The following is a 1,130,063-nucleotide window of genomic DNA, read 5'->3' on the forward strand; positions in this document are numbered from 1 at the left end:
TATGAAATTAATTTTTCGCCTGAAAAATTGAAAAAAATACGTAGGTCCCACAATTATACCGTCCCTGAAATTTCACTTACTTAAATGTTTATTGCTGTTCAGATGCAGTTCAAAAAAGCTTAATTCTTGGAATCAGCTGTCAGCAATGCCGACTTGTGAAATAAATTATTTCAAACAAATTTAGATAAAACTAATTTCTAAAATTAGCTTTAATGATGGCTAATAAATTGTTCAATTGATAAGTTGTATTATTTGATTTTTCTATTTTTTATTTTTTAAAAAATTTTGTTTCGTTTAATACCAAGTTAAAATCTCCCACATTGTGATATGTTTTGTTTTTAATAAACTTCAAAATTCTTTCGTTTGGTTTTAGTTTCTATTAGTTCTATGTATAACATTTTACTTAGAATAAAATTTTCTTCAGTTTAGTTTAAAACGTGTATGTGTGTGTTTTTCGACCTTTTGTTTTTTACTGCAGATTTCTGGAAAATATACAGTTCTGTTAGATACAGAACTGTGAAACTGTTATACAGTTTTTTTGTTTTTTTTTTTAATTTAATTTTTCAGGTTAGATATCATTTAAAACCACTTAATTTAACCTTTAATTTGCGTCCCAAGAATTACAGTTTGGCTTAATTTTACTGAAGGCGCAAAAATAAAAGCGAAATCTTTCGCCAGCTGACACTCGTTAACGAAACATTTCCGAACCTATGTTTATTATGAACTTTCTTATTTATTTCCACCAGTAGAACATGTCCTGAAAATTTGTTACATTCTTCATAAATCATTCTATATATGAACGTATGAATTTTGGTATTTATTTAATAGAATTTTTACAGAGTCTATAGTTTATACTAACTTTAGCGCTTTAATTATGGTGGGAGGGGGGGTCGTTGTAGATGTAGTAGACTTGCTGCCTGGACGCACATATCTATTACCTAGACGACTATCGGTTACACTGACGACTAAAATGCAATTAATTATTAGTCTTAATTAGGTACCGAAACCACTGTTCGTAATAATTTTCAAGTAAAAAAAAAATATCCAGTTTTCCCATAGTGAAAATATAAAATGATTAAAATTATTATTTTACGAGAAAAGAGGTGGGTTGAGGTAATCGACAGGCATTTATAAGTATCTCCACAACTGAACATTAAAAATTGAAATTTGTATCAAATATTTCCATAAGTTGAACATTGATGCCGATAAATTTTGAATTTAATCAGGTAAGTAGTTGGAGTATTTATCAACATTATAAAATTCAGTTTTTTTTTTTGTGGTGGCATTGTAGGAAATTGAAATTTTACAATTCTTAAATTTTAACTGGATCGGATTTATTGGTAGAGGTTGTAATTAGCTTAATTATTTTATTTATTTATTTATTTTTTTAATATATTTCTTAAATCGCTTACGGAAAAGTAACAAAACTTATGAATCGTCTACATAAGTTGCAATGTTTATTCAATTTTGGCCCTGATCTGACCACAGGATATAGCCGTATCCAAAAAAATTTGTTTCTTTTTAGAATTTTTTAAATATTTTTAAACCGGCTTGACCATTAAGCACCAAATTAGGCCAATCTTTTTATGTGCGTGAAGTATTAATTGCATTATTTTATGCCTGTTTTCACTTAGTAATAATAGAAATTACTGTTATTAATTAATAATGTTTAATTCAGTTATTATAAGAAGAGAAAACTGGCAAAGATTGTCAGACTGCCTAACTTTTGGTATCCAATTTAACAATTTCAGCCTTACCTCAAGTGATTTGCACAAATGAGATGTTATTTTATCATAATTAAAAGGTTACCATTATGTAGTACGCAACTCGATAAAAATAATATTTACGAAATTATTAATGATTAAACAATTTAAATGACCATTTTTTGATATTTTTAAAAGTAAAACTTTTTTAATTTTTTAATAACAATGGTGAAACCCAATTTTCTGTTAATGCCTTCGTTATCGAGTTATAAGCATTCAAAGTTGCAATGACGGATAAATCATGTTAACAATAAAACGACGTAAAACGCGCTGCATGAACAATTTTATTGCATTTTACATTCATAAAGCATACAATAACGAACTTTAAACCGCTAAAATATTGATAATAATAAACAATAACACTGATAAACATAATTTTTGTTTCCCAACATGCGATACATGATTTTAATCTGTTTTTTGATGCTGAAATCGAATATAAACTCAGAATTTTTCTATCACCCACCATTTTTGAAAACTTTTTAAATTTTAATAATAGGATTTTTTTATTTCTCAACGTATAGTTAGCATTTTAAGCTCCTATATTGCAGGGGTGGCCAACTTTCTGTATATAAGATCGACTTTTTATCTTAAAAGTGTGCCGCGATCGACTTGTCATAGGCGTACTCTAAGAGGGAAGAAGGGGTGTGAAATGCATACTATGTTTATACACTGTGTTTCAGTATAAGGTGCATTCCAGCGAGGTATGGGCAGATAAGTAAAATATATTATTTTTTAAATCACTTATTAAGTTTTCAAGATATAGGCTCATGAAGAAAATAAATTTCCAGACCCAACTTTTGATAGCAGCAAATCCGTATATCCGTATATGCGGTACCTAAAAAATTCGATTTTCCGACACTTTTTCATTATAGATTTTTACTAACTTAAAATGCAATTTAATTTTTTTATCAACTGCAATGTATAAGTTGTACTATTTGTTCGTAAATATGAAAAAGTTAAAATGATAAAAATGTTAAATTAGGTTAAATTAGGTAAATTAGGCATAGGTATATAGATCCGAAACAAGATTATTCGCTACATTTTGTGATGCTGGGATATTTTTCTCGGTTGACATATTTCCAAAAATCTTCTTCAAATTTTCTGGCTTGTAAGATTAAGTCAGTTTGTAAAATTATAATTTCATTTTCTAATGCCCTTTGATCCATATGAAATGTCTGAAATTTTTTTGCTAATGCGTTTCACCCTTAAATCTTTTTTAAAAGGAAAAGATATAAATTCCACAATTTTTTTAATTTTTTCAAAATCCAGTAATCTTACCTCAAAATCTTCAATTACTTTTTGGATTTCCGCGACATATTTGTCGATCTTATAATTAATATTTTTATGTTTTTGTGGTTATCTGCCATATTTGGAAAATGATTCAGATTATGTTGCAGATGTATTAGCAAAATAAATTTTGTTTTATATGCATCTATGCTGATCATATCAATTACTATTTTATTTTTACCTTGTAATTCTAAATTTAAATGACTTAATATTGAAGTAAAATCGGTAAGAAATGCTACTAAGCCAAGTTTCATCATTTAAATTTTCACATTTTCCATCTTGTTCGTGAATAAAATCTACAATTTCAGACAATAAATCACGAAATCGCTGTGGAAATTTACCTCTGCTTAGCCATCTGACATCGGTATGTAGTAATAATTCAGGTTGGCCTTCATCGAGCTGCAGTTGGAAGAGACGCCGTTTGAGAGAACTTCCTCGAATTGAATTAACAATTTTAAATGCTATGTCCATTACCTCTTTTGTGTTTAGTCTCTTGCTAGCTAACACTTGCTGGTGAATTATGCAGTGATAGCTCAAAAAGGCTGGGAATTCATCTTCATTTTGACATAGGGCTATAAATCCATTTCTGCAACCTATCATTGCAGCTGCGCCATCCGTTCTTATTGAGACTAATTTAAAAAGTGGTACTTTCAAATCATTGAGCAAGTTTTTAAAGGTTTGAATATGTCTACACCTCTAGTCCTTTCCTTCAAACAAATCATACCCAACAATTCTTCTTTAGATTTAATATCCTTAAAAACCATACGAACGAAAACAAGTAATTGTGCTGTATATCTATCGATTCCTCACACTGAAGGGAAAAACAAGAACATCTATTAATATAATTATATAACTGCTTTTTTATATTCCCACTCGTCCTTTCAATTCGTCGCATCACTGTGTTTTGAGACAATTGAAGATCTTGAATTGCAGCAACAATTTCATTCTTCTTGTTCTTAAAATCGTTAAAAAGTGAATCTGTCATTTCCAAAAAAATTTCCTTTACCGTCGGAAAATGGCTTACATTTTTTTGCTAAGAGAACTTACTTTGAATGATGCAGTAGTTACTGCTTGTGACTTCAACCCTGGCTTTTTAAAAACGCTTTGTTGGTTTGTTAATTGAGTTTTAAGATCCCTAACTTTATGTTTTCTCAGTTCAGAATTTGGTGGATAATCTGTTTGATACTTGTTATGTAAAGCTAAAAAATGTCTCTGCAGATTACCCTTTTTAGCAATGGCTACCGGTAAGGCATATTAAATAACATTTATCATTCACCATTGTAAAAAAGTAATCGAGTTCCCATTCTTCATTGAAGTGATAAGTTTTCGATTTTTTCGGTTTACTACCCATGGACATGGGTAGTAAACCGAAAAATACCTCCAAATACCTCTCAGATATTCAATATACTCGTGTCTCTCAGATGCAGTATAAAACTGTTTCAATACTTAAATATCACTCTATATATATATATACACACCATTAATTCTATACAAAATTGAATTGCATGCGATAAGGAGGTGTCAGAAATAAGTTCTTTATTATGAAAAATTATTTATTTTCCAAAAATCGTCTGGTTTATTCCATCTTTACAGTTGTGCGGGGATAAATCTTATTCCTTCCGATTGTATTTGAGTTCCCACAGCGACTGGGGTACGCTGTACATCAAAATTAAAAAGTTTTATTGAACTTTGCATTATTATTATGTGAAAAAAATATATAATAAATGTTTTTATAGAATAAGCCTGCAGGATGTAACACTGATTTTATATTTTAGTGAATAAACTGTATTATGGAAGGAATATTTTGTGTTAACTTTTCACGAAGTTTGTTTCTTCTTTATTAAATCAACAATGTGTAGTAAAAGTTTATATACTGCTGTATTTATATGATTTACAGCTGCTCGTGAAGTGCATACGTATACATTTTTCTAAGTATTCTTTAGTGCATTACAGACAAGCGCATTTTCGTAAATTAATTTTTACAAGGTTATTACGATTTTACGTTATTTGCAAAACGAAATTCCAAATCTGTATATTCCTTTACAATTAAAATATATTACTTTGAATTATAAATTATTGAAAAAAAAAATTTAATTCATTAAAACGTAATTTTTTGCCACACAATTAAATTATGTAATATTAAAAATTCAACTAATATATAAAAAGAGTTTTTTTTCTAAAAAATAATTTTTTTCAGTATAATTTTTTTCTTGGGTATATTATTAGAAATAGTCGAGTGTACCAAGCAAGTTATTTGTCAAAATATCGATTCTGTAGCGAAGAACTTTGGGTACTGCTTCAGACAATAATGTTAAAAAAAGCCGGTAAGTTAGTCGTTTTAAGTTCTGTATCTTTATGAAAATAATTCCTTTTAATTGGAAAGCAATAACCAAACGTGAATTTTCTTCACATTTTTATTTAAAATTATTTATTTATAATTTTATGATACATAATTAAATAAATATATATAAAAAAAAAACTGATTATTTTTGTACTTTTGGAGGATTTAATGAAAGCTGAACGTGAACCTTAAGACTATTTGTTTTGTGTTCTTGTTCTTTTCAAAACGTATACACTAACTAAAAGAATAGCAAGTGAAAACGTACCAGGAGATCGCGGGCTCGAATCCCGAAAGAGAAAGGTGTTATCGTAATAAATTTTAACGTATTGATTTTAAAAAAAAAACATTTTTTATTAAATATAAAATTAACGGTTTGATTATGCTGGTTTAAATCTTTTAATTTTAATTTTTGAAGCCAGGATATTCAACAAAATAAAACAATGACCATACTTTGTAATGCTAATTTATTAGCATCACAATTTTGTAAAATATGCTTTCGACTTTTCGAAAATTTGGTGTCTCATGAATCAGATTTTTTTAAAAATTATATAATATTAACCAAAATTGATTTTAAGTAAATTAAAATCAAGATTAAATTTTTTTTCATATTTTTAAAAGTTTGGGAGCTCCCCTAATCAGGTGAGATGTATTAAGTTATTTTAATGACTTTATTGTTTAACAAAGCACGTTTTGAACATTAAAAATTTGAAATTGCGAAATAATTTATTTACATATTAGGGGCTCCAATGATCAAGGGAAAGTATTCAGGTAAAATTAATTTTTAAGAAAATAATTCCTAAGTTTGATAATAAATTAAAAAAAAAGCATTTTGTAAGATTGCTTAAAAAGTACAAAGATATAGCCATAATTCTAAATAAAAAAAGTTGTAATTTTCTAGCAAGGGAGTGAACATTTTTGGCTAATTTTTTTTTTAGAAATACAAAAGAGTAAGGACTATAAGAATTAAGATTATTATGTTTTTGATGCAATGGGTAACTTGAGAGATGAATTTAAATTAAATTTATAAAAAAATTTGTTTAATTAAAAAAATAGTTTTTGTTACCACATACGATTAGAGTGGGACGAGCAAAACATTTTTTATAGTGGTTTGAAGGCCAAGCGATGTAGAAAATATAGAGCAAAAAACTCCCATTAACTCCTTTTTTGAAGTAAGGTATAGGCAATAAAAAGAAAAATATATAATATCATTTTTGAAGAGAGTGAATATTAAATAAAATTTTTTTGGTAATTTGTGATCTCGATAAAAAAAATTTCAACTTTTATTAAAAATATATTTTTTCCAAAATGTCTCGGTAAAGATTAAAAATTTTATTTCGGCCAAAACATTCCAATATCTTTTTCTAATGTTTGAAAAAATTTAATGTATTATTTTCCCCGAAGGTAATAAGTCTACCAAGTTTGAAGAAAACCGGTCAACGGGGTTCAGAGTTATTAAAACGAAATACAAGCCAACATACTGTATTTAATTATACGTAATTACATACGCACAAACGTCCGTCTGACAAAAATAGATTTTTTGGAATTGGGAGCACCTGAATAGAAAATTTTTTTCGCAGAAAATGCAAGTGTAAAGTCCTGTTAAAATTTTTTTTTGTTAAAACGTTTTTTATTATCTCCTTATGGCACAAAACTTAAAAAATATCAATATTTTAGATTGTTTTTTGACCGATCTTTATACTTTTCCGTTATAGCTATAGCAGCATATATCGATCGCTATAGCCGGGAAAGTAAAAAGTATTTAAGTTAATAATCTCCATATCTAAAAAATATATTTTTTAAAAACCATCGAAAATGTCTATTACAGTTATAACCACCAAATATTATTAATTAGTTTATTACATACACCACCAGTATAACAATATTGATATTAAATATTTCGTTAGGAGTAACACTTGAAAATTAATATATTTCAAAAACTAACTTAATTGTTTAATTTTTAAAGATCGCTAGTAATAATATATGTTTATTTTTTACTGTGTGAACCGTTAGACCTTGTTTAGATTTCCCATCTACAGAAGATTATCTCAGAAAAAAATTTCCTATTCCATTTTTTTGAAAAAAATGTTCACTTAAACTTTAATTATACATTTTCATGGTTAGGTATAACTTTGTGTTCTCTCTGTGTATGTGTGTGTGTGTGTACGCGCGCCTGTGTGTATGCGCGTGGGTAAGAATTAATGATCTTAGTGAACTCGTAGTTTTTTACTTATACGGAAGAAGAGAAAGTATATTGCGTTAATTACACAGAAATTTAATACGTCTCAGCTGATTCTGATAGCTTCGTGCTCCACTTATTCATTAAATCATAAATGACAGAGTGTAAACTCTTCAAGCCCAGATTTTCTTTTGTCCTTAAGTCGATAAACGACAGACGTCCGTCTCGGGTAAACGTCATAATTTCACGTTCAAATGACGATAGATTTTTTGGATCATGAGACGAAAAAAAAGTTAAATTTCCTAAGCGAACTCGTACAGTGTAATCCGAATTTTCTAAATGCTAATTTACGTATACTCCTGAGATATAAATAGAAAAAGAAGAAATGCCAAACAACACGCCGACAAAATTAAAAGTAATTTTTTTACTTTTACAAGTTTAAAATCATAATAAAAATCAAACAGACCAGCAATACGTTAACTAAAATGAGGTTTCTTCTTGCTTATACGAGTACCTATCAAAAGGTTATAAATCAATGGTGTTACATCCGTTGCGGTGTTAAATTAAACTCGTTTTAACTATTATAATGGGTTTTGAATTTGTAAATTATGACCGTATTAAATGTTTTTTATTTTCTTCACGGAAATCTTATATTATAAAAGCCAAGATAATTCCATAGTATGGTCGCTCGAAACGTACAGTTATCAAAGACATTTCAGGAATATGTTTTTATGAATCATTAAATAGAAGGATTTTTTATCGATTAAGACATGTTAACAATTTCGAGATTCACGATTGGTCATCAAAGAGAATATTGCGATTAATAAAAATTTGATGCTGTCCAATCGTCAGTTACTTTTCGTGATATGAATGGTTACAAGATGAAATGATCGGTTGAAATTGATTGCGTTCCGATTGGTCAGTTCTTTTCTATACTGTGATTGGTGTAAATATGCTGTTTTCCGATTGTAAAAAGTTTTAATATCTGTTTTCGGTTAATAAGATTCGTTATACTGATCGTTTGAAAATCGGTGTAATATGGTTTTCAAGAACGATTCAGTATTGAATTATTCTGAAGTTTTTTCATATCTGTGGCGGTGAAACTTAAGTAACATTTTTGATCAGCCTGGATTAATTTATATTATCATCGAGTTAGGTTCATCGTACGCGAGGATTAGAATCATTTGTGAAACAAACTATTCGAGGAAGGTGGCAAGGAGACTGGACTGCTGCAGTAGATAATAAACTCCGATACATCAAGGATACTGTGCTGCCATGGAGTTCTTCAATCCGGAATAATTGTCGAGAGGAGGTAATTATTTGCCGTTTGCGAATACGGCACACTAATCTTATATATAGACATCTAATGAATATCAGACCGATGGACTCGTTTGTGTTTGCTGCGACTGCCAACTAACGATACACCACATTCTTGTGAACCGTGTGTTATGCGGCATTGCGTCGGAAATTTAAATTTGGAGCTACCTTCTGAGATATTCTAGGAAACAATCTGAGGATTTTATTTTATCCTGTTATTTCATAAAGCCGAACATCTATATTTACTTATTTAATATTTATTATAATGTGTTTTTTTAGTATTTTATTTTGTAACTTATCCTATTTTTCCTATGTTATTGTGCGGTTTGTTTGTTAATTTCACATTTTTATTTATTTTTTCTGTTCCAAGCCCCCCCCCCCCCAATCAGTAACCGGGTCTCGGTCATTTACGCTCAAGGGGTAAGGAGTCCCACCGCTTCATCGCCGCCGTCCATCCAGGCAAGCCCAGACGAACGACAACTCCACGGAGAACTGTCCCAACTCCCCTCGCTCCTTTCTCTTTTATCTGTATTAATCTGTCTTTTATCTGTAATTTATGTATTAATCTTCACCCCAGTTTCTTGCTTTATCTTCCTTGGTCTTTAGCATGTCAGCGGTTAACTGTGAGACCACTGTGCTTGTCCTCTTAACATATATTCAGCGGTATTATCTAGTGTCAGCCACCCCAGCCCATAAAGGCGTCTATTCTGATCCCACCTATGACAATTGTAAAAGGTATGTTCAGTTGTATCTTTTAAATACGCCGCCCTGCCTCTCACCCAGTCCATTGCATCTATTACTGAATCTACGGTGGACTTCCCCTTATTGAATGCATATTGATTCGGGGATAGCCCACCTTCAGCATCTAGTTCATTCCCTAGCCTCTCAGCAACCATTTTTTCGAACAAATTGCCTAAGGTATTAATTAGACACAGAGATCTGTAAGCAATTCCCCACTTGTTTTTGCACCCGGTTTCGGGAGGAGGACCAATCTGGCTTCCTTTCAGCATCTGGTGAACTTGCAATCCGTTAATTCATGGTGTCAAGGCCGTGCAAGGGCATCTTTCAATTAAACCGCCTTACACCGCACCAAAAACACCATCAGGTCCCGGGATCTTTTTATTATTGATTCTGGAAGCAGCCCTGTTCAAGTCATCTATTGTAAAGCGCCGATCATGGGTGCAAGCAATCTCAGTTCTTTCTGTTTCCTCCACTGGAAAAAGGGAGAGTACAGCCCTTAGCGTGTGGTCCCTAGACAGGCTTGGGAGTAGCCTACCAAATTTGTTTGTTACAATCTGGTAGGCTTTACTCCATGGTTTGTCATCTAACTCATTAATGAGTTCTTCCCAAGCATCGGTTTTGCTTTCTTTATAGCCGTTCCAAGTCTCTTTTTGGACCATTCGCTATTCTTCTGTTTCAGCCTCTGCGTTTGCTTTTCCCCGTCTGGCTCGTTGCATAATTCTCCTTAACCGCCATGCCGATTTTCTTACGAGGTGTTCTCCTCTGTACACCAATGTACACACTTTTTCTGCGGATCCTGTGAACCGCAGTTTCCCTCCGACATACATTTTTTTACCACTGCCATCAGTTCTTCTGGATCAGTTGCCCTGCACTGGCCATCTCCATTGTGACACGAACAGCTATCCTCTTAATCTGAACTTCGTTGGCCCTCCATCGGCCTGCGGCGGCGCTGTTGTTTACATCTGACGGTAAAAACTACTGGTCTGTGGTTGGAATGAAACTCTTCGTCTAAAACACGTTACTCAGTTATTCTCGGAACAATTTGTTCTGAGACAGCAGTTACATCAGCTGAGCCCTTACATCTACCTATTTATGTTGGCACTCCCTGGTATTTCAAAACTCCAATGAGTATCTCGCTAAACATATTAGCTAATATGTATCCTCTGCCGGTAGACCTGAATTCCTCCAGTTCAGCAGACTTTGAATTCAGGTCACCGGTAAGAATCACTGCCTTTCTTGACCTCCTGATATACAACACTAGTTCTGCTGTAAAATCTTCATATCTTTCTAGATCACAGTTAGGCGATATATACCCTGAAATTAAAAAATTTCAAATTGTAGGTGGACATTTTAAAAAAGAAAATTTTGTATAAAAATGGTACACATATCTCATTTCGCTTAATAGCGATAAACTTTGTCGTACTTTCTGTAGTGAAACGACACGTTGTAAACAATGTTTCAGTGCATCAGGGGATTTATTTGCTTATTTTAGTAAATATGATCTCTTTCCTATCAGTACTTTTAATTAAATTTTCACGATTTTGAGTTTTGCAGTTCTTGGTAATTCGGCTTCAAATCCGTTTGTGATTTTGCTATTTGGTTTTATCTTCAAATTCATCAGAAAAAACCATAACGCGACTAGTTTAAATCTAATGACAGAAGTGTACAACCTCTCCCATTCGATTTTAACGGAGTTTAATTTTAACTCTTATTAAATTTAATAAATAAGGTAGCGATTTCGATCAGTCACTTTAATTGTATGTTAAACTAATCATTATAATATTTTATACGATAATTCAGTTTACACTGACATGTGTTATGTATAATTCAAATTTTGATGTAATATGATACGGATGTACTGGTTAATATGTTCTTCATGAATAGAAACGTCGATTGCATGTTAATTAATTTAACCCTGTGGGCAGCTGCCAATCGCTCTCTCTGCTATTGGGTGACGCGTGGTAACGTTCTTGAAAATGATGACACTGTCAGAACTTGTGTTACTCTAATATGAGAGAGAGAGAGTGAGTGAGAGAGAGAGAGAGAGAGAGAGAGAGAGAGAGAGAGAGAGAGAGAGAGAGAGAATATCGATGATAATTTGGAAGTTTGTACAGTTATTATTATTTGAATATAATTTACTTTTCATACTTAAATCATTTTCTCTTTCCTTCTAATCTCTTAGTTTGGATTGCATTTATGTGAACTGTATTCCAATTTATTCTGTTTTTCTTTAAAACGATGCTAATAATTTTATTAAATTTTAATTTTCATCGTTCTTTTAATATATGGTTAAATTAAACCGGTTAAAATTTTATGAAAATATCTAATAAAAAAAATTAATAAATTTCGGGGGGTCATTAAATTACTAACTATTAATTTAATAGGTAATCAAGATGACTTATAAACAAGAGTAAATTGAATTGTCGGACAAAATTGTCGTTGTTGGGATCAACACTTGTTTTTCTGGTATCAGGATAGTAATTTTGGTGTTTAAAGACTCAATCAAGTAACGATTAGATGCATAGTCTAATTGAAGTAAGATATTGGAAGAGTTTTTGCGTGAAACATTCGGTATTAGTGGAACGCGCGGGGGATCGTGCTTCCGCGAATCGGTTAATTTGATAGTTAAGGGTTGTAAGTTAAGGTAGGTAGGTGGTCTTGGTTGGAAAAGGCCTTACGAAGGCGATAATAGGTTGTGTAAGTACACTGATGGAAATGTCTGCAGAGGCATTTGCATCGGAGGCATCCTGACAGAGGTCAAACTGATGACTATGTTGTGTCATCAAGTTTAGAGGGTCTAAAAGACAACTTCCGGTGAAGCCCATCTGGGCTAGGAACGTAGGGGATGGTGTGGCGATTGAGATCGTCAGAAGGCGGGTGTGTTCCCGTCCCGTAGGGGATGAACCCCTACGTGGGTCAGGATGAGGTGTCGAAATATATATACGAGGGATATTTCTAAAGTAAAGACCGCTGGAAAATTTCTCTCTTTAAGGTTGGCGAACCTGTGTCGTTCATGGCCAAGCTAATAATGTACACACTGCATTGTTGTCTGTAATTTGTCGCGTTGTAGTATCTTTGATTAGCTGTTAGTTATTACATTATAAAATGATTAGGAGAATCGATGTTGCCACAGACTGTGAAACACGTGGATTCATACGTTTTTTAAACCATCAAAACGTCAAGCCGACTGAAATTCATAGGCAGTTGGTTGCTGTATACGGTGATAATGTAATGAATGAAAGAAACGTCCGAAAATGGGGTGAAAGGTTTAGAAATAACAGAATTAATGTGTACGATGAAGAACGTTTGGGGAGGCCCTCAATAATCACCGAGGATTTGTTGAAACGCCTCGATGATGAAATCAGAAAAGATTGTCGCTCAACGACTTCCGAACTGGCAATGGCCAGTTCGGAAAAAAGAAAGTTCAGGAAAAAGAATGCTTTTTCCTGATGTTTTATGAGCTGTTATCAGTCGCATTGTTCATGACAAATTAGGCTTCAGAAAGGTTTGTGCACGTCGGTTGCCGCACGTCCTAACGGAACGTCACAAAAAATCCGAATGGGATCTGCTTTGGAATTTTTGATGCGGTACACAGAAAAAGGTGATGAGTTCCTTAATTCAACTGTTACCGGCAATTTTTATCCATGAAGCATGGATTTCGTATTACACACCAGAGAGAAAATAGCAGTTAAGTGAATGGCGTCATCCTCAATCACCAACCAGACTGACAAGGGTCAAGCCACAGCCATTTGGACGAAAAACTAATGGCTACAGTCTTTTGGGATCAGTTTGGCATACTGCTGATTGATTTTACGCGACGTGGAACGTCTATAAATGCAGAAGCCTACTGCGAAACTCTATGTAAGTTACGGTGCGCCATTCAAATTCGGCGACGTGAGCGGCTGACCGACGGCGTCGTCCTGCTGCACGATAATGCACGTCCTCATGTGAAGGGTCCGATACGTGATTTCTGAAAACATTTGGGTGGGACGATCACTCAACATATAGTCTGGACTTAACTCCTTCTGATTACCATTTGTATGGGAAATTGAAAGAATTTTTGAATGATCAGCGATTCGCGGGTGACGACGAACTTAAAAATGCTGTTAAGCAGTGGCTAAATGGACTGCCGGCAGAAGAATATGACGAGGGTTTATTGAAGTTGAAAAATAAATCTTAGGCAATTTTTTATTGGTTGTACGTTTTATAGTAGAATTTTTTTTTAATTTCTTCAATTTAAAAACGTAGAAAAATGAAAAAAGTTTCTTGGAAGGCGATTTTGGAGGTGGGGAAGCATAAAAAATAAAAACAATACCGATTTTTTGAACTTTATATAAAAATGTAATGATAATTTCACAAAACTTCATCGTAAGTTAACCCAACCACAAAAAAAATCTTAGGTAACTTTTTTCATGTATAATTATTTTTCCATTATGTAAGAATAAATAACCATGTCAGGAAAGAACTACAACTTTGTTGTCAGATTTTTACATGACTAATCCAAATTTTATAATATTTGGGGTATTTAATAAACATATACATGATTAGATGACATTGCGGTAATAAGTTGTACTGTTCCCATAGGAGTACCTCTCTATTACATGTAAATTACTGTAGCACCTATTTCTGGAAAATACCATCCATTTATTAAGTTATGTTTTATTATTTTACCTTTTTATTTAAAAGTACATAACATAATATTTTTTTGCCTTTATTACACTAATTTTAATGTTATAAATGATTCTGAAATTACAGAAAATAGATTAAAAAAACACATACAAAGCATTATTCATTAAATTGTTACTGGTTTTTTTTTATTTTTATTTTTTATTATTATTATATAAATCTTTATTTAATAATTGATAGGATGGTGTATTTTTTCTCTCCCTATTGAACAGTTATTTGTTTTTATTAAAGATTCAAATATTGATAGATGATAACAAATGTTATGATGTTTCTCATATTAGAAATTTTTATTTTCTATTAACCGCTATAAATATTTTTGTTTATTTACCTACAGAGCAAGTTTCACAAATTTGTAATACATACTGCTTCTAATACACAAAAATAGAAAAGTCGTATTACAATTAAAAGAAAGGTAACAATACAAACTAAGTATATCATGTCATAATTATAATTGTATAAATATATATTATAAGTTTTTAATTTATTAATTAAATGATGCTGACCATCATCCTTGACTTGCAGCTAATAGAACAATCATAAAAACATCTATGCTTGCCTACAAATTATTATTCATTAAAAATGTTATCTTCAAATGTCAATAGACACCTTTGAATGTTGTGGAGAACTGTAAATTTTTTTTATTGATTCATATGATGATATTTCCAAAGATAATATATTTTGTCAGTTTTTTTTTTTATTTGAGGCTCATAGGCAACGAGTATCTAGTTCATGTAATGAATATACTGGTATCTTGTTACATTCTATGATCACAATTCCAGGATGTATTATTACTTAGGATTCACTAAGATTTAATTCTTAGAATTAACAGAATACTGTCAAGATTAATATCAGTAATCGCTTAATGTAATATATTAGCCAGGATATACACTGATCATTCAATAAGAGGCGATCAAATAAAACTCCACAAAGTGGTTTTTAATTTTATTAATCAGGATAAGTTTATTAAATTTGAGTTCAAACATATACACAACATTTTTCAATTTACACAGGATATTATATCCTAAGCCATTTCATTTATTGCTGAACCAATAGTTTGCCACACCAAAATTTAACCCTCATATGCAGATGTAATTATATTCCAATCATTTTCTATGCTTTTCTTAAAAGTTGAAGAATGTTTTGTTTTTTTAAAAATATTTATAACTGTGACATAACTTTAAACTGTGTTTTTATAACTGTGATATATTGTTTGCATTTGATTTTTATGGATGATAAAGAAATTTTTTACTTCCACGGCTAATTTCTAATTTTAGTACTTGATTTCTACACCACCAAAGAGGTACAACAATTGGTGCATTTTTTTTATTGTGCTATTCCACATAGGCCTAGCGTCCCACTGTCTTATTTCTACAACTATAACACAACAATAAGAAAATAAATAAAACATTAAAAACTTCAACAAAAAATAATCCATACTAAATTTGGAAATGTTAGAACAACCAAAATCTTTAAATACTTAGGGGAAATAACCATCTATTATGGAACAAACAAAATTTCTTTAGAAAGTAAATTGGTGAAATTAGAAAACTTTTTAACTAAAATTGCTTATAACAAAAAAAAAAATATCTACAATGCCAAAATTAGACATTATAATACCGTAATTAAACTTGTCATTCTTTATAGTACAGAAACACTTTATTTTACCAATTTAGAAAAAATATTAAAAATAAAAAGGAGAATCTTCAGAAAAATAATCAAAAAAAGAGCAAATACTTATAAAATAAGGTCAAATAAAGAAATTTTATCAAAAAATCAATACACTAGAAACAGATTGAAGAAAAAGAAGATATAGATTTCTTGGACATATGATGAGGAGAAATGAAACGAGAGTGAAGAAATGAATTTGATAACATTTGGAATTGCAAAAACCTTAGCAGGGTTATATCAAACGAATGAAAATAGAAATGCAAAAATTCAATCTAATTCAGGAAAGTTTCTTGAATAGAGATGAATTTAGTTCTTGTACAGTCTGAACATACCTATGGAACAGAAAATGCACAGCGATTGGAAGTGGACATGCACAATGGAAGAAGGGGAAAAGATTTAAAATAAATAAGATAATATGAAATTTGTATTTTGCCCTTAGTGGAGTTTCAACTTCAATTATAAGTTCAATTGCCCTTGGCCATTACACGAAACGGAAAAATAAATGAAACCATGCACATAAACCAATCTTTGCAATTAGTATGAGTTGAAATCAAAGTTGAGAATTTGTATTACCATACAAATTCAAAATAAAACAATATTTTATTTTGAAAAAATTAATAATAACATTAACTGAAACATACCATGAGTATTGATAAAATTTTGACAAATAAGATGAGTTGAAATTATAGAAGATAATTTGTAATACTAAATTGTATGGAAATTTTACCTACTGTTTCTATGCAATTTTGAGATATAGGACCCCTTTAATCTGTATCTTCCTGCTCCTTTGTCCAATTTTTATGAGACGAACCAAAAACTGTTTTGAAATGATGTTGAGTACTACCCCCTTCCGTTAATCTGATGGACCTAAAACTTTGGAATTTTAAATAACTTAATAGACCCTTTCATCATAGTAAAACTCTTGTTTTCTGTAACTATAAAAAAATTCAAAATTTAAAAGAGGGAAAACAATCCCATAACTTTTTTAAATTTTGTCTAAAATTTATTTGTCATCAATCTCCATTTATAGAAGTCAGTTCAGAAATATTAATTAAAACTGGCTAACATACATTTTTCAGAATCTTTTGTTAATTTTTTTTGTTTATTTTGAGTATAATTCAAGTGTGTTTTAATTACACAATTTTACATCATTTTTTTTTTTTATATAATATCATTTAAACATACATTTGCAAAAAACCCAGTAATCAGAATTTTGGCCGATCCCTATACTTTTCATTTTAAACTATGCTGCTGCAACAGCAATATTTGGGAAAGTAAAAATGGCCCTTGGCAAGATGATCCAAAATTCAAGCTCTTTGTGGATTAATCATCCCTTCCAGTACCCTTTCTCTTTTGTTTTACAGTATACAACTCTACTTCTTAATCAATCCCTACTTCTTTTACAGTTATTGTTGGAGTGTTGTTAACCTCTTATCTGATATAGCTTTGGACCTTTACTGGTATCTTACTTCTAGTAGTCAGAATATGATAGTTACTTCTAAATTTGGACTCTGTGAGATTTTAACTTTGTATAGACACTCCTTCCCAGATTCACACAAAATACCAAACTAGAGACTAAGGTACCCATAGATTATAGCCAGGCTTCTTTATTTCAATTAATCTAAATTTAGATGTCAAAAAACATTTTAAAAAAACCAAATTTTTATTTGGAAGCTATAACTGATTTTTTGGCGTTAATTATTTTAATAAAAATGTGGTATTTTACATGATGTAATAGATTTTATTAATAAACATTAAAAAAAAACAGATAATTTAGACATAAATGCTTGTAATCGAGAAATATCATATCTTTAAAGTTGCATTTTCCAATTTCTACTTCTATTTCCAAGTATTTTGTATCAATTCTTCAAAAGCTTTGTTATACTGTTAATATTTCATTAACATCATGTACATTAAATTAATTTGTTTTGTATTGTGATTTTTTAAAAATACCATTAATATTTGTATTGTAGCAACAGAAAATAATTTTATTAAAATTTTAATTTTTTTTCATGTGTCACTTTTTCTGTTAACATTGTTAACTATTTTTGTAGAACTCTTTGCTTTCTTGTTATAGATTTTTAAGATATAAAATTTCAGCAGAAGACTGATTTCCTTTGGTTTTAATATTTTTCTTTTAATTTGGTTTAATATTGCTAACAATTGCCACAGATAAAGAAATGTCAATGTTCCAACTTGCAGCATCATAACAAACCATGTTTCTAATTAGCCTCGCTCAAATCTTTTTGACCTTAAATTGAGTGTAACTCAAGAATGACTCAACCAACTTTCATATGCACAATTTCAGAATTACTACTAGTGGATATCTAAATTTTAATGCAGTTGTTTTTGTAGTTTTGGAGATTTTCCAGCCATAAAGTTTTATACATAGGTCTATAGATAAGCATATGAGGAAATCACAATTTAAGTGAATGGTATTTTCATACTACTCATAACTCAAAATGTAAAGAAAATTCCATCTTCACATCCTCACTCTCACCATGACCAAAAGTACTACTGAACAAAAACTAATATTTGTTTAGTAATGCTGAAGAGTATTATTGAACAAGTGATATTTGAGTGCAATGATTTGTTTAATGAAATAGTAAAATGAATCAATTTGAATTATTTAAAAATGTACTACTTAAATTTAAAAAATATATAGTAAATATATATAATATATAGTGCCAAAAATAATGTGTCATAATGTATAATAGCAAAAATTAAAGTTTTAAACAAAGTCATAAAATATAAGATGCAGTAGTGAATTCTTTAAGAAACTGTTTAATTCTGCCTGTCAGATTAAAGGTAAAATTATGAAATATTAGTATTTTATGTAAATTTCATTTATTTACAAGTAATTTACATTTTTAAATAAAAAAGTGGTTCTCTGGCCAATAAGTAAACAAAATTTAAAAATCCTACTCACTTGAACAAGATATTTTAAATATGAATTGTAACATATTAGGTAAAATGAATAAAAAGGGGTTGATGCTACCACTGCAATATTTCTGCAGTGGTAGCATGCAGGAAGTTGTAACTTCCTTTGGTGTTAATCAAAGTAAGTTACAACTACCCTCTATAGTTACAACTTCGTTTTTCCAGAAAGGTAATTCATAACTCAAAATCTCATTCAACTTTACTTTGATGTGAATAAAGTAAAAATACAATTACTTAAGTATAGTTACAACTTAACTGTTTTGGAGTCTGAGGTAGGGCACTTTGTGATGAACATTAGTCAGTTATCTTCGACATTGTGATGTTCATGCATGTGCGGGAGGGAAAAACATATAGAGAAAGAAGAGATATGGGTAGATGCAATGAACTGATGCTTTTCAAGACTGGAAATATTGATTTTATAACTTAAGAATTTATGCCAAATAGTGATGAAACTTGGGAAAAAGCATTAATCCCAAGAAATCACACGGAAATATTTTTACGTTATACTGCTGATACTGGATTTCAGAGTGGAGTGGCAGAAGATTTTGGAGTAGACTGATCAGATATGTATAAAGTATTAACAGTGCTATGGGTCATATTCTTGAAAAAGCTCATAACTGAATCATTTTCCCAGTACAGCACAACAGATGAATAATGTAAAGTTACTGTGGCAAATGCACTATCATTTACAAACATTTGTTGATGCATTAGATTGCACCCACATAGAAATAAAAAAATCTTTAATGTTTGGTGACAAATATATTAATCACAAGGGTTTTACCAATGTTAATATTCAGTCAACATGTGATGCAGAGGAAATATTTACGAGAACTAGCATTGAGCGGTTGGGTTCTGTGCACGATGCAGGAATATGGAGTGATATTCAAGATATAATCTCTTGGGATGATAACATTGCCTGTTTGCTAGGTGACTGCGGCTATAGTATATCTCTGTGGCTGATCATACCTTTCAAGACATCTGAAGGTGACATTCAACATCAATTTAACAGCATACATTCTAAAGAAAGAGTCATAATAGAAAGAGTGTTTGGTCAGCTCAGTCAGAGATTCCTAATCCTTGGTAACTGCATGTGAGTATCACTAGAAAGGGTACCAAAACTAATAGTTAGCTGTGCTGTGCTTCACAGTGTCGTCAACACCTTAAAGATTATATGATTTTTAGTACTTGGAAGAAGGTGTAGAGGAAGATAGTTCCATGAAGAGGAAGTTGACAGAGACATGAGGCAAAAGGAATGACGAACAAGTTGCAACATAAAGATAATTATTGCTGCACTATATTTATAACTACCTGTAGTTGTATCTTCAGTTTTTCTAGATACCACTCTTGTAAGGGTTGATATAACTACCTAGATGTGTTTGTTTATTCACTTTAGTTTGACTTAAAGCTATCACTACACCCTAGATTCTACTGTGAAGTTGCTATGTTTTATTTACTTCACCCATTTTATTAAATAGAATTTGGTAGATTAATAAACTTTTTTGTCACAATATTGAAATGAATTATAAATGTGCTTTCTCCACAAGCACTTACTTTTTCTTTGTTAAATATGGATTATTCAAGATGTTCATCATTCTTAGGAATCTCCTGCACTAGTGGACTTTGGTTTAAAGTAGTAGTTTTGACAGATGAAAAAGTTGGTGGAGTGGGTTATGTCAGATGCGATTAGAAGTAGAAAGAATCTTTTTTTACCATTACTAATAAGTAATAAATGTCAGCTCTTCATTTAGGATACGGTTGTTTTTAGGGTTTATAACCTAACAAAATTGTGGACAACTTGATATGAGATGATCTACTCTACTCCCAAAGATAACATAATAACTTTAAACAGTAACTAGTATCTTGTGTCAGGAGTGTGAGAAATGGACTGTTTTCCTAATTGCCTTCTTCAAAGAATTCAGCACAGCAAGTGTACTGAAATATAGAAATATAGGTGATATTCAGCCACGAACAGAATGAAGGTGTTTCTTACCATAGGGATTGGTTCTACCAAAGATACATTATAACGATCCTTTATATGTAATAGTAATAGACAGATGGGGACAGGTTATATAATGCAATAGATCAAGGTATGGTAGTGATAAATAATTCAGGATTGAAAATAGGTATACAAATTTTTACAATGATCTGTAATTGAGGTTGATTAGATCTGTTTAATTAAATGCTAATGAACTATTTTTTTTCTGTTACATAATATAAATCAATTGTTGTATATGTATATATCTTAAGCACCTAGAAATATTAAAAAAAGTAGTAATATAGACCTTCATTAAATTTCAGTACTTAAAAAAAATTCTTTTTTTGGAAAAAAAAATGTAATGTTATTAAGGAATCTACATACATTATAATATATTAACCAACAAAATATTAAGCCTATCTTTTGAATTACTAATAAAAATTTACATACCCAGTTAGAGATTCAAATAATTATTAAAATGAGTTCAAAAAAAATTAATTAATTGTTTTTATTATGTTTTAATAGATAGATATGAAATGATTAGTGTAACAGCTTATCATCTTTTAGCTGTAAGTAAAAACACGGTTCATTAATTTACGGCAATTGTGAGATTATTGTCTTTTATGTACAATTACATTAAATGCTATAACTATGATTTATTTATTTGATTTCTATTGTTGCACAACAACTTACATCCCAAAGGACAATAAACAACATGTCATAAGTACATGCAAAATTTAGATACAATACATTTAATAAAAATAAAATTAAACACAAAAAACAGAATAAAAAAAAATATATAAAATTACAATCATTTTAGATGATAAATGATGAAATACCAAGTGCCTCATTAATAGATTGCAAAATCACCAGTTGCAGCACAGAACATTAAACCCAGTACAACTTTCTTTTGGTGATTCTTTAAAGAAAAAAAAAAAAAAAAAATATATATATATATATATAAAACCAGATGTTTTTTGGAATTGTTGGTGGAATCAATTTTTCTGACACTTAGATGAATTTATTATAATACTTTATACCAGCATAACAAGAGAATTTTTCAAAAGCAGCAGTTCTGTGCAGTGGAAATGAAAATTCATCTCTATGGCAGATATTGTAATTGTTGTTTTCAAATAAAGGTATAAATTTAGTTATTCATTTTGCATTTCAATCATCGAGTTGATTGTGTAGTTATCAGGAAGGAATAGAACCCTAAGAACATGTTTGCAAGCCTTTTCATTAAATGACATAAAAGTTTCACTGTCTTTGTAGGTTCTGGCACTCTCAGCACAGACTTATCAGAATCTCATCTATGTCCACAAAGCCTAAAATGGCATAGAATGAGAAAAAGGGAAAATAATGAAAAAAGAAAAGTAACTAATGGAGAGAATATCACTAGATGAACAATCCGATATAGAAAGTAATTCAAAATTTCTTTTGGCCAGCAGGTACCCGTCCCACTTTTGATTTAGCATCGACTATCTTAAATAAATGCTATAGAAAGAGCCACTCTAAACTTCATAAAGGAACAACCTTTATCATCCACACTATTGTGTATTTTATGGAAATATTTAAATTGACTTTTTTTTCTGTTTAGCCTCCAGAACCACCATAAAGTATTACTTCAGAGGATATGTGTGAATGTAAATGAAGTGTAGTCTTATATGGTCACAGGTAGACCATTCCTGAGATGTATAGTTTATTGAAACACAACGATCAAATACCACCAAAGAACTGAATAATCCCAAGAAGAAAGCTAAATAATCTGTTTGATGTTAAGAAAGTGATTTTATGTGATTACAAAAAATGACCAAGGGGAACAGGATTAGATAATGATTGATTACCTAGGAAAAAAATTATTGTTGATCACAAATAATGCATTATTATGTTCCAATAATGTTGATCATATATGCATAGATTAATAAATAACTTCATTTTGTTAACGAACATCATATTCGTTATCATTGAATAAATGATTGAAGAATGTGATTGAGTCACTGTTTGTTTGAAAATACATCTTTATTGTTCATTAACTGTTGATATTCTTTGCTTGGAACCAGTTACTAGTTTAGTGTATCAGTTTATAATTTTAATTTATATTTAAAAAATGTATAAATATAAGTTATGTTTTGTTTGGCAACGGTTCTTTTTTTGGTTTGTTTGTTGTCTCTATGCTTGTTTGAAAGCTTTTTCTGAAAAATAAACTAAATGAATTTGTAAATATTCTTAATCTAGGTAATATTCATACTAATCATAATTAATAACAAGTGTTTTGAAATAATAAGGGATTACTGTAATTTTTTTTAGTTACTTTCAAGAATCCTTTCAATATGGTAATGAGAGCTTTGCAAACTTCTGGAATACTTTTTGAAGTTATCAACTTCATCTCAAATCTCAAGGTTGTGTTTCAGACTTGTAAACAATGATCGAAAGATAAAAATCTGATGGAGACACCACATGACTTCTTTGTACACCTATTAAATTATATATACACATTTTTTTCTGCGCTTCATTTAAACTTATTTCATTTATAAGTGAGATACAATCCTCCAATTCTTTAATAAAGTGGACAGTTACAAAGTTGTATTCTGATGGACACCAAATTGCATCACATTTTTTTGTGGTGTCCATATCAGCATTTTATATTAGTTTAAATATTAATTTTGTTTCACGTCGCCCAAGCAGTTATGTGGTATAAGTGAGAACATATTGGATTCGTAAACATTCACACATTGATTGGAATCTGACGTCATATACATATGTTTTTTAACTTTTTTCTTTTTAATTTAAATGTATTGGTTTAGTAATAATTATTAATCTCTGTAAAAATTTTTGAATTAAAATGAAAAGTACATAAAATGTTATTTCACTAATAACATCTGATTTTGTTTCATTTTTTTTCAATCGGAGGTTAATAATTATTAATAAATCAATATGTTTAGATTAAAAAAAAAGTTAAAAAAAAGAAATAAAGTTGGATTCGAACCGATGTGCCTTCAACTTGTAAGATCCAAATATTTCACTAATTAAAATTTTATTTTACTATAACTCTGGAATAAATTAAAATAAGTACAACGTATGATATATCGTCGAAAAGCTCTCAATGAGAGATTATTACTACAGTTAAGAAAAAGTTCAAAATCCACATTTTTGGGTTTCGGGCCTTTTTGAATACTTTTGGTCCAGTTGATTGCAATCAAAAGGGGAGGTGTACAACTAGATGTTACAACAGTCCTAAATCCAAAATTTCAACATTCTACGGCTAATCGTTTTTGAGTTATACGAGAGACATACGTACCCATACGTACGCACGTACGATCAGACGTCACGCCGAAACTAGTAAAAATGGATTCAGAGATTGTCAAAATGGATATTTTTATGAAATCTGAAAACCGAAATTTTCGCGATTACATTACTTTCTTTACTTCGTACAAGACAGTAAAAATATAATTCAATGAAAAAGGCAACCTAACTGGAATAAGAATAGTCTTTTAAGTCGAGTGTAATTTTGCTATTTTCCCCACCAACCATTTAAAGTAAGACTTCAAAATCTTAGGAACATCATAGTAAAGTTTATAAATCCCATTCCATCCTCCTTTGTATTATATCTAAAACATTTAGATTAACCCTGTTAAATTTTGAAAATAACCGTTGCATCCACCAGAATTTTGTTTTTTCCATTTTTCAACAGTTATAATTGCACTGCATATGCGTGCTCCAAAAAGAACAATTTCAGCTTCCATGCTGTACCTGAACGCTAACTTTAGGTGTGGACAAGTGACAATGTTTACAGGCAATCGTGGAACAAAATCATTATATAACTTTGACGCAAGAGTTGTAGCTTGACTTTGTATCTAGGTGTGTATTATGCTTTTCTGAAAAATATTTTGTAACTAATTTTATGTTAAATAAAAACCTTCCTTATTTGTTAGTAATCGTTAAATTTTTTTTTTATTCATCATTCTTAACGGTACTTTATTAGGCTAATGTAGTATAATCTTTATTAATATAATTTAAACAGTACAAGTTATAGTTTGACAGTCCATTTTTTAAAAGTTGCACTAGGCTGAAAATAGTTGCACCTGTCATGGAAAACGGTTGCAAGAACAACTGGAAACATTAAAAAAATTAAAAACTGCTTATTTATTCAGTATTTCATTTGAAACAGTAATGGTTTTATACAGATTAAAAATCCTGTAGTGTAAAGGGTTAGTTCAAAGATCTGAATCATTTACTTGATAAAGTATACGGTGTTCACAAAGTGACAACCTTATGGAAGAATGCTTCCTTCTTTTGTAGCAGGATTAATTGAAGAAAATTGGTTAAGCAATGCAGCAGAGAATATTTATTGTCTTCCGATACATTGATGAGTCAGTTATGCTCAGATCCAGAATGCCTTCACAGTAAATAATAGTATAATATTTATATAGAAGATAAAACTTTTATAATTTAAAAATAACTATGCGTCCAAAACGACAAAATATTGGTCGATACAAAATTCGAGTCAAGTGAATGATAAAATACAAAAGAAATGAAACAGAGGAAGAAACACACCGCAACGAAATGAACGAAATAGATTACATATGTCACAGTTACGGGCTACAGGATCATCACAAGAACGTATATAAATAAAAGACAAACTTTGTTTTGTGTGTGTCCTAATAACTCAAAAAACCACTTAACCGATTTCGCTGAAAATTTCACTATTTATTAATCGTGCAATCGTAATCGTTTTTACAATCTTCAGTCGTTGTAAGTATGTGGACTGAATTTGGAAAATCCATGTTTTTCTCACGGTCAATTATACGTGGCATGCTCTCGTGTAGGATTTGTTTGTATGAGCCAAATGGAATCGCCAAAAACATCGTATATCCCACAGCATTGCAATGATTTTGATTTATTTAATCGAAATACAATAAATATTGTGGATTTTATTATTTTCGTAATATAATTTGTCAAATATAATACAAAATCTATTTAATTCAAACACTCAAATTAAGTAACAGCGAAGCATTTGCCGGGTCCAATAGTTGTAAATTAATGAAAGGAACGTAAATAAAAATAATATCATGAGAGAATTGAATAATTAGTTTTGGTAGAGTAAGGTACTATATCAAACAATATTTTGCTTGACCAATCAAGTCTTCAATTGATTTTTTTTTTTTTTTTTATAAAAGTATATTTTATTAATCTTTTTGGTTACGTTTTGATTGTACCAGTTTTTATTACTTTACCAGTTATAACCTACTGCAGTTTCAGTAGTAGAAAGGGAAGGTATAATGATTGGCCAAAAATTTTAGGTATCGCCGTTTTTAAAAATGTCGATGTTTCACAATTTTTCCTGATTCTAAAAAAATGTAAAAAAAAATATATATATATAGAATTTCCCAATGTATGTACGTACGTGTTTTGGCTTGTGTATTTATTAATATCTCCGGGCTGACTCTACATAAATTCCTCCGAAATGGCTCATAAGTTTCAATGGTGTATTGATAGCAGCGTTAAATTTAAACTTGATATCATTTTAAACACCGGGTCGGTCTAGTAGTGAACTTGTCATCGCAAATCAGCTGATTTTGAAGTCGAGAGTTCTAAGGTTCAAGTCCTAGTAAAAGCAGTTATTTATACGGATTTGAATACTAGATCGTGGATACCAGTGTTCTTTGGTTCATTAAATTAACCACACATCTCAGGAACGTTCGACTTGAGACTGTACATGACTACACTTCACTTACATTTATACATATCATCCTCAGAAGCAATACCTTACGTGGTTCCAGAGGTTAAATAGAAAAAGAAAGAAGTATTAATTTTTGTAAAAAATTAAAAAAAGAGGACGGTAGTTTTCGCCATTTTAAACTTTTGACTTTTTGTATAGTGGTAGTAGAAAATTGACCTTTATTAAGACGAAATACTTAAGTTATTTAAAATTAAAAATTTTGAAATGGGTTGGATTTAGGGATGGGGAAATATTGAACATTATTTCTAAACAGTTTTTTCATTTTTCGAAAACCTGTTTACCAAAAATATTTAAATTTGGCTCAAATATTTTTCTAATTATATATCCAAGGTTTTGCGTGATTTTTTATTATCTTGGACAAGGGAGTATCACGCACCCTTAGTAATTATTTTTTAGTAATTTATAATTTTTTACCCTGGTTAAATTAAATTGTTTTAAATTATAATTAAATTATTTTTAAGTCTTGGTTGCATCAAATCGGACCGACTTATAGAAGTAAATAATTAATAATTGATTTTTAGGTTCCAAACACAAAGCGGGTGGCTGAATGGAACCCATATTTAAAATATCACTTTTTCTGACTATAATTTCTAGATCGACTATAATATAATATAATATATCGACTTCTAATATACAGTATTAGTGTAAATGAAACAGCAACTTTTTTTAAAAAAGAAGACTTAAGAATAAAAAAAAAGATTTTGAATTTTTTTAATAATTTGTGACATTTTGTATATTTTTCAGGTTTTATTATATGAGATACTGTCGAGGGAGGGGTTAAACGAGATCCAAATTGTTTTACTGACTTTTTTTTATAGCAGTTATACTCTGAATAAATAATTTATGTTGATAATGGGCCAACTGGGACCAAAAACGTATTACTAAAATTCTTAATTTTTTATAAACGTCATTTAATCAAGGGAGTCGAACCTAAATTTTTATACTTAACATTTAGATTTTTTTCATAATTTTATTCTAAATACTGATTAATTAAATCATTAATTTTACAAACAATATGACGTATCTGAAATAAAAATCTGTCAAGAAAGCCAGGAAAGTTATATAACTCTTTTCTGCCTTTTTTAAAAAAAATATATTCTAAACGTACAGGTCTTAACTTCTTTTTCCTGTTCAAAAAGCCGTACTCGTTCATATTTAACTACGATTTACTGAAAGATTAATTTTATTGATATATATTTTAATGGTTGTAGGCTGGAGAGTGGTTTTTTTAAATATTTTTTTCTCTTTTATAGACGTGATGAAAATTCTTATTTGAATGTTATTGATGTATCTCGTGATTAGAATACGATTACTTATTTTATTAAAAAAAAAAGTTTATTTTGAATTTTGTATATTTTATATAATAATTTCTTCCGGTGATCCCGTTGTTTGTTTTTCTTCTGTTTATTTAAGCGGATGATTTTTTTTAACGAAAACTACTTGAAAGCTTAATCTACGAAAGTTACTAGTAAATATATTTTTCATTTTTATTTTTATCGTTATTATTGATTAGAATCAGATTGTTTTTCTCTAATGATTATACATTTAGCCTGACTTTAATCGGATATCCAGAAAATTAGTTAGGTTAATTATTACGAATAAATAGGTGACAACAAAAATATTATATTTTCCTGTCACTGGTTTATTCATATATAGTGGAAAAAGATCCACGAAAAAAATTTTTAAAAAATCTATATTTTTAAACTTTGATCGGTTCGCCCACCCCCAGTATCGCTCTCAAAGTATTTTTTTAATTTTTGGCTAATTGGAGTACACTGTGCTTAGGAAAACATAAAAATTCGGTTAAAACTTATTCAATAAATAAAAAAACCTTTTTTCGATTTTTGGGAAAAGGGGAATTCTGGAATAGATTGTTTTTAAATATTAAGATAAGCATGTACGCATGCTTAATATAAAGTAGGGAAATTTTAACAAAATTTTGAAAAAAATTAACTCAAAAAAACTATCTCTTCCCTAGAAATATTGACCCCAAACGTTAACCAGTTACCAAATTTCATTAAAATCGATTTATCCAGTCAAAAGTTATTAGACTTCAAACACCCCAACGCACGTACATATGTAAATATGAAGATTATACCGCACTTTTTTTTTTGGGATCCCTGATTTACAAAACGTCAAGAAATGCAAAAAAAATCATTACCCCATTTTTTAACTGACGTACATTTTTCTTCTTGCAGCAGCATAGTTATAGAGCTATGATGTCAGGAAAGTAATAAATGATATTACTTACATTCTTTCATAATCCAGAAACTAAACTTACACTCAGTAGTTAGCTGTATGTTTATTGTTCTTTTCTTATTTTAATCATAATTTCTTGTGACCGACCAGTTAGTCACAAGAAATCTGCTTGTAACCGATCACAAGCAGACTTTTAAAATGCTTCATCGTTTCTTGCTGACCTGTACATATTTTAAAGTAAAAATGTAAAATTAATTAACTTCTCTTAATAAGTACAAGGGAAATTTTATGTATTTTTTTTCCTGTGTTAAAGTAGTTAAACTAACATCACGACAAATAATCAAATAATTGTTGTTTTTGTTTCAAGGAACAAGTAAATTTAGGTCTTTAGTTAACTCTGATAAAAATTGCTTAAGTTAACAGTTTACTGTGTAAGAATAACTATCGTACCCATCATTGTTTTATTTATTGCTAAAGTTAATATTTTATGTTTGTTTTATTCTCTTCCACTTGTTCGTGTAAGAGTATAACGGTAAAGTGTCTAGCTTTTAACGAGAGATAATTAATAGTTATAAAATAGTCAGACAAGTATAGTTTTTTCCTTAAAAACATGATATTCAGAATTTTAATAATTTTATTTTAGAGGTTGTTAAAGTTTGAGGCTCATGATTTAAAAATTGTTATTTGTAGCATATTACTTTTTTATTTAAAGATACATTAAGAATGTATGTTTTTGATGTATGCACACGTATTACAGTTAATCTTTTGTGCGAAGCTGTTAATGTTTGAGAAGAAGAAATGATTGAATCATTACATTTTAAGAACGAGTAAAAATTACGATGATAGTTAAAAAAAATTTTAATTTAACAACTGTTAAAATTTAAAGCTTGATGTTTATATAAGAAGCAGTTATGTTATTTAAGTTAATAGTTGTATATTTTTTTTACTCTTCTGTATGCAGCTGTTGTAGTTTTAACTCGGTATCACCGGTATGTTCAATTATGTGTGAACTGTTTTAAATAAATAATATTAACTAACTTAAAAGGAATTGAAATTAACTGCCTAGCCTTTGTCGACAATATTGTAACCTCAAAAAAAGAAGCCACACGAAGTTTGTTTCGAATTTCTGCGTACTTCGTGTGACTTCTTTACTGGTAAATTGGAGGAGAGGAAAAGAGATTGAAAGTTTCATGTGGAACGTATGATGGACGTAAGAGTTCCGAAGGTTGTGTTAAGATCTAGGCCAAGGGGAAAGGGATATTGGTAGACCGATGAAGAGATAGGGATGGAGCTTATTAGTTTAATGAATTATAGATAAAAGTGAAATTTCCTATTAGAAACTTATAGAAATTATACTTTTGAACTCGGAACAGATGTTATCGCCTAATCCTGGAAGGAAAACGAAGAAGAAAAAAAATCTTTAGAAAAATCCTAGGACCAATAAAATAGGTAAACACGAATAATTCAGATGTAATAAAGATTTATACAAATACAATGAAACTGAGGAAATAGCAAATCACGTCAGATAAAGAAGAGCTGAATTTTTTTACCATCTTATGAGAATGAAGATAGATTCACATAAAAAGTCGCATACATTTACAAAAAAAAAAAAAAAATTAAAATCGGTGAACCTCATTTGTTCAGAAAGGTCTAAAAGAAATGACTGTATCTGAAGGAATAGTACAAGATAGAACAGTGTTCAGAAAGATGGTACAAGATTTTATGAGTTTCTAAGAGAGGAAGAGAAAATAAACCAACAACGCCTGGCCAGAAAAGAGAAGACAAAAACAAAAGCGGAAAGTATGAAGAACTACTGGAAAACTAGAAAAAAAAAAAACGTCCAAAAGAAAGAGTAATGCAAATGTTCTTTCACCTGGTTCTCATTCGGCCAACTTCGGAAAAAAGTAAGTTATATAAGAAAAAAGAAAAAAAACTTTTTCAGTTCTTTAAATTCTAAATTCTGAAGACGACGGCAAATTAAGGGTTAGTAAATTTTTTGAGAAATATTATTTTATGAAATTTATTTAATTTTTAATTATATTAATCTCATAAATTTATTTTATTTATTTGTTAATTGTAGAACCTTTTATTGTCGCTTGTGGAAGGCCTGGATGAAGGTATTGTAGTTCATTTACAATATTTATCTTCCACACAGTAAAACTAATATGCAATTATTTATATCTGTTTAATATTTAAATTCTGTTCAAATTTAAATAAATCTGTTGTTCATTGTAATTACGTAGAATTTATTAAATTCTACCGTTTCCCTGTAATGTAATATTACATTAATATATATTAATGTAATAAGAGAAATACCTGGAGTTATTGTTCTTCAGTGGCCATTTTTAATAAATTACTGAATCGTTAGAAAAATCTTCTCACCAATCTATTTATAATGCAGTTAAAAGATTTTCTTTTGCAGAAATTATATTACTCTATCGATTAACTTTTAAATAATACATGTTACAATTTAAAAAAAAAACCTAATTTTTCTGTATTCCGTTTAACGTGTACATAAATATATGTGGTCGTCCCGAATTGCGCACCAAGTACCGGGTCTAAAAATCATTACACTAAAAGCGGCACTGCACTCTAGATTAGGAAATTAAACAGACGAATTAAGCACCGTTTATCCAAGTTAAGTTCTATGCAGATAATATTGTAATAATAAAACTTTTACCCCATCGAGTATTTTTCCAAAGATCTCTACTTCTGCAGAACGTATTTTTTTATATCATGATAAATTATCTAAATGATAATATTTAAAAACTGTTGTTTCTTATCATTTCAGTCATTGAAAGGAAATTAATTATTCTGCTGCTATCTGTTGGTAGATAATGAAACTATGATTTTCTTAACACATTTAAATATATTTTAAAATATAAATAATTAATTTAAAATAATCTTATTAAATTTATTTCTCTTGACGATTCATCAAAACCACGTTTAAATTTTACCTGTTCATTATTTTTTGTTATTATGTGTATTATTTCAGACGTAATGAATTTAAATTTGTTATTATTGATTTCTAAAATTTTCTTGTTTTCTAAAATATGTCTGATCAGCATGATCAGTCTGATAATCAGTATTATTAAAATCTTGTTATCATTACATTTAAATATTTAAAATTATTCCTTAGCGTTTTTTACTTCCTTGTACAAAATAAAGGAAGTATTGTGATGGCGAAAATTTTCGGTTTCCAGATTTAAACGGAAATATCCATTTTGACTGGTTTCGGCGTGTCGTCTGTACGTATGTATATATCTGGCGGAACTCAAAAACGATTAGCCGTAGCATGTTGAAATTTTAGATTTAGGGTTGTTGTAACATCTAGTTGTGCACCTTCCCTTTTGATTGCAATCGATAAGTATTAATCGATATTAAAAGTATTCGATATTAAGTATTAAAAAGTATAAAAAAACCCCAAAATCCAAAAAAATTGAATTTTGGACTTTTTCTTAACTGCAGTAATAAGCCCTCATTGAGAACTTTTCAATGGTACTTTTCATAAGTAGTACTTATTTTCATTGGTTCCAGAGTTATAGCCAAATAAAAGTTTAATTAATGAAATATTTGTATGGGATTTTTCGATGATGGAGTGGCCGTACCTGAACCCAAATTGGTGGTCCGGAATTATCTCCTTACCCTCCAAAACTGGCCTAAGTCTGCGAAGTAACAGCTTTTCAAACAATTTAGATATGACCGGTAAGAGGCTAATTTGCCTGTAAGAAGAAACCTCCTATGAAGGCTTCCCTGGTTTCAAAATCATTACCATCTGTGATACTTTCCATTCCGCTGGAAAGTAAGACGTCCGCAGAACAGTGTTAAAGAGATCCTTAATGTACGTCATGCCTTTAAGGGGTAGCATGACAAGCATTTTGTGCGTCACTAAGTCAAAACCCGGAGCTTTCTTTAGTCGCCTTCCCTGATTGATTAATTTCAGTAACTCCCTGCTTGAGATCGGTCTAATCGGAAAACTGACTGGCATTGGGCTCTCTAAGAACTTTTCAATATCCTTGTCATCTAGGACCCTCGTCATTGTGAGGTTGCAATGTTTCACCAAAGTGTGAAGCAAATAGGTCGGCCTTCTCTTTGTCATTCCTTACCCCTGATCCAGAACGTCCCTGTAGGGCAGGAAGCGTTGGGGATCGTTGTAGTCCCTTAGTAGACTTCGATAAGGTATCCGTCTCTATTCAGGTTAGAAAGATTTCCGATGAATTCCTTCAATTATTCATCTCTGATAGCCTTCAACAACCTCCTCAGCCTCCGCGCAGCCCTATTAAGAAGTGTTCTGTCTTCTGACCTCCTGAACCGTTGCCATTTTCGTTTGAGACGCCGTTATGAGCCAGTTATATTTATCACTTCTCTTGGATGGGTATTGTCTCTGGTCGACTGCACATCTTCAGGTGTAGATCGCCAAGCACCTTCTTGCGTGACCCCTGAGGATACTGACCGACGTCAGTATCCTCAGGGGTATTGAGCGTAAATGGGTCAATCAGTTTCTCCTCCAGTTCTGATAAGATACCCAATCTGTTCGTTCGGTATGCAGGATAGTCCTCCCTTTCCTTCTCAGCACCGTCGTGCTCACTGTTAAGTAAAACGGACGAGTGGTCCAACGTCGAATTATAGCTGTTTTCTACCAGAGTGTATGTAGATGATATACCGGAAGTGGTAAAAAATTCAAGTAAATCCGGGATCTTGGTTAGGTCCGTAGGCCAGTGTGTCGGCTGTAATCCCGAAAGTACGTCCTGGCGTAGATTTTGAATACACCTCCTCTACATCCTTCCCCTGCTCGTTGTCAACCGCGAATCTCATAACGGGTCTTTCGAGTTCCAGTCCCCTCCAGCGATAAACCTAGAACTTAGTGTTACAATGTATTCAGAGAACAATTCGTTAATTATAGTATGCCGCGGAGGTCAGTACATCGCGGACAGTCTTATAGGTCCCAACCAGTCTGTAACTTCAACTGTGGTTGCCTGAATCTGGTTAGTGCAGAAACCTGGAAGTTAGTGATGCCTCAGATAATTCCTAACCAGTATCGCAGTTCCCCCGTGGGCTCTCTCGTCTGGGTAATTTGTTACATACACCGAGATACCATGAAGTCTTCCGGTCTGTAAAGTGCGTCTCTGATACTATTATTACGTCCAAAGTATTGGTAATTGCCATTATTTCTAGTTCTTCCCGCCTTTGGTTTCCTGTTCAACTTGCTGAGGCCAGGTTTCCTGTCTAACCTGTCTACATTATTCTCACCATTACGGCCAGCTTCTGTAGCATACGTTGTGTGGAGAGACTCAAGCTTTGCGATGACTGTCCCCGGCGCTCCACATCCAAACGTGGGGAAATTTTTATCATCAAACGCGAGGCCGGTCGCCCTCGGCTAGCGGATTCGACTCTCGGAGCAAGTTGTGAGTTCCGATTCGCCTTTTGCTTTCATTTCATCTTTAATATTTCTTGGTACCCTCTGCAGCCTCGTTAGTTTTCCGGATGGTCGGATTAGCATAGAGCACAAGTTGCAGGAGTGCTCCTGTCCTTCCCGGAACAATCAGCTGTTCGATGGCCTTCTCCACACTTTATACAGTGGAAAGGCCTCATTCAATTGTTTTTGTCCGTACTGTTGGCACCTTATGCACTGCATGAGGCCTGTTTGTTTCTGCGGTGTTTGCAACGAAACGCTGCAATTTGCAATGTATTTTAACTCAAATATGGCTTAATTGTTCTCCTGAGGCTCTAGGTTCACGAAAAAAGTCGATGTAGGCTCTTTAGTTACTCTGTGGCATGCATTTATGAAGTCCTTCATCCGTTGCCCGTGGCCTTCGATTTCTTCCTTGATCATCTCCAATGGAATCGAGTGGTGCAGGTTCCTAATCACGACACGAAAGGCTCGTTCATCCTTTCTAGTGAAGGTATGACCTACTAAACCGTGTTCTCAAACTATATTTATGATTTTCTTATACGTTTCAATATCTTTAGAAATTATTCTAAGTTGTTTACCTCCTACCATTCGAATGTTGTAATCTTCCTTACACACGACGGTAACAGTTCGTATAACCTTAGGGCATCATTTATCCCGTAATGTACAATAAGTGCGGGCTTGAGGGTTCCGTTTGGTTGGTAATATTCGTATCCTCTAATGGAAGGTCACTAAATCTATTTGTTACAGGTAATCCACCATTGCTAGGATTATGAATTGCAGTTTGTTTTTTAGGCGTAGGTATGGTTCTCCACTGACTAGAAGTAGGTTGCGATTTCATAATTACACTGTCGTTATCGCTTGAATTTCCCGATAAATTGTTTGCTATGCCATCTCTAATTAGTTTTCTACGTGCTATCCTCCTCGGATCTCTGTTCAACGACGGTAATGGACTACGTTTTGTAGATGTTATTTGATAACCTCCACAATCACATACCCCTTCGTCGATCATATCAGCTGATGTTAACTGATCCATAGTTACTAAAAAATAAACGTAAACAAAAAGTAAACAAATAAATAAACATTCCTCAGCAACGGAGTAAAATACCTCAACCTATCTCAAATACTGCTTTTGGCTTAGTTACTTGTTTTTAAATCCAAATAATCGTTTATACATCAATAGATTACCCAAACCAGAAGGCATTCCAAAATATTTAATTAAATGTTACAAACCAAAAACATGACTATTAGAAACACAAAACACACTAAAAGGAACACAATAAACACAAAACTAGAACTATATATAAACAAAAATACTTTAAAAAAAGAATTTTTATACGGCGCTAATTATCTAAACCAATATAGCGCCCTAACCATATGTTAGAACTGCAAAATTAACTCACTTTTATCATTTTGATTTAAAATCGGCAAATGAATTTCGGCCGGATTTTCATCTTTAGAAAATAAAAATCTTATTACAGCACACTGTTCTTCCGCGTTATACAAATTTAAAAAAATCAAGCTGAGACGAATTTAAAAATAATCAAATGGGATTATAATATATTATAAGGATTTTTATAGAAATCCTTTTCAAACTGGTGATATTTTCTATGTAAGGGGGTGCCAATTCGAACGTCAGACAGTTTTAGTTTTCTCTGTTAAATAAACTTTCCGCTGTTGCTCTTTAACTCTAATTATTATTGAACAACCTTCATGTATATGTAAATTTTACTTTCCTGGCATTAGAGGTCTAGAGCTACGCTGCAAAAAGGAAAATATAATCAGTCAAAAAAAGAGATACGGGATTTTCTCCATTTCTCGATTTTCATGACCCAGGTACCCCAAAAACCAAAAAAAAAAAAAAAAATTGGGGGTAATGTTTGTACGTACGTGTGTTTGCGTGTTTGAAGCTCAATCACTTTTGACTGGATTAACCGATTTTGATGAAATTTGCACAGACACGAGTATATGAGGGAATTTGTTGAGTTATAGTTTGGAGTCAATATCTCCAGGGTGTGTGGTTAGTAGTTTCTTTGGGGCCAATTTTCTCAAACTTTTGCTAACATAACTCCAATTTATATTAAACTCAGTATATATGTACATGCATATTTTTCCATTTGAAAACAAATATTTTGCTCCCAAATTCTCTTCTTCCCGCAGATTCGAAAAAAATTATCTTTTTATTTATTGGATATTTTTTAACCAAATTTTGTAATATTTTCCTAGGCATAATAGTGCAAATGGTTAAAAAAAAGAATTACTTTGAGGCACTTTGGGTGAGGGAGCCGATCAAAGTTTAAAAATATCTATTTTTTTAAACTTTTTTATAATTTTTTTTTGTTTTTAATAATAATATTACAAGATAATTTAATCATAATTCAATTCCCACCTTCAAAAAAGAAATCCTAGGTAAATATTTACTGCTTGTACATTTTTCAGTGGAGTTTTTAAAATTTTTTCCATTTAACAAGGAAGGTGATTCTGGTGGTAGGGTAGCAGAAAAAAGTACAGATATTTTGAATTATTTAAAGTTTCTTTGGTTTATTTAAATATACAATGATAATTTTACAATAAAACTTCATCATTAATTTACCCCCCCCCAAAAAAAAAATCTTAGGTACCTCTTTTCATGTACCGTTAATTTTGCCCTAAATTAGAATAAATAACCAATGCCAGGAAAATATCAAAACTTTTTTTTTCAGTTTATTTTAAAGTTCATTCAGTATTATTAATAATATATATTTATATTTTGTTAAATTACGTATGAATACATTCAACAAAATAATTTCTTAGTATCTACTGGTTTAGATGTCAAATAACTTTTTTTTTTAATGGTTTTTGAGTTTTTTATTTTTATTTTTTTTTTAATTTATCTCAAAAACCACTGAGCATAGCTCATTCTTTGTAATGTTTCGGAAGGATCCCTTTTAGTATTTTTTTCAATCTTCTTATGGTAATTTATATATATATATATATATATATATATATATATATAGAAAATATTTTCTTTCTTGATTTACAATTTATTTCCAGGAAATTTTGGAATATTTTACTCCGTCTATAATCTCTTGTATTTAAAAAAAAAGATTATTTTCCAAATTTTAATTTAAAAAATATTAAAACCAGTAATTTGATGAATTTATTGCCCCTTTCCATTTCGTCCTGTTATTCTTTATATTTTTTTTAACGTTAACTAATTTTTGAGTTTTTTTTGTTAATGTTAGATTTAATCAGTTTCCTTGGCTTCTATTGTTTGTATATAACAGAGGATTAACACCCTTGTTACAATATGTAAATAACAACAGAAATTTATTTTCCTTAATTGGCTTGTTTTATAACCACTCACTGGTACTTTTATCATGTTTATTGATGCTTTATACGTTAAAATAGAACGGTTCTTTCAAATTATATGTGAAAGGATGATGTATATTGTATATATATATATATATATATATATATGTAATATGTATAATACAGAATGTTTCAGAAACTTCATCCAGTTTTCTTAGAAACTACGGGAGATACGGTTCTGGGACCTATTATTTTTTACTATTTTTTTTTTTTTTTCATATACAAAGTGATAAAATAAAATATCAGAAGTTATGAGATAAAACTTTATGTACATTTTATTTTTTAAAAAATATGTAATTTAATAGGCGTACAAGGAAGTCATGTGTGCCCACATCAGATTTTTATTTTTTTGTTTTATCAAAGTTAGTTAAAATGTTAGATACGCCTGCATGTCACTTAAGTCATTAGTCTTATTGTAAATTCCCATAAAATTTCTTAGACTTTCCAGTTCTTACAGCTGTAAGAAATTACAACATCCAGAAACATTGACCGTAAAAATATGGAGAAATTCTTCCCTGCTCGAGGGTAATTTCATATTCAACGACTACGTGTTTTTGAAATCTCTAGAAACTTGATGACCACTCAACAGAGGTATCATCAACAATATATACGTACTTTTGAAATGGCTCACGTCTAATAATGAAAAACATGTCGCTCTTCAAACACTCTCACTTAATTAAAAGGTGTGGTTCTGACCGTAATCAAATTTATGATATGAGCAGGTTCCGAATCGATTTTTGTTATCTTTTTTTTATTTTGATTCCATGTATTTAAAAATTGGTAGCACCATTTGTTTAGAAGATTCTTATTTTCATGTAAATTTCTTTATTGTATCATAAGAGTGAAATATAAATTTCTTTACATACAAACACACACACACACACACACACATATATATATATATATATATACACACACAGGGAGAGAGAGAGAGAAATTTTAGATAAAAATATTGATATGATTTCGGAGAACAAACGGAACACAGGCCCATAAATTAGAGAAAAAAAATTACCGTTTTATTGTTATTTTTTGTTATTTATGCATAAAGATATTAATTATTCATAAGGATTTTCCAGTATGTAGTAATACACATTTATCTTTGTGTATATGCATATATATATTTATATACTAGGAAATAATACTCACGTGATCATATGATCGTAGCGGTATTGGTAATTATTTATTAATAATATTATTGACATATATTCGTGATTTTTAACACGTATTATTTTTTTTCTTAATTCACATTTTTCATGTTGACGTTACTGAAGAAATTAACAATAAATAAATATTAAAAAATAATAATTTCCACTAGTCAACTCAAAATTTGTAACTAACACGTTACACATCTTTTCTCGCTATAGTTGGGTGCTAATTTCAAATATGCTATTGAAATTGTGTTATCACGTAAAGGTTTTACGTAAATCGTAAATTTGTAAACTGTTTTTGTAATAAACTCATTTTGATCAACTACTGGTTACAATTAAGAATGGTTTTTTATTTTTACTTTTAAACAATATGCATGCGTACATGCTTAATAAAGAAAAAATAAATGTATACCGTGTATCATGAGAAGTAAACACAAACATGTCTGTATGATGACAATGGACAGACGTCTGTGGTTACCTACTACAGAACTTAGAATCTTGTTTAGTCTTATCTTCACTTGTCTATACAGTTAGTTGTCTTTCACAGAGTTATTACTGTTTTGTTATATTTTCATCAATTGTTTATAATATATAAGGGATTTTTCTCGTTACTATTTGGTAAAACATGACTTCTGAAAAAGTTCGTGATGTTCAAATCATCCACACAGTTTTTGTTATGTCTGTGGTAAATTTTCGCCTAAATCTCAAAGAAAAACTATTTCTGAATTGGTATAAACAGCTTATAAATTTTAGCTTAAATTTTTTACTAGGTCGTGGATACCGGTGTTACTGCAACTGTGGAATCTTTTAACGCAAAAAAAACAAAAGTTACTACGTTTAGAACACGAAATAAAAGCCTTTCAACTTATTTTACCTTAATTTAACCTAAAAGAACTTTTTTTACCTAAATCCAACGATTTAGACTTTAGAAACTGTTATTTTAAACATTTATTAATGTATTTCAATTTGTCTGTTTGAATAAATAAAAATTAGTAGATTTAATCAGAATTTAAATGAATACGCATAAATAATATATTTTTTTTAAATATTGTTTTAATTGTGATTATTCATTTATCGGTAAATAAATAGTATATATCTAAAAAATGTGAATTATTTAACAAATTCTGATAACAGTTTTGAATCAGCACGATGATTTTTAAAAATCATCGTGTATGATTCCAGATACGCGAAAAAGTTTTTTTGTTGACTAGTGTTATAATAAAGATTAACTTTTTTTAAGGATTTAAAAAATAATTACTGTTTACCCTACGTATAACCTTACAGTTTTCATTTTATCACTTTTCTTTGTTTTTAATCTGTCTAATAAATGAAAGAAAGGGAAGTGGTCATGCGGTTGAGATATGTTGGTCGCTTTGCATTTTTGTCGATGTATTCGAACTTTAATAATTCGATTCGTAATAACGGTAAAAAAATCAAGCGCGGTCTTTTTTACCCCGCTACAAAATTTCTGGTAACGTATGTAATTTCATTTTAATATTAAATCGTTTCTTTTATTGAAGAAAACTAATAAAAAATACCGTTTTTAAAAAATATTTTTTAACCTTATTCGTTTTACGGTTTTGTTAAATTCTAATAGTCTATATTACATTATCTTATGGTATTTTAATTTTACACTTTGAAAATATTTTTAATATATGGTTTAATATATCGTTCTTTTTTTCTGTTAACGATTCGCACTATTACGAACACCGCTGAAAATTGCACAATATCATGGAAGATGATTTTATAACCAAAAATAAGAAAAAAAGTTCATACACCTTGTAAACATAGGTCAGAAAACGGTCCGTTAGCGAGTTTCGGCTCGCGAAACATTTAACCCAGATTTCTGTTCCCTATGTGAAATTGAACTGTACTAAAATTCTTAGGGTACAAATCGAGGGGTAAATTTGGTACTTCCTTATATTTTTGAACTAAGAAATTGAATAAAAGTGATCCCAGACCTCTATCTCGCTTAGGTTTTAAGAGAAACTGGGTAAAACACGAAAAAGGTTTGTCGGGAAATACACTTTTTTAAGTCTGGAATAAAATAACTTTGTTAATTTGCTAACAAACAAAAAAAGTTTTCTAGTTAACTTTGTATAAAACATAACTCGGAGAAAATTGATTTATTACCCATTTAAAAATGTTGCACGTCAAACATAAAAAAAAACGGTTTTTTACCCCAATTTATTGGTTTTCACCTCATATTTCTCAAAATTTACTGCAAATACGGTTCTGGGACCTATTTTATTCGATTTCTCAGGTCAAAAACCATAATAAATCACTAATTCTGTTCCTTAATTAACGTTTCAAAAATTTCAGTACGACCTCATTTCACCGGAGTAGCTGAAATCCGAGCAAAATGTTTTACCATCCGTAACTTGCAAACGAAGCATTTTTGTTACATATTATATGAATTTTTTACATTATTTTCAGGAGTAGAATAGGTTATGAAAATCCCGGGAAACTTCGTGGTACATTCTACATATTAGATGAAATACATTAATTGGATGTAATTTTGCATGTCAGGGTATTTTTTTTGCAGATTTTTACGTTTAATTACATTAAAAAAAACCGTAAACCTTACCTTTACGGTTTTTTATTGTTTTGTGAACAATAAAAAAAAATTGTGGCGTTAAAATTTTTTGAAGGATGTAATTTTACCTGCGGTTTGCTTGATATCTCCACAGATGTGTAATCCGATTTTTGGATGAAATTTTGTTCGATGATTTCTGTGTTGTTGCAATCTAATTGTGGTCACAATTGGTAAAGGGAACAGGGAGGTACGGATCTTTTGCTTCCCGCGTCTCAATTTTTTTTCAAAAGTTAGGTAAATATTTTCATAAAATTTAGTATCTCTTAGATAGCTGAGATACTTTCTGATGTTGTTTGGTCTTAATTCAAACCCCCATAAATAAGTAAGAGCAGAAAACAGTTTTTGGTTTTTCATCGTTTCTGGACTCATTTCTGGGAACATTCTTGTACTAATTAGATGATTCTATTGCATTACTATATTTATTACTTTGGTTGTGTAGTGGAGGCAAATAAATGTAGTTTTTTTAAGCTTTTTCATCATTTATCGATTGTCTTGTTATCTTCAGATTTTTTGACCCATTTTTATGAAATTTTGTACGATGATTTGTGAATATTGGTCATTTAAAATTTCCCATTTAAGTTTGATTACAGTTGGTCAAGGGGACGCACGTGGAGTACTTGGCTCAAAAAGCTGGCCAAAATTGAAAAGCTCATTCTATTTATTTAAAATTTGATACCTAAGGGTTTTTGGCGTCACTGAATTCAAATTTAGTGTCAAAACTACGAAATTCAAAACGACCGATCCATTATGGTGGCCGAAATCACAAATTTTCTCAATTTTTAAAATGATTTATCGAATTACTGTATTTATTTTTTCCTTTTTGCAAATATTATATATTGTTATATTTTTATTTAGTTTTATTTATTGCATTTTAACTAACAAGACTCATTCATTAACTTATTCATTATTTTTTCTTTTCTCTTGAAAATTTTTCTGTACATCCTAACTTAAATTAAAATCATTATTTTCTTTTAACTTATTTTTACAAAATTAATTTGTTTTATAATACAGTAATAACAAAACTATATTAACTCATATGTTGTAGTTTATTTCTTTTTCGTATTATTTATTGTACTTTAACGTACAAAAACAGTGATTATTTAAGTATTTTTATCGTGACATTAGGAATAAAGTACGATTTATATATTTACTGTGGAATTATTCTTGCAATAAAAACATCGAAAATGTCATTTGTAATGTAATATGAATAGTTAAGCCTAATGTCATAAGCTATTAATAATGAAAGTGTTATTAATCGATACAATAATTTATGTACTATTAATTACACACCACTATGAAAACTGGTTTTTTGAAACATAATAAATATTACCACGCGCGCGCGGAAGATTCCCATCTTCCGCATACACCTTTAATTAAACAGAAAACTGTTGTGATTTGTTTATATTATTTTCAATTAGTGTCACTGATACCGTACATAAAATTCAGAAAAATAATAAAGACTAATAAAAATAAGAAATAAAATAATAACAATAATAAAAATATTAAGACAGTTTTTATCATTTAAAAAAAAATCAGTGTTTTTGTGTTATAATTTAATTTAAATGATTGTAATTAAAGTAAATCGTGATATTATTAAATGCAGCCTACATTATAATCGATGTAAAATAACAGAAAAAATGTCTTAATTTTTAGCACTCAAAACTTAATTACTTTATTCAGAATCTTCTGATTCGGTTTCATCCTCATCCCCTTCGTCGTTTATTCCTGACCCATCATCATCGCCTATTTCTTCGTCTTCTTTATTTTTCTCCCTGATATTTATCGGACTGTTTGATGTGTCTGACAGTAGAAGACCATCGTTTTTCTGCAGAAGGGCTTTGTTTTCCTGTTTGGTCTTTTTCTTGTACAACTCAAGTAGGGATCTGAAGTAAGCAGCAGCCTACATAGGATATTTCTGTTGCACTCTTCCCTTGTAAACTTTCTGGAAAATCGTAATCTGTACTGTCGAAAGTCCTTATTTCTCGCCTCAGCTGCCTCTTCCGACTATTGACCGATTGGTAGTAGTGCGTGATCTATAATAGCAGAGCCATGAACTAATATTTTGTGCATTGTCGGCGTCATGGGGTACCACCCATGTAACTTTACGTATAATTTGGCTGTATCTGAGGCAAAATCTTGGAACTCTTTCGTATCTATCCTGTGACCACTTGAAATCGCCCCAAGAATACTTTTGCATTTTGTTATCAATTGGACATTAACTCCTGTTATGTGGGCAACAATTTTGGGTTAGCAAAAAAAACTCCTTGACGTGTTTTCATCTATGCTATTGCCCTGTTTTAGAATATTCACCAAAAGACCCATTTCAATTTTAAAACAGTCTTGAATTTTCTTTTTAGTATTCTTAACAATTTATTTCTCATTTTTATTCCTAGCTCGCCACTTTTGCAGTGGAATTGTATACGCTAAATGCAATACTGACTCGACAAATCTAACCCTGATGGACAGCCCAAACTTAGGTGAGTCACGATTTTCGGTGAAAAACCTTATTTAGGTCATTGAAATCTTTAGATGTCTCCCACATAAATAACATTTCATTATTGAGGATGTGCTCGTTGCTGCATTGCTGCATTGCTAACCTTACCATCTACCATTGTCAATAGCAATATATGTTTTATTTTTACTACAGTACCACTCTCTCTAGTAATTTCTGTTGGTTTGAGATTGCTTGCTTTGTTTTCTATGTACTGTATTTCTTCGTTTGTTATGTCTGTTGTTTCCTGTACAAAACGCATTCTAATCGAGTGACAAAACCTCGTTGAAGATGGTACGGGATTTTTCTTAACAACATTTTTTTCATTTGTACGAGTGACACTTACTAGTTGTCATGGAACAAATGAACTTTGAAATAAATTGGTGTCACTGTCGCTACTATTTTGAAACGTTTGCTTAAATTGGGACTGTTGTGATCCGTCACAGCCCCACTTTGAAATCAACTCTAAATTATGGGTTTCTTCCAGAGATAACCTTTCCAGCACATCTTCTAAGAATATCGATGATTTTGATGCTGTGCGATCTAAAATGTCTTGTAAATTTATCTCAGCCATTTTTTCTGTATTATAGATTCCTCCTTTGGGTAGAACATTTTTTTTTTTTGCTTTCTTAATTAAGGAGTAACACGGATAAATATTTTTGTTGGCAGTCTGAATTATTTCATACTGCTTTCGTGTAAGACCAGCCTCCACAAAGATTGAAAGTGCTTTCGACGTTATTAGTTTTTTAACTCCTGCGTTTTTTTGTGCAGAAGAGATAAATTTTTAAAATTTTGTAGCTTTTGTCGGAGTTTCGGTTATTTTTTTGATCATGATAGCAATATCAGTGTTACCAGAAGCTCTCTGGCTCATCGTTGCTGCGTAATTTAGTTCTTGTGGGAAAGCCTGTTTCCTTAACTCTTGTGTTTTTCTTCTCTTGGACCTTTCACTGGTTTCTCCAGATTCTTTAAGCGGACGAACGGGAGCAGATGAAACGTAAGTTGGTATTTTTATTGAAGCATTCAACCGTTCTTCATTTTGTTCCAAAAAACGGTGTTCCTTTCTATTTGCAGCTGACCATTTCTTTTTGAAGTCAGTTTAAAATACCGTAAAATATGACCAAAGGAGCCACGTTCGTCATCTGGACATTTAACTTGACTTGCCAAATAAGTTTTCATGAATGTTAATTTACCATCTATATATCTGGACTTTGTTTCATAATTTCGAATGGTGTTCTTCTCATAATCTCTTTCTCCATGTCAAATATCTGAAAATAAGCAGAGAAAAGACTCGAAGTTCCTCAGTAGTTAGGAAAATTTTAATGAGCACTTCATTTTTCAGGGGGGTTTTGATTTAAAAATAGCTAATTAACGAAATCAAAAATTAATTTTCGTTAAGTCTTCCTTACCTCAAATTTAGCATACTCTAATTCTTTACTACGATTGTTTTTTTTTGTTATTAATGAGCATTCCACTATTTGTAATAAATGACACTACTTATATTAATAATAATAAAACTACTACTTATAATAATAAATATCACTAACAAATTAACGAGCCTTTCCTCCCCGTAATTTCTTTAATTCCTTATATTCTCGAATTCTTCCCTACAGTTCCGAAGGTGACCATAGGGAAGAAAGTACCCCCCCCCCCCCAAAAAAAAAAAAAACTATAGTGAGGGGGTTACCAAAAATAAACTTTGGCAGTACTGTAATACTGTAATTTGACACAAAATTACAAGCAGACAAATATATTGGCGTACAAACGAGTTATTGGTGGGATGTGTATTACATTACGCAAAACTGAGAAATAACCAATTATTGTAATTTTTAAACTCATTTATCAAAAAATTGCGCAATTATTCACAAAATATTACTTTGGCCATTAATTTGGGGCTATACAAGGTTCATCGTGTTTTAGTAATTTTAGACCGACAAGCCCTGACAAACAATCGAAAATATATTTGAAAATGAAAAAGAAATTCTAAAAACAATTTTGTTATTCTCTTTTTGAATGAAAGTGGTGTAATTTTACCTTTGTAAGCGAAAATACTTTCAAACTAAGAATTAAAATTGGAATTACACACCTGTCAGAGTAACAATGCAAAATTGGAGGTCAGTCCCACAAAAAAATACATAAGTATTTGACAAAAAACAATGAACATTAAAGAAAAAAGCATACGTCTGTCATTCAACACTTTACGCAACTGATTTGTTATGACTTGGGCTGAGAGTGCAGCGTCAGTCATATCCTGAAATGTATCTCCCGTTTCAACGCAGTGGTTGTTAGCTACAAGAATTTTAGCTTGCATTGATATTTCAGATTTAATTTTTGGCTTTTTGGCCAGCTTTTTAGGTCAAATACTTCTCTGCGGGATAGGGAGATTTGGTCATTGTAAGTCCCGTATCTTAAAATTTTATTCCAAGAGTAGGAATTTTTTTTTACATAATTCTTTAATTTTATACTTTTTTCCTGTTTAGCCTCAGGGAATCACCGTCAGGTATTACTTCAGAGGATGAATGAGGATGATATTTATCAGTGTAAGTGAAGTATATAGTCTTCTACAGTCTCAAGTCGACCATTTCTGTGATGTGTGGTTAATTGAAACCCAACCACCAAAGAACAAATTTCAATATTCTACTGCTAATCGTTTTTGAGTTATGTGAGTTATATACGTAAACAGTCGTCACGCCGAAACTAGTCAAAATGGATTCAGGGATGGTCAGAATGGATATTTCAGTTGAAATCTGAAAATTGAAATTTTTCGCGGTCACAATACTTCCTTTCTTGTACAAAAAAGTAAAAACTATTATTTCGGGGCGTTTTACCGCGAATTTTCGGTTTTTATTTTTTAGAAACGAAGGTATTTATCGAGAATCAGTTTTCACAATCGCTTTTCTCGTAAAATTTTACTTTAAAATTATGTATCACATGATTCCAGGTTTTATAAAGAGAGAGAGTGAGAGAGAGAAAGGTTTCATTCAATGTAGCGGATCCAGGATGGCCGGTAAAAATTTCAAATAACCGTAAAGTATAAATTTTGCAGCTTGTAGATCTGCACTTGTTCCTACCTCCTAGTATCTCTCAGTTTTGAATATAAAGTTGTTTCCATGTTTTAATATCAGTGTGTGTGATTTGTAACATATATGCAAACATCACAAAATATTTGGTATACTTACATACCATTTAAAAATTATAACAAAAATTAAATGTAATCAGGAAATCTATCAATTAAAATAAATACATTACTGTATTTTAATTTAGAATAACTAGTTTCTCTGTTTCTTACAAATTTCTAAAGCCAAATAATAAAGACAGTAATGATGCTCTCTATTCGTACTCTCGCTGATTGTAGATTTCGTTCTCGGAATATTTGAGATCTGATAAACACATTTTTGGGGGTGACATACTGGATTTTAAAAATATACTAATGATCTTATATGAGAAATTTTTCGATATTAGAATCACTAGACTTAACGATACTAATGTCAAGTTGATATTCTAATGAGCTTGGCAACAAATATCAGGGCGTTAATTGCAAATATACTTACGCTTCAGACAATCCCATGATACCCACTGAACTGCATCTGCACAATCCGTGCGATGAGGTGAACAACTGGTACGGCGGTAAAGTCACCGGCTCTACTATTAATTATTCCTCCATACCTTGCTCGTTCGGCAATCAAATACCGTTACAGCAAGTCAAGTTGATACCGACTTGTTCATCATGAGATTTTTTTTCGTCTGAGGATGGGAAAACTTTCTAACTTTTGGGGACTCGAATCCCATAGTACTAAAGCCCCTCCCTCTCTAGATCAAGGGATGCCGGGATACCTTGCGGTATTATCACAGCACTCCATGTTTCATGTCTCTATGCACACCCCCATTGCTGGCCTCACGCCTCGTCCTGAGTTATTTTTATAACCCCTTGGGATCGGGAACCTGCCTCAAGGTAGACTCGGAGAGAATTATTCATCTCTGGACTAATTCTGTCAACTTTGTTCGGATAATCATAACCAACATCGTGGAAACCGCGTGCCAAGATCGTTCGCTCGGCAGCATAGATCAAATGACGTTTTCTGGGGAAAGCGTGCCGAATTCTCCCCTGCATGCTTCCTTAAGCTGCAGGAACCCATTGCACAGGAACACCTTGTGCTCTGCAGTATTCTCCTTCCCATAATAATAATAATCACACTCAGCGGAGGATCTCAGCGTCCGTACGTACAAATAAGCCTTAAACACCCATGACCGGTATGGATCAGGCCAAATAGTACCCCAGTTCCTCGTGTTTTCTGCACAGCTATGTCTGAAGGTCAGAGATCAACCTTCTGCCTTTTGTCGACTGATCACATTCCCCTACCACTTGCAAACAGGTAATGCCTCACCATCAGCCTTATCCGCCCCGTGTACATCTTCTCCCTCTTCTGAACGAGGAGATCCTGGGGCGCAAGTCCAGCCGTTTCGCCATTATGCCTGAGATGAAACCAACAAGATTAAACATCGTGAAACCAAATCGGCTTGAATATACATTTATAGATAATTAACAGGAGTTACCCGAGTTCATCAAAAAAGCTGTCCACCTTTCATGTTGGCGTTTATCATTATTTTATTTTAAACAAACTATACCATCCATACAAATAATAGAAGAAAAAATTTTTAATGAAAAAATAAATAAATCAGCAAATTTTTTTTTAATCTTTAAGGAGCAGTCATTTTTTTCCTGTTTAGCCTCCGGGAATCACCGTCAGGTTTACTTCAGAGGATGAATGAGGATATGTATGAGTGTAAGTGAAGTATAGTCTTGTACAGTCTCAGGTCGACCATTTCTGAGATGTGTGGTTAATTGAAACCCAACTCCAAAGAACACCGGTATCCACGATCTAGTATTCAGATCCGTATAAAAGTAACTGCCTTTACTAGGATTTAAATGTTGGAACTCTCGACTTCGAAATCAGCAGAAAAAAAATCATTACTTTAAAGATTAGTATAGTAATTTTAAAGGAATAATAATTTATTTATTTATAGAGTACAGTAACAACAGGCTTACGCCCGTTTACAGTTACTGGAGATGATAATGGTTTTTTGTAGTGTGCGAAAAATCTCATGCCTGACGGGGATTTGAATCCGGGATCTCCGGATGAAAGGCCCAGGACGCTACCACTCCGCCAAGATCGGAAAATAATAGTAATAGATACCGTATAGTTAAAATCTTCTAAAAGTAAAGTTACGTAAAAAAAAAATATTTCCAGTTATTTTATTTGAAAATGTGATTCATTATACTAAAATTATACTAATATTACATTGGGTTTTACCAGATTTAAATTTTTTACCTGTTATTTCCTGAAAGTTCAATTTACGTCAATGACCCAAGTTGAAAGAGGTATTCATCAATTCCCATTATGTAATTGTTGATTCCTTTACTAGCCTTTTTGTTATTCATCACACTATGATTTAATTAACAAAATTAACATACACATTTTTATAATCTAAACGTTTTTAATTTTTATTTAATCGTTGAAATTACTGAATTTCTGTAATGGTTTGCGTTATTAAAAAAAAAAAAACATAAAAAATATTAAAAAAATTAAAACATAATATTACGTTATACGCCTGCGTAATATTATGAATTCAATAAAGATATAAAATTAACAAAAATTGCAAGTGTGTTTACTACAGCTCTCTACTTAAGTAACAAATTCATTCAGATGTGTTACGGAGATTAGAGCATCGAACGGCTCGGTTTCGCGAATTGCACGATACAAAACGAACTCTTATTATAAAGCTGTCTACGTGTTGAAGTACCGAATTATGATTTGTTTTAATTATGCCAAAAAGTGGTATAAAATACGCACTTTGACGCCAGATTTTCCATGATTTAAATTTTAAACCGTATCTTGTAACAGCTATGCAACAATTTAAGCGATCAGACAAACCGAAATATGTTAATGTTACCATCTGCTTTCAGAAATCTTGTCGATGTTAAATAGACCCGATGCTGTATCAAGTGACGGACATTTCATTTCCGTAGAAATGAAACCGTGCCTAGGTTGAAACGCACATCTTCAGGTATTAGATAACTGAAAATGATCATCAGATGTTTAATCGTTTACTTCACAATGAGAAAATCGGTGTATGGTGTGTTGTTTCTTATATTGGTGAAACGGGGCCGATATTTTTTGATCGGACTGACTGTATAGAAGAGTACCGTAAAATTTTCGAAGAATACTACGCTCGGATCTTAGAACATGAAAAAGAATACGGCTTCTTGTAACACATCAAACGATTCGTGAACATGCGTTCGTGCGGCGTGCGGCTTTTACAGAAAACTATCAGCAAAGAGCTTTGGCTTTTCGGTTTCCTAGATGATCTAGTTGCGATTTTTTCCTTTGGGCCTATTTGAAGGATACAGTTTATGAATAGTTTCTCCGCACTGTAGATGAACTGAAGAGAAAAATTGGCCAATAAAAAAATGGCATTGACAACAAAGTTTTTGGTCAGGCGATTCTCAATATGATCGAGTACAAAATTGTATCGCTTGGCAGGGAGCTCGCTTCAAATATCTTTCAAAAATTGTAAATTTTTGCTATTATAAATACAGCATGTAATTTATTTATTTTTTCTTATCATTCATAGAATGTTACATATGATAACTGTGTTTAGCCTGTAGGGGTTAGTTTTACGTTGTCCAGTCGTTAGCTAGTGCCGGCCTCCGTGGCGCGAGTGGTAGCGTCTCGGTCTTTCATCCGGAGGTCCCGGGTTCGAATTCCCGTCAGGCATGGCATTTTCACACGCTACTTGTCATTCATCTCATCCTCTGAAGCAATACCTAACGGTGGTCCCGGTGATTAAAAAAAAAAAAACCGTTAGCTAGTGTTAAATATTTTACTGTTAATTAATTAATGAAAAAAGTAGTATATTTTTCCTTTTTCTATTAAAAAAATGAAAGTATAGACAAAGCATCTATCTCTTTCGATAAATGTTTTGTCAAAATTCTTATAGTCGGTGTTTATTGTTTATTTTACTTTATTACATGATATTTGTTTATTTTCTTTCATTGAGATATTAAAAAAGTTAAAAAAAAAAAGTTTAAATTAGACATTTTTTTGTACTTTGAACGGCGCCATGTTGAAACTGAATTGTTACAGTCTAGCCCTACATACATATTTATTATTTTAATGCTATTGTTTTACTGTACGTGAGTCAAAGTTTTTTTAAAAAATATTTATCGTTTGATAACAGTAAACGTAATTGATAACCTTTGAAGCAGTTATTGTTGATAACGTGTCATCCTTATATCGTTATCATTATCTTATGAATTATGTATTATTTTATAATAATTTTAATTGATTTTTTATGGTTCAATTTAGTTTTCTTTTTTCATCTTCTTTACAGAATTTGTATATATTTATAAGAATAAAATAAATTTTAATTAAATAAATTAAAATTTATTTATATAATTTTTTAAGTAAACTTATTTATATATTGTCGGATATACTGCATAAAATAGTGATTGTCCGTGACGTTTTTCATGGATCTTTTAGCTAACTAAAAAACACGATCTTAGCATTGAGAAGTATCTGAAAAATTTTTGTACATAAGTATATATGTCGTTTAGACGGACCGGTTTGGATAAAACTTGGCACGATTACGATTTCTGTATACTGTATAATCTGGGATATTATAGTCGTCCAAAAAGTGACAATCGTTTGCGCATCGCAAGCGCGCAACTTCACTCACAACAGTGGGTCAAGGCCAGGTGGTCTCAGGCTTTATTCTGCTAGCGCTGTACAGGTTAATAGCTCTACTGTAACACAGAGTAATTTTGCGTATGATTGTAATGAATAAAAAATTTTAAAATTCCACGGACTGTGAAGTACGATTGGTCATACGTATTTTGAATGCGCAACGTGTTCGTCATGAGGAAATTCATCGTCAAATTACTGCCATGTATGGTGACAGTGTAATGACTGTCACCATGACTGTGTAGGAACTGATGTTGTTTATTTACGGCAGAAAGAATAACTGTAACGCTCAGGACGCGTACTCTTATTATTGAACAGCTGAAAGAGCAGATTGACAGACATGTTGAAGAGAACCGGCGTTTCACGTTAGACTAAGTTAGTGAAAACTTTCTTGTACGTTCACGGTCTCTGTTAAATGAAATTGTGACGGTTCACCTAAATTACCGTAAATCACTTCTGTAGCAACATTGTTGATCGCCTTCAGATAAAAAAAAAAAAATCAAACTAACACTTTCAAAACGCTGAGTGATGTTCACAATTTTTGGGACGCTACGGATTCTTACTGTGTGAGTATATCTCGCGGAGAGACAGTGTTGACTCTTATTCGGAAATTTTTCGTGTTACTTCGTCGCGAAATTCAAAACCTCCGGCGTTGATTTTTGACACGTGATGTGTGTTTGCTTCATGACAATCCACGTCCAAATACCAAAAAAAAAACTTTTAAACTCGTCAGAGGTTTCGGATGGGATGTTTTTCATCACCCACGTACAGTTCACAGCTTGCTCCAAGAGACTTCAACCTGTATACCGAATTGAAGAAGTTTCTTGGCGGGAATCGCTATGAAAGTGACGACATCAAGGCAGCTGTTTATGAGTGGCTCACTGGATTGGCGGCTTAGTTCTTTGGCAATGGCAAACAAAAGATAGTGCTACTATTTAACAAATTTGGACTTAGGAGGTGATTTTGTGGGAAAATAGCTTAAAGATTTGCTTATAAATCGTATATTAAAGATAAAATAGATACAATAAATTTCTTAAAAAACAAAAATATTTTTACTTTCTGGACAACCCTCGTATAATCGATCAAGGGAGCTGACAGATACGGAACTTATAGATCCTTTATCTCAAAATCTTATTCATGGGGTAGGTACATTTTTTACGTAATGTAATGCTTTTCAGGTAAAAATACTTTTTGATGTTAGTTTTTATTCAGACAACCGAAATGAAATGGAAGGAAAATTCTCTTTTTTCTCTTTTGGTATTTTTTGACTCAAAGTCATATAATTGTAGTAATTAGAAAATCCTGTTACACTGGTAAATCACTTTTCTGTTGCATTAAGGCAATTTCATTCAGGGCGGGGATAATAAACTAATTCTTTTTAATCATCCAACGATTCTGTTGATATCGTCAGAATGGATCAACCGATTTTTATGAAATTTTTTGAGATGATATCTCTATATATGTCATTGATATCATTTAATTGTGTTTACGATTGGTCAGTGGGGTGCTGAGATACAATCACTATAGTTCCAGAGTAGAATAATCTTTTACCAGCTTACTTACATGTTTTAGTGTTCAATTAATCTTTTTCTTAAGTACCTCTCGTTAGTAGTCTGTCAAGAGTAACGTCCTTATTAGAAAACGAGAAAGTTATACCATTCTTGCCAACCTTTTACTTCCTTGTACGAAGTAAAGGAAGCATTATGATCGTGAAAAATTTCGGTTTTCAGATTTCAACGGAAATATCCATTTTGACCATCCCTGAATCCATTTTGACTAGTTTCGGCGTGACGACTGTACGTACGTATATATTTCGCATAACTCAAAAACGATTAGCCGTAGAATGTTGAAATTTTAGATTTAGGACTGTTGTAATATCTAGTTGTGCACCTTCCCTTTTGATTGCAATCGATTGGACCAAAAGTGTACAAAAAAAACCCAAAATCAAAAAAAGTTGGATTTTGGACTTTTTCTTAACTGCAGTAATCAGTCTCTTATTGAGAATTTTCTACGATATATCATAAGTGGTACTTATTTTCATTGGTTCCAGAATTATAGCCAAATAGAATTTTAATTCATGAAATATTTGGACTTACAAGGGGAAGGCACATCAGACTTCATCTCCTTTTTTTAAATTAAAATATATTAATTTATTAATAATTATTAACCTGTGATTGTAAAAAAAAATTACAATAAATAATAATTCAATAAAATCAATACAAAAAAAATATGAAAAAAAAACCAGAAGTTATTAGTGATATAAAATTTTGTGTATGTAATTTAATAGGGGTACAAGGAAGTCATGTGATGTCCACATCAGATTTTTTTTGAGATTTTTTTAAAGTGTTTAGTTGTTTTTTTGTATAGGATAGATTTTTCACTTATTTCAGTTTTTGTTCCAGCTCATTATTCGCTGAAAAAAATATTATTACAATTATTAGGATATTTTTAACTAAACTGTCAATCGAAAGAAGTTCCTAATTCGGTCTGTATATACATTTTTTATTACCATTTATCTATTTCAAGCCTAATAGGCTGATGCTGAATATATAATTATTTGATGTAATTGAATTTTTCTACTTTATGAAAAATTTCACAAATCTGACCGGGAGATTTGAAGAATCCATGTTCTTCCAAATGAAAAGTAGAGATTATCACGCTACTAAGGAGGTTGATAAATTGTTCAATTTATGTTTTACAATGTTCTAACTCTTCTGCTTATTCCAAACGATTTAATTTTGATGATTATTATTTTTTATATTTATTTATATTATATTATTTTATTATATTTATATGATGATTATTATTATTTTTTATACAGGAAGTTCATTTCGTTCCGTTGTGTTTCTGGGTAAACTGATAGCAAGTATTTTAAAAGGAAAATGACACTGTTTTCATTGATCGTTTGAATTTTTATTTTAACATATAACTTATCCTGATAGTCAAGATATATTCACGCGGAAAATTTCAGAAAATTATTTTGAAAATTTTGAGTAAAAGTATATCTAATTCCACACTGTAGGCAACCTTTGTTCAAGTTCGATAGGTTTTCGAAGTGTTTTCATGTTACCAATGATATGGATTTATCTAATTAATACAAGAATATCACTGTTTAAAACGACAAAAAGAAGAAACGGTTTTATGCTCCCAAACATTTACGGTGGTTTGAATAAAACTTTTCCATCGGAAAGTATCTCAGCTATCTAAAAGACATTAAGTTATGTAAAAAAAAAGAAACTCTAGTTTTTGAGTAACATTTTGAAATACGGTACTCAGGGCCATACATATATATCCTTATGGAATTTTTCAATGCTAAACTTGTGTTTTTTACTTCCTTGTACGTATTAAAGGAAGTATTGTGATCGCAAAAAATTTCGGTTTTCAGATTTTAACGGAAATATCCATTTTGACCATCCCTGAATCCATTGTGAGTAGTTTCGGCGTGACGTTTGTACGTACTTGTATATCTCGCATATCTCGAAAATGATTGGCGGTAGAATGTTGAAATTTTGGATTTAGAACTGTTATAACATATAATTGTGCACCTCCTCTTTGATTGCAATCGACTGCACCAAAAGTGTCCAAAAAATACCTTTTTGGATTTTGGTCTTTTTTAGACACTGTTCAGTCGATTGCAATCAAAAGGGGAGGTGCACAACTAGATGTTACAACAGTCCTAAATCTAAAATTTCAACATTTTACGACTAATCGTTTTTGAGTTATGCGAAATATATACGTACGTACAGTCGTCACGTCGAAACTAGTCAAAATGGATTCAGGGATGGTCAAAATGGATATTTCCGTTGAAATTTGAAAACCGAAATTTTTCGCGATCACAATACTCCTTTACTTCGTACAAGGAAGTAAAAATATAATTTTTAACAAATTTTATTTTAAATAAATTTGGTTAGATTTTTTGTATATAGGCCGGTATACATTGACAACGAAAAAATAAAAATTCTTTCTCTTAAGGAAAAATATTTTTATTAAATTTTTTTATATTTTATTACTATTATTATTTGTCTTTTTAGGAAAGGGTGTACACGAAAAAAAATATTTAATTGACTTCAAAAGGTACTGTAGAAAGAAACGTTCCACCAGTTTGAAAATGATTCATTTAATATTTCAAATAATTTTATGTGTTGATCATATTTTTCTATACCGTTATCGAAAAAAAATTTTTTTTTGATCAGTACTGCATGTAATTGACGGGAAGGTTCCTGGTCGTTTGGAAAGAAACTATTATTCACTCAAGTAATATATGATTAATGCGTGGAAAAATGTAAAACATTTTCTCTTACGTTTTACATCACTGTTACTTTGCTGTATAGATTTGATAACCCGATCAACTTTGCGTGATTTAGCTAGTGACCTCTGCAATAAAACATAATAGTAATTTGATGAGGTTGTGTTTGATAATTGTTAATGATTATTTTAATCATAATTGTTGTTATAGTATTATTTATTACGTTTGTAATTAAATAATTAATTAAATACCGCACCTATTGTAATACAAATTAAATGTACAAATTATTATATTTAATAAATAATTTATGATATATTATCATTTTTGACCTGTGACTTGATTTATGATTCTTTCTAATGAAATGATAATACATTGTTGTAGTATGTAGTAGGCTACATTAGACATAATTGTCGTGTCTGTTTATCTGCATGTACGCATTAAACTCAAGAATTATTGGATTATTTTATTGGGAAGATCACTTTTCCAGGAATGTCTTGGCATTTTGTTGCTAGCAGGTAACAGGTATGTGGCCCAGCTTTATACCAAAATACTTGCTGTTGGTTGGAATTTTCACGAATCTCTAGTTAAGTCCATAAGCAACCACCTTCCACAAAAAATAAATGTTTTTTCTTCCAGATATTAAATTTCCTTTTGAGAAAATAGTCTCCAACCCCCCCCCCCTACCGTAATGTGCAACTACATATCGGGAGTACAAAAAGGAATATCGGGGTTTTAATTTGTTATAATAGCTCTTTGACGTCATGTACAGTGTTGATTTAAGGCTATAATCAAAAAGAAAAAAACAACAGTTTTATTTGGGTTCATGGCCGTAGTTTGATTTTCTATCTTTCCGTACCAAAGTTGTTGACTCCTGAACAGAAAACCTTCTGCGTTTACAGTTTTATAAAATGTGAATCTGCGGTTACAGTTTGACGTACGTACCTTTTAATTATGGTATTGCAAGTGACAGTAACATTGGTCGATGGCATAATCAATTCGAAACGACCGGATAGAATACCTGTCTAAAGGGAAGAGTACGGGACGACCGAGGGTGTCTGAAGAAGATGTTGAATATGTCACGGAGTCTTTCTTGCATAGTCTTAAAAAATGTGTTAGAAAGGCCAGCCACGAAGTAGCAATGCCGGTAATAGTGTAAAATGTTCTAAAGAAACGCTTAAATGTGCTTCCATACCGTTTACACCTACTACAAGCTTTGAAAACTACAGATTATGCTGTGCGTCCCGACTTCACGATCAGTATATCGCCGCATGAAGATGACGATTTATTTTGTTCTTATTACGTTTAGTAAATAAGTCAACATTTTATTTTTCTAGAATTGTTAACACGCATGTCTGTATGGGAAGGGGTCAGAAAATCCTCTTAAACTCTTACATTGCGAAAGTTTACGAGCCGTTCTTTTTTGCTGAAACAAGCGTAACAGGAGTTGCTTATTCGTATATGCTGTAGACATAGTTCTTTTCTTGACTGTGAAATGGACCGAAAAATGTTATTTGGCAACAAGATAGTGCGCCTTCTCATTAGCATAATTCTATACGGGATCGGTTGAATGACGTTTCCCCCCTGCTCGCTGCATCGGTCAGCATAGACTCAATGACAGAACTTATTTGCAGTGGTCTCCAAGGTCATACAATCTAAATCTAACCTTTTCTTTGGGGTTTTATAAAGGATATTGTGTATGTGGTTTTGATCTACTGGTTTACTAGATTTGAGGCACAGGATCTAAGTAGGTTTGGGCTATTTTTCCTATTGGCTGAATGTGAGCTGCGTTACAAAGGTGCTCATTAAACCTGTAGGGAAAAACTGTAAGCGTTACTCTTTCACCTTATTTGTGATTAATTGCTGTAAGTCTAAATTAAATGGTATCAGCTTTAAAACCCCGATTATTATTTTTGTTTTTATTTACCCTGTTAAATCTTAACTGCAAGACTGCAAAACCTAAAACATTTTGCAGAAATGTCGTTGCGTGATTAATTTAAAAATAAAGCCGATTGACGTATCATTTATATAAATTATTGACTTGTCAGAACAATTGTTAAAAATGTAATTTAAAAGATCTCGTATGTAACCGAATAAGAATACTTTTATTTTATGAAATTTCAGATTTTTTGACTAACCATTAGCTATATGCGAAATGTATTTTTTTTATTTAATTAAAAGACATGATGATCTTGCAATTTTATCGTACAAAAAATTCACGTCAATATTTTAAAAGTAAATGCAGATTTTAAACAGGATTATAAATATCGTTTGAAAAAATTAAATTTTTTCTTTAACAAAAAAAAAAATTACCGAAGTTTTTATACACAAAATTCGGAAAAATTAAAAAAGTAAATCATTTTAAGTATCTGACAGAAATAGTTTATCCAAACGGTAAAGAGAAATTCGAGCGAATAAAATGGAAGATGCATACAAGCCAACGCAACGTATTTTCAAAAAAAAAATTAACACACGATTAAGACATTATACGGTGATAAAATCGAAAAGTTTGTTTGCATCTGGCTGTTTTACTTTACATAAAAGGACAATCAGAAAATATTATGGAAAAAAGAAAGAAAAATTCAAAGAAAATTAATAGGCTCAAAAATCAAAGACGGGATTCCTTTATTAAAATCTAATGATAGAATTGATAAAAACAGGAAAATATTTAAAAAAAGGAATTAAAAGCTAATATTATGTTTTTTCTGACTAATTTTCCGAATGAATTATAATAATAATAATAATAATAATAATACATTAATTTAAAAAAAAATTTTTTTTTTTCTCCAGTAGCAAAAAAGTTAAACCGAACAGGTTTATGGTAATAGAAAAAGACCTGGAAGAAATAAATATTTCCGCCAATTTTATTATAGAAAGTTGCTTATTTAGGAAAAAGATCTATACTTTTTAATTCCGGAAAATTGAAAGAAAAGAAACTTCATAAAAGAAAATCGTGAAAGACTGAGAATTAGATTGAAAAATTCTATCCCGTTGTAAAATCTAAATCTTGTGTCCGACTGCAACTAGGAACTAGTTTAAAAATTCCGAAAACAAATTTTACTATATTCAAGAAGGCAGATATATTATTCCATAGTAAATTAATAAATTTAATTCTTACTAACTTTCATGAAGTTGATTTAAAATTTAAAGTATGATACAGGACCATTTAATTATTATTAAATATTTGATTTTAAAGACTTTGAATGAGAAAAGCTTACTTCATAGTTATTTAAATTATTATATTAAGACTCTAAAATAAGCCCCCAGCACATAAACATAGCTTCAATTTGTGTTTCCCTTATATGGAAAAAGAGAAAAAAAAAATTATTGGTTAATAAGAATTAAAAAAATGGAAAATTGTTAATGGTATTTCATAAATAAGCTGGTCTTCTATTTTTAAATAATATTGTTATATCTTTTTGAATATTCTATTAGTAAAATTTAATCGTTTCCATTATTCTTTGTTTTTGTTTAATCAATTTATCTGCATAATTATTTACTTCAATTTAAGGTCGATTTTAATATTTTTATTAGAAGTTTAAAATAGTATGAACTGCTGTTAATTAATGATTGTAATATTATCGTGTAATTAATTATAATGTTATTGGCGTTCAATTTTGTTTCTCTCTTTAATACCGTTTGTAAAATCATCTAAAAATAAATTTTTTCCATTTACTGTTTTAATATTTAACTTTCGTAGAGATCTCTGTCTTGGAAAGTTATTTAAAAAAAATTAATTTAAAGCTCAACTTAACATTTTAAAATTGTCAAACAAATTTTGAAGCCGATTTGGTAAGTTTTTTAAGTTAAATTAGTTTTTAATTAAATTTTATAAAGTCGTAATTAAGTAGTAATCTCGGCGAAAGTACCAAACGCAGAAAAAAGTAATATGTGAAAAGAATAGAAAAAAGTTTAGATTCTCACATAATTTATTTAAAAAATGATAGCTGTTTCGGTTCACAGTACCGTCCTCAGATGTTACGTATTTAATTCTTAAGAATACCTTAGATGCTAGTAAGAATGTTAAGTATTCTGTAACATCTGAGGAAGGTACTGTATACAGCTGTCGTTTTTTAAATAAATTTTGTGATAATCTGAAAACATATATTGTTTTTATTTATTTTTTCTTTTAATTTAATTTTATTGTTTTGAGTGAACTTTTTATCTTCTTTGTATTTTAAAATTGTAAGAAACATTCTGAAAACACGAAAATTGCAATAACTCAAGATCTAATTAATCTACTGGGAAGGGCAGTGGCTTAAAACATTCGGAGAATCAAGTCACACTTAATGATGCTTTACTCATAATTTTTCCTCAACTCTGAGTCGAGATATGAACGAACATTGGTTCTCCTGACATTATAACACGGTAAGAAAGATGCTGAGAAAATGCTGCCTGCAGTCCCCTAGTTTTATTTTATTTTTGTTTTCTTATTATTATTTTTAATTTTCCAGTGCTATTATTAGTTTTCACTTTTCTGTTCAATACAACTTTCCCTGGAATTGCTGCTCTGATGTTAGAGATGTTGTCTTCGATATTTTATTTCAGTCCATTCAAAGTGTGATGATCATTCCTGGGTAACCTCAAAGCCTGGGGAGCCTCAACTACAGGAGCGTGGACTAGGCGTCTGATTCCTCGACTTGAACCCTGGATCCGGAGGGGGCATGGGAGGGTGTCGTACTTCCTCACGCAGTTCCTCTTGGGCCACGGGGGATTTGAGACACATACGTAAACAGGTTCAAAAAAGATCCTCATCTGACTGTTTATATTATGGAGCGGAAGATACTCCGGAACATGTGTTCTTTGTTTGTGACAGATGGAATGCTTTTAGGGTCTCACCTGAACTAGCCTGCTTGACACCGGAAAATGCAATAGAATTTATCTTGCAAGAAACTAGACACGGGAACTGGTATCAAGTACGGCAGCAAATATTCTAAATACAAAGGAAATAGAAGAGAGACCTGAAATACCGGCTGACTGAGCTGGGTACTCGGTAGGATTTCTATAGTGCCGCCAGCGGAATGATAGTTTCTGGGAAAAGTCTTCTGAGAGAAGCAGAAGAGCACGACCGGAAGACGAAGGGGTGAAGGGCAGCTCCCTGCTGAGCTACCCACTGGTCCTTGCGTGGTGCTTGCGTGGATCCGTGACGGTGATTACGCACAGGGACTCTGAATTCCGTGAGTCCGAAGACTCCCGCCGGGGCCATGGTAATGCTTCAATGCCGGACTGGCCTCGGGCGTGAAGAGTTGGTGGGGGGTTTAGGTTTAGTCGGTAGGGCGCAGGAACACATACGCACGCCAATTAACACCTTGCGGAACTTGTGGCGAGTCCGACACTGCCCCTTATGGGACGTACGTAACTGGTATTCCCCCTCCTCACAAGAAAAAAAAAATGGTAATGAGAGATTCAGGAACCGTGGAGCCCATAGATCATGGGAAATTACAGGCCATTGAAAGATTCACGTCGAATCAATTCACACAAGTCCATCTTACACAATTTCTTCATTCTTCGGTTCCAAGTGGGGCTACGAAATTTGAAATAATTTCAGAATAATGTTACGCAGTTATTATTTCTATGGGAAAAATGGACTCAAATACTTTTCGTCGCACCAGATACCAACCTTTTAGAATGAAATGACCATTCATAATAAATATAAGATTCTGGAAATTTCATTTTTTTGGGTGTTAATGAATCCGGAAAGATTTGAAACCACCCTTCATCCGAGTAAAAAAATATTATCCAAAACACGCAGATCACCTCGAATTAAATATTTGAATCATCTGGAAGTAGTGAAGTATCTGTTAAAGTCAGATTCTCCAAATTCTTGGACTACTTGAATTTGATAATGGCGTAATTGAGTTTTTTTTTAGTCTTTTGAAGAACTCCAAACTGAGAGCCCAGTTTGTCGAGGAAAGTTTCCAAGTGAGTTTCTTGGAGAATGTAAAAGTGACTGACGAATGTCGTTCAACAATAACGGACGACCATTACGTTTACGATCGTATACAATTTCCGTTTCACGAAACCTAAACGATGAAAAATATTCTGGTATTACAATATCGGGAAAATTAGCCCTAAGTATATTCTGGAATTCAGAATAATACAGAGTGATTAAATAATGATTCATAACAAGTATACAACGAGATTGTAAAAACGTCATACTTGTACTGCTGCGAAATTATTGATCAAGATGGGATGTCGAGTCATGTGATCTATAACGTTTTGAACATGACTTGCCCAGGTTCATTAAAATAAATGCCATGGCAAGCCCCCAGTAACAACAAACCTACGAAATCGGAGTTCGTTTTTGATCATGAGACTTATGATCGTATTGTATATAAAGATATATAATTATTTCAAACAAAGTAAATAACAATAAACCGTTATTCGAGGCGAAATGGTTGCATATTTTCTTTTATCCAGTGATTCCAGGTTCTTATATCGGTCAGAAGTGACATTTTATTACGGACTAAAAAGTTCCTACATTTCTTTAGATCGACTTAGAAAAGCATTTTTATTTTGTCAAAGGGGAAAACCTTTTACAGGCACCATGCGGTCTCGAACCTCATGGTAATGTGCGACTCTTCCTTGCCGACTTACCCGCTAAAACCCCTCCCCTTCTGCACCACGAAATGCCAAGCTCACCTTACGGTTTATAGCATGTCTTGTGTTCATCCATACTCCCGTTCTTGGGCCTGCGCTTAAAACCCGTCAGAGTATTGCAGTTTTTTTTTGTTTCTCCACTTTAGGACTGGACCTGCTACGAGTATAACCCTAAGAAAGATTCAGGAAGACTTCCTCACTCTTGCACTTCTTCCGCCATTAATCTGAGAGATTTTGGGCGCTCTTTGCTATCGGTACTGTGACTGGTAGCTTCGCAGACTTCGAATCTTTACATTCTTTACCTCTCTTTACATTCGGTCTTCTGGTGGCCGGCCTTAACACACTGAAGCAAAGGGCCGAGCAGTCCTTATATTTAGGGGCAAGGTGGCACGAATTTCAGTAATTAAAGCACTTCTCTTCCTTCTCTCATCTGGAGACACGGCAGCTGGCCCACCCTGTACGGATCCTGCCCATGACATAGAAAGAAGAGCACTTTGCCGTAAATAAAAAATCCCACTAAATTCCAGTCATCCTATCCGAGAAAATCTATAGGTGACTCATAAGTTCCATAAGAAAAATAAAACATGTTTTTTTAAAAATTTTTTATGAAAACCATTTTTATTTATATAATTTGTTCTAAATAACTATCATTGTTTTTAAAACACATTTCGATACGTGACCTCCACTACTGAAGAACACTTAATTCCGTAAGTTTCTGAACATAGGAAAAATAAACATTTTTTCCCTGTGTGGAAACTTATGAGACCCTCAGTTAACAAGGGTTTTAACTTACTAAAACAAAAAAAAAAAAAAAAAATATTTAATAACGCAAGCTTAATGATTTCTGTTTTTAGGTGCTTGACGCCTCGTTGTTTAATAAATTCACATCATCAGAATATTAAAAATATGATACGCAGAAGATATTTATAATTATGGCGTAAACTTCCTGTTAAACTACTAATCCCTTAAATATTATGTTGTATGGAAATATTCTTCACGTTCCACGCTTTCCTTATTTACTACCAATGATTCATTCATTGTTTTATGTTTGTAAATTACACAGATTTAATTTAATAAAATTTGATTCATCTTTTTTTACGTCCTTGTGCGTGTGTTTTTTATCCGAATTGATAATCTTTTTGGTATGAAAGTTTTATCAGCTAGATAATTTTTTAAAAAAATTTAATAAGGATTTATTTTTGTTTATATGTATATGTATATATATATATATATATATATATATATATATATTAAAATAAGGAAGGCAAATGGTAATTTTTCTTTTTAGTAAAGAAGGAAGTAGTGTGTATTATTGTTATTGTTGGAGGGGGAATTTCATTGATGAAATAAGGCACGTGACGACGCTTGCGCTTACGTTATCTCGGGTTATATGAAATAGTGGTAGGGATAGAGATATCAAGCCATGTGGACTTTAAGCGTCGTTCAGCGCGGTGAATACAAGCAGAACGCGATGGCGCGTCTTCACGGTGACCACGGATCTGCCGATCTCAACAAACCAATTCGTCTGAAGAACGTCGCAACTAGAGCTGAATGTTTCGACACCTTACACAATAACGTCTTCCAGGTCGTTATAATGTTTTAAAATATACTACAAAAAATAAAAAAGTTTAAAAAAATTCAAGCTTTTAATTATATATTGTACATATTATTTTGCAATTTTTTTTTTAAATTATTAATTATTTTTATATGATATTATAATTATTTATTTATAAATAATGTATTTATAGGGTATACATTTTTAAATTTCTTTCTTTGTCTTTTTTTTCTTACTTAGTATCCCATTTTTTAATTTATTTTATTATATCGATGATATTTAGCGTAATAATTTTTTTCTTTATATGGGGATTTTTTTTATTTTTTAAATACACGATATCACAGTTTAATCGTAAAAAATATATACATTAACTCGTATAGATTATTAATTATAAAAGAATAATTAATAATAATAATAATAATAATTTTTTATGATTTACATTTAATAAAATCTATTAATTAAAAAAAAAAAGTATTAACATAAAAATTTTTTTTAAATTAAAAATATTAATCTTTTTTCAGTAGTGTATTTTTTTAGTAAAGTAAACTTATAAATAAATAAATTAATTATTGAAATAATTAAATGTAATTATTAATCTCTTCAGTTAAACATAATTAAGTTAATAATAAAAAAATTGATATATTATGCTATAGATTTCCTATCAGTAAATTTAACACCGTTTCAATCTATTTTTATTTCTAAAATATACATTTATTTAAAATAGCTGCTCCGTGTAAATTTTATATTAAAACTTTACTAAATTATGCCTTTTAATAATTCAAATTTGTTCTTCTTTATTATACGTATAAAAATAAAAATACAAACCATTCATTATCTTACTGATTTTATTAGTAAAGAAAGAAGTTTAAGTTGGCAAATTAATTTTTTATTTAATTGATAACTTGTATCAGCTGATATTTTCTAATCTACATGTAATTTTGTTTTTTATTATATTATTGATAAATTAATCAAAGAAACGCACACTTACATGTAACTTAATATATATTTCATGTGTGAGTGTGTGTAAAATCAGTGTAATTAAAAAAAATTAGTTTCTTTTCTTTGATATGGTAAGTTAGAAAACGCGAATTTTTTTTAACCGGTGTAATTAAAAGAAAGACATACTTTTCATTTTACTTTGAACTTTATTTTCCCTTACAAGAGTAATTTTTATATATAATTTGATGTAAAAATGTTCTATTAATTTTTGGTTTGTTAGGTACAGTATATATATTACTCGGATAATATTGCATAAATGTATGATAAAATTTAAAATTCATACTTTATGTATTAGTGAGAAATTTTTTTTATAAGAATATATGAATAAATTAAATTAATATTAGATATAAAGAACGTTGAGATTACAGTAATTTTTGTTATTATCAACAACAATAGATTTCTATTTGTATTTAGTTCTTTTTCAAAGTAATTTTTTTGGAGGAATATAAACCTATAAAATGTGATGTCGCCAGAACATGACGGTTGTTGTTTTCTATACAGTTTTCTCTTGTACTATTTTTCTTAGAATCCATCTATTTGTTGTAAATAAGGTGTAAATCTTATCTTATATTCAATTTCGTTTTTAGACTAAAATATATATAAAAAAAGAAAAATATACGAAGTAAAACGTGTTAATAATTATAAAAATGATCTATTTTGATTAAAAATTATTTATTTTTTCTGTTAATTGTGGGAAAATTATTGTTCATATTAAAAAAAAGGTTTTTTGTTTATAAATCTAAAATTTGTTGTAAACAAAAAAAAAATCAGTGATCATGTAATCACTGAGCGGGTAAAACCTGAAAATGTTTAATTAATTTTTTTTCAGATTATTGAGTAGGTTTTTGTTTTCACGCAATAGTTAACTCCAAGAAAACATTATAGTTTTACCAATTTTATTAATAATAATTTATTTTGTTCTACACATGCAATATAATACACAATTTTAATACGTGTTAGAAGTTTTTAATTGATTGTACTATTTTTTATTGGTATCAGTTTTTGGTAGCTTTCATCTACCTATTGTAATGAGTATCATTATTTGACTTTCGGAAAATTTTGACATATCTTCGCAGACCCCAAAATATATTCCCAGACCCCAAAACCACCGCCAGTTCAAAATTTTATATATGTATTTCACTTTCTTGTGGACACGATAACTGCCGTAATTTTGCGCCAATCACTTTCAAATTGATACATAAAATATAACGATCCAAAATCTCGAGCGAGTTTGTTATCGGGCAAAATCAGACTATGGGGGTGGAAATGGGCTTTTTCGAAAAAAAAAACAAAATATCGCTGTAACCTTCTTATTAAGTAAAATATCGAACTCGTTTAACGTTCCTACTATTTTTTTGATAAGGGCCTAAAACATATGTAAGTAAAGTTTTTTGATATCACCAACCATTGATCTAGAGGATGAAAAAATGGGGTTTTGAAGTAAAAAAAATCATACCTTCCTTAATAGACACAGTATCGAATCTTTTGTTTGAAACAATTTTTGATATGACCAACCCTTACGGCAAGGGATGACCAAAATGCTGCTGGAATTGTAAGAAAACGGGCTTGTCGTATGCTAAACATGTGAAACTTTTCTCACATGCAACCATTATTGTATTGAGTAAATTTGAACTTTTCCCTAACTTTAAGGTGGAAATCGTTTTTTATCCCCTACTTAACACCGGTGAAATCTACTTCCGCCTTCCGGCGTGTCGAAAGGAATGTTTTTCTATTAAACGTTACATGTTGAATAAAGAATAAAACTGTAAAATATATTTTGTAATCCGGACTTTAAAAATTACTTCTTTTTTAATCTCTAATCCAGGAGAACAAATTGTAATTTCCACTATCATTTAGCGAACATACGTAAAATTAAAAATAATGTTAAAATTTACTGAAAATCGAACGATATTAAAAAAAAAACAACAAATAATCAAACGCTATACTCATATATTTTTATCCAGCTAAAATATTTTTGTGAATATATTCATTAAAAAATTATTATAGATGACTTGATTTTAAATTACCCCGTTAAGTAAAATAGTTAAAAAAAAAAAAAAATACAGTGTAATTGTTAAAAAATAGTTCAATGATTAATTTATTTGTTTATAAGTTTGTTTTTACCTCTTAATTTAAACGAATTAAATAAAAAATACAATTTTTTTTGTTATATTTTTTTAGTAATGAGGTCACTTTTTGCAATAAATTGGTGATTTCATTGACCTTGACATAAAAAAGTCGGTATCTTAAAATCTATTCGATCGTTGAAAAAAACTATTATAATTTCCTTGAAATGAGCAGAAAATAAAAAAAAAAAAATTTTCTATCTGAAAATTCATTCGTGAAAAAATAATCTTAACGTTAAAATATATTCTATAACTTTAAAAACACAATTATAATTAATTTTAAAAAATAAAAATTTTATTGGACAAAAAAAGACGCAGAAACGTTTGTTTATTAAGAATATACGACGTTAGTAAATTTTTATAATAATTCTTAAAAATATATATATTTTCTAATAAAAAAGTTATTGCTCTACCCCAGTAGAAGTATAAAATTGGTATCGTATTATACATTCCTTAATTTCTTTATTGTTATTTTTTTCGTCTGTTATCTTCCCGTATATATATATATATATATATATATATATATATATATATATATTAATACGTGAAATGCAATTAGTTTTTTTTTAATTGGTAAATGTTATAACTCTCACTTAAAAGGATCGTACGAGATTCCTTTAATCATAGAGATTCCGAAAAAGTTTTGTGATATTTAACTTTTCTGAATAAAATATGATAATATTATTTATTTGTTTCAAATGGTTCAGGAATATTTTAATTTATTTATAATTTTAAAAATATTAGTATAGTGCAAATAAAAAATTAAAACGTTAATTTTTTTTCGAAAAACGATATATAAAAATCTATAAAAATATCAGTGTATTGTTATTTCTTCAGAGCAACAGTTTGGTCGGTACAGGACCCAAAACATTGAATGATCTGAAGAATACGGGTTTCAAAATAGTTGGCCTCTATCTTAAAAATATTAATTATAGCTGGTTATCTGATCTTCGTACGGGTAAAAATGTATTTTCCGGGTTCTTAGCGTTACCAAACACCACTAGGAAGTGACCGTACATCGTTTCTATTTTTTTTTAATTTTATGTTTTTTAGTCAAGTAATCGGAGGCAGAAACAGCCAGTCGCGTTCCAACTACAGTAGCAGTGGCTGTGTGCGCCGTACACCGTCACACCCGTTAGAAAATGGAAATTCAAAAAACCCGAAAATGATCTTTAGATATTTGCCGGAAGAGTATTTGCAAGCCCAAATCGAATAAATTCTCGTTTCGTATAGCCGGAAATGGGGAATATTTGTAATCATTGTTCAAAATGTTTTTACCTTTCTAACCCCCTTTCAAGGTCAAATTTCGAAAAATCTAGAAATTAGTTTTTAGATATTCCCATGAAGATTAGACATACCAAAGATTATATCATGCCTTCCTTTGTTGTTGGTATGTCTACCAAAGATTATATCATGCCTTCCTTTGTTACCGAGAAATTAGAAAATAGTAAATTTCATTGTTACTACGTTTTAATCCTTTAAACAAGGGACTTCAAAAATACTTTCTTGGTGTGCACTTACACCCTAAGAAGAACGTGTGTACAAATTTCTATAAATTTATTTTCATTAGTTTTTGCTGGGCGTTGATTAGGAATCACTTACGGCAAGTTTATATATATATATTTTTATTTTTTTATTTCGACGCTTCCTGCTAGGGACGACGCTAATATTTACTTTTTCTTCTTTTAAATAAGTTATTTCCTTCATTTTCTCACAATGCATCCGTTTTTCTTCTGATGTTCTTTCTTCCTTATTCATTTGAATCTTTGCATTATTTACTATTTCTCTAAAGTTATTCTTTTTAAACATTTCTCCTCCTCTTTTATGTTGAGGTTTTGAAGTTCCCCTTTATCTGCATTATCCTATTTTGCTTTATAATTTTCTAAGTTTTTCGAAATTTTTCAATCTTTGTGGATTTTTCAGATCGAGTATCCCAGGGATTTTAATTGTTTTTTGTTTTAATCTTCTGTTTTGTGTGTGTGTGCGCGTGCGCGTGCGTGTGTGTGTGTGTGTGTGTGTGTGCATAATATTAATATGAAAATATTACTTAAGTATTATAAATATAATGTGTTTGTTAATAGATTATCAAATTTCTGTTTGTATGTGCACACGCGCGTATATTTTTTCTTATAGATTAGGAACTGTTAAACCTAATATAATGAAATTTTTTTATGGTAGTTTTTGTATTAGAGAATTAATTATGTTTTTTTCAGTTTATAATAATTTTAGGGTATGCTATTTATTAATGAGGGTTGGGCGTAACGAAAATTTTCTTAATTTGAGGTATTTATTTTATAAAAAACGTAATATTTGATACAATACCGATGTAAAATTTTTATCATGATACCCAACCCCATTATTCAAATTGTACTTTTTAATAATCATTTGGTAAAAATTTTGATTATCTCATCTTATTATCGACTTGAATTTTTTTAATTATTATTTTTCTTTAAATTGATAGGATTCGATCAATCCTGTATTCGTATCAGAATGTTTCTTTTTTATATATTTTTATTTTACAATTACATTTGAAAATACTACACATATTCAAGATTCGTTTTAATTCTTATTAAATATTGGAAAAAAAATAGTTATCTTTCATAAATTATGAGAAAGGTTTTAAATTTTAAAATGAAGGTAATTTTACAGGTTTTCTGTGTCTTACAATATTTCAGTCCGTCCAACTTTACACATTGTATAAATAATTAAATGAGTCATCATTTCGTCTCTGAGAACATCCATATGAAAATGTCAGGATTGATCAGTATTAGAACAAAACTGATACGGTTTTGAAGTTCCATTGATCAGCAAGGAGTGGGAGTATAAATCCTTCACGAAACTCAGGAAGAAAGAAAACACAGATATCGAATGACCACAGTATCTTCGCGGCCTTAGCGTCCTATCTGGCGTTATGGGATTTTTCATTAAGGTACCATCGTATTTTGTTGTGATAGTAAAACGGACAGCGATGTTATTAGTTGATGTAATCATCTCTGTCTTCATTAAGCTGCGATACACCTAATTTTCCAACAAGTTTAAGCATGTCTCTGTATCGGTAGAATCTGCGAAAAAAATGACCCGAATATATCGATCTTAAACCTGAAAAAAAGTTCATGTTTGAACATATTCATTAATCTTGTGCGTGTTTTATACAGGTGAATTCTTTTTTTTTAATTTTGCTTTAAATTGTTCCTAAACGTACATAGCTTTCAAGAATTTGAGTAAACAGTATGCCTTTTCGGATTAACTCGGCGCCATCTTAGAAACTACTGCCGTCTAGCGGGAAATCACGGTAATTACTATGCGAGCTTTCCTTTGTAATAATTTGCAGATGTTTCCTTCAGTTTAATGTAATATTACTTAGTTTTTAAAAGAATTTGTGAAAGATAGGTATTTATGAATAACCCAGTATTTTACTGAGGAAGATAAAATTGTTAATATGATGATTGGATGAAAAATGGTTGATCCTTACCAAAAATTTAATTTAAATCCAAGACAAGTTGTTCAGGAAGTCAATATGATAATCGCTATACCAATTGGCCGACTAATATATAGTTGGTAATACACCCTACCTTTAAAAATAAGGGGTTATTATTACATTTTTCCAACAGTTTTACTATTCCAATTTATTGACGTGTAATTATTTTTTTCTTGTAAATTTCACATTATCAGTATGGAAATAACTATTAAATTGTTTTTAGAACTAAAAGTAAATTATTTATCTTTTTGTTCAAATAGGCCAAAATATATTTTAATTTTAGCTATTTTTAATTCAATTTTACGATACATTCTTTTTTAGTGCGAACTGTTTAGCGATAGGTATCAAGAAACAGCATTCTCCATGACGGTCTATCCTGAGATTTTCTTTTAAATTATAACATCCTTGGCTCCCTTTCAAATCGTTCAACATTCCTATCCTCCTTCTCCCTCTTCTTCTCACGTCTGCAATCTTTTCTTCAATTATTACTTTTTGAATACAGTCATGTCTTAGTATGTGACCTATCCAGTTAGCTTTTTTTCTTTGTGTTATTGTCTTCTTAATCATATTCCTAGTTTAATTTATATTTATGAAGAGCTGATCATTAACTACTCTGTCTCAACAGTTAATACCTAGCATTTTCCTTCATAATCACATTTCAAAACTTTCCAGATACTGAGTTTCTCTTTTCTTTATTCTTCATGCTTCTGTACCATAGAATACCACATTCCAGACAAAACATCTTGAAAATCTCTTTCTCAGATCACAAAAGGTATATTTTATGTTGTAAGCAGATTTCTAACGTTACTGGTAGCCATTTTAACATTCGCAATTATGCTGTTAATTTCCTCTATACAACTTATATAAAACTTTACTGTGCTTACAGAGTAGGCACCCTGTTCCAATTGCTTCCCCTCAATAATAATTTTTGTTACACTGTATTCGTCAATATCCTCTTTACTTTGGATTTATCATCGTTTATTCTCATTCCGTATTTTTCTCCTACCTTGTTTATTCTATCCATCATATGTTGTAGCTTCTCTTCTGTTGTAACCAATACTTTTTCATCTGCATATCTAGTTGTTTTTATTTTTTCTTTCCTTCTGTCACACATTCTCCCTCTTCCAAATCTTTCAAAGCTTCCTCAGTTAGTCGTTATCGATAATTGTTAAAAATGATTGGTGATGTGCAGCATCCCTGCCTAACCCCTCTTCCAATCTTTACTGTTTCCGTTTCTTCCAGTGTCTTTTGAACCTGTACCCTTTGTCCGAAGTATAATTCCTTGATGAATTTCCTATCCCTCCAATCCAATCCTATTTCTCTTAGGATTTATCATACATTATAATCAATTAATTTCGTTTCGTATTGAATTATGCTAATTTTTATAGTTTTTACTTGTTTAATAGTTCAAAATAGATTTTTTTTTTGTAAGAAATTAAGTAATTTCTTATAGAGATGATAATAATAGTCAATTTTAGTTTTTAAATAAAAACGAGTTAAATTTCTAACTTATACTATTAATATAAAATGGGTGAACTTTTAAAATATTTACTTATTAAACCATTGTCTTAGTCTTGTTGATAAATTGATTACGAAATACACATTAACATATGCACCATTCATGTAAATCATGTGTATGTGGTGTTATGGAAGAAAACATGTCCTAAGTTATCCCTTCAGGTTTCAGAATGAAAATTTAGAAAAATAATGCGCGGTATAAAATCAAACTCATATATTTATAAATAGATTCATTTGTCGTTAGTGTACGGCTGACCTTGAATAAGATTTTTTTCTGTGTACTGTACTGATTGATGCACACTATTCGAGATAACTCATGTAAACAATATCACGCTGCATATATTTAAATCATTTACCACGTTTTTAATTATGTTTTTGAGGTATAAACTCTTTATACGATAAATATTATTTTTCTGAATATGATAATGAAACAAATATTTATATATTAAGCGTCTTGTGAATCGAATTTTACTTTTTTACAAATACATAGGAATTCGTAATTTTTTAATTAAGAAATTTACGAAATTCTTTCGGTATTTGTTGGTAAGATTTTTAAATTTAAATGTTGCCTTTAAAAATTCTATCTTCGTTAATTTTTGGATTTATTTTGTTTTTTTTTAATCATTCATAATTCTTTGTTGCAAGTGAAAAATGCGTGCTGACAAAAAAACCGTCTTAGAAACTCGTTTTTAAGAAAAACGAGTTGAAAGTTTTGAGATTTTACTTTATGTCCCGATTTAAAAAAAAATAATTTTTTTTAAATTTTATAATAACTTTCCAAATTTTTTGAATGAAATAGCCAATTAAAAATGAAGCTAGTTTTAGTATTTTTCTGAAAAAAAAAATTGATTATAGCCAATAAAAATGTCAGTTAACGCACTTTTTTACTAGCGACACCGAATTATGTAATTAACTATTAGATAAGCTTAATCTTTTTTTCAAATCGTGATTTCCCGTTTAATCTATCTGTACTTAAAAGGATAACTTATAATGAAGCATTAATATTTAAAGATGCTTGTTTTTTTATGTTATTTGTATGTGTTAACATTTCTTTATTTTAACATTTAAAAAATAAATGAAAAGTTAATTTATAATCTTCTGCACATATAATAAAATAACTACGGTCGTCCTTGTGCGCGCTCACGTAAAAATTACTTAGATTTTAATAAAACTCGGTAGATTTATACCTTAGAGGGTTAATTTTTTCCTCGTTTTAGTCGAGTGGGAAATATCAGGTTTGATTTTTACGACCCGATGCCTTTTTTAGCGTTTATATATTACATAAATGTCGAATAAAAATTTTTAGCGTGAGAAAAACGCTATTAACCGATATTCGAATCAGGAATCTGCGCTTAAAAGACAAGGTAATTTTCATTTAGCCGTGATAATTATCTTTATTTATAAAAAATATAGCAGCATATTTTTTTCTATTTTTCTATTTTCGATTTTTTATTACTGTTTACTTGTAATTTTTATTTAATCAGTTATTAAGAGTAAGAAACAATATAAAATTTCCTAGATGTAAAAATTTAACTAAAATCCTGAACATAAAAAAAAATTATACTTTAGTCATCTTTCATTAAATTACGTCAACACATCAGTTTAAAATTGTTTTTATTCTAAAGGAAGAGGAAGAAGATAAGTCGTAAATTATTTTTGATGATGGAATTCTCTTACCAAGAAATGGTTGTAGGGATTCACATAATGCTAATCTATATTAAGGATTACGTCTTTCTTATTTTTTCTTAATTGTTAAGTAGATAATTCTGCTATTTGATTAAATACATTAATTCCGTTCTAGTTTAAAGAAAATTGACAGTCAAATTAAGATAAAATGTAAATAATAAAAATTTTAATCAGACTACTTTTCCGTTATCAGAAATTATAATAATTTTTATTATAAATACTGTGCAGTAGATTAAATACATTAAAATGAAGTTTTTGAACAGCAAAATAACTATTATTATCTATATTTTTATTATTTTTTTTACTCCCTTATACGAAGTTAAGGAAGTATTGTGGTCGTGGAAAATTTCGGTTTTCAGATTTCAACGGAAATATCCATTTTGACTATCCTTGAATCCATTTTGACTAGTTTCGGCGTGACGTCTGTACGTACGTATGTATCTCGCATAACTCAAAAATGATTAGCCGTAGGATGTTGAAATTTTAAATTTAGGACTGTTGTAACATCTACTTGTGCACTTTCCCTTTTGATTGGAATCAACTTAAGTGTCCAAAATCCAAACATATTTGGATTTTGACTTTTTCTTAACTGCAGTAGTAAGCCCTCATTGAGAGATTTTCAATGATATTTCATAAGTGGTAGTTATTTTCATCGATTCCAACTGAAGGCATATCAGTTCGAATTAGACTTTATCTGCTTTTTCCTGTTAACTTTTTTTTTTTTTTTAATTTAAATATATTGATTTATTAATTATTTAACGTCTAAATGTAAAAAAAGTTTTACGATAAATAATATTTCAACTATAACCACAAAAAAATTCTGAAAAAATATCAGAAGTTATAAATGAAATAAAATTTTATGTACTTTTAATTTAAAAAAAAGTGTATATATAATTTAATAGGCGTACAAGGAAGTCATATGATGTCCACATCAAATATTTTTAATTTAGTTATATGATAGTTGATGTGACATGGAAGGATGTTTAGTGGTTTTTAAATTACTTAAATCGTACAGATATTTGTTGGATTCAATTTTTTTTGGTCAAAAACCATCAAATTTATTCCTTAATTAAAATATCGAGAATTTCAATGTAGTTTCATTTTACTCTTGAAGGAGAAATCACAGAAATTATCCGCTAGCTGTTACTGGAAATATGTTTATATGGACTTTTTTTTTGTTTTCAATTTTAGAACTTTTCCGCAAATTCTTATGTTTTTTCATGAGATATTCTATATGTATAGCTATAATAAAAAAAATAAAACCTCGCTATTTATTTTCGGATTCTACGTATCAGAATAAACAAAATATGTAGACGAAAGTTGTTGATTTCTCATTCATCTACATTCTGTACGCCATTTTGTTTTTTAAAAAGAAAGATTATACCTCAAAATCAGAATGAGGAATTATTTCAATATTTGGTACACATGTTTACATCATCTTTCTCTTACAAATTAACAATTATGGTGTAAACACTTTCACAGATTTCAAAATGGCAGCCATGTAAATTTTTAAATCTTTTTTATCTCAGTAATAGTTTTATCATAAATTGTATTATTAGATAAATAAAATTGTAAGGCAAGGAGATGGACTGTTTCCGATCCTTTTTAACTTTGGCCTTGAAAAAGTTATAAGAGTATGGTAGAAAGAATTTATAAAGTTAAACGTACACGAAAACGTAAAAAAGACGCTAAAACTAAATTCATAAAAACAAACATTCTTGCCTTCGCAGACGATATTTTAATTTTTGCAAGAGATATAAATGAGGCTAAAATCAAAATTCAAAAACTAAGCGAATGCGCAAGAAAAATTAATCTTCAAATTTGTTATGAAAAAAATTACTGATTTTCCAGTGACAAAGAGAACAGAGCTCACACCCTTAAAATTTCCGACAACAAAGAAATAAGTAGAGGTCAAAAATTTAAATATTGGGGGAAATCATAACACCTAATATAATTGAAAAAAATGGGATGAAGAAAAGAGTACGAAAAATGGAAAGTCTATAGTCTCGCAAACATTTAAATAAAAATTTCCTGTCATATAACTCCAAAAAATTGAGGCGTTATAAAACTGTAGTCCAACCAGAAGCACTGTATGGGACAGAATATCTGCAGTTTTTTATTTCAGAACAAGAAATAGCAAAAGTAGAAAAAAAAAACATTGATGGAACAAAATACGAAGGTGGAATTTACAGTTTGAAAAGTGAAAATTAAATTTACAAACAAACAGAAAAAATAGGGGACTTAATCCAGAAAATAAAATTACAGTTTTATGGATATTTATGTAGAATGAACAACCAAAGATTGACAAAATAAATATTTAATTTCTACATAAATAGAGCCACGGTTTTAGAGAAATAAAAATAATCTAAACACATTAAACACTTCTAAGGATATACCTAAAGACAGAGATAAATTTAGAAAAGTGATTCGAGAATCTAAGTTTCTAGCGAGAAAGAAAAAGAAGGATATACACCTTAATAGACGGAAGAAAGGCGACAATAACAAAACAAAAGAATGAAAACCTTTTGGGAAAAGAAAAATAAGTCTAAACTATGTAAACGTGATCCGTAGTGGTCGGAACGAAAAGAAAAAAATTGTAAACTTTAATTTTAAAAATTTATCGTCATTTCACAAGTTATTGCAGAAAACTGAGTCGTTTATAATTTGTATTGCGGTATATTTGGAAACGCTGTTGTAATAGTTTTTGTCTTATAATAGGTCAGAAGTATATAAAAGATATTGAAGTTAATGTCTCGACACACTAAATTTTTTTTGTCATAACTACTAATATCATGTATAGAAATGAAAAATAAATTATGAAAGAACTGTAATAATTTAAAATCTATCAATTTTTTTTTTAGTTTAAATTAGTCTTTATGCAACAGAAATCTGATCAGTTAATGAATTCATTTTGCTTTATGTTTTATTATTATTTTTTTTTTTAAGTTAAACCAGGTTTAGTTTAATCAAGTAAAGAGAGAGTAAATTTTAATTAAATAATGGTAGATCAATCAGATTTGTTTTATTTATTTGTTTCTCTTTTATTTGATTAACATTGGTAATAAAATATTCAAGTGGTCTTTGTATTAAATAAAACTAAATAACCTTTGATTATATTGAATAGAACACGAGTTTTTTTTATATGAGTCTTAATTTTAGGGATTTTGTGTAATTCTTAGTTTTATTACTACGACATATATTTATTTACAACTACCGATCATCCTGGCGGAGTAATTGGTGTTATCTCAGCCTTTCATCCGGAAAGTTCCGGGTTCGAATCTCAATCAGGCATGACATTTTTTATCCGTCACACAATTGATTATCAAACATCAATATCCGTTATCGGGTGTCAGCCTGTTGTTGCTTTATATATAAATAAATTTTTTACCTGTATGCGTTGCTAAAATTTAATATACAATATTTGTATAACTTACATACTTTCAAATAAATTAAATTACCGTTCAGATCCTTTATTACCGCAATATTTTTATCTAGCGGACGTGTTTTTAAAAAATCGTCTGTTTTGAAAGAAAAACAAAACTGAAAAATGCGAACACTTTATTAATTATGAATAAAAACTACATTTATTTACTACTTTTCTATATAGCTTCTTTCAACTGCAACAATTTTTCACATCGTTTTAATAGTTTCTTCATTTCCTCTTCAAGAAATCACACAGCAGTGCCATTTTGCAATTCATCGTCACTTTAAACCTTTTTCATACAAACCACTTTTAAGATGAAAACAAAAATTGCTAGAGCTTAGTCAGGGTAGATGAGAGTTTCCAGTAGAAATTTTTCTAATCCCCTTATTATCTGATATACCGTGTGCGGCCGGGAATTGTCATGCAGAAACAAAATCCTGAGAATATCGTCATATATCGTTTGTTTGTTATAGCTCTTTTAAGATTTGCTAGCGTTTCACAGTACGTATAGTTTATTCGTAATATTCCTTTACACTTAAATCGACGAGAAAAACACCCTTTTTGTCCCCTCCCCAAAAAAAAAAACAGTAGCCATAAGTTATTTATCGAACTCTCTTGTTTGACTTTTTTTGGTCTATGAGATGAATGCCGCCATCGCATCGACTGCTCTTTGTCTCGACTCTCGAAAAGGAAATCCAAACTCATCTCCGGTAACGATACGATCAAACAAGACATCACCTTCATTTTCGTAACGCCGCAAAAATTAATGGGCTACAACAAGACGTTTTTCCTCGTGTGTGTCGGCTATCTTCAGCACCCATCCGGTATACAAGTTTTTATAGCCCAATTTTTCAGTCAAAGATAGTGTGTTTTTCTCAAATTGTTTCCTCAACCTTTTCAATCAAATCATTCATTATAACTGACGGCCGCTACGTTCTTCATTGTAAACATTTGTTAAAAAATAACTTCGGTTATTAAATAAAAACAAATCGAGATAATGAATACAAATTGGAATAAACAAAACCTTTGAACCCTTTGATGACAAGTAATGTGATACGAGATGCAAATATATTTATGAATAGTGTAGGGATAATATAAATATCTGTGTGCTAAGCAATATGTAATTTATATAAATTACCTGAATTTGTATAACTGTAATGATTTAATTTGTATTCTTTATCTAACCAAAGGTTTGATTCACAGCAAAGGTGTGGAATTACTTTTTCTTTTTCGTTATAAAAATGTAATCTCTTCAATTGGGCGAATGTCTGTTACATTAAATTACGCCGATATCCGTATAAGAGTGGTGGAGCCTCAGTATTTCATCCAGGGATCCCGGGTTCGTATCCCGTAGAGAATTTTTTATACGTTATAAAATTCCATTTCCATATTACCAGATAAAAGCTTTAAAAGCTTCTGTGGCGAGTTAATGAATTAATTTATCATTGCAAAAAAAAAATTACCTAAAGGAAATTCAATCTTTCATCTAAAAAAATCGGTTATGGAAAACGTGTAATGTTTAAAGAAAATAAATTATCCGCTAGTTAAACAACAAAATTTAACGCTGTAAAATAGGATACGCTCTAATTTTTAAGCCTTAGTGTTCACCATATAATGGAGTTATATGGATAAATTTACAATTAAAAACAATTTTCAAATTTTAAATAAAAACCAATCGTGAAATAATTATCTAATCGGCCGAATTGTTCTTGATTTTAAGGCGAACGTCGGTATATAAACACCTATATTTAATAATTATGTACTTACTGTGTGTGTAATGTTTCAGAATTTTTCCCCCAAAAAAAGTTTTACAACTTTTTTCCCAGGAATCATTACAGTTTAGCTTATAATTACGTTATTAATAGAAATTTAGTTAAATCTTGTAGATAATTTGTATATTTAACGTTAATTAGGCTAGCGTATGCTATGTTTGGTTAGATTATGTTGGTTTCGTACTGACGAATAGTACGTAACATAACGTTACCAACTGTAACCTACGCTCGCTAACCTCGTCTAATTAACGTTAGATATACGACAATAAGTTCATGGTTAATTCATAATTATTCAAATACATGTTGTTTTACATTGATTAAATAACTTTTAAATAGAAAAATTTGGGGGAGGAATTCCGAAAGAGTACCAATGCGTCACGTTCAGCTCTCTTTCGCAGAGATCACTGCTTCATCAACATAAACAAAATTTTGTTTACTGATATATATATATATATATATATATATATGTTAATTTTTTTTTTTTTGTTCGATAACAATTATAATTACAATCGGCTCTTCTGCGGAGCCTGAGTAAGTTTCCTGACAAAAGCACGTGATAAGAAGGTCCTTAAGGAACCCGCAAAATAAATAATACACAATAAATAGTTGCAAGCAAACTTAAAGTCAAATATGAAATTTCAAGCTCAATCATAAATCACAAACCATTAATTTCAGCACCATATAGTCCACAAAACAAACATTAATAACAAAAAAAAAAAGAAAGAGATTAACAAGAAATTAGATATGACACCACTAAACTTGAGGTGGTTGTTAGATTCCAAACTGTTACGCAGACCCTAAGTCGAGTACATAGGCTCGTTTCAACCGTCGGACGTCTCTGCTGTTATCGAGTAGATTAATTGCAAAGTGGTTTACATGATTCTCAAGCTTCTGCAGGCATTTGATGTTGTGCAATCTCACGAACCGATGGGAGCTCCAGATAATCCTGAATCTCATCATTCCGCGTGAATGATGAATATATGTTGAATTATATGATGAGTATATGAATTATTATGATGAATATATGAATATAAGTTAAATTAGAAACTTATTTTACAAAATTAAAATACACAGAAATATGTTTATCATTTGTTATTGATATAAAACAATTAATTTGAATTTAAATTTATTTATATTTTTAAATAATATGTGTATATATAAGTTTAATAAATTTGTTATATTTTTATTTTTAAACATCTTGGTTCTCAACCCGTATATTTTTTGTTTTTGTTTTTCTGGACATAAATTTTTACAAAGTGCACCGATTTGGATGAACCCTTTTTAAACAATACAGAATGATCTCACAGTGGGCAATTAAAAAAAAACGTAATAGGGGAAAGCTTCGTTCTAGGTGGTAGAAACAACCTGTTTATTGTTTTTTTTTATTTTTATTGAATACGTGCCTTATATTGCTTGATACTTGACGTATACTCCGTAAACGAGTGTCTTTCTTCGGTTCTTTCGTTTCGTAATTTTTTATCTTCAAACTCTGTTACAACAGTCAATGATTTGAACGTTCTTCAGGTTTTTCATTACCAATACGTTTTCTAATCGAAGGAAAACCGTCTGATCTTTGTTCTTAAGTCTCATATCATGTCTTATAAATAATAATATGAGCATGTGTTAAGCATATCAAATCATGTCGACGTTTCCTTTAAAACTGAAATTTTCTTTTTTTTTTTTGACAATTTACGTTTCATATATTCCCCTATTTTAAACAGCTTCTGCTCATGTACACTTTCAGAGTATTGACTTTGAATCCAGTGCATCCTTTCCCTCGGCTCTTTAAGTCGTTTTGAACAAACCAGTTTTGTTTAAAAAATGTTTTTCTTACAAGGAATCTTTTGTAGGTCTGCCCATATTTCTGTTAACAAGAAGTTACAAAACTGAAACCGATAAAATAAAAAATATGTTTGAAAAGAAACTGAACGGTTTCAATAAAAGGAAAATTAAAAAAGATGTATTGCACTGAAAATGAAAAAAAATAAAACTTCTTCTACGCCCTCAATATAATCATTGAAATTGATTTTTTAAGTCGGCGCCAACTTTTAGAATTAGCTTGAAGTGATGTCAATTCAATTAAATTTCATAGCCGTATCTCGTGGACTTTTAACTTATTTAAAATATGACGCCGACTTCAAAAATTAAGTTTCAGTGATTTTTTTTTGAAGGTGTAGTTGAAATTATTTTTTTAATTGTAATATTTAAAAAATTTTTTCTATATATTTTTTTTTGAGTCGATTAAAATTTTTTTTCAGAGGTATTGTGTAAATAATATTTTTTTTATACGTTTTGATGGAGCAAATATCTTAGCGTAGCGCTAAAATGAATAATAGAGTAAAGAGTAAAGACTTAACAGTACATTCTATTTATTTTAGTTGCCAAAGTGATATTTGTTAGACGGCTTGTGAATATATATTTAACTTTTAAATATAGTTATAAACTATTAAGACTGTGAAAAAAATGTGATGATTTCTTTTTACGTAAAAATCAAACATTATGATGAGAAGAGTTTCAAGAAAGGTTGGTTTCGAATATTTGAACATAAATTTTACTGTAGCTTTACTACCTGTCACTGGTTTTAATATATAACCGAATGATTGGTTAAAAGTATAATATTTTAAGCACCATCGTAAGAAATATACGTATACTTAATATTTATTTACATTCAATAAATCTTTGAAAAAAAAATCAAATATTCATTTATACACGATACAGTTTTATTTTCATTTTTACTTAACTCTGTTAATGGTAGATTTAAAAATTATTTTATTTATACAATAATAACAAATAAATTTTATCATTTCCCATAATATTTATATATATTATTTTATTTTATATCCAAAAAAAAAAAAATTACAATAAAATTGTAAACCGTACTGTAAGAGTCTCGCAGATATCATTTTCCGCTCAAAAAACATTTTTGTAACATAAATAAAACTGTTTTTAAGACAATACATTTCTACTATCAAAATCTGTTATAATTTAGAATTTTCTTTGATAAAAAATAAATGTTAAATATATGTAATAGAAAATAGATATACAATAATAGATAATAAACAATGTTCAAGCGTTCCATATAATAAGCAAAAAAAAGAAAAATTTGTTACAAAACTTTTACTAACCCGATTTCATTTATATGTAATACATATCACATTTACAGAAATAATACAATTCTTATGTTCGTTGTTTAATAAATGAAAATTTAGTGTATTACCTTTTATGATATCAGTATAGTTTTGTTAAAAACAGTTTTATTTATATTACAGGAATTTTGGTTTTTGAACGAAAGAAATTATATTTGCGAGACTCTTACCGTGCGGTTTACTATTTCATTGTAATTTCTTTTTGATATCACTGCCTTTTGTTAGATTATTCTTTTATTTTTTTTATTTTGAATTGCCTTTCGAGAACAAACAAATATACATTTTTTTAATTTCTCGACCAATTTTTTTTTTTTTTTTTTTTGATAGTCATATCATTCGTTTCATTCCTTAGTTTTTTTTTTTAAATGTAAAGTGTATTTTTACGTTCTCCGTAACTAACAGATATTAAAAAACCGGCCTCCGTGGCGCGAGTGGTAGCGTCTCGGTCTTACATCCGGAGGTCCTGGGTTCGAATCCTGGTCAGGCATGGGATTTTCACACGCTACTTGTCATTCATATCATCCATCCTCTGAAGTAATAGAGCAAGAATATATATATATATAGATTTGAATATATATAGATTCTTGTAAAGGCTTAATAAAAATTTGCCAGAATGACTTCTATACGGGAAGAATTAACCGCATTAAAGTTTTGAAAAAATCTATGTAACGTTTGAGAATAAACAGAGGTAAGGGGTATTATTTCTCGGTAAAAAATTCATGAAGGATTAATTTTCTTACCTTTTCATCGCTTTTTCGATAAAACTAATAAATATCTTTTCTTATTTCAAAAAACGACCTCTTTAAAATAAATAAAAATATATAAATTTCTATGAATGCTAGTTTATACAGATTCTTTGTAATTTATTAGTTAATTATTATTGTAAAATAACTTTCAAAGTTGTTAAACTCTTATTTTTATGAAATGGAATATTTTGATAAATACTATTTATATAAAATTAAATTTGGTTTGATAATTTTGGTATCTTTAAAACATTAATATTTTATTTTTCAAAAAAATTATCGAGATAGTAGAGATAAAAATTGTCCTAATAGTAAAGAACTGTTTTTTTATAAACCTCCCCCCAAATGTCAAATTTTGTAGTTAATTAATAACTTACAATATGTTTTAGAAGCGAAGTATGTTTTTGTGCGCTACTCATTCGTTACCTTTTTTTTACATGCAGTGCTACTTTTAACATGTAATTATACTTTTACTGTTACTTATATAATCAAAGGCATTAATTTATTGAATTAAACTCATCACAATTAGTGTTCATAATTATAAAATCTTTTTTATTTATACTAAAAAGATGAACTACTTTTACATTTGCGTTCTAAAAAAGATTGGAAAAAATAAAACTATCCTGAAAATGTTATAGTAGTTTCTTTTAATTGTTTTTTTAACTAGTCATGTACTTTAAGCGTTAAGAATTACTAGCCAATCGTATCTCTCTTAATTTTTTGAAAATTAGTTGGCGTTGCGATACGGTCCAGAAAGACGTTCATATTTAAGTTTGCTGTAGCAAATCTTAGCCGGTTAATCGTCCTAGAATAAAGACCTACATCGAGAAAATGTTTGTTCTAATTTACATGAGCATACATTAAACGTATTACACCAGTAACACATACTTTCGGAATGATAAGAATTTACAATTATTTTGATTTTTGCCGTTCTTTATTATATTCGTAATGACACAATTTAAAATTAGTATAATAAAGTTTAATTATTATCAACCCAATAGAAGGTAGATTTATAAATAAAATATTAACAAAAAATTACTCAATTTCCCGGAACGCATTCATTATATACATATCGATGTGATATACCTTGTATATACAGGTGATTTCAAATTGCACGACAATCTCTCGGGAGATAATTCTACAGCCAAAGGTAAGAAATAAAGTTCATATAAATGTAGCTCAGAAACTTGTTCGTTAGCGAGTTTCGGCTCGAAAAATATTTAGCCCTGCTTTCTGCTCCCTCCGAAATTAAATCGTACTAAAATTCTTCGGGTACAAGTAGAGGGAGTGAATTTGGTGCTTCCTTATGGTAGCACCATAAATATGGTGATTGAGAAAGAGGTCCCTAGACCTCTTTTTCAATTAGGTATTAAGAAAAACTGAGTAAAACAGGAAAAAAATTGTCGAAAAATTCACTTTTAGATTGGAATAAAGTAACTTTATTAATTTATCAATAAACAAATAAAAATTTCTAGTTAACTTTGTAGAGAATTTAATTTTGAAAAAAATGGTGTTAATAATTTATTAAAATTAAACACAAATTTGAGAAGTTCAACTATAATTAGAAACAAAACACATAATTTGGATCGAATAAGTGATACGATTTTTAACAGATGTCTGTCAACTTTGTGCGTACGTATGAGTGTCCCAATGATTTTAGCTCCAGCCTAAAATGTTGAAAAGTTTTTTAAAATTGTCTTTTTCTTATTTCATCTTTTATGGAAGGGGTGTTAGATTTAAAGAAAACTTTATTTAATGTTTAAGCAGATGCGTTAAGCTTAACCTATATATGAATATTTTTAGAAAAACGTTTCTTAAAATCTATTCGCCCACCTCTAAAAAAGTATATACAATATATATATATATATATATATATATTTTTTTTATTTTATTTTTTTATTGCAACTCTTTTAATTTTTATTTCTAATAGCCGGGAAAGTAAGTATGTATATATATAAATACATACATATATACACAGTAAATATCGAGACCGACAATTTTAGGTTCCGACAGTCGCAGTAAACGATGTTTAGGTAGCTTAATGTTATTATTTTAATATCCCATCTACACGAGTATTGTAATACACTAAAATAATAATCATTAAAAATAATAATAATAATTTATTTCCGTAATAAAGTAATATAAAAAAACAAAAATATGCAATAATAAATACAAATGCCGTAGAGTAGAAGAAGATAGAGAAAAATTGTAAAAATTACTTTTTCTGCAAAAAGTCGGTTATTTTGGTTTGTTTCGAATATTTCGTGTTGTGAAAATGTGAAAATGAAAAACACGCTTTGTTTTTCATTAGCAACTCCGTAAACTTGAGAAACTAACAAACTGTTTTCATTGCCGCTGAAACTTCCTTGTCGCTATCGTTACCTTCATTGTCATTACCTACGTCCCCGTCTATTTCTGCCTTACTAAAGCCACTACATCATTATCTGTTACAATTTCATGCGTTTCTAAATCTTTGTCAACCTCTTGATAATCTTCAAACAATGCATTTGACAACGATTGGTTTTGCAGAGTTATTGCCACATTCCGCTAAAGATTCTTCTTCGCCTACAACGTCGGTAACTTCGTCAGCCTGTGGTAAAAATCCTGCTTGTCGAAAGCAATTTTTTACAGTTAGCGGAGAAACCTCTTCCATGGTCTTTCTAACATAATTATAACATCCAGAATAGTTGTTGTGTTTCCTTTTTTTGATTTAAATCCTGTATCATATGTAATATTAGGTGTTTTTTGTAGTGGACTTTTATCGACTTGATCAGTCTAAGGGCTGTGAGACCGCTTTTTTTTCAGTGGTAAGAACAGTAACTTTATACACGAAAGATTTTCGACGTGTGGATGAGCCGGGCAGTTGTCAATGAGCAGCAGTATTTTGTCATTTTCAATCTTTAATTCACGGTCCCGTTTTCGTAACCAAGACGTAAAGATATCACTTATCGTCTAAGTTTTCTTGTTACTTTCGTACATAACAAAGCGATTTCAAACTTTTAAAACATCGGGTTTTAGCATTTTTCCCTGTATCCAGAAGTTTTATTTTGTCACTTCCAATAATATTTGTTAGTACTGTTAGTCTTTCTTTTGATTTCATAAAATTTGTTTCAACATTTTTCTTAATTTTTACAGTTCTTCCATATCACCGATATTGTCGAATGACCTACGTCTAATTCTTGGACAACGTCCTTATTAGTTTCGCTATTCTCTAACTGCCAGAAAATGTGCGCATTTTCCTCTATCGTGAATGTTTTTCGTGATGTCATAATTAAATCACTATTGAATAAATTACACAGGGGTACGTAAAATAAAATACTGTACCCACACGATATGATTCACAGCAAAAGATTATTAACTGAAGGTGACTGGTTCAGTTTATAATGATCTGGTACAGGAAAAAGATGGCAGAGGAAAAAACTACAGTACATATGTAAAAAAAAGGAACTGTCAAACTATTTCTGTAGCTACAATTTAGATATACTACGTTACTGATGACTCACTTCTGTCCGTCATTATAAGCAATAAATTGTTGTATTTCAGCAGGAAAAATAAGTCATGATAACCGATATGACACTACAAACATGTCATTATAAACAATTTATTTATGCATTTACAGCATACCAAACCATCCAAGGGACAACGTTTTGGTCACTAATTGCGATATGTCATTATATCCGATGTCACTATAAACGATACTGTATGTATATATATATATATATATATATAATGGATTATAATTAGAAATTTGTTTTATTGTTAAAATTTAACATAGGAGATCTTACACATAAGAATACTTTGTTTTTGGGTTTACGACTTGTAAAATGATTTTTTTGGAATTTTGGTATAAAAATGCAAATGACGACTGAAATATTCTAAACTTACGGTAATTTTTTACCGAAGTTTAGAATGATGATTCTATCCCCGATTTCAGTAAATAAGTAAGATAAAATTGAAAACTTTTAACAAATTTTCAACAAAAATTATTAGTTTATCTTGTAAAGTCTTATTAAAAAGGCATTCTTTATTTCATAAACTACTCGTTCTTTTTCAGTTATCAGTACATTTTTTAAAAATTAATAAGAGCGGTTGTAATACCGACATCATAAGTATTTAATAATAAAATTAATATATGCTTTTATCGTCATAACCAAACTTTTATGTTAGTTTTTGTATTAAATACTTAAAAAACATTTTCGTCAGTTTTAATAATTATAATGATTTTTACTCAATATTTTACTCGTATTTTTTTTTTTTAATTTGGTTTTAAAAGTTTTTATGTTTTAATTTTAAAATTACTAATTGTGGTTTTATTTTATGTTATTTTATTCTGTCACGGTTGCGTTTTTGTTAGAAAGTATCTTTTGTTTAACGTATCACAAGAATGAGAAAATTCTGAATTTTCAAATAAATTAAAATTAAAATGTGATGTAAAAAGAAAATGTAAAATTTGCAATTCTTTAATGTGTAAAAATTCATGAAAACATGTTTTTATTATCACTGTTATTTTTTACGGGGATTTTTAATAATTAAAAGTATAAAATAATTTATAATTTTCAACAGTTTAATTTTTAAAACTCTATGTAAATTCCAGGAAACTTCACAAACATCGTTTTCACCTTATTTTTTCTTACATTATTAAATATATAATTGGACCATACAAAATTGATAATTTTTGTGTTATAATTTTTATCTTATAAAATTAGATAAATTATTGATCGTATTTATTAAATACGATCAACACGATTATTAAATTATTTGATCGTATTAGATAAACCCATTATTGATCGTATTTCATCTTTTGTGTTATAACTACCGATGGTGAAGTGAGTCAAGTGGTGACAACCTGCCGAACTCATGCAGAACTCATGCTTATTTTTTATCAATATTTTAATTTGATGATTTTTTTACTTTCCCGGCGTATATGGCTATTAAAAGGGAAATTATGGTGATGATTTCAAAAATGGAGTATCGGATTTTCTCCAGATCGTTACGTATTGGAGTCCAGCTAGTTCATTTAGACCATTGATTCTCAACATTTTTCGCCCACCGCCCACACTGAGAATTAAACATTTTCTAGCGCTCCCAAAATTTTGAAACGTACCGTCTGTTAAAAATAATAATTGCAATTTGTTTTTTAAGATGCTCTCTTAAAAACACCAATTGCAATTATTGTTTTTAAACGTGGCATATCCACTTTCTGAGTTGAAACTTACATTTTAAATGAGAGCAATTAAAACATATTTAATCATATTTGGAAGTATTTTTATTAAAATTGCTTTCTCTTTAAAAATTTGGCTCTTTCTCTTTAAAGTGGAATATTTCGGTTCGGAAAATCGTAGAGACTTACAAAAAAAAGAGATGAAAGCTAAAGTTTTAAGCTTTTAAACGATTTTAATGCAGTTTGCTGAACAAATTTTATTTCCTCATGCGCTCAATCTCAAACACTAAGAAAAACTTTCAAATTTGAAAAATGTTTATTCCCACTGATTTTTTTTCAATTTGATGATTTGCTTAATTGCAACCAAATTTTTTACCCATGTTTCTTGGAATAACTGAGAAGGTTTTTAGATATATTCCATATCGAAAACTAATTATGTGGTAGTAGAGATATGCTGGTTGAAGCACAAACTTTAATGAATTGAATCGATGATCTGTGAACTGCGAGTCTCTATCACTGTGTGAGCTGTGTTTGAACTGAATGATTCGAATCAATCGAATGAATAATATTAAAAAAATAATTGAGTTTAATTAACGTTAAATAACATAAGTAAATTTAAAAAAAATTCTGTTTAACAATAATGGGTTTCCCGTGGGGACTGCGTGTGAGACTACAGTGGTGAGGTATGCGAGCACCTCGTGGAAGGATAGACCAATCATCACCATCAATCGGTAACAAACGGGGTGCTTCTGGGGCGCCGTTTTGGGAGGTGCAATGGAGTGCTGTAATATTTCTGCAAACAATCATTCGATTTTCATAATTCAAACGGGGTATTTGTTAGTAGGTTGAAGGCTAACTCTGTACCGGTCAGGTGCAGATTACAGTTATTCGGAAACTTATATATAAAAAGTTTATCTGTTATCGTATCACGCGAGAACCAACCGACCGATTACTTTCAAATTTGCAGGATGCATTCGTATTATCCCAAGGAAGGTTTTAAGTCATCAACTGAGGCCCTAGCTCCCTTGAAGGTTAAGATATTAAAAATATTCATTATTTCTTCGACTCCAAGGAGGGTGAAGTTGTGAATTAAAGATATTCGTTAAGGGAAAAATAGATTAATCCCCTTACTTCTATATTATGTTTCTACCACCTCGGCAAAGAAATCAGTTATGAATTTTTCGTCGTTAAAGGTTGTGTACTTTAGTTACCTAACTAACGTAATTATCTTTTGTAATTTAGTTTCTTTTAAAAGTTTCTACACATCTTGAATACTATAATTATTATTTATCAGTATTATTCTCACAACCATGAGAGTAACGTTCACTGCGCAGGTCCAGGGGATGGAGCTTTATGGGTAGATGATAAATGGCGACCGAAGCAAACTTTGCGGGTGGCCAGGGTGCCGGTCTCCCTGGAAAATTGGAAATGGCGAGCGAAGCGAGCTCTGCAGCCATAGAATAGGCTTTTTGGTTACGTCAGGCCCCGAGGAGCCCCTGAGTTGTTTTAGGGTTCGCCTGGGCTGATCGGAGCCCCGACGGTCCTCGTTCTGGGTAGACGGGCCGGCTAGTGTATGTATAATATATAAAACTAATAATTATATATATATTTATATATAATTTTATATATAAATATAATATATATATATATATTATTATATATATATTAATATATAATATAAACATATAAATTATGTAACATTTGTTAATATTTTCATTTAATTATAATTAAAAAAAAGTGAAATATAAAAAAGTTTTTTTAAAATACTCATATATAACATATTTCATAATTAGAGCGCATCTCACGCTTTTCGTTTTAGTCATGTGTGAATAAGAAATTTGTTTAAAAGAACTTTTAAAAAAAAAAAAACTATTTTTACTTCCTTGTACGAAATAAAGGAAGTATTGTGATCATGAAAAATTTCGGTTTTCAGATTTCAACGGAAATATTCATTTTGACCATTCCTGAATCCATTTTAACTAGTTTTGGCGTGACGACTGTACGTACGCATGTACGTATATATCTTGCATAACTCAAAAACTATTAGCCGTAGAATGTTGAAATTTTTAGATTTAGAACTGTTGTAACATCTAGTTGTGCCCCTCCTGTTTTGATTGCAATCGACTGGACCAAAACCGTTCAAAAATGCCCAAAATCCAAAATAAAATTGGATTTTGGACTTTTTCTTAATTGCAGTAATAAGCCCTCATTGAGAGCTTTTCAACTACATATCATGTGATACTTATTTTTATTGGTTCCAGAGTTACAGACAAATAGAATTTTTATTTATGAAATATTTGGATCGTACAAGGGGAAGGCACATCGGTTCGAGTCAGACTTCACTTCCTTTAATTTTTTTTATTTTTTTAAATTTAAATATATTGATTTATTAATAATTAATAACCTCTGTAAAAAAAATGTGTATATGTAATTTAACAGACGTAAAGGAAGTCGTGTGGTGTCCATATCGAATTTTTTAATTTTTAGTACGGATTATTTTTCTTTATTATCACTATTATTATTACTTTTTTTCTTTTGAAGGGAAACGTGCTTTTAGATTCAATTTTTAGTCGAGTCTATTTAAAAAGATAAACTTATTTGTAAAATAAATAACCATGTTTTATACATGTTTTTTTCTTGTTTTTTTTTTATTTTATTAAAGTTTGTGTTCAAACAACTGATTGACGATGTATTTTTTATATTACAAATTTTAAGAAATAATTTTACCAAGTCTGTGTAGATGGAATAATTTTAATGAGGTTTATGCAGTTCAATTGAGTGTTTCCTTACTCGCCTACACATTCATATTTTTTATTGAGCATCATGTAAAATCGTGTCTTGTGAAGTCGATGACGTAATTTAATTTTTAAGTATATGTCTGTAAAAAGATAATAATATTTTTAATATCATTTTTCCTTATTTAATTATTATTCTTTATTTATTTAATTTCTTTCTTTATTTTCATAAGTATGAAATATTAAATAAATATGTTTTTATGAAACAAAAAGGTTCAAAATAATCTTTCTTTTTATCTTAAACATAATCTTAAATAATTTGTTAATCTTTAGACATTTAAAAATATTTACTTATAATAAACACATAACATTATTTTTGAAGATTAATGATTGATATTTTTTTATATACATTATCAGACTCTCCTAAATAATACTTAATAATCCTTGAGTTGATAATATTGCATTGTACTAACTCTTCTATTAAGTATCATTATTCTTTTTAATCAAATAAAAAAAAAAAACAATCATAAAATTTTTATTATTTATTATAATTAATTAAAACAATCTTTCCTCGTTTTCTATGTGAAAAAATTGATGTATGTACACAGAGTATTACACAAAAAAAAATCAGAAGCAATTTCAAGATGTATTCTGCAAGTAAAAAGTTCATATAAATGTTGATTTGAAAACTCTTCGTTATCGAGTTGTAGACTGTGAAAATTTACGCTACGATTTCTGCTCCAAGGGTTTTCTGAATTTCTTAGAAAATAGATTAAGGGGTAAATATTATTGTTTAATTTAGTTTTTAACCTGAAAAAAAAATAAAACAGATCCCAGAAATTTATTTCTAGTAATTTTTTTTTAATTATTGTAAAACAGTATTTGGTGGCCGGAAAATATAATTTTTTAGGGTTGACGTACAATAACTTCGTTATATTATCAATAAACAAATAAAATTGTGCAAACAAAATCTAATTCTGCAAAAATCTGCGTAATATCAACTGAATATAAATAGTATTAGAAGAAAAGTATTATATTACATTTTTAAACCTAAACAAGAATTATTTCATTATTGAAAACATCTGTTAATAAAATTAGCCTTAAAAATCAGTAAAAAGAAAAATTAAGTTAGATGATATACTTCAATAGCATTTTTTAAATTTTACTGTGTTATATTAAAAATATTAATTAACGAAAATTAATTATTTAGAAATACTTTGTGAAAAAAGATGAATTGAGAAATTTTAGAATCGCCAGTAGTAACAACTAATCAAAAGTTGAAATTCGAGAACTGAACGTTTAATTTTTAATTATTTTATTCTCTGCTCAAATCCTATTAATTGAAACTTTTTTCACGTTGAAAACAAAATAAATTTATAAAAAAAAGTCTAAATTTTATTTTTCATTTAAAATAGACGTGGGAAATTTAATCAAGAGGTAGGTATTATAAATAATTAGCGATATCTGGGAACAATGATATCTTTTCCATCCCTGTCAAAACTTTACAGCCTTATTGAAGCAACGATTGGGATTAACTTTTCTTCTTTTTTTAATTTTTATTTTACCTTTTATCTGTGAGTCAATAGTACTTATTAAAAAAAATCGCATCGCTATTGGTGAAATAGCTGCGAATAAATTGCGCCCCGTTTCAATATATAGAAAAATAAACATTTTTTTATGTTAGCCATTTTTACTTATATAATATTCTCTTTACATAACTGCTATTTTTTTGGAAACACATTTCGATGTTTTCCACTACTGTAGAACTCGTAACCCTATAATTTTCCATACAGTGGAAAAATAAAAAAACTTCTTATGAAGGCCATGGTGTATCAGAAAAAGATACAAAACATAAATCATCTCAAGGAACGTATCACCAGCGCCATTACTACCATAATTCCATGGAGGTTCTGTATCTTTCCCTGATACACCATGGACTTCATAAAAAAATTTAATTTTTCCTTTGTATGGAAACTTATACGACACTCTGTAGCATTAGGCGGCCACTATTTTAGTTAGAACTATCTTAGTTTGATGATTTTTTAAGTTAAAATACAGAACCTTTGAAAAGTTGCTGTGCACTGGAAATATAGTAGTGCAATGAAGAAACTTTTTTAATTATTACTTTGTATTTTTATTTCATTATTTTATAGAAACGGATTTTAAAAAATTGGAATAGTTTATAAAAGGTGTTGAAAATAAATTCCTTCAACATCACTATACTGCACACGTTTCAGTTTGTTTTCAAACATTTTAACCAGCTGATGTACTGTAATGTTTCGTACGTTTGCCGGTTTTAAACGGCTTACGTACGAAAACTGCGGTTTTTAGCTCGTCAATCGTGCATGGTCTGCTGCAATACACTGCTTGTTTAAATAAGCAACATATAAAGCAATATCTGACTCCCCCTCATGTAAAGTAATCGGGGGGAGTCAGATCGGGCGATCGTGTAGGCCACAAATTCCTCGAAATGATTCTTTCACCTAAGAAATTTCGTAAAAATGTTATTGACATGGTAACTGTGTGCTCTGTGGCGCCATCTTATTGGAACCAACCGTGATTCATTTCTAGTTACTTTAACTGACTAATGAAGTTTGTTAAAAACGATCACTATTAACTGTATTTTCAAAAAAGATTGGACCCAATGTGAACGTTCTACTCGCACTGACCCAGGTCCAATTTTCGTTTCGTTTTAAGGTTATTTGTGTAATTCATGGGGTTAGTTGTCGACCATAGTCGTGTATTTTGTGAATTAATATACCCTCCCAGATGAAACCACGCTTAATCTATAAAAAACGCTATCTCGAGAATACCTACGGAATTTTGGTCAATAAAACGTTTAAACCGTTGACAGTAATTTATTCTTTTGGCATGATCTGTAGGTTTCAGTTCTTGAACACGCATTACTTTGTAGGCGAAAAGTATTAGTTCTTTTTTTACAGCTTTACGTACGGTAGCAAGTCTGATAGCTTGTTGCTGTGCTATCTTACACGTTAACTTTGATTTAGTTTTGTTCATAGCATCCCAAATATCAAGCAACTTCTGTTCATCAGTTTAGGTGTTCTTTCGCTTCGATCAGTGTCAACAGAGTCTGTTGCCCGAAATGTTCCTATAAAAGTTCAAACTGCATTGCGGTGAGGAACAGGAGTATTTGGAAACTTTTCAGAGAACTTGTTCTTCACTAAATCAGTATACTTGTCAGCTTCACGGAAGACGTGTTCAACGAGAAAAATGCGTTCCTCTACAAAAAAAAAACCTTTCTCGCAACTATTGATTCGTATAAATGAAACAAAACGAAGTTCGTTCAATTACATCTTAACAACTGACTTCTTGGGTTATTATTAATAGACGAAAAATTATATTATATAATTTATAAATTGTATTAAAAAATATTAAAAAATAAAATTTGGTTTTGTATTGACAATAGTATTTGATTAACCCTGAAAGTAAAAAAAAATAAAGGCGTATTGTTGTTGCTTACATTGCAATCGGTGTTATACGTTATTCATATTTATTTATTTTTTACACTTCTTTTTTCAACTATTATGTTCCATTTTGGTGTCCGCCCTTTGAAAAATCGGCTTAAACATAAACAAAAAAGGTGTATCTACACTGGCGGGCATACCCTAATGATTTTCATTATGAAATTTCCAAAATATCATTGAGACTGTTAGAAAACTGTGCTGCGTTCCGGTCATACTCAGTCAACATTTTTAAAGGGAAAACTACCGATTTTTTCCCGCCTTTTTCGGTATGATCTTATACACTTACATAAATTTCACATACGAGTCGGCGGACATTACCGCCAGCTACTTATCTTCCACGCAGTTTTCCATCATGCATGGATTGTGGTACAATATCCTCTCCTTATATATAAATTTCCAACTTCCACCCGCTACAAAAGTTTCCGTCTTTTACACTGCTTTCAACCATGAGTTATTTACAATTAGTGCAAGTAATATTACTATTTTCCATCATTTTTATCGATAGACAGTAAAAAGAAACAGGCCTTTATATCTTGGATTATAAGCAACGCCCAATGAACCCACAGAACAACCGACCTAACGCCGAAAGAACAGAATGCATGACATAATTATTCTAAAGCATACTGCACCGTGACTTTCCGAACACTCTGTATTTGTTTTTCAAAGCCTTTTAAAAATGATGCCTCACATATCCAACCTGTTTCTTTAAAACCATTCAAGTTTCCTCCCTCGTGTTGGAAATTTGATGGTCTCATTCCTGAAAATAGTTTGCCTTAAGGTAGGAGGAGTTTGATACGTTTAATTTTTCTATGCTTAACGGCTTAAATTTTTTTATAGGTTCCTATACTTCACGAACACCCTTTATATTTTATCATTAACTTCAGTGAATAAATAGGCTAAGTGCTATTGGTCAATTTTAGTAACTTTTACAATCTTTTTCGTTTTTTTTTTTTTTTTAATTATAAACAACTTGGTTTTATTTTAAAAGCATATACTTTACCAATTAAGAATAAAAAAAACATTTGTCAGAATGTTTTTCGTATTATAATTTTTTTTCTTTTATATATTTTTAATTTCTATTTGGGATAAAATTAATATTTCAAAAAAGTAATTCAATGTTTATGTATATCTATATACATATTATAAAATGAAGATTAATACACATCTGTCAGTTTGTTCCGTACATTTGTTTTGTCTTCATTAATTTAGAAAAGCTGTTATAACGGAACATTACATACACTTTTCTTTTTCTTCTTCTTTTTCTATGGGTTTTTCTCCCTACCTCTCGCTCTTTTTCCTTATTATTCTGTTATTAATTTTTTCTTCTCTTTTTTTTTTAATAAAGACTTTATTTATGTAAATAAGAATTTCTTTTATTTATTAATTTTTTCTTATGCAAAAAAATAGGTAACGTAATACATATGTAAAGTAGTGTGAATTAATATTACTTAATGAATGAATAAATTTAAAAAAATAATTTTAATTCTGAAAAAACGTTATTTAAAATTCATATTAATAACTTTGATATTGTGTTTAATTACCATCTAAAACTACTCACAGTTTGCTATAGTAGAATTTTGTGTTACAACAAAATTGAATTTCTTTTAGAGAAAATCATTCTTACTCATTTGCTTTAACTATATGAGCACAGTTTGCCAATTCTAATATCAAATTACCGTAGTTTCTCAATGTAAATTCGCGAAAATGCTGGTACAGAAATCATTATTGGTATTAATTTTAATAGCAAGACAAATTTTCGGGTATTGCAGTCATGCTAATAGATCGATACCATAAAATTTATCGACTTTAATCTATTTCAATAAGTTTGTATTAATTTACCTCTCCCACCTCACTATATGTGTGTGTGTGTGTGTGTGTGTGTATATATATATATATATATATTACGTAAAGCAACATCGAATGAAATTTTAAATAATTTTAGTAAAAAAATTTTAACTTAATTGCAAATTTAGTAAATGTTTTTAATTTAAAAAAAAAAAAATGTTTTGACTGAACAAATGTATGTTATGTAAATGTTTAAAGTTTTTATATTTTGCTCAATAACCAAAATTATACAAATTAATAAATTGTAAAGATGTTGCTTGGTAATTATATTTGTAAATGGAAATAAAGATAAATCAGAAAACATTACTGAGGATGGGGTTATGCCCGAAAGCACTATAATGTAAAGGCAATAAAAATAAGAATGTTTCTTTAATTCTATACTTGGCGGATTGGCTGAAATTCAATATATATATATATATATATATATATATATATATACGCGACGCGCGCGCGCGCCTGTGTTTGCTTAGTTAATGTTTTCTCTTTAAATCTACATGTTTTGTATTTTTAACAACTTACTATGGTATAACATAAATATAATCAAAATCAATTGTAAATCTGATTTGTTGCATATGGTTATTTTTGTTTACTTTTTCTCCTTTTTACGGTGTACATTTATAAACAATTAAATCTTTACAACCTATTTCTTTTTTTAAATTTATATTTTGCTTTTTTCTTTTTTAATATTTTTGTTACATAATATTCTATTCTATTTACTAAACAATTTTTCTACTGGGTGATCGCAAGTCAACTTGGAATTTAAACGGTTATTTTTTGTTTGTTTGCTAATATTTATTTATTTATGATTATAATAAAGAATAAATCATGTAGATTACTTAAAACTATGAAAAATTACATATTTTAAAGGTCTTCATTTTTCGATTTCGCACAAACGAGCTTAGATTGTCGCATTTCAAATCAGCAAATATGTAGCATTCCAACAACCCGTTGGCCAGCTTTTCAGTTTATTCTGATTGGTAGTTTTCTCCTGTTACTAGTTTTTAATTACAGAGCTACTCTAATAATTAAAATAATTTTTTTTTATTTTCTTTATAATACGAATAGTAAAAATAATAAGGACTTTATTTGGAAAAATATTGGATTTTGTAATTGAATAATATATTTAATTATTTATTTTGTGTTTCTAACTGTTATTATTGAAATAATAAAACATACTATCAATTATTTAATAAAATGATAACATAAACTAATCTAAAATAATGATAACATAATATAATCTAATATAATTACAATTTCCTTAATAACATTGTTTTGATAAAATATCTATTTACTGACGTCATAATTTTTAAAATCTTTTATCATCTGTTAATTTGAGCACTTCATTCGATGTTTTTAGTTTATTTTAATAACAAAAACAAATAAATATTTCATATTCCACGGTCGTTGTGTACGTATTATTTTTTTCTTCCGGTTGTATAACATTGACCCATAAAATGTTTTTTTTTTATATCATCACACGCGGTGGTTTGTATTCAGCTAAAGCAAAGCAATTTCTCTTAATTAACGCTCTGTAGCGAAGCAAATCACAAAAAAAAACACAATAAATAAAACTTAATTTAATTATGAATGACATATAAAAACAAAAGAAAAAAATTACAGATCGATACACTAGTTTTCACAAAAAAGTCAACATTTTTGATGTGTTTTATAGCGGTATGGTGAAAGGTTAACATAAATTTAAACATTTCAGTAATGAAATATATTGTGAATTAACTATAAATGTTAAACAGAATATAATATTTGTTAAAAGAAATGTAATTGCTGACGGTAAGAGTACACCATTATTTTCTACTATGATTTAAATTTTTAAAGCTATAGGATTAACATGATGTATTTTTTTAAAATGAACAGAAAATTTATTCAGGATAAATCTATTAGAAAATATTAAGAAAGATGTAAGTTTATACTGACTAAGCAGTTAAAAAAATTTACAAAAATTGTAATTTATTAATTACAGGAAGACTAAATTAGTTAGAAATTATATCAATTATTTTTATGACCAAAAAATTGTAGTGTTCTCTAGTCTTTCGGTCGAAAAACGCGTGATCATATTATACAGCATATGAAATCTCACGAAGAAACAGACAAAATTTCAGAACATGTTCTACAAGTGAAAATAAAGACAAAAATTTCTATGAGCATGGATTAGAAAACGCTTCGTTTTCGAGTTATAGCTTGCGAAAATTTCGCCCTAATTTGTTCTCCGATGGTAAAATGCCTTACCGAAATTCTTGGAAGTAAAATTAAGGGGTAAAGTTTATATTTCTTACAGATTTTGATCTAAATTGAATAAAACAGGTACGAAAGCTATATCTGTTTAATTTTGGAAAAATTTATTTTAAAATTACAAAAAAAAATTGATTTCTCAACTCAATTTAGTAGCTGGAATACAAAACCGCATACCATTGGATTGGAACGGGCAAAAGGTTTTTATAGTTATAGTTTTGAAGGCTTACTAATGTAGAAAATATAGGTGGAAAAACCACCCATTAACTCCTTTTCGGAAGCAAAATATAGTTAAAAAAATAAAAATATATATTGTCATTTTCTGGGAAGTGGGTGAAGGTTAAACAAAAGTTTTTGGAAATTTGTGATATATATATATATATATATATATTGAATTCAGCCAATCTGCCAAGTATAGAATTAAACAACATTCTTATCTTGATTGCCTTTACATTATAGTGCTTTCGGTCATAAGCCCAACTTCAGTAATGTTTTCTGATTTATCTTTATTTCCATTTACAAATATAATTACCATGCAAAATCTTTACAATTGATTAATTTTTATAATTTCGGTTATTGAGAAAAATATAAAAAACTTAAAACATTTACAGAACATACATTTGTTCAATCAAAACAATTTAAAAAAAAAATTAAATACATTTACTAAAACTGCAATTAAGTTAAAATGTTTTTACTAAAATTATTTAAAATTTCTTTGAATGTTGCTTTACGTTGTTGAGCATACAGTACTGTCATTATTGAATATAAAAAGATTAATTTAAATTAATTTATAAATATATATATTTTAAGCTATTTTTGGGGAGGGGGTAAATGTTAAATAAAAGTTTTTGTTAGTTTGTGATCTCGATAAAAAAACTTCAAATTTAAAAGAAAATTGCTTGTGTCCCAGTAAAGATTTGAAATTTTATTCGGGCAAAACACCCCTATCCCTTTTTAAACATTTTGTTAAAATTTAATACATGCTTCCCCCTCCCCCTGAAGATAGTACCTGTCTTCCAAATTTGACGAAAATCGGTCAATAGGATCCAGAATATAAGCCCAATACAGGTCAACATACATACGCACAAACATTGGTCTGACAAAAATAGATTTTTTGGTGTAGGGAGCATTGGAATAACAAATTTTTTCACAGATTATTTACAATTTATTTAAATTTAAAAAAAATGTGTCAGCCACAAAACTTTAAAAAAACGAATTCTTTTTGAATTATTTTTACCGATCTGTTTACTTTCCGTTATAGCTCTAGCAGCATATATCGCTATACCCGGGAAAGTATAAAAGCTACTGCTTATGTAGAGCCACCGACATACATTAACATTTTTTGTAAGAAAATCGGCGAACAATGGGATTTCATAAGCAAGAGTACGTAATGAAATCAATTGAAAGTATACTGAAGCGAATCCTTGAAGTTATTTAAGTTAAAGACTTATAAATTTTCCTCTTAAATAATAATCTGCCGAGGACGACGGTAGCCGGAGTAGCATTACTTTCTCTGCGAAGCCGAGACTCTCTTAGCCGGCTTTTTTTATTGTCATTTACATTTTTTACTGTAATATTCTTCTGCATCTCCTGAACGTATATTATAGTTTGTAACGTTTAGTGGTGTTACTTCTTCCCAGAATCTTGTTTGATAAAATATATATTCATTCAAAATTTTAATTACATTTCATATTCATTTAATTTATTGTAAAAACATTCTTCCGTTTTTTGATTGTGTTTATAAATAGTTTAATCTTTAAGAAATAAAATTAAAGAACAATATTATTGTACGACCATTTTATTTCTTCACTTAAAAACATATAAGCTGTAATTTTAGAATTAGCTTTGAATTTTACTTCCTTCCTTCACTAGTACCCTAATTTCAAAATGTTACATAGATAAATGATATCTTTACTTTTACTTCTGTTTTTCTTTATCTTCTCTTTTCAGGATTAATGTTACCGGATTATTGTTTAAATTTTGAAATAACACATCTTTCTCTTTAACTACGTCTAATCTTTTTTCTTGAAAGTGTTTTTTTTAACATATTATTTTAATTTACGTTTTCGAAAACTTTATGAAAATCTAAATTATTTATTTATTTATTAATGTATGTGTTTAAGTATATCCCATATTTGTAATTACATAAATTAAAAGTAGGTATATTGATTCTTTTACGGTAAAAGTTCTTTTTTTATCAAAATTATGAAAAAAAAATTAGTTTTAATTATTAGGGTAAATTAGAGATAAGTTCATTAAAAATAAAAAAAAATAATAAGACAACAAAACTATGACTTGAGTAACTGATATATTTATTTCGAATTTCTTACCACTAATTTTTATTTTTAACTGTAAAATTTAAAAAAAATAAAATAAACAGAAGCTTAAGAACAATGATTAAGAAACATTAAGAACAATTTTAAACAAAGCTTAAAGTAAAGAACAATGATTATTACGTTATATATGAATTGATAATTGTAAATATTTGAAGTTTTATATCAGTTATAAAATAATTACAGTTTATATATACAGGTGTCCCGGGAGGATTCTGCTAAACTTCATAGGCGTATTTCTTTCATTAAAATAATGAAAAAAGTTCATATAAACAAGGATCATATAAACATGGGCCATAAAATGATCGTTAGCTAGTTACGGCTAGTGAAAGATTTCGCTCCGATTTTTGTTTTTCCTACTGAAATTTTAGGAAGGTAAATTAAGGGGCGAATTTAGTGGTTTCTTATGGTCGGTCCCAGAACTTATCACCATTATTTTCTACGACGTACGGTGTAAAAACAAAAAAAAAAAATTGAGTTGAAAAAAAGTTTTTAGCTTTGGGGTAAAATTACTTTGTTAAATTGTCAACAAACAAATAAAAGTTATTGGTTAAATTGATAGAGAATGAAAAGTATTCTTTGCGGTTGAAGTTTTTCCTACCATAATTACTCTTATATCATCGTTTAAAGTACAGTATCTTGCATAAGTTTAAGGATACCCTTGAAAGACTGTTTTATATGAGTTTAGCCTTTAACTTATGAACTCTACATTTAAATCTCATATACCTATGGGAAAGAGCTTTGAAAAATACACCTGTTGATGATTACAACAACCTTCTAACTTATATCCTTAACGTGTCCTTAAACTTATGTAAGATGTACAAAATAAAGACCGAGTCCCGGCTGCCTGGGTGGGGCATTAGGAACGGCATAGCCGGGCCCAAGATTAATGTTCAGGTGGTTTGAGGTAATGGGACTTTTCGGAGCTCTGTTAATGGTTATGTGCTGGTCCGGCTCTGGGTGACGGGGTAAAAAAGGAGAAAGGAAAATAAAAAGATGTTGTACAACCGAAAAAAATTTCGGTTTTTTAATCAGTACAAAGTTATCACTTTTTAAAGTTAAGACACACATGTTTTGTAAACCAAAATTTTTGTTAAATGTTGACTCGTTTGCACAATAATTAATTTCATCTATTTCTAGTGTAATTTTTTTGAAAACCATATTATGTAATCAAACCATCTGTTTATGCCAATATATTAATATTTGTTAACAAACAAATATAAATATTTAACATTTTTTAAGATTATTAAAATATTTATTTGGTAATGTAAATGCATTTATGTTTTGTACCGTATTTTTTCTTTTATTTTACGAAACAATCTGACATATTGATAAATATAAATATATATTACTCTTGTATAAATGTATTTTACAATATATGAACTTAAAAATTATGTACCGTATTAATAAACGTTTTCTTTTATCAGAGAACACTTTTTTTATATTGTCTGTAGCTGGTTTTGTCAAGTTAGGAATGATTTAATTTTCCTCTTTATTCTTTATTTCATTCAAGGTCATATAAACAGTATGAGTGATTCTTAATCATTGCTAAAAGCGTATTATGTACAGTATATACATGTGACTGTGTGTGTACGTTTCACGTAACTTAGGTGTGAGGTCTTTTGTTATGCAAGTGTATATATTCTTCATAGATAAAATATGTAATATATATATATATATATGTATCAATATTTTACCGTGTCACACCGTGGGCTTACTTTGTCATACTGGCATACTGGTTCTTTAAATTCAAGATCCTTTCATTGTATACATATTCAATACATCACACACACACACACACACACACACACACACACACACACACACGCGCGCGCGCACACACACACACACACACACACACAGACACTTGTACATTTATAAACATATACGAATAGTAGTCTAGTTATTAGTTATTTGTTCAGTTTTATATATGCGCGCGTGTATGTATGTGAGTACGCAATTAATTATCAATATTTACTTTCGAAAAGTTTGATCATTCCGTACCAATAAATTTCTGTTTATTAATTTAATATATATCTAAAATTTAAATTAATTTATTAAAATTGTCAAAATAAAATTAAATTATGTTGGGAAAAAGAAATAGTAATAATAAAATAGATATCTGAAGTACTTTGTCTTTGGTATTTTAAGCAGCATCTTTTTATACAATTTTTTTTTTATCATGTGAGATATTTACAATCTAATTAAATTATTAATTATTAATCAGGTGATTCACAAAGATTGTGACAAATGTTCAGACGTGTTCTACTCGAAAAAATAATTACTTATTACGCAATAACAGATAATAATATTATTAACCGTTTAGTACAAATTAGAAATATAATAATTTATTTTTATTTTAAGGTTTGATTATTAATCAGTAACATTAGATAATTTTAACATTTATGCTGGACCCCCTCCTGCATCCAGATATATGGTAATGGGAAATTTACACACAGAGAAATAAGTTCAGAACTTGAGTAACAGCTAATTTTCTAAAAAGAAATTACTTTATGATTATTGAAGCCTAATAAACGTCTTAATATACTGATAGTATAATTTACGTGAGCCTCGAGAGATGGTGAAATATAATTCACAATCGCCCATGAATCACAAATAAAATAAATATGCCGTAAAAAACATTTTATCTTCTACAATAACTAATTTATTTTTCCACGTAGTCTCATTCACTTATAAAAATCTATTTCTTCCAAAGGTGAGCCGGTTTTCTCATTCCGTCAATAAAGAATGCTGGCGGTTTTTCCTTGATCACGACTTCATTTCATCTATCAGATCATTATCTTTGGTGAGATGAATATCTTTAATATCCCTGTATAATTGCGAAAAAAGTGAAAATTTCTGGACTCCAAATCTGGTTAGTACGCGGGGTGGGAGTGGAATAGGTTCAATTTTCGTTGGTCGCACGCGTTGTATGTGTGGCAAAGTGTTGCGTTGTAAAATTATCGACCTATCAGTTAGGCTATACATTGTAATGTGATCAGAATTGTACTGCATTTAATGTTTAATTATTAAAAAAATAAAAATTTTTGGTCCATTTGATTACCTTCCTCGACAGCATTTAAATTTATAAAACAGCAACAACTAGAAGAGTGGATAAAATATCAGAGATTATAAAAAAATTTAAAATTCTTTAGTCGATCCCCATGGGATTCCTTTATTTTTAAATATTTCCATGTCGTCTAGATACGGTTGGATTTTTAATCGTGAAAATTAAATTTTAAAAAACTGATAGTACAGGTCTCATTCAGGCTCTCGTTTTTTGGGCAAAGAATTATTTTATTGGATTCATTATTTGCTTTAATAAGTCGGCCCGATTTGGTGAAATTTTATTCAACAAAGCTAAGAAAAAAAATATACGGGAACCGTGATGCCGCTTTGTCTGATGAAGGTAAAAATTCAGGTCAAATTTCAATTTATTTTTGTCAACGGATTTTTTCTGAGATATAAGGAAAACCTTTTTATTTTTGATATAATGTTAAATAAACCCCCACTTCATAATCCGATAGGCTTAAAACCTTGAAATTTTAAATAATTTCATAAGTAATTTATCGTATATCAAAGCTCAATTTTTACGACTACTATACAAAAAGCCAAATAATTAAATAGCTTTCCCTTCCTCTGAGAAGGAATAATAATATCCCTTCCTGTTTTTAATTTTTTCCAGAATTTTATGCTATCTATATCTCGTATATAAATATTTTTCAGTCGTTTTGAAAAAATGATGTAGAACCAGTCCGGAGATATTAATGAAAATACAGGCTAACTCACTTATATACATACATCTTCCGGAAATTGCTTTAATTTTTTTAATATTTTTAGGACTAAGAATGTTTTGAAACGACATTTCCAAAAACCCAGATATCCACAATTTTGGCCGGTCGCTATTTCTTTCGTAGTTATGCTGCTGCACGAACAATACAACTATATCAGGGAAAGTGATGGAAATACATGATACTTGTAGAAACGATTTGCGATGTTTTTAATATGAAAATAGTTTCATGCAGTTCTAAATAAATAATATAGTCTTAGTGTGAGCTGTTTGTGGGAAAAGTTGTTTTTTTTTTTTTTTAATCAAAATTCCTTGGATAAAGGTTAAGAGCGGCTATTGTGAGAGAACAACCAATGCGTAACCTTCACCCAGCGGTTTGTTTCAAATAGATTACAAGTTTGTAGTAAATTATATTTTAATTGTTAAAATAAGAAAAAAAAAGTTTATTAATACCTTGAATGTTTATTTATTTTAATAAAATGTAATATAACGGAATTTCTTGATGGTTTTTATTTATTATAAAATAGAATATTCAGACGCGAATAAATTTTTTTTGTTAATTAAAAAAAAAATTAAATATTGAATAAATTTTATAAGAATTAACGGATATAAATTGACTTAGCTTGTAATACAATAAATTTAATGCGTTTCACATATAAAAGATACGATATAATTGAGTGGCGTTTGTTGTTCGTTGCTCTTTTCGTTTATTTATTATACTCTATTTAAACTTATCGGTTCATCTGAAAATAAAAGAAAAATAACAATTTGAAAATGAACAGATCTCTTCATAAATAGGATAGGTACATGAAAAACATATAATAATAAATATACCCTTAATTCTGCAGTTTTTTCTGTTGTGTTTGTATGTTAAAAGTGTTATTTGTAAAATTTCTGTATATTTTAACATGTTATAAAAATAGCGGAACTATAACGTCTGCGCATACGCGGTTATCATCTATCCTAATCGTATAAAATTGAAATGTGTTTATTATAAACAATTATTTACTTCTACTAAAAAACAGAACAATTATCGGTTGTCATTTGTAGTAGGCACCGTATGATTTATAATTATAAAATTCAGACTACAACACTTACAACACTTTCAGCATAAATTACATTTATTACAATAGTAATACAATATACTCGTATAAATTATGAATTGTGGAACTGTTACATTTTGAGATTTAAATTTAATTGAAATGAATATAAAATTCAGTAATTTATTATTTAATAACAAATAATAATTAACATTTTTCAAATAAAAGAAAAGCCGATCTTCGTAGCAGAATGGTGGGGTCTCTGCCTTTCATCCAAGGGTTCTGGGTTCGAGCCCTGGTCAGTCAAAGCAGTTTTTCACACCTACAAGAAATTTATTTAATTACCATTCATCGCCAGCTCTTCCAAGGTGCGAGCCAGAATAGAACATAATATGTAGGAAGTAATTGATTTTGGGAGTTTTCTCTCTGTCAATTATAAAAGTTCATCACATCCATTCATTGTTCTGAGGGAACAGATTCTGTAGATATTTGTCGACAGATGAATTTTTATAGTTTATAATGTAAGACTTTTTGGTCGTAAGCCAATGTATTCTTTTTTTTTTTGTATTTGTGTATGTTACATCATTAGTTAAAACACTTTGTGATTCGTTAATTTTTTTTTTTTGAGGCATGAAAAATACATATAAGAAATGTCTAAAACGGACAGGATACATACTGTAAAAATGGATCGATATAATATTTTTCATTTGTATTTCTGATATAAGAAGTTTTCACCTGTTTTATTAGAGATCTGTTATCTACTTTCTCGGCTAAATCTCTATTGTAGTGTAGCTATAATAGACAGTAATATTTGTAGCAGAGCTTTAAAGGAAAAGTATAGCGGTCGACCAAAATTTTGGTATTGGGGTTTTAGCAAATATCTAAGGTTTCAAGATCCCTCCTTAGACTAAAAACATAAGAAAAAGAGTTATAAAAATCTCCAGATAGTCTTGGTATTTTGATTAATATCTCCGGACTTGCATAACATAACATTTTGTAAAACGACTCAAAAAATTTAATTTTTTCCGGTATTGGTAGCATTAAATTTTAGACAGAATTAAAAAAGGGAGGGACGTAGTATCGATATTTAAAATTTTTTACTTTCTGTAGAAAACTAAGCTTTAGTAGTATGAAACTTAAGTTATTAAACCCGTCGGCCAAAAAAGTTGAAATGTCTAATCACAAGATTTGGGATTTTCGACCACATCGGACAAAAAGGTATCAACGTATATATGTCTTAATATTATTTTATATTTGTTTAGTAAACTGTAATTTTTTTAGCTTTGATTAATGATACTGCACCAAATCGGGGCCACTTATTAGAGTAAATAATTACTCCAAATGAAACTTTAAGTCCAAAAAAATCGGATGTTGATACGACATGATTTCCTTGTACGCCTATTAAATTACATATAGATATATATATTTTTTTAAAATTAAAAGTAAATAAAATTTTATTTCATTAATAACGTCTGGTAGTTTTTCATATTTTTTTTTTTTATTGTTATTGAATTATTATTATCGTAAAATTTTTTATACAATCAGAGGTTAATAATTATTAAATCAAATTTAAAAAAAAGTTAAAAGAAAAAGGAGATGAAGTCCGATTCGAGACGATGTGCCTTCCCCTTGTAAGATCCAAATATTTCATTAATTAGAATTCTACTTGGCTATAACTCTAAAACCAATGAAAATAAATTCCACTTATGATATATCATTGAAAGTCTCTCAATGACGGCTTATTAGCAGTTAAGAAAAAGTCAAAAATCCAATTTTCTTGGATTTTGGGCTTTTTTGGACGCTTTTGATTCAGTCGATTGCAATCAAAACGGGAGGTGCACAACTAGATATTACAACAGTCTTAAATCCAAAATTTCAACATCCTATGGTTAATCATTTTTGAGTTATGCGAAATACATACGTATGTACGTACAGACGTCACGCCGAACTAGTCAAAATGGATATTTCCGTTGAAATATGAAAACCGAAATTTTTTGTGATCACAATAATTCATTTAATTTGTTCGAGGAAGTAAAAACAATTATTGATCACAATAATTCATTTAATTTGTTCGAGGAAGTAAAAACAAGAGGCCTAAATGCGATCCTTTCATAAAATATTATTTTTAAACAATTTTATTTTCAATTGAAAACTGAACTATCTAGTATTAACAATTTAAAAAAAATTTTTTAATTGTTTTTGACTTCTACTATACTATCTACTGCTCACGTTGTGGCTGTTATTAAAAATGTTATATGAGGTAGCTGTTGATTAACGGAGTGAAATGAGATCCAAATTTTTTTTACAAAGCTTAAAATTTAATTTTTTATCAATTATATTCTAAATATAGTATAATTTTGATGATAAAGTTATTTGATTAAGGAGATCATATCAGACCCAAATTTGTTTACTGAAATATTTTGATCCTTAATGGAATTTTACTTTAAATATTGTATAATTAAGTAATTAATATTTAAAAACCCTAAGGTGTATTATTTGAAATAGAAAACTGTTTAGGGCAAAACCGGGAAAGTTATGCAGTCTTTATTTATTTATTTTTTTTTTTAAATTAAAATATTGTATTATTTATGTGTCCATTTTATTCAGATATTTTCCGTAATACGTATCTACACAATTATGTAGCGCTAAGTTACCGCATTTGTTAGCGACAGATATATTAAACGGTTCAATCTTATGAAGAAAAAAATCTTTTCTAAAATTTTTTATTCATAATATTATCATATTTCATTTGTAGATCCCCTTCAAATGTTCTTAAATTTATCTTTGTTGTAACTAAACATAACGTTAAACTAACATAACATTGGTTATTAATATTTTTAAGTTCATAGATAAATAAATCAAATTTAAAGAGAAAAATTTATATTTTATTTTTATTTTTTTTTTTATTTTTTAATAATTAATCAATAAATCTCATAAAACCTTAGTTTTCCATTTTGTGTGTGTGTGTGTGGGGGGGGGGGGTATGTATAAATACAATATATCTTATTGTACTTGGAAAGTTTAAAACAGCTTTTAGATCTTTGTAAATACCGGTTAAATACAGATGGTATTTGTGATATTGTTATATTATGATATATATATATCATTCCTAGTAATCAGTCAAGTGTTAATAAACTTTTATTGTTCAGTAATGTAATAACTAACAATAGTGACTGAAGAAATGTATTTCTTTAATAATACTACAAATAGTTAATAATTTTTACAATAGAAAAAATAAATAAAAAATACCCAGTCATCTTTAATTTCAAATAAAAATATTTTTTGTTGCGTCTTTAATTAACAGTTATTGATTTCATATGGATATACAGAATGTCTTGGAAGATTTTAGTCAAACTGAAGCGATCGTATCAACACATCAAAATTAACAAAAAAAATTCACGTGGACAAATCCCCTTTCTTGCTTCATTTCCCCTCTTTATACCGTTTCCTGTATTTTCAATAAAAATTTATGTCTTAAAAATCGGTTGACATATTTTAATGAGATTTTGTTGTACATGTAACCGACATCTAAAAAATAAATAAATTGGAAAATTAAAAAATGGCTGTCGTTTAAAAATATTTAATCGTAGGATGGAGAAGGCAAGGGGAAATCACTCCATTAAAGGTCCACAAAGATATCGCAAGTATCAGCAGTTGAAATTATGGCAGAGAGTGCTTTAATAAAAGCTTTCGGAGTAATAGTACAACATTCGAAAATGAAAGAAAAATCAAAAAAAGATCACTAACTTAATCGCAAACTCTGAGAAGTTTGAACCAGGAGGGAAGGATATCATCGCTCTCAGGTATAGAGATGTATTTAATATTTATATCTGGATTCGATTACTCTGTTTTTTAAATGTAATATAAACCAAAATAAAATATTAACTTTTTTTTTCTAAATTTGTCTTCAATATTTCTTCTTTTATTTCTGTTTGGCCTCCGGAACCATCGTAAGGTATTACTTCAGAGGATGAATGAGGATGATATTTATTAATGTAAATTAAGTGTAGTCTTGTACAGTCTCAGGTCGACCATTCCTGAGATGTGTGGTTAATTGAAACCTAACCACCAAAGAACACCGGTATCCATGATCTAGTATACAAATTTGCTTTCAATATTTGGATAACTATTACATCACACGATTTGGCTCAAAGCTAAAAATTAATTAAAAATTAAACAAACGTCTAACGTTCAACTCACAAATTTCATCGGTTCATCAGCTGGCAATATTACTGATTCTAAAATTTCGCAATTTTTTTTTTAGTAATGAACTTTCGTTTCTTTATACTTTTAACATAACACAATGAAATTTAAATAACGATATTAAACTAACGACTTATTTATTTTTAATAACCGATTTTATTTCTAAATATTTTCCGATATTGAAATGATTTTTATTTCTGTTTAAAAATTATAATTCGATATTTTTCTGCCACATTTCGGTCTGTTTTTGTTTTTTTATTAAAATTTAAATTATTTAAACTTCTGTTCATTCTACGTTACTTATATAAGTTTTCTCAGAGTTAATTTCTCTATACATTTTATAAATAAATCTTATTTGTTTATTGCATTTTTACAAAATAATTTTTTATCAATTTTAAAAAAGTTCGTTTTACGACACCAGGTTTTTAATTTATAATATATTTATAAAAAATTACTAAAGGCAACAGTTGTGGGATCTGTTTTATTCAATATTAAAAATCAAAAACCAAAGAAATCATCAAATTTACCCCTTAATTAGCTTAAGAATTTCAATATTATTTCATTTTTAACCCTGGAGTTGAAATCAGGGCGATATTTTTCGCAAGCTGTAACTCGATAATTAAGCTGAAATTGTTGTACATTATTTTTCGTTCTCCGGACCGGATAGTTAAAAAATATGGATGAGACCGGATAATTAAATAATTATATGAAATATCAACTACATGTGAAGTTTTAATATTATGATTTATATAAATACACTGCAGCTTGGCGAATTCAATCTTCATTGGTGATCTTCAGTAATAACAATAATTAACTTACGAATGAACGAAAATATTATTTTGAAGTTTTCATCACTAGATTGAATCTGGGTTCGTAATTTACGTTAACACCATTATTTATATAATATTATTTGTGTAATTTAGTTTTATTTTGTTGTTTTGACAATATTAATTTATGTAATCATTATGGATAAAGAACAATTATTAAGACAAAGAAAATCAATTAGGCTTCCATTACAAGAATTGGAACATTGCGGATGCAAGTCAAATGCAAGTCTACAATCAAATGAATTATGTAATTATTCCACAAAAAAAATTTCAATTTATTTTTTTTGCAATAATCAATTGCATAATATTTGTTTCAATTATATTATGTTTTAGAAATTCTTTAGATGTTCTGGTAACATTTCACCTATCAAAATCTTCTATAACAGAGTAAAATTATTAATTGAAAAAGAAACTTCTCGCAACTTCCTTTTTTTTGAAATCTGACTGTTATCTAGAGACCATTTGATATTTCATTTTAAATAACTGTATAATTGCTTTGTAAAGGGCATTTTATTTCATGGAGGAGTACACAAATAGAGACATCAGACAACTGCTTAATAATTAAGCAGAAAATTTTTCTAATTAAATAATACCAGTACTAACAGTATTTCAGTAATAAATTTATTTTCAGCAATTAATTAATGGGTTTTGTTTATACAGGTCTGATAGTTATTAAATTTATAAATGCGGTAAAAATGCAAAGCTGTCCGATATAAAACCCCGGAACCTTTCAGATGAAAGCTCTAGAATTATAAAATAAAAATTATTTTAAGATATTTTTGTGATAAAATTTTATTATTTTAAGAGTTAATACGTTTTATAGTCTTATGTCCTTCATTACGTTCTATTTTAAAAAAACTTAAGTTGTAAAGTATATACATATTTTTTTCTTTTTGGATTTGAGTTGATATGTTGGGTATAAAATATTCAGAAAAGTCTAATGAGTACAAAATATTCGATATATAATTCTGTTTGAAATCGACTACTGATCAATTCTGACAATTCTTTGATTGATCAAACCTTCCTTCTAATTTTATTTCAATCGTACCTTTGAAAACTTCTATCGTAAACTTAAAATGATATTATATCATTTCCTTGAACGCTAAGAAGAAGAGAGATTTTGTTTTATGGCACTGACGTATATATTTTGAGTGCTATCTTTCTGACCTTCTACCGGTTTTAGTTGATGGAAAAACTATAAAACTGTGTTATAAAATGATTTATTTCTAAATATTGAAAATCATCATTGTTACTGTTGTATTTTATAAAAGGTTTTTTCTTCAACTTTATCTTGAAGGGTGTTTTGTTGTTTTTTTTGAACGGTATAAAATTGTAATTTAAAATAAGAATATATTTATAAATAACAATTTATATTTCATTTAATATCCAAATAATTCCAATAAAAACGGGTATTTGTAACAATAAATGAGACAAACTTTTGAATACAAGTTATTATTAAAAATAATAATACCGAATAAAAAAAAAAAAAAATCTGTCCGGGAAAAAATTTTTTTTTCTAAATTCGTCCTCGAATTTCGGCTATAGGATCTGTATCAAATTATAAACAGTCTACTTAATAGTATTTACTACCTATAATTGGGTGCTAATTTCAAAATCCCGAAATTTAAGTAACAATTCAAAAGTATTATTTTTATATTTTAAGGATTTTCTTAAGATTACTTTTATTTGTTAAAAGATTTATTTTACTATACACATATATGACCACTGCTGGGTCCTTCCGTTTTGAAACTGGGCGTATAACCGACCCCCTTCACCACTATAATATTATCAGTTATGAAACGAACATGATAACCTTTAAATACGAATCGGAAACATGGAAATCAGATTGGATATAAATTTAGAATGGAGATAAGAGTACCGAACAATATTGGTAACCTGTAACGTGAAAATACTTTTATAGACAGAGAAGGACGTCCCAAGTAAAGGTGATTAGATAAAATTATTTAGGACGTAAGTAATTGGTATTAAACGACAAGAAGGATTTCTAAGGATCGAGAGGTGTGTAGCCTAGTTATGAAAAAGGGAAAAGTCCACCACGGGCTGTAATACAAGGGAAGAAAAATAAGTTATAAAATATATATATATATAAATCAATAATATGTGGTATATGTACGAGGTCTGTTCAGAAAAAACCGAACTTTATTTTTTTAATCTTTATTATTAATTTTATTGGTCCTTGTCCCCTTCTTCAAAGTACTCCTCTCTCCTATTCACACACTTTTCCCAGCGCAAGGAGCCAGGTCTGGCGAGTAGGGTAGACAGTTCCTTCCTACCCAAGTCCATCGGATTTTTGGCACAAAATTGACGAATTGATAAATCTGAGTGTGCGGGCGCATTGTCGTATTGAAGGAACCAGGAGTTGTCTCGCCACAACTCTTTTTGCTGATTTTTTCACGTAACTGTTGTTAAACGCCTCGATAGTACGCACGGTTCACTGTTTCACCTTGAGGCAAGAATTCAAATTGCACAATTCCATTAAAACCTTTCTGTGAAGGTTTTCCCCAGTTTTACGTTGTACAAACTTTTACATTGTACAGTTGCTCCCGCATACATTACAAAAGTCGCTACTAACACTTAAACAGGTTGCACTCAAACATTAACACGAAAACTAAACGAGATATCAACAATCCAACATGTGTTTACAGAGGGGGGGTTGCGGAACGCAAAGCTGTCAACCGCACGTCACTAAATATCTCCGTTGGCGCGTAATTATAAAGGTTCGATTATTTTTTGAACAGATCTCGTATTTATATTATCTTTTAAGAAGTAGGGTCAGAAAACACTCTTCAAAGATAAACTGAATTATATGATTAATAATTTTGAATTTTTCATAACGTGTTATGCATGAAAAATATTTTTGTAGATAATAAAGAACGATAGTAAAGCCAAACCATAAAGTAAATACTAACAATAACTGACGAAAAGAAAGCAAAAGGTTACGTTTATAATCCGCAATTCCTGAATGAGATTACCCAAATACATCATCAAAGTGACATTTTAATGTCGCTAATCAGATGATTCTATTACATTAACAATTATGAATCATCAAATTAGTACAAAAATATAATTTTCAGTTCAGAAATAACAAAAAAAAGAATAATTGTTAACCCTCACTCATTTATGGAGATTTGGATGAGATCAAACACCAACAGAAAGTATCTTAGCTGGCTAAGAAGCAAAAAATTATGCGAAAAAATAATGAGAAACGGGACCCATAAGGTCCGTATTTCCTCGTCCTCTTGACCGATTGTTACCAAAATTTAATTATATCATCCCGACCACTACGAGGAAGACTTTGTGAAAATTCTGGTCCCCATACCATCCGCTCCGTTCCTAGCCCTGATGGCCTTTACCGGAGGTTGTCTCACAGGCCGTCAGTCAGTGATTACACATCAATATAATGAGCTAAGCCTCTGTCAGGATTCCATCGATGTAAAATGCCTCGGTAGACATTTCCAACAGTGAGGTTTAACTCAGCTTTTGCCTTCGGTACAGGCTTTCTTGAATTTCACTCTTCTGTCCTATTTCGAAGCCCTCACAACTGTTTGACCGAAATACTCTAGCTATTAGAGAGTTAAATTTCTTCAGCCATCCTCTGCAGGGCCAGATACTTAAGAAAGCCAGTAACTATATTCCATTCTCTGTAGGGTTTCTAATTTACTCGCAGATCCAACAGAGAATTAACTCTTCCTAACTATTCTGGTACGTTCAGCTTCGTACTTTGGGCAAACATACAGGACATGGTGTGCATTATCATCGACTCTACATTCTGGGAAAAAGCCTGAGCCAGTCAAGCCAAACCTAGCCAACTTGTGTCTAAAAACATTATGCCCAGAAAGAAACTGAGTTATACGCTGATCGGAAGAAACCAAGAAGCAAATATCTGTACAGAATACATATTCACAATCCAGTGTGCCAGAATTATCTAAATCCGGTTCATCCAGCCTAGAAATATAAAACAAAAACAGGGTATATCTGTTCATAACACGAAAACTAAACGAGATAACAATCCAAGAAAGTGTGTAAACAGGAGGTTATACGAAACATAATTCTGTCAACCGCACGTCACTAAATATATCCGTTGGCATGTAATTAAAAATACAACACGTACATGCATACATCATCTTAGCAAATTTCAAGGCTAATTTTTTTTTTCTTTTAGAAGGGTTTATAAAACTTTTAAGATCTGCAAAACTTATAAAATTTCACCCGATTATCATACTTTCCTTATAAGTATAATATAATTATTTAGCAAAGAAAGCAAAAAAATCACTTACAAAATTATTTTTTTAACTTTATTTCATAAAAAAAAAATTAATGTTAAATATCTTTTCTAATTACGAATTCCTTTGTTATATTACATTTGTTATTTCTTAATTGATTACCGTAAAAAGTATTTATACTTTAACGAAAGAAGAAAATATATAACAATATTTTTTACATCAAAGTGATTCAAATAATTGTTAACTTTTTTTTTTAAAAAAAGAAGATAAATATTTTACATTTTATGTTATGTTTATACATATTTTGGGGGGAAAAATCGCATTATGTAAAAACTAAAAAAATTTTATGGAATGATTGAAAGTTATCAGCGAGATGAAAATCGCGTTAGATAAATGTACAGAATCATACGTATTATGCTATGTAATAGTTGTATGACAGTATAGTTAGCAACTGTAATAATACGTTATGTAATATGGTATTTCCCCATATTAAGTTATTATAATTTCTAATCGTTACAAACGAAATCTGTACAGTATTTATTTTATTTTCTATCCTTGTTTTTAGATTTTATGTCTGTCTAGGAATTTATATACACTTATTAAAGATTGCAAATAAAAGTCTTTAGTCTATAACTCATCAGAAAAAAGAAGAATTTATTTATACGTGCTTATGATTTAAAATTTAAATTAACAAGGATGAATTCTGTAAAAATAATTTCACTTTATTATTATTATCTCTCTAATTATCCTATACTAAAATGGAATTATATTTTTCCCGATCGGTTTGATGTTTAATAACTTATTTCATAATATATAAAAAAAAGTTTGGCTGGTATAAGATTTGGACGCCTTTACTAAAAAAAATTATTCAGTTTTATTATTGCTCCAAATTTATTTTGTTGTACTGTGCAGCTAAAATATGTAAGAGAAAGTATGCTAATCGAGTAAAATTTTATATTTTGGAGGCAATCATCTTGACGTCGTTTCATGATCCCCTGTAACAAACAAAGAAAAATATAATTTTAGAATTGAAAAATTCTAGAATAATGTATGCATGTACATATGTAAGTTAACCTGGTTTGTTTGATATCTCCAGCCAGGCTGGTTTGAGCGATTTGGTTGAAATTTATCACGATAATGTCTGTATATGAGGCATTGTTGTCGTGTAATTTCGGTTACAATCGGTTAAGAAAGCCGTAAGATACGACTTCGTATTTCAAAATTTTACTCAAAGGGTAGGTAAATCTTTTTACATAATTTAGAGAGGTTTTATATTAGATATATCCCCCTTAGATAGATATTATACTTTCTAATTATGTTGCCCTTACGGTTACGGGTCTGGATCGCCTTTGTTCTTGATCCTACTCACGTAAAGAGGTTTAAAAAAAAAATAGTTTTTTATTCTTGGTAATTAAAAATTCCATTCTAGCACTAGTTAAACTGTGCAGGAGATTGTAGAGAGGTTAAGTGTATCGCACACAAAAACTGAAAATCATATCAAATTTCTTGACTCGTTAAGAAGCTCGATATTCGAGTTCCGCATGAATTGAAAGAGATTCATTCAACATAACGAATGAATATTTGCGATATGCACCTCAAGCGCCATGAAGTTGACCCTTTTTGAATCCAATCATCGCTGGTGATGAAGAATGGACAACATCAATCGAAAACGATCATGGTCCAAACCTGATGAATCCTCACAAGTCACATCGAAGGCTGAATCATATCAAAAAGGATCTTACTGTCAATTCGGTGGGATTACAAAGGTATTGTTTTTATTATGCTGCTTTCAATATTTGGTATTGAAACTGGAGGAAAATAATCAAAGAAAAACGGTCAGAATTGGCAAAACGCTAAGGAATCATGATCCACAACGATGAAAGGACTCAAACATCTTTGGTAACTCGTGGAAGACTATTAGAAGCTCGATCGGGAAGTGATGTCTCATCTCCCACATAGCCCTGATCTTACACAATCAGATTTCCCTTTAATTCGAAGTTTGCAAAACTCTTCAAATGATAAAACTTTCACTAATGATGGTGACCTGAAATCGCACTCTGTTTTTTGCGGATAAGGAACAGGAATTCTATGAGCGCGAAATCATGAAATTGCCAGAAAGATGGCAAATGGTTATCGGACAAAGTGGAAAATATAAAATTGATTTAAGTTCATAATTTTTGTATTAAAAAAGTTATGTTTTATTTCACTCTACAAAACCAAAGTAATTCTTGTCAACCCATAAATTAACATAGAAAAAATAAATCATTTAATTATACATAAATAAATCATATTTATTTATTATACACATTCATTTATGTAAAAAAATAAATAAAACAATCTTACCTAACTACTCATATTTTAATAAAGCAATTGACTAACATTTGGTGCCCTTCGTGGCGCTTTTCGTAACAGTGCCTTATTTCGTTTCGGTTGTGGGCGTGTGTGTGCATTCGTGCGCGCGCGCGTGACTGAGATAATTTGGTTGATCATGCAAATGATCAACCAAATGATCATACCAAATGATTGTAATGATGGCTTTTCCGGTGAATATACAAAGATTCCTATTGAAGATATTTTTCATCTGGTTTCTTGATCGATTGGAAAGTGTTAAGTAATGTTGAAGACGGAAGATTTATAGAACTTTTTTTGCAAAATGTACTTTTTACTGGATGTGCTTTAATATACGATGTAGGCGATACGAAATTAGTATAAGTAGCTGCTGTTATTACTTTAATTTGTACTGCAGTAACTCTTCGTATACTGGCCTCCGTGGTGCGAGTATTAGCGTCTCGGCCTTTCATCCGGAGGTCCCCGGCTCGATTCCCGGTCAGGCATGGCATATTTACACGCTAAAAAGTTGCTATTTTAACTCATCCTTTGAAGCAATACCTAATGGTGATCCCGGAGGCAAACAAACAAAAAAAAAAAAAACAAAACAATAGTAACCTTTTGCATATAAAAACATAATTTAAACAGTCTTATAAGTACACAATTATCATTAATTTTTATTGATTAACCTCTTATTACAAATTAATCTATCACATAATAATATAATACCGTTTTTATTGCGAACTAACACATATTTCTTTCTCTCACATGATAAACTTCTTCAAATTTTCACCTTCTTGAGTGCACCTATTGTCTTTTATTAAGATTGTTTAAAAATTAAAGGACTTTAACCTTTTTGTTTTTTTTTGGGGTTATTTTTAATCAATAAACTACAGTATATCTTAACTCCACTAACATTTACGTACGCAGTACTTAGTACTGAGTACGCAGTACTTATATGATTTAAACGTATTTAAATCATACGTTACATAAAATTGACGAAGGCGAGGTATATAAAATCTAATATGTACACCCCAATTATTGGTCTCTTACTATAAAATAATTCGGTTTGAAGTAGGAAAATCTGATGCTTTTTTAGCGTTTCGTTGTTAACAGTTATTTAAGAGGTAGGTTAAACCACTTTTAAAATTAGGTATAAAAATTATATGCAATTTTGGTTGGAGTTTTCGTTGCTCAACTTCAAAAGTTTTAATTTTCAGTGACTTTTAAATAGAAAAAGGTTCGTAATCTTACTCTTACAATTTAAAATTTTTGAGCTGTCCCCTTTCTGAGTGATTGGGGTATGGTGTTCTTATTCCAAAAGATTTATCGTTTTAAGGTAAAAGCATTTAATAAATTTCATTTCTCTATCCTTTACTGTTGAAAAGTTATTTAAGAGTTGCCATAATCTGATAACATTCTGTATATTATACTGTAATATAAATAAAAAATATATAAAAAACATAAAAATATGTAATGCAGTTATTCGAAAAGTAAGACATGTAAAAAAACTTTTAGGACATTTTTACCGGTGAAAATATGAAGAAAATTCATATATACATAGATTCGTAAACGCTTCGTTAGCGAGTGTCGGCTGGTGATAGACTTCGTCCTTAATTCTGCGCCTTCGGTAAAATTAATCCAGACTGTAATTCTTAGGACCCAAATTAAGGGGTAAATTTAGTGGTTTTATATGAAATCTAACCTGGAAAATTGAAAAAAAGTAAATCCAGAACAGAGTTTTTGAAAGTTTTCGATAAATCTGAGGTAAATTATAAAAGATTGGAATCGAAAAACACACTATTTTATGTTTAGCGCAAAATAGCTTTGTTAAATGGGTAATAAGCACATAAAAGTTTTTAAAAAACTTTTAATTCTTAGTAAATTGTTAAATAAAGTCCACAGATTAAATACAAACGTAAATATTTCAAAGTTTTTTAAAAACAATACATATCAAAATGTGGCAGATTTTAACTGGGTATTCAACAAAACAAAATTTCTAACATTATAATAATTTTGAATTTTAATTTTACAATTATGAATGAAAATGTTTGTAAAATAAATACGTTCTTTTTTATTTTCATTATTTATATAAATTATAATGAAAATAAAAATGTTAAATAATTATTACTGGGATAAGAAAACAAAAGTAGAAATACTGTTTCTTGTTATTCAAAAATGATTAATAAATAATTGGATTAATATTGTTTGAGAAAATTTATTTCGAAGAATTGTTTTTTTTTTAATTTCCATAAATAAGTTAGGTTTTTCTACTGTTAGTCTTTTTGTCCAATGATTTTTTATATTAATTACAAGCCAATAATAAATAACCAAAAATAAACACGTGTAGACTTTTTTTTTATTTCCGTATTTGTAGATGATTTTCTACTTGGTCATCATTTGTAATAATAAAAAAATAATTTATCTACATTTTTGACATATATGTTCATAAAATTTGGTAAAAATCCACTGTAATTTTAGTAATCGGGTTTTTTTTATCGATAATTTTTAACTTCGTCAGTGATGTATAGTAAATAATTTATTTACTCTTTTGATAGATGTGTTGACATAATTTTATATTGATCGAATACTGATTTGGGGAGGGGTTGATTTTACTCCCGTTATCCTACGTGTAAAAATTATTATTTTTTTTTTATATCTTTTATTTTTATTATATGTTTTGTTTAGAAGTTTATATTTTTATGTGTAAAATATTTATATAATTGTTTAATCGTATTACATTATTTATTAAACAATATACATCAAAGTTTGTTATTTTTTTCGTGATATGACAAATATTTGAATTAATTTTTTTATTTACTTTACTTTTTCCAACATATATTTATTAAAATATTTGTTTACTTATTTATTTTTCGCTGGTTATTCTAATTTGTATACGTAATAAAATTATTTTTAAGTTTCTTTATTACTATTTTATTAAAATGTTAACATTTTTACTAATTTTAACATTTTCTTTATTTTTTTTTTTTAAATAATAAATTTGTTTATTGAACTCAGTTTTTTTCGTAAATCTGTACTTTTTCAAATAAATTTTCCCTTAGTAACTGGAGGCATTGCGTATTTTCTGAAATTTATGACGTTTGAATTACAGAACAGACTGTAGTTGTCTCTTCTATAGCTGTGTATCATCTGCCTTTCATATCAAGTTTTGCATGTTATGCTTGTTATTCTTAAGAATAATTTTGTCATTTCTCTTGGTGAATTTGTTTTGTATAAACAACAACAATTTCGGTTATGACACCGAAAATTATGTTGCACAACTTTTAATCTTTAGAACTAATCCTTCGGATCCTATCCGTTAAGTGTCGAGATATCTATAAAAATTAATTTTATTACTTTTAAGTCCATGACATATAAAATTATTTATTTATTTACAAATAATTAATGATGACGACGATAACAAGCATCATCTCAAAATATACTTTCTTAACAAAAGAAGGTATATTTTGAGATATATATCTCAAAATATTAAACGATATAATAATATTGATATATAAATATATATAATAAAACGTTTTATTATATATATAATAAAACGATATATAATATCAAACGATTATATAAAGTAGTTATGGAAAAAATAATATATGAAAAACAAATAATAGATAAAAGAAAACAAAAATGAATTAAGAAAATAAATGAAAAAATGAAAAAAGAAAACCATAAAATGTCAGGATGTTCACTTAAAGAAAAGAAAAAACAACTACCTACGTAAATGCTTTTGAACACCCCTGTCTGTATCTACTCAGACTGTCATTAAACAGATCAATATGTTATGTGCTGTTAATTAAAGTTATTGTTCACAATATTGAAAAATTTAAGAGCAGAATTTAATGGGGAATTCCCACATTGCAAGGAACAGGATCTAGAAATAAAAAACGAAAAAATACTTAAAAAACCTGTTTTGAATTAACAGTAGCTAGTGCATCCGATAATTGTTGAACGGAGTCCATATCTGTACAGAGTACAGAAGGCGACTTCTCATGTAGGCATAATAGAGTCCTGAAAATATTTAGTGTCTTATTATAAATCCTGTTTGCTTATTAGAATTATTTAAAACTTAAAACTTCTATAGAATATAATTCCCAGATCCCTAATCGACCCAGCCGCAGGTAACATGCAATTATCCATGAAATAAAAAGCTACCGGTATTAATAATCTTTGCCTAGATGAAATCAGCACTACACTTTTTCAGATGTAAATACAATTTATGCAATTTTTTTTTTTGTGAAAGGTCAGTTCTGTCCTAACTCATAATTTTGGTCAGCTGTCTTGAGAATTTTTTCTGGGAGTCTCATATCCGTCCTATCTCCTCTCTTTAGGCTGTGACAGTTTTTTATCAATTTAAAAAAATATATATCTATTAATTTTTCAAAATACAAAAAAGTATTATAATTTATAGTCAAACATGGCTCTGAACAAAATATACATTTATATTGTTGGCAAATGTTTGGAAGAAATCGGCTTTAAAAATTTTAACTCCGTTAAATTTTTCACTGCTAATCTAGTATTTTCATCTTCACAAAACCTACTTTGCTTCTCTTTCTTTTTCATTTTACGATTAATGAGCGTACGGAGGATATAGTATTTGCCATAGAATTACATATATCAAGCGATGAACCAATGAATTCCAGTGAATGTTTAATTTTGTAGGCACAATCAGAACCCCTATGTAGTCTATAGTGTATGCGATTTCCCTCATACACCGTAATATATTACGGTGTGAAATCAGTAGAATATAATCCGTCTCGTATTTAACAAGTTCATGAATTGCCAACGGCACAAAAATACTGATACGTCCAACAAATATTTGAAAATATATCCGACTCTTGGCGTGTTTAACAATTATGATCTAAATTTTCAGTCATGTTAATGTTACTTTATTTAAGACACTTGAAAACTAGTAAAAAGGATATCTTAATACTAACTGGTAAGATAAGATTTTTTGTATGAATTACCAATTATTTATAATCAAGGACTTTCTTATGTACAGAAGGAACTTCGTAATAATTATTCGGAATATTAATACTTACCATAGTTCGGGAGAAGGCTTTAGATGAAAAAAAATCCTAATTTTTTTTTGAAACTATAAAATACTGTTTCAAAATAACAAAAAATGAAGTTAATAAAATTTTATTTATTTACTTCTCTCAAAAGGTTCAAATCTAACTTAGAAATGTAGTTTTTTTTTTTAATTCTAGAAATCAGATTATAAATCTCATGAAAAACAAATAAAGCGCTCAGAAAATGAAGGGATTTAAACAAATAATTTAATTAAACAAATATAAAATAAACAGTCCAGTTGTTTAGCGTCAAAACTGTTATGTTAAATTTGTAGTATATTATATGTATGTATGGTCGGTAAACAGCCTTAAGGATGGTTTGACCTATTTAGTTCTACTCTTAGTTCCTATGTAATCTAAGCAGCACTAGATTAGGGGTTTTTGGCTGTGAGCAACAGAGTAATAGCCAGTTATTTTTTACTTTCAATAGAATGTTTATAAATTAATGAATATATAAATATATGTATTACAGAATATCGGTTTGTTCTGCTTAACATCTATTTTTATTTTTTTTTCTCGCTAATTTTCTCTTTCTTTCTTTTCACAATTTGTTTATACGTAATGAAATTACTTTGTAGCAAATTGAAATTTTTAAGTTAACGCATTGTATAAATTTGTAATATACCCGTGTATTTCAAAATGAATATCGGTGTTAAAGTTATGTAATATTTCTCACTTTTCACGTATATTGGTTAATTTACATGAAATGAGAGAGCAATTCAAACTGTTTTCGCTGTGCGTAACAATTGCGTCCATGTCATTTAAAGCTGTTACAAGCATTAAAGCCTACAGATTATGGTTTGCGTGCTAAGCTTTGCAAATGAATTGATGCACCTTGACGATGAAGACTTTCTTTATCGTGTCGTATTCAGTGACGAATTAACATTTCATGTTAATGGAACAGTAAACAATCATAATGTGCGTATCTGGGGATCAGAAAATCCTCACGAAATATTGCAGTGTGAACGAAACTTCCCGAAACTGAATTTTTTTGTTTTCTGCCGGATTCCGACGGCAAGTTTACGGGCCGTTCTTTTTCGCAGAAGCAAGCGTGTCTGGAATACATCATCTTGATATGCTACTGTGGCTCTTTCCTCAACTGTAATACAAACTACAAAAATTTATTTGGCAAAAAGATGGTGCCCCTTCTCGCTGGCATAACGCTCTTCGTGATCGTTTGAATTATATTCTCCCCGACATTCGATTGGTGACAGTGACGATTGGTGCTAACATTGAACACTTACAGGAAAAACTGTTTGAGCTGCTCTTTTATTTCATGTATAATTTATCAATGTAAGTAAAACTAAATAAATATTAAATCAGAAGGTAATGGTGGAATATAAACAACTAGTTTCATCCCAAGAAAAAGTCATAAGATCTGGTGTTCTTGGCCAGGTTTATAGTGCCAGGTTTTGTACTCAGTAAGCCCTATCCAGTGATGAGGCGATGTTTCATTCATTCAGAAACCGAAGAACTTGGTTGCGCTGATATTGCGGAGCCCCATCTAAAAAAATACCTTCTCATGCAAAATGAATTCTTCAGTCTTCGTTTAGTTGTGGAAAAAGTCAGTCCTGCAGCATCTCAAGAAAAAAATTTCCTATTACTGATTTTCAAAAAGGAAAGGCTTATTTATTTTTGTAAACAAAACCGTACAATTAATACCGTTAACGATTGATGAGAAGCTTTTGAATTGTTGTGCTATAGGAGAATGTTAAAAATCAGATGGGTGGATAAAGTGACAAATGAAGAGGTATTGCGGCAAATAGATGAAGAAAGAAGCATTTGGAAAATATAGTTAAAAGAAGAGACAGACTTATAGGCCACATACTAAGGCATCCTGGAATAGTCGCTTTAATATTGGAAGGACAGGTAGATAGGAAAAATTGTGTAGGCAGGCCACGTTTGGAATATGTAAAACAAATTGTTAGGGATGTAGGATGTAGAGGGTATACTGAAATGAAACGACTAGCACTAGATATGAAATCCTGGAGAGCTGCATCAAACCAGTCAAATGACTGAAGACAAAAAAAAAACGTTTGATGAATCTCTCCTTCCTGTTTTAGATCTCGTGCGGATTTTCATGTCCCCATGCGTACATACGTGAAACTTTACCCTTTAAATGAAATGTTGCTTCATCTCTAAAAATTAATTACGATAAGAATTTATCGACTTCATTCATTCATAGTATTCTACCATTAGGGCAGTTCGTGTCACGGCTGCTGCTCTCCAACTTGTTCTATTATTTGCTAAACTTGTCTCAGCATGTTTTCCCCTTTCCGTAATCCCATCCATCATTTGTAATCTCTTCCTTCCTTCCATTTACCAAGCCTTTTATCGCATCCACTAATAAACATCTTCTTCTCGTACAATGTTCTCCAGTTCCTTTTCCTATATTCAATGACATTTACTATTTTATTGTTCTCCCCGATTCTCCTTAATACTTCATTTTTTACATGGTCTTGCCATCTCAAATTTATCATTCTGCGCCACACCCACATCTTAAAAGTTTCAATTCGTTTTCTGCTTCCCTTTCTCAACAACCACGTTTCAGTTCCATAGTGCATCACACTCAAAATTAAACATTTTTGATACGCGCTGTATAATAGCTATTTTCTCCATACGTATTCTTTGTCTACACGCTAAATAAGGGCAGTCTTTAATCTCATATAAAATTGGAAACTAGGCAAAAGAACTAGAAGCATCGACCAAAATTTGCACAACAATAGAAAAAATCTTGAAACTTTTCAATTGGGAACCAAAACTGGGGTATTCAAAAAATACTAAATTCTTTCAAATTTACTTTCGGATACAATTTAAAGGATTAAAAGGGTTTGACTCTTAGGTACTTTCTAATTGTTTTTGGTCTTATTCAAACCTGTATAAAGGGTTGGGGGAAAAAAACACTTTTTTGTCGTTTTAAGGACTCGATCACATTCCGTTATAATTAGATCATTTCAGTACTGTTTGAAGTCACTTTGTTCATTTATTTGGGTAATTTTATTCAAGGGTGAAGGATAATAACCCTAAGAAAACATTTTTCTTTGGATATTGTTTTGCATGATATCTTTAGATTGGGTGGATCGGTTTTTATGAAATTTTATACTATGGGTTTTAGAATATAGTTAAAAAAGTCATCTGATTTTGGTTACAATTTGTCAAGGGATATGGAGATAAGATCACCACGGGCCTTGTATCTAAAACTTTTACTCAAGAATCGAATAATTTTTTTACATACTTGGATTCTTTTACATTTCACTTAATTTTCTTTCTAAGTAGTAGTCTGTTGAGGGGGAAGCCGTCGATTACCAGAATTGAATAAATTTTCTGGAAAATCCGAAATACACATAGTAAAGAAAACGTTTTTTTTTTTTTACTTTTTTTGTATTGTTTAAAAAAATAATTTATTTACATAATTTCAAATATTTTGTTAAACTATTATAATAAAGATCTGCTATTTGTTATGATTTTAAAATTAAGACAAATGGTTGTTTTTTTATTAGAATATAATAAATTGAAATCATGTAAAAATTTGGTACTGCCATTAAGTTATATTTAAAAAATAAAAAACTTGTACAAAGTTTAATCCATATAAATAAAAATTTTGACGAACGTTTACGTCAAAATCTTAAATCTCCGAAAATTCGTCACCGGTTGCTTTGAAATTTTGACAAAACGTTGCATTCGAATACGCGCGTGTTTTTCTATACCTAATATGTCACATCGGTGACAGGTAAAAACATGCTTTTTTTGAAGAACAACGCTATCTGTTGGACATAAAAGCAACACACGCTATACTAAATATTATACGATTCCATTTCAGTATTTCCGATATGTGTGTCCGCTATAGACTAAAAAGCTACTGGACCGATTTACGCGCGTTGAAAAGTGAGAAAGGGAAAAATCGGAAAAGGGAAAGAGGAAAGAATCGAAAAAGGTAAAAGGGAAGAAGGGAAAAATGGAAAAAAAGGTAAAACGGGGAATCGGAAAACCGGGAAAAGAAATGGAAAGAGGAAAGGAAAAAAAAGAAAAGATACAGGGGAAATGGAAACAAGGAAAATAGAAGTGTGGAAATGAAAGGGGACGGGGGAACGGGGAAAAGGAAATGGGGAAAATGGAGGAAAGGGAAAGGTAATATGGTAAAAATGAAAACGGGAAAAAGGAAAATTGGGAAAGGGAGAAAGGGTAAAAGGAAAAAAGGGAAAGGTTAAATTTTGTGAAGTTCCGTAATGTTAATTTTGTTAATGTTTTATCAAATTTTCAAATGTGTTCATTTAATAAATATATTTCAGTATATATATATATACTGAAATATTATACTGATATATATACTGATATTTGCTGTTGCAAATCTAGCAACAGCGAAGCATTGCCGGGTCTGCTAGTGGTTAATAAAGTTTAAAACACTCATAATAAAAAATTAAATATAAGAATTGAATGTAATCAGAACAAATTATAATTGTTAGTCTTTTTTATAAGTATTTGTTAGTGTTAGTATATATTATACGTATATAATAATAGTAATAATAATAATGATAATGATAAAATTTATATCTTAAGAAATGAAAAAATGTAGCATTAAAACGCTTTAAATAGCTGAAGTTGCACTGTTATCAATTTTTTTCTGTAATTCACAGAATAAAAATGAGATATTTCGAGAATAAATTATACGAGGGTTCTAACATATATCAAAATCGATTATTTTTAATATTTTATCGTGTTTTATAAAATTTTCTAATTAACATAAAAAATGATGAACAATTCATAAATTCAATGATAGTAACACAGGAAGGAAAAGTAAATAATTAGTAATGACGCCTCTAAACTTTCCCGTAAAATTATCTAGAAATGTTTCAGTCTCTTCCATACATTTTGACTTCTTTTTCTGTTTCCTTATACCATCATAGCGTCGTGAAAGTATTTATTCATCTCTTCCAATCCCCGCTTATTAAATTTCATTTCTCTGTTAAATTCTTGTCGATTCTAAACGTTTTGTACCATTTCGGATCGCTCAAAATACCGTACCTCCTCTTCCGGGTGAGTAGTTATCACAACGACAGGGGTAGTATATGAAAGGAATTGTCTCTTATCCCTCCACCCATGCTTACCAGAATTCTTTAGATTTCTTTATTACCACGATACTTTTTGAGATGTTTCTGATATTATTTTTAAAACAAACATTTGTTGGAATGCAGTTCCACATCATGCCGGGGACATATTTTGACCTATTTACATTTTATTGAAACTTTTAGGTTCAACAAATACAAAATTATTCTGATTTTGCCTACCGAAAAAATAATTAAATTTCATTAATACGAATTAGCCCACCGTGCTAATTAGTAATCTAGTTGTTAACTCATCGTCGCAAATGAGTTGTTTAATAGTTCATTTTCGAAGTCGAAGGTTATAAGGTTCAAAAATACAAATTTTTCTTTTACACGGATTTGAATACTAGACAATGGATACCGGGGTTGGGGCTCAATTAACCACACGTCTCAGGAATGGTCGGCCTGAATCTGTACGAGATCACATATCTCATTTACTTATCGTACATATCGTTCTCATCTCACTGGGCTGTGGGGGCTTGCGTATTGTTTACTAGTTGAACAGATTGCAACGTACACATTAGGAAAACAAAATTCATAAATAAATGCGAATAATTCTTTATATTCTTTAAATGTTCACCCATATCATGACACTTGGTCTTATTGAATGATTACGTCACTAAACCGGTAAAATGAAGCTGATTGGTGGTATCCGAAAGCGAAAAGTGTACGATTACGGTGTTAAAAAACTGGCAAAGTATTGCATGACTTTCCCGGCTATGCTGGTCAAACTATACAACATTTATTTCATTGCAACTGGGAGCGACCGAAGAAAGAAGACGGTTTATTTATTGACTATAATACATTTAAAATTAATATTAAAGTAAATAAAATCCGAAAAAACGAAATAAGGACTTTTTGATTTTTCTAAACTTGGGGGCCCCCGGATTTAAGGGGTCTTTTTTGAGACTTTTTTGGTTATAAAAATAATTTTTAGTCATTGATAATTCGGAATTGCAAAACAGAATATTATTTTGGGGCTTCCTTATTCCAGAGAGAGTAATTGAGTAAAATGATTTAAAAAAGTAGCCCCCAAAGTGGCAGTACTACATTTTTAAAAATATTGAAAAAATGACAAAGTACAGCCATAAATTTAAATTTGATTTTTTTTTAGGAAGGGGTGAAAATTCTTTACCAATTTATTTTTTGTAAAAATAATTGCATTCACATTTTGAATGAAATAGGTATTGTATATTGAGCTTTTAAACTTAAAAAAAATCAAAATACGATTTTTCATTGCCACATATTTTAGAAATGGAGTGGGAAAAAAATTTTATAGTCATTTAAAAGCCCATTGATGTAGAAAATATTCACGTAAAAAACTCCCATTAACTCATTTTCTGAAACGAGGAATATTTAAAAAAAAGAAATAATTTCAAGTCATTTTTTGGAGTGAGGTTGAATATTAAAAAAAAATGCTTGGGGGAATTTATTATTCAGTTAAAAAAGGCTCCAACTTTTGTAAAAGTTTTAAAAAATGTTTTGATAAAATAATCCAGTAATATTTTTAAAATTTATTCCGACCAAAATACCCTCACCCCTTTTTATACATTTTTTTCTTCAAAAATTAAATATGATTAACTCCTCTGAAGGATTTTATTGTTTTATTACTATTAAATTACTACCTTTTTTTACTTAATGAAGAAAATTGATTTACGGAGTCCGGAGTTGGTAAGCTTCAAACAGGCCAACATACATGCGTGCGTATTAAAAATTCATTTAATAAACAGCTATTTTGAGTTAAGGGATAACGTTAAACCTTTCTTTTTTTGTAGTTTTAATATAAAACTGTAGGATAGTTTTTTTTGTTAAAAAACGTTTTTTCTGAACTGTCCCCTTGAAGCACAATTTTAAAAAGAATAGTGAATTTTTATCATTTTTTTTTTTAAATCGATTACTGTAATTTCCCTTTAGCCAGGAAAGCAAAACCTATTTATTAATGTTAGCAACACGGAATGAACCTGATCACAAACCTTCAAAAATTTAATTTCTACAGATATTAAAACAAACGGTTAAATATAAGTATACGTAACAGATTTAAAAATTTCGGTTTACCAGGTTTCAAAATATAAAAATATTAGATATATATATATATTTAACCCGTTTCAACTATTACCTCCTTTTAAGATTCAAATTCTAAAATATAATGTCGACAATTCTTTATACATATACAGTAAGTATGTGTACAAAGCTTGAATGAAATTAAAAAAAAATGTAAAGGAAAACTTTTTGAATTTGGTTACATTTTTGAGAAATTTTTGTATATCTTTTTATTTTTAAAATAGATCAAAATTTTACCGAGTAAAATTTTTTTTAATTCCAATCCCCCAACCGAGATATGACACTTGATTTGTATCTCCCCAACCTTTTGTGATATCGACTCTAAATTATATGTTAAAGATTTTTGGAACTCTGAATTACCCTTGAAACTCGGAAATTTAAAAAAATCCTTTCTTAGTGTGCACTTACACCGTAAGGAGAACGTGTATACAAATTTTTATTAGTTTATCTTCAGTAGTTTTTACTGGTCGTTGATTATGATTGACTCATGAGTTGTCATTTTATATATATAAAATCTAATTTATCCTTTCAAAACAGAAATGTATTGGCTATATTAATTTTTTTTTGATTAATTATCATTTAAGAAACAGAATGAAGAAATAAGAATTCTTTACCTGGAAGCAATGATGTTTAATTTAGTTAGTTCCTTTGATATAAAATGTGAAGGTGTTTATTGTAGTGTTAAATATTACTAACTAATGTATGTCGGTAGGCTTTACACAATGACATGTAATAGTAATTCGGTATAGGATAGAAGATGATAAGAAACTGATTCATTCATTTTATCTAGTAAACCTGAATTTTTTTTTTTTTTAAATGAACACCATTTTTTGTGTTTCATTTTTCTAACTTTAGTACCGAGAAATTAAAAAAAAAATTAATAAATTTCATTGTTACTCCATTTTAATCCTTTAAACTCGGGATTTCAAAAAATCCTTTTTTAGTGTGCACTTACACCATATTCTTATGGTGTAAGTGCACACACGGTACACGGTGAAAATTTGTATACACGTTCTTCTGAACGTGTATACAAATTTTCATCAATTTATCTCTGTGGTTTTTGCTGGTCGAAAAAAAAATTATTTAGAGAACATTTAAGATTTAATGATAATCGAAGAACATTGCAGTTTCGATATAATATTTTATGAAAATTATGATTCATTGTGTCACTGAAGTTTTTTAAGATTCATACTTGTTTTATTTCTAATGTGTCCTAAATGACAAGATAAAAATGAAAAGAGTCTTTGTACATTTTTATAATCATTTATTTCTTTTATTGTATTGATAAAGATAATATTAATTTATTATAAAGTATTTATTTACTATGTTTTATCTTGTTGATTTTTTATTTTTATTTAGTGTGCTTTGTATTTAAATCAATTAATTCTGAACAATTGATTACATATGTAAGCATAAAGTAATTACATTTTTAAGTCGTCACTTCATCTTATCAATACACTGATAATGATGAAGTATCTTTATAACATATTTTTTTCGAATTGTGTTAATAATTAAGTTTTATATTATAACGCTTAATATCAATAGATATATAATAAATAAATGTACACACACACACACACGCGCGCGCGCGCGCACAACACACAGCATAGCTATTAAGGAAAAGAATAGCGAACGGTCAAAATGAAATGAATGGGTATCGAGATTTTTGCAAATGTCAAGACAACCTTAGGAAAAAATGATATAGAAAATTTCCGGAAGGTACCTGTGTCGGCCTGTATTTTTAAAAAACACGTCCGGACTGGCTCAACATAATTTTTTTGAAAATTACAGAAAATTTATTTATATGGGGTATTAATTATTGGGAAAAAATAAAAGAGAGAGAAGGGTAGTTTTCACTATTTTTAAATGATTGACTTTTTGTATAGTGATCTTAGAAAGTTGAATGGAGGATATTGAACTTAGTTTATTTCTAGACATTCATATCATGAAAATCTGTCGTACAGAAAAATTGAAATTTAACAGAGAAATATTTGGTTATATATGTCCCTAGGGACATATACAACCATATGTATGGGGAAGGTTGTATAGGGAACTATACTGGGGACTAGGGAAAGACACAGTACCCATATTTATTTTTTTGCCTTGTTGAATAACTTTGCACTAAATCGATTTATTGAAGTAAGTAGTTACTACAATAAATGAAATTTTCAGCCTCAGATAAACAAGGGGGCTAAATGGAACACATACTTAAAATATATATTTTTTTAAATTCATCTCAAGACAGAATAACCAACTGTATTTGACACTAACGTAGACGACATGTGAGCATTTTTTAGAAAGGAGATCCCATGAGCACGAGAATTGAAAAAATATGTTTTAACGTTTTTTGTACTTTATTTGTTTTTCTAATCGTGGTTATATACTGACCCTCGTAGGGGAAAACACCCCCCTTGTGACGATCCTGGTCGCTACACATCCCCTCCGTTCTTAACCATAATGGGTTTTACCGGAGGTCGTCTTTTCGACCCTCTAAACTTGATAACATATCACAGTCAACAGCTGGCCCTCTGTCAGGATGTCACCGACGCAAATGACTCGGCAGACTTTTCCATCAGTGTATTTGCACAAACTACTATCGCCTTCGTATGGCCTCTTCCAACCGCGACCACCTACCATAACTTACAACCCACAACTATCAAATTAACATTTTCGCGGAAACGCGATCGACGCGCCTTCCTCTTACACCAAAGGTTTCACAAAATATCTAACTTCAGTTAGACTGTGCAAGACTCGATTGAATCTTTTAAACGCTAAAAATACTATTCTCATACCAGAAAATCAAGTGTATCAAGTATTCTGTATTAAAAATTTGATTATTTTAGCCGTTGTAATATTGTAAAATTTCGATGATAAAAATTTGGTCAAAGTGGTCAACCGATAACCAAAATTCTTTACAAAAAATGTTAATACATTTTTTCTCAATTATCGATAATACTGCATAACTTTCATTTAAAAACGTCATTTAATCAAAGGAGGTCAAATTGGACCCAAAACCTTTTACTGAGTTTGATCTTTCTCGCAATTGCACTCTTAAAATATTGAATAAGAAATTAATATTTAAAACCTTTTACCGTATTTTAAATAAAAATCTGTTAAGTCCAAAATCGGGAAATTTACGTAACCTTTTGCCGGCTTTTTCTATTTTTGCGCCAAATAAAATAAACAAGGAGCATGACTTACAAGTAATGATTTATCGTTTTATGCAGTAAACATTGATACTCTAATGCATTAAACAAATTTTTTTAAGATTTTTTTTATACAAAAAACCAAAAAAATACTTTTTGTAACGCAGCAAAGTTACATGGCACTTATTTTTACTAGACGCCATATGTATAAGCGTCGGTTAACAGTTTGATGTAAAGTTGTGTTTTAATTCAAACCTTTGACGTTTAGTCTATCTGTGACCCTGCTACAGCTAAACGCTTTTTCTGATTTATTTAAACTAATTCTTTTTTTAATAACGTAGGTTCCTTGTTATTAGGTTGGAAGATCTATATATAATGAATGATTTTTCATAAAATTTTCCTTTTCAAAATGGCCTGCTATTTTTAATAGGCAGAAGTGTTTTTGTGTAACCGGTGAAGGACGATATCCTCATGGACAAACCATCGAGTAGTAATCCCTCCGTATCATACGATTTATATCTGACGTCATCCACCATTTTAAGCCTGTCTTTAGAGACTAGAGACCGTCTTTTTACCGTTTTTTTTCTCGGTGAGACCGTCCTCCTACTTCTGTACAATGTTGCGATTTTTTTCTACTTACAATTATAAAAACTTATCTTACATTATTTTTCGAAAGATTTGTAATTTATTAGCTCTTAGGAATTTTTTTTTTATAAAAAAGTAATCGTTGCAAATTTAATATAAAAATATGGAAGTTTTTTTTTATTAGTAATCAATCACTGATGTCCGCTATTCCTAGAGACAGTATTTACGACATTTCTAGTAAATAAATAAATAAATATTTATTCTGATCAGAGCATAAAAATACATTTCATAGATCGAATTTAACGTAAAACAAATTATAAATATAAAAACAAATAATAAGGTAAAACATAAATGTTTAATATCTATATTAATCGATAGGCCTACATATAATAAAATGATAACTAGGGTCGTCCCTGTGCACGCATCACGAAAAATCTTCAGGATAAATTTTAATAAAACTTTGCAATTTATACCTTAGAGGCTTGGTCGTTATTTCCTATTAAAATTATCACGATATTCTTAGCGGGGGTTAAGATATCAAAGATATTCATTAGACACGAAAAAAGTAATCCTTTTACTTTATTATATTTCTGTTACCGTGGTACAGAAAAAGATCTCTGAGTTCAGATCTGTATAATAATCATCTAACCTAATGTGTAACATATTTAATATTTTATTAATTTGCTATAGCTTAAGTTGTTATATATCAATATTTTTCTCATAATCATTAAGATAACACAGGGGAAGTCCAGGGGGCGGAGCCTTATTCGGTTAGTTATTTAAATACAAATTCATAAAAAATGAGGGGTTTTATTTTAACGTAATTACATTAAATATAAAAAAATAATACTAATTAATTTCCAATTCAGAAGCTGTCAATGAAAATTATTTTGAACACTAATTTATGTACACCTTGAACGGGATGCAGATAAATCGTGTTTTTTGTTTTGTTTTTAAATAGTATTTAAACATTTATCGATAGAGTAATATTGTTTCCGTAAAAAAACATCTTTTAATTGTATTAATAAACTAGTAGGAAGATTTTTCAAATGGTTCGACAATTTATTAAAAATAAATACAACGGAAGCAAAATAAGGCCCTTTCTTGCAAGCCGAAGTATAGTGTTGTAATACGAATACATTTCCTTTGTTTGTTATGGGAAAGATGGATATTGTTATTTTTTAAGAGTAAATGGACTTATTCTTTTTAGTGAAAATGACAGATTCATAAATATAAACACAAAAATAAGTTAACATAATCAATTTTCTAAATGTAGGTTAGCACGCGATTCGTACTTTTGGACACCAAATAACGATTTGGCAGTCCATTTTTATATCTTAAAAACCCGTCCTGACTTTTTGAGGGAGCTCCAAAAGATGACATTTTAGGGGAGTATGTGTAGGCATAACAATTATTTAATATTGCTAGTTTTTTAAGCCGCTTCAAATCAAAACAGTACGGTTTGATTTTGTTGCAAACTAAAATAAAATTGGTCGTTCAAACATCATTTTTTAAGCCGCTTCAAATCAAAACAGTACGGTTTGATTTTGTTGCAAACTAAAATAAAATTGATCGTTCAAACAAAAAATCATCTAATTCAGTAGATTATTTTTAATAACGGTAAACTTTCCACAATAAATTTACGATGAGTAATAGAGAAATAAGAGCGTAAGCAAAAATTCAAGGTCATCCGTGGCCACAGTAGAGATCTGAAAGAGTAAGAAAAAATTCAAGGTTATACGTCGCCACCGAGCAATGTATGACCTTGAATTTTTCCTTACTCTCATTTCTCTACTACTGTGCTGGATAAACCGTTATGTTAGTATTATAACTTCAACTTGATTAATTCAATTCTGTTTTTTAACCTGTTAAATGCCGTTAACCCAATAACGGGGATTTGAAAGGCTATTCTTTTGCCGCCTGTAAAATATGAACCGATCGTTCTATTCATAAGCTGTTATTATCGTTGGAAAGACCAGATTTCAATCTTTAACGTTATGTAGTTTGTATCTGTACATTGTAAAGGGAAATTTTGTTATAGAAATTTGAAGTTGCATTACTGCGGCCAGCGGAGGAAGCCGGTCGTGTGTATATGCTATGAAAAACATCTCCCACTGCAACCTCGTACGTTAGCTTTGTATTCAGTTTGAATCGTTCGTTTTCGTAGAGCGTAGCGACATCGGGATCATTCGGTTAGTGTTATTTCTAACAGAGTTGGTCGAGTTACAAGTGGGAGGGGCATTTTTTGTCAACGTTTACGCAAACTCTTGTGTAGGCTTAGCCTTTTGTCCAAGAAGCTTGTACCGTTACTCAGTGTATAGAACAAAGATAGGAAAATGAGAATAAATTGTCTCTTTATATCACTCCAGCAGGGTGGGGCTGAATACCATCATTTTCGCATTATTGCCAAGGGACCCCACGCGTCCCGGTCTCGCCATTCACGTTAGTTTTCATTTTATCTTACTCAAATTTGGCCCGATTTGGACCAAATTTATTTTTTTTGAATCTGCAAAATGTGCTTTATAAAACTCTGTATAAAAAATTTTTTCCGATAAAAAGATTTTTACTCTGGAAAGGGTTAAACGAAGAAAGTCACGTATTGTTTCCGAATTGTTTTATGCTTGTCGGATTTTCAGCTGTAACATACGTAAAAAAAATCGCACAGACATACGGTTCAGTTTTTTCGAATCTATGAATCTTTTTCTATAGCCTGTATTTTCCGACTATAAATGAATGAGTAGAGACAAATTACAATTTTTCGCGCACGTAATTAGTAACTTGCAAGAGAAGACTCGCGACCCATGCGGATTTAGAAAGGTTAAGTCAATTTGTTAAATTCTACACAAAATGAGCGAGATATACTGTTAACAAAACTACCACTTCTCTTCATGTTAAAAAGAAATTAGTAAACTTTTGATTAATAGCATTAACAGACTGTATTTTAGTCGGTCGAATACGATACTGCTGCAAAAACATTTCTAAATTTTTTTTTTGTATTGCAAGTTGAAACCTAATAAAAACAAACTGCACACACAATTGTTAATGGTGTAGTTATTAATAAATTTATGGTTCTACTATGTACACAACGCAACTTACATTTATACTTTTCCCTAGCCACAAATAATTACCGAAGGTATTTAATGTAACACACAAAAATAAGCATTTAAATGAGAGCGATCATTTTTAATCGTTTATATCTTATAGTATTAATGCATCAACAATTTGTTTACTTCATAATTCAATCTACAGTAAATACATTGTAGTAAAACATTAATATTAATGCATCCTGCATCCTTTTCCACGCAAAATTATGTAAGCGTATTACTTTTTCTAGTTGTAAGAGCTTCGATTCGGTCAGTATACATCGTATATTTTTTGTTATAAATGGGTAATTTTTAATAAAAAAATATATATAATTATTAAAATTTTTATTCTAATTGTTCTTAAGTTAATTAAAATATGTACAGAGAAACATGAGTGAAAAGTAATAATAATAAAATTAAAAAAAAAAGTTATGAATATTTAATTTATTTAAAGAAAACTTAATTTTTTCTGTTTTTTTTTAAGAAAACCTTTTTAGTGCTTTTTTTATTTTTTAAGAAAAATGTATGTACTTAAAGAGAGGTTAAGTAATTTTATATTTGTTTTCTATTTTATATATTTTTTTCATAGATAAAATAAAAAGTTTTGTAATTTTTGTATGTAAGACAAAAGCAATACAATAATTGAACAATTGTTTTCTTTTCTATTTACTAAGTATAGGGGTTTGCTTTTAGCAACAGTCAGCCTTCTTTGTAATATCCGTTACTTAAAAGCTTTATCTTACCGCGTATACTCTCTCTCTGGTTGCCATTTTTGGAACTAATCCAACTTAACCGAAGTTTGATAAAGTTGTTTGAAAAGTTTTTAGTTCATTCAATTAACCGGACTTTTGTGTTCTGTTTGTTATTCAAACTTATTCTTAGCTAAGTTTAAGTTCAGTCATTATTAGTTAACTAAAGGTCGTCTTCCTCTTAATTCAGTACTATTAAGCTTGTATGGAAAAGCGGGTTCTTTTAATTTTCAACGCGATGCGGTATCTTGCAATTAATTATTTTTATTGTTTCTTTTTTCTTTGAATTTTGGTTCATATTCTTCATTATTTTAATTACTGGTAATTATTTCAATAAATTTAAAAAGAAATATATTTAAATTGTAATTTAATACCTTATACCTGTATTTAATAACTTTACTGTAGTTATTGTTAATGAGAATGTAATTACGATCATTGTTGGAAAATATTGTTTCTGTACTTAAATTTTGTTTCTTAACTACAGTTTATCTGGATAAAGTTGAAATCTCTCATACAATTAGTGTGAGATACCTTAATTTACACCTAGATCGACGTGTGACGTGAAGAAGTCATGTACTAGAGAAGAAGAAACAGATTTATCATAAATTCAAGCGTATGAATTGGCTAGATCTGGTTTGATTAATTCTGGCTTATGTCCAGAGTGTAAGGCCATTGATGATGTGCGCCATGTCTTATATATCCCAAGTACGAAGCTGAACATACCAAAGTAGCTAGAGAGTTTGGGAGGATCTGTGATTTTGATCTTCAAATTAATTATAAAACCGAAAGAGAATGGATCATAGTTGCTGGCTATAAAAAATATGTAGGCGGTAATATACCGCCTTCTTAGATGGATAATTATACCGCCTATTTTAGATTCTTAGCCCTGAGGAGGACGGCTGAGGGTGTCTGATGATGTTATAAATTTATAAATAGAATAGCAACCCGGGTGGCCATGGGTCCGCATGGGTGCTTACTTCGCCAAGATAGGCGTTTTGGCATCGAGTCCCGGTTAACTTAGATATTCACTGTTAGGACCAGATGGATGTATGGAGAACTCTGTGATGGGGCTGCGGTGTGGGAGGGTGTAGGCATTGACCTTGCGAAAGCGGACCAGGGCAGAGGGAAACTGGGTATGGTTTCATTAGAGACTTATATATTTATGAATTTGTTTCTTGATTTTAAGTAATATTTTGAGGATTTTGAGTAAATTGAATTGTAGGACAAAATTTTTGGTTATTGCGATCAACAATTGTTTTGTTAGTATGAGGATAGTACTTTTGGTGTTTAAAGACTCCGAGTGCATAGTCTAATTACAGTTAGATATAGGAAGAATTTTTGTGTAAAATCTTCGGTCTAGAGGAGGCGCGGGGATCACGCTTCCGCGAATCGGTTAATTTGATAGTTTGGGTTGTAAATAAGTGAAGTTGTTCGTGGTTGGAAGAGGCCATACGAAGGCGATAGTAGATTGTGTAAATACACTGATGGAAATGTCTGCCGAGGCATTTGCACCGATGGCATCCTGAAAGAGGCCAAACTGACGATTGTGATGTGTTATCAACTTTAGAGGATCTAAAAGACGATCGCCGGTAAAGTCTATCAGGACTAGGAATGGAGTGGTGTGGGGACTGGGATCGTCACAAGGCGGTTGCCTTCCCCTACGACGATCAGAATGGCTAATGAGTAGGGGTTCTCAGTTGTCTCTCTCTAACAAGGTCCTTCTGTAAAACACCTTCTTGAAACCGATATGGACATATGGGATTCAGCGCTTGGGGGACGACTAGTGACAGCAATATTATTAAAGTGATCCAAAGGTCAAAGAGCAAGAAAATGACGTACGTGACCCAACCGCCTTCGTTCGTCAGGAATTCTGAAATACCTGACCTGGGAATCCGTATGTTGGGGATGAGATTGACCGTTTCAATTCTAAATACACGGTTAGGCTAAATAGACATGTAAATCTTCTTGCTTTGAATCTGCTAGACAACGGTGATGTCTTTAGACGTTTGTAAAGGGTTCATTTACTGGATTTTAGTGATGGTCGTTGAAGAAAGCCTAGTTTCATTTTTTTCGGACTATTTCTTGTTACTATTTTTTTAAATTTTTGTTTACTATTGTTTTACGTTTCTTTTTGTTTGAATGCTACTACTGTTTCTTTATACTGTTTAACTCTGTTTTCATTCGTTCGTTTATCTACCTGTGTTTATCTTCTATTTGATAGAAAACATCATGTGGGAACTGAATATGTTGGATACATGTCGTCCATAGATCGGATAAGTTATAGAACCCATTGTTGATAGTACTTCTGAACTAATGAGTGTTTATTGGATTTTACTTGTTACTAAAAATCTTTTTATTAACACTGGTGTTTATGTTATTATATATGATTATTAACGGTTTGTTTTCTTGGGGGTCATCATTGGATGGCCCTCACTCATGAAATATTTTTTAACATATATTTACTTATGGTTTCATTAGGAGAAACCGATTGTAAATCTTTATTTTACAGCAAAAAAGGTTTTTATGGGTATTATTATATGTGTAAGAAAAAGCTTTTTCATTTCTCTTTACAAGAAAAACATAATTTATTCTGTATTAATGGGGGTATAATTTCATTTAATCCTTAAGCATTAAAATAGTAAGGAAAATTCTAAGGTTTTTCTGGGTATCAATAAAAGGATGTTTCTACAGATATTATCTCAGAAGATCGGGACAATTTTACTCAGTAGGGAACAACACATTAGTGAACTTTTATTTATGTTGACAGTGCCGATACTTTCATTACAAATATCAGCAATTTTTGCAATTTTTTATGCGTCTGTCCTCGAGTAAGAACATCAATACGATTTTGAAAAACGACAGTTAAAACTTCCACCGACCTTCCCCGCAACGATGAAACTTGGTTGGCCTGATTTAAATTGTTTGATCTACTTATAAAATTTTGTACGATTAGTGTAGTTTTTACCATTCTGTTTTCCTTGAGTGAATTTGGCCGGTTTTATCCCCTTCAGAAATTAAAAAATCTTATCACAACGCGGTGTTATTTCATCGTATACATTTCAAGTGGTACGACTCTATGAAATAAACAAAAGTTAGAATAATGGAAATTCTTTTCAAATAGCTGATATTTTCTATGTCAGGGGTGTCATCTTGAACATCAGACAGTTTCAGTTTCTTCTACAGAGTGTTCATAAAGGGACGCAACTTTATGGAAGAATGTTTCTTTCTTCTGTTGCGTGTTTAATTAGGGAAAATTGTGGAAAAATGGGTTGCACAATGCAGCAGAGAATATTCATTGTCTCCCAATACATTAGTTGTGCCAATTATGCACACCCAGAATGCCTTCACAAAAAATTATGGTGTGGATGCACCGAACAAGTCTTCCATCAAGCGACTGTACGACAGGTTCCAAGGACAGGGTATAGATAAGTATAAACAGGATAGATACAGCCAAAAGTTACCGACCAAAAGTCCTAATACCAGAAAAGTTGATCGACGTGCAAGCTGCATATTCTGTTGTCCCAAAAAGTCTGTATGACGCCTATCTAGCCTGTCTGGTCTATCCGTTGGTAGTGCCCATACGGAATTGCGCAAACGTTTAAAGATGTATCTGTACAGAATTCGTGTTGTTCACATTTCGTTACCTGCAAACGCTGGAAAACGTTTAGTTTTCTGTCAGCGGTTCATTTCATCTATAACGCCAGATGTGAAAGAACTCGATGACTGATTTTGTTTTGAGGAGTCATGGTTACACCTTGATGTATACGTGAATGCAAAGAATTCACGCATCTGGAGTACGAAAATTCACATCAGCTGCACGGACAAAAATGTTTTTTTTGGTGTGCAATGTCCTGTAGGCGAATCTTCATGAAATTCTTTCACGGTACAGTGAAAAGCGAGCGCTACATACAGATGGTGCAACAATCTATAAACACTACACCTGCAGACTGGATACAGTACACGTGGTTTCAGCAGGACGATGATACGGTTCATACAGCCAACAACACTATGATTTTCTTGGATCGGTGTTTTCATAGACAAGTGATTTTGAAGGGGTTGTAGCCCCCTCGGTCTCCTGATTTATCCTCTCCTGGCTTTTTCTTATAGGGATGCTGTTTGTAAAACTCATCCTTACACTGTTCCCGAATTTCAGAGCGAAACTGAACGATATGTCGCTAAAATTCCTCAACAAACGTTACAACATGTGTTTGCAATGTCGTATTCAATGATGTGAATCGCGTAATTGAGGCTATTTTCAACAACTCTTGTAACTTATTCATTTTCCCATTAGGTCGAGTCACTTTTCGAACACCAGTTTCCATTTATCTCTTTATTATTATTTAACCACCCTCGAACAACGAAAATTTTTATTCCTTTTTATTCCTCTTCCAACAGAAATTAGAGTCCCATTAGAGAAAAGATACGTATCAGATTCCTATTAGAACATACTACTCATGATCTCATGTAAATGTGAAAAATAAGTAAATACCAACTGAAGTATAATAAGTAGTTTTGATAGGTTGAGTTACACACACACAAAAAAAAAACAAATACAGTGTCTTCAATAAAGATAATTTTTCAGCTTAATAACTTCTAGAAAATGTTATTTTAGAAATTGTAATAATGACAATAAAAAATTATAATTTTTGAGTTTTATCTGTAATTAGTTAAATGAAAATGATAGTTTATGAAGATTTATTTTATCTTTGTTATTATTAAGGTTGTAAATTAAAATTAATTACTTTTTAGTTTCTTTTTAAAAAATACGGTGGTATATTCTTTGATTTTAATTTACTTTGTAATTAATGAGATTAGCTTAGTTCTTTCTTTCTTAATTAAGTTATAATATTGTTTCTAATATTCAAATAATTTATTTCTTATTTTATTTTTATTATTAGAGAGTAATTTGTTTTGAAATAATTAATGCGATAATTCAATTTTAATATCATTTATTGTTTAAAAGTTGTTAGTTATAATACAAATTACATTAAATATTTTTAAGTTTATAAGTTATATTATTTATAGTTTCGGATATCAATATTTTCTTACCTGCTTCCTTAAAGAAAACTTTCTTTAATGTTTTCTATTAAAAATTAATATTAGTTTTTATGATTTTATTTGTACGCGCGCGCGCGAACACACACACACACACACACACACACACATACATATATATATATATATATATATATATAAAATGTTTAACTGTGATTTTTGTAGACGTATTAGCAGATGAAATTTAATTATAAACAAGAAAAACATTATTAGTTCACCAACCGATGTAAAACCCAATTTTCAAGTAACTGACATGTAACAGTCGACTACCGTTGAGCGCCTATTAGCTTAATGAATCTTCCCATCCTCTCTCTTAGTTATGGTGAGGGTAGTGAGGGAGAACTGCTCACTCCCGCAACCACTCTTTTTAACCGACCATGTATCCTTTCTCATTCTCGCTTAATATCTAATCCTTTTCTGGTTTCTGCCCAAACGGCAATTTCGTTTAAACTCATATGTGGTATGAGTAACTTACCATGTATTATATATGGTAAGTTATCTATATAGAATTCATAAGCTTTTGAAAACCATCTGTTAGCATTTCTTTACTTTAATATTAAATTAAACGATTTTTATTATTTATCTTAACAAATAATAAATTTTAAATAGTAATTAGGTATTTTATATACAACGGCGTATATACACATACTAAATAGTAATTTTTCTTAGTTGATATATTGCTTTCATGATTTTTATTGTTATTTTTTATTCGTGAAATATGTTATTCATTTATGTACTGAATTTTTAATTTCTGTTTATTCATGATTAATTGTTTTTATTTTTATACAGCTTTGTTAAAATATATACATAATATATAATTAAGGAAGCAAAAATCTAACTTGTAAAATCTTGGTCAGTTTGTCATTTATCGAATTACCTTTGCCAATGTGTTAAAATTTTTTTTAAAATCGCTTCACAACAGTGATAAAAAATAGTTGTATTATTTTATTGGTTAATCAGTTTTTTTGTTATGACAGTTTTATTTAGTTAGCATTTTAATTTTTATTTTTTTTCTAAAGATTTGATGAAAATTAATAGAAAGGTGTTGTATCTTGAATAATTTTACATCTTATTTGACTGCATTTCAGTACGAAACAGCAAAAATAAATATGTCTGTTATATAAGAGGGCATATATGCAGAGTTATCCATGAAGAATATTCATGGTGGAAGTAAGGAAGAAGTTTCATATATAATAATAAGTTCGAAAACGCTTCTCTAGCGATGTCGGCTGGCGAAATATTTCGCTCTGATTTTTGTGCCTTCTGAATTAAGCCAAACTAAGTAGTAAATTAAGACCATGTTTTGTTTAATACATTTATGTGTTTATTATCCTCTTAACAAAGTTTTTTATGCCAAACATAAAACAGTATGTTTTTCGACCACAGTCTTTCGTATTTTAGTCGAGATTCCTCGATAACTGCTAAAAATACAGTTCTGTGATCTATTTTATTTATTTTTCTTTTTTTGAATTTTTCAAGTCAGATTTCATATAATACTATTAAAATTACTCCTTAATTTGTTTCCCAAGAATTTTATTCAGGCTTAATTTTACCGAATACGCAGAAATCAGGGCGAAATCTTTCGCCAGCCGACACTGGCTAATGAAACGTTTCCGAAGCTATGTTTTTGTATGAAATTTATTCTTCATTTTTACCTGTAGAATATGTTCTGAAAATTTGTTTCATTCTTCGTGAATAATTCTGTATATTAAACAAATTCTTTTCAATCAATATCCTAATATCACCGATTTTGGGTAGTTTTTTAATTAATATCTATTTCAGTCAGTAGTGGTTAATTAAAAATTAAATAAACAAAATTGTTGTGTTAGTTTTAACAAAATGAGTTTAAAAAAATTTGATAATGATGAAAAAGTAAACAAAAATTTTATTTTGAGTTGGGCGATGTAGGAAGGTTTTTTTTTGGTTAATTAATTTTTATTTTTTTATTATCTTTTTATTTGTAGTCGCATCAACAATTAGTCTTTAATGACTGAAGTGTAACTGTTCTGTACCGATAAATTTGTAATCTTTTCGCGAGGCTTTATCAAGTGCAACAGTGCTTTATCACTGTTGCATTTGATAAAGCCTCGCACTGAAGGCAAAACATTGTGTTACTGTTTTTATTTTGTTTTATTTTAAGTAATAATATCAAAATATTGTAAAATGGTTATTTTTACTTGAAGAATATTATAATGTGGAATATTTGTGATCCAATTATTTTATCTCCGTGTTTATATTTATTTCTATTATTTGGGAGCAGAATATTTTGTGTTCCTATTTTATATATATATATATATCCTGTTCTATATATTCTGTTCATCTCTTATTTTATATATTTATATAATACTACTGAATTATTTATTTGAAATCTTAAGTACCCTTATACGTATTTAAAATACTTTGTATTTTTGGATAATTACTCATTTTTGTAACACAAAAAAATTTGGCGTTGACCAATTTGTTTTGTATTCATGTTCTAACTCTGATTTGATTATGAATATCACGATCGAAGCCCCGACAGTAAACGCTAGGATATATATTTATTTATATCCTATATTTATACACACGTATATATTATTTAAAAACGTTTAAGTTTTAAAAACATTTTCTTATATTTATATATCTACTTTTAGTTTGCAATTGCATGATACACATAACATTTTTTACATATTCACTTTAATTATCATTCTCATGATAAATGATTGATTCATGTGTTGAATCAGTATAGATCGAGTATAATGCATTGTTTTACCATCGTAGGGGTTATATTATAATAGTAATGATGTTAACTGTACGATGTTAACTTCACTGTGTTCACGACACGGACAATGTAGATTCAATATAGATGATATTCGGCGATAACGCCGAATATCACCTATATTTTATTATGCTAGGAGGTGTTCCACGTATATTTGAATGTATAAAGAAATCAGTAGAAATTCACTTAACTCCTCAGTTCTCTTAGTAATTGAACATAATATTCTTCAGAAAATCTGTAATTTTCCGGTGTAACCTTTTTAGATCACCTTATACGGTTAATGCATTTAATATACATAATATTGATTATTTCCCGTTTACTTTTTAACAGTGAAAATGTACAAATAATAAGCTAACAAATTCTAATTTGTAAATTTAATTGTGATTAACTTCTCATTCGTAAAATATCTTAAAAATTTTCAAAAAAAAAATAAAGATTTTCGAATGAAAATTATTACTATAACATAAACATGTTCAATTTCTGTTACTTATTTTGTTGAGAAATAAGAAAATTATTACCGACGTAAGGAATTACAGTTACATCTTCACAGTTTGGTGTCAATGACATTATTATTTCGGTATGTTTTTTTGTACTTTCTTTTCTTATTTTTTTTTTCTTGCTGCAGGGTTACAGTTTCGGATTACAATTCCCCTTTTAGATGGTCAGTTATTTACGAGGCGAAAGTTTTAAAACCGCTATAAAAATCACCCCTTACAATGAAACCCTCATTTCGTTTACAGCTATATTGTATTGTAACTCATTCTTCTTTTTATTTTTTTATTTAAAATTAGATTTCAACATCTAAGTTTATTGATATTATTTTCCTGGTCTCGTTAAATTGTTATCAGTTTATTATTTTTGCTTATTTGTTTATTTTTTCGGAAGTAGAATCCTGTAAATTCTAAATAACTTATTGTGAGTTTAACTTTGTGTAATAAATATCTACGACATAGTAAATATGAAAAAATTGCTATTCTACTTCTTATATCGTAAAAAAAGAAATGGTTATTATTTATCAACAAGCAATATTAAATAAATGAAAAATAAAATTATAACATAAATATAATTTGGGAGTTTATTAGAGTTTTCTTTAAAATATTTTAGTATAATGGTTATACTAAAATGTTTAATTTATCATACGTAGTTTCAATTTTTTTTATTCACTTTGTCTTGCAACTCTCACATTTCAATCTTCATCTGTGTATTTAATTTTGGAAATTGTTCTCTACTTGTGGATTGTTTTCAACGGTACATTACAAAAAGAGCTTTGTTTTTATAATTTTTTATATTGTTTATATAACGTTGCCATAAAAACGTTTCACTCGATACAAGTTTAAAGAAATCTGTAACTCATATGTTCCAAAAAAAACAAAACACACACACACACATATATATATATATATATATATATATATATATATATATATGGAATTAATTCAGGAAAATAGATGTCGAAAAAACTAATTTCGAAAGACTTTTAATTTTTCGAAAATTTTGATAATGCAAGAATAGGAAAAAAATATAAAGAATGCATTAAAAACTGACTGTTAATAAATTTTATCAGTTAAAAACAAAAAAGTTTTTTTTTTAATCTTTCAATTATTTTACTTTTTTATATTAAAAAAAAACATTATATTTACTATAAAAATATTTACTATATTTTTTATTTTACAAAATTTGATTTAAAGAAAATTTACAGATGTATCACGAAGTTAACCAAAAATTCCTTGTTTGCGATTTACGGTAAGTGAAAGATTTTGCTCCGATTTTAGTTAACCCGTTAACCCGATTTTAGTTAATAGTGAAATGAGGTCGTACTGAAATTTTTAGGACTTTAATTAAGAATTACTGATATCTTATAGTTTTTGACCTGAAAGATCCAATAAAATAAGTCCCAGAACTGTATCTGCAGTAGTTTTTGAGAAATTTAGGGTGAAAATCAATAAATTTGAGTAAAAAACACTGTTTTTTTTTATATTTGAAATACAGTAATTTTGTTAAATGTTAAATAAACACATAAAACTTTTAAACATAAGTCTTAGATGCCATTTGATTCTTAGGACAGGCAACATTTTTCCTCAAGGAAATCTCATTCTAATTTAATAATTAGTATTTTTTGGTAAGGGAGATATTTATCTGTAATTAGTTTCTTCATCCAATTTAACTTATAATCAAGCAAAGTTAAACAAATTGTGTACCTAAAACTGTGGATGCGATAGAAGAAAGTGTTCTAAAGGTTTGTTCTAAGGTTCTAAAGGTTCAAAAGAAGACTTTTCTAGAACTTTGGATGAATTTTATAACCGATCTAAACGTGTAAATGCGTTTAAGGGAGATTATACAGAAGCATAATTACGAATACATCTTTTCCGATTTTTTTTCATATTTTTATAGCCTCGGTCTTGGAATGTTTTGTATAGGCTCTGTATTGTTAAAAACAGCATAAAAACAATTGACAGGGCTTCTTTTTTATATTCTTGTAATGTGCTTGGTAATTACATATTTAAGGCGTGTTCCTTTTTTTTTTGTAATAAAACTTTTTAAAAGCGCTAAGATTTCCGGGTTGTTGATTTCATACATTTTTTATCAATATTAATAGTTTATTCTTTAATATTTCTAATGAAATAACTCTTCTCTCTTTTTTTAATTAAATTTTTAATTATTTGTATTTAAAGATTGTGTGTAAAACGCACTCATATGTAAACTTTCACAAAATTTTTGGAATTCTAGGTTTTTGAGTTTGGTAGACGTGAAAAATGTTATGTTGAAAACGGAAGATATGGTTTGTAAACTGGTTGTTATACTAAAGCTCACCTCATTTGCTTTCAGTGAACCACGTTCATCTTTTTATCTGAATGAGGACAGTATTTATTAGTCGTCTATCATACAGAATATTCTTGTTCATAGAGCATTTACGTAACTGCAACAAACTTGCGAACAAAAGTATATTTTTATCTCTTCACGCACACACACACACACCGTATATCGTCTGTACATACAAGTACGATGTACTTTGTAAATGACAAACTAATAATTCGTTTACTTTGATTTGGTTGTACGTTAACTACAGTTTTACGAAAACAGTGTGTTTAACTTTGCTTGATTATAAATTAAATTACCCGAAGAAACTAATTACGGATAAATATCTCCCTTACTATAATCCTAATTATTAAATTAGAATGAGATTTCCTTGAGGAAAAATAATGCCTATCCTAAGAATTATGTGACATGTAAATAAAATAAATAAAGCCTTTATTCTCATCGGTACGTACTAATTCATTATTTAGATCACTTCAGAATCGCGTCTCTTATTTTTTATCAAAGATTCAAAAATGAACTGTCCCAGCATATGCTCGGATGGTTAAAAAAAATTACGGTAAAAGTTTCATCAGTGTAGCATCATCAAATAAAAAGTTAATTATAAAATAAAAAAATATATACGATTAAAGTCCATATTTGTTATTTAAAATATAAACACGTGAAATTATGTTAAAGAGTAAATACAAGAAAATATTAAATATAAAAAAAATAATTCATAGTTCGGAAAGTGTAATGAAAATTATTTTACCACATATTTATGTACACATGGAACTGGGAAAAAAATTCAGGGTATTTAAAGAGAAAATTTAAAATTGATCTACAGAATAATATTTTTTCTATAAAAGAAAGTTGTTTAATTGTATTTTAATAAATTGGTGGAACGATTTTTTTTTAATGGCTTGGTAGTTTATTAAAAACGGAACCATAATAAAGCGTTGAAGTAATGTGTTCAGTTACAAAGAAAAAAAAAACGTTTCTGTTATCTGGTTTGATAAAGTGGATATTGTTATTTTTTAACTTATAAACGACTATTATTTTTACAAAGATTGCATAATCATATATAGTAAACAAAAGGAGAAGTTGATATATTTAATTTTCCAAATATTGGTACATGATTCATACTTAACAAAACATAAAAGCCAAACAATGATCTGACAGACAATTTTTGTATCTTAAAAACATGTTCAAACATTCTGAGGGAGCTCTTCAGTAGAGATAACATTATACGTACTCTGAACAAGAATATAGGTTATAAATAATATATTAATAGATATAAATATTTACAAATTATGACAAGCGTGTTTAAAATAGAACAGTATGGTTTGGTTGTGTTACAAACTAATCAATTTGACAATTGGGAGAGAACTTGTCATCTAATAAAACACCCCGATATTTCGTTTTATAATAAACACTAGTACAATCGTTATCACTAATGGGAATTCTACCCATACGATTAGCAATATCCAACGATTTTATTCGCGTTTAAAGTAAGATGTTTCAATAAATCCCATAATATGTATTAAACTGAGATTATAAAACGTTTATCCAAAACCCTACTGGAGACTGGTCGTAACAAAATTTTCGATATGTGCAATGAACAACGGCTACATATTGGTATGTTTATATAAATTTATAAATCAACTTCTATTATGTAGCAGTATGATTGCTATATGATTCTAAATAATTATTCAAATGTATTTTATTCTAAATCATATTGAATATTCCTCGAAAAACTTATAATCCAATATTTTAGGCATTTATTTAATTGATAAATATATATGCATTTGTTTTTTACTTCCTTGTACGAAGTAAAGGAAATATTGTGATCGCAAAAAATCTCAGTTTTCAGATTGCCACGGAAATATCCATTTTGACCATCCCTGAATCCATTTTCACTAGTTTCGACGTGAAGTCTGTACGTACGTACGTATGTGCGTACGTATGTATCTCGCAACTCAAAAGCGATTAGCCGTAGAATGTTGAAATTTTGGATTTAGGACTGTTGTAATATCTAGTTGTGCACCTCCCATTTTTGATTGCAATCGACTGAACCAAAAGTGTCCAAGAAAGTTCAAAATCCAAAAAAATGTGGATTTTGGACTTGAGATCTTTTCAGCGATATATCATAAGTGGTACTTATTTTCATTGGTTCCAGAGTAGCTCAATAAAATCCTAATTAATGAAATATTTGAATAATACAAGGGGAAGGCACATCGGTTCGAATCAGACTTACATCTCCTTTTTTCTTATAACTTTTTTCTTTTAATTTAAGTATATTAATTTATTAATAATTATTAACCTCTGATTGTAAAAAATGTTTTACGGTAAATAATAACTCAATAATAACAATAAAAAAAAAAATTATGAAAAAATATCAGTGCCTGTTATACTCTAATGGGCCTTCCCACCTACCGGCTATAAGTCCGGCATGGCAGGTCGGCCCACCGGTCAGTTCTTTTGAGTTCTTTTGTCCCATCCGTATATCGCCACGTCAATACCATGTATTGTCGTGACGTGACGATTGGGTATTTTCAGATCTTGATATTAACCTAACGAAAAACCCTTAGGAGTCCCCAGTGGATCATCGGAACTGACACACCTCAGCATATCAGCCCTCACCACTGAGGCTGTCCACCCTGCCCTATGCTAAAGTTTAAAATCCTAGTCTCCTCTCATCGTTGTTTTTCTGCATAAGTATTCTTTTGATGACCAACTCAACTTTTTTCCAAGTTTCTTCACTGTTTAACATGCTATTAATTAGTCTGCCAGTCCATCAGATGACAGGTCAATACCGTCTGTCTCTTCCCTCCATTTATGACATACAGTGAAAGCATGTTCGACATTATCATCACAGTCACAGTACATACCGGCTGCAGTTTCCCTTCTACCGACTCTATGCAGATAGTAATTAAAACTACCGTGTCCTGTAAAATACTGTGACGTGTAAAAGTTTATTTCACCGTGTTTTCTATGTATCCAGTTCCTTAGATTGGGGATTAGCCTTCTGGTCCTGTCTCCAGGGCCTGCTGTGCTCCATCTCTCCTGCCATCTCTCTATTAGCTGTTGTCACTTGGGTCTTCATGTCTACACGTAGTACGTGTTTGCGCTTATACTGTCACTCAAGTAGTGGGGGTATACGCGCAAGACTAGCTGGACCAGTCAGTCGCCGCAATATCAGCCGTGTACGCAACTCGCCCGTCTAGCGGCATCATTAACATTTTTATATCTTATTTGTTGTATTTTTTATGTACCTTATTTTTATTTAACGCAAGTCTCTTTATGAACATTTATAAATTCGTATTTTACTCCTTTTACAGTCCACTCATTGTTTTAATAAATATGATTCTTGTCTGAATTATGAGCATTTATTTCTTTATTTATTTCACGCTATTCGAATTGAAACATTCATAATTAGTCAAACAGTACGTTCTTTTAATAATATACTTAAAATATTCACTAATATAGTAGCCAAATGTAACAATAATTCAAGGAGTATTAGTTGTTCGAATATGTAGAAACCTCGAAACGAAATTCACTTTAATTCCCCACTTTTCTCCGTTGAATCATTTGATGTTTTCTTAATTTTTCTTACAATCTATAAGTTTTCAATGTGTATTTTTTTAAATAATTTTATTATATAAAAAATATCTTTTTACTTTATTTTTTATTTTTTGTTACAGGTGAGAAAATCTATGTCTTGATAAAGTTAATTTCATTATTTACCGGTTGAATTTGGTAAGATGTATTTTTAATTTATTTGTTTAGTTGTACTATTTAAATACACAGAGGCTTTTTTTTAGAAATACACATATTTTAGTATTTATAAACATATAATTTTGCTAAAATTTAAATTATGTCAAATTTAAAGCATCTTCTTGTAGTTTATAATTTTTAATCTTATAAAAATAGCTTTCTTAACGTTTTAAACGAATTTACAAGTAATCTCATTGGTATTAAAAAAAAAAAATTAATACTTAACCTGTAACAAAATTACTGAATAAATGAATTTGTATTTAATTTTATAGCACACAGTTTCCGGTTGTTATTTTTATAATAATATTACGTAGAAAATACGTCAATTCTCTCTGAGGAAAACATTTATTTTTCTATCTAATCTTTAATTTTTAAAAATAAAATTTCATACAGTAAAAGGTTAACAGTTTAAAAAATTATTTTTATCAACGAGGTTATATAGTTTATATATATTATAAATTATACGAGGATAATTCAAATTAATCATTTCAGTGGTTGGAAAATCCAATTTTCTTTGATAAGTTGTGATTTAACTTATTTAATATACAAGGTTATCTTATATTTTCTATAAATCTGTTGCTTATAAAAGAAATTCGCTAATTAAGATTTTCTTTTTATTCACGATTTACGTTAATCGTCTTATTTGTTAATTATTTATATAATAATAACTATAGTTATAATAACTATTATTATATAATAATTAACGTTTTTAGAAAAGTCTTTGAAAAAGTTTCACTTGTAGAGAGTAAAAAAAAAAATCATTATGTTGGATGCGTTAGGTTATCATTTCCAGATCCAAGTAAAACTATATGAAATAAGCAATTTTTGAAAAAAAATTGAAACGACCCCCAAAAGAAAGAAAAAAGAAGAAAATAAGAAAAAAAAATTTTTAATCCGTATCTCGTGCACTAAAATTTGGTGCTGATTTCAACAATAAGTTTCAAAGATTATTTTGAGGGGATAGTAGAAAAATTATATTTTTCTTTTCAATGCAGTGTTATTTTTCTTTTTTGTATGAGTCCAATTCAACTTTTTTCCCAAGAAACTTTTATTTAATTTTTTTTTTAGTTTTTTAACTACGTCGAAACGGAATACGGGGTAGGCCTGTAAAAAAAAAGACTGTTCTTAAGAGAAAAATGTTTTCTTGAAACAAAAGAGGCTCGTTCCCAAAACGATTTAAAGATATGAGGGAATGAATGTGTAGGATGATTCGGAGTCAAGAGTTTGATAAGAGTTAATAAGCACAGGCTATTTATAAAGCGGGAATACAAGAAATGTAATTTTTCAAAAGAAATGCAGTACAAAAGGGAATATCGACGTGATTTAATCCGGAAACCCCATCCAAGTGAGACTGAAGAACAAAGATCACAACGTTTTTCATCGATTCATAAACGTATTTCTAATCAAACATCTGAAGAACGTTCATAACAATTGACTGTTGTAAAACAGGGTCAACGTGAAAAGCTGCGAAACGAAAGGGCTGATGAAAGACGTTTTCATTTCTGATGAAAGATAAGTATCAAATAATTTAAGGCACGTATTTGATGCAGAAGCTTTTTGACAAGCAATAAAGGTTCTACTGTCTTGATCGGAGTTTATTAACCGATCATTTATTTATTAATGGTCCAGAATCCTTCGGTAATGGTGTAGCGCACTGACGGATTATCCTTCACTGTTTATAAAAATGTTCATCGTTTTTCTACACATTGTGAAAAGTTATGACCAGACAAACAAACAAATATACGGGTCGAATTGAGAACGTTTTCCTTTTTGAAGTCGGTTAAAAAATTTATAAAAAATCTGATGTGGACACCACATGACTTCCTTGTTCGCTATTAAATTACATATACAGATTTTTTGCTGCACTTCATTTAAACTTATTTTATTTGAAAGTGATATATGATCCTCCAATTTTTTAATTAAGTGGACAGTTAACACAATTGCTAAAATATTAGTTTTTATTAACATCAAATATTTATACAATTATTAATTCAACAATCTTACCTGAAATATTAAGTTAGAGTAAAAGTCCCTTTATTACTCTTTAAATAAATGTAAGTCTTATAGATATAAGACTAATACTATGTTTTAACTGTGTTAAAATGTTTAATACTATATTTAAATATTCATAACTATGTTTAATACTATGTTTTTGAAACTATTATGGATGTAACCATCAACAAAATGAAAACAGGAGAAGGTTAATAAATTTTATATCGATATTTATAATCAAGTAGACTGAAACAAATGCAAAATAAAAAACAAAAAATTGTATTTATACAGGAGAAATGGATAACCGAGTAAGTGTTTCCTATTCACGCACATCATATTTCATCATCATTATATATATATATATATATTTATTTTCTTTCATTAAATTCAATGAAAATAAAAACAAAACTGGAAAAGGTTTTAAGGGCTTCATTACAAAATACTAACACGTAATATTCAATTATACTGAAGAAAAATAGCCCTAAAAATTTCCTTAGCATTTTATGTTAGTTTATATATTAATTCTGTTTCATGTCGCTCGAGTAGATATGAGGTATAAGTGAGAACGTATCGGATCCGTAACCATGCACATATCAGTTCGAATTCGACATCAAATACATATATTTTTTTAAAACTTTTCTTTTAATTTAAATATATTGATTTATTAAGCTCTGATTGTAAAATTTTTTGAATTAAAATGAAAAGTACATAAAATTGTATTTCACTAATAACTTCTGATTTTTTTCTATATTTTTTTTTTATTGTTATTATTGACTTATTATTTATTGTAAAAATGTTTTTAGAATCGGAGGTTAATAATTATTAATAAATCAATATATTTAAATTAAAAAAAAAAGGAAATGAAGTCGGATTCGAACCGATTTGCCTTCCCCTTGTAAGATCTAAATACTTCATTAATTAAAATTTTATTTGGCTATAACTCTGGAACCAATGAAAATAACTAACATTTATGATATGTCGTTGAAAGGTTTTTAACGAAGGCTTATTACTGCGGTTAAGAAAAAGTCCAAAATCCAAACGTTTCAAAATTGAAACCCCGCTTTATTTAGAGGTCCGACTGTATACACATTTTTGGTCTAGTCGACTGCAATCAAAACGGAAAGTGCATAACTAGATCTTACAACAGTCCTAAATTCAAAATTTCAACATCCTACGGCTAATTATTTTTGTGTTATGCGAGATACACTCGTGCGTACATACGTACAGACGTCATGCCGAAACTAGTCAAAATGGATATTTCCGTTGAAATCTGAAAACCTAAATTTTTCGTGAATACAATACGCCTTTACTTCGTACAAGGAAGTAAAAATTTAGCTTAGATTTCGACTACGAAATAATCTATAATTACATTAATGGTTTATTATAATTAATTTTTTAAAAATAATAATTTTTATTCTGTAAGAATACACCTATAACATTATGATAGCGTGATATTTTTTATTTCGTTATATAAATAAAGATATATAGACTTCTAAAATTTTAAATAATAGCTTTTAAAATTTTTTTTATCACTGATAGGCCAAATTAAGAATTTGACTCTTCATTTATTAATTAATGATGTAAAATGAATGTAATATAAATATACGTTATTCGACTCGTATGTATATTATTATTTTAACCAGGTTCAATAAACGGAGGAGGTTATCAATACGACCCGTTTGTATTTATATTTATTTACTTTTATAAATTTAAATTTTAGTCTTCACAAACTAAGTGAATTTTTATGATTTGAATATGTTCCATATTACGTAACTGAAGGAGATTTTACACAAAATTGGGTTTTGGGAGTGAAAATGAATTTTCTTTACGTTTTGAAATTTCATGACAAGGTTCATTAAATTGTTTTTAATTTGAGTCAGCTTGAAAAAGTTGAAATTTAAACAACATTAAAAAATCAGTTTTTAAGTGTTTACGATATTGGATTTTTTTATTTTTTTTTTAGAACAGACCTGCAGAGGACCATGCAAATATCATTTCAATTCCTTCTGTTCTTATCTTTCCTCTTCCTCTTCCAGAACACTATCATTCTTTCACTATGCTCTGTGTTTCGTTCCTCAATCTAACACATGCGCACTGCTATTTTTTTTTTTGCATTCACAAGAATCTGAATTATGTGGATTTTTTCTCTAATTGTTTTTCTACCTGGTCAATCTATATTTATTTTATTTATTTCTATATTTATTTTATTTAGATTCTCCTTTGCTTGTTTTATGTATGGGGAACGAGTTTTATATTTCCAAAATTTATCAAAAGGTTTTTTGTCAATCTATCTGAATCCATTCGAATCATATGTATCCCACAAAATTATTCATCTTTTTCAGATTGTGGTTTCTAAATCTTCAAATTTTATCACTTTTTCATTTAATCTTGTAAATTTCCTTATTCCACTTCTTTCTGTATCCGTCTTTCGTTTTTCTTGGGCCATGGATCGTTCTTAAATGTTTCTTTTATCCGTAATTGTAGAAGCTTTACTCGACATCAAAAATAATGTTTTTCGAATTCGTCTTTATTGAATACGTGCCTTCTATTGCTTGATACTTGACTCTTACTCTGTAAACGAGTGTTTTTCATCGCTGATTTCTTTTCATAATTTTTTAGGTTGACACTGTTTTATAACAGTCAATCGATGTGAACTGTTTCTCAGACGTTTCATTACAAATACGTTTATGAATCCATGAAAAACAGAGTGATCTTTCTTCTTGAAAGGCGCTTGCAGATCAAATCATGTCTTTCTCTTTAAAAATATAGTTTTTTTGACAATTTACATTTCATGTAATTCACATTTTAGACAGCCTTTGCTAATGTACGATATAGTCCATATTTGCGCTTTGAAGAAGTTACAAAATTAAATGGAATAAATTAAAAAAAGTTTTTTTAAAATTGAATAGACTCCGGAAATAAAAAAAAATTGCATTGAAAAGGAAAAAATAATTTTTCCACTAAGTTTTCAGAACAGTTTTTGAAACTAAGTGTAGCTGAGCAGTTATAGCAAGGCGTTTGCGGAGGGGAGTAGAGGTACGGTTGTGATAGGTATACGCAACAAATACGGGGAAGAACTTATTCGTAACAGGAATCAGTATATTAACCTATACAAAAAAACATTAAACGTAACATTATTTTGTTACCCTAATTAATGTAACTCTTCAATACCGCTAATTTCACTGTCTGATTCGTCAACGTCACTGGATTAACTTTTACTGTTACTATCAGTATAGTTTTCACAATCGTTTGCTATATTCACTATAATTTCCGATACCTGGTCGATCACGGGCTCTGTCTCTAAATACTTTTTTCTAATTGTTGTACATGTTGGCATTTTTGCACGCAATCACCTTTATTAATTGCACTTATTTTATCTTGCACTAATTTTATACAATCATCCAATTTGAAAGTCACGTTTTTATCAGCAACATAATTCTTTACTTCAGTCCATATCATCTCAATCGGATTGATATCCGGGTGATACGGTCGAAGTCATAATACACTGCGACCACCCTTTTCAGGAAGTAAAGCATCTATTTTATACATTCTTGAAATGTATGCATTCTTTCTTATTCAAATCTTGATTTACTGACTGAAATTAATTTATATAGCTCGGGTTTTAACAGTGTTTCATCGAACGGTATATTTTTTTCAGTAAACCATTCAATCATTTCACATTTCGGTGCACCATTCAATTCCAGATTGTGATATAGTGTAGTGTGTTATCAATGAATAACATTAAATGTTGTGATAAATTTTTATGAGTTGATTTATAACCCGTTTTTCATAATTTCAGTAATTCACACTATCATGGTAATCGCCAGACTTTTATCCAAATTTTAAAATCAATAACGTGTTTTTTACGAAACCGTTTTCCCCTCCAGCGCGAACGATAATTGCTTTTGACATTTAGAAATCGGAGCAAGTAACCCTGATATTTCATCGGAATCATTTGTCCAACAGTATGGCCTTGTGTGTGTTGAATGCACACACGTTTCGTCCATATAAAATGACTGACCATCCTTCAGTTCTGTATTTTTCTAACGCCCGTAGATGTAGTATTCGTTTCTCCCGAATATCATTTTTCTGTATAAAAAGTTTTCTATTATTACGCATCTTTTTCCATGTGAACCCTAATTGTCTAATAACCTCCCGCAAAGCCCATTTTCCAAAAAAAGTATATTATTTTCTTTACCGTTGTTAATAATTTTTTGTAGTAGATCGTTGACCTTGCGAAACGTTAGATTCATTTGTCAAAGTTATCGATTACTGTTTTTGGTTTATTTCGTGAAAATATTTTGTTAGTAGTAGAAAATCCACTACGTGATGCTGCATTTATTTTATATTCCTCAATTATTCACCGAACACTACCGCGAGAAACTCCTGTTGCTTCAGCATTCCTTTCCTGAACTTTCCTTATTAACCGTGGACCTTCCGTAGCTTCTTTTTTTAAAAGAATAGACATTAAAAATTACTTTATTTGAGTCTGACTCTGTAAAATTTTAGGACCCCCTATTTTCTTTGTAATTTCCATAACTACAAACTTAAAACCGCTAAGATAAAAACACTGAAACGCTTCCGGTATTATAAAAATAAGCATAATTTTAATCAATAAATAGAAAGCAAAAATAATAAACATATTCCTGGCATAAAAAAAATGAATGTGTAAAAACTTATTCTCTTAATAATTTTCATATGATTTAACAATAACGACTGCTTAGTATTTTCTATACTATGCAGAATACTTTTCTTCGTTTTTATTGTTGAATTAAAATGTTTGTTTGTTGGTGAAGTGATGACTAAACGGGTGATTCATACACACTTTCAATTTTAAGAAACTAGCAATTTATTGGAAGGACGCAAGACCAAGCTCGATGATTATAATTAGACTATTTCAAATGTTCGTAGCTGACAGTGAAACAGCCATGAATTTGTTTACAAAAACATGGAAATTGATGCTTATAAAAAAATCTATTTAAGCAGCAAAACAATTTGATAACCGACCAGTGACGATGAATGAATTTATTTTAAAAGTTTTATAAGTACAGTATAAAAAAGTTATACTACGATCATTGCGGTACAAAAAAAAAAGTGGTACAGTACAATCATTGTACTGTAGCTAATGTTTTTAACTTTCATTTATACTTAGAATTGAACAAGACGATGTCGGACTGAAAACTGAGCAAACAGTGGCCCCCACTTCGATAAATGGCTTCGGACTGTTACTCTAAGTTGAAGGGAAAGCTAGAACGGCTCCGCTATACAATTTTATAATTAGTCTGAAGCCTTAACTCAATTAAATTTTGTAATCCGCCCAATTGGTAATTCATATAAAGTTTAGCGCGTACTACAAAAAATAAGTCTCAAAGATTGTATTGAGTGCGTAGTGAAAAAAAACCTTTTATCTCGAGTGCAATAATCTTTTTTCAAAATTTTTATTTTATTCTTTTTTTAATTCTACATTTATTTGATTTTTGTTTTTTTTTTGTGTACAAATTTTAAACAGATTTTGTTACTCTGAGAACGTATAAATATGTTTGCTATAAATTAAAAAAAAAGTTTATGAGTAAAAGCTGCATATTGATTACATGTTATTTAAATTTCAGTCCTCTGCAACGTTAACAAGATTGATCTTTTTTTAAAATAGATAAGTTGTTTATTTTTAGAAACAGTATGATATCTGTATATTTCCTGTATTATTTTTAAAACTCGTATGTAGGTGATGTATATTTTCTTTGCTAAAAATAACAGAACACTATTTTATCTTCTAATGGTCAAAGAACTTACATTTTTATCGTGGTTTTATTGTTTACAAAATAAAATGTTATTACGTAAAGTAATTCGAGTGCTATTTCTTTTACATAAGCAGTTATTTCTACTTTAACGGCTACATAGTTATATCGAACTAGCCGGTCAGCACTAGCTTCGCTCGACCCCCGCTGTGTTCATAACTTCATGGTTGTAAGAATAGTACTGATAAATAACAATTAAAGCCTGAAAAGCTCGCTTTCCTCCAACGTTTCACTTTTGCTTGATATAGAAGCTGCGATACGCTCGTGCTATAAACAAACATATCATTTTTGGTTCCTCTTTCCATTACCCTAGAATACCTTATATTACAGGAAGGAGTCAAGATAGAGAGCTGAAGATCGGATATGTTATAAAACCCATAGTCTATTATTTTTACTTCGAAAACTGTATTCCTTCGTCGCCCAAAAGGAGAAATTCACCCCAAGGATGCTAGGGCTCGATCTGTGACTAAAACCTTCCCTGGGGTAATACGTCCTGAAAATTTGAAAGCACGGTCGGTTGGTTCTCACGTGATACTGTTGCAAACGGACAGTATATTAATTTGGCCAAAATTTGCTTGTCGGAATTTTTGGAGGTCGTAACGTATCATTACTGTTTTAAGTAAAACCGTAAATACCTAAAAATGTTAATATCAAAAACTTTCTGTTGTTCTGTGTATTTTTTTTTTTTTTTTTTTTTGCTTGACATCTCCAGACTGGATGGATGGATTTGTATATGTGGCACAATGGATTTTGTATACGGATCATTGATGTAATTTAATTTTGATCACAATCGGTTACGTGGGAAGGGGTATGGAACTTGGTTCCGTATCTCGTAATTTTACTCAAAGAGAATAAAACGTTTTTACGTAATTCTTTACTTGCCTATTTATAAACTGTAATATTTAACTTAATTTTCCTCATAAGCAGTAGTCTAATCGAGGGCTTCTTGGCTACTGCTACTGAATAATAGTCTTGCTACCGAGGAAATTGCTTTTGGTAGCCAGAGTTGCATAAAGGAAAAATTATGCAGTTCTTTCTGGCTTTTTTCAAGTCCTGTTTAAATTAGGTTTATTTTGGGAGTAAAGTTAAAAATAATTAATTATTAATTTGGCACCGACTTCGAAGCGTATGAATTTAAAGAAAAATTAAAAGGATAGTTATTTTTATACTGAAATTACTCTTGTTTTGATTTTAAATTACAGTATTTTTACGTTACGTTTCAGATAACTCAAATTTCTTGAACTTATTTATTTATTTCTTAAAGATTCTATAAATTTTGATGCAAATTTTATTCATTAGTGAAGATTTTATAAAATTAATGTATGTAAAACTTAATGTGATTGTTAACTCCAATTTTTACAACAATTTTCTCAAAAATTACTAGAAATACAGTTTTGGGGCCTATTATATTCAATTTTTCCAGGTTAAATGAACAAATTTATCCCTCAATTAACGAAAATTTTTAGTATGGATTCATTTTAATCTTGCAGGAGAAATCAAAATTAAATATTAGCAAAAGTAAAATAAATAAAAAAAACTAAGCGTTTCCCGACGTTTATTTACATATAATATTTTTCTTTATTTTTACGTTTAGAATATTTCTTGAGATTCTTTCTGTTTCTTCTTGTCACCCTGTATTAAGGTAACAGATAGTCTAGTATAATTAAAATGAATAACGATTGAATTTCTTAGAATTCGTTTATCTTTAATTGTTCAATTTATGACTAATTCTGAGATGTTACTTATCTGAATGATTGTCATATTATTTAACACCTATCACAATTTCCGTATGACTAATGGCTTGTTTTATTTGTACATTAAAACTTAATGTCATATAAAAGTTTACTTTATTAATTTTTACTGTAATTCCCCACCGTTTTTTTTTTTATTACTGGTGTTTTGTTTATTAAATTACCGTTTTATTTAAGTAAATGACCTTGAATCGTGATTATTTTAATATACTTGTGTGCATTCAAGTATATCTGAATGTATAAACACACTCATATTATACAAGATTAAATATTAAATGGAAGAAAATTTTATTTATTTAACTCGATTTATATATATTTATATATATATCTATATAAATATAGATATAAATAGAAAAAATATCTAAAATAACGTTACATTAATTATTTTTATCCTACCCTTTATAACATTGGATTAATAATAATATATGGTCTTTATTCAATGAAGGTATTAATTTTATACAACGTACATTTTGTTATCCAAGTACGGTATTCTACAGCGTAACGAAGTCGATCAGTAACCTGTGATTTATTATACTGGTACAGAACCGATTCGCCATCCATCGTAAACCTCTCTTTAGTTATAGCTTCTTTTTTTTTGTTAATCTTTCGTGCTAACAAAAAAAAAAGATCTTGCCTCAAAACTTATATTTTAGTAATATATATATATATATATATAATAACGCAGTTAATGTTAATGAGGTGTGCAATTACGATCATTGCTGGAAAGTATTATTTCTGTAGTTAAAACGTTTTATAAATAATTCATTATTATTTTTATAATATTATATGTATGCAACAATAAGTTTTTTATCCTTTCTCCATACAGAAGAAAGTGAATTCCTTTCTTCATACTTTGTAAAGTGAATTACAGTGAATGTAACAAATGTTCAGGATATGTTCTACTGCTGAAAACAAAGAAGGAAGTTCATGGAAAAACTTAGGTTCGGCTGACGAAAAAATTCTCCCTCATTTCTGCGCTTTCAGTAAAATTAAGCAATATTGTAATTCTTGGGATTCAAATTAAGGGGTAAATTTAATGGTTTGAAAAATTGAAAAAAAAACTTGTGTTGTATTTTTAGTAGTTTTTTCAAGACAAAATATTGGGGTCAAAAAACATATCTTATGTTTGTGTAAAATATCTTAGTTAACTGGGCAATAAACAGATAAAATTTTCACGCAAAACATATAGCAAATTTGATTCTAAGTAAAATTGCATGAATAAAGTCCACAGAAAATAAATACAAATGTAAGAATTTAGAAATTTATTAAAAAACAACGTATACATATAAAAATAGGGCAGATTTTACTTAGATATTAAATGAAAAAAAAATCAGTATTAGATACTAAACAAAAAATTTTAGGAAAATAAACAATCAAATTAAAAAAAGATCAAAAAGCACATTAAAAAACCAAGATGTCTTTAAAGCTGATAAAAATTAATTTTATCTAAATTTGTTTGAAATAATTTTTTCAATTACTTTACAAAAAGGGTGGTACTAGTGCTACTGCTACACTAGTACAAAAAATTAAAGGGACACCTATATATTTTATGATTAAAAATGATTGTATACAAACTGCTTCAACTTTGCAACCAACAGGCTTAGAGAGACGAATAAATAAAAAAAATTTGACTGTATACTTCAGATTTCAAAAATCATCAAATTAAAAAAGAAGAAAAGTTTTAAGTCAGAAATTTTTTCTTTGAGTTTGATCGAGTGCATGGGGAAACGAATTTTTTTCAGTAAACTGCATTAAAATCGTTTAGAAGCTTAAGACTTTAGCTTTAATCCTTTATTTTGTAAGTCTCTCTACGATTTTTTAACTGAAATATTCCAGTTTAAAGAGAAAATGCCACTTTTGTCTTTAATGATGCATATCTCACGATCTAAGCAACGTATTAATTCAAATAAATATGGAAATTAACGGGCTTTTTAAATTCTGTTTTTAAGATCGCATATAAAAAAACAGAAATTCCAATTGTTATTTTTAACAGATGGTAAGTTTAAAAATGTTGGGGGTTCTAGAAAATTTTTGATTCTAAATGTGAGCGGTAGGCGAAAATGTTTGAGAATTAATGGTCTAGATTAATGCTACATAAGGTTGAATTTTTAATCTTAAAAAATTGATGTTTAAGTACACGGATCTCATTCAGCCTTCCTTGTTTTTTGGGACTTGAACATTTATTTATTAGAAAAAATTATTTACTTCAATAAGTCGCAACTCGATTCGGTGCAGTAATATGTTAAAAGAGGCTTAAAAAATATTATACTTTACTAAATAAATAAAATGTGTGTGTACGACAGGAAGAAGGTCTCTCACCAATATTGTTTAATTGTGTTTTGGAAAAGGTTATAAGAGAATGGATCCAGAAGCTTAAAGAGTTAAATATCTATGATTCTGTAAAATTTGGTACAAAGAATAAATTTCTGTCAAACAGTCATTTCGTTTTCTCTGATGATTTAGTAATCTTTGCAAACAACTTAGAAGAAGCAAAAAGTAAACTAGCAGAATTAGAAAAATGTGCAAATAAAATGTGATTACAAATATCATATGAAAAAATCTGATGTGAACACCACATGACTTCCTTGCGCCTATTAAATTACATATACACATTTTTAAAAGTACGTAAAATTTTGTTTCATTAATGACCTCTGAAATTTTATTATATATATTTTTTTAATTGTTATTATTGAATTGTTATTTATCGTAAACTTTTTTTACAATAAGAGGTAATTAATTATTAAAAAATCAATATATTTAAATTAAAAAAAAAGGAGATGATGTTTGATTCGGACCGATGTGTCCCCTTGTAAGATCCTTCCCTTTGTAAGATCCAAATATTTCATTAATTAAAATTTTATTTGGCTATATGTCTGGAACCAATGAATATAAGTACCACTTACGATATATCGTTGAAAAGCTCTCAATGAGGGCTTATTACTGCAGTTAACAAAAAGTCCAAAAATACAATTTTTTTTTGGATTTTGGGCTTTTTAGACTTTTATTTTTGGTAAAAAAAAGGGAAGGTGCACAACTAGATGTTACAACACTTCTAAATCCAAAATTTTAACATCCTACGGCTAATCGTTTTTGAGTTATATGAGATAGATACGTACAAACGTACAAAAAAAAAATAAATAAATAAATAAAAATGAATTCTTGATTAAATCAAAATTCCAGATAAACACAAAAACGAATTTCATTTCAAAACGAACTAAAACGTATAAATCATTTTTTAACAATAAAATACAATTAAAGTTAAATTTTTATTATCTGGGGGAAAAAATATATAAAAAAATTAATAAACCCTGATAAAATAGGTACTAAAAAAATTATTATTCTAAAATAAGATTTTATTAGTTACAGGGACTTTTTTAGTTTCAGGGTTATTAGTTTCAGGGATGATCAAAAAGGATATTTTCGTTGAAATCTGAAAACCGAAATTTTTCGAGATCACAATACTTCTTTTACTTCGTACAAGGAAGTAAAACCGGAATGGATTTCCCCACAAAAAAGCTCAATTAGTGAAAGTAAAATATCTTCTAATTAAAAAATTAAAAAATATCTAAATTTAAATACCTTGGAGAAGTAATTACTCCCAATGTTCTAGAAGTAGAAAGCATGAAACCCAGAGTACAAAATTGGAAAAAGCCTAACGTGTAACAAATAAAAAATCAATATCTAGAAATGCTTAACTTAGTTACTATAAGCTAGTAATTTTACCTGCAGCTTTATATGCATCTGAATCCTTGAATTTATTAAAAAAAAAAATAAATAAATCACAAATGGAAAAGCGAAAAGAAAGGTACTAATAAAAATTCATGGTCCGAGTGTAGAGAAAGAAATCTATAAACTTAGAAAAGAGGAAGATCTTTACAAAAACTGGGAGAGAATTGATCATCTTTTGAGGAGAAGAAAAGTAAAATTTTACGGACATCTATATAGAATGGAAAACAGATTTATCTTTTTTGAAAACGGGATAACTAAAACTAAATGGTTTCAAGTAGTCGAAGGATCTGAAAGTATTGCAGATCTCAAAAGAACATATACTGGACAGATCTCTTTTTAGAAAGTTGATTTCTGAAGTTAAGTTTCTAGAGTAAAAGACACCTTAACAAAAGTTAAGTTTCTACTACTTTGCATGGGTAGTAGAGAGAGAAAAAGAATCACCGAGAAAGCACAAGTTTTTTTAGATGCGAGGCAAAAACCATTTAAAATAATATTGAATATCCTCACCACTAAATCTTAACGATTTAAAACACTGGAATTTTAAATAAATTAATTAATACTTTCATTTTAGTAAAACTCATTTTCTCAATTTTGCCCCTTTTTTTTAATTTTGACCAGTTTCATTCCATAATTATCCTCCATTTATAGCAAATCTTCGATGAATTTGTGTTGAGTCGGTCCGGAAATACCGCATTTACTCGTGTAATTCACGCACCCAAATTTAAAAAAAAAATTTTTTAAAGAATATTCAAAAATAAATATCATTTTCTCACCGATTATCACATTTTAATTTCATTATAAACTTATGTAAAATAGTTTCCTTATATTAATCACGCACCTACTGTTAACTAAAAATGTTGGTCAAAAAAGTGCGTGAATTACGCGAGTAAGAATTGTATTAATCAAAATACATCAGGCCATCATCACATGTATGTACGGTACGTATATCTGGAAATTTCTATAAACTTTTTGGACTAAGGGGGTTTTAAAACGTCCAAATTAATAAAATTCTAAATTTTAGGCGAACGTTATACGTTACTTTTATTGTTTTGCTGATGTAATAGCAATAGAAGTGTATAAACGGCAAAGTAAAAACTTAAATCATTAGAAGTTACATTTGTATTTAAAGAAAAATAAAGATTACTTTTTAAGTTTTTTCTTCGTAAAATGACAGTGAAAAATATCGAATAGAAATTGTAAATTGTAAACTGAGATAGTAAATCTTTTTGTGTAATATTTTCTTTATACTATACTGTTCTAATAGGATATGACAAGCATTCGTCGTTTAGGAATACTTATAAAATCAATATTCTTTTATTGTACTTATAAACAAAAAGAAAAGATAGCAATCATAAATAGGCTGTTACAAAAAAGAGAATTATTTCGTATCTCATGCTGGTTTTTGTAGGGGATTAATTTTTTTCAAATTCTAATAGATTTCTATACTATATAAAGTTAACATTTATTTTAATAATTAATATTTATTTTTTGTATCTTATCGTTTATTTAAATAGACAAATATATTTAAATTGTTTAGAAATAAACCATCTATTACGTAATTTTATTTTATTGACTACATTTTAGTGCTACTTTATTATTATAACCGGTTATGAATGCAAAGGCTAACAAAATTTTCCCGAATAAAAATTATTATTATTACTATTCTCTCAATTATTAACTCAATTCTAACAACAAGAGAAATTATTTCCTTTGTCAATGTACTTTAAAACACAAATATGATGAAAATATATCGTACAAGTAAATAAAGTATACATTTTTACATCAATTTTTTTGGTATAAGTAATGATATTATAATGAAGTGAGACGCGTAAGTAACAGAATTGTGGATTAAAAGTCTAAAATAGACGTGTAGTTATAAGCATTACGTAATTTGTAGACTTGTAATTACTAATTTTTTTGGGTCTTCAGTCATTTGACTGGTTTGATACAGCTCTCCAATATTCCCTATCTAGTGCCAGTCGTTTCATTTCGGTATACCCCTACACCCTACATCCCTAATAATTTGTTTTACATATTTCAAACGTTGCCTGCACAATTTTTCCCATCTACTTGTCCTCCAATGTCAAAGCAACTATTCCAGGATGCTTTAATATGTGTCCTATAAGTCCGTCTCTTCTTTTAACTATATTTTTCCAAATGCTTCTTTCATCAATTTGCCGCAACACCTCCTCTTTATTTGTCGCTCTATCCACCCATCTGATTTTTAACATTCTCCTATAGCACTACATTTCAAAATCTTTTCTTCTCGGGTCGTCCGATCGTCTAAGTTTCACTTCCATATAAAGTTATGCTTTAAACATTCAACAATGTTTTCCGGACGTTTGAATTAATTTTTGATGTAATCAAATAATATTTCCGACCGAAAGCCCGTTTCGCTTGTGCTTTTCGACATTTTATATCGCTCCTGCTTCGTCTAATTACTAATAAAAACGAATAGAATACAGTACTTTTGTATTATAATATTTACTGTATAATCTAGTAATCAATGACGAATCTGTTTGCTGCTATAGAATGACTAAAATGAAAATTATTCGTTAAAATCATGCCATTTACTTTTATAGGTATTAGATTTATATGCGTGTTTTTATTGATAATTTTATTATTGTTTTTACTACTATATCGTAGATTTGAATTTGTTGTTTCAGTGCATAATCCGTATTATTTCGCTTCTGTTTAAAATGAATAACATTATTGCAACTGTATAAAATTTATTACCTTTCAGAATTAATACTTTGTTTAATTTGCCGGCTATATAGTATTTCGTATCAAATGGTGAATGTTGTATAAAGGAAAGTATGTTAATCAGGTTGAATGTTTTACGTTAGGGGTTTTGCAGATCTTAACTTTTCATGACCCCTTTTACTCAAAAACCCAACTTACGGGTCCAGTTCTCCAAATTTTATTCCAAGGATAGATACTTTTTGTACGATGATTTCTGAATACGGGTAATTTGGTACCGTTTAATTCAAGGGAGTGAGACGATAGTCACAATCCTTACGAATCATAAAATTTTATCAAAAAAAAAAAAAAAAACTCTTTTCCTTAATTCTTTACTCGCATACTTATATACTTTAATGTTCCACTTAATTTTTTCCTACCCGACTATTACAGCTACAGTGAAATGCCGATTATCCGGATTAAGCAAGGCCAAATCCGAATAATCAGAAATTCGATTAATTGGAAAATTAAAAAAAGTTTATCATACGTACTGAAAATATCATTCTAATGTTTAATGGATATCACACTTAATTAAAAAAACGAAAGTATAAAAAAAAGATAAGTGTAATACAGTAAAATTAAAAATTCAATAATAAAAAACAGGTAACAGTAATATGCTGAAAAAGATTCTGAGTAGAAATTTACTAATAAAAGAATCATAATTTGAAAAAAAATATCTGAATGAAATAAAAATTTACTACACTACTCTTTTATAAATAAATCTTTATTTAACTTAACAGAAAAACATATTTATGAGAAATTGAGCTAAGCTACTAAAAAGATATGTTATAAAAAATATAATTTCTTAAAAATTACAAAAAGATCTAAAAATTTATAGTTTACGTTTCTGCGTACAGTTTTTACACGCTAATGTTAATTATTATCTATTTACTAACAAAAAAAAGCTACTAACCCTAAAAAATACATTATTAAATTCTAAATTTAAAGCACTTAGATTTGCCAATTTAATAAATAATTTATTTTGGATATTTATTGTATAGGGCTCTTAATTAGACAGTGTCCTTAAGTGTTATATTTTTTGTTTCTAGTAATTGTTATTGGGTGTCAGTCTGTTGTTAAACATTGTTAAAGTTCCTACTAGCATTTTTTCTAAATTTAAATTTGTCAATACCTTACTTTGTTATCGGGATTTAATTTTATAGACAAATACTTTATTAAAATTATAGGAGTTAGATTTACTTGTTTTTATTAATTAATTTTTTAGTTCTGTTTCCGCGGAAATATAATTATGCTATATTGATGTGCAGTATATTGCATACGAGGGAAAGTATATACCAGTCAAATTTTGCTCGTCGGGGTTTTTGCAGATTTTGTTTCATGATCTCAAAAAAAAAAATTGAAAAGGTAAACATTTACCTTTACGTCCCCCTATCATCATAAATGGGTGAGGCAAAAAATATTTTTTTATTTTTTGTAATTTCTTAATTCAATCACATTCTTGTACTCATTAGATGAGTCCACTAGATTAGTATATCACTTTGGTTATGTATTTAGGCGATTTCATTCAGGGGATAGGAATAATAAGCCTAATATTTTTGTTTTTTCGTTAATAACAGTTTTTCTTGATATTACGGAATTTTATGAAATTTTGTACGGTAACTTTTTAACCCGATTTTTGATGACATTTTATTTTAGTTAAAATTTGTCAAGGAAGTGGAGAAATACGGTTATATCGTATCTCCTATCCCGAAATTTCACTCAAAGGGTACAATAATTTTTTTAAGATTAATTTTTTTATATCTTAATTGACTTTTAGTTAATGTTAAAGTTGGTAATCCAGACTTCTGTACCCATATATATATATATATATATATATATATATATATATATATATATATATATATATATATATATATATATATATAATCTAACTGTTGTAATTAAATATAGATCACAGTTATGCTGATTGTTAAAATCAGCAATTCGGTAATTCATATTTTCAAAATTTATCTATGAATTCATAAGTATATATTTATATTTGTAATATTTTTCTAAATATCTATTTTTTTTCTTCTAATATTTGTAGGGTATTCTATATAAATCTTTTATTGTATGTGTTATGTAATCAAAAGCATTGAACAATTTTTAATTTTATTCTTTTACCGACTTTTCGAAGAAAAGTACAATATTACTTTCGGACGCATGAAGGGAGTGGGAGGGTGAAAATGAATTTTCTTTACGTTTTGAGATATGAGTATAAAAATACAATTTACTTAAAATGTAATTCCATATCGCGTGTGTGTGTGTGTGTATATATATATATATATATATATATATATATATATGTATTTATAGTTTTGTATTTTGAAAATCTCCAAAACTACTTGATCAATTTGATTGAAATTTAGATATGCTGTAACAGTGTATCTGAAAATGTGCATACGAAAATTTTATAAAGATTGGTAAGTCGTTCTTGAGTATGCTCGATTTAAGGTGGAAAAATATCTCAGGTTATGCTGATTGTGTAGTGGTGAATTTTTCATACGCGCTTATACAGCGAGTCACAGTAATGTGTAAGTTGAAACTTGATATTTTTTTTAATTTATTTTTTATTATAGTGCTTTTTTGACTGTAACTATTTATGGATGGAATGTTTTATATTGTTTTTTTTTTTTTTGTAAAATGTTAGATTGGAATGAGTTGGTGCTTTTTCAAAAGGAAACAAAATAAAATAATGAAAAGTCAGTCATCTTGAGCAGAACTGCGCAAGAATGTTTTATACTTTTAAATATTTTTCTAAATCCTTTATTTAGACTGCATATATATATATATATATATATATGTTTTTTTGGCTTGATAATATCAAAACTTGAAGCTTGTACATAGGACATGGAAATGGAATTTTATAGCACATAATGCTATAAAATTCCTGACCGGGATTCGAACCCGGGACCTCCGGATGAAAGGCCGAGACACTACCATTCCGCTACGGATTAAAGTTATTACTATTAATTTTATTAGTCATTATTGTGAAAACATAAACTCATCTTTATGAATGATATATTTTATAAATCATGAATTATTTAGATTGGCTTATCTACTTTAATAGTTACGTCTATTTAAATTCAGTTAGTCATTACAATTATCAGATTTTATATGAAACAGTTGTTATTACATTATATTGTATTTTATAGATTATAAATGATATTCATGGATTTGAAAAGCTTACTAAATAAATTGAGTTTATATTAAAACGTGATTTTTTAGGTGTTCATAGATTGTGTTTTTTTATCATAATATTTGAGCAAACATATATTTTTTGAATTTGTTTTTTAATTTTCTTGAGCTTTATGATACATTTTAATGCCATTTACTTAATTTAATTTTTTTTTTCATTTTATTAGGTTGTTTTAATAATCCTTTACTGTTTTTTAATGTTGTTTTTTGAGGTACTTCTTAAAGAATTCATTTGATAACTGTTTTTTTTCGATTTGACCTTTATGGACATTTTGTAACTTTTATTTCATCTTATTCTGTTTTTTTCTCTTTTTTATGATTTCATTATGTCATTTCTTGCTTTTTTCCGACCACTGAATCTTAATTTGTGGTTTTTTGATTTTAGTTCTGAATCTTACCAGTTTTTGGATCTTTTTCCTAAACATTTCCCTTTATTGGATTTCCTCTTTAGTGATAGATTTTCCTCTCAAGTTTTTTTGATGATTTCTAAGAACCAATTTAATTCAGATTTTCTGTTTTTAAGGAATTAGAATTTCTTTGTCGATCTATTTTTGTTAATTCTTGAAATTTTCTTTTCTAATGTTTACGTTGCAATCTGTTGAAATAATGAACAATTATAACGATAAAGATACGTAGTTTTGTACACTCAGGCCGATCATTCGTCAAGCGTGTAGTTAATTGAACTCCAAACACCAAAGTACACTGATATACACTGTCTACCATTGAAATCCGTATTAAAGCAAGTAGCTTACAAGGATTCGAACCTAAGAACCTTCGACTTCAAAAATCAGCTGTTAAACAATTAATTTACGTCGACGATTAATCACTAGACCAACCCGGTGGGCTGATTTTTGAAATATGCCTGTAAAATATTAATTTTTCTTTCTTATCTAATCAAAACGTTTTCGGATTTTTTGTATGTGTATATTTCGTAATTATTTTTTATTCTCCAGTTTTTATTCTATTTTGCGGGTTTTTAATTTTTCTTTAAATTCTTTCTATTTTTTTCCTATTTCTCCTTTATTGTTTTTAGGTTGAAATACTTTGATGCATTAAGACTTTCGGGTTTAATTATTGTGTAATATTTCTTATTTTTGAGATTATGAAAAGAAATTTTTTTTTTACAGATGTCTTTGATTGTCAGATGTCTTTGAGCACGTTTTCTCAATTTTCCCGATTTATTTAAGAATCGCCATTTTTACTAAGCTATTTTATTGGATCGTTTCGTATAAATATTAAATCTTTCGACTTTAATATAATAAAACAAAATTAATTTCTCTCTTTTCTTCGTCCATCTACTGTATTTATTTTTCTGATTTTTAGTAAATTTTAGATTCATTCCCTATTTTTCTGCAAGATTATCTGTTGAAGATTATTTCTTTGGAAATATTTAATAATTTTAGATCTTAATTGATATTTATCATTAAAATTTCTAGTTTTTATTTCTCAAAATAAATAATATAATAAGTTTAAATGAGTGTTTAAGTTAAATTTTTGTGCGGCAATTTTTAGACATTTTTTTTTACAAATTAGGATTTTTGTCTTAGCCATTAATATAAAAAGAAAATGCAAGATTCACCACCATATCCATAAAAATAACATTTGAATTAATAACTGAACTTGGTTTTTTTTTTATTGTATGTTCAGTATATTCAATGTTTTACAGTAATTGATTTTTAATTCTCTGTAAGGGGTACAAACTGAATATGTAAATGTAAGCTACACGATTTCTACGAATAAAATTCCATAATAGAAATGAAGATAATGGGAATTGTTTATATTGAACAAAATATTTTTGTTCCTCGCTGTACAAAAATAAAGGATTTCTTTCTGAACGCACAACGAAATGTCGTTATTAGCGTCTGGATGCAATATTACAATACTAGACAATTTAAATAAACAACACGAAAACATAAAATCTTAGGTAACGATAATATAAGACACTTAAAACGCGTTTATTATAAACGAAAAACATTCCTCAAACAGTGCCGCATAGGTGTAAAATGTCTATGCCGTATGCTAAAGACAAAATTAAACAATGAAATGCAACAACTTAAAATAAAAAAAATTCGCATCTGCTATACGTCAAACGGCGTAACTGAACGAAACACATTACAGAAATAATAAAATATTTGAATAGAGATCCACGGCCTTTAAGAAATGGTAAGATATTCGATAACATGGTTAAATTGTTCCCTAAAATATTTTGAATGTTAGTCCCTAGTTTAAATTTCCGTCGCAATGCCGCGTAACAGACACAGTCCTTAAGGATGTGGTGTACCGCTCGTTGGCAGTCGCAGCAAACAAAAACGGGGGCGTCGGACTGGGTCATGAGATCTTCACGACTCTAGTGTGTCCTATTCGCAAACAGCAAATAATAACTTCTCTCGACGGTTATCCCTGAATGAAGAGCTCCACGGTGATACAATCTTCTTATCCGATCGATATTTATTGTTGATGGGTAGTATTCCATTCGTTTTGCCAGTCATCACGAACTACTCTCTTTAAGAAAACAGACAAGATCTTCAGAAACAACGCGATTAGTGAAAGGAGGCTGCAAACAAACCACTTTTGCCGCACTGTCGTGCGCTCATTGCCTGAAATTCCAGTATGGCTAAGGATGCAGCAGAAGCTCACACTTGTGTTACGGAGAGTCATTTCAGAAATAATAGATTGTATCTCAAGTGTACGTCACTAATCCCTATTAAGGCACTTGTGGAATCTGAACAGATAAGTTCGTGTCGATATGTTGGGCTAATTATATTTAAGGTCTTATTAATAGCATACAGCTCTGCGATGAAAACACTGACAATGCTGGGGAGGCCAAACATGTATGTTTTATTGCCACCCACAAAAGCACAACCAAAAGAACTATCGTGTTTTGAGCCATCTGTATAAACTATAGCATCAGGCAGGATTCATGCTATTTACAATTCTTTCTTACAAGATAACCGAATTCATGTACTTTTTATGATATCGACAAAGACTAAAGCAATAATTTTCGAGAGAAGGCCGCCAAGGAGGAAAACAAAAACAAAACATTGAATAACAGTAAGAACTGGAGGTAAATGTATATTTAGAGATAAGAAAAGGCGCTGAGTTCTGATACTTAGCGGGGCAGTAGATCGCGGATGTTTTTGATCTAGATTAAGATGCAGGTAGGAGATTACCGTGTCAATAACCTGTTTTTATAACCACGAAATTCATTAGTGCACTTTTTTTGTAAAAGAAAATATTCTTATTAACTTTTACCGATCCTTTTTTTATATCAGAAAAAAAATATCTATAGAAGGACCGAGTCAGGTTTTGTAAAAAAAATTAACCCTTTTTTGGAAGAATATGTATAACATTCGGATCGTTGAATAAATTAGGGACAGTTGAAAAATTATTATTTAATTACAATGAAAATAATGCTAAATTTCAACCTTATTTGTTTTCTTTTTCCTGTTTAGCCTCCGGTAATTACCTTTCAGATAATCCTTCAGAAGATGAATGAGGATGATTTGTATGAGTGTAAATGAAGTGTAGTCTTGTACAGTCTCAGTTCGAACATTCCTGAGATGTGTGGTTAATTGAAACCCAACCACCAAAGAACACCGATATCCACCATCTAAAATTCAAATCCGTATAAAAATAACTGACTTTACTAGGACTTGAACGCTGGAACTCTCGACTTAATAAACTGATCTGAGTAGATGCGTTCACCACTAGACCAAGCCGGTGGGTGGGTTTTCAACATTATTCCTGGATACCTTTAGGCACTTTTACCATTTTTCTGTAAGATATGTTATTCTAGTATAAAGAATTGTTCATCTCGGTGTCTAATCCATTTTTGTACCGAATTTTTTACCCACTCATTGTTGCCGAAGTCAGTGCAACGTAAAGATTCTTACAGAAAACGAAACAATCTAATGGTGTAATCTTGGAACTGTAACAGTATTTAGAAAAAAATAATATTTTATTTAATAAATAAGTAATGCTGTATTATTTTTTAAAAAAATCTGCGTTATAATTTATTTAAGAAATTCACAGTTTAGATTTAATTATAATAGATCCTTCGTGAAATTTCATCTTTTTTGTGACGATGAAACACAGTTACTTTCATGGCAACACTTAATATGAATAAGATACAATCATTCTTCAGAGAGTATGAATTTCCGTATACATTACTATCATGGAAAACTTTGGTAACTTTAATATTTTTTGTATTACTAGTGCAAAACTTATTTCACTTTCATCTTTATATGTAATTCATTTATACGATTCTTAAATTTCATTTAATTTTTTTTTCTTCAACTTCTTCCCAAAAGATTTTGGAATTGAGTTACTAACTTTTTGAAGTAATACTACACTTTTATCGTTAACTTTTTGTTCTATATAAAACTGTCATCTATAGTAAAATGTCTTTTTAAGTTATGATTTGTGTTGATGTGGTAGAAGTTTACGGGTTATGTAACATTATAGGAATTTCTTATACAAACTTTTGGGATCGAATTCATTTTGCAAATGGTATTTTATTATTTTTAAAGATTGGAATTTTTTAATTACGGGTTACTAAATTAATGTTTTGTGTATTTTTGCATAATTTGTCCTAATAAATATTGCTGGTTCTTTTTAACAAAAAAATAAAAATAAATAACTTCTGAACTTTCTTAAATTAAAGTGAAGGTAAAATAATTTTATTAAAAAAACCCTCAAAATTATTATATATATATCCTGCATATTGTTGGAATAGTGAAATTAAATTTAGATGAGAGGCCTTAAGTTTAATTATTTAATGAAAAGAAATTGTTCAATAGAAATTATATTTTAACTTTTTTTTTGTAATTATCTACTATTGTCTAATCTGATAGACGGTGAAGTAAAATATGTCTGCCGTGTGATGTACCAACAAAGGAAAATATCAGGTATAGATAAACTGTGAGAATGCTTTTATTATATCATACAATAGGCCAGTTAAACTAAAAGAATGTATAAACAAAAGGAGGCTTCCATAAGCTATATTTGACTTTTTGGTAGATAGCGTGCCCCAACTGAATAGATCAGCTAAATACTATGTTATAAAATCATTATTTTTTTTTGAACGCATTTTTTTAACATTCCCTAAAACATATTTTCGGGTTAAATCTTGTTATCAATTCCCTCCCTCAATTTCCGGTTTCATTTGATTTGATATATTGCATATAAGTTAATTCTCGGTAGTAGTTATTACAGATATCAATTAATTGATAATTACTGAATTTACGATACAGTAAATTTGAATTAAGAATGTACAATAAAAAAAAAAAAAAAAAAAAAAATGGCTTCATCATTCACATTTTTATTTCAAGTAGCCATAAGATCTTTAAATATTAAATAATTTATTATTACTATTACTTAAAATCAATTATAAAATTCAAAATGGAAAACTATTTCGGAAACCGAGTTTATATAACGGACTTATAAAATAATTTAACAAATCGATTTCTGCGAGGCGTTTTTAAATGTTCTAGCGATTTTTCACCAGAAGTGCTAGTTAAATTCAAATCCCTTTAGTATTGTTTATTCATGTAAAAATTAATAATCTATCATTTGATTCCCTTACAAGGAAATATTTTAATTAGTTTTTGCGCTTTAATAAAAAATCTGTACAATGATATTAGAAGAAAAGTAATAAAATTTAAAATTTGGTACCGTCTTATTCATTTGTATAACGGTTAAAATCTCATGTATAGAAATACTTTGGCTTAATTTGATACTTAATGGTTAAGTTAAATATAAAAAGTAAGTAAGTATAAGTTAAATATAAAAATGTAAAAAAAAATTCTAAAATACAGTTACTTTAGGTACGGTCGTATTCCCCTTGTCAGAACGGTACCAAAATTTTACAGAAGTTAGAACTCGTGAAGACAAACATTTTTTGTAAGTTTCATGATTTTTATTAATAAATTTTGGAAATATATTACAAAAACTCTAAAAAAACCTTTTTTTTTTACTTTTTGTTTAGTGTCGTAGAAAATTGAGTTTTCTACGATGAAAGTTAATTAAAATTTCAGTTTCTTGTCGATTGGGTTTAGGAATGTGGAATAATATTCTAAATTATTTCTACAGAGTTTTTGCCTCATATCTCGAAAATTCGACTAATTAAGGACCGAGTCCCGGCTGTCTGGGAGGAACGTCAGTTTTCGACTAGACAGTTTGAGACGATGGCACCCCCTGGAGCTGTGTATATGCTTGATTTCGGGTCTGGCTCCAGAGAGGGGGGGATAAAAATTGATGAAATAAAAAAAAATAAAAAAACAGAAAAAACTCATTTAACTGAGCTGCTGTATATTAATTCGATATTACAAATATGGTTGAAATAGTATAAAACGATCGGTGATAACCATTAAAAACTGCCCAATTGTCACAGTTTTAGTAGCGCTTGTAAGTAAAGAATATCATACTCCCCCCATTCTTTTAGCAATTGTTCTTTTAGTATTATTCTTTATCTAATTTTTCAGTAAGAAATTAATTCCACTGTACGAGAATAAAAAATTCTTCTTTTACAAGGGACTTAAATTTTCCTTTGTTACTTCATCAATGGAGTCAAATTATATAATTCTGGATAATATAAGTGTTAAAACACGTAAAAATTTTACAATTGTTATCCGATCGCTATTGACTTACATTATACTGGAACCGAACATCTCAAGGTCATTGAACCGATTCTCTAACCTCAATGATAGTTATTTTATTTTCGATTAAATTTAAGATAAAAATGAGCTATCTTTGTAAAAAATGTACCATTTTATTGTATATATGTTAATGTCGTAACAGTAAATACGGTTCCTACAGAAAACGTAAGTCACTACTGAGAATGACAGGTTTATTTACTAAGGAATTTGAGAAGTAAATTGATTTCTCGTTGTTTTCTTCATCGAGCAAAATATATTGTTATTTACATATCAGTATTGCAAGATTATCGAAATATAGGTGTTATTCAGACGAATAAACGATATTTTTAATCTATTTATTAAAAACTGACTCTATAGACATCATTAGATTCAGAGAAAGAAAATCTGATTGTTGTTTATTGTACGTAGCTGTTTTAAGTTTATCAAAGCCACAAGAAAGAATTGGAAAGATAAGTAGAGCGAAAAATTAATGTATCACTTTCTGTTGGGAAACACTATATTGCGAAATTTTTATATAGGCTATGAATGTATATATATGTACTCGTATTTCATTCAACTCAGCATGGATATCTTTGTTGTTGTCTTATAAAAATAATTAATGTTAAAAAAAGCTGCCAAAATATTGCATTACTTTCCCGGCTTTAATAATAAAAAATTAAAAATTTAGAGCCAAAAAAAGAAATGAATGTAGGTTTTTTAGGGTTGGGGAATAGATTTTAAGAAAGATTTTTCTAAAAATATTCATATATAGGTTAAGCTTAACAAATTTTCTTAGGTAAGTTTATTTCTAAACTTAACATCCCCTTCAATTGAGGCTAAATTAAGAAAACAATTTTCATATAACTATTCTGCATTTTAGGTACGGGGACTACATAGTTTAAAAAAATTGTAGACTTTTTGATAGCTTTATATGTGAACTATGTTTTGAAAAATATGAAACTGAAGCAATATACGAGATAATAAATTTGTTTTAATAAAGTTTACTCTATAATGCATCTGAAGAAAATCGAAATTGATTTTTTCGCGATATCCCTCCACCCTCTTAACGAATTTTGAAAAATATTAATATCACCAACGCCCCTTATATAGAAATATTTAAGCATAATTTGAAGAAAATCGGTTTGGTCAATCCTAAGATATAAGGCCAAAAGCAATGCCATACACATACATAAGCATATATATGTTTCTGTGGTCTAGATCATTCGTTCTCAAAGTGGGTGACAACGCCCCCTTGTGGGCGCTGGAGGCCTTGGGGGAGGGGGGTAGAAGGCCTACAGAAAATTGGGGGCGCTCAGGTATTCTAATAAGTTTTAAAAGTTTAAACGTTTTCCTTCGTGTTTGATCGGGCGCATGGGGGGGAAACAAAATTCTTTCAGTAAATTGCATTAAAATCATTTAAAAGCTTAACAGCTTTAATTTCTTTTTTTGTATGTCTACGATTTTTTGAACCGAAATGTTCCACTTTAAAAAGAAAAGGCCACTTTTGTCTTTAATGCTGCATATGTTCCTTTCTTATGATTGGTAAGTTTAAAAATTTGGGGGCACTAGAAAATTTTTGATTCTCAATGTGGGCGGTAGGCGAAAAAGTTTGACAATCAGGTCTAGGTGAATAAGCTGGACCCTAAAACGTAGAGTCGCAAAAAATCTGATACTCCATTTTTGACATGTCAGCGTAGTTCCTTCCTCTTTAATATATTCTCCTGGAAAATAGTACGATTTGTGTTAAATTGAATTGTAATGTAATGTTCTAGTATTGCGCAACTTGAATAATGGTCGAACGTTGTTATGACTGGAAAATGTTATTTTTCATATCGCTTTATATCATAAGTAACACGTCATATCAATGGATAATATTTATTCATTTATAAAACATTTTAGAATATCAATGACATTGATTTATTCAGAATCTTACTTCATGTCAAATTTTTATATGGTTTCTATCGTTATGAGATGAAATTTTATCTACAAAATAAAAAGATTTCAATAAAATATTTGTAATATTCCTTACTACCATGGATTTTTTAAATTATAAAAAGGTATTAATTTATTTTCAGAATTTTTCTCCGTCGTGTCGATGACTTTCGTTTATCAAAAATAAAATGATTAAAGCTTCCACGAATTAAAACCTAAGTCTGATGACCACTGTTACAGAATAAGTTTAAAACACTTCGTTTTATCTCATAAATGGTTACCAGTAAAATACTGGTTTGTTTTTTGTTTTATCTACTACGGACTGCATTATTTCAATTATTTCGCTTCCCGGTTTCTTTTTCTTCCACATCTTCATCATTTCTCGGTGTTTTTTTTTTCTTTTCTTTATTCAGTTGAGGTGTACTTCCGTTGTTTTTGTTTTTCCTGGGAACCTTTCATGTTGGTAATTTCTATCTCAGAGGTAAACGCTACTTGATGTCTTCTAGTGCTATTATCACTTCTTCCACGTCTTTTTCAGTTTCACTGATCCATTTGTTATTTGTTTTTTGATTTTTAAAGTAAAGTAAATAGCCTGTTACGGTTCATTGTTTGTTGGCGACCGTAGAATGTGATTCTACTTTTTCTGATTATAGGTTCACGCACAGTTTATTATTGTGCCTTCTGTATTATTCTTCGTCTCTGATTGGCCGTAAAACCTGTCTGAGAATTTTTCGATGGTTTGTTTATAGTTTATAGATTAGAAGTTTTCTTATTAAATGTCAGACATTCAGCTGCATATAGAACTACTGGACGAACGGCTGCAGCATAGTGTCTTAGTTTAGCCTTCATTAATACCGATTAGTTACTGTAAATATTCTTAGTCAATCGATAAGCTAGTTCCATTATATTGATTCTTGTTCTAATGGCTTCCGTTTTAGAGACGTTGATTTCAATTATCCCCTGTAGATACTTGAATTTTTCGAATTTCTTATTTTCCCATAAGTCGTTATTAATTTTTTGGGGCTGATTTTTTGATGAATTCTGTTTTCTCGAAGGAGATCTGCAGTCCTCTCATTTCTTGTTGTTCTTTTAGTAAGGTTATTTGCTTTGTTACTTAATCTATTGGATATAATTTGATAGCCAGATCATATGAACGGTGGACAGGCTATTATTTAGTTGTTTGTCTTATATCCTAGTGTGATTTTTTCGCTAATGTTGTGTTATTGAATTTTTTCTCCATTTTCTAATATTCTTTTCTCAGTACAAAGTTAAAAAAGGAGAGGTGAGACCCACCTTGTTTTTTCTCAGTCTTTACCTCAAACGGTTTTGAGATTTTCCCTCGGGTTACTGATGATTGCTGGCTTTAATTTTTTACAGGTTCAAAAAATTTGAATTATGTAAAACAATTTTTTTGATTTTACTTTTTAGTTCCATTTAAGAGTATCTTTGTTATTTGTTTATATTTTATTTAATTTCAAACTATATCTTATTAAATTACAAATAATTTTAGGACTTTTTTTTACAATGAATTGGTGGTAATATAATTTTAAATATTGTTTAACGTATAATTAAACATTTTTAGATGATTTATATACTTGAATAATTGTATAAAATTTCAAAAACTTTGATTTAAAATTTCCTATTCTATATAGTGATCTGTTGCAAGTCTCCAGATTTGTCTGGAGTGTTTTTTTTTAATTTTCTTTTCGGATTTTATTGTATAGTATTTTTTAATGTTTGTCTGAGTAAAACAATGTTTTATTAATTATATTTTTTTTTTTGTTGGATTACCGTTCTTCATGAGTCAGTTTAAAAAAAAAAATTAAACGAAAAAATAAATGACTCCGCTCACCTTTCTTGGTGGAGTGATATCCTATAAGCCTTTTATCCTGAAATTTAGTTTTTTTATAAAAAATTTATAAAGAAACTAATTAAAAAACTAGTTATAAACACTAATTAATTTAAAAAATTAAAAATTTAAATTTTATAAAAATTATTGTTTCTTAAAGTTTTCATATCTAATTTTCTAATGTGATGCAGTTTATGTACAGGTTAAAATTTTCGAAATAATTATGATCAAACCAAAAAAAAAGTCTTCAGGAATTTCCTTTTTTTTATAGTCACATCAACAATTATAGTTATTAGCGACCCTGATGTAACTGCATGATCGTAAATAATAAACACCAAAAACAAGAAAAAATAAACACAAACTAAATTACACAAATTAAGCAAAACCGCTAAATTACGTTCTTCATTCCTCTATCAGAGGGAAAACGCAACAGTCTTTTTATACGTTCCTTCCGGATTAGTAAAGACTTCACATCTGAATCCAGGTCTAATTTTTATCGAATAATTCCGAAGATTGGGTAATCTATGAGCAAGTGGTGTCCGGACCATTTTAAATTGCAAGTCTCACAGTTCTTCTGAGTACAGCCAAATAGATGGGCGTGGGTAAGCCTAGTGTGTCCAATCCTCAGCCGAGTTAGGATAACTTGGTCTCTTCTGTTGCTTGGGATAAAAGGTTTCTCGAACACGTTCTGCCGGATGTTATGTAACGCCGTAGGAAGACTTAGCATCCAGAACCTATTCCACTGAGAACATACTTCAACATGGACAATTTCATAAAGTCGCTTTCACATGTTAATTCTACTCGGAGGCAATTTATTGCCGTTCCATTTTTTTATTTTAATTTTTAAGTTAAAAAAAAGGAAAAAGAAAGAAGATTAAAAGATTCTAAGTAAAATTTACCGAAGAGTTTTAATATTTGTTAATATTGGAATTTACAGGAATTAAAAAATTCTATTTAATAATTAAATTTTGTGGTATTTAAATATTAAAGTTTAAGTGGTAATGAATAATTAAAGATTAAAATTTGTTTTAATTCTCATAAACGTTTTGATACTTTTGGATAAATTAAATTAAATTTGGGCTTTTAAATATTATTTTTTATTTTATACATTTAATTTATTTATTTTGTGTACCAGATTTTTTAATAGTTTTTATTTTTTATATTTTTTGAAAGAGATTAAAGATTTTTTTGTTTGTAAAAGTGTTTCTAGATTTTTTAAATGTCTAATTAAATTCTTTATAAAACATTTGGTTTTTAAGTATTATTATATTTCTAAGTTTAGTTCCCTTAAATTAAATTTTTAAGAATTTATTTTATTATACCTGATCGTTACTACTACTGGGATTAAAAATAAAACACGATTATATCAATCCTTTAGTCTTTGTTAATACCCCTTTGTTTATTATTCTAATAATATTTCGGTGCTTTACTATGTAAACACCATGTCAAGGTCATCTGATTGATTAACACCCTAAGGTTGTGGTATTGGTTTTTCTTTATTAATGTTATTCTATGATAAAGAATGATACTGCTACTATATTGATAATGAAGCGGAATATTGATTTTTCTTTTTGTTTTCCTGATATGAATCTAAAAAAAAATACATTTTAATATTTAACAAGACATTCAGAATTACGATATGTACTTACAACCGTTCGTTTAAATAACCATTACTTAATAGTTATTAAACTAAATACCGATAAATGCGGTCGACATCGATTATTCATTTTGTGTAATTTAATTTTATTAGTGTTGTTTAATTATGCATTTTCCTGGAGGTATTAAGATTATTGCAAAATCGTAAAAAATAAATACACTTATCTGTATTTATTTTCCGTGATGCCTATTTGGCTGAGCTTTACATTGATAAAAGTTGACCTATTTCAACTAAACGATGAACCCTGATGATGAAATCTTAGCTATGTTTTAACGTAAAGAGATTACAAAGTAACTCAACCTCTCTTTATTAACCTTTTTTTTAATTAACTCCTAACAGGCAAATTTTTAAGAAAAAAGTTATTGTTTATTACAGCTAGTTTCAGAAGTACTTCTTAAATAAGTGCTAAAAACATTAAAAAAAAAAATGTAACGGATTCTATTTCAAAACGATCTATTTTTCGATACAAAACCACTTCTTGGTGAGGGGATGTATGTAGACCCATTTTTAAAACTAGCTGTGAAAATTACCACTAAATGTCCGCCATTCTGTTTAGGGTTGTTGTAATCCGAAGTTTTTATTTTTCAGTGAATGAGGATTCTGTTGGAAGTGTTTTTATCAACATGGTTAGAGAATCGGTAGAACAAAAGAATGTTAATATTATATAATTAAATTTTTTATATAAGCAAATAAATTAAACAAAATAAAACGTAATAAACAAGTTAATAAAAGTAATTTTTAAAGCTGTTACATTTTATATATTCGTTAAGGATGAATTATATCGAAAATACGTGAAAGAAATTAAATGAAACTATTAGAATTATAAATAACTTTATGGAAATTCTTTTGAAATTTCAAATAGTGTTTTCTTTTCCTAGTGTTTTAATTTTTAGTTATATATTATTATAGTTTTCGTAGCGTGTGAAATACCCCAAGCCTGACTGTAATTCAAACCCTAAATCTCCTGATGAAAAGAAAAGCTACACTCGTTACACTGTACACTTACCACATTCTCGCTCCACTCTGTCTTAGAGATCTACGGTGTGGCGATAAATGTAATTTGTAGATTTTTACAATGTTTATTATAAATATTATAATAAAAATTTAATTATGTTATCATATTAGGGAAAATAATCGCGTATTTTTTAGTCTAGAAAACACAAAATTTTAGAAATCAATAGTAACAAATTTTTAAAATTCCTTACATTTGAAAAAATTAACAATAAAAGCTACAAAAGAAAAAGTGCAATTAATGAACAAATAACATTTGAATATGATGACAAGTTTACGGAAACAATAAATTTAATTTAAATTATTCAAAATTTGTAATACATATTTAAATAATATATAGTACGAAACGGAAATGAAGGATAGCGGGAAATCTATGTATCTCCCTACTAATCTCAGAGCCTGGACAAAAGCCCCTTGCTGCTTTATTATTCTTATTTTCGGGCGAGTATTTGTTTAACTGGCGGTTATACATTAGTTTGTTTATTTACGGACGGATTTGTGGATTGCGTTCCGATCTTTTAAGACCAAACTGAAATCGTTAATCGGGCTGACCTCTACCTTATGTGTAGGGAGGGAGTTTATGTACTTCGTTCTGTCGGCGCTATTCCTGTTTAGTCCGTCTGCCTGTCGGTGCTAGCAACTTTCTGCATCCTGTTCAAGATGTCCATAAGTAGGTGCTTAAATGTACTATAATATTATTTCATGTATTATTATTTTTGATAATTATTATGTATTTAATCACATCTGTTAAAATTTTATAATCAGTTACTTATTTTGTGTCGCGGCACTGATCAAGAATTACCATGCTTTACAGAAAATGTTGGGCAAATCCTTTTTTTATCTATGAGTAGCATATACGTATACTCATTGTTGACGTCATCCGTACAATGCATTATTATTTACTGAGAATAAAGGATTATTTTTATTTAATCTAATGAAGGGGTGTTGTTGTTTTTTTACAACCTATTTTTATTCACACTCATTTTAATATAAAACTATAGCTAAACATTAACGAAGAGATTTATACGAAAACAGTACTCGGAAAATAATTTTGTTTCAAAAATTTACGACATTACAAGATTATCAACGAATGGTGATAATAAATAATGTATGATAGTAATGTAGTATAAAGAATGGATGAGACAGTAACCTAAGTAGAATAAAGCGAACGAATAATTAATTTTATTTGAACGAGAAGTCAAATAAAACTTAATTCTATTTAATCTGATCCAATAGTCACTATTACCTAGTCAAGCAAGCGCTAAAGAATTTTGATGTTTTTCTAATTTGTTTTAATATTTAATGTTTGTAATTAAACTTTATTATTTTACATAATTTAAATTAATAGTATAATCTCGTTTATCGGATAATTGAATTATCCGGATTGTCGAAATGTTTAAAATATATACTGTATAAACATATATAGTGGTAATTTAAAAGAGGTCCTATCATTCAGTAATTTATACTAAATGCATATATTTATGTGGGACGGGTAAAAAAAATGAGGATGTTGGTCCGACTAAGCTGAGTGGGGAGGACTATTTATTGTCTGCACATTTGAGTGTTGCCAGACTGTGTCGAGCACTGGTTTTTGAACAAGGTTACGTAATCCTGTGTTAAAATTCGTTAATTGTTGTTGTTTGTTAAAATGCGATTAACTGGGGAGAAATTTGAAAAGGAAGAACCAGTGAAAAGTTTTATTTAGAATTTAATTAAAAATTTTCCTGAATCAGGTTCGGATTTCGATCAGAAACGTGCCCGACACAGGCCAGTTTTAACGACGCAAGTCGTACAGGACATTAAAGCGGCAGTTAACAAGATCTTCTCATAAATTTTGCTGATACTAAGCAGGGAAAAGAACATTTCATTAGGTTCAGTCCACACTGCAGTGAGGAGAATGCTGAAATGTGTTCTGTATCGAATGTAGGTTTTCCATGATCTAACTAATACCGATTATGCTAAAAGGGTTTACTACTGTGAATAGTTTAAGAACTTCATTGAAGGCAGCACTGGTATTTTAGATCACGTGTTTTTCTCAGATGAAGCGTGTGGTTTCATCTTGGGGGGAATGTTAATAGTCACAACTACCGGATCTGAGATTTCTTTGAATCTCCCTTTTTTGAAAAACAAAAATAGCGGTACGGTGTGCGGTTTTATGGCGACGAATAACAGGACCCTTTTTTTTGAAAGCTTTAAAAATGTGGCTACAACAGCAAGATACGTGTTGTTGTTTGTGTAACTGCTAACCGAGGACATTTCGAAGATTTATTATACCAAAATCTCTGTAGGTTTTGGTATATTTGAATATTTATTTATTTCTTAAAATTTAATAATGGGTTTTTCATATATTAGTTTCCATGTTTATTTTTTCCATATAGGTAATATTTTGCTCGGTTTATAAAAATACAAAACTCAACCGACCTCCTTGGCTGAGTGCGTAGGAAGCGTCTCGGCGTTTCGTGTGGAGGTTCCGGGTTCGAAACCCGGTCAGAGATGGCATCTTTTCATACACTACCAATTTCCACATTTCCACCGGGCTAATGATCATAGCTGTTGATTCCCAATATTTCATAACAGAAAAAAAAAACAAAAACAAAACCATATTAAGGAAATATTTGGTTTTTTGAACACTACCTTGATGCTTTTTAAATATAAAAAAAAACCATTAATTTTTTTAAACTATTCTCATATTAGTAAATGGGGAACTGATTTAGCTAAATATATAAATATAATATATATATATATTTATATATATATATATATATATATATATATATACACATTTTTTTTAATATTTACTAGTTTACAATTTAACCTAAAAAGCATACCATTTGTATAAAATTAAGATCCGTGAAATATTTCCATCGTTCATCGTATATAACATCATTATATAGTTCACTTACGAATCTAGAGGAGAGAAGACATTTCATGGTACATATAACTAAATATACAGACTGCAAAAATATTACATCTTTTTAAACCTAAATTTAAGTTAATAATGTAATATTCTTAAGCTTTATGTTATATTCTTCATTATATGTTGATTCAGAATATGTATGAAACGGTGATCCTAAGAAGAGAGAAAAAGAAAAATGTGTGTGTGTGTGTGTGTGTGAGTGCGAGAGAGTGAGAGCGCCCGTGAAGAAGGGAGAGAGTTGACGAGATTCTATTGTGATGTTAATATTTTAACGCTTTTTTATGTATTGTACTTTCTATAATAAAATTTTTATGTGAATCCTACATTTATTCATAAAAATATATTATTTCTTGATGTAACCGTTTAAATTTAAATATGTTTATTAATTTTACGATTTAAATATAATTCTGTAATTTATTTCATCATATTAAAAATCGGCGAATTAATCTTTTTATATCGATTTAATTTCTAATTTATTAAAGAAAAAGAGATTGTTTATAAATTCCATTTTTGTTGTCCTATTTCCTTTTATAATAATATAAAGTACATTTTCTGAATACCATATTACGTTTAGATCTGGTGGATATATTGCCCTCAACTTAAATATATATAACAACAAAATATATGTTGGGATTTTACGATAGGTAATTGTGTTTTCAAAAAGATTAAATATTTTGAAATTTAGTATGTTTTATAACTTAGAAGGTTCGTATTTTATATACTGCTTTATTGTTGCCGAAATAGTTATATACTTAAGTATGGTGACGAGGTGATATTTTCGTTAAGGATGAATCAAGGTGTTATCCAATACGTTTTTGTATCTTAAGGAAAATTATTATTTAAAAAAAAAAATTATTTAATTGAGCTGTACCTTTTAATATCCTGTTTCTATTCAGAATAAAAATATCTTTATATTCTGATATATTTCGGGCGGATTAAATGTCCATCACTTGGAGGAGACCATATTTAAATCACCCTGTTTGGATGTGTTTGTTCTCTTCTCTTTAATTATACCTTATTAATCCCTTATAACCATTTTAATAAGGGATGAAATTATAAATGATCATCTTAAAATAATGTTAATTACTTTTACGTTTTTATCTATTTACCTTTCTAGTTACCTTTAGTAATCCCTTCTCCGTGAACATCAATGGGATCAAAAATTTTATAAAAATTCGTTATATCTATACTAAGATTGAAGGGTAGAGAGTACTATGTCGTTAGGATTGATGTGGTTTAGTGGAAGCGTAACCGGTACAAAAATCCCAACTATCTTTTGACTGAGCTGATTATTGGGCAAACATTGATCTCATTATTTCATGTGAACAATTTTTAGAAATATCTTTGTTTATTATTATCTAATAGTTTTCTATGTTTTGTAAAAAACGAATCTAAAAGAGTTTGAAATTTATAGTACTGCTAATAAAAAAAATAAATGTTAATTTTTTTAACTATCAACCACTTTTATGGTTTATTATTATTATTTTTTTTTTAGATAAAATAAATATATTACAAAAACAGACTACTGTAAAATGAAATACTACCGTATTTAAAGACTTTTTTAACATTTTTATTTTTAGTAATCGGTAGTAAAATGGAAACAAACGGTTATTTACAGTTATTAATAAAGTGTTAAATTGAACGCATTTTCAGGAAGTCAAATTTCACAGAAAGGTTTTTTATTATGTTTTAACTTTTAAAACAGGAGTTTTCCATAGTTTTATTTCAAAAATTTGAAATTTGTTTCTTAATACTTGTTTTTAAGTTTCATTTTTATTTAAAATTTAGATAGGCGTAGAAAAAAAAATGCTTGTAAGAAAAAAGTCACCCGCAAGAAACGTTAGACGAGAAAACTGCGTCTTGATAAAATATGAAAAATTTTATAGAAAAACTACATAAAAAGATTAGAATCGAACGTGAAATCCTGAATCGAAGGTTTTCTGGAATGTGGGATTAAATATTTTTTGTTTACTCTTAAGTTCTCCTAATAATTATTTTTAATTTTTAGGTAAAATATTTTAATTAACGTATGTCCCTAAACAAAAACATCTCGATCAATTTAGTAAGTTTTATCTTGTTTTTTATATTGTGAGCAGTGAAACTAAAAGGTGACTTTGTTTACAGCTGATTTCTGTTTCTTTTATTCTTTTTATTTCTATAGTCCCTTGTTTACGTTTTTGCTTCCAGTGTTTGATAAAGATTTTAACACTTGAAGCTCGTATATTTTTATTTTTATTAAAAATGTGTTTCGTTGTGGTGTATTCAGAATAAGTGATGGAAATATTTCATCAGAGGTTTCCAGACAACGATGTTCTACATCGCAATACTGCATAAACCTTGATCGATAAGTTCCGAGAGAAATTGAATCTGTCAAAGACGCGCCCGAGCCCGGAAGATCATCTATCTTTGACAGAAGAAAAGCTGATTGATGTTTCTAATCGCATAGCTAAAAGTTAAAAAAAATCTGTCAGAAAATTGGTACAATAAAAAAATTCTCAAGGTACACACAGAACACAGACTAAACATTTAAAAGTACACCCGTACAAAATAATTGCAGTGAATTGGTTGTACAGTACTAATTTTCTTAAACGTGTTGAATATTACCAGTAGTTTTTGAATTTTATGAATGAAAAAATGAGAAGATATTTTCGAGGTAATTATTTTTTAGCTGAAATGTGGTTCCAATTATCGGATCGTATCAACGGCTAGAACTGTCTGGTACAATCTGTATACAATCCTCATGCGATTTCGGAAGACCATTCCATTTTTAAAAAAATGGAGTTTGGTACGTTATATTACGTAAGCGAATAATCATTCTTTTTATTTAGAACAAAATAAACTTAGAATAGTTGTTTAAATGAAATCATTTATCCGGTCATAGTTGATGATGAAAAAATCGCTGGAGCGTAATTCAAAGACGAAATAGGCCCGGCAGTACCTCCTATAAGGTGTCGGCCAAACTTAAGGTACTGTTTCAAGGTATCAAAATAAACAAAACACTTCAAGTAGATAAATTATCTATTTGGCATTATTTTCTCTCATTTCACCAATTTTTACCCGTATTTTTTTCAGTAAAAATGTATATCTGCAGAAAGTGTTGGAATATATTAGTGAAATTTGGTATATATCTATCCAAAAAATTCTACAAAATAAATACGTTTAAAGATTTAAAAATGTTGGTCATTAAAATATTTTAAACATAATAGCTCTGTGAATATTAGTTTTATCGAATAATATTTTATTCTCTCTCTTTTTCTGTTTAGCTTCCGGTACCACAGTAAGGTATTACTTCTGAGGATGAATGAGGAAGATATGTATGGATGTGAATGAAGTGTAGTCTTGTACAGTTTCAGGTCTATCGCTCCTGAGAAGTGCGATTAATTGAAACCCAACCACCAAAGAACACCGGTATCCATGATCTAGTATTTAAATTCGTATAAAACTACCTTTATAAGGATTTGAACCTTAGAACTCTCGACTTCGAAATCAGCTGATTTGCGATGACGAGTTAACCACTAGACTAGCCTGGTGGGCTTGAATAATATTTTATTAAATACATTGTAAAATCTTTTAGTTTACTTATTCAAAATGAAACCTCGTTTATTCAGTTCAGTTGTGATATAACTAAAATTGTTAAAATGTAAAAATTATGAGAGAAAAAGAAATAAAATTCTCAGACCGCATAATTTCCAATGAGAACTCCTACACACAACCGGCTAAGAAAGTATCAGATTTCACATTTATTACTTTTCTTCTGGTATCATTAAAAGATTTTATTCTAACTTGCGTGATTTAATTAAAATGTTTCCTTATAAGGGAAAATATACATTTTTATATGCATTAATTTATTAATCTGTATATGCAAGTGAAATGCAGTCAGAAAATCAAGGAAAACTTTATAGTAAACGACTTCTAAAATTATTTATTAAATTTTTTTCTCTAAAATCGATTTCCAAAATAATCGTTTTTATACGTATTTCATAATTTATTTGATGGATTTTAAGTAAAAATAATAGTAATTAATTGTTAAAAACCCAATGATGTATTTGAAGTTATACCTTTTCCACAATACCCTTTTTTTCCAGCTTTTTTTTCTATTTTCTTGTTTAAACATTGGAATTAATTAAATATTATGTTAAGGTGAATTCAGTTTGGTAATTTCTTTGAATTTTGTTTATCTTATAAAATATCTAACATGAAATTGAAGAAATGGATTGGAAAATCATCTTAAATAAAAAGAAAATATATTTTTAGTGATTTTAACAGTCTTAATTCCTTAATGTATTAAGGAGCTCTATATTCCTATTATTATTTTTATTCAATTTTTCGTTTTTTACTAAAAAGGTACCTCATATGGCAACCTTTAACAGGTTTTTTTTTAATAAGAATTATATTTGTATTTATTAATTTTTACTTCCTTGTACGATGTAAAGGAAGTATTGTAATCGCGAAAAATCTCGGTTTCCAGATTTCAACGAAAATATCCATTTTGACCATCCCTGAATCTATTTTGAATAGTTTAGGCGTGACGTATGTATATGTATCTCAGATAACTCAAAAACGATTAGCCGTAGGTTGTTGAAATTTTGAATTTAGGACTGTTGTAACATCTAGTTGTGCACCTCCCCTTTTGATTGCAATCGACTGAAGCAAAAGTGTCCAAAAAAACCCGAAATCCAAAAAAATTAGATTTTGAACTTTTTCTTAACTGTAATAATAAGCCCTCATTGAGAGCTTTTCAACAATATATCATAATATAATATATCATAATATAATATAATAATATATCATGGTACTTATTTTCATTGGTTCTAGAGTTATAGCCAAGTAGAATTTTAATTAATGCAATATCTGGATCTTGGGGGAGTCACATCGGTTTGAATCAGACTTCATCTCTTTTTTTTTAAATTTAAATCTATTGATTTATTAAATTATTAACCTCTCATAATAAAAAAAAATTACGATGAATAATAATTCAATAATAACAATAAAAAAAATATCAGAAGTTTTTAATGAAGTAAAATTTTATGAACTATTCATTTAAAAAAAAAAAATGTGTAAATGTAATTTAATAGACGTACAAGGAAGTCATGTATTGTCCACATCAGATTTTTTTTTTTTTATTGGAGAAAACTGTTGAGAATTGTTGAAAGCCTTTATTTATCGTAGAATTTTATACTATGATTATTCTACATGAAGTAACATGTGTCAGATTTGAACAGATGTTATTATTTCTGTTATGAATGAATTTTTAAAATTTGATTTTTGTAGAAATAGGTGATAGCTAAAAAGAAGGATTTACAGTGAATGAGTGTATAAAACATGTGTGTTGTATATTTTTATTATGAAGTTGGTTGAGTTGGTGATGAGAAATATCTGCGTTTCATTAAGAAGAAAAAAATATAGAAACAGTATATAAAGAGAATTCAGTATAAATAGAATAAAGATAAAAAATGTGTGAACTACTATACTTTTCCTTAAAAAGTTAACAAAGTTTCATAATAACAAAGTTTAACTTTATTTTCTGGGGATTTTACTTTACGTATTTATTTTCTTATAGAAGGATAAATATAATTTTACGTGTGAAGAAAAAAATAGAATTATTATATATATGTAAATATATAATAAATAATCTTTATCAAAAACAATGACCCGATTTCAGACAGATGTAATTCTTAATAAAGATGTTACAATTACTTAGAAAAATTGTATACTATTTAAAATTGTTTAAAATTACCAAGTTATAAATGTCTATATGCCCTTCATTTGCTGCACGGATCTGTTATCAAGACAACAGCAAAATTCTTCTTCAACGCGTTGCAGTTAAGTCTTCTATTACAGAAGTCACTGCAGCGGTGATTCTGAAATTTAGCTCATCCAAATCAGCAGGTAATGGTGAAATATAAACGGTTTATGTTTCACAAGATTCATTATTCGCTTTATGTTTCATTATTCGCAAGATATAATGTCTAGAGATGTTGGGGGCCAAGAATATAGTGCCAAGTCTTGGGCTTCCGTACGCTCTATCCAGTGTTGATGCGATGTTTCATTCAGAAACTGTCGAACTCGGTTATACCGATGTGGCGGGGCCCCATCACGCTGAAAAATAAACTCTTCAGAGTCTTGATCAGTTGTGATAAAAGCCAATCTTCCAGCATCTGAAGATAAGTATAACCTGTTACTGTGTGTTTCCTTCAAAAAAGGAAGGCCCATAAATTTTTGTAATCGAAATCGCATAAAAAAAATTAAATTTTGGTAAATTTCGCTCCTGCCATACAATCTTGTGCAGATTCTAAAGTCCTCGTATGAAAAAAAATTCCTGTCCTCGTTACGAAGAAAAATTTCACCATTTAAATGAAATGTTGCTTCATCACTAAAAATTAAGCTCAGTAAGAACCTGCCTCTTCCATATCGAATAAGAGGATATCATAGAAATTTTCGTTTTCTTTTGTCACTTACACGAAGATCTTGCACCGGTTGTAATAGGTACGATCTGAAATACAATCGTCGTCTAACACTCGCCAAACAAGCATATGAGAAGTCGCAAGTTCTTGGTAACGCGACTTTCGGGCTTCGCTGGAAAACGTTTTGAATTCGTTGTATATCTTCCTCTGACGTGCATTGTTACTCTGAACTCTTGCCCTTACATAAACACTTCGATTCTTCAAATAATTTATACCAGCGACGAATTTTGTTAGCCGATGGTAAATCGATCCCAAAACCCAATCTAATCGTTATTACGCACTTTGTCTTACTAAATTTTAGAATATAAAACGCCTTCTGTTGCATAGACGCCATTTTGTTTACGATTGAGGTTAGCGCACGTTTGAGCTTTAGTATTGCAATCTGACGGCCGGTATTTTAAACTGTGGGATACGCGGTATCAAATGGTGTAAATTTCATTCTTTGATCATGTGTAGTTGCATAGATATGTAGTTTTAAAATTGTGTCATTCTTTTTGATAAACGCTATATATATCAAATTAGGTAGTAGTTCCTTTTCACACAAAAACCTCTTCTTTTTCTGTCGCAAATTTTTACGTTTTACTGATTATTATCTAATGGAGTAAAGCTGTTAAAAAATACTCACTATAACTGTTTTGAATATATTGACAGTATTATAAAATTGTTTTAATTAAAAAAACAAATTATAATTATTTTAGGAATAATGTTTACATCAAAATTATTTTTATACGTAAAATCCTACTCTTTGTATAATAAAATCGTTTGATCTGAAAAGATGAAACAATTAAAATATAGTTAAATATTTTAGATTAAAGATATAAAATGTTTTAACTGAATCCCTGAACGTGCTGATTCAATATATTATCTCTTACTAAACTACACAAATACCATGTAGTAACGGAATACAGTATCGTACTGCTAAACCAGTTGGCATCTAGCCAAAACTTACAAGGTATGACCTGAAAATAAAAAATGTAATGTTGGATAGTGGGAAAATGATGATCTATTCACAAAGGAACCGCCAAGCTATAATTCATACATTTTAAGAAAAGGGATTGATATTTTAGCAGGGATGCAAAGTTGGCAACTTACTAATCAGAAATACTTCCAGATCGACTAGTAGAGTAGTGAACGAGTGTTATAAAGAATGGTGTCGTCGAACCTGTCACAACGCTATCCAAATTAATTTGAAAATCGCTTTGTTTTCGAGGTAAAATCCGATTCCAGACTGATCGGTACGTGCGATTCAAGAACCGTTTGAACGCTTTTGATACCGTTCTAATTACGCGAATTTGGTTCACGAACGGTTCATTATAGATTCGGTTTGCAAGTCTGTACGCAACTTTACGTTCGGTCACAAATGCCAATCAGATGAGTGTATTATAAACAAATGCGTATATAGAACCTAGGGTTCAGGTGTGACATATAACAACAAGGATCGGCAAGTTAACCAAGCATTAGCTATTGCGTAATGCTGTATGTTTTCAATTACGCGTTGTTGATTCATACTTAAAACAGCAATATTGTTGCTAAGTTATTTATGCTATTTTTAGATTATATTAAGCATTTAAAGATTAAGTTGAATGATTGATAATTTTCAAGGATATACAACTTTCATTTATTTCGTAATCTTAGCTTTGAAGTTATACTTGTTAAAACGTTTCAGTTCATATTTTTCATCCACTTGATAAAAGGTAACTTTTAAACGATTTTCTTTTATTATAAATAAAATAAATATGCTACCAAAACGTTTGTTACCATAAAATTAAGTATTAAAGGTTCGGCGACTGTAAGGAGTTGTCGAAAGTATTTTTGATTTTTACAGAAATATTAATTCTGTTTAGAGTAACATAGAAAGTGCTTCTAGCTAAGTTAAAAATAAATCGAACTACATATTCTTCGTGGTAATAATGTAGGAAAATAAATTTTGAAATATATAAAAGCACATAATTGTAGCTGAATTTATAAAAGAATCTAAATAAAAAAGAGGAGGAAATCTCACGAGATCACATCGGGATTGTCTCACGAATTATGATGTAATAATTGCAGACGTGAACATTTGGCTGGTTGTGGGATGCTGTACTTGCAGCAGAAGGCTCCCGACTTACAGCGCGAATTCACTGGTCTAGACGCGTAACGTAAAGGGGGAGTATCAAACCCTTCTCTGGAGGTATGCATCCAAACCTCTTTTATTTTTCTGATTAGCCTCTGGGAATAACATGTCGAGTTTTTCAATTTTAAAAACCTTTTTGGTTTATTTAAACTTTAAATAATAATTTTACAATAAAATTTTATCTTAATTCTACCCCACCTTCAAAAAATAATCCGAGATAACCTTTCATTGGTTGTACTTTATTCAGCGAAATTTTTTTATTTATTTTGTTCCGTTTAACATAGTAAACGTTGGAAAAAAACAGAAAAAAATATATAGTACTGATTTTTTGAAATTTTAAGCCTTTTTTTTGCTTTATTTAAACAACATATAATGTTAATTTTACCGTAAAATTTCATCATAAATTACCTCCACCCCAAATAAAAATCTTAGGTAACTTTTTTCATGTATATTATTTTTCCACTTTGTAAGAATAAATATTCGATGCCAGGAAAGTATTACAACTTCGTTGTAAGCCTTTTTTGATATACAATAAACATTAAATAGATATGTTGATTGTCTATAATTAAGGTGAAAGCCAAACAGCATTTAACTCTTTATTCCGTTTTATTATGGCTGGCATCCCCTAACGACTGCTGACAAATGATTCTGAAAAAATGCCATGTCTAATCGGGATTTGAATCCAGAATATTTTGATGAAACCAAAGTCGTTATTGTTCCGCCAATGGAGATCAGCGCGAACATACATTAGAAAAAAACCTATTAAAGGAGTAGCTCCTCCTTTATTTTAAAAATATATTTCGTTTAAATTAACATCATGACTAAATATTTCAAGATGAATAATTTCGACCGTATAATAGTGAAAAAAAAAAATTATTAGCGTTAGCAATTATCAATTACCTCGCACAAGTATGTGATTGTAATGTAAAAATATTCACTCCCAGATAAAGTTGTTCAACTTTTGTGTAAGTGAACATTTTTTATTATTAAAATTATTACAGTTTTATTAAAACAATCTTTATAAATGATTTTTGTTTTGTTTTAGGCATCTTTTAATAATTTGTGCTCATTGACACTAACCAGTATTCTATAAAGTTTGAAGTTTTTTTAAAATATATTTTTATCCCAGTGAAAAACTACAGAAGTTAACTAAGCAAAGATCACTATTCAAACGGCACACAGTATTTAACTATTTGGTTTTTTTGGGCGACAACGACTTAATTAGTTGTTCGAACACAAAAAAATTAACTTTTTGTTTCATGAAATAGCGATTAGTGTCGCTGTTGTTAGCGTACATTAAATTTACTTTCTTACGCTATCTATTTATCTTCCCATCGATTTATAAAATTAAATGTACATATAATGATATAAAATAATATCTTCCAATATTAGTTTTGTTTTATATTTTTTGTCGATCGTTGTAAAAGAATTTTATTATTTTTTAAAATCATAAGTGTGATGAGATACGTGACGAAACAATATCGATAAGTACTTGATAAATAAAATTGTAATAAATTACTTCATTCGATTTTTTATCATTCGTTGACATTTCCGGTTTTTGAATTGTTACTGATATTTATATATTTCTTTCTCTTTGTGGTTTTTATTGATAGGGAAACCAAGAAAGGTACTTTCTTGCCTAGAAAATCTAGATCCTTGCCTGGTGTTAAACATAAGACCTTTAATTTTGCAGTGTCTCTTGCTACTGAATGAGCCGTGTAAATGTGTCTTTTTACCGACTGTATTGTTATACTGTATGTTGCTATACAGTATACTAATATGTAAGGAAAAATATGCGATTCAAGTCAAATTTTACGTATTGGGGTTTTGTTTAGAACTTGACATTTCATGTCCTTCCCTCTAACAAAAAAAAGAAGAAAAACAGTCTTAGCATTCAAAATTTCCGGAAGGATTTTGTACGTACATCATGTATATGTATGTTTGCCTGGCTTTTCCTTAATATATCTAGACTCGGATGAAAATTTCGGATTTGGATGAAATTTTGTGTATAATGATTTCTGAATGTGAGGCCTTTATGCCGTTTATTTTTTATCAAAACACGTCAAAGGAAAATGGAGATACGGACCTTAGGAGTTCCATATTTCAAAATTTTTTTCGAAGGATAGTAAATTTTTTCACATAATTAAATGCTCCTCAAGTAGCAAAGATACTTTTTGATGATATTTAGTTTTAATTATATATAAATTTATGGTGGTGACGGTAAATAACATTATTTAATGTACCGTAAAAATTTATTTATTTATTGATTTAAATATGTTATAAATTTAAATTATTATTATTTTATTTTGAATTCGGTTGATAACGGGGTTTGGGTCGTATGTGCTAAGGATCGATTTAATTTCTCGTTAATGATTTATCATACAATTATAACATTTTTCACAGTGAATTGGGTGTCAAAATTATAACCGTTGAAGAAACAAGAGGGTTGTGTAATTTACATACAGAAGTAAATGTACAGAATTTACCAAAAAATATTCATCCGATTCAAAAGGTTATAACTTCGCACCTGTTTATCGCTAACGAACGAACCATCAAGTTATTTAGAGTTTCATTTGATTACTGGCAGGTGCCTCCATTGTAACGTGGTCCCTTTTATTCTGCGTCAAAATGGCGATTTCTCAACAGAAAGTATTCTGCGTTCCCCGCTTCAACAGTCGTGAGTCAGCGTCTCGGGAGGACAATTTTCCGGCTCTCTACTGTACTTCTATTGTTCGCGAGAGGCAGTTACTGTGATCGCTGGCATTAAGCCAGTAGATATTTCGGCTACAGAGCGTAGCCAGCAGTATATTTCAAAGAAGGCAGGCCTTCTTACCTCCGGGCGTATGCGGGAAATTGAAGACCAAGGTTTTGATTCTTGGCAAGCTAGGTGGGCTGACTCTTCTACTGGTCGATATACGCATGGTATCTTTCCAAATGTTAGGGATTTGCGATCAATTAGTTGGGTTTCCCCAATCGGTACACAACTCAATTTCTTTCGGGACATGGTGCCTTTAGGGGCAGTCCAGTGAGGTTTAGGTTGGTCGATTCCGGGTTGTGCCCGGAATGCGGAGTCGAGGATACAGCGGACCATGTCCTATATATACTTGTCCCCGGTACGAAGCTGAACGTACCAGAGTTGGTAGGGAACTTGAGAGAGTGCACTCCTTTTTAGATCTGCGAGTCAACTGGAGGACTCGCAGTGAATGGACGATTGTGGCCAGCTTCCTGAAATCCCTCGCCCAGGACAGGGCGGCTGAAGGGATTTAGGATAGGAACCCGGGTGGCTAGGTTCCGTCTGGACAGTTGATTGACCGAAGGTAGGCGCTAAGGCAGCGTGCCTCGGTTAGATGTCAGAGGTGTCTTTGAATTGGAATTAAGCTGTCGGCGGAGATGCGGCCGCTGCCAACGGGTATGGTTATCCTTGTCCCGGGGGGTGCGGTCGCGCTCCGACGGGGGCATTTTGTGAGCCAACGACACTGTCGGCGGGGCGTCTCTGGGTGCCGCTTCAGTGGTATACAGTGGCGTTTCGACGGCGGTTTACGAAAGATGGTGAATGTCACGCGGGACTCCGCGATGGAGCTGTGTGGGAGTAGGCGTTTATTCTCCTCTCCCGGGCAGACCGGAGCGGAGTCAGTTAGAAACTAATTTCGAGTAATAAGCGGGGTTCTTAAGGGAACTAGGACTAAATTTCGCTGTGTTAAACTTTTTAGTGGAAAAGTTTTGTTATAGAGGCTGTTAGCTCGGATCTGAGACATTCAGTAAATTTGCTCTTTAATAGTTAGAACTAGGCGCGGGGCTTCATTCCGCGGTTAGGCTTCTAGCTTAGTTCCTGAGGGTGACGTGGTAGCTGCAGGTGTCCGTTGTCTTCATTCTGAAGGCATAAACAAAAACTACTATGCGGGTGAATTTTACCGATGCAGATATCCTTCGGGGCATCTGCATCGGTGGCATCTCTGCGGGGCCTGAACTGAAAGCTGTGGTGCGCAATCAGTTTGAGGGCGAGAAGATGTCCTCCGTTAAAGCCACTACTGGCTAGGAACGGAGGGGGTGGTGTAGCGACCGGACACGCTAAGAGGTGGGATCTTTTCCCCTCGGGGGGGAATCGAGATGTACTTCTATTGTACCAGGATTCGACATTGGTACAAGCAGTTTCAAGAAACAAGATGTTTGTGTAAAGGAAATGCGCGGGTCACCCCCGTGAAGATATTTAGCGCATCGGACAAAGTTTAGTTCGTAGACCAGGAAAGTTCACTCGTCGGCTAGCCGAGAGCTAACCATCTTATATGACTGTATTCGTTTTGCGGCGACCTTTGTTACTCAAACCGTGCAGTATTCAATCGGTAAAAGCCCTCCGTAGAAGTGATAAATAATCAAGGATGCATGAAGTTTTGTGAATTCATCCTCCAAAGCAGGAAGAATATGCTAGTTTTCTTTCGCGTTTACTATTCAGTGACGGGGCCATGTTTCATCTAAGTGAAGAAGTGAATCTCCACAACGCAAGAATATGGGGATCAGAGCTATCATCTGCAACAGTTGCGAAAGTGAGAGTCTCTCTAAAAGACAATATCTTCTGCACCGTTACCCAAAAAAAATGTTTAAGGTCTTTTTATGGAAAATAGTGTTACGCTAATGTCATATCTGGGATTGTTGTAAAACCATCTTTTCTCGTTGGTGCAAGCAGATTCTGATGAATTAATTTTCCAGCAGAACGGAACATCACCGCTCTGGTACCTTCATGTTCGAGCATTTCTTAACATTGAACGATGTTATGTTCTTAACAGATAACTATAGATCGGCCATAAGGAGCCTGCAGATTTGCTGTTTCACCACTGGTCACTAAGGTCAACCGATCTGACTTTGTTTTTGTCTTGAGGGTGTTTGTGAAAGAATCCAGTTATAAGCCCTCTCTTTTAGAGTAATTGTGGATGAACTGTGAAACCGCATGAGAAAAGCATTGGCTGCAAAAATACCAGACATAATCGCTCAACTATGGGACGAGTTTAACTATAGTGGTAGATGTATCCCGTGAATCCGTTGGGGGTCACACTGAGCATTTGTGAAAATTATAAGTAAAATCTCATATTCAAACATGTATTTTATAATTTATCGCAAGATTATATGTTTATTTGTGTGAAAAATAAACTATTTTAAAATCGGATGAATCTCTTTGATGCACGCTTTCTAATGGTTGGTCATCCAAAGTTGAAATTTCATACTATTAATAATATATGAAAATCGTAACTTTAAAAAAATTTGTTTATTAAACTAAAAAGAGGGTGGAGTTATAGAGGACTAATTGTATTTCTCAATAACATTTTGTCATACAGATTTTAATTTCATTATACTGTATTCAATGAGATTTAAATTGTAATTCTTCTTAACTCTATTTAATGTAAATTGTAACTCTGGCAATTTCAAATTGCAATTTTTCTCCTTTGTCTGTAGATGTCCTCTGCAGACTCGGTAACTGCATTCCTCGGTAACCAGAGTTACAAAACATGATTTTTATTGTTAGGGAACCGTGAAAGCTTCTTGGTATTTGCGTGAAAATTCAGATCTTTGTCGGGAATTAGACCTGGGACATTCAGTTTTGTAGTCAGCACTGCTACTGCACTTTTGAGTTACTAAAATGTGTTTGTTTTTATCATTAGGTATATTAATTTTTTGATTCAGTAACCATTGCTTTCTTTTTATAAATTTCAAATAGAATTTTAATTCGTTTCACTGATGAAAGCTCTAACAAAACCAGCACAGTTGAACTAAAATACATTAAATTGGTACCAAACTAATAGATAATCTGTTGCTACCGTGATACGGTACATGACAATTTTTTTATTAAAAACACAAGATCATAGTAAACTGTTTATACTATCATTTTTTAAACGAAAACTCAAAAACTGTTTTAAACTTATTAACCGTACTGTGTGCTTGAAAATAAAAATTCCTAATAATTTAATTACAATTGGATTAAACTGTTTATGAAAGAAAAAAAAAATTATTCAATAAAAATAATGATGAAAATATTTAAGAAGTGAGTAATAAAACATTTTATATGACATTTAATTTAATTTAAATCAAAAGAAGTAATTCAGGAAAAATAAATTTTAAAAATTGCTCTCGAAAAGAATAAAAGGCATAAAACACACGTTATTAAAATACGTTAAAAATGTTACGAGGGTCGGTCATGTATAAACTGGGCTTTATCGGCTTTATCGAACATTAGCGGGCTGGCGCAGAGGGATATAAATGATAGAGATACGGGGAGGGGATAGATGCTCCAACCCCCTCAGTATATTTGCTTCTCTGGTCAGTAGCGTCATATCAGAGTAAGAGGTTTCATCGTCGTTACGCAAGGTGTTATCGTGAAGTTTCTGACGATTATGAGGCCGTCAAACCCTCCACGATTTTGTCTAAACTGCGTGAGTATTATGAGGATGTGACAGTGTCACGTACCCAAGTCTACGACTTTGCCTTTCTTTTCCTGTTTAGCCTCCGGTAACTACTGTTTAGATAATACTTCAGAGGATGAATGAGGATGATATGTATGAGTGTGAATGAAGTGTAGTCTTGTACATTCTCAGTTCGACCATACCTGAGATGTGTGGTTAATTGAAACCCAACCACCAAAGAACACCGGTATCCACGATCTAGTATTCAAGTCCGTGTAAAAATAGCTGGCTTTACTAGGGCTTGAACGGGCTTGAACTAGGGCTTGGAACTCTCGACTTCCAAATCAGCTGATTTGGGAAGACATGTTCACCACTAGACCAACCCGGTGGGTTCTACGACTTTGCCTGCAAATTTAAAGGAACTGTCAAACTGTAAAAAATTATTCGCAATAAACTTCAAGGTCAAGTATGATAGATAACATTTGATCTATCGCTGCCCTCATTGAAAACTCTCGGTATCTTACGGTTGATGAAATCGGATTGGGTATCCGTCGTGCAAGTGTCCATTCCATTATCACAAAGTACCTTGGATTTCTCCCGCACGCTCGGCACGGGATACAATATGCATATCAATAAAACAATGACTAAGATTCTTATGGTAAGTCGACAGCAAGCAAAGCGCATCGCATGCTGGACGGAGAGCGGTTAGAAAATTTCGTCTCCTTTACGTATTTGAGGAGCAGAATTACGGGAGATGGTAGATCAAAGAAAAAAGTGATAAGTCGCGTAAGCCTGGCCAAGAATGGATTTAATAAAAGGAGAAAACTTTATTACTTTTAATAAGCTTAATTAAAATAAGCCTTAAAATAAATTAAAATAAGCCTTAGAAAAACACTGCTTAAGATCTTTGTATGAGTGTGTTTTTGTATGGCAGTGAGACATGGACGATGGATTGAAGAGGAAAGGAGGGCCGAACCTTTCGAAATTTAGTCCTACCGCAGATTGATGAAAATCCAGTCAGTGAATAGAGTAACCAGTGAGGAGGTGCTAAGGAGGTTCGATGTGGCGAAGCCTTGTCTCTTAAGTATTTTAAAGCAAAGAATAGACAAACGGGTTGGCAGTTTGTTGAGGCATGGTGAGTTAATTAGAACAATAATAAAATGCACTGTAGAAGGAATAAACGCTCGAGGTAGGCCAAGACTGAAGTACATCTATTGTGAGGTCTATCTGTGGGTGATATGGATTGTGGAACTTACATGGAGTTGTAGAGACTTGCGGAGAATCGTGATGTATGGAGATCAGCTACAAACAAATCCTAGGATTGACAACAGAAGAGAAAGAATACCTTAGATTTCGCAGTTTGTACGATATGGGTTCTAAGACTTCTTACCCAAAATCAGAAATTTGTCTAAAGCTCCTGAATCAATTTTGACGAGAGGGAAATATTTTTTTTTTACAACGAATGGTCACATGTGATGTGAAATGGGTCCGTTATTGGAAACCCGTTTCGAAATCGGCGAGTATGGAATGGCGTAGAAGTAGAGAATCTTTCCCTTTATCGAAAACGCGTCCGTCGCTGGAAAAGTTCTCACAACTGTCTTCTGGAACCGAAAAGCCGTATAGTTCGTCGATTTTCACCACTGCGAATGCTGCGTAATATTATCCAGCTCTTGGACAAGCTGAAAATCGCCTACAGGAAATAAAACTGTTATCACATGATTCGCCTTTATTTTAGTGCCAACCTTAAGCAGCTGTTAACATTCGGTATAGATTGGATGAAATTTACTGGGAAATCATAGAACATCTCTCGTATAATCAAAATTTCTTTTTTTTTCTGGAGAGCCATTGATGAAGACTCTAAGAGGAGATCAGTTCCAGAGGAACAAAGATGTAAAACGGGATTCGTGTGCTCCGAACACGTCTTCAAACGTTTTATGAAGAAGAAATCCAGAAGCTACACTATGAAAAAAATCTGTAGAATTTCAGGGAGACTAAATAAAAAAAAGCAATAAATATGTTTTGTACTTTTATCGTACTGATAAATATTAAAAATGTAAGTCTAGTTTATATTTGACTGAACTGGTACTAAATTACGATACGTGTTTTATAATTTATTTTTTATTATTTTTCTATTTGTAAAAACCAATAATTTTTGTTCTGGAAATTTATAAGTCAGGACATTCGATGAACAGTACATTTCCAGTTCAGTACGTTTGTCTTGTTTGTTTTACATATTTATATATTAACTGAGCCTGATATAAATATTATTGTTAATATTAACAATGCTTATATTACCCAATATGATTTTGACTTTTCATTTATTTTGAATACAGAGGAGTTGCTACTTCATTTATTTCTGCTATTATTTCAAATGACGGTTTATTTTTCATATAAAATTTAATTTCACCAACTTGCAATATTTACTATTTTATATAGTAATTCCTTTTGAATGTACATATATATTGCATTCTTCTATTCATTTTCTCTCTTTCTCTCTCTCACTATCACTGTACACGTAAATGAGTTGAAAATATTATTTGTTTTGTAAATACAGTAAAACAAATTTTGTAATAGGGTGGTACGTTTTGTAAAAGACAAATGTATGTTTTAATCTCGCACTGTTTATCCCCTATGGTCAGTTTAGAAAATGTATTCGTTACTTGTTAAGTAATACAAAAAATCGTAAAAACGATCATTTAACTCTTTTCCTCCTAATTTATTGTTAAGTTGTTTTTTTTTTTTGTAGAATAAATCAGCATTTCTTAGCATTTCATTATTGTAAAGAATTTGTGTACAAAATGTTTTTTTTTATTTCTTCAAAATTATAATTTTAGTGAAAATTCAATATTAAAATACAATATTTTAAAATTTACAAAAAACAAAGATAAAGTTCCAGTACATTTTTTATCGACTTTTAGAAGAAAAGTACAGTATTACTTTCGGTCGCATGGTGTGAGTGGGGGTTTAAAATGAATTTTCATTACTTTTTGAAGTTAGGTATGAGAAGTACAAAAGATACCATTACTTAATTTGGGTTTCCTTATATGTATATATATATATATAAAATTTGATGTGGATACCACATAACTTCCTTGTACGCCTATTAAATTACATATACACATTTTTTGCTGCACTTTATTTAAACTTTTTTCATTTGAAAGGGAGAAACGATCCTCCAATTCTTTAATAAAGTGGACAGTTACACAATTGAATTGTGGTGGACACCACATTGCATCAAATTTTTTTGTGGTGTCCATATCAGCATTTTATATTAGTTTATTTATTAATTTTGTTTCACGTCGCTCAAGTAGTTATGTGGTGCAAGTGAGAACGTGTCCGGATCCGTAACCATGGACATATACATCAGTTCGAATCCGATTTCAGATACATGTTTTTTTTTTTTTAAATTTAAATATAATGATTTATTAATAATTATTAACCTGTCTAAAAATTACTGAATTAAAATGAAAAATACATAAAATTTTATTTCACTAATAACTTCTCATTTTTTCATATTTTCTTTTTATTGTTATTATTGAATTATTATTTATTGTAATTGTTTTTATAATTAGAGGTTATTAATTATTAATAAAGCAATATATTTAAATAAAAAAAAGTTTAAAAAAAATATGTATATGAAGTCGGATTCGAACCGATGTAAGATCTCTCTCTCCTTGTAAGATCGAAATATTTCATTAATTAAGATTTCATTTGGCTATAACTCTGGAACCAATGAAAATAAGTACCATTTATGATATATCGTTGAATAGCTCTCAATGAGGGCGTATTACTCCACTCAAGAAAAAGACCAAACTCCAAATGTTTTTTATTTCGGGCTTTTTTGGACACTTTTGGTCCAGTCGAATGCAAGCAAAAGGGGAGGTGCACAACTAGAGTCCTAAATTCAAAATTTCAATATTCTACGGCTAATCGTTTTTTAGTTATGCGAAGTACATACATACGTACGTACGTACGTGCAGACGTCTCGCCGAAACTAGTCAGAATGGATTCATGGATGGTCAAAATGGATATTTCTGTTGAAATCTGAAAACCCAAATTTTTCGCCATTACAATATTTCCTTGTTCGAAGTACAAGTAAGTAAAAAGGGCTCTGCGAATAAACACTTTGGGAACCGTTGCTGTATGTTAATGACAACTGACGCAAAAAATTAAGTTTATTATTACTTACCCCTGAATGAAATTACTCAAATACATAACCTAACCGGACTTAAAAACGTAATGTAATATTTAATTAAATAAAGAATTTGTCTTTTAGTCCAGAAACGCAAAAAAAGATTTTTATCGCATCCACACATTTATTGGAGGTTTTAATAATATCAAACATCGTCAGAAAGTATCTTTGATATTGAAGTGGCATTAAATTATGCGAAAATATTTATCTACGATTTGTGTAAAAGTTTGAGATAAGGGATTCATAAGATCCTTATTTTCTTGGTTGGTTGACTAATTGTAACTTTAATTAAATGAAATCAAAGCGACCTCATATATAGAAATCAACGTGCTAATAATTTCTGTAAAAATCGGATTATCTAGTGCGGAAATATGGAGCAACAAAACAGGATTTTCAACAGTTATAATTTGTTTTATTTTGTTAGAGAAAGTCATAAAACGAAAAACATTTTGCATGAGTAAATTGACTCGGTTAGCATTTTCCGCTATGTAGTATACAGTTGATCCATACGGTTTGAGATAAAAGGAGAAAGTACTTTAATTACACTCCTATTTATTTATATTTTGTTATTAATATTATTAATAAAATTAATTTTTCCATTTATTGCTTTTTTCCTTCCACGTTCATTGGTTTTGCAAAGATCACTGTGCTTTGTTAGAACTTTTAAACGTGTAACCAAATTAAAAATGTAATTTAAAGTATCAAATTTATGGAGAGCTAAGTTTACCATATTCACTGATTAAAATAAAACTTATTAATGAAACAGAGATCTCTACAAAAATACTAAAAACATAGAATAAAAATGTACGTAGCAAATCCTAAAAATAATTTCATAAATAAAATTAAATTCTGTTGTTAGAATGCAATTTTTTAAACAGTTTTGTTTAATCTTTATTCAATTATTCATCAAATGAATTGTTTTTTTTTTATTTTATAGTTTACATTATTCTTAATATCTGTTTCTTATGGTTGTGATGTATGTGAATCATCGTTTGAGAATGTAATCAAAGTTGTTCTTTGTAGATCTTTTTGAGGATAGGATATGTTATTATTTTTTGTTTTACTCAGTCGTCCGTGAACTGTGAATTTGTTAGTGAGCTTTCTAGGTCAATGTTTAACGAGAGCCTGAATAAGCTCAATGAAGAAGGCATTGGGAAATGTCATTTTCTCTATTAATATTCGGATGAAGTGATTATAGTTTTTGATAGTGAATTTACTATTTGTAACTTTTGCCTCGTTTCAGGTAACCTACAATCGCTGCAGTTGTCTCTCTACCAATGTAAACGGAATTTTATTTATAATAAAAGTATAATTTTTCTTTATAAGAGCAGATCTATAGGTTTAGAGGTTAGTTTATAGTATTAGAATTTAATTATTGGAAAATTTAAAACGAATTACGTAATCGATTTTAAATAAAGATTTTTAAATACGAGGACTATTTATAAATTAACCTTTGACGGGAAATAAAAATAAACAAAATAGATTGAAAAAAAATTTACTAAATACATACTTATATTTGTTGACATGGTCCCCCGCCCAAATTCAATCATTTGTCATAACGAGATACCAGTTGGCCTATTTCGTTTTCAAAGAACGGTACCATCCATTTGTTGACTCCATCCGTGATTTCATCGTTGCTTTTGAAGTATTTAGCAATTAGCCGATTCTTCAATTTTGTGAAAAGATGAAAAAAATACAATGCCGTATCAGTTCTGTTAGGGAATGATAAAAATTCTACCAGTTAAATTTGTTTATTACACCTTTAGAGGTAGCAGTAGTGTGAGGCCCTGCATTCTCATTCAAAAAATCTATCCCCCTTCGTTAGCATCCTTGCAATTTATTTTGTATCTCTCTCTCTCTCTCTCTCTCTCTCTCTCTCTCTCTCTTAAGCTTTGTCAATATTTTATAATAAGCCTCTGCGTTATTGTTGTACCCGCTTCATAAGTTTGTCAACAAAATTGCTCTAAAGTCCCAAAACAAAACTCGATAGCCATCATTTTGTTTTTGTTCAGATTAGTCTTTTAAAATTTTTGGATTTGTTCGTTGAGAGAGAGAAAGAGAGTGTGTGTGCATTCACTGTTTGAACTTTTTTTTCAATTGATCCATGTCTCGTCCGTAGTAACAATACTGTCAAGAAAATCGCTTCTTTTATACCGGTAGAAAAGTCAGCGAAACTCGTATTGATTTCGTTTTGTATACATCTCTAAGTCGTTTCGGTACCCAACATCCACAGTATTTACAAAAACCCAATCTGTTTGTAATAGTTTTGTAAAGAGTGAACTTGAAATTTGAGAAAAATTTCGCTATGTTCAGTAATTTTGCGACGGCTTTTATCACGAACGCCATGTTTAGTTTTTTACCCTCTTCCTTCATTGTCGTGCACATTAGTTCGCTCTTCTCAGAATTTCCTGCACCATTCTCTTACAGAACCATCACATTACTACTGTACGCGCAGCAGACAGTGGATCTTGAGTGAATATGTTCCTTCTGCTTGCAAAAAAACGAATGGTACTACGTATCTCGCAACTTCCAGGAGCTGCAACAATAGCATACATATCTCACCACGTACTATTCGAGCGGTATAGAATGTAATGGCGACTGACTGTATAGAGTGTGTAGACTGAAGTCTACTGTGCATGCGCTATGTTGCAATGGAAACCGGTTTATTTGTAATGCCCGGAGGTTAATCTATAAAACGCCAACGTACATTATGAACAATTTCAACCATGTATTGTATGTTAGATTAGTTTTCTTTAAATTAAACTTCATTGCAGCTCTACCAACAAAAGAACTATTGAAAAGAACTATTCAATGAAAATATTTTTCATTAAACTCTTTTAATTCGCGCTATAAGTTTAATTTTTCTTGGTAGTCTTACTAATCTATGAACAATATTAATTTTGAGTAACTATTATGGAAAAGTAGGTATAGTGATGAGAAACTAAATTTAGAGCCCAATGTCACATTTTGTTTTTATGATAAGTTATTCTTTGATTTTTCTAGTCTTTAATTGCGTAATTATTAATGTGGTTGTCATGATATATCCTTCTACTATATATACTATTCCATTATTGTTAAAATTTATTCATATTATTTCATCTGTTTAATGTTTTATAATTTATACGTTTAAAAAAAATTTGCGTTAAAATTGAAAAAAAAAGTGTATTTTAATTAAATAATTTTTTATTTTTCCGTATCATGTCAACCTCAATTATTGTTGTTTTTGTTTTATTTTAATTATGACGCAATTATCGATTTATATTCATTCCAATAATTTTATTTTTACTTTTTAGCCCAAATGATAATAACTGCAACTTCTTTTGATAGCCCTTAACAATCAGTTTTTTTCTTATTTGACATGACCCTGTCGCTATTTTTTTTAAAAAACAATACACGTTCCATTGGCGATAATATTTTCTCGTTTTATAATTATTGTAATAGTTTGCGAATGTTTATTATTTTTTTTTACTTCTTGTTATTGTAATAATTTTCGATAATCAATTATGTTTTTTTTGTTTTGTTATGACGGAAATTCTGAAAATAACCAGACCAAAAAAAAGAACGTTTTTGTTTTTTCTTTAAAAAAAATTGAATTATTAAATTTAAATTTGATTTATTTTATTTGGTTCATTAGTGCTTTATAGTTTATTATGTTCTGATAGGAATCTTCAAGATTATATTTGTGTGTGTGTGTGTGTCTGTCTGTGCTTATTTATTTATTCTTGGTTCAAAATTTTGTAACAAATCATTAATAAATAATGAAGGAAAAGGGACTGAAAACACTATTTTGGGGCTTCTTAAAAAAGTCAGAACAAGTTTTCAAAAAAAGAAATAAACATTAAAAAACGGTGGTCAGATGATTGTTCAATGCTCATAATTATGAATCATGAAGATCGATATTTGGTAAATTAATAGTACATTATACAACGAACGTATAATGATAATTAATAATGCAAGAGTGCGAAGTAAGTTATGACTCGACCGTTGGCGAGTGTTGTCAACCTCGCAAAAGTGCTCAAATGGCCATTATAAGGAGTTACATATCGATTTTTTTATGGCTGAAAATATATGAGTATTATTGATTTAAATCAATGACTGAATACATTTTTTACGGTATATTTTTAAAAACATTTTTGAAAATATACATTAAACAATATATTTCTGTGATAATAGGTTATTAGTCATGAGTTCTGTCTTTGTTTTTATTATCGATCGGTGTTAAAGACATTTCTTCCTCAGAATCCGACGTAATTACAAAAGGAAAAAACAGCGTAACATAGTAACTTAGTTACCTACCTATTGGTGTAGTTTCAAATTAACTTCTGCTTGCTAATTACTACATCGGATTAAAATTAAAGTAAAAAGTACAGCTGATACGTTAAACAATACCGACTTCTTATTGGTCAGTGGTGGAAAAGAGAAGCTTTTGATTGGTTGAACACCTGCATCATAATGAAAATCTGTTTCAAAATGACTCTCATTTTGTTATAGTTTCCAGCCGCTTAATTCAAATATTATAATGCAGCCGTAGAAAAATATTTTAACTTATAAATTAACATACAATATTTATTAATATGTAATCTTTGGTGAAAAAGAAAAAAACAACGTCCACCTTTATCAAACCAGACATATAAACAAACAAATAAACAAGTCTGGTTTATTAAACCAGACTTTACATTTTATAATATTATATTCCATATGCAGCTGGTACGGGTTAAAGGTATCCAAAAGTAATGGCCTATTTTTAGAAAACCACTTGCCGTAATCTCTCAAACGTAGGTTCAATCAAAAGAAAATTTCTCCAAGATTTGTTCTGTATACTCTAAAGGTCAGCAAAATACGCATGCACACAAGTCGACACACAATTATACACACACAATTAAAAATGTTAATATACACATATTATAATCAGTCGAAATGTGAACCCGATAACGGTGAGTTCTTCAGACAGTGCTTTGGTTAGCGTAGTTTCAATCAGTTACGCGTGTACGAACTGAATGTAATATAGATAGTCTTACATCCAAGTCTATTCGTCAGCAGGATACAACTTTAAGAGACTGAAAGCTCAGTTTCACAAAATGGAAATCATCCAAAATTTTCAGTTAGTGATTACACTGTGGATCGTATACACGAAGCATTCACTGCTAGTCTTGGAAAGTCATTTAGACGGATTAGTTACGAACTGCTTATTCTTCGTTTCACTGTTCACGAATTGTTCATAAACTGCTCCGATTGCGAGCGTACCTTAAATCAAATGGTCGCTGGCTATATCAGTTTGCTGCAGATGTAATGCATCGTACCGAAAACAATCCTAATTATCTTGATACGTTGTTATTTAGCGATGAGGCAATCTTTCATATGTGCGGAAAAGTTAACAGACACAATTTTCGTATTTGTGGTATTGAAAATCCTCATTCAGTAATCGAAAATGTAAAGGCCACGCCGAAAATCAATGTTTGGTTAGATCTGCACAAAAATGACGACTTCTCTCCATTTTTCCCTTGGAGCCTACTGTAACAGGACACATGTAATTCGATATGCTTGAGAACTTTGCTGTCCCTCAGATTTCTACTGGCTTTAGTTTCCAACAAAATGGCGCTCTACCACATTCTCATCGAGATGTTACCGTGTTCTTGAACAACACTTTCCTTGGATGTTGGAGCGGACAATGAGATCCAACTGCAATCGCCATTTAGTTGTCCAGATGTTGGACTTTTTGCTTGGGGATTTATTAAAAGTTGTGTGTTCCAAAGAAAAGTTAGAGATTTAGACGAATTAAAACAGAATCATTTTGAAGCTGTTTGTCTAATAACGCCGTAGATGTTCCTAAAAATGTGGTAAGAGTTAGATTATCATTTAGATGCGAGCTACAAAGATGCATAATTATTGAACCTGACTAACCTACACTAAAACTCGGTGAGTTGCTGTGTTTATAAAAAAATAAAAATAAATAGATAAATTATATTAACTGGTTCTCTTAATATAAGCTTTTGGATACCTTTAGCCCGGACGCGCTGTATAAGAAGTAATGTAATTATATGATTCATGTTATTCTCTTGTGAACTAAATAAAAATCTCGAGACTTAGATTATTTGATGGTTATTATAGTAAGCAATATAATAAGTTTAAATTTTATTTACTTTCTCTACGACAAATGTACATAGTAATATTGCTAAGTCATCTGTAAAACGTGTTAAACGATTTTGAATCTGACACTAACCTGTTTCAGACATTGTTAAAATCTTACACCCTTAAGATTAATGATCCTGAGAGAAGTCGAAAGAAGACATACTGTGTATTGATTCTTGGCTAGTGTCTGAAATATTTTCACTTTCTCCCTCTCATCTTTCTTGTTAAAATAGGTGTAAAAGTATATCGAAGGTCGCAGTTATATTAAAATAAATAAAATCAAAATTGGTATTATATACTCACAAGTATAGCTATATATTTTCTTCTATACTTCATTACTTTCTTTGAAGTGCTAAAAAAATTGTAATTTTTCCGCTTTCAGCATATGATGGAAAGTGTTCGATTGATTTATGTGACGCTCCGGAAATTATTAGATTTATTGTGAAACATTATTGATTCGGAACCTGTAATCAACCGCTTCATTTCTTCACGTAATGAGTTTAAAGTTATAGCTGAAAATATTATAGAACAATCACAAACTCTGCAAAACTTGGTAGCGTAGTTTCCAGTTAACCCGTTCCACGGATAAAGATGGCAGGCGATAACGCATCAATAAACAAATAAAAAAGCTAATATCGATGACAATAGCCAATATCGTCTTTGTTTAGAGTAATGAGATTTACGTTTTATAGTATAAGCATAATCTATTATTATTAAATTATAATACATTTATTATTAAAATTTATTATCACTGGTCTATCTAACCACACGTTATTACTTTATTTATAGCATAAATAATAAATAAATTTCAGTTGATTATTATTAACATTTTATAACATTATAGACATTATCACTCCATAAAAGAGTCTTTCATCCGCAGGTCTTGGGTTCGAATTCCATTCTGGCATGGGAGATAGCTTATTTTTCATACGCTAAAAAAAATTAGATTTCATATTCCCATAGCACAAGTTTTGAGTTTATGTGTTTAATTAATTATATATATATATTTATAAACAAAATAATATTACAAAATATTTTATTTATGTAATTATAACGAGAAGGTGCTACGAAAACGCACTATCGATAGGAAATATATAGGTGTTGGCAAACGTATTTTACTTTTTTATTTCCTTAAAGACAAGAAAGCTGCTGTGGCTCAAACAGAAATGTGCAGTTTATTGTGTTCATCGCTTAACAGAAAAAAGGTGTCAGAAGATTTTGCATTCAAAGATGACCAATGTTCTCGTCGACTAACTGAAATCGATGAAGACCAAATCAAAGCCATAATCGAATCGGATCGTCATATGTAACTGTGCGAGAGATTGCAGAAAGGTTAAACGTATGACACACAACAATTGAAAATCACATCAAATTTCTTCGACTCGTTACAAAGCTCGATAATCGGGTTCCGCATGAATTGAAAGAGATTCATTTAACACAACGAATGAATATTTGCGATCTGCACCTCATACGCTATGAAGTCGATCTTTTTTTGAATCGAATCATCGCTGGTGATGAAAAATATTTCGTCTACAATAACATCAATCGAAAATGATCATGGTCCTAGCTTGTTGAACCGTCACGATTCACATCGAAGGCTGAATCACATCAAAAAATATCATACTTTCAATTCGGTGGGATTACAAAGGTGTTGTGTATTTTAAGATGCTTCCAAGAAACTAAATGATCAGTTGAAAAGTTTACTGTTAACGCTAATGAAACCGGAGAAAGCAATCAAGGAAAAAGGGCCAAAGTTGGAAAATCGCGAAGAAATCGTGTTCCACAAGATAATGCAAGGCACCACACATCTTTGGTAACTCGTGGAAAATTATCGGAGTTTGGTTGGAAAATGATGTTTCATCTTCCATATAGCCCTGATCTTGCACAGTCAGATTACCATTTTTTTCGAAGTTTGCAAAACTCTTTCAACGGTAAAATTTTCAGTGATGATGATGATTTTAAATCGCACTCTGTTCAGTTTTTGCTGATAAAGTCCAGCAGATCTATGAACACGGAATCATGAAGTTGCCAGAAAGGTGGCAAAAGGTTGTCGGACAAAATATAAAATTGATTAAAGTTTATTATTTTTATTAAAAAAGAATGATGCTTATTTTACATTACAAATCTGAATTTACTTTCTTGCCAACCGATAGATAAACCCGTATTACAAAGCAACATTTTCCTGTAATTATGGGAATTATTACAATCACATTCATTGATTTATTGAAGTCGTAAAGTATTTTAAACTACTTGTATATTTACTATCGAATTGTCTATTTTTAGCACTCCAAAGTTGAGAATTACAAAATATATATATATATATATACACTATAATAGTTTTAATCTCACCACAATTATACTGTTCCTTAACGTAATATCACTTTATTCAAGACGAAACATTCTTACCATAAATATATCATATAATCCAAAGAATATATTTATGTAAATTTGGTTATGAGCAGATTACAATCGGCTTACAGTGTTTTAGTTAAACTGGTTAAGATTTTTTTAATACACATTGTTATTAAATATCTATTACTCTGTTTTAACAAATATAACATCTGAAACGGGTATTTATTATTAATTAAATGTATTCTTAAGATGATTTACAGTTTTCTCGATGAATTATTTTTACGATGTTTAGCTCTCTTTTTTGAGCTATATATATATATATATATATATATATATATAAACTAAATAAGTTAGAAAATAACCCAAATTAATAGAAAATTTTCTAATGCAAATCATTAGGTCAACAACCAAACAAACAAAATAACAAAAACAAAAGCAGAAAACCTCGACGTTTCATCCAAGATGTAGGACTTTATCAAGACAAACCACAAATGATCATTTGTGGTTTGTACATCTTGGACAAAACGTCGAGGTTTTCTGCTTTGGTTTTTGTTATTTTGTTTGTTTTGGTTGTTGACCTAATGAATTGCAACAGAAAATTTTCTATTAATTTGGATTATTTTCTTCAATTTACATCTTAGACGAAACGTCTAGGTTTTCTGCTTTTTTTTTGTTTGTTTGGTTGTTGACCTAATGAATTGTATCAGAAAATTTTCTATCAATTTGGATTATTTTCTAACTTATTTTGTTTATATATAATGAGAGAGAGAAAGAGATCTTTCTTATTTGTTTATTTATATTAATTTTCATAAAAAAAAAAAAAACATGTTATGGGTGATTTTATCCATTTATATTTTCCAAATAAAGATGAAATGTAAGTATGTAAGATTCTTATGATGATGACTATTCAAAGTTCTCTTAATTCATAAACATTTTTTCAAGTCCTTTTTTATTTCCGTATTCTAAACTTTTAATTTTTTACTTAATGTAACTCTTCTGGGTATTATTATTACTGTAAGTTTTTTTTTTTTTTTAGTAATTCATTCGTGATTTTTCTTTCAATGTTATATTTTCTGTTACTAAAAGTTTTTTTTTTATATATATATAAAACCTCTTGAAAATGCATTACATTTCATAATTTTTCAATTAATTATATTTTATATACCCTTTTTTAAAGATGTCTTAAAGAAATTTGTGTGATTATTCGTGCGTATGTATTAGATGGATTGTATATTAGTGCTATTTCTTAATGATATTATATCTTTTTACATGTTGGAAAATGTTATTATTTTTGTTGATCGTAAAGTTTCGGAAGGGAGGGATATATTCGTTTTTGCTAATAAAAAAAAATTACTCTTGATAAATCGATTAGTCTTTAACTGATGTTACTTCATGTAAATTTATTTTTTCCCCTGAAAAAACTTATTTCTTAACAAGTCTTTTGTACACTCATTTTCCTAACGTTTATGTTGCAAACTGTTCAAATAGTGAACAATAAGCAACTCTCCACGGTCCAATGAGATGAGGATGATGTGTAGTACATGTAAATGAAGTGTAATCTTCTATAGATTTAGGCTGACATTCCTGATACTTGTGGTTAATTCAGTTTTTCGCTCAAGCATAAATTTTTATTTTTTTAATTACTTTCCAGGAGTTATATTGATATTTGTACCACTATAGTATAATAGTTATGTAATAATCAAAAATAAATATTTGACATACAAATTGGTTAATAAAAATGTTAATTGTAAATTTCTGCGGATTCCATCGACAAATATTTTATATGACATAAATATTTCGATTTATTATGTTATGGCGTAAGATCTGGTTTACCCTTATACGAAAAATTCTTTTTAGAAAAAAATGTTAGGATCGATAAGAAGAAATTAAATAAATATCAAACAATACAATACTTATACAAGTAAAAAAAAATTAGGTTAAAATTAACAATTTTAGGGATTTTATAACTTAACAGAATTTAATTTTTTCAAATGTGATTTCAAATAACTAGTTCTGAGGAGTAAATAAAAAATCACTTGCTTCCGTGATTCTATCTAACTCCAGGTAAAGTAACTCATTATTCAATAATTTCCAACAATCGTTAGTTTTTCTGGGCCCAAGGATTTCCTTAGTATCCGTGTTTCAGGAAGTTTCTGTTTATCTATTTCCCTTTGGTTTAGAGCTACGCAGTCTGCCGCATATGAAACTCGTGGTCGGATTACCGTTGTATAGTGTCTGATCTTGCCCATTCTTGAGATCTGTTTCTTACTGTATACGTCCTTCGTTAGGCCACAGGATTTTAGAATTTTATTGATCCTGTCGATGTTTGCTTCCTTGTCAATTCCATTTGACTGGATAACTTTACCCAACCATCTAAATTTGCTCGTCTTTTTAATTCTTCTGAGACAGTTTTGGTGCGTTCTTGATATCCATTATATACTCTTGTTTTTTCTATGGAAATTTGTAAGCCTGCCTTTTTGGCTATTCCGTTTAGAACATTTATTTGTTGTACTGCCGATTCTATATCTTCTGCAAAAAGTCGAGATCATCTGCAAAGGCCCAGACAGTTAGTGTTCAGATTATTCCTCGCATATCCCAATTTGACATGCTTCAGGCCTTTGTCTTAGCAAACTTTTCTCCATTCTCTTATGACCTTTTCCAAGACTACACTAAACAGAAGAGATGGAAATCCGTCCCCCTTCCTGACTCTTGTCTTGATTCCAAAATGGTGAGGTATTTACCCTTTAAATTTAATCTTGGACTTTGTGTATGTGAGAGTCTAATCGATGAGGTTTGTTAGTTTTGGGTCTATCCCAAATTCTTTAAGAACGTTAAACAACTGGTCAAATGAATCTTAGGCCTTTTTAGAATTTACAAAAGCAATCACAATTTTCATGTTCGCCATGTTATATTTCCTGATGACTGTTTTCAGGCTAAAAATTTGTTCTGCGCTAGAGCTCCCTTTGCTGAATCCACTTTGTTCCTTCCAATTTGAGGATCAATCTGTTCTTTTAATTTATCAAGAATAACTTTAGAGAGAATTTTGTACGTAACCAGTACGAGAGATATTACTACCATAATTGTTGATTTCCGTTTTGTCCTCTTTTTTGTGAAGTGGATAAATTAGACCTGTTTTCCATTCCTCTATGAGTTCTTCTTTTTCCCAAATCTCTGTAAGCAATTTATGCAGCGTGCATATTGTATTTTCATTGACACATTTCCGCTATGATGTAGTCTTCACCGCATGCTAAGTTATTTTTGAGGCTCTGCATTACGTTAATAATTTCTTTCAGATTTGGTGTTACCAAATCTGGGAATGATTATTCTGGTTCTACACATGGGAATCTTTCCTTTGGTTCTTCACAATTGATTATTTCTCCAAACTATTCCGCCAGGATTTCACAGTTTTCCTTGTCGTTAGTTGCAGTCTCTCCCTTCTTCTGTTTAAAGCAGAGACTTGGCGGGGTGTATTTTGTTAACTTATGTTTAAAAATTTGACAGTAGTTTCTTCTGTCATTTGTTTGGAAGTCTTAATTTGGTCAAGGAGACAGTTTTCCCAGTTTTCCTCGCGTTCTTTTGGATTTTGCTGTATATTTCCTTTGCAATCTGAATTCAACAAGGTTTTTCTGCGTTTTCTTAGCGTACCAATTTTTCCAGGGTTTTAGTCGGCTTTCTAATGCATCCACACACTGTTAATTCTACCATCTGTGCCTCTTTTTTCTTGATGTGTTTGCTATCTCTTGTACAGTATCTACTATATGTTTTCTCAAGTCCTGCCAACTTTGGAGGGGTTGAGGTTTTCCAATCTTTTTTGTAACCGTCGCTTATTTCTAGCAATTTTTGGGTGTCTATCTTGGGCCGTGGTTTTCAAATTTTGAGAGATGAATTTTACTTTTATTGTGGTGAGATAGTGATCTGAGTCGACATTAAGTCCTCTTCACTTTAAAATTCATGATTTCCTGAGTGTTTCTCTTGGAAATAGCCACACGATTAATTTTAAATTCTCTCGCATGGGGAGCTCCATATTTTCATCATATGATCAGTTCATTGTTGGTTCAGTTCATAACGGCTTTTTTATTCAGTCGCGTCTTGCGAAATACTTCGCTCTGATTTCTGTTTCATGTGTAAAAAAAACTTATTGAAATTCTTGGAACCCAAATCATGTTACATATTTAACCTGAAAAATTGAATAAAAAAGGTCCGAGAAACGTATCAGTAGTAGTTTTCCAGAAAGCCAGAAAAAGGGTTGAATTAAAAAAAAAACTACTCTTTAGGTTTGTTATAAATTAGCGTTTTTAAATTGCCGATATACAAATAAAACTTTTTAACAGATTTTGTTGAAAATTTAATTTATTACTAAGGATATTGGTGTACATTAAAGTAATTGTTCGATGCGGTCCGCATTTTGTTGAAACTGGTCTTCAACACGATCGTTTTGAGCAGGTTTGCGGTAACGTCAGGATTATTCTTAATAGTTGTTGCAGCTTCTATGATATAATTATATAGTTTTCTTTTTGTGTGCTTACAAGGTTAGAATAAACCAGTAACTTCATACAATCCTAAAGAAAATAATCTGATGGTGTAAAATCTAGAGATATTGAAGACGATTTTACTGATCCGTTTCAACTAATCCATTTGCTACCGATGTAAGCATTATTTACACAATGATAATAATTTTTTTTTTTTTCATTATTCTGGTGTAATTTTAAACGTCATAAATTTATAAAATACTTTTAAAAAATACAAAATATAGTTTATTAATTATTTTAAAATGTTGATTTATTTTCTCTGAAAAAAAAATGGTATTTCCTTCTCAAATGTAGTACTGGGAGTAATTTTTATAGTAATAACCTGTATTAATGCACTCATTGCACAAATCTTTCAACCATAAAACGTTAGAATCATATTTATCAAGAAAATAAAATTATGTAATAAAAAAATAGATTGGAAGTGGTTTTTGTATTTATTTATTTTTAAATAAATGGAAAAGAATTTTTTGCACCTAGACAGCGTAAACATGGTAATATATAATTTTTTTTATTTAAATAGATTAATGCATTTTTATAAACAATCTTTGAAATATATAATTTTTTTTTTCATCGAACAGTGACTGTTTATATTGCAACAGTACTCTGTATTGAATTGTACAGATAGTAATTGATTGAACGTTTTTAAATGAGTTTTACTTTTTCCATTAAAGTGTACTCCTTCTCTTCTTGAATTACGAATAGTAAATTTATACACTTTTATTTTATATATATATATATAAACAGTTATCATAATTTTTATTATTACGAACAAAAACTATTTCTGATATGTTACTTCGGTTGATGATAAAGTACATAACATTATTTTTATCATCATCGGACTTTTACGTCATTTATTTATTATTTTAAAATAATAGAAAAGAAAAAACCTTTAGCCTATATTAAAATCCATTTGTTACTGATTACAAAGTAACAATTTACTCGTTTATTTCCGGGCTGTTTACTTGAGCTCTCCGAAACTCACATTTCACCGAATATTAACAAATAATACGTGTAGTATTAAACTGTTTAATTTATGTATTGGTACATTTACACAATTTTATTATTTTTAGCATTTTATTCGTATTTGAATACATTCAAATTTGGTCAACGTATGTTGACCAAAGTTTTTCTGGAACAGTTTATATCGGTTATAAACATGAGGGAAAAAGATCACAAACGCTGCAAAATAAACCAAACGAATTGTTTTCAAATACCGTTTTGAAATGTTTTTCCGCTGCACGCCAATGGTCCTGCATCGCATCAACTCGACTGATGTTGATATCCATTAACCTGGGGACGTCATCGACAGATGTATGGGTGTTTTCTTCACTCGTTAAGTCCATTAGTTCGGGTATAGCAGCGGTAGCGGTGGTTGCGCGGTCGGCGTCGTTCACTGAGCGCGTCGTGCCAGCTTTACGAAGCTCCCGAAACAGTCTCGCTCGCTCGGCACCGGACATTGGGGTACCTGTGCGTGGCCCATAATCTCCCCTTTCCAACAACATGCGTAATTTATATTTCCGGCTGGCTTTTGCGCGGGCTGAGGCTGACATATTGAATTTTTATACTTTTTTACATGTTTACTTTAATCTTTTACGCATAAATATTGTCCAAAATATACTTATTATTACTTAAATCGATCTATCTCGACAAACTCTAAACACAAACACAAGAATCACCGCGCTATCATGTCTAAATCGTGAGCTACACTGAATGAAAGTGAGCGAGAGCATCAGTTTTGGCTGATCTGCGCTGTGACCCCTTCACGCCAATCCGCTCGCCAGTGATGCAACCTCAGTTGTATCAGCGAGCAGGCCATATGCGATGCCATATAATGACATCGTATTTACGTCTCTGAGACTAGTAGTTAGGGAGGAAGATATACCTTTTCGTTGCGCTACAAATTTCTGTTCTGGTATCGGTATGTTTTGGTGTGATTTCAAAGACGTTTCACGTCAAAAAATTGTTCATATGTAATAAATAAATTTTTTAAATTAAAATTAATTAGGGAGTGGTATTGAATTGAAAGTGGTATTAAATTTGTTATATAATACATATACTTGTTTTTCGAACTATTTATTTTTCAGTAGAACAATTTGTTTTGTAACAAGGTATTAGAAGGTGAGGAGCTGATTTTTCTACTTATTTAATCCGTTGAATTGAATGCATAAATATGAATAAATGACAAATGTTTTACTAGTATCGATATATAATAATATATTATATGGATCACATCAAGAACGGGTAGATAGTTACTCCATGTGTAAAAAACGGAACTTCCCTAGCTTTTGCCTGGATGGATTAAGGGGAATTACGGTAAAATCAGAAGAGCATTACAGAATGCACAATTAAAAAAAAAAATAGGTTTGAATAAAATCCTTATGAATTATTTTAAATACAAACACATGAAAAGATTTTAAGGTAAGTACATGAAGATATTAAATATAAAAAATAATTATATAATAATTTACATTACAAAAGACGTTAATGATAATTATTTGAAGAAATATTTTTATACGCATTGATAAACAGAAAATTCAGAGTTTTTAAATATTTTTTAATTAGTTTTATTTAAAAATTAATCCAAAGAGTAATAACTATTTCTGTAAAAGAAAATAATTTAATTGTATTTTAAATAAATTGGTGATAAAATTTACCTAAATGGTTCGGTAATTTATTAAAAACTAGTAGGTCCGGCATTGCTTCGCTATTGCAATTCTGAGTGTATGAATTAAATCATAAAAAAAAAAACGTATAAATAAATAACCTAAAACTTCTTTTACTATATTTAATGTCATCTGTATCGATTATCATTGTCTATATCGATCGTTGTCTACGTCAATATCAACTTCCTCAGACATGTGATTACATATTACGTTATTATTTTTTTATATTAATTATTATTGTGGAACTAATAACATGTAAACATTCCTTGGACAAATAATAATAAATTGTTAAATTCCCAGCGAAATCGAGTAAATAAGGGCACACCCAAAACAAAGATTGTCTTTTATGTATATAGATTACGGCAGAAGCATAGTAAGTTATTTTTTTAGAAGCCGTGAGTTATACTAATTTTTTTTTTTTTTTTTAAGAATAAATGAAATTTTTTGAGCAAACTTTTTGTAAATTCATAAAAATATAAACTCATACGTAAGTTAACGTTTTTATGATACTAAATATTGAACTCCATGATTGTGAAATATGTATTAAGAGTAACGTTTAGAATTCCAATAATTCATTATTCCAAATCTCTCTTTAAAGATCTTCGTATCCTTAATAGTAATGAATTGTAAAGCGCCTTGATGAATCCGATTATAGCAATAGAATTAAGACTGGAAGCTCGTTTAATAATTGAACATAAAAAAAATTAAACGTCTGGTAAGGGAAATTTTGATTTTATGATTTCAAAATTCTTTAATTATATCTACCCTATTAAATTTATTGAGAATGATTAAATAAAAAAAAATTAATTCTCAGAAAAAAATTATTTTTTGTGTGAAAAATTTTTAAATTCTAATGTGTTTATATGAAATGTATCTGCCAATATGAAATGTATCTGCCAATATGAAAGTATTGTTTATATATTTTACATATAAAATATACGCTCTAAATAAAAGCTCAATACAAAAATATTTTGCTTTTTAAAAAAAAATATTTTAAGTGTATATACTTGAATGTGTGTAATTAATTGTATCTGCCTGTGATTGCGGTTGGATAAATGATTAAGTATGTTTGTATATTCATTATTTTTTGTTATTACTTTGTATTTAATGACAAAACGTAAAAAGTAATATTACTACACGATTGAAAGGACCGGATGGGTAAATTAAATAAATATTTCAAATTTGAATATTCATTTTAGACATTTATTTTTTGAAAAATATTTAAAAAAATTATATTGGTGATTATAATACGTGTACGTTTTTAATTCACTGTAAATTTGTTTATTTTTCTATTTTAGTCTTTTATTTAAAGAAAGAACCATCAGTAGCCATTATAAATAACCATTGTCGACTTTAAAAAACTTACGATTCAGTAGCTAAAGAAACAATTAGGGATGTTTTAAAAAAATTTGGCTCGGAAATAAAACAAAAAAACTATAGTTAAGTAAACATTAACGGACACCTTCCAGAAGTAAGATTTAGGGAAGAAATCACGAGATCCTCCGAAACCATGACAGGAATCAGACAAGGCGATGAAATTTCACCAATTCTCATTAATTGGGTCCTAGAAAACGAAATATGTGAATGAATTATAACGAACCGTAAAATAAAAATTCCATTAGGAATCAAATTAGAAACAAAAATTAAATGAACTCAAATTGACTGCATATTCTTTGCAGATGAAATTTTAGTTTTCCCAAAATGTCTAGAAAGTACAAAAAAAACAAACAGAATCTTGAATGAGGTAGCCGGGAAAGCAGGTCTAAAATTCTCCTTTGAAAAAATTCATATATACAGTCAAAAAACACCCGATCAATATAATAGAAATTTAGTATAGAGAAATTAAAAGAACCAACAGATTTAAATATTTTGGGGAATGAATTACAACAACGGTTTTCAGAGAAATTAGCAATATACAAGAAAGATCCAGAAAAATGGAAACAGTTTTTAAATCATCCCTTAAAGAATATTCCTTAAAACCATTTTCAATAAATCTCAAAAATAAACTTTAGAGCATACAATAATTACAATACGCAACAGAATGTTTAATCTTTAATAATAAAAACTTAAACAACTAGAAAAGAAAGAAAGGAAAATATTAAGAAAAATCCTAATACCCGAGAAAGTTAACAATTTTAAATTTCATAGTTGATAAAACAAGGAACTTTATGAAAAATTTGAAAAATTATAATCAGAATAGTATAATTTTACGGTCGTATCTGTAGAATTAATAAACATACAATTGCAAAAACCATTCTTGACGTTTTCGAAAATAGGAAAATAAAAACAAATTGGTTTAAAGAAATAGGGAAAGATTTATCTAAAGTAGAAATTCAAAAAGATGAAATACATAACAGAGTTATTTACACAACAAAAATAGAAAAATTGAGGGAATCTCAGAATGTTAAACAACAAATAACAAAATAAAATGGGACAGAGCACAAAAGAAAACAAAGAGAAAGGATGAAAATCTGCTGGGGGAAAAGAGAAAACAGTCCAAACGGAAGTAGTTTTGTTTAGATGGAGCCTATTGTGGGTATGACGCAAAAAAGAACATCCCAAATTCTTCCCTTAATGCGAGGAACCCTGTTCTTTTAAGGAAAGTGATTTCTTAAAATATAATTTGTATTAAAAAAATTAATAAAATTCTAATTTTAGTTGTAAATAAACATTTTTGATAATAAATGTTGATGATTTATTAACAAAATATAAAAAAAATTAATAATATCCATTTGGGATACAAAAAAAAGTTTAGAAATAGAATTGTTTGCTTTCGTAGATGATTTAGTCTTTCTAGCAGAGGATTTATAATAAAAAAAAAAAAAAAAACAAATAGAAATCTTAAATAAAATTGTTATCAAAACAAATTTACAAATTTCCAGCAAAAAAAAGAAAAAGTTCGACTAACTTCAAAATCTCACCAAAACTTTTAAAAACAAAAATAGAAGATATAGAAAGAGTCAGTCGATTCAAATATTATAGTGAAACAATAGAACAATATGTTATTAAAAAAAAACGAGCTCTAGAAGAAAGAATAATAGAATTAAATGCCGATATCCGTGGTAGAGTGGTAGCGTATCGGTGTTTCATCCGGAAGTACTGGGTTCAGATCTCGGTCAGGCACGGTATTATTCATACGCTACAAAATGTCCATTTCATATTCCCATACTTCGAGCGTATATGTTGATGTATTATCCAAAAAAAAGTCTGCGTAATTAAAAATTTCAAAATATAATTAAAACAAAATAAACATTTCATCATTTATTCAAACAAAAATCCTTATCCAGGAATGCAAAAATCGACACTATAATACACTGTTAAAATCAGAAGGTTTATATGATTCTGAAATCGTATTTCTCCATAATTAAGGTTTTAGTAGAAAAATATGAAAGAAGAATCTTATGGAAAGTCTTCTTACTTTAAAAAACCGAAGAAGGTTGGTGGAAACTTCAACCTAATGAAAAACTATTTAATAAAGTGAAAAATTCTCTAATACAATTAAAAGGAAAAGAGTCCAATTTACTATCTTTATACAATGAATAATAATAGATTAATAGAAAAAATATTCCAACACATCGCCAATAAAAAGTGTTACTAAAATATTTGCAGATATTTTTAAAGATTTTAAAATAGAGAAGAATTTAGAAAAATGATCCAAAAACATGAAAGGATTTCGGAACACATCCCTTCCCAAAAAAAAGGAGGAAAAAAATTAACACAAAAAAGAAAGAAAAACACTTAGAATGAAAAAATGTGGGAAACATTAAGAGAGAAGAAAAAAACCTAAATTAAAGTCAGTAGGCGGTCCTTTAGCTGGCCAAAATAGAAAAAAAAAACTGACTTATAGGACTTTCCCGTCACGCGGCTAAAACCGCGTTCCGGCTAACTGTAGGACTACAACAGTTCTACATCTGTGGGTTGTTTCTGATGCACGGCTTACACACACAACTTAATTAAAAATATTTATAAATTTATTTAAATATAACATTTTTTCGTTTATTTAATTGAGCGATTCTAACAAAAGCGCGCGCGCATACCGTTTTTAATTTGCGCGGGTATGGCGGTACTAGTGGCGACGGTTGGTACTAAACTAATGTAATTTTACAACTTACATAGAACAAATATCGCTTGTTCGGTCGGCAGATTGGTGTTGCCGCGGGACTTAACGCACCAGATACCGAGTCAAACGGGCGATCGAGTTCTAGACCCACCCAGACCGAATTAATTTTTTACACTTTAATTATTTTTCAATTATTTAATTCTATCGCTCAGCCGTGAGGTCACAACATAGCAGTAGTGAGAGCATTTTTTGGGGCGGGGGGTGCGATTTTGCAAACATTCTTTTTTTTTGAAAATATTGTTATTTTTTAATAGTTAACAAATGGATCTAAGAAAAATATGACCTTAATTAGGCGAAATCTCGAGATACTGAGGGCCTCATCCCTTGACCTTTTCAGTTGAAAATTTATGCCCCATAAATAGAAGTAATCTAAGTTTGGTCAAAATCGGTATAGTAGTTTTGAAAATATAAGGTGATTTATAGGCCAGCACAGAACACACATACATACGAACATTAACATCCGGAAAATTTCTATCCGGAAGTTTTTGGGTTCCTTAAGCGTAAAAACGTCAAGATCCGGTGAAAACCGCATGTGCCCAAGTTTGGCCGATTACAATACTTTCCCTTTTAGAGCTATAGCGCTATCTAGACGAGAAAGTAAAATATAATGATTTATAAAGGTAAGGTGTAGGTGAAGTTGTAAATTAAAGTATTAGAATCAAATAAATAATAATTTTAATTTAAATTCAGTTTTTTTCAAAGTTTTTATTAATATTTTTTAACAAAATAAAAACAAAACTCAAACGGTTATTATTTTTCGTTGGCTTATCTGATTGCTAATGTAATATTATTAAAATTGTTTTAATGTGTAGTACATTACTATAAATTTTCTAACTAAATGATCACGCTTATGGCAATATTAGTATGATTTTTTAATAAATTAACTTGAATGTAAAATAATTAACATAAAAATTTAATAGTTTTCCCCCTAACGCGTCTATCGTAATATCGTTTATGCTGACGCGATATTTTTTCCACCTCTGTTTAATGAAATAAAAAATATACTTTACATGGAAGCCGGGACGGTCTCTTTGCTTACGCATGTAGAACAACAAGTAATGCATTCATTTACTAACACATCAGAGAGGGGTTCGTTATTTGTATGTGTTGTACGTGTATCTGTATGTATTTGTGCGCGCGCGTTCTGCTTACGCATTTGACAATCAGTTTATTTGCTTTCGACCACGTTACTTTAGATCGACCACGAGTAGCCGATACGAAACGTTCGGTTATGATTTTTGAGTGTTCTCGAGTAGGACACGTTTTATTGTAATGCAAATTTAGTGTTTTACTGGCTAGGCCTAAATCTATGTAAAACCCATTTACCATAATATTGTTATGCAGTTTTGTTATATTCCAGTCGGTCGATATTTTAACTCGTTCTGTTTGTTTATCTTATGACGGTTTATTTTAAATCTATATTCATATAAATGAGATAAGGATTAATCCGCTGAATTATTTTGCAAATTTTTTTGTTTTGTTTTGACACATTTTGAAAAGATTCATCCCTTCTTTCCTGTCTACTATTTTATTTTAATAGGTTGATACGTGAAACTACGTACTTATCAAGGTACATTAATTTATTGGTTTTTAAAAATTCTTTTCCTAATTTTTAATCCTATTTAAAATTTTAAAATACTAGGATAAAATAAGATTAAACACAGTTTTTATCTGAAAGTAATAATCTCCTCCATTAATTAATTAAATCTTATGGTAAATAGAATGGATTTGTCACTTTTATTTTAGAGTATCAAAAAAATTATCATTCTCTTATTTATATGCACTATTATGATGAAATTAATAACGAGTTAAATTAAATTGAATCAAAATATAACTTTTCAATAGAGAATATAAATCAATTTTCCGTGACAAAATTTTATTTAGGGTAATTTTTAGTAGTTAATAGTGTATAAATGTATAGTAACAATTAAGGCATCTAATCGTAAACTCCTCTGCAGTAAAACGACTGTACCACTCTTTATAAAACTTCTAGGATAACGTAAATAAAACTATTTTTTTTGTTCCATTGTTGAAAAAAAATCTTCTTTTTATCGGATTGTACACTAACTTTAAACTGAAATTATGAATTAATTTTTAAACATTCGACAGTATTTTAGTTATAAATGTATGTTATAAGTATATTTAGTTGTAGTTTATGACGTAATTCTATAATCAGCAATTCCATTATTAAATAGATTTTAATGGCATTCTATTTTCAATGACATATTTGTAAAAAATCAGCAGGAATTAATCTATCAGTAAATAAAAATGGAAAAGGATTGCGCAATTTTTAAAATAAGCCGTCGTTTCAACAAACAATCAAACGAAACTGTTGTTATTTCGGTTGATATTCTCTTCAACTACAAGTGAGTTAACATTTATTTATGTATTTGGATTGACCTGTTAAAAGACTCTTGAACTATTTTTAAAAGTTCTACTTTTAAAGATAGTACATTGGGGCCAACCTTTAATCGTGTAAACAAATAGGAGGAGGGCTTTTTAAAAAAAAATCTTAATTCATCTTATTTCTTGAATCTGAATTAATCACTTATTTTTGTTAAAAGGTAAGCGAGAGGTCGAGAATATTTTTACGTAAAATTTTTATCAGTTGTTTCTAGATTACCTTTACCTTTTAGGGGTAAAAATAAAATGAAAATAAAAACCATTTATAGACAGTTTTATTGCGTATTTCTAATTTTAAAATAAAATATAACTAAACGTTATAATAGCGATAATTTCGTTTAAAAAATAATTTCCTTCGATTCGATTTTTATTTATAATTAGTACATAATGTTTTTAATTTTTTTAAAAGATGCGTAACTTGAAATAATTAATAATTCTTTAGTTGCTAGAATTAAATATCGCTCAATAGGAATGAAAACGTATACATTCTGTTTATTCTTGTTACCATTCTGTAACAGCTGTCGATGGATGATAACGAAATAAATATGTTTTACTGTGTGCAGAAATGGTATGCCTTACCGGGACTCAAATCCAGAACCTCCGGATAAAAGACAGAGACGTTATTACTTCGCCACGGAGAACAGCAACTTTATATAAAATTCTGAAATAAATGAAATCCAAATTTTCTACATTTAAAATTATTATATTAAAATCGAATAAAATAGATAGACTTTTTCTAACTGAAAATATGTTTGTGATATTTAAAGTTTTTTTTTTTTACTTTTAATGGTTTCTTTTAGTTTCTTAAACTGTGGGGGGGGGGGGTACTTGAAATTATTAATATATAAAAAAAAATGTAGTACAAGAGAAGGGATAGATGTTAGAATTTTCAGTGCAGTGCAACTTAGAACAACCATTTGAAACAGGGAAAGAATCAAAACATTTTCTTTGGCGCAGTGCTATATCTACTGCAGGGGAGGACATTATTAGCAGTCTATTAAATTAATTAAAAGTTGATTTTTTTTATTTTTTTATTTGTTATTTTTCTAAAATATACAGTTCTTTTTTTCGTAATATTAAAATTTCTGATTTGTTTAATATCTGTTAAAATCTGTCACATTTCGATATGTTTTGTTTTTAATAAACTTCAAAATTGTTACGTTTGTATTTAGTTTCTGTGGACTTTGTTGTATTTTACTCAGAATCGATTACGCTTTAAGTTTTTTTTTTTTAAACTAAATTGTGTTTATTACCCGTTTATCAAAATTATTTAAAACCTAAAATAGTGTGTTTCTCTTCCCCAATCTTGTCTTTTAGAAAACTTTTTCGAAAACTACTAAAAATACAGTTCTGCGGCCTATTTTTTTAAAAATTTTTCATGTAACGTTTCATATAAAATCACTATATTTACCGCTTAATTTTGGTCCCAAGAATTACAATATGGCTCAATTTTACCGAAGGCGCAGAAATCAGGGCGATATCTTTCACCATCCGACACTCATAACGAAGAGTTTCCGAATTTTTGTTAATTTGAACTTTCTTCTTTATTTTCAGCAGTAGAACATGTTCATATTCGTAGATCATTCTATATAACGCTGAATAAAAATGTAAACTAGATTTTACATTTTGAAATTGTTATATTAAAACTGAATAAAATATCTAGAATTTTGTATTGAACAAATATCTCTGATATTTAATGTTTCTTCATTTTAATTGTTTAAGAAATTAATTAATACATTTCTCTATATACTCTCTAGAAAGAGAGAGTGGAGAAGGGGAGAGACGGGTTAGTTTCCTGTACTCTTTTTTTGTTTAATTTTGTAGTAAACATTAATAAAAAATAAATTCTGGCTATTGTACCATTTACAAAGAAATAGTAGGAATGTTTGGCTGAGAAACGAATTTTCACGTCCGTTTAACTTTTCTTTTTTTTGCGTTGAAGGAGGGAAAATCTGCAACCTGACGCTCAGCAGCCCGTACTGCTGGGTGTGTGGTTTTCTATCGAAGCAGGGACCCACTAAAAACCCTCCCCCTCCAGCAATGCGGTGGCGGGACCACCCAAGGTATAGCATCGCCACCGCGCGTGTCTGCGGGCCTACCAGTGCTGTACTTCCGTGAGAGCTTCTAGCGTCCCTCGGGGACACCCAGCGACGGCGATCCTGTTAGTTCGTTTAACTTAAAAAATCTTTTCGTTTGTTAGTCCCTTTACAATTTCTTATGTTCTTTGCTTCATCCATTATATTCTCTGAAGATACTTAAATTTATTTACTTCTTTATTTATTTACAAGTTATGTAATTTATTTTATTGTTTATATTTTTTATGAATCTTTATCTTAATTTTACTAAAATTGTTCATAGTTTTAAACAGTGTAGTATTCTATTGTTTGTATTTCTCAGACGATAATAACTTGTCTTAGGTCTGTTTGTATTATAATAATAATTTACAAATTTAACTATTTTAAAGATGAAAGTTATCGTGTAATATTTAGCGTATAATAAACGATAAACAGTTAGAAATATTATAAAATACAAGTATTTAAACATTTTTTGAACAAAAGTGAAGCTTACATTCTCTATTTATTAATTTTATTTTTGAAGTATAACATAGTAGTTAGGGCTGGTGGGAATTACAAAATTTGATGTAATTTTGTGTTCTAGGAAGAAGCTAATTATCATTATTATTTGCTTTTCTTTAACTTACAATGGCTTAACCGTGTACTCAAATCTTGCAACCTCAATTAGACTCATTTCCCGACGTCATAAAATTTTGAAATTTTACACAGCGACGTAAGTTGTGTGATAATTAAATATTCTGTTGTTAATTTTATATAATTTATATATATTTAAAAAATATATATATATTTAAAATATATTTTATATATGTATGAATGTCTATATATAATACAAGGGGAACATCTTGAGCAAGGGAGCTGAATCAATAAGATATAGCTATCGATCCGATTGATTTTGACTGTCGATTCAGTTTGAGTAGATCAGGTGACTGTTGAAGCGGATTTTAATACAACTAGTGTAATATTACTTTCTAATATTTATGTACACTAATTTTCTGATTTATTTATAAATAAAATGGTGTGATCTATAATAGTGTAAACTAATTATAATTAAACTGCATATAAATACTTTTTTTTTTCTGGCTAAAGAATTAAAGCAACTAAAATTAAAAATTATTTGTCAGTTTAAATACTTATAGGATTAAAAAAAAAAATTAAGGATAAAATTAACAATGTTAGAGATTTTATAACTTAAGAGAATTTAATATGTTCAAATATGACTTCAAGCAACTCAGTTCTGTGGAGGAAATAAAAAACTGGAATAATATAATTCCTCAGAAATTATTTTAAAAGACGTGCCGAAAGACACCGAATCTCGGTATGCTTGTAGGAAAGAAAACAAATAGAATTCTACAACGACAAAGAAAGAAACAGCGACTTAACGAAAGAAACGGTTAGAGTAAGCGCGTCAGAAATATCGAGAAAAGAAAGCAAAAGAAGATGAAGAAGCCAAGCGGGTAAGATTGGGTATTCATAACCTGAGAGCTACTGAAACATCAGAACAGCGTGAAGTTCGATTAGCACTTCCGACGCCAGCGCGAATCGCAATATCGTGCAACGAAAACACCTCAAGACCGCGAAGCTGGCTTCGAAAGTCAACGCCAGCACTATTTAGAATATAGGGTACTAGAGGCGTCATAAGAACATGAAATTAGTTTAGAGAATATAAAACTACTGTAAAATTTGATAATTTCATTTAATTAAAAAAAATTTAAACATGTTTTTCTTAAACAAAAAGAAACAATTGGTAATACAAAGTAAAAAATAGTTTTGTTTTCAAGAAAATTATTTTTAAAAAAATTTCTATTTATATATGAATATAAAGAAAAGATGGGGCGCGCTCTCATATACAACTTTATCATAAGAGCGCGCCCTTTATAATTAAAGCGTGGGGTCTGGAGCGCGCCACCGCTTTTCTTTTTAATCATGCATCAATAGAACATTTTTGTAATAGTAATCTTCTTGAAATAAAAATTACTTTTGTTAACCGTTTTTTTTTTTTTTGGAGAAATGCTTGTTTTTAAACATTTTTAAAAATATTTTTTTTTTATTATTTATTTTAAAAATGAGTAATTTCTGGGCGGCATATTATTCTCTGTTATTTATGATTATATTTTCAGTCCAGATCTAGTATGTAATACTTTCGATGTATTGTAAAAATATAATTATAAAGATTATTTTAAAATTAAAAAAAAATCTTTATATTGTAATTTACGAAGGTAATGCTTTAGTATTAATACCACATCCTGTTTTGAAAAGCAAACAAGTATGTTGTGTACACTTGTGTACACATTACATGAATTTTATATATACAGATATAGTAAAAATGAGTCGACCTTGAATTCTATGTTTATGTGTATTATTGTTCTTATTATTAATAAATTACATTAATTTAATAATATATTATAAATTACGTAAATTACAAAAAAATTTTAATCTTATTTAAAATTTGTTTTTTTTTTAAATCGTATATTGAATAATCTTAATATACGTTTCCAGATTTCTTAGTATTTCATTCCGTTATCATATAAAGTTAACATTTAATAGATTATTGTTCTTGAAACAAATAAATCTTGCCTCGAAGAAAGGTTATTTTTTCTCAAAAATTAAGTGTATAAAAATTCAGTTTTTTTTGCGTGATATTAAGTTTAAATTTTAATTTTTTTTTTTAAATTTTACGTTAAATGTGATATAATAAAAGGTATGGGAATCGACAAAATTTATAAAAATCATAAAAACAAGCTTTAAAAAATTAAATAAAACTTGACTTCAGAAAAATCTTACCAACGAGTAAAAAACAAATAAGATCTATTCTTATTTGGTAATTTAGCTCTGGCGTTGCCTTCTAAAAGTTGATATTCAGAAGAAGTGAAAAAATGTTTGTTTTGACCTTGTCATCAAATTGTAGTAGTGTTGAAAACGATTAGTTATTATTAGCGTTAGTGTTATTTATTATCGTGAAGGCTGTTATTGGTGTTTATGCTATTAATTCCAACATTAACTGTCTAAACTTTGTTATTGAACGAAATTGCAAACTATAAAAATTTGATGTGGATATCACATGACTTCCTTGTACACCTAGTAAATTAGATATACACATTTTTTTACAATCAGAGGTTAATTATAATAAATCAATATATTTAAATTAAAAAAAAGGAGATGTAGTCGAATTCGAACCGATGTTCCTTCCCCTTGTAAGATCCAAATGTTTCATTAATTAAGATTTAATTTGGCTATAACTCTGGAACCAATGAAAATAAGTGCCACTTATGTATATCGTTAGAACGCTCTCAATGAGGGCTGATTACTGCAGTTAAGAAAAAGTCCGAAATCCAAATTGTTTTGGATTTTGGGCTTTTTTAGACACTTTTGGTAAGTTAATTACAATCAAACGGGGAGGTGCAGATCTAGATTTTACAACAGTCCTAAATACAAAATTTCAACATTCTACGGCTTATCGTTTTTGAGTTATGAGAGATATATACGTAAACAGTCGTCACGCCGAAACTAGTTAAAATGGATTCAGGGATGGTCAGAATGGATATTTCCATTGAAATCTGAAAACTGAAATTTTTCGCGATCACAATACTTCCTTTACTTGTACAAGGAAGTAAAAACGATTATTTCGGGGCGTTTTACCGCGACTTTTCGGTTTTTATTTTTTAAAAACGAAGGTATTTACCGAGAAACAGTTTTCATCATTGCTTTTCTCGTAAAATTTTACTTTAAAATTATGTATCACATGATTCCAGGTTTTATAAAGAGAGAGAGAGAGAGAGAGAGAGAGAGAGAGAGAGAGAGAGAGAGAGAGAGAGAGAAAGGTTTCATTCAATGTAGCGGATCCAAGATGGCGGGTAAAAATTTCAAATAACCGTAAAGTAGTAATTTTGCAGCTTGTAGATCTGCACTTGTTTCTACCTCCTAGTATCTCTCAGTTTTGAATATAAAGTTGTTTCCATGTTTTAATATCACTGTGTGTGATTTGTAACATATATGCAAACATCACAAAATATTTGGTATACGTACATGCCATTTAAAATTTATAACAAAAATTAAATGTAGTCAGGAAATCTATTAATTAAAATAAATACATTACTGTATTTTAATTTAGAATAACTAGTTTCTCTGTTTCTTAAAAATTTCTAAAACCAAATAATAAAGACAGTAATGATGCTCTCTATTCGTACTCTCGCTGAATGTAGAGTTCGTTCTCGGAATATTTGAGATCTGATAAACACATTTTTGGGGGTGACATACTGGATTTTAAAAATGTATTAATGATCTTATATCAGAAATATTTCGATATTAGAATCACTAGACTTAACGATGCTAATGTCAAGTTGATATTCCATACCGACTTGTTCATCATGAGACTGGTTTTTTTTCGTCTGAGGAGGGGAAACCTTTTAAAAACTGGAATCCCATAGTACTAAAATCCCTCCAGCTCTAGATCAAGGGATGTCGGGTTACCTTGCGGTATTATCACAGCACTCCATGTTTCATGTTTCTATCCACACCCCCATTGCTGGCCTCACGACTCGTCCTGAGTTATTTTTATAACCCCTTGGTACCGGGAACCTGCTTCAAGGTAGATTTGGAGAGGATTATTCATCTCTGGACTAATTCTGTCAACTTTGTTCGGATAATCATAACCAACATCGTGGAAACCGCGTGCCAAGATCGTTCGCTCGGCAGCATAGATCAAACGACGTTTTCTGGGGAAAGCGTGCCGTATTCTCCCCTGCATGCTTTCTTAAGCTGGAGGAATTCATTGCATAGGAACACTTTGTGTTCTACAGTATTCTCCTTCCCATAATAACAATATCACTCCGCGGAGGATCTCAGCGTCCGCACGTACAAATAGGCCTTAAACACTCATGACCGGTATGGATCAGGTCAAATCGTACCCCAGTTCCTCGTGTTTTCTGCACAGCTATGTCTGAAGGTCAGAGATCAACCCGTAGGTCCTTCTGCCTTTTGTCGGCTGATCCCATTCCCCTGCCATTTGCAAACAGGTAATGCCTCACCATCAACCTTACCCGCCCCGTTTATATCTCCTCCCTCTTCTGAACGAGGAGATCCTGGAGCGCAAGTCCAGCCATTTCGCCATTATGCATGAAATGGTTCTGTAACCACAGCATACCCGAAGGGATACAGCCCTGTTTACCCGGCTAAGAATTGTACGGGATCTCCGCTTCTCCAGAGCGACAGACCGGACAAGTACTCCGTAGCTCATCGTGAAATCAAATCGGCTTGAATATACATTTATAGATAATTAGTGAATTAACAGGAGTTACCCGAGTTCATAAAAATCTGTCCACCTTTCATGTTGACGTTTATCATTATTTTATTTTAAACAAACTATACCATCCATACAAATAGTAGAATATGAAATTTTAAATGAAAAAGATAAATAAATCAGCAAATTTTCCTTTTAATCTTCAAGGAGCAGTAATTTTTTCCTGTTTAGCCTCCGTCAGGTTTACTTCAGAGGATGAATGAGAATATGTATGAGTGTAAGTGAAGTGTAGTCTTGTACATTCTCAGGTAAACCATTTCTGAGATGTGTGGTTAATTGACACCCAACCCCAAAGAACATCGGTATCCACGATCTAGTATTCAAATCCGTATAAAAGTAACTGCCTTTACTAGGATTTGAACGTTGGAACTCTCGACTTTGAAATCAACTGATTCGCGAAGACGTGACCACCCCGGTGCGTTTAAGGAGCACTCCTAGCAGAAAAAAACATGACGGCTGATTGAATCTCCAGTTAGATAAAAATTGTTTACGAAACTTTTTACTCAAGTAAACACACGTTTTTTAATACTTTCACTCAAACACAAGCCCACTGACTTTAATAATAGTCGACATAATTATACCGTGTAATATATTAGGGTTCCAAAATCTATTAGAATAATTCGAATCAAAATAAAATAAAATTTTATCTTTGACGTAATTTTTAATTTTTTAATAGGATTAACATTGGTTTTGTATAAATTTTCTTATTATCATTAATTTGTTTAAATATGATTGTTTTCTTGAAATAGTTAGGCGAATAACTGGAATTTTGAAAAAAAATCCTGTGGTTTAATGTTGTCCGTAAACATTATGTTTAATTTGAAATTTAGTCATTTTTAATTATATAAAAAATTAATGATTTGACGAAGTATGGTTGTAATAGTCAAAATTTTAATTAATTATTACTGTACTTTTATGAATAATACAATTGTAAATTACGTAAGCCGAAAATATAAACGTTTTCCAAACATATAACATGTCTTTACAGAATTATTTTTTGATAAAAAAGCTATGAAAAGTTATCTCAATAAAGCGTATAATGAAAATATAAAAATAAATGTATAATGCTAAATTTTCTTCATTTATTTTTATTCTTTATCGTTGTGTCCACAGAGTTCCAAAAACTTGTAGATTCTATAAAAATACGTTCGATCTCGATGGTTAGTAAGAATATATATATATATAACAAACGTTATCGTTGTTACTGAATCGGGAAAACACGTAGAAAGAATATTATCAAAGTATGAGGTAAAAGTGTTTTTCGAGTACGAAATATATGTTATTTCTCCCTGTAGGTTTTTATATTTATTTTTTATTATTTTTATTTTTTTTCATATGAAAGTTATGTTGCATATTATCGGTTCAACAAAGGATACTGAAAGATTACTCACGTTAAAATTCTTACAAATATACTATTTATTTACGTTCAAATATTTTATTGTCTACAAAATAAATAAAAAACAATTATTCTGATTCTAGAACAGAGGTTCCCAAACTTATTTTTCTCATAGACCACTTTCAAAATTTTGCTGGTTCCGGAGGATCCCCTGCAGCTACGTTTCTACCATATTTCCAGTCGACGGAAAATGTGAAGATTAGATCTAACTATGAAAATTTGCGTTACGGCTGAGTTCCACGAACTAACAGCTTCCGAAAAAAAAGTGAGAATCGATTGGTTAATTTTTGATTGACTGTGCTGTGAATGGATGTCAAAAAAGTAAAGTTGGCCGATCAAAAAAATATTTATATTAGTGAAGAATCAAACAAGTTCATGCAAGATTGCTAGCACACACACACACACACACACACACACACCACAAGTCGTATTTCGTCCCTTTGCACGTCTGAACAAGCGTTGCGGACGGCGGCGGCGGCGCTTTGCAAGTCTCGACACGTTCGTTGTACTGAATATGGAATATGGAAGTTTTTACAAGTAACAGTCGCTGAGCTTCTCAAAACATTATCTGCCTTGATTGATACGCAAAGTCAAACCGACATTTTAGTTCTTCACTATCGAAACCAGATGAATTTTCGTGGACCCCCGCCTACGAATTGTGAACCCCCATTTTTTTGTCACGCCAACGTAGACCCCCGTCGAGTCTCCCGTGGATCCCTGGGGATCCACCTGGACCACTTTGGGAATCAATGTTCTAGAATGACTATAACTAATGAAAATTAATGCAAAATTATATATTGATTATTGGAGTGAAATTAAATTACAAAATCAAAAATATTCTACAACAATACAACAATAATCAACAATTTTATACAAGGATTATTTATTTATACGATTTTTTTTTTGCTTGATATCACCAAATTAACTTGAAACATGTGCTAGGGATATAGAAATGGAATTTTGTAGTGCGTGAAAAATGCCATGCCTCACCGAGATGCGAACCCGAGACGCTACTACCAGTCCGCCACGGAAATCGGAAATTACAAAGGAATTTAGCTTATACTTTTATCCAAATGATATCCTATCTCCTGTTTACATTGTACACAAAAAACAACATCTTGCACTTAACCGCAGATCAGAACTCTGTCATACTTTTATCTCAGAAGGAAGTACAATGATGACGCACTCTTCGCTTGTACACCCTTAACTGTTATCGTACTCAATCTGACACTTGGAACTGAACGCAAGTGTTTCGGCAGGTGCATTACCCTTCCATCTATGGCAATGCCTGGATGTTTATCCTTTATTGTTAGCTCTTTCTTAATAGGTAACAGTTACGTGATTTTAGTGGTTGGTGTAACATTGGATGTTAGATTAGGTTAAAATTCTTTCCTAAAGCGTAGATTTGTGAAATTTAGTGCGGTTAATCCTTAGGAGGGTAGCAATGAATGCGTCCTTCTTCCAGCACAGCTCCCTTTTAGTCCATCCTCTGAAAGCCGTTTCGGTGCCAAAACCTCAGGTGGTCTAATAGGAATGCGCCTAATAGGGGAGCTCTATATTTGTGGAAGTAGTTGTGCACGCATTTCGTGGAGAGAGGTGTATGGAGGCGGTTAATTGCCTCTTTGTTACGTGTAAACCTTCGGTATTAGAGAAAGGCGCAGGGTCGCGCTTCCGCGAATCGGTTAATTTGATAGTTGTGGGTTGTAAGCTATGTTAGGTGGTTGGAAGAGGCCATACGAGGGCATAGTAGATGGCGTTAATACGCTGATGGAAATGTCTGCCGAGGCATTTGCGTCGGTGGAATCCTGACAGAGGTCAAACTAATGACTGTGTTGTGTTATCAAGTTTAGAGGGTCTAAAAGACGACCTCCGGTAAAGCCCATCTTGGCTAGGAATAGAGGGGGTGGTGTGGAACTGGGATCGTCACACGGTGGGTTTCTTCCCCTACGGGGTTTCAGGATGTAAGGATGGGGTAATCTGGCTTTTAAGGTTCATTTTCCTCTTCCTGTCTGATCTCTGCTAGTTGTTACCTTCTCGGCAGTATTTATATCCACAGTCCTATAAGATTGTCCTGATGCGAAATTCGATCCATCTTCTTGGAAATGGTAATTATTTCAAAACTACACGTTTAAATTATTGTTTTGCTTTCCGTAGTTTTCTTGTTTTTATCCCTCTTAGTCCCTTGCGAATTGGATTTCAGGGAATTTTCCAAAATCCGTTTTTTTGTGGATGCCTTTATTATGAAGAACTGTAACCTTAAAAATTGACCTACTAGGTCAAGACCTAGTAGGTTTAAGTTGTGTATTGATAAATCAGTCATTTAGTTAGGAAAGCTTATCTTATATTATATATAGTCGGTCAGGGCTCGTTTCGTTCGCATTTCCCGTCTGGCCAAATTTCTCGTAAATATAATAGTCGATTATATTTATTAGAATAATAAAAAAGATTATGTAAAGACAGTTCATTGTAAATAGCAGTTACTTCTTTTACGTTCATGGTTGACAAAATTGTGATAGAATTTTCAATAAAATCGATACTGCCGCAGACGTCATCCCTTCATAAATTTAAATTGTATATTTATTTGAATTTAGCTTTATAGTTCTGGTTATTAACTTTATATTGCAATGTAAATAGTTTGACAGAAAGAATACCTAAATAAGTAATAAATTGAAATAGATTTTCATACCATACTTTATAAATTAATAAATGGAGTTATTGTTAAAAAAATAAATAAAACAAAATAGTTGTTTGCATTATTAATGATACTCTTAACTTAACATGATTATAGCTGTTTTTATTTAAAAAACGTTTTTACACACACACACACACACACACACACACACACACATATATATATATATATATATATATATATATATATATACACATATATACATACAAAGCATCACACAAGGAAAACGCATAGAAAATTCACGATGTATCCTGCAAATGGAAATAAAGAATATATATGGGAAAGTATGGTAATCAGTAAAAATAAAGCACCAAACGGATTTTTACCAAATCTCGACGTTCACAATCTGGGTTCCATTAAGATAATAAAAATAATAAAAAGAAGTTTTTCTAGTGTCTATGTATGTAACATTTTTCAGACTGGATAAGCCAATTATCTTCAAACTTTGTCTTTAGGTATCTATAAATTTCTCTGGATTTACAACAAAGAATAACGCGGTTTAAAAGTTATTTAATATCGCTTAACTGTGAATGATATTAATATTTCACAAATAAACGAAAAAGTAACAGTTACAGTTTTCCCCTTCAAGTATTCAATGTGAGCACCTTTCTTCACGCGGCCCACATCCAACCAATACGAGAATTCGTTCCACACTTTAACAAGCACGTCAGGGCTAAAGGAAGCGACAGCTGCTTCAATCCTTGCCTAAAATCCGGTAGATGAGTAAGTAGCAGAGGCGCATACACAAGATCCTTTATAGAACTCCAAAGGATAAAAGCACATGGGATCAGGTAAGGTGACTTTGAGACCACCGTAAACACAGATCTGTCATCGATCCGGCGGTTGGGAAAAACATGATTCAACCGATCCCGTTTATAGTTTTACCAATAAGGAGACAAAGTCTCGTTTCGTTGCCAAATAAGATTCTCTGGACCAACTTGCAGTTGGGTAAAGAGCCGAAGAAGCAACTCCTGTTACCCTTGCTTCAAAAAAAAAAAATCCGTAAACTTGCCGTCGGGATATCGCACAGAAAATATTAATGTTTGAGAGTCTTTTTCTCATTATAAGAATTTATAGGGATTTTCTGACCACAGATACGGAGAAAATGATTGTTAACTTTTCAAATAAGACGAAATATTCTCTAGTCACTAAACGTAATATGATCAGGAAAATCGTCATTATGTTCTTACTGCAACACTTCAAAGTCGTTAGGCTTCAAAGCTTGTAAAAGGTGTAAACGGTATGGACGTATGTCTAATCGTTTCCTTGTGACAATCCACGCTGTCATCACCGACAACGCTTGTTCATGGCTGACCTTCCTGACATATTTTTTAGGACTACACTCTATTTACATATATATTTTTTAGGAAAGACTCCCTGACACATTCGTATTTTCTTCAGACACCCTTTGTCGTACAGTTTTCTTCCTTTAACACAGACATTCGGTCGTTTCAAGCTGATTCTGTCGTCGACGAATGTTGTTGTCATTTGAAGTTATTAAGTTGTTATTGTTTATTGAATCACTTAAATGTTATTGATCGCAACTAAACCTTTTATGGAGCTTACGTTGAACTGTAACTACAAATTCACGTTTAGCAAATTTAAAAATTAAGAAAATGATTGAAAGATTTAATTAATAAGCTTCTAATGAAAAGATACATACTTTCGAGAGGGATATCAGTGCCTACACCCTCCCGCAACTCAGTTCATTCACAGAGTTCTTCACAAATCTATCTCATCCTAACAGCGAATATTTAAGCTAACCGGGGCTCGATGCCAAACGATCCTAGCCAGCCGTCACATCTATAACATCTATACATCTATAACAGCATCAGACCCTCTCAGCCATCCTCCACAGTGCTAAGAATCTAAGGAAGTCAGCAACTATGCCCTTTCGGTTTTCCGATTAACTTGCAAATCAAAACCACAATTGATCCTCGCAAGCTTTCTAGCTATTTTGGTACGTTCAGTTTCATGCCTGGGACAAACATTAAGACATGGCAAACATCATCGTTGACCCTACACTACGGATACAAGCCTGAATTAAGCAAGCCAAATCTGGCCAACCTATCTCGAAAAGTTCCATGTCCAGAAGGAAACCTTGTAGTATGGCGTTTGGGGGAAATCCATCTAACCACCTGCGTACTTTTAAAAACATAAAAAACCTTTCTGTTTAGGATTCGCGATATTTACTACTAGTGCTGTCAAGCGGAAATATAGGAACTCAATATACGACCATATGTTCAGCTAAAACTGTTCTGTTTACTCTTTGATTCCAATCTTATATCAACCCTTTACACCTCTTACAAGAGATATTATAACAAATTAAAATCCCGATAATCTTTTTTGTACACACTACATATAGGATGTATGTTAATATTATCTGCAAATGTTCTGAAGGGGTGGGAGGAATTTATAAATTTATCAATTCGACTTTTTATTTAGGCGGTTTAGAATAATTTCTAAACTTTATACAGCCACTTCTAAAAGTTATAAAGTATACAATTTTGGTGTTTTTTTAGAAACTCTAAAGCCAGAGGTAGCAGAACGTTAAAAATAATCTCTCTTAGTTCAATTGTCTATCATTTTGTTTGCAAATTTTTTGACCTTCGAATATTTGAGCCATATTTTACAAATATTTTAATTTGAATTCAACCAAAGTCTTAAAATTGCTTAAAAGTCTAATTGGTAAAATAATTACTATATATGCTTGCATCAGAATCATCATGAGAAGTCGACGTCATTATAAAGTTAAACATTTTCAAAAAATTTACAATCTCCTAAAATTTATCATTTAATGTCTAAACTTTTCACTTTTTTCTGTCAAAAACTCAACAATATTGGTAATGAAACTATTGACCCCTTTAATCTGTTACTTTAAATTAAACGCCAGAATTTGGAATTAGGGATAAGATGTCGTATTTGACCGCCACATTTAAATAATACTTTAAACAGTCTCGGCCTTTCATCCGGAGGTCTCGAGTTCGAATCTCGGTCAGACATGGCGTTTTTCATACACTATGAAATTCCATTTCCATATTCCACGCACAAGCTTCAAGCTTATGTGGCGATATAATAACCAAAAATAAAAAAAATAAAAACAGCTATTAAAGAAAACTTTAAACCGGTCGAGAAACCAGTTTTACGAGTATAATTTCTGTTTATCAGAAATTGTTGGAAAAGTATGTCGCCAACCTTTTTATTTAATGGTGTAGAAATTTTGAAAAAATTAATAAAAAATGTTTTATTTATTATTTTTACGGAAAACAGTGTTCGGTATATATATTTCTTTATTTTAATTGCATTTCAAATGTACTAAAGTTTTAAAGTTAAATAATTAAATCTAGTTTTATGATAAGAATTTTTTACGATTTCCAAGCAACAACAACAAAAAAAAGGACTATTAAATTTAATGTAATTTGTTGGGGGGCAAGTAAGTGTGAAAAAAGAACCTCGAGAGAGCATCGTTAGAAAATCTTACGACAAATATTAGGTTGTAAATAATGGCTGCTTGTTTCATTATTGTGTACGTATTTTTTATATGCTTATAAACTTTAGGGAAAAGTAATTTAATTTTTTATTACGATTTTCATTCAATTTTTTTAAGGATTGTAACTATTCTATTAGTATAATAAAAAAAAAATAAATTGAATTTTTAGAATATTTATAAATTACTTTTACAAACTGTTTTTTTTTTTAATAATAAATGTTTCGGTGATAATAAATAATAAATAATAATTTTCGGTGAATAGTTATATTAAGTCTATTCAACTAATTTTGTATAGTAATAAATATTAAATTATCATTAATAAAGTTACGGTTGAATTCACAGTTGACTATTCTGAAAACGTTTCAACAGTTCATTTAATTCTGTGAGACAATTTTATGTCTCACTAATAGCAAAACTCGATGTTACAATTACCATGAAAATGTACGGACACCGATCAAGCAACTTATTTAACTTTAAATTAGAATCAAAACTTCCACACGTGAATTTTACAATTTGAATTACACTGAATAAATTTCTTATTTATCTTACATGAGGATATTCAAGTCACGTAATTTGAATCATATTTGAATAACACTATATTTCTTTGTTTTCTCTCATCAGTTTTCCTGCTATTGCCGGATCGGGGTGTTTGTATATAGGAAAATACAATTACCGCTACCGGTTTGTCAGGCCTGACGTAGCTGCATTCTAACTGTAAATATACTTTTAAATATGCAGTTTAGAACAGACTCAAGTCGACACACTCCTGAGAGTTTGGTTAATAGAAACCCAATCATCAAGGAACAGCGGTATCCACAGTCTAGCATTTAAATCCATATAAAAGCAACTGCCTTTACAAGGACTCGCATCTTAGAACTTTCGACTTCGAAAATCAGCTGATTTTGCGATGAAGAGTGTAACAGTAGATTAACTTGGCGTGTTATTATTGGATCCTTAAGTTACATCATTTTTATTCTTTATTAAATATCTATAATTCACAACTTTATCCCCAAGTGAGCTAGGACCTCGATATATGGCTTAAAACCGTCCCTGGGATTGTATCCTGCAAATTTGAATGTAGTCGGTCGGCTGGTTCACGCGTGATGTCAGAACAGACAAAAAAAGAACCAGATAGACAATCAGACAAACAAATCTTTGGTTTTATGGATAAGATTTGGCAAAAAAGTTCACCCCTTCCAGAAATTATCATTCAATATGAAACATTATTTCATGTTTATCGCTAAAAAGATCAAAATTTTGCATTGACAATGAAATTAATCTATCCAATAAATATGTGATTTTAAATTAATTCCGAAAATTTGTAAAAGTGATTTTTTGACATATTTTGCTCCATTATTTTTGCGTAATTCGTGGAGTTCTTTGAAGGTTTTTGCGTGATTCATTCATAAAAAATGTAAATTTAATACCGGTACTCTAATTATTGTTAATTTACTATCTTGAAAAACTTTTTAAATAAAAACATCCGTAAGGGGAAATCTTGAAGTCAGTTTTCGAAATGCAGCTTCATTTTCTCAGTACCGGGAAAATATAGCAACTCTGTTGTCAGTATTTTCTTCTATTTGCCAGTCAGTTCTTCAGAGATTGTTTACTTAATCCAAACTTTTTACGCTAACTAAATTTTTGTTTGTTTATATTTGTATTTGAGGACATACAATATATTAGTGTTATTATAGTTTTTTTAGGGTAACACTTATACAAAAAGTTTTATGATTCATTAGAGTAAAGCGGGAATACGGAAAAACATATCTGACATTTAATAATTGAGAACGTTTAAATTAAAATTAAGTCGTAAAACGTGTTAAGGACTTCATGCGTTTAACATATTTACTACTTAAATTAATCGATATCTTAAAAATAAATTAAGCCAGGTACCTACGTCGTACTAATTAATCATATTAAATTATTTATCAGATTCTCTTTTTCTTTTATGATTAATATACTTTATCTTCCACTAAATTTACTTAATTTACATAATTACTCCTGAATTATTAAGCGAACCATTTTTTATTCTGAAATTAAATACAAACGCAGGTGTACTGTGGTTTACCTGTAATTTATTATTGTTTTTTTTTTCACTTTTTTGTTATTGATTATTTCTATTAAATCCAAAATTCTAACTTAAATATTTCTCTTGGAAAATAATATTTGACTGGAAAAATAATGATGTTCCATTTTTAACAGTCTTTTAAAAACATCAGTAAATATATTTTTTATGTATATTCAACCCTTAAACGCGAACAAACAGATAGATCGAGTTCAATTGTTATGAAAGAATTATTATTAAGCGATGACACTTAATAATTTATTTTTATGAATAACATTAGTTGAGTCGTATTAAATTCTGAATTTTTTCAGAAATGCAATTAAGATTCCGTGCTCGTTGATTATATATTCACGTTTTTGTTTATTTAATGTAATGTATTCTTATTAATTTTTAGAAGGCGTAAACACAAAGATTCTCAATGGTTCTATCTGTTGGCGCTGCAATTAATACAGCGTACCACAACAGGATGTAATATGTAGCAAACCAGTCGCCGATCCAGCATTCCATTACCACCATCCGCATCAATTAAGCTTTCTAAACTTTAACGAGTAGTATAAAAAAAAAAAAACAAAGTTCATCATCATCAGGTCAATATATGTTGTTAATAATAAAACTAATAATAAAATGATAGTCGGGGAAATAATATCATCATACAATCGTTAGTGTTAAAATTGGATTGGACAAACTAAAAATAATGAATCTTTCATTCTGATCGATAAACGCTAGATAACATCAATGTAAGATAAATTATAAATATAAAAAAATTACGTATAAGGTAAAAAAAATATGTACACATTAATTATTTAAATATAAACGCATGAAATTACGTTAAGGTAAATATATTAAATATAAAAAATTACTACAAAATAATTCACAGTTCAGAGGTCGTTAATAAAAATTATTTTGAGCAGATATTTATAAACAAGTTGGACGGGATGCAGATAAATCATGTTAGTATTAAATTAGTATTTTTATAAAAATTATTATTAGAGTAACAGTTAAGAGTATAATTGTTTCCATAAGAAAAATACTTTTATGTTTTAAGTTAATTTATGGGAAGAGTTTTCAGATGGTTCGATAATTTATTAAAAATCGTAACAGAAGCGTAACATTTTCCTATTCCCAATGCGTACGTTGCAATCTGTTAAACTTGCAAACTGGAATCAAACCCATAGTTCAAACGATATGAGGATGATATACATGACATGTAAATAAGGTGTAGTCTTGTACAGGCTCGTCCGACCATTCCTTAGATGTGTGTTTAATTCATCCCCAAACACCAAAGTACGCCTGTATCCACGATCTAGAATTTAAATTCGTATAAAAGAAACTTAACTTTCCTAGGATTTAGACTTCAGAACTCTTGGCTAATTAGCTGTTAAACAGTTGAGAATCATAATAAAGCCTTTTTTCCGTAAGCCGAAGAATTGTGTTTTGTTATGCAAAACAGTTCCGTTGTGGGGTTTGGTGGAGGTGATGTAAATAGTTATTTTTCAAGAATGACTATTCTTTTTACTAAATATTTCAAAGTCAAAATGTAAACTCAAATATAAGCAAGACGTAATGCGAAATTACTGATTTTATGTTTATTTCCTGGCAAGGGTCTGCTGGATTTTCAAGGCAAGGTAGAACAACAACCTTTCTTGGTTTCCCTACATCTAAAAACCAAACAGAAAAAACTTTATGTATTGGTAACTTCAAAAACCGAAAATGTTAACGAATGATAAAAAATCGAGCGGTGTAATTTATTATGATTTTTTTTTTAATCGAGTACATTATCAGAGTTGTTTCGTTACGTATCTCATCAGAATTATTATTTAAAAAAAAAGTTCCTTTACATCGATCGATAAAAAAATAAAATAAACGGGATATTGGAAGATGTAATTTATATCGTTAATTATTATAAATAATTTTATAAATCGATCGGAAAGCGTAAGAAAATAAACTGAATATAAGCTGACATCAGCGACACTAACGGCTATTTCATGAAATAAAAAGTTACTTTCTTTTACTTTCCTGGCATCATGGTTTTAAAACTATGTTGCCAGGAAAAAAGTATGGTACTGAATCAAAAAGTTAGATATGTGATTTTTCCATTTCTTGACTTTTCATGACGCCAACAAAAGGGGGTGGTAATCTTACAACTACGTACGTTTATGCATTGGCGTGTTTGAATTTTAATAACTTTTGACGGGATACACCGATTTTAATGAAATATTTACACAGCCTCTTCGATATGAGGAAATTTGTTTAGAAAAATTTCAGACAATATCTTCAGGGAATAAAGCGGTTTTTCTGGTGTCAATTTTTTCAAAGTTTTTCAAACATAACCCCACTTTATAGTAAGCTCAGTGTATGCATGCATTTTTATCATATTTTCCTCCCTAATGTTTCACCTTTTTTGTATTTTTGGGTTAGAGGGAGTCATGAAACATGGAGCCTTAAAGTATTAAAGGTTGCTGTTTTAATGGGCATACTGATAAATTGATTGGTCTACTCCTAAATAGAATACAATTATTATTCATTACATATTGTTTTAAGAATTAGATTCATAAAACATTTTTGACTCTCTTTTTCAATCCACATTGGAGTTTTGAAAAACTGTGAATTATATGCCTTGTTGTTTTTAAAGAAAAGTCTAAATTCACAACTGCATTACCTTTGGCTTTATACCAGTTTCATGATAACCTTAGCCCTCCTTTACTAATCCCAAATTGCAATTTTTAAAAATGCTAAAACAGGTGTCAATTTGTTTTTAAATAAGAGTTTAAATATCAATTTTCAGGTTTGTAAGATCGGTTCCTGATATATATAATCTTTATAAAACAATTTCAACCTCCTCTTTCACTCCCGTAGACGGAATTTTCCAAAATCATTCTTTACTGAGTGGCTAAGTTATAAATATAATGTATCTCGGTTATACATTCACTACCTCGGTTAAACGGTTTATGATGTGCGTTGATTAATCAGTCAGGTACCTTTGTTTTATATATATATATATTTAACATTAACATTATATATATATATATAACCGATCCAATAAATGTTTCTAATATGAGGAACTGTGAACTAAAGAACAGATTTACTTCTTTATTCAAAAACTGTATGAAAATTTCCTGCCAATTTAAAAAGTTTGTAAAAAAAAACTCAAATGATCTATCTAAACAATTTTATAAAAATGGAATTATTTTTATTTGAGAAAATCTGGTAGAGTAGATTTTTTTCATTCGGTTTACTAATATATAAATGGAATAATTTGAGTACTGATTGAGGGTAAAATACAGTGATTTAAATTCATTGAAAAGGAACGTTAAATCAATAAAATATATTTCTTGTCAAATTCAGTTGCCAAAAAGCAATAAATTTCTAATGGTTTGGAAGGAAACCAAATTTGGTATTTCTTCTCCTCCTTTGTACGTAGGAATATAGGATGTAATCGTTATTCCTTACAGCTATTTTATAAAATATTATTACATCACTAGTATATTTATACGTTATTCATACGGTTAACAATCATTTATAATTTATACTGAATTTCAGTTAACGAAAAAACTATTATATAGACCTAATTATTTTCTAAAAGAACATTACGTCATTATCGACCGATACGTCATAGAATTGATAAATGAATATTTATTACCTAATATTAATGAAGTTATGAATATTTTAACCGGTTAATAAGGCTTTATTGAAAATAAAATCATTATCGAAAAATGTTTTTTAGTATGTATGCATCACTAAAGAAAAAAAAATCTATTTTTTAAGTGTTATTGCTTCCAAACCACTTGATAGAAAGGCCCGAGTTTTATATGTTTTTGTTCTGTTATGAGTTTCAATATATTTGAAGAAACCCTGTTAAAATTATTCAATATTTCGGAATTCATTAATATATTAAATATTTGCATTTAAGTAATAAGTGTGTTGTTAAATCACATCTATTTTTTATCTTATAATTTGTTTTTGAATAGAAATGAATATAAAAAGATGAATAGAAATTTGCTAATAAAAGTATCAGAATTTACAAAATTCTGGAAAGGAAAATTTTGAAATTTTTGGATGATAGTCATTTTTAACCGACTTCAAAAAAAGAGGTTATCATTTCGACTGTTTTTTTTTAAAATGTATGTTACGAAAAATCTCTGACCGATTTTGATTATTTTTAAGACTATTATCACTTTTTAGTGCTATTATTTGTTGAAGTCGCTTTTTATTTTTTATAAATTATTTTATAATTTCTGAAAGAAATTAAAATTTTCTATACTACTGTTTTATAAAAAATATCTTTTAAAAACATATTAATAAAAAGCTTAAAGAAAAAATGTACAATAAACGTAATGAAAAATTGAGTTAAGTTGTTGCATGGTAAAAAAATATAATTTCTTAAAAACTACAACAAAAAAATCGAGAAAATTACAGTTTGTTTAATAAAATAAAAGTTAATTACAGTCAATAATCAAATTAAAATTAATAAACATTTAAAAATACTATTTTTTATTTACAAAATCTCGTCTGTAATTTTTGTAATGTTGATCTTCATTTATGGGCTGCAAAAATTATGTAATCGTTTTAAACAAAGCATCTGTGTAGAATTGCGTTCTTTTTGTCAGTTCAAGCAGTCTACAACGGTAAACAAACCATTCATGAACTTTTTCTTATGACGGCCCTGGATGCAAGTCACTACAGTAGAGTTCATGAGCGATCAGTTTATATGTTTCCATCAATATTTACTGAAATTAGTTTAAAACAGGGCTAAATTCACGTATTTTTCTATACGAATTGTAACAACAAAAAAATAAAATTAAAAAACATCTATAAAAATAGATTTTCTGCTGAAGCAAAGTTTTATTTGAATAGTATTTTAAACTTTTTTAATTAGTATATAATTTTTTTTTAAATTGCCTAATGCAATCTGATCGTCGACTGACTTGCAGGATTAATATCAGAGAGAAAAGAACGCAGCTTAAAATTAAGTTCATGGAGATGTACTGTTTTTAGGCAGGGGTCACCTGCCTAATTATCATTACTTAACATGAAATTGCTGTACTCAGCGGTCCTGAAACCGAATTGGACTAACGGAATCCATATATGTGTTACGACAAGTGAGTGTAATATCGAAGTAGTACAACGATTCCAGAACAAACTATTTAGAAATATAACAGAAGCGTTATGGTTTACGAAAAACATTGGAATACACAGTTATCTGAGATTTTCAACTGTTGCTGAGGAGATAGGCGATTTGGTACAAGATACAAAATGAGAATGACCAGACATGTGAACTGGCTCGCGGTTAAGTTCCTGGACAACAGCGAGAACGTAAGGCGCCTAAAGTGACTGCTTATATTAGATCTGTAAGTTCTCCGAGATTTGAGGTGAATCAACAAGAATGTTTAGTTTCGCTATTTACTTCTGTTGGTCCTTTAATTTATTTCACTGTTTGTTTGATTAGTTATTTTGTGTGATTGATAAGACTGTTTCGTAGTGTTTTCTTCGCTTTTTATGTTCTGAACTTTATCATAGTTCCTTGGACTCATCTCTACATGTACTTGTTTATGTTAACTATATATTTGTGTATACTATATAACATATGTATATATGTACAGTTCTTTGAGGGATTTTAATGGAACCCCTCTCTGTATGTCATTTTTTGTATTTTATTCTACCTATGGTTGCGACTGATGGACCAACTGAAAATAAACACTGCGGTGAAAAAAAATTGCTTAGTGCAGATATAAGCGGTCCGGATATTTTTACATCCGAAAAATCGGCATCTCACTGTAAATAAATAAACACATGCTAAATGGAACAATAAAATTAACATAGTATTGCGGAAGATAAACGATTTTTTATTGAACAGAGAAGCCCGTGTTAAGTTAAGTATGGCTGTATATTAAAAACGAATAATGGGAAATTTCATAGTTATATCATAAGGTTTAAGAATAAATCCTTATTTCTTCATCCGTATAAAAAAAGAAAGAAAAAAGATAAATAAGGGAAAAAGATAAAATGATCGGTGGGGAAGGGTGGATAAAATAAAGTTTTAGAAGAAAAATAATGAAATGAGGAAACAGCGGTAGTGGAAGAAATAGAGGGAGTACGAGAAAACGAAATGAAAGGTGATGTCATTGTGGCACAACACAATGAAGTGATGTGATATCTCGTATACTAACATAAGAAAAGTAGAACCAATTACAGAGGGTCAGGCTCGTGTGCGTCTCAGAATAATGTGAATGAATAGCTTTTTATGCCTTTAAAGACAGAAGAGGTTAGAGTTAGAGGTGATTCTGTTCTATAGTACTTTACGAATATAAAGATTTTTCAAATTAAATTTCAATCATAAGTCTTAATGTTAATAACAGTTGAAATCATTAAATTAAAAATCATCCTACTGTAATTTTCTTTTCATCTTATAATAATAAATGTGGTATAATGAGGAAATAATATTTGCTCTTCTTTTTGAATAATTTTTTATCTACGTACTAAATAATAGGGAAATGGTATATCGTATTTATAATTTATCAAGATTAAAAGATTATTATATTGTTCAAATTAAAAAATTATTTGAACTACCAAATGATTTGTTGATTTGTTACTCTAATCAGTACATAAAAATATACGTATTTTTATATAATCCCTTCAGTAATAAATAGATATGCTATTCCACGGATAAGAAAAGGAACTGTCCTATATTTGACTGAAAAGATCAAGGAAAACCAAGATAAAATCTTGATTAAAGTATATATAATTAATTATAAATTTAAAAAATAGATGCAATTAAAACGTCCATATTATTTATTTAAAAATGAACATATGAAATAATATTTAAATAAACACATGAAAATTCTGAATTAAAAAAAAAAAATTAAAAAATATGATTATAAAGTTGCACTTTCCTGGCATTAGTTATTTGTTCTCAAATGGAAAAATAATGATCCATGAAAAAGTTTAGAAAATTAAAAAAAAATGATGTTTTTTACTTTTTTCTGCTCCCCCACCCACAAAAACCTCCCTAGAAGATTTGTTTACGTTTACTATGGTTAAATGGAATAAAAACTAAAAAATTCCACTGAAAAATGTAAAACAATAAAAAGTTACCTAAGATTTCTTTTGTGGGGGTGAATTATCTTGAAATTTTATTGTAATATTATTGTTAAATATTTAAATAAACCAAAAAATGTTTAAACGATTCCAAAAATCTATATTTTTAAACTTTGATCAAACTCCCCCACCCGAAATATTGACCCTAAAGTATTATTTTTTGCCACTTGCATGACTACTAAGAAATAAATAGAATTCTGTTAAAAAATATGCAATAAACAAATATTTTTTCCGATTTTTGGGGACGGTGAGGAGAATTGGGCGGCAATTTTTTTCTTTAAATTGTAAGATAAGCAGGTGCTGATTCTAATATAAAATGGGGCTATGTTTCCAAAATTTTGAGAATATTGACTCGAAAGAAACTATCTACCCCACTCTCTGTAGATATTGACCCCTAAACGTTTACCAACAAATTTCCCCATAAACATGAGTCTCTGTATCAAAGTTCAACAAAATCGGTGTATCCAGTCAAAAGTTATTAAGCTTGATTTTAAAACTAAAAATTAAATAAAAATACTGGAAAATTTCCAACTGTCAAATGAATGGAATATTTTTATATTCTTAAAGCTACATTTAATTTCAGATATTTTACGTAATATTTTGTTAAAAAATGGGTTGGTCGCGTTAATTGGCCAACGTCAACAAAGTCTCCAGATTTCACTGCATTCGATTATTGTTTGTGAGGTTTGTGTACTCAAGATTATTACGCAGTATGAACTGATTAGTCGAATTGTAAAATTTTCTACTCTCATAAAGGAACGTGAATATATTTCGTGAAGAGCAATAGAAGATCGTAAACGATTTAATCGATTTTAATGGTGGAATTCTGTAACATTCATTAGAAGTTAATAAACGTGTTTATTTTGTTTTGCTTTTAACAGTATGTTCGAAGTAAATCAGTTAAATTGTTAGTAGCTTGTATATTTTTAAATATTGTTTAGAATGTAAATAATTACTTCTACATTTTGCTTTCAATTAAAATAGAATCTCTCAAAATATTATTATTTTTTATTTAATGACTTGATTTACATCATTTTCTTAGAATTAATTTTTTTAAAATTCTTTTTACAAAGTTTTGTTAGTTAATTGGCAATTTAACAAAGCTATTTTATGCAAAATTAAAAAAAATATATTTCTTAAATTTTACAAGACTTTTCTCAAAAATATATTAGATGTAGTTCTCAGAATCATAATTTATTGCAATTTTCAGGTCATGAAACAAAGAAGAATCACTTTAATATTTAACAAGACATATAAAAATTATTATAGACTTCATATTATTAATTTTCAAAATTTCCTTCAGTGTTAACACAATATTCCGCCTGATTTAAGATTCTTTGGCTGGCTTTTCTTAATATATCAGGCAGGACCCCATATAATTTCAATATGAATTTTTCCTTTATTTTCACTTTATATCCAGAAATTCTTTCCTGTTTTTCGTATTATATATATACATATACATTAACTATTGGTGATTAATATATGAAAAAATTTATACACGTTTTTCTTACGTGTGTAAGTGTGCACTAAGAAAGGATTTTTTTGAAAGGATTAGAGTAACAATGAAATTTACTATTTTCTTAATTTATCGGTAACAAATGAAGATATCAACTTGATTTTTGGTATGTGAATATATAAAATTTAATTTATAGATTTTTCAAAATTCGTTCTTGAAAAGGATGTAGTAGACAAGTAACCAAATTTTAACATTGATTGCAAATTTCCTCATTTCCGAATATACTAAACAAGGTATTCAGTAGATCTGGGCTTGCAAATACTCTTCAGATAAATATCTAAAAACCATTTTCGGGTTTTTTAAGTAGTGCAACGGTGTACGGCATGGCGGCTCAACAACATAGCCATTGCCACTTTTATTGTGTGAGCGACGCGACTGGCTGCATCTGCTTCGGTTACTTGACTAAAAACATAAAATAAAATAAAAAATGACCACGACGGGCAACACAAGTAACCATGTATATAGCGCGGGAGAAACCGCGACGGGGGTTCTAGTATAATATATATATATATACACATATGTTAGTGGACTCGGCCATGCTTCGCTACTTTTAAATTTGAGTGAATTAAATACATTTTGTATTATACTTGATGAGTTACATTAAGAAAATAATAAAATTTACTGTCTATCTTCCTTAGCTTCATTTTTTTATCACATGTTAACGCGTTTCGGAACTACTCGTTGTCAGAACTTATTTTACCAATAAGTTTTAGTATAATAAGTTAGCAAAATAAGTTTTGACAATGGAGTGCTTCGGAAACGAGTCAACAAGTGATAAAAAAATGAAGCTACTAAACATAGAAACTATAGTGATCTTAGTAGAAAAGATAATAGTAATTATTAGATTAACAACAACAATTATAATATTATGACAGTATGAGTTCACTATTAATTTTCTTTCTTTTTATGATCCCCGAAATGTTTACCACAGTTCACACCTTACCAATCTCACTACTATATAAGTCATAAAAAAATCTGATGTGGACACCACATAAACTCCTTGCATGTATATTAAATTACATATATACATTTTTTAAAATGAAAAGTACATAATATTTTATTTTATTTTATTAATAACTTCTGATATTTTTTCATATTTTTTTTAATTGTTATTTTTGAATTATTATTTATTGTAAAAAATTTTTACAATCAGAGGTTAATAATTATTAATAAAAATATATAAATAAATTAAAAAAAAAAAGAAAGTTACAACAAAAAGGAGATGAAGTCAGATTCGAACCGATATTGCCTTTCCTTTGTAAGATCCAAGTATTTCTTTAATTAAAATTTTATTTGGCTATAACTCTATAACCAATGAAAATAAGTATAACTTATGATATATCATTGAAAAGCTCTCAATGACAGCTTATTACTGTAGTTAATAAAAGTCCAATTTTTTTAGATTTTGGGCTTTTTTGGACACATTTGGTCCAGTCGAAGTGAAAAGGGGAGGTTACAACAGTCTTAAATCCAAAATTTCGACATCCTCCGATTAATAGTTTTTGAATTATACATTAGAAACATTCGTACATACGTACGTACAGATGTCACGCCGAAACTAGTCAAAATGAATATTTCCGTTGAAATCTGAAAACCGAAATATTTCGCGATCACAATACTTCTTTTGCTTCGTACAAGGAAGTAAAAAACGTTTAAATAAATAACCTAAACCCTCTTATTAAATTTAACGTCGTTGTATATGTCGAAAGATATCGTTTACATCGATTATAATTGTCTATATCGATGTTGTATATGTTTTTTACATTTTCTATAAACGTTCTATAAACATTTTCTTTTAAACGGTCTTAAAAATATGGAATTAGTAACATGTAAACATTCCAGGGACAAATAATAATAAATTGTGAAATTTTCAGCGAAATCAGTTTTTGAGTTATTATGGTACACACAAAATGAAGATTTTTTATATATATTTATTTATTTATTTATGTGTGTGATTTATATATTACTACATGAAATGTTTATAATATTAAAATATTATGACTTTAGAAATTTTTTTCGAACGTAAGTTCATTATTTGATTTCATAAACGACATATGACAGATTCATTTGTAGAATTACAACGGGAATGATTGTGTGTAATGAAAATATAATTTTTGGATTAAGTAAAATTTGGCTTATATTTTTTGCAATTAATTTATAAAAAAATTTGTAAAACTGTATTGTGGATTAAGTTAACAATGGGTGTTTTTTTTTTTGGTGGAGTATGAATTGCAAACATTTTACTGTTATTTATAATGCTACTATAGTTTTAGATACACCTGCTATTATTATGCGGTTACATAGTTGGTTGTACATAAAAGTTAGTTGTTATTACTGTTACTAGGCTAATGTTTAGTATTCACTTTCGTGCCAGAATTAACGTATTTGTGCTCGAGCTGACGAACATACACGCAATTATTTCATTAAAATTTTAATCGGGTTTATTTATAAGCAGTATTTTTATTATTTAATATTAGCTTTAAATATTTAAAAAAGTTAATTACATTAGTTTACTTATTTCCTTAATTTTTTATCGCATTTAAGGTTATAATATTAATATATTAAATTAAGTATCTTTATTTTATTTGATTTAATAACCTTAATTTTTAGAAAGTGGAGGGTTTCCTTTTATTTGATTAATTGTAGTCAAAATTATTAAAGGCAATTATCGTTAAAAGCAATAAACTCCCCTGGATATTGTTATCCTTGTCGCTTTAATGGATCTCTCAATGTTTAACTTCAGATGAAGTTGACTTAACTAGGGCTATAAAGTTAGCATTTAAAGTTCTAATGAACTTCAATGTAAACATCTTATTGTTTTATTATTATTTTGTTTTTAATAAAATAATTTATTTTTAAATCATCAATTGTGGATAAATATTTTATTTAATCGTATCAATTATATAACAATCTGTTATTTATCGCGTGATTTACATATATTTTCAAAATAAATATTTTGTAATAAAATCAAAGTTACGTAAAATATTTAGGGTATTATACACATTTTACTTCAATTCTTTTTAAAAATTAAACAATAACTATAGATATTAAAAATTATTATTTTTAATTATTTTCTGTTCCATAATAAAACTACTAATGCTTATAAATGAAAGAAAATTTCAAATTATTTTCATTACTTATATTTGAGTTTTTACCGTAACCTCATATCTAAATTTAAATCACACCTAAATCTACAATTTTCTATTTTAGGATTTATTTAAGGTGCAGCCTGATTGTATAATAAAGGAATGGAAATAATCTTTTAACGTTTAACTACTATTTTAATTGAAAAATTGGAAACCGGGAAAACTGTTTATAGGTGGTAGGAATGGATAATGTTATCGGAATCGGAGATGCATGAAAAAACGGATGAAACGGTCGAGTAGGTCAAAATTTCACAATATTTGTAAGGGCTGTCCAGAAAGTAACATACATTTTAAAAAACTAACCAAATAAAAAAAAGAAATTTTATTACATGCATTTGAAAGGGACAATCTTAAACTATTTTTCTACAAAGTCGTCATTTAAATTAGGCACTTATCATAACGATGCACAAGCTTTTCAATTCGTTCTCTGTAGAAATCTGCCGCCTTAGATTTTTGGCACCCATCATGTGATAACCAAGCTTTCCCGATGCAATTTTATGCAGTAAACTTCGTGAAATTTGAGGGAAATGAAACGAGAGTTCCGTAATCGTAATGCAGCAATTTCACGAATTTTATCGTTGAATTTCATCGTCAGTTCATCAGTCACAAGGCTAGGCCGACCACTGCGGTCCTCATCGTGAACGTTGGTGCGGCCATTTTTAAACTGAATGCATCACTGCTTCACTCTAACTTCAGTCATTATTCCACCTCCGTACACCTCTCAAGGTTGCCGATGAATTTCAGTTAGTTTGAGGTTTTTTGCCAGTAAAAACCTTATCACTGAAGGCACCTCACAACTCGCGGGATTTTCTATTGAAGCGCACATTTCAATAATTCACAACGAACAAAGTAGAAAAATCACAGTCCACACGCTACGACATCTTGATGCGTACTGAGTGGAGAAACGTTTTGACGCCAAGATGGCGTCTCTATCCCCACCCATATCCACGCTAGGCACAAACGTAAGTTACTTTCTGGACCGCCTTCGTAATAAGTTAAACATGAATTTTGGCGACATGCTGTATACAGTAGAGAAAAGGCAGGCGGTTAATTAGCTAATTTTTTTTTTGTGGGACCATGATGCTATTTAAGAAGGCTTCGCAATGAAACCCAAACGTTTATTTATGCTCATTATGTACTCTAAATGGGAGAAGACATCAGTCACATATTTTATAGATCAATATCTTGTTTTAAAGATATTTTATATTGAAATGGTTAATCGAACAGCACTAATCGAAGAAGAGGTTATTTAATGTGGAAAACTGAAAAAAAATTAGTTAACTGCATAAGTTTATAAGAGAATCGAAGAGGTATTGGAATATATGGGAATTTAAGTATTAATAAAATAATAGTACAGGTTGTTGCTACAGAACGTATTGGACAAATTTAAGAACCAAATTAAAGTGGATCAAAAAAATGATGCAATGATACTTTTTTGACTATTTTCACTTCACTCACTAATATAATTAATAATAATAATAAAATAAAAATAATCATAATATTAATTTATTTAAATTAATTAATAAATTAATATTAATTAATAATAACTATATTAATTAATAATTTAATTTATTAATAATTTCTATTATTCGTAATAATAGAACGTGCCCAAAATTGTTGGATTACGATCCACTTTAACAATTTCATACATATATTATCTGTTTATCAACCGATTTGAACAAGCCAAATGTCATATTCATAATAAAAGGCTTAACATTTTATATAATACTAGCAGACTCGGCAGTGCTTCGCTCTTATATATATATATATATATATACTCAAATCTAGCAAAAGCTAATATATATATATATATTAAATGAACTCAATTGAAAGTATGATAAAACATTAACAAAATGAACATTACGGAACTTCACAAAATTTAACCTTTCCATTTTATCCTTTCTCGCTTTTCCTTTTTCCGTTTCCCATTTTCCTTTTTACCATTTTCATTTTTATTATATTATCTTTCCCTTTCCCAATTCTCCCCCTTTCCTTTTTTCCCTTTTCCCATTTCTACCCCTTTCATCTCCGCATTTTTCTTTCCTTTTTTTCCTTTTCTCCTTCCACTTTCCCCTTTTTATTTTTTTTCTTATTTCCCCTTTCAGTTTCTTTTCCCCGTTTCCCCCCTTTTCTTTTTTTCATTTCCCACTTCTTCCTTTTTTTACTTACTTCCCTTTCATTTGAGGATATGTTAACTTTAAATTGGTGTATTTTTCATACGCGCTTATGCAATAAGTCACAGTGGTGAGCGAGTTTAAACTTGATGTTTGTGTTTGGGTCTACTCGTTATCAGAATGATGATATAGAAGAACTATATAGAACGATGAACTATGAACTATTCTTTCTATAGGATGAACAAAATAGAATATCGGGGTTTTAAAGCTACTTAATATCTCTTAATGTTGACTTAAAGTAATGAATCACAAATAAAATGAAAGAGTAATTGTTACAGTTACAGTGTTTGTGGTAGTTTTCCCTTCCTTCTTTCTTTTTCTGTTTCGCCTCCAGGAATTACCGTTCAGGCATTACTGCAGAAGATGAATGAGGGTGATATGTATGAGTGTAAATGAAGTGTAGTCTTGTACAGTCTCAGTTCTACCATCCCTGAGAGGTGTGATTATTTGAAACCCAACTACCAAAGAACACCGGTATCCACGATCTAGTAGTATTCAAATCAGTATAAAAATAACTGTCTTTACTAGGACTAGGAACACTGGAACTGTCGACTTCCAAATCAGCTGATTTGGGAAGGCGCGTTCGCCACTAGACCAACCCGGTGGGTGTGGTAGTTTTCCCTACAAACACCTTTCATCACGCGAAACAAAACCAACCGACATTCTGACCAAGGTAAGAAAAGACACCCGCCTTGTGACGATCCCGGTCACCATACTACCCCCTCCGTTCCTAGCCATGATAAGTTTTACCGGAGGTCGTCTTATAGACCCTCTAAACCTGAAAACATATTACAGTCATCAGTTTGGCCACTGTCAGGATGCCGCTGATAGAAATGCCTCGTGGGGTATTTGCTTATGCCATCGACGAATGCTATTGTAATTCGAAGGATCACAATTAAATTTTCTAAGGAATGCACGTTTCATTGAAAGTACAAATTCACATTTTAGAAAACTGTAAACACAAAAGGTTGTCTGTTCAGGAGTCACCAACTTTGGTAGTGGTGCTGTACGCCAGCTGAATGACAAAAAATTCAACTACGGCCATGAACACAAATAAAACTGTCGTTTTGCTCTTTAATTTTAGCCTTAAATTAATACTGTAAACCTCATTCAAGAGGTATTATAACAGATTAAAACCCGATATTCTTTTTTGTATATATTAGCTTTAATCAGTATATCAACACTGTAACTGTGATTCATTACTTTAAGTCAATATTAAGAGACATTAAGTAGCTTTAAAACCCCGATATTCTATTTTGTTCATCCTATAGAAAGAATAGTTTATAGTTCATCGTTCTATGACAACACGTTAAGATTCCAGTTAGTTCTCGAACTTACTCTCTTTACTTTAAACGTAAAAAACTATCTTGTGAAAAAAGGCCTCATATTATAATGAGAGTGTATAAAGTTTTAAGTGATATTTTGGTAAGAAATATGCAGCAAAGATGTGAATGACCTTTATAGTAAGATGACCTCTACTTGATCTTGATATGGTATTGGAATTTCATAATGAATGAGGATATGACCTTGGAAGATAACGTTATTCATATCATAAAAGCGAGAGTAGGAAATGCATTTCTTTTTTTGTACATGTGACTTCATTGTTTTATATGATTTTTCTTTTACTTTAAATTTTAGTATAGGAATAATTTATTTTATTGTACGTTTGTTTTTTTAAAAATTAAATTAAAATAAATTTCTTCTTACATTTTTGTATATTTTTTATATTTTAATATTCGTAACCCAGTTTTGTCTGGATTCACCAAAGGAGATAAGTATTCGTTAAATCGTTTTAGGAAAAATTTCAAATTTCCATATTTTGGGTCTGTTTTATTTTAAATAAAAATGAAATTTCTTAACCTTTTATCTGTTACTTCTTGATATTACTAACTTAATGATTTCAGTGTAATTCATTTTTTTATTGGTGCAGAAATCAGGTTTTTCTTTCCGTAATTCAAAAGCAAATAGTTTTCGGACCTATATTTGTATAAACGTTTTTGTTTTTTTAATCAGAGAAATAAATTGTCATATTTTTCAGGAATATTCTGTATATTATTCGTGAAGTAACTACAGATCTAATGATACCATTGTTATAGGCAATGTCATATTATATATATATATATATTTCCTATTGTTTCAAAATAAAAATTCAACTGACTATTTGTTTGTGTAGTTATGTTAGTATATATTATGATATTAGCCAATATTGATAAAATATAGAATGAGAATTAAACTTAAAAAAAAAAGTAATGAGGATAGAAAACAATAAGCCCATGAATATCTACACAGAAAAAGGAAGAATTGAATTAGTAAAACAGTCAGATACTTAAATACCATTTTAATAGAAAACTGCTAAAATGAAAATAAAAGAAAATTTAAAATAGCTTGGTAAGCGTTTAATAGAAAAAAAAGTAACAATTGTTTTCTTCGTAACAATTGTTACTTTTAGTAAGATGGAATTAGGGTTGAAGAAACACCCTAACGTCTGGAGTTACGTCGAAGTTACGTCTGGAGTGTATGAATGTGAAACATGCATACTTATGAAAAAGAGAAAAATGTACGCTGGAGGAAATTTGAAATATAGGTGATTGTATAAAATTAAATGGACAGATATCCTTACTTCATTTTCGAAAATATTTCGTTACTTCAAGTAAGGAATTTTCAAGTAAAGATATGAGTGAAATAGAATAGAAACTTAATCAAAATAATCTACAATGGCAAAGCTTAATTTTTGGGATATTTATTGTGAGCAGAAAAATGAACTAATACAGTATCAGTAGGATTAATACAAGGTGAAAAGAGAAAGGACCAAGTATTGTATAAAATGAAATTAATAACTAAAAAGCTTAGCTAAAAATAGAAAAAAATAAAAAAGGACGTAGTAAAAGGAATTTGCCTCCATGCAGATAACCAAATCATATCATTCTGAATAATTAAAAATAAACAAAAATATTTTGATTAAATTAAAAAAAATTAGACCATACTCTTGTTAATGTTTTAATATAATGAAATTAGTGTCTTTCCCTAATTTGGGAATTAAACCCAATTGGAAAGTTTGGATTTTTCTTCTTATTCCTAATCTGTGATGATCTCTCTCTCTCCCTCTCTCTCTCTCACTCTCTCATACGACACTTCTAGGTAGCACGTTTTTCAGTCAGTCGACTTCATTTCACTTTATTTTGTATTTATTCAGATTTAATAATACTTTTAATTAAATTATTTGATCTAAGAAGTACTGTATACATGTTGATGCCCAGAATTCTAATCGATTAGAATATTTTTTTTTGTGGTGACTAAAGTATATTGGGAAAAACTTGTTTTTGTATATTTTGCAAGATAATATAAATTTTTGGCTACTAGATAATTTCTAACTAATTTGAATTTTTTAGTAACGTTTACATATATAAATATATAAAACATAGTGTGCTGACGATCGAATCATCATCGCACAGCCAAAATCACTTAACCTTTGAATTTTTGATGAGACACTGTTTTTATAACTTAGGCAACCACTAAGGAAGGATTTAAAAAAAAAACGTTAATGAGGAAGTGAGAAGGAGAAGTAAATATTTTTATGAAACTATATGAATCCGAAGGTGTTACAGTCGTAAAAAATTGTATTTACACTTTTTTCGCTTTTGTCGATCTTTTTATTTTTTAGAATTTTAGTTTATTACTTGGTAGGTGTTTTTACGTTTGTTAATGTTTTCAATGTCTGTTTAATTCTTCGGTGCAGTTCAATGTGGTAAACGTTTTCAGGCGCGTACGAAAATAAATTACATTCGATGTTACATTCTGTGTTATCTACTGGCGAATTCAAAAAGTATAAAATCCTATGGTAAAAGATAATTTGTAGTAAATTAATTTTGTATATATTTTATAATGTTTTTGTTTTACTAAGTCGATAATAATATCATACGATTTCATTAATTTATTAAAATTCATTTCTATATCTAATATATAGTGTGGGCGAAAAGTCCCTTTATATGTTAATAGCATAGTACAGTTAGAAATGTAGATAGACATTGTTACGAATACAAAACAATAAAAAAAAACGGTATGTTTTTTATATTGTTGAGAAGATTGACTTGTTGTTATTATTTCCCGCCGTTAGCTGAGTCCTGCGCATGTCACTTCAGTTAGTGTGAGAAGGACGTGACAGTCTCGAGTTAAACCGTGGCGGTTATAAGAGCCTTCACTGTTGAGGAGCGTTTGGTAGCTTTTGTGTGGGTTTACGAACATTAGGACATAATGAAGACAATGACAGACATTTTGAGAAAATTCACTGTGCGGTTTGGAAAACCGCTGGCATCACGACCAGCATTATTCGCACGGGAGAAGAAAACCGTTGCGACGGGAAGTGTTCTCGATGCACCACGTAGCGGAAGGGCTACGACTCGCACCGAAACTTGTGTTGCTGTGGTGAAATCAATTGAACGATCGCCGATGAAGTCAACCCGTAAGCGGTCTGCGGAATTAGACAACCCGCTATCGACTATGCGAGACTACATACGGAAAGACTTGAATATTTTATGTTTTGGCCATCCTCAGTAAATGAGTTGAGTGATTGTGACTTGGAACAACGTGTGTATGCATGTGAAATGCTGCTCGCATGCTTCCTACATGAAAATGACCAAAAAAACGTTATGTTCTCTATCTAGTGTGGATTTATCGTGGTTCACGAAATCGTGACGTCTCTTTTTGGACAAAAGACAATCCGTACTTTTATGAGGAAATTGAATGCAATCCGCAGCTTGTTATGATTTGGCGAGGGATAACGGCAAACTATCTGCTTGGACCGTATTTCTTTGATGGTTCTGTTAACCAGTACAGCTATATTCACATGATTAACACGTGGTTGCTTTCAGAATTAACGGCAAGAGGAATAGCTGACATCGTTACACTTCAACAAGATGGCGCTCCACCACATTTTGCTGTGTGTCCGTACACGGCTAAATAAACTGTTTCCAAACCAATAAATGAACCTTGATCCTTTGTAACAATGTTATTCACAATAAGTGTTAACGTTAACCAGACGTAAATATTGAAATATACTGTTTTTGTATTCAAAACAATATTTATCTACATATCTAAAATTGTACTTTGTTATTAACACGTAAAGAGAGTTTTCTTCCACACTGTAGAAATAATAGTAATAATTATTATTATTATTCATAATTACGACATTTGTTTAATTTAATGTTAAAAATAACTAATATTTTTAATCCGTGGAACTGACGCTTCTGCGCTTACGTGTGATGGAAGTTTCGTAAATTCACGAAGTTAATGTAATGTTATGGTACGAGCACACCCTTCGAACGGACACCTGAGTAACGCACGTCATTGCGAGTGGACAGTATTGGAATTGAAATATAAAGTATATATCAGTGACTGCGTTGGTTTCTCAGAAGTTATTTTTGTTTACTAAAGTATTCAACATACAGTTGTACATAGTATTGATTTTTTTTTGTCTGGTTCAGATTATCTTTCCTTTCTTTTTCCTGTTTAGCCTCCGGTAATTACCTTTCAGATAATACTTCATAGGATGAATGAGGGTGATATGTATGAATGTAAATGAAGTGTAGTCTTGTACAGTCTCAGTTCGACCGTTCCTGAGATGTGTGGTTAATTGGAACCCAACCACCAAAGAACACCGGTATCCACGACCTAGTATTCAAATCCGTGTAAAAACAACTGACTTTACTAGGACTTGAACGCTGGATCTCTCGACTTCCAAATCAGCTGATTTGGGAAGACGCGTTCATCGCTAGACCAACCCGGTGGGTTGGTTCAGATTATCTGCCTAGATAATTTTTTACCTGGAAATAATCTTTCCTGGTCAACATAATTCGGGGCGTAAGAGATTCTCAGAATGAAGTTAACCACTAGAAAATATTTAGAAAAATCAAAATTATCGTCAACGTAATTTAAAAAAATTTTCAATATCTTAAAACAATTATGGTAGAATTTTACCAAAAATCCAATGTTTTTTTGAAAAATTATTCTTTATACAAATCCAGGAGATCAAAGACGAGGGCAACAGCTAGTGAGTAATGAATGAACATTTTTCTGAATTTTATTAATTATTGCGTATATTTTTTTAAAAATAAGTTTAAAATAAACGGATTTTTATTCATTTTTAACACCCGAACGTAGTAAAGCGAAAAAGGGGATGTGTGTTTTACCTATGCGGTTATGTTCCCGATTTTCTCGGTACTTGTTGCTGCTAACGACTTTGTTCTTTCACAGAATTATTTTTCATGTTCTCGAAGGTTTTGAGCCATAGATCCATTAACTTTTAACATCTTTATTGTTGTTTTTTATTATTATTTTATTTCTTACTTAATTTTTTTAACGTCACGGTTTTTGTTTTAATTTTTATTTTATTCTTGTTAAAAATACATTTCATGTTAATTCTTCATTAGAAGAAAATGCTTATTTATATTTTTAAAATTTATTTAAAAAAAAACATATTAATGGTGTATCAGCTTTAATAACAAAAAATTTACGCTATGTAAAAATTGTTGGTTGTGTAATAATTAAGGCCTTGAAATTAAAACGAAAAAATAGAAAAAAAAACATTAATGATAATGGTGAAAATGTACCCTCCCTCTCCTGTATATTTTTGAAAAGTTAGACTAAGATTTAGTCAAGGCTAAAACCAAATCAACCTGCCAGATGAATAAGAGTAATTCAGGTGTAATTACTGCCAAACAGGCAGAGAGACAGCCAGACATACTCTTACTTTTATGTATAACTTGTATTGTTAATGTTTTTGCAAACATAAACTTTGTATGCATCATTCAGAACAATATATTTTCATTTATATTAATGCATTTCACTAGAAATGTACGGTTACATTCAATAGAGTATATAGGTGTATCACAACTTGTTAACAATTTCAATAGCATTTGTCGATGAAATCAGTGCAGCACTTCAAAGTTTGTTATTGTTATCAATTTTGTTATCCATTCTATTATTTGGTGTGGATAATATATTAAATTTATTGTTTTAAATGTAATTTTTCATTAATAACCGGTCTACGCAATAACTCTTGCATTAAAAAAAATAATTTATGTAATTAATTAATTACAATAATATACATATATGTATACGTATATTTTGTATACATTTCTTTTTGATTTGCCTTTTTAACACAGCTTTTAATGTGTATCTAAGAATCTTCTTTTTTCCATTATTTGATACCTTATGAAACTTTTACAATAAGTTTTTACCCGTTGAAAAATCAAGTTGTAATAAAATAAAGGAAAAATCTGTATATATGTATATATATATATATATATAAAATCAAGTGGTCTGATTGACCGACTCATTAACGGGCAGCTCAAACCGCTTAATCTAGATTGATACATTTATATAACGTAGATACTTACGAAGGAAGGATTTTGGAAAACTTTGTCTAAATTTTCACTTCATTAAATTTTTTTTATGAAAAATCTATATTTAAGGGACCGAAGGTGTTGTAGTTGTAAAAATTGGTATTTCGTCTGTTTACAAAAACAGATTGACATATGTTCTACCACTTCTCAAAAACTTAATTTTGGGGGTGGCAAAGGGAGACAAAATTTTGTATGAAATTCTTTACACATTTCTTTGACAAACATTATACTTGTTTTACAATTTTTCAAAAATCTAATTTGAGGGACAAGGTGTGGACCAACATTTTTTATGAAATTTTAAATCACAAAAAACACTGTGGGAGTATCGCACGATCAGCCTGTAACAAATCAGAAGGAGTCTTGAAAATCCGTCCATGATTTCTGAAAAAATTTAGGTAAACATATCGAAGAATTTTTTCATTATTTATCCAAAACTGGACGAGTACTAATCCCATTCGATCCAAACTTCTATGTGCCTTTTTATTTTGGGTCATCCTCTATCAGATGATACTAAAATTATTAAAGTGATTAAAGTAGTGAAACGTTATTGTAAACATACGAGGGTAGCTCAATAATTAGACGAATAGCGTATGAATTATTTATTACAGTTAATTAAATCTGTCTTTTCTTTTCTTTTTCTGTTTAGCCTCTGGAACCACCGTAAAGTATTACTTCAGAGGATGAATAAGGATGATATGTATGAATGTAAATGAAGTGTCTTGTAGTCACAGGTCGACCATTCCTGAGATGTGTGGTTAATTGAACCCAACCACCAAAGAAAACCGGTATCCACGATCTAGTATTCAAATACGTATAAAACTAAGTCTTTACAAGGAACTAAATCTACGTGACATTCAAACTGTTACCCCTGACATAATAAAATATTAGCTGTTCGAAAAGAATTCTCGTTATTAGATTTCCGTATTTCAAAATATCAGCTCCTCTTGAAACATAAACCGTGAAAGAAAAGCCTGCTGTAATAAGATTTTTGTTTTCTGCAGATTTAAAACCAGCCAAAATTTACTCGGGGATGGTAAAACAATACAGTAAATAATTTTTTAGCCGTGCGATCTTTTTTAAGCGAATCGACCAGTTAAATCGGCCAGAATAACTGTCACTCACTTTCATCGTGAAGACCGGAGGAAGTTTTGACCGACGCTTTGCAACATGCATTAATGATTTTATTCCTGAAAACAGACGCATAAAGATTTAGGAAATTTCTGAAATTTTTTTGCAAGTAATGACTCTCTATTCCATTATCTGGGTAGAGGACGTAAGCACAAAAATTAATTATAAGTAGAACAAAAACATAAATCAGAATTTTACGTCAAAAGCACAAATTACTCATCAGTGGTAGGAAGGGTAATCCAAAGAACGATTTCAAGCAATCACTCGTTTCGTTATTGTGGTAGTAATAGATATCGCGTAAACCTAGATTTACAATTTTTCTGTACCAAAGATGTCCTAAATAAAATCTCCACCCGGGGCCTTGGGATATCGGGAAAAGAGATTTAACTACAAGATGCGTACTGCACTCAAAATATAAATTCACTGTATTAGATTTTAATTGATTATCACAAAGTTTATTCACAGTGTTGCCAAATTTCTGTTAACCTTTATCTTCCTTGTTCATCCCGATTTGAATATGCCCAAAAGCACAGATCATTTGTTGATTGACCCTTTTACATTCCTGACAGAATTTGTATTTATGTCCGTCCCCACCTTTATTCATGATAGTTTGAATTACCTGTTCAAGGTAGTTTCCGAGACGTCGACTCAAATTCACAAAGAATTTAAACGACGGTTTTTAGCAGGTTTTATATATAGCATTGTACAAATTTTATGAAATTGGATTCATAATTTTGATCTAGAATCTAACCGTCAGCGTATGGTAAATGAAAACATCTGAGTTCGTCCCCCAGGAAAATATTCAAAACCTACGCGACGTCCAATAAAATGATGCTAGCGTATTTTGGGACTATAAAGGCCAATTTATTCCTTTTATTTGGAAGAAAAACATATAGTCGACCGTGTGCACTGTTGTGAAATATTATAAAATAAGGTGAAGACTTCAGTAAGGAGAAAACGTCCTGTTTCTCTTTCAAAAGTTTAAATACTTCTTCATGATAAAATCCGCTCGCATACCGTTCAAAAAACACGGGAAGCATTTCAAAAAGTTGTATTGGAAGGTTTTGCCATATTTACCTTACAGTTTAGATTTCACACCATCAGAATTTTATTTATTTGCTTTTCTCAAAGAGTTTTTGTATAGCATCAAATGCGGTACAAAAATGGCTCAAAAGACACCAGCTTGAATAATTCTTTATTACTGGAATAAGAAAGCTACGACAATTATGTTTGTATAACCAGGGATTATGTTGAAAAGTAACATTAATTTATCATAATTGAATGAAAATCATTTTTCTAGTCATCTGTATGTTAATTTTTGAACGATCCTCGTATATAAAAAAAAATCCCTTTCGGCACGCCGGAAGGTGGAGGTAGATTTCACCGGTGCTAAGTAGGGGATAAAAGAGATTTCCACCTTAATGTTAAGAAAAACTTCAAATTTACTCAATACGACAATGGTTGCATGTGAAAAAAATTTCACATATTTAGCATACGACAAGCCCCATCTTCTTACAATTCCAACAATATTTTGGTCATCCCTTGCCGTAAGGGTTAATCATACATATCAAAACTTGTTTCAGACAAAAGTTTTAGGTAATGTTTAGTGAATTAACGTCCATCTTAAACCGATACTGTGCCTATTAAGGGAGATATGTTTTTTCTTCAAAATCCCATTTTCCCACCCACTGAGCCAATGGTTGGTGAGATAAAATAACTTTTCTTACCTAAGTTTTAGGCCCTTATCCAAAGAATCGTACAAACGTTAAACGAATTCGATATTTTACTTAATAAAAAAGTTATAGCGATTTTTTTTTCAAAAAGTCCCGGATTTCTACCCCGATAGTCCGATTTTGGCAGTTAATAAACTCGACCGAGATTTTGAGACGATTTATTTTTAACGATCAATTTGAAAGTTACTGGCACAAAATTACGGCAGTTATCGTGTCCACAATACATTAAAAAACGAAAACGAGCGATATCAATCATTCTTTTACTCGAGTGATTTTTAATTATATCTTAACTTGTCATTAATGTTTTTGAAATAAAATGTATGCCGATAAATTCATTAATTTTATCAATATCTAGTTACCATAAATCTTTTAATGAAGTGTCTGTAATTAAAATAGGTGTTTTCGTTTTCTAAATATTTCGTTACCAAAATAGTTACTTATCTCCTTGAGTTATGTGAATTTTTATATGTAAGGTATGGACTTAATATTTTACTTAAAATGTTTAGAAAATATTGAATGTTTTATTTATCTTTTGTTTTTTAATTGTTTCAGGTAAAACTCCAGATCATACAAATTATTTATAAAAAGTTCTTGAGATTCCACCCAGTCACTTTATTAACGTCGCTTCTATACATTTCAAAGTATTTGACGTATTCAAGTCTGAATTTGCACGATTTTTCTTTTATCAGTTGTTTTTTTTTATGAGGTAAGTGTAAACAAAATATTTTTTTTAAATTTTATTGTCGAGATAAAATTTATATTTATTGATTGAAAATTTGGTTTTGATTTACGTTTTACTTATTTCTTATTGATGTTTCATTATATACTATTTTAATTATTTCCTCGCGTGTGAAAGATTACGGATAACATTGTAGGAAAATAATATAATAAAAAAATACAATATAATTATAAAATTGATATACAGTTGTCACAAAAAAAAATGTTTCTGACTATTCATTTTCTAATTCTACATGTTAAAATGAACAAAAAACTTCCTGTAAAAAATTTACAGATTTTTGTCTATTAAATGGATCTTTTTAAAAATTGATCAAATTTAAATAAATCTGGAGTTTATTGAAATTTAAAAAAAAATTAATCCTGTTGTTTTCTTATAATTATAAATCATCTTCATTTAGTCATTTTTAATAGCGGAATTAAAAAATAAAGAAAAATTTATTTATTAATAATTGGTATTTTTAATTAATTAATTAAAAATAAATACATAAAAATTAAAAGCCCACCAATTTACAATATAAGTAATGGTTTACAAGTTATTATCAGTAATTTTAATTAACGTTGAAATTATATTAAAAAAATCTGATGTGTACACCACCTGACTTCCTTGTACACCTATTAAATTATATATACACATTTTTAAAATTACATAAAATTTTATTTCATTAATGACTTCTGATATTTTTTAATATTTTTTTTATTTTTATTGTTATTATTGAATTGTTATTTATCGCAAATTTTTTTTTTACTATCAGAGGTTATTAATTAATTATTAATAAATCAATATATTTAAATTAAAAAAAAAAAAATTTAAAAACAATAGGAGATTCTGATTCGAACCGATGTTCCCCTTGCAAGATCCAAATATTTCATTAATTCAAACTTTATTTGGCTATAACCCTGGAACCAATGAAAAAGTACCACTTATGATATATCGTTGAAAAGCTCTCTATGAGGGCTTGTTACTGCAGTTAAGAAAAAGTCCAAAATACAATTTTGTTTTTAATTTTGGGCTTTTATAGATACTTGAGTCCAGTCGATTGCAATGAAAAAGGGAGGTGCACAACTAGATGTTAAACAGTTTTAAATCCAAAATTTCAATAATCTACGGCTAATCGCATTTGAGTTATGCGAGATACATACATACGTCACGCCGAAACTTGACAAAATGGATTCAGGGATAGTCGAAATGGATATTTCCGTTGAAATTGGATTACCAAAATTTTTCGCGATCAGAATACTTCCTTTATTTCGTACAGGGAAGTAAAAATTGAGTTAATTTAAATGAATATTTTAATTGTGGTGTTGGTGAAATAAAATAGAAATTATTTCAATAATTTTCATTAATATCTCTGTTCTTTATCGATCGATTTTTAAAAGTAAGATATCATTATGTTTACGATAAAAGACTTTAATTAATAATAAAATGTGTTTCTATAAAACTAACGATTATTGAAGCATAAAAGATTTATAAATTGACATCATGCAATTTTTGAAATTTGAGATCATGCTTATACCGTCATTTTTTTATCTATTACAAAAAAATAATGTAAATATTTGTACTAAATAGTATAATGATTTTTCACTGTAATATGGAGGTATAAGCCTTTTTTTTAAACACAAAATGAGGGCGGAATGAAACGACGGGGAAATTGTCTTTTTTTCATAGAATTTTTTTTCATTTTGATACGTATAATCCAAAAATGAATAACCAGTTAAATTTTTTTGGTTAAATTCTAAATGTATAACTCTAAATTACATTTTATTAACTTTATCCTATTGAAAAAAAATATATATGAAAGGGGTCTTTCAAATTGAGCGCCAAATATTGACAGAATATGGTAGCGACGTTGATTTTTTTTTTTTTTTTTCTAGCGTCATTTGTTTTCAGTAGTTTATAACAAACATGGAACACTACACACCTCAACAACGTACACAATTCATATAAATTTATTATCGAAATATGGAATCGATTACAGTTACGTATTTTCGCTTCGCAATATTTGTGGTGTTTATAAAAAGCACAATTCATCTTTGGCTTAAAAAATTCGAAGAGAATATTTCTTTACTGGATGTTTTGATTTATCAATTTACAAAACAAATGCAAGGAGTTAAGAAAATATTTCTGCTGTAAGTGTAAGTGTTCGTGAAACTTTCACATCATTCACAAGAACTGGGCCTTTCTTCAAAACCAACCCGGCGAATTTTCGTATAGAATCTTGGGCTACACCCATTAAGGATTGAACTAACTCAAGAATTAAAGTCACGGGACTATTCTTTTCTTAGATGGTTTGCTGATTGAACTCTAGACTAGCTCAAAGTGAATGCAAATTTTTATTTAAAAAAAAATCATATTTTCATATGAGGCTTATTTTTGGCTTGATGGCTTTGTAAACAAACAAAGTTTCTTTATTTTTCCATTCACAAATGATTCAGCAACGACCATTAAATCCAAAAAATACCACTGTTTGGTGTGGATTATGGGGTAATGACATCAATGGGTCATTTTTTCGAAAATGAGCAAAGAGATACTATTACAGTAAATAGTGAACGCTACGGAGCTATGATTGGTGATATTTTGTTTTTAAATGTGGGAAACTTTGATTTACATCAGGATTATGTAAAATGCCACACGGCTGCTGAAACAATTCAGTTATTGCATCAAAAGTTTGGTGATTCGATAATTTTACGAAATCGTATGTCAATTGGTCACCAAGATCGTGTAATTTGATTCCTTTAGTCTTTTTTCGCCGGGGTTATGTTAAGTTACAAGTCTATACCAACAACCTGATTCATGCCTTGAACGATTTATGACTTGAAAGCAGTATTCGACTCATTATTAGTGGAATCAAGCTGATTTGTGCGAAAGGGTCACGCAAAATTTTGGTGATAGACAAAATTTGCTATGTCAAGCAAAGCCGTGAAGGCCATATAAATGACTTTTTTTCGAATATACGAGTTTTTATATACGAGTTTCTCGTAATTTATTGTTATAAGCTTCAAAATTAAAAATGAAAAAAACTGTTTGATATTAAACTTTCTTTTTGTTTTATTGTAATCTTACTTTTTGTGCTGAAAATGAAAGGTCCTATATAATTTAGTATAAGGTCACATTGGCGTTTTTTTTTCTACAATTGTTATTTATTTTATTATTATTCATATATGTATAAATGAAAGTGTGATATGTTTTCCTCGTTATAAAAATTATTCGGGTGTGTAATTTGTTTTATTCTATAAGTAATTTTCGTGAAGTGATGAAAATTATATCCACTTAAAATAAAGTTTTTTTTTTACGTTTCTAAAAGTATTTTTACATTTAATGAGGAAGTTTGATATGGTGAACGATAAAAAAGAAACCTGCAAACTTTAAAAAAATACCTGTAATGAGTAAAAGTAGAAAAAAAAAACGGAGAGATTTTCTTCTCACTCGGAGATACCGAGTGAGAAGAAAAATTAACAGTAATAATCGAGATAAAAATACTGCAGGGATGTAATACCTAAGAATAATTAGGAATATTATTTCACAAAAAAAACGTATAAGTTAATAGGTATAATAAAAAAAAGTTTACGCGTTAAGATTTTTATTTTTTTCCTTTTTACAATTTTTTCACAACTCTTGTAAAATGTTCATCTTTTCTTGTAGTTACATCAACATCAGATTTTCTTGATATAGATCATTTTATTATTACATTTGTTTTCCTTTTAATAATAAATAATACTCCTTCAAACAGTAAAGTTAATATATCTTTAAAAATTAAAACCCATGTTTACTTTTAAAATAAAATTATTGATGATGTGGAAAACTTTTTAACATAATAACTTGAAATACCTACTTTGTATTTCAAATAAAACGTGAGAAATATTTCTATCATAAAATTTCCTTTCAGTATTTTACTCGAGCCTTTTTGTGTCATTCAAATGAAGTGGTACAGACATGCTTGAAATTAAAAAAAAAAAGCTGATCACGTAGTTGTAGGACTTTCCCGTCACGCGGTTTTTTCTGATTCACGGCTTACGTACACATAATCACACAACTTAATTTAAAGTATTTATCATCTAATTTAAATATAATATTTTTTGTATATTTAATTCAATGATTCTAATTAAAGCGCGCACCGCATACGGTATTTCATTTGGGGGGTGTGACCGGTACTAGCGGCCACTATAAATTCTTTTTTTACACGTTAAATATTATTCATTTATTTAATTCTACCGCTCACCAGTGACGTCACAACATAGTATACCCACTTAGTCACTAGTTTATTTATAACATGTTTTGGGGTGGGGGTGCGATTTTTCACAAAGGTTTTTTGCAAATATTATTATTTTTTAGTTTTTAACAAATGTTTATTATGAGAAATAACACCTTAATTAGGCGAAATCTCGAGATACTGAGAGTGGCCTTGCTGTACAGCCTCACCCCTTTGACCTTTAATGTTAAAAATTTAATGGCATCAATGCCTCATATATAGAAGTAATCTAAGTTTTGAAAAAATCGGTTCTACAGTTCTGGAGATATAAGAGTGCAAGACCGAAAAGACACGCGCGCGCGCGCGTACATACAAACATCCGGAAAATTTCCTTCCGGTTTTTTGGGTTCCTTAGGTCAAAAAGTCAAGAAAAGCGCAAAATCCGGTGAAAAGTTCATATGCCCAAATTGGAACGATTACAATACTTTTCCTTCTAAAGCTATAACGCTAGACGGGAAAGTAAAAATTATAAAGATGGAAATTTTACCGGATTAATACATCGATCATAATATATGTTGTAATTAAAATAATGCATCGCTTATAATATTATAATATTTTTGATAAGAATCGGTGGGTGAAGGTTTCATTGTAGTACTTCTACGTCAACATTCCCCCTAAACCATTTTCAACACCAGTAATTGTTAGTACATATTTTTCATTATAATAGAAAAGTTAAAAACTTTTCTTTTTCTATGGAAAGATTAATTATATTGTTATAATGAAATAATTTATAATACTGTACTCTTATATACTCGTATATATAAAAATGAATGTTTGTTTGTCCCGTATGCGTTCTCATACCATTCATCCGATTGCGATGAAACTTTGGTGTGTTTTTATGCGCACACCCGCGAAGGTTTCTGAATTAGTTTGGACCCGATAGGTAGCGCTGGGGTCGAGATATTTAAAAAAAAATTATTTATGGTCTGATTTCGCTCATATTCAGGATATATATTAGTTACGTGAAAAGAAAAACTTTTTCAAAAACTATATCCGTTAGGTGGCACAGGTGTCGAGATATTTACGAAACAAACAGATATACAGACTTCCTTCTTCTATATACATGAAAGGCAATGTTCATATGTGTGTCCGCTATAGACTATAAAACTATTGGATCGATTTACGCGCGGGGAAAAGAAAGAAAGGGAAAACGGGGAAAAGAGAGAAAGGAAAAAGGAAAAAGGGAGGGGAGGAAAAGGGAAAATTGAAACAGGGAAAAAGGGAAAAGTGAACGGTTAAATTTTGTAAAGTTCCATACGTTTAGTTTTATAATGCTTTATCAAACTTTCAATTGTGTTCATTTAACCTATATATATATACTCAAATCTAGCAATAGCGAAGCATTGCCGAGTTTGCTAGTAAGGAACTAAAGTTTACAAATATAATTTATTTATTAGTTATCCGTTTATGTATTGTGGAAGGAAGTCGTATTCGTAAATCGTTGCACTGAAATATGCATTGTCACATAAGATGCAGTTTTGAAAAGTAAATGTACGTAACATAAAATGATTTAGTAATACTTTAAATAATTTTTTTATAAAATTATTTTTTTGAGAAAAGTAGTCCTCTCTTTTAATTAATCATTTGTAATGCAAGATTTTCAAAATCTTTTTTCTTCTGTTTGAATTCAGTATAAAGTATTATTATTTAAATATTCGGTTCACTTTAATCACATCTGTTTTCTCAGATTTAATTTTTGTTTAAATTTTGCCTTGAAGTTTTATATAGTTGGCAATTTAACAGTGTAAATTTTTGCCAAATTAAAAAAAAACTCCAATTTTTTTGGGTTTTATAACAACCTTGAAATCAACTGGAAATCCACTTCTGGGCCCCATTTTTTTTAGGCGCCTATTACGGAAGGAATTTGGAAAAAAATTCCATCTGTAAGGGTGTTGGAAAAGAGGAAAAATGTTTTAATGAGAAATTTATAATTCAGGAACCAAACGTGTTACAATCGTGTAAATTGATATTTAGACGTTTCTTTAAAAAAAATTGACCCGTATTTCATCATTTTTCAGAAATGAAATTTGAGGGATTGCAAAGGAGGGGCAAAGTTTTTCATGAAACTATTTAGAGCCAAAGGATTTACAGTTCTGATAATCGTTTCTTCATCGATTTATTGTTAAAATTCGATACGAAATATTACTACTACTTTATCACTCAACTTATTTTTCGTGCACGCGAGTTTTTGTTATAACTTGCTCGGTGTTTTTCCATTTGATAATTTTTGGATGTCTGTAAATTTCTTACGTGCGATTGAATGTCGAAAATGTTTACACAAGCGTAAGAAAATAAATTATGTTTGATACATTAGATGGTGCACCATCTATTGACGAATTCAAAAATTATAAAATCGTAAATATAATTTGTAGTAAAATTAATTTTGCGCATACGATTGAATTGTATTGTTGCTTCAGTTTATTAAAGCGATGATAATATCACATGATTTTATATCATGACATATCACCAAAAGACCGAGTCCCGGCTGCTTGTGGAACATTAGTTCTCAACGAGGCGTTTGAGGCAAAGGCATCCCCTGGAGCTGTGTTAAGGCTTAGTTGAGTGTCCGACTTCGGTTGGGGAGGGGGGGGGGATAAGAAATGATGGACTGAAAAAAGAAATCACGTGATTTGATAAATTTATTAAATTTAAAAAAAACTTTTTTAACACGATTATATAAATGAAACCATTAACCAGGTTAGTGGGAAAGCACGTGTAATATTAATACGGTTGTTCTACTGTACAGTGTGTCCCATAAGTTTCCATAGGTAGAAAAATAATGGTGTATTAGGAAAAGATACAAAACGTGATTCATCTCAAGGAATGTATCATCAACGCCATTACAAGAGAATAACTCCAGCTTTTCTAGAAAAGCTGATTTATGACGTGATTTATGGTGTGGCATTGGTTATTCCTTGAGGTGATTTATGTGTTGTATCTTTTCCTGATACACCATGGCCTTCATAAAACAATATTTATTTTTCTATGTATAGAAATTTATGAAACACTCTGTATTAGAAAAAAAACATTGTTGCTTCTGTGAGTAAATTTTGTAGGTATCACGCGCGCACACACACACACACACACACACACACACACACACATATATATATATATAAAAGGAGTTTTATTTTTTCTTACTACACTTTTTTCTGTTTATATGGAGTTAACATATTCTTCACTCACTCCTGTTGTAAATATCTCACTCAGTGCCATCCTTAAAATATTCTTTTATATAAAGTGTAGCATTCTACTTCCTTTCCTTACTGGCCTCCTTATTCACTCTCCTTACCCTTAACCTCAATTTCCATCATTTATTTTTTCAGAATAACTTATTCATCACATGCTCTTACTATTTATATCTTTTTCTTTAGAGGTTTTTTTTCAAAACTCCGTGACTATTCCTTTGGTAAAATCATTTCCCTAAAACTTTTTATTTTATTATAATAGCAAAAAAAATAACTCGTTAATCTTTATAATTTTATTTATTTTTTGTCTGATAGAACATATAAAATAAGTTTTTCTACCGAGAACCTGAAGATTTTTAAACAAAGTATGTTGGTGTTCCTGAAATGAGCGAGAATTGGATTGCCTGTATCCCGGACGCCATTTTTGTAATGATGAAGGAGTGGACTGTTGTACACAATGCGTTTGTAGTAGACATATCTTAAAAAAATGGTGATTCTGTTGTGATTATGGAAGGATTATTTTGTTGGCAATATGATAGTGTGAATAAACATGTTCCAACGTGTGTTGTATCTGAAGCGAAGAATAAACCACAAGGTTTTGTTACGGGTACATCGTGAGTACCCCACCAAACATTGACATAATCGGGTAGACAGTTATAATTGCCTACTCGATTAGAGCAGAAAGCATTTGTATCACTTCCTTTATCACAAGGCAGTGTTAGAAGAATCTGATTCTCTTTCGTATAAAATATGATGCAAAAATTAAATGACCGTTAAAATTCAAATCGGGGTGTATTCAATGAGAATTTTCTTAAGTTGTTTACTCTTAAGGACGAGGAAGAGTGACTAGATTGAGTATTTTGAGGTTTGGGTATGGAGACGTTTGGAGAAAGAAAGATGGATTGATAAAGTGAGGAATGAGGACTAATGAATAGGATTAAAGAAGAAAGAGCACACAAAAGAAAAGGAGACCGATTAGGACATGTGGTTAGAGGAAGTGAAATCTTGTCGACTGCATCGGAAGGGTCAGTAAAATGTGAAAGGAAGTGAATAAAAAGAACGAAGAAAGCTAACAGATGAAGCGAAGATTGTAAACTACAAAAGGACGAAGGAGAAGGCATGAGACAGAAATGGATAGAGTGATGGGGTAAGGTACCTGCCTCCAGGCAGAACACCAGATTATGGTACAGCTGTACAATATAACGCATGTACAACTCTAAAGACGCATGTAGCCAACCATCCTTCACTACCCGTGTGAGTAGTATCTGACTTTATTATCTATGTAAAACTCACTCTTCGCGCAAAGTGGCAAGATGAGTGCACGGCTACGGTAGATGACAAACTCCGGGACATTAAAGGTTCTGTGTTGTCATGGGATTCCTCATACAGAAAAATACGTCGTGAGGAAGTGGTTCTCTGCCGATTGCTGATAGGACATACGAGAGCTACTCACGGGTATCTGATGTCAGCAGTAAACGCACGAGTATGCATACGATGCGACTGCCGCTTGACTGTGTGCCACTTCCTTGTGGATTGCGTGCGTTATATGGCTTTACGTCGCAAATTTAAATTCCTAGGGACATTCGTCGAATCTGGACAATGACAAAGAAATTTTGGGCCGGGTGTTTTTATTTCTACGAAGTGTTGGTATTTTAAATACTTTTTTGTAGTGTTGTTTATTTTATTTTTAGTTTTATACTGTTATGAATTTCATTTAATTTTTTTCTATTATCCGCGTTTAATGTTTTAGTTTAAGTTTTTTATTTTGTTTTTGTATTTCACATTTTAATCTAAGTTTTAATTTTTTTTTTTAAATTCTGGTGTATGTTTTTGTCTTGTGTTAATTTTTGTTGTTGTTTTATTAGATTTTATATTTTATATTATTGTTTGTCTGGGCAATGATAACGTAACAACATTTTTCGCCAAAAAATAAAATGAATTCTACAATATACTAAATAAGTGAAAGTACGCTAATAGGATCAAATTTTTAATATCGGTTTTTTTGGAGATCTTGACGTTTTATGACCCTCACTTAAAATAAAAATCAAAATTTTAGCATAGCGTACGAGTACGTATTTACGTAAATAAGTTTTGTATGTAAGTATGTTAGGCTAATTTTTTTTCACGATGATTTTTGTAAATGCAACGTTGTTATTTAATTTTGGTCAGATTGATCAACAGGACAAGGAAACACGAACCTTATGGGTCCCGTAATCACAGAATTTTATCCAAAGTAATAAACTGTTTTCATATAATATAATACCGTTTAAGTTGTTTAAATACTTTCTGATATTTTTGTTTTTATTCAAAACCCCGACAAATGGCGAGGGGAAAATCTTTTTTTCTATTTTTTTGTCGTTTCTGGACTAACAGTCACATTCCTGTACTAATTTCAAGATTCTGATGCATTAAAATATCAGTCTAGTTATATATTTAAGGGATTTAATTCAGGAGTTGTGGATAATAAGTGTAATTTTTTACCAGTTATATCGTTTCGCATAATATCTTCAGAATGGATTAATTTATTAAAAAAAAAGCTGGCAACAATGTTGTCATAATTTCCTTGCATTGAATATATTTATTCTTATGTAGTGGAAAAGTAATTATACATGAAAAAAGCTTAAAAAATTCAGAAATCAATATTTTTTACTTTTTTCTGCTCCTCCACTGCCAAAATCACCTTACAAGAAAATTTTTTGATCTGTTTAAGTTTACTATTTTAAATGGAAGGAACTGAAAAAAAAAATCACTGAAAAGTCTACAAGCAATAAAGAGCTTTCTTTTATGGGGGTGGGGGTGAATTATATTGAAATTTTATTTTAATAATATTATTAACATTTTAAATAAACCCCAAAAAAATTCCAATAATCTATATTTTTAGACTTTAATCAGCCCCTTCACCCACAATATTACCCTCAAAGTATTTTATTTTTAAGCCACTTGCACTACTACAATGCTTAGAAAGACAAAAAATTTGGTTAAAAAATATGTGTAATAAATAAAAAGATTTTTTTTCGATTTTGGGGGAAGGTAGAGAATTTAGGGGCAGACTATTTTTTTAAATTGTAAGATAAACATTTACGAATGTATTGAGATTAACATAAATTGTGGTTATGTCGGTAAAATTGACCCCCAAAGAAATTAACTACCCCACAGCTTGGAGATATTGACCCCAAACTTTTATCAACAAATTCCCCCATATACACGAGTCTCTGTGCCAAATTTTATGAAACCCATCTAATTCAGTCAAAAGTTATTAGCTTTAAACACGCCAACACACTTGCATACGAACATTAACCCCACTTTTTTTTGTTTTTTAGGGTCCCTGGGTCATGAAAAGTTGATAATTGAAAAAACCCATACCCCATTTTTTGACTTATTATATACTGGAGCACATTAAGAGCCATTCGCATCTCCAATTAAGAAAAGTAAATTGAAGAATTTCAATTGATGAATTTAAAAGTCGAATCCATAAAATAAAATAGTATTTTTTCAGTTAAAACCTACATTTTTTTCATTCAAATCGGAATAAACCGTTGGACGACTATTATTAGTAACGGTTCCGTCCTTTTTAGTATCCTGTTAACACCTTAAGTGTCCATATTCATGTAAATTCTACGTAAGTAGAAAGAACTCAGAATGCAATTTGCCGTTCAAAGTTCTTTTCTATTTAGTTGTTAGTATAGTTGAATCTGGTCTTCTCGCATTACGCGAGAACCAACCGGTCTTTCAGAGTTTCAGGATACATTCGTGTTATCCTAGGGACGGTTTTAAGCCATAGAATGAGGCCCTACCCTCTTTGGGAGTGAAGTTGTGAATTAAAGATATTCATTATGAAAAAATAGATTAATCCTTTTACTTCATTATTATATTTCTATTACCATGACAACATAAATAAGTTATGAACGTTCCGTCGTCAAAGATATGTGTACTTTAGTTACCATAGTTTATTACTAATCTGTCTTTTGTAATTAAACTAAATTACCAAACTTTATAGTAACCTTAAAAAACTGCTTTTACAGGTTTCTATAAAGTTTGGATACTTTAATTGTTATTTATCATTCTCACAACCATGAGGGTAAAAAACATTGCAGGAGTCCATTAGGTCCCTGCAAAGTTCTTTACAACAGGCAGTGGAGCCCTCTGGCAAGACGGTAATGTCGACCGAAGCGAATTCTGCGGCCCTAGGGTAGGCTCCGGGGTAAGCATGGGCCGACCTGTACCTCCCAGGGCCCAGGTCGGTTAGACGGGCGAACGAATCGAGCCCTGACCTATCTATACATTCATATATTTCTTTTGCGAATTTTAACTTTCATCATGTTAGTTATATTTTTTTATTTAATATTTTTCTACTTAAACTGTATACCTTTTTTCAATCTTTCTAGCTGGTAGGATCAGTAAAAGATTAAACAGTTGTTGGTTGTTGTAAGTGTATATTTTAATCCTGAAAGTGTATATAAGCGTATATTTTTAAGATTTCTCATGACATTATTACTTCTTTCTTTTTAATTTACTGCTCAATGTTGGTAGGCCTGATTAACAAATGAACCTTTTGTATAAAACTTAAATAGCATATATTTTCTTGTTTTCATTAATATGTTGTTTATTTTTCAGAATGATTTATCTAAGTTTTTGTTATTTTTCATATTTCATTTTGGTTATATTCTTCATATTTATACGTTGTTATTGTCCCTCCCCTAGTCAATTACTCTCTAATCTGATTTATTATTTCTCAATGCAATTTTTTTTAAATAAAAAATCGCGAACAATTTATTAATACTTTAACGGTAACTTCTTTAGTTATTTTGTTATTAGTGATAACAATGTATTTATTTACTAAGTAATAATATATCTATATTTATTAAGTATACTTTATGTTTTAGGTTATTTGATTATCTCGTTTAGGTTTATAGCGTAATAGTTTATAGCATACCGTTAATTTGACCATAATTCTTTTAGTTGATTCAGCGGGATGCACACTTCAAGAAATCGGTTAATTTGATAGTTGAGGGTAGTTTAGGGTTGTATGTTATGATAGTTGGTCGTGGTTGGAATAGGCCATACGAAGGCGATATTAAGTTGTGTGAATACACTGATGGAAATGTGTGCCGAGGCATCTACATCGGTGCATCCTGACAGAGGCCAAACTGATGACTACGTTGTATCAAATTTAGAGGTTCTAAAAGACGACCTCCGGATAAGCCCATTAGGCATCAGGGCTAGGAACGGAGGGGGTGGTGGCGACCGAGATCGTCACAAGGCGAGTCTTTCCCTGCGGGGTCAAAATGAATCTAAAAACCGTTGTAGTTGCAACATTTTTGGATAAAAAGTACTTTTACTATCCTTAGTAGGCGGTAGATGTTCTCAAAGTTATTGTACTAACTCAGTCTTTATTTCTCTACCCTCTTTCTCTCTAGATAGACAGGGAAAAGTGAGTGAGAGTTAGTGAGAGAGATAGAGGGTCTGAGTGAGAGGACAAGAGGAGGTACGGTTTCTCATTGAAGAAAAAACCACATACGTGTATCAGGTGTAATCCGCAAATTTTTTTCGAAGCTAGAAGGGTAAAAAATAAATGTTCGTATTCTATCTTTAATAAATGAAACAGGCTCGTTCAAAAGAGTAACAAGGTTAAAATCATTTCTTATAGAGTTACTTTGTCATTCTATAGGGAATTAACTGCAGAAGTTCAGTATTGTAGCTAGATAAACGGATTAAAAGTTAAAGCTTTAAAGTTAACAAATGATTTCATAAGATATAATCCTGATTTATAATTTTCTGTTCAATACATATTATATTTTTATCTTCTGGGAATAAAAATCGTAAATTTTATTCAGAGCTAATTATGATACTAATTGAGATATGATAGTGACGATAAGCATTATTTATATGAAGACGTTTGTTTAAATTATGAGTACAAAGTTTTAATTATTTGCATTTTACATATTTAATTAGATAATGAACTAGTTCTGTTAATTATAGAAACAACTGCTCGTATAATTCTAAGCAGTAGCTCATCGTATAAATATATATTTATACATGAATGCTCATATAATCTGGCAACTCTTAATTAATTTTTCAACCGTTAAACACAGAAAAATGAATTTAGAAAATTTCCCTATCTCGAAACTGTATACATTTTCGATGTGAGAATACCACACTCTAAATACTCAGTTATGAAGATACCCTCATTTCGGACAAATATTTACTCCCGCTTGGGGACAAATCAAATATTTTAAACAGAAAGGAGGGTAGGGTTAAGATAAACCATTTTAAAGAGCATTGAAAAAAAAAATTGTTATCTTAAAAAACATCGGCCTGCAATTAATAATAATAATATAGTTGATACTTAATATCTTTCATTGGTAGTTTCAAAAATGGCCTATAGTACAATCCAAGTAGTGGTAATCAAGAGTAGATAGTTTTGAGGTAAGAGCATTTCCTAAATTTTGTTCTTCTGTGTTTAACGGTTGTAAAAAATGTTAAAAATTTCCGAACGATACTTTACGAACACTTATATATCTACATCAGGTTTACACAACCTCTTGTTCCAGTAAAGTAGGGTCCTGACCTTGAATCGTCAGACTATAATTTTTTCGGTCTCTACAAAACTCTCTTAACGGTATAGAGTTGACTTCAACAGAGACCTACAAAAATCACCACAGTTTTTCATTTGCAGAATCCCTTTGAATTGGTTTTTCCTCTGCGAAGCTGCCGTTCGTCTGTGCTTACACGGATGGGCGGCAGTGATGAGGCACTGGGATTCTCTCATCCTTTCGTGAAAAAGAAAGAGACCCCGGTGTGAGTGCCCTGCACAGGGTTCTCTCGCTAGAGGTATTGGTGTCAAGACCGAGTCCCGGCTTCTGGGGTGGGTTCCAGGAACGACGTAGTCGGGCTTCGAAACCCCGCCGTAGGGGTTAGAGGCAGGCAATGAAAAGATCTAACCGGCGGGCTGACATGTCGGACTATACTTATGGCCAGCGGACGGGTAAGCTCGTTTGAGTAGACAACCCCCTGGGCTGTGCTTTGCTTTCTTGTGGATCTGACCCGGGGGTTAGGGTGAAAAAGAAAAAGAAAAAAAGATGAATTGGTTTACTCATTTACATCGACGTGTGTCAAATTAATTACATTTTGCAATTAATTACTGTTAATTTTTGTTTTTATTTTTGGTTTCTTTTGTTGTTGGAACTCGTCATTTGAGGCATGGCATACAAAACGACCTAGTCTCGGCTGCCTGGGCGAGGCCTTGAGTCCTTCCGAGGTAGTTTGAGGCGAAGGCACCCCCGGGAGCTGAGTTTATGCTTAATTGTGTGTCCGGCTGTGTGTGGCGGGGAAACTACAAATGTATGAAAAAAAAGAAAAAGATGAATTGCGAGGTCTAGTTGTTATTGAATAAGTTTAGGGGTTATATTTTTTTCAGTTTATAACAATATTTTTCTTTGAAACTAGCATTATTTCACTTAAAAAATCATAAAATTATTTTCTTCTCAACTTAAATTCCTTCACTATGCGAGTAATGATATACATTACAATTCTTGTATATCAGTATATATATATATATATATATATATATATATATATATCGCACCAAGGAGGCTGGCATATACGTATATATATATATATATAAATGCGAGTGGTAGCCTCTCAGTCTTTCATCCGGCGGTCCCGGGTTCGAATCCCGGTCAAGCATGGCATTTTCACACACTACAAATCATTCCCCTCATCCTCTGAAGCAATACCTAACGGTGGTCCCGGAAAAAAAGAACTGAAAAAAGTATATGTATTGGTGACCCGAACTTAAGTGAATAGTAATTTTTATACTTCTCATACTTTAAATCGTAAAGAAAATTTATCTTCACCCCTCCACTCCTTCCATGCGACCAAAAGTGAAATAAACAATAGATTCATGTGTGTGTGTGTATATATGTATAAAATCGATATTTACTCCTAGTGGGAATCTCAAATTAAAGTAAAAGTCAGTTATTATAGTCAAGTTCTACTAAATTATGCCTAAACACATCTGGAAAGAGTAAATAACTTTATAGAGAATAAATTATCAACTAATGGAATGCGGAGTCAGCCGACCTCGCACAAATTCTCCATCGCTAAGTCAATAACTATTACTAGTTTTAGGGTTATGGTTTCCAACTTCCGTGAGTTTTTGATACTTTTATAGAAATTTTATTTCAGATTTATGAAAATCGATTTTGCAGTTTACGGGTAGAGTTATAAAAGATTAGAACTAATTTTAGTACAGACATCGTTTACTTTACTTTCCGTGCCACTATCAAATAATAATAACAATAATAAGATATATATATAAAATAATTTAACCGTTAAAAGTACGGTAAATGCAATACATGAAGAACGTATAGAACGTGTGTTTTTTCAGTTCAGTAGCATAAAGTAATCTTCATTTAGAAAATATTTGTTGTACGTGATAACTAGAAAATCATGAAATTTATCAGGGAATCATATTAAATTGTCTGAAGGTAGAAATGTGGATATTATATTGTACATTCTATCCTGCCAGTCAAATAAACAAAAAAAAATAGCTAAAAATTGTAAATAGATAAATATTAGTTTTGTATTCCGGTCACTCTGTAATAACCATAAAAGAAAATACCTAGCATTATTGTGAATTATATTACAGAAAGAATGTATTGCTCATGATAAGAATTGATTATTTTCTAGTCTATATATATATATATATATATATATATATATATATATATATATATATATATATATTGTAAGGAAGGAATTCACAAACTCTTAAAAATATTCAGTAACCAAAGAAAATTATTAACTTAAGATAAATGCAATAAAATTTAAAAATCAATAAAATCACTCAAATAAATCTTTTTATCTGATTTGCACATAATCCATTGTACAGATAGCTTCATATTAAAATAAATTATTAATATAAAAACAAATTATAATCTAAAAAAAAACATTGTAATTTGTTTTGACTTCAATAATTTGCAGAGTTACATTTTCTTGGAAAAAACAGCTATAGTTTTCCATTGCTTTCAACTGCGCAGTACTCAGAAGATTGAGTGATGTTGATATGGCTGTTTAAGTCCTCCTGACCTACGCCCTTAACTACTACTGAAAGAGCTGCTGCCCTCTTTCAGGAACTATTCCTTAGTCTGGCTCTCAACAGACACCTCTCCGATATGTTGCACCTTCGGTCCAGCTACTCTGTATCACTGAGCACTCAAATCCTCTCACCATCGCAAGGTCTCATGATTCACAGAGGAAGACATTTTAATTATTTAAATAAAAATGCATGATCTAATGTTAAAGTAAAATACATTAAATATAAAAAATTACTATAAAATAGTTCACAATTCAGAAGACGCTATTGAAATTTCCTTTTTCTTTAAGTTCCAAATTTTATTTACAGTCGTTTACATCGTAGATAAATCTGATCATACACTGACACTTGGTAGGAAGTTCCTGTCGAAACTTAGCAGTAATTAAAACTTGTGAGGAGTGTTCATACACTGAAAAGTTATACATAAATAATAAATAAAACAGATAATCATAATATAATCATCATCACTTCATAATCACATCACAAATCGAATCATCATAAATCACACGGTATCTCTAAGTTCTAGTGCGTGGAGGCGTTTAAATTTCCTAAAATCTCCACCGTTGTCCAAGAAGTTAACGGCTAAATGGTTCATGTGATTGTTTAGGCGTAGTCGATATCTAGAACTGAAGCGTTTTATCTCTTCCCGAACACAACGTGTACCCAAATATTCATAGATCTCAATATTTTTCGTAAATCACGGCGCCTCTTCGATACATTTCTCCAGTTTGTTTGGGAACCGCTATATCTCGATGTTGCTCTTGCTTTTTGTTCCCCATAGTTCAATACCGTAAGTCCAAATTGGTTAAAACAATTTTGAACACATTTATGTACACGTTAAAGGAGATGGAAGAGATAAATCCTTTTTTTAAAATATTATTGTTGCTTAAAAATTTGTCAACCGAGTAATATTGTTTCCGTGAAAGGAATTTTTAAAATTTTATTTTTGGTGGAAAAATCTTTGGAATGGTTCGGAAATTTATTAAAAACGATAACGAGAGCATAGTAAGGCCCTTCCTTGTTAGCTGAAGTATTGTGTTCAGTTCTTGAGGAGATTTTTAACTTTTTTAACAATAAATGATCATTTTTTTTTACAAAAAGTTGACATTCATAGATATAAACACAAGGTTGTTAATTATCATATTTAATTTTCTAAACATAGGTCTGATTACTAAAAAAAAAAAAACGCTCATTAACTAATCTAGAATACTCTTTAATTCTTCATAAAATATTAACTTTTTTAAACCGAAGCTAGTTGTAAACAGTTACAAACTTCAGTTTCATGATTTTTTTAAAGTAAATCAAGACGACTGAGTAAATTGAATTTTAGGACAAAATTGTCGTTGTTGCGATCAATTTGTTTTGTTGGTATGCGAATAGTATTTTTGGTGTTTAAAGAGTCAGTCAAGCAATGATCTGAGTGCATAGGCTAATTTAAGTTAGATATAGGACGAATTTTTGCGTGAAACCTTCGGTGTTAGAGGAAGGCGCGGGGATTGTGCTTTTACGCATCGGTTAATTTGATATTTGAGTGTTGTAAGTAGTGATAGGTGGTCGTGGTTGTAAGAGACCATAGGAAGTCGATAGTATGTTGTGTAAATACACTGATGGAAATGTCTGCCGAGGTATTTGCGTCGATGGCATCCTAACAGAGGCCGAACCAATGACTGTGTTGTGTTACAAATTTAGAGGGTCTAAAAGACGACATCTGGTAAAGTCCGTCAGAGATAGTAACGGAAGGGGTGGTATGATGATCGGGATTGACACAAGGAGGGTGTCTTTTCCTTGGGGGGGGGGGGTTAGGATGATAAGTTAATCATTGTTTCTTTGAGTCGATTTTGTTACTTTTTAAAATACTTTTTTTTTGTATTTTACACTTTTACGTTTTATTGTTTTTCAGCTTATTTGTAAGTGTACTCAAACCTTACTTTTATGATGTGTACAATATCGCTCATAAAAATATTCTACATGTTACAGCTTTTTTGCGATCAACTTTATATTTCCCACTGCAAAATTAATTATGATAGATAATTTCATTGATGATAAAAAAAATGCTTTTTTAATCGTTTTCTTTTGTAGACAAGAGTAATTAGAATCTGGAGTAGATGAAAAATAAATAGTATGGAAATATTTTAAGGAAATATACATTCTAATATAGAATGATTATTTTCTAAACGGGTCAAAACTTTCTTAAAAAAGAATCATTGATTGAATCTTTGTTCTTTGATTGAATGTTTCGGTTTTCTTTTGTTTTTTCCCCTGTTCTTTTTTTCAGCCTTTTATTCGTTCCTTTTAAATATCTCTTTATTATTCATATAGAAAAAACAAATCCTTTTTTTAACAATTTTCTTCTGTTTGTTTTAATATTATTCCTTTTTATTTTTTAGTTATTACTGCTATATTTAAGAAATTTTAATGCTTGCATTCCTTGTTCAAGGCACATTAGAAGAAACAGCATTGGAAAGTATTAAATTTTAATTAACGAATTATCTATTTATATATAGTTTTTCCCAAATTAATTATGATTTGTATCTTATTTTTTTATTAAACTTATTTTTTTAGATTTCTCTATTATTTTTTTTGGATCTGCATCATTTTTCTTGTTATTATTCTCTAATCTTCGTACCTCTCGTCTTCTTAGTTAACTCATTCGTTAGTGATTTTTCTTCTAATTCTCCCACCAGTTTTTTAAGTTTTTCTTTTACACTTCCTTTATCAATACTTTTTTATCTTTTGCATTAGGATTACAGTTATTTTATCTAAAAAAATTATTCTATTTTGATTTATTTATTTTTCAGTTATTATCTTTATGTTTTCCCAAGGGCTATGGATTGCGTAAGACTTTAAAATATTGCTATAAAAAACCAAGCCTACTGATTTAGAAGTTTTTATTTTGTGTTGATACTTTGTTTCATTCTCTTTGTTACATCATAAATTTTCTAAATTTACATTTTAAACCTCTTTATTTATTTTCCCTCGTAAATTTTACTCTTTGTATTAGTTTATAAAAATATGATCACCTTACGTAATTGCTTACAAAAGATTTGGACACGATTATAAAACGTTTTTGATCTAATTTTCTTTTGTGTATTTCAGTTTTACAATTTTTGTAATTAATAAGTCTTTGTTGTACCACCAAATTTATTAAATCTTTGTTTTTCTCATTCTATTATATATTTTGCTATAGACCGGTAATATTAATATTCTGCTTATGAAAATGTTCAGAAATAGTCTTATTTGATTGAAATAGACAAATTTAAATTTAAGTATTTGGTATTATTATTTTTATTTATTTATTACTATTATTAATATAACCTTGTTTTTATATTTTCTCTTCTATTCTATTTCCTCTGTAATAAATAACGGCAAAAAATTCTTTTTTACCAATAAATATGATGCTACGGTAAAATTTTCAAAAAAAATAATTTATAGAAGTTGTTTTAAATCTTCCGAAGTTTAGTTTCCTCCCATTTTTTAGTAAAACAAAAACATTCTTTGTAATATATCTAATTTTTGTTAAACTATCATTTATATTACTTGAAAATAATTTAAGTATTTTAATTTCTTTAAATAATTTCTCATACAAAGAAAGTTACAAGATAATAGTTTTGTTTTTCAACCCCTCCTTCCAAGGCCGGACCCACAATTGTGCATTTTCACGGCCGTGGGAGCTGCCATCGTCTTTAACTACCAGGATGGAGCAGTACCAGGCTCGGGTATGCCGTTCCCAGCCGCCCCACCAGTAGCCGGGACTCGGTCCTTTATTGTCATTGCCTCTAACAGGGTTACTCTGGAGAGGGCGCACCCGCTGGGTCTCGATCTTTTCAGCTCGGGGATCAGGAGTCCCCCTGTTTCCTCGCAAACGCCCACCCGAGGGTTACAAGAGAATTGTTTGTTAATCTTTATTAGTACAGTGTAACATATGTAGCCTAGCTAGTAAATTGAAGGGGGAAAAGTATTAACTAAAGTATATTCATCCTTATAAATGACACATTTTTTCTTTTTGTAGGATTATTCTTTTGATCTAAAATTCAACAATTAGATAATCTTTTATTTCTTTGTGGAGGATAATCCTTCTGCTGGTTTCATTGGAAATATGAGTTAACAGATTTTTACGTAAACTATTTTTAGTTTTCAATTTTTTTTTCATCGATTTTGCTTAATATTGAATTATTGTGCATAGTGATTAATAGCAGCCTAACATCGTTCTGACATTTAAAATCTTTCAAGGGAAAATTCGAGAAAATTAATTGGTAAATTTATGTTAAAAATAATACATGTTCTTTCATCCTCGGAAGCAGTCTCTTTATTTCATTTCTCTTTATACTTTTTATTAAGTTGTCTTTACGTTTCATCAGAGCGACCTTCTCAAACGGCAGCGTTTTCTTTTTTGCACATGTTTTTAATTTAAATAAAAATAAATTTAAAATTTAAAAAGAAGACCCCAGCGAAGGGTTTGCATAACTATCTCGACTTTGCTTTGCTTTTGCTAATTATATTTTTTTCATCAAAATTATGCATTATGTATTTAAAGTATAATTATTAAAAAAAGAAATCAAAAGGGTTTTGTAAAAACAATTTATGGCCAATTAATCCCTTTCTTTATCTGTTTTCCAATAAAACAGATAAAGTATCAACAGTTATAAGAAACTTTTGTAAAATTTTAAGTATGTTAATTCGAGTAACAATGGACCCTCTTTTATTTAAAGAGTTCCATTTTACATTAATACTAGATATAGTTTGATTTTCAGTCTTGATTATTACATATTTTTTAATTAATATTTTAAGTATGTGTCTTATTCTGCCTCCTGATTAAAGTTTAAAGGAGAATGAATGTTCATTTCAATAAGTCGTGTTTAACAATTTGAAAAGTTTTTCAACAAGTCTAAAAAACTTATAGTTAAAAAGAAAATCGTTCTCTAATGCCATCTTTATTTGACCAAAAAAGTTGAAATGTGGCTCAAAAATATTTGGACATATATTTCTCAGTTTCAGTCTGATTTTGACATCATCGAAGGTTTTTAAGATTCGAGGTAAAAACTGTTAAGGAAAAATGTTGAATATCTAACCATATACAATCCGATTGACGTAGAAATCTTTAATTTTAAATGCCTTAATAAATACTTTTATCGTACGAATGCTCAATTTTCTATGAACACTATCAAAAAAGTTAAATTACAAGTGAGGAAAACTACCTCTCCCTTTTTTTAAATTTTGTCCAAAATTTAATTCTATCAATTCTCCATATATATATATATATATATATATATATATATATATATATAAACGTTTTGAGAAATTTTTCGAAGAAATTATGTAATCAATGTAAAGATATTATTCAAAATTCAAGCCATCACCCATATATATGAACACACATCTTCTGAAGATTTTTATAACTCTTTTTGAAGTTTTTGAGCCGAGGGAATTTCTTGAAATGTTGAAATTTGCAAAAAATCCAATGCGCAAAATTGTGGCTGTTTGTTATACTTTTCTTTAGTAGTTGTGCTGCTATAACCGTTACAGTTATAACCGGGAAAGTAATAAATGATTCCTAATAAATTACTCTAAAAAGTAAATTTATGTTTATATTTTAATATTTAAGTTTTTACTCTAAAATTTGATGTTAAAATATGAATTGAGAATTTATTATATTTCTTTTGTGCAGTTTTGAACTTGATTTTGTTTCTTTTATATGTTTTACTTATTAATTATTATTTTTTATAAGTTAAGATTAATATAAATTCAAGAAAATATGATTTTAAACTTTATCTAGTTTTTTTATTAAAAAAAAGGATTATAATTTTTCACTTTAATAAATTCACTTTTCCTAACTTAGACTGGTTATTCCAGTTTTCTAACTTTATAATGCATATATATATATATATATATATATATATCAAGTTGAAAATTTAATTCAAATATTTGACTGGTACTTTTAAACTTGTTTATATATTGCACGTACACACATTTTATAATTTTTATTTACAAAAATTACTTTTCAAGTCTATCTTTTCCTGAATTTTTTCACTTAGGAACGGAAATTAGTTTCAGTTAGACAACAATTTTAAATACCTTATTAATAAATAAAATATTTTAATTTTTTATGTGCATATTACTTTTATTGAGAAGAAAATCTAAATACATTGTACTATCTCACTGTTAAAATTCAGATCTTTGCTGCGTATTGTATTCGACGTTCAGTTATGATTTGACGAGATACTTATTGCAAAAATACAATCATAATATTTTGAAAGTAATTAATATTTAAAAAATTATAATAAAAAAATCTTGCTCAATTCTGAGCAAGAATTTTCGTTATTTACAAATATGTAAAACGAAGTTACATATTTTTTAACTTGCCCCGCTCAGATTTTTTCAACTTTAAATTGAGTGTAACTCAGAACTACTCAACCAATCTTCATTAAATTTTCATATGCACAACTTCAAATACACTACTATCTTTTTCCGGTTTAGCTTCCTGAACCACCGTAAGGTTACTTCAGAGGATGAATGAGGATGATATGTAAGAATGTGAATGAAGTATAGTCTTGTACACTCTTAGGTCAACCACTTCTGAGAAGTGTGATTAATTGAAACCCAACCACCAAAAAACACCGGTATCCACGATCTAGTATTCAAATCCGTATAAAGGTATCCGTATAAAGGCCTTTACCAGGATTTGAACCTTAGAACTCTCGACTTCAAAATCAGCTGAGTTGCGATGACGAGTTAACCACTAGACCAGCTCGGTGGGCTTCAGATACACTACTACACCATACCTAAATTTCAATGAAATGTGATCTAATAGATTTGGAGATTTTCGAACCACAAAATTTTATACATAGGTCTATAAATAAACAAATATATATGGAAACTACAAATTAAGTGACTTTTATTTTCGTACTCCTCATACTTCAAAACGTAAAAAAATAATTTTTACCTCCTCCCCACACTCAAACCATGCGACCGAAGTAATACTACCTTTTTTTACCGAATTTTAGAAGTTTTGTATCTGTTTTTTTTTTTTAAATCTTTTTAATGTATTTTTAGTATTACATTTTTTGTGATTTGATGAAAATGAAGTTTATTTTGATTAAGACGTTTAATGAGCTTCTATTGAAAGTAAATATGAACCCGGTTGTCGTGTTTTTGTATTACTTTTTATTACAATTTCATATAAAAAAATGGAAAATTTTAATTTTAAAAATAATTTTTATTATTTTTAAATATTGAAACAACTTAAAGTACTTGATATTATGAAAAATTTATTACGGGGTTTTCCATTTTATTATCACAGACAAAATGCAAAGTTATAAACTAACGAATATATAAATCAATATTTTATTTTCATCCTAATAATAAATATATAGATCAAATAAGAACGATTAGATATGCTACTATACGAATAAATAAAGGAATTACTCATATGTCAGGATGGATCAAGAGAAACTACGGATAAGAGAAACCTTGACCAGGGCAGCATTATAATTATAAAATAAAAAAATAGATGTGATTAAAGTTTGTGTTAGTTATTTAATTTATAAAACCATGAAATAATTAAGCTAAATAAACAATGATAACAAATAATTATAGAATAAATTACTGTTAAGAAGGTGTTAATAAAAATTATTTAAGCACACGTTTATTAAACGAAATGAAAAACATTCAGGGTATTTAACAATTTTTTAATCAATATTGTTTAAAAATTCATCGGCAGAGTAATATTATCTCTGGAATAGAAAATCTTTTAATTAATTTTTTTTTAACTGGTTGGAAAACTGTTTAAACGGTTTGGTAATTTATAAAAGATTAAAAATGGAAGTATAATAAAGCCCATTCTCGTTGGCCATAGTATTGTATTGAATCGTATGAAAACAGCTCAGATATCTGGTTTTATAGAGGTGGATAGAGTTATGTTTGTTATTATTATGTAACTATTCAATGTAGAACTGGATAAATAAATATTAAAATGAATAATAAAGATATATGAATGAAGTGATGAGAAAAGAAAACCGACATGTAAAAAAAGGAACTGATTAAAAACCTTACCTGGTGCCCCAAAAAAAATCGTTGATTAAACTAAATTAAATTTATTACACTTAGAATTACAAAAGTATGCTTTATTACGTGAAAGTACAAAGACTAAAGTTTTTTTACCTCTTAATATATTCCAATTTAAGCATCATTTACAGCCCTGTAAACGTCAAACCGTTAATCCACCTCTGGTGAGCATGTCTCCAAGAATCGCTTCCACGGCTGATGTTATTCTTTAGTGCAGGTGATCGAGTGACCGATTTTTTTCTCGGTATACGATGTCTTTTATATAGTCCTAAAAGAAGAAATCTATCGGCATCAAACCAGGACTTCGCAGTGGCCAAGCAATGGGAACTTCTCTGCCTGACTAGTCTTGTCCTTAAGCGTAGTCCACGCAACTTCTGCATGATGCGAAAGGTATCCATCCTGTTGGAAAATTCTCCCTATTTTTCATTCTCATCCTCCGTATTTTCAGTCTACGGTAACATAAAGTTCTCTGACTTGTCGGAGGACACTATACCCGTTTCTTTTGTTCGTTGAAAAAATGCCCAAAAACTCGATTATGCATGATACTTCATTCACTTTTGGACAGTTACGGTTGAATTCCAACAATTTTTGTAGATTCTCGTAATCCGATACTCAATAATTATAGTGAATCACGACTCCATAAACATTAAAAATGTTGCTTCATCAGAAAATAAATACGCTGGAGGTAATTTACATCATCAGAATTTAAGTCTAACATGATCGTTACAAATTGGACTGTTTGTAGTTTAATTTCATCAGGTGATGAAATCCTGAGCCAACCAGCAGCTACTGGTTAAAAAAAATGAAGTTTCAGTCGTTTGCAAACATCATGGAAACTGCGTTTAGAAAAATTTAGACGACGACTTTCACTACGACCTTAACATTTTAAACTTCAGTGGAAAGAAAGTCGAATTCTTTCTGTGTTTTTGGCACTTATTTTTGGCCTACCCGGTGAGTGTACTTTCAAAATGCTTTCCGATTCCAAAAACTGTTCGCATCACTTTCATATGCTTTTTTACTCGGAAAATCTTTATGACAGAATCGCGTATAATTTCTTCGTACGACAGTTACTGATTTTTTCTATAAACCAGTACACGCACGTGCTTTTTCTTGATACTGATGCCCGGGCTCATAACATTTGACCTTATGTAACAATCTAAAGCAGCTGCTATGTGACGGAAAGTGTGTAAAGCAAAACTTAATTGGCGTCGCTTTAAGATTGCATAACAAATCTAGTGATGTTATTTTTCTTTACTTCTTTGTTTATAGATACAAGTTGTTTTGTTCCAGTAAATCATTGTTGTATGTTTATCGACTAAGCTATCGCTTGATTATTTGTTTTTACTGATTATTTTTTAGTTTATCGGTTATTATTTGTTTTTATGGGCTATGAATTGAACGCAGATGTGTTCTTTTACTTATGAACTTTTAGAATATTGTTTACCGACAAGTTTTGTTATGGATTGACTTATGGAAGTTTCTTGAGAATCCCCTATCATGTGCTTATTATAAAATGATTTACTTACGGATCTATTTAAGGAGACGATTTTAAATGTAGTAGTTATGGAACAAGATTGCATAGAACTCTATTGAGGCTGCAGAAAGGATTATATTCGTTATTGAAACCCAGAGTTCTTTTTCAGACAACCGGGATTTATAGTATATGTACAGAATGTATCACCAAGTTCTCCCGGGACCTTCATAACCTATTATACTCGTAAAAGTAGTGGAAAAGGTTCATATTAACATATGTCCTAAAATGCTTTGTTTGCCAGTTACTGCTAGTGAATGATTTGGGTCGGATATTATCTACCCTGGTGAAATGAAATTCTACCGTATTGAAATTTTTAGGACATTAATTAAGGAGAAGAATTAGTGATTTCTTATGGTTTTTGACCTGAAAAATCGAATTGATTCAATTAACCTAAAAATTCAATTAACGAACTAAATAATTAACGACCTAAAAATTCAATTAATTTAATTAATAATATTTCTACCAGAAGTATTTTTATCGCTAGGAATTTTTGAGGTAGTATTTAATTTTTCATTTTTATGATTTTGTTTTAATAATTGATTATGTTTCTCGATATTTTCCAACATAGAAATGAATCTTGCTTTGAAATAAATTATAATACCGTATTTTGTACCATTTTTCGGTCTGTTTTTAATAAAAGTCAAATAATTTAAACCTTTTTTCACATCACAATGTTATATAGATTTGCTAATTAAATTCTCAACATATTTTGTTGCAATATTTTATTTTTTCAGCAATTTTTTGTTTTAGAATAATTTTCTAATAAATTATTGGAGATTTAGTTCTGGAACTACGATTGTTACTGACAGATTTTTTTCTGCGAACCAGTTCACGCACTGTGCTGTCTATTGCGGCGACGCCGTAGTTCTGAAGTTCGGGTTCATAACAGCTTGGCCTGTGTAACATCTCATCCAGTTGCTATCTGATGGAGAATGTATAAACCCAAAAGTTATTTGTGTCGCTGCAAGATTAGTTATAAAACATTATTTAGTGCTGCAAAATAATAACTATATTCGTTCTTAAAATTTCGGAGTTCTTTGTCGGATATTCGGTATAAAAAAGAATCAATTTCAAACACTTATAGTAATTTTATGCAACGCAGTCGTTTTATTTAAAAATTGTTATATGTTTTTACTCGGTAAATAAATACCTGGTTTTCTTAATTTTTTACTTTTTGTATCTATTTTAATTTTAGTACCTAAATAACAAATGAAGAATTATTCTTGATCTTTATTTAGGTTTAACTTTGTATTATCTTCTAAAAAAAGTATTAATCAATATTAAAATTTAAAAATTTTTATTCCTAGATTGTTACTTTGCTCTCAAATTCTTTTTTATTCATATTTCCTTTGTTGTTTCTTTTATATATTATTTAAAACGTAGTGAAGATAAGTTACAAGCTTATGTAACACATATTTGCTTTGATGCGCTTACCTTTTCTTTTTCTCTCACTTCTTATAACGTGTTAATTTGTTCTTTTATAAATTACAAATTTTCTTTCTTCTTATTCAATCTTTTTCTTAATAATCTTTAAAAAATTCTATTCCAAAACAAAATTAGAGGTCTGTTTTTAAATTTATAACTTCTATTTATGAAAATTGTTTTTTTCTTCAACCTAACTTCTAAAATTAATTTTTGAGATAAAAAAAATTTACGAGAACCTATGCTGTTACTTGAAACCGGATTAGTTTTCATCTATTACACTTAATTCTACAAATTTTTTTCTGTTAATCTAATTTTCAAGCGTGGATTAATAATATTTTATATTTACAATGCGATATTATTTTACAATAATCTTATTTTTATTGTTAAAATATGTTTATTGAAATTTTAGTTAACTTTTACAGTTTTATAAATTTCCTATTCAATATTTTATTTTAAAAAATAAATAAATAATGAAAATTAAAAAAAATGATCAGATAACGAGAAATATGTTTTATTTGTATTCCTGTTTTCGATAAATAGTTAAAAAAATTATTATTGTAATTTTTGTGAGTTATTTTTGTATATATAATAAACAGACCTTTATCTTTATAATTTGAAAAATTCGATGTAATATTATTTTATTGATGTGTTTCGAAATAATATTTATTTCGACTCGGTTAACTCGTTCAAAAAATATGTATTCAGTTATTTTTCAATTAACAACATGAAACCTTTTTTTTATTAGTTTTTTTTATATATTTGGATCATGTTCTTATTTTGTATGTATTAATATCAACCTTTTTTTTAAATTTTTATTTACAATCGGTTACATATTTGTTGCTACCTCAAGTAAATTATATCACATAAAAAAAAGAATCCCCATTGAGATTTCTCAAAAGTTACATACTAGTACTATATAGAACTTCTGAGGGTAGAACGTACATAATGTAGTTTTGAAAAAATTTAATTTCAGAAGTAGAAAACAAATAACAATAACAAGAATCACAAGAGGTAAATATTAAAAAGAAAAAATACGACTGCTAAAAGAAATTGCTCTTTAATATTGGATAATTAAAGAGCGTGTGGGTGACAATTTTGTTGTATGTAGTATAATTAATTTTTCCCAAATTAAAAAAAAATGTTCAACTTACATATATTTATATATAGTCTATGACACTCCCGGTAACGTAAGGATTCCAACGCGAGGTCATACATCTACGGTTCAGGCGTTGAGCTGCTACGGTGGAAAAAACAAACATACATGTACACACACCCTAAATAAATTGCACTTCTTGAGCAGTCGTGTAATAAATTATTAGAGTATTTATTACACTTATAATCACAGTGAAGATTTTTTAAAAGCAAATTAAAAATATTTTAATTTTTCAAAGGTCTAATTTTATTGTATTAAATATAGCTGATTTTAATTTTTACAAATTCGTAAGATTTTTTTTGTTAAGTTTATTATATAGTAGAAACATACATACAAATATACCCTAAATATATTACACTCCTTCTTGGGCAGTCGTGTAAAAATGGCAGATTGATGAAACACTTAGAAAATAAAAAATAAACAAGAAAAGAAAAAAATTTAAAAATGAATTTGGAAACGATAACAGAGAGGAAGGGAATGAAGGATTAATTAATGCACAACACACTCAGCGGATGCAATTACACTATAGAGTTAATAAGGTTTAGACGCTTAACCCTTTGTCCAGACCCTCACCATTATCCAGAAGGTTTAAGACTAAATGGTAAACATTGTGATTTAGCCGAAGTTCATATTTCAAACTGGAACGCTGTATTTCTTCCTTTACGTACCGTAAACCCAAGTATTCGTGGATTTCACTGTTTTTAGCAAACCATGGCTACACCTCACTGTAAAATGCTGTACACCTCACTATGTACCTCGCTAGTTTGTTTCGAAACCGCTATATGATTTCAACATTTGTCCTTCTTGCCGTACCCCATAACTGGATGCATTATGTTCATATTGGTTTCAGAATAGCCGAGTATAAAAGTAATTTATTAGACAAAGATAACTCCGACCTCCTGCCCAGAGACCAGTATATTTACGTGAACTTCAAGTTAAGTTATTTTCACTTCTCCCTCACATGAACCTTCCATATCAAACGACGATCCAGGTACTCAGGTACCTCACACTTTCAGTATGTGAGATTAAAGTGGCCCGTAGGGATTCTCGTCTCCTCATTAGGATTGTCACACGGCTCGACTTAGCTTGATTAACCTTTATCTTCTTTGTTCCCAGCCACTGATTAGATTTAATTCGGATTGTAGATTTGTTGAGGCCACTGTTGGGTTATCATCAATATCAAATTAACTCATTTCTCTTTCTTTTTATACTTTTTTTTGCTGCTCTTACAATATTTTTCTTATCGTTCTCCTACATCCTCCAATTTATGACGCCATTGATTTTGTTGTACGTGGAAGTATACTATTATTAATTTCAATCAAAATGCCTATAATCCAATGAATTTATTACATTATCTATGTTTTTAATTATAAAAAAAAATTGTATTGTATATACTTGATAACCTAAAAACGCGTTTGAAAAACAACATAGATTTTGAATCCATAGTGTATAAGAAAGAGGAAATTTCATTTCAGTTGTGTTATTGAATATTACAACCAGAGGCCTAAGAAATGTCAATGGATGACAAGTAACGTGTGTCATACGGAACGATGTTAATAATAAATTCCTGTCCTGTGTGTATATATATATATATATATTTAAAAGAAGAAAATTGTATCGTTTTCCCTGAATGATCACGTAATGTTACATTTAATCCGCAGAGAAAATAACGAAATAATGGAAGAAAACCTCCAAGTTTATTAATAAAAATAATATAATTATCGTTCTAATTATTGAGTCTTCCATATTTCTCCTTTTTTCTCATCAAACCTTCTTGTTCCCAATTATATAAGAAAATAAAATCAAAAACGCCTCTATATTTTTGTGATTTTTAAAATTTTATATAAATTAAAATTTAAAACATATTTCGTATTCTAACAGAATAAGATTTTGCTTAGTATAATAATCTTAGTTCTTCACATTAAATATGAGCTATTATTTGATAAAATAAAATTTTACGCATTTAAAAGCCAGGAGTCGGGTTTGAATCCTTGTCAGGCATAACATCTTTTCATACGCTACTGAATTTACATTTTTATTTTCCCACCTGTAAGCTCCTCTGGTGAATTAATCCTTCCAGTATTAAGTTAAGAATAAAAAAAAAGTTGGCATAGGACTGCAAAACTTACCGGGACTGTCCCGAATTTTAAAAAAAAATTAAAATTTGAAATAATACAATAATATTCAGCTGATAATTAAATTCTCTTTGATTTTTAAAAAAAATTGTAAATATTATATTATAGGCTTTTACAAATACAAAAATCAAACATTTAGACCCCTGAAGTAATAATTTTATTGAATAAAATTGTGAATATTACTATTACATATAAGTTTTTAATAATTATTATCATTATTACTATTATTAATAGTGAAGCAGTGTTTCTATTGATTTGGCTGACCTGGTAAATGAAGTACATTTGACTCACAATAGCGAAAAAGAAAAAAGTATTCAGTAAAAAAATTTGGGTCTGATTTTACCCTCTTGATCAAATGAAGTTTACACCTTAAAAATGATGATGGTTAAAAGAATAATTTAGGAAAAGAATTGAAATTCTTATTAAAAGTATTGGATCCCACTCGACCCCTTGATCAAATGAAATTTTTAACATTATACGATTAGAGTAAATTGTTATGAAAAAAAATCAATCTTTTTTGTAAAAACATGTGAATTCCATTTGAACATTTTTAGTAACATGTACCAAAAATTATAAAAAAAATTCAAAGAAATATTAAAATTCTTAAGTCAGGTGCAATAGAACTTCTTTTTTACTTCTTCGTACTTTTGACTAGTTTCGGTGTGACATCTATACGTACATATGTACGTATCTAGCAGAACTCAAACGATTAGCCGTAGAATGTTGAAATTTTGTATTTAGGACTGCTGTAACATCTAGTTGTGCACCTCCCCTTTTGATTGGAATCGACTGAACCAAAAGTGTCCAAAAAAGCCCGAAATCCAAAAAAAATTGGATTTTGGACTTTTCCTTAATTGCAGTAATAATTTCCTCATTGACAGCTTTTCAACGATATATCATAAGCGGTACTTATTTTCATTGCTTCCAGTGTTACAGCCAAATAAAGTTTGGCTGTTTGGCTGGGGCATCGGTTCGAATCAGACTTCATCTCTTTTTTTTATATATTTTTTTTAATTTAATTATATTGATTTATTAGTAATTAATAACCTCCGATTGTAAAAAAAAATGTTTACGATGAATAATAATTCAATAATAACAAAAAACAAAAAATGAAAGAATATCAGAAGTTATTAATTTAAAAAAAAATTTATGTACTTCTCATTTAAAAAAAAAAATGTATATGTAATTTAATAGGCGTAAAAGGAAGTCATGTGGTGTCCACATCAAATTTTAAAAAAAAATTCATGTCCTCATTATTACAATAGGATTTTCAATCTCGAAAATTAAATTAAAAAAAAAAAAAAATATTAAAAAAAATTTAAATAAGAGTTCCATTCAGCCCGTAGTTTTTTCGAGAATAAAATGTTATTATTTATTGCAGTAATTATTTTTTAATCAAAATGGCGGATTTGGTTTAATGCCATTCAACAAGGCTAGTTTAAAATAAATGGATACTATGATGTCCTCTTATCCGACGGCGTCAAAAATCAACGAATTTGTGCTGAATTTCAAATGTTTTGATCAACAAATTTCGGCCGCACGGTGTGATTGGGGGGTGAAATAGAATTTTCGTTACGTTTTGAGGTATGAGGAGTACGAAAATACCATTCACTTAAAAATGTAATTTATATATATACATACACACACACACACACACACACACACACACACACACACACACACACACACACACATACACACACACACACACACACACACACACACACACACACACATATATATATATATATATATACCGAAATGGTTATATATATATATATATATATATATATATATATATATATATATATATATATATATATATAGAGCCATATATAAAATTTGTGGCTCGAAAATGTCTAAAGCTACTACAAAATCAATTTCACTGAAATTTAAGAATTTAAGATGTGCTATAGTAGTGTATCTGAAGTGCATGTGAAAAATTTAATGAGGACAGGTTGAGTCGTTCTTGAATTACGGTCAATTTAAGGTCGACAACAGATAACATAACCTCAATTTGAGATTTGTTGTATTTTCATTGGTGTATTTCTCATACTGTAGTGAGTCACTGTGGTAACTGAGTTTAAACTCTATGCTTGTTTGTAGGATCTACTCTCGTTAATAGAACGTATGTAGTGTGTTGTACTCTGAAAATAAATATGTGGTGGACTCTGCGAAATAGTGAGGACGTCGGAAACGAAGTCGGTCTTGCGCAGAACTGCGCAAGAGCTTTATTTATTTAGTAAAAATATTTTAGTGAATACGTTTAAGAGAAAATGGAAGTTAAATTTAATTTCAAGCAACTTTTATAGGAAAATATTTGAAATTTCATAACGATTCTTTTCCTTCCTTTTAGAAATTTGTTTATTATTTTTTACAATCTATTTGCTTCTGTTGCAGTTTAGTAGAATATTTCTAAAGAAAATAATTTTATTTAAGTAAAATGGAGTAAACCAATTAAGAAGGATGTCCAAGAAATTTTAATCACAAAAAAATATATTTTAAACAGAGATATCTTTTCAGTATTATTTTATATTAATTAATTTCAAGAAATAGAAAAAGAAAAATGTCATCCAACAACCTGGATCGTAGAAAGGAGAAAAAAAATGAAGCAAATTATGAAACAAAATATGAAAAACGTCGGAACAAATTTTGCTAACTAATAGATAGTCTACCGGGCGATGATAACGTGAATACGTTTTTCGCCCTCCAAAAAAAAAAAAAAATTACTGAATTTTCACGCAAAACTTTTTAAGATGATTGGTTTTGAACAAGATAACAAATAATAAGCAGTATTTCGGAGAAAGTCGTTTAGAACAGTTATGTAGTTACCGTTAAACTAAATTAATATGTTGATAATTTTTTTTTTTTATGTTGAATACATACACTCGTATATATATATGTTTTATATTTAGTGTTAATTAATTTCTTTGACTTCCTCTATGAATCATGAGACCTTGCGATGGTGAGGGAGGGGGCTTGAGTGCTCAGTGATACAGAGTAGCTGGACCGAAAGTGCAACCATATCGGAGAGGTATCTTTTGAGAGCCAGATTAAGGAATAATTCGTGAGAGAGGGCAGCAGCTCTTTTAGTAGTTGTTAAGGGTGTAGGTCAGAAGGGCTTAAACGGCCATATCAGCATCACTCAATCTTCTGGATACTAGTCAGCTGAAAGGAATGGAAAACTACAGGTTTTATTTAAAAGAAAATGTAGCTCTCTGCATTTCATGTAACAAAGATGGAGGCGCCTTCCTTGGTAAATATTCCGGAGGTAAACTAGTCCCCCATTCGGATCTTAGAGTGGGGATTACTAGGGAAGGGGTCACCAGAAAATAAAAAAATAACATTCTACGGTCGGAGCGTGGAATGTTAGAAGTCTAAAAAAGGTTTGTAGGTTAGAAAATTTAAAGAGGGAAATGGTTAGGTTAAATGTAGATGTAGAATTAGCGAGGTTCGGTGGGAAGAGGAAATCGACTTTTGATTAGATGATTTTAGAATAATTAACTCATATTCTAATAATGGGCAGGCAGGACTAGGTTTCGTAATGAACAAGAAGTGAGGGAAGAGAGTAGAGCATTTCATAATGCATTGCGATAGAATCATTGTAATAAGGATAAAATCAAATCCTACGCCAACAACGGTTGTTAACATCTGTATGCTTACAAGTACCCATGATGATGATAATGATGAGGTAGAGTGTGTATACGAAGAAATTGACGAAGAAATTAAACACGTAAATGGGGATGAAAATTTAATAATAGTGGAGATTGGAATGCAAGCATCGGAAAAGGCAAGGAAGGAAATATTGTGGCTGAATACGGGCTGGGCAAAAGGAATGAAAAAGGGAAACGACTTATTGAGTTTTGCGCGAAGTACGCGTATAATTTAGTAATTACCAACACCAAGTTTAAAAATCATAATAGAAGAATATGCACATTGAAAAAGCCAGATGATACTGCAAGGTATCCGGTAGATTATATCATGGTTAAACAAAGATTTAGAAATCAACTCGTCGACTGCAAACCTTATCCTGGAGCAGACATTGATAGCGACCATAATTTAGTGATAAGAAATGTAGATTGGGGTTTAAAAACCTGAAGAAAAGGTGTCAGATGAATCGGTGGAATTTAGAGTAGGTTACCGAAAAGGAGGTAAGAAAATTTTTGAGTAGGACATCGCAAGAGGTCTGTGTAATAAAGGTAGGCATAAAATATACAAGAAGAATGGGAGAATGTTAAAAAGGAAATTTTTAGATCAGCAGAAGCAAACTTAGGCGGAAAAAGAGAACTGGTAGAAGAGCTTGGATATCAAACGATATATTGTAGCTGATGGATGAACGTATAAAATATAAGAATGCTAGTGATGAAGAAGGTAAAAGGAACTATTGAAAAATTAAGAAATAATATAAACAGGAAGTGCAAATTAGCGAGAGTGGATTAAAGAAAAGTGTTCAGAAGTGGAAAGAGAAATGATCATGGGTAAAATAGACGGAGCATACAGAAATGTTAAGGAGAATTTTTTGGTACATAAATTAAAATCTAATAATGTGTTAAACAAAGATGATACACCGATTTGTAATACGAAAGAAAAGGTGGAATATATTGAAGAGTTACACGGAGGAAATGAATTAGAAACTGGTGTTATAGAGGAAGAAGAGGAGGTCGAAGAGGATGAGGTCGAGAGAATTTTGTATAGAAGTGAAACTTGGACGATCGGAGTACTTGAGAAGAAAAGATTAGAAGCTTTTGAATTGCGGTGATATAGGAGAATGTTAAAAATCAGATGAGTGGATAAAGTGACAAATGAAGAGCTGTTACGGCAAATTTATGAAGAGAGAAGTATTATGAAAAATATAGTTTAACGAAGATACAGAGTTTTTTGCCACATATTAAGGCATCCTAGAATAGTCGCTTTCATATTGGAGGGACATGCAGATGAGAAAAATTGTGCAGGTAGGCAACGTTTGGAATATGTAAAACAAATTGTTAGGGATGTAGAATTTAAGGGGTATACCGAAATGAAACGACTGGCACTAGATAGGGAATCTTAGAGAGCTGCATCAAACCACAAATACAAATGCAATGACTGAAGACAAAAAAAAAGAATTCTTTGTAATTTTTTTATATTAATATTTTATTAATTAATTTAATAACGATCATAGGATAAATTATTTTTTTGCTGAAACAAAATTAGAATGGAAATTAATAATATTATGAATAAAATAACGTATCTGCTCGTGTTTCTTTTTGTATTAAACAAATTAATTAATTCTTTTCAGTTAAACATATGTAAGAGATAAGATGGTAGAATGAATTTAAAAGATATTAAAACTTAATTATTCTTAAAAGATAATAATTGAGCGGAAAATATTATCGTTAAATGACTTTTATAAATTTTACCGCTAGAATTCACTTTATAATTAATTTTTAATCGGTTAAATGTGCTTGTGATTTTTAATATGATTATTATTTTTAATTATGTCTGTAAAATATGTTTATTTTATTAACATTTTTTTTTTTTACAGAAGAAGATAGTAATTACCTGTTATAAAAGTAACTCGATAAAGAATATAATAAAAGAAAGTAAAAAATAAGAGTTTTGTTAACATCTGGGGGAACTTTTTTAAACTTTGTGTGATAGGGTTTGAAGTGGAAAGGGTAGAATAGAATTTCTGAATAAGGCGAGAGGGTGAAATGTTGGTAAAATTACGTAGGTGGTGGGGGAATTTGATAAGGGTGGGAGAAACAGATTAAGTTTACAGGTTGTTGGGAAGGTTGTCAACAGCAGTGGTTAAATTGATAGTGATCTCTGTCACTCCACCCCCTTCACGTATCATCCTTTGCCCATCATCTCATCACTTCCCTATACGAACCATTCACATTCCATTTTCGTTATTGCTATACTCTCTTCGTCTTTTCGGTTTTTTCTTTTTTGTAAAATAAAATAATATTGAAAATTATTATGTTAATTGTTTTATTATTTAAAAAAAAAAATTGTAACGTTCATCTGTTATTTCTGTTTAACTTTTTTTACGTTTCATTTTCGTTTAAATGATGCCTGATTGTTTTTTATGTAGCGATTCTTTGGTGCAAAGTCATTCTGTGCACACTGCTTTGAGTTATTTTACATCAAATATCGAATATAGAATTAACATACTACAATTAATAATACATACAAACAATATACACGACTATGTTACTTAGGATAAGTAACTTTACATAAGTTACTTATGTAAACTCAAGATTAATAATAAATAAAATATTTTGTACAACCTTAAGAGAGTAAAATATATTGCATGTACAAAACCTTCAATTATCTTTCGTGTTCAACGATTTCAATAAAATAAAGGAAAAAATTATTGATTGGTATACCAAAGTGCGTTTTATAGAAAACTATTCATGATAAACAAAATCAGTAACATTTGCTTAAATTTACACCAACAATAAAAGTTAGTAAATCATTTCAGATTACATTTTAGTAAATAAATAGTTTTTTTTTTGCTTGCCGGTATATAACATTACATAAATTACTTCCGGGATTGGTAGATATATTATTGTATGGATGAAAACAGAAACTAAATTTATTTGGTTGAATCAAAGGAAACCGTAGGAAAACTTTGAACAAATTAGAATCACGAAATATACAATTAATAATAAAAACAAAATAAGGGGATTAAGAATTAATATTAATTATTTAATATATAAATTGATGATATAATGTTAACTAGATATTGAATATGTAAAACATAACCGCTGCAACTAAATACATAAAATCATGAACGATTTTTTGTTTGTTTGTTGATATCGCCACATAAACTTGAAGTTTGTGAATGGGAAAGGGAAACTGACATTTTTAGCGTATGAAAATACCACGTTTGACCGGAATTCGAACCCGAGACCTTCGGATGAAAGGCTGAGACACTACTACTACTCCTCGATGGTGATTACCACGTGGTACGATATGCAGAAAATTCAGATAATTTTTTTAATTTCTCTAATTAAATTCATCGATAGAGTAATATCTCTGTAAAATAAAATTTTAATTATGATTTTAAATAAGTGGGAATATTTTTAAAATAGTACGGTAACTAAAAGATATCAACGGAAACATAATAAGGCCCTTTCTCATGAGTCAAAGTATTGCATTAAATTATACGAAACAGTTTTATCTGATTAGGTAAAGGGGGAAATTATTATTTTTTTTAAAAATGAGTAAAAAATATTATTTTACCAGAGATTGCACATTTATAAACATAATCACGAAGAAAATTATTTTTATTTTTGGTTTCTTACCACTCTAAACTTCGTGATTTTTCTTGTGAATCGAATAAAACTACGTCGGAACAGAAATTTTTTAAGATGAAAAATGATGTGGTCATAGGTAAAACATAAATTTAATTTTAAAAATATATATATAAATATATATATTTTCTTCTTATTTTTAATATATTCGTCTAATAGTATTTGATACTATTTGGCGGCTTGGTGCTCACATTTATTGTTTCCAGGCTGTTTCAAATTTACTGTTTCCTTTACTGTTCTATTTAAAGTTATTTATTTTGTTATTTTAATGTTAATGTTGACTGGACATTCTAAGGCACTATCAAATATTACATTATTTATGTTATACTATTGTTTTTGTATTATTTGAAGATTATATGATAGGGTGGTCCTCTTTCACGTGATGGTCACAGTCAGCCATATGACTTACTTTTTTTCTTTTTTCCTGTTTAGCCTCCGGGAATCACCGTCAGGTATTACTTCAGAGGATGAATGAGGATGATATGTATGAATGTAAATGAAGTGTAGTTTTGTACAGTCTCCGGCCGACCATTTCTGAGATGTGTGGTTAATAGAAACCCAACCACCAAAAAACACCGTTGTCCACGATCTAGTATTCAAATCCGTATAAAAGTAACTGCCTTTACTTGGATTTGAACGTTGGAACTCTCGTCTTCGAAATCAGCTGATTAGCGAAGACGCGTTCACCATTAGACCAACACGTCATACGACTTACTTACAGCTACATTGTAGTAGCTGACTGTAAGTAAATAAAGAAATTCAGCAAAAAAAAAAAAATCATTATTCGTTATCAACAAATAACGAGAATGAAAAATTATTGTATTGTTTCGGGTTTCTTTAAGTAAAATATTTTAAATTATTTATGCATTAATTTTTGTTTTCCCCTCTACTCAGAGAGTTAATAATCGGGTAATGTTTGTGCGTAATAGAAATCAAGGATGTTATCTCAACCTTCTCGGCAACTTTAGTACTCACATAGCCGTTAACGCTCGGGATAAACTGGTCGGAATTAACTTGTAAACCTTAAAAAAAATCCTCGTACCTCAACATTTATCCCCAAGCAATTTCTTTTTGTTTGGACCATTGAATGAGGTACTGGGATAAAATCGTTACAGAGTGACAAAGAAGTCGAGGAGTTTGCAATTGTTTCATGACATTTCCTTAAACATTTTATGAAGTGATCATAAGCTTCACACACGTTGGGAGAATGTGTAGAATTTCAGGGAGACTATGTTAAATTAGGCCTTTAATGTTTAAAACATTATTATTGATACAACTATATATTATTAAATAAATATGTATTATAGTAAGAAAAATTCAATAATATATTGGATACATATTATTAAATATATATATATATATACAGTAAGTATCGTTTATAGTGACATTTCGGCTATTATGACTTATTTTTCCTTCTGCAATGCAACATTTTTATGCCATGAAAACCGTTTGCCAGTTTCTCATTTTTACAGAACTTGCTAATGAAGAAAAAAGAGTGTTTGTTTTAATTTAGAAAGGACCTTCAAAAACTGTATTATAACACGAAATGTTCGAAACAAATCAAAATAACCGACTTATTGCGTAAAAAGTAATTTTTACAATTATTCCCTATCTTCTTTTACTCTACCGTATTTGTATTTATTATTGCATAGTTTTGTTTTTTTAATTAATTTATTGCGGAAATAGATTATTATTTTTAATGATTATTATTATTACTGCATTACAATATCCGTATAAATGGCATATTAAAGTAGTACCACTAAGCTACTTAAACATCGATTATTGCGATTATCGGTTATAATGACATAAAATTGTCGGTCCCTTGGACGTCACTATAAACGATATTTACTATATTTAATTTATGTACATTTATAATTATACAATGTTATATATATATATATATATTTATATATATCAATAGAACCACAAAAAAAACAAATTTAATTTACTTTTTTGTTTTTTTAAAGCAACATGTTTATATTTTGTTAAATTATTTTCAGTGATCAGTATTTCCGATTTAAATTGAGATAAAAATAAAATAAGTATGTAAATTTATATTTAACTGTATAGATATCTATAAAACTAACAAAGTACTTTATCATGTAAATTAATATTAACTTGTTCGTAGTCTTTTGGGAATTTAGTAAAGGATAAAATTCCTCCCATACGTAATTCAACTGCTGTTTCAGTTGTCAATATCAACTGTAATTGCTCAAACCCTTTTACGACATGTGCGACTGAATTCGACGTGAGAAGTTATTTTCTTCTCTCTCTCTCTCTCTCTGTCCAACTCAACTGCTATGTAATGTTGTTTACACGTTTTCAACTATCAAATTTCTTTTATTATTTATATTTAGTTTTTATATATGTTTTTATGAAAGTTTGAAATTAGTTCTATATTAATTAAAATAATGTTATCTGTATTATAGCGTTAAATAACTGTTTGTTTTATATTTATTTTTTTATAATGCTAACTGATCATCGCGTAGAAAAGAAAACAGAATTTTTTTATTAAAAAAAAGAAAGTACTTGGGAATCGTCATTGTTTTATTGAAGCGATTCGTAAAGCGTGAATTGTTTGGTTAGCTGGCATTTCTCCCGCCACCACCCTATTCGGTCGCCCTAGAGCATAGACCAAATATTCCGTGCCAAAAAACGGCTACTGTGCCTCGAAACAGATTTGCGACCTCGTTACCTAATGCTCCTAATGAGCTCCTATCTTGCGTGAGCGGTTAAGCTGGGTGCCGTACAGCACCCGCCTATGTGTCCCTACCGCTCACTTGTCACATTAAAACTAGATCGGGGAGGCGCACCTCTTGTTACAATTTAAAACTATAAAAGTTATAAGTTAAAAGACGGCAATTTAAGCCGCCACGCCTCGGTCGCTGTTTGCCAGCTAGTGCCTGTCCACCATTTAAAGCGCTTGGAGCTTATTACTGGCTGATGGCAGCCATTAATTCAAGGAAGACTTCCCACCGACACGCCACTGGAATCAATAAATCCCAATTAATTTAACAATCTAACGATGACGGTTGAACATCGCAACCTCATCGAGGAACTCCCACACGGTCCGACAATGCGGCCCACGCCACATTGACTCGCCGTTTATGAGCGGCCAGTTTTCCCCCTGACCTCTAAGTTCCAGAGTGGCCCGGTCTCTGCCCCCCCCCCCCCAAGAGCAGGGCAGTCGAACATTAGATGTTCGTTCGACTGGACCTCCCCGCAGACACACAACTCATCAGCCGCTAGGCGAAACCTGAACAGATATTGTATCAAATTCACGTGGTTGGTGAGCACTTGGGCACCCGCCGCCCTTAAAAATGAACTTGAGGCATACCATCCCCCCCATATCCTGTATAAATCTATACAGAGATCTTCCCTTAGTCGTGGTGTGCCATTCATGCTGCCATGCCTCCATCGCGAGGCCCCAAAGCCTCTTCTGCAGGCGGGAAATGGGCAACTGTTCAAAATTTAGACCCGGTGCATTGTGATAGCCGTTCCGTTCCGGTTCTAACCCGGCCCGAAACCGCATCCCAAATACCTCGGTTTCCCGACCTCTTCGCGACTTCCACATGGCTGCTCGAACTTTCACCACTAAATCGATTGGGAGAGCCTTTCCCAATACGGTAGTAGCCTCAAGGGAGGTTGTTTTAAAAACACCAGTGCATACAATTAAGGCTCTGCGCTGGGCACTCCTTAAATTTAGAAGCAGTGCTCTATTTCTATCCAACCTATGCGCCCAAACTGGCGCCGCGTATGCGATCATACTCTCGTAGACACCTCGGTACACCAAGTACATTTGGCGACCAGACAGCTCGTAGTCTTTCCGAGCAATCCTTCTAAGTTTGTGCATCACAGAGACAGCGTCCGCCGCAACTTGTTTGATGTGGTTGCTAAAAAGCAATTTATCATCAAACAAAACACCTAGGTACTTATGAACTCTTACTCGGCTGATTACACAGCCTTTATACTTAATGTGGGGGTTTCGACTGCATGATAATTTGTCTGCGCCATTTAGAAGCATAAACTTCGTCTTGGGCACAGAAATCTTTAAATTTTGCATGTCCATCCAGCCTTCGGCGGTTGACAAGGCCGCCTGCGCTCTGCTTTTCAGCTGTGGTCGTGAATTTCCACGAACTAAAAGGAGACAGTCATCGGCGAAAGCCTGGGCCGTGACTCCTTCTGGGAATGTCAACCCCAGAAATCCGTCGAACACCAGGTTCCACAGCAGGGGACCGAGAACGGAACCCTGCGGGCTTCCCCTGGTGACGGATGTTTCCACAACTAGGTGCGCATCTTTAAACAGAGCCGTACGGTTAGACAAGTAGTCTCGTACCACGGCCTGTATGGCTTCGGGAACATCGCGGCGTTCCAAAGCATAGAGGACAGAACTCCAACACAAGGAAGGAAATGCTGCCTCTATATCAATAAAAATAGCCAAAATATATTTGCAGTCGGCGCTTTCCACCTCGGTAAGAGCATTTAAGATGCAATCCTCGGTGCCAACCCCTTTCATGAAGCCTTTCGTAAAGCGTGAAGCTAAGTTTAAAATCATTAAACACGACTTGTAAGCAATTACATTTGCTTTTATATTCGGGAAATTGATAGTTTCGAGATCTGATCGCATCATTTATATTTAATTTAACGTCTTTTCAATAATTTCTTTAGGGATATTTTTGTTTTCTCTAAATTAATTTTTGTTTTCTCTTAATTTTGCTTGTTACATGTGGGTATAAGAAGCTTTAAGTACACATATTACAACAATACGGGCGTGAAATGAATAAAACTTCACTAGGTATCAGGATGCTTCCACAATATTATTAGAATCAATCGCTTATAGTGTTGAACCAGTAAACAGTAGAGGTAAAACAGTCATAATATTTTCGTTATTCTTCGTACAATTTCGGGTATTATCGGAAAACGCTTCATCGCCTGCCTTGTCGAATTCACTTAGCTTTACACCGTTCCCTTGACTTTGCTAAGATATTTTATATCCCTCTTGGGTTAGCACTTCTAATATTCAATTAAATTATTAGAATTATATTAATTTTATAATTATTGAACTTAGAAAATTATAAATTATGAAATATTTTTTCCTTGATAAAGTATAATAAAATATTTAATTTCTAATAACAAGAATTTCCTTTATAGTTAGGCGGTATTATGCGTACTTGTCTAATGAACGTTTCAGGAAATAATTCATAGTCAACTTGTGGATATTAGCAATGGTTTCCCTTAAAACTTTAGCCAGATCAAAAGCGGGAATTACGCTAACACTAACAGCGTATACTAGTAGCGTCTCGACCTTTCATCCGGAAGTTCCGGGTTCGAATCCCGGTCAGGAATAGTATTATTCATATCCCACGCACAAGCTTCAAGCTTATGTGTGTATTATCATCAAGCAACAGATTAAACATTTATTTAAAAAAAATAAAAGAATTATCTGTTTTGATGTATATTATTTTCACAAATAAAATAATATTGATTTTATTTATTATTATATTTTTTTTTAACAAGTGCAGCGTAAGATAGTTGATTGTTAAAGCTGATTTCTACAAAATTTATTATTTCAGTTAGTTAAAATTTTACTACGAAAGATAATTTTATTAAAAGTTTGAAATTCTTTAAATAATTTAGTACAAAGCAGTAAACTAGTTAAGTAAAATCTTACATTTCATCGACAATAAACACGTATTTTGACTCCATCGTGAACGTAAACATTGGTTAGTCATTAATTTATCAACGCTGTGATTTAAGCACCATAAAAAATAAAATAAAATCCGTGAAAAAGTATGAAATGACGTTTTTTAATAGATGAATTGGTTAATGTAAAAGTGGAATTCTAGCCGTACGTAATGAATTTTTTTACGGAGAAACAACGCAGGCTTATACACCCTCTTACAGTTACTAAATGGTAAATGGATTGTAGCGTTTGAATAATGTCATGCCGCACGGGATTCGAACCCGGGACCTCCGGATAAAGGCCGAGATGCTACCACTCCGCCACGGAGATTGGCATTATAAAAATGATTACAGTAATCTGATATCATTTGACCTGATAATTTAGCATTAAGAATTACATCCGATCTAAATGAATTTGTAAATTCAAACAGTTAAGACCCAATTAAAAAAAATATTAGCTTTAAAGTGTCTTTAGAAATAACGTTCTTAGTAATCTGCAATTTATGCAAACATTTCCGGAAAATGGAGATACATACTTACGTGTGTTAGCCTGAACTTGTATTAATATTTTCAAATTTGTTCAACATAAATTCTTCGAAAATGGCTGAACAATATTCGGTATGTAGGGGATTGCTGGTATTAAATTTTAGACAGAATTAAAAAAGGGTAGGGATAGATTTCGGCTTTTAAAATTTTTTATGTAGTGGTTGTAAAAAATTGTGTTTTAGTTCAATAAAAGATTTAAAATTTCATTCTTTTAAGTCGATCGGATTTAGGGATGGAAATATATTCAACAATAAACAATATTTGCTTCATATCGCGAAACTTGACCAGAAATGTAGAGATTTGACTATATATATATATATTCCAACTTCGACCTGATTTTTGACTCCATCGGACAAGGGGCATATTATGATACTCATAATTTTTTTTTAGTAAAATATAATTTTTTATTCTTGTTGAATAACGTTATATCAATCCAGGCTGATTTATTGAAGTAAATAATTATTCCAATAAATAAAATCTTTAAGCCCCATAAAACTTTTAGCCGCGAATATAGAAAAGACATCGCAAAATATTGCACCGCGAATAACGAAATCGCGAATACAGGAAGCGCGAATAAGGAGATCTTACTGTATTTAAAAACTCTCTGGTGTATTTGAAATAAAATCCGACAAGGGCAGTACCGAGAAAATTATACAAATTTTGCCAGCTGTTTTTTTTATAGTGTCTATTAAGGAAAACGGGCAAAATTGAAACTACCGTTGAAACAGAGGAAAAAGTGATTATTTTTATTCGTAATTTAATAATTCCCGATGATTAAACTAATTTAAATTTGGAAAAGAATAATTGAGAAAAAATTAAGGTATAACTTAAAAATGTTACAAAACTCAATGTAATATAAACTCTTTCGCTTAGTTTACCTATTTAAAATTATTTGAAGATACGTTTTTTATTTATTTAGTATAATTTTGTGAAAAAAAATCTTGTAGGCCTTCGTTTTTTTTAGCCTACGGTCAATACGTCGACTCACTTGATTGATGATCTACCGTTAACAGCAAGGAAAGGTTAACTAAGAATATCGAAAATGAAGCTGTATAGAAATTGAAAGTTTTCTTTAAAATTTAAATCACTAGATTTTTATTTAATCTTTTTTTTTCTAATTTATATATTAACATTTTTTAAATCATAAATTTTATCAAAATAAATTAATATTTTCGTTTGATAAATATTAAGTTTTAAAATGTTGATTCTATCTCTAAAAAAATGATTTTTTTATACTTAGATCTTTGTGTCAGAATAGAATAATCGATTATAATAATTAGGTTATTTACTTACAGAAAACTTAATTAACTGTTAAACTTTCTGTTAACAACTTAAACTGTTAACAGTTCCTTGCTTTATTGGTTGTTTGTTTCTAATTTCGTGGTAATTATATGTTTTTTTTTTTTAATTTAATATAATTTAATCGTATTTCAAAGATGAATCGTTTTGCAAAGTATTTTATTTGTCATTTTTAATAACCTAATAAGTATTTAAAAATTAAAAATAAATTCTTTATGATAAAATCATTAAACAAATTAAACCACCAATTTATTTAAAATACAATAAATATACTTTCATTTACACAAAAATATTAGTCTTTTAATAATACTGATTAAAAATGTAAGAAAATATCCAAAAAAATTACAATGAAATTGGAAACCATGGTAAGAGTCTCGCAGATATCATTTCTTCCGCTCAAAAAACAAAAATTTCTGTAATATAAATAAAACTTTAACAAAATGATACCGATATCAAAAAAGGTAAGACATTACATTTCTATTATCAAAAGCTGTTATTGATTTAGAATTTTGTCTAAAAAAAATACATGTTAAATATATGTAATAGACTATAGATATAAGATAAAATAATAGATAATAAACAATGTTTAAGTGTTTCACATAATAAGCAAAAGATATAAAAGTTTGTTACAAAACTCTTACTGGCCCGATTTCATTTATATGCAATACATATCACCCTTACAGAAATAATACAATTCTTATGATTATTCGCTGTTTAATAAATAAAATCGGGCCGGTAAGAGTTTTGTAAAAACATTTTCTATTTTTTGCTTATTATATGGAACACTTAAACATTGTTTATTATTTATTATTGTATATCTATTGTCTATTACATATATTTAACATGCATTTTTTTTTTAAACAAAATTCTAAATTAATAACAGATTTTGATAATACAAATGTAGCGTCATACCTTTTTTGATATTAGTATCATTTTGTTAAAAAAGATTTTATGCGTATTACAGAAATTTTGTTTTTTTGAACGGAAGAAATGGTATCTGCGAAATTCTTACCGTAAGATTTACAATTTCATTGTAATTTTTTTTTGGATATCACTGCATTTTGTTAGATTAGTCTTTTTTTTATGAATTACTGATTGTTATCTTATGGATTTATTATTAAAATTTATTGCCATAGAACAAACAATTTGAATTTTATGACCAATTTTTTTTGTTGCTAGTCATATTATTCACTTCATACTATATATATATATTTTTTTTTTGTAATATTGCATTTATTACTTTGTAAGTGTAACCCTCCATTTTTATTGTATCCGTGTACACACTTTTATTATTATTATTATTAAATGAACTTTTTTTTGTTTCTCTACCAATTAGTTCAAATAGGTAAAAGTTTTACCAGTCGAATTTATTTCTGTTTTTTGTAACAAATCTTTGTTGCCACATTAGAAACACTTTCCTACTGTTCGTGTTTTTTGTGTTTTATTAGCAGCTATAATCTCTTGTAAACTAATACTTTTATTTTTTTTTAATGAAGTGATGGGAATTAAAAATAATGTTTCTTCTTCAGTACATTCATTTATATAAGCGCATTTACTATTAAATCAAGCTGTAGTATATTTTCTTTAAAATTTTATTATTTCAAGTACATTATCAAGTTTTTATACGACATCATTCGTAAATTCAAAGGCGCCGTTAAGTACTGCCACCTAGCGGCGCGTAAATCCACCTTTTTGAGAAAAAAGTGACATTTTCGAGTCCCGTGGTTCATCAAATGGAAGAAAAAAACGTTGTCTAACAAAATTCAAGATATGTTTTGAAAGTATTCTTTATTAACAATTTAATTTTAACTGAAATATAATGTTTTCATTCTTATTTTTTTATTTTTTTCCCATTTTCATTTCACTTTTTAGGCTAGGTCATGTGTTCAGAACTGTAAACATAGTTTGTTGATTTTGCCGTGCCGTCCAGTTCTGCGGGCTTTTATCGGCGAGGCGATGTTCGAACGAACTAAAAAAACCTGAAATTTTTGCATTATTTTTTAAATTTTATATAAATATGTGTTCAAATAATTTTCATGAACACCTCCTGAATTGTGAATTACTTTGTAATTATTATTTATATAGAATAATCATTTATTTATTTTTATTTTTTAAATAATTAATATGGAATTTACTCATTTCTATTTTTTTTTAAACTTTTAATTATGCTTTTTTATAATGTTAAAATCAAAGATATTAACATGGTTTCTTTTTGATCCATTCAGGTAAATGCTAGAGTAAATCATTTTCTTATCCATGTGAGAACATATCTAAACATTTCTGACGTGATATACGTATTACTAAGTGTCGATTAGAATAAAAGATTTATTTAACACAAGCTTTTTTTTGTATGAAAATTCTCTCTTTCCTTGCGCCAATCTGCTTATTTATGCATAAATAACTTCGTCCTCGTGTATAATTTTATTAATTAGTGAAAAAGCTTTGTTATTTAGGTATAAAAAAATTTTCCAAATTTTGTTATATTGTGTTTCTTCCTCCCCACCTATCACCGGTATCTTGATATATAATTCTTCGTTATTCTTCTTTATCGTTTTTTTTTTGTGCGAATAGACCGTTAATGGATCACGCAAATCTTTTGTAGTCTTCTTCCTTTCTTCCCAGAATTTCTTCATCTCTTCTGATTTAACCTTTTTATCTTCTTCAGTCCATTTCCTAAAATCGGGATTTTTCTGTTCCACAGTTATGTTCAATTTGTAAAATCATCTCTGTTTTGAGAAAATTTCCTGGTTAGATTGAATTTTTGCAATTCTATTTTCAATTTTTTGATATAATCTTGATGGTTTTTGTATTTCCAAATTTTATCAAAGATTTGTTTGTTCACTCTAGATTCATCATTCATCCTCATCATTAGTCCTAGAAATCTAACCTTTTTTTCTATAATCTGTTACAAGTGTCGTAGAAATCTAACCTTTTTTTTATATAATCTGTTACTAGTGTATTGATATTTTGATAAATTTCTTTGTTTGATGTTAATTCATAAATATTTTGGTTCTTTTAAGTTCAGTGTTTTTTTCTGAGGAGTCTCCTTTCTTTTTTCTAAATTGATAAGGTAAACTGTTTACATCCCATAAAGAATGAGAAGTTTATCTACTTTATTTTAATGTCTAATTTTGGCATTGATGGTTAAATCTTTTTTTGTTATATTTATTTACAAATGTTAGTTCTAATTTTATCAATTCATTTTGTAAAAATTTTTTTTCCTGTTCCATTATTCTTGGTTATTTCTCCTAAACATTTTAATGTTTTAGTTATTTTTTACATTTCCAAATTTGGTATTTTTATTATTGGATTATGCGTATTGTTAATTTAATTTTGGAACTAAATTTAACAAATTCGTAAGTTATTTGCTATTACATTATTTTTTTAACGCGTTAAATGTATTTTTAATATTGATAAATATTATCAGTTTCAATTTATTTTGCAAACAGAAAAAAATAAACAAAATAATAGTTTAATAAAAGAAAGAAACATACTGGAATGAATATTATAAATTTTATATATTTTATATATATATATATATATATATATATATATATATATATATAATATTTGAGAAAAAATTATAAAATAAAGAAAACAATAGTAGGTAATACGAAATGGAATAAGTGCTGGTATGGCGGTGGTACCAACCGAATCAACTTGAAGAAAATTCATTCGGTTGAGTAAATGCCTGTCAACAATTGTAAATAATGCCACTTCAAATACGTAACCTATATTGATTGATGATATTAATATTTTTCTTAAAAGAAAAATGGCAGTCAACGTTTCCCTAAACGATTCAAGTGTTGATGTTGAGAGACTTCTCTCTCTCTCTCTATATATATAGTCTTACAAGGTTGTGTTATATATAACAACCAGGACCTCTCACACTATCGACCAACACTCTGTACGATGGGTATATTTTATAGAGTTTTCTGTCTTTGACACATCTTTAGTTGTTACATTATACTAAAGTTGTTAGTCTTTTTTAAACAATATATATATATACAGCTCATAGATTGACTACATATACATTTTAAATAAATTTAAAAAATATATATTAGCTGTCGCAAACCAGTAGGCTTCAGTTTATATTTTCTTTCTTTATTTATTTTTTTTAAATTTATTACACGAGTTGAATTTATTTTTAGATTATGTAAATAAGTAAATATTCATGGTTTGATCCGATTGAATAATTTATTTATTTAATCTTTCAGTTTCACTGATATTAAATAATTCTGTTTGAATAAACAAATAACTTTCTGATCAATTTTTGTAATGGTTCTACGTATACATAATAATGTATAGTTTTTCCTTTAAATTTTTAAATTTTAAATTTTTTATAACTCTCTACTGATAAAAATTCTTATGCGAGTGAAGATCTGTTTGGGTTTAGAAAAGAAAAAAGAATTTTCTTTTTTAGAAACGCAATTGAAAATAAAACCCTTTTTATTCTGCTCCTTTTATTTGGCCTAATGGGAATATCTTGGGCATTTCTTCCAAGGAGATTACAAAAAAAAATACAAAATATAATACTTTTATTCGAGGTACCTCGCAAAGAAAAACTGAAAAAAATTTCAAGATTGTTCTACAAGTGAAAATAAAGTAAAACATTTATATAACTATGGGTCCTGAAACGCTTCCTTTTTTAGTTATACTGTACGAATAATTTCACCGTGATTTTTGATACAAGGGGAAAATAAAATCACGCTAAATTCTTTGAAATTAAATTAAGAGGTAAATTTAAAGGTTTCTGGCTTTAAAAATTAAATAAAACAGGTTCCAGATCTGTATATCTAATATTTATTTTTCAAAATTTATTATAAAACAAATTGATATCAAAGAATACATTTATTTATAATATTTTTCCGCAATATTTAATATTTCTATTGGGATTATCATAATTGATTTGAGTTATTTTCTGCACTTCCTAACAGTGTCACTCTAACATCCATAGTCGAAGCGTTTCGCATTTTCAAAACTAGTTTTAATACTGAGTCTTCCTGTGTTGGAATTATAGAATAAATAGCGATTACTTTCAAGAAATTGTATAACCGTTAAAGCGGGAGGGACAAAGCAGAAGACGCCATGACAGTATGGATGGGGAGTGGGAGGAACTTAAAATCGCTATTTATTCGACGATTCCCACAAAGGAAGACTCGGAGTTAAAACTAGTTTTCAGAATGAAGGTACTCCGAAATGCGTCGACTACGGATGTTAGAAAGACGGTGCTAGGAAGGGTAGAAAACAAGAGATAAATATTAAAAACACAACTGCCAAAAAAAGCATTGCTTTTTAATATAGGATAACTAAAAAGCGTGCGGGTGACAATTTTGTATATAACGTGATTTTTTTATCATTTTTTAAATTTATTTAAACATAAAAAATCTAGATTTCATAGACAAATATGAATATGTTGTCATATATTTATGACAACAAATATATAATTGTTGGCTATATATTTATATAGCCTATGGCACTCCCGGTAACGTAAATATTCCAACGCGGGGTCATACATCTAAATCGGTTCATCCGTTGAGCTGCTAAGGTGGAACAAACAAACAAATATACATACATACACTCTAAATGCGTTACATTCCTTTTGGGCAGTCGTGTAATAACATTTAAATCAACATTTATTTTTATCTGATGTACGAATTGCCAGTTAAATAAAATTTCACAAAAAGGACAGAATTTAATTTTAAGAAAATTTATATGCAGGTATCTAAATTGAACATGAGGGTTCATCCACAGAGTTTGGGCTAAATAGCTTGTTAGGGTGTCGATCTTTACCTCGGTCGGTCTCAATTTCTTCTCCTTGTCGGGTTGTAATGACAGGCTCGTAAAGGAAGTCTAAGGTTTGACATACGAAAAAGGGTTCGGTCCAATTCCTGCGATACCTGCTTATGATATCATTATTATGTTATCATCTCTAATTCGGTCCATTCTGGAACAGTTTTTCACTGATCGTAAAAATCTCATTTCGGCTGACCGAGTATGTGATTCCTATTTGAAACTGATACCCAACTCTCACTTCCATTTGTTGCCTTCACTCTATAAAAATGTAATTGAGTCTTCTTTCTTGCTTAGTTCCCAGTGTCCTGATTCTGCCACATACAGCATTAAACCTTCCAATTTTTTCATTCACATCACTAACATAATAAGAAATATCACTTCCTAAATACTTAAAATAGCTCCTTGTTTGTTATATAATGTGGCCTTGTAAAAAACATTTTTTTTAACGCGTTAGCCATTTACCGATGGTCAACGCGTCGAGTGATCGCTTTCATCATCATTCTTGTTTTTTGGGGAAAATTTTCATGTCAAAAATTTTACTTTTTATCTAATTTAAAATTAGTATACTGTAATTTATCTTGGCTACCTTGAGTGATAACTGCGTCATCAGCATATAAAATAGAGTTACAAAAACTTTCCTGTCAGAGTTGTATATTTGAGTCAACCTCATTATTCCAAATTCTCATAAGTTGGAGACAATGGAAAATCCTAACGAACCCCCTTATTCACAGACAGTGGTTTAGATATAAACCACTGTCTACTTGTACTTTTACTTGTATTAATTTACTGTTGTATGCTCCAGCTAGAAATTTGAGTTTTATTAAAACAGATCGAAACGGGGCAGAAAGTAGAGAATTATATTTTTAAAACAAAATAAGGATCTTTTAATTTTGATTAACATCTAGAAAAAAAATCGGTTATTAAAAATTTATTATAAAATTAATATGTTCAATATGTCCTCATTCATTATTTTCACAATTCGATTTAAAATTCAATGTCTCTTTTTAAATCTATCATGACTACTTCGTATAATTTCAAACTTGTTTAAAATACTTATAACTAATTCTTTTTTCTAATTACGTTTTGACATTTGTGTAATAAGATTTCATATGACCTCCCCTCCATCAAATAGTAGTTCGTTGGCGTTACATCAGGCGATCTAGAAGGCCATTTAATTGATCCTACTTGAATAAATCTAACAGGTTTTTTATCTATTTATTTTTAATAATTAATTTTATATTTAGATATTTTTCAATATGAAAATGATTCTTGTTTCAATTTAAAATGATAATACGGTTGTTTCTGGTACATTTCGGTCTGTAGTTTTTTAATAACTATAAAATTTCTTAAACTTTCTTTCGTGTTCACTTAATATTACCTACATAAATTTTTTTCAGAATTAAATCCTCTACATAATATGTTCGAGAATTTTATTTTTTTGACTACTAATTTAACAAAGTTATTGTACTTCAAATAAAAAAAATTAACGTTTTACAGCATCAAATTTTTAGGTTTTACAATAATTTTCTAAAAAGATTACTACATATATAATTCTGGGATCTGTTTTATTTAATTTTCAGATCAAGAATCATAAGAAATCATCAAATTTATCGCTTAATTTAAGTTCCTAGAATTTTTGTATGGATTCATTTTAATCTTGAAAAAAATTACAGAAATTTTTCCCAGGGCATAACTTGAAAACGAGCGTTTTCGGACTCATGATTACATATATGTAGACGTATATATATATATATATACTCTTTCACACACACAAACACACACACACACACACACACACACACACACACACACACACACACACACATACACACACAAGTATATATATACTTTTAGTCTGTTTTGCTATTAATAAAAATCAAATTTCTTAAACTTTTTTCATATTCACTTAATGTTACATGCATAACATTTCTCAGGATTAAATTCTCGACGAATTTTTTGGAAAGTTTTATTCTTACCTCATACTTAAAAAATTGTATTTTTGCGATATCATATTTTTTTTTTACAGTAATTATCTTAAACCTACCAATTCAGGGATCTGTTTCACGTCAAAAACCATATGAAATCATCAAATATATCCTTTACATTTTTCCAATTATTTCAGTGCTGATTTATTTTATTGCTGGAGAGAGATCGGGGCAATTTTTTTTCATAAGATATAATTCGAAAACTAAGCGATTCTGAATTTTGTTTATACAAATACTTTTCTTTATTTTCCTTTGTAGAACATTTCCGGAAATTCTTTCTAAGACACTTCGGATAAAAAAATACATGAACTTATTTTCATGTAAAAGTATCAGAATTCCATTTTTGTATTGTAGGAAGCATAAATTTCGTCACTGCTTAGGTGCGTTGATAATTTCAATTTCATTAATGAACGGCGGTGTTTGATATTTTTAAAGAGAATTTTAATGGCAACATAGGTTGCCATTGCGTGCATGTTATTGTAAGCCGGATAGAAGAAGAGATATTGGGAAACGCAGACGTCGATGAGCGCCGGAATAGGCTAATCAAGTAAAACCTTGAAGGAGGAAAAGGAGGAGGAGAATGTGAAGGTGAGAAAGAGAAGGAGGCGGAGGAGAAAGTGGGGAAGAAAAACAAGAAGAATTTCAATCATTTTAAAAGATTGGTTGGAGATACGTAGTTTCAAATTATTGTAATTAATGTCTACTTTATTGCTTCTACTGAATATGTGTTATTTGTAAATTACATATTATTAGACTATATATATATATATAGTATATACATATATACTATGAGAATTATTAATTTACTTGATACAGTTTTTAATAATAGTTTTAAATGTACTATTAGTATTAGGTGCTAATTTTCTAGCCAATTAAACATATACGCACTAGCTCCTTGATTACATATAGTGTTGAGTATGGTTTACTTCATGGGCAATATTAGATTGTCTATTACCGGTCAGATATGGAATTTATCATACGCTACAAATTCCCATCGAGCTAAATGAACATAGCAGTCGAAAAAAAAATTAGATTAATCCCTTTAAACATTTTTGGTACTCTTGACAGGTTAAAATAGCACATTTTTATTGCCCTGATACACATTTTTTCATCATTATCTAGATCTTCCTTCTTTTCCTGTGTTGATTACGTATCGTTTACTTCATGAGAATTGGAGATAGATGACTTTAAAGGCGAGAGCCATAAAAAAAATAGCTTATACGTATATTTATATATTTTTTATCTATAATTTTTTTTTTGTTGGATTGTACTCTCCGTTTCCTTCCTTCATAGTCTTGTACCGTCTTTCTGATGAATATATTTTTATTTTTGTTTTTATGTTTTTATACCTGGTAATTTTTTTATTTTATTTTATTTATTTTTTGTTATTTTTTATGAAGTTATTGTTCTTAAAGGAACGTATAAATATGACACTTTGAAGTTTATTTAATAACATTAATTACTCTTTTTATTTGGTAATCTAAATAAGGTGTTTAAATAAATTTTTATCTTAATTTGTTATTACATACATTAACAGAATTTTTTCCTTTAATTTTTTATTTACTGTGCTTATTTATTTGTATATTGTTTACATGACTTTTTTTTAATATATTTATTAAGTTAAGTGCCTCTCCACATATCAGTTTTTAATGATGATTTTTGTTAATAATTTTCATTATTTATAGCTTTATTTTCAATTTATCAATTTTATTTGATATTTCCTCACATAGATTAAAAATTTTCCAAAGTTTATTTGTATTATTTTTAAGTATTGTTTTTATGTCAATTTTGTTTCATATTTTCCTTTTTTGTTATTGTTATTATTATTATTATTTTTTTTTTACTGAACTTATTGTAACAGAATAGATAAACATTTTCGTTGTTTAACTTAAATCTTTGTAACATTTAAAGATACATTTTTGATTTTAATTATTATTATTATTATTGCTTTATAGTTATGTACTTTTCTTTATATTATATAAAATTGTGATTTTATGCATGATTTATAACAGGAATTTTTCGACCCACTTCTGAAATATAAACTTTATCAAATGTTTTTAACTTACGTATTTTTACATATTTAGTATTTTTTTAAAGTTGCTAGCCGGTGTAACGTAACTTTCCTAGCTTTTTTGGAAAAGAAAAATAACTCTGGCAGTCGAGGCCTTAGGTTTCAACAGACTACGTTTTACAAAAAAGTCTATAAGTATGCAACATAAAGAATTATGTAAAGAAGATTATGGAGTAAAATTTTGAGGTACATGATCAATAATTTCCTTATTTTTCAACTGTGTAGACCGATTGTAACCGAAAGTAAAATGGCGTCAATGATCTATATTCAAAAGCCATCGTAAAAAATGTCATAATTAAGTCTCAAGGTACAAAACAAAACGATAACTGATGGAAAGAAAAAGACAAAAAAATAATTTAGACTTCTTATCCCCATCCCTGAATGAATGAATTCGTCCAAATTCATAAAAAGTAAAGAAAAAAAGAAATGAGAACCACTAAGAGGGGAGTTCGGAAAGTTCTCAGCCTGACAAAAGAAACACAAAATTTTTCAGAATTTTTTTTATATTTCAGCATATTCACCTTGCAATGCGATACATTTAAACCAACGACTTTCCAACTTTTTAATATCGTACGTATAATGCGGTTTGTCTATCTCTGCAGTTGGCGGTTGTCTCAGCTTAAAATTCATCATTTTAAGTGAATTTTTGTCCAGTGAGCCATTTCTTCAGGTTTGGGAAGAGAAAGTAATCACTGAGAGCTAATTACGGCGCTCGTGGAAACACCCTGAAGCATTGTACCTGGAGTTTTACAGAAAAAATCCGAGACGTATATACAGGCGCATTATCGTATTGAAAAACGACTTTTCTTTTGTCCAGATGTGGATGTTTAGCCTGAATAACACCCTTCAATCGACCCAGTAGTAAAGCGTAATACTCCCCGGTGATGGTCCTGCATTTTTTCCAGATAGTCTATGAGTACCACACTGCAAGAATTCATAAAAAAAAAAACATAGCCATGATTTTTTTCTGCAGATGGAACAGTTTTCGCTTTTTTCGCACACTTCCACCTACTGTTTGAACTGTTCTTTGGTCTCCAGCGTGTAATGATGAATCCATGTTTCATCTACTGTTATAAAACGTCGAAGCCCTCAGAACTTAACAAAAGCGCTTTAAATAAGTATAAATGTTATTGAGAAATGTTCAATCGAATGCATATTTGGTCGTTTGTTAACAAACACGGCACCAATCTAGCGGAAAGCTTTATCATACCTAATTGTGTATAACGTAGTAAACTTGGTTTATCGAGTTGTTTACGAAGTAACCAAGTCGCGTACCTTCAGTCGGTGATCATTTAATACGGAATTGTGGATTTTTGCAAAGATTTCATGGTCGTAGCAGTTTTTGGGGATTCTTCAGTAGATTTACAATTACGTTTAAATTCAACAGTCCACCTTTTTATCTTCGAAAACCAACGGGAAGAATCTTTAAAATAGGGTCTAACTTCTTTTGAAACCCTTTTATTGTACCCCTTCTTTTTTACTCTTTTTTTACCAAAAAAAATTTATCTCTTTTTCAGAAAATGTCAAACAATTGTTTGTTGTATTAAATAAGTACAAACAAGTTACGAAAGTCATGCGTCTGAAATTTCGCATCACGTCATGCAAAGGATCATACTTGACAGATATCGTAGTCATTTGTATTGCGCTACCTATGTGTCAGCCACAGAACTTTCACTCAACGGCTGTGGTATAATTAAATCATCTAAAAAAAAAACGATTACTACAAAATACTAATCCAATTTTAAAAATACTTTTTGAAATTTTTACCAAAATTGATTTTGCATTCAATTTAAGCTGATTGATCAGTACATTTTACTTTGTTTTATTAAAATTAATCCTTAATTATTTTGTAGTTAAATAAAATGTATAAAACTATTTTATATAAGGTTTTTTCGTTATTTTGTATAATCTTACTTAGGGACTTATAAAAATATATTTTAATTGCCATTTTCTTTTCTGAATGCGCTGTTTTTAAATTGGTTTAATTTATTTATTTTATAATCCTATGCAGATTTTGAATATGATAGATTAATTTAATTACTGTATGCTTAACTTAATTTAAAACAACATTTAAATTTTTTTCCTTTTATTTCCGGTTAATTAAGTAAAAACTTTCATTCCCTTTTTGGTACTTCATCTCAATTCATTTACGTAATTCAGTTTAACGTTAAAAAAATTAATTTTTTCATATGTAAATTAAATTTTTATTTTAATATCTTACACTTCCCTGAAAATAAAACTTTTTATTTTTTTAATCTTACTTTTCGCTTTTCCTTTGGGAAATTTTCTGTGTATCTTTATTAACTTTTATTTTGTTTTAACAATATATAAAATATTATTTTTTAATATTAGTTGAAAAACTTTTTAATTAACTCTATACATTAATTGTTTACATGAGCAAAATTAATGTATGTACATTTTGATTTCTTATCATTAATAAGCCTATGTTTTCTAATCTGAAGCAATAATCTGTAGACTAAAAATATAAACATTTTTTTTTAAAGTAATTTTGTTTGCTATTCCGCCAAGTATTTTATTTTTTTAATAAAATTATATTTTTTATGTTATTATAATAAATTAATGAAAATATGCTTTGATTTTAGTTGCTAATTTTTATCTGTTTCTTGTAACGTCTTAGCAGTTTTTAAAAATTGGTTTAGTTGGTAGATGTATAATCAAAAAATTATTACCAGTTTGTGTTATTTCTTAATATTCTATTTAACTGACGATGATGCATACATCAAAACCCATTTTCTTAACTATTTTTAAAACAGTTTAATCCCTTTATTTTATTATTTTTTTTAAATCTAATGGAAGTAACTGAACAATTACTAATTACTAAAAAACATTTCATCGTAAATTAGAAAGATACTAATAAACCCTCTTCACAGTTCGATGATATAAATCTGTTAGTAATCTATTTAGTACTATGTTAGCAATGTATTTAGTAATCAATTTGGTCTATGGTATGAAAAATATGAAACATATTATTGTTTCAATCGAAATATTTTTAATAAATGGCAAATCCAAATAACTGTTTTGTTATGTAATGAAGATTTTGTACAGTCAAAATTGAATTTAAACTTATTTCATAAAATCGATAAACCTCTTGTTTTGATACATAGTATCAACGTTAAAATCATCACTCATCAATTTGGGTATTTCATCTTTTCATACGTTTGTAACTTAACCTACTGTAAATACTTATGCTGAAAGATTGCTCCTCGCCAAATGCTGTGTCTAGTGTGCTAGTAATTGTACTGTACTAGTCTTTTGTGTTTGCATTTTACATACAAGTGTGTCGTGTTATTAGAAATCGAATGATGTCATCTGGTTTGATAGTACAACAAACCGCGCTCACCCGTCCCGCCAAAGCCAGCAGACAGTTCGGTTGGCAAAGGCAGAGGTAAATCTTCAGCTCACTTAGTGCACAAGAGCTGTCCTCATGACGTAGCCGTCTTATTCGCATGAATGAGCAATCTTGGTGAAATAAATCTTTCTAAACTTAGATAAAGCAACGTCGTTGTGATTTTGTATAGTCTTTTTTTATTAGTTGTTTATATTCATCAATTAATAATGAGTTCTACAATTCGTGATCCCGCCAGATGTGAATAACGAAAAGTAATACGATTTTTTATAATAAAAAAAGATCTTGCGGCTGAAATTCACAGGCAAATTTGTGACGTGTACGGACCGAATATTATAAGTGAGATGCTAAAATAAGACAGTGATGCCGTTTATTTCTAGAAGAGTGAACAAACGTTTATGATGAGCAACGAGAGGCCGGCCGCCGGTGATAAAGTAAGATTTGAATGAAAGCTGACGAAATAATACGAGAAAACTGGCGTTTAACCGTGCCACAATTGTCTTTAATGATTCACGTTTCCTAATGTTTGATTTGTGTTTTGAATTTAGAAATTGGGCTATAAATATAAATAATTGTGTGCCAAATGAGTGCCGAAGATGTAAATCGACACACACACAAGTAAAAGCTTCTTGCTGCAGCGCATGAAGTTTTGCGGCGTTACGAAAACGAAGATGATGACGTTTGATCACATTGTTACCGAAGATGAAACCTGGATTTCTTATTCTGACGTTTAGACAAAGCACGAATCGATGTGATGGGGTCATTCATCATATCCTACCCCGAAGAAGTTCAAACAAGAAAGTTCAGTAAAGAATCTAACGGCTACTGTTTTTTTTTTAATAAAAGGGGTATCTTGCTTGTCGAATTTAATGATCGCGGAACTACTGTAAATATCGGTATATATTGCGAGGCAAAATATTAAAAATTGTTAAAAGAGCTATAAAAAACAAACAACTTGGGGTACTGCCTTGAAGTATTTTATTTTTGCATGACGATGCCAGGCCGCACTCGGCAAATCAGATGGTGAGGCGTTCGAGATATTTCGTTGGAAATTCTTGAATCATCCACTCCATAGCTCAACGATAATTTTCTTTTTCATCTTAAATAACAGTGGCTTGCATCACAAAGGTTTAACGGTGACGACGAATTGAACAATGGCGTTACTGCGTGGTTTAAATCAATGGAGGCGAAATTTCTTGAACAGGAAATGAAGGAGCTAGTGAAATGCTATGAAAAATATGTTGAAGTTGAAGGCGGCTAAGTAAAAAAGTAGCAAATAAATATTATTTTTATGCGTAAGTAATAAAGTTTGTTCATTTTTTTCACTTTTGTTTTATTTCAAAACAGACCTTATTAAAAAAAAAACCGCCGATAGATACATATGTTACGGGAAATAAAGGGACTTAACTGTAATTTAATTTACTTGAATGTGTATAAGATACTTAAAATTATTGTGTATAAACCGTAGCAACGCATATAAGAAATGAATATATTTATTTATAAAGAAACAACAGGCTGACACGCAATAACAGATACTGATGGATGATAATTAATTTTGTAGTGGATAAAAAATTCCATACCTGATTGGGATTCAAACCCGGAACTTTCCGGATGGAAGGCTGAAATAATACCACCCGGCCTTCTATTGAAATTCAAGCAGAACTTACGAAGCGCGTGTCGTGCGATTAGGGAGGGGGCTGTAGGGGATACGAAACTGCTACACATTTTTCATTATTAAGACCATTTACATTTTTTTTTCTAAAGTTTAAATTTGATGTTTAGATTGGCGATTCAAATCTATCGTAGTTTCATTTTATTAAAATTTCATGCTTGTATGTCTACCTTCATGACAATTCATAAGACGTATTCGCGTTGAAAATGCATTGATTTTCATATGTAGGCTATACAGAAAGTTATTAACGATTGTGTTCTATTTATAGTAAAATAAAATATTTTTCAAAAATTAAATCATAACCTAAAAAATTAGAGCTGATTGAAAATTATACTGTCATTTTAGGTAGATTTCATAAGAAAGCTACTTATTGTAATGGATACCATGATTCGACTTTCGGAAAATTTCGAATATGTTCGCGTTTCACATCTCCAGATCTCAAAACTACCGTGAGTTCAAACGTTTATATATATATATATTTCACTTTCTTGTGGACACGATAACTGCCGTAATTTTGCGCCAATCACTTTCAAATTGATATATAAAATATAACGACCCAAAATCTCGGGCGAGTTCGTTAATAGGCAAAATCGAACCATGGCGTGGAAATGGGGGGAGGCTTTTCGAAAAAAACAAAATATCGCTGTAAATTTTTTATTAAATAAAATATCGAAATCGTTTAAAGTTCCTGCTATTCTTTGGTTAAGAGCCTATAACTTATGTAAGTAAAGTTTTTTTCAACCATTGGCCCAGGGGGTGGAAATAATGGGGTTTCGAAGACAAAAAAAATCATACCTCTCTTAATAGGCACAGTATAAAATCGGTTTAAAGTGGTCATTAGTCCTCTAAACATTACCTAAAACTTTTGTCTGAAACAATTTTCGATATGACCAAACGGCAAGGGATGACCAAAATTTTGCTGGAATTGTAAAAAGATGGAGCTTGTCATATGCTAAACATGTGAAACTTTTTTTCACATGCAACCGTTGTCGTATTGAGTAAATTTGAAGTTTTATTCTTAATTTTAGGGTGGAAATCTTTTTTATCCCCTACTTAGCACCGGTAAAATCTACCTCCTCCTTCTGGCGTTCTGAAAGGGATTTTTTTATTTAGTGCTGTGTCTTTTTTAGTTAATGAAAAGAATTTTTTCTTGATGAAAAAAACTTAATTTTTTCTTCCGTGTGTTTCACTTGTCCGCCTTACATAAATTATTATTAAATAATATTAAAGTTTGTTAAATCAGGCGGCATCTATTCTGTGTGATATTATTATTAACTGACATCGGTGCAAGCATTACGAAACATATCTGGCCCAGCGCTCCTCAGTTGCTCGATAGCGCGCATTTTGCTGTCATTAACCCTGTTACTTGTAAAGTTGATGTGAGTGCATGTTTATCAATTCGTTTTGTGATATATATTCTTCTTTCTATATTCTTTGATTTTTTAATATAGTTTCTCATATATCACCAAATTTTGAATAGTAATTTTTTTTATACGAGTATATTACAAAGTTTGATGCTAAAATTATTTCAATTTGTCAATGCATATGCTCAAAACTCTTTTTGAAAGTTACTGTATGGTGAAATGCAAGCGTACCTCAGATAGCAATGGGTGCGATGAGGGAAGGTAAAGTAGGAGATTCGAAATTGGTTTCACAGTAATCATTCATCTTTAAAACGAAATACCTGTAAAATTTGCTTTTCATGATGTCATTGCAATTTCGTGTATGCGCTTCTACCTTTGTTTGAAAATTAATCTTTGAATCAGAATCTTTGTTTTTAAAAATTAATCACTTTAAATTTTTCTTTTTTTAACTAATTTTGTTCTCTATTTTGTATATATATATATATATATATTTTTTTTTTTTTGAGTGATTTCGCTTGCTCATTTCAAATTTTTAAACGTACATCTGATTTATCGTTTAGTAATTTTACGTGAGCCTACATTTACGAAATACTTAAAGATTTAGATCGATTTAAACATTAAAAAAAACAAAAGGTTGTGTAACTGTGTTTTTAATTTTAATATTAATTAATGCACAGATTAAATCATCCTAGTAACTTTTTTGTTCTATTTTATTAGATAATATTTACTTTATTCTAAGTTGAAATTAATTTTGGTATAGTGTTTTTAATGCAGAAGTAGGCGTTTTTCGTTGTGTGATTTATCTTACTCTCTCTTTACCTTGTATAATTTCTTTTAGATTAATGCAATATCTCTTGTCTTTATGAAACTTTAGTTATTTAATTATAAACTTTTACGGAATTTAGTGGCATACAAAATGTTGTACGGTAATCATTTTTTCTTTATAGTGATTTTATTTTATTATTATTATTTTTTTTAATATCCTTCGGAAATTAAAGTTATAAAAATATCAAACATTAAAATTTGTAATGATCTTAGTAATTAAAATGAAATTACTCCATTAAAAAAAAGTATATTTATAAGACTTATAATAGTTTTTAATTTATTAGAATAGTTTTTATAATAAAATTTGTAAATAATAAAGTAAGATCAGAAGGATAATAATGATTTTTAATTTTTTCTCTTAAAAAAATTAAAATGTTAAACTTAACTAAAATGTTGAGTCAGTTTTTTAAATTTAGTTTGGATGATACCTGTGATGATTTAAAAAAAAAAAAATTTAACCTTGAAATGCTATATTGTCGTAAAGAGAATTATTGGTACACATTCGTATTTTTTACCATTTTAATTACAAATAAAAAAATAGTTATAAATAATTGGATGTAGTGTAATTTTTTTGTATCTTTCTCTTTTAATACTGGTTTTTGCACGTCTAAATTGTTATATTTCTTATTTTAACAGATTATTTATTATAAAAAATAAACAATTAGGGATTGTGTAATTTTAGCACAAGGAAAACTTTTAATTACAATATTTATTAATTACCAGCAAAATCTGTATAAAAAGGTCTTTTTTAATTAAAAAAATTAAAGTTTTTATTTAAGTATTTACCGTCATTTTTAATATGAAAGTCAAGTCGTTTTCGGTGCATTTTTTCCAAACAATTTTCAATACAGAAAGGCGTATTGCACCGAATGGAGTTATTTGTGGTCATTATTCTTTTTCTTACACGGACAAATACAGCATATCTCTTTTTTACGAACACTGGATCCACGCCATTATTTTTCTTTTAAACAATTGTAAGAATTGTACTTCTTCTTAGGAGCTCTTCTTTGGAAAATTTCCGGAGCTTTTCCAATTTAGACGTTATAATTATTTACATAACTATTATCTAACATAAATTCCTTGCTGGTAATTTTCTTATGTCTTTTAGATGCTCTTAATCTTTGCAAACATAAGAATTATTGTTTGCAGTATTAATCATCATAAAATATGCAAAAGGGCTACCATTTTGTTTTTTTGAGAAAAGAATGTAACTGTATATTTAATCGAAACAATCGATTCCACATTGGATTTCTTTGCAATGTTAACTACTATGAACAGTTTCTTGTGATAATTCGAGTTGTTATGAAAATAGGAGCTTTGATCCAACAATTTCCATTTTTATCTTTTATTGTACGAACAATCCTTGGTGAACTGCTTTTTATGGAATTTTTATATTCATGTATAAATGGATGGATGAAAGAGGAACAGTAAGTTTGGTTTGGACTGGCAGTTCAACAGAAGTTATAATATTGGATGTATTCGGCAAATTCTTTTCTATCGAATAAAATAAATCAACAATACCGTGTTATCTCTTTCACTCACTGGACTCATTTTGTGAGTATTTAGAAAATTTTTTGTTTTTATCTGGGAAAAATATGTTATCGCTATCGGATAACCTGTGGCCATCAGAACCAGAGCAAGAAAATCCTAACGAAAGTCATCCTCGAACTCAGTTCGTATAGATCCACAAGAAACTTCTTTTCTTTCATTTGTATTAAATATCCTGCCAATTTTAGATGACCGAAGTGCCATTTTAAACTAACAAAGTATTTTCAACCGAGAAAATCCGAATTTTACATATATTTAAATACAAACACAGATTAAATAAATAAATAAATTAAGATGAAAATTATTAAAATTTCATTTTATACAACAATTTCAATTATAATATGTGGTAAATAAATAGAATCCACTAATTAAACTGGAAAACTAAAAACAAAATATAATGCAATACGTTATTGGATATATTCGTAAAAGTCGCAAGAAAGTGGGCGCAAGAAAAAATAAAACACTAGATACAATCGGGATCTACTAGGAAACTAACCATCTGAAGGGGAGTGGTAAGCATATCAGGAATGCTAGTATAATTATCACTACAAAACTCTGCTGAAACTAACGAAAAATTCAACTTGTTTCTCAAAAATTACGAATGCATACCATTATAGAGTTAATGAATATAAATCTGTATATTTAAACATAACTTTAATTTAATCATATTATTAAGACTATCTTTCTTTTTAATCTGTATCTGTTAATTTTATTGAAATTAAAAATAAACTTCTCCGAATAATGAAAAACTAAATCAGTGTTGTAAGATTAAATAAAATAAAGAAAATTTATTGAGGAAAACAGAGAAAATATTTATCAGTCGGAAGCAGACCGCACAATAATATTATACTCAGATTTTTTTTTTATATACTTCATGTTTGTGTGTGGATGTGTTTGTATGAGGGATACGGATAGGATAGGATAAACGAAGTGTGCAAAAGAATGAAAACGGTTTATAAGGGTGGGTAAGTAAGGGGATGACCACCAGAACAAACACTACACTAACCACCTCATATTCACTTCGGCTTAGTTATACTCATATAAATGTAGAAGCAGTATTTTTTGTATACTTTATCTAATTTAAAATTTTTGAATATATTTATACATCCTTTTTTCTCTCTTTTTTATTTTTATATATATATTTTTTAATTGAGTGATTCCTTCATGAGTCCCTGTAGTTTTATATTGAAAATTAAAACCAATTTAAAAATATTGTATTTTCAAAAATTGCTTTCTTGCTCAATCTTATATATATATATTTATATATCTGAATTTGGTGATATTATTTCATAAGATTTTTTTCTTGATTTTTAATTAATTATATTATTACTTAAAGTCTATATAGCAGTTAAGCTATATAAAATATGCTGTAATGTTATAATGTTTACTTATAATGTTATGTTAGCTATAATTTTTTTTTCTGATATGTACACCACATGACCCCTTGTAAGATCAAAATATTTCATTAATTATAATTTTATTTGGCTGTAATTCTGGAACCAATGAACATAATTACCACTTATGAAATATCATCGAAACGCTCGCAATGAGGGCTGATTACTGCAGTTAAGAAAAAGTCCAAAATCCAAATGTTTTTGGAATTTTGGGCTTTTTGGACACTTTTGGCCAGTCAAATGCAATCAAAAGGGGAGGTGCGCATCTAAATGTTACAACAGTCCTAAATCCAAAATTTTACCATCCTACGGCTAATCGTTTTTGAGTTATACATACGTACGTAAGTACAGACGTCACGCCGAAACTGGATGGTCAAAATGGATATTTCCGTTGATATCTGATAACCGAAATTTTTTGCGATCACAATACTTCCTTTACTTCGTACAAGGAAGTAAAAATACCGTAAGGATAAAAGTTAATTTCTTTTCTAACCCAATATATTTTTTAATTTAATTTAAATAAGGATTAATATTATTATTTTATGTTTATCTCTTTGGTACATAATACTTTTACAAAGTAAAAATGTATAATTTTACAAAATATAACATTACATTGAATTGAGTTTTATTTTTTGCCTTTCCTAGCATAGTCACTCAACATTTATCGCACGCGTCTACATTCGTAGTTGACGCGTTTCAAAATACCTCCATTCTCAAAACTATTTTTAGCACTGAGTCTTCGTGAGTTGAGATATTCAAATAAATTGCGATGTTTAGCTCCTCTCACTCACCATCATTACTATCATGGCTTCTTTTGCTTTGTCCGTCCCGCTCTAAAAGTTATACAGTTTCTTAAAATGAATCCTTCTGATTCTTTTTCTTCATAATTTAAAATTTTTAAATATACATCGGAATGAGTGTTTATTTGTTCATTAATTACATCCTATCCTTTTAAATTTAGCTTGAAATTTCGTTTAATTTAAACTTTTGAAAATAGAGGTACTCTGAAACGCGTCAACTACGAATGTTAGAGTGACATTAATAGAAAATAACAATCAAATCAATTATGATAATTCTAGCAGAAATGTAAAATATGAAAATTTTAACATTACATTTGTAGAAAATACAATATATGTTTAAATTGGATTTTGATATAAAAAGTGGAATATGTCAAAAAAATTAAAAGAAAAAAGTAAAACTTAGTTATCAAAAGATGCTGTATTTTATTTATTTCAGGGGGACTATTCTTTTTTTCCTTTTACCTGTTTTTCCTCCGGCAATTACCGTCAGGTATTACTTCAGAAGATGAATGAGGATATGTATGAGTGTAAGTACACTCATACATATGAGTGTAAATGAAGTCTCAGGTTGATCATTTCTGAGATGTGGTTAATTGAAACCCAACCACCAAAGAACACTGGTATCCACGATCTAGTATTTAAATCCGTATAAAAATAACTGCCTTTACTAGAACTTGAACGCTGGAACTCACAACTTCCAAAACAGCTGATTTGCGAAGATACGTTCACCACTAGACCAACCCGGTGGGTAGGGGGACTGTTCTAGCATAAGGGAAACTTATGGGTACGTATAATGCACTTTGGTTTAGTGTTCTGTTTCTAATTAGAATTCGAATTTTTCTTTGTTTTATTCAACTTATCTTACATATTTTGTACAGAATTAAATTCTCTACAAGTTTTGCTTAAAGTTTTTATGTTTCTTACCCATTTAACAAAGTTATTGTTCATCAAACACAAAAAACAGGGGTTTTTTACCGCAATTTATTGGTGTACACCTCAGATATGGTTCTGAGACCTATTTTATTTGATTGTGCAAGTCAAAAATCATAAGAAATCAGTAATTTTGCACCTTAATTAACGTCCTAATAACTTTAGTACGAGCTCATTTTGCTTGATAATTGAAATCCGAGTGAATCTTTCACCAGCCGTAACTTGCAAACGAAGCATTTTAGGACATATGTTTATATGAACATTTTCCATTATTTTCATTAGTATAATAAGTTTTGAAAGTTCTGGTAGAACTTCCTGATACTCTGTATATATCTTCTCTATCCTTCGAAACCAATCTTCAAAGAAAACCTGCAATGTTTCGTCGGAGATCTGGGAAACCCCATCGTCCCAGCTCTTGGGAGGTCATCATCGCACGTAAAAGTGCTCCGTTACAATTTTTTCTTACCTCGAAGAGCAGTGAAGTCACATGGAATCTAGTCAGGACTGTAGGGAGGGTGTTCTAATAGTTTTATTCCAGTGCTGGTCAAACACTTGAAGCAAAGTTTTTGGCGGTGAGCTGAAGAGTTATTACGGTAAAGAAACCATGGTTCATCCTTGAATTTGAGCTCAGCTTCTTGAGACCTTCGAAAAATTTAGGCAGGCATTCCTCGCTATAACACTTCTTTGTAACTATCTTCTGAGTTTCCAACACAACTCGCTCTAAATCTCCTTTCACACTAAAAATTATGGCCGACATTCTCTTTTTCATTGATCTGAATTTTCGAACATCCACGGGGTCTTTTCATCTTCGAACACCCACACTTTGTTTTGAGTCTGCTTTGGGACGTCATAATAGTACAGCTAAATTTCATTACCTATCACAATATTGTTAACATAAGGACTGTTCCCATTTTCAAACTTTTTCAGCATTTCATGGCACCATGATATAGGACGTGCCATCTGATTGTAGGAAAAGTTATGCGGGACCCAAAAGGTACAAAGCTTTCTAACTTGATGGTAATCTCGTAGAATAGTACGAATTGCTAGTGCATTAATGTCCAGGGACATCTCTATTTGGTTGTAGATCACACACCTGTCCGTCTCAATACGTACTGCAGCAACGTTATTAAGTAATTTATAATTACTTAATTAAATAATAAATAAATAAATCAGCCGTTTCTCTATTATTTTATTATTATTTCTCTATTAGTATCTAAAATTTCGATATCGGATATCATAATGATAAATTTCGAATAATTATGTAACTAGAAGAGGCTTTGGAAAAGGGTTTGCAGAATCGTTTCCAGCATGAAATTGCAATGTTACACGATCTTTAATTATCCCCCTTTCTACTGAAAATGTTTATCTTGAATATAGGTTGGGGACGGTCGTTTTACTCCGATCTGGACATTTAACGGTCAATATCTAAAACACGGATAAGTTATAGATGCGGACTTTTCACTAAAGTTTTTCTCTGTAAAATCTACATTGAAATAATATGTAATATAATCATCGTGCCATTTAAAAAAATAAAGTTAAATTCAATATGGCGGATCAAAGATGGCCGACAGTGATTTCAAACAGAACTCAGAGTAGTTTCTTTGATACAGTTATCAACTATATTTATTCTGGTAATATTCTTAAACTCAGTTTTCCATAATTAAGTCGTTTCCACACTTTCCGGACACCCTATATATCCATATTTAATTCCAGTTCAGTTGGAAACGTAATTTTTTAAAATTTTTTCATCGTATTTTTCAACTTTAAATATATCTGTTTCTATAAGAATGTGTTTATTATATTAAAAGTATTAAAACATATTTTAATTAATTTTGCCATATTGTATATTATTGATTAATTCCATTTATTTCATTTTTTAAATTTTATTACAGTTTTTGTAACATTCATTTTACGGATATTTTGTTTTAATTATTATAGAAATAATTTTTTAATTATACTCGTTTTTAATTTTACTTGTATTGTTATGTATTATATTTTCTTTACAAACAAATTAAATTTAAAAGAAAGAACAATCAAACCAGTACAAACAGTCGTACAGCACTTCGTAATAAATTACTTTTAATAGGAAAGCAATAAACGGGAAAATAGGTTAATTAAAAGATAACTGAACTATCAACAATTAAATATTTGGTAATATTTTAAGCGCAAAAAACAATATTAAATCACTTCCCTAGCAGTGAAACATGAATAATTTGTAAAATTAATTTTTATGGCATTATTGATTGTAATACAGTGCCAAGATGGAACGGTAGAAATAACTGCAACTGTACAACTTCAACTTCAGTAAGCAACTACTTACGGCACAGAAAATATTATGAGCTAATTATTTTCAGTGATTATTACGGTCTAATATTACTGTTAAATTATACGTATAATATTAATTGAATGTGTAACATTAAATTATTTGTATGTTTCTCACCCGCTACTGATTCCTAATCGTATCTAAAAAATAAAAAATTATAAACTCAGAATGTCGACTAAGATATAAATGATTTTATTAACCCGACATTTATCACAAACCGTCTTTTTAAATCAATTCAGTCAATTGAATTACGGTTTATTTCTGTTTTCAATATCCTTTTCGTACTTCATAAGGCCAATTTTCACCGAGGTTGTTGTACCGCTGCCGCATCGTTCCACCATCGGAGATTACGGTTTTTTCACAGAAGCCGTGCCACTGTCATGTCTTTTATTTTTATTACGTAAATATAATTTTTGTCGAGTTCAGTCACCGATATGAATTCGACACAAACGAACGTCGTTATACCGCTGCTTCTGATTTAATTTTCGAAAAGTAACGAAAAAGAAAATGCTGGATTCATAAGTTATGGGGAGCAAGCGAGGAAGCAGGGAAATTTATTTATCCATCAAATAAACGTAATAAAACGAACGTAAACCTATTATACATGTATATATTTTGATTAGGGGTTTCCTGTTGTGCCGTAAATAGTCGAGACGATGGAAAAATGAGTTTGCGCGTTCGGCTGTATAATTTCCACCAGGATGCTGATTTATTCTGTACGCGGTAAAACAGCATATCATGGCACCTTCGATGAAAATCGTCTTAATTTTTCCATGCCTCTCATCATTCTATCTTTTTCTTTTTTAGTACAGATAAATTCAACGGAAATTCTTGGATATATATATATATATAAATAACAGCTTATCAGTTTAAATCCTCTACCACATCGTATAAAATAAAAGTTCGTTTGGAACTTTTTTTATGTAAAATATTTGATAAATTTTGGATTTGGATTTTTTTGTATAGGTTAATAATTCCACATTTTTTATGTTGAAAAAGATTCTTTAAAATGTATAAAGTACCTATCTTAAAAAAAAGTTTGATGTCTAGAGTCTAACCTATTTACGTCTAAATGTTTTATGTACACGTCCTTAGTATTACAAATTGATCTTTATCTATACCAATAAAGAATTCATCAATAAATATAAATAAATTTACCTTACTATTTTTTGTTTAGTAGAGTTTGTCCTTAGAATGTTAAATTTTGTTTGTAAACTAGTAACGATGTAAAGGAATAGATTTGTTTATGCTATAATTATTGCATGTATTATATTTACTAATTACACAATGTAACCGCCATAAACTTATTGCATACTACAGAATGTGGTGAATATCACTTTATTATTGACGCACAAAGAAGCTACGATTATAAATACTGAAGCTTAAACACCTATGAATATAAAATGAGTTCTTAACTGTTTGTAGATGATGTTTATCTTTGAGTTCTTTTTAACCGATGCTGTTTGAGGTAAAGAAAATTCAAAAACAGCACGTTTTATTGATTATTTTTTTGTTATTTCTATTTTACACGATTGTATTTTTATATTTATTACACAAATAAAATACTTAACGGTATACTATAAAGTAATAAGTATTTATTCTTGTAAATATATTTTATATTTTAAATTTAGAATTTATGTAGATAAATTATTTTACTAATTTTACTATAATTTATTAAATAAAATAATTTAAATATTATTATACAATTAATTTACAAATTGTACAAGTGAATTCCTGAAAATTGTTTATATTTTAAAATATTAGTTTCATTTCTGATTGTTTTTTTAATGATATTTTGACAAAACATTTTTTTAGAATTTTTAAAAATAGGTACGTAAGACAAGAATTCTGTAGGATGTGAATGAGTAAAATTAGAAATAATTTAATTAGAGATCAGCTTCAAATTGAAACGGTTTTTCGAGAATAGTGGAGGAATGGCTTTGATTTGGTACGGTTACGTAACAAAAATTAATGATATTAAAAAACCTAAATTAGTCACGGAGGCAAAACTAAGGGGGTAAAGGAGAAGACTGAAGTATTTTACGGATGAAGCTAGAAAACAAGGGAAGGCTCTGAACGAAGTTTAAGATTACAACGCAGGAGCGTATTTGATTCAAGAATTAGGTTGAAGGAACCGACGCTTATCGAAACAACGGGAATAAAAAAGAAAGAGATTTCCTTTTTAAGTATGTATATTAAGTGTCATGACATGACTCAAGATCACTCACCAAAATAATATAACTATAGTTAAGAATAAGAAGCATTCCATGACAGGCTTAGTAGGGGGAAGAAAGGAGAATTCAGTAGTTTCTTGTTGCCTTTTTTTTAATTTTTTAATTTTTTTTTCTGTTAAGTAAACGGATAAAAAAATGCCATTTACGCACGCCTGGGCAGGTCCAAGCAATGGGTCTGGGCATTTTAAAACACTGTGAGTTAAAGAAAATCCAGTAGGCTTTTCTTTAACTCACAGTGTTTTTTTCATGTTTATCCTTAAATCTTGCATCCTTAATTTATCATACTTCTTTACATTGTCGGTTGATGAGATTTTGCACAGTTACTAAGGTCGGGTGACAATATAATATTCCATCATTACCTTTGCAAACATCCTCCCGTACGGGGTAAATTAAGGGTGGAGATTAAGGGTGCGGGTGTAAATAATTGCAAAAACTGCAATTCGATCCGGAGACGGATCGAATGAGAAATCTTTTATAAAAACTCATAACGTTTGTCGAAAATTGTGATAGTTAATTAAATAAATTAAATAAAAACTTCACTATTTCGTTATTTTTTATAGTAAATGTTTGATTGAAAATTTGTTTGATATTGTATAAATATATTAGAAATATCAATATATGATATTATCTTTTGAAATCCAAATTAACCTACTAATTAAAGTCATGCAGTGTATGACAATAATTTGATTAAAGTATGACTAAAAGGTATAAAGCAAGTTTTTAAAAAATTTGAAAACTTTTTGTAATATTATTATCGAGCCAGATCCCTGTTCACCACAGGGATTGGATGTATAATCAGAATCATTACTCTCAAAGACAGAAACTAAAATTAATATTTATTCTACCTCTGGTACTTTTGGATTATAATCATAAATAGGGCTGGGTCAGATAATGTAAATCAATTTTTATTAAGGGAAGAAATTTGGGCAATGTACTCGTATTATGTTGATGTAATTAAACATTTTTAAATATGTATATATTTTTTTAATATTTCAAGGTTTATTTACAACCGGTTACATTCACATTAACCTTTAGTAAATTGGATCACATTCAAAGTACATGATAAAGGAGTGTTCAGCGAAATTTCTCAACACTATACCAAGCAGGTACATTTAATAATTATGATTGACACTCAACACCACTAGAACAATAGAAAGCGAAATAAGTCATCATATTAAGTAGAAGTAAAAAAATTGTAAGAAAATATTAATCCGTGACAAAACGGATATTTCAAATAATAATATTATATTTAGTATAATATTTTAATTATATATAAGATGTTTAGAAATATTAAAGATGAATAAATCAAGCAAAAAGGATATTTTAAGAATTATTAACCTTATTGGTAACACGAAACAGATTATTATCTCTTTATTTTAATCGTTTTACATTGATATTTAAAAGAATTAAAAATATTAACTTATCCATGTATTTATATTTGAAACGTGTAATCTTTTCTAAATGGAATATTCAGTATTATTCTTAAAAAAAAACATACAATAATATCCGCTTCTGCCAAATAATCTTTCTCGTAATGCTTCGGCTTACGAGAAAGAACCTTAATATGCTTCCGTTTTTATTTTAAATAAATTACTGAACCGTTTAAAAAATTTTCCCAAAAACTTATTTAGAAAACTATTTAGCCGATTTACAGGAATATCGAAACGTGTGAAGGGTGGGAAAAATGAAATTACATATTCAAATTATTAACTTGTAATAATGTTTATATTTATGAATGTGCTAATCTTTGCTAAATGAGAATTCATTTGTTCTTATAAAAAATAAAAACATTCAGTTCTACCAAATTTCACAACACAATGATTTTTTTTCATGTAACTCAACACAATACTTCGGTGTTTTACGAGAAATATTTTTATTTTACTTTTATTGCTCATTTTTAATAAATTACAAAGTTATTTAAAAAATCTGATGTGGACACTAGATGACTTCCTTGTAGGCCTATTAAATTACATATACACATTTAAAAAAAATGAAAAGTACATAAGATTTTATTTCATTAATAACTTCTGATATTTTATATATATATATTAATTGTTTTATTGTTATTATTAAAATATTATTTATTATAAAACTTTTTTAACAATCGGAGGTTAATAATTATTAATAAATCAATATATTTAAATTAAAAAAAAAAAGGAGATGAAGTCTGATTCGAATCGATGTGCCTTCCCCTTGTAAGATCCAAATATTTCATTAATTAAAATTTCATTTGGCTATAAATCTGGAACCGATGAAAATAAGTACCACTTATGATATATCGTTGAAAAGTTCTCAGTGAGGGCTGATTACTGCAGTTAAGAAAAAGACAAAATCCAAATTTTCTTGATTATGGTTTTTTTTTGGACAGTTTGGAAAAAACAAAAAAAAACAAAAATAATAAAACAAATAAAAAATTTTTTTATTATTTAATATTAAAATAAATTAATAATTTATTAATTAAATTATTTATTATTTTATATTTTCATTATTTTATAAATAATAAAATAATATAATGGGGTTGAGATGGGCGAATAGGGCAATTATTTTTTATTTTATATATGCAGTGGCATACCTACCTATTTCTGATGTGATTTGTAATATAATTTATTATTATATATCGATCAGAATAATGATTTTAAAAAAAATGTATTTGTTTATTTTATTACAAACTTATGCTTGTAGTAATGTTGTGTATACAAACGTGATGTAGGTAGCTGGTTTAGGAGAAAAAAAATAAGGCTTTGTATCCTTTGAAATATGGTGCTATAAAAGGATGCTAAAGATAAAGCGGTATGATAAAGTGATAAAAAAGGACGTATTTAAGAACAGAGAAGGAAAATAAATTTTTGAAAAGTTTTAAGTTTTTTTTTAAATTAACAAAATAAAATTTATTAATGGATTAAAAAACATACTAATATATAAATAAGAAATTATGTAAAATATTTAATTAATTGTTGTAAAACTTAAATTTATTTCTAAGTTAGGTATTAACAGATTTTCAATCATTTCAAATACAGTTTAGTTCAATTCAGAAATGAATTAACTGAACGCATTTGTAGGCATGGTAACAAAATAAAACTAATAATAGAAGGTTATACTGTAGCGAGAAGATCTCGAGGAAAATCGAGATTTGCATATTTACAACATAAGATGAATAAAATATGGGCTGTAGAATCTACAGTCCATATGTATAAGAAATTAATGGAAAATCATTAAAATAAATTACTTGGAGGACGGCTCCATATAAATATCAACTGTACAAAATAAAGAAAAAGAAGCGATAAAAGTTTTTAAATTTAAAAAAATAGTATGTTCTAGCATAAGGATTAATTTTCTAAAATTAGTGATAAAAATATAGGATTTTTCTTTTAACTTATACTTAGGTATAAATAATTAGTGATGAGGAAAAATACAAAGTCAAAGCTTTAATCGAACCCTACTAAGTGGAATGTTTATTCAAAAGAAAAATCGGTAATTATTTACTATATTCAACAGTAATGTGTTAAAATTAAATAAAAAATTGTTGATTTAATTTTTTTTATTATGTTGTGTACATGATTGTTAAATTTAATTAATTTAAGACAGAAAGAGATTGAGTAAATCTATCGTGAAATTACTGCAGAAATAGTGTGAACTTATTTCAAGTTTGTTTCTTATTCGAGAGGTTTCCTATTATTAAATTTGCTAACGGACAGTTTGAAGATTCTTTAAAAGTTTCAGTATTTGCTTTTGACAGTGACTAATAAAAGTGCATCACTTAATGAAAGGAATCTTGTTGGGACTTTACATTAATATATTATTTTTATAGCGTTTGTACTATGATAAATTATTATTTTTTTCTACCTTTGTTCCTGAGAATGTTTTAGTTCTTTATTATGGTTTTATTCTTTCTGTATGTATTTAACTTTTAACTTTTTTTAAGTAATTTTTTTTTAATGTATGATTTATTATTTATTATAACGATTAATTTAAATATTTTATCTGGATTGTAGTTGTAAGGATAATGGTACAAGTTATCCTGAAAATATTACTGTAAAAATTTATTTAAGTTATTTGGAGAAGTTGCTTTTTAATATAGAAATAATTAATCAATTAAAAAAAATTATGTTTTTTTTAAAAAATAACTGCTCTTCTATTTGAGAAAACTTCCGAATTCCACCGCGAAATACTCCTCTACCTTTACTGTTGTTCATTTTCTCTTTTTCTTTCTCCAATCCCTTATAAACGACTCCGGAATATCATATTTACGGCTTGCTTCACGATTACCGATTTACTCAACTAAGCGAATAACTTTTCATTTTTCGCTGACCGTAAATGAACGCAAATATATTACAGAACTCATTTTTATTACCTCGCTTAAAGTTCAAAATGTAATTACTTAGTATTAACTAATCACACAATCTACCTTCATTAGACGAAAACAAAATGAATGCTGTTATGTGTTTAGCTGAGACGACTTGTCGCTAGCACATCCGACTCCCTCCTTGCTCGATTTCGCGACGAAGGGAGTGCATTGCATTCTCCAGTAACTAGGATCCCATCAGGTGCATTCCTGCTATACCGAAAGGTCTTCAGTGGACGGTCTGAAGGGCCGTGTTTAATCGCTCTGGGAGACCCCAGGATATCTCAGGCACTGATATTTCAAATTGATCTGTAAGGATTGGAACGCAATTTACGATTCCGTCTATAAACCATTATATAACTGATTTAACAAACAAATACCCGTCTGATAATAAGAAATATCCAGCAGCAAAAGACTGTTGTCAAAGTTTTGCGATTAATAGGGGGATATGTATCTCCTGTTATCCATGCGTTCCGTTTCGTTTCGAGACGACTTGTGTCCTATAAAAAAATACAGGATGATGAATAATAACAAATGTTATAATAACCGGAAATGCGGAGAAAAACAAAACTGCTTAAATTAAAAGTTTATTTATAAACACCCGATATAGGCTACATAACAGATGTGACTCAACATTAAGTTACTGATGTGAAATCAAAAATTGATTTAGAATATACGCTACGATTTGTTTACGTTACTACCGTATAGTATATTATACCATAATATGCAGTACAATAGTAAATATATTGGATCCTCATTTGGAAATCTCCGCGTATCACGCGCACCCGGAAATTTCATGTTTGCTTTTAAGAAAAGAGGTGCCCGTCGTACGCGAGTAAATAGGTAAACATTAAAAATCTATTTATTTAAGAGAAATAAAAATGTTATCGTTAAATCAAAATCATTAACATGCAATTACTTTATAATTATATTACTTTAAAACCAGAACAAAATGTTTAAGAACTGTTTAATTATGGAATATCAAAATCCACTTGCATATTTCTACTGTTAAAATTCCTTACCAGTAGATAATAGTAAAAAAATCTAAATAATAATAAAACGTAAAAGAAAGTAAATACTCTTGTATAAAAAATAAGCAAGAAAATATATTTTACTTGAATTAATAAAATATATTTGGAGAATGTTTTTAATAATTACGAATTCTTTTGAAAATAATAAAGGTTTTCACCCGGAGTTAATTATCAACTTTTTTGTCAGTAAAGTTAATTGTTAGCGGTACATTTTGTGTATAATGTATACATTGTCGTATACATAAATATATTATCTTTCTTTTAATCGAATTTGTTTTTTTATTAATTATGAAATAAATTATATTGAATTGTTAATGACTAACTTGTTTTTAATATTTTGATAAATTTTGTTTTCTTTTCTGATATCTTACATTAATTAGGGATATATATATATATATATATATATATATATATATATACTTTGTCTTAATCAATGTGTTATTTTTTGAAATTTTTTTTCAACTGTTATATTTTTACAGATTAGCTGTTAATGAAAAAAAGTTTGGATTTTCAAAGATAAAATTTCGAAACTTATTTATTTTTTAGATGTTGTTAGGTATTTATATACAAAATTTCATTAAAATATCTCAGTGCGTTCCTAAGACATAAATTATTATTGAAAACACATTAAGGTGAACAGAAGGAAAATGAAGCTAGATGGGGCATTTGAATGTTTTTGTTTATTTTGAAGTCCTGAGTCAGTCCATTGTAAGTAGTCTGACCAACACCTGCTGGGATACTGGCTCTCTTTCACTCTCTCTCTCTCGCTCCCTCACTGTCTTGCATAACTTATTCTACTCGTAAAGATAATGGAAAAAGTACATATAAACTTATGTTCTAAAATGCTTCGTTTGCGAGTTACGGCTAGTGAAAGATTTCGCTCGGATTTTAGCTACCCGGGTGAAACGAGGTCGTACTGAAATTTTTAGGACGTTAAATAAGGAGAAGAATTAGTTATTTCTTATGGTTTTTGACCTGTAAAATCGAATAAAATAGATCCCAAAAACATATCTGTAGATTTTGCGAGAAATCTGGGGTAAAAACCAATAAATTTGGGTAAAAAATGCTGTTTTTTTATGTTTGATGTATGTTTTACTTTGTTAAATGGATAATAAACAAATAAAACTTTTAAACGAAACTGGTAGAAAATTTAATCCTGAAGAAATTGGTGTAAGATAAGTTGAATAAAACAAAGAAAAGTTAGAAAATTTGGAATTTTATTTAGAAACAATATACTAAACCAAAGTGCATTATACACGTACCAGTTTATAATAAATTTTCAAAGATGAGCCCGCCATTTTCAAACTGCTTCTATGGCTCGTTTTAGTTCTTCAGAGCTATCCTTAAGTTCTTCAGCCGCATTCGTAATGCGGACAATTAATTCCTCTTGAGAATATATTTTTGTTGTATACAATATTTTTCATCAATCCCCAGAAAAAAAAATCTGAAAGTGTTAGATCAGACTATCTTGCTGGCCAGGAATGTAGAAATCCACATTCCTGGCCAACAAAGTTCCCATAAAATTCTTCTTTGCGTCTCAGCGCTAGAGGAACATCTTCAAGCAGCTGCGGCAATTCTTCTTTAAAGAAAGTGAAAATAGATCTCAGCATTTAAACGGCCAGGTAATATGAACGGTCTAAACAGTTGATTGTGAAAAAGGCTGCACCATACATTGACGCTAAATCGGTGCTGAAAATGACTTTCCACCGTTTCTGCCTATGTATTCTCATTGCGTAAGTTGTTGACGCCATCTCGACTGAAATTTTTTTCGTCTGAAAACAAAGTTGTAGAATCGATTTGTATTCGACAAGTTGCAGAACTCCAAGCGAAGCGGACCGTCTCCTGGGTGTAAATGTTGAACTGGCTGTTTATGATAAGAATAAAACTTGTTTTGTTTAAGTGTCCTCCAAACCATCGAATGCGAAACTCCGATCCGCTTAGAAAGATGTCGTGTACTGACGCCTGGACTGTGCAGAATTGCATCGATAATAATAATTTCAACAATAACATCGTTGAATTGGACAGATCATTTGTAGCTTCTACGAATTCAAGGTAGTGAACTTGTTTCCGGAAGATTGCGAAAATTAGCGCTGATTGTTTTGGGATCTGGAATCCTGCGATTCGGAAAACGTATTTCATATTCTACTGCAGCAGCTGTAGCATTACCATAAACACAGACAAAATAAATAGCATAACAGCGTATTCCTTTGTTGTAAATAAGTACGGCATTACTTCAATGGCAAACGGATCACGTTCTAACTAAAATTCACAGAAAACTTTCACTGGACAGCATAGTTTACATTACCCCGATATACGTAATGTACCTTACAGAATAATTTAAACAGTAATACAGTATTACTCATTATTGATCAACTGTTGTTACTTTATTTGCAACTTTGAAATAACAATTTTTCAAATAATTTATTACATTTTTGTCATTAGTAGAAAAATGATTATGTAAGTAAGTTTTATTTATTTTAATTTTACAATTTTTGTGTGATTTCCACTTTAAAAAAAAAAAAATATTTTAACAGTAATTTTTTTTACAAATTTTTCACATCACCAAAAAAGAATTTGTTTTTTGTTTACATTTAATAAATACTTTTCTGACAAATATAGTAATGTACTGTTTCTAAATAAAATGCAAAATTTTCTAACTTTTCTTTGTTTTATTTAACTTATATTACACCATTTTATTCAGAATTAAATACTCTACGAGTTTTATTTAAAAGTTTTATCTGTCTACTACCCATTTAAGAAAGTTATTATACATAAAACATAAAAAACAGATTTTTTTCTACCCCAATTTATTGGTTTTCACTCTAGATACCTCACAGAAAACTACAGATACGGTTCTGGAACCTATTTTATTCTATTTTTTAGGTAAAAAACCATAAGAAATCTCTAATTTTGCGCCTTAATTAACGTCCTAAAAAGTTCAGTACAACCTCAGTTCACCGGAATAGCTGAAATCATAAAGAAATCTTTCAGTAGTAACTAACAAACGAAGCACTTCAGGTCATATGTTTATATGAAGTTTTTCATTATTTTTATGAGTAGAATAGGTTACAACTTTCCCGGGAGAAATTCATGATAGACTCTTTATTAAAGAAATCGGATTAAGTTGTTACTATTAAGAAAGCTACTTAAACGAATAATGTTAAAAATAAAGTTGTTTAAAGTTTAAAATACTCTATAAAAATATTTTTGGTATCACTGATGTTCTTATTAAATCTGGGATATGTATTATACCTATTTACGATTTTTTTCCCGATAAGCATGTTATTCATGGTATGTTCACATAAATATTTAGTAAACACAAAATCAATGTGAATTTCAAGGACGTTTGTATGTATTACTTCGGAGTTTTATGAGAACTTTTTTTTATACTGTTGCCTATTGACATCACAATAAATTATTTCAAATATAATTTAATGTCAAGTCCCCCCCCCCCCCGCTTAACCCTTGACAGGTTATTTTAAATATTCCAAATGATTTTTAAATATTAATGACTTAATTGTGCAATATTTGAAGTAGTTATGAAAAAGATTAAAATGTTTAGTAAAAACGCTTGTTGGTGAAGATAGGAAATTATACTATCTGACAATTTCTATCTGATTTCACACATAATTTTTGCCGATTCACTTTAACGATTTCAGTCATGTCTCATATGTTTATTAACCTATTTGAAGAAAGGATATGTCGTTTTGTTCAAAATAAGAGCTTAATATTTTATTTAAAAATATAATTCGATAAAACTAATACTTTTAGAGGAATTAACGATTAAATAATTTTAATGGCTGTCGTTTTGGAATTAACAAAGGTATAAGTTTCAAAGGTACTTTTAGTTTTGTAGAAGATGTTGTTGAGTACATGTACATTAAGTTTCATAAAAACACAAAATGACGGTTAGAAGGAATAACAAGCAAGATAGGGAATTTCTTCACATGATTTATTTTCTGTTTAATTTGATTTCCTGAATTACGCTTCAGATTTGACCAACACCTCCCGGGACACTCTAAATAGGTATTAGCAAGCAGGTGAGGTGGGGGAATATGGGTATAGTCATATCCCCTTTTCTGATGGGGGTCGAAAATCAGGCCGAAGCAGGGTTACATGTAGCCAAAATATTTTTGCCAAATTTCAACTTCTGTGGTCAACAGGTTTTAGAGATGAGGCAAAAAATGTTAAAAAATAATGTCGAATATCCCCCACCCTTAAATCCCATCGATTTAAAACTTTGAATTTTAAATAAATAAGTACTTTCATCGTGCTAAAGAACAATTATCCACAACGACTTTACATGCATTCAAAAAATAAAAACGGTGAAAATTAGCCCTTTCTAATTTGTTTCAAAATTTAATGCCGTTAATGCATATATATAAATTTATTGAACCATTTTCCAAGAATTTACGTTAAACTATTCCAAAGATACAGGTAAACAAATGTACGTTGATCAAAATAAAGGTCTACACGCTTACGTATTATACGATTATATTATTCGGAAATTTCTATATTTTTTATTTTATTTTTTTAACTAAAAGGTCTTAAACTCGACATTTACAAAACACTGTTATACCTAAAATTGCTATACTTTGGGCTTTATAGCTGTTTTAAAAAAAAATTCTTGCGCTATTCTGCGCGAGAAGACCGACTGTTTTGATAAACCAGTCGCTATAATTATAATGTTACGGTTTGTCTGTTCTCTTAAGTTGTTGCACAGTCGTTGAATGATATAGTTTCAAATTTAAATTATCAAGAATCTTATGAGAAGTTATATTTTTCACAGGTTTGTTATGATAACTTATTTATACATTTTTTGGGGAAGAAATTCTTCTTTGAATATCGGTTATCTGCTTAGAAGTCCTAAAGGAACGCGGTCCAGCTAGTTATGCGTTTTAAACTACCCTCTTTTACCAATTTTTTAACCGAACTTTATATACGTTACTCTTCAAAGGCATACTGGCATTCAGAAATTTTTGGCGAATATTTAACGCGTTTCTTGAAAGAAATTATAACGCACATGTTTCAACTACAAGAACCCTTCCCTCGATCGAATAAAGCTTTTTGGAGAACATAACTGAAAAGAACGAAACTATACTGCACTAAAGGGTGAAAAATTGACAACTGACAACAATAAACGGGAGTAGTAAAGTACACAACCAATAGTAGCGCTGGTAGTAGCAGAATTAATGGTGACCTCAAATGACTGAAGTGCGATCAGGTTCAATTCGGTTTTATGTCGCTCGCCCGGTATTTTGTCTATTAATTTATGTAAATTACTCTTTCTATTTTCAAAGAATTTAACATGGTAAATTATTTTTCTGTTTTTTAATGTTTAAAAATAAAATTAATGGTTCGATTAAAGTCAACCTTATTATTATTATTAATAATATAATAAAATACTATAAAGAACTAACGATATCTTTGTTCATTTATTCTTGCTACTTCGTTCAGTATTTGATAATTTAAATTTCCTTTCGGATCATTTATCACTTCATCGTTTTTTCTCTGTCTTTCATTTTCTGCTGATCCTTTCCGAAGTACTTTTATTAAATTTTCTCCTTCCAATTCTTGGCCGAGCCGAGTAACAGTATCTCATCTAAATTACGTACTATATCAAGTAAATAGTTCTCCCTACTTGTACAGATTCGCAAGAGTCGGTCACTTCATTTTGTTATTCTATTGCTTCTCATAATTTCTGTTTGTCAAATATACATTATTATTTCAGTATCCTTTAAAAGATATCCGTGTGTCGTGTTTACATCAGTACTTGACATCTATTATTTTTAAAACTATGACACCACTTGTCGAGAGTTGTTTGTTCTGTTTCGTAACTTTAAAATGATTTACCTCTGTGAAATGTTTCCTTTGTCATCGAGTACTTGTTTTTATTTATTCTTTCCTCTTCTAGTCTTTATAAAGCTTATTTTATTGAAACAGATTATGTTTCACTTGCTAAATCCTTTGTTAAAGAAGTTCTGTTATTTTCCTTTTTTTCATTTCATCGATTTGATATATTATACTTTTCCATTTCTTAACTGTACGTAACTGTTATCATATCAACATATTTATTTCCAATATCATTACGGTTCATATATTTTTATCACGGGTGTTCATCTGCCCGTAACATTATTACACCCCTTAAATGTCTTTCTAGTACAAAATCTATTAACTTAAAATTATTTGAAATAAATCAACTTAACCGTTCAAGAGTAATGGTGATAAAATGATCTATTACTCGTATTATTATTATACGTAATTAGTTTTCCGTGTTTAACTACAAATTTTAAATGTACGTAGTAATATAATTTAATTATAAATTCAAGTACAGGATAAATCTTTGCTGGTTAAAGCTTTATAGTACTACAGTCAAAAACTAATTAATTTAAATATAGTGTGCTAATGAAGTATGAGAACCCTTATGTAACTTTTCACTAATTACGTACAAAAAATAAAAAAATTAAATTAGGTAAATGCTTCCACCAAGAAACAATTTTTTTTTCTGTATTAATCTACAGTTGACTCAGTTCAAATCTGCTGATAGCATTCAGACATTACCGTTTCCATAAAAAATATTGGGCTCAGTATTCTCTTCCTAAAAATTGTACGCAAAACTGAGTGTAATGTAGTGTGGTGAAAAACGTGATGGTTCTCTACACCCCAATATCAGTTGCTCCGACTGTTTACACATTATTGTTTAAGATTATGGATAAAAACTTGCCTCGACGATTTATTTAAGATCCGAATAAAACATTTGCCGCGAACAAAAGGGCATAAACCGTTTACAATAATTGAGTCTTTTTCGATGATCGGTTGTCGTAATTTCTTCACTACGCGAATACGGTACGGTCGTAATTTTAATTTCTTTGTGGCTTTGAGAAAACTTTAATATGATATTTCAATAGAATGAAATATTATTCTTACTAATTTTAGAGATGTTCGTTCTAAAGATCAGCGGATACTTTCTAAAGATTCGTAATTTTGTATGACAAAGACTGTCATCAAATTATATGTTAAAAAGACCATGGTTATGTCCTTATGTCAGACAATATCACACGTTAAAATGATTATAAAATAAGTATTCAGGAGTGATTCTAGATATAAATATCATGCGAATTGAGAATTAAAAAATATATATATAAAAAACTATTATGTATAGGTATTCATAAATCTTATTTTTTAAAGAATTTCTGTTCTTCAAAGGTATTAGAAATGTTCCATCAATGAAGTCAAGACTAATGTATGGTCCTTTATGCTGGGGAGGAACTTATGCAAATATAAAACCAGTATTTATTGCTCAGATATGTATATATATATATAGATTGATTTCAAATAAAAATCAACTGCAAAATCGTTTCCCATTTTTAAGTAAACTTAATATTTTACCCCTTAGGCATTTATATGTTTATAAAGTTTTAAGAATCTTCTTTAATAGAAGTATGAATAATGGATTTTATAGTGCAGAAGGTATTAAGAAAATCATGCAGAAAAAACATTTTTATACTACCTAAAACAAGACTTAAATTTTTTATAAACGTTTCTATACCTTTTTATTACTAAAAAATAATTTTATTTATTCTCCAAAGAAATCAAGAAATATAGGAACAAAACTAATTTTAGTATAAAATTATATTCTCCTGGTTATTTAAAGTTGACAATATAGAGAAATTGTTCGATTAATAAAATGCAGTGTTTGAAGGAAATTACTGTAAAATAAGATAATATTGTATTATGTGAAGTAAACTGACAGCACAAATTAATTAATTATCTTAATTTAGAATCTTGTTATTTTAATTTTTATGGTAATTCCTAATCGGAATATTCTATAAGGGATACCAAGTGTTTTTCTATATGGAGTGTGTAAGTAGTTTAAATTCTTAATATATTTCTAAGATACTGTATTACGTAAAACAAATTTTTTTAAATAAATTATTATTTAAAACTGTTAGATGACCTTTATTGTTTTCTTTCATCTACTTTACCAGTTCCTCTAAACGAATGATTACGCCTGAAATTGTTGACTTACGGGCTCGTTTGATTGAGAAAAATCCACAGCAAAATCTTCCTTGAACTTTACAAACGATGTGGTATTAATAACTCTCAAGAATAAATGCATGAACTGTGTAAAATACGTGATAATCTTTTAATAGCACACCTTCCACTTATAGATAAAATAGGGAGAGATTATTTGATTTTTGTTTATAAGTTATTGTTACAAGGTCAAGTATGACCGATCAACCCATTAGTGCCAACCTAAAAATAAATTTCCTACTTCGTCGGATTAATGAATTCAAGATGCGTAATTTCGCTCACTCTGTATAAAGATTATTTAATTAGGGTTATAGCCAGTGAGAATAAGTATCTTTTGTTTTAGTTAAACTGTGCTCCAACCCAGTGTAGTATGTAACCCGTGCACCGCTATACTCGTAATCCACAAACCATGTCGCTACTAGATTCATTATTTTTTTAAATAGAAATTCTTTGGAGGATATAGGAATTTACCTATATTTTGTATAATAAACTAAGTAGCTTAATTTCATTAAAACTGTTTATTTAGGTAAATAATCCAAAAAAAATACAGTATGTATGATTATTAAATACAGAAATGGTTGATGGTAGACGATGTAAATCAATTTATTAATAGAAAATAGATTAATTATTTACGACTTTTAATAGAATAATTATTCTAAAATTAAATTAAGAGGCTAAATTTAATTGATAATATCTGAACGAGTAAATGCCCGAGGATTATACAGATGTTGTACAAATAAACGTGCTTGTATATTATACATTTGAGCAATAAACAATACAGCGATGTAATCCAGTGCAGATATCTCTACATTATAGGATTCTATATGTATAGTGTATTTTACATATATGTATATATTTAGTTACAAGTCATTTAGTTATTAATCAACGGTTACATTGATTTACATTGTATTATATATATATATATATATATATATATATATATATATATATATATATACATTTACATTAATATTACTCTCACCTAACAATTGAGATTCTCTGCGGTTTATATTCCCCCCTCACACTTCTCTTCTATTGCCCCGTACAAAACAATAATTCATTTCACTGGCTACCTTGCTCAGATGAAGTTTTGTAGTTAACAGCTCTGTTATGAATAGTTGATGTGGTCATGTTACCCTCCATATTTATATTATTAATTAATTCCGATAAAAATTTTTTATATTCATTATTCTTATTCAAAAATTTAACTTAGTTAAATAATATAAGGAAAAGGGTTTTCTTTGCAAAACTTACTCAGCACTGTCCCTTATATTCAACAGCATTTAAAAATATTGTTGAATAAAATTAAGTTGACAAGTGAAACTACTTCATTTTAATTATTATTATTTGGTTTTTAGGAATGCAAAAATTAAACGGTTTCTATTGAAAAAAGTTAATAATTTTTTTAAAAAAATAAATGAAAAGAAAAATTATAAATATTATTATTAAATATAAGTTATTAATTATTATTATTTTTATACGAAAGTGTCAACACAGGACCACGCATATATCACATCTTTTTAGCTTCTTTTCTCTTCTATGCATTTCACATTTCGGCATTTTTTTTGTTTTTGTTCATCAGTCCATTTATTTTCTCTATCGCAAGAACTTTTATATTGTGAATTATTCTTTGGATGTTATCGCTATTGTAATAATCCTCTTTCATTTGTTTCAGGTAATTTAATTTGTTTTTCATATTTCACAACTTGTCAAAAATTTTCTTATTTTATCTGCTTGGTCTATATTAATCATATACGCCAAGAAATTTATTTATTTTTTTTATCGTTGTTTCTAGGTATTCTTGATTTTGGTAGATCTTCTTGTAAGATTTCAGTCTGTATTCTTCCTCTGTTACCTTTGGATTACGGATTTTTCTTAGTAAGCTTCTTTCGATCTTTAGCGATTTTTTGAGATGGGTAAGGTGAAATTTTTCAGTACCGTATAAGATTATTGGCCTTATTATAGTTGTGTAGTGTCTTAATTTGGTGATCTTGGAGAGAGACTCTTCTTCTTATAATTGTCTTTGGTGATAAATCTAAGCTTTTCCAGTTTATTATTCTATTTTCAGTTGACGTTTTATCTATTCCTGTTCTGCTTATAAACTCTTCTAGGAACTTAATTTTTTTCTGTATATGGTCCCTCTTGTCTTTTGTTGAATGACTTTGATGTTCCTCATGATTTTCCTCTTGGTAAAGGAACCCTGCAGGCTGTTTCTGTTAACTTGTATATTTGTTCTTCTACGTCTTCCTTCGATTCAGCCAAAAGAGTCAGGTCGTCAGCAAAGGCTAGGCATCTTATTTTGACGTTTTTTTTTAAATACGACCTTAACACTCGTAACATTTCCCAAAATGTTTTCATTATTTTGTAAAAAAAGAACTTGAAGAGAATCGTTGATAGTTCATCACCTTGTCTCAACCCTGTTGTGATTAGGAAAGGTTTGGCAATTTCTCCTAGAAATAGCGTTTAAAATAATAGTATAAATAGTGTTTTTTATTAATTTGGCTGACCGGGCTCAGGTTTGCTGACAGATTTGGCCCACAATTATGAAAAATATTAAAATGTTCAAAAATGTGGGTCTGATTTGATTTCCTTGACTCCAATTACGTTTCATCATCAAAATTTTACTGTATTTAAGAGTCTCATTAAAAAAAGATTTTAAAAATATTTGTGCATCTATTGATTCTTTTGCTTAATAATTACCTCTTATAACATATTACATTTTTAAAGACAACCACAATTTGAAAAATAGATGAAGTTGAGAAATGATTAAAAATTAAGATATTTTTTAACTAGACTCTTACCCGCTTCTACTTTAAAAAAAAAGCTTTCATGTTGTCTATACAAGACACAATTGGATTTTCATTCTTCAAAGCTTAAGTTAAAAATTACTGTTATTTTAAAGTGCGGATTGCATTCAGTGTGAAAAATTTTTCACATATTTAGCATACGACAAGCCCTATCTTTTTATAATTCCAGCAACATTTTGGTCATCCCTCTCCGTAAGGGTTGGTCATATCAAAAATTAATTCAGACAAAGGTTTTAGGTAATGTTTAGAGGACCAACACCACTTTAAACCGACTTTTCATATTTGCCTATTAAGGGAGATATGATTTTTTTTTGTCTTCAAAACCCCATTTTTTCCACTCCCTGGATCAGTGGTTGGTGATATCAAAAAACTTTACTGGTGTAAGTTTTAGGGCCTTGTCCAAAGAATAGTAGGATCTTTAAACAAATTCGATATTTTACTTAATAAGAGAGTTATAGCGGGGTCTGGAGGATATGAAACGCGAGATACGTAAAAATTTTCCGGAAGTTGAATCATGGTACCCCTTATTTCTTATCAATTTCTTAATCCAAAAAAAATTTCTTTTGGATTTCTTATGAAATCTACCTAAAACACTAGATTGTCCAAAAATATAAAAAAATAAACTATTTTGTAATTTGGGCGGTTTTACCTATTTACAACCCCTTAAAACTGGATAATTCATTCGGTTTGAAAAATAGATATTTTACATAAAAATAAAAACAATAATTTATTTTGAATTATAAAGATCTTTTATTGATTTTGAATAAAAATCCATTTAAAACCATGATCTCGTTTATACTAGAAAAAACTTCGGACCTTTAATTATTAAATATCACGTCGTTATTTTCAAGTCATTTAAATATAAAGTAATGCGATGATATTAAAGTGTAAGCTGTCCTATCCTATTCGTGTTGTATTATAATATAATATTAAATTTAAACTTGTTTTTCATATTACAATTTATTATAAGTGTGTCATTACACGTGTATAATTTTTTTTTATAAATTTTATTTTTATAAGATTAGGATTTTTAATATTATTACGTTCTATTAAATGAAATGTTTTATCTCTTTAATTTTTAAGTAGCAAATGTAATAATATTTTTTATTACTTTAGACCGGAACACTCGTTTATAATTCTACTTTATAATACGTCGAGACATTAGAATATAAACAACAAATATATATATTTGTAACCTTTTACTTTAGGGTTATCTTTTTTTTTCTGTTTAGCCTCCGGATCTACCGTAAGGTATTACTTCAGAGGATGAATGAGGATGATATCTATGAATGTAACTGAAGTGTAGTTTTGTAGAGTCTTAGGTCGACCATTCCTGAGATGTGTGGTTAATTGAATCCCAACCACCAAAGAACACTGGTATTCACCACTGACTAGTATTCAAATCCGTAAAATAGTTATTCTTGCCTTTGCTAGGATTTGAACCTTAGAACTCTCGACTTCGAATTCAGCTGATTTGCGATGACGAGTTAACCACTAGACCAACCCGGTGGGTTTACCAATTAAGCGTGCTACTCTTCAAGATCTGCGAAATCGAATTGTTACAGCATCGAATTCAATATAAACAGGGATCAGTTACCAATAAAAATAATTTGGGACGAATTAAAATAATTAACTGTTATTTATTAATAGATTTTTACATCCTTGTACGAAGTAAAGGAAGTATTGTGATCGCAAAAAATTTCGGTTTTCAGATTTCAACGGAAATATCCATTTTGACCATCACTGAATCCATTTTGACTAGTTTCGGCGTGGCCACTGAACGTACGTAAATTTTCTCGCATAACTCAAAAACGATTAGGCGTAGGATGTTGAAATTTTGGATTTAGGACTGTTGTAACATGTAATTGTGCATCTCCCCTTTTGACTCAATCGACTTGACTAAAAGTGTCCAAAACAGACCAAAATCCAAACGTTTTGGATTTTGGGCTTTTTTGGCATTTTTCTTAACTGCAGTAATAAGCCCTTATTGAGAGCTTTTCAACGATATAAGTGGTACTTATTTTCACTAGTTTCAGAGTTATAGCCAAATAAAATTTTAATTAATGAAATATTTGAATGTTATAAGAGGAAGGTACATCGGTTAGAATCCGACATCATTTCATTTTTTTTTAAATGAAAAGTACATAAAATTTTATTTCACCAATAACTTCTGATTTTTTTTTCATATTTTTTAATTTTTTATTATTTTTATTATTGAATTATTATTTATTGTAAAACGTTTTTACAATCAGAGATTAATAATTATTAATAAATCAATATTCTTATTTATTGTAATTTTTTTTTTTACAATCAGTTGTTAATAATTATTAATAAATCAATATAATTAAACAAAAAAAAGTTGAAAAAAAGATTTCACTGAGGCTAAGGAGGGGATAAAAAAATTTCACCTTAAAGTTAAGAAAAACTTCAAATTTACTCAACATGACAATGGTTGCATGTGAAAAAACGTTTCACATGTTTAGCATACGACAAGCCCCATCTTACAGTTCCAGCAATATTTTGGTCATCCCTTGCCGTAAGGGAATATATATCAAAAATTATATATCAAAATTATATCAAAAATTGCTTCAGAAAAAAGTTTTAGGTAATGTTTAGTGGACTAACGTCCTCTTTAAACCGATGCGATACTGTGCCCATTAAGGGAGATATTTTTCCTTCAAAACCCCATTTTTCCACCCCCTGAGCCAATGGTTGGTGTAATAACTCTACTTATGTAACCTTTAGGCCCTTATTCAAAGAATCATACAAACTTTAAACGAATTCTATATTTTACTTAATAAAAAAGTTATAGCAATATTTTGTTTTATCGAAAAAACCCTCCATTTCCACCCCCATGGTCCGATTTTGACCGTTAACAAACTCGACAGAGGTTTTGGGTCGAGTTTTTTTTAGGGAGAAATTTGAAAGAGATTGGCGCAAAATTGCGACAGTTATCGTGTTCACAAGAAAGTGAAATATATATATATATATTATATATAAATGTAAACTTTTGAACTGACGGTGTTTTTGGGGTTTCGGGGATGTGATATGGGAAGATACGTCGAAATATTCCTGAAGTCGAATCATGGTACCCATTACATTAGGTGCCTTTCTTATAAAATCTACCAAAAAGTACTGAATTGTCATTCAGTTAATTCTTCGGTCTACAATACAGAGTGATTCAGGAGGAAATAAGAATAATTTGATACTTATTCTAGAGCTTTAAATAACGAGAAATATTCATACAATTTTATGTCCGAAAACGCTTTGTTATCGAGTCACGTCTAGCGAATAATTTCGGTTCCTCTGTAAACTGAGTTTATACTGAAATTTTTAAGGCGTTATATAAAGGATAAACTTGATGGTTTATTATGTTTTATGATTTGTAAATTGAATGAAATAGGTCTCAGAACTGTATCTCCTATCGTTTTCATGATATCTAACGTAAAACAGAAAACTTTGGTGACAAACATACGATGTTTTTTTTTTTTTAAATTTGAAGTACAATAACTTTGTTAAATGACTAATAAATCTCTTTCATAATGAAAGTTGATTGTTTTTAGTTTTTCATAGACTTTATTACACCAGTTTTCCAAGTATTAAATTCTCTACAAGTTTTAATAATACAATTTACGAATTTATTAATCATTTAACAGAATTACTGTACTTCAAACCAAAAAAAAGACGTGTTTATCGTCACCAAATTCTTCTCCTTTACGTTGGATATATGAAACTACGAGAAAGATTTGAGTATGACTTCATTTCACCTTGGGAACTAAAATACGTGTGAAATATTATGTTTTTATCAGTTTTTGAAAAATATAAATTTTTTCATCCATTGAGTACTGCTACCAATCTTGAAGAATATTTCTCTATTTAATTTTTTTATAGGGAAATATAGGCTCTCTCATATGACCAAAGAATACGGGCAAAGTTGTATGAACCGAAGAAAGTTTAACCAGCGGGTATAAAAATTTAAAGGCGGTCGAATTTCAGTGACTGATAAGCACCTTTCTGGACGTCCAATTCAAGTTTCAACTTCAGTTGACCAGTTGTTGTTTCATACTTGAAACTCTCGTAGACTCTCTAGTCCAAGAACATCGGATTACAGTTAAAATTATAGCTGAAAAATTACAAATAAGTGTTGGTATACATAAAATTATCACCAAAAATTTGAAGTACCATAAAACAAGTACAAGGTGGGTTTCAAGAGAAACCATCTGCTTCTTGATAACTCCGACTTCACACAGGCACAGGTAACTCGAGAAACCATCAACAAATTGCATAGAGAAGTACTGCCTCACCTGCTATACGGTCCTGACTCGATTTCCACTTGTTGGGTTATTCAAGGTGCGTAGTAAGAAGTTTAAAGGCAATAACGACATCAAAGAAACGTAGTAAATGGCTTCGACATCAGGAAAAGATTTCTTTGCAACATGCACAAATAAGCTGATAGAGATGGGACAAGTGTACTAATATTGAAGAATATTATGGGGAGAAGTGAAAAATTTGTTACACAGATAGAACTGTTTTAGTTCCAGAGAAATTTCGGTCTATAATTATTGAATTACCTTCGTGTATAAATATATATGTATATATGTTTTGTTTTTTTGTACGTGATAATGTAGAGCGTTTAATTTAAAGAAAATTGATAATTTAAAAAAAATTATTATTTAGATCTATATGTTATTTAAATACGATATAAGTAAAAGGAATTCAGTAATTTTTACGATCAGTTTTCCCAGATTTTCTACCCAAATACAAGAGAGATTGCCGGATTTTTACGACTGAATTCCTTTCGTGACACTAATCTACTACTGGCTGTCAATACCGTGTGATATAAATAAAGAGGCACTACCCATTTACATTTTAATTTTTTTTTAAGTCAGTATAATTAATTAGTTAATTTTGTAATTCAGAATTTTACAACTTTCGTTGATTTTAATTAAATTGTTCTTTAGGAATCTGTTTGTTTATTTTATTTAATTACTGATTTTATTTCGTTTTATTTCCATCCTCTTTGATACGATAATTATTATATTAATTAACAATTTGAAAGTTAATTATTTACAATCTTACGCCAACCACTTACGTGCAGATTTATTAAAACTCAGTCGCATTGATTTAAGTAAATCTTTAAATTTTATTTAAATCCTCTTTAATTTATAAATATTTTATGATATATTTTAATTGAAATTTTAAATTAAATAATTTTAACATTATTTTAAAGGTAAAAAAGATTTTACATTCTTTTTATTTCCTTAAAATTTGTTTATTTTTATTCATAATCTCTTAAAATGAAACAAATGAATTTCAAAAAAGTATGACACAATTTAAAAGTTGTTGGTTTTCTAAAAATGTCGACCTGTAAACACAGATGTTAAACTGAACTTTTAATTTATATTTTAACTCTGGTAAACGTCACAATTTGAATACAGCAACGTATGACCTTAAAATAATTCATAAAGATTTTTACCTTTTTTCTTCAATAAAACACCTCTTTTATTATTATTATTTTAATTAATTTTTCTTAGAAATTTCAATACTGTATTGTAAAATTAAAAATTTACATTTCTTAACTAATTTTTATTATTTATTATTTTTTTTTAATAAATTACTTGTGAAATATTTTTATGAGTTACATTTGTTTTGACTAATTTTATTCTTTTTAATGGGATGCTTTTTTTTTAAAAAAAAGAACACTTGTGAAAACAGTTTTTCGCTTATTGTTTTAATATTAATTATTTTTAGTATTTGCACAGTATGAGTCAAGGGAATCTGACGGTTTTAAAAATTAAATAAAAAATACAGAACATAATTTTCCTAAATATGTTTTGATATGTAAGTAATCACAGCACGTATAACGCCGTTTATCGGCGTAACTTCATTTTTTATATAACATATGAGACAAATATTCTCCACCATTTTCTACACACGGTTTTCTGCCTTACAGATTTCGCATCGCAGTTTGCACCGTGTTGTCTGGAATCGCTCTTCTTCTTGTACGGAGGCTCTGAGTTCGATAATATTATTAGCCCTACTTAGGAACACTAAATTTTAGATCTCTCATAGAGAAAATAATCGCATACTGACAAGTCTGGAGAAAGTTCAAGGGGCGTTACCTACGAAATCACTGACCTGAAAACACCTCTCGAACCACCGTCATAAATGCTATGAAAGTATGGACTGTCACTCCTTCTTGCTGTCGAATCAAACCGCATTCACAGATTCCGCAACGAAGAGGTTCAAGAGCAAGGAAATCTTACGACAGCGTTGTGTACTATTCAGAACTGACTGTCACCACGTGCCCTTCGTCTTCCAGTCTTTGAAGAAATAAGGGCTTATGCTTTCAAAACTTGCCAGAGTACACCAGACCGTTACTCGTGTAATTTACTTTAAAGAAGACGCATGTGAAACCTTTTAGGATTGTTAACCAAGCGGTCGAAAATTTTGTTTGTTCGTTCTACCTGATAAATGGAAATTCGCTTCGTTATTCATTAGTAAAATCACTTCCTCGGTAAAAAAATTAATACAATTTGCACATAGTGTCATCCGATTTGCTTTTTCAGACTCACTTAAAATGATGGTCCTCATCGTTATTGAAAGTTTAAATCGTTTTGTAGAATTCTTCTGACGCTGCTGTGGGATACACGAAGGCTGCAGCATGCTTTCTGATTAAGCGTTGAGAGCTCATTATTGTCTGCCTGACTATTGATGTTTAGAGAAGTTCTCATGGAGTGCACAAGTGGTTTGTATTTCGTTGCAGAAACAGTAATTCGGAAATTTTTTACCCACCATTTATCGTATTGAGGCTAGGAACAGCACCATTAAGTGGAATATTAAAATGTCGATGGAATAGTCACTATTTTTAAAATACATTTCCGGCCCCCTTCTCTTTTGTTATTGAAGTGGCATTTGGTATTCAGTGTTACCATTTCGATTACCGGTTATTTTCAGCGTTGCCAATTTATTTGCTTTAAAAAATCCGTTACTGACCCTGCGTTTTATGTGTTGTATTTATAATAAAATTCTTTATTTTAATGTGGTTAGGTTTATAAAATTTTTTTTTCAATTTTAATTAAAATGTTACGTTAATTTGTTTATTTTTAATTATATAAATATAGTATGTATTTATCATGATAAAATAAAAATTAAAAGTTATTGTATTGGTGAAAATCTAAGAGGTTTAAAATATTATGTTTAATTTCAGTAAAATTGTTGTAATTTAATGCAAATTCAAGATGTGTTATAATTTGTATAAATATTTCGTTTTCACACTTATTTTAGTTGAAAAAAAAAAAAAAACTAATAATAAATAAAAAGTTAAAAAAGTATGTATACTCGTACATCTCAGTTAAGTCAACCTACTCTATATGGGTTTTCTGCCGTTTTAAACTTAATCACATTAAATTTCGTAGCAATTTCATTTTAAAATAAAAGTTACTCTGGTTACAAAAAAAGAAAAGAGTGTGTGAATTTATTCGCGCGCGAGCTCTCGTTTGTAGTTTTAAGAGTATAAAAAGGAAAGATATTCTAAATTCGATCTCAAGCTTTAATTTTTTCTAACGATCATTATACATGCAGAATCCTCTACGTATGTACGCTCATAAATACTGCTTTAACTTAAGTTTTTAGAGTATATATAACTTTCTCTCTCTATCTCTCTCTTTTTATATGTATGTATGTTTTATATATATATATATATATATATACAGTAAAAGGAAGAAAGTATGTAATATTTCACGCATTTGTTAATTATATTATTAGCATAATTACAGTAAGAAAATAAATTGTATGTAAATTGGTCTACTGTAAGTTATTCCATATTCATAAGCTCATATACTGGACCTGTGTTTACACATACATTGTAAAGGATTTTATGACCGTACAAGGGTATAATAACAAATTCTACATTAACTCTTGTACTATTGTATTTATTTATTTTTTTAATAAAACATCTCGTTAAAGTCAAAACAAAAATATTAACAAAATTTTTTTTTAAAGTTATACTTTTTTTTAAATTTTGTTTACCCCGCCCCCAGAGCCGACCCACAATTAAGCATAACTACAGCTCCGGGGGGTGCCATCGTCTCAAATTACCTCGGCAGAACTCAAGGTCCTACCCAGGTAGCCGGGACCCGGTCTTTTGATTATTCGCCATGCCTCAAATGAGGAAATCCCGAAAAGATCCGCTCCACCGGGACTCCGGTCTTCATGCCTTGCTTCTAGTGAGGAATCCCCAGAGGGATCCTCCATCGGGATTACGGTCTGATTTACTCTCCATGTCTCCGCCAGGAGTCTCTGTCCACTCATCGGTGATGAGAAGCCGGAGCGTCTCACCCCTCCTGGATGAGGCTATCCCGCGTTGGAGCCACCATAATTCTACGCTCCATAGCGAGTACACCTCAATTCTGGTGTACATTTCTGCAACTTCGGCCCCCCAAAGCGTGGCCAGAGGTTTTGCAGGAAGTGCAGCGGGCTTCCTTCTGGCAATTCATCTTGACATGGCCAACCTCCTCGCAATTAAAACATTAGCCGGTCCTGTTAGGACCACTACACACCTTCCCCCGGTGTCCCGTTTCCCAACAACGGAAGCACCACTCTTCAGCAACCGTCGCATTACTCTGCAAACCACTCATCCGATCCACACCCGGCCGTCGTGCAGCAATCTATCCGCCAGGATGGGTGGGAGAGCTAGCGTCACTACCTGAGTGGCCCCGTAAGCAGGTTATTGAAAACACATGAATCGTAACAGAATCACCGGTAACACGACGAAGACATGAACTCTTCTTTTGTGGTTAAGGCATCCACATCCCTAATAAGGACATGGACCCTCCTACCTCCCAACACCGTTGTAACAACATCTACCTTCTCTGAAATCTTGTAATCTAATAAAAAGTATATGTAGTAGCCTAGATAGGCAAGATGGTCACCTACCCAGGCCAAGTCAGAAAACACTAAATTAAACAATAAAATGAACTCAGAACACCGAAAATAAATAAAAACAACTAACGAAACAAACAAACAACGAACACGGGAACGCGAAAAATAAATTTTTTTTAATTTAATTTTTGGAATTAGACGAAAATTTAAAAACAATTGTAAAGTACTTGAATTCTGATTAATTAGTATTGTTATTTTGTTTAAAGTTTGTACTTGGTATTTTTTAATTTTTTTTAAAAAATAATTGTAAATATAAAGTAGCTTTTTTAAAAAAAATACGCTTTTATTTAAATGTATAAAATAATTACTAGCTAAATAATAAAAATAAAGTAATCAAAATATAATAAAAACAAATTATTAAACTATTTCCTTTTTAAATTTAATCTATGCTAATGAAAACTATATATGAATAAATAATCTGTATGAAAATCATCTAGGTTCTAGGAAACGAATTTCTTTACAAAATTAATCTATCGTAATAGAAAAAAAACTGAATAATTTTCTTTGCAATATTTATTGATAATCTTATTTTATGATGATTAATAAAAGCGTGCACCTCACGCTTTTTTTTGTCTTCCAGGTATAGTAGTAAAGAAAGTGACCCAAAAAAATAATTTGGTTGGAATATTGAGAGTGAAGAGTCGATAAAATTTTTAAAATATCGATTTTGTGAATATTTTTAATACGCTTTGGTTTATTTAAACTTTTAATAATAAAAATAAAATAAAATTACAATAAAATTCTATCATAATTCTACCTCCACCCCACAAAAAAAAATTTTAGGTAAATTTTTATTGGTTGTATATTTTTCAATAGAATTATTATTTTATTTTTTCTATTTTATATAGTAAAAGTGTACTAAAAAAAAACATTTCTTGGAAAGTGATTTTAAAGGTGAGCGGCAGAAAAAAAAATCGTATTTTTGAATTAAAAATTTGTTGTTTTATTTAAATATATATAACATGATACATATAATACATAAATAAATATATATATATATATATATATATAATTTAACATAATTTTAGAATAAAATTTCATGATAAATTACCCCCACCCAAACAAACTCTTAAGTAATTTTTTTTTATGTATAATTTTTTTTCCGGTATATAAGAATAAATCATCAATGCCAGAAAAATGTTACAACTTTGTTGTCAAATTTTTTCTTATGAAATGAGATAAGTTTTTATCTCATTTATATCTCAGCAACAGAGAAAAAATATGGAAACGAACGTAAATAGTATGAACTTAAGCAGATATATATATATATATATATATATAGACACACACACACATATATAGTTTTCCAACCACTTTTTCAGCTACTGCCGGGTGTCTCTTTCTTTGTGTCTTTGTGTTTGTGTTTGTGTATGTGTGTGTAAAATTTATTTAAATTTTACCATTAATCTATTGATTAATTTTTAGAATTGGATGAAATATTTTCTATTACATTTATAATCATCTAAAAAAATATGGGTTTGTAATATTATAGTGTTTGAAAAAAAAGGAAGTAATTTTAAAAGAGGAAGGCTGTATAACTACATAATCCTCAGTACAGTCCGGTAAACCTTTTCTTTTCATCTCGTGTGCCAGAAAAAAAAACGGTGTTCTGTATTATATGATATCCAAGGGGTTTAGAGTTGAGGACGTTTCACGGACCTCACGTTTTCCTATTCGAACTCCCTGGAGAGCTTTTATGAAGCTTTTCTTGTGTGTATTTGGTGTGCAGAATTGAAGTGGTGTTCTATTCTACAGAAAATGGAGTTTTCCATATCCCGTTATGTTATCATCGGTAATATCGTTTTGGACGGTGTTTGTTTATATGAAGCACCTCCTTTCTTCAGATAATCAAATATCGATTTACCTCTAATGGGAGTTTTAATTAAATTAGTTCAATGTTTAATTACGTTCTCTTTTAATAATATTATTATAGTTTCATGTTCATTCTCTGTTTCGTAGTTCCTCAATCACCACACACTCCGATCTCCACTGTTTTTATTTTTATTTATTTTATGGCTAAAAAAGAAATATGCTAATTATTTATGCATTTTATACGTATATATAAGTATTTTATAATATTAAAAAAATAACTTTGAAAAATTTCAAGAACCGTTTATATATTATAAAACTTTAGAAAAAAACTTACGACTTCAATTACAAAACAATCATCATCTACATTTAATAGTAATGAGAGTACTAGTTTCAATAAATATTTAATAATAAAAAGGAATAAACGAGAAACATAGAAAACTATTTATAAAAACACAAAACAGTTAGTAGTATTTATTTATAAATTATCATAAAAATATATATGAAATAAATAACAAACATTACTTCTAGGAAAGTCGAATAAAAATTAAAAAAATTTGCGTAAATATATACTGCTTAAATTTTCTTAATTCTATCTATTTTATATTTCTATTTTTAATTTTGTTTTATTTAGACTGTTTGCTTATGACAGTTCAACAGTCAAAATAAGACATTATTATTTTGGAATTTTACGTAAGGTAAATGTTGATAAATAATATGTGTAACATATCATTAACAAATAAGTATTTAGTAAATATTGAGCGTCTTTTGTGTTATTAAAATTCCAATAATCGTTTATTAATCCTTAATTTTTGAATTGTTTAATATTTCTTCTATAAACTTTCTTATTTCTGTTTCAGGTATGAGATCAAAACTTAAAAAAAAATCAATAATTTTTGATTCGAAGGATTAATCCCAACCATTACTTATTTATAGTGCTGTGAGCAGTTACGTGTAAAATCTAAGAATTTCACATTTTTCACTACATAATTTTTTATATGAGTGAGTAAAAAAATTATATTATTTTGTTTTATTTTTGAAAACTTAAAAATGTATAATTAAGTTTTTTTTATATATATATTTTTGTTATTTGTACTTTTCTCTCTTTCTTTTATTTATCTTTCAAAATATTTATATATATATATATATATATATATATATATATATATATATATATATATAAAACAAAATAACTTGACTTGACTGACAAGACTGACTTATCAATACACAGCTTACTCTGCTTAACCTAGTTAGGTGAATTTTAGAGGTACATTATTTTTATAACGCTGCCATTTACTACGGAAGGATATTGGAAAACTCCGTCAATATGTGGGAAAAGAGAGGGAAAATTTTTTAATGAAAATTTTATATTTTAGGAAGCGAAGGTGTTACAGTCACGAAAGATATTTAGATTGTTTAAAAATAAATTGATACGTGTTTCACCCTTTATAAAAAATCCAGTTTTTGGTGGGGTGGCAAAGGGAGAAATATTTAAGGAACATTCTACATCTCAGGAATGAGAGGTTTACAGCTATAAAAAATGGTATTTAGTCTTCTTTATAAACAAATTTACCATTTTTTAAATTCAATTTTTTGGGATGCAAAAAGCTGGCGAAGTTTTTCGTGAAAATTCTGTATCTTGAGAACTGAAGGTATTACAGCCGTGAAAATTGTTATTTAGATACTTATTTGAAATTAAAAAAAAAAAATCTGACGACAAAGTTGTAATACTTTCCTGGTATTGCTTATTTATTCTTATATAGTGGAAAACTACATAAAAAAAATTACCTAAGATTTCCTTTTTGGTTGGGGGTAATTTATGTGAAGTTTTGTTGTATATATATTTAAATAAACCAAAAAAAAATCTTTAATTCAAAATATCGGTTTTTTCTGCTCTCCGGCCTCCAAAATCACCTCACAAGAAAACTTTTTGTTTTTCTATGTTTACTATGTTATATGGAAGAAAGTAAAATAAATTACACTAAAAAAATGTACAACCAATAAAACGTTACCTAAGATTTCTTTTTTTGATGGTGAAGGGTGAATTATGATGAAATATTATTACTAATAGTTTATTTAAACTTTTATACTATTAAAATTTTAATTAAACCCAAAAAAGTTTTTAAAAATGAAAAAAATCGTTATTTTTCCTTTTTGATTGGCTCCCCCACCCAAAGAATTTTCTTTTGGGTCGCTTGCACTTCTACTATACCTAGGAAGATATTAAAAAAATTCGGTTAAAAATATGCAATAAATAAAAAGATAACTTTTTTCAATTTTAGAGGAAGGGGAAATTTTGAAACAAATTTAAAAAACTGATGCGGTAAGCATGTACGCATGTACTAAGCTTAATATAAAGTGGGACTATGTTTGTAAAAAGTAAAAAAAATGATACTAATCCCAAAATTTTACCAACAAATTGTTCCATTTACACGAGTCTTTGTACAAAACTTCATTAAAATGGGTTTAATCCATTCCGAAGTTTTAAGCTTCAAACACGCCAATTCATGTACATACTTACGAAAATTATTCCGCTCTATCTTTTTGTTTTTTGGGGTTCCAGGGTCATGAAATCCAATAAAACCCATACCCCATTTTTTGACTAACTACCAAACTTTCTTTTGTTGCTATGTAAGCAATATGAAGCCGAAGGTGTTAAAGTCGTGAAAGTTAGATGTAGACTTTAGTTTGAAAATGAAAAGGTGCATGTTTTAACATCTATCAAAAAATTAATTTTGAGATGGGAAAGGGGGATACGAACATTATGTATGAAAATTCTAAATTTCATCAGTATGTGTTCAATAATGATTGTGATTCTAGGAGACGACTTCGTCTCTTCATAGTTTCTTCATAGTTTTGTCGTTCAGATTCGATAAGAAATATTTACTTTTTACTTATCAAAGATTTAAATTAATTTATATATTATAGACCAATTTGCCAATATGCCCAATAAAACATCAATCTTAAAATTATGGTATAATTTTAACAAAACTAGATTTTTTTGAAAATTTATTCTACGTACAAATGAAAATTTTTTCACATTTAATTTGTATAGTTAAGTGATTTCTTTACTAAATCATTAGAGCAATGTAAATTACCTATTACTTCATAATACTAATTATAATCGAAAATATTTGACCCGTTCACAGGTGCGAAATAAGCAATCTTTCTACCTATCTTTTTTTCGTATATTCTTCTGCTCTCTGACAATGGCTGTTATTTTATTTCTCATAAAGATATTTCAGAAACGCCATTTATAATAATTTAATTTAGTTTTGTATTTCATATTTTCGTGTTTCGTAACGGTTTAAATAATATTGTATTAATTTTATCTCTATTATAATTACTTTGTTTTTCTTTTAAATTTTTGTTATTATTTTATGCTTCTAGTCAACGAACACGTTATGAAATTTGTTTTTCATTTTAATTATCATTAATCTTTGTATAAGTAGATTTTACTTTCCCGGGGATTATAATAGCTGTACTAAAGGGGAAAGTATGGTGATTATGTCAATAATGGGGTACTGGTTTTTTTTGAAAATCTTCACGTTTAACAGTCCAACCAGTTCATCTAGAAAAAAACAACATAACATTTATGTGTATCGTACTGCTTTTGCTTGTATCTAAGGATTGGCCCAACCGATTTTCTTCAAATTTGGCTTAAATATTTCTCTATAAGTAATACAAAAAAATTTTTTTTTAATATCAGCCCCATTTATTAAAATTAAATTAAGTGTTTTTGATTCTTTTGCTCTAGCTTCCTTCGGTTTAAATATTTTTCAAACATTTTTTAATAGTTTATCCTTCATATATAAAGCTATCAAGAAACGTCTACAATTTTTTTTTTTTTTTAAATTATAGAACCGGTTCTAAAATCCAGAAAAGCTTTTTTGAAACTTTTATTTTTTTATTTTAGGTTTTAATGAAGGGAATGTTAGATTTAGAGACAACTTTACTTAAGAAAATTTGTTAAGCTTAAACTATATATGAATATTTTTTAGAAAATCTTTCTTAAAATTTATTCCCCACCTCTACATAATATTTTTTTTAATTTTTTGGCTCTAACTCTTTTGATTTTTATTATTAAAATTTGTTTTTGTATTTTTCTTCATCACTTAAAGGGGTATTAAAATTAAAGTTTTAACATGGAATATTTTCTTTACCCTTTTATTTGTTTATATTATAAAAAAGTTCGGTCTTTTACTTTCCTAATAAGATCTATTCTTTCAACAGAATCAAGTTATTATTACGTATAAATAAAACTTATAATGAAGTTAAGTGTTTACTTTTGTGTGACGTTCGTTATATTGTCAAGATAGATAGAGAGAGTGAATGATGGATTTTCCAGTACAGTCCGCACATAATAAAATTATTAAAAAAAATTTTTGTTCATTTTTTATTTTATGATTAATTTAAAAAAATAATTATTTTCTCGTTTGGTCAGTTTGGTTCATTAGTCAGTTGGCTGGTTTCATACTATTCCGCATTTCTTTCTGTTCTGTGTTAATCTTTTTATTTTATATATATATATATATATATATATATATATATATATATATATATATATATATATATATATATATATATCATAATCTTTGATTACCTTTTTAAACATTTCAGTTTTTAATTTCTTCTACAGTTTTTATCTTCGATACAAACCTTTGTTGTAAAGTTTTATTAAATCTGGTTGCTCTAACGCGTAGAAAACTTACATTTTTCGTTTTATAGAATACCGGGTGAGAAACTTAAAACCGAAAAGCTAAGCCGACTAAACACGATATGTAATATTTTATGAATAAAATAAAAACGTAAATTAAATTAAATTTTGAATTTTAATTAGTAAAAGCGATGCTCTTATGTGCTTGAATGATCATATTGAGAGTCACCTGACGCAAATTGTTGTTGTTGTCAGTGCCGTCAATTTCTTTTTGAATGTTCGCCTTCAGTTCGTCGATAGTGTGAATATTCGATTGATAAACTCTATCATTCAAATAGCTTCTAAGGAAAATATTGAAACTGGAAAAATTTGACGAACGCGGAGGCTACTGGTGACATTTCGTTTTTCTGTAAAAGCCACATGAAAGCGTGTTAGTGAATCGTTTGATGGGCGACACATTACCAACTTGTTGGGAGTAGCCATACTCTTTTTCACGATCTGTTGAATGAACATAGAATTCTTCTAAAATTATACAATACAATTCTGTGTAGCAGACCGGTCAAAAATCTGGTAATTGTTTGCACAGTTAAATAAAACAGCACACTATACACCGATATTTTCATCGTGAAGTGGACGCTCAAATATCCGGTGGGGATTTTCTGTCAGATACCTGGTGTTATGCGAATTAACATGTCCAGATAAATGAAACTATACGAGGTGCATGAGAAAGGTAATGAGATTGGTAACACTGCGAGCGATCTGGCAACGCTGGTATCTATCGGTCTGTGGTAGACCGGTTTGTTCATCCCTTCCACTTGCTCAGTACAAGTTTCAACTCGGTTCAGCCAACACATTATTTTTGACAGCGCCATCAGTGAAGTTGTGTTTTTGTTGTGTGTTACGAATATGGAACATCGGAATTTAGAGCGACGTTGTGCAATCAAGTTTTGTGTTAAACTTGGGGAATCCGCGAGTGTGACCTTTGAAAAGGTGAAACGGGCCTATTGATAAGCAATGATCAAGAGCACAAGTTTTCCGCTGGCACAAATCATTTTTGGAATCCCAAGAACACGTTGAAGATTAAACTCGCTCAGGGAGACCTTCAACTTCAAAATCTGACGAAAACGTTGAGCGTGTGAGGGTTCTTGTGAAATCAGACCGTCGTTTAATAATAAGGATGATGAGTGAACAGTTAAATTTAAACACTTTCACCGTACATCAAATTTTGACAGACGATTTGGACATGCGAAAGGTTTGTGACAATTTCATAACAATGCCCCGTGTCACATGGCCATTTCCATCACGGAAGTTTTTACCTTAAAACGCATTCCTACGGTTCCTCAACCCCCCTATTCACCTGATTTGAGTCCTTGTGACTTTTTCCTTTTCCCGAAATTGAGACATGTCTTAATAGGACGTCATTTTGGAGCTCTGGAAACATTCAAAAGAATGTGACCGACCAGTTAAAAGCCCTACCAGTAGAAGCGTTCCAGCGCTGCTACCAGGAGTGGGAGCAACGACTTCCCCGGTGTATAGCTGCCCAAGGGAACTACTTTGAAGGGGATAATAATTGTTATTTGAAAAAAATAAAAACTTTGGTAAGTAAAATGTCAGTCTCATTACTTTTCTCACACACCTCGTACCTTGTCTGACATGAAATACAGCATCAGGTCTAACTATTCATCGACAAAACTTTTGAGAAGCCAGTCCCAATAATTAAGACATTACCGTTTGTCTGTTTTCTTAAGTTGCTGTACTGTTGTTACACGATACGGTTTCAAATTTAAATCATGCAGTAAGATGTCTATTTTTCACCGGTTTATTTGTTCTGATAACATACAAATAAATTTTTCGGACCGGCAAAATTTTTTTAAATATCGAGTATGATCTCTGGAAGTACTAATGGAAAGGTTGTCGGCTATTTCGTTTTCCGTTTGAAACCGATGCCTTTGTATACTATTTTTTAATCAGATTATATATGCTACTCTTTTCTGGGCATTCGGAAATTTTTGTACGAATATTTGGCGTATTTCTTGAAAGGATCCGCAACACACATAAGCTTCCGCTATAGAACCCTTTCCTTGATCGAATAAAGCGTAGTAGGAGTAGTGTTAATGTTGACATCCAAATAATTGCAATTCTAGCAGACTCACTCTGTTCTAATTGATACATATATACTGTTTTCTCTACTCTACGACTTTTGAAAGTCTAAATTTAGAGTAAAATTGAAAGAATGTATTGTTTTTATTAGTTTTTCGTGTAGCTTTTTTCTTACTGTTATGTGCCCATAATTTATTTTTGACTGAATTATCGTATATTGAAACAATATGCAATCATGCAATAAAGGAATGGATTGGTCTATATTCAATTGTCCTTTTTGGTTTATGTTTCTGCAAATTTTTAATTTGATTTTTCTCTTTTGGAAAGTTATATTTAATTAATTAATATAGGAAGAAAGGTTATTCCCAGATTTTAAATTCAGTTTTTCGATCTGAGATTTGAATTGAGTAAATAAAAAAATCAAATAATTTTTCCATTTAAAAGAGAGTGGTGATCACTTATGTTGTTCAGATGTGGGGAGTTAACAAAAATAAATACAAATTATCTTAGTGAATTTCTTTAAAATAAGTAGTCGTTTCTCCAGATTATAGAATGTAAGGAATGAAGAAATATTGAGAAGGATTTGTAGGACGAAAGTTAAAATAAAATAATATGGCAATTTACGAAGGATAAATTCCAGTAGATAGGATGATAATAATAGTGTTCATTTGGGTTCCACTAGGAAAAAGAATGAAGTGATTTGATAAGGAATGAATGGTTGTTGTAAAGAAAATAGGTAAAAGAGATTTAAAGAAAAATGATCTGGAAGATAAGAAAAAATGACGTTACGGAATGAGAAACGGCTCAATTTAACTGTATTTCTCACAAAAAGATTTTTCTTTTAATTTAAATTTCTTTTTGTTTAATAAAAATAAATTGCTTATAATTAAATTTTAATAATTTATAAAAAAATTAATAGTAATTAAAAAATTATTTTTTGTTTTATAAAGTATTAATTTAGATGTATTTATGCAGTAAAGGTCACTTAGTAAAGAATTTCGGTTATTGCTAACAAAATTTATTTTTAATAAGTCTGTAATAGAAATGCATTTTTATAAGAGAAATAATTTGTTACATCTTATATATTAATTAACATAGAATATTTATATTATTTATTTACTCAAAATTCTTCCGATTATTTGGTATTATAAACGTTGACACGCTAATGAGAATTTTTATAGTAAAATTTGTTTAAATTGGACTGTTTGAAATTTACTTATTGTTTAAAAAAATAATTAAATGCTTTATATTTCATGAATAATTTATAACTGAATTATAATTTATAACTGAAGTTAGTTAATAATTTAAATAGTTGCAATTTTGAAATTTTCAAATAGTAAAAACTCAAAATTTAGAGTATCTATTTTCTAAAAAATATCGGATTAAATATTTATAATAAAATTTAATCATTTAATTCTTTATTCAGATATTAGTTTCTCTATAAAACAGAAAATTTAAGAATGCAGACAGAATAATTGATGAAGAATCTTTGGGTATATATGTTTTCTTCCCATTTCCCGAAGTTATGACTTTCATCCAAATAAACTTTCCTCTTATTTGAGAAATCTATTTTAAGAACTTACCCGGATTTCATATGTATTACTACTAGTAATTATGACTTTTTTAAAGCCAACAACCTTATAGGTTATATCGTATATTTCCAGATAAAATAGAGATCATAAAACACAAATTTTTGGTTATAATGAAACAAAAATAGATTTTAAAATTCACATAAGATAATTTTTAAAGTATCAACAAATAGGAAAAAATCAAACATAAGAGGTTTATATCGATAAAGGAATTTTTGTAGAGACCGATACAAATTCTAGTCTGAAAGTAAAAATTAAAGCTTTGTTACACTTTTCTCAATCGGCGTCAAACATTTTCTGAATGTTAGCCGAGTACAAGTTTAGTTTGCGGCAACATCAGCATGTCTATTACTTGAAAATCCTATGTCGCTGGACTGACACCCATATTACTGAACCCAAAAACAGCGTTTAACGCGTGGACGTTCGAAATAATCGGATACGTTATAAAAATAGCCGATTATGCGTGTCTGTTTACGGGAATAAGGTTGTATATGAGTAACATTGGTATGAGAATTTTGGTTTCGGAAATTCGAAGAGGTGCATAAATAAAACAAAAGGTGATAAAACAAAACTCAATCGCCACACCATCCTCTCCGTCCTAGCTCTGATAGGGTTTATTGGAGGTCGTCTTTTACACCCACTAAACTTCATAACACAACACAGTCATCAGTTTGGCCTCTTTCAGGATGCTACCGATGCAAATGCCTCGGCAGACATTTCTATCACAGTATTTACAATCTTCGTTTGGATTACTCCAACCACGACCACTTACCATAACTTACAGCTCTCAACTATCAAATTAAATGATTCACGGAAGAGCGATCCCCGTGCCTTTCTCTAATAGCGAAGGTTTCACAGAAAAACTTTACCCATATCTAACTTCAATTAGACTATGCTCTCAGATCACTACTTTTTTTTTTCATAGATGAGTCTGAGAAATGCCATTTACGCAACCCCTGTAAATGGAGGAGTGTCGGACTCGCACGGGTTCGGCTAGATGTTATTAAGAGCCTACGTGTTCCCGCACCCAGATCAGTTCTTGATTTTAGTCTTTTAAACACAAAAAATATTATTTTCATACCAACAAAACAAGTGTTAATAGCATTAACGTCAATTATGTTTTACAATTCAATTCACTGGAAGTCCTCTTGGTTTACTCAAAAATCTAGAAACAGATTCACAAATTTAATAAGCTTCTAATTAAAACGTACCCTATCTATAAGTTTTAAGCAAGGTGGATATTGAAATACTAATGTACAAAATTTTAAAAAGTAGCTATAATCTTGTCATTCTTTGATCTTCTCCGCAAAATTGCATCTGTGAACGATTTATTTATGTTAAGATCGTGAACGTACAAACTAAGAAACAATCAAAGGATCTAGATTCTTTTTTAGCGCCTACTAAATCAAGCAGGCGTTATTGAACTGAAAAAGGATAATGATGGCTCTTTTTCGATAGAAGAAGATTACAAGAAAATTTTACTGATGAAATCAAGGATTACAATACGTTACAAGTTTACTACCCGGACGATTCACGTACTTTTTCGTATTCGACTCTTATTTTTTTGTTCAAGAAAATTATTATTATCGTTAAATTATCCGTAAATAAATGAATTGCATGTACGTAACTGAATAAGAAAAATAATGTGAAATTTTCCGGATGGAAGCAGCACGATTGCATCCTGTTATTATATAAATTATCATGATAACGGTTCAATCAGTTGTGGGTGTAACGGGTGGGTGCAGTCTTTTCTAGATAAATGTTATATATATATATATATATATATATATGTATATATATATATATAGAGAGAGAGAGAGAGAGTGAGAGATGAGTTAAGATGAAAAAGTTTTATTCAAAAGATATATAATCAACGTTATATCACCGTTTTTATCATAAATTATTCTTTGTATTATTGAAATGAATTTTTAAAAAAAGTTGTTTTTTAATATGTTAAAATAGGTTTTTATTATTGGATTTCATCCCTAGCCGGAGGACAGTTATTTTTTCATTTGGTCTCCCTTGTAATTCCAGAAAATCTGCTCTAGTTTGCTATAAAATAGATTTTAAAATTTCATTTGAGTAACGCGAATATTAACTGAATATTTGATAGGTGCAAAAAAACAGAATGCTGGACAGTAGGTACAATTTTCTCCCTGATGAATAACTTGAATTAGTCGAAACTTGTCAAGTGATGTTAGGAATAACTGTGCTTCAACATTTTGAGTGCGTATATAAAATTTATTTACTTATATATGTATTCATATTCAAACATACTGACCGATTTTTCTTTTTAATATTATTCATCAATAGTTAACTAATAATTTAATTATTGGCCAAAAATCTTGAAAATGTTACTTAAAAGTAGAATGAAAAATAATATTAATAAATTTAAGATAAATTATTTAAAATTCTTTTCAATTTAAAAAAAAAAAAAATATTGGTATGAAAGAGCGGGGACAACAGCTGTAATCACTAGCGTAGTGAAAATTGGTAGCGTTTGAAAAAATGCCATGCCTGACCGGGATTCAAACCCGGGACCTCCGCACGAAATACCAAGATGCTACTTACTCAGACTCGAAGCTGGAAAAATTTTGAAATTCATTTTGTAAAAATTTAAATAAAAAAAAGTAAAAAAAATAAAATAAAATAAAATATGTTACATAACGTTTTTAGTAATTTTTGCTTTTTTCGTTTTTTATGTATATAAAATTATAAGCAAGGGGCTTGATTCTTCGTGTTTAAAATATTTTAGAGCAGGATCTATTTGACAAATTTTGATTAGGTCTAAAGTAGAGGCACAGTCCTTCACGTGGTGGTCTGGATAGGTAGAAGAAATTCTACTGAGCTAAAAAGAACTCTAGGATTTACAATTTTAATTTTGGAATAGAGAAATTTATTCCTTTGAATTTTTAAATAACTTATGCGTGATGGGGACTTTTTAAACATAAACTATTCCAGGAAGTAATCTGAAAGGAAAATCCATTATCGTTGGAAACAGCGATACAATTGAGTGTTAAGGATTCTAGAGATCCCAAAAAATCTTGCAGGAAGAGATTGGAGCTTTCTGGAAATCCTAAATAAAAAGAATGATTTTTTAGGATGTAAAAAAATACCAAGAACACCTAGTGAGAAGAAAAAAAAGAAATAGTTTAAAAGAAGAATACTAAAGGAAGAAAAGAAAAAAATTAAAAAGTTATTTCACGAGATTAAACACGGTCAGAATTGGCAATAAAAGAAGAAAATTAGGCGAAATGTTTACCATAAAGAAAAAGATCTGAAAATGGAACTAATAAAGCTATTAGGTTCTAACAAAAGGCCGTTTATCTTCTCTTTTCATCGTTTATCTAGTTTAATGCATTTATATTCCTTTTCTATTCTTTACTAATCTAGAGGTTTTGTCTAAATTAAATTTTAATTTACTGAGAATTAAGAAATATAATTAAGTTGAACATTTGTAGTTAAAGAAAATTTATGAGCTCTCCTTAGAGAGAATTTAGTCATTGGGTATCTTGCGTAGTTAGCAAACAACGGTCAAGCAAATGATTCGGTCTAATCTAAGATTTTTCCAGCATTACGTTAAGGGTGTACTGGCCTTTAAGTGTTTTTATAAGAGTTCGACCTACAGTAATAAAAACGAAAGTGGTAAATAACAGATCGAGCATAACGAACAGGAATGGCGGATTCAATCTAGTCTTAGAGAAATCGCAGTTCGTTCAAACAACCCGCTAAAAAAAAATTCAAGACCTTTTTAGGTAGTGACCACCCATCATAATTAATCAGGATATTGGAGCTTTTTTATTCTTATAAAAGGCCCCAACAATAGTAATCCATTGATAATGATAATAATAATAATAATAAACAATCCAACAGATCTTGGGATTCCAAGAAATCGAAAAAATAATGCTCAAAAACAAATGGTCAGAGAGAAGAAAAAAAAGTTCTCCCTGAAGATAAAAAAATTGTGGAAAGAAAAGAAGAAGGGAAAAAAAGATGTTCAGTATGGTCAAGCCGAAACGAAATAAAAGAAAAATAATGAATTTTAATTGATCAGATTTAATATTTACCGAAATGATTTATCGTTACAAATTTAAAGACTTATCCAGGAAATGATACAGGTTTCCTTAAAGAACAATTTGCCTGTATGCTAATGGAGTATAAAATGTAGTAATATGTGTATTTGCGGGCGTCTGAGTGTGGGTGTGTGTGCGCACGCGCTTATATGGGCGTAATTAATAGTAGTGTTGCAAAATAATGAAAAAAATAAATAAACCAAGGGAAAGAAAATTGTTAGAAAGTGCGTGAAGATGATTTTTATGCGGTGGATTGAAGAACAGTGAACTATGGAAATAATGGTAGAAAAGGTGGTCATTGATTCGATATTTTTTCTTATAGTTTTAGGTGTGTAAAAAAGATACGGGATACCTAATATTTATTGGCTCCAACTTTTATATTATTATTGATTTTTCTTCTTTTTATTGTACGGACTGATGAACTGAATGTAACAGTGAGAATGTGTGTATGTGTGTGAGTGTGATAAGGGACATTTGAGAGAAAGAAAGGGAATAAGGGAAAGGCAGAAAGAGAAACACTTTGAGAGAGAGAATGAATGTTGGTTTAAAGAGGAAAATAAATTGATGAAGAGTTGAATTTCTTGAAAGAGTCACTTATCACTTCCTAATAGCCCCCCTCCGTACTCCTTCTTTTTCTTCTTTCTAAATACGACAGTCTTATACATTTTTTACTTGTAAATGTGTAAATGGAACATTATAAAACGAAAACCGGACTTATCTCATTTTTAAGTTTTATAGCATATATTACTGTGATTATATCGATGGAATTTGTTTCAAATTTATTGATTTTATTACTTTAGTAAAAGAAAAAATTAAATTTTACTTGTTTTGAAAATCTTCTCTTTACTTAATTAAAAGATAACTAGCCATTTAAATTTAGTTTTCTTTTAATAAAATATGGTTGTATCATTTAAATTTTAGCAGGGGTTTAATTATTAGTATAAAAATTTATGAAATGATGTTCGTAACGTTATAGAAAGACCGTTTGTTTGTATTTTATACGGCTTTACTAAGTAATGACATAATTCAGTGGCATCGATCAGAGAAAAGCGATAAACACCGATGATTAAATTAAAATAAATACAACAGTGATTTGATGTAATTTTGATTCTGCAACATCAAAGTACAGCCATTAAAATTATTATTTGGATTATAATGGGTAATCATTCAAACTCTCATCAATTAATTAAGTAGATTTGAACAATTATTCAAAATAATTTTTATTTAAATCTAAAAGTATCATCTTTTTCTTGATGTACGATATCAATTATCGATCTGTTGATAAACATTTGGACAATTACAACTACGTCTACATTTGGCCGGATTAAAGAACTGCTTGACCCTGAAAACCATGTCTTGAATCCTACAGTCACGAAATTTCCCTTCGATATGGACTTCGCTTTCCTATGTTTAAAAACATAGAAACCGATACTTCTTTGTTTGTCTCACTTCATTTGCAAAATATTCCATTTTTTTTCCTTTGGACATTCTTAACCATTCATATGATACCAAACGTTTTGGGTATATCCTCTTTCCGAATCTTATCTCTCCAACTAATTTTAATCCTCAGTAGACTTATACATCAAGGTCATGATTCCTTTAATGATGCCTTTGATAAAATTATAGAGTTAACAATATTCGTCAGCTCAGAGAAGATATAGCACAGAACTATTCTCTTCCTGAAAATTAAATTGAAATTGTGATTACATAGGACATTCCTTTTTGTTTTAGTTTGTATGTGTGTTGTATTGGTATCTCTAAAACTTCAGAAAATCTGCTGTGGTTTTTACGAAATAGATATCAAAGGATTTATCTCAATTGCATACCATACACTACGTAACTAAATTAACATTTGATGAAATAATTTACGTGGTTTTTTCTCTTCATAAAAGTATTTAATAGCATTTCTATCTTCGACTACAAATGTCCAGGTTTTCATATTTGCGGACTTTACCGTTGTAAAATAAGTACTAAAAAAAAAATGTGGTAGACGTTAAAATAATAAAAGTAGTACACTTAACGATAACTGAAAATTCCACAAATAAATATTAATATCTGTATCAAAGGCAAATAATAATAATAATAACGATGCTTAATACACTCGTAGAATGCATAAATAGCAACCAGTTTGTACTTGTAAACTGTACGACTATTGAGTTAACAAGCTGTTTAAAAATCTTTAGTTTACATTTTTACCGCACCAGTGTTAACTTTGTCTCATTGTATTGATTAATATTTGATGTATAAAGAGATTAAATTTCTTTATCGTATTGAAAAATAAATTTGATTTAAATTCATAAATTATTGTAATAAATTAAACAATCTGAAAATTAATCGGTAGACGTAATTTACAATATAGCAGTTTAATTCCCGTCTGGACCCTCACTATATTTATTATACTTATGCTTATGAGAATAATACTGATAAATAAAAATTTAATGCCTGTCAATTTATAGAAATTATCAGTGTATTTGAGTTTCTCCAGAGCAACAGTTTGGTCAGCACAAGACTCGAAACTTTGGTAATCTGAAGTAAGTGGTTTCAGAATAGTCGGCCTCATCTAAAAAATAGGTAGTTACAGGTCTTCGTTAAGGTAAAAAATTATTTTTTAGGGCTCGTAGCGTTACCTGATAACTACAAGGAGGTGACTGTAAAACTTCTTTTCTCATTTTTTTTTGTTTTATTCTAATTGGTTTATTCTAAGTGGTTTTTTAATTAAGTAACCGGAGGCAGATTCAGCTACTCGTGTTGCATATAACAGCCACTAGTGTTGGTTGAACCACCGCACCACTTCGTACCCCGTCGCAGCTTTAAAGTTACTTTCCTCGATAACTGAAAGAGGTATTAGAAAAAGACAAGAAATCTTTTTTGTGGAAAATTTAATTCTAAGTACTGTAAGTGGTCTCCGAATTCGATTTGATCGACGGTTTCGGTATAGTAAAGTTGAATATCAGCAAGGAACATAATCCGATTATTACCGAAAGCCAATATACCGACCAACATCTTGAAACTGTGAAACATTTCGTTACAACAATAGTCTTATGTTATTTCCACGTACATTAAATCTATGTTCATGCAAAATTTTAGCTCAATTGTTTGAATAGATTTTGCGTGAAATAGTAGCAGACTCATAGAGACTGCTGAATTTATATATATATATATATATGCACACACACACACACACACACACACACACACACACACACTCACACATACTCATATAATATATACATTTAATATAATTCAACATAACTTTAGCTATTCAATGTAAAGGGATAAATTAATTTTTCGCCTTATCTGTCCAAGTCTTTTTTATAGTACAATTGATATCAGTACATTTTTTTCTCTCTAATACTTATGTTCATTATACAACCGGTCCTTATAGTGAATATTGAGTAAATTTGTCACTTGTAGACTTGATTATCATTGACACTTCGATAAACTGATACGTGGTAGTATATTCAGATCATTATCAAAGGGAATGGAAAAGCATTTCATTCATCCGTTACCTACTAAGTCTCTCATGGGATGTTTTTTTATTCATTGGAATGAGCACGTACTTACATAAGTGACTTTATTCGGTCTCCTATAACCGTTCGGGTATATATTTGGGCGATTTTAGTCAGGAGTGAAGAATAATAAGCCTATTTTTTTCTTCAGTTATCTTTTGTATTGATATGTCTAGGTTAAATAAACCGATTTTTATGAAATTTTTAAAGACGATTCCTGAAAATGGGTAATTTATGCCATTCAGTTTTGGTTGTAATTAACCAAAAGAACAGGGAGATGCATATTTCTTTAGCCCCGTTTCTCAAAATTTTACTCAAATAGTAGAATAAATTCTTTGTATGTAATTCTTTATTTGCCTACTTAAATACTCTAATTTTCCATCTAATTTGATCCTGTGTAGTAGTGTATCAAGGCCGAAGACCTCAGAGCAAAACTGTTTCTCTGAAAAATTTGTTCCGAGTTTCCTTTTAAAATTTGGAAAAAAATATTTACTTTAAATTTTCTTGAAAATTGTACGGGTTTTAATTTTTATCCCGTGAATTTTAATTTGGATTTTTATTATTTAATTCATGAGAAAAAAGTAATTTTTCATGAAAATTGTGGAAGACCATCTTTCTAGAAAATATTTTAAATTAAAACATAAATGAGTTTACCTGTTTATGCTGCAAATTTCATAAAAATCAGTTCTGTTGTTCATGATTTATTTCATACTTTACCAACTTATAAAAAAATTTCTGTAAGTTTTTTTAGTAAGTTTTTATAAGTTTTACTTAAGTGTAAGTTTTTTATAATTTCATATGAGGAGTAAGTTTTTATAAGTTGTTACAAAAAATAAAAGAAAAGATTTTCTTAACCTAAAAACTATTAAAAAGAGTTTATTGGATTATTTATTTGTAATTTAAAATAATATTCTGATATTAAAAAATTTAACGAATTAAAACATTGACATATGTTCGTTGAAAATTAGAAATTGAACCATTGTTCGTTTGAAGTGCTTTTTGTAGTTCATATTGCATAATGAATTAAATGAAGGGGTTGACACGATAAAAACAAAAATGCATTCCCATCACTGTTGGCTTGGGTTATACGTATTTTTAATCTGATGTCCATTCCATTACATATTATGGTGTAATACTGTATTTTTCGTCACAGTATTCACCTTGATTATTGATAAATTATTATTGCTAAAAAAATAATATGTATTTAAAATGAAGTTAAAAAGCTGCTCTTTTTTAACAGACTTTTAAAAGTTACTGGTTGTCAATTGATCAATCTGTTATTTTATTATTACTATTTTTTTTTTTTTTTTTTTTTTTTTTTTTTACTTGAAATGATTTTTCACCAGATGAATATATTTCAAAGGATTTTTCTTTTTAGAGAAAATTCATATAATGGTATTTTATTGTACATTTTTTCCAATATTACTTAATAAAAAAATTATTTTAAATAAAAGTTATATAATTTACATAAAACGATTTGGAGATCCAAATCGGTTTTACCAGCATTACTAACATTGAATCGTAACACAATTTTATACAGCTTTATTTCATTCTAATAATTTTTATGTGAAAATCGAAAAGGTATGGTTTTAAATATATATATATTATATTAATATTTTTTATGTAATAAAAAAACTCAATAAGCTCACTTTAAAATAGAAAAGTAATATTATTTAATTTTTACATTGAAATTGGCAGAAAATTGTGTCGTGAATTTTGTAATTATGTTCGATTGGAAAAAATAAAAAATGCCGACATTTAAAGGACTGAAAAAAGTACTTAGTTTTAAACTTTCAGTCTTTTTTTTTCTTTTATATACTAACTAATAATAAGAATATGGATGGATATTTGACGATCGTTTAATAATAATGAGACAAATGACTGTCGTAAAATTATTTTTTATTCTATGACAATGAAACTAAAACTGCGTTCAATATAATTCCCGCCGGCCTCCGTGGCGCAAGTGGTAGCGTCTCGGCTTTTCATCCGGAGGTCCCGGATTCGAATCCTGGACAGGCATGGCATTTTCACGCGCTACAAAAATTGTCATTCATCTCATCCTCTGAAGTAATATCTAACGATGGTTCCGGAGGTTAAAAAATAAAAAAATATATATGTAATTTCCGACTAAATTTAGGTATTTATCTCATCTCTGAGTTTTCTTATTCCAGTAATAAATAATTGTTCACTTTGGTTTCTGAAACATTCTTGAACCGCACATTTGTTACCGTACTTTTTTCTCGATCCGAGTTTTCCCGTATCTTTTGAGCAGTATTGGAGCGGTGGTTATTATGCAGAAAAAATACGTCATGTTTGAGGGAAACAGGACATTTCATATAACGGGATTCATTTTATTTTCTAGCATGTCGCAGTAATAACACTATTGATTGTACATTATTCTTCCAAAAAATCGCAGTAAACTGGACTTTTATAATCCCGAGACACCGTTAGTATCACTTAATAGGATGACGTGAAGGTTTTGTTTTTTCTTAGTGGGAAAACTCGGATGTTTTTGTTTCATTCTCTTATTTCGGCTCAAAATGATGAATCAAAATTTCATCATCTTTGTGATTACGAGTCGATTGTTTCGGAATACATCTTTCGAAGACATTTTTCTGTAATTCAACTTATCACGGGTGATAGAATGGACAGTGCCAATACTTGCACTACAAATTGCACCAATTTCCGAAATCTTTATGCTTTTGTTCTCGTAAATAAAATCATTTTTCTAACTGACGGTCGACATTTTTACCAAGTTTCCGCTTCAGTGAAAATCTGTGACACTTGTTATGCCTGGTGCCTGATTTAAACTGTTCAATTCACTTATAAAAATTTTACGATTAATACATTTTTCACCACGCTGTTTTAACATCATCAAATGAATCTTTGGCCGGTTTGAAATCTTTAGAAAACAAGAATCTTATCACAGCATGCTGTTCTTCTACATTATAAGTTTCAAGCGGAGCCGATATTTTGAAATAAACATGTTAAACGAAATTCTTTTCGAACAGCTGATATTTTCTGTATCAGGGGTACCAACTTTAAGGTCAGAATGTTTTTGTTTGTCGTATTAAATAGTTTTTCTGCTGTTAATATGTGTTTCATTAACTATTAAATGTCCCTCACATCATCGGGGGAGAATAAAAACGGTTTAAATTTTTTATTAATTCTCTTGTAAAATTTAGAATGCAATTATATTAATTTCAAAACTATTGGTATTATATTTTTAAATTGTTTGTATGGAACTTTATTTATTTTTAACTTTTAGCTCGTATATATTCTCTTCAGTACCTAATTTAGCATTTAAAAATATTACTTTATACATTTCTATGTATTTAAAAAAAAAAAAATGTGGGTCTTTCGTGCAAAACTAATGTTTTTAGTATTGATAATATTCTTATAATATACTCATATTATATTGTAGTATAATAATTCGTATCATTTTACATTATAAGAGAGATTTTAATACTTTATTATTCTTACAAGATATACAAGATTTCATTTTCTTCTAAATAATAAAAAATATAAAAAAGCTGTTGAAAGTTTTGTACGAGTTTAAACGTTGTAAGCTTGCCTGTACAGTCTGCGTTACATTATGCTTTTTAGCTTCTTAATGCAGCTTGCCTGAAACATTCCTTGAATAATAATTTTGTAATTAGCTTGATGTATAATAAATAAGTTGTAAATTCTAAATATCTTGTAAATGTGTATCATATGCTTTGTTTACTTTCACTTTTAATAATATTTAAAAATGTTCATTTTTAATTTGAAATATTTCTTATTACAAATGTTAAATTATATTTTTGATAATATTTTTAATGGACTTCACTTTTTAAAATTTGGTTACTTATTTATATTTTTAAATTATTTTTTAACTAAAACTGTTCTGTTTCAATACGTAACTTTAATTCCATACATACATATATTGCATCTATAAATACGCTACTAATTTTTTTTTAATCATCATATCTTCAAAAAAATGTGATACTAGAACTTTAAATTATAAAAGAAAGAATCTTTTTGTGTATCCGCTATAATTCTTATACAAGAAAAAAATCAAACTTACAATCAGTTAACGTCTCAAATAGTTCTGTTTTATCACAATAGAAATAGAACAAAAATAGGACATAGTTAGGGTTTAGTGATCCTGTTTTACTTACTTATTAAGGTTCTACAAAGTCCTTGCGAATATAACTTTTCGAGGGGATTAAAATGGGTATTACATATTCAACCGGATTAAAAAAAGGTGCCGTTCTTTTGCAAAAATTTCAAAAACTACCGAGGTTTACCCAAATATATTAACTAAACCTTCTTATGTAAGTCTTTTGTAAACTTAATAAAATTCTCTGCGTATTATTTTAACTCATTATAATAACCTAGTTATGATAAGGAGTTAAACCAGACATTTTTTTGTTAAAGTGTCTGATTTATTTAACTCCTGTTCTACATTAACAAGTGTTTATTTTGCCAGTCATTTTACTTGGCGAGTAATTCGCGATAAGGTTAATAATAGTTAAGAATTTGAGAAAGATATATTTGGAAGGAAAATTTTGGGAAACTTATTTTCTTACGATTGCATCTTTTTTCTTTGTTGTTTATTTTTAAAATTAACCAGGTGTTAGATAAAATATGAGAATAATTTATTATTTTTTGGGGGGAAATAACTGCTATCGTGAGTATAAAAGTAAACAATTTTATACAACATTGCTTTTTAAATTTTTAATGAGGAATAATTTGATGCATCTGGTTTTTAATTCTATATTTTTCTTTTTTAGAAAAAGATTTTTTCATAACGATTTTATTTAATGAGTTGCTGAATTAAAAAAAAAATTTTTGTTGATTTAGCGCTCTTATTATTTACAGCCGTTAAAGTTTTTTATAAATAATTATTTAGTATATAAGTGTTATTTATGGCAATAAATCTTTATGTTTCCAAATTTTAGAATTCATTGAATGCTAAAAGATTATGTTTTTGATAAGAAAATGTAATAAAACTTATCTGTTACGAACGATAATGGTTTAAAATTGGGTTTGACTGCCTCAAATTTCTCTCTCACGCTCTCTCTCTCTAAGGTATTGCAACCCTTAAATAACATCAGAAATTTAACATATGAAAATTAAATTTAATAAATAACACGCCTACCTTTAAACGATCTATTTTCCCGGTACGACCACGTCCCAAGAATAAAGGAGCTGCCACAAGAGAGGCGGCACAAAAATTTTAAATGGAAAGGGTAGGGTTGTAACAAAGATAACTTTAAATGGTATTGAAAACAAAAATTTTGACGTCAAAAACTTCGGACTACTTGCGATAGTCCGAAGTTTTTTCGGTATGATAATATATCATACCGAAAAATAGATCATTTCAAAGTAGGAAATTCGCTAATTTCATTTTCTTTTTGTGTATTTCACTGTTGAGTATTTGTCTAAGAGGTATGACATGCCACTTTTGAGATAAGATGTGGAATATAATAAAATGGCGGCCATTATGGTTAAAATTGTTGTAACCCGAATTTTTTAAGACAACTTTTTTGTTTTTCAATACCATTTAAAGTTATGTGTTCCAACCCTACCCTTTCCATTTAAAAGTTTCGTGTTGCTTCCCTTGGAATACCTCTTTTATACTTGGGACTTGGTCGCCTCATACCGGGAAAATAGATCGTTTAAACGTAGGAGTATTTGTTAAATTCCAATATTTTTTGTTAACGGTTGAAATGTTACTTGTAGGGTTTCCATATTTTATTAATTCGCAGATATATTTCTTAATAAAAACTCGCATTTATGACAGTATTAATCTTTTTTTTTTTTCGAAAAAAACAACTTTATTAACTGATTTTTCAATTCACAGTCATGATATCTTATTTCTTACCAATATATATAAATATATTTAAGTTAGGTTATCTCATAACGATATCAAACTTTCATAACGATATTTTTTTTTTAAACAAACTTTTATTTATTATACATATAAATTTTTCATATAGATATTTCTTCTATAAAATGTTGGATATTCCTTCCATTAAAGTGAGTACAAAACTTTACAATACATGTTCACTTTAATGTAGTTAGTACAGAACTAAATAGAATTACATACAGAACGTAGGCTTCAATTATAATAAACAACTCTGAGAATAACTACTCGTACTATTCCAGAAATACATACTATGTTAACATATGCTGAATAAAATACTCGTTATCTTATTTATTACATTTTATATATGTAAACTTACCTCAACCTAATGTATGAGTTCTCAATCTTCATTAAAATATAAAAAATCAGTTCTGAATTTACGAGTAAATTCAGAACTTCTCAATATGATCAAACCCCTCATAATCCACCTCATTCCACATCCTGGGGAACATATCTGCAGGAATTGGCTTCTACGGCTGCTGTAATTCTTTGGCGCAGATGGTCGAATTACTAAATTTTTCTTGGTATACTGTGTCTTTTACGTAGTGACAAAAGAAAAAAATCTGTCGGTGTCAAATTGGGATTTCGCGATGGTAGTTTCTCTGTTTATCCGGCCTTCTGGGAAGTTGTAGTTGATCGCAGTCAGCACAACTTCTGAATAATACAAAAGGTATCCATCCTCTTGAAAAATTACGCCATCCATATTTTCAGTCTACGATAACAGAAGATCTATAACATGTCCGAGTACACTTTGCTCGTAATAGCTCGCTCATGGATAAAAATTAGCCTAAAAATTCGATTACATACCAAATCGGACATTCATTCACAACTGCTATCTGACGGAGAATGTGTAAATTAAAATTTAATTATCCTTTAATATTATGCATAAAACACTATTGAGTACTGCAAAATATAACTGTATTTGTTCTTGAAACCCCCGGACCCCAGATATATTGAATTTTCCGAAATTTGAATTACTCCGAAACGTTTTTATGGGTTGAAAAATACCGAAGCAAATTTTTACATACATGGAAAAATTGTTCAGGATTTTGAAACATGTTATCATAAAATAAAAATTTGTAATTAACTAGATCGATTGATTACTAAATGAAAAAATTTATCGACGAATTAAAAAATACATAACTCGTATAAAAAGAAAGTTACGTTTCTGCATGTTATGTGGGATTCTGATTTAGTTAATTTGGTTATAAGGAAGTGTTGAGGATAAACACCGTTAAAGAAAGACAAAGATAAAAAAATTATTTAATAGATAGTTCAGAATTTTTTAATCGAGTGTACGTGTTAAGGTTTAGAGATTAACGCGATGTATAACGGAATAGTCAAATTACTGATTAAAGAGAAAAATACCTTAAAATCAAGAATAAAAGTTTGTACTTCTTTTAGATTGTGTTTTTTTTAACTATTTTTTTTTTTTGCAATTGCATCAATAATTAAAATCATTAACGACTCCTCAAGATCTGTGTGGGTATTGAACTATTTTAGTAACTATTGTTTAAAAAAAAATATGGTTTGAACATGAAGAGTATGACATTATGAAAATTTGTATTATTTTTTATACAGTTCCCATACTCAAGGGGAAGAATTCGGGTAAAATTTATTCTTAACAACATAATCCCTAAGTGATGATAATAAATTAAAAAAATAACTTTTTTGCATTGCTTAAAAAATACAAAGAAACAGCCCTAATTCTAAATAAACTTTATTTTGGACAAAACACCTCCACTCCTTTTTCCAGTTTTTGCAAAAATTTAATACATTATTTCTTTCCGAAGGTATGTCTACCAAATTTGAAAAAAATCAGTCCATGGGGTCCCGAGTTATAAGATTAAATACAGGCCAATATACGTACATAAACACAAACGTCCGTGTGACAAAAATAAACTTTTTGAAGTTGGGAAATCTTAAAAAAGATTTCTAAAATGATTTATAATCTATTTAATTTTTTTTTTTTTGTTAAAAAATATTTCTTGACTGATCTACATACTTTACCGCTGTATCTGCTATAGCAACAAAAAAAAAATCGGACTTGTGTTAAAGAGGAAAAAAATAAGATTTAATGCACATTTAAAGTATTACAGTGTGTTTTTTATGGTGCCATTTGTATAAAGTAAAATCTTACGCGTAACATAACTTAGTACAAAAGTACCGGTAATTTATTCAGAATCTTTCCTTCTTCTTGAAAGAATAATAGTTTTATAATGGTTATTAATAGTGTTTCTTAAACTAAAAATAATGTAATAGTTTTATACTGTAAAGTTTTTCATCCTTTGTTTCAACATCAGTGTTCCCAACTGTAGTAGTAAATTTAAGAAATAGTGTCTATGAGATATCTTTACCATTATAAAAAAATGATGTCAAAGAAAAACTTTTACTTCCTTTATACATTATATATATATATATATATATATACATTTTTTTTCGTGTGTATATATATATATATATATACATAAAATATATCTTTATTTATTATATGATTTTATTAAAATAAATTAGCAAATATTGATTCTATTTTAATGTGATATAATTTTATGAGTTCACTGTATTATTAAATCCCTCCTGTTTGTCCAATTTAATTTCGTACGATTAAAAAGTTTAGGTTCTGCATTCTTGAGGTCTTATATTTTGTAATGAATGAATATATACTGTGAAATATGTGAAATTTACAGTTATACGTATTTTACACTGATATACTAAATTTACATAAAGTTCTAATCGAAAATTGCATTCGCAGTATTAAAATATTCTGCTTGTAAGAGAAAGAGTATAAATAATACGATAATGGTAAAATATACATCCTTAATATGTTTCCTGATTAAAAAAAAATACTTTCTGTAATACGTAAATAGTTGTCAATGGTCAATGATAACCCACCGGGTTGGTCTTTTGGAGAACTTGCCATCGCAAATCAGCTTATTTCAAAGTTGAGAGTTCTGAGGTTCAAATCCTAGTAAAGGCAGTTAATTTATACGGAATACTAGTTCATGGATACCGCTGTTCTCTGGTGGTTGGGTTTCAATTAATCACACGTCTCAGGAACGGTCGACCTGAGACTGTACAAGACTGCACTTCATTTACATACATATCATCCTTCGAAGTAATACCTTACGGTGGTTCCGGAGGCTAAACGGAAAAAAGAGTAAGAGAGTTGTCAATGATTATCGATCAATGATCCTAAATGTTTACATAAAAGTAAAGTTATAATAATTTTGATTTAATTCGGTTTGTCTTAAAAAAAAAAAGCCATTAATAATAAAATCTTTAACGTCAACCGCCGTCATCGATCACACTGATGTAGGATTATTATTAATTATCTTAAAAACAGTTTATTAATAATAATAATTAAACATAAAAATCTATTTGACATTAAGTTTTAAGGCCTGTAATAAATTAAATGGAATAATATTTCTTAAATGTTACTTAATTTCGTTGTAATTGACGTATTAATTAAGAGATCAAGAAATTAACTTTAAATCTTTAAATTTATTTCTGGTTAAAGCTTAGTATTTTTGTTGAAATCATGTTTTAAAGTTAAAATTTTTCCTTTACTGTATGTTGTATCTGTTAATATTGAAAAGGAATTTAAAACAACTAAAGAATATTTTTCAAGATTTCAAAAGACAAATCAATAATAACCCGATTGGTGGAAATATACACGGTAGAATTAAAAAAAATTCTATAATAGGAATACAGATTAAAAAGGAGTTTAATTACACTTTGTCAAATGACAAAATATTACAAATTTTTTTCTTCTTATTAAATGTATAACTTAAAAAATTATTTTTTGAAACTTATTTAATGTAGGTACTGAAGATCTGTTTAGTTAACCTGTTATCATTCATTCTCTATAAATGCCTAAGGAAAATCAATCTTTTTTTTTTCATTGTTTGCAAACTTTTTTCTACGTTTTTCATACTTCGACGTTACTTCTTATTTTCCAGCCTTCATTGGATGTTAGTGCATCCACTCATTTCCTAACAATTCCTCTCTATAACAATTCTAATTTATAATTAAGTGATAGGTATTCACAAGCATATAAACATTCTATTATGCATTGTTTTTGCATTTTTTGTTATAGAATTTCTTAGTCAGACTATACTCTCTTTGCATTCTATGAATCCTGTTATGTGTGGCAGATTTCTCTAATCCATTTTCTTTGATTGTCTCTGCTAGATATTTAAATTTTTTTACCTTTTCTGTGTAACCGATATTTGTTAAAAAAAAATCTTGTGTACTCTTAATGTTGGAAGTAAATTTAGTTTTTTCTACAGAGATTCTTAAATCTGTTTTAATAGACAATTTTTCTAAAAAATTAATTTGTGTGAACGCGTCTTTTACATTTTCAGAAAGTTTGGCAAAATCGTCTACAAATGCTATGCAGTTTACTTCATTAGATTTGTTCTTCCTTCCCAATTTTATTGAAAATTTTGCATTCTTTTAGTTTCTCATTCCAAATTCTTACTATTTTTTACAACAAACAATTAAAGAAAAGCTGCTTAACCCCTGTTTTATTCTAAACCCGTGTTTAGAATTTCCTTACGTGAATTTGACTTTTGACGTTGTGTTTGTGAGAGTTTCACGTATACAGGTAGTTAATCTTGCTTTAACATCAAATTCTCGAATTTTTTGTCTAATGTTTCTTTACCAACAGCGTTTTAAATGCTTTTGTAGAATTCTAATTTTATTTATTTTTATTTTTACTTAATTTACCACTACATTTACATTTTTAAATCCTATAAACAACAAGTTACCTTTACGTTAGAACTGGTTGTAATATAATATTAGTAAAACAAAAAACTTTTTAATAAAATATATTACTGCATGAAATTCGGTAGATATATATATATATGTATTCTCGCCAATTACATCCTACTCAACGTTCATTACATAATATATGGTTATGAAACGAATTTACGCCGAATCCTAATTGCAACGTGTACTTTGAATCGGACTCCGACTGTGCGATATAATTTACTATTATTCTCTGATTTTTCTTTTAACAATGGGGGTTCTATTCTTAAGTACCCTGAGATCAATTACGAGCATACCCAGTTTCTATCAGGGCACGGATGCTTTGAAGATTACCTTTACCGTATGGGTAGGAGTACCATGAGATGCTGCTATGTATGATTTTGGGGAGCAGAATACGGCGGAATACATAGTGTTTTTTTCACGAGGTGGAGAGACTTGAGGCTCGCCATGGTGGACCACGGCGCAGTAAATGTGGATAGTGTCCTAAGTGTGATGTGTGACAGAGATGCTTGGACGAGAGTAACGATTGCAGTGTCAGCCATAATTCGAAACTAGGCAGCAGAGGAGAGGGACAGGCAGGCTGGAAGTCTGCAGTTGACCTGAGGCAGAGTGACCGATGCCCGATGGCTGTTGACAGGGTAGGGCGGCGGGGTCTCCTCGGAGTTGTCATTCGCCGATGATCCTCTGGGGATGTCACACTGACAAGAGTACCTAATTCGGTGACAAGATCGCCCGGGTGATTGCGCAGGGGCTGCGTACATTAGGTTTGGCCCCTGTGTGACTCGAGGGGGAGATTTTTTAACGGGTGAGAACCTCTCACTGCCATAAGTGTTGCCAGAGCTTTTTCCTCCCCTACGGAAAAAAAGTGCTCCGAGATCATTGGTCATATCATTTTTTATATATTTGGTCATATTATGCTTTTGTAGCAACAGCACGGTATTTTTGTTACTTATACAACTCTATTTATTTTAGGGAGTGAAATATAAACATTAAAATGAAGTTACAAATTAGAAAAATTTCGAAAATATAATATTTCATAAATTCATAATACATTATAATGTTACTGAGTGTGGTCTATTTCTGTGTTTACCATGTTAGTCTTTAGAAGATGTAACGGAAAATTTAATCAATTTTTGCAAAAATTCAATTTTTTCCAGCTTATTTCTTGGATACAAATAAACTTTTTTTAGACTTCAATGTTATTAGCTTCTTTTGACAATTTTATATCTTACTTTATTAGGAAAAGTATGTACTTAAAATTTTCATCGTTATCACACTGCCAGTTACCATCTGTGCTGGATGACAACGGCACCCTTTAGCACCATGAATAAGAATTTGTCCGTAATTACTATTTATCTCATTAAAATGCTTTGAAATCTGTTTTATATCTTCAATTAGAACAAATATTTAATTAGGGGATCATTCATACTTGATAATCTACTCTTTTTTTTTCATTAAAATTTTTTTTTTTTTAATATTTTTTTAGTTCTCTCCTTACATATCTTGGACTGAATATTTCTAGAGTTCTTTCGGTTTTAATAATACTTGTGTTACTGAAAATATAAAATAACTTTCTTACTAAAAACCAAGCCAAAAACGAAACTGAATAATATAAAAAATAATCCGTACGTGTATACAATATTGACTTACAACGAACGAGGTAGTTGTATGAGGCTGACTGTGGACTTAACTGTACTATGAGTATTGATGATTTTCATGAAAATAGGTTAAATATTCTGAGCACAGAGAATTACGTTTGTAATTATCTCCTTTGCTTGTTCATTGAAATAATATCCTTCTTTTCTTGTACGTGGTTTTACAATAAGTCTTTATACTTGCGACTGAGTTCGTTTTTCGTTACAATAAATGATCAGAACGCTGGGACCATGTATAAGATTCCCATGATACGATAATATAAAAGTTAAAAAAAATGGTACAAATGTTTTTTCTCTGTACCTTTCAGAGTTCATAAGTTACGTAATTACATGCATTTTGGATTTTTTTTTTAAATCATAGTAATTAAAGTTTAATATAGTAAGTTTAAGTTTAATATAGTAATTAAAGTTTAATTAATATATTTAAGATTTAATTATAGTAATTGAAGTTTTATATACTTGAAATAGTTAACTTAATTATTAAAAAACGGTAACAAAATATTTCATGACTTTCCCGAATATTAATAATAAAAATTATAACAGTTAGAGCCAAAATAAAAAAAACAAAAAAAAACAGAGTATATGATTTCTAGTGGTGGGGTGTAAATTTTAAGAAAACCTTTTCTAAAAATATTCACATATAGGTTAAATTTAATGATTCTTACTTAAATAATCTTTTCTTTAAATTTAAAACTTTAAAAAATCTTTGAAAACTATTTAAACCGAAGGGAAATAGAATAAAAAACATATATTTAAATTTTAAGAAGTGGGTTTGAGAAAAAAAAATTGGATTATATATATATGCATTATATATAACAAATTTGTTTTAATAAAATTTCTTCTAAAATGCTTCTGAAAAAAATCGAAATTGGTTTTTCGCAATATCCCCATCCTCTTAACGAAATTTGATACAAAATTAATATGATCAATGTCCCGTATATAGAAATATTTAATTCAGTTTTGAAGAAAATCGGTTGGTCAATCCTGAGATAGTAGACCAAAAGCACACAGACGTACATTGGTACGAATATACATAGATATTTTTTTTTTTGGTCTACTTGAACTAGTCTTTTCTTTTTTTAACCTCCGGGATCACCATTAGGTATTATTTCAGAGGATGAGATGAATGACAATTTTTTTAAGCCTGTGAAAATGCCATGCCTGACCGGGATTCGACCCGGGATCTCCGAATGAAAGGCCGAGACGCTACCACTCACGCCACGGAGGCCGGCTTAGTTGAACTAGTTGGATCCAAAAACATAAAGATTTGGAAAAAATCATATCCCATTTTTTGACATGATCATCATGTCAAAAAATATACCCTTTAATATACCTATCTTACTCGTATCTATATTCGCCGAAAGAGTAAAATAATAGTATCATAATTATCATCATGAACGTTATGGGTAGGCCGTACGACCTGTTCCATTGCTATAAAGTCAACCATTCAGTCTCACAAATCTCACGATTGCTTCTTCCATCTCTTCTTCGGCCGTCCTGTTTTTCTCATACCAACTGCTGTATAATCCCATGTTATCGTTGGAATCCTATTTCCGTCTATCCTGTCTATATGATTCATTCACTCTCGTCTAAGTTTTCCAATCATACTTCCAATACTGTCGACTCCTAATTGCTGACGTATAACACCCCAGCTGATATGATCCTTCAATGAAACACCCAATATTATACGCAAAAATTTACTTTAAGTGGATTCAGTTCTTTGACTCGGATATGAAGTAAGAGTCCAAGTCTCAGAACCATACTGCAATGCCGGTACCGCCATAGTTTTATAAAGTTTAATAATTGATTCCATCCTTACTTTGCCGTCAAGAGTCCTTTGCGTGGTACCTAAGAGTTTCTGAAATTTATGCAGCTTATTATCAACCTATGATTTAAAAAAAGACAGATGACAACCCAGATAACCATATTTGATAAATATTATTCTATGTATTGATTTTTATGATAATAATGATGATATTCATATCATTCGAGTAATATTAATTTACAAATAAGGAATGAAAGTAAAATGTACATTCCTTTTTATTGTAATTAACAAATTACGTACCTTTATTTTATTAAAGTTTATAATTTATTGTTTTACGTTAGATAATAATTAAACAATGGGGGATGTTAATAAATGTAACTTAAAATCATATAAGTCTTGTATAAGAAGGAATTGCAGTTTAAGTTTGGTGACAGTTTACAGTACTATAGGAAATGCTTAATTGAGAGATAAACCAGAATAAAATTGGATACGATTGTGATTAGTGGATCTGTGCCAATCTACGAGTGTAAACTGCAGCCGATCAGGTAAAAAGGATTAGTAGACTGCCATTTCTGGAACTTCAGCTGAGACCACTTATTTTAGTTGAGCTGTGATTGCTTTTTTCCTGTTCGTTAGTGAAATTAAGTATACTTATTTTAAACCCACATATAAAATTACATGTGAACATCTCCGTAACATATACACACACAACCTACCACACATTAAATGAAAACTGCTTTTAAGTTAATTATCTAGATTCATTTTTATTGTTATAATGAAATTATCAGTTGCTGTAAACCCTCAAAATGATTAAAACAAACAGTTTAAAAATAATTACACAGAAAAAAAAAATAATTTCTAACAAAACGCTAACATATATCGAATGATTAGTAATAAAAAAAAATTGCCAATTTTTTCACAAAAATAACGTTACTATATGGAATTCAAAACAGTAAACAAGCATACAAAATACTAAAGAAACATTCAATTTTGTATGTTTCAAAGAAACATATTATCAATTTAGAAGAATACAAGTCAAACTGCTATAACTAAGTTAGATTCTACATTGGACAGACAGGACAAACATTCATGTATAAATACAAGAAAAACATGCAGTTATTACCAAAAACAGAATTTAATTATTCACCGTATACTTCACAAAATATGTTAATTTTACACATAGTATATATAATACTCTGTTCGTTTAATACATTTTAAATAAAACAATGCTTAATTAATTAACGTACTTAGTTTGATAAAAATTACCATATTTAACGAACAAACACACATTAGATTTGAATATTACTTTACGGAGTAGTGTGTTATATCGTGCCTTTTATTCGAAAGTTCTCGTTCTGAAGCCTGGCCGTTGCACGGCTATTTTCTTACATAAAATGTTCACCATTAATTCATTAAAAAAAATTATTTTTTGATCCGTACGTAATAAAAAAATATATAAATTGTCGGGAATAAGTTAATACGTTACTCCATGGATGAAATAAAGGGATTGCCGAAGCATTTTCCTGGAAGGATCAAGAGAAACCGTCGTAAATCCTTGATCAGAGCAGCATCACAATATACACAATCAATTATAAAACAAAAATTAATCTGACTAAAGTCTATATGAATTATATTAAATGTAAACAAACGAAATAATATTAAGATATAAACATTAAGTATTTTTTCTCCACCCGGAGATCCGAACAGGGGACTAGTTTACCTCCGGAATATTTTACCAAGGAAGGCGCCTCCATCATTGCTATATGAAAATGCAGAGAGCTACATTTTCTTGGAAAAAAGCAGCTATAGTTTTTCATTGCTTTCAGCTGCGCAGTACTCAGAGGACTGAGTGATGTTGATATGGCCGTTTAAGTCGTCCTGACGTACGCCCTTAACTACTACTGAAAGAGCTGCTGCCATCTTTCAGGAATCATTCGTTAGTTTGGCTCTCAACATATACCTCTCCGATATGGTTTCACCTTCGGTCCAGCTACTCTGTATCACTGAGCACTCAAGCCCCCTCACCCACGGCAAGGTCTCATGATTCATAGAGGGGGTTCGTAGAATATGTTAACGAAATATAGGGAGTACTAAAAAGGAAATCTGCTATTAAAGCTATTAATACATCTTAACTTTGACTTACAGCAATGAATAACAAATAAAATTAAAACCTAACTCTTAAATGTTTTCCTACAGTTGTTCAATGAAAGCACCATTCGTCACGCGGCACTCGTCGAACCGATTGGAGAGTTCGTCCCATATTTTATCCAGTATGTCTGGAGTAATGGAAGTAATGGAGTAATGGAGCTGCCTTAATTCTGTACCTCAAATTGGGTAGTTCGGAAAATGGAGAAGGCGCATACTCATTCAGAAGATCCTATATAAAACCCTATAGGAAAAAGTCATATGGGAGTCAGATCGGGTGATCTTGAAGCCACCGCAATTAAGCTATGCCATCGGGTCCGTACGAACCGGTCCAGCGGTTGGAAAAAACGTCATTAAACCGATCCGGTACAGAATTATCCCACTGAGAAGACATACCTTCTTATCTTTTCGTCAAAAAAATGTTTTGCCAATAAAATTCTCTGGTCCATATTGTAATTGAGGAAAGGGTTTCATACACATCTCCAAATAAGCAACTCCTATTACGCTTACTTCAGCGGAAAAGAATGTTCTATAAACTTGCCGACGGATTACAGAAAACATTTAATTTTGAGGAATTCCTTTCGGATTGTAAGAGTTCATTGGAAATTTCTACCCCCAAAACCGAACATTATATGTGTTAAACTTTTCCACTATTATGAAATATCTACTCATCATTAAACTTATTACGATCAATAAAGTCGTCATCGTCATGCTGCAACATTTTGATCGCGATGTTTGGCACGCGCAGCGTGGCAGGCTTCAAAGCCAGTTAAATCTGTGAATGGTATGGACGCATAAGTAAGCGTTTCTTTAAATTCCACACTGTAATCATCGGTATCGCTAGTTCGCGGCCGTCCTTCCTAACAAATGTTTTAGGACTACGCAGGAAAGATTCCGTGACTCCACGACTCAGTAAAGACACGTTCAGTATTTTCTTCAGACACCCTCAGCTGTCCTGTATACACAGATCAAGTCGTTTTAATCCGATTATGCAATTGACCAATGTTATTGTTACTAGGAGGATTACAGTTAAATTTTCTACGCGACGTACATCGAACTGTAACTGCAGATTCACATTTATTACCAAACTACAAAACATAAGAACGTTTCTATTCAGGAGTAACCGTATTTGCTAGTACTGCTATCGATCGAAAAATGACAAAAAGTAAGAAATTTCAGTATTTTGAAGTTATTGAATTTTAATATGTACATTTTTTGGAAAAATTTTCCAATACAAACGTACATTTAATTACTATAATAACGAATATAGAATGAATTTATTAACAAAGTTTTTTTAAATTTTATATCACGAATAATAAAAATCGCTTTTGGCACGTCGGAAGACGGAGGTAGATTTCAATGTTACTTAGATAACTTTTAGTTCCTTAACCAAAGAATAGTACGAAATTTAAACGAATTCGATATTTTACTTAATAAGAAAGTTATATTGTTTTTAGTTAAGTTCATAGTTATTTTGTTTTTTCGATAAAGTCCCTTCCCATTTCCACCCCCATGATCCGATTTTGCCCATTAACGAACTCGCTCGAGATTTTGGGTCGTTATATTTTATGTATCAACTTGAAAGTGATTGGCGCAAAATTAAGGCAATTATCGTGTCCACAAAAAGTGAAATATTTATATACATATATAAACTTTAGACGTGACGGTGGTTTTGGGGATCTGGAGAATGTGAAACGCAAAGATATGTCGAAATTTTCCGGAAGTCGAATCATAGAACCCATTACAATAGGTAGCTTTCTTATGAAATCTACCAAAAGCGTGGGGCATTGTATTACATAGCAAATTGTCAGTGAAATGATTATAACATATAACAATCAACCGTGAGGTCGCCTCACGGTTTTGTTATTCGTGATATAAAATGTAAATAAATTTTGTTAGTAAATTCATCCAGTATTTGCTATTATAATAATTAAATGTATGTATATATTGGAAAACGTTTCCAAACAATTTATACATTAATTCAATAATTTTCAAATAGTGACATTTCGGTACTCTTTTTGTAATTTTTTCATTAGTTAAATAAAAGCGTATTTAAAAAATTCTTTAATAAATTTTTTTATTTTATATTTTTTAGTCCCAATTAGAATAAAAATAATTAGTGTCACAATTAGACAGTATATTATTATGATACTTATCGGACACAATCTCCGGGAAATTTGTGTTACTTTATCACTTTTAAACATATTATATAAATGATTATGTAACTCTACAGAATTGTAAACAATCGTAGATGGATTTCTTCTGAAATAACATAATGATGTAGCAAAACGAATAATCGATTTAAATACATTTGTGCGTAAATCTAAGTGCAGTGATTCACCGATATTAGTTGACAGCTGTCCATATATAACTCCATCTTCATATTATAGGCTACTCATTTTCTTCCGTAGCAGAAAGCACTGCTGACTGGCACTCTGCGTCGAAGACTTTCGTACGCCTGACCTGTTGTTTGAATTTCCATTATTTGCAAACAACAGATTTTCTATGAAAAAAATTTTTTTATGGAATGTTTTATAACAGTGCAATATTAACTTGTTCTGTGTATTATGCCACACGGTAGCGTAGTGCATAGTTAAATAAAAGCATATAAAAAGATATTCAATCTACTCGGCCATGCGCGCCACTAAAACTGTCGTTTTTCCTCTTTGATTCTAGTATTAAAATCAACCCTGTATACGTCATCGAAAACATATAACAAAACCCCGATATTCTTTTCTGTACACCCGGTATATTTATTTATATAAAAGATGTCTGAAATAGTTTCATCTGGAACCTAATCTATTAAGAGAAGAAGAATATGAAGCAAAAAAGGAGAATTCCAATACGAATAAATTTTGTAAACTTCATTCCTCTTTTCTTTTTTCTTTTTTTAAATACATATATTTAATTCATTTCAATGGAATGTGACGAGTTTAAATATAAACGGAAATATAAGTTTAATATAAACGGAAATATAATAAGTTTAAATATAAATATAAATGGAATGTGATAGATTAAATATGAGTTTTATTTTTGATCCACCTGTTGCATGTTACACTGCAATATCTATTGATAATATTAATATATGTTATTTAAATCGAATTGTTAATGCAATATTTTATAAACCCACATTGTGTTCATCTATTTTATTAAACGTTACTAGGTCACACAATATAATAATTTTCCATTTAGAAAATATTTAATTCTTTTTTTTTAAGATAAGTTTAGTTATCACCACTATAATATATACCTTGTTATCCACGTCTGTTTCGTTAAATAATGATGATATAATATCCCTTGAAGTTCATACTCTTTCCCTTTATATATGCTCCATATCTACCGTGTCAGTTATCGTCAATTTTAACTATTTACACATTCTTTTTATCCATTTCATTCTAAATTTTCTCTGACACCTCCTATTCTTTTATCTGTCAATAATACTTCGAATTTTATAAATGTATTTTTTTTTTGGGGGGAAATGTTTTTTTATTTATTTTTTATTGACGATAGGACTGTAAAGAAAATAGCTTTCCTATTTTCTTTTCATAAAGTTGCATTAAAAAAAAAAAATTATTCCAGTTAAATTAAAAATTATTTATACCATAGTTTCCACTTACCAACAATTTATAATAGTAATGTTCGAGCGCTTTCGGATTGTTAATCCATTCTCAGAAATAACGTTGAGTTATACATTATAATTACTTACTTTACATATCATTAATTATACCGAATTGAATTTTTCTTCTGTACCAACGGCAGGCCATAATATATCGTTCAACGAATCAAGTAATAACATTAATTTTGTTTACGATAAAATTTGATTCGTACAGATTATTAAAATACAGTCGTACTAGCCAGTCACCGAGGAGGTTCTGTTCCATAGACCTCCTGTGTTATTTAAACTCATGCTTGTGATAAGAATAATGATAAATAAAAGTTGAAGCCTGGAGTTTGGTTTGTTTTACCCGGAGGTAAAACAAACCAAAAAAAAGTTTTTTGAATTTCGATTTTTAAGTGGTGCGACGGTGTGTACGGTGCGGCGACAGAACCAACACGGCCACAGTTTTGTAGTGCAACGCAACTGGACCTGCCTCCAGTTTGATTAAAACCATAAAATAAAATAAATTATAAAAAAAAAAATGAAAAACGAAGTACGGTCACTTCCTAGTGGTGTTTATCGGGTAACGCTAAGAACCAGGCAGAAAAAATTTTTACCCGTACGGAGTAATTGTAATTAGTTATAACTAATATTTTTAAAATGAAGGCCGATCGGTTTGAAACCCAGATTCTTCGATCACTCAAAGTTTTGGGTGGTGTACTGACCGAACTGTTGTTCTGAAGAAATAACAATACACTAATAGTTTTTATAAACTGAACAGACTTTAATTTTTATTTATCATTATTATTCTCGCAAGCATGAGTTTAATGAATACAGCAAAGTCCAAGGAGCAGAGCGCTCTGGCTAGGCGGGAAGGGTGAGCGAAGCGAGCCATGACTGGTTAAATATCCCTAGACCACGACGGGAAACGCAAGTAACCATATAGCGCGAGCAAAGCCACGACAGGGATGCTAGTTTTGTATATTGTATAAAGATTTATCATTATGAATTATTGTCAAAGATCTAAATTAATTTCACAAAGACAGTATTCCTTCATTTTTTCTTTTCTTTTCGGGCTTACTATGGACCCGATATTACAACTGTTTCATATTTTAACTTTTTTTTAAGCATTGCTTAAATAATTCTTTTTTTTTTTAATTACTCTGTTGTCTATTCTAAAAGTGTAGATGTGACAAAAGAACATTAATCTTCTTATTTATGTGATGACTAATTCATCAAATAAGCTCGAAGATTTCGTGGGAATATAGGAAAGAACATTTTATAACGTATGAAAAATGCCATGTCTGACCGAGATTCGATCACTTATTACACAAAGATTTATTACAAAAATTACTTGATTTATTACGCGAAGTTACTCTCTGCATTGTAAAATATAAATTGAACAGTTTTATAAACATCTAGAAGAATTATTTAACAATTTTTTTTTTATACCGTGTTAGTTTATTTTATAAGGTATTAATTAATTATCTAATTTATAAATTAATACCGTTATTTAAATTATTTATTACTACCATTAAAGAGGAAATGAGTCATTTTATCAGAACCATAATTATTATAATGGGTTTTAGACTTGGTTTTAAAGTTATCTCTAAACAGGAACCGATGTAGTAAATAAAAGCAACAAGCTTTCTCTTGTTTTAAGGAAATTCAGGCAAGTATATTTTAATATTCTCTTCTTTCACTCTCTAATTTCCTCCCCTTCTATTTTATCTTCTATCTCACTCTTTACCTTCTTTTCTACTTGTTGCGTCTTAAGCCGATAAAGATTTTTTCTCTTGATGTATTTACTTATTTTGCTGTAAAAAAACATTTTTTTCTTCATTTTAATGTAATTTGAAGTAAAAAGTTGAACATTTTATTGGCAATCAACTAATTAACTTTTAAATGTTGTTATCTTTGGAGCAATACTGAGATCTTGTTGTCTTCGCTGATCTCCATGGTGGAGTGGTATCTACTCGGACTTTTATTTGGGGGTATGAAAAATGGCATTTTTCATACGTGACAAAAATTTTATTTCCATGTTTCCGCGTACAACTTTTTTTCTGTAAGCTTCTGTAGTGAATTAATTCATCAAGAAAAAACATTTTCTTATAAGTTATAACAATTATAATAATCTTAATCACTTAATCACTTGAATTGATTACTGTTACATTTTTGCTCAACTTTATCTGTTACGAACAAGTTATAAACTTAATTTTCGGCTGTCTCAACCTAAATTTTTACAAAATTGATTTATATTATGTAGAAGAATACCTCCGTACTAGTATATAGTGTTAATAAAGTATGATAACCGTTAGATAAGTTTTAAAAATTTAAACATATAAAAACGAAAGTAGCAAATGATCCTACCACGAAATAATTTATTTTTTTCGGTATGATACCACACTCCAAGCACCCGAGGATGTTAACTCAAAACCTTTAAATCAAGGGTAGGGCTGTAGACAAAAAATGTTAAAAAGTATTGAAAAACAACAATTTGACGTAAAACAATTTCGGGATACGACTACTCTAACTTAAATTGCGACCATTTAAATTCTGAGTTCAAAAATAGTGTACAGTAATTCTCAAGCAGTGGTCTCATACCGAAGGACCCAGTTTTAAAAAAAAAAATTAACTTTTTTTTTGAAAATATATTCTGAATAAGGGCTAATTTTGATAATTGAAATCTCATTTGGTCAAGGAGATCAACTAGGACCCAATATTTTTTACTAATAATTTTTAATTTTTTTTTTTTTTAATTTTATTTTTAATACTGCATAATTTTTAAGATAAAAATGTCGTTTTATAAAGGACTAATCGGACGTAAATTTTTTTAACGAGCATTTTGTTCTTATTCGCAGTTTTACTGTAAATTTAATGTATAATTAAATCTTAAATATTTGAAAACCCTATGGTGAATTTAAAATAAAAAAATTGTTAAACGCAAAGTGGAGAATGTTGAGCAACCCTTTGCCGCTTTAAAAAAATGTTCATTTTTTATTTATGAATAACTAACGTTTGGAAATCCTTATATAAATTTCAAAATAGTACATGAATATTTTCGTTTACTGAAGTTATATCCACAACGATGAACCAGTTTATTAAAAGAAATAAAGCATGTATAAAACTTTTATATTTACAAAGTCAACATAAGTGAGCCTTGTGAAATTAAACGAATGTGTATTGAACTATAAACGGAATTGTTTACTCGGCTACATTGCTATTGTTTTATATATACATAGAGTATGATGAAAGAAAGATATTACGGTCGGGTTTTGGTTGTAATGTATTAATGCTTAAAGGAAATGCAAATGAAGTTGTGAATGAAATAGTGATCGTGTTTGTGCTTATTAAGACGTATTGAATAACCATGTAATGTAATATTGTATTGTTTAAGTTAGTTGTAATATGAATTTTTTTTTATAAAAGTCTAATATTGTAACTAATTATTCTTTGAACGATTTTTTTTTAAGCATATATAACGCCAATATTCTATTTTTTTTTTCTGTTTTTATCCGACTTCAAAAAGGAAGAGATTTTCAAATCGGCTCGAGTTTTTGTTTCCTGGTTATCTGGGCATAACATTTTACCAAGTGCACCAATTGTTTTTAACAGTGTAGGATGATTTCACACCATTACCGAATGGTAATTTGCAATTAAGATAAGTATTGATAATTTTGACGAAAAACCCTGATCTAAGAACGAATTTATTGCAAAGCTTCAAACGTGTCCCAACAAGGGACGAAACGCGGGTGTTGTACGGTTACGATAATGAAATAAAGGTTCAATCATCCAGTGGAGGAATCCTGTAGAATCGAGACCGAAAAGAGCACACCAAGTACGATTGAATGTTAAAGCTCTCATTGATTTTTTCGTTTGCAATGACAGCGTTCATTATGAATTCTTACTACAAGATTGTACTTTTTTTCTTCTTTTTTTTTCCAACAAACTGTATTATTAGTTGTTTTACCCTGCTTACGTGATGTAATCCGAAGTAAACCACCACAAATGTAGAGCAAACAATTCAACAATTCTTGAATTTTACACAATCATAATGATCCATCTCATACTTCGCTGTTAATTCATGATTATTTAACCAAAAATAACAGTATGCTGTTGCCGCATCCTATACATCCTCCATTTATGGTATTCTGTGAGTTTTTATTTTTCCCAATAATTAAGATAACATTAAAAGGAAAACGATTTGCGAAGATAGATTAAACAGAGAAAAAGATCAATAAGTGAACTTAAAGACTATACCAAAAAATATTTTCCACAAATGTTTTCATATTTTCTTTCCACAAATTGGAAAGAAACACTGGCATAAGTGTGTTTATTTCATTTCTAGGGAACTATTTTGAAGGGGAAAACATCAAAACAGAGTTATAAGTAAATTGTATTTGATAAATATTAAAATTTTTATTTTTTTTTATCACACCTCGTTCATTTTCAAATGTTCCGAAATGTTATTCCTAGCTGTTAAACAACAACCCTTTATTTTATGTCGGATATTCCTATGTTTAGCAAAAAAATAAAATACGTTATCCCTATGTATGCTCTTTGTATTAAGTTATTAGCTCGATCAAACGTTTCCTGAATTGATAGAATTGAATGTCCTACTAACAAGACGCGTTGGAATGTTTTTTCCTTCAGGATAATCATCGAAGACGTAATATTTTCTTCAAATACAAATAACCTGAATGATCTCAAGCTATTGATTGAAAAATCAGTTGATTTTATAAATCGGAACCAAATTTTAATGGAAAAAATTTGTAACTAAGTGGTTAAATGATTCTAAGAACGGATTAGTACGGAAAGACCTCCTATGTAAATTAATTGTGGAATAATCTATTTTTTTTATTATTAATTGAAAAAAATTAACTTTTAGTCCCTATATATATATATATATATATATATGCATATATATCTAATATAATTAGATATATATATTATTATATTAGATATATATATATATATTATACTATATATATTAATATATATATCTAATTATATTAGATATATATGCATATATATATATATATATATATATATATATATATATATATATATATATATATGTAGTTAGAGTGTACAGCTTTTTTTATCCCTCAACGTTTTGAACAATTTTTCAATCTCTTTCTTATAAATTACGAGTATTAATAACGTTTAAATTTGTATAATTTTAAAATTTAGTGGACAAGTAAATATTCTATTTAATCACAACTTATTGAAAGATGATTTACTAATTTATTTTACTTTTCCATTTTTATTATTTTTTTTAAGCTTTAATGCTGCTTGGAATCATCTTCTAAATCTATTTACACTATGTATTTTTTCCTTAAGTTAAATTTTTAAAACTATTTTACTTAAATTTATCGTTTTATTTATACACATAGTTTCTTTTCTAATGGGCTTTATATTTCTTCTTTTCTATTTTATTTCCCTTAAAAACTGATTACATTTCTTTTAGGTAGATTTCATAAGAAAGCTACCTATTGTAATGAGTACCATGATTCGACTTCCGGAAAATTTCAACTTATCTTCGCGTTTCACATCCCCCCAGTCCTCAAAACCACCGTCATTTCAAAAGTTTATATATATATAGACCAAAAATCAAATTTCTCCTAATAGGCACAGTATCGAATCGGTTTTAAGTGTTCGTTAGTCCTCTAAAAATTACCTAAAACTTTTGTCTAAAACAATTTTTGATATCTCTAACCCTTACGGCAAGGGACGACAAAAATATTGCTGGAATTGTAAGATGGAGCTTGTCGTATGCTAAACATGTGAAACATTTTTTACACGCATTACCGTATTGAGTAAGTTTGAATTTTTTTTACTTTAAGGTGCAATCCTTTTTATCCCCTACTTAGCACCGCTGAAATCTACCTCCGCCTTCTGGCGTGCCGAAAGGGATTTTTTTTATTTAAATTAATGTAAAAATTTATTTGTTTGAAGCGAATCTACTATTTTTAAAACTTATGAAAATGTGTTTTGTATATTAATTTATTCTGAATTATTTAATTTTATTTTCTATTTAGAAATTTCGATATTCTATTATCAGAAAAACTTTATAAGAGATTTTATTTGTAATTTTTTCATATCGCCTAATAAAAGGCCAATAAGTCTAATTAAATATTGGACCCATCTAGAATTTGGTCGATTATTGAACTTTAAAGGGTAATGGGATCATAATTTATTTTACACAAAAAAAGTTATATTTTTAATTTAAGTTTCACTGTATTGATTTTCAAAAGTATTTTATAAATACTTCATAAATTTTCATAAATTTAATTAAGTGGAAGTTCAACAACTGATCGTGGATTTTCATAATTAACAAACTATAACAATATATATATATATGTCTGACGTTATATATTTTAACAGTCTGATCATCTTATAACTGATGTCTAATAGTTGTGTTTATAATTTATTTATTCATTTATAAAGTATTGTTTTGTCAGGTAAGGATCTTTGTTTAAAATCTTAAAATTTTGTAACTATTGATTCATTAGAGTTGTGTAAATTCATGGTGTAAAATTAATTAATGTTATTTTATAATCATTTAAGAATTAACTCCGAGAGATTAGAGTAAAATTATTCAGGACAGTTTAAAAATTACTGTTTTCCAGAAAGTTTACATTAAATCCTAAATATGGTTTTTTAAATGTTTAAATGCTATGCGTCACAAAAGAAAACTCATTTCTATAAACAGTCGTACGTTACGAATCATTTGATAGAATTAATGAATTTTATACAGAATTAAAATCTTTTCTTTTTCCGTTTTAATTTTGAAAGTTAATATTTTTTAAAACAAAACTTGAGAAATTAAAGAGAATTAAACAAAAAATAAATAAATAAATCATTAATTCTGACCAAATATAATAATTAATTGTTTATGTCACATCATTATAAGATAAATTATATAATAAAAAAACTCCATACATTTTAAGATTAAAAAATATATGATTAATGTATGGACATTAATCATATATTTTTTTAATCTATTTATTAGATATAATATATATTTAATATATTATATATTTTTTTATCTATATATAATTTTTTTAATTTATATGGATAAATTATTCAACTCGCCGGTTTGGTCTAGTGGTTAACTCGTCGTGCAATTCAGTTAACTTGATTTTTGAAGTCGAAGGTTCTGAGGTTAAAATCCTAGTAAAAGTAAGTAGCTTTTATATGGATCTGATTACTAAACCGTTTGGTAGTAAAGGGAACTATACAAAACTTATACTAATCCAACTATTTTTTTTAAGAAATATGTAGAGACTGGAGCCCTTTCCTAACAGAAAGCCAAAATTACCATCGCTCGTAATCTGTTTGTAAATAAATTATTCATTTTTACTAATGCTATTAAAACCAATACAAACGAGTGTATTCTAATAGTTAAAAAAATTATTTATTTATTCTTTGTAATAATGAAAAAAAAATAAATAAAATGTGGACACCACATGACCTCCTTGTACGCCTATTAAATTACATATACACATTTTTAAAAGTACATAAAATTTTATTTCACTAAAAACTTCTGATTTTTTCATATTTTGTTTTATTGTTATTATTGGATTATTTTATTTATTGTAAAATTTCTTTTACCTATCAGAGGTTAATAATTATTAATAAATCAATATATTTAAATTAAAAAAAAGTTAAAAAAAAGAAGTCGTATTCGAACCGATATGCCTTTCCATTGTAAGATCCAAATATTTCATTAATTAAAATTTTATCTGGCTATAATTCTAGAACCGTTGAAAATAAGTACAAGTTATGATAAATCACTAAAAATCCAAATGTTTTTTTTTGGATTTTGGACTTTTTTGGACACTTTTGCTTTAGTCGATTGCAATCAAAAGGAAAGGTGCACAACTAGATGTTACACCAATCCTAAATCCAAAATTTCAACATCGTACGGCTCATCTTTTTTGAGTTATGTGAGATACATACATACATACGTATGTACAGACGCACGCCGAAACTAGTGAAAATAGATTCAGGGGTGGTGAAAATGGATTTCCGTTGAAATCTGGAAATCGTGATTTTTTGCGATTACAGTACTTTCTTGTACTTCGTACAAGGAAGTAAAAATGAAACTATCAATATAAAATTTACACGATCGCACACAGCAATTATTCAAAAAAATTTGTTTCTCTTTCAAAAATACCACCAGATAAAGAACTTTAACAATAATGTACACTATTTAACTACAACTTTCCACTCTTAACAAGTTTTGCCAAAGTTGAAAATAATTATTAATATTATGAAAATGAATATAGTTTTTCTAGAGTTACATAGCTGCAAATATGCATTTATTACTGTATTTCAATGTACGATTTTCGTATAATTCTAACAGTGAATCCTTCTTCTACTTTAGTAAAGTAATTAAGATTTAAAAATTTAAAAAAATCCCAAATTTCATTTTATCTTTATTATATTAACACATCTATTAAAAAATTAATAAAATTTTTCTTTTACTAGAATGAAAAGAATAAATTATGTATATATGTCTCTTCCAGGATTTTCTAGATAGGAAGTGCCGTTTGGGCTTTACGAATACGACTACGTAAGATGATTCCGTAGAAAATCATCAAAATTGAATTAATTTGAACTAAAAATTGATTTAATGTTTTTGTAATTTGAACAATTTTTATAGAATAAATTTTAGTTCTAATCAGATATGACATTTTTATACGCTACCGCATTTAAATTTTACTATAAAATACCCACGAACTAATTTGAGCTTATAATACAGTTCAATAATTCAAGATAAGCAGCTTTAAAATATTTTTGAACCATATAAATAACTTTATAGGTTAAAGAGTTATAATCGATTTTTGAAAACAAATGCAGAGGTTAAAAAAATGACGGTTTTACTCGTGTAATTTTGGAATCTGCAAAATTGAAGAAAATAGTTTTATAAAATTGTAACAAAAATTGGTGCTTGAATTTGTCTTGGATTATGCTAAATTTTTTTTAAGATCATATTATTAGTGTATGTGTGTATTTTATGTGCGAGCACGCGCGTGCGAGTGTATATGTAACTAAGTATTGTGTCGGAGAAGATTTTAAACATTTCTACATATTTATATATTGAATTGGATTTTTGTTTATTGCTTTCAGCATTATTGTTTTCTGCAGAGTAAGAACTATTTTATTTATGAAATAATTAAATTTATTATAGGTTGTACTCCAGTTTTTTCGCTGTCAACATCCGTCAAACCATAATATATATATGTTAATTATGGTTTTTCTGAGATAATAAAGCATTATTATTATTATTATTATTATTATTATTATTATTATTATTATTACAAATTTTATAAATATGTATATTATTATTATACAGCTGTTTCAATCTTTTACAAGATGTAGCCTGTGTGATGTCGCCTTGAACTCTTCAAGTTTCGACAAGTAGGCCTTCAACAGTTCTCGCCATGCTTGTCTGTCCTGCGCCTTCCTCTGATAGTTGGTTCCAACCACCCTTCTAATACTTCTGTCCCATAGGTCTGGTGGCCTATCTCTTGGCCTTTGTCGCTCTCTTGGACTCCACTCAAGGACCGCCTTTGTCCACCTTCCATCGCATCTTCTCGCGATGTGCTCTGCCCATTGCCATTTCAGAGCTTTCACCGTTTCCATTATGTCATGCGCTCTCGTTATAGCTCATGTCTTCCGCTCTTTTCCGGTCCCCCCTTGTATAGCCTAGCGTTGACCTTTCTATGCTTCTTTGTGCTGTCCGAAGCTTTCCTTTCACGAAATCATTTAAAGTCCAGGTCACGCACACCTGGACTTAATATATCGTATATATTTCAATATATTTTATACTGAAATTCTACGGAATAACCGTTAGATATTTAAAAATATTTTCTGTTATTTTTTCATATTTACTTTCACACAGTGATCCCTCAAGATTAAAGTAAATTGTTTTAAAGTTGTTTATTCTTTAAAAGTACCATTTTAAACATAGAAAAATCGATGTAGTTATAGAAATTTATTTACCTTTTATTGTTTGTTAAATTCTTTCTTTCCAGGCAATATCTATTACTTCTAGATCAGTAAAATTATAAAAAGAAAGTACATCGATGGGCCAAAATTTTGGATATCCGGGTTTTTGCAAATGGCGATGTTTCAAGATCCAAAGAACACAAAAGGTCAAAAACAACTTATTCGAAAAAACACCAAAAAAAATATTACATAATTTTCCGATAGATATATTATTAGTATATACATATGTGTACGTGTGTTGGCCTGTATTTTAATATCTCCGGACTGGCTCAACATAGATTCTTCAAAAATAGCTAAAATGTTTTATTTCTTGAATGATGATAAGATTAAATGTTGGGCAAAATTGGAAAAAGGGGAATTACTGTTGACCATTTTAATTTTTGACTTTTTGTACATCGTAGAAAATATTTGTTTCGTCGTAGAAAATAAAGCCTTATTATGATGAATGTTCTTATTAAATTATTTAGTTAATCGGATTTAAGGATCGGTGAAACTCTGCTTATTTCTGAACAGTTTTTGTCTGAAATCTCAAAAGATCGTTGACCAAAAAAATTTGAAATTTGGATACATATTGGCTATATATTCCCGAGCTTTGGACAGATTTTCGATCCCATAGGACAACTGGGCATTACGGTACCCAAATGTTTTTTTTCACACTATTATTTTTTTAGCCTTGATGACTAATATTGAACCGAATTTAACCAACTTATTGAAATAAATAATCATTCCAATAAATAAACTTTTCAGCCCCCAAAAATAAGGAGGCTGAATGGGACCCGTAGTTAAAATATCAGTTTTCTAAACTTTAATTTTCAGATTGATAAACCAACTTTATGTAGTATTAATGCAGACTAGATGGTAACCTTTGTTTAGCAAAAAGAGGATACCATTACATCCGACGAATTTTAAAATTTTGTTAACTTTTTTATAATTCTTTATTTTTATTTTTTCAATTTGTGGCTGTTATTAAAAATGTTATGCTATGAGGTTGCTGTCGAACAAGGGGTTTAAGTTGGACCTCAATTTTTTTAATAATAATTTTGATTTCTTTAACAATTATATTGTAAATACGGTATAATTTTGATGATAAAAATGTAATTTCATTAAAGAGGATCGACTGGGAAACAAAGGTTTTTGCTAAGAATTTGTTTATTTTTTTCATAATTAAATGTATGCATAATTGCATAATTTTAAATGTAAAAACGTCATTTGATTAAGGGGATTTAGTCGAACCAAATTTTTATAATGATCATTTTGACTTTTTCAAAATCATAATCCAGATTTGCATAATTAAATAATTAATATTTAAAAACTGCATGACGTAAATCTGTCAAAAGCAAAGGCGGAAATTTATGCAACCTTTTCCGGGTTTATATTGTTTTTTTTTTTACAATAGCTGTTTTATACTATTTTTTATTAAGTATTTTCACTAATAAAAATTTAATTTATTTTAAATTACTTTTTCATCTTAATATGCATGTTATTGTCTTTTCTTTTTTTTAATCATTTGTTATTATTATCTCACTATAATGAATGGTTATGCTTTCATTCCGATAGTTGTTACGAAATGTTAAATAGATACATACATATTTGTTCAAATTCATGTTTCACATGAATGGTTCTTTTCATGTAAATTAGTTCGTGGTCAGTTGAACTCACACTGGCACATATACATGTACACTGATAGAATATGCAAACTTCTCAAACATAATTACTCTTTTCCCACAGTCTGGTAAAAAATTATGTATTTTATTTTTTTTTTTAAATGCTTTTTTCATTAAAGCGTAACTGCTTTTTCTGTATTATTTTTTAAAAATTATTACAGAATTTAGCGCTGAATTATCAGTAGGCGTGGATTTTTTTTCGGTAACCGAAAGGGTGAGATCTTGATAAATGTGGCAGAGTAAGTAAAAAAGTAATTTGAAATTTAAAAACCCGTTCTGATTTACACTTACACAAATTAATACTTTTATTTTTTCAACTTTATCCTACTACTTTCAGACATTTAAACAATCTTTCAACAAGCGTTTGAATTCCTTCCTGGTAGAAGCTTACTGGTCTGATTTGTTGCCAATTTCGTATCGCTGCCATGATTTCTTTATGAAAATAAAAATTACCTCTCGCTGCTGTTTTTCAGTGGGTCTCCAAAAGAAGATAATCGTTTGAAGCCAGATGATGGCTGTATAGTGGATATTTAACCCACTCAAAATGCAAGTTTTGAAAACAAAAAATACGTTGACCGTATGAGATCGAGTCTGATCCTGAAGCAAAATCACACATTTTGAACTTGATCTTTGATTTCAGCGATCGAAATTACGCATACTATTTTTCATTATACACGGTTTTACCTTCAGGTGTAAAGTGAATAAAACTTTCCATTTCACCCAATATAATTATCAAGTTTTCCTCAGAAGGTGTGAATTTTGAATTTTTATCCCGTAGGGAAAGTTTTTATTTTAAACTTTCCCTTATTAACACATTATACCTTATATATCTTATCGAAGATTAAAATTCACTTAAAAAAATTATTCTCTCATTTTCATAAGCATATGAAAAGCGTTTCCAAAGCATATGGAGATATTTCAAACAATTCTGTTGTATGGATATCTGCCAGTAGGCGTGTAACCCAGCGAACACAGACTTTTTGAAATTTAAATAATAATGAATGAGTAAAAATTCCGAATTATAGTTTATATTACTCGCTTATAACTCACTTGGAATTTCATCAAATCTTAAATTTTCAAATATTCTGACTCATTTGTTTAACCGCTTCGATTTATTTATTTTGGTTAAAGGCGTACCTTTTCATTATTCATTACAGAGAAAAATTTTAGCTATAATAATGCGATCAATCGATTCATAGATCTTGATTTCCCTCAAACAATTTCTCTTCCATTCTATGAAAAATCTTTGTTGATTTTATTGATATCAACAAATTCTGTAATTCTTTCTGAATTGGAAAACATGCCACTGTTTGCGTTTCTTCCTTGGTGAAATGAGACTAAAGTACATTCATTTTAAATTCACTATTAAACTGAAATAGAAAACAGCTAACCGAACAATTCTACTAATGAATATATGACATGGTTTTCATTAATAGCAGAACAATGTTTCGGGAGATGAGATCGGGAGGGAAATAAAAATTTCCCCTTATTTTTTAGCTTTCCTTCGTATCTAAATGTTTTTATCTTCTTGATAAATATAGATTATAGGCTACCACTTTCAGATTAATCTGATGTTGACTTTTCCAGTAAATTTAATGTTTATACAAATCTTTGTTGTCTATTCGACCTGGCAATTCAGAAACAAAAAAAAAAACTACTGATTGATCAAAACATAGTAATTTATTGATTTTAAAATAACATATTTAAACTTTATCACACATAAAAATAGTTATCATTTTAATTAAATTTTATTCGCTCCCTTTAAATTTAGATTTAAATTTAGACATGAAGTGTTTCTAACTAGGTATAAATTATTCGCAGATTTAATTTGAAATTCCTCTGTTATATCACGTATGATTGGTTGGTATTATAATCCAGTCATGATATACGTACATTGTAATACTAGTACTTCATTGTGATTGGATTTTATTATTAACCAGTCAAACTTGATACGACTTATATAATGTTAGAAACAGTTTATATTTAAATTTAAAGTAATGAGGTTTATTTGTTTTTATTTACTTGTTTTAAAACTTTGTTATTTTAATTTATAAAGAAGTTAAAAATAGTCCCACAACTAGATGAATATCAAGGGATTTAAAGGCAGGCAAATTATATGACGAACCTGAAAGTATAATCAGAAAATATAACCAAGCACGCAAGAGTATAGTATCATCTTTGTAGATTTCATGAAAGCTTACGACTCGATTGGTAAAAAATCATTATCCAGCGTACTCAAAAAATTAATTCACATAAGAAAATAGACAAACTAGAAATTTGGTACAAAAGGATCTAAGTAACATACTTAGACAAGTAAAATGGATGAAGGTTGGAAAATGTGGAAGAACAGTGAACTCTACCTCAAAACAGACAAACAAACGCCATACAAAAATGGAGACTAGCCTTTTATAAAATTTATGAAGAATAAGCCGCAACAGACTAACCAAGAATATTTTTGATAAAGGCAATGGAAATGAAACTTCATCTTCAGATCATCAGATCAATCAAAGAAAATTTCAGAGTTGCAGGGATAAAACATGCAGTCTTAGAGAGCAAAAACATATTCAGAAAGAGGGTACAAGATTATAAAGGAATCCAGAAAGAAAACAGAAAGTGTAGTAATAAGAAAGGATAGAAAGAGAGAAAGAAACGCACATCTTGAAAATTAAGGTGAGTTGGAAGAATAGGGGATTAACCAGTATTTAAATATTAAACATGATCATACCTGTATATAATACTTTATTTACTAACGTAATTCATGCAACTAAATTTTTAAACGATATTCTTTTTAAATATTTAAAAATGAAATATTCAGTCAAATAAATATCATTTTCTCACTGATTATCATATTTTAATTTTATTATAAATCTATTAAAATCGTTTCAAAGAATAAATCACGCACCTAAGTTTAGATAAAAAATGTTGATAGAGAAGTGCGTGAATTACGCGAGTAAATAGTGTATAAATTTTATCAGTAACTATATAAAAAATGGTTAAAAACATTTGAATCTTGTTGTATACTCATCACACACTCATGTGGCGCTGCTTATAAAATTATTCTTTCTATATTTATTGTTTTAAGGTCCTCTTACTAATGTTTGAGAAAAGCCTTTTTACGGTTCTTTTAAAATTAAAAGTAGTACGTAACATAGATACACATAGAACTATATTTACCTAAAATAGTGTATTCTTGGTTTTTACATTTTCATTATTTTTTAAATTTTAATTTTAATCAGTACGATTTTTAATACGTAACTTAAGTTTTTTTAAAAGTTAAATGTTTTAATAAGTATTCCCACCAGAAAGAACGCTGATCGGAATCGAATCCTAGATCAGCTTATCTTAAAATCAGCATTCACTACTGCATCTACTGATCAGCTAATTGGCGTACGTAATTTAATGTAAATTACATTGTTATTTAGTAATTATTGATAATATTTTAAACACATTGATTTAGAAATGATAACAGCTATTTAGTAATCTGGATCATAACTATTTTCAAAACACTTTAATACATAAAGTAATTTTTTTTTTTTTGAAAGTGTATTACGGTTTAAGTTTCTTTGTCACTTTATAGATATAAGCTATTTTGACATTGTTTAAAAGTTTTCAAACACCATTTCCCACTGAAAAATCCTCACGTTCTCTTTTCAGTTCGATTTACAATAAATGACCAACATCGGTCGGTCGTTGAAACGTTTATACGCCCACTTTAGATCGTTTGGTATAACTTCACGCTCAATATAACAAAAAGTCAATTCTACAACTGGAAAAGGACTAACTTAATGCTTACTCCGGTTTTATCACACAATTTTTTTTTCTAAATGTATTCACTGATGGTCAATCCGTCACTTACTTTTACTTACCTAAGTTTATTCAGTGAAACAATTTATTTTCTTTCTTTGCTTTAATAAATTCCTTTAAAAAAAATTTGTTTATATTATAAACCAATATTCTAAATTAATTTCTTATATTTTTTTAATTTAATCAATTTTTTCTTTTAGAAGATATATTTATTAAAATTATTTTAATTTCTTTAGTATTACATTTTATATTATGCCATACTCCTTATATTAAATTCTTCTTATAATAAAAAAAATTGGAAAAAGTTATTCAGAGTGAACATAAATTATTCAGCACATTTTAGACTTTAGTAAAAAAAAGGAAAAAAATTAACAAAGCAGTGTAGCGCGCGTTGATTTTTTCAGACATTATTGTAGGTTAGAGTTACTGATGACCTTGAATGAACAGGCCTTCGCCATGCAGCGATAGCGGAATCGTTAGTGCGATGGTTACCGTGCAGGAGACAGCAGTGCGCGTACAATACGTGAGCTGAAAGTTTGCCCTTCGCCAACTGCTACGTCTAGTGTAGTATAGTATATGTAAAATCTAAAGACCGGTCCTCCCTACAAGCTGTTCTACTTGCCGCCTCTACACCACTCCAATAACCCGTCATGCGGACACATGCTACTGGATGCCACAAAAATGATAAAACTTGTATTTATTATTATTTATTTATTTTCTTATTATTGTTTATTCTACCATATTAATTTATTTTTTCTATTATTTATTTATCTAAATTTGCCGTTTAATTATTATTTATTTCATCTGTTATTTATTTATTTTGCTGTATTTATTTATTTGAGCAAGTACATAAATTAATTTATATGAAACCACTTTATGTTGACGGTTATAAAATATAGTACGAATTAACGTTTTAATTAGTCAAATTAATCTTACGTTTATTATAGTATAGCAGAGCCGTTCTAGCAAGGCGCTTTTTCCTCTACTTACAGCTGTACACCTACTCCCCTCCTCAAGCGCCTTGCTGTAACTGCTCGGCTTTACAAACTTAATATCTTTGTAGCATTCATAATTTTTTTTATAATAAATCTAATAATGATTTTAATTATATTACATTTACTCACGTTTCTTTAACACTTAATTTGTTTATGCCTTTTTTGTACAATTTAATATTTTTATTTTGTAGTTTTGTGACCTACAAAGTTCAAAAGAATATTAGTTATTAATGAATGCGTGCTATTTAGAAATAATTTTCGTAAATAACTACGCCACGTCAAAGAAAATCATAACATTATAGCCTATAATAAACAACTCATTGATATACTTTTGTTACGTCATTGTTCCTGTTTTTTTTATAACAGAATCTTAGTTTAATATACTTGAAAAAATATATAATTTCAATAAATAAATAAATAGATTACTTCATATACATCTCGAACAAAATATTAGGCATAAATAATTTCATTTGTAATAAAAAATTATCAGAACATATTCGTTACTATAATAGTGACGTCATAATTAGATACGGTTCAAGTCATTACAGATTATTTGATGGGACTTTTGGAATACATTACTTTGGCTTCTGGTGTGAGGAGAAGTCGCTGAGTGATGTTAAGAGCAGTGGAGGGGATGCCGTACCGTACTACGGACCCACCTTCAGATATTACTCGTACATACACAACAGTCATTGTACTGTGCTAGTCTTTTGTGTTTGCATTTAATATACAAATTTGTCTTATTATTAATAATTGGATGATGTCATTTGGTTAGATAGTACAATAAACGCCGCTCGCCCGTCCCGTCAATGCCAGCCGACAGTTCGGTTGACAAAGACAGGGCAAACCTTGAGCTCACTTAATGTAGTATGGTTTCATGTAAGCGGATCTCTTATTACTGTTAGTAAACTTTTTCGTTTAGAATACGGCTGTGATCCTCTTAATAAAGACTCTATTAAACTTTGTATCAGCAGTTTTAAGAATATAAAAGTGTAGTAAACAAAAAAAAAAAAATACTGGCTATCTCCCGTCTCCGAGGAAGTTGTGAATCGAATCAGAAAAACTTTACAGAGAAGCCCGGGTAAATCGATCGTCGTACGAGTGTAGGAAATACTGCAATCAACAAATGTGAAGGTTCTACATAAAGTCTAATTCTTTATGCAAACAAAATTCAGTCGGTGCATGCATGCCAATAAACCACGGCGTTACAATTTTGCCGTCGGCGTTCTAAATAAGAACGAAGATAATGTGTTTTTAAAAAAGTAGTCTACTCTGATGGAAGCTACCTTTCATGTTTCTGGTCACGTTAACCGTCATATATATTTATGACGGGAATGTTAGAGACGTGTGAAGAAAAAGAGATTATTATTTATATTTAATTGGTATTGTTTACTTTTTACGTATTTACTTTTAAGTGTGCATGAGTGTCTGTGTTTAGGTTATTTAACAGATATATTTAGGTTACGTAATTTTATTGGACCATGCATTTTATCTCAATAAAAATAGATTTAAAATAATTTAAAACCTTTAAAAAGTAACTAACTTTTAAAAATCTTCTAGATTATGTCTTTTAAAAATATAACCCATTTTAGAAAAGTAAGAAGAATTTCATAAAAACTGATACAGTTTCTATTGAATATAATTAAATTTAGGTTATTGTAACATTTTAGAGGTAGTTTGCTTTTAATTTAGAACATTTATAAGTCAGGTAGAATGAAATATGGACAGTTTTATTAGGCGAACCCTTATATTTTACTGTTCCTATACTGACAAATTGTGCGCGCATTCCGGCAATTCACCTTTTTGTATACTCATTCCTTATTTGTTCGCCTCTTTGCATATACTCACTTTTCTTCTAAAACCAGTCAGCTTTTTGTATCTTGTCTTATGAATTAACCATTTTACAAACCTCTTATGTGTTAAATACATTATTTATTTCTCTTTTGTAGATGTTGTCAGGTAGTGTATATGTATATATATAGATAGATAACTTTTGGTTTCGCGCCTTTGATGAATGTTTTATGTATTATATCTTCCATAAACGCAAAAATAAGATGTTGTGATAGTAATTAAACATGAAATTATATACGGATCGGATGTTTAAGTGGTAAGTGCCATTTCATCTCATCCCTTGAAGCAATACCTAACGGTGGTCTCGGAGCCAAAAAAAAAAAAAAAAACTTTTAGCGCTCATAAAAGAGAACAAAACTTTAAGAATAAAAAATAATTTCAAAATTTAAAAAGTCCGAAAAAATTTCAGATTTGATAAGAAAGGAAATATTAATGTTTTACGGATATCTTTCAAGGATGGATAACAAAATTATTTAAATTCTTTAAAATTAGAAAAACTGCGTTGATCTTATTCTCAGAATTCAGAAATAAATTGAGAGAAAAGCAGATCTCTCTACAGGAAATTCAATAAAAGGAAATCGTTAGAAAAAAGAAATCCTTTCAAAAATTGGAAGATCTCCGAGTTGAAATAGAAAAAAAAAACTGACAACACAGTTATAGGACTTTCCCACCAAGCTGCTTTTTTCTGATGCACGGCTTAGACACACATACACACACAACTTAATTTAAAATATTTATATTTCCTTTAAATATAATATTTTTTATTTATTTAATTCAGTGATTCTTAATAAAGCGCGCGCGCATACCGTATTGCATTCGCCCGAGTGTGGCGGTACTAGCGGCCAATTTAAATATTATTAATTTATTTAATTCTACCGCTCACCTGTGACTTACAACGTAGCAGACGACTACAGCAAACCCACCGGGTTGGTCTAGCGGTGAACTCGTCATCTCAAATCAGTTGATTTCGAAGTCGAGAGTTCTAAGGTTCAATTCCTAGTAAAGGCAGTTACTTCTACATGGATTTGAATACTAGATCGTGGATACCGGTGTTATTTTGTGGTTGGGTGTCAATTAACCACACATCTCAGGAATGGTCAACCTGAGACTGTACAAGACTGCACTTCATTTACATTCGTACATATCATCTTAATTCAACCTCTGAAGTAATACCTTACAGTGGTTCCGGAGGAACAGGAAAAGAGAGAGACGACTACAGCAGTTGTACCTCAGTGCTGCACTAGCGCTCCTTGTGATGAGAGGGAGTACTAATGACACACTATACCCACTTTGCCACTAGTTTATTTAGAATACTGTTTTGGGGTGTGGGTTCGATTTTGCAAAAATGTTTTTTAGAAATATCATTTTTAAATTGTTAAAAAATGTATCTAAGAAAAATAAGACCCACAAGTAGGCGAAATCTCGAGATACTGAGGGTGACCTTTTAAGTTAAAAATGTATCGGCATCAATACCCCATATATAGAAGTAATCTGACCAAGTTTAATCAAAATCGGTCAAGTAGTTCTGGAGATATAAGGTGATTTATGGTGCGATATCTAACACCGAACACACACCACACGTACATACGCACATGCGGAAAATTTCAATTCGGTTTTTTGAGTTCCTTATATGTCAAAACGTAAAGATCTAGTGAAAACCGCATATTCCCAAAATGGATCGATTACCATACTTTCCCTTCTATAGATATAGCTCTGCTACAGTGCTAGGCAGGAAAGTAAAAAAAAATCATATAAATTAAGGTGTAATGTTCGGGAGAAAAAAAGAAACGGGATATTTTCTTTCTTGAAAACAAAAGTTGTAACATGTAACATCAGTAGCGGTGCCAAAACTGAAAAAAATTAAACAAAATAAAATTAAAAACTAATTTTAACAAATTAAGTACTGAAAATTAAAAAAAAAAAAAAAATTAATTGATCAATTTTTGTTTAAATGTTTATTTTTTTAAACAATAATAATTAATAAAGCTTTTACTTTTCATTTAGCACTGACTCTAAAATTTTAAATTATTGAAGAAATTTAATTTTTTTTTTTTTTTTAATTATTAGATTTCAGAATTTTTTAAAACAAATTATTTATCGTAGTGAAAATATTTAATGTTACTTTATTATCAAAAACCTTTGATTGGAAACGTTATAATAAATAACAACAATAAAAGAAGGTAATTTTTAATCAATAAAAATCATGTTATAGATTTTATCTATGCTATTGGCTTCTATTAATACTTAAATTTTTCGTTCGTTAACAAACTTTAAAAGTTGTATCCCTTGAAAATTTGATTCTAAACTCAAAAAAAAAAAAAAAAAATTGAAAAGACCGCTAAATGTTGTATAGCATATTTTTTATTATAATTACTGAAATTTTTAATTCTCAGTAGGTTTAAAGTAAATGTTCATCTATAAAATGTATAATTAGGCAGATAGGGCAGGTATATTACTTAATTTAGCTGCCAATCAAATTTTCTATATTCCATGATTCTTTTGTCATTGTTTTTTTTCCGAAATATATTTTATCGAATTATTATGTGTGTGTTTGATTGGTTTATGGTTCGCCGGTTATGATGGTTTGATTGTTGTGCATACTTCTCGTATAAAGTATATATGGGAAGTTTAGACCGAATTTACCAATCTATCTATGGATTGAAGATAATCCCCGGTGTCTATTGTTTGTCAGCCGGTTTAGATAAAGTCAATACAGCTTGAAAAGCATATTATATAATACTATAATATTTAGTATGCTAATCTCTGTTGCTCCAACAATATATATATGTATACAGCTTATGTATAAATATATATATATATATATATATATATATATATATATGTATTTCAGACACCGCTATACCATAATGTAACCAACAAATACGCACACATCATTTGGCTTAGAATATTTTTCCAATTCTCGTATTATCATGAACCTTTATAATGCATTTTATTACTTGTTTTCAAAATATCCTTTCTAAAAGCATAAACTACATAAAATTAATAAAAACCTCAATAATGTAGCAAGCAACAGAATAAACCCACTACATTTGATTCTATTTAATAATATTTGATCCACCTTTTATATTTATTTGTTTTTAATAATTAATAACAAGGATATGTTATGTCGGTAGGTTTGTGTATTTACAAGGATTACCAACTGTTATCATATCATAGTGTATTTAGTACAGTATTAATATAGTGTTTTTTAATTTGATCTTTTATCGTTTAAGCTTTTCATTTGTTTTTCCCTTCTTTTATTTAATCTTTCCTACATACTTTTCCCAATTTAATAGATCGTATTAGCTTTTAGTTTATCTGTTTAAATTAAATATAAACATTTTTATTTTGTTTTTCTTTTTCAATTTTTCTGAAGTTTGTTAATACCATACTCTGTTTGTTAAGCAAGAAATGTTTTATTGTTAATTTAAAATTATTTTTAATTAAAGTTTACATGATTTTTCTGTTACAAGTAAAATTATTAATTAATTTATAATTAGAATGGAGGTCTTATGTTGAAGACTCCCGCAACTCGATTTTTAGTAGGTAAAAGGTATTAATAAATAAATTACCCATCAAATTTGGACGATGGATCTTCGCTAATATTCGATAGCAATAACAATATTTACGCAATTTTTGCTGACACGTCCACAAAATTTTTATGAAAAAGGGATTATAAACGCACTAGGAAATAATGTGTAGAACTTCAGGAAGATTATGTAGGAAAATTTTTATTCTGCACTAATAAATTTTAAAAACAAAAGTTCGGTTTATATTTGACTCTTCTAGTACTTTGGTAAGACTTACCCTTCAAATAGCAGTAAGTTTTATCTTTTATTCTTAAAAGAATATCTTCTATTCTTATCGATATAGAATACAACTACTTATTTATATATTTAAAATACTCCATAATATTAGAATTAACTTGAAATTAATTTTTTCATTAAATTTTTGAAATATTAACAACGGTTGATCTCTCGGCCTTCGATCCGGTGATACCGGGTTCGAATCCCGGTCAGACATGGCAATTTTTGTAGTTAATTTTATCAACCAAAAAAAAAACTATTTGTACATTGTTCTCTACTGAAATCGTATTATTATTTTAATATATTTTATAATAAATTTTAGTGCAGAATTTTGTTTCTAGAAAATTTAATCCTATTTTTTTTTTTAATAAAAAAATTAATTTTGAATAATAAGCATGAAATGCTATAAAAAATATGACGTTTTAATTTAAATTATAAGAAATTAGTGTACTATAAATGTTTTAAATTAATTTAAAATCTCTAAATAACGAAGAAAAATGTCCCTCAGCCTTTCTCATTCCTTTAGCCTTTGTATAACACCAGGTGAGTAGGATAATAGATTGATTATACGTAGCACCTTTCAGTGGGATTACGCAGTAAAGGATTAGCTAACCCTTCGGCTTAGATCTCTACAACCTTTTATCTCCACAGCATAAGAAGGATTTATCGTTTTATTATTATTTTTGTTCTGTTAATAAAATAATTAAATAATAAATAAGGTTACAACAGTAGGAGAAATGTTAACTTTGATAGTATTTAAATTTTTTTTTTTATTTTTGAGTCAAAGTAAAATTACAGTTATATTAAAGCAATTGAATTTTTTTCTGATATGAAAATATAGTAAAAAAAGTTTAATTAGTTAAAAACGTTTGATGTTAGTTTTATTTTCTAACATAATATCCTAGTGGACTAGTACATGAAATGGAGAAGAAATAATTACAAAAAAACAATATCATGAAATTTGTAGAAGAAAATTTCTATAACTTTTAACTTTGGACATATGTGAATGTTTTGGCCTATATTTTGATTAATATCTCTGGACTGACTCAAGATAAATTCTTCGAAAATGGCTCAGTATCTTCTATGTATAAGGCATTGACGTATTAAATTTTGGACAAAACTAAAATAAGGAGAGGAGTAATTTTCGTCATTTTTAATGTTTGACTTTTTACTTTCCCGGCATTATAGCAACTATAGTTATTAACGGGAAAGGATATATCGGCAGGTTAAAAAAAATTGGTCTTTTAAGTTTTGTGTGTTAAGGAGACATCTAAAAAAGTTTTTTTTAAAAATAGATTTTAAATAATCTGAGAAAAATTTTTATTCCAATGCTCCCAAGTCCAAAAAAAATTGTTAGATTTAAGTATATATATATATATATATATAGATTATTTGAACGCAAATGAAAGTTTGATAAAACATTAAAAAACTGACTATCCCGGAATTCACAAAATTTAACCTTTCGCTTTATCCCTTTTTCTCTTTTAACCCTTTTCCCTTCCCCCATTTCTCAATTTTCCTTTATCATTATTTCCCTCTCGTTTTCCCCTATTTTCTCTTTTCCCTATTTCCTTTCTCCCCTTTTCATTTTCCCTATTTCCCTTTGGTTTTTCCCCCTTCCTCCACGCACGCACGCACACACACACACACATATATATATATATATGTTTAGAAAATTAGAAAAAATTATACTATATTCAAAACTGTCACCCGCACTCTCTTTATGTTTCCTATATTTATCCCATATTAAAAAGCAATTTTTGTCAGCCGTGTTTTTTTTAGCAGAAATCAGCTTTTGTCCTTGATTTCTTCTTCTGAGATGTTCAGTCGTCTTTTGTTTTTTTTTCATCTAAATGGACTTTAATTTTCTTGCATTGACGATGTTAAAAATTCTCTTAGTAAGTTTATCTTCACCCATCCTGCACAAGTGTCCGTAGAATTTTTAACGTCTTTTTCTAAATTTATCGGTGGTGTCTGTGCTTTCGTATAATTCCTTCGTGGGTCGTTTGATCCAGTTCCGTCTCTGAGGACCGCATTGTGGATTTTTCTTTCTCGCTTCTCGATTTCATGAATTCTTCACTGATTTCTGTGGTTTCTGCTGGTTTCTGCGGCCTCCGGCAAGACAACTGTGTTGTAGTGTCGTAATTTTGCATTACATTATTCTTATAGCAATATTAAACTTAGCAAACGATCTATTTTTCGGTATGACATCTCCACATCCCCAAACATCTAAGTGATTCCAGTTGGGCGACAACTAATAAATTTTAAATGAAAAGAATAGGATTATGTCATATTTATTTAGAGTATTGAAAAACAAACATTTTAACTTACGAAACCGTAGGTTATGACAACCCTTATCGACATGGCGTCTTTTTAATATTTTTAATAGTTAAGTTTCAAAAAATCTCAAAAATCTCCTCAGTGTACCCAAGTAATAGTCTCATACCAAAAAATAAATCATTTCAAAATAGAGGAATATGCTATATTTTATGATTTTTACCGTTTAGTTATTGAAAAGCGATTTAAGAATTTCCGTACCTCATTACATAATTTGTACATACATATACAATGCTGATGCTGATTTCAAAAAGTACAAATGTTTGAATAATTTTAAAATTGTCCATTTTCTAATCTTTAGTTTATTTTTTCTTAAGTTTTAAAATTATATTTCACCTTTTTTTATTTTAATAAACAGTAATAGTTTCATATTTTTTAATAAGAAATATAATGTTTGTGGAAAAATTTTATTAATTTATAACTAAAATTATTGTAAAGTATTTATTATAATTCTTTTTTATAAACTTTTCGTTAACCAATGGTTTTACAAACACAAATATCTAATCTCGTGAAACTTCACTAATCATACATGTATGGACTACTAATACGTTGTATGTAAATTTATTCTGGTTTTCTCTGAAACTTTGATTGTACGTATAAACCTACTGTTTTAATATACATGTAAAGTTCGTTAAGCATTGTTTATTTATTCAAAATTTGAATGTATGCTTTATTATAATTGTTTTGTTATTGTTATATCTTAAGAATGCGTTACACTAGTATTGGTGATGAAATTAAAACTACTATTCAAATTTTGATTTGATATATGTATGAATATATATATATATATGTATATATATATATATATATATTTATATAAGTTCTGGGTTTCTATGTTTTCTAAAGTTAATTATTTATCTTAAAATTCTTCATTTGCTATGATTACTTTATACTTTAGAAATAATACAATTTATTGTGTAATTGTTTTATATGGAAAACTTTTATGATATGAACCTTCGATATTTGAATATTCTATGAAAATATTACATTAATAACTACACAATTTGTTATTTTAACATAAGAATTATTATTTTACCTGGAAATTCGTTTGAACATAATCTATTTTATCTATTACTGCTTAAATATTATATCGAGACCGCAATTAAATAGAGTAAACAACTGCTAATATTAAGTACTTTATTTTATATATATATATATATATACACACAGGATGACTCAAAAGGAAAGGGAAATAATATTTGGAAACTGATTCTAGAGCTTGAAATAAGAAAACGGGTTCATATAAACATATGGTCGAAAACGGTTTGTTGTCGAGTTACGGCTAGCGAAATATTTCGCTCGGGTTTCAGTTTCCCCGTTGAAATGAGGTTATACTAACATTTTTGAGGGGTTATGTAAGGGGTGAACATGATGGTTTCTTATGTTTTTTTTTGACCAGAAAAATAGAATAAGACAGGTCTCAGACTGCCACATACTGCAGTCTGCCTATTTCATGATATTTGCTTATTTTGTTTTTTAAGAAGTCGTTCGATGTCTGGTTGTAGGATCTCTAATTGTTATAAATTTGTTTACTTTTTATCTTGATTTCTTTGAAATTATAAAAGAATATTTAAAGAATTATTTAAGTTCGGGTGTGCTTTATAAAATTTCCCATTAAATCTAGAGTGGTATGATTCACAGTAATTCATTGTTCTTTCTAAACTAGGTATGACACTGACATTTTTCGTTTGTGGAAACACCGAATTTTACGATATATGTATCAATCAAATCTGTCTGAGTGTCGTATTAATTTTTCGTCTTGTGTCTGTTCACTTCTTAAATCATAAATAAAACAATTACATGCTTCAAAAGATTCCAAAATTGATAAACCAAATACAACCAAAAAGGCTAAAAGGGAAGAGGGGTGATAAACCATCTCCCCATCAAAGCTTTGTTAAACCATCTCCCCCTTTTAGCAGTTTTGTTCTCGGTTGCTAATTCTAGCCCCTGAATTTTTCTATACCTGTTCTATGGCCAGGATGAAAAGAACAACCAATTAATTGCACCTCAGGCCGTCCAAAATCAATACTTCGTTGTTTCGTTCATTCTTTTTTAATAAAAATTAATTTAGTCACACATAATACCTTACAGTACAATAAACTACTGAAAAATATTATTGAAATTATAAGTACTGTCGGACAAGGAAGGGATAGAATTTCCGGCAACCGGAGATTTCCAATGTAAAATAATAATACCCTTTAGGTAAAATATGAATGCATTAATTTTTTTCATGTAATAAAAGGTTAATTAAATCTTTAATTAAACTGTACACCTGAGGTAGATTTGGTGCGCTATTCTTGTTGTTCTATGTAGGCTTTCCCAGCAGGAGGTGAAAAGGGATTACGCAAGTGCGTAGTTCGTGAAAGCTCACTAACTAACACTACAAAGGATAACTTTTCCAAGTTATGTCATGTTTAGTATGAAAGAAGTTACTACAATTCCTCTTCATCTCCTACCGGATTTAAGTTGTGTATAATAATGTTGCAACAACATACCAATTCAGCTAAAATAACAGTAATAATTTCAACAATAATAGTGTCATCGCAGTAACAATGTTTTATTATCTTCTAAGTAAACAATGTCAAACAGTGTTTCACTAGACCTTTAAATTTCACAACAACAGTTTTCAGTAAAATTTTCATGATCTCTTAATTTACCAAAAAATTAAAAATGAGATAAGGCCGGTAAAACTATAGCTTTTTTGTAATTTTGATAAAAATTACATGAAAAACATTTGAAGCACTTCTTGAAGTCTTCGCTTGCTTGTGGAAATGTTTATAAAGAAAAAGTTACAATTACACCATTAATTAATTACAGTACATTATTTATTTTATTTAATTTTTAATAATAATCGTATCTTTAATATTTTGTATAATTATAACACATCCTTAATTAACAACTTCATTTTGCAAAAAACTAACCGATTTTCATGAAATCTGGTATAGTGATTTGTATTCGAGTGAAGCAGCCCTATCTCAAAACGAATTTGCTTTAACTGATATTGAACGTAAATTCGTCCATTTATTTAATGATTTTCTTCATAACCAATATCTACAATTGAATTTCTATTTAAAACCAATGCATCTTTGTAGGGAATTTAATAACGAACAGATTTTGTCCTTTGAATTTCGATAATAAATCAGATTTTTTTCTAAATATTTCAGTAATAAATGTTTACGCCTTATTTTTTTGCATAATTTGTTCATAACTGGCTGTACTTTTTAAGTATCCAGACTCCTCCAATATTGTTTCTAATTCATTCATTCAATCATTCATTGTGTTCTGCCAATGGGGCAAGTCTTTCCACGGGTGCTCTCTACCTGTTCCTGTCCTGTGAAAGTGTTTTTGTTTCCGTATATTTTTCTCTTTCCACAACCCCATTAATCAGTTGAAATCTTCTTCTTCCTCTTCCTCTCTTTCCATTTACAATCCTTCAATTGCATCTACTAGTATGCATTTTCTTCTCGTACAGTGTCCTCACCGTCAGGGCAGCAGAGGTTCTTCTATCCGCTCATCCACCCTCATCAGAGGCTGTTGGCACTAGAAGGGGGAGGGGATTTATACCGATGGCCAATCAGTAAATATAAATACTTGTTTCTATTAAGTATTCTGCATTGTTAAAAAAAACGGTTGCGTTATCTCTTCATTACTATTCCAATTTATAACTCTCCTGGTCTGTCATCACTTCGTGTAATTACACCGAGGAACAAAATTAAAGTTTTCTTTTAACACAAGGAATAAAATATGTGTTCATAATATAACTTTTCACGCCGAATTTAAATGTGTAAATAGATTATCCACCATACCTCCATTATCCACCATTTTTTTATGATACGTAAATAAACTTTGAAAGAAATGTAGATGCATGCAGGGCACTATTCAACTTACCTAAAATATGGTAGTTGTTTTTGTTTTGTGTTTGGCATCTGGAGCATCCTTCTTTAGCGTCTAACAATACTTTGCAAGCATTCTTTCACTTCACTTTCACTAGCACCTATTTTCGCCGACAGATTTACTGATGGAAGCGTTTCCTGTGCTCGAAATTGACGGCGCCGATGTTGTCCGGAAAGAAATTCAGATGTGACTCCAAGAAATAAATTTTTAGGAATATATTACACCCTATACATTTGTTTGACTTTGTGGGAGGGTGAAGGCATTGATCTCGTTCCCGACACAGATCTGATCATAGGTTTAGTTTATTAAAGTCACTAGAAAAATTTTCTGAAGTATGACAGAAAGTCCTTTTATATTATATAAACTCAAGTTAATTAAAAGTTGATTGTTGCAACCTACCTTGTTAAAGTCTCTTTAATTGTAATTAGTCTTCTTCGGTGTTAGAGGGTGGCGCGGAGACCGGGCTTCCGCGAAACAGATCAAATAGTTGTTACCTCCGTTAAAGTCCTTCAGGGCTAAGAACGGAGGGGTGGTATGGCGATTGGAATCGTTACAAGCTTAGTGTCTTCCCGCTAGGGGGTCAGGATGTAATAATTTATCACAATATCACGGTAATTGGAAGATTTATGATTTCCTAAAGTTTTTGCACAACACTTTTAAATGATATTCTCGCTGACTTTTCGATTTGGCTTAACAGTTCTTCGAATTGGCCGTATCTAATCAAAGTTATTTTCTACAGACTCACAAAAATGTCTTTGTTGATTTTATCGTCACTAACACGAGGAAAGTTTTATTTCATTTAATAAAATCCAGCACCACTTTATACACCACCTTAACAAAATTTTTGAAAAGTCTTAATTTCTTTATGGTTGGAGTTTTTTTATGGTAGTAGTTATATATATATATATATATATATATATATATATATTCTTCTTCTGATAAATGATTTTTTTTTGTTCCTGTTGTCCCATTAGCACAAATAGCAAAATAAATTAGTGGAGCTGAGCAGCAAACTCACTTTAAAATCTCTTTTAAATAAATTTTAAATCTCAATATGTAGTCTAACGGTACTTGTTATACTGAATTTTTTTACACTTCATACATTTATTTCTTGTTGTGTAAGTTAACGGCACAGAAGGAAATTTGATGCCGTTGAGCAAAAAGACAGCCTTTAAATAGTTATTGAATAATCAATGAACAGTCTCCATTCTGTAGAGTTGTGTTTTTGATGACGTACAACCATTACAGCGCAAATATTGTTGCATTACAATAAACTGTTTCTTTAGAATAAAAATCTTAAATCACTCTCTGACGATCTCAAAAAATACACATTTTACTGTCGGTTTGTTGTAATAAAATACGAGTTTGTAATTGATAAAATGGTACTAAGAGGACGGTTTGATAAGTAAAAAGAACGAAAAAACTATTCAGGTTAAATTATATTTATCTTTCATTCTGTATACATTCTCCTTCTAGCGTCTATCTGTGTAATTATGAACCCAGGCTTCATGAAAATGATTAAAAATCACTGTAAAAATTAATCTGGGTTTCCTTTATAACACTCTCTAAACTGTAGGATGAAACATTCAGTCAAGGAAGTTTTTTTTTGTCCTATGCAAACAAACGCGGCACCCATCACGCGCATAGCTTTTTATTATTCAAATGTTTGGAAAGGATGCTGTGCTTATGGCCAGTTAAGATACTTAAAATTTCAGCTATCTCTGTTAGTTTCAGTTTACGGTCTGCCAAAACGCATTATAGATATTTGTAATAATTTTGAGTATCACCTCATCTCGACATCCATAATGATATTCATCTTATCCAGCCATAAATTCGGTATCCCGCGGATAAACGTTTTTTTAAATGACATTGAATCCCTTAACAAAAATTAAAATTCATTATTTATTACTATAAATACTTTTTTCTTTCTTTTTATTGAAATCATTGAAAATGTATTTTTTTACTAAACTGTCAAACAAATGTTTTGTAATATGTGATAATTGTTGTATTTAGAATTTATGATTTTAACAATGAAAAAAAAAACTAATGCAAAGAATTATTTTTTAATAGTGCTGCCATCCGTGAGTTATTTAACTTGATAATTAAATGTTCTTGGATCAATATAAAAAGTCCACAAAGGGTCGCATAATTTCCCGGCTTTTCCCGTGACAAATTTTTATTTCGATTACACTAAATGATGTTTAAATATTAATACCTTATTATTGTGAATGTTTATTGTACAACAGCGATAAAACTAAAATGTATTGTAAACATTTGATCTAAAGAATTTTTTACCTTAAAAATTATGCAGTATTAAAAGTATAATTGAGAAAAATAACATTTTTTTAGTAAAAGCTTCGTGATAAAAGTTGACTTCCTCTTAACCAAACGAAGTTTTTACCTTAAAAAGTTACACGTATTAAAGGTATAATTGAGACAATTTATTTTTTTTTTTTAATATATGAGACCAATTTGAACCCTTTACTCAATAACTACTTCACATTTTTACTAATAGCCACAACTTCAAAAATAGGTAAAGTATCAGAAATTATTAACAAAAAAATTAAATTCTTAATTCGATCCCATAGATTCTCATTTAAAAATAAAATTCCCGTGCCGACTACGCTGATAATACAGTTGAAATTTCTGTCTTGAGAATTTAAGTTTAAAAAACTGGTATTATAGGTCCCACCCAGGCTCTTTTTTTTGGGACGAAGTATTATTTACTGGAGTAATTATTTACTTTAATAAGTCGGCCCAATCCGGTGAAATTTTATTATCAAAGCTAAAAAAAATTATAGTTTATAAAAGAAAAGGTTTACCTTGAAGGCTCTCTTGTACAATCTGGTCGAAAATAAGACCAAAACTGGGAAAAAATATATACTCTTGTATATATACAGAGTATCCACCGAAAAAACGGAGAAAAATTCAGGACTAAGTTTTACTGGTAAAATTCATATAAATATAGGGCTGGAAACGCTTTGTTTCGAGTTACGGATGGCTAAAGATTTCGCCCGGATTTTAGCTTTTCTAATAAAAAGAAGCCCTACTATAATTTTTGAGACCCAAATTAAGTATTATTGTTGGTGGTTTCTTACGTAATTTAAGCTGGGAAGTAGGATAAAACAGGTAAAAGAACTCTAGTAATTTTTAAAATATTCGACGTAAAACATAAAATTCGGTGTCGACAAAAGTTCTGTTTAGATTTGTAATACAATTCCTTTGTTAATTCCTTTTGTTAAAAAAACCGATTTTTAAAAGTTTTTATTTACTTTTTATTGGCTGTATTTACATTAATTTTCTCAGAATTAAATTCTCTACAAGTTTCGTTACTAGATCTTCCGCATTTATTTTTTAACAAAGCTGTTGTACTAAAAACCTAAAAAAAACTTGTTTTTCGACCCCGGATTCTGTGTTTTACCTCGGATATCTTAAAAACTTAAGGAATTGGAGTTCTTGGACCTATTTTGTCTTATTTCCCGGCTCAAATTACATAAGAAAACACCAAAAATACTACTTAATGTGGATCCCAAAAATTATAGTAGCGCTGCTTTTTATTAGAAGAGCTGAAATCCGTGCGAAATTTTTCACTAGCCGTAATTCGAAAACAAAGTGTTTCCAGAGTTATATAAACCGTTTATATGAAGTTTTTTCATTATTGTTTCCAGTAGGACATGTCCTGTAAGTTTCTCCGTTTCTTCGTAGGACATCTGTATATCACCAGATATTTACGCCTTTTTCGGCTTTTTAGCGAACGGATTTTCGAGATACGAAGAAAAACTGTTTACTAATAATTTTGACCACCACGTCTCCAAATCCGATCGACTTATAAGTTCGATATCTTAAATAATTTATGAAGAACTTGCACGTACTAAAGCTCAATATTCTACAACCACTACATAAAAAATTGCGAAAATTACCCCTTCTCTGTTTTAAGTCCAGTTTTAATGCCACCAATATATAAAACTTTTTTGATCGATTTTCAAAAATTTCTGTTAAACCAGTCAAAAAATATTAATCAAAATACAGGTTAGTACATACACGTTCCGGAAATTTCGATATTTTTTGTTTTCTTAGATGGGTCGTGAAACAACGACGTTTGGAAGAATTTTGGCCCATCTCCATACTAATCCCTTATAACTATGCTGCTGCAACAACAATAGAGCTATAACCCGAAATGTAAAAATGAAGAAGTAAATACTTCAGCCGAAGTTCTCGAAAATTAAATATGTATTTAACTCCTTTAAAACTAAACGTGTAAGTTATTAATTGTATTAATATTTCCATATATTTATTAAAAAATGTATTTCTTATAATATTAAAAGAAAATATTTTATGAAATATTTATGCAGGAAAATAAAAAAGTAGTGAAAAAAATAAATACATTTCTTACATGCACGTATGATTCTTTTTTTTGTTTTTGTTATAATTTAGGAATATTTTACCACTGCAGGAAACTATGTAGTCGATCCATCTCACACTAATGTTTTCTGTTGTAGAGAGCGTTGTTTTGTTTCCTTCACAATAAGAATACTAATAATAAGCGAATAATCTTCTGAAGTGGTATATATATGTATATATAAAACATTGTTTCATTGTTTATTTATTCTCTTTCATATTATAACTGCTTTTCCTGCAGACATTTGTGGAAAATTATAAGAATTGCGTTTATTTCTCTCCGTATATTTAACTTAGAATTTTAACAACTAAGTATTGTAAATTGTAACGACAACTGTCATTTGTAACTACGCTAATGTTGCTATGAATTAACGCTTCTTATTGTTATTCTCTTACTATATAACGTACACAAGATTAATGATTTTCTTCTATATCGATATCTATAGCCTTAATCGATAGACATGTCTCGTATACTCTAAAATCTTAGTTGTATTTCCATATATAAAAGTATTAATTTCTTTAATTGATTTTCGTGTGTTTTAAGGACAGGAACTAGTAGAAAAAAAATAGTTAAAGAATAAAAAAAAGAAAGATTTTATATACGAATATAATAAATCAATTGTTTGATTTTATTTTTCGCAAATTCGTAAAGTTTTATCAAAATCCTATTCTTTAAAAGTACAAGGTACATATAAATTTTAAACACGTGAAATTATGTTCTAGAAAATTAAAAGTGATCGCTTACAAATGCTAGTAAATTTTACAATTTACAGAAGTTTACTAAAATTGTAAAACAACTAAAGCATTTGAAAAGTACAAGTTATTCTCAGTAAAACAAGTTATGTACGAGTTTACAGATCATCAAAGTTAAACTGAAATTTTATTATTGTTGTATAGGTGTTTAAGACCGAATTAGGGCATTAATTATTAAGATAAAGGAGATAGTCGTCACAAATAAAATTTTTTTTTTCTACACATTCTAATCGTTTGTGGAATACCTGTAGCCTTTAACTTGCACAAACGGTGATCTTTGTAATTATAAAATTGTATTTTGTAACTTGTCCTTTTGTCAAATATACCTAAGGTGTATATTCTTTAACAAGTATAATTTCAAACCTAAACATTATAGATTAAATAGAGTAATATTTATTGAATGTTACATATTAGAATAAGAAATTTTTTTGAATAGGCCTGTAGATTCATGTTATAATTTACAAATAGGTTTTAAATACGACTATAAACTTTCTACTATCAAGAATTTTACTTTAAAGTAGATAATTTTTATAAAAAAAGAATAATTTTTGGTATAAAAAATGCTTCTTTTGCATTTCCTTTTTTCTTTGCAAAAAGGTTCTACGTATAGCCGCATACAGGAATGCATGCAGGATTTCTCACGAAAGAACAGAAATAAACTCAGGTTATATTTTTCTGGTAAAAATAATGATAAAAAATGATATAAACCTAAGTCCGGAAACACTTTTACAAGGTCCATAATCTCTGTTGTCAATTTTCCACAGACAAATGATACAGGATTTTTTTTAAAAGTACGTTACGGGACAAAATTTGTGGTTTTGCGTAATTTTTTTTTATCTGAAAAATAAAAAATAGAAAAATGTCTCAAAATTACAGTAGTTTTTTTCTAAATAAAGTTGTATTAAACCCAAAAAATCGAAATCAAATGTTTTTTTTTTAGATTCAACATAAAGTTACTTTATTAACGGCCAATTAGTAAATAAAACTTTTACAACATTTTTTATTTACCACCCTGACCATACCATTAATCTATCTATAATATTATTACACATTGAACTGAAGATGACGCTGTATTAAGAAAGCCAATAAGTAATAATAACAACAATTAGAATGTGCTTTTTTAATTTGTAACCTTTAATGTATTCTGTTATTGTAGCACAAAGAGAGAGTCTAACGTGGAATATTTAATGTAAATCCTATTTTACAGGAATAACAACAGTTGAGAATTAATCGCAAATAAATATAGAAATAGCTCATTATATTACCTCATAAATTAGCATAACTTTATAGTTTCTTGATTATAATTACAAACACTATAAACGTATTTACTAACAAATAATAATAATATAAAAAATAGTAATTAAGTGGTGTTCACTAATATTTAAAGATTATAAATGTTAACTTTGCCTCTTGTTTCTATTTATGCATGTGTGTTCTTTTTTATAAAGGATATAGTCATTTATTTTATTAAAAACAATATATTCACCTTATCAAATCAGAGAGCAAAACGGTTTTTTTGTGACTCAATAAAATAGCTCGATTAACGGGATCTTATTTTTCTTCCGTTGTCATTTGCAATAAATTACGGAACTACGGTATTTAAAAAGTTTCTCACAAATTTATTTTTAATGAAATTAAAAAATTTTATTTTGCAAAAATAATATTACTACGGCGAAAAATTTTTAAATAATAATTATTTAAAAAAAAAAAATTAATTTAGCTAATTTTCTAGGTAAACATGAACATAACTGTGCTCAAAATAATTTTCAATAGAGGTTTCTGAATTGTGAATTACGTTGTAGTAATTGTTTATATTTAATGCATTTACCTTAAAATTATTTTTATATTTAAATAATTTATATAGACATTAAACACATCTATGTTTTATCTTACAGTTTGTTTTTTATATGTATAATTTGTTTTATATTTATAATGTTTTATTAAGTACCGAACAGAATAAAACAATTATTTATTTTAATTAAAATACTACATTGAAGGGTCGACTAGTATCATTAATAATGTAAAATTTAGATTTTTTGAACTATTAAAGTGAAACATTTACATGTGTTGAATGATAGTAAATTTTTAGCGTGGGGTGAAGTTTTTACAAACTATTATCTTTTCAATAATGTTGAATCTTCACGATTCTAAAGGATGTTTATACAGAATGATTTAGGAGGAAAGGGAAATAATTTGAAACTCATTCTAGAGTACGAAATAAGGAATAAAGCTCATATAAATGTATACCCGAAAACACTTTGTTGTCGAATAACGGCTAGCGGAAAATTTCTCCCGGATTTCATTTCCCCCCCGGTAAAATGTGGTCATATTGAAATTCTTAAGGCGTTATATAAGGGTTTACTTCATAATTTCTTATGTTTTTTTGTTCTGAAAAATCGAATAAAACAGATCCCAGAACTGTATCTCCCGTAGTTTACATGACATCGAATGCAAAACAGAAAAATTTGGTGACGAAAAACATGTTTTTAAATGTCAATTACGATAACTTTGTTAAATGATTAATAAATGCATAAATTTTATTATAAAAACTTGTAAGCAATTAAATTATGAGCAAATTTATGTAACGAAGTCTATAGAAAACCAAAACATATCTACTTTTATTATTAAAAACAAAACTTAACATAGAATTGTTATGAATTAGTAAAAATTAAAAACATCTCTTTTTAGTAGAATAAATTTATACCTTTGATAAACTAGAATTCTTTTAATTTAATTTAAAATAAAATACTCACGGTGTTTATATTTTTTTAATTTATAATAAATCTGAAAATTCCACCGTTGACATCGATACCCTTTTCAACTCGTTTCCTTACATGTTCTGTTGCAAGCCTAATGATATCTTCACGTTCCTTGATTACAGCATCAGTATTGAGAATGAGAGCGATCAGTTCATCACGTGTGCGTACGTTTTGCTTGTATACCTCATATTTCATCTATCCCCGTGTAATCTAAGGGAGTAAGCCCGGTGATCTAAGTGGCTAATTTACAAGCCCTCTACGTTCAATCTATTTACCATTAAATTTTTCATTTAAGAATCGTCTTACTGCATTCGTGAAATGTGTTGGTGCTTCATCAGTTCGATAGTATTTTTCAGTTCGTTCCACCCATATGAAATTTCAAGCAGTTAAGAAATTCATTATTAAAAATTCCAAATAATTTCTTCTAATGTCACGTTCTTGAAAGGGCCTATTAATTGTTTGTCGATCATGCCACACCAAACGTTCACAGAAAATTTATGAAAATTTTATTCGACTACAGCATGTGGGTTTTCTTCAGATCACCGATGTGAATTCCGTGTGGCGTTTATGCCATTACGGTTAAAAGTAGCTTTGTCCGAAATAATGTGAAGGTAATTAAGTGGTAATTACCGTTAACCCACTGAAAAAACTGCAGTCGTCTAACACGGTTTTTATAGATGGAATGAACTTTCTGAACATGATAAGGACGCAGTCCGTGAGGATGTAATGACCACGCTGTACTTCTGGAATGTTGAGTCTTGTAAAAATTCTTCACGTGCTCATTGTAGGACTAAGCTGTATCCCCTGAAGAATTTTTCCCGTTTCATCACCATTTACCAATTGATGTTCAAATGAAATATGCGCATTGGGAATTGTACCATTCTCAAGCAGATTGTTAAAAATTCTGTAAAATATTTTACGGTTTGGAACTACCCGTCCAGGATACCTAGGTCGGTATTCTTCCATCGCAGCTGGATCATTTCCATCGAAAAAGCAGTACACAAAAATCATATCGGCATATTCTACAGGACTCGACATTTTTGAATAAAAAGAATTCAAAACGGAATTTCAATTTTTTTAAATTCAGATTCAATAGGAAAATGTAGGTAGAGTATAGAGGACAACAAACAGAAACATAACTTGATTTTGAAAAATAATTAAAAACCATCAAAATTATGTAAAGACAACTAAACCGCCTAACATTTAATATTAATACGTAACCACAATTTTATGACAACAATAAGTATTCAAATTAATTTCGAAGCATGAAATTAGTGTTGGCAACCTAATTTTTCAAAGGCTTAAATTTATTGTACTAAAAACAGCTGTTTTTAATTTTTACAAATTTATAACATGTTTCTGTTAAGTTTTGTTTTTAATAATAAAAATTGATCTGTTTTTGTTCTTCATAAATTTTATCGCATTAATTATTTCAGAATTAAATTCTCTAATTTTTTGATAATAAAATTTACGAACTTAATAGTCATTTAACAAATTTATTGTGATTCGGATTTAAAAAAAAAAAAACGTGTTTTCGTCATAGAATTTTTCTGTTTTATTTTGAATATTATGAAAAGTACAAGAGATACAAGTTTGGAACCTGTTAAGATTTTTCAGGTTAAAAACGCAACAAATCATCAATTTTACCCCTTATATAATGCCATAAAAATTTTAGTATGACCTCATTTCACCGATTGGACTGAAATCCGAGCTAAATTTTTCGCTAAGATTTAACTCGATAATAAAGCGTTTTCGGATATACGTTTGCATGACTATTCTCCTTATTTGAAGTTCTACAATCAGTTCCAAAATTAATTCACTTTCCTCCTGAATCATTCTATATTGTAATTATAATACCGATATAATTTTTTTTAAATTGATCATAATATACTTGTGAATTATGGTTATATACACGAAGGTAAACAAAATTTGCAAAAAAAATACTTGTTTTCGCATAATTCATCAAAATGCTTCGACTGCTTAATAAGGGCCTTATTATACATCCGTTATCATTTTTAATTAATTATTGAATCAATTGAAAAATCTTTACACCAATGTATTAATTCATTTTTTTAATTATAGGATTTTTTCTTATATCATTTTCATTACCCCCTTCTGAATTTTGAATTAGTTTATATATATATATATATATATATATATATATATACTATCTTTCGTACATTTATATTATACATTATCTATATTATATATTATGAATTTTAATAGTATCCATTTTGTTGGTTTTATTTATTCGTTACGACCTGCTCTTGCTAAGTGAATCATGCTAAATATCAGGTTATTTCTTTTTTTTATCAGTTATTCTTCTCTTCTCTGTACTTCCTCATCCTACAGGATTAGGATTTTTTCATTCCTTTGATTAGGTGTTCGGTTCTTTTTCTTTAAATACTCTCTCCTTGATACTCTGTAGTCTCGACCATATTATTTCTACTGTTGTCTGTAATCAAGTTTGTTCGTTATGCTATTTCATGTCCTACGACTACCTTCTTGTCCCAGCTTGTTCGTGTTTTTCTATTTTCTGTGAATTCTAGTATTCTTTTTATTAGCCCCCTGTGGGCATTCTTCTTTTTCTGTGGGCATTGTCTACTTTTCCTAAATTTTCTACTGTCTGGTGACAAGCTCTTGATTGGATCATAGTCTGTATTCTTTTTTATCTCTTTTTGGACCTTGGATCTTTCTGATTATCTTCCTGTTCTTCTCAGACTTTTTTTCAAGGATATGCATTCTAATGCGTACTGGGTTTCTCGTTTTTGGTTTTGGTATAGTGTTTCATTTTGGGCTTTATCAAAATGGATTTCTTGCTATATATGTTACGATATAATTGGTACCCCAATTCCATCTTTTGTACTCTTTCTTTCAGTGATTCTTTCGGCAGGTCTGTTGATGTTTTATTTCACCCAGCTAGATATAGAAATTTCTTAACTCTACTGACGTCTTCGTATTTTGTAATTAGTAACTGTGTCAGATTTTTCTTTCTTGAATTACGATTCCTGTTTTATTTAAGAGTTTTGTAATCCAGTTTTCTCTATTTCTTCATGTACTGTTTTTATTTATTTTTTGCTGTTCCTGTTTCCTCTGCCTGGATCACCATGTACTGTATATATAAAAAAAAAGTATTAATTGCATATTTATTGCTTCTCTGATCAACGGTTTTATCGCACTTTCCCTTTAATTATCCAGACAAATGCTAGGACAGTTATTTTTTATCTCCGAATAGCATATTCCGAATGTGATTTGAATAACGTATTATAAAGTTTCGATCAGAATAAAAAGTTTATTTATTTACTTAATAATCCCGTGATTTGGTGGTTCCTTTACCTGTGTTTGGAGACCTTACTTATCGATTCCTTATCTAATCGGATCAGGAAAACAAGTGGGATCTACCCAGGATTGAAAATAATATTTTACTCAAGCGATCGTATTTGGTGAGCAATACCAGTTTTCAAGCTGTGTTTTATACTGTATAAAACAATAAGAAATTATATTAAAAAAACATTAAAGTCTTTTTTTAAAATTACTTCTTATGAAATTATTTTTTTATTTGTAATTAAAAAGTTACATTTATTTACATTTTTGTTATTAGTGTTTAGAAACACTCTAAACAAAATGGAAGTTAAATTATTATGAAATAAAATATTTGGTTAATTAAAATGTAAAAAATTGTATACATCTGAATTTATGTACTGATAATTTAAATTTTCAAAGTAAACCCACCATCAAGAGAGGTTTTGTTTAAGCATCATTAATGGAATAAATTTTGAAAAAACTATACAAATATAAACGACATGATGATTGCATGTTTATTTATTACTATATTATAACATATTGTTAATTAAAAACAGAAAATAAATTAACTTCCACCGTGTTATGACTACGGATTACATTTTTAACTCACAAAAAAAAGTGCAAATAAGTTTTAATAGAGTTTTTACAAAAATGCTATTTCTAAATATTAATATCGTCATGAATAAATTAATTCATATCTTCATCAGACGGAATGTGAAACAATATTTATCCAAGCAATTTAATTAACAGCGCAATTTGTTCATTTATTTTTAGTGTTATTTATTTTTAATTTTTTTAGTATTCTCCAATTCCTCACTTTCTTTTTTATTCGTTTATTTATTTATATTTGTTTTATCGTATGTAATTTTACTTTACATTAAGCAGCTTCTGATTGACAATCATACCGCTGGTTTTTTTGTTTTTTTTTATATTGTTTTTTCAGTATCACTCGCCATTCGTGTAATTAAAGAAAAGTTAAAAATGGATATTTTTAATTACATTTATTTTTAAAATTATCCATTTTTTTCTCGTTGTTGTAAAACCATAATAATAATTACTAGAGACGTCTGACGACGCAAATGTGTGGAGCCAATGATTCTAATTCGTTATTTATGTATTCAGTTTGAACTAAAATTATCATAGAGTTTTAATATAAATATAATTTATTAATGATCAACTCTCAATAAAATTTTAAAAAATATACATATATTACAAATACGTACTGATCTTGAAATTGGCTTCATATGTAATCTTTTTTCTTAATAGTTATGAAAATATTACAGTTTTTTTATCAATATTTTCAATAACTTTTCAAAATTAAATGCTAATTTCAAAAATAATCCTCCTTAAATCTTAATTCTTGATAGAGCGACATAATTTAGGCCAAATTTTGTGACAACAATGAGAAGTATTCAAATTAATTTCTAACCATACAATTAGTATTGCCAAACTAATCTTTCAAAAGCCGAAATTTATTGTACTAAAAACAACTGTTTTTAATTTTTACAAATTCATAACATTTTTCTGTTAAGTTGTGTTTTTAATAATGAAAGTTGATTTTTTCTGTTTTTCATAGACTTTACTACATAAGTTTTCCCAGAATTAAATTCTCAACAAATTCTGATAATAAATTTACGGATTTACTTAGCCATTTAACAAAGTTATTGTACTTGAAATCTCTAAAAAAACGTGTTTTTTGACACCGAATTTTTCTATTTTGCGTTCGATATCATGTTAACTACGGGAGATACAGTTCTGGGACCTGTTTCATTCGATTTTTCAGGTCAATAAACATAGGAACCTCCAGGTTTACCCCTTATATAACGCCTTAAAAATTTCAGTATGACCTCATTTCACCAGAGGAACTGAAATCCATAACAAAGCGTTATCGGACATATGTTTATACGAACGTTTTTCCTTATTTCAATCTCTAGAATCAGTTTAAAAATGATTTCCCTTTCCTCCTGAATTATTCTCTATAAAATTGTTAGACTTATTAGAAAGGTCCTTATTTTACATCCGTTGCCGCCAGTTTTAATAAACTACTGAACCATTTGAGAAATTTTTAAACAGCTTTATTTGTTTGAAACTCGTTATCTCCGATATTTATAGTCACCTTATCTAGAGTTAATCTTTCAAATCTATGAATACTAACTTCATTTGCCAGCATATGAAAACTATTTTCTAGAAGAAGAAATTTATTTATGTTTTTTAAAAAAGATGCCACTCGAATTACTGGTTCAACATACGGAAGATCTTGGAGTTCAATCGGTAAATATTTAGGATCCGATTTATTAGCAGCAATAAATATTGTTAAATTCCTTTTACAATGTGCTTAGATATTCGTTGTTGCATAATAAGCGGTGAAAGGTTAACATACTCGTAAAACTGTAGGTTCCGAAAATCTTCGAATTTTTCTCGGACATTTTTAAATTTTGTATTATTTTGATCATAGATAATATAAGCGACATTGTGTTTTTCGTTATAGCCCTCATTCTGTGTTCCAATGTTTTATCATTACTATCTCATTCGTCTTTGATCTGTCACTAAGCGACTAATAGTATTTATCTGTTCTTCCTCTACGAGGCATACTGATTTAAATAATCATTTACTTTTTTAAATCAGGAACGGAAAAAGAAATGGTTTTTAATATTTCTTTTTTTTTAAATAAATTTTTATCTCCTTTAATTTTAATATACCTTTTATTATGTACGAGTATATCATTATAACACAGACGACTATTTCAAATCACTATTTCAAAATTAGAAAATATTCCAAGGTTTTTTTCCATCAAATTATACAAACTTGTAATTCTTTGATAAGCTATAAAAATCGAATCAAAAAATCATCGTAGAAAATTCGTAAATATATATATAAATTTTGGTTTTGTATATATTTGTATGTAATCCAAATAACTTAATTGAGTTGAGTGTTACTTTTTGCCCTTCCTAGCATTGTTCTTAAACATCCGTAGTTGACGTTATTCGGAGTATCTCTAATCTCAAAAGTACTTTTAACACTTAGTCTTTCTGAATTTGGATCGTAGAGTAAATAGCGATGTTAAGCTCCTCCCACTAACCGTTCACTACTGTCATGGCCTATTCTGCTTTATTCCTCCCATTCTAATTATTGGACAATTTCTCGAAATTAATTCATCTGATTCTTTATTTTAACAATTTTTAGTTTTTAAATATTACATCGAATTGAATGTTTATTTGTTCATTAATTATTTTCTGTCCTTTTAACTTTAGCTTGAATATTTTCATATTTTCTAAATTATTTAAATATTTTTATATTTCTACATAAGGTAATATTTTCATGGATTTTTTCATTTAATTGGGAATACGTTCTTTTTCTAATCAAACATGTTGCATAACTAGAATCTTTTTTCTCGTATTTATATCATCTTATATGTTTATTAAATCTTGTTTTAAATTTTTCCCCTGTTTTTCCTATATACGTAGCGTTACAATCGCATTTTATTTCATATACTCCATTTTTGTTGAATCGTCTTTTACTTCTATATTATTTCTAAATTTATTTCTGATCGCATTATTTGTGGTAAATGCTATATTTATGCTGTACTTCTTTTTAAAAATGTTGTAGTCTACATATTTCTTTTTGTGAGAAGGTAAATTTTTCCCATTTTCCCTTTTTTACTTTTGGCTTATTTTAAAATTATAATTTCTGAGGAATTTATTTCATTTTTTATTTCCTCCACAGAACTGATTTGTTTGAAATTATATTTAAACAAATTAAATTAAAAGTGTAATTTTATCAAATTTTTTTTTTTTTTTTTTAATTCTATATGTATTTAAAATGACAAGTAACCTTTTCCTTTTAATTTTTTTAATTCTTTAGCAAATAAAAAAATCTGATGTGGACACCACATGACTTCCTTCCTTTACACCTATTAAATTGCATACGTCTTTTGTATATTTATATTTTTTACTACATATATTTTTTTTTTGTTATTATGAATTATTATTTATTGTAAAGATTTTTTTACAATAAGACTTTAATAATTGAACCTCTTATTTATATTTTATTAATAATTAATTTATTAATAAATAAATATATTTAAATTTTTAAAAAATTTACAAAAATGAAATGAAGTCGGATTCTCGCCGATGTGGCTTTCTCCCTTTTAAGATCCAAATATTTCATTAATTAAACTTTTATTGAGCTGTAACTCTGAAACCAATGAAAGTAAGTACCACTTCTGATATTTCGTTCAAAAGCTCTCAATGAGGGCTTGTTACTGCAGTTAAGAAAAAGTCCAAAATCCAACTTTTTTGGATTTTGGGCTTTTATGGACACTTTTGGTCTGGTCGATTGCAATAAAAAGGGGATGTGTACATCTAGATGTTACAACAGTCCTAAATCCAAAATTTAATCATTCTATGACTAATCCTTTTTGAATTATGCAAGATACATGCGTACAGACGTCACGCTGAAACTAGTCAAAATGAATTCAAGGATGCTCAAAATGGATATTTCTGTTGAAATCTGAAAACCGAAATTTTTCGTGATTACAGTACTTCCTTGTACATATAAATATTTATATGCAGTTTTATTGTATATTATAACCTGGAAAATTAGTCTCCATTACTATAAATGATAATCATTATTTATAACTAAATCAGATGATTAGCGTACATAAATTTTAGAAGGTTAATTTTATATTAAAATCCGCTTCAAAAGCCATCTGATCTACACATACTGAATTGACAGTCAAAATAAATGGGATCATAGTTACATCTTATCGATTCATTCCATTCCACAAGATGTGTCCTTTTATCTCAAACAACTTATATACAAATTTTCTATATATAAAACTAACAATGGAATATTGTATTGTCACAAAACTTACGTCCCTGTGTAAAATTTCACCATTATATAACGTTGGGAAATGAGTTCAATTAAGGTTGCAAGATTTGAGGACACAATTTAACCATTAAAGAAAATTAAGTTAGAGAAAAACATGAAATAAACTGATTTTTTATGTACCCGTTTAGCGTACATAAATATGTGCTTAAAACAATTTTCAGTACCGCCTTCTGAATTTTGAGTTATTTAGTAGTAGTAGTATATATATATATATATATATATTTTTTTTTTTTTTGTATTTAATATTTATATTTGTTTGAAACTTGGAGATTCGTTTTGGTACACTCTGTATAGGAACATGGATATTTTCATAATATTTTTTAACGTACTGTAATTTTAATTAAAACGAAAAATTCATTTAAATTAACCTAAATTGTGTAGAAACACAATTTATAAAACAAAAAAAAAAAAAAAATAATGAGAACAGTATATACAGATATATTACAAGAATACATTTGTAAGCTGGGTATAACAGCGACAACCTTTAATTGGGACCAAAGTTCAAACATTACATCTTAGTCTCACACAGTTGGTGTCGTTTTACATAATAACAAGAATAACAATGATTAATTGTTATTTTGATATACTGTAGTACTTATATAATAACATTCATTTATTATATTTTATAAAATCAATTATTTAAGTTACCTACCTACCAACCTCCATACTAAGTAATAAATGTTCATTGAAAGAACCTTATCTTTTTTGCAAATGATGATATTAAAAAATGTAAATGTAATAATCAATTCAGTATCTAGCTTCATTTAAATTGTAGTTTTCACTTAATATCTTATTTTAGTTTCACATTATTTAACTAACTATTGATTTAAGTTAGTAAAATTCATGGCTACACGCACGCGCGCGCACAATATACCAGTAATTCTTTTAGTACATAAATAAAAAAGAAACGTAATAAGAAAAAATGTAATACTCAACTGAATCGAGAAAATAACTCATCTTCATTTGCAATGAAAATAACGCGGAAAAATAACCTTTCAGTGTAATTAAAAATAAAATAAGCAAGATATTTCATAATAAAAATGTGTTGCAATTATAAGAAAAATTAAATGTTTAAAATCTCACTTACCAAATTATATGTTCTACATACCTTCCATCTGCTACCTGGATTACATCAAGACGATAGCTAAATTCTTCCGCAGCGCATTACAGACAGTCTTCTGTCACTACAACTGTGATTTTCAGCTTATCCAAATCAGCAGGTAATGTGTAAACACATGAAAATATGAAAAACACTGTTTTTCATATCCCTTACAAGAAAAAGTTTACAAGGTTTATATCTGGGCATTTCGGGGGCCAAGAGTACCAAGTACCAAGTAGTACCAAGTCTTGGGCTTCCGTACGCCCTATCCAGCGTTGAGGCGATGTTTCATTTATAAACCGACGAACTCTGTTGTACCGATGTGGCCCGCACCCCATTTTGCTAAAAAAAAGCAATTCTTCAGATTCTTAATTTAGTTGTGGATGAAACCAGTTCTCCAGCATCTCATGATAAGATTGCTCAGCAACTATGTTTCTTTTAAAAAAGGAAAGGGCCACAAATTTTGGTAAAAGAAACCGTACAAAAAACATTAGCTGTTGGTGATCTTGCTTCTCAAAACGATCTCGTGCGTGTTCTGAAGACCCCGTATGCGAAATTACGAACTTTTTCGTTTACATAAATGCTCCTTCACCACCAAAAATTAACCGCGGTAAAAACCTACTGACTAAGAGCATATCGCAGAAATTTTTACTTTATCTTTTGTCACTTTCACGAAGATTTTATATCGGTTGTAATCGGTATGACTTGAAACGCAAGCTTTATCTTAACACCCAAACAGTTATATGACGTTCTGTTCTCGGCTAGCGCGGCAAGAGAACTTTTTTTTGAGCTTTGCTGAAAAGTCTCTTAAATTCGTTGTACATTTTCCTCTGAAGTGCGTGGTCGCCTTCGATTCTTCCTTTTACATAAACACCCGGCTCCTCGATTGTTTATATTAATAAAGAATGTTCTTAGCCGACGGTGGATCAATCCTGAAACGCTGTCGCACACTGAACCTATATTACGGATTACGGACTCTATCTTTGTAAAAAGTGGAAAGCAAAATACCTCCTGTTGTATTCGCCATTTTATTTAGAGCTGAGGTTACCGTACGTATGTGTACTAGTATTGCAATCTGGAAACCAGTCGTATTAGAATTTCTAGGACGCGCATTTTGGTGCAAGTTTAATTCATTGACCGTGCATGATTACACTGGTGTATGGCTTTGAAATCGGGTCATTCTTTTTGATACACGCTGTATATTTCAAACAATGCTTAAAAAAATATACACTGAAAAAAGAATTAAAAAATCTATATAAAAAATTATTACAGTAACAGATTTAAGTTAGCTCTTTTTGTTTCCCGCTTACACTGTCGTTCATAACGAAATTATATTACTTTTTTTTTATTAGGCTGTTATTTTTTTATTTCATAAATACAAATAAATTTTTGTATTACTTCGTAAGTATGTTTCCCGCTCTGTTTCTGCTATCTTATGAACTGCTTTACTTATCCACTCTTCTTACTGAATTAAGGTACAGTCATTTATTGGTTTACCCTATTTGATTAAATCTTATTATGCTTTTGTCGTACGTAATCTTCCTGAGATAGAAACGGCAGTAATCTGAAAGCTGTCTCTGAAAATAAAAATATTTCATTACACACCATGTTTTTTTCTACAATATACAGAGTAATTTTATCAGTTTTACGGGTTATGACAACCTGAATTTCATAATACAGTAATTGGTATATGAATATGCAACAGCGGGTGTATTTATCTTTTCTGAGAAAGATAATAGAAAGTTTAATTAACTTTTAGGGAGCCGATTTCCATGGAAAAATGGTAGCGTCTATGCCTTTCATACTTAAGTTCTGGGTTCGAGTCCTAGTGAGGCTGGGCATTTTTTAACTCTACGAAAAATTCAATACAATCCATCGGCAGCTGTTGTGTGATGTCACACAAAACGAACAGAATATGTAAGTGTTAATTGCTGTTGGGCTTTTCTTCTTCTAGTCGTTTATGAACATCACCCATCTATTCATTGTTCTGAAGGGATTGTAAATATTTAATTGTATGAAAAAAAACAATTCTTACGTTGCCCAGTATGTCTTATGTGGTGTGCCTTTTGAGAATAGTTTTATCAATTGCTGATGACTATTTTTCAATAATTGAAATGCGTTTTAGATCTTTATGTTACTTTTTATATTATTTTGTATTCATGTAGATTTGTGTATTGTAGTTTAAACGTTACACCAATAAAACTAAAATGCCCAGAAGATTTCAAAATGGATATGATTTGGAAAAAATTTCAAATTCTTACTTTAAAAAGGAGTTTATAAAATTACAATATAAGAGTATATATTATGTTAAGTTATAATTTATGTTTATAATTTGTTGTTATTATTAATTATTATTTATAACTTATTATTTCATTTCTGTTGCAGGTAAGACGTCATTTATAAATTAAAAGCCCAACGGTAGAGTATGCTAATCTGTATTTCCTAAATCAGTTATTTGTTGTTTTTTGGAATACGAACTACTTTTTTTACTGTTAAAAGGTATATATATATATTTTATATTTGTAATTATGTTAGGATAAAATATAAATAACCCTTGGATTCTGATTTCTTATTATTTTTATGCTGTATAAATAACAAATATGTGCAGTGTGTAATTAAATAATTTCATAACTATATAAAAATTTAATTCGATCTTATTTCAAACAGTTTGGAATAAAAGTATTCTAAACAACTTTATTTATAGATTAGATATATTTGTATTTTAAAAATATATGTATAATTAATATTTTTACATACTATTTTAAACCATAAATTTATAGATACAAGTAGATAAGAAATAATTTTGAATGATTTTTTTATTATTTAAAATTATTTGTTTCTATCGTAAAGGTTTGATTTTTCCTTTTTAATTAGACTTGTTTCTAGAGAAGTTATATGTTTGAATGTTAGCTACGTTGCTGGTTGTTTTTCGGTAATTCCAGAACAACAGGATCGATTTTTATGAAATAGTATTATCAAACATACGATTAAATAGATGACATGGGATAAAAGAAAGAAGTACTGGAAAGGGCCTGGATTAACTAAAAGAAGATAGATTCAATTTTAAAATAAATAAGAATAAAACAAAGGCAATGAAATTTAATAAAAAGGATGATAACGGGCAGTTAAATATTATTAATACCGATGAACACAGTTTACCAGCAGTGGGATAGAGTTTAGTTAAAAAAAAGTTGTGTAGACATCAAAAGAAGGCTTGTACAATCAAGTAGATCATATCTGTTTGTATTAAATATAAATCAAACAATTAGAAAGAAATTCTTTACAGCATTAGTTCACTCCATCAGACATGATAATAAAAAAATTAGTGTCACAGGATGTTGAAAATTAGATTATCTATAAATTTTAAAATAATTTGTAGAACTTGTAAGGAGACGAAATAGGTCATATAGACATCCATCTTTCATTAATTAGAATACAAAAATTGTGTAGGAAGATAAAACTGGCTTGAAACGTATAAAACAGAAAATTAACCTGTACGTTGTAGTAAATAAAAGGGTGTTTTTAAAGTAGGATCCGTTTTGAAATAAAAAACAAAACTGAAAGATTTGAACAAACTTTATTATTTATGCATAAAAACTATATTTATTTATTACTTTTCTACATAGCTGCTTTTAACTGAAACACATTTTATATAACATTTCATTACCTGTTTCATTCAGGCTACAAGAAATTCTGCTATCAGTTACTTATTAAACCTTCCAGTAATGACTTTTTCATTAGTCAATATTATCAAACCCTAATGATACAAGTCACTTTTTAAGGTGAAGGAAAAGAAATTAATCGCCGGGATTTAAAACTGGGATGTAAACCCACCGGGTTGATCTAGTGGTGAACGCGTCTTCCCAAATCAGCTGATTTCGAACTCGAAAGTTCTAGTGTTCATATCCTAGTAAAGGCAGTACTTTTATACGGATCTGAATATTAAATCGTGGATACCGGTGTTCTTTGGTGGTTGGGTTTCAGTTAATCACACATCTCAGGAATGGTCGACCTGAGACTGTACAAGACTACACTTCATTTACATTCATACATATCCTCATTCAACCTCTGAAGTAATACCTGAACGGTGATTCCCGGAGGTTAAAGAGAAAAAGAAAGAAGACAGGGTTATAGGGAGGACGATTGAAGATTTAGCAACGAAATTCTTCCAACCGCCTCACTGTCTAATTTTCTGTGTATGGCCGGCATCGTCATGAAAAAACAAAATCCCGCGAGATAATATTCTACGTCGTTTGTTTTTTATAGCTCATCTAAGATTTTTTAACATTTCGTTATATGTTTCGACATTCACAAATTAGTCAATAGACTAATTTGAAGATGTAAAACCCTTTTTTGTCCCAAAAAACAGAGCCATAATTTTTTAACCGAACTTTCTTATTTAAAATTCTTTGGTTCTAGGAGATGATGCATCTACTGCCACTTATCTCGACGTTCGAATAAGAAATCCAGGTTCATTAACTTCATTTCCGTAACGTCGAAAATAGTTATGCGCTGCAGTAAGACGTTTGGATCTTTTTCGGAATTCCCCCCCCCCCCAAAAAAAATCACTTCATTTTTTAATTAATGAGCTAAAAATATTTTTAATATCCAGTAAGAATTAGGTGGGAATATTCATGCTTCAAAATAGCAGGAAATATTGATATTAATAATAATCAGGTTGGAGAAACAATCCAATAACCCGTTAACACACTAACATGCTATTTTATACCGGTCATTTTAAGCATTCTTCATATTAACATATTTTACATTTTAAAAATATAACAATTATTTGCTTGTAATTCTTATATATATAAATTATAAATATATTCTAACCAAATTTAACCTTCGACTAATTAAGATTAATGTTTTGATTATTTAAATAATATATAATTGCAATTTTCTTTGAATTTATTAAAAATTTATTAATTAACCAAACTTAACCTACGCTCACTTTGCTCGCTAACCTCGACTAATTTTTTTTGATTATTTAAATCATAAATAATTACTGAATTTATTATTTAAATATTCAAAACATTACTGTTAATTAGTAAGGTTAGCGAGTGTAGGTTAAGTTTAGTTAGATTATATTTATAAAATAAATAAATATAAATGGTTATAAGAATGGTAATATAAATTTTTGGTCGATTGGTTAAAAAATAAAATGTTTTGTTTCGGAGGGGGGGGGGGAGAAATTCCAAAAAGATCCAGACGTTTTTCCTTTTGGGTTTAACGTCTTTGGTACCCATCTAGTACACAATTTTTTATAGTCCAGTTTTTGCAGTCAAAATTTAAAAAGTCAAAGATCGTGAAACATTAAAGATGATTGTAGCACGGTGAAACACTCTTCTCGAATTTTTTCGTCATGTTTTTCAATCAATTCATCCGTTATTGTGGACGGCCGGTCGCTATCATGAACGGTTCTTCTTCATCAACGTTCTTGAACACCATCGTTTTCCCTTCTTTAACAGCACTACTGTTTTACTGAACCCATCATTATAATATTTGGCCCGTAATCGTCACAAATTTGCCTGTGATTTTCAGCTACAGAATGTTTTATTTTTTAATCAAAAATAGAATTATTCCTCGTACTTCACACTCGTCTGAATTACAAATTGTAGCATTCATTCATTATAAATGGATAAATATAAATAACTTTTTTATTTATTTATTTTTTTTTAATATATATAAATATTTTGAAATATAAATATCTTACGAAAATATTTCTAAACTATTGACGCTAACAGCTGACTATTGATAGAAATAGATGTAACTGAGCTACGCAGCGCCGTCTGTTTACATCGCGTATATAGGTGGCAAATTCAAAATGTACACGCCTTGTTTGCTGACGTTAAAAAATTATCAGTGTAGAAACGAAAAATGAATAACTAGACAACTCATTTGAGCTGGGTTTTCGTATTTAAATTTTATTTTTAATACATTTAATATCCCCAAAAATAATTTTATCTATCTTATCCGAGTAAATTATTAATTTATAACAAAACTTTTATAAATTCGTAATTTACTAAAGTATATCTCACATACAAATATAGGTACTATATGTGTGTAGTATATCTCACATAATGTTTTTTTTTATTGGAATCAGAAATGACAAAAATGGTGACGTCGATATCAGAGAACGAAATATACAATCAGCAAATAATTAACCTTTATCCTAATCCAGAAGTAAAATATTTAAAAGAAATTTTTCATATTTCGCTTCTAAGTTCTATAACAAGTCGTCACAGTTTTTCCTTTTTCGACACCGGTCACTATAGCATCACATAGAATAATTTCTTGCTACTTTTTACCTCAAAAATATTCCTTTATTCTTTCACTGTGCCGCTTTCTTCTTTCTTTCGACAATTTTAAGTTTAGCGCATTCTTTCTTCTTCTGGATCCCTTTAAATTTTAAGACTGTTTTTCCTAAGCACCCTTCTAAATCCGTCAATTTTATGTTTGCTTCCTTTGGGTTTTCTTTAACTTGCGTGAAGCATTTAACATCGTCTTGTTACCATTACACTTATCATAAATTGTCTTCGAAGCCTATTTGAATCCGTTCTTGTCAGATGTCCATAGGATGACAGTCTTCGTTTACACAGTGTTTCCGTGATTCTGACTCCCGGATAGTTCCTTATTTTTCCTTAATTTTCAACAATCGTTAGTTTTTCTGAGCCCTAGGATTTTCCTTATTATCTGTTTTTCAGCAAGTTCCATTTTATCTATTTCCCCGTGGTTCAGAGCTACGCATTCTGCCGCGTATAACAGTTTTGGTCGGGTTACCGATGTATAATTTTTAATTTTGCCCATCCTTGAGATCCGTTTTTAAATGGTCGCCACAGTTTTTTAATATGGGCAGCAAAACGGTGAGTAAATATTTCTGCATTTCTCAAAAGATTGATTACTTAAGTTTATTGATGTTAAACATATTTTTTTTTTAATTCAGCTATGATTAAATTCCATTTTTTGTTTATCTAAAATTTGTAATTACATTTTGAAAACAATAAACAGATAATTAAATCCAAATACAATCTTATAAGTCGTGATTGGTAAGTAAAATCCAACATATACTGGCTCTGTTTTCAAGCTGTGGAGCATTATTTGCTTTTTTTTACCATGTAATGTTTATTTCAGCTCTTGTTTTCCCCCTCTGACTTACTTAATTTTATAAACGTTAGGTTGTAAATATTTTGAACGGATTATTTCACTTTTTATTTATGTTCTTCATTATATATTAATTTTTAACCTACTTCAACAAAAAAAAAAAAAAGTATTAATTTGACACTTAGACTCTTTTTTTATTGTACGTCTGAGCACAATTTTTTACAAGTGCATCTATTTAAAATAATATAGGTTGATTGAACGGAGGACCCACACCGTTACAAAGCGTTACTAGACAATTAAAAAAACATTTTGGGCAAATAACTTCGATCTCGGCAGTAGAACGTATTTATTGCTTTTCGAAAGAATACGTGCTTTAGATTACTCGATATATTTAACGCATTTCCTGTACACGAGTGTCTTTTCATCGGCTCTTTCATTTTGTAATTTGTCACGTTTGCGCTCTCTTGTAAGTCGATATAAACGTTCTTCAAGCTTTTCATTACAAATACGTTTATGAATCGACGAAAAACGGCGTGATCTTTCTTCTTGAGTCTCATTTGAAAGGAATTTGCGGATTAAATCATGTCATAGTTTCCATTCACACTTACATTTCAATTCTTTCCGCATTTTAAGACATCCCTCTGCTCATATACTCATATCAAACACTTGACTCCAAGTCCTATGTATTTTTTCCCTGGAATCCTTTTTTTTTTCTTTTTGAATGAGTATATTTTGTTTAGGAGGAATTTCTATTTCTCTTACGAGCAGGCTCTTTGGTAGGCCTACTTATATCAACTTCGACGAAGTTGCAAAACTAAAAAGAGTACGCAGTAGAATAAATAATTTTATAATAAACTTTTGAACCGACCCGATAAAAGATATATACGAAATATTTGAAACTTATTTTCTGAATACGACATTAAATTTTAGAATTAGCTTGAAGCCTTAATTCAAATAGATTTCGTAAACCGTATCTGTTGCACTCGTAATTCATTTAAAATTTTACACCGATTTCATAAAATAAGTTACAACGAGTGTATCGAGAATGTAGTAGAAAGATTATGTTTTCCTTTTCAGTGCATTTTTTTAAAAAACTTTTTTTATACAATATTAGTTGTAAAATATAGTTTTTGTATATTAATAATTTTATTGAATGAATGAATAAATAAATATACCCTATATTATAAATATTTCGATTCTTATAAAAACAGTTACCAAAACCATTTGCCTATTAAACCGTATAAGTTGTTTTTACTTAGTTATGGATTGTGATTCGTAGTTAAGAATTTTCAATCAAACATTCCATTAATCGATTTTATAAAATTATTCGATATTTATTAATAATAATGTCTTGAAATGAAACGAAAAATTAATATAGAATTCGATATTAACAAAGCTATTTCAAATTTATTTTTAGATATAATAATATGTGTTACAGTTTATCTTTTATAAACATTTAAATTTGAAAGAGATCGGGATGTAATTCGGTTAGCGTTATATTGAAAAATAGGTGAATAACATACATAGTTGTTCAGTAAGAATAAATTGTGGTTTTTATCTTTTTTTTAATTCAATATCTGAAATCCTTTTAGATATTTCGAAATAAAAGTTTTAAAAAGAAAATACTAGTAGAAGCTGATAAAAAGTAAATTAATTGTTAATTATAATTTACTTTTATTTTTTTTATAAAAAAAGAACGTAAATCTTACAATACTATATATATGTATATATCTGCTTTCTTGTATTATTTCTAGAACTGTTTCATCAAAGTTAGGGAAGACTTATAAAAAGGAAATAAATAAAATAATTTTGACAAAGATACTTGAAAGTCTTCATTAACCTCACCATTGTCTAGATGAATCTAGATCTAAAGATTTTTCTAGATATTTATTTATTTTTATCATTTCTGCTAATAGAATTTTACTGTAAATTCATTCACTGTATTATTTTTAATTGAATTATTTATTTTTCTGTATCATCTTTATCTTTTATCGACTGATTTCAGAAGAAAAGGGAATTTTTATATGTATATACGTCTATACAAATAGATTCAGGAGGAAAGGAAAATAATTTGGGAACTGATTCTAGAGCTTGAAATAAGGAAAAACGTTTATATAAATATTTATTTAAAAACGCTTTGTTATCGCGTTACGGCTAGCGAAAAATTTCGCCTGGATTTCAGTTCATCCGGTGAAATGAGGTCATACTGAAATTTTTAAGGCGTTATATAAGGTTTCTAATGGTTTTTTGGGACTCAAAAGTCTAATAAAACGTATGATACTTAACGTAAAACAGAAAAAAATCCGGTGACAAAAAACCCGTCTTTTTAGTTTTGAAGTACAATAACTTTGTTAAATGATTAATAAATTCGAAAAAATACACTATCAAAACTTATAGAGAATTTCATTTTGAAAAAAATGGTGATATAAATCCTATGAAATACAAAAAAAAATTAAAATAAATTTATATTTCAGTACCTCATTTCACCGAGAGAACTGAAATTCGGGCGAAAATTTTCGTTAGACGTAATTCGATAACAAAACGTTTTTGGATATATGTTCATATGAACGTTTTTACTTATTTCAAGGTCTAGAATTAGTTTTCATGTTTCATTAATAAAAACATCTATCAGTCATTTAATAAAGGTGTACTTCAAATCTAAAAAAAACGTGATTTTCGTCACCAAATTTTTCTGTTTTATCATGTTTTTCTGTTTTTTATCATGAAAACTACGGAAGATACAGTTCTGGGACCTGTTTCATTCAATTTTCAGGCCAAAAGACATAAGAAACCATCAGGTTTGCGCCTTACATACGCCTTAAAAATTTCAGTATGACATCATTTCACCGGGGGAATTGGGCGAAATATTTTATTAGCCGTAACTCGATAACAAAGCGCTATCAGATATATGAATGTATGAACCTTTTTCTTGTTTCAGGCTCTAGAAACAGTTCCCAAATTACTTCCCTTTCCTCCTGAATCACTCTATTTTTATGTATGTTGAAACCTTAGTCATAAAATACATAGATTTCGATTATTTTTACTTTCATGACTTTATATATAACTTTTTAAATAAGGAGTAATTATGGTGGTCAGTCTAAAAAATTACGTACCTGGTTTTTGAGAAATCTCGAAATTTCAGATTTTAAGAAACCCATTAAGATAAAAAAAAGTCAAACATTCTTTCGGATGGTTTTACATATCTACGTCCAAAATTATACGTATATATCACACTGTTTTTCAGACTGGATGAAGTGATCTTCTCCAAACGTGGTCAGTTGTTACGTATATATGAACCATTTATCGTTTTAAAATTCCACGCTAATTTTCCGAGGGCATAGGGGGAGATTCCTAATCTTCCCTTATTAGCAGGTTAATCCTCAATATCCCGGCGTAACTTTTATTCAATTCATCCTTTGAAAATATTTTCAGGCTAGGACGTAGGTCGGTCTAGTAGTAATACGCCTGATGGGGTCCTTAATTTTTTGTTCATCGTATTCTACGTATGGTGGCAGATTAATGGTGGGGGGGGGGGGGTGATTGATGGAAGATAGCTGCGTACCGGCCAAAACTATGCAAATAAATTTTCAGAGGAATACTGCACAGTAGTTAACCAATCAGTGACATATTACTAATAATAATAATAATAATTTAGGATAGCACAGAAATAGAAGTAATAGCTTTGTGTTGTAATCTTGTTTATATAAGATTTAATGCCTAATGTCAAATGAATTAGGAGAAAATTAAAAATAAACGGAAATATTTTTTTCAGAATAATATTATCGGTTCTTTAATATCAAATTCATTCTACTACCGGTAAATATATATATATATATACTTGCTATACCGTAATGAAAAAAATTACATTTTTCCAAGGTATCTTATTTTAAAAGTTTATATTCTTTTCGATTTTTCCTCTAGTTTATCCACAACCACTTTTTCCTTTTTGTAATTTAAAATAATCCAAAATTGAAAATTATAGAGAAATTTCTGTGTTTGGCACTTATATACTCTTACTTACAAGCACTTCTTCTATCTTTGTATTATTTTGCTTTTGATATCGTCTTTACTAGAATTCGTTTTATAAAATACATTATTTTCTGTTATATTTCGTATTTGTTTTTAATTTGGATTTCTATTCTGGCACTGAGTCTATACCGTTAAATATTTCCTCTAGCTTATTTTTAGTTACCTCTAAAAGAACAATATTAACATCCAACATTTTCAATTTCTCTTCTAGTTACTTTTTTTTACATTTTTTCAACAACAATTTCTTTTTGTTGTTTTTATTTTATAAAAGTTAAGAACAGCGAGGATAGAAACACATAACTGGCCTCATTTCTTTCTGAATTGCTTGCTTTCTTATCTTGTTCTTTCGGTTTTATTTAGATACGTGATTATCGTACAGATCTTTTGTAAATAACTCTTCTTTCAATGTAATTCATCCGAATTTAAATTTTAAACATTTTGTTTCCTTCTTCCTCATTGTATCTAGTGTTGCTGCTTTGTTTTTTTTTTTTCAGTTTTAGTTAAGGAACAAAATTTTTCCTATATTGTATCGGACTGGTCTTTAACTAGTACTTAATATTTTTTCATATGTAAAGCATATCCATCCTAGTAATATTTCCTATTTTAAATATAAATTAATTAGCTTTTGAAAGTTTTCATTGTTATTTTTTACGACGTTATTCTACGAACGATATTACCGTGTTATTCTACGATGTATATTAGTAATAATGTTTCTTTTCGTTTTAAATCTGAGTATTACTCCGTAATTATGAATCATACAGAGCGAACAACTTCGAACCGAACTGATAAAGACTAATCACAGTTGCAGTGTATAATATTTTATGAATGAAATAAAAGGATATTAATATAGATTCTATATTTACATTAGCAAAGTTTACATATTTATACAAAAGATGTTCAAAGTGAGCGCCTTGCGCAATTATGCACGTTTGTACTCGTATGAACCTATTGAGAGTCACCTTATGCAAAACGTTGTTAAAAATCCAAAATGTACAGTTAAAAAGAACGAAATTACACTGCACTCAAGATGAATAGTTTACAAATGACAACAGTAGACGAGAGTAATGAAATACACAACTAATAGTGGCGCAGTAGTGGCAGCTTTAAGGTGAAGCTCAAATAACTGCGGTTCGAACCGGGTCAGTTTGGTTTTAAGTTACATACCTGTGATTTGTTGATCTACATCGTTTTCTGTCTAATAATTGTAATTGTTTAAATCTTTTCGGTTCTAATAGTTTGAGGTTTGGACAAATATTTTTACCCAAACGCCTCTTCGATACTGTCCTCAGCCACCATTATGATGTTTGGTTCTAATTAAAAATACATGCTGGCATGACGATCCGTGATGTAACGGGCTAAAGGTATTGCCATTACACGAACAAGGGATACTGCTTCCTGTGAGCCCCAAACAAATGAAACTATCTACTAAATATTTGGAGACTTCCGGAATATTATATGAACTAATCAATTAGACATGCTTCTCCTAAAAATGTTGACGATATATATTGTGTCGTTATTAGTTATTCATTTTTTAATTTTTTTATAGCTAAAATTAGAATTATTGTGTTACTATAGATTATAAGCTGAAATCCTAACGTTTTTTTCTAATTCTAGATCTGATAATATTTTCCCTTTGTATAATATCCTGATGTGCATCCTATCATCAGAACTACAAACCAGCTTCTCTTAAATTTTTACGCGCTACATCAATTTCTCCTATAATTATTTCTATCCTTGTCTCACCTTACACTTCTTTCAATCATTTTTCCTTCGTTACTTTGCTCTTCGAATTAATTTTCTTGTTAAAAATTTATATAGCTTTCATCCTTCATCAAATGTTGCTTCTCTCAAATTACATTATACATTAATTTGAATTCGTTTACGTTAAGATTGAAAGAATCACAACTAACATACAAAACTGGGTAACCCTTATAGATAAGCATAAAACGGATATATAACTTAAAACCAAACTGAGCCGGTTTGAAGTGCAATTATTTGTATGTCACCTTGAAACTGTTACCGTCGCTGATACTACTAGCGTCAATATTGGTTATTTATGTAACTATTCTAATATACTGTTGGTAGTTGTAAACTGTTCATCCTTCAGTACGGTATAGCCTCTCTTGCAATTGTGTTTTTCTAAATATTTACAATATATCATTATCTATAGTATACACAAGTCTTTATTTCTATTGAGTACCTAGTCACGTAGAAGTCCCAGAGAATAAACGATCCTGTTCGTGGTTGTCAAGAAAGCACTTTACTATTTAGGACGTATTTGTCCTATTACAAGATCATTAATTAATGTAACTATACATGTTTTTATAATAAGTTGCGTAAACGGAAAAAATTGGAATTAAACGCATATTTTCATAATTAACAACTTTTTTTTCTCCTGATGAATTCCCCACAGAAGCTTGTACGTGGGAGTATGAAAATAGAAATTAGTAGAGTATGAGAAATACAATGCCTGAATGGGATTCAATCGTGGGACTTCCGGATGAAAGGCTGAGACGCTACCACTCCACCATGGGGGAATGGTAGAATATACTTCAAAAAAAGAATTTTTGATAAATTTCTATATAAATCGGTTCGTTATCAATAGAATATATACTGTGTTCAACAATATTGAATTATACAGGTTGGTTATTTTTTTTTTGTGTTTTTCAATTATTTTTAAATAAGTTGTCAAAAGATAAAAACGATAAAATAAGTTCACAGAAAACAAACGTGAGTTTTTTTTAGGCTTTAATATTCTACCGAAAAAGGCAGGATGTTGTTTAGTAATAGGAATATTGTCTCTGAAACAAAACTTAGATTTAAACAAGGAATAAAATATAAAGGGTGAAGTATCTAACGTGTATACTAATGGTTGAAGCCGTCAGGAACGAAGGGAATATCATTTGATTAGTATGTCAATTTAGCGATGAATATTTTAGGTCCATTTCAAAAACTTTTTTCCTTTTTAAATGAATAATATCAATTGTCATTTTGATATAGAAAATTTTATTAAAAAAAAGTCGTCTCTGTGTAATAGCAATAAACCATTTTGTAAAAGTTCCATAATAATCAGAAAAAGCTTGTTTTGTCCGTTCAGTAATGTGAGCCCTATCAATAGGTAATTCTCGTAGGACCTAACATCTTATTGACAAAATCAGATATGTCCATTTTCATTCCCGGTGGTCATTTATTATTGAATTCAAGTGTTTCCACGTCATTAATAAAATAAAAATGTGATAAATGATAAGTAAATTTAAATTTTTCATAAAATAAATAAATAAAATTATTCTGTTAATTTGATAAATGACATTCAGTTGAAACTAATGGCTTGTCCACCACCTTGTTGAGTGAAATACTTTTTGGTAAATCGATCAGCGCGCCATCTGTATAAGGGTAGTCAGACCCCTTTCATCTTGATTCAAGTCGATCGGTTCTCTCACTCTATATAAAATTCACTTCTCCCTGTTTCCTTTACTCTCTCTCAATTGACTCTTCGATAACCATCAGTGGAATCACTTTGCTTCATCTATATACAATAATTTTTCTTTACGTATAAGCTGCAGATGACGGCTCAGTTTTATCAGTTTAACCTTATAAATAATCATTATTAATAAATCAAAAAGTAAGCTTAAATTAAAAGAAAAAAATGCTATATCAATTCCTTTTATAATCTCTAAGTGAATGAATAATTAAAAATAATAAAATTACTTTTAATGTAAGAAAAGAATACCTTTTTATTATAAGAAATACGGTGAAACATTCTGTTTATCGGTCGATGTGAAAAATGTACAACCTTTAGTTGAAAAAATTGACCAAAGTGTTTGGGTAGGTTAATAATGACCCACTCACGAATTATAGTAACCGATTATTATTATGTATAAGATTACTTTGATCAATTTTCTTATCTTTCACATTCATTATTTTTATAGCAATTAACATATGGATGATTTTTGTATTCCCGCACCGAATAATAAAAAAAACTGACACTATTTCTATTTTGTCAAAAAAAAATATTTTTAAACATTTTTTTTTGTTAAAAAAGATTTTATATAAATCTATTTTTCTAATCTGGTCTATGTGATCCTCTCTAGAAAAAATACATCTTTGTAAGCGTCTTCCTTGTGGGGATGACTACGTGGCAGACAAACGTCAAAATGAACTTACATCTAGCCTTAGGCGGTTGTATCACGCTGCGTGTCACTCGATTTACCCTAATTTCAACACTGCAGTCACCCGTTTACCATCTTTAAGTACGATCAACCGTATTTGCCATCAGTATTATACATACGTATTGCAGAACAAGATTTAATGCTAATCACCTTCCAGCATTTTCGGTCACCAAAAACAGAGTAGTACAAACTTAGCGTCCTTCCCCTAGGACACGTGAATCTATTCTCACCGCTTCAAGTGATACTCATTGCCGAAAACAACGAATTTTTATCGAAGGAGCGGCACTGATTCGGAACCAGATATAGGAATTGCCAATCAGTACAGTGATATAACCACCTGATCCTAGCAGAGCGATTACAAAAACATTTTACCTATGAAAGGGTTATTCGCTTTGCACCATCGAACTGGGGTCTGAATTGCAGATCTCAGCCGATATCCAGAAAATCAGATCGGAACACAAGAGGACCTAGGAAGAACAGAACCCGCTTCGGGTTTAAAAATTACAACCTTCTTCCTCGGTCTAAGCGATAAAGAACACCGATACCCCTACGAGTGCTCATCTAAATCGGCTGACATTGGTAGACGTTTTGACATACCAAATTTGTTAAAATATACGTCGACCCCGAATATTGGTCGATCCCCCTTTTTGAATTTAACATTTTCAGGAAAAAAGTTGGTAGAAATCTTTTTTCCACCAAATAAAATTTAAACACCAGTAAGAAATTAATCTCTAAATTTATTGTACATAATTACATAATACTATAGAGATACTTTTTATTATATTATTATATTGGTATTTTATTATACTATTTTGAAATATTATACAGATTGGCTTAATTTTTTTTTTATCAAAAGCATCTTATAAAAGAAAATGTAAAAAAAATTTCGTTAAAAGATTTTCAGTAAGAAATATTTTAAATGAAATAATGATTGAAATTTAAATTATTTTTCTATATTTAAAAACATTTTTTTGCAAAAATTTACACAACACATAAACACTTGCATTGATGCTATCATCATCATTACTGTCATCTAAAATGTTTTCATTATTTGATTCTTCCTCTCACAGAATATCATCCTCAATTCCATCTAATGAATTGCTAATGCAATATTTTTTAATGTAATTGTATCTGATTATCGAGTTCCATGACTTTAATAATCCATTCACATAAGCTCAAGGAAGGTTTTTTACTTTCTTCTACGAAGTAAAGGACGTATTGTGATCGCGAAAAATTTCGGTTTTCAGATTTCACCGGAAATATCCATTTTGACCATCCCTGAATCCATTTTGATTAGTTTCGTCATGACGTCTGTACTTACGTATGTATCTCGCGTAACTAAAAACGATTAGCCGTAGGATATTGAAATTTTGGATTTCGGACTGTTGTAACATTTAGTTGTGCACCTCCCTTTTTGGTTGCAATCGACTGGACCAAAGGTGTCCAAGTAAGCTCAAAATCCAAACAATTTGGATTTTTGATTTTTTCTTAACTGCAGTAATAGACCCTCATTGAGAGCTTTGATATATCATAAGTGGTACTTATTTTCATTGGTTCCAGAGTTATAGCCAATAAAATTTTAATTAATGAAATATTTGGATCTTACACTACAAGGGGAAGAAGGCACATCGGTTGGAATCAGACTTCATCTTTCTTTTTTTTAATTTAAATATATTGATTTATTAATAATTATTATCCTCTGATTGTAAAAAAATGCTTTCGTTAAATAATAATTCAGTAATAACAATAAAAAAAATATGAGAAGTTATTAATGAAATAAAATTTTATGTACTTTTCATTCTAAAAAAATTGTGTATGTATAATTTAATAGGGGTACAAGGAAGTCGTATCCACATCAGATTTTATATTCTTCCAGTAAGAGTTAGGCGATGACTGTTACTTCGCATCCAAAAATTATAATATTTTACGATTATCTTTAAAAGGTTTGTTCTCAACTATTACAAAACCTGTAACTGTAAAGTCATACTACCACGTATTATTAATAAATCAGTGTTTTACTTTTAATTTTACATTTTCGGTGAAATGGTCCCTGAATGCATCTAATTTTAATATAGATCGCTATCTTCTAAGACCTAAGTTTTTAGACCAGATCGTTTTAAGCCAATTTTTGACCAAAGACTCATCCATCCTTTTTCATTAATCAGGTATTTTTATTTATAATAATAGTAACTGAAGAGCGTTATTACTACAAATATAAACTGTAATAAGTCCCGCATCACGAATATAAAAACGAAAATAAACTACGAAACAGCTTAAAGTCCAATCGAATCCCCGATTATTGGTCGACCTCTCATTTTATTAGAAAAGATATAGGAAAAAACCTCGACCTTTAATCTGGCAAATACACCGTAAACGGTGGTTAGCAGCCATCCGTGATAGCACAAACTCTGGTCGGTATGCACACAAAAATTTACAGTGGACATGCACGCTCTTCGTACCTGAATTATTTATTTTCAGGGCTGCGGAAGGCTCAAATTTTCAAACACCTATACCGGTTCTCAGACATTGATGTGATACATGCTCCTATAAAAATTTCCATTTTGTTCATCATAGAAAGACTTCTTGAACATCATTATTATTACCAGTTAAAGACATTTTGACAGAGCTCTTGTACTTCGGGATTTATATATCACGGAGTTCGTTAGAACTTCGTCGGTAAGAGGCGACGAAGTCAACGAACTACGTTTACAGTTCTAAACATGACTTAACCTAACTGTGAAATGAAAATTAGGGAAAAAATAATAAGCGTGAAAGCATTATATTTCAGTTTAATTAGAATAGTAATTCTCATGGTTGTGAGAATAATATTGATAAATAACAATTAAAGCCTGAAAAGCTCTCTTTCTTCTAACGTTTCCCTAGTTCTTGACATAGAAAATTTATACGCTCCTGTTATAGACGAATATATTCCTTTTGGTTCCCCTTTTCATTTCCGAGCATGACACTAAGAACAAATTTCTGTCATGGTGCCAGTTTGTCTATGATCGGCGTACTCAATTTTTACATCATAGCTTAAGCTACCCTCTGTCCTTATGCGACATAGTAGTTCTACGATGACAGCAATTGAACTCGTGAGGAATTGTAACTGCAACTCACGTTGCAAATTTATTGCAGCTCTAGCCTGAGCGTAGCACTCTCGGTCAGCAACTAACCGAGAATTACGCACTTCAGCTGTTTCAGAGGACCGAAATACTCTGATTCTTTTAGCATACTTTGAACAATAAGAAAGATTACTTCTCTTTCTTGAAGGCATATTTTAAAACTTTTGACAATCCAATATCAACAGCCAAAATAAACAATCAAAACCCATAAAAGTCCGCTAAATGTGCTAATTTAGGCTAATTATAATAATTGTTTAACATTTACATAATAAAATATTTAAAAGTATATAGATATTAACCCAGAGATCTTTTTCTTTTACAGTGGTAACAGAAATACAATGAAGACAAGGATTATTATTCTTTTTCTTTTTTAATGAATATGTTTAATATCTTAAACCTCCATTAAGAATATCGTGATATTTCTAATTGGATATAATGATGAAGCCTATAAGGTATAAATCTGCAAAGTTTTACTGAAAATCTGTCCAGTAGTTTTTGCGTAATGCTCGCACTGAAACGATCCTGTTATCATTTTATTACATGTACAGATAAAGTCTTAAAAATTTTGTTGTTTTATTCTGGATAGTAATTATTTATAATCTTCATATTATCGCTTATAATTATTTTTTGATATATGTTAATGTGAATATTATCTAGTTTGTGTTATTTATTTATTGTACATTGCTTTAATTTGCAATTCTTGGACAATGTTTTTCGATATTTTCCCTTGATTCTTCCAGTTAAATAGTGGTAAACCTACTATTCCTGACGTGATTTGAATTACATACCTAATTATATATTTTGAATCGAATACATTATTTATCTGTTTATCGAATATTTTTCGGATATACATGTTAAGAGCTATTTTTAAAGGAACTCTAATAAATATTACATAAATTTTAGCGATGTAAAATATCAGTTTTTTTAATATAAATTATGCAGATATTTTATCCTGGAATTGTTAATCAGTGGTGGTATCGCGTTTTATTATTTCAAAAAATATAATATTAATTCTGAACAAATATATTTTTTATTTCCTTTTGATTAAAATTAATATTCTTATCACTTTTTTTTTAATATTTAAAATTTAATCAAGAGATACTGCATGATACTTTTCCCTTATTTTTACAGGGAAAATTTTTCATTCTAAAAGAAGTATCATTGTTTGTATTAATTACAATAATTTTAATTAATAATATTATTATTATAATTACAATATAATATTTAATATAAACAATTTAGAACTCCCATTGAGTTATTGTGAATCGCTCAAGCAGATAATTTACTAACAAACAATTGCAGACTGATATTGGCAGAACGGTAATAATATAACATTAGCTAATATATATGGCAATATTGCATCTGAAGTGTGATGAATTGGTACTCACAACTCTGTTGATGGATTCACACGTATTCTAATTTACATATTTAGATAACTGTCATAACTACCACAAAGAAAAAATCCGGCAAAGGATTACATAATTTTCCCAGCCTTTTTCCAGATAGATATTTATTTCAAATACATCATCGGGTTTTATTTTATTAGCTAATATTTAGAGTAAAATAGCGAGAATATCCGAGAGCCCGATTTGACCCCTATTGATCAAATGATATTGCCTTAAAAATTATGCAGTATATGTAACTGAAAAAAAAGTTAAAATTCGTAGTAAAAATTGTTGGTCTTAATTGATCCTCTTAATCAAATGACATTCTATTGTATTTAGAACGTACAGTTAATTGTTAAAAAAATATATTTCGGATCAGGTTTGATAAATTACCTTTGCTCAACAGTTACTTCATGTAATATTTTTAATAACGGCCACTATATGAAAAACAAATAAGTATCAAAAATTATCGAAAAATTAATTAAAAGGATCCCATTGGGATTCTTTTTTTAAAAAAAAAAAGTTTCATGTCCTCTACATTAATACTACATGTAGTTAGATTTTCAATTTTGAAAATTAAACTTAAAAAATGATATTTTAAGTACGTGTCCAAATAACAGCCTCTTGTTTTTTGGGGGCTTAAAACATTTATTTATTTGGGTAATTATTTACTTCATTAAGCCAGAGATCTGCTGCAGTGTAATTCAAACAAGGCTAAAACAATGATAGTTTATTAAAAGAAAAATATGGATATCGCGATTCCCCCTCTAGCCGATAAACTTGAAAAGCAAGCTGTGTGTTTGTGTATGTATGTGTGTGCGCGCGCATGTGTTTTTTGTTATGGTGATCGGTTGGAGGGAACATAAAAATAACAAGAATGCTAAGGGATAAGGTAGTAGTTCGCACTTCTGCCGCTGGTAGAGTGTAAGCGGAACTTTTCAGAGTTCAGTATGCAAGGTGACTCCGTTCTAAGAAATACTACGAAGCCATAGTGAATTTTTAACGGAAAGCTATTTCCCGATTTGTTGGCTAAAACATGATGGCTGAAAATGACGAGCAACGCGCAACCGTCAACATTTGTTTCCTGGTAGAAGAAAATCTGGCAGAGACTCTTGAAATGATTCAGAAAGCTTTTAAGGAAACGACGATCAGAAAAATACACGTTTTTCACGCTTCAAATAAGAGAAGAGATGTAAATTGGAGATTATAAACGTTCTGGACGTTCTATAAACGTTTGTATCGACGAAAATATTGAAAACAATCTGTGACGCTATCAAAGGAGATCATCGACGAATCAATAATTTTGTACGGAAATTCTCAAAAAATTACCGGTATGTATTTCTGTAGGAAAAAACCCACCGGAATTGTGGCAAACTGGTTATCACAACCTCCCCGCCCACACCACGCTCACTGTGCAGCATTTTTTGACAATAAACGGAATGAACTCCTTACTCCATCCTTCGTTGCCGGACGTTTTCCCGAAAGCCATTTCCCGAATGACCATTTTCTCGAATAGACAATCTCCCGATGATCTTTTTCCCGAAGGTAAATTCCCGACCCGAATATACTGCAATATACTGTTTCCCAAATCATTCGAATTATGCAAATTGTTGTGTTCGATCTAATCTGCAGATTTATACTGACGCTATTGTTTATTTAAAATGTAAACAGTTTATACAAATCTCTAGTATCTTATGTAACTACATTTTTTCTCTTTTGCAAGTAAATTTATAGTATTTATAATGATTCAATCTGAAATAACGATGGCTCAAGCTACAGTTGTGGGTGAAACAAAATAAATTATCAACGGATACGTCTACTTGCGGTCAAAAAGGGACAAATGCAATATATTCTGGAACTGTAAGCGTTTACGATTGAAAGAATGTACCGCACGTGCTATCACTAGTTGAATAGAGTTGTTTTAAAATTTCCTAATCAACTACCACCACACCATCATCCATTGCGCAGCTTTAACGATTCTGCCTAAGCTTAGTTCAACCAGAAGAAATGGCAACAAATTCAAAAGCGTATTGAAAACATTGCTGAAAAATATCCAGAGTACGAGCTCCGTTTGCTTGAATATCTTCTAGCTCTTACGCACAATATTGTCATTTAATCTACTGATTTTTATAAATTTTTACAAATATTTAGGTTTTTCCATGTAAATATACCGAAATTTCATTTACAATTTTGCTTATTTTTTTAACTATAATTTTTTTTATTTTCGGGAGCAATACCTTTGGGAAAAGGGCACTCGGATTTTCTTTATTTGGTCGTTCGGGAAAACATCCGGGAATCTCCATCCATCGTAGTCGCCCAATGTCGCACCTTTCGACTTCTTTTTATTTCCAAGAATGAAATTCTAATATCATCAGTCCACATATATATGCATTTTAGACATTCTGAGAAGATCACTTTCCACCTAAATAGAAGAATAAGATTCCTGATTTTTTTAATTATTTTTGTACATTGTGAGTCCTTTTCGGGGTTTTCTATGCTTCATATTCGTTAATTTTATTAATATGATTATTGCAGTTTGTATATAAAATCATTTAACTTTGACTTAATTTTTTTCTAGCATAAAAATCAGATAAAAAAATAAAAATAAATGTCTATTTACGATCTTACTTACAAGAATTATAAACTGGTTTACAACTAATATATATTTTATAGAATTTTTAAAGAAACTTGTGAACTTAATTCTTAATGTTATAAAATCTTCAAGATCTTGAACCCAGTAGTTTTTTGTTTTATTATAATAATAACAATAATGCTTTTTTTTTTGTTTTATTTGTTAAAAATTAAATACAAGTATCTCGTGTTTATTGAATTTTATTGAGAGAAATGGTTATATTCATTTTTTTTCAATAATTTAAATCTAAAAGAGTTTGGGTTTTTTCTCTCAATTCTTTTTAAGTCATCGGCGCTGTTTATTCAAACGATGTCTTTATTATTATTTCCTTTCTTTTTCTTTTTTCTCTCCTCTTTCAGTATTTTTCATTTTGATATATTTTATTCTATTTGTTTATGTATATATATATATTTTTTAATATTTTTATTTACTTAAGAAATTTTTACTTCCGTTTGTTTCATTGTAGATCGATTTTCTTTAAGATAATATAAGAATTGAATTTGCTTACATCTTTCATTTTTTGAACGTTGAATTTTGGTTGTGTATTCTTTTGTTTGATGTTTCTCTCTCAGTTCTATGTTTGTTTTCTTATTTTTTCTTTAAATCCTTTAAGTTTGATAATAATTTTAACCGCAAGTTTTTACTAAAACAAACAACATATTTTAATGATTTTTGAAAAATTGTATTCGATGAAATTAATTATTATTAGGTTTTTTTTAACTTACAAAAGCTACCGTAAGTTTAACTTACTTACTTACTTAGCTATCGATCCGATTGATTTTGACTGTCGATTCAGTATGAGTAGATCAAGTAGCTGTTAAAGCGGACTTTAATATAACTGGTGTAACTAGTTATTAAAAAAATTTACTTAATATTAAAAAATTCAAATTCGTACTCAAATTTACTTAATATGAAAAAATTTGCTTACCAAAAATGTTTTCTAGTTTGTCGTAGTATATTTTTGTTATTGTTTTATAAAAAGATGGAATTATTTATTACAAAAATGAATAAATAAATATACAGTGAAAAGGTTGTGCAAGTGTATAATGTATTATTTGGCTGGCGTAGCAGGAAAGTCATGCAATATTTTTACTTTTTTTGTTTTTGGATTCAAAGTCAAATTCTTGTTCTAATTAATGATTCCATTACATTTTTATTTAACTTTGATTATGTATAAAAGCGATTTCATTCAGAAATTGGAAATGATAATAAGATTTCTTTCGTCGTTTGTCGTTTTCCTTGATATTTTCAGTCTAGAAAATCTACATTAACCGATTTTTAGGAAATTTTGTTCGATGACGTCTGAATACGGGTCATTAATGACAATAATTTTTTTTAAAACTATCCTATCTGGGTGGAGAGATATAGTCACCATGATTATAGTATCTGAAAATTTTCTCAGAGTATAATAATTTGGTTTTAAATAATTCAATATACCTTACGAGACAAACACTTTTGTTATATCCGTTTAGACAGCAAATTAAACGAATGTTTTCGTTTTTTTATCTATCGTATAAATTTCCAAATTTAGTGGCTAAAATATATCACATATTTAATAAATGTACGTGATTTTATTTTGAAATCAGTAGGTTAAAGGGAGTGGCGTAGTCTGTATATGTTAGATAATATTTTGCTTTTTATTTTCCAGGCATCATAGCTGTAGAGTTTTCTTTCTCTTTCCCGTTTAACCTCCGGTAATTACCGTTCAGATAATATTTCAGAGGATGATATGTATGAGTGTAAATGAAGTATAGTCTTGTACAGTCTCAGTTCGACCATTCCTCAGATGTGTGGTTAATTGAAACCCAACCACCAAAGAACATCGGTATCCACGATCTTGTATTCAAATCCGTGTAAAAATAACTAACTTTACTAGGACTTGAACAGTGGAACTCTCGACTTCCAAATCAGCTGATTTGGGAAGAACAGCTCTAGAGCTATGCTGGAAGAAGGAAATAATGTTAATCGGTCAAAAAATGGGGTAAGGTTTTTTGCATTTTTCGGCGTTTCATGATACAAGAACCCCAAAAAACAAAACAAAAAAATTGGGGGCGGGGGTAATGTTCGAACGTAGCTGTGTTGGTGTGTTTGAAGCTTAATAACTTTTGACTTGATAAAACTATTTTGATAAAATTTGGCACAAACACCCCTGTTTACGGGACAATTTTTGGTAAAAGTTTGGGGTCAGTTTTCTAACCATTTTATATTACTCACTTTATATTAAGCTCATTATTTGCCTAGATGCTTATCTTATCATTTGGCTTACAAATTCTTCCCTTATACCGATATCAAAAAAGTTATCCTTTTTTTTATTACATTTTTAACCGAACTATTTTTATGTTTTCCTAGGCATAATAAGCAGTGCAAAAGACCCCTAAAAAAATACATCAGGGCAATATTGGGAATAAAAAAGCTGATGAAAGTTTAAAAATGTAGATTTTCGGAATTTTTAAAACTTTTTTTGGTTTATCTAAACATTTAGTAATAAATAATATCACAAGGAAATTTCATAAATGTTTACCCCTACATCAAGAAAATAGATATTATGTAACTTTTTACTCGTTTTATATTTTTCACTGGAATTTTTTTTTAGTTTCTTCCTTTTAATTTATTAAACGAAGACAAATCAATATATTTTCTTTGGGAGGTGACTTTGTGGGTGGGGGAGCAGAAAAAAAAATTGATTTTTAAAATTTTTTTCATGTATGATTGTTTTGCCAAGAATAAATATAATCAATACCGGAATATTATTACTGCTATGTTGTCAGATTTTTTTGTATTATACAATCCAATTCAAATTTTATTGTTTTCTATCAGTCATATATTTTTATTTATTATATTACACTAAATAATTACGTCATAAATGAAAAAAAAGGCCATACAAAAAACTTTTTAATTGCGGAATTTTTTTAGTCACGCTCAGGTTTTATGTAAACGTATAATATGAATCGCAATGTGGACATAGGCCATATTAATTATGATTAAGATAAAACATAACCTTTATCCGATAGCATTGACCTTACCCTGTATTATAACAAAAACATATAATTTTTACAAGGCCAACACTTTTTAATTTTGAATGATTATCGGATGTCATCGTCCTACTTAACAGAATAAAATGAATGTATGTTAGTATACTCCAAAATGTTATATGAATTGATCTTATAGTATGAAATCTCTATCTTTAGTGCTATTTTTTGTATTTAAAATAAGATTTTCATTTTGACCCGTTAGTAACTTATTTTAAACAAAAAATACAGCATATCACTTCTCAGCCATCGATGTCATATAATAACAAAGTTATTGATTGTGAATGATACATAAAAAGTGTTTTGTAGTTAGTTTTCCTTTCTTTATCCTGAAGTATATGAAAAATACTTGAAATACTGGAACATTCAGATACTTCAAAAATGAAATACTTCAGCAACATATATTTGAAAAGTCTAAAAAGAAGACCTTGAAAATTTAAAAGTTATAAACAAGAAATATTCAATAATAAAAATGTATTTTATTACGTTTAATTATTTTTTAATTTCTACAGCAAAAATATAATTATACGGTAGATAATAATTTAAATTTATTAAATTTAGATATTACAACACGGTTAAAAAACCTGTACGTCTTTAAGGGACAGAAATTTTAACAGTAAATGATCAAGGAAAACTAGAAAATATTTTGAAGAAAGAAACAAAAATTGTGAGAAAAATATTAGTCCCGAAGTGTGAAAATAATAAAAATATTATTAATCACAGGAAGAAATTTACTGAAAATTTGAAAACATAATCGACACAACTAAAAACGGAGAATAGTATTTTACAGTAATTTAAAGAGAATAATTGAAGAAAGATTGACTAGAAAGATTTTCAAATAGAAATGCCAGAACGAAATATATAAATGAATGGGAAAACAAGTGAGGTGTATGAGGAATATATGGATTTAGGGATTATATCACGTAAGGAAAGTGATAATAAAATAGGATTTGGGAAATGAATTACACTAAAAAAAAATTACCCGATTTTAAATTCAATTTTATGGTCAAAAGACATTTGGAATGAAACTCAATAAAAAAATGAAAATTCCATCTAAAATACTATGCTTAAATATGGTGCTAAGATATAGGAGTTAATAGAAAGGAATAAAAATTATTAAAAGACAATCTGTTGTGGACACCACATAACTTCCTTCTATGCCTATTTAGTTACATATACACTTTTTTTTAAAAATAGACTAAGTAAAATTTTATTTCATTAATAACTTCTGATATTTTTCCATATTTTTAAAAAATTATTGTTGAATTATTATTTATCTTAAATTTTTTTTTTACGATGAGAGGTTAATAATTATTAATAAATCAATATATTTAAATTTAAAAACAAAAGGGAGATGAAGTCTGATTCGAATCGATGTGCCTTCCCGTTGTAAAATCCAAATATTTCATTAATTAAAATTTTAGTTGGCTATAACTCTGGAAACGATGAAAATAAGTACCACTTATGATACATCGTTGAAAAGCTCACAATGAGGGCTTATTACTGCAGTTAAGAAAAAGTCAAAAATTCAAAAATTGGACACGTTTGGTCCAGTTGATTGCAATCAAAACGGGAAATTCACAACTATATAGTTACTACAGTTTAGTTACTACAGTTAGTTACTACAGTCCTAAATCCAAAATTTCAATATCTACGACTAATCGTTTTTGAGTTAACCCAGTCACATACAAACGTACAGACGTCAAAATGGATTCAAGGATGGTCAAAAAGGACATTTCCGTTGAAATCTGTAAACCGAAATTTTTCGCGATCATAATACTTCCTTTATTTCGTGCAAGGAAGTAGAAAGGAACCGACATTAAGACCATGTAATGCAATGCACTTATATATAATTAAAGATTTCCACTGTCCCTACCGATGCTGTATATTATATGAGTATAAAATGTGTATTGTGTCTGAAAGATATCTCAATTTTGATGATTTTTATTTACGGTGTTACATATCTTCCGCAGAAACTCGCATCACCTGTCCTACAGAAGACCATATAACATCATCTAACGTGATGCATAGAATATCAGGATTCCCACTGCCCCTACCTACCCTCCGGACGGCAAGAAAAAAAACTTTAATTATTTTCAGACCGATTTTATGTGTCTAAAACTTTTGTTAACATCATGGTACCACCGCGAAAAGCAGCTGCGTCGATTGCAACAAGATTTATTTCAATCGGATTAATAGGAAAATGGTTATTCGCGAACAAACATTAAAAAAAAATATACGGGTCGAACACATAACCTTCTTTTTTTGAATTCGGTTAAAAAAAAATCTTAGTTATCCGGATGGATTTCTTTGGAACAAATTGTATCTTTGTATTTCAGGATGTTATGAAATAAAGAAGAAGGACGGGTGAAACAGGAAATATAGTTGAGGATATTGAAGGAAAAATATTAAAACGGATGGAAATTTATAAAGGATTGATGGATCTGATAAAGTGTTCGGTTGGGTTCCGCAAGAAAGAAAAGACGAATGCGATTTGTTAAGAAATAGATGGCTGGTGTTGAGGAGGCGATGTGAAGAAATCTTTAAAGGAAAATGATTGTAAGATAAACAAAAATGACGTTTAGAATATGAGATACGGCATGACTGTACTGTAAACAACTAACAAAAAAATAAGGAAGATTTACTTAATACCTATAATATTAGTATTACAGTTTTTTAAAAAACAAAAGCTCCTTTGTTTAAAAAAAAACTTCAGTTTAAATAATGAAATTCTTTACAACTGTCTACAAAATTTCACTTTATGATCACTAAGTCTTTCAGTATACTTAAACTGCGTTTGTTCTTAAAGAGAATACTTTTTCAATAGATGTATTAGTATCAAGTAAACAAAAGCAATCATCTTTACTGCTCCAAATTATTAACTTAAAACAAAAAAAAAATGAAAAAAATTCTTTTTATTATTTTGCAGTATAAATATTATTTATTTTAGCCAAATTTAAATTTCATTGCATATTATTTGCAATGAAAACGATAACGAATAAAAATTGGATATCGGATTACAATATGTACGTACGACAAATATTATGAATATTGTGGTTATTAACACTAGTTAAGAATAGGTGTTAACACTTAAAAATCAATAAAAATATTAAACAAATAAACATTTAAAAAAATAAATAATACATTTTATTAGAATTCCAGTTAGAAAATGAAAGAGTTTATTCAATAAAGTAGTAAAAACTAATCTTTTGTTTTAAGTTTATATTGCCTACAGCGGGTCCTTGAGTCGGCCTTTTGATTCCTGTATCGGCCCCGGGGCTTACCTGGTCCGTCCTGAACCACGGAGTTCAGGTGGCAGAGCCCCCGCAGCTAGACCTACTAGTATATAAATATATATATAATATACATGTATATATTTTTTCGATATGTTATATAATTGCCAAGCTATTAGTCATGATTTTATTTTCTAAATGTACAGTCTCTAACTGAATTTTTTAATGAAATAAACAGTGGAAAGAAACTAATTTTAATTTAATTACTATTCATTTTCAGCTTAACATAATTTTCCTAGCTTCGTTGGATAGTTATACAATTCTCCACTCATCTTTTATTTTTATTTTTTTTATGTAATGAAGTATAATGGATTACGAAAGCACTTACGACAAACGGGAAATAATTATAGAAGTAATATAAAATAGCTGTAGCCAGTACCAAATTATGTTTACCTATATTGTTTACCTATATATGTTTACCTATATATATATATATATATATATATATATATATGTGAAATAACATATCGTGAGTTATTCACAATCAACGCCCAGCAAATTGTACTGAAGATAGATTTGTATACACTTTTTTTCTTACGGTGTAAGTGATAGTGTAAAAAAAGGATTTTTTGAAATTCCGGGTTTAAAGGGTTAAAAAGGAGTAACAATAAAATTTACTATTTTTTTCAATTTCTCGGTAACAAATGTACATATAAACTTGATTTTTGGTGTGTGTAATCTTCAAAAACTTTTTGAAATTCCGAGTTTATCTCGTCAGGTTTAAAACGGATTTTTATTACTTCCTTGTACGAAGTAAAGTTAGTATTGTTACCGCAAAACATCTTGGTTTTCAGATTTCAACAGAAATATCCAATTTGACCATCCCTGAATCCATTTTGACTAGTTTCGGCGTGACATCTGTACGTACGTGTATGTATCTCGCATAACTCCAAAAATATAGACAATGTTACCAGTATCAATATATGAAAACAACATTATAGATAAAACAGATACTGGTCGGTAAATAGACATAGCTGTAATTCGAAGACTAAGTGACGTTCATTACACAATGACATAGACATCCTGTGTTCCCACTCCTAGGTTCCTTCTTCAGGTCACTTTTCTGATTACTTCTTCCAGGTCCAACATATGGAAACACTTTATTCGCCTGGTGTCATCGCTGTTGTCCAATACATTTACTGCCAAATAATTTACTTGTTTGTCTATCCTCTGTTTGTATCGCGAGATACTTTTTTGGATGTCTTCTTAAATAGAAGGTATCAACTTCATATGAATATCTAAAAGCCAATTTCTTGATTGAAATTCCGAGTGTAAAAGGTTAAATGGATTTTTGAATTTATTTTTAAACCCGATTATTTTATAATTTCTCGTTAACAAATAAGATCAACTTGATTTTTCGTGTATGTAATCTTCGTGTGAATATCTAAAAAATAATTTCTAGATTTTTCGAAATAAAAAAAAAATTATTTTAAAAAAGGTAAAAACAATGATTGAAAATTTTCCTTATTTCTGACTACACTAAACAAGATATTCAGTAGATTTGTGCTTACAAATACTCTTCAGATAAATATCTAAAAACCATCTTTGGGCTTTTTTTAAATTTTGATTTTTTAAGGGATGCGACAGTGTATGGCGCGGTAGCTCAACCAACCCAGCCACTGCCACTGTTTATGTATAAGGGATGACACTGGCACCCTTGCCACCGGTTACTTGATTAAAAAACATAAAATAAGAAAAATTGATCGCGATGGGGAACGCAAGTAACCATATAAAGCGGGCCAAACCGCGACAGGGATGATAGTACATGTATATATATATATAGGGTTCATGTTTGGCTAAATATTTATAATATCTTTGATTTTAAAATATATTTCTTTTTTAATCATTATACTAGATACATTTGGTTTTAATTTTTAAACAGTGGAGGTTTCTATATATGAATTTTTTTTCGTATTTTTGTTAATTTTTATGTTAATTATAAACTAGAACAGTTTATAATTTACATTTTGTTTTACATATGCATGTAATCCTACATACAACCGAATATTGATAAAATATGGAATTCTCGCATCCATTCCATGATGAAAGAATTTGCAAGTAACGTGCGTTATACTTCTGTACGTGCTTGCATGCTTGTCTGTTTACATCTGGTTTTGTTCCGTGTAAATAAACAGAGAAACGTAGAAAATAGACAACGGGATCAGTTGTAATCGAAAAGAGCTTAAGATAACTGTAAGATACGATGCTACGGTGTACAAATAAGATTTACGTGAAAAATCACATAATCCAACTGGGGGAGGAAAAAACGAAAGAAAAAAGATAGAACAGTATAGTGAAAAGTGAAATCCTAGAGTAGGATGGTTTTTTTTTTTTTCAAAGAGTAAGATCTCGGGTGTTCTATATAGTTAAGTAGATAAAACTGAAATTACGTTGACAGAAAATGCAGATATTTATTAATATTATTTTTAGTTTTTGTAACAGAAGATTTTGTTTAATTATACCAAGTATAAATATCTACCCTTTACATTTTCATTATTTTTTAAATACATTTCTGGTACGTACTTTCAAATTAACGCAAGGTAAAATAATGTTCTGATTCAAAACCCTTGTTATAAGTCGTAATAACTTATTGAAAAGATTATTTTTCGGTTTAAAAGGAAAAATCAAGAATCTTTATTTAGTTAACCATTTTTTGCGTTTGAAATTTTGAATTAAATATTGCATGTTATTATTTTTTTAGAAGGGATAAAAAACGTATGAAATAAAAACTCACTTCAAAAAAATATACGCCTAAAAAGTTTTATAAAAGTTTTAATTCGGACATAAAACTTATTGATTTCCTCGGTTAAATATTCTATTTTCCTATTACGAGGGTGCTGAAAAGTAATCGAAGGAACCACATAACGAAAGAACGTCCGTACAGAATGTCGCTTGCTGCCATATTGTAGCTACAACCCCGAAACAGACCTGTCAGGTCTCATTGAATTTTGTTCTCTTGTTCTTTATTCCTACCGTTGTCATAGAATTAAATATACCATGTTATGTATATGCCTACTATAATATATGATGGTTCTTGCGGATCCTGTTGCGTACTCTTCATATTCATCGGATTCGATTCTCTGCTACTTTCACTTCTTTCTGAAATCGAAAATCGGATCTTTAAAGCCTCTCAATTCACTTTTGATGATTAAAAGTAAAAAGGAGTGTATCAAATAAAGATCCCCGGAATTCTTCACTGACGAGATGAGGAAACTGGTTTGTTGTTTTATAACTTTTTCAAAACAACATGCAGCGCCCGACGTTTTTTAACAGCCTAAAAGATCACTCGTTGGATGTATCAGTATGAACCTGAAGTAAAGGTCAAACATGTAAAATCGCGTTTTTCTTTTTTATTATGTATTTCATGAAAATTCGGTTCGCCTCAATCCAAGAAATTCAGATTGTAACTCAGTAAAAAAAACTTCTCATATATTCCGGGATGTCAAACATGTGCTCACAACGGAGGAAGCTGGTACGATTGTAAACTCTATGCGATACATAGAGGCATTAAAACACTTGGAATGACCATTGTGTTAGAAAAATCCGCATATATCCCGCAACAAATGAAACGGTTTCAGTTTTACAAGTGCCTCGGTTTTTTGGGAACCCATTTCATACTCTTAAGGGTATTGATTTCACTACAAATGATTATGTGAGAGACATATTAAGCAAAGACCATGGGAACTCTTCAATGATTGGATTAGGCTATATGCGTTTTTTATTTCGTTCAAATATCTCTTTCTGATTGCGCGTTATTACTTTACGTAATAATGTAATGCAAGTCTGCATTACTTTACAACTGCCCCTCGGATGTTATACATTATGCACTATAGAAGACATCAATATAAAAATTGAATGTACCATGTATAACGGTATCATAATTCCCACGTAAAATTACTGCATCTACAGCAGACACAATAAATGCTTTTTAAAGTAACTGACTTATAGTAATTATTGTGTATTTTAAGTATCTTGTAACATTATGAAACCAGCTAAATATTTATTTTTAAAAATACATTTCTGCATGTACATATACACAGGTTTCAAATTGTTTACTGAAACGGGAACTTAAATAAAAAACGAAAGAGATTACTGGTATATAGAAAATTTTATTTTCAGTTCTTAGAATATCTTTTTCTTAGAACTAAAATTATTTCAGTTTAAACTATAATTAATATTGTATGAAATGATTTCATTTTTATGTTCGAACAATCTATTTTATATAAACTAAAATTTTTGTCTTTGTTTAAACGCTCGAATTATAGCTTTTGTTCGATATATGCATCCAAAGTTGCATATATGCCACGTGTGTTAATTGTGCACAGCGTGTCACATATATTTAACAGTGTTTGTATTTTACGTAATAAATAGACACATTATGTTCTTCTGCTATTTCTATTGAGAATAATTAATTTTTATTGAACCAGTAGAAAAATAAAATATAGTTTCAATTTAAAAACAGGAAGTGAAAATAAAATACATGAATATAAATATTTTAATTTAATATTACAGATAATAACGATCATTTATATTCAGCGAAGCGATAATATTTTGTACAAACTCAAAACGTGCTGTGAATTTAATTTTCACTGAAAAAAAAATTGTTTTTAAGATTTAATTTTTTTTAAAACAATACATTTTGTCAGCACCAAATTAAAAATGATTTATCAACCATTAATTTATCCCCTACTTCAAAATATCGGGATTTATACAAAAATTGAAAATATTTTTTTTCAATTTTTGAAAAATTCTCTCTAGGATTATCTCCGTATCATGTTTAATATTTCTATACCTTCCATAGTATTGAACTTTTTTTTTACATTTTTTACTTTCTTGGCATCACATCACTAGGGTTATGCTGGAAGAAAGAAAGTATTGTTTATTTTATGGTTTCATTTAAAAAATAACGTATGGGTTTTTCGCATTTTTCGACGTTTCAAGATCAAGGGATTCTCAAAAACAAAAATACTGGGAGGTAATATTCTTACATATGATATACGTGTGATGGTGTTTTTGAAGCTTGTAACTTTCGATTGGATAAACCGATTTTGATGAAATTTTATACAGAGAATTTTTTGGCAAGCGTTTGGGATCAATATCTTCAGTGAGTGGAGTAAATAATTTGTTTGGGGTCAATTTTCTAAAAATTTGCAAATGTAATCCTGCTTTATAATAACCTCAGTAAATGCGTTTATGCTTAACATTTAAAAGAAAATTTGCCCCCAGATTCCTCCTTTCCAAAAATTTAAAAAATCTTTTTTTTATTTGTAGCATATATATTTAACGACTTTTTTTATGTCTTCTTAATCATAATAGTAATGCAGGTGCCCCCCCCCAAAAAAAAAATACTTTGAGAGCAAAATTGTATGTGGGAGAGATGATTAAAGTTTAAAAATATCTATTTTTTAAATTTTTTTCATGTATAATTATTTTTCCACTATAAAAAAATAAATAACCAATGCCGGGAAAGTATAACAACTTTTTAGTGAACCTCTGATTTACATTTTTTATTTTAGATAAAAAATGACATAACTGACGTTTTACAAAATTTTAAATACGTAATTATAGTCTATCTAATCTTTTATTATACAGAGTGTTTCTAAAATGGTGGGTTGGCTATACTTTTTAGGATTGTACTTGTAAACCTAAACAAAAAATATCAGGAAAAATGGTAATTTCTTATTCGTTCTCCCGCTGTCCGCCATTTTGTTATTTTTATATAATAATTTATATCTAAAGTTTAAGGATAAACGAATCACATTAGTATTTAGTAAGCGTCTTAGTAATAAAGTTTTAAATTAGCATAAATTCAGGACTTAAATTCCTTCGCAAATTACAAAGTGGCGTCCATATTTATTTTTCAATCTGTTATTTTTCCATAAATATTAGTTTTATCTAAATTTATGTTTTACTAAAATATTAAGCCTTTTATTTTCAACACAATGACATTTTATTTTTTTAAATCGATTAACAAATAGTCGAGTTATGGCAGAAAATTGTTGTAATTACGTGTCTGTTTTCATGTCCACCACTTTAGGTTCAATTCGATGAAATATTAATCGTTTTTATTTATTCTTAATTCTATTATTGTAAATTAATATCAAATTAAGCAATAATTTTCTCACAGTAATGAACATAATTATGACAAAATATTACACCAAATTATATACGGAATGTAAATCTTCACAGATGCACTAACAAGAAAAATGCCATATATTTTTCCTTAGGGAATTAAAAAATGGAAAATATTACGAAAGTTTTAATATCAAAGAGATGCAAAATTAAGTATTCTTTAGAATTAAATTTATTTCTTGCCCTAAAGGATGTATGTATTTTTTTGTGATCTTTATTGATATATATATTTTTTAATTTAATATTATTTTTTAATTTATGTAAAAATATTCAAAATTATTTGGATATTTGCACATCTAAAACAGTAAGTTTGATAAAATTAATTACTTTTTGTAATTAAAATTTATTTCGTGTCCCAAACGTTTTGCATTTTTAATCGGATACCTTTCGTCTTTACTTTCAATAAATATTAAAACAACTATCGTTAACCAAAAAATAAAAAAAATAAAATTTTAGTGTTTGTATACCTCTGAATGTTTATTTCTACATAATAAATGTTCCGAAAAAAAGTAGAAAAGTACGAAATAGAAAATATTGCGAAAATTCGTCCCACCTTTATAAAACTGAAGAAATCTGAAAAATATTACCCGATGATAAACTGTATGAACAGACTGAATTCTCTAATTCAGTCTGTTTTCTCTAATATTTGATGATTTCGAAAAAAAAAATTGAAACCAAAATGGTTTATAGAAACATTTAAAAATTTGAAAGAAAAACAAATAACCGGAAAAAATATTAAATATAGGTAAAACCTTTAAAAAATCATAGAAACATGAAATGATTCCGGAAAAAATCCCTTTCCAAAAATCAAGCAGCAAAATTGAAACAAAAAAACAGAAAAATTGCTCAGAAAAAATTAGAAAACGTGGGAAAACATTAAGAGAAAAAAATAAAGGTAACTGAAAGTTAGTAAGTGATCATTTAGTTCGCCAAAATCGAAAAAAAAATTAATTTTGGACAATCAATTCTGTAAAATTAAGCTTATTTTTTTTAAGTTTTAAGTAATAGAATTATTATTTTTATTTCTAAATATTATTCAAGACCAGAACACGATAATTTATTTTTGATTGAAACTGATTTTTCAGTAATTATTTGAATCGATATATAAATACTGATTTGATTGAAACTCAATAACTCCCTTCATCATATCTTCTTTTTCAGGAACAATTTCATTTACAAGGTAAAACTAATTAGTTTTTAATAAATATACAAATTTTGTTATTTAATTTATTAATAAATAAATTTGTTAACTTTTATTGAGGTTAATTACTGTTCCAAAAACAGTGCAAGTTTGGAAAAGATAAAAAAAATAGATAACACATTTAACAGACCCTAATTATACACGCACTTTCACGCGTGTATGTATATGTATATACTGTGTATATTCAGTGTCTCTCGAAGAAGCGGAGAAACTTTCAGGACATGTTCTACTGGTAAAAATAATGAAATATGTTTATATAAACATAGGTTTGGAAACGCTTTGTTTTCGAGTTACGGCTAGCGAAAATTTCGCCCGGATATCAGCTCTTCTAATACAAAAAAAGGTTCTACTGTAATTTTTAGGACCCAAATTAAGGAATAACGTAGGTGGTTTCTAATGTAATTTGAGGGAAATAGTATAAAACAGGTCCTAGAACTGTAACTCCAGTAGTTTTTAAGATATCCGACGTAAAACACAAAAATTCAGTGTCGAAAACCACATTTTCTTTTAGGATTGTATTACAAAAGCTTTATTAAGTGATTGATAAATGCAGAATACTTAAAAACTTGTAGAGAATTTAATTTTGAGAAAATTAATGTAAATACGGCCAATAAAAAGTAAATAAAAACTTTACAAAAACGGTTTTTTATTGTAGCAAAATAGAAGAAAAATAAAGAATTGTATTATTCTTTCTTGTTTTGAAATTGTGAAAAACAATTAATGACCACTATTTTCGTTTAAGGGTGTCGTAGCCCAAAGTTTTTTACGTCAAAATTTTTGTTTTTCAGTCCTCTTTAAAATAATGTAACAGTTTTGTTTTTTCCATTCAAGTTGCTTCCATTTGGGTGCTTGGGGTTGATGGTCTTACCGATTATTTGCTAATTTTTTTTAATATTTTTTTTTGCTGAATAACTTTTGCGTACGATTTTTTTAGCATTTTAAAATCTATTTAATTAAACGTATACAAATGCTTTGCATTTTTTGTTTCCTGTTAAACTTCTTTGTTGGTTTTTTTTTTTTTAATATTAAAAAGTAGTTTATTAAAGAAAATAAAGATTTAGGTACTGAGTGTCAAGGGTTCACTAATAAGAATTTATATGACTAAATTTTAATTATATTACTGATGTTTAGATGCGCAGATGTTGAAATAGAACAAAAGTTATTTGAGTCTTTTGATAAGAAAAATATTTCGGTGGCGCACAGTTTCTTTCTGTATCTATAAACGCTTTAACTCGTTCATTTGATGTGAGTGACACCTTTCCTGATTTATCTAATTATGATCTGTTTTCTTTCGCCACTTCTTTGATTTCTGATTATAGTTTTTGTATATAAATCATGATGTTCAGAAAAAATAATTACAAAACTTACTTTATTGTCACTAATAGTTAGGTTTTATAATATTTTTTTTCAAATATTTCCAAACGTTTGTCGTCAAATTTACTGTGATCGGACAGTGTTTGAAAGTAACTGTATGTTAAAATCCAAACGTATCTTGAGAAGCGTGTGGTGAACGATGTAGACAGGACGTGGAAGGAGCGAAATTAATTTCACACAAATCATGATTTGTTTCATCAAAATATCGTGCATTCTTCTCTATCCCTATGACGTTTCATACAGGCATAAAGAGTTTAAAGTAAAAAAAAAAAAGTTAAAGCGAATTTTTGTTAATAACTAAAAAAAACTTTCATTATGAAATGAAACTATATAGGTTAATTATAAAAACGACTAGAGAATAAAATAAAGATTTATTTTTTTTGGAGGAAGGAGAAAGAGAATTGTAAACCTTTACAGATATCGGAAAAGATATAAATTAATAAAAATGTATTAATAGTTGCTTTTTCATTTTTACTTCCTTTTACAAAGTAAAGGAAATATTGTGATCGCGAAAAATTTCGCTTTTTAGATTTCAACGGAAATATCCATTTTAAACATCCCTGAATCCATTTTGACTACTTTCGGTGAGACGTTTGTACGTACGTATGTATCTCGCATAACTCAAAGACGATTAGCCGTAAGATGTTGACATTTTGGATTTAGGACTGTTGTAACGTATAGTTGTGCATTTCCCCTTTTGATTGCAATCGACTGAACTAAATGTGTCAAAAAAGCCCAAAATCCAAAAGAAAATTTAGATTTTGCATTTTTTCTTAACTGCAGTAATAAGCGCTCATTGAGATCTTTTCAACGATCTATCATAAGTGGTGCTTATTTTCATTGGTTCCAGAGTGATTGCAAAATAAAATTTTAATTAATGAAATATAACTTAGGGGAAGGCATAACGATTCAAATCAGCCGTTATTTTTTTAAATTTTATTTACTTAAATACCAGTATATTGATTTATTAATAATTATTAACCTCTCATTGTAAAAAAAAAATTACGATGAATAATAACTTAATAACAGAAAAAAATAAATATGAAAAAATATCAGAAGTTTTAAATGAAATAAAATTTTATGTACTTTTCATTTTAAAATAATGTGTAAGTGTAATTTATTATCAGTACAAGGAAGTATATGTTGTACACATCACATTTTTTTTTATAATTTCTTTATTTTTCGTTAATTTATTTGCATTTATTTATATAGGCATTATTAGTTACGATTAATTTAATATATTCTTAAGTAAAGATATTTAAAAACTTTGATTATGACTAAATAAATTCAATAATTCATTTATTTCTAACCCCCTAATACGTTTCCGATGTTTTTTTTTTTTTTTTTTTTTTTTTTTATTTAAAAGAAAGTTTAATAAATATCTTGTAACTGTTCCGTTTCATAACTTTCTTGAAACTTAAAAAAAGTACACTGTAAAGTTTTATAAAGCTTATTTATTTATAAACTCAACCAATATTTTTATTCTTGAGTAAATTATTTTATCATTCTATTTTCAGTTTGTCTATAAGTTAATGTATTTATATATTAACTTAAAATTTGTTATTAAAGTTTGCATGGATTTAAGTGATATAAATAAATGTAGCTTGTTAGGTTACGTTTAAAAAAAAAAAAAACGAGTTTTCTTGTTTACTTAAGTTTAACCCATCTATATCTATAAGCGACCTTATAACAACACACGCACATATTAAGAACGAAAAAGTACAACAACAATTTCGTTTATTATAGTATGATATCACAATTGTTGAAATGCTTTCCCTTCTGAAGTTCCGGGACATATGGTGCTGCTAAAACAACTCCTGAAAACAAGTGGAAATGTATCACGCGACTTTTTATTCTGCCTTCCACTTTCTTAACTCACGTAACACCCTCTAAGCGGACGCACACCCACACAGTTAATGAAAAATGAGTGCGTTGACTATATTTAAGGTTTTCTCTGTGTCTTTTTTTCTTTATGAACTAATATGACCTTTTATTTTTTTTCGTACTCTTGTTTTTATTTTTAACTGGAATTTGGCTTAAATGAACTTGTTATCCCAACCGTACACTTAACATCACTCTTTGTTTTAATCATAAGGAATTCCATTATATAATTAACATCATTATTTATAAAGAAAACAGCTTTCGTTAGTACCAGTTTACCTTAAAAAAAATCATACACATTGCAGCTATAAAAATTACTGGAACCACAGATAATGTAAATCAATAAAATTTGTAATATATCGCATTCTATGGTGTACAACGCATTACATATGCATTTTATCTTCACTCATCCGGTCTATTATTTTATAAATATCAAAAATATAAATTAATTTTAATCTTAAATAATCCTTACTAAAACCCACCGGGTTGGTCTAGTGGTGAACTCGTCATCGTATATCAGCCGATTTCGAAGTCCTCAGATTCAAATTGTAATAAAAAGCTAGTTCCTTTTATTCGGATTTGAATACTAGATCGTAGGTACCGATGTTCTTTGGTACTTGGATTTCAATAAACCACAGGGCTCAGGAATGGTCGGCCTGAGTTTGTTCAAGACTACACATTTATCGGTACAATTAAATTACACTGATCAGTCGCTAATGACTTTAATTGTTGATGCTACTACAAATAAAGGTATTAAAAAAATTCCATAATGAATTAATTTTCAAACCAAAAATTAGGATATATTTTCATATTTACAAATACGACTGTTTTATCTAAGATATTTATTATGGAAGGTCGTACGTATATTTAAGAATAAATTCACTGAAAATTAAATTTCAAAAGATGTTGTTTTTAGACTTCAGAAATTTTAATCAATATTAATTTTATTATAAGTAAAAAATATCACTAATATATTTATTTATAAATAGTTTTTTGAACCATTTTTTTTTTCTTGAGCCGAATTCATCTATGATTCTATTAATCTTCTTATTTAAATTTAAAAAAAAAACTTTATTTTTTCCGTTAATTTTTTTTACTTTTCTTACCTGTTTAAGATTAACTCACATGTGTGTAAATTTGATACACACTGAAGATTTCATCCAGTCTATGTGAATCAAATTGTCCTATTAGGTTGTTTCCATAGAAGCCATGCTAAAACCGATAAATTTTCTGTCAGCCCATTTTTTTTTTCTTTAATTATGTTCAAATAATTAAAAAAATACTTAAATTTTATCTTTTCAATTGTTCGGTAAGTGATAAAGGCGTGCATAAAATATATACACACGAGTTGTGGAAAAATCATTTTTATGTTGTAATATTGATGAATAAATGAGGATGATACTTTTATTACACTAACTCTTTAAAAAAAACATCAGAACACCACTTAAAAGTAATAAAGAAAAGGATGAAAACATATTATAAAAAAGAATACAAAAAATAAGTAAAAAAGTCTTTTAACATTATTTTTTGATCATACAAACTAATCATTCACATTTTAATCTAATTTCTTAAGTGATTTATGAATTTTCAGAAAGTACAAACCATAAACATAGATTTCTCACTACAAGCTGAACAGTTAAACTGCACTTGAGGTGTTTTCTGTAAAGCAAAATTTAGGTTGTATTTTTTTTAAACGTAACCTAATAAGCTACATTTATTTATATCACTTAAATCCATGCACACTTTAATAACAAATTTTAAGTTAATATATAATACATTAACTTATATTACAAAGTGAAAAAAGAATGATGAAATAATTTACCGAGGAAAAAAGTATTGGTTGATTTTATAAATAAATAAGCTTTATTCCCTGGTTTTGGCCTTTTTTAAATATTGTCCGAACCGATTTTCTTCAAATTTGGCTCAAGTGTTTCATATTCATTTTTTTTTAAATTTGTTAAGAGAATGGGGGGATATAGTGATAAAATCGATTTCAATTTTCTTCAGAGGCTTTTTAGAGAAAACGTTACTAAAGCAAATCTGTAACCTACAGTGCAAATATAAATAATCCAATTTTTTTTCAAATAATCAACCCTCACCTCTTAAAATTAAAATATATTTTTTTTCGTTCTTTTCCTCTTATCTCCCTTCGGTTTAAAAATTTTTCAAAAATATTTTGAGATATCAATAAATGACTACAATTTTTTATTTATTGTAGCGTATCCGGGAAAGTCGTGCAGTATTTTTCTAGCTTTTTTTATTCAGTTTATCAATGAATAAACTTCTTTTATTTTCGCTTTACTATTGGTCGAAGAACACATAACCTTTGCAATAATAATTAGATGACTTATTTAACAGAGCAATTCATTTTTTAAATTTAGGTAAACATCATTAAAAAATTTTAATCTACTATACCTGTTAAACATCTGTTCAATAGTGAAACATTAAAAAAAATAGAATTTAACAAATTTTCCTAACTTAAAACAATCTATTTTTTAGTATGAAACTACTGTTTGAGGTGTACTATAGGCCACTTTTGAAACAACTATGAAAAATTTTAAATGGCCACTACTAGGATTAGGGATTTTGTGACCCAAAGTTGTTTATTTTTATTTTATAATGCAATTAGCATTGAAAAATGATATATCAAAAAAATCGAAAAAATATTATATCACATTATAAATTGATTTCACATTATAAACTTATATCACATTAAAAAATGTTGTAATGTAACTATATCACATTATAAATGATTAAATTTTTTTTAAATTTATAAAATAATTTAAAATAAATCATTTTAAAATGATATATCACTACGCTGTCCTTTTCTTTTAAATTTTTTGAGTTGGCCTTTCCCTGGGTGGACGTTTTAGATTTAATTGTCTCATCTCAGTTTGTCTTCTTGTGATCTATTCTCTTTTGCCCATTTTCCTGTTTTCTGATTATATTTATTGCTCAAATCTTGCCTCATTTTGAAAATGAAAACATATTTTGATTTTACAAAAAGTTACACAAACCTTACAACAAGTATTTTATTTAAAACGATTAAGAATCTGTTTTGCTAAAGTTTAATTTCCATATTTATATTATTTTCAACTAAAATCTATCATGGTTTCGTTTCATTGAAGTTTCATGCGTACACTTCTACCCTTTTTAAAATTCATAAGACGTATTCAAATAAAAAAAAAGAAACAAGTAAAAAACCGTACTAGCGCAATCCTAATCAAGTATTAATTGTTTTTTTTTAAATTTTTTTTTATTATTATTTTTTTTTAATTTCTCGAAGTATTTTGATTAGCTAGTCCAAATGTATTAAAAGACGATTAAATAATTATATAATTCGGTTCGTATGCACGAGTGTATATGCTAACTAACTTCTGTTTGTCTACATATCTGAAAAACAGTTTAATCATATAAAATTGTATCCGGTAGCTTATATACTATGAAAATTAATTATTTTATTATTATTAAACAAGAATAATAATACTACTCGTAGTAGTAGCGTCTCGTAACTTTTAGCCATAAATTCCGGGTTCGAATCCCGATCATGGCATTTTTCACACTCTACGTTATTCAATATTATCCAGTCTTGAAATTATTATCGGTTATTAGCCTGTTTTTGTATAAATAAATAAGTAATTATTCTTATTACTTTTTTAATTGGAAAAACGTGAAAAGGGATAAAAATTATTAAAAAAATAGTAATAAAAGCAATAAATAAAATAATAATAAAAATAGTAAAAAAATAATAAACTTTTCTTTTTTTAATTTGGATAAATTTTCGTAAAATTTTACCCTCCTGTTATTTAAAAACAATTACATTTTGTAAATGTTACTATTATTCGAAAATAAATCAACATATCGAATTTTTAAAGTTATAAAGTCCAGTTGCCTACAAAGTATTCTCTAAACGTTTACTGAACAAAATCGAAGAAACTTTAGATAAGGGATTAAGTGAATTTCAGGGTGAATTCAGAAAGGGCAGATCCTGCTCAAAACAAATATTTCTTCTAAAATCAATTATATTACACAGAATGCTGAACTTTAAAGACATAGTTGTAATATTTGTCGATTTTAAAAAAGCATTTAACTCTGTTGATAAAGAAACTTTAGACAAATAATTCAAGAATTTGATGTTAAAGCAAAATTAGATGACCTATTACATGAAACTCTCACAAATAACACCAAATTTAAATTCCCGTTAGAAAATTCTAAACCCTTTGAAATAAAAACAGGCGTTAGGCAGGGTGATGGTTTATCACTGCTTCTCTTTAATTGTGTTTTTGAAAAAGTACTAAGAACTTGGAATGAGAAAATAAAAGAATGTAATGTGTTACCGATAAAATTGGGGAGGAAGAGTTAATGTATTAAAGTAAACCGCCTAACATTTGCAGACGATTATGCCATACTTTTCGAATATCTAACAGACGCGGCAACACAAATTAAGAAATAGTTAGTGAAACAAGTTTAAGAATTTCGGCAGAAAAAACTAAATTTACTTCCAACATTAATAGAGGGCAAAGATTTTTTTGTTAACAAATATTTGTCACAAAGAAACGGTTGAAAAATTTAAATATCTTTTTTTTTCTTGTCTTCAGTCATTTGACTGGTTTGATATAGCTCTACAAGATTCCCTATCTAGTGCTAGTCGTTTCATTTCGGTATACCTCCTACACCTAACATCCTTAACAATTTGTTTTACATATTCCAAACGTTGCCTGCCTGCACAATTTTTTCCTTCTACCTGTCCCTCCAATATTAAACAGACTATTCAAGGATGCCTTAATATGTGGCCTATAAGTTTGTCACTTCTTTTAACTATATTTTTCCAAATGCTTCTTTCTTCATCGATTTGCCGCAACACCTCTTCATTTGTCACTTTATCCACCCATCCGATTTTTAACATTCTCCTATAGCACCGCATTTCAAAAGCTTCTAATCTTTTCTTTTCAGGTACTCCGATCGTCCAAGTTTCACTTCCATATAAAGCGACGCTCCAAACATATACTTTCAAAAATCTTTTCCTGACATTTAAATTAATTTTTTATGTAAAAAATTATATTTCTGACTGAAGGCTCGTTTTGCCTGTGCTATTCGGCATTTTATATCGCTCCTGCTTCGTCCATCTTTAGTAATTCTACTCCCCAGATAACAAAATTCTTCTACCTCCATAATCTTTTCTCCTCCTATTTTTATATTCAATGGTCCATCTTCGTTATTTCTACTAAATTTCATTACTTTCGTTTTGTTCTTGTTTATTTTCATGCGGTAGTTCTTGCGTAGGACTTCATCCTACGCAATGCCATTCATTGTTCCTTCTAAATCCTTTTTACTCTCAGCTAGAATTACTATATCATCAGCAAATCGTATCATCTTTATTTTTTTCACCTTGTACTGTTACTCCGGATCTAAACTGTTCTTTAACATCATTAACTGCTAGTTCCATGTAAAGATTAAAAATTAACGGGGATAGGGAACATCCTTGTCGGACTCCCTTTCTTATCACGGCTTCTTTCTTATGTTCTTCAATTATTACTGGTACTGTTTGGTTCCTGTAAATGTTAGCAATCGTTCTTCTATCTATGTATTTGAACTCTAATTTTTTTAAAATGCTGAATATTTTATTCCAGTCTACTTTATCGAATGCCTTTTCTAGGTCTATAAATGTCAAGTATGTTGGTTTGTTTTTCTTTAATCTTCGTTCTATTATTAATCTGAGGCCTAAAATTGCTTCCCTTGTCCCTATACCTTTTTTGAAACCAAATTGGTCTTCTCCTAACACTTCTTCCACCCTCCTCTCAATTCTTCACACCAGTGTGTATAATCCATCAATCGCTTCCTCACCTGCACTGTGCAGTAATTCTACAGGTATTCCGTCTATTCCAGGAGCCTTTCTGTCATTCAAATTTTTTAATGCTCTCTTAAATTTAGATCTCAGTATTGTTTCTCCTCTTTCATTCTCTTCGACTTCCTCTTCTTCCTGAATAACACCATTTTCTAATTCATTTCCTCCGTATAACACTTCAATATATTTCACCCACCTATCGACTTTGCCTTTAGTATTATAAATCGGTGTACCATCTTTGTTTAACACATTATTAGATTTTAATTTATCTACCCCAAAATTTTCCTTAACTTTCCTGAATGCTTCGTCTATTTTACCATTGTTCATTTCTCTTTCCACTTCTGAACACTTTTCTTTCATCCACTCTTCTTTCGCTAGTTTGCACTTCCTGTTTATAGTATTTCTTAATTGTCGATAGTTCCTTATTGTTAGATTTTTTGGTTACTATATAAGTGGAATTTCTCTAAATTACGTGTATTATAATGATTGTAAGAAATATCTAAAATTCTTAAATATTAATTTCTCAAACATGGTACCGTTGATATGGTTAAATAAATAAATTAACAATTAATATAATCAGCACGTTCACACGTTCTCTAGATCTTTCAGCTTACTTGGAAGCCATCATCAGGAGTTAAAATTAATGCATTAAAGTCAATGTTTAAAAATAATAGTTAAAATTTAAACAGTCATAACTGTCGCGGTCCTAATAGTTTATTCAAATGATATTCTACTAGGATACTCTCTTTAGTATACTAGTATGACCGCGACAGTCATGGCTGTTTTTAAATTTTAACTATTATTTTTAAACTTTGACTTTAATACATTAATTTTAACTCCTGATGATAACTTCCAAGCCGAAAGATCTAGAGAACGTTTCAACGTGCTGGTAAGGAGGATTATAATAATTCTTAATTTATTTTTATGTATGTATTTGGATTGGAAGTATGACCATTATCTAAAATATGTTTAGAAAATTTAGAATTTTCAGATTTATTGTTTTTAATATTATCAGTGTGTATTCTTTTGCACGTATAGCAAATTTACGATTGGTTATACACACATATATCATATCGCAATTCTCACAATCCGGACTATATACCCCTGTTTGTTAATTTATTTAATTAATTTATTATTTTTTAGTGTAAACAGGTATTATATTAATATTTTTATAAAATTTTTCAATTTGTTGGTTATACGGAGTGTATTAATTTTTTATGTATATTTTTTTCAGTTTTAACTGGTAATAATTTTATATTGTTTATCTTATTATTTATTCTATTGTATAATTTTTTATAGTATTAATATTATAATCGTTTGTAAGGGCAATATTTTTAATAATTTCTATTTCGTCGTTTAAAGAACTTTGATCCTGTTTTAAATAATGAGTGGCTCTATATAAAAGTGTATTAAAAACTGCAAGTGCATAAATATATATATATATATATATATATATATATATATATATATATATATATATATATATATAATATATATATATATATATATATATATATATATATATCACTTATTTATTACTTTTAATTATTTTATTAAAATATACCAGCGAACCATGTGAAATTTATTAATTTGTACTGTTTAATAAGTTTTTACTAATTTATTTATAATGATTGATTCTATTTCTAGATAATTTTCAGTATTTAAATCACTGTTTCAATTGTAATTTACAATATAATATTTTTCTGCTACGTTTCGATCAGCTTTGTTTCCACATAAAAAGAAAACATAAGAAAATGTAATCATGTTTAGGGTATCCTCACATTGTTTTATTTATTTATTTTCTTTTTTTTTGACATTGGCTAACATATTCTTATGTAACTGAATAAAATACTGTCATTTCAGTAAAACGATTATTCAGATAATTATTTTTTGCAAATTTTTAATGATTATACAATACTATTCAAAACAAATATCTATACGTATACAATCTTATTGGAAATACTTCAACTTTTCACTGAAAACTCGATTAAAAATAAATAATTGCTTTTATGCAACAATTTTTTTTAATTTTTTTTTTTTGTAGACCAATGTAAACAGTATTAAGTCCATTTATGGGAAAGTCATTATACTACCTAGGTATTATGTTTTCATTATTCTTAATGCAGACAAAAATTTCAACTACTGCGTACTAAAAAGCTCGTTTTATTGTTTACCAGACAAATAAAGAAAAATAACGATCTTAAAATTCAGTATATTGAAATATTTAAAAATAAAAAATAAAAAATTATAAGAGTTAACTGTGGGAAAGATTTAAAACTTACCTTTTCTATTTAAAAAAACCTTTCAATGTTATTATTTTTATTTATATTTAATTTTATTAGTTTTTTGATGGACTCCTCCAATCCAACTCCCTTTCGAAATATAGTACAATTTTTTATATTCCACCGACTATTAGGCTAGATATTAAAGTGAAATAAAATGAGGGAAAGTGAAACTAAATTTGGAGTATATTACATTTCGCACAACAATATCTAAAAAATAAATCAGTTTTGAAAAAAATTGACCGAGGTTATATTTTCTTTTTATTAATTATTTTATTCAATTAAAAAGACAAATTTATCGGATGCGTAACTTTTTTTGATCCAATAATTTACTATTTCAAAAGTATTTCAGCAATTTATCAACCGATTTGAACAAATAAGCTGTCATTTTGTTAAATACATGTTTTAACATTTTATCTAACAAAACATTACTCGATAAAGTAATATTAACATAGCTATTAAATTATTTTAATGGTCACGATTTTAGAATCTTCATTTTTTTTTGTAGAATTTGGGTACTTGTGTGTACACCAAATTTCATCAATCCATTAGATATAAATTTATTGAAAAAATACAAAAACGTGGACAAAGAGAAAATAAAACGAGTGCATTTGATAAAATGAACATTTTCAGTTTGGTCAACACTTACTGGAACATTCTGTATATAATGAATTGTATTTGACGTTTATATAAATGAATTTACATAATTAGTATTTTATTACAAAATAAATACGATATAATTATTACATAAAAGAAACAAAATTAATAGATTTAATCAAATTATTTTAATGAAATTAATTAGTTTATAAATAACTTCATTGTTACAGACATTATATAACCTATAATAAACTATTATGGTAATATAAATAAAAATTTATTTCGTTTGTATTTATTTTTTCTTTTATTAAAATGTTAATCAGTTAAAAAAACATTATAAAACACTAGCACATTCTTCTAACTCTATGGTCGTATAATATAACACTTAAATATCTGTGACTACTAACACGTGTTCTTGATGTACTTGGACCAGGTGTTACTAAATTTGGATCAACGCTTAATATTAAATGATCCCAAACATTTTGAAATAATAAACCTCGTACCGGATCAAGTATTATCTGAAAACAAATAAATGAATTATTTTTTATATATTTTAAATTTAATATTGATTTTCTATTTTCTTAACTGTAATCGTATAACTTTCTCAAATTTTATCTATTTAAAATGTTTGCTTTTAAGTGCCTTAATAAAACCCTAAACTTGTTATCATTGTTAAATATTTATTACATATGCGTAAATTTACGTCTCGTCTGAATTATAATGTCACCTTTTGGTTGGGGGGGGCCTCAAAAATTCAGAACGAATTTTTATGATACAAAACTAAGCTATCAGGATACATATATAATGAATTACCTTAGCTGAAATTTAAAAAAAAAAAGTAAAAATAATATTTAAAAAAATAAATATATTAATTTATCTTTGTGATTATGAATTATGAGTGCACATCCTTTGCTAAAAATAATAATCACTTGTTGTTAAAAAATAACAACATCCACCTTTACCACCTTTACCAAATCAAACAGAACGTTTCATGTAATATACAATACTTTGGCTTACAGGAAACGACAGTGTTATACTTCCGTTGCAATTTTTTATAAATGATCAAGTCATTTAAAAAGTCCTTCCATTAATTTATTTAAAATAAAATTAGAATATTTTCTTTTAAAGGAAAAAAATATTACTACATCAGTAAATATTTAAATAATAATAATAATTAGAAAATGAAAGAAAACTCTGAATTTTCTGGATCCCGTTCAATTTATTAATAAATATGTGTTCAAATAATTTTCACTAACATCTTTTGAATTATAAATTAATTTGTTGCTATTATCAAAATTCTGTTCAGAGTACAACGCGCAACATACATTCGATTAACGTAGTAGACCCTACACACAACCAAATTAAAACTCACTCACCACTGTGATTCTCTACATTTGGACGTATGAAAAATACACAAATACAAAGTCAACATAACCTCAGATTGATGTTACGCGTTGTCTGTAGTCGACCTTAAATTGAGCGTAACTAAAGAACGACTCAACCAATCTTCATCAAAATTGTCACACGTACAATTTCAGATGCACTTCTTCATTATATCTAAATTTCAATAAAATTGGTCTAATAGTTTCGAAGGTTTTCGAACCAACAATTTTATATATGTATGTATGTGTAAAAAACTACATTTCTTTAATACTGAATTTGTTGGGCTGTGCGTATTGACCGTAGTAGTAGTGACCGGCTTACACGGTAGAGGGGGGCTAAGGTTGGAAAAATCCATGTATGGATTAAATGTAATCATGTGTGATATAAAGTAAATATAACAAACTAATTTACAAGGATTGTTAAAAAAGGAATCGACTAATTAAAGAATAAATTTTAAATGTCATTTCTTTGTTTACAGGTGAGAATTTGTGTAAATAGTATAAATAGATTTTAAGATTAATAAAGATAAAACTTTGTTTACAAAACAACGTGTTTATTTGCTTAAGTCGATTCCGGATAAAAAAAATATATATATGGAAATGACATTTTAAGTGAATGGTAACTTCGTACTTTTCATACTTCAAGACGTAAAGACAATTCATTTCCTCCCCCTAATCAACTACACGACCGAAAGTAATAACGTACTTTTCTTCGAAATTTCTGTAAAAAAAATCCCTTAATTTGTTAAATATTTAGCTTTTTAATATTATGAATATATAAACGAATTAGTTGTATTTTATAAACTTATTTATTTAAATCAAAAATTAAAAAAAAAAACAATGATTAGTTCATTACTGTAGGGTTTATTTAATAATAACACACGTTTGATAAATACCACGTTCATACGTATATACTACGATGTGTTTGCAGTCAATTGAGAGCTTAAATGCGGACTTTTATAGCTGCAGTAAAATATTTTACTGCTGGTTTTTATTATATATATTGTAGTCGTAAAAATCTGTTATGAGTTTTTCTTCGAAGTATTAACAATGTCCTTTACCCACTCATATACGTGGTCAATGAAAACGGCAATTTCTTTTTCCTTTCTTTTTTTAATATTTAAACTTTTTTTTAATATTCGTTAATATATTGTTCAAAATAATTTATAAAACGTTTTTTTTTTTTATTATTTTAACTCTAGTAAATGAAAAATAGTACATTCTCACGAATTTTATGGTTTTTGATGTAATGTAAAAGTAAATCAGAAATACGTTAGAATTTTCGTTTTTGTAAATATTTAACATTTATACTACACTGGCTTACGACGTAAAATGGTTCTTTTGTCAATATCAAATTTATCTTTGATAGAATCTGCAGAAAAAAAATTGATAGTGTTGGCTTCTATGCGTTACACCAAAGCATTCTCAATGAGTTAACCGAGTGTAACATTAATTTACATGTTAGAGTAAAATTAGTTGTAAGATATTTAAATGAAAATGTGTCTCGTTTTCTTTTCTCCAGTAACAACGAAAAATCCGTTTTGTAACTATAAATCCATGTATTTAGTCCTTATATCTTGAAAACCATATTTTTTTTAAGACAAATTTTTGTTTGGGTAAAGCTGTATCTTATGAGTAAACCAGAGAATTTGTTTGTCTGTTTGTTTGTTCTCGTATCACACGAGAACCAACCGACTGATTGTGCTTTCAAATTTTTAGGATACATTCGTGCTATCTCAGAAAAGGTTTTAAGGCTTAAACAGAGGCCCTAGCCCTCTTGAGGATGAAGTTGTGAATTAAAGATATCTATTAAATAAAAAAAGAGATTAACCTTTCTACTTCATTATTATCTTTCTATCTGAATCGCAAAAGAAATAAGTTATGTACTTTTCGTCGTCAAAGGTGTGCGACTACTACTATCTTATAGTTACTACTATCTTTTTTATAATTTAGCTTCTTTTTCAGGTTTCTATAAAGCCTGAATACTTTAATCATTTATCAGTATTATTCTCCCAGCCATAAGGGGAATGAATAGAGCGGGCATTCAGGGGCGGACCCCTCCTGGCCAGATGGTCGGGCAAGCAAAGCTAGTTATTCTATATGTATAGTTGACAAGTTAGTCGTACATAATAAAATAATTTAGGTTGATCAGTGGATATATATATATATATATATTTAATTCTAAATTTCGTAGTTTTATTTCGTGTAAATATTGAAAACTTCAGTTAACGATTGTTACAAAAATTACTTTGCTGAACTAATGAACGATATATGATAATATGACGTCATTTCACTCGACCTGATTACTTTTTCTTTTCGTTAGATTCTAACGAAAAACTTAGATTTTACTGCAGGACGATAGCTGCATTGTAGACAAAGTATACTTAAGGTACAAAATGAATAAACGTGATAACCCTTTAAACCCTTTTTGAACTGGTGGGTGTTCAGTACTTCATGAAATTTTCTTTCTTCCATAAAATAATAGAACGTGCATTATTTTCTTCTACTTAAGTTACTTTCCGTTTTACACTTAATTGTTTATAAATCAAATTGATGTTTTACAAACTTGTTTGTAACATTTATTTTATTAGTTTCTTCAGTTATTTACAGAAATCATAATTATGTTATCTGTTGCGATCGGGTTGGGTGAGAAACTCTCAATATAGATTTATGTAATTTTTTATAGTAAATTTTAAGTAAAATCTAGATTTTTCATCTTATATAAAAAAATTTTATTTAAATTATAAAAGTAAAAAAAAAACTATTTTTATAATTATTTTAATGTTTAAAATCTAAAATGTTGTTTTTTTTTTATTTATTTATTTTATTAATTAAGAAAGTTAATTTTTATTGGTGTACATTAATAAAATATGTTAATTCAGAAAAAAAGGTCATCTTTAATTTGTTCTATCAATATCTATGTTTCATTTATGTCTTGTAAAAATAACGTATCTATTTCAAAGTTCAAAAATTATAATTTTGAAAAAAAAAATTATTATCGTTTTGACACAGTGCTAAAAATCTGCATATTAATAGTAAAAATTATATCTGAAATAAATAGTTCATCTTTTTGTAGATACTAAATTATATAAGTACAGAAAAAAAAAACCTGTGAAGGATTTTCTCTGATCACTGTTGTCTCTACACTTCTTATGTAAACAAGTATATTGAATTGTTTTTTTTTTTTTTAGTGGAAAAAAAGAATTTTCCAACTGCTGTTGAAAAGGGTAGCACAATTTTGTGGTTTAAATAAAAAGTAACAATTGTTCACTTTCTGGTTACAATCAATCTTATTGCCATGTTATCTGAATTTATTGATCTAATCTAAAAGCAACGAAAAAAGAATTAGTTTCATGACATTTAGAAAAATTTCCTTTGGTTTATCGATTATACATTTTAGATATAATTTAGGTACGTTAATAATCGCAAATGTGGCATTAATTATTACGGTTGGGTTACTACTAAACACCTGATACCTATTAAGTACTTTTTGAGGTAATTCTATTTACGTTTACTCATTTTTTTCTAAAAATCAAATTATTGTAATTTATTATTTTTTGTAGATATTAAAATTCAATACTTAAGTAAATAGCAAATGGTTAATGTATCAATTTTATTTAGGTATTACATTTTTTTTTTTAAATCAGACAACACTACAGTTATGGTTTTATTTTCTAAAGTATATTCTCTCTCACTCTTACACACTCACTCTTTCGCGCGCGCGCGCGCGCGCACACACACACACTTTTACACATACACAAAATTAGATTAACTTTAATAATAAAACTGATGATTCAGTTAATTTGGTCGATTAACGTAACAACTTTACCTTAATTCTTTGTAATAAAAAAATGTAATTAATACGTGTAAAAAAATTAAAATAGCCCCAAAACAGTGAAATCAAAGCCTGATTTCTAATTTAAAAGATATATTTTTACTTGTAAGAAAAGTAATTTTAATCTTATAATAAACAGGAAGTTTTTAGTGAACAGATATATTTTTCAATTTATTTATATTATGAAGAATAAATAAATTTTATTGGATTTAATTTTATAAGATTCCGATAATTGTTTTACATCAAATAATTTTGAAAAAGATAAACTTCAAAAGTAATTTTTTTATCTGTTTACATAATTTTAAGTTATTTATTTTATTATTATTTATAAGTAATTTATTTTTTGAGTCTAATCATAAATTTTTATTTATCTACAAAACATAGTACACGGTTCCTTTTTTTTAAATTCCTGTATGATTTATTTCTTCACTCTTCTATCCTGAGGCAGATCTATTTATTTCTCCATTTATTTATGGAGAAATAATTTTGGTGTAATAAATTTCTTTTACTAATCCTTCAAAAATGTTTATTGTCTCATGCAGTTTTCATTGAAGGTGTAGCTCAGTAAATTTTAAAAAAATATTATTTGAGGTAAAAATTGCTACTTATATTTTACTTTCCTGACATCATAACATAATAAGGAAAGTATGATAATCAGTCAAAAAACTATGGGTTTTTAATTTCTTGAAGTTTCATAACCCAGGGACCTCAAAAAAAAAAAAAAATTAGTGGGTAATTTTCGTGTGTGTATATGAAAAATTTTTTTTTCGATTTTTGGGGAAGAGAAGAATTTGGGGGCAACTTTTTTTTAAATGGCAAGGTAAGCATGCACGTATGTATTGAGTTCATAGAGTTGGGTTGTATTTCCAAAGTTTGAGAAAATTGACCTCAAAGAAATCTACACCATCCCCGGATGATATTGACCCCAGACTTATACCAATAAATTACTGGTAAAAGGACAAATAAATTTTTTTGATAAAAGGTAAACACACTGGTATGTACAAAGTATGTATATAGTACTTTTTTATTTATTGTATATTTTTTTTGGTGAATTTTTTAAATATCTTTCTAAAAATAGTAGTAACTCAAGTTGCCCAAAAAACAATACTTTAGAAGCAATGTCCAGACGATCAAAGTTTAAAACATGGACTTTTTGAGTTTGAAAACTTTTTTTTAGTTTATTTAAAGTCTTAATAGCAATATTAACAATAAAATTTCATTATAGTTCACTCCAACATACAAAAAAATAAATCTTATGTAATATTTTATTGGTTGTATATTTTTCAGTGGAAATATTTTAGTTTCTTCCGTTTAACAAAGTTGGTGATTTTTTTCTTTGGGGAAGCAAAAAAATCAAAACTGTAGATTTAAATTATTTTTTACTTTTTTCAAGTATTATTATTTTTCCACCCTATACGATTAAATAACTAATGCCAGGAAAGCATAACTACTTTGGAGTGATATTTTTTTTTTTTTTTGCTAATCACAAAAAAAGTATCATAATAATTAATCTTTTTTTCTCATTAAGTTTTCTCAATTTTTTCAACGACCTTTTACTAAAATAAATTTCCAGATTATATATAAAACATTATCACTTTACTTTTTATAGGAAGCAATAAATAAGTATGATTTTTGCTCGAATTATTTTTATTCCTTTTTATCCATCTAATGTTAAGCTGTAAATGTTATGTTTTTAGTCAATTATTCATAAGCTGTAATGGCTGTTAATAAATAACTGTGTAACCAGATCGTTGCAGTTACATTATGTAATTCATTTACTTTATGCACGCATTTAGCAAATGACATATAAAAAGAAAAACAAGAAAAAAAATGGGTGTACACTGGTGTTAGAATGTCTGCGCAAGCCTTTTCATGTTAAATCATGATAATATTTGATCGTAAATTACATTGTTTTAATAAAATAGCGAAATTATTTTTGTTTATAAATTAAAGTAATAAACATTTAAAAATGTATAAAATTCTTAAATTTTATATAACGTAATTATATATTTTATTATTTAGAACACTTGGCTTAATAATTCTATAAACATTGAATCAATTTTTTCCGTGTTATATTATTCATTTGAAAGGAACTATTCTGGTTAAATTGAAATTTTTGCTTTGTGTTGAATAGAATACTAGGATTCTTTTGTTAAAATTTGTACGCTGGCTGTAGAGATAATAGCGAGATATCTCTTTTGTTCAATTTATTTAAATATCTCCTAAAGAAATAATAAGTGTGTTGAAAATTAATTCCGCATGCGAAAAATTTAGTTTTTAATTTCGAATTATCTTATTAAAAACCGAATTTAAAAATGAAATCGTAAAAATTTTATAAAATGAACGTTGGATAACTTATGTATTTCATATTATTCATGGTTTTTATTCTGTAATTAGATTTATCTTTTACGTCCTACTTTATGAACTAAATTATATATGACGTTAATTTTTAAATAACAGAATTTTCACAAATATAAACTGTATAAAATAAGTATTTTAAAATTTAAAAAAACTGAAAGTTTAAAAGGAAATCGGTGAAAAGATACTTTTCAATTCTTTTTAAATTTTAAAATCTGTTACAGTTCTAAAGACTAGATTTTTAAAACTATTACTTAATTCTTAAATTTAATACCATAAATTATTTAATAGAGAAAGATTTTCCATTTAAAAATTTCACTAATTTTATCTTTACATATCTGTATTATAAAGCAACTTGTCCTGTCTAATTGATTTGAAAACGTCCAGATAAAACTACTGCAGATAAATTAATGAAATTTTTATACATGTTCTTCTTACGGGTGTAAGTGCACATTAAGAAAGAATTTTTTGAAATTCCGATTAAAATGGAGTAACAATGAAATTTACTGTTTGTTTAATTTCTCTGTAACAAATGAAAATATCAACTTGATTTTTCGTTTGCGTAATCTTCGTGTGAAAAACCGGTTTCTAACTTTTTTGAAATCCCGAATTTAAATTTAATTTTTAAATTTGGATTTAATTTTTTCCCCGGATATTTTTTTTAATTTCTCGGTAGCAAATTAAGAAATCAACTTCTGTAATTTTTATTTACATCTAACATTTCATTTTTAATATCTAAAATCCAATTTCTAGAGTTTTCGAAATTCGACCTTGAAAGAAGTGAAGGAAGGGAAAAAATGTTTAATAACGAATAAAAATTTTCTCTATTTCCGACTACACTAAACGAGATATTGATTAAACTGGGGCTTGCAAATACTCTTCAGATAAATATCTAAAAACCATCTTGGGTTTTTTTTTAATTTCGATATTTTAAGTGGTGTGACGGTGTACGGCGCGGCGGCTCAACCAACACAACCATTGCCTCTATTACTGTACGTGCGACGCGACTGGATGCACCTCCCTCCGATTATTTGACTAAAAAACATAAAATAAAAAAATAAAATGAGAAACGAAGTACGGTCACCCGACCAACATCACGTGTTGGTTGGGTAACGCTAAGAACCAGGCAAAATACATCTTTACCCGTACAAAGAATATTGTTCAAAAAACACTGAAACACTGAAAAAAATAAATAAATAAATAAAATTTAATAATACTGCTACCTAAAAACTATTTACTTTTCGGAATAAGACCACATTTAAAATTATCTGTGAAAAGTACCGAATAAACGCCATTTTGGTTTTTTTTTTATCCTGAGTTACGTTGTGTAATTCAGGCTTCAGGTTAAGTTTTTACGACATAATTTTTGAATTTAATGCCCTTTAGAATAATTTCATAATCCTGTCCTTTTTTTGGGCTGGGGTATTGTGGTTTCATACTAAAATATTGCTAGTTTTAAAGTAGAAGTCCTTACTAGATTTCTTTTTTCCATCTTCAAAGCTTGTAAAGTTATTTAAGGATTTCATAATATACAATACCTCTATATATACACCTTGTATGTGTGTGTTTGTGTGCCTGCATTGCATTTTGTCTTTTATCTGATGAAAGTGTTGACGTCGAAACTTAAAATTTAATCAGATAACTTCAATAAATAAGGAATTTATTAAATTTAAAAAAAAGCCGTCGAATGATGGAGAGAATTGATGACTGAGGTAAGGACTTTCATTTCTCTATAAAAACATCCAAAGAGTAAAATTTTCTTCTTGCCTTTTATTCCTTCTTACACAGCAAATATTTGCACATTTTTTTCTTTCAAAAAACTACCCTCTCTTCCTTCAATGATAATTTCAATAAATGCTAATTTTTAATAATTCTATTATGGTTTAATAGTTAATTATCTTTATAAAATATGTTTTACGTTTGAATAAGTCTTATTTTTACGAAGGTTTTTTTAAAGGAATTGGGGGGTATAAAAAAACAACAATTATCATAAAAAAAAAAACAAAAATTATATTCAAATAACCGAACCGCATTAAAGTAAATGATTAAAATGTTATATATGATGGTTTCTATAGTTGGAAGATGCTGCTGAATTTTTAAAAATAATTTCGCAGAGGGAACTTTTTTCCTTATTTATTTCTTCTTAGTTATTTAAATAAAAACAACAAAAAACCACCACCTCTTCAAAACATTTGAAATATATAAATTTTAATGTAAACTGATTTTTTTTACTAATTCAGTTGTAATTAAATAATTAATTTATAATTTATGGGTGCTAAATTCTTAATTTGATGAACATTTTTAAATAAGTAAATGGATTAATGAATTTTAGTTACTGCTTCATCTCGTTAATATTGAAACTTGTAAGTTGGTATTCCGACTTCAAAATTATGTTACTATTTATCGTCGTAACATGATTTTGAAGTCACATTTTTTATTTAATAATAATATCTTCCCCTCTCATAAAGCCGAAAAATGTATTAAACTTGTTGCCGATTTTATCAAATTTATTCATTCGATATCATAATCTGTTTAGCAGTGAAAGCTATCCTTATTTTTCTCTGTATCCATTTCAGTTTATTTTATCTTTTGAGATGGTTTTCCCGATATTGTATTACATGCATTGTTATACCATTGGATTTATCACTTCTCATTTTCTTGTTATATTGTTTATCTCCTTTTCTTTTAGTCATATTCGAGCACGCACACGTATACATACACAAAAATCCTTTTATGTTTTCAAATGTTATATCTTTTGATTATTATTATTATTATTATTATTATTATTATTATTATTATTATTATTACAATAGTGATTTATATTTGGGTAAAAAAAAAATTGAATTTTTATATATATACATGTTCATATATTATCTTTATATATGTAATGTTTATTAGATACAAAAAGAATAACACGATTTTCTGTCCATTTTACGTCTGTTTTTCTTCAATAAAAATCCGATTTTTTAAAAGTTTTTATTTAATTTTTATTCCCTGTATTTACATTAATTTTCTCGGGATTAAATTCTCTATATGTTCTGTTACTAAACTTTTAGTATTTATTAGTCATTTAACAAAGATATTGCACTACAAATGTAAAAAAAAAACTTTCTTTTCAACACCGAAATTTGTACTTTACGTCGGATATCTTAAAAACTACTGGAATTACCGTTCTGGGACCTATTTTATCCTATTTAAAAGATAAAATTACGTAATAAATCACTTACTTTGCTCCTTAATTTGGGTCCAAAAAGTTACACTAGGGGTCCTTTTATTAGAAGAGCTGAAATCCGGGCGAAATCTTTCGCTAGCCGTAACTCGAAATCAAAACGTTTCCAGATCTATGTTTATATAAAACTTTTTCATTATTTTCACCAATAGAACATGTTCTGAAAGCTCCTCCGTTTCTTCGTGGGATATTCTGTATATAGAGTACAAATATTGAACCTATGTAGTTGATTAGCCGCTGAAGTAATTAATGTTTACTTAAAAAATTCTATGCCTCCTTGATTTTTAAGTTATTCGTTTTCGATCTTTCAATCGTACATAATAAAAAAAAACTAAGTCAGTGGGCTCTTTTTGGATATGTAATAATAGATACTTGAATTTTTACGTAATAAACTAATATAAAAAGCTTTATAACAATTTTAACCAATTCTTATTTAAAGTTTATTTATATATTTATAAACTTATTTTTATAGATTGCTCCAGGTCTCATTATTAGATAAGATATTAGGCCAGGTCTCCAGGCCTCGTTATTAGATAAGAGTATCAGTTTAAATGACGTCACTTATTTTGGATTATTTGACTAAATTTTTAATTTACTTACTTTTTACTTTCCCGGGTATAGCTTTAGTTATAACGGTAGGTATAAAGATCGGTCAAAAAAATTATCTTTTTATTTTTTGTGACATAAGTAGACATTTTAAAAAAATATTTAATTAAACTGTAAATAATATGCGAAAAATCCTTTTATTTGAATGTTCCTAACTGCAAAAAATGTATTTTTGTTAAACGAACGTTTGTGCGTATGTAGTATGTATGTTGGCCTATATTTGGTCTGGACCCCGTTGACCGATTTTCTTCTAACTCGGTAGGCAGGTTCTATCTTCGAGGTAAAAGAATGTCTTGAACAAAATTGGGAAAAGGGGTGGGAGTGATTTGGTCGAAATAAAATTTTCCATTTTTACTTTAGGCTCTTTAGCAAAAAACCTTTTTTAAAAATAAAAATAAAAATAAAAAGTTTTTTATCAAGATCACAAATTTCAAAAAAATGTTTAACAAATATAAGTATACATTTATATTCGTTTTATATCAAAAAATTACTTTTATGTAATTTTCCTTTTTTATTTAAATCTCGCTTCAGAAAAGAAATTAATGGGAGTTATTTGGATTTATATTTTCTACATTTATTTTTATTTGATTTACGGTTAGTCGATTTGATTGTTGTATTGATATACTTTTTTCTTTAAAATTATCTATTCGTTTGAACTATTGGGTGTTCTATTAATACAAATCATCGATCCAATTGCTGTAGCGACACTAGTGGCAATTGATTCAGAACGAAAGGAAGATGTTGATACAGTGTATCATCAACTTACTCCATGTTTGCAACAAATTTCGTTTTATTTCATTTTAGGCCCGTCGCAGTCCGTAAATACACACGAAAAACAAACAGGGGAAATGCTGCTAAGGAAGTTGTGTCTTCCTTAGCAGCATAAAATGTTTAAATAGATTTCAGTACACTGAAAATATTCATGAAGAGGCCCTCTGATTCCCGGACGATAGGTTATGATAATCCAAGATTTTTTTTTTTCAGTAGCACCAGAAAATAAGTTAACTTCATATATTTTACATTGTTATATATATTTTACATATTTATTATGATTTATCACCTACTAATATTAAAGATGTTGATTATTGCTTTAGTTTTTTGAGCATCTAGGCTTCAAAAATTAAAATTGGAAGGTTTAAATATAATTTAATTTATGAATTGCATAACTTGACCGACTAGTTGGGAAAGTTATGCGATTGATTGCCGGCTATTTTTAATCATTGTTTGACTTCACATAAAATTTGAACATAACTTTTGACAGTTAGCTTCAAAAATTAATATATTTTAAATACTTTGAAAAAGAGTTGTTTTTTTATCTTTCTTCATAAATATTGAAGAGACAATAAATAAATGGGGGAAAAAATTGTCTCTCTGACATCTTTATCGAACTAAACTGCTCTGTAACTTTTTCATGTTTTATTCTAGGTCTTTTTACGGTTAGATTGATTTATATCTCTTAATAGAAAGGACTGAGTATTTTTGTTTATGAGGTAAATTAAATGTAATGTTCAATTTTTTAATTTTGGAAAAATTGTTAACTGTAATTTTTACTGATAATCCATAAATAGATTCTTTGATTAATCTATTTAAAAAAAAAAAATTATTTCAATAAGTGCTTTTTACATTTTTTTTTACAAAGTACAATTTCCAGTATTGATTACCCTTATTGCTTTTAACCAATTTTTTCTGTATTATGCAGTATCTCAACAGTTAAATATAGTTTAAAAAAAATAAATATTTTAATATAATTTTATTATATTTCTTAATTTTCTGGTAGAGCGGACACGTTTCTTTGAAGCTTTGAATTTTTTAAGGAAAAAGAGAGAGAAAACAGTGAAATTAAAAACATCCCTATTGTAATTAAGGAACAGCAGTTAAAAAATAATAATTATTAAGGTGACTATTCCACCTTTGGTACAACTTTTTATTAAATACACTTTTGTTTTTATTAAATTTTTTTTATTTTATCATTGTAAAAAAAATCCTGACCATTTTGTACACGGCTTAGTTTTTTTATTAAAATTTATGTATGTGGATATAAATTGCATTTTAATATAAATTTTACTTTAAGGTAAATTTGATAGCTATGTTTAATAATATATTTCTTTGAAATATATAATATTTTTATATCATACTAGTTGTTGTCCACGGCTTCGCTCGTATGGATTTTGTATTTGTACCTGCAGTAAGATTGGCCAATATTAAATTTTTGTTAAAATTCAATCATAACTTAGTGATTGACGTTTTAATAAAGAAAAAATTGGCCAATTGATCTACTAATATTTAAATTGGTCAAAATTTTAGTTTAATTTTAATTTAGTTTTTTTAGTTAATTTTAATGACAATGATAAAAATATTTTGCATCAAATTTGAAAGATAAAACTATGGAGAAAGAGTGGATGGGAATAGTGTTCTGCTATAATACCATCCGTTAATGAATTCTAACATATTGTTAGCACCCGTAAGTTAAACTTCTGAAAAAGGGTGATAAATATAATTTTATTTTCATCGGGTCAAGTGCTAATTTTCACGACTGTAACACCTTCGGTTCCTGAAATATAGGATTCTCATGAAAATAATTACTTATTTTTTGCCATGGCGCCCAGCAGATTCGGTTTTTTAAAAATGGTGAAACGTGTCAATCTGTTTTTAAAGGAACATTGAAATACCAATTTTCATTATTTTAATACCTTCGATTCGATAATACTTAAAATAAAAAGGTTTAGGGTTCTTTATCTCCATACTTTACGTAAGAGAGGAAATTTGTTTCATCAATTATTTATTCCCTCCGTTATACAAATAATTATTTGTAATTTTTTTTTTGTAAATATTGATCACATATTATTTAAAAAAACCTTTTTATTGTGAAAGAGCGGGCATCAACAGCTATGACTACTACCCCGGTAGAAACTGATATCGTATGAAAAGATGCCATGCCTAACCGGGATTCGAATCCGGGACCTCCACAGAATTACCAAGACCTTACCTACTCAGCCACGTAGGTTGACAAAATATTATTGTTACGTTTACTCAAGAATTTAATTTTCGAATAGCCATCTTTAAATTTTCTGAAATTACACTTTCACCGATAATTTTTACTTAATTTTCTTGATGTGTATCCACTGATTATATTATTAATATAACGTGTTAACTATCAAAATTGGAATCTAGTTTTTGAATTTAATTTGAGCATAATTCTATTTTTCAATTTTTATCAATAACGGTTTGGAATAGATTTTCTTTTTATATAATAAATGAAGTATGCATAAAGTTGTTGTTATATATATATATATATATATATATATATATATATATATATATATATATATATATGCTTAGTAATAAGAACTCAAAGTAAATAAGTGATTTTTAAAACCTTCCTTAAAATATTTGATTATATATCCTTTACTTTTCATTTATAAAGTATTTTCTAAATCTTATTCATAGCTAAGCTATCTTTATACGAAACGAACTAAATAATCTCTTATAATTGAATGAATACACAATTAGTTTATTATGAAATGAAGGATATTTTCAGGTACCTCTACAGATAACTAATACTGCAGTTTCTTTATATTTATTTCTTTTATGTAAGAAAAAAATTATTTCCTTTCTAACCAGAACTGGCTAATTAATCGTCTGGCATTACAATCAGAACCTTTAATATTTATATACTCCTCTTTTGTGCTCTACAAATACTAGGTTGATTTTAATGTATTGAAATCTAATTTTTTCTTTTTTTTTACTTTTCTAAAAATTCCAAAATTAAAGATAAATTTTTGAATATTTATTATTATTATTATTATTTTAGTACATCAATTTAGTAATTAACTTAGTAATAATCAGATACTGAAAGTTAAGTTAGTTCAAGAATGTTTTAAACTTGTGACAGGAAGTTTGAACTTATCCTAACTGTTGTAGGATAACTTTTTGTTGCTAAATCTGATCTGCGTAATCTTATTTGATGAAGTCAATTTAAAATGATGGAAAGGGTGATATGTACCAAGCACATCCAGCTGTAAAATTTAACTTTATTTCAAAATAGATCTTAAAATCTATTTTAATTTGTTCATTTTATTATTATTATTATTATTATTATTATTATTATTTTTATTATTATTGTTATTATTTAACTTATTTATCTTATTTTTTTAATAATATATGATTATTTAATTTTATTTTCTATACAGTTATATAACACTAAGAAATTCTAGATCTCGGTAAAAATTTACCTAAATTGAAATTTTATAATTCTTAACTTTCCTAAATTCAAAAAATACTCAAAAATTTGTGTATGTAGAGGTGATGCAAACGATTAACGGTAGTCTTTCGTACAAGTGGTAGAAAGTTTGAGAACCAATAATGTAATTTTTTTATTTTCTCTAACATTCTACTATTATTTATAATTAACAAAATATCCTGGTCTGGTTATGTGTAGAGCTGTAATAAGCTAAAGGTAAATTATGATAAGAATAAAGGACGCAGCTATTTACTGACCACTATACAACTGTACACACACATACGAGTACATACAGTGTTAAAAAGTATGGGAACCCTTAAAGTAACTTTTCATTCGTTAGACGAAGAAAAATGTAAAACGATTTATTTTGTTGTTTTGTGACCACCACAGTCAAAATCCACCATCAAAGAAAGTTCAAGTTGTTAAATGTAAACGATAGGATTTTAATGCATTGGAATGAGTTTAAAGGGAATCAAAAAATAATTTTGATTTAAAAAAGTTCAAGTTACAACATTATTTTAATGGCCATTTAATATTTTTGATTGCTAGTTTCTAAAGTGGTTAACTCTATAACCTTAATTCTGGTCTCATACCAAAAAATAGATTGTTTAGAAGTAGGATAATTTATAAATTAAATTGTTATTTTTAAATTGTTATAAAAAATAACAATATTTATTTTTTTACGTTTAACGGTTGAAAAGTTGTTTAAGAGTTCCCGTTCTTTGTTTCTATACATTTATAAAATTGATATTGACCTTGACATTATCTAAAATCATTATTCTTTTACATCCTGGTTTTTTTTTCACTTATCACATCCGCTTTTTCTTTCAACTCATCTATCAACACACAATATTTTTTCATCTGATATTCAAATTCGATTTGGTTATTCATTTTACTTTTTTAAAGTCGGTGTTCACCATCCCTAGAACCGTCAGTACTATCCTGAATCTAGGGATGTTATTTTTTATTTTTTTTTCTATTATTACGATCTCGGATATGTTTCTTACACATATTTCAACGAGGAAAACTTAACAGTAAAAGTATTGTACCCGGCTATAAAAGGTGTGAAACAAGAGGACATTTTGAAACAAATTTTAGTGTCTCATTGAAAACAGGACCCGGAGAAAACAAAATCTGGATAAATATATAATTATCTAAAAAATTACCTTAGGTGATGCTAATGTCATAAATCAACATTGTTTTTTCCATTTAACAATTCATACTTTAGCGTTAAATCTTGAAAAGCTTTCAAAAAGGAAAGTTCAATAAGATAAGATTTTAAAGGTGGAGAGGACGTTTTTGGCAATATTTCGACGGGTCTTATTAACAAGTAAGACTTCGTTAGGTAATAGGTTACAATTTCATACGTATCCTAGGATTTCCTAATTTTTATCTTGAAAGATTTACTTAGTTTTCTCTTTTTCGATAGAATATTATATTTGATTCTTTAAAAATATCTCTGATTTGTTTTCATCGTAAATAGAATTAAATTTATTTATAAAAATGTGTTATGTAAAAAACAAAACGTTCTACCATAGTTACTTAAGTAAAACTGGTGTCCTTTAATGGATTCATTTTTTTTATATTTTAGTTAAGACCTAGTGCTCTCTATTTTACTTTTGATACTTATATGTAGTTCACCCGCCCTCTATAAACCCCCATCTTCTCTGTCTCTTAACCCTTTACAAACTTCCTAAAGCCGGAGCTCTGAAACCTTTAATATTAAATTTACAGCTATTCAACCTTCTATAGAAATAACTGAGAACTTGTCTTCCTACCAGAGTATGTACCGTGTTTTAAGATAAGATGCATGCTCATGTTTGGTATTAACTTTTATTCGCTACAAAAATAAAAAATTTTAAAAAATTGAATGTTATCTCCTTTCTAATATTGGATTCGGTTTCTTTTTAATATACACACACACATATATATATATATATATATATATATATATATATATATATATATAAATGCAATTTATCTGTTCCTCTTTTTATAATGGAGAAAGTAACCTAATATCAAACTTTTTTTATTCATTTTTTTCTTTCTTATGTGATATGCTTTTAGTCTAACGAAATCAGTTAAAAAAAACTAGCTGTATTTATATATATATATATATATATCGTTTACAAATAAATTTGTATCTACAGTTTTTCAGTAACTAAGGAAGAGATTTCAATTTATTTATTTATTTATTTCAATATTCCTAGGATTTAAATTTGAGCCAAAGTTAGGATTCCGTTAACTTGATTCTATATCGTATATCTATGAACAAAATTTACAGTTATGTGGTGAACTAAATCATTCAACTATAATAAAACACAAATTTGTGTTATTAGTAAATTAATGTAGAAATACAAAAAATAAGATGGGCTAAATTTTAGCGTTTATAAAGTACGGCAACCTTTAAATAATTTTTTAATAGTTAGAGGTAAAAATATAAATTTAAAAAATGCTCTTAAAAATCTAGTTACCTATACCTCAAGGACCTAGGAGGCCCCAAGTTGGGGGAAACTTAAAAATTTTAATGAAATAAGGAGGGGTTGTACAGAGCAATTTAAAAGCATAAAAAAGAAAAACATTAATATGATGTAAATTCTTTAGTTATAAGAATTCTGATCAAAATTGCGACGATTTACATAGTTTTCACAATTAAATTCAAAAAGCGGTCCATAATGCATCTATCACTTACATTTTGAAAAAAAAACTGTTTAAAAGTGAAATATTAAAAAAGAAATTAAGCAAATGCTTCTATTCAAAACAATGTATTTGTAAGACCATTGCTTGGGTTTTAACTGTAGGCTATTTTTGAAACTAGGTATGAAAATATTAAATGGCTTATTTTGATCGGGATTTTTGTTGTCGTTTGTTTTTTACGTCAAAAGTTTTATTTTTGAATGTCCCTTAAAATGATGCATCACAGTTTTACTATTTCCATTTAAAATTTTATAGTCCTATGTTTGCTTGTGTCTTATACCGAAAAGTAGCTCCGTTTTGCTAAATTAAATTTTTTTAGTATTTTATTATTGAGAATTTATTTAAAGGGCACTGTAAGACCACTTCTGAAAATGACTAAAAAAATTAAGCAGCATTTCATTTTTGTTAAAATTGTTCGTAGTTTGATAGTTTTTTTATGTCAAAACATTAGTTATTTACTCGTGTAAAATAATTTTTCGTTATTTCTTAGTTGTTGGAGTTTTCGCTACTTTGTCAAGTTAAATTTTTACCAATTAGGGATTGTTTTGAGTTAAAAGTACAAACTTATCCATAATAGTTAACTAATTTTAAATTCCTTTGTTTTAGTTACTAGAATTGTGGAGCTGATTTTCTAATTTAAGGACAAACAAAAGTCTAATTATGCTTACTTGATGAATTAATTCACCACAGAAGCTTTGAGAAGATTGTACATGGGAATATGGAAATGTTATTTTGTAGCGTACCGGGATTCGAACCCGAGACTCCTGGATGAAAGCCCGAGACGTTCTCTCCGCGGACGTTGGTTAGTTGCGTCCGCCTGGAAAAGAACCCGTCAATTGCGTCCCTCGTAGGAAATTTTACCCGTTCAACACGTAGGAAATTGTACCTTACTATTCCGAAAAATTGATCATAATAATATGTATGGATGCTATTATTTTCTCTAATTATTTGTGGTTTTAATACCCCAGTGAAAAGCAAACACATTTTTCACACTTAGTAGTGATTTCCTGTAGATATCCTTGGAAAGGAATTACAGAATATGTTTTGTGTAGCCCCTTATAAAAATTTGTCATTTCTCTATGTTACATTTTTATTCTATTTTTTGTGCTGTTTGTTTAACCAATTAACAGTTTTCTCAATTTTCTGTGTAACTTTTAATTTAATTTATTTTTTACTTTTTTTAAAATCTTTTTCCTACTGTTTTTCTAACTACTTATAATAATTCTGTCAATCTTCTATCTTACTTTATTTTATTGGTAAAAATTTCATGTAGACAGCCTGTACATTCTGTTTTTGAGAACATATTTTTCTTGTGAATTTATTCATTTCTTCCCGAAGATACATTTACTTTTCTTCTATCCGTTTATATATTCTTACTTTTTTATTCTTCTTAATTTGATGTATGTATCAGCCTGGAAATTTTTCAAAACATCAACTCCATTGTGTTTGTTGAGATTTTAAGTCTAGAGTGCGTGAAAATATTCGCAATTATTCATCGTACGATTCGTTGAAACGCGAAAATCCGTCCATATTCTTGGAGGAAACATAGCATCTGGAGAAATGAAGTTGTCAAATATGTATTCTGTAAATTTTCTTATATTTTTTTTTTTCTGTCTGGATGTAATGATAACGACAGTTTATGTCGTTGGGACTTAAGAAGGGTAAGCCAAAAAATAATCTAAAAATCCTAAATACAAATACACCAAGAAGCAGGTCGGTTGGGGGTGTTGAAACTTTGTTGTTGTTAGCAATGACCGGAACGCAACTGACCGGTTTGAAAAAGAGAGTCGGGTAGCGGAGGGCGGAATTGATTGAGCCCGTTCTCCGCCACCGAGATTGATAGATATTTTTTCTAAAAATTCTAATTTCTAAATTTCTAATAATTTCTCGGTTGAAAAGATTCTTCATCTCTTTATCTGTACCCGGTTTTTTGATTAGAATTATTTCATTAATTCACCATGAGTTTAATTTTTGAATAAGTATCGGTGAACGCTTTATCTGTTTTTTATATTTGTATCAACCTAATTTATTTTAGCAGTATTTTCTGTTAATTGTCAAATTATCAAAATGGCAATCTACTCTTTGCGAACGACTTTTTTTTTTGTTGAGAAACTATGAATTTTTTGTTAAAAATAAAACTTTTGAATTTTATTTAGCAACCGTTAAATGTTGCTTTTTCTTTGTAAATAATAAAGTTTACATATGTATGTTACTATTTTTATTATTATTATTATTATATATGTTACTGTAAAAAAGCCAAAATTAGAGAAAGTCAATATTTTCCTTTGAATGTGGACTCATACCAAATAAGTCCGTGAAAGACTGAAATATTTGCTTATGTTATTATACATTTGGACCTTCGTCGGTATATGTCGATAAAGATAAGCTCTGGTGGTGATCAAAACGGTAATTAGAGATTTAAAAAACTTACCCAATAACAACTCACCCAATAAAAATAGGTAAATAGATTTCGAGAAACCCTCGTAAAAAAAGGAAGTTTAAATTTAATCCGAACATAACCTACGCTCGCCTAATTAACGTTGAATGTACAAATTATATATACTATTCTCAAACATTGGATGTGGTTAATCAAATTCATGACATTCAATTCGCACTGATGGTGAAATTTGAATAAAAATATTTTTATAAAAAAATTTAACAAAGAGCAAACTATCTGACCACTTATTTGTTATCGTTCATCCATGTAGTTGGACAAACATATTCTGTATATCCTGGTTGGCCCTTTAAATTTATAAAATTCTTAAAATTTGATTAATTTTTTTTTATAAATGCAGTGAATTTGGTTAATCGCCTTCAATGGTGGGGAATAACATATATAATTTTTATTTTTAACGTTAAGTAGACGAGGTTATATTTGGCTTAAATTAAACTTCCTTTGTTTACGAGGTCTCGTAATTTATTCATCTTAGAGATTGGTATTGGATGATTTTATTTTTAATTTTTAGTTCTCGTTTTGAACCCCGCCAGAGCTCCTAAGCTCCGAATAAGCAAATATTTCGGTCTTTTATCGACGTATTTGGTATGTGCCGACATTTGCCAGATATAGGTCTTTCATGGTAACATATATATATATATATATTAATTTCTGCTTTCTACTATTAAGAATTTAAAGTAAAATCCCGAGACTTTTACAAAAGTGTTTAAGATATTTATTATTTCCATGTCTTATTCAGAGCTATTCATTTTTTCTGTATTCATTGCGTTAGTAAACAATTTAGAAATTTTCCCATCAATTTATTAAATCTTATTTTTAAGAAATACTATTACTCTTGTCGATGGTGTTTTCTTTTTCCATAACACTAATTAAAAAACTCATGAATTTCTACATCCCTTCAATCGTGTACATAAATATGTGCTCAGATAATTTTCATTTATTCTATCTAAGCGATTTTTTTTAAATTGTTGTACAGGTATATTCAAAAATGTGAAAAGTAAATAAAATCTTTAAAGTTTACTTATTTGTAAATAAAAAACCAAAAAATTGTAAATAAATATATTTAATTGACGTCTTTTGTATTCTAGATAATTTTAAAGATCCAACATGAAAAGTGAAAAAAGAAAAAATACGTTATTTTCAATTACTTTCGTAATCCCCCTTATGAATCTTTGTACTCTTAAAATATATTTTTTTAAAAATCAAAACTTTGTAAATCACTAACCGATTGGTACAATAGAATACGTGGTTAAATCATTGTTATCTAGTTATAGGCATCATTCGTTTAACCCTTGTTTTCTATCTGCTTTGTACATGTACCCATCCACATTGTGAACATGTTCATTTCTGTACATATAAACTGTTTATGTTTGACGAGTAAAGACGGCTGTTTTAGTGATTATGTTAGGTTTAATTCCCTTCTCACTTGTAAGTTACCTAACTTCTCCACCCAACATTTCTAATCACTTTAAACTTCATAAAATAGTAATAGAATTTTACATTATGTTGATTTAGTTTTATGTACATTGATTAAAGATGTTACATATTCTGTACGTAAACATACTTGTTATCGTAACAGAGTCAAGCCGGATTATAACGGTTGAACGATTTTAGCTGGTTTTACACGATATTATGGGATGATTCAATTTTGAATTAAATTAGTTATGTAATACATTTATTAATTTTAATTTAGTAAAATTTTTCTTAGGAGTGTTAAATAATACATTTTTACCCTTAACACATATTTTGTCCGCAGAAAAAGTTTAATTAAAATATTTTCGTTTAATTTTTAAATGTCAAGAACATGTCAAAAAATGTAATTTTTATTTAAAAATTCTTTGTATATATTAACAATATAAGTTGACATTGCGAACTGCCTACCTGGCCGGAACCGTATCTCGTTTGGACGTTGTCAATTAGCTCCGTACTCTTGAGTGGATGAAACCTAATTTATCAATAGTATTTCATTAGCCATATTAATCGCCAATCCTCCTTATTGTGAAGTTCGATCGCTAATTAGTTTTAAAAATTCCAAAAAAAAGAAATTCAGCCAGCAGAAATTAATCTACAGCTAGTTGAAAGTATATGAAGAAGTATGATATAATTAGGCAAATGTATCGGTTAGTCAACAAAATGAGCAAAAACGTTTACCACGAAGAAAACTATTATCGCCCGTTTAAAGATAAACTACTTCTGATAACAAACCAACAAAATAGAAAATTCAAAATTGATGAAGATCATACAAATCTCTCTTCTGGCTGTCGTTCTGTATTTTTTTTTTTTTTTTAGATTTATGTGAAGTGGTTTTTGAATGCACCAGATTATGTGAAGTGGTTTTTGAATGCACCAGAATACACTAGAAGAAATAGATGTTTCTCTCGAATATCTTAATAAAGTACATAAGGGGTTGAATTTTTGGGTCGTATAATGACGAGAGAGAAGAAGAGGGTGTCTCATTGCACACCTAAAATTAAACGACAGCCACTTGAATAGCATCATTTTTCGACAAAACTCAAAATGTTAGGTCCAAACACCTTCAACCATAAACCTTTTATCAGCGATTTTTTTAAGAGAGGAAATCTGTTATTCTGAATAACTGTCTTGAGATGAAACCATCGACGAAGAAAGTTACTAAAAAAAAATTAAACAGTTACGATGAGATAAATCAAAGTGCCCTAATCATTAATGGGGTGTGTTTGTTCCTTGACAACGCGGATCATGATGTTCTTCAAACAAGGTTAGAAGAGTTGAAAAAGTTTCAACGGAATGTATACTTGAAACTGTCCGGATTTGACTTCATTATTTACCGAAATTAAATAAATTTTTGAGAAAATGCATGCAGACTGTTGACGATCTCCATAAACTGTTACGAATAGTTAAAAAAATAGGCGACTAACTAAGGAATCATCGAGCTCCTCTTCCAATCTTAAAAACGACTGATAACATTTAGGATTATGTTGGAAAATAGTTTAAGGCATATTTTTATTTTTAAGAAAAGAATCTTAAGTTATAATAAACTGTTATTAATTTAAAGGACATTTTATTCTTTTAAAATGATCGTAATAATATATCTTTAAAATGTATGTTTCAAAGATAAAAAACTATACGATTTATTGCTAAAATTTTAATTTATTTAAATAAAGACAAGAATAGTAGAAATGTGTGTCCTGCATTAATAATAAATTTATCAGGGATAGCAAAACTTTTTGAATGATTAAACAAAAATGGGAAGTCGAGTGTTAAAACATGCTAACCATACTGTGACGCCATCGATTGTACTGTGCTGAAAACAAACCTATACTGTATGCACTGTATTGAATGAATATTGTCGTAGGAAAGAATGGGTTGGGTTGTTGGAAAGGAAATGTTTTTTGCTGTTTATGTGGGACATTACAATTGAGAGGGGGCGACTTGAGAGAGAATACGAACGTGGGACGTGCGCTGCCCGCATAATAGGGCGCTTGTATCATACACAGTCGTAATTCCATACTATGATTTTTTTTTAACTTCCTATTTTTCAAAACTGGCGATTTAAAATTGTGAAAAAACAAATAATGATAATCATTCATACGTAATAAAATAGTCAATATTTGAAATAATTATCAAAAAGAATCCAATTGACGTTTTATATTAAAAATGTGTGCTTACATTAGGGGATAAAAACAATTATATCAATACAAAAATAGACTACGTATTCAAAAACAGATCTGAAAAGAATCTATAAAATTAAATAGTGCATAGTTAATTATCAGAAAATTATGCACAGAGGAATTACTCAATTGGTTTGTTTTGTTTACAAACAAATAGTTTTTATAGACTAAGGTAGCGTACATTTTTATGTTTTTGTTGTATTTTTTTTTATTATTATACGTATAAATATGTAATATAATATGAATAAGTGTACAGAATGATCATATATTCAGTGCATTTTAGATGTTAATAAAAAAATAACAAAGCAATTTACTTATATGCATGTCTTATTGTTGAACGGAGCATTTCAAACACTTTTGTTTATAGTACTTACGCCTTCGATTCTTTAGTTCATTATTATCGACAACCTTCGTTGCGTATACCCTGTCTTTGATGAACTTCCAAATAAAAGATCGAGTGGTCTAACATCAGTGATTGAGGTGGTCAGCGAATTGTTCCATCACCGCCAATCAAAAGTTGAAAAAATTGTTTATCTAAGTAGTCCTAACACGTGAATCCCAGTTTAGTAATGCGTCATCTTTTTGAAAGTAAAAGTTGGGTTGCCGATGTTCAGTTTGCGGTATTGCGTACTCCTGTAACATATCTAGATAACTATCGCTAGTATCTGTTGGATCAGCAAAGAAGAATGGTCCGATCGATTCATAAGCAGTCAACGCACATCAAACGTTAAGGTTTCGGGCTATCACGTTGTGTTTGTTGAACGGCATGAGGGTTCTCGCTACGCCAAATCGTAAAGTTATGACAGTTAACCAGATACATGGAACGTAGCTTCCGTCAGACAATATTACTGTTTCTATAAACTCATTATCTTCGTTCACTTTATCAAGAATGTTCACTGCAAAATTGTTACGGCGTGGTTTATACTCATATTCAATTGCATGCAACAATCGAATTTTATATGCATCAAGTTTTAGGCGCTTGTGTAGAACCTTCACAGTTATCGATTGCGGTTATCCCAGTTCTAAACTCAGACGAGTCGATCTACCCGGGTTTCTCTGAACAGTTTCTCTTATTTGATCCGCAACTTCCTCGGAGACGGGAGGTCTGCCAGCACCTTTTTCTGTGTGCTACACTTATTTTTTCCTAAACTGCTGATACCTGAGTCTTTATTAGAAGGATCAAGGCCAACAGAAATTAGAGATCCGCTTTCATGAAACCATAGTACGTAAATTGCTTTCTCTTGCATGATAGCCATTGCTCAACTGACGATTCTCCCTATAGTTACACTGCACCGATGTGTTCAATCAAGGTCATCAGTAACTCTTGATACCTACAGTAATGTTTGAGAAAATCAACGTGCGCTAAATTGCTTTGTTCATTTTTTATTAATCCCTAAAATCAAGGGGTTATTCTCTAATAACCCCTCGATTATTATTACATCATGTGAGAATAAACCGACCGATCGCTTTCAAATTTTCGTGATACATTCGTATTAGCCCAGCGAAGGTTTCAAAGCCTTAGATCAAAGCCTTAGCCCCCGTGGGGTAGTATGAGGGGTATCAGCTTCTTGCTAGGGGCCGAGCCCTGTGCACATAACTATATAAATAGGATAAAATAATTTTCATTAACGCCATCTGATTCTTTTTTATTTATTTTTTGAATTTAATATTTTCATCTATTTTGTTAAAATTGATGAAAATCTATTTTTATTGTAATTTCATATTATATACGTTTATATATTAAATAATTTATATGAATTTTAATATTATTTATTTTTCAATTTATAATTAATTAGATATTTATTGAAGCGGCTCTGATCAAGGTGTTGATTACTTTTCTTAGTTTTATTCAGACAATTATTATCAAGCAAAAAACATGCATACATTATATATATATATATACACATCCTTCCAGAAATTTTTAGTGCTTCAATATATATTTTTTTAAGACAGGGTCATGAAAAAATCTGCTTATTTTAACTAAATAGCCAGGAAAGTAAAAAATCAGATGAATGGGTACTCTACTACTCCTTTAAAGGGGATTTACTTTTTTAAAGAATTTGTTAGGTCGTTTATTGATAAGTTATAGGAATTGTATGCTTTGCTATTCCTAGAATGTTTACCATAGTTCAAACCTCACCAATCTCACTACTATATAAATCATAAATGTATAAATAAATAATTTAAACCTTCTTTTACTAAATCTAATGTCGTCGTGTACATCGAGCGATATCGTCTATATCGATTGTCATTGTTTATATCAATCGTTGTCTATGTCAATATCGAATTCCTCAAATTTTCAGCGAAATCGGTTAAGCAGTTTTTGAGTTACCAAAAACTGAGTATTGAATAAGGGTCGTTCAAATTGAATAAAATAAGTAAATAGTCATAACCATGACTAAATTATTAACAGTTTTTTATTATTATTCTAGTTCTAATTATCTGTTTTTAATCATTTCTACCAGCTATTTTGTAATGAATAAAATTTTGGTTTATCTGAAATTCATATTTTTATCTGAGAGCCGCCATTATGTTTCTACGAATCCTAGAAGGTTGAAATTTTCATAGAGCATTTTTAGAACCTTCGTTAAAAGTCTGTAAAGTTTCAATATAATCGATCGGGGAATGGGCGAGTAATACTAAATCAAAAGCGTATACCTCTTCGTGGGGCACAATATATAATATATATAATAGTGATATAATTTATAATAATAATAATTATATATATAATAATACATATTATTATTTTCTATTTATTTAATAAATTCTTTAAAAAATAATAAAAGAGTTAAGAATTATACTAAAAATATTGTTAAAAATCCTTTTTTAAACTACATTTTGATGCTTGTATTTACATTAAATATTATTTAAAAAAAAGCTTTCCTCTTGCATATAAAAAAAAAATGTATATCAATTTTTCTTCTATAATATTAGATAAATGTTACCATCTGCAAGAAGATAAACCTACGTTTTACGCCTTTTTACTACATTTTCTATCATAATTTCTTATCATATGTGTTTTTAAAATCCCAGGATTTTGGTTATGATGTGTATAAAAATATATTACGAATTTTTTTATGTAAAAAAAGAGATGGAGGTTTTATTACTTTTCATAAGTTATTTGAATTTAACCAAATATGAAACTCATTGTGATAAATTTTTTTATTATAATAAATTTGGAAAAAAATTATTATCCTGAAATCTAATTTTCATCAGTTATTATAATTGTTACTCTAGGATTTGAACGAAAGTAAGATTTTCAAGGTATAATTTCATTTAATTTGATTGAATTACCATGTTACCGTTATTTTGTGGTCATTTAATATTAAAACAAAAGGTTCGTCAATATGAGATTGAAAATGAACGATAGCCAAACTATAGTTTATATCTAGCTATAGCAGAATAAAAATAAGATGACTTAAAATTTGTAATATTTACCTTACCTAACAACATATTTTACTTCGCCCGGGTCCGTCAACAAAGGAATGAATTTTTTTTTCTAATTTTCCTAATGAAATATAAGTAATATTTAAGTACAACTTCCATTTTAATTTTTTTTATCGACTTAGTAAAGATCGGATGTGTCATTCATATATATATATATATATATATATATATATATATATATATATATATATATATATATATATATATATATATGTACATATTTATTTATATATCATTAATCCAAGGAGGGAGAGAGAGGTAGATTGATTGACGTATAATTGAACATACATTCATTCTTACATTAAGCCATTAGATATTCGTTAGGATTTACATCAGTAACCGTTCACCCTGATCGGTTAGTAAGTGTATCTTTTTTGTGTTTATTTTTTATACTTAAAGCTGAAAAAAATGTTTGACAATAAAGTTGCAATACTTTCCTGGCATTGACTATTTATTCTTATATAGTGGGAAAATAACACTAGTCAACAAAAAAAAAAAAAACGTTTTTTCGTGTATCTGGAATCGTATATGTTCCTAATTTTAATCGTATATCGTACTTTAACTAATTTTCTGGGTGCTGAATTCAAAACTGTTATAAAAATTTCTGTAATACGTCACTTTTTTTTACCTTAGGATTTATTTACCAATAAATGTGTAGTCGCTATATAATCAATAATTAAAAAAAAAAAAAATTATTTGTGTGTATTAATTAAAAATATGGTTAAATCAACTAAATTTCTATTTATTCAAACACAGATAAATTGAAATGCATTAATTCAATTTTAAAATTGTATTAATTATCAAACATTATAATATATTTGACAAACATAACATATATGTTGTACCTTTTCCTAGGAAAGAACATAAGTAATTTTAGGACTCGTATTTCTAGTAAAAACAAAAAAATATATAAACATGGATCCAGACAGTTCTTTTTTAAGTTAAAACTTAACTTAAAAAAATTAAGGAACAAATTGATGGTTTAGTTTTTGATCAAGAAAAATTTTTGATCTAGAAAAATGAAATAAAACAGGTCCCAGAGCTGTATCGTTAATAATTTTTAAGAAAATTATTGTAAAACACAGAAAACTTGTGTCAGAAACATATTTTTTTTAGGTTTGACATAAATAACTTTGTTGGATTGCTAGTAAAGAAATAATTCTAAAGAAAATCTATGTATTTGACTGAACATCAAAGAGAGTTTAAAAATTTGACTTTCGTTAAAACGAAACACACTGAAAAATGGGAAAAAATATTTTAATTTTAAACTAAAACAGAATTAATTATTCAATTATTGGAAAATATCTGGAAACAAAATCAATTATTAAAAATAAATAAAAACTATGAAAAAATTATAATAATTCTTTATAATTTTCAATAATTGTTTAAAAATATTTATCTTCTAACCTAGAAATCAGTTTTTAAAAATAAAAACGTATTACAAACTATGCGAATCGTAGCATGAGGACCAGGGTATAAAAACCACATTTATGCCTTTATTAAATTTACAAAATAGACTTGCTAAGATAATATGTAAAGATAAAAAAGTAAACATTGATAAAACTATTCAGTCTACAACAAACTTATATTTTATCTTACGCCCATAACTAAAAAATAAATATTAATATCAAATATTAAATCAAGACAAAAATCACTGCTATTACCAAAAGAAGACTTAAATATAAGCAAAAGAGCATCTATTCAGCGCTATAATATTTTATAACGAACAATATCAGTAGTAACCCTTAAGAATTTGAAAGTAAAAAATTAAAACTGTTAAGAGAAAATTAAAAAAGTGCATAAATTTTATCATGTGAATTTACATATTACATGTAAATTTAAGATACCTAGAAAAATTGTAAATAATATAAACAAACGATTATTAACAGAGATTATTGGGAATATTTTGCTTCAATTTAAATAAATTAAGTTTAAGTTTGTAATTTCAATTAGTATGTAATCAGGTTTGCGCACAGGTAAATAATACCTTCTGTATAACTAATCTTACAATAAAAATAGCTAGTTACAGGCATGCGCCTGATAAATAAATTTAAAAAAATTCAACTGCGTTGAAAATTCTTGTCATGGATCCTTTTTTTTCGGGTTTTTTTGTTCGTTACAAACGATTTCATGAGATATCACACATATTAAACCACTAACGTTAAGATAGGTGGCCTAAAAGGTTAGTTATATAACTTAATTTTGATTCACTTCAACCCTATTTACTAAATTTTTTAAATTTATTTTTAGTAATTGATTTTGTTTCAAGATATTTCCCAATATTAAAATGATTCATGTTTCGGTTTAGAATTATAACGTAATATTTTTCTGCCACTTTTCGGTCTGTTTTTTTTTTTCATTAAAAGTTGTTTATAATTCTCAGAATTTAGTTCTGTACGACTTTTTTTGCAAAATTTATTTGTTCAATAGCAATTTAACGAAAATATTGTTCATCAATCTAAAACATTATATTTTGCGACAGCAAAGTTTTTTGTTTTACAAGAATTTTTGAGGAAACTAGTTATATAGTACTGGGGGCATATTTCTTTAATTTTTCAGTAAAAACTATATGATACCATATCAAGGTTACCTTTTAACTTCTGAGATTTTCATTATGGCTTCATTTTTTCTTGGATCAGAAATCAAGAACTCGAAAACGAAGTATTTCTGGACACGTTTATATGATTTTTTCCTTATTCTACTTATAAATTCCTGAAATTTTTTACGTTTCTTCGCGAGATATTGTGTATTATTAAGGTTCCATTAAAAAATACTATTAGAAAAGAATAGTTGGAAATAAATTTATTTATTCGGATTATGAATGACAATATTTAAAAATTTTATTGAAATTTATTTTTAATTAAAAAACCCGTAATTTTGATTGGAAATCATTTAAGAAAGATTAATAAAAGCTCATTCTACAAAAAATACCATTTATTCTATATTTAGTTCAGATGCCATAACAGTTATTTCCACGTTACATAAGCACATAACTTCTGAAAACATCACACAGTTCCCAAAAATTAGAAGCATCTGATGCAAAGCTTACTACAGAAAATTTGTTCCACTGTTCTTTTTCATTGAGCTGAACATGTACGTAGTTTTTGTATCAACATGTCAAGTTTACCGAATCCAGCTGATATTTATTTAGCCATACAAGTGATTTTTCACTCGTATAATACGGTTTTTCAAAATAATAAATTTTAACTACTTGAATTTTTATCATTTAAAAATGACAAAAATTTACAACAAATATTCTATAATGAATTATTTATTGGTTAATTTAATTTACCTTGTAATTATCCGAATGATTACACTGACTGTACCCGGTTCTCCAGTTGTAATATCCGAGGTCAGTTATATTGGGTTTAAGAATTTTTCTACCTTGAAATATCGGTGTCCATTGTCCAGATCTTAAACGATGAGCATAATCTATGTAGCCTGATATTTCAGATCCGAGTCTTGTTAAAACTCTGATGAAAATTATCGTCTGTAATATGAAATAAATATTGTATGATTTAATTGCATATAAATAAATGTAATCATGAAATTTTATTACAAAAGTTTTCGGTTAATTCGTGAATCTTTATTGGGATTTTCACGACTAAATAATAAAAATAAAAATTTTACTTAAGTATGATTTGTAGACACTTGTATAACCTCTATTACACAAGACGCAATTTTTTTAGAGAGTTAAAAATTAAATAAATGATTAAAATTATTACTTCCTTGTACGAAGTAAAGAAAGTATACTTCCTTTACATCGTACAAGGAAGTATTATGATCGCGAAAAATTTCGGTTTTCAGATTTCAATGAAAATATCCATTTGACCATTCCTGAATCTATTTTGACTAGTTTCGGCGTGACGTCTCTACGTAATATGTACGTACGTATGTATCTCACAAAAACGATTAGCCGTAGGATGTTGAAATTTTGGATTTAGGACTGTTGTAACATCTAATTGTGGACCTCCCATTTTGATTGCAATCGACTTGACCAAAAAGCCCAAAATCCCAAAAAAAAAAATGGATTTTGGACTTTTTCTTAACTGCAGTAATATGCACTCGCTGAGAGCTTTTCAACGATATATCTAAGTTGTACTTATTTTCATTGGTTCCAGAATTGTAGCCAAATAAAATTTTATTTAATGAAATATTTGGATCTTACAAGGGGAAGGCACATCGGTTCGAATCATACTTCATCTCCTATTTTTAACTTAAATATATTGATTTATTAATAATTATTAACGACAAATAATAATCCAATAATAACAATTAAAAAAAAAAATATGAAAAAAAAAACAGAAGTTATTAATGAAATAAAATGTTATATACTTTTCGTTTTAAAAAAAATGTGTATATATAATTTAATAGACGTACAAGGAAGTCATGTTGTGTCCATATCACAGTTTTTTTAATTATGAGAAATTTATTAAATGATTTAATATACGTAATGATAAGATAGAATGATTTTAATTCAAAAAACAAATCTCCCCGCAGTAGGATGAGATAGAACATTGTTAACTACGATAATTGTTTATACGAATTAATTAATCTCTGGTTGACTAATAAAAATAAATAAAATAATTTTTTTTAAATTTGCTTTTAAATAGTTATATATACATCCTTATATTACTTCTCGACATAGTCCCCGACCAAATTCAAGCACTTGTTTTATAGTGACACCGCCTTGTCTATTCCCTCTTAAAAGTATGACACCGCCAAAGTACCCATTCGTTCGCTGACTCCATCCGTGAGTTAATCATTTGCTTTTGTAATGTTGAGTAGCAGCCAATTCTTCAATTTTGTGAACAGATGAAAATCAGACGGTTGCCAAATCAGGTCTGTAAGGGGAACGGTAAAAAATCTCCCACTTAAAAGTACTAAGTACACTCTTAATGCTACCAATGGTGTGAGACCGTGTGCGTTGACATGCAAACAAACGATCCACTTCGTTAGCATCCCTCATCATTTATTCTGAATCGCTCTTCTAAGCTTTGCAACGTTTCACAATAAACGTTTGTGGTTATTATTTTTTCTTACTTGGCTACATAAATTCTGCAAATAAATTTCTTTTACGGTCACAAAACATTGAAGCCATCATTGGTTTGTTCCTATCTATTTATTTATTTATTTTTTCAAATGTGTGCACCCACCCACTAATTGGACTATACTTTTGTATCAGTATTGATAGACCGAATTCATGACTCATCCCTCGTAACAATATTGTCAAGAATTCTGGTATCGCTGAAGAAAAGTTAATGCCGCTTTCATTCATTTCGTTTTGTGGAGATTTATATTGCAAGTGTATCACGAATCTCATGTTTTCATTAGTAGCAATGCAATATTGACCTCTTCTTCCTCGTCGCGAATATTAAAGCGCCCGTTCCTGAATTTCCTGCACCATTCTCTAAGAATCATCACTCATTACATTATTACAGTCTACTGTTCATGCACTACGTTGCTGTGTTAACCGGTTTGCTTGTAACGCCCGACCTGAAGTGAATTTAAAAACATAGCTTACATATTTCAAATAATTCCCGCAAAATATTTTACATTTTTCTATCGAATGGTAGAAATTGCTTACAATTATCAGAGTTAAAAGAAAAGAAACCCGTTTTCCTACATACACACAATAAAAATTTGTATAATTAATTTAATTCCGGTTAGAACCGGTTTTTTAAGTTATCTTTAAAAATTAAAGTTTTATGCTATTTCCCAAACCCTACATGTTAAAACCATTAACTCTTGTATGATAGGAAGAAAACATTCGAGGGCTATCCCACCATTATATCTGTGCACTAGCATAAGAGACCGTGGTGGATTTCCAGTAAGTGTTGTGCGTTGATTTTTCTCCCATTGCTCCCACCTCGCTCCCACAACAATGATAATTTTTGCTAACAGCGAATATGTATTTGGGATATTAACTGATACCGATACAAAGTTAATTGTACCAGTTACGTGCATCTCACATAACCCGTCTTTCATTTACGTGAGATGCAGAAAGCTGGAAGTGATGTCAATATAACTACTTTTGAAGTACTTTATTTATTTATCTTTAAGATTAGCATCCCTCTAATAAGAAAAGAGATTTGAATACATTTATTATGGACATTTATTTATGTCAATTTTTTGTCTGATAGATAATTTTTCATTGTGATCTGATTTCTTCTTGAGAAATTTCTTTTTTCTCATTTTAATCGAAATCGTAATTAAATTTTTTGATATCATGCACAACCTGAATCTGCTACTCTAAAAATTTTCATTTTTTAAAATTATTCTAAAATCTTGATAGAAAATTTATGAAATTGAAATTTTATATAATTATTCCTAAGTGTCTATTTAAGAAAAAAAATCAATGTAAAATACCGAAATTAATCAGAAAATTTTATTCAAACAACAAAACTGAATACTAATTTCGTATTGTTTTTAGTAATTTCTCATAAAATGGATAAATTTTTTTATCCTCCATGTAGGTTTTAAACCGATAAATAGGAAAATCGGTCAGATAATCTAACAAAATATTCTACAAAAATATTAATTGGATTTTTTATATCGAACTTTACTAGGGTTTCCTTAAGAGATTCAGCGGAATTTATGTATAGTTTTTATATTTTTTCAATCCAATCATAATATGTATAATACAGAAAACTTCAATTCATAAACGGATTATGACAACGAAGGATTTAATTGAGATAGTTTTTCGTATATTTTTTTTATGCAGTTATAATTAAAGCTAGAAAAATCGAATAATAACATCAATACCAATGACAAAAAAAAGTTTCATTTTTTAATTGTACGTACTATAAAAGCTTAAAATTGGTGTATTTACTTAATCCCTTGTATTTTTCATATAAATTACAAATTCAATAAATTTATATATTAAAATCTATATCCCGATCTTCATTTTAAGCATCCTTAACTAGATAAAGACGTTTCTACAGTGTCCCATATCCCATAAGTCTCCATAATAGAAAAATAAACATTTTACTTTCCCGTCTAGTGCAATAGCAGAATTATACCTTTAGAAGGGAAAGTATTGTAATCGGTCCAATTTGGGCATATGCGATTTTCACCCGATCTTCACGTTTTCACACGTAAGGAACCCAAAAATATTAAAAAACCGAATGAAAGTTTTCCAGATGTTCGTATGTACATGTGTGTGTTCGGTTTTAGGTGTCGCACCCTAGATCACCTTTTATCTCCAGAACTACTGGACCGATTTTGACCAAACTGGGTCAGATTATTTTTATATTTGGGGCACTGATGCCATTAAATTTTAAACTTAAAAGATCAAGTGAGTGAGGTTGTATAGCAAGGTCGCCCTGATTAACTCGAGATTTCGCCTATAAAGTCTTATTTTTCTTAGGCTTATTTGTTAATTAAAAATAATATTTACAAAATCGCACTCCCACCCCAAAAAATGATCTATATAAACTAGCGGCTAAGTAGGTATACTGCATCAGTGGCACTCCCCCTCGCCCCAAGGAGCGCTAGTGTAGCACTGACGTACAGCTGCTGTAGTCGTCTGCTATATTGTGACGACATAAATGAGCGATAGCGTTAAATAAACAAATAATAGTTAAATAAAGTGTAAAAAAGTATTTAAAGTGGCCGCTAGTACCGCCTCACCTGCGCGAATGAAATACGGTATGCGAGCACGCTTTAGTTAGAATCATTGAATAAAATAAACAAAAAATATTATATTTAAAATGATAAATATTTTTAATTAACTTGTGTGTGTGTGTGTGTGTTTTTTTTTTAAATATTTGATTTTTATAGATTTTTAACAAACTTATAATTGTTAAATACCTCTCAAAGAATTAAACATTGAAAAATAAACTCTTTTACCTCGGAACTATTTTTCGGTATAAAACCACCAAATATCAAACATCCAGGGGGGGGCCTTCATGGGAAGGTAACTCAAAGATTTTAGATGAAAAGGGTAGGATTTTGATTATGAACCATAAAAGGTATTAAAAAACAAACATTTTGATGTAAAAATGTTTAGGCTACGACGAACCTAACCAAAATGGCAGTGATATAAAACCTTTTATATCATCTTTTTTAAACCTTTTAAAACTTTTATTTCAAAAGTAGTCTACAGTAACTGCTTAAGAGTAAAACTCTGAAAAAATAAATTAAACAAGAAAATATTCTTATTTCAAAACATTTATCTTTCGGTTTAATATCGCTACTTCGGGTGTACTGCAGAGGTCACTTTTAAAACTAGCCGTGAAACAAAAGTTGTCTTTTTTTATAGAATTCTTAACCTAAATTTTTTATTTTTTTGTGCCCTTTAATACTATTTGTCAGCAACCCTACTTTTTCCATTTTTATTTTTTCGTTTCTCTCCTTGGAGGGTTCGCATATAGTAGGGAGGGGGGTTTATACAGAAAATATGTAGTTTCGAGGTAGTATATTTAGCTAAATTTCATCTTTCTATTTACGACTATTGAAAAGTTATGAAGGATTCCATTGTTTTTCTAACAATGTATACACAAGGTGATTCACGAATAATAATGTACATTCATATCGATGGTATGTAAAATATATGAAGATCATTGGTTACATAGTTTTACAAAAATTTCTTAATATTTGTTTCTATATTCATTTTAAGTGAGCATTGTGACTCACGAGGCAGATATCAAAACACGTTACAAATCATCCTAAGAATAAAATCATATCCTGTTAAACTCCAATAAAAAAAAAAAAAGAAAAAAAAAAAAAAAACATTTAATATGAGAAGTGTTTGTGAAACCACAAAAAAACCCCTGATAAACAATAATTTTTTCGAAAACATTGACAAATATCGTCATACAGATAAAAAGTACTGACGTTGAACGTTGTTGAATAATTTACAGAATGTTTTAAATTGTACTTTAGAAACAGCCGAAATTTCTGATAAGTAACATTTAACCCCAGAACTGGCGCATGGGGCTTCATCCCAACAGAAAGATGCTGTAATACCAAACTTATGATTTAAAAAAGAAACCAAAAAAAAAGTCGGGTGGGGGGCTTTGTCGGGCGCACGGCCGTTGGTTTAATGTGAAACGTTACAGACCTTGGATGAAGTTCCTCCGAGCTACAGACCGACTAACTTATCTGTAGAGTATTTTTTTTTGAACAAAACAAAGTTTCCGATGGAAATTTTAGTTCTTTAATTTGGTCAACTCTACAAACAAACTGGTCGGTCTGTATGTCTGCGAGTCACTTTTAGTGCATTGGATTGAAATAGAAACGAGACATTGACTGCGTACTAAATTTAATTTTAACATAAAACAGACACTAAATGGTACATGATATTTATTTAGACTAATATTCTTCCACAATTTTGTTCAACATCGGTCTGTGATATGAGACATAAGGCATAATAAGCAACGGTAGATGTGGTCGCGCCGTCGGCGTCGTTCACTGAAGCACGCCGTGCCAGCTTTGCGACGCTCCCGAAACAGTCTCGCTCGCTCGGCATCGGACATTGAGGTACCTGTGCGTGGCCCATAACCTCCCCTTTCCAACAATATACTTAATTTATATTTCCGGCTGGCTTTTGCGCAGTCTGAGACTGACATATTGAATTTTTATACATTTTTACATACATTAATTTTTTACACATAGATATTGTGCAAAATACACTTATTATTACTTAAATCGATCTATCTTGACAAACTCTGAACACAAACACACGAATCACCGTGCTATCGCGTATAAGTCGTGAGCTACACTGAATGGTAATGAGCGAGAGCACCAGTTTTGACCGATATACGCTGTGCTCCCTCCCCGCCAATCCGCTCCCAGTAGCGGATATACAATAGTATAGCAGTTACGTACGGACTGATCATCCAAGCTCGCCGTTACGTGGCGGCTATTGTGCTTATTTTAAAAAATATAGAAAATTATTTTATTTTAGAATCTGTGAGAGTTCATGTTGAATTAACGAGGATTACTGAGGTTTGACTTTATTCGGTCCTGTCAGATTCCGTTTCGGGGAGGATTTATTGTGGGTAAATAAAATAAAATAAAATAAAATAAAAGCTTCTCGACCTTTGATTCGGAGGTCCCGAGTTCGAATATCGGTCAGACATGGAATTTTTCACACACTACAAAATTTCCACATTTCCTACGTACAAGCTTTTTTGTAGGCTTCTGAGGTGAATTCATCAGGCAAAAAAAATAAAAAAATAATGTGTATATGCGTGGGAGCGCGCGCGTGTGTTTTAGTATATTTTTAATAACTTCGTTATTCTGAAAATCCTAACATTATATATTACTTCTTTTAATAATAATAATAATTGGAGCGTAACATGTATAACAAGAGTATTTCATCTATCAGCGAGTTTCTAGTAATTTTAATCAATCATAATGGTTGTTGATTCCTCCCGGTTTGGAATGCTACATAATTAATAGATGTGGATTCCAATAATGTTTGGTCTGTTCGTCTTATATAATCCTAGTTACTACCGTTCTTGATTATATATATAGATATATACAGAGTGTAACACGAAGTTCTTCCTGGACTTTCATAATCTATTCTACTCGTGAAAATAACGGAAAAGGTCATACAAACATATGTCCTAAAATACTTCGTTTGCGAGTTAAGGCTAATGAATGAATGATTTCTCTCGGATTTCAGCTATCCCGGTCAAATGAGGTCGTATTGAAATCTTAATAGCTTAATTATCTATATAGCTTAATATCTTAATTAAGGAGCAGAATTTATGATTTCATATGGTTTTTGACCTGAAAACTCAAGTAAAGTAGGTTTTATAACCGTATCTGCACTAGTTTTTGAGAAATCTGGGTGAAAATCAATTAATTGGAGGAAAAATCTTTGTTTTTTTATGTTTGACGTACAATAAATTTTTTAAACACATAAAACCTTTAAACAAAACTTAATTTAATTCTGGAACAAAATGGTATAAGAAAATTTGAATAAAACAAAGAAAACTTAGAAAAAATTCGAATATGAACTTTTTCCATTATTTTATTTTTATGAGTAGAATAGGTTATAAAATTTTCCGGAGAACATCGTGAAGTACTTCCAAGATATAATCTTTTTAACGCATTAGATCAGTGTAAAGTGTAATCTGAAATTAATATATCAAACGTTACTTAGTTGTAATTATAATTTTAACTAAAGTTGTAGTATAATATATTCGTGTGAAAACCAAATTCACTGTATTAAGTTTACCAAATTTTTCGAAAAATATCGTTAACATTTTACTATCCCGGTTATAGCTGTATTTCCTGCTGCTACAGCATAGATATGAAGCGAAAGTGTAGAGATCAGCCAAAAACTTGCGTCACTGTTTTTACCGATTTTTCAAGACAAGGGTTCGTTGTCCAAAAACACAAAAAGATATAAAGATTTCTATGAAGATGTATGGATAAGTGTTATTTTATACATCTAATTATTGATAATGCTAGGACTATTGTTCCTACAATTACGTAGATTCCGTGAAATTTTGTTGTTAAGAAGAATGGTGATCAGTAAACTGAGTCTACAGTAGTAAATTGATATTTTTGTAAAATATACTATTATACACGTACATTGTTTACGTACATACGTCTGTTCGCCTGTAATTTTGATTAATATTTCCGTAAGGGAAATATCGGTTACTAATAAGGAGTTTCCAGTAGAAATTTATGTTGGAAAATGGTTCAAATAATTTCTATATATGGATTTCAATTTTGTACAAAACTAAGAATGGAGAAGAAATAATTTTCACCATTTTGAATTTTTAACTTATTGTTTAGTGGTTGTAAAAGAGAGCTTTAGAAATATTATATTAAGTTACTTATTAAGTTATTAAAAACTTATAAGTTACTTATTAAGTTATTTAAAATTCAAGAATTTTAAGTCAGTTGGATTTAAGATTGAGAGATTATTGAATATTATTTATTAACAATTTTTGCTTCGTGTGCGTGTGTATATTTATACAACAAATATTCTATTTTAAATCTTCAGGTAATACAACCTTTTTCCAATATCTTTGATATAAATAATATTTTACAATATTATTTAAAACAAAAATAAACACCAAAAAAAAATACGACGTTTCGCTTCAAATTTGAAGTTTTATCAAGTGTAACTGGAAAACATGCCGGCGTCCGTGGTGCGAGTGGTAGCATGTCTCGGTCTTTCATCCGGAGGTCGCGGGTTCGATCCCGGTCAGGTGCATGGCATTTTCACACGCTACAAAAATTGTCATTCACCTCGTCCTCTAAAGCAATACCTAACATTGTTCCCGGAGGTAAAAAAAATAACTGGAAAACGTAACCTACTTAATCATATTATCAACAATATTGGACTGTTCTATAAATCAATCCAATTAAATCAGATAAAATATATTAAATTATATTTGCACCGAATGTAACTGATTAAAGTAAATAATTATTCCATTAAATAAAATTTTAAGCCCCAAAATACAAAGAGGCTGAATGAACCCATAATTAAAAAAATTCTTTTTTAAATTTGAATATTCAATTGCATCTAGTATTACAGATGACTGGGACTCTACTTAAGAATTTTAATTTTTTTGAATTTATTTATAATTTCTGATATGTTTATTTGTTTTTTAAGCTTTGGCTGTTATTAGAATTCTTATGTGAGGTAGTGACGAGGAAGAAGCAAAATGGGACCTATTTTTTTACTAATCTTTTTACTAAAAACTTTTTATATTTTATTTCAGCAAATTATACTATAAATTAAAAATAATATTGATGATAAAAACATCATTTGGTGAAGAGGGTAAACCAGGATCCAACATTTTTTACTAAGAATTTTTATTTTTTTCTCAATTATAATTCTAATATTGCAAATTTTTAAGGTAAAAACGTTATTTGATCAAGCGGCTCAAAACAGATTAATTTTTTTTTTATTGAAAATTTTAATCTATTTTTGTAATTATATTCTAAATAATAAAGTCATAATTATTTAAAAACCCAATTGCGTATCGCCAAATATTTTTCAAATATCTTCAATTTAAAAATTTATTAATTAATGTTCAATATAACTGAAGTTTTACAAAGAGATTAAAACTGTATCAAAAAAGATCTGTATAAAAAAAAAATACATTATGAAGTATTATTTTATACCTGAAAAAATGCAGCTCGCCTGATTCATTCTACTGTGATTTTGTGTATGTTTTTGTTACGGAGTTGTTTTTAAGCTAATATTTTAAACGGTATTCTTGCCAAGTGGTTGTTTATTTTTTAAATTTTGTATTACACTTTACCTTTCACAGAATTAAATAACAGTAATTAATTAAGATGAAATGTAAGTCAGTATTAAACGGATTTTAAAAATTAATAATTTTTGATTGTATTTACTTCTAAGGTACTTAAAATATCTGATATACTTTCAAACTTTTTTAATACAGATACTTTTACCTAATTGATAAACAATAAAAACAAACACTTTTATACTATTAGATACTATTTTAAAGCATTTTTATATCAAAATATTAAATTATTAAAAATTAATTTATTATGCCGATTTTCTCTTCATAAACTCACATATATGGCTGTACTAAGTATAGCGAAAGGTTGAATTAAGGTTGAATTAGCGAATAAATAATAATAATAATAATAATAATAGGTTGAATTAAGGTTGAATTAGGTTGAATAAAGGTTGAAAAAGCGAAAGGTTGAATTATTTAAAGGAAAAAGAATGATGATTGTTAAAATTTCATATTTTGATATAGGTGGGTCGTTCATTAATTAAATAGACTGAATAAAAATTATTGTATTTATTCAAAGACAATGAAACTATCGCTACTTTTTTCATTCCTTAGCTACATTTAGGTACTTCTCCCATCTTTCTGTAAATATATGGTACTTTTTCAGAATTTCGTAGCCAAAAATAAAAAATAAAAATTTTATTTTTAATAAGTATAAAACAACAATAATTAACGCTATTGTATAATAAACTGTAATATACAAATTACAGTAAATATCGTTTATAGTGACCTCCAAGGAACCGACGATTTTAGGTCATTATAACCGTCAGTCACAGTAACCACTGTTTAGATAGCTTAGTGGTACTACTTTAATATGCCATTTACACGGGTATTGTAATATACAGTAAAATAATAATTTATTTCCGTAATAAAATAATATAATAAAACAAAAATATGCAATAATAAATACAAATACGATAGAATAAAAGAAGATAGAGACAAATTGTAAAAATTACTCTTTCTCCAAAAAGTCGGTTATTTTTCTTTGTTTCGAAGATTTCGTGTTGTAATACAGTTTTTGAAGGTTCTTTTATAAAGCAATAAATTTTATCCAGATGGTTTCTAGCAATTTTTCTGACACACCGGTTGGAGCTGTTGCGGCTTCGCCGCTTATTCTTCCCGACACAATATAGTGACGCTGACAGAACTGTTGTATTCAAGCTGAAGTTATCTCACGTGGTTTACAGAATATTTCAGAAAAATCGTTCGCCTTAGTTTGCAATATAAGTTGCATAAAAGTTGTATAAACAAATTTGGCTGTGAAATTCCGAAAATATACCAAAAATTCTAATTCCAGTAGTAAAAAATTGTTCATGTCTTTTTCTGAGCCATTTTTGTACCACTTTTTGACTCGCTCATTTTTGTCTAACTCGGGTTTCACGTAAAAATCTTTTACAGAAAAAAAAACTTTGTTGCGAGATCGGTTCTATGAAGTGGATGTACTAACACCTCCCGATCCGACTTTTGTATAGCTTCCTGCGTGTTTTGAACGGTATGAAGGCGGGCGTTATCATGCAGAAGAACGTCTTTTGAGAACTGGGGACGTTTCCTCCTTTATCGTGGGTACACTTTATTTATTATCATGTCACAATAGTACTCGCTGTTGATTGTTTGTTGTTCATCAAAAAACCTCTGTATTGAGTTGAATTTTTTCCAGGCAGGCGAACCCGGATGTTTCCATCCTATACTCTGGCTTTTGGATTCCGGCTCAAAATGATGAATCCAATTTTCATCATAAGTTATTACGCGATCTAAAACAGTATTATCCTTCGCTAAAAACAGCCATTTAAGCTACACAAATGTGAATTTGGGTCGACTTTCTTGGAACTACCTAGAACACATTTTGCGGTAATTCAGCCTATCATGAATAATAGAACGGACAATGCCTTATACTCGTACTATAAATTTCAGCAATTTCCTAAATTTTTACTTTGGCGAGAATGTCTGTCCTCAGGAAATAATATCATTAATGAGATTTTGCAAAGCGTCAGTCGAAACTTCCACCAGTCTTCCGCTACAATGAAAATCTCTGAGGCTTGTTTGCCTTATTTTAACAGTTCGATCAAATTATAACAATTTTGACTGACTATTAATACACTTTTTACTAACCGTTTTAACATCAACGAGTGAATTTCAGCTAGTTTTACAACTTCACAAAAACATTTTAATCACAGCTCTTCAACGGTATACTCGTACATGTCAAACGGAGCCAACATTTTGAAATAAATAAAATACGATTATAATAATGGAAATGTTTTTCAAACAGCTAATATTTTGTATATCATTGATTCCAATTTGAACATCAGATAGTTTCAGTTTATTCCATCGAATAGTATTTCTGCTGTTGCCATTTATTGCTATAATTATTAAATGATTCTCGTGTATATATATATATATATATATATATATATATATATATATATGCACTTTCTGTGTTTCAATATTCACAGATATTTTTTTACATTTTTATTTAAAGCAGGTAAATTATGGAATAAAAAACTTTTATAACTTTTCATCAAGTTTTGATTAAGTTGTTGATTTTGCCGCAGTTCTCACTTTTTTATAGTTATAGTAAGCAATATTATAATTTTTTTCGCGAATTCATAAACTCATGTACATATTGCTAAAGAAGTTAAAAACTGTACCACTATATATTTTCATTTTTTTCCTAATTTAGCATTTTCGTTTTTTATTGTTATTTTTTAAATTTCTTTTTTTAATACCATATCTGTTATAACTTCATTATTATTTTGCCTGTGTTTCCAGCAATATATTTTAAGTTTATTTTATTCCACTCCACCCTTATTAATACGAAGTCCTTGTGCCTTTAAGTACACTCTTGAGACTTGGTCATGGGGAAAGTGATGTAATTCGTTGTATTCAAACTTACAGTTAGTATTTGGTTTTCATATAACAACTTAATTTTCTGTAGAATATAGAATACTATTGTTTTAAATAATTCATGTTAAGTTTCGTATAAATTATTATTATTATTACTTTTAATTATATATTTTCACTTTTACTTAATTTTTTTAATATCTGATTTTCTACAGCTTAATTAACATCAACTTTTTGTTTAAAAAAAAAATTTAATTGACTAGGTGGAATTGTTTTTACTTTTAAAAATTTGAATTTTAAAATAATGTTCTCTAATTACTGCGATAAGCTGATCTACGTAATTGAGTAGTAGGATCTTTACCTTTCAATCTGAGGTTTTAGATTCCAGTCAGGCATACCATTTTTTTCAAACGTACAAAAAATTTCATTTCATTATTATCAATGGGCAGCAGTTGCAGGTTTCAGTTATAATAAAACGAAATGTAGACGAGTTGTTACTAATGGACGTTTTATCCTTCAGTTACAAATATTCAACACATTATTCATTGTCCGAGGAAACAGATTGTAAATATTTTATTGTGAAAAAAAAATTGTAATTTAGTTGATTTTTGTACGTAGTATCAATGGATGTTTACAATTTAAATAGATATAAAACAATTATTAAAATTATTTAGGCAGGATTATACACCTTCCTCTCCCCCAACGAATATACTGGGTGTGCGAAAAACAAAGTCGATAGTTTCAAGAACGAATGTAGTTTTTATTTTGTAGCACTGGATAGTGTTTTTGCGTAATTTTGAAGCGACTACAATTAAGTTTTAGATTACACATTTCACTTCACATAGCAGCTGCGTTAGAATGTTGCACAGGTCAAACTAATATGATCCAGGACTTCAATACCATGGCGTTACGAGAGAAAGCACAATGCGCGTACTGGTTTGCAGAAAAATAAAACAGTGACATTTACACAAAGAAATTATACGCGAGTCTATCGTAGAAATTCTCCTAGTGACAAAAGCATACGTACGTAAATGGTGAAAACAGTTTTTTAAACCCGGAAGCGTTTTGAAAGAACACTCATCGGGTAAGCTTAAGACAACAGCGAAAAAAGAATTCGACTGTTTTTCAAACGAAATCCGAAACGTTCAGTTCGTAGTGTTACTCGTTGACTAAAGAATACAATCCTAAAGCACTTTAATTTAAGTGTATATTTATTTTTCGGATACCGGAAAAAGAAGTGTAGAGCACATTTGCTCTATTTACATCCTCCAATACATCCTCATCATAAAAATTAATACGGGTCAATTATCATTTGCAGAACCCAAAATTGGAAATAAACGTCATTTTAAATATTTTTTTACCTATAGAAAAGATGATATTAACCCTACAAAGAACTGTGGGGCAATTGAGGGAAATTATCCTATCCAGAAGAGACTTTCAAGATCTTTATATATCATTGTGCCTTGTAATAACCAAAACTGTATATTTGAATATTTTTATCTAAATGAAGTAGTGTATGGCGATTGGCAATTTATTAGTTTAAACATGTGAAGTAAAAAAGTTATTTTTATTCTAGAAAATAAATATATATCCCAGAACAGACTCCCTAACAAATAATTCAATTCCAGAATATTGTAGCAGATAAATCTATGCGTTTAATAGCTTAGGAAAACAAGATGATGGATAAATTTTTGCATTACTCAAAAAAAATGGCTGCATACTTTTCTTGATGTTGAAATCTTTTTTCAAACTCAGGTGTGAATCAAATTATTTCTTTTCGTTTATCTTAAGTAACAGTGTATCTAAATTTTTTCCCAAAATAATAAATAAATGTGTGAATCAAAATATAAATTTATAAGGTTTGATTAGTAATTAGAAACCAACATCCATTGTCAATATTTTCAAGCTGTAAAGTAATATCCAAAGTGACTGTAACCTCAGCTCTGGTTTTTTTTTTTTGAGTTTCCTAATTCAATAAATGTTAAATAGTAAATATTTTGCGCTGATTATTTAAATTTTTGTGTGAAATTAAATAACCCTTTATGATCAAGAATGTAATCATCATTATTCATTAACCTTGGATGCATTTTTCCTTCTTTTAAAAAATACCTAATTTAGGCATCATAAATATGAGTGTAGGTAAAATAAATTACCAGTTACACTTTTTAGTATATAATTAAAATCTGTTCTGAAAACAAAAATCGTGTGCAGAGTACTAGAACAGCAATAAAATTAATTTTATTTAAGGTTCTAATGATATTAAAATGCTGAAACAAAAATACCTAGTGCTTACTTCCTTTGGAGGAGATCGATATTTAAAACCAAGCTAGTTCATTTATACTTTAAAATTATTATTTTTTTGTTAATATTCTTATTTTAATAAATAATTAATTTAACATAGTTTAGCTATTAAGGAATGTTAGAAAATATATTTGCATTAATTACAACAGCAAGAAACAAGGGACATAACAGCCCCGATTTAACAAAACTTGGAAAATATACTACAAGTTCTGGAATATCATTTGAGTCAGTTATTTTTAATTGACTCAAATTGTATTATTCCTCTCGATTGAGTAGTGGTGTAAGAACAGCATGGCTGAATCTTACTTACTCTCAGAGTAATGATATAGTCAATTAGTCCCTATATGGTGAAGTAATATATTGCGTTGCTTGTATAACTAAATATCACCAGCATTTGAATGGTTTTATTTAACAGTACATTCGGGCTGAATGAAAAAGGCAACAAACAGGAAACTACTTCAAGCCTAATTTCCTCTAATAATTCTAACATGGAATGCTTGTTATTGAACTTAACTTTGTCATTTTTAGAAGTGACATGAAGTATTTCATATGGCACACAAAGATATGATGTTGTTATTAACAGACTTCAAAAATTGAGGTTATGTATTCGATCCGTATATTTTTTATTTTAGTTAGATTTCAGAAGAAAGCTACCTACTGTAATGGGTACCATGATTCGACTTCTGGAAATTTCGACATATCAAAGCGTTTCACATCTCTCAGACCCCAAAACCACCGTCAGCTCAAAAGTTATATATATATATATATATATATGTATATTTCACTTTCTTGTAGACACGATAAATGCCGTAATTTTGCGCCAATCACTTTCAAATTGTTTTCTAAAAAAAGCTCGTACCAAAACCTGGGTCGAGTTAACGGCCAAAATCAAACCATAGGGGTGGAAATTTGGTAGCTTTTTCGAAAAAATAAAATATCCTCTAAACATTACCTAAAACCTTTGTCTGAAACAATTTTTGATATGAGTAACTCTTACGTCAAGGGATAATTCAAACTTTTGCTGGAATTGTAAGATGGGCTTATAGTTTGCTAAACATGTGAAACTTTTTTCACTTGCAACCATTGTTGAATTGATTAAATTCGAAGTTTTTTTCTAATTTTGAGGTGGAAATCTTTTGTATTCCCTGCCTTCCGGCGTGCCGAAAGGAATTTGTTTTATGTTTGTTCGCGCGTTTTTCCTATTAATCTGATTGAAATAATTTTTTTTTGCAATCGACGCGGCTGTTTTTCGTGGTGGTACCATGATTTTAATAAATTGATTATTGATCACACCAAGGAGTTTGAATAAAATACCAATGGCCTTTGACTGGAGACAGCTACATTACATCACCAAAACGGAGCACATATTAACTTCGCCGAACAGTTTCGTTATTAATTAGACACAGAAAACTATAAAATGGACCAGACATCAAAATTCGCTAAAAATTAATAATTTCGTACAAATACAAAATTTTTTTTGACATTTTTTAATCGGCGCCAAAGTAAATATGTGGTACTTGAATGGACCTTTAGATGGCGTATATAAAAAGACGTAATAATCACAAACTGAAATGCAATCAAAGCACATATATATGAATTCCACCGATGTAATATCGGTATTGGATTTTATAAACGTATAGTATTATAGAACAAATTTATATTATATCTAGAATTTAATTTTGTAGAAGCAGGCGCTGATTCAAAAAAGTGTCTAAGGAATTAAGTATTTGGACGAAATTATTTCTTACATTTTGATGTCGGTTCCATTTTTATTTTAATAATTATTTTGTACATGTAGTTAAAACGGTGATTTTTTTATAACTTAATTTTTAAAATACAATCAGTATGCAATGCAACTAGTATAAAATAATATGGTAAAAGACCACTGAAAAAAATTCCAATTTAACAGCTTTAAATGTAATAAAAGCTGAAAGAACAATTTAGATTCGGAGTAACAGTACAAGGTGAAAAGATAAATATGCTACGATTTGCTGATGATATAGTAATTCTAGCCGAGAGTAAAAAGGATTTAGAAGAAACAATGAACGGCATAGATGAAGTCCTACGCAAGAACTATCGCATGAAAATAAACAAGAACAAAACAAAAGTAATGAAATGTAGTAGAAATAACAAAGATGGACCACTGAATGTGAAAATAGGAGGAGAAAAGATTATGGAGGTAGAAGAATTTTGTTATTTGGGAAGTAAAATTACTAAAGATGGAAGAAGCAGGAGCGATATAAAATGCCGAATAGCACAAGCTAAACGAGCCTTCAGTAAGAAATATAATTTGTTTACATCAAAAATTAATTTAAACGTCAGGAAAAGATTTTTGAAAGTATATGTTTGGAGTGTCGCTTTATATGGAAGTGAAACTTGGACAATCGGAATATCTGAGAAGAAAAGATTAGAAGCTTTTGAAATGTGGTGCTATAGGAGAATGTTAAAAATCAGATGGGTGGATAAAGTGACAAATGAGGAGGTATTGCGGCAAATAGATGAAGAAAGAAGCATTTGGAAAAATATAGTTAAAAGAAGAGACAGACTTATAGGCCACATACTAAGGCATCCTGGAATAGTCGCTTTAATTTTGGAAGGACAGGTAGAAGGGAAAAATTGTGTAGGCAGGCCACGTTTGGAGTATGTAAAACAAATTGTTGGGGATGTAGGATGTAGAGGGTATACTGAAATGAAACGACTAGCACTAGATAGGGAATCTTGGAGAGCTGCATCAAACCAGTCAAATGACTGAAGACAAAAAAAAAATGTAATAATTGTATAGATTTTCATTTGGGAATATGTTTTGAAACTGTAAACTTGAAAAAGAGATTATTAATATTATTATTACTATTTTTAATATTACTATTATTAATAATACTTTTATGTAAGCTTAGATAATCGGAATTTCTATATTTTTTAATACGTTAAAATTTCTTAGTCAACCCAATGCTTTATCTGAAAATTCTCTTATTTATTTCTAGATGAAGCGATTCGGAGATTATTTGCATTGAATTTACAATGTACATTTGTTGTATAACCTATTTTCCTTTTTCTCAACATATGTGTCTTTTTAAATCGCCCGTTTATTCCTTTTCCTCTTAGATTGTGCATCTTATATATTTTAGTGATAAAAATTTATACGCTACGCGCTAATGAAAAAACAGATATACTTAATTTAAAATATTTTTTTAATCTTTCTATTAAAATTTTTTAAATTGTAACAAATAAAAGAGTAACAATCTGTTACAGTGTGTTAGTTAAACATGAAATTTTTCTTTTTGGACAGTTGTAACTGTTTTTATTTTTAACAGTTAAAGATTAATATTTTTATGTGAAGATAAGTATTTAGATATAAAAATGTATGTTTCTTTACACTTAGAGTTTATTTTTGCAAATATGACGTATTGTTAATCAGTTTTAATGTTTTTATTGTACGGTAAATAAAGTCGTTTTTATTATATTGTAAAGTCCTTCAGTAATTAAAAAGAGAAATAACTTTGTAAAGATTGTTGTTTATTTCAATGGCAATGAATTAATTATATATATATACTAACGCTACTTTTCATACAATAATAGATGACGCAGTTTCATATAATAATACGAAGCTAACGCTAAATTTCTACATAATCTTCTCATCATATTTCTCTGCAAACCTCCTTACTTCAGTAGTAGTAAATAATTGTTAATTTTGCTTTCTTAGGCATACTTGTACCGGATTCTTAAAACGATCATTATTGGTCAGCTTGAAGGCACGTAACCAAATCTAATAGTGTGTGAGAGGGGCTGTAAGGTGGATGTATGCAAACACCTCCCAACCCGACATATGTGTAGTAGCTTACCGTGTCTTTTGAATGGTGAGTGTTATTATACCGAACAATGACACCTTTTGAGGTAAAATCGGGACGTTTCCTCCTTTTAGCGGGTTTTACTTTATTTTCTAGCTAGTCAAAATAATACTAACTGACGAATGTACATTGTTCTTTTGAATAATCACAATAAATCGGGCCTTTGGTCCCTAAACAGCATTAGCATCACTTTACTGGCTGACCAGTAGGTTTTGTAATCTTTTCCCGGTAGGGAAATTCAGATTTTTCTATTCCGTGCTCTGACCGTTTGGATTCCGGCTTAAATTAATGAACCGAAATTTCATCACCGGTTATTATGAGATCTTTGAAAGAATAGCTTTCAAGTGAAAGTCCGTATATCATTTGAATGATATCCGTATTTCGTTAAGTTCCGTATAAAAGTAAGTCTGTGTTTTCAAGTCGATCGTCTCAGAAGCCATCATATTGCGGTAATTTAACTTATAATTGATAATATTTTAGATCATTCCGATACTCGAATTTAAATTTCAGAAGTTTTCAAAATATTTATGCGTCTGTCCTGGCATACAAGATCGTTAATGCGATTTTTTTGTTTAAATTCTCAGTTGAAACTTTCACCGATCTTCAACTATGATGAGAATCGGTGAAGTTTTGCCAGATTTAAACTGTTCGATCCGACTTGTAAAAACTTTCAAGGTTAATAGGTGTTTTATCTTATTGTTTTAACATCCACGAGTGAAGTTCGGCCGATTTTACACTTTCAGAGAATAAAAATCTTACCATAGCTCTCTGACATGTTTCAAACTGTCGATTTTTTTAAATAAACAAAAAATGTATAATAATGAATATTCTTTTCGAACAGCTAACATTTTTTATGTCGTTGATCCTAACTATCAGACAGTTTTATTTTATTCTATTAAATAATCTTCCCTATTACAATTTGATCCTATAATTTATTGAACGACCTTTTCATATAGAATAAAAATTATTTTTCATCATATCTCCTTAATATTTGAATCTGTATTGAACTTAATTTTCGTTTAAATTTAGCATTTCCTTAAACAAAAAATATTCTAAATTTTTTAAACTAATTTTATGTTAGAAACATTTCTAATTATAATACGGGTATAAATTGTATCCAATTTTCCAAGGAAAAATAATTATCTTTATATTAAGTACAAAATGAGAGTTAAAATATTTAATTTCGCTTTGAACTCGTTCAATTGCTAATTATAATGCGTCTTTTTTCCCGAGCTACAAAAATGTAGACACACATACATTTTTTTATTGTTTTTAAAGTAATGTTTAATTCGAATTTATTATTTTAGTTTACAATTTTATGACGATTTTAAATTTGTGAAACTTTTTTATGCGGTGTATAAACGAATAGGAAGCTATGTTATTAGTTACTACGTAGGGATAGAATCATTCAAATTTGTTTCTTTCACACACCTGGTTCACCGTCTAATGATTGCCAAGCATATATATATATATATATATATATATATATATATATATATATATATATATATATATATATATTATTGCTTTTGCTTTCTTTTCTCGGTATTTGAAGTATATTATTCTTTAACCCACTTTTAAAAGTATAAATTATGTTATACATTGTTTATATAAGCTAAAAAATATAAACTGGCCTACATATAAAAAAATTTATGAAAATTGAAGTTATTTTTTTATAGTACTGTATAAGTGCGGCAATGAACGGAGGATTTTACGTCACTGTTTTTTCAGAGATAAAGTTGTGTGAGGATGAAACCGCTTCTGCCATTGTGGAGTTTACTGACAACCATTTAGTTGCAATGGAATCGTGCAGTGGTAAACAACGTACCTTTGCTGTGAAAGCTTTTTACAAAAACTGTCGGCGTGAATTACGAAAACGTTAGGCAATCAAGACTTAGTTTCGAAACTTTGAGGCCACTGGTTCTACACTAAGAAGAAAGGTGGCAGTGTAATAACAGTACGTACACCCGAGAATATCGCAACTATGAGAGAGGCATTTGAGCGAAGTCGACGCCGGTCAGCGCATAGTCATTCTGTGTCACTCTGACAGCAGTATACGGCGAATTCTGCACAGTGACCTCACATTTCACCCTTCACTCATATAAAATCCAAAGAACTCATATGCAATACACAAACGTGATTACGAAAACAGGGTAAAAATTTCTGTCAAACTTTGCTACAAAGAAAGGCAAGACCTTATTAATAACTTACTTATGAGCGATGAGGCTCATTTTCATTTGCCAGGATTTGTAAATAAGCAAAATTTCCGATACTGGGTTTCGAAATTCCTCTAATAGAAATGCTGCAAAGTGTAACGAGTGAGCTTAGTAAAAGTCTTATTGAGTGTATAAGGCGGAATGCGGTCATCCGCAAGATGATCATTTTTGGACGATAAATTTCTGTTTTCGTTGACTTAATATCAAAGATAATATATATGTTTTCATGTCACTGTTGCGTTCGTACTTGTTAAAACTCAATAAAATTAATAATTTACTCTTAATAACTTTTTAAAATCACCTGATTTACTGTCTAACCGGTGTATATGTATATAAAACTAAGTGTTCTGACTGATTAAAATGCACCGCTTAATCTTTATAGGTGAATTTTAGAGGGTACAGTTGTTATATCTTAGAAACTCCAAACTAAAGTATGAATTTTTTTTTAAACTCTCTAAGGAGGTGAAAAATTGTGTGGAAATTTTTTTTTAATAAAAATTCTGTGTTACTGAAAGGTTTTTTAATCGTGAAAATTGGTATTTAGACTTATTTAAAAACAAAATTGCACATGTTTCATCAATTTTAAGCATGCTTTCTTTTTTTGTGAATTTTAACCGAATACTTTATTTTGAATTTCTCTGAGAACTAGAATATAGGGTAATTTAAAATAAACAGAAAATTATTGTTCACTTACATGTAATTTTCCAATTCTGTTTTGTCTTTCTCTAAGGCTTAACGCCATTAAAACTGGATCTTTAATTTTAGATAAATCACCAGAAATTCTATCTTGTGGTCTACAAGGATGTAATAATTCTTGAGCGCCAGCAATTCGTTTTTCAAATGCATTCTTAGTTAATGTTTCACCCGCATATCTGAAAAATTATTTATAATGAATTATCTACTATAAAAAAAACTATATTAGAAATTATATTTAATATTTTAAACATTTTGTTATAAGAAATTATTTTAATAAAATTTTATTTATAAAATTTAACTATGAAAAATAATAAACACTTTAAACATCGCACTAAAAGTATAAAAAATAATACTTTTTTAAGATTCTTTAAACTTTTTTTTAAGCTGTATCAGATTAATAGAAATACTTACACTAATAGTAAGAACCCCTGGTTAATCCTTAATTGGCGCCAATTAAAATATTTCAAAATTTAAAGAATTTAAAAATCATTTTAATAAAGGTACAGTATAGCTTTATATTAATATGTAATCGGATCGAATTTTACAAGTCGGGGCCTAATTTTTACGTTTTTTGCCCTATATATTTCTAATTTTAACGTTTCATGCCTTCCCTTTCTAACCTAAATACACAGTTTTTGCATTGTAAAATTCCGAAAGGGAGTACCCATATGTATATAGGCCTATTTTGTCAGACTGGATGGACCGATTTGTAAGAAATTTGCCATGATAATTTCTACGTTTAGGCTAATAGTACCATTTTTAATTTTTGTTACATTCAGTCAAAGGCGCAGGGAAAAATGGATTTTAAGGTTCCGTTTCTCAAAATTTTACTGAAATAGTAGAATAATTTTTTTTGAATAATTGAATATCTCTTAGTAGGCTTATACACTTTTGTTTCTTTTTGTACTCCGTCGGATTCTAAATTTAAAAAAAAAACTATTTTTTAATTTTTTCCATGCATCGTAAAAATTTTCCTATTAATTAGTACCTAAAATGTATTACATATTTAAAAATTTACGTGTTATTTACCTGGTCTTAATGATCGCCAGATCTTAACCAGTGTAGATTTTTATTTGTGGGTTTATGAAAAAATACAAAGTTCTCGGTTGGATCTCTGAAACCAGATGTTTACACCTGATATTTTGTCATGTTTGGTAAGAGGTATAAACATCGACTTGATGTCTGCAGGGCAAATAAACGAGTGAACATCGAAATCTACTGAACTGTTAAGGCTATTGTAGAGTTTTTCTTTATTTTGAGGTATACCTTCATAACTTTGCCTTGCTTTGTTTAAAAAAAACTATGATTATTATTACACATATTATTATTATTATTATTACATGATTATAAACTACACAATTAATACGGCAATATATTATTTTAAAAATTTACTCTAATAAATTTACATAACTAACATATTAAAATTTATTAATGTAAAATAATAAACGAAAAATAATATTATTATTAGTGAAGTGAAATTGTTCAACAGAAACGTTTTTGGTAGAATAAATGAAAATATTTAAAAAATAGATTTTGCAGCTCTGTTTGTTTAATAAGCAAGCTATAAATACATTAGGGAAGTCAAACCAGAATGATACGTGACATTTAAATCTATTTAAATTTGCCAATTTTGTGACCCTTTTTCTCAAAAATTATTCAAGTAACCTGCTTCACATTTCAAACCATTTACAATTTTGAAACTGTGGAAACTGTGAAAGTATTTTTTTTTTATTCAACAAAAAATTGAAAATATTTTTTTATGATTCTTACATTTTTCCAAATTTTGAAGTGAAAAATTCGTAGTAAGGTTATTTTCTACTATTTCTTCATAATCTAACTATAATAAATGGCTTCATCGTTTATTGTTTTCAAAAAAAGTTACAATGATTTTTTGTACAGTTTTTGTAATAATAGGTCTAACAAATAAAAAATATAATTTTCGGAAAATCTAAGTCAAAAGAAAGGTAATTTTTACAGTTTATTTAAAATTCTCCTGCATCATATTTGTGTTTCATTTTATATTTTCATATTCAGCTCTTGTTTTTTGCTTTGTTTCGTTCATTCTTCAATAGTTTTATCAGCCAAGATGTGCTTATTTATCGATTCTTTGCAACAGTTTCTGGGATATTGACAACCCATTTACTTTTTGTAAACTTCACGTTTCCAGTATCTCTCATTTTAAATGATGTAACGGCTTCACGAACACAAAGTTTTAAAGTTTCAGTTTTGTTAAAAGAGTTGACAAAATTGAAATTGGGTACAGAATGTCTATGAGAATATTTTGACTTATCACAACTACGTTGATATTTATACCAATAATCTTCTCCGGTAAGATATAATTCATAGTGGGGCAAGTCTGGAATTTGAAAAATGTGGATTTTGACAGTTTTGTTGTGTAAAAAAATAAAAAAATAAAGAGAATAAGTAATTATTTAAAAAGATGATGCGCATTCAAAAGTCAATAATCTTGACATATGTTGTTATGGTCACCGTGTTAATAATCAATAAACAAAAAATGTTTCGCTCTACTGTTTTTAAACTTTACCATCTTTTTACTGTAATAATAATGAACTTTTTTTTACTTTTTCTTAACGTATAAAAAGGAAATACAAAGTAAGTTATGGCTTATAAATTAAATTATGGCTTATAAAGTTTGTTCGTAGGTTATGGAAATGGAAATTTGTAGCGTATGAAAAATGTCACGCCTAACCGGAATTCGAACCGGATATCCTCCGAATAAAAGGCTGAGACGCTACCACTCTGCCATGGAGATCGTCATTACATCAAATAACTATAATTTTATATACTTTATTCTAATGGAAATGACTCGCATATAGTATCAAAAAAGCTCATTATAATGCCTTCCGCACATACATTATAGTTGGACTAAAAATTGGTTATCGTATGTTATTTACCCGGCCTAACGATCGGCCAGTTTAATATCTAAAGTTAATTAGACGAGTTAGTGAGCATTAGATTATTTTTGTGATTCGTTTAATCTCATTTTTGTAATTAAATCGGGTTAACGTTTCTTTACAATCCATCAATAACTTAAATCAGTCGATGCAAATTTATATGAAGTGTATTTAAGAACGAATAATATGGATTAGATACGTATTATACGAAAAAGTATTTACATTTAAACTCTTGGTTTACATTTTTTCATTTATTTTTTATTTTTTCTTTTTACATATTTTTAAAAATTCAAAACATTACCCTCGCCGCTACGGGAACGTGTAATTTTTTATTATAAAAAATTTTAGAAAATAGAATAAAACGACACTTTTTTGTATATTTACAACAAACATTACTGAATTATGAATGCGCATCATCTCTAAATTATTACCAGAAATGCTTTATTTTTTTGCGGGGGGAGTCATGTATCACTCTACCTTAAGCGACTAATTCAGAAAAAGTGAAGGTGATTTCGTCATACTTTTCTTCGATCAATCAAAGCTTTTTGTTTACTCTATTCTTTTTGATTATTATTTTAATTTGAATTGCCGTTTGAACGCGGTTTAATATACCAGACATAAGAACAGTCTACTGATTCGTTTAATTCGTGATGAAATAAATGTGGTACACGTTGAACAAGCAAATATAGTTTTAATCTTTACAGGAAACAATCAGGATGATACATGAAAATCAAATGATGTTTTGTTTTTGTATCGTACAGTCTGGTTCTGGTAGACAATATAATATATGAGATACGATTTACAATGAATTGATTACAGGCGATCAAAACGATTGATTACGTATTACTGAAGAGAGACAACCATTAATCTGTACGTCAAATCATCGTCGATGATAACTGATTTCAGGTTTGTCACCGCTAATATCACGGTAAGGGGATGATCGGGGTATAGTTGTATAAGTAGATTGTCGGCTATAGGATCAACTCTCTCTCCCAAATTATTTGTAATTTGTATTTGAATCGTTGAAATCGCATTAGCACGCTGCTCGGACGCAAAGCGAACCTTATTTTACTCCTCTCACCACTTTTAGCCTCCGTATAAACAACATATATTGTTCGGCGTTGTATTATATCCAAAATACGATACCCATAATTAACATTAGGATTAATCTAATGCAGACCCAATTTGACAGTTTACCCCTCTCAACCCATCCATACACAAATTTATATACTACGTTTTATAGTATAGTTTTATCGAACCCCCACATTTGTAGCTAATTAATCGTTTCACGTGGATTTGTTATTTTTAATTTAATTTGTTTTTTGTTTTTAATTGCTATTGTAACGGTTCATAACATATCAATTGAATTTTAGTTTATCATTTAACCGATATATTATTAGCTAGATTAGATTATGAAACAGAATATTAAACGGTTAAATTATAATCTTATTACATTAATTTATTTTTAATTAGGTTAATATGTGTGAAATTATCAATGTAATTTATTTTATAACTTAACCAGCATCCTCGTTGCTATATAGTTTTACTTGCGTTTCTCGTCGTGGTCAATTTTTTTTCTATGTTTTTAATCAAGTAACCGCAGGCATGTGCAGCCAGTTGCGTCGCACAAACAGTGTGGCTGTGGCTGTGTTGGTTGAGCTGCAGCGCCATACATGGTCGCATCCCTTAAAAATTGTAAATTTAAAAATCCCAAAAATTGTTTTTAAATTATCTGAAGAATATTTGCAATCCCAAATCGAGCGAATATCTCGTTTAGTATAGTTGGAAATGGAGAAAATTTCCAATCATTTGAGATTCAGAATTTTTTTACCTTTCTTCACCCATTTCAAGGTCAAATTTCGCAAAATCTAAAAGTTTTTTCTTAAATACTCACATGAAAATTTCACTCACCAAAAGTCAAGTTGATATTTTCATTTTTTACATAGAAATTCAAAAAATAGTCGGGTTTTTAAAAAAAATCAAAAATCAATTTTAACCTTTTAAACTCGGAATTTAAAACAATCCAGAAATTTATTTTTGGATATTCATATGAACATTACACATACCAAAAATCAAGTTGATACCTGTCAACTCTCAAGCATGAGTTTAATGAAACCAGAGGGGGGTCCAGGAAGTTGGTCTAGTGGTGGTCGTCATCGCAAATCAGCTCGTTTCGAAGTCGAGAGTTGTAAGGTACAAATCCTAGTAAAAGCAGTTACTTTTATTCGGATTTGAATACTAGACAGTGAATACCGGTCTTCTTTGCTGGTTGGGTTTCAATTAACCCACACATTTCAGCTCAGGAATGGTCGACCTGAGATTGTACAAGACTACACTTAATTTACATTCATACATATCATCTTCAGAAGTAGTACCTTACGGTGGCTCCGGAGTCTAAACAGAAAAAGAAAGAAAGAGAGCCGGGTGTTCAGGGAACAGAGCACCTTTATCTAGACATAATTGGTTAAATATCCCCCTGACCGCGCCAGGAAATAAGTATTCATACAATGCCGACGAAGCCACGATGGGGATGCTGGTATGTAAAATATATATATTAAAAGGCATTAAAAATATTTAAATTTCAAACCGGTATTTTCCTATAAATTTCTCGTGAAAAACCATTGAATATCATTGATTGACTTGAGACTGTATTTCATTATCACATAATAATATAATGTTTAGTTATGATTATCGATTAAACAAATGATATCGTCAAATAGTTTATAGTTAAATAGATATTATACCGAATATGTAATTTTTGATTTTAAAAATCTTCAACTTAATTTTATATGAAAGGGACTTACTACGGTAGGAGAACTTTCTCTTAAAAAATAAATTTAAATAAAACTACGTTTAAAAATCGATGCATCCGGTAAAGAGTGACGGTTGAAAATTAAATATGTATCGAATTGTAAACTTCCTCCATTATTAAATCTCTTAAAAAGAAAAACTTAATGAAACTTAAGACGTACGTAGTTTATTTTTGTGTTAATATTTAAATTTATTACTCGTTTGTTTGTTTTTTTTTATTTCATAGTTACACTTAAACGGGTGTTTAACTGCCAATAAAAACAATTAAATTTTTTTAATGTTTTAAAATAGAAATAAAAAAAATAGTAGACTATAATTCTTTACCTAAAATATCAAATATTGAATTCACCTCATAATAAATTTTTATAATAAAAGTTTTTGTGGAATATTTGTGTAAATTAATTTTTTTTTTTTTTTTATTACGGTATCCTACCTACAGAGTATCCCATAAGTTTTATACGTAGGAAAAATATATATTTTTTATGAAGGAAAAGATAATGATATAGAAAATAAATCATATCATGGAACATATTACCATCGTCATTAAAACCTAACGATAATCCATCAAGTTAGGTTTGTCTTGACGGTGGTGATAGGTTCCTTGAGATGGGTTATGTTTTGTATCTTTCCCTGATTCACCATGGCCTTCATAAAAATATATTTATTTTTCCTAAGTATGGAAACTTACGGGATATTCTTTATAAGAGTTAAGTTAATATGAATATGAAAATCTACTTATTATAGCCTTCAGTAAAATTTAAATTCCTTGGAAATAATGGTCAATTTGAAAAAAAAAGAAGAAATTGTTGTCGGGAATAATATTCTAAATCTTCCTAAATTGCTGTATTGGGAATTCGTGGTCACATGTGAATGTATATTCTTCGTGTAACAATGCTATTTTATTTATTTATTTATTTGTTTTTTGTTGTTCTTTTTACGAATTTCTGTTATAAAAACTCAGTTAACATCATGTTCCTAAAAACAAAGAAAACGGCCAATAATATAGAAAATTTTAATAACTTTTTTTTTAATAATATTGTGAAAATTCCTCCCAGTAATAAAAAATAAAATGAAAGTCAAAGTAAAAATAATAACACTGACATTTTATCAATTGAAAGGAATCCCGATAGAAAACTTAGTTGACATATTATGTATATCATACAAAAACAGTAGTAGTGTAGTGAGACACCAATTATCCGAACGCAGATTTTCCGGATATCCAGCTATACGGATTGCTTACATCCGCATTAGGCAATTTAAACAAAATTAATATACTATTTAAAAGATCTAAATCACTATTCAAATATAACTTTGCTTCAGCAAGATATATATTTATATATCAAGCAATATTCAGCAATTATATATATATATATATAAACTGGGTCTTTAATTGACTTTTTTTGATTTTGAGTTCTGAAATATTTTTATAATTTTACTGAAATATGTTTATTGTTGTATAATTTCGTCTCTTAATTGAGTGTGATACCCATTAAACATTAGAAGGATATTTCCAGTACTTATGATACATTTTTTTTAATTTTACAATTAAACGAATTTCTGATTATTCGAATTCGGCCTTGCTAAGATTAATCCGGGTAAACTTCGTTTCATTGTAGCAGTAATATTTGCTTAAAGCATGAGCTGGTTGTGTAGTTATTATTTTCGAGTTTTTAAAGATTAAATTTTTTAATAAAGTAGCAAACTTTTCTTAGTTGTATCTGGTGTCAGTCATTTATTTAATTGATTTTTAAATCATTTATTTAAATCATTTTTCGTGCCTTTGAAGTAAAATATGACTATTTAGAACAATTAAAGTAGAGTTAACTTAACAAAGAATTAATTGGGGGCATAATAAAACTTTGGACAAATAATTTAAATTAAATTTTGGCAAGTAACTTAAAAAACTCGAAGGTCCCAACTATAAGATAGGGATAGTGTGTTTATTAAAAAATTGAACGGTAAAAAAGATTTTATCGGGTGTTTATTTATTTATTTTTTTTTTTTTGAAAACTAGACGAAATTCGCGACAAAACTTTTTTTGAAGCGATTTGGCAAGATTTAAATTGACTGAGTTTTAGTCTTTAAAGTATTACCCTTTTTAAATTTGAAAAAATCAAATTTTCATACTTGCTTTCATTTTTGCAAATAACTTTATAACAAAGCCTCGGATTAAAAAAATGTTTCTAGTTAAAGTTTTAGGGTATTCAATTTCTAACAGTTTTCTTCCTCTACTTCCTTAAAAGTTGTAAAATTCACATAGATATGTCAATTTAAAAAATTTATAATGTTTTTTATTAAATTTTTTTTTCAAAAATATGAATTTTGAAATTGTTAAAAAAAGGATAATTCTTTAAAGGGCTATAACTCGGTAAATTTTGGTTTAAAAAATCAACAAAACAAAAGTTTTATCATATATTTTATGTAATTTTTTGACGTGGAATACCGAGGTTTTTTAATTTTTGAATTAGTTATGGTAAACACATTTTTTACGCTAAATCTTAATTTAAAAAAACCACCTCTATCTATGATTGGGGACTCTTTAATTAATTAAATTACATACAAAAGAAAAATACATAGGAAAATAAATATTTTTCTGTTTTGTTGTGATCCTTATTATTTTATGCCAATTTTACTGTACTAATAATAATAAAATAATTTTGTATATTCGTGGATTAGTTAACCGTAAAATGTTTAATGTAGTCTTACATAGATTTAGTAGATTTAATTTTTTTTTTAATTCCTCATTTTATAAGTTAAAAATCCTGAACAGTTGAAAAAGACAAAGGAAAAAATAATAGATCTTTCAAGTAAAATGTTACATACAGATATGATTTAATAAATTTTAAATAAAGAAATCTAAACCGAACGGTAAGGAAAATAAACTCTGTTAGAATCTTGCCAAGATGTTGTCGAGCGTACGATTACCAAAAAGAATGACCCGATTTTGTCCCGTCGTCCCGCTAGCCGAGAATTTGCGATCCCTCATACGAATTTTTGGGGCGTGTTAAGGCGGTGCTTGTGTTACAGCACGTACCGATTATAACTGGTGCTTCATGTTAGTGACAAAAGAAAACAATGATTTCTGTGATATTATTATAGTTGACATGGAAGACATTAAGTTCTTACCGCATTGGCGGGAGTCCCCCCAATTTATCTTTAGGCTCTTCAAAGGAAAAGAATTTACGAGAGGATGCCAAGAGAAGATGCGGCGAAGATGTTGACCCAAGAATGGCAAGAGGCCAGGGAGAGAACACAGAAGGGGGCACGGGCTCGTAAACTTAAACCGTGATTGGAGCCATGGCTGTGGAGGGGTCATGGGAATGTAAATTATTATGTTCCCAGCTTCTCTCTGGTCACGGGGGATTCGGGAAATACCTGTTTCGTTTTGGGAGAAGTAAGTTCCCCAATTGTTTTTATTGCGGAGAGATAGATTCCCCGCAACACACCTTCTATGATTGCCAAAGAGCCTTATCCCCAGAGAACACAGTGAAGTTCATGCTGGTGAACGTGGATCATTGGAAGAAGATTGAGAGTCTAGCTACTACAATCCTAAAAAAAAAAGAAGAAGTGTTCCTAGAATGAGGAACACTATGAGACTCAAAAGACGTGGGGAGGAGGGACAGCCACCTGCTGAGCTGCCGTTCGTCCGTGCTTGGATGATGGGTGACAGTGAGGAGGCATGGGGCCTCCCAGTTCCTTGGGTCATTAAAATAAAAAATGAAAGACTGAGTTCCGGCCGCGGGTTGGGGGCCTGGGAAGAGCATAGCTGAACCTGAATACCCCTGCCCCAACGGTTTGAGGCAGGCACGAAGAGATATAAAAGATCCGGAACGGTTGAGCCGACCTGTCATGCCGGACATACAGCTGATAGGTCGAGAGGCCCAATTAGAGTCGCACGGACACTCCCCTGGGTCGAGTATTATTTGATTGCAGAGCCGCCGCTGGGGAGCAGCAGAAAAAAAGGAAAAAGAAAGGTTCTTACCGCAGTTAATTTTTAGTGATGAGGTAACATTTTACTTAAGCGGACAAGTTTCACGTCACCATGTTCGCCTACGGGGACTTGAGAATCGGACGAGATTGTACCCGAGATCGTACAGATCGTAGAGCTAGTAACCGGATCGAGATATATCAAAAGTTAATGCTTTTTGTGTCTTTTCGTTTATCAAAATTTACGACCCTAAAAGTTTTGAAGGAATTACAGTAAAAGAATACAGTTATCTGGAGATGCTGTAGAAATGGATTTTTCCACAACTAAATGAAGAATTCATTTTTCAGCGAGGTGGGGCCCTGTCAAATCGACACCACTGAGTACATCGATTTCTAAAACAAACCATCTTAACGCTGGGTAGGGCGTACGGAAGTCTGAGACTTAGTAGTACACTCTCAGCTCCCAAGATCCCCAGATTCCCAGACGTTACACCTTGTGAATTTTTCTTATGGGGATATGTGAAATTAATTTTCCGCCATTACCTGCTGATTTGGGTTTGTTGATAACTAGGATTACAGTTGAAATAACTTATGTGACAGAAGATTGTTTACGAGTTGAGAAAGAATTCGGCTATCGGCTTGATGATTTATAACACATTTTTATTATGAAATATGTCTGTTTGAAATCTATTCATTCTTTTTTATAGTCTTTATATTAAAAAAAACGTTTCAGTCGATTGACGATAAAAAATTGACGTGTGTGTGTGTGTGTGTGTGTGTGTGCGCACGTGCGTTTTTTTGGATACATGAAATTAAGAACGTAGGATGTAATTGTATAATAGTGTAATGATTGAAAAGTAATAAATAAAAGCAACGTGTTGGGATTATTAAAGATAATAAGTATAACTATTTTAACGGCTCACTCACCTGTATCCTAATTGCGCAACTTGTTGTGTCAGTCGAATACTTCGTAAATAATAATAATCTATCGGTGTTAAAATGTGATTTAAGTAATTTTCATAAGTTTTAAAAGCCAATAAATAACGATCGGCTTCTACTTCTGGAGAGGCTTCCGCATTCATCGTTTCGTTTTTTATTTTTATTTTTTTTTTATTAAGAAAAATTAAAATAAATAAATATGTTATCACTTCTAAGATAATTAAATTATACTTGTTAAGATTCTTATCAATTTATTTTAGTTAAATTTAACGTTTTATTTATTTTTCTGTTGTTTATTTGTTATTGTTTATCTTTTATTGTTTGTCGTTTTAGTATAATTTAACTTTTCAAATTGATCAGTTATTCACAATTCATATTTATTTATATAATTTCTTGTAATGTTAAATCACAGAATATCTTCATCGAAATTAAATTAAAATCAATGTATATGTTTATATAGTTATTTATTATTTTTTATTGATGTTTATTTTTTAAAAACTTCTTTATAACTAATTTGTCATATTATACTGCAAATTTACGAATGTGTTTTAACAGCTGATTTATTTATATTTTATATTAAAAATAAAAATATAACATGTGAGATTTTAAAAATTGTTCCTAAAATGTATTCATTAAAAGTAATTTAATAATAGTTTGAAATATTAAACCTATTATTAAATTGTTGGTTATTAATTGTTAGAAAATTTTGAAAATCTGTTTTCTTTAAAACTTTCTAATCATTTTAATCGTTGATATTTTTTATTATTATTATTTTTTTACAAGTAAATTAGAATTTTGACTTCCTTGTACGAAGTAAAGGAAGTATTGTGACACAAAAAATTCGGTTTTCACCGGATCTTGACGTTTTAACAGCTAAGGAACCCAAAAAACCGAATGGAAATTTTGTTAATGTTTGTTTGTTTGTTAATGTTCGAATGTACGTGTCTTCGGTGTTGGACTCTAAATCACCTTATCAGATTACTTATATATATCGGGCATTGATGTCATTAAATTTTCAACTTAAAAGGTTAAGGTTGAGGTTGTGGAGCAATGTCACCCACCGTATCTCAAGATTTTGCCTAATTACAGTCATATTTTTCTTAGGCACATTTTTTAACGATTAAAAAATAACAATATTTCCAAAAAAATATTTTGCAAAATCGCACCTCCACCCCAAAAAATGCTTGTAGTCGTCTGCTATGTTGTGACGTCACAGTTGAGTAAAATTAAATAAATGGATAATATTTAAAGTGTAAAACGTAACTCTGTCTGGCCGGGTCTAAAACTCGATTGCCCGGTCGACTTGGTACCTGGTGCGTTAAGCCTAGTGAATACACCAGTTTGCCGACCGAAATTTGTAAGTAAGTTGTGAAATTACATTAGTTTAGTTAGTGTTGACCGTCGCCGATAGTACCGTCACACCCACGCGAATTAAATGAGCAGTATGCGCGCTCACTTTAAATAGAATCATTGAATTAAAAGAACGAAAAAATCTATTTAAATAAAATTATAAATGTTTTAAATTAAGTTGTGTGTGTGTAAGCCGTGCATCAGAAATAACCCACAGTTGTAGGACTTTCTCAGAACGCGGCTTAGCCGCGTGACGGGAAAGTCCTACAACTGTGTTGACAGTTTTTTTTTTTGTTCAAAGACGACCAAAGTCCGCCCCCCCGTTGAACATGCAACATATTTTCCATTCAAGAATTAAAATTTTACGAGTCATAATTTTCCTCCTAATTATTTTTTTAAATATATTGCAAGAAGATAATTAGAAAAAAACGTTTTTTTTTTAAATTATTTATTATTATTGGTTTTAAGACGACGTTTTGGTCCGTGTAAAATATTTTTAATTTTTTCTTATACATTGTATTTTATATAATTATTTTTTATTTTAAAATGAGTTACATAAAAATGATTTTATAATATGGCGGACATAATATTTTGATCGAAATTTAACAAATCTTTTATATTATAAAATCTATCTAAAGAATAAGTAAATATAATTCCATTCGATATTTCTAATTACAGATAAACAAACGGAGGATACCAACTTCCACCAATGTTCAGGTGGGAAAAGCTTTATTCCTATAGGTAAAAAAAAATTTGTGACGGTTTTCACCGATGGTTAATAGGCGGTTGAGTCGGTCATGTAACCAGGTAGTAAAACGTTTGAAGACATGTAAATCAGTATGTAAGAGCCAGACTCACTCAAATATATATATATATATATATATATATATATATATATATATATATATATATATATTTAAATATGATTTTACATCATTAATCTTTATTATTTTTTTTTAATTTTGATTCTCATTATAAATTGTTTTCTCTTGTTATTTTTCAACGACGAAAATATTTTTTGATAAGCTCTACTCTTTTAAAACATGAATTTTGTTGTACTGACTTATTTTCAGTAAAAACTATATGATAAAAACTTATATACAGCGACAGATAAAAACATATAGCACCAAAATTTTCATCTTCTTTACGGACGTCATTCATCGACAATGTCGGAAAGAACTACAAACTGTTACGGACGTTCACGAACTGCGTACTCGTTTAATCTTTATCCCCTGTTGGGTGCACATTTAGGGTACAACACGAGTACTTCACCAAGTTTACCGTTAATCACTAACCTGTTATTACCTGAAAAATATTTATACTGTATTTTACATAACGCATTCGACAGGAAATATCTCCAACATTTGTTTTGTGTAATCTCAAGATCAGTGGAATACGCATGCGCAGGCAAGCCGACTCGTAATGCAATTGTAGTTTTTGGAGATGTGAACCCCACAACAGAAGATTCCGTGCGGGATTTGGATGGTGGAGTTTCAATCAGATACACGTGTACGAACTGAATGGTATATCGATCTTCCTACATCCAAGTCTCTTGTCAGAGGGATACGAATAAAAGAAACTAGAATACATAACGGAAAATTTAGTCCAAAAAAGGCATGGATCATTTTTAGGTCTAATTTAGAAATAACAATGAAATACAGCAAATTGATTCACTCATAATCTAATGGAAAGTTCGTGTCTAAATAATTTTGTAAATATCTTTTAGAATTTGAAACAGATAATTGAAAAGTGAAAAATAACCTGTTAGAATTAATGATTCTATAACCTGATGCCAAAATGTCTTCTTAAAAAACAAAATAAGCCCACCGGGCTGGTCTAGTGATTAACTCGTCATTGCAAATCAGCTGATTTCGAAGTCGAGAATTCAGGGTTCAAATCCTAGTAAAGGCCTTTATACAAATTGAATATTAGATCGTAAATTCCGGTGTTCTTTAGCGGTAAGGTTTCGATTAACCACACGTCTCTGGAACGGTTGACCTGACACTGTACAAGACTACACTTTACTTACGTTCATACATATCATCCTCATTCATCCTCTGAAGTAATACCTTACGGTAGTTCCGGTGGCTAAACAGAAAAAGAAAAAAACAAATTGAGTGAATATCATGAAGTGGACAGACTGCAGTGTGGGAAAATGTTTGGGTATTTAATTGACTCTAATTTTAGAAATATGACAAATTTGAATCTCAAGTTTTTTTTTTTTGTTTTTTTTTGTCTTCAGTCATTTGACTGGTTTGATGCAGCTCTCCAAGATTCCCTATCTAGTGCTAGTCGTTTCATTTCAGTATACCCTCTACATCCTACATCCCTAACAATTTGTTTTACATATTCCAAACGTGGCCTGCCTACACAATTTTTCCCTTCTACCTGTCCTTCCAAAATTAAAGCGACTATTCCAGGATGCCTTAGTATGTGGCCTATAAGTCTGTCTCTTCTTTTAACTATATTTTTCCAAATGCTTCTTTCTTCATCTATTTGCCGCAATACCTCCTCATTTGTCACTTTATCCACCCATCTGATTTTTAACATTCTCCTATAGCACCACATTTCGAAAGCTTCTAACCTTTTCTTCTCAGATACTCCAATTGTCCAAGTTTCACTTCCATATAAAGCGACACTCCAAACATACACTTTCAAAAATCTTTTCCTGACATTTAAATTAATTTTTGATGTAAACAACTTATATTTCTTACTGAAGGCTCGTTTAGCTTGTGCTATTCGGCATTTTATATCGCTCCTGCTTCGTCCATCTTTAGTAATTCTACTTCCCAAATAACAAAATTCTTCTACCTCCATAATCTTTTCTCCTCCTATTTTCACATTCAGTGGTCCATCTTTGTTATTTCTACTACATTTCATTACTTTTGTTTTGTTCTTGTTTATTTTCATGCGATAGTTCTTGCGTAGGACTTCATCTATGCCGTTCATTGTTTCTTCTAAATCCTTTTTATTCTCGGCTAGAATTACTATATCATCAGCAAATCGTAGCATCTTTATCTTTTCACCTTGTACTGTTACACCGAATCTAAATTGTTCTTTAACATCATTAACTGCTAGTTCCATGTAAAGATTAAAAAGTAACGGAGATAGAGAACATCCTTGTCGGACTCCCTTTCTTATTATGGCTTCTTTCTTATGTTCTTCAATTGCTACTGTTGCTGTTTGGTTCCTGTACATGTTAGCAATTGTTCTTCTATCTCTGTATTTGAAACCTAATTTTTTTAAAATGCTGAACATTTTATTCCAGTCTACGTTATCGAATGCCTTTTCTAGGTGTATAAACGCCAAGTATGTTGGTTTGTTTTTCTTTAATCTTCCTTCTACTATTAATCTGAGGCCTAAAATTGCTTCCCTTGTCCCTATACTTTTCCTGAAACCAAATTGGTCTTCTCCTAACACTTCCTCCACTCTCCTCTCAATTCTTCTGTATAGAATTCTAGTTAAGATTTTTGGTGCATGACTAGTTAAACTAATTGTTCTGTATTCTTCACATTTATCTGCCCCGAATCTCAAGTAATATTATATTATTTTAATGCATAATTTGTATTCTTATAATTTAGTATTAAAGAGATTTGCTGCATTCTTCAATTATTCTATTCGTATTATTAAAATATTAACGACATTATTATTTATTTAACTCAGGTAATGGTGCTTGGTTCGTCTGTTATAAAATGTCCTAATCTAGAGTGCAGTATGCTGTTAGTGTAAAAGCTGCTGTACTCAAGTACTTGGTGGGCAATTTGATGATAATTATGAATCATTTCACTCAAGATTTAACAACCTTTTCGTTAATTCATATCAAAATATTTTTCACGTAGCGGATTCATTAAAAAATGAATTCAAATAAGAAATAGTAATGTGTAAAGAAAATTAAATTCAAAAGATATTTAAAAAAAAAATTGAAATACTAAGAAGTAAATGCAAAATTTTGTAGGAAATAAAAAATAAATTTCAATATATAAGAGCGGAATCCTATTATTAAAAATCGACGTACTTGTGTGGACAGCAGTAGTTACGTATATACAGAATGTCAGAGCTAAAGGTATCCGAAAGTAATGGCCTATGTTTAAAAAACCAATCGTCCTAATCTCTTAAGCGAAGACTTAATCGACAGGAAATATCTCCAAGATTTGTTTTGTGTAATCTCAAGGTCAGTGGAATACGCATGCACAGGCAAGCCGACACAATGTATGTAGTTAGTGGAGATGTAGATCCCACAACAGAAGATTTAGTGCGGGCTTTCGTTGGCGGAGTTTCAATCAGATACGCCTGTGCGAACTGAATGGCATATCGATCTTCCTACATCCAAGTCTCTTAGTCAGAGGGATACGACTTTAAGAGAAACTAGAAGCTTGGTTTCACAAAATAGAAATCATCCAAAAGTTTCAGTTAGTGACTTAACTGTGGGTCGTGTACGCGATACATTCGTTGCAAGTCATGAAAATTCAATTAGGCGGGTCAATATAGTTATGTGCTGAAAATTCTCGTTCCACTGTTCACGACATTATTCATAACCAGCTAGGTTTTTGAGCTTACAACTCCTTCATCTCATTAAACCAAATGATCACTGCCTACGATATCAGTTTGCTGCAGAGGTAGTGTATCGTGTCGAAAACAGTCATAATTATTTTGATACGTTGTTACTTATGAGGCAACCTTGTGGTAAAGTTAACATACAAAATTGTCGAATTTGGCGTACTGAAAACCCCAATAGATTAATCGAAAATGAAAGGAACACACCGAAAGTCAATGTCTGGTTAGGACTACGCAAAAACGGCGTTATTGGTCCATGTTTTCATGGAGCCCACTGTGAAAGGACACAAGTACCTCGACATGTTTGAGAACTTTTCTGTTCCTCAGATTCCCGCAGTCTTCAGTTTCCAACAAGATGACGCTCCACCACACTTCCATCGAGACGTTACCATATTCTTGAACAACACTTTCCCCGGATGTTGGATGGGATTTGGAGATGGAACTGCATGACCACCTAGATCTTCAGTTATCACTACTTTAGAATTTTTTGTTTGGGGTTTGATTAAATTATTCGAGATTTCTTTTCCAAATCAAAGAAAGGTTCCAGATTTGGACGATTTAAAACAGAAAATTGTTAAAGCTGTTGGTTTAATAACGCAGCAAATGCTCCTAAACACTTGGCAAGAGTTAGATTATCGTCTTGATGTCTGCCGAGTTACAAAAATTTCACACACTGAACCTGACTAACCTATATAAAACTTGGTGAGTTGCTTTGTTTATTAAAAACGAAATTCTCTTTAAAAAAAATTCTTAGAATTCTCTTGTTTATTAAAAACTAGTTCTCTTAATACAAGCTGTTTTTTTTTGGATAACTTCACTTCAGACACTCTGTATAAAAAAAAAATCAGTAATAAATTAAAAAAAAAAAGTATATAGAATTCAAACGGTAGTTTAAAGAGAATTAGCTGAATATCAGGATTGCTTTCGACCTGGTAAAAGTTACGTAGAACAAATTTTCAATCTAAAATCGATTTTACAATATAAAAAATATTACAAATCCGGAATTAATAGTTATTCGGAGGTTCGAGTTAATAGTTAATTCCGGTCAGGTATAGCATTTTTTTAGGATAAAAATTTCCATTTTGTTAGGGTAAAATGACCAAAGCAGTCGATGCCTATAAAAAAATCTTTTTAAATAGCTATTTTTATGGATTTCAAAAAGGCATATGATTTAATACATAGAGAATCCTTTTTTAAAATATTGAAGATCAATAATAAAACAGTAAATATGGTATCATAAAAGAAACATTAACAGAAATATATTCGGAAGTTAAATTTTTAGACGGAATTTCTAAAACCTTTGAAATAAAATCTAAGTGAGACAAGGTGTTGGTCTCTCACCAATATTGATCAATTTCGCTCTGGAAAAAGTAATTCTAGAATGGAATAAGAAAATCTAAATACTAAAGACATACGAAAATATAAAAAAGGGGACAAAATTTAAATCTTTAAATCTAAACCGTTTAACATTTTATGATGCCTGGTAAAAGACAGAGAAGCGAAAATCAAAATTTAGAAAAATATGCATACAGAATTATTCTTCAAATTTCGTAACAAACAGAAAATGATTTTCCAATAATAAAAGTAGATTGATTCCTAACAATGAAAATTTCAGAAGAAAAATGAATGTAAAGATTCAAAAAATTTAAATATTTAGGTAAAATAATAATCCCGAATGTTTTAAAAAAAAGAAAGAAAAGATCGGCAGAACACAAAAAATGAAAGTCAAGAAAAAATTTTAAATAAAAAATCCTTACCCGAAAACGCGAAACTAAGACTGTATAAAACTGTAGTTTTATCGGAAGCGTTATATAGTGTGGAAGGCGTACAGAATTTTTCAAGAAAAATCAAGTAAATTTTTTTAAAAATTTAAGAAAAATCCTCCTCCCAAAACACGAAGATTATTTATAAATTAATAGAATTAGAAGATTTACAAAAATTTTGAAATACCAAGAGAAAAAACTGACAATGAAGTTGTAACACTTTCCTAACATTGGTTATTTATTTTTATATAGTGAAAAAATAATTATACATGAAATAAATTCCTAAGAATTATTTTTTTGTGGTGTGGGATAATTTATATTGAAGTTTTACTGTAAAATTACCATTATATTTTTAAATAATCAAAACAAGTTTTAAACATTAAAAGAATCGATATTTTTTATTTTTTCTAGATTTAGTATTTTAAATGGAAGAAGGTAAAAAAAAATTCCACTAAAATATGTAAAACCAATAAAAAGTTACCTTTCTTTTGTGGGGATAGGGGTTGAATTATTATGACATTTTATTGTAATATTATTATTAAAGTTTAAATAAGCAAAAAAATGTTTTAAACAATTCAAAAGGTTTATATTTTTTAACTTTGATCGGCTCCCTCAATCCCAATATTGCTCCCAAAGTATTTTTTTCGGTCGCTTGCACTACTAATATGCATTGGAAAACTTTAAAAAGAATTCGGTAAAAAAATATGCAATAAATATAAAATAGCTTTTATCGATTTTGGTGGAATTTTTTTTAAGATAAGCATCCACCCATGTACTGAGCTTAATATAAAGTCGGGTTATATTAGCAAAATTTTGATAAAATCTTATCCAAAATTCCCATCCCCTGTAAATATTAATCCCAAAATTTTGCCAACAAATCCCCTCATATATACGAGTCACTGTACATAATTTCATAAAAATTGTTTTACCCAGTCAAAATGTCAGTAACCATCTAACATGCCAACACACGTACAAACATCACCCCCTTGTTTGTTTTTTGAGGTTCTTGGGTCAAGAAACATCGAGAAATGAAAAAATTTCCATGGGTCATTCTTTGACTGATTACTATACCTTCCTTCTTGTAGCATAGTTCTAGAATGATTTCAGGAAAGTAAAAGACTCAAATTTTATGGTCACTTATATAGAATGGATGAAATTAGATTAAAAAAAAAAGACAAATTTAATTTTTTTGAAAAAAAACAAAAAGGCCAAAATAAGCTGGTTCAAAGAAATTAAAAAAAATTAAAATTATCGAATATTTTCAAAGAAGTGATTTTCGACAGATAATCTTTCAGAAATTAGTGGATAAATCTAAAATTTCCGTAGAAACAGTGAATGGATAAAAGAACGGAAAGAAAAATTAAGAGAAAGAATGAAAATATTTCGGAAAAAAAAGGAAAATAGGAGGACTATGCACGCGTGATCCTTAGGAGGTCCGATCGCAAAAGAAAAAAAAAGAAAAATATATATATATACGTACACTGTGTATGTTTAGAATAATTTTGCAAAGTCTGTTTATCATTCATAAAATGAAGTGACATGTTGAAAAAAATCCTTTTGGTAAAGAACAAATTCGAATTCCCTACCACAAGAAATCCAACACGTCGACTCAGATGTAGTTCAAACATAATACCGTGAATTATAGGTACCTCTCAGCGAATATAAAGTGGTAGGTATACAAAATATACTCTCCATTTAATATAAAGCGATTGTTCATACACGTATATTAACTCGCTTTTATTTTATTATTATTATTCTTTTTTTTAATAGTAAACTAATTAATTCATAGCACTTTTTAATCTGAATGCCAAAAAAAAATCTTTTAAAACTGCTAATTCATGTTATACAAGCTTAATTAATAATACAAAAAAACAATTAAAGCTTATTTTTACAAGTTTATTTCTGTAGTTTTGTAAAACAATTAAATATTATAATAAGCAAATACATTGAAAAAAAAAAACGAATGAAAACTTTCTATTTTTTATAACATTTATTTTTAAAAACCAATTAAGAAGTAAAACACTGTTGTTTACAGAAAAACAATTACTAATCTCTGGAAAGAATATAAGACCCAGAGTATAACCAACATAAAATCCATTTCATACCTACTTTGATTCAGTAGAACTCTTACATATAAATCGTTAGAAATGTCAGATGACACAGTAGTGTTTTTTTGAGAATTAAAATATTATTTAAATGAATCAACGCTTCCTCTGTCAGTATTGTTTCAAAATTTATAAAAAAATACTGACACTAAATTTATCATTAAATTTATTGTCTTTTGGTTCTGTAAATGTTTATTTATAATTACCATTTTCCCTTTCCCCATTTTCCCCTTCCCCTTTCCCCCCCATTTCTCTTTCCCTTTCATTTTTCCTCCTTCCCCTTTCCATTTTCTTTCCCTCGTTTTCCCTTTTTTTTCTTTTTTCCATCTTCCCCTTTTTCCCTTTTACCTTTTTAGATTTTTCCTTTTCCGATTTTACCCTTTCTCCCTTTTCCTCGCGCGTAAATCGTTCCAATAGTTTTTCAGTCTATAACGGACAAATATATCAGAAATATTAAAATGGAATGGTAAAAAATTTTTAGTATGTTATGTTTAGTTACGTGTGTTGCTTTTACTCCAACAGGTAGCGCTGTTTTTCAAAATAAATCTTGTTTTTACCTGTCGCAGGTGTGGCATCTTAGGTATATAAATAGTAGGTATATAAAAACATGCGCGTATTCGAATGCAACGTTGTATCAAAATTTCAAAGCAATCGGTGAAGAACTTTGGGAGATTTAAGATTTTGAACAAACGAACATTTATATTTTTATTTATATAGATTTATAAATCTGATTTCTTGTTTCTCTGGGTTTTAAAACCTTGCTTTGAACTGTTAAGAAGTGTTTTCTTTTTCTTAAGGGTTGTTAATTAACTGATTAAACCTTTTTCAAGTAGTTTTGTTTGTGTGTAAATGTGTTGCGTATAACTGTGGAGTATTATTCACTTAAAGTTGATACTTAAAGATTACAAGGATTCTCCATGTAATATAAAGTAACTTAAACATTATTTATGCATTTAAAAGCATTATTAAACGAAAATGGAGAAAAAGCAGTTTAGTGAAGTTAGTTTAAAGAGATTTTCACGCTTTCCAGTATTAATATTTTTTTAGAAAAATAAGAAGAATAATTTATAATTCCAAAATGTTGACTACTTTTTACAAATTTAAAAAAAAAATAATAAAGTGTAAAGTTTTATTAAAATTCATTTGTCTATTAAAGGAATTTAATTTGAAATTTTGTAATGACAAATTAAATCAAATGTCTATAAACATTTAAACATTTTTTTCTTTTTTATAAATATCTTTGGTTTTTAAATGGAAATCGACTAAATATTAAAATTACTCACTAAAAATTGTAGAACAGAATTTAATCATAATAAAAATTTAATTAAAAAGTAAAATATTTTGAATACAAAAAGTGTTACACACCAGTGCAAATGAATGGCTTCAATTTCATTACTTATTTTTTTTTTAAAATTTAATTAAGATGTTGAATTTTTGGCATGGGGGTCCTCCACCTCTTGTTGCTTGAAACAGTTAATACTATAAGGAAAAAGTATTTATAATAACTAAATGAAAATTAACATAAGTAAAAGAAAAGTAAAACAGAAACGGTAGAACCATAAAGCTAGTGGAGGGATGGGATTAAGCGACATGGGGTGGAGGGACCTCATGCCAAAAATTCAAGATCTCAATTAAATATATATATTTTTTTAAATAATTTTTTAAAAAAACTTTTTTTTAAAAAGCTCTATTTTATTTTTTTTAACTTTGCTTACGTTCATTAATGGTTATTATTTTAGGCTGGTTATATAATTTATTATTGCTTTCCCGGCTATAGAGATATATACTGCTACAGCAGCTATATCTATAACAGGAAAGTGTGTAGATCGATCAAAAAATCTAAAAAAATTGTTCTTTTTTAAGGAGATATTAAAAAAATAAATTTAAATATAAATTGTAAATTATCTTGAAAAATTTTTTTTATTCCAATGCACCTAAGTTCAAAAACTTTATTGTTGTCACTTGGACGTTTGTGCCTATTACTACATACGTATGCATGTTTGCATATTGGCCATTATTTGGCAAAATTCTGGACACCGTTGACCCGAACTTGATAGATAGGTACTACCTTCGGAATTAAAGAAAGTTTTCAAAAATTATAAAAAGGATTGGGGGTGTTTTGGCCGAAATGAAATTTCAAATCTTTAATGGAGCACTTAAGCAAAAAACTTTTTCTCACAAAAATTGAGATTTTTTTTATAGAGATCACAAATTACCAAATTTTATTTAATATTCCTTCCCCCAAAAATGACTATATATTTTTATTTTTTCACCTTGCTTCATAAAAAGAGTTATTAGGAGTCCTTTGCGTCTATATTTTCTACGTCAATAGGCCTTCAAACCTGTATAAAATTTTTTTGTTCATCCACTCCAACAGTCCGAAGTAATAAAATGTTTTTAAAATTTAAATTCATCTTGCAAAGTTACCGTTGCATTTAAAATGTACAAATGTGAATTTTTTTTTGATAGCCCTTAGTCTTTATCATTTCAAAAAAAAAGATTTTGACCCTTTTCTAGAAAATTGTAAGTTGTTTATTTAAAGTTATAGCTGCATCTTTGCATCTTTCTAATAGTTTAAAAAAATTCTTTTATAATTTATTATCACCATTTAAGCATTATTTTCTTAAAAAATAAATTTATCCGAATGCTTTTTCTGTATGGGAGCCCCGAAATTAAATCTTTTTTTTTTCAAGAACACAGAAAAATAGTCCCACCGTTCAACCTCAATTAAGTCATCCACAAGTACCAAAATAATCAGTTTTTTAAATTTATTTATGTTTCATAAAATTAGGAATAAAAGTTTTTACATAAAAATGAAAAAAAATCATAATTTTCGTTATTGTTTTTCAATAAAAATAAATTACTTTATCATAAAGATACAAACAAAGCTTAAAATGACTGAATTGAAAAGTGAATTACATAACTTCTCTTAGCCGAGAAAGTTATGCAGTTCATTACCGGCTTTTTTAATGTGTTCGTTTTTTTTTAATATATTTTTTCTTTATAACTTTTAATGTTTATGTAATGTATTTTAATTTAAAATGAAGGTAGACCTGTATGAAAAAACTTTTGCAAGAAACATCATAAAAACCGATAAACCTATCTCCTATAAAAGTATAAAGATGAATGACGAGAAACAGTGTTATGAAACTATAACCGAGCATGAGATATGGCATACTTGATGCGGAAATGTGTATTATCTTTTAGCTAATCAATAAATTTACATTCCTTTAAAATATAAATTCAAAAGAATTTCTTTAATTCATTTTTAAGATAGGTTTTATATTCATTCCGTAATGAAAAATTCCAGTGAATTTTCTTAGAATTTCCCATCAAATATTTGAATATTAAAATAACCCACCGAGCTGGTCTAGTGGTTAACTCGTCGCAAATTAGTTATTTAACTACTGATTTTTGAATTCAAAGATTTTGAGGTTCAAATCCTAATAAATGTTAGTTACTTGAAAACGGATTTGAATACAAGACAATGGATTCCGGTGTACTTTGGTGGTTCCACTAACCGCACGTCTCAGGAATGGCCGGTCTGAGTCTGTACAAGACTACACCTCATTTACATATCATACATGCACCCTCAACTTATAGGGCCGTGGAAGGAGAGTTGTTTATTGTTCCTTAGTTGAACATATTACAACGTACACATTAGGGGAAAAAATAAATAAGTACTAAGGTTAATCTGGTTAGCTACTTTTTTTTAATTCAACATTTGCTATATACTTTTTGAAATCCTGTTTTCACTTCCTTCGCTAATTAGATTAATAATGGAACAGGGACAAAATTGTCAGAGGATTAATCATTTTTGCAATTCACTTTAACAATTTCATTCATACCTCAGTTATTTTTTTACTGATTTGAACAAATAAGATGTCGTTTTATTTACAGTGAAAGGCTTAACATTATATCTACTAAAATAGAATTTGATAAAATAAATATTTACAGAGCTATTGATGATTTAAAGATTTAAATGGCTGCCATATTGAAATGTTCATAAGAAAACTTTCGAACGTATTTTGTAGAATATGTTGTTTGGTATATGTACATAAAAGGATTTTAAAATAGCTTATGATTCAGTTGATCAGAAAACATTCCTGGTTCTTAGAGAATTTGGGGCATACCTAAAACTAATGAACGACATAAAGCAGGTTCTCACAAAGTCCAAGCTCAGATTTAAAGGGAAAGTATGTTATATTTTTTTGAATTAAGACAGGAGTCAGGCAGTGAGAAGAGGAGAAGAGGAGGCAGGCTCCTCTTCTCTTTAGTGCCGTCTTGCAAAAGGTCATAAGAAAATTAAAGAAAGCTTGTCAAGAAAAAGGCCTGAAGAAAGTCAAAGTGGGATATGCGAGGGAAAATTTGAACATTGATCGTCTGGCTTTTGCAGATGACATCGCATTTTGCAGATGTCTTGCCCTCTTTGCAGAAGACATTGATTGAATCGGCAGAACAACTACCAAATGTTCTACACGGATTGACCAAAAAGACAGGATTGCAGTTCTCCACAGAAAAAAAACAGGTTATACGACAAATATTAAGAACGCACCAAATTGTTACAGACAGAACTTGGAAGAATTAAGAAGAAGAGCAAATTTAGGTACTTGGGTTATCCATCAGAATGGAATGGGCAAGGAAGCAAACATCGACAGGATCATAAAGTTTCTAAAATCCTATGACCTAACGACGGACGTGTACAATAAGAAATGGATCTCAAGGATGGGCAAGATCAGGCACTATACAACGGCAATCCGACCAAGTAATATGCGCGGAAGAATGCTTAGCTCTGAACCAAAGCGAAATAGATAAACTATAACTTGCTGAAAGACTAATACTAAGGAAAATCATAGGTCCCACATAAACTAAAAACGGTTGGAATTAAGAAAGAATAAATAACTTTACCGGGAATTAGATAGTATCACGGAAGCAACACCTAAACGAAGACTGGTATTTTACAAACATATGACAATAATGGATTCGTTTAAGGAATATCCTTAAAAGCAGACATAAATGAGGTGGATTTAAAGACAGATTGTTGCTTAGGAAAAAGCTTAGAATTCAAATGGATCCAGAAGGCGAAGAAAGAATGCGCCAACTTAAAGTGGTCAGAAGAAAGAAGCAAGCAGCACAGCGAAAGAATAAAAGAATAATGGAAAGCTAAAAGCTAGGCAGAGGTTAACTATTCTTTGTGGTCCTTCACTGACCCGTGTCGAAAAAAATTCATTAATAAAAAGATAATTTGCTGACCAAGAATCAGCTAAAACCTCAAATTGAAATTACTGTAGTATATTAAAAACTCTCCAAAATTCGTTTGAACAGAAATAGCCAAAATTGAGCCGGTTCAAGAATTCAAATATTTGGAAGAAATAATTCAGAAGAATGGCCTTGACAAATCTGCTATTGGAAACAGAATCTCCAAATTCGAAAGTGCATACGGAATTACAAAAAAATATTTACAATAAAAAATGCCAAAAATATAAAAATCAGGCACTACAATACGGTTAAAAAAATCACAATGTCTTTACGCTTGCGAATTTCTAAACTTAAATTTAAAAATGAAAGAGTTAAAAAATAGAAAGAAGAATAATTCGGAAAATTCTAGACTCAGTTTATGAAAACTGTAGTTATAGACTGAGAGATAACGAAAAAATTTACCAACACAAAGAAAATTTAATAAAAACAATGAAAAATCAAAGATTATTTTTCTTTAGTCACTTTTTTTTTAATATTCAATAATCATCTTATAAATAAAATATGTAATTATTTTTATAAAAGAAAACTGAAATTAATTGGATGAAAGAGGTTAAAATCGATCTAAAAAACCAAAACAACTCAAAAAACGAATTATCAAACAGAAAAGTTATGAAGAGAAAATTGAATCGATACAAGGTTTTCCAGAAAACAAAGGAAAAAATAACAGTGCTCAAGAATGGTTGAAAGTGAAGAAGAGAATAGCAAGCTCAAATATTGAGAGGATATTGGGCAATGAGAAAACTGCAAAGAAGGTGAAGATTCGAACATGGTCTTTCAGAAACAAAATCGAAAAGAAAGAAAAACGTAATTTAATACACGCTTAATTAGAATAAAGTTGAAAATATCATTTAAAAAAGAATAATATGTATCGTTAGATTATCAAAAAACACAAAATAATAGAATAAATGAGAAGACAAATCCTTTGTTAATAATTATTTTCAGTGTTACTAAGCTCTAATACAGCTATACAACATCGATTAAATAAGCAGCGCTATTGTTTTCAATTACAGCAGTTAAGATTTTATCATATCGAAAAACAATAGTTTCAAAATTAATGCTTTGTTATTGTAATTAATCTAGATGAGCCTTGAAACTTTATTTCCTAATTTTCTTAGTATCGATACAAAGGGAGCAACAACTAATGTATTTAATTTCGGAGGGGATGCCTACAGCTTTTAATCTATGCGGGAGTAACATTATTCTAAATTTTTTAAAATGCTCGTTCACTAAAGCGAAGAGATCCTTTCCTCCAGAGGGACTTCAGTGTAATAAATTGAACCTCTAAGCTAAGGGCACACAAACTGCTTACAGTGGAGTTTATTGATGCCCTTTCGCAGGATGGTGGAGGTTGATGTTTGTTTTATATGTTTCAATAAAAAAATCATATAAATGAAAGTAAAATTATTTTTAGCAATGCTTAAATAGTAACCGAGAACGCACGATATTTCAAAATTACTTTTATTGGTATTTAAAATAAAAATATATTATTAAACGTTTTGCTACACCACAACGCTTACGTAGAAAGATTTCATCTAATCAGTTTAATCGTAAAAGAAAAACCACAACAGCTCAATTTATCAAGAGAGATTAGATAGAAGAAAAATATTTTATTGATTGTATAAAGAGAAGTAAGAAATTAAATAAGGTAAAGAGAGAAGAAGCGAGTTCAACATCTAAGTACATTTAGTGATTTTTGATTTTCACTAAATCACTAGTACAGCAGAAGAAAAAGCTATATAATAAAAGAATAAAGCCGTCAAAAACAAGGAAAAAAGGTTTTATAGTAAAAAACAAAAGCACCAAAAAGAAGTCATCACCGAAGAATTCTTTTATAAAAGTCTAGTAGGGTTAAACAAGAACCTAAGAGGACCTAAACAAGCAGAAAATTTAATTTAGAGTAAAAACACTTTGTAAAAAAGAGCAACTACAAGCTAAAGAAAACTCGTAAAGTGTAAAAAACAAAGAGGTTAAAGAAAGTAAGAACAACTTAAACCGAAGAAAAACTTTAACAAGTAAACCAAGAAGAGAAAATTTAATTAAAAAGGGTACACAAAAGCACCAAACAGAAGACAACACCGTAGGGTTCTTTTATACAAAATCTAGTAGGATTTAAACAAGAACTTAGGAAGATCTAAACAAGGAGAGACTTTAATTTCAAATTAAAAAACTTCGGAAAAAACCACAAGCTAAAGAAAGTTCGTTAAGTGTAAAAATACACAGGAAAAAGTATTAGATTTTAAACAAAGTTTAAGGTAATTTAAGTAAAAGAAAACAAAAACAAATATGGTAGGACCATAAAAATTATGGTGGGGTGGGATTAAGCTGGGTGGAGGGTGGGATCTCACCGATTATTTTCTTGCGTTTTCCAATGGAAATTTATAAAACTCTGAAATTTTATGTAAAAAATAATCTAAGAAAATGTAAAAGATATATATTTATTTAATTACTATGTATAACATTTTTTTTATAATTTAAAATAAATAATCTTTTTTATAAAATTTCCAAAAGATAAACCTCGTTATCATTTGCAGGTTCCATCAGTAAAACTCTAGGTTTTCTAAGAGTTAGCTTTAAAGATTATTGGGGAAAAACTAGGGGTAACGTAGTTTCCTTCAATTTAGTGATCGGTATGTAGGAGCAACTTAGAAATTTATATTTTTTAATTTATTCTCGGGTATCATCGTGTAAATCTCTACTTCATCGCGGCTTGATAGAGAAGAGTTACATGTTGCACAATTGTATACTTCAGCTTCTCTTCTCTCCTCTACATAAAGCATATAGATCTAATAGATCTATGAATCAATTCATCGTAATGGATAAAAACCTTTTAATAATAGTTCAGTAAATTTCGAACAATAAAAAGGGGAATAAGAAAATAAATAAAAATTAAATCGGAGTAAAGAAAGTCATATGTTTTTTTTTACGTAAAACATTAACAACAAAAAAGTAAATAAACATTAAACTTTTTATAGAGAATATATTCAAAACATAAATATCATAAGAATAAAAATAATCCAGTCGTAGAAAGAGGAAGCAATAATAAATTTCAAAATTCAATAATCAAATGTGTTACTTCGTAACAAGAAAATATAACAGCACGATATGAATAATAATGATTTAAAAGCCATTTTATTTCCAAAACAACATTCGCGTTGCATATTAACATACCTACTCAACGTTTCTTTATGGTTATTGCATCGTCTTTTCATAACTTCATTTCATAATATAGTCACTTACAAAATCTTTTATATGCACTTCAGAAAGCTTTTATTTTACTGCTTACAGTTTAGCTTATTTTATTTTATTAACTTCATCATCCTTGTAACCTACTTGTTAACAAATCAAAATAAAAATACATGAAAATAAAATATAATTCCATAAACAAACAAAATATTAAAATTAGTAGTTTAAACCACTTTAGTAGAATATTAATTAATACTAATTATTGCCTGCGGCTTCGCTTGCATGGATTTTCGATTTATCTGTTGAATAAGTTATCAAAAGAAATATTAAAGTTTTGTTAAAATTCTATTATAATTTTAAAGTTGATGTTTTATTGGGAACATTGACATTTTGATTTATTTTTGATCTTGCCAAATCGTTTCTAGTGGTTGATTTTATCCTAGGGATATTTGTATACTGAAGACTTTGTTAATCAGCGATTGTTAGCATTCGCTTACGATGTCTTTTTTTAGGCGAGTACAATACATTACAAAAAATACATTTAAGCCCATAGGAGTTTAAATTATTGAAATACGGGTTTTAAATTATTACAACTTAATTAGAGGTTTTCCATTCAGTTATGAGAATGAATATATAAAAATTTTAATAATATATTCAAAATTAAATTTATTACAAATTATATGTTGTAGTTAGATTTTATAGGTTTTGTTTTCATCAGTAGCAGAGCATGTAAATTATCGAATATAATTTGTTTTCGTACAAATGTGTAAACATTGCCGGCCTCCGTGGCGCGAGTGGTAGCGTCTCGACCTTTCAACCGGAGGTCCCGGGTTTAAATCCCGATCAGGCATGGCATTTTCACATGCTACAAAAATTGTCATTCATCTCATCCTCTGAAGCAATATCTAACGGTGGTCCCGAAGGTAAAAAAAAAAAATAAAAAAATAAGAAAATTGTGTAAACGTTTATGTGTGCAGATACTGAAAACAGTACTCAATAAAAAAACACCGAGAAAATGATAAAATAAAACTATTGTGCTCGCAAAAATAAGTGGAGTGACAAAGAAACAATATTTCTCATCGAATTTTAATTAAAACGGTGGAAAGAGGATTAATTTCTTAATTTGGAAGCAAACTGATAGCTACAGTTTTTTGGGATCAGTTTAGCATACTGATTTCATGCCGCATGGAACGACTACAAATGCAGAAGCCTACTGCAGAACTCTACGCAAGTTACAGCGCGCTATTCAAGATCGGCGACGTGGGCGGCTGATCGACGGAGTCATCCTGCTGTACGATAATGCACATCTACATATTGCGGGTTCCACACGTGATTTACTGAGAACATTTGGGTGGGAAATTTTATCCACCATATAGTCCAGACTTAGCTCCTTCTGATTATCACTTGTTTGGGAAATTAAAAGAATTTTTGAGTGGTAAGCAATTCGCGAGTGACAATGAACTTAAAAATGCTGTTAATCAGTGGCTAAATGGAATAGCGGCAAAAGAATACGACGACGGTATATTGAAGCTGGTGTGTCACTACGATAAATGTCTTAATTCATGCGACGATTATATAGAGAAGTAGTATAAGATATTAATTTAAGAGAAAAAAAAATATTTATAAAGTTTTCAGAATAAACCTTTTTACAATGAAACGGTCTTTACGTGATTTTCATGTGTATTAGATCGTAATCACTTAAAACCAGGTTGGTCTAGTGGTGAACGCGTCTTCCCAAATCAGCTGATTTGGAAGTCGAAAGATCCAGTGTTCAAGTCCTAGTAAAGCCAGCTATTTTTACACGGATTTGAATACTAGATCGTGGATACCGGTGTTCTTTGGTGGTTGGGTTTCAATTAACCACACATCTTAGGAATGGTCGAACTGAGAATGTACAAGACTATACTTCATTTACCGTCATACATATCATCCTCATTCATCCTCTGAAGTATTATCTAAACGGTAGTTACCGGAGGCTAAACAGGAAAAGAAAGAAAGATCGTAATCACTTGACCCGGCTGTATAGTAATTTCTAAAACAGTTTAATAGTAATTAATAGTTTAATTTTGCAAAAATAGTTATTTTTTGTAAATACTTTTACGTTAGTTATTAAATAAAAATATATGTAACTTTTTCGTACTGTTATTTGTTGAAGTCTGTTTTTATTTTTTATAAATTATTTTATTAAACCTTCTACTTTGTACTGTGCGAGCGGTCAGCGGCTAAGGGTGTCGAGCCTTTCGGTATTTTTGTATTTTTCAATTTTTATTTTTTTCAAGATTATCACATTCGGAAAGTATAATCTTTCGATTAAAAAAATTATCAAAATCGATTTACTGATGTCAGAGATGTATGTTAAGTATTAACATACATTAAAACAAATTTTCGAGTTGATAACCTCTTTGTTTGAAGTCGGTTAAAAGATGATCGAACTCCGGGGTATGTGGAGGCTACTTCTACCTCCTCACAGTTTGTTCTTCCCCAAAAGCCGCATGAAACAAGGCTGGTGAGTTGTTTGATTTGTGACACGTTGTTTTATCTTGTTGGAGGAAGCCGTACTCTTTTTCACGTATTTTAAAAACGTAGAATTCTTTGAAAAATGTACGGACACTTCTGTGTTGGCAGTACGATAAAAAGATATTTGCCCCGGTAAAAGCACACCATACCCCGATTTCTCATGGTGAAATGAACGCTCCAACATCCCGTGAGGATTTTCAGTCATCCGATATCTGGTATCATGCGAATTGACATACCCGGATAAATGAAACCGAGTAACGATAATGTTTTTGAGAAGCCAGTTGCAATAATTAAGACGATACGGTTTGTATCTTCTCATAAGTCGTTACATTACACAGCTTTAACATTTAAATCATGAAGATTTTTACGACAAAACGTGTATTCTACTCTACTTTGTTGTGATAAATGAAGTGTAGATTTTTTCGGACCGTAGAAATTCTTCTTTGAATATCGGCTATGGTTTCTAGAGTCGTAACTAAAGGTTGGCTATTTTATTTTGTTTTAAATCTTCCTCGTTTTATGTAATATTTTAACTGACTAGTGTATGCTATTTGGATACTGGCAAATTCTCCGAATATTTGACGCGTTTATAGAAAGGATTTAAAACGCATGTAGTTTTAAATTTAGCAAACCTTTCCTCGATTGAATTAGACATTTTCAAAAACAACTTCAAAGAACGAAACTATATTGCACTGAGGCATGAACATTTTATAACTGACAATAATAGACGTGAGCAGTAACATATACGATCAATAGTGTCGCTATTAGTAGCAACGTTAAAGGTAGGCTCAAATAACTCCAATTCGAGCCGACTCGGTTCTATTTTAAATTGCTTATTTGGTACAAGGTACAGAAATTATTTCCTCCAAAAAACTAATATTTTATGAGCTATTCAAACAATTTTAGCTTTTCTAATGAAACATTTCCATTCTCATTTCACGTTTTTTTCAAGGATCATCAATTCCCATTTTCTTTCTTCTTCTTACTATGCCGTTCTGAGTGAAGATTAGCGACCATTATGACTGGATCTTATTCACTGCTGATTCAAATAATAATTGCCTTGAATTACAATTAAATAATTTTCTGAGATTGCATTCACATAACATTCTTCGTTTATATACACCTCACTTTCCGTCGATCTTCTCTTGCAAAATCATTCGTAGAAGTCTATAATACTATAGAACATACGAATACTTTAGTGTGTAATTTTATCCTTTTTTCATAACATGAAAATATTACAATTTGCGTGATTTTTTTTGGTTGTTACTAATTTTCCTTTTGTTGACATTCTACGCAGACATGTTCATTCATGATTCCCTCTATGCAGATAATTGTAACAGTCTTCTGAATAACTACATCTCAAAATTTTCGTCTCTTTTTATGCGTTTTGACGCTTCTATTCCATAGTATAATAAAATCTAATATATATATATCGTATAATTATTCTAATCTAACCAATAATTCATTTAGATATTTACAGCATAAGAAGTCTTTTGTTATGAAATGTATTGCAAGTTACTTCTCCATCTTTGTTTTTATTTGATCAGTGTTATCATTATTTTTGTTATCTATTTTTCTAGGTATTTATATGTATGCATTCGCTCGACGTATCTTTAACTGCAGGTTGTTATAATGAAAAACATACTGGTTTTTTCCAGGTTTTTATATGGTATCCTACAATCCCCTAGTTTGTTTTAGTTGTTTTGTTATTCTCTGGAGTTTTTTCATGTTATCCAGCAACAAATCTGTATCGTCATTATATCACGTTAGTAATAGGGTCTGAAGTATATCTATCATATGTTTCCCTACTGAATTGATTCTAGCTGTTTAATTGTTGTATAGGTTCTCTATTATTATTATTAAACTACTATTATGTATCTTTTTTCTTTCGATAGTTCTACCAGCTTTCCTTGACTTATCTTATCAAAGGCCTTTTCATAAGCTATAAAACACTCGTGGACTTCTCCGTTCATAAGGTAACGTTGAACTAATACATTAAAATTGAACAGTTCATCTCTGGTGCCAAGACCATTTTTAAATCAAATTGTGTTTCGCTTAGCGTATAATTAGAAGAAAAGGAATAATATAACAGTTCTTGAAGGTGAAAAAAGAAGAAGAAGGAAGAGGCTGAAGTTAATAAATGACATAAAGGTTAGTGACGATTATGATGAGACGAAAAGAAAAGCATGGAGCAGAAACAGTTGGAGACAACAATGATGCCACAGACCTGCCAACAGGCAGAACACCATATGATGATTATAATTCCTCTTCTGTAGATTGTTATTTATTCCACGTTTTATAGCATTTGATTCCAATAAAGGTTGTATGTAGTTATCTATTCGCATGATATAAAATGCGTGCAGTAAATTGAGTTGATATGTTTTGTTAACATTTTTAGCGAAAGGTTTCCTTTTTTTAACGAACTAAAAAAATATTTTAATTTAATTGTCTTCATATTTAATCATCGAAATGAATTACAATAAAATTAATAAATTTTTGTTTTAAATTTTGAAATAAATTTAAGAATTAAAATAATTGTATAATTTAAAATAATGTTATTCTGTATTTATTTTTATTGCGTAAACCAAATAAAGGTAAAATAGAGAAATATTGCACTAATAGACGTTTTCTTCCGCAAGTAAAAAAGGTAAAATTACCTGGGGTAGTCTAGAGGTTTAAAGGATTTGATTTGTCATTCTTACTTTTACTTGTACGTATTGCCTTAGGTAGTAGAATAATGATTTCATTTAAAAATAAAATTCCTTAGAGAAGATTATTTTATTTTATTTTTACCCAGTAATTTTTTTTATAGATCTGTCTCATATCCATTTATAGTAACATAAATTAGGCAAAAATTACTGAAATACTCTATATTTTTCGATTTTGAACGCTTGAAAAAATTTATATAAATTCCTTAACTGAAATTCTTATATGAATTCATGAACTGAACTGTAATGAGCTAGGTTCAATGAAGATCTTTTAGCGGCAGAATACATAGATAAAAATTAGAAATAATGAAAAAGTATTCTGTAGTGTAATTTTTATATGATAATTTTTATAAATATTTCCCCAATATTTGCATTTTTAATCTCAGAGACCCGGATTTATCCAGTATTCCAGCTAATAGAATTACTATGCAACCATCCAAGCCGGAACCTGATCAGTCCTTAAATAATTCCTCCCGCTTCAGACAAAGATTCATTACCCAAGGATTCACTTTTTTGTTAGTTTTAATTCCTATTCAAAGCAACAAAAACAACAACAGGGTTACACCCAATTACAGATATTTTATGATAAATGAATTTTTGTAACATATGAAAAATGTCGAAACTGACCGTTATTCGAATTCAGAACTTTCTGGGTAAAAGGCAGAAATGCTATCATTCCGCCACGGAAGTCGGTAAATAATTTTTTTCTGTTTAGTCTCCGAGAATTACCGTTCAGATATTACTTAAGAGGCTGAATTCTTTCCTAATATAACTATGCTATTACATCAATACTAGACCTGTAACCAGGAAAATATATAAAATTATAATAAAATTCATTTAAAATAAATTGCAATGTAGGTAATTTTAAAATATAGTTTTTCATTGCGTTTAATTTCTTAGAAAATCAAATTTATTATTACTATTAATATTTTCACCGAAATTTCAGTAAAAATGTTTTTATACCGTATAAGTTACGATTTTATCTAACAAAAAAAATAAAAGCTTACGAATTGCCTTGTATAAACGTTTGAAAAATTGCAAATCATTGTTTAAAAAAGGGTTAAATTTGAAAAAAAAACTATTATTTCTAATTTGGTTAAAATAATTTATAAGGTTATTAAAATTTTAACTGTTGTTTTGAGGTGCTAATAACTGTAGTGCAAAGTTATTTAGCTCTTACTATGTTGATCGTTGCTGAGAAACATTACACAGTATCATTCGTCTTCATGTCAGTATTTACGGTCTCTTTTATGACGTTTCCATTTTCTCCCTTCTGTTGTTTATGCATCGCGTACTGAACTCGGTAATTAAGTTCATTGTACTGTGATATGTATTCTGAAAATGTTACTGTACGATATTAATTTACGAAAGTATTTCATGTTGTTGAATATGAATATTATTTATTAAATAACGACGCGCGCGCTCTCACGCATTCTCTCTCTCCATTTATTTTTTTTTTGCGAATAAAATTTCTATTTTCCGCAGCTGTTTATTATACTAGCTGTATAATAAACATCATTACTCATAGAGAAATCATCTTTAACAAATGCTACTTAAACCTCTGGTGTTTTACTCGTGTTACAACCTTAAGAAAAGCTGGAACAGATAGTGTAAAATATAAACTTCTTCCTTATGATTGTGATTTATCTAAAATACTTTGAGGTAGGACTAATATTAAAAAGGTGTTTTCTATGAGAGTAATGATGTTAATTATATGGTGACCTTCACATACGCCCTCCGGTGCGTAACTGAATATTTCGCTTTGAAAAATTGTCTTATTTTTTAATGGACTTGTCAAACATCTTTTGTATAGGTTTTATATATATATATATGTAATATATATATAGTAAAGGAAAGTTTAAAGTTTTATTACTAGTATCAAGTTATTCTTAAAAAAATCCAATTTTGGTTATTTTATATTTTTATAAATGTTGAGAATAAAATTATTACCGCTTTTAAGATTAAATTTTTTGGTGAAGATAAAACTCATATATATATATATATATTAAAAAAACTGAATTTCAGCCAATAAAAGCACGTACAATGTAATATTGTTATCATGATTTGTTGTCTAATAACATTGCAGTTTTTGTCAGTGAATATACTTGTACTAATATATAAATTTACAAAAACATTGTTCAGATTATATTTGAATTACAATGTACACACTCTTGTCATAAAACCAACTTAATCACTTGTGCAAATTACGTACCCTTTTTTTGCATATTCTCTTTTTTATAATACATTTTAAGTGTAGTTTTCATTTTCTCTTCTGTTTGTTTATCTTTTATTTATTATTTTTATTTGGTTTAACATCTTTGTATTATTTTTTTTTGTAGTTGTTATTTTTAATTTTTATCAGTTTTACCAACAATGCTCTTTATATATATATATATATACATCATTTTTTATATTTTAGTGAAATTTAAGAATTTTTGATTTTCCTAACATATGAGTTTTATAGACTGGTCTAACAGAGCATTCTAGTAATATATAATACCTTTATATATACTCGTTTAAGAAGGTATACACATATATCAAATAACACAAAACAATTTTTTCGCATTATCCGGTAAGAAAAATTTTAATTTGTCAAAAATATGCTTATAATTCAAAATTAATATGTAACTTTTTTATTTAAACTGGTTTCAAGAAAAAGTACTTGGAATCAAAACAATAACGCTGCATAATATATTTTTTTAAATTTCGATTCGGTCTACTAGGAACTGTGTCATTTCTTTTATTGCTTCTTTGTTTTTTATTTACCATTTTTTCTTAATTTTCTTGGAGGGCACACGTTTTTCTTCTTCTGTTCATTTTCTTCTGGTTTTCTTCCTTCTTTTATTCACAATAACCTTTGCATTATAAATTATTTTCTTAAACTTCATTCTATCCAGAAAAAACCTCCTTTTTTATCCTTAGGTTTTGAAGTTCCCCTTTCATCTTCTTTATAAATCCAGTTTCTTCTGTTTAGTTTCCATAGTCTTTCGAGAATTTGTTTATTTATTATTTTTGGATTCATTCGGATCATGTATTCGATTGTTTTTTATAATTGAGGTTTCAACATTTTCTTTCATTTTATAAACTTTTTTATTTGATTTTAATCCGTACTTCTTTTTTTCTGGAACTGTTGATTCTTTTAGGATATTTTTTTTCGATTCCGAGGATATTTCTAGGTAAGTCAAATTTCCTGTTTCAATTTCATCTAAGATCACTGGTATGTCTATAATATTGAGATGCCTCCATTTTGCGTTGATAGGAAAATTATTAAACATTATTAAAAAAGTGAAAATTCACCTTACCAACAAATTAAATTTGTCTCTTTTGATCTTTCAGTCCTTAGACCATCGTCAGGAGAATAAAATAAAATCAAAAAATTAATTTCATTAAGCAGTATGACTGTTTGCTAGTTATCAGTATACTCTACTATTAGTATATTTAGTTATTAGTATACTGATAACTAGCAAACAATTATGACTGCTTAATCATTTAAATTTTTTACATTATTTTATTTCCGACGATGATATAAGGACTTTCTTTTTCCTGTTTAGCCTCCGGTAATTACCTTTCAGATAATACTTCAGAGGATGATATGTATGACTGTAAATGAAATGTAGTCTTGTACAGTCTCAGCGTGGTTAATTGAAACCCAACCACCAAAGAACACCGGTATCCACGATCTAGTATTCAAATCCGTGTAAAAATTACTGACTCTACTAGGACTTGAACGCTGGAACTCTCGGCTTCCAAATCAGCTGATTTGGGACGACGCGTTCACCACTAGACCAACCCGGTGGGTGATGGTGTAAGGGCTGAAAGATCTAGGGCAAACACATTTAATTTGCTGGTAAGGTATATTTTCACTTTTTAATAATTTTTTTTGTCTTCAGTCATTTGACTGGTTTGATGCAGCTCTCCAAGATTCCCTATCTAGTGCTAGTCGTTTCATTTCAGTATACCCTCTACATCTTACATCCCTAACAATTTGTTTTACATATTCCAAACGTGGCCTGCCTACACAATTTTTCCCTTCTACCTGTCCTTCCAAAATTAAAGCGACTATTCCAGGATGCCTTAGTATGTGGCCTATAAGTCTGTCTCTTCTTTTAACTATATTTTTCCAAATGCTTCTTTCTTCATCTATTTGCCGCAATACCTCCTCATTTGTCACTTTATCCACCCATCTGATTTTTAACATTCTCCTACAGCACCACATTTCAAAAGCTTCTAACCTTTTCTTCTCAGATACTCCGATTGTCCAAGTTTCACTTCCATATAAAGCGACACTCCAAACATACACTTTCAAAAATCTTTTCCTGACATTTAAATTAATTTTTGATGTAAACAACTTATATTTCTTACTGAAGGCTCGTTTAGCTTGTGCTATTCGGCATTTTATATCGCTCCTGCTTCGTCCATCTTTAGTAATTCTACTTCCCAAATAACAAAATTCTTCTACCTCCATAATCTTTTCTCCTCCTATTTTCACATTCAGTGGTCCATCTTTGTTATTTCTACTACATTTCATTACTTTTGTTTTGTTCTTGTTTATTTTCATGCGATAGTTCTTGCGTAGGACTTCATCTATGCCGTTCATTGTTTCTTCTAAATCCTTTTTATTCTCGGCTAGAATTACTATATCATCAGCAAATCGTAGCATCTTTATCTTTTCACCTTGTACTGTTACTCCGAATCTAAATTGTTCTTTAACATCATTAACTGCTAGTTCCATGTAAAGATTAAAAAGTAACGGAGATAGAGAACATCCTTGTCGGACTCCCTTTCTTATTATGGCTTCTTTCTTATGTTCTTCAATTGCTACTGTTGCTGTTTGGTTCCTGTACATGTTAGCAATTGTTCTTCTATCTCTGTATTTGAACCCTAATTTTTTTAAAATGCTGAACATTTTATTCCAGTCTACGTTATCGAATGCCTTTTCTAGGTCTATAAACGCCAAGTATGTTGGTTTGTTTTTCTTTAATCTTCCTTCTACTATTAATCTGAGGCCTAAAATTGCTTCCCTTGTCCCTATACTTTTCCTGAAACCAAATTGGTCTTCTCCTAACACTTCCTCCACTCTCCTCTCAATTCTTCTGTATAGAATTCTAGTTAAGATTTTTGATGCATGACTAGTTAAACTAATTGTTCTGTATTCTTCACATTTATCTGCCCCTGATTTCTTTGGTATCATTACTATAACACTTTTTTTGAAGTCTGACGGAAATTCCCCTTTTTCATAAATATTACACACCAGTTTGTATAATCTATCAATCTATCAATAATTATTATTAATTTATTAAATATGCAGCGGTAACCATGTTTGAGAAAGGAAAATAAATATTTGTAATACTTTTATTAAGATTGATTTTTTTGCAATGTGCAAAAAATTAAAAGGTAAACAATATTTTTTCCTTTAACCTAGAGCTAATTTAAAAAATTCTAAATCAAGAGAATTACAGACTCTTTATATTTCATAGTTTAAATGTTAATTGAAGCTGGTTTTTTTCATTTTTTCACTGTTTATATGGGTATACTGCTATGTACAGTATACTACACAAGGAAAAGGATGCTGATCAAGTCTAATTTTGCACGTTGGGGTTTGGAAATCTTTACCTTTCTTTACCTCCTCTAACAAAAAAACACACTCAATTTTAGGACTAAAATATTCCAGAAGAATTATATATGTATGTAGTATGTATATTTGTATGTATATATTTGGCCTATTTTTTGCTTGATATATCCAGACTGGATAGACTGATTTAGATGAAATGTCTGTGTACAAGGCATTGATGTCACTTAGTTTTGGTCACAGCTGATCAGTGGGGAAGGAGCATTGGTCACGTATTTCAGAATTTTATTTTTGTGGTGATGTTTTTTACAAAATTTAATTCTGTTTAGCTCAATAAGATAATGTCTGGTGATGATTTGGCCCTAATAGTTTCTCAAAGACTCAAAGTCACATTCTTTTACTTATTAAATGATTCAGTTACATTGGTATTTCATTTTGTTTATATACTAATATCTGGGTGACTTCATTGTTATATCTATTTTAATATCTTCAGGTTGGAGTAACAGACTTAAGAAATGTTGTACTGCTATTACTTCTGAATACCGGTTAAGCAGACTTGTGAATAATTTCTAAATACGAGTACAATTACTTGTTAAGAAGATGGTGGAGATACGGTCATTGTGAGTCTTGTGTCTTCAAAAAACATTTCTTTGAGAAAATTTGGAGATACGGGACTCAGAAATGACCATTATGTGTAGAATACTCCTTTTAGTTTCATACTTATGTGCTCTAATTTTCCACTTAATTTTACTTCTAAGTTGTAATCAATCGAGGGTTAATCCCCGGTAGTCGGCTTTTATAAGTTTACTTTTATTTATTTATTTTTTCTTTTCTGTAAGGGTAATTCTACAGAAAAAACAAGGCCCACATAAAAAAATCGTTCCAAAGAAACAAAAATAGAGAGAAACCTGAATCTATAGAATATATCCAGAAAAAAATGTATTCTACTAGTCAGCGTAAAGTAAAAAAAAATAATAAAAAAAAATTCATGAAAGTTTTAACTTTTTTAGGCAATTACCTTGATTTTTTTTGTAAAACCACTTTCAGTATATCAGCATAACAGATTATAAATCTAATGTATAATTAATGATGATGTTGACGAACAAAAACGGAAATACAAAAGAAATTCTTAAACTTCAAATTAAATATTACCTCCTTTTTTACGATTTTTAAATAAAATATCAAAATAAAACCGACTGTGAAAAAATTCACTTTCCTAGATTAATTCGAAACAATGATTCAACACATTTATTATTAATAAATTATTTTTTCTCGTATTATTAAAAAAACATCTAAAAATAAAACTAAGAGATTTACTACCGCGTGATTGTCTAGCATGAACATTTTATTTTTGTTTTTGTTGGTTTTGTTTAATTAGCATTACTGCGTATATTGATCGAATCTTTTATTACCATATTGACAACATATACATAACCTGACATGAGGCACAAGTCACTTTCAATAATGAGATAATCGTATTCAAGAATAAAAAGTTAATTTGCCAGGCTTACTGGCAAACTAGTTATTTGATAGTTATAATTATTTCGACAGTTTTTTCATTGACCCTTAATATACTGTTATGTATCAGAATGCTAAGTTCTGTTGAAGTGTAGTTGATATATATATATTTAAAAATGCTATAGTTTTTATGTTTATCATATTCGTATAACGGGCATTCACATTAAATCCTGCTTGTGGCTTCATAGTTATAAGAAGGATTGGGGCAGACACTGTTAAATTAATTCATACTTTTCTATATAGATAAAATCCATTATATTCATTGCCTGTACTCAGTAGGGAAATATGATTTGCTATTTTATATTATTATTAGATTATTATATATTGTTATGAGTGTTCTTTGTAATTTATTAATTGTAAAGATATTAATTTTGTGCAGTTGTTATTGTTCTATAGGGAACGGGGATAACCAAATTAAATCTCTAGATTATAAATATTGATTTTCATTTATACTATATTATACACAGTACAGAATCAGTTTTAATAAGGTTTTTTTTTATTATAAACATCTAAATCCATTATCATTATATTTATAAAATTTTATTTGTTCTAATTTTATTCTAATTATTTATTTGATTTTATTTTAATTATTTTGAAATATATTAATTATTTTTAAGATTCTTAATTTTTAATTTTATTCAATTTTTATTTATTTTATTTTCTTAGAGTTCAAGGAACCGATTGGAAGTCACGCAGAACCCTTAGGGTTCCGCGGAGCACATATTTGAAAGCTTGCTCTATTTCATAACTAAAAATGATGATCCTTAATAGTCTTTTATGATGATCCTCGGACCAGACATTCCAGTTACCGGTTTCACAGATTATGTCACTTGATACTAGAGTAACAACATCAGTATAATATTCTTCCAGTTTTGTAGAGAAAATTCTCCGTGATCGGCATCAACACTGTAAAATTTCCTTACTTTTAAAACTAACTCACTCCCCCGCGTTTGGGGGACAGTGCTTGGAGATCCTCAAATTGTTAGCTTCGAATTCGCATCAAAATACCGATTGAAAATTTTTAAAAACATAGAAGAATCTAAATTCAGATTAAAAACTCAGATTTTAATTAATGCATGTGTACCTTGATAACCTTAAAATCAACATTAAATTATTAATGTAAAAAAAAACAAAAAAACAATTTTTCTGAAAATAAAAATTTTATGAATTTTTAGTTGAAGACAACTTTTACTGATTCGTTACTGCTAATGAATTTTATGTTCTTGAAGAATATTCTGTTCAATCCATGAACCATCACTTTTTACAGTGGAATGGTGCAATAATGATTAATCCTTATGAATGTAAATGTTATATTGTAGGTTGTTGTAATTATTTTATAATTGTTTATTTAATATTATCATAAATTGTTAATTGTCTTTAATTTGACACCGACTTGAAAAAGTTAGAATTAAAGATTTTTTTTGTGAAATGTTTTGTTGATCTTTAAAGTTAATTTTATTTTAAACTAAGGGCCTGCGCCACCTGGCTTCTTTGCGGCCCAACTCTGCTACACTTCAGTGGGGCAAAAAAGTGAAAACGATAAAATTAATGTGTCAACCCGTAATAGAATAATTCTATTGTTAAAAATTAGAATCACTTATACGTTCTTATTTTAAATGTAGGTAACTTATTACAGTCCTATTACAGCTTATCGCGTAAAAATAACTGGCAAATTTATATATATAGTTATTGTAGTTGTCATGTTTTCTCCCTATATTATAAAATTGTAAGAAAAATGCTGAAAACACGAAAATTGCAATAACTCGAGACCTACTTGATCTACTGGGACGGACATTCTTAAAACATTCGGAGAATCAAGGTACACCTAATAACGCCTTACCCTAAATTTTCTTCAACTCTAAGTCTGGTTATTAGCGAACACTGGTTTTCCCTATATTATAAAATGTAAGAAAAATATTGAAAACGTGAAAATTGGAATAACTATATATAAAGTTTCAGCTATTTTTAAATGACGAGCTACAATATAGTATTGTAATAAGTTACCCACATGTGCAATAAATAAGAGTAATGATTTTAATTTTTAACAATTCAGTTTTCCTACTGAAAAAAATATTGTTATTTTCACTTTTTTGCCCCACTGTAGCGGGGTTGGAACAGTAAAGCGGCTAGGGGGCTCAGCCCCCTTAGTGTATGTGAATTTATTAAAAAGATATTTATTAACATACGTGAATAATTTGTCATTATTGATAATAAAAGTAAATTTTACGATTGGAATAAAGTAAATTTACTTTAAAATTATTTATATCAATTAAAAAACTTGCATTCCAACCATTATTTTTCTCACTGCATAAAATGTGAGATGTCGCATTTCATAGATAATAACATTTTTACATCATATTCAAAATTCTTCAAAACAAGTACACTGCATTTTTTTTATAATTGCAATGTTTTTCCCCAGAATAGACGAGACAAAAAAATAGATCGCTTTTTATATAATTAAGTATACTCTATATTAATCAGTTTTATCAAATCTGATAGTTTTACTTTATTGTTAATTAGAATCACAAGATTTATTATTTAAAATGATTAAAAAAGAAAAAAAAACAAATCGATGTCGCCCATTATTAATTAAATTTTTCATCTTCTTTTATAAATACAGCAAAACGTTACATACAGAAAATATTTTCAATACGATAAATATTTTTTACAATAATCTAAAATTCTTATGTCCAAAAGAAAAATATGATTGTGATGGCGACCTGCCTTGCCATTTCTACACCACCATGTCGTTATGGTTCAATCATTTTTATCATTCTCTTAAGTTATAAGTACCTTTTGTTATTTTATACGTTTTTTTGTTTCTCTGTTTCTTATTTTTATCGTTCCTGTTTTTCTTTCATTTTTATTAACTTCAGATATTTCAGATTTTTGTTTTGTTGGCAAAGTTCATGTTTTCTTCGGTTAATGTTCTTAATCCTTTGTTTTTTTATTGATATTTTCTTTTACAATTCTTTATTTTTTTATATATAAATTCTTTTATCTAGTTCTTAAATCGACCTGTGACTACTGTTTGAATAGCAGGGATTTAACAGCTGTACTTCTATCGATATTTCTAAGACAAACGAATTAAAAATTAATTAACAGTTGCCACTTATATCGCCGCAGTTATTGACTAAACAATACTAAATTTAAACAATTAAAATATAAATTTGAAAATAATATTTATGCTTACTCTACGGGGGAGAAGTTGGTTGAATAATCACTTAAAGATGACTTAAAGGAGACTTAAAGGAGAGCAGCAGATAGTTGAAGATGCTGCACAGATATATGTTTGTTTGGAATCAAAATTTATAATATGGTGACGAGTGTTATCGAGAAAAATTTGCGGCCTTTTGACTATGCATGTGGTGTTAATTATATAAAAATTAACCTACTTAATGGCCATAATAAGCGATACCATTACATCCCAAGGAAAAAATATTACTTTTTAAAACCATTTATATATGTTTACTTATAATATGAAACAAGATGGTTGTTTTAATTATTTAAAGAATGATATTAATCATCAGTAGACAGTAAAGAAAAAATATGTACAAAAAAACTGGTTCAATTAATGCTGAGTAATAATGGATTGTTGTAATACCGGGTGAACAGCTTGAAACTGAACCGCTCCGGCTCGAACTGCAGTTATTCGAGCGTCACCATTGATGCTGCTGCTACTCCTAGTAGCACTATTGGTTGTGTATGTTACTACTACTCTCGACTACTGTTATAAGTTGTAAACTGTTCACGTTTCAGTGCAGCGTAGTTTCCTTCTTCGCAGTTGCGTTTTTCTGAAATGTCTTATTCGATTGATGAAAGGGTTACTGTGGTGTTTGTTCTGGATTCTTTCAAAAAACGGATCAAATATTCGCTGAAAACTCCGAATGCCAGTTCACAAGGTTCGATTAAAAATAACGTAAACAATGGGTCGGTTTCAAAGGTAAAACAAAATTTAAAGGCAATCTTCCGTTAGAACTCCGGAGGCCATAAAGAATTTCTCCCGGTTCGAAAAATCTTTACGTAAATTATTATAAAAATTCTATAGAAAATACATCTCTTACCGTAAAATTCTTCACGATTTAAATTTTAAATCGTATCTTGGAACTACTGTACAGCAATTTAAGAGAACAAAAAAACCGAATTATTGAGACTGGCTCCTCAAAAACATTGTTGATGGACAGATAGACCCGATACGCCAGTTCAGGTCAGACTAGTTGGGCACGATTTAAATTATTTAGGCATGTACACATGCCTAAAACACATGCCACATCAACAGGTATAGGATGATTTGGTGTATGGAGTACTGGTTTTGGTAATCGTATAGCGGTATATCTCTTTACTGGATTGTCAATACAAAAGTGTACCGTTCCTTTTCTAGGAATTTTACGCTCAGTTTACAAATAATAAAAAAACGGACGGCTGTTTCCAACAAAACAGTCCGAAGTGTCACAAATCAAACGATTCACAAGAACGCGTTCATATGCCTTTTTTAGAAGATGGAATTATGCTAGACTCCCCCCCCCCCGCCACTAACAAGATGTGTCGATTTATTTCCTTCGAGCTATTTGAAGGTTGGAGTTTACAAATCTAACTGAAAGTGAACATTCAACAAGAAATCGACCGCATTAACAATAACGTTTTGCCTCACGGTGACTCTCAGTATGATTACTTAAACACAAACGTACATCGCTTCGCAGGGAACTTACTTCGATCATCTTTTGTAAAATTATGTTAAATATGTAAATTTTTACCCATGAAAACAGAAAATTTAACCTAATTAAGTTTTTATTTCGTTTATAAAATTTTGCATCTAACAACTATATTTAGTCTGTACCGGTTCGGTTTTATGAATCGCTCAAAAGAAATGAGGTATGTCATAAATTGCTACCGATTATTTACTAAAATTCTCTGGAAAGAGAGAATACTTACTATTAACTCTTATTTAAAAACTAATTTTTCGTGAATTTTTACATGAAAATTCTTTAAATATCAAAATGACATAACTTATTATTGTTATTATTGCTCATAAAATTCAGTGCTAAGAAACGTTGAAAAAAAAAAAATATTTGAAAAATATCATTACGTTTTCAAACATGTTTTTACGCTAAAATATTTTTCATAATAATGAAATAACTTAAAATGTGACATCCAGAGAAACGTTTTATACAAAAAAAAAACGAATTATTAAAATCACTCCGTTTGATGAAGAATAAAATTTGGATTTATAAAAAAAGAAATAAAAACAATGTATTATATACATATATATATATCCCGAATTGAGAATTCTTTTTGTTAAAATCTAAATCATACCGTAAGTACATCTGATGAGCATTTAAATCTCATTACAAATAACGTAGCAACCAGATAACCTATTTCACGTTAGTATTACAATACCTAAACGACTGATGTATATGAAAAAATAATTAATGAATTTAGCTTACACTGATGACCTTTCTCTTTAAATTTATATAAAAAAAACCATGAATATATTCTTTTCTCTAACAGCTTAAAAACTCGTATTTTTTAATTCGTTTAATTTAATCTATACATGTGTAATAATTTTTCCATTTATACCTCGAATATATTAGAATTAAAAGAAATACGTATTTTAGGATAACCTAGATTGTAATAAAGGTATCTTTTTTATATCTATATTTAAATGAGACATGTATACTACACTTAAATATAAAATTAAAACGTAGCTTATCAAAAAATTACACAAATTAATTTTTATATAAATAAAAAAACCTAAAAAAAAATCCCTTACTTTTTGTAAAGATAATTAAAAATATAACTACTACACATTAGAACGATCAGAAGAAAAATCTACCTTTTTTACTGTCTAACTGATTGAAACGTGATCACGTTATAATTATTACAGAGTCGTTCAACAATTAAACATACAAATGATTATACCAAAACTTATTATTTATTCATTGACAATAAAACTAAATCTACTTTTCAACATAATTCCCGGTTACGTTTAGTAACTTGTCCAATCTTACTGTAAGCGTTTTTATTCCAGCAGTAAAGAATTGTTCACTTCGGCGTCTGAACCATTTTTGTTACGCTTTTTTGACCTGTTCACTGTTGCTGAACTCTATGCCAAGAAAAAACTCTACAATGAGCAAACAAACAAAAATATCTAAGGTGTGATATCGATACTATAAGGTAGATCCAGTCCTAACATTTAAATAGCTTCCCGAATCATTTGAGCGTAATTTAGGCGAGTGTTATCAAGTACATAATTACGTCTTTTGAGAGAGAAACAGGAATTTCCTCTTCTATTACGCGTTTTACTTTATTTTCCATCAAGTCACAATAGTATTCATTGTTGGTTATACGTTATTCTTTTGCAATAAATTGGGCCTTTATAGTTCCAAAACATCCTTACTATCACTTTACCTGCTAACCGGTAGGTTTTGAATTTTTCCTCGTGGTTGAACTAGGTTGTTTCCGTTCATATTATAAAATTTGGATTCGGGCTCAAAATTATGAATGAATATGAGTCTCATCACAAGTTATTATGCGATTTAATAAAAGTTTATCTTCTGTAAAAGAGTCGTTGTTTAATTTCTACACAAAGTGAATTCGGGTGTCTTTGTAATTTTTAGTTGACTATCTCGGAACCTATCTGGAAAATGTTTGGTATAATTCAGCTTGGATAATAGTATGGACATAACGATACTCGCACGAAAAAAAATGCAACAATTTCCCTCATATTTTATGCGTCTGTTTTCCAAAATAAAATCATTAATACGATTTTGCAAAGCATCATTCGAAACTTTCACGGCTTTTCTACTACGATGAAAAATAGATGGCTCTTGTGTAACCTGATTTAAACTGTCGAATCACATATAAAACTTGCATGGTTTATACACTTTTTATATTAGCGTTTTAGCATCCGCGAGTGTGAATTTCGGCCTATTTTAAGCTTCAGATATTTTGTTTCCGTGTTTAGCCTCCAGGAATCACCGTCAGGTATTACTTCAGAGGATGAATGAGGTAATATGTGTGAGTGTAAGTGATGTGTAGTCTTGTAGTCTCAGGTCGACGACCATTTCTGAGATGTTTGGTTAATTGAAACCCAACCATCAAAGAACACCGGTGTCGACGACATAGTATTCAAATTTGTATAAAAAAAAGCTGCCTTTACTAGGACTTGAACGTTGGAACTTTAGACTTCGAAATCAGCTGATTTGCGAAGACGCGTTCATCACTAGACCAACCCGGTGGTAACTTTCAGAAAATTAAAATCTTATCGCGTTACGCTGTCCTACCACAGTACATATTTCAATCGGAGTTAATATTTTATAATACACAACAGAGGTTATAATAATGGGGATTCTTTCCCAATAGATGATTTTTTTTTTTTGTCAGGATCTCTAACTCGAAAATTTTAGTTTGAAAACTATTGAATAGTTTTTTCGTTGTTGATTCTTTAATTATTTGTCTTTTTAATGTTTGGATGATCTTGTATATAAAGCATTATTCTTTATACTTATATATATATTTTTTTTAAGTAATCGCAGAATTACGGGTTATGTTTGTTTTTATATTTGTTCTGATTTCTGAAAATTAAATTTTTTAGAATGAAAAATTCATTTTTTATAACTTAGTTTTTTTAATAGGTTTTATATATTTAAAATAATTTCTAATTATAATTAAATATTTCACAGTTCAATTATTCGAAAACATTATAAAAAGAATTGAAAAACATTTGTTTTCTGTAAAGATTGAAAAATAAATAGATATATTTTAATTGCTAAATTACATTTTTTTCTTTATTTACTTGACACATTTGCTTACAATATATTTTGTTCAATTCATATGTGATTAAAAATGTTTATACATATATATAAACAGTTTTTTGATTGAATTTTACATTGGGTTCATCTCCTCATACACGTCATCTTTTTACAGAATATGTATTCATTTAAAAAAAAAACAAAAAAACAATTTTCGGTTCTATAGCAATGAAAGATAAGCGGTATTGGTCTCAGTAAGGTTTGTTTTTTAGGTACGTTTTTGTGGCCCATTAAATGACATCTGATTTAATGATAACAAAACCCATTCGTGTAACCCCTCGTTTGTCACCTTTGTTTTTTCTGTCAACAAGTTTTTTTTTTAACAATTTTTGTTTCAGTTGAATAACATCTCAGGTTTTTATTACATGTATATGTATGTATGAATTTTAATCTTTTCCTCAATTACGTTTTACGGTTAAAAATTGTGTATTTATTATTAAACTCACTTGAACAAATGTCATTGTTTTATTCTACTATGTTTATTTTTTTAATTTGTAAGGTGTATTCTTACATAAAATATTTTATGTAAGAAATATTTTTTATTTTATTTATTTTTTACCGATATTTTCTTCACAACTATTTTATATTTTCGAAGTTATAAACCAATTATTTAAGTTTTAGGCTATATTGTATTGAGATAGAATCTATATTTGCTTGAGTGTTCTTTTAATCAATTTAATGTTAAATTCTAGTACGTAAAAGTAACAATTGTCAATTCATGAATTTATTTACTTACTTTATTCTGATCTCTTTTTTTATGTAGTAAATTACTTTATTATGAATACATTTTTTTGAAGTTGTTACGTAGATATGTATTTATAGGAACTATAAAATTTTTCTAATATTTAGAAAAGATTTACGCGCAAAAATTTAAGAAAATTAATTGAAAATACTGGAAGTAAAATATAATTCATATTTCTTATTCTGTTTAACCTTAACTGTTGTAGTGAGTTTTAATATCGAAAAATAGATCCTTTTAGTCGGACGATTAACAACATTTTTTTTTTTAAATAGTATTTTACTATTGAGGATTTTTTTTGAGTATTTATCTGAAATTTTTTTCTTATATTTACCGAGATGTTTTCATCTTTTCCAATTTCTGTAAATGTATTTTACGGACTGCGACTTTTTATAGGCTTATTCACATTTTAGATAAATAAATATATTTATATAGAATGTTTCAACCACTAAACATGAAATAATATAAATATAGTTAATTGTCATATCTCAAAACTATCTACTTTTTCGGTAAGAGACCTTTCTTTTTCCTGTTAAGCCTTTGGTAATTACCGTTCAGATAGTACTTCAGAGCATGAATGAGTGTAAATATGTATGAGTGTAAATAAAGTACAGTCTCAGTTTGACCATTCCTGAGATGTGTGGTTAATTGAAACTCAACCACCGAAGAACACCGGTATCCACGATCTAGTATTCAAATCCGAGTAAAAATAACTGACTTTACTAGGACTTGAATGCTGGAACTCTCGACTTCGAAATCAGTTGATTTGGAAAGACGCGTTCATCAGTAGACCAACCCGGTGGGTTTCGGTAGGAGACCATTCCCTTCAAAGCCCACTCCCATGTGGGAGGTAACTTAAAGATTAGTTTAAAATTGAAGTTAAAGGTAACTTTTAAAGTAAAGTGTAGAAATGTGATAGATCATTTTAAAAGGCATTGAAAAATAAATATGACTTTAAAAAATTCAGCTTTCAATAACCCTAAACAAAAATGGCGGATATGGCGGGTGAATGGATGTAGCTTCAAAAACAGCCTACAGTGTTACCATAAATAACCACATAGAAAAAAAAATCGATTTGAGGTAGGAGCGTTTAATAAAATTTCATTTTTCTATCTACCTTAACACTAGTATATTTATATACCATAAAATGTTTTTTGATTGCACTTAAACCTCAAAATAAAATAATAATAGTACTAGTTATTTCTTACTCAATGTTAGAAGTTGGCGCAAAAGGGTGACTGTGTTTTTTTTAACTCTATGGAGTACGTCATTTCAACTAATTCTTCTTTTCACTTTCTTTTTCGTTCATAATTTTTCTTTTCTTTATTCAGTTGAGTTTACTTCGTTGTTTTTGTTTTTCCAGGAAACCTGTGATGTTTTACAAATTTCTTTCTTTGTGGTGAACATTTTTTGATGTCTTTTTGTGTTATTTTCAATTCTTTCATGTCTCTTTTAGTTTGTCATATCTAGTTGTTATTGATTTTTAGATTTTTAAAGTGTGTAAATATTCTGTCAGGGTGTGTCCATTGTTTTTTGATGACCGTAGAAGTGAATTCTTCTTTTTTTGATTACAACAGAAATTTCTCTACGTTCATGTGCAGTTCTAAATTTAAATTCTGTATTCTTCTTCGTCTTTGATAGATCTTATAACTTTTTCAAGTACTCTTCGTTCGCTTTTTGTTTTGGTTTATCGATTAAAGATTTCTTGTTAAATTTCAGGCATTCAGCTGCTTATAGGGCTTCCGGACGAACGATACTGTAGATGTTTTAGTAAATCGGCAAGCTAGTTTAATTTTATTGATTCTTGATTTGATGGCTTCCTTTTCAGAGACGTTGGCTTTAATTGTGTCTCCAAAGTATTTGAATTTTTCTTGTTTTTTAATTTTCCCATATGCTGTTATTAGATTTTTGGAGGCTGATTTGATTTTCGTCATGAATTGTTTTATTGAAGGAGATCTGAAGTACTACCTTTTCTGTTTGTTTTTTAATAAGGTTATTTTCCTTGTTAATGTCTTTATTGAATGTGATATGATAGCCAGATCATCTGTGAATGCTAGACAATCTATTGTTATTTTTGTTTTATTCTTGTGTGGCTTTTTCGCCAATTTTTTTATTGAATTCTTTTCTGTAATTATTATTAAAGTATTTGTACAAATAATTTTAGTAATTCTTTTTTGTTTTGATTTTTACAATAAATTGATGGTAATTTAATGATGTTATACTTTTACCAACTATTTGAAATATTGTTTAATGTGCAATTAGATGATAACGGTTTTCTTAGATGTTTTATCTACTTTAACAATAATTACATGAAATTTCAGAACCTTTGATTCTAACTTTTCTTGTACAATATAATCATGTTTTGCGAGTCTGTTGTAAATGACAGCTTTTGAAAATGACAAGATGTTCGATAGTTTCGTGCTACCGTATACCGGATAAATAACATAAAACAGAACCATTACAGACTAAATACAGTTACTACGTATATCATTTTATAAATGGAATGAAAACGTAAATTAATTTCTGTGTTTATGATACCAAAAGATAATTTACTTACCACGCTTTTAGAAAATATATTCGAAGTGAGCGCCTTGCCCAGAAATGCACTTCTGTGCTCGAGTGATCATATTGACAGTCATTTGACGAAAAACGTTACTGTCAGTGCCGTTGATTTCTTGTTGAATGTTCGCCTTCAGTTCATAAATATTCTGGGGTTAAATTAAGAAAACTCTATCGTTCAAATAGCCCCGACAAATCTGAACTAGAAAACAAATCTGGGGAACGCGGTCGCCACCGCCCCCTGTTGACAGTTCTTTCTTCTCTAAAAGTTCATTAACGATTTCTATTGAATCCTTTGATGCGTTTCACATTGCTTCGTCTTGGTAAGAGGCAGTAAAAAGAGCGTAGAATTCTACGAAAACTGTACGGTACACTTCTGTAATGACAGTCGGATCAAAAAATATCTTCCCCCGCTATACGATTACCAGAAACAGCACACCTCACACTGATTTTTTCATCTAGAAGTGGACGCTCAAACATACGGTGAGGATTTTCAGCCATCTGACAACTGGTATTTTGCAAATTAACATGCCCTACAAATGGAACCGTGCCTTGTCTGAAATGAAATACAGCATCTGGCCAATTTGCCCATCGACAATGTTTTTGAGAAGCAGCCGCAATAAATAAAGACATTTCGGTTTGTCTGTTCTCTTAAGTTGTTTCACCATACGGGTTCAAATTTAAATCATGAAAAATAATTTACGTATAGATTTTTTAGGACGGCAATTATTTTTTTTTAATATTTGCTATGAGTATAAAACGGAAAGTCGTTTTGAATTAGAAATCTACCCCATTATAGGCCCCTTTTTTAAACAACTCGGGTATGCTACTCTTTGCTTGGATACTGACCTTTGGAAATCCTTCGGTGAATATTTGACGCGTTGTCTTTTAAAGGTATGAAAACGTACATAATCTTCCTCTATTGTAGCACCTTTGCTCAGTCGAATAAGTCATTTTAGAAAAATACGACTGCAAAAAACTAAACTATAATGTAATGAAGCACGAATAGTTTACAATTAACAGTAAGCAAGAATAATAACATACGCAACCAATAGTGGGGCAAATAGTAGCAGTTATGAACCAAAATTACTGCAGTTCAATCCGGCTCGATTAGATTTTAAGTTGCTCTCTTCGTATTAGACCATAATATGGTCTGTACTTATAATTATTACTATTACATTCAACGTTACTCTGTAAACTACAGAATTTTCTGTGAAAAGTAGTATTTGAATTTCCAGTCGTCTTTTATGTTACGAGTTTTACATTTGTTCTCATAATTATTATTGTTTTTAATCTTAGAATCACTTAATCTGCATAAAAAATATATTTTTGTTAGGCCTTACATAAATTTAAAAAAGTACCTGCTTATATGGAGAATTTATAATTGAAAAAAACCGAATGAAATATTACATTAGAATTCTCATGTCCGTAAATTAATAGAAATATTTAATTTTTTAAATCTAGGGAGGTTCTGAAAGTTTACGACCTGACACAGAGATCGCGCAGGTATGACCAAATCACTGTGATATTTGTCAAGAAATGATCCTTTATATGGCGCGCTTTTCAATGCTTATTTGGGGTAATCGAGTAACGCAAAAAAATTCTGAAAAAAGGATAAAATTTAAGTTCAGCTGTTATAAAATACTTTATTATAAAAGATTTTTTCGGAGGAAATTTTTTATTTATTTTAAAGGGTTCTCTGACGGACATATAAAAAGTATTATATTCCACTTTAAAGGTGTTTTAGACGGTTAAAAAAAGTGGGCTATTGAATTTTAATGTGGTAATTCATCAGTAGGATTACGTTTAAATATCTTGTCTGACGCCAGAATATCACAACCACCGAATCGTAACAAACATACTGAATGCATTATTAAATGATCGCCGACTGAAGGTAGACGAGCTTGCTGTCTTTGTAAACATCTCGGTAGTCCGTGTTCACTAACATTTTACACCATTTTTTGGGTATGAAAAAGGTTTCCGCTTTTGTTAGCAGTCGAAAAAAAACACATTCGACTGAACATTTCTCAAGGGTGTGGAGACTAAATTAAACGCGATTCCGCTTAGTTCCTTCAACATTTTAAAACAGTAGGTCTTTGCACGCCAGAGACCAAACAGCGCATCGGAGTAGGTGAAGATACGCTAAAGAAAGCGAATGCAGTTCCATCTGCAGTAAAAGACATGGCTACTGTTTCTAGGAGAAATGTTGCGGTAATCGTAGATTACCTTAAAACGGTAGGACCATCAACGGGGAATATTATGCATCACTACCTGACAAATTGAAAGGTTCTCTATTCAGACTAAACTTCTACAACTGGATTGTTGTCGCTAAACTCCATAATCTTCGCTTTATGCTACGCTTCCTTATGCGCTGTACTGGCCACATTTAACTTTCAACGATTACTTTTTCTTTCCGAACTGAAGCAATAGCTCGCTGTACGAAGAGTCACTTCAAATGTTGAAGGGAAAAAGCTGAAACAACCGTTTATTTTGCAGAGGAACAAATAGCATTATACTGAGGATATTAAAAAGTTGGAAAGTCATCGGTCTTAATGAATCAAATTGCAAGGTTGAATGTAGAAAATTAAAAAAAAAGTTTTGAAAAATCTTGTATTTCTTTGTCAGGCCGACAACTTTCTGAATTGTTTAGTTCATAATTAACTATTTTAAACTAATTAACTAGCTTTAACCTATTTTAACTTTTTAAAGGCCTATTACGTAGGATAAATTTGATAACGTGATCGTAAAAATTATTATAAATTTTGTAAAAATTACGGTTTATAGCGTGATCACTCTCCATAAAAAAGGATTGTGCATTTGTTTGTTTGTTGTATGCGCTCACATTTTTATTTTAGCTGTTACTGGTGCAGATCGGACCAATGGTGGTGCGCCGGGCGGCTGCGCGCAACGCACGAACGATTCATTCCTTTCAACGATTTATACGTCTTTATACGAACGATTTATCTAAAATTATATTTACGTTTTGGGGACAAAAAGGAAAGCATTAGGGTTAGAGGTGTGTTAAAAATTACAACTCAAAAAAACAACTGAAAATGTTCAGGATTCTGTAGCTTTCTTTGTTAATGTCTTTGTTGCTATTATGCTAAATGTTTCATGGACGTTATTTAGTTAACTGACAAAAACATTTAATAAAATCATGTGTTATGAAAGAACCACGTAAAATTTTCGCGGCGGGTCATAGGCCCACCTTTTTTTTAGTATTAATTTAACTTTTATCACGAAGCTTTTTATTTATTACAAATTTCAAATTAGTCTATTCTTAATCTATTTTGAATTATTTCTTATTAATTTGATTATTTATTAATTTATTATTAAGAGATCTATAATTTTACCTGAATTATAGTTATTAATATTTTCTTCTCTTTTCTTGGTTGTTTTTTTTTAAATCAATTTTTCCGTTTTTAATTACAAAGAAAATTATTATCGTAGTATTTTACAGATGCAGGAAAATCCGTCGTATATAATTTCCTCCTACTGATGTAATTAGAGGTGGGTTGAGGACAAATGATGATATTTTAATTCTTATATATATTTTTTATTATACATTTCAGGAATGGTTGGCCAGAATCTTTACAAGAGTGTATCTTATTTACATGACATACATATCATCCTCATCTCACTGGGACGTAGGGGGTTTGCTTAATGCTCACTAGTTGAATAAATTACAACGTACACATTACGAAAATAATAAAAAATAAATATATATGTAGATACTATATATTTTGTTATTCTTTTTAACGGGTAATGCCCTATTTATATACTTATGAATTAATATATTGTCTTCTACGTGGTTATGAACATTTTTAGTTTCTCATTGTCAATTCTCTAATTTTAATATTTTTTATGAGTTTGATTTCCCTATAATTCTAATAAACGTAATTTATTTCTCTAAACGTAGAACGGAGATGGACACAAGCCAATTTTAATTGTTTGTCACCAATTTCGTATTGAATCTATTTAGACACAAAACTACGAATGGGATGACCAAAATGTCATCAGGGATATAATATATTTCAGTTTTGGATGGAGTAATTATGAATTAAATTATTAAAAATAATATAAAATTGTTATTTATTACTAGTTGACCCGGCAGTGCTTCGCCATTGCTAGATTTGAATATATATATATATATATATATATATATATATATAGATTAAATGAATACAAACGAAAGTTTGATTAAACATTAAAACACTGAACATTTCACTTTATCCTTTCCCTTTTCCCCTATTTCGCACTCCAACTTTTCTCCATTTCCCCCTTTCCCTATTTCTTTTCTCTCTTTTTTATCTTTCCCTTTCTCCCTTTTTCCCGCGCGTAAATCGGTCTAGTAGTTTTTTAATCTATAGCGGACATACGATACGAACATTGCCTTTTATATATATAGAAGAAGAAAGTCTGTTTGTATATTTGTTTATTTGTTTCGTAAATATCTTGACACCGGCGTCACCTAGCGGTTATAGGTTTTGCAAAAAAATTTATTTTCACGTAATTAATTTATATTCTGAATATGAGCCAAATCAGACCATAAATTCAATTTTTCGAAATATCTCGACCCCCAGCGGTACCTAGCGAGTCCAAACTAATTCAGAAACCTTCACGGCGTGCACACAATTCACCAAAGTTTCATCGCAATCGGATGAATGGTATAGGAACGCATACGGGTACAAACCAACAAACATTCATTTTTATATATATAAGATTAAAGATAACAGGTTTAATAATTTAAAAGAATTATATTAATTTAAATTTACTTATTTTTACTGATGATAAAAGGTTAAATACCCTGTTACAATTACTCTTTTTTTTGTATGAAAACAAAATGGCAAGCCTAACCAGGATTGGAATCCAGAATCTTCTGGATAAAAAAAAGACACTACCAATCCATCACAAAAGTGGTAGGGTAACTAAAAGTATCTATCGTGTTGTTAGGTTTTTTAAATTACGAAAATTGGTAACGTTAAATCCCATAACGTAAGTTACCGGAATTGTTTTTTTTTAATTTCTTGGCATCGTAGCTCTAGAGTTATGCTGCAAGAAGGAAAATATGTAATCAGTCAAAAAATGGGGTATGAATTTTTTTTTCATTTCTTGACATTTCATGACTCAGGGACCCAATCCCCCTAACAAAAGTGAGGGGATAATATTCGTAAGTACTTACATGTAATCGCATGTTTGAAGGTTAATAACTTTTGACTGGATAAACAGATTGTTATGAAATTTTGCACACAGATTCATGTATATGGTGTAAAATTAGTTGGTAAAAGTTTACGTACGTATGTTGTGTTTGAAGCTTAATAACTTTTGACCGGATACACCAATTTTGATAAAATTTGGCTTAGAGACTCGTATATTAGGGGCAATTTGTTTGTAAGCTTTTGGGGTTAGTATCTCCAGGGGATGGGGTAGATAGTTTCTTCGGGGTCAATTTTCACAAAATTTTGCTAACATAACCCTACTTTATATTGAGCTCAGTATATGCGTACATGCTTTAGTTACAGTTTAAAAAAAAATTGCCTTTGAATTCTCCCCTTCCCAAAAATCCGGTTTCTTAAATTATAAGATTTTTTTAATTTTTTAACTTTTTTTACGTATAATTATTTTTCCACTATATAAAAATAAATAGCCATTGCCATGAAACTGACAGTAACGTCCAAATGTATCAATTTTACCCTTCTTTTAATTTGGCGCGAAATTTCCTTTTGTCCTTTGTTACAAAATTTTTTTCAGGTACCTTTTAATTGCCGGCCTCCGTGGCGCGAGTGGTTGCGTCTCGGCCTTTCATCTGAAGGTTCCGGGTTCGAATCCCGGTCAGGCATAGCATTTTCATAAGCTACAAAAATTGTCACTCATCTCTTCCTCTGTTGTAATACCTAACGGTGGGCCTGGAGGTTAAACAAAGAAAAAAGAAAATTGTCTTATAATGAAAATGTGTCTTATAATCGAAAGATTATGTTTTCCGTTAGGAATTAGAAAATGGAGTTTATTTATGTTGTCATTTAAAATTTATAGAGATTTGTTATAGCGCAAGTATTTATGTATTTGCAGAGTGTCACACGAAGAAACCGAGTGAATTTCAGTACGTATTTTATAATTAAAAATAAAGAAAATCATTTATATTTATGCATATACGCGTACATGGCTTCTGGAAAGCTCCTATTTCGTTATATCTTGCAAAACATATCGTCCTGAGTTCTGCTCCAAGAGTAAATCGTACTGAGTTTAAATTAAAGGGAAAATCTTGATGGTTACGTATAATTATTGACCTGGAAAAATTTAATAAAATAAATTCTACAACTCTTATCTCCAGTAATTTTTTAGAAAATTATTATAAAACATAAAAAATTTATCCACAAAACACAATTTTTTAGATTAGGTGTTATAACCTCGTTAAATTGCTATTAAACAAATAAGTTTTTCAACATATTTGTAGAGAATTTAATTCTGAGAAAACTTAGGTTTAACGTCAAGTGAACACGAAGACAAGACATACCGAAACGAGGCAGAAAATGCAGTATTATAATTTTAAAATGAAACAAAAATTAATGCAATATTGAAAAAAATCTTCTAACAAAATCAATTATCAAAAATAAAAACGTCATACAAACTTAGTAATATAATAAATGTTCAAATCTCCTTCATTGTTTTTCATAGTAGTCTGTTCGATTTAAATTTCGTTGAGTCTCTTTTTAATGTATCAGGATTATTTGGTATTAATTTGAACTGCATTCTTACCACTAATTCTTCTTTTCTTTTTAATATATATATATATATATATATATCTTACCGTGAAAGACCGAAATTAGAGAATATCACCACATACCAAATACGTTGGAGACCGAAATATTTACTTATTTGGGCCTTCGCCGCCGGTATATGTCGACAAACACAGATAAACTCTGGTAGAGCTCGAAACGATAACTAGTAAGTAAAAAAAAAAAATCATCCAATACCTAGCCTAACTCGTTAAATATACAAATTATACATGTTATTCTGCAACATTGGAGGCGATTAATCAAATTCACCGCATTTATATAAAAATTTAATCAAATTTTCAGCATTTTATAAATTGAAAGGACCAATAATTTTATAAATTGAAAGGACCAATCAGGATATACAGAATTTGTTAACTGCATGGATGAACGATAACGATAAAAATAAATGGTCAGATGGTTTGCTCTTTCTTCAATTTTTTTATAAAAATATCTTTATTCAGCTTTCACAATCAGTGCACATTGAATGCGGTGAATTTTATTAATAGCGTCCAATGTTGGAGAATAAAATATAAAATTTCTATATTTAACGTTAATTAGACGAGAATAGCGAGTGTAGGTTATGTTTGGCTTAAATTTAAACTTCCCTTTTTGTACGAGGGTTTCTCGTAATCTATGTACTTTAGAGGTTGGTATTGGGTGATTTTTTTTTTTTAATTTCTAGTTATCGTTTCAACCGCACCAGACCTTATCTGTTTGACGACATATACCGTGAAGGTCCGAATGTAAACAAATATTTTGGCCTTTCACCGACGTATTTGGTATGTGCCGATATTCGCAGGAGAATATTTACATTCTCTAATTTAAGTCTTTCACGGTTTTATATATATATATATATATATATATATGTGTGTGTGTGTGTGTGTGTGTGTGTTTGTGTGTATTTTAAACTATTTTTTCACTTACCTCACACAAAATAATCTGTAATAAAAATATATTTCGTAAATGTATTAAAGTTATAAGTACTATATTTATAATTTTAAGTACAATATTACAAATGGGACTACGATAATTCTAACCAAATTGGCGATCATTTAATTTTTTGTAGTTAGAAAATGCTCTTCAAAACAATCTATTTTTCGGTATGAGATTACTATTTCGGATGTAATGTTGCCACTTTTTAAACTTTATTATTGAAAAATAATAAATTATAGTCATTTTGATTAGTATTGTTGTAACCTGAAGTTGTTTATGTCAATTTTTTGTGTTACAATGCCGTTTAAAAATTGCTGTCATAATCTAACCCTTTCAGTTAAAACTTTTTGAGTTGCTCCTAACAGGGACTTGTTGATATTATGGTCTCTTAGCAAAAATAGATCGTTTCGAGGTAGGAACATTTGCTAAATTTCATTTTTGTATTTGTAAGAATTCAAATGCTTTATTTAGATATCCCCGTAGTTTATTAATACTCAGTACAAAGGTACATATGTCTATCTGATAATCATAGCATTTTTATATAAAACTAAAAGCAGAGTTTTTAAAAACTTCAGGTAGAAAATAATTTATATTCTTGTATTTCAGAGAACATTTACTCACGTTCAGTAATAGTTTTTTTACGTCGTTTCTCTGTATTTCTTTTTGTATTTTTATTAACATACGTATTTCTTGTCTTGTCTCTTTTTTAAAATTGGCAGTTTATTTTGAAGGTCTATCCGTATCTTAAATAAAAATTAAAATGTAATTTTAAAAAAATCCCTTTCGGCACGCCGGAGAAGGCGGTGGTAGATTTCACCGGTGCTAAGTAAGGAATAAAAAAGATTTCCACTTAAAAGTTAAGAAAAACTTCAAATTTAGTCAATACGACAATGGTTGCATGTGAAAAAAGTTTCACATGTTTAGCATACGACAAGCCCCATTTTCTTAAAATTCCAGCAACATTTTGGTCATCCCGTGCCGTAAGGGTTGATCATATCAAAACATTTCCAGACAAACGTTTTAGGTAATGTTTAGAGGACTAACGACCACTTAAAAACCGATTCGACACTGTGCCTTTTAAGGGAGGTATGATTTTTTTTGTCTTCGAAACCCCATTTTTTTCACCCCTGGGCCAGTGGTTGGTGATATAAAAAAACATTTACTTAGATACGTTTTAGGCCCCTATCCAAAGAATAGTAGGAACTTTAAATGAATTCGATATTTTACTTAATAAGAAAGTTATAGTTTTTTCGAAAAAGTCTATCCATTTCTACCCCCATGGTCCGATTTTTCCCATTAACTAACTCGACCGAGATTTTGGATCGTTATATTTTATTTATCAATTTGAAAGTGATTGGCGCAAAATTACAACAGTTATCTTGTCCACAAGAAAGTGAAATATGTATATAAACTTGAACTGATGGTGGTTTTGAGATCTGGGGGATGTAAAACGAAAAGACATGTCGAAATTTTCCGGTAGTCGAATCATAGTACCTATTACAATACGTAGCTTTCTTATGAAATTTACCTAAAAACCAACTAGTAAAAAGTAAAAGTCATAATAATAATAATAATAATAATAATAATAATAATAATAATAAAAACAAAACAATTTTCCATATTTGTAGATATCTTTAGATTAAAATGATGAAGTTGTTTATACGTATTTTTAATTTTTTAAATCATTTTTGGATACATTATATGGATTTTGGTACATTAATTTTACGTATATATCTTAATTAATTTTTTTTATAAAGCAGTGAATCACCGATATTTTTTTTTACATTTTCTTTTTTACATTTTCTTTGCCTAAAAAATAGTAGTAGAAGCTTTTTGCATTTAGATCTCAGCCGCTAGGAACACATATACTACACTTTACTCTTTTACAGTGGGAATTGGTTTGGACTGTAAATCTAGACTTTTACCTCCTCTACTTTTTCTTTTCTGTCTTTTTTCTGTCATTTGAGAGGAAAAGGAAACTACTTGCTTTATGTCTTATGTTTACCTGACTTGAATTTAAAATTCATTTTATTTCTTTGTTTTAAAATTCACCTCCATTCATATTACTTGTAGTTACTTTGATTGTAATCTCTGTTTGCATATTATAATTTCTTCTACGTATTGGTCGATTATTCTTGGTTATAATTGCTGTGGTATGATTTTAATAATTTATTTTTCAACTAGTTCATTACTTTTTTTGTATTTTTATATAAGCACCCACGCATACACATATATAATTTATGTAGGTGTTCGTACGCGCACTTGTGTAAAATATCTGTTCACAGATTCGTATGTCTTTAAATGTTTCTCCAATGTTTTTGACGGGAAAACCGCGCCTTCACCCGCACACACGTGCACACACTTACGTAGAGACATAAACCTACATAAAACCAGCGGTATGTGCAGCCAAAAATTATTGTTACTGACTTGAGAACTGTGAACAGTGAATTTACATTTTATCCCAATTTACTGTAGTATAAAACAGATATGTTTTCCTCTTGTCTTATTCCTGCTACGTAATTTTATTCTGTCGGTCACATAAATTTACGGTATTTTATTTTATTTTTTGGTAACAGATGTCATCTTAAAAAATATTCTTCCCTAAGATTTAGACATTTTTTTTGCAATTCTTGTTGTGATTTGGATGTAGTAATATTGTTAATAGAATTAAAAATCTAATTACTTCTGGATATTAGTTAGAAAATCTTTATACATGTTTATATAAATTACATGAAAGTAAAACATAAAAGAAAAATTGTCATTTTCGTTCCGTTTTCTATCTACTTATTAATTTCTCACAGTAATAATTGAAGAACATAAGAAAGAAGCCGTAATAAGAAAGGGAGTCCGACAAGGATGTTCGCTATCCCCGTTACTTTTTAATCTTTACATGGAACTAGCAGTTAATGATGTTAAAGAACAATTTAGATTTGGAGTAACAGTACAAGGTGAAAAGATAAAGATGATACGATTTGCTGATGATATAGTAATTCTAGCCGAGAGTAAAAAGGATTTAGAAGAAACAATGAATGGCATGGATGAAGTCCTGCGCAAGAACTACCGCATGAAAATAAACAAGAACAAAACAAAAGTAATGAAATGTAGTAGAAATAACAAAGATGGACCACTGAATGTGAAAATAGGAGGAGAAAAGATTATGGAGGTAGAAGAATTTTGTTATTTGGGAAGTAGAATTACTAAAGATGGACGAAGCAGGAGCGATATAAAATGCCGAATAGCACAAGCTAAACGAGCCTTCAGTAAGAAATATAAGTTGTTTACATCAAAAATTAATTTAAATGTCAGGAAAAGATTTTTGAAAGTATATGTTTGGAGTGTCGCTTTATACGGAAGTGAAACTTGGATGGTCGGAGTATCTGAGAAGAAAAGATTAGAAGCTTTTGAATTGTGCTGCTATAGGAGAATGTTAAAAATCAGATGGGTGGATAAAGTGACAAATGAAAGGGTGTTACGGCAAATAGTTGAAGAAAGAAGCATTTGAAAAAATATAGCTAAAAGAAAAGACAGACTTATAGGCCACATATTAAGACATCCTGGAATAGTCGCTTTAATATTGGAGGGACAGGTAGACCACGCAGGCAGACAGGCCACGTTTGGAATATGTAAAACAAATTGTTAGAGATCTAGGATGTAGGGGGTATACCGAAATGAAACATCTAGCACTAGATAGGGAATCTCGGAGACTGCATCAAACCAGTCAAATGTCTGAAGACAAAAAAAAATTAATTTCTCGACAATATAGTTAGTTATACTGTTAATAGTGCAGTATACTACGTAATGGAAATATGCTAATGAGCTCAAATTTGTCATGTCGAAGTATCTACAGATTTCACGTTTCATGAACTTTTCTAACCAAAAAAACAATTTTATCATTGAAAAATTCCAGAAGTATGTTAACCAGATTTTTTAATTAATATCTCAAGACTTGATGGACTGATTTGAATAAAATTTGACACGATTGTTCCTGTATATGGAACATATTGATGCTATTTAATTTTAATCACAATTGGCGGTAGGAGCAAGACGTACGGTTGTTATGTGTCCCATATCTTAGAATTTTACTCAAAGTGGAGGTAAACTTTTAAATAATTTAATTTCCTGTAGTAACTAAGATGCTTATGATGATTTTTGGTGTTATTTAAACTCCCAAAAAAGAGTGGTGACATAAAATACTCTGTTTTGTCGTCTCTAGACTCAAAGTCACATTATTGTGATAATTAAATGATTCCATTATATTAATATATCACTTTGGTTTTTTATTTAGGCAGTTTTATTGAGGTTTTTGAGTAATAAGCAGAACTGCTTTGATTTTTTTTTCAACAATTGTCGTTTTGTTTTTAATCTCTTTAAGCTGAATTACTGATTTTTATGAAATCGATGACTTCTGAGTTTGATTCACTTTTGCCATATGATTTTGGTTACAATCGGTCGAAAAAATGGGGAGGTACGGTCACCATGGATCCTGTATTTCAAAACTTTAGTGAAGGAGTAGAATAAATTTTTTTACATAATTTTTACTTGGATAATTTTCACCTAAGTAGTAATTTTCCCAACTTCATCGTGATAGTTATGCAACTGTTCATCGATTTTTTTTTAAATACCGTATACGTTTTTCAAGAACAAAAATAATGATTATGCCAATTTCTAAGATTTTTATATCTATTAACCCAAATCTTTTCACTACCTAATTCAGCGGAAACTGTCTGAGGTGATTCTCTTTCCAAAATATGAATAATTTCAACATCCTGAATTGTCGATTAACCTGCAAATTTTCTCCCAATAATTTCAAACATACATGATACGGACGCATCATGCAACAATCATATCAGATCATCAATTTGATTTTTGAAGGGAGTATTTTTACTCCCTTCTTCAGCCGACAGTTAAATTAAGTTATTTTATTACAGCATCCAATTTAAAGAAAAAAATATTCAGCTCAGATGTTTTCCTGAATATGATATCAATATTTAACAGTCTTATCACAACAAATATCTATTTAAACATAAATAGTCTCTAACATATTTGTATTTCCTTATTTTGAAATCCTTAATAAAAGTCAAGTACTTTGTCGTGCACCGTAGTACCGTTTTACTGATATAAAATGTATTGACACAGGTATACCACAAGGATCTTTACTTTCACCCATCCTTTTTTCAGTTTACTTTCGGATTTCAATTTCATTCGAAATACTACATTTACAAAAAGTTAATTTAACAAGAATTAGTTCTATATAGATTTTTATTTTATTTTAATATTTGTTTAAAAAGAATGTTTTATTTGTATTTGATTAAAAAGAATTTTATTTAAAATATAACGAATCATGTTTGTCAAATTAAATATTTTGAGTTGGCTAACTTTAAATTCTACCAATTAGAAAGAAAGAAAGTTATATTGGCTGTATTTTTATTTTTTATAATAATGCAGCCGATTATTTAATATTGATTTATATTTGATTATTTAATTTAAGTAATATTGAACGAATAAAAATATATATTGCCAAAGAGAATGTCAGTTTTTAATTTCTTTATTTAATTTTCGGCCAGTCGATTGTCTGTACGTCCTGTCTAGCATTTATTCTTATAATTTTATACAAATATTTTTATAATATGTAATGTTATAGATTTCTGATTTTTTTTTTTCAGGCGTCACCATGTACTGCACAAGCATGTCTAGGAAGTGTCGTGATGACAAACAAAGGGCATGTTGTTTTACGTCCAAAAGAAGAAGTTCTTCGACATGCAAAAGATTTTCTAGATCAATATTTTGCATCAATACGAAGGTAATAAATTTTAATATGTATTTTATTAGTCTCGTTATTTTTTATTACATATAATTTAATGTTTCAAGTTTTAAATCTACAACTGAATTAATTTTAATTTAATACGATTTTAATTTTTTTCTTTTTTTTGATACAACATAAAATAATAAATATATAAAATAATCAGGCCGATCTCTGTGGCGGAGTGGTAACGTCTCATCTTTTCATCTGGAAGTTCCGGGTTCTTAGAATTCCGATCAAGCATGGAATTTTTCATACGCTGCATATTTAAATTTTCATATTCCCATGTACAAGTTTCTTGTCGTTTGTTTCTTTGGTGAATCAATTATCAGTCAAATATCATGTTTTGTTTACTCTATTTGCCGTTTTTTTAAACGTAAATTTTTTTTAAAGATATCTTCATTATGTAAATATTTATAGTTTATTTATAATTATTCTAATCTTGTCTTCTGGCAAATATAATTTAGAATGATTGTTTGATTACTCTATAAGGAGGATATTTACTTCTTTGTTTATACCAACTGTAACTCTGAATGGTTACCGTTCATTTAAGACCTGTTCATTTTAATCGCTTATTGATACTGGGTCTACTAGAATGGAGGATGATGATACACATAAATTTTTTTTAGAATTTTTCAAATGAGCTATATTCAAATATATATTCTGAAGGTAAGATACCTCGTATGGATCTTTTTTTTTCAAATACGCCCGCCACTCGATTTTATTAATGATTTATTTTTAGTAGAAAAATGTATTAGGAGTTGACTTTGTTACCACATTTCGACAAAATATCTTCGTAATTATGAATATTACAGTCTTATCTATATTAGAACCATTAAATCGTTATTCTGGGGGCTAGTACAACGTTATACATATCAGACTGTATATTTTCAAAGAGATCTTTATCTTTATTTCTTCGTCTTCACATGGATAATATTTATAATTTCCGGCTAGTACCATACACTTTTCGATTTCTGAGTTTCGTTAAAAACCAAAATGATTCCACGAATTGAGTATGTGAATCCGATTGGGTGAGGGAATTTTCCGAATTAGTCAGGGTAAGTTAGGAATACGATACCCACAAGTCTGTTATTATTGTTGTTCCTGGCAAAATGGATCCCTTATACATAAAGAAACAGAAATATTCGAACAAGTTCTATCCGGTGCGGTATACACGAAGAACTTGTTATTTTTCGTGAAAAATGCGCCCCCAAATATACCCGTTGTTACGGATAAACATGATCGATATTATATTTTTTATTTTTGTAAAAGCAAGATTCTTCTGTTTTGACGGTTGTACTCGGACTTCTGATGACAGTTCTTTAATAGAGAGGATTTAATGTGAACTAAATTCGTTAAACTTAAAAAAAAAACTCAAAATCGGAAAATTTTAATATCTAGATGAAACAATCCGATAAAATCAATAAACAATTTAAAAAATAGAGAAAGCATATAAAATAATTATAAAGGTATACGACAAAATGTGTCTTTCTATAAACGCAAAAATAAGAAATTATATGAAGGTAATTAAACGCGAAAATCTTAACGCATCGAAATGTTTAAACCTAAACTGTAAAAGAGGAATAAAAAAATAATAGAAAAGAAAGGAAAGAAAAATTTTATGACCAACAAAAGGGATTAAAATTTGCAGAATAAAAAAAATCCAAAATACATCACAAAAAAAATCTTAATGATTCTGTAAGAAGGAAAAAATTAATGTTTTAAGAGGATCTTTCAAGAATGTAGCAAAAATAGATTGACATAGTAGTAAATAGTCATTCTTTAAAAACAAAGAAAGTTGATTCGGTTCTCAAAAGTAAGAAAAGACTGAGAAAAAACAATTTGAAAAAGAAATCCAACACAGGAAACTTTGTAGGACAAAATATTTCTAGAACAAAGGTTTTAATGTTTCCGAGCCAAAATAAAAACAACGGTGACTTAAGGAACCAGTGAATGGAAGAAAAAAGGAAGAAACGGCACTGAGAAATGATGAAGGAATATTTAAAAAGGATAAAACAACCAAATAAAGCCAAATATCTGTTTTAATGCGGTCCATGCGGGCTAAAATCGAATATATATATATATATATAAACACATTTATATAAATGTAACATTCTTAAATATAAACATAATTACTTAAAATTTGAAAAATCGAGTGGCGTCTTCTAGAAAAGACCCCATCATATTGACATAATGACTGTTTTGATAGTAATTTTAGATTTATTAAAGTAAAATGAATTAAACGTAAAACACTTTTTATATATTTTAAAAGTTTATTTACATTTTTCAACAATTTCTATATTTTTATAGATTAAAAAAAGGTTGTACAATTTCGTATTACGTTTAAATATTTATTAATTATGTAATATAACTGTAAAATACTATCATCCCCGTCGCGGTCAACGTCTTATTTTGTCTTTTAGTGAAGTAATCAGAGGTAGGTGCAGCCAGTCGCGTCGCACGTACACAGTGGCATTGACTGTTGGCTGAGCCGCCGCGGGTACACCGTCACATCTCTTAAAAATTGGAAATTCAAAAAAACCCTTAAATTGTTTATAGACATTTATCTGAAGAGTATTTGTAAACTCAAATCTAGTGAATATCTCATTTAGTATAGTCGAAGATGGGATCATTATTGAAATATTTTTTTTACTTCTCTTCAATCCTTTCAAGAATTTTGAAAAATCTGGAAAATGGTTTTTAGATATTCGCATAAAGATTACAGACACCAAAAATCAAGTTGTTACTGAAAAAATAATAAATTTCATTGTTACTCTATTTTAACCTTTTAAACTGCGAATTTCAAAAAAATAATTTTTCATTGTGCCCTTACATCGTAATGAGAACGTGTAAACAAATTTTCATAGATTTACTACTTTAGTCGTTTTTTCTGGGCGTTGAATATGAATCGCTCACGACATGTTGTTTTATACGTATGTTATTAGATTACATTATCTCTGTTTTTCATCGGAAAGATTCTAGATTCAAATCTCAGTCAGGCTTGGCATTTTTCATACATTGCAAAATTAATTTCCCTTAAGTGCAATAGGGCATTTTTCTGTCCTTGCTCTGAGAGTAAATATATTAATATTTACTTGAGTATAAATTAAAAATAAAAGTACGGTAGAATTTTTATATATGACCTGCATTAATCAACATAAAGTTCAGTGTTAATTAAAGTTTAATGAGAAATGAAAATTAAAAAAGTAAAAACGATTGTGTTTGAACTAAAAAAACATAAAGACAAATAAAAAGTCAAAATTTAAAAATAAAAAAATCAGACTACAAAAAAATGCAGTTAATTCAATTTTTTTTAATGACTAGTATTTTTAATAACGTCTAAATTTGATGGGAAAAGATTTAATTTTACTTTTTTTAAAATCAAATTTAAATTGAATTTTATTTATAATATAAATTTTTTAAGGTTAAACAATCTTTAAAAAAATTAAGTTAATTTTTATATAAAATTTTAATTTCTTTATTTCGGTACAAAAGAAGTGACAAATTAGTAATTGATGAACCTCTGGTACAGCTGTACCTATTCCGTCTTTCATCCAAATGTTTAAAATCTTGACATGACATTTTTCTCTAAGAATAATAAAAAATAAAATACAAATCGAACGAAAAGTTTTACGCTTCAATAGACAATTTTTTATTTAGGCTTTGTTAAAACGTATTATATTGGCATTTTGGGTTCCGCACGGATGATCTACATCAGTGACTGTTATTTTTGCTAAAATACTTTCCCTAAGGAAAGTTGTAGTTGCCGGGGACGTTTTCGTATCGATTATTTTCACGAATTATGTTAGTGCATTTAATGTACTGAATTACGTGTTTTTTTTACTATTATGTGTTGTTATTTTACATTTTCACATTTTCTGAATGTACAGCATTTACTAAAAACAATACTCATTTATTAAAAAAAAACACCTAAAAATATCCATCTCTATGAAACCAGACAACAGAATTTTTTAATGTAACTCAGAATAATGTTAAGGCTTATGAAAAAGGGCTTTATTAGGCTTCTGTTCCTATTTTTTAAAAATCGCTGTACAATTTAAAAAATTTTCCAAGCAATTTATTTAAATACATTTAAAAGATTTTTATTTTAACAGAAACAATATTATTCTGTCGATGACTTTTTATATTATACTTACAATATTTTGGGACTTTTGGAATTTTGGGACGAGTTATTTTTAAGAAACAATTTGAAAGTGATTGGCGGAAAATGACGGCAGTTATCATCTCTACAAGTGAAATAAATATATATATATAAACTTTTGAGCTGACGGTGGTTTTGGGGTCTGGAGGATGTGAAACGCGAACATATGTCAAAATTTTTCGGATGTCGAATCATGGTACCCATTACAATAGGTAGCTTTAATATGAAATCTTCCTAAAACGGAATTTTTTGCATCTCATTCAATGTGTACATTATGTAATAATTTTCATTAACGACTTCTAAAGTGTGATTTATTTTGTAATTATTTTTAATGTTTAGTATCTTGATTAATATTATTTCATGAGTTTATATTTAAAGTAATTAATGTGAACTTAAATGACATATATTATTTTATGATATATTATGTATAATGTGATAATGTTGTGTTTTCGGTTACGGTTTCCCTGGATCTATCCAGGTAAAATGTTGCAGTGTTCCGTTTTTATCCGTCGGGTAACATATTTATCCCACTCTTGACGTGATTTATTTAATATGTTTTTATTTATTAATCAGAATAAACATCTTTATTATTTTATCTACTTATTTTTTTTTTAATAATTTTATTTATAGTCGCATCAACAATTAAAGTCATTAGCGACTTATCAGTGTAATATAATTATAACGGTAAATGTGTAGTCTTGACACTTAGACTACAAATGTCTAATCTTAAAACTCAGGCCGACCATTCCTGAGATGTTTGGTTAATTGAAACCCAACCACCAAAGAACACCGGTATTCATGATCTAGTATTTAAATCCGAATAAAAGCAACTACGTTTATCAGGATTTGAACCTGAGAACCTAGACTTTAGCTGATTTACGACGAGTTTACCACTAGACCAATTCGGTGGGTTTATTTATTTATTTATTTTTAATACTGAAGTAGAATAATTTAATTTTGATATAATTTTTTTATAACTTTAATTTTTTTCTTCTAAATGATATTACACGTATTTTTTTTTAAACGGAACAAAGGCAAAAAATGTAATTTCCAAAATACAATTTAGTTTAAGTAACTGAGCTTAAAGATAAAAGGAGATAGAATTTATTTAGTTATATTTTACACAACATTAAATGCTTTTCTTAAATTTGAATTGTAATTTTAAAATAATTGTTAGCTGGATTTAACTTAACCTCTCTATTGTATGCCTTTATAAAGATTTTTCGTAAATAAAATTCTTGTTCAATTAACTTTAATTTAAATTAAATAAAAATACTACATAAATTATTTCACTAATATATATATATATATATATATATATATATATACTAAATCGAATGTTTAACGAACGAGTAAAAGATTCAGTCAAAATAATTCAGAATGAGTTTGTATTCAATATTATTTTTTCATTAAATCTAATTTAATTTTATAAAGGCAATAAGGTTTAAAATTATTTTTAAATGTCGTCAACCATTTATTGACAACTTTTATTATTATTTAGTTTCTAAACTCATTAAACATTTTGTAGCCTTGCATTTGATTTTTTTTTTTAAATGTTCAATCAAAATTTATAGGTTTATCTTATAACATATACTACGTTTTGTAAGTTGACAAAATCAACCATTTAACCAGGCGAGGGCAGATAATGGTTCTGATTACTTTTTCCTACTCAGAGACGGCCCTATAAAAAATGGTATAGTTGTGCTTCATTATAATGTAACTAATACGAAGTGAATTATGCCTTACTGTTTAATATATACTGGATGATACAACAAGGCTCGGCTGATAAATTTTGAACACTAGCGTGCTACACGGAGGCTAAAGGTTCTGTCGAGTTCACATGACAGCACATGATAGCTAAAATCCCCCTCTACAAACCTATGATAATGCGTTGAAATCCATTTACCAGTTTGTTTTCAGTAGCAGTTAAAGTGGAGTCGAGTACGGCCAATGTCAACACGGTTAAAACAGCGTGCAGTGATCGAATTTTTAACAGCAGAGAATATGAATCCTACGAATATTTTTCATCGTTTAAAAGCGGTTTACGGTAGTTAAGTTTGGTTTGGTATGCTTGGAATTTCTCCCGCCGCCACCCCATTCGGTCGCCCTAAAACATAAGACCGAATGTCTGTGCCACAAACGGCTACTGAGCCTTGAAACAGTTAAGCGACCAGTGTCCTAACTAGCTCCTAGAGCTAACCTAAAAGCGTGAGCGGAATAAGCATGGTGCCATACACCACTCGCTTGCGTGTCCCACCGCTCACTTGTCATATATCACTAAAATGGGTAGGCGCACCCCGTCTACTACTAAAACATATATGACTATCAATAATTAAATTTATCTCGTCAAAGACAGAAATTCGCTACCACGCTTAGGCCGCTAATGCCAGCAGTACCTGTCCACCATTAAAGCGCTTGGATCCTTAATCTGGCTGGTAGCTAGCCGTAACTCTCAGTTAGCTTTCTAACTGAGGTTAGCTTCGCGGTAGGAGTCTTTTCCCTTAGTCAAACTACTGATGTCGGTTGAACAAAGCAACCGCATCAAGGAACTCCCACACGGTCCGACAATGCGGCTCTCACATTGACTCGCCGCTTGTGAGTGGCAAATTTTCCTTTTGACCTCTAAGTTCCAGAGTGACCTGAGTTCTGGCCCCCGCAAGAGCTGGGCAGTCGAAAATCATGTGTTCGTTCGACTGGACCTCCCCGCAGACGCACAGCTCATCAGCTGCCAGGCGGAAGAAATATTGGTTTAAATTAACGTCGTTGGAGAGAATTCGGACTCCCGTTGTCCTTAAAAACGAAGGAAAGTCATACCATCACCCCAGACCCTGTATAAATCTATACAAGGTTCTTCCCTTAGTCGTGGCGTGCCATTCTTGCTGCCATGCTTCCATTGCGAGACTGTAAAGCGACTGTAGAGGCGGGAGATGGGCAAATTTTCGAAATTTAGAATCGGTGCATTGAAATCACCGTTTCGCTGCGGTACAGGCCCGGCTCAAAACAGCATCCCAAATACCTCGGCCTCCCTGCCTCTTCGCAATTTCTTCATGGCTGCCCGAACTTTCACCACTAAATCGATTGGGAGAGCCTTTCCCAATATAGTGGAAACCTCGTAGGAGGTTGTTTTAAAAACACCAGTGCATACAATTAAGGCTCTGCGCTAGGCACTCCGTAAATTTTGAATAAATGCTCGATTTCTTTCCAACCTATGCGCCCAAACGGACGCCGCGTAAGAGGTCATATTTTTGAAGACATCTCGGTACACCATGTACAAATGACGGCCCGACAGCCCGTAAGCCTTTCGAGCAATCCTTCTAAGCTTGTGCATCACAGAGACGGCGTCCGCCGCTACTTACCTAATGTGGTTACTAAACAGCAACTCCTCAGCAAACAAAATACCTAGGTACTTATGAACTCGAACTCGGCTGATTTTTTAACTTGTGAACAGCCTTTATATTTAATGTTGGGGTTACGACTATATGATAATTTGTCTGCACCCTTGAGAAGCATAAACTTCGTCTTGGATACAGAAATCTTTAAATTTTGAATGTCCATCCAGCCCTCTGCAGTTGACAAAGCCGCCTGCTCTCGGTCTTCTGGCTGCGGTCGTGAGTTACCACGAACTAACAGACGACAGTTATCGGCGAAAGCCTGGGCCGTGACCCCTTCTGGGAATTTCAGTCCCAGAAATCCATCGAATATCAGGTTCCACAGCAAGGGACTGAGAACGGAGCCCTGCGGGCTTCCCCTGGTGACGGATTTCTCCACAACTAGGTGCGCATCCTTAAACAGAGCTGTGCGATCAGACAGTTAGTCACGTACTACGGTCTGCAGGGCTACGGGAACATTTCGGCGTTCCAACTCAAGTGAATAGAACTCCAACAAAAGGAAAGAAATGCTGCCTCTACATCAATAAAAATTGTCAAAACATACAGTCCGCGCTTTCCACCTCGGTAAGAGCATTTAGGATGCAATCCTCGGTGCCAATCCTTTTCTTGAAGCCACACTGGCCTCGATTTAGAAGAGAGTTCATATTACGGTAGTGAAACTGTTGACAGAAGTACTGTGAATAGGTGAGCGTTGAAATTTCGGGAGTGTGAAGCTGGTAAAGCGGCAGTTGAGGACGCACCTCGCAGCAGACAACCAGTTTCTGTGACTGACGAGAAACATCTAAAGGAGATGGACGATTTGCTTCAGTGACTGGTGAATCTCCCAGAAACGCATCGCTATTCAGTTAGGCAAATCTGAAGAACGAGTAGCCCATATTATCGAGCAACTGGGTTACCGTAAAATCTGTGCACGATGAGTACCGCGCAAACTCTGTGATGGCTCTCCGCAAGCTGAATTTTGTGCCTATTCCGCATCCCCCGTACTCGCCGAATTTGACTCGTGCGACTTCCACTTCTTCTCTCATCTCAAGAGGGATCTCAAACGTAATCATTACACCACCGATGATGAGGTGAAGGAAACTGTGGCCACTTGGATCCGAGAAAGACCGTCAGAATCTTTCAGTTACGGAATGCAAAAACTTGTCACATGTTGGGAAAAGTGTATCAGTATAAACGGAAATTATATTGAAAAGTAAATAATGTATTTTGTAGCTAAGGTATTCAACTTTTTTTTCATTTTTTATTTCATTTCAGTATCTCTTTTCATTTCCATGCATATATGTGATAAATTTTGCATATATGTGCAAAATTTATCAGCCTAGCCTTGTAGTATAATTATTGAATTAAATAATATATGCTTTATTATATAAAATATATTAGTATGCCATTCTGCCATGTGTTTTATTTTCATTTTTTTAATTAATTTAATTGATGATTAATAAACTGTAATTTTTAATTTTTTTAATAATAATAATAATAATACATGTTTTGTGTAACATAACAATTTTAAACAACTGTAATAAAGTGACTAATTCAAAAATGGAGCAGTTAAACTATACAGAATGTCTCACAAAGTAATAGATCAGGATATGTTCTACAACTAAAATTAAAAAAAAGGTCAAATAAACATGGGTTAGAAATACTTCGATTTTTAAGGGATAACCTGCGAAAAAGATTCCCATTCTGCATCAAAGATAAAATGAAGCCATACTGAAATTGTTGGAACTTAAATTAAGGGGGTAAATTTGATAATTTCACACAGTTTTTTATCTAAAAATTTGAATAAAATAGGTTCAAGTACGATAATTATTTAAAAAAATTATTATAAACGTAAAAAATCGGGAGTTGCAAAACAAACTTTTCTAGTTTTGACATATAATAACTTTGTTAAATTTAATATAAACTAACAAAACTTTGCAACGAAATTTGTAGAGAATTTAATTCCAAGAGAATCTATGTTAAGTAATATCAAATGAACATGATGAACAGTTTAAGAGATTTGGTGTTTATTAATAAGAAAACAGACTGAAACGTAATAAAATAACTCTTTATTATAATTTTAAGGCAAAACAAGATAATTTCAATATTGTAAAATATATATAGAAAGAAATATCAGATATTTAAAATAAATAAATAGAACACTACTGCAAATTTTAAAATTCAATTAATCCTGTTTTTCTCAGTTTTATAATCGCCAGTTTGTACAATCGAGTTAGCCTTATGAGGACATTATTTTGTTTATATAGTAAAATAAAAAGTTTCTTAAATTGTTAAAAAGAGACAAGAATAATTTTAATAGATTTTTATGTTACTTAGTGAAATTTTACTGGTTAAAGAAAAACATCATGGTAACTAAAAAAAAAAAATTGAAAGGTCTGGGAAGAATTTAAACTTTAAAAACTACTGCAGTAGTGAAAATGCGACTCTTAGAAAGAAAAAAGAATTTATCTCCGTGCGGGAATACTTAAATTTTTGGGATGTTTACGGTGTAAAACTGTTAGCGTTTTATACAAATATTAGCTTAAATATGGCCTGAAGGAATAAAGATTATGTATCTAATATTCATTCAAATAATCTACTGTTAGCGGATTTCTTATATTATCATCTTCAGGCTGAATTGATTATTATATTATTAGTTTATTTTAAGCAATTCTGGCATGTGTATGTAAATTTTATGAAAACTGCTCTAAGATAATAGATTTTTATAAGCCGTATTTTTTCTTTGTTATTACTACTTGTAGTCTTATCCATAAAGGTGATTAAAATTTTCAACTAGAAATTGATTAAAGTAATTTATAAAAAATAAAAATAAAACCCGACTTCAACAAATAATAGTACTACTAACTACTAAGTTGTAATCATATTTTTATTTATTAACTAAAGTAATAGTATTTACAACAAATACTATTTTTGACGTCGCTACCAGCCAAACAAAAATTAAACATAAAGTTACGTAAAGTTGGTACCTTAACCGACCGCTAGGAGGCTAAACGGGATTCCCACATGTAAAATGGATCTCAAGAGCATATAAGAGAGAGCGCCTCACGATCATACCTCATCTTGAGTTCGCTAAAGCAAATATACTTGTTGAAAATACATGTACATAAGCATCTATAAAGTATTCTTATAGCATATTTTTTTTATGTCGCATTTTATTGCAGTATTATATTTTTGTAGATCTACTATTAAGACTTCTATTACCAATTTTGCATTGTTTGAAGTAGGATTTTTATTATATAGATCATAGGTTTTATTTTTTAACTTGTGTTGGCTGACGCCGACTTCAAAAATTGTTACTTGTAAATACACTTACTTTAGATAATAAATAAAAATATAATTATTTGTAACTTTGTATATTATTTGTTAAAGTCGGTTTTTATTTTTATTTTTTATAAATTATTTTATTTCGCGACGTTTAAAAAAAAGTTGCCAAAAAAGGAATAGAAGGAATGATTGTTTAAGAAAATGCCGTATTGTTAAGAAATGCCATGAATATTTCCACGGAGACTACTAAACAAGGATAATTTAGACTGTTATTAATATCCTAGCCATACAGGTAACAGAGCAACGCGGTACTGGTGCAAGCGGTCGTCAGCGGCTAAGGGTATCGAGCCGTTCGTTTTTTTTTTTTTTAATTCTTCTAAGATTAAAACCGGATTTGGTTAAAATTAATGTGGGACCATTCCGAAAGTATACTCTTTGGATTAAACAAAAAATTGTCAAAATCGGTGAACTAATGTCAGAGATATTGCGTACATACTTAAAAAAATTGTGTTTTTTTTTTTGTATTTTTCCTAAGATTATCATCGGATTTGGTGAAAATTTATATGGGACCAATTCCAAAAGTATAATCTTTCGATTAAAAAAAAAAAATTATCATAATCGGTTTATTAACGTCGGAGATATTGCGTAATACATTTAAAAAAAAAAAAATTTTTTTGTTATTTTTCCTAAGATTATCATCGGATTTGGTTAAAATTTATATGGGACCATTCCGAAAGTATAATCTTTCGATTAAAAGAAAACATTATCAAAATCGGTTTATTAACGTCGGAGATATTTCTTAATATGCATTCTAAAAAATCGGTTATCTTTGGTATTTTTTCTAAGATTATCATCGGATTTGGTTAAAATTTATGTGGGACCATTCCGAAAGTATAATCTTTCGATTAAAAAAAATTATCAAAATCGGTTTCATATGTCGGATGTATCACATAATATACATTAAAAAAAAATTGTCGAATTGATAACTCCTCCTTTTTTGAAATCGGTTAAAAACTATCCAAAGTGTATATAAAGATTATTCATTTTTTAAATAACTAATAATATAAAAATTTCTTACAGGTATTTAGTATTCAAATTATTTATCAGAATAAAATAAAATAATTTACTTTAATTATTCATCCATCATGTGATATGGTTTTTGTGTTGATTATAGTTGCACATTTCAAATAATATTTTTGAAAATCCTCAGAAGTTAAAAAAGTAGATAAATTTCTCTTAAGTTAATAATAAATATTTTATACTAATTGTTATCTCGTATCGTAATTATACTTTGATGATGAAACGTGTTTCTCGAAGCGCGTTAGAATTATCAACACAGATGAAATCACGTAATGGTCAAATTAGTTGTCATTTTATTTTAGAAGAAGAAGGTACTTTTTTCTAATCGTAGCATTTTCTTGAACCAAAATGCTTTTAAACTTAAATTCTTTAAACTTTTTTAATTAATTTTTTAAAATTACGTTAATTCTTTTTTCCCTTTATATCTAGTAGCAGTTCTTTCAAATATTTCTTTAAAAAAGCTGATGATTAAATTTATACATATTAAAATATATGCAATTGATTAATTACCTATCGTATCCTAGATTTGGTTTTATTATCGTTCTTGTTTATTGAGAAAAAGAATATTCTTGAATTAAATTATAAAATCAAAGAGTTAAGTTTTAAAAAAAATGTGTAATTTAAGTACAGGTCCCGTTTAGCTCCCCTTATTTTATTGGGGCTTAAGAATTTATTTGTTAGAGTAATTATTTACTTTATTAATTTGGCCCGATTTCGTGCAATGATATTCAACAAGGCTAAAAAGAGTATAGTTTACTGAAAAAAAGATAATAGTCACTAACATCTTACAAACATGATGTTACTGTCTTACTGACCTGCGAATTAATTTTATTCTTGAAGACCGACTATTATGAACATAACAGTTTATTCTAAAAAAACGGTTATTGATTTGAATTTAAATTAATATCTTTCAGAAATTCCCTGAAGATGAAGTAACAGCTCCGAAAGTACTAGGATTTACACTTTTTAAATAGTTAGTAAGTGGAAATTTAATTTATACTACTGAAAAAAAGCTCCTTCATACAACGGGGCGAAAATCAGGTCAAACCTGGTCTGACATTGGTTGACTAATCGCCAACTTTTTTTTAGTTAACGGGTTTTCGAGGTATGAGGCAAAAGCTATTTAGAAATAATGTTGTGTATTCCTCACCCCTAAATCTGATCGACTTAAAACTTTGTAATTTTAAAATGGTTTCCACAGGCAGGAAAAGTCAGGAAAAATTGCAAACAATTTCAGAGAATTGCATTTTTGTTACAGAATTAAGATTATGTTAATGAAGTACCTTTTAAGTAATACCAAAATATATTTGATATACTTTCCCGTCATCGGAAAGTGCGTCCCCATCGCCCAGAACATTGCAGCTGTGTATCAAGCAGCCATTAACATGTTCTGTTCTGATTTACATTCCCTAATTATTCTTTTATATAAAAGGAGGAGTATTCCAAACTGCAGTTAATTTTTTCACTGCTGAAATTTAAACAAAAAGTTATCGTTTAAAAATTTAAAGGTTGTTAACTGTTTTCTTGGCAGTGGTTAAACATAAGCTTACACCCAGAATTCAGTAGGTTTGGAAAGAGGTAGAGATGTGTATCATGCATTTTGTGATGTGTATAAAAAACATTTTAGGCTGAGCAGTATGGGCCGAAATGCAGTGACTTCGCACAGTAAAGAAGAGCAATATAATGAAATAATTAAGATTAAGAATTCTCAGCCTTCTCTAAAACCTTTTTATCTCCCATGATACTTCAACTCGGCAGATTAAGACTTTGATCAACAGTTGTGAGAACGATGGTTGTGGTACATTTTTGTGTTCCTTGTCTGGATCTTCTGGTCAGAGTAGTAGCATTTCAGGAGCAAATGATACACTTGAATCCTCGACTTCATTTACGCAAAATGACTACACAATTACCTCTTTTAGTTACAAAGACAGTGTTGTACAAAATAAGTTATCTATGAACTCGTGTGAAGATATTGGTGCAACTTTTGAAATTATGTTTCCTGATGGTTGTATAGCGTCCAAATTCTAGCTTGAAGCTACTAAATACTTTTATGTCATTAATTGTCTTGCACCATACTTTGATGGCATTCTGAAAATACGTTACAATAATAATGACTAAGTATTTTTCAAGTAAATGCTTATAACGTTTTGTTTTTTGTATAAAATAAGATGTTCTGTTCTAGTTTTCTTATCTGTATTACTTTTAGTTACAGTGATTTTGTTTTCATTTAAGTCGTGATCACACATATATTCTTTGTTAAACTGAAATCTGTTTTCTTATCATTTTTATGCAAACCAAGTTATTAAATATTGTTTTTTGTTTATTTTGTAAAATAATACAGGCTAGTTTTTGTGAACACGTTTTAGCAGTCTTAGGTGCGAGCCAGTTATTTTTAAAAATTGCTTTAGTTAGTTTTTATTTCTTATTTGTGTTACTATTAGTTACCTTGATGTTCATTTTTATGAAAAAACGTATTAAATGTTGTTTTTATTTTGTTTTTTGTAGTTTAATTTACTGAAACAATTTATCACAAAAATAGCCTAATTTTAAATGTATATTTTTAAAAAAATCATTAAAAAATAAACTTTAAAAATGAATGTAATAATAAATAATAAAAAAGGCGTTAGTTGGGCAACTATGGGGATGGTGGAGGCTGAAAAAAAATCTATATATTTTTGGAGTAAACGGTAACAAAATAACATCATGAGAGTCAGGAAATTTTTACTGAATTGGTCAGTAAAAGTCAGGAAAAACAAATCTTAAAATTCGGTGGGAACTCTAATAACTCTAATAGTAAGTAACTTAATAACTATGATCGTTGACAAAGCTCAATTTGTTTTTTTGCAATACTATTATAGTCAAAAATTAAAAATATTAAAAACTACCCCTCCCTCATTTTTATTTTTTTCCAAAATTTAATGACACCAGTGTCCCATATATAAAAAATTTTGAGAAGTTTTCGAGGAATTTATATTAAGCCTGTCGGAAGATATTAATCAAAATACAGGCCAACACACGTAAATACGTACGTACCTCTTCCGAAAATTTGTACACTTTTTTTTTAATATTCTTTAGATTAAAGGATTCTTGAAATATCGATATTTGCAAAAACTTCGATACCCAAAATTTTGGCCGATCGCTATACTTTTCACTTATAGTTGTAATGCTGCAGCAATAGCAAATCTATGCCTGGGAAAGTAGAAATTCGTAAACTTGTTAAGATAAACCATACATTATTCTTAATTACAATTACCTGTAGAGTACGCCTGCCAAAATAATAATAACATTATATTATTAATTTCAGTTCAAATAAAGATAAATAATTAATTCTAATTCAAACAAAACTCAGATGTTTATTTCAGTAAATTCTTTATCTATTTAACAAAACTGATGATCTTATTACTTTACCACAAAAACATTCTTAATTCTAGATAACTTTATGAATGTCTCTCGACATTCATAAAGCATTTTCGAAAAGCCGGTCCCGACGCCCTCACTATTTCGGAAGCATTGATTTTCGAGTAAAACGCAGTATATACGTTCGATTAACCAGTCGGTCCTACACACAAGCATAAACTCTCACCGGAAAAGCGCGTATGAAAAATACACCACTATACAGTCAACCTTAACATGTTTTCGACCTTAAATTGAGCGTAACTCAAGAACGACTTGACTAATATTCATCAAATTTTCACATGGACATCTTTGTATACACTACCACAGCATATCTAGATTTTTACTAAAATTGATGTAGTAGTTGTGGAGATTTTCGATCCAAAAAATGTTACAAGGTAAATTTTATACAACGTATCCTCAATTTAAGTGAATGATATTTTTGTACTCCTCATACCTAAAAACGTAAAGAAGATTGATTTTTATCCCCCACCCCCCCAATTCCACCATTATGTGACCAAAAGTAATACCGTAGACTTTTCTTAAAAAAGTTGGTAAAACATTTATTCATGTAATTTAAATACCATGGACAATTCATTCAAATTATATAATAAATTTTCTTTATCGTAAATACACAATGAGTGATTATTGTTACTTTTAATTATATAAAGTTCTTCTTTTATTATACAAAATGCGATTGACATAAGAATTTTATTAAAATTATATTTATAAAATAATGAAGTTGTAACATCATTAAAAAAAATTAATAGATTTAAAAGTTAAAAGTAGCGGTTACAATTCACCGATTTGTTCATATTTAAGCACTCTATTAAATTTAAAAAAAAAACTTCAATACATTAAAATATCTGTAGTTAAAATTATAAATTATCTGAAAGAGATGATTTTAATCCGTAATTAAAATAATCTAATTAAATAATTTTAATTAATTACCTATTTTTTTAGAGTAATATTCCTTGTTTAAATTGAAGTATAATTATTTATAAAAATATAAAAAATAAATTATATTATTTACGTTTTGTATAATTTATATTCTTTTAGTGCTTATGAGATTTTTCAAAAAAAATTACAAGGGTTTTAGATGTTGAACTGAGTTGAATATTATTAAAAAGTAGAACTGTTATTACAGCCGAACTGGGGTCTGGTCGGTTCTACACACAAGTGCCCTACATACTAGTGCAGCAGATTTCGTTCTCATTTTATCAGTATGGCCCCTGCTGTACTCTCTACAACCTTATATAGCAATATGTACGTAATAATGACATATATTATACATAAATAATTTATCACTTTATTATTATTGTTTGTTTCTTCTTTGTTTAATCTTAAAAATTTGGAAGTTTTACTTTAAAATAAAATTTTAAAGCGAAAATTATAAAATAAAATACTTGTGAATCCGGATTTCTTTTTACCCACATAAACTAGGAGAAGGAAATTATGTGACAAAGCTTTTTTTCATATGAGATAGCAACTTTGATTCTGTTTACTTTGTGGTAGTGAGAAGTAGTTATAAAGAGTGGTACAGTCACCTTTACTGCATTTACACGATTAGATTTTATCTTAATAACTAACCAATCAAAAGTTAGATTAACCAAAAGTTATTGATATAAATTCAATAGTTTTTTATTATGTAAAAGAAAAACTATGCAATGTGGCCATCTTATTAGTTTTTATATATTTGGTAATTAATAAATTGTTTCTTACTATTTCATAATAATAAAATAACATGTTTTATATATAAATATATATAAATCTATCAGTTATATCTTTAAATCAATATAACTGAACATGTTTTATATATAAATCTATCAGTTATAACTTCAAGCCAGTATAACTGATAAAAGATTTCTCTTTTAATATACGGTTTAGATAAAGTGATTTTTCAGTGAAATTTACTTCTTCCTATCAATTTATCAAATAATAAAAGCACAAATAAGATGTCACATGAATAAAACGTACTTCAGGAAGTGATGATTTTTTTCAATTCCTAAACTCAAGAAAAATCTTTTTGCTCAGTTGCAGATTATTTTATTACTGTATTTTTTTTCGTTAGATTCCATTATTTATTAAGTGACAACTTTATTTACTGGATGTAATACATTCTGCATGTATAACGTAATTACGTATTAAAATAAAATCAAAGAGTTTTTCGATATTATATACATTATCTTTATATTAAAATTATATATTACGTCCGTCTGTCAGCTCAATTAGAGTTCAGTTATTCGGTTAAGATTCGTATTCGTATTCGTATTCAGGTTAATATTAGAGACATTAATTCCTGGGTAGTATCGTTAATTAAGTCCCGGTGGTTGACAGTTTTACGCCCGAATAAAAATAATTTCTTTTTTCTAACAAAATATAGCATGTTTTCTTTTTGTCATGAATCAAGACAAATTTTTTTTCCAATGTCCTTTAAAATTACTTTTCTCAATTCCATCCTTTTCTATTTCCAATTTTAAGTCCTTACCACGCCACAGAAACTTTGATTTATAGTGGTCTTACCCCGAAAAATAAATTGTTTTGAGGTAGGAACATATATTAAGTTTAATTTTTCCATGTTTGACAGTTGAAAAGTTATTTAAGGGTTACCGTACTCTGTTGATATCCCGTGGATTGGTCAAACATTTGAATTAAGAACGAAGATTCGGATCAACGAGAATTATTATTATTATTTTTTTTTTTTTTTTGTAATTTTATTTAAGAAGTTTAATGTTTTTTAAATATTTAATCGTTTGTGGGATCGTACTTTAAAACAGAAAAAATAGGTTGATCTTCAAGGAAACAAATTTTTTTATAATTAAAATTGTTAAATTTTAAGCTAAATGTCTTAACATTTTTTTTGTTTTATTTTGTAATTTCGACAGAATTTAGTTTATATAGTTTTAATATTTTTTTTTTGTTTCATGAAGTTATGCTTCTGGATGAAATTTATATCGGTTAATAAAATTCATTATCCTTATTCGCTCAAATCATATCACTTCTTTATATAGCTTGAGATTCACTCGGTCCAATCTAATTGACTTATTTACTAATGCATTTATTGAACTTTATGAATAGGTTTAGGCGTAAACTTATCCAGAAAACTCCATAATTTGGTGAGAAGAAATGTTTTAAACAGAGAGAAATAGAGAGAGATTCCGTATGTTACTGCTTACTCTAACTACGGTTTGTATTTCTATATTTATTTTTAACCGACTTTCCAAAAGGAATATATATATATATATATATATATATATATATATATATATATATATATATATGTACATATATATGTAGGTATAGTATAACATACAGATTATTACTTTACTAATAAGTTAAATTACAAAGATTAAATGCATAAAATTGCAGTTTATTTTTAATTTATAAATATTTTAATTTCTCCTTACACGGAATACCCTTTTAGGCATATTCGTGTGATTAAAGTAAGAGAAATATTCGTGTAAATATAGGTTTAGAAACGCTTTATTTTAAATTTACCGCTAGTTAAAAATTTTTCCCTGATTTTTTCCCCAATAATAAAACGAGTTAATAATGAAATGTTGGGGAAAAAATTATACAGCAAAATTATTGGTTTGATATATTTTACATTTCCGTCTAGCGCTATAGCGGAGCTATAACATTAGAAGGGAAAGTAGAAGTAAATCGGTCCAATTCGGGCATTTGCGGTTTTCACCGGATCTTGATGTTTTGATACCTGTGGAACCCAAAAAACCGGATGGAAATTTTCCGGATATTAATGTTCGTATGTACGTGTATGTGTTCGGTGTTGGCCTCTAAATCGTCTTACATCTCCAGAACTAATGGGCCGATTTTGACCAAACTTGGTCAGATTACTTCTATATAAGGGCATTGATGCCATTAAATTTTCGAGTGGGTGAGGCTGTAGAGCAAGGTCACCCCTCAATATCTCTAGATTTCGCTTAATTAAGGTCATATTTTTCTTAGACAATTTTGTTAACAAATAAAAAATAACAGTATTTGCAAAACAAAGTTTTCTAAATCGCATCCCTACCCCAAAAAATGCTCTAAACTACTACTTTGTTGTGACGTCACAGGTGAGCGGTAGAATTAAATAAATGAATTATATTTAAAGTGCATAAAAGTAACTCGATCGCCCGGTTGACTCGGTATCTGGTGCGTTAAGCATCGTGGCTACACCACTCTGCGACCGAACAAACGAAATTTGTTCTATTAAACTTGTGAAATTACATTAGTTTAGTTAGTGCCGACCGTCGCCGCTAGTACCGCCACACCTGCGCGAATTACATACGGTATGCATGCGCGCTTTAGTTAGAATCATTGAATTAAATAAATAAAAATAATACATTTAAATAAAATTATAAGTATTTTAAATTAAGTTGTGTGTGTAAGACGTGCATCAGAAACAACCCACAGTTGTAGGACTTCCCGAAACGCGGCTTTTGCCGCGTGACGGGAAAGTCCTACAACTGTGTTATCAGCTTTTTTCTTTTTGTTAGGAAAGCAGGATACATTCACGCGTTTATATGTTAAGGATATATATTCATTACGATTATATCGCATCCTTTCCGTAGAATCGAAAAGTCGTTTTGAAGAGCCTGTTTTATTTCAAGAGAATGTTGTTTTCTCTTACTAGCATTCTCTTTTGTAGGCCTACCCATATTTCTGCTTCGACGAAGTAACAAAATTTATGCTGTTCATATAACAATATGTTTACTAGTAACTTTACAGTGTTGCCACTTTGGTTGCCAAAAAAAAAAAATAGTCTCATTACTTTATTTACAGACCTCGTAGCTTTATTCAATAGATGAAAACGACTTGAGAAATAATATACTCGTATATTACTTTTTATTATCTCGTATACCCGTAATTCATTTAAAATTTGGTGACGATTTCAATATAAGTTTCAAAGTTTGTATCGAAGCGTGCGGAAAAATTATATTTCCCTTTTCAGTGCATTTTTTTTCTTTTTTGAGCCGTTTATTTTTTTAAATTTTTTTTTAGAATAGAAGAAATTTAGATATATGCGCATAACTATAATTTTAAAATTATTTTTAAAGTGACTATTATGACTAATCGTTAATGAGACTGTAAATAAACAATAGGAAATTTTTTTAAAAAATGTTTACAATTTACTTTCGTTTTAATTTGTAATATTATTTTTAAATTATATTTCGGGGTTTATTAGTGGAGTTACCGGGATACTACTCCGTAAATGAATAAGCAGCAAGTCCAAGTTCAAGTAATGTTTGAAAAGATTTTCTGAAAGAAATATTTCTATACAGTTTGTGAATTATTGAAAATAAATAGATGTTAAAAATATATTTTCTGTTTTGTCGTGATGATCAACGAATATATTATGTTTTTTAATTAATTTTCTTTATCGTCTTTTTTCCATTAATTTATTTTCTTAGTAGTATTCTTTTTAATTTTAAAAAACAATTTATTCCCTTTTATTACTGAATTTAACGTTCGTCGAATTTTTTATTACTTTAAATAGTGTTTTTAATTAAATGTTGGATGACTTCTTGCAGTAATTACTTGGAAACTGGGTTGGATTATTATCAAACACGTCGTACAGTTTTAAGTTTTCATATATATCTAGTTGTTTTTTGTGGTTTTTTTACATATGTAATATTTCTTTATACATTTAAAACTCTAATATTTTATTAGAAGTTATTATTTTTTATTTTATACACCTAATTGATGTTAATTATTCTTTCTCTAATAGAAAATTCACGTATGTAAATATTAATAAAAATATATAAAGAACAATAATAAATTAAAAATTATAATTTACCCTTGTAACTAAATTTTAATCAACTCACTCGGTTGGTCTAGTAGTAAACTCGTCGTCGTAAATCACCTGATTTCGAAGTCGACGTTCTCAGGTTCAAATCTTATACAAAGGTTACTTTTATTCGAATTTTAATACTAGATCGTGGATACCGGTGTTCTTTGGTGGTTGGGTTTTCAATTATCCACACGTCTCAGGAGTAGTCGACCTGAGTTTGTTTAAGACTACAAATTTACCGGCACAGTTATACTACACCGATAAGTCGCTAATGACTTTAATTGTTAATGCAACTATAAATAAAAGTATTCAAAAAAAAATTATGAACACACAATCGATTATAAAACAAATATTTACTTATTCTTATAAAATAATAACATCTACCTTTATGAAAGTAGACAACAGAACTGTTTGCGTGTAATACAATTCTTTTTTATAGTGCTTCCTTTGCCATTTTTAATAGATTACCGAACCATTTAAACGGTCTTCCGACCAATTTTTGAAAAATATAATTAAAATATTCCTTTTTCAGAAACAATATTATTCTATCGATAAATTTTTAAATAACATTAAATTAAAAATAAGAAAAAGAAAAGGCAATTCCGAAGTTTTTGAATAAGGTGTAGATACATATATAGTCAGGTCAGATAATTTTTATTAAAGCATTCTGAATTGTTAATTATTTGTAGTGAGCTCTTTTTTATATATTTAGTATCTTCACGTTGCTTAGATTATTTCATGTGTTTGTGTATTAAATAATTAATATAGAATTTAATTACAACTGTCTTTTATTTTATAATTAATTTTATATTTAATAATCCTGCTCTGAAAAATATTTTACAACGGTTTCCCTTGGTCATTCCAGGCAAATGGTGAAGTTATATAATGTATTGTTATGTACCGATCAGAATAAATTATTTTTTATTTAGTAAAATAATAAAAAATAATGTTGATATTTGCTGTTTATTTTTTATTTTTTTATTCTGTTGTTTGTAAAAAATAATAGTCGTATTTACAGTATTTGTGTTTATTTAAACATTCTAGCAGAGAAGATATACAAGGTTGATAGTTGAGGTTTTGAATCCGTGTACACTTTTAAATCGGATTTAAAATTTAAAAGGAAAAAATTAAAAATCCATGGTGGAATAAAATATAACCGCTCCAACTAATTTTAAAAAAGATAGTAAAAGTTCTTAATTCAACCCGTAGATATTGTTTTTATTATTATTTTCGACCTCCATACCGGAGTGTTAGAACTTCTTCTTTCATCCTGATGGTTCTGAGTTCGAATTCCGGTCAGGCTTGGGATTTTTTCACAAAAATTCATTTCTTATCCAAAAAAGAGGTGAAAAAAATTAGTTTTTCCACCAAAAACTGTTTGAGAGGGCCAAATAAAAAGAATCTGATAATGTGAGATCGGGCCTGTAAGGTGGACGGAGTAGCACCACCACCAGACTTTTGAATAACTTCCCGTTTCTTATGGAGACAGGTGTTATCATGCAAGAACCACACCTTTTGAGAAAGAACTAAAATATTTGCCTTTTATTATGGTTTAATTTTATTTCCCAGTATTGGTTTGCTTGGCATTTCTTCCGCCACACCCCATTCGGTCGCCCTAAAGCATAAGACCGAATGTCTGTGCCACAAACGGCTACTGAGCCTCGAAACAGTTTAGTGACCGGTGTCCTAAAGAGCTCCTACAGCTTACCTAATAGTGTGAGCGGACTAAGCGCGGTGCCATATACCACTGGCTTATGTGTCCCAACCGCTCAGTTGTCATATATTTACTAAAATGGGTAGGCGCACCCCGTCAACTACTAAAAATACATATGACATCCATAAATTAAAATTTACTTTTTCAAGACAGCAATTCGCTGCGACGCCTAGGTCGCTGAATGCCAGTAAGTACCTGTTCACCATAATAAAGCGCTTGGAGCCCTAATTAGCTGGTGGTCAGCCATATATCTCAAGGTTAGCTTCCCACAGCAGTGCATTAAGAATCTTTCCCTTAAGTAAACAACTTATTTTCCAGTATGTTATAATAGTATCAATATTGATTGTTCGTTCTTATTCCAAATAATCGCAATAAATTGAGCATTTATAGTTTCAAAACACAGTTAGCATCACTTTTCTGGCTGACGCGTAGGTTTTACATTTTTTCCTACCGAGAGAATTCGGGTGTTTCCATTCCATACTGCACCGTTTGAATGTTGGGTTTAAATGTCGAATCCGACTTTTATTAAAAGTTATTATGCGATCTTAAAAAGCATTACCTATCTCGAAATACCGTCGTTTAAGTTCTCTACAAATTTTTATGTTTGGTGTCTTTTGATTTTGAGTCAAACGTCTCGGAATCCATTTCGAACACTTATAGAGCTAATTCAGTTTACCGTGGATAAGAATAGTGCCAATACTCTCCTTACAAATTTCAGCAATTTTTAAAATTTTGATTCGTCTGTCTTTGGTAATAAGATCATCATTAAACTTCTGCCAAGCGTGAGTTGAAACTTCCATCGGCCTTCCGCTACGATGAAAATCAGTGATACATTTCTACCGGATTAAAAATGTTCGTTCAACTTATACAAATTTGCGTCGTTAATGCATTTTTTAGCATACTGTTTTTACAACCGCGGGTGAAATTTCGGCCGGTTTTACACATTCAGTATGTAAAAATCTTATCACAGCACGCTCTTCTTCTACATTACACCTTTCAAGCATTTTCACATGCCGACATTTTGAAACAAAAAAAAAGGTTATAAAAGTGGAAATTTTTTTCAAACAACTGATACTTCTATGTCTATGTCTGGAGGTCCCAACTTGAACGTCAGAAAGCTTAATTTTGTTAAATACTTATTCCGCTATTACTATTTGTCTCTTTAATTATTGAACGACCCTCGTATATGTATACACGCACACCTAAACACACACACATATATATATATATATATATATGTGTGTGTGTGTGTGTGTGTGTGTGTGTATGTATATTTATATATATACATACATACACGAGTGTATATACAAAAAAATGTTTTTGGCAATCTCCGTGACGGAGTGGTAGCGTCTCTGCCTTTCATCCGTAGGTCCCGGGTTTGAATCCCGGTGGGGCATGGAATTTTTCATACTCTACAGAAATTCCATTTCCATATGCTAAGCACAAGATTCAAGCGTATGTGGTGATATCATCAAGCAAAAAAAGAAAAAAAAACGTGTCACATTTTATGTATTAGAAGTATAGGAAGCCGAAAGAATTTCGGGACTGATTCTAAAAAATGTTTGGAAAAAATGTTTCGATTGTTTGAAAAGTTTTGTTTGAGACCGGACCCGGATCCGGTCCCAAACGTTTTGATTTCGAATTATGGCTCGAAATGTAGATATCTATATGCCGACCTGTTCTTACCAAAGAGCGAATAAGTAAATTGTTTTTTTTTTTTACTTTCAGACCTTTCTGTTCATCAAATGAAAAAAAAGAATCATCAAAATGACTATTTTGATGATTCTTTTTTTAATTTTTAGAGTAGATACTTGTAGAGGTTTCTGTTCTATTTTTCTTTTTTCACCTACCGTAAAGAAAAAGGTTTTTAATGAAAAATTTCGTTCCTTCATAGATAAATTGAGGATTGTTTTTGTTGATGTCATTGCTTACTGTTTAAATTTTAAACTTAATGATCTTATATCAATCTGATCTGGTTTTTTAAATAAAAATTCAATAAAATTAGTTCTAATGGGGAAAAATAATACATAGTCGTTTTTTTTTCATTCCTTTTATAATTTTTATTAAGACGTAGATATCTTCCTTTTTGCATTTCTTAATGAATGACTGTTGTACAGGTATTTTTTTGCTTATTATTTTTTTTATTATTTAAAAGAATCTACTTCAAAAAATAACATCTTACTACAAAAATATTTTAAAAAATCATATTTTTTTCAATTATATTTTAATTTGCAAATTTTTAAGTGTGCGCTAAAATAAGGGCGTAGAATAATTTTAAGAAGATATTTTTATTCTTTAGAACGGTTTTTGAAGTATGTTTTTTATGATCCAATTTAAAGAAGAGGAAATTAAAAAATTAATACAAAGTGGGTTTAACTGTTAACTGTTTTTTTTTAAATTCTATTTTATTTTTATTTATATAATATTTTTTTTTAAATCACAAATTATTCGCCTCTAAACTAATTCTTTAACTAAGTGTATAGGTCGATAATGGTATGCGTATTTTGATAGTAGAAGGTATGAAGAAAAAATCCATATAACACTTCTTAATGAAATACAGAGCATTAGTTTCCTTCAGACATTTTAAAGGTCATACTCATTTTTTTCCGGGATATGATAAGTGGTGTCACATTATTGCTCCTTCTTTCTTTACTGTTCATATAAATAGGGGTATAAAAATGTTACGACATTATCTTTTTCATATCTAATTTAAATTTGTTATTATAATTTTATGAAAAATCTCTTGTAATCTTATAATAATATTTATAATTCCTTGATGGAAATAAAAAATTTAATTTTTTTTGGCAGAAAACAAAATTATCATATAATTTTTTTGATATATATTTAATATTTACTTTGTCGTATGTTATTGTTTGATGCAGATACAAAAATTCTATTGCTATTGGCGGGTAACTTTGCTGATTTTGTAAATTTGGGAATTTTGAAGCTCTCTGATTCATAAAAAACTAAAAATCTTTATGTGTAAAAAATGCCTCTGTTTTGCTTTTTATAGCAGGAATATTTATATAGTTTATTTCATTCAGTATTTTCCCTTTAATTACCCTTAATTTATTAAATCAAATTTAACTTATTTTATTATCCCTTTAATTTAATTTTGTTTAATTTTAATAAATTAAACAAAATTGTGTATAAGAAAGATTGAATCTAATGTATTTATACGAGGTTGTACGATTAGGTTGAGATATATTCAAATGCTACTGATTTGGATCAGATTTGTTAGCCTACTGTATTCATTGCAATACCATTTTTAACCACGAACACGACAACAGAACTTTTATATCTCTTAAAAAACAGGTGAAATTATTACAAATATTACATATGTTTTTTTCCAATACTTGTGTATTATCATTTCGCTACTGTTAACGGATATTTTCGGCTTTATGATGAAATAATAATATTATAATTTATAAAAGTGTTTACTGTTTTGCAAATAAGAAAGTCTTTCTACAAAGATGAAAACAAAAATTTGTGAAACTATGCTGAAGCCATAAGACATCAACAAAGACGTAAGTGAAGAAAATGGAGATCGAAGTGATGATGATGATGATGAAAAAGAACCAAATAAAAAATAAATATTTGAACATCCAAAATGAATTCCATGGGCAGAAAGCTGCAAAGATGTAGGTAGACATAGTTCAGATATGTGGTGTGTAAAGAAAATTAGAAGAGCGTGCTGGAAACAAGGTTGGGATGATATTTGACTTGATCGGGGAAAGAAAAAGAGAAACACCCAAATAAAAGTAAAACGTAAGGGTAATATAGAATCTGAAAGAAAGGAATAACGGGCTAAAAAATTGAGGAAGCCCAGAATAGAAAAGAATGAGTTTTTCAAAGATTAAATATGGAAGAAATATCCCTCATAAGGTGAAAATAAAAACAAATCAATATTGTACGTGAAATATGAAATATATATCTAATTCTGTACTAATTTAAAACATGGACACTTAGTAAAAGAAAGATTAGAGGCATATAAGATAGCAGCATAGAGGAGATTGGAGATCAAGCATGCAGAAAAAAGTGATTAATGAAGAATTAATGAGAAGTATGAACGTCGATTGGTCTAGCAGGAATGCTCCGGATAGAGTCTTAGATTTCTGGAGATTGTTATACACCCTCTTCACGATGAGAAGATGAAGTAGTGAAATTTATTTAAAATATTTTTAAGAATTTCTGCAAATCAGCTCTAAAAGGGTTAAATAGAATTAAAACCTTTTTTTTTTAATTTCAAATTCCCGTACCAGACTTACTTCGTATCCGGGAATAAATTTTTACAGGCGACTAATTTGGAAATTTACATGCGGGGAAAATAGATATTCTACAAATATGTGGGATTTTATAAAAGATGCTGAACCTGTAGCTTTAGAAACCCTTTTGGTGTTTCATCTTTCTAATGAGGTGAATGAGAAAAAAGCCGTAAATAAGATTGCTTTTTCTCCGTAGGAAGATAGTCCTAAAGGAACTACCCTACCAAATTTTAAGTTTTCTGTTCTTTCAGTCTTGTTTATAATTTAATTTTTTTATGGTTTATTAACCAAATAGTACTTTCTTACTCTTTTTTTTAATACACGGTTAGGAATAAATGTAACGATTTTCAATTATTCAGGAAAAGGAAAAGAAAGAATTAACGATAATCTAGTCAATTTTTGTAAAAAAAATTATTTATTAAAATCTTGAGTAAATATTTTATTTTGTTATGTACGGATAATTTGGGATATTATCCTAAAATTACTGAAAGACCCGAGCCTTTAAAATCAACGTAATCGGGACGTACCTATTAGGATAATGGTGTCGTTATATCTGCGAGCTTAATTGAACTTTTGTCATCGGGAGTTTGTAATAACACTCATTTTAAGTTAGTTAACAAATTTCATCACATATTACTTCGTACAAAATGATTTCATTTTTTTTCTTTTTAATTTTTTTATCGAGTCTAATTACTTTGATGATTTTATTAATTAAAAATAATTTTTATAGCTTTTTTCTTTTATTTTTTTTTTATTGTAGACTTTATAAATTATTATTTAATTACGCTTTTTAAAACTGTTTAACTTCATGATTCGTATTATAATTTAATTTTTCATTAGCTTGTTAATTAATAGTCAATAATTTTTTTAAAATAATGTTATACAAATTAATTAAAATTGAAATATTGAAAATTACAATTAGTAGCCTAACAAAGTGATCTCTCTCTGTGTGTGTGTCTGTGTGCGGGGGGGATGGGTGCGGATTTATATGTATATTAGCATATCAGTATTAAGTGTATCAAAAAGATTTATGCAATTTGAAAAGGATTTATTTTTTAAACACATGAAAATATAACCTAGTGGTGAATTATAAAATACACATTTGAATATGAAATTTTATTTACAATTTTCACAAACATACGAGCGAACATACTCTGTTTTACACGCAGCCACTGCTGTTGTTATGCAGTTTCGCAGTTCGTTCACAGTTGCTGGAAGAAGGGGCACGTCATAAGAAAAAATCACAGGCAGCGAGTTCGGGCGATCAGAGGAAATACAAAACTGGCAGTTTCCTACGACCTATCCATCGTTGTGGTGGCTCATTGTTATTATTCTGATAGTTCTGATAATGCCTCTACAATAACACCACCGGTAACATAGCATCTTTGAGATCCACGACCGAAAATGGATCATCTATTTACAAATACATATCATATTTTTGGGGGAAAAGTGATAGAATAAATTAGATGTAATAATATAACATTTTTATTTGAAAATATATAAACTTAAACATAAAAATATTTTTTCTTGAACAAAATCTTAAAAAATGACTAAGGTAATTAAATAATTGTATTTAGAAATAAAAAGTGACTTAAAAGTTATTGTAGAACACTATAATGACTCTTACTTAATTACACCAGATATCGCCAATTTCCTTGTGATTATGATTAAATAATTATGACTCTCAGTCACTGCTGTCCTCTTGATTTTGTGGGATACACGAATCACAGGCATCTAAGCAAATAAAGTAGAAATGTTGCAAGCACAAATATTGGTTACATAATTTACAATTATATTTAGTCAGTCTTCTCGTTTCTAATACCAGACAAGGGCGGAAACGCCGTTTGAGGTGTCGCCGCCACCACCAACCTCGGGTTGAAGACTTGCAGGCAAAATCTCTCAAATTCTCCCAGAAATTGATCGAGGTAGGTTTGGGATCAGCAACTGTTTCACCGATTGTTCATTAATTAATTACCTTCCAGGCCTTCTTAGAAATAATTGACGCCTAGGTACAACATTGTCGTTTCCCAAGAAAATAACTTGGGAATTTATTCTAACTATGTTTAGCGATGAAGAGAATATTACCATCGGCCAACTCCTTGTTCCTCTCTGTCCATTATGAGAAGAACACAACTGGAAGCCTTGTCAACAAACTGTGTTTTTCATTTTTTCTGCGGTTGGTAAAGGGAGCCTTTTTCCAGGAAATTGATTCAGTTATTTTATTCTTTTGCTTCCGGTTACAAACAAAGAAGCCCTCCTCTTCTTCATCATCAAAACCTTTTTCTTCTCCAGTATCACTTTATTCAACATTTGAATCTTCTTCTCGCTCTTCGATTTCTTCTGACGAATCTGCGTCACAATCCTTTTATTGTAAGTCATAGCCTCTTTCACTATTGAATGAAGTACCTGCTGTTGGTTCATTGTCATTAAATAATTCGTGAATTTCCACTACATCTTTCAGATTGTCCAGGCTGAAAAATGTTTTTGAGGACATGATGTTTACATAACAATGAAAAAGTCATTAACAAAGAATTAAGCATTAATGCTTTATTGAGCAATAAACCATTACTCAGAGAAGATCATAATTTTAGTTGAGAAAGTATAAATACATCTAGGGAAAAATGCTTGGAATCGAACAATAATGCGAATGGTGGCACTGGATTTGTGGGCTCCAAGCCAACGTGCGGCACCAGAAAATGTTCAACAGTCATAATAGATTCACTAATTATATACACCTATGTAATGGAAAAACATATATAAAAATTAAAAAATCAAAATATTTGAGAATACTGACTTATTTGGTGGCATCGGAACTCACAGATCCACCGGCCTTTGAGCGGTACGATACGAACCACGTGGAGGTGACTGATAGAGTGGCAGATAGAACTACCCCTAGTAGGAAGATAGGGGAGGGAAGGGCTCAACTATCAATAAACTCGTGGAGTGGTGGTAACAAAAGGCGAACGTAGATCTCATAAATCCAACGCTACTAAAGGAATGCTAAGAAGTGCTCAAATTTTGAGATCCCAATGCGATGGTGTTCCGTCCCTTTGAAAGATTATTGATTTAATTATTTAATCAAAATCTGTGTGTAACTGCTGGACCTCCTAAAAGGTGATAAACAACCTCTGCGGAGGGTTTGCATCAATTGAGACCTGTGCGGTTTGAGTAACAAACGTCGCCGCAAAATACGCCATACAATCATATGAGGGACGGTTAGTTCTCCTCTCTCTCTCTCTCTTTCTTTCTTTCTTTCTCTCTTCCTGAGGTACATACAAAACACTGTCGCATTCGCTCAACGCCTTTTCCGATGCACGGAGGTGACCTGTGAATTTCCCTTTCCACAACCATCCTGTTTCTTGAAACTGATGTGCCAATATGTAATGCTTTGAGTAGTAGTAGATGCAGTACCTGGGTATTGTAAACGAAAATAATGTCACACAGTTGTCACTCGTCACAATTGTTGAAGCGGAGAAAGCAGAATGCTTTCTATTGCGGGTAGAAATAGAAAGCATTGACGTAGACTGAAGGGATCATGTTAGAAGGAAGGTACCTGCCACGAGGTGAAACTCTAAAATCCCCTCTTTTACAAGCTGTGGTTCATGCGTTAACATTAATCGAGTGCGGATTTAAAGCTTCTATTTTTTGCCTTTAGTCCGGTTTGTTGTTATTTTCAATTTCTTTTTGTTCTATAGTAATTTTTAAATCTCAACGAATTTTACAATATCCTACAACCTTATCTATTTTATTCATTTCAACATTTTTTCTTTCTCTACAGTTTTTTTTTTTTACCTTCTGCGCGTACCTCTATTACCAAATTTATTAAAAATGGAAGTTAATGGGGCTTCTGTTCTTTTCCTACCTGTTTTTCTTATTGTTTATTTTTAACTGCCATAAAACGGTTCCCTTCGCAAAAATATTTTTTAATTCTTAGCTCAATATTTGATAATTACAAATCAGTTTTCAACATGAAAATTCTGATTGTTTGCTAATTTGCTTTTGATGTCTATATTACTTCATGCATTCTTCGTAATTTAACTTTATAAATAGAAGAATTCTGTAACTTTTGGTGTAATATCTTTACTTCATTTTAATATTTGATTCCTAATTATCCTGTTTCTCCCACAATTCATTCACTTTGAAATCTTTCCTTTCATGCCTTACAACTATCTAGGTAATAATTTAAAACTATATTTTGATAAACAAAAGAAAACACCTGAGTTTGAATTATAGTAATTATGTAAAAAAACCATCCTACTTTGAGAAATACCTTCAACATCCCCAGGCAGTGAGCAACTATTCTATCCATAATCCCTCGGGGTATTTTTACTAAATGTAGAAATAATACATAACTAATCAACGATTTGAGGAAAATGCTTTTCCTCCAGATATTAACGAGCCATCTGGGTGAGACTGAAACTTCGTTAAGGAAAATTGTATGGCTTGTGATTTAGAAAATGGTTATATAAATTCCCGCTTGAGGTTATAGTTAAAATGATAACACAAGTATGCTTTTTCACCCTTCCTTAAAATCCCTTGTTTCTTTTTAAACAGGGAGTAGAATTTAGAAAGTATGTTGAGTCAAAGAGCAAAAGAAATTAGCACAGAATAGATAGGATATCAAAGCAAACAAATGAATGATTGACCCAATTAAGTAGTTTATTCTCTTACCTCAACGCTTTCCTCCATTATTAAATTTGCTAATGTTATACTCCTACTTTAATATCATTATATTTTTTCCCAAAAGAATTTCATATAAATTTATTCCTTTTCCGTTTTTCTCCCCTAAAATATTTCGTTTCGATAATCGATTAATCCATTTTAACTATATCCTATTTAAAAAAATATTCTTCTTAGTTTTGCTGCAATTTCTGTTAAAGTTTTTGACTGAAATGGAGAGGGTGTTGCTATTCGAATAGTAATAATATCTTATCTTTCTATCTGTCAAATTTGTTTGTTTTTTTTGTGGTTGTTAGTTTCAGGAATATTGACAAAACTGGAAATTTACATTTACATTAGTTTTCAGATTGTTAAACATAGATAAAATAATATTACAAAATGTTGTCGTTATTGTTGTTGTTTATGTCGCTTGTTGATTGGTGGTTGCTACATGACGGTAACAAATGGGAAACTGTCATTTAAAATTTTGTTTCTTATCTTTCACTTGAATCCTTATATCATCAATTGGTTTATACGTGTATATGAAAGTGTTTCGTAGTGGTAAATTTAAGGTTTGTGTATATATGTGTTTTTGGTATATATATATATATATATATGCGCGCGCGCGCACGCGCGTGTGTGTGTGTATTCGTGTAAATTTTAACTGACACAGGAAGTGAATAACTTGCATAGTAGATTTCGATTTTCAGTTGTGTATATCAGTTTGTATCTGTTTTGTAACTTGTCAAATACTCGTACTGTCAATATTGTACATATTTATATTGAAATCTTTACGATCAGGTTTATTTAGAATTACTATTCATATTATTTTGCTTATGTTTCCTGAACTTGTCAGCTTTATGTTCCGTTTGGGTTATATAATTATTAATTATTCATTAAAATTTGTTTTAATGAATATATTACATTCCATAACGGTTAAAACATGCAGTAATGAGATAATTTTACAGTATAAGGCATACAATCCTTTTAGAATTTGCTGGATCTTTTTTTACCCAAACTTTAAAGATTACATTTAAATATTGGTTAAAATAACTTAAATTTTTTAAAGTAAATTAATATATACTTTTAATCTTTAAATAATTAATTGACATATTAATAACCTTGATGATAAATCGAGTCTCCATTAACCGAGAGTTTTTAAAAGATTGTTTTTCTCTAAACAAGGTTAACGAATTATAACAACGGTAATCCTGCTGTAATATACTTAATCTATCAGTAGTAATTTTGAAATTAGCATAATCATGCAACAATGGTTCATAATTTCACTAATTTCACATTCAATTAATTTTTTTCGATAGAAGTACATTGGATAAAATCTTATTTTAAATCTTCCGGGATCCTGTGAAGTATAGGCTGCAAAATTTGGGTATGACAAATATCCACCCTTTTCAAAACTGATTATAGATTCTGTTACCACAAAGAATCTTTAATAATGGGGTGATAACACCCAAAAATTCACTTTGTCACCCGATTGAGGTCGGAAAATTAGCGATGTAGGTGGCCCCCTTATCTCTGAGGGCAGAAAACTTATAAGCCAAGCCAGCTCTTCTATCTTTTTTTATATAGTATTACAATCTGACTTTATTGATGATGGTCTCTAGCATACCTTCTTTACACTACAGTTTCGGGTACCGTTCCGCGTTTTGGGTAGCCTCAGGTTGGGACATTTTTTTTATGATAGGTCGTTTGTCAATGGAATGATACCGCCTTGCGCGGTGATTCGGCTGGCTTCGGATGATAGCATAGTATACGATTTGGCTATTTACTATTTACCTTGTTCATCATCCATCGGGCGAACATTCTGGAGGAACGTGACCTCGATTGGCGACCGGGAATATTGATAAAATAACAAAATTAAATTCCTTCCTGTTTCCAGATCGAGACAGGATTCTTGTACTAGAAGCATGTTCTGAAACCTTTGTCTGCAGTACTTTCATTATGGTGTAGAGAGCCTGCAACGTTTTATATAACTGTACTTCAAATGCAATAATTATACTGTAATATAAACTTAATTTCAGTAATTATCTTATTTTTCTTACTATTAAAAACCTTGTATAATTTTACTTTTTACAATTTTACATAAAATAAAAATAAATGAACCAATACCTTACCTTTAAATATCTAAAAATATACAAGTATAGCTCTACATATTCTTGTTATGTATGCGGGTGTGTTATTAATTTATATGACAATCTTTCTTCTATGTAAGCTTTCTTTTCCTTCTTTTTGAAATTTCTGTTTTAAAGACGTCTTTCTATATTCATAAAGGGAAAACCTCTTTTGTTTTACACGTCCTGCGATAATTGAACGGTTCATTACAAACGTTAAATATATATATATTTATATATATAACAGTATATTAAAATATCTTTTCAAAAACAACAAAAAGAATCATTATACGATTCATCAGAGAATCATAGTACATAATGAACTCATAAGATTATAATGTTCCATAGAATTATTATGCTTTCTTTTATAATATGTTTGATAACTAAATCTTTTTGAAATCAAATATGTAAGAGATAGTTGATAAGTTTAGAGTGATATTGATTATTTCCTTATTGCAATCCGAAGTGACACAGATTAATTGCTTAAAAAATTTTACTTTTATATACTACAAGCAAAATTAGAGAATATATTAATTCAGTTACTTAATTTTGTAATTATGAAATTCACAGGTTTTTTAAAAATTTTTATTTCCTCATTTTAATATATGTTACTGAAAATACTTTTTTTTTCTCTTTTGATGAAAAGATAACGTTAAAAACTATGTATATGAGAAAAAAGAAGTTTTTCAGATTTCTTAGTAGTTGCTTAAGATATTTATATGTCTTAGTCTACCACTATGAATATAAATATGTGGTATAAGGATAGGCTTTATAAATTTTCTCATAGTGAAAAATACGTTTTTTTAAATTCTCGTCATATAGTGTTTCTTTATTGATTTAATAAATTTCTACTCATAGATTATATATAAGTTCACTGTATGCAAAAAAAAAAAATTGCAGTTTAAAAATTCAGTTTTTATAGAATTTTTAATATTTATTTTTTATTCTCATCTAGAACTGAAAACTTTTTATTATTTTTGATCTTAAAATTATTTAAGATAAGATTTATTTTTCTTTTTTTTACCGACATTTTAGGTGAGAGGGGGTAAAAATGAATTTTCTTTACATTTTGAGGTATGAGGAGAACAAAAATACCATTCACTTAAATTGTGTTTCCTTATATATGATTATATACATATTATATTTATTTATACGTTTATGTATAAAATTTTTGTGGCTCAAAAATCTCAAACTACTCGATAAATTTAACTACTCTGTACTTCATGAACTGATTGTATAGTAAGTTTCATCATTCTCAATCAAGAAATGCTGGATTGATGTAAATTTAATCTCGGACGTCTAATTGAATGAAGTGTTATCACTGTGGAAATAATTTTTCTCTCTGCTTAATTAAGTGGAGGGAGAAAAATAAAAATTAATTTTTAAATAGCCTACAGTATTGTATTTGAGAACTTTTTAACGTATGCTGTATTAAGACAAACGATTGTATTTTTGTTAATTTTTAATAAGTTTTTTTTTACTCTTTTAACAGATCAAATTTTAGAATGAATAATTTCTTAAATGTACAAATAATTTTTAACCTTATCATTTTATTTTATAATGAGGGAACTTTATTTATAAGGGAACTAACATTGTACTTTATTATAGTATCGCACGTATATTATAGTATTATCGTATATTATAGTATTATATTATCGCACGCGCGCGCATGAATGAAATTTTAGAATGCGAATTTTTTAAGTTCCTACGACAAGCGACCTGCTCATTTCCGTGTTTCTTGGATTCAACACTTCACAACTCTTTTGTTTTCTCCTGTCGTTTACAATTATATCACGTGTAGAATTCTCCTGCAAGAGCCATCTACAGACTATTAAATTAGATTGAACTTAAATATTCATATACCAATTAACAAACAATTTGTTTTTCGAACAGTTTGTGTGTGTGTATGTGTTTGTAGAAGTAAATTAGATAAAAGAGTGTCTTATATGTTTTTTTTCTGTTTTTATTAGTTTTAAAAACATTTAGTTCCATATTAAAAAAAATATATATTTCTAAAGTTAAATTATTTTTATTATATGTTTTTTCACAACCTAAAATTTCTTATTTAAATTTTGATTTATATGTATAGAAATATTTTAAAAATTAATATTATATAACGATAATGTTGTGAGATAAGAATTTTGTCCATAAAGTTTCGCTTAATTTATTATCTTGTTTTAAAACATTATAAATTTACCAGATGACAAAGTATTAATCATTAAAAAGCTATTTAATTTATATCATCATCATTATCTTCAGTTCCCTTTAATCCACGTTTCCTCGGGCTGGGCTTCTACAAAATTCCTTCACCTGCCTCGATCCATGAACCCCATTCTTCCATTACTCTCACCATATCCCCTCTCTTGCGCACTTTCTCAATCACCATATTTATCCATTTCATTTTTGGTTTACCCCTTGGTCTTCTACCTGTTGCCTCTGCATGCAGCATTCTGTTTGGTAATCTTTCCTCATCCATCCTTTCAATATGTCCAAACCATTTGAGCATCTTCCAATTGACTTGACAAGTATCCCAAACTCAGTTCCTTTCTAATCATACTGCTACTTACTCTGTCCCTTCTTGTCTTCCCTAGCATACTCTTCTTGAATTTTATTTCTCCTGCCTGTACTCGTCCCTCCATCTTTCTCCCACTTGTCTAGATTTCTGCCGCGTAGGTAAGAATTGACGCAAATTAGGCTTTGTATGTAACTCTTTTACATTGCAAAGGTACCTTCTTGTTCCAAATCAGACTGGAACAAATTAAGTATATGCATCACATTCAACTACATGGCTTTTCAAATTACATATATGCATTACATACATCTAGTCACAAAAATTCGTGGAAAAAGATAAAAAGTAAATAAATTCACTTCAAATTATTTTAATTAATGTTATCCAAACGTAATTCGAAGTAATAAAATGCAGAAAAACCGTCGTGGCCGAGAACAAGTATTTTCAAAAATATATCTCCCAGTCATAATGTTAATTCGTAAAGAACCAACGTCAGAATACTAATATCACAATAGAATAAGCAGTAACATTCTGTAAAATAAATGTTCCAATTCTTTGAGAACAATAATTGAAATGATTTCACTTCAAAAGTTTGCCTTATCAAAAACTTGATAAACTTGTAATCAGTTTAGATTAATGGTTTTAGCAGAATGTCGCTACCGACTTTTACAGCTAGGTAAACAATAAATGTAATTAAACAGTTGTTTTCAAACCGTATTATCTTTAGACATAGAGGTATTCCTTGTCCTGATAGGTCCAGCAAGTAGTTTTTTTTGTGAGGTTGTATGGATAAGAGGAGAAAACTTGTCACATAATATCTCAGTTTCTTTGGATATATTACATCGTGTGAGGAAGAATATTTGAATTTAAATCTTAGTCAAACTTTAGAATATAATGTTCAGGACTTAGAAACTTTTTAGTTATACCTAAATGCTATTAAATAAACTGATAATTTATCATTAGATCTCTTTTAAAAAATATACATTAATAAAAGTTAAAAAAAAAACATTAAATATTTTTAATCACTTGTTTTATTGGTTCACCTCATTCTTAAGATATTTTTCGATAATATGAAGTAGCAATAATAGGGATTTCATGCTATTTTTTCAATTTTTCAGCTTATTTGTTTAGTTAAATATGTATATTAAGTTCATATCCCGCGTTATAAAATAAATAATAGAATATTCATGTCAGGTTTAACAAGAAAAGTGAACAGTAAAGAGGTTTCCCGTTGTTTTCAAAATTTAGCTGATGATATTGTTTAAAATATGTATAGCAAGTCCATTGAAATATAGTTAGTATTCAGCCTTACAAATACCTTCATTCTGTTTACCATAAGGAAAGGTATTTACCAAAAGGTATGTTTTCTTTAGAAACTTATTAAATTTGTTTCTTGTTCTTTGAGTAAATCAACACTTGTTTTGTTGGTATGAGAATAACATTTTTGGTATTTGAGATTCAATCAAGTAATGATCCGAGTGCATAGTCTAACTGAAGTTAGATATTGTGTGAAACCTTCGGTGTTTGAGGAAGTTGTGGAGATCACGTTTCCGCGAATCGATTAATTTTATAATTGAGGGTTGTAAGTTATGGTAGATGGGTCATGGTTAGAAGAGGCCAGACGAAGGCGATAGTAGGTTGTGTAAATCCATCAACACTGATGGGAATGTTTACTGATGAATTTGCATCGGTGGCATCCTGACAGAAGCCAAACTGATGACTCTATTGTGTTATCAAGTTCAGAGGGTCTAAAAGACGAGGTCCGGTAAAGCCCATAAGGACTAGGAACAGAGCGGGTGGTGTGGCGACCGGAATCATCACATGGCGGGTGTCTTCCCCTACGGGAGGTCAGAATGTTGATAATGATTAAATGAGATTTTTTATTATACAGGTGATTTTTCCGATTACAAACTTGAATAACTCACATTTAATAACACTCAGATACATGAAAGTAGCATCAATGGATAAAAAACTCAAACGTTTTCAGTGGTTGGCACAGCTATCATGTAGTTATTGATTTCGTCGCTAGGGCGATGGGAGAGAATATACCTGCCAACGAAGACAGAATTATTTTTTTATATTCTAGATTTTCAAGTCTGTCAGACTTTTATCACTATGCAACGTAATTTTGGAAGGAAGTTTGGTGAAGACGCACTCAATGGTCCAGCTGTCCGTAAGTGGTATTCCGACTTTAAAGTAAGGGAATGCATCTGTAAGCGAAAGTCAACCGGCCGTCCACCAGTAACCGAGGCAAACGTGGAGTGTGTGAAAGAGTTTCGCATGAAGTCCACCGAAATCATCATCACAGTCAGCAGAGATTAGAATCCCTTAACCAACTGTGAAAGATTATGAACTGAATAGGAAACTACCAAAGTGATGGATTGGGTGTGCTGAAAAGCGTAACTACCAAAAAGATGATAATGAGAAAGGGGTTCACGTTAAAAGCTTGTAGGGAAAAACTGTAAGCGTCACTTTTTCATTTTATTTATGATTCATTACTGTAAAGTCAAAGTTAAGAGGCTTAAATAGTTTCAAAATCCCGGTATTCTTTTTTCCACACCCTGTATTTAACATTTTTATATGAGGAAAATACTTTATATAGTTCCACTTGTCAAAATATTTAAATAAATGTATATTAATTTTTACCTTATTTTTTAAGCATACATACGAACTATGAATATATTCTGTTAATATCCATTCAATTATTTTGTAATAGAATTCCGATACTATATACATATTTTGAGATGAGTTTTTTTTAATTATGTATATAATTAAAAAAAAAAATTGTAATACGCCTTGTTTCATTATAATATATAATATAGGTTTGATGATATGAGTGCATTCAGATGTTAAAGGAGATAGACCACGTCATATAAAAGTGCGGTAATCTATGTCATATTAGATGTAAGATATAACACGACATGGTTTCTACCGATTTTACTAATGAGGCGATTTTTACCTCATTATACTCTTTTTGTTTTCTTCTTCCCTTTTTACTTCTTTTCTTTTTTTTACTATATATCTTTCGGGTAGTAGTGGAATGGTGGTTTCGTTAGCAGGGGTAAAGTAACTACCTACGTCTTTGTAGAAACTCCGTGTATCCGTTCGTTCAGCTACTCTTTCTGTATATATATTTTTTTTTAAAGCTTTCAAACTACATTTCTTGTTACCGTCTGAAAACGTTGCTTTACTTTTTCATCATAGTTTTTTCTTTGTATTATTTCATGAATTTATAATAAATTTATATTAGTTTTTTTGTTTAAAAAAATTTTATTTTATTTTTTATTTATAGTGTTTATTTTATCTTAATTTAAAATAAATGTTATACGTTTTATTATATAAAATAATGTAAGTTGACTTTTCTATATATATTTAAGTAAATACTTCAGTTTTCCTTTTGAACGATAAAATTACCCGTGCACAGCTTTTATAAGACTATAATAATAATAATGCAAGTTTCTTTTTATTAAATAAATATTGAAAGCCGGTGAATGTAAAATTACAAAGTGAAAATGTTAAATTATAAAAAAAAGAAAAGAATATTACTAAAGATCTAGAGATAGCCATTCCAGTTGTAAACAATCATCATCACTTGACAAAACGGGAGGAATATACTTAAGAAAAATAAATAAATCTAAACTAAAAAGAAGTCTTTATTCTCTTTTTAAAAAAACTCAAAAAATTAATAATATTTTGTATTAGCCAATTCATTAATAATCCATTATTTATAATGATTTATACCTAGTAAATTAACTACGTACATTTATAGATATATCTTTCATGAATCTTTAAATCCTATTCAATGTAAGATGGCATCTTTTAATAGGATTATATGTTGGGATCGCCAAGAAAGTAATTTCGGTTTTCACAGATAGCTTTAACCCACCGGCTTGGTCTAGTGGTGAACACGTCTTCCCAGATCAGCTGATTTGGAAGTCTAGAGTTCCAGCGTTCATATCCTAGTAAAGGCAGATACTTTTATACGGATTTGAATACTAGATCGTGGATATCGGTGCTCTTTGGTGCTTGGATTTCAACTAACCATTAAATATTTAATATATTTATTAAATTGTCGAATTGAGACTGTACAACAGTACACTTCATTTACACTTATACATATCTCCTCTGAAGTAATACCTGAACGGTAATTCCCGAATTCTAAACAGGAAAAATAAAGAAGAAATAGATAGCTTTATGTTTGTTTTGAAGGTCATCTATCAATGTTAGGATTTTTTCTTTTGGCATTTGATACCTGTCACTTTTAGCATACTTTAGGAGCAGATGGAGAGTAATTTTATGTACACTAGTTATTTTATGGTAAATTTTAAAATGAAGTTCAAAAACGAACATTTCGACATAATTTACTTTTTTCATTTTCATAAAGGCAAAAAAGCTGCTGAGGCTTATGGGAAGTTTAGTGGGTTGATTGTCTAACAGAAAGCACTTATCAGAATTAGTATAAAACATTTCGTTTTGGAAATGTTTCACTTAGAGATGACCGATGTTCTAGTGAAACTCTTGAAGTCGATCAAGACCAAATCAAAGCCTTAATTTAATCGGATCGTATAATTGCGCAAGTGATTGCAGAGAAGTTAAATGTATCACATACAACAATTGATAATGACATCAAATGCCTTGGAATCGTTAAGAATCTCGATATTTGGATTCCGCATGAATTGAAAGAGTTTTACTTAATACAACAAATGAATGAATCTCAAACACCATGAAGTCAACCCTGTTTTGAATAGAATCATCACTGGTGATGAAAAATGGATCGCGTACAATATTATCGATCGAAAATGATCATGTTTCAAATGTGATTAACTAGCCCAAGCCACCTTGAAAGCTTAATTGCATCAAAAAAAGATCATGCTGTCAATTTGGTGAGATTACAAAGATATTGTTTATTTTGAGCTTCTTCCAAGGAGCCGAACGATCAATTCAGATGTTTACTGTTAAAAACTAGTGAAACTGGAGGAAGCAATCAAAGAAAAACGGTCAGAGTTGGCAAATCGCAAAAGGAATCGTGTTCCACACTAAGATAATGCAAGGCCTCACACAGATATTTGGTAACTCGTGGAAAATTATTAGAGCTTGGTTCGAAAATGATATTTCATCACTCCGATCTCATAACCCCTATCTCGAACCATCAGATTAACATTTATTTCGAAGTTTACAAATTTCTTTAAAGATTAAACTTTCAGTAATTATGATGATTTAAAGTCGCACTTGACTCAACTTTTTGCTGATAGGCCCAGACGTTTTATGAACGCGGAATTTTGAAGTTGCCGGAAAAATGCAAAAAGGTTATTGAACAAAATGGAAAATATATTATTGATTAAAGTTCATTCTTTGTATAAAACAATTGAGTTCATTTCATCCTACAAAACCGAAATTACTTTCTAGCTAACAGGGTGCCACTTTGACTCGGAGGATTATTAAAAAGAAATTAATTTTTTTAAAGGTACAGTTGAGTTATGCACTTTTAATATAATAGCCGGTCTCCGTGGCGCGAATGGTAGCGTCTCGGCCTTTCATCCGGAGGTCCTGGGTTCGAATCCCGGTTAGGCATGGCATTCTCTCACACGCTACAAATCGTTCATCTTCATCCTCTGAAGAATGCCAAACGCTGGATCCGGAGGTTAAAAAAATTTAAAAAAATATAATAGAAACCATTGAAAATATATAGAAAAGGATCAAAGCAAGACTGGAGAAAAATATCGCCCTCAGTATAATAGCTTGAGTCTATAAAAGGCGTAAAGGATTACGTCTAGAAGGCTTCTACCCTCGGAATATTTTTCGATGAATTAATATATGAGCCATCTATCTAGATCGTCTCTTTACAAGAAAATTTTGCCACTTCTATTCTTGTTAAGACCTTTTCATTTTAAATCATACGAATCGCTTTATTTCGACATCCCTTTATCGCCACGTTATAAAGATCTGTATTTTTTCTGTCTGCTTTTCCTACTATTTTGTTTTACTACCATAAATTGCTGAAGTTCACTAAATTCTTTTTAGCAATTTTGTTGTTTTAATTCATTTTATATTCATTTTATATATATATATATATATATATATATATATGCTGGTTACTACAAGATTTCTTTTCTGTAGAAAAACTATTTTTGCTTTTGCCCGCCAGATTTTGATGTCTTCCTTACTTCATTCTTTTAATTTTACTATACTAATAGAATTCTGTTATATGCTTTTAATCTTACGCTTTTACGCGTAATCGCTTTTAATCTTATTTTCCGTTTTTATATCATATTTAACCTTTGTTGTCATTTATTTTTTAAACTAAACTGAATTTTTCTAAAGTTATCATCATTATTTATTTAAATTTTTACGTTTTCATTAGAACAATATTTTTTGTCGAAAATTATTAAATATATTTACATATTTCATCATTTACTAGTTAGTTAACAACTCTAATTTACGACTTGTAGATAGTAGTACAAAACTAACGATAATAGAAACTTTACAACGGTACAATGGAGGGTAAATTATAATTATAATCTTGGATATCATTTTGTAACATTATACATGTATATATAAAATAGTTATGAATTATGTATTATTCAATGAATATGGTTGGTTGTTAGGATGATATAGACAATCATATTGTCCTCACTGGAACCTTGGAAAATCGTTTTTACAATTTATACCTTATGAGAATGGACGTAATTTCTATGTAAATTATCATTCTTGATTCTCCTTCTGTATAATGAATACAACTAAAACCTATTGTACGTAGCTTTCTGCTATTGAATCTATCTTTATATAAATCTCTTATTTTATTTTATTCTCATACAAAAAACTAATAGTTTAAATATGTATAAAATAACTTTACTATCTGTCATTAAATTAAAATTTTAAATAAACGATGAAGAAGTCACAAATAGTTTGAAAAAATAAAGGATGATTACGGTGGGAAACATGAATTCAGTTAAATTTGTTGCTGTAAAACAATTAAATAATAGCTTCCACAGAGATGACACAATTATTCTCTTAATATAATCCTCTAGATAGCATACTGCAAAGTTTTAGACGCGGTCCGTTTACTTTCTTGTTTGTGGCGGTCGAGTCAGTCAATCAAGTTTTGACATTTTCTAAATATGGATTAAATTAAACTTCGAGTTGTTATAAAGAACTTTGTCTTAAAAGGTTCTACCGGATAGACATATGAAAAGAGTTAGATTCTGCTTTATAGGATTCTTCCCCTTTATTTTCGATTCTACAAAAGTGGGTTGCTGAATTTGAACGTGGTTGTACATCCAAACAAGATGATAAAATCTCGGGACGCCCGAAAACCGCTACGACCTAAGAAGTTGTAAAATTCTACGATGCTGTATAAATTATCGCTGACTTGGTACGTGAGCTTGCTGACATCGCAAACATCTCGATAGTCGTGTCCACTACATTTTATTCCATTTTTTGGGTATGAAAAATTTCCCATTTGATGGATAACGCGTTTATTAACAGTCCACCAAAAACTCAACTACTGAATAATTCTCGAGGGTGCTTAGATTTTTTAAACGCGATTCCGCCGATTTTCATCGTCATTCTATAAAAACAGCTGAAATATACATAGATTGAACATTACACACCAGAGACTGAACAGCACGTAGAAGAACAGTAGAGACTAACAGTAGGTGGGATCACGTGAAAGTCCGTCAAAAAAACAAAAATGATACCATCTGCAGGAAAGGTCATGACTATGAAATTTTGGTATTCTCGTGATACGGGGCTCATAGACTACTTGGAAAAAGGCAGGATCATCATCGAGAAGTATTACGCTTTACTATAGGAACAACTGAAGAATGCTATTCAGGCTAAACGTCCACATTTGTTCAAAAAGGAAGTGCTTTTTCTCACAATAATGTTCCTACACACAAGTCTTGGGTTGTTGCTGCAAAACTCCATGATCTGCTCGTTGAAGTGCTTCCACATGTGACATATCACCGGATTTGGCTCCCAGTGATTACTTTCTCTTTATAAACTTGAATAAATAGTTTGCTGGACGAAGAGTCACTTCAAATATTGACGTCAAAAAGTTGAGGCAACCGCTTTTTTACACTTGGACAAATCGCATTATACTGAGGATATTAAAAAACTGAAAATTCGTTGGTCTAAATGTATCGAATTACAGTGACTACGTTGAAAGATAAAAAAAAGTTTCTGGAAAATCTTGTGTTTTTTGTTTTTTAAGGCCGAGAACTTTCCAAACAGCCCTCATACATATGAGAGTTCACTGATAACTGAATTCAATGGCTGTATAGAAATTTTTCTGAAATAAATATCTTCAAATTTATATTTCCTTATTTAATACATATTAGTAGCGTTTATATATTATCCGTCAGTTTGAAACTTAATAACTTTCTATATTTACTGATAATAAAAAAATCAAGGCTTATTTATTCCCTGATTACATTTCTGTTGACAAAAACAATTTTTAAAAGCACCTGTTGGTAAATCACATTTGTTTCCTAAAAAAACCTGTTTCAAAATCAAACATCTTGACAATTTGTCACTTTTATTAACAATGCTTAGAAAATTAAAATTTCAATTCCATCACAAAAATTATAACGTTGTCCTGTTACAGGTAATACTTACATAATTTCAATCATTTCTGAAAGGTCAGAAGACAAATTAATCGTAATTAAAAAAAAAAAAATTTATAAAATCAAATATTAATACTACTGAGGAAACTTTCTTTTTATTTGGATTATATTACTTTCTTTTTTTCTTCTTTTTTTTGTTTAACCTCCGGGTCCACCGTTAGGCATGCTTCAGAGGATGAGATGAATGATTTGTATTATATATTACATATTATTATATTATGTATTATGATTTGTATTGATTATATTACTTAATAAATATTAATATTAATATATTAATATTACAAAAATGTTTAGCATAATATGCTAAACATTTTTGGATGGTTTGTTTCTTCTTTCTCTCTTTTACCTGAATATTATGTTCCGAATTTCTTGTTTTTTTTTTTTTTTTTTTTTTTTTCTTTTATAAATCAGTTTATTGAATTAAGCCTGTAACGCACGATCCTGCCTTTTGGTAGGGTTTTTTTACTTAGAAAATCTGATGTGGACACTACTTGACTTCCTTGTACGCATATTAAATTACATATTCACATTTTTTGCTGCATCTCATTTAAACTTATTTCATTTGAAAGTGATATACGATCCTCCAATTCTTTAATAAAGTGGACAATTACTGAAATATTAGTTTTTATTAACATTAAATATTTATACAATCATTAATTCAACAATCTTACATGAAATATTAGGATAGAGTAAATGTCCCTTTAGTACTCGTATTACTGCATCAGTATTATTCGTATCCTTGTGAGTTGCTATTTAACAAAAGTTTCAGATTTCTGGTGTGTCGTATAAATAAAAGTTAATAATAATTAAAGTATTCTGTTTAATGAACTTCTGTATACTGGTTACAAATGTTAATTTCGACCTTACGGTGTAAAATATTCAGTTTATTATTGGATTATTTGATGAATAATCAAAAACGAAAAAGAAACAATCATACAGGAAAAGAAAGATAACATGAAGAAATATATCTCAAAAAATCGACAAGAAGATGAATATGAAGAGGAAGATAATGTTAAGAACAAGGAAAGAATAAAAAAAATTAAGAGAGGATGATGAAAATAAAGAGAGAGAAAATTTGAAAACTAGAAAACGTTTACACAAATTAAGATAAGAATTATATCAAAATAATGAGCGATGATTGGCAACAAAAAAAAATAATTAAAAAAATGATGATCAACTCCGACTTAGGGAGAATATTGTCCGACAATATCAGAGGAGTAATGAACTTAAAGATAAGAATTTTTTGCAATTTATTAAAGATCGGGCATGTATGCCTCAGTGTATATGTTGTTCTGTGAGGGTCTATTTTTCTCAATTAACTTTTATGTAGATAAAATTAAACAGAAATTCCAGAATAATTAAATAAAATTAAACTAGAAAATCCAAAAATAATACGATTCTAAATTATAATTTTCAATTAATATTAAATAATCAGATGTTTCACCAAATCCATTACATATACACGTATGTAACACTGCCTATTTAATTATATGTATACACGTTTTTAAAAGTACATAACATTTTATTTTACTAATAACTTCTGACTGTTTTTCCTAATTTTTTTTTTTTTTTTTATTGTTATTGAATTATTATTTATTGTAATTTTTTTTTACAATCGTGGGTTAATAATTATTAATAAATCAATATATTTATGTTATAAAAAAAAGTTAAAAAAAACAAATTAATTAAAAAAAAGGAGATGAAGTATGATTCGAACCGATGTGCCTTCGGTTATAAGACCAAATATTTCATTAATTAAAATTTTATTTGGCTGTAATTCTGTAACCAATAAAAAATAAGTACTACTATATATCGTTCACTATATATGATGAACGATATGTTCTGTTCACCATATATATATTCACTATATATCGTTCTCGATATATATCACTATATATCGTTGAAAAGCTCCCAATGAGGGCTTACTGCAGTTAAGAAAAAGTCCAAAATCAAAATTTTTGGGATGTTGGGCTTTTTTGGACACATTTGGTTCAGTCGTTTGCAATCAAAAGGGGAAGTGCATAACTAGACTTTACAATAGTCCTAAGTACAAAATTTCAACATCCTACGGCAAGTCGTTTTTGAGTTATGCAAGATACGTATATTCTTACGTATGTACAGACCTCACGCCGAAACTAGTCAAAATGGATTCAGGGATGGTCAAAATGGATATCTAAGACTAAATCGTCAAGTAAAAACCCATGTTTAATTCTCATTTGAACAGAATACCAGATTTTTTCCTACTGCCACCACCTACACTTCACTTATGAATTAATGAATCTGTTATCACTGTACCCACATAACCCCATATCTTCAGGCGAATTCCCTTTCTTGTTTGTTATAATTGTCGGTTATATACTGATGTTCAAAATAAGAACCTTTTACATTTTCAGATAATGTGTGCTTGGTACTTTCAGCTTAACTAATTCTCCTTGCAAAGAAGGCGGAGCTTCACCCAATGTCCCGTGATGGGATAATAATTGCAACAGGACCAGTATAGTGGACCAGGGTAACGGATTTCTTCCAATTGAAAAGAAAGAATGAGAAAATACTAATGGAAAGAAGAAATTAAAAGGGATCCTTTTCTCAGAGTAACAGGTCCGTTTTACAGTCTGTACTTTAGAATACAGACAATGACACCTCCAAAAGCTCTTGTTCGACCAGGAGGGTTACCGGATCGGAATAAGAATTCATAGAAAAATGTAAGGGCGCGGATGATGAAAATTATTACGCTTCAACAATTAAAGTGATGGGGTGGGTACTGGTTCTACAGGCCAGGGAATATAAATACTGCCAAAGACCAGTGGCAACGGACAGTAGTTTTGCAAGCATGTACTTGGCGAAGTTGTTATAATAACAAGCGATAGTAGTGAGTAGTTTTGCAAGCCCGAGTTCGACGCGTTTGCAGTGACGGCGATATCAGTGGGCATGTGGTGACAGCGAGTGAAGAGTATGTCACGAGCATCCTTTGTGAGCAGTGGGTGAATACAAGTAGTTGTTCGGTGATTTATTGGTAAATAGTAGTGAAAGTGACAATATTTTACTCATTAATAAAGTGAGTAGTACTATTGTAAAAAGTAAAAGTAATAATATTTACAAAAAATTGAATCGTATGAACTTTAGACTTTTTAGTGTTATCTTGTTAATGTAATATCAGGTTCTAGCTGTCATTATAACATCTTTAGTAAGTTGGGCTGTATTATGGTTTTTATAATTTAACTGTCTTTAAACAAATCTTGTCCTTTTTATTTAAATTAATGTTTATGTACATATTTATAACATAGGTTATATATACGTATTGTCATTATTATTATTTATTTTATTTTCTGTGTTTTTAAAATAATAATTGTTTTTATAAGAAATTTTTAGTTTGTTAGTTTCTCAATATCCTGGTCGGACCGCGAACACACGACAATATAATATTATTAATATCAACAATAATAATATTAATTATTATTATGTAACATAACATTATTGTTATTATTATTATTTTAATAATTATACTAATTATAATTATAAAATTGTGTGGTGTTGATGCGTTCGCACGTCGAATACTGTATGACTGTTTGGAGTCGTGAAAAATTATTTACATCCGATATGCTGGAAGCTGTCCAGAAAACGTTTTTGTGGGCGTTGAGATAGAGATTTCCTGGTGTGTTAGAGAACAGTTCTATGGTGTTCAATGTACAGAGCTAGACATAGAATTACTCGTAAAACGACGGTTTATCTAGATGGAAGTTTACCTTTTAATCAAGATATTACCTTAAGGATCCCTACGAGAAATGCAAACGTTTTCTGAATATTTTATAAAAGTAAAATTTCTCAATATTTTTTTGTCACAAAGTGCCTGAATTTAGCAAATAACTGTGCTGACTTAATCGATCTATTTGAGACAAAAGGAAACAGATTAACTCGTCTAATAATTGGCAATGGTAAAGACTGAATTATTTATCTGATTCGTGTCGTTTGATTATTTTAAACCATTTATTATACGAGGGTGGTTCAGAAAGTAACTTACTTTTGTGCCTAGCGTGGTTAAGGGTAGGGATAGAGCCGCCATCTTGCCGTCAAAACATTTCTACACTCAGTACGCATCAATTTGTCGCAGCGTGTGCTCCGTGATTTTTATACTTTGTTCGTTGTGAATTATTGAAATGTGCGCTTCAACAAAAAATCCAGTGAGTTATGAGGTTTGTTCAGTGATTAGGTTTTTACTGGCAAAAAACTTCAATTGAAATTCATCGGCAACTTTGTGAGGTGTACGGAGATAGAATAATGAATGAAGTTGGAGTAAAGTAGTGGTGCATTCATTTAAAAATGGCCGCTCCAATGTTCATAATGAGGACCGCAGTAGTCGGCGTAGCCTTGTGACTGATGAACTGACGATGAAAATCAAGGATAAAATTCGTGAGAATCGCCGCATTACGATTACGGAACTTTCGCTTCATTTTCCCCAAATTTCACGAAGTTTACTGCATGAAATTGTATCGGGGAAACTTGGTTATCACAAATTTTGTGCCAAAAATCTAAGGCGGCAGATGTCTACTGAGAAGGAATTGAAAAGCTTCTGCATCGTTTTGATAAGTGCCTCAATTTAAACGGCAACTATGTAGAAAAATATTTTAAGATTGTCCCTTTCAAATGTATATAATACAATATCTTTCTTTTATTTGGTTGGTTTGTTATTTCAAAACGTAAGTTACTTTCTGGACAGCCCTCGTATTTATTTTTATTGTCCATTTATGCTATTAATTCCCTAATTATAATTCTATTATTGTTTTTTAAGAACTTTGTGGAATTTTATTTTATGCAATTTCGTTTCTTTTTGTCGTGTTTTTTTCTAGTGGATGATTTTCAATTTGTATTTTTTATTATTATTACTTATATGTATGTATTTATTGATTATATATTTGTACTGACACAGTAAGATAAAAAGATTCTCAGTATTCTGCCATTTATCCCCCTTCGACATGCCTCTTCCCAGCTTCTCCCTGCAGGTCCCTAAGGAGGATCTGATTGGCTGTAAGGGGTTGAGGAGGCCAAAAGATTTATTATTATTATTATTATTATTATTATTATTATTATTATTATTCTATGTAAGATACCTTTTATTTATTATATAATAATTTATTTATTTTAAATTAACCAACTGCAAATTATTTATAAAAATATAATTTAGATGTTTTTTCACTTTTTAATTAACGAATGATGTCAAATTACTTGTTGAAACTAAAATTTATTTGAAAATAACAAGCTTAAAATTTATTTCCTTAAAAAAACAATATTAGTTGATTTAATGAAAAGCAATGAAAAATGATCAAATTCAACAAAATAATATTTTATACAAAAAATAAGAATTATTGGAAATTTAATAGAATAATATTAACAAGTGAATTAAAAAAAAAATATCTCCCTTCTAAGAAAATGAAAATTTTGTTTTATATCTTTTGAAAATTAAGATAATTATCACTTTTGTATTGAAAAACAGTACTTTATTTAAAAAGAGTTGAGAAATGACGTAGGATGAGCGAGAAGAATAATGAGGCGTTGCTTTGTCTCTCCTTAGTATCACAATCATGTTACAGTTACCGTTTCAAATACTTTATATTTTTATAAGAAAAAAAAAAATTAAAATTTGTACATTATTATCTTCTTTTTTTTTATAAAAAATAGTTGCGATCCTTGCGCACGCGCACACACACACAGGTGTCGCACGACGAAACCGGAAAGAATTTCAAGACAGTTCTACAGGTGAAAATATTACATATAAATCCAGAAACGCTAGGTTTTTTTTATTATAGCCTTCGAAATATTTCGTCATGGTTTTTACTACGAAGGTATTGAAGACGTATTGAAATTCTTTGAACATAAATTAAGGGGTAAATTTGATGGTTTTATGCAGTTTTAACCTGAAAAATTCAGTAAAACAGATCGCATAACTGTACCTCATGTAATTTTTTGAGAAAATTATTTTAAAACACAAATAAACTGATGTCGTGAAACGACAATTTTTTAAATTTATCGTATTTTTTAAGTTGATGTAAACAACTAAGCTTTTCAAAAAAAATTGTTAATTATTAGTAACTTCGACTCAACATAAAGAAGAATTTAAAAAAAACTTTCTTTTATTAAACAGATCAAAAAGTGGCCAAAAAAATCATAATTATAATTTTATATAAAAACAAGACGTTTCAAATATTGAAAACCGTCTAAAAAAATTAGTTATTAAAAAAATGAGTAAAAAATAGCTGGCAAAGTATTACATGACTTCCTTGTTACCTCGATCAAGTTGCGCCAATCACCCGTAATCAATAAAAATGTACTAACATGATTAGAAAACGTTTTTTGGTAACCAAGTTTTTTAATGTTCTTAATAAGAATTATGTTACATATAAAATTAAAAATTTATACTTATAACAAAAATAAAATACTCAAACTATTTTAAATAATAATATTAAATAAATAAATCTTTTATTTTGATTGGTACATAATATAGAGATCTCATAAATAAATTATAAATACGAAAATAAAATATCATACGTGATTAAAGTCCATATTTATTATTTAAATACAAATCTATGAAATAACATTAAAAAATTCCTACTAAATAATTCATAGTTCAAAAGCCGATATTGCAAATTATTTTTAACGCATATATACGAGTATGTACATGTTGAACGAGATGCAAATTAATCATTTATTTAATCGTTATTATCTCTAACAAGAGATAAATATTAAAGATTAAAAAACACAACTGTTGACAAACATTGCTGTTTGATATAGGATAATTACTAATATAGGATAAATCCAAGAGCATGTGGGTGACAATTTTTTATGTAGTATATTTTTTCTTCAAATTTTTTAAATTTATTTAAACATATATATATAGCCTATGACACTCCCAGTAATATAAGGATTCTAAAGGGGAATCATACATCTAAATCGGTTCGGCCGTATTACACTCCTTTTTGGGCAGTCGTGAAATAAATTATAAGAGTGTAAACCACAGTTAGTATTTTTTAAAAGTAAATTAAAACTATTTTAATTTTTCTAAGTTCTAAATTTATTGTACTATAAACAGCTGTTTTTAATTTTTACAAATTGGTAAGATTTTTTTGTTAAGTATGTTATTAATAACAGTTGATTTTTTTTTTTACTTTTCGTAGACTTAATTAAATCAATTTTCTCAGAATAAAATTTTCTACGCGTTTTGATAATAAAATTTACGCATTTATTAGCCATTTAACAATTTTTTAAACTTCAGACCTAAAACAAATGTTTTTCGTCACCGAATTTGTCTGTTTTACGTTGGATGCCGTAATAACTACGGGAAATAAAGTTTTGGATGTTTTATTCGAATTTTCCGGTCAAAAAATATAATAAATCATCAATTTTAACACGTATATATTGATATTTCACCAGGGAAACTGAAATCCGTGTGAAATTTTAGCTAGCCGTAACTCGATAACAAAGCATTATGGAACATATGTTTGTATGAATTTATCTCCTTATTTCAAGCTCTATAATCAGTTTCCAGATTATTTCCCTTTCCTTTTTTTATCAGATGATCAGCCATATTAGTTAGATGTGGCTTTTTTCTTGTTTTTATAGGCATTATATTGCTCTGAGAATTTTCTTTTGAAAGATCTGTTAGTTTTACCAACATAGTAATAATGTGTGTGTTGTAGGATGAAAAGTTTATGAGGTGGTTAGGTTTACTCGGTACGGCGCAGGCATACATACGCACTTTAATAACAACTAGCGGAACCTATTACGAGTCCGACACTTTGTCCGTAAATGGGATTCCCCCTCATCAGCAAAAAAAAAAAAAATAGCTGACCAGCCGGCCTCCGTGGCACGAGTGGTAGCGTCTCGGTCTTTCATCCAGAGGTCCCGGTCAGACATGGCATTTTCACACGTTAAAAAATTGTCATTTATCTCATGCTCTGAAGCAATACCTAACGGTGGTCCTGGAGGTTAAAAAATGGTTGACCACCATCGTAAGGTGGAGAGGATGAATAAGGATCATATACGAGTATGTATGAATGTAAATAAAGTGTAGTCTTGTACAGTCTCAGGTCGACCACTCCTGAATTATTACAAAAATAATTTAGAAATTTTAGAAATCTTATAAATTCAAAGAAAAACGTAAAATGATCAATCGGCAAATAATTTTTAAAAATGATGATTTGCTTAACAGTTGGTAACGACACTCAAAACAACGTAATTCCAGCTGAATTTATTCTTCTTTTCTTAAAGTTGTTATTTTAAGTAACGAGAGCACTTGCAGACACCATGGTTTACATTGAATTATGAAATTCACGAATACCTAGAGCTTTCGACGGTTCATGAGGTTGTGAGACAGCGCTGTGTTTAGTTCCAGCAACGACTTGAAAATCATGTCAGCCACTTAGCAATCAATCTGCTTGATAACAGCAAGGACGTTAGAAGGTTGAAACGTCTCCATGTGGTTTACTTAGGGTCTACTGTATGACAGCTTGATAAATGACAACACTAAATCTAGTGATATTATTTTTATTTATCTTCTTTTGTTTTCATTTATTAATATTTATTGTGGACTATGAAGTGTTGGCAGAAATATTTTTCTCATGGACTTTAAGATTACTGATATCTCTTATTATGAATTGATTTATTATGGGAGTTCTTTAAGAACCTCTTATCATGTGCTTATTATCAAACTATTTACGTATGGTTCCACCTAAAGGAGCCGATTGTACTGGTTGTGGAATAAGAAAAAAAATTTATTTGTTTATTTAATCATTTTTCATATAATCATAATATTAATCACCAAATAACGATGCGGCGTAATCGCGAAAGTTAAATCTTTATATAACTGTATTTGGTGTTTTTCTTTACTAATTATATTAAGATCAATTAACACAGTGGTAACTATGATAATAAAATATTTAAATTTTCAGAAAATAAAATATACGAGGTGTGTGAGAAACGTAATGAGATTGGTAACACTGCGAGCGATCTGGCAATGCTGTGTCTACCGGTCTGTGCTAGACCGGTTTTTTCATCCCTTCCACATGCTCAATACGAGTTTCAACTTCATTCAGCCAACACATTATTTTTGACAGCGCCATCAGTGAAGTTGTATTTTTGTTGTATGTTACGAAAATGGAGCATCGGAATTTAGAGCGACGTTGGGCAATCAAGTTTTGTGTTAAACTTGAGGAATCCGTGAGTGGGACCTTTGAAAAGTTGAGACAGGCCTATGGGGAACATTGCTTATCAAGAGCACAAGTTTTCCGCTGGCACAAATCGTTTTTGGAAGGCCGAGAACACGTTGAAGATCAACCTCGCTCAGGGAGACCTTCAACTTCAAAATCTGACGAAAACGTTGAGCGTGTGAGGGATCTTGTGAGATCAGACCGACGTTTAACAATAAGGATGATGAGTGAACAGTTAAATCTAAACACTTTTACGGTACATCAAATTTTGACAGACGATTTGGACATGCGAAAGGTTTGTGCGAAATTGGTGCAGAAAATCCTCACATCGGAACAGAATGACAATCGAAAAAACGTGTGCGTTGATCTTCTTGAGAGGATTGACAATGACCAAGAATTCTTCAATCGTGTGATCACAGGTGATGAATCCTGAATATTTGAGTACGATCCTGAAACAAAGCGGCAAAGCGAAAAGTGGCACACTCCGTCATCTTCTCGACCGAAAAAATGTCGAATGAGCAAATCAAAGATCAAAACCGTGCTGATTTGCTTTTTTGACAGTAGGGGTATCGTGCATAAAGAATTTGTTCCTCCAGGACAAACTGTGAACCAAATGTTTTACAAAGGTGTTCTTGAAAGGCTCAGGAAAAGAGTGATTCACGTGAGACCAGACATTGCAGACAAGTGGATGCTTCATCATGACAATGCCCCGTGTCATACAGCCATTTCCATCACGGAATTTTGACCTCAAAACGCATTCCTACGGTTTCTCAACCCTCCTATTCACCTGATTTGAGTCCACCTTGTGACTTCATCCTTTTCCCGAAATTGAAACATGTCTTACAAGGACGTCATTTTGGAACTCTGGAGAACATTCAAAAGACTGTGAGTGACCAGTTAAAAGCCCTACCAGTTGAAGCCTTCCAGCGCTGATACCCGGAGTGGGAACGACTCCGCAGGTGTATAGCTGCCTAAGGGAACTACTTTGAATATTGTTGTTTGAAAAAAAATAATAACTTCGGTAAGTAAAAATTCAGTCTCATTACCTTTCTCACACACCTCGTATATGTTGTAATATTTTGATAAATGGTATGTACCTGATATATATATATATATATATATATATATATATATATATATAGAAGATCACACATTTTAAAAACATTCATAATCGTATTAATTAATTTTCTGATACATACTTTCTCGTTTTATGCCATCCAAAAATTCTTGTCCAAATCTACTTAAAATCACTCAAAAATACTTATTATTTTGAAAATAACAAATTTAGGCGAGAAAAGAGGCAAAAAATCTTTTTTTCAATTTTTGAAAAAATTATTTTTTGACAAAAAATACAGTAAGCATTATTGCTTGCTTGTAATTATAGATAAATATATAAATTAACAAAACTTAACCTATACTCGCTTCGCTCACTAACATTGACTAATTAACAGTAATGTTCTGATTATTTAAATAATAAATATTTGCAATAATTACTGAATTTATCACTTAAATACTCAAAACATTACTGTGTCAATTAATCAAGGTTAGCAAGCGAAGCAAACATAGGTTAAGTTTGGTTAAATGATATTTATAAAATAAATATAAATGGTTATATTGAAAGAGTTCCTAACATGTTCACAACTTGATCTGGCGAGGAAAAATGATTTTTTTCTGTTTTTTTTTAGAAAAAGATTTTTTTTTAAATTGTTTTCTTCAACATAATAACTATTTCTGAGTGATTTTGAATTGATTTGGGCAAAACGTTTTGGGTGACATAAACGAAAAAATACTAATTTCCTACCCGTCGAGTTGGTGTAATGGTAAACTCGTGAATCAGCTGATTTCAAAGTCGATTTCTAAGATTCGAATCCTAATAAAAGTTGCTTTTATTCGAATTTGGATACTAAATCGTGGATACTACTTGGTGGTTGGGTTTCAATTAGCCACACGTCTCAATTATGGTCGGCCTAAGTCCTGTACATAATTACATCTCAATCACGCGTCACGAAAAAGGAACACAGCTGCCTAAGGGCTCCGAATTCAGAAAGTTGCATGGGATATCTGGAAACTTCCGGAATATTCATAAGATAACAATAATAATTTTTCTGACTGTCCGGTGAAATGGATAAACATATATACTTTTATTTGTTTAATAAAAGAATCTTTTTTTTTAATTATCAAGTGTAAAGACAATTTTTAACATTTAATATCCTAAATATATAATTTTTTTTTATTTTATATATATTATAATTTAAATTGTTTTCATATTATAAATTTTTACTCTTTAAACCTTTTAAAACACTTCCTTTTTTCTATTTAATATTATTTAATAAAGGTTAAGTTATTTATTATTATTATTATTATTCTTTTAATGTCGCTTTAAAATTTTGAATATATACGGAAAATCCTTTGATATATTATTTAAAAATTATATTAAATATTCACTTAACTGCGTGCGTATCTTAGTTAAAACTCTGTATCCCTTTATTTCGCACCTCATAAATGTAAAAGGTGGACGATCAAAGAAAGAATAGCGTTGAATATTTTTAAGAGAAAATACCTCCATTTTAATTTTAAAAGAAAATAAAATGTTAAAATTTCAACAACAAAAAAAAAAGAAAAAACGAAAAATACGTTTAACGTGATAATATAATACATTGGGGTCGATCGGAAACAAGTTTTCCGTACGATAATAATATAATGTACAAAAAATTTTGTAATAGATATGTTTAGGACAAAGAAACAGTATTCAAAAAAGTTGTAAATTAATCAAGTTTCACTAAATTGTATTTATATCCATCTGCTCTTGTGTTAATGCCCACAATTTTTAATGAGAATAATGAAAAAATACATTTTAAATGAAGCTCATATGTTTGAGATAAGATCAAATCAACTAGGATTTTATTATTTGTTGAATTCAACTACAGAGTTATCTTTTGTTTTAGTGAAACTGAAGTCTTCGTTATCCTTGTGAACCCACCCCTCTGTTACTAGAAAAAATAGTAATATTTTTTAATTAATCATATTTATTTTTCAAAATATGTTTACTTTTCCGGTGAATATACCTTTAAAAAAAATCTATAGTAAAGGGTAAAGTAATTTGATTAAAAACTTTTTTGATTTTTTCCAAAGTAATAAAACTAAAGGCAAATGGTTTACACAAGTCCAAGAAAACCTAAAAGAACTGAAGATAAGTGAAGAAATTTTAAGAGAAAGAGAAATTTTAAAGAGAATATTAAAAAAATGAAAATAAAGGTTCCAAGAAGCGCAAAGAAAAGAGCTAAACTTTCTGAGGAACGAAGGAAAAAGAATCAGAAAAAATGAAGAGGTCTGAGCAGATAGAAAAACAGAAAAAAGAAGCAAACGCAAATAAATAAATAAATAAATGATCTAACATGTTTCAAGGTGAACTATTCAGGGGAGAAAAAAGGGGAAAAGTATGGTGATCGTATCAAAATAGAATATCGATTTTTCATTTACAAATCATTACGTTTTAGGCTCCAACTATTTCATCTAAACCAAAACAACATATGTATGTATGTGTGTCGCACTGCTTTTGGCCTTATATCTCAGTATTGACTAAACCGATTTTCTTCAAATTCGACTTAAATATTTCTATATGTGGGGCAATGATCATGTTTTTTTTTTCAAAATTCGTTAAGGAAGTGGAGGGATTTTGCAAAAAAACCAATTTCGATTTTCTTCAAGGCATTTTAAAAAAAAATTATTAAAACAAATTTGTAACATACAATGCATATACGAGTATAAATAATCCAAAAACATTTTTTTTTTCAAAAAATCAACTTCTACCTCTTAAAATTTATAATATATATTTTTTTTATTATTTTTCTCTATCTCCCTTCGGTTTGAATATTTTTCAAAGTTGTTTTGAAAGTTTATACTTCATACAAAGAGCTATCAAGAAAAGAGTACATTTAAAAAAAATGATATACCCCGAACCTAAAATGCAGAAAAGGTTCTTTGGAAATTATTTTTCTTCTTTTGGTCTTTATTGAAGGGGATACATTTAAAGAAAACTTTACATAAGCGAATTTATTAACCTTAATCTATTTATAAATTACTAAAGATGGACGAAGCAGGAGCGATATAAAATTCAGAATAGCACAGGCGAAACGAGCCTTCAGTCAGAAATATAATTTGTTTGCTTCAAAAATTAATTTAAACGTCAGGAAAATATTTTTGAAAGTATATGTATGGAGCGTAGCTATATGAGGAACTGAAACTTAGACGATCGGAGTACCTGAGAAGAAAAGATTAGAAGCTTTTGCAATGTGGTACTATAAGAAAATGTTAAAAATCAGATGGTTGGATAAAGTGACAAATGAACAGGTGTTGCGGCAAATTGATGAAGAAAGAAGCATAATGAAAAATATAGATAAAAGAAGAGACAGACATATAGGCCACATGTTAAGGCCACCTGGAATAGTCGCTTTAATATTGAAGGGACTGGTAGATGGAAAAATTATGCAGGCAGGCAACGTTTGGAATATGTAAAACAAATTGTTAGGGATGTAGGATGTAGGGGGTATACCGAAATGAAACGACTGGCACTAGATAGGGAATCTTGGAGAGCTGCATCAAACCAGTCAAATGACTGAAGACAAAAAAAATCTATTTATGAATATTTTTTAGAAAAGGTTTTATTAAAATTTATTCCCCACTTCCTAAAAAATCACATGACCGCCCGATCTGACTCCCCAGATTACTTTCTATGAGGAACAGCGGAATAAGCAGTGTATTGCAACAGACCACACACGATTAACGAACTAAAAATTACAACAACGGCATACAAATGAGACATTCCAGTACATCAGCTGGTTAAAATTTCTGAAAACGAATGAAACGTTTGCAGTGTTGTATTGATGTTGGAGGAGGCCATTTTCAACACTTTTTATAAACTATTCCAGTTATTGTAATATCCGCTTCTGTAAAATATGAAATAAAAATACAAAGTAATAATTATCAAAGTTCCTCAATACTCTTACATAATTTCAGTGCTTAGCAACTTTCATAACGTACTGTAGTAAAAAGCACTTTTCTAGTTTTCGGCCCATTCAAAAAACGAAATCTGAAGGTTTACAAAAAAAAAAAAAATCACAGAACCCGACATTTTGTAGTACATTTATATTAAAATAATATTGCTCAGAACAGTTAGATTGTACTTGTACCAGATTAATTAAAATTATTCCTGTCAACAAAATTTAAGTGTAGAATTAAAAAGAAGTAGATATACAAAAAATGGATTGTTAAAAAATTCTATTACTACCTCAATTTCCTCCCAAAAGCATATAAAGTTAAATCTTATAAAATGTTATTCTTTCTATTTTGATTAACATCGTAACCCTTACTTCTTGTAATTTTATATATTTTATTAAATTCTCCAATTTTTTCCCATAAATATTGATCGTTAGATTAGTTAGTTTATAGATTTAAAAAAATAGATTGTGGAAAAGTATATTTGAGAAAATGTACTTTCTTTTCGAATTTAAATATAAGCTTTTTAAGGGTATTTCTTTATCTCGTATAATTATTTTATTCTTATTGTAGGTTTTATTTTTTTATATTTTATAATTTCATTATTGTATTTTATTCTGAAATTTAATCTAATTAAATTTTGTTTTTGTAATTTAATGACCTTGAAATAAGTAAATAATAAAAAAAAGCTAAATAGCTCATCGTAAATTGTAAACTAGTAAAAAATTATTGATTTATTATCGAAAGATGTAGAGATTGGTTTTATAAAAATGTACGCTTTCTATATAAAATTTCATTATTATTATTATTTTTTTTTTAATTAAAATCAATTGAAAGAGTTTAATAGCAAAAATAGAAGAAAAAAATTTAGTAAACTTCACTATTGCCATCAGGTGAATATCATAAAATTTGCTTAATTTTCTATAGATTACTCTCTTTATACTGACTGTGGCGTAAATCCTTGACGGTTGTTTAACAGAAAAAAACAGTTTAATTACTGAACATATTTTAAAATTTATTTTTCTGATACAATGTAGTCCAACACATGTCATTTCTGAATTTCATAAAAGATATGAAAAAAAAATCAAATTAAGTTTTAAAAATGACCATCTAAATGACGTCCTTTTTCACGAAGCAATCTTCAGATCTTTCACCGAATATCTTAAAAACATAATGTCATTTGCGTTGTAGTCTTCATGTTACGGTACTAATATCCTGGCTGTGACCTTAAGTTAATCCAAATTACGGGGTTTATTCGCGTACTTTCTCGATTGAGAAACCCCAAATAGAAAAATTCATAAGGCAGAGAAACAGCAGGCCAAGAAATTTTCCAGGGTGAGAAATTAGACGTTCAGAAAATTTATGTTTAAATAATCCATTGTCATGGTAACTGTGTGAGCAGCGCTCCATCTTGCTAGTACCAAACAACTCGATTGAAAGCAATCCGTTTTTGTTGAAGTTTGTGCATCAGGAAATTTTGAAGTATGGAGAAGGGCTAGTTTCCACTGCTTGTCGACATTCTCTGGTGTCCTTAGCCTTCCCGTTGGCAGACTTTTCAAAAGTGACCTATAGTTCTGTATCCAACAAAATAGTATTATAGGATGAGACACGTTCTCTTCTACTCACATTGAAGTGTTGGCCAGAGATGGCACTGTGTAATATCGCTAGACTCATTGATTAGTTTTGAAAAATAACTCTATGACGAACGTGTGATTCTCATCGACCACATCTCCATCGCTACTAAAATAACGTAGTGTGAGTAATTAGCCCTACTTCTTTCCTCTCCATTCATGGACTGCGCTGTCAGCTGCGCTCTATTGAAAACCGTCAAGTTTATATATCACACCCGGTATAATATAATATATGATCCTGTTTTTAATTTTTTATTATGTGTTTTTTGGAAAATAAAATTTGTTATTGTTAGTTTAACTTATCTTTACATTATTAGATATTTAAATTATTTACGCATACAAAGTATTTAGTATATAGTTAAATATAAGTTTAAAATTCCATACTTAAAGCTTAGTAAATATTTTATAAGCAAATATTACATGATGCAGTTGAAACGATAATCGGTAGTTTTTTGTATGAAAATTTAACAAGATTGAAATACAAGTTAAATCATGTAGATTTTGCTCGTGGTAGGATACAAATTATATATAAGTCGGAGTGAGGTTGGGAGGGAAGTAAATAGAGAGAGATAGAGAGAAAGAGAAAGAGAAAATAGGGTGTTGTGTACACTGTTGATTAAAACAGTTTCAGAATAATTATCACATTACTGCGGTCCAGTTTAACAGTTTTAGTGGTTTTTCAACTTGTTCATTTGTTATAGTGTAACTTAGTAATCCTATTACCTCTTGATTCCTGTTGTAGTATTCGTTACGAAACTGTAAAATCAACACCTGTTATATAACCTCAAAGAAGTGGTAAAATAGAAATTTCAATTTAAGTACGCATTTAACAACCACAAACCTAATCATTTTGGAATTAAATTTGATCTCATTGAATCTTATTTTATAATCTACAAAAAAAATATATTTTTACTTTCCCGGCTACAGCTCTATTCCCGCTGCAGCGGTAATAATAATAATGCTTTACTACCAATATTAGCAGCAAGGTTATTGCTGCTAAAAGCAATTGCCGCTAACGTAATTTAACGTGAAAATTAGTACATAGAAACTAAGAAATTACATTAACTTTACTTTTCATATACAATTTACCAATTACTCTTTTTTTTAATCAATCAAAAGTAATATTTTCAATATATTCAAATTCATCCTCCTTAACTTAGGTGGAACGTAATGTTGAAAATAAAAGATTATATATTGCTACACCACTATATATAACATTATAATCATTTGTAATTGAAATTCTAAGAAGCTAAAAATTAAATTCCTGATCTACTTTCAATCTAAATACCACGGATTTCTGCAATAGGCTTCCGGCTTATCCCAGTCCTTCCGTTCAAAAAGTTTATAAATAAATCACACGACTGCTCGATTGATCGATCCTAGCCAGCGACTACTCTGCTCGGCGAGGACAGGGCATCGAGCAAAAAAATGAAAAATATCCTCTTCTGCATTTAATAAGGAACAGTGCACACTTAAATCTCTGGTTTACAATTAAGATCGATTAACCCACACCTTGCTTCCATGATTGATGAGAATTTACTTACCTGCGTAAGATAAATATTCCCCCCCTCGAATTCAAATTCCGCAATTTATGAGCTTGAACAATGAAGCCTCCCCCGCTTTCAAAATTAGATGCCCTCTATACTTATCTCGTCCCAACAATATTTCCGTCTTTCCTCTCCATTTTGGTATGTTATGTAATGCTAAATTTATATTGACATCAAACTTTAAACATCGACCATTCTTTAAACGAGAAGCTATTATTCTTTATTATTTCTAATGCAATAAATTTTAATCTATTCTCCCTCGTTTTAGCATTTTAAGACTATAATGAATTTTCAACGTATTTTCTTGGAAAAGACTTCTCCCCGGTTTGTAAAAGGTTATGTACAAAGAGAAAATACAGCGATCAGCGGAAATTTTGGGTTTCTTGTTTTGCAAATATCGACGCTTCAAGACCCCCATTATTTCAAAAAACACAAACAGTTAAAAATTTGCTTACCTTACCTTACTTACCTTTATGCTTACTTACCTTTTGTGGAATGTAGTTACCTACCTTTGTGGCCAGAATTTTGATTAATATCTCTGGATTGGCTCAACATAAGTTCTTCCAAAATGTCTATATAAGGAGTATTGATATCAAATTTTTGAGAAAATTAAAAAGAAGAAAGAGTAATTTTTTTTTACATATTTTAAATGGTCGTAGAAATGGAGCATTGAGTAAGATAAAAGCATTTATTAAGTTACTTAAAATTCTGAAGTTTTAAACCGATTGGATTTAGAGATAAAAGGATAGTTTTATCCATTAAACATTTAAAATAAAAATAACATTTTTATTGGGAAAAGGATTTTTGTTAAATTCTTCATATAAATATTTCTACGTAATTGCTCTGTTAACAATAAATTAAAAAACAAAAATTCTCTTTATTAACCCATTTTTTTCGCTTTATATGAAAGGGAATTATTTAAAATTATTTACACAAAAATTATTTTTACTTCCTTGTACGAAGTAAAGGAAGTATTGTGATCGCGAAAAATTTCGGTTTTCAGATTTCAACGGAAATATTCATTTTGACCATCTCGAAATCCAGTTTGACTGGTTTCCATTTTGTTGTTTGAAAAAAATAAAAACTTTAGTAAGTAAAAAGTCAGTCTCATTACTTTTCTCACACACCTCGTGTTTCCCCAAAAAAATATTTTCACTGTTTCACTAAATTAATTACTAATATGAATACTTTTATGAATTGATTTTTCAGTTCATTTTTAATCAAAATTTTCATTATTATTTCTTATAAATATTACAATTTTAAAAAATTGTTCTTATTATTTTTATATTTAACCATTCCCTGCTATGGAAGAGTTGATGTGCTATGAAGAATATCTCTTCTATATATATGCCATGGACGAGTAGAGTGTGGTATATCATTTAAAATTCAGCCCCATCTAACACACGACAGAGTTTGTATAAAAATCTTTTATATATCCTATATAAAATATTTCATGTTAAAAATAATCAATTTTTTTCTCTTTTGATTTTTTTTAAATGTATGCTACGAAACTGCACTGCTTCTATTCTAATAAAAATATAGTAAATAAAGCGAACGATGAACTCAATTTATTATACCGTTAAAATCGTACGTACTTCATTTTATAGTTGCTATATTTGATCGAACGTTTCATGAAAAACAAAAATATTCCAAATCCTAAATGAAAAATTTAAACAGAAAATAAAAAAAGTAATGTTAATCTATCTAATCCGAAAATATTTCATATATCTGTTTCCCGAACAGGACTACATAATATTACGTGTTCTTAGATTAACTCAAGTTACTTCAACTACTCGTTTACACCGACGTGTGTTGAATTAATTACTTTTTGCAATTAATTACTGTTGATTTTCGTTTTTATTTTTGGTTTCTTTTAATTTTCTTTTGTTGGAATCGTGACCGACTCAGAACGGTCAGAGGGTGCGATTCCACCCGGTGAGGTGGAATTTTCTCCGGTACTGGAATGACGGCCCTCCAGAAGGGGAGCTTCTCATGTCCAGGTGCGGAAGCCCTCTCCAATAGTAGTGGCTGTGAAAGCCTCGCGGAGATGGTAATAGAAGAGATTCAATGTGCAGATTGACTGGTAACCAGGTGAAAAGAGAAGAAGGGAGAAGCGTCGGCTCGGCGACGGCAGAGGGCTGTCGATCCACCGGTTCTGGCCTCTGCGGGTGCTTCGGTGTCCTTGAGAGAGATTTTCTGCCCCTACCAATGAGGTTGGGTGGCGATATTGAGGACGATGAACCGAGACTTTCGAGGATGACGGGGAAACGCAGACTGCAGCTTCCCCCCCTCCAACCACAGCAACAGAGGAGAAGAAAAATTCTAAGGCCGACAGTAGGAGTTCCCTGCTCTTCTGGAAGAACGCCTCCGATCTCGAACGTGGTTCTGCCTCTCGCATAGAAGAGGGGGTGCCCGCCGAAGCGAAACCGGGGGGGGGGGGGGGGTGCAAGTGCGGATCTTGGGAGTCGGAAGGAGTGTTTGGCGTTTAACACTGGAGTGTTTTACTTCAGTATGTCAAAGAACTGAGCTTACTTGTCCGCCAAAACGCGAACACTACGCTGGAAATAAAGGAGTGCTCCCGCAGTATGGAAGGTATTGCCCGTATGATGGAAATTTTTAAAGACTTGCTTGACGATATAACTGTGGGGCCTCAGGCGAGGCGGCCTGCACAACCTGGACATGGTGGATGAAGCCACATAGACTTACTCATCATCACAGATGTGGCCTCACAGACACCGGACGGGGCCTGTGGCAGAACATGGCTTGGACAGGTGAGGATCTACGGCGGGCGATCGATGATCGGGCCACCGACACAGATCTGGAGAAGAGCTGGACGTCTTCCAGTCTTCAGCCCTAGTAGAATATGCTACAGAATTGGTGGAAATTATTGATATGGCGGTTGGAGTCGCTGGGAGTCGGTTGGAGACTGTTGGGAATCGTGGGATGGCTTCTGCCATCTGCAGATAAGTTCCGCAAGTGCTAAATGATAGACTGAGTCGACCGGTATGTTTCTACGGGCTTCCTGGGCGGATCAGACAGATTTTAAGGCGCACCGTTATATGAGTAGACGAGTAGGGAAACTGCATTTTTTTCATTTTTTGCGTCCGTTGTCAACATTGATACCGCAAAGTAAGAACCGACCGGCGGAGCCACCGACTACCACAACGGTGTCAAGGCGGAGGGGAGGTCCTACACTGATCTTTGCTCTTTGCTCCTTGAAGCGTTCAGTGTCGCCGGAGAGGACTGGGGTTCTTTCCGTACGGAAAGGACCTTCTTTAGGACCTCCTTCTTAAGAATGTGAATGCTCTCACGACGCAGGATGAGTTTCTCAGGAAAATTCGTAAAATAACTGGTGAATCGATCACTATAGATGTTTTATCAGTGCAGCCGGCTAACGGCTCGACGCAAGTAGTAACATTAGCTGTGCCGCCCACCCTTGCGGACAAACTACTGTCTGATGGGCGTGTTCGCATTGGGTGGGTAGCTTGTCGGGTGACGCGGCATGCTTCCGACGAACTCTGCTTTAGATGCTGGAGTCCAGGCCACCGAGCCAAATTCTGTAATGGCAAGCAAAGAAGTGGCCATTGTTTTACATGTGGTAAGATGGACCATATAAGTAAAGAAGATTGTAAGCAAGAGCCTCGATGTACTTCCTGCAAGTTGTACGGTCATGCGCCCGGAAGTCGAGGATGCAAGATGGGTCCATCTGCATCAGGTGTTGTGTCTTCACAGTATCGTCATGGTATCTTTGAGGGATAGCTCAACCCGTGAGGGCTGGGAGGCTTCGGATTTCCACCTTCAGTGATCGGATGGGGACTCCTTTGAGATGCCATTGAGGGGAATGTAAGACCGTAGACCCGGTGGGGATCCCTTTAGGGGTTCCATACTAGAGGCGAGGCGTCAAGACCGGAGTCCTGGTGGGAGTTCCCTTTTGGGAACTCCTCATTAGAGGCATGGCATGCAAAAAGACCGAGTCCCGGCCGCATGGGCGAGGCCTTGTGTCCTTCCGAGATAGTTTGAGGCGAAGGCACTCTCCGGAGCTGAGTTTATGCTTAATTGTGTGTCTGGCTCCGAAGGGGCGGGAAAACTACAGATTTATATTTAAAAAACAAGTTACTTCAACTATAGATATCTTAAATGATTTTTATTTTATTAATAAAATATAAGTACTGTGAAACGCCGATTATCTGGATTGACCTTTGCAAGGCTGAATCCGGATGATTGAAAAATTAAAACAGGTTTAACGAACGTACTAAACAATATTGTTCTAACATTTAATGGGTATCACAAGTAATAAGCGCCGAAAATATAAAAAAAAATAAATTTATTTCAGTAAAACTAAATATTCCGTAATAAAAAACAGATTTGCTAATAAAAGAATCAGAATTCACAAAAATTTATCTGAAAGAAATTAAAATTTAATTCCTTATTTTTTTTATAAAAAAATATAAAGAAAAAACTTACAAAAGTGTCATTTCTTAAATTTTTTTTAAAAATTGAAAAAAGTCATTACATCATGCTAGACCAATCAGTCAGAGTTTCCATCTGTCAAAAGAAGTTATTTTTTATTAGTTTTAACTTAGGCCTAAATTTACGTAAGTTTTTGTGTTATACTAATTGAAAAAAGGTATAAACAAAGATCAATAAAAATACATTTCCTATTGAAGCAAATCTTTATTTGAAAATATTAGATCTTTTAAATAGTGTATTAATTTTTATAAGCTTTTATTTAACTTGCTTTAGTTATAATCAAATCTTGCAACTGCTATATTTTTTGATCTATCGTATGAATCAATGAAATTTGGTTCACGTGTGTAACTTCGATGTGTAAAAATAAATATTTTTACGTTTTAGTCTTAACAAACAAACAAACTTGAACAAACAATAATATTCAGATATAAATATTATTAAGAATATTTTTTTTGGATGTAAAAAGTTTATTGTTCATTAAGACTAAAAAGTAAAAAATTAAAAAATAAAATACAAAAAAAATGTTTTTAAATATGTTTGATTACATATAAAAAATTATTTTTTTATAAAAGTTTTTATTTAACTAATATTAATATTAACATTAATAAAAAAAGGAAAAAAATTAGAAAAACCCTCTAAAAAGTAAAAAAATAATAATTAAATCAAATTGAGAATTTTAAACAAAAAAATATAATATATTAACAAATATAAATGTGCACTGAAAAGTAAAAAAATAAATTATATGATTATCTAATAAATAACCAATAAATAAAAAATAAATAAATGTAATAATTATTAAATTTTTAAATTAAAATTAATGAAAATATTTAGTTAAATAAAAGGGTGGCGCAGTTTTTATAACAATGTTTTCGAATAAGTATTTATTGACATTTGCTGTATTTTAAAATATATATTTTTTTTAATGAGGTTGTTTAGTATATGTATATACTTTATTTATCTGTAATAAAATAACTCAAGTTTTAATTCTTTGATGGTTAAAATTTGCACCGAGATGACCTTTAAGGGTTAATATGATTAAAAATAAAAATTAAATTTAGAAATCTTGCATAAAGTAAATACATTTTGACGGTAATCTGAAAAATTATTAATTATTATAATTGTAATCGTAATTATGAATTCATTAAATAAAATTTCATAATTAATTAAAATGAAACTTTTAGCGGAAAGAGTGCGTTCAATTTGGCTTAGATTACAAGCAGAATTCGAAGATGAACTTCAACTATATGTGAACACGTACAAAGAAAGCTAGTGGGTGCATTTTCCCAGATTGTTACTAGTAGCTAGTCAGTCTCAACTGGAGAGGTTCCAGCAGACCTTTCCGCCTCCTCGCGTCGTTATTTTATTTACCTAAATGAAATGAATGATGAAATTCCTGGATTTCGCTGCGGATAGAAGTACTTCTTGATTAACTTCAATCTTCTCCTGCTTTCATTAAAAATTTGATTTTGGGAACAAATCTTTTGTTTAAATTTTTCTTAGATAATTCTAAAGAGTACCGTACCCGAAATCAAATGACATCATTTGGATTAAAAGAGATAAGAGCAGAAAAGTTATGAATAACGATAACTCTGAGAGTAACAGCCCACACACATAATTACTAAAAACTTATTTCCAATTTTTAAATTTCTATAACCATATAATATTGCTAGCGAAGCTGCGACGGATGATGCTAGTATAAAATATATTTAAAAAATTAAATTGAAGACATAATTACGCTCAAAAAACCAGTTACAATAATATTTTATTTAAAATCTAAACCATTTCGATTGTTAAACAATAGTCATCAGGAAATCAGCTGAAAACGTATAAATAAATAAAATAATAATAATAATAAAGAAAAAATACTAATTGACTAACAATACTTGTGAAAAACTGTGTAATAACTTTACCTGCATTAGGCAACAACGAGAAACATTAAAATAAGATATAGTTGGGATAGATAAGCTTATTTCAAGCAAAAAGAGATAACAGTAAACCAATCAAAAATCTATGGAGTCCATGAATAAACCCTTTGTAAACTGTTTGAACGTATTCATGCAATATAGCTTTTATTGCCTTCTCTTTTCTGATCAGACGTTGTTGGTTTACTTTTTCTTTTTCTCTTTGAAACCCTCGAAATATTGTAGTTCTTCCAGTTTTCTGGACGTTGTTCTATATTGCACTATCTCTTCAAATATTTTTTTTTCCAAATATTTTTAAACCAGTGAAGTTCATTGATTTTTGTTATTGTTGTTTTATAATAGGTAATCTAAACGTTTGTCTCTCACCGACTGTTATGTCTAGTATACTAGTCATTTTATTGTACTACGGAACGAAACGTAAGGATACAAGAGATTTATGTATCTCCCTATTAATCGCAGACCCTGAATCAAAATCCCTTTCTGCTGTGTCATTCTTTTATCGGGTGGATAATTACTTATTTGGCGGTTATATTTTAATTCTTTAATCATTTACTTATGGACTGAATTGTGTATTGCGTTCCGATCCTTTAGACCAGATTGAAAAGATTTACAGGGTCTGACCGTGGGAGTCCGCATGTGTGATTCGTTCTTCCGGCGTGATTCCCCTTTAGTCCGTTCGCTGAAGTGCTTTCGGTGCTAACGCCTTCCGGTCTAGCAGGAATGCGCCTCTTGGGAGCCCTAGTTGTTGGAGAATGCAATGCACTTCCCTTCCCGGAGGGAGTCGCATGTGCTAACGGTGACGTAGTTGTAAGATTTACGAAGTAAAATGGTTGGTTGGTGAAATAAAGTTGAAAAGTTTTTCTTTACTCGGGCGGTCTTCATCATCACGGCCGGATTCAGGTTGGGCCGGGTTAGATCCGTGGTGGTAGGTCATTCTTCATTATTTTTTCTTCTTTAGCCTACTTTTCCGTAAAACCGGCTGCAAATAATTCACAAATGGTAAACCTTAAATTTTTTTGTGGTCCTGAAAAGGGCGGCAGTTGGGAAAGTGCAGGCCTCTTCTCTCTTCCGTCATGCGACTGCTGGGCTTTTTCTTCCGCATTCGTTTCGGTCCATCTGCAATCTTCTTCATCTTCTCGGATTGAAAAAAGTATGTTAGGTTATTACAATTGATATAATAATATTCGCCATCGCGAGGGGGGACGGCGATCGTCTTATTCCAGTTGCGATGAGAAGTGCTTAAGGAAAATGGGCAAAGAAAAAAGCTTTACTTCTTCTAGACGTATGTGCATCTAGGAAGGTGTGTTGTACTTGGAATTTATAGACGAATGTGACATATCGGTTGACGGGTCGGGTGATTTTTCGGTTGGCAAACCTCCAGCCTACTTAGTGTAAATATGGTTAAAGATTTGTTTTATGAACCTGTTAGCATTTATTCCAGTAAGGTGGTCGAAGAATTTGGTTTTTTTCTGATGAAATCTAGCAATTTCTCATTGATTTTATTTTTTACTATTATTATTTATTTTATTTACAGTTTAAGTTATATTAAGATTAACTGCGATGATATTATAAAAATTATTCGCAAAATAATAAATATTTTCTATGAAAATGAAAAGGATATTTGAAAGATAGAAATTTAGCAATAAAATAAAATGAAACAAAAATAAACTGAAGCCATGATTTATCTTATTCATAAAGCACGGAAATAATGACTGACATACGAATAAACTTGCCGATACAAAATATATGGCGTAGGGTGCCAAGTTGGATAAAATTCAGTCTGTTTAATAAAGCACACAGGATAATATAAGCTGGGATTATTAAAATGAAATTTCCCTATATAAAGAATAAAGAGATGACCAAAATGAAACCTGGGATTTTCTGTAAGCGATATACAATTATAAAATCGTTTATAAACAAAATATGAGGGAAAATCAGTTCTTCGTCATTACTATATTATGTAAAAAAGGAAAAAAAATGTTACTATAAATATAATTTAATATGTATGCGAGTATGCGCGCACTTACATACACACACACACACACACTTTTTTTTTAACTTTTTAAACTGTTTTCTTTTTTTTATACGCTTTTATTCAAAACGTATGAAGTAATATATACACAAAAAAGCCGATCTCCGTAGTGGAGTTGTAGCGTCTCAGCCTTTCATCCAGACGACCTGGGTTCGAAACCCGGTCAGGCTTGACATTTTTTATACGCTACAAAATTCCATTTCCATTTCCCACATACAAGCTTCAAGCTTGTGTGGTGAAATCATTAAGTCAAAAAAAAGGACAAATTTAATAAAAACGAAATATTAAATTATTTTCTTTATAAAATTCATTTATGCTAATGAAAACTACATATGAAATGACTTTCTTTACTAAAATCATCTAGGTTCATGGAAACAATGGATTAAATAATTTTCTTTATAAAATTAGCCTATGTTAATAGAAAAAAGATTTTGAATAATTTTCTTTACCAATATCTAAAATTTTATTTTCTGAATGATAAAAGCGTGGGGCGCTCTTAATGATAACATATGAATAATTATAATAATAACACAATAATAATGTAATATATATTAGTTTTATTTAAATATGATAATTGATTTTACTAATCCAGCAGTAATTCTGATTTTTTCCAAAATGTTATTGCACGATTTATTGGCTGTTTCAATGTACTCGATTCTTTCCATTTGGTTGAGTTGGTTTTTAAATTTACGAAGATGACTTGCACTTTTGGCATTTCGATCTGAACAATAAATTTGGTTATTTGCAGGCTCCCTGTTTTTATTATTAGTGATGATTAATAACGTTATTTTAGAACATGATCGTTTGTATCGCTCAGAAATAAGTTTAGCAGAAATGTTAGAACACAACGAGAAAGTAAATTGAAACAGACCATTTATACCATTCACAGATTAAGGAATCGGAAACATCAGAACAACTAAAAAGTAGATTGAAACATTAAGTATAAAAAGTAATTTGTATCGCTCACAAATAAAACTAGTAGAGCATCAGAACTACGCGAAGTTATATCGGAACGCTATCGTTTGCTAATTAGACTGAACGTTCTATAAAATTCAATTCAGGCTGACTCTCTGGAAAATAACTTTCATCAAAAGAATGAAATTATCAACCTCAGGTTGAGGTTATATATGGAACTTAAGTAGCATACTTAGTGTAAAACTACTAAATACATTATTGACACCAAGAACTGCCATGGATTTTTCCTCTTACTTAAAGCCGCTTGCACATCGTCGAGTAATCAAGCAAATCAATGTAGTAGCATTCCAAGCATTCTAGCTGACAACAAAACTTTTTCTCTGCCTATTTCTCTCTCCTTCTCTCACCTAACTTCGAGCACATATGATCGAAATCGTATATTTTTTAAACAGCTAATTTATCGAATTTCTTCTCTATCTTCTTTTATTTTCAAGACGCAATAACTTTTAAATAAATTAACTAATGTAATCATAACCTTTCTAAAAATACTCAACAAAATACGAGTATAAAACCTTTCAAAAGCACTCAGAGGTGACAAATTTGGTTAATATTACCAGATTTATAGGAACGTAAACCATCTAACTGAAGAATACAGAGAAATTTTTTTCCCAGCCCCAATATAATGGAATTCACAGTCGAAAGAATGAAGAAAAACGTATTTTTTTTCTTTTTATAAAAAAAATAAAATATTGGGATTTACTTTTAAATAAATAATACTGAAATAAATTCTTAGTTAAATGTTCTTTTTTTCTAATAAAACTGGCAATCTCCATCTATATTTCCCATTTGCTCCCTCTTTCTATAAACACACCTATCTATGCCCTATATATATATATATATATACGATAATAAGCACTTTTTTAATTTATATTTACTGTATCGGGGGAAACAAACATTTTTAATACGAATTATTTGGTAGTGGTCGGTTGTTTTGTGTGTGTGTGTGTGTGTGTGTGTGTGTGTGTGTGTGTGTGTGTGTGTGTGTGTGTGTGTGTGTGTGTGTTTTATTCACAGAATAAAGTAATTGACATTGGAGAGGGTTAAAAGAAATATACTTTTTTGTAGTGAAAACGTTTGAAAGATACAGAATACGTTTGAAGTAACTCTAAAATGGAACTGTGTTGCTTAAGGTCAAGGGTTTGACGTTCCTTCTATGTATACCAATTTACGTGCGTCTTACTTTGTGGTCAGTTTACTCTATGTACTCTCTTCACTTTGTATTCGATGAATAAGCTGTACTTCTCGGTCTTTCTGAACGTCTTTTTCTATCCACGTGTGTGTGTGTATTTTTGAATGTAACTATACGTGCTCCCGCGTTATAGTTAGTATACAACTGAGATACCTCTATGAAACACAAATTAGTTGGTTGAGGTTCAATGGTTCAATACAAAATTGCGATGAAGAAAATGTTACTCCTCTAAACTCCTCCGGCTATACGGTATACACGGTTTAGCAGATTTCTCTCCTTTTGCTTAGAATTCTCGCATTCATACCGTATACATTCAATAGCACTTGACACTACTAGCAATTTACATATTTATAAACATAAAATCTACTCCTCTTAAACCTCATCTTACCCTTTTAGATACTCATTTACTCGCGCGCACTGTCAAAAGCTTGCTCATACCTACCTTTTGTATCGTACTTCTACCTACTACCGGGTTGTTCTACCTACTACAATAAGGAATGTCTAAGAAGGCTATGAAAATTTTGTTGCCATTTCGATATTCTACGCATGTAGACGAAATTTCAATGAAATTGTTATATCTAGTTAACAAGATAATTAATTTTCAAAGTCAAGACTTTACGCACACGCAAACACGTACGCGCGCACACATCGAGTTGCAAATTATACTACTGGTCTTCCATTACCATTACTTTATACGGAAAAAAATTACTTATATTTAAACGACAAAACGTTTTATAAAAATTCACAACAAACCATATTTTATTATTTTTATAACAATATTATATCATCAAAATAAGCTTACAAATAATCAATTAAATCAAAATGCCGTAACTGGTTGAAAATATTAGAAAAAAATTATTATTAATAAACCACATTTTTAGATTTTATTACATTTTTTTTAATTTCACACGGAGGTAAATTCCAGGTTTTTTAGTGATTTATTCAGAAAATGACATAATGGGTTTGGGAAAAAGTTTCTTCGTATTTTAATGCAAAAGAAAACCATTTTTTAAAATATTTTAAATAAAGTTTATTAAATTAAATATCTACCGTTTTGACTGACCACCTTTTACCATTTTCGACATAAAATAATAAACCCGTCACTAATGCGATTGCTGGAGGAAAAACTGTGAAGAGTGATTGTCATAGATCCCTCTTTTCTTTTTACGTTGGAGAGGAGGAAATGTCTTACAGACAACATCCGCCTGCACAGATGAAAGTATCGCGCTCTTACCGATTAAAACCCTTCCCTCTCTACGATACGCGAAGACCGGACTCGCCATAAGCACAGCAGAGTCTCAGTGGAGGCAAGGAACTCAATGGAGTTCTACGGATATCGACGGAACACGTACTTCCACGTCCGGGCCTAACTTAGCCTGGTCTAATTTAATTCAGCCTAATCTAAACTAACTGACGCAGATGGACGCCCCCCAACCCGCAGACTGATTCCCAACTATTCTCCAGCAAATTCCCCGCAATGATGCTCCTTATTATCTCCGAGACCGCATTCCACTTTTCGGCGCTAGCAAGCATGATACCGATTATGTTATTCGTTTCTAGCAAGCCCGTTACCGCCGTACACCGCATCCTTGATTCGTCCACCTATCGTACACGAAAATCACGTGTTCATCATCAAGGGCGCCACAATACGGGCAAAATTCGTCTACGTTGCTCTCCCTGGTGTACAGATACGGTCTGAAGCAGCCATGACCGGACAGGAACTGAATAAGGAAATAGTCTATTTCTCCAAATCCCCTATAACCCACGGCGGGACACGTTTAATTAGTTTGTATGTCCATCTTCCCTTGTCAGATTCATCCCATCTGGATTGCCACCGTCAACGCCCTTTCCTCCCCCCGGTAACAGTCGTCCATGAATCGTGCCAGCACGTCTATCGGCGGCGTACGGGCGATAAAAAACGCCATCTTAGAGGAGACAGTTTTGTAGCTCGAGCAGAATCGCAGAGATATCCTTCTCTGGACACGCTCAAGTGTCAGTCTGTTGCGCTGTGTGCTTCGGGCTCGATATAGGCAGGTGCCCCATATAGCAGGATCGAGTACATGACACGCGCCGTTCCGAGGGTCTTGGAACGTTTATCTTCGATAACTTCACAGACTGCTTTTGAAGGTATCTTTACGTCTAGAGAGTTTTGCAGAGATCGAAATAAATGGTAGTCTAACGGTGCAAGATCAGGACCATCTTTTATGAAGTTTTGTACCTTTAAATTAAAAAAAAAAGGTTAAACAAAAAATAATAGATTTAAATAACAAAAAAAGCTGATTCAGCAATAAGTTTAACAAGAAAATATAGATTTAAATAAATTATAAACAGATAGCGAAAAAATCTTTTATTTCAATGTTTCCAAGTGAAAAAAAAACTATTTTTGCCATTCGGTCGTTTTTGCGTATGTACTCCTACGTATTAATGTTGGCCTGGATTTGGTCTTATAACTCTGGACCCCGATGACCGATTTTATTCAAACTTGGTAAATAGGTACTATCTTCTAGGGTGGGGGAGGGAAGAATATATTAAACAAATATAATCATAACCTTTCTAAAAATACTCAATGATATTTCATCTTCTAAAACCACGGTAGTGTAGCCAGATTTGATCAATATTACCAGAGTTATGGTTCCTAAAGCCATCTACCGGGAGAATACGAAGAGAGCTTTCCCCTACCCCAAAATTTCTTTAGGTTTTCTCCAATTTTTTTTGGAGTGTAAAAAAGTATGATAAAATAATGTAATAAGATTCAAAATTTTAATAAAATCATTCTTTATTCTTATTTATTGTTTTTTACCTGTTATCTATTTATTAAGTAACAGTTTCATCGATAAGGATGTAACACAACTAATATAAAAATGATTGAAAGGTAACTTCCTATATTAGATATACTATGCGGGCGGAAGGTCCCTTTACACTAATAAATCCAGCTTAATCGGGCTCTACTGCTCCCAATTATCACCGCTGATATCGCTCACTGCTGCTAGAAAAGGTGGTGAGGATAAACCGTGGTGGGGATCGTCCGCTGTGTTCATTCGTGGTGGGATGACCTTAGCCGTAGTCGGATGTTTGTTAGCTTGTGTATGGATCCACGAACGTCCACACACTGGTAAAACATTGGAGAATATTATGAATGACTTCTTATGCGTTTTGGGAAATCGTCACTATCACGGAAAACGTTTCTGACGTGGAAGAAGAAGGTTTTTAAAACGGGAAGTATTCTTGATGCACCACGTAGTGGGAAGCCGAGCACTCGAGATGAGACGTTTGCTTCTGTGGAGGTATCTATTCAACGATCGCCGATGAGATCAAACGTTCTGCAGAGTAGGTATTCCAAGATCGACAACGGGAGACCGTATGCGGAAGGACTTGAAAGTTAAATGTTTTCGTTCAACCACAGTTAATGGGTCGAGTAACAGTGACCTTACCAACATGTTTATGCATGTGAGTTATTGCTTGAACGCTTTCGACAGCAAACGATAGAAAGAACGTCTTGTTCTCAGACGAGGGGGCGATTTAGCGAAGCTCTCGTAACCGAAATGTTATTTTCTGGGCGTAAGACAATCCTCACTTTCTGGAGGAAATCAAACACCATCCATGTAATAATTTGGGCTGGGGTGACAGCTGAACATCACCTTGGTCCTTATTTTTTCGATGACACAATCAATCTACATAATTTGAGAATGATCGACGAGCGGTTGCTTCCAAAATTAACGGAAAAAGGGATCGCTGACATTATTAAGTTTTAGCAAGACGGTGCTCCAGAGCATTTTGCTTCGAATGTCCGCAGACAACTCAGTGAAATTTTTCCGAATCGTTGGATTGGACGGGATTCAGAAGAGTTACCGGCTCCATTGCCTTGGACAGAAATCTTGACATCACCGCACCTGTACAATTCACTCTGAGGTTTTGTAAAAGAAGAAATCTATAAACGCAGGTTCGTCAACAACGAGCAGCTCCAAGACGCTGTTCGGTTAGCATTTGAAATGATCACCCCTGATATGCTGTTTGATGAACAACCGAGGCGCATACAGTTGTGCTTTAAATATGGTGTAATAATTAATTGTCTCTACTTCATTTAATATTCCATAAATTAAAAGTAATTAAAAAAATTGATATATAAAAGCACCAAATAATTATTTTAATTTACAAAGTCCTTTATTTATAAAAATTTTTGTTTATTTTTAATAGTATTTAGATTTTATTTACTTAAATAGCCTGTGGGTAATACATTTTACAGTGTAATTATAAAGAAATTATTAAATATTTGTACAGGACTAAAGAAGAAATTCTTTTGATATTATACGAAATATATTGTTAGATTCATTTTGTAAAGCAAAGAAAGTAAATTTCTCTCTCGTCTGAGTATACGGGATAAATATTAGTGAAGCAATGAAATTTTCCTTCTTTCTCTTTAAACGATGCAATCACAGTTAAACTTAAATATTTTAAATAATTTAAAATTATTCATTAGTATTAATAAGCCGTAAAAGTATATTTTATATAATGTCACGTAAACAGAATTATTATAAACATCAAACACTTTAAATGTTAAATTACAAAATTTTAATTAATGTGTATTTTACTTTCCCGTCTATATAGTTATACTATTGGGTTTTTTTTTACAGATTTTCATGATCTTTTCTAACCAAAAACATAATTTTATCGTTGAAAAATTCTGAAAGGATGTATTTGATCTACGTTGAGTTGTTTTTTGTTTTACATCTCCAGTCTGATAGACCAGTTAGCATGAAAATTGGCTCATTGATTTCCTAAGAAGGATATTGATACCTTTTAATTTTGGTCAAAATTAGTCAAGGGAGACGGAGAGACGGACCTATCGGTCCTAAATTTCAAAATTTTATTCAAGGGGTTGGTAAGCTTTTTTCACATAATTACATAATTTAATCCTTCTTTTGTTAGTTTAAATACTTTCCGATTGTGTTTGATTTTATTCGAACTCCCATAAAAGGGTGGGGGAAAATTTCATTTTTTTTATTTTTTAACATTGCTGGACTTAAATTCACATTCATGTACTAATTAGATGATTAGTAATATCACTTTGGTAATAATGTATTAAGGAAATTTCATTTCAGGGGATATTTTCAATTTTTTGTGAAGGATAGTGCGCCTATTTATTTTGCGTTTTTCATCAGTTATTGTTTTGCTTAATATCTTTAGACTGTTTAACTGCCCATGCACAGAACCTCGCATATCATATTTAACTCGATAGTCTTAAATAAATAATATGTATTTTAATCACATCCATCTTTTTTATTTTTTTCTATAATTAATTGTGTATTTGTGATGGTGTCCTGATTAAGATTTTACCACGGTTTCCCTTGATCCATCCATACAAATATGAGGCAGCTGCTTTTTTTAGCTATGAAGTAACATATCTACGCGTCCTGATGTGATCTGTTTAATATATTATTATTTTTAAATTAGAATAAAATATTTATTTATCCCAAATACTTTAACAAATAAACTTGAAATTGATTGATATATTTACTTTTGTGTTAAAGAGATCCGGTGCGAAGGTATGTTTTTTAATATTGGGAAATTTCTTAAAAATAAAACAAGTCTACAGCTAACTTAATTACTTGTATAAATAGTTAAAAAAAGAATTTAATTTTCGGTCAATTTGAAGAAGAAAATTTGGATTTAATGTTATATGTACTTTGTATTTACTTATAAAAGATTTTTTTCCACAACTAATATATTTATAATCGGCGTCATAAGGAAACTACAAGTAAATCGTTTGATAATAAACATATGATACGGGGTTGTTAAGAAACTCCCATAATAAATTAATCCATAACAAAAGTTATCGATAAGAAATATTCATAAAGTTCATTAATAATAAAAAATCTTCCTTCATTTCATAGCCAATAAAAACAAATAATAGCCGATAAACTAATAAATAATCAATAAAATCAAATAATCAAGCGATAGCAAATTTATAAATACATAACAATTTAGTAATTTACAAGAGCAATACAGCTTGTAACTAACTATAAACAAAAAAGTAAACAAAAATTACATTAGTAGATTTGGCGTTAGTAACTACAAACTGTCATCAGTAACCCCTATGTCAAGCACATGGAGACATTTTAACCTTCCGACGTTCCTGCAGCTATCAAGCAAATTGATTGCTAAGTGATTGACGTGATTTTCTAGACGATGTTAGAGTTTATCATTGTCACAGAATTTTTTGTGTATAAGATGAAAATTTATTAATTTATTATGCAGATTTAAAATTATTTGGTTTAAAAAATAAGATAAATATTATAAAATAAAATGTGATTTGTTAAAAATAAATAAATAATATATGTTAAGTTTGAAGAATAAATGTATGAAAGATTTTTCGAAACGCGTTCCAAATTATGGAACATTACTTCTCGGACTAACAGGTATGCAGAAACTGCCCGAATTGTTGTAAACCGAAATGTAGTAGATAATCTGCACAAACAAAATATTTTTTAAGCTTATATATGTTATACTAAATTTTGAATTAAAATAATTAATTAAATCTGTATCATCTGCTGAAAAAAACGCATGAGTGGTTGTTGAAATATTAAGTAAAAGTAAAAGAACAAATCAGTGCTTTGTAAGAAAATAAAAGAATCCAGCAAAGATATCTATTTAAAAAAACTTTTTCAAGAATGTTTAAATTATTTATATCGAATAGTTTGATAAATATATGTTTACAAATTTATTTATTCTAATCTTAATTAATTAATGTTGTTGTTTTTTTTAATAGGTCAAACAGTGCCAGTTTGGAGAGTCGTTGGGCTCAAGTACAAGCCGAAGTGGAATCAACTGGTACGTATCAGCTAACGGAAACTGAACTTGTATTTGGAGCAAAGCTCGCTTGGAGGAATTCAGTTAGATGCATTGGTCGTATACAGTGGGCTAAATTACAGGTATTTATGATATTTTTTAAAAATATTTTATACCTAATTTACGTTATTTGTATGTTTTCTGTTATTTTGAACATTTTAAAGTAGTTTATATCTCTTTCATAAGTATGCTTATCTGTTTAACAATTTTTTCCACTGTTGTGTAATTCTTAGAGTTAAAAGGAATTATTGTTACATTCTCTATTAATTAGGTTGATTCATTTATAAAATACCGTCTGACTATCTTTTTTAATTATTTTTAAATTAACGGTCGTATCCTTGAGAAATTAGTATGTTTCTTCCTCGTAATCATATTTCAAATTGAACCGATTTATAAAATATGTACTTGTTTACTATCGGTGGTTTTTAATATTCAACATTCTATATTAGACTCCGCCTACTGACCAATTAAATGTATTCTCATATTAATTCTTTCCAAATCAGAATTTTACAGGCATACAAATTAAAAAAAAAAATACACAATTACCTTAATTAAATGTAACAATCGAAAAAACAAGAGATTTAAAAATGAATCATTTAGAAAAATTAGCCTCAATAATATAATACAATAATATCAGTAAAGATATAATAATAGTAATAATAAATAAAAAATGTAATAAATTATTATATGTTTATAAACAATAATGTTTACAGTTATAATTATTTAAAATAAATATTAACATTTTTTTGAGATAGAAGTGAATTTTTTTTAAGTTGAATATAATGTATGGATATGATACATTTGTGTAGTATATTTATCGATATGTATTCGTGTAATTAATTCATAAATGCGTATATAAATTATCATTTTAAATATTCTTTAATTTTCATTGCTTGAATTGATCGGATAAGTTGACCTATAAACATTTTTATCTATTAGAGATGAATTTCTTTGACATATAAAATCTTATTTATACGGCCTCTCTTCTACGATACCTTCCTATCAATTTTCTACCGTACCGTAGTTTAAGGTGCGGTTTAGTGTTGTACGTTTAAAGAGAAATCCTTTGATCTCTTACGATAGATCGGGATTAGTTGTGGTTGACTTTGCGAATGGGTTGTATCGATTTAGTAAGGCTATTAAATAATATGATATACCTATTTATTACAAGAAGTAAAGTATTTATTGAACACTTACTTCTTAGTAACATTTTCTCCGTTGTTTTACATTTTTATTTTTTTACTTTAAAATAATACATACTTTATTATTTTGATTTATTAATTTTATTAACACACACATATATATGTATGTTTAAAATATAAAACGGTGAAACTTGTTTTTTTGTTAATACCTTCGTTATTGAATTATAAGCATTTAAAATTGCAATGACAGAAAAATCGTGTTAATAAAACGAGGTAAAACGCGCTATTTGAACGATTTTATTGCATTTCACATTCATAATGCATACAATAACGAACGTTAAACTGCTATAATAATAAACAATAACTAATAATTAACAATAAATTAAACGGCTGTATCAACTGATATTATTTTATAAATAAAAATTATCTTCCATTGCTAATATATGTTAATATTTGTTACTTATCCTTAATTAAATAAAATAAGATGAAACAAATATCAGGTGATATCAACACTGCATGGCAATCCTGCGTGAATACAGGTATCCAGATGTGTCTGTCAATTTCAAGTTGAGTTGTGTAGGAATTGAGTGTCATGATGTTCTTGTAATGTGTGTCAGGTAATCGCCTACCGTGGATCAACGTTACGCAATTCAATTCTGTGCCCGTTTAAAAAAAATCCTTCCGAAACGTACAAAATATTGAAAAAACATTCATTGAAAAAAGTTATCATGTGCAACATGTTTTTGTTGTCACGTATGTCTGCGTATTTTTGACGGACGAGAAAACGTGGAAGATATGGCAAGAGCGGGTTGTCCGAGTACTTCTATAACGACGTTATGGTAAACATAGCGAGCGTCATAATTTGAGAAGATTATCATATCGGTGTGCGGCAATCGAGAGAACTGCTGCAAATCTAAAAAAGCAGTTCACACAACATTCTCTGAGAGGAAATGCATACGAAACGCGTTGCGTCTCGTTGGGTACCGCAGATCTTAACGCCTGATCGAATGTGGAAAGCCGCATATTCATCTTCAAAACATTGTCGGCTCCGTATGAGAAGGAAGGAACACGCTTTTTGCACAGTGTGGTAACCGTTGATGAGTCTTGGATGTTCCATTATGACCCTGAAATGAAACAACGAAGCTCCCTATAGAAGTCAACATCTTCACCTTCTTCGAAAAAAGCGAAAGCTGTACTCAGCGAAGTACAGCTGAGTGAAGTCATGATGATAATCTTTTTTGATCATGAAGGATTCATTTTACTGACATTGGGTACCTACAAGGATGTCTGTATATGTTCTCTGGTACATCAGTGTGCTTAATATAATGCTAACTCAATTCGGCAAAAAACTGAAAGAACTTCTATTGAATTACGATAATGTTAGCTTCCATGTTATTCAGACTGTCTGCAAATTTATGGATGGAAAAATTAAAATGGTTCCTTACCCACCGTACAACTCAGATCTAGCAGCTACATCCGACTTCTGGCTGTTCCCAAAGAAGAAGAAGCTGAAAGGACGAATATTTGAGACGAAACTAGAGGTTGTTTTTGGATCCTCCTTGTATCTAAGCAAATCAGTTTTATTTCAAGTCTTACATAAAAAAGCTTAAAAAGTGGGCCCCGTTGTATCTCTAGTAGTTTGTGAGAAAATCTTTGCCAAACCTACAAAAATTGTAGTCTAGATGCATGCTTACTTACGTTTAACGTAAATTTACTTTGAACATTGTCAATAACCAAATAAAATGGATAAGATAACATTTATATAGAGTTTAATAGTTATGAGAGAACTGATGTAATTAAAGAAAAATAAAAAGCGAATAGAAATTTTAATAATTTTTAAGTGTATGGTTTGTGAAAACCATACACAGCTAAATTTTTTTTTAAATTTACCCTGTAAGATGATGAGTGAAAAGGTAGACCTACTTCTTTCAAAATATGTTATAATTTTATAACAAAAACCATTTACTGAAAGATAATATTACACTTTACGTTCTGTTGGATTTTCACTAAAAATTGTAAATCCTCTAAAGTATATTTAAAAGAAATGTCAGTGAAGATGAAAGATGTATATTTAAAAGAAATGTATCAATGAGTGATAAAAGACATTCATGATTTAATCCTTAAATTTACAAATTATATTTAAAACATTGAAAGGGAAATTTCAAATTCAGTAGTTTAAAATTAGTTCATATTTTAATTAATAAATTTTATTGATGAATATATTTCACTTTTTCTCTGTTTTTCTCGTGTGTGTGTGTGCGCGCGCGCGGTGTTGTTTTTTTCAGTAAATAAAGGTTTAATTTTCTACTCATTTGGTACGGTCACTAGCTGCTAAAAAAAGAGAACAGCATGCAGTAAACTGGTATCTTTAACTTCGATGATCTACGGAAGTCAGTTCACTTATCATAGCATTAGTAGTTGAAATTTTATCATAATTCAAATCTTAATTTTTTAGTTGTAGAATCGTCATGTTGTAAGCGATGCACCTACTACGAATAAATGTTCTGCTTTAGTAAATCTTCTTTGACGTAGTTCAATTTCAACTGCTCCTGGTTATTTGCATCCTCCTTAACTTCCTTATTGCTTATTTCTTTCATTGTAATGTCTGAAGCATCCCTTTTCTCTTCCTTCTACTTTTCCCTCAATAATCCTCCATCAAAGTAACGTTGTAGCTTTAACCAAGATGTATTCCTTCAATGTATTAGATTTATTAACCTCTGCTTTTCTCCTATTTTTAACAATACTTCCTTATTTCTTACTTTGTCTGTCTATTTCAAATAAACACGGCATGCGAGAGGGAAGTATCTCTTTAGGTAAATTTTTTGCAACGCAAATTTGACATGCTTTATGCGTAGTTTCTGAATAAAAACTCCGTGGGGAAAATTTTTTTCTTTCTAAAAGAACGATTTTAAAATTTCCCTCATAATTTTTACTTTCCCGGCTAATGTTTTATTACTGTTGCAGAATAATAGCTATAAAGGGATAGTATAGCGATCGCTCAAAACTTTAGGTATCAGGTTTTTTTTAAAATCGACGTTTCAAAACCCGCTAGGTCAAAAAACGCGAAAAAAATATTATACACATTTTCCGGAAGGTGTTGTACATACATGAGTTTGCCATATTTTGATTAATGTCTTCAGAGTAGCTCAACATAAATTCCTCGAAGATGGATCCAAATATATATATATATGGATCGTTTTTAATTTTTAAATTTTTGTATAGTAGTTGTAGAAAATTAAACTTTAAAACGATTAAAGTTTAATTATTAAAAATAACAAAATTTTAAATAATCACATTTAGGGTTGGGAGAAAATTCTAAATTACCCCTAACACTTTGAAGATCTTGAAAAAACCCCGTTGACCAAAAATTTAAACTATAATTGTATTCCATTGCTTATTTGGATATAACGCAACTTCCGCATGATTTTCGACCCAGTTGGGAAGGGGCATCCGAGTACCCAATTTTTTTTTTCCTTTTTGTAAATTATAATTTTCTTAACTCTATTAAATAACATTCCACCAATTCGGAACAACTTAATAAAGTGCATAAATAACCTCTAAACCCAACAAACAAGAGAGCTGAATTTGACCCTTACTTAAAACATACATTTTTTTAACATTAATTTTCCACTCAGGAAAATGATGACGAATGGAAACGGCACAAGAGAGGTGTGGAGGTGAGTCATCGTTCTGAAATTATACTTTGAGTCTCAGCGCTAGAGGAACTCCGGGGTAGCTGAAATCCTTGCGAAATCTTTCACTATGAACTTCTTCCATTATTTTTACAAGGAGAATAGGTTATGAAAGTTCCAAGAGAACGTCTTATCTACAAGATACTTCTGTTTGTAGAAGTATCTATGGTATATATCATATTATGGTATGTGAATAAATCCAAATTTCTTTTTTTAGGACTTTCTCTTCGATTATCCGTTATCTTAAAATTTGAAGAGACTAGAAAGGAAGATTCAATATTGATTGTTTTATTGTTATTCAAAATATTAAAGTGTAAATTTATAAGCATAAAGAATAATTTTAATAAAATTGAGCGTTGTAACGCCATAATTTTGTTTTTATTCAGTATGAAAACTATAAATACATAACATAGAAATTGTATGTGAGAAAAAGGAAGTCGTTATTGTAGTGCAAAATTTCTTTTCAACTGAAGAGCTGAAATAGATTTTATTTGTTAATGATAAATTTATAAAAAAAAAGTTCTGTCGTCGTTTGTTGTAATCTTACAGAAATACATTTGAAGTAAGACACGATGAATTAGTAGATGTAAACAGAAAACAGTGGTGAAATTTTTATTGCATGTTTCATCTCTTCAAGGTTTCACGTGCTAACGATCAATTGAGCAAATAAAGTGACTGAGTTATATTGTAATTTCTAACCTCTATCTAAAACTGCGTTCTATTTTAAGGAAAAAGAGTTGTAAATATAAAACATAAGCAAGTTTTTGTTATCACATTTCTTTATACCATTCATCTTCTTTTTTTCACGGAAAACAATATACTGATATCATTTCTTAAACAAAGAAAATATTTCCCTCCGTTTACCACTACTACAGGAAGTGAATTGTTATGTTTTATTCTTTTTTTTTTCTTTTCTATATATGTTGACCCTGCTTCTTTATAACCAGAATTTTTGGAGAATCAAAATAAAAACTGGAGATCACATACTTTATCCTTTCCTAACCATTTTTCACCCTTTTAAATTATACATATATATAAAATTCAACCTTATTCTTTTTTTATATTTATAGTAACAAAAAATGAAGATGATAATGATGATAATAAAGACTACTTACTTAATAAAATAATTTTAGTTTTTCTTTTTAAGTAATTAAAAAAATAGGTGGAAATGTTAAACGAGATTGTTTAATTCAAGATTGAAGTTCTATCTACACCAACGTTTAGTTTTGGCCGTGATGTATATAAATCATCTGAAGTGTAATTGGCACTAATTAGGATTGCTTTCTCTGAGAGTTATGTTAATTATTTATATAACCATTTTCTTATTATACAGATCAGTATTTAGTAAATTTTGTGTGTTAACTTATCCTTCTGTTTATGTTTATGAATGTGTAATTTCTACTATAAAGAAAAATCATTACTTATTAAAAAAAAAACAAAAAAAAAACCATAAGTAATAATATCCGGCTCTTTCAAATCAGATAACAGAACTTTTTTCGACTAAGTCAGTATAATATTTTGCTTTACAAAAAAGGTGCTTCGTTCGCCATTTTTAACAAATTATCAAAAAATTTAAACAAATGTTCCCACTAAGTTATTTAAAACAAAATTAAACGATTTTTATAAAAAGTTTATTACTCTGTTAATGAATTTCTTACTAATAGTAAATAATTATTTTTATAAAAAATGGAACCTACATCAAAATGTGCTAAAAAGTAAGAAATTATTTCGTCCAAATACTTAATTAATTCCTTAGACACTTTTTTGAATCAGCGCCTGCTTTACAAAATTATTTTCTAGATATAATATAGATTTGTTCTATAATACTATAGACGTATACTTTATAAAAACCAACACAGAAATTACATCCGTGGAGTTCTTATTTGTGTGCTTCGATTGCTTTATAGTTTGCGATTATTACGTCTTTTTATATACGCTATTTGTAAGTCCATTCAAGTACTACGTAAGTACGATCATGTATTTTGGCAACGATTCAAAAAAGTGTCCAAAGAATTAATTATTTGAACAAGCCCTCGTTCGTAATGAACAAGCGTTCATTACGTTATATAACCGTTACGTAATTACTTTATGCATTATTACGTTATATAACGTTAACATAACGTTCATTACGAGGAGTTCGTAATGAATGTAAGCCATCTTACGTACGAGTCCACTTGGAGGGCCATAACGGTGGGGCACAACATAAATCTCCTGGAGGAAGTTCAACGCTACATGACACTAAAAGTGGCGTCGGCATTCGCCTCGGACGAGACTGAGGCGGTGATACAGTAACCGGAATGTCGCCGCTCCAGCAGTTAGTGACAGAACGTACGCTGATCTGTTAAGAGACCCCTAAAGAAGAGGCCATCCCAACCCCCACACGAGAAGACACCCGCCTTGTGATGATCTCGGTCGCCACCCCCCTCCCACGTTCCTAGTCACGATGGGCTTTAACAGGAGTCGTCTTTCGCCCTCTAACGTTTTACATCATCTCACAGTAATAAGCCAGGCCTCGTTGGGATGCCACCGATGTAAAAGTCTCGGCAAACATTTCGGTGATTTTCAAACTCAGCATTTGCCTTCGCCAAAGGCCTTGTCCGGACATCTTGAATGTCCTGCATCGTTGCCCTCTGAACTAGCTAACCGAGTTCGCGGAAGCACAAACCCCGCGCCTGGTTCTACTTTTACTGAGCCAATTTCTTGTAAATGATTCAAGGCAAATGAAAATCAACATACCACCAAAATGCTGTTCGCAACAACGAAAATTTAGTCCTAGTTCCCTTAGTGAACTCAAACTTTAGTTCATATCCCTGTTTTTGTTAATTTACGGACTCCGGTCTGGTCTAAAGAAGAGGCCATCGCAACCCCGTAGGGGATGTGACGTTCCAGTTGCCACACCACCCTCCCGTTCCTTGCCCTGATGGGCTTTAACGGAAGTCATCTATCGCCCTCTGACTTTTTACATCTCATAGTAATAAGCCTGGCCTCGTTGGGATGTCACCGATGCAAATGCCTCGGTAGACATTTGCATCGGTGATTTAATAACTCAGCTTCGGCCTTCGCTGTAGGCCTCGTCCGGACATCTTCAATGTACTACATCGTCACCCTCTGAACTAGCTAGCCGAGCTCGCAGAAGCGCGAACCCCGCGCCTAGTTCTACTTATTATGAGCCAATTTCGTGAATGTCTCGTAATTTGAGGCAAAATAAACACAACATACCACCAAACTTGTTGGTCGCAACAACGAAATTTAGTCCTAGTTCCCTTAGTGAAACTCAGCTTTCGCTTTAATAAACCCCTGACGTAGGTTAATTATAGACTTCGGTCTGGTCTACCAGGAAGAGACGGATTGATCGCCTACTCCCACTCAGCTCCATTGCAGAGTCCTGCGTGACATTCACCACAATTAACCGTCGTCGAGATGCCGCTACATGGATCAAGGATCATACAGGACGCGTAGAATGATAAAAGAAAAGTCCTTTATTGAGGCTGAAGAACAAGACTGGAGAGAGGGGAGATGATGGACATCCTCCTGCGGAGCCGTCGTTTGTCCGCGCTTGCGTGGATAGGCAACGGTGATGATGCACGGGGACTCTGGATCCCCTGAGCTCAAAGGCAACTCCCGGGGCTGTGTTAATGCTTAATTGCAGGTTCGGCCCCGGGAAGGGAGTTCGTGAGATAAGAGGTTTAGTCGGTAGGGCGCAGGCACACATACGCACTCTAATAACATCTTGTGGAACCTGTTAGTGAATCCGACACTCAGTACGTAAATAGGGTTACTCCGACTCACAGGAAAAAAAAGTATTTGAACAAAATTATTTATTACTTTTTTGCGCATTTTGATATTGGTTTCATTTTTTTTTTTTTTAATTATTTCATAATTTTCCCTGTCTGATTAATAACGATGAGTTATTTGCGGAGTTAATGTGGTTGTTTTTTGATGATATAAAACAGCTGCCCCAAATCAAAGGTCATTAGCGTTTTGTTCAAAGTTGGCTCCTTGGTGTGAAGCAGAAATAAATGTTTGGTATCAGTTTTCATTTTGAGAGCTAACTATAAATACGAGACAAAGAAATGTCATGGACTTCATTGATTTATAAAATAGTTTGCGTTTTGGCTAAGTTACAACTGGCCAATTGGAAATGCTTTACGAAAAAAAGGAGAATACCTTTAACGTATCCGCCGGATGGTGAAAAAATCTTTTTGTTAATTTTCTAAATTTTTTTTGTGTCAAAGTTTTTTCAACAACATGGTACCAGCGCGAAATGCAGCTGTGTCGAACGCAACAAAATTTATTTCAATCGGATTAATAGGAAACATTTATGCGCGAATAAACATTAAAAAAATGTACAGGTCGAATACAAAACCTCCTTTTTTGAAGTTAGTTAATCAAAAATTATTAAAAGCTGAGTTTTTTCATCTCATTTAACGTGTGGATAAATAAATTCTGAAACAGTTTTCATTAATGTCTTTTAAATTGTGATTTATTATTTATAATTAGTATCTTTATGATACTTATTTTAGACATTTAACGTGTTTATATTTTAAATAATTAATATAGTTTTTAGTCACGTCTATTTTTTATTGTATTTTGTGATACTGCTTTAATGTAGATTTTATAAAGGTTTCCCTTGGTCCATCCACCCAAATGTTAGAGTAGTTTCTTTTTTATCCATATTCGATTGGTTTAATATGTCCAGTATATATTAAACATATGCAGCTATATTTGGTGTATATATACATACCAAATTTCATTATACATTTTTATTGAAAAAACACAAAATGGTGGATAAAGAGTAAATGAAGCTAGGTAAGAAATTTGTTCTATGAATTTTTTGTTTCATTTGATATCCTGAATCAGTTCTTTAAATTTAACCAACACCTCTCATGGAACACGTGTGTGTGTGCGCGTGTGCGCGCGCTCTTGTACACACACACACACAAACATGGTCCCTACAAAAAACTGAAATAATTTCACGACATGTTCTTCAAGCAAAAAATAATGAAAAAAACTTTATATAAACTTTGGTCCGAAAATGCTTCATTTTTTGAGTTATAAGCTGCGAAAAATTTCCCCTTGATTCCTGCATCAAGGGTAAAATGAAGGCTTACTGAAATTCTTTTAATTTACATCAGAGAGTAAATTTATGGTTTCACGTGGTTTTTAATATAAATAATTGAATAATATGGTGGTTCTGTATCTCTAATATTGATTATTTGAAAATTATTATAAACTCAAAAAATTGGAGTCACAAAATATAAATTTTAAAGCGGCGTACAATAATTTTGTAAAATTATTAATAAAAATTTGTAGAGAATTTAATTCTTTGAAAAGCTAGGCAGCTACTTTCAACTGAACATGAAGAATGTCAGTCTTTAACTTCTACAGTTCTTATCTTCTGATCGTTCTTCTACCAACGAATATACTAAACCTGGATATCCTAATTGACCTGTCACACAAGCATCTCAGCTTTAAAGATTCTGTCATTTTTCTTCCTCTCGAATTCATCATAAGTCTTTTTCATTTCATATTTATTAATCCATCCTAAAATATTACTGTATACCTATTTAAAAAAACCTCTATTCTTTTCATTTCTATTGTGCCTACTCTGCATTTTTCACTGCTGTAAAGCATTACACTACACACTTTTCACAATATATTTATAACTCTTAGATAAACTCGTATATTATACAAGCAGATTTCTTTTCGTATGAAAGTTCTTAATTTTCCAATTTATTTAATATGTCCATATGTTAATATGCATTGATATGTTCAGTATATATTAAATATATGCAGCTATATTTGGTATGTATATATATATATATATACCGAATTTCATTATAAAAATTTGTTTTTAAAAAACACAAGAAGTGGTGGACAAAGAAAAAATGAAGCAAGATAAGGCATTTTTCTCCATGAATATTTGTTTGTTTAGATGTTCTGAATCAGAGCAACTGTGCTATTTAGTAGCCTTCGTCCTTTCTAGCCTCGTCGTGCATGTGATGGGGAAGGAGAAGCGGTAGGAGAGTATCAACCTCGTTAAAAATCCAGGGTATATCTGGTTTCGGATTGTAGCACCCTGTTATAGAGCCCCTGCCTTGGGTAACCGGCGAAAATTGGGCAACGGTCTTGAAGGCGGGCGAGGAAGAAATCCCCATCGGCGGGGAGGGCGGAAGAGCCTAGGGAGGGAGTACACCCGAAGAAAATCCAGGGTAGGATGTGCTCTGTGAGCTGTGATGAAAACAAAACTCCTAGGAGAAGGGAACTCCAAATTAACATCCCCTGATCCTCCAGGTTATAGGTTTAGTCCGTCGGATTAACTTTCCGACCATGTAAAGAATTTATTGTTACAAATCCAGGAAACAAACCTCGAAGTGGACAGGACTTACGGAGAATTAGACGAAAAAGGAAAAAGAAAAATAAAGGGCTATGTTTGGGAGGCCAGGGGTCACATCGGTCTGTAGCGAGCGCCTAGGAGTAAGTAATAGCAAACGTCTCCCAATTCTGATATGATTTTGTTTCCTGATTTTGTTATTTAATTCCTCAAAATTCTTTATTTTTATTTTATTATTTATTTTCCGATTTTACTTTACTCCTAGCAATAAATTTAAAAATTAAATTGACATTTTTAAAAAATATGTTTTTTTAATTAAAACCTTTTATAAAATAATTGTGAGACAGCACACCTAAAATTTCATACAAATTTCTTACTTTCTCTATAATAACTTACTATGTCCAAAATAGATAAATTATTTTGTACGTCTCAAATAATATAATTTACAAAAGCTTACACTTCTATCAGTTAATACTGTCACCTTGTCCCTTGTTCGCAACCAACTCACCGAAGAGCTTGTAGTATTTAACCGCAGACAAGAACACTATCCCGAAGCGGAAAATTCTCGTGACGCACTCTTTGTTCGTACCCTCGATTATTATCGCACAATGTTTTCGTATTTATCGTACACTGTACTCCTGTTCAGAAGGGAACGCAAGTGAGTTTGGGAATGTTTTATTCCCCTACTTATTGCAAAACCTAAACATCTATCCCTTTGCTGTTGGGTCTTTCGAATTAGATGGCGAATATCTATTTTTAGTTGTTAAATATTTGGTTTTTAAAATAGACGGAGTTTCTTTTTTAAATCTTGAGTTTTACATGATTTTACTTGGATTATTCCTTGCGAGATTTGCAAAGTTTTTATGTCTTCCTCCCAACGCGATTCTCCTTCAGTCCGTCTTCTGAAAGCCTTTTGGTCTAGTAAATATGCGCCTGATAGGGCCGTAGTTTTATTAAGGATGTAATGCACTCCCTTGGCGGAGAGAATAGCATATGGTGGCTGGAGGCGGTTACTTGCCTGTTTATATTTTAATATGAAGGAAGGAAAGGGAATTTGGGTTTTAGAGATTCTTCTTCTGGGGTCTGGACTGTTCACTGGCTCTCGACAGTCGACAGTATTTATGCCTTCCAGTTTTGAGCTTGGACTTGTATAATACAGCCGATCCACCATTTTGTTCGTTCAGTGTAATAGTTTCTGTTATCATAACCTTCTACACTGATCTACAAATTCTTTCTATTGGCCTTTCTTTGTTATTTCTGGATTTTTCTTTTTCAATTTGTTTATTGATTTATGTTCTTAATTTTCTCTCTCTTTCTTATTCTGGCACTTTCTGTTACTTTTTTTCTGTTTAGCTTCCAGAACCACCGTAAGGTATAACTTCAGAGGATGATATGTATGAATGTAAATGAAGTGTATTCTTGTACAGTCTTAGAATAAATGTACCATTCCTGAGATGTATGGTTAATTGAAACCCAACCACCAAAGTACACCGGAATCCATGATCTAGTATTAAAATCCGTATAAAAGTAACTGCCTTTACTAGGAATTGAACCTTAAAATTCTCGACTTCGAAATCAACTGATTTGTGATGAAGAGTTCACCACTAGACCAACCCGGTATATTTCACTTTGTGTTGCTACAAGCTTCTCTACCCGTTGTAGTTTTATATATATATATATATATATATATATATATATATATATATATATATGCCTTACGTACATACAACCGTAATATTTGTCGGCCACCTGAAATGAGGCATTAGCCGCTCCCAAAAATGAGAAAACCATGTTTAAGAATATCGTCCATGTCCTGTTTATGTAGTTCTCGAAGTGAAAAACCACATCTCTTTATTAAAAAAAAGAAAAAATTATTGGTCTGATTACGGTTACATTAAATTTGAATTTTATCTATTTTTTATTCAATTTTATTTGTTTGATCTAAACTTTTAATTGCTGTATTTTACTTTCGATATGTATTTTTATTCCTTCATTCCTTTTGAAATGTGGTGCTACAGGAGAATGTTAAAAATCAGATGGGTGGATAAAGTGACATATGAAGACGTATTGCGACAAATAAATGAAGAAAGAAGCATTTGGAAAAATATAGTTAAAAGAAGAGACAGACTTATAGGCCACATACTAAGGCATCCTGGAATAGTCCCTTTAATATTGGAAGGACAGGTAGAACGAAAAAATTGTGTAGGCAGGCCACATTTGGAATATGTAAAACAAATTGTTAGGGATGTAGGATGTAGAGGGTATACTGAAATGAAACGACTAGCACTAGATAGGGAATCTTGGAGAGCTGCATCAAACCAGTCAAATGACTGAAGACAAAAAAAAAAAAAATTCCTTCATTCATTGTAATACGTCATTTACGTATTAATATGTAGGATTACGAAAATTTATTCATGAGATATTAATTACACGGACTTTATTTCCATCGAATCTATTTAGAAACAAGCTATTATTTAATTTGATATATAATTTAATATAGGTATAGACTGAATTTGCTCTATTTTAATCCAGTAATTATCTATATTAATATTAATGCGTAGATTTATAAATTTGTAATATGTATTTGATATAATGTTAATATATAGCTAGATAGATGTAAATGAACATTTACGTAAAATTATATGGATGTCAGGCAAGATAAAATGGATTACTTGGAGGTCGTGAACATAGAAAATTGAAATCACTATGCTACTACATGACAGCAGAATGTTCAGTTCATCCAGTTTTAACTGCATAACAACTCCTACCGACGCATAGTGAATTAAACATCGCCTTTTCTATTATGATTCATTGTTTTCAAGCTTTGAAAATGAAATTGAAATTACTTATAAATGGTGAAATTACCATGTTTTACACATACATTTTTCACATTTATAGTTACTATTTTATATATATATTCTCATATGTAACAATTTGTGACTGTTCAAATCAGGTTACCCCTATTTTTTTTTTTTATGAATGAAGAGGAAAAAATGAAACAAAAAATAACAACTTACAACGTTTTGCTTTTATCTACACATTAGTCATAATGTGAAAGAATAAAATGGTAGATTAAGTTCATTTTTTACTACATTTTTTCCCTCATTTTTTATCCTACTTATTTATTTGTTTTAAGCTCTTGTAAAAGTGTACTTTTAAAATTTTACCCGACTATACTAGAAGATTAATTTATTTTTATGATATGTTTGTTTCTACACTATACAATTCCGGAACATTAGGAATTATTTTTGCAAAATATATTTAATTTTTTTTAAATCAAATTCGAGTAACCGCTGGGGATATAAGATAATTTAGAAAAAAATAATACGATAGTTTTTCACTAATTTAGAAAAGAATTAGAAGTTTTTTAAGAATTCATCGAATTCAGGCATCAAATAACAATTAGAGCCGGCCTCCGTGGCGCGAGTGGTAACGTCTCAGCCTTTCATCCGGAGGTCCCGGGTTCGAATCCCGGTCAGGCATGATATTTTCACACGCTACTTGTCACTCATCTCATTCTCTGAAGTAATACCTAACAGTAGTCTCGGAGGTTAAAACAAGAAAAAAAATAACAATTAGAAAAGTGCATTCAAAAAATGTTTACACTTAAACGAGATTCTCATCTAAATAAATTCAATTATTAAACAAACATTATTGAACGATCTGTATGAAGGTGTTAGAACTTAATTAGATTAGTTCTACGCTTCAGACTATCCTTGTGCCCATAAGTGTTTTAGTACTGTATAATAGTACATTGTACTAGAAACCTATAATGATAGCTATTAATGCTCGAATGCGAAGTAAATTACGACTCGAGCCTTGGCGAGTGTTGTAAACTTCGCAAGAGTGCATTAATGGCCATTAAAGAGAATTGCACATATTTGTTTCGGCTGAGAAAATATATTCGGATTACTGATTTAAATCAGTAATAGAACATTTTTGATGGAATATATATATATATATATATATTTTTTTTTTTTTCAAAAAATACATTGAACAATACATTTCTGTGGCAATATAGTCATAAGTCCTGCCTTTTCTTTCTTCCTCAGAATCCGAAAAATTAACAAAAGGATAAAAAGTGTAATATAGAAACTTAGTTACCTATTGGTGTACTTTTAAATTAACCTCTTCTTGCTAATTACTAAATCGGGTTAAAATCAAAGTAAAAAAAAACAACCGATGCATTAAACAATACCCGTTTCTGATTGGTCAGTGGTTGAAAAGAGTTGGCTTTTGATTGAACAAAGTAAATACATAAAATAATACAAATTAAATAAATAAATAACAGCCAACACATAAATATTACACAACTACTTCCAATTTTTTTAATTTCTATAGCATATAGTGCGGGCAAAACCGTGACGGGGGATGCTGGTGATATAACCAGTTTCATTCATATATATCCTACTTTCTAAGTAGAAGTTAACTCACGCTCAGTAATAATCTCCTTTCTCTTCATTCCTTTTTGTATCAAATGAGGATTCTGGTTTTTACATTTCTTGCGATCAGCTTTTCTTCATAATGACTATATTCTTTGAAGTCTTATTCGTATATTTAATCAAAATAAAATTATAAAATAATCTTTAAAATATAAATAATAAAATTAAAAAAACAATGAAAGTATACCTGGAAAAAGGAAAAGAAAAACACCGGAAAATGAAGGAGATGTGTAAAAAATGGAAATTTTAAAAGTGAATTAGTTGAAATTTGTCCATAGTGGCTAAAACGAAAAAATTTAAGTCCGTTTTATTTTTTAAACGTTTCTCTCTCTAATACTTTCTTAATTGTTACTGACAATGACTGATTAACAATCGAAATGCGTATTGTGATTTAGTTTTTTTTTTATATTACGTCAAGGAAAATTTTCCTTTATCCTCATTTCGTATTCCTTTACTTGTTTTTTCGTGCTATCTTATTAGTTACACTCTCCATCGGTTATATTAAAATCTATTCTTTTTCAGTCGAAATTCATGTTTTTTTTTTTGGAATAGGATATGATTTTGTTTTGTAGATTTGTTAAATCTGAGGTCCTGATATCAATTATTTCTTTGTCGAATCCGGTGTTATGTGTTTTTCTTTTTATATTCTTATATCTCTCTTCCTTTGGGTTATCTTATTCATTTTACAATATTTTTTTCAAAACTCCTTTCCTTCCCGCAATCACATCAGTAATAATTCCTTTTTTTACTTTCTTAGCACGTTATAATTTCTGTTGTTTGTTTACATAATCTTTATTTTCAAAATTTGGTTTCTATTACTTTTCCTTTTCTATAACAATCCTTTTGCATACTAAGAAACATTCCATTCCTTAGAATGAGTAATAAATTAAATTTAAATCTTAATTTTATTAAATTTTTGATAAACAATGAAATTCAGTAAATATAATTTGATAAAATAACAATTTTTAGAAAATATTTAATTTAATTACGTTGAAATTTAGAGATGAATTATTTAAAAGTAATATATTGATTTAACTTTTGTTTGACTTCAGTTGTGTAATTAACACATGATTTATTAAACGGTCAAACTTTTCTTGGCTAACTTTACGTAGTGTATTATAATATTGTTGTGGAAAAAGTGTCACTGTTTAGTTAAAGCTTCAAATTTCTTATCAGTCTCACCATTATTTACTCTGTTCCCTATTTACTTTTTAACAAAAGTGACATTTGTTTAAGTAACTTTTTTTTTATTGAGCAAAGACTCACTTTAGCGTACTTTTTTTATCTTTTGGTATTGTTGTAAAAAGTCATAATTAATGTCAGTTATAAAACATAAATGTAATATTTTTATTTTTTGTATTAATTCTTGTCACCTTTAGCTTAAATTTAACTTTTTTTTTTATCCAATCAGGAGAAAGAATTAATATTATTCTTATATTTTTCACAAAATAAAAAATACAAAACTATACTAGAATAAACTACACCATAAAAGAACCTAACACGTTGGGACACATATCATTCACGAAAATTCTGTTTTCAAAATAAACAAGGATATCATGCAAGTGTTACTAATTAAAACTGAAGTATAAAGTAGTTTCCGTTGTCTTCTTCAATGAACCGAATTTACTGTTGTTAATCAACGTACTGAATGTATCAAATACATTAGATATTAAGCTCCTTCAGTTAACACATTCACTATTCACTACAGGGACTGTTTATATAATGTAAAAGCAACCAACACTTCTTCAGATGGTTTAAAGCTGCATAAAGGACTGTTATAAGTAGTGTAAAAGAACTACCTTTGTAACCCTTTAGTAGAGTGTAGCTCTGATTAAGGCAAGATAATATCTCTTCCTACTTTTTACCAACTTAAATATATTAATAGTATCAAAGTCAATTTTTTGTTTCACATAAGTTCTCGTGGGATGATCAAATTGATTTCGTTTGTAATAAAATTAAACCAAACTGCTTTATTTTTAAAACGCTTGATAAAATTCTAAGCTTGACATCATTATTATATATTTATTAAGTTTACGTTTATTTCTTTCTAAAGTAGGATATCATGCTTTGGTCTCCCAGTAGAAAAGCTCCCAAAAGAGATCTCATTTCATCCGTGTAGCTGAAATCCGAGTGAAGAAATCTTTCACTAGCCGTAACTCGCAAACGAAGCAATTTAGGACATGTTTATATGAACTTTTCCCGTTATTTTCATGAGTAGAATAGGTTATGAAAGTTTCGAGAGAGGAAAGTCTGTGTGTCTGTTTGTATACAGATCTACAGTTTTATTCTGATCGTGATGAAATTTTGTACACTAACGGTTCCAAAGAAAAGGAAACCTTCTATCCACATTTCATTTCTTTTTATTCATTTTTCATCTTCTCCCCTGGACCTGAATCCGGATCCTGGACCGGATGTGTTAAATATAACACAGCCCAGGGAAGTGTCCTATACTCTAACGGGCCTCCCCGTCTCGGTCCGCCGGTCGGATCTTACTTTGCGCCCGCTTCAAAACCCCAGAGTAGGATCCACCAGGCCCGGCTATGCCGTCCCTGGGTCCCCATTCTGGGAGCCGGGTTTCGGTCTTTAAGCCAACGCTTCTAACGGGGACACCCCATGTTGAGCATCCCCGTCAGGACTCGGTCTTTTTCGCTCGGGGGTTCGACAGTCCCCGTCCCTCATCGCTACCGCCCACTCGTGCAAGCACGAGCGAACGGCAGCTCCGTAGAGGGCTGTTCCTTATCCCCGAGCATCCCGATCCTTCTCCTGAAGAACCCTAGCCACGAATCCTACGATGGTATCAAAATTCTTGGAGCTTTGCAACATAGTGGCAATGATGGTCTCCACGCTAAGCGGTCCGGTAATCGCCGAGTAAGCTAGACGGCATTCATCCCACTGCAAGCACCAAGACACCACGTGATCTGGGGTATCCGGGTCGCTACAGTCAGGGCAGTAGGGGTCATCTGCCCATCCTCCTACCACACCGGTAGGCGCGGAAGACCCCATGCCCGGTCAGGAATTGCGTGAGCCAGTAGTTCAGCTCTCCAAACCTCCGATCGACCCGCGGCCCTACATCCGCGATAAGACGATGCGTCCACCTACCCTTGGTGGAAAACACTATTCCCAACCCTTTTTCAATCATCTTAGGCAATATTTTAATGCACAGCTTTGCATTAAACTTGCAAACAGCTTTGCATTTTTTCGCGTATACCTCGAAAATTCTGAAAAAATCGACCAAAGTAGAAGGTATTTTCTGAAAGCCGATAAAACTTTCTACAAAATGCAATTTACCCGGCTCTGATACCGTTCTTAGTTCCGAAATTATTAACAATCAAAATTGAAAATTAGTTCACAACTCCCCCTTTCCTTTTCCTTTTATATACACACAAGAAATAAAAATATTTAAATGAAGCCTCCTTATCGTACTCTGCGCAAGGCCGGGTAACCTACTTAGTTAAAAATTATCTTTAAAAAAACGTGATTTATCTGCATCCGATCAATGTGTATTACATATAAATACGTGCTCAAAATAATTTTCAGTAACGTATTTTGAATTATTTTAAAGTAATTTCATATATATACCTTAACATTAGTCCGTGCGTTTATATTTAAATAATTAATATGTAACTTCGTTTTTTAATCCTTCAATTTATGTTTTTATATTTATAATGTATCTTGTTTTTTTTTTATTTATATAATTTATTATTATGTATCGATCAGAATAAACGATTTATTTTTTTTTTATTTCGTTTGGACCATCGCAACAATAAACAACTTTACTTTGCATTTTTTTCGTGTTCTGTCAGTACTCTTTCATTCTTTGACAAACATTTTTTTTTTTGTGAAAACTTTCTTCCAATTTTTCTCTTGGTTTTTCCTTATAACTGGTGAAATCTTTTATTTTATTTTTGAAGTATTTCAGTCTAAAATTTCTTCTTTAATATTTAATTCCTCTGGATCATTTTTGATTTCTAGAAACCAATTATTTTTAGATTCTAATTTAGAAAGATAATTAATGATATTATTTTTCTCTTAATCAGCTGTCCTTACTCTTTTTAACTGTCCGTAAAAGTCTAAGATTTTTATATAGTCCGGTTACATAAGAGTGCTCTCCGGTTATATAGAGAGTATTGCTATCGTTCGTCTTGCACGTTTTTATTTTTTGACTTTTTGAAGTTCCTAACATAATAATTAGCAGTCCAGATAAACTAAATTCGAGATTACAAATTTCTGTGTGTATTCATGTGCTAGTCTTATAAAATCGATTTTATATCTCGGGAACAATTTAAACTATACTCATAAAATATTTTTCGGTAACTTTTATATTAAGGAAAGACTCACTACTGCCAAAATTATCACCTGAACGTCTTCAAAGTTTTTGAAGGTAAAGTTATCGATTCACCGCCTGGGGAGTGTTTTTGTACTTATCACTTTGTAACTCTTACTTATTAACTTTGTTTTCTGTTTATTTTACATATACTTTAGTTAAAAAAATTTAAATAATATAGAAGTACATTAAGATATAATAGAAATACTTTCTGCAGTCATCAGTCAACGGTGTTTGATGTTCCTGAAACAAAACTAATGAGAATGCTAATACTCGTACAATGGAATTATCTTTGGATCTCGATGAACCTTACATATTCAATTAAGATCGATAATTTTGTTTAATAATTTCATTTTAGTTTTCCTTTATTAACTAAATTTTAGTTTTATAGCCCAATTTGTTAAATTCAGTATAAAATGAACCACGTTACTCGTTTTACAGACATGCTAATATTTAAATATTTTTACAAAATTCTATCGTTACAAACCACCAAGTACACCTTCTCTGTTCGTTAGCAATAACTACTGTATCTGTTGACCCGTGTTTCTACCGGAAAATTGCAAATGGTTTTACAATTTGAATAACACAGCTCATAAACGGTTAAAAATACAGATATGAAATTTAAAGGGTAGTAAGTTAATAGAGTGAGTTACCCGGTATATAAGTTTCATTGCGATTGTAAGTAGTTAATGTCAAGGTATCAAAGTCAAGTTACGCGACAGAAAATTAAAATATTGGTTTCTTTTTCGTTTTCACAGTAAAGCTATTAAATAGCTTTTCCGCTCCAGTCAGTTATCTCTAATTATTGTACGAACCTTGTATGTGTATACAAAATACAATTTAACAAAATATTCGTAAAACCTACAATAATATTAAGCAAAATAATAATAATTAACCGCTTAATCCCACCCCTTCGTAATGGTCCTACAATAGCTGTTTTTGATTTCTTTTACTTAAATTACCTTAAACTTTGTTTAAAATCTAGTACTTTTTCCTGAATTTTTTTACAGTTAACGAGCTTTCTTTAGCTTGTGAATTTTCCCAAAGTTTTTTTTTTACTTTAAATTAAAGTCTTTCCTTGTTTAAGTTCTCCTAGGTTCTTATCTAAATCCTAATAGGTTTTTAAATAAAAGAACTTCTCGGTGTTGTCTTCTTTCTGGTGCTTTCGTGTACCCTTTTTAATTAAATTCTTCTCTTCTTGGTTTTGTTACAACTTTACTTCTTAAAGTTCCTCTTTGGTTTAAGTTACTTTTACTTTCTTGAACCTCTTGTTTTTTACTCTTAACGAGTTTTCTTTAGCTTGTAGTTGTTCTTTTTTACAAAGTTTTTTTTCTCTAAATTGAAGTCACTCCTTATTTAGATCTTCCTAGGTTCTTGTTTAAATCCGACTAGATTTTTTATAAAAGAACTCTTCGGTGTTGTCCTCTGTTTGGTGCTTTTGTGTACCCTTTTTAATTAAATTCTTCTCTTCTTAGTTTTGTTGCAACTTTTCTTGTTAAAGTTCCTCTTCTTAAGTTTTTTACTTTCTTGAAGCTCTGATCTTTACTCTAAATTAAACTTTCTCTTGTTTAGGCCCTCCTAGGTTCTTGTTTAAATCCTACTAGATTTTTTATAAAATAACTCTTCAGTGTTGTCTTCTTTTTGGTGCTTTGTGTACCCTTTTTAATTAAATTGTACTCTGCTTGGTTTTGTTACAACTTTACTAGTTAAAGTTTCTCTTTGGTTTAAGTTGTTTTCACTTTCTTCAAACTCTCTTTTTTTTACACAACGAGTTTTCTTTACCTTGTAGTTGTTCTTTTTTACAAAGTTTTTTTTTTACTCTAAATTAAAATCTCTCCTTGTTTATACCCTTTTAGATCCTTTTTTTAAATCCTACTAGATTCTATATAATAGAGCTCTTTGGTGTTGTCTGTTTGCTGCTTTTTTTTTAAAAACTTAATGGATTGTTTTTGTTTTTTACTATAAAACTTTTTTTCTTCTTGTTTTTAATGGTTTTATCATATACTCGTACTTCTTTCTTCTCTTGTATTAGTGATTTAGTGAAAATCACTAAATACACTTAGATGTTGACCTTGTTTCCTTCTCTCTTTACCTTATTTGATTTCTTACTTTTCGTTACACAATCAATAAAATATTTTTCTTCTATAATCCCTCTTCATAAGTTGAGCTGTTGTGGTTGGTTTCTCTTATACAAAAAAAACTGATAAGATTAAATATTTTTATGTAAGCATTGTGGTATAGCAAAACTTTAAGTAGTATACTTCAATCTGAAATACTAATAAAAGAAAATTTGAAATAAAGTGATCGTTGCTCAATTACTATTTAAGCATTGTTAAAGAAAATTATACTTTTTTTTAGTTTTATGGGCATTAACCGTTAGGTCATTATTCGAAAGAAAACTTTTAATGTATAAAAAATGCCACGCCTGATTTTTGCTTTTTTTACATGATTTCTTTTTTTATTCAAATATTTATTTAATCCTTCAGATTTTTATTTAATACTATAAATGGTCTGATATTTTACATTATTCATGTGTGTCAAAAACCACTGTATATGTGAATCATGTGAGGTGTTTAGATCTGCAGTATTTATTCAAACCAGACGTAAGATATTTGAAAACAGTTTTTTTTTCAAGTGGCTCCAAAAATAAGATTCTGCAAGCAAGAGATCAGGATTAACCTTGGAAGTCATAATCCCCGAGTTTGTCTCCGTTATATTTCCGTATAAAAGGGGATCAATATAATCTCTCCTTATTTTACGGAAATATTATAGAAAATTTTTAAGGAAATCGAAATATATGAAAATTATACTGTTACCAAAATATTCACATAACAACTAGGAAGTCAGATTGCCAGTGTTACATGGTACCTTCTTACTGTTACTAGTAGTTCTGTTCTTAAATTTGAAGCGAGGCTATAAAATCTGTAATATTACTATGTTATTCTTAATTCTGAATAACCTTTTACAGGTATTTTTTCGGTGAAAGAATGGGTTCAATCATTTCCCATCGTGAAATCGCGTACCAAACATCAACTTTTTTGGAATTTTTTTTGGACTGCCATTCATCATTAAAAAGGAGATAATACTACAAAAGGCTATAATTCAGTCAATTTTGGCTGCAAAAACTTGCTCGAAAAGAGATTTTGTCAGGAATTAGATGTAGTTCTCAAAGAAAAAAACAAAACATGAATTACCTAGGATTTATAGTTTTTTAATTATTCACGAAAACTGCAATTTTTTATTTTTCAACCTTTAATTTAAAAACCATCTCCATCTGAAATTCAGCACTCTTTGCTCTTTCCTCAAATCTATCACTTTTTTGGTATGAGATCATTACTTGATGAGCATTCACTTTGTGTATACTCATGTATACATATATTTATATATTTATATATATATATATATATGTGTGTGTGTGTGTGTGTTACAAAACAAATTTTACTTCTTTTTTCACATTGTTATGGATAAAATAATCACACTCATTTTTAAATTAAAACTGATTACGATAAATCTGCTTTTTTTAAACATTTATATTAGTTTTTTATCTACATTTTACAAAATTGTATCTATAATTAAAAGTGATAAGATAATGGTTTTGTTTTTTTTTTAAATTTGGAACATCCAGATATTATTGTATTTTTAAGCACTTCAATTTCAAAGATATTGAGTATAGGAAATAATAATTAACTACAATTTCTTCTTTAACTATAAATCCAATTCTGGGCAGATCCACTCTAAGTAAGCTGAAGCTGTACTTAGTCTGTGATCTGTAATATGTTTAAAAATGGAGCTTAGCTCAGTATTCTGCTTTAACTTTTTTTTATCAGAATGTATTTCTGTTTTAATTTGTCTAATGAGAGCAATCTATGTACATTTTCCCTATCTCAAAAAAAAGTGTTTATTACATAAAGTTGATTTTCCTAGCAGAAATTTACTAATCTTCTTCCTCTATCATTTTCCTTACTATATCCATAAGGAAATATATACCTATAACAGTTTTGTTCTCTTCTTTACTCCTAACTTAGCTGTTAAAATCTCCTAATACTGTCACTATATTCTTAAAGTTATTTTCAAATTTATCTAAAACCGTCTGTAGACTCCTGTAGAACTCTTCAAATGTTTCTTCATCTGATTATCTTCTGCGTGTGTAAATTTGAATTAATATCAGTTATCTTTCTACTCTTGTTTTCATCTTCACTCTCACTCTCTCTCTATTTATTAATCCATATCGGTTGCAAATTGCTCTCTAATTACTCTCTGGTTAACTATTCTCCTGTACTCACCTTATGACCTGCAACCCATGTCATTTTTGTATTTAAATATATTCCATCCTAGGTCTACCTCTAGCATTTTCCCTTTTGTAACATTTTCCCTTCGAAGCTGGACTTAACTAAGATATCGTGTCTTAGAATATATCTGATCCGAACGGCCCCTCTTTCCCTAATAATTTCCAAGAAATATGGCTTCTCTAATCCCATTCTCAATAAAACTTGAACATTTGAAACTTTGTCGACCCAACTAATTTTCATCAAGCCACTGTAACTCAAAGACTTTGATATTACTGTTTTTCTCTGTTTCCCCAAATGTTCATGTTTCACTACCGTAGAGAAATAAATTCCATAAAATGTCTTTCTCCATAAAAACGTCAGGAAAAACGTTTTTTCCTGAGTGCCAAATTAACATTCCTAGCTGTGAAAAGTTTGCACTTTTTATTGAATGCCTTTGCTCAGTTGATGCGCCTGACAACTTACAATTTGGATCTTCCATCTAGAATTACCTTACTAGCCGGCTAGGTAAAGTAGTCTGTGCTCTGAAGTTTTCACCATCCAAAACACAGTTTGCATGAGTTCTATGTCTATTTGGTGCTATGTGATTTTGATGTTCCCTTCATTTATGTTTAAATTATACTTTCATTTTAAGTAAATCTATTCTATCTGTAATACCTTCAAATTTTATTAATTTATTTTTTAGAGTTGTTTTAATTTTTTTTTGTCTTCAGTCGGTTTGATGCAGCTCTCCAAGATTCCCTATTTAGTGCCAGTCTTCGGTATACCCCCTACATTCTACATTCCTAACAATTTGTTTTACATATTCCAAACATTGTTTGCCTGTACAATTTTTCCCATCTACTTGTCCCTCCAATATCAAAGCGACTATTCCAGGATGCCTTAATATGTGGCTTATAAGTCTGTCTCTTCTTTTAACTATATTTTTCCAAATACTCTTTTCTTCATCAGTTTGCTGCAACACCTCTTCATTTTTCACTTTATCCACCCATCGATTTTTAACATTCTCCTGTAGCACCACATTTCAAAAGCTTCTAATTTTTTCTTCTCAAGTACTCCAATCGTCCAAATTCCACTTCCATATAAAGCTACGCTCCAAATATATACTTTCAAAAATGTTTTCCTGACATTTTAAATGAATTTTTGATGTAAGAAAATTATATTTCTGACTGAAAGCTTGTTTCGCCTTTGCTATTCAGCATTTTATATCACTCCTGCTTTGTTCATATTTAGTAATTCTACTTCCCAAATAACAAAATTCTTCTACCTCCATAATTTTTTCTCTTCCTATTTTTATATTCAGTGGTCCATCTACATTATTTCTACTACATTTCATTACTTTTGTTTTGTTCTTGTTTTAATTAAGAATCCAATACCTCTCTGTCAATAAGTTTTTCTGTAGTACGCAAATAAATATCCATACTTTCTATTATTCTGTCAGTTTCCAGTCTTTTCTCTGAAATACCCAAAATTCCTATACTTTTTTCATATTAACTGTCTGTTTCAGGTCAATTAATCTGTCTTCTGAGCAGAGGGACCTTAGGTTAAGAATTTTAATTATCAGGGTTGATTCAATATTATTAATCTTATTTGTTTGTTTTGTTTTCCTTAAAGTTTTTTTTTTTATAGTGAAGGAAGTAGTCTATCGTTTCTCCTTCATTAACAAAGCTTTTCTGGGCGGGTGTGGATGATTTTTCTGGATTATGGTTTTTAAATGTTTTTTTTTTTTTTTGCTATTTTAATTTATTTGTCATCTGATATATTTCTTTAATATTTATATCACTTTTCTTCTTTCATTTCAGGTATTCGATTGCCGTTCAGTAACTACAACTACAGGAATGTTTGAGGCAATCTGCAATCATATTAAGTATAGCACAAATAAAGGAAACATAAGGTAATTTATTTTATTTATTTATTTAGATTTACAGTTTTATAAAACAGGGTGTAACCTCAAATTTATTATTAAAATTTTAGATTGACCATTTAAAAAAAAACTTTTTTTGATTTTTAAAAAATAATGCCTTACATTGAACCTCAGCAATAATAAATTTGCTTATAAAGCAAATTAAATTTGAATTCGTGTCATGAGGCTCATAACATAAAATAATAGGTTATAGTATTAACCACTTACCACTTAGGTTATGATATTAAAAAGAACAAAAAGGAAGAAAAGTTTTCTTCCTTTTTGTTCTTTTTAATATCATCATCCTCTTTTATACCTTGAGACAGTTTTATTTATTTCTGAACAGTTATTTTTTAAAGACTATAAAATCATTATTAATGTATTTTTATGGATAATTTTTCTATTAAAAGAAATATATATTATAAAAGCTTTATCACTTATCTACTGTGTGTGTGTGTGTGTGTGTGTGTGTGTGTGTGTGTGTGTGTGTGTGTGTGTGTGTGTGTGTGTGTGTGTGTGTGTGTGTGTGTGTGTGTGTGTGTGTGTGTGTGTGTGTGTGTGTGTGTGTGTGTGTGTGTGTGTGTGTGTGTGTGTGTGTGTGTGTGTGTGTGTGTGTGTGTGTGTGTGTGTGTGTGTGTGTGTGTGTGTGTGTGTTGAAAATTGACAGTTTTCAAAGTAGAAATTAACAGAATACTGCCTTAACAACTTACTTATACTTTATTTCAATATAGATGATATTTTGTTGGGAAACAACCCATACATAAGCAACAGCTATCATGCCCCTGAATTATGGCACAATTATATAACCTAAAACTATGCTCATTAAAACTGGTTTATAAACTAGTAATTGCATATTGTGCGTTTATAGTTATATGCAATTTTATATCTTTGTTTTTTCCAACCAGTTTTCCAGCTACTGCCAGGTCTGGATGTATGTACGGAATGGAATGCAAGGATGTTGGAGAGTGCAATATCCACTTGCCTATTGTAGCGTGCTGACTCACATCCTTTTCTGCTGGGTCATTGTAATGAAATGGCGGGTATTAAATAGTAATTGGCGTTTATTCATCTAATGAAATTGGGACTGCGTTCCAATCCAGAGGAGTGTTCAACAGCTGGGACCTGATGGAACGATTGCTAAGCATATCTTCCATGATGCACTCCTTTTCTGCCCATTCTGGGCAGAAAGCCTTGTAGTTAGGGGCCACCCTTCTGGCAGGTGTCTCCGACACCTGCCCCTTCTATTTTAGGCCCTGTTAATATAATGCGTTTTAGCTGCTAAGTTTCACAGTCAACTGTGGTTTGGGTATTTGTACAGGCAAATGCAATTACTGCTACCGGCTTGCCAAGCCTGATGTAGCTGTAGATGAATACTAACCCGCCGTGTTAGTTTAGTGGTTAAACGCGTCATCGCAAAATCAGCTGATTTTCGAAGTAGAGAGTTCTAAGGTTCGAGTCCTTATAAAGGCATTTGCCTTTATGTATATTTCAATGCTAAACTGTGGATATCGGTGGTTGGTTTTCAATTAATCACACATCTCAGGAGTGGTCGACCCGAGTCTGTTGCAAACTACGAGTTTACCGGTACATTTACACTTACAGTTTTATATTTCTAATAAATTATTTTTTATTGCTATTATAGCTAGAATACGATAATGATTCTACTTACTTAATCCTGTTTATGATTCCTTGCACAATTTTTTCCCTTTTTTTTAAATATTTTTAAATCACAATTTTTGCCTTTCGAGTGCATGTAATTTATTAACTAAGAAAGGTTTATCAACAGGAGAGGTTTATTTAACTAAATCGCTCAAATTTTAGTGTACGTATACGGCTAAAGATTTTGACAGTATAGATGGAAATACTTAGTCATTTAATGCCATTTAGTAAACATGGAACAGTTGTCAAGTTCAAATCGTACTTTCTGTGTTAAACCGTTTTCTAAAAATTATGACTCTGTGATAATAATACGAAGGTTATTTTGCAATCAGTTTAATATTCAACGTCACGGGCAGGTACCGTCTGTTCATGCAATTAACTAACGAGTAAAAACAATTGGGGAAACCAGATTCATGTTATATTTAAAACGTAATGGAGAAGCAAAAATATTAGAACGCCAGAAAAGATTGGTAGAGTTCGAACTGCCATAACATGCAGTCCTAAGCGTTTTGCAATTAAACTTGCATTATCATTGAATATCAATCGGTGAATCATCGATCTGTTGAATCTTACATAAGGATTAGGTTTTTACCCCTATAAAATTCAAATTGTTCAAGAATTAAAAGATGCCGATTCAGTTACTCGCATGAATTTTTGTTAAGAAATGTTGCTGCTACGTTTGGATGATGATGAAAACTTAATTCCCGATGTGTTTGTTTTAGATGGAGCTCATTTTTACCTGAATGGTTATTTAAATAAGCAGAATAGTTGATATTAGAACAATGAAAATGTATTTATTTTTTTAATAAATATTTGGAAATAACATTTTAAAATGTTTTTATTAAAAAAGTAAGTAATATTTAGATAGACGTCTGTTTTAAAAATATGAAACAGTAATTAGATTCTTTTAAATCGAAATATTATTATTAAGCGCTTACCTCTACAGTTACAGTTTAAACGTTGTTATATATCTGAAGTCTCTGGATCTAGAAATTCTCAATGCATTCATCATTTTATAAGATATGAAATTTGCTCTAATTTCCGCAATAAACATTGAACACGGAGCGCGTTCTGACGTCACAGATTGTATAATTGAGTTGCCGCTTATTGATAAATCTTAAGGTAAACGGGGAACTGTAAGATTACGGTAGACCTTCTGAATTTATTTTTATAAAGATTTAAAAAACCTCAAGAATATATATTAAATCCACTTTTTATTATTATTTTTATTTTTATTATTAAAAAAAGTACCGTTAATACTTTATAATAACTGAAATTTGCTTAAAGTAATAATTAAAATTATTATACGTACAGACGAGTTCTATTTTCACAAATATTTCCCTTTCTCAGGTCAACATATTTTCAATCTATATTCTTTTCCCGGTTACTAGTTGGAACTGAAAAGGTGAGCTCAGCAACGTACGGTAGTAGACAGCCGGCGTCTCGGTTCACTTACTCTATTATCTTTAACCGTTTCATTATCTCCACGATAAATAACATAAACTTTTATTAACTTGAACAAATTTTTTTTTAAATTATGTTTTAAACAGTAAACTTGCGAGCTGAATTCAATTCGAATCATCATCCGGTGATTTTATAGTTTCCATATGTAAAATATTATCTTACTAGCCGGTCAGGTCTCGCTTCGCTCGCCCTTCCCGTTTAGCCACGGGGCTCCGGCTCCTGGATCCTCAATGTGCTAATTGAGGATCCAGGAGAATAATACTGATAAATAAAAATTAAAGCCTGTTCAATTTATAAAAACTATCAGTGTATTGTAATTTCTTCAAAGCGACAGTTTTTGGTCGGCACAGGACTCGAAACTTTCAGCGATCTGAAGTATGCGGGTTTCAGAATAGTCAATCACCATCATAAAAATAATAGTTATACCTTCTTACAGCTATTACCAACCTTCGTACAGAAAAAAAGTATTTTGTCCAGTTCTTAACCTTACTCGACAAAAATCACGAGAAGATGACCGTACTTCGTTTCTCATTTTTTTTTTTTTTTTTAATTTTTAATGTTTTTTAGTCAAGTAACCGGAGGTAGGTGCAGTCAGTTGCGTCGCACACATAGCAACAATGGCAGTGGCTTGTTGGTTGGCGGCCGCGCTGTACACCGTCGGACCTTTAAATCTACTTTTATCGATAACCAAAAGAGATATCGAAAAAGACTAAGTAATCCTTTTTGTAGAAAATTTAATTTTAAATACAGTAAGTAGTCTCCGAATTCGATTTGACCATCATAAAGTTATATACCGGCAAGGAAAATAATCCGGTTATTACTGCAAGTCAATAAATCGGCTTCTCTACCTTGAAACTGTGAAACATTTAGTTTCGGCTATAGTACTATGTTCTTCCTATATATAAAAACCATGTTCATGCAAAATTTCAGCTCAATCAGTATAGTAGTTTTTGCGTGAAAGCGTAACAGATTCACAGACACCACTATATTTTTATCTATCAGATATAGTAACTTGTTGCCGTACTAATAAATTGTTAATTTTTTTCTTTTTTTGTAATTTGACCGTGCTCACAATAAATTTCTTATGAAGCAAATATTATTTTGGCCAATCATTCTTTCTAACTACTGTTCATACAAAAAAACAAACAAATATATTTTCTGTGTAAAATTAAATAGAGATTAATTTTCTCTCTTTTGTTTGATAGCTTCCGATTTTTCGTAAAAATTAAGAAATAAGAAAAATCAGTAAACCTTGAAAATTCATTTTTTTCATTTAAAGATTTTTTTTAATACAAAATAAAATACGAATAACATAAAATATATAATTTACATTCGAATAACATGCACGATTTCGTGTGATTAAATAAATAAATAATTTTATTGTTTATCGGTTCTTAAACTATTATACTATGGCGTCCAGAAAGTAAGAATCGTTTGCGCATTTCATGCGCGCAGCTTCACTCGCAACAATGGGTCCAAGGCCAGTTGATCTCAGTTGTAGATTTACTAGCGCTTACGAAATTTCTTAGCTGTACTATGACACGACTGATTTTGCATGAGTTTGTATAAAAAAGATTGAAATCCCTCTGGCAATGAAGTACAATCAGTTATACGTTTTTTGAATGAGCAATGTGTTCGTCCTGTGAAAATTCATCGTCAGATTACTGCCGTATAGGGTGACAGTGTAATGAATGAAGAAAACGTAAAGAAATAATGTCGTTTATTTGCGGTAGAGAAAACATCTATTCATGCCAATGTATGTTCACGTGCAAAAAAAAACTTGTTTTTTTTTGCAACGTGAACTTCTCATAGATTTCGGATGGAATGTTTTTGATCATCCGCCGTATAGTCCAGGTATCTGATCTTGCATCAAGCGATTTACAACCTGTTTACCAAACTGAAGGAGTTTCTTGGCGGAATCCACTATGAAAGTGATGACAACGTGAAGACAGCTGTTCATTAGTGGCTTAATGGACTGGCGGCAGACCTCTTTGACAATTGCTTACAAAAACTAGTGCTGTGATTTGACAAATTGCTTGAATCTAGGAGGTGATTATGTGGAAAGATAAATTATGTGACAAAAATTAGATTACGACAGATATATTAAAATTAAAATAAATACAATAAATTTGTTATAAAAAAAGAAAAAGGTTTTTAATTTCTGGACGACCCTAGTACATTTTTATAACTAAATAAAATCATACGTAGCAATTCGGTTATAAGGTTATAAGGTAGTAATACTTATTGTTTAAAAACAAAATAATTAATAAATTAATTATTTTTCTTTTTCTTCGACACCATGAATAACATCTAATTCCGATACATCTATACAAAGACATACACACCTTTCATTCTCCCATTTCTTATTTCTCTTGCTACTCTCTGCCAAGTTGCTCCTCCACATACTCTTTCAGATTCTTCATCCCATCTGCATGGCGGTCTTCCTATTCCTCATCACCTACCTCGAATACTAATTCAATATTTTCAGCGTTCAGCTCTCTTCTTTAGATCTTCCTACACGGCTACCCTAATTCCTAACTTTGCTTCTTCTTAATCTCTATTATTATTTCCTTTGACAGGGTTAAAGTTTTACAACCATAAATCATAACCAACAACATACACACATTGAGCAATCTTTTTTATTTTCCATCTCTACATATATTTATTGAAAAATAAATCAATGGGAGAAATACTTCCCCCATTGATTTCTAATAGTTGCCCATCTCTTTCAATTCTTTACCTAAGTAAATGAAATTCGCAGTATTTTCTAATTCGTTTTTCTTCATCTTAACATTTTTTCCTCCTTCATTACTGAAACGCATAATTTTTGTTTTCTTTAATTTCACCAAAAACCCTAATTTTTTCCAATAGTAATTCTTTCATCTTTTTACTGATTTCTTCCAAGCACCTCCCAATTAAGCACCATTACATCCGCAAATTTTAAGGTATTCAGCCAATCATGTCCGAGAATATTAATACATTTTTTACGTGATATAAAAACGAAAAAATCGTTACTTTTTTAATTTTTAGAAAAATATATTACAATATTCATAAACAAACATTGGAGATTAGTGTTGCAAAAATACTTTCGTTTTTTTTTTCAATTTTTTCCACCTTTATTAAAAGTTGATGTTTGACGTGAAATACGAGGGCTATTTTTTTTCAAGGTCCGATCGGTCACGAAATTAAAACCACGGTGAAAATATTTTTTTTTTTATTTGTAACAAGTACACATAGTTACGCTATTTCTCTACATAGTCGCCACTCCGATTTAGACATTTGTCGTAGCGTGGTACCAACTTTCCGGTACCCTCGTCATAGAACGGAGCCGCCTGTTTTTTCAGCCATGTTTCTACGCTGGTCTGCAACCCGATGTCTGTGCCAAAATGTTGTCCTCCTAGCCAGCGTTTCATCCTCCGCTTATTCTTAAAATAAGAATAAGCGGAGTGGAATGTTGTCATCAGGCATTGTCTTTCTCCATGACAATCCTCGGCAGCACACTACAGCTGTAACAAAAAAGTTCCTGCAGCGTTTTCGTTGGGAAGTGTTTGATCACCACCATACAGCACAGACTTGGCTCCATCCGATTTTCACCTCTTTGATCACATGAAACGCTGGCTAAGAGGACAACATTTTGGCACAGACATCGAGCTGCGGACATCGAGTCAAATGCTTTTTTAAAATCTACAATTACTAAAACTATGTCTTTAAAGGTCATCATTCGTGTCGTATAATTAATTTTAAGAGAAATATTTCTTCTGAGCAGGATCTGCCCTTTCTGAATCCACTCTGAATTTTTTTTTTCTTGTAAACTAAATTTTTTTTACCTTCCTGAATAACATTACACAGAATCGGACCGACTTATTAAAGTAAATAATTACTCAATAAATAATTTTTAACCCCAAAAATGTGGCCTGAATGGGACATGTACTCAAAATATCAATAATCTTTTAAACTTTAATTTTTAAGATTGAAAATTCAACTGTATTTAGTGTAAATGAAGAAGGTTGAGAGCTTTTTTAAAATAAGGGAATCCTTGGGACCCGACTTTAGAGTTTTAAAGTGTTTTTGCATTTTTATTAGTTCTGATATTTCATTCTTTTTTCAAGTTGTGGCTTTTATTAAAAATGTAAGAGATAAATTTCGAGCGAAGCGGTCAAATTGCTAAAAAAATAAACATGTTTATTTTTTTAGCAATTATACTCTAGAGTATAATTTTTTGACATAAACGTTATTTTATCAACGTTAAGTGACCAAAAATTTTGGGTCATCAACTGGAACCAAAATTTTTTACTAAGAATTTTGGTTCTTTTTTTCTCGTACTATTAACGCTGTATTACTTTTATGTACAAACGTCATTTTACGAAGGGGTCAAAGGACCCCCTTCCGGTTTTTTTACTGAGTATTTTGATTTTTTCGTCATTGTTGTGTCAAAAATTCCAAACCAATAAAACACTATTTTCACTAACAGTAATATTAATAATAATAATGTTTACATGTTTTATTTAAAATTAAATAAGTTTCACTTAACAACTTAAAATTAAAAATTTTGTTAATCATAAGGAACAGCGCAAGGAAAGTTTTGCAATCTTTTGCCGACTTTTTTATTTCTAATATATATTCCTTCTATTCTAATATTTGATATAACTTTTAATATTTTAATATAACTCATCGTTGTCTTCTTTTCTGTCATCGTTTCATTATCTTTTTGTTTTCTTTATGTATTTGAAATGTAAAGAAACGAATATTATCACCTGTTCTTAATATCCGTTTTGTATCTTTTTGGACGGTTATTACTCTCAGTGTTTTTTTTATAAATATTTTATTGTTTCTTATGTACAAAATAAAAAAAATAACAGACAAAAAATTATTTCCTTTTTTCATAGTTTTCTTCTATGCTAGAACTTTTCTTCCTTGGTTTTTTATAGTTTACAATTATCTGTTTTATGTCTTATGTTTTTTTTGTTTTTTTTTTATATAAATTATTACCTTTACTTTATATTTTAATTCTATATTCCTTATTATTTAAATTTTTTTATTTCATTTCATTTTATCAATATTTATAAGTGCCAGTGATAAGGAGTTCATTATATTGATTTTATTTTAAACAAAGGAGACCACATGAAATTTATTCATTTTTTTAATGGTTTAATTAAAGTAAGTTAATTAAAAATTGATTTAAATGAGAGATTTCCGTCTTATACTTGTAATCAAACATTGACGAGTTGTACATTTTTAAACTTAGTGCAGAAAATAGTTACTATATATTTATGTAAGATTTTGTTAGTAATTCTTACATTGATTTTTTTTTTTATTATTCATAGATCCGCTATTACAATATTTCCACAAAGGACTGATGGGAAACATGATTTTCGTGTATGGAATCCACAATTAATTGCTTATGCTGGCTACAAGAATCCAGATGGTTCTATTACTGGAGATCCTGCGTATGTAGAATTCACTGAGGTATACATATCCACTGATAATATGTGTTCATGCTTTATTAAGAGATCAGTATGCTACATATAACCCTATTGAATGTATATTACAAACAATTTCTGAGTTCTTGAAAGTCAAACGGGCAAATCATTAAATTTCCTTTTCACATAGCAAGGAGGTGTGTACTTAATTAGTCGTATATAATTCTCTGAAAGAATTTTTTTTTTTTGGTGAGCAAATCAAAAATTTGATTTGCTCACCATTTGATTGATTTATATCTTTAAAAAACAGAAATCAAATAATCAATTTTATCAACTTAAGTAGATGCTATAACACAGCTATAAGTATATATATTACTTTAATATATGTGTTTATTTATTCTCTTATTTTTACTTTCTCGGCTGAATAATTTTGCATTTCAGGGTATTTGCAGATGTTGATGTTTCACAATTCCTTTAACCAAAGTACACAATTTTAGTAATGATATATATAAATATATATATATATATATTAGCCAATTTTTTTTTCTTGAAAACTCCAGTCTGGATGGACAAATTACACATGCACACAATCATGGCACAGTGATTTCTGTACATGGGGCATTGATATACCATTTAATTTTGATCACAATTGGTCGATGAGGTAGGGAGATACAGACCTTAACTCTGTATCCCAAAATTTTTCTCAAAGAATAGATAGATTTTCCAGATAATTTTATGCCCCTTAGGTAAATAAAATTCTTTCTGATGGTCTTTGGTCTTCCTCTTTGAATTCGTTTCTGGATCCAAAGTCACGTTCTTGTACTAAGTAGATTTCCTTATATCAGTAGTATGATTACGTATTTGTGAAATTTCATCGAGAGGTGTTGGATAAAGGACTAACTTTTTTTTTCATCAGTTATCATTTTGCTTGATATTTCAAACTAAATTAACAAATTTTTATATTTTGTACGATGGCTTCTAAATATGAGTCATTAATGCCACTTATTTTCAGCTACAATTGGTCAAAAAACTGAAAAAAAACTTCCCAGTGATCCCATAATGAGTAGAATTTTTTTTTTACCTTATTCTTTACATACATACTTATATACTTTAATGTTCCAGTTAATTTTTCCCCCAATTAGTAGTCTGTCAAAGGAAAATCCTTGGTATCCAGATTTGTATAACTCTTGGCCGCCTTTTTTATTTATTTTATTAATCAACATTTCTATGTGTATTATTTTATCAAGTATTTCTGTAATCTTGTAAAAAATTTAATATAATTAAAAGAAAACAAAATATTAATTTTTAGTTGAAATTTTTTTTATAAAATTCAGTCTTTCAAAGCATAGATATCACTTTCAATAGTGAAAATTTTATTATTGTTAGAAAAATATTATATAAATAATTGATAATCTATTATCACAAAATAATATTAGACAAAAATAGGCGGGTAATATTTTGTAAATCTGATGCATATAGTCTAATCCAATGAATAGTTCAATCCTCTGAACAGAAATTAGTATAGAGTAATTGACCGGTTTAATAAAAAAGGAAATGCATCAGAGGAGAGATTGACATCTTCTTTGCTGATCATACCATTACAACTTTACCCAGTGAAAATAATAATATATCAGAATCACAGAATTTTTTATTTCCATTTCATTAATCGTAGACGGTTGAATTTTCTACTACATAGTTGAAATATTCCACTTTAAATATTCATAAAATATATAATTTGCTTCTCGGGAGTTTTTTATCACCAATTTTATGGATAGTATCTCCATTATTAATAACAGCAGCAGTATTTATGTTTCTTATAATACAAAACTTGGTTATCTTTTTGTTTATAAATTCACTTGATATGAAAAAAATTGATTTTATTTATATTTAATTGCAAACTATACTATTTCATACTGCATAAAGCATTAAGAGATTGACATTATTAATAATTTATTACACCTACATATACTCTCTCTCTCTCTCTCTCTCTCATGTAATGTGTAATAATATATTTTGGAGTCTTTCAGAAGGTCAGAATGAGTTCATGTTATAGAAATTGGATGTCAGATCATTATTTGATGCATGTAAAATATGAAACATATTGGCCAAAATTTAATAAATTAATAATTGTGACCTTTCCCATACATTTGTATTAATATTATGGTACATACTTGGTGAACAAAAATCTCAACACACTATGTTGATCTAATGATAAACTTGTTGTAAATCAGCTGATTTCTAAGTCAAAGTTCTCAGGTTCAAATCCTAATAAAAGTAGTTGCTTTTATTTGGATTTTAATACTACATTGTGGATACCAGTGTTCTTTGGTTACTTAATCCTTGTATGCTTTCATGTTTCTTTTGTTGAACTGTATTTTTTTATTACAAAGATGAATACAGTATTTATTATTCTACAATGTATAATTTCCTTTATCTTGTTTTGAATGAAAAATATCAAATTTTTATATTTCAGTATATATTTTACGGTTAGTAGTGTGATTTATTCATATGTTGATTTAATTAAAAGTTATTTTTTGATTTTTTAAATTAATATGATGTCTATGTTAATATAATGTCTATAATAATCTGTTTTGCTGTCTCTTAGGTTTGTTTAAAACTTGGTTGGAAGGGTAAAGGCACACAATGGGATATACTTCCACTTGTGTTATCTGCTAATGGTCATGATCCAGATTATTTTGATATACCTCCTGATCTAGTTATGGAAGTTCCATTGACACATCCAAGGTTAAGTAAAATATTATTTAGTGTATAGTATTATGCATATATTGTCGAACAAATCTTGTCATTTTTCTTTATTGTGTTTGTACAGTCATGTCCCAAGTATATGTAGGACATATACTTTATGTTTGAACCTAAGCATATAAATAAAAGACAGAGAAAGAATTACATAGTAATAATAATTTATACTATAATGGGTATAAATATTTCTGCTGATTTATAAAACTTATTTGACACTATGATAGAGTAGATAAGTTTTAATAGCAATTAAGCACTTTTATTAACATATTACTATGATTTATTTACAGCTTTCAGTGGTTTGGTGAAATGGGATTACGTTGGTATGCATTACCAGCAGTCTCAGGAATGATGTTTGACTGTGGTGGTTTACAATTTACTGGTGCTCCATTTAATGGCTGGTATATGAGTAGTGAAATTGGTTGTCGTGATCTTTGTGATACCCACAGATACAATATTCTTGAGGTAATTCTTTAATATTTATAAAGTATTTTTTTCTAGTATTTAGTATAGATTTAAAATATGTCATCAATTTAAAAAATAATTGAAAAGGCATATGATATTTCTTTTTAAGAATTGAACTTTAAGTCTTCATACAAAGGTTTCTCATCCACTATTTTAAAATTTCTAAAACAAGAACAAGAATGTGCTTTAAGATTAAAAGAAGACATCATAATTAATAAGTAGTTTGTACTAAAAAATAAGGATGCTTTACACAAAATAATCTTATTTGCACATTCATCATCACTGTTTTGTTTTACATAATTTAAAGCAAATTATTTTTAATTTAGTATTTTATTTTTCTTTCCGATGTAATGTGTTCTTAGATAATATGTGTTTTGGTCATTATAATGTAGTTAAATATAGATTTTGAATATTACCATTTTTACAATCATAACATTTGCTAAGTCTCCGTTGATATTAGTTTGAAATGTATGAGCTATTTTTCATCTTCAAAGAAATTTGGTATTTTGATTCTAATCAAATCAGTCCTTCCTTTTGATCATAAGTTTCCAATATTATACTCTGGTTCTGAACTATTTAAATTCATAATAATTATGTGCTTTCAGTTTTAATTGTACATTCTACTGATTATATATAATCCATGTAACTTCTTAAATTAAATTTGTAAGTTTATTGTTGGTTTCTTGAGATATTTGTTTTGGTTTATTATAATCTATGAATTTTGATTGTATAATAACTTGTGTTTTTGTGGATTATCAAATTTTTACCTTTTATATATGCTGATTAGTATAAGTAATACATATTAAAAGTAAAATGATAAATATAAATTGATAAGTTTTTATATGCTAATTTTTGGTAAAATTTATTCTCTTTGCTTTTTAAAAAGAGATTTTTTATTTTAGGAATAAGAAAAATGCTATAAATATTTTCATTTTTGTAAGATTAGTAATTTTGTAATAACGATTTTGCAAGAATATTAATCTAAGACAGTACACATTGATAACCCACCAGGTTGGTCTAGTGTTGAACTCATCATCACAAATCAGCTGATTTTGAAGTTGAGAGTTCTAAGGTTCAAATCCTATTAAAAACAGTTATTTTTATGGATTTTAATACTAGATCGTGTGTACCAGTATTCTTTGGTGGTTGGGTTTCAATTAACCACATATCTCAGGAATGGTAGACCTGAGACTATATAAGACTACACTTTATTTACATTCATACATATCATTCTCACTCATCTTCTGAAGTAATTACCTTATGGTGGTTCCAGAAACTAAACAAAAAAAGAAGTACACACTGACAATGCATGTTATATTGATGCTACAGAACTCTCATATACAGAATGTATTATAAAGTAAGCTCTAGCTATATATTTTTCTGTATTTGTTAATTTAGAGAATTTTGGTCAATACCATATCTGTTTAGAGCATCAACTTTATTTTTTAACCTATTCTAAGACTGTCATTATCTTGTTTTTGTCACATTTTTTAATGTTACTGTGGTTTTATAACACATCATTTCTATGTAAAATATGATGAAAAAATTGTTGACATAAACCAGGGACCAATATCTGTTTTCAATATATCTACCATTAAAGGCCTACTAACTGAGGGTGCTTATTTATTAATTTTAAATACCAACAATTTCATTAATAATAAATAAATTGGTTAAAAAATAAAAATTACTTTTTTTATTATCTTTTATTTTTATTAACTTGTACAACTAACATTAATAAAGAAGAAAATGGAATATTGCTGACCTACCTGGCTGAGAAGGTAACATCTTGGTATTTTGTGTGGAGGTCCCAAGTTCAAATCCTAGTCAGGTATGGCATCTTTTCATATGCTATCAGTTTCCACCAGGCTAATGACCATAGCTGTACGTTATTGTTAATAATATTAAAAGCACAAGTACTCAAAATGGAATCCTCCAACAGTACTATTTCTACCTTGAAATTCTCTCCTTACATTTGAAAATATATTAGGCAAAGGTAAGGATTTGACACGAATCAGTTATCCTGTTTTTTCAGGGCTTCAGCATCTGCTATAGAGGCTTGTTACAGTGGACTTTAAATGGCCTCACAAGAAGAACTCCAATGAAATAGGATTTAGAGAACATGCTGGTCATTCCACTGATCTCCTTTGACCTACCCATTTTTTCAGAATTTAAGAATTCTCTTATATCTCAGTTGTACTATCCTACTGGAAAATGGTTTTACCTTGCAGGAATTCTTAGAGAGATTGGCCGTAACATTTGTAATATACAGCTCCCATTGAAAGTTATGCCAAATAGTATTAATATATTGAACTTTATCAAAGATGCACTAAATATTCTATATAAGATTAAATTCAACATTATTAAATTACTACATAAAATGAATGTCAATGATTTAGTTCAAAAGATTTTGAGAGAAAATCAATGAATTAATACATTTTCATAAATCTAATTGTGTTTGAGTATTATTTATTTTAGGTCACAGCGTGGTAGAGAACACTTTGATACAATTGGTCATTTAAATTCTTTTGTCAAATTTTACATGGAATTAATATGGCATAAAGTCATAGTGCTGTTTAAAAAAATAAGTTAAATCCATTATAGCCGAGACAAGCTGGCAGCTAAAATACTAGAAAAGTTTATGTCTAATTGGTTAATATTCTCTAATTCGTTAGGATTCTCTAATTTAACAACAGTAATTAAAAAAGTAGGAAGAATTTATGTACACTCTGTACACGCCAGATTTTATATATTTATTTTAACTCAATATTCTGTACTAGGTGGTTTACTAAATAGAATTTAAATGTAATTTAACTATACTGAGGAATAATATGAATCTTTAAAAGATTCATTTCAGTAAAATAATAACATTTCAACAGGTTTAATTCTTTAAAAAAAAATTGTAGTATATACTAGACCTAAGAATTATTTAAAAAATATCTGTTAATATTATCATTACTACTGTTCCTTTCAGACTGTGGCTGTTAAAATGGGTTTAGATACTCGTACTCCAATGACACTTTGGAAAGACAGAGCATTAGTGGAAGTTAATGTAGCTGTGCTTTATAGTTTTCAAGTAAGTGCATTTCTGTTATTGTTTTTTTCATCATATTTTTTATAAGGTATAATAATTTTTATGATATAGTAAGCTTTACATTTTATATATATATATATATATATATATGAGTGGTCAAAAATTATCCTTTCCTATTTAAATTATTAAAAAAAATAATAATTAATAATCTTGAAATTATAAAATTAATTTGTTGCAGTTTTTTATAAGCTATTTTTGTGAAAATGATTTCTGACAAATAATGTCTCATATGACACCAAAAATTAGTGTTTTTTTTCAAAATATTGCCTATTACTACTTCATCTAAATTCTAAGTTATCTGAAATAACTCCCATCAAATATTTTCTTTCACTTGTTGTAATTCTTAATATTTATTTACATGAAATTTTATTTTGTGAATCGGTAGCTTAAGATTAGTCAATCTCAAATTTATATGTTTACTGAAATATTTACCGAGATATTTTTACTGAAATTTTTATCTTAGAGCTATTCTGGCTCTAACAGTAGCAGCATCTTGTTGAAACCAATAATATGTGTGCTTCTTCTAACTGGGGGTAAGAAAAAATTGTCCAACATATCTCCTTATTGCTTTACCTTTTCATAGTTATTGAAGAAATAGGGTCTGATAATTTTTTCTGCAGAATTTGTACATCAAACTGCCACTTTTTCATTATAAAGAGGCTTTTGATGAAAGAGAGTAGTGATTTTTTTATATCCCAGTAGCATAAATTCTGTATGTTCACTAAGTCACTGATATGAAACTGTGCTTTATTCAACATCCACAATTTTTTGCAAAAATTATACTATAGCTTTATTAATATGGCATGACTTTCATTCAAAGTTAATCTGGAATTCTTGCACTGCTAGTACTTATATGGGTCCATCTGATCTTATTTTAAAATGTTCTTGAGGGTCTTTTTAACTGTAATTGAAAATCGGCTTCAGATTAAAGTCTGGTTCTTCACAAACATTTACCCCAGATTACTCAATAAATGTTTTCAGTTGATTTTATTATTCATGTTTAAATTTAAGTATCTTTGTAAATATTTTTAAGTAACACAAAAATGTCAATAGTACTTATTATAGGGCATGGAACAGAAGTTTTTCGAATGATGAAAAATTCCATACTAAATATTGTTACTCATTACACGTACCTTATGAGGCTTTTAATATACTCAAAGAAAATCATTGAAACTGTTTCCACTGAGGTGACTTGTAATGGATTGTAATGTAATATATATTACATTACTTTAATCAATTTTTTTTAAATTAAAAACTTACCAATTTTCAATAGTTAACAGTTATAGAAAACAGAATAGTTTTCACTACCACTGTGAAATTTAAAAATTATACTAGCAAACCATTCATTATAAAAATTGGAATTGCTCAAGCATTATATTAGGACCTTTAGTTTTTATTGTATATGTCAAATTTTTTCAACTTATTACTGGAAAATTATATTGTATCATAGACCGATGGATACCATAGTTTTCAGTAAAGGAAGGATTTGGTCAGTTTTGTAACAAATGTGTGATTATTTGAGGGAAATTGATCTGCAGTGGTCCTTGAATAAGAATAAGATGGTTTATAAAACTTTTAGTTTATAATATTTTTGTTTTTTCTTAATTTTTTAAAAGCATCTTTTTGTCTTGTTCTTATATTACCAGTTATAATTCCAGTGTTATGTATTTTTTCTAGTTATTCTTAGCCAGATCTATTTACAGATAAAAGTTTTTCTCTGTAGGACTTAAATATATGACTAATTTTTATCTAGTTTAAGTACACATCTTGTATAATTCTGTGTATTTATGTAATCTGGTTTAAATAAATAAATTATAAGGTTATTCTTATCTTTTATGTTTTGCAGAACTTAAATTTTCTTTTCTTTTCAATTTGATACATTGATGTTCTTCCAAAACAAAATCTATTTGAACTAATAACATAATTTTATTTAGAATTCAATTTAAATGAGAATTTATTTTTAATTTATTTCATTTTATGAGATGGGTCCCACCACCCCACCTCACTTGAACCACTTCCCACACCAAACTGAACTTGCAAACTCAACATAGAATTTTCATTGCTAAGATACATCTCAAACAATTAAAAATTAAATAAAATACTTTTTATTATTAATATATATATATTTTTGTACTGTTTATGAATAGATATAAATATATAACATATAATTAAAGGCACATAGACAATAAGTACATTTATTAGAAAAGAATATACTATTAGCATCAAATATTTGTCATTTGCAGTATAATATTCAATATTTGTGCCAACATTTTGCTCTTATTTATCATGATTAGCATTCACCTGATTATTTTCTACCCAGAGTTTGTTTAAATTACCTTTTCGATTTTAAATAATGATAGATACCTTTTTATACTATGATTATTACAAATGTTATTAACTACTAAATTGGTCTTCTTGATATCATTATAAGTATTGAGTTATATTTAGTCATCTAATGACAGCCAGAAGAATAAAAATGAAAAGTAAACCTGTGAAAAGGAGTTTACATTTTCAGTGTAAATCCTCTTCATATGTAGGAATAACAGTGAATAAAAAAGTTAAAAAAGATCTTTGTAACTAATTAATTGTTTACGTTTCTCACCTGTCAAATTTTCACAATAGCTAATTATTTTAATGGACATATTTAAAACACTATATTATTTCAACAAAATATTTTAACCTAAAAATATATACCAATTAATAATGATTTTTTTCTTAACTTAAGAAAGTGTGAGACTTATTTGAGTGAATTTTATGGTTAATTATTATTATACTTTCCTAAGTGTGTAGTTATACAGTTTAGCTACACAGTATACTGCACAGTATACTAATTTTTTTTTTTTTTTTTAAAGGGAAAGAATGCTAATCAGGTCAAATTTTGCATGCAGGATCATTACATCTTTTGGCCTCCTCCAACCAAACAATAATAATCTTAGCACTGAAAAATTCTGGAAGGATATATGTATATATGTTGGCCTATGTACTGCTTGTTATCTCCAGATTGGATGGACTGTTTGAATAAAATTTGACCCAGTTATTTCTATATATTATGACTAATGCCATTTAATTTTGGCCAAGGGGGCAAGGAGATACTGTATCTTAAAATTTTACTCAAATCATAAGTAAATTTTGTCATATAACTTAAATTGCCACTTAGGTAACTAAGCTACTTTCTATTAGCGTTTCATCTTATTCAAATTCCCATAAAGGAGTGGCAACAAAAAACATTTTTCTTTTTTTCTTATTTGTCATATCTGGATTCAAAGTCACATTTTTAAATAATTAGATTATTCCATTTCATTAGTATGTCACTTTGGTTATGTATTTGGACTATTTCATTTTGGGGATTGGGGGATAATAAACCTAATTTTTTTAGACTTTTTTCATCAGTCATTATTTCCTTCGATACTTTCAGACTGGAGTAACTAATTTTTATGAAATTTTGTTGGATGACTTCTGAATATAGACTATTTATGTCATTTAATTTTTGTTACAATTAGTCAAGGGAGTAGGGAGATGTAATCAGCGTAGACTCTGTATCACAAAATTTTACTTAAAAAGTAGAATGTTTTTTAGATAATTCTTTACTTGCATATTCATATATTTTAATGTTCCTCTTAATTTTAGTCCAAAATAGTAATCTGTTGAAGCCAAAACTCTCTGTAGTCAGCTTAATGCTAACTGGTTTCTTTTTTAATTTCTGAGACTTAATAGCAATGAGCAACATTTGCTGTTTTTATACAAATTGTTTGTAATTCAGTTAAATGTTGAATTACAAGTAGCAATTTTCTGAAGGAATGGGTAAATACATTTATTTTTAAAAATTATTTAACATTATACTCCTTTGTTTATTAACATCTCTTACCTCTCCAACAGACTTTTAATAAAATAAGTAATATGTTATATATTTTAAAATAACAAATTTAAATGATTAAATAATCCATAAAAAACAAAATTTGTTTTAAATAGATAATAAACAATATTAAAAAGAAAACAATTTCCAGCAAAATTATAATGAAGACATATTGTCTCAATTACATTTGATATTAAATAAATTGGTGCTAATTAATAGTTACTGATGAGCAATCATTTATAAAATAAAATTGATTTGATTCTTTATATTTAATATTTTAGATATTAAGTATTTATATTTTCATAATTATCATTTCCATTTTTTAATATTTGAAAATTTGTGATGTTTTTAATATATTTTAGGAGATTTTTGTATGATTTTAATCTAGTAAAATAAGTTTCTTTTAATTGAATTTTAAATTGATTAGGGGAAAAATCTTTTAGATGGATTGTTAATTTATTAAAAAAGGCAACATAAGGATAATAAGGTCCTTTCTCAAAAGTTAAAGTATTATGGTGAGTTACTCAAAAACAATTCTATTGTTTGGTTTAGTAGAAGTAAGTACTGTAAGCTAATTGTTCTGTATGCTTCACATTTATCTACTCCTGCTTTCTTTGGTATCATGACAATAACACTTTTTTTGAAGTCCGATGGAACTTCCCCTTTTTCATACATATTACACACCAGTTTATATAATCTATCAATCGCTTCCTCACCTGCACTGCGCAGTAATTCTACAGGTATTCCGTCTATTCCAGGAGCCTTTCTGCCATTAAAATCTTTTAATGCACTCTTAAATTCAGATCTCAGTATTGTATCTCCCTTTTCATCCTCTTCGACTTCCTCTTCTTCCTTTATAACACCATTTTCTAATCCATTTCCTATAACTCTTCAAAATATTCCACCCACCTATTGACTTTGCCTTTCGTATTATATATCAGTGTACTATCTTTGTTTAACACATTATTAGATTTTAATTTATGTACCCCAAAATTTTCCTTAACTTTCCTGTATGCTCCGTCTATTTTACCAATGTTCATTTCTCTTTCCACTTCTGAACACTTTTCTTTATTCCACTCTTCTTTCGCTGGTTTGCACTTCCTGTTTATAGTATTTCTTAATTGTTGATAGTTCCTTTTACTTTCTTCATTACTAGCATTCTTATATTTTCTACGTTCATCCATCAGCTGCAATATATCATCTGAAACCCAAGGTTTTCTACCAGTTCTCTCTGTTCCGCCTAAGTTCACTTCTGCTGATTTAAGAATTTCCTTTTTAACATTCTCCCATTCTTCTTCTACATTTTCTACCTTATCTTTTTTACTCAGAACTCTTGTGATGTCCTTCTCAAAAATCTTCTTTATTTTCTCTTCCTCAAGCTTCTCTAAATTCCACCGATTCATCTGACACCTTTTCTTCAGGCTTTTAAACCCCAATCTACATTTCATTATCACTAAATTATGGTCGCTATCAAAGTCTGCTCCAGGGTAAGTTTTGCAGTCAACGAGTTGATTTCTAAATCTTTGCTTAACCATGATATAATCTATCTGATACCTTGCAGTATTGCCTGGCTTTTTCCATGTGTATATTCTTCTATTATGATTTTTAAACTGAGTGTAGGCAATTACTATATTATACTTCGTGCAAAACTCTATAAGTCGGTCCCCTCTTTTATTCCTTTTGCCCAGCCCGTATTCACCCACTATATTTCCTTCCTTGCCTTTTCCAATACTTGCATTCCAATCTCCAACTATTATTAAATTTTCATTTCCTTTTATGTGTTTAACTGCTTCATCAATTTCTTCGTATACACACTTACCTCATTATCATGATGGGTGCTTGTAAGCATATAGACGTTAACAATTGTTGTTGGTTTAGGTTTTGATTTTATCCTTATTACAATGATTCTATCACTATGCATTTTGAAATACTCTCTTTGTATCTTGAAAACTAGTTTTATATCGCTAATAATATTATATTTAGGTGAAAAAATATGCAAGTATAGTATATTTATTTATGTAACAGAAACAGGCTAATCCCCAATAACAGTTACTGATGGGTAACTAAAATTTGTAGAATGTGAAAAATACCTTCCCATGATGTCAAACCCGGAACCTTCAGATTAAAGGTAGAAACACCAACACTCCACCACAGAGACCAGCATAATAAATATTTAACAATAATGACAAGGTTTCCATAAAATACTTCAAAATAAAACAAAATCATTATGTTTATTTTTAATCTTCTCACTATCAATTCAGTGAGTTTAAAATTCTCATTTTTGTAATTTGGACCCTGTAAATGAATTTTAACAAAAAAAGTTTTGATTCTTTAATGAAGAATTTTCTTTTAGTTTTTAAAATATGCATTGAACTTTTAAAATGACCTTGTAATTTTTTTTAATTTCATATATGGACACTGCATAAAATGATGATTCTTGTCAGTGAAAATTTGTCTTTACATGATGAAATTACAAGTTGTTTTTTTTTTTGTAAAATCAAATTTTGGTGTTCTTTAGACACTTCTGCGCTTTTGAATACACAGGACACAGGTATTAAAAAAATTACCTATTAATAAATCATGATTTTCAGTGGTTTTTAACTTGTTTAATGCACATTATATTGAAGCATGAGCAGCTAGCTTTTCTTATCATAGATAAACGAATCAATCTCAATCTATAAGCTGTTGATTTTTTTTGTACATATTTTCTACTCACATATTTTTTAATTGTTATTTAATTTTTCTTTTCTTTTTATTTAGGTTCTGAATGTTACTATTGTTGATCATCATACTGCTTCTGAATCATTCATGAAGCATTATGAAAATGAGCAGAGATTAAGACGTGGCTGCCCGGCAGATTGGGTTTGGATTGTACCTCCTATATCTGGATCAGTTACACCTGTTTTCCATCAGGAAATGGCAGTGTATACGTTATTTCCAATGTATGATTACCAGGTAATACCATGATAAAATATATTTTTATACATTTTGTTTTTGGATATATTTTCTTATTATATTCAGAAAATTTTATCTTTAAATTATTAAAAAATAAAAATGCATCCAATTTACAGGTATTTGCTTTTCTAAAGGCTTTAAGAAGTATTTATGTAAGTTCTGCATAATTATTGCTCCTGCATTGGAGTTTATTAATGACATACTACTTAAGATTTATAAACCACCCTCTAATGACTGCTGTTAACATCAGCACAATAATATAAATATTGTTGGATATTGTTAGAAAGTTACTTATCAGTGTAACAAGTAGGATTTACTTGTCATGGATTACTTTATGGAAACAGTAGCTATAGGATTAATAATAGCTTACGCAAAAACCTGTTGATAACAATATACTAATTACTATATCTTATCTTTACTTGTTCTTGATGATCATTTCTTCAGTAGTCTGTGATAAAAATATCAGTTTTATGGCTCAGATATTATGAATAAATATAGATAATCTTTTATTCTGATCTGTACGTAATAATGCATTATCTAAATGAGATTAGGAATGAGTAGATATGCTGCTACTCCATAACAAAAAAAGGAACTGCTACAGTATTTTTGGATGAGTCAAGGGAAAGCATGGTAAAAATTTGACCAGAATAGCATTAAAAAATTCACAATTAACTATAAAATGGAAAGCAAATGTGATTAATATCCATATTATTTATTTAAAATACACACTTATGAAATAATATTAAAGTAAATGCATGAAGCTACCAAGCATAAAAAAATAAGTATAAAATAATTCACAATTCAATAGGCACTTATGAAAATTATTTGATCACATATTTATGCACACATTAAATAGATATGCAGAAAATTCAGGGGTTATTTTTTAATTTTTTAATTGGTACTACTTAAAAAAAATCATTGTTCGAGTAATATTTTTTTCTGTAAAAGAAAACCTTTTTCTTGTATTTTAAATAAATTGGTGGGAAGAATTTTTAAATGGTTCAGTAGTTTATTAAAAATGATAACAAAAGCATAATAATGACTTTTCTTTAAGCCAAAATATTGTGTTGAATTACATGAAAAGAGTTCTGATGTCTGATTTTGTAGACAATTTTTTTAAGAAAAAGTGACTATTCTTTTTAGTAAAAGGGTCCCTAGATATAAACAGTAGAATAACTTAACATTTTTAATTCTCTAAATGTGTCTATATTATTCATACTTTTGAGCACCAAACAATGAGATCTTATAGCCTATTTTTGTATCTTGAAAACTCATTCAAGAGCTCATTATCAAACTTGATAAGGAAGCTATAAGAGCTGACATTATATTTTAAATGGAAATATAAGTAGACATAATAGATATTTAACAATGTCAAGCTTAGTGTGTTAAGACACTTCAAATCAAAACAGTTTGATTTTGTTGCAAATGTAATCAATTTGAATCACCTCACATAGAATTTCTCATCTATTAACATCTAGAAATTTTGCTTTATGGGTATCATAAAGCTGTCGTTATCATTAATGGAAATTCTATCTACAGGGGATGGAAGTGATCATTGTGGAATTAAGTAAAGAGTATTTTTTTGCATTAAAAGTTTAAATTCCAATTTCATACTTACCAACATACATTTTATAAATATTGTTTTTCAGTGTAATATAATAATATGTTAATTGCATTATATAGTAATAATTATAATATACTGAAAAATATTTTTTCAGTAATTAAATAAAATAAATTAACAGATAAATAATTTGTTTTAACATTTTACTATAATTAATTTGATTTTTTAGGAACCTGCATGGAAGTGTCATGTTTGGAAAAAAGGGCGGGAAGGAACAAAAACTGGAAAGAAACCTCGCAGGAAATTTCATTTTAAACAAATTGCCAGGTTAGATTCCTATTAAACTTTTAATAATTAGCCAGATAATTTTTAGTAGCTATGATGTGTGCTGATAAATACTATGATTCATGCATTTATTTGCTTGTTTGTAGCTATTGAAAAAAGAAAACAAATTTTGACATTTTCTGGAAAAAGGATAAAATTGAAGTTCGAGCTGTTATAAAAGTATTTTGTTTTAAAAGGTTTGACCCTGACTGACATACAAAAAAATTATATTTCACTTTAAAGAGATTCTTCTTCATTTTCAACAGTAAAAAAGAACTGTTGAATTTAAATGTGGTCATACATCTGTTCAAGATTATGAACGCTCTGGATGCCGAGTAATTCAACACCTACAACTGATGAGATCATCACAAACACCCACAACACCTTATTAAATGAACGCTGATTGAAGGTATGCATGGTGACATTGGAAATATCCCAATAGGCTGTGTCCACTACATTTTACATGATGTTTGAGTATGAAAAAACTTTCTGCTCAATAAGTGCCAAATTTACTAACAACTGACTAAACCCGTATTCGACTGAAACTTCTTAAGGCATTTAGACCTATCTAAACGTGATTTTCTTTGACTTTGAAATACTTTATAATAAATTTTATAATATTAGATGAAACATGGATGGATTCACCCTTATATACTAGAGACTAAACAGAAGTCCAAACAGTGGGTGGAAGGAGGTGAAAGTGTGCCGAAGTAAGCAAAAGTAGTTCCATCGTGGGTAAAGTTATGGTTGTGGTTTTTTGGGGATTCTCATGGTATGGTGCTCATAAACTACCTGAAAAAAAGGCAGGACCATTACAGAAAAGTATTACATTTCACTGTTGGACTGATTGAAGAGTGCTATCCAGATTAAACATCCACATTTGGCCAAAATGAAAGTGTTCTTTTACCTACACAACATATGTCTTTAGGTTGTTGGTGCAAAATTCCATGACCTATATTTTGAAGTGCTTTCACATATACCATATCTGGCTACCAGCTATCATTTCCTCTTTTAGAATCTGAAGAAATGGCTTGCTGGGTGAAAAATGATGAGGTCAAAGCTTAGTCAGCATCTTATTTTACAAAGTTGAACAAATCACATTATAATGAGTGTATTAAAATTTTTTGGTACTAAATATATTGAATTGCAAGATGGCTACATTAAACATTTTTTTTTTTTAATCTTTTGTTTTCTTTGTCAGGCCAAGAACTTTCTGAACAGCTCTCACAGTGTATTTAATATACATAACTCAGTGTCAAGTTAACATCAATAAGATTTCATAATATTTGTTTTAATTTTCAGACTTGTTTTGGTTTTTTTTAATTTCTAGGAACTTATTAAAAAAAATAATAAACATTATATCAATAATCCTTAATGAAATACTGTGCTTAAACATCTATGATTTATTTTACAACCCATGGCTTAGAACTGTTGTAAAAATAGCTGTGAATTATTATTATAAATGCATTCCTAATTAATTAATTAATGGTTTTTTTTGTTTTATTTCAGAGCTGTCAAGTTCACTTCAAAATTATTTGGTAGTGCCTTGTCTCGACGTATAAAAGCCACTATTCTGTATGCAACAGAAACTGGCAAATCTGAAATGTATGCAAAAAAATTAGGTGATATTTTTAGTCATGCATTTCATTCACAAGTAAGTGATCATTTTTTATATTTAAAAATATAATAATAGTAAATAAATAAAAACTAATTTGATCATTTTGCTGTGACATTTAAACTTTGTAAATGTCTTAAAAAATGTTATGTTATTATTAAAGATATTTGTTTATCTTTTCTCTCAAATGTCATTTCATTTGAAGTGCACTTATTGTTATCTGTTTATTGGAAGAAGAGTTTTTTGTAGATAATCCATGGGACTGAACGGAATAATGCCTATCAGATGAAGTATTTTTGGTCTGGGCTAGTTATTCTACTGTTTGGTCAAAATTGTTTAATGCCGTTTTCAAGATTTCCAAAACAGATAAATATATAAAAATTTGGTATATTTAACAAAATTGATAATATATAGATGTAAATTTAATAAAAATATTACTTGTAAATCTTTTTATTGAATAATTAACATAGAAAAAATATACAGAAAACTTTAACAAAACATAACTTTTTTAAATTGTCTTATTATCAAACAGCTAACAGTAATTTCATCATGCAGCAACATCTATTAAGTATATCAGACTATTTTAGCAGTATTTTTATTAAAACTAATCAATTTTTTTGTTGAGACTATATTTAATTTTGAATTATGTGATTCGGAGTAACAATACCGTTGTTCATATTAATAGGAAAGCTTGAATGTCAAGCTTTGTGGATTTGTAACCTTTTTTTAATAGATCTATATCATTAGCTTTTGTTTTTAATAAATATTTCAGAAAATTAAAAAAAAATGTGGTACTTTGATTAATTTTTATTTAATGGAACTAAGAAGATTATGTTTAAAAATTACTCGGAAATTGTATAATACTTTGCTAGTTTGTGTTACACAATTTCATTACTGATACCATTTGTGATATGCCAGACATTGAAGTGATATTCTGTTTCTATCTAGATTTACTAAACTATTCTTAGCATGATCATAGTCACAGTTTCCACCATCATTTATCACAAGTTATCAGAACTACAAACTTTAATGGAGTAAACAATTTCTTTGTATGGCCACTGAAAAAAATTCAATATTATGTGATTTAACCATATGACTCCTTCTGGCAAAGGGAGTACATTGCACCCTTCAATAATTGGTGTCCCATCAGCTGCACTTCTGCAAGCCTGAAAGGCACTAGCACCAAAAGTGTTTCAGTGGATGGACTGAAGGGAAATTGTGCTGGGAAAAAATTGTAAATACATTGTTAGTCTCCCTTGGATTACCCAAGTAATGATATTTACAAAATTGATCTCTACAGATTTAAATCAATCCACAATTCTGGCCACAAACAAAACAAATATATAACTGCCATTAAATAAACAAATACCCTCCAATAATACAATAATAAGAACGACCCAGCTACAAGGGATTGATATCCAGGCTCTGTAATGAATAGGAGGATTTGTATCTTCCAATATCCTTCCATTCCGTTCTGATCTAACCTCATGTTGACTAGAAAATAGGTCCTCTATCAATCTTTCCATTAAGAAACTTTTCATTAAGGATATTTCTAGCTTTAAAGCTTAAATATGGGGTGCTCTGTGCTTTTGATATATACCAGATGTGATATCAGTCAAACATCTGATGAAATTTACTTCATAAATTTCATCAGTTTATGAGTAAGTAAACAATTAAAAATGTTTAGGTATTAAAAATTGTTTTCTCTGCAAAGTAAAATGGCTACATAGAGTTTCTACAATTAAATCCACATCAAATTTGAATTCCAGAGAATCTCATAGAAATTCATCAAGCTTTTTCATTTATTCTGAACCTAAATGTAACAGTATGCTGACTCACCCAAAAATTAACATAAGTTACCTCATGACAGTAACATGTTTTAAGATATTTTTGTTATTGTCTACCTTCCCTAGAATAATATTTGAAAATATTATCTATATTTGGGATGATCATCCAGTTTGAATTCATGTTTTACTTGAAGTTTGTATGCATCCAATTATAACCTTTACCGTATAAAATATGAACAATGGATTTAGGAATACTAAGCTTTCAAACTACACAACATATTAACATTTAAGTTGGGGCTACTTTTCAATACTTTTTCTAAACTTATGTGAACAATGACAACAGTCACAGTGAACATTGACTTATATTAAATGACCATAAGACACAGTGTGTTTTATATACACAACATGTTGCTATCAAACTGGCAAAATTATATCTGAAATGTGTAAATTTTCAGCTGGAAATGATAGGTAATATACATTGGCTAATAATCATAAACAGTCAATGTTATTTAAAAATACAAATAGAATAAAACAATATTAAAAGAACTCTTAAATTTGATACTGAATGTAAATTTATTACTTTGAAAGGCAACTTACTTAATTTTATGTATACGAGGTGCGACAATAAAGTAATGAGACTGATTTTTCTTTGCAAGGTGTGGCAACCCTGCAGCTTGCGTAGGCACAGCATCTTTGACCTTGGTCTATAAGCTACTTCTAGTCCAAGCGACACATTGATGCAACTGCTCAGTCGTGAGTTGTGCTGTAATAAGTGAACACGTGTTTGTGTCTCTCGTCACAGAAATGAAACCGCAAAATATTGCACAACGGTACGCCAATTCTTTTTGTGTTAAATCGGGTGAAAACGTGATAAGCTTCAGAAGGCTTTTGGAGAGGAGGTTATGTCAAGAGCTCAAGTTTTCCGGTGGCATAAAATTTTTAGTGAAGGCAGAACGAATGTTGAAGATGAAGACCGCTGTGGATGACCATCAACCTCACGGACAGATGTCAACTTGACCAGGGTGCGTGAAATCGTACGATCTGATCGAAGATTATCTGTGAAAATGATTGCAGAAGAACTCAACATCGATCGAGAAACGGTTCGTCTAATATTAACTGAAGATCTTGGTATGAGAAAGTTTGTGCAAAAATGGTCCCCAAAAATCTCACACAACAACAGCGAGAAACACGGAAAAATGTGGCAGCCGATCTGTTAGAGCAAACGGAAATCAATCCAAATTTGTTGAGCCGTGTTATCACTGGTGATGAAGGTTGGTTTTTTCAATATGATCCAGAGACAAAACGCCAAAGTTCGCGATGGTGCTCAAAGGGATCACCCAGACCAAAAAAAGCTCGCATGTCAGTCAAAAGTGAAATAATGCATGCTTGTGTGTTTCTTCGATTCCAAGGGAATTGTTCTTAAAGAGTGGGTGCCTCCTGGACAAACAGTTAACCAATATTTCTACAAAGAAATTTTAGAAAGACTTCGTAAACGAGTTCTTCGTGTCCGTGCCAACATTGCTGATAATTGGATTCTGCATCACGATAATGCCTCATCCCATACTGCTCTGTCAGTACAGCAATTTTTAACCTCAAAACAAATTTCAGTACTACCACAGCCACCTTATTCACCAGATATCGTTCCGTGCGACTTTTTTCTATTTCCAAGAGTCAAAATGGTGGTCAAGGGACACCATTTCCAAACAACACAAGATATCCAAAAAGCTGTGACGAGAGTCTTGGAGGATATTTGGAAATATCTGGAAGATGAGTTCCAGAAATGTTACCATCAATGGCAGAAGCGCTGGAATAAGTATGTGCAATCAGAGGGGAGCTACTTTGAAGGAGACAACACTAAACATGGCTAAACCGGTAAGCAACATTTTTTTCACATCAGTCTCATTACTTTATTGTCACACCTTGTATACTTAATTTTATGACCATTAAAAGATTAAATTTTAGATAGCAAAGTTCTTAGACATTAGATTCCAATTTTATTTTCTTGTTTGTCTTAGGTACTCTGCATGGAAGATTATGATATGAACAGTATTGAACATGAAGCACTTTTGTTAGTCGTTGCTTCAACATTTGGAAATGGTGATCCTCCTGAGAATGGCCAGGTATATAATAATGATTTGAAAATTATTTTATCTATAAATAATTTACTCCTAAGTAAAGGATTTTTGTAAAATCCCTGGAGAATACATGCACTCATATACAACTTACAGAAACAAATATCGTAACTATATAAATATAAAATATCAATTATATCAATCATAATACAAAGCTGACATATCAGTATGTTTTATATAATATGAAAAAAAAAACATAAAATGAACATTAAGATCAATGTATACATTACTTCATGTGCTTGAAATACCTGCTGTTTTGGTGGAATTAGGTTGTCACCTGCTAAAATACTTCTCTATATGTCTGCTGCTATGTTCTTGTAGATTTTTATTCTTATAGAAGTTAATAAGTTCCAATAATGAAATCCTAATACTTTAGGAACATCTTAATATTCAATATTCTTTCATTTTCTCCACAGAAAAAGATGTAGTGAGAATAAGTTTGATGAATAGAGTAGACACAAATATATAGAAATATGAAATATATTTTCCTGAAAGAAGCCTTGAATAAGTCATTTTAGATATATTATATTGTTCTATATTTGTGGAATCAATTATATATTTCCTTCTCCTCCAGAATGAACATAAATATTGCTCCAAATGTTGGAGTCAATAGCACTTTGATGTGAAATATTGGACTCACAATATAATGTTAGAGAACAGCACACCAAATGTGTACCTTCTGTGAGTGTAACAGAAGCTCATGCACTGGATGAGATTTCTCAGTAGTCCATATTATATACTTATTAATGTATTCATTTAAATGAAACTGTCCTTGTACCATAAAGAATGTACTTTTTGACCTGTTGTTCATATTACTTTGTGTGAATTGCTAAAACCACTGACTGTATTGAAGACACTTTTCATTTTTCAAAAGGGTTTAAGCTGTTATACTATCTATATCCAATACGATTGCAATTTTCATTGCTTTGTTGTCTCATCAACAGTCTGATATGCTGCTCCCACTTGCATCTTTGGTATATTTACAAACTTCTGCACCGAATGATACAACAGTATATATGAACATAATAAATGGTGGTTCACATTTTCAACTTGTTATATATATTACTGATGTTCACCCATTATCTGATGAATGCTTCTGAGTTTATCATTACTTTAGAACTGTTTCTTAAACTATACTAATATTCAACGCAGATGCCTCAAGGCAGACAGTATATTCTCATGGTAATAGAATTCTAGAAGTTCTCAATATACCATTTCTAGGATTTCCCTTTCCTCTAAGTAATTGATAATTGAGATTTATAGAAGTTTGCTCTAAAAGATCAATACCATACTTGATTAAACTTATTACCAACTGACTATTCATTAATAAATTAGTTTGTTCTATTGAACAGATCTTAAACTTATGCCCTAAGATCAAGTAGATGTAACTAATTAAAATTTACATTATGAAAATATTTGTATGTATCTAAAGTATCCGCTTGTGGTATACTTAGAGTCTGGTAAAAACATCACATCTTTATGTATAATATATGTCTGGTAAAAACATATATTTATACATTAAAAACGTGTACATGATATGATGTGAAGAGAAGTATTTGCCATATGATAAAATTTTGTATTTATTAGATTGTAAATTGCTACTGATAACAATTATCATTAGTTTAGATTTTGTCTGGTTAATATATCAATAATTAATTGTTAATATATGCTTTTGAATAAAAAAAATAAATTGGCCATTACTTTATAACTTTTGGTGTAATGACCTTTACTAAATAACTGGTTATTGGTGTGAGTGACTGATTTGACCAACCTTTATTCTAACTACTTTTATATAAAAAAATCTGAGGAACCCAAGGATTTTTTAATTTTTGAGGGTTAATCTGATTAAGGATTTATCTAAAGGAAAGGGTGATAGATGTTACTTTCAAGATCTGTCTCGATTGCAGACCCCACAAAAAGGCAGCGCACTTCAAGAGACAATGATTAAGCCTGGCGATGTTGTTCGGGATGTTTCTGAGTTCATGGGTAAGGACCCAGTTGTTGTTCAGAAGAGCCGTTACAGAATTTATTATGACTCTAATGATGTTGACCGTAATTCACTGACTGTAACATTACCGACAATTAAGAAAGTTCTGGAAAACTCAAAATTTCCAATATTTGTTCTACCAGTAGGAGGTATTAATACCTCAATCAGGAAAATGTTAATCCACTTGCTGTGTGATTGTGAAGAGATGGTCAAAATAGCCTACTAAATGTTTAGACTATGGTAATGAAGAACATCGCATGGGAGGCACAGCATATAAAAAACCTTGTAATGATTAAGCTGATGTTAATCAATGCAAACAGAAGTTCTCTCTCCCACGACCTGGTGGGAGAGATTGCGAAGAAGTAAAGAGTCAATGTTCTTGTTACAAAACGAGCCTAACCGGATTTTCGCAGCTAGAAATAGTTTGAGTATAGATAGAAAGGGTAATGTAGTGATACAAATCGTCAGTCACAGACACAGTTGGCAGCTTATAGACAGGGAGAGTGGAGTAGTGGCAATTGAATTGGCAAGTATTGTACTGGTGAGTGCTTATACTTCACCTAATTGCAAACTGCATGACTGTGAGAGTTTTGTGGGTAGGCTGCAACATATTATTATCAGATCAACCAAAAAAGTAATACTAATGGGTGATTTCAACTGTAAATCCATCGAGAGAGGAAGCCCATACACTAACCAGAGAGGAAATCTCCTGACCAAGATGATGCACTCGTTAAGCTTATACTGTATCAATGATGACACCCCAACTTATGAGGAGAGAGGCTATAGTTCTGTACTGGACCTCACTATACTGGATTGCAGTATACTGGAATCAAGTTCTGTGAACATGGAGAGTGTTAGACGATGAAACAGGCAGTGATCATTTGGTGACACTACTTGAGATCCATGATCCTACTTTTCTTGTGAGGGTTCATCAGACACCTGTAGACTTTCTAATGGTCAGTCGGATTTGGTGACGACAAAGGTAGTCACTAAGGTTAGAGAAGCCCACGCCCAAGATACTCTGACCCTATTATGCAGGAGATCACCACTCTTCTGCCTGGGTGAATGGAGTATAAAGCTGCATACTGGTGGATGTCACGGATAGCTCAACTTCGAAGAGAGCTCCAGTGTTATATAAGATTAAAACAACGTCTTCGTCATAACTCTTGGAAGGAGTACAAGTTTGCTGCACTACAGTATACAGAGCATATTGGTTTGCTTGGTATTTCTCCCACCACCAACCCATTTGGTCACCCTAAAGCATAAGACTGAATGTCTGTGCCACAAATGGCTACTGAGCCTCAAACAGTTTAGCAACCAGTATCCTAACATAGCTCCTAGAGCTTACCTAACAAAGCGTGGTGCGATACACCATCGGCTTATGGGTCCCAACCGCTCTCTTGTCATATATTTGCTAAAATGGGTAGGCGCACCCCGTCAACTACTAAAAATATATATGACATCCATAATAAAATTTATTTCGTCAAAGACAGCGATTCGCTGCCGCGCCTAGGTCGCTGAATGCCAGCTAGTACCTGTCCACCATTTTATACCACTTGGAGCCATAATAATTGGCTGGTGATCAGCCATACTAATGGTTAGCTTTCCCTTAAGCAAAGTACGGATGCCAGTTGAACAAAGCAACCGCATCTAGAAACTCCCATACGGTCCGACAATGCGGCTCTCGCCACATTGACTCGCCGCTTGTGAGTAGCCAGTTTTTTTGGTTGGTGAGCACCGGGGCATCTGTTGCCCTTAAAAACGAGCTCGAAGCATACCATTCCTCCAAATCCAGGGTAAGTTATACAAGGATCTTCCCTTAATCGTGGTGTCCCATTCCAGCTGCCGTACTTCCATCGCGAGGCTCTGCAGCCTCTTCTGCAGGTGGGAGTTGGGCAACTGAACAAAATTTAGATCCGGAACATTGTGATCGCCGTTCCGCTCCGGTACTGGCCAGCCTCAGTTGTTTTAAAAACACCAGTGCATACAATTAAGGCTCTGCGCTGGGCACTCCTTAAATTTTGAAGAAGTGCTCTATTCATATCCAACCTATGCGCCCAAACGAGCGCCGCATAAGAGATCATGCTTTTGAAGACACCTCGGTACACCATGTACATTTGACGGCCCGACAACCCATAATCTTTCCAAGCAATCCTTCTAAGTTTGTGCATCACTGAGACGGCGTCCGCCGCTACTTGCCTAATGTGGTTCCCGCTAAACGGCAACTTTTCATCAAACAAAACACCTAGGTACTTATGAACTCTAATTTGGCTGATTACACAGCTTTTATATTTAATATAGGGTTACGACTGTACGATAATTTGTGTGCGCCCTTGAGGAACATAGACTTCATCTTGCACAGAAATCTTTAAATTTTGAATGTCACTCCAGCCCTCTGCGGTTGACAAGGTCGCTTGCGCCTAGTCTTCTAGCTGTGATCGTGAATTACAACGAACTAAAAGGAGACAGTCATCTGCGAAATCCTGCGCCGTGATCCCTTCTGGAAATGCCAGTCCCAGAAATCCGTCGAATACCAGGTTCCACAACAGGGGACCGAGAACGGAACCCTGCGGGTTTCCCCTGGTAACGGATTTTTCCACAACTAGGTGAGCACCCTTAAACAGAGCCGTACTATTAGTCAAATAGTCACTACCACGGCCTCCAGGGCTACAGGAACATTGCGGCATTCCAACTCAGAGAGGACAGAACTCCAACACAAGGAAGGAACTGCTGCCTGTATGTCTATAAAAATTGCCAAACCATATTTACAGTCAGCGCTTTCCACCTCTGCAAGAGCATTAAGATGCAATTGTCGGTGCCAACCCCCTTTCGGATTTATACAGAGCATAGAAAGATGAACTATGAGATAAAGAGGACCATAAAACTAAAACATGCGGACTTGAACCATGACCCCTGGGGGCAGATGTTTCAGATAGTTACCAAATGGTTCGGGAGGCGCTTACCTGTCCTGATGCATGAGAGAACCAGGGATGAAGTGGTTCGACTTTTTCCATGTGGCAAGAGGATGCTTTCAAGCCCTTGTGATTTTGAGAAGAGACGTTTTACATTAGCTGAGGTCACTACAGCTGTCAATAAACTAGGTGAGAAGCGAAGCCCAGTTCCAGACGGCATACCGGCCTGCTTGGTACTTCTACGTAAGCCCAGAAGTGAAGATCTGGCTGTTAGCTATCATCCTCTGTGCCTATTGAATAACATGGGTAAAGCTGTGGAACGTATGCTGGCAAATCACATCATTGAAGAACTGAATAGCGGTGTTGGTTTTTGGTTTAAATGACAATCAATACGGTTTTTGGAAAGGCCACCCAGGCAGTTACTAGAGTATTGGACTGGGCAGACCCTAATATGTACAGACCATGACACGGTCTCTGAGGGGGGACGGGAACGACGTAGTCAGGCCTGGTTTACCCCACTTCAGGGATTTGAGGCGGGTGTTAAAATAAAAGATCCAACCGAGGATCTGACCTGCCATGCCAGACTTACTGCCAGTAGGTGAAGAGGCCCCCTTCCTTACCCCCTTAGAGTTAAAGAACACTCCCCGCTGGGCTGAGCTTTACTTAACTGTATGTCCGGCCCAGCGTAATAGGGATAATAGGGAAAAGAAGAAAAAATTTACTTAATATTATTTCATTTAACATAAATTTAATTCTATTATATTTTTAATATTATTCATTCAATTGATTTAAATCATTCAGTTCAAACCCAGCTCACACAGTGATAGACACTCACAGTTCACAGATCATTAATTCAATTCGTTAAAGTTTATACTTCAACCAGCAAATCTCCACTGCTACATACATATATGTGTTTTTTTTAGATGAAATATATCTAAAACCCTTCTCAGTTATGCCAAGAAAATTGGGTAAAAATTTGGTTGCAATTGATCGAGTAGTTTTTTGTTTATCCTGAACAAACAAAAACCCTCTTTCTCTTTATATAACAGTATAGATTAACTTACCATACACCACAGAGCAGATTATATTGCAAACAATACCAGTAAAAACACTTTAGTGAAGCATTTTTTTTTTTCAGGCATTTGCCCAGAATTTATATGCCATAAAGCTGGATGATGCAGGAATAATAAATGGTCATCCACCCCTCAGGTATGCATTATTTTTTATAGTCTGTTATATTAAAAAAACTCTGCTGAGAGACTAATTAATTAAAAAAATTTGTTATTAATTTAGATAATGATTTCAATAACATTGTTGCTCGTTTGGCAGTAACAAATTAAAAATATTAAATTTTTATAATATTGGTTTTTTTCTAATGCACGTATATTGTATATATATATATATATTTTTTTTTTAAAGTTGTGTTTATGGTGATAATTCAGGTTTTGATCTACTTTGAAAACAACTATTTTGTGTTATTAGTCACTTTATAAATTATATTAACTTTCTATATTCAAATAAACCCTTGGTTTCTAATATTTCTTTCTGTTGTTATGATTACATGTTAAATAATAAAGAAAATCACAGAAAATTGCTGGTTCAGTTAATCCATTTTAAAATTATTAATTTTAGAGATTTCATTTTATTAAATAATATAAATTGTTAATTAATGTCATCCATAAATGTTTAAGATAATTGCTGATAGTTTGATTTGATTATTTTCCAACTTAATCATTATTGCATTGTTTATACAAGAGTTATTTAATGAAAAAAATAGTTTGGATCATAATTGAGTTGTTATATTACAATATTCGAGTACTGATTGTCCATATTATTTGTCCAGGAATTATCCTGCTATTAACAAGGAAGGAACAGTGGAATTTAGAGTATTACCTTGAAATGTAATAATCCTTTACATGTACAATTACTTTATCATACACCTTACTTTTTTTATAAGGTGAACAGTATCATCCAACCCATTGGCTTCTTAAACATCATGAGATAATAATAAGAATAGGCAAGTAATAATTAACCAAAAAGGTTTTTATATCCCATTACAGTCAGACATAAAGAGCAGTAGTTTGATATCCTTTTATAGGTCTTTAAAATGTAGATTATTATGATAGTTTATAATTATCAGAGACAAGTGATTTAAATTTAATTAATTTTTATTATTTATTCATTTATTTTAAGAATGTTTTTTTTTAATTTGAAAAACATTCATTTTCACTCAGACTTTCAATGAAGTACACTAGTAACTGTTAAATGTCACTCCAGTTTCTATTACTTCATTGAGCATGTTAGTTCAGTTCAGTCTACAAATCTTTGTTCCTTATTGTCATTCAGTATTACATCATTAAAATACTGTAAAAAAAAAGATACATGGCATTGCTTAAGAATAATTTCAAATACTGGTGTTTATAGTCATGTAACCTACATGTAAAACAAACTATATTTATTTAATGATAAGAGTAATTTAATTTTAAACCTAGGGAACTAAGCAGATTAGGTTTTTAATTTTTTTCAACTTATATACTAAATAAATTTTCAAAATATTCGCCTCCTTGAGAGCACTAATGCAGTCATGAATTCGTTTCTTCATATTCAATGCATCTTTCCTTTGAGTTGTACTGATGTTAGAGATGCTGTCTTTTGAGATATTTTCTTTCAATTGATCCAAAGTATATTTGTTGTTTTTGTAAAAGTATCTTTCAAATGAATCCACAAATAAAAATTTGGTAGTGAAAAATCCAAGGGATATGGAGGGTTGTGAAATTACGTGATCATCCAAAAATTCATGCAAGAATTCCATAGTTGAATACAGCACTCTTGTGTGCATTCCATAGTGTGGAATGTAGCATAATCTTGCTGTAATCTTCAGTTTCATGTAAGACTATGAAGTTTTTAATAATATCTAAATAAGGTTCTATAGTTAATATTTATGAAAAAAATTTGTCTAACCATTCTTATTCCCAAAATTGTGCGCCAAACATGAACTTTTTAAGAATGCAATAGTCTTTCATGATAAATGTGAGAATTCTCAGAACTAAATCATACCATACTTTTAACTAATTATATACGCAGGAAGATGAACCCTTGCTTCATCTTAATAAAAGCATTGTACAAAACAGGCACATCACTTCAAATGAAACACTTAAACTACCTACAGTATTGAACTCGTCTGTTAAAGTCATGTTCTGAGAGTTCTTGCTCTACATTTCCTGTTTCATGAAATGTAGACACTAAACAAAAATAATAACTCTATTTGATATTGCACTATAAGGATAATTATCCATAAAAATATTCTGGGCTTATGAATAAGGTTGTATACTGATACAGATATAGGGACAATGAGTCATGTGATATTTGCATTTTGGTCTTATCTAGCACAGTCTCAGCAAAATACCTGCCTTATCAGAAATCCTGGAACAACATACTTACAAGCATAGGATAGGCATCTGTTTTGGGTTGTATAATTATATGAATATTCTGATACACATCCTGGGGTTTCTCTGAACCTCTCAAGAAAAGATATTTCGGACAACTTGGCACGTATAGGTTACCTTAAAGTATAAATGATATTAATGTACATAATTTGATCTTATGAAAAATTCAAACAATTTGATGATAGTTTATGATTAATAATTACAAAAATTAAAGATAAAGACCTTAAAAAACAACTTTAAAATGTTCAGAATGTAATTATTTTATGTTAGATATTAAAATAAAAAAAGAGATTTTAATATGTTAACCTGAGCCCACTGCAGTAATTTTATTACTATTTGAATGGAAGTTTTTCTTTAAGAAAAAAAAGAAAATTTTTCATGTCATTTAAAATGAAGTACTTAATGTACATTCCTCAAAATTTACAATTGTAAATTTTACAATAATTTTATGTTTCTTTTTGTCTTATTATTTCCCCTCCACAATAATTATTATATTTGATTAAAAACTATTGTGGTGTTTATTTATCTAATTTAAAGAAATGTATTTTTATTCTATACTTAAATATGTGTATGTTAAACTTTATATTAACAATTATAATTTGTTTATTAACAATTTGCTTTTGTTTATTACTTTAATTAATAAGTTGTTATTCTTAATCTTATTAACTTAATGTGGTTGCTTTATTTATAATATATGTTCTTGTAGACTAACTTTTTTCTGAATTTCATACTAATAATGTAACGTTATTCACTGTTTTAATCTAATGTACCTTCTATTGATTCAATTGATAATTACTTAATTAAGGTTTCATTCATGTTTGATAGGAAGTATGTGTGATATCTCTAGCAAACTCTACCATACTCATATTTCTAATAGTTTATTTATTGAAGTATCATTTGTGTGTGAGACCATAATTAATGTTTAAACAATCTGATTATGTTTTATAGTATTTAAGTAGCTAAGAATCAAAACTCACCAAAACTTTTTTTTTGTAATAATTGTTCTTTGTAGTTCATAACACAAGCTACCTAAAATTATGAGTTCATGACATTTCTCATGATAAAAATATTTATGTAAATAGTTTGTTACTTATTTTACTGTATATTTCAGGCAATCGGTCAACCTGCTTTTATCTCTTAATAAGGTAGACCAGGTTTATGCATTTATGTAATGTCGTTATTTTATTTAAATGTTTTCATATTCTGCCAAATCCCTCTTTTGTTTGACAAACTAACACTTAAAAAAAAATTTTTCTTTGTGTTTTCTTAATTTTTTTCTATTTCAAACAAAATTACATGTGTACAACAAAGGTAGCAAACTTGAATTTTCTGTTATAAAAATTACACTGATAAACATAATTTTTGTTTCCTAACATGCGATACATGCCTTTAATATGTTTTTTGATGCTGAAAATGAATATGAACTCAGAATCTTTCTATCACCCACCATTTTTGAAAAACTTTTAAACTTTAATTAAAGGATTTTTTCATTTTCTATCTATAGTTAGCATTTTAAGCTTCTATATTGCATTTTGTTAGCTCATTTTTTATTGTTTAACTTTGTTAACATAATTTGTAAGCTATAAATAAGCAATATTAGACAAAGAATTAAATCATATCATATTACGACATCATATCTAATACTGAAGAGTGAGCCTTCATGAACAAGAATAATCATGTCTGTGCAGGTCAAAACATGTAGCTGAAAACACAGCTGTGTTGTTTGTATTAAGCACTGGATTTAAGAATGAATTAATTTTGTTCAGTCTTATTGCTGTCTTAAGTTTGTTAACAGTGCACTGTCATAATGCCTCAAAATTGTGTTAAATGATGTGGATGCCTTTTGTTATGTATCTGGTGAGTTTACTATAAAATCAAGTAGAAAAAACATTACACCTTTAATTAAAAAAGCATATCATTTGTACTTTCAGTGTAAAATTGGTGATCAGGATAAGACGTGGGCTCCTCATGTAGTATGCACTAATTTTTCTGTATATTTAAGAGGATGGTTGAAAGGTACATGGAAGGCTTTGCCATTTGGTGTACCTATGGTTTGGCATGAACCAAAGGATCATGTAACCGATTGTTACTTTTGTTTAACAAGTGTGTCTGGAATTTCTAAAAAATCTAAACATACTGTAAAATATCCTTCATTTCAATCTGCAATCAGGCCTGTACCTCACAGTGAAATTATTCCAGTTCATGAGCCACCTGTGAATGTATGTTTCAAAAGCAGCGATGAAGAATCAGGCAGTACTGAAGAAGATAACAATGATTTTGATTTTGAATTATCTTCTAATAAGCCACATCTTACATCACAAGATGAATTAAATGACTTGGTTAGGGATTTAAATTTATCAAAAATCAAGTTGAGCTGTTAGGATCAAGACTGCAAGGTTGGAATTAACTTCAAAAAAATACAAAAATTTTGGGCTTTCGAAGCCGATAAAAAGAACGTTCTCAGTACTTAATTGATAAAAATAATGTGGTTTATTGCACAAATATTGATGAACTTATGTTGCACTTAGGACAAGTTCATAAACCTGAGGACTGACGCCTTTTCATGGATTCATCCAAGAATAGTTTAAAAGTGGTTCTACTACACAATGGTAACAAATATTCTTCGATACCAATTGCTTATGGTATAAAAACATAGCTGGAACATATGTGGTGATTTGAAAGTTATAGCTATTTTGTTAGGCATGCAGTAAGACTATACTAAGTACATGTGTCTTCTTTGTGAATGGGACAAATGAGCTAGGGATAAACAGTATGTTACCAGAGTGAAAAAAATAAGACAACTTAACTCCAAATGGGAAAAATATTATTTATGAGCCCTTAGTTGAACCTAAAAAAATATTTTTACCCTCTCTCCATATCAAGCTAGGACTAATGAAAAATTTTGTAAAAGCAATGAAGAAGGATAGTCTGAAGAAGGATGTAAGTGAAGCAAAAATTAAAGAAGGAATATTTGTTGGTCCTCAAGTAAGAGAGTTGGTCAAACATGATGTATTTAACTCAGTGTTAAATAATGTAGAAAGTACAGCTTGGGCTTCATTTAAAGATATTTGCAAAATTTTTCTCGGCAAACAAAAATCTGACAATTACAACGATATTGTTCAACTTCTTACTTCATACAGAGCTGTAGGATGTAGTATGTCTTTGAAAATACATTTCCTCCACTCATATGTGGATTTTTTCCCGGACAACCTCAGAGATGTAAATGACGAACATGGTGAACATTTCCAACAAGACATTTTGGTGATGGAAAGCCACTATAAAGGGAAATGGAATAATTACATGCTAGCCGATTACTGTTGAACATTAATTTGGGATGTGCCTGAGGCTGCTTATAAAAGAAAAGCATCAGTAAAATAATTCTAACACAGGTATGGCCATATAAAATTATAAATTTTACAGATTTTAACTATACTTTCGCTTAATTTTTTTTTTAAGTGTAATTTATTTAAAACTAAGGGTGATAGAAAAATTGTATTTACAGATCTGCAATGTACACAAAAAAGCGATTCAAGAAATGGTATCACATTTAGAGAAACATTAAAAAAATTTTTTTTGTCTATCAGCGTTATTAATGTTTGGTAGCAATGGATTTGGTTAGTGTTGATTCAAGTAATTTTATTTGTTCTTTTCTTTTAAATCATCTCTTAGTAGAATATCTATATTTCAAATATAGATTTATTTTTAAATGTTCCTTATTTTTTGTCTTCTTATTAAAAGAGGACAATATTTTATTGACATCCAAACAATCTCACACTGTTTGGTGGTGGTGGATAGAAGATTACCACCAAATCATTAATTTTTCCAATATACTTTGCATTTGTAACCTCAACCAGCCTTCTGAAATGTTCAGCCTTGTTTGTGCTCATTTTATGACCACTCCAAAAGTAACTAAACCACTTGTAAACTGTTCTAATCGATGGAGCTGGCTCACAGTAATATTTATCCGGCATAGCTTTAGTTTCATGCGTGGTATGTCTTTGAAAGAGTAATGTTTGTTCAGCACATAAAATTCTTTTTTGTCCATTTTTCACAAATCACAATACATGATTGATTCAAATCACTGCCAACAACAGAATTATGAATGTAACTGACTAAAACTTGGTATTTCCTCACAGCGGAGTAGTGGGAAACCAAGGATAACCTTGTAATTTTTCTATAATCATCATCTCTAGATTTTACATGGATTTGGTCAAACAGCCCTAATAAATATTAAATGAAAAAAATATTACCTTAAATTTGTAAAAAATAGTTAAAAAGATTTAGATCAGTCAAAAGAATTCAACATTTTATAATAATTACACATTAATCTTTATTTCAAATAAGTTTAACCTCTTATTTTCATTTTTTTTTTTTGCAAAGTGCATGCACATGTGTGTGTGTGTGTGTGTGTGTGTGTGTGTGTGTGTGTGTGTGTGTGTGTGTGTGCGTGTGTGTGTGTGTGTGTGTGTGTGTGTGTGTGTGTGTGTGTGTGTGTATGTGTGTGTTTGTTTGTTTTTAATATTTATAGTGATATATTTTTCTGTTTATCTGTAAAATTGTATTGAATGTGTAATTGTTTTGAAATTTGATTATATATGTTTTTTATTTCTTCTGTTTCTTTTCATTTTATATTTGGAAGACTATTTTTAGTTGATATTATTGTGAAGTCTTATTCCCTGGACTCTTAATCCCTAAATATTCTTTCCAGCATTTCACTATTTGTATTTATCCAACCAAATAATCTCCATCCTTTTGTATCACAATTGGATATATGATACAGAATTTTAAATATAATAACAATTAGTAACACTATAGTTTGTTCATTTGTCCATGAATAATGCAGCATGGCATCATCAGCATCATTTATTAAAGCAAACAGCCAATCGGAAAATACATTAGAACGTCAGCAATCATTAAGAGGTTCTGTTACAGATACAGATTCATTTGGGCCTCTCAGCAATGTCAGGTAACATAATATAAAAATAAATGTTTTTTCTTTGTTTCTTTTTGGCACTCATCACTCTTTATATATGAATTGGATCTGTCTGGTTGAACAATATTAAAAATCAGTGTTTTTAGCACATTTTGGAAGTTTGAAGTACTTTTTGTATCCCAGGCACAGTTTTGATAAATAAAATCATTGCTTTTGCACAATGTTTTTAAAAATTTATTATTAATTTTTATACAATCATTTTTTAATTAAGTGGTGTATTTTATTCTATTACAATTTTTTATTCTTTTAAACAAAAATATCAATCAGTTTGCTATGCTTTAACAGAAAACTACTGTAAAAGAGAAATTTCACTTTCTTTTTACAAAAAATGAATTTTAAAGAAATTGTTAATTGAATTAATAAAATGATAAAATTTTACTCATGGTAGTTGAAAAATTTGAACTAAACAGAATGAAATATATGACATACAAAGTTTTTAAAACTTTCATGTCATATCACTTTCAATTGCTTTGTGATCATCTTAGGTGAGGATGCTGCTGATCTCACTCTGGTGCCAGCTGATGTTATTGCTAGCATATAGACACTTATTCATAGCATCTAAACTACTCAACCTAATATAAACTATCTGCTTTTTAGAAGTATGATCATAAACTACTAATGGCCCCACATCATTTGAACATCACATTAAAGAAATCAAATCTCTAAGATACCTAATATACATACAGACATACCAGCCACCTTACTGACACAATTCTATAAAAATATAAAACTCAGGAATACGAGGGTAGCTGAAATGTAATGTACAGTCATTGACAACTCACAAATGAAAAGAGATAATCAAATTAAATATATATGGCATAAAAGTGCATTTTGTTCTCTACAATAAAATACATTTATTTTTCCATGTTTTCACCATTTACAGCTACACATTTCTTCCAACAGTGAACTAGTTATCTCATTCCATTAATTAAGAATAATGGTTGTCTTTCCTTGATCCATGACTTCACTATATCCTTTAATTCATCATCTGTGGTGAAATGAATACCCTTAATATCCTTCTTTAATCGTAGAAAGACGTGAAAATTGCAGGGTGAGTATGGAAGGTATGGAAAAGGTTTAAATTTCAACTCCAAAAGAGTCTCGATGATTACACATGATGTGTGTAGCTGAGCACTATCGTTTTGCAGAATTATTGCCTCCATGGATTGTTGAATATGATATATATATATATATCCTAAGATGTTTCATCACTTGTCTATTGCAGAGAATTTACAATCAAAATGGTTTTGAGAAAGCCAGTGATGTACACAAGCTTGGAATCCCAGAACACTGTCAAGAAAAATTTCTTGCAAAGGATTATATTTTGGATTTTTTTGATGGTGACAAATAACGTCAGTATTCCATCAACAGTTCCATCATCATAAACAGCTTTCAGACAATGATGAATGTCACTAGCAATCACTTATTCCATTGCTAAAAATTCAATCACTGAATGCTGTTTTAGGCGTGCTGACACAGCATGCATACTTGACTCTATAACAGTGGCAACTGACAGAAAATGAGAGGGTGTGGGTCAATGAGTTTTGGAATGTTAGAATTGGAGAGGAATGAAACTACAAAATGGCAATACCTTATATGGCATTTTTTTCTCCCATTGTGTTTCAGAGTTCATTGCATTTCAGTCACCTCTTGTATTAAATAAAAATTCAGAGAAAATAGCTTAGAAATAAAAAAAATCTTAAAGCGGTGTGGCCTACAGAATAAAAATTATCATTAACAAAGAATGCATCACCAAACATTTGAATCATCACTGGAATACATAAACAGATGGTAAAATGAAATTGATGGTAATTAGTTGTGAAAGGTGTAAAAAGTGCCAGAAATGATCTTACTGTTTTAATAATAATGTTGCCAGTGATAATACATATTACTGATTGGTAACTTTTAAGTATTTTCACTATAACCCTATGCTTTTTATTACTTTTTTTATTCAATTTTTTTTAACTAGAGTATATCCAATAACAAAGTTAATATTTATAAAGTCATATGTGCAAAAAGCACCTGCCGCAGATGACTTTTCAGTAAAGCTAACAGTTAGTGTTCTTTCCAACAATTGTACTGGTTTTAAATATTTTAGGAAAACTATTACAATCTTCTAATGGCAAGGAATACTGCAGCTAAATTTTATAAAATCTGAAAAAACACATTTGTAACTAGTCACAAACAGACAAAATGTCAATCGGTTCAATTAATACAGAACTTCTCTTAGCTCTATCAAACTCTTTCAAAAATGAGGTAATAAATGAATTGGTACAATTCAAAAAAGAAAAACTAAGTATATGCTTACAATAATATCAGCTGACTCAAGGACAAATCAGCAGCAATATTTACTGAAGATTGTGGAAAAAATGGTTGAAAGTACTAAATTTTAAGTTTCAAAATCAAAAAACAATCCAAGTTATAAATAAACTTTAAAAAATTCACTAAGTCAGGTACCATAGCAAAAGGAATTTTATTTTCAGTGTAATTAAATTCATTTTTATAATGTTGTTAATCCAGTTTAAAAGTCTAATCAAGGTTAAAAGAAAATTGATAAAAATGTAAAATAAACTAGGTAGTTGTTTTTGTACAGTCTTTTATGAAAATAAAATCTCCACATAATTTCTGAAATTATTTTGTATAGTAATAAAAGTTGTGGCATTTTGTAGAATATATAACAAATCAATGAAACACTTCCCTTAAGCAATAATTATGAGGAAGATATTCTTACAGTTTTTAATGTATGTATATTATGTACAATAATCATAATTGTTAAAGGTGATCTAACATCACTTCCAAAAATGAAATAGCCTCCTTAAAATAAAAAGAAGCATTCATGTTAAACTTACTGAGAAATGAACTGGTTTTCTGTTGCCTTCTTACTGAACCATATATACGATTAATTACATCAGGTAACCTACCAAAATACAGTTGATATTCAGTTCTATTAAGGGTGACTTCTTTATTCTGTTCATCACAGAACACTGGCTGTGTAGTGTACATCTATACTCTCAGAAAAAGCAACTTTGATTGATTCCTCTGGTAAGTCAGTTACATTTCATGTATTCCACCAATAAAAAAGAAAGACTGGGACAGATAGTGTTAAGTAACAGATTAATGTGTTTCATGGATTTACCATTGTGATATGTGTTTATACATTGCTTCAATGCAGCAGGTAAATCTAGTTTAAATACATTTCTTATTTTCTCCAGAACAAAATGTTTTTGGTGGTATCTGTATCATCAGTTTCATTTTTTAAAATAATACTGAATTTAAACAAAATTACATGTAAGTCATAAATAATAAAAAATAAATGTTGGTATATGAACAAACCATGTAATTTTGAGAAAGTCTTCATATAATTTCATGAATTACAATGAGGACTTTGCCAAAGATACACCTTTTATTGATAAATTTGTTAAAGATGTTTTTATAGATATACATTTGTGTTTTAATACTTCTAACGTGCTTGTGTTTAAAAAAAAATACAATGTATTTTTTTAAACTAATTTTGAAGTTACATGGAAATACATTATTGAAACCTTTTTTGAAGACATATATCATTTGACTGGTTTGATGCTATTCTAATTTCTTTCTGTTCTATGCGAATCTGTTAATTTTAATATAATTATTAATCATGTTATATCCTTTGTTAAATGTTTTATTCAATGTTTGTCCTTTCTCCATAGTTTTTGCCATCAAACCACTGTTAACAAATCAACTAAATCTGGATATCGATACAGTTCAATTTATGCAGTTCACCTTTTTTACAAAACATTTACCACAAACTTCCTTCCTTGTCTGTTCTACTTAAGACTTCTTCGTTACATATTTTATCAAACCAACTCTATTTTAATTTTAACATCCTTTTATAACACCATGTTTCAAAAAAGTATTGAAAATCGCTTTAAATGATAAAATATATATAAAGTAAGAATGAATAACTTTGTTGTAATTATTGCATAAGGTAGATTCATTGATTTGATTATAGTTAAATAATAAGGCAATGATATTTACAAAAGATATGTTTAACAAAATCATTTATTAATTTTTTTGTGAAAGAGATTTTTGAGAATACTATTTCAGGAAAAAAATTATGATTACATGATAAATGTTATTTAGGAGTCGAGATATTCAAAATCCAGAATTGTCTGTATATGAAAAACAAATCAAATAGGAAATCATTAAAAAATATATATAGAAATAAATGTAAGAGTAAAAATTTGTTATTTTATTATTAGACTACCACTGAATTAATTTTTAACTTATTTTGTACATTTTTCCACATGTGTGTGCTTTATGTATATATTGTATCATAAGTATGCATGTATTTTCTTCATACTTCTATGTTTTTGTGTTATACGTTTATGTGTCTTTACTGAATTAAATGGTTTGTTAATCACAGATAAGAAAATATGAAAATATTTGTGTCATATTTATCATGTTTAATCATTTAATGTGTAAACTAGGGTTTTCAAAGCTTACTATTTTAGTTTTATTTTTCTTTTAAATAACATGGTTTTTGTATTTATGTTAAGTTTATTTATTTAAAAATAACTTTTTAAATTATTATTTATAAATTTTCACTTGTAATTTATATTTAAATTTAGCCATAAAAAAATGATAATGGAGAATTTTTATAGAAAAAAGATGTTTATAATTCCTGATGCATTCCTAATTTTATAAAAGGAATTTTATATACAAAGTGTACTCATTATAATATTTGGTTAAACATGGTAATCAATTACACATTTACGTGTTCTGTGTGTAACACTGCATTAATTTAGTGGTTGTGGGTTAATATAGTATAAGGTTATATTAGTTTCAAAAATATTTGGGAAAGCTTTTGTGTAAAAGAAATTTGCAGTAAATTATTTTAATAAATAATTTATTAAAATAATGCTTGGTGCTTTTCCTAAAAATTACTAACCAATTATTACAGTTACAATTTTTACAACCATTATATTTGCCCTATTTTTTTTACATACAATTTTACAATTTTTTTTTTACTAGCATTATATTTTTTTGCCATTGTAATATACAAGGGATATTTTAGTAATAGTTATATGACTTATTATTAACTAATAATAATTAAAAATTATACCTTTACTCAAGTTCCTTCCATGCCCCTATAACTCTTATCTAATATTTTCAGGTTAAAAGGTATATATAAATATATATATATATTTATTACATATACATTATATTATATATACATTTAGATTAAGATGAACGTAAAGTTAATATGGGAAAAGTTAAATAGGTAAATAAAAATAAAAAAATTGTCTTAATAAATTATGAATTTGTATTTTGAGTAAAAACCTAATTTAATAGGGCTTCTTCCTTTTAAAAAAAAGAAGAAAAAATTTGATCATTATGACATAAATTTAAAAGAAAAACTGTTCTTGAAAATTACTTTATCAACTTTTGATTTTTATGGAAATTTCTAATTCTTTTAAAGGCATAAGTATTACTTAATATACAATTACATGCCCATATTTAAATATTATATTTTTTAGAAATGTGTTACATTTCTAAATTATTTTGAAGAAATATAGTTTGTGATTTTGTTTGTATCTTGGCTTTTGATTTACCCTGATGCTGAAACGTTGTAATTTTCTCCTGCCTCCATTCTGTGTAATATGTTTAAAGGTAATTTTAAAAGGCTTATTTATAACAAATCCAATAACTGTATTATATTAGTCAACAAACCTAAAATTTGATATTTGTATTTTGTAATTTTTATAATTTTCATACATTTCATGTAAATTTTCTAATACAACCTACAGGATTGATTAAAACAGTGCTGTAATTTTGAAATCACGATTGTTTAATCTATTTAACTCTAAAATTTCCATTATAACACTTCAAGTTATATATTTTAATATTTTATTAACTTTAAATAGTCTTTCTTTAAAAAAATATTTATGCGTATTCATGTTAACTGCCATACCACAACAATTGTAAATGACCTGACATGTCAATCCTACAAATTAATCCCATAATTTTTTGAGCCATCCCTTAAAATAACAAGCATCCCATGCCAATATTACTGGTGAAAGTGAGTAGTCTTGTGGTTTCCCACTGCCTTATACTGAGGTAAATATATGGTAGTATATCAGTATGCAAAGCCCACTGAAATGCAAGTGATATTCACCCACTATGTGACATTATTTTTTGTGGTAATCATCTTTACTTTCAGAGAAAGCAATGTTGACTGGTGACTGCTGTAATTCAAGTACTTTACTTTATTTTGTGTCTTTATTAATAAAACAATGTGTTATGTTGTACACTGCTTCAGTTTAACAGAGGAATAAAAGAAGCCTAAAAAGGTAGTCATTTATGTCATGATTTATACAAGCCAAGCACTATTATTTTTATACTCGGTTTTTTTAGAAAAAAAGAATTACATAGTATACTCAAAATGAATGTGACATTCTTAATATTTTTTAATATCATGTGTAATGAAAAAAATTAATTTTCCCAGTTTTATTTAAATTTATTTTTGTTGCTAATAAAATTATAATTATTTAATGGCAATACATGTATGTTAATGCACATCTCTGAAATAAGTGATGTGTGTAATATCTATCAATACAATTATAATAATTTTAATTCAGCTTAGATTGGGATATATGTTTAATCCTTCAAAATGTCTTTTAAAATGAAGTCTGACTAATATTCTATAATTTTAAGTAAACATAGTCATGCTAAATGATTATTTCCTTTTTCCCCTGCATTGCGTATGATATATCAGTAAAATATATTTTTCTCATTTTAATTAGGAACTATGATCAGGAATTAATTGTTTAGTATAAACAGTTTTATTATTATAATTAAGAAATAGAATGAGTTTAACAAACTAAATTTATGTTCATATCATAGACCTGATTAGGAAATCTTAATTTCTTCAATATGTTTGAAATTTAAAATATAATGAATTGTAATATAACAGGAGGAAATTGTTTGTTTCAGCTTTTTTTTCAGACCATATCTGTGCTAAAATGATTGTATATTTTTTTTAAATTGATTAATTAATTAATATTACTCGAGTAATATATGGTTTCACACTGGAGAGCCAGAAAATATTCAGCCTGATATTAAAGTAAGAAGCTGGAATCCTGCACATTAATATGAATTTATAAAGCAGTTCATGAATTTTACTATTAAAGTTCAATATAATAGTAAATCTTCTGAAACATCATTCTTTTAAAAATAAAAACATTTTATCATAGAAAAATGTACTGATTTTATAAATATATATTATATTTTTTTGATCAACCTAAGCACAGAATAATAAATAAAGTAATATGACACTTACCTTATTTTGTTTTTTATAAACATTATCAATTAATGAGGCTGTTTATCCATTTTTTACTGCAATGATATGGGCAAAAAAAGAATTTATTTTACTAAATTAATATATATAATATCTGAATTCATGAAATTCTCTGAAATCTTATATTTTTTATTTAAATATGTAGGTTAAATTACTTCTTATGTGGAATAGGAGCTCAAGCTGTACCCAGTAAGCACTTCATATACTAGTTTTTTTTTTCAATTCCCAGATAGAAAATCTTAGAAATTTCCACAGGCTCAATTAAGAGAGTCATCACCCCACTGAGTCTCAATGAAGAAATACCTCCTTACTTAGAATGTGCCAGCATGACGCCATTGATGAAACCAGAGTGGTGGCTGACCCATATCCTGTGATACTTTTCTAAGAAAGAAGTAATAATAAAAGATATAGAAAGCGGACAATCAATCTGCAGGGGCAATGCCATTGAGCTAGTTAAATGATATATAAATTTAGAATTAACCTCTAGATCATATGAGTTCTATATTAAGGATTGTATAATATGATACATTTTATAAAATTTAAAAAAAATTCTATATATTTACAGGTTTGCAGTATTTGCGTTGGGTTCAAGTGCTTATCCAAACTTCTGTGCATTTGGTTCTTATGTTGATAATCTACTAGGTGAATTGGGCGGTGAAAGATTAACAAAGTTAGCAACTGGTGATGAAATGTGTGGACAAGAACAAGCATTCTATAAATGGGCACCAGAAGTTTTTAGGGTAAACTTAAAAAAATTTAATTTTTTTTACATTGCATACTTTCACAACTATCTTATTTTAGCAATTTTCTGCTAATATAAATCTTGTAAAAACTAACCAATATTTTGATAATTAGAACATATAAATCAACTCTTTTTCAGATACAATCCCCTGATTTAATTGAATTTTTTATCTATGATTTTACTTTTTCATGGTTCTGTAAAATTGTATAAAAGAAATAATTAATTGTAAGAAATAACAGTTTAAAATAAAGTCAAATTTAGTTCTATAAAGTTAGTTTAATGCAATAGAAAAATATCAGATTTTATCAATTATCCAATGCAGAAACATTACAGTTCATTAGATTATGCTGTTAACTTAAATGATTCAGTTAAAAAATTAAGAATATGTATTCATACCAAGAACTGTACATATTGATAGAATAATGAAAACAATAGTTGATTAGTTGCTAATACAAGTTATTGCCTTAAGCACACAAGATTAATGAATTTCAAGAAATCGAATCCCATAATATTGTTTAACTTGTAAAGCTAAACTCTACAAGCTAAACAAATTAGATTAAATACAATAGATTAAATAAAAAACAAAAAGTGGACTACTAATTGCACATCTACCTAGAATAATTATGAAAAATGAACAAAAAATACTTAAACAAGTTTTTCTTTCTTTTTTACTGGCATTTTTTCAGGATACAGTAAGTTAGTTAGTGATGTAAAATTTAATATTACTTCTACATTTAAGTTGTAGTAGGATGTCTATGTAGGCTTTAAGAGATGATAACTAATGGTCTCCACTTGTTAAGACTAACAAGCAACAAACTACAACATAAAATGTTGAAGTAATATTAAATTTTACATCGCTACCTTACTGTATCCTGATAAAATGCCTGTAAGAAAAGAAATAAAAACTTATTTAACTACATTTTGTTCGTTTTTCATAATTATTCTAGGCAGATGTGTCCAATTGTTAGTAGTAGTCAGGTTTTTGTTTTTTAGTTAGCGCTTATTGTTATTATTTTATTTAGCGCTTTGTTTTTTCTTTTTTTTTAGAAATATTTTCTATTTAAATAGAAATTTGAATGTTTATAAGTAATAATGTATATGGATATAAAGCACATTTATGTTAGCCACAATTTATTCCTGCTTCTTTTGCTGAGCGCATTTTTCACTTTATCTTGAAAACAATGAATTTTTCAAAAAAAAAAACAGCAGGCAAAAAGTGTTTCTTTTTTATCACTTATGGAATACCATCATTAAAATTTGAAAATAGTGTAATTTTTAAATTTTGTCCCTCAGTGTAGATGAATATTCCAAGTCTTCACACATTCCATGAGGTTTTCTGGATTCAGGGCCTGTAGGTAGCCACATCCTTTATTTGTAAATTGTGAATGAGGTGTAGACTTGTAAGGACTCAGGCTGACCGTACCTGAGATGAGTAGTTAATTGAAACCCTACCACCAAAGAACACCAGTATACGCAATCTAGTATTCAAATCTGAATAAAAGCAACTACCTTTATTAGGATTCAAATTAGATAACTCTCAACTTCAAAATCAGCTGATTTACAATGACGAGTTTTACCACTAGACCAATCTGGCAGGTTAGTCTAGTGTAGATAAGACAATTTAAGATAGCCTATGTTACTTCCAGACCAAAGATCTATTACTATCCAAAAGTTAGTCATAATGGGTTGAATCTGTGAAGCTACAGAAGAGAACAGACACACATTACATTTAAGTACAATACTACTATGGATGTAATCAGGTAAAAATTAACAGAAAAGACATTAAACTGAGTAATAATATAGCAATCAGATGATTTTAACTTGGAAAATGGAGATGAAGATGGTGCAATTAAATCAGAATTCACTATGAAGTCATTTGAATTAAATTTTTGGTACATTGAGACATCCAATCATCGAATGAAGCATTAAGTTAAAATAGAAAATTTAAATCTACTGGCATTGTAAAAGGAATTAAAGAATTTGTTTTATGAAACTAAAATCTACTGGAGTAAGTATCACTTCATGCTTTAAAACCACTTTTTTTTTTCATATGTTCATAATTTTGCTAATTCTGGTTTTATTTTTTATACTCATAGCATTTGGAGAACATAACCCTTGCAAATAGCAAGGGATTACTGTATCTAAATTTTATTTAATATAAAAAAATTTTCTTTTACTATGTGCAATTTACTTTTTATTACCTATAACTAATCTATAATAATTTAAATTTATTTTCAGTTTCAAGTGACATAGCCAAACAGTTTTAGGAAGCCTGATATGAGATAAATTCCTCTTAAAAATTTAATGAATGCACTTTCCTAGCTTCTTTTATTATTTTGTTTAATTACAACAGTTGCTTAGAGACAAATGGCAACAGCAGAAAAGCTACTTAATAGAATTAACTGAACCTGTGTGACATTCAAGTTGGCATCCCTGACATAGAAAGTATCAGCTGTTCAAAAATAATTTCACTTATTATAACCTCTTTTGTTTATTTGTAAATGCTGCCTCCATTTGAAATTTGTACTTTGGCAGAATAGGGTGTTGTAATAAGATTTTTATTTTCTGAAAGTGTTAAACTCGCCAAAACTCACTCATGGATATTAAAACAATATGGTAAAGTGTATTAACAATGCAAAGTTTTATAAGTGAATCAAACAGTTTAATTCAGACAGAATAGGTATCACTGATTTTCATTGTATCCAAAGACCAGTGGGAGTTTTGACTTACAGTTTGGTAAATTGCATTAATGATTTTATTCACAAGGATTCACAGACCCATAAAAATGTAGAAAATTGGTGAAATTTATAGTGAGAGTATCACATTACAAATTTCTATTTGGCACTGTCTGTTCCGTTATCTATGATAAGTTGAATTACCACAAAATGGGTTCAGAGACAGTCAACTTTAAATCACAGATACCTGTGAATTCACATTTGTATGAACTAAAGGTCGTCACAGAAGGTATGTTTTTTAAACTGCATAATAAATTGCGATAAAACTTGATGCTAACAGTGCTTTGAGACTATAAAGGCTGCCTAACAATTCCGATCTAGTACCATTCACATTTTTTTGTTTGGTCTTCTCAGAGTTTTTAGAAGGCACCAAGTTTAGCAACAATGAGTAGATCAAGAATGCAGTACAAGCCTCAGTAACCAAGGTGAATAATTCTTTATTACTGGAGTAAGAAAACTCACAGAAAGATGGGACAAGTGCTTAAATGTAACTGCTGATTATGTTGAAAAGAAGTGTTGGTTTCATTGTCACTGAATAAATAATCATTTTTCTATAGTTGTGTCTACAATTATTAAACTACCCTAGTATATTAACTCACGTACTTGCCCATTTAAAATTGTTATTAACCGTTTGTAATGTTTAGGATAATGAGCCATATTACTGTAACTTGCTAATTTTGCAAATTTATAATGTTATTTACTATTTTTGGATTATAACTTAATTTATTAATAATACTAATATTTTATTAATGTAGGTGACTTTGAATTAAGAAACTAATTACAGTAATTAGTAAACAAATATCACTGGCAGTTACTAAAAAATAAAATCCAATATAAAACATATACACACATTTACAATTAGCAATATTACAAAGCACACTGAAAATACCACCTATAATACAGTGTTAGTCATAAAAACATAACAACCTGAATCACATTGCTGAAACTATCTTAATTATTTTATTAGGCAAAAAATAAAATCAATAAAAATAATAATAAATTGAATCTACAAAGAGTAATTATGCATATTTAGAAAGATTTAACTATTATACTCCCTACAATACATCATCTTTATTTTTTAAAATACAGGTAGACTGTTAATAATTGTGTGTTGTACAAATATGTAAAAGTATAACATCTGATTGTTGTGTGTACAATTGTTGCAGATAGCATGTGAGACGTTTTGTTTAGATGATAGTGACACAATGTTAGAAACTAGCTCATTGGGACCACAAACACTTTCTTCTGCTACAGTCCGTTCATTAAAAGCTAAAGACGAAGAAGATTTATGTACAGGTTTGTAAAATAAATATATTATTATTTCAGTTTAAGACAATTACAAATTTGTAGAAAATTTGTCATATTTAATCTTGATTACAGAGTTAAAGGATTCTGCCTAATGTTTGATTTTTTGTACATCTGGAGTTTGTACAAATAATTAATCTATCACCAGTCTAAAATTTGTTACTGAAGAGTTGGATTTGTTCCAATTATCTGGTTGGTGTAGTGCCACTTACCAACTTTTAAATTATTTAGTCATTAGTGATATCTAATGGAATTATTTTAAAATTATCTAATGTTAATTTTTTCACCTTTCTTATTAAAATATATAGGTAAATTTATAATAAATACAAATCTCAAGTTATAAATAGATAAGATAAAAATGTTAAAAGAAAAAATGTTTCAAGTATTTTGCCACCCGTGAAGCACTAACATCATTGGTTATGTAATCTTAAAATTTCATTAACTATTTGATATTGTTAGAGGAAAATCAAATCATCGGTTTTCTTACATTTTTAAGTGACATTCCACCCAAGTCTTATTTTCACAATATTTTTTTACCTTTTCCCTGGCATTTTTGAGAATATCAACTTGATCACTTTTTATTCATTAATCACTTTGCAATAATAAGCTGTGATTTTCTATTGTGCTGTAACCTGTTATTATTCAATTCAAAGATTTTATCAGGTAGTATAATGGAAATGTACTATTAATGTAGTGATGAGGTTGATGACTTATTATTTCATGGGTTAAGGGCGATTCAGCTATTAATCATTTAAGCTTACTTGTATTTTGTTTTGTTTTGTCCTTAACTATTTTTTTAAAAGAACTACTTTTTCCTGTTTTACTTATTTATTTTTATTCTGGTGCTTAATTTTTTTTTCATTAGCATATTTTTAGTGATTAATTCCCTCATCCCTTATAAGTAAATAAAATTAAATTACCCTCTTTGCTTACTTAGGATTTCTGGATTTAATTATTATTTTTAATTCACTTAAGATAAAAATGCACTGATTAATAGGGCACAATGTATTTAATGTTATCTGGATGTTTCAAATGAAAATCCAAATTGATTTTAAAAAAGTCTATTATTCATTAATTTTTTTCATTAAAGATATTGTTTCATTAATCAGATATTGGATAATAAATTAAACAGCATTTTGTATTACTACTTAGAATCAATAGTTATCAAATGCTTTACTTGAAAACAAAAATTAATGGCAGTTTAATTTTTATGAAAATGCATATGAAGTTTGATATCCTAACATACCAAACTGCTGTGTTATCCTTTGAATGTTAACAATAACCAGATGCTTATGTTACATATCCGGAATGTTCAAGATGTAATGAAACATTATTTAAGGTATACATTAAATATTTATAAAAAATAGAATTTTGTCAATTTTGCTTTTTTCTATTTCATAAAAATGTTTATGTAGCCCACTTAGAAAATTTAAGTAAAACATAAACCTCTCTTTCCTCTAAAATGGTTACATAATACTTGAAAGGACTATAAAATAATTAAAATAGCATTTTCAAAAAAAAAAAAATACTATAGTTTGTTACCTGTAACAAACTAAATAAATAAATTACATGACATCAAGTTCTGTTTGTCCGTATACATTTACTGGTTGGATTATCTATATGTTTTGAGATCTTGGCATTAATCATCTCAAAAATTATGAGTCATCAAATAAAATATTTCGTATTTTGTAATGTGTGAATAAAATACTTAAACTCTTACTATAGAGTGATAATGTTCAGTGTTTATAAGATTTGTTTTTATGTTGTATTTTAATTTATATTAAACCTATTTATTGTAGTTTTTTTCTGATTCTATCTTTATAAATTAGGCAGTTTTAAAAATTGATCTATTTTTTTTTAGATTTAAGTTATTACTGTAAAATCATAAAGCTTTTCAAGCTTATTAAAAAGTATACACATTTCTTGTACATATTTTGATAAATTGATTAATTTTCTTTCTATTGTAGCATTGTCAAGATGTCACAACCGTAAAGTATGGTGCTGTCCTTTGGAGGAAAAACGTAACCTTCATGGTAGCGGATCTACCCGAACAACATTATTACTGAAATTAGGAATAAAAAATGGTCTTAAATATGAGCCTGGTGATCATGTTGGTATTTTTGCTTGTAATCGTGGTGATCTAGTTGAAGGAATAATAAGTCATCTTGAAGGAAACACTGATCCTGATCAACCGATCGAAATTCAGAAATTAAAAGAAACACAAACTTCTACTGGTTAGTTAATATAATAATAGCATGTAGTATTTTGATATCATATATTGTCGTGTTTTAGAATGTCATAATGCGTTTAATTTATTAACAAAACAGTTTTTTAATTGATTTGAAAGTGAATTTATTAATCTCTACTGAACTATGTTGTTTGTGTACATTTATTAACTATCTATATGTGTTTTAGTATTATTAAATATCCTTAAGTCACTTTTTAACCAATTTCAAAAAAAAAGTTTGAAGTTAAGCCTTTCTTATAACCAAATGCGCTGATTTTAATGGTTTTTTTTTTTTTATTATTATTTTGAGTGAATTTCCTCCAGTGATCATGCTAGTAAAATCTTCAAAATAACATGTCAATTTTTTTTTTTTAAACTAATAGTTGTATGGATGATAACATAGTATGAATATAATTTTTTTAATTTATTTTTTCATAATTTCTTAGTATTGGATTATTGTAGTGTAATGTCATTCTGGTATTCAAAGTATTTTCTTGTAAAACATTTTGAAAATTAACTGGAATGTTCAAGATATGTAACAATAGAATGATAATACAAGAGCTGATTGAAATATAATTCACAGTCGCTCATAATGTGCAAATGAAAAGAGATAGTCAAATGAAGCAAATATGCCATAAAAGTACATTTTATTTTCTACATAATCACCATTTGCAGCTGCACATTTCTCCCAAACTAGTGAACTATTTTCCTCATTCCATCAATAAAGCATGCTGACAGTCGTCCTTGATCCAAGCCCTTGCTGAATCCTTCAGTTCATCATCATTTTTAAAATTATTATCCTTAATATCCCTCGTTAATTATGGAAAGAAGTGAAAATCATAGGGAACCAAATCTCATGAGTGTGGAGGATGTAGAATAGTTTCAGATTTCAATTTCACAGGAGCTTTTAACTTCACACCAAACTTTCACAGAAAATTGTTGCTAGAAATTTGATTCAACTACACAGTATGTGGATTTTCTTCAGACCACCAATATGAATTTCATGTGTTTTTACCTATGTCCATTACCGGTGAAAGTAGCTTCATCAAAAAATAGTATGAATGCAATTAATTGTAATTATTGTTACCCCTTTGACAAAATTGCAGTCATCTGACGTGGTCACCAAGATGGAGGTATTGAACTTTCTGAACATGATAAGGACGCAATTCTTGAGCATGTAATGTCCTCCATACTATACTTTGTGGAATGTTAAGTCATGTAGAGATTCTTCATGTGCTTGTTGTAGGACTAAACTGCACCACCTGAAAGATGTTTTCCCTTTCATCACCATGTACTGGTTGACGTTCAGATGAAACATGAGTACTGGGAACAGTACCATTCTGACAAAAATTATTAAAAATTCTACAAAATACTCTGCAGTTTGGAACTAATCATTCAGGATACCTATTCTGAAAGGTATCAAAGGGTGGTATTCTTCCATCGCAGCTGGACCACTTCTACTGCAAAAGGCGTACACAAAAATCATATTAGCATATTCTGCATGAGTGAAGAAACTTAGAATTTTATCAAAACAAAAGAATTCAAAATGGAATTTCACTTTCTAAATTCAGATTCACAAAATGTAGGTATAGTTTAGAATACAGCAAACAAAAAAACATTACATCACTTAATTCTCAAAAATAAATAAACACAATCAAAATTATGTTAAAAACAAGTAAACTGCTTTAACGTTATTATTAACATATAATCACAATTTTATTACAATAAAGAGTAGTGTTCATATTAATTTCAAAGCTTACAGTTAGTATTTCAAAACTATTTTTCAAAGGGTCTAAAATTACTGTACTATAAACAGCTGTTTTTAATAAATTTTATAAATTCATAACTTTTTTCTGTTAAGTTTTGTTTTTAATAATAAAAGTTGATATTTTTTTTGTTCATAGACTTTATTACAACAATTTTCTGAGAATTAAATTCAAAATACAAGTTTTAATAATAAAATTTATGCATCTATTAGTCATTTAATACAGTTATTGTACATGAAACATAAAAAATTTGTTTCTGTAACCAAATTTTTGTGTTTGAAATTGGATATCATGAAAACCAGGAAACACAGTTCTGGAACCTATTTTAATCAATTTTTCAGGTCAAAGAAACGCAAGAAACTATCAAGTTTATCCCTTATGTAATACCATAAAAATTTCAATATGACCTCATTTCACCAGGGGAATACGGCCAAAATTTTTCACTAGCTGTAACTCGATAACAAAGTGTTTTCTGACATATATTGGTATGAACTTTATTCCTAATTTCAAACTTTAGAATCAGTTACCAAATTATTTCCCTTACCTCCTAAATTGCCCAGTATATATACATAAAAAATTTTTAAAAATATGTACATTATCCAATCATAAAAGTGTCATAAATATAAGTGTCTACTTTAAATAGAGTTTTAAAATAGAACCCATCAACTAGGAAATCTTTTTAGTGTTTAAACCAAAAGATAAATCAGTTTACAAAACTGGTCAAATTATTTCAACTATAAGCAAGATAGGCCAGTATTTATTACCTAAAGATTAGTTTCACAGCAGTTATTTTAATAGGAATGTAAAAATGATTGTTTTACAGAATAAATTTTTTTAATATAAATTACACAAAATATGACACAAACTGTTATTCATCAATTTTCCACTTAGTTACATGTCACTGGGATGGTTATTTGGCTTTTATAGACAGAATTATTTATTTATTTATTATTATTCCATTAAACTGAGGAATATTAGGGGGGAGAGAAATGTATAATATAAAAATGTGTGTCCCTTTTTTATAAACAAATGTAAACTTTTTAAATATTTAAATTTGTTTGCAGGTGTTAATAGGACATGGGAACAATATGAACGTCTTCCACAGTGTTCCTTAAGAACTCTGTTGACTAGGTTTGTTGATATTACAACACCGCCTACACCATATCTCCTTCAGTTCCTCGCCAGCTGTGCCTCAAATCAAGAAGATAAAGAGCTCCTCACTATGCTTGCTAATGTATGCATTCATATTATTGGTATAACTTGTCGCTTACCATTATTGAAGTATGACTAAATTTATTTTCAATAATTATTAAAAAATGTACTTATCTGATTCATTGAGCCAAGGTTTGGCGTGAACCCTACCAGTGTTTCTATCAACTAAAAATAAGATACAAAACTATGTTGTATGTTATACATAACTATAACAAGAGATAAATACTAAAAATTAAAAAACATGACTGCCAGAAAAATCCTTTGCTGACAAACGTTGCGCTTTAATATAGGATAATTAAAGAGTGTGTGGGTAACAGTTTTGTAATATTTATACACAGTATAATTTTTTTCTAATTTTTTAAACTTTTATAAACATATATATATATATATATATATATAGCCTATGACACTCCCAGTAACATAAGGATTCCAACGCGAGGTCATACATTTAAATCGGTTTAGCCAATGAGCTGCTACAATGGAACAAACATACATGCATACAACCTAAATGTATTACAGTCCTTTTTGGGCAAAACATATTTCAAGAAATACATGCAGTTTTATTAACGTCATTTACATAAATGAAAATATATAGATCACATTAATAAATGACACCTTTTCATAAGTAAAAGATACCTTACACGAGTTGCTTGCGTTACCTCACTACTCTAGCTTCATGCATGGTCCCCATGGGAAGCCCATTATTATTAAACAGAATTTTTTTTTTTTAATTTATTTAATATTACTGTACTTTATTTAACGTAAATTTAATTCTGGTATTTTTGTAATATTATTCATTCAGTTCAAACCCAGCTCACACAGTGATAGAGGCTCACAGATTACAGTTCATTATTTCAATTGATTAAAGTTTGTGTTTCAACCAGCAAATCTCCACTACTACATATATATAGCCTGTGACACTCCCAGTAATATAAGGATTCCAACATGGGGTTATACATCTAAGTTAGTTCAGCCATTGAGCTACTACAGTGGAAAAAAACACATGTACACCCAAAAATAAATTGCACTCTTTCAGCAGTCGTGTAAAAATTGCATAAAATAGATAAAGATTTTCTTCAAAATAAAGTTGAAAGTTGGTTTTTATTGTGAAACATTTTAATTTATTCTGCATGATACAAACTATTTAATTCCATATTCATTTCATATGCATGTTACAACTCAAGAAAAATAATTTTCTGCTGCGCATGGGCCATTGGTTCTTCTGTATAGAATTACATAATGTAAAACTTGGTTTTCTTGCAAGACCTGATTTTGAAAACAATTTACCATATGTTTTCATTAAGTGTGGACAAGACCTCACTAAAATTTCAAATCATAAGTAAAAGTAAAACATGTACATACATAGTATCAGTAAAAACCAGTAAAGTAGATACAGTAAGTAAAGTACATACACCATTAAAATGTGTATTGGTGTTCATCCACATATTTTATTGGTGTTCATGCACAAAATCAAAGCATTTTGTGGTTTCAACATCAATAAGCTAGATAATAATTGCACACTGCTATTTCTTCCCTCTTATGCTAAACCTATGCTTGTTCACATTTCTGTGACATAAATATCTGCTAATCATATTTTGTTTATTATGAATACTACTAATTATATTTTATCTTATAATTAAAGAAAGACTTTTTGTTTCTTCTGAAGAAACAAGTGATTTCCAGAAAGTTCCCAGCCTGATACAGAGATTGTACAAGTATGACAAAATGACTGATATTTTTCAAGTGTAGATCTTTAGATGGCATACTACAAACTTTCAGAAGTGTGCAATTAGTTGCTTGTTTGTAGCGATCAAGTAATGCAACCAGTTTTGACATTCTCTGAAACTCTTGGGTTGTTGCCACAAAACTCTATGATTTATGCTTTGAAGTGTTTCCATATATGCAGTACTTGCTGAATTTGACTCCCAGCAATTACTTCCTCTTCCCAATCCTGAAGAAATGGCTTGCTGGTCAAAAAATGATATGGTCAAAACTGTAACAAATGCGTCTATGCTGCAGAGTTGGACAAATTACATTATATTGAGGATATTAAAACGACAGAAAGTTGTTAGTCTTAATATATTGAATTACAAGGTTTATTGCAGTTGTTAAAAATAGAATATAAGATTTCTGAAAAATTAGCTTGTTTTCTTATTTGAAATATATTCAGAAATGTTATGCTATTGACCTAGTGGTGCTGTAAAATACTATCTAGACGGATTAAATGTAGGGAAACATAGTTCTGATAAATATTGAAAAATAATGTATCTAATTAATTTTTGATATATAAGAGAAAACAGGTACTATTTAAAATAATTAAAAACTTCTATCTTTATACAGTTATTATAAGTGAACCCCTGGTGGATCAATTTTGTGGGAACCTCTGCAGTAAAATGTTCAAAAAAAATTGCAATAGTCTAATTATTAATGTTAATTCACTATAATATAATTACTGTCAGTATAGTTATTGACTGTACTATTTACTCATAGAAATGAAAATTGGAATGAGATTGAAAGATATAACCATCGTAAATCAAAACTGTTACACACAATGTTACTACACGGTACCACTGGCATTTATAGCTTTATAAACTTAATAGCTGATTCAAATATTTGTAGATGTAGTGAAGGTAGATGGTCCTTAAATGAAGAATTTTTTTTTTTTAAAGTTTATATGCTTCTTCTTACTAGATAGTGGCTTCTGTTTTGTGCCGAATTATTTTCCAAAAATCAGATCGAAATAAAACATCCACTGCCTTTATATCATAATATAATATAATTTTATAATATAAAATTAATACATTAATAAATTCTATAATATAATTTTCCTTTTCAATTCTGTTTCAGGAATCTTCAGCATATGAAGATTGGCGACACTGGAGATTCCCTCATTTACTTGAAGTGCTTGAAGAGTTTCCATCTGTAAGACCTTTACCAGCATTACTTTTAGCTCATCTAAATCTTCTTCAACCTCGATTTTATAGTATTTCCTCTGCACCTCTTGTTTACCCTGACCAAGTTCATTTAACTGTTGCTGTTGTTTCATATCGTACCCAAGGTAAACTAATCTCTCATTAATACTTATAAAAAATTTTAGCAATTTTTACATTTAGAAATATTGATTTAGCAATAATGATACTGTTTTTAAATTAAGATAGAACATTTATTTTAAGAAATAAAATATATATAAACATAACTTACGTGGGTAAGTGGGTAGCTTTTTGCGTCCATATGAATTCAAGTGGATCCTCATTACCAATCAATCACCTCTAACTGAAATCACTGTAATGATCTTCAACATGTTAACAAGCCATTTCACAATATTTCTTAACCACAATATTTTATCAATCCCCATAACTTTTGTTTATGTATCCCTGTAACTTGGTCAACAAAATTATAGGTATAGATATATATAGATATAGATTATAGGTATCATCCTAAATTGACCAAAACCCACATTTTTTTTAGGTTAGGTTATTATAGTAGATTGTTTTACTGTTGCCAATGTGGTCTTTTATAACTAACATGCAGTAAAATAGGGAAATACCTGTCTGGTATTTCAACAAAAAAATATTCATTGATCTCACAGTGGATTCCATTGGATACTCACCGTTAAACAAAAATACAGCCTGCATAATTTTTCATTTGGAACATACGAACTCACTGAACTTCTACAATTCTGCCTTTTTCTTGTTATCCCATGTTTCAGCATATGCCATGCACACTTCCCACTAATATTAATTATTCTAATTTATTGTCATATCTTTAACTCTTGTTCACACCAGCTCGCTTTGGTTGGTATGAATGTCCAAGAATAAACAAAACAAACAACTGTGACAAGTGTAAGCCTAGAACTGCTTAACCAGTTTCCAACTCATTCCTATTTTTATGGTATATCATATCCTGGTCATTTTGGCATTTACTTTTATACTGAAGAATATCCTTATATTTCAAGAATGAAGATATTTGCATTCAGTACCTGGCAATTCTGAATTTATATTAAATGGAAGAAAGGAATGAAGAATATAAAATAGGAAAAGGAACCAGGAATATATTCAAAGTATAGAGGCATAAGTGTGTTGTCATTGATGGGAAGGCTGTAAAGACAGATTTTGACAAGGAGACTTGAAAACCAGATTGATATTAATTAAATTCAGAATGGATTCTGTGATGGAAAATCATGTGTGGATAACATATTTAGCATTATACAGCTGATGGAAAAGAGTATTATACATGGTCATGAGTAATACTTAGTATTTACTGACTTGAAGAAAGCTTTTGTCAATTTACCTCCAAAATTGCTATGGAAATCTTTAGAAGACCAACATATAAATTGTGTTTAAGTTAGGTACAACATGTCAAAGGCTGTGTAAAGATAAGAATCAAGTATTGAGATTTTTTTTGTTGTTAGTAAAAGTGTAGGAGAAGGATGTTCATTACTTCTGGTTCTCTTTAAGACTGTTCTTACAGACTGATAAAAAAAAAAGTGTTACAATGGTATTCCAGATCGGTGGTGATGAAAATATTCACACTCTTTTATTTGTGGATGATCAGGTTTTGTTGGCTAAGGTTGAGCAAGATGCAAAGTACATGATAAGAAAGCTTATTGAGGAGTATGATACATGGGGATTAGAGGTGAATATTGAAAAAAGAAAATATATAGTAATTGGATTTATAGAACCAGATATTGTTAAATAAATGAAAAGTAAAATTAGTTGGTGAGTTTAAATATCTGGGTACATTCTAACAGATGAAAAGGCAAATACTGATATTCTGGAAAAGTTGGCAAAGGTAGAATGATCACAAAGCTCTTAAAAACTATTTTATGGAATATCAACTAATGGAAATATCTAAATATTTAAGTATGGCATATCAAATTTTTTGGATATCAAATAATTCAGAAGAGGATTTTCAACTTTTTTGTTCCAAGTTGTTCCACAAATGGATTCAAAGTCTTTCTTTAAAACTTAAAAGTAGAATGAGCTCTATGGAGACGAGTTTTTTGAGAAATTGTCTAATATCTTTGATCGAGTAAGAAATGGTGAAATCCTAAGAAAATGGATAGAAAATCTTTTTCAGTGGACAAGAGTTACCACAGAAAATTCTTGATTCTTGCTAGAAGGAGAAAGAAAGGTCAGCTAATGACTGATGTTCTGACTAATATGGGAAAACAAGGACTGAGAGATGAAAATCCTACAATATAGACCTATGGCATTTTGGGTTGTGGTAAACAGCATTCTATACAAAGGTGTATATGAAGCTGTAAAACTGTAATACCTGTAATACCTGTTTGTGCTCATTGAATGAACTACAAATGTTATAGGGATATTTTGTTAAGAGCCCAGCATCTCCTATTGTTGTTTGTGATTGGTGCCTATAGGACTGTCTCTCGAGAAACAGTCCTTGTTATTTCTGGTATTAAGCCCATTGATATTCTTACAACAGAGTGCCAATTACATTATGATACCGAGAAGATAGGCCTAACTTACCTCTGGCCACATAAAAAAAATAGATGATCAAGGTTTCCATTTATGGCAGGTCAGCTAGACTGAAACGTTCGATGCCTGTTAAACGCATGATATTTTTTGTGATGTGAGAACTAAGCAGGTAGTTAGGTGGATTTCCCCCAATCGGTATATTACACAGTTTCTTTGTGGACATGGTGCTTTTCAAGATATGTTGGCCAGATTTGGTTTGATTGATTCAGGTCTGTTCCTGAGTGTAGGACCACTGATATGATGTGCGTCATCTCTTACATGTCTACCCCAGGTATGAAGCTGAATGTACCAAAGCAGCTAGAGAGCTTGTGAGGGTTCTGGTTTTGATCTGCAAGTTAATTGGAAAATCGAAAGGGAATGGAACAAGGTTACTGGCTTCCTTAGAATCTTAGTCCTGAGGAGGATGGTTGAGGGGATCTGATGCTGTTATAGAAGTATAGATAGAATAGCAGCAACCCAGGTGATTAGAGGTCCACCAGGTGTTTACTTATCTTACTAAGCACCCCTTGGGTACTTACTTCCCCTACAGGGGTCAGGATGTTGATAATAATTAAATGATATTTTTTATTATACAGGTGATCTTTCCGATTACAAACTTGAATAACTCACGTTTAATAACACTCAGATACATGAAAGTAGCATCAATAGAAAGAAAAATCAAAAGTTTTCAGTGGTTGGTACATCTGTCATCTAGTTATTGATTTTGTCACTAGAGCGATGGGAGAGAAAATAGCTGCCAACGAAGACAGGAAGGCTTTTTACGTTCTGGATTTTCACGTCTGCCAGTCTTTTATCACTGTGCAACATAATTTTATAAGGAACTTTGATGAAGACGCGCTCAGTGGGCCCGGTGTCCATAAGTGGTTTCCAACTTTAAAGGGGATGCATTAAAATTAAACTTTCTCGTTTACTTGTTCAAAAATCTTAATTTTAATATACCTACATCACAAATAATTCAAATCATTTGTAAGTTAACTTAATCTTACGTAATTTTGTCATTTTCCCCATTTTCATAAAATAACATTAATAGATTTCTTAAAACAATTTTAAGACTAGGTTATTACAAACTTCACTTTTACTGCCAAATTACATAATTTTACTTAGTGTAATATTAAAAATTAAAAAAACCCAATTTTGGAAATTTAATCAAAAAATGTATTTATTTAAAATTATTAAAAAATGTTAGCATAGTAATTAAAAAATATATATCAGTTATTTTGTCTTAAATTATTTTTTACATAAAACTTCAGTTTTATAAATTTCCAAAGAAAAACGCAAGAAAATTATCAGGGTGAGATCCCACCTCACTTAATCACACCTCTCCATAATTGTTATGGTCCTACCATTCCTGTTTCTATTTTCTTTTACTTAAATTACCTTGAACTTTTTTTAATTTCTAGTACTTTTTCCTCTGTGTTTTTTTACAGTTAACGAGCTTACTTTAGCTTGTGGTTTTTTCCAAAGTTTTTTTTTTTTACCTTAAATTAAAGTCTCTCCTTGTTTAAGTCCTCCTAGGTTCTTGTTTAAATCTTACTAGGATTTTTATAAATGAACTCTTCGGTGTTTTCTTTTTGGTGCTTTTATGTACCCTTTTTAATTAAACTTTACTCTGCTTGATTTTGTTACAACTTTACTTTTTAAAGTTTCTGTTCGATCTAAGATGTTTTTACTTTCTTCAACCTCTGCTTTTTACACTTAACGAGTTTTCTTTACCTTGTAGTTGTTCTTTTTCACAAAGTTTTTTTTTTTTTTTACTCTAAATTATAATCTCTCCTTGCATATATACTTTTAAATGCTTGTTTAAATCCTACTGGATTCTATATAATAGAACTCTTTGGTGTTGTCCTTTTTTGTGCTTTGTTTAAAAAAAACTTATTGGATTGTTTTTGTTTTTTACTATAAAACTTTTTTCTCCTTGTTTTTAACGGTTTTATTATATAGTTATTTTTTTCTCTTGTGATTTAGTGAAGCTCACTAAATACACTTAGGTGTGAACTTGTTTCCTTCTCTCTTTACCTTATTTGATCTCTTACTTTTCTTTATACAATCAATAAATTATTTTTCTTCTGTCTAATCTCTCTTGATAAGTTGAGCTGTTGTTGTATCTCTTATATTAAAAAGCTGATTAGCTTAAATCTTTTTATGTAAGCGTTGTGGTGTAGCAGAAATTAAAGTAATATACTTCAATCTGAAATACTAATAAAATTAAATGTGAAATAAAGTGATTGTTGCTCAATTACTATTTAATCATTGTTAAAAATACTTAACTAACTATATTTTTCCAAATGCTTCTTTCTTCATCTATTTGCCGCAATACCTCTTCATTTGTCACTTTATCCACCCATCTGATTTTTAACATTCTCCTATAGCACCACATTTCAAAAGCTTCTAATCTTTTCTTCTCAGGTACTTCAATCCACTTCCATATAAAGCGATGCTCCAAACATATACTTTCAAAAATCTTTTCCTGATATTTAAATTAATTTAGATGTAAACAAATTATATTTCTTACTGAAGGCTTGTTTCGCCTGTGCTATTCGGGCATTTTATATCGCTCCTGCTTCGTTCATCTTTAGTAATTCTACTTCCCAAATAACAAAATTCTTCTACCTCCATAATATTTTCTCCTCCTATTTTCACATTCAGTGGTCCATCTTTGATATTTCTACTACATTTCATTACTTTTGTTTTGTTCTTGTTTATTTTCATGCGATAGTTCTTGCGTAGGACTTCATCTATGCCGTTCATTGTTTCTTCTAAATCCTTTTTACTCTCGGCTAGAATTACTATATCATCAGCAAATCGTAGCATCTTTATCTTTTCACCTGTTACTCCGAATCTAAATTGTTCTTTAACATCATTAACTGCTAGTTCCATGTAAAGATTAAAAAGTAACGGAGATAGGGAACATCCTTGTCGGACTCCCTTTCTTATTACGGCTTCTTTCTTATGTTCTTCAATTGTTACTGTTGCTGTTTGGTTCCTGTACATGTTAGCAATTGTTTTTCTATCTCAGTATTTGAACCCTAACTTTTTTAAAATGCTGAACATTTTATTCCAGTCTACGTTATCGAATGCCTTTTCTAGGTCTATAAACACCAAGTATGTTGGTTTGTTTTTCTTTAATCTTCCTTCTACTATTAATCTGAGGCCTAAAATTGCTTCCCTTGTCCCTATACTTCTCCTGAAACCAAATTGGTCTTCTCCTAACACTTCCTCCACTCTCCTCTCAATTCTTCTGTATAGAATTCTAGTTAAGATTTTTGATGCATGACTAGTTAAACTAATTGTTCTGTATTCTTCACATTTATTTGCCCCCTGCTTTCTTTGGTATCATTAGTATAACACTTTTTTTGAAGTCTGACGGAAATTCCCCTTTTTCATAAATATTACACACCAGTTTGTATAATCTATCAATCGCTTCCTCACCTGCACTGCGCAGTAATTCTACAGGTGTTCCGTCTATTCCAGGAGCCTTTCTGCCATTTAAATCTTTTAATGCTCTCTTAAATTCTCAGTACTGTTTCTCCCATTTCATCCTCCTCAACTTCCTCTTCTTCCTCTATAACACCATTTTCTAATTCATTTCCTCCGTATAACTCTTCAATATATTCCACCCATCTATCGACTTTACCTTTCGTATTATATATTGGTGTACCATCTTTGTTTAACACATTATTAGATTTTAATTTATGTACCCCAAAATTTTCCTGTATGCTCCATCTATTTTACCAATGTTCATTTCTCTTTCCACTTCTGAACACTTTTCTTTAATCCACTCTTCTTTCGCCAGTTTGCACTTCCTGTTTATAGCATTTCTTAATTGCTGATAGTTCCTTTTACTTTCTTCATCACTATCATTCTTATATTTTCTACGTTCATCCATGAGCTGCAATATATCGTCTGAAACCCAAGGTTTTCTACCAGTTCTCTCTGTTCCGCCTAAGTTCACTTCTGCTGATTTAAGAATTTCCTTTTTAACATTCTCCCATTCTTCTTCTACATTTTCTACCTTATCTTTTTTACTCAGACCTCTTGCGATGTCCTTTGCAAAAATCTTCTTTACCTCCTCTTCCTCAAGCTTCTCTAAATTCCACCGATTCATCTGACACCTTTTCTTCAGGTTTTTAAACCCCAATATACATTTTATTATCACCAAATTATGGTCGCTATCAATGTCTGCTCCAGGGTAAGTTTTGCAGTCAACGAGTTGATTTCTAAATCTTTGCTTAACCATGATATAATCTATCTTATACCTTGCAGTATCATCTGGCTTTTTCCATGTGTATATTATTCTATTATGATTTTTAAATTGGGTGTTGGCAATTACTAAATTATACTGAGTGCAAAACTCTATAAGTCGGTCCCCTCTTTAATTATTAAGTAAAATATCAAATTCACTTAAAGGTCTTACTACTCTATGGATAAGGGACTAAAACTTATTTAAGTAAAGTTTTTTGATATCACCAACCATTGGCCCAGGGAGTGGAAAAAATAGGGTTTTAAAAACAAAAAAAATCATTTCTCCCTTAGGCACAGTTTCAAATTGGTTTAAAGTGGTTGTTAGTCCTCCAAACATTACCTAAAACTTATTTCTGAAACAATTTTTTATATGATCTACTCTTATGGCAAGGGATTATCAAAGTGTTGCTGGAATTGTAAGATGATAAGGCTTGTTGTATGCTAAACATGTGAAACTGTTTTTCACATGCAACCATTGTTGTATTGAGTAAATTTGAAGTTTTTCTTAACTTTAAGGTGGAAATTTTTTTTAGCAATGGTGAAATCTACCTCCTCCTTCTGGTGTACCAAAAAGGGATTTTTTTTATTCAATTATTTATTTAATCCTTCAGATTTTTATTTAAACACTATAAATGATCTGATATTTTACATTACTCATGTGTGTAAAACACCACTGTATATGTGAAACATGTGAGGTGTTTACATGTGCAGTATTCATTCAACCCGGATGTAAGGTTTTTGAAAACAGTTTTTTTTCAGATGCTTAGGAATTTTTTCAGAAGTATGCAGGTTGTTAGGTGGATTTCGCCCAATCAGCATATTACACAATCTCTTTCTGGACATGGTGCTTTACAAGACTGGTTAACAGATTTGGTTATTAATTCAGCTTGTGTCTGAAGTGTAGGGCCATTAATGTGCACCATGTTTTATAGTCTGCTTCAGGTACGAAGCTGAACATACCAAAGTAGTTAGAAAGCTTGTGAGAATCAATTCTGGTTTTGATCTGCAAGTAAATTGGGAGACCAAAAGGTGGTGGAACATAGTTGCTGACTTCCTTAGATTCTTAGCCCTGTGGAGGATGGCTGAGGAGGAGGTCTGATGCTATTATAGAATAGCAACCTGGGTAGCTAGGGGCCCGCCTGGGTGCTTATTTCACCAAGGTAGATATTTTGGCATGAAGTCCCGGTTAGCTTAGATATTCGCTGTTAGGATGAGAATGGATCTTTGGAGAAATGTGTGATGGAGCTGCGATGTGGGAGGGTGTAGCATTGACCCTGCTTCTGAAAGCAGACCAGAGCAGAGAGAAATAGGGTAAGTTTTCATTAGAAACTTATAAGATTGTGAATCTGTTTCTTGATTTTTGAGTAAACAAGAAGACTTTGAGTAAATTGAGTTGCAGGACAAAATTGTTGTTGCGATCAACATTTTGTTTTATAACAAAATGTAGTTGGTGTAAGGATAGTCCTTTTGGTGTCTAAAGACTAAATCAAATAATGATCTGAGTGCATATTCAAATTGAAGTTAGATAAGGGAAGAGATTTTGTGTGAAACCTTCAGTGTTAAAGGAAGGCATGGGGATTGCACTTCGGCAAATCGGTTAATTTGTTTGAGGGTTGTAAGTTGTGGGAGGTGGATCATGGTTGGAAGAAGCCATGTGAAGGTGATAGTAAGTTGTGTAAATACAATGATGGAAATGTCTGCTGAGGCATTTGCATTGGTGGCATCCTGACAGAGGCCAAACTGATGTCTGTGAAGTGTTTTCAGGTTTAGAGGGTCTAAAAGATGACCTCTGTTAAAACCCATCAGGACTAGGAATGGAGGAGATGTGTGATGACTGAGATCATCACAAAGTGGGAGTCTTCCCCTATGGGGGCAGGATGTGGTAGACAGTGGTAGACAGCTTGAGCTGTACTACAAACCACTTAAAAAAATAAACAAATGTCACAAATGACTGATGTAAAGTACACTGCACAAATGAAACATAACATTGAAATAAATACAGTAAATAGAATGGCAAACAACACTTCTTCAGTGTTAATGGAACTAACACTTCTGTTAGCCATTAAGTCAAAAGGCAAAATCATTATAAACAGTTACACATCTTAAAATAAAATGAATCATATACATTTAATTTGGTTTGAAAATTGATTTTATTTCATTTCTAATTTTTACATATCTCATATGTAAAAACAAACTGGTAAAGTAGTAGTGGCGTATGAATAATAGAGACATTTTTTTGTGCAGATACAGTACTATGCTGTACATTTCTATAAATGTAAATAATATGCTGATTTTTATAATAGCTGTAAAAACCATATAATTAAATAAATATATGTTGCAATGCATCCATACACATATAAACATAACATAGATTTTAGAGTTACAAAAAAAACCTTAAACATACATACATTTTAAAATTCATAAATATTACTTCAACTTCTAGAAAAATAATGTGTTTATTGCTAAAACTGTAAATAATGAATCTGAAACTAAAATTATAATTACTCTAGTTGATGCTAATATCATTAAATTTACAATAAGTAAATGGAAGAAATTATTTCCGCTGTTTTTTTTTAAATTTTTTTCATGACTTTTTTCATGTTTTTTTAGATGGTGAAGGCCCAATTCACTATGGTGTATGTTCCAATTACCTCCTTGATGCAAAAGTTGGTGATGAGATTTTTATGTTCGTAAGAAGGTAATAATTTTTATTAAATAATCTAAATTAAAACCTACATTAGAATCTCTGTGTAGTATATATATATATATATATATATATGTAAATCTATCTATTAATTTTCTTCAAAATGATGGTAACAATTGTTGTGTATTCTTAGATGAGCAATATCTTAATGCTAAGCATAGCAAGAGAAAATGTCCTACCAATTTCTTGTCATGCTTCATGTATAAAGATATTCTGATCAAGTTTTACTAAGATTCACAATCTATATAAACTTAAGAGATCAATATATATATATGTATATATATATATATATATATATATATATATATGTATATATATATATATATATATTGATATATATATATTATTATTATATATTATATATATAATATTATATATATATATATAATAATATAATAATATATATATATAATATATATATAATAATATATATATATATTATATTATATATAATAATATATATAATATATATATATATATATATATTATATATATATATTATATATATAATTATATTATTATATATATATATATTATATATATATATTATTATTATATATATATATATATATATATATATATATATAATTACATATATATAATTATATATATATATGTAATATATATGTATATATATATGTATAATTACATATATACATTATAAATTTATACTTTCTTAGTAAATTTTATTTTTATGAAATAATCGCATTTTATTTGGTGTTAATGTGAAATATTACCTACAACATTTTGTGTGTAGTGTGTCCTAGTTATCTGGGAACCTGTGAAATGAAGGAAATGTAGCTTTTATTTCTTGAAAATGATAGACATTTGATAATAGATATAAAAATTATAAGTAATATATGTGATTATCTTTTGATCATGCATATAAGCAATTAAGGAATAGATCTTAATCTATAGGTGCAGTTTTTAAACCTTATACAATAATAATGCACACACAGTTCAAATAGCTGAGCAACATCGTACATATTTCATTATTGTTTTTATTGAAAATTATACTTGTTAAGTCTTATTTTACAAAAATCTTGATTTTTCTTTTTTTTCATTAAGTTCTGGATCTGAAAATATTAATTATGTTATAAACAGTATCATCAATGATATCAATATCATAAAAATATGTTTTTTTAACTCACCTTTATCTTCCTGTTTCACTCTTAGAAATAAATCATGACTGATGTATAATAATAAATTGTATTGATCATGTCAGGAATGGATAAATATGCTACTCCATGGATAAAAAAGAAACTATCCAGCATTTAACTGAATGGATCAAGAGAATCTGTTGTAAAAATTTGATCAGAACAGCATCTCAGACAATTAATTATAAAATAAAAATTTATATTATTAAAGCCTATATTAATTATATAAATATAAATAACTGAAATAATATTATACAATACCTGAAATAAGGTAAATAAATACATTAAGATACCAAATATAAGAAATAACTACAAAATAATTCATAAATGAGAAGGTATTAGTGGATATTGCTTAAACATATATTTATAAATACATTGAATGAGATATAGAAACTTCAAAGTTTTTTCTTTAAATTTATTAATATTATTTAAAAGTTCATCAACAGAAAACATTTCTCTGTAAAAGAAAGTTTTTTAATTTAATTTTTAAGATATTCGTACAAACATTTTTTAAATAGCTAGATAATTTACTAAAGATGGCAATGGAAGCGCATATTGACCCTTTCTCATAAGCAGAAGTATTGTTTTGAGTTGTATGAAAACAGTTTTGTTGCTTGGTTTGATAAGGATGGGTATTGTTATTTGTTAAGAATAAGTGAACATTCTTTTTGACAAAAATTGTACGTTCATAGATAGAAACAAGGATTATTTAACATTTTTAGTTTTCTAAATGTAATTCTACATGAACTGAATATTGATTTAAGGAATATCCATCCACCTTCCTTCCCATAACAAATTAAATACTTCATATATTACTTTATAAATCAATTTTCATCTAGTTTTGATAAAAATGAGCTCTTAGTGTAAAACATGATGTAGTATTATTTATTTTAAGAGAATAAATTTTTTTTTCAGTGCACCAAATTTCCACTTGCCTTCAGATGACAAATTACCAATAGTACTAGTTGGTCCTGGTACTGGTATTGCTCCATTCCGTGGTTTCTGGCAACAACGAGCAGCCATTAGAAAAATTAAAGGTTTTTAAAAAATTTATAATTATCTTTTCGAATAGTAGGTTATAATTGTAAATTTTCATATGCATCCCTTCAAATTTAATTTTTATTTTTTATGTAATTAATTATAAGCAGCAACAATCCTTCCTATGTTAAAAGTTTTTCTGCTTTCTTCTGAGCCTTTAAAAGTTGATTTTTTTCTACTAAAAACACTACAGTAAATAATACAAAAGAAAAATCTTATGTTTGAAAATTTGTCTTATGAACTACTTGGTGGAACCAATTGAGCTTTATACTGTATTAAAACTTGTTTATTTTTTACATTATTGCTGGGAGTTACAGTTTATTTTTGGAAAATTTATAGGAATTTATACATATGCACTTAATTAAAAAAAAATTCATTTTTCCACCTATTTCCCCATTAGAAGAATTTTAATGTTCCATGGTTAATTTCATTAAGGTGTATAAAAAAAAAGTATTTGAGTACATTTAAAAATAAAACTTTTGTTTTATCTATCATTTAATAATTTTTTTTTCTGATGATTAGTTTTAACATAGTATAGTTTTTTTTAATTGCTATTTTGCCTCTCATTAAAGGTTTGTACTTTTTTTTTTACATTAAACTATATATTTTTAACAACACTATTATGATAGTCACATAGTTTCTTAATCTAATTAAATGGATGGAAAAAGGATTATGAATGAATTTCTTATTTGCCAGGTTTATTATTTTCAGTAAAAAAAAAATTCAAGTGTAAAATAACAAATATCAGAAAAAGTTATGAAACTGGAAAACCATCGTAGTAATTTAAAACTAAGGTAATATTTGTTATCTGCTTCCCATAAGATGTAAATTTTTGCATGAAGATATTTTCATATCATTTTGTTTATTCAAATATTTCCAGTTCAATTATATAAATAAACATAAAAATGAGATTGTGGAACAGATTTAAAAAAATGTTTTAATGTGTTTCTTTTTTTAAAATCATTTAGTTTAGAAAAACTATATCCCAAAAGTTGTACAAACAATTTAGTCAGATTATTCAAAATTTTAATCGACTAAACAAATTATTAATCTTATTGCCATTGATACTAATGTGTCTATATATGCTGCTGCTGTATTTTTATTATTATTTGGTATTATTTACACACAACCCTCTCAATCTGACAACCACATGTATGTGCCTGACTCTTTCTATAGTTGTTTACCTGTAATGCATAGTGTATTACCTTGTAATTGTTGTTTAAATTTTCTGTTATTTCTACTTATTTGCTTTACAGTATTTAAAGGAAATTTTAGAAGACCATAATAATAGTTTTTTTAACATACTAATTTCATATAAACCAGTGTGCTTGCTTCGTTTATTTCTTTCTTAGACAAAATGTAGTAACATTATAATTACATAGAGCAAAAATATATTCCATTAATATGAACTTCTTAAAAAAAAGAAAATTCATGTTTGCTAATTTCAAATGTCTAACTTTAAATAGACTTTATTATCATCGTTAATTATAAATAAAAACGAAAAAGATAAAAATTATTTTTTTTAAGTTACTCCATTTTATTTATATTTATGTCAAAACAAATTTATTAATCAGTTGCAATAAATTAGTTTTAATTACTTGTTATCTTTTTACTCTTATTTTCTACAAATAATGATACTATTAATTTATGGCAATTCTATGCATATACTGTCTAAGCAAAGATTCAATTATGATAAAAGATATTCATTCTGATAACCTGTTTTGGACAAAAACGTCAATGGTTATTCAGAATTTTTACACATACATTGTTAACATCTGATTATAAATCCACTATAAATTTTATGAAAATTATGTAATAGGCGCATTTTAACAAAACGCTTATATATTTATTAAATTGCTCCTTAAAACTTTCAGCTTGGTAATCAGCTTTTTTTAAATAAAAGTAGGGTTAGAATAGATTTTGAACAAAATCTCTGTTTTTTACACTTGAACTTTTTTTTTATGTACAAGTATGAGATGTACATATTCACACTATAGTTTGCATGCTCACATTTAACTTTTTGATAAATGTGAAGGTGAACATCAGTTATAAATATGTAGGTTAGTGGATATTTTTTAAGCCATAAGTCATAATTTGCTTGACCCTCATTCAAATCATTAATCCTATTATTAGAGAAGCGGTAGTCTGCTATGAGAGGGTCTAACCTTTCAATTTAGTTATTAATTTTCTTGTATCAATAACAACATTTAGTTTTAGTTGTGAGATAGTGTTGCTTGCTGCTGTACTCACAAATGTTATCAAAATAACACAATATTATAAACTGAAATTTAAAACATCAATGAATTAATCTTATTTAATGCCTAAAACAAACAGGTGCAGAGAAAGTGGGGAAAATGACATTATTTTTTGGTTGCCGATTACGCAGTTTGGATTTGTACCAAGAAGAAAAAGCTGAAATGCTTAAAGAAGGAGTACTTAACCAAGCTTTCCTAGCATTGTCAAGAGAACCCAAATTATCTAAAGTAAGTTTTATTATAGTTTATTTTTTGTTGATAAAAATGTATTGTGATAAAAATCTCATGCATCCTATTTATCTCCTAAACTAATCACTGTGATAGCATTAAATCTATTGAGCATTATTCTTCTATTTTGTTTTTTCTGAAGTTATTTTTTATTTTTTTTTTTGTTCTGTGCTAACCTCATTGTATTTATTACATCGTAATCCTCATTTGCCTGTTTCATATATTTCTAATTTTGTCTTTATAGTTTTTACCTTCTACATGTTCTCCTATCCCTTAATTAAATGGGTTGTAAACCTGGATGTCTTAATTCATGGTACTCTTCACTAGACTTTGCCGCAGATTTATCTTCTCTCCTACCTGTCTTAGAAACTTTTAATTTTGAATTTTTTCATTCTACCGAATAATTATTATTTTACATAATACACAAGAAGTAAATTAGCAAGCTTATTACTGCAATCTAAAATGATGTAAAGCTTGTCAGTATAGTGGATGTTTTACATGTAAAACCACCAAAACATTCATTATAAAACACCAATTCAAATAAATCTGTTCCTATTTTTTGTTATAAGATTTATAACCAATTTTACAGCCTATATTCTGTATGTAGGTTAAGTTATAAATTGTTATTGGTTCTGACCAGTCATTTACCTATAGCTGCTGCAATGAATCTTGAAGTTTGGACTGCAACGGCTAGTATGGTGCCTGTTATCCAAACTGAAAACATTCTGTTTTTAGTTTACATACACAGAAGCAAATAGCTTTCTTGTAAATACAACTTATTATTTTATGTTACTGAATGGTATTACGGATTACTTTTAAAAAATTTTCCAATTCTGATGTTTATACCTAATAAATGATTAAATGATTTTTGCTATAAAAAGAAATGTATATTTTTAAATGTTATCAAGAAGTAGGTCTATTCTCAAGAAGTAAGTATTACAATTATGTCAGCTAAATGATAAATTAACTAACATTATTATTGTCTGACATAATATATAAACATAGTTAATAAACTATCATGATTTTATTTATTGTAAAAATAAACACGAACAAGCCAGGTATTATAACTCTGGAAATGAGTCACTTTTCTTATAATCATATCAAGAAACAATATAGCTAGATTGTCTGCAAATTTTTTGTTAATTGTTTCCAATTAAATTTGACATAGATTATATATATATATTATAATTATATATATTTTTTTTGTTTTCAGTCATTTGACTGGTTTGATGCAGCTCTCCAAGATTCCCTATCTAGTGGTTTTGATTTTATCCTTATTACAATGATTTTATCGCTATGTATTTTGAAATACTCTACTCTCTTTCCTACGTTCTTGTTCATTACAAAACCTACTCCTGCCTGCCCATTATTTGAAGCTGAGTTAATTATTTTAAAATCACCTGATCAAAAGTCGTTTTCCTCTTCCAACCGAACCTTGCTAATTCCTACTACATCTACATTTATCCTATCCATTTCCTTCTTTAAATTTTCTAACCTACCAGCCTTTTTTAGACTTCTAACATTTCATGCTTCGACTCGTAGAATGTTATTTTTTAATTTTCTGGTGACCCCTTCCTTAATAGTTCCCACCCGGAGATCTGAACAGGGGACTAGTTTACCTCCGGAATATTTTACCAAGGAAGACATCTCCATCATTGCTATATGAAAATGCAGAGAGCTACATTTTCTTGGAAAAAAAGCAGCTGTAGTTTTCCATTGCTTTCAGCTGTGCAGTACTCAGAGGACTGAGTGATTTTGATATGGCTACTTAGGTTGTCCTGATCTACACCCTTAACAACTACTGAAAGAGCTGCTGCCCTCTTTCAGGAATCATTCCTTAGTCTGGCCCTCAACAAATACCTGTTCAATATGGTTTCACCTTCGGTCCAGCTAGTCTGTATCACTGAGCACTCAAGCCCCCTCACCAACAGCATAGTCTCATGATTCATAGAGGGAAATAAATATATATACATAATTAAATCAAATTAAATTTAAAAACGTAATAGTATTCAAATTATTATATTGAGGTGATTAACATTTGAAAAAATTGTTTTCTGTAATCCAATACTTACAACACAATACGTCTTACAAAGGCCTATTCACTGTTAGGTAATGAAGCAATTTTATACTAAAAGGAGAGTACAATGATTAAAATTGTACCTGTTGCAAATCTGGTACTAAGCATTAAGATTGGATGCACCGCCTATATTTATCATTAATTATAAACTCTGAGCAAATTTTACTGTAACATGCGAATTCAGATCTAATCAAAATTAATTATTTATTTTATTATTTTCTCTGCAACAGAATAACATTTTTTCCTTTTTATTTTGCACTATCACAATTTAATTTTAATGATTACAATATTACATTGTAATGTGAAGCATATACCTCCTAACCAAAACAGCAGTCATTTAATATTTTTAAGTGTTACTTTCAAAAGTAGTCTACAGTACCTCTTAAAGAAATCCTCAACAGTAAAACACTAAAGAAAAAGAAAATTTATTAACTGTTCATATCTCAAAACTGTCTATTTTAAGGTAAGAGACCACTGCTAGGGAAGTGCTGCAGGCTACTTTTGAAACTAGCTGAGAAAAAATTAAACAGCTGTCATTTTGGTTAGGGTTGTCAGCCATACCCTATCCATTTAAAATGTTTGAGTTGCCTCCTGAAGACTTGCTAGATACTTGTGATAAGGTGTTTTCTTAAAAAAAGTAGATCGTTTCAAAAGAGGAGAATTTGTTAAATTTCATTCTTCTATGTCTTATTCTTTTTATCATTTATTAATCACAGATGGAATGAAGCTGACATCTATTTGAGTGAGAAACAAGACAATAGATCAGTTTAATTACTTTGATATATCTCTTAGGAATTACATAAACAAATTATTTAACAAAAAAAAAAAAAACCGAACAGAAATCGATTTTAACAAAACAAATTTCTTAACAGAAATAATTTTATTTTTTATGTTAACAATTAATTTCATTATACAAGAAATTTAATATAAATATTGATTTTACAAAAACGTAAGAGAAAATAACAGACTATTATAACCTTAATTTTAAAGTGAAAAAATATTTACCATAAATGTGAAGAAATTGTACTGCAAAGTTACAGTGACTTGTAAAATAACCTTTAAAAACAAACTAATAGCAGAACAAAAAAAACTTAAGTTTATTAAAAAATAATATAAATGAGATTTTAAGTATAATAAGGTCATCAAGGAAGGTAAAGAATGATTGGCTGCAGAGATTTTAAAACATAATAATTTAAAATATTAATTTTGTGCCTATTTCAGAGCTTTAATTATTTTTCTATGCAGTCACTATTTAAAATTAAACTTTGACTATTCTCTGCATAAAAATACTAGTATCACTTTCTGAATAGAGATTGTATATATTTGCTTGACTTAGATCAGGCTTTGTTCACTTTTAAAAGAGTTCCTGAACAAGGCCATTCCATTGATTGGAGTTTATTTAAATAGTTTATGACATGTCCATATTTAATCATTCTCTTACTTATATTGATTTAGAAACATCAAGAACACTGTCATTCGTTTTTTTTTGTCTCCAGACAAGTGTCAATGAACCCATCTCACATAAATTTTTCCCAAGATGTTCATTTGGGACAGAATGATATGAAGAAATAATATATCAATTTGTCTATCCTTATGAATTTTATTGACAACTTTTTAAATCAGTTCTCAAGTCGAAAGAAAGAACAGTTCTAAACAATCTTCATCATGAACATTTGACTGAACATGATGCTCGTCTTTTCATGCACGATTCATTTATAATCTTATCTAATAATCACAATTTGATTTTCACATATAGTAGAATTTTGTTTTTTTTTAATGTAATTTAATTAACTTTTTGAGCTATGAGGGGCAGCTGAAATGTCATGTACACAGAAATGTAATAGGAGAACAAAATGTCACACAAAGCATCAGGTGTTGCCATTTTGTAAGTTTGAATTTCCTGCTATTAACATCCAAATTTGTTGAAGCTGTCTCATTTTCTGTCAATTGCCATTATTATGGAGTTGAGTATGTCTGCTATGACAATGCACCTAAAACAACAAGCAGTGATTGAATTTTTAATAGCACAAAAAGTGAATGCTAGTGATTGTCATCTAAAGTTATTTATGGTGATGAAACTTCATCAAAGTACAGTGAGCAGGTAGGGAATAAAATTTCATGCATCAAAAGCTAGTAAAGCAAATATTGAGGATGAATCTTGCATTGTTCAACCAGTTTTTGTGACTGATCTTTTTGGAGCTTCTATAACATCTTAGCAGATCTCAGTGTCATGTTTGACAGTCTATGGAGCTGATAATTCTGCAATATGTTGATACTTGGTCACACACATCGCATTAGTCTATGAGGTTCTTGTGAAGTTGAAATTTGAATGTATCCTACACCCTTCATAGTCACCAGATTTGACACCTGTAATTAAAAAGGGATACTAAAGGTACTTATTTCACCATGGATGATGAACTGATGGATGTAGTGAGGTCATGGATTAGGGAAAGGCCACCAGCATTATTCTTGACGAAATGAGAAAACTTGTTCACCAATGGAAGATATATCTAGCTGTTAATGGTGACTACATTGAACAATAAATGTAAATTTTTGTTAGAAATAAAATGAACGTTTATGTCATATTTGTTTCAGTGGACTATCTCTTTTCATTTGTGAGTTATGAAGGACTGTGCATTAGATTTCAGCCACTCTTATAATATAATGGGGAATGAACTGGTTTTCCGTGATCAATTGACAATCACCTACACAAGTACTGTGTACCAAACATTAATTAATTTTTGGGCAGTCCTCATGGTTATTAAATAAAATTGAATTTTTTCCATCCATGAATGTGTACTCAAGTGATTTTTAATATCATCTCAAAATTGTAAATATTTTCTTCACTGGTTTTTTTTTCAGATTTCATTATCATCACAAATCTATCACAATTATTTAAAAAAAATTATTATTTTTCATCATTTGTTGTTCCCCTGATAAATTTTGAAACATATTTTTTGCTAAAACAACATACATCTTATTTCTCATATGAATTATACAGTAATTTATCTGAATAAAATATAATTTATACTGCAATGTAACTTCTGCTGTGGCAAACTAATTTGTAAATTATTTTTGAGATTCTAAAATTCATTGCATCTTCTTTTTTAAAAATAAAAGGAAGTAATTGCTTTTGTAATTGAGGAAGCAAAATTTGAAAAAAAAATTGTTTCAGTAAAGATAAAATACTATTATATATATATTTATTGTTTTACTTTTTTAACTGTTAGGAGCAGTTTATATTATTAATGATATATTTTTCACAGACATATGTTCAAGATTTAATGAAAGGTGAAGCACGTTCTTTATATAGACAGATTGTGAAAGAATCGGGTCACTTTTATGTATGTGGAGATTGTACAATGGCAGAACATGTTTACCGAACATTAAGACAGATACTTCAGGAACAAGGTAGCATGACAGACCACCAAGTCGAAACTTACATTCGACAATTACGTGTAAGTATTATAAAATTTTATGTTGTAGGTAATTCCTGTTGTTATAAGTCCTGAACTCAAAATACAGAAAATATTTTATTTGATAAAACAGGATTCTTTGATGGACGAACTGATTCATATCTTTTTTATCACTTGATATGATTGCTTTGGCACTTCTTTATTCCTTTTTATTCTATGCCAGTCTTTTAATCTCAAGTTATGTTCCATCTTCTACATCTTTAATCTCTTTTTAGATATTCTTATTTTCAACTTTGATTACATTTACCTATAAATCTTTCAACAACAAACAGCTCAACAAACAGTTCATTACCTAATATATACCTTAATAAAATTTTCTAGCATGGATGTCTTAACCATTCAGGACAAATGACAGATTGATTAATTTTTACTTATTTATGTCGCTTGGCTACAATCAAGGCTGTAAAAGATTATTTGAAAACAGGACATACATACAAAGACATTAGCACATCATGAAAATTTTACAAATAGCACATAAAAACCAAGATTCCATATTTTGAATAATATGAAATTTAAAATTTCAATTTAGTTCATGTGTAATGTGAAATTGTATTCACATTTGAACAATATGAAATTTATTAACACACTAAATTTTATAAAAATAATAGACAAATTATGTTATTAGATTACATGTTAAAGAGCATTCTTAATCATTTTTTGGTGCCATTAACACAACCAGTAAGTCCATTAAAATAGGAGGTGCATTATCAGATTTAAGGAGATGATTGGAAAACATAATTGTGAAAGTAAATCATTAATTACTTTTATACATTTTTCAAATAATCATAATACTCCTTCAAAGTATTAAGTAGGATGTATGAATGATCTGAGGCTCTACCCCTTAGTAAGTTTTGATTTTTTAAATTTATTATGTTAAAAAACTTTTAATAAGATAAATTTATAATTTTTCTTTTTATTGGTTTTGGACTGTTTTCTTGTAATATTTATATTTAAAACATGTTTTATTGTGCAAAAATTTTAATGTTAATATTCCATTTTTACTTCCTTGTATGATGGGAAGGAAATATTGTGATTGCGGAAAATTTTGGTTTTCAGATTTCAATGGAAATGTCCATTTTGACTAGTTTTGGCGTGATGTCTGTGCATATATGTATATGTATGCACAGAGTTTTTTTATTAAAAAAAAAATATGAAAAAATATTAGAAGTTATTAATGCAATAAAATTTTATGTACTTTTCATTTTAAAAAAATATGTAATATTTATACCTATTAAATATGTAATTTAATAGGAGTACAAGGAAGTAATTTTTTTTTTTTTTTTTTTTTGTCTTCAGTCATTTGACTGGTTTGATGCAGCTCTCCAAGATTCCCTATCTAGTGCTAGTCGTTTCATTTCAGTATACCCTCTACATCCTACATCCCCAACAATTTGTTTTACATACTCCAAACGTGGCCTGCCTACACAATTTTTCCCTTCTACCTGTCCTTCCAATATTAAAGCGACTATTCCAGGATGCCTTAATATGTGGCCTATAAGTCTGTCTCTTCTTTTAACTATATTTTTCCAAATGCTTCTTTCTTCATCTATTTGCCGCAATACCTCTTCATTTGTCACTTTATTCACCCATCTGATTTTTAACATTCTCCTATAGCACCACATTTCAAAAGCTTCTAATCTTTTCTTCTCAGATACTCCGATTGTCCAAGTTTCACTTCCATATAAAGCGACACTCCAAACATACACTTTCAAAAATCTTTTCCTGACATTTAAATTAATTTTTGATGTAAACAAATTATATTTCTTACTGAAAGCTCGTTTCGCCTGTGCTATTCGGCATTTTATATCGCTCCTGCTTCGTCCATCTTTAGTAATTTTACTTCCCAAATAAAAAAATTCTTCTACATCCATAATCTTTTCTCCTCCTATTTTCACATTCAGCGGTCCATCTTTGTTATTTCTACTACATTTCATTACTTTTGTTTTGTTCTTGTTTATTTTCATGCGATAGTTCTTGCGTAGGACTTCATCTATGCCGTTCATTGTTTCTTCTAAATCCTTTTTACTCTCGGCTAGAATTACTATATCATCAGCAAATCGTAGCATCTTTATCTTTTCACCTTGTACTGTTACTCCGAATCTAAATTGTTCTTTAACATCATTAACTGCTAGTTCCATGTAAAGATTAAAAAGTAACGGAGATAGGGAACATCCTTGTCGGACTCCCTTTCTTATTAGGGCTTCTTTCTTATGTTAAGGAAGTCATGTGGTCTCTATATCAGTTTTTTTAAAAAGTAAAACCAAATTATCAACAAAAAATTAATTACAAATTATTAAAAATTAAATATCAAGTAGTAAAATTATACTAATATCTTTACAAGAATAAAAAAAACCGTGCAAAAACTTGGCTTCACCAGGGAAGTTATACAGGTATGTTTAAAATAAATTTTACCCTCGACAGACAGTTATTTAGCAGAAAGTTGTTAAGTGGCGTATTAAAGAATATAAATATGCAAGTAAAAAATTATTCCACTCTTTGAGTAAAATTTTGAGATATTAGATTCATAGTGTGATTATTAGGCTATTATCCCTACACCTGAATGAAATTTTCCAAATACATAACCAATATGATATACTAATGTAATTGAATCATCTAATTAATTCACAATATGAATTTAGCTCCAGAAATAATAAAAAAAGAGATTTTGCCAACACCCCTTTATGGGAGTTTGTATAAGACTGAACACCATCAGAAACTATCTTTGCTATCTCAGGGGTATTAAATTATGTGAAAAGATTTACCTACCTTTGAGTAAAATCTATCAGTGTATTTCCCTACAAGATGAAGTATATTGACAAGATGTATTTCCCTACATCTTGTCAATCAAGACCAAAATTAAATGGTCCATGTGTACACAAATCATTTTGACAATTCATTCAATTTTTTTTTTTAAATTGCAGCGAGTACAAATGAGTTTTTTATGGTTTTAATAAATCTCTGCTAGGGTCCTACATACACTAAGTTAATATAATTAATTTATCTCATGTTTGGGAGTTTTATGGCATTTTTTTTTCAATTATTAAAAAAAAGTTAATTTTTCCACCATTTTCGGATCTTACACTTGATTTACAAAATTGATATTTATATATTTTATGCATTTTAGTAAGCCTTACATTATTGCATTTGAACCAACTTAATAGGTTGCACCATTATTGCATAATGATTATTACAGAATTTTAATTTTGACAGTCATTTTCAGTTGAACCCTATTGTCGATTGCAGCCATTCATGTATTTTGTAATCCTCTAATGATACTTAATCTGAATCCAAAATCAAAATCTAAGATAAAAATTGTTCACTCACACATATGTAGAATCAGTAACAAACTGCCTGTTCATTAAAAATTAGTTATGTATGTTGTATGAAAACAGTCATAAGAATTTTTTAATTAATTTTTTATTTGTGTCAGTGTTGTTTCCATCACAAAAAAAGCCAGATTGGATAGACTTGATCAGATGCTTGCATAAGTTGACCCTCTGATTTTTAAATCCATTTCTTGTTTCATTAATCATTTTGTTACATTTCATTATTTCATATGTAATTATATTTTTTAGGATGAACCATTTTATTGTGATTGTTTGTATATATACTGATGTAATTTATATTTTTAAAAAAACTTTATTTATTTTTATCCATAGGATGAAAATCGATATCATGAAGATATATTTGGAATAACGCTTAGAACAGCAGAAGTACATAACCGATCACGAGAATCAGCACGAATAAGGATGGCATCTCAATCGAATCCTTAGCTAAGGAAGAAAAGCAGCCCATTTATTGTGGCTGCTGATTTAATACATTCTATCCGCTCATTTTTAAATCAATGAAAATAAATTTACTTTGAAGTGCAAATTTAGCATATTTAAGAATATAGAATTTGTTTCTATTATTAAATTAATTTTTTTTTGTAATTAAAGGTAATAAATAATACCAGTTATTGATAGTAAGGCAATGTAATGGATTAAAAGAAAAATAATTCAAAAAAAAAATCATATGTTAAAATAAAATAACAAGATTAAATTATTTATCATCACCATTAATGTCACATGATTAATTACACTTCAGTATGAACTCTAAATTTTGTCTAAAAAGATATTAAAATACAATATGGTTGTTATTAATGAATCAATTTTTATTTTTATGTATTATTTTTATTTTTAATGAAAGAATTAATATTTTTATATATTATTATAAATAATTTTTCCTTGTTATTTAACTTTCTTATGACTGATGTGCATTTATTAATATATCTCTTTTTAAGATAACAATAAAACTATTGTTCATCTGAATTAACCCACCGTGTCTACTGCTAAACTCATCATTGCAAATCACATGCTTAACAGCTGATTTTCAAAATTGAAGGTTCTAAGGTTCAAATCCTAATAAAAGTTAGTTACTTTTATATGGATTTGAATACTAGACAATGGATATTAGTGTACTTTGATGGTTGGGATTAATTAACTACACATCTCAGGAATGGTTGCCCTGAGTCTGTACAAGATTATACCTCATACATGTCATATTTCATGTCCTCATCTCAGTGGGCCATAGGGGGTTGCTTATTGTCATCACTAGTTGAACAGAATGCTATGTAAAAATTAGAAATAATAATAATATAATCTGAATCAGCCATTTGTTTTTTATTGTAAATTTATTATATTAATTTCAAGACAACTCTCTTTGTTTTGATATTATACAATATAAGCTTATTTTTTATTGATGTTAAAAAACTTTAATAAAACTACTCAGGTATTATTCCTAGATGTTATATTATTGATAATTAACATACAGAATAAAATTAAACAATGTTTTTTTTTGTTTCATGAATACTAAGTTTGAAATGTCAAAGTAATACCAAATCAGATCAGTAAATCTTTGAGTCACCTTTTTTAGCATAGCTGACAGAAGTTAGTCATGGAAAATTCTTGAATAGAATTTCAACACTGTCTTCATAGCTGTATTCAACTTAAAAAGATTTTTTTTCTGGTAAAAGATTTGCTGATGGATTTTGTAACTACTATTTCTTGAAGAAATTCGCTGCCTCTGTAGTTAAATTAACCTCTTGTCAGGCATGTTTCTTATACATATGTTATATTTTTTTAATAATTTTTTCAACTACACATTACAATGATGCTTCTTCCAAATTTTTTAGAAAATTTCTGTCTAAAATTAAAAGAAATATCTTGACATAATTTTCTATTATAAATATATATGCTTAATTAAAATAAATAGTTTTAAATCTAAAAGTATCAACATATAGTATTTTGCAATAAGCAAAATATAAATGTAAACAAACGAAAGAAAAACAATTCTATAAACATTTTTAAAAACAATTTGCCACTTATATGCTTTTATTTTATACATGAAATTAATTGAAAATTATAAATGAAATTTAAACATGTGAATAAAATCTGAAGCTAAAAAATAGATAAATTAAACGGTAAATGATTCTTAACTCTTTGAAAACAGGAATATTTATTACATGTGAAAATTCCATTAAAAAGCACATTAGATAATTAAAACAGTAAGCACAGCAAATAAAAGATTTGTGTGGTGTACTAGTCATGATCTAGAGTTACCAGCAATGTGCTGACCCTCAACAATAACAGTAGAATAGATGGCAACTACAGTATACATCTGCATAGTATATATAACAGACCACATAATTGTATATAATCAACTTTATTAAAATATAGTTCTGCTTTACACCTTTTTATAAATTTCTGTTGCTTTTTTTCTTAATTTTATATTGTAAATTTCTTAATTTTATTCAAATTTCATAAGTCGTTTTCCTTATGTATTAAAGAAATAATTTTTTTCCTTTATAGAATTTTTTATATTACAGAAAACTAATCTTATACTTAAGCAATGTTTTTAATACAAATTCCAAATACGTTAGTTTATAATTCCATATACTTTTATTACTTTCGATGAAAAATTAATTGTTCATTCTAAGGAATGAAAAAATATATCACATGAAGTAACAATATTTCAGGTAAATGTCATCTTATCACTTTGAACATCTTAAGGTTTATCTTAAAATTGAAGGGTGTAAAGTAAGGAAAATAAAATAAAATGCCAGTGATTAATAAAGCAACTTTAATAAATTGATTTCTTTTAAGACACTACATAAACTTTCATTGCTCCCTATAGGCATTAGTTGTTTTATATTTAACGGAAAAGCAAAAATACATGCATGCAGATTATAATAATTCAACTGTTTATTCATGATAAATTCAAGTAGTAAAAGTATATTCTTTAATGCATGTAATATAAAACAATATTGATACATTATTTTATAAAAATAACCAAAACATAAGCATATCAGTGTAGTTAGTTGCATCTATTTTATTTTCTCACTGACCAACCAAATATCACTGATTCACTCATTAATCAGTACATAAGTTGTTTATAAGATAATTTTCTTATAAATGTTCATCAATCATAATAGTACATCTGTATGTCTTTAGTCTTAAGTTTAAGCACTTAAGCATTTTCCAGTTTTAAAATAACCTAAAATTCAGTATTAGTCACTATTTTTAAAAGTAAATGTTGAAAGATAGTGGTGGTGACTGTCTTATTGGTATTAAATACAGATACAAATTCTTAAAAAAATTTTTTAAGTTGTGTTTTGTTAAAAAAATATTTAATATTACTACATTTAAATGATTTTTAGATTAATTTTTGTGATAAAGCACAGGAAACTAGATCACTATATTGCTTTCTTCTGTATAAGAGGATAAGCTGTGTTTTTTGTATTAGTCTTTTATTGTGTTTATTTATATGGCTGGAAGTTAATAACCTCTGTCGTTGCCAAAACAGGAAAAACATATCTTTTGAAAATAAATTTCATAGCAAAATAGTCTGTTTTTATGGTGAAAAGCAGTGAGTGAGGTCAGATTTTTATTTTGTTGTGATAAATGTTCTATACATTCTTCAAGTATCTGCTGTTATTATTTACAGAATTAATTAATAAAGATCATTTGAACACATATAATACAACTATTATTAATCATTAAAATTATGATTAGCATATTATTATATATAAAACGATAGTGCTTCCTAAAATAATCAGCTACCCAATTAATTACAGAATTGGTCTTGTCCATTTTTAGCTGAATATTCTTAAGATAGTGCTATTAATTAAACCCACATTTTATTAACAATTTAACATAAAATCCTTTTTAAAATAACTCTCCCATAAATTAGATATGATCCATGTCTCTGTGTAAGATCACTGATTAATTAATAACAGCTGATAGTCAATAACTTTTATCAGTCCTTAAAATAGATAAGATATATTATTGGTGTAATTTATTGTATATGATTGGTTCTAATATTACATTATTAATTTGTTATTTTTCACATTCAGATTTAGAGATGAACTTAAATAAATTTATGTTATAAAAATTGCAAAGAAATAAACAGCTGTAAACTCTAACCTATTTTTTCCATTAATAAATATTTTAATAATTTTGTTTTTGTATATGAATATCTTTACAATTATTAACCTAAACAATCCACTTTAAAGCCAAGGATTTAACTCAAAACAATATTTATTTGACAAATAAAAGTTTTAAATTTCTGTAAATAATTATAAACTAAAATAAATTAATTAATAGCTGTAAGGTTCATTACTCCCTGGGCATTCAGTTTCCAGTAGCCAAATTGACAGCAACCACTAAAATGAAAGATTAATATGAGAGTATGCGCCCTTGGTAGCTTCAACAAAGACAACATGAGCAACACAGAGCGACCAGCTGGTTCCATTGGTTATTTTTCTTATGAAGAAATGCAAGATCTAAAATTCATATCCCTGCCACTTACTGATGATCTAACATCATCAAATGATTTTATAGACATTGTTACAAAATTAAACAAATTCTTTATATTGTCTTATATCTTAATCTTTATTGAGATCTTAATTTTTATTTAATCTCTATATTGTCTTTAATCTTATCTTCATATTGTCTTAAATTTTCATATAGTCTTGCATGTAAAAAAAATACTACAAAAATTTATATTTGTTGTTCTTCCAATAAAAGATTCACCCAGTATTTTCTTTTTGTTTTTGTTTTTTAAATATTTATTAATAACGACAGCACTTCCTCAATCTCCATTCTGCTGACTGGGTTATGTAATACTGACAAATTTTTAGTTATTGATTTGGTCTCCTACTTTTTGGGACCAAGTGCATAATAGGCTAAATTTAATGAAAAATGTATTTCTAAAATCCTGTAATGCACCATGATTAACATCACTGACTTTACCTATGTACTGTTACATACACATACACGTACCTATGTTACTGTTAATAATATTCATACCTTATGAAATTTAAATGATTTTTAGCATTAGGCTTAGGCAAATAAAACATTCTTGTTAATATTGAGTCCATTGAACAAGGGATAACTAAAGATATTTGCAGTAAATGAGGAAAATTAATATTATAGTTAATTTTATAAAACATAACAAAACATTTTTTTTAAATTTGTAATTTTTATCATTAATCTTGCAATAAATACGTCTTAAAAAGCATTCTGAATTTATCTTCATCTTTATCATATATTTTTGTATAAGGACATCTCACTAAATTAAAATATTCCATTATACATTAATAATTAAATTAAAATAGAATTACAGTACTCTGATATATAATCAGGCAGCCTGATTGCCATATTACTGAACACAATAAATAAATGTAAAAAATAAATGTGTATGTGTTTCTAATGTCTTTTATTTCTAATGATTAAATATTATACTATAAAATTAATTTTATATTCAGAAAAAAATTATTTGAGAAAGCCATTTAAACATTTAACTTGCAAGGTTACACACTAATTGGTTTTAAAAAATGTATAGTTTTTTGGTATATATGAACATTTTAACATTTTGTCTTTTTATTTCTATAATCAGAATATCATTTAATTGTATATAGGTTTCTTCAACCTGAAGAAAGTCACTTGATTTCATTATTCACCTTTTCTTTATTATTATTTTATATATATATAGCATTGACTGTAGAGTGCCTCACACATTAATATTTTTATTTACTCTGATTTACTATCTCCCAGTAGACTTAAATTTTTTTTTTGCGATAAAGTGTTATGTTCATACTTGTAAATATAAGTAGTCATTTGCATGTACAACATTTTTTTTTACACATTTTTGGTGGTAGATTTTTTATATATTGAAAGATGAGTAACTAATTATGACTTGCATGAATTATAAATACATAGGCCTCATATTTGGAGATTATATTTATCATAGAGTCACATGCTGTATTCCAATAGAATTACTCATTTCCTGTCATAGCAAACTTTAAATAAAAACTTTATTACACCTTCTATTCCATAAAATAACAAAACCAGAGGATTACTAGATTACAAGATTAAAGAAAAACAGATTACAGCAAGCCTATTCTAATTTTAATATCGCACCTTTAAAACATTTATTAAAAATAATATTAATATGATTTAGAATTAAGTATAATTTGACTAGAAAACTGAAATTGCTCTTACATAAAATGTCTGTATATTTTTTCTCATTGTTATTGTTTACAATTGTCTTTGTCTTCAAAAAACAAAGAATCATAGACTTCATCACATTTCTCAATATTAAGATAAAATTTATTCCTTTCACATCATAAAATTAAACATTTAATACAATTATAAGGAAAATAACATAAAAGTATTGTTTTTGTTATTTTTTTAATTAAAAATATTTTTCAAAAATAATGTTACAAAACAATTTTTGATAAAGATAAAGTTCATTTTCCTGTGAAACATCACATTTTTAAATACAATAACTTTTTTTTATTTTTATTAGTATAATCACATTTTATGAAAAATAGATCACTTACTTTTTCTTTTAATTGTTATTAATATTCTTGTCTTTTAGTTTGTTATTAACAAACATATTTACATCAGTCGAACTGCATGGATTAGATTTAGATATATACTAGATTTACAATTAGTTTCTTTGATATATTAGTTAGGGGTTTTATTTTATTGAATATATTATTAGACTGAGAGATAAAAACTTTTTTTATTATTCATTTTTAGTATATAATTACCGGTACTGTATTACCATATGTATTGTTATTTTATTATTATTTTTTTTTTTTTGTTTTAACGCATTGAATGAATTAAGTGATATAAATATATCACATGTGTGTATTTGTATGTCTAACAATGTTTAATGTGAGATGGCTGATAATAATTTTAAAAAGAAAGTAATGTTCACAAAAAGTATATAATAAAGGTGTGTAAATATTGATCTGTAAATATTTTCATATTTAAAAAATTACTGTTGTTAATTTCTAAAAGAAAACAGTGTTTCCGATGCTAGAAAATGAAATGTTTGCTTTTGTGTGTATAAATGTTTGAATAAGCCTCTTATTTCTAAGTGGATAATGTAAATATTGATTTTCTTTTTATACATATTTTAGTTTATTTTTTTATTTAGTGTGCTATAGTTATTGTTATTAATGCAAGGACTGAAAAGCCTAAATTTTTGTATTATATTATATTCCTTTAGTTGGTATATAGGGGTTAAAAGGACCAAACTACACCAAAACATAAATTATATAGTTGTAATATTTTCTTTTATTTCTTTAATTGATGTTACTAAATGTATTAGCCAATAGTTCTTATGTATTTATTTAAGAACAAGAATGAACAATGATTTTTATAAAGAACAAAGTTATTTTTTACTCATAATTCTTCTTTTCTCTTTGTAAATATTTGCAGTAGTAAAGTTTTGATAGATCAGGTAGTGTACTTACATTTCAGTTATTAAATTTATTTTTATTATGAATTCTTTTCATCTGTTGTAAATAATTCATCTGCACATGTTTATATTTGTTGTATGTATGTCATGCTTTTATAAGGTAGTATATGATATTAACATAACCTCTGCTACTTTAACATTAGAATATTTACTGCATATGCTGAACTGGAAAATGTTTGACTTGACACATTTATTGATTTCAATATTTTTCCTTTAAACAGTTCTTTTTATAGTACATAAACTGTAAAATAATTTTAGTTGCTTTTAAAATGAAAATAACCATCAATTTCTTATCATTTAATTTTTAAACATGAAATATTAACCATTGTGAGGTCTGTTGTTTAAACACATTTAAATTTAGTTTCTACTACATTTTTTAACCTCCATAAGTTTTTGATTGCAAGCTTGTAGGATTAATTATTATTAAAAAAAAAAAAAAAAAAAAAAACATTACTTTAAATAGAAGATGAGTTCAACAGATTTAAAAACCATTGAAAATATTTAGCTCTAATAAATCAAACAAATTGTAGCCTTAGTCATACTAAAACAGACTTTTCCATAAAATTCCAGCTTTTTGCTACTGTTATGTGAAATATTACATAAATGGTCATTAATACATATTTTATTTATTTAAAATTATATAAAATATAAATTGTTATATCAGTAATGAATATGTTTAAAAAATGTACATATTGTTTCAATAACTGAATTATTGAACAAATGCTGTTCTTCATGGCAAAGTGTCTTTGTCTTTCATCAAGAAACTTCTGAATTTGAATTCCAGTTACTCTTGTCATTTTTCTTACATTTTAAATATCTCATATTATATTCCGACACACAAGCCACATGCTTAGAAAGCTTATGTTATGAATTAACTGTTTAAACAAGAAAAATTTCCATTTTCATTATAAAGTTTTCATTCTAAATATAATTAACTAGAGTGAGTGAGTTATTTAATTGTTAAGCAAGATAACTATTGAATTTTATGGAATTTGCTTCTCTTTTGTATGATTAATTCACCATGTAAGTTTTCAAGCTTGTGCATGGGAATTAAAATGGAAGTTTTTGCAGTATATGAAAGATGCCATGTCTGACCAAGATTCAAACCTGAGACCTCTGGATGAAAGACCGAGATGCTACCACTCCACCACGGAGATCAGATTTACTTTACACTTTTATTACATCATCTTTGTGGTGTTCCGTAAATTACATTGTTCTTTTTACATAAAGAAAAGCCCCTGAGACCCTTCATTTATTAAAATTGTTCATAATTATCAATATTCTTTTTCATCCCTCTTTCCCGAAGCAGGTGATTTATTTATAACTGAATAAAATATAGTATGAGGTATGTTCAAAAAGTTTACAAATTTTTTTTTAGTGCACAAACATATTTTGTAGCAAGACATATTTAGCTGCACTGTTCAGTCGCAGTGATAGGCTATGCATGTTCTGAGATTATTTTCTTTAGCAACAAAGGTCTTAGCATTGTATCTGTAGAACCATCTTTTATTACCAGCTGTTATTCGCTTAATGATTATTTCATCCAATGTGCCTGATCTAGGAGTTTGTGACAGTTCATAGCTTTTATACCGTTATGTCCTTCAGTGTCATCAATTGTAAGATATACTTGGCTCTAATTAGGTGTATTTAAATCTTTTCTGGTAGAATTTAATGACATTAACCAGGTGAAATTTTGCAACTTTTTATGATTCCTTGATCAATGGTTTCCTACCTCTGATTAAAACAAAATTTTGTTGTCTTTTCTTGCATTAATCAATTATGCATAGTTTTTAACTTCATCGATGTCAAGGGACATTTTGAACAATAGTCATCATTTATTAACCAATTTTCACCTTTTTTTTATATTACTTATATCATTCGTGATATTAAGTACAGTTTAAAGGGTGAAAACATCATTTTATATATGTAATATAAAGTTTTATTTAAGAGACAAAATTTTGGGATATTGTTTGCTAAAATCAGTCACCTCATAAAATAAAAAACACAAATACTATTTAGAGGTACAGAAATTGATCACTAACAGCGACTAACTTAATATAAAATATAAGAGTACTTTTCAAGATCATAGTTCTACAACACTGTACTTTACCTCATCACAAGCAATCCATTTGTGGAACATACAATAATTTGGAAACTCTTTGAACACAACTCATGTATAAAATCTTAATTATTGTAAAATTATATTTTTGTGTATATGTATGTATGTAAATATTAAAAAAATAAAAAAGATTTATTAATTTCAATTTTGAAGATATAAATGTGGAAAGAATGAACATGAAAAATATGAGAGAATTTGAGTGAAAGGAAAAATTAAAAATAGGCATAATTAGATGGAATTAATTAAAAATATTGTAAATATTATAAGTAAAATTTTTATCTTGGCTTACTAAATAAAATTTTATCCATTTACTACATTTCTGATTTTATAAATTTTTAACTCATGCTTATTAATTAAAAATAATTCTATTTGCTGTATTTCTATCTCACAAAAAAAGGTAATGAGCAAAATAACACTACTTTAAGCTTGTCATATTTCATACTTTGAATATTATATAAAAAAATATATATTAACTAAATTAAATATTTCAAAAATAAATTTATGTGTAATGTTTACAAAATTATTTATATAAACTCAAGATATTCTTATGAATGTATCGTAAAAAAATAATTCTTTTGTACTTAAGTGTATTAATTTAGCAAATAAAGGTAATTTTTTTTTTAAATAAAATTTTTCATAATTGATCTAAATAATTATTTGCATTTACATTCTTTAAACTGTCATACATTATATTTGTTTTTAATTATCATTCTTATTAGTTTATTTTACATATATTTCATTTTTCATAACATTTAATTGTTTATTTTAATTGAGAGATTATTAATTATATCAGAAATTGTTTTTATTATTAAAAGATAATTACATTTGTAAATTTAGATATTGTATTGACTGCATGCACAATAAAATCCTTATTGACAACTATAAAAAATTATTCATTTTTGGAAAACACCGTATATTAGTTAATTTTTTAAACTTATGTTAAAAAAGAAAGTAAATATTGTGCTTTATATTTATTTTTTTGCTTGTTTATGTATGGATAATTTAACAACTGTGCACTGATTGGGATAACCAATTTATGGTTATAGAAGGGGAGTTTATTAACCGAACTTGGTTCTAGACATAGTCAATATTCACTTATATCCCCACATGTGCTATTTTGAACCAAGAGTTAGTTTTAATTTAGAATTTTCAACTATGAAATATATTGTGTATTACCTGTAACTGTTTTAGTAATTTTGGTGGCCAAAATCATATCTTTGAATATTTCTTAGTACAAACTACTTCCCAGTGCTGCTGTATACATGATCTCTCTTAAATATGAGACAAGAATTAAAGACCTCTATTTGTATCAAATTCAGTTTTATTTCATCATTTTGCACTGGCCCGTATTGATTTTACCATTTGGGTCTGAGTGTCTGTGGCAGGAAATACAAAATCTTTTCTATGGTTAACAGTGAACTTGACATACTGCATGTTCTCATCCCTATCTAGGTCATGGTATCCTTTATGTAAGTCAGAAATTACAGTTTGTTTTCGAAAAATTGTATCTTTGCTATACTGTGTTAAGGTTGTTACACTGTAATTAGGTACAGCATACAGGGTACAACATGTTTTATTTTTGTGGCATACACTTCCAAAAACCCATTGTTGTGGGTATATTATCCCTTTATTAAAACAGATTCATCTATTTTAATAGTCTATCTTTTCCCATCTATTTTAATATTATTCTGTAATAAAGAATTAGTGCACATATCCCTCAAATAATTTTTTAATAAGAACAATAATAACAAAACAAAAAAAATAATAATAACACTGTTTCAACAGAACAATGCTATAATTGTTGTTCTATTATTATTATAATTATTGTTTTGTTCTAATATAATTATTTTTCTTTAATTTGTACTTTTTATTGTTCTGTATATATTTTTATAAATTGGTGTTTGAATTTTTTACAATTTCTAATTCCTTTTTACAAAAACTGACAGTTTTTATGAATTAATTAATTATTTTACAATTATTAACCCATGAATAAATAAAAAATATTATTTTATTTAGTCAGTTGACTACCTTTTCTAACCCACATTTCATTTTTGCACGTTGATTTATTGCATCACCAGCATTCTGCTTATTGCGTAACAGTCACAAAAAATTTATTTTAACGCAACATACTGGAATTTTACATGAATGCCCAAAAAGGAGCATAATGTTTTTAGGGTGATGTATGTATGTGTGTTCCATCATAGCAGCTCAACGGCCGAACTGATTTAGATGTATGAACCCGAGTTGGAATCCTTACGTTACAAGTAGTATCAAAAGCTATGTAAATATGTATATATGTATGTTTAATTGTAACAAAAAGGTCACAAAAGATCATATACACAATTCTAAATCGATAGTATTTTCAGTATCAATTTATGTAAAAATTGAACAGCCTTTTCTTTTTTATTGTATTCATAACAATCAGAAAATTGACATCATTATAAGAAGCAGTAACAAATCGGCCAATACAAAAAGCAGAATGGATGGCCCAGAACATACGTCAGAACATTATCAATATTAGCATCATTACACAAATAAATTTATAAACATGAAAAGTAATACTCAAACTTATTTTAATTATGTTATATGAGTTTCTTAAGAATTAATAACAAAATAAAAATTTCCTTTTGTTATCTCTAACTGTACATTATAAAAGAATATGTTTGCAGAATACTGTACTAAAACACAAAACCACATGTATAAATGATGCAAACTGCCCCCATAAAAGTTAATTTTGGGAAAACTGAAATCAGGTAAAAAAGAATACTTTTAGTACTTAAAAATGTTCTTTATGGAAAAATTTTATCTTATTTAAATAAATATAAAAAGACAAATTTCTTAAGCTTCTTTTTAAGATTTTGTTTTACCTTAAAAAAAAGTATAATCAGTTTTTGTAGTAGAAGATAGAGTTGTGTTTTTTTCAGAGAGAATTTTGGAAAGACTATGGATTGTTGCTAAAATATTCAATTTGTTATGTTTATTGAGTCATAACCAATATATAAGCTTAAGGAAGATTAATATAACAAAGAATCTTCCGTCTTCAATAATGAATTTTTTTCTTCTTCTCTTCTTATTATTATTAAGATTATTATTGTTGTTGTACAGCATAGTATATTGCACAGTAAAATCTTAATTAAAAAAAAGCTAACAATTGAAGTTTAAAAAATAATATTATAAAAAATAAATGTTATAACTGCACACCCAAGAATTCAGTAACCATTTTGTCACCACCATCAAAACTCATGAATTTGTCTGCTGTTCTAGTAATTAATATAGCAGTCAATGGAATTTAATATGTCTGAAGGATAGATCTCCTTCACTGTTATCACTATTTGAATTATTTTTTCTTCCCAATTTTTAAAAAGGAATCCTTTTAAATCCATTATTATAACCCTGATGTAGTCGGAGTCCATATCTCTTTTATAGATATATTGCTCAAGTAATAAATGTTGCTCTAGTGAAGCTGTTAATGTTACCTGTAGGATGATGTTGCATTGCATTTGTCAATAACACAAACATCTTGCAATTTTTTATGTTGAATGAATTGTTTATTATGTCTGAAAACTGAGATAAATGTCTTTATGAATGGGAAGCTTGACATTTCAGCATATCTTTATGTACTCTGAATGGCTAGTTCTTTTAGACTAGAGGTTCAATAAGATCAAAGACTGGTAATCAGAAAAGTTAAAACAGTCTAATTACTTAAAAATTATACACATCTTTAAGTTTAATTGGCAAAATTGAATCATAATTTATTTTGTAAGGTTAACATTTTCCAAACTATATTAAAAAAAAGACTTAATTAATACATTATTAATAAAACAAAGTCTGTACTTGGAAAAAGTGTGACATTAATATTAACGTACAGGTATATTTTTTCAGTATGAAAAATATTAATGAAATAATAATTAATTTAACAGCAATCTTATTAATTTAACATAATGTTTTTTTTTTCAATAAAAAAATTCCCGATTATTTGTAGTTTTAATATTTTATTTTAATGCATTTTGCATTTCATGAAATGCAAAATACATTAAGCCAAGGGACTGCAGACATGAATGAGTAATTAAACTAAGGTATCTGAATGTGGTTCACCATAAACTGTTTCAATTTAGATTTTAAAAATGCCAGTTTAGTTCATAAAAAAAATTGTGAATACCAGTAATATTTCTTTTAATTACTTTTGTTAATCCTGCTTCTATACTCCTTGAACCATAATTGCAATCGTAAGGGACATCTTCTCTAAAATTGAAAGTATGCAAAAAAGTTATTTTTTTTAATATGCATTTAGTACACCAGACGGATGAAAAAAAAGCTGTAAAGGTCATGTGTGTGGGTTATAAAATTACTCTTACAATCTTTTCTGTATCTTAATCAAGGGACTGAGCTGAAGGAAAATTTCCTACCATTCTAATGAATGAGATGAATACCTTATATACCAACTGGGTTGGTATGAATTTAGTATGAATTTTTTACTGAAACAGTGCAAACAGTATCATAGTTGTTTTGAAGGTAGACGAACATAAAATCAGTTGTCAAACTAACTGAGCTAATGACATTTTTGAAGGACAATTAATTTTAATACCATTTGTTATTTATTGAATGCTGAAATTAAGATGATTTACTCTTACTCATAAAATTGTTAAAAAAAATTGAAACAAAATGAAATTACTTCTAACTTTGCCTTTCAATTATTTATAAAATGGAAGCCAGCAGTAATTTGCTTTGTTAATGTAACGTTATGTAGAAATATTATCTATAACTAATTTAAATATATACGTTATTAAATATTTTTCAACTGTGCATGGAGTTATTTACTATTATTATTATTTTATTATATGTAATTATTTTTTTCATCAATTTGATTTTTTCAATCTTGTGTAAAATTTGTTTGTTGTAGTTTTTACATTTGGTATTTAAATTGTCTTTTATTCCAAATTTGTTATATTTATTATAATTAAAAATTAAAATGCAAATATATCTAATATTATTATTACTGAATTAATATGATATTGGTATTTTTCTTAACTCTTACTTAACATACAATATTTAAATCAAGATTATATAATACTATTAATAAAATGCAATACTCGTTTTTAATATTGACTGTTTTTGTTATTAATACAATGTTCATATTATATCAATTGATTAAATATATAATATAATAAATTAATGCTCTTTTTTAAAAAATATTTTACAAGAATTACATTTAACTCTTACATATCTGATTGTTGTGCTTAAACTTTACTTACTACTCTCTTTATATAAATATAAAATAAATATATTAATAATAATATTCCTATTTTGAATGAATTTTTAATTAACTCTCAATGTGATAATAGTACTGTATTAGAAAAATTTTCAAATATATTATTACATAAAATAACAATTTATTTGTTCAATCATTCTGTATTTTATCACCAAAAAAATGTAAAATATTTATCATTTTCATTTAAATTAATGAAACAAAATTATTCTATTATATATTAAAAATACTATGTTTTAAATGTGATAATTTCTTAAAATGGTGATGTAAAGAAGTAGGTTATAATAACCAGAATAAAAACAAAAATTATTACTATTATTAAATGTATATGTTTTGAATTGTTTTATTCTTTTCTTAATGTCATGTTCATTCCTTAATTTTATAACTCTTGTGATTGATTGATTCTATAGTATAATAATTACTTTAGACATTTTCATTGAGAAGGTGAATAGCACTTTAAAATTACAAATGACTCAAATTATAAGGAAATAGTTCTCCCAAAGGTTTTTCAGAGTAATTATCGACTACTATAGAGTTTCCAGTAACACTGTTGTTAAGAGTTTTCATCTGACAAAATGAAATCAAGATGAATTTTTGTTTTCAAGAAGAGACATTTAAAAAAAAATTACCAAAATATCTTCTTCAAATATTTAATACTGTTAATATATACAGTAGCATGCAAATTAATCTGAACACAGGGAATTTTTTGTTTATTTCTATGTTGCAACTACAGTCCTTAACCATACCCATTTTTTAAGTTGTCTGTGTAATGTGAGGTTATTGCTCTTATCAATTATAGGTTATTTATCAATTTTCACATTATAAGTAGTGTTTTGTGAAAGTTTATTTAATTGTTTATTATAAAATTATATCTTTGTATTTTTTTCTGTGTATCTTGAATATATAATGGACATAACTTCAGGAAGTATTAGAAAATTATTTCTCTTTCTGAGCATACCAATAGGATACAATAGCAGGACTAATAGCTTCTATGTGTGCTGTTGGACTAAGGGTAGCGAATGCTATTTTAAAACAATTTAAAGAAAGTGGTTCCTTTTCACCTTAAAGGAAAGGTAAATATGGTCGTAAAAGAAAAGATACTCCAGCACAGGATTGGTTATTTGTGAAAAAAGTAAACTTGATCCAAAGTTATCTGCTGTGGACTTAAATCGAGAATTAGCAGCCAGAGAAAGAGATTTACACATGACATCTGTTACGTACCGACTTCTTGCAACTGGACAGAAAGCTCGTTGGCCAGCTAAAAAGCAGGTTTTAACAGTAGCAATGTGCAGAAATAGGCTCTTGTGGGCCAAAGCTCATGATAACTAGACCAAAATAGACTGGAAAAAAGTTATGTTTTCTGATGAGTCACATTTTTATGTTCAGAAGTAAAGGGTTCCATACATTAGAAAAACATCAGATGAAAATATATTACTGGCTCTTATTCAACAATCAGTTAAACATCCCCAGAGAAAAATGTTTTGGGGTTGGTTCACATTTGAAGACTCTTGTTCATAACTTCCAGTACATGGTATATTGAAAAGTGATGAATATATAAAGATTCTGAAGGAAAGGGTTGTGGCACAACTTCAGAACAAATTCTCACAAGGCTACAGAATGTTCCAACAAGATTTGCCAAAAAAGTAGAAAAGTTTTTCAAAGAACAAAACATTAAAGTGCTCCTGTGGTCAGAAAACTCCCCAGAGTTAAACTCAATTGAACATTTTTGGGCAATAGTCAATAAACTACTCTGAAAAATGGATTTTCCATAAAAATTGACCCCCATTAAAGCAGTTATATTGATAAGGTTTCATGATGAAGAAATCAAAAAATCAAAAACTTGCTGAATTGATGCCAAATTGTGTACATTTAGTGATTAAGAATAAAAGAGGACAAATTAATTACTAGATATTCACAAATTGTACAAGTATGTTTTTTTTTAGATAAACTTACTTTTTATTAAATAACATCTGTGTTTGGTTTAATTTTCAAGCTACTTTATAAATAAATAAATAATTTTTTTATTCTGATCGATACAAAATAATATGTATATAACAGAAATGGTAGGTATACTAAAACATGGTTAATAAAAAGGAACTGTTCTAATATTTAACTGTATTTTTCAAGGGAATCCTGTGATAAAACTTTGATCAGAACAGTTTCACAAAATACATAATTATAGAAATAAGAAAAGATATGATTAAAGTAAATATTAGTTATTTAAAATATAAATACATGAATTTTTATTACCTTTGCAAAAAAGAGTAGTCATTTTTTCTTAAAAGAATAACAATACCCACCTCTAAAAAAAACAGATAACAGACTTGTTTTCTTATAACTCAACACTGTACTTCAGCTTACTACAAAGGTCTTATAATGCTTCCATTAACAACATCTTATTTAAAAAATCTTTCCACCAATTTATTTAAAATACAATCTTTTTTGAAGAACAATACTCTCTCAATGAATTTTTAAATAATACCAATTAAACAATTTAAAAAACATGCACTTTCTGCATTCTGTTCGAAGTGTATGTGCTCAAATAATCAAAAACATCTGCTCAAATAATTTTCAGAAACACCTTTGCAATCACAAATTATTTTTGTGGTTATTTTTTATACTTAATAAATTCATATATGTAACTTAACATTATTTCATGTGTTTATATTTTAAATAATTATTATGGGTTTTAATCATGCCTTTTGTTTATCTAATGTTGACTGTACACATTTCTGATGTGATCTATATAATGCATTATTATGTACTGTTCAGAATAAAAAAAATTATTTAATAGCATTAAGGAAAATACATTAAGGTACTAAATAAATGTGTAACTACAAAATAATTCATTCAGTAGACATTAATAAGAATCATTTGAACATGTATTTACATATATGTTGAATGTCATGCAGAAAATACAGGTTTTTTAATTAATATTATTTAAAAATTTATCTACAGAGTTATATTTGTTTAACTGTATTTTACAGAATAAATTGGGAAGGTTCTACACGGTTTAAATCATTCAGCAATTTATTAAAAATGCAACAGATGCAAAATAGGGCCCTTTCTCATAAACTGAATTACTGTGAAGAGTTTCATGAGCAGTACTCTTGTCTCGTAAATAGTTTGGAATTCTTTCGAAGCATATTAATTTATTATAGGGGAGGTATACAAAAGTAAAGGAAGTGTTTGAGCCAGAATTGATTATTCAAAACTTGTTTAGATCTGACCAGTTTCCTGTTCTGTGTACATTACAGAGGTTTAAACACTTTCCACTGTTGTAAGTAAATGAAAATGTGCTTTTTTAATCAAATAATCAAAATCATGGATCATTTTCTTTATAAAAAAAAGAAACTTGAAATATATACATAAAACATTTGTTACTACACTTAAAAAACAAATACATCAGTGATCAAATGTACTGCTTGACACAAATTAAACAAGATTCTCAAGCATTTTAAGATATGTATTATTGAGAATGAAACTAGCATAGTCATGTAAAAATCTTGTAGAAATTTATTTCCAGTTATTTAAAAGCTTGATTGCGGTTTTTATTATTTTTTGAAAGTTTAAACAACATTTTACTATATTGATCTAAGAATTATTCTTTCTACCACCCACTTTGTTGTATTTATTACAGGGGGGGCTACTCTAAAATGGAAAAGAAAATTTCTAAGCTATTGCTGAAGTATGATCAACTAAATTTTACTATAAAATAACTGAATAATTTTGCTGCAACAGAAATACCAAACATCACAATACATTGATGCATTGATACATGGTGCTTGTTTTGAAATATTATTGGAATTAACACAATGTATAATTTAAGTTATATTACTATGATCAAATTATAATTTAATTTGGTCATTATGAATTTTTAATTGACAAATATTCTGCTGTGCATAGAAATAATTTTCAGAAAATATTAAAATGACTGGCAGATTTAAATAAATAAATATATTTATTTCTTATGGAAATAGAACTATTTTTATTTAGATTTGCTTAATTCTGTATTAATCAGTTACTGTATATTAACCAAATTCTATCTTCTTAATAGTACGAAGATTCATTTGATTAGAATATTTCACGCTTTCTATTTAGTTCACTTCATGGAGCAAGTAGTCCACTTCACGGAATTGCTTTTCAACAGATTGTTCTGGGTTCAAAACCTAACAGGCTTGGCATTTTTCACACGTTCAAAATTCATTTATCATAAACTGTCTATAATTGAATAGCAGCAGAGAGTAAATAGAAAAATAAAATCATCAGTTAGTTAAATAAGATTCTTTTCCTTTAGACATTATAGGAAATTTGAACAGCTTCAGAATTAATCTAAGCTTGTTTTTTGTTGTTAGTCATAATCCCAATATGTCTTGGTTATGGTAAAATGGTTATGGAGAGCTGCATCAAACCAGTCAAATGACTGAAGACAAAAAAACATTTAATGCATCTCTTCCTGATTTAAAAGAAACCGCCAGCAGTGACATAAATAACGGCTAGAACTATAGTGAAAATAATGTCACTGTGAATGATTGCAAACATGATTGAAAATGTTTTGAAACTGACTTTAAAAACATTTATTAATCATTTTAAATTCATTGTGTTGTAAAATTTTAAAATGCATAAACTGCTTTAACCAAATGATCTTTATTCATTGGGCTAATAAATGTTGTCATTGTGTTAAATTTCTCCCCGTGAAACTAGATAATTATTTTAATAAAAATAATTATTTACTTTGGCCCTTGTGTATTATAACGGCGCCACTATCCTTGGGAGGTTGTAGCTAGCGCGAATGGTGGCGAGTTAAATAACTATGTTCTACTTATCAGTAAGTCGGTAAAATAACAATATTTGTTAAAAGTTAACGGTGAACTTATAAGGAAAATGTGTGCAGTTACAATTTGGGATCTCTCATGTTGTGAAGAGGAAGCTGTTAGATTTTTACAGGTTAGGTTAATTTGAATAAATAATTACATTTTTAGTTTTGCGTTTCTACTTTATTACCAACAGATTCTAACAGCCGTCATAAATTTAAAGACCTATTATATATAACCTTACATTCATAGTGCGCATAGCATGCGCAATAACCACTGACAGTTGGACATCAGTTTCAAGTAATAATTATATGGCCATAACTATCCGTTTCATTGACCATGATTGCAATTTAAAAACCCACCTACTTGTATGGAAATCTGCAGTCAACATACAGCTGAAAACATTGCCATTGAATTACAAGGTAAATTCAATGAATGGGCCATTACTGACAAAATAGGAGCGGTTGTTAGTAACAATGCATCAAATTTAACAGCTAAAGAATCGAATCTAAGGAACAACTCGTTCACGATTCTTCCCATCACTGTTGGTAACTAGATTTACAGCGTACGCATGTATCTTGGTGTCAAACGTGAAGTGGTGTAAAGTAACATTGTATTGTGTTAGTGTGGTATTATTTGTGCGTATCCTCTTTGCTCAGTTTAATTCGTGGAGTAAATTTATACCACTGTATGTTGATTGAAAGAATATGGTGAACGAGGACGACTCGGATGATGCAAAACCTACAGTGGCGAGGAATGCTACTGAACTGCAGAGAATGAAGCTAGAAAAACTAATGAAAAATCCAGTTAATAAAACTTTTTTCTGTTAAATTTTAATACGCTTTAAAAAAAAAATTCTGTCTTGTTTTATTAGCCGTATAGTTTGTGTTGAATTTTGTTTATTCTTATAAGAGAAAATTTAGAGGTTATGTAAACATTTGTTATCGGTGTAGCCCGTAGAACCAGTTTGTTTATTGGAGTTTAATCGTTTGTACTAGCAAGGAAGTCAAATATCTTATGTAAAATTCGTCAGAATTTAAGATATATTAATATCGATGGTTATATCAGAACCTGTACCCCACATTAAATTAAGTTAATAAAAATGCATATTGTTAACATCTAGTCACATCTCGTGAAAGAGCATTGAGTTTCTCTGCTAAATACCCTTTGCTGTCAGGTCATAACTTGAACATATATGTTCTACAAACTGATTGTTAAATTCGGCAGTGATGATTAAACAGACTGCAGAAAACGCAATTGTTAGCTATGTTTTTGCCCAAGACTGTTACTGATGAATTATTTAAAACAAATATTTTTAAATCACAAACGGAAACGATTTTATAAAATATATAATTTTTAATGACATCAAAACATTTCCAGTCAGGTCTGTGACTGGTGATGCTGTTCTTACCCACCCATATACTGTTACTAATGTGAGATTTTTTTTTTAATTGGGAACACCGTTTACAGGCGCCTAGCCAGTGTTGGGCTGATTGACAGGTTCTGCAAGGTGTTATTAAGTGTGTATGCATACCTGTACAGCACTACCAACTAAGCCTCCACCCCTGGCTCCCCACTCTTCCTGGAATAGCTTAAGGAAGCATTTCATCAAGAAGGGGGGTGATAAGCCCTCACACACAATCATACACCAATCATGCACAGAGCAAGAAAACGAGAATCACACTACAAGCACACCAAACAGTTGCAACACACACTTATTATGCACATCAAGCACACAAGTCATTCACACTATTTATCAGAGGCCGTCATAGAGTGCACCCAGGTGATCTCCACATGCACGGGGAGTCCCCTAAGTGCTTAGCAGAGGACCTGTCCACCCTGGTACCCTCTAACGCCTCATTCTCGAGCGAGACAACTCCCAGGCCCTTAGTTCTTCCATGACCTTGTTTATAAATCCAGAAATCGCCTTCCAGTTACTTTCTGATTTTAGTAGCACAGCCTGGACCTCTTCAGGTATGAACATGCTCTCTCTATGGATGTTACTTAGCAATTCCACTCTTGCATCCTTAAATCTGGGGCAGGAGAAAAACATATGCAAAGGAGTCTTCTCCTCGTTACAAACTGGGCAAGAATCAGAGTAGTTCAACCCAAATCTAAATAGGTAGGATCTGAATCCCACATGGCTCGCCAGGAACTGAGTCGAACAGTAATCAAGCGAGCCATGGGGGTTGATCACACCATCTCCTGATATCTCTCACCAAACGGTGCGTCTACCATCCCATCACTGCTGCCACGAATCCATAAGTTCGTCCTTCAGCATTCCAGTCTGCCTCTTCCTTTCAGCAGTTGGTATCAAGCCTAACTCCCACAACTTCCTCTGGCGTTCTGTTGCAAGATCAATTGGGAGGAGCCCAGCCAACACCTCCACTGCAGCTTTGGAGACTGTTTGGTACGCAGATACCACTCGGAGGCAGCATCTTCTATGCAGCGCCTCTAGCATGCCCCTATATATAGTGTAACTAGTGACTCCACCCCACACCTCTGTGCCATATAAAAGTGTGGAGTAGGCTACTCCTACTAGTAGTTTTCTCTTCAATCTAGGGCCGTGGTGAGTAGGTAATAGTCCAGGCACCAGCTTCAGTACCTTGTCCATCTTTTCACTAGCCTCATGTGCGTGAACACCGAATTGTAGCCAGGTGTCTATCCAGATGCCCAGGTACTTTATTGCAGGCTTAGAAGCAATTATTTGGCCCTCCAAGGTTAGTATCAGAGTGGGTCTCGTTCTCGCAGCCAAAATTACAACTACTTCAGTTTTATCTGGGGCTATCTGCAACCCTACACGCATCCAATCATTTATTGTACAATAGGCACTGCGAATGAGATCTACAGTCTCTCTTTTGGAGTCCACCTCCACAACCAAAGCAAGATCAACAGCATAGCCAACAAGACTGACCTTTGGGGAGAGCAGTAGACAAAAAACCCCATCATACGCTGTGTTCCAAAGGGTTGGTCCAAGGACCGACCCCTGCGGGATTCCCCTATCGACAGCATGCACCATTTCACCATTCTCAATCTGACAAAACAGACTGCGTCCCATGATGTAGGATGATATAATCCTTACAAGATAGCCAGGAAGACCTAGTGCCATCAATGACTACCTAATTGCCAAATAGGTAATGCAATTAAAGGCTTTTTTCACATCAAATGTGACTAGCACACACATTTTACCAGATGTTCTATTCGGGCTACCTCATATAATTCGTTCATCCATCGCAAAGACAGTGGACATGCATCAAGGGTGGACTTACCCCCCACGAAAACTATATTGGTTCGCAGAGAGTCTGCTCTTCTCTTCCCCAGCTCTGATCAGTCTCTGCTGGATCATCTGTTCTAAAAGCTTTGCCAAAATGTCTATCATGGCCAGCGGTCTGAAAGACTATGGGAGGTCAGGGTCCCTCCCAGGCTTAGGTATCAGTACAAGCTTCTGCCTTCTCCACCGCTCTGGGAAAATACCCTCCTTAAGGCAGGCGTTATAAACCTCTAATAGTTCCTCTGGCACAGCCTGGGTCGCCTCTCTAACCACCAGGCCTAGAAGAGATCTGGACAGGGTTCTTATCAGCGGTTATATGCCTCAAAGCAACATCAATCTCGTCTCTAGTGAACAGTTTCCATGTCGCTCCAGTCAAGAGGCAAGAGCACATCCCCATGGGGGAGATGAAATCTCAACCGCTATCTCAACAACTATGAAATTTATATTTTTTTATGTACCCAATAGCACTTCATTTTAACAGATATACATAAACAGAGGTATATATAAACAGCTGTTTAGAGTTACAATGTACGTTACTATCTTTTATGCAAATTGATATGTTACATTGTGTATATTATATGTTGGATAAATTTTGAGTTTTAATACATATTTAATATTTAAAATTTTTCAGAATGACTTTATTGTTTTATTTATTTTTGTAGGAAAAGTCAGTTGTAATTCCAGAAAGACAGAAAGAAAAGAAAAGTCCTCATGTTCCAGAATTTGTAAGAAATGTAATGGGCTCTAGTGCTGGTGCTGGAAGTGGAGAGTTTCATGTCTACAGGCATCTTAGGAGAAAAGAATATGCTAGACAAAAGTTCATCCAAGAAAAAGCTGAGAAGGTATCAAGATTAAAATTATTATTTTGTTAAAAATCAAATAAATGTGTAGTCTCAAAACCAAAATCACTTAGATGATTGTTTTCTATGAAATGGATAGAATACAAAAGCTGGTAGGTACTGTTCTGCTAATTTTAAGCAATCTAATTTTTTGTTTATTTTACCTGTACTTACCTCAGTAGGATTTGAACCTAAAATAATTTTGCGAGCAATCCAGCATGCTATTAAACAAAACTTAATTATTGTTCTAAAACTATAATATTGTTTGTGGTGGCGATACAGCAGAGAATAGCACTTGAAAAAGTCCTCATCCCAACACGCAGATTGCCACATGAATTCAATGAAACAGCTATACAGGTGCTGCCATGCCATTCTATGTTGCCTTTTATTTTGTTGTTTTGCAGATTCCTACATCCTTTCAAAATTCTCAGTGTGAATCCTCATCTCAGTGTTCACTAAATTATACTGATGACTTTTTAAAATGTGATTGAAACCCACCGTCTCAACTGGTGAAGTCTTGTGGTCTTACAAAATGTGAACATCATCATCATTCTCCTTAGTATGAAGTAAATCCAAAATTTTGAACATAGTTAAAAAAAAGGGTTAATAAGCATGGTGAAACATAAATATATTGAGTTTTAGCCAACTAAACTACAGAAAGAAACCAGAATATGATTTGGATAGTTATTTAATTTCATCATTATTACACAAAATTAATGATGCCTATCAACTTAATTTTATAAATAGCACTAAAAAACAAGTAACAGAATACAAGTACATAATAATTACAAAAACCATATGAAAATTGGGTGACTCATTATTAAAAAAACAGCCAAAAAACCAAACACGCTACCATTGCTGTTTGTATTTTTTTTTTTGTTTTCGGTCATTTGACTGATTTGATGCAGCCCTCCAAGATTCCTTATCTACTACCAGTCATTTCATTTTGGTATACCCCCTACATCCTACATCACTGACAATTTGTTTTACATATTCCCTTGCCTGCCTGCTTAATTTTTCCCTTCTACCCATCCCTCCAATATCAAAGCGACTATTCCAGGGTGCCTTAATATGTGGCCTATAAATCTGTCTTTTCTTTTAACTGTATTTTTCCAAGTGCTTCTTTCTTCATCAGTTTGCTGCAGCACCTCTTCATTTTTCACATTATCCACCTATCTGATTTCTAACATTCTCCTATAGTACCACATTGCAAAAGCTTCTAATCTTTTCTTCTCAGGTACTCCGATCATCCAAGTTTCACTTCCATATAAAGCAACATTCCAAACATATACTTTCAAAAATGTTTTCCTGACGTATAAATTAATTTTTGATGTAAAAAAATTATATTTCTGACTGAAGGCTCATTTCGCCTGTGCTATTCGACATTGTAATCTCTCCTACTTCATCCATCTTTAGTAATTCTACTTCCCAAATAACAAAATTCTTCTCCCTCCATAATCTTTTCTATTCTTATTTTTATATTCAGTGGTCCAGCTAAATTATTTCTACTACATTTCATTACTTCTGTTTTGTTCTTGTTTATTTTCATGCAGTAGTTCTTGCGTAGGACTTCATCCATGCCATTCATTGTTTCTTCTAAATCTTTTTTACTGTCATCTAGAATTACTATATCATCAGGAAACCGTAGCATCTTTATCTTTTCACCTTGTACTGTTACTCCAGATCTAAATTGTTCTTTGATTAACTGCTAGTTCTATGTAAAAATTAAAAAGTAACAGGGATAGGGAACATCCTTGTCAGATTCCCTTTTTTATTACAGCTTCTTTATTTAATTTTCTAACCTACCAACCTTTTTTATACTTCTTACATTTCATGCTCCCAACTTATTGAATGTTATTTTTTTTTTTCTGGTGACCCTTTCCTTAGTAGTTCCACCCGGAGATCTGAACGGGGGACTAGTTTACCTCCGGAATATTTTACCAAGGAAAGCACTTCCATCTTTATTACATGAAAATGCAGAGGGTTACATTTTCTTGGAAAAAAGCAGCTGTATTCCATTGCTTTAACCTGTGCAATACTCAGAAGATTGAGTGATGTTGATATGGCCGCTTAAGTCCTCCTGACCTACACCCTTAACAACTACTGAAAGAGCTGCTGCCCTCTTTCAGGAATCATTCCTTAGTCTGGCTGTCAACAGATACCTCTCCAATGTGGTTGCACCTTTGGTCCAACTACTCTGTATTACTGAGCATTCAAGCCCTCACTATCAGCAAGGTCTCAAGATTCATAGAGGGAGGTTTATTTGTATAAGATGCTATAAATTGAAAAGTAGATGTTTTGGAGGGACATCAGGTTAAAGAATTTCTTGATGGCTTTAAAGTTTCATATAATTTTATTATGTTTTTTCAGGTAAGAGTTTTACATTTTTAATATTTCATCACCTTCATTGCATAAAAGTTAAAATTTTAAATGATTATTTTTTTAATTTTTATTATGAGTGTCATTCAGTAATTAAAGAGACAAGTGGCAACAAGAGAAAAACTATTTAATAGAGTTAACTGGCATTAATTATTATATGGCTTCAATTCGCACCCCTAACATAGAAAATATCAACTGTTTAAAAAGAATTTCCATTATTACAACCTTTTTTGTTTACTTTAATATGGCAGCTCTGCTTGAAGAAGTACCGAGGAAGAACAGCATACTATGATAAGATTTTTATTTTCTTTAGTTGTAAAACTGACTAAAACTCTCTTACCGATGTTAAGACAGTGTGGTAAAAATCTAATTTTGCTAAATTTTATTAATGGATCTAACAACTTAAACTGGGCAGAACAAGTGTTACAGAGTTTCATCATAGTAGAGAATCAGTGGAAGTTTCAGTTGAAGTTTTGTAAAATTGTTTAATGATTTTATTGATGAGTATAGAAGCATAACAATTTGAGAAATTGATCAGACTTGTAGTGCAGTATCAACAGTATTCATTCTAATATCCATGGTACACAGTAAACTGAATTACCATAAAATGTATTCAAAATGGGTTCTGAGAAAGTTGACTAAAAATCACAAAAATATCTGAATTCATATTTTTACAAACCATAAATGACAACTTTTTGTGAAAGGTAATGCTTTTTTTTAGATCAACTTGTGATGAATTTATCATTGAATTGTGATGTATTTATCATTTTGAGTCACAATCCTAACATCAGAGTGTGGAATTGAAACATCCAAGTTTGCCGACCAAGGAAAATTTCATAATTTATCCATCAGCCAGTAAAGTAATGCTAACAATTTTTTCGAACTTTAAATACCGAATTTATTGTGATTATTTATAAGAACAACATACAATCAACAGGAAGTATCACAGTGATATGCTAGAAAATAAGTAAATTTTCTCTCTTTAAAGGCGCAGTCCATTTTTTTTTTTGTTCTCTAAGAGTTTTTATATACGAGGGTTGTTTTTTTCAACCTTTGATGGGATGTAAAAAAAAAAAGGACATTGACATAACAAAATAATTTTATTAGCAAAAGTTGAGCAGTATCTAACTTATTTTTCTACATAATCGGCAAAATGATTGAGGCATTTTTTGTGTTGCAATACCAGCTTTCTGATGCCCCCTTCAAAGAAGTTTGCCACCAGTGAAGTAAGGTATATCTTGACAGCCTCCAAAGTTCTTTGTTGGTAGCGAAGTCTGCCCAACTGTGCCTTCAATTCTCAAAAGAAGTGAAAAATCACTAGATGCTAGGCCTGGACTAAATGGTGGATGGTTAGAATTTTCTCACTTGAATTGTTTGAGAAGGTCTTGCGTCACATTGTGCAGTGCGATCATGCATTGCTGCAGATTAAAACCATGCCGGACAAGAGCATGCCTCTTTGTTTGTTCTGAATTGCTCTGCGGAAGTGATGTAAAGATTCACAGTAAACTTCCTTTGCTATTGTTGTTCTTTGCTCCATAAAGTCCACCAACAAGACACCAAGACACCTTTATGGTCTCAGAAAAACTGTAGCCATTGTTTTCCTGTTGTTCAGTGTCTAAACCTTTTCATCCTGACCCCATAGGGAAGACACCCTCTGCCACCCCCTCTGTTCTGATGGGTGGCAATACCCCCTCATCTGTCTTGATTCAATAGAGCCGACAATGGCAGAGGTTATGGAGGGGGGGTGCAATCACATGATGCACAGACCTGGCTCCTGCCTATCTCTTCTTTATTTAGATGCACGATCAGATTGAAAAAAAATCCCTCATGAAACCAATTTTAGCATCAAAAAGCAGGTTAAGAATGTACAAGAATGGCTCAGACACCAAGGTGAACAGTTCTTTACTACAAGAATAAGAAAGCCGACAGTAAGATGAGACAATTGCCTAAATGCAGCTGGGGATTATGTTGAAATGTAGTATTAGTTTCATTATCATATAATTAATATTTTTCTACTGTGATTTATTTCTTAAATATTTTAATTACCCAGATTATATTTGTTGGACACTTATTTCATTTTATTTTACTTTTTATTTTATGTTATTGCTTTATTAAGTAGTATTTGTTTTTTTTGTTTATTTTTAGGAAGTCCTAGAAGAAGCTTATCATCATAAAATTTTAGAAAACAGACAAGCTTGTGATGAAAGAACTGCAAAGAAAAGAGCTAAAAGACTGAAAAAGAAACAAAAGAAAAAGAAATTAAAAACTGATTACAACAAAAGTAAAAATTCTGGAAGTGATAAAGACAGTTCTGAATTAAGTAGTAGTGATAGTGATTGTGATAAACAAAAATCTTAATAATAAAAGAATTTTTTAAATTTGGACCAAATTTTTAAAACAGCATTAGAAAAGTTGAATTTTTGATTGATGAAACAAAATATATCATTTTATTACATTTGTTGTATTATGAAAACAGTTAAGGTATTTAATGGTTTTTTATGTAACCATAATTCTGTTATATTATTTATTTTTTCTTGTGAGATATTTTTCCTTTTTATTGTTACATTAATTATAATAAATTTTAAACATTATTTTGTGGCATTTTGTTTTTGAAATTGTTGATGTATATATAATAGAAATTGATCAGTTAGTGCTTTAAGTGCTATGATATTTCAAGATAAAATTTATACCAAAATAACTGCTTATAAAAAAGATATTAGTCTGTGACGAAGTGTGATGTATTCTACAAAAAGGACTTAACAGTTGTGGCCTATTATTCTTTGTTGTGATATGCATTAAAATTTTTATAACCATGGGTTGTATGATATGGCTTAATAAATCTCGGTGGTGACTGTTCAGCTACTCTTGAAAAATAATGTATAAAACAACACTGGTGTAACGTTTTCAGTTTTCTGTTTATTGGCATGAAATAAGAAAAACATAATTTTTCAGTCGATTTTCATAAAATAAAATATAGACAGCTATTAAAAAAAAAAGCTTGCAAATTATTGTATGACTCCCAGCTGTGTGCCGGTCAAGTCATGCAATAGCTTGCACAGCAATTCAAACATTAAGGGTTTGACTTTTATTTTTATAAGAAATAATTTCTTCTTTTTATTAAATAATAACAAAAATGTTCTAATGTGATTAGAAAACCTTTTTTGGTAACCAAATTTTTTAATGTTAATAAGACATTAAAATTTTAAATGTAAAATTAAAAATATACACTTACAAATAACTTTTTTTTTTAAATTGTAGGCACTTGTTGATAATTCCATGTATGAAATATAAACTTTCAAACAGTTATTGAAAAATATTTAAACCAAAGGGAGGTAGACTAAAAGAAGAAAAAAACATATATTTCAGTTTTAAGAGAAAGGGGTTGATTTTTTGAAAAAATTATTTTAGATTATCTATATATGCATAGTAGGTAAGAAATTTGCTTTAATAAAGTTTTCTCTAAAATGCTTCTGAAGAAAATCTCAATTGATTTTTTCATATCCTCCCACCCTGTTAGACTTTTGAAAAAAAAATTAATATGATCAATTTTATGTAGAAATTAATGTTATTATACATAGAAATATTTGAACGAAGTCAGTTTGGCCGATACTGTGGTAGAACACCAAAAGCAAGCAGTATGCCACACCTACATGTGCACATGCATAACAAACATACAATTTTTTGGTCTAGATGAACTAATTGGATCCTAAAATGTAATGATTTGAAAAAAATAATAAATAGATTTCCTTCCCACATTTGACATGAAACTATACTTTCCCATTTAATATAGCTATCCTAGCTATATTCACCAGGAAAGTAATAACCATGGGAATAAAAATTTGATATTCTGTCTTGTTCATCTAACTCTAATTAATCACTCTATTGACACAGAAATGACAGGCAAGTGTTGTTTTTGCACACTTTACACGAAAAAGATTAATGTTGTAATTAATTTTTTTTTACATGTACAGCAATGGCAGTCACCTAGAAAGTTATATAGTGCTTAGTATACTTGCTATTATAGCTTGAAACAAATTGCATAAGTTTAACTTTTTAAAGTTAATGTAGAAATGCCAACTATTAATAATAATTATGTAAATTGACCATCTTAGTGGCATAGGCATGTTTGTCTGGCATAACAAAGGTCTTAGATTCAATTTCACTTTCGATTGTGGAAAATTTAGATTTAGTCAACTCTAATGTAATCAGTGATATTATTTATTGGCCAAAAAAAAACCAATCTTTTTTTCTATTTATTAATAAAATATTAATACAACAAACATATAATTTGTAGAAAAAAAAACAATATAAATAATATCAATTATAAGAAGTGATAGTACTAAAAATGTAAGTAATCGTTCTTATGCCATTAGGTACTGAAAAAAAATTTCATGCATAATGCAACTCATAATTAGCAGGATTTCCTGAGAAAGGATTTGATTTTTTACTTAAAAAATTTGAGTCATGTATGCATTCTTAAACCTTAGCCAGATTTATTATTACAATTTATCATTATAATTAATTATACATAAGAGAATGTTTATCTTATTTTCCTCATTATCAATTAATAAATTTCAGTAATAATTTATAAATTTCGCTATGTTTTTGTAAGGAACATTAAAATCTATTATATTGATAATATGAGGATTTTGGAATGTTTGACAATTAGAAAAATTAATTGAAAACAACAAACTAAATAAATTGATTTTATAAAGCGTGTCTGTAAAATAATGGTGAGATTTCAAATAGTCATCATTTTAGAAAAAAGCATGATAGAGACATGAAGTATATATCAAAGTTAAGAGGGTCTAGATTTTCAGTGTTTTAAAGTTCTAGTACCAGCACATGTACACAGTGTTAAAAGATCAATAGCTGCATGAAACTTATTTGGCACTATGATTAAGGAGTAAAGAAAGGTTCAATGAGTTTGTGGCTTGCTAAGTTCAAGTCTGTTACATTTGTTAGGCATGAATGTGTGTTTAATGGAGAACCACTACATGAAAATAATATTTATTGATGGGACAAACAATTCAGAGAAATAGGCTGCTTACTAAAGCAGTCATGTCCAGGAAAACCTCAGTGTCTGACAAGATCATTAAAGTTGTACGAACAAGTTATTTGATAACTGCAAAAAATTAGTATGGAAACAATCTCCAGAGTTAACCGTTTGAAAAACAACTATTTGTAATATTAAAAAAAAAAATGGCTACTCTTTACTGATTATAGAATTCAAATGTTAAAACTAAAACAATTTAAATTCACTACAGACATTCTTGATAGTCTATTTAATGGGAAGTTTTTAAACAAGTTTATTTTCAGTGGTGAAGCTGTGTTTCATATTTCAAGGTGAATGCATTGTTACAGTGTTAAAATACAACATACTGAACTTTCACGTGCCTTTAGAAACATTAGTATGATGTTACTTTAATGTGTGGTGGACAATCAGATAAGACAGGGTTATTTGTTTTCTTTTTTTTGCTAAAAACTATATTGGGAAACAATTTCCTGAATATGTTAGAAGAGTATATAGGGCCCAAATACTGAAGAATTCCATTCTCCAGTTAGACTGAGCTTGAAAAGTAATGATCTCACATTTTTCAGTACCTAATGGCATAAGATCTACTACTTATATTTTTAGTATTTTCACTGTATTGTAATTGATATATTTATATTAGTGCTTGTTTTCTTCCCTACAAATTATTTGTTTGTTGTATTAATGTTAGAATACATTTTGCTATATTTATACAGGAGTACTTAAACAAAACATTTCCTTAGCGATATGGGTGCATAACCTGACCGTGGTTTCCAAATTTTACTCCTCTGAATTTTTATTTGTGAAGTTATATAAAAACAAGTATTTTCTGTTCAAATAAGAAATCTGGACCATTTAAAATAACATCACCGAGTTCGTTTCATTAATCATTCTGGATGTTCTATGTTCTGAATTACAAAGAGGTTGAATATTGTCTTGATGTATGCAGGGCAACTAACAGAGGGCATATCAAAATCTGCTGTACAGATAAGTTTTTTGGAGAGTTTTGCTTTGTTTTGATGTTTACTTCATGTCTTTTATTTCTTCCAAAACTAAGAATTTTTATAACCCCAACATTATTTTACAGTCACTATAAAATGATGTAATTGATAGTATAATTCAAATGTGGATGATTAATAAATATATGGTTAAGAATGATATTCTTTGTAGCTCTCGTATGTGCAAGTTTCTGATCAATATCGTAATCTACTTAGTGTTACTGTATGAATAATTCAAAAATTATTCATCATATATTTATAAAATTAAATACCAATTTAAAATCTATTTCTCTAGCACATTTAGCTAACCAGATAATTTTTTTCTATTATCTTTGATGTTCTGAGTTCATATCTAATGCGAAGTTATCAAATTCTAATCTTTTCAGTGAGTAAGACGTCTTATTTTGCATTGGATAATCTCTCTCTGTAAAATAGAAATAAAATAGTTATTGAAATTATATAAATATGTAATTTTTATAAAACATTAAAAAAAATTATTGATAAACTTAAGTTTTCTGTAAAATTTTAACTATTTACTATATAGATGTTCAAATGTTTGAAAATAATAATAAAAATATTAAATTTTATTAAAATATACAATTCAAAATAAACCTTATTTGAAATCAAAATAAATTTATGTACAGTAATACTAATAAAACTGTAATAAATTTTATTTTTTTTTTTTTGTCTTCAGTCACTTGAATGGTTTGATACAGCTCTCCAAGATTCCCTATCTAGTGCTATTCGTTTCATTTCGGTATACCCCCTACATCCCTAACAATTTGTTTTACATATTCCAAACGTGGCCTGCCTACACGATTTTTTCGTTCTACCTGTCCTTCCAATATTAAAGCAACTATTCCAGGATGCCTTAATATGTGGCCTCCAAGTCTGTCTCTTCGTTTAGCTATATTTTTCCAAATGCTTCGTTCTTCATCTATTTGCTGCAACACCTCTTCATTTGTCACGTTATCCACCCATCTGATTTTTAACATTCTCCTATAGCACCACATTTCAAAAGCTTCTAGTCTTTTCTTCTTAGATACTCTGATTGTCCAAGTTTCACTTCCATATAAAGCGACACTCCAAACATATACTTTCAAAAATCTTTTCCTGACATTTAAATTAATTTTTGATGTAAACAAATTATATTTCTGACTGAAGGCTCGTTTCCCCTGTGCTATTCGGGCATTTTATATTGCCCCTGCTTCGTCCATCTTAGTAATTCTACTTCCCAAATAACAAAATTCTTCTACCTCCATAATCTTTCCTCCTCCTATTTTCACATTCAGTAGTCCATCTTTGTTATTTCTACTACATTTCATTACTTTTGTTTTGTTCTTGTTTATTTTCATGCGATAATTATTGCGTAGGACTTCATCCATGCCATTAATTGTTTCTTATAAATCCTTTTTACTCTCTGCTAGAATTACTATATCATCAGCAAATCAATTTAAGTAACATGGAATATGTATTTCATGTACAATGTATTATTTCTTTTTACACCTCTTATTAACCAAAACCAATGCAGTAGTAATGATTTAAAAGTTGTTCTTTATTTTATTTTATAGTAAATTTTTAAGTAAAATTTTTATTAAAAATTTGTTTTCTGTTCACTTATTGTTTTATATATATTTATACGTTTATGACTGTAAGTAAATATCTAAAAAATTTTATATGCTGTAAAACTATATCATGTTAGTACAAAGTTTTATAAATAAATAAATACTTTATTCCATTTGGACATAATAATAATACACTGTGATATGAGGTTTGATAAAAAATACAAGGAATGATTTTGTCACCTTCAAAGTACTCCTTTTCAGATGTAATACATTTCTGCTAGTGCTGTTTCCAATCTTTGAAGCACCTCTGGAATGTAATCTTTGGTACGGCATTTAGCTCCTTCAGCAATTCTGTCTTTATTTCTTCAATGTTGGCAAAACATTGTTTTTCATGGTTCTTTTCAGCTTGAGGAATAAGAAGTAGTCACAGGAGGCCATGTCTGGTGAATATGGAGGCTCAGGCGTCATAACTTTTGTTAACTGTTGTTTTTGGCCAAAAATTCATAAACAAGCAGTGGAGTGTGAGCAGGTACATTATTATGGTGCAGTTGCCATAAATTGTTTCACCACAGATCCAGGCATCTTCTTCAGGTTGCTTCACGCAGATGGCTTAACACTTCCAGGTAGTAATCCTTATTGACTTTCTGAAAGTGATTCAGCGATTGTCCATAATCATTATCTTCAGGGTGCTTATTATCTTTATTGTTTTCACAGGCCTCCTGGAAACATTTGTACTACTTGTAAATGCTAGTGTTTTTTTTTTTTTGTAGAAAAATCTCCAAAAGCATTATTCAACATTTCCAATACAGTACTGCATTTTATTCCATTCTTTAAGCAAAATTTAACGCAAATTCTTTGTTCCATTTTATCCACAAGGTAAAAATTGCCGGCCATACCAAAACACATGTAACCTTTTTCATAGCCAATAATAAAATCAGCATCCAATACTACCAATTTAGACATACATTAGGGACAAGTATACCAACACAATTAAAAAATTGAGACAATTGGATTTATACAGCCTGGGAAATAAAAAAATTGTGTGTATTTTTTATCAAACCTTATAGATCACATGGAAATATATGCTCTCCCATTTGCTTGATTAAATCAAGGGAAATGTGGTAAAACCTTGATCAGTGTAGCATCATAAAATACACAATTATAAGATTAAAAATAGATATGATTAAAGTTCACATTAATTATTTAAAATATATTTGAGCACATGTTTATGGTTTATGTTAATATTGAACAGAATGCACAACATTCAGGGTTTTATAAATTTAAAAAAAATGTTTAAATTTATTGACAAAGTGATATTGTTTCTTTAAAAGAAATTCTTTTAAATAAATTTGTAGGAAATTTTTTTTTAAATGGTTCAATAAAGTTTCCAATGGCAGCATAATAAAGCCCTTTCTTGTAGACTGAAGTACTACTGTGTTGAATTAGATAAAAATAGTTCTTTTATCTGGTTTGTTAGGGGTAGGTATTGTTAATTCTTAAGTAAAAGTGATTATTTTTCCAGTTAATTAGAAACATATGTAAGCATAATAAGTATTTAGTAATGATAACAAGCTTAGCATTTTATTAAGACCATACAGTATTGTTTGATTTTGTTGCTAATGAAATCTGTTGATGAGATCAGTTGCAGATCATCCTATGAGAATTTGCAGCTAATAAAACACGTAGAAATTTAAATTTTCTTATATGTACTATATTAGTCTGTTATTTATTGTACATTAATGTATTATCTTGAGTTATTTAAAAAATTTCTTAATTTTATAAAATACTTTTTTCTTTATATATTATTTAAGCTTTCTCTTTTCTTTATATATGATTATTAATTGCTTATTTAATCTCTGTTGTATTTTTTACTTAATATTTTTTCTTTTGTTTGTTTTTTCAAAATTATTTTGTGACTTTTATACTATTCAACGTTGTCGAGTTTGTAGATTTGTGGTGTTCGCAAAATCACGTGGGTTAATGTATCATAGAGAGAGAGTGAGAGAGAGATAATGAAAAAGTCTGTGAATGTATTAAAATGGCATTTTGGCTTATGTGTTCTTTGCAAAATCACAAAACATACTTATTTATTCTTGTTTTTAAACCTACATGTTATAGATGAAATTCTTTTGTCTGAAAAAAAAACATTAGGGAGGATATGGTTACCATTATCTGTTCTAGATGAAGAATAAAAATCCCATATTCTTCATAAAAACAATGAATTTGATCTCTTTCATAGTCTTATTTTGAACTAGTTCATAGCTAGCTTATTGAAAATTAAATAAACTTATCAAGATTTCTGTAAAACAATATTTGGCCAGTCATTGAACTTTCCAACAAAATTCTTCAGTGATTAAATAATTTTAGCAGAAGTTTGTTAAAATTGAAGTGTAATGATTTCATTTGCTAGATCTGTGCTCCAGAATTTTGTTTTTAGGGAGCTACATATAAAGTTTTCAAATTATTATTACCTTGTATTCTCCAAGAACTTTAAAATTCTGTTGCCAACTTCAGCCAGAACATTGCTTATGAATATATTCAAAGAGATTAAAAGAAATTGTTTAGGCATTGCCAGAAAATTTCAAGCTACTACTTAAAATTTAAGTGTTGGGTTTTATTAAAATTAGTTTATTGCATAACAGATACATAGATAGGTTATTTGTGAACATGCTATATGAACAGGTACCTAAACTAAGATAGTTTTTAGACTGTTTCGTGAGACTAACTACAACTTAAAAATCTTTTTCTTTACATTTCTGAAGACTCAGTCCCTTTTTTCTCTTAATCTATACATTCAAATAGCATTATTTTATTTTTGTTCTGACCACTACAGATCATGTTTGCATAGTTTTGACTTTTTTCTTTTCCCAAAAGGTTTTCATTCTTTCGCTCTGTTGTTGTTCCCTTAATTTTGTCTATCTATTCAGGTTTATTTCTCGTTCTTTTTCTTTCTCTTTAGCAACGTAGATTCTCAAATCACTTTTCTAAATTTGCAAAACTGTAATGTTTTCCGGATTAAGTCCCCTATTTTTTATATTTATTTGTAAATTTTTTTTTCACTTTTAAATTTGTAAACTCCATCTTCATATTTTGGTCCATAAATGTTTCTTAAGATTTTTTCTGCGTCAGCTATTTCTTTTTTTGAAAAAACTGCATACAGTGCTTCTTCTGGTAGGACTACAGTTTTATAATGCCTCAATTTGAAGTTTTATGACAGGGATTTTTTATCGTAAATATTCTTTGTGAGATGATAGGTAGTTTACATTTGTCATACTCTATTCTTTATCCCACCTTTTTCAGTTTTATTTGGTGTTATGATTTCTTCCAACTGTTTAAATTTTTGAACTCTACTTATTTCTTTGTTGGAAATTTTAAGGATTTGAGTTCTGTTCTCTTTGTTAATGGAAAATCAGTTTTTTCATAAGAAATTTGAAGACCAATTTTGCTTGCTCATTCACTTAGTTTTTGAATTTTGATTTTAGCCTAGTCTGTATCTCTTGCAAAAATTGCAATATTGTCTGCTAAGCCCAGAATGTTAGTATTTATGAATTTAGTTTTAGTGCCCATTTTATGTTTTCATGTATGTTTAACTTTTTAAGTTCTTTCTCCCATTCTCTTATAATTTTTACAGCACACTGTTAAAGAGGATTGGTGACAGTCCATTTCCTTGCCTTACGCCAGTTTTAATTTTGAATGGTTCTGAAAGTTCCCCTAAGAAATTCACTTTTGATTTTGTGTTTGTTAATGCTTCTTTTACAGTATTTATTGTCTAGGGATCTGTTTTAAATTCTTCAAGGATTTTAAGTAGAGATTCCCTGACGGTAGAGTTTTTGGCTTTCTTAAAATCTATAAAAATTGTAACTAATTTTGGGTTTTTAATTTTTTGGTATTGTAAAATTTGTTTTAGATTAAAGATTTGCTTTACACAACTTGCAGGTTTAAAACTATTTTGGTAATTTTCAGATTTCTTTTTCTATTGTCAGTTGTATTTAAACTAACAATATTTTGGACAAAACTTTGTGTGGGACTGACAGCAGTGAAATTCCTATGTAGTTGATGTTTGTTTTATTTCCTATTTTGTGGAAGGGATATATTAAAGTGTTTTTCCAATCTTCTGGAATTCATTTTGTTTCCTAAATTTCTTTAAAAATTCTTTCCAGTTTTTCGCTCGGTTCATCGCTGGCATATTTTAACATTTCTTCCCCTATGTACTATCTTCTCTACACTTTTTTATTTCATCTGTGTTTGGTGGTTGGGAAATTTGGGAGTTTAGATTATTTTTCTGGAAGTTAAAAGTTTCTTTAGGGTCGGGACAATTCAGCAGGTTTTCAAAATATTTTTAGATAATTGTATTAAATTTTCTTGAATATTCATTAGCGACTTCCTCAGCTTCTTCTTTTATCTCAAAAATCAGCTTAGATTAAGAGCATGCTGAGATCTGATCAAAAGGACAATTTTTCACACTTCTTTCACACTTTTTCACCTTTTTTTTCACACTTTTTCAACTTTTCACACTTCTTCTTTTATCTCAAAAATCAGCTTAGATTAAGAGTATGCTGAGATCTGATCAAAAGGACAATTTTTCACACTTACTTGATTATCACACCATAATTTTAACATTGTTTCCATCTCAGTGATAACACCAAGATTTTTATGAACGATGCTTGAATTAAAAAATTGAGCATTTTCCATAGTTTCAAGAATTTTTTCTTTATCTTTTATAATTGTTCTGACTGTCGATTCTGATAGGTCAAACTTCTTTGCCAATTCACAAATTTTTATTTTTTCATTAAAGTCTTTGATAATGTTAAGTTTACCTTCCAAAGATGTTTTTCTTTTCTTGATTCATGCAAAAGAATCAGTTCTGCTTCATTTGGATGACATAGTAGAGTCTGTCAAGTCTCCGTATTACATAGAGAAATTATATTCTCAATGTGTGTAATTTAAAGATATTTTTCATTATTTTATCATAATCATTATTTAGTATTGAATTATTACTTCAGGAAAATCAAAGAAAAAAAGTTAGTTGATTAAAAAAATGATGCATAGTACAAAAATGGTACTTATTATCACATTATGTACACACTTAGATCATGTTCAGTTTCTTTGGATTGATTTTCTGTATTCCTTTTGCTATTTTAATAAAATTGAAGTAAAATAATTAATAGTTTTACCTTCAAGAGAGCCTTAGATTACGCTTACAAAAATTTCTTTCTTTGTATGCTTTGTTATTTTTATGAAGATACAGGTTTCCAACCATTGCATTTCTTACAAGTGCAAGTTTTTCATATTGGCTGTTTTTTTATGCATGTCCAGATTTTAAATAAAGATTAAAGTAAATATTTAACTGAATTAAGAAAGCTTAAAAGTTAAAAACAAAACTTTTTCAGTTTTTTAAATTTTTTTTTCTTCAGTTTGTTAAATTTTGAAATCTGCACCAAATTAACTAAGATGTTTGTAGTTGTTTTAAATTTAGCTTAACTTATAAAAATCTAAATTTAAGGCACTCATTTTTTTTATAGTCTTTTAGATTGTTCCTTTTAAAGAAAAAGTTTATATAATGCTATTATGTACATTTTATGTTGTATTTTAATATTTATGCAAAATAATTTTTAAATAAAAATAAAATAATATTTTACTTACGAAGTTCATTTGGCATTTCCTGTACTTTTATACATTGTTTTTCTGTTGTTATACCACCCCATGCAGTACTTGGATATGCTGGTTCACCATGTAAAGAGACATCAAGACCTGCAAAATAAATGAAATAGCATTGTATTTTATGTGTTAAAAATAGTTTTAAGTGTTTTAATACTTTTTTCTTTTTAGAGGTGTGTATAAGTAAGTCTATGCAGAAATAAAGAAAGCACAGTTTTTTTAAAAAAAAAAACAGCTTTTTCTATTTTTCAAGATAGCTTTGTTTCAAGTCTATACTCTTTGTCCAACGTTGCTTAAGTTAGTTTGATTTATGCTAGTCTTCAATTTAGGCACATGTTTTAATAATTACTTTATAATTTTGTGTTCATTTCAGCTAGTGTAACTCAATCTTGCTATAGTAATTGTTTAGAAATGAGCTGGTGCTTAGTGAAAAAGAACGTACTTTTTGTCAAATATAGTTTTTTTTTTTATTTCCTCATTTAGATGATCCAGCAAGATGCATAATATTGCATAGGTTATCATTTTACCCAATTATCCAGAAAGCTAATAAAGATTATGTCACGAGTAAACCAAAGCAACAGTAGTCATCATCTTTTCTACTAATGGAATATTTTCACCTCCTTTGTAGCAAGTTTCCCAATTGCAGCCCACTATTTTGACTGTTCCATAGTTTTCAGTTGATAATGATGTATCCAAGTTTCATTAACTATTATGAAACAATGCAAAAATTCCTCTTAATTACTTTGAAGCTGTCTCAAACTGTGTTTAGAAATGTTCACTCATGCAAGCTTCTGATTAACTGTGAATAAACAATGTGTCCATCTTGCAGACAGTTTTCACATTTGTAACACTCATATGACGAACTCGTTGTCGTCTCTGTGATCTCATATACTATTCTCCCATCACCCAAATCACAAATTTTAATTCTCTGCTCATCAGGCGGTCCAGAATCACTCCAAAAATAATCAAATCACTTGTAAACTGTTTTAATCAATGGAGATAACTCACCATAATATTTTTTTGCAGTTTTTCCTTTGCATATTACAAATGTTGGAACACCACAAAAAATTCTCTTCCATCCAGCTTTTCACAACTTACACTACTTCATTGACTCATATGACTGCTATAAACAGAATTAAGAATGCATTGAGCTGAAATGTGGTATAAACTTCTAGCAGGTGTAAAGTAAACTAAGAATAAGTTCAACAATGTACTGTGAGCACTATCTTCTGATTTTGTATAAACATATCAAATGGTCCCTATGTATGTGTAGAATATCAAAAATATACAAACTGCAATAAAGCAAAAACAAAGCAGGTTATAGTTAATATATTTTCAGTATTTTTATTTTATAAAAGAATAAATAAAACTTATTTTCAGAATATGAACTGGAAGTGTTCTCAGAATATCTTTTTTAAAATTAATATGCAGTTTATTCATTGGTGATCTTGTACATGGTACCTGTTTTGAACTGGCAGAATGTTCAGCATTTGTGCAGCTCTGTTAATGATAAAAAAATTGTTTTCTATAATGTTTTTAAAGCTACTCTAGCTCCAAAAATATGGTCTTGTGGAAAGATATAAACACAAATTGTTTTGTGTTTAGTTTTTGTTTCAAAACGTAACCATATTCTATAGTGCAGTAAATTTTAATTTATAGTAAAGTAATAGGATAATAATCTATTTATTTCAGATTTGACTTTGAACTAGGATATTATATAATGTTTATTTTTATTTAGATATATATATATTACAAAACTTATGTTGTAAATATTACCTAATTGTTGTAAATAATGTTTTACCTTTTAGTTCTTCTTCTTCAGAAACTCTTAAGTATCCTGTGATTTTTAAAATGCCAAATAATACTATACTTGTTATTAATGACCAAATTATAATAATTACTACTCCATAAAAGTTGTTTAGTAGTTGCTGAAAAAAAAAAAATTGTATGAATCTTTTGCTGCTATATGCTTTGTTATAAATCTGAAAAAAATAAAATAATTTTGGACTAGTAGCTAATTGTATTCTAATCAGTCGTTTTTACCACTCTTGGACTATGTAAGATTCATGGTATGTAACCTTTCAGTTTGAATATTGAAGCACTTCCACTTATCCATTCCCTCTGAAATTTTGCATACAGGTTTGCTCCTGATGACAACACATTTTAGCAACATTTTCAAGTCGCTAAGATGCGTTAATTAGTGAAAAAAATTCCGCTTGAACTTATGCAACCTTGTTTACATGCATATTTTCTTAGTGAAAGAATTATCCATGTTTGTGATATTGTCATTTCAATTGATTAAATTGAATGAAAGTTTTTTTCTATGGCGGAGGCAAAAATTCAAATTTCATATAACCATTACATTCAATATTTATATCTGATAATTCATGATACTTATAAGCTAGTAAATACAAGTCATTACTCCTCTTCGATTGTAATTGAGAAGTGTGCATTTTCCCTGTGTAGATTACAAACTAAGATCAAAATCACCTTAAAATTGCAAAAAATAAACATCAAAAAGGTTAAAAAAAGTGAAAAAAAAATCAAAAAAGTAATTTTGCTGCTGACAGAACTTGAACACATGACCACACACCCGGCAAAGAAAAAATTGCCTACAACTTTGGTTAAATTATGGCTGGAGTCTGGAATTTCCTTTGGTGTATTCAGTGAAATTTTTGATTGGTTCAATGCTTGAATGCAAGATAGATTTTAATAAATGAGACTAAAGCCCCATTTTTTGTGAGGTTTGAAGTGTATATGAGTACATACATTAGTATTTTAAGATATATAAACTTTTAAAGCTGCCTGTTCTCTTGTTTGCAGTATTGGAAATTGGAGGCATGAAAACTTCAAAAGATTGCTCAAACCTGTTTGCTAACACAGCTGTGAAGTATAAACTTATTAAGACTGAATTAGAAAATGAAAAATATGTAAAAAAATGTTTAAAACATCACTTTTAAATTAAATGCACTAAAAGGTAAAAAATAATTTTAGGACTGTAATTCAGAATGGATATGAATACAATCTTTGATGGTGATATGTAAGATTATGTGAAAGTCATTACTTCAAATTAAAAACTTTATGTTTTCCAGTTTTTTCATATGCGTGATGAATGGCCTAAAGAGTGGAGAGCTCATGACAAAGTACAAATCTTTGCTCCCCCTCTTTAGACCTTTCATCACGCATATGAAAAAATTGGCAAAAACATTAAATTTTTGATTTGAAGCTATGACTTTCACATATTTTTACGTCACTTCAAAGCTTGTTGGCAATCCATTCTGAGATACCGTCCTAAAATTATTTTTTACCTTTTAATACATTTGATTTAAGAGTGGTATTTTAAACGTTTTTTTTTTGTTTTTTTTACATATTACTGATGTGATTGCATTAATAGCATTTACATACATCAATGTGATTGAGATTTATTAATATTTAAATGTATTTGATATTTAATAATACCAGATTTATCAGATAGCAAGCTGTTTATAACAAAATAAGTGAAGTTTGGAGATCATAATGTAGAATTGGAAAATAATAAATTTATGTGCATTAATTATATGTATGTTAAACTTATTTAAAACATTATTAGCATTTCTTATTCCACTGTATTATTTAATAGTTGTTAAATAAAAATAAACATGTGACTATAGGGACCATCAGATATTGTAAAGTCACTTAATAAATATTTTACAATTCTTTATTAGTAAAAGTTTTATTTCATATGTTATAGAGATTTTTATCAGACTTTATAAGCTACAAATTATTTTATTAAATTGCTATAAAAATGTATAAATCATAATGATTACATTCATAATCTTGGACTCTGCATATGTTTAGATATTTATAATACGGCCCATCCATTGTTTCTCTGGGTACCAGAATTTTTAACTTAGGGCTCCTTAGTTAAAGTATTTGTATATCATGAAACTGTCCTGCAATGGTTTGATATTTCAAATAATTTGCTATTAAAGATTATACAGTTATTTTCGTAAATTTTCATTGCTTAAAATTTTTGTTAAAATTCATCTTGAGCATAATAATTAAAAAAAGCAGAACAGGTTTAATTTTTACTTTCCCAGCTATATAATCATAGTTATACTATTTGGCTATACAGTATACAATATATGGGAAAGTATGTTAATCTTGACAAATATTGCATGTTTGAGTTTTTCCAGATCTTGATGTTTCATAACCCCCTCTAATCAAAAAACGCAATTTTAAAGCATTGAAAAATTCTTGAAGGAAAAAATTGAATTAAAATAAGATTATTCCAGATATGAACTTTATGTGTCGGTTTGTATCTCAAAAGTTTACTCTAAGGGTAAGTCAATTTTTTTTTCTTTAATGTCCATAATTATCATAACATAATTTAAGGTAAGATAAGTACATAGTTTAAATATCACTTAGGTACTTAAAGTACTTTTTTAATATATTTGGTCTTATTGAAACAACCATAAAAAGGTTGGACAAAAAATTGTTTTTTTCTTTATCATTTCTGGACTAATTAGATGATTCCATTACATTAGTATGTCACTTTGGTAATGTATTCAGGAATTTCATTCAGAGATGGATGATAAGCAAAATTATTTTGATTTTTGGAATAAAATGAATCTATCATTTCAATGAAGTTTATATTAGTTGGATGTAATGGCTCACTGCTAAATGTACTTGTAGGTGATTTTAACTTTTAGTGCAGCTAGCAGAATTTGCAATTTAGAGAAAGATGTACATAGTTGATTGGTTATATTCGAGTACTCTGCAAAATATATATACATATGTTTGGTTTTCAGTTTACAATAAAGGAAACTTAATTTTATAATATACATTTTAAGTAATTCTTTAATATTCTAATATGATAATCTGTATATTCTAGTATTCTGTAAGGGTCCCAGTTTTTCCGGGGCAGTCCTCTTTTTAGGAATTTTCTCTTGGAGCTCCAACAAGCTCCAAGCAAGGCACTAAATTTCCTGTTTTTCACAGAAGTTTTATCAAGTTTGTAAGTTTAAAATTTCTGCCTCTCTTCAAAACTCATCCAACATTGGTAGCAACGTTCCAGTATGAATCAAGCAGTAGCTGCTAATTCAATCCATCCTTATCTGCTGTTTGCAGATGCATCCATGAATTGAATCCATCCACATCTGCTGTTTGCAGATGTGGACGGATTCAATTCATGGACTTATATCTGGCTTTCTAAATACAATTTGGAAACAAAAAAATTTCAAATGCATAGACAAAATGTAAGCAGTTGCTGTCAATGTTTTAGCACCTCCAAGAAGATTAAAGACGTTCTAGACAGGCAGTTCTCATTTCTGCATTTTCTTTGCAAATGTACAGTAACCACATTGATCTGAGAATGTGCCAGTAATTGTTAGATACTGTTCTCTGCCAGATTTAGTTCGATCACAACTACTTAAATTTTTTTCCAGGTGAATCAATTGAAATTCTTTGTCAGCATCTTATGAAAACTATTCAAAGCCATGGAAATTGCTGATAAAATAGTAAATCATTATTTCTGCAGACAACACTAATACTAAACTTTGGTGGAATGAAATATGGTAAAAATAACCTGTACTTCAAACTGAAGGAAAGAAGTAGGTGTGGGGTGTGTAGCACATTGTTTATAATGCAATCAAAACTGTGATTGTGAAAATTTTCTTCTATTTTCACACATGTTTAAATCATTTTGTGACTTCACTGAAGCTGATTTCAAAAATTTTCAGGACACAGCAATATTAAAAGGTTGTCTCTAGGATCAGCTAGTTGAAATGTGTGACCCTCTGCATTCCTTTTTAATTATTGAAAATTGCTCAACTATCATTAAAGCATTTTTTAAAAATATGTTGCACAAGGGTACCACATGATAGCCAACTTGTTGGAAAGTCAAACACAAATAGAGGTGTTTCAAGTGATGTGTCAATTATTAAAAGAAAAAAATAATGGAGGCCAATATGCCAGTGAGAATGACAAAACTTAATTAAGAATGTTTGAAGACAGAAATAATTATATATTAGAATTTTGTATAAAAATTTTTACAATAGACACACCAGTGTTAATTTGTAGTATGTTGGGTTATATTTATTGAAACCAGCAGGTTGCTGAACCTTCTGGTTTCAGTAACCTTGTTTGCAAAAGATTGCTGAATGTGTCATTTGAACATAAAAGTAGAAATAAATGCATTTAGTTATGAATGAAATTATTCACCAGAAGTTGTTAAAGCTTTACGTGGAAATGTAATTTTTTAGCATTTGAAAAATGCTATACCTAACTATTATTCCATCACGGAGATCGGCAGACAATGATGAGAAATCAATTTTTTTAAATTCTTCGCGTTTAAGTTGTTGATCTTACTGGCTGTTTTATTGAAAACCTTTTAATACTGAAAGAAAATGTAATTTCGCAACCTAGATATAATTATGGTGGCAAATTATATAAAAAATAATAAATATTTTATTCAGATTTATAAAAAGAATTATTTATGCCAGCCCGTTAATAATGAAAACACGAAAATTAAAACATTGATGAATAATAAAAATAATTATTGTATTCCACTCCAGAATTCACTTACGATGGAAATGAAAGTAATTAATTTTATTGAACTACCACTTGAAGCGCTAATATTCCTCGCAATAGCTTATAGAGTTTATTTTTTGATAAGCAATATGATTAATTTTGTAGAAAACTGTTTTTTCTATTAGCGATGGCTGTTTTTACATTTTTTCATTATTGTTTTAATAAATATTAGCGCAAAAGTAATTTCAAAAGTTTTTAATAAGTATGATAATATTTGCGTATAAATTCATAGTTGTGATTTGAATTACGTTGTCCCATTTTTTTTTTAACAAATATAGTTATCGCCATCTTTTTTCAAAATACAACGCGGGAGTAGTCTGTTAACATCATGTTCAGTGGAGTTAATTGTAACTTAGTCATCGTGTGCTAAATAGCTATACATCATTGTGTCTTTTATTTATAAATTTCAATTAATATCTTTAATGATGTTATCAATAACAATCCCAAGACGATTACGGAAAGGTAACAATTTCATTATGTATATACGTTTTTTATTTTTACCTAACCTCACAACATGATAATTAATTACGTGTAAGAATTTACGAATTGTCTTCGAATTTTGTAACAATCTATTTTTTGTTATTGTTGTACCTTTAATGTTTATAGTCTCATTTCGAGTAATGGGAACAATTTTTTTATTTTTAAGTTCCAAAATTACTTTTATTTTGATGGGAGTTTTAATTTTCTTAATTATAGAATAGAATTTTTTTTAAAATCTGTGAAGAGAATATTGTCTGCTGAAAATGACTTCAGCCATTTTCTACTATTTCTCATTGACATTTGTACAAGTAAAAAAGATTAACTATGGAGTAGTTACATATGAAATTGTCATGTTAATGATTAACATATTCATATGAAGCTTTCTTATATAATTTTTTTTTAAAAAGATTTAACTCACTTGAGTAGATTTAGTTGTTATGCCATGAATTAGTCCATTTTTTTCTAATAATGGTCCTGATATAACTCCCCAAAATCCACCACCAAAATGAACAGCAACTGCATCCAATGGGTCATCAACTGTAATATTGAAATATAATGTATAATATATATATGAAAATATGTTGTATACTTGTAGGCTTATAATTTTAATCATTAAAAAAGCCATGATATTATTTATTCTTAATGTGCAAAATTATGAACAGTAAATATCTTAATTAGTTCTATTTTTATTTGTTAGAATTATTTTTTATGTATAAGTCTTACAATGAATTTTTAAATTTTATGTGATTGCTTGTCAGAAATCTTTGGTTTTATGTTTAAATAAATAAGCTATGTTGTAGTATTATATAGTAAATATCAAAAGGAGCATTATAAATATATATATATATATATATATATATATATATATATATATATAATATGTAAATATGTTGAAATCATACTTTTTATTTAATCAGCAGATTTCAATTAGTAAGCTTCTACAAAAAGTTTGTTTCCAATAACTTAAAAGCTAGTCAAGTAAGCTTATATATTTATTTTAAGGAACCATTTACCTCTTATCTTTTCCATAAATGACCGTAAACCCCAAAATATAAAACAGGCAATTGCTCCAGATGTAAAACATCCTACTGTTGGTAATGTATTAGCACTTGCACACACTGAAACCTGTGAAAATATTCAATCTGTTTAAAAAATGTTTACAAAGACAAATTAATTCTGTGATGTGAATTAATATCCATATTAATTATCTTTTGGAAACATATTGATGAATCCAATGTATTTGAGTGACTAATTAAACAACTTTTGTTTTTCTTTAATAAATATATTTTTGAAGTATTTCTCGATTGAATGATATATTATGTTAGAACACTTTAAATTCATTTATTTATTTAAGCAGAGCATTATATTTTATTAATGTATTACAAAATAACACAAATGCTAAATTAAATTGAAGAACATGCAAAAAAAATTACGTTGTTATATATTCTCATCAAAGAAAAATATGGTTGTGGAGTCTATACTAAATTTGTTTGCTTTCACAGTTTCTATAAATATATGACAGTGATATAGATACCTTTGAAAGTTTTCAATAAGTATGATAATATTTAGGTACATATAAATGCATAGTTGTGATTTGAATTAAGTTGTCCTGTTTCTTCTTTTTTTTTCTTTAATAAATATAGTAATATCTATCCTTTTTCAAAATACAACGTGGGAGGTAGTAGTAATGCTGCTTGTTTTAAACTTTATAAGCAAAATTTTTTTGTATTTTTTATAAGAAGGGGGTTTCCTAACCTTTTTTTATGAAATTATCCTTAACCGAGGATTAACCTTGTACCTCATTTGGAGATAAATTCCAATTTTCTCATTTTCTTTTTATCTTTCTCTCTTAAAACTAAAAGGAGAGGTATTTCTGAGAGAAATTTAAGAAAATGTAAAAAAATTTATAAATCTAGGGCTGTCAGAATTTTAGCTGGTGCCAGTTTTTTCCAATAGTGCGTCTTTTATTAAAATTTTACATCTTAACACTGAATACACTTGTTGGCATAATGTGTTTGGTAAAAATAGGTTGCAACTGTCTGTAAGAATCGCTGTTATGAATAGTATGGTTTAGACCTTCTTTGGATCAAGTTAAGAAAGATTTTCTAATCAGAACAACCAATTTTTTTTTGGTAATGTAATTTTTGTACCATGCTAGGCAGATAATTATTTGTGTCGTAATAGGGTTATAACCTAATAATCTATTGAGAAGTTGGAATAATTATGAAATGACAGTGATGAACTGATGTAATATAAAGTGCCTGTCTCCTGAACTATTAGGCCTAGCAATGTCAACTTAATATTTGCTCTATAAAACCTGTAGAAAGTTTTATTATCTTAAGTTTTTTACAAATACTTTGTATTTATAAAAAAACTAGAATTTATAAAAATTCTTAAGTGTTTTTAAAACTCTTAAGGATATCAATCCTATTTAATTTCATTCATTATTTGTGTAAGAAAAACTGTTGCATTCAGTGCTAACTAAATGAATTTAATGAATATATAACACTTAAAAGAATTAAGTCAAATAGGCTTATTTCACACTTTTTCTCTAATAGAACTTTTATCAAACTAAATTTTTAAGCAAATAGTATAATTGCTAATTAATTATTACCAACAAAGGATGGATACAAAAAATTCTGTAAAAAATTTAGGAAATATTTTGTAAATCAAAAGTACTGTATATTGAAAAATAGACTAGTTTGAGTTAGCATGGGAGTATAGGTCCTAGCATAAGAATTTATATTTGATTAAAAAGTATTATTTGTACTAGAAAAAGTAGATTTGTACTAGGCCCTCGAGTTGTACAAATTAGAAATATTACTCTGAGGGTGAACAGGGTTGAAAACTTCTGTTTTAGCTAACTGTTATTAACACAGTAATACAAACAAAATATTTTCTTCTCATTAATTGTATAGAAAATAGGGTTGATAAAATGCTTAATGGAAAGGTTGGAATGTCTAAAAGAATGGATTTTATAAAATAATTTACGAACATCTTTTTGTAGTTTTAGATTGTATTGTCACCTAACCCCACTGTGTACTATAAACCTAGCAATATCATTACAACTGCTCATTGGCTTGTACCTGTCACGTATAACTAAATCAGAATAAGTATTTTTGTAAAGACCTATTAGTTGGTTGCATATCATTTTCTATAGATTAGGTGGCATTAATATCAGAGTTTTGTAAATGAAAAACACAATGCTGTCTACCCAGTGTGGTGGTTACAACCTATACCATTGTTTATTCATTTCGCTGTTAATAGAAATTTCTAATATATATTTATATATATGTATGTTAAAATTTTTCTGACGTTGTTACCTTATGATTATTATTATTATTATTATTATTATCATAAACAAATTTCTAGGTAAATATTCTTGCGGAATAAAAAATTATGGAGGGATATCTCAATAAATGTGATTTTTTTTTTTTTGTGACAATCGATTGTCTAGAACCTGTAATTCAAATACTATTGACCAGTATGTAAATTTTGTAAAACAGATACAACATTTATAGAAACTCCTTAATATTTTCATGAAAGAATTTGTTTTGCTGTGTGCAATTGAATGTATAATTTGTCAGATTTTTTTTAATAAATACTGTATTTTTACAAGTCCATTAAGATAAAGCAGTTTGCCTTGGTGATACTACTCTTTACTAAAAGGGAGTTGTGATGCAAGAATGATGCACTGGGAGTAACACTCCCAGTGGAGGCTATCCTTTTAACTTTTCAAAATAATCAATGATCTAGAAGGATTGGAATGGTATTTATTATGCCTTCCATTAATTCAATAATTATGAGTACTCATCATGATAAGACATAACTGCTATTTCATAAAAACATCCATCAGCAAGAGACATTTTAAGTTCTGCACTCCATAATTGAAGTATATAGTATGACTTCATAAACTATGTATAAACTGCATAGTTTTAAAGAACTGTTCAACACTGTTATTCCATTTTAATTTGTTACTAATCTACTACTATGTCAAAATATAAATTCTTTCTTGAATTTTTGATTGTTGCATTCCAACATAACCTACCATTTTTTTGTAAATTTTGTAGAATAGATATACATATTTAGAAACTTCTCAAGATATGGTGTACTGCACAAGTATTCACGTAGCGATAATTCTGTATATCTCATGTATTTATTTATTTTAACACTGTGATAAAAAAAGATTCTTCTTTGATTAATAAATATTTTAATCAGTGTCATAATTCAGTAAACTTACCATACCAGCTAAAATTCCATTAAGAGCAAATGAAAATGACCAGCTTGGTGTGGTTGCAATACCACTTCTTGTTAATATTAATGCTATTACTCCTGCACCACACCCTCCATATATTGTGTTTGATATTGCACGTGCAATTATAGCTCCATCACCTGGATAAGTCATATGACCTAATGATCCTCCATTGAATGCAAGAAATCCAGATATCAATAGCAATCCTCCAAGACCTGTTAACTGATAATTTATTATTGTTAGAATTTCTGTGTGTAGTAGACCATTACTCATTTATATTGAATTCATTTAAATTGAGCTCTATAACAAAAGTGAAAAAATCAAATTAAAAATAAAATAAAAAAATATGAAATTGTTGATCAAAATTGATTTTGGAAGTTTTGCATGAGGACTGTTTTCTGGGGCACTGGGCATCTTTGGTTGATGGCTATCAAGGCAGTTTTTGAATTATATCCCTATATTACTTTCTTGGTAAGTATAGCCAAAATAGCTGTATTGAAGGGGAAAGTATGGTGATCGTGTCAAAAGATGGGGTATCAGGTTTTTTGCAACTCTTTGTTGTAGAATCCAAATAATTCATCTAGATAAAAAAAACATATTTATGTGTATGTGGGTACATATGTATGTACATGTGTTGCACTGCTTTTGATCTTATTACTCAGGATTGACCAAACCAATTTTCTTTAAATCTGGCTCATATTAATTTTTTTCAAAATTCATTAAGGGGGGTCAAGATATCGTGAAAAAACAAATTTTGATTTTCTTAAGAGTTGTTTTAGAGAAAAATTTATAAATTTGTTACATACGATTCATATATAAATAATCCAATTTCTTTTTCTTTCTATAAATCAATTCCCTCTTAAAATTAAAATATGTTTTTTCTTTTCCTCTATCACCTTTCAGTTGAAATATTTTTCAAAAATGTTTGTAAGTTTTACTTCATATATAAATCTATCAAAAAATGACTACAATCTTTTTAATTATAGACCCTGAACCTAAAATGTTGAAATGTTTTTTTGAGAATTTTGTGCAAGGTATTGTATGACTTGACTAGCCAGAACAGTCATGCAATACTGTGCCAGCTTTTATTTATTTTTTTCTAATAGTGTGCAAGAAGAAAGTTATAAAAGTATATTAAGCTCTTTAATGATGTCAGGGTGAGGGACTATATGTTTAGCAGTTTTCAATTGTAACTCCCTCTACTTTGCATCACAATCATCCTGCTAAAGAAAAATAATACCTGCTGCTTTGAAACAGAAAATTTTATGAAAAATCACTTAAGTAGCATGGAATGTTTCTGTAAACTTATAAAAATGTCTGCAGACTGTGTCAAAATATGCAGACAGTTGGACTAAAAGTAGAGTTAAAACAAGACCTTGCTCTACTCTCAGATATTTTTTTATACGGCTTCACTATGATAGACAATATTAGTAAATATCTTGCTCAAAACATATTAAACTAATACTGAAACTGCCTTGAGAATTTGATTAAAAAGTGGTTTCAATATTTTATTTATTCTCTTATGTAAAATTTTTGATTGAATTTACGACTAATTTAACAGAGTTAGTTACATAATAAAAAAATAATTTATTATGTAAAAAATTTTGTAGGACATGTAATGGATTACATGCTTGTGACATGTAATGGATGTTGAAAGGTCAGTAGTCTCTTTGTTAGTTAATGAGTGGATTGTTATTATGAGTTATTGGTGAGTTGTTGCTTCTGGCTAACATTATTAGAACACTGTAACCAACAGGAAATAAGAAATGTTTTATTGTTTGTTTGTTGAATGTGATGCAACACATTATTAATTTTTTTTTTTTTTTTTTTGCTTGTTTTTAGTTTGCCTACTGCTTACATGTTTGTTACTACTTATTTGTTTGTTTTCCTTTCTTGCCTACTGAAGTGTTAAAACAATTTTAGTTACCTTACCACTTTCCCAAAACTTGTGTTTTTAATATAGGCAATTACAATAGTAATTAGATATAGTGTAAAAAAAAAATACTAATTAAAATATATTATACAAAATATATTTACCATTGTAGAATGTCCAGGCATATCTTGTGACTTCCCATTGGTAAAACGCCCAGTTCTTGGTCCAATAAAAAGTGCTGCTATAAATGAAGCAGTACCAGCTAAAGCGTGCACAACACCGCTTCCTGCAAAATCACTGTAGCCCATTTTATTTAAAAATCCTTCATTTGTCCATGCCCAATGTGATACAACAGGGTATACAAATCCTAGGAACAAGTTCTAAAATAAGTAGGATCCTTAGAACTAATTTTGTAAAGTTTTCTACAGAAAGTGGGAATTAATTTTTTGTTTATATTACTGTTTCTTATGGCTGTTACTTGCATAATATAAAACCATTTGTATTACAAATGGCTGGGGTTAGAAGTGCTTTATCTCAGATTAATGATACTCATCATACATTTAGTACTAGTTGTAAGTAGAGTGTAGTTATTGCTTACATGGCAGAATACAAATTTATTCAAACATAAGTTAGATGTTGTAAAGCTTTACCTAATAGGTAAAGCGCAGTTCAAACACAGTTCAACTGTTGTGGAACTTATGAATATGAAATAATAATCCTTCTTTTTTTTAAAAATTAAATAAATTAAAATTCATATTTGTAAAGTTACGTTTAATGAAAATAAATGATCCTTGGAGGCCTGCAGGCATAGAGGGTCACCAGCCCGCTGAATGTCAATAAAGATGTTTCCCCACTGGTTACTAGAAGGTGCCCAGTATGGTGGAGCTAGAGTGGCAGTTCTCCCAATTTTCCATAGCACTCATTCACAGCAGAAGGAATAAAGGATACAGAAACAGAAAGGGGATGATGAACACAAATAGGGATTGCCTCTGATTAGGTTAAATGGTAATAAATTACCCCCATTAAATGTATCTATCTCTAATGCACATTAACACTTGATTGTATCACAGTAGTTTCATTTATATATTGTTTTTATTTACTTTTTAATCATTGATTGTAGCTGCTTAATAAATATTAAAAATAAATCTGGGCCCAGCAATTGAACCCTATTATTGTGCAATTATGCTTAATTTGATTTTGTATCTGACAATTATTAAACATTTTTATAACCCCTATAACATAACATCCTTTTCTCTGAATACTTAACATAGTTGTAGAACAAGATAAATGAGGGATTTCATTTAATTATAGGAATTATGAAAATTGACTAAAATATGGTAATTAAATTTATGTATGATACCTGACAATACTGCACAGTAACATATATATGCAATATAATTACAACGTTCGGCAACTGCTCCGCTAATAATTGTTGCTGCTGTTGCAGCAAAAACAAACTGAAAAAACCAATGGGACATTTTGTCATCGGATAATCCTATACCAGCCCAATTTGAATATCCTAAAAATTGATTGCCTTGACTGTATGCTAGTGTGTAACCGATTAGCCAGTAAGATATAGCACTGATGACTGAAACAAAAAAAAGGTGAAAATTAGTTAATTTACAGTAACATTTAAATTGTTTGTACAGTGTTATCATGTATTTATTTTAATATATGATATTTTATATGAGGATGAAAATATGTGTATGAGAATATTTTTATAATGGTTATCACCTTTCTAATTGCTAGATCAATCATGAAAAGAATCTTGTTTAGATTTTTTTTGCTTGTTTCTCAATTATTATTATTATTAGTGCTGATAATATATGTGCCCTTTATGCATGTAAAGCATTTGCAGTTTTAAATCTGCCAAGGACAGCTGCTTTAATTGTAATTTTGTTCATTGTCACAGCCAGTTCACGCAGTGAAAAAAGTGAATATGTTTTCATCATCTCTTGCATTTCAGTGGGCCTGGCATGCTGTCACACAAGTATGTTTGGCTCATTGAAATAGGAGGCTCCATCCTTATGAGCTTCCATTGTGTAAGTTTGAATGTTCTTTAATGTTTTTGTATAAAAATTAAAACAATAAGTTAATGCATTATGTAGATTGTAATCCAACACACACTGGAGGTGTAATATGAGAACTGTATGTATACAGTTCTCTCATAAAATGAATAATGCGGATTATATTTCCTTGCTTTGTTTGTCATAATGAATTAATTGTTTAAAAAAAAAAATTGATTTGCTAGTTGTTGCCTTTTTTAATTAACTGCTCGCCATGTATTTAGCTTTTAAATATAGCCAGCACCAATTCTTCAGACTCCCATTCCAAAGGGGCACTATTTTTTAACATTATTTTTTTGTGATTTATGAGATCTAGTTCATATCTTCAGGGTTTTGCAGTACCAGAATTTTATTTTCTAAGATGATATACTTATCATGTTCTAGATTTTGTGGAAGAGATTTTGCTACCAGGATTTTCTTTTTTGTTTTTTTTTTCTTTTTGAATGAATTTAGTTTTTTGGTAAATTACATACTTTTTTTATTGAAGAATTTGATCTAATTTACTAAGGTATGATTCAGTTAATTTAATTAATATTGATATTTATAATATCAATATTTTTGATATATAGTATCACATATAAAATAAAAATTAACAGTTTTTTCCTACAAGTGTTCAGTATAAACACCTTTTATCACACTCCCAGCAGATGTATGTCTGGACTAATAGAAGCGAAACTGCTTCAATTCTGTAACTCAAATAGGATAGATCAGTAGGTAATGGAAGCCAATACAAAATAAAATTCAAAAGAAGAAAACTACATGTGGTCAGATTGGGTGACCTTAAGAGGCCTCTGCTAATAAGCTCTTGTGATCAGATCCTTGCTGACCAATTCAGTTGTCAGAGAAAACATCATTCAACCAATCTCTTGTTTGAGTTATGCCTGTGAGGAGATGCATCATCTTGTTGCAAAATAAAATTTTCTGGTCCATCTTCTGTTGAAGAAAGCTGTGTATGCAGCATATCCAAATAAGCAACTACTGTTACATTTGCTTTAGCGACAAAGAACAGCCCATAAGCTTGCTGTTGGGATCACACACAGAAAACATTTAATTTTGGGAAAGTCTCTATCGCATTGTAAACATTCACAGGAATTTTCTGACTCTCAGATATGGACATTTTGTATGTTAACTTTTTCACTAAGATAAATTGTAGTCTGTAGGGTTCAAATCCTGTGAAAGCTGTAAACTGTGTGGATGTTTATGTAAGTGTTTCCTTAAAACATTACACATTGTCATCACTAACATCGCTAGTTTTTGCTGACTTTGATAACAGACTTTTCACTACTATGCAGGAAAAACTCCCTGACATGTTCAACAATTTTTTCATGTACTCTCATTTTTCTTATACTCCTCATCCCTTTACACAGACATCCAGTCATTTCAAATCAGTTATGCCAGCAACAAATGTTATTATCTCTCAGAGGATCACAATTTAATTTTCTATGGAAAGCACATTTAAGTGTAAGTACAGATTCACATTAAGCAAACTGCAAAACATAGAACGCTTTCAGTTCAGGAGTCACCATCTTTGCTACTGGGTGCTGTCAAGCAGAAATATAGGAAATTAATTATATCTGCAAATAAAGTTGTGCTTTTTGGCTCTTTGATTCTAGCTAAATCAACGGTAAACACCTCCCCCAAGAAATATTATAACAAATTAAAACACAGATATACCTTTTTTTTACCTGTATGTTTTTAGTAGTTTGTTTTTTCTAAATATTTTTAAGAGTGAAATATTATCTTGATTTAAAATTATAATATACGTTTTGGTCTGTTTAGTTTTTAGTAAAAGTCAAATATCATAAACTTGATGCTCCTTACATTACTTGAGATAGGTTTTCTCAAATTAATTTTTTCGCAAAGTATTATTTGTTAACTGACAATCGAAAAAAAGTTTATTCATCAAACAAAAACAAAGAAGAAAAAAGAAGTTTTGTGACACAAATTTTTTTTTTGCCACTAATGTTTTTAAGAATTACTAGATTCAGCTCTTTGACCAGTTTTATCCAGTTTTTCTGGCCAAAAACCACTTGAAATCTTCAAGTTTATCTCTTAAGTACCAAGAATTTCAGTATGGATTCATTTTACTTACAATTGAAGTAGAAATAAAGATGAATTGAATTGTTTTGCAAGCTTTAATTAAAAAAAAAGTGTTTCTGGACTCATGTTTCTACTACAATTAGGAATTTTTTTATTTATTTTCACTTGTAGAGCATGTCCTGAAAATCTTTGTGAGTCACTGGTATATAAAGATGTGGATAATAATATTTCCATATTCCAGAGCCTTAGCTAATGTTTTTCCCTACATTGTATTTCTTTCTTTTTTTTTAATGTATTTATAGTGAATTAATTTTGCTGCAAAGGTTTTTGAGGGGTCATAATATTTTTAATAAGAATACAATCTAATAAAATCATTAATAAAAACTAAAACTATCAGTCAACTGTTCCAGTTAAATTTATTTTCACTTAAAAACAAAAAAAAAGATAAAAAATAAAACTTTTTATAAGCTTTCACAGACATGTCAATGTGTGTATATATATATATATATATATATATATATATATATATATATATATATATATATATATATATATATATATATATACTTTCAGGAATCATATTCCTCTGCACTATATAAATTATATTAATCCAATCAACCCAAGTATAGAATTAATAAAATAGGGTGACACATATCTTATTCCATAATCATCAGTTGTTCTATGTGATTTTTCAAATCATTCGTTGCAAATTACACATTAAAATTAGAAATGCTATACTGTACAGGAGATTTAAAATTGTCAAAAGATCTTTTTCAATTATATCAAACCAGAAATAAAGTTAACATTTTTTTAAATACAAAAATATTAAATTGTAAATTAAAATTCAATTAAAAATTGCATATATATAAAATATGAAGTCATTAAAAAAATTAAATTAAAAGTCAAAATTAATATCAATAATAAAAATAAAACTAGCTAGCCAAAGTTATGTCACGACATAATAGGGTTTTTATACTTAATGTGTAATTTGCAATGTACGATTTGAAAAATTATATAGAGCAATTGATGATACGAGGTACTCGTGAAAGTGCTCTGTTTGGATTATGGAATAAGGTAAGTGTCTATTTTATTTTATTAATTCTGTATTTGGGATGATTGGATTAACAACATAATACAGTTAATTTTAATACAATTATAATACAGTTTCTTTCTTGAAAATTCATTCCGTAGTTATTGTGGCAAGAGGTTTTTTAATCAAAGTTAAAGTGTATTAAAAAAACAGTTAAAATGAAATTTTTCGTGGTTAATGTATGTTTCTCTTTTTCATATATGTTAGAAGTAGTAGGAGTGAATTCAGTGCTTGTGAATGCAATCATGAACTTATGCAATGAAAATTCCACAATGGTAAAGGTAGGAAACACAAGAAGAATTCATATTGATCAAGGATTCACACCAAATATGTGGATTGTCTCAAACTTATTCAAATCGTATTTCATTCCAAAATGAGAAAATTGCTCCAGAAGTGAAGAAATGTCTGTAAAGGTAGATCAACTGTATGCTTATGATGTACTTTGTAGATGACCACATGTTTCAACCGAAGGTGAGCAACACTTAACAGCAAAAATATGTTCGAGAATAGTACAATGAAGCTGATTTGAATATGAAATACAGCAAATGTAAATATGTATATGCTAGGAAAAGAGCAGTAAATGATTTTACAGTTAGTGAAAGAAGTATGTTTGAGGTGTGACTCATATTTGGAATTTGGAGATGGTACTTAATGAGAAAGGAACAGACAGATGAGATTATTATGTTGGGATACTGTGGATTGAATTGAAACTATATGTTCTCAATTCCTTTTTTTTTTTAGCACAAGAAAGAGGAAAAAAATAGGAGGTCTCTAGAACCTTGTTTAGATTGAAGGATTTTATGTAGTTGAAGCACAGAGGGTAACATAAAGGATTCAATTTAATATTATACTTGTTCCAGGTAAGAAAGCAATCAAATTGATTTATTATGAGCAGTTAAACAAATTGTATAGACAATTATTTATGTAAATTATTTAATAACTAGTTGTGTTTAATTAGCTACTGTGTAGCTTGACTAATTTCATGTTTATTTATGTGCACTTTTACAAATGTGTGGTACACACACATTCATGAAAGCCTGATGGTTATTTGCATAAGTAATACAGGAAAATATAATTACTGTGAAATAACTATGACATGTAATCTGTGATGGACAAATTTTTGTAATTTCTCCATTCAGCATTAGAGCAATTTTGTTTTCCCCTCCATCATATTAATTGTAATTCTAATACTAGCTTGTAACCAAATTGTTAATCTTATAGAAAAAAAAACGATCAATAAAATTTTTTTTTAAATTTACATGGGTTTTCTATAATACAACAAAATGTATATATAGTATGAATATATATATATTTTTATTGAGAATTTAAATAATTAACATATTGACCACTGTGCTAATAAAATTTAATATTAAATGAAATATAAACCACCAAAACATAGTGTGAATAGATTAAACTTACCATATTAATTCAAAGAATCAATTTTTGTGGGATCCTGCATCTTCAATTGTTATTAAATTCTATAATTACTTTAAAATATATTTTTTATTTATGATTTGTTAATTTATCTAAACCGTTTTTTCTGGACAGTAGAATTTGTGTATTCATCCATTATAAATTTCAAAATTTTCAAAAAAACAATTTTAACTAATTAACAAGGAATTTAATAACAACTGAAGATCTTGTGGGATCCTGTGAAAATCGATCCTTAGAACTAATTTAGTAAGTTTACTTATCTGTTTTCTGTGTTTTGGTGGTTTATATTCCATTTAATATTATATATATATATTTTTTTGTTTTAACTGTAATTTATTTATTCACATATTTCACATCATTTCCTTTCTTTTTTGTATTTTTATCTTAATTTAATTAATCTTAATGTGTTGGTAGTGTATATTGAAATTCTTGTGATCTTGTAAAAATTAATAGCTTTTAGCTTCTAATTTTTTCATGATACAGGTCTAAGTACATTTCTTTCTAATTATAATTAATTGGTTCAATTTTTCACATGCATTGCCAGTTCTTTAGACATCCTACTTTGTATAGCTTCATGATGTACGAGTAGTTAACACTGTGGACAATTATTTGGCTGGCCTTTTTTTTTTAAGGTGAGGTTGTTAATGTCATCTTTTTTGTGTTGTATTAAAATGTAGATGTTCTGTATAATAACATTTGTCCTTTACCAATGATTTTATTGTATCTTCCGTGAAACAAAAAACTTATGTTGTGGGTGACAAATAGTTCTGTCCTCTAATCTTTTGGATTCAATGATAAATTGAGGTCCAGTAATGTCACTTGTTAGTTAATTTTGTGAAAGCATGGTGTTTCTCGTAATCAAAAATGTTGCAATCTATAAAAAAGTGTGTGTATTTTTGAAGCATGTAGGAGGAGTGAAATTTTTTGTAAAAAATCTCATTACACTAGTATGTCTAAATGTTTTTTGAGAATTTGACTGGTTCTGTTTTTAAATGTCATAAATTATTATTGCTCAGATGTAAATAATCCATAGAAAATTATATTAAGCCTCAAAAAAAAAAAATTATGACAGGCCGTTGATTAGATGTACACATTATCAGTGTGTTAGCCCTGATACATGAAATTTTATCATAGTTCATGTATTCAGTTATTATTTCTTGCTGATGAAATGCTTTAGCTGCTGTATATAATTCATCAAAATCAATTTCAATTGATAAAAAATCCATTTTTCACTCATTTGCCATCAGGTCAGAATAAAGTTCAACAATCTCTACCTTATTATGCCCTTCCTTCATTCCTCCTGTAAAAACTTGATATATCTATTTTCTCTCTTTAATATTTTCTAATGCAGTCTAGTTGAATCTACTTTTATATTCCCCCACTTTCAGTTTAATTATTTAGTATCCTAAATTCCCAATTTTCTATGCATTGTCCTTTAATGTCTTTCATATTTTTTCATATATCTGAACATAAATCATATTTAGTTGAATAAATTTGATTTATTTAGCGGTTATAAAGTTCAATTTTTGTATTTGTTGTAGGCTATATCAGCAGGAGTGTATCTGTGCACTTGATTCAATATTTTTTTGTACAGTCTTTAGTACAGTAATTACTCAAGAGTACAGTCTTATCAGTAATTTTTATTTAATTACTGCAAACTATAGATGAAATGGCAATCTGTGTTTTGCTAAAACTGTAACATATAAAAGATAATGGTAAGATAAAATAGCACAAATTTCATTACGCGCTTAAAGCTTGTATATAGAATAGAATGGAATTTAAAAAAATGATGTATTATCACTAAATGATTTTATGACTCTTTTATTGCATTTTAGTTAAACAATATTATCTTATATAAAGTTTTAATAAATTAAAAAGTGTGTATAGGTATCATAAAATATCATTTTTTATTAATTTACTAGGGTCTTAACAAATTAGTATTCTGGTTTTGGATTATAGTTTAGTTTACTTCTTTCATGTGACTCAAATGGGGGATACTTATATTTGTTTTTTTAAGACATACAACATGCACTTATTTGTCAGATCAAATTTTTAAGATACAAAAATAGGCTGGTTTATTAAATAAATACATTCCTTTTGTCTATTTTTCCACGCAATCCCCACCAACTTCTTTGTACTTGTCCCATCTTTTTATGAGTCTTCTAATCCCCTCAGCAAAGAATTCTTTACCTTGATTTTGAAGCCAGATTTGTACTTTTTTCTTTACCTCTTTGTTGCCGTTGAACTTGCCATGCAAAGCTTTTTTCATTGGACCAAATAGATAAAAATCTGAAGGGCCAAGGTCAGGGTTGTAAGGAGTATGAGGTAGGAGCTCCCAACCTACTTTGCCAATAGTTTTCAGCATCCGTTGTGCTGTATGAGGTCAAGCATTGTTTTGAAGAAAAAGCATGTCTTTCCTCTGCCATTCCATACATTTCCTCTTCTAAGCGGGCTTGACTTTGTTCTCAATCATGGCTGAGTAATATAGGCTGTTGACAGTGTTTTGCTACTCCAAATCACAGAAAATCAGACTATGGACACTACAAAAGACTGTTAACATGTCCTTACCAGCCGATTGTTGCCAATGTTTGAATTTCTTACGGAAAGGAGATTCAGGGTGTTTTCACTGCATGCTTTGACATTTGAACTCCAGCTCAAAATGATGTATCAAAGTTTCATCACAGATTAAATAATCCTATAAATTTTTTTGTTAAAAATTATAATTGATTCATTTTTAAATTATACTTCAAAATGTTCTGCCAAAGAACTCTTGGTAGCTGATTATCTTTTTCTGTTGAGTCATAGTTCTGTTAGCATCAATTTATGTTATGTCTGTACAGAAAGGTTAGGAAACCTGTTTGTATGTCATTTTTAGTACCTAACTGAACACTACATTAGGTTTTTTCAGATTTAGTTTATTTGTAAATTTCATATTGCTTCAGGTGTCTTGAAGTTTTGATTTTAGTATGCTACGTGTTTAATTTGTGAATTGTGGTTGTTGCCTCAGGACATAGGATATATAGGATTGAAAGGGAAATTATGGTATATAGATTATTAAATTATTAATTATTAAATTATGTATCACTGGTATACAAAATTTTGTCCCATAGCAAGTGTTTTCTACATGTATTTTTCCCCTTAAATTCAAAAATGTTCACAGAATTTTTTTATCACCCTTAGTTTTCAAGTTATAATCTTTCTTATTTTTCTTGATGAGTCAGAGAAATGCCATTTACACATGCCCCATAAGTGGGGCAGTGTTGGACACGCACAGTTTCTGCTAGATGTTAAGAGCGTATGTATACCTGCATGCAACCTGTTCATGTTATACATGTTACAGAAATTATGTTATGGTATTATGCATTTGTAATACATAAATAAATAATTTTATTGATTAAGCATTTAAAAATGATTAGTTTATGAAAAAAGGTCTGCAGAACAATAAAATTTGGAATTCTAAAATGAGTCTGAAGATGGCTTACTTACAGGCTTGGTTATCATTGTTTGTCAAAGTGATGCTACAAATAACATCTGTTTCGATTATAATGTATGAATTACTGGTTCAAGCCATTGCCAGTCTGTGTTCAGTGTTCACTCTATTGACATCCATACATCTTTTGTGTGTATGTGCTGATGTAATATAGTTCAGTGTAAACATTTCTCAGTTACAATGTATTCTAAATTTACATTTCGTCTTTTGAATTCAAGACGTGCAGTGAATATTTTTTGTAGTGCTTGTATATTGTGATTTTTCAAAATGCCCAGAAATTGTGTAAATCCCCAGACAGATTTTGCTACATTAGTGGTGAGGTAATATTTAAATTTCAGAAACCTAGTTTTATTAAGACAAACATTGGGCCCCTCACATTTGTTGTGCAACTTGTGTCAGACTCCTTCGAAGCTAGTCAAAGGGTTCTCGGTACATGAATTTTGCTGTTCCAATGATTTGGCAAGAATCAAAAGATCAATGATATTGATTGTTACTTTTGACTAATATTGAGGGCATTAGTTCAAAATAAATGTACAACTATTTCATATCCTAATTTACCATATGCCATGAGGCCTATGGCTCACAGTTAACTGTCAACTGTCTGTGCCTAAACTGCCAGAAAATATCTCATACTTAGTAATTATAAACAACACAAAGATTTGGCAGAGGATAATGATGATGCAAGGGTTGATCCAAACCAGGATGATGTACTGAAGGGTTGATGTGCTCATCTGGTGAACCACATTTACTAATACAAGGGGACCTCAATGACCTTGTATGAGATCTGAATTTATCAAAAAAGGAGGCAGAACCTTCACGGTCACAATTAAAAGATTGGAACCTCCTCCACCACAAAACAAAAGTGTTTTTTTTAGAGTGATTTAAGAAATTCTTTGTATTTTGAAAATGGACTTGTTTTTTGTAATGATGTTTTGTCTGTAATTGAATCATTTGGTCATGAGTACAAAACAGAGGAGTGGTGTTTGTTTATTGATTTGTCAAAAGCTAGTCTGAAAGCTGTGTTTCTGCACATTGGGAATGAGTTAACATCAGTGCCACTAGCTTATGCTACGGATCTGTAAAAAACTTATGTGAACATGAAACTTGTGCTAGATAAAAAAAGATATGAAGAATGTTAGCAGAATGTCTGTGGTGACGTGAAAATAATTGCTCTGTTGCTCTGATCTAGGTTTTACCATCCACGCAAACACTAGTGCAGTCCTTTTATCTGTTGCATATTTATGCACTTCTGACATGCTCTACGTAATTTACATGGCGTGGCATTTAACGTTACTCTTTTTGAAAGTAGGTTCACACATTTATTGTACATAGCAATAAATATAACCAAACACGGTTAAGTCGGTGTCTTCGATTCGCAAAAAGGCCTAAAGTATGAATACAAGGTCTTGAAGATGTCCGATATGATAGCCCAAGGCATTGCTGCCATCTGCAGTGTTTTTTCGAATTCCTTTTTTTAGGCCATTAATGCCAGGGAGGGTGTGAGTGAAGCCTTCAAATGCCCGCATAAATGAAAGTCTTCTGTAGTAAGTTCCGGTCTAGGCCTACGGCAGGGTTACTGAATGTCAACAAGCCGAGATTTTTAGATCTGGATTCTTGGATTTTTAGACGCCCAATTTCGGTAATTTTCTTTACTGGACCCGTTAATCGAGAATACTGTTTCCTTTTTTCATTGACGATGGAGCACTTGTAGAGGTTATCGTGCGTTTCAGCTGCACCTGTCGTCAATAATGGACACGCAGAGCTTTGTTGCAGTAGTTACTTCAGTTTATATTGGTAAATATACAGATCATAGTGCAAAAGTAGTTGCAGATTTTGGTTCGGTAGATTCAAGTGTCAGAAATGACGCCGGAATTATGGATGTCGTCTTCTCTCCGAGGCTGTTCTCACACGCTCGATATTTTCAGATCAAAAGGTTTTTCCACGTGTAGGGCTTGATTGTATCTCACGTTACTGGGGTACCCGTTGACCGACTATTTTTTTAAAGTACAACCTCACGGTGCCGATCATCAGTGTTTGACAAAACTTCGATAAACGGATACAATCGACTTAGCTTAGCTTCAAACTGTTCTATATAAACGCGCTGCTGTACGGACCAACGTTTCATTCATTGTTCACTGAATCTTACTAAATCCAACTACTGCTGCCAACAACCCCTCTCGCAGCCCTTTTTCTTTCTGTTTTTTTTCTTTTTAAGAAAAGAAGCCTTTATGATTGCATGAAGTCAGTGGAGAAAATCTGAGAGATGTAGGATATACTGCAATTGACTTGATGAATTCATTGATGTAAATGAAATATTGAAGTTAATTTTTATTGAAGTATTATTACATAGTAAAAGAAATCATGGATTCCGTTCAGTTATATAAAAAGTTAAATATTTCTTTGTAGGTATAATAGTAAAAATGCTGAACTCAGACGGTTAAGTGTACTCATTCCATAATTTAAAGACTGTTATTTTTGTCCACCATGTTTTTGAAATTTCTTTCTTTTATGAGTTTTGCTTAGTTTGAAGCAATGGGGCGTACTACTATTTGTATCTCAAGCGATATCCTTGAAAGTTACAACCCGGTTGTTTGCCTTAAAAACAATTTTAGTCTGATATTAAATTAAAAATGTTGATTTGACCTCACAGCTGTATTAATTTGGTTAATGTAACTTGTTAATCGTCCTCAAAAGTTTAACTGGGCGAAATTAAGTCAAATGACAATAATTAATATCTCTGATATAACATTCATAATTGGCTGCTAGAATTTTCACAAATTTCAGTTTATTTAAAGTGTGAAGAAAACGTTTGAGCAGATCAAACAGAGTGAGAAATTTTCTTTTAGGGATTTTTGCTACCGATATTTTTTAACGTAAAAGAAACCACAGGGTATTAGGTTATTCAGACTGTAAAATACGCTCGTGGGTAAGATATTTCAACGTCTGTATTACGAGGTTGGAATTCGGTTAGATGAAAACCGTCATTTTAAGTAATGAGTGCTTCCATCTGTAATCAAATGCTGCGAACGGAGCGCTGAATTAATAACACAATTAGATCATCAAAACCGGGAGATGACGTCATCAGTAAAAACTTCTGCCTTTTTCGGTAGTAATCCGGTCGTTTTGCATTTTGACCAGGATCTTTGTTGACGAAACAGTTCTTTATCACTGAAACAGAGATCTTTATCTCCCTATAAGAAACAGTGGATTAGGATCTCTAGAAAATAACATTTTTGTACATGTTTGAAAAACTTCGCGCGAGTCCAGAGGTCTCGCGCGAAATATTTCTAGTTTTAATGATATATTTAGCGTATCTAGTAGAAATTTGCGTTTAGCGTAACAAAATGTTGGTCAGATATATTTGTAACTGTGGATAATTTCGATTTTCTGTAGATTACGTTTTCAAAACTAACAAGCATCTTAGTTAAAATAGTCTTTATATTAATTTAAAAAAAATGATTAATTACAATCTAATTTGTTATCGAGTACTCTTTTGTTAAAATCTAGATCGGGCGAGCGGAAGCAAGCTTCAACCGTCTCACCAAGGGGCTCCGCTCCCTGGACCCTCGGGACCCAGCTCGACCCAGGCGAGTCCCGGAATCTTCAGAGGTTACGGAGCCGAACCCAGGGTCGCAGAGCTCGCTTCGCTCGCCATTCCCGTCTAGCCAGAGGGTTCCGTCCCCTGGATCCCTAGACCCCCGGATTGTTCGTTATCTTGATGGTTGTGAGAATAACTAGGAACAATTACAATTAAGGCATTCTTCAGGCTTTATAGAAACATGAAAAAGAAACTAAATTATAAGAGACGGAATAGCAGTAACTATGGTAACTTAAGTACACTGAACTTCGAGGAAGAAGCTCCACAACCTTATTTCAGTTAACATGGCGACAGAAGTATAATAATGAATTAAATGGATTAATTTTTTTCTTTAATGAAAATCTTCTATTCACAATTTCACTCCCAAGGGGGTTAGTGCCTCGAACTATGGCTTAAAACTTTCTCTGGGATAAAGTAAATGTATCCTGCAAATTTGAAAGGGAAGATCTGTATTTCTCGCGCGATGCTGTTACAAATTAATAGACAAACTTTCGCATTTATGTACGTATAAGATTTTCTTTAATTTTGGCTGGTTGATTGTATGTATGTGTCGCAGCGATAACACGGAAACGGCTCAATCGGTCTAGCTGAAATTTTAACTGTGACCTTTACTACCCATAGCGGTGTTAAATAGGATACAAATGAATATTCGTGATGAAGTTTAGGTTTACGTCGTTACTTGCGATATTTTTAATAACGGCCGGTCCAACCCACCGGATTTGTGTAGTGGTGAACGCCTCTTCCCAAATCAGCTGATTTGGAAGTCGAGAGTTCCAGCGTTGTCGTAGTAAAGGCAGTTTAACTTTTATACGGATTTGAATACTAGATTGTTGATACCGGTGTTCTTTGGTGGTTGGGTTTCAATTAACCACACAGCTCAGGAATGGTCGAACTGAGATTGTACAAGACTACACGTCATTTACACTCGTACATATCATCCTCATTCATCCTCTGAAGTAATACCTGAACGGTAATTCCCGGGGAATAAACATGAAAAAGAAAAAAGTAACGGCTGGTCCTTACGGAATAAAATTCTACCTGTAGCTTTTACTACCTTTATTTCGTTAAAAATCTAATTAAATTTGAATGAATACCTACAAATGTTGACAATTTAAAACTAAAACGATTCAAAATAAATAATAAAACAATTTATAATTTAATTAATTTAGAACAGCAAGAATATTTTGTAGAATAAAAAGATTTACTAGAAAAAATTTCTTCTAACCTAAAAACGATAGAAATCAAAATAAAGAAATTAACAATTTTCTTCCGGTGTAAAAAGATGTCAATTACTAACTCTAGCGGTAGGTTAAACAGGAAGGATTTTAACTAGCGAAAAATTACATATATAAAAAACGGAAATTTTATTTCGTTATATATAAAAACTAGCTCCTCGTCGCAGCTTCGCCCGCGCTCTATGGTTACTTGCGTTTCCCGTAGCAGTCAATCTTTTTATTTTATGTTTTTTTAGCTAAGAAACCGTAGGGAGGTGCAGCGAGTTACACGTACAATAACGGAGGCAGTAGCTGTGTTGGTTGACCCACAGCGCCGTATACCTTCGCACCCCTTAAAAAACGGAATCAGAAAATCCCGAAAATGTCTTTTTAAATATTTATATGAAGAGTATTTGAAAGCCAAAATTTACTGTATCTCGTTTAAAACAGTCGAGATTGGGAAAATTAACAATCATTGTTCAAAATATTTTTCCCTTTCTTCACCCTCTTCGAGGTCGAATGTCCAAAATCTATAAATTGGTTTACTCACATAAAGATTAAACTCACCAAAATTCAAGTTGGTTTCTTCATTTGTTACCGAGAAATTAAAAAAATTGTGAGGTTTCAAAAATAATTAAAAAATCCATTTTAACCCTTGAATCTCGGGGTTTAAAAAATCTGGAGATTGATTATTAGACATTCGCATGAAGATTCACACACAAAAAATCAAGCTATTATCTTCATTTTTTTACCAAGAAATTTAAAATAATAGTAAATTTCATTGTTACTCCATTTTACCCCTTTAAACTCGGAATTTTAAAAAAATACTTTCTTACAACGGCACGCTGTAAGAAAGGAGGACAAGAATTTAGCAGTTCGCCACCTAGCGGCCTGAATGAGAAGTGTAGCACCATAACGCAATATTTATTATTTACACGTTTAAATCTTTCATTTTTAGATAACATTTCCGAATAACCGTGATTTATTAGGTGGAGAGAGTACCTGATGCATGCAAAAATTAGCCTTACCTACTAACAAATACCCCGTTTGAATTAGAAAATCGGATGATTTTTTTCAGAAATATTATAAGACCACCCCATTGCACCTCCCAAAACAGCCCCATGGGCAACCCGTTTGTTACCAGTTGATGGTGATGATTGGTCTAGCCTCCCACGAGGTGCTTGCATACCTCACCACTCTAGCCTCTCACGAAGTCCCCACGGGAAGTTCATTCATTATTGTTAAACAGAAATTTTTTTAAATTTAATTAATATTATTTTATTTAACATAAATTTAATTTCATTGAGTCGATTCATTCAGTTCATACCCAGCTCACACACTCACAGAGATTCACAGTTCATTAATTCAATTCATTAAAATTTGTGCTTCAATCGGCAAATCTCCACTAATACATATATATAGGGTGATTCATCTTAATCGCCTCAGGCGATTTTCACAACTACGCACAGTATAAAAAAATGACCTAAACAAAAGTTAACTTGATTGGAGAGGGAGACCTTGATTTTGCCCTTATTTTAAGGTTAACACGATTTTTTCCAAATAGAATGATCTACTTTTGACCCCACCAATTAAAAGAGCAGAAAATTTTGTATTGAAATATGTGGTAAAATATGACCATAACCTTTTTTTCAGGGTGTTTAATTTTAATCGTCCCAGGCGATTTTCTCGTAAACTACGCTCAATACAAAAAATTACCTAAAAAAAGTTACTCAGAATGGTAGAGAGAGAGAGAGACCTCGTGGTAACCTTGAACTTGACCTTGACGATTCTTTTCAAATGGAATGACGGAATGACCTAAATTTGACCCCACAAAGAGCAGAACATTTTTCATTGAAATATGGGGTCAGACATATGACCTACATTCGTTTTTGAAGGTTATACGGCTAGCCATCAGAGATAGTGTTGTATGACTGATAAGATTGTACGGAGGTAATGTAATACGAGTTACACGTTTTTGAAAGTCATAAAATATTCCTGGAATATTTACATTGCAGACCATTTATCTCGCAAACTACGGGAAAGAGCGTAAAAATGACTATCGTTTAACACTATCTCTGATGATTAGCCGTGTGATCTTCCAAAAAAGGTCCAAGGTCGTATGTGTGACCACATATTTTAATATAAAATTTTCTAATCTTTTCATTGGTGGGGTCAAAAATAAGACATTCCATTTAAAAACCCGTGTTAACCTTGAAATAATTAATGGTCAAGGTCAAATCCAGTGTCACCGTGACGTGTCCTACTTCAATCTGAATAACTTTTGTTTAGGTCATTTTTTTATTGTTCGTAGTTTACAAGAAAATCGCCTGGAGCGATTAAAATGAAACATTGTGTGTGTGTGTGTGTGGGGGGGGGCGTGTGTGTGTGTGCGGGGGGGCGTGTGTGTGTGTGTGTGTGCATACGCGCACCGCACACACAATTTTTTTTCCTCGAGATTAAATAAAAACCTGTGTTATGCAAAGAGTCATGGGTTAAAATTTGATTGCGATTGATCGAGTAGTTTTTTTGTTTATCCTGATCAAACAAAAACCCTCTTCCTCTTTGTGTAATAGTATAGATTTTACAATTTTTTACGTTAGCACTTATTCTACTTCGACATTTCCCTCTGATTTTCGGTATATCACGAGAAGTATTCTTCAATTTCCCTCTTTTTCACCCGTCAAAATTCTTCGTGTTTTAGTATTTCTAGGTTACTTTTTATTTTTATTTCGGAAGAAAATTGTTGTAGCAATTAATGGTCAAAGTTGAACATTAATAAAGTTTATGGCAATACGAGTCTGGTATGTGTCTTTTATTATAATTTTTTTTTTTCATGTTAAGTTATTGTTTTTTATATAAGTAGGAATTTGTACAAAGTTTAGCGCGGTATTTGTCCTGTTTCGCTTTGATGATTTTACATAAGTTAACGCAGAATAAAAGTCTAATTTAGCTCCTTTACAAACTGATTGCTATTAAATATTAAGTTCTTCGAGAAAATAATTGTATGAAAATGTTTATTCCGTTCGGTGTATTGAAATATACAAAATTTTTGTAGAGTTATTACTCCAAAAATATTATTCGGATGTGTGTGCGCGAATATTTCATCAGAGTTTACATCCAAAAACTATACCAGGAAATTCTTTTCTAATTCTTACGTAATTTTAAAAGGATTTACATAAGTATAAGACACTGACCTATTTAAATATAGTGAAAAATTATCATAAATAGGCTATTTAAATATCCTTGTAATGTCACTCGTTCAAACATAAAAGTAATTTCATAATTTTTTATTTTCAAGCGCGGTCATTTTCATTTTTTGAAAGGTTGCCAAGGTCGTTGTACTTCATTTATATCCTGCTCTTTACATGATGACTTGTCCTCCTTAGTTAAATGCTAAGATGTTAGATTATATACCTATCAGCCGTGCAATTATAAATTTCTCTCTCTCTCTTTCTCTCTCTCTCTCTCTCTGTCTGTCTGTCTGTCTGTCTGTCTGTCTGTGTGTCTGTCTGTGTGTCTGTATGTGTGTCTGTATGTGTGTGTGTGTGTGTGTGTTTGATACTGTAAGAGTATGTTGTAGTCGGGAAATCTTAATAAAACCTGTTTCTTGTAAGGAGATTTCCCTTTAGATCTTAAGCACTTCTCCATTGTTTTCTATTATTCAGGAATATCTTTATGAAACATATTTAAAGCTCCAGCTTACGTAATATTTTATGTAATTACAGATTGCTGTCTGTGCAGACGTTCGCCTGTCGTACTGTCGATAGAATAAACACACCATGGCAGGCCCCTGTCAACCGCCTAGCTTAAAAATGCGATTGCAGCGTCAGGTATCGTCTTTGGATACCGCAAACTATTGTTCTACCTGTATATGGCAGAATCGGAACAGTATTCGCTGCTGTTGACCCCCAGTACTTCCATTTACGATCAAAGCATGTACTCTATATGCATGCCCGAATCGATCCTCAGGACCTTAAGTGAGGGTTAAAGCAAAGATCAACGGAATATTATCGACGGACAAAATGATTTATCATCGGACACCGGAACGTCCAAATTGTCTAGCTTAGTTGAAGTCTACCATATATTTTCTTTAAAATTGATTTGTTAAGATTACAATCAAATTTCGCAGTAAAGCGAAGCCGTCCCGCTAAATAACAACCGATCACGGATCTGATCTTGATCGGTGTGTTGTACAAATACAGCAATCGCTCATTATTGGCGGATTTAGTATTCATGATTTTGGTTATTTGTGAAATACATAATTGTTACTACAAAAATAGAATATAAACCATTGAAATTGTCACAATTTTTATTTATATTTGCTTTTTGTAATTACAGCGATGTTAAATGATTGCTGTATTTTTAACCGAATTAAAATAAAAATTAAAAGAAAGTTTAACTAAGCATTTTCTGGATAGTTGAAATTGTATTCCTGAAGACCATTTCGGGACTAATTATGAGGGGGGGATCCTTTATCTGTAAAATTACCCATGTAAAATTAATCGCGGTCCTCTATTAAAGGAGCCCATAATTATATCGAAAAAGATTACATTAAAAAAATTACTCTGTATACAGTTAAATAGAAAAAGTAAAAAAAAAATGTATAAAATTTAACGAATACTAATAAAAGAATAATCTTTAAAATGTTATTTTATAATTAATTTACTCGTACTGTTCAAATACACTGTAAAACGTTTTGAATTAAGTAAATTACATTGTTTCAGTCTGAGGGGAGCGTAGGAAGTAGGAAGGAGAACCAATAAAATCATTTGAGTAGAAATAACACACCTGTAGTATTAGCGGGAGAACATCTAACGTATCCATGGAATATATTGTTTCAAGTTGATGAAAGGGATGTCAGTGTTGTATGAATGAATATTCATTCTGTATGCACATTTGTATGAATTTTTTTATACTGAAATTCGTAATGTGTATGGATTTATGATACGGAAATTGTCCTAATAAATTAATGTACTTCTGTATACTTATATAATTTGTAAAAGTTATACTTACATAGATCTAATAGGTTTTTCATAATAATATTCGTTACATTTTTCGATCTGATGCATCCTGCTTCCAAGCATGCGAAACCAGTTTGCATAACTGAAAAAAAAAGCGAATGATAAGTTACGATACATGTACTTAAAAATCCATATAAAGTCGGGCAAAGTTGCATAACTTTTCATTGAAGTAATGTCAGAAAGAAAAACAATAATGCTAATAAAAATAATTAACAAGCATTTAGATACGATTGAGTAAGTGAAGACAATACATTAATATTTCTTAATAAGAACGGAGAATTTATTATACGTACTGATGAAAATAATCAACGAGTTTACTATGTAAAGAAATTTTGACCAATTGTTTGCTTTCCTTCCATATACGAGGGCTATTTCTTTGATTCTGAAAAATAAAATATTTCAACCAAAAGGGTATGTGTTTTAAGAGATATTAAATTATATCAAAAAAATTTTTAACTTTTTGAGTAAAAGTTACTCAAAAGATACGGAACCCATGGCGGTGAACGAATCCTTCTCGCCCCCTGAATCAATTGTAACCAAAATTAAATGGTATCAGTATGTCTTATTCATCGTAAAATATTTCATAAAAGTCTGTTGATCCTATCTGAAGATTTAAGCAAAACGATAACTGATGGAAAAAGCACAAAAAATTAGGCTTAATAGATTCCCCACCCACGAAAAAGATTGCCCGAATACATAATCCAGAATACATAATACATAATCACCATCTTAGCAAACTAAACGACATTAAATTGTGTAAAAAATTACTTTTTTTAAGTAAAACTTTGAGATACGGGAAGTATACGATCCGTATGTGCCTCGCTCCCTTGACCATTTATGACTAAAATTAAATGACATCAGTGCCCTACATACAGAAATCATTATGCCAGATTTCATTCAAATCTGTTCATCTGATCTGAGGATATCAAGAAAAAAATATTCGTAATATACATCCGTACGTATAGTAGCCGCAACGTAACGGCGAGCTTGGATGATCAGCATACACGTTACTGCTATATTATTTTTCTCTGAAACATTGGCATACCATCTCTTAGTAGCATAAACATGATGTAACTCTTTAAGAAGTAATGTTTTTTTTGTTTTTTTTTTTACAATATTACGAAAGTGACATTATGCTTCAGATACAAAACAATTACTCTAATTTTATTTTTGTTTCTCTTTTACTTTTCCATGTATAAAGTTCAGTTTTGTGGTTCTCTCTCTCGGAACGGTTCGTTTGGCGCGCGTCGTGTGTTTTGTTATATAGTCAATTAATGTACGATACGATATTTTGTAAAATGTTTTTATCGTGGTTTACGGTTCATACTTTTTAAAGTAATTCGTTCACGTGCGAATAGTTATGGCGTAATTTAAGTCTGTTGTGAAAGGTGAAATATCTTCGAGTCGAAGATAGGCACGGGAAATTGTAAACGTGTATGATTTCATGAAGAAAGAATCTTTAGCTGTAGGAAAATTAAAAAATGACGAGCATTTAATTGCTATACAGAAGTGTGGAAAGAGAACTGCAGCTGCTTGTGGCAATTCCACGGTTTCAAAGCCTAAGAAAAGAAAAAATAGAACTTCGATCCGAGGGACTAGAATGCTTGTTCATCACCCTAAAAAACAAAAAGAAACGTTCTAAACCGGTTACCGGAATAGATTATTTTGATAAAGGTGTGGTTAGGCGAACTGTGAATTAATTTCACTCAAAGATAGAGGAGCTGCCGACACACAACTGTGTAAAGAATTGAAAATTAAAATTAATTTTAACGGCAGTGAAACTAGTTTAAGGTTTTTAAGTGGCGCAAAACAAAAGAAAGGAAACTTTTAGTTGAAAAACATGATATTAGGCAGAAAAGGATTTCTTATTTGCAGGCGATCAGTGAATTTAGAAAATGTAACCGGGCGATCGTATAACTTAAATGACTCCTAAGTTTTATCTCATTCGACGGCAAAATCATGGGCTGATGACAGCGGTGCAGGACTTCATTTACCGATTAATAAAGGTGAACGCGTAATTATAATTCACGCCAAAGGTGAAATGAGCTTCATTCTAAGTTCAGTATTGGACAGCCAAATCAAAAAGTGGGGATTACAGTGATAGAGCGATACTAAAAATTATTTGAAATGGGCTGAAGAAAAGTTAGTCCTAACCTTCCTCCTGAGTCTGTATTAGTCATTGACAACAATACTCCGTATAATACAATACCATTTCTGAAAAAATTTCTATGTCATCAAGCAAGAAACAAGACATAACTGTTTGGCTGCAGAAACATTATATTCCATTTTCGTCTCAGTGCTTAAATCACAATTGTATGAACGAATTAAGTTTAATATCACAGAAAGCTTTACCAGTTTATTGTTAGAAAGAAGTGGGCACAGAGTTTTGCGGCTTCCACGTTATACCATCCTGATTTAAATCAGATCCATTTCAGAGGTAAAAGGACATGTTGCGAGCCACAACGACGTTTAAAATGAATTCGATGAGCGATGAACGCTGGAAACCTTACTGTGAAAAAGTTAAAAATATGTGAGGTGAATATCGGAGCCAAGAATCGTTAATAGATTTTTTGACAGAATCTTTCATTTATTACTTATTTAGTGACAATGGTAATAGTGAGAATTACGCTGAAGTTAGTGATGACAGCGAGGAGAGCGTTTTAGATGAGGAATTAAATGGATAATTCATTTTCCAGCAAGTAATTAAAGTTAACTGTCTACAGCAATATTTACCGTGTAATAGATAATAGATAAGTAAGATATTAGATATTAGTAATAGATAATATTTTGTCATCAGTTATTACATTTTACAATGTACAGTACAGAATTAGCAGACTGTTGCATTAATTTGTTTAGTAAGAGGGATTACTAAGAGCGAGGAGCATGTTTTTACGTCTGGTAGTAATTGCCGCCGTTACTTGGCGGCGACTGTGTATGAGTATGTACATCCTTTTGGAATTTTAAATTGTGTATTTTGGTTAGAAGAGGTAAACTCCGATATGGAAAATTTGACTTGATTATGACATACTTTTCTTATAAAATATTTTGTGTAGCTGTACAGTATTTATCGCTGAAAAAGTAAAAATGTTATTTATGTTAATACGGGTTATATTTTTGATTTGGAATGATGAAAATTACAATTTGTTTTCCCCAAAAAAGTACGTAAATTGTTGATTTCTACAAAGTAACAAAAAGTCTAAATTTAAATTCTATAATTGTTTGAAATGCAATAATTAATCATAAAACGTTACCGACAGTTGTTAACTAATTAACGTAGGCAGCTTTATGTTTAGCGTGTTATTTTACGCGAGGAAGACAATGTTACACAATAATTTATTTTATTCGCCATTTAACATATAATTAAGACAATTTTTTTTTTTTTTTGACTAAACAAATAGACCTTTTCAAGGTTAATACCTTTTATGCTTATTACTAATTAGAAGCTACTTGGTTTTGACGCGTTTAACTATTGGTTGAGTAGTAATAAATTAATGTTGCGAATATTTTAATTTATTCTAACCAGATATGAATTTAACTGCAATCTGTTTTTACTAGGTCAAGTCCGTCTGCTTTTTTTTTTTTATTAAATCCTTTTGCTAATTTTTTTTAATCTTTTTTGTAATTTTTAAATAAGTTGTTCTTTCTTTATCAGCTGATCACACTACGTGTTTGTGTATTTAAATAATAAATATACTAATTATAAAGTTTGTTTGGTTTTAATCGACTTCAAAAAACAAAGAGGTTTCCATTTCGAATTTTTTGTATCTTTTTTCGTGTACAAGCATTACGTTTTACAAAATTTATACTTTTTATTTTATTTTGAAAAGGAAATCCTTTTGGTCGTCCCATAGAACGTTATTTTAGATAAGTTGCTGAAGGATTTTTTTACGAAATATTATTATATGGTCTACATAACTACATAAATCAGATTATTTTATTGGGTAGTCAAAAATATAAAAGTTAGTGCTGTTTATGACTTCTTGAAGTTTCTTTAGTTTTAAGAATTTTATTAGCGGTAGTTTATTCTTAAACGTACTTCAAATCTTAAAATCTTGAAAATTAAAATTTGTCTACTTTATGGTCAATTTTGTAAATTTACTTTATTTTAAAAACAGTTTTCGTGACCATGTAATCCGGAATTAAAACTAAAAAAAAAAAATAGTTCTTTCTTAAGTTTGTTTTTTATTTTTCTTGCTAAAATTCTGTATTGGGGAGTAAATCTGAAAAAACGTTTCGTCAAAAGTAATTCATATATGATATTGAAATATTTCGTACAAAGTATTTGTTTATTTTGTTTTTTTACTTCCTTGTTATGAAGTAAAGGAAGTTTTCAGATTTCAACGGAATTATCCATTTGACTATCCCTGAATCCATTTTGACTAGTTTCGGCGTGACGTCCGCACGTACGCATTGTACGTACGTATCTCTCATAACTCAAAAACGATTAGCCGTAGGATGTTGACATTTTGGATTTAGGACTGTTGTAACATTAGTTGTGCACCTCCTCCTTTTGATTGTAATCGACTGAACCAAAAGTGTCCAAAATTCAACTAAGTTTGGATTTTTGACTTTTTCTTAACTGCAGCCCTCACTGAGAGCCTTTCAAACATAAGTGGTACTTATTTTCATCGGTTCCAGAGTTATAAGCAAATAAAATTTTAATTAATGAAATTTGGATCTTACAAGGGTAAGGCACATCGGTTCGAATTAGACGTCATCTCCTTTTTTAACTTTTTTTTTAATTTAAATATCTATAGATTTATTAATAATTATTAACCTCCGATTGTAAAAGAAATGTACAATAAATAATAATTCAATTAAAAGTTATTAATGAAATAAAAATTTGTATTTTAGGCGTACAAGGAAGTCATGTGGTTCCACATCAAATTTTTTAGTTTTTTTTTTTTTTAGTGAACTACACTTTTCTTAGTCTTGTTGAATAATTTTGCAGAGTTAGACCTACTTGTATGTCAGTAAACTCCAATAAATAAACTTTTAAATTCCTATCTCAAATATACATTTTTTAAATGTAATTTTCAAGATTGAAAATCCAAATAGGAATTTTAGGATGGATTCAGACGTAAGAATTTTAATTTTTTTATGATTTCGGATACTTTATCTGTTTTCGAAGTTGTAGCTGTTATGTTAAAATAAGTTAGTTGTCGAGAAAGGGTATCAAATTAGAACCGAAGTTTCTGATTGAAATTTTCATTTTCTATTTTTAGAAATTATACTTGCATTGTAATGTTTTTTTATTATAAAATTTATTTAAGGGCCAAACGGGTCAACTGGGACCCGTTTGAGATGCAAAGCAAAAAGTTCATTTTTATCCTTTATCGCAATTTATTTTTTTATTTTTTAGATTAAAAGTGGAATTACAGTTAATAAAAATAAGCTCGTTTTTGTTTAATTTTCATCAAAACAAACCTGTTTGACTATCTGTTTTACGGATATTCACTTTATTATATTTACCTTGAAATTGTTAACAGGAATAGTATTTATAAATATAACTTACTTCCGTTTTCAAAGCGCATCTTATATATTTTCTTAGTTTTTAAAGAATGCAGTTTAACAATGACTATAATTTTTTTTTATTTTTTAAACTTTTTTCAATGTATATGTAATTTTAACACTGCATCCAATTCTGTGTAAATTATTATTTTTTCGTTATGGAATCACTGACGGGTATAGAACTGAAACGTTCTTACTAAATTCGTTGTTTTCAAATATTTTCGATAAAGGATTTCGTATTTGTTCTTTCAGCAGAGTTCTATAATTGTCTCCGTTTTATTTTTATATTGATGAATGACTTTCATTTGAATGAATAAACTTATCAGTGAAATTCATGGCTACTATGGTGTTGCTATAACAAAAAATAAACACTTGTATAAAAGAAATGAAGCGTGCAATACGGGCTATTTATTTTCATAAAATCTTGCCAGATGGAAACTCTTCACATGGGTTTTGTCCGTGAATAAAACCCATCATGGACTATCATTAACATGATGGACTATCGTCGAATAAAAAGTGCTGATAAGGAAGCAAAAATAGTTTATTAAGATGGAACTAAGAAAAACAGAAAGATACTAAAGTGATTACTAATTACTTAAGTGATGTTTTTAATCGTTTTCCGAAAATTGCATGTTTTTAAATAACACCTGTTATTTCATGAACCGCTTAAAGTAGAAAAATGAAATTTTTACAGTGTGTTTGTGTATGCTTGAGTGTGTTTTAAGACCTGATGATTTATATTTTCTAAGACACAACTTTTTGTGCAAAAAAGTAGCTTCAAAAAATAGGAAAATTGAATAAAAATTGTAAGTGAAAAACTTTTTGTAGTAAAAATATAAAAAAATCAGTAGTTAAAAATGACCTTATATTTGCCTGCTGAATTCCTATTGTGTCCTAAGATAATGGGTCTTAAAGTTAGAAAAAATAACATTACCGGGATACAAGGTACCGAGTGCTCTTAAAAGAATTCATAGTAGTTTAATAGAGGTAATAATAACTTTGTAAAATTATTTTTGGCCTAAGATAACTTCTGTATGACCAAATTAATATTGCTATTGGACTTCATCGGCACAGCGCTAAAAAAATATATAAACGATTGAAGAAATTGATTGATGAATGAAAGTTACGCGAATAAAGAATACAAAATTAATAATCCTAACTGAATATAAATAATAATAATAATAAATTATAATTTTAATAAAATAGTTATATTTATTAATGATAATAGATGAATATTTGTAACAGACGCTTGCAGTCGGTTTGTGTACTTGTAACAATGACATTGGATTAACTATCGGTTTACATGTCTTAAAGATTCATTCACATTTTCTCCGCGTGCAATATTAACTAAGTCGTTCTACAAGCAGATGATGTAGAAGGACCGATTATAATGAAAACTTAATTCTAAATAGTTACCGTTCTATGTGTAGTAAATTGTTAAAAATCTTTTTTGCTGCGGAAAAAATTCGTCGCAGTATTTATAGAGGTTTTTAGAATATATTCTGATAATTTGCTCATAGTGTATCTACTAAAGTGTACGAAAAGATGAATCTATAAATATATTTGAATGAGTTTCTTCACTTATATAAAACACTTTATAAAACCTGATCCAATTTTTCACATGAAAGTGGTAATGTAAGAAACAGAATAATTTCGTAGCTACGAGCTGAATATCAGCAGATTTCCTCTGTAGATAGATATGATTAAATGGGAAGACAAAGGATTCTCAAAGAGAAATTAAAAAACAATTATTTTTATTCAGTTAATGAATACCCAAATTTTACGTTACTTTTCCCTCCCTTTCTCGGCTAAAGGATTCTCAAAGAGGAATTAAAAAACAATTATTTTTATTCAGTTAATGAATACCCAAATTTTACGTTACTTTTCCCTCCCTTTCTCGGCTCTGTTGATGCTACGTAGTAGCCAGCCACAGTTATAAAAGGAAAGTATATTGATCGGTACAAAATTTCGTTTTGGGATTGTCGACTTTTCACGACATCCTGAGTCAAAAAAAAAATTGAAGCAAGTGTGTCGGTGCGTGGACAGACCACGGAAGCAAAACTTCTTATAATGTACACAAATTATAAAATTTCGGTTTATCCATCCAAAAGTTATTAAGCTTTAAATAGGCCAACACAGGTGCATATGTACGAATATTACCCCACTATTTTTTTGTTTTTTTGGGAAGGGTTTCTGTGTCGTGAAATATCTAGAAATACAAAAAAAACCCGTACCCCGTTTTTTGATTGATTACCATACTGTCTTCTTAAAGCTCTCTAGGAGTTGGGATACCAGGGAAGTAACATTTATCAAGAGTGTTGTAAACACTCTTTTACTCCGGAAAAGTTATATAACAGACTTTTTTCTTTTTATTAAAAAAAAATTAACTGGCGATTAGTACGAAGTTCGCTCGGCCTTTACAACGATTAAGTTGCTAAAACATTTCAAATATTGTCTTCCATTGATATATGTTTTCAATTCATGGGTAACCCACTAATATCCTATCTGCGAGTTACCTACCCTGTTGGGTTGTGGTGGTGCGTGTAATTCATTGTTACACAACAAATTTGTACATTCATTTTGTTACTTCATTATTGTCATATCTTAAAATGGGATAGATAACTTTTAGTGAGAGTTATGTTCACTATACAGCTAATTGTATGGGGATGGTAATTTTTTTATATATAAATTATATACTTTTTTTATATAATTTTTTTTTTGTTGGATTAATATCTTTTCAGCCAGAGCTTTTAACCCTGATAATGCAGCAGTATATCGCGCTTCACATTTCGTTATAATGCTGAACGTTACGTTTATTCTTTTTAAGAATGTTTAGCTCTTTTTGAGTCTATGCTGACTTGTCACTCACGGTTTTAACAGCTGACATACATATTAGTCATTCAACCGATTATATATTTACTGATAAAATTATCTTTTGCGAATAAAATTTAGTATTCGTAATACAATACGAGTATAAATTTGGTGTCTGTCATTCCATATATGTGTGACTCTTAATTTAACATTTACTTTATTTATCGTTGTGATAAAAATGTTGTCGTTATGTCGGTTTTCTTCTATGTTTTATCATGTGACATTCTGATGGTCAAGCTGCGCAGATAATCCGATGCTTGTTTTTATAACAAATCAATTCTCCCAAAAAGTAAACTTAGTAAATTTTATAAAGTTTCATTTTTGTAATAATTTTTTTCTTTTTCTGACAAAACAGAAATAATTGTTTGGACCACGACGGACTACGAACCCGTTGAGTTTTTTCTGTAGAATTTGTTTAAAATTCTAATTAAAACTGAATTTTTAATCCCACTTAAATGTTTCATTAAATGCATCCTTGTCGTATCGATAAATAAAATGTTTTGCTTACAAGGAAATGGACTCCGATAAAAATAGAAATACATCTCGTTTCAAATTATGTTTGACTTACTGAAATTTTCCTAAGACTGAAAGGTGACAAAAAAAGTAATTTTGTTTTAAGCGCTAATAAGCAATTGTGTCAGCACCGATGCATTCATTGAAGTAGTAGGGGAGCGGAGCGGCGGAGATGGTTAACGCTAACCTTCCGTATGGAAATTTCGCTAATGAACCGATAGATTTCAACACCAATGAATACTCGATACTGTTCCTATCCATCATTCTATTGTCAGATTGTAATAAATAACACATCCTGGCCGAGTGATACAAGGATTAAACATCCTATATAACGGTACATTAAATAAAATTTACGTAAAATAAAATAAATTATCTGGTTAATGCACATAACATAGTACTGTTGTTTCTTAATAAGTAATTAACTGACAACTATTCACCTGAAACGCTTGTATAGCAGCTGATTGTAATTAAGTAATCGCGCGCGCGTGCGTGTAAATCGCCATAACCGTAAAGGATGTAGAGTTGTAGGCGACGAACCACTCGCGAAAATTGTATCTTTAAGATAGCGATCATTCCTTACGGACTGTAATTGGAAAAGTGAATCGGTTTCTTTACAGTGTTATAAATAGCAATAAGTGACACTTTCACTTTGTTCATCACAGGGTCTGGGTGTAAACGATTATCATCTTTACTTTCAGAGTAAGCAACACTGATTGGTGACTTTGGTACTCGTAGTTAAGATGCTTTACATATGTCATAACCGTAAGAAAAACTAGAAAAGAAAGTGAAAAGCAGTATCTTAATGAATCCTTATTTTTTAAGCGATGAAACAATGAGTTATACACTGCTTCAGTTCTACAAAGGAACAAAAACTTACATGAATCACGAAATTAGATAAACATTTTATAAGCCGTGTATTTCTAATTTTTCCACTCGTTTTTTTATTATAAATTATACTTTTTTATTATAAATTATACTTTTTTATTACAAATTCCAAAGTAAATTAAAACTTACTTGTTGTTAATCTTGCAATTCTTAATCTACTGGAGTTTGAATCTTTAGCCTTCATTTTGATCAATGAAATTAACATTATACGTTAATAGAAATGTGTGTTTTTATTTCTGAAAATATTTTCACTCTTTAATATTTTATACCGGATGAAAATTTCTAAATGTACTTACGTGATACTATTATTCCGTTTGTTAGTAGAAATACGTCGTCAATATTTTTACGGAGTTCTTCGATCGAATCTAATGATGTAACATTTCTAAATTCCATTGCTGTTGATGTGTTCATATTGGTAATGTTTTTAGTTAATCTATAAATGTATACCACTGATCTTCATTTACTTTAATACTTTATGCGGTAGAGTAGTGTTCCAACGTAATCTGTAGAAAAAAAAATTAAAAAAAAAAATTAAAACTTCCTTTATACTTCTTAGTTATTATACTTTAATCAAATTATTATCATACATTGCACGAGTTTATTAGTAGATTAATTTGGATTTCAAAAGGTAACAAAGTAACAAAATAGTAAAGGTTTTGATTACTGTAATATAATTGTAAATTACTAAACTTTTTTTTATCGCTTATATATATATATATATATTATACAAATTGTTACCCCCGTACGGGGGGAGGGCGTTTGCAAAAGTAAGTAATGGTGAAATATTGTATTGTCACCCGACCTTAGTTAGTAACTGTGCAAAATTTCATCAATCGGCAATGTCTGAAAGGAACTATATTAAATTAAGGATGCAAGATTTGAGGATAAACATGAAAAAAATGATAATTTAAAAAACATCGGGTTAGAATAAAACAAGTAAAACCTAATTTTTTTCATTTATGTATTTAAATTTAAAATTCCGTTATTTTAAGTTATAAATGTTTTATATTATAGATTATATTTTTATAAATATAAAATAGAAAACTTTTCTAATTACAGAGGTGGTAATAACTAAATTTTATTTTTGATAAATACAGGAAAAATGCTAATGTGTTTTTAAGATTGTACAAAATTTATTTAACATTTAACATAGAATAAAGTAAAAAGAAAAGCTCTCTTATTTATGCGTTGTATGTGAACATGATGTATTCCCTATGCTCGTGAAGTTATGATGTCATCTCTTAATTTAATGTACTTAATTTACAACTCCTAGAGCGCGTGCGCGTGTGAATGAGATCGTTTAATTTCAGCTTTATTCTTCCATAAAATTGAGACATGAAAAAAAGTTGTCCAATAGCATTAAACAACAGAAATTTTATTATTGGATAGTTGTATAACCAATAGTTTGAGCGCGTTCGTGATTGGCTAGATCTGAAGTTCGATTTTGACTCCGTAATTCTGATTTATTTCAACAACGTGACATTTTCCTACCATTCAAAATCACTTTTATGTTCTATCTTTTTCTGTATGCTAATTTTTCTTGTTCAGTTCCTAATTCTTGTTAATTTTTTTCATACTAGTATACATTATTAAGATATTTCTCTTCGCAGACTCGTTTTGTTCTTTGTCTTTTGTCATATTGATTAGCAGTTTTTTCAGGAGTAAAATATATCTGTTGAGAAATGATTAAAAGAGTTAATAGCGTGATAACTTACGTTTCAGATTTAATATTTGTAGTTATATTTAAGTGTATAAAGTTTAAAAGTGTATTGTTAAAAACTACAACCGGTTTTTAAACAAAGAGACGGAACAATTATTTTATTATTTGGAGTTTTTGTTAAAGTATAATAATCTGATATAAATTCTTTTAACTTAAGGGCTTGGTAAACCTTTTAAACCAAAATTTATACGTAAATTCATTTGACGTACCTCCTAAGATACTTAGGAATCGTTGAAAAGTTTCGATTTTTATTGGTCGTAAGTGTGAGAGGCTTAATATTTTGAATCTTTTTTTTACGATATTATAATTAATAATTATTATATTTAATGTTTGTGTTGGACCCTTCAGAGGGGACTCGATAAAAGTGCTAGACTGACTGAACTGTCCTTTTATTATTAACGCTTCTCTCCTTTTCCTTGATAATGAACCTCTGCTACATTATTTATTGGAACACGCACTTAAGATCTATATTAAGAATGCATAAAACTTAGAGGTTCTTCGGCTTCCGTATTTTTGTGGTTTAGTGGAGACCGCTGTCTGTATGATTTCTATCTAAGGATCTTTATTCTTTACATTGACTATACTTGAGTCCGACTTTGGTGTGAGGAGGTGCTTATTGATATAGTCGGATCTACTAATCGTTCTTAATTCACGTTTATTAATTTTACTTTTTTTCAAATTATCACGATTATTAGTCTAAAATAACGGTTATTATACTTAATTTTTATTTTTAAAGCGTTGTCATTAATGTTCTTAAATGTGAATTGTGAAGTATTAAATTTAAATCAACTTTTGTCATTATTAATACGGAAAGAAAAAGTTATCTCGCATTAATCATAAAAAATAATCCAGGCTATATGTTGTTTGGTGGAGGGAAAAATTCGTAATTTTTGCTTAGTGTTTCTTGTTTAATTTCAAAAACGTCTTTTACAGTAGGGTTGCCGTGTATGGTCTTCTCTAAATTTCAGGTTTTATTCCAAGGATACGTAGAACTCAGAAGACGCTCATCCCTTACCTTTACCTTTTCTACTCGTCAGAGTCGGGTGAGGGGCACAGTCCATTTTTATCTTTTTACAGCTAAGTTTTTAAAATAATACTAAACCTTTTTCCATTTTTTTTTTTTTTTTTTTTATTAAGTATGATTCCGAGGTACTTTGGTGTTACCTTACTACTTTCAGATAGTTTGTCCAAAGCGTATGCTCCTATGGAACAAAAAGTCATTGATTTATACTTTCTGTGACAGTAGAACGGAACAGACTGTACTTCGTGTAGTACCGTGTGACCGGTAAATCCTTAAGCAGAGTCCTCCCTCGACACAAAACTTTATTTAAGGAGTCATTTCATTCGACAAATATAGTTTCGTCATTATTATTATTATCTTTATCGGAATTTTGTGTTGCTAATTATTTTATTTTAAATTTTTTTTATCAGTCAACCATAAATATTCAACGTGTTGTTTAATATCAACGATTCGATGTCGCAAATATCCATTAGAAACAAAGTAAATTATAAATAATTTATTTTATTTTGAAATAAATAAATAATTTATTTTTTATAAGTGTAAATAGCCGGTAACTACCAACAATTTGTTAATGACTGTTATATTTAGACTGTATTGAGAATTTATTTAATAATTATAGACAAATAGAACTAAATTCAGATTGATTGAGGTAAATTTCACTAATTTCAGTCTTAATTTAATTTTTTTTATCAGGTTAATGACGTTGAATTTTAACAATGAAATTTTAAAGAAATTTACAAACATATAACTATTGTGTCGAGAATAGTTTTCATGGTTTTGATAATTTTATTTGAAAACATGATCATTATCTTCTAATGAGCTATGTTCAAGTACACTTTACTTTTGTTATAAGGAAATAATTTTCCTTATATTAGGTAAACCAATCTACTAAATAACAATTAGTTTAATTTAGTGCAGTTAACAGTTTTTTCCGTGTGATAGGCGTATAAAAATAAACTTATTAAGATAAAAAACTCTAGAATACACTTTCTATTAATATAATTTTTACTTTGCCGGCTATAATTCCACTTCTGTTCCAGACAAAACTTTGGATATCGGGGTTTTTGCAAATATAACGTTTCAGGACCTCTTCGTTATCTACAAAACACAAAAAAATTATAGAAATTTCCGGAAAATGTATGTACATACATTTGATGATACTACATTACATTGATGATACTTACGTACACACGTTTTTTAGGTTTCATACGTTACACACGTTTTGTATACGTTGGCCTATATTTTGATTAATATCTACGGAATGGCTCAATATATATTTTTTGGAAATTATTAAAAAAAATTCTGCGTATAGGACATTGATGGCATTAAATTCTGGACAAAATTAAAGTTAGTTTTTACTATTTTTTACTACTTTATAGTGGTCGTTGAATTTAGCTTTAGTATGATGAAAATAGTTATCAAGCTATCTGAAATTAAAAAAAAATTAAACTCTGTCGTAGTTGTGGGTGGGGTATTTTCAATATTATTGTTTGTTTTTAACAGTTTTGACTCTATCAAAAAATTAAAAATTTGACTCAAATGTTTGGTTGAATATATTTTTGGCTTTGACGTGATTTTCGATTTCATCCGACAAGGGGATATCACGATACTGTATAATTATAATTAATTTTTTTCTAGTCGGTTATAATTATTTTTTTAGCCTTGCTGATTAATGTTGCACCTAATACGGCCACTTATTGATGTAAATAATTACTACAATAAATAAGCCCCAAAAAACAAGGGGGCTTAATGGGACCCGTACTTAAAATATCAATTGGTTTTTTACTGTAATTTCAAGATTGAAAATCCAATTGAGATGACGTGGGAACTCATTTTTTTGTTGTTATTAAAAATGTTGTACAGTCGATCCAAAACTGTACAAGACTACATTTCATTTACATTCATATATATCATCCTCTGAAGGTAATGCCTTACGGTGGTTCCGGAGGATAAACAGAAAGAGAGAGGGTGTCAGTGTTATTTGGGACCGAAATGTTTTACTAAAAACTTTTATTTTTTTTTAGCATTTATATTCTAAACACTATTGATAAAAAAAAAGTAATTTGATCAAGGTGGTAACATTTTTTACTAAGACTTGTAATCTTTTTCTCAATTATACTTTTAGTATTGCATCATTTTTAAAATAAAATTTTTATAATAAAACTTCGATCAAATGACGTTATCAAATCGGACCCAATTTTTTTTACCGAACATTTGATGTTTTCCGTAATTGTACTCTAAATATTGTACAATTAAATTATTACTAATTAAAATTGCTATGGAGTATTTGAAATATAAATACTCAAAGCCGAGAGAGCTTTGGGTAGAAGAACAAAGCCGGGAGAGTTGTAAACTCTATGCCTTTTTTAAGCTGCCTTTATCTAAAAGGCAGCTTAAATAAGGCATCTCTCTCCAAATTTCGATATTCTGTTTACTCACTTCTAGCATACGTTCAGGGAAAGTATGCTGGAAATATAGTTTTGCTGTATAGCTGTATAGTGTGCTAAGGGAATGAATACTAATGGGATCAAATTTTATATGTCAGGGTTTTTACAGATATTTTGTTTCTTGATCATTTTTCCAACTAAAATACACAATCTTAGCTTGGAAAATTTCGGTAGAATATATGTACAACGTACACGTGTGGTTTGATCGGATAGACTGAACCTCACCGGGTTGGTTTAGTGGTGAACGCATCTTCGCAAATCAGCTGATTTCGAAGTAGGGAGTTCAAAGTTCAAATCCTAGTAAAGGCAGTTACTTTTATACGGATTTGAATACTAGATCGTGGATACCGGTGTTCTTTGGTGGCTGGGTTTCAGTTAACCACACATTTCAGAAATTATCGACCTGAGACTGTACAAGACTACACTTCACTTACACTCATACATATCATTCTCATTCATCCTCTGAAGTAATACCTGACAGTGATTTCCGGGGACTAAACAGGAAAAAAAAGATCGAATAGACTGGCCACAACTTTGAATTCTATCTCCATAGAATGGGCAGACATAGTTTTCATGAGTGCATGTACTGCGGTTTACAAATTACCGCGAAACACACGCTGTTTCAATGTCAGCAGTGGAATATGAACAAAACTGGGGCTGGCATCAATCGGCAGACACCGAAGACTTTGGTGCCGCATATGTTAGTCTGTCAACAACCGGAAGGCAGTAGATGAGTTGGTCACAGAGGTACTGCGGGCCAAAGACAAGGACGGTAGAAGAATTGGTTTTTAACCAGTGATAGCAGAGTCCCCTGCTATCAGAGCAGCAGCCAGGAGGTGCAGAAGATCGATAACGGGATTGACGGATGACTGACAGACCGATGGAAAAAAGCGCTCTAAGGTGAAGATTGAGACTAGAGACCGAAGGGGTGAAGAACAGCCCCCTGTGGAGTCGTCGTTCGTTTGTGCTTGCGCAGATGGGCGGCGATGATGATGCACGGGGACTGTGGATCCCCTGAGAGTTTTGAGTTTTTGAGTAACTTTTGTACTGATTTGAATAGTAGATCGTGGATACCGATGTTCTTGGCTTGGGTTTCAATTAACCACACATCTCAGGAACAATCGGCCTGAGACTGTGCAAGACTACACTTCATTTACGTTCATACATATCATCCTCATTCATCCTCTGAAGTAATAGTAAAATACCTTACGGTGGTTCCGGAGGCTAAACAGAAAAAGGAAGATCGGATAGACCGATGTGGATGAAATTTGACACAAATGATTTTTGTGTGTGTGGATTGATGGCATTTAATTTTGGTTACAGTTGTGAGAAGGGCTCGGGGAGTGGGACAAACATTATGGTTCCCGTATCTCAAAATCTACATTAATTAAATCTAATTAAAAGTTACATTCTTGTAGATAATTTCATTGCATTCAGGGATGAGGGAAAATAAGCCTATTTTTTTTGCTTTTTTCGTAAGTTATCGTTTTATATTCTAGCTGTAGTAACTCTGATCATTGATTTTTATGAAATTTTGTACGATGATTTCTGAATATAGGTCATCGGTGCTATTCAATTTGGTTACGATCGGTCAAGAGGATGAGAGATGCGTTTTTGAGTTACGCTTAATTTTAGGTCGAAAAAATTTGAGCGTGGTTCGTTATGAAGTTGCACGTTTGAGCGTTGGCGTTATTTTTTTTTTTTAATAAATTTTTTCAAGTATTTACCAATAGATGGTAGCAGAAGATTATTAATTTATTAAAACAAAATTTTATTTTTAAATTTTAATTTAAAATAACGAAAAGTTTGGCTTCTTGTGCGGAATAGCGTAAAAAGTTTTTTAATTTCGTACATTCAAAACGACTATTCAGAGAAGAATTAAAAATAAGTATTACTGTTGGTTTTTTAATGTACTTTTTTTTTGAACGGATTTTATTTTTACAAACTTCTTCAGCGAAGTGAAGTTACTACGGGATTATTAAAACACATAATAATAATAATAATTATTATTATTATTATTATTATTATTATTATTATTATTATTATTATAATTATTATCATTGTTGTAAATTAACAATAAAATTAATTAGGTTGATTTTATTCTCTGTCTGCTTCAACATCTTAAGTTTTAATATTGTTATAAATTGAATGTTTTATTTCTTTATTATACATTATAACAATATATTTTAAGTTTTTGTCGATAAATACCACCTGTCTTATTACGATGCTGTTAGGCTGTTTTAGTAGTAATGCTAATAATGTCTGTTTATTATATAAACATTTATATTTATTACAGTTAATGGTTGTGGGCAATTTTTTCGGTTGTTTTTTCAATTTGACAATATTTTTTTATTTATATATTACATATTAGTTTTTTTATTTACAATTTTTTTTTTTTAAATTAACCTTCTGAAGTTATTATTATCTTCTACTTTATTCTGTTTCCTGTTTTGATTTTTCTTTAGATCTTTCTTCCGTATATGTTTTACTTTTTAATCTGATGTATCTTTTTTTTATTATCAGAATTATACCTTCCTGCAGAAAAAAATCAAATGAAAGGGAAAATAATAGCTAAAAGATCATACGTATTTTTTATATTCGGAAATATCATAAGTTATGAAATTTTACCTGAGTGAAAAAAACAGAATATTAAAAATCACGTCATAATACAGACTGTCCCATAAGTTTTCATATATAGAAAAATAGAATTTTTTTTTATGAAATCATTTTATTTATATAATATGCCTCTATATAACTACCATTGCTTTGAAAACGCATTTCGATGTGTGTACTCCACTGCTGAATACGTAACCGCATACGTTTCCGTACATAGGTAAAATGAACATTTTTTTATGAAGGCACAGTGTACATTTTCTTGTTACACAACGGGACACCTGTATATTCTGATAATTTCAATGCAAGTGAGCTTCACTCTTTATAAAAAAAGATGGTGCGTTGGTTTGTTTGCTGTATGTGCTCACATTTTTATTTTAGCTGCTACTTGCGTAGAGCAGACCAACAATGGTGCGCCGGGCAGCTGCGCCCGGCGACTATTTCAGCTGACTCTCTAATTTAATTATAAACGTAGATTATTTTTATTCTTATGTACTTATTAATTTTATTTATTTAGTTTTGTTAATAAAAGAAAGTAATTATTTATTAGTAATAATTAGCAGTAAAAACAGGATTTTTTTTCTATTAAAAACTATTAAATTTTATATCTAATCACTTCTGAAGCCTATTTTAAATATAAAAACACCAAAATGTTCTCTACACATTAATACTTCTTTTCTTAGAAAATTTTTGTAAAATACTTAATATTCTCACAAATATGAGGATACGAACACGTCGAGGGTCCAGGGGGCAGAGCCCCCTGGCTAGACGGTCGGACGAGCGAAGCGAGCCCTTTCCGGCTGTGTTCATTACGGTACCCTATACTACGTAAGATAGTAAGATATCTTACGCAGTGGAATTCTTACGAAGTGGAAATAAAGAAAAAATTCATATAAATGCCCCGTTTTCAAGTTTGTAGCTTGCGAAGAATTTCGCCCTGTATTTACTATCTTGAGATCAAAATTAAGTCATACTGAAATTTTTTGGACTTGTAAATCTGATGGTTCTACTTTTTCGCGAGCGACTTTTTATGTCAACCGGAATATCAGTTAGAATAATTTGAAAACGACGATTCCCCCTGTTATTTTGCTAAATATGAGTTATATGCATGTGAGAACAGACTCACAGTTCATTAATAAAATTCATTAAAGTTTGTGCTTCAACCGGCAAATCTCCATTACTACATTTAAAAACCTCAGTTATGCCAAGAAACACGGGTGAAAACTTGCGATTGATCAAGTAGGTTTTTTGTTAGTCCAAACAAAGAACCCCCCCCCCCCCTCTTCCTCTTTATAACAGTACCGAAGGACCTGCGTTTGATTTCCGCTCTGAAAAATTTACAGCAGATTAACCCTGCAGTAAAATAGCTAATGAAAATGGTATTTATGCGGGTTAAATTAACAAAAACAAACTTTTTTATTGGTATTAGGAAAGGAATAATCACATATGCGTAGAAATTTTTTTTTACGAGTGTGATTGAACGGATTTAAAAGTTATTGCTTTAATGTGAAAAAATTAGGAAACGTTTTGCTTAAAAGTAAAAATTTGCATGAAGTTTTTCGTCTTAAAATATTTTTTTTTATTTTTTGAATTCTATTTTCCAGCTAAAGTGAGCTGTAAAATTTATTCTTAACGGAATGGAATGGTTTTAAAATTTTTTCTGACAAAATTAGTGTTATTATTACAATGTTATTATTTTTTTGATAATTTTAGAAAATTACAAAGTCCTTTTTTTCATAAGTCATCTCAACATTATCTCCTCTCTCCCCCTTATTATGAATAATATTATTATTTTAAAGATTTAATAGAATAAAATTTTTCTAATATACAACTTTATTATAATAAACTTTACAATTTTTAAGTTCGATCCTGACATATGAAGTATAATAGATGCTAAAACACGAAGGAGCTAAACTGTGTGTATCCACAAATTTTTTCAAATAAGGATGTTTAAAGTGTTTTTTATGCACAAGATTTTTAGGCTTTACAGCAAAAGTTATTGACATGGATGGGTTTTAATTTATTTTGTAAAGTTTCTGTTTTTCTCCTGTGGATCAGTGGAAGATATTTTTTACGAAAAATGCAAATGTTCATTTTGATGATTTTAGGTACGTTCTTTGTTTGTTGTTTCGATATCATTAATTATTGTTAGTGTAAAAATATGTAATCTGAATTAACTGTAATATGTAAAGCAGTATCATTTAAAAATTAAAAAGGAAACTGAATAAAGAAAAATTTACGTATAGAAAGAAAGGTTTTTCCTTTTTGTGTATTTTAAATACACAAAGAAATTCCAGGGAGACATATCTAAAGTACATTCGTGTGTTGACCTGTATTTTAATATATTCGGGCTGGCTGAACATAAATTCTTCGAAAAACGGGTCAACAAATTTCTATATAGGATATTGACGGCATTAGAGAAGATGGTGGAGGGATAGTTATCCTAATTTTTAATTTTTGACCTTTTGTATAGCAGACGCTGGAAATTGAGCATAGAAGATATTCTCAAAGTTGTTTAAATTTATAAAGTTTTACGTCAGTCGGATTTAGGGGTGGAATATTTATTCAAGGTTGTTATTTCGAAACAGTTTTTGCTTAAAATCTTCTAAACTCTTTGATTAAAAAATTGAAATTTGGCGCAAAACTTTGGTATGTATAAATCAGGTCAGCTTTGGCCTGATTTTTGACCCCCATCAGGGTATCAATAACGCCATATAAGTTTATATATTTTTTCTCTTAGTTAATAAATTTTGTTTTAGCTTTACTGAATGAAACGGCACCGAATTGGGCCGACATACTGAGATATATAATTAATTAGTGAGGGAGCTAATTGGGACTAGTATTTAAAGTATCGACTGTTTTAAAATTTAATTTTCAAGATTGAAAATCTTGTATGAATGAGAGCTTTGTAAAAAAGAGGGTCCTGTGAGACTTGACTTAAGAAATTAAAAACTTATCACTTTTGTTAATAATTTATCATCTCTGTTATTTATGTTTTTCAAGTGTGTGTCTTATTAAAATCATTATAATTACGAAGTAGCTGTGGGAACAAATGGGACCCACATTTTTTTACTGCAATTTTTTCTTAGTAATTATGTATAATTTTGAGGATTAACGTCATTCAAGGGGGTCAAATGAAATCCAAAAACTTTTTAATAAGAATTTATTTTTTCTCGCTTTTTATTTTGATTGTATATTTGGCAAATAACCAAAATGTTTCAAGATTCCTAGTATAAAGAAATTTCTAGTATATTTGTGTTGTGTTGGCCTGTATTTTGATTCATATCTCCGAGCCTCAACATTAATTCTTCGAAAATGTCTAAAAATTTCTATTTATGGAGAATTGATGGCAATATATTTTGGACGTTATTAAAAAACAGGAGGGTTGTTTAATATGGTGATAAGGAATTGAGCTTTAGTGCAATAAACGTACATGTTGTACATGTTGTACAAGTTGTATTTAGTGGAATTTTGCCTCAAAATCGAAAACCCATTGACCAAAAAAAGTTGTAATTAGAGGTTATTGAAGTAAATAATTACAATAATAAATATTTTTATTTTTATTATAAAAATATTTTTATATTTACATTTTTATATTTAAAAGTGTACTCTTTTGTTTCTCCTCTCCTTGTTTAGTCTGTTAAGTATGTACGTTTTGTTTAATGTAGATTTTGTAATTTTATGATGATTTATTTATTGTATTCATGTTTAAGAGACTGTGAAATTCTCTTGTCTGTATATAAATACCTCTCTCTATTTTTCTTCTTTCATCGCTCGTTAATTTTATGTCAAATGACAAAATTTTTTTGTTCGATTTGATCGTATTAAATGGCTCGCTTGTAAAATTAAGTAAGCATGACTGACCTTGCCAAAAAAAGTCGTATTATTTTATTATTAAATTGTTATGAAATGTTATATAAGTATTATCATTATTTTAAATTTTATTTTTATTTATTTATTATGTTTTGTATTGTTTTGTTTAAATCCTAAACAAACTGCTTTAAAGAATTATCCTGAGAATTTTAAAGTTATAATTTTTTGCCTATTTAACATATTGTTATATCAAATTAAAAAATATTAATTCTACTTAAATTTTATTGTATTATTCAATTGTAAATCTTGTCTTGCATGTCCGAATTATTGTAAAGGATGTTAGGGGGAGCTGATTAAAGAAGAAATCTGCCGTTATATATTATATATATAATAAATCTATTATATATATATATATATATAATATATTTATATATTTGTGTTATATATTTGTGTGTGCCGGTAATAATTACTCAGAATGATGGCTTGTACGAGTACCAATAATTTAAAGCAAAAAACCTAATTTACCATTTTTTATGGGAAGTAATAGATTAAATTACGTTGCTCTCATCGATGGTAAATAACTAAAATTATATTAAACCCTGAATTTTATTTATAAATATAATACTTATTGTTTACTTCAGGGTTGACAAAAGCAATAAGAAGCACGACCCAGTGTGACCGTCTAATATAGTAATTTAAAGCCGTGCACACTAATCTAACGAGCGAGTACGAATGCTTATTTATACACAATATGTGGTTGTCCAGGCGGTATTTGTATTTGGACTTAAATGCCTCCGGAATGTCACTGAAAATGATTATTTCTTTACGCGCCAGTTGGAAAAGGTGTGCTTAAAATTTTATTGAACAAAATGTAAAAAAATCTCAAATATTCATTTTTTTCTCCTATTTCCTTAGATAACTCGATAACTCGACTATTATACACTTTGCTTGTAAGAGAGCCGCATAAGAAGAAATCGCACTCCAACATATCTGGAGACGTGGTAGGCCATTTCGAAATTATACGGTTGCCAAACAATTGACATGCAACAATCATCGATATTCGTGCTGTGTGTGATGGTCCATCTTGTTGAAACTGTTGTCAATCATTTATAAAATGTCTTTAATTTTTGCGTAACAAAGTTTTTGAGTACGATCTGATGTGGGTGTAGTCGTGAAGTCATCCTCGTTTAAAGCACACCGCACGTTGACCTTGTTGCTGTGTAGCAGGCGCCGGTATTATGTAGGGCGTTTCAGCATTCTTTTGTACCCAAAACGAAAATTTTATTTATTAACGGATCCGTTAAGGTGAAAATTTGACTTTGTCTGACATCCATAGTCTGTTAAATAATTGTCCTCGTTTATCTTTACAACTACTTGTTCACAGAACTGATAGTGCATATTACGTGATAAGTTTTTTTATTAGCGATTAATTATTAAGAATAATTAAGCAATTTTTTTTAATAAAAAATAATTTCTTAAGATCTTTATGATGTATTTATCTTTATTAATAAACTTGTTGGCAACGTAAATGAAGCAGGTTATAAAAGATTTAGATTTTAGTGACATACCATATAACCTCTTCATTATCCGTTGACGTCATAATTATTATCATTATCAGTAATTTAGGTATCATTAAAAATATTTTATGGAATGCAACATGCACTTCAACTTTCTCTATTTTTAAATATATTTGCGTGTTCTTTCTAAAACTAATGTTAGCGTGTTTTGGAAAATATCCGGTTCCAGTATTATTTTTATTACGTTCTTCTTATTTAATAATTTACTGTACATTTTCTATATTTTTGATTTACTCTTCGACTTGTAAACTAGAATCTAGAAAGCTGAAATTTTGCATACACGTTTAAAATGACATGTAAATTTGCAGATCATAAAAGTAAGTAAAATATCTGTTTTGTATTCGTTCAGAAAACACGGGATAGTCTTTTAATTACAAATTCATGTAACTCTTTTAAGGTCGTAACAGATATTTAAGCATCAATGTCAACTTGTTTCTCGCAGCATATGTTATTGGATAATAGATAGTACGACCTCTTACAAATTATCCATACAATATATAAAGTTACATTTTTTTTTTAAACCTTACATAAATACGAGTACTTAATGCATTAGTGGTAGTTGACGTTTTTCCATTAGTATTGATGAGACTTTAATAAAAATAGATCCTTATGAATATTTTAAAATAAAATTAAAAAACATTTGGAAACTAGCAGGTTACTACTTAGAAGAAAACTTAAAGAATAATGTAACAAGATTCTACTCTGGTTCTGGTTGTGATCCTATCTCTCCAAACCCTCGACCGATTGTAATCAAAATTAGATCACTGGAATTTATTGGTTCACTTCGCTAATATTACAGATTACTTTATGCCAAAGTGATCCGTATTCAAAAGTCATCGTACAGAAGTTCGTAAAAATTGATTAATCCAGTTAGAAAATATAAATAAAAAAACAAATTATAACTAATGATCTCCCTGCATTATTTGGCCAAGAACATAACCAAATTAACATATAATTAGTGTAAGAATTTGATTTCGAGTCCCAGAAACTACGAAGAAGAAAAATGTTTTTTTGAGATGGGATTTGAGCAAGACCAAACACGTTAGAAAATAGCTACGTAAGGGGATATTTAAATTATTTGATAAAATTTATCTACATTTTGAGTAAAATTTTGATATACGGGAATTATACTTCCTGTAAATATTGTTACATATTTTCCGAGCCCAAAGAGAAGTAAACGATAAAAAAATATCGGATAAAGATAGGTGACGAGTACTACAAAATCATTTGATTTGGCGGTTGACTTTGCCTTAATTCAAAAATAATAAATCAGAACTACAAGGCACCTTGGACAATATGAACGTTATTTTAATAAATAAATTTGCTATGAAAATAACGGAAGAAAAACTAAAATAATAAACTTTACGAGAGGTAGGAAACAAAGTTGAGCTACCGTCAGAAGGGGGAAAGCTAAGTCATTTAAATGCATGGAAAATATTTCATCGGATGGAAGAAGCTTAATAGATTTTGAAAGTAAAAGTTTACTGGGATGAAAGAATATTGTTCTAATTATAAGAAAACACCTACGGTAAGTTTAATGTAGATCGGTTGTATGTACGCCTCCGAGAGATATACGTTAAGAAAAACTGAAAAGGATAAATTTGAAGCTTTCGAGACGGTGTTGGAGAAAACTTTTGAAGGTTTCTGGGACCGATAGAATGGAAAACGAGAAAGTATTAATAAGAATGGAAGAAAACAGAACGTAGTATCAACAATAGTGAAAAGAAGGTCAATCGCCCACTTCCTTAGAGATTCTTCCCAGTTGAGAAGAAGTTGAGAAGAGGACCTAGACGCGGGTTCATGGATTAAGTGAAGGAAGGAAAACATTATAAGAAATTTTAAGATATTGGCTGAATAGAAAACTAAGGTCCACCAAACTTTGGGTTGAGGAGAAAAATATTTCTTTAACAATTGTTATACTTTTTTTAACAATTGGTATCGTTTGTGGAATGCATGTATTCTAACTTCGGTGTGATAAGGAAAAGAAATAAGGAAAACGTTTTGTTGTAATAATAATGCGAGTGCGATTAAATTATTAGCATTGATACATAAAATATAACAACCAAAAATGTCAGTCGAGTTAGTTAGTGGGAAAAATCGAAATATAGCTATAACTTTCAAGTAAAATATTGAATTCGTTTAAAGTTCCTAATATTCTTTGGATAAGGACCTAAATCTTATCTAAGTAAATTTTTTGGATGTCACCAACCATTAACCCAGGGGAAGGAAAAAATGGGGTTTCGAAGACAAAAAATCATACCTCCCTTAATAGGCACAGTATCGAATCTGTTTAAAGTGGTTGTTAGCCCCTAAACATTACTTAAAACCTTTGTTTGAAACAATTTTTGATAGCAACCCTTACGGCAAGGGATGACAAAAATAAAGAAAAACCAAAATATTGCTGTAACTTTCTTATTAAGTAAAATATCGAATTTGTTTAAAGTTCCTACTATTCTTTGGATAAGGGCCAAGGGGTGGAAAAATGGAGTTTCAAGGACAAAAAAAATCATAGCTCCCTTAATAGGTATAGGATCGAATCCGTTAAAGTGGTCGTTAGTCCTCTAAATATTACCTAAACTTTTGTCTGAAACTATTTTTTGATATGACCAACCCTTACGGCAAGGGATGACCAAAATATTGCTGGAATTGTGAGAGGAGGAGGCTTCCCATATGCTGAACAGGTGAAACTAGCTTACATATAAAACCATTGTTGTATTGATTGAATTTGAAGTGAACTTATCTAAACTGCCGGACTTGTGTTGAGTATATATATTAATTTTTACAAGTGACAACATTTTATTGCCAAGAAGTGTGATTTTTCTGTGTGTTATCCTTGCTTAATATGAAAGTGTTTAAATATGCCTAGAATTAAAAAGAAAAGTTCGGTAGGGTAAAACACGTTAGGGTATAGAACGTAAGTTGTAATACTTAATGTGGGTAATGTAGGCCTAGTGTACTTCCAAATCATCTTCTCAGCATCACTGTTGTTGTTACATTTATACATATTTGTAAATAAAACGTTTTCTTTTTTTATCAATACAAAGAGACAAATTTAGAATCGTACACTAATCCTCAAAATAGGTGTGTTTTCAAGCGGTTCAGGAAAAATCATAAGGACATCTTGATAAATTAAGCAATAGTTTGTAGTCTGAGAAAACTGTAGTGTCCGTAAAAACATGGAAAGTAATGTTTGATACGAGCTCGTACAATTCGAGTTCGCCTATCTCTATTTTGCCCCGGTTAAATCTACCTCCGCCTTCCGGCGTGCCAAAAGGAATTTTTATCGTTAACACTGGATCAATTTATAATATTTTTTTTTTCTACTATCGTATAAAAAATTGGATCTTTAAAACATTTTTAACACATTTGAGTTAGGTAAGAAATATTTCAATTTTTTCCTTTGAGGACTTCGTGTTCCTCTTTTATTTTTGCAAAGCATTTTATTGGAAGAATTTTTTTAATAAAAAATTTAATTTTTCTAATTCTAAAAGAAATTGTTTTTTGTAATCAACATTCCCTTTGAATTGATTAATATTTAATAATTATGTAGCTTGAAATCGTTCTCAGATTTCAAGTAATTTCACACGAAGTCTTAGTAAGAAAACTTAGGCTGAATATTCCCGTATTCCAAAGAGCCTTAGCTCTTCTTCCGTGACAATATTTCTACATAATTTTATCTGTCTTATTTTAGATTATTTTCCTGATTTTTATTAATTTTAATTTTCAATATGTATGAATGTGTTTGTGTGAACATTTTTTGTCTTTGATTTTGATATCGGATTCAGATTAAGGATTTCGATCGTTAGAGGATTACAAAGATAGACGAATCAAGTTCGCCTCAAAATAGCCGCCAAAATTAAAATTTTGTAATCGTTTCGCATTAACAGTGTACGCTATCAAGTTGGTTCAAACGCACTATATAAGGTATAATACAATGCATAAAACACATAAATATCAAATCACGTGCAAGACCCCAAATGACGGGAAAACTAACTTTTTTTTTTAAATTGAAAAAGCCATACAACAGCCTAAACACAAAAAAAATAATTATATTAATTTAGCGTATGTAGGACCCCAGTAGAGATTTATTAAAACCATAAAAACACTCATTTGCGTCACCTGCAGAAACAACACAGTTGTGTTTCTGATGTACAGTTTACACACACACAACTTAATTTGAAATATTTATCATTTCATTTAAATATATTATTTTTTCGTTTATTTAATTCAATGATTCTAACTAAAGCGCGCGCACAGACCGTGTTTAATTCGTGCGCGTGTAGTGGAACTAGCGGCAACGGTCGGAACTAACTAAAGTAATTTCACAACTTGAATAGAACAAATTTCGCTTGTACGGTCGGCAGACTAGTGTAGCCGCGAGGCTTAACGCACCTGACACCGAACCAACCGGGTGATCGAGTTCGAAACCCAGTCAGACAGAGTTAATTTTTACATGTTAAATGTTATTCATTTAATTTTACCGCTCACCTGTGACGTCACAACATAGCAGTAGTTAAGAGAATTTTTTGAAGTGGGGGTGCGATTTTGCAAAACTTTGTTTTGGAAATATTGTTATTATCTAATTTTTTTTAAATGTGACCTTAATTAGGCAAAATCTTGAGATACTGAAGGCGACCTTGCTCAACAGCCTCACTCCCTTGACCTTTTAAGATGGTAATTTATTGGTATCAATGTCCCATTTGTAAAAGTAATGTGACCAAGTTTGGTCAAAATCGGTCGAGTAGTTCTGGAGATTTAGAGGCCAACACCAAACACACACACACACACACGTACATACGAACATTAACATCCGGAACATTTGCATCTGTTTTTTTTGGGTTCCTTAGGTGTCAGAACTTGAACCGGTAACAGTAATTTTCCTTCTAGAGCTATAGCTCTGCTATAGCGCTATCTAGACGGAAAAGTAAAAACGTGTTACTTTTAATTGTTAACAGATATAAACTTAGACTTGTAATATTTTATAAGCTACTAATTATTGTATATTAAGTCTTTAAGAAAATTATTAATAAGCATGTTTGTCCGGGATCGTCTTTATTATCACTTATAATCTATCAAATCAGTTGTAAAATACAAAATGAAAAACTATAAGAAATCGAGTTTAGATAATAAATTTAGTAAACGATTTTAGAAAATACTTTAAAAATCGATTTCTACAGAGTTTTCTGAAAAGTTCTGGCGTTATTTTAATATAGTTCTAGCTATAATATATGCATATCTTTCGTGCCTGTATATATTTCATTCGGAAGTTTTCATGGGTTTTTTGCGTTTTTTGGTCAGAGAAGGATCATGAGACTCTTTAAGATTTGCAAAACCCCGCACAAAATTTTTCATTGATTATTTTAAGTTGCAATTATTTTAAAGGATTCAAGTTCTAAGTTGTATAACTTGAAATATTTCTATTTACGTGTTGTGGGATTTTTTATTACTGCTATATGAGATGGGATATTTTAGTGTCGCCTAACTTTAAATAATTTATCTTTACATGATTACGTGATTACGAGGGTCGTTCATAATAAGAGACAAATGGGAACAACGACAAACAGCTTAATATATCTGAAACCATCTGATATTTAAGTTGGTCTCCCCCTTAATATAGAAAATATTAGATGTTCGAAAAAATAATTTTTCGTAACGTGAAACGTGTACTGTGATAGAACAATATGCTGTTTTTCATTTTCTGTATGTTTAAAACCTGCCGAAATTCATTCGCGCGTGTTAAAATGGCACGGTAAAATGTGTATTAATCTTGAAAGTTTTTATAAGCGGATTAAAAGGTTTAAATTCCACCGGTCTTCCGTAGCGGAAAATGCAAAATCGCATTTATGATCTTGATTGCATGGGCAGACGTATAAAAATTTGGGAAATTGCTGAAATGTGCTCTGCGAGTATCGGCCCTGTCCTTTTCATTATCCACAATAAACTGAAATACCGCAAAACGTATTCCAAGTGGTTTCCCAGACTGTCTACTCAAAATAACCAAGATCCCAAGTTCACATTTGTTCAGAACTTAAGCGGAAGCTAATGCTTTTTTTTAGATTGCATTATACCTTGTGACGAAACTTGATTCAGAACCTTTGCGTAAACCGGTAAAAAGATGCTAACGGTGTTTAGGGGCCGAAGGCTCGATTTATTGTGATTATTCAAAACAACAGCGTACATTCGTCAGTGTTAGTATTATTATGACGTGCTAGAAAATACCAAACCCGCTATAATAAGGAGACGTCCTGATTCTCTCAAACGACGTAATTCTTTTGCATGTTAATACCTGACCCATAAAGTTCAAAAGACACGGGAAGGTATTCAAAGTTGGTTTAGGAGATATTGCTACATCCACCTTACAATCCCGATTTCGCATAATCGGATTTTTTAAATTTGGTCCTCTCCAGGAGTTTTTACGTGGTACCGGATTCAACAGTGAGCAGGTCAAGAACACCCGGTAGTATAATTCAAGACACCAGGGTGAACGATCCTTTACTAGAATAAGAAAGCTCACCGAAAGATAGAATAAGTGTCTGAATGTAACCGGGGATTATGTTGTAAAGTAGCGTTATTTTCATTATCATTGAATAAACAATTTTTTTAGTAATTTGTCTCTTTAATTATTATTAAACGTCTCTCGTAGTATATTTTTGTTTAAAAATTAATAAATTAAGTATTAAAGTTAAATGTAAGAGTGTTAATGTATTTAACACTAATGTATTAACATTAATTAATGTATTAGCAACCGTTCGTAAAAGTTCGAAAAATTATGATAAATATATAATACATTTTCCGTATAATTTTTAAATGAAGGTAAACCTTATTTTTAGGTTGCATAATATACTTCAGTACTTTAGCCTTCCTTATTATTTGATGGATATTAGGTCGGGTTTTCTTCTCTTCACCTTTGTGTAGGTCACTGGAATTTCCAATGTTTTTTCCATGTAATTTAAGATATCACTTTTTTTTAACCTTGATATATGAATTTAATTATTTTTAATTTTAAACTTTTTCTTTAAACAAGTTGGTTGGATTTTCCAGAGTTTTTAAATATTAAACTGTATAACATTAAATTGAGTAATATCTTTATTTTTTTAAATATATTAATAAATGTGCGCATATTGATTTTTGTGCGAGTTTTGGTTTATTTTATTTTTACCTTAAATATACAGTTAACATTAAGGTAATTTAATTCACTACAAGAAAAGTTTTAATGTAATATTATGTTTACGTGTATTATATGTTTAAAATTCAGGACCGATTTCTGTATTTTCTTTAATAAACCAGTATTTTCCTTAAATAAATTTTAGGATTTGACCAGACTGCGCTTTGTTACTGATTGAAAAGCGGTCCCAGAATGAAAATTAAAAAGATAACGAAGCAAAATGTTCCTTCAATTCAAGAAGTAAAGCGCTTAATAGAACAGAAACTACAATGAAGTGGTTCGAAAAAAAAGAAAAACGTCAATTTAGAGAAAATAATAAGTCTCTGCATTTTAAGTCTCTCCTGAGTACGAAGTAAAGGACGTATTGTATCGCGAAAAATTACGGTTTTCAGATTTAACGGAAATATCCATTTTGACAATCCCTGAAACCAATTTGACTAGTTTGTATGTACGCATAATTCAAAAACGATTAGCCGTAGGATGTTAACATTTTGGATTTAGAACTGTTGTACATCTAGTTGGGCACCTCCCCTTTTGATTGCAATCGACTGGACCAAAATTGTCCAGAAAAGCCTAAAAAATTGGAAAATCCAAAAAAAAATTGGATTTTGGACTTTTTCTTAACTGCAGTAATGAGCGCTCATTGAGCATTTTTCAACCATATATCATAAGTTGTACTTATTTTCATTTGTTCGAGTTATAACCAAATACAATTTGAATTAATGAAATATTTGGATCTTACAGGGGGAAGGCACATCGGTTCGAATCCGACTTCATTTACGAATTTTTTTTTTTTAATTGAAATATATTGATTTATTGATAATTATTAACCTCTGATTGTAAAAAAACTTAAATTAATAATAATCCAATAATAAGAATGAAAAAAGAAAATATGAGAAGTTATCAGTGAAATAGAGTTTTATGTACTTTTCATTTTAATTCAAACATTTTTACAGAAGTTAATAATTATTAATAAATCAATATATTTAAATTAAAAAAAATGTTAATTATGTATATGAACAATGGTTACGAATCCGACACGTTCTCACTTACACCACATAACTAATTAGTTAATAGTAACTAATAGTTAAATTATAAACTATTATAAAATGCTGATAACAAAAAAAAGGTGATGCATGTGATGTCCACCACAATGCAGTTGTGTAACTGTCCACTTTATTAAAGAACTGGAGGATCGTATCTCGCTTTCAAATGAAATAAGTTTAAATGAAGTGCACCAAAAATATGTATATGTAATTTAATAGGCGTACAAGGAAGTCATGTGTCTACATCAATTCTTTTAAAATTACGAGTAAATTATAAGAATAAGATGTGTACCGCACATGACTTCCTTGTACGTCTATTAAATTGCATATACACTTTTCTTTTTTTAATGAAAAGTACTAAAAATCGTACGTATTTCATTAATAACTTATGGTATTTTTTCATATTTAATTGGAGGTCAATTTAATAAATCAATATATTTAAATTTAAAAAAAAGAGATGAAGTCTGATTCGAACAGATGTGCCTTTCCCGTGTAAGATCCAAATATTTCATTAATTAAAACTTTATTTGGCGATAACTCTGGAGCCAATGAAAATCAGTACCACTTATGAAAAGCTCTCTAAGAGGGCTTATTATTGCAGTTAAAAAAGTCCAAAATCCAAATTATTTTGAATTTTTGGCTTTTTTGGACACTTTTGGTTCAGTCGAATGCAGTCAAAAAAGGAGGTGCACAACTAGATGTTACAACAGCCCTAAATCCAAAATTTCAACATTCTACGGCTAACCGTAGAATGCGAGATACGTACGTACAGACGTACGCCGAAACTAGTCAAAATGGATTCAGGGATTGTGAAAATGGATATTTCCGTTGAGTACTGAAAACCAAAATTTTTGCGATCACAGTATTTCTTTTACTTCGTACAAGAAAAAAAATGCAGTAACATTCTTTTTAAGTGTATTTACGTTGCATGCCTGCTCATAAAATTTTATATATTTGGTAAATTGATGTATTAAATTTTAGAAAAATTACAAAAGTAGTGAGGGGGGTGTAGCTTTAGTTATTTTTAATTTTTGATTACTCGTATTTCGTAGATAACTGAGCTTTAAATTATTTAAAATATTTATTAAATTTTAAAAAAATTCCAATGTTTGAGTCGATCGGACTTAGGAGTGGAGGTATTATCTTCCTTTTTTTAGTCAACGGGCTTTTGAGGTATGAGGCAAAAGAACTCTTTATTTAAAAATTATGATTCTCCTAAATCCGATCGAGTTAAAACATTGGAATTTTAATTTAGTAACTACTTAACATCGTACTAAAGCTCAATTTTCTACGAAATAGTCAAAAATTAAAAATGATGAAAGCTGCCCCTCTTTCCTTTTGTAATTTTGTCTAAAATCTAATGCCATCAATACGTGTGTGTATATATATATATATATATATATATATATATATATATATACCCCTACATTTTTTAGTGGAATTTTTTTAGTTTCTTCTAGTTAACATAGTAAACGTAGAGAAATAAAAAAAATTTCTTTGGTGATTTTGGAGGTGGGGAGCAAAAAAGAAACAAATACGGATTTAAAATTTTAAAACTTTTTTTGGTTTATTTTAATCATAATTTTTCTATAAAACTTTATCATAATTACCCTCACCCGAAAAAAATAAATCTAAATTAGCTTTTTTCAATTGTAATTATTTTTCCGTTGTATGAGAATTAATTGCATGATGCTAGGAAAGTAATTATTCGAATTATTAGAAGGTAATGTTAAGTTTGATATTTAAAGACGAATACCGTTTATTATTTATCTGTGCCTTAACGGTTGAAAACAATTATTTTTTATAAATGTATGAAGGTAATAATAAAAATCTTATATTTTATTCAGTAATCCATTATCCAAAAAAATTACCATGGAAATGTAAACGTACGATAAGTCTGGCAGATATCATTTCTGCCGCTCAAAAAACAAAAATTTTTGTAATATAAATAAAACTTTTTTTAACAAAGTGATACTAATATCAAAAAAGGTTCCACTCCATTTCTATTATCAAAATTTGTTATTAATTTAGAATTTGACAATAATTTATCTATTTGACAGTAGATATACAATAATAGATAATGTTTATTAAGCGTTCCATGTAATAAGGAAAAAATAGAAAAAAATTTTTACAAAACTCTTACCGGCCCAATTTTATTTATTAAACAATGAAAATGGGCTGGTAAGAGTTTTGTAACAAATTTTACTATTTTTTGCTTATTATATGGATAAGCAAATCCATTTTGATTAGTTTCGGCGTGACGTCTGTAAGTACACATAACTCAAAAACGATTAGCCGTAGGATATTGAAATTTTGGATTTAGGACTGTTGTAACATTTAATTGGGCACCTTCCTTTTGATTGCAATCGACTGGACCAAAAATATCCAAAAAAGCCCGAAATCCAAAGAATTTGGATTTTGAACTTTTTATTAACTGCAGTAATAAGCTCTCATTGAGAGCTTTTCAACGATATATCCATACATAAGTGCTGCTTATTTTCATTGGTTACAGAATAACCAAATAAAGTGTAATTAATGAAATATTTGGATCTTAGGGGAAAGCACATCGGTTAGAATCGGACTTCATCTCCTTTTTCTTTTTAACTTTTATTATTAACTGTGTCATTTAATTATTAACCTTTCATTCTGAAAATGTTTTTACGATGAATAATAATTCAATAAAAAAAAAAATGTGTATATGTAATTTATAGGCGTATAAGGAAGTCATGTGCTGTCCACATTAGATATTTTGATTTTGTTAAAAACAGTTTTTTTATATTACAGAAATTTTTGTTTTTTGAACGGAAGAAATAATATCTGCGAAACTCTTACCGTACGATTTACAATGTCATTGTAATTTTTTGTATATCACATGGTTTTGTTAGATTATTCTTTTACTTTTTTTGTGAATAACTGATTTTTTTCTTATGGATTTATTATTAAAATTTGTTGACTTTCTAGAACAAACAAATATATATTTTTTTAATTTCTCGGGCAATTTTGATTGTTGATGGTCATATCTTTATAAGTGTAACCCTCGATTTATATCGTATCCGTGGACACACTTATTACCAAATGAACTTTTTATTTTTCCATCAGTTAGTTCAAATAATTTAACTGTAGAATAAAAATTTTGCCGATCGAATTTATTAATGTTTTACGTAACAAATCTTTGTTGCCACATTTGCAACACTTTTCTACTGTTCGTGTTTTATTAACAGCTATAATCTCTTATTAACTAATACTTTTATTACTGCTGAGAATTAAAAAAATTGTTTCATCTTCAATATTTTTACATAAGAGCATTTACTATTAAAACTAGCTGTAGTATATTTTCTTTTAAGTTTTTATTATTTCAAGTGCATTATCAAGTTTTTTGTACGCTATTAATACTGTTAAGCCCAACCCACCGGGTGGGTCTAGTGATGAACGTGTCTTCTCAAATCGGCTGATTTGGAAGTCGAGAGTTCCAGCGTTCAAGTCCTACCTAAGTCAGTTATTTTTACGCGGATTTGAATACTAGATCGTGGATACCGATGTTCTTTGGCGGTTGGGTTTCAATTAACCACACATCTCAGGAATGGTCGAACTGAGACTGTACAAGACTACACTTCATTTGCACTCATCACATCATCCTCTGAAGTATTATTTCAAAGGTAATTACCGGAGGCTAAACAGGAAAAAGAAAAAGGTACTATTAAGTACTGTTACTAGTGGCGCGATTCGTAAACCCACCTTTTTGAGGAAAAGCGACATATTCGAGTACGCGGTTCATCAAATGGAAGAAAAAACGTTGTCTTCGCGTTGGCTTCGTCGTGCCGTCCAGTTCTGCGGACTATTACCGGCGAAGTTCTGACGAAGTTCTTAAAAATCCGGATAATAAAATTGCTACAATAAAGCCTGAAAATCAATTTTTGAAATTTACAAAATAAATGAAAATATTTATTTTTCACATGTTGTGATTTTTGTTTTTATTTTTTTATTTTTAAATAAATATTATTCTGGATTACAAATGTAATTTTAAAAAATAAATTTTTCTTCTAAAAATATTCACCGAATTTAAAAAATATAAATTACAAAAAATTAAAAAAGTGAGCCAATTTAAAAATCTGGAGAAATTATTCAGCCGAACAACGGTAAAGGCAAAAAACTAATGAAATCGGGCGAATTAAATGGAGAATGAAGATTTATCAATTAATACATAATTAAGGGTATATTATACCTCAATGATAAAACTGGAAAGTTTGTATGCCTCTGAATGGTTTAACTCTACATGTTGGGCAGTTAGAATATGCAGGTATTATGAAAAAAAAGAAAGGGAAATTCTACAAAAAATCTAAAAACCAAAGATTGGATTCGATTATAAAAAAAAAATAGAACAAAACAGAAAAGCAATTAAAAAGTGTTAAAACGAAGGTTCAAGATTGAAAGTATCGAAAGTCAAAACTCTTTATCCAAAAACGCGAAATTAAGATATAAAACTGTAGTTTTACCTAAAGAGTTATATGATGCGGAAGACATTTCTTACGAAAGAATCTAGTAAACAGTTGAAAAAAATTTTTAAGAATATCCGTGGTCTAAACTCGAAGAAAATATTTATAAATTAAGAAAATTTTGAAATAAAAAAGACCAAGTTTTATGGTCACTTGTATAAAATAGAATAAATTAGATTAATAAAACAAATTTTTAAGTTTTTCGCAAAAACGTGAAACCAAAATAAGCTGGTTCAAAATATTGAATGTGTGTAAATTGCAAAAAAGATTTTCTACTGACAATCTTTCAGGAAAGTAGTGGTTGAATCTAGATTTTCTAAGAAACAGAAAATAAAAACAGCGGATGGACTAACTGAAGATAGGAGAGAAAAGTTAAGGGAAAGAATGAGAAAATTATGGAGAAGAAAAAAGTCATTATGTACGCGTGATCGTTAGTAGGTCCGGTAAAAAAAAATTCGGAAAAAATTTTCCGAATACATAAAAATAAATATTTTTGTTTTTTTTAACAAAAAAAAAAAAAAGTTAAACAAACTGGTTCATGGTAACTGAAAAATATCAGGAAGACTTAAATATTCCCGCTGATGATATAATAGAAAGACACTTATTAAGGAAAAGGATTAAAATTTAAAAATTTTAAAGAAAGAGAAGAAACATTACGGAAGAACATGATCTAAGACTGAGAATTAGAATGTCAGAAACGCAGAAAAAACGATGAAATATGGTATCTTAAATGCGATCCATAGTTGGACATAAAAAATTTACTTATTGCATTTTCTATAATGTAAACGAACAAGTTTGAAATAATTTGTAAATTTTATCCGTAAATTTTTCTTTTTTAATTAAATGTTAATAGTCAAATAAATTCTTTAAATAATTTTTTTTTATTAATAGAGCGTTAGTTTAAGTAATGTAATTGCAAGTCGTTAGTAATATTCGCATTATTTAAATTATAATGAAAGTTGTAATGTATACGTCGATAACTATTTACTGAGTTTACGTCTAGGCACTTACCTCCTCGGTGTTCATGAGGCTACTGAGCTGAAGTGAGGACTGAAGTAAAAATATTTAAAAAAATAATAAAAAAATAAAAAGGTAGTGAAATAAATCACGAAGGAAGGATGGAAGGCCGAACTGTAGCGTCGATTGTAACGTATCACTACTACGCGTACGATGTGTGGTACTAACATACGCGCTAACACCGTAAGAGTATTTTATTCATAAGTAAACATGTAATTGAGTAAATACTTGTATTCTAGACAGTATTTATTATTACTTTATCATTATCGTAAGTGAGCAATATTGTGAATAATTATTACTTTTACATGTATTTACGTTCTTTATCGGTTTTTATCCGTATAAATACAGATTATCAATAGTTACTTATTCTTAAAAATAATAATATCCACCTCTTTTTAAACCAGACTGTTTTTTTGTAACTTCAACTTACAAGAAAAGACCTTATGAAGTTTGCTTTACTATTTTTAATAAATGACTAAACTATGAAAAATCTTTCCACTAATTTGTTTAAAATACAATTTAAAAAAATTTTTACAGAAACAATTTTACTTTGTTGATGAATTTTTAAATAATACATTTAAAACATTTTTTAAAGACACTGAATTTTCTGCAACATTGGCACAACATTTACATAAATATGTAATAAATAATTTTCATTTATACCACTTTTATTGTGAATAATTGTGCATTTATTTTTTAGCAGATTTTAGTCACTGTGCCTGGTCATGTTTTTATACATGACCGTCTGTTCTACCAGATGCAAATCTTAGTACGGTGATGTAAACCTATAAGATATAGAGCCCTATTGATTTTCAAGCAAATCTGTTCATAGGGACTGGAGTTACAGCCAAAAAAAGACAGACGTTTCATTATTTTACTTGGATCTTCTCAGACATCTGTCACCACTGAATTAAATTATCAATTTAGCAAATGCTTTCATGAAAACCACAGCCCCACTTACGTATACATCAAATATTAAGCTAATTATTTAAAAATATATTGTATAATAAACATTATTTTTAAAATATAACAATACAGACAAAAAAACACAATAATTGCTTAATAAAATTTTTAAAAAGTAGTAAAAAATATTTTAGAAAAAGCATTGGTAAAATTCAATAAAACTGTATTGAGCTGTGATTCTAGCATACTTGAATCTACTTAAATGGAGCTGTAGTTTTCATGAAAGCATTAGTTTAAGGGCATGATTTAATTCAGTGGTGACAGATCATTTTTCGACCTGAAATTGAGTGTAACTCAAAAAGGACTCGACTAATCTTTATCAAATTTACAACAGCAAATGTTAATTTCAATGAAATTGATCTAGTAGTTTTGGAGATTTTTAAGTTATAACTTTTTAACTTATATAAAAAGTGGGTGGATGTGTCCAAAAAATCAGTTTTGAAGTTTTAATCGTTTTGAACACATGATATTAACGTAGTATGAAATACTGAAACCTAGCTAACACACCAAAAATAATATTATTTTCAAAAATCATTATAACAGTGCAACATCCTTTTTTTCTTAACTAACACCAGAAATCTGTCCTTCTGACGTGCTTACTGTGACAGAATCTTTATACAGTACCATCATGTATTTACCCTAATATTATTTCATGTGTTTATATTTAAAATAATTGATACAAATAATTAATACACACTTTAGATCACTTCTAAATTGTTATTTTACGATATTTATTTTGTGATCTGATCAAGGATTTTACCACAGTTTTCCTTGATGCATTCAGCTAAATGCTGGGATAGTTCATTCCACTACTGACGTGATCTATATAGTGTATTTATTAATCACCGATCAGAATAAAAGATTTATCTGTTTATTAAAATTATACCATATGGATTGTTTTAGAGAAATTCAACTTTTTAATATTTCATAAAATGGTGCAAGAGAAATAAATTTTTGCAGCTCCTTTATTAAAATTAATTAGAACAGCAATTATTAAACAGAAACCAATTTGGGTTTTTGCTAGGTGAAAATGGTTGATACAAAATAGTTTTTATTACGTTACTTCTACCTTGAAATCAATAAGCATTTAGTTAATTTCTCTTCTGGAGGTTAGCATATTTGAAAGATAAGGTCAATCCAGCTTGTTTAAAATTGTTTGCCGTGGTTTATAATCAGTTCTGTTACCTGAAACTGTGAGATCACTGACAGTGATACATTTTGGTGTTTCAAAAAGTTATACCTACTTTCATTGAAAAATTCATTCATTGTTTATAATGGTATGAATGATTAGAAGAAATGTGAAAAAATGATTCAGAAGTTTTCTAGCAATAGAATAAACATGGATGATAGTATCAATTTCACCACTACAAAGATTTTGGTTAGAATAAGATTTTAGGTGGACCTAGAACCCTCTTAAGAGATTTGAGGAGAAAGGAAGGGTGATAGAGGAAGAATGGTAGAGGGAAAGAAGTAGAGGCGATCGCTGACTCACTGTCCGACCTGTGACAATGGACAAGATTTGTAGAATGCTATCAAGCAAAATGCATGTTGATGAATTGGGTTCAAAAGTAGACAATGGTATATAGTAAACAAATAAACCTTTTATTGATGTCTGTACATAATAAATACTAAATTATACAGATCACATCAAAATTATAAATATAAAAACAAATTATAAGCTGTAATAATTACTAGAAATAATGTTAGGTAAATACAACTCATTGATATAGAGATGTAGAAATTCAGGTTTTTATTTTTAATAAAATTTATTGACAGAATTATATTGTTTCTATAAAAGAACATCTTTTAAATTGGTCAGTAGTTTATTAAAAGTGGAAAAGGATGCATAATAAGTCACTTTCTAGTAAGCCACTTTCTTGTGTTGAGTTACAAAAAAACAATTTCATTGTCTATGGTTTGGCTTGTTTTAAGTGACCATTACGTCTTGGGTCTTTTCAGCATGGCTTTAGGAATAGTTTATACCACTAGTAGTGATATTTACCAGTTTTTATAAAGATTTAAATAATTTACATAACAATTTTCTATATTTTTTTCTAATCTCAGTATTTTTTTAGTGATTTCAAAAGTTTCACTTCTTGAAAATACTTAGTTACTACTGTTTCATGCGAACTAATTTAATGCATTAAATGTGGATTTTAATTCATAACTACTTTCTGATATCAATAATTATATTTTAATAAAAATTAATATAAAAAATAAGCACAGGAATAAGCACTTTTCAGGTATATGATCGGCCTCATATTGGTGGCTGGGAATTAGGTATCTGCAATGAACAATATCCATTTTGTTATGGATAGTCAAAAGTTTGGTTGAACAATTCTATTTACCCATTGAATGTGTGTTTGCATATGTAATAATTTACTGATACAATTTTAATTATAATTTTATTTTGTTAAGTATATTGCTTGCAAAGTACTTTGTCAGCAGACTCAGAGATACTTTGTAGATCTTTTCCAAAACTGTGTGGAAAAAATAATTTTTTTTTTTAATTGAATAAAATTTAAATGATACATTTAGCAGCTTTTATTTTTACATAAAAATTGGCTATTTTCATGTAGATCAAAACATAAAAAGTACATAAAACAGTTCCCTTACACCACTGTTGTCTCCATCCACTTCTGTTTCAAAACTTCTTCCTCCTCTACTTTACAATCTTAACCCCATTTCTTTCTCATGCTACTTACCCTTTCAATGCAGTTGTCAAAAAAATGAAACTTTTGCTAATCTCATATTCTAACCAGTTTCCTTTTCATTTTTTAATTGCTTTCTTCTTTAATCTTGTTCATTATTTCCTCATTCCTCACTTTATCTATTCATATTTCTTTCTTTATATCTGTATCACAAAGTTTTCAATCCAGTCTTTCCTTTTCCTTATCACCCATTCTTCACTTCTGTAAAAGACACTCCATATGAAGCATTTGGCTAACCACTTCCTATTCTAAGTCCAGACTTTTGTAAAGAAATTTCCTCTTCTTACTGAAGGCTTTCTTCCTTTTATTTCCATCACCTAAAAGTTTCACCTCACTATATATGGTATATATACTGCATTTAACTGTAATTAGGCCATTGACTTAGAACCTTCATAAAAGATGTAGGTTTCACTCCATGATTTAGGAACTACATTATGTAAGAATTTTGGCTCAGAAGTGTCCATAGTGCTGTTCTATTTATGATTTTCAAATTCTAAGACCATTCATTGTCACTATACGTTTGCTTATAAGTATGATTAATTAATAGAGTTAGAAAATAAGTTTAAAAAACTGTGGTTGAGTGCATTGTTAATTATGGACTAATGCATTTTAGTGTGTTTCTCTAGTATGCATACATTTTGAACATTTTTTACTCTTATTGGTTCACTGGCACTACCAATTTCTCATATGAATTGTATAAGATTATTTCAAAACAGAAATTTGTCTCCAAATTTATTTTCAAATTAGTGATCATACTTCTTTTTACAAAAAAGATCATTTAGGAGCATGTATGACTTTATCTACATGGAACTTTATGGACAATTCCATCTTCAGCTGCATGCAAAAAATGAAATAAAAGCACATTCTGTCAAGCTTAAATTTACATTCGATCGTTTTCCTATTACATGAAGTTTCTTTTATATTTCAGTATAAAACTTTCTTTTCTTTTTTTACATAACGACTCTATGCCTAAACATCTAAATATATTTATGTTGAGCTAATGTTTTTTGCAAGCCATTTATATACTAGATCTCAACGAAAGAGATATGATGAATAAAACGTATTAACATATTTTTAAATAGTATTCTTAATAGTGTTTTGTATCTTACTGACTTCGTCCTGCAGAATTCATTGTAGGATAAAAACAGTATGTCTCGTATTAAAATGGGATCCCTATAGAAAAAATGTAATTGACCAAGTAACCCATATCATTACTCGATTTATTTTCAATCCACTTTCCACCATACTTGACTGATCCACCAAAAGAGATTATCATAATGAAAGTCATTAAGCTTCCAGTCCATAAAAACATTCTGGGCTTTCTCAAAGGGAAATCAAAGCGATACAGACTCTTGAAATGTTTACAATATAAAGCTTGCTCAAAACTTTCTTTTGTAGTTGATTCAAGTTGTTTATAACATTATACAAACATTAGTCTAATTGAACTTTAGAATTTTAACCATTAGACTTACTGTACAGTCATTTCACAAAACTTGGTTCTCAGTTCACTAATATAAAGTTGTGCTTGCAAAATTTTGGGAAAATTGACCCATATCCCACCCACTAGAAATAATGTTTCTAAACTTTTACTAACAAATTTCCTATATACATGAGTCTCTGTAGCCAGTTTTATAAAAATCAGTTTTGCCAATAAAAAGTATTAAGCTTCAAACATGCCAACACATGTACATATGGATGTACAAATATTACGCACCATTTTTTTACTTTTTTTTTGGGTCCCTGGGTCATGAAACATTGAGAAATTTAAAAAACCCATATCCAATTTTTTGACTGATTACTGTACTTTACTTCTTGCAACATAGATCAAGAGCTATTATCCCAGGAAAGTAAAAAGAAACCAGTATAGTCGAATAAGTTGAAATCCAACTAATTTGGTTCTGAATGGTCCAGTGTTTAAAAACATCATATAAGAATATTTTTGTCCTATCAGGTTCAGTGGTTGTGGTACAATTTTATTGAAACTATGCATAATTAATTGATCTCTCTTTTACCTACTGATCAGTAACATTTATTAAAAGTACAGAAAAACAATCACTAATCTTTGGAAAGAATATAGGACCCAGAGTATAACAAAGATAAAATCCAATTCATACCTACTTTTGATCTAGTAGAACTCTTATGTATAAATCCTAAGCATCTCAAATGAGACAGTAATGTTATTTGGGAATTAATACATTATTTAAATGAATCAAATCGTTCTCTGTAAGTAATGTGTCAACATTAAGAAATACAGACAGTAAATTTAAATGTTTATTTTATTTTTATTTTTATCCTTCTATGAATCATGAGACCTTGCCGTTGGTGAGGGGACTTGAGTGCTCAGTGATACAGAATAGCTGGACCAAAGGTGCAGCTATATTGGAGAGGTATCTGTTGAGAGCCAGACTAAGGAATGATTCCTGAAAGAGGGCAGCAGCTCTTTAAATAGTTGTTGAGGGCATAGGTCAGGACGACTTAAAAGGCCATATCAATATCACTCAATCCTCTGAGTACTGCGCAGCAGAAAGCAATGGAAAACTATAGCTGCTTTTTTTCCAAGAAAATGTAGCTCTCTGCATTTTCATTTAAAAATGATGGAGGCGCCTTCCATGGTAAAATATTCCAGAGGTAAACTAGTCCCCTGTTCAGATCTACAGGTGGGGACTACTAAGGAAGGGGTCACCAGAAAATTAAAAAATAACATTCTATGAGTTGGAGCGTGGAATTTTAGAAGTCTAAAATAGGTTGGTAGGTTAGAAAATTTAAAGAGGGAAATGGATAGGATAAATGTAGATGTAGTTGGAATTAGCAAGGTTTGGTGGGAAGAGGAAAACGACTTTTGGTCAGATGATTTTAGAATAATTAACTCAGCTTCAAATAATGGGCAGGCAGGAGTAGGTTTCGTAATGAACAAGAAGATAGGAAAGAGAGTAGAGTATTTAAAAATGCATAAAAATAGAACCATTGTAATAAGGATAAAATCGAAACCTAAACCGACAACGATTGTTAACGTCTATATGCCTACAAAAAAAATTTTTGAGAAGGATATCGCAAGATGAGCAAAAAAGAGTAAAAAAGATTAGGTAGAAAATGTAGAAGAAGAATGAGAGAATGTTAAAAAGGAAATTCTTAAATCAGCAGAAGTGAACTTAGGCGTAACAAAGAGAAATGGTAGAAAACCTTGGATTTCAGACAATATATTGCAGCTGATTGATGAAAGTAGAAAATATAAGAATGCTAGTGTTGAAGAAAGTAAAAGGAACTATCAACATTTAAGAAATATTATAAACAGGAAGTGGAATCTAGCGAAAGAAAGTGGAAAGAGAAATGAGCATTGGTAAAATAGACGGAGCATACAGGAAAGTTAAGGAAAATTTTGGCGTACATAAATTAAAATCTAATAATGTGTTAAACAAAGATAGTACACTGATATATAATACGAAAGGCAAAGTCAATAGGTGGGTGGAATATTTTGAAGAGTTACAGAAAATGGATTAGAAAATGGTGTTATAAAAAAAGAAGAGGAAGTCGAAGAGGATGAAAAGGGAGATACAATACTGAGATCAGAGTGCATTAAAAGATTTTAATGGCAGAAAGGTTCCTGGAATAGACGGAATACCTGTAGAATTACTACGCAGTGCAGGTGAGGAAGCGATTGATAGATTATGCAAACTGGTGTGTAATATTTATGAAAAAAGGGAAGTTCCGTCAGACTTGAAAAACAGTGTTACAGTCATGATACCAAAGAGAGCAGGAGCAGATAAATGTGAAGAATACAGAACAATTAGCTTAACTAGCCATACATAAAAAATCTTAACTAGAATTCTGTACAGAAGAATTGAGAGGAGAGTGGAAGAAATGTTAGGAGAAGACCAATTTGGTTCAGGAAATGTATAGGGACAAGGGAAGCAGTTTTAGTACTTTGATTAATAGTAGAAGGAAGATTAATAGTAGAAGAAAAACAAACCACATACTTGGCATTTATAGACCTAGAAAAGGCATTCGATAATGTAGACTGAAATAAAATGTTCAGCATTTTAACAATTAGGGTTCAAATACTGAGAAAGAAGAACAATTGTTAACATTTACAGGAACCAAACAGCAACAGAAATAATTATAAACAGTAACAGTAAGAAGTCATAATAAGAAAAGGAGTCTGACAAGGATGTTCCATATCCCTGTTACTTTCTAATCTTTGTATAGAACTAGCAGTTAATGATGTTAAAGAACAATTTAAATCTGGAGTAACAGTACAAGGTAAAAAGATAAAGATGGTACGATTTGCTGATATAGTAATTCTAAAGTAATTCTTATAAGTAATATAGTAATTCTTAGCTGAGAGTACAAAGGATTTAGAAGAAACAATGAATAGCATGGATAAAGTCCTACGCAAGAACTACCACATGAAAATAAACAAGAACAAAATGAAAGTACTGAAATGTAGTAGAAATAACGAAGATGGACCATTGAATGTAAAAATAGGAAGAGAAAAGATTATGGAGATAGAAGAATTTTGTTATTTGGGAAGTACCATTACTAAAGATGGATGAAGCAGGAGCAAAATAAAATACCGAATAACACAGGCGAAACGAGCCTTCAGTCAGAAATAATTTGTTTACATCAAAAATTAATTTAAATGTCAGGAAAAGATTTTTGAAAGTATATGTTTGGAGCGTTGCTTTATGTGTAAGTGAAACTTGGATGATCGGAGTACCTGAGAAGAAAAAATTAGAAGGTTTTGAAATGTGGTGCTATAGGAGAATGTTAAAAATCAAATGGGTGGATAAAGTGACAAATGAAGAGGTGTTGTGGCAAATCGATGAAGAAAGAAGCATTTGAAAAAACATAGTTAAAAGAAGAGACAAACTTATAGGCCACATATTAAGGCATCCTGGAATAGTCACTTTAACATTGGAGGGACAGGTAGAAGGAAAAAATTGTGCAGGCAGGCAATGTTTAGAGTATGTAAAACAAATTGTTAGGGATGTAGGAGTTAGGGGGTATACAGAAATGAAACGACTAGTACTAGATAGGAAATCTTGGAGAGCTGCATCAAACCAGTCAAATAACTGAAGATAAAAAAAAGTTTATTTATAATTTTATAAGTCTAATTTCTTGTTTCTCTTGGTTTTAAAACCTTGTTTTGAATGGTTAAGAAGTGTTGTTAGTTAGCTGATTAAACCTTTTTAATTAGTTTTATTTATGTGTAAATGTGTTGTATATAACTATGGAGTTATTATTCCCTTAAAAGGAGGTACTTAAAATGAAGCACAAGCATTCTCCCAACACTTGTAACATTTATGCATTTAAAAACAATATTAAATAAAAATGTAAATGAAATTTAGTAAAATTTGTTTAAACAGTTTTCAGGCTTTCGAAGATTAATATTTAAAAAAAAAAAAAAAATTTAAATCCCAAAATATTGACTCCTTTTTACAAATTTTAATAAAAAAAAAAAAAATAATAACTGCGTAAAGTTTTATTATATCCATTCATTTATTAAACTGTTTTAATTATAATAATTTAATTTTAAACTTTGTAATGACAAATTAAATCATAAAAAGTAAACTATTTTGAAACATATAGTGTTACACATCAGTACAAATAAATGTCTTCAATTTCAATAGTTATTTATTTTCCTTATAAAAAAAATCTTGAATTTTTGGCTTAGGGGACCTACACCACATGTCGCTTAATCCAATCCCACCACTATCATTATGTTTTCTGTTTTACTTTTCTTTTACTTATGTTAGTTTTCACTTAGTTACTACCTTTTTCCTTACATTATAGCAATGTCAACTGTTTTAAGTTTTCTTTTTATATTTTTTCTCCTTTGGTTTTTAGTTTTTTCTGTAAGCTTTTTGAAAGTGTTGCCTTTTTTTATTTATGAAATACTTTAAGGTTGTTTCTTAGTCTTGTTTCCCTTAGTTTTAAAACCTTGCTTTGAACGGCTAAGAAGTGTTTACTTTTTTGTTGTTTATTAACTGCCTTTTTTGATTAGTTTTGTAGTTTAGTTTCCTGTAAACTAGACTTTGATATTAAATTGTCTACGTCAGTCTTTTTCTTATTTGTGGTTTTTGTTTCCTTTTAGGTAGATTTTATAAGAAAGCTATCTATTGTAATGAATACCATGATTCTGCTTCGGGAAAATTTTGACATGCCAAAATCGGACTTCGGGGGGTGGAAATGAGGGTGCTTTTAAAAAAAAACAAAATATTGCTATAACTTTCTTATTAAGAAAATATCGAATTTGTTTAAAGTTCCTATTATTCTGTGGAAGCAAAAGTTTTTTGATATCACCAACCATTGGCCCACGGGGTGGAAAAAAATGGGGTTTCGAAAACAAAAAAATCATACCTTCCTTAATAGGCACAATATTGAATCTGTTTAAAGTGGTCATTAGTCCTCTAAACATTACCAACCCTTACGGAAAGGGATGACCAAAATGTTGCTGGAATTGTAATAAGATGGGGCTTGTCATATGCTAAACATGTGAGACTTGTTTACACATGCAAAAATTGTAGTGTTGAGTAAATTTGATATTTTTCTTATCTTAAGGTGGAAATTTTTTTCATTCCCTACAAGACATCTCAGAATGGTCCAGCAGTTATGCATTACACATCCTCAGTGGATACCTGGCCTCTAACCTCCCAGGACGCCGAAGGATTTGGCGATGCCATGCCCTGCAGGAGTCGCTCACCCAGTAGGCCGAGACTCTGTCTTTTCTTTGTGTCATGCCCCAAACCAGTTCCCCCCCCCCCCCCAAGGAGGGGATCTAGCTGGGTCTGCGGTCTTTTCATTTTCCCCCAAACTCAAGGGTCCCCAGTCACTCATCGAGAGTGGCCCATCTCATTGAACATCTCTCACGAGCAGGGCTGCCCTTGTATTTCCCTACCACCAATATCAGTCGCCATCCCACTCTCTAGCGTCCCTTAGAGGCTATGTTATCCCATTCATGTTTTCTTTTAGCATGTACTGCAGCATATTTGCAATTGACTTATCCCGAATGAGTGCCTAATCTCGTCCCATCTATTACATATGTGCATTAGAGTGCTCTACCAAGTGAATTTTGTTAGTGTATCAGCAGTCTGGGGTCATCCACCTACCAAAACAATGGAGGTTGGCCCCAAACTCACAGTGTCCAGTTAACAGTTGTGTGAGATGGAATCCCACCTCTTCGTACCCCCTGTTTATCCATATGTTGACTTGGGAAATTATCCTTCTAGTCCAGCCTCCAGTAGCTGATGTTTCCCACTGTACCTGTCATCCTTCAAGCATCTGTCTTTTAGATTCACTTCTACATATCCCACAGTTAACTCGTTGGAGCATCAGAGCCCTAAGCCCAATAGAGGGGGTATTCCCGCTATGACTTCTGCGTTTTTTATACAGTCTTAAATGCAGATGCAATTCATATCGCAGCTCTCCTCTGCAGGGCAGATACCTTATCTAGGATCTTCCTATCAAAGGCCTCGGCCCATGCCAGGACCACATATAAAATAATTGTCATTGCAATTGACAAAATCAATCTTATTTTCGACAAACATGGACCGACTCCTGTATCTGGTTATGAGCCTGCTCAACTGACCAGTCACAGCCTTGGCTCCCTGCATTACTCTGTTAAAGTGCTCCGTCTGTAGCCTACTGGTTTGCAACCACATGCCTAGATATTTAATACATCTACATGTGGGGACTATCATGTCCACCTACTCTGACTCATATTTCTTTGATTCTTCTGCCTGTTAAGGTGACCGCCGATGACTTATTAGGTGCTAATGTCAGTTCTCTCCCTTCAAGCCACATTTGTATATTATTGATCACGACTGCTGCACAATCCTCTACTTTTTGTTCCATCTTGCTGGTGAACAGTCAAATTTAAAATTTGACTAAAATTAAATTATAGGCAGTACATGTGAGCAACATAGAAACCTGGTCGAAATATGTTATTAAGAATGTAAATAATGTGTTTTATTAGTATGAAATAAAACCAAGTGGGCTGAAATCCAGTTTCCAATAGAAAATAAATCGAGTAACAATGTGGGTTCCTTGGTCGATTACATTTTTTTTAAGGGGATCCCATTTTAATAAGAGAGAATGAATTTTACAGGATGAATTCAGTAAGATACGAAACAGTATTAAGAATACTGTTTAAAGTAAGTTGTTACATTTTGTTCATCACATTTCTTTGAGATGTGATCTTTTGAGATCTTGAATATAAATGGTTTGAAAAAAACATTAGCTCAACATAAATATGTTTAGGCATAGGGTTGTGTGTAGAAAAAAGTCTGGTATTTAAATATAAAAGAAACTTCATGTAGTAAGAAAATGATTGAATGAAAGTTTAAGCTTGAATGTGTTTTGATTTTATTTTTTGCATAGCATTGAAGATGGAATTATCCATAATGTGATTATTGCTGCTAAATAATCTTTTTTTGTAAAAAAAAGAATGATCACTAATTTTGAAAATAAATTCAGAGACAAATTTCTGGTTGGACAAGTGGTTGGACCACTTCTAAAGTCTGAATATTTTATAGTAGTTACTGTGAACTTTGATGCACTCCAATAAAAAAAAAAAACAAGAATGCTAATCAAAAAACTGTTTTGCACGTAAGATTAAATTATTATTCAAATTTCTTAGACAATTCATATATCCAAAACCATTGTTATTTATTTAATAAAATGAATTTGAATGTACGGAAGGTGTCGAAAAAACAAATTACAGAGGTAGTGTTGTCGCCTCTGTCTAATTGTCATACTTGCCAGAGGGGGTGCTTACGATACCCTTCAATATGTAAATTAATAATTTCTGTACAATTATATGTAGGAATATGCAACATTTATGTGGAATAAAGTTATCTTCAGTTGCTTTAAATTAAACTAGAAGATTTTGTTAAAAAATAAAGTAATATTATTTCATTGATTAATTTCTTAAATAGTGCTTATCAAAAAAAGTTGAATTTCCTTTATCTTTTAAATGTTTTGTAAAACTTATTACATAAATATTTTTAGTTTTTTTCTTAACAGATGTAATACAGTATTATCTTTTCATAATTCGTTCATAAAACAACTATTTATGTATTAGTAAAGATTGAACAACATGTACATGGTTATTGGAATATAGCAAGCTCATTGATTTCTGAAATACCCATTTAATGTATAAGTTATGCACCTCATAATTATGGCTGAATTGAATATTTATTTCGTAAATTTATTCAAATGTTTTTTTTCTGAATGTGTGTTCAGTAACACATTTTAATTCATAACTAATATCTCATTAGTAATACATCATTACATTTTATCCTATAAGAAAACTATTATAAAATAATATTGTTAGATTAGTAAAGTACAGTTAATTATATTATTCTGTTGATGTAAGAATGTGGTATGAAGTTATGCTGAAATTATGCATGAAATCTCACTTATGTTCTCTTTTCATGCCTTTATTGTAAGAACAGAGATAAATTCACTGTGATAAAGAATATTCCCACAGTTCACAAAAATAAAATATATCATTGGGGAAAGATAGTTTTATAATTTGTGAATGCTTTTGGAATTTTATTTTTTAAAACTAAAATATTTATTGTTTTTTATCAGCATAAAGAACTGAAGTTTTTTTTTTAATAAAAAATTCAAGAAAATAGAAAAATTAAAGTACTTAGGCAAAATTGTTCAACCAATATGATTAGTATAAAGAAGCAAATAAATAAGGATCAGCAGATTGCATAAAGCCTGTGTCTTGACAAAAAGCAATACAACAAAAGATGAATGTCAAGGATGGGTAAGATAAGCAATACACCACTACCATAATCCGACGTAAAGTCCTATGGTGCAGAATGCGTAGTGCTAAATCAGGTAGAAGTAGACAAAATAGAAATTAGCTAGTGAAAGATACTTTGACTGAGGACCAGTGAGGGTGGGAAAATGTGGAAGAATAATGAATGAAGTCTACCTCAAAACAGACAAGAGTCACGAGGAACATATGAAAATGAAGACTAGCTCTTTTATGAACACTTAACAAGAATCTTAATTCTTGTTAACATTAAACAGACTAACTAAGAAGATCTTTGACAAATATAATAGAAATAAATCTAATGCCAGATGGTTTAACAAATAAGAAGATCTCAGAATTGCAGTTATAAACATACAGACAAAGAGAACAGAAACATATTTAGAAAGAAGAACAAGATTACAAAGGGATCCATAAAAAAATAAAGTGTGACATTAGGAAGTGGTTACAAGAGAGAAAGAAACAATGGCTTGAAAGTGAAGGAGAATTGAAAAAGTAGGAGACCTGCCAGAAGTTAATGTGTTCCTATTATGATCAGTGATGATTTCTTTAAAAAAAAATTATGATTGGGTTTTTAAGAAGATTACACTCGAGTCCTTTCTTTAATGACACTAGAGATTACACTGTTGTTAATAGCACTTATTTAAAATACAGTATGTACTGTGCTTAGTAATAAAATATTTATCAAATAGTATATTTAATCAAGAAATAAATAACAAAGTATTTATTGTTTGTTGTGGTTGTTTGTTTCTTTGAATTTTTTGTTAGATTTAGTGTTTGTAAATTTTGTGTTAATTGATTGATTTTAGTTTGTGGCATTATGAACTATGCCTAAAATTTGGATGTTGCTGTGAATATTATAAATAAACAAACTTTTTTTTTCATACTGGTACATAATATTTTATTATTAAGAATGTGTAAATATGCTACTTCATAGTTAAAATAAAGGAAATGCCTCAGCATTTGCATGGATGCATCTAAAGAAACCACAATATAACCTCTATCATATCAGTGTCACAAATTATACAGTTAATTATAAAATAGATTATAATTATAAATAAGATTAGATTCCATATTAATTATTTTTTATATATACATATGTATGTATGAAATAATAATATTAAGGTTAATACATGAAAATACTAAATAACAAAAATAATTATAAAATAAATCATAATTCACAGAGTAGTAATAATGTTTGTTACAGAAAATTGTGTAATTTTATTTTAAATAAATTGGTGGAAAGATTTTTTTAAGTTTTATTAAAAATCTGTAGTGGAAACATAAGAGCCTTTCTTGTAAGCTTAAAGTATTCTGTTGAGTTGTGTGAATATGGGTTTGGTTGTCTGGTTTGATAGATGTGGATATTGTTATTTTTTAAGAATTAGCGAGTATAATTTGGGTAGTATCATTGTGAATGAGTGTGTAATTTGTGATCTGTTGAAGGTGTGCTTGTTGTGCCTGTTTTAGTTATGATGATTCAGTTAGGTGAGTATTATGTTATGATCATTTTCTGCAGTAATATACTCATAAGTTGACATGTAGTTTATCGATACAGGAGTATATCAGTGTAGAAGTGCTAATATAATATTTTGTTTTTTTCTTTTGACTGATAAATTAATTCACCACAGAAGCTTATAAAGAAGCTTGTATAGCAGAGCCATTCTAGCAAGACACTTCCCCTCTACTTAACAACTGTACATCTTCCCTTCACAAGCACCTTGCTGTAACTGCTTAGCTGTACATGGGAATATGAAATGGAAATTTGTAGTGTATGAAAAATGCCATGCCTGAATAGAATTTGAAACTGGGACTTCCTGATGAAAGGCTGAGGTGGTACTACTATACCACAGAGATTGGCAATTATTCTTTTTTTTAAATTGGAAATATTTTCTTAGATGTCACCTTCCCTTTAGCACTACATAATGAATTTTGCTAAATGAATTCTACAATAAGATTATTTAGTGAAGTCTAACAGTTCTTAAACAACAGACAAAAATGAAATTTTCATTTGATTACTTAAAATTAACAGTTCAGTTGTTTCTTGAAGTACTGATAAGAGTTACATGGCTTGTACACAAAATATATCAATTTTAATTTCAAGTGTAGACACGACCGTTTGCAACCACTTAATTTATGTAATTAGAGAAGGTCATCTGGTATTCTGCCAGTTGACAAGTCCCTTTTGCCACTGCTATCTCATCCAATCCTGTCCCAAGCCTTCTCCTTCATCCTCTTGTATTTTCCAACCTTCAGCTCCTTCTACTGACCTTTCCAATGCATTTGTCAAGATTCTGCTTCCTCTAACCACATGTCCTAACAATTTACTTTTCTTTTGAGTACTTCCTGCAAAAGTGCTATTTCTTTTTTAATCCTCTTCATTACTTTCTCACTTTATCTATATATCTTAATTTCTCCATCTTTCACCATGTCCACATTTCAAAAACCTCAGTTCTGTCCCTCTTCCTCTTTTTCCATGGTTCACTTCCATATAACAGTACATACAACAATATAAATCTCTGCATAACATTAAGGTCATATTCCCACTTTTTTAAAAATGTATTTGGAGATTTTTAAAACTATAATTTTTAAAAAATAACCAGCCTTAAATCATTCTTGCAGACACTGACTGTATTTCAATGAAGAGCTTGGGGAAAATAGCATGAAAATTAAAAAAAAATCAGGATACACTGCGGCCTTTAAAACTATTATTCAAAGAACATAGTGCTTCCTGTAAATTATAAATTAAATTTTTCTAATTAGAAAAAAATTACCAGCAATAACATCATCTCATACTATCATTAGAACACCTATAATGGTCACTGAAAACGATAGCTAAAGCAAATGAAAATATTATGAAATAAGTTTTAAAAATGTATATTTATTAAATATTGTTTTATTTTCCTTATTATGATTTTAAATAAATAAAATTGTGTAATAAGAATGTACAAGTAAAGAACATGAAAGATTAACATTTTTTGTGTGTATTAATTAAAATCTTCTTTTTTTTTTCTTAGTTAAAGCATATTACATTTCATGAACAATATTTCAACCTTTAGCCATGTTGCTTTGCGTAGTTAGGTGTTATACTATTAAGTTCTAATAATTATTATGTCAATACAAGAACTTATCATAATATAACGCAAGAGTAATTAATTTATTTAATAATTATACTATATTGTATAAAAATATAGAAGATGAGTTTTGCATCAAATAAATCTTAATGTTGCTTATTCTTACTATCGCATTAGCTAATATATTTTTGACATAAAATTAAGAAAAAAAATTCAGTTATCTTCTATTATAATAGTATTTTTTCCAATTGGTAAATTCCTTAGATAAGGAAATAATTTTTAATATTTTTTCCTCGTTTAATTATTACGTAAGATATTATGTATGTAATTAATGTTGAATGTAAGTTGTTAAGCTGTGAATAATGCATGTAATTTAACCCCATTGTAAGTAAAATATGTAATGTTTTATTGTAATGAACAGTATTTTGCAGTATAGGTGTACTACGTTTATGCTTTTATAGTTAGCTATTTTAAATTTAGTTAAAGTGATTTTCACCAGGTTTCGTCTAAGTTAAAGGATGCAAATTTGATTAATTATTCTTATATATTTACGGTAATACATTCTACCGATACCTATGTTGGCACAAATTTTTTTCCGTTAAAACAGTTAATGAGATGAATTTTCTTTTTCCATTACAGATATATTAAGATTCACATTTTTCATATTTGAAAAAGTATCACTTTTGACTTTTGTAGTGGTATCTTGTCATAACAAAAGAGATTACGGTGTTGGTGGTGTTGACTATTTGAAGATTATTGGTTGTTATTATTTTGGGTATTTGTTTTATTATTTTGTTATAGATTTTGTATATATATTTAAACTAATAATATATTGTTGTGTAATTATTTTGTTAATTTTTTGAGATGCAGATACATCTAAAAATATTCGCATTTGGTTTATGACATCTTCTTAATCTTGGCAATATTGATGAAAAATATTAATTTAAATCTTTATTGACCTTGATGCTGAACTACTTTCAGTAATTATTTTGATGGATTGTACTTTATAAATTTAATGAAATCTAACAGAATAATATTTGTGTCGTAATATGTTACAACGGACACAATAAAATCCAATTAACCAGATTACGTTTTCGTATCATAATTTTTTTAATTATTTCTTTCTTGCCTTATCAAAAGATTACTTTTTTCTTTTATAAATAGTCTGATTCATCGTTTCATTAATTTATATTGATGTGTTGTTAATAAACTTGTATGTTTATAATAGTAATGGACTTTTTTTAAGTCATCGAAGGTTTTATTCTCTTAAAAGTTTGCTTTAATGTTTTAGCCTATTGTAGAAAAATTAGTTAGCGAAACCACAAAAATGTTGGTAGTACACTATTATTTAGGATATAAGGTTATTGAATTCAATTTAGGTTAGGTATTATTCATAGTGATATTTGGTAGTTAAATATTACAGTAAACAATTTAGTATTAATTGTTTTTGAAGTATTTTGAAATTCATGTTGTTCTAATTTGGAGGAGGCCTTAAAATATATTGTTAAGTTCAGTAACAGTTTTCGTTTTATATTACAAATTTCCACATTGGTATAGAAATAATTAATTGCCTGAATTGCTTAGGTATGTAAGGTTTTATTTTACTATTAATACTCCCCCTCATTTATGTGATTGTTTCAGGTATTTGATGTTTTAGAAAATTAGTATAAGCTACACGAGGACATAAATTACAAAAGCCTACAAATTTTTGCCGTAACTGAATTCTTTTAACAACATATCCAAGTAGTTAAGTTGGGTCTCTGATACAGCAGTAAAAATACTTTATGCGTGTATTGATATTTGGTCATCCATATGTTCATAATTGTAATATTTATGATGTAGAAGATTGACAGCCAGCTAGATTCTATTATGATAAATTTTTTTCACATTTGCATAGTCATAATTTTTACAATTGAAGAAGATTTGTTGAAGTGTTTGGAGTAAAAACTTGATAATATGGACTTGGGACTGTGATTGGTCCACATCAAAGAAAGTTAACTAATCAGATGTTACCTTTAATATCCCAGTTTCTATTTTTATATTATTTGAATTTTTAACCTCATTGTTTTTCTTTATTGAATACATAAACAATATTTTGAAGAAACAAAGAGAGAATTTGAATGCAATGAAAATGATTTTAAGGTAACATTTCTGATGTAAAAAGACAAAGTTTCATTTATGAAATATGGAAATATTATTTATTAATATTGCTTTCATGGTTGTGATTTTTTATAACAGCGTGGGGCAGTTAGCAAATGAATAAAAGGAATTGGGGTATTTGTCACCAGTACAGTTTGTTAATTTTTAACATGCCTATCACTTGTAATAACTTTTAGGTGCTACATTTTTTAAATCTTTGTATTGACATAAACAGTATTACAATAATTGTAAAATGAAAATTTACAGTTAATTATTTTACACTCTGCAGTTTCTTAAGTATAAGAGATATCTTGTAGGAGTTTTTAACATTTTTAGATCTGTCTATTGGAGAGTAACTATAGTTAAGGAAAATTAAAATTAAAAATTTAATTAATTTGAGTTATTTATAAAATGTAAAAAAAAAAAATAAAATTATCATTAACAGACCAGCAGACTAGTAACTCATATCTTTATCTGCTTGTGTAATATGAGAACGCATCACAAAAGAAGTTTTTATTTTTAAATGTTGCTTTATGTTTTCAACTCCTTGGACTATCAATCCAGTGAATAGAGACTATGAAAATATCAATAGAGACTACATGAGAAAAGATCTGAACTTGTTTCCTTATAAACTTCAGATATCCCACAAGTTGAAACCAACTGATTTTCAAAGTTGTTTGCTGCTATGCAACATTAGATTGAATTTTACTAAGCCAATTAGAATTTTGGAGAGAGGCTCATAATGACTGATGAAGCACACTTCCAAGATAAATATCTGGATATAAAAGATACATTAATGGTGATCGTTAGAGACAAATGCTTAGAGAATTTTTTATTCCTGAGTTACAGTGTCGGAACTCCAATTTTGGAAACATATCTTTCAGCAAGATGGTACAACAAGCCACACAAGTCTTAAAACAAGGCAATTATTGCAACAGACATTTCCCAATCGTGTGATTTCAAAGTTTGGTAACATTGAATGGCCTCACCATTCCCCAGACTTAACTGTTCCAGATGTTTTTTATGGGTTTATTTAAAGTCTATGTCAAATGAAACAACTTAGAGGATGTTAAATCCAATCATAGTATTGCATTGCACCAAACGATTCTGAAAATCAGCTAGTTTCAACTTGTGGGATACCTGAAGTTTATAAGGAAACAAGTTCAGATGTTTTCTAAGGATGTTGCGCACTGTTTCTCTATTGACACCAATTTCTTTTGACAACCTTCTTGCAGATTTCTTTGGGCTGCTTGTGATTGCAGCTCTCACTCTTATTATGGTTTCTTCATTGCGTACAGATCTACACCTTCCACCTGTGTACTTAGCATCAATTACACTGCCTCTGTTTCTATAGGATTCAACATATTGCAGAATTGATTTTCAAGAAGGACATGCATGCCCACCAAACCTAGCGCAAAACCTTTGAGCAGTGATAACTGAGTAATTTCTAGCAAAATAATATTCCACTATTGCTGCTTGCTATTGTGTTCTCCACCTTTCAATGTTACACCACTAAATTTTGCAAATGTTTGTCTTTATCTTCACCTAAAGAAAAAAAAAACAAATTATTACCTCAAAACTTTCAGTGTAAATGTGGTCATTAATTAAGTCACCGGTGTATATATATATATATATTTAATTGAAAATCATAAATACATGCTTTCTTTTTTAAATGTGGTCCATAGTTGGCCATAATAAAAAAAAATCCCTGTTTTCTAAGATTCTTAATTCCTGTGTTTTCTCAGAATTTCCAAATTCCTACATTTAAATGATGTTGCTTTTTTTCTTTCAATTTTTCATAATTCAAAATTGTAAATCTTTTTATTAATAAAATGTTTTCTAAAATTTTATCAGGAAATATTTAAAACTCATTTAAAGCTTTTTTCCAGTTTGAAAGTAGGAAGGGAGGAGTTTCCTTCCTGATAAGGACTGATTACTAGAGCATGCTGGGTAATTTGTTTTATTATAACAGTAATAAATCAGTCTATATGAATTCAGCGTTTCCTCTTTATTTTGTGATAAAAACTAATGTCTAGAGAAATAGTGAATAATTGAAGTAGCTTGATTAATAATAATTCTTTATTAGGTTGGTATTTCATTCATATCAAACATTTTACAATTATCATACTGTTTCATATAGCAAGAAGTTTTACCTGGCTATAGCATCAGAAATATTATAGTATATTTTAAAAATTTATGCATTTTTTTAAAGTTTTGATCATTTTTTCTCCTTAAGACACAATGAGTACTTTGAATTTTGTTATTGCTGAAATTTTTAATATTTAGAAATGAAAATTACTTTAACCTAAGAAATATATTTTAATTGAAAATGTATTTTTAACTTGTATTACAGCTGTACTGTAGCTTTACTATTCACCTCTGTACAGTTGCTTATTGTAAGCATATTTTGTTGGTTTCATTTTTAGTATGTTTTTGTATAAACAATTTTAATTGTAAGGTATTTTCAAAATAATTTTTTATTTAACAATAAAAATATTTGATTAACTATTCTGAAAACAAAAATTAAATATAATGATTTAAAAAAAAAATCTTTTGCTCCTTATATCACTTGATGATAATTATTGGTGTTTACAGTGGCCCAGCCAAGTTGTTTTCACCTTTTAATTTAATCATCTTTGTCAGATAATTTTAAAATTCAGAATTGTCAGTTGGGATAAATAATGAATATTGAATCATTTATTATAATTCCGTTACTGTTGAGTCTTCCTTTGTAATGATGATGATTTTACCTATAGTTTTGTAGTAAAATTTCATTTTTCTTGAAAAGTTACATCATTACCTATATTTTAATTTAGGTTTCTTGCTGTTGTAATGCTCAGGTTGTTAATGAGTTATTTAATTAAAAATTATTAATTTTACTTAAAATTATTGTATAACTTGTATTAGAATCAGTTTGTGTAACTATTTATTTGGAAAGGGTTTGTGGTAGGTATATGAGTAAGAAAAAAAAACAGTAATATATTTATACACATATTTAGAAATATTTGTAATAATTATTTTAATACTGTAGAAAAATATCTAAACTCTCATGAACTCTCATGAACAGGTGATTCAAAATAGCATGTCAAAGTTGGGAGCAGATTTGAAACTAATATAAACAAAAAGCAGCTATTAACATATATTCAGAAACGCTTTGTTTTTAAGTTACACTATAAAAAAATATTTCACAGTGTGTAGAGTAAAATGAAGCCAGAAATTAAGCAGGAAATTTGACTGTTTTATATATTTATAGCCAAAAAAATTCTATAAAACAGGTCGGAGTACTGTATTTCTTGTAGTTAGCAAGAAAATTATTACAAGTGCAAAAAAATTTGGAATTGAAAATTTTTTTTTTTAGGCTTGCTGTAAACTAAAAATCCAATTTACTGTTTCTTTTGCTAACAGAATACTGTATATTGTTAATAAACAATTAGAAATTACAAAAAAAATTATTGAGAATTTAATTCTAAGAAAATTGATGTAAAGTCAACTGAAAACAATAGTGCTTTAATTCAAAACAAAATAAATAAACATTACCATTTTAAACAAAACAAAAATCTTCTTCATAAGGTTAAAACGTTTAGCTATTGTTTTTTAAATACTTAAAACAGAATAAATTGAATATGAAAAAATAAAAAAATTACATTGTAGCTGAAAAATGATTTATTACTGAAATTAAGATGCTACCACCAAGATGAAAGTAATGTTAGTAATAACTTTTATCATCAACTATCAATGTGATTGTCATTTTATTGAAAACAATATTCAGCACAATGAATCTGTGCTTTTAGATCAGATCTTATTGGGTCAGGACTATTCTTTCAGTTGCTTCAGCTTCTGTGAAACAAATTTTCTTAGTTCTTGTTGTGTGCCAAAACATTTAGACAACCCAACATTTTCATGTGACCATGAAGATGTTATGAGACCAGGAGACCTTTGTGATGGACGGTTTATACCAGTCCATTTCAAACTACCTATTACTATATGCATTACATAAATAATCTTCTAATATTACTAAAGAAAGTGAGTGAGTGCATAATCATAATTTTTACTTGTTTTCTATCATATTATACAAAACTTCAGGTATTGTTGAACTTAAATATAAAAACTGTGGGAAGATAAAAATGTAATAAATAAAATAATTACTTAACTGAAAGATAATCCGGAATTTTAAATAAGTAGTACTTTACTAGTGAATTTACATCATTTGTAATAAATTATGAACCCAGATTTATATTATAATAATTTATTATTTAAATTAAATAAGTATTGTGTGTTTTTTAAACTTTTAATGTAAATGTTTTTATAACAGTTGCAGTATCTGTAGCAGTTTTTAACTTTATTGTGGTAGTTAATAATAGATTTTTATCATAAAAAAGGTGATGTGGATACCACATGACTTCCTTGTCACCTATTAAATTACATATACACATTTTTTTCTGCATTTCATTAAACTTATTTCATTTAAAAGTGAGATTATATGATTCTAATCTTTAATAAAGTGTACAGTTATAAAATTGCTGAAATATTAGTTTTTATTAGCATCAAATATTTATACAATTAATAATTAATTCTATAATCTAAGTAATATTAGAATGGAGTAAAAGTCCATTTACTACTCGTATTATTAGATCAGTATTATTCATATCTTCGTGAGTATAAGTTGGTGCAAAATCAAAAATGAAAAAGAAACAATCATACAGGAAAAAGAAAGATAACATGAAGTATTATCAAAAAAGTGACAACAAGATGAATATGAAGAGAATTGTTAAAACTAAAGAAAAAATAAAAAAATTAAGAGAAGATTATAAATATAAAGAGGAAGAAACTGTTAAGACCAAGAAAATAATAAAACTATTAAGAAAGGATGATGAATATAAAGAGAGAGAAAATTTGAAAACCAGAGAGCATGTACACAAATGAAAATGAGAAGAATTATATCAAACCAAAGAGTGATTAAATGATTGGCAACAAAAAACAAATAAACAAAATGATGAACTCCAATGTTGGGAGAATATTGTCTGACAATGTCAAAAGAATAATGAAGTAAAAGAAAATAATTTTTTGCAATTTATTAAAGATTGGGCATGTATGCCTGAGTGTATATGTTTTTTGTGAGGATCTATTTTCCATCATACTGTAGTTAACTGTAATGTAGATAAAATTAAACAAATTCCAGAATAAAATTAAACTAGAAAATCCAAAAATAATACGATTATAAATTATAATTCTCAATTAATATTAAATAATCAGATGTTTCATCAAATCTGTTACTTATACACATATGCAATAATCCCTATTAAATTACGTGTACACATTCTTAAAATTACATAAAATTTTATATCATGGGTACCTACACACACACCTTCGATATTTTAGTTACTGCAAAACTCCAGACTATGCTTTGAAGTGACTTCCACATCTGCTGTATTTGGTTCCCAGCGATTACTTCCTCTTCCAATACCTGAAGAAATGGCTTAGTGGATGAAGATTAACTTCAAATGATGTCAAAGCTGAAGCAACCACTTATTTTGCATAGTTGGACAAATTGCGTTATACTGAGGGTATTAAAAAGTTAGAAAGTCATTCAAAATGTTCGAATTGTAAGGAGACTACGTTGAAAAATAAGCAATTTCTGAAAAATTTTGTGTTTTCTTGATCGGGCTGACTTTCTGAATGATCCTTGTATATCTTTTAATCTTTATTAACATTAACTGAACTTTTTTGATAAAGTTTGATATCATTAAAATATTTTGAGTGTATAATAAATAATGCATCAAAAAATATGCTTTATTCAGAATTATGAAGCAGAATAGTGCAATGTGAGAACAAAGTTAGATAAAACATTAAGAGATCAGAATCTAGTGCAGCTGATTATTTAATGGTATTTACTTGAGACATGAAGTATGTGATAATAGAAAATAAATATTGCATTTTACTAATTTATTTATTGTTAACTTAATTATTAATTTAAAAAAAAATGTTTGTGTTGCAGGACGACTCAACTTATATTGTGTTAGTGTTAGCAATAACAAAATAATGCATAGTTTGAGTTTAAAGTTAGGGGAACGAAGAGAAGATTGGAAATGTTGTTTTTGTTGCCATGTTAGGACTGGAACTATCTTCCTTGGAACATGGCACCTTGTAAGTTATTATGGCACTTTTGCATTATTTATAATTTAATATAAATTAATTCTCATAAATTGAATACTTTTAATGTTTTTACTATTATGTTTTTCAGTGATTGAGATGGATTTTTTCAGCATTTAATTTACAAGATTAATAAAAAAATAACAAGAATTTTAATTTTTTTTTCATGTAGAATCTACATATTCTTCTACATTCTATTGTCCCCTTCAAAGTAGTCCATAAGGGATGCAACACATTTCTTCCATTCCTTGGAATTTGTATTCTATTCCTTGTATTTTGTGAAATACATTTTGGGTACTTACGTATTAACGCCACCGCAGCTACAGCTGCTGTTTAGGTTATGTTGACTTTGTGTACTAAATATAACCTTCGCTCGCTAACCTCTTACGTATTAACACCACCACAGCTGCAGCTTTATTTAAAAACAAAGTAGTCAATCGGATTTCGGTGGATTAACATTGAATTGGATGTCGGTGCTATAACATTAAGGTTATATTATTATAAGTTGTATATATTATGCATATTTAATGTTAATTATAAGAGGTTAGCGAGTGAAGCGAGCGTAGGTTATTTTGATATACGTACGATTTGTCAGTACACGAAGTCAAGATTCCCATTTTGTTTGCCTAAGTTTATTTAGCAATTTTTTTATTTTTTTCATTTATCATTGCAAATTGTTGCCTTTTTAATGTATAGTGGGAACAAGAAAAATGCCAATGGGTGCAATATCTGAAGAATACTGATGATGCTTTGGCATTAGGTCTGGTGTTATTTTTGACCAAATAATCATCATTAATAGTTAAGTATATTAATAGTATAGTTAAGTTAAGCATGAGCTGGATTGTTAGGTGCAAAATCCAAAATTGTCAACCCACATTTTTGGTTGTTCTGTTTGGATTGCCCAACAAAACTATCCAAAACTGCTAAGCAGTACTGTTGGTTGACCGTATAAACTTTTGGTAAGAATTCATAATGGACGAACCATAAAAACAATAAGGAGAAACTTAACATTTGATTGAATGTTATATACTATTCAGTTTCAGTTCTTCAGAATGTTTCCATTATGGAATGATTGGACTTTCAATATCAAAATAACTCACCCATGTTTCATCGTCCGTTATAACATTATTAAGCAATTCTATTTCACCAGGGATGTCGACTAAATTGGTTAGGTTTTAATGAAATTCAACAGTTTTGAAACAAATTTTACTACTCATTTTATACCCAAAATGTCAGTCAAAATTGTTTCAAAAGAGTTATAAGAAATTCCTACCTCTTAATGAACTTCTCTAATATTGATTTGACAATTATTCATCACAGTGTCCTTTAATTTGTTGATATTCATTGGTTGTTGATGTGTTATCATCTCCAATCCCTTGAGATGTCATCCCTCATAGATGTCTTGATGCAGTTACACTTAAAAACTCCTTGTAGACAACTGCATTTTATTCCATTTTACAGTTCTATCATTTTCAAAAAAAATAAATTGTCACTTACAATAAAATACGTTCTATTTACTCAGCTGTCAAATTTGAATTATATGTCTAATATGGTTGAAAATACTGATCTACATTATAGACTGCTGCCATCATGAATTTACATAAGTAACTAGTATATTTCATGTAATTCTTATTTCATATAAAAAAAATTTGCTTATGAATAGTGTGGAAAAATTACTTTTTTAAATAAATATTTTAGTATAAACTGATTGAATCTGATAAAACCTGTTAAGAGGATATTTGTGTTTTCTATGGATAACTTTGAACAGTGACTGTTTTAAAATTTCCAGCCATTTGAAATTGGTTTCTTAATAAAATGCTCAAACAGTGACTCTGAACAATGAATTGTTCAGTAATATTGAAAAGTAATCTGTTTGTTAATTTTTATGCATATTATAAAATTATAGTAATGTAGTAAACTGATGGTTTTTGTTTGCGCGTTTTTATATGAAGTTTTTTTTTTATATGAAGGTATTTTCTATTCATCTGTAGAAAAAAGATTGGTATGGGTTACTGCAAGGATCATGTGGATGTTACAGAATTGATGTTTGTTTATTCAACGATATGTCAACCCATTACTGCGGATTTCATATAAAAACCTATACTCATTATAAATTAAAGGATTTTCTTAGTCTTTTCTAAGGGTTCATGAAATCCATCAATTAGAACATTATTCACCGATCCATTATAATTTGTAAAATTAATTTTCCAATTAATCATAATCACAAGTCTGATTCTTTATTTTTATTTAAATTTACCTCTTTGGTACCAGTAAGCATTGCCAGACATTTTGACTATGATGGGAGTTGCCGGACTAGCTTGAACATGCATAAAAATTGCAGTTTTGAAAATATGGCTATCTTAATATTAGATTATTCAATATTTTTTCCATAACTGAATGGTTCCAGTTTGCATTTAAACCAATCTATCAAGACACGTTTGGTTTCCAGTAAATCACTGCACAAGCTCTGCCATACACAAAGAAGTATTAACAAGATTTGTTAGTTAAAAAGACATTCTCTCACTTATGAGACCAGTGTTAAAAATTTTGGTTCTCACCTTTAATTTTACTAAAATAAATATTTTGTGTTGTTTTAAATACTTTAGTTTTTTGTCTAAACATCCTGGTTTCTATGAAAACCACATTGTTGTTTTGTGGTTTAATTATTTTGTAGATTTTCTTCAATAAAAATAATTTTTTTAAAAAATCAAATTTAAAATAAATTTTTAGTATTTTACTTAAAATCCATTAAAGACTGGATACATTTTCAAAATTGGCTTTATCTGAAGTGAAATGTCTGTCATTATGTAGATCATTATTGACATTGATTGGTAACATGTCAAAATCTATTTAAATCTGAAAAACTGTAAGTTATACCAAATAACCTGACACATGTGTCCCCACACTTAGGCGGTTGAAAAATCAATTACCACCATGACCAAAGTTGTGAAACTTATCTTTAAGATTAAACTGTTAAAAGATATTGAAAATTAAAAAAATAGCTTGTTTGTTTTCAGTGAAGTTGGTTCTAACTTTTTTAGAGTTCTGTGTACTTTTTAAAAATTCAAATGACAAATTACATTATTTATGCACTTCCAGTGAAAATTAAATTTTTAATGAATACTTTGCTATGGTGACTTGGGACTCTTGCTTTTCAACTCTGGCAAGGTGCCTTCCATTTGGTAGTTAGGTTTTCATTGTAGGATATAATTTAAATATAAAGAAAACCCAACCTTACCTCTATGAAGTAATGTCTGAAATGTTCAAGCTTAAACATCTGGCAATACTTACTAAGAGAATATTTTGAGGTAAAATCTAGTAAAAATAAACAATCAGCCTGGCAAATATGATGCAATTGTCCTATATATTACAAACTATAATTTGCATTGTTGAACCAAATTCTGGTTCTTAGACAAAGAAAATACAATCCAGCGTTAATGTGATATTGACATTTGTCAATGCAGTATGTTAATTTCTAGTATGAGTTATTGTACATAAAAGAATATGTTTTGTTAATATTGTATATCTGTGTACTTAAGAAAGTGAGATGCTTTAAATTCTATACTTGACACCTCATAACAAAACAATTACATTTTAAGGAACCGTATGCAGATAAGGTTATGATAAGGAAAATCCACAAAGGATTACTTTGTGTACTGAAGTGATCCATCCAGTGTTTCATAGTCATAAGGGAGTTACTGGAATAAAAAAAAATTAGGTTTTATAAATTAGGTTAATAAAGAATTAGTGATGATAATGGTGATATGGATCAATATCTACATTATCTAGAATTTTAATAAGGTAATATTCTCAGATTCCCTCTTAAGTATGGATCCCTTCCAATAGCAGACATATTTTTAGTTCCATTAATATATGCTGTTAGATTTTATTGTATCGTTGATATAATTAATGGTGATATTAAAAATGACACTTAGAAGTAATTTCGTGTTTTAAACAACTTGTCATATATTTTTATCACTGTTAAAATTGAAGTATGTGTGTTTATACCCACGTTACTGATAATAATACTTTAAAACTTGTCCAAATAATTAATCGTTGGGTTCCAAAAATGTTAGTGTTTGTAAAGTATACAGCTATAATATCTATGTTGGTTTCATGTAAAAAGATATTTTATGTTACATGTAGATGCTTGATAAAATAAATACATCTGATATTATCCAGTTTTTCTTTTAATTAAAAAAAATTATATAATTTTTTTGTATATTTTATTTATAGCATTTGCACCTTAGATTTAAGAATGTATGTAAAAATATAATTTGAGTGGCCATCTTATTGGTTACTTATTTGTGTTTGTTAGTTAAGCCTGGAGTTTAAATAGTATAATTTTGTTTATTTGAATCCATGTCTATTTATTTGTTGTGTTTATTAGATTATAAAGATCAATTTAAATTGAAAATTAATAGAAAAAAAATTCAGTATTTCTAGTTACCTAACAAAAATAAATTAAATTTTAATAAGTGTCTAATGTGTATTAATAGTGAGTGTTTCATTGAATTGTATTTATCACAGATTTTTGGTTGAAATTGATGGCGTTCATAAATTTTGATTGAAATTGTTTTATTTCTAGATATTCTGAGATATATTTACATAAATTTTAATTGACATTGGAATCTGTGTGTTGAAGATAAACATCAGAAACAACTGTATAAAAGTTATTTATTGACTGTTTGCATGGCAAATCTCTCATTTGTTCAAAATAAATCGTTAAATAGAATTAAATAAACAAAAAAAAAGAGTGTAAATTGTAATGTTTAATGTAAATTTCATTCTAAATTGAAGTATTGATGGAAGCCTCTTTTTTACTCAGTCTCAGTATTTGCCTGTTATATGGTTATCAGTGTTTATACTGATTAAACTCAATAGTTTTGGGCAACCTAAATTTTTGGCATTCAATCTGAATGATATAAAATTTGATCTCCATTTACCTGTTGTGGTCTGTTTCTCTTGCTCTTTGTAATGATTCTTATATGTAACGGTTTTTCTACACAGAGAAAACTTAATGATTTGAAATCCAAATAAATTTTGAATAATGTGATTTTATTTAAAATATACCTGAAATTTTTAAAGTAATCTTTTAATCTCTAAAGGCTACTTGTTAACACTACTTCCAGGGAAATGTGCAGAGTAATGAAAAACATTTCTGGACCGTGGATGACATTTCTTAGTTGTGCAATATGCAATCTGAATTTATGTAATCTATAACAGAATAGATAGCACAGCAGTATTTTTCATTTAATATGAAATTGTTCAGAATAAAAGAGAAATGTTTTTCTTTTAAAATGTGATCTGAATTATCCTGTTTTATATTGTATTGTAAATGTATGAACAAAGAGTGACAAAGTCAATTTATAGTACTATACGTGGTCTGTTCAGATAATAACTAAGCATTTTTTATTACGCTCCAACAGAGATGTTTAGTGAAGTGTGGTTGGCAGCATTATGTTCTGTATAACCTTGTTACCACATTTTCTTGGATTGTTGGTATTTCATTTAGTTTTCATGTTATTGTAATTTGAGGGCAACGTGTCTTAACACGTTAGTAGCGATATTTGTAATGTGTGATTTTTGGGAGCAACGATATGATGTAAAGGTTTGCATGAAACTGAGGAAAACTTTCACAAAAACTTCAACTTTTGAAACAAGCTTACGGAGATGAAGTTCTGGGTTGTACACAATGTTAAGAATGGTTTTCACAATTTAAAAGTGGTCGTCAGTCAATTGAAGATGACCTTCGACTAGGAAGGCCTTCGACTTCAACTGATGACACACACACTCAGAAAATCAATATCTTGTGTATGCAAATCGCCAGTTGACTTGTCAGAGAATTTTCAGAAGATGTTAGCATCTCAGTTAGATCATGCCATGAAATTTTGACTGAAAAATTGAAAATGCATCGAGTTGCAGCATAGTTTGTTCCTCGTTTGATGACCAAACAACAGAAAGAACATCAAGTGGATGCTTGTCGGCAACTTCTTGAACAAGCCGATGACTCTGAAACATTTTACAAAGAATCATAATGGGAGATGAAACTGGGTTTACGGCTGTGACATAGACAAAAGTTCAATCATCACAATGGATTGGCAAAGGATATCCATGCCCCAAGAAAGCATGTCAGTCCCAATCCAATATCAAAATAATGCTCTCTGTTTTTTTCAAATTTAATAGAATTGTGCATTTTGAATTCTTTCCCCAAGGTGCAACAGTGTATAGTGCGTACTATCCAGGCATTATACAACTGTTATGTGAAAGAATCCAGCTTCATTATTATTGTTATGTGAAAAAATAATGATAGCTTCATTATTTCAAATGAAGCTATCCAGGACTGCTTCATCAAGTGGAAACATCACTGGGAGAAGTATGTGAGTAGGGGAGGGGAGTACTTTGAAGGGAACAAGAACCACTAATCAATAAAATTAATAATAAAGATTAAAAAATAGTTGTTTATTTTTTTTAACAGACCTTGTATACTTATAGTGAATAAATTGTAGATGAAGATCACAATTTATTTGTAAATTTTGCAGAATAATATTTTTGTGCGTGAATTGTATAACTTATGTTAAGATGAGTAAAGCCACCTGGAGCTCCCGAAAAGGTTACCGTTACGATTTAAACAGATTTAAAAGAAACTGGAATTCAATTTCTTCAACTAATTATTTTAAAATATAAACTTTTCTGTATAGTTTTTATATGCTTTAATTGCATATATTTATTATATATTACATACACAAACATATAAATTACAATTTTATATGTTTAAAATTAATGCCATAAAACAATGATTTTTTTTGTTTTTTTTTATAATTTATTTTATGTACAATTATGTTGGTGGTCTTTCATTGTAGGTGAAAATTCTTCATCTTTATGCATATCTTGAATGTAGGAGCAGATCTAAAAAATTTCATTAAGGCAGTTTGCAGATCAGCTTTCCTTCGCTTGCTTTGTTCAATTTCCCTCTCCCTGTTAAAATATTCTTGAATTTTTGTAATAGTCTGTAAAATTCTGTTTTTAAGAATGCTTATTTGTAGTTAATAGGTCAACAGTTGTTAATACTTTAGGTTTAAATATACTTTTAAGTTTAGGTTTTAAATATTACTTAAGGTTTTATTTTTTGTCTGAAATAATATTGAAATATATCCCTCGAGATCCTAATTATATATTATGTAACTTAGAATAAATTTTATTACGTAATGATGAAATTTTTTATTGAAATGATTAAATTTCAATTTAATGAAAAATAATAATAATAATGAAAAAAGTCCCCGTTAAATTAACTCTGAAATGTTAAACTGCAGTAGAATTTGCCAGTATGATCATCTATATAATCTGACTGTCAGCCAGAACCATCTTTCTTTGTCTTGGTTGAAAAGGTTGCTGAATAAGATTACTGTATATTATTGTTCACTTCATTACATGAAGTTGTTTAAAAAAATTTGATGTCAAAAAGACTAAATAATCTATTCACTTACTAATGATTCCATCACATTAAACCACCGCCCTTTAATGGTTCACCAGTGTCTGCCAATAAGTACTTTTTCTTTGTTTTTTAATCTTTGTTTCGATAAACTACTTTAGAATGTTAAATGGATTTTTTAAATTACATTTTAATCTATTTCAGTCAATGGTAATAAATATTCTTATAATTTGATCTATATATTTTAAACCATCTGTTTAACCAAGATTAAAATAAATAATAATGTGCTTAGTGGATTGAATTAATTTTAACTTGCAGGAAATAATATTTACATGTAATGATGAAATTGTGTGGCTTTTATCTTTAAAGGAAGTTGTTATCATTGTTTTATTTTAATAGTTTTCAGTATAATTGTTAATAATTAAAATAATTTTTTATTAAATATTATCTTTGTTTGACAGATGTTGCAAGTCCTCGCTTTATCAGTACTTGCAGTCATGTTACGCCATCCAGAACTTATGATAGAGGATAGCGAATTGATGATGGGCCCAGTGGTTGCATCCCCTCCTGCATTACCTACCCCACTTAGCAGTGAAGTAGATGTTGAAGCGATTCCTGAGTTCCAAGTAACATTTGCTCGTGTACCTGATCACTCACAATCTCATCCTCTACATGCACCAAATATTCCATTCTATCACAGAAGATCAAGAGCTTTAAATTACAGTAAGCTGAAATTTCATTATGAAAAGCAATTTTGCTCAATTAATTTTAGACAGTCTTAAATTATGTATATATTTTTTTTTATCTAATAGCTGATATATTTTTTTTTATATGGGGATTTCTTTAGTTGTGTGAATTACAGCTGTAGTAGTTATTTATAAGGGAAGGCGAGCCATTTAAATAAATAAATGAATGAGAAGGAATAATCTAAAATAAACAGAAATAAGTTATCTTCTTTTTTTTTTGAAAGCTTAATATTTTTTCTAATTTATAGCATCCATCTTCTATCAAAATCACGTTAATTTTTGAAAGCCATTCGTAAAAAAAACCAACTGTTTTTTGTTTTACTATATGTGAATTGTTTTTATTAAGTGTTATTGTGGGCATTGGATCAGTCCTTGTAATGACTATCTTTGGCACACACTCTCACTGTTAACAGCCAAATCTGTGTGGTGGCAAGTCTGCCTGTAAGCTTGCTCATATATATTCATATGTTGTGCAGTTGTGATCTTTATGGATTTATGGATTGCACATAAAAACCCCCAGACTAGTAGCTGAGTTGGACATTAGGTAAAACTAGGCCTCCTTCAATGCAAAAATCTAAATTTAAATATTAATAATGTGACCTGAGTGACATTTACTTGCATCTACTGCTTTTGAAGACCCAACTATGTAAGATTTCCATTTAATACTAGACGTACAACTTATGCTTGTTTAGGAATCATCTGGTTTGTAAATTTTTACAGATAAGATAGAACTAAGAAGTTATATCCTCATAGGAAATAATTAGAATAATACTGTAATTATGGGGCTTGTAGCTTAAATAAAACTTCAGTAGCCTGTAAAGGTATCTCAAGAGTGGATGGATAAGTCAGAAAAAACATTGACGGATTAATGGTTTATTGCAATTTTTAGAAATAAATTATTACACTTAATAAATTTAAAAACTAGCAATTTTTAAAATGTTATTGATATATATATATATATATATATATATATATATCAAATAACTAAAAAATAGCCAAACACAATAACTGAAAACCTAAAGAACTAATACCAAAAGTTAATTTTTTCATGAGATCCTACATTTTATTTTGTTATTTGAGGTTAATTGGTGCAATGGTCAGTATGTTGGTGAATTATTCAAATTTTCATGAGGTACTTGCAAGGCATCATGAATTACTTGCTTAGGATCCACTAACATCATCTGTGAGGAACAGGCTGGTTTTCGTAAGCATTGGCAGCTGCTTAGTCAAGAGTTTAAAGATGTGACATACAGAAGGGAGACTGTAGTGATTGTGTGTGTTGATTTTGTATGAAGGCTGAAGCTATTGGTGGACAAGTTGCATTTGCGTGGGGTGAAAGGGAAGGTGCTACAATGGTGATATATTTTTATTAATCAGTGCTTTTGTGCTACCAGGATTAATGGGGTGACTTCAAGATAAAGACAGCAGAGAGTCTGAATACCACAAAGAGCTGTGCTAAGCCCGACTTAAATATAATGATAAATAACTTACCATGAAAATTAAAAAACAAAGAAGGTATTATTAAAATGGAATTGCAAGTGGAAAACTTAATCATATGCACTCCTTGCCAAAAGCAAAGATGAATAAATTATCCTCAAAGCTGAATGAGGCAATGTAAGCATTGCACAACTGGACTGCTGAAAATCTTATGACTGTGAGCCCAAAAGATATGACGTTTCATCATATCTTCTAATTGGCTCACTCTGTGCCAGAAATCACCCTGAAATAAGGAAGTGTAGACATCAAGGAAAGTGAATCTCAAATATTTGGGTATGTACCTCAAAAGGAAAATGACGTGGAAGAATCATATCGAACAGGTCGCTAGCAAAGTAAACAATAAGCAAAGTATTGTAAACAATACCTAGCTGATAAAAAGTAGGTAGTTCATTGTCGGCTCTAAATGACACTTTTAGGATTTATATAAAAGTAATGATCCTGTTTGGTAGCAAAAACCTTATTACTGCTGACACATATGACCTAGAACTACTTCAAAATCAAGCCATTTGGCTCATTACAGGAGCTGTAAAAACTCCCATTCCAGGTCTTTTGGTCATTACTAGATGTAATGATATTCTTTGAAGTGTTGCGATGGGCTGCATTACAATGTGAAAAACTTAATCAGTTACCTTTTATCAGTTGCTGGCATAAGTTGATCAGGCAGAAAATTATCTTTTGAAACTAAAAAAGGTGTCTTCCAGTATGTCACAGAATTAAGAGAAAGGTATTCTGCACACCAGCACAAGATGAATCTCTAATTTACCATTGTGCCTCTAACTGGTACCATATAACATCAGCTACACTCAAAGTACAGAAGGTGGAGGTCAGGAATCCAACCTTAACCCCATTGTCTAAAACAGTGTACCCCAAAAATGAATGGCATATGGTTGTACACCCATAAAGATGCGACATCCAGAAGGGAAACTGTAGTGATTGTGTATATGTTGATTTTGTATGAAGGCTGAAGCTATTGATGAACAAGTTGCATTTGCTTGGGGTGAAAGGAAAGGTGCTACATGAAGCACCTTACCCTAGACATTGTCCTCTGACTAAAGAGTACAAAAAAGGCATGTATTCATACCTTTGTATGAATACATGCCTTTTTTGTAAGGCTGTCTTGTCATGACCCAAAGCTGTTCTGGCTGTCATGTCTTTCCAACATCCAACATCTTTAAAGATTTTAGATATACAGACCTTGATTAGACAGCTACATGTTGCTGGAAAGGAGGTGATTTTTCATTGGATTCCATCCCATATGGGTATATATGGAAATGAACAGGTTGATCTCTCTTGGTAAAAGAAGACACACAAATCTTATTTCAGCAGCAATCTGTATTATCTTATTATTTAGCAAAGCTTATTAACTACAAATTCAGAGTATCTACTCAACAATACATCCTGTCGTGTAGTGAAAATAAGAGGTGGTCTTTGCTGGTAGAGAATGAAGCTAGTAAGTAATACCCGGCGACAGCAAGAGTGTGGCCATATTCAGGATAACAACTGGTCGTGGCTGTCTTGGTGCCCATCTGCATCAAATAAATGTATATACTACATCTAGATGTTGCCGTTTGTAAGGCAGAAAACAGTGTTGTGTGAATGTGATTATTTTTAAAATTTTAAAGGATTGTCTGGAAAGATCTGTTTTTGTGTACTGTGCATTACATAATAATAATATTATTATAGAGTAAATTTGCAACATTGTAGACTTCAAAATATTTTATATTTACAAATGATCAACAAGAGATTAGATATAAATCTTGAACAATTGCATTTAATGGAAAATATCCAAGAACAAGAAAGACTTAAAAATTATTTTTTCTTTTGAAAAATGACAAAAATAGGTGCTTCTTTAAAAAAAAAAATAAAATGACTTCCATATTTGAAAAAATCTGATGTGGGCACCATGTGACTATTTGGTACGCCTATTAAATTACATATACACATTTTTTTAAAAATAAAATGTACATAAAATTTTATTTCATCATATTTTTTTTTATTTATTATTTATTGTATTATTATTTATTGTAAATTTTTTTTTACAATATGTGTGTGCGTGCTCCCTTCTAAGATCAAAATATTTCATTAATTAAAATTTCATTTGGCTATAAATCTGGAGCCAATGAAAATTAGTACCACTATATATATCGTTGAAAAGCTCTCGTGAGGGCTTATTACTGCAGTTAAGACAAAGTCCAAGATCCAATTTTTTTGGATTTTGGGCTTTTTTTGGACATGTTTGATTCAGTCGATTCCAATCAAAAAGGGAGGTGCACAACTAGATGTACAATAGTCCTAAATACAAAATTTCAACATCCTACGGCTAATAGTTTTTGAGTTATGTGAGATATACGTACATACAGATGTCGCACCGGAACTAGTCAAAATGGATTCAGGGATGGTCAAAATAGATAATCCTAATGAAATCTGAAAACTGACATTTTTCGCAATCGCAATACTTCCTTTACTTTGTTCGAGGAAGTAAAAAGGAAGTTTAAATTTTTACCTTTAACCTACCCTTGCTTCATTCACTAACCTCGTCTAATTAACATAATATATATATAACATATATATATATATATATATATAACAAAGGGCAAACCATCAGACTATTTATTTGTATCGTTATCGTTCATCTATGTAGTTAATATATTCTGTATATTCTGATTGACCCTTTCAATTATAAAATGCTGAAATTTTGATTAAATTTTTTTATAAATGCGATGAATTTGATTAATCGCCTCCAATCTTTGAGCAAATATTTTAGCATGCATAAGTAAATATTTTTCTCATTCACTGACATATTTGGTATTTGTCAACATTCACCAGAGAATATTGACATTTGCCAAATATCAGTTGTTCACGGTAACATATACAGTTTATATTCTTTTTAATAAGGACGAATAATTCTCACTTTTTATTATATCTATTCCCCTTCAGTAATTTCTAAGAATATTAAAGATTTTCGCTTTTCAAATGAATAATATTAATTTTCTTTTTATAAGACTAGAAAATTTATTCTCAATTATTTGAAGTCTAGATGGAATTAAGTAATTTTGGCTACAAGTATATTAATAAAATGGAAAATGTTGAATTATGAATAAATCTTAATGCATTAAAAAAACCAATTGAGATACTAAAATTAAATAAATCTGTTTTATACTTTGAATTAATTGGAGATTTTTAGTTGTAACTTGAAAATTTATGTCAATAAGATGAATGGAACATTAAAATATAATTATGTAATTATTAAATAAGTGGTTAATTTATTATTTAAAAAAATATATATTTCTTGTGTGCGTGTGTGTGTCACTGAATTCCTAAACGGCTGGACCGATTTTGGTGACATTTTTTGTGTGTGTTCAAGGGGATTCGAGAATGGTTTAGTCACAATTTGATCTGATATAAAAGGTTTTTTAATTTATTTATTTATTTATGTGTTGTTGTTGATCTTGGGGTGGTTAAGGTTCAAAATTGGATCCGGTAGGCAGCGCTGCGATCGCATTTTAGAATTTTTTTTTAATTTTTGGCATATCAGTCAGACCCAGTAGTTGGTGCTGCAATCAGATTCTAGGAAATTTTTGTAGCTAATTAATTTTACAAAAAAATTCTAAAATTGTTTTTAATTTACAATTATATAAAATTTGGTAAAATAGATGTTAAAATAAAGAATGAGAAAATAAATGAAAAATGATTTAAAATTTCTACTAAAATTTTAACTAGGTTGCTTTTTTTACAGTGCTTTAATTTTTTTATTAATTGATTAATTAAGCTATCACATTGTTATGAAACTTCAAAATTATTAAATAAAAAAAAATGTAGGAGGTACTTTTTTAAAACGATCTAAGTGAAAATTAGCAGTAATGTGGATGAAAATTTATTAATTAACTAATTATTAATTTTACGACGTTTCGTTTTATAATTAGGGACTTGAGTAACTATTATGAATTTAAGTAACTATTTATCTTTAAAATAAATTACCAAGAATGTTGAAGTATAAAATTTAATTTATACAGATTAATTTTTTTTCTAATATTTTATAACTGAAAATAACTTAATAGTGTTCCGATTTAATTCATTATGCTTCATGTGCGAGTATATATAATAAAAATAGTAAAGCTTTATTATAAATTAACATTTTTACTCTTTTAATGTTCTACATTTGAAAGCCACAGCTGGGTTTAGCGTTCTTTATTTATGAGTCATACTAATACACATACATCTTCACATACATTTATACAAATAACAGAGCAACGCAAATAAAAGGAAATAGCGCTGCGGCTACTAGCCACATCTTAGTTACCCTTCCTTCCTTAAAAAAAAAAAATGCCCACTCAGCTCTTTATAACTCTCCCTGGATACACAATTTGGGCCAACCAAATGTATGACTGGCAATTTTTTTTTCCTTTAGATGGAAGTTTTTGTTAAAAACTTTTATATAATTTACTTATTTGTCAGTCATTAATATTTAAACAGCCTATTTAAAATAGCTGTTTACGCATATATTTATATGTTCAAATGTTATAATATGTTAAAAGAACATTTTCAAATAAGTTGTAATAAACAAATTTTGAGATATATATAACTTTGAAAATTATATAAGGTATCATGGATACCAGTGTTCTTTGGCAACTGGATTTCAATTAACCACATATCTCAGGAATGGTTGACCTGAGACTGTACAACACTACACTTCATTTACATTTATACATATCATCCTCTGAAATAATACCTTACCGTGGTTTCGGAGGCTGAACAGAAAAAGGGAGATATATACTAGATTGTGTTATTAATTAAAAGACTGTTTTATTGTGTATACATTAATTAAAGTTGAGTACACAAAGACAGTTAAACATTTTTAAAAAATCATGATTTCTTCTAACTTTTTTTAATAATAAACTTGAAAAAATAAAACAAACTTAAAAAAATATATATATATATATATATATATATATATACGAGGTGTGATCAAAAAATACGGTGAATAATTTTTTATTAAAAAAAGTAATTAGGTTACATAGAATTCGATTTAATCTCCATCAAAGTACTGTCCTTGGCTAGCAATGCACTTATCCCAACGTTGACTCCATGACTGGATCACATAGCATATGTGTGTGACTGGAGGCATTTCTGGAAGGCGTCTTTCGGAAGGGCTTTCAGCTGCTCGGTCGTGGCCCCTCTCAGTGTCAGCAATAAATGTTTTCCTTTAAGCACAGTTTTAATTTTTGGGAAGAGCCAAAAGTCGCATGGTGCTAAATCCGGTGAGTATGGCGGATGTGGACAGACAGGAACACTTTTTCAGCCAAAAACTCGCGAATGAGAAGCGAGGTGTGACACAGCGCGTTGTCGTGGTGAAGAAGGAAGCCATTGGTCCATTTTTCTGGTCACTTTCTTCGTACGTTGTTTTACAAAATGCTTTGAATGGATCCATACGAGATGTTAAGGTCTTCCGATAGCTCTCGAATAGTCATTCGCCTGTTTGAACGAACCATTGTTTCCACTTTTTGCACATTTTCAACTGTTTTTGAGGTTACTGTACATCCCGCATGCTGCTCGTCTTCAACAGACTCATTTCTGTTTTTAAATCGGTCATACAATTTGTACACAGTCTTCAAAGTTACCACATTATCGCCATACACAGATTCTAACATTTCTTGAGCTTCTTTGGCACTCTTTTGCAACTTAAAACAAAACTTGATGTTAATGCATTGTTCAAAATCCATGTTGCACGACAGTCACGATAAACACAACCTCACTCTAGCGGCTCTGGCAGCTGACTGGCAAGCTCGAACGTGTTACAACTTGTTACTGCCTGTCTCAGTTGATCATGCTCTTGGACAAATTACAGCATATGGATGTCAGCAGGTGCCGCTATAAAAATTCATTCACCGTATTTTTTGATCACACCTCGTGTGTGTGTGTGTGTGTATATATATATATATATATATATATATATAATTCAATTTTTTTTTAAATATTATCCTTTTCAAAGACTATGATAAATTAACAACTACCAACAATTTACCTAGACTTAACTTTACAGTGACTTTAAAGCTCATACTTTAAATAGTATTTAATTACTTGTTGTGTTCCCTTTTTAATGCTTTTTTTAAAGTTTAAAGAGCTAATTTAAGTTTTTTTTAATACTTTTATTTATAGTTGCATCAACAATTTGTCATTAGCGACTTATCAGTAAAGTGTAACTGTACCAGAAAATTTGTAGTCTTGAACAAACTCAGATCGACCATTCCTGAGACGTGTGCTTAATTGAAATCCAACCACCAAAGAACACCAATATCCACGATCTGTAGTATTCAAATCCGTAAAAATGTAACTAACTGCATTTACTAACATTTGAACCTGAGAAGTCAGACTATGAAATCAAATTGCTTACGACGACGAGTTTACCACTAGATCATCCCGCTGGGTTAATTTAAGTTTTTATTTGAATTTAAAAAATAAGATTATTTACAAGTAATAAAAAAAAAATTTTGATTGTAAAACAATCATCAAGAGATACTGGGGAATTAGTACTAAAGTTATGCTTTTCAGTGGAACTGCCAATAATAGTTATTTGTTATAGTTAATAGTTATTTTCCTTCCATTCCTAACAACTGGTGATATCAATTGTGAATTATTTGGTGAATTAATTCTGTTGAATGAGTACAGAAATAATGCAAAGTAACAAGAAAAGAAAATGCATAAAGGTAAAAAGGAAAAACATTGACATAAATATAATATCCCCTCTACGGCCCAATTAGATAAAGATGTGTATGATTTGTAGATGAAGTATAGTCTTATTCAGACTTAGGCCTGATCATTCCTGAGACATGTTAATTGAACCGCAACCACCAAAGCACTCCTGGTTTCCACTGTCTAGTATTCAAATCCTTATAAAAGCAACTAACCTTTACTAATATAGAAACCTCAGAACCTTCGACTTCAAAAATCAGCTATTAAACAACTGATTTGCAACCGAGTTAACCTGTGAGCGAAAGCACCTGCTAACTTGCTTTGAAATACCGGCCAATATGGAAGTGGATCAATTTGTATCCCAGTTCACCGTGTTTGAGATACAGCCATCTCTAGAGGTCTGAGATCAATCTGTAGGTCCTTCTTCCTTTCGTTGACTGATTCCATATCACAAGATGTAATTAGAATTTTAAATTTAGGTATTGTAATCGTTGATTTTATCCAATATCTTTTCAAGTTACTTCAATGTAAAATACTTTTAGAATTCTAAAAAAAAATCCCATTTTTCTTACTATCATTATTAATAGTACTCAAACATTTTTTTTATCAAATTAGAAAAAAGCTGTATTATGTAAGATCCTATAACTCTGTAATGTTTGTAGGGGAGCTGCCCTTTTAAGAATAACAAACATTCCCATATTGGGTTTACTTTGAGAGAGAGGGAAAAAATGTATCTAATGCACTTGTATCCCAGGTGTTTTAGATTTGTCACTCTAGAAAGCCTAGGCCAAATAATATAAATAAAAATTTACGAAAATATATTACATACTCCATCCATTCAATTAAAGGACAATAGCAGTGTTTAGTTCCACAATAATATTTTATTTTTTATTAAAAAGAAAAAGAAATCATCATTGTGTTGTTTAAAAAACTGAAATATATTTTATTTATACAACTCGATTCACTTTTTTCTCGCAAAAAAAAAACTATTTTGATAAATAGTCCTAAAAGCATAGTAAATTGTGGCGTTTAAAATTTTAATGCATATTAAAAAAAAAAAGTTACAGTTTACTTTTACATCAATAAAAATTAATCCTATCCAAACTAAAATTATATATATATATTTTTTTTTTTGTCTATCCTTGTTTAAATCTAAATCTCTTTCTCATAATAATGTAACGGTATACTCTATCTCTTTCTACTAATTTCCTAGAATGCCAAGTTTAGGTATCAGTATATTATATTGTTTTGGTGATTGTTGGCAAAGTTCAGTAGGATTTTTGGCACAGTTAAAAGATACAAGAAAGTACAGAGACAATTTTTAGTTAACTTTCCTCATATTATTTGACACTGTGTGTGTGTGTGTGTGTGGGGGGGGGGGGGGGTGAAATAAATTGGCAAACATTTTAACATATTTTAATAACAACAATAATAATATTATTTCAGATATATTTACTTAGTAATATAGAATTAATAAATAAATAAAATTTTTAAGTAGAATTTTAATTTCAGTTTTAGTTTAATTATATAATCGTAATCATAATTAGGAATGAATTTTATTCTCAGTTATATTAAAATTAATTGTAAATATAAATCTTTGAAACTCCTAATCTTTTACAGTCTGTAATAAAAATCGAAACTTTTTTTTCAATTAAAATAATCTTATTTCATTTTAACTGGCAACACATCTTATAATCTCTCATCCATTAAAAATGATAGATACAGATTATAAGGATTTAAACCTTTATAAATTGATTTGTTTTTTTTTTGTCTAGCAATAATTTTATGACATCTGAATGATTTTTTATTTATTTTTTAAAAATATGTTTAATTTTCCGAATCTGTAAGTTCCAATCTGTTCAACTACTGAACAGTCAGCAACCCCTCCAACAGCACAATGAGGATGATTTGTGATATGTAAATGAGGTGTAGTCTTTTACAGAATATGAAATAAAAATCACAAGATCATCCTTTAATCTAAATTAGAAGAAATTAAATAGTTATCTAAAAAAACATAATCTCTGCTTGATTTAAAGTTTATAAAAATCTGATGTGGGCACTACATGACTTCCTTGTACTCCTATTAAATTACATATACACATTTTTTTAAAATGAAAAGTACCTAAAATTTTATTTCATTAATAACTTTTGATATTTTTTCATATTTTTTATTATTGAATTATTATTTGTCGTAAAAAGTTGTTTTACAATCCGACGTTTATAATTATTAATAAGTCAATATATTTCAATTAAAAAAAAAAGGAGATGAAGTCTGATTCGTACCAATGTGCCCTTTCCCTTCTAAGATCCAAATATTTCATAACTCTGGAACCAATGCAATTAAGTACCACTTATGATATATCGTTGAAAAGCTGTCAACGATGGCTTATTACTGCAGTTAAGAAAAAGTCAATAATCCAAATCCAAACCTTGGATTTTGGGCTTTTTTTGGACACTTTTGGCAGTTTATTGTAATCAAAAAGGAAGGTGCACAACTAGATGTTACAGCAGTACTAAATACAAAATTTCAAAATTTTCCTAAAGGTTAGGAAAAAGTATATAAATTTTTTTGTAATGCTTACAGTTTTACAGATCCTAGTGGTGGAATGCTTAAAAATAATATCAATATTTTTGTATGTATATGATATCCGTTTATCAGTATATTCAATGTTATCAATATATTCAATGACTGTCTCCAAAATTGTTTTATTCATATATTTATTTATATAGAAAAATTAGCATACATTTAAATTTAGGCCCGTCTTCTTATATTCCACTAAAATATATTGAATTTATAAAACATTTTATTTGTAATATAATTAATTCATTATTTTTTTTAAGATTTATTAAAAGTACTTATTTGTAAATTTTTTTCTTAACATTTGAATGTGAAAATGTAGGGTATTGATATAAATCTCTACATAATTACTTTAAAAAGATATGTTAAAAACTCAATTAGCAAACAATATTTAATGGATTATTAATTATTAATGAAAACAATAGCTACAAATAACAACTCTTAAGTAACTAAAAATATAGAACGGATGGATAAAAAAAGGTTAACTGGAACACTATTTAAGCTCAACTCAATTCAAGAATTTGAATTTATTTTTCTTTATTCTGGTTCATAGAATGTGGAAGAAAGTTTGTTAATCTAAGGTGAAAGAAACTTTGATTTTTTAAGGGACAGGTAGAATAAGTGAATAAGTATTTTGCAATCAAAGCTTAAAATTTCTTGTGATGACTAATCTGAATTCCTCATATAATAATATTTGTTAAGTACCATCTTTCTATCCAAAAATATCAGTAGGTCTGTCTTTATAATCAATAGGGTTCTGTCTTTATTCTGATTTTAAGAATAGGAATAAAATTGTTTTAGGTTATGTACTCTGATTTCAAAATAGAATTATATAATATTTAACAAAACAGCCTGTTTATTTTATGAATTAAAATTATACAATATATTACGCTGAAGACAGTTGTAGTGACTCATCAGATATTTACCCATGCAGCACTCAGGGTTTGTAAACTGGGCCCGATAATGTCAGTTGCTTTAATTATTGTATATTTTATATTACTTTAAATGCCTTTATTTCATTGACCATATCTAATTCTTGCCCCTGATTAATAGAGGGTATAAAAGACGACCTCCAGTAAAGCTCATCAAAGCTAGGAACGGAGGGGGTGGTGTGGCGACCAGGATAGTCACAAGGCGAGTGTCTTCCTCTATGGTATTCAGAATGTCCCATGAACAAAAATAATGTTAGAAAATATAATCACCTGATAGCCAGTAAATTATCTCTGCTACAGAGATATTAGTGAAATTTTATCTGTTACAGTGGAACAAGTAAAATATATTGCTTAATACAGGAATGTGTAGATATAAAAGAGAGATTGCCATTATAAAGAAGGTTGTTAAATCACTATTGCGATGTGCATATTGATAGAAATATTTTTAATGGTTATATTTTAAATAAATAATAATTTTTCCATGTAGTTAATTATAGTACTGTATATGCTGTCTCCTTTGTCAAGGAAGTCTTGAGAATTTAATTTAAAACATAAAACTGGTTTAATGTATTTACATGAAGACATATTACTAGTTATTTTTTTCAATATTTTATTATTGTCAATCAGTAAAATTATTGTAGCAAAGAGAATTCTACTTAATAATAAGTTATTTCATTATCTTTCCTTTCTTTTTTCAGTAAACAGAGTTGCCATTTATCAATTCAGTCACTGAGCTCTGTAGTCGGTTAATGTACTTTTAGTGTTGAGGAATGTTTCTGGTAACTAAGTGTATCAAAAATACTTTGTGATTAGCAAACTTTTTACAGAACCACTAACAAAACATTCTGTTTGTGACTTTTATGCAGCCCATATAATTTTTTTTTGTACTTTAGGAGATCTTTTGTTGTGACTGAATTTTTTTCTGTTTTAGGAGATCTTAATGTTGGAGTAGTTGTTTTATTTTGTACTTTTGCAATTACATTGTTAATGGTGTTTGGTGCAATCAGAGGTAAACCATTGTATTTGATGCCTTTCTTCTGTTTACAAGTATTTGACTTTTGTATTGCTAGGTATGTATGTTTTTTTTTTAATTTAACTATTTTTTTTTTTATGTTAGGTATGATAAAATATAATGAAATGCACCATGAATAGTATATACTAGGTTTATGATTAAATAGCTGTATGCTGCCTGACATGAGATGGAAGCCAGTCCTGAATGAAAATTTGTTACACTTACTAGAAATAATGAGAGCAGTAAAGTTATTCCTGGTCCATTTTTTCTGAGCTGAATATTTTGTTGCATCAGCATATTGAGCTCACTGAAATACTAGTGATCAGCTCTGTAAATCTTCAAATGAGAATTTTATTTTGGTTAACATTGGGGCAATTCTCACTGGTGTTTTTGTTTGGGATGAATTATAGTCATAAATAATTACTAAAAAAATTTTAAAAATTTTTGACAACTAGAAAGTAGAAAAGGGGAAAAATGACCTGCTAAAAATTTGGTTTGTGTGTGTAAGTGGTGTACAAAACAGAATATCAGGGTTTTAATCTGTTATAATATCTCTCAGAAGAGGTGTACAGTGTTGATTTAAGGCTAGAATCAAGCAGCAAAATAAAAGTTTTAGTTGCGCTCATGGCCATAGATTAGTATTGGTTCCTTATCTTTCTGCTTGATAGTGCCACTAGCAAAGTTTGTGACTCCTATACAAAAAGCTTTCTGTTTTGCAGTTTACTAAATGTGAATCTGTAGTTACAGTTTAATGTACGTTCCACAGAAAGTTTAATTGTGAGTGACAGTAACATTATTGATGGCATAACTGTATAATGGAGATTGATCAAGATGACAGAAGATGTATGAGAAAAATGTTAAATGTGCAAACTATCAATGCCGGTAATTATAGGGTGGAACATTTAAAAAAATGTTTACATATTTCTCCATACCATTCACAGCTGTTATAGGCTTTGAAGCCTACAGGCTATGCTGTGGAGTGCTGACTTTGCAGTTGAAATGTTACAGCATAAATATAGCAACTTTTACTAGAAATGTTAACACACATTATGTCTGTATCTGGGGATCAGAAAATCTCCATGAGCTCTTACATTGACAGTAGAAAAAGACCCCTCAAAATAATTTTTTTTTTCTGTACGTTATCCTGGCAGTAAGTTTACAGGACTTCTTTTTTTCACTGGAGCATGTGTAACAAGAGTTGCTGCTGATTTGATTTACTATATATATCAAATGCAAGATGAACCAGAGAGTTTTAATAGGCAACAAAATAGTGCACCACCTCACTGATATATAAGTTTGATTTGAATGACAGTTTTCCCGAACTGTTGAGCCTACTACTTGGTGGCCTCCAGGGTTGCAGAATCTGACCTCCATGGAATTTTTATAAAAAGTTCTGTGTGAGCACTTCGTCTTTCCATTATTTCAGATGCTGGTAAAATACAGGGCAAACTCCTCTCCTATTGGTTGGAGGTGTGTGATGAAAGGTGCTCATAATGAAGACTTAGGAAAAATTTTTTTAATTTTTCTTTTAATTTTAAGAAAATAGATTCATTACTTTTATCCTAGCAGCCTTATTATAAAACATCTTTATCTGTCTACTACTATTAAATAAATCTCCGTGCAAATATCAGAATCTACGGAACCGATTTCAATGAAACTTTGCATGCTCATAGCAGGCACTGAACAGAAGAAGGTTTTCCACTTTGTTTGATATCAATATGTTCAAAAGAACCAGAGTTAATAAAAATGTTATTCACTTACCTTCTTGACACACCCACAAGTTAGTTCCACAGTACACCACATTAATTGTTCTGCCCCTCTGTTGCCATGATTGTCATACAGTTTCTTCAGTGGCAGAGTTGTTGATTGAAAAGTTTTATGGACTCATTAGTCTATAATTTTCCATTTCAATTTAAAAGACTCCAGTTCCAAGTTAATATATGTTTTGCATTGTCTATCAATAAGTCACAAGGTCAATTTATGTACAACTGGTGTAGATTTACGAGCCTCGTGCTTTTCTCTTGGGCAGTTATAATATGGCATGTTCTCGAGTATGCAAGAGCAGTGAGCTGTTTATTATTGGCTGTGATAACAGAAGAACCAAAAATGTAGTTTATAATGAGGTGCTGGAGTAAAATTATAGATAAATACTTTTCATTATTCTACAGAAATAAAGATTTCATCTATTTATGAATTGTGTTACTGCATGTTTATAAATATTTCAAAATTATCAAATACTGATTTTGTGTATCAAGGACACATGAATGACAAATCTCTTAACTTAATAGTTTGGATTTTCATAAATCATAATAAGAAATATTTTACATATACAATTAGCGATTTATAAACTTGACAATTGCTACAACAATCATAGTTTCTGTGCGAAGCTACAGGTATCTGCTAGTTTGCTTAATAAAACAGCCCATGCAAGTATTTTTTTCTTTTTTTTTATGGTTATATTGCTGTGACTAATAAATTCTAACATCATTTATTGAAACTGCAACTGACATAATTTAACTTTAATGATTTGGTGGAATCACTTTATTAAATTATACAACATTGACTGTGGTACATTAATCCTTAATCCACACCATTCATTCACTTGTCTATCTTTCTCTATGAGAAGCTCTAAGTGTTAACAGATAAATTGTAAATGATGCCTTACACTGAATGTAAGATGCTATTCCATGATTCACATTAGTTTCTCAATCATCACTTTAATATTCTTATTCATGTATTTCTAAAATATTTTCAGAATTTGATCTTATGCTTGTGTTATACTAAGAGATATATTTTTTTTACAGTTTGACTGCTATTGGTTATGTTTGTTATCTTCCTGATGTCCATCGTCTTGTTGAAGAATGGCCAAGAGCACCATTCAAAAGTGAATTATTACGACTAAGTCCACAGTGTTTATCATTATTGGTTCTGTTCACATTTATGCTCGCTATGCTTGTGAAGGTAATAATTCTCCTGTTAATATAAAATAATGTTTATCTTCATTTAATTTGATATTAAATCATTTGTACAAACTGTTGTAAATCCATGAGCTTTATTTATTAGATTTGTGTATTAATTACTTTGACAAGTCTTTTTTTTCTGTTGTGGATTTTTCTATTTTTTTTTTTTTTTTATAGTTAATGTTTTTTAACATTGATATTTCATGCTACTGCATAATTAATTGGGATCTTTAAGACCAGTTATTTGAATGTGAATGTTGTGTTAGGTGTTGTTGATGTTTAACATTTTTTTTTAATTTACTAATTTTAAATTTACTAATAAATTTATTTTAATTTCCTTTTGTAATCTATAACATACTTTGTAGTACTTCTTGATGAGGCTGTTTATTTAAACTTTTTTGGGTGTTTTTTTTTTTTTTGTATAATTTTCATATTTCTCTAAAGATTAAAAAATAGGGATTTTGTTTTATTTGCTATTTTAGAAGGATATTTAATGTATTGGTTGTAATTACCGAGTATACTTGAATAAAATTCTTTAAGTGCACCTGAAATAATATTGTTTGTAGCAGTTTATGTAAATTATGCAAATAGTCATGAGCATATATTTTTTATTTTTAGCAGATTTCCAAAGAATTTGGTTATTGCTGCTGCACCTGGTCAGGTTTGTATATATGTGTATGAATAAAATTTTGATGAAAACTTAGTGCGATGATGTAAATCTATTAGGAATAGATCTCTATTAATTTTCAAGCGAATTTGAATTAAGAACCAAAAAAAGACTGAATTTTCATTATTTTATTTGGATCTCGTGCGCTTAAACTAATACTTTCATAAAAACTACAGCTCCATTTAAACATAATCAAATATGAAGCTAATTATTTTAAAATGTATAATAGATATTTTTAACATTTTAACAACAATAATACAGAAACAAACAAAATAATTTCTTAATATTTAAAATTACAAAAAAAATAGTACTAGAAAATTATTTTAGAAACGGCTTTGGGTAAAATGTACTATTGTGTATTTGCAGTTCAACTTTGTATTTAATTCAAATTAAATACAAAATTAATTTGACAATTTATACCAAAATTTATTTGACAATTATAAAGACCAAAATGCAATAATGATTTACTAAAAACTTTTTAATATAGTTATAAAAACTAATGTTGAATTAACAGTTGGATAACAATTGAAAAATAAATAATTCACTCAGTGTAAGAATTATTTACTTTATTGTTTACAAAAGACAGTGTACACTTTAAAAATGAATAGAATAATGTCACTTTTGTTCATAAATATCTCGTCGAATTTCTTGTTTTTAACGACTGTCAAAATTGAATACTCATGAAGCATTCTTTACTCATTTGTTACCAAAGACTTACTCCAAATGCTCTGCACGCAATGATTGCTTTTATTGCACACTGAACTGAACTTAACTTGAATATTGTCTGTTTGTTAGTCCCCAGAAGTACTTATTCTGACCTGCAGTACCAATACCCAACCATACTTTCGATTGTTTAAGCATAATAATTTTCATTGTCTGCAACTTCTACACTTTTCTGTAAGTGTTTTTATAGAAAGAATCCCTTTATTGTTTATTCTAGTTTCTTCTTTCTTCATTTTGTCTTTCTTTCTGGGAGTTATTCTACCTGTTACAGTAGTTTTAATAAAACTGTATGTGCTATGATCTAGCATATTTATTTATATTTACATGGAGCTGTAGTTTTCATGAAAGCATTAGTTAAAGTGCAGGATTTAATTCAGTGGTGACAGATAACGGAGAAGATCAAACCCTAGTTTAGGTGAATGGTATTTTCCATACTACTCATACCTTAAAAGAACTAACTTTTCAGTATCAGAAAAATGTTCAACATTGACTAGAAACAATTCTTTAATGTGGCATGTAAAAAAATTGTCTTTATTATTAAAAACATTTCTACCACTTAAGTTTTTAATTTTTTTTAAAATAAGCTTAAAATATTATTATTTGATGTAAATACATATTAACTAAATTAATTATAGACTTATATATGCAAGATGTGTTTTTAAAGTCCTTTTTGAAATAAAACTGAAAAGTATGAACAAACTTTATTGCTTGTGTGTAAAAAATGTTTTTATTTATTTTCTATAGCTGCCTTCAGCTTCAACATATTTTTGTAGCATTTCAATAACTTCATTTCCTCTTCATAAAATTCTGCTATCAGTGACAACCACGCAGTAATGCTATTTTTCATCATTATTTCAAACCCTTATGAAGCAAGTCGCTGTTTAAGTTGAAGAAAAATAAAGTAATCGCTGGTAGCCAAGTCAAGACTAAGGGTGGATAATTGAAGATTTTCCAGTGATATTTTTCTGACCGCTTCACTGTCTGATTTGCCATGTGAGGCTGGCCATTGTCATGAAAAAACAAAATCCCATGGCATAGCATCCCATGTTGTTTGTTTTTTTTGTACTTCTCTAAAAATTGTTAACATTTTACAATATGTATTGGCATTCACAGTAGTTCTGTGATCAGTAAATTTGTCAAGCAAAGACACCCTTTTTGTCTTAAAAAATAATAACAATATGCTTCTTTACTGAAATTCTTTTCTGAACTTTTTTTATCTTTGAGATGATGAATGTCAACTCAACTGTTGCTGTGTATTGACGCTTGAATAAAAAAAACCTGGTTTCATCTTTAGTAACAATGCGATCGAACAATTCACTCTTATTTTCAGAATGCTGCAAAAATTAAAACTGCAACAAGACATTTTGGCACTCACCTAGCACCCAATTTTTTGGCGAAAACTTACTAAATCAAAGATTGAAAAACATCAAAGACAATTGTAACATAGTAAAACCACCTATTTTCTCAAATCTTTTCATCAAATTTTTCAACTAAATCATTAGTAATCTGTTATCACCAATGGCCAGCCCACTGTGTTCTCATCATGAACTTTGTTCACACTTTTTAAAATGAACTTATTTATTTTGGCGATATACATAATTTTCAGCCCATAAACGTCACAAAATTGCATGTGAATTTCGGCTGCAGAATTTTTTTTTGCTTCAAAAATTGGATTATTCTGCATACTTCACACTTAATGAGATCACAAATTATTGCAATTATAAGTGGATTAATATAAACAACAAACCACAAAATGACTAAGCACCATCTGTTAACAATGTGTGTGTGTGTGTGTGTGTGTGTGTGTGTGTGTGTGTGTGTGTGTGTGTGCGCGCGCACACTCAGCAAATTCAACATGGACTTTAAAAAAACACTTCATATGTGTTGATATTATCTGATAGATGTTCAAATAAATTTATTATTTTTCATCTGAATTAAACTTTATCCACTTTCTTTACTGTTATTACTTAAAAAAATATTTTATTCATAAGTTTTTAGACTTTTAAAACTTTTTGTTGCTTATTCATCAGTTTTTAGAAACTTTTTGTCACTTACACTTCAAATAATTATAATGGTATATATTTATCTGAAAAAAATAGATTTCACTTGCTTTTAATTTCATGTAGATCATTAAAAATACTAAAGTTCATTTTAATAGCCCCTACTAAATGTCCGTTATACGTTCATGTTGTAAACTTTATTCCAAAATATTAGCAAGTTAATTAAGGAAAAGATGTTTTGAAGTGGGAAAGTCTACAGTTGATCAATCCATATTATTATTATTATTTATTATTCAGGGCATGTTTTTTAAAAATATTATTTATTTTTTCTTTATTTAGAAGTTTTGGTTCTGTGCCTTATGAATCAAATTTAGATCGTGCAACAAGTAGTAACTGCAACTTTAAAACCTGAAACCCTACCATTATTATTATTTTATTCAACAGCAAAGGCAACAACCTTGTTGAACATATTAAGATAAACAAAAGAAAATATACTGTGATTCTTTAATAAAAAAAGTTTTACATTTTATTTCTCTTATTGCGTTTCGCGTAATTTTAGTACTTGTAATTTAGACTTCAAGTCTTTCTTCTACAAAAAGAAAAATTAAAGCATTTTTATTACTGATTATGAAAAAATAAGTTGCTGTGTTGTTAGATTCTACAGAGAAAAAAATGAGATGTGTTTAAATTCAAGTAAATTTTTAACAGTCAGTTAAATATAATATCCATAAATTTGAATGTAAAATTGTAAAAATGTTAACTAAAAAAATATTGTTTTGTTTAATAAAGTTTATTTTAGTGTAATCCATAAATAAATATTTATTGTAGAAACACAGTGGAATATAAAGCCATTACCAATCTCATAATAGATAGAACAATAACAATAATATTCAATAATTAGGATAGTATAATAACCTGCAATTAAAATTAATTAGGATTATAGTAGAATTTTATGTTATTATTTTAGATTGTGTATTATATTACAATTTCTACAGCGTTAATAAAAAATTGCACTATATTATAAATATAAAAATATTGGTCTTTCATATAATTAGAATTATTGATTAAACCGTAATATGAATTATTGACTACTATGTAATTCTACTTAAAACAGTTGTATAGTAATTGGCAAAGAGTATTGAGAAATTTATTAGCATTAAGTAACTAACTAATTCTAAATTGTATCCACATTCCTAGTAGCATGATTATAGAATTGTTCAATTTCTTATAAATATTGTAATTTTCTCTAATATTAGACACTGAAAAACATAGATGGCTGAAAGGTTCTGCCTATAATTTAACACTCTTTTTAACTAACATACAACATTCATAAAGTCTGAGAACTTTCTGAACCTTTTAGGCCTAGGCCTAATAAAGAAAACACAAGATTTTCCAATTTTTTTCAATTTTATACATTTAGACCAATGATTTGGAACTTTTTTAATACCCTCAATATAGTATTATTTGTCCAGCTCTGAAAAATTAAGTCTCTGCATTGACATCATCATTTGAAGTGCATCTTTGTCCAGCAAGGCATTTTGTCAGAATTGGGAAGAGGAAGTAATAGCCAAATTTGGTAAATATGGTGCATGTGCAAACACTTTGAAGCTCAGATTATGAAATCTCACAGCAACAACCCAATAGGTGTGAGCAGGTGCGTTATCATAGTGAAAGAGCGCCTTTTTGGGCAGATGTGGACTTGTAGCCTGAATAGTAGCACCATTCATTCAGGGTTTACTAGAGATACCTCATATTCCCCTGTGAAAAGAGTCTAACCTTTATCCATAGTCTGTAAACACTGCACCACAGGATCCTAAAAAACCAATCATGACCTGCAGGTGGAACCATTTGCACTTTCTTTAGCACACTTTCACGGGTCCTAACCACAGTTCAGACTTCTGTTTGGTTTTTTCATGTTGAAGAAACTCAGCGGAATTGCATTTAAAAATCTAATACCCCTGAAAACTGTTCAGTTGAATGTGTTTTTGATGGACATTTAACACAGCACACATCAAGCAGAAAGCTTTATCGTTATAGAATATAATATAAAAATGTAGTGAAAACAGTATGTTGATATGTTTGCAATGTCAGCAACCATCAGGTAGTGATCATTTAATATGGCGTTGTGGACTTTTGTGACAATTCCATCAGTCATAGTGGTTTGTGAGTGTCCTGAGCATCCATCATCTTAGTAGATGTGTGACCATGTTTTAATTCAGTTGCCCACTACTTTTTTACCATCAAAAATGAAGGGGAAGAAGAATTCTTTAAAGTGGAATCTAACTTTTTGTATGTCTGCTGGGTTTAAACCTTTTAAAACTGCTTAAACTGTAAAACTTGTTTACTTTATTTGTTCGCTGCAAACAAGCAACTGCATCTTTGTAGCATGGCTAAAGGTTAATATTTGACAAATAGTCATTTGGTCATATTTGGCAGTATTTCTGTATCCGGTTGCAAACTTTCCGAATGATCGTGGTACATTCTTAATGTATGCTTTCAGGTCTACGTCTAGTTAGTTTAGTGATAGATTCAGCTAGATTAAAATAATTAATAACACTACTTTACTCTATTCATTCCAAACTGTTTTTGATAAACGGCATTGAAATCTACACATAAAATAATAATGTTGGGTTTAAATTAGATATATATATTCAGTATTCAATTTAACAGATCAGTACATCCCTTGAATTCTTCCTCCATTCCATTTGACATATAATGCTGTAACTGAAGTGTTAAATATTAATAATTTCAAAAGACATTTCCACTTGACATAATGTTACTTTCTATAATGGTTTATGAGAAACGCTGTATTTCATGTAAATCCAATATTCTCCATCTTGGCCTATCAATAATGATTAAAAATATTTAAGCATTAAAGCCAAGCAGGTTTCTTTTGATCCGCTATTCAACTTAATATATATCATCAGCATTCAGATCTCATAGATAATTTTATTTGATAATTGTAAACATTCTGACTGAAGGTGATAATGATATTTCAAGTTGTTGGAACTGTTAGTGTAATTTGTTGCTGAACACCAGTGTTGAAGAGTGGAATTTGATCAGCTGTATCACTGTGTTCAGGGATTCAGCTGATAATTATTTTGTTGTTTCTCTTAATTCAATTTGTAAGTTTAGTGTTATATGACACAGTTTACTTCACCACAATACCATATATAATCATTCAAATCAAATATAATCATTTTTATATTTTCCAAATATTTTTTAACTTACATTTCACCATAGTTCATGAACTATGAAAATTAATCTAATATGATCAAATTTTTGTTGATTTCAAATTATGGAATTTGAATGAATTAGACATCCATTCAGAATAAGTGGAATTAGATTAGTTCAGTAATGTCAAATACAATAGTTTGTTTTAGGTGTAATAAAAAGTTTAAAGTATCACTTTTGTAGGACATATGTACTTCATTAATGTGTATGGGAATAGTAAATCAGGTTTGGTTAGATTGGCAGGTACTGTACTTTTTCAATTTCGTCTGCATGGTTAAACAATGTTAACAGAAGACAATCATTGTCATTCTATTATGTCATTTTTACTGGGAATCAAATTATACATACTAATATGCCAAAATTAATGTTATTTATTTTTTTACAAAACTATTCCAAGTTACATCATTTTATGACAAGATTTTCTTTTATTGCTGTTTATTGACATTGTAATTCTTCGGAATAAAAATGAAACACTATTTGTTTTGCCTAATAAGAAGTTAAAGTTTTGCCTAGAGAAGTTAAAAGAACCAGATTTTCTTTTTTATTACTTAGGCTGTTGTGTTATGATGTAAATTTATAACAGCATACAGCTGCTGTATGAGAATTTATCACTCTTGCAGATTTATGAGGAAATGAACATTTTAGCACCAAAACATGAATACTCATTTTTAATTTCAAAAATAAATTAATTTATTAAAATAGTTTAATTGATACTGGAAATATCCAGAATTCACGTAAGCAGCTGTAACCTCGCGTAGTAATGAATCCAATAATTTAACCTAATGCTTGAATTGCAATTAATTGATGGTTGGTGATAAAATTCAGATCATACTTTGTACTAAAATAAATTAAAACATAACACAAGATTAACACAAATTAAAAATTCATTAGTATTTTCACTTTTATTGCAATCGTTTGCATCAAAAAAGTCACGGAAACTAGCGACTAGCAAAAAAATTTTTAAAAATGGCCCAAGTATATGCAATTTAGATGATTTAATTTGCACATTGTCCCATATGGAAGGTTAGGAAATTCTAAAATTAGGTTTTCTTGTTTTTGAAACAAAGAAAAGCCAGATTTTTACATTTCACATGTATTGCATAAAATTTTCTTATGAAAACAAAAGAGTTTTATTGTATATGAAAAAATATAGATTAGATTGCATTAAGAGGACCAAAAATTCACTTACAGCAAAATGGGAGTGACATCACATAATCTCACAGTGTATTTGTTCAATATTTTTTTTTTTTTGCTTCAGTGTCTGGTAGAGCATGATAAATCTAATTATTTAAACTGGAATTGATCACTGGCAAGTCTTTGAAGTAAACAATAATCCCTGGTACATTTTATTACAGATTTAAATGCGATCAAAGTTGTGATAGTGTAGGTTGCAGAGTGTATATAAAAGTGTTAATTCTAATTAGTTAACAGAATTGGAAGAACTTCAGCCATCAGAAAATTTATTTATTTTTCCATTTACTTCCTGTTGAGTAAAAAGTAAGGTGGTCGGCCAGTTGTGAAGAATTATACATCATGAGGAAAAAATGGGTCGATTAAAACCTTTAAAACAAAAAAATGTATATACACTGTCTTAATTACACATTTCCTTTAGCATGTATTACTCTGATTAAAAAATTTTAATTTTTTTTCCTCATTGATTAAAATAGTATAAAACGAGTAAAATATACACAAGGAAAAATTTCACACGTTCATAGTTTTTTTAGTGTTTCTCATAAAAATTAATTATTTTATTTTATTTTTTTAAACACTAACTATGAGCGGGTGAAGTTTTTCCTTGAGTATATTTTACCGGTTTTAAGTGTAATGTTGTAGGTTGAGAAAATATTTTTTCTTGTTTTAGGCATATTTTATTGGAGTCGTATGGAGCTGTTACAAGTATTTATCACTCAGGTTATTAGCGTCACAACGCACTATACATTATATCGATCCTGATGTGCAAACTTTGCTGCCAGATTATGAAACTGCTATTAAGAAATTTCCCCCACCACCACCAAGTTATGCAACAGCAACTGCATCTAATGGTCCAACCTTGGCATCTGTTACGACTGCAACAATCGCTCCACCACCCTACATTTCAAATCCGTCACTTGTACCTCAAGTTTAAATTTTTATTTATAAGTTTGTATTAATAAATTATTGTTAAAACAGTATTGAATATTACTATTGAAACTAAATCGTAAAATTGGAAAATAAATTTGATGAGAAAAAATTAATCTGTGATTACAGTTCTTATCACTATAATATTTCAATTTTTGTTTATATTGTTGCATGAAAAATATGTTTGAAAAATGTAAAAATAAAAAAACATCTTTGTGCTGATTAAATATTCATGTTTTAATTACTTATGATATTTTCTTAACTCTACTGCATGAGGTGATAACATTTTGTTCATCGAGTGATTGTCAGATGTTTATTGGTTTATAATATTTTTCATTTACTTTGGGTTTTTCTCTTTCTTACAGGAAATTGGTTAGATTAACTTATCCGGTTTATGTAGATGTCTATTCTTACTGTTATTTACTTGCACATTCTTAGTCAATGGATACAGTGTTATTGTAAGCTATGTCTTTGAATTAAAGACATTAAGAAGTAGATGAATTAAAATGTGTAACAAAATTAAATTCTATTTATGTTTTATACTACAAAAACAAACTTCAAACATGAAGATAAATTACATTTACTCAAAACAGCTCTATTTCATGTTCTTTGTGAAAATAGCAATAAACAAAATGCTTAAGTTCAAACTATTATTTATTTGGTTATATGTAACTCATCCAATCATAGTTTTGATTAATAGCTTAATAAATAAAAAAATATATTGCACAAAATAATGGTTATAAAAGTTTTCTTATTGACACAGCTGAGAAAAGATTACAATTTTATTTTAAAAAAAGTTCAGTATGTTATATAACTTTACCCATGATAGCAATAGTAGTTAACAACTTTTACAAATCAAATAACAAACTATTGTAAAACACAGTACATAAAATTGCTTAACATAATGAAAGTATTCTACAAAAAAAAAAATGAACTTAATACAAAAAATATTCATCCATCTACTAATCCAAGTATTATTGTTCTAGATTTTATATAGGCAAAAGTTATATAGGCACTTTCCTGATCACCTCATGTTAGAAAATATTTATATATGAAAACATTGAAATAATATTTATATATATTAAAAATTTAATTTAACATATTAAACAATCCAGAGTAATGTGGAATATACAATATACTATGTGCTTACATTAATAAACAACTCTTAATAGAAAATACACATACTGTTAAATTACTCAAAGCCAATCATTTAATGATCATTCCTTGTTAGGCAGGTTTTATTTATTGCAGTCTACAGTCAATCAATTTTTTATTTTTCTTAAATGAATATAATATAAAGAAATATTTTATTTAATTTAGCAAGAAATATAGTGGTACTAACCGTAAGACGGATTGAACTGCCTGTGTGAAATTAATAACAATTTGCAACTAATTATTAACGATTTGCAACTAGAAATAATTTTCTAACTTTGTTGCCTATCTAAGGCAATGTTGCCTATATTAAGTCAATGGATTTTGTGCAGGTGTGGAATTTGCAAAGTACTAAAACCTACATTCTACACTGTACAGTTCTTGCTATTTTTTCACCCTATCTTTCCAGTATAAATTTATTTTTTTAAATATTCTTTTTTATATTCAAGATTACATTAGTTCATTACTATATATAAGTAAATTGAAATCTTATTTAAATGACAAAAAAACTGTAAAACGTTTTCAGCATAATTTAGTGGTCAGTTTTCAAGTTAATCTGATATTTTTTGGTCAGATTTCATAACGCTTGAGTATCTTCCATAAAAACAGAATCCATATATTCTGTTTAAACAAATAAATTATAAATATATTTTTCTGATCTAAAATATTAGCTATTTTCTTTAATTTTTGTAATACTATTAAAGAAGTTATTGGTGAAAAGCTGTAACAAGGTCTTTTATGCAATATTAAATTTTCATTATCTTTATTGTATTCTGCTGGTTAGATATATTGATTTTTTTTCTATGACGCATTCACCAATATAGTTTGATTTATTTAAATTATTTACTAAGTCAGTAGTCAGCAGGCTGACTTAATTCAGTTGGGTATAATAATTAATATGTACATTTAATATAAATTAATTTATCAGTAAATATTTGACATGTTTGCAAGATTTTCTTTTATTAATTACTTGTACCTGTGTAAGCAGTGTTACCCATTTAAAAAGAATAAGTTAAAAATTTTAGCCTTTCATCATGAGCTTATCACAAAGTTGCTTCATTGAAATATTTTTCGCTGCTTTTTTTCTTTTGGAACACTTTATAATGCACATTCTTTGTTATTTAAGTTTTAAATATCTACATAATTAGTAGACTGATTGTATTAAATAAAATTATATAAATTTCCCTGAACATGTAAGTATTATTATTATTATTATTATTATCTTGAATGTAGATTCAAAAAGTTCATTTTATATGTGTAATGTACATTAAGTGTTCCTGTTAGATTAATAGTAAATAGACTATTTTAATAAAATACCACAATAATAATTAATTTAATGTATAATTTTAATTATACATTAAACATAATTATACATTCTGTGTTGTTTCATTCAGTAAGTACTCGGATGTTGTAAATATAAAATAATTTTTTTCCTATCTATGGCTTCTGAAAAACTGCTATTTATAATATATGGTTTATTATTATTGATGGTAGTATATGTATAAAATAATATGTATGTATTCTAGTTATGACCCTGTTTATCCAAAGTAACAGTAATGAAGGCCTGATTTTCAATGAATATTTGTAATATCTTATTTTTACTATTGAAAGTTAAAATTAAGGAGTTTGTATTTATATGTGCATCGGGTAAAGTTTTGGCATCATCATTAAATGAGGTTCATATAGGCTGGAATTCATGTACAAATTTATTATAATTGAGATTTTGAAATTGGTAACTTGAGATTAATTTAACATTTTTTTAAAAGTTTTTTTAAGAAGTTTGGTATGGTTTAGTTTTGATTTCTATTTATCATAATTTACAATAATAAAAAATGTTTTATACTTTGTTTTTTTTTATAATTTATGTGTTATAACTATTATAGTACAATTCAGTGAGATTATGATTATAATGGTGCATGTCATTCTACTAATATTTGTTCTAATCATTGCAGGATGCAAAAAGGTTTGTGTACATTATACATTTGACCTTAATATCCCAAATTTTAATGATTTTCTAGTTTCTTACATGATCATTAGGAATCATTCTATCTTTCACATTGATAACTGAGTATTAACATGGTTTTATAGATTTGTCTAAACTATGTATATTGCTTTTTTTCTACTGATATCTGATTTATTTGGTGGAAGAAAACTATATTTCAGTATATTAATAATTATAAAAATGTATGTGAATATTATTTATAAAACAGGTAAAAGAGTTTACAATGTTATATGTGAATAATATCTGTCATTTAGTTTTATGTATATGAGAGTTATGTATTTTTTCTTTTATTCAGTTTTTTCCTTGTATGTACCTCTGTACTTTCAATTTGGTTTTTTTTTGTATTCATTTTCAATATGTTAAGCCTTCAGCCTTAAGTAGTTTTTTCAATAACAGTAAGACCACATCTTTACCACCCTTGCCATGTCAAGGTTGTGAAAAAATGATTTATTATGGTTATGTGCAAAGAGACATTATACTTTTTTCATTTCATTATTAAAATTGAATAGATAAGAAAACTTGATTGCATTTCAGTGTTTATTTTCTTAACTGGTGAAGAGTAAATATTATCTTTATATGCTTGCCAAGTAAATAAAAGATATGCTTTGTTTGATTCACATTGCATTGTCATTTTTTTACTTGGCCTATAATATTTTTCTTAAGAATATGTTAACAGTAATGTAGTAATAAAAGACCTATACATTGTTTCTATGTAAATATGCATGTGTGTTTATAAATATTCTATTGTTATTATTGAATACTAACCGTTTAAAACAAATATTTTATCTTCTTCATTATATTTATTTGATTCAGATCCATTTATATGATTACATGATACAAGGTCTTTGTCATTCCTAAAGTAATAAAATTCTGGTGTCATTTTTTTTCTTAATAGTGTAAGTTATATGACGATGAATGTTGTAAATATGTTTCAGTGATTAAGATTAAATAATTTTTACCTAAAAAATGGTGTCTCTATTGTTTTATTTTGTAGATTTACTGAGGAAGAACCAGTATAAAATACAGTGTATTTTTTTGTGTCCTTTTGTTGTGTGTGACTAATTTTTCAGGTTTGTGCTCCTTAGCTTTTATGGATTTTTCCTCCCCTTTCAGCTAGTCAGAGTTTTCAAAACAGAAATCTCAGATCTTATGTTTCTTTTGAAATTGTAAATACTGCAATTGGATACTTTTTCTTTCATTTTTACTTGTACGAAGTAAAGGAAGTATTGTGATCACAAAAAATGTTGGTTTCCAGATCTCAATGGAAATATCCATTTAGACAATCCCTGAATTCATTCTGACTAGTTTCGGCTTGATGTCTGCATACATGTGTAAATATATATATATATGTGTCTCACATAACTCAAAAATGATTAGCCGTAGGATGTTGAAATTTTGGATTTAGGATTGTTGTAACATTTAGTTGTGCACCTCCCCTTTTGATTGTAATCGACTGAACCAAAAGTGTCCAAACAAGCTAAAAATCACAAAATTTGGATTTTGGACTTTTTCTTAACTGCAGTAATAAGCCCTCATTGAGAGCTTTTCAATGATTTATCATAAGTGGTACTTATTTTTGTTTGGTTCCAGAGTTATAGCCAAATAAAATTTTAATTAATGAAATATTTGGTTCTTAGAGGAATGCATATCGGTTCAAATCAGACTTAATCTCCTTTTTTAACTTTTTTTTTTTATTTTAAATATATTGATTTATTAATAATTAATAATCTCTCATTCTAAAAAAAAATTATGGTGAATAGTAAATTCAGTAACAAAAAAAAAGGAAAAAAATCAGAAGTTTTTAATGAAATAAAATTTTATGTACTTTAATTTTTTTTTTTAATTTGTAAATGTAAATTTAATAGGCATACAAGGAAGTTGTATATTGTCCACATCAGATTTTGTAAATTAAATATTATGTTGTTTAGCTTATAATGGGTAAATATTATAGTAGCTTATGGTGGGTGAGTGAGTTTGAAAATAGTGTAGTAGCTTATAGTGGGTTTAAAAATCGTATAATAGCTTATAATGGGTTTATTCAGTAACTACTGGTATACCTGTGTAGAGTTAATACTTTAATATTGTCTAATATTTGTTATAAAATTTTCTGTTGGAAAACTCAGTGTGAATGGTTAGCTAGACAGATGTAAATGTATGGCCAGAATAATTTTTGTATCATCATTGTTATATTTTTTTGTAAAGTAAAATATTTCTGCTATTAACATGTAAACTTTTAGATTAAAAAAGTGGTTACCAGTATCATATTATTTCTAATATTTGTGAGTAAAAAAACCCGTAGCAGTTATTTCACTTTCATTTATGTGTTTTATGGGTAATCCATGTAGTGGATATGAAACTTTATAAAATCCTTACATAGATAGTTGATATGTAATTGATAATTTGATACTCGTGTGAAAGTGGTTGTGTTGTGAATGGAAATAGAGTCATGGTAAAACTAGAAAAAAAAAATGGACCCTTGTTACTTAATATACTAACCCATGTCCCAATATTTTTTTTGTTGTAAATATAGGCTTACATTCAATTACTGCCGCATTTTCTTTTTAGTATTAAACAAATAAAAATCAATAAATAAGCTTCTTCATTGCTAATTGTTTTTATCAAATTTTGTATAATCAGTGTCAAATTGATTTGTAGATGTATTGTGATATCTCAATAATGAGGTTCTCTAAGAACTGCAAAATATTGTTTTTATTTATTCTTGATATTAATTGTATTTTTCGCATCAAGAAAATGTAAAAACAAGTCTGATTTATTCATATTCAATACATTGTATATAACAATATGCATAAAAAAATATGTTATTGTACCTTAAGTTTTTTGGTTATTAAGTTTTATAATTTTATCAGTACTTAAAAAGAGATTAGTTAAACAATAAAATATAGCCCATGTTACACTGATAATATTCAGTGTATTTTTTTCACTTTCATATAAATTATTTTTTTTTAACTCAAAAAAAAAAGTTTCTTCATATAAGCTTTTCATTTACCTTTTTTTTTTTTTATTTCCTGCACCTCTGTGTTTTTCATATTAAATAAATGAAAGTTTAAAATCAAGCATGATTATTTTTAATAAAGAAAATATATCAGGGCCATTCAGCATCCTGACAAAGCCAACACAAGTTTTTTCTGAAATTTTTTTTTATATTTTTCAATGTCGCGTAATTAGATGATACACTTTAGACTAACAAATTTCCAACTTTTTAATGTGCTCAGTGTTAATGCAATTTGTCTAACTCTGTAAAATAAGCAGTTGTCTCATTTTTTTGACCTCATTTGAACTGAATGTTCATCCAGCAAGCCATTTCTTCAGGTTTGGGAAAAGGAAATAATTGCTAGAAGCCAAATCTGGCAAATAGAATGTATGTGGAAGCATTTATGATGTAGGTCATGGAGTTTTGCAGCAACAGTCCAAGACATGTGTGGACTGGCATTATCATAGTAAAAAAGCACTTTCTTTTTTGACAAGATATGAATGTTTAGTGTGAATAGCAGCACCCCCAGTGGTTCATTAATGAAATAGTAAAGTATTCCCTAGTAATGATGAAGTAAGATTGAACTATTTTCGTTTTCTTTTGCACACTTAAAAAAGTTGAAGACTCCCATTTAAATACACCTGAACACCCTTGAAAAATGTTCAGTCTGATATATTTTTGGTTGACAGTTTCAAATGTGGCACCTGTCAATCAGAAAGCCTTTTCTTACCCAAAACTTCATATTAAATTTACTGGCAGGTTTATTGAGATGTCTGCAATGTCAATGAGCTTATGTATCTTTAGTCGATGATCATTTAATACAACACAGTGGATTTTTTTGTGATTATTTCATCAGTCGTATTAGTTTTTGGGTATCCAAGCATTCATGATCTTGAATGGATGTACAACCACATTTAAATTCAGAAGCTCCCTATGTTACCATAGAAAATGTAGGGAAAGAATCCTGTAAAGTGGAATCTTAATTCTTTTGTATGTCTTGTCTGGATTAAACCTTTTAAAAAAAAGTAGTTTATAAAAGCTCACAGCTCAAATTTTCAGTTTTATTCATTTCTCAGAAAATGTAAAAATTTGTTTGTTTTGCTCTTGTTACAAACAAACAACTTAACACATGCATCTGAAACTTTATAACATGCCATTTACAGTTTAATACTTGATAAATATCTCATTTGATCATACTTGCATGCTGTCAATATCATGCAGAGAACAACTTTTTGAACAACCTTGCTTATTCATTATATGTTCTAATTGGGTAATTGTGAGCCTGAACGTCCTCAACCTTAATATTTTTCAAACTGTATGTTGAAAAATATTTTATAAGATTGAAATTACCTCATTATTCTTACTCAGAATCTGTAATGGCAGTAGCATTGTTATCAGCTGTTTTGGGCAACTCCATCATATAGTCAGGATACAGTGAAGCAAAACTGAACCGTAAATGATGTACTCAGGTCTTGTAGTACCAGTATTTTCTTTTGAAGAAGAACTTTGTAAGTACCACTTACAAACGTTCCTACGGCGGAATGTTTGAACGCACTTCTCGCCACACATGCTCGATTGTCTGTATGAGCTCCTGTGTCCAGATGTATGAAATTATATTTGTGGTTCATCACTAAATGTTGGTAGCCCTCGTGTTGCAAACAATTATGTCTTCCAGCAATCGCTTACAATTATTGTACTGGGAAGAGTATACTTTTGTATGACAGGCAATAAGGAAGCGTGTATGATAGCTGGTGTAGCTAATTCTACAAGGTTAAAAGTATGGATATTGTTAAAGTATGGGATCCCTACTGAAATCCAATTGTTAGCATATATAAAAATAAAATCACCTGTACATATAACTTATTATATATAATTTTTATTTTTATCGTGAATCCGACAAGGTTAGCAAGTGAAACGAGCATAGGTTATGTTTGATTAGATATGTTGATTCTGTGTAATGGCGTATCACGCACTATATCAATATTACCTAACCAAACATAACCTATGCTTGCTTCACTCACTAACTTAGTCTAATTAATGTTAAATGTACAAATTATATATATATTTTACATATTTAGGTGGTCAGTAGACAGCTTCATTATATCCTGATGATTGAGTTGCTCAAAACAGCTAATAACAATGCTACTGCCATTACAGATTCTGAGGAAGAATACTAAGGTAATTTCACTCTTCCATCTTTTGAAACTTGTATTTTTATTAATTATATAACATATTTTTCAACATACTTAAATTTGAAAAGATTTAAGGTTGAGGATGTTCAGGCTCACAATTACCCCTAATTGTATTCACTTCCAAAATGTAATACTATTACACCATAGTGTATTTATTTTGACACGTTACATGTAGTCCTCTTATTGCAATAATTGCTAAAATATTTACATGATTCAGAGAAAAATGAATTAATTTTAATAATGTTTTATGATGTAACAATTCCATTAGCTATGTTCAATAGCCTTTGCAACTCATTTCATCATGCTACCATCAAAGAGCTAGTGTTGATTTTTATTAGATGATCAATGTTGAAAGATGGTTTTATAAGCATACCCATCCAGTGTTTTGTATCTTGTTGCAACAAAGTTAGACCCACTTGGAACTCTTTATTGCCAATATCAATGATTACCTTATCTATATTCAAGTATGATAGGAAATTGTTTTGCCTTTTAAATAAAGTAATTGGTAAGATGGGAACTGAATTGGCATATAGTGTTATGTTCAATATATTGTACAGGACCAGGGGTAACAGATTTCTTCCAATTAAGAAGTAAGAAAGAAAATAATGAAAAGAAGAATCCAGTAGGAATTTAAAGGGATCCTTTTCTTAGAGTAACGGTTCTGTAACAATTTGTTTTTCATAATACTAATACAGACTATGGCACCTTCAAAATCTGTCGTTGTTCAACCAGAAGATTTACGAACTGTAATAAGAGTTTATAGAAAAATGAAAGTGCGCGTTTAATGAAATATATGTAAAAGGATGAGTTGGGTACTGGTTCTGCAAGCCAGCGGATTTAAATACTGACAGTGACAATAGTAAGTGTTTGGTAACAGTTAACAGAGTATGTCATGAACATTCCTTTTTAGACACTGGGTGAATACAAGAAGTTGGGTGAATTATTGGTAAACAGTAGTGAAAGTGACAGTGTATTATATTATTTCATAAAGTGTATAATAGTACTTTTATAAACATTAAAAGTAATAATACTTGCAAAAATTGAATTGTATTAGCTTAAGATTTTTCTATTGTTATCTTGTTAATGCAATATTAGCTTATAGCTGTTATTATAATGTTTTTAGTACAATTAATTTAATTATTTTTTTACAATTTAACTGTCATTAAATAAACTTATTATTATCCTTTATTTTGTTTATATGTCTAGAGCAGTGATTCTCAACTCTTTTAGCTTTACAATCCCCAAAAGGTAAAAAAAATAAATAATGAATTTCACCAGAACCCAACGAAACCTAGTTAAAACTATTTATAGCTGCATTGATAATGACTGGTACGAATATGCATGTTTGAGTGTATGAACATGAGCAATTTGCAGGTTCCAGCTTGATGTGTATGTGCTTCTTGTAATTCAGTCTACTTTTATATTATTTGGTGTGAGAGCGGAGTCACATTTCAACATGCATATGATATGTTCGAATCTGTACTCTCAGCAGTACAAAAGAGCCATAAGGAATTGTAGAAAGTCAGTTTAATTTTGAATGCGAAGTGTGCATCTGGTGCCTTTATTTAAGTTTTTAAAAGCGTAGTTTCATTAAAAATGGTAATGGAGATTTTGTTTTTAGTGTGCAGTCAAACGCTATAACTCGTTTTTCAATTAGATTCTTATGTATAAATTTGTGAAACAAAGCGAGCCATATAAATCCAGAGAATCAATTTGTAAAAAGACAAAATTGCTTGATGGCATCCTGACTCCATAGCGGGGAAGCACAACCACCTTGTGATGATCCCAATCATCACACCACCCCCTCGGTTCCTAGCCCTAATGGGCGTCACCAGAGGTCATCGTCTAGACCCTCAATACCTGATTACATATTTCACTGATTAGATGGCACCAATGCAAATACCTTGAAAGATATTTCCATTCTTGTTAAAACCCATCAAAAGATATTTTTCAAACTCGCCTAAACCAAATCAAAAAACATGATAACCAGTAAAAATTTACAAATGAGCTATAACAAAATATTTATCTTATATCCTCAAAAATTGTTCGCAACTTTGCAGTTTTGTCCTACCATAAAGCAACTCAAATTGACCCACAAACATAGCAAACAACAACCAGGCAATTTTCAAATGTGCCTACTCTGGCGGAAAAGTACGAATACGGATCCCTAGCCATCCATGCTACTATTCTACACTAAACACCCTCTGCAGTCCTTTTGAGCACCAAAAACCTTAAAAATTACAACAATGTGCCAGTCATCTCTAACTTTCCAGTTAGCCTGGAAATCCAGACTCAAACCAATACCTTCAAGCTCCCTGATCACCTCTGCATGCCTAAACTAATATTTTGAGCAGACATTCAGTACATGATATGCATAATCCAATACTAAGCATTGAAGATACTGACCCGAGTCAGCTGTTCTGAAATGCGCCATACGTCGAAAAAAACTGAGTAACATGCTGGTTCAGGGAGATAACATGAGGCAACTCTCTATGCCCTTACATCTGAAAAGAGACCGTGCATAAACCGCTCATCCCACCTGTCTTGCCAAATACCAAAACCTTCCCCCTCCGTTTCCCGAATACACTATGCAGTTAGTGCACTTGACTTCTTCTCAGCTTAATCATTGGTATAAGCGATGATACGACATATGCTGGGCAAGCTCAGCTGCAATCGAGAATCAAAATTTCATAACCCAAAGCAGAGGCCCAGCACTCTGTCTTGGGGACACCCTTGGACAGCTTCTTAATCACCTTATTACCACCATCACGAAACACTACATTTTGGTTATAACTTTGTAGCACCCCTATCTCATTACATGTACACGCCCACTGTTGTAATTAATACAAGGCAGAGTGCAACCACAAGTTGTTAAATGCCCTGGATATATCCTAAAATATATTCAGGATATATGCAGAGTCAGAGTTAGTAATGATGTCAATCACTTTAAAAATTGCATCCTCTGAAACTTTCCCGGCTGAAAACCATACTGGTCCACCATCAAGAAATTTTGTGAGGCCAACATATCATCAATCTGCAAATACAGCACCTTACCAAGCACTGGCAGAAGTGTCAGAAACATTTACGATGGACTCAGTAGGATCCTTGTCACCACCTCTAAAAAGAAGCTTAATCACACCTATTTTCCAACAAAGTGGAAAATAGCCAGCAAAAACCATTCTATTCAGAACCTTCATTATTGCACTTATACTTGTGAACAAGGAGTTCCACAGTGATTCAATCATAGCCCCAGGACCCTCTTTGTTTTGCAAAACTGCAAACACCATCCTGAACCTCTCCCTCAGTAATCTGCAAAGATGCCATACCCAAACGAAAAGAAGCGACCTCATGTCATAACACGCAGGTGATACTGATACTGATACTCACCCTCCACATCATCATCTGGCAGTAAATCATTCAAAAGAGTGCACATTATTTCTATGCTGTCAGTCAGTACAGCTTGCCAGGTTGAGAGAGCAGACAGAAGAGTGTCTTCCTTTTGTTTATGTCCCAAAATCCTACAAACACCTCGGGGATCTTTATTACGCTGATCCTGCATGAAAGATCGCCAAGAATCCTTTTCGCTGTTCAAATCATATGAAAATCCCTATATATAGAAGCGAGTTCCACTCGTCACTAAGGGTCACCATCATGTTCAGAAGCTCACCTAAGATGGCTCACAGACTGCTTCAGATCAGAAAACTCTCTGTCCACCACAAAGCAATTTTCTCTTAACTAGAACTACTTGGAATAGAGTGTTCTGCAGTATTTAAATAAACAAAAGAAATCCCCTCCGCCAACTCCTCCAAGTCTGGCCAATAATATATCGACAAATTTTTGCCAGTCTGCCCTGCTGAACGGGAACATTACACCATCATCTCTGAAGACATTTGCGATCTGAAACAAAATCAGACAGTGATCACCAGAACAGTCATCAACTACTGTCCATCGACAAACAATCCCAGGAATATGCCTTCCAACCGTCACATCTATATTTGTGCCAACCAACCTTCTACCATCCACCATCCCTTTTCTTTTTCCTGGTTAGCCTCCGGTAATTACCGTTCAGATAATACTTAAGAGGATGATATGTATGAGTGTAAATAAAGTGTAATCTCAGTTCGACTATTCCTGAGATGTGTGATTAATTGAAACCCAACCACCAAAGAACACCAGTATCCACGATCTAGTATTCAAATCTGTGTAAAAATAACTGACTTTACTAGGACTTGAATGCTGGAACTCTCGACTTCCAAGTCAACTGATTTGGGAAGACGGGTTCACCACTAGACCAACCCGGTGGGTTACCATCCACCATCCCTGGGAAGGTTGGAAACTCGTCCAAAACATTATAAACCTCGAGATTGTGTTTGCAACGAAACTCCACCAACTCCCCTTTCTCATCCATCAAAGTACTGTGTCACCATAAAGACTTTGATTAATGTAGATTTACTTTTTGTTTTCATTTTGAAGGAAACAGCATTCTTATGAATAACTGAATTTATAATTATCATGAATTAGAATAATTTATTGGATTCTTTTTTTAAATTATCGATGTGATCAGTTACTTGTAGCTGAAAACTGGCAATTAGATTGTAGTAAAAAATGAAATAAAGTGCATACTGTTTTTTTTTTTTTTAACATTATGCACAGTAGTATTTATGATCTGCAAAGAAGAGCAAATTATTTGCAGTTATGATTTGTTGATGTTAAAAAGGAAAGTAAGTAAGAATATTTAAAAGCGTATTAACAGAACAGCTATTATTAGTATTTTAGATTTCTTTATTTTTAGTTTATCAACTATGTAGTAATTATTGACTATAATATGCAAAAACCAAGTGTAAATTATATCCATCAAATATATATGATTGATATTAGCCACAAAAAATTCACCTGTCTGTAGTGAAATATTGTGTGTAAAGTATTCTTAAAAATTATTAATTTTTAACATACCTTAGGTTTTCAGTGTTCTTAGTGTTTGTTTAAGGTTGAATTCCTGAGATAATCCAAGTAATACGAAAGTCATAGACATATTTTTTCTTTTAGAAAACTAATTTAACACATGAACATAACTATTTGATTTAAGTATAAAATTGAAATTCTATAGCAAATGAAACATGTGCCACCTGAAGTATTTGAACCAAGGATCTAATGAATGAAGGGCTAAGATGCTATCTCTTCACCTTAAAGGTTGACAGTTATGTTTTCTTACTTGTTTATTTATTATTATAATTTATTATATTACTGCAAAATGTAAATGATTGACTTGCATGGTCAATCTAATAAATCTCTACTAATTTGATTATTGTTTCATAGAGATGGTGTATGGTTTAAGTTCCATGATCCAGTCGTAGAGGAGTTAAAAATATTTGACTAATTAGCCTTCTGGCAGGGATAACGTAAAGTAAGTTCCTTTGCAGTTTGTGCTAAAATGAAATGGTACTATTGTTCCAAATGAAATCTGATATTTAAATCTTTTTTCCAAGAATAAAATAATTACTTCAGGCAGAATCCATTATAGAGATTATTTTAAAATTAATCGTGATTTGCAGCATATATAAAAAAGCTGGCAAAGAGTTTCATAACTCTCCATGAAGCCAGGAACTTTGGCTACACAGAATGGATGTAGAGGGTGAAGCCTGTGGCACCAGTCTGAAGATATCAAGTAAAACATAACTGAACAAAAACGATGTAAAAAAATTGAACTCATTATCCTCCACTCCAGAATGAAATTGTTCAAATACATAGTCAAAGTGACACACTAATAAAATTGAATCATCTAATTTGTACAAGAATGTAACTTTGAGTTCAAAAATGTCAGTAAAGATAAAAATGTTCTTTGCTTCCACTTTTTTTATAGTGTATGAATAAAACTAAACACAATCAGAAAGTATCATAGTTACCTAATGGGTATAAAATTGTGAAAAAATTTTACATTTTGGATAAAATTTTGTTGAAATATTAGATCCATAAGTTCTTTTTACCAAGTATCCCTTTGCCCTGTTGACAGATTGTGACAAAAATTAAATGTCATCAATACCACTTAAATTTCATTTAAATCCGTTCCATTCAATCTGGAAATATCAAGCAAAAAACAGGTTTTTTTAAATTGTTTTTCTATGTTCAAATTGTATTTGTTAGAAAAGATTATGAAATGTCAAGAGCTGTATAATTTTATAACCAGGAAAGTAAAAATGACTTTTTTAAATGTTAAAACTTTTTCCTGTTTGTTTAAGACCATAATTTTAATTTAGGATACACAGAAAAAACTAAAAGAAAGATTGAAACTAAATAAAGGAGCATTTAGCTTATAAAGGTAGAATCAACCATGTTTCAACATTACCTGGAAACAGATAATAAAAAAAGTTATTACTAGTTGAAAATTTAAAAAATGTCATAAAAGGAATTAAGATAGTTGGGAAACATACTTTATTAACAATGGTCAATGGTCAAAGGTCAATAAATCATTTTTTTTATTTTGGTCAGGATAGTACACAATAATATAATACATAGATTACATCTGGAATGGATTGGTATGCTACTACATGGATAAAAAAGCCAGGAAAGTGTTTGACAGTTGTTTATTTCAAATTCACCATTGAATTTTTGAATAGTAATGATTTATTATTTTTACTTAAAATTAATCAAATAGATTATAAAATATAGTAAGGAATGATTTTGGAAATCAATTTTTGATAATGAATTTGGTAAACAATTTTAGAAGTCAGTTCTACAATGTTTCTAGAGGTCCTGGCAATATTTCATCGAATGCAGCAATGTTACTACATATAAAAATTAATAATCTGTTGTATATTGCTTTTATAAGGAAACATTTTTAATTAAATCTTGCAAGTTAACACAAAATATGTTTAATGATATTAAAGAAAACTAATAAATGTGAAATCAGATACCATCTTTTTAAGACTGGAAATCATGCAGTCTGACAATTTTATGCCTGTTTTTACATATAATTTTTGCATTCCACTTTCAAATTTTTTCATATTGCAGCTGTTTATCAATAAATTTGAATAAATGAGATGTAATTTTGTTTACAAAGAAAGGGTTAGCAATTCATCAAATAAAAACATAATTTGATAAACTAATATTTACTGAAAATATATTAAAAGACTAATATGTAATCCTGAAAAAATTTAAATGGCCGCCATTTTGGAATTTTAAAACTATTTATTTTGTGAAATATGTTGTTGGTACATATATCTCAATTTCATTATATCTCGATCTGGTCTTAAAATATAATTTTTCATTGAAAAAAAAAAGGTGAACAGTGGGGAAAATAAAGCAAGATAAGATATTCATCTACATGAAGTTTTTTATTTGTTTTGATGCCCTAAATTGTACTTGAATCTGGCCAGCAAACTGTAGAGCAATTGACTGCATGGAAGAAGTAAAATGAAGTAAAATAGGGGATTTGCCCTCGTGAACTGTTTTGTTTACTATGATATCCTTAATTAGTCCTTAAGTTTGGCCATCACCTAGTCTGGGAAAGAATTAAAAAAAAAACATACAAGTGCTGTGATGCCCCTTATGTGAAGAGATTAAAAAGTCAGGCCAAAACTGGATTGTTTGACAACCCTTATATATATATAATAATCCTTATTATATATATATTAAGGGAAAGCTCTATAGCAGCAATAGAACTATGGCCAGGAAAATGAAGAACTAACTGCTACAGCATTTGCCTCGATGGATCAAAGAACTTTTGGTAAACTTAAACAGTGCATAATAATAATAATAATATGGCCTTACAGAATTTTTACTTTATCTGTATGGTGAGCAACTTCAAATCGGCTTCTCAGTCTAACTACCAAACTCTCCTACACGTGAAGGTCTTCTTCATGTAAACTGTTTATAGATTTCTTAATTCCTTTCTGCATCAGTGTAGAAAGAAATTGAATTTTTGAATAGTAATGATTTATTATTTTTACTTAAAATTAATCAAATAGATTATAAAATATAGTAAGGAATGATTTTGGAAATCAATTTTTGATAATGAATTTGGTAAACAATTTTAGAAGTCAGTTCTACAATGTTTCTAGAGGTCCTGGCAATATTTCATCGAATGCAGCAATGTTACCGTGTTGCTGGAAAGAATCCAATTTCACACCCTCAATGGAAATCTATCCTTGTCAAACATCTTATGTGCCTAAACCGCTGTTTCTTTTCCATCATATCTGTAACTCACTCAGGTAACATTCGACTTTATTCTGAGTTTTGTTCATTCTTGTCACTTCAACAAAATCTGCATTTCCATCCCCTTTACTATTTAATCTTTCTTTCAGTAGCTACCTTAATAACCAAACTTCTAACCTATAAGCCAATCGTTCACTTAATAATGGTTCTACGTAAATAAGATATTATAATACTAAGGGAATAAGGTTTTGATTGTTTTTTGGCTGAATTTTTACTTTAATCTTTGAGAGGGTTCTGTTTAAATGTTTGATCAACAGATTTTTAATTTTTATTTAATAAATAAAGGATGATGTACTATATTTGTAGTAGTAGTAGTAGTAGTAGTATTTCAAGACCATTGGAAATTTATTTATTAACCTATTTTTAATTATTTTTGAGTGATGGTCTTTGATGATTTTGCCCTAAGAGAATGGAAATTTGCAGCATATGAAAAATGCCATGCTTGACCAGGATTCGAACCCAAGACCTCCAGATGAAAGGCTGAGATGCTACCACTCTCCCATGCAGATCGGCATAGATATTATTTATTTTACTTTTTTTAATTTTATATTTTTTTGTATCTTCTGATATAGCTGTTTTAATTGTCAAAATGCATATCTAATTTTAGTTTTTTTTTGTAAATAAATAGTTTTTTAGTGTTTTCTATTAACAAATTTATTTTAGTAACTGCTCTCTCTAACCTATTGATTTATTATTACACAAAAAATAAAGTGGCTGTTGTATTTTCACTATGTTATTCTTCTGAACTTGCCCACGGATTTTATTTAAAGAAAGATTTTATTGTTAGTGAATATTTGTAAAGAAGTATTAAAAGATATTTTATAAATGAAACTATGAGTGATTCTGAAAAGCATATTTAGAACTGCTCTCAGTATTAGAAATTGTTTCTGAAGCATTGGATCATGGTAGAGAGTGATTTGAGAATAACAAGGCCCAATATGTTATCAGCAATAAAAAAGTTTTTTTTTAATATATAAATGTTTAATATATTATTGCTCAAAGTACTAAATCTTTCAAGATTGCCAGGTATTACGGCCAGTAGTTTGATAAGAGTGTTACAGTGATACAATTTTTTTTTTTTAAGAATCTTTACTCTGAAGTACGAGTGCAGGCACTAACCTTCACTCTAAATCTAATATTTTTTTGATTACTTATTTTTTATTTTTACCTTACTTAGTATTGATATTGTAGGTATCTGCCTGTATGTTAAATTTGACTTTTTTAAACTTGAACTATGAAGAAGGTTGTGCATTACAGTTCTAAAAAAAAGTATTATAAAATGGTGTAAGGCATGCAAGTCTGATTTCAAATAATTGGCTAGTGTTAAATTATATTCTTTATGGCAATCAGCCTGTTAAAACAAACAGTTCTATTTCAACTAACATTAAATTATTTTCTTTAATATACTTTTATCTTTTTTTTTATTTCTGTTAGTTTTAATAATGAAAAATTGTTTTAATTTTATTTTAAGTAGGACAGTTTGGTTGTCATAGACATAGCCAGCAGCTACCAGTATGCAATGTTTTACTGTGTATGTACCATTCTATATCATGGCACAGTTGTACAGTCACATTATTGGCTGTCCGATAGTGCTATGGAGTGGTGACATACTTTGTCTTTCATCTATTAATAACACTAACATGAACCTCTTACTTATGTACTAGTTTATTCTAATAAACCATTTGCCATTTTTCTTCTACTCTCCTTTTGTAATCATTTTTCTAAATGAACTCAAATGTTTTGCGATTGAATTATTTGCTCGTGTAAGTACAAGAGAATGCATAATTTTAATGTTTATATCCATATTTAGTATTGTTTAGTTTTCTGATTAGGCCAAAATTAAGTAAATAAATACAATTTATTTCATTTTGTTATAATCTTAACATTAATAATAATTATTGTTATGCTGGAATTTTGTAAATTAAATAAACGTAGTATTATTTTTTCCCTCATTTAGTTTAGGCAATATACAGGTCAGTCAAAATGAACTGACAGTTTCAAAATAAAATGTTTTTATTTTGGAATTATATTTATATTGTATTTACACAGTTTGAAAGAGAAAATTTGGGAGATTTTGTAACCTACATTTCAAAAATTGTATGGTGCAGATTTCTTCTTCCATATTAATGCATTCTTTTAGACAATACAGACAATTTTTTAACACTTTGAACAATATGAAATGTGTTATTGTTGATTTTGTGATAAATTTTCTCTTTCAGTTCATTTATCATGTGAAGTGTGGTGGAAAAAACTTGACTTTTGAATTATCACCATGGACAAAAAAATCACTGGCTGTGTTCTGATCTGTGAGGCAAGTTGACAAAAAAATATTATTGAAAGAGGAGATAATACAATCTGGAAACAGGTTATAATAAAATAAACAAGCTGTATCAAGCAGTGTTGCTCAAAGTAGTACCACCTTACCACAGCTGTTTGTTTGCAGTTCATCATTTCTTCAAAATGATGTAAATTTTTCAATTTTTTTTACTTTAACGGTCAGTTGTAACTGTTATTGCTCAGTCATAATCTTCAAAGAATTATGGCCCTATGATTCTAAATGCTGAACTTGAGACTTAAATGCTTGTGAGTTTGAGTGAGTGGAATGATTTTTTATGTTTGTAGTCCAGTATTGATAATTTTGTTTATTCAAATCCTCATTAACATAAAATGAGGTTCATCATTCATGGAAAGGTGTTTAGTAATAAAAAATGAATAGCATCTTTCAATTCAGAAAATCTTTTGCTTCTTTTATTTCCAAAAATTTTAAAAATTGAAAATAAAGTTAGAAAAAAATTGTTTTAAGTATGGGTCCATCAGCCCCCTGTTTTTGGGGTTTAAAAGTTTATTTGCTGTAATAATTATTTACTTCTATGAGATAACTCAATTGGAGGAATGTCATTCAACAAGGCTTAAAAAATATATAGTTTATCAATAAGAAAAAAACATTTTTTTTATATAAAGAAATAAAGAAAAAATATTATATGATTGATAAATAAAATTGAAAATCAGGCTAAAGCTCCAGATATATATATATAAAAAAAATCAAATATTTGTTATGAATTACAACTTTTTTTGGTGAATGGATTTTTGAGATATTTGACCCCTCAATATCCCCCCACTAATAAATACGACTTAGTTTTAAATAATTTAATAAGAACTTTCATTGTACTAAAGCTCAATTTTCCCTGATCACTATACTAAAGTTAAAAATGGCAAAAATTGCCACTCCCTGTTTTTAATTATGTCCAAAATTTAATGTCAACAGTGCTCCATAATTAGATTTTTTGAGCTATTTTCAAAGAATTTGTCAAGCCATTGTGGAGATGTAATCGAATTACAGACCAACATTTTTATTATCTTGAACATGTACATAGTCTTGAAACATTTTTATTATTTGCCAAAACCCTGTACCCAAAATTTAGGTTGATTGCCTTACTTTTCTTTTATAGCTGTTATACTGTTACTGTAGCAATGGAGCTCTAGCTAAGAGTAACAAGCATAAATAATTATAAATATTGGTTAATTTATTTTACTGATAGTGTAAGTTGTCATATAAACTTATTGGATCATACAAAAGTGTATTTTTGTTTTTAAACTGTGTATTTTTTCAAAATATTCATCAACGTATAATAAATGTATATAATAGGTTTCATGTAATCTTTGGTAAGAGTTCCTGTTATAAATCTATTTATTCTTATATTATAATGAATGCATTGATTAAAGCATGTATATACTATATTTATCTTACAGACTCAATAATACTGTTTAAAACAGCAGATGGCTTTCTTTTGTATAGAAAAAGATTAATGAGAAATAAAAGACTGACAGCAGCATATCCGGCATTATCTTTTCAACTTTCTTCTGGTGTGAACTATTGGCAACTGTACTGTAATTTATGATAATATTTGTATAGTGTAAAAATTCTCTATGAATTGTATAACATTTACCTAATGATTTCTCTTTTTCCTTCCTTTTTAGTGAAAGAAAACATTTTGAAACAATTATTTATTATTAAATTACAAAGCTTTTTTTTTTGTTTGTTCTATATTGGAATAAAGTAAAGAATGCATGATTAATAATTATGTTTGATATCAGACAAGTTACTCTTTTCACACAATCACCGACGGGGAGTCTTATTCTTTAAGACTTTGGGGGTTGGCATCTCCACGGGCCTAGCCTCTGCAGCTTTTCTTCCCACTACACAGTGAGCTGCAGAATACTTTACACTATACACATATTCTACACCAAGAACACTACACAAATTGCAACATATACCCTTACTCAACTATACGACAACATCCAACACAATTTTCTTTTACATTTACACTCGGTGGTGTTGCGACATCTTACAAAATGCAACCGTAACCCAAGGTGGGAACTATCATGCTGATGGGTGAATGGCTCTACGTAGTGAGTCTCGAACGATGTCCTCTGGGCACCAGGGCAAACCCAGTTGTATTTAGCTCTAGCTCCATTACGCGTGCGCTCTGCTGGAGTGGTCCATTATATCGTCGGTACTCGTGGGACCAAAATTTCAGTTCGAACACTAAATCGTATTATGGTTGGTGGTCCATCTGAAAAAACCACCAACTTTAGTCTAGTGAAAAGGCATCGGTCAGCTTTGTCTGACGAGGATAATGTTACTGCAGAAGAGAATATAATAAATTCCAGTGTCAAATATAAGAATATTCGTTTTGTTGTTCTTCGGATTAATCAGGAGGGTGGCTCCCTTCAAAAGGTCTCACCTTTCCTGATTAATAAATGTGTCACCAGTTCTATTGGTTCTCCGAAGAACATCAGAAAACTACGAGACGGAACAATTCTGATAGAAACATTTAATGAAAAGCAGAGTTGCTCCTTGTTATGTCTCAGCAATATGGGCGGCATAAACATAAATGCAACATGCCACAAGACTCGAACTCTGAGTTCAGTGCTCTAGATATCTCAAACTCCTCACACGAATACCATCTCCATCATTAATAGTAGGAGACTTCAATGCCCACCATATTTCCTGGGGCTCAACCTTCTGCTCCACTTGAGGAAATATGATAAACAGAGTAAGACAAGACCTGGACCTTTGTCTACTGAATAATGGATCACACATATTTATGTTTTTATCATCTGGTACTGTATCTAACATCGATCTTTCCATATGCTCACCGAATTTACTCCCTCATCTTAACTGGTCTGTTTGTGATGACTTTCACGGCAGTGATCACAGACCAATTATTATCGGTTTCGGTGTAGACCGCGAGGTGAAAAGAAGGCCACGGAGATGGATTGTTGAAAAGGTGGATAGGAATGGATACCATAAAGCCTTCCAATTACAGTTTGACGATGGTGCGAACATCCTTGACCAATTTTCCTCTTTTACGTCCACATACTTGAGAATGCCAACAGATATATCCCACAAACATCGAGTAATCCTAGACGCCCTTCCTTTCCATGGTGGAATGAATATTGCAAAAATGCTATTAGGAATCGACGGCAGGCACTACGCAAATTTAATCGTAGGCCTACAACTGAATATCTAAATTTATATCGCAGGGCTAGAGCGGTATGCCGTCGAGTATTCTTGAACGCTAAAAGGAAGTCATGGACAAAATAGGTAAACACTATCTTACGCACTACTCCCACGTCTACTGTGTGGAAAAAATCCGTGCAATTTTCGGATCACCGAAACAATCTATTCTCGGTCTTATTGATGAAGGAGAACTCCTTTCATCTTCGACTGTGGCAAATACTTTAGCAAATCTTTCCGCTCGGTGTTTCTCACTTCGTCATATAATAACGATATTCAAAGGTACAAGATACAAATAGATAGAAGTATCATCGTTAAACATTGGTTATTCGGTTGGTGAGTTAAACGCTCCATTCGTATTTAAGAAATTATTACACGCACTTAAAAACTCACGTGACACTTCCCCTGGACTGGACAACATTCGCCTTGGTATGCTTTCACACCTTCCTAATTGGGCACTACAACATCTTTTGAATGTATACAATGGTTTATTCTCCGAACAAGTTTTCCCACCCGGCTGGTCAGAAGCATTTATTATACCAGTACTAAAACCTGGTAAATACAAAACCGCGAGATTCGCTCTCAGGTAGTGTCATCTTGGAGAATAGAGTGCCTCAAGGTAGTGTATTAAGTGCCATCTTATTTTCTGTAGTCATAAACAGTATTACCAATTGTGTGCAGGCTCCTGTCTCATGTTCTCTATTTGTTGATGATTTTGCTATTTACATTGCGAGCTGTTCAACACCTACAGCAGAAAGACTTCTACAGAACACTATATCTCACCTTGAAGCTTGGTCCAGGATTACCGGTTTTACATTTTCATCCGACAAAACAAATTGTGTAGGCTTTTTTCGGCTACGAAACCCTTCTATTCCGCAAGTTTTTCTGAACGGAGAGCTTATTGCTATCTCTCCTTACGTCAAGTTATTAGGTTTATTTTTTGATAGCCGTCTTACTTGGGTCAAACATATAAAACAATTGAAAAAAAAAAATGTTCTATACTTTTAGATATGATGCGAGTCCTTAGTAACACCAAGTGGGGAGCCGATCTGTCATGAATGATACGTTTTTATTATTCCTTTGTTCGTTCCCGTTTAGATTATGGTTGTGTCGCCTACTCTTCAGCTTGTCATCCCTTGCTTAAAATGTTGGGTGCTGTACATCATGCTTTCCTTCGGCTTGCCACAGGTGCATTTAGATCAAGCCCTGTCGCAAGCATACTTGTAGACTGTGGTGAACCATCACTTTGGTGTAGACGAGACCAGCTTTTATTATCTTATTTTTCTCGTCTCAAAGGACAGCCAAATCACTCGGCTTTTGACTCAGTCCTTAGAAATCCTAATTTAGGAAGGTATGAGGACCATCCACGTTGTACTGCACCTGTAGGTGTCTGTACCCGACGTCTACTACAGCATATAAATATTGACACACCGTCATTCTTTCCAACGTATCCGTGCTCTTATTCCCCTCCGTGGGGAATAAACCTTATTAATTTTACGATTGACCTTACGACATACAATAAACAATCAACATTACCTACTGTCTTCCAGCAAATGTTTTAGTGTGTTCTCTCCAGATGAACCCAGACGCGCTGGTATACACTGATGGATCGAAACAGAACGATACCGTTGGTTGTGCATTTGTTGTCAATGATAGAACTTATATGTTTGGTCTACCTGGTATTATGAGTGTGTTTACCGCTGAACTATACGCTATAAATAAGGTTCTAAATATCATTAACCCTTAATATAGAAAAATCCTTATTTGCAGTGACTCGTGTAGTGCTCTTCAAGTCTTACAAAACTTTTATTCCAGACATCCTATCGTCATTGAAATTTACAACGCAATCGCAGAGTTGAATAATCGCAACACAGAAGCAAGTTTCTGCTGGGTCCCTAGCCACGTAGGGATTCCAGGTAATGAACATGCAGATTCCGCTGCCAAAGACGCATGTAATCAACCTCCTTTCACCACCCGAGTTGCTACTTCTGATTTTATTAATTATGTAAAACAATCTCTAAGAGCAAAGTGGGAAGGTGACTGGACGGCTGCCGTTGATAATAAACAACGGAAGATTAAAGATTCTGTGTTGCCATGGGACTTCTCATTCAGAAAAACTCGTCGTGAGGAAGTAGTCCTCTGTCGATTGCGGATAGGACATACGAGAGTCACACACGAGTACCTGATGTCAGAAAGACACGCACCCCTATGCGCACGATGCAACTGCCACATGACTGTGCGCCACATACTCATAGATTGCATATGTTATGCGGCGTTGTGTCGTAAATTTAAACTACCCAGAAACATCCTTGGTTTTTTGTGCAATGATAATGACGTTTTAAACTAGATGTTTCTATTTTTGCGTAGTGCTGGGTTAATAAAAAAAAAAAATTAATATTGTCGCGTATATTTTTTTGTGCTGGAAGAGTTTTTAACAAGTTTGTTTTTTTATTTTTAATTTTTGTGGTTCTGTGTTTTTGATTTTGTTACCCGAGTAGGGAGCCTTTTACACTGCTTATCGGAATTTGTTAAATTTAATATAGTTTTTTATTATTTTTGCTTTTATGTTTTAAAGACTCCGTCTGTGATATTCGTTGTAAGACTTTAGTGATATTAGTTGTAAGTTTTTAATGATATTACTTTTAAGTTTTATTTAATTTTTTTATTTTAGTTTTTAATGTAGTTTTAAGTTTTATGTTAGAGCTTTTATGTTTTTTAGTTTTCATTTTAGACTTTTTGTTATCCAAGAATGGGCCCTTTACACCCATCTCGGACTTTGTTAAATTCTATTTACTTTTGGTTTTATTTTAGATTCTATCTGTGATATTAGTTGGAAGTTTTATTTATCTTTTAGGTTAGCTTTAATTTTTTTTATTAAAAAAAAAAAAATCAGGGCAATGATAACGCGTAGGCGTTTTTCGCCCTCAAAAAAAAAAATCTTTTCACACAAATGTACTATCTCACTGAGAAATTTTACTATTGTGTGGATATACTGGGAGCTAAAAAAGTATGTTTACCTTTAAATAACTTTTCAAGTGAAACATTAAAAAATAGAATTTAGTACTTAAATGCTTTCACCTCAAAACAATGTATTTTTTTTCGATGTGGGACACCGAAAGCCCCCATGGAGGAGCAACATAAAATTTTAAATGGAAAAGGTAGGACTGTTGTATCATTTTATGAGCATTGAAAAAAATCCGGCAATGAATTGCATAACTTTCCTGGGTGTCAGTCAGAAAAATCCGATTAGGAAAATAATTCCTAAATGGTGATAAGAAATTAAAAAAAAAACTTTTTAAAATTGTTTAAAAAATGTAAAGGTACAGTCATAATTATAAATTAACAGATGTAATTTTCTAGGAAGGGGGTGAACATTTTTGGCTAATTTTTTTTTCTTTTTCAAAAAATGTTAAAGTGTAAGAGCTATCAAAAGATTATAATTTTTACATTTTAAATGTAAATGGGTAATTTGATGGATTTAAAATTAAAAATATATTTTTTTTAGTCCAGACCATTGGAGTGGGATGGGCAAACAATTCTTATAGTGATTTGAAGGCCTATTGATGAAGAAAATATAAATGAAAAAAAATCCATTAACTCCTTTTCTGAAGCAAGATGTAGCTAAAAAAAAAATTTATAATGTCACTTTTGGGGATGAATATTAAAAGTATGATAATATAAACGTTAAAAAATATTAAATAACATTTTTTGTCATTTGTGTTCTTGATTAAAAAAAAAACTTCAACTTTGTAAGAAAATGTTTTTGCTAAGTGCCTGGGTTGAAGATTTAAAATCTCATTTCGACCTAAACACTCCCACCCCTTTTTCCAGTCTTTTCAAAAATTTAATAAACTCTTCCCCACTGAAGGTATTACCTCTCTACCAAGTTTGAAGAAGATTGGTCAGCAGGGTCCAGAATTATAAGACCAAATACAGAGCAAATACGTACGTATGTGCAAACATCCATCTGACAAAAATAGATTTTTTGGACTTAGAAGCATTGGAATAAACATTCTTTTTGGTTGTTTACAATTTGTTTAATCTAGTTTTTTGTTAAAAAGAATTTTTTTAAATGTCTTGTTAAGGCAAAAAATTAAAAAAAAGACCAATTCTGAAAAAACCTTTTTACCAATCTTTATATTTTCATCTTATATCTATAGATGCTTTAGTAGCATATATTGCTTTAGCCAGGAAAGTAAAAAAAAATTGTGATTTAAAAAACATCAGATTACAACAACCCTAACCAAAATGGCAGCCATTTATTATTTTTTCACAGCTAATTTCATAAGTATCCTAAAGTACATCCAAGGTAATGATCTTATACCAAATACAGATCATTTTATGGTAGAAGCATTTACTAAATTCTATTTTTTTAATGTTCTGGAGTTGAGCATTTATTTAAGAGGTACTGTAGATCACTTTTGAAACTAGCTGTGATAACAGTTAAATGGCTTCGATTATGGTTAAGTTTGTCACAGCACAAAAGTTTTGTTTTTCAGTACAGTTTAAAAAATGTTCCTACCCAATTAAAGCCAGTAACCCGCAAAATTGATACAGATTCTTATGCATTAAAAATATTCTTAATTAAAATTAATGTTCATTTTTTTTTAAGCTAGTATGTTGTAAAAACATTATTCCATTAAGATATGGATTACTCTGTATAGATTTTTTAACTATAAAATATTTTTTGACTTTTGCTCTGATTATTTTTCTTTTATTTTCCAAATTATCATGGTGAAACATTCTCTAGAAATATTTCACATGAACCAATTTCTTAAGTTAAAAAATACCCTCTTTTTTGTTTTTTTAAGTATATGGACATTACAAAATGAGACAAAATCCCCAAAATTTAAAACTACAGAAATTTAAAACTGTAATTTTAAAAATTGCAGTTTTTAAAAATTAAAACTGAACAGAAAAATGTTGCTAATGACATCCTGCCTAAAGTAATTAGAAATTAGCTTTTAGTAAAGTTTATTCCTTTTGTCCACCCCTTCCAATCCATCATCTTGGAATTGTGTCTTTCAGATAACGCTGGACGTAAAAGCGGAAGTGACATGGGACATTGTCCCCCCACTTGCATGAAGTCCAGGAAACAACCAATTTCCTGTCACATTATACTCAGCAAAAAGAAATGTCTGAACTATGCTTACAGAAATGGTACAAAAACACATGCAGCTTCAGTAAGACTCTTTCATGTTCGATGATTATATGAGGATTTTCTCTCCACCAAATTTTAATAATATGCTGATTAACACAGCATATTGCTGAGTTCAATGCTTGCATGTGTTGTGGATTTCATCGGCCTTCATTTGAATCCAGCTTGGATATACTGAAACTTTCCATCTGATGACGTTCTACAATAACCAGTGTTTTTCCATTTGAACATGCAACTACCTTTTATATCACCGTAAAAGTCTGTTTATGATGATGCAGCTGTTTGTTGAACCGATATTGCACTTTTAACATTGGTTTCACTCTTCATAAACTGCAGCGCACAAAATGACTTCTTCAGTGGCGTTGCCATTTTTCTTGAAATAAAAACAAGCACTGCTGGGTATTTGGCATTGAATAGAACTAACAGGCAGTTTTTTTAAAACTCTGAACCTTTCTCTATCCAGTGATTTGTGATATTTGATTTTTGCTATATATTATATAAAACTTTCTATCTGGATATTTCAGTGCTACATTTATCAAAATCTTTTTCCATTCTACAATATCGACTGCTTATAAAAATACCATTTTAAAAGAATATATATTTTATTATTTTTTTTACCTTGAAGGAAGAAAACCAAAATGTAAAATTTTATATCATTAATTTTCTGTTTGCTTAGTTAATCTATCCATCACTAATGTTATGTTACCTCAACGCTGATAGTTATGTAATACAATTTTAATGTTGCTATTATAAATTAGTATTAAGTATTAAAAAATAAGTAAAATAAATACATTTATATTACATAATCAGTTTATCTACCGTTGTTAAATTCATGTAATTTATATAATAAATGTATATTATTAGGAATATTGGCACACAACTTTTGTGTCTTGTATATAATGGCACATATTAACAAAGAATGAAAGAGTGAATACAGTTTATGGAATGAGGCCAGATACTCTAGTTCAGTTATATATAGTATTTCTGAACTACTAGTAGACAACTTTTAACACTATGTGTATCGTGCATACCATTATTCTCTTAACATGCTTTAATTGGGCAACTAATTCAGGCAGCCTATTTGTAATGAGCATATTTTAGATATATTTAAAAAAAAGTATAATTATATAATTAAGTTATTACAATTTTAATTAATTATATTCATTAAAAAATTAAAGTAAAACTGTGCTGTTTTCATAGAATGTTGATTGTAACACACTACCTATAAAATTTATCATTGCTGCCAAGTCTTTTAAAGATAATTTTAAACATTTCAATCTATTTTAAATTAATTAAGAGTGCAGCGTTTTAAATTCACCTTTGTTAATTTATCTGTTTACAAGATAACTTCTGTCTTAATTTAATTTTATTATATTCTTAGCCATTTTAGTATATAAGAGCAAAAGTATTGTTAATCTGTCAAAAAGAAATGGTCACTCACTCAGATTATTGTTCTTTTTGATATTTTGATTCTCCTCTCAGAAGTAGAGAATAAAAACTTTTTATAAAATTCAGAATATATAAATGCGTGTGAGTATTTTCTGATATGTATGTGAATTGGCCTGTATTTGGTTTTATAGTTTTTGAATGAATTATACTTGTATTCTTGAATTTTTTTGTTAGATTTTGTATAATGCTTATTAATTTTATGATATATTTGGAAAGATGAGGTGAAGTTAACAGAGTGATTAAGGAGCTGTTTAATTCAAGAAGGTTAGTGCAGATTTCCTGCAGTTTTGTTTAATATGCATAACTAATATATGCTCTCTTAATACCTTCTAATTTTTTTCTTTTTGTTTTGTCACTGTTTATTCTTTCTATTCATTTAATTATATTTCTGTTTAATTATCTATTTTTTTTATGATCACACTTTTGCCATTTTCCTTCAGTTCATCCTAGAAAATAATGGGGGCATTACTTTATCTGTATGGTAGTACTGATATGATCTTAATATATGATACATTTTTGACAAATTTATCTACCAATGAGTTTTTAGATAATATTAATTAATGTTTTTTTAAACCTGTATTTTTTACATCCTGTTCAATATGTACATAAATATGTGCCCAAATTTATTATTGCTTTCTGAATTCTGAATTATTTTTAGTTTTTTTTTTTAAATTGGTGTTTATATTTTGTGAGTCTATATTTTAAATAATTAATTATTATGGAATTTAATCACATCCTTTTTTATATTGAATATTTTGTGATTCTACCCTGATCAAGGTTTTACCATGGTTTTTCTTGATCTAAATGCTAGAGTAGTTCCTTTTTTTAAAAATGGAGTAGGAGTAGCATATTTATTCATTCCTGAAGTAATATATTAGGTGATTCACAAAGAACTTTCAGGACATGGAACATTCTGCTGGTGAAAATTAAGAAGAAAGTTCATTTAAAAATAGATTTGAAAATGCATCTTATACAAATGAACTTTTAACAAGTATTGACTGGTGAAAAATTTTGCCCTTATTACTGCACCTTCAGAAAAATTAAGCCAGACTGTAATTCTTGGGACCCAAATTAAGGAGTAAATTTAGTGATGAAATCTGACTTGAAAAATTGAAAAAATAGGTCCCAGAACTATATTTTTATTAATTTTGAGAAATCTGGGGTAAATACAAAAGATTGAGATCGAAAAACGCACTATCTTATGTTTGGCATAAAATAATTTTGTTAAATGGGTAATAAACACACAAATGTTTTAAACAAACTTTGTGGAGAATTTGATTTTGAGTAAAATGGTATGAATAAAATCCACAAAAAATAAATACAAACATAATCTGTACTCTGCATTTGAATATCCTGACCCCCCTCCCCCCACCACCTGTAAGGGAAGAGGGAAGACACTTGCCTTGTGACGATTCCAGTCATCACACCACCTCCTCCATTCCTAGCTCTGATAGGCTTTACCGGAAGTTGTCTTTTAGATCCTCTAAATTTGATAACAACACAGTCATCAGTTTGGCCTCTGTCAGGATGCCACCGATGCACATGTCTTGGCAGACATTTCTGTCAGTGTTTTACACAACTTGCTATTGCGTATGGCCTCTTCTAACCATGACCACCTGCCTTAACTTACAACCCTCAACTATCAAATTAACCAATTCATGGATATGTGATTCCTCCCGTCTTCCTATAAGACCAAACGTTTCACACAAGACCTCTTCCTATATATAACTTCAGTTAGACTATGCATTCAGATCATTACTTGATCTGAAATACTATTATGATCTATTATGATTATGATCTGATTACTAGAAAAATACTGTTCTCATACTAACAAAACAAGTGTTGATTGCAATAACAACAATCTTGTTCTACAATTCAATTTACTCAAAGTCCTTTTGATTTGCTTTTTAAAAATCAAGAAACAGATTCATAAATTTAATAAACCTCTAATGAAAACATACTCTATCAAAATAAGTTTATCTAACAATATCATCAAAGATTTCCAAATAAGAGGATTTATCATTTGGCTTATCTTGTTGTTATGCAGCAGCATGTTTGACTCACTGAAGAAAATAATGGGAGACCGTTTCACTTTTAACTTTCCCTTATTAAACGTGGCATAGAATGTTTGTTATTCTTTAATGACTTGTGATTCATTTTAGGTTGCCTAAGCTTTTAAGTTATGACATTTAATGTATGTAATGTTTAGATCATATATCTAAAATAGTTTTGATTCATTCTTTCTTGGATGTTTTTGAAACAACACAAGGAAACAAACTCTCATTATTCTTTTCTGACCATTTGGCTACTGACTGATTATCATATCTTATTAATCTATTCATTTTTGTAATTCTGATAAGATTGTCTGGTGAAAGTATGTGGTAATCGTTCTGCTGTAGGCTAAACTCTTTCTGTTGTGTACCAATATCATACATCAATTATTAAATTAATAACATAAAACTCTATTTAAAATTTTAATGTTGATGGTATACTTATGATTTTGGTTCATTGAATAATTCAGTGTCCTTAGAAAAGCAATATAGGTTCTTCCCAGTTTGAATATATCATTATAAAATAGTATAAATAAATTAAACTACTACAGTACTGTAAGATTAAATTTAGACATCACACAGTAAGATCCATTCTTCGAGAGACTATAAATTTAAAAAAAAAAATTATTTTAAAAATCAGATTTACATATTTTGAGGACTAATATGGAATAACTTGTGTGATAAGTGAAATGTATCCTATACTTTTACTGACAAATAAATCCAAAGTTTTAAGAATAGAAATGAACCTGTACATATCATTACAACATTGCAATAAGCCAGCCAGTTATCTGTCAGTTTATGAGTGAAAATTTTCTTTCATCCGATATTTTAAAGTTAATGGACAGCCCCAGATGATTTCAGTCAGTCACACTTATTCAACTATTTTTAACCTTTGTATCTAATGTAAATTCGTTTTAACTAAAATATACTTTCTTCACACTGCATTAACATTCTTTTGATAAAATAAAATAATTCTGAAAAATCCATCAGATTTCTTAACTAGTAAAAAATATGGTATATTGTTGTATAATAAAATAAAATATGTAAAAGATTGTATTAATAAGAGCTATGTAAATTATGAACTAGATTGAAATCAATCTCTCAGTATAATGTATCTTTAAGTTGCTTTAAAAGTATGATATATAGAGGGATTAAGATATCCTGATCAATGGGCAGATCATTTGACTGGTGAGATTAGTAGAAAGTCATGATTTTCTATAATTAGAACTTAAATATTTTAATATAAAATTAAATGTATTTGATATCTTCTACAGTATTGATATGTTGCTTCTTGTTATGAGGTAGATTGTAATATTATTTTTACTCTCTTGTTATCAGAGCTCTAGAGCTATGTTGCGAGAAGGAAGTATGGTAATCGGTCAAAACATGGGGTATGGGTTTTGTTTTTGCATACCTTGCCGTTTCATTACTCTGGGACCCCAAAAAACAAAAAAGTGGGGGAGGGTGAGGGTCATATATATGTAGGTATGTATGTTGGAATGGTAAAGAATTCTTTTACATAATTCTTTATTTGCTTACTTACATACTTTAATGTTCCATTTAATTTTCTAAGTATCTTTGGGGTCAATTTTCTCAAAATTTGGCAATCATAACCCCACTTTATAGTATGCTCAGTTGATGCTTACATGTTTATCTTAACCATTTAAAAAAAAATTTTCTCCTTTCCCCAAAAATCAAAAATAGTTACCTTTTTATTTATTACATATTTTTTAACCAAAATTTTTTTATGCCTTCCTGAGCATATCAGTAGTGCAAGTGGCCCAACAAATACTTAAGGGGTGATATTGGTGATGAGGGAACTGATCAAAGCTTAAAAATATTGAATTAAAATTTTTTTTTTGTGTAACATTATTTTTACAGTATGTAAGAATAAATAATCAATGCCAGGAAAGTATAACACCTTTGTTGTCAGCTTTTCTATTTTACTGACTAAATAGATATGAGTATAACAGCTATACAGTGTACTGTGTTAGGAAGAGTATACTAATTGGATCAGATCATTCATGACAAGGATTTTGAAGATCATGATTCCATGAACTGCTCTAATTTAAAAACACAATTTTAGCATTGAAAAATTTTGAAAGGATGTATGTATGGATGTATAAGTATGTATAGGCCTGATTTTTCTTGATGACTCCAAACTGGATGGACCGATTTGGATAGAATTTGGTATGGTGTTACTATAAATGGGGCATTGTTGGCATTGAATTTTGGGTCAAAGTTGTAAGGATAGGTAAATTTTTTTCATATAATTTAATACCCCTTAGATATTTAAGTAGATGGAGCATACAGGAAAGTTAAGGAAAATTTTGGGGTACATAAATTAAAATCTAATAATGTGTTAAACAAAGATGGTATACCAATATATAATACGAAAGGTAAAGTCGATAGATGGGTGGAATATATTGAAGAGTTATACGGAGGAAATGAATTAGAAAATGGTGTTATAGAGGAAGAAGAGGAAGTTGAAGAGGATGAAATGGGAGAAACAATACTGAGATCTGAATTTAAGAGAGCATTAAAAGATTTAAATGGCAGAAAGGCTCCTGGAATAGACGGAATACCTGTAGAATTACTGCGCAGTGCAGGTGAGGAAGCGATTGATAGATTATACAAACTGGTGTGTAATAATTATGAAAATGGGGAATTTCCATCAGACTTCAAAAAACGTGTTATAGTTATGATACCAAAGAAAGCAGGGGCAGATAAATGTGAAGAATACAGAACAATTAGTTTAACTAGTCATGCATCAAAAATCTTAACTAGAATTTTATACAGAAGAATTGAGAGGAGAGTGGAAGAAGTGTTAGGAGAAGACCAATTTGGTTTCAGGAAAAGTATAGGGACAAGGGAAGCAATTTTAGGCCTCAGATTAATAGTAGAAGGAAGATTAAAGAAAAACAAACCAACATACTTGGCGTTTATAGACCTAGAAAAGGCTTTTGATAACGTAGACTGGAATAAAATGTTCAGCATTTTAAAAAAATTAGGGTTCAAATACAGAGATAGAAGAACAATTGCTAACATGTACAGGAACCAAACAGCAACAATAACAATTGAAGAACATAAGAAAGAAGCCGTAATAAGAAAGGGAGTCCGACAAGGATGTTCCCTATCTCCGTTACTTTTTAATCTTTACATGGAACTAGCAGTTAATGATGTTAAAGAACAATTTAGATTCGGAGTAACAGTACAAGGTGAAAAGATAAAAATGCTACGATTTGCTGATGATATAGTAATTCTAGCCGAGAGTAAAAAGGATTTAGAAGAAACAATGAACGGCATAGATGAAGTCCTACGCAAGAACTATCGCATGAAAATAAACAAGAACAAAACAAAAGTAATGAAATGTAGTAGAAATAACAAAGATGGACTGCTGAATGTGAAAATAGGAGGAGAAAAGATTATGGAGGTAGAAGAATTTTGTTATTTGGGAAGTAAAATTACTAAAGATGGACGAAGCAGGAGCAAAATAAAATACCGAATAACACAGGCGAAACGAGCCTTCAGTCAGAAATAATTTGTTTACATCAAAAATTAATTTAAATGTCAGGAAAAGATTTTTGAAAGTATATGTTTGGAGCGTTACTTTATGTGTAAGTGAAACTTGGATGATCGGAGTACCTGAGAAGAAAAAATTAGAAGGTTTTGAAATGTGGTGCTATAGGAGAATGTTAAAAATCAAATGGGTGGATAAAGTGACAAATGAAGAGGTGTTGTGGCAAATCGATGAAGAAAGAAGCATTTGAAAAAACATAGTTAAAAGAAGAGACAAACTTATAGGCCACATATTAAGGCATCCTGGAATAGTCGCTTTAATATTGGAAGGACAGGTAGAAGGGAAAAATTGTGTAGGCAGGCCACGTTTGGAGTATGTAAAACAAATTGTTGGGGATGTAGGATGTAGAGGGTATACTGAAATGAAACGACTAGCACTAGATAGGGAATCTTGGAGAGCTGCATCAAACCAGTCAAATGACAAAAAAAGACAAAAAAAAAGAAGAAAAAAAAAGATATTTAAGATGGTTTTTAATGGTGTATGGTCTTATTCAAACCCTTGTAAACAGGTAGGAACAAAAAAAAAAAAAAAAAACACTTTTTTCCATTTTAATTGTTTTTGGACTAAAGTCCATATTCTTGTTATAATTAGATGAGTCCATTACATTCAGTAGAATATTTAAGAAATTTCATTCAGAGAGAGATAATAAAGCGTATTTTTTTTTTACTTATTTCATCTGTTAGCATTCTGCTTCAGACTGGATAAACTAATTTTTATAAAATTTTGTAAGATGACTTTTGAATGTCAGTTACTGATGACATTAATTTTGGTTACAATCAGTCTTGGGGTTGGGAAGACACAGTTACCATCACTCTCTCATATCTGAAATTTTATTCAGAAAATAGAATAATTTTTTTACGTAGTTCTTTATTTGCTTACTTACATACTTTAATGTTCCATTTAATTTTCTTTGTAGGTAGCAGTATGTCAAAGCCATCGTTAACCTGAGGTTGTTGGTTTTAAAAGAAATCTCATAGTTTTTTTAAAATGTATAAATGCTATCATTATAATTTAAAGTAAGTAAAAATTTATATATTTTTTCCTGTTTTAATTTTACAAATTATTTGATATATTTTTTATTTAAATTGGCATTAATTAATTTATATTTCTTTTTTTTTACTTTAACCATTTACATTAGCTTGTAATTAACTAAATTAAATATGAGTAAATGGTAACAGTTACCATTAAATATAAAGTAATTTTGAATATTTACAGAGATTAATAATGTTATTATTTCTTTTTTATAATTTATTGATTTCTTTTGTATTACTTTTATATTGTTTTATTTTTATATTATTTTTTGTTTTGTTTTAGTTTCTTTTACAGTGAATACTGAAAAAAAAAAGTAGTGAAAGAGCCAGAAATAATTAATAACATTGAATGTAGGAAGTTAAATTACTTAGGTCAAGAATCATCTCTTATAAAGTATATTACTCAAGGTAAAGTGATTTGACAGAGAAGTGTGGGTAGAAGCCATTTATTGTTGCATAAGAACCTTTGAATGTGAATTCTAGTGTCAAAATTGAACTTTTACAAACAGCTGTGGGCAAAATAAGAGTAGTTATCATATAACTAACAACCAAAATGGATAAAAAAACAAAGAAGTAGAAGAAGATTTTTTTTTTTGTTTAATTCAATGCTATTCCTTAATACTGATTGAATTTTTTAGTTAAAATTTCTTTTTAAAGTGGATATAAATTTAGGTGTTTTATAATAAGGGGCATTTAAGTAATTTATGTGAAGACAAATAAGTATGTTTATTTTTATGGATTTTTAACATTGTATTATTACCATTCTTAAAACTCATTCTGACTAAAAAAAGAAAAAGAAAAGAAATTAAGGTTATTTAGGGAAATTCATTCTTTTGAATTTGATTTTAGCTATTGGAATTTAACAGGATAAGTACCACATTATGTTATTTTCAAGACAAAAATCAAGGTGACAGGGCATGTCTTCTTGACAAGCAGAATTTTGACACTTTAATGCAAAACCAGATACCAGAACCAGAGTTTGAGTAAAATTGTCTTGTTTATAAATTCAAAATCTCATTTTACAATGACAAAAATCCTCTTGAAGTTTGCAAATTAGTTGAAGAGCGTATAGTGATATGTTTTTTATTTTTCGAAGGTGAAAAACTGATTAAAATTTACTCTCATATGAACAAGCATTATGTTCAAAGTTGTATGAACTGCAGTGATTTTTATAAGTGGGTAGAAAAATTTAAATATGGTTGAACTTCAGTGACTTTCTAGACCACCAGTTGAAGTTTCAGTTCCAGCACTTGAAAACCACACTTGTCATTTTCAGGCTTTTGACTTCTTAAACATATAGGTTATGTCATCCTTTCATCTGCTAAAATGACTTATCATTAGAATAATAAATTTTCGGAAAATAAGTATAAATTTACTCTGTAATTTATTAGTTTTATAGTTTAATATTTTGTTTTAGAATTTAGTTAACAAATTTACTGCAACATGAAATTTAAAAAAAATAATTTAAACACTTTCTTTTTTTTAATTCATAAAAATAGAGCAGCTTTTTTTCCATACAATCAGTGAAATTATGTATAAATTTTATTTATTGTTGCTGGGAAATTTATCAAAATTACTGCATTAAGACAAGTTACTAAAAGTTGTGAAGTATTGTGTAAATGTTAGTTAGCATATTATCTAATTTTTGACCTATTTTAACTAAATTTAACAATAAAAATATATTTCATTTTTTTCTGATTATTTTTATGTTGTTAAATTGGTAATGACAGATTTATTACAGTATGTTATTTAGAGTGTTACACAATGATTGTTTTGTTATTTCTGTTTTGCCAAATGCGCAGTTAAGATGTGAGTAAAAAGAAAGAAATAGGTGAAATGAAAGAAAGAGAAAGAATTGTTAAGTGAAGAGTCTTGGCACATTATGAAGTAAGGTTGTACCAAGATACTGCAGCATGATTTACACTACAATGCAACTGCATTTGACGAATAGAATTTTCGTCACATCACATTATGACTGTTGCAGTAAATAACATGTACTATCAAGTTCAACCTTAATAAATTAAGTATCACTTATTTAAGCTTTTGATTCATTTAGCTTTTCTTGGTACTTAATTGACAGATTTTTTTTAAGTGACACTTTGCGATATACTCTTGCAAATGAGTGACTACGACATTCTCCTTGATGATTAATTGTTGAAATGAGATAAAACCTGGGAATGTTTTCTTTACAAGCATAATTAGTACTTTATTTTTTGAACAAAAAAAGTTATAACTAATGTTCTATGAAAAATTGTAAATTAAGATGAGGTTAGTTTTGTAATCCAAACCAGTAAAATGTTTAAGACTCTTTTATTTGAATACTAGATTGTGGATACTGGTGTTCTTTGGTGATTGGGTTTCAATTAACCACAAATCTCAGGAATAGTTGAACTGATACTGTACAAGACTACAAGAACGTAGAAGTTCATAAATTTTCATGAAAACCATTCAGCCTGTTATAAGAGATATTTGTAAAAATGTTTGTTCACTTTGCATTAATATAAATCCAATTCATCTAGGGTATGCTTCGTCTCCCAAAATAGGAATCTAGGGGAAAGATTTTTCCTGATGAAACTCAAACGAGTTTTAAACTTCAGTCATGGTAAACACGTGTCATAAAAACTAAATAGCCTATTCATACTTGAAATGAATGCTGACAATGAAGTAAACAATTGGTAATTGACAGATATTTGGTGAGTTTCTCTCTTAACATTGCTCTGTTGGGCATAATATGAAGAGTAGTGTCAATCAGACCAAAGTCTATCGTCTCTTTTAGTTTCACTTTTTGATCATCCAACTAATTGCATTCTCATAGCTGTAAGAGATCTTGCTCTAAGATACTTTTTGTTTTAGGGATGTACTGACAATAACTGTAGAGTTTGTCAAATTTATCCAGCATTTACAGTGGTTATACAGAATATTATTTACAGTGTGTATAACTGTAGTGATATCTAACAGGTCTCTGGTGCAGAGATGAGAATATAGTGTACTGTAGAGGGAGAAGGTAGGAACTGAAAGTACATACAGGCCACATGTGATTTTGTTTAGTTCATTTCCTCTAAAACTCAAGTGTAATGTTATTCTATCTCACCAATACATAACTCATCTCCTACCAGATAAATCTTCTCAATTCCTACCTGCACAACAGTTTTGATGAATGATACACTTGTACTATATTTGTACAATTAACAAAGTATTAACAACAAAAAATTACTATTAATTAGTTAAAATAAATTAAATATATTTGGCATTATGAATGTAACTATATTAAGTTTGATATCTCCCCAGGACGGTATGGAATGATTCAGATGAAATTTGTAATTATGATTTATGTATATGGGGTGTTGATGCCATTTAATTTTGTTAACAATCAATCAAGGTGGGCAGAAAAATGTGGCCTCATGGTTCCCATTTACTCAAAGGATAAGTAAATTTTTTCTCTTAATTTAATATTTCTTATATTGCTAAGATACTGTCTGGTGAGGGAAAAACCTTTTTTTTTTTTTTTTTGTTTCTGGATTTAAAGACAGATTCTTCTTCTTTAAAGACAACTAGTACATATTATATTATTTCATTACATTAGTATGTCTCTTTGGTTTTTATTTGAGTGATTTAATTCAGGGCTGGAGAGATAGTAAGCCTAATTTTTTTGCCTTTTTCTTTCATCAGTTATTGTTTTGCTTTATATCTCCATACTGGATTAACTGATTTATGAAATTTTTTTTTAGATTAGTCTAGTACTCAAAATTTTTCCCTAACACTAGAATAATTTTTTTAGTTGATTCAGTATCTCCACTGGGAAAATTATGCAACTCTTTGCCTGGCTTTTTCAATTACTTACTGTTTTTTTTCTTTTCCTTTATGATTAGCATTTTTCAGAGACTTCTTCATTAGAATATATGTACAATATTTATACATGGACATTCAGGTTAAAAAAAATATTGACAAAGTTTAAATGCAGAGATGTATGATGTTTATCATCACTGTTATTGATATTAAAATGATTTTATTATCATACTGTCAAACATTATAAGATTCATACTCATTGAGCAGAAATCAATTAGAAAGCATTGAATGTGCAGTAGTATAATAAGACTGATAATAATATGTACAAGTATATAAGAAAAATCCTTCTGTATCAGATAAAATTAAGGTATCAAAATAAAAATTAATGTAATGTGATTACTCTAAGAGAAATGTAATGTGTTATGAAAAGTTTGAACCCCGGTAACTGTAGGAAAGAGTTGCACCAGTTTTTATAAAATTGTTATCAAATGATTCATCGTACTAGCAAGTGACTGGGGATTAGACCAGTTTGCAATAATAATGGTAGATTATATTTTCTGCCAAAATTATCTGAATAAAAACAAAAAGGGATATCACATAAGAGTGGTTGAAGCAGGTTTTAGAAAAAGAACATAAAATCTTAAAAATTGCTATAAGTAGAAATTATTAAAAATAAGTTTTTATTAAATTGTTGAAAATTCATTAGAGAAATGATTGGAAATTGTTACCAAATAAATTATTATTAAATATGATTTAGTATTAATGATTTTTTACAATCATCATTGCTGAAAGAGATTAAAATGTAATCAAACTAATTCCACTGGAATAATTAGCTACAACTATTTTTTTTGTTAAGTATTGCAATGAATATCAAAGAAAAATGGAATGAATGCATTTCTATGGTGGCAGAAACGCATTTCTGTGGTAGCATCTTTGCACTCAATTAGAAAAGCTTTGGATTAGAATCCAGATCGGACTTGACATTTACACATTTTATAAAAAATTATCTCTGACTGTAATCAGGTATCAATCTGTAACTGTTGAATGAAGAAATGACATCGCCAACCATCCAGCAGAAACAGATTACAGTTAATATCAACATTAACAGTAATGTAGATACAAATCTTACTAAAAAAAAGACTCCACATATATCCTATTAGCTAATAATAGATAAGTCTTAAAAGTGACTGGTGGTTTCATATGATACAAATTTTTATAAACATTAATTTAGTATTTATGGTTTTACATAATTGTTAAAAATGTTGTGTAATCAGATTTGGTAATAGTTGGAATGTTAATTTTACAACATTTAAAACATCTGGAATTTTAAGGAATATATGTATCAAACAACAATAATCTGTGATACACAGTATTTCAGTTAAAAATGTTTCAAAAATAATTTAGTATTTGTGAAGCTTCTATTTAAAGAACTATTTCTATACTAAAGAATTCAACTATCAGACATCACATGGTTTCATCATCTGATTGTTTTTTTAATAAAAATGACAGTAATGTTAGGTTTTCTCTTAGTCAAATTTGTATGTTTTTTTTAATATTCTACTTGTTTTGTTTCTATTGTGATATTTTCATTGAATAATCTAATCGTGTTTCTCACAAATAAATAAATTAATAAATCTTTTATTTTGATTGGTCAAAAACAAAATAAAAAGTTGATATGATTATTAAAGCACATATTTATTATATAAATACAATCATATGCAGCCAAGATTTTCTTTAATATTATTTTTTTATTAATATTGTCTAAGAATGCACGGGCAGAATAATATTGTTTTTTAAAAAAATGTGTTAATTGTATTTTAAATAAATTGTTAAAAAGATTTTTCAAAAAGTTCTATATGCTAATTTGTTAAAAATGACAACAATAGCATAATTGTTCAGCCATTTCTCGTAAGCCGAAGAATTGTATTTTGGGAACTGTGTTTATTAAAAGTATATACGAGTATTATTATTTTTTAAGAACAAGTATTCATTCTTTTGAGTAAAGATTACATATTCATAAAATATAAACACAAGATCAAGTTATCATATTTAATTTTCTAAATATAGGTTTACAAGATTCTTACTTACAGGCGCCGGATAATTATCCGACAGCCTATTATTGTATTTTGAAAACTAGTGACGTTTTGAGGTACTTGTCGACGTAGGACAAGTTTATATTTGCTTTCTACGAAAATATGTATAGGCATGATAAATATTTAATAATGATAACAAGCTTAGCGTTATACTCGTATTAAGGCACTACAGAGTAAAACAGCATGGCTTGATTTTGTTGTAAACGAATGAATTTTATCATCCTAAGAGAAATTTTTATCTAATAAAACCCCCAAAAATTTCATTTTATAACTTCTTTAGACGAAAACATCGAAATTGTTGTATTTTAAATAAATTGATGGGAGAGATCTTAAATTATTCGTTAATTTACACAAAAAATAGCAACGGAAGCGTGATAAGACTCATTGTTGTAAGCCGAAGTTACACGAAAACAGTTCGGTTGTCTTATATGACAAAAGGCATTATTATTTTTACTTTCCTAGGATCACAGCTCTAGAGCAGCCTTTCTCATCCTGGCGGTCGCGGTAATATTAAAGAGGGATCGCGAAATTAGCCGACAACTGTACACGTAATCAATATTGAAATCATTTAACGAGTAAAAGAGTCATACACATATTTTACTTACATATAAAAAGTAATAAAGTATAGATTTAAAAAAAATGAGATGGTTGCGTTTGTTTTTCATTTAAAAGTTTCTCCATACAGGATCTAAGTTGGAAACACACAAAAGTAAGTTGTTTTGAAGTGTTAAAAATCGATTCATATATTTAGTTTTTAGCGCAACCATAGAAGAAAAATCCTTTTCACAGAGATAAGACGTGGCTAAAGGGATTAATATTTTCAGTGTTCTGTCACCAAATTTACCTATTCACTTCAGCGAGTAAGACAAAAAGTATCTAAATCTTAAGATGTAAATTATAGTTGTAACGTTTTAGCGGCAGACATTTGGATGAGCCGGTCGTGAATTTCAACTGGTAACTTAGCAGCTGCAACATCGTTTTCACTAAATGGATTCGGTACTCGTCTCTTCGAGAAATCATTTTTATTTTCTGGGAAGTACTCCCCCAACTGAATTTTTAACTCACGCAAATGCATCTTCACGCTCTCTAAATTGTGGTGAATAATCCTGTCGTCTTCATCCAAATTTTTCTAAATATAATTGGAAAAATGTCAAAATTTTTGATTTGAAGGAGAATAATCCAGATATCAATCTTTTTAAAGAAACCATGAATTTTGTTTGTCATTAATAAAATGTTTTTTATCACGTCCTTGTAAATTCACATTCAAGTCGTTTAAATGCGATAATACATCAACTGAGTAAGCTAATGGCAACGTATACTCATTATTCTGTAAAAACATTGAGAGTTTGTTTATCCTGGAAAAATATTAATTCATCCTGCAATTCCAATAAACGGGTTAACACTGTTCCTCCACGATAACTATCTAACTTCTGTATGGAAAAGAGGAGATTTTTTCTTTTCGCCCATTCCATCGCATAGTTTAACAAACGGCATCCATCTTTACAGCTTTACAAAAAAATTGTTTGAGATTTTCTGGCATATTTTTTGTGGCAAGAGCATGTCTGTGAAGGAAGTAGTGCGTCCATTCCGCCCTTTGTGTAAGACGAACTTATAATTTTTTTCAGAAGTGCACTGTTCTATTCTGTTATCGCCTTTGCATCACACTACATACTACAATACATTTTTTCCAATCTATGTCATAGTTTCTAGTAGTTTCATAAAAAAAAGATATTTTCCTATTGCGTGACCAGGTATTGATTTGCAAAACAACATACTTTCTTTGATCGGTCTGTCCACATCGCATTAATATCTCACAAAACATAAGAGCTGAGAAGTATTTGTCACATCTGTTGATTCATCAAATTGAATGCTAAAAAATTCATTTGTACTCGCTTGTTGAATTATTTGATCGCGAACGTCGGCAGTCATGTCATCGATTCGCCTTGATACTGTGACGTTAGAAAGTGGATTTTTTTTCAATCTTTTTCCCTCTTAAACGCCTATTAAAACACTCACCATATCAATTGCAACAGAAAATACGAGGTTTTCTGCGATTGTATGGGGTTTGAACATCTTAGCTACTTCTAATGCTACGAGATAAGATCCTTCAAGTGTACTTTTATCAGTGTGGCTTGCTTTACAAATAGAAGCTTGTTGATTTCTCAACGTGTGTAATTTTCTTTCGAAAAATTCCAAGGTTTTGCTTTTATGATCGGATGTTTAGTTTCCAAGTATCGAATTAATTTTGATAGCTTCATCCTTTCAACAGATAGGACTTGAAAGTAAACAACGCTCTGTGGCTTTCCATCAATGAGGTAAAACCATAATTTAAATAACTGTCATTTTACATTCTTGTCTTTTTACCAATCAATTCACTGGATGTAGATGACTCACTTCGTATTTTTCACAAATTTGTTGATTTTGCATGAGAATCTAATTGAAAAAAAAATAGTTACACTGTTTGCACACTAAAAAAACTGACACCGCAATTATTATTTTCAATGAAACTATGTTTTTAAAAGCTTTAAGGCACTACACGAATGCTTCTCATTCGAGACTAAACTGACGTTCTGCCATCCCTTATGCCTCTTTTACACTGCTGAGAACACGACGTGTTCAAAAGTATCATGTGCTTATTCGAACATGACGCTCTACAGCGAATATTATGCAAGCCGATCAATTTACATGGAACACGTACACATCAAGTTGGAACTTGTAAATTGCTCACGTTTGTACACTTCATACATGCATGTTCATACCTGTTGCTATCAACTCAGTTAAGTGATTTCATTGAGTTGGGCTTGGGAGGTTGCTAAATATTCATTATATATTTTTTTTTTTACTTTTTGGAGTCGTGGAGCTAAAAAGATTGCAACGGAACGGAACGCAAGGATAGCGGGAGAGATTTTTATTTCCCTACTAATCACAGATCCTGGACGAATACTCCTTGTTGCTGTGTCTTTCGTTTATCGAGCGGGTCATTACTAAGTGGCGGTTATAGATTTTTGTGTTTTATTTATGGACGGAGTTATTTGCGTTCCGTAAGACCAGTGAGAAATAATTGACCGGGGCTGGACGTAGGAGATTTCATTACCGATGCACGAAGCATTTACAGTCACTTATAGTTAGATCAAATGTGAACTAGGTGCGATGTTCGTGCTTCCGCGAACTCGGTTAGCTAGTTCAGAGAGGAACGATGTAGGACAGAAGGGAGATGTCCGAAAGAAGCCTTCCGGGGCCCTAGTGTTTGGAGGAAGCAATGCGCTCCCCTTTCCGGAGGGAGTCGCACGTGCTGGCTGGGACATAATTATAAGAATTAGGTAAGAAAGGATGGTGGGTGATTGGTGAGGTGAAGTCTTCCTTCACTCGGGCTATCTTCGCTCCTGCGTCTCTGCTGGACCCGGTCGGGCCGGATTCCACTTCGTGTTGGCGGGCCGATTTTCATTCTTCTTTTCTTCTGTAGCCTGCTTTTCCGTAAACTGGTTGTAAATAATTTACAAACCGTAAACCCTAAAAAGTTGAGAATCGCTACTCTAGAGCTATGCTGCAAGAGTGAAAATATAGTAATTATCAAAAAATGTGGTGTAGGTTTTTTTTACATTTCTCGGCGTTTCATGACCCAGGGATCGCAAAAAAACAAAAGGAAGCGTGGGTAATGTTCGTACTGCGTTTTTAACGTGTTTGAAGTTTAATAGCCTTTGATTGGATTAACCGATTTTGATTAAATTTTCGTGTGTATGGGTCAATTTATTTGTAAAATTTTGTAATCGGTTTTCTCAAAATTTTTCAAACATAACCCCATTTTAATTAAGCTCAGTACATGCGTACATGCTTACCTTACGATTTAGAAAAAGCCCAAAATTCCCCCTTCTCCAAAAACAAAAGCATAGGCAGTCGTGCAAGTGGCCCGGAAAATTACTTTGGGGACAATATTGTGCGCGAGGGAGCCGATGAAAGTTTAGAAATATATATTTTTTTTTATTTAAATAAAACTGTTTTTAGTTTATTAAACTTTTAATAATAAATATTACAAAAATTATAATTCACCCCATCCCAAAAAAGAAATCATAAGTAACTTTCAAGCATCATTATTTTTTCACTGTACAAGAGTAAATAACCATTACCAGAAAAATATAACAACTTTGTTGTCAGCTTAAATAAGTGTATTATTTTTAACAAAGATTACACATTCAAAAATACAAGCACTTAGATATATTTTTAATTATACTCGGATGATATTTTTAAATTTAAACAGGTTTAGCTTGAATCGGCTGAAAAAAAGTTAATGTAAATTTTTTATTAAATATATGATTATATTAATCGTTCAAAAATTATGCAGTTTGTAAATACATTTTATAAAATATTATTCATCAATTTTAGGTACTTTATTTTTTTTTTTTTTTTGTAAATTTACTTTTTGAAAATTAATTTTAGTAAAAAAAGGTTGTAGATTTTCATTAAGTAAAAGATAAAAAAAAAGAAGAAAAACATTAAAAGATGTGATTAATGAATATAGATATTGTTAGAATTTTATTTAAATTAATTTGTAATATAACTCATAAATTGGTTGTTGACCCCAACTGACACATATGGTGTGATGAAGCCAACTACTCTGGAATTTATTTTAGTTTCATTCAGTCGGATACTGTGAATACAGTTTGACCGCTATCTGCTTTGCTGTCATTTATATCTCGAGTATAACATAAACATTATGAGTAATATCTCCCACATCTATTTTGCAATTTTATTTATCCTGTAATATTAACTCGTGCATAAAAGTGAGGAAATCAAAATTAAAAATAAATAAACTCTGTTTTTGACTTTTTTAACGATTTAAATTTTAGTTTTTAAAAAAACTGTTTTTTTTAAAAGTATTTTGTTGATTAATTCTTGAAATTTTCCATGATTAAGAAATATTTTTTAAGTTACTTAAGTTTTACAATTAAACAACATGCTGTTATAAACATTCCAGGCATTTCAGTCAAAAATCTTGAGATTAACCGACTGATGTGCCGTTTTACATAAGTTATTTCTCATTTTACAATCTCATCTTTATGTATCTTTTATAAAAGGTATATATTAAAACATGCTATAGCTTATATTGATTCTTAACAATTATCGTATGAGATTTTCAATCATTCGTTAAACTGCCAATCCACCCAAAGTGCATTATGATTATTAAATATCTTTTATACTTAGGTATATTCCCGTCTAAAATATACTCGTAATATTATTTCTTGGGGCTCCCACAAAAAATCAGAACTACTTTTCAAAATACAAATATGGGACTGTCAGATGATTGTTTGGTTCCCATAAGTATGAATCACGTTGATCGACATACAGAAAATTAAATATGTTAAATTAACCTTGTATTTATGAATGTGAAATATTATGCTAAAAAGATTAATGGGACTTTTATTTGAATTTCCCCGCGTCTTTGGATTTACTGGCATTTCTCCCGCCACCACCCCACTGAATGTCCGTGCCTCGAAGGGCACGGACATTCGGGCAAGCAGTTGACAATTAAGGGCAAGCAGTTTAAGCGACCTAGTTCCTAACAGCTCCTGAAGCTAACCTACCTAATTGCGTGAACGGTATAAGCACGGTCTATTACACCAGTTGCTTTTGTGTCCAGCCGTTCACATTTCATATATTTTCTAAACGGGTAGGCTCACCCCGTCTTATAATAAAATATATGAACGTCATAAATTAAAAATTTATCTCGTAAATTTAATTAACAGCAATTCGCTGCCGCGCCTTGGTCGCTGTATGCCAGCAAGTACCTGCCCATCCTTTATAGTTGCTTGGAGCTATAGATCGATGGTCGATCATTACTCAAGGGTAGCTTCTTCTAGCAATGCGGTTAGTGTCCTCCCTAAAGCAAACTATTGATACCGGTTAGGCAATGCAACTGCATCAAGGAACTACCACACGGTCCGACAGTGCGGCTCACGCCACATTGACTCGCCGCTTATGAGTGGCCAATTTTCCCCTTGACCAAAACATTCCAGAGTGGCCCGTCTAAGAGCGGGGCAGTCATACATCATATATACATTCGACTGGACCTCCCCGCAGACACACAGCTCATCAGTTGCCAGGCGGAACTTGAACAGATACTGTCTATCTATTGATGTTCATCAATCTACGTGATTGATGAACACTTGGGCCCCCGTTGCCCTTAAAAATTATCTTGAGGTGTCCCCCCCCCCCCAACACAAGTCTTGTATAAAATTATACAAAGACCTTCCCTTAGTTGTGGTGTTCAATTCAGTTTGCCATGCTTCCATCGCGAGGTTCTGAAGCCTCTTTCGCAAGTGGGAGAATAAGTTTTCTTTACTCTAAATTTTCTCTTGTTTAGGACCTCCTAGGTTCTTGTTTAAATCCTACTAGATTTTTTATAAAAGAACCCTTTGGTGTTGTCTTCTTTTTGGTGCTTTTGTGTACCCTTTTTAATTAAATTCTTCTCCCTTGGTTTTGTTACAACTTTACTTGTTAAAGTTCCTCTTCAGTTTAAGTTGTTTTTACATTCTTTAACCTCTTTGTTTTTACACTTAACGAGTTTTCTTTACCTTGTAGTTGTTCTTTTTTACAAAGTTTTTTTTTACTCTAAATTAAAATTTCTCCTTTTTATGTCCTTTTAGATGCTTGTTTAAATTCGACTAGATTCTGTCTAATAGAACTCTTTGGTGTTGCCTTTTTTAGTGCTTTTGTTTTTTAAAACTTAATGGATTGTTTTAGTTTTTTACTATAAAACTTTTTTTCTTCTTGTTTTTAACGGTTTTATTATATACTTGTACTTCTTTCTTCTCTTGTACTAGTGATTTAGTGAAAATCACTAAATACTCTTATATGTTGACCTTGTTTCCTTCTCTCTTTACCTTATTTGATTTCTTACTTTTCTTTACACAATCAATAAAGTATTTTTCTTCTATCTAATCTCTCTTGATAAGTTGAGCTGTTGTGGTTTATCTTATACAAAAAAACTGATTAGATTAAATCTTTTTATGTAAGCATTGTGGTGTAGCAAAACTTTAAGTAATATACTTCAATCTGAAATACTAATAAAAGTAAATTGGAAATAAGGTGACCGTTGCTCAGTTACTATTGCATTGTTAAAATTGTTATTGCAGTTAGCATTGTTAAAAAAAATTGTACTTTTTTTTAGTTTTACGTGCATTAACTGATACGATGATTAGTCCAAAGGAAACTTTTAGCTTATGAAAAATGCCATGCCTGACATTTTACTTCTTTTTACATTATTTCTTTCTTTATTCAAATATTTATTTCATCCTTCAGATTTTTATATAAACACTATAAGCGGTCTGATATTTTACATTATTTATGTGTGTGAAACACCACTGCATATGTGAATCATGTGAGGTGTTTACATGTGCAGTATTCATTCAACCCAGACGTAAGGTTTTTGAAAACAGTTTTTTCAAATGGTTCCAAAAATAAGATTCTGTAAGCAAGAGATTAGGACTATCCTTGGAAGTTGTAATCCCTGAGTTTGTCTCCATTATATTTCCGTATAAAAGGGGATCAATATAATCTCTCTCTATTTTACAGAAATATTATAGAAAATTTTTAAGGAAATCTAAATATATTGAAATTATACTGTTATCGAAATATTCACATAATAACTACAAAGTCAGATTGCCAGTGTTACCTTCTTACTGTTACTAGTAGTTCTGTTCTTAAATTTCAAGTAAAGCTACAAAATCTGTAATATTACTATGTTATTTTTAATTCTGAATAACCTTTTACGGGTATTTTTTCTGTGAAAAGAGTGGGTTCAATCATCTCCCAACATGAAATCGCGTACCAAACATCAACATTTTTGGTAATTTTTTTATGGATTGCCATTCATCATTAAAAAGGAGATAATACTACAAAGGGCTATAATTCAGTCAATTTTGGTTGTAAAAACTTGCTCGAAAAAAGATTTTGTCAGGAATTAAATGTAGTTCTCAGAGAAAAAAAGTATGTGGATTAACTAGGATTTATAGTTTTTTAATTATTCACGAAAACTGTAATTTTTGATTTTTCAACCTTTAATTTAAAAACCATCCCATCTAAAATTTAGCACTCTGCTCTTTCCTCAAATCTATTACTTTTTTGGTATGAGATAATTACTTGATGAGCATCCAGTTTGTGTATACTCATGTATTTACATATTTTTTTTGTGTGTGTTCAATTTATCGTTACAAAACAAATTTTACTTAATTTTTCACATTATTATGGATAAAATCATCGCACTTATCTTTAAGTTAAAACTGATTATGATAAATCTGTTTTTTTTTTTAAAGATTTATATTAATTCTTTTATTCACATTTTACAAAATTGTATCTATAATTAAAAGTGATAAGACAATGGCTTTGTTTTTGTTTTTTTTTTAATTTGGAACATCCATATACTATTGTATTTTTAAACACTTCAATTTCAGAGATATTGAGTATAGGAAATTATAATTAACTATAATTTCTTCTTTAACTATAAATCTGATTCTGGGCAGATCCACTCTAAGTAAGCTGAAGCTGTAATTAGTCTGTGATCTGTAAAATATTTAAAATTGGAGCGGACCTCAGTATTCTGTTTATCAGAATGTAGTCTGTTTCTGTATCTCTGCTTTGATGCAAAGATACAGAAGGTAGAAGAAGAGGTTTTAGTGTAGGGTTGGATGGACAGCCCCAATTGGGAGAGCTGGCATACTGAGATGTGCCGGTTCCGATGATCAATTGAAGACTCCAAGGAAGACTACAATGGAAAGATTCAACCGGGGGGCTGACCTGCCATGCCCAGACTTACTGCTGGTAGGGAGAGGCTCCTTAGAATAAAGGACACTCCCCTGGGCTGAGTTTTACTTAACTATATGTCCGGCCCGGGGGAGTAGGAGGAAAAAGGTAAAAACAAAATTTCATAACTCAGTTCTTCTAATAAGAATGTCATCTAAAAGAGCAATCGGCTGTAAAACCTTACTAAATTCTGCCTCCCTAACTTCATTAAAAAAATTTAAAAACAGGAAAATGGGAAATAATGATAAAAGAAAAGTAATTACGTTCCATATAAAACTGTCATCAAAGTTATAAAATATATTTTATAACTGTTTTTTTGCTCAATGATCTTAGTAAACCAGTTTCAGTTGATAAATTCCTATTAATGCATGAAGATTGTCAGTTGATTGATCAACAGTTTACTATTTACTATATTAATAAAAATACTCCTTGATGAATTTTGAGATTTCATTTTTTTTTTTGCACATGGGTTATTTATGTTCATTCCTCTTGTTCAAAAAAGTAACATGTCTTATTATTAACATTTCATTACTAATCTGATTTGGGAAAGGTTTCCCTGGACTTACAGATAAAAAGTTATAAATAATGTACCAAAATATCCATAGAGTGTAAAATGTATTCTTCTTGTAGATAAACTACTTTCAGTATTATTAAACTTGGAAAATATTAGTCACAATTTAAAAATAAATGAATTGCGATGATAATTTGAACCAAATTTTATACCAAATTGTTTTTAAAATCATACTTCAAATTGTTTTCAGTATAAATCATTATTTCAAAGATGACTGGTTATTTTGAAGTAATTTTTTTATAAAAGATCTTATTTTAAAATTTAACTGAGTTCATTCTAGCAGAAGTTTATATTTTTAAATAAATATCATTGCCAACCTTCATGGATAAATACATAATAAATGTTGGTCAATTCATTTTAGTAACCGGGATGGTTCTAAAATGCAGTGATTTGTTGTTTAATGAATTGATTGCAGTGAGAAGTGTAGTTTGTACATAATACATTATTTTCTATAAAAAGGGACATATTGACTTGTTTATTATGCTATTTAATCGAGTTTATATTATAGTTAATAGTATATGAGGCATCTGTAGTATAAGTAGCACTACTTAGAATTGTTTTCATTGAGAATCATGATATTCATTATATATCTAGTCTCTATGGTGAGCACTAAGTTAATATCACTTATTATTTTAAATATTATCTTCATTTTAGTTTGTTTGAAAGGCCAGTATGCAACATCAAGAGCTAATTTAAACAATTCTCTTATTTTTTTCTTGATTGTAAGTTCTGGTTTTGCTGTAATATTATTTTTATCAATTAAAGTACTAAGTGTCTTCTCTTTTTGGTTTTCATTTTGTTACTCAAATGTTAATACTTTTTCCTTTGTAGATCATGTTCTTTCTTATGTGATTAATTACAATGAAGTTAGAGTATACAAATTAACACAATTCTTTGGTACTGGATTTGTTATAGACAACTTGGTAAGTCTATTTTATTTTTTCAGGTATTAATAGAATTTAAATTACCGTTATTATTATTAATTTATTTTTTTTAATTTTAGGGGCATTGACCACTATGGTCATTAGTCCCTTTCCACATCAAAAAGAAAAATTTATTTTCCCTTCCCATTAACAACAATAGTGACATAGTCAGTAGACTAGTCGTATCATAACAGAGCATCCAGAAATAGACTTGTCAAGGGATATTAAAGCAAAACAACACGACACGGGTGTAAAGGGTCCTTGCCAGTTAAAAAAAACATTTAAAACTAACACACTAAAAACACTTCAAAATTATGTTAAAACAAAAAAAAACACAAATTATTTCTAACAAAATGTTGTCAATACTATGAAAATAAATTCAATGTCAAATAAAAGAAATTAAATATCCTTCTTTTGATTAAAATTCTTCTAAAGAAGTTTGAAGAAATCATTAATTCTATCTCAATCATTAATTCCATCGCTTAGGTTTTCCCTTAGGTTAGTTATCCTTTTTTCTTTTTTCCATCTTCCTAAAGACCTCAATATCAAATTCCAGGTATCTGAGGCCTCCAAGATGGAGTCTTTTGATCCTACCCAATAAATTACAGAGGATGTCTTGCTGCTGGCATCGGATAAGATGATATGGGCTCTGATGGTGCAGTTAGCAGTGCATCAGAGTCAAGACTCAATGCACTCCCTGCTAAAGTGTGGGGCAGCTTTAATGCTCACCCTCTCGCCTGAAAGCCTCTGTGCTTTCGTAGGCTTCATTGCCGGGTTCAAAAAATTCCTTCTCCAAAATCTTTATTTCTGGTTTCACAGGTCCCTGAGTGGGGATTTTTTCGATCTGAACTTTAGCTTCAGTCTTCATTTAAGTTTCACTTTCCTTTGCCTTTTGACTTGTCAAAGGTTCATTCTTCAGTTGTGTAACAGTCTTTTGTGTAAACACCCAAAGTTATGGGTGTCTTCTTTTTTCATCGTCTTTGGATTAGTCTCTCTAACTGGTTGACACTTCAATTTGTGATCAATGATATGTCAATCATACTTGCCAGTGCTGGTGCCAGTTTAGAAATTACATCCTTTGGCTTAAAAGAGCTACAGGAGCCGCAGTAACCAAAGCACAGGATGTAAGCTTTGATGATCTGCCGAGCACAATTTGTCTGGCTTCAAAGTAGATGACTTTTTAATGGTCTTTATTATTGCTATTTATTATGGTATTGCTATTTCTTACTTATAGATCTACAGTTTTGCAATCTAGCAGAATGATGTCCATGGCAATTATCACAAACTGGCAAATCCTTGAACAGGTCATCTGGATATAGTGGATCACCACAGGAACAAATCTGTTTCCTAGTGCATCTTATTGTGGTATGTACAAATTTCTATCATCCAAAACAACAAACAACACGATGGAGTCAGGGTGAAAGAATGGACATCCAGTCTAAAAGCCAGCCTTAATTTTCCCAGTCAGCTGCCTCCCACAAATTCAACTCGGGCCAGGGAGTCAGGTACTGACTCATGGGACAATCCCTGCCAAGGGCTGAAGTGACTGACTCACACTAGATGGCACAAGACTTCGGCAGAGGAAGCTCACAGCAGCTCATCCCCAACCTGGCTCCATAACTGGGAAGAGGGATGAGCACTCCCCATTCGTATTCTGCCCATAGCTAGGGGCCACCAATCCCATACTCCACAGGGGAGCTCCTGAGCAAGACCATTACCCCGTTGGCCGATAAAAGTGAAGGTACTGAAGTACCATGTCGTTACCCACCCAGGACATGTGGCACAGATGTGGGGTTAGGTTTTGTTCGGGGTATTATTATTATTTGTATTAAAATTTCTAATTGATTTTTGGATTCTGTGAAATTATAACAAATTTTAAAACTTCATCCACATTGATTATATTGAGTCATATTTGATTCACATTGATATTATACTGTAAACATTGTTGTTTATTATCTCAGTTATTAAAAAAAAAATAATCATTCTGTTGCCAGTACAAGCTGCTAATAAATAATGAAACTATTATTTTTGCTCTTAAGCGCCTTAATAAAACAGTTAGCTTATCATTATCAAATATTTTTTATATTTACGAATGTTTCCATCAGAAGTAAATACATCATCTCTTTGGAGCTCCCTAAAAAGTCACAATGAGTTTTTAAGATAAAGAAATGGGCTGTCAGATAATTATATGGCATCCACAGTTTGAATCATGTAAACCTCTATTAGAAATCTATATATGTTAATTTATCCATATATTTGTATTTATGAATGTATAGTCTTTGCTAAAAAGAATTGTCACCCTTATTCTTAAAAATAACAATATATATATATATTCACTAAACCAGACAACAGAACTGTTTTTGTATAACTCAACATATACTTTGTCTTATGAAACAGCCTTATTATTTTTTGTTGCCATTTTAATAATTTGTCAAGCCATTTAAAAAATCTTCCCACCAGTTTATTTAAAGTACAATTAAAATTAATGGCAAACCATTTGATGGCTGTTGGGACACATCCTTTCCCGATCTAAAATTCCTCAATGCTGAAAGTACTGTACTGCATTATATTTGAAGTTAACTTTCTCCAAAAGTTCAAACAAGGATATTGTTTAAAAGTAATCAAACAGTTCCATTTAATATGAAGGATACAATTTTAATACCCTTGATAACAGAAGGAAACTTGTTTGAATAAGAATGCAATTGCTTAACTTCGATCATAAGTATAATATGACAAAACTTATAAATATGATTTCAAAAAGACCCAGAATAGTCATTTGTTCTTAACCCTTTCCTGGTTGCATATAAATTGCAAGGACCACACTTTTTATTTGTATTAAAGTTTTAAATATATTGTGGCACTATCTTCTAGGCAAGCTAAGTATTCTCATTTGAGAATATTTGCAAAAAGTTAAGTTGGCTTTTACCTTGTAAGCAGATATGTACTCCAAGAGAGAAGATCCTGTATACATCACTTTCTTGTACTGCGGACCAGACATTGCCATAGGCCTTATAATGTAAGCAAATGTATTCATAATTAATTTATTTTAAAACTTAATATAAAGTGTTTTTGCAAGTCTATTTTACAGTATTATTCTTGCAGTATTCTTTCAACAATTCTCAACTAATATTGATTTAGAAATTCAAATTTCTTCATTTTCTATTTCATTATTCTTTCTGTTACAAGGAGAGAAGTTACACATACCTCAGAGGATATTTATTACATCATGAGAGAACTTTCAGATGAAAAAAAAACCCTGACAATGAAATTTCAAATTGTGATATTGATGATTTGAATGATGTAGATTACGAAGTTGAAACTATTGAATAGGAAAGCCACTAAAGTGATTCAGAGCAATCTCTGGATAAAGACAAGAACAAAGATGAGTGTATAGACACTGAAGGAACAGATTGTAGATTTTATGTTGGAAAAGACTTAGAAACATTATGAATGAGTTCTCCTCTATCATTACCAGCTAAAACAAAATCTAAAAATATTATCAAAGTATTTACTGGCCCGAAAAGAAATGCACAAATTACATCTGTGGAATTAGATGCTTTTTTACTTTTATCACTCTAGATATGACTGATTGATAACATTGTTGTAAACACAAACAAGTATATTGGTAGAAGCTGACTGACAATTATTCCGCACTAGAGACTGTAAATATACAACTTGATCAAAATTATGGCATTATTTGGTTTACTTTTCCTAATCATAGTGAAGAAAGGTAATCGAACAAATGTTACAGAGCTTTGGTCATCTGACAGAACTGTAATGACACTTCTTAGAGCTAATTTTAGTTATTTCATTTTTTTACTCAGATCCATAAGATTTGATGACAAGGCAAGAATGTGAGAGGACAGACAAACTTGCAGACAGCAACTGGCAAAAAGAGACTTTCATAGCTCATTTGTTTCTAACTGCAAAAATAACTATAATCCTGATGAATTCATTAAAATAGACTAAATGTTTGTCACATTTTGTGGTAGGTTTGGCTTTATTCAGTACATATCTAACACGCCAGCAAATATTGGCTGAAACTATATGCCATGTGTGATAGCAGAATCTTTTACACTTGTAACATAGAAATATATTGTGCAAAACAAGTAGATGGTCCATTTTTGACATCAAATAACACGATTGATATAATTAAGAAACTGTTTGAACCAATTCTTTCATCTAACAAAAATTTAACCACAGACAATTGGTATAGTAATTATGCTGCAGCTTGCTATATATATTTTTTTTTTTTTTTTTTTTTTAACCTCCGGGGCCGCAGGTAAGCATTACTGTACAGAGGATGAGAGATGAATGATTTGTAGCGTGTGTGAAAAATGCCATGCCTGACCGGGATTCGAACCCGGGACCTCCGGATCCCGGTCAGGCATGGCATTTTTGCTTGAAAATAAGCTAACCTTTCTGGTACTTTAAGAAAGAATAAAGTGTAAATACCCCCAGAATTCCAAGTAGACAAATGTAGACCAGTAGGATCTAGTTTATTTGACTTTCAACACGTCACATCTCTTATTTCTTATATAATCAAGAAAAAGAGGGCAGTTATATTAGTTTTTACAATGCATGACACAGATCAATTGGATGATGGAACCACCTTTAGCCATAATGGATTATAATCAAACAAAAGAGGGATAGATATGACCAGATGTGTTCAATGTACAGTACAGCAAGGAAAATGAGACGCTGGCCTATGGTTTGTTTTTTCCAGGTACTAGATATATCTGGAATTAATTCCCAAACCATTTTTTCCAGGAATAACCCACAGAAGATTTTAAATATTTGACTAATTTATCAGTGCAACTAATAGAAGAAAACCTAAAAGTCAGAGCTCAAATTTTGACTCTTTCAAAGAGTCTTTCAATTTTTTTATCAAAATTCAAACCTCTAACAGAAGCAGAAACAGAAGCTGCAGAAAAGAAAATTTGTTACCTCTGTAAGAAACAAAAATACGAAGACAGCTGAAAAATTTCGCAACTGCAAAAGAAATGTCTGCTGAAATCATAGCCTCCATGAAGTGACTTGAAATCGATGCCAACAGCAAGGAAATCAATCAACAGCAAGGAAAATGAAATGTAATTTTAAAATTTTATATGTATAGTTTATTTGTTAGTAATTGAATACTAATGATTAAAAAAACACATACTTTTTAGACTCTTGTGTTGTATGTAACTAAAATTGTTTGTTTCATTATTAAGTTTTTTTTTTAATTTAAAAATGAATAATGTGGATTTTATTTACTATGGTTTTTTAATCAAAACAACTCATACTATATGAAAAAAAATGGTTAAACTGTTATTCCTTGTAAAACTTAGAAAAATTAAAAATGAAACCTTTACGGCAAAGGGGTAAAAATGAACAGTATCCATCCATATCAAACCAGACAACAAAATTGTTTTTGTTTAACTTAACACAATACTTTGGTTTATGTAAAAGGTAATTTAGGTGTTATGCTTCCTATGCTACTTTTAATAATTTATCAAACCATTTAAAAAGTCTTACCACCAATTTATTTAAAGTACAATTAAAAGATTTTCTTTTATAGAGCAATATTACTTTATTGATGATTTTTTAAAAATATTACTAATAAAAAAAAAACATGATGTATTCCCTTTCAACAATTACATAAATCTATACTCGGAATAATTTTCAATAGCATGTTTTATTTAATTAATAAATATGTACTTTCCCATTCCTGAGTGATCTTTATTATGTATTATTGGGTAACGTCCGATTAAAATAAAATATTTATTAATTTATTTGGAACTGTATTATTTAATCGTAAATTATGAATGTTGAAAAATTTAAAGAAAATATAATTTTATCTTTGAAAGACTTTGGATCACATATCGAAAATAAACATGTACTTTCCTGTATAAAAGAAATAACAATTTTAGAAATCGACAAATTTAAATCATTTACATCTGAAAAATATATGTAATAAAATAATTTGTTGTGGACAACACATAACTTCCTTGTACACCTATTAAATTACATTTACACATTTTTTTAAATTAAAAGTACATAAAATTTTATTTCATTAAAAACTTATGTTTTAATTTTTTTTTTTTTGTTATTGAATTATTATTCATCGTAAAAAGTTTTTACAATCAGAGGTTAATAATTATTAACAAATCAATACATTAAATTAAAAAAAAAAAAGTTAAAAAATAAAGAATTCTGGATGAATTTTGAGTTCTGATTCGAACTGATGTGCCTTCCCCTAAGATCCAAATATTTCATTAATTAAAATTTTATTGGGCTGTAACTCTGGAACCAATGAAAATAAGTACCACTTATGATATCGTTGAAAAGTTGTCAATGAGGGCTTATTACTGCAGTTAAGAGAAATCAAAAATCCAATTTTTTTTGGATTTTGGCCTTTTCTGGACACTTTTGGTTCAGTCAACTGCAATCAAAAGGGAAGGTGCACAACTAGATGTTACAACAGTCCTAAATCCAAAATTTCAGCATCCTATGCCTAGTCGTTTTTGAGTTATGCAAGACACACATACATACATACAGACATCATGCCAAAACTAGTCAAAATGGATATTTTCATTGAAATCTGGAATCCAACATTTTCTGCAATCACAATACTTTCTTTACTTTGAACAAGGAAGTAAAAATATAATTAATGAAGAAGTAAATTAAAATTTTTTTTAATGGCTTAGGAAAATAATAAATTTAATTTAACATTTTCAAAATGTTTAATTTACATTTAAAAATATATTCAACTATGGTACCAAAACAACAGTTACATTATACCAGCAGATTTTAAGAGCATCACACATAATCCTTCTTCAAGCTGATCATTCTTTTTTTCTTCCCTGCCCTTTTTTTGTTTATTTTCATCCATCTTTCTTGGATGATTGTCATGAGAATTGGGTCAACTACTGTCATAGTTCTATCTATGGTATTATGTTGGCATCTTTCAAGAACTGTCAGGCATCTGCTACATAATTTGGGCTCACCGGGCTGGTGACTGGTATTTCTTGTATGTGTAGTACTGTCCAATGACACAGTTTCTTTTGAAAGTTTTATAAAAAACATGAAAGTAATAACTAAAATCTTACTTGCAGAAATTTCCTTTTCTTATTATCACCACTAAAAATTGGAACTTTCAAATAACATTATTGATAAGAATACATTTATTTATATTTTGTAGAATAAATTTAAAAAATACATGCGTATTTCTACTCTCCCATCTTTGTGTTTATGACACAACATTATTATTACTATTTAAAACACTGTAATTACAAATATTAATTTATCATTTTTAGCAACGGTCAAAAGAAAATAAAAAATAATAATCATTTAAATATAATTTTTGTTTACCAGAACTAAGCAATTTTGAATCTTTGCCAAATAGTCAAAATTACTGTACCATGTATTAAATTACATTATTTATTTTTTAAATGTTTATAATTAAAGGTAAAAAATAAAATAAATATGATTTGTTAATAGAGTGTAAGTAATAATTATACCTGACAAACAGATAATTCATATGGTGAGTATTGTGAAAAAAGTATATATCAAAATATATCACTTTAATAAAAAAATAGTTTTTAACTTGCCAAATGATCTTATAATTAATTACTGTTGTGTATTAAAGAATGTGTTATTAATATTATAAAATACAAATTTTGTTGTTTTATTTGGATTTCTCATATTATTACTTTATTACTTAAAATTTTAATGTTTAATATTTAGATAGATTACATCAATAAAATTATGAAATGAATTGTTGGAAGAATAGCTCACTCATTATGTTGAATTTATAAATTAAAAATGTTACCTTAAAGCAACTGTTACAGTCTTCAGAATTTAATTGTAATTATTTGCGATATATACTTAACAGGTTTATGTGATAAACATTCAAATTGCCTGTAATGTTATGTTGTTTAAAGCTTCCCACCATCTCATGGAACCTCAAATTTTCATTTCAGTGTTAATTACTGCCTGTCTTATTCCAGTCCATTTGTCCAATTTATTGGTCTACCAATTACACTAGGGAACAAAAAAGATTTTTTTTTTTTTTTATCATGAAGAAAAATATGTGATTCTGATAGTATTTTTTCTCCTGAATTCAAATATGATATCAGTTTTTCCCCATCATACAAGGTTTCTGAGAGACAAGCATTTATAATTTCGAACATTTTAATATTTTCTGCGTTCTTAACTACACAAATATTCAAATATTTGACTCACTTAGAAAGTAAGGAATGACGATTTTCTGTTACATTTTGCCTGTAGAGCATCTCTCTTGATGGTCCAACAATAATTAGCCAGCATATTAGGATTCCATTTGCCTTGTACCTCTTTTCCATAGCTGAAATCTCCTGATGAAAGTGTTCCCCGTGCTCATCGTTCACTGCGCCAAGATTTTCTGGGAAGAAATTTAAGTGCAAGTGGAGAAAGTGTATTTTTAAGGACATATTACAACCCAAATTTTTATAAGATGTTATAAGATCGTTGACAATAATACAGTAATTTTCCGCCTTTTGATTTCCCAAAAAAATCTGAGTAACATTTTTTAATGTTTGCCAAGCTGCTTTCTCCAGTGGATTCAATAGTTTCTCAAACTTTTCATCATGCATTAGTGATCGAATTTGTGGACCCGCAAATATTCCTTCTTTAATTTTTGCATCACTAATTTTAGGAAACTTCTTTTTTAAATACATGAAACCAGGAGTATTGTCCTTGGCCTTGACAGAATTCTTCATTTATCCTAGTTTGGTATGTAATGGAGGTAAATAGACATTTTTAGGATAACACAGTGAGTCATGTTTCACATTTTTCTGTTCAGGAATGAGTGATTCACATTTAAGTCATTGTTTTCTAATAAAATGGTTTTTTCTGTCCCTACTAACCCATTCACACAAAAAAACAGCAGTTCTTTGTGTAACCAAGAATAAGGGCAGTTACCTTCAAATCATCACAAACATTCCAGTCATACACTGCATATTGAAGCTTTTCCAATATAAATTTAAGTTTTCATATGTTTCTTTCATATTAGCAGAGTGGGCCATAGGTACTGATGGGAATTTATTGCCATTATGCAGAAGAACAGCTTTTACACTAACTTTAGATGAATCAATGAACAAGCGCCATTCTATCGGATTATGTTCATTACAAAGTGTCTCCATAAGAGAAGAAATGTCATTACAAAGTACTAAGCCATTTTCTTCAGAAAATAGTCTTTAAATTCAGAATGACAATTACGATAATTACATATCTTTGTATTTTTTTGAAGAAGATTTCATCCTTTTAGCCGGGAAGCAAGCATTTCAGACTGTTTTTTGGATAACTTTAAAAATAAATATATAAATTTAAACAAACTCTTGACATTTTGTAACTAACGACTAATTAAAAGAAATAAAGTTGTAGATATGTAATACACAATAATTCAGACACACAAAGTACTAACAATGACGTGTTTACCAGTTCACTACTATCTCGTAACTGGCATCGTTCTGATGAATGTGTGCTACATTAGATCACGTTTGTACATGTCCATACACATCTGAACCTGCACAACAGTAGCAATGCTACCCTTTGAGTTAGCTCATTTGGTTCCATCATATTTACAATTCTCCAGGAGCTTTTACTTTTGCCACGTGTCGGCTACTGTCATCGGTCATTATACACACTGCACAAAAAGGAAGGGTGAAGACAGGGTTACTGTAGAGTGTACAACCTAGAGCTCCTGTTGCAATGTACAGATGCCTGGAAACTGGCCATGAGGCAAGGAATTGCAAGGGAGAAGATAGGAAGGGTGCATGCTTTAACTGCAGAGCCAAGGGACATTGAGCCGCAGAATGCAACTACACACTGAAGTGCTTAACCTGTAGAGTGGAGGAGCACTGCATGGCGGTGTCACATGCCCCAAGGGGGCCAACAGAACGATCAATGAGATCCGTGGGAGGACCGGGAGCACCATGGCCTGCTGATGGAAGTGAAAATAGTACACATTAACATGAATCATGAGGCTTTGGCATATGATTTGCTGACACAGTACGTCTTGGGGATGGGCAATGGTATTACGCTGGTTTCCGAGACCTACGCACCCCGCCACAGATCGGGGTGGATTGTCTCCGAGGACGGGCGTGCGGCCATTTGGCCGAGTGCGCACCTTCCGGTGAGAACTGAGTATGTCAGGGCGAGAATTGGAAACATCTTTTATTATAGTTGTTACCTGTCGCCCAACATGGCTATTGAGCGTTACAGGGAAGTTTTGGACTCGATTAGCAGGAATATCGAAACCCACCGACCGGTATTGCAAGCCGAAGACTTTAATGCTTGGTCAGCTACCTGGGGGTCGCCAAGGCCCGACGAACGAGTTAGACTCCTGATAGAAGCAGCAGCATTTTCAAATCTACAGTGTCTTAATACCGGTGATATATTGACGTTCAGGAGGGGGAATACCGGTTCCATTATCGGCGTGACTTTCGTTCGCTACGACGGCCCTAGTGGCATGGATACGAGACTGGTGCGTGAGTGAAGAGTATCTGGCGAGTGATCATCAAGCCATTTTAATGAATATAGTAGATGAAAGCCTTCAGGGAACTGGGAGGCCGACCACTCTCGGTTGGACCACCAAGGATTTTGACCCGAAATTAATATCCAGAGCCCCTTTGACCCTGGACTCCGTTGAGGTCCAGAATATAATAGAAGGACTGTTCCCTTGCAGGGATAAAACTTTGGAGGAGGTGGAAAAAGATGCGAATCCCCAACGCTTCTCACGAAAGAGGAGTTAGTGGCTGTAGTTAAACGGATCTCACTGGATAAGGCGCCGGAACCCGATCTACTGCCGAACCGGGGAGTTAAAGTGGCGGCCGAGGCCGATCCCGGTGCCTTTTTGGGGGTGTACAACAATTGTTTAGTAGAAGGAGTGTACCCCCAGAGTTGGAGGCACCAGCGTCTGGTACTGGTTCCTAAGCCAGGGAGGGATCCGGTGCTGCCGTCCTCTTGTAGACCTCGGCCATATCTAAGGTATTCGAACACACACTGCAACAGAGGTTGTCCAGAGCTATAGTGGACACTGGAGGGCTTTCAAACAAACAATTTGATTATCGTAGAGGGAGGTCGGCCTTATATGCAGTGGCGGAGAATGTGGGGATGGCGAGAAGAATAACTCATGAGAAGAAGTTATGCGTTCTCGTGGCGTTGGATGTCCATAACGCTTTTAATTGTATGACCCACGGCGCCATCGGGACCGCGCTGGTGAACAGGAGAGTTCCCCCATACCTTCGAATGATAATCCTTTCTTATCTCAATGGACGCAAACTCATTTGCAAGGCGACGAACGGACCGGTTGAACGTCGTATAGATAGGGGAGTACCACAAGGGTCAGTCCTTGGACCAACCCGTTGGAATATTGTCTACGATTGTGTATTGTGGGTTCTATTACCACCACGAGTTATGGTTGTAGGGTATGCGGACAACCTTGCCTTCATGGCTAAGGCGACCACACTGTGGGAGTCCGTTGCCACAGGAGTACTATGCAGCGATTAGAGATTAGATGACAGAAGCAGGGGTAACCATAGCCCCAGACAAGACTGAGGTCGTTGTTATAACTACCAAGAGAAGACCAACTTTGAAAATGATCCTTGAGGGTCAGACGGTAGTTTCAAAGGCTGCCATAAAGTTTCTTGGTGTATAGGTGGATGCGATATTACGCTTTGGCACTCATGTGTGGACACATTCCAAAAGGCAGAAAAGATGAGGCGACTAATAGCTTGTTTGTTCCAAGAATGGGGGACCCAGCCATTGGAGGAGGAGACTGCTGTCTGGCGTCATGTCCTCTGTGCAGGAAACCGCACGGTTTCCTGCGAGGCTGCAGACGTCTTAGTGGGAATATTACTGGTAGACCTGGAGATTCTTCGTAGGAAAAGGATGAAAGAACATGGTGCTCTAACACCTGCTGAAAAAAGGAGATTGGCCAGTTCCATCATCAAAGATTTGAGAAGGGAATGGCAGAGGCGGTGGGATGACAGTGAGAGGGGTTGATGGATGAACTGCATGATCCGGGACCTGGAGAGTTGGTGTGGGTGTACCCATGGCTCACTGGATTACTGTCGTACACAGTTTCTGGCAAGCTTCTGGGGTTTATACCTTTACAGGTTTGGATTTGACAACTTCCTATGTTGTCTGGTTTATGAGAGTGTGGATGAGACAGCATACCATGTTTTTTCAGCTGTCCCAGATTTGAGGATCATAGGAGTAAAGCATTGCATGCAGTAGGCAGAAGGGATATCTTTTCACCTGACGAAGTGCAACAGATCATGCTTGAGAGTGCAAGTAACAGGATGGCCATAGTAATGTTGACCAGAAAGGTAATTTAGGAGCTGTACGCCTGGCAGGAGTCCCACAGGGGCAGGCAAAGAAGGGGTTGCAGGAGGGCGTTCCCCCATATGTGTGGGGATTGCCTGGGTGTGATGAGGTCGGCCTCTTATGCATCCGATGGTGGCCTACGGTAAGTATGGTGTATGTCAGTGACTGTTTATGAGTGTGTGTGTTGTTGAGGAATGTATCTTATGATGCAAGTGTGTGTGTATGTGTGTATGTGGTGTGCGATTGGTGTGTTACTGTTGTATGCTGAAGTAAGTTTTGATGAATGCGGTTGTTGTTAAGAGGATGGATGTGACTTATGATGTGTAGCGACGTGTGTAGTTTATGGTTGCTGTTATGTTATGTTGCATGTGTGGTGAGATTCTTATTTAGACTGATTCTTATTATTCTTAAAGAATAACCTAATAGCAAATTTCAGCTGATACTTTACACCGCTTTCAGGTATGGACAGAAATATCTGTATTATAATATTAGATAACATCATCAGACTATAACTAACTTATTGGTATAACTATAACTATTGGAATTTTTTATTTATTTCTAGCAGTATTAATTTATATGGGGTTACATGTTTCTCTTATTCTCCCAGTTGATGGATTTATGATCACATAACTCTTTTATTATAATTAAATGTCTACACTTGGGTGCTTTTGAAAGATGACATATGGCTGAGTATTTTTAGAAAGGTTACAATTATATTAGTTTACTTGTTTAAAATTATTGCATCTTGAAAATAAATATATTCTATACATTTTGACATTTTATTGCAAAAAAAATGGATGAATAAGATTCAGGCTGGTAAAAAAATTTATGATGTTTATGGATATGATGTGGTATAAGTTTGTGTGGCACAAAGCTACAAGCATTTTTAATCTGGAAATTTAATTTCTATGATGCATCTTGTTTTGATCAGCCAATGACTGAAAATAGTTGATGAAATCATGCAAAAAATTGAGTAAATCTGGCATTTTAGCAGTTGTGATAATGAACAAAACTCACAAAACAGTTTTAAACTGTTTGAAGAAACCTGGGTATAAAAATAAAACTATGTTTGGGTGTCAGATCATTTAACAATGAAAATTGGGCTGTTTATCCACCTGCAAATCTTTGCTAAAACGGAATGAATTCTACACTTTATCTACATCTCAATTCCCCCCCGAGGGGAGAATATCCCACCTCGTAGCGTGTTCGGTCGTTACACCACCCCCTCCGTTCCTAGCCAGTAGTGGCTTTAACGGAGGACATCTTCTCGCCCTCAAACTGATTACACACCACAGCTTTCAGTTCAGGCTCCGCAGAGATGCCACCGATGCAGATGCCCCGAGGGACACCTGCATCGGTAAAATTCACCCCGATAGTAGTTTTTAAGTTTATGCCTTCAGAAAGAAGACAACGGACACCTGCAGCTACTACGTCGCCCTCAGGAACTAAGTTAGAAGCCTAACCGCGGAATGAAGACCCCGCGCCTAGCACTAACTTTTATTGAGCCAATTTATCGAATGTCTCAGATCCGAGCAAAACAACCACTATAACAAAACTTTCCCAATAAAATGTTTAACACAGCGAAATTTAGTCCTTGTTCCCTTAAGAACCCCGCTTATTACTCAAAATGAGTTTCCTAACTGACTCCGCTCCGGTCTGCCCGGGAGAGGAGAATAAACGCCTACTCCCACACAGCTCCATCGCGGAGTCCCGCGTGACCATCACCATCTTTCGTAAACCGCCGTCGAAACGCCGCTGCATACCACCGAAGCGGCACTCACAGACGCCCCGCTGACAGTGTCGTTAGCTCACAAAATGCCCTCGTCAATGCGCGACCGCACCCCCCGGGACAAGGATAACCATGCCCGTTGGCAGCGGCCGCAACTCCGCCGACAGCCTTATTCCAACAAAATAACACCAATTTATTCTAACCGAGGCACGCTGCCTTAAGCGCCTACCTTCGGCCAGTCAACTGCCCAGGCAGTCCCTAGCCACCCAGGTTCCTATCACCTACTAAATCCCTTCGGCAGTCCTGCTCAGGGCGAGGAAGCGAAGGAAGACAGCAACGATTGTCCACTCTCTACGAGTCCTCCAGTTGACTCGTAGATCCAATACAGAGTTTACTCTCTCGAGTTCCCTAGTAACTCTGGTACGCTCAGCTTCGTACCGGGGACATATGTGTAGGACATGGTCCACGGTGTCATCGACACTACAGTCCGGACAGAAGCCGGAATCAACCAACCTAAACCTAGCCAATTTATCCCTAAAGGCACCATGTCCGGAGAGGAACTGCGTCGTGTGCCGATTGGGGGATAGCCAGCTAACCGCTCGCAACTCTCTAACATTGGGGAATATGCCATGCGTATAACGACCTGTTAAAGAATCATTCCACCTATCTTGCCAAGAGTCAAAACCTTGGTCTTCGATCTCACGCATACGCCCTGAAGTAAGAAGGCCTCCCTTCTTTGCAACATACCGCTGGCTATGTTCCGTAGCCGAAATATCCACAGGTTTGATGCATGCGATCACAGTTACTGCCTCTCGCGAGACAGTCCTGTAACCGCCGACAACCGCTAATAAAAAAAGACGCTGGGCTCGTAATAGAATGTCCCTATAACATTGGTACCGCATACGATGAGCCCAGACGGGCGCAGCGTACAACATAATGGCCTCGCAAACACCTTTGTAAAGAATCCGCATGGTACGGAAATTCAACCCCCAATCGGGATGGACTACTCTACGGACGCCGAAGAAAGCATCAACTGCCTTCTTCGCCACATACTGAAGGTGCTCCTTGAAGAGAAGCCTCTCATCAAGGATAACACCCAGATACTTCTGAAGAGTGACATACCTAATTGAACGACCGTCCATCACAACCCGCGGATGGCGAGTTGCAGCTAGCCGGCCCTTCAAAAACATCATAGTGGTTTTCTCCGCAGTGAAAACCATCTTATGCTGAAGACTCTACAACCGACACTTTATCTACAGTAATATTATATACGATTATGGATTACTGACTTGAGAAATCTGCATTGATGTATTTTTGGTAAAATAGCCACCATGCTGGACTTAGCTATGGTTTTTTCTAGTTTGGCGTCGCTAGTATTAATGTGTAACTAAGTATAATGAAGGAAATATAAATAGTATTTATATTCTATAGTATTCACTCTTGAATAATATCTTAAAACACTGTAGCGATTTTGTATGAAATTTAGTGATTTATAAGTAATGATTTTACCAAAAAGAGAAGGCGTTTCCAAGATACAGATATAGGCATTTAAATAATTTTCTGACTTCCACAAACATCAACAATGTTGACCAATGTATCTTATTTGTGCATTATATTTGAAAATTTGTTGTCCTTTTTTTTAAAAAAAAACTCCTTAACAATAGCCATCTCTATCAAACCAGACAACAAAACTATTTTGTGTAATGCAGTACAGTACTTCGGTGAATATGAGAAAGTGTTTTATGATTTTTTTGTAATTTTACAGACTCATTTAAAAGGCTTACTGACTAGTGTTCTTTTACAGTATTAATATTTTTCCATTGATGTGTTTTTAAATTATACTATTAAATCAAAAACCTTAATTTTCTGCTTGATTGTTTAATATCATTCACTTACTAATTTGTGCTTAAATAATTTCCATTAACACTTTTTAAATTGTTTTTTGTGTTGTACTTATGTATTTACTAAAATAAATAATTATAAAATAAACTTATAAAAAGAAATAAATTGTATTGAATATTGTAAAAAAGTAGATAATATGGAATTTAAAAAACAGAAGAAACGTTAAGATATTTTTAGTCAAGTAGAAAGCATTCCCAAACATTTTAGAAACAAGACAAAAATAATTTGAAGGAATTAAATATCTATGGAGCATCATTATAAATGATAGCAATGTAATAACTTTATCAATTAAAGGATCCAAGCCGGTATTAGAGCATATCTTGTATATATGAAATTATTAAATAGTCATTAGTTAATGAAAAAAATGTACTGATTCATCAAGCACTAATACACGGGTTAGAGACTTAAGGCAGGAATCTTATTTTGATTTATATGGATCAAAATAAATCACAAATATGTAATTGGATGCATTGATACAAGGAAAAAATACTTATTTGAATTTATTTTTATTAATTCTTTTGTAACTACCGATTATGATTGTTAAGCAAGCAAAATGCGAATAAAAAAAAGACTTATTGATTTAGTATCCTTACAGATTTAGTTTCATTATTGTTATTATTATTACTTCATATGTTTATACATTAGTGTAATTTAACAAATCTTTTTTTGTAATTAATTGTGTGTTCTATCATCTGCTCTGATTAAAAGATTTTTAAGATGGTTTCCCTTTATCTTTCCAAACAGAAAGTTTGGTTTTCCGTTTTCTGTTTTCGTAACAGTAATTGGGGATAAAACAAGTCCTCTTTTTTTATTTATTGATACAAATAGAATATTTATTTATTTTGTATTCGACATTCCTGACTTCATAATGTTATCGATCCGAATAGAATATTTATTTATTTTGTATTTGACATTCCTGACATTATAATGAGCGACTGTAATGTCGTTAAATAATTAATTGATTAAAATACTTGGGTATTTATAGCTTTATCCAGTTAAATGTGTTATTTACTTACTTTTTGTTGGCACAACATCGCTTAATTGTATAACACTGACTCACATGTGTATGATTAAGACAGAGTATTTTTTGCATCATATCTAGTGTTTTTCCCCTTTTCTTTATACTTATTGTGGAATGGGGTTCTAAGGAAGTGTATACAGAACTGTCTGGTGACAAATAGAGCGGAATTATATACAAAAAACATATATAAATACATTTTTGTACTGTGAATAATTTTTTATAATATTTTTATTTTTTGAACTATGTTTTGCAATCATACATTTACCTTCGATAAAAAAATTCTTCTGATTAATTCATTCGCTAATTATTGAATAAGCTGGCTTTGAATAAATGTACATTTAATGATCAAAATTTGCAGTTGCTTCTAAGCTAATAACAAAGTAAACTGCTTTTGCAACAAAATTCATGTATACAATAAATATTTTAATAATGTATTCTTTTTTAATAAATATATAAAAGAAACTAAATGAATGATTAAAAATAATGAGTTAAAATGGAAAATCGTATTGATTTATTGAACAATATAGCTGTTTAGCAATCAAATAAATACGTGTTATTCTTTAACTGATGTGATGTAAATATTTCAGTAGATAAAAGTTATTTTAAATTCAGTCTATAAAAAAGAGGGAAATTCTTCAGAAAATTTGATGAAACCTATTAGCGTACATAAACCTTTTAAAAAATAAAAGAGAAAAAGAAATCGCGTGTTCTGATACGAATTGTATTAACTAATAGTCGAAAAAAAAGAAAAAAAGTTTCGCAGAATCACTAGTTCCAAGAACGCCAGTCATTGACATGAAGCAGACATATATGGATTTGATGTAAAGCGCTGAAATATTTTAACTCTGTTGAGTGCTTTTCGTGGTTCGTAGTTAATTTTAGTTTGCTAATAATACGTGACTATTGTATATTTTATTTCTTACGCGTAAATATTTAAAAGAATGTTTGAACTGTTAATCAGGCTTAGATTTCTTTAATTTACATGTGTATTTAAACGGAGCTCAATGTTTAATTAATTAAATGTAAAAAGATACCAACCATAATTAAGAAGAAAAACTTGTTAATTGAAAAGTTAAAAAGTTAATTGAGAAGAAAAATACCATAAAAATGCCCCCCTCAAACTCACACACACACACACACTCTCTCTCTCTCTCTCCCTCTCTCTCTCTCTCTCCCTCTCTCTCTCTCTCTCTCTCTCTGTCTCTCTGTGTGTATGTGTGTGTGCACGCACACACACACACACACACAAGAAAGAAATTTATAGCTCTCCTTTTTTTATTATCATTTTATAATTTTTAATATATCCCGGCTTATAGTTCTATTGCTGCTGAAGGAGTATGCTTATAGAGGGAAAGTATAGTGTATTTTTAAAATATTAAAAAAGGGAGAGAGGAAATTTTCGTCATTTTTAATTTTAGACCTTTTGTGTAATTTTAGACAATTATGTAATTAATTATGGAACCTGTACCTCAAAAATTTCCTCAAAGGGAGGCAAATTTTTCATAAAATTTAATACCTCATATAGTGTGTCCTAAGGTAATTCGGCCAAGATACTGTGATGGTTTTAGTCTTATTTAAACTCCATAAAGGGATCTGGGCTACAAAAAGACTTTTTTAAATTACAATTTTAAACTACATTATTTTTAAATTAATTTTTTTTGTTACCAAGCAGCAAAACTCAGCATATTTAGTAAACTAGGCTATTTGTTAAAATTTCTCCTTTCCTGATTATCCTTCACTTATACATTCTGGTTCTTTTTTGAATAAGGAAAATGTAATAAATATCTCGCTTAACTTTTCAGCCTTCACCGGAATTTTTGTTAATCAATTTATTGAGGCCATAAAAATTCTAAAACTTTTGTAGCTGCAAGAATCTACGCGGGTTTCAAGTTTTCTCATGATAAGGAAATAATATATTTCAATAAATAAACCAGAAGGGAAAATCACCACAGTAAGAGATCATGTAGTACTTCAACCATCCCTAGTTACCCTATCAAGCTTAATGTCCTTAACAATACGTGTCATCATTCTTTCTTAAAGATTCTTTTTTTAAATTTTTAAACCATGTAGACAGATTATAATTTGACTCTTATCAAGATAATTCATTACCACAAGGCAGAAAAAACATGGTTGAATCCAGTAGCAAGCATCAACGTGATTTCTAATTTTGGCATCTGTAACAGTAGAATCAATATTACAAATTTATTGTGTCCTGAAAATTATTATTATTACTGATGCTCCTTTATAATCAAATAACCCACTTAACTACAAAACTTCAATAACTCCTCGTAAACATAGGTTCCTTTTACCTGCCTTTAAATAGTTCCTGGCACTTCAACAATTGATTCGTGTGATCACTAAATGTTTAATGTTTCCCTACTAATTTGGAAGATTTCAGACATATTTTATTAGGGATTTTATCTAAAGATTAATATACATTAAAGAATATTAATTCTTATTCATTTTAAATAATTTTCCATTAAATAGTTGATCTTTTATTTAAAATTATTTAAGAAAAAGCTGGTAACAGAGTTGTTATACTTTCCTGGCATTGAGAAACTTCAAAAACTAGTTTTCCTTTGAGCAATTTCAGTTTCTCTTACAACTATTTACATTTAAAGAAAATAAATCCAAAATTTATTATAAAAAAGGTACTATATTTTATTCTAAAGTAAAATTATGAGTTACATTATAAAATCATATAACTATAACGCGAAATATGTCATGCAATTGGATGGGAGTAGAAATGTTGCAAATATTTTTGTTGAAAGTTTTATGTACTGTCTAAGGCTACAGTTTTTGCTAAGAAATTTTGTTTCTAAACCAACCTCCTTAGTGTTTAGCTTGCTTAGCAACGCTCCTTCATCTCCTCACTTTTATTCTCCTCAGATCATCCTCTATATCATCCAACCACTTCCTTCTCGGTCTTCCTCTCCTTCTTCCATCTGGTTTTCCAGAAAATACTTTTCTAAATGCTCTATCATCAAGTATTCTTTGGACATTTCCAACTCATCTGATTTTCCTCACTTCATCCTTGAGATGTAGTAATGTAATTTAGTGTAATGAAATGTAGTAAAAATAACAAAGGTGGACCACTGAATGTGAAAATAGGAGGAGAAAAGATTATGGAGGTAGAAGAATTTTGTTATTTGGGAAGTAGAATTACTAAAGATGGACGAAGCAGGAGCGATATAAAATGCCGAATAGCACAAGTGAAACGAGCCTTCAGTAAGAAATATAATTTGTTTACATCAAAAATTAATTTAAATGTCAGGAAAATATTTTTGAAAGTATATGTTTGGAGTGTCGCTTTATATGGAAGTGAAACTTGGACAATCGGTGTATCTGAGAAGAAAAGATTAGAAGCTTTTGAAATGTGGTGCTATAGGAGAATGTTAAAAATCAGATGGGTGGATAAAGTGATAAATGAATAGGTATTGCGGCAAATAGATGAAGAAAGAAGCATTTGGAAAAATATAGTTAAAAGAAGAGACAGACTTATAGGCCATATACTAAGGCATCCTGGAATAGTCCCTTTAATATTGGAAGGACAGGTAGAACGAAAAAATTGTGTAGGCAGGCCACATTTGGAATATGTAAAACAAATTGTTAGGGATGTAGGATGTAGAGGGTATACTGAATGAAACGACTAGCACTAGATAGGGAATCTTGGAGAGCTGCATCAAACCAGTCAAATGACTGAAGACAAAAAAAAAACATCCTTGAGACAGTATCATGTTCTCAAAATAGCTGCTAAAACTTTATTACATTACTTCTAATCTTCCACCCATTTCCTTCTTTCACTGGGCCATATTTGCACAAGTAATATTTATCATTCACAATAATTCACAATAATTGTTCAAGTTTCTGATCTTTGAATGATTACAGGTCTCACCCCAGTTTTATACATTTTAATTTCCATGTTTAGGTAGATTTCATAAGAAAGCTACCTGCTGTAATGGGTACCATGATTCGACTTCCAGAAAATTTCTACATATCTTTGTGTTTCACGTCTTCCAGACCCCAAAACCACCGTCAGCTTAACAGTTTATATGTATATATCTATATATATTTCACTTTCTTATGGACACGATAACCGCCATAATTTTGCGCCAATCATTTTCAAATTAATACATAAAATATAACAACCTAAAATCTTGGTCGAGTTTGTTAATGGGTAAAATCGGACTATGGGGGTGGAAACCCCCATGGTCCGAAGCAGACCATAGGGGGGGCTTTTAAAAAAATAAATATATCGCTATAACTTTCTTATTAAGTGCTATAACTTTCTTATTAAGTAGAATATTGAATTCGTTTAAAGTTCCTACAATTCTTTGGATAAGGACCCAAAACTTACCTGAGTAAATTGTTTTTATATCACCAACCATTAGCTCAGAATTGGTTTAAAGTGGTCAGTAGTCCTCTAAACATTACCTAAAACCTTTGTCTGAAACAATTTTAGATGCAACCAACCCTTATGGCAAGGGATGACCAAAATATTGCTGGAATTGTAAGAAGATGGGGCTTGTCATATGCTAAACATGTGAAACTTTTTTCGCATGCAACCATTGTCATATTAAGTAAATTTGAAGTTTTTCTTAACTTTAAGGTGAAAATCTTTTTTACCCCTTCTTAGCACCGATGAAATCTACCTCCGCCTTCCAGTATGCCGAAAGGGATTTTTTTAAAAATATATTTAGCTTTAAAAAAGTTTTGAAAACCATAATAGCATCTAAAAATATCTCCATCTGTAACCATTTCCTGATCATGTCATGTCATATCATATTTTGTGCTTATCTTAGTCATGTCCTCCTTGGACCAAATTTCACTAAGGTATTTACATTTATTCATCCTATCAAACACTTCACTCACAGTTAAACCTTGACCTCTTCTTATTGCACCCCTGTTCTTCAATATGTACTTTGTCTCCTTTATGTTCTAATGTTACTTCCACAGCATTAAACCCAACTAAGACTTTGATTTTAAGATTTTATAAAATTTATTTGATTAAAATTTATTCCTCCTGGGTTTATATCAGGTTGTCTAATCACCTTCTCATGTACTAAGTTAAGCAAGAAAGTTTATAGTACTTCTTCTTGCCTCAAACTTCTCCTGATGTAAAAGTCCTCTGCTAATTCTCCCTCCATTCTAATTCTGCATCTTGTTTCTTGCTGTGTCATTTTAATGGGACTTCTAAGCTATATGGATATCCCAAATACTTCCATAACCTCCAGGAATAGCAGGAATACTATCATACTCCTGTTTAAAATTAATGTAGAGTTGATGCAGCTCAAGATTATACTTGTAGAATTTCTTCAGCATCTGTCTGATACAAAATATCTGATCTACCGCGGACTGGTTTTTTGTTAATCTTTTCTGATACTCTTTCATTTTTCACTGATGGTTCCATCCTCCTTGCCAATATTGTTCTTAGTATACCCTTGTCTAGTTCTTATGTACCATCTTGTCAGATTATTTCCAACATCCAGTCCTTAAGGATTGTTTCCTGAGACCTCATAACTCCATTTCATAAATCAAATAATCAAAAAATTAAAAATTAAAAACTTCCCTCCACCCTTTAAGAAAATTTGCATATAATTTTAATGCAAAATTCTCTCTCTCTCTCTCACCCTCTCTCTCTCTCTCTCTTTCACACCTACTCGCACATTCTTTATGTTTATTGCTGTTCAAACGCAATATAAGAAACTTAATTGGTGGAACCAGCTGTTAGAATTGCCAACTTATGAAATAAACTATTTCAAATAAATTTAGATAAAACTAATTTTTAATTAATGATGTTTTTTAAAGATATCTGGGAAGTTATTTTTTTTTTATTTTTTAAATCTTGATTAATTAATATTTAATCCTTTTGTTTTGCAATACTGAAAATTTTGTTTCGTTTAAATCCTAGTTAAAATCTGCCACATTTTTATATGTTTTGATTTTAATAAACTTCGAAATTCTTACGTTTGTACTTCGTTTCTATGGAGTTTATGGTTAACATTTTATTACAGTAAAGCTCTGTACAAGCTTTGTTTTATGTGTTTATTACCTATTTTACTAAGTTATTTTAAACCAATCATAAGATTAAAATTTATTTTTGTTTTTCAATCCCAATGTTTTGTCTTTTATCCTAGATTTCACGAAAACTACTAAAAATACAGTTTTGGAACTTATGTTTTTCTATTTTTCATATTTTATATAAAGCTAATAAATTTAGCCATTAATTGGGTCCCAAGAATTACAGTTTAGCTTAATTTTACCAAAGGCGTAGAAATCGGGGCGAAATTTTTCACTAGCCGACTGTCGCTAACGAAGCATTTCCAAAGCTGTTTATATGAACTTTCTTATTTATTTTAAACAGTAGAACATGTGCTAAAAGTTTGTTAATTCTATTTAAATTACTCTGTGTGTTTATATATATATATATATAAAGTATAGTATATATATATATAGAGAGAGAGAGTGTGTGTGTGTGTGTGTGTGTGTGTGTGTGTGATTTTATATATATATATATATATATATACAAAACCGGGAAAGTAAAACTTCCTACGTTCGTTCGTTCGCCTAGTGTGGATTGGCTTTAAGAATCTGACGCGCCACTTTTATTGACGTCGTTCTGTATTGCATATTATATAATTTATTATTGTGTGGTAAACGTTTAAAACTGTTTTTTAATTTCAAACTTTATACTTATGTTTGATATAAAACTTTGTCTTATTGTATTTTATGCATACCCTTAAATGTATCTTTGTACGTCTTTCTAAATGCATCCAATGTATTTCTTTTTTAAAAAGTTTGTTTATATTTTATTTGATTTTAAATAATATAACTTCTTTGTATTGTAGTAAGATATTTTTAGATTTCAGTTCTTACGTTACATGTTCTTCGCGTATATATTATTCAGGATAAACATATTTCAAACGAGTCGTTTTTGTGTTTGTGTGAGTGCTCTTATGTATGGTTATTGCATGCATTATAGTAACATCTAAACTTCTTAACAGATGCATATTTTTTACGTAATAAAATTTTTCTTAACAGTAATTCGTAATGTGGTATTTCAAGTTATTTGATATTTTAGCCATTATACAAATTAAAAAAAAGAAAAGTGATACTACATGACTTCCTTGTACGCCTATTAAATTATATATACACATTTTTTTTTACAACCAGAGGTTAATAATTATTAATAAATGAATATGTTTCAATTAAAAAAAAAGTTAAAAAAAGAAAATGAAATGAAGTCGGATTCGAACCGATGTGCCTTCCCCTTGTACGATCCAAATATTTAATTAATTAAAATTTTATTTGGCTATAACTCTAGAAACAATGAAAATAAGTACCACTTATGATATATCGTTGAAAAGCTCTTACTAAGGGCTGATTACTGCAGTTAAAAAAAGTCCAAAATCATTTGGATTTTGGACTTTTCTGGATACTTTTGATCTAGTCGATTGCAATCAAAATGGGAGGTGCACAACTAGATGTTACAACAGTCCTAAATCCAAAATTTCAATATTCTATGGCTAATCGTTTTTGAGTTATGCGACATACATACGTACATACGAACAAACGTCACGCCGAAACTAGTCAAAATTGATTCAGGGATAGTAAAAAGGATATTTCCGTTGAAATCTGAAAACCGACATTTTTCGCGATCACAAACTTCTTTTACTTCGTATAAGGAAGTAAAAATACTTTAATTGGTATATCTATTGACTTAAAACAATAGAATTTTTGTAAAATTTTTGAAAGTTTCTCTTGATCATTAATTTTATCTTAGTCACCTTAATAAAGTATATATGTCAATGAAATCGTATATAAGCTATTAATATAATGTTTGGTAATTACAGCGCTTCAGAATTTATTTTTAAGTAGTAAATAATTGTAGCTTGGTTTTCCTGTTGATTTTTAATTCTTAATATATACAAAATATTTAGAACAGTTCTAATAGTTTTTTGAATATTACTTTAAAAGTCGCACAAAATATTATTTTTGTCATCTTTAAACAAAGGTTTTAAAAATGCATACGGAATATAAACGAATGTAGGAATTTATTGTTTGATAAATTTTGTATTCCTTGTTTCGTTTAATTCTTTAGCTTTCATTTATTTTTTTAAAACGTACATCCTCAATTATTTTAAATCATAAAGTGTAATTTATGATTTCCTTTATTGTTTTATTTTCAATACGTCCTTTCTGAACCAAATTCATTAATCCTGGATATCTTGATTAAAAAGCACATCTGCTTTTCACGAGATTCTATCAGATAATTTAGTCTTTTTTAATCAATTATTCATTAAAAGTAGTTAACGTATTTATATTTATAGATGCAGTATGAAATATTAATTAAAAAGAATGATTTTAAAAATTATAGCAGGTATTAAATGAGGGTAATGCGATACATAGCCGAGATGCTGCCAAATTGTAGAAGACCAGGTCAACAACGGATGAAGCTACTGACCAGAGTGGTCTATACCACACTTTTATATGGTGCTGAAGTCTGGAGAGATGCTGTTGTGTAAGGAAGATATAAGGGAGCATTGGACTCCTTTCATAGGAAATGCTGTCTACGGGTGGCGGCTGCTTACAGGACGGTATCCCGGGAGGCGGTCGAAGTGATAGCTGGGTTGCTCCTGATTGACCTAGAGATAATTAAACAGAGAAGGTTACGCCAACGCGGATCACCGATTGCTGCCGAAAAGAAACGTATCAATTTGGATATTTTAGAGGAGTTGGTAGGGATGGGGCAGGAGAGATGGATCCACAGTGCGAAAGGCAGGTGGACATATAGATTGATTGGGGATGTTGGTGGATGGATCCGGAGAACCCGTAGCTCAATGGATTTCAATTTAACGCAGCTTCTGTCGGACCATGGGGGCTTTAGAGCCTATTTGTATAGATTTGGGCTCGATTATACGGATAGTTGCCCTTTTTGTGTAACTGAAGAGACGTCTTATCATGTCTTTTTCAGTGTCCCCGTTTTGAACTAGAGCGTGGCGAAGTCTTGAACACGTTGGGCACAAAGGATATGTTCTCACCTGAAGACTTCGAACAAATTGTTTTAGCGAAAAAAGAGAACTGGAACGCGCAGAAGCGAGATTTTCCAAAGTAGTTGTAGACAAACTCCGTATCGCTGAAGAAGGCCGAAGGGAGGCTACGAGCCGAAGGATTTCTGTGCGGCGAACAGGACTGCGGTCGAGTGTCTAGGGGGCCCCCGACCTTGTGGGGGTCGACTGGATGCATTGAAGCCGTGGTGACTCCGCTGGCACGGGCTCGTAGGTAAATTTCCCTCTTCTGAAGCTTAGTCTGTGGACGTCCTGTGTAAGTATATGATTACCTGAGAATGTGCATGATTTTGGTTGTGTTTGTGCGTGTATGTGTACCGCAATTTGTTTGACTATTGTGTGCATTTGGTGTTTGCCTATGAGGGCCGACTGTGTGTGTGGGCGTAATTGTGTCTTACTGTTGCTTGTATTTCGTGTATCTGTGTGTTGAGCGTGTGATTGTATTAGTTTTCTTTTGATTGCGGTGTCCGATTGTGTGAGCGGGCGTTTCCTTTTTCTGAAGTAATCCTGCATAAGCGGTTTCCAGGAGGGTAGGATAGCCAGGCGTGGAAGTTTAGTTGGTAGTGCGCAGGAACTCATACGCACCTAATAATTTCTTGCGGAACCTGTTAGCCAATCCTACACTGCCTAAGCGCTCGTAGATGGATTCCTTCACCTCTGTAAAAAAAAAGGTATTAAATGACTTGCTTTAAGTATCAATATGCCGGGAAATACCATTTCTTTATTAATTTTGTAGAGTTATATCATCGTTTGTCTGTCGAAAAATCTTAAATACGAATAATTTCAGGATAAAATGTTGAAAATAATGAAAATAAAATTACATATACCTAGATCCGGTAACATTTCTTTGTGAAGATATTTCCGCAGTAGAAACGTTTTGCTCTGATTTCTTTAATAAAATGAATTCTAACAGTAAAATCTCCGTGGCGGAATGGTAGTGTCTAAAATTATGGTTTTGTAGGTTTTTTGATAGGGTTTTTGACCTAAAAGATTTTTTTTTAATTTTCCCAAAAATATATATTCAGTAGTTTCTAAGAAAATTTGTTATAACTTTAACCTATGTTTATATGAATATTAATTTTTATTTTCTACATAGAATACATCTTGAAACAACTGATGTTTTTTCATTAGATGTCCTTCATTTAAGGACTAGTGGCTATTCTATGTTGAATAGTCCAAGATATCATAAGTTAATTGTGTACGAATGTCATAAGGCTAAATTTAATAGTCTTCAAAAAAATTTAACAAAAAACAACTTCACAGAAACTAGTAACTGCTTGTTCCTTTTAAATTGTTAAAAATCTTTCTTTCACCCGTTTTAAATTTAAAAATTTTACTTACTCAAGTAATTTTCAAAATTACTTGACCAGGAGGGGAAAAAATGGGTATGTGTAAGATAATATAACAATAGGAAAATGTACTTGATGTCGTTTCATACTTTCTAAACTAGATATTATAATTTATATTTATAGTAAATTTTAAATGAACAACCATATTTCAAAATATCTAGAACGATAAAATAATTACAATGTTTTTTTTTTTCACTTATAACAAGTCTAATATTTTTATCTACTACTATTATACAAATAATAAAATTTGCCATTTGGCAGAAGTTAAAGGGCATTAAACTTGAATTATACAGAATATCTCAGAAATTTTCTGCCATAATTTATAGGCGTTTTCCTCTCATCAAAATAACAATAAAAAATCTCACATAAACATAGAACTAGAAACGCTTTTTTCGAAAGATTTCTACATCAAAGTTCAAATAATGATACACTAAAATACTACGGATACAAATTATTAGGCAAAATTAATAGGCTTAGCCAGCAAGAGACTACAACGTAAGAGGAAGATTAAGTAGAACATTTAAGTATAAGTATGAAAAAAAAATTTATGTAAAAAAATTATTCTAATCTTTCAGTAAAATTTTGAGATACAAAACTCATGGTTACTAGTCTCTCCACTCCATTTACCAATTGTAACTAAACTTAATTAACAACAGTAACGAATATTCAGAAATCATCGAATAATATTTTACAGAAATCGGTCTATCCAGTCTGAAGATTCATGAAAAACAATAATATACCAAAAAAATTCAAAATTAGGTTTATAAATCCAATCCATAAATAAAATCGCTCAATACATAACCAAAGCGACATATTATTGTAATTGAATCATCTAATTAATATATAAATATGACTTTGAGATCTGTAACATCAAAAAAAGGAAAAAACCTCCGTCTTATTCAAACGTGGGCTTGAATAAGACTAAACACTAGCAGAACGTAACTGTCTAAGGTGTATTAGATTATGTGAAAATATTTTTCTACCCTTTGAGTAAAATTTTGAGATTCAGGGTACATAAGATCCATATTTCTCTGGCCCTTTTGACCGATTGTGACCAAAATTTAATGCACTAGTACCACATATACAGAAATCATCGTGCCAAATTTCATCTTAATCGATCCATCCAGTCAAAAAAAATCAAGAAAAAAACAGGCCGACGCTAGGATGTACATACATCATTCCGGAATTTTTCACTTCTAAAATTGTGTTTTCTGGTTAGCTAGGGTCATGAAATATCAAAATCTGTAAATCCCTCCATGCAAAATTTCATCCAATAATATGCTCTCTCTTATGAAGTATACTGTATATCAGTACAATGTAACTAAACAGACTGTAATTCCAGTAATTTCTGAGAAAATTATTTTAAAATAAGTTTGGTGTAAATTTACTTTTTTAAATTACTTGTAGTATATAGATTTATGTTTAATATAAATCTTTTGTTAGTGTAATAGTTGTTTAAATAGATACGTATAATTTTAGAGTGATTCGTTATTACAGATCATAAAAAAAGTCATTAAAATAATACAGATCATTAAAATAAATAATTACAGATCATAAAATAAAATTAAAAAATCGAAATTCAAACCAGAACAGTAGTTAATAATAATTACTAAAAAAACCATAAGCGTTTGTTGCATTTTCATATGGAACTGGATTAAAAAAATATTATAAGATATGTAGCCTAACTAATTCTTTGTAGAGTATTAAATTTTATCTAATATAACTAAAAAATAAAAAAAAAACAATAAAAAATTAAATATAAAATTTATTTTAATAATAAATAATTAGAAATTCCTGATTTTTTTTAATAATGCGTGTATCCAGATAACTCTGGAAAGAAAAATTAAAGAAAGAAAAATTAATACGATCAGTAGTCATATATAGAAATATTCCATCCAAATTTGAAGAAAATCGGTTCGGGCAATCCTGAGATGTAAGGCCAAAAGCAGTGCGACATACATACGTATGTTTTTTTGGTCTAGATGAACTAATTGAACTAAAATGTAAAAATTTGAAGAAACAAAATTTCATAGCCCATTTTTGACGTCATCACCATATTTTCCCGTTTAACGTAGCTATTCTAGCTGTAATCACCGGGAAAGTAAAAAATATTAATTTATTAAAAGGTTTTGATGAATAAAACCGTACTCGTGGTGTCCTAGATTGTACCCAGATCGTTTTGAGGTACATTATAGACGTGGGTTTGTTAGTAAGTTAACAGTATGCTTATTTAATATATTTATTAACAAAATAATTAATTATATTATGCCGTATCGTGTTTTCGAGTTACCAGGTATAAACGTAATCATTTAAATGTATTTATACCTTATTTTTAAATCGAATTTATTTCATTTGAGGTTTAGTTTTCATTTATATTTATTTTTTTAATTAAAATATTTTTTTTTATTAGGTTTATGTTTGGTTGGTCTAGAGCTTTTAGTGTTAAATATTTTAATTATTTTAAATGTAAATTTAACTCTTGAATCAGGTCATAGGATATTTGTTGTAATAAAAATGACATGAGAATAGAAATAATTGAAGTAATTTTTCTTTTCTTTTTTTTGTGTAATGCTGTACTGGTTAGCTAGCTATAGTGTGATGTTACTTGCAAAGCTAGTGTGGTTTTGTATTGTCGAAGGTGACGGGAATGAAGTTTTTTGTAGAGAGGGGGGTGGGGGTTCTTCGATTTCATTCCACAAATAACCTGGCCGACAATGACGCAGAGTGAGTCTATTTCTGAGCGATTGTGTGCGTGCCAGGCATCTGATGGTTGTTACTGGAACGCCAGCTAGCTAGCTAAGCTAAGCAAAACTTAAGCTCTAGTACTAACTTAAAGCATAATAACCAATATAATAGAGTTTTAAATACATTATGTATGGTATTTTTATATACTTGTATAAAATAAAATGTTTTAATGGGCTAAGAAATTTGATGTTAAAAAAAAAATCTGTTGCTATAAGGTAAGTATAGGATTTAGGAAAAAGTGGGTCAAAGCTGTTAAAAAAAAAGGTTTAAAATGAGCTATAAATCTTTTGATCTATATCTACCTATTAATCATGCCTGACGTGTTTCCTTCATTCTCTTTTCCATTTATTTTACTTTGTATGTAATTTTTGCAATATCTATAAACTTCAAATAATCCCTGACGTTTCAAAGCTGTAGAACTATGCTGCAAGAAGGAAAGTGTGGAAATCAGTCAAAAAATAGGAAATTGTTTTTTTTTTTTTGCATTTGCCGACGTTTCATGACCAGAGACTCCAAAAAAAAAAACCTTGGGAACAATGTTCGTACATATAAACGTACGTTGGCGCGTTTGAAGTTTAATAATTTTTGACTGGATAAACCGATGTTGATGAAATTTTATACAGAGACTAAATTTTGTATATAGGGCTATTTCTTGGTAAACTTTTGGAGTCGATATCTTCAGAAGGTGGTGATGATAGCTTTTGGGGTCAATTCCCTTCCCTAAAAATAAAAATCGTTACCTTTTTTATTTCATATCTTTTACCGATTTTTTTTGTCTTTCTAAACGTAGTAGTAGTGCAAGTGACACAAAAAATAAATAAAAATATTTTGGAAGCAATATTGGGTACGGAAGAACCGATTAGAAATATCGAATTTTTTAACTTTTTTAAACATTTTTTTTGTTTATTTAAACTTTTAATAATATTACGATAAAATTTCATCATATTGGGTGGGGCACGAAATGATCCAACATTTGATGTTAAAAAATTTTTATTTCAATTGCAATATAGAAAAGTAAAATACATCATGTTTACTATATACCTGGAGATTTTGTTCTGCTTATCATATGTTCCATATAATCACCATCACGTCTAACAACTTCTTCAACACGAACTCCTATGTTGTTAACTCGACGACACATATCCTCGCTTATCTTGTGGCACGCCTCAATGAGCAGCACTCGCAGTTTCATCACTGTATAAGGATGTTTAGAGAAAATTTTTTCCTTTAGAAATCCTCAAAGAAAATAATCACACGAATCCAAATCAGGACTGTTCTGGGGCCAGTTCTGTTCACATGTAAAACGATTAGAAAATCGGTTTGAAATGACATTTGAGTTAAAAGTTTCATGCGAAAAGTCCAAAACAACATTAGCTATGTGTGGTCTGGATCCATCCGGCATGAACCACTCGTTTTCTGATTGAAACCCTTTTGCAAGTAGCTGAGGAACAGAATTATTACGCAACATCTTTGTATAACGCTCACTGTCTGTTCAAAAAAGAATGGCACTATTACCCCATGACTTGAGATAGCGGCCCATACCGTAATTCTTGGAGCGTTATGTACCTTTTCATGAAGTTTGGTTTTTCGGAAGCCCAAAAACGCACAGTTTGTTTATTAAAAATCCCGTCTACGTGATAATGTGCCTCATCTGAAAACCAAACATTGTTCAACAATACGTCTTGATTCACAGCCCGTTCTGCGAATGCCATTTTTTGATGTTCGTTAACCTTTAATTTAGGCAACATTGTTATTTTGTACAGATACAAATCCAAATCAGTTTTTAAAATTTGCTGCACAGATCGCCAAGAAATCGCAAGTTGTGCTGCTGCCTTACTTGTGATTTGCCCGGGCACCTCAGCAACGCTGCTCTGACAGCTTCGACATTCTGTAGAGGACGAACATTGGTAGGCCGTTCGCCTTGCTATCAAATACTGAACGATAACTATGAAAATTTCCGGAACGTATGTACAGTGGCCTATTTTTTGCTTGATATCCAAACTGGGTGGCTCTATTTGGATGAAATTTGGCTCAATAATTTCAACATATATTTCATTAATACCATTTAATTTTGGTTAAAATCGGTCAATAGGCCAGTGATGTACGGATTTTATGGGTTCCCTATCTCAAAATTTTGCTGAAAAGGTAGACAAATTTCTCACATAATTTAACGCCATTTAGATAGGAAAAGTAGTTTCTGATGGTGTTTTCTTTTATTTATACCCATTGATAGGGGCAAAAAGTACTTTACCATTTTTTTCGTTTCTGGAATCTGATCGCACTCTTGTTCTAATCGAATGATTCCATTAGATTGGTATGTCACTTTGATTATTTATTCAAACAATTTCATTTAGAGGGGAGGAAAGGTTTATAAGCCACCCTTGGAGGGTTAATAAACCAATTTTTTTCCTCACTTATCGTTTTACGTCATACATTCAGTATGGATTAACCGATATCTATGAAATTTTGTACTTATGAATATGGGCCACTGATGTCATTTAATTTTGGTTAGAATTGATGGATGTTGTGGAGCGATACGGTCACTATGGATCCGTATTTCAAAAGTTTTCTCAAATAGTAGAATAATAATTGTTTTGCATAATTCTTTACTTGTGTATTTACATACTTTAAATGTTCCACCTTCCTTTCCTCTTAAGTAGTAGTCCATTGAGAGTGAAGAGTCTAACTTGGTAATCAAAATTGCATAAACGCATTCCCGGCGTAACCGGTAAAATTATGCAACTCTTTGTTACGTTTTTAGTACAGAAGTTTATTTTTTTATTTGATGCAAACATATATATATATATATTTCTTCCCCATTTAAAACTTGGTTAGACCTGCAAAAAAATTACCGGAATGAAAATCCATCGTTCTAAAAAAACGCTGATGAGGGAAGCTTGATAAAAATGAGAGAAAAATGTTAAGTAAAAGGAAAACGAAAAAACTGAAGAGTGTAAGACTTAAATTATACGAAGCATGAGTCAAAGTTCACTGGAATTCGGCAATATTTATAGTTTTTTTAACCTTAAATCTTCTAAGTTAATTTTTTTTTTAAGCTTTAAATATCTCAATTATATCAGGCTATATATCATTATTCTCTAGTTATCCAATAGTAAACAATGTTGACTATAAAAAAATTAAGAATTTAAAAGTATTTTTTCTTTTCAAAAACGTTTCACCTTAGAAGAAAATAAAAAATAGATTATCAAGGGACCTCTAAAGAAATTATTTTCTATGTATAGAAAAATATAACCATCAAAATCGATATATTTATTAAAAATCTAGGCTTGAACGTCTCTGTGTTGCGTAAAGGTAGCGTATTAAGCGTGTTAAGTAGCACATTGTTTCACACAGAAAAAGGTGCAAGCAGATGCAAGCATCATAACTCAGAATTACCTTTTCTAAGAGTAATGATGTCCATTATACAGCCAATTTCTATGACGAAGATGTCACTTGCAGGGCTGAATATCACCTAAATTTTTTAAACTTGGTATGCTCACGTGCAATCGTATATTTGGTTCATCGAGCAAGGCAGTAGGAACTCCTAACTTTCATTTGTAAACCTGGCACGGGTTACTTGTGTTTCTTAAAGATGAATTTGCCTTTTTTAGGGAATGATTTGTGACTCATATCGGTTCATATATGATGTTTTATCGCTTAATAATACAAGGCTTGAAAACTCATAAAAAGAAAAAATATATATAAGGGTCGAAGTCACAATTTTCTCCTTTTTTAAAGTTCGTTAAAAATTCATCCGTAAAAAGCTACTTTTTTAAATACGTAAAACGTTTAACGATTCTAATAATGGTATTATTAACTATTTGAATTTTTTTTTACTTTAAATTTATTCTTTTTATCTATGATAGGAGCTGAAAATCTTCTCAAGATGGAATAGTTGGACCTTTACACAGAGCTAGCAGGTAAAGTTTTAAAATATAAATAAAAAATAAATGCTAAAAAATGTGTCTTAAAAAACACATTAATCCACAACTCCTTTGATTACATCGTACAAAAAAATCATCAACAGACATGTTATACCGACTATTAATGACATTCATGTCAGTTGAGAGCTATTTTAAAGAACTAGTCACAATAAAATAGTAAGCAAATGTTTAAAGGGTATTAACATAGTTACAGACAATAATGTCCTTTAAAATGATATGTCAGAACCCTGCGTTCTCCATTTAACTTTCTTAGTTGTCCCCACAAAGGTTTGTTGGTGAGATAACTTCATACCAAAAATTAGATCGTTTCAGGGTGGAAGCATTTGCTAAGTTTCATTGTTCTATGTTTAACTGTTGAAAGGTTATTTAAAGATTATCATACTTTGTTAACACACACACACACACACACTCTCTCTCTCACTCTCTCTCTCTCTCTCTCTCTCTCTCTCACTCTCTCTCTCTCTCTCTCTCTCTCTCTCTCTGTCTCTCTCTCTCTCTCTCTCTCTCTCTCACTCTCTCTCTCTCTCTCTCTCTCTCTCTCTCTGTCTCTCTCTCTCTCTGTGTGTGTGTGTGCGAGCTCATGTGCGCGCGTGCGCGCGCGTTTGTGTTCACTCTATATACATACATTTGATGATAAGTTTGCATGTATTGATAAGAATAAATAAAAAAATGGCAAAATATGATAGGAATGAACTGTTATTTAAAAGGTGATATTTAAAATAAGAAAGATTAACTACGATTAACTGTTCCAAGTACCGTAATCATTACGTAACAACATTCATTATCAGCTTCTGCTGTGGCATGTCGCTCGTAAGACAATGTGCCAGGTAACCATTTTCTTGCGATCGTACTGTTTATAATACTTTTACCTAGTACTATACCTTTTGTAGTTACTTATAGCATATCGCTTCGGTTAAGTATTTGGACAATTTCATTTAGCGATGAAGAATAAGCCTAATCTTTTTTTCTTGTTCTTTCATCAGTTATGTTTGATATCTTCAGACTGGATTAACAATTTTTATGAAATTTTGCACTGATGTCAATTAATTTTGATTGCAGTTGGTCAAGTAACTGGGAAGATACGATACTGTAGGTCCCATCCTCAAAATTTTACTCATCAAGTAGAATAATTTTTTTACATAATTTTTATTATGTAAAGAGAAATACAGTAAACAGAAAGCAAATAGAAGTCTTTCCGGCTCCTCCGTCGGGATAGTTACGTAACTCTGAAGGCTTTTTTAGTTGAAAAAATTCTTCGTTGAAAAGATTATTGAAGAATTCTTTGTAATGAAATAAAATTTTGTAAGATAACATAATGGAGAGTAATATTAAAAACATTCTTGATTTCTTAATGTTATTAAGAATAGAAATCATCGCAAAATGATGTTGCGACTAAAATTTATACTTGTAGCAGTGTTAATGAATGAATTCATTATAGCTCTAGAGATATGCTGCAAGAAGGAAAGTACGGTAATCAATGAAAGTATGGGCTATGGTTTTTTTGTATGACCCAGGGATCCCAAAAAATAGTGGGGGGTTAATGTTTGTACGTAAATTTTTTAGCTTGTTTAAAGATACTTTTGGACTGGATGAAACGATTTTAATGAGATTTGGCTGAGACTCGTGTATATGGAGAAATTTTTTTAAAAAAATTTTGGGGTCAATTTTCTTAAAATTTTTCTAAACATAACCCCACCATATATTAAGCTCAGTACAAACATATGTGCTTGTTACCATTTAAAAAAAAGTTTGCCCCCAAATTTTCCTCCTTTTCTCAAAATCGAAAAATGAATTTTTTTATTTGTTTTTTTTTTATTTTTTGACCGAGTTTTTTTTAGCTTCCAAGGCATAGTTAAAACGGCCAAAAAATTACTTTGGGGGCAATATTCAGAGTAGGGGAGTCTATCACAGTCTAAAGATATCGACCTAAATCTTTTAAAATGGTTTTTAGTTTATTTAAACTTTTAATAATAATATTACAATAAAATTTCATAATAATTCATCTCCCCCCCAAAAAAAAAAATAAAACCTTGGAAACTTTTTATTGGTAGTACATTTTTACATTTTTCAATGGAATTTTTTTTTAGTTTCTTCCATTTATGAAAGTAAATGTAGACAAATCAACAAATTTTCTTGGGAAGTAATTTTAGCGGTAAGAGAGCAGAGAAAAGTAAAAAAATCATTTTTAAAAAATTTTAAATATTTTTTTATGCGTAATTATTTTTCTATTACACAGAATAAATAACCAATACCAGGAAAGTATTACAACTTCGTTGTCAACGTTTTATTTGACAAGATTATAAATCTCATTTGTTTGTTGATCTAAGAATGTATTTACTAATAGGAAATCTAAATATAAAAATAAACCTTTTTGTATCCAATTTTTTGATTACTCTGTCCAATTACATAACAATTATTTTTAAGTTTGTAATTTTGCTGGATTATAAAATACCTACAGTTTGATTAAAAAAAGCAATATTTTTTTATAAATAGAAAAAAATAAAAGCAATCTATTTATAAAAAATTAAATCTGATTAGTTTAAGCAATTAAATTATTATGTTATTCATAAATTTTATTTAATAGAAAATATATATTTATATTAATATTATAAGAAACAGGAAAAACACTTTAAAAAAAACATTTAAATATTAGTTGGCTATGTTCCTGAAAAGTATAACTATTACATGTTTTTACGGTTTTGAATAAATCCTTCGGAACATTTATTATAACTTATAAACTCTCATTAAGTTTAACACTATAACCTCTTTATTTTTTTTTACTTTCGTCTCGTATACTATATATATATATATATGTTTGATTATTTTTATATATTAATGATAAGTATTAACATGATAGTTCAGACTTTTTTTTGGAGGGAGGGCTGAGTCCGTTAGTGTAAATCACAGCTGATACGGGTATTTAATAATGTAGCAAATATATTAAGTGTTAATTGTGTAATTAATACACTTACTACCTGGTAAAACGTCGCTCGATTCCAAATTCTTATCGCTGAAATAAAACTTCTTCCTGTCTTAAACATTTTGAAAAACTATTTCTTCCCAGAGTTTTAATTTGAGATTATTTTATAATTATTTATTTAGTCGTAGAGATCGTTCTATTAACGTTCTCAAATAACTACCAGTATCAGTTTGGTTTCAAATCCCATTGCTTAACCCATCCATCAATCACAAAGAATAGTGGATTTTCTTACCGCTGGATGTCCTTATAAACGAAGTAATAAGCAAATATTTTGATCTCATTACATTCAAGGTTTACTGTGTCTAGATTGCTCGTACCTAAACTCACTCTTATTATTATTATTAACTTATTATTCATGTATTAACTTATTCTTGAGTCGTTTCTCATCGATTGACATTTCTTAGTATCAAAAAGGTAGCGTTCAGTCTGACTGTCTTCGATTTTTTGGAGGCATACCACAAGGCTGAATTGTCAGTTCCATTCTTTATAAAACATACATCTAAATTATCCTTTTTTCTATTACGTTGAAGTTACGATTATTTTATTTTTTTCATATCACCTGCATACTGTCATCTAATATTTATAAAATCACTTCATTAGTAATCTCAAAGCCTGGGTCAATAATTAGTATGTAAAAATTAACGGTAAAAAATATTACACAACCGACTTTCCGATGCAGTGATTGCCGTTTACTTACAAAAAATACATTTTTATATTTCACTTTTACAGTTGTGAATGAAATCTAATGGAAAAATAACAAATAAAAAACATGAAAAAAGAGGAAAAAGAAAAAGTATGATTTTTTGTTGTGGGATTCTCCGGTAAAAAATTTACTTTTGACAAGAGAAGCGGTCCACTGGTAAATATTTCAAGTGAACAAATACTACACATCTTAAAATTTCAACCCTATCAATGTTATTCCTTATTAAATAAGATTTGTTTTTAATGTTTCCTACCAGATTATGTCCATCAAATATATAATCCCTTACGAACAGAAAAACAAGACACAAATTAAGGTAGTGGTACAAATTGAAAGCATTTTGCATTACTACTCTATTAAACACAGAGATAAAAATGAAATAAAAACCATTTTAAAAAATTATTTACGGACATAACCTTTAATTAAGTGTGCCGAGCTACCTTCGTACCGAGCGTTAACGACCAAAACGCTACCCGTTAAAGGCTGAGACGCTACCACTCGGTAGCGTCTCAGTCTTTCACCCGGGGGATCTCGGGTTCATATCCTGGTCAGGCATGGCATTTTTCATATGCTATAAAATTCCATTTTCATGCGTACATATTTCCGCGTAAAAGCTTCTCTGTAAGCTTCAGTGATGAATTATTCGTAAAGCAAAAAAATTATACTTATATCAGGCGTCGTTTATGCACTACGCAATTGCAGATTGTATTGCTTTTACCATCCTTTGCCTTTTAAAATATATTTGGAACTATACTTGCCACGGTGTGTTATGTATGCGTAAAGAGCTACGCTAAATGTTGTTGAAATAAATTGCAAAACAAGATTACGCTTCAAAAATTGTTTACCAAAAAAAATCTTATTTAAAATCTAAGTCCAAAATTATTCGTTAACACTACGGGAAAAAGTATGTACAGGTCATTCACAAAGAGTGTAAAAAGCTTTCAGGACGCGTTCTACTGGTGAAAATAAAGAAGCAAGTTCATATAAAAGTATTCATAAAGTTGATATAAAGCGTTTCTGAACCCATGTTGGTTCGGAAACGCTTCGTTAGCAAGTGTCGGCTGGAGAAAGACTTCGTCCAGATTTTTGCGCTTAAAATTTAGAAAGACTGTAATTCTTGGGACCTAAATTATGGGGTAAATTTAGTGATTTTATTTGAAATCTGCCCTTATTGGAAATTGAAAAAATAGGTCCCAAAATCGTATCTTTAGTAGTTTTTGACAAATTTGAGGTAAAAGGCAAAATATTAGGATCGAAAAACACACTAATTTATCTTTGGCGTAAAATAACTTTGTTAAATGGGTAATATATACAGAAAAGTTTCAAACAAAACTTGTAGAGAAAATTAATTTCAGCAAATCGGTATGAATAAATTCCACAGAAACTAAATACAAATGTAAGAATTTTGAACGTTATTAAAAATAAAACATATCGAAATGTGGCAGATTTTAACTAGATATTAAACAAAACAATAATTTCAGTATTATAAAACAGAGATTAAGTATTTTAGAAAAATAGAAATGATAAACACAATAAACGCAACTTACAAACAGTTAAATAAACTGCTGAAAATGTCCTCCGCCGCAGCGGATACAGCCACTAACAAATAATGTTATATCTTTACCAATGCCGGCTTCCGTGGTGCGAGTAGTAGCGTCTCACCCTTTCATCCAGAGGGCCCGGGTTCGAATCCCGGTCAGACATGACATTTTTCATACGCTACAAAATTCCATTTCCGTATCCCACGCACAATCTTCAAGCTTATGTGGCTGCATCATCAAGAAAAAAAAACAAAATGAGTTTGAAACTTTAAAACTCACTTTATAATAATGTTAAAAATTCATACTCGTCTTATTTTACAAACCAATGTATATATACTGTTTGTTTATTTATTAACCTATGTAATTTCATTATTGAAAATTTTCTTTAAAAAAGTAAGAAAATCTAATTGTATAATTTTTGACTATTTTTTTATCTAATTTGACTTTACATAGTTAAAAATGTGAATTTCGTATCAGAGGGGCTAAGTATAATAATTGTTAAAAAAATTATACAAGCAGTAGCGCACAGTAGCAGTTATAAAAACTATGTTGTACGGTGTTTTTAAAAACTATGTAATAGTTTATTTAAATCTAATTTTTGTTTATCTGTTTTTTTTATTTAAATCTCTTACTTGGTTCATTTTTTGTAATTTTATCAGCTGAATAAGAAAATTATTTAACTTTTATTATATTATAATCTGTTATCTTAATACTCAATTTCTTATTAATCTTAATTTTTTACGTTATGAAACGTTTTGTTTAAAAAGTTAGCAAATAAAAAATAAACGTAGATGACTAAATTTGTTATCCTTAGAAATAAATTTCTCATCTTAAAGTCCTGGCTGACTCATCAATGTACATCTTACACGGTTTAATCTAGATAGGTGAATTTAGGAGCACACATTGTTTTTGTAACCCGCCGGGTTAGTCTAGTGGATAAGCCCGTTATCGCAAAATCAGCTGATTTTCGAAGTCTATATTCCTTGTGAGGTTCAAGTTCTTGTAAGGGCAATTTCCGTTATATGAATTTGAATCCTACACTGTGTTCTTTGGTGGTTGGGTTTCAATTAACCACACTTCTCAATGGCCGACCTGGATCTATTCCAGACTACATGTTTACCGGTGCACTTACACTTACATTGCAGCTATGTCATGCCTGGTAGGCTGATAGCGGTAATTACATTTGTCTAAACACACACACCCAGGTCTGGCAGTAGATGGAAAGCTGGTTGGGGAAAAAACAAATATTGTTTTTGTAAAGCAGGTGCCCACTAAGGAAGAATTTTGGAAAAATTTGTTTGTAAGAAGGTGAAAAGAGGGACAAATTTTTGAATGATAATTCTATATCTAAGAAACCGAAGGTGTTGCAGAAGTAAAAATCTGTATTTAGAATTTTCTTTAAAAACAAATTAACACGTATTTCACAATTTTTCAAAAATTCAATTCGGGAGTTGGCAAACGGGGTAAAGTTTTTCATGAAAATTTTAATTCTCAAAAAACAAAGGTACAGTTGTGAAAAATGATAACTAGACTCTCTTTTAAAAACAAATTGAAATTTTTCACCATTCTTCAAAAATCCAGATTTGAGAATGGCAAAGATAGAGCAAAGATTTTCATGAAAATTTTACATCTCAAGAACCAAAGATGTTACAGTCATGAAAATTAGTATTTAGACACTCCTTTGAAATTAGAATTATACGTATTTCACCAATTTTTTTTAAAAATCCAATTTTGGGGTCAAGAAGGTGGACCAAATTTTCGAATGAAAATTTTAAAGCTCCTCAATATGTAATGAATAGTGATTGTATTCCAGGAGTCGAGTCCGATTTTTCAGTGTTAACCAGTAAACCCACCGGGTTGGTCTAGTGGTAAACGCGTCTTCCCAAATCAGCTGATTTGGAAGTCGAGAGTTCCAGCGTTCAAGTCCTAGTAAAGTCAGTTATTTTTATACGGATTTGAATACTAGATCGTAAATATCAGTGCTCTTTGGTGGTTGGGTTTCAATTAACCAAACATCTCAGGAACGGTCGAACTGAGACTGTACAAGACTACACTTCATTTACATTCATACATATTTCATCCTCTGACGTAATACCTGAACGGTAATTCCCGGAGGCAAAACAGGAAAAAGAAAAGGGTTAACTAATAGCGGTTGAGGAGAGTCGATGTTTATTCGCGAATAGCTCTTATACCATCACACTATCCTTATGAGTTCAAAAGATTTCTGTTTCTCCTAAACCTGTGTTTCGTCATGACTATCAAGAACCAGGGCAAACTCTCAAGGTGAGAAATGGCCTATGGGAATATTGCTTCTCTCAAGGACAGTTTTATATGGCTTGTTGCAGAATAAGCTTATCAAACTCTTTCATCATTCTTTCACTTAAAGGAAAAACCGCTAATGTTATTTACAAAGAAGTTTTCAAATAAATTTTTCGTAGTGTTTTCTACTCACGTTTAAGAATACAGAAAACTAAACATTGCTGGTCAACAAAGAGGCCAGAATGGTCAACAGAGAGGTATGAGGATAGAATTAAGATGTTTCTAGTAGACACAAATGAATAAATATATGATAATACAGTATAGTTTGAAATTTAATTATGGGAAATTGCGGGAATCGCGCTTCCGGGAAACGGTTAATAAGTTAGTTGAGAGGGCTAAAAATTAGAATATATGAGTGATATTGGAAAAATCCTAATACGAAGGCGTAGTAAAGTTGAGTAAAAACATTGATGAAAATGTTTGCCGAGGCTCTTTCATCGGTGACATCCTGACAGTGACCAGACTGATGGCTGTGATACGTAATCAGATTTAGAAGGGGTCTAAAAGAAAGACGACCTCCGGTAACTGCCCATCAGAGATAGCAACGGAAGGTGTGGTGTGGCAACCGGGTTCATTACAAGGCACAAGGCTATTGTCTTCCCCTATGGGGTCAAGATAGTAACAAAGTCTGCAAAGTACGAACAAAATTCTCGCCAAAGTAAATAGACCAAATTGGTAATATGCCCACTAAAACATCAATCTTTAAATTATGCTAGTATTTTAACAAAAATTTAATGTTTCTTTTGAAAACTTATTCTTTGTACAAATCCAAAATCCAGGCGAACGAAGTAGCGGGCACTAGTTTATATACTATTAAAGCTGGTAAAGATAATATCAAAATTTGCAGAAAAAATGTTTTTTTTATAGAATAATACTATTTTTTTTATTTTTTTTTATTTTTTATTTTAAATAGACCGGAGATATGTTTTCTTTTTAAATAACTATTTAATTTCTTCTAATTTGGATTAAAGGATGATCTTTTGATTTTTTTTTCATATTCTGTATAAGACTACACCTCGATTACGTATCATACAAATCATCCTCATCTCACTGGGCCGTGGTAGGGGTTGCTTATTTTTTAGTAGTTGAAAGATTGCAACGTACACATTAGGAAAATAAAAAAAATAAATAAAAAAATCATTCAGATGTCATAAAATTATTGCTAGACAAATATCCAAATAATTTATAAAGATGTAAATACTTATAATCTGTAAATATCTATCATTTTTAACGGATGAGATAGATTGTAAGACGTGTTGACAATTTAAATGAATTAAGATTATTTTAATTGAGAAAAAACAAAAAAAGTCTAGATTTTTATTACAAAGACTCTCATTGTTTTAAAAGATTTATATTTACAATTCATTTTAATATAATTGAGAATATAAAACATTCCTAATTATGATTACGATTAAATAATTAAATTGACTAAAAATGAAATTAAAATGTTATTTATTCATTTTATTTATTTATTTATTCATTTTATATTATTAACATTAAGTAAACATATTTGAAATAATAATAATAATTATTGTTATTAAAATATGTCAAAATGTTTGCCAATTTATTTTACACACGTACGCGCACACATACACACACATACACATATATAGTGTCAAATGTCAAATAATGTGAGGAACGTTAACTAAAAATTGTGTCTGTACTTTCTTGTATCTTTTACTATTAACCGTAGCCAAAAATCCAAAAAGTCCTTCTGAACTTTGCCAACAATCACCAAAACAATAAAATATACTGATACCTAACTTGGCATTCTAGGAAATTAGTAAAAAGAGATAGAGTATGTGTTACATTATTATGAGTAAGAGATTTAAACAAGGATAGAAAATATATATAATTTTAGTTGAGATAGGACGAATTTTTATTGATGTTAAACTATTTTAACTTTTTTTTATTACGCATTATAATTTTAAAACCTAAATGTCACCATTTACTGTGCTTTTATAAATCAGAATAATGTTTTTTTGGTGAGAAGAAAGTAAATTAGGTTATAAACGAAATATATTTTCAGTTTTTTAAACGACATAATGATGATTATTTTTTTTAATAAAAACTAAAATATTATTGTAGAACTAAAAGCTGCTAATGATTCTTAATTGAATGGAGAGAGTATGAAATGTATTTTGGTAAATTATTTGTTTTATATTATTTGGTCTAGGCTTTCTTATGACTGACAAATCTAAAACATCTAAAGTACAAGTGAATTGGTTTCTTTAAGAGTAATGATGTTACATGTGTTGAATAAAGTGAAGATGTCACTTATGGAGCTAAATATTACCTTCATTTTAATGGAGTTGGAGTACTGGTATACAATAATTTGTTTAGTTCAGTGTTGCGGGCAAATGGGTACCATATTTTTCCTCTCTCTCTAAAAGTAAACCCGATATGCGATGTTTGTTATTCTTAAAAAGTCAGGTCGTCTACAAATATTACAGGGTTACAGGATATTACATAATATCCTTTTTCTAGTTTTTAAAAACTTTTTTCTCTAGTTTGATAAAAATATTCTTGTTGTACTATTAATAATAATAGTAAGACACCTAAATTAAAAATTTTAATTATATTTTGTGATATGGGATCAGTCGACCGACGAATGCTCTACAACCTTCGTCTGTAATCAACCTGTAGGCCCTAAGGAACCTACAGGTTGATTCCGGACCTCTAGATACGGCTGTAGCCCAAACACGGTGAACTGGAGTAGGAATTTATCCACTTCCTTATCGGCCGCGGGTATTTCAAAGCAGGTTAGCAGGTGTTTTCGCTTACAGATTAACTCGTTGTCGCAAATCAGTTGTTTAACAGCTGATTTTCGAAGTCGAAGGTTCTGAGGTTCAAATACTAGTGAAAGTCAGTTGTTTTTATACGGATATGAATACTAATGGATACCGGGAGTACTTTGATGGTTGGGGTTCTATTAACCACACATGTCAGGAATGATCGGGTCTGAGTCTGTACAAGACTATATTTCATTTACATATCATACGTATCATCCTCATCTCATTGGCCGTGGAGGGGTATATTTATTTAATTGTTTTCCCTTTTTATAATATACTTTTATCTTTATACATTTTCTTTTCCTGTTATCAATAATCATTTTGAATTGTTTCTGTACTCAATCAATAGAATTAATTCACCAAATAATTCACCGTTGATGTCATCATCAGTTGTTAGGAAAAGAAGGAATAGTGTTCGGCGGTATTTTTGGATATCAACCAGGTTTTCGATAAGGTAATGTTGCCTGGTCTTCTTTACAAGCTAAGAGTGAGCCTGCTACAACCACATTATTTGGTATTACGCATCTACCTGGATGGATGGTTCTCACAGGTTAAATATGGCAAAGAGTTAGCAGGCTTTTTTGATAAGAAAGCGGGGGTTCCGCAGGGTTCAGTCGTGGGCCCAGTTTTATATTCAATCTACTCTACTGATCTTCCTAGCACGAGAAATGTCACTCTTGCATCCTTTGCTGGTGACACGGTGATTATAGTGGTTGATGTTAACCTAACAATAGCGTCGGAGAAACTGCAATCGGACTTAGACACTCTCAGTGAATGGTTTGGAAGGTTCATGTTAATATTGCGATGTCGAGTCTTGTGACGTTTGCGATGAGGAGGGGAGTTTGCCCACAATTGTGCCTGGATGGAGTTCACATACCTCATTTGGACAACGTACGATACCTAGGACTTTATTTGGACAGCCACCTAACATGTAAAAATTATGTGAGAGAATACAGAAAACAATTAAATATTACGCTTAGACGGTTGAACTGGTTATTAGGAAGAATGTCCATTATATCGTAAAATAACAAACTGTTGTTGTACAAGACTTTTTAAAGCCAATATGGGCGTAAGGGATTCAGCTTTGGGATTCGGCAAGCAATAGCAATATCGACATCATCCAAAGATTCCAGAACAAAGTGCTGAGGAACATTTCGGAGGCGCCATGGTTTACGAAAAACAAGGAGATTCATGATTATCTAAGATGCCATCTATTCGTTAAGAATTCCACCGGTTAAGTACAAAGTGGTTTTTAATCTTTTTGATAATAGTGATGTGAGACAACCAAAGAGGCTACATGTATTGGATCTAGGGGCTGATGTTCGTTGAATATCATCCGACGTCATCCTGTATCATTAATGTCCTCTTTTTCCGCTTGTATGACTTTTGACAATTTTTTTAATATTCGATTGTTTGTTCTGTTTAATTTATTGTTAATTTTATTATCCTCAACCGTTTAATTTTATTGTTCTCAACACCTGTGTTATGCTACATTACCATTTAACGTTTCTTTTGTTCTTAACAGTTAATTTTAAAATTGTTTGTACTTCGTTACGCTTAACTGTATTTTTATTCGTTATATTTTTTTATTGTATTACACTGTTTAACCCTTTATATTGTCTTGGAAAGTGTACTGGATGCCTTCCTTTCATGTCATTATTACAAACAGTACATAGTTTCATTGTTCAGGAATCTGATTGTAAATAAAACAATACACACAAAAAATCCTGTATAATTTCCAGTAATTCAATTTGAAATTTATTTAGTTATTTATGATAAATTACAATACATATATTTTTAATTTACAATAATCTTTCATTTATAATATTATTATAAATAATATTGCGGCGTATAGCTGTGCTCATTGCTGCGAGAGAGATAAATAAAGATTACTTGCAAAGCATTATAAATAGAGTAGTTCTGTAAAATAAAAGTAAAAAAATACAAACTGTTATCGGCAGTCCCACTCAAAAACGTAACGTTTAGCTTAAGAACATCTTAAATGTTACTTTGATTGTCCCCTTTTTCTTTCGGTTGGAATTGCCTAAAGTAGCAACAGTTATTTGTTTATTTTTTATTTTTATAGATTCTTAGGAAAACATTCGTTTTATTGTTTTTTTGCCAATTTTATTTGTTTTTAATTAATATTTATTACTACTTCTTCATTACTTTTTAAAAATTTATGTACTTATTATTACTATCTTTTGTACTAATTCCCCAGTATCTCCTGATGATGATTGTTTTACAATCGAAATTGCAATCTTAATTTAACTATAACTAAAACTTTTTGTTAATTTTTTTTTTATTCTTTGTGTAACGTCATATTTTTTTTTTTTTAATTCAAATAAAAACTTAAATTAACTCACCAGGTTGGTGTAGTGATAAACTCATCGTCGTAAATCAGCTGATTTTGAGGTCGAAGTTCTCAGGTTCAAGTCCTAGTAAAGGCAGTTAGTTACTTTTATACAGATTTGAATAATAGATCGGGGGTACCGGTGTTCTTTTTTGATTGGGTTTCAATTAGCCACACGTCTCAGGAATTTTCGACCAGAGTTTATTCAAGACTACAAATTTACTGGTACAATTACATTCACTGATAAGTCGCTAATGACTTAAATTGTTGATTCGACTAAAAATAAAACTATTAAAAAGAACTTAAATTAGCTCTTTAAACTTTAAAAAAACATTAAAAAGTGAACAAGTGTATTTAAATACTATTTAAATTTTGAACTTTAAAGTCATCGTAAAGTTAAGTCTAGGTAGATTGTTGGTAGTTGTTAATTTATCATAGTCCGTAAAAAGGATAATATTTAAAAAAGAATTAATTTATATATATATATTTTTTTGAAGTCCGTTTTACTTTTTAAAGTTTATTATTAAAAGAAAGTTGCAAGAAGTAATGTTTTGTTTTTTTTTAATTGTCTTTGTGTACTCTTAAAATATTAATTAATGTACACACAATAACAGTTTTTTAATTAGTAAGATTTATCTAGTATATATCTCTCTTTTTCTGTTTAGCCTCCGAAACCATGGTATGATATTATTTCAGAGGATAATATTTATGAATATAAATTAAGTGTAGTCTTGTACAGTCTCAGGTCGACCATTCCTGAGTGTGTGGTTAATTGAAACCCAATCACCAAAGAACACCGGTATCCATGATCTAGTATTCAAATCCGTATAAAATTAACTGCCTTTACTAGGATTTGAAACTTAGAACTCTCGAAGTTATATATATCTCGAAATTTTTTTATTACACCTTATTTGAAAATATTCTTTTAAAGTATTATATGACATTTAAAAAAAAAAAAATATATATATATAAATGGCTGTTCTATTTGTTCATATATAAGACATCCGACAAAGTAATTATATAAATAGCGACGACTGACAAAAGAGTAAAGTAAATTATAAAAGTTTTTAAGAAACACTTCCGTCAAAAGGAAAAAAATTGCCAGTCATACATTTGGTCGGCCCGGGTGAGTGTATCCACGGGGAGTTAAAGAGAGAGCTGGGTGGGTGTTTTTTTTTATGCAGGAGGAGGGGTAACTTAAGATTATTTGGCTAGTAGCCGCAGCTCTATTTCCTTTTATTTGTGTTGCTCTTTTATTTGTATAAATGTATGTGTGTGTGTGACTCATAAGTAAAGAACGCTAAACCCAGCCGTGGCTCCCGAATGTAGAACATTAAAGTGCAAAAATGTTAATTTATAATAAAGCTTTACTATTTTTATTATATTTATACATAATTTTTTTAAAAATAATTAATAAAATTAACCACTTATTTCTATTTTTATAATAATTACATTATATTTTCATGTTCCATTCATCTTCATGACGTAAACTTTCAAGTTACAACTCAAAATTTCCAATTAATTCAAAGTATAAAACAAATTTATTTAATTTTAGTATCGCAATTGACTTTTTTTTAATACATTAGGATTTATTCATATTTCAGAATTTTAATTTTATTAATATACTTGTAGCCAAAATTACTTAATTGCATCTAGACATGAAATAATTGCCAATAAATTTTCTAGTTTTATAAAAAGAAACTTAATATTATTCATCTAAGTGAAAATCTTCAATATTCTTAGAAATAACAGAAGGGGAATAGATATAATAAAAAGTGAGAATTATTCGTCCTTATTAAAAAAAAAAATATACTGTATATGTTACCGTGAAAGACTGATATCTGGCAAATGTCGATATTCTCCGGTGAATGTCGACACATACCAAATACATCGGTGAATGACCGAATTATTTGCTTATGCATGCTGAAATATTTGCTCCAACGTTGGAGGCGATTAATCAAATTCACCGCATTTATAAAAACATTTAATTTTTAACTTTCAGAATTTTATAAATTGAAAGAACCAATCAGGATACACAGAATATATTAACTGCATAGATGAACGATAACGGCACAAATAAATAGTCTGATGTTTTGCCCTTTATTCAATTTTTTTTTATAGAAACATTTTTATTCAACTTTTTCCATTGTGCATACTGAATGCGGTAAATTTGATCAATCGCCTCCTAACGTTGGACAATCCCATATATATTTAATGTTAATTAGACGAGGTTAGCAAATGAAGCGAGGGTAGGTTATATTAGGTAAAAATTTAAAGTTCCTTTTTTTATGTGGGTTTCTCTTAATATATTTACCTTAGAGATTGGTATTGGGTGTTTTTTTTTTAATTTCTAGTTATCGTTTCGACCCCCGTCAGAGCTTATCTGTGTTTGTCAACATATACCGGTGAAGGTCCGAATAAGCAAATTTTTGGTATGTATCAAAATTTACCGGAGAATATTGACATTCTCTAATTTTTGTCTTTCACGGTAACATGTATACAGATTGAAATGTGAATTTCATTTTAAGTCAGTTGCCAAAGAAGGTTAAAAAAGGAAATATTTGGATGCAGGTGTTCATTTCGATTATTTTACAGTCATTAATAGTAAATAAAAATAAAAAGTACTTGAACAGTGGATCTAAAATGTAAAGAGTATACAAATTTAGAGGATTCTGTAATAGTAATAAAAATGAAAAAATGTCGTAAAATTAAAAAAGTTATATTTTGTAATAAATAATTAAAATTAATTTAAATTGGGTTACTGAAAATTCCGTAGTAACAATCCAATTATTTTTTTACTAATAATAGCAACAAAAAATTACTTAGAAAAATCAATAAAATGAAAATTTTTTGAAAATTGAATCATCAATAAATATTCTATTTCCTTTATTTAGTTATTAGTTATTTTTTATACAAATTATGTTACTACATTCGAATGGTTTTACGAATTGAAGCAAATGATTATTTGTTTAGTTGTGAGAAGAAAATCAGTTAAAGGAATAGGTATAAATTTGAGGTATGATAAAACAAACTTTTTATTATGAAAAGGGCATCAACCAGCTATGGTCATTAGCCCGGTGGAAATTGGTGACGTATGAAAAGATGCTATGCTTGACCGGGATTCGTACCCGGGACCTCCCCACGAAATGCCGAAATGCTACCTGCTCAGGTACGGAGGTCGGCAAATATTTTTTTTTGTTAATATTAATTTCTCATTTAGTATTTATTATTACTTATCATTTTTGTTAATGTTAAATTTCTCATTTATTTTTAAAATAAAAATTATTACTTCCGTGAGTGAGTAGTTAGTGTCTCGCCATTTCGTGCGGAGGTCCTGGGTTCGAATCCCGGTTAGGCAGGCTACCAATTTCCATTGTACTAATGAACATAACTTCTGATTGTCGCTCTTTCATAACAAAAAAAAGATTATTCATTTTGATAAAAAAAAACATACAAGCAATTTTATTATAAAAGCTTTCTTAAGAATTTTTCTTCATAAAAAACATGGTTTAAAAATTATTGAGAGACGAAAACATTTTTATTTCTGAAATTTCAGATTGAATTGATTATGCTTCTGGAAAGGTAGATCCGACTGCATATATTGATTTATAAGTTTTTTTTAGCGATTTCAGTAATTTTTCAACTTTATTTCAGTTGCAATTTTAAACTGTATTCATTTTAGGTTTTGTGTAATTTATTCTTCTCTTACAATCATAAATTATTTTATGTTTTTTTAAATAGTATTTATTTAGAACGCTAAATATTCTTCAGTCAGAAATAAAATTTAGGAAGGGATTTCTGTCGACTCATGAGTAGAAAATGATTTAATTGATTTCAATGTAGCTTGTTTTTTTTTATGTGAAACACTTAAGATTTATTTCTTAGAATTGTTTCATTATTTTTAATGGTTTTATACTTTTTATGTATGTTTTCTATTTACATCTTTTTTAAAGTAATTTTTCAGATTACAACCTAAAATTTTGTATACAATAAACTAATTTATTAAAGTTTATTTAATTTTATTTTTTTCATTTTAACATAGCAAAAAAGGTTTTGAGCGTATATATAATTCTTTTTTTTAAATTTTTAATTTGGTTATTTTTTTTATAAAATTTGTATTGACAGAATTATAAATTATAAATAGATGTCGGTCTATACAATTTATAATAGGCTTATATATAATTTAAAATGAGATTAGATTATATAATTTATTTTTTTTATCTTTCTTTTAAAATTTTTAGTACTGTTTAATTATTTTAAAACTCCTCCTGAATGTAAAAAAAACTATTTCTCATCGGTCAGTTGATCACATAACTTCCTGTTTTTTAAATTTGCTTTTCAATTCATTATGTGTGTATAATTTTTTTTATAAATAGCTAATCTGATTCTGTAGCTAAACTAAGATAAACAGTTGTAGAGTAATCTTTAATCTAATGACAGGTGTTTGTTTTTTTTTAAATATATAGAATATGTGATTCAGAAGTTTTTTTAAATATTAAATACCAAACTTTCATATTCATTTTAATTATTTTATTAATATTTAATTTTATAGTCATTAAGAAATAAGATATTTTTTTATTATAAATAAACTTTAAATATACCTATAATTTATAAATTTATTTTAATAAAGAATTATATTAATGTTAATTTTATTTAATTGTATGTTCTATTAAAAAAAAAATGCAGTACATTTTTTTACCTTCAAAATTTCTGAATGAAGAAACATTTGATCTTATTTCAGTATAAAAAGAAACAAAATTTTATCACCATTTATTTTTATTTTTTTTTTAGAATAATATTTGACCAGATTTTATTAAATTCGTAAAAATTATTTTTTTTTTTAGATAAATTGTCTATAGTTGAAATTTTTGAAACTAAAAAAAAAATAATATTCATAAAAGTTTGTAAATAATGGCTCAAAAATGGTCGTTTTACAAAATACTAAGTTTTATTAAAATCTAGTTGATTTTCACTTCAAAACTGATGAAATTCTACTTAAAAATATATATAAAAAATTCCAGTAAAACACAAACATTTATGTGTGCATTGTGTGTGTGTGCGCGCGCGCGTGTATATATATATTTTTTTACTGGGATTCTAACCTTTTTGAACTCAATATATTTCTACATTGCACATAGCCGTAAATCACTATAAACCTTACTTAAATAAATTTTTAACGTTTTTTTTTGCATTAGAAATAAAAAATAAAACGATAATTGTTTTTAATTTCATATTTTTGAACTTTGAACCAAACCAATTTTTTATTATTTTTTAATTGTTGATTATTTGTTTAATTTTTAATTTGTTTTTCAATTTTAATTAAAAAAATACGAGAAATCTTGAAAAATAAATTTTTTTTGTTAATTTTTCAAAGTAAAAAGAATTACTTAACAGTAATAATAATAATAATAATAATAATATGAATATTTCAGATTTTTATTGGTTGTCTTTGAATAACCAGTTGAGTTTAACATTTAAACATCTTTTATGCAATATAATTTTATATTTAAAATCTCATTTACGTATTTTAAATAGTTTTTATTTATCTAAATATATTTGAACCTAGCCTAATTTCATTTACAAACACAAACACACACACATTCACTCAAAGTATGGAATAAAATAACTTTTATTTCGAAAAACTGTACTTGGCCTTACGGTAATGTTACAACATTACCGTACAGGCTAGTTACTAGCCTGTACTTGTTACAGGCTATGTTACAGCCTATTGTTACTTTAACAATAAAATATTTAAGGAAAATGCAAAAAATATCAATCTGTACATTATATATCTTAAAATCATATTATGATTACTGTCTATTAAATTATATATCAGTAATAAAATCATATGATGATTATTGCCCATTAAATTATATATCAATAATAAAATCATTTGATGATTACTGTCCAAAAAAAGAAAATAAATTTGCGTGTTAAATTATTAGATTTTTGGTACAACTAGTCTGGGTTACCTTTCTAGGGAGCAGTTTCGTATTTGTTTGTGTCACTTTAAATCCTACGTTTCTTTTTTACCCGATCGTTAATTTTTAAATAGATTTATATTGTAAGAACGCATTATAAATTTGGAACCAATATTATAAAACAAATTTATAAAAAAAAAGTATTTAAAAAATATATATTTGCAAAAAAATTCTGAAATTTTCTGCATAGTTAGAACTAAAAAAATTATTAAAAATATATATATATATATATATATATCTTTTTTTACACTTAAGCATTTTTTTGCAAATTTTTTATTAATTAATCTATATATTTTTTTTAAATTTTAATAATTACTATTATAAAACTTATTTTATAAAAATAAATTTACGGGGAAAAAATTTTATTTTAATGTATTCAGCTTAAGAATAGGATTTTAGATGCCAATGAAGTTAATTATTTTTGAGTCAATACTTCAGTCAAGATTACTCATGGCATTTTTTTTTTAGTTTCGCAGAATTTAATATATTTAATTTACTTTTTAATTAATATTTATGTATTTTTATAGAATATTTGTTTTAAAAATGCAAATTATTAATTTTTTTAAATTTCTTTATAATTTATTATTCATTTCACAATTTTAGCTGTCTAACTAAAAGGTTTTTCTTTTTCTTCTATTATATAACTTTATGAATCTTAAAATTAGTCAAATGTTATGTCTTTTAAAAAAAAAACTAGGCTAAGTATAACAAACAAAAAAAAAATGACAAAAAAATTTGTAAAAAAAAACATATATTACAAAATTAATCTACGATAATAATTTTTTAATAGATATTTAAACATTACCTGTGTATTTGTTTTTTTAACTACACGGTATGTTTGTTATCATATAGTATGTAAAGTTACAAATTTTAAAAGGGATTTTAGAAGATGAAGAGTTAGTCGTACAAAGAAGCCAGGGCTGTTAAGAAGGAGGGGACAAAACAGGTGATTTCTCCTTGACCCAATCAAATTTAGAGCCAGCAACTTAAACTCCCCACCATTTCTTCTATCTATTTAACTCTATGTTTATACATATGTATTTGCAGATAGGATGTGTGTGTGTGTGTATGTCTCAGTTTAAATATACTTTTTATATTATTAGGTCAATATAATAAATGTAATGAACTCTGTTAAAAACCATACGTTATATCACACATTATTAATTTATTATATCATATACGTCTTCATACATTTATCAACCGATAAATTGGTTATTATTTCACATACTAATACATACGTTGTTTTTTCTTCATAAAGTCTATGCAGTACTGATTTAGTATACTTATTCCCATTAATTCGATTTTGTCTTAAAATGTATTTTCTTACATATAGTGTGTAATACTTTTTCATTTCAAATTCGTATGTTACATTTTATCTTAATTTTTTTTTTTTTTTCTTTAGCCTGTTGCCTCCGGTAACTACAGTTTAGATAATACTTCAGAGGATGAATGAGGATGATATGTATGAGTGTGAATGGTGTAGTCTTGTACATTCTCAGTTCGACCATACCTGAGATGTGTGGTTAATTGAAACCCAACCACCAAAGAACACCGGTATCCACGATCTAGTATTCAAGTCCGTGCAAAAATACACGTTCAAGTCCTTTACTAGGACTTGAACGCTGGAACTCTCGACTTCCAAATCAGCTGATTTGGGAAGACGCGTTCACCACTAGACCAACCCGGTGGGTTGTTTACTTTTCTTGTTTATCATTTCCTTCACACTCGCTTTTTCTTTGCCTCCATGTAATTAAATAATAGTTATTAGTATTTTCTCAAAAATTCGTTGACCAAATAAGTTGAAATTTCTACATTAATGCTAAATAATTGGACTTTCAATCTTGAAATTAAGATTTTCAAAAATGATGTTTTAACTAAGGCTCAACTTATTAAAGTAAATAATTAATCCAGTAAATATATCCTTAAGCCCATAAAAATAAAGGAATTCTGAATGAGACCCTTACTTAAAACATCAATTTTTTAAACCGAAATTTTTAAGATTAAGTCCAACCATTTAGCATTAGTGTAGACAGACCATGTGGAAACGTATTAAATAAAAAATTTCGGATGTGACCCGATTTAAGAATTTTTAAAAAAAATTGAATTTTTAATTAATTCTGATACTTCATCTGTTTTTCAAGTTGTGGCTTTTGTTAAAACAATTACACGCTAAATGCAATATAATTTTCATGAAAAACACGTTATTTAAAAAAGAAGGGTCAATTTGGAACCAAAATGTTTTACTGAGAGTTTTAATTTTCTTAATTATTCTTCCTGGATTAATCCTGCTTAATTTTTAAGGTACAAGCGTTATTGGATCAAGTGGGTTAATCAGACCCAAATTTTTTATTGAATATTTGGTTATTTTTCACGTTTGTACTACTTTACGTGTTGCATAATTAAATCATTAATATTTGAAAAGCGTATGGCGGATTTGAAATAAGAATTTGTCAAGGGTAAAGCTAGAGAAATCATCCAACTCTTTGCTAGACTTTTAAAAAAATATATGTTATTCTCTGGTTGTAAAAGTAGAATTTTTATTATGATTATACTTGTTTAAAAAAAGAAGAAAAAAATATATATTTACATTGTATGTGTGTATCAGTATATACTAGCAAAATAATGGATTTTTTTTTATTTCTGACGAAGTATGAAAATAGATAAGTTGTTAAGTTTCTCTTAAGTAAATTTATGTAGACTTAATTATGTCTTTGGTAATATTTAATAATAATTTTAAATCTTTTTCAGTGTCTTTGACCTACTTACTTTGGTTTTCATTTCTTTCGAAAAAGTTAAATATTTGTTTTGTTAATCTATTTTCACCCATTTTATATGAGTGACTATAAAATTTCAATTCTCTTTTTCAAACTGTACGGTTCATTTTTTTAAATTCTGGTAAATTTCTTCTAATTTTCTTAATATGCAAATATTATCTTAGAGTTTCGGACCGTGGATTTAAAAAAAAAAAATTTTTACAACTTTTATTTGATTTTTCCTGATCAATTCTTTAAGCCTTCCGCACTATGTAATGTTCCGTTAAAAGTATTGTTTCGTAGTGTCTTAATTTCGCGATTTTTAATAAGGATTTTTTGTTGTGTTTCTTGTAAAATAATAATCTATTTCCAATTTTGATCTTCTGGTTTTTATTCCTTCTTTCTCTAAAACATTCCGGGTAATTATTTCACCTAAAATTTAAATTTTTGGACTTTTGATTAATTATTCTTCTGAAATTTAAACTGTTTGGATTTTATTTTATTACTGGAAAACCAAATATTTTGTGTGTTTATTTAGGTTTCAATTAAAATACATTTTTTATAATAATTATTACTTATATAGAACAGCAATAATAGGATTACACTCACTTACAGTATTGACGAATTTTTTTGGCGTGCGAAAACTGTTTCTTTAATGCATACTTGTATTTTTTTTTACAGATTTCCTAATTCTAGTTGTATGTATTTATTTATTTTTTTTGTATATTTATATTATACTTTTCGAATAGACTGATTTCCATGATTATTTTTTTGTTTTTTGAATGAGGTGTTCTAATAATAAAAAAAAATTCCAGTAAAAAAAATTGTTATACAGCTGTACCGATGTATCGAATTAATATTAGGAAAAATCGCGCGAGTCAATGATCGATTTATTGGAAATGATTCTTTAATATATACTTGTAGTTTTTTACAGACTTCGTAATTCTAGTTGTATGTATTTATTTATTTTTTTTATCTTTTGTATCTTTAATTATATTCATTTTGGAATGGACTGATTTTCTATGATTCTTTTTTTATTTTCTGAATGAGGTGTCCTATTAACAAAAAAAAAAATTCCCATAATTTATTTATGGAACCAAGTACTACCTTAATAAACTTTTATTTTAGACAATTTAATAAGAAAATTATTAAAACTAAAATTAGATTATTAAAATGAATACTTAAATGAGGTGATGATTTTTTTTAGTGTGGCATAATACTATTGGATTGTTATACATAATGAAATATAGACTAATGTTATTCAATTACTACGAGAAGTTTTTCCGGAAAACTCAAAAAACTTATTTAGAAAACATATAGCAACACTTAGAGTAAAACATAGTTAGGCATGGCATGCCTGGTCGGAATTCGAATCCGGAACCTCCGGGTGAAAGGCCGAGACGCTACCAACTCCGCTACGGAGTTCGGCATATAATAATAATAATAAATTATAATGAATAATAATTATTACTATTTATTTTATATCTACTTTTACTTATTTTCAAATTAAAGTTCTTTACATCTCAGAATCCATTCATTATGACTTCAAATTCATTATTTTAGTTTCAGCTAAAATTACAGTATTTCAGTAAACCGCTTTTAATACTGTAAATTTAACCTAGAAGAATTCTAGAAGGATGGTAGGATGTTATTAATTAAAATAAATTATTAAACTGAATAATATTTTACGGGAATGTACACATGACACGAATGTTATTAATAGTAATCGATGGTGATGTAGCTAAACGTAGATTATAACAGTATTATGCTAGCAATTAATCTGTTTTCACGCCGTTTGAACGCTATTCTGTTTTTGAGGACTCATAATAGCAGGTTTTAATAATAACGACTGGGTAGAGGTTTTTTTTTTTAATAAGCTTACATCATATATTTCGAGGTCATTTAATGAATATAGCTTTAAAAAAGTAGATAAATTAAATTTAAAGAAATTTCTAGAGTAATTACAAAAAAAAACAATTAGTAGTTTATTGTTTTCTTTTAAACATTAATGCTTAGGAATTTGGCACATCACGTAATATAGAATATCTTTTATGACGTCGTCTAGTATAAAATAGTATCGAGTCGAGAAAGTCTGCGATAAAAAAAATGAATAAAATGTCCGACAAAATCAAAAAATCAAATATGGGTATAGTATTATGTTGAATTCGGTTACAAGAATTTAAAAAGAGAGAGAAAGTAATCTTTGTACTCGTATTAATAGGTTTTCATTCAGTAGGATAATTTTCAATTAATTTATTATTCTATTTTTCTTTCATTCATTTCAGATTAAAAGCTAAAATCTGTTTGAATTTTTTTAAAGTTAGCCAGCAGTAGATAATTTACAAAGGTTAAAAAACATAATAAAAATAACGTTGAAAGGTTTCGGAAAGAAATTTTATAATAGCTGTACCGATGTATCGAATTAATATTAGAAAAAATCGCGCGGGTCAATGATCGATTTATTGGAAATGTTTCTTTAATATATACTTTTAGTTTTTTACAGACTTCCTAATTTTAGTCGTATGAATTTATTTTATTTTTTGTATCTTTATGTTATACTCTTTTTCGAATGGACTGATTTCCATGATTCTTTTTTTATTTTCTGAAGGACGTGTACTAATAACAAAAAAAAAAATTCCTTTAATATATTTATGAAATTTATTAAAGTTTACTACCTTAGTAAACCTTTATTTCCGACAACTTAATTAGAAAATTATTAAAACGAATACTTTAATGAGTTGAAGATTTTTTTTAGGGTGGATAATATTATTTATTGGATTGTTATTGCATAATGAAATATAGACTAATGTTATTCAATTACTCGGACAATTTTTTCCGGATAACTCAAGAGAAAAAATTTATGTATAGGTTTTGTTTTTCATTCGGACAGTGATTTTTTGAAGGGCTGTTTAAATTTTAAAAATCGATAAAAAACTCAAAAAAATAAATCTGATCTGTAGTTTTTATATTATTCTTTAAATTCTGACTTTTTAAAGTTAGCATCATCTTAAGAATTAGTAAATTTTATTAATAAACTGTTTTTGATTTGGCGCCGACATCTACAAATCGAAATTTAAAGAAGAGTTAAAAGTATATTATTTTTACAGCATTTTTAAAAAGAAGGTTTTATTATTTTTTCTTCGTGTTCATTTTATTATTTCTTCACAAATATATTTTAAACTTTGTTATTGTATTTAAATCTACTTCCACTTACCTGTTTTACCCAGCTAAACGCTAAAAATAGCTACTTATTATCATTTTTTATATTTTTTTTTAATTTTAAAAGAAAGTAAAGTTAAACTAACTCTCGTTAATAAATTATTTAAAAATTAATTTAAATTAATCAACTAGAACGTAAGTGAATTAGATTTTATTTAATTCAGATTTTATTAATTAAATACACTTTTTATTCTGATTTGTATATAATAAAACATTATATAATATCATTCTATGCACGGATAGATATTTAACTCTGAAGGTTGAAAAAAGGAACTTCCCCAGCATTTGTCTGGATGGATCATGGGAAACAGTGATAAAAACTTAATCAGACTATCATAAAAATATCCACCTATGAAATATAAAATAGATATAATTAAAATCCATATTAATTATTTAAAATATACACGTGTGAAATGGTGTAAGTAAGTAGATGAAGATACTAAATATAAAAAATAACAAAAAATAAACCAAAATTATGAAGGCGTTATTTAAAATTATTTAAGCACATATTCACATTGAACGGGATGAAAAAAGATCATGGGTTTTATATTTTTTTAAACAATGACGTTGCTCTACAGCCTCACCCCCTTGACGTTTTACATTGAAAATTTAATGGCATCAATACCCCACGTATACAAGCAATCTGACCTAGTTTGGTCAAAATCGGTCCCGTAGTTCTAGAGGTATAAGGTGATTTAGAGGCCAACACCGAACATACACACGCACATACGAACATTAACATCCGGAAAATTTCCATCCTACTTTTTGGGTTCCTTAGGTGTAAAAATGTCAAGATCCGGTGAAAACCGCATTTGCCCAAATTGGACCGATTACAATACTTTCCCGTCCAGAGCTACAGCTCTGCTATAGCGCTATCTAGGCGGGAAAGTAAAAACTATTCGAAAAAATAATATTATTTTTTTAAATTTTTTAATTGTAAAAAAATAAAATGGTGGAAAGATTTTTTAAATAATTCGGTATTCATTAAAAACGGTAATGGAAGTCAATAATAAGGTAACTTCTCGTAAGCCGAATTATTCTATTGAGTCACACAAAAACAGTTCTACTGTCTGATTTGATTCGATCAGATATGAGATTACGCCTTTCCAAGAATTCGACCACTTGGATCTTCTCTAGCGAAAGCTAAAGCTGGATCTCCATCAGGCTTAAGTAGACATTTAAATGTTTTTACTATTCCTAATAGTAAAGTTTGCATATTCATAAATATAAACACATTTAATTTTCTAAATATCGATCTGTATAATTTATATTTACAGGTGCCAAATAATTATCTGATATTCTTTTTTTGTATCTTTTTGGAAACTCATCTGAGTTTTTGAGAGTACCCTAAGAAAAGATATTACACTTCAGATGGGATATATGAAAGCATAACACATATTTATAGCTTTTGACAAAATTTAATGTTATATTAAAAAGTACTTCAAAGTAGAAGTATGATTTAATTTTGTTAAAAACAAAATCAATTTGATCATCCCAAGAGAAATTGTCATCTAATAAAACACCCAAAAATTTCGCTAACGTTAATTTTAAAGTGAATCATTCATTTGTACACATACATTTAAAAAAAAATTAAAATTAGAATATAGTAGTAGTAATAATAATAATACATTTAAGAAAAGTTATAAATATGTAAGAAGTTTTTCTACGCGATGCAACTATTGATTTTCTCGTAATCTAGTCGGTCTATATCTCAGTTAAATTTTACTTTCATAGTTTAAATCCTCGATTAGACTTGTATTATTGAGCACGTTAATTTCTTTTCAAAACGACATTTACCTGATAGTTATTTCAACGTCAGGCGTATTATGCTATCATCGGACTGGAATTAAAAATAATAAAAGGTACTCTGTATCCCTCGGTCCCCCCCCCCCCCCAGTATTCTCAACATGAATTTAATAGAGGTCTGATCTACATCCATAAACCCAAATAAGGAGAAATGGTTAAAGGATAAGGAATAGAAGTGGGTGGAGAGAAAGGATGATTCAACCGTGTAGGAGCCATGGCATGAATCCAAAAAAAATCTATCTATAAGATATTACTGTAAAGGTATTATGGTAGATAATACCAAACTCGTTCACTATTGGTTGAGTGGTACTCAAATCACAAGAGGGAGATGATGGGAACACTACTGATAAAAATTTCTCATCGACCGATCAAATATATACGTATACTGAAACAAATTTTCTTCCTTCACAGTTTTAACATCACCTGAAAAAGCTCAGGTGTTCTAAAGGATCATCCTTATTCGTTCTTATAATTGTTTGGTAGGTGGTGGAAGCTCCCAACTAAACCATTTACAGATTAACCAGATTCCTACTGGAGAGAACCCTAAAGTATCTAAAAAAATTGTTTTCTGACGATTAAAAAAAGCAAGTAAATAATTATTGTTCATTGAAAAAATATTATTCGTGCTTTCTTTCCAATAATTGGCTATTTGTATCGTTTTTAATCAGAAATTTATGTGTCCAAGTAAATCTTTGATAAATGTACATTGCATGAACATTCACAATAAGTTAAAAATCTTGTAAATATAAACAATAATAGACCTCGAAGTTGTGCTTACTTTATACTGTGTAGAAGTGGTAGCGTATTCAAACTGCCCGGAAGGTTTTGGGTTCAAATCGTAGTCAGGCTCGGTATTCTTTCTTTACACGCTAAAAAAACTTCATTTTTCATCTATCACACACAAAAAAAAAAAAACAATTGACAGTTAGATTGTATAAAAAAATAAATAAAAAATATTTAATCTGCAACGAACTTCAAATGATTAAAGATATTAATAAAAAAAAAATAAAAATAAATTATATTAAAAAAAAGAGCTTATCCACCTTAATTTAAAACCCTAAAATGAAAAAAACAAAAGAAATTCCTGATTAAATCAAATTCCCAGTAAAATAAATTAAATGAATGTTAAATTAAATAAATAATGCTCGCTAACATTACCACGATGGAACAACTTGATATAATAAAAATTTTAAAAACAACGACTTTTTTAATGAAAAAACATAATTTAAATCATATATACAGTTTTAAACAAATCTAAATAAAAAATACCGTTCAAAATTCAACCATATCCCACATCGTACAATATTCAGAGTTTGTAAATTATCCCTGATTAATAGTTCTGGTAGTCTGTGATAGTCCCAAGAAATATCAACGTAAAGTATCAGCTAATGACAGAGATAGTGTTTTTATAAATTTCACTTTCAACTAAAGTACACTGTAGACAATTTTTTTTAATATTACAGTTTTTAAGACATGGAAAATAAAATTCAAACTTTTAATTCTTTTTTGTTTTAAATATTTATTTATATTTTATTAGGATTAGGAGAGTTGGTTTTGCCAATTGGTACTTAAGCTATGATTATTTTTCATTTCTCTCTACCAGACATATCCTTTGAAAAATTGACTGGCTTCGGATTCCAAAAAATCAAACAAAATTCTCATCGGTTCGTCAAATTGCGTAAATGAAAGTGGGGTTCTGACTATAATACAGAATCCGAAGTGAGAAATAAGGGATAAGTATAAGGAAAATGGATAGATGGTGAGGCAGAATAGTCTATTTGAAGAGATATCTTTACACGAGACAAACTACTACCCACCTGTTTCTAACAGTGCGTTCCTTTCTCGCTTATGATTCCTAAGGATATCGGGTAACTTTTAACCAGATTGGGTGCAATATATTATGAATTAATGATTTTTGTTAATCCGCTGAAATGAATTCTAGGATTAATTTTCCTCTAAAAAAAAATCCTAGAAAAGGGTTACGGTTTGGGAAAGATTCCCTTAAATTTATTTTTAAATTTTTTCACAATTTTACAAACTTTTGGAGGGTTAAATTTTTTTCATATTTAACTATATTTTAGAGTAACTTATTTGTGTAAATGAAATAATTTTAATAAAATTGTATTTATAAAACGAATATATACTTAGTTTTATAAATAAATGCAAATCTATTCTTGTGCCAAATTTAAATTTCGTTATACCAAATTAGTGCTTGTTGAGTAGAATACTGTGAAATTATTTATTGAAGCGTTATAGAATTTTTGTTTCCTTTTTTATATTATTGTGTCTTGTGTGTGTATATTCATATAAATGTAGTTAAAGTATAATATATGTTGAAACATTATTTATAAATGCGTTGTTTAAAATTTTTGTCCAAGGTTTCAAAGGTAGTTTTAAATTAGAATATTCCAGAATAAAAGTTAAAAGAAAACAGAACCGTGAACAGTAGACCTAGTACAGTAGTCGGTAACGTGTTAACATCATCCCCGACCCAGTCGTAGCTGGCCTAAATTTAACAAATAAAAAAGTAGTTGTGTGCCATAGCATACCCAACACACTAACAACACCTACATTTGTAGAGCCAAACAGATTAACTCGACAACGGGGCATAAATAATCCCCAGGAATAGGATCGTTTAAAACAGTCTTACCGTTTAACTAAACTATCTTTTAAATTTAACATAACGGTTCCATAGTCTTAGGGAATTTAACAATAAAATTTCCCTTCTAACAAGACCACTTGCATAACTGTTTAACGAAATCTTTTCATATAGAATAATGTTAATATATTCAAATAACTGAACCGGTAAAAAAAAGAAAAAAATAAGACAAATGACAGCCAAGGTGAAATTCTTTGAAGATAGTCACGCCAGCTGACTTTTCAAATTTATATAACGTCATTGTAATTTTTTATCTTAACGTTAAAATAATACACATTTAAACTACTTTTTTAAATTATTACACGTAAAATAAATATACTAAAAAATACATTTAGATTTTCGTATTTATTTAATAATTCTTTTAAAAACATTACGTAAGAGATATTTTATTGCGTAATAATTTAAAAAAATTACTTCATTTTTCAATTCTTCATCATAAATATAAGGTATATATTACTTCCTTGTACGAAGTAAAGGAAGTAATGTGATCGCGAAAAATTTCGGTTTCCAGTTTTCAACGGAAATGTCCATTTTTACTAGTTTCGGCGTGACGTCTGCACGTACGCATGTACGTATGTATCTCTCATAACTCAAAAAAGATTAGCCGTAAGATGTTGAAATTTAGGATTGTTGTAACATCTAGTTGTGCACCTTCCCTTTCGATTGTATCGACTGAACCAAAAGTGTTAAAAAAAAAAAAAAATCCAAAACAAAATTGGATTTTGGATTTTTTTGTAACTGCAGTAATAAGTACTTATTGAGTACTTTTTAATGATATATCATAAGTGGTACTTATTTTCATTGGTTCTAGTTATAGCCAAATAACGTTTTAATTAATGAAATTTCAGGATCTTAGAGGAAGGCACATCAGTTCGAATCAGACTTCATCTTCTTTTTTAACTTTCTTTTTTTAATTAAAAGTATATTGATTTATTAATAATTATTAAATCTCATCTTAAAAACAATTTACGTTGAATAATAATTCAATAAAAAATATGAAATTCAATAATTTAAGTGACAAGTGGCAAAAGTAGAAAAACTATTTAATGTAATAAACTGAAACCGTCTGACGTTTAAGTTGGTATCCCTGACATAGAAAATATCAGTTGTTCAAAAAAAATCTCCATTATTAAAACCTCGTTTGTTTATTTTAAAATGTCGGCTTCGCGTGAAACGTGTATCGTAGAAGAACAGCCTGCTTGTTAGGATTTCTAATTTCTGAAGGTTGAAATCCGGCTAAAATTCCGGCTAAACCCGGCTAAAATTTAACTAGCGGATGATAAAACGATATAGTAAAAAAGTGTATTAAAACGTCGAAAAATTTTTAAGTGGATCGAACGGTTTAAATCGCGCAGATCAAACGTAGAGAAGCATAGGGTATTTTTATGCGTCTTATTCACCAAGCCAGACGCATAAAAATTTGGGAAATCATGGAAATTTTTAGTGAATTTTTAGTATCAGCATTGTCCGTTTCATTTTCTATGATAAGCACACAAAGTGTGTTCGAGGTGGTTTTGAGACGGTTGATTTAAAATTACGGAGACTTCCGAATTTACATTTATACGGAACTTAAACGACAGTTTTTAGCGGAAAATAATGATTTTTAGACTCTTAATAACTGTAATGAAACTTGGACTCGTCATTTTTATCCAAAATCCGAACCTCAAATATGGAATGGAAACATCCTAGTTTCCAGTCCCGCCAGGAAATAGACAATACCAATGCGTCAATTGAAATTAAAAAAACAAACTGTTAGGAAGATGACTACACTAATCACACGCTATATGATGGAATTTCACAGAATGAAAGAGCTAGAAGCGGTGTGGCGGTAATTACAAATAATAAATGGGAATACTAAATAAATGCCCATAAATATATTAACGAAAGAATTTTGGTTTTGAAATGTAACATAATTTGAGATATTTAGTGTTTTATTTATGCATACGCGGCAGAAGAGGGGAAAACTAAAGATACAGAAGAGTTTTATGACCAGTTGCAATAAACATTAAATGAATGCAACACGAATTATTATATTATAATTCGTGGAGATTTGAGTGCACATGTCGGTAGGACGCCTTTAGAAGGAATTATTGGTACTATTGGAGAAGGTAATGTGAATTCCAGTGGCAAAAAATTGAAAGATTTTGCAAGTTTTAATAATTTATGAGTAATGAATTCATATTTTAAACATTAGAGAATTCATAAAATTACTTGATCAGCTAGGTGACAAGAATCTACTGTAGATTATTTTCTTGCAAATCAGTGGACAGCAAAGTTGTTTAGGGATACTAGAGTCTTCAGAAGCACTGATGTTGGTACAGATCATTTCCTTTTAAAATGAACGTCAAAACACGAAGGGTTAAAAATCGACAGAAGGTTAATGAAGATATGAAATATAAGATTCAGCTCCTAAATGATCATTGAATAACAACGTTACACGGTAGAAGATTGGATTTAATTATTAACAACATTGAACTTCTCTAATGACGTAATTGAAGAATGGAGTAGAAGAAAAGAAATTTTGCGGAAGAGGATTATGAAGCTCTTTGATATTGAAAAAGGTCTCAAAAAAAGAGAAATTTATACTGCACTAAAGAGGTGAAAGAAGTTGTACAGAGTAAAAAACAAGCATACAGAAAATGGCTCATGACAAAACGTGATGAAGTTAGAAAGGAATACAATAGACAGGGAAATATTACAAAGAACATATAAAGATTAACAAAATAATCATTGAGATTCTTTCATAACAAGGATAGAAAACGACATTCACGACGGCAAAATATTGCTTGTACGAATGTTACCTGTGAAACCTAGTGATTTTCTAAAATATTTTAGGAAGTTATGGACAACAGAATTTGATAACGAAGAGTAGGATACTTTCAAGGACTATAGCAAAGTAGATCGATTAGAAATTTCAGAATTAAAATAAGCATTTAATGATAGAAGAAATGAATGGCTGCTGGATGTGATCTAATTGTAGTTAAATGGCTAAAATATGCTAGTATTGGTGTGAAGGAGAGAGTTTTGCGTTTTTTTTTATATTTTCTGAGAGCAGAAACTAATTCCAGAGGAATGGCGAATAGCCGTCATTGTGGCTCTTTTTAAAACGGGGAGCAAAAGTACGTGCGAAAATTACAGAGTTGGTAACGGGGTACAAAATGTTCTCAAGGATTATAATACAAAGGTTAAAGAATGTACCAGATCCAGTATTAAGGAAGAATAAGCAGGTTTCAGGAAAGAAGATTTACTGATAATACATTTTCTTTAAAAACAGCTAATTGAAGAACATCAGGAGTTTGATCGGGAGATACGCATATTTTTTTGTGGATTTGGAAAAAGCTTTAGATAAGATCCTTAGAGTGAATTTATGACAAATACTGGATGTGAGAGAAGTACCTATGCCACTAATTAGTATAATTCAAGAGATGTACAGGGACACGAAGATAGCCATTTCTGAAGAAGAGAATGGTATTATTAAGATTAATCTAGGAGTCAGGCAAGGTTCCAGTATCATCGAATTTATTTTATGTATATATTGAGGATTTTTTAAAGGTAAGATGCTAAACTATATTTATGATTTAAACTGTAAAGAGTTTTCTGATCATTTAGTAACTGTCGCCAATTCGGATGACAATCTACAACAAGCTCTATTTGAATTTACAAAGATGGCGAGGAAATATATAATGAAATTGTCGCTTGATAAGACAAAATTAAAGACTTTCTTCGTTAAGGAATTAGTCAGATCAAAAATAATAATCCATAAGATAATAATTAACCAAGTGTCATGCATCCAATGTTTAGGGTGAACAATTTCGATGCGGGGTGAATCAGACGTTTATAGTAAAATTGATAAGTTTAATTTTAATGGAACCATTAGACGACCCCTAAAAAATAAAGTGCATAAAGAACTTTATTAAAATTTTATAAAACCGCTTCCAACTTTTATGTATAGAGCAGAGACTTGGTGCTTAATAAAACAAAGTGAGAAGAGAATGCAGGCGGCGAAAATTAATTTTTTTTAGGAGTGTTGCAGGATATGGCTTATTGTATCAAAAACAGAACTCATAAATTCGCACTGAATTGGGTATATTTAATTTGAATGAGCGTATTTAAGAATGTAGGGAAAGTTGGGCCAAACATAGAAGAGAATGAATGACGTTAGAATACCTAAGCGTTTATATGATTATAAGCCAATAGTGTGAAGAAGTTTGGGTTGTCTCAAGAAATGATGAAAGGATTAGCTTGTGTTCTCGTAACGACCTGTAGCCCAAGACCTGAGGAATAAAAAGAAGACCGATGCGTCATGGACAAAGTGATTTTAAAGGTGTTTTGAGACTATAAAGGTCCAACTTATTGCGAACACACAATAAACTGAAAATACTATTGTGAAATGCTAGAAAATAATGTGAAACTTACAGTAAAGAAAAAAGGGCTGAGTTCTCTTTCAAAATGTACAATTCTTCTGCATGATAACGCCCGCCTCCATATTTGTTTTTTTTATTCTCTCAAAGAGTTTTTACACGGCTCCGAATTCAGCAACAATAAGCGGGCCTGAAATGCGGTACAAGAATGGCTCAGATACCACGGGCTGAATCATTCTTTACTACTGGAATAAGAAAGCTGATAGAAAGATGGCTGCCTAAACGTAGATGAGGATTATGTTGGAAAAATAACGTTAGTTTCATTGTCACTGAATAAATAATCATTTTTCCACAGTAACTTATCTCTTTAACTTTTGAACGACTCTCTTACTTATCTGTATTGGTTGTTATGAGACGTTTTGATGAAAGGGGGTAGTTATTGGTATTATTCTAGAGTATATTTTCCATTATGTTTTGAATAAGAAGAGAAAATAAATTAGAATAAAACCATTGTAATATTTCAATACCTAAATTGCTTGTTGTTTCCCATCTTTGAATTCCCTATGTCAAAATTGATTAATTTTTTAATCAAAATTTTATTATAAAATAAAAGGTTTTTTGTTTTCTCAAAAGTCCAGTGAAGATTTTAATATGTCATTTAATTGCCTATGTTTTATTCTAATGTAAGTTTTCCAAGTTTAAGTTACCAACGTAACCAGGTTTTGGTAGGTTTCCAACTTTTCCAAGTCGATCAGATATATTTCATGATATTTCGCTAAGCCTGATGTGAGAAGTGAAGCACTGCCAAAAAATATTGTTGTACTTGTTTCTTTATGAAGCGTAAAGGTGAGATGAATGCTTTTATTTTCGTTCGACTTCATTCCGTAATTTCTTTTATAAGTCTTGAATGAAATGTAGATGTTGTAAAAACTATGAAGCCATACTTGGTGAGATGTATTTATATTACGGTTATGATCTGCAAAAATCTCTTACGGATAGGTTTGAATTATAGAATAAAGAATATAATTGGTACCAGAATACTACTTTGTGGTACACCGATGTGTGTGTGTGTGCGCGCGCGCGTATATATATATATATATACACATACATATAGTACATTTTGGTTGTGAAGTAAGATTTGAAATCAATAAAACGTATACAGAAATTTTTCTCCTCATGGTTTTTTTTTCATGTTATTTGTTACTTTGTGAATTTTGTCGTTAGCTCTGTGATTCTGTAGAAATCCAAATTGATAACTTTTTATCAAATCTGTTTCTAATAATCATCTGATAGAACTTTTTTAAATAATTTAGATTCACAGATTGGTTTATTGGTTGTTTATGAAAAGATTTAATTTAAAGGTTTTCATACTAACGAACAATTTAATTTGTGCCCCTCCGTTGACAAATTTTCCCTGAAATAATCTTTCCTGTCATTATCCTACAATATTAGTACAATAAAAAAATTGATTAAAAAATAATTACAGTCTTGCGCCAGTAAATTGTACAGTCAACACATCTAAAAAATAATTAAAACTTATATGAGACTCAACCAATATACCTGAAAAACGTCTAGCCTGTTCCATAGACATATATACGGGAGAATGAAAATTTCATACTTTTCCATTTAGTTATATTGAAAAAAAAAGGTATCGTCATTGCGTATCGAAATGGTCCTTCCACTTCTTTCTCAGGCAACCCGAACTTCTTCATTCAGCTGCTTTATAATCCCACAATATTCCATGGAATCTTTCTTGTAGCATATTATATTTTATACATAATTATACTTAGAACATACTTCCTCCAAGACTCTGCATTCCTTGACCATCTCCAACTTGCCTTTTATAGTCAGCTCTTTCTAGATATCTTTGCTTTGTTGATGATCCCATATACTCTGAAATATCGTAAAAGAATTCATTTCTGCAGCTACTATCATTTGAGGATTAAGAAGAGGTGAGTGTCCATATTTCGGTGTCATACAACAGCACACGCAGGTGAAAAACAGGCAGTTCAATGATCTTGAAAGCGGAAGAGGAAGATATGCCCAACGACAGAGAAAGCAGACGTGCCTACGGTAGTAAACTCTGGATGAAAATCCTTCAAACCTTGAGAGAGTAAGGTCTTACCACCAGACTTAAATAGCGTTGAGCCAGTTAATCATTCTGAAAATTATCTTTTTTTCTTCAAAAAAGGAAAACCAAGATGGACTTTTGAAAACTAAAAACCACATTGAAAAGCAAAAAGATAAGCAGGATTCTTGGAAAACAGAAGTACTGAAACTTACAATATTTTATATTTCCTGTTCATAATAATTTTTAATATCTATTCATTTATTAAACAATTTGCCAATTAATATTCTTTGATATTATTATTTTTGATTAATACTTTTTTTTAACTTAAAAAGTACTTTTTTGCCTAATATTTTTACAGTTACACACTGCTGTATAACATTCCGTTTACGTGAGTTGCAAATAATTATATCTATGATTTGGAAAAAATAGTATTTTATAGACCTACCTTTTTTATTGCATTCAAATTGGTATGTATTTAATTTTAATTGCTTCATTAATGTATGAATGCTGTTTCATAAAAATTGATGCAGCTGTTCTGGAATTACAGGAGTAATATACGCCATGTTATCTAAATAATGGGATTAAAAACTGATTACGTGATTACAAATCTCTTCCGTTCATATTTACGACACTGATCATGAATTAACGAAAAAACTCATTTCTTTATCTCGATTTTCTTAAAAATGTAACAGTATCAAGTACTTATATAACTTGAATCACAATACGAAATTAATGATTTTACATTCCCAGTACTAGAGATATTAGACAAAATAAAAAAATCATCAAGTACATTCATCCCCATACAGTACATTAATAGGCACAAAATATTGTAGTTCTTTTTACATCCGTGGCATCATAGCTCTAGATCTATGCTGGAGGAAAGAAAGTATGGTAGCCAGTCAATAAATGGGGTAGAGGTTTTTTGAATGTCTCCTGTTTTCATGATTCAGAAACCCTAAAAAACAAAACAAAAAGTAAGGAGTAATGCTCGTACATACGTATGTACGTGCGTTGGCACGTTTGAAGTTTAATAACTTTTGACTGGATTAACTGATTTTGATGAAATTTGGCACAGAGACTCGTGTGTATAAGGCAATTTGTTGCTAAACGTTTGGGGTCAATATCTTTAGGGAGTGGGGTAGATAGTTTTTTGGAGTCAATTTTTTTCAAAATTTTGCAAACACAAACCCTATTTATATTAAGTTCAGTACATACGTACATGTTTATCTTATCGTTTAAAATTCTACCCTTCCCTCAAAAATCGAAAAAAGCTATTTTTTTATTCATTGCATATTTTCTAACCGAAGTTTTTTAATGTTTTCCTATGCATAGTAGTAATACAAGTGGCCCAAAAAAATTACTTTGGGGCAATAATGCGGTTGGGGGAGCTGATCAAAGTTTAAAAATATCGATTTTTAACATTATTTAAATTTTTTACTGTATTCAACTTTTAATATTAATATTACAATTAAATTTCATTAAAATTCACCCCCAAAAAATAAAAAAATCTTAGGTAACTTTTTATTGGTTGATGATCTTTATCCTATGATAAATATTCGTAAATAAATAGTTACATTCATTTTTCCTTGAAAGTTTTTTTTTAGTTTCTTTCAATGGATATAGTAAACGAAGGCAAATCAAAAAAAGTATCTTCAATGGTAATTTTGTGGGTAGGGGAGCAAAAAAAGTAAAAAATATAATTTAAAAAATATAAATTATTTTGAATTTTTTAACATTTTCATGCATCATTATTTTTCCACTAAAATAAATGGAATAAATAACCAATGCCACGAAAGTATAGCATTTTTTCGTCCGCTTTTTATGTACTTATAGGATCTCAAAACCATGAAAAAAAATTAAAAACTAAAAAATCTGTTGCCTAAAGCTTTGACTCGTTATAGCACTCACATTATTAAAACATTTTATACTATAATATCAGTAATAATCGAGAAAGTAAAAATGAATTAAGGAAATATTCATCACTGCCGATCAGCTGTTAATCGGTGTTGCAAGCTTGTAATAGAGTCTAAATTCATAACCCTGTTTAAATAGTCATGGTAGCTTTGTAGGTACACCGACCTACAAAGATTGATATTCTGAAGATCTCTGGCTCGATTCCCGGTTTTAGATTATCTTTTTGACTACTTATTTTTATCACAGAAGCATTATAATGCTTATTTGTCATCAAACAAAATTAATAATAAATATCACCTGAAAAAAATGTATATAATTAATTATATGTTTATTTATATTTGAGCACACGGATCTAGATTATTCTTTCGTTCGGTCCGGTTAACTGTATCTCTTCACGATCGGTCACCATGAGATTAAAAAAGATCGATTACCGAACTGTTACTGAATTTTTATGCGAGCAGTCTGAAGTTAAATTAACTCCTAATAATTAAAATAACATAATATTATTCATACTATACGTGTGCCAAACATTTAATTTTTATTTATCCAACTCACTCGTTCTGTTTCCATCTCTTTTTTCATTTAGTCGCAATGGAAAAGTGTGAATCAATGTCAAAAATTTTATTTAATTGGCGAGTTGTGCTGTTAATATCGCCAAGGCTGGTTTATATTTTATTCATTTTAAAATAATTTTCTTTTTCTTTGATCTTTTACCGTAAAAGAAAGATCTCCCTTCTCATTATCCTTCTCGTTGTCAGATATTCTTAATTTCTACGCATTTCGATCACACTTCTTTCAACAAAAAATTGAAGTGACGTTCAAATCGTTAAAAAGACATTTACCTCGCTTTATTAGCATCATTAAAATATACTAATTCGTTGGAAATTAGTTTCTTGGATGAGTAAAAAAATTTTCATCGTGTATTTTTTAAATTTATTGCAGCGATATATTTATAATTATATTAATTTTCACTTTAGCTCGCTCATGTTTTGACGCACTCGGCTTCTCCTTCCTAACTCTTCTTCATGCCATCCAAAAAAATTAAATTTTACTCATAATAATCTATTTATGGGTTTTTTTTCTATCAAATCATGATCGGTAGTCAACGCCATACAAGTGTGTTTAGGGTTGTGATGTCTAATAATCTTCAAGATATCCTGGATATCCTAATACTTTACTGTTCCGATGCTTATAAACAAGTAAATTTTTTATCCTGATCGGCACATAGCACATTATATAAATCACGTCATTAAAAAATAAATTATAAATAAAATATAAAAAATATACATGATTCAAGTCCGTATAATTAATTAATTAATATAGACATGTTAATTAAATATTTAATTAATAATAACAATAATACTTTATTTCCGACAATTCGTTTTAAAATTTATTATTTATGAAACATAATTACAGTATAATAATTCGCAATATATAATAAGCACACTTCTACAGCTTACTTTAACTGGAAAGTTGGAGTATTAAGATAAAATAAAATAATACTAACGCTGAAAACAAGAACACTGCTTCGTAATGTTAGCAGAATAATATAAAGAAAGATAAAATATAACCATATACAAAAAAATAACATTATTATTACTGCTAATATTATCGTGCTATAATTAACTTCGTATGAAGAAATAATCTAATGAAAAAAATCAAATTTATTATAAATTATTAATTAAAATTATTATAAATAACAAAATGTAGTTTAAAAAACAAAAATCTGATGTGTATACCACATGACTTCCTTGTACGCCTATTAAATTACATTTACACATTTTTTTTTGCACTTCATTTAAACTCATTTCATTTGAAAATGAGACACGATCCTCCAATTCTTTAATAAAGTGGACAGTTGCTGAAATATTAGTTTTTATTAACGTTAAATATTTATACAATTATTAATTCAACAATCTTATATGAAATATTAGGATAGAGTCCTCTCCATCACAAAGGTGATGGAGAGGTGGAGGGATCGAGTCACTGGGTGGTGTGTTGCGGAATATATATCGCTCAGTGACCATAGGGCGATAGTTTTTGTAGTGAAGACACAATTATACCTGCGCAGAAGATGGATGCCTAGGCCGGCATTAACGAAGATCAGAGTCGCGGGATTCCAGCGGGTAATTTCCAACCGGTTCGCTGGGGAAGAATTTTTGACTACAGAACTGTTGTTCGCAACAGTTGAAGAAGCTTCCCAGGAAGAATTCGACGTGGATGAACAGGGCCAACGGAGGAAGGCGGTCTACTGGTAGACACCAGAGATTGCCAGGTTGAGGAGTTCGTGCTGGAAGGCCAGGAGGGCCTTTCAGAGTTGTACAGGGACGACGAGAGAAGGGATGCACGCGGGAGAGGCATTTGCAGGCCATGGTTGCACTGAGCTATAAAAGAGTCCAAGCGACGGAGGTGGATTGATTTGTGTAATGAGCTAGAAGAGGATGTGTGGGGGATGCCTTCAAGATAGTTTATAAAAGGTTAGGGAGGAAACTGCAGATTCTGGGCTTTGAATTGCTAAGGAAAGTGGTGAGGACACTCTTCCCAGAATGACCGCCGCTGTTCAGAGAGGAGATTGCGGCAGTGGAGATCCCTCCCTTTACAGGCTCAGATGGTGGATGCAGCTAAGAGATGTAAGGCCGGCAAGAGTCCAAGGCCGGACAGGGTGCCCCAGAAAATCATTAAGATAACGGCCAGGGTGGTGCCTGGAGCGGTTTTGGATGCCTTTAACACTATCCTCCTTTAAGGAGTTATGCCACGAGAATGGAAAGAGGCGAGAATGGTGTTGCTAAGGAGAGAGGGGAAGCCACTGGAGGACCCAGCTGCATAGAGACCGGTATGCCTCTTAAACAGTGTAGCTAAACTGTTCGAGAGGATGCTGATGGGTGATTACAGGAGGAGGTGAAAGCGAGAAACGGTCTGAGTATCCACTAGTATGGATTCAGAGCGGGGCGGTCACTGTGGTTGCGATCCGGAAGGTGATGTCTATGGTGGACAGGACGGCTTGCGGTAGCAAGTACAAAATGCTGATTTCTCTAGTACTGATTGACGTCACAAACGTCTTTAATAACGTATACTTGAGAAGTATCTTCCAGGAGTTAAGAAGAAGAAGGATCATCACCCCATGTCTAAGAAGGTTGGTCCATGATTATCTGTTGGAAAAAGCAGTAACGCAGTAAAGCAGTGGCAAGTGTTGGTGAAGAGCTCTGGGTGAAAATCACTAGAGGGGTCCGCCAGGGTTGGTTCTTGGGCCCTTGTTATAGATTATAGTCTATGGTGGGTCCTTGGGGCTCAGTTCCCTGAGGGGGTACAACCGATAGCGTTCGCAGATGACCTGGCCTTGGTCATCTGCAAGAGGACAGAGCAGGAAGTCATGGACGTCGGCAACCCCTCGCTTGACATCATCAGGAGCGGGATGGAGATGAATGGGTTGTGTATCGCAGTGGAAAAGAAAACATCGGTGGTGATAATAGAGGGAAGAGGACACTTAAAGGTATTTCCTTCACCCTCGACGGCAAAGTGATCCTCCCTTCACGGGCAGTCAAATATCTGGGTGAGTGACTGGATTCTATAAGATCCTTCCTAGTTCACATCCAGAGAACGACGCAAAAGGCGGAAAGGGTGGTTAAGGTTCTCTCTCGGATTCTGGCGAACACCTACGAGCCAAGCTATGGAAAGAGAAGGCTGTAAGTACATGTAGTAACGCCGTCATCCTCTACGCGGTCCCTGTGTGGACAAGAGGATTGGCGGCGAATCGAGCGTGCTCAATGCTAGGAAGAGTTCCGCGCCGTCTGGCGTTAAGAATTTTCCAGAGAAGCGGTGTTGGTGGTAGCGGCCATTCCTTCTATAGATCTACTCGTCCACCAGAGAGAGGAAAGAGTAGGAGAATGGACAATAAATTAGCCCATGGACGGCTGATGAGTCATCATGGGCTTATTCACTTGAACGGCTCATTATGGTGGCAGGCCAGATGGAAGAGAGCAGAGAAGGGCGCTTGGACATGGCAGTTGATCTCATCTATTCAACCATGGATAGAGACTTCGAAGATGTGGAGTATGAGATGACTCAGTTCTTGACGGGTCATAGATGTTTTCGCTCGTACCTAAAGAGATTTATATGGACAGAATCAGACCGATGCATTTATTGTGATCATGTCGATGACGTCGAACACCCCATCTTCAAATGTTCTCACTGGGAGCGAAATAGAGGAGAGTTATCAGCATTTGGAGCAACTGAATACTGATAACATCATAGTTTTAAAGCTCCAGTCTAGAAGGAACAAGACCTTGATAGAGGGTATAGTCACGGGGATCATGAAGGGCAAGCTGGCTGATGAGTAGTAGGGAAAGGCTAGTCTCCGGGGTGGGCAGCGAGGGCCCACCCTGGTCGTGGTCTGCTTGGAGGCCAGCTAGCGGTTGCCCGCGTGTATCGCATGGGAACCGTGTTTATGTCTTGCGGTTAGGTCCAGTTCCTGTGTGATAAAGGGGGAGGTGTTTTAGTTGGTGAGAGCCCGACACTACCGTCTTTTGCGGGCGGACGGTAGCTGGTAGAGCTTTTCCCTCCTCATACGCAAAAATACAATTTACTTCCTTCAAAATCCATTTGACAGTTCAAATTTATCTTTTAGCAAATCGATATAAATTGGAACTCGAAACGAATGAATTAGTTGTCACGGAAACCTTTCACGGTTAGAAAAACAAAATTTAAATATAACTTTTGTTGTTTTATAAATGTTTGTTTTGCCGGTTTGTTGTTCTTACGAATATTTCTTAAAATATTAATGTTTTAACATTAATAATAAAGTGCATACACTGCATTTACATTAGGTGGGGAGGCTTGCATTCTTGGGTAAGTGTACGGGTAATGACAGTGTTTAATGCATACAACTTATTTTTCATCGAAAATTTATGGTAGCTTATATTTTGGCAACAGTCCTTGTATTTTAGAACGTAGCATATCCAATTAGTAAAATATCAGCGTTATGTTCACATTCGCGTTTGTGTTTGTAAACAGGTTTACGAAATCATAAATATATTTCAGTCGTAAAATCTTCCACATTTTCTTAAAATTTAGACGTCAATGAGCTACTGAGTTACTAACGTTATTCTCCAGAGATTTTGATTGCGAGATCAATTTACCGTGAGTTGGACATTGATGCATTTATCAATTGAGAATGACGAAATATATGACAGCGTATTAAATATTGCTCTTGAATCATATCCTGTTGTTTTATATTTGAAATTCTGACTAATAATTTTAAAATTATTTATATATCTCCAACTCTACTCAAATACGCAAATGTATAATGTTCTTTAAGGATATTAATATTAAAATCAAAACCGTGGAACATCAGCATTTCTTACGGCAATCGGAAACCAATCATTTTAAAGCTACCGAGCTTCATAAACAAGGAAAATTAACAGTTTTATTTCAAATGTGCACTTTTATTTTCAAAAGTTTTCTTATATATTAACAATTGCAGAAAAAACTTTACCTTAATATGACCATAGCTTCTGATTTTCATATATTTACTTTTTTATGAGCGATTACTTACTAAACTGTTACAAGTTAATTATAATAATTTTGCAGGATATTAGTTGTCTTGTAATAACTATTTCAGTTTTTTTTTTTTACCTGCTGCTATCTTTAAAACCAATTTCTTAAAGAGAAACCGATCAGGAATCGTTTAAAAAAAAAATTGAAATTATATGCACATTTTATTTGTTTAACGTTGATAGTAAATACAAGAAAATTAGTAAAGGAAGAACAATATATATGTAATTAAAACTTTAATATAAAATAATTCAAATTTACGTTTAGACTGCTGTTTGCTCTTTGGCGTGAATGAATTCAGATTTTATCTACTGTTATAAAACGGAATCGCGTTTAAATAAATCTAAATACACTCGTGAAGTGTTCACTACAGTGTGTTTTTGGTCGACTGATAACAAACTCGGCATCCGTCTAGCAGAAAACGTTTTCGTACATAAAACTTTATGTAAAATGTAGTAGTGACGGTCTATCGTGATGTTTGTGATGTCAACAAGGTTGTGTAGCATCAATTAGCGATCACTTTATTTTAATGAGATTTTTGTGACAATTATATTGTAGTTGTTTCTGGGCTTCCCCGAGTGGTTATCATTTTGAATGGATGTACGGCGACGTTTAAATTTTCAAGAACAAAGAGGAAAAATCATTTAAAATGGGATATACTCTTTTTGTATGTCCGTCGGGATAAAGCTTTTAAAACAGTGTTTTACAACAGCTAGAACTTCAGTTTTGTCCATTTGTTACAAAATTTCGAAACTTGTTTACCTTGCCCGATCGCTAGAAACAAACAACTTACGACGCGTCTGATATTTGGTAACATACCATCTAAAGGATCATACTTGACAAATACCGCAGTCGTTTGGTCGTACATGTCTCAAGTAGAGAACTTTCCAAACGACCGTAGTATAAACAACTCAACACTGTAAAAAAAACCCTGAAAGAAAAGTATTTCTACCTGTGTTTATAAAATAATTGAAATAACTGCTGATTAATAATTAAACAGTATCTTTTTGGATAGACTAAGTTGAAAGCGGAAAGTTAACTAAAAACAATCTAAGTTATGTAAAACTAGCTCGAGTTGTGCGTCTGACACATACGGGCGTACTTAAACGTCTTCACGTGACTTGTATCAGTTTTACTGTTTATTCATTCGTTTTGTTCTTGTTCCTGTTCTTGTTCTTGTGTTATTTTGTTTTCCGTTTTGGTGTGTTCTTTCTCGTTTCGTTGAGTTTTCAAGTTTAATTACCTTTTTAATCCGAGTTCTCCGTTGCTAGAGCCTATTGACCATAGCAACGATGGTCTGTGGACAATTTTTCGTTATATAGCATTATATAGTGGATTTCTTTTTACATTTTCGGGTCCGTTAACATTCACCTGGATTGGGTTCGGCTTAAATTTTTTTTTTAATCCTTTCCGGATTTTGAAAATTTTTTTTTTGTTTACTTTTCGAATTTGAAATTTTTGTACGTGGACAGTTATGATGTCTGATCTTGAGGACACTGAATATGATAGGGGTTGTCATTTGGCACTTGTGAGTAGCGAGGGGCCGGTGGGAGATGAATCGTCCCATGATTTTCCCCTCAGCGCCGATGAATCTGGGCAGCCTGTGCGAGGCATTGGTTTACCCAAATCGAAGACCCTTAGTTCGTATCTCGTTGCGGCCGTTGATGTGGAATCCGGTCGAGTCGTTGATCCGTCGCCGCTAGTGAGTGGACGTAAGTCTGCATGGAGCAAGATATTTGAAAGTAACCGGCAAGTGTCGTCTGCAGTCGCATCCCCGAGATCATGCAGTTCTTCCGAAGAGCATGCAACTGGTTTGCGAAGTGGATATGGGGGCGGGCGGTACTCTATCGGCACCTAGACCGAAGCCTTTATCACCACAAAAGCAGGAGTCTACGAAGAGGTCCTGCGCGAGTGGCGTGCATTCCCGAATTTTAAGAGAGGGTTCGAACGGGAACTCACCAGATGACAACGGTACCGTGCGCCGTGATGACTGTACTGGACGAGCGACTGATTTGGACTTTGAATCGGTTGTCCAGCTTGTGGTTTCACAGATTTCGACGTTACAGTCGCTGGTGGCAAGCAGTCGAAACATCAAACGAGAGATTAAACAGAGTGCCGATATCTTGACTAAGTTAGCAGGACCGGTGGCGGGAGTCGTGCCGCCCTGCACTACTTGTACGACCAAATCGTTAGGACAGGTAGATGTGTCCACACAGACTTGGAGAAGAGGTCGCGACTTGAAAGCGATATTGACTCAGCCGTTGACAGAGGATGAACTGGTTGAGGCGGCGACAATGAACTGGCCGACTGAGGTTATGAACAAAGTAAGCCACATAACAGATCTGTTACTGTTTCGGCTGACATATGCAGTTTTACTGACTTGCCAGGTATACGGTCCTCCAAGAATCTGTCGCTGTTACAGAAAGGGATTCGGCCCGGTGATGTTGTCGAGGATACCTCGAAGATTCTATGGCGAGACGATGAGTCACGCGAGGCGGGCGTTTTGCCTATACTTTGATTCAGCTGCTGAGGAGCAGGCCTCGCTAAGAATTATTCTGCGGTCTCTGCGGAATATTCAAAGGGAATCGTCGGCTTCCGTGTTTTTACTGCTGGGGGGCAAAGTTGAACACTGTATTGAACGGCTGGTCGTGTACGTCTTCGGGAGAGCAGGGGACCCGGTGAGCGTTCTTCTCCCTCCCCAACAGAGTGCTGCTGCTTCAGAGTTTAAGATCTCGGGGATCAAGAGATCAACCCCGGTAGTGACTGAGAGCCGCACGATTGTAGTAAAGGCGCCCGATAAGACATACGCTGAATCGCTGAAACAATGAAGGATACCGTATCAAAGGAGGAGGCCAGTGAGGTTCTCTCAACCCGGAAGGGGACTATGGAAGAGCTCTGCATCTGGATTAAAGGTATGCAGAAGGCAGAGGAGTCGAAAGAGACTGTGTAGTAAGGCGACTGATCTTCATGCTGCTTACAAATCGAGGGTTGGTAGAAGATCGGTCGTTCATATTCAGAACATAGAACATGACTCCTCTGAACAGGAGATACAGAATGCGGTGAAGCAAGTAATTGGTGACTCAGAGGAGTTCAAGGTAACTTCAGTGAGGTCGGCATACGGACACACAAAAAATTCCACGATCATTACTATCCAACTTGCGGCTAAGAAGCTGACGGATGAACGCATCAAGATCGGCTGGGTCCACTATCGTGCGTAAATCAGGGACGTGGAAGACAGGTGTTTTCGGTGCTGGAGGGTGAGCATGTCGCGTCGCGTTGCTCAGGCCCAGATTGAAATGATTTATGCTTCACCTGTGGGAAACCAGGTCACTGGCAGGAGCTATGCACGGAGGCGACATGTTGCGCGCTGTGTGGTATGGAGAGCCACCAAGCCAGAGGACGTCCGACAACGAAATGAGGTTCCTTTGGAGGAACCTCATTTCCTTACAATGAATTGGGTCAATGCAAACAGGTGGAGATAGGCCATGTACCTGTGCTGGGAGGTGGCTCTGCGAGAAGCGGTAGACGTGATCCTGGTATCTGAGCCGAACAAGGCAATGATGGGGTACCTCGCTGGATGGTGGATCGGACTTCCGGGACGGCAATTGGGCTCCCATCGGCTAGTATGCCAATAGTCGGCTGGGGATCAGAGAGAGGCTTTGTATGAGCTGACCTCGCTGACTTGGTGAGAGGCTTTGTATGGGCTGACCTCGCTGACTTGGTGGTGTACAGCTGCTACCACTCGCCCAACACCGATCCTTCTTGGACCTTACCTTCTTGGACGATCTGAGTGAAGAATTCATCTGGAATAGGAGCAGGAGTGTACTGGTGGTGGGGGACTTTAACGCCAAGTCCCCTGAATTTGCTGGTCGAGTAATGTCAATTAGGGGCCTTCGCCTTAGTGAGCGGGTGAGTCTGATGGGTCTCAGATGCATTAACGGAGAAGGCGACACATTCCAACGGGGAGAATCGAGATCGGCCATAGACTTGGAATTTGTTACGGAAAATCGTATTGGTGACTATTGTAACTGGCAGCTGCTGGAGGAGGAATGTCTATTAGATCATAGGCTCATCATGTTTGATTCCCTGACAGGTCACAGAATTGACCCTCCGGCGAGAATGGTCACCTCCAAGATAGGCTGCATCGAGTTCTTCCGGAGAATTGGAGGCCGCCTTATCGGAGTTAAGTCTCCTGAGGAGTTTGCAGAGATAGTCGCGGACGAGTGTAGGCTTTCTCGGGTGTCTTACACCCGACCAAGGCGACGGCACGTTTATTGGTGGTGTGTCGAAATTGACAGGTAGCACAAGCGTTCATGGGCCACGAGGAGGGCCTACCAGCGTAGTAGAAGACGAGACCGTGTACACTCGGAGGATTTACGACGAGAGTATATAACGACCAGGGTGGCTCTCAGATATGCCATTAAACAGGCGAAGAAGAGGTGTTGGAGGGAACTGTGCGACAGTGTTGACGGAGACCCGTGTGGCCGGGGGTACCGGGTTGCGACTGAGAGGTTTGGCCAATCGCTGCCGGTTCTGACAGAGGAGCATGTGCGGGTCAGTGTGAAAGTGCTGTTTCCGAATGGTGAAGACCTTCTGCGGGAAGAGATAGTGGATGAGGAGCTCGTCCGGGCCAGTAGACGGATGAGACTACATAAGAGTCTTGGTCCGGATGGCATACCGGTCGAAGTATTCCGCATGTTAGTGGAGGAGACACCGGCGGAGGCCCTCCGAGTATTTAATACCATGCTGCACCGTGATTCCTTTCCGGAAGATTGGAAGTGGTCGAGCTTGGTCTTGATAAAGAAACCTGGTACAGTATAGGTGCCCACTTCGTGTAGGCCCATCTGCCTTATTAATAATCTCACAAAGCTTTTCGAGAGGATGCTCGATGCCAGGCTCCGTGAGGAGATTATAGTGAACGGTCGATGCAGGTGACGTGGTGATGATTGTGGATGCAGCAGCGGCGGGCACTTGGAGGACAGGCAGGATTCCGGTGATGATACTCCTCGACGTCCGAAATGCCTTTAACTCTCTCAGCTGGGACTTCATCTTCCTGGCGCTGAGGGGGTGGGGTGTGAGCGGCTATCTTAGGAGGATGTTGGAAGACTATCTTAACGATAGGAAGCTGGTATACAAGCTTAGTGACACTGATCTCTGGTTCCGGTCCATGTGTGGGGTACCCCAGGGCTCCGTTTTGAGTCCCCACCTATTGAGCGTCGTGTACGATGAAGTGCTCCGGTTGCGATACCCGCGGGTTGTCACCCCTATCGCCTATGCTGATGATTTAGCCCTGGTTGTGGTGGCAAAGACGGAAGAGGAGGTGACTCGTGCCGCAAATGCCGCTATCGCGATGGTCGGTGAGTGGATGGCCGGGGTGGGACTCTATCTGTCCTGCGATAAATCTCTCTCAATGGCGGGAAGGCGGCGACTGGTGCTTTTTCCGATTTCGATGGAGGGAGCGATGGTCCAGTCACGAGAGGCCGCCAAATATCTAGTGTGATTGAACCATAGGCGGTCATTCACTTGTCACGTCCACGCGGTCAGTGAGAAAGCTGGACAGACTGTGTCAAGAACTTGGTTAAGTTACTATCGAACGTTGGAAGGCCTCGTACCTCAAAGAGGAGGTTGTACGCGAATCTGGCGAACTCAATTCTTCTTTATGGCGCGCCAGTGTGGAAGAGAGCTATGGCAGTATGGCGAAACAGAAGACTGTTGGAGGGAGTACAGCGCCGTATGACTCTTAAGGTGGCGTCGGCATACGCCTCTGCCTCGACTGAGGCGGTGCTAGTGGTAACTGGGATGCCGTCACTACAGCAGGTGGTGGCGGCTCGTGTGCAAATTTATCAGGGTGTGTCTAAGAATAATGCCAACACAATTGTCTACAGGGATTGGCAAGCCAGGTGGGATGAATCCACGAAAGGGAGGTGGACGCATCGTTTGATCGCGCACATTGAGTCGTTGGCCGAGAGGAAGTTTGGCGAACTGGGATTCTGGCTGACACAATTCCTGACCGGCCATGGGGTCATGGGGTTTTTAAACCTGTGTGGACGAAGAAGAGCTGAAGACCCCCTTCTACCCCTACTGACGGGAGTTAGACACGCCGGAACACGTGATATTCCAGTGCCCGCGGTGGGACGAGGAACGTCGCGACTGTACTGCCGTAACTGGGCATGTCGAGGTGGGGACCATCGTTGGAACGATGTTACGAAGTTCGGTGGACTTCGACACTGTGACGGGGTTTGTGTCGGGAATACTGCAACTGAAATACTACAAACAAGGCGAAAATTTTTTGAGCTGTATAGTCACTGAAGACAAAACATTGAAGTCATCACACATAACATCTAAAATGAAAAGCAATCTATGGAATAGTGACACATTTCGTCGCAAAATGCAAGCCGACCTTTACCATACGGAAGATCATATACATCGTGTTTTTTGGGACAAAAAAACAGTTTTCCTTTTCGACTTCATAACTCGAAGGTGCACAATCAATAGTAAATCTATTCCTAAACTCTTAAAAAATTGCTTCATGCTATCTAGAACAACCGACTTGTTTATCTCGGTAAAGTTTGCCACCACAACGCAACATCTCCTCACTATCTTCGGCTGGGAACAATTCGATCATGCCCAATACAGCCTGGACCTTGCACCAAGTGACCATCACCTGTTCCTGCGTCTTAAAAACGTCCTTGCTAGCTAATAGTTCCTCAACGTAGACAAGTTCAAACAAGTCGTTAATGTATGGTTTGCGTCACAGGCGGCATCATTCTGTGAGGAAGGGATATAACTTCTGATGTACCGCTATGATAAAAGCCTCAACAATAGCAGAAATTATGTAGAGAAATAGAGTAACATCTATAATTTAAAGAGCATTAAACATTTTACGTCAGTTTGCTCATGTTCTTTTTTAATATCCCCTCAAAACTTACTTTCTGAATAACCTCTCGTATATGCCTTTAAGTTAAATGTTTGTCTGTTGTCTTAAATATTTTACACTTTTGGATTGGAAAATTTGTGTGATATTATAGCTGAGGAAGATATATAGGACATTGGTAGATATATTTTATAATGAGAATAATTTATTTGCTTTTTCGTTCAATATTCGATCAATCTTTTTTCTGAATATCTAACATTTATTTTTAACCATAATTCTTATTTAATTCTGTAGACGAGCTTGTTTCCTAGTGGGTTTCTATGGGGTAATTTAAATAGAAGATTTAAAAATAAAAATTATACTTCCTATACTGACTATATGAAGATATTTTTCATTTTTTTTATAACATTGTATATTACGTAATGATATATATATATTAATAATATACATTGCCTGTTATTTATGGTGCAGTGATAAATAGCGTGTTGTAATTCTGATATTCAACATATTTTTACGCAAAACAACACCAAAATTGGTTGGAATGTTTGCTTCTTTTCTTTTTTTTTGTTATAGATCTGGAGAAACCCCATTTACGGACGCCGAAGCAATGTCGAGCTCGCTAACAGGTTCTGCAAGAAGATATTAAGTGCGTATGAGTTCCTGCGCACTACTGATTAAACCACCACCAGTGGGTTTCCGCCCCTCCTGGGAATCGCTTTGCAGCATTACTTCAGGAAGGGGGAAACGCCCGCACACACAATCAGTCACCGCAATCACAACTGAAACATCCAAACACGCACTCATGCAACACAACTCATGCAACACCAAGGATATCACCAACACAAGGAGTAACAAATCACTCGCACATCACAACAAGAAAAAACACTCGGAACACAGGAAATTTATTTTTTCCCTTCTCCTTCCCTTTTTTCTTTAAAAAAAAAAATAACATCACACAAACCGACTCACAACACAGGACTTACGAGCCCAGTACTTACCAAGTGGCAACTGTCTTCCGCTGCAACGAGAACGCCATCGAGCACCAGGAACAGTGTGCCCACGGCTTTACCGCACCAAGGCGACCCCCAGACGCTCAGGAGGCCCCGAGATGCTCAGCCGCGGGCCTGCCCGCCCCGGTACCCTCCGACGTCTCCTTCAGGCTTCTTCTGCAGCTCTTAGCTCTTCCATTATGTACTTAATAAATCGTGCTATTACCATCCACCGCTGTTCTCCCATTAGAATGATGCGAAGGAGTTCCTCCGATGTAAACATATCCTCACGGTCCAGTACATCAAACATACACCGTCGAGCAGCCTCAAATCGCACACAAAAAAAGAAAACATGGTGCGCCATTTCCTCCTCGTCATCACAGACCGGACAACGGTCCGAATGGTCCAGGAAAACCCTATAAAGGTACGCCCTGTAACCCCCGTGTCACGTCAAAAACTGCTAAGGGAGAAATCAATTTTGCCATGTTTCCTCTCACACCAAGCTCGAATGTCTTCAATGAGACGGCGGGTTCACCGACCCTTCTAGCCTGTGTCCCAATGTTCCTGCCATACACACATCAGTTCCCTGGTATATGGCTGAAGTTGTTCCTTTTTCTCCTGGGGTGGCAACCTCCTAGTTTCCGCCCGTTTCACTCTGAGGGCTATCAGTAGATCAACAGGTATTGCCCCCACCAGTACCTCCACTACCTCGCGAGATACGTTCGATAGGCGGACGTTATCCGCAGGCCACACTTCCGATACAGTGAGATACACTCCCTTGTATCTGTCGTATCTTAACGCAGTTGCCCAAATCTCCGCACCACGTAATAATAAGGAGTACGTCACGCTTGACAGAAGCCTCCTCCTCTGCTCACTAGGCCCTCTTGTGTTGAGGAGAAGAGCCGCAACCGCACGCATTACTCTTTCTCTCCGGCCTCCAAGATATGGGTCCCAAATCTAAGCCACGCGTCAACCCATATCCCCAACTGTCTGATAGCAGGCTTTGACAACGTGGAGGCCACTGTCCTCTGCTGACAGTTCGTACATTTGTGAAAGCTGCATGAACGCGATTCAGTAACGTTTGATATGTGACACGTTGCATCGTCTTGTTGGAAGAAGTTGCATTCTTTTTCATCATCAATTAATTGCTCAGAGAATTCTTCGAAAATTGTGAGGTAAACTTATGTATTGACAGTCCGGTCAAAACATAAGTTTAATAAGGTAATCGTTCCGCTATACGATTACCGGAAACGGCACACCAAATACCAATTTTCTCATCGTGAAGTGAACCCTCGAATATCTCGTGAGGATTCCTCGCCATCCAATACCTAATGTTCTGCGAATTATCATGGCCAGATAAATGAAACCATACCACGTCACACGTGAAATACGTCATCGTATCTATCTCTCCACCAACAATGTTTTCGAGAAGCCAGTTGCAATAATAAAGTCTTTCGGTTGATCTGTCTCTTTCAGTAGTTGTACAGTTGTAACGTGGTATGGTTTCAATTTAAATTCATGAAGAATTTTACAAGGTGTGTATTTGACACCAGTTGTTGGGATAACTTGCATAGTGATTTATTTTGGATCGGCAGTAATTCTCCTTTCAATATCGGCAATGGCCTGTGGAATCCCTAACGGAAGGTTGCCTATTTCGTTTTGCATTTGAAACTGAACCTGTTGTACGCCATTTTTTAAATAAATCGTGTATGCCGGAAATTTTTCTACGAATACTTGACGTGATTCTTCAAGCGATCCAAAATGAATATAAGCCTCAACCATAGCTATCCTCTCCTGGATTGAATACGGCATTTTACACAAACCCAACTACACTCATAATTCTGTACTACAACAAAACGTATAGTGCAATGACACGTAACCACCTGACAAACAGTAGCAACAATCAGTAGTAACATATACATTCATTAGTCGCGCTAGTTGTGTGAGAGTATTTCTTAAATAGTATTGTGTAGCGGTTTCATTATGGGTTCGGTTTTATGTTGTTTATCCTGTATGCAGGGTTAGAAAACTGAAACTCTTTTTTTTAAAACGGATTTTTTATTCAAGTTTATTTGAATCATATTCAGCTTTTATAATAATAACATTTTAGTAATGAAATTATTTTTTTATTACTCTTTTTCGAAAGTTCAGTAAATCAAATCCTAGTAAACGTTAGTTGCTTTATACGAATTTGAATACTAGACAGTAGATACTGGTGTACTATGGTGGTTAGGATTGAATTAACACACACGTCTCAGGAATGGTTTGCCTGAGTTCATACTCAGGCCGACTCAGCCTTGTATAGACAAGACTATATCTCATTTACATGTGATACATATCATCCACACCTCATTGGCCCGTGGGGTGTGGGGTTGCTTATTGTTCGCTAGTTGAACAGATCGCAACGTATACATTAGGAAAATAAAATAAATAAATAATTTTTTTGTGTAATTTTTATACCTAATTATGTAAAAATAATGGTTTACTATCTATTTAATTTTTAATAGAATTTTCTATGTATAAATAAAATTTTTATTGCAAACCTTACTCAAAAAGTGTAACGTGATTCAAAAAGAATGACCAGATTTCAGAATTATACATCTATGCAACCACGCATCGTCAACGAGTAAACTTTTCACGCAAGAAAGTGCGCAACTTAGAGTTTCAAATATCGGCCGCAAGATTGCAGTGCTGGCGCTCAAACATACGCTAACCTCAGTCGTAAACAACATGGCGTCTATGCAACGGGAGGCGTTTTGTGTTTCTACAGTTTAGCAAGACTCTATTCTGGTTTTTCCGTTTGCGTTCTTCAAAAATCACATTTCTGCTTCTTGTAGTTTACTTACATCTACACTGTTGCTAAGTATATCAAAATAATTAAATAGAAATCCTTACATAGAATTTTTTTTTAACTTTTAAACGGTTACCTGACTCACAACAACCCTTTTATAGAGTGTCTGAACAGATTTATCAATGATTTTAATTCGCTAGATTCATCTTTTTTCTCATATATGAGAATAAAGATGTATTATATGTATATGCTTATGTATTATATGCTCTTATGCTTTCCATTGCATCGAAATACTGGCTTATTTTCTTTGCTAAACCGATCAAAATTATTTACTAAAAAAAAATCTATTTTTTTTTTTAAGTCGTTTTAAACAAAAATAATTTTCCAAGTAAATAAACTAAAAATCTATTTTCAATTAGTTTGCTTATTTGTAATTTTTTTTTTTTACTTTGACAGATTTTAAAAACTCAGTTTTTTGTTGACACTTTGATGCATTAGAAATTTATATAAAAAAATAATAAATAAATATATAAAGATAGATAAAATACAATGGAAACCATCTGGTGAAGCTAATTTTAATATACTCGTATATTCAGTAAAAAAACATATGTATAAATATACTGTACTTACATATACATTTATCTTGCAGACACAAGAATCATTCATTGACGTCAGCTAAAGAATCATAAGAAATGAATGAAAAAACGGACAGCCAGTTGAACTGTTGATTTAAATATTAAAATACTACTACTGTAAGTTAAACAGTGAAAAAAACTTAACAGGAAACATGGTTTCACCTAAGTGCAGTACATCAATCTGTCTATTTGAATGTGTGTTAGTGTGTGTATGTATTATATGTATATCTGTTTACATGCACCCGAAAGGTTAAGAAGGAATTTCTTGTGATTAAATGAATGAAAACTGGAGCCAAATTATATATACATATATATTACTTTAATTAATAATAACCCGTTTTTACTGTTAATTATCATACATCCTAACAAATAATTTATTTAAACATTTTTAGTCTTTAAATTAAGGTATTTATTCAAGTTATTAAAAGAATTATTTATTTATTTTGGTAAATTTTTAAACAATAACATCTTTAATAATTTAAATAATATATATTTTTAGAATTTTTACAAACGAATAATATATTTTAAATAGTTTTGAATCAATTAATTAGTTAAATTAAGTGAAATTTCTGTAAACAGTTGAGCCTTCACACAATTTTTTTTCAGTATGTGTCAGCATTAGTTTTCCAGATATAAATTTAAACATTGAATTTATTTTAAAAAAACGTTTTGAAATTATATAAATCTTTGAAGGAAAAATAAACTAGTTAAAAAAAAATAGCCAACAGTATTGCTGAATTTTCCGTCATTTATATATTTTTTATTTTCCTATTGTGTACGTTGCAATCTGTTCACCTTGTGAACAATAAGCAACCTCCCATGGTCCAGTGAGATGAGGATGAGATGTATGACAAGTAAATGAGATGTAGTCTTGTACAGACTCAAGTCGACCATTCCTGAGACGTGTAGTTAATTGAACCCCATCCACCAAAATGCACAGGTATTGACTGTCTAGTATTCAAAACCGTATAAAAACAACTTACTTTTACCAGGATTTGAACCTCACATACTTCGATTTCGAAAATCAGCTGTTAACCAACTTATTTGCGATGGCGAGTTAACCTCTAGTGGTTAGCCATTTATATATGGCTTCAAATTTAATCTAATCTTCCCCAATACTAGGTTAGTCAAATATAAACGAAACTTTTGTTTTAACATTTATTAGTATACAATAAAAATAAAAAACATATTTATTATTTTTTAAGTAGTCTCTCCAAAGTTCTACCCTTTTTCCTCAACATGTGGGAAGGTTTTTACTTTGTCCAAGAACTAGTAGTAATACTCAGCATTCACAATGCAACATTCATAGAGAAAATCGACGAAAGATTCAGCTTTATTGCCCTTAAAGACGATCTTGAGGACTTTTTCCAGCTGACGGAAACGTTTTCGCCGTTACAGAGCAAGGCTCTCCATTCCATATTGACTGATTTCGATTCGGGAGTGTAGTGATGGATCCGGGTCTCATAATGTGGAAAAAAATCGATGAAAAAAATTATTTTCCTCTCATCGAAATTGATTCAGAAGCCTTTGGCAAATTTCCTGTCAGACCCGTTTTGTGATATTGGATCAAAGGTTTTCGGATCCGCTTCGTATAAACTCGGAATCTCAAGGTGCTTAGAGGTAATGGACTGGAACGCGAACTTCCATGACTTCTGAAGTAATTTCATCAACTGTAAAAGGTTTCGATCGTCTTCAATGAGGTTACGGATCGATTTAATCAGTCACATTGTCCTTGACCCCTACTGTGACTGATTTTCTACAGCGTCACTACCTCCTTTGAATTTGCTGGCCCGGTCGTAGACTCTAGTAAGCGATAACATCGTATCTCCACACAAAATTTCAGTCAAATTTGTAGTTTAGTCAAAATTTTGGAGGGTTTTTTATCTTCAGTCATTTGACTGGTTTGATGCAGTTCTCCAAGATTCCCTATCTAGTGCCAGTCGTTTCATTTTGGTATACCCCTACATCCTACATCCCTAAAAATTTGTTTTAAATATTCCAACATTGCCTGTCTGCACAATTTTTCCCATCTACCTGTCCCTCCAGTATTAAAGCGACTATTCCAGGATGTCTTAATATGTGATTTATAAGTCTGTCTATTCTTATAACTATATCTTTCCAAATGCTTTTTTCTTCATCGATTTGCCGCAACACCTCTTCATTTGTCACTTTATCCACCCATCTGATGATTTTTAACATTCTCCTATAGCACCACATTTCAAAAGCTTCTAATCTTTTCTTCTCAGGTACTCCGATCGTCCGAGTTTCACTTCCATATAAAGCTACGCTCCAAATTTTCAAAAATATTTTCCTGATGTTTAAATCAATTTTATGTAAGCAAATTATATTTCTGATTGAAGCTCGTTTCAAATAATTAGCTAACCACTTTTTATTCGGTACTTATATCACTGCTGCTTCGTCCATCTTTAGTAATTCTAGTTTCCAAATAACAAGATTCTCCTACCTCCGTAATTTTTTCTCGTCCTACTCTTATATTCAGTGGTCTATCTACTTTATTTCTAGTATATTTCATTACTTTCGTTTTCTTCTTCTTTATTTTCATACGGTAGTTCTTGCGTAGAACTTCATCTATGCCATTCATTGTTTCTTCTAAATCTTCTCTCCTCTCAGCTAGAATTACTATACCATTAGCAAATCGTAGCGTTTTTATCTTTTTACCTTGCACTGTTCTTTAGCATCATTAACTGCTAGTTCTATGTAAAGATTAAAAAGTAACAGGGATAGAGAACATATTGTCTGACTCCTTTTTTTATTACTACTTCTTTCATGTGCACTTCGATTATTACCGTTGCAGTTTTATTCCTGTAAATGTTAGTAATTGTTCTTCTATCTCTATTCTTGAACCCTAAATATTTTAAAATGCTTAACATTTTATTCCAGTCTATGTTATCAAATGCCTTTTCTAAGTCTATAAATGCCATGTATGTTGGTTTTTTCTTTAATCTTCCTTCTAATATTAATTTGGGCGCTAAATTTGCTTCCATTGTCCCTATACTATTCCTGAAACCAAATTGGTCTTCTCCTAACATTTCTTCCACTCTCCTCTCAATTCTTCTGTACAGAATTCTAGTCAAAATTTTTGATGCATGAGTAGTTAAGCTAATTGTTCTGTATTCTTCACATTTATCAGCTCCAGCTTTCTTTGGTATCATAACAATAACACTCTTTTTGGGGTCTGACAGAACTTCCTCTTTTTCATAAATATTATACACCAGTTTCTATAATCTATCTATCGCTTCCTCACCTGCACTGCTCAGTAATTCTGCAGGTATCACGTCCATCCTAGGAGCCTTTCTGCCATTCAAATCTTTTAATGCACTATTAAATTCAGATGTCAGTATTGTATCACCCTTTTCATCCTCTTCGACTTCCTATTCTTCCTATGCAACACCAGTTTTTAATGCATTTCCTCCATATAACTCTTCAATATATTCCACCCACCTATCGAGCTTTTCTTTTATATTAGAAATTGGTGTAATATCTTTATTTAACGCATTATTAGATTTTAATTTATGTACCACAAAATTGTCCTTAACTTTCCTGTATGCTCTGTCTACTTCACCAATGATCATTTATCTTTCCACTTCTGAACACTTTTCATTAATTCACTCTTCTTTTGCTAATTTGCACTTCCTGTTTATAGTACTTCTTAATTGTTCAATAGTTCCTCTTCTTCAAAACTAGCATATTTATACTTTCTACATTCATCCATCAGCTGCAATATATCCTCTGATATCCAAGGTTTTCTACTAGTTTTCTTTCTGCCTAAGTTTGCTTCTGCTGATTTAAGAATTTTCTTTTGAACATTCTCCTATTCTTCTTCTGCATTTTCTACCTTATCTTTTTTACCGAGACCTCTTGCGATGTCCTCCTCAAAAATCTTCTTTACCTCCTCTTCCTCAAGCTTCTCTAAATTCCACCAATTCATCTGACACCTTTTCTTCAGGTTTTTAAATTCCAATCTACATTTAATTTTCACTAAATTATGGTCGCTATCAATGTCTGCTCCATGATAAGCTTTGCAGTTGACGAGTTAACTTCTAAATCTTTGTTTAACCATGATACAATCTATCTGATACCTTGCAGTATCATCTGGCTTTTTCCATGTGTATATTCTTCTATTATGATTTTTAAACTGGGTGTTGGTAATTACTAAATTATACTTCGTGCAAAATTCATTTACTCGGTCCCCTCTTACATTCCTTTTGGCCAGCCCATATTCACTCACAATATTTCCTTCCTTGCTTTTTCCAGTGCTTGCATTTCAATCTCCAGCTATTACTAAATTTTCATCCTCTTTTATGTGTTAAATTGCTTCATCAATTTCTTCATGTATACACTCTACCTCATTATCATCATGAGCACTTGTAGTCTAGTCATATAGACATTAGCTGTCGTTGTCGGCTTAGGTTTTGATTTTATCCTTATTACAATGATTCTATCGCTAAGCTTTTTGAAATACTCTACTCTTTTCCTTAAAGTGTTCATTATGAAACCTACTCCTGCCTGCCCTTTATTTAACGCCGAGTTAATTATTCTAAAATCACCTGACTAAAGTCGTTTTCCTCTTCCCATCGAACCTCGCTAATTTCTACTACATCTACATTTAACCTATCCATTTCTCTCTTTAAATGTTCTAACCTACAAACCTTTTTTAGACTTCTTACATTCCACGCTCCAATTCGTAGAATGTTATTTTTTTATTTTCTGGTGATCCCCTTCCTTAGTAGTCCTCACCTGGAGATCTGAACAGGGGACTAGTTAACCTCCCAAATATTTTACCAAGGAAGGCGCCTCCATCTTTGTTACATGAAAATGCAGAAATCTATATTTTTTTAGAAAAAAGAACAGCTATAGTTTTCCATTGCTTTCAGCTGCGCAGTACTCAGAAGACTGAGTGACATTGATATGGCCATTTAAGTCCTCCTGATTTACACCCTTAACAACTACTGAAAGGTCTGCCACCCTCTTTCAGGAATCAATCCTTAGTCTGCATCTCAACAGATACCTCTTCGATATGGTTGCACATTCAGTCCAACTACTCTGTATCAATGAGCACTCAACCCCCTTCACCATCGGCAAGGTCTCATGATTCATAGAGGGAGTCAGACGGTTTATCGCTCTAATTCACTTTACATTTGACGATAACAAATTGCACAACTGACGATGGTTCCTCTTACTTATTGTGATATGAAGCTACTGATCAGAGATCTGTAAATGCCGAGGCCACTAGAGCGTCCATCCCCTCCCCATATCTCCACCATCAATATTCTCTCCGCACCAATCTACTCAAATTCATACAAGAGTAGTGAATACAAAAGTCCGGTTTCTATTTGAGTGACAGTCGTACTTTAATTACGCTAATTCAACAGTCTTGCTGTATGCAGATACGTCTCACGATAACTTTCTTTGGAAGTCGATTCACCATCTTAACAACAATTACAAATAAGAATCACCACTCACTTACTCTTTGAAGAAATATTGTTCCAATAAATATCGCAAAGTCATCCCGGCCCATATATGACATGTGGTGGATTCCTTTCCAACTTCGCACAAATGAGAATCTTCCATTGCCCAGAGAGTCACATTCCTGGCTCGTAAACTGCGATAAATTACATTTATCAGAAAATAACATTCTTATGAGGGATGCCATATTTGAAAATTGTGGTAATACAATATCAAAGTGCTCGGTTGGAATACGCTGTTCAATTTCTACATCCAATAGTTCATTCACAAATGTTGGTCTGAATGGTTTCATATTCAAACCATTTTTTAATATAATTATAAATTGTAAACCGCGGTATATTAAGTTCGGCCGCTTGTTTACGAATAAATAAACTGTTTAATCGGATCAGTGAAGGAAATAGGTTTCGACTAGCGTCCTCATTCGTCCACTACGCAGCCTGTCTTTAATATTACAGGAAGCAAATTCACTTTTCTTCTGATCAAAAATTGTTACTTTACGAGGCGGGTTCTTCTTAAAGCTTTCACGAAATTCATTCGTTATTTGTGGCATTGTTTGCACCATGTGTTCATGTAATCACATATCAGCAGCAGTTCCTCAACGCTGTAACTGCATCAGCTCACATCTGTCATGACTTAGCAACTGAAACAAGAGATCTTCGAGTCTCTTATCCAGTCAAGAGGCTAACTGGTTGAGTGTCCTTTGCGACCTTGGGAGCAGGGATACCAACAGCGGTAAAGAAATTATTTCTTGGAACCGAATATCACGCTACTTTCAAAAGTATAGCAACACGTTAATTGCAGGGAGGGATACAGGAAATTTTCGGATACATTGGGAAATCGAACAACAAATTGAGCCCTTCGAACTTAAAAGACAACATTATTCATCTGACTCTCCTACTCACCATGTATCGGCATTTGAAAGGAAGACGATACAAGTCACGCAATATCTTTTCCAATGAATTTAGTCTGATAAGTCTCTTCATCTTAACGGCAAAAAAAAATTGCCAGTGCCTTATTTTATGCCATTCATGATCGAAATATCTAATACATTACTTCAAAAAATGGCTAATGATTGAAGACCCATTAATACAAAACTAAAAAAAAATTTGTCAATAAAAATAAGAAATATTTGTTATTTCTTATAAAAAAAAGAATTATTCTTTTATCTCTCTCTATATATCTTTCTCACCAATAGTTCTTATGAGACTAGTTGCATCTCTTACACCTCTTCATTTCCTGAATCCACATTTCTCTTTTGCAACCATTTGCTCAATTATTTACTTAATGACCAGTTCAGGATTTTCAGAAGCATCTTTGTTAAATCCGAAATTAGATCTTGTGATCTTGAATTTTACTGCATTATGCTTTTTTGGATTGGTATCAAGTGTTTTGAAATTGAATCATTGACAAAAATAACTATAAAACTTTTGAGGTCGATATGTTGAAAGAATAAAAGTTTAGAGAAATTATAAAATTAATATTTTATGGGTGGGAATGTTTTTATAATAGTTATTCCAAAATTTTTTTAAATATTACCTATAATATTAGATTCACTGATTTTTTGATTTTTTTTTTTTTTTTTAGCTAAATATCACACATCGATAAGAATGACATAAGATCTTACGTATTTCAAATAAAACATCTTCTAAATATCTTATCCAATTTTTTTTTCAAAAGTTTTTGTTATCAGTATTCTTAATACATAACTTAGTTAATGTGAATTTTATGACTTTAGATTAAACCGTTTCTGAGACGTAAAACCAAATAAGAGCTAATAAACATTCATTCATATAGAGTTTCCTTATTTATTTTATAAATTTTGAACTAAAGTAATCAAAATGTCGATAAATATAAAAAATACAGGATAATCGGGTAATCTTTTAATATGTAATATATGTATATTCCAATAATTGCGCTCTTTTGTTTAATTATATACACAAAATAAAAATTTACGTTAGAAACTGTATTGCCGTAAGGTAAAATGTTGAACTATCTTCTCTAGCGGTTTTACATATATATATATGTGTATATATATATATATATATATATATATATATATATATGTGTATATATATATATATATATATATATATACACATAATGTTAACAAATTATGGCATCCTTTAATTAGCTTTCAATAGTTAAATATAGAAAAATAAAATTTAGCAAATGCTCCTACCTCAAAACGATCTATTTTTTGGTGTGAGACCTCCCACACTACAAGTATCCGGGGAAGGGAACTTGTAAGACAAAAACCCGTTACTAAAATGGTGGTCATTTAATACCGTATTTTTAACAGCTAGTTTCAAAAGTAAACTAAGTGCACCATTTAATAATGAAACACTAAAACAATCAAATTTAGCAAATGTTCCAATCTCAAAATGATTTATTTTTCGGTAAGAGACCACTAATTGGACTGTATTGCAGGTCACTTTTGAAATTAGCTATGAAAAATGTTAAATAACCTCCATTTTCGTTAGGAATGTCCTTAACTTGCAAGTTTATTACGTTAGAATTTTTTTGAATGCCCTTTAAAATAAATAATCGTAATCTTCCTCTTTCCGTTTATTTTTTTGAGTTGCGCTCTTATTGTGGTTTAGGAATGTGGTTATCTTACGCTATAAAATAGATCTTTTGTGGTACGAACATTTGGTAAATTTCATTATTCAATGTTTTACTGTTGAAATGTTATTTACGAGTTCTTATACTTAGTTAATTTTTCTAATTATTATATATTATTTATTTTAAAAAAGAAAAGAAAATTTCTTCTTTTTTGAGGCTTATAGCTTAAAAGGATATTTTATCTCTTCGTAAAAAAAAAATTGAAGACCGTTGCCGGGAAACAAACCCTTGATCTTCATTTTAGCAGTCAGTATGCTACTAAATGAGATACCGAGACAATTTTGTTTTCTTATACTTTTGATGTAACATAAAATAAAAATCCTTTACGTTTGTTATATCGTGATCTGGTATTAACTTAGTTACAACTGGTCAATTTCTAATCTTGGATACATGCCGTGCTAATAAAATTGTATTCGACATACCTCAGTCATTTATCAATGATCGAAATTAAACGATTTTATTTATTTTTATTACTACTCTTAATAATAGTATTTTATACTTCACTCATCAACTATTTTAAAGAGAAATTACTTATATTTTTAATTTATAAAAAGTTTAGACTTTAATTTTAACTCTGAACAAAAGTGAATATCTGCACGCTCTGTAATAATTTAAAAGAAAGAAGTTAAATCTATATTGGATTTCAGATCGAAAAATTAAATTTCCGTTCTTAAGAACTGGCATTGCGTACGAAATGTGTGTTTTTTTCAGTTCTATAATGGATCATTAAAACATTAAATGTTGTAAAAACGGCAATCGTTAATAAAAAGGACAACGGAAAACCACACTACAGTCGATATTTACTAAATTATATATATATACGTCTCTATTAACTTTTTTTTTATTCCAAAAAAAGAGGAGGAAGAAAATCATGTTTTTCATAGGGAGTGGGGATTTTCTAGACCTAAATAATTATAAAATAACATATGGTTTTTATATTAACAGTTAGGTTGTTTTATTTCGTTGAAAATGTTGGATCTTCACCGTGAATCGAACCCAGAATATTTAGTTATAAGAAGGATAATTGTTATAGCATTCAAGTAATAATTTTTTTTGCATTTACCATATGGAATTATTTTTTTGATGGGTCATAAAAAACTCACTAAATAAGTAAATACAATAACAGGACGTAGATTTATATTTGAAACCTTATCTTTGAATACTATCTTTTAACAAAGAAAAATCATCATATGTGAATTAATTAATTGTATTATTGATTTAATTTATAACACTTGAAGATCTCATATTTTAGTCCGTTTTTTGTACCAATTTAAAAATATTTTTAACGTATATATATTTTTAAATATATTTTAACTTTTATAATTATTTTTTCATGCAAAACGCTATAGCGAAGGTTAAAAAACTTAACCACCAAATAAAACTACTAAAAACTTTAACCAACAATTTTTTTTTATAATTTTTTTACAAACACTTTTATTGTTTCTCATTCTGTGAAAAATAGATTTACCCAAAATTAAAGTTTTTTGACGTTAGATTCTAAGTCTGTCCGGTATTAGAGCTTACAACCTTCTGGATAAATAACTAAGATCACTCCATAACGGAGATTAGTCAAACTATTTTTATTTTTCAGAATGAATAATTTAGCGTTTATCGTCTGTTATTTTATTTTTTAATGAATTTTTGAAAGCTTATATTGTGAAAATCAGTTGTCTTTATGACAAGTCCAAACAAGACCAGCCAAGTATGGTAGCTCCTGGCGTATTCCAATAGAGTAAAAATAAGACCGAATTCAATTATAAACTGAGGTACCTTATTTTTGCTTGTAAAAAAACATTAACTATATTTTGGATTATTTGACGGAAAAATTAATTTTTAAAAATTATCTCAAGTTTTTCTATTTTATTATCTCCCATTAATAAATTAGATAATAATAGTATCTTTCCAATTTATTTTTTTAATTTAATAAAATTTATTCCCTGATGGATAACTTACCCTACCAAATATTAAAATTGGAAATTAGACTGTTCATATTTATTTATAACCCCACCGAGGTGGTCTAGTGGTAAACTCGTCGTTAAATCACGAAAGTTCTTAGGTTCAGATTCTAGTAAAGGTTAGTTACTTTTAACGAATTTGAATATTAGACAGTGAATATTGTTGAACTTTGGTTGGAGTTCAGTTAACCTCATCACATCTGAGGAATGGTCGGCCTGAATCTGTACAAGACTACACCTCATTTACAAATCATACGTATTATCCTAATCGCATTGAACCAAGGGGAAGTTGGTTACTGTTCACTATTTACAAATTGCAAAGTATACATTAGAAATAATAATATAATAATATCTATTTATAAAACGAAAGAATCAAAAATTCAAACACCCATATGCAGAGTGTCCCCGGAGATGTTGGCCAAACTTAAGGGACTAGTTCAAGACATAAAAATAAACTAAATAAGCTCATGCGAACAAATTCTTTATCTCACTTCATTTTCACCTTCTTCATCATTTTATGTTTATTCAATAAAGTATTATATCTCAAGAACGAATTGAGATATTTTAATGAAATTTTATATATATTTACCCCGCAAAATGTTCTACAAAACAAAGAAATTTTCAACTTCCACCTCTGAAAATCCCAAAATGGTGACAATATGGATTGTTAACCATTAATACGAGCTCCGTAAATACGATTATTAGTTATACTGAATAATGTTTATTAGATGAAAGTTTAAGCCTTTTATTGTTAAAAAATAACGCCTCATTTGTTTAAATCAGTTAATAAACTGTTAAGATATAGCTGAAACTGTTAAAATTGATCGCAAGAATTATGCAGTTTGACAATTTTGTGCCCGTTTTCATTTTCTCCACTAATTAAATTTAAATAATTAATAATGGTTTCTATTAATAAAATGTTGTAAAAAACATTTAATTTTTTTTATTCAGGGGACTTAAAACATCTACACAAACAAAAATCTGGAAGAAGTTATATACAAGTATATGTTATCGTGAAAGACTGATATCTGTCAAATGTTGATCTCCGGTGAATATCCACATATACCAAATACGTCGGTGAAAGACCGAAATATTTGTTTATTTGGACCATCGCCGGTATATGTCGCAAGCATATAAACTCTGGTTCGGGTCAAAACGATAACTAGAAATTAAAAAAAAAGCACCCAATATCAATCTTTAAGGGAAATAGATTACTTACGAGAAACATTCGTAAAAAAAGTAAGTTTAAATTTAAGCCAAACAACCTACGCTCGCTTCGCTCACTAATCTCGTCTGATTAACGTTAAATATTCAAATTATATGTTATTCTCCAGTATTGGAGGCGATTAATCAAATTCACCGCATTTATTAAAAAAATTAATCAAATTTTCAGCATTTTATAAATTCAAAGGGCCAATTAGAATATACAGAATATATTAACTACATGGGTAGTTAATATACAAATACGATACAAATAAATGATCAAATGTTTTGTCCTTTGTTCAATTTTTTTATAAAAATATTTTTATTCAACTTTCACCATCAGTGATAGTGAGCGTGCTGAATGAGGTAAATTTGATTAATTGCCTCCAGTGTTGCAGAATAACATATATAATTGTATATTTAACGTTAATTGGACGAGGTTTGCGGGCGTAGGTTATGTTTGGCTTAAATTTAAACTTCCTTTTTTACGAGGGTTTCTCGTAATGTATTTACCTTAGAGATTGGTATTATGTAATTTTTTAAATTTCAAGTTATCATTTTCACCCCCACCTATCTTTGCCCTTATCTGTGTTTTTCAACATATTCCGGCTAAAGTCCGAATGTGTAATAATACAAGCAAATATTACACCGACATATTTGGTACGTGTGTCGACATTCACTGGGGAATATTGACATTTTCTAATTCGCCTTTTCACGGTAACATATTACCTAATACGTATTACTGACATAACATTATTTTCACCGATACATTTTTTGGCGTTAAAAATTAATAGTTACTGTTAAAATCACTTTTTTTAATCGTTTAAATACAAATGAATATATGAAATATTAGCAAAAACACTTAATTTGTTAATTCATGTAACTTATATGATAATATGAGGTTATGTGCGTTTTGAAGAGAGAAAAAAGATACTGAAGTATAATGAGAGTGAAAGAGATAGAAATTTATATAACACGATTCGAACTTGACTTTGAGTTTCCAGATGTAAGAAGGGTGTGTGTGTCAAAGAGGGTTAACTAGTTGTTAAATCTTACGTTCGTTACCGCGTGTACTCGTGACCGAGGGTATTAGAAATTAAAGGGGACATTGTGAGTGTCGATGTATAGACGGAAAGCGAACGTTGACACATGGACATAGCACAATAGCCAGTCGTATTTTAGTGTTGCCAAGGTGCCACCTAAAAATGGGCTCCGCATAGATATAACGTTCGTTCCTATTAGTCGATAAAATCTACCAATCGAAACGCTCGTTACAAAACAGGATCACATTGCACACGTTTATATCGGGAGCAAACCGTCGTTCTATCGACACAAGGCTTCCAACGTAAGTGCTACAACCATACTGTTCTGCTCTTGTATTTCGTGCTACCTATTGTAAATTTTTGTTTTAATGTGTTAATAATTATTCTTTAACTGTAATTTTAATAGTAATAATAAGAAATTATAATTTCCTTAGTAATTATTATTACTATTATAATAATTGTGTGAATTATAAATATTTAATATATTCGTATATAACATCGCTGTGTTTTTTTTTTCTTTTGAAGTGCGTGTCTTTTTCTAATGGACTGTCGCTCGCCCGAATAATTATCAACCAATCATCTACCTGGATTATTTTTTATATTAATTTTGTGCTAATTCACAAGTCTGTCTCCTTATCCGACTTACACAAAATCTTATCTGTTTCATCTTATCCAACTGTCATATTATTACATAATAATTTTATTTTTTTATTTTATATTTATTTATATAAACAAGACATAAGCTTCATAAATTGGTAAGTAATATTACAGTTTGAAAGTTACACACTTTTTTTTATATATATTACAACAATTCTATTATCACGTAACTTGTAAGTGAAAAGATATTACTATACTATCACATACACACAATAATTTTATAATTTATAAAAATATATATATTTTTTTAAATATAAATTTATGTATAAAATTTTACAAAATAATAAAACTTTTAATAATATTTTTTATAAATAACAACCTTTTCAAATAAAAAAAATTTAATCTATTTTACATTTATTGGTAATTGAAAATGTAATGGGTTTTTTTATATATATTTTTTTTTTTAAATTGAAAGGGTTAATATAAAATTTAAAAAAAATACAATTTTTATGACTTAATTAAATTTTTCTTATCTTACTTATCAAACCTTATAAAAATTTTGTAAATATTTTATTAAATTATATATATATATATATATATTTGAATATTAAAAAATTCATTTTTGTCAATTCTAATTGAATACTATATTATTTAAATTCTATTTCAATTAAACTATTAACATATAAAACATAACACTTTAACATATATATTGACATGAATAAAATAAATACAATACACTTTCCAATTAGTAGATTAATATAACAATTTTTTAACATTTTATAAAACTAGATTTTTTTATTAGATGTGTAGTTTTTAAATAACATTACTTTTTTTTAGTAATTCTCACAATATTTTATATTTATTTATCTATAAGTATATATTCTTTATTATTTATACAATAAAATTTATTATTATTTCTTTTTCTTTAAATTTCAATTAAAATTTTTTAATTAAATTGAAACACAATTATTATTGTGTGTAGCTTTCCTGTGATATTACTTATTGTTTTTCATTATTTATTAATAAATTATTTTCTTTTTTGGGTTTTTATGTTGTGTTGTTCATTTTTTCTTTTATATCATCTATTTTTTTACGTAACCTTTTAACTGCTTGAATGTTTTTCTGTTTTTATCTTGTAATACACAACTAACTATAATTATTTTTTAATTGTGATATGTTTGTTTTTTTCTAATAAGTTTATAAATATATATATATATATATATATATATATATATATGACTATTTTAATATATTTAATGTCATATTAATTTTTATATATTTAAAAAAAATACTAATTATTAATAATCTTTTACTGAAATAAAATTATAAATTAATCTTCTATAGATTTTTAATTTAAACTGTTTTATTATTCTAATAAGTTACCAGTTAAATTTATATTTTTTTATAAAACTTAATAAAAAAATTCTTGTATTACTTTTTTTACATTTTTCGTCCAATAATTTTTTAAATGAAATACGACGAATGTAACAATATGAAAATTTTATTCCGTATTTTAAAAATATAACATTAAAAAAAAATTAACAAAAATCTATCATTAATCCATTAATATATATTCCTTCTTGCTGGATTAATGCGTATTAAAAAAAATAATAAATACGTTTTTGAAAATCAACAAGTAATATATTTTAAAATATTGTAAACTTTTATTTTGAGATGATAATAAAGATGGTTAAGCATTAAATTACAGTTTAATAAAAGTATTTATCCAGTCTCATTAATAAAATTTGAAGACAGTTCCATTAATTTAAACCTAACGATCAATTATACATGTATTACCAAGCTTTTAATTTTATTTACTATAAATGTTATTATTTAAAAAATATTTATGTTTATTAAATAATTTTATAAAAATTTAGATGATAATAATTTTTTTGCTAATAATTTTTATTTTTTGCAAAGTTATAATAATTATAGAGAAAAAAACAAATTTACTGGTATACGTTTTTTGAAAGTTTAATTCCTGATTATATTGAATTAAATTCTTGACTCCCG

At 29.9% G+C, this 1,130,063-nt stretch overlaps 5 protein-coding genes and 1 long non-coding RNA gene across 12 annotated transcripts; 4 read left to right on the top strand and 2 right to left on the bottom strand.

The window, feature by feature from the left end:
- The first annotated feature begins 63,838 nt into the window (after window positions 1-63,838).
- Window positions 63,839-816,514, top strand: Nos (Nitric oxide synthase). 2 transcript variants are annotated; one of them, XM_075364470.1, is made up of 24 exons: window positions 63,839-63,996; window positions 616,788-616,924; window positions 696,631-696,793; window positions 722,733-722,824; window positions 731,281-731,422; window positions 733,982-734,121; window positions 734,424-734,598; window positions 737,570-737,671; window positions 744,303-744,497; window positions 746,288-746,385; window positions 747,892-748,036; window positions 751,800-751,904; window positions 757,954-758,024; window positions 765,105-765,227; window positions 773,159-773,333; window positions 777,237-777,366; window positions 779,343-779,609; window positions 782,433-782,602; window positions 785,428-785,638; window positions 794,931-795,018; window positions 797,097-797,218; window positions 799,554-799,702; window positions 805,046-805,237; window positions 808,915-816,514. In XM_075364470.1, exons 1-24 carry the CDS (start codon window positions 63,883-63,885, stop codon window positions 809,026-809,028), a joined length of 3,420 nt encoding a protein of 1,139 aa, XP_075220585.1. In that variant the 5' UTR covers window positions 63,839-63,882; the 3' UTR covers window positions 809,029-816,514. The 2 variants fall into 2 exon arrangements, with proteins under 2 accessions (XP_075220585.1, XP_075220584.1); XM_075364469.1 differs by lacking the exon at window positions 765,105-765,227 and having other exon boundaries at window positions 63,840-63,996.
- On the bottom strand, window positions 498,497-561,923 carry LOC142323217 (cilia- and flagella-associated protein 299-like). Its single transcript, XM_075362570.1, has 5 exons — window positions 561,769-561,923; window positions 551,187-551,364; window positions 529,342-529,541; window positions 522,256-522,373; window positions 498,497-498,670 (listed from the first exon to the last, which is right to left on the bottom strand). Exons 1-5 carry the CDS (start codon window positions 561,921-561,923, stop codon window positions 498,497-498,499), a joined length of 825 nt encoding a protein of 274 aa, XP_075218685.1.
- A 12,284-nt stretch (window positions 816,515-828,798) lies between the features above and the next one.
- On the top strand, window positions 828,799-837,369 carry LOC142323996 (PRKR-interacting protein 1 homolog). The gene is made up of 3 exons (XM_075364479.1): window positions 828,799-829,072; window positions 832,200-832,379; window positions 836,901-837,369. The coding sequence occupies exons 1-3, from the start codon at window positions 828,974-828,976 to the stop codon at window positions 837,111-837,113; spliced, it is 492 nt and encodes a 163-aa protein (XP_075220594.1). The 5' UTR covers window positions 828,799-828,973; the 3' UTR covers window positions 837,114-837,369.
- A 2,117-nt stretch (window positions 837,370-839,486) lies between these two features.
- Window positions 839,487-917,969, bottom strand: LOC142323994 (putative ammonium transporter 1). 3 transcript variants are annotated; one of them, XM_075364472.1, is made up of 12 exons: window positions 917,823-917,837; window positions 894,667-894,755; window positions 891,213-891,419; window positions 881,129-881,218; window positions 862,544-862,771; window positions 861,348-861,550; window positions 859,299-859,532; window positions 856,072-856,183; window positions 855,477-855,595; window positions 849,810-849,936; window positions 847,994-848,101; window positions 839,487-841,209 (listed from the first exon to the last, which is right to left on the bottom strand). In XM_075364472.1, the coding sequence occupies exons 3-12, from the start codon at window positions 891,325-891,327 to the stop codon at window positions 841,112-841,114; spliced, it is 1,434 nt and encodes a 477-aa protein (XP_075220587.1). In that variant the 5' UTR covers window positions 891,328-891,419; window positions 894,667-894,755; window positions 917,823-917,837; the 3' UTR covers window positions 839,487-841,111. The 3 variants fall into 3 exon arrangements, with proteins under 3 accessions (XP_075220587.1, XP_075220586.1, XP_075220588.1); XM_075364471.1 differs by lacking the exon at window positions 894,667-894,755 and having other exon boundaries at window positions 917,823-917,969; XM_075364473.1 differs by lacking the exons at window positions 894,667-894,755; window positions 917,823-917,837 and adding an exon at window positions 916,054-916,073.
- On the top strand, window positions 854,911-979,359 carry LOC142323995 (lysosomal-associated transmembrane protein 4A). Of its 4 annotated transcripts, none has more exons than XM_075364474.1 (6): window positions 854,911-855,040; window positions 942,495-942,643; window positions 950,543-950,804; window positions 963,456-963,594; window positions 966,341-966,497; window positions 974,982-979,359. In XM_075364474.1, exons 1-6 carry the CDS (start codon window positions 855,001-855,003, stop codon window positions 975,243-975,245), a joined length of 1,011 nt encoding a protein of 336 aa, XP_075220589.1. In that variant the 5' UTR covers window positions 854,911-855,000; the 3' UTR covers window positions 975,246-979,359. The 4 variants fall into 4 exon arrangements, with proteins under 4 accessions (XP_075220589.1, XP_075220590.1, XP_075220592.1 ...); XM_075364475.1 differs by lacking the exon at window positions 854,911-855,040 and adding an exon at window positions 934,981-935,135; XM_075364477.1 differs by lacking the exon at window positions 854,911-855,040 and adding an exon at window positions 934,991-935,119.
- Window positions 979,360-1,003,886: 24,527 nt separating this feature from the next.
- LOC142322958 (uncharacterized) lies at window positions 1,003,887-1,011,259 on the top strand. The gene is made up of 3 exons (XR_012755975.1): window positions 1,003,887-1,003,996; window positions 1,010,463-1,010,562; window positions 1,010,861-1,011,259. It is a non-coding gene; the product is annotated as an uncharacterized LOC142322958 (long non-coding RNA).
- Window positions 1,011,260-1,130,063: the final 118,804 nt, after the last annotated feature.

This window comes from Lycorma delicatula, chromosome 4 (genome assembly GCF_047948215.1).
Source record: "Lycorma delicatula isolate Av1 chromosome 4, ASM4794821v1, whole genome shotgun sequence".
Lineage (NCBI taxonomy): Eukaryota > Metazoa > Arthropoda > Insecta > Hemiptera > Fulgoridae > Lycorma > Lycorma delicatula.

Coding starts and splice junctions, on each gene's coding strand:
- LOC142323217 (XM_075362570.1), bottom strand. CDS start 561,923: ATGAATGCGGAAGCCTCTCCAGAAGTAGAAGCCGATCGTTATTTATTG. Junction 551,365..561,768: donor GTTGCGCAATTAGGATACAG/GTGAGTGAGCCG, acceptor ATAATTTTTCAG/ATATGCGGGTGAAACATTAA. Junction 529,542..551,186: donor ACAGAATTGGAAAATTACAT/GTAAGTGAACAA, acceptor TTCATATTACAG/ACGATAATTTTCATCAGAGT.
- LOC142323996 (XM_075364479.1), top strand. CDS start 828,974: ATGGTGAACGAGGACGACTCGGATGATGCAAAACCTACAGTGGCGAGG. Junction 829,073..832,199: donor AAAAACTAATGAAAAATCCA/GTTAATAAAACT, acceptor TTATTTTTGTAG/GAAAAGTCAGTTGTAATTCC. Junction 832,380..836,900: donor TCCAAGAAAAAGCTGAGAAG/GTATCAAGATTA, acceptor GTTTATTTTTAG/GAAGTCCTAGAAGAAGCTTA.
- Nos (XM_075364470.1), top strand. CDS start 63,883: ATGGCGCGTCTTCACGGTGACCACGGATCTGCCGATCTCAACAAACCA. Junction 722,825..731,280: donor ACAAATAAAGGAAACATAAG/GTAATTTATTTT, acceptor TATTATTCATAG/ATCCGCTATTACAATATTTC. Junction 746,386..747,891: donor CATTTTAAACAAATTGCCAG/GTTAGATTCCTA, acceptor GTTTTATTTCAG/AGCTGTCAAGTTCACTTCAA.
- LOC142323994 (XM_075364471.1), bottom strand. CDS start 891,327: ATGAACACATCAACAGCAATGGAATTTAGAAATGTTACATCATTAGAT. Junction 862,772..881,128: donor GAAAAACCTATTAGATCTAT/GTAAGTATAACT, acceptor TTTTTGTTTCAG/TCATCAGTGCTATATCTTAC. Junction 861,551..862,543: donor TTACTGTGCAGTATTGTCAG/GTATCATACATA, acceptor ACTTGTTCCTAG/GATTTGTATACCCTGTTGTA.
- LOC142323995 (XM_075364474.1), top strand. CDS start 855,001: ATGATGTTATCAATAACAATCCCAAGACGATTACGGAAAG. Junction 942,644..950,542: donor TCCTTGGAACATGGCACCTT/GTAAGTTATTAT, acceptor TTTGTTTGACAG/ATGTTGCAAGTCCTCGCTTT. Junction 966,498..974,981: donor TGCTCGCTATGCTTGTGAAG/GTAATAATTCTC, acceptor TTCTTGTTTTAG/GCATATTTTATTGGAGTCGT.